Source organism: Lutra lutra, chromosome 9 (genome assembly GCF_902655055.1).
Source record: "Lutra lutra chromosome 9, mLutLut1.2, whole genome shotgun sequence".
Classification (NCBI taxonomy): domain Eukaryota; kingdom Metazoa; phylum Chordata; class Mammalia; order Carnivora; family Mustelidae; genus Lutra; species Lutra lutra.
In genome coordinates, this window is record NC_062286.1 from 21,715,096 (window position 1) to 22,825,584 (window position 1,110,489).

Consider the following 1,110,489-nt stretch of genomic DNA (forward strand, 5'->3'; position numbering starts at 1 on the left):
TGTGTGTGTGTTTCTCTGTATGGCATTCTGAGTGAATTAACTTATTCTGTCTTCAATTATATCTGGGTTAGAGCTCTTACTTTTTATTTTCACTATTTTATTTCTCTTAGTTCCAAAAAACAAAGAGTTCCATCACTTGCTTTTGGAGAAGGCTTTGTCACCCTCTGTTCTAAGCTTGAGGCAATAATAAACAAGTGTCCTTATCAGATTCTCTCTCTTGTTTTCTCATTTACTTAAGAATGTTTTCCCTGGAGAGTTTTTTCTTCTTCCCCAGATGTAAGAAACACTGTAAAAACAAAGGTTAAATTTCAGTGTGAAAAGCCAGAGTTGAGGTAAGGGAGAAAAAAAATAACACCTACATTGGAAATCTTCAACTCCTACTGCTAAAAAGTGAGGCATATGTCACAAAAGTTGGTTTGGGATGGTCATAGGTTTTATGGTCTAATGCCTGTCTTCTGAGTCTGGAGAGTCAGAGAAAAGGAGAGTTCAGTCTTTTCTGGACTGTTCTTCCCTCCTTTAACTGTCAGTTTAACTCCTATTCATTCTTTAAAACCTAGGCCAGAAAGATATCAGTCTTGCTCTCTGGGAAACCTTATGTATTAGTTTCCTATGTCTGCTGTAACAGATTACCACAAACTTGGTGACTTAAAACACCACAAATTAATTTTCTCACAGTTCTGGAGACCAGACGTCTGAAATCAATTTTACTGATTTGAAGTTATCAGTGAGACCTTCTGAGGACTCTAGGGAAGAAGCCATTTCCTTGCCTTTTCTAGCTTCAGGAGGCTGCTTGCAGTCTTTAAAAAAAAAAAAAAAAAAAAAAAAATATATATATATATATATATATATATACATACACACACACACACACACAAAATACACATACACATATTATCTATTAGAAAGAGAGAGTACACAAGCGGGGAGAGGGGCAGAGGCAGAGAGAGAAACTCCTCAAGCAGACTCCCCTCTGAGTGTTGATCCTAGGACTCCAAGATTGTGACCCCAGCTGAAATAGAGTCAGATGCCTAACCGACTGAGTCACCCAGGTGCCCCAAGTGTTGTAACTTTTTTGTTTATGCAGCTATCTTCTCAAGTAAATAGGAGCTCTTTGAAGACAGGAACTTTGTCTTATTCATTTGTTACTCTAATGCTTAGTGTGGTGCCTGGCTCATAGTCACCACTAAATAAATATTTGATTCAATTGAATTTTGCTCTCTGATTCAAGCCTGGAAGTACAACTGTAAGCTGTAAAATAATGGAGTCTTAGACTGCCCATGCTAAAGGGGTTTCCAATGGCCTTTCCTTATAGTCTGAGTCTGTGTTTTCTCTGGACACAATTTTATACCTAGGGAAGTTGTCTTTATTACTACAGCAAAGGTAAAAACAAACAGAAAAGGTTTACATTAGGGTTTTGGCCCAGAAAAGGCTATGGGATGACTTGGTAACTATTTTAAACTCCCAATATTCCTGGGACATAAGACAGATAGTACCTTTATGCCAGTAAAACAGAGCAAAATAAATTATAAATGAATTTGACTTAAGTATAATTGAATACAATTGTGGAAATAAAATAATTTCAGGTGAATTATTAATTTACATGGGGTGTCTGGTTTTTTTATTCTCCAGTGCCTCTATTTATTTATCCATTATGTTTAACTTAGAAGTTGATTCAATTTCTTATGACATGACATAGAGGTATAGAGTTAAATGTTCTTATTTAATTAAACAGTGAAGCTGAGAGGCCTAAGTTATGAGGCAATGACCCAAGGAATCATTCCTAGACAGGGATAAGTTATGCTAGTTTGATAGTTTTTACCCCTCAGCCTAATAACAGGCCAGCTACTTGCATCAGAATCACCTGGGAAGATTATTAGACATAAAGATACCCAAGTCTCTCCCTGCCCTCCCCCTACCAGATTTGGGTCCAGTTAATCCCAGGAAGGTCCTGGAAATGTGTATGTTTTAAAGTACCTTAGGTAATTTACAATTATCAAGAAGTTTAAGCTTCTCTTAATATGAGATCCTAAAGGAATGCTAAGCTTGAGGCGAAGGAGCATTTTTATTCTTTTATTCTTTTGATTTTATTCAGTTTGAAAGAGGCTCTTTTGGAATAAAGGGTCCATATCATGTGCCTACAGGAATGATCAGATTGGAGGCAAGACTAGTGAGTCTCACACTGAAGAAGAAAAGCTTGGAACAGAAATCTAACAGATTTTCCAATTGCCTTGATCTATGGAAAACAAAATCTTGAAAGAGTCTGGACAGTTTTATTGAGGTATGACTTTCGTACTTTAAGATTCACTCACCGTGAATTCCAAGATTTTTAGTAAATCTGTAGAGCTGTGCAGCCAGCATGTCAAAAGGCAAGCTGTAGTCCATCCAGAAGATGAGGTCAGCAGGTCACTTGACAAGTTTAGAATCAGACAAATAGATATGGATAGTCTCAAAGCATTGCCTTTCTTTATTCTTTTTTTAAATTTATTTTTATTTTTATTTTTAGAGAGCACACATGAGAGGTGGGGAAAGGCAGAGGGAGAGGAGAGAGAGAACCCCAAGGAGGCTCCACGCCCAGCACAGAGTCCCATGCAGGACTAGATCCCACGACCCTGAGATCATGACCTGAGTCAAAATCAAGAGTCAGATGCTCAGTTGACTGAGCCACCCAGGAACCAATGCCTTTCTTTATTCTATGATTATTTAATAAATTGTCTCTTTGTTAAATATTATGTCTTCTTTGAAGAAAAAGTGTGTGCTACCTATGTAGGTCACAAAATTCAAAAGGTATAAGTGGGTTTCCCTCCTACCCTGTCACCCAGTCATCTGGTGTCTATTCCCAATAATTTGATTCCTGAGGTGGATTACTGACCTTCAGTGGGAATATTTAGGTATATTAAGTTCTAAGTGACAGTGGAGTACCCAATCTGTCTTGGGAGTTTGGCAAGAAAGAATGCTAGAGATAAATATAAATATTATTCAGGTGATACACTCAATGGATATATTTTCTAAAGCATGGTATAGAGAGAACAAAGAATTTACTCTGACCACAATAACAAGCACCTTAATAGTTAGAAGGGAAGGATAGAAAACAATAAGAGAAAAATTAGGGTAAGTTGAAAGAGAAATGAAATAAATCAGTGTTAGGAAAAGCAGGAGAGCTATTCAGTGATCCCCAATGCTAAAGAGGTCATGCAGAATGAAGATTGAGAAAGGATTTTGGGAGTGGAAGTTATAATAAACAGAAAAAAAGCTTTAGCAGAGAAAGAGGATGGGATTCACATTGCGAGAGATTAAGAAGACAATGGGATTTTTCTAATATACAAAGAGCTCTTACAAGCCAATAAAAAGGTAACCAACCCAGTTAAAAAAAAACAAAACTCACAAAGAACATGAGCAGGCAAAAAATGGAGGAGGAAATACAATTGGGCAATAAACATATGAAAACAATGGTGCTGGGACAACTGGACATCTACATGCCAAAAAAAAAAAAAATGAATTTAGACACAGCACGTACACACCCCACAAAAATTAACCCAATATGGAGCATAGAACTAAATAGGAAATGCAGACCTCTACTACTCCTAGAAGATAATATAAGAGAAAACCTAGATGACCTTGAGTAGGCTGATGCCTTTTTAAATAAAATACCAGTGACACAGTCCGTGAAAGAAATAATTGATAAGCTGGACTTCAATAAAATTAAAAACTCTGCTCTAAAGACAATGTCAAGAGAATTAGAAGACAAGACACAAACTGGGAGAAAATATTTGCAAAAGACATATGATAAAAGACTGTTATCCAAAATATACAAAAAACACTTAAAACTCAGCAAGAAGAAAACAATCCTATTAAAAAATGGGCCACAGACCATAACAGACACCTCACCAAAAAACATACACAGGTGGCAAATAAACACATAAAAAGGTGCTCCACACCATTTGTCATCATGGAAATGAAAACTTCGAAAAATGAGATACGGGAGCACCTGAGTGGCTCAGTCAAGTATCTGCCTTCAGCTCAGGTCATGATCCCAGGGTCATGGGATTGAGCCCCACTTTGGGTTCTCTGCTGGGTAGGAAACCTGCTTCTCCCTCTGCCCCCCTCCTTGCTTGTGTACTCTTTCTCTCAAATAAATAAAATCTTTTTTAAAAAGTGAGATATTGGGGGCGCCTGGGTGGCTCAGTGGGTTAAGCCTCTGCCTTCGGCTCGGGTCATGATCTCGGGGTTCTGGGATCGAGTCCCGCGTCGGGCTCTTTGCTCACAGGGAGCCTGCTTCCCCCTCTCTCTCTGCCTGCCTCTCTGCCTATTTGTGATCTCTCTCTGTCAAATAAATAAATAAAATCTTAAAAAAAAAAGTGAGATATTGGGGCACCTGGGTGGCTCAGTGGGTTAAGCCTCTGCCTTTGGCTCAGGTCATGATCTCAGGGTCCTGGGATCGAGCCCCACATCAGGCTCTCTGCTCGGCAGGGAGCCTGCTTCCCCTCTCTCTCTGCCTGCCTTTCTGCCTACTCATGATCTCTCTCTCTGTCAAATAAATAAACTCTTTAAAAAAAAGTGAGCTATCATAACACATCTATGAGAATGGCCAAAATCCAGAACACTAACACCAAATACTGGTGAGGATGTGGAGCAACATGAACTCTCATTCATTGCTGGTGGGAATGCAAAATGGTACAACCCACTTCGAAGACAGCCAGCTAGTTGTTTTTTTTTTTTAAGACTTTATTATACATATATATGTAGATATTTATAAGAATATATATACACACATACACACATATATAAACATATATATTTATTTTACATCATTATAAGATTTTATTTTCTATATGTGTATATATACAATGGAATATTACTCAGCAATCAAAAAAAATCTTGCCATGGTTGAAACGAGAAGGTATTATGCTAAGCAAAGAAAGACAATTACAGGATTTCACTCATATGTAGGATTTAAGAAAATAGAGGAGCATAGGGGAAGAGAGGGAAAAATAAGATGAAATCAGAAAGGCAGACAAACCATAAGAAATTCTTAATCATAGGAAACAAACTGAGGGCTGCTGGAGGGGAAGGGGGATGGGTTAACTAAGGTGAGGTGATGGGCACTAAGGGGGGCACATGATGTGATGAGCACTGGGTGTTATATACAACTGATGAATCACCGAACTGTACCTCTGAAACTAATAATACACTCTATGTTAATTAATTGAGTTTAATTAAAAATAAACTTCATAAATTACCTATTAAAAAAAGAAATCTCACTTCTTGGTATTCACCCAAAGGAGTTGAAAGCTTACATTCACACAAAAACCTGCACACAGATATCTATGGGCGGTTTACTCATAATTGCCAAAAGTTAGAAGCAACCAAGATGTCCTTTAGTATGTGAATGGATAAAATAAACTGTGGTACATCTAGATCATCGCATATTATTCAGTGTTAATAAGAAATGAGCTATCAAGCAATGAAAACACACAAAGAATTTTTAAATGCATAACATTAAGCAAAAGAAGCCAATTTTAAAAGTTGGTAGGATTCCAACTACATGATGTTCTGGAAAAGGCAAAACTATAGAGATATTAGTATGTGGTTGCTGGGGATGGGAAGGCAGAGCACAGAGGATTTTTAGGGGAGTAAAAATGCTTTGTATGATAAATGATGGATATATGTCATCATATATTTGTCCAAACCTATAGAATGTACAATACCAAGAGTGAACCTCATAGTAAACTATGGATTTCGGGTGGTTATGATAAGTTAATGTAGGTTCATCCCCAGTAAAATGTATACCATTCGGGTGAGTGATATTGGTAATGGGAGAGAAGCTATACATATGGGCTACAGTAAATATATAGGAAATCTCTGAATCAGCTCAAATTTTTTTTAAAGATTTTATTTATTTATTTGACAGAGAGAGAGAGAGATCACAAGTAGGCAGAGAGTCAGGCAGAGAGAGGGGGAAGCAGCCTCACCGCTGAGCAGAGAGCCTGATGCGGGGCTCAATCCCAGGACCCTGAGATCCTGACCCAAGCCAAAGGCAGAGGCTTAACCCACTGAGCCACCCAGGCGCCCCGAATCATCTCAATTTTGATGTAAACCTAAAACTACCCCTTTTTTTTTTTTAAAGGATTTTATTTATTTGAAATAGCGCACAAGTGCAAGCAGTGGTGGCGGCAGGACAGAGGGAGAGGGAAAGAAACTCTCAAGCACATACTGTCCTCAGCAAGGAGCCCGACACTGGGCTCAAACCCAGGACCCTGAGATGGTGACCTGAGCCAAAACCAAAAGTTGGATGCTTAACTGACTGAGCCACCCAGAGGCCACTAAACCCTAGCATATTCTTTTTTTAATTCTTTTTAAGATTTTATTTATTTGATAGAAATCACAAGTAGGCAGAGAGAGAAAAGGGGAAGCAGGCTCCCTGCTGAGCAGAGAGCCTGATGCGGGACTCAATCCCAGGACCCTGAGATCATGACCTGACTTAAAGGCAGAGGCTTAACCCACTGAGCCACCCAGGCACCCCTAAACCCTAGCATATTCTTGATATTATTTGATATCTTTTTGAAGAGTAACTTGGCAATACCTATTCAAGTTAAAATGTTCTTAGCTCTTGACTTAGCAATTCCATTTTTTTTTTTTTTTTAGAGAGAGAGATCACAAACAGGCAGAGAGGCAGGCAGAGAGAGGGGGGGAGAAGCAGGCTCCCCGCTGAGCAGAGAGCCCGATGCGGGGCTCGATCCCAGGACCCTGAGATCATGACCTGAGCCGAAGGCAGAGGCTCAACCCACTGAGCCACCCAGGCGCCCAGCAATTCCATTTTTAAGGATGTATAAAAATAATTTTCACAAACAAGCAAAGATGTGTGCAACAAGACTTTATTACAGCTTTATTTATAATAAATAATATAAATAAATAATAATAAATGTTGGACATAACCCTGATGCCCCCCTATTACTAATTAAATGTTGAACAATGGAATACTCTACAGTGGTTAAAAATTAAAGTAATGCTATATGAGCTGCCATGGAAAAAAGCAACAGAGTAAACTGAAAAAGATTATGCAGTATCAGCTTGCTTTCATTTTAAATTATATACACATATATTAATGTATGCATGGGGAAAAAAAGGGGACACGTGCATCAAAGTCTTAATTATTTTGGTGAAGTAGGGTTACAAGAGATTTTCACATTCCATAGCAATTGTTAATTCACAATATTCCATAGGATTCTTGGGAGGATTAAATGAGTTAATATGTCATAAGGCAATTAAAACAGTGGACCACAGCACATAGAAGCTATTCAATATTGTTACACTATGTTAAATATTTTTGAAATACTTGATTAAAAAATATTTATTTGAGAGAGAGAGAGAGAGACAGTGAGAGAGAGCATGAGCGAGGAGGAGGTCAGAGGGAGAAGCAGACTCCCCGTGGAGCTGGGAGCCTGATGTGGGACTCCATCCGGGGACTCCAGGATCATGACCTGAGCCAAAGGCAGTCGCTTAACCAACTGAGCCACCCAGGCGCCCGAAATACTTGATTTTTAAACATTTTTTAAAGCAGAGAAAAAATAATGAGGTGATGAAAATGCAGTTTTTGAGAATTTAAACGTGAAAAGTTAAAAATAAAAGAGTGAAAAGTTAAAAATAAATGAGAACTGGAGGATGCCAATGTGTCCTCTATGCATATTTGAAAGGAGCTAGTTGAAAAGGAAAGGTTGATTAATAAGGACCAGAGAGAAGAGAATGAAATATGATAATATGTACTGATATTTAATGAATGTTTATAGTGGACCAGGGGCTCCAATTGCTTTGGAGCCCACAAGGAAAAAAAAGTTAACCTGGAGAGGAGAAGGAATAACCTTCCTCTGAAGATTAGAACAAAGAGGGGCGCCTGGGTGGTTCAGTGGGTTGGGCTGCCTTCGGCTCAGGTCATGACCTCAGGGTCCTGGGATTGAGTCCCTCGTCGGGCTCTCAGCCCAGCGGGGAGCCTGCTTCTGTCTCTCTCTCTCTCTCTCTCTCTCTCTCTCTGCCTGCCTCTCCATCTACTTGTGATCTCTCTCCGTCAAATAAATAAATAAAATCTTAAAAAAAAAAAAAAAAAGATTAGAACAAAGATATTTAACCTCAACTCTTCTGAAATTGTATGCTAAATTTGGTGGACAAATGCATTTTTTTAAATATCCAAAATGAGATCCGCAACTTCCAGCAGCTTTCTATAAGAGTGTGAGTGCTCTCTTTTAAAGGTAAAAGAATCAAAGGATGAAAGATTGCAAAAATAACTATTTTGAGGTGAAGAGTTGAGAAAATAGAGGGCTTCTGCCAGATACGGTATCCTTCTTCATATTAGTTAAGAAGGATTAGAGAGTCCCTTTAAGGGCAGTGAAATTTAGTGATTATGACATTCCCAAGTTGTGATAGTTGATTCATCTTCCTCCCTCCACAACGTATGTCTAATGGCACAGCGAATTTATACCGCTCAGGCTCAGCGTTTAGTTTTCGCAGATCAACGGGCTCACCCAGAATCTTTTCTTTCCACTTACTCGAAGTCAATCCAAATTCTTTCCAAACATCTTTTCAAGGAAGCCTTTGACAAATCTTACTGTTTGAATGCTAGATCTGGCTCCTATCAACTTTTGGTGAATAGCTTAATGTCTCTGATTCATTTTTTTGCATTTGTCAATTAGCACTGAATGATAATTTCGGTTTCTTACGAGGGTCAAACGAGTTATCTGTGAAAACCTCCTGCAAAGTTTTGGCAAATATCCGTGCTACGCAACTTGCAGCATATATTCAGGAAAATTTTTAAGCTTTCTGAAGAACTGGTGTCCTGCGCAGTCTCGCCCCCCTAAATAAAGTGGGTGCTCCTCCCGGATTGAGGATGCGTCTTTCGCTCCTTTTGTCTTTTAGTCGGACCAGAACTGTCATGGCGCCTTCAAGAAGAGAGGGAAGGCCTTCCTTTAGCCCATCAGAATCTTCGGGGGCACCTGGACTGGACGGAGGGGTGGACAGAGCGATCAGCCCCATTTGATACGAACACACCGCAGCCTCGGAGAGGTCTCGGCCGGACAGGCTCAAGGGGAGGAGACCGGGTTGAAGACTATGCCAGCGAGCGACCGTCTTCCCGGGGCACCGCCCATCTCGACCGCCTTATCCAATGGAAACCCAACGGCAGTGCGGCACCGCCCATCTGTTGGTCCGGACGCCGCGAGGGCGGGGCCCGCAGTTCGGTTGCGCTGCGGAGCGCAGCTGTGAGGGAGTCTCTCTGGTCCGCGGCCCCGAACCCGAGCTGGAGCTGAAGCGCAGGCTGCGGGGAGCGGAGTCGGGAGGTGAGCACCGAGGGGACTGAAAGGGAGGAAGGGGCTCGGCGAAGGGAAGGAAGGGTCGGTCTCCGCGGCCCGGGGCGCTGGGACCCTGGCAGGTGGGTGTCTGGTGGCGGCTCTGCTCGCTCGGCGGCCCAGGCCCGGCCCGCCGGAGCCGAGGGGCGGCCGCGGCCCCACGGTCTCTGCCGGGCCCGCCCGGCCCGCCCTGAGTGGCGGCGACCCGGAATTCTGTCGGCGCGGAGCGCGAGGCCCTGGCGTTCGTGTCGAACTGGGGCTGACGAGAGGCGGGGCCGGCGGCGGGGGCGGTGGTGGCGGGCCCCGCGGCCTGCGGAAGCGCAGCGTCGGGGCCGCGCCTGCTGGCGGAGGCCGGCGCGCTGACTGCGCGGGGGCGTGGCCTGCGCCCCTGACGGCGCCGCGGGGCTGGCCTTTGATGAGGTGGCGGCCTCTGGCTCCCGGGCCTGCGGGCGCTCCCTTGCAGACAGCCGGCAGGGCGACCTGTTGGAGCGCGAAGCCGTCCCCTGCGCTTGCTTGACGTCTGAGCGGACGGTCCTGTGGGTCCCGGAGGCCCTTTGGTCTGCTCGGGGTGAGGGTGGCTCAGAGGCCCGTGGCCTGTGAGCTGTTGCTGAGGAGTCGACATGCAGAGGGGCTGCAGTCCAATAAATAAAAGTCTCCGAGAAAAACTTTGCGCGACGATCTACCTACACTGCTCAGAAGTGAACACAGTATTCTCGGGGTTGCTGGAGGCGGCGAGGAGAGTCCCTTGTAGGGGCGTAAATGACCTTTTCCGTATGTGATCTCTTACACCTCTGAACGACCCTGAGATGAAAACCCCAGCGTTACAAAGATTTTTTTCAGCAGGAGGGGAAGTGCTGGGGGATCTTGGGCAGTGCCTTCATTTTGCCTGCTGGGGAAAGATTGGGGAGGGAGAGGACCAGCACATTCCAAGGACATGTCTGTGACTGGTAAAGGTTTGGCGTCTTTTGTGGTGTTCTGTGGATTAATTGTCTGTGCCCTGAGTTCAGAGGTTTCCTTAGAGCCCATTGGTAACTGGCTTCCTGTATTAGAGCGTCACTGGTATTTCCTATTGTAATCTAGTTGGAAATTTTACTTAGCTGTTCAGATTCAAGATACAGTCTATAAATATAGCTGCTCTAGGAAATAATTCGTATGAACTTTCTTACCATTTTCTTATTTTTCAGGGGAAGGAAAAGGAAAATGATTTCTAAATCGTTTTCGGGTAGATTACTAAGACATACAGATAGTAGCTTTCTTGGCTGGTTGAATACACTCTGTGATGGGCAGGGCCTAGAAAATGACAGGGAAAAAAAATATCTTGCCGGATTTTCTCTGTAGTGTGTTGTGGTTCTCTGGTATTTACTAGAATGTCTTCTATTAAGAATCTCCTGATTTGGGTTATACATAGTGTAGGCTGGGGGTGGAGATTGGCAGAAGTGGGTATCCAAGAGTTCTAAAATGAAGGCTTTTCAAGATTGATTTTGATCAGAGGCTTCTGTATTCTGAGCGGATTTAGAGGAAGAAGTCTACTTTCCAGAACGCCACTTTCATACTGGAGCACTCCTTTGAGCCCAGCACACACACAAGTTTCAGCTCCTTCACAGCCTTTGTTCTTAGGGATTTGGAATAACAGTCAGCAGTTATCCTGTGCCTGTCTGGACAAGCTAATGACATTTATCTTCAGAGAATTGTTTTTCTTCCAAGTAGCCGTGTGTCTTGAAAAAAATATACTATATAGTACTTTTTCCTATAACTGCTGTATCTGTAGTTACTCTTTTACTTTTTTTATTTTTTTAGTTTTTTTCTTTTTAAGATTTTATCCATTTATTTGATAGAAGTACAGTGTGTGTGTGGGCACGCCTGGGCGGCAAAGGGGCAGAGGGAGAAGCAGACTCCTTGCTGAGCAGGGAGCCAGATGCAGGGTTTGATCCCAGGACCCCAGGATCATGGCCTGAGCCAAGACAGATACTTAATCAACTGAGCTACCCAGGTGCCCCTTGAGTTACTTGTTCTTGAGGGAATATCTCTGTCAGATCTGTTATCTCAGAGGGTGGAGCTTTGAGCCGTGTGAATGAAATGGAAGCTGAAAGTCCTAGATCTGTTTAAATTTGTGGGTCCATGAATGTGGGCATCTCATTTATTATATTCACTATTGTATCTCAAGTACCTAGCCCAGTGCTTGGCCTACAATAAGTGCTTAATAAACATTTGTTGAATGAGTGAATGAAAAAAAATGTTGCTAACCAATACCCCTTTGCACACTCACATCACAGGGAAGGTGAGGTCATCAGGGGTGAAGTCACTAACCACTGCTAGTCACCTGGGCCCGGGGTAGCCTCAGCCTGGACTGGCAGACTTGATCTGCATATAGGAGGGATGGATAGCAAATGCTAGAATTCTAGTGGAAAAATTAGCTGAGGGTTTCAGCTGGGTAAATTCGCTGAGAGTGTTACAGGTCCAGCCTTAGGGCTGAATCAGTGGAACCTTTTGGGGTCTGGAGTCATCTGTTCTGAACAAGGCCCATGTAGCTTAGTTCTTGAGCACAGTGGAAATAGAGACAGGTGAGGATTCAGAGGGAAGGCTGTTGGGTGAATATTGCTGAGAAGGAGTGGTGTCTGTCCCTGATTTGGCTGTTCATTTGGACCTTACTAATGAGGGTTATATTGTCTTAAATCTTAGATTTGCCACTCCTGGTGGGTCATCTTCAACCAAGATAAGTTCCCTTCTCTAGACTAAGAGAGTAGTTAATGTTTCAGTGTTCAGACAGGATTAATTTGATTTTGGATTTAAAGGGAGGTGTATGTTTTGTTTTCTTTTGAAACCCAGAGGAGGTTATTAAGATTAGGCGTGAAGGCCAACATGGAGCTTGAATTCACGACCCTGAGATCAACACCTGAGCTGAGATCAAGAGTTGGATGTTTAACTGACTGAGCCACCTAGATGCCTCAGAATTAAATCTTTGTAGATCTGTCCTGACCCTTTCTTCTTTCTCTCTCCATCCTTGCCCCAACCAATGCAGGCCTGAGTGTTCGTTCCAGCATGTCGGAGGGGGAGTCCCAGACAGTAGTCAGTAGCGGCTCAGACCCAAAGGTAGAATCCTCATCCTCAGCTCCTGGCCTCACATCAGTGTCACCTCCTGTGACCTCCACGACCTCAGCTGCTTCCCCAGAGGAAGAAGAAGAAAGTGAAGATGAGTCTGAGATCTTGGAAGAGTCACCATGTGGGCGGTGGCAGAAGAGGCGAGAAGAGGTAAGGTGATGGTAGTGTCACTCTTGGGGGAGTGAATTCTAAGCGCGAAGTGGAAGAGGAAAGCATGAAAGGGGCAGACCAAAGTTTTAACAGATCAGAGCCTAGGAGAGGATGATCATGTGGAATATTAAAATGGAGGGTTTACAAGGTTACTTTAGTAATTCCTTTCCATTTGAATTTCTTCTCAGGTGAATCAGCGGAACGTACCAGGTATTGATAGTGCATACCTGGCCATGGATACAGAGGAGGGTGTAGAGGTTGTGTGGAATGAGGTCCAGTTCTCTGAACGCAAGAACTACAAGCTGCAGGAGGTAGGTGATGGTGAAAGGATGTAGCCTGTGTGGTGTTAGAATGCAGGTGTTATGAAACAAGACGAAACCAGAGAGGGAGACAAGCCAATAGAGACTCCTAATCTTATGAAACAAACTGAGGGTTGCTGGAGGGGAGGTGGGTGGGGAGATGGGGTGGCTGGGTGATAGACACTGGGGAGGGTATGTGTTGTGGTGAGTGCTAGGTGTTATGTCAGACTGATGAATCATAGACCTGTACCCCTTAAATAATACATTATATGTTAATTAACTGAATTTAAATTAAAAAAAGAATGCAGGTGTTAAAGAGGAATTGGTGTTGAGAAGCCGATTAGGAGGAGAGTATGTTGGGGTTAGATCATTTCTGGGGAGGGATAAGGAATGGCTTTTCAGAATTATAGTGGTTTCTGAACCATGTTAATCCCACTCTCTCCCCTGCTCTCAGGAAAAAGTCCGTGCTGTGTTTGATAATCTGATTCAGTTGGAACATCTCAACATTGTTAAGTTTCACAAGTATTGGGCTGACATTAAAGAGAACAAGGCCAGGGTAAGAACTTTTTCTTGAGCTTACCGCAGAGACCAGCTACGTGTATTGTTCTTTTTACATTCAGAGATGAAAATAAGGTAGTTTTGGAACAAAACTGGAATCAGCTGTTGTGGAGATGAGAGCAGGGTTTTGCCTATGTCCTGTGCCTTTTGTCTGGTGGTAGGTGGGGCAGAAATGAACAAACTTTTGTTTCCTTCCCACAGCTCTTCTCTTTTTCCCTTCTTTCTTTTCTTTTACTTTTTCTTTTTTTTTGGGGGGGGGATTTTATTTATTTGTCAAAGAGAGAGAGAACACACAAGCAGGGGGAGTGGTAGCCAGAGGGAGAAGCGGGCTCCCCGCTGAGCAAGGAGCCAGATGTGGGACTTGATCCCAGGATCCTGGAATCATGACCTTAGCCAAAGGCAGACACTTCACAGACTAAGCCACCCAGGCATCCTTACTTCCATAGCTCTTATAGTTGAGTAGTTTTTTTTCATCCTGTTAAATCCGAGGATGTGGTGCTAACAGCAAAAGGAGGGAAACTTAAAAAACAACCACTACCACCAGGCTTCCAGATCTCATATGTATCTGGGGTACATGTCATCAAGTAGGGGATCATTTCTACTTTACGACCTTATTTGAGTGCTTTGCCTCTCCAGGTCATTTTTATCACAGAATACATGTCATCCGGGAGTCTTAAGCAGTTTTTGAAGAAGACCAAAAAGAACCACAAGACTATGAATGAAAAGGTATGGAAGGGGGTTTTAAAAAGATTATAGTAATCATGAAGCTAATCAGGAAGGGATGGAGGGAAACTAGTTGGAGGGTTAAGAGAGGGGATTACTGCTGACCCTTTGATCAAACTGTTCCAGGCTTGGAAGCGCTGGTGCACACAAATCCTCTCTGCCCTTAGGTAAGTAGGATCTGGTTAGTGTTTTTCCCCTATTTCCTGATTTAGTTCCTCCAAACAGATTTTAGGGCACTACTCTGCTGGTTTTTTCTGCCTCTGCCCACTTTTTTTGAGTCCTGTACTGTCAAGATTAGGCCCCTATGGTCTTGTAAAGGGTCCATTCTAATGCCCTAACCACGATACTGTCTCCCGTCTCCCGCCTCTTTCTCCTAGTGCTTATCCAGCTCTTTAACTCACCAGGCATAATGGAGATTCAGAGTGTGGGGATTATCTTTGTGGTGACCAGCAGGAGACCAGGCCCTTGCTCCTCTTAACCCTTGGGTTCCCCCTGCCCTTAATTTCCCAGTGGCCCCTCTAACAGCCCAGTGCCCCCACAGCTACCTGCACTCCTGTGACCCCCCCATCATCCATGGGAACCTGACCTGTGACACCATCTTCATCCAGCACAACGGACTCATCAAGATTGGCTCTGGTGAGGGGAGGGAGAGGTTCTGGGCAGGGGAGCCTCGGGAATTTGGGAACCACGGGGGTAAGATGCAAGGAGTGGGGAGAGTAGAGCAAAATTCTGAGCTGTTGGGCTGGTGGTAAGAGATAGGACTTTGCTAGGGGTAATTCTTAGGGAGAGGCCAGTCAATTAGGGGGTAGGGACTAATCTTACACCTTTTTTGGAGGGAAGCGGGTTAATCCAGACTCCTTGATAGGAGGTTGGGAAAGGGCAAAGAGATGGGTCTAAGGTCTGATTTGAGCCCCTGGGGCCAGACCCCACCAGGAGGTTCCAGGCTGTGCCTGCTGTGAGTGCTTTCATTTGCTGTGTATCCGTGTGCTGTGTATAACATTTCTGTGTGCCGTGTCTGTGTGTGGTTTGTGTGTCCATTTGTCTGGGGCTTGGCTGCTCCATCGCTCACAACTTTTCTCTGTTTTCCTCCCTCCCGCTTACGGGCTGCTCTGTTCCCAACAGTCTTTCATAGGATTTTTGCTAATGGTGAGAGCTCCCTGTTGCCCCATGTGGGGCTCTGTTTGTGCCCCTCTGCTCCCCTTTGCGGCTGCCCAGTGCATGCAGTCGTGGGAGCAAGCCCTGTGCCCCTGCCTCCCTGCCTAGTTATGCCTGCTTGGCTTCTCCCTACCAGCCCTCCACCTGCTTGCCCTTCCATAACTTGCTTGTTTCCTGTGGTTTCTGGCTGGCCGTTTATGTCCTGGATTCTTACTTCCCTTCATCATCAGGATGGTTCCCTAAATCATACTGTGTTCCCAGACTCTCTGTGACTTGTAGTCATTGTTTATGATCTGAGTGAGTCCAAATTGGGCCCGGCCCTGGTTCCTCGTTCAGACCTATGGCAGCAATGTTGAACAACAGGGAGTAGAGCAGGAGTCTACCATTTTGGTGGATTAAATGTGAGACTGATTCAAGGGTATTGGTTCAACTTTGAGCTGTTTTTGAGTTTCAGTCAGTAAAGGTGGATAAGAAGGAGGCTGTCTAGTTGGTTGCAGTATTGTTATTTCTTCTTACCTTTTTTTTTTTTTTAATCATCCAAGTTTCTGGGATCTTTAAGTGTCCCAGATTAGGAAGGGCTGCCATGCTTTTATGCTATTTGAGGGTGGCTGAAAGAACTAGACCACACATTTTCATGTGACAGGGATTATATATTCCAGAACTTTGGAGAAGGTGAGCAGATCACAAGCAAAAGTTTTTCCTTAGTCTCCATTGCTTCTTGGCCAGCCCAAGGCCCCTATATGCCTATTAGTTGAGTGTGGAGTGTTTGTTGCTACTGACCTAGGGACCTTAAATGAGAAGCGGTAGACCCCAGAAAGGGGAAGTAGGTGGTGGTCGTGTTTAGTCTCTGGTTCAAGATGGGAAAAGGACAGGTTTGCTCCTTGAGGGTTAGAGTCTTCAGGAGAGAATTTGGCTTCTGGGGACCTCTCTCTGGAGTGAGACTGTGCTTTGTTGATGGTGGTCAGATTGTGGGTATCTCCCCTACTCCCAGTGGCTCCTGACACTATCAACAATCATGTGAAGACTTGTCGGGAAGAGCAGAAGAATCTACACTTCTTTGCACCAGAGTATGGAGGTGAGGCACCAGTTTCCCCTCTCCCTGTTCCCCAGGTTTCTACCTTATAACCTGAGGCCCAGAGGTAATAGAACTGAAACCTGTAGTTCTCTGCTGGCTTACAAAAAGTTTTTAAAAGGCATTTCTGCCACCCCTTGCCCCCATCCTCTGATTAAACAAAGGCTTCTCTGTTTTCCCTAGAAGTCACTAATGTGACAACAGCAGTGGACATCTACTCCTTTGGCATGTGTGCACTGGAGGTGAGGAAACCACAGGCAGTGGTGATGGGAGGGGTCAAGTTAGAAGATGGAAGGGGAAATGGAGGGAGGACGAGTGAGGTCTTGAGAGGGTGATTCTGGAGCACTGAAGTTCTGAAGTTTCTACTGGGCTTTTCTGTTCGCCCTCCCTGCAGATGGCAGTGCTGGAGATTCAGGGCAATGGAGAGTCCTCATATGTGCCACAGGAAGCTATCAGCAGTGCCATTCAGCTTCTAGAAGACCCATTACAGAGAGTAAGAATCTTCTGGATCACTTCCTCAACAGACTTTGAAATGTCTTTAGGTTTTTCTTCCTTTTTTACTTACTGGGAATATACTCTCTTCTAAGAGCAAGAAAACAAAGTAGCAAGGACAGGCAAAAGCAGTGACTATTTGAGTATTTCCCTAGGTGGTACTTACCTTGTTTTTTGTATATACACACACTGGTTAAGGGCTTAAGATGGGTAGTATTGGGGATAAAGGTTGTGTATTAATTTAGTTGTGTCTGCCTGGAGGTAAACTAATGGTTACTTCAGGCAATTGGTATATGCTCTCAGACAGACATCTTGATATTTTTAAACAAATTATTCAGTTTGAATTAAATCTGTCATGTGGGCTTTTATATTTATATAGTTTTAGGTAGGGAAAGTGCTCTGAAATAATGAGCTAAGATTTAAAGGGCATAAGGTTATGAATCAGTAGATAAACTATAGTAAGAGGCTGGACAGGAAGGTCCAAACAAGGATAGTTTGTAACTCATTAGATGGTGTGACAGGGAGACTAGTGGGAAGTCTTGAGGCTAGTGTGGAGTAAATTTCTAGTTCAGCTTTAGGTTGGGGCGTTCAAGTGACAGATTAGGTATATGACCTTCTTGGCTTTTAAGTTTGTAAGGAGGAAAAGAAAAGCAGGTTAATTATCATGGGACGACCTATGGGAGGTGGGAAATGGGGGTGTGTGTGTATGTAGAGGAAGCTTCGGGAAAATCAGTGAACTTAATAAATGATTGTAAGAGAAAGAGGAAATTGTGGTAGTTGGCTTGGAAAAGAAAAAGATGGTGAATACTATTGACCACAACAGATAGGTTTGAGAACAGAGAAGGTAATTTTGGTGAGAGATGGAGAGGAAGGGAGGCAGTGAGTGGGCTGTTAAAGCACAGAAGTAGAAAATCAGAAAAAAATCTGGTAGTTTGAATAGTAAAAAAAAAAAAAAAAAAAAAAAAAAGTTGGTGGTTGGAGAGTAGAAAAACAAGTAAAACCATAAAAACCCTGAACAATACCTTTCATGTTAATACCTTAGAATCTTCAAAGCTGTTTCAGGAGGAGTAACAGTTACTCCCTCAACCAGTGCTGACTGCCTAGTATGTACGAAGTATGTATATAGTATGTACGAAGCCTGTGTTAAGTGTAATGAATGACGAAGTATCATGTTGAACATAGTGGCCTGGTTGCCAGCTGCCTACTCTATTTCCTCTTTTCCCTTTTCTAGGAGTTCATTCAAAAGTGCCTGCATTCTGAGCCTGCTCGCAGACCAACAGCCAGAGAACTTCTATTCCACCCAGCACTGTTTGAAGTGCCCTCACTCAAACTCCTTGCTGCCCACTGCATTGTGGGACACCAACGTGAGTCCCCTTGGCCCTGCTAAGAATTTTCTTCCTGTCGGAGCATTAACAAGTATCACTAGCAATGCCCTATTTCCTTTTCCACTTCCAAAGGAATTCTTTACTCCCCCCAGGACCCCTGGGCCTTCCATGACATTAATCTATACTTTCCATTTCATCATGTCCTCCAGACATGATCCCAGAGAATGCTCTGGAGGAGATCACCAAAAACATGGATACCAGTGCTGTACTGGCTGAAATCCCTGCAGGACCAGGAAGAGAACCAGTTCAGACTTTGTGAGTAACTAACTCTCTGAGAGGGTCTGAAAGGGACAGATTTGTCACTCTCACTGAGGTTTCTGTCAACTGTTAATTCTTTGGGAATTGTTGAACCTGCTGTTTTGCTTATTTCCTTCCTTTCACGTGTTTTCTCTTTTCTCCTGCAGGTACTCTCAGTCACCAGCTCTGGAATTGGATAAATTCCTTGAAGATGTCAGGTGAGAGAAGGGTGAGAGGAAAGGCTTGCTTTAGGAAGCAGGGTGGGTGTCCTGAGGCATTCATGGAGCCCATGTGACCTGTTTGATCTCACTCTAGGAATGGGATCTACCCCTTGACAGCCTTTGGGCTACCTCGGCCCCAGCAGCCACAGCAGGAGGAGGTGACATCACCTGTTGTGCCCCCCTCTGTCAAGACTCCAACACCTGAACCAGCTGAGGTGGAAACCCGCAAGGTGGGCTCTGTGGATGTGGAGGTCTCTGTGGTCATGGTGGAAGGGAGAAGAGGACACGTCAAATGAGGCTTTATCCTATAGGGAAAAGAGTGTGTTTCTGGTTTCTAGCAAGCTTGTCCTGTGGGCTGGAAAGTCTTCTAGCTGTTGGGGCCTTTTTTTTTTTTTTGCCTGGTGATACTACTGTGATGACCCTGTGCGTGTCCTCTCTGTAGGTGGTGCTGATGCAGTGCAACATCGAGTCAGTGGAGGAGGGAGTCAAACACCATGTAAGGCTGGGGGCCAGGGCTGCAGAGGGCTGTGTGGCCAGGAGAAAGGGGGTGGGTGGGAAAGAGTAGCCTCATCTTCTGACTGTCCTCTTCTCCAGCTGACGCTTCTTCTGAAGCTGGAGGACAAACTCAACCGGCACCTGAGCTGTGACCTAATGCCAAGTGAGTCTCTCCTTTCCCTCAGAGGATGAGAGTCTCTTTAAGTCTTATCTGTGAGGGACATTCTTAGGGGCGGGGAGGAAGGTTACAAGGCAGCAACACATTCTGAGGCACAGAGAACGAATATCCTAGCTCCTAAAACCGGAGGGTAGACGCGACAGTTCTGCTTGTGTCTTTCTTTCCCAGCCGGGCTGACCTGACTAGGGCTGGGAGCCCACTACTCCCACATTGTGCTCACCCTCTCCCTTTTCTCCGTCAGATGAGAACATCCCCGAGTTGGCAGCCGAGCTGGTGCAGCTGGGCTTCATTAGCGAGGTGAGCTTCCCGCCTCTGGCCGCCCTGGCAACTCCATTCTCCTCTTGCCTTGTCTCACCCAGCTCTTCTCCCCCAGGCTGACCAGAGCCGACTGACTTCTCTGCTAGAGGAGACCCTGAACAAGTTCAATTTTGCCAGGAACAGCACCCTCAACTCAGCCGCTGTCACCGTCTCCTCTTAGAGCTCCCTTGGGCCAGGCCCCTAATCAGAGCTGTGGCCGTCACTAGATGGCAGCAGCCTTCCTGCCCCCTCCCCCCAGTCAGTATTACCCTGTGAAGCCCCTCTCTCCTTTATTATTCAGGAGGGCTTTGGGGCTCCCTGGTTCTGAGCATCACCCTCCCCCTTCCCCTTCTCTTCCTCCCCTCTGCACTTTGTTTACTTGTTTTGCACAGACGTGGGCCTGGGCCTTCTCAGCAGCCGCCTTCTAGTTGGGGGCTAGTAGCTGATCTGGCGGCTCCCGCCCAGCCTGTGTGGAAAGGAGGCCCACGGGCACTGGGGGAGCTGAATTCTACAATCCCGCTGGGGCGGACGGGGCGGGAGAGAAGGGTGGTGCTGCAGTGGTGGCCCTGGGGGGCCATTCGATTCGCCTCAGTTGCTGCTGTAATAAAAGTCTACTTTTTGCTAAGAGCGTGGTGTGTGTGTGCGCCTTCCCCGCTAGGGGGCGCGGCCTCGGAGCCCCGGGCAGGGCGCGCTCGGGGTGGGGCCTTCAGGTGGCGAGGGGGCGGGGGGGGGGGGGGGGGGGGGGGGGGGGGGGGGGGGGGGGCGGAGCGTGGGAGGGCGGGGCCGGAGCCAGGTAGAGCTACCCTGCGCCGGGCCGCGGACGGCCGCGATGAGGTGCTGCCGCCTCTATGAATTCGGTAATTTCCGGCCTCGGGCCCCTGCGTCCGCCGGCTACCCGCCCCACGGCCCTTGGTTCGGGGGCGCTCCACCCGGGGCCCTCCGGTTCCTTTCCCGGCTCAGGCCTGCCCCTCCCCCCGTACTTTGCAGACGCAGCCCGCGGCCCCCGGAGGCTTATGCGCGTGGGCCTCGCACTGATCCTGGTGGGCCACGTGAACCTGCTCCTGGGGGCCGTGCTGCACGGCACAGTCCTGCGACACGTGGCCAATCCCCGTGGCGCCGTCACCCCGGAGTACACCACGGCCAATGTCATCTCCGTGGGCTCGGGGCTGCTGGTGAGCGCGGGGCGGGGCGGGTCCACTCGCGTGGGGGAGGGGAGGCGGGGCGTAGAGCGGCGCGGGCTTCAGGCTTTGTGTCTTCCAGAGTGTTTCCGTGGGACTTGTGGCCCTCTTGGCATCCAGGAACCTTCTGCGCCCACCACTGGTGAGAGGGGATTTCTGGAGCTTTAATGGGGCCTGGAATCAGGGAAATGAGGACCTGACTGGGCTTCGTCTTTAAGTGGGAGGAGGAGCCTCAGATAGAGACAGCAAGGTGTCTTATCAGTGGGAGTGTCAGGCGGGGGAGCAGCTGCTCACCCTGATCTTCTGCCCCTGCCAGCACTGGGCCCTCCTGGCAGTAGCTCTAGGGAACCTGCTCTTGTCCACGGCCTGCTCCCTGGGCCTCCTCCTTGCTGTGTCACTCACTGTGGCCAACGGTGGCCGTCGTCTCATTGCTGATTGCCATCCAGGACTGCTGGATCCTTTGCTACCACTGGACCAGGGGCCTGGACGGTCTGACTGCCCGTTTGACCCCACAAGAATCTATGTGAGTGCATGCTCTTCTCGGCCTTTTTGCAGTCTACAGGGCCTTGGCCCTGCCCTTTAAACCACTCCTACTTGCCACTTCTGTCCTCCTCCCTCTCAGTCCCCCACCTGCCCTCGTCACCTTTTAGGATACAGCCTTGGCTCTCTGGATCCCTTCTTTGCTCATGTCTGCAGCGGAGGCGGCCTTGTCTGGTTACTGCTGTGTGGCTGCCCTCACCCTACGTGGGGTTGGGCCCTGCAGGAAGGAAGGGCTTCAGGAGCAGGTAAGGAAGATAAACAGGAAGGGCTCATTCAACAGGGACTGGCTGTGTTTAAAGGTGCTGAACTGTAGTATAATTCAGGGCAGGAGTACTAACTCCATCCTCCCCTACAGCTAGAGGAACTGACAGAGCTTGAACTTCCCAAGTGTGAAAGACAGGAAAATGAGCAGCTATTGGATCAAAATCAAGAAATGCAGGCATCACAGAAAAGCTGGGCTGAGGATAGGTAATCCATAAGAATTGGGGCCTAGGAAAGGGGGGGGCAGGGAACCACTCTTAGAACTGGGTCAAGTCCTTTGCTGTGCTGCCTGCCCTCTGCTCTGACTCAGGTTCTCCCTTCTATGGAGCAGGTGCTGATCCGGAGGCTCAGTTCACAATGGTGACATAAACCCCAAGATGACGTAAACAGTTGTAATAAAAGTACTAAAACTTGATGATGATTTCCTTTGTGGGGGGGGGAAGGGCACGAAGCTGATGTTTGAATGACTTTGATCAAAGAACACAGTGGTCTCCATTACCTACAAGACTTTAATGAGGGAGAGAATCCAATAACTCTTCCCTGAGGCCTACTAGTTACTGAAAGGAAAAGCTGGTGCTGGGTAGCCCTCCACACCACTGACTAATGAATTTCAGCACATCCTGGCACACTGGACTGTGGGAAGTCTGTGGACAAACAGTAGAACAAGAGAGGAACTCATTAGTGCTAAGGAAAAGCGCTTCTTCTCTAAAGAAAATCAACCCCATGTCAGTAAGGAGAGCAGAGTCTAGGGCCTACTCCTGCCTTCCTGACATTCCCACCCACCCTTCTAGCGGTTTCTTACTTTTCAGTGCTGCTCTCCCCGCCCGCACCCTCCAAATCTCCCTCTCTTACCTTGATAGCCATAAGGAACTTATTCCAGTTGTCCTTGTTAGCTGCCTTCCCTGGCCGCTTAAACTCAATTTTGTTCCTCAGAATGGGATATCCTGTGGGAGAAGAAAAAGACGAACTGGCATTTGAGAGGGAAAACCAAGAGCAATTTCAGAGTAAAATACTCTCTTGAGCCTGCTGTTCCCCCTCCCTTTCCGCCCACCATGGAACGTGGATAGGTGTAGGGTTGTGTACCTGTAATGAGGCAGGGTAGTGCCTGAACGCCAGTGCTCGCTGCCACCAAGGAAGCTTCGTACACACCGCGTTCATCCCGAGGCAGAACCTGCTCCAGCCGCTGGTCCATTGAGACTGTGAGTACCCAGTCTCGAACCTCTTCCCTCTGAGCCTCCTGGGAAGGACAAAGAAGCAGCATCTTCATGCAGGGCAGGGCAAGTGGAAGGTGGGGAGTTGGGAGTCTTCCTAAACTGTCATCCTGTGCATCATCTTTTCCCCGTATGTGATCCTCCTTGGATGAGGTTCCTCGTCACCACCTTTTCTTTTTTCTCTGCTTCTACTTTCACTGAAGGAATAGTGAGGGCTGAGGCCCTTCCAAAGACGTCGCCAGCTGATGCCCATTACAAAGGTTAGGAGGACCAACATAAAGGGATAAAGTGCCCTCCCTTCAAAACACCCTCACGCTGGTGAGGCCTTCCCCGGTGTCCAGTCTCACGCTCTTACCGGTACATGCTGCTTGGCTGGGAGTGGCACCTCAAAGGGAATGTCTGTATCCTGAAAGTCAGAGTGGTCAAGGGCATCCAGAGTCCCTTCTTCAATTGCCTGCGGCAGAGTGGGCAGCCATGAGATAGACACATTTCCATGACAGGTGAAACCTCCCGCCCTCTGGGCACAACTTCTTTACTCACATCGGTCAGATCCAAAAAGCGGTTGAGGAAGATGAATGCCATGTTCTCCCAGCCAACTGCCTGCAACAGAGAAAAGTTGCAAGTGGGAGTGAGCAGCTGGGCTTGGATGCTGCTCTTCCAGGGAGGAGGCGGAATCCAGGAAGACCCAGGAATACAGTTTCCTCCATAACATCAGCCCCACACTCTGCTTTATTCTACCTGAATAGACAGGGCATTCCACCTTCCAACTTTTGATTTCCCTGTCTCCTCTGCCACACCCTTCCTCGTCCCAGCTCACCTTGGCCGCCAGGCCTGCTTCATAGAAGGCCTTATCTGCAGGTAGGAGCTGGGTGTGGCGTAAGAGTGAAACAGAAAGCCTGGCAGCCACAGTTTCCTACGGATTAAAATCAAAGAAAGCATTATCCTGGCACTGTAGCGACTGAGCTACCAGCCCAGTAACCTTATGGCTAAGGCAGCCACAGAACCAGAAAACCAGTAATACATATTAAATTGCTCTCAAGCAGTTCTGGATCTTTTTCCTGGGCACAGAGAACTAAGCCTAGATTATTTCTGTTATTCAAGTAAGCACAGCAAATTTACAATACGCGATCACAAATAAGCCAAAAGGATGTGTATATCTTAAGAGATCGATGCAGAAATTGTGGGATTTGAATGTTTAAGTATAATGAGGCTGGAGCTATATGGTCAGAGTCCTAAGAAAGTCAGTGGAGGAGTCCAGGAAGAAAGCCACCTCAGTGAGGGGTAAAGATTTGTCTAAACGGAAGAGAAGCTATGAGAGAAGTGGACCAAGCTTGAGAATCCGGAACTTGAATTTATTCAACTTCATGCACTGGAAGATGCTTCCCTTAAGACTGAGTGCCCCTCCCTGCCATCTCACCAGCTGTTTGACACTCTGGGCCGCCGAGCGAGTGGCATAGTAATGCGCAATCAACAGCATCGTCTCGAACTCCTCGTGGGCTGGAGAGTTTGCCTCACTAGACTTCACCAGGTTTTCACACTAGAGCAGGAGAAGAGCGCAGCCCGGGTCAGGGGTTGGAGGAGGGCCAGAGAGCTCATGGCCATGTGGACAAAAGTGCAGCCCATCTGAAGGTAAATATTTATGTGCCTCAAAGAAGAGAGGACAAAGAAGTAGGGTAGCCTTGTCACTCTGTCACAGAGCTGACTTCCTCACCAAGTTAAAGAGCACGTCCCGAAGATCAGCCCAGTTGTGATAGGCCTCAGCACTGTTGGTCCCAGGGGAGCTCACCATGTCCGTGAAGATCCTTTTGTAGATGTTGAAGTTCTAGGGGCGGTGGTGAAAGGAGAGCTGAGTGAGAAGGGGTAACTAGAAGAGAAAGTACACGTGGGGCCAAAGAGGAAACAGGCTGTCAGTGTGCATGTGGAGGAGCTAGGGGACAGTGATGGAGAAAGTGTTGATCCTTTTTTGGAAGACAAAAGTAAGAAAATAACTTTCTTACAACTGGTGGTCTGAGTGTGGACAGATGTGTGAATGCGAATGCAGTCCCAGTGTTAATGGGCCAATATTCCAGGGAGCTGGGGTGCTCAGAGACAAGAGCAGTGTTTGGTCTCTGAGGGAGGTTAGTAAGGCCCTAGAGGTGCACACACCTCTAGGGCCTTACTAAGATTCATCTCTGAAAGGCCTTTCCCTGTATTAGCTAAGAGGATGGAGAGGTTGCTGAATGTTTCCTCAAATGGTAAGTCTTGAGAGGCTGTACATTTCAGAAGAGGCTGGTGTGGGTCTCTGGGCAGGATGCTCTCTAAAAGAATCCTTTGAGAAGACAGTTCCTGAGGGGATGGGTGGGTTTTGAGGAGACGTAAGAACTTCCTTGGGGAGACCATCACCCCGAGGAGCAGGCTGGTACCTGTGGGTTCGCAGGGGCTCCATGCTGCACGTACAGGGCCAGTGCCTGGCTATAGGCACCCTCTCGGATCAGGTGAGTCGCATACAAAGCCACATATTTGTGCAGAATCTGGTAGTTCTGTCGCAGAGATGGAGGAAAAGCATGGGGGAGGTTGGCCATCGGTAAGACCAGGCAGTGAGGGTGGGGTGGTAATCTGAGGCCATGAATTTATTTTGGAGGCAAAGGCCTATGCAAGTCAGGCCCAGCTAGGCCTCTGACTCCAGTTTCAAAAGGGTGGAAGACTGACTCTCTGATGCTGGTTAGGGATCTCTGGGGTTGGGCTTTGGAGGAAGTAAGAGATACAGCTCAGGGGCAAGGCGAGCCAAGGGGTAATGTCCGGAAGAGCTAGGGAGTGGAGGAGGAGAGCAGTACCTGCTTGGTAGCCGTTTCAATGCACTTGTCCCACTGGCCCTGCTCCACATACAGGTCCAGAGCAGCCACCACATCCACACCCACCAGCTATGGGGCAGTGGAAAAGACAAGAGTTAAGAGGACAGAGAGGACATGAGGAGGGAGAAAGTCCCTTGAGCGTTTGGCCTCTTGCTAACTCTCTGCAAGTCTCACCGAGTCCACTTTGCCCTTGTTCTTGAGGAACTCCTTATAATGCTGGTCCACGTAGTCTTCATACCTGTGAAGATGTGCAGGGATCTAGTGCCACACGGTCCCAGCATGCACACCCTTCCCATGAGAACTTCCTCCTCTTTACAAAACGAAGTAAGAGAATTTGCTGGAGAGAAGGGGTCAGCAGCTTACCGGGGATCTAACTCCTTGGCCACACGCTTAGCCTTGTTCCACTCCTCACCCTCAATGAAGGCGTCGATCGCTTCCTTGACTAGGTCCAGGTTCAGATAGAGCTCTGCAGCCTGCACGGTAGGAAATCAGAGCCTGGAGACCATCCCCCCTGTTTCCACAGAACTAACTGCTGGTCACACCTGCCATGAGGCCAACCTCACATGCCTTTCGTGTAGATGGCACCATTCCACCCCTCTCCGGGGAATCTTTTTCTTTTCAGTCCCAGTACTCTGCTTACCGCACTGTGCTTTCCAATTCCAATCAGCTGGGGTCCCACAACCCGAACTACTTCCAGACTGCGTTGGGGAGGCAGAAATTTGATGGCGAGTTCAGCTGCCTGAGAGGTGGAAGAGATGACAATGGGTAGGAGAGACAAAATACCACTGCGCGTCCTCAGTCTGGTCTTTTTCCCTTCACTTGCCAACCTTCTCTCCTGTACCTTCTACCCTCCTGGGCAAGACCTGCCTCATGGTCCCTCATAGCCTTGAAATGACCACCAGTGGACCCATCTGTCAGACACTCTCTGTGCTGTCTGAGGTCACTGCGTTTGATCCTGCCCCTCAGACAAACTGGCTTCTCAAGTTCTTTGTCACAAACGGAATCTTGGCAGTGCGGTACAGAGAAAGAAGACTTTCTGCAGCTCTGTGTTGGGCTTTCCTGTGCCTCAATTTCTCCACCTGTAAGTGACGGCTGCTCTGATTTGCACCATCCAGAACAGAAGCCACTAGTCACACGCGGCCAGTCCCAACTGACATGCGCTGTCCGGTTAAATATACACGTATATAAATATACACGGTTTTCACAGTTTTAGTGAAAGTAAAGTACCTCAGTAAGTTGAGAAATACCTCAAAGTACCTCAGTAAGTTGAGAAATAAGTAGTATCAATAATACAATCAATCAATAAGGGGCGCTTGGGTGGCTTGATCAGTTAAGCATCTGCCTCCGGCTCAGGTCATGTCCTGGGATCCTAGGATCCAGCAAGTCTGTGCTCAGCAGGGAGTCTACTTCTCCCACCTCCTCTGTGCTTCCCCTCCCCATTGTGAGTGCATGCATACACGCTCTCTCTCACTCAAATAAAATCTTTTTAAAAAATCAACAAAGTACTGATTACATGTTAAAATGAGTTTAGCTATATTTGATTCGGTAAAATATTCGTATTTTCTTGTGTTTCTTTTAACTTATTTGAATGCAGCTATACTAGGAAATTTTAAACTTACCTGTATGACTTACCTTTGTGACTTGCATTCTATTTCTATTGGACAGTGCTGCTCTAGATGACCTTGGAGACCCCTTCCAGCCCTAAAACTCAGTAATTCTACAAACCTGAGCAATCTATAAGTTTACTCTTTCCACTGTGATCCTGACATCCTCATTGGATTTTAATTTCCACATACATGGTCCGTTTTAGCTATAGTCTTCCTAAATCCTCCTAGTCTCTCCCCCACCTATTTTTTTTTTTTTTTTAAGATTTTATTTCTTTATTTGACAGAGAGAGAGAGACAGCGAGAGAGGGAACACAGGCAGGGGGAGTGGGAGAGGGACAAGCAGGCTTCCTGCTGAGCAGGGAACCAGAGGTTTGGGGCTTGATCCCAAGACCCTGGGATCACGACCTGAGCTGAAGGCAGAGGCTTAATAACTGAGCCATCCAGGCACTTATGCTTGCCTTGCTTTCTTTACCTGCCAAACCCCAAAGCTTAAAACGCCCCATCCGGGAAGCTGACTAATCTATAGAAGGTATAGTCCTGTACAGATGCCAAAAAACAATGCTCCAGAGTAAAACACAGCAGGTGCTTCAAACACACTTGCTGATTACATTTGCATAACCATCAGTCCTTCTTTCTACACACACACCCCGCCAACTACTAAGGGCTCTTCAGTTCCAAGGCCTCTGAAACCCGAGGGGAATTCTGCAGCGGCATCACTGCACCAACATTTTATTTAGAGAGCTAATCAATCTCATCCCCCTCAAACTCCTAATACCGTATTTCTCTGAATCAAAGATGCATCATTTATAGATTTTTTGTTTTAGACAGCACGAGTGGGGAGGGGCAGAGGGAGAAGAAGAGCGAATCTAAGGCAGATTCTGCACCCAGTGCAGAGCCCAATGGAGAACTTGATCTCACAACCTTGAGATCATGTCCTGAGCCGAAAATTAAGAGTCAGATGCTTTACCCACCAAGTCACCCAGGTACCCCAGATACATCATTTAAAACTTCACATGCAGGGGCGCCTGAATGGCTCAGCGGGTTAACCCTCTGCCTTGGGCTTGGGTCATGATCTCATCTCAGGGTCCTGGGATGGAGCATGCATCAGGCTCTATGCTCAGCGGGGAGCTTGCTTCTCCCTCTCTCTCTGCCTGCCTCTCTGCCTACTTGTTATCTCTCTCTCTCTGTGTCAAATAAATACAATCTTAAAAAAAAAAAAAACCAGAAAACTTCACATGCAACCCAATTTCTAAGATAATAAAATGTGATTATATATATGTTTAGGAATTCATGAAACCTACTGACTTGGCTTAACCGGCTAGATTCTTCTTTTTAGGAGCTTCTATGTAGAGGAGGAGACTCTGCTTTCTACCTGGCTTCCATCTGGCCCCCGCTCTGGCCTCTGGATTTGTCCTTCCAGCTCTGGTCCCAGGTCTGCCCCCTCCCTCACAAAGCCTCCTTCCCTCTCAGTCCACAGAGACCTCACCCTCCTCTGAACTCCACTTCAAATCCCATCCTTTAGTTTTCACCGAGGTACTCAATTAGGCGAGCGACAGTGGTGTCCAACTTCCCCCAATTTCAGGCTGTTAGGGGTTCCACCTCAAATCCCCTTTTATAGTTTTCATAGTTCTGGCTCTAGCATCTAGCAAGCATTCAGCAGGTACCTGCCGCCTGAGTGAAAATGAGAAGCCCAGGAGGAAAAAGCATTGTCTAAGGAGGAATGCTGGCTGTGAGAGCGGTCCGGGAAGTGGACGGCCAGGAAGGGTGGAGCCTGCCTCACCTTCATCCAGCACTTTTCCACCAGGCTGCTGCTGCCTGAGTCCCGCACCTTGAGGTAGCAGTCGACGGCACGGCTATACTCTCCAGCCTGCTCCCACTGGCGAGCTTGGTCCACGAGCCCCTCCATGCCCCTGAGATGAGAGTACATGTGACCAGAACAGGCTGGGCAGCGTGGTCTATCCCGTGCTTACCTTGTGACCCACCCTCCAGCCCCACTGACACTTGCTGCCTCCTGGTGTCATACCTGGCCCCTTTCTTGGTAGCCTCCCGCTCATACTCTTCCTGCAGAGCCTCCAGCTGGCCCGGCACATAGTCCTTGCAGATCCGCAGGGCATCACTCCATAATCCAGCCTCCTGCTCAGATTTCCAGGTATCAGGAAGGCAGAGGCCGGAATGACACCTTCCCACTGCCACACGGGTGCTCGATACTATGGGCCACGGATCCCTAGGTCCTTGGACCTCTCTTCTCCTTCTTGTCTCCTTCCCCCTCTCCAATGCTAACTCCCTGGATCCTTCCCAGTAGTAGTGGTTAGTGTAGTGCTCTGTGGGTTCTTACACTCTCTCCCCCTCCCCCTCGTGGCCCTGAATCCGGTGCCCTACCTTATAATAATTGAGTGCCAGGCCTGGTCTCTGGGCCCGAAGCAGCAGCCCTTCTGCTTTCTGAAAGTCCTTCTCCTCCAAGGCCCCCCGGGCCTGCCCCACAAGCACCTCGGCGACACTGTCAGGATCGTGGGCCTCGGCCACACGCTGAGCTGCCTCCCAATCCTGGTTATGGACGAACCTGCTCCCAGAAGAGGACACGGGAGGCTCAGCACAGGACTGAGGCCTCAGTAGTGGGAGACAAACAGCCATATCAGAGGGGGTAGAAGATTTATTGGTATTAGGTTCGGGTGAAGGTGGCAATGCCAGGTCCTGGGGCTGTGGCTGGGAGGACGGGCATAAGGAATTGATGGGTAACTCACATGAGGACTGCTTCCTTGGGCTTACCAGCCCTGATGAATTCAGCTTCAGCCTCTTCAAATTTACCCTGCAGGGACAGAAGGGCAGCCACACACGATCAGCGGCAGATTGCCGTCATGGCAGCCGTGAGACAGAAGCAGGTCCAGGTCAAAAGCAAGGGAGAAGGAGCACATCCATACCTCATCCTCCAGGTACATAGCATATCGGAGATGAATCTCCGGGGTTTTGTGCTTGAGGGCCAGCCGGGAGAGTTCAAAAGCAAATTCAAATGAGCTGAAATGGAAGGTGTAGGTAAGGTCTGCCTACTCGGTACTTTCATTTTATAAGAGGGGGAGCAGGACAAGAGATATCAGAAAGGGTAGAGACGGGGCGGGGGGAGGGAAAGGACAGACTGAGAAGACAATCCATGTGAAGTCACACAGAAGCGCACACACACGTAAAGGACGTGGGTAGGGGACACTTGGAAAAGCTTGTGCTTCCTGCGACCAGTGGGCATAAAGAAATGGGAGGGGCGCGAGGCAGGGGACCGCAGTGAGCCTCACAGCACTACTCTGCCTTGGGAGCGAGGGCTCCGGGTTCTCCACCACTTCCTCCTGAGCCACATTTATACTAGCAGAAAAACTGTCTCTAAAACATTAAGACTACCCTCAGCCATCTGACTCGATGCAGGATTATTACTGGTCTTTGTAACATTTGCTTAAGAAAAGCTCTTTTTGCATTTAACAGAAGCCCACTTCCATTACTCAGAAGTCAATTACTGGCTTAGTGCACCTTAGCTTTAAAAGCTCTTCTCTCGGGACGCCTGGGTGGCTCAGTTGGTTAAGCAGCTGCCTTCGGCTCAGGTCATGATCCCAGCGTCCTGGGATCGAGTCCCACATCGGGCTCCTTGCTTGGCAGGGAGCCTGCTTCTCCCTCTGCCTCTGCCTGCCATTCTGTCTGCCTGTGCTCGCTCTCTCTCCCTCTCTCTCTGACAAAATAAATAAAATCTTAAAAAAAAAAAAAGCTCTTCTCTCTGGGGCACCTGCCTGGCTCAGTCTGTAGAATGAGTGACCCTTGAACTCGGGTTGAGTTCAAGCCCCACACTGGGTATAGTAATTACTTAAAAAGGTCTTTTTGAAAAAAAGGAAAAATCTGATCACGTTCCATCTTCTTGGAACAGCTAAACACTGTTCTGAGCCCCCGGGCAACAGGGGCAGAGCTACTGATTCATTCCTTGCCTCTCCATCACGTTCTTCCAAGGATTTCTTCACTCCTGCTTCCGTTTTCAGAAACAGTTCTCAGCTATACAGCCGTTTTCCTTGTCTATGTAGAGGTTCTCTCTCGAAAGGGGCCAGTGGAGAGAAGCCGTGGGGCCTCACCAGTTGTCGGCGGCGTGGTCAACGGCAGCTTCCAGGAGTCCGAGCTTAGTAAGCAGTCTCACTGCGGACTCTCCTCCCAGGCTCTTTGCCCACAGATAGGCCACGTGCTTGTGGGCATTAGCTCCTCCGTGAGCCTTGGCCACCTGTGAAGCAAAGCCATTTGGCAATCCTCCCACGCAGGGCCACAGGGCTGCTCCCTTCCCCCCTCTGACCGGACGGCAGCTTTGACAAGGGTCAGGTCTTTCTACTAGAACAGGGAGAGGGCTCAGTTTTGGGGTCTGTTAGCTGCTCAGGGTCCAAGGATGGACTTCAGGTAGTCCACAGACCCCTCCTACCGCATGTGAAATTTTGCCTGTCGGTATGGACATTTTTCAGAGAGACCCACGACCAGTTCAGAATGTGTCACTTGAGAGTGGGGAAGAGGGACGGATGTGTCCCCAGAGTGACCTGGACTCCTTACCCGGTAGGCCTCCTCCCAAAGCCCATTGGACCGGTACATGTTCACTGTTGCCTTCCACTCCTGAGCCTCGAGGTAGTGATACTCGGCCTCCTGCAGTCGGCCTTCAGCCTCCAGCTCCTGGGGAAAGGAGGGTGAGGATGGGACAAGGGGAACGTGGAGCCTGTTCGGGGAAGAGATGGCCGAGACCAGAGAAGGGCTCACCTTGCCCAGGTGTAGGTGTGTGTCACTGAGGAGATCTGGGTGGTGCTTCCCTACCAGGCGGATCATATCATCATACAGCTTGTGCTTTTTGAACATGGTGATGGCAAGATCAGGCTCTTCCACTGTCACGTAGAGCCTGGGGAGGGGAGAGACACCCGGGGCCGCCTCAACCCAGATTCCTAGATCACTGCCTTCTAGGCAGACAGCGCGCATCCTCAGATGCACCCCCCTCCCCACACGCCTCCTCTGGCTCACCTTTCTGCCTCCCGGTACTTGCCCTGCTTCTCCATCTCCTGAGCCTGGGTGATGTACAGCACCGACACGTCTTCCGGCCTCATACACTTCATCGCCAGCTGTGCAGACACACAGAGCCCCAGTCGCCTCCGGCGCGCTTCCGAGGGAAGCAGGGGGGCTGCGGAGTGGCCAGGGAAGCGCGACTCGGGGGTGACCTGTGTTCCCAGCAACTCTGAACCTTCCCAACAACCACAGGGGGTTGTGTACGGATGCTTTCCTGGTCAGTCCAGGGAATTCCAAGACCATAAGGAGCAAAGTCAGAGCTATATTCTGCTCAGGCAGAAAGGCCAGAGATGCCCTGTGCTGCGGCACGTGTCCCCACTCCCGTGCTCCCGCCATACCCACCGGGTTCTGGGCGCAGGCAGGGAATGAAGTTGCCACTGTGACTACAGCTTGGGGAGGGGCATTTGGGGCTCCCCAGCTCCCAAACCCTTCTGCTCGCTTCGGAATTACAGGTTTGGAACAAGGGCCTCTTCATCCTTGCCTTTCCCTGTGGCTAGGTATCCCAAGGGCTCCAGACTTTTCTATCTTGGTGCTCTTTCTCAGCTTTCAAGGAGGCCAGTGAAGAGGGGACATCAGAGCCCAAGAAAAGTGGGGACAGCCCCAGAGAGGTGGAGCCCTCGGACGAACCGCGCCCTGCTCTCTACCTTGTGGGCTTGCTCCCAGCGGCCGGCCCGAGTGTACATGTCTATTGCATCTTTTGTTCGGTCTCCCTTAATGTAGAGCTCCTCCGCAATCTGTGCTCCAGACAGCAGATACAAAAGGCCGAGAGCAAGAGCATTAGAGCAAGAGTGTTAGAGCGGCCTGCAGGGGGGAGAGCAAACCTCAGCTGGGATGGGGGGGGAGGGGACGGGACCTTTAGTCCACAACACAGAAGAAAAGAGGGCTATCGGGTCTCACACCCTCCACTGTTTTGAAAACAAAAAAACAAAAAACCAGCCAAAACCAGAATGGGGACAATACAACAGGCAGTTTAAAAGGACCTAAAAGGAGCTCGTACTTCTGCAACACAGGGCAATTCCACATTGGAACTCCCATGGAGTTACATAGGAAGAGAGCTGGAGACTCGCTTCATAGGTCTGGGAGAGGGGTCTATGTTATGTTGGAATGAAATAAGGGAAGTAAACTGCTTTCTTCTTGCTCAGGGTGGCCGGTGCTGCTGGGACCCAGAAAGAAGGACTTGGTGAGGGGCCCCCACTTCCGGTTCTGGGTTTTCTTCTCATTCGGTACTGCATTGCCTCCAGCTCCAGCAAGGGACTCTCCTCACCTCATACTCCTGCAGAGACGCATAGTGTTGGGCCACGCGGGGATAGTATTTGGATGCAGTGTTTCGGTCCTGTAGATCTAATATATAAATGGCCTTCTTCCACTGGCGGGCGCCCAGGGCAGCTTCAATTGCCTTAATGGAGCACCTGGCAGAGTTGGGAAAGGCATCTGAGCGTATGAGGCAAGAGGAAGACAGGTAGAGGTAGGGAGACACCTCAAGCCTACTCCAACCTACATGGTGCCATCTCTCTTGGAGCCCTGGTGCCCTTTACTTGCCCCATCACCTCGGACCTCACACCCAGTCGCCTTTGCACCCCTCTACCTGGCTTCAATGTAGTGATTAATGGCTGCATCGAGCTGCTTCTGCTGCACCAAGTGATCCCCCCAGGCCTCTTCCAGTCTCACCACTTCCACTGGGAATGCCAACCGAGCCAGCTCCACCGCTGCCAGGGACAGAGAGGGCACTCAGCGAAGACTTCCAGGGATGGGACTCAGGGAAACGGGGTGTGGAAAACAGGTGAGAAGTGGAGGGATGGAGAATGAGCCGATCCACCAGAACAGATGCACAAAATTGGTGCAGGGGGACTATTCGGGCAAGACTCTAACAGGGAAGGTTGGGTTGTCCGGGGCAGTACCTTTCATGAATGCGCTGCCTTTACAGTAGCACTCCAGGGCCCGCTCTGGGTTTCGAATCTTCTCAAAGAGATCACCTGCCTGTTGACACATACCACGTGACTACAACAACAGCCCTACTACACTAAGAATCAAGTATCAGCCCCCAAAGGTGGAGACTCAGCCACCAGTTCTGGGGGGCTATGCACTCCAGGACTCCCCTGGGTAGGAGGGAGTGCTGAGTCCTGGAGAGGAGGGACAGGAACGGGAAGCCAGCCATACCCTTTCATACAGCTCCCCCTTGATAAGGGCTGCAGTGATGTTTTCTACCAGCTCGGTGTTAGCTAGCAGTTCCTCCCGGGCCAGCACCAGTCGGGCAGCTTTGGCAGGGAGCCCGGCTTTGAGGTAGAGGCTGATGGCTGCTAGTCCATCCCCCTGGCTCTCCTGTAGTTCACCAGCTCGCTCCTCTTGCTGTGTGTCCATCAGCCACTGGTAGTAACTCCGGCGCAGCTTCTCCAGGGCTGGGTGCCCCTGGACATGCAAGAGAGGCAAGACAAGTCACCTCCACCTTCCTGTGCTGCTTCCCAAGCTTCTCCAATCCCACTGTAACAACGGAAAGCCTCCCGGTCACCAACGTGCCAACTCCCAGCCCAACCCTGTTCCAGCTCCTATAGCCTCCTTGGTAAGAAGAGGCTTCGGATATTGGTGGAACTGAGCTGCGAGCACCATGGAGAAGATAGCACTGGTAGTACCTTGGCCTGAGCCACAGCGATACACTCATCCCAACGGTGCAGCTCCTGGTACATGTCCATAGCCTCCTCAACGGCATTCTAGGGGAACCCGGGCAGAGGAGAGAAGGACACCAAGAAGTGAGAGGAGCATCTGGGATCAGCAGACTGTCCTCAGCCCGGGTATGGTGCCAGCCCATGTGGACCGAAAGCCTCACCCTTGACTTCTGCACAAGCAGAAGTGGCGGATTTATCATGAAAGCAGAAGAAGGTTAAGCCCCAGGGCAACTCATTTGCATAGGCCCCTTCCAAGGCATTATTTGTTAAGGAGGGCTCCTCAAACTGTATTGGCTTCAGGCCCCACAAACCTGGATCTGCATGTGTGCACAAGCAGGGCCAGGGCAGGCTCTGGGGTTGGCAGGGGGGCGGTGCGGGGAGGGGAGGGCGGCAGATGGGGAGGCAGCAGACAGCTTATAAAAACATAACTGTAAGGACTAAGGCAGAGCAGAGCCAGAAGGAAGGAGTGACATTTTAGCTGCATAAACCTTTCTAAAAGCTCTCTCCTGGGGCTCTCTCCTCCCCTCAGGCTGCCTCACTCCCCCTCCCGCCCAGCCCAGATCCCCTCTTCAATCTGGCCCCTCTGCTCCATTCACCTGCTCCAAGAAGATCATCTCAGCCAGCTTGTAGTTCTTCTCCAGCATGGCTAGGCGTGCTCGGACCTGGTAAAAGTCCGTTCCTTCTCCACCCTGTGGGGGAGGAAGAAGGCTCTGGTTAGCCTGTCATCACTGCAGGAGCCATTCTGACTATTGTGGGCTTATTAGACAGGAAGGCCACAGAGACGAGGAAGCTAAAAGACCAGAAAGCTGAAAACCTTCATGGGGCTTAAAGGATGAGGTCTGGCAAGCCATTCCAGAGCGGTCTGACTCGAAGGTGGAGGTGGGCTGGGCAGAACAGAGCGCGCGAGCCATGGCTGGAAAGCCAGGGGTCGTGGGGCTGCGCGTGAAGAGAAATCTCAGCTTGAGAGACTGAATAATTCAGGAGGATAATACTTGCATATTCCCGAGACACTTGGTCTGCAATCTCATTGGTCTCATGCAGGAATCGAGCTTTTGCTACATGGCCCAAAGCAGAAAAGCACCTACAGGACGGAAGCAATCATAGTAACAGCAGTATCACTGCAGGATCAGCGCGGACGCACCGGCCCAGCAGCCGTACACTGAGCCTCGGTGAAGTGCCGCGCGCAGTTTCTGCCACTAGAGACGCAAGGGGATACGACGGATGAGGGCCTCGTTCTCAGGGAACTTACTTTCTAGGGGAAACAAGTAGTTAGTATGCAAACAAAGACATTCCAGAAAAAGAAGAGTCAAATGGAATAGCGTGACAGTACATATAAACCGTAACGGAGGGGGCTAGTTCAGCTGGTACTCAGAGAAGGCCTATCTGAGGAGCTGACATTTGTGCCAAAACCTAAATACAAGAAAAAGTCAGTCACGCAAGATGGGGAAAAATTATTCCAGGCAGAGGGAACAGCGCATGTAAGGTGCCATGGCAGGAATGATTTGAGTTACTCAAAGGGCCCAAGGGATGCCAGTGTGGCTGGAGACTAAGGGGCAAGTGGGTACCTGGAAGACGAAGGGGGCAGAGGCCAAATATTGTAAGGAGTTAGGACACGCCAAGGGCTGTGGATCTTATACTAAGTAGCACAGTAAGCTACTGGAAGGTTCTGAGCAAAAAAAAGGACACAATCTGATTTATGGTGTAACACATGATTTCAGCTACTGTGGGATGAATGGATGGTAGGTGTGTAAGAACAGGATCCGTGAGACTAAGAGGCTTTTGTGACACTGCAGGTAGAGGTGTGGTCTGTTCTAGGCTGGACAGTAAGAGCTTCAGGATGTGTTCTGAAGACGCTGGGTCAGGGGCCTAGGACGAGCTGGTCATCCAGCTGTGGGGCCGTGGGAAGGGAAGGACCGAGAGGACTCCTGGCAAAGCAGCAGCAGCTGACGCTTACTGAGCACCGAGAATTCTCCGACTTTCTTCACTGCCCCATGATTCTTCTTCACCACCCCAGGAGGTAAATGCTATCATTCCTCCCATTTACAGAGAGGAAATTGAGAAACCAAGGTTTGGAAAGGTTCACTTAACCCACGGCTATACAAGCTGTTAAATGGAGCCAGGTAACTCGAAAGAGTCTAAAACCCCAAGACTGTCCTACTAACTACACTGCTATGCCGCACTCGGAAATACATGTCAACACCTGGACTGGACGGCATGGGTGTTAAAACCCTGAACGGGCACCTACTTAAGGGAAGCAAAAGTAAAAAAAAACTCTTATAAACTGGGATGGAAGAATGTTTGGAATAATCTGGAAGGTTTACTGGTTGTAATGGCAGGGGACTGGTGCCTTAGCACTGAGAGGAGAGTCACCTGCCCCCCCTCCCTGTCCCCGAAAATGGCCTCCGGCCATCCTTCCTAGCTGCCCGCACCTCACTTCTGGTCTGCCTCACCTCTCTGCGATATGGAGCTGCCTTGCCTCGAGCGCCAGTTTGCTCAAGGTTTTCCACATCGCCTCTGTTTCTGGGGTCATTTCCAGAGTCTCCAAGAAGGCTGTGGCCCTGAGGAGAGAAGGAAGGAAAGCAACAGTCCAGGCGCAGCAGCGTGCAGAGGAGCACTGGTGATGGGGCAGGGGGTGATGGGGCCAGTTGTCTGGCCCGTCCCGGGTCCTCCAGCCTCAGAACCAGCCTCTCCCACCACCTCTCGGGGATGTCAGCCCAGCCGCTCACCGGGTGTAGTTGCCGTCATCAATGGCTGTTCCAAACTCGATCAGGCCCTCATCCAGCGTGTAGGCAACAGCTGTCACACCTTCGGTCACCATCACCTCGGTCTTCCCCCCGCCCCGCTCCAGACCTACCACATCACCCTGTAAAATTTCAATCCCCCCACCCCACCCGGAATTCCAGGTTAGTGTCTCCACCGACTCCACTGCAGAACAGACCCAGCCTTACCCCACCCTAGCGCTTACACACTGAGGGAATTACAGTGGCCCTTGTTTGCCCAGCGTTTAGTTTCCTTCAAGCAGGTAAGAATCCCTTATCTACACTAATGCCGTCAGGTTCCTGGACACTCAGAGCTGCGCCTGCACTAATGCCTGGAGGTAAACTGACAAAGTGTGCAACCACTTCTGCTTCCAGCTTGAGTCTTGTTAAAATACAACTTTAACCTGGGCCGTACTTTTGAATACATTCATTGCTTAGGTCACCTGAAGAAATCACTAGGCATGCTTCCTAGTCTCCCATGGGGAGGAAGGGAGGGAGGAAAGGAAAGGAAAAGCAGGAGGAAGGGAAGGAAAGGTGGTAGGGAGGGAAGGAAGGGAAGAAAAGGAAGGAAGGGAAGAAGAGAAAGAAAAGGAGAAAAACAGAAAAGGAAAGAAGGAAAAAAAAAGGAAAAAGCCGGTAAGCTAAAACCTGAGCAGGAAAAAACAGGGGAGCAAGTGGAAAGGGTACAGTTGCCCTGATGGCAAACACAGCAGAGGATGAATAAACCAGGGATCCTCCAGCAGGATGAGGGGGTGATTCTGAGAATCTGTTAGTCATGAAATCTGGGATCTTCTCTTCAGGAAAGGGAACAAAAGTCATTAGTATGCCTGATTCCTGCAAAAGCAGGATCATCTGTAGAGGAAAACATGCCCATGTTAGGCCCTTGAGATTCTAAAAATTATATTCAATGTAACGTCAGCCCCCCAATAAAAAAAGGTACCAAAATAGAAGTTAACCACCGTAAAGGAGTAAACAATAACAATAACTACAGCACTTGTGGACCTCCAAGGTTTTCCAATATTAAAAATAACAATTACGGAAGAAACCAGTTATGGAATATGAAAGAAATGTAAAATGTTTAAAGACCTAAGAGATGGAATGAAAAATTAAGCAAGAGACAAGAGACTATAAAAAATGGCCACGTTGTGTTCGCTTCAGCAGCAAATATACTAGAAAAAATGACCAGGCAGACTAGAGAAAGAACCAAATAAAACTGTATGAAAAATTCAATATTTGTAGTAAGAAAACTCAGTGGGTGATTTCAATAGCAGATGAGACAATGGTGAAATCGAACCCCTGACTTGCAAGATGTTTCCTTTTTTTTAAATAATTTTTTAAAAATTGTATTTATTGGGTGCCTGGGTGGGTCAGTTGGTTGAGCGACTGCCTTCGGCTCGGGTCATGATCCTGGAGTCCCGGGATCGAGTCCCACATCAGGCTCGCAGCTCCACGGGGAGTCTGCTTCTCCCTCTGACCTTCTCCTCGCTCATGCTCTCTCTCACTGTCTCTCTCTTCTCTCAAATAAATAAATAAAATGTTAAGAAAAAAAAATTGTATTTATTTATTTATTTGACAGAGAGAGAGGGAAACAGGCAAGGGGATGGGAAAGAGGGACAGGGAGAAGCAGGCTTCCTGCTGAGCAGGGAGCCCCATGCAGGGGCTCGATCCCAGGACTCCGGGATCATGACCTGAGCCAAAGGCAGACACTTAAGGGCCAAGCAACCCAGGCACCCCTTGCAAGATGTTTCTTAAGGAATTATCCAGAATGTAGCATGGAGCGAGAAGGAGGAAGGAAGAATAAGAGGTTATAGAGGCACAAAGACAGGACAAGAAACGGAACACATACCTAATTAGAGTTCTGAGGTTGAGAAAGAGAGTTCGAGAGAAGCAGCAACATTTAAAGAGCTCATGGCTGAGGAACAAGGTGTCCTCGCAGATGGGACACACACACACACACACACACAAACGCGTGCGTGTGCGCATACACGCCAAGCACGGTTAAGTAGAAGGACATTTATATGCAGACATAATGTACTGAAGCTTCAGAATGCTGAAAAAAAAAAAAAGACTTTAAAACCAACAAGACAGGGACGCCTGGGTGGCTCAGTCGCGTAAGCCTCTGCTTTAGGCTCCGGTCACAATCCTGGAGTTATGGGATTAAGCGCCCCCAATCCCTCCCTGCTCAGTGGGGAGTCTGCTTCTCCTTCTGCCCCTCCCCTTGCTCTCTCAAATAAATAAATAAAATATTTTTTTAAAAAGCAACAAGACAACACAAGGAGCTGTGAATAAACTTCTCAGAACTAAGGGGGTCAGTCAATGGGACGACAGTATTTGCAAAAGACTAAGAAAAACTGTCAATTGTTCTTTCAAGAACACGCCAAATAAAAACATTTTCAGATCATTCCATTTCAGTAATTTTCAGAAACTGAGGATTTATCTTCGAAACACTTTCTCTCAAGGAGGTAAGTCCAGAGCAAAGGTCAGCAATGCAAAAAGAGTGAGCAGAGAAACTGGCACCATGACGGTAAATGTAACCAAATTCCGGCTGTGTGAAAGAACAACGTCTCACTTTGGGGATAAAAAAATACTGGGCAATAATGGCAAAGGGGAGGTAATCAAAGTTCAGGTCCTTGTATCATTTGCCAGAGGTCAGAAGCTAAATAAGTTGAAACTATGCAGAATAATTTAAGGGTATGGTCAACTTCCAAGGGTGACCACTACAGGAGTCAAATGTATGACCTCCAAAGCAAAAATGCGAAAAATGTGTTTAAAAAAGGACAAAACAACCCCCAAGTGCCAAACTTAATTAGTCTAAAATGAGGAAAGAGAGGAGGGAAAGAAGAGATATAGAAAAAAGGCAAAAAGAACTATCACATGCTCGCTCTGTACCCACACCAGTCATCCTAGCCTAGCACAGGGGCCTCTCTCCTTTTCCCTCCCAGATTCTGGAAGGTCGCTGGAATGTACGTGATGCTGGCGGGACAGGAGAGTGACTGATCTTCAGTCTGATAAGAAAAGGAGCTCTGGACAGCTTACAACAGCGAATCCTCACCCAGGAACTGACAGAACTGCCCCGCTATGGGGGCTCTTCCAGCCTAAGAGAACTCATTATGACCTGGTGAATTCCCAGGGCCACTGCAATAGAGAGGACAGGACACAATGTCAGGAATCTGAACAAGGACGTTCTGGGGCCTAGCGCACTGTGGGGAAGGATCTAAGCTTCACTTGCCGACTCTATCACAGAGAGGATGGGTGGTGCGCCAGAGAAAACCAAATAACCTTTGGAGCTTCCTCAGGGCCCTAACTGATCGGTGGGATGTCTGAGGTCCCCTGGCACCGACGTACCCTAATAGAGGATGTGGTGACCCTCTCGGGTGCCTCAATGTTGTACCACACACACAGGCTGTTTCGGTTCTGAGCCACCAGCACGTCACTTCCTGGGACCCACTGCACGTAGGAGCAGAAGTTGAGGATCATCGTCTTAGAGCAGCTTTCAATATCGTACAGATGCAACTGTGGAAGGAAGAGGTGGACAGCACAGTCAGAAGGGGCTATCGGGAGGCTTCTGATATCGACCATTTCTCTAATGAAATGTGCCGAGCTGACACACCAGTCAGGCAGATGCTGAATTTCAAAGCTTACTAGCCTGCGATGCTCGACGTTTATGCTGACTTGGTACATCCTGACTCTGGCCCATAAGAGATGACCAAGTGAGCCCAGAGCTACACCCAGAAATTTAAGTTAGCTGAAGGTCAGACTTTCGTTCTTAGAGTTTAACTCTGGGCCAAAGTTGCCAGACTGGATCACAAAAGTAAGGCCACCACGCACATTAAATGGTCTGGAAATCGGCGATGTGGCTTTCACATCACAATGAACATGAAATGAGAAATCACCAGATAGTCTCTTTGCCCTCGAGGTGGAGCTCTTTGGTGATACCATATTGAGATGAGAGTCAATAAGGAGTTCGGGGGAGACTGTCGAGCCATCCTTAACGCTGTGGGGTACGTGTAGCTGACGAATGCCGCAACAGGTGTGGGTAAAGGTCAGCCAGGCATGCGGGGGTGAGGCCGTCTCACGAGGGCACAGACTTGTGAACGGTAACAGAGAAACCAGCTCCCAAATTTCCCTCTTGGTTTTGGTGCCATCACAATACCATCTTCTTAAGGTATGGGCTATGATAACAGATGGGCTGTGATATCAGACACAATGTTGATTCTTCTGTGCCTTTTGCTATGTTAATGGCATAGTGCACCAAGAAATTATGCCCATCCTGCCCCCCGCAATCCCTGGCAACAGGTAGTACCACATCATCTATGGACTCCTCAATGGCTAAGGCCTTAGTAACCCTTCTTACACGAAGTTTCCGGTCCCTGAAGAGAAGCTTGTGCCCCGTTTCATTAAGTTCCAGCCAATCCACACGGCTCTCGTGGCTGATGGTGCCAATGTTGTAGCCACCAGTCAGATCCACTACAAAGTAAAGGAGACAAGGTTAAGAAGACAGATTCCACATAATCATATACAGGACACAAGGCAGCCTGCAAAAGTCTTGCCTTTGATGATTATGTTGGGCTTTAAGAATGTTACATCAGTGTAGGGTATGAGGAATATGACATAATTTTGCTAAGATGCTTACAATACTAGATTTCTACTAAAATTGTAGAGATTTTGTTTAACTCTGTAGCTAACTCAAAAGGTCCAGATCCATCAAGAAATGAGATTCCTCTCTGGGATCTTGGAGTTGTCTCATAGCAGATCAGAACACATCAGAGCAACGGGCATCCGTTACTCAGGAAATCCTCTGGAAGGCAGCACTGAGCACTTTAAGGAAGAGCCCCAGTTCCAGCACAACCAGGAAGAGAAAGCTGATGGATGAAATGACCTCCATGAACATATTTGCTGCAAGGAGATCCCTGCACTTGGAGTGTCAATGATGTAAGAGCCCCGAGGGGCAAACAGTGGAGAAGGCACACAGACAGAACAGAAGGAACCTCTGATTAAAGTCAGGCTGAGAGTGCTGAGGATAAGTCGTTTAGTTTGGTGTGAATTTTGCAGACAATGTAAGACAGGATCACACTTGAGGACTGGCTAGGATGCTTTCAGGGAGTCTCCTGAACACGGTGCATCCACAGCTCTTATTTGTATACGTTACCAATGCGCAACGTCCCGCCGTGATCCGTGCTGAAGCTCAAGACCAAATGCCAGCTAATGTCTACAACTGGGAAGACCAACTTAAAAATGAAATTTCCTTTAATTAAAAGCCACCTTGATAAAGCCATGTTTCAGTGTCTCAATTTATAAGTAGAATCACAGACTGCTAGAGCTGTGGGACCCTATCTCTGTGAACACCCTTAAATTATATACAAAATTATATGTTTATGTATATTGTTCTGGGAAAGGATCTATGATTTTTTAGAAAAAGATTTTATTTATTTGAGAGGGAGAGAGAGAGACAGAGCATGAGAGGGGGGAGGGTCAGAGGGAGAAGGAGACTCCCTGCCAGGAAGGGAGCCCAAAGCGGGACTCGAGGATCACAACCTGAGCTAATGGCAGTCGCCTAACCAACGGAGCCACCCAAGCACCCCAGCATCTATGATTTTCAATAGATACTCAAAGGGGTCACTAATGAAAAAAGGTTAAGAGAAGAACTCTGTCATTTTTTATACTATTGAAGACGAGCCCTGTGTAGTGGGATGACTTGTCCAAAGTCTCACAGCTCATTACTGCCACTGGAACATGGGCCGCCACACTACACCATTTCCATTACAACTCAACAATCGGATGTAAAACATAAAACTCATGAACTGTAAAAGTATCTTAAGAACAGACCCATATGTATTTGGAAACTTGATTTATAAGAGGTGACATTACGAATCTGTGAGTGCAGAACGGATTTCCAGTAAGCGGTTTAAACATGGAAAAAGTAAAATACAAGCCACGCCCACATGATGCACAAAAATTCATTCCAGGTGACAAGCAAAATCCAAAAATATTAAAACATAGGAGGGAGTAAGAAACTTCTTCTTTTTTAAAAATTTTCTTTCTTTCTTTATTTAACTCTACACCCAGCTTGGGGTTCAAACTCATGATCATGAGATCAAGAGTCACATGTCCCTCTGGCTCAGCCCGTCAGGTGCCCAGGGGAAACTTCTTAAAGGAGAACTCAAAAATCACAAACTAGGCGCACCTGGGTGGCTCAGTGGGTTAAAGCCTCTGCCTTCGGCTCAGGTCATGGTCTCAGGGTCCTGGGATCGAGCCCCGCATCGGGTTCTCTGCTCAGTGGGGAGCCTGCTTTCCCCTCTCTCTCTGCTTGCCGCCCTGCCTACTTGTGATATCTGTCAAATAAATAAATAAAATCTTTAAAAAAATCACAAACTATTTCTTAAAAAGTGATTAAATGAACTACATTAAAATTAGAAATGTCTGAACACTAAAAGAGGCTGAGACAAAATATCCACAACACGAATGACCCTCGAAGGCTAGATACGCACATACACAGAACTCCTTCAAGTCAATACGGAAAACACAGCCTGATTTTAAAAATAGGCAAGGGATAGAACTGGCAAAATGCAGAAGAACAAATCCAAACACCAATAAACAAATGAACAACAACAAAATGAATACGATGAAGTATTATTTCACATAAATCAGATTGAGCCAAACTATGAAGTCAGGCAATTTCAAGTATTGGAGAGGATGCAGAACGCTGGGGCCTCTAACTGCTGGTGGGAATGTAAATTGGTACAATATCTTTGGAGAGCAATTTGGAAAGGTTTAGCGAAATTACAGATGTACCTCTTCTATGATTCAGCAGTTCCGCTCTAGGTGTAAACCTGAGAGAACCAAAACACTGGAAATGGTGAAAAGCCAACAACTTCAATGTCCCTCAGTAAGAGGAGAGATAAAGATCTGAAGTAAATATAATGAAAGGTCAGGACGTGATAGAACTAGGGATGGGGGGGCGCCTGGGTGGCTCAGTGGGTTAAAAGCCTCTGCCTTCAGTTCAGGTCATGATCTCAGGGTCCTGGGATTGAGTCCCGCATCGGGCTCTCTGCTCAGTGGGGAGCCTGCTTCCTCCTCTCTCTCTGGCTGCCTCTCTGCCTACTTGTGATCTCTGTCAAATAAATGAATAAAATCTTAAAAAAAAAAAAAAAAGAACTAGGTATGGGTACACAAGTAATAATATTAATAGCTAACATTTATTAAGTGCTTATTCTGTGCCAGACATTAGTCTAAGTGCTTTTCATATAAGGCAGATACAATTTTTATCCCCATTTTGTGGATGAGGAAATTGAGATACAGAAAGGTTAAGAAATTGACCTATGATCACACAGGTATAATTGCAGAAGTGGGGAGGTTTGACTCTAGACCTTGTTCTTAATGATGCTATATGGATATGTTATTCTCTATACATCATAGGGAATACTGTGCTGTTCTAAATACATTTTTCTATGCTTGAAACATTTCATGATACAGTTAATTTTTTTTAAAGATTTTACTTATTTATTTGTCAGAGAGAGTGAGTGCCCAAGCAGGGAGAGCAGAAAGCAGAGGGACAAGCAGGCTCCCTGCTGAGCAAGAAGCCTGATGTGGGACTTGATCCCAGGACTCTGGGATCATGACCTGAGCTGAAGGCAGGCTCTTAACTGACTGAGCCACCCAGGTGTCCCCAGAGTTAATTATTAATATGTAAAATAAGATGTATTTATTTAATGTGAACACTTGTGAAATTCAAATAAATTTTGTCATCACTGGCTACCAATGTCAAACTCTACAAAAAAATAAGTCCCCTTCCGGTTCAAACAATCCATTATCCTATGTCCTAAGTCTAAACAGGAAAATTCATAAATTTACTGATTGTTCCGCTCTACAGTTCACAATTCCTAGCCCTAAGATACATGCCTAAAGAACATGAATAATTATAGGGACAAGCTGATATGCGTAACAGTATATCTGTATCTCTACAGATAGACGCAGACTCGCACACGTGGATTAGAACACTTCCCACATCCTCTGGGAGAGCAGGGCCATACATTTACCTGGTGCCTCTCAGATTCCTGCATTCTCCACTCTACACACCCCTGTGATATGGAAGCATACTATAAACCTCTGTTTTGTTATCAGAACTATGAGAGAGTCTTACCTATAGCAATAGTCTTAATATCAACAAGATAAGCCAATTTCTTATTGTCTTCCATCCCTCGTTGACGCCGCTCATTAATACGGACACTGAAACACGAAGGGTGAGGTAAGGCAGAATGGACTTCGGTCATCGGGATATTTATTAAGGGTCCTGAAGTATCATATGGGATGAAGTTTTTAGATTAATCTTGAGGATACAGGAGTTAGAGGTTAGAAGGGACTTTTTTGGGGTTTCAAAAATTTAGAAAACCTTGTGGGGTTACCTGATGAGGTGGGGGTTCATGAATTCAGTACGTACAGAACCCAGGGTATCATTACTCCCATACTCCACCAGGGTTAGCTCTCCAGCATTGAAGATCATGCACACCTGGGGATGAAGGGAACTGTCACATGGTAGGAAGTTTGAATGAACAAGTCTGCACGGTCAACAGTAGTAGATGGAGATGTCGTCAGTGCAAAGTGACTCCCTTTTATTCTGTTCTTTATTCTGTTCCTCTGCCTATCTCACCCTCCTTTATCTGCTCTCTCTTAGCTAGGAGGTTTACTGATATGGTGATGGTTGGTTAATCAAGCTCTACTCACATTTTCGTTTTCAAAGAAATACTTCTCATTGCCACCAGATCCCTGCCAAGCCACCTGTAAAAGAGGGAGAGGACATAAGAACAATGTGGGTAAGTATCCAAGACAACGCTGAGAGAAGGATGGGGTAGGAGGCAGAGAGAAGGAGTTTAGGAAGGCCCTGATGCTCCACAAGTGGGGTGCTGTGTCACATTCTGCCCTAGGCTTCTAGGCTTCTGAGAGACGCTGTACAAACAGTCCAACAGTGGGAATTCCCATGCCAGGATTCTAAATCTCCAGGGTCTCACTCCCAGGTCCACCAGGTCCCCAACGCCAGCATCTTAGAGCTTTTCCTTAGAGATCTTCCCCCTTAGGGACCGGGGTTACCTGGAAGTAGCAGCTCACGATGTTCCATTCCCCACCCCTCCGCCTGGGGTTCCTACCTCACTAAGGCGATTAGTGTTCAGGTCCCCCAGCAGTAGCGTGTCTGACGTGTGGGCCACCAGGTAACGTTCCTTTCCGAGGATTTTCACCTCTTCCACCTCGTAGCCATAGTGTGACTTGAGTACCACTCGGGTCCCCGATGACAGGTTCTTCACAATCACCTTGGTAAGGTACAAGTCTGAGCTCCCTGAGGCTTCCCTCAACCCCAAAGAGGGGTGAACCTGCCGTGCCCACCTCCACAGTGTTAAACAAAGCTAGTCTCTTGTCTCCTCACCTAGCCTAGGCTATTGTTGGTAAAAATGACACCTCCCATTCACACAGTGCTTTACGATTTACAAAATGTTTTCAGAGATTATCTCCTTCAATGCGAATACATAATACATACGGGGTAAAACTAATCACTCTCCTTACATTCCTGTACCTCTTGTGAAAATCTTTGTGATTACTTTAATCATGGTGTATACTGATCATACTGTCATTTCATATACCTCTATGCTAGAATGATCTTGATAAAGGAACAATAGAATACAGACAATTATCTTTGTATTCTCTGTCCTAACAGTGCTCATGTATAGAGAATGGACAGAAAACGAAAGAACAGGGGTGCCTGGCTGGCTCAGTCAGAGGAGCATGCAACTCTTGATCTCAGTTGTGGGTTTGAGCCCCAAGTGGGGTGTAGAGTTATTTAAAAATAAAATCTCAAAAAGAAAGGGGGGGCAACTGGGTAGCTCAGCGAATTAAGCATCTGCCTTCAGTTCAGGTCATGATCTTGGGGTCTTGGGATCAGGCCCCACATTCAGCCCCACATCCGAGTGCTCCCTCTCCCTCTGGCCTTGCCCTGCTCCTGTGTGTACACTCTGTCAAATAAGTGAACAAAATTTTAAAAAAAGAGAAAAAGAATGAAGGAACCAATGAATGATAAATGGAAGGAAAAGAGGACAGAGGTAGAGGAAAACAGAAAAGTGGGCTCAGGAACTAAGTAAAATTTCCTTGTAGTGTCATACACGGTGAGTTCAGAGGCCCTAAAGTAATGTTATACACCTGCATAATCCTAAACTCCCCAGTTAACAGCATATAGGTAATAAAGCTTTTTCTGTTTTGTTGTTTTTTTTGTTTTGTTTTGTTTTAGAGAGGGATGGAGACACAGGTGGGGTAGAGGGAGAGGGAAAGAGACAATCTTCAACAGACTCCATGCCCAGTGTGGAGCCCCATGTGGTGCTTGATCCCACAAGCCTGAGATCATGGCCTGAGCTGAAATCAAGAGTCTGACACGTAAGACTGAGCCATCCAGGCGCCCCAGGTAGTAAAGTTTTAAACCAGGAAGATGAAAGTGGCAATCTCTGTATCCCTTAAATTTGGTGTTTAAATCTTTTCTTACAATAAGCTGGAAGGGCTACAGAAGGAAAGTTGCCAAAGAGTCACCTGATATACTCTGTTCTCCAGAACAGCTCTGCCAGGGCTTAAATTTGGCACTGTGGCAGTGTCCAGAAGGATATTTGGGTGCAGTAGGCTATCAGCTGCTTACCTGGCTAGGTCCCACATACGTCAACTCAAACTTATTCTTGTAAATGCTTCTCCGGAGGCAGCAATCAAACTGTTCTACTCCACCACAGAGTGTGCCCTCGAAGGGAAAGCGACAACATAAACGGTAACAGGCATCTGAAGGATATCTCGAGACACCCTTGAAACCCAAGTTCTAGAATCTACGAAAGAGTTGGCAGTTAAAGGGCTGGCAGTATTGGGAAGTACCAGATGGAAAGAGGTGGCACTCACAGGACTCAAGGATAGTGATGGGATGAAAGGGAGAAATCAGCCCTGCCTACAGAATTCTTTGTCTCTTTTGGCTTCCCATAAAGTGCGAATTTCTCTTTCCTGCCTGTAATGTCATATTTTTAGGTTGGAGTCAAAAGGGAAGAGGAGATTCTCTAGTTTCAGGGAGAGTGCTTTAGGCTAAGGCCGGATTTTTCCTAGTTTGGAGAAAGTCACCCAGGCGGAAAGGGATTACTAGTAAAACGCACTGCACAGAGTCGTGAGCCATCCCGTTTCCAGGCCAAGGCAGTGACGGTATATAAGTTGGCAATCTCCTTGGGCTTTGCCTCTTCCCAGATGCTTCTTCGAGGGCTCCAGTTGAGTACCCGAAGTCTGAAATTAAGGAGGTGGATTTCAGAAGAGATGGAGACTGAGCAAAAGGGTGGAAATTGGTGCGTAACTGAAGGCAATGAGTCTCGCTGTATGAGAGAAGAAAGGAAGTGAAAGAGAACACACATGCTAGGGAATCTCATACGAGAGGACAAAAAGGTTCAAAGGAAGGAAGTTGGGAAAATCAAGCCAAAAGTAAAACGGGGTGAGAGCGATAGGAGTGGAGAAAACAAAAGGAGATCATGGCTGGTGAGAAAAATGAGCTGTTAGCAAGGGAGAAATAAGGAAAAAGAAACAGAGAAAAAGGAAGGAAGAGACCCACGTGACATCAAAGGGGATAAAAGGACGGGACTAATAAAGCTGATGTGAGGGGACCGGGGCCCTTTATTTATTTTATTTATTTTATTTACCCTTCCATCAGCCATCCCTCCCTCCCTCCCTCCATCCCTCCCTTCCTTCCTTCACCAAACATTTAAGCATACATTATGTACTGGATGCTAATTTAGCCACTAGAGATTTCAAAAAAAATGAATAGGCCCTCTTCTCAAGGGCGTTTCAGTTTAGCCAGATAACTATAAACACCAAAGTGTAATATCGTGACAAACACTGAGCCAGTGGTCTGAAAAGAGGCAATGGTAATACAAACAGAGTGGAGATGAATTCCACTGTGGAGTCCCAGGCAGAGGCACAGAGACACAAAATCCCGGTGTATTGTGGAACTGCCAGAGTCCCAACAGATGGTGGGAGCAGGAAAAGGGAAGTGAGTGAATTAAAACCTGAGGATCTCTTTCAACCTACACTCGATTTCCAACCATTCTCCCACTCTGGTTGAAAATAACTGGGCTAGAGCAAGGTGTACACAGGGAAAGTAGGCAGAAGATGCACACGGAAAGGGACCCACCTGTCATAACTTCCCAACACAACAGACTGGCCCCCAGGGCTTGCAGCAGCGGTGGTGAACTCCCGCTCCTGAGGGTCACGGCTATAATCAAAAGTTTGTAGCACGTGGCCTTCCTTTCCATAGGCTACAATTCTCCGATCACAGCCTGCAGCCACGATGCTGTTGGTTGCCCAAGCCAAGGCATAGGGTGGGCATGGGTGGTTAACCAACTTCCCCTAAGACAGAAGTAAAGGGTTCCAATCGTTCTGACTCTGACAGCCTCAGCCAGGGATTTTTCCTTTCTAGGAAAAATTTATACCCCGTATAAATCTTCCTCCCAACATTTTCCCACCCCAACACATACTAATCTGGAGAACTTCACAAACTGTCTTTAGGTTTTATACTCTTACACACATATGTATGACATACACACACGTCTGACATTGTCCTCAAGAGGAAACCTGAAAAGGCTTGTATGTTGAGTTCTTTAGTAAACACCTTTAAGGCCCCCCAAAGGGACATATCCTACACATTAACTAACACTGGGTAGGTCCACATGGAGCATACAACTCTTTCTTTACAGAAGAAATAAATTTAATTATTACAGGATTAATTCTCTTTTTTAATCTCTTTTGGCTTCCCATAAAGTGTGAATTTCTCTTTCCTGCCTTTAATGTTATATTTTTAGGTTGGAGTCAAAAGGGAAGAGGAGATTCTCTAGTTTCAGGGAGAGTGCTATAGGCTAAGGCCGGATTTTTCCTAGTTTGGAGAAAGTCACCCAGGCAGAAAGGGGTTACTTTTTTTTTTTTTTAAAGTTTTAGTTATTTAAGTAATCTCTACACCTAATGTGGCGCTCAAACTCACAACCCTGAGATCAAGAGTCACATGATCCACCAACTGAGCCAGCCAGGCCCCCTTGACAAGTAATTCTTAAGGTAAGTTATTCAAACAATAGAGAATTACATCAAGTAAAACATAAACATTCCTTTTATCCCACACCCTTTCCCTTTTCTCTCTTGAGAATGATTTTTTTTTCTATGAATTTATACATATAAATACACTTTTTGCATAGATAATAATTTTCACTTTCCCTTACTCTCAGAATCCTTTCCACTCGATTCCTCCTTGCCCACAAATATTAAGCTGTGGCCTCCTGAATGAAAATTCTCTCTGTGGCTGCATCTAAATGTGCCCCCCGCCAACCACCTCAATCTTAATGTTCAACCTCCCCTAGGAGGAATCTTGGGTTTCTTTACCCCCATCTCACAGCATCCTTTAGTCATACCTGTGACTCTCCAGAGCCTTCATCATCGAAGAAATACCTAACAATGGTGCCATCTGCATGACCAGAGAGAATTCCTTTCCCAGAGGAACTAAAAAAGTGAGTGTATAAAGGAAGAGGAAGAGGAAGAAAGAGATTACTCTGTCTCACCAAGAAATCCAGCTTCCGTGTCAAACATTACCCTACCTGGGCTCCCTGCTACCAGTCCTCCCCATCTTCCATATTATAGTCTCCCAGTCCCAACATCCCCATCGCTTCTTCCTACGTCTCCAAGCTTAGGATACTGCTCTTCCTTACTCACTTTGTTGTCAGTGATACCACGTAAGAATCTGTCCCATAGATGGTAGATGATTTATTAGTTTTAGTGTTTGCTAAACGAACCTGAAAATGGGAAAATGGATACAAGTCTGGTTAGGTTCCTTTCAATCCCACCCAGATCCTAAGGAAAGAAAAAGAAATAACAAAAAACTGGTCCTTCCGTTTTCTCCCCCAATATATAACTTGACCCTAAGGGAGACATTTAACCATATTTCTCTCTCCAGAATCATTATCCTCACCCACAACCTCTCCTGTGTTTCTCTTCCTCCTTTACCTTCCCTTCAGCCAGTCCAAAAACAATGATGTGCTCTGCTGGCCACTGCAGAGAGGTGACAGCACTCTGGAAGGAGGAAATCATGAAAAGGATAACCCTGTCCATGTAGCCCAGCGCATTTATAACAAACTGAACCCCCCGCCACATGCCACCACCCCAGTCGCCTACAGTGGAGAAGAGGACACAGCTGGGGTCAAGGAGGATAGCAAGGAGGATGGGCAGCCACGCAGCACCATCCTCCATCCTCTCAGTTGGAAAGGTCAGATGGACAAGTTAAAAGTGCAACTTCTGGTTACATTTACAAGTAGCTATATTGATATATGTTTGCTCATCCAAATCTCACAGAGACAGGACTGAACTTTACCGTCTGGATGAATTTGTTACAGATGACTTTCTTGTCACCCCTGCAAAATAAAAGGAGGGAAAACATATTAAAAACACTTTCATAAAGAAAGTGCCACACGTGATGCTGGGGGAAGGGAAGAAAGACCAGATACGTTCCCTGCTCCCCCTAATGTTTCCTTCCATTCCATAGGAGCTTTGAAAGGAGGTATAAAATGGAGCCCGAGCAGTTTTAGAACAGGAACAAAGATGCTGTATCACCAAGGGCTCCCATCACAGGTCCTCATGCTGACCTTAGGCTGATTCCACCAGGGATGGGATCTCACAACACATGAAGCAGGCACAGATAGGGAAGAAGCAACAGACTCGGGAAGGCCTTTGCTCTCCACATCCCAGCCTGGACCATCATCTTCTCTACTCCCCTTTCCCCAATGAGACATTTCTTCCTGCCTTCCCCTTCTTTTCCAGGTCACCCCCACCTCCCAGTCTCTATCCTCACCAATCTTCGCCAATCTTGTACACATAGATGATGTTGTCAGTCTGTCCTATGGCAATTTTAGTGGAATCAGGAGAAAAAGCCATGCCCTTCACCATATAGCTCTTCCTGCCATACTAAGAGTTAAAAAAGGAAAAGAAAAAAAAAGTCATGAGTACACATGGTAGAGAAAAGAGAAGAAAAGGTGTTTGTGTGACTGTATTGAGCGTCAGGGATTTATCCTGAGAAAAGATGGGGCAGGCCATTTCCTAGGCAGATGGCTGGGGAAGTTAGTTAGGAAGTTTTCCAGATTCCTAAGACCCCATGAACAGGTTAAGGACACACAGAGTATTCTCTTCACCTTCATGTCAGCTGGTTTGGTGGAGAATTTATCTCTCCGCTCCCCATGTTCATCGTATAGCAACACCACCCGGTCCACTGTGCAGACGGCAAACTTGGCATTGTTCTGGGACCAAGCCATGCAGGTCACCTTTGCAGCTCCATCCTGCAGAGGCAGAGGGGGCAAAAGGAAGCCCAGCTGTTCATCTAGAGTGACAAAAGCATTTCTAGTTCCTTTAGCTCTAGTGTGACTTGGTCAATTCTCCACATCACAGTCTTTAAAACAAAAGATGCATTCTGGTGTCCAAGGCTATAAAACCCTGGCCCAGGAGAACAAGGTGCTTTAGAAACCCATAATGCAAATACACTTCGAGGTGACACGCAGAATCAACTGTACCGATGTGCCCCTGCAATGGCCTTGCTCCTTCATAGCTCAACTGAAGTAAATTCAACTGGTCTGATAAGTTGTTTTTTTAAAAATAGGTTCTGGTCTTCAGCCATTCATTCAATATATACATATTTTTTCATTCAATATTATTTTTTTAAAGGTTTTATTTATTTATTTGACAGAGAGACTGCAAGAGAGGGAACACAAGCAGGGGGAGTGGGAGAGGGAGAAGGACGCTTCCCAGTGAGCAGGGAGCCCAATGTGGGGCTCAATCCCATGACCCTGGATCATGACCTAGCTGAGGACACTTCATGACTTAGCCACCTAGGCACTCCTCATTCAATATATATATATATATATATGTATTTTTTTTAAAGATTTATTTATTTGTCAGAGAGAGAGAGAGAGAGCGAGCACAGGCAGACAGAGTGGCAGGCAGAGGCAGAGGGAGAAGCAGGCTCCCCACAGAACAAGGAGCCCGATGTGGGACTCGATCCCAGGACGCTGGGATCATGACCTGAGCCGAAGGCAGCTGCTCAACCAACTCAGCCACCCAGGCGTCCCTATATTTTGAATACCTTATTGAGAAAGGCATGTAGCCAGGGGCTGAGAGGAAGACAAAGAGCAAAATACAGTCCGTGCCCCCAGGCTAATAACATGGTGCAAAACAGGAAAATCCCATTAGAGAGGCATGTACAAAGCATGATGATAGTTTGGGGAAGCCTGAAATCGTTTTATGTTTAAATGACCAACTTTAAGCTTTGAAGAATTGGCTGTAATTTAATGGGGGAAGTTATCTGAAGTAGAAGGAATGATAGGAGCAAAGGCAAATCTCATTAAGAGACAGTAATTTAATTTAGCTGAAACGATCTTGCAAATAGAACAGACGAGGTAAGGCAGGAAAAACAATGAGGCCAGCGCAAAAAAAAATTTGAAATTTGGCCAAGAAGTTTGGGCTTATTTGGTAGGAAAAAGACAGTGGAAGTACTGGAATAGGGAGTAAGACACTCAGAGTTGAGATTTAGGATGAAAATCCCACCAGTTTAGATTTTTTTTTTTTTTAATTCCCCCCAGCCCCACAAACTATGCACTGCTCACAAGTCCAGTTTGGAAGCGATCATCTCGCAGCCGATTATTCTCTTCCACATCTGTCTACCACCTGGTCCTCAAAGGTTCTGCACTAAGGACTTCCCTCCTTAAAATAAAACATTTAGCTTCTGCTCCAATTGTGTGATTAATTACTTGGGCTCCAGAGCTCTGGTTTGAAACTTTGTTACTTTTCACTCCTAACCCACTTACCTCCAAAGTCCCAGGTTTAAAAGGCCTTTTTTTGTTTTCTTCCCTCCATCAAAATCCTCAGAGTCAGAAAATAGCCACACCACCACCTTTACCCCCCTCCACTGCTTGATTAAATTAGGTTTGAAGGGCTGAGGGTTCCTCATTTTCCTTGCTCATCATCTGCCTTCATCATTTTGCCAATCCTGGGCATTTGCCCTACCCTGCATCGTGACATCTTATTTTTAAAGACTGAAGGGGATTTTCACTTCCAAGTATTCCATTAGGGTAAAGGAATTCTTAAATTACAATTTCGGGGGCAGTTTCCTGAGCAATGAGCACTTCTCTTTTGTTCTAATTTCCCTCTATTCTCCTAATACCACATTCACTGTGAAGCCTTCCTCATTCCTCACAGCACTGTCGTGAGGATTCAAAGTGGGCAGGGACTAGAACAATAAAAACTAACCTTTAACAAGATCTTAGCATAGACTAGGCATTTTGATAAATGCTCAATATGCATTGTCCTTTTACTTCATAACGCTGAGACAGATATGATTATGCATATTTTACAGATGGGGAATCTGATTTCAGAAAAGTTAAGTAATTTGCTCAAATTTACATACATAGTTCATAAGGGGGTGGAACCAAGATTTAAATCCACCTATGTCTGACTCCAAAAGCCACAATCCTAACTCCTGAAATTATGCTGTCTTGCTACATAGGAAACGTTCACTTATGGCAGATACTATCATTAGCTTTGTATGAGTCTATCCTTTGAATTTTGAATGTTCTCTCTCGTCTATCGGTTTCTACAGGGCTTTTTAGTTCGCGAAGGCTTTTGCGCACGTGACTTTCTTTAACTCTTCCTCCAAACCCCCTCAGGTTGCTATTATTGTTACTCCCATCTTCCAAATGAAGCAGTTGGGTGGGCGCTCAGAGACTGTGTGCCCAGGGCTTCAAGTCAGCGGGACTGGACCATTTATTGAAAGTGGAGCTGGCACTAGGACTTGAGTGCTGGTCTCCTAGCTCCAAAACCCAGCCTTTCTTCAGCATGGTTCCTCCCCCGGTGCCCAGCCTTTTCCGAGTCTGAGATCTTCATCATCAGAAGGAACGTGAGGTCTTCCGCACTCCGTCTTTGGGGCTTTTACCTAAAGCGCTTGTTCATCTGGGCGCAGACTTAGGTTCGCTGTTTCCCTGTGCGCCCAGCACGGGGCCTCCTACACAACTGCTGTCAAATGAAACGGAATGAAAGCTACCGAGGTTAGCGGTCCGTCTTGGCTACCGCACACTACCGGCCGAGCAGAGATTCCGCATGCAGTAGGCGCTCAACATCGTGAGATTTCAGTTCCCCCACTTCTCTGGGAACGTTAAGGCTGGCGAGGGAGGGAAGAGGCACGCAACTCCTCACCTGAGGGCTCAGCAGGGTCCTCAGGTGCTTCAACTGCATGACGAACACCTGTCTCTCGGATGCCACCAGTCAGCGACAACTCCCGTCGTTACCTGGACAACCCGCCACGCAGCCACACCAACTGCCGCTGACGCAGACGCGACTACAGCGCGACACACTTCGCAAGGTCACCACGTAGCTTCGCTGTGAAGCAAACAGAACGTGCGCAGGCGCAGTGAGGTCTAGGGCGGGACCCTGAGAGGACTCGAATCCTCTCTTCAACCAATCCCGTCGTTGCTTGCAAACTCCAGCTCAAGCCACGCCCACAAGCCCTCCGCAAACTCGAGTTCCTACGTAATCGCGGTCTTTCTCCCGCCGGGATTGTGAGTACAGTGTGGATGAACACTTCTTTTAATCCTTACAACCCTGGAGGAAGGCAGGGCGGTTGCTTTCATACGTTTTGCAGCGGCCCGGATTGAACCCAAATAGGCTCCATGATTTGCACGGGGTATCACAAGGCTAATAATGATAGTTAACTGAATACTCAGGATGCGTCTGCCAGGTACTGTGCAAAAGGTTGTAGATGCATTATCTCATTTAATCTCAAAGACACCTTTTGAAGGGGATGGCATTATTAGTTCCATTTTACATGCCAGGAGACTCGGGATTAGAGGGATCAGTTAAGAAACTAACAGTAAAGGATGAAACTCGGATTCAACCCAGAGCTGATGCATTTAAACAGCCTTTATATTCTGAACTTTTAACCCCCTGTATCTATGCCATGCTTCTATACCCCGTGCCACTTCCATCCCAAGAAATGAGCTGTCCAGAGTCGGAGATGTGAGTGTTGCCGCGCCAGTGGCGACTGAGAGGTACTACTTCAGAACTGGGTAGCAGTGGATCAAAGACTGCTGCCCAGATCTGCATGCTTTTGTGGTTCAAGGCAGAGGGCAAATGAGAACTGGGCTTATCTGATAGAGTAAAGTTAAGTCTTGTAATACCTGGGGTTGGAGCTTGATTAAGTAGAAAGGATAATGACTTCTTGATCTGTTTGGATTGGGGTCCCTTTCAGAATTACTGGTCTACATTCTTGTAACATGCCAGAGAGACTGAAATGCAGAAAAGGAGCGTTCATACACCTCCTCTGGAAAGATCCGAAGTTAAGAAAACCTATAATTCTCCAGAGAGTATAGCATATGATGTCCAGATTCTGGGTTCTGCAGCTTTTCCCCCACAGTGGTTGCAAACGTAAACAGGTATTTCTCTCACTGGCACCATCCCCCACCCTTGGAATTTAGGAAACAGTAGAGGAAAGCCTCTATTTTCACAGGAAGGAAGTAGCCCCAGAGCCCAAAGTATGTCTTTTGACAGGGGAGTTCCAACCCCTCGGTTTTATTTCCATAATCCTCTGGATATAGTGGCAGAGAGTGAATATAAACTCATTTACACTTTACATTATTATTGACTTTGACCGAATCAGCAGAGACAGAGGCAGAGAAAAACAAAAGGAAAATTGAGGGCAGGAGAAGACTAAAAGTACAGGAGTGCACAGGATAGGAGCACGGGCACTAAAGGATCCATTAGTGGAGCTGCTCTTTCATTTGTCCCAAAACACCATTCAGTCCTTTTCTGGAAATTAACTTGAGGTTGATGGAGGAGTCAGAGGAATAAATGGTGGAAAGCTTGGGTGTCAATGTGGGCAGTGAACTTAAAAAGGTTACCAGCCCCTCTCATGTGGTATAACCTTCGTTTCCACGGATGCAGGAGAATTTATATTTCCCTCCTTCTTTTCCTTCTCCTCCCTTCTCACTGAACAAAACAAAAGGAACTAGGGCTCTAGCTTTCTACACCCATTTCTGTGCTCTCCCCACCCATTCCAGGCTATAGAATCAAAACAAACACTTTAAAACAATGAGAGTGCTCCTGTCGAGTTGGTGGTGGTGGCGTGAGAGGCCCTTGTGGTCAGGGGAGAGACAGTGGGGAGGTGTCTTCAGCATACTATACAGTATCCCATACAGTCATCTCCAGTTTGTCCAAGAACGTTTATTGGAAAAATGTCCAAGGGGTGAGGTCACCAGCAGCTGGGGGGGCTACCAGGTGAGGGGGAGCACCTGAGGCTCCGTGGAAGACATTGGAGTAGTGCAGTGCAGCATCTGCCTCCAGACCCAGACAATTCCTTTGAGTTGCTGGGGGAGGGGGAGTACCCAAAGAAACACCCCTCTCTGAGACCCAGAGGCAAGATGTGGGGGCAGCTGGGGATGCCAAAAGTCCTGATGCAGGTGCAATGGGGGCCCCATTGAGGACCTAGTGGGATACAGTTGAACAAGTGTCTCTCCCCTGGACCTGGGGATGGAAGGACATATCCCACCTGATAGCCATTCCCCAGGTCCAGGGGCACAGACCCTAAGAGACCTACCTTCTGGCCCTGCTCACAGTGGAAAGAGGATGGGTACCAGGCCTGAGATTGTGGGAGTGTCATTACCCTCTAGGAGATTATGGGATCCTTCAGTCTTGGGCAGATCACCAACTGAGGCTCTCCCTGACCCTATCCCCATCCCCAGGTTGTTAGTGCATCTGTTTTGGAGTTCGGTTTCTTCACTCATACATCAATGGTGTTGATGGATGGTGACTTTTTCTGTAAAAAAAAAAAAAAAGAAAGAAAAATGGCTTGAGTCTCTCATGTCAGGAAGGTAAGAGCCTCCTCCATCCCAAATATCCATTTCCCCTCTCTTCCTGCCCCTCTTTGGCCTTCTCCCTTTCCCTGACTGCTTCTAGAAGCAAAATCACCCTTCCCTCCCTCACTGGCCCCACATCACATCACCTGTCTCGTCCCCACTGGCCTTCCCTGAGGACTCTGTTCCGGCCCCTTCCCCTTCTCCTTGGGGTTGTTGTTGGAGTCGTTGTCCTTGATGATATCATACTGACGGCAGAAGAGCCCAATTACAGCTGAAACACAACAATACAATCTGCACCTTGATCTTGACCTCCCCACTCATAGCCTTGAAGGGCATGAGATACCCATATGTTTTCTAGAAAAATCTGAAAAGAAAACCCTTGAATTTCTAGTGCTCATATGCGAGTACCACCCTCTTAGCCTTCCTCTCCTCAAACTTCTGCTTCACCCCCAACTAAGCATCTCCCCGCTGCATTTCCCTCCCTGCCTTTTCTCCTGAGCCTTCACCACCTCCCACCTTCACTGAGCCCCCCACTCCCCCAATCCTTGGTCCCCCGTGCAGCTGCTCACTCACCAGCCCACATGAGCAACACCACCACAATGATAACCACTTCCCCTGTCTGCAATGGTCGCTCTCCCTCCAGACCCTCTACTGTGATGTCACCTGAGAAGAAAGAGATAGACTCCAGGTTATGGGGAGCGGCCACAGAGCTCTTCTATGCAGACCGGTAAGGATGGAGAGTCTGGGGCCAGGGTTGCCCCTGAGAGCCCCTCTCTAGGAAGCTGTTGGTGGACAGGTAGGTAGAGACCAAAAAAGCAGGACCGTTGCGGGCAAGTATTCACGCAGACTGCGGCGGCTGGGAACAGAGGGTGGGGAAAAGGAAGCTTAAAAGCCCTTCTCCCAAACGATTCATTATCAGCCTGTTTATACCCAGTCCCCTGCCAACCTTTTTCCTTCGTTTCTTGGCAGTATGATGAATTAAGTCATCCTTTTATTCATCTAAGCTAGACTGTGGCTTGTTTGGGGGGAAGTAAACAAGAGGCTAAAGGGCAGGTAAAAAGCCAGAGAATCCAAAGCTTTCGGGAGTGGAGGATAGCTGAGCCTCTCACCTGGGCTTGAGCTGTTGGAGGGTAGCCGGTCAGAACCCTTGAGAGTTCGGAAGTGCACCCGAGGCCCTGGGGGGCTCTCTCCCCGAAGGCCGATGCTCCGGACCTGCACCGTGTAGTCGCTGTCTTCAGCCAGTCCCCAGAGGGCACAGGCCCGCGTGGTGGTGTTCACCTCCCGGATCACACGCTGCCCAGGGCCATTCTGTCGCTGCGGGGAGATGATGGGACAGGAGGGCGGTCTCACACCAGTCCCAGGACTCAAACATCCCACTCCACGGAGTAGGATGACAAGGGCAGCTTGAGCCAGGGGACACCAGCTCCCAGATTCTCCCACCATGGGGAGGGAAGCTTTGGTCCCCGGTGGGGGTAACGGAAGGAAGGCTCAGAGTTCCAAGGACACAGGCTGAGGGAGCAGAAGGGTGATTCGTACTTGCTGGGAAATGGAGTAGCCAATGACGATGTTGCCTTCTGGGACGTCCCAGGACACAGTGGCCGAGTTGGCTCTGAGGTGAGTGACTGTCACATTAACAGGAGAGGGAGGCCGGTCTGTTGGGTGCCAGAGTGAATAGGTTAACAGGTCCCATGTACGGACTAGCTATGCTCGACCCCTCTACCCCTTTACTCACCTGCTCGCACAAAGCCCAGGTCGCAACTGACCAGCAGGAGGACCGTAGGGCTTAAGTATGGGGAGAGGGGCATCAGCGAAGCCATGGTCCCCACCGAGTCCGCTGGGAGGCACTGGGGCATCCGCTTGACATCCAGGCGGGGCTCCTGGAGGTGGCAGGAGTTGTTGGGGGGGGGGGTGTCCAGGACTGCCCAGAACGCACGGGTGGCAGCTGCTCTCCCTGGCTCCCCACCGCCCACAGCAGCCCCGGATACCCCGTTCTCCCCACGCCTTCCCCGCCCCCGCATCACCCGGGCGTCCCCAGTGCGCCGCTCTGCCCGGCCCACACCCACCTCCGCCGGTCCTCGCGGTCGGTCAGGCCTCAGGGGGCTGCTCGGTGCCCATAGGGCGGCCCATCGCCCGGCTCCGCGGCGCTGCCCCTACCCCATCCCGGCGCGGGCCCGGCGCGGCGGGCAGCGCGGGACCGAGCTGCGGGCAAAGGGCAGGCGGAGGCGTAGCGAGCCGCGGGGCTGCGGGGGGGCCCCCAGAGCTCGGACGGGCCGCGTAGTCTGTCCCTGAGCGGGGGGCGGTGCCGGCGCGGCCTGGCCACTGGCCGGAGTCCCGGTGCGGGAGGCAGTGCGGCTGCTCCGCCGGCGCCTGCAGCGGGATGTGACCGTCCCGGCTAGCTAGCCGCCGCCTTCTGCAGAGCTGGCCCCGCTCGCTCCGCCGCAGCCCGACCGGGACGTGCCGGCCCGCCCCGCCCCGCCGGGGTTCTCGCCGCCGTCATCCCCCTCACCTCCCCCTCTCCCGACCCGGTTCTCCCGGGGCTCCTCCCACGACCCTCCCATTGGCGGCCTCCGGGTCCCCTTGCCTCTGATCCCGGCTCCGTCCGAGGATCCTGCGGGGGCGTAGGGAGAGGCGCAGGTGCGAGGGTGTCGGGCACCCGGGAGGGCCCCTCCCTCCCCCAGTGGAATTAGCCAAGTTGGGAGGAGGAATCCCACTTCCCCTGCGGGAGGGGACAGAGTGGGGAGATAATTGTTCTAAAATCTCCTACTTGTAGACTGCGTCAGCTTTTAAATCTCTTCCCCATTCATAATCTGATTTTCGTTCTCTTCGCTCTCATTCTTTAATTTATTAAACAAATATTTATTGAGCGTCACCTAGGTGTTTGGGCATGGGAAGAGCTGGAGTCCAGCAGTTAAGACAGCAGCCTGGGTTTATAGCGGCGGAAGTCTAAAGAGTAGCAAGCCATGGTTTTTAGCTCTTCTTCCTGCCTGGCGTGGAGAAATTGGTCGTCTAAGTGTCAGGTTTCCTAAAATCAGAGCGTCCAGAACCTCATAGGGCTGTTGGCAGGATCCAGTGAGATAATGTTGGGGAATGTCTTTATAAATCTTATGACACTGTGTGAGCGAGGGATTATCATTAATTTGCACCAGTCTGTTAGTTACTTCATTCGTTTAACAAACATAAATCCTTAATTTCATGAGATCTGGAGTAACAACCTGGGTGTGAGTCCCCTTTCTGTCCACCTTGTCATCTTCAGCAATGACCTAACTTCTCTGAGCCTCTGCTTTACCATCTGCAAAATGAGGGTGTCAGTATGGTCTCCTTAGTGTGAATGTACCCAGTGAGATACTGTATGTGAAAAGTGCATTGTTCAGTGTAAATAAATGTTGGCTCATGTTGTATTTAGGGCAGATACTTTGGTTTCTAATTCTCATTGCAGCATTTCTATTTCTGTGGCACTTTTTCCCTGTAATATTCAGTTCAGCATGTGTCCCCCTGGGGCTCCAAAGCTTCTGTTACCTTCCTTCTGAGATGAAAGAGTGAAATGGAGCAAGAGGGGCCCAGAGGACTGTGTGTTCTGGACATGTGATCAAGCCATGGCTCAGGTGCTCTGACCTCTGCTGTCCCTGAGGACCCTGATCTCTGGCCTCCTGTTGTATCCTGGTCCCAGAGCACTCTGCTCAGGGATTCTCATTGTCCTGGGACCCTGCACTTCTGAGCTCCAGGCCCAGACCTCTTCCAGAGAAAAGGTCATTGTGTCCAAAGGTTAAGAGTAATGAACCTCAGGTTTCCCCCTTCATGGGGCAAAGCAGAGGCTGGGCAGTCTGCATGCATGCAAAGAGGGACCCCTGGAGCTTCCCTGGGGTGCCCAGAGGGCTGGTGGCAAACTGGTCAGGAAAGGGTGTGGGGAGAGATACTCAGAGTGGTCGGTGCTCAGAGAGGCCAGGGTACCTGGGTTAATCATCACTGTGGCTCAGATAAGGCCCCGCCAGCTAGAAGCAGAGTTAGCGTGACAGAGGGTTTGTGTGGCTGAAGATGCAGGCACGACAGGGTGTCCACAGTGTGCGACCATGCCAGGCACAAAACGGTTTCAACATGTGATTGAGACCCCAGAGCCTGGCAAGTGAGAGGTGAGACCCCCCCACCCCCCCACACTTTCTCCATGTTGGTCTTCTGCACTGATTCTAGAATCATTTCTCATCTGGACTTCCCTCCACCCTGGGTTTCTGTTTTCCCACTCCTCCTTCCCATCTTCCTTCCTGACCTTCCCCTATTGGGCCCAGAGTACCAAGTTCAGGCTGAATCCTTGGATGGTGTGTGTGTGTGTGTGTGTCCCCAAACCTTATGCCTGCTACCACTCCCACCTCCAGATCAAGATGCATGAATGAGGCCTCGGCTCCCTGTCTGTATCCTTGTGCCCCCTTCCCTCTAATTGTCTGGGTATGAGGCAGCCCTGCCAATCACAGAGAAGTCAAACCCACTGACCCAGGACCTGGACAAAGCAGATGCCGAGCAAATTGTTCGATTGCTGGGACAGTGTGATGCTGAGATCTTCCAGGAGGAGGGGCGGGTCATGCCCACAGACCAGGTAACCCAGACCCGTCCCCTGGACACTGAAAATAAAGATGCCAACTCCATGCCAATGGTCCTTAGTGTTTGAGACCTGAGAGCCCCACCACCACACCATCCATTCGTCCCCCTCCCCCACATCCACCGTCCTTTTCTTGGCTTCTGATTCCCACCTGTTCCCTACAGAGACCGTATAGTGAATCAATTCTGACCACCATGATCCAAGTGGCTGGCAAAGTTCAGGAAGTGCTGAAGGTACAGTCTCTCTGTCTTCTCCCCTCCTAACTCCTCTCCCTCCCCCCTTTCTCTTTTCTTGGCTTCCACTTCTCATTTTACTCCTTCTCCATTCTCCTTTCTCCCAGTCCTCCCTCTGGTCTCTTTCTTGTCATCTTATTAATCAACAGTAATTATAATAACTATTATCTACATCACACTCTGTAATTGACATTGTGCTTTCACACTCATTACCTTTGCAAAAACCTGTGAAATGAGTGCAATTGTCTCCATTTTTTTTTTCAGATAGGAAAACAAAGGATAATCACAGTAGCTTGCCCAAATATATCCAGCTAATAATTGCTGGGTAGCGCTGTTTTTTATTGAGTGATTGGTTGATGACAAAGCTGCTCTCAGTCCTTTCTTGAATGAGTAAGGGTTTGAGTAAGTAGCTAAGCCAGAGTTGGGAGTCAGACTGAAGTTTCATTCTCAAATCCAGGCATCTTTCTGTTCCCTTTTGTGGTAAAAGGAGGGTTAAGGAGTCTCCCCAGGTGTTGTTCTATTGCTGACAAAGAAGGAATGTGCTTCCCACAACCTGAGCTATGAGCTAGGCCCTGGTGACACAGGCAATTTTTCTTTCTCAGGAACCTGAGGGGGTGCTGGTGGTGCTGAGTGGAGGGGGCAACTCTGGCAGGATGGCGTTTCTCATGTTGGTGAGTACCCTGATCCCTGATTTTCCTTCCTCTGCCTTCTCGGTATAATCCTCAGGACCATAAAGCTCATCATAGCTAAGCTCCTAGGTGGCCCTCTTGAGGCCTGGCTCCCTCTCTTCTCAAAGTTAGATCTCACCACGGAACCCCTGTATCTTTGGAACCCACCTGGGCCCCATCCCGTCTATTGCACGTGTGTCTACATCCCATGCACCCCAAGCCGTCATCTTCAAGTAGCTTTCGAAGTGCCCAATTCCAAAAAGGACTGGCGTAAGCACTGGCCTGAGGGAATCCTCATACTAGTTGTCAAAATCCAAGGTAACCGCTCCCTTCACTTTCATCATGTCCTTCCCCCCTGACAGGTCTCCTTCAACCAGCTGAAGAAAGGTCTAGGACAGAAACCTCTTTACACCTACCTCATTGCAGGCAGTGATAGGTAAGCCAAGTTGGCCCATGGATATTTTCTTTGGCCTGGATAGTGTTTTCTAGAAATAGAATTTTAAGGCTTTCAGGTGGAGATCGTGCCCAGTTTGCTTTGGTCCCCATCATTTCTTATTGCCTTATCCTTGGCCCACTTCACAAACTCATGTCACCTGACTGGCCCTTGTAGGTATTGGACTTTTTAGCCCTAGAAAGCGTCTATCATGGTGTTTAGCAAATAGTAGGTGTTCAGTCAATGATATCTTTCCCATCATTCCCTTCTCTTAAAGCATTCCCTTTTCTTCCCTAGTATACCATAATCTTCTGCTTTCAAACCAGTGCCACTGACTTTGAGTCTGTCCTCTTAGGTCTGTGGTGGCATCTAGGGAGTGGACAGAAGATAGTGCCCTGCATGGGATTGAAGAACTGAAGAAAGTCTGTGTTTTCCCCTGATAGTCAACCAGACATCTCTGTCTGTTCCTTCTCACGAGGACACAAAAGTCCCCATCCAGCCAAAGCTCATTCTCTTCCCCAGTCCTGACCCTGATATCTCCATGCAATAGGTCTGTATTCTAGAATCCTCCTGGTGGCACTGTCTCACCCACCCTCCTCTCCTAGGTGGCTGCTGGGAAGAAGAGGGTGATTGTCATTGGCATTTCGGTGGGACTCTCTGTGAGTGTGAAGACTGCCTGGGGGGATCCATTCTACAGGGAGGAGGGGGGCAGGGGCAGAATAGCATGGAAAATAGATTGACGAAGTGGGTACTAGAAAACAGAAAGGGTTCACCAAGGAATTTTGATTTTACTCTCACTAATTGAGACCCAGCTGCATGAATGTGGAATGACAGGGAAAGGATCCTATTCCAGAATACCTGTGTATTAGCCCAGTCAACAACTAAGGTAGATGGACTAGTCCCAGGGTCAGCAAACCACACTGGCCAATCATGCCGCTGCCCATTTTTGTAAATAAAGTTTTATTGAGACAGAGCCATTTGTGTTTACATAAGATCTATGGCCACTTCATGCTACAATGATAGGGTCGAGTATTGCACAGAGTTCATAGGGGCCCCAAAGCCTAAAATATTTACTCACTTGCTCTTTACAGAAGAAGCTGACCTGGACCAGCCCTTTGCTACTTAAGCATGGTCCTTGCTTAGCAACATCAGTATCTCCTAGGATTTGCTTGTAATGTAGAATCTCGCCCCCCACCAAGACCTACTGAGTCTGAATCTGCATTTTAACAAGATTCCAAGCACTGGATTTGGTGACCCCAATTTTCTCTCACCACTGCAGTATACTGATTCTAACAATTCACTAAGAGAAACAGGTCCAGAAATGCTAGATGCGGAAGGAGGCACACAAGGAGGGCAGGGCACCGACCTTAAGGAGCATACAATTTAGTTCAGTAGTTTTGAAACTTTACCATGCAGAGGATTTCCTTGGGGGAACTTGTTAAAAATACAGGCCTGGGCTGTCCCCTTCCAAGGCAGATCCAGTAGATCTTACCTGGGCCTGGGACTGTGCATTTCTAACAAGGACTCAGGGGGATTCTGATGCTCCTGGGCCTCAGGAAACACTAGAGTAACCCCTCCCCTCTCATCATGCCCTTTTTCTCCCCCTACCATCAGGCTCTCTTTGTGGCAGACTAGATGGACTACGGCATGGACAACCCAGCCACCTTCTTGCCCATCCTGGTTGGTTTCAACCCCGTGAACATGGCCAGGTGAGCCCACTGTAATGAAAGGCAGTGAGGGGCCAGGCCCCTTGGGGAGGCTGAGAAGAAACCTGTCAAAATCTACAGTACAGCCACAAAGAGGAGGGCATGGTGGCTATGGTCTTATTCACCACATCTCAGAACATTAAAGTAAATACTGACTGTCTCTGAGCTTATGAGGTTTTTGTTCTCGGTGGGTTTTTGTTTTGGTTTTGTTTCTTTTTTTGGTCCGTTGGTTCATGTAGTCTCGTTTCGGAAAGGATTGAAGGCAGCTTACAAAGGCCACATAAAATACCAGAAAGCAGACATTCAAAACAGGAAGTGAAGAGACAAGGAAAACAAGGGCCAGAAGATAGAATAGGGTCGGGAAGATGCGTACCCCAAAGATAAGCATCTTTTCAGAGGAGCCATGGGTGCTGAGTGGCCTCTGGTTCCCCTTTGCCCAGCTCCCTTATTGTAGCAACCATTCTCCTTTGTCATCCTAGGCTCCCCTTGGGTCCCCCTCTGGCTACTCAAACCCCCACCCTGTCCCCCTTTCCTGAGAACTCTGTGCCACCCAATCACCACCCCCTTATTCTCTATGTAGATGGCTGCTTTAATCCCGGAGGTCAGCATGTGAAACTGATAGTGCTCAGGTGTGGTTCCCTGGATGTTCAGCCTCAGGAGTGTTAAAGCAAGAAGAAAGTAGATTCATAGGCCCTTGTGCGAGAGCTCGGATGTTGTCGCTTTGGGGTGAGGCCCTGAAATACCTTTTTTTTTGAGACCAGCCCTGGAGATGCTGGTGCCCAGCCAGGTGTGGGGAGCTCTGCTGACTTCACCATTGGAGTGGGCCTCTTGATGAAGCTGAAGGCTTCCTGTCACTGGAATGTTCCAGGGAAGGCTTGTCAATTCCTCAAGAGCAGCTCTGCACATGCAGTGGTGGTCCTGGGGGGAGGGGCGGCTGGGTGCTTTCTGAGGTCCTTTTCTCAACTCCCAGATTCCAGGCTTGTAGTGTAATTCATGTGAAGATATAAATGAGTCTGAGATACTTTTAACCCTGCTCCTTTTAATGGAGGACTCTCCTTCACCAAAAATGTATGTGCTGCAGTGGATGCTAATTTCAGGCCCTGTGACTAAGTGAAATGACGGATTTCAAACAATGTGGGCGTGGAGATCTTCCAGTTGTTCCTTAAATCAGTGGCTCCCAAACTTGGCCGATCTTCAGAGTCGTCTGGGAAGCATTTTAAAAATACAGATTTTTGGGCTCCACTCCAGAACTCCTGAAACTGACTCTCAGGGTGGGCGTGGTATCCATAAATGGGTAGTTTAAAAAAAACAAAAACAAACAAACAAAAAAACACCAAGCCAAACTCCCCAGGTGATGTTGATGACTAGCCAAGTTTGGGGATCTCAGTGTTAAACCGCACAATGAACCCTGGCTCCAGGCTCTGCTTAGGTCTCTAGGGACTTTCCGAAGTAGTTGGAGGACAAATGACAGGAAACACTTTTACAAATGGGCGTGCAATATGTGAAATTTGCTTGCCCTCGAGGAAATACAAATGAAAAAATTCAAAAGTAGTTAAAGAAGGGGTAGACATTTTGCAGGGATAGGATGATGAGGGGAGGTTAGGGAGGCCTTATACAGAGGTAACTCTCTGAGCTCCTGCCACAGTGGGTCATTGGCCGGGTATCCCCTAGCAGAGTTGACAGAGGTCAACTACAGAAGATCCCTGTTCTTTGAGATTCCATGGTTGCACCTAAGCAGGTAACAAGCCTGATGTTCTCTCGTCCCCTTAGCACATTGTTTTGCTCGTAGTTAATTTATTCGAGAAATGTTTGCCAACTGTTGGATGCTATGCTTCATGCCTTGTAGCTGTGCTCCTTCCGCAGGAGCGGTTGTCCCTCCCTCAGGTGGTGAGGAGTTCACTTTTTGGGGAGATGGCTAGAATATATTTCCAGGAATGGGAAGGGCTTCTGATGGACCTTAAGACTGAAAATAAAGTGGCACTTTTGACATTCTGATGATAGGCACTCCTTCAGGGTCCTACAGAGAGTTGTGGGTATTATGGCCATGGCAGCAGGACATGGGCAAGGACCAGGACATAAGAAAGTTCTGGTCTCGGGCTGGAGCTTTAAACTTGAGTGTTGGCTTTGTTCTGGGATTAAATTGATGAATATTTCACTAGCCCTTTTCCTTGGGGTTCAGGGACACAGTGCCCCTATGAGCTCCAAAGCACATGTCTAGGAGAATGTTGATATTAGACCCCAGTCCCAATGTGGTCTTTGATCCTGACTCTCATAGATTCTCACCATCTCCCCATGTCTCTCTCTCTGTGGGCCCTAGAAATGACCCCATAGAAGACTGGAGTTCCACATTCCGACAAATAGCAGAACGCAGGCAGAAGCTGCAAGAGAAACAGGAAGCTTTCGTGCTCAGTCCTGCTGTTGGGGTAAGATCCTCCCCACCCTCACCTAGGGAATGCTTGCCGCCTCCTGGATGCGTCCGATCTTGTTACTTCTTGTCTGAATTCCTGGCATTGTGTGTCAACTAAAACATCGTAAATCAAACCCTATTTTCCCATTTCCTCCTTCACCTTAAGATGTTGTATTTCCATCCTGACCCTGTCTGCTAAATCCTGTCTGCTAAATCCGTCATCATTAAACAGCTAACCCATCTAGGACAGGTTTCCCATTTGAAGAACCTCTTTTGCATCTGTGAGTAGAGAGGATTGAATGGAAGGGTGAATTGCTTTCTGTTTCTCTTACATTTTCTTTCAAAGGCGGGCTTTAAAACAATGGGTTGCAGTTTCATTCTTCTGCCTTTCTAATCCTCTCCAAAACTGGTGGACCTTCCAAGCCTCTGTGCTCCTCTTTCTCTCGAGTGTGGTCTACCCTCACTTTGACTTGACAAGGCCCTGAGCCAAGTCCCTGCCCCTGGGCCTCTCTGCCAGGGATGGACCCATGTGTGACATTTTCCTTGCTCTTCCTTCTGTGAGATGGGAAGGCAGCCTCACCGTGTGAGGTCCGTATCTTTCAGCTCTCAGGCGCGCATCTCTCCTCCCATCTGCAGTTGTCTACTTTTAATCTCCTTTCTCAGACACCAGTTTGATCATTCTCTTTGCAATAATCTCTTTATGCTTAGTGTGTCATGTTACATCCCAGTCCATTACCATGGCTGCTTCATTGGTCTGTCCAAAGGACCTGACATGTGATGTTTGCATTGACGAACCGCCATTAAAAAAGTGGAGAGTTGGGTTGGAAGAAACTTCTTGAAAAAACAAAACAAAACAAAACCCTCTCCAAAAAACACTCATTTCCTGCTAACGGGACACTCAGTCACTGTGGCCTCCTCCTTAGAGTCCTGAATGTGCCATGGAAATGACCAGAGGTGGCCCTTACCCTCTTTCTGCTTGTCTCAGTGAAGCCCACAACCCAGCCCTCCTCATAGCACACTGGGCACCCCCAGTCCTGCTGAATGCAGGCCCAGTGGCCTCTAACCAGAGCGCATGCCCAGCAGCCACTAATTCGTGAACAACAAGATCCTCCTTCCTCTCCCAACCTCTCCCGGGTGTCATCACCTCCTTAGCCTGAGGGCCTCAGTGCCTCCTCCCGGATGAAAGGTGGAAGCCTGACCAAAATCCTGCTGGAAACCTTGCTACTGGCCGCCCATAAGACTGTGGACCGAGGCATCGCAGCCTCTCAGAGGCAGGAGAGCACTATCAGAGTAAGGCAGGGAGGGGGTCGGTACGGGATGGGGGATGGCAAGTACAGATGCAAAGACAGATGGGTTAATGGCAGCAAGACAGGCCCAGTACCACCATCCCCACCGCACCTGGCCGTGGGAAAAGAGCTGGCCTGGGTTTCTTAGCACACAAAGTCTCACTTGTTTCCAGCGGACCCTGGGCTCCTCAGGTCCCACTGATCTCTGTGCCCACCTGGGACACCTAATCCCTGAGCCCACCTGGGACATAAGAAAGCTCACCTACTTTCAGAGAGTGTTTGGCTTGGGGATGGTCCAGGTCGTACAGGAAGAAGAACTTCTGCTGGGGGCCTGTGTCGCTGGCCTGGCTCCCAGAATCCCCACTTACCTCCTCATCCACTCCGATCCCATCCTCCTCTCACTGCTCTCTTCATGTCCTTCCCCATCTGTTGGATCTTTGTGTTCTGCTCATTCAAGTTCTTTCTGTCCTCTGTCATGAGTTCTGACAGTACTCACCACACCTCTGCTAGGGACCAGCAGAACTTAGTTTTCAGGGAATTATGCCTTCCCCTGGGCAGGGGTGGGTACCCATGCTATCTAGAGGGGGCCCTGGGCCCACCCCGGGAGCTGGTGGCCTTTCTCCCAGGTGCCTTCTGGAAATCCTGCAGACATTTGAGCGGGCTCATCAGGTGACGTAGAGTCAAAGCCCAAAGATTGCTGCCCTGATGAAGCAAACCAGCACCAGGTGTGTGGAAACGTGTTAGGAGTGGGGAGGTGGCGTGGGTGGGGGACTGTCCTGAGAACAGCGGAGACTCCACAGGACTCCTTAACACGGTGAGGGGAGCAGGTCTGCATGGTGGAGGGCGCGGTAACCTTTCTGTTGGTTTGCACCTGTGCTTGGCCACGTGCATCTTTCTCTGGTCCCTGATCTTTTCTCACTGCCGTATCTCCTCTTGTGTCCTGACCTCTGGCCCATGCTCAGCCTGGAGAAAAAAGGCCATGTGTACCTGGTTGGCTGGCAGACCCTGGGCATCGTGGCCATCATGGATGGAGTGGAGTGTATCCACACCTTTGGTGCCGGTGGGACCCCAGTCCAAACTTTCTTCCTGGCTCCTCCTGAATGCAAACCGATTTCCTAACCCCATCCCCAGCCCATGGGGGTTCCTCATTCGAGTCCAGACTGTCCTATTTGAATAGGCATTTCAGTCAAATGCTCCTTGCTTTGAACCCCTACTCAGGCCTTGGTCCCTCAACTCCCAGCCCCGCTTAGGTGTGGCCTCCCATGTGTGTGACACCTCACCCTACACCCCACTTGGCACTTTCCTCCAAGACCCATGAACGTTCCCCCAAGCCTAGAATCTTTCTTTCCTATAAAGCCCATCACTCCTTTCTCCCTGTCCTTAAACCTTCCAGACTACCGAGATGTCCGCGGCTTTCTCATTGGTGATCACAGTGATATGTTTAACCAGAGGACTGAGCTCCTCAACCAGGTGGGAAGATGACGGGATATGGGGGAGGTTGTGAAGGTGACTGGTGTGCAGAGAGTGGGAGGTGAGGGGAGGTGGGGACAGGTGGGGGAGTAGAGCAGGGCAGACAGCCCAGGGAAGGGAATATGGGTTAGAGGTCGGGAGGCTTTGGGGTAGCATAGGGAGGGTGGAAGGCTCTGGATTCTCCCTCTAAAGCTGGCTCTAGTCCTGGGCTCTTCCCTCAACATGCTGCATCATCTTGGGCAAAACACTTGACCTCGTTGAACCTCGGTTCTTTATCTGTGTACAAACACGCTGTGTGAGAGGTCCTGTGAGGCCCCCTCTGTGGTCCCCACGTCTGTGTGCGGGAGTTTTTCATGGGGGGGCCCCCATCTTCTCGTTCCCAGGGTCCCCAGTTCTCCTTCTCCCAAGAGGACTTCCTGACCTCCATCTTGCCATCCCTCACAGAAATCGACACTGTGGTCTTCATTTTCACCCTGGATGGTGAGAGGGAAGGCAGGAGCGGTGGAGTGAGCAGATGGAGTCAGGGGAGTGACTCGGGGGAACTGTCATTTTTCTGGGTCTTAAAGCACTTGCTCCGAGGGAGGGAGAGGGGTGCGTGTCTTGACTGGACCGCAGGGAACAGGAAGAACAGCTTTCATCTCTGGCGCCCTTCCCCTCTCCTAGACAACCTCACGGAGGTGCAGGTGCTGGTGGAGCAGGTGAAGGAGAAGACTGCCAACATCCAGGCCCTGGCGCATAGCACCGTGGGGCAGACCCTGCCGGTGAGGGTCCAGCCTTGAGGACAGAACCTGGAGTGGCAGTTACAGCAACAGCCTTCCTGGGGATGCTGCTCTGGCTCCATTCTCTCTCTGTTTCTCCAGACCCCTCTGAAGAAGCTCTTCCCCTCCATCATCAGCATCACGTTGTCACTGCTTTTCTTTGAATACGAAGGGAACTTCATCCAGGTATAGGGAATGAGAGAGTATTATCTGTGCTGAGGGACTCAGAGGGGGAAGGGTTCCAGAAATTAGAAAAATCAAGGCTGGGATGCCTGGGTGGCTCCGTGGGTTAAGACTCTGCCTTCGGCTCTGGTCATGATCTCAGGGTCCTGGGATTGAGTCCCGCATTGGGCTCTCTGCTCAGCAGGGAGCCTGCTTCCCCCTCTTTCTCTCTACCTACTTGTAATCTTTGTCAAATAAATAAATAAAATCTTAAAAAAAACAACAACAAAAAAAGGCAGCTCAAGGCTGGCGGGTGGAAAGCTTTGCTGGACTCCCAGAATGACAGTTGGGCAAGTTCTTGTGTTACCGGGTCACTGGTCAGTGTTTCCAAGGCAATGGCTCAGTTCTCTCCAGGAATATGTGAAAAAGACAGGCCAGGCCACCAGTCACCTGACAGACACTCATTTGTCCCTCGTTTCAGGTTCATTGTTGATGTTGTAGTCATCCTCACTATACAAAAGTCTCTAAGGTATATCCTTGCAAGTTCACTATGCTGAATTCACTGCAGACAAAATGACTGATATTGTCTGTAATATAATGAAATTATAATTTCACTAGTTTTCACTAATTATAATTGATTATAATATTTGTAATTATAATTTTACTAATTTATAATTTCACTACTGAAGCACTGATAATACTTTAGCAAGACATTATCAGTACAAGCACTGACAAAAATCATAAAAATAATTATCAATTTGGGTACACTTTGCAGTTTGGTCTGGAGAGGGCATTGGGACATCTGAGTGTTAGTTCAGCTGTGCTTTGTGGCCCAAGAAAGAAGGCAGTTTTGCATCTGTGGTTCCTCAGTTTTCTCACCTGACTCCTGTCCACCATCCACAGGGCACAACCAGGGCCCTGAAGGGTTGTGCTGGAGACATGTGGTCTCACCCATTATTCAGGTCACCTCCTCCAGGAAGCTTCCTGACTTGGCCGAACAGCTGCAGTGCTTTCTTACCTGCACTCAGCACTCACAGGAAGCCCTTCCCCTGGAGCCAGGGGTCCATGCTCCTTCCAGTGCGTACCTTTGTCTTCCCTTCCAAATGGTGTTCATGGGTCACAGCTCTACTTTGGTGGCATACTTTCCACAGTCGTCGTCTCCTTCAACATCTCACATCTTCTAAGAAGTCTTCTCCGATGAAACCCACATTGTCTAGAACCCTCCTTGATGTGAGATACCTCTTCCAGGTTCCACTGTGCCATCATCATACCTAATACACACGTAGGACTCTGTACTTTACAAACTATTTCATTTATAATATCATTTCTCATAACGGGTTCCTAAGGGATATAGTTTTTCCCCCCATCTCAGAGAAGGAAGCTGAAACTAAGAGATTAAGGCATTGTAATCACAGCCACGTGGTTAAAGCAGGAGCCAGGACTCGAACCCTGGCCTGTGATTCATTCATTATGTACCTATCACGTGCCAGGTCCTATTCCAGGGATAGGGGATATAGTAGGGAATGTTAACCTGTGATCTTTTGAAAAAGATATGTGTTTTTAAAGAAAATTATAATTATAGTAGCAATATTTTTATTGTAAACACTTTGGAAAATACAGAAATCAAAAGGAGAAAAGCATCCATAATAACCTTCTTCCAGGGGCACCTGGATGGCTCAGTGGGCTCACGGAGCCCCAGTGTTCTCAGGAGACTAGAGGATCTAAGGGATCCCTTATATTCCTTAAATTCGACCTTGACAGTGCCAAGGAAAAGAATAAACCTCAGATAAAAATGTTTTTTTTTTAATGTTATGAAAACAAAACACCCAGTTTCCCATTTTAAAACATATCCTTAGAATGGGGTGCCTGGGTGGCTCAGTGGGTTAAAGCCTCTGCCTCTGGCTCGGGTCATGATCTCAGTCAGGGTCCTGGGATAGAGTCCGGCATCCGGCTCTCTGCTCCACAGGGAGCCTGCTTCCTCCTCTGTCTCTCTGCCTGCCTCTCTGCCTACTTGTGATCTCTCTGTCAAATAAATAAATAAAATCTGTTAAAAAAAAAACAAAAGAAACCACCCTTCTTCCAAAAAACCACTTAGACAAATTTTGGAGAATGTCCCTCTAGGCTTTTTTATGCATGTGTAAGTATGTAAATATATTTATACAAAAATAGGACCATCTTTGCCACGCTGTTTTTAACTTGCTTCTCTTCACTGAAAATTATGAACACCTTTCTGTACAAATATATCCATATTATCATTTTTTAAAAGATTTTTATTTATGTATTTGAGAGAGAGAATGAATGGGGAAGGGGAAGAGGGGCAGAGGGAGAAGTGGACTCCCTGCTGAGGGCCGAGCCCAATGCAGGGGCTGGATCCCAGGACCTGACATCATGACCTGAGCTGAAGTCAGACACTAAGGTAACTGAGCCACGGGTGCCCCTAATTCAAATTCCTTTGATGACTATGGAGATTGACTGCTTAAAGATATATATTGGCTATTATTTTTTTTTCTTTATTGGGTTACTTCTTCATGCCTTCTGGGCATATGCACCCATTCTTTTGGGCATATTTAATTTTTTCTTACTAATTTATAAGAGGGAGTATATATAGCAAGGACAGTAGCCTTTTTTTTTATTCCTGTTCTATGTTTTCCTCTAGTTTATGACTATTTTTTATTTTTCCATTTTTGATGGAGAGATATTTTCTTTACATTTTTACATAGTCACATCAATCAGTCTTTTTTTGGTGTGTATAGCTTCTGTCTTTTGCTTGGTTCTGGTTTCTATCTTTCCAAATATATTGCGATTGTTTGAAATAAAGAGGCTTCCATTAGTAAGTCTTTAGTTGCAGAAATATCGTTGATGTAAACTCCTCCCACACTTTTATTTTGAAAAATTTTCCACCCTACAGAAAAATTGCCAGAACAGTGAACACCCATACAATTCTCCCTAGATTCACCAATCTTTTTTTTTAAGATTTTATTTATGTATTTTACAGAGAAAAACAGCACATAAGCAGGGGTAGTGGCAGGCAGAGGGAGAGCTTCGAAGAAGGAGAAACAGGCTTCCCACTGAGCAGGGTACCTGACATGGGGCTTGCTCCTAGGATCCCAGGATTGAGACCTGGGCTGAAGGCAGATGCCCAACCGACTGAGCCACCCAGGCGCCCCTAAATTCACCAGTCTTTAACATTTTGCTACATCTGCTTCATCCATCTTTTCCTCTGAATTATTTGAAAGATACTTGGAGATAAGATGACATTTGACACAAATTACGTGTCCCCTAAGAACAAGGACATTTGTCTACATAACCACAATATAATTTTCACACTCAGGAAAAAGGACCATGAGTACGATTATTGAATATGCAGACTGTATTCAAATTTCCCCAATTATCTCTGCATTATTTTCATTTCCAGGTCCAGGATCCAATCAGAGATAAAGGGTAGCACTTAGTTGTTAAGTCTCCTTAGTTTTCTTTAATCTAGATGAATTCTTTTTTTTTTTAAAGATTTTATTTATTTATTTGACAGAGAGAGATCACAAGCAGACAGAGAGGCAAGCAGAGAGAGAGAGGGAAGCAGGCCTCCCGCCAAGCAGAGAGCCCGATGCGGGACTCGATCCCAGGACCCTGAGATCATGACCTGAGCTGAAGGCAGTGGCTTAACCCACTGAGCCACCCAGGCGCCCCAATCTAGATGAATTCTTTAAGTGTTTTCTGTGTCTTTTATGACATTGATAGTACAGGAGTCTGACCAATTATTTTCCAGAATGTGCTTCACCTTGGATTTGCCCGATTGTTTCTTCATTATCTTCAGGTGAAGTGTTTTGGCAGGAGCCGCAGAGATGAGGCTCATAGATGAGTGTATCACATCGGGAGATGCCTGATGTCAGTTTACTCCTTTACTGGTGATGTTATGTTTTATCACTTACTCAAAGTAGTGTCAGATTTCTTTTCTTTTTCTTTTTTAAGCTTTTATTTATTTATTTGAGAGAGGCAGAGACAGAATACGAGTAGCAGGGGAGGGGCAGCGGGAGAGGGACAAGCAGACTCCCCACTGAGCAGGGAGTCCATCGCAGGAGCTCAAGATCATGACCCAAGCTGAAGGCAGAAGCTTAACCAACTGAGCCACCCAGGCGCCCTGGTTATGTCAGATTTCTTTGCATCCTGTTCCTTAGTGATCTTTCACCCAATGGTTTTAGCATCCACAGATCATTCTTGATCAAATCAATTTATAACTATGGTGGTTTTTAAATGGTGATTTTTCTTTCTGTCTACATTTACTAGTTGGGATTCTTCTGTAAAGAAAATCTCTCCCTTCTCTCCCCACCCCATCTACATTTATTTAGACTCAGTGTGGAGTCATGAATTTTTTGTTGTTAAATGTGTTTTAACCCATTCCTGTCATTACTGATTTTAATACTCAAAATGAGAGCTTATTCAAGCTGGCCCCTTTGTCGTTGTGACATAGTCACATTAGTGTTGGAACACTCTTGCTGTGTTTCTTTTTGGAAAAAGAAAAAAAAGCACCTTTTCTCTAATGCAGAAGAGTAGCGTATGATAGTGTTTTGTACCTTGCGTTTTTTCTTAACAAGATATCTTAGAAATCACTCCACTTCAGTTTCTAACTCTGTTAATTATTACTTACCTGTGTGTGTGTATATAGATGTGTGTCTGTACACTAGTGGCCCCAGCCATCTATGTAGGAGAACAGAAATGTTGTCCCAGGTTCACCTTGTACCAGTCCTGGCTGGGATCTGTAATTTTCAAGGAGTGCTGGTGGTTGTCCTTGGGGATCGGTACAGCAGTCCTGCCTTCTCATGGTTGTGCTTTCCACAGCTTCATTTACCCTAATCTACTGGTAGTCCAGAAGCAGATGACCCCCTTACAGATTGACAAAGGGTCGGTAGTAGTCTAACCCTATGTCACGATGCCTACGTCATTCCCGTCCCTCCATGTCATGGAGCAGCCATTGTATCATCTCATATCCTCACCAGAAGGCGAAGGATGAATACAGTACAATAAGATATTTTGTGAGAGAGACCCCAGTCACATAACTTTTATCATAGTATGCTGTTATAATTGTTCTGTTTTATTATTGGTGGTGTTCATCTCTTACTGTGCCTTATGCATGAACTAATCTTTATGGTTGGAATGTACGTAAAGGAAAAAATGGTATGTGTATGGCTCCGTACTGTTTGCAGTAGCAGACATCTACAGGGGGTCTGGAACTTATCCCCTGGGGTAAGTGGGGGCTGCCGTATTTAGGAACCTAGGTGCTAGGTACGCTCACTGCTACTGCTGACTTTGCCTCTAAGCAAAATTCTTTGGTAGAAAGAATAAGGAAATACAGGGACACCTGGGTGGCACAGTCAGTTAAATGTTGGACTCTTGATTTTGGTTCAGGTTATGACCTCAGGGTCATGAGATTGAGCCCCACATCTGGTTCCAAGCTCAGCATAGAGTCTGCTTGAGATCCTCTCTCTCCCTCTGTCCCTCTCCCTGCTTGCATGTGCATGTGTGTGCTCTCTCTTTCTCCTCTGTCTCAAAAAAGAAAGAACCAATGAACAAGGAAATACAGTTGATCTTGAACAACATGGGGTTAGAAGCATTGGCAACCCACATGGTTGAAAATCCCTGTATAACGTTTGACTCCCCCAGACTTAATAGCGTACTCTAGACCAGAAGCCTTCCCAATAACATAAACACTCAATTAACACATATTTTTTAAGTTATATGTATTATATGCTGTATCCTTACAATAAAATAAGCTAGAGAAAAGAAAACGTTAAGAAAATAATTCAGAGGGGTGCCTGGGTGGTTCATTTGTCAAGCGTCTGTCTTCTGCTCAGGTCATGATTCCAGGGTCCTGGGATCAAGCCCCGCATTGGCTCCCTGTTCTGCGGGAAGCCTGCTTCTCCCTCTCCCACTCCCCCTGCTGTGTTCCCTCTCTTGCTGTGTCTCTGTCTGTCAAATAAATAAATAAAATCTTAAAGATAAGAAAACCATACAGAAAATTCATTTATAGTACACCACCCTGTATTTTTGAAAAAAATCTGCATATAAGTGGACCTGTGTAGTTCAAACCTTTGTTGTCCAAGGGTCAACTGTATATGTTTTTTTCACATAAGTAGATATATATATATGTATATATACATACATACATATTTATGAATTTATATATGTTTTCCTACCTGTTTTCCCTTAATGAGAACGTTGATTCCCAACATCGTCAATTTATTTGTCCATTTCCTTAGTCCTACAATAAATAACCATTTTGAAATTGCTAACCTGATACCACTACCATCAACAAACTTACCAAGAAACAGTAAAGATTTCTTTGCAGTTCTTTTTTTCTTCTGACCATATTCCACAAAAAACACATAAAGTGTTCAAAAGTTGCTAGGATTAGGGTGCCTGGGTGGTTTAGTGGGTTAAAGCCTCTGCCTTCGGCTTGGGTCATGATCCCAGGGTCCTGGGATCGAGCCCCGAATCCGGGCTCTCTGCTCAGCAGGGAGCCTGCTTCCCCCTCTCTCTCTGCCTGCCTCTCTACCTACTTGTGATCTCTCTGTCAAATAAATAAATAAAATCTTTAAAAAAAAGTCACTAGGATTAAAATTTTTCCTCTCTCTGTAGTATGTTATCAATATGATATATAGTGAGTTTCATTTCCTTTATTTTTATTTTTTTTTTTCATTTTAGAGGGTTTGTTTTTTTTTAGGATTTTATTTATTTATTTGTCAGAGAGAGAGACAGGGAGAGCACAAGCAGGGGGAGCGGCAGGCAGAGGGAGAAGCAGACTCCTCGCTGAGCGGGGAGCCCAATTGCAGGACTTGATCCCAGGACCTTGGGATCATAACCTGAGCCAAAGGCAGACACTTAACCAACTGAGCCACCCAGGTGTCCCCGAGTTTTTTGTTTTCGATATCACTTTATCTTTTGAATATGTAAAACATAACTGGTTTAAAGTCAAACTGTATAATAAGGAGATGTCCCATCCCCTTCACTCTTCCTTCCACTTGTTTCCACTCATCCCTGCAGGTAAACAATTTCATTAGTTACTGACTTGCCTTCCTATGTTTCTCTTTGCAAAAAAAGCATATTTGTTTGTACTTTGCAATTTTTTCTTTTACAAGAGGCCCTGTGCTATGTATATTCTTTTTTGCTTCAATGAGATATCCTGAAAATAACCCCACTTGGGTTTATAAAACCCTTCCTCATTTATTTTTTACATTTGTGTATAAATTGTACATGTGCAAGAATGATTGGGGCAGTCTCTGATGTAGGGCATTTGGTTCTCTCCAGCGTTTTGCTATTACCAATAATGATGCAGTGAATATGCGTGTGTTTCTGTAATGTAGAAGTGTATCTTTGGGTAAATTCCTAGAAGAACAAGAGCTGAATGAAAGGACAAATACATACGTAATTCCACTAGATACGGCAACATTTCCCTTAAGAAGGATTGTCCTATTTTGTTTCTTGTACCAGCAATATAGGAGAATGCCCATTTCCTATAGTTCCTTTAAAAAAAAAAATTATTTATTTATTTATTGGAGTGGGGGAGGGCAGAGGGAGAGAGTCTTATGCAGACTCCGCACTGAGTGTGGAGCCCAGCATGGGGCTCAATCCCATGACCCTGAGAGCAGGACCTGAGCCAAAACCAAGAGTTGGATGCTTCAGCAGCTGAGCCACTGAGGCGCCCCTTCCCCAGAGCCTCTTTAAAAGCATTCAAAAGCTTTTGAATTTTTGCCAATCTGGTAGATGAAAAATTCTATTTCTGTGTGGTTTTCATTTCTACTTTACTTATTATGTGTTTGGTTGAGCATGCTTAAAGGTCTCTAGTAAATCTTTTTCTTTGTGAACTGTGTGTTCATGTAAATACATGAAATACACTCATTTTCTAATGGTATTGGGGTCTGGATGCTCCCTTGATTTTTAGTACTTTATTTCTTGATTTTTAGTACATTATTTCTATTTAAAGATATATTTATTTGAGAGAGAGAAGTGAGAGAGCACAAGCAGGGGGAGCGACATGCAGAGGGAGAGAGAGAGAAGCAGGCTCCCCGCTAAGCAATGACCTCGATGCTGGCCTTGATCATGACCTGAGCTGAAGGCAGAGGCTTAACGGACTGAGCCCCTGATTTTTAGTACTTTAAAAATCAGGGGCATAAGTTCCTTCTTTCTGATATGCATTGTAAATATTTCATTTGGGCTTTAACCATGCAAATGTCTTTGTTTTAATTCTACTGGGGTAGAACTTATTAATCCATTTTTTGTTGAATCTGGACCGTGAGGCACAAAAAGCTCTCTGCTACCCCCAGGTTGTAAAGGGTTCCACCTGTGTTTTCTTCTAGTACATGTTTCCTCTAGTAAAAATGGTTTCTTTTTTCCTTTCCTTCTTTTTTTTTTTAACATTTAGACCTGCAATTCATTATTTTATTCTTCTCTATGGGTTAAAGTATGAACCCAATTTAATTTTTTTCTATGTGACTATCTGATTGTCTCTCTCCATATATATATAATTTATTTTAGAGAGAGAGAGAGCGAGAGAGAAGGAGCTGGGGGAGGGGCAGAAGCAGGCTCCCCGTTGAGCAGGGAGCCCCATGGGGAGCTCTATCCCTGGACCCCGAGATCACGACCTGAGCTGAAGGCAGATGTTAACCAACTGAGGCCCCCTAAACGCCCCACCTCAATACATTTTTAAAATTCATCTTTTCCTGAGTGATTTGAGATGCAACCTCTATCAGATACTTAGTTCCCATGTGCACTGGTTTATTTCTGGACTTTCTGTTCTGTTCTACCAGTCTGTCTATTGATGTGATGGTGCCATTCAGTTTAAATATAGAGGCTTATTGTGGGCTTACTATTTGAAAGGTTAATGCTTCTCTCACTCTTCTTTTTAAGGATTTTTCTAGGTACAGTTGCTGCCTTTTTTCTATATGGACTTTAAAATGAATGTGTCTGGATTCAGATTATGTACACTTGAAAATATTTTTGTGTTAATGATAGTTCATGGTACAAATGTTATTTGATGGTCAGTGACGTAAATGATATAACCCAGATTTGACCGATCTCTTTCCCACAGGGCAGTCTATGTACTGCATACTAGCTAGCTTCATTCTGATCGGTCGGATTTCTGCGTGCACTCTTTTTTTTTTTTTTTTTTGCCAAATGAGCCTCAATATCTTTTTTTTTTTTTTCAGTTTTTATCTAAATTCCTGTTAGTTAACATACAGTGTAAGGTTAGTTTCAGGTGTATAGTATCATGATTCAACACTTCCATACAACACCCGCACTCCTTAATCCCCATCGCCTGCTCCACCCACCCCGCCCCCACCTGCCTCCGCTCTGGTAACCGTTGCTCTGTAGCTAACAGTCTGTTTCCCGGTTTGCCTCTCTCTCTCCTTCTCTCTCATTTTCCCCTTTGTTTGGTTTCTTAAATTCCACACGCGAGTGAAATCCTATGGTGTTCCTCTTCCTCAGACTGACTTAGTTCACTTATCCTCCTAGTCTCTAGCTCCATCCACATCCTTGCAAATGTTCCTATTCAGTACTCACGTCCTTGTCAATCGCTTGTTAAGTATTTTCAATATACCCTCTGCAAGGGGTGTGTGTGACCTGCTCCTTCTAGAATGCCAGCATAAGGAGGCAGAAGTAGTGGTAGCTTGTTCCCTAGCCTGGCAAGGACCCAGTAATGAATCCCCTCAATTCGTTTTCTGGACTCTTGTTACACGAATAGATGCAAAGTGCAGTAATAGAAGGTTATACAAGGGCAAGAGATGAGGGCCAAGGACAGGTGGGCTTTCACTCACAGTACTGTGTGTTTGCACAGTGTTTTAGTATTCGTGTGCTTTCATATACATTATCTTATTCCCCCAAGGAGATGATTGTGACCAAGTAGGGAATGCCTTCATCACAGATCAAAAGACCTGGATTTAGGTCCTGATTCTACATGTCACTATCATATAAACTTATTCAAGTCGCTTTTTTTTTTTTAAGATTTTATTTATTTGTTTGACAGAGAGAGACACAGCGAGAGAGGGAACACAAGCAGGGGAGTGGGAGAGGGAGAAGCAGGCTTCCTGCGGAGCAGGGAGCCGGATGCAGGGCTTGATCCCAGGACCCTGGGATCATGACCTGAGCTGAAATGAGGGCAGACGCTTAATGAATGAGCCACCCAGGTGCCCCTCAAGTTACTTCTTTTTATTTTTTAAGATTTATTTATTTATTAGAGAGAGAAAGCGAGAGTACAAGCGGTGGGAGGGGCAGAGGGAGAAGGAGAGAAAGAATCTCCAGCGGGATCCCAACGCGGGCTCCATGTCCTGACCCTGAGATCGTGCCCTGAGCCAAACTCAAGAGTCGGCTTACCCGACTGAGCCACCCAGGTGCCCCTCAAGTTACTTTACTTTTGACCTCTAGTTTCCACAGAGGTAGAAATGGGGATTAAAAAGCCTAGTTCATTGGGTTGTTTTAGGGGTTAACTTGAACTAATTTTCAACCAATGTGTATTGATCAATAACCATGTATCAGCCATTATCAATAAGATTGGGACTCTGGAGCAGAGTAAGACACCACCTCTGCTCCAGGAACCTTTGGTTTAGTGGAATGAATCCCAGGACCTTCACTCCTCCCCTGTCGGGCTCCTGGGGAGGGCAAGAGGAATGTTCTGATAAGTGCAAAACCCTTCTGTGCAAGAACTCAGAGAAGAGATGTGTGTCCTGGGGGGTCAAAACCACAAATGTGGGGCACCTGGGTGGCTCAGTGGGTTAAGCCGCTGCCTTCGGCTCAGGTCATGATCTCAGGGTCCTGGGATCGAGTCCCGCATCGGGTTCTCTGCTCGGCAGAGATCCTGCTTCCCTCTCTCTCTCTCTCTCTGCCTGCCTCTCTGTCTACTTGTGATCTCTCTCTGTCAAATAAATAAATAAAATCTTAAAAAAAAAAAAAAACCCACAAATGTGTGACACCAGCAGTTTTGCCTGGGACAGTCCTGGTTTACAACTACCGTCCTAACATCTAAACTTGGGGTTGGTCAAACAAATTCCATCTGTATTTAGGTCCCTGGTTTTTGATCCCTGGATTCCTGTCTGACAATAGGTCCCTATGCACCCTGTTGCTCTCCCATCCTCTCATTTCCGAAATCCCCGTGTGTGTGTGCCCTGCTTAGACGTTCCAGCATGAGCTAAGCACCAAGTGGGTGCTGAATACCGTGAGTACAGGGACCCACGAGCTTCTTGGGGAGATCCTCCAAAACCACATTAGACCTGCGCATTCGCAACTCCAAGCTCTTCTGGAGGGCACTGGCCGTGCTGCAGGTAGGTGATGATGGGACGTGGCTGGCTGGGGCTTGGCCTCCTGCCTGGGCTGCCATGGAGCTATGGACGTGGGTGGGGCTAAGGGCTGACTTTCCTCCTGCTGTTGTCTTATTGGGCTCATCCTCTCCTCTAGGGAACGCATGTGCGTGCTTGGGGCGTGCCTGTGAGATTATAACTATCAGACAGGTCTTTCGGTTACAAGTATGGGACAGACACCCAGTTCATTCTGCTTTAAGCTAAACAAGGCACCTGACTGGTTCATGTAACAGGGGTCCCAGGATAGCCAGATCCCAGTACTCTAAACAATGTACTCCAGAGAATGTCAGCCTTGAACTTTCTTCTATGTTGCTCTCCTTCTCAGGCAGCTTTTCTCCAACAGGTGGCAAACTGGGCCCCAGCAGTGCCGGCCCTGCATCCTCCCAATTTAGCAACCCGGATGGAAGGAGAGTTTATCTGTGCCTGTGATTCCCATGCATGCCTGGGAGGAAGGTGGCTTGTCTTGGGTCACATGCCATCCCTGAGCTGGTCACTGTTCTCCAGAGGAAACCAGCCCTCTGCCCAGGCCTGGCTCATGTGCTCTCCCTATGGGATGGCACTGGAGGAAAGAGTGGGAAGTGAGTCTCAGTCAAACAGCCTGGCCTGAGAAAGGAGGGATGATAGTTTTCTGGAGGAAGGTCAAGGCGCTGGTACTAGGAGGAGGAGGAATGGCTGCTGAGCACATAGCACAACAGCTGGTCATGAAAGGAGGGTTGTTAGGTTTAGGAAATAGAAATACAGGACAAATTTGAATTTCAGATAAATAAAGGATTTTTTGGGTATAAGTGTATTTCATACAATATTTGAGGCATACTTATAGTATTTTTTTTCATTATTCACTTGAAATTCCTATTCCTGGGTATCCTGTATTTTTATTTGCTAAATCTGACAACCCTGTGGAAAGGGAATCAATCAAAGAGCTTTAGTGAGGACCCACCAGGTCTCTAAAACCTTCTCAAATCAATAGAACCAACCAACCAGAAAAAGAAAAGTGCATTATGCTCTTTAAGATCCTGGGGTTGGGGTGGGTAGGGGAAATCAGAAATCTGTCTGATCCAGGCCTCGCCATTGCAGAGCGGCCCATCTGAGGATTACGTGGAAGACTGAAAGCCAGACCAGAATTTGAGCTTGTCAAATCTAGCTAGACCCAAGTCATCCAAAATGGCAGCAACCACCCATATGTGGCTACTGAGCCTTTGAAATGTGGCTAGTGTGTCCGAGGAGCTGAACTTGAAGTTTTTTTTTTTTTTTAAAGATCTTATTTATTTGACAGAGAGAGATCAGAAGTAGGCAGAGCAGCAGGCAGAGAGAGAAGGGGAAGCAGGCTCCCCGCTGAGCAGAGAGCCTGACGTGGGGCTCGATCCCAGGCCCCTGAGGTCATGACCTGAGCCAAAGGCAGAGGCCCAACCCACTGAGCCACCCAGGTGCCGCTGAACTTGAAGTTTTGCTTAAAAACTGAAGCAGGGTAATTTTCTTCGTTAAATGCAACTTTCTTGTTTTGGTAGAACTACATTTTACTTTTACATAGAAATTCAGTACCTGAACTGAGATGAGCTGGGATTATAAACTAGACACTGGATTTCAAAGACATGATACAAAAATATTGTAGAATATCCTACTGATAATTTTTAATATTATTTACATGTTGAAATAATATTTTAGATATATTGGATGAGATAAAACATGTTTAAAATTAATTTTCTGTTTCTTTTGCATTTCACATGTTTCTTTTTGAATGGAGTACTAGGAAATCCTAAATTACATTTGTGGCTCGCATTATATTACTCTTGGGCAGTGCTGAGCTAGCGGAGGGGAGGGGAGGACAAAAGGAACAGCTTTGCCAATGAGCCACCTTGGCAGGGTATAAAAGAAGGATAGGGTTAAGGAGGAAACCGGAAGAGTGAGTTCAGTTTAAGATGACCCGCCTATGGGGTTGGAGGCACACGGCTGAAAGTGTGACCAGTTTGCCATTAATCCTCCAGTTTAACCCAGCCAATCAAAGCCCACCACTAACCCTTTTTCTTCACACCTGGGGATTGTGAGTTTGGGATCACCTACGGGGACCACTTCTCTGCAGCCTCTGCCGCCAGTCTTCAGGATCCCCAGCGCCTGCCTGCCACTCTCCCACTACTTTCTCCTCCTCCACTCCCCCCACCCCATTGCCTTCTAGCCTGACACTGACCTTACTGCTTCTTCCACAGCCGTTCTCTGGACAGCCCAAGGCTTGATGCATCGAGACCCTCCTGCAGGTGATCCACTCCCCCCAGCCACTGTCGGATGACATTCGGGCTGCTCCCATCTCCTTCCACATGCAGCTCGCACACGAGAAGAAGCAAGCATCTTGCCAACAGGTAGTCATTCAGCAAACATTTACTGAGTCCTCAGGACTAAGTGTATCAGGAATCTTGCTTGGTACTGAGTTTACAAAGTTAGAGACGTTCTGCCAACGAGCTCCCTGTTTCTCCGGGCATTGTGATCGTGACAAGGAGGCACAGAGGTGTGGAAAAGCTGCTGCAGGGGGGGCAGAAAAGGGGTCTTTTTAGGAGGGGAGTCAGGAAAGAGGGGGAAGGGCCTTTGAACTGGGTCTTAAAGGATGAATAGGAGTTTTCTGGGTCGGGGGAAGGCGTCTTTCTGTTCTTAACCCACCACACTACAATCTCTGGTCTTGATAACTCCCTTCTGTGCTTGCATCCAACCTAGTGGCTTCTGACTCCCACACCGAATGCTCTGGCTCTTCTGGGGCTCTTCGCAGATGGCCTCACTCTCTCTGGCTTCAGTTCTCGCTGCCTCTTCCCCACAGGTGATCCCGGTAGCCCTGCTGAGCCTCCTATGTCGTTGCTCCATCCCCTGCCGCTCGGTCCGTCTGTGAGTCTGTCCCGAGCGCCCTCTCTGGGCCAGGTCCGAAGCGCGGCGCCGACCCCCTGGAAGCCCCAGAGCTTACCCTGCTGTGAACTGGTATTTCTGGGCGCGTGAAGCCCGTGGAGGCTTGGTGGGCTCGAAGCACGGGAGCAGGAGGAGAGGCCCAGTTCCCGGGGCCACCCGCAGCCCATGGTGGGAGAAAAGAGGCTCTGTACTTTGGGAGGGAGGGTCCTTGCTCTTGACTCACTGGCATATTCTGATTTCAGAAATAAAACGAAATGCCTTGTTTTGGAAAGTGAACCTTTTGATCTCAGTAGATCAGAGTCAATAAATTAAAGGTGGGACAAGACGGGTGGCATGGGTTGGTCCCAACAACCGGTTTATTTCTTTACATCCGCCCTGCCCCTCAAACCCATTTCGTTGTCCACTGATCCAGACTTTATCCCAGCATCTCTGTATCCCTCATCTCCAGCATGTGGATTTGTGTGTGCGCGCACCTGCACATACCTTCGGCTCCTGCACGGACTCACACATGCAGGGAGAAGTGGGAACCTAGGTGATTCCAGAGGAAGGGGAAAAGTTGTATCCCCAACATAGGACTCCCAGAGAAAGGATCCCCATTAGGCAGGACAGCAGGCTCCTCATCACTAGAAAGCTACATCCACAGAGTAGACCCTGAAGTGAGAGCTGCTTCCCCTGCCCTAGTTTGTAAGGGGGACATAAGGAACTCTGGGGGTGTTGAACAGCCTCTGGTGGTGGGGTGCGACGAACACTAGAAACCCGGGTCCGTCCATTTTAGACCTCAGCTTCGGCTGTTTGGACACGGGGAAGGCAAACCTTGCCCATCGCAGACCCATTCCAGCCCTTCAGTGCCTAGGGCGTAGGACTCTGATAAAAGAGCGCTGGCTCCCCCTTGTGCCCGAGAAGTACACAGGGAAAAGCTCTGGAGCTCCCTGGAAACTTCAGGCTGTAGGGTGACCGCTAAGGAGCCAAACAGATTATGGTTTTATGAGAATAGAGTCACCAGCCTTGTAAAGGCAGCTGTAAGCGCCCCTAAAATGTCTGGGGGCCTCCAGCCTCGATCGGGGAGCGCTCTTTCCCTGTCATACTTTGGCATTTACGTTGGACCTGAGATCCTTAACCAGGGCCACTTTCTTCAACCACCACTCCCCTGACTTTTCAGTTTCATCCCTTTGGTTTTCATCCTCCACAAATGCATCTTCCGAACTCCATAGCTCAAGATGGGTAAAGTGAGGAAAGGGTCCTGCAAAAGATTTCTGCTTCTCTTTACCTAGAACTCTCCTGCTTGTTTTCATTGGGTCAATTCCTCTTTCTTCTTGGCATCGTGAGCAGGGTCGTCAGAAGAGGTACCCAGCTCTCTAGCACGGGAGAGGGCAGAGTACCCCGTTGATGCTGTTGATGATGCAGGCCTGCCGTAGCCTCGCTCCCAGATGTGGGATGGATATGGTTCAGGGTCCGATTTCCCCAATGCTGGATGCAGGAGGACTCTAGAAGTCCAGAGGGTGTTTTGTTGTGCTCTGTTGCCAAGTACTTGGATGGTGCAGTAGTATCAAGTCAGTTCAAGTCTGGTTCAGTTGTGTGTGATGTTCAGGTATAACGAACTTGATGGAGTAGCAGCTGGAGGAGACAAAGATGGCTAAGGTCTGATCCCCACCCCCTAAGAATTCACAAGCACAAAAGAACAATTCCAATACAAGACAGAGAGAGTTGAAATGGATTAAAAAACAGGCTTATTTGGGGAGATTACGGGGTAGGCCAAGATTCAAGGAAAATTTTGGAACAGAGGAGGTTGGGGGGTTGCCTGGGTGGCTCAGTTGGTGAAATGACTGCCTTCAGCTCAGGACTTGATCCTGGAGTCCCAGGATTGAGTCCCAGGATCAAGTCCCACATCGGGCTCTTTGCTCAGTGGGGAGTCTGCTTCTTCCCCTGACTCTCTTCCCTCTCATGCTCTCTCTCAAATAAATAAATAAAATATTAAAAAAAAAAAAAGAAAGGAGGTTGGGGTGGGGTGAGGGAACTTCCAAAGAAAACCTGGGAATGTTTGGACACTCGGACTGATGTGTGGTTCCAATATCAGAGAGTCAGGTCATTGTCAATGGAACCTGACCTCTAGGCAGAGCTAAAGCCGTTCAAAGACTTTTTAGAATTATCCAGAGACAAATGGTAGGGCGACAAGATTTACCATTATTTTGAATAAAGCAAACTTCTGAGGTTAAAAAAGCTGTAATCTATTATCAACGCAAGGCAGTAATTCTGCTGAATCGATGAAAGGATCTATCCCAGAAGATTGGGTTGGATTGTGGAAAATGAAAGAAACAATTTCCTGCTATATTCATTTGCTCAATCAAAAATAAGAGGTGAAGGGTGGGAGATATTTAGATATTGCATATACTTCAAACTTAATATATTAAAAACTGGAGCCCAGGATCTCTCCTCTCAATCAGTCATTCTTTTCAGAACATGGGTGGTCTTGAATATTAGGCTAGGGCCAGCCACATGGGACAGCAAGGCTGAAAGAAGACATTGGGACCAGGTAGGAGATCATGGGGCCTCAATAGGACTCCAGTGATGGGCCCTAAAGCAAAGCAAAATGTCTAAGATCCAATCCAAATTCAGCTATGGTTTGGACAGGGAGGGGGTCAAATCCCAGGCACTGAATCTAGGAGGTGTGAAATGCTTCCATCCTGGAGGAGAGAAGATTTGGGCTTACTTATAAACTAGAGGCTGGTGTGCTCTGTCATGGGAGGAAGATACAGAAAAGGGAACCAGGAGCATCTTGTAATGCCAGAAAGTAAAGAAGCGCCCACAAAAACAAAAGAATCAGGTCATATCAAAGGGACATAGGAATCAACCTGAGAGAGCTCCCAGTGGCCAACGTTGGAACAATTTGAGCAACAAACGAAATAATGTTGGACTGGACTATAACACAGAGTTCAAAATAAGTATGCATAACTTCATACTGATATAACAAAATAATTGAATAAATAAATTAGAGGAGGAAACAAATCTTCCCTACACGAGAATTCCAAATAATATAGGTAGATATACCCCACTGCAAGAGATGGAGCTTAACAACCCCTTTCTCCTTCCAACGTAGGCTATACATAGGGGCTCGCTTCCAAAGAACAGAGTATGGAAAGAGAAAAATGATAGCTTCACTGGGGAGAAACCTGGCAGGCACTCAGTACCTTGGCCAAGTAATGAAGATTCAAAACACCAGCTGCTATCATGTACTACCTGAGACGATGTAATGAGAAGGTCATGTCGCCTCTGTGGTATTTTTCCCAAAGTACATAACCTCGGTCTAAGCCTCCAGAAAACAGAGAAACCCAAATGTAAGAACCTGCCTGCCAGTGCTCCTATGAACTGTCACGGTCGGAGAAACTGTCACAGACCAGAGGTGACTAAAGAAGCATGACAGCTACATCCAGTGTGGGCCCTAGGTTGGATGCTGGACAGAAAAAGGACTTTAGTGGAAAACCTGGTGAAATCTGAATGAAGTTTGGCACTCAGTTAAAAGTAAATGTGCCAGTGTTAATCACATAGATTTGACACGTGTACCAAAGTTCTATAAGATGTTAACATTGGGTGAAACTGGGTGAAGGACGGATGGGAACTCACTGGGCTCCCTTTGCAACTTTTCTGTAAATCTAAAATTATTCCAAAATAGAGTTTGTTAAGAAAATAAAATTCCTGGGCGCCTGGGTGGCTCAGTGGGTTAAAGCCTCTGCCTTCAGCTCAGGTCATGATCCCAGGGTCCTGGGATCGAGCCCCACTTCGGGCTCTCTGCTCAGAGGGGAGCCTGCTTCCCCCTCTCTCTCTGCCTGTCTCTCTGCCTACTTGTGATCTCTGTCAAATAAATAAATAAAATCTTTTAAAAAATGGGGTTGGCTAGATAGTAAATATTTTAGTCATTGCAAACCCCCTATGGTTGGCATTGTAACTGCTTGCCGTTGTAGCATGAGAGCAGAGACAATAAGTAAAATGAGTGTGGCTGGGTTCCAGTAAATCTTTATTTACAAAAACAGGCATCAGGCTAGCCTTGACCCACAGAACAGTTTGTCAACCCTTGTACCGAAAGAACAAAAACAGAACTGAACTTCCACATAGTAAAGGAAAAAATGGAGTAATTAATTAAAAATACTTTGTTATCCAACTAAAAGGCAAGAAATGAGAGAAAAAGAAATATAAAACAGGATGAAATAGAAAGTGCCTCGTAAAAGGGTAATTTTGATCCTAATGTTTTAGTAACTGCATTAAATAGAATGGGATGTGTAATGGGACTGGAAATGGAGGGCATGCTGTTTGGGGTGGGACAGTCTGTGCTGTGTGAGTGGAGGTCTTGGTTCTTGGATTCCCCACGAAAGATTTCTGTGAGGATCCGTGCTCTAATAAAGACAGTTGGGGTTGGGGTGGGGGGATGGGCATTAAGGAGGGCACATGATATAATGAGCACTGGGTGTTATATGTGACTGATGAGTCACTAAACTCTACCCTGAAACTAATAATACAGTATATGTTAACTAACTTGAAGTTAAATAAGGAGAGAAGAAAGTAGTAAGCACAAAGCAGTTTATTGAGGACGGTACATTCTCAAGGTGGGAGAAGGGGGAAGGCTCAGAGAAGGCAACCGCCCTGAGGCTATAGGAGTCTTTTCTGTGTGTGTGTGTGTGTGTGTGTGTGTGTGTGTGTGTGTGTTGGGTGGGGGGTGGAGGGGGTCTTGCGTCATACTTTGGTCAGCCTCTAATGGAGGCTGTGTCCAATCCTTTGAGAGAGTCCTCCCAGAGGTTGAGAGAGGTTAGGTTTTTGTTTGTTTGTTTTTTAAGATTTTTATTTATTTATTTGACAGAGAGATCACAAGTAGGCAGAGAGGAAGGCAGAGAGAGAGGGGGAAGCAGGCTCCCTGCTGAGCAGAGAGATGTGGGGCTCCATCCCAGGACCCTGGGATCATGACCTGAGCTGAAGGCAGAGGCTTTAACCCACTGAGCCACCCAGGCGCCCCGGGAGGTTAGTTTTTGATCCTACACAGTTTGTCCCTGAACCATCAGGGCAGGTTTCCCCCATGGGGAGTGGGGGGCTAAAACCCCATCACAAATATATTGTAATGAGTCTAGGGGTTACCCTGGGGCAGAGGTGGAAGAGGAGAGTGGCTTGTTCTGCACCTGTGGCTCTTGTCTGTCAGCCCAGGGGACTTGGAAGCCACAACGTCAGGATGTCGTGCCCCCAGGCTTCTAATGTGTAACCTCCTTATCACCATCCCTGCCTCCAGCCCCTGTCCAGCTAATTGCCTACTCTTATCAGTGCTCCAATTAAAATCTATTTGTTTTAGACGTGTCTCTTGCCAATAGCATATATTTAGATTTTTTTATTTATCCAATATTAAAAAGGTATAGAAAGGTTGAAAGAATGGGAACAGATACACTCTACAAGTACCAATCAAAAGAAAATCGCGAAAGCAGTACTAGTATCCGACAAAAGAGCTAAAGGCCAAAAGTGTTAGAGATAAAGACGGTCTTCACAGTGATACGAGCCTTGATTCGCCAGGAATAAATGATGATTTTAAACAAAACTTACAAATACATAAAGCAGATATTCTCGCTATTCAAAGGAGAAATAAGCAAATCGACAATCGTGATGAGAAATTTGACATACTTGTCGTAGTAATTGGTGGACAAAAGGCAGACAAAAGTTTAGGAATAATATAGATTTGAACATGGAGATGAACAGAATTGACCGAATGGTCATAGAGACATCCCCCCAACCCCAGGCAGAAGAGGAAACTCTGAAGAGACTTTTTTTTTTAAGGTTTATTTCTTTGAGAGACGAGAGAGAGAGAGAGAGAGAGAGAGAGCGCGCGCGCACACACACACACACACACACACACACACACACACACGCAGGTGCAGGGGGAGGGGCAGAAGCAAAGGGAGAGAGAGACTCCCAAGCAGACTCCCCACCCAGGACCCTGAGATCCTGACCTGAGCCCAAATCGGAGTTCAGCGCTTAACTGACTGGTCCACCCAGGTGCCCCCCGAAGAGACTATTTTCTACACCTGCAGAATTTTTAAGCAGACAGAGAATTTTTTTTAACTGACCATAAATGGGGAATAAAGTCTTAGAACAATTTAAAGGAGTGAAATTAAAGTATATATTCTGGCCACAGTCCAACTTTGTTAGATAACTGAAAAATCTCCATATGTCTAGAAACTTAAAATGAATTACTGAATAATGCATGGATCAAAGAAATCATCATAGAAATTAGAAAATAGTTGGAACAGAATGATAAAAATTCTGTGTGTCCTAACTTACAGAACAAAACTAAAGTAGTATTTAGGAGAAAATTTATACTCTCAAATGCCTATATTAGGGAAAAAGGATTAAAAGTGAATGATCTTGGCATTAATCTCAAGAAGTTAGAAAAAAAAACCCAGCCAAATAAATCCAAAGAAAGTAGAATTGTCAATTATATCTCAATAAAACTGGGGCAAAAAAGAAAGCAGAAGTAAGGAAATAATAAAGACAAAGGGAGAAATGACTGAAATGGAAAGCAAACATACAGAAGGTTGGCTCTTTGAAATTATTAATTAAAATCGACAAAACATGGGGTGCCTGGGGGGTTCAGTTGATTAAACAGATGCCTCAGGCTCAGGTCCTGATCCTGGGGTCCAGGGGTGGAGCCCCACAGCGGGGATCTCTGCTCAGCAGGGAATCTGCTTCTTCCTCTCCCTAAGCCCCTCCCTCCCCCCTCGTACTCACTCTTTCTCTCAAATAAATGCAATCTTTAAAAAAATAAAATAAAATCAACAAATCTCTAGCAAGATCAAAGATAAGAGAAAAAAGAAGACTCAAATAACCAATATCATAAAAACAAGAAGACAGTTCTGCATTTGAAAAATTTTATGTTAATATATTTGAAAATGTAGATTAAACAGAAAAAATTACTAGGAAATATAACTCACCAAAGAAGATTCAAAAAAATTTACAAACTCTTGGGATTCCTGGGTGGCTCAGGTGATTAAGCTGCTGTCTTCCACTCAGGTCATGATCTCAGGGTCCTGGGATCGAGTCCCACATGGGCCTCCTTGCTCAGTGGGGAGCCTGCTTCTCCTTCTGCCTGCAGCTCGCCCTGCTTGTGATCACTCTCTCTCTGATTTAAAAATAAATAATAAAGTATTTAAAAATATTTATAAATTCTCGATAGCACTATAACCTTCAAATAAATGAAATCTTTGGTCAAAAATATTCATTCAGGGGTGCCTGGGTGGCTCAGTGGGTTAAGGCCTCTGCCTTCAGCTGGGGTCATGGTCCCGGGGTCCTGTGATCGAGCCCCGCATTGGCTCTCTGCTGGGCAGGGAGCCTGCTTCTCCCTCTCTCTCTCTGTCTGCGCCTCTGCCTACTTGTGATCTCTGTCAAGTAAATAAATAAAATCTTTAAGAAAAAAATCTTTACTCGAAACTCCAAGCTTGTACGGCTTTGTTGACAAATTATACCAAAAGTTGAAGAATCAGATAGTTTCAATCTTTTATTTTTTAAAGATTTTATTTATTTGACAGACAGAGATCACAGGGGACAGAGAGGCAGGCAGAGAGAGAGGGGGAGGGAGGTCCCTGCCAAGCAGAGGGCCCGTTGTGGGGCTCGATCCCAGGACCTGAGATCATGACCTGAGCCGAAGGCAGAGGCTTTAACCCACTGAATCACCCAGGCGCCCCTCAAATAGTTTCAATCTTATGCAAACATTTTCAGGCATTAAAAAAAGAGGAAATAGGGGCGCCTGGGTGGCTCAGTGGGTTAAGCCGCTGCCTTCGGCTCAGGTCATGATCTCAGGGTCCTGGGATCGAGTCCCACATCGGGCTCTCTGCTCAGCAAGAAGCCTGCTTCCCTCTCTCTCTCTCTCTGCCTGCCTCTCCGTCTACTTGTGATCTCTCTCTCTGTCAAATAAATAAATAAAAAATCTTTAAAAAAAAAAAAAAAAAAAAGAGGAAATATTCCCCAACTCAGGAGTCTAGCCTGACCTTGATACCAAAAGCCTGACAAACACAGAACAAGAGAGAAAAATCACAGGATGGCCTCATTCATGAAAGTAGGGAACAAAAATCCTAAACAAAATATTAGCAGCTGGAATGCAGCATTATGTTGAAAAACAAAATGCCCAATTAACTCATGAAAATGTGTTCACAAGTTAGTAATTATTAGTAACCGGAGAGATTGAAGTTAAGCAATGGAATACTGTTACCACATACACCAGATTGGCTAAACGGAAACAGCCTGCCAATACCACACGTCGGCAGGAAAATGGAGCAGGAAGAACTGCCGTTCACCACTGGGGGAGCTATTGACACAGCCACTCCGGAGAAAACAGTTTGGCACTGTCTCCTAAAGCTTAAGTTACACATACTTTATAACCCAGCCATTCCACTCCTTGGTTGATACTGTAGAGCAGGGGTCCTTAAAGTGTGGTCCTTGGTCCAACAGTACCAGCAACAGCTGGAAACCTCTTAGAAATGCCAAGTTCCTGAGCTTTACTCCAAACTCAATCCATCAGCAACTCTAGGGATAGGGCCCAGCAGTCTGTGTTTTTACAAACTGTCCAGGTGATTCTGATGTATGTTAAAGCTTAAGAGCCATGGCCATAGAGAAACAAGAATATATATCCATGAAGATACAAGGACATGGATGTTTTTAACAGCATTGTTTATAACAGCCAAACATGGAAAACAAATGTCCATCAATATCGTAATAGATAAATGAGTTATGCAATGACTGATGAATCACAGAACACTACATCTGAAACGAATGACGTACTATATGTTGGCTAATTGAGTTTAAATTGAAAAAGAAAAAAGTGAGTTATGCAATGGTTATGCCATGCAATGAAGTACTAAAAATGAATCCCTGAGGTACAGAGTAGCGTGGATAACTCAAACATAATGGTGAGTGAATATTCAAGACATGAAGAATACATTTTTTTTTGAGATTTTGAAGAATACATTTATTAAAAAGATTTTATTTATTTCTTTGACAGAGATCACAAGTAGGCAGAGAGGCAGGGAGAGAGGGAGGGAAGCAGGCTCCCCACTGAGCAAGGAGCCCGATGCGGGGCTTGATCCCAAGACCCTGAGATCATGACCTGAGCTGAAGGCAGAGGCTTAATCCACTGAGCCACCCAGATACCCCCAAGGAATACATTTTTAAACACATAGAGAAAAAAGTGGGGCGACTGGGTGGCTCAGTTGCTTAAGCGTCTGACTTTGGCTCAGGTCACCATCCTGGGGTCCTGGGATTAAGCCCTGTGTCTGGCTCTCTGCTCAGAGGGAAGCCTGCTTCTCCCTCTCCCTTTGCCCCTCCCCCTGCTTAGAGACTCCTCTCTCTCTCACTCTCTCTCAAATAAATAAATAAAATCCTTTTTTAAAAGTGTTTGTCAAATTGTACACACGTGTTCTTCGAACCAAAACTGTACCTCCACCCCTAACCTTAGAACTCCAGGCTGGCATATATGAGTAACCTGCCACGGAAGGTGTGCTCAGCCTATCAAGTATCATTCTTTATAATCTCTATAGTGACTGCAAAGCCTTTCATAATATGGATATATCATGTGTTTTTTAACCACTTCCTTGATGATGGGCTTACTGAGAATATTACTTTGGCTACCCCAGTGGGTTGAAAATTCTGTAAGGTGAGATACCATCATTGTCTTTTTCAAAAACAGTGCCTGCTATTCAATAGTTATTTAATTGAATTGATCTTCCAAATTAATATTCCTACAAGAAAAAAAAATACCCTGGCCAGTTTTATTCATCTTTAGTATAGCATAAGTTGATTCTTTGTAAATTTTGTTACAGTGAATTACCCATAGAGAATCCAGTTAACTCTGGGTATAATGACATAATAAATCTTCTAGAAAATGAGACTATGGATTTTGGAGTTGAGTGATCCTCTAAGATCATTTAATCTCCCTAAGTGACATCTCTTCTCTGTTTCAATGCTATAGCAACTAAGAAATGTGTCAAACTTTGGAGTTAGGAAACCATATATAATCACATTTCCTGAGAGTATCTGTATCTGTACTTAAGATAGCCTAGCTTTCCTAAATGTACTTGCCTCAGTATTCTAATTCGTGATTGGGAACATATGACAGCAGACCTGGACCTCTAGGGAGTGAATGATTCCAGAGAAGATGCTTATAGGACAAGACTAGCCCTTTGGAGGGGCTGCTCCTTTGAAATCTTGCCTCCATATGCTCTATGCCAACTTGTCCAACCCAATCCTAGTAGAATGCTAAAGGAGGTCTTCCCTGAGCATTGGCTGCCAAGGCAGAGCCCATGGGCAGCTGCAGGAAGGGGCCTCTGATGGACACCTCTCAGAGAAGAGACCCAAGCAGCTCGCACATTGGCTGGGCCCTGTCAGGTTTACCTTGCAATGACCATTGTGATGTCATATGGAGTCACAACCTTGAGGGGTAATATTGTTTGGCTGAGAGGGGCAGGGGGTTGAGAAATGGCACCGATTTGGGGGCTGGCCATACCGCCTCCATCATGCGTCAGCCTTCTACTACTATTTGGTTTCCTCGTTTGGGGGCTTTGGCTGCTCTTCTCTGGGAGACAGAGCAGGGAGCAGGTGGCAGCCAAGAGAGCCTCAGAGGTATGTGATGCAACCTTCCCTGGAAATCCACTGCTCCCCGTCCCTGCCTCGGAAGCACTGGAAACTCCGACGTCTTGGGCCAGGGGAGGAACTGGGTGGGGGAAGAGGGGAGTTGAGACAGTGCCTGTGGATGTCTTCCTATAAGTGTAAATCATGCTCAATCCTGTTCCTTTCAGTTTATTTCAACAAACCTTGAGCTCCTATTATATATGGTGGCGTGCTAGACATTGAGGAAAAATAAAACCCCAACCCCACCCTCTAGGAGCTCTAGGCGAACCTGGGGAGACAGATGGATATATACATAATGAAAGAGAAAATGATAAGAGTTAATAGAAGTATAAATACTGCTGAAGAGGTTGGAGGCAGTCTTTTGAAGCAGGGGGATCTAGAAAATGCCTCCGGGGGAGCTCAGTTTTGAATTGTGCTTCAGAAGAAGGGAAGGGCTTTGAAGATGGATAGGGTGGGTGGAAGAAAGTAGGGAAGACTTTCCAGTTGGAAGCAATGGATTGGGGAAAAGCAGGGGAAACTGAAGAGTGTTGGATGTGTTTGAAGAGAGGACACCTATGTGGTTGGAATGTAGAAGTATAGGGAGGTCAGTGAGAGGAAAATCTGGAAAATTGACAGAGGTGACATTGTAGAGGGCTTTCAATGCCAGACTGAAGAGTTTGTGTGTGTGTGTGTGTATATATATATGTGTGTGTGTGTGTGTGTTTGTGTGTGTGTGTGTGTATTCATTCTATATGCAATGGAAAGATGTCAAGGGGTGCCTGGGTGGCTCAGGACCACAGTTTGAAAGTGAAACTTTAAAATAACTTCAGTAAGTGTCTATGGCAGTTGTCTGGGTAGCTAAGCCAGTTGGAGACTGTTAACGAGGTAGTGGGAAGGAGGGAAAGGTAATTAAAGCAGGATGGTAGGAGAAGCATGGATTCGTTCCTCAGATGTTGACCACCCACCACCACCACCCTGTACAAGGCACTCCTTTAGGCTCTATGGATACAGCGGTAAATGGAAGGGATAAAAATCTTTGCCCTCAGGGGGCTATTGTGACAATAGTTTGGATGTGAAAAGTAAAGCAGAGGGAAGGGACTGGGTCTGGTTTTATTCCTGATTGGACCTCAAATACAAGAGTTAATTATAAATATTATCACTGTTTTCCTACATGGTCTATATTCATCTTTGTATTCCCTATGCCTAGTATCCTGCCTGACATTTAATAAGTGTTCCTTTGGTGTTTGTGAATTGAATAAATGACTTTTCAATTTTAACTCTGACAAGATGATGGCATTTTGAACAACATAGGAAACATTAGGCAGAAGTTGTGTGGTAGGAGGCTGAAAATTAACTATGCCATTTGAAGTGCTTGTAAATTTATGTGGAGATATTCACCTTGCCGCTCAAATTAATTGTCTAGACCTGTACTATCCAGTCCGGTATCCACTGGCCACGTGGGGCCATTCAAATTTAAATTAATCAAAATTACATAAAATTTAAAATTCAGTTCCTTAATCATATTGTGGAAGTTTCAAGTATCACATGTGGCTAGAGGCTAGCACATTGGACAGAGCAGATCTTGGATATTTCCATCATCATAGAAAATTCTATTGGACAGCATTAGCCTATACTCTAGATCTTGGAGGTAGATCTAGTTATCAATATATTTGGCCAGAAAGTTCCTTTCAATGTTTTTTTTTCTCAGAAACATCTCTCAAACACAGCACTCCCACTTGAGTATTACTGTCTTCACTAGGACTTCATCTATTTATGGTATGCTAGCTGGTCTCCTACACACTTTTTCCAGCCTAGAGCATAGAACATAGCCCTGGCTTTATGGAAGAGAAACTACACACACAGAGCTTCCCATGGCTGACTGTGTCACTCCGCCAAAACTGACGGAACAAACAAAATCTCTCAGCATCCGACCACCTGCAGCAGCTTTTCCCAGCCTGTTCTGACCCTCAAAACTTTCGTTGTCAAAATTTGTCAACCCCTTGGGAATTTATACATTGCTTTATCTCTTTTTCATAATACATGATAAGTGACATTGGGTATATAATATTTTCATTTTAAAGCAGCATTTTTTTAAAGTTGCAAAGTTCATTTTAACATCTTTAAGAGGGAAAGACAAATGCCCACTTTTCCCCATGTAACAGGTGAGGCATGAAAGTTAATTGACTTTAACAGGTGTGAATTGTTCCAGAACACTTAGGTATAAGAAAGGGCAAATACAGTTCCTTGTCTACATCGAGTATAATCTGCTTTAAGCCTCCTATCACCTAGGTTGGCAAAAAAGCCCAAGGTCTGTTTTTCCTCCCCAAACCTTTGTATTGTCTGGGAATTCTGGAGCTTTTGCAGTTTATCCCAAATGGCGGAAGGTCAGGTCCTTTTTTTAAAAACAAAGATTTTATTTTTATTTATTTAGAGAGAGCGTGTGTAGAAGCAGGGGGGAGGGGCAGTGAGGGAGAGAGAGAGAGAGAAACCTCAAGTCGGTTTCCCACTGAGCATGGAGCCCAATGTGGGGCTTGATCCCATGACTCTCAGATCAGGACATGACCCCAAATCAAGAGACACTCTACCAACTGACCCACCCAGGTGCCCTGAGGGTTAGGTCCTTAAACCATGGGAATAACTTGCTTTTCATCTTTGCCATCTGAAGGCAAAAACTGTGGCTCAGTTCCAATGTGCCAAGCTTGGTCACAGAGACCTTTGTCAAGACTCCCAGTCTACCATCTCTGAGATCCTAGGACCAGGAGGACCTAAATCCCACCAGGCTCAGGGCCTCATTATTCCAGCATAACTGCAGCTGCAGCATTGTTTCTGTACCAGGAAGCCGGCTGCCTGTTCTTCTCCACCCTGGAAACACCAAATACTAGGCCTCTGGCACCATTCCCTTTAAAATCCTCCACAGGTTTAGTCTTATATGAGGGGTGTCTTTTAGGTTCTTGCCAATTTTTCAGCAGGCGAGACGTAACTCCTTGCTGTGGATTGGGAAAACTAAGTCCTTAAGAACAAAGGCCTGGCTACCCTCTTTGGGGACGCAAACATTCGTTCCTTTCCCGGAAGGATATATAGTGTCAATTCCTCATTGTAACCTTGCTACATAATTAATACAATTTCTTAGTACATATATATCTAAAAAAAGCTTTTTTGTCAAGTACACTTTTCATTCGGGCATAACTGTAAACAGCAAAATGCATAGATCTTAAACGTACAGTTTGATGAGTTTTGATAAATTTATACACCTATTAACTAGCACCCCCAATCAAGCTTATAATACTGCCATAATCCTAGAGAGTTCATTCATGATCCTTTCCAGTCTGTTCTCCTCCCACCCAGAGGCAATCTCTATTCTGATGTCTTCAGTCATGGATTAATTTTGCCTCGTTTGAACCTTATAAAAATAGAATTATACAACCATTGGGAGATGAATGGAAAAAGATGATGTGATATACAGATCCAATGGAATATTATTTGGCCATAAAAATGATTGAAATCTTGCCATTTGCAACAGCACAGGTGGATCAGGAGAGTGTAATGCTAAGCAAAATAAGCCAGTCAAAGAAAGACAAATTCCATATGATTTCACTCACATGTGCCATTTGAGAAACAAAACAAATGAACAAAAGAAAAAATGAGAAAGACAAACCAAAATACAGACTTAGCTATAGAAAACAAACAGATGGTTACCAGAGGGGAGGTGGGTGGGAGGATGAATGAAATAGGTGAAGGAGATTAAGAGTATACTATCTTTATTCTTTTGAAGATTTTTTTTTTAAAGTAATCTTTATACATAACACGGGGGTCAAACCTACAGTCCCAAGATCGAGAGTGGCACACTCTACCAACCGAGCCAGCCAGGCACCATAAGAGTATCTTGAGCTCCGAGTAATCTATAGAACTGTTGAGTCACTGTATTATATACTTGAAACTGAATATAACACTGTATGTTAACTATGCAGGAGTTAAAATTTAAGAAATAAAAAAAAAACTTCCTTCTTGCATATTGCATTTCAAAAAGTCAGTTATGTTTTAGTTAAAATGTATATAAAGTGTCTATAAAATGTAAGATAAAGCTTCAAGATGTTAATTGTAAAGATACATTGTTGATGTGGAACCCTGTTTCTGTTGGAAATATGCCTGGCCATGTGCTATGTATGTTTAATTTTAGTAGATGATACCAAACAGTTCTCTAAAGTAATTATACCAATTCATACTTCCATTAGTAGAGTAGGAGAATTCTAGTTTCTCCACATTCTTGTTAACACTTGACATTGACCATCTTTTTAAGTTTAGCTACTCTAGGTAGTGTGTTTGGCATTGCATTGTAGTTTTTAATGCGCATTTCCATGTTTACTAATGATATTGAGAAACTTCGTATGTTTGTTGGTCATTTGAAAATCCTCTTTTGTGACCTTCCTGTTCAATTTTCGGGCCCATTTTTAATGGTTGGATTGTCAATCTTTACTTACTAATTTGTAGGAACTCTTTAAATATTATAGACATGAATTGTGGGTCAGATATAGGTACTAAAAATAAATCTTCCCACTGTGGCTTATCTTTTCACTCACAGTGGTGTGCTAATGAACAGAAGTTCTTGATTTTAATGAAATCCAATATATCAGTTTTTGCTTTTATGCTCAGGGCTTTTTTGTCGTTTCCAGTGTAAGAAATTTTTGCCTGCCCCCAGGCTGTGCTAATAGTCTTCTATGTTTCTTCTAGAAGCCCCACCACCACCTTTTTTTTTCGTTTACATTAAGGCCTATGATCCATCTCAAATTACTTTTTTGTGTATGGTATAAGGTAGGGATCAAAGTTCTTTTTTCTGGGGCACCTGGGTGGCTCAGAGGGTTAAAGCCTCAGCCTTTGGCTCAGGTCATGATCTCAGCAGGGAGCCTGCTTCCTCCTCTCTCTGACTGCCTCTCTGCCTACTTGTGATCTCTGTCTGTCAAATAAATAAATAAAATATTTAAAAAAAAAAAGTTCTTTTTTCCTCCCGTAGAATTATCCAATCCCTCCAGGAAGCCGGGGACTGGGTGAAATTAGAGAGCCAATCACCTTGGGCACAAAATTTAAGGGGCATCAAAAAGCTTAGTAAACAAGGTAATATTTAATACAATGTTATTTAAAAATAAAAATTAATGTGGAAACTTTATGATGAACAAAATACCAAAATTTTAAATCTGACCCTACACTTAGGGTGTAGGTCACACACACTAAGTATACGACTACCTCACCATCACACTCTAAACTCCAGTCGTTTCTCCCGGCAACATTTATTGAAAAGACCACCACTTTTTCTCTTTCAATTGCATTGATGACCCTGTCATAAATCATATAAATGTACACATGTGTGGGTCAATTTCAGGGCTCTTTATTTTGTTACATTGGTCTGTCTGTCCTTGTACTTCACTGTCTTTATTAATGTGACTTTGTAGTAAGTCTTGAAGTTTGGTTGTGTCTTACAACTTTGATCTTCTTCAAAACTGTCTAGTTATTCTAGGTCATTGGCATTTCTTTTTTTTTTTAAGATTTATTTTATTTATTTTAGAGAGCATGTGCCCACGTGCGAGCTGGGGGAGGGGCAGAGGGAGAGCGAGAGAGAGAGAATCTCAAGCAACTTCCTACTAAGTGCAATGCCCAATGCAGGATCACAACCCAAGCCAAAACCAGGAGTTGGACACTCAACTGACAGAGCCACCCAGGCATCCCAAGTCATTGGCATTTCTGTATTTTTAAATTATCCTGTTAATTGTCACACAAAAATATGCAGGATTTTTATTGGAATTGCACTGAATTTATAGGTCAGTTTAAAGATAATTAATATAGTAAAAATGATAAGTCTTCTGATCCATGAATGTGTTTGTCTTTCCCTTTATTTAGGCCTTTTTAATTTCTTTTAATAATATTTAGCTTTCAATAAAGAGGGATTTTTGGAGCTATAGTAAATAATTTTTTGTCATTTTAAGGAAATTTTTAAACATATCAAAAGCACATAGAAGTGCATAATAAGGGGCACCTGGGTGGCTCAGTGGGTTAAAGCCTCTGCCTTTGCTCAGGTCATGATCCCAGGGGGTCCTGGGATCCAGCGGAGCCCTGAGTTGGGCTCTCTGCTCAGCGGTGAGCCTGCTTCCCTTCCTCCCTCTCTGCCTGCCTCTCTGCCTACTTATGATCTCTGTCTGTCAAATAAATAAATAAATAAATAAATCTTTTTAAAAAAAAGTGCATAATGAATCTTCATGATTCCGTAACCCAGGTTCAACTCTGACATTGTTTTGAGGCTAATGTCGGGTAACATAATTTCACTCATAATTAAATATGTGTTTCGAAAAGGTAAAGACTATTTTAAGAGAAAATACTTAATCACAGTATCATTGTATGCCTAAAAATTTAGCAATAATCTTTGAGTACCATCAAATATCCATCAGTATTCAAATACTAAATGTATCATAAATGATAAAAATCATTTTTTACAGTCTGTTTGACTCAAGATCTAAATAAGGTTCACATATTGAGATTGGTTGGTGTGTTTAATTTCCTTATAATTTGTAGATTCCCTACCTCCATAGCTTTCTTTTATTCTTTCCATTTATATGTTAAAGAAATGGATCATTTGTCCTCTAGAGTTTTGCGGGCAAGATTTTACTGATTAAATACCCATGTTGTTATTTTATATGTTCCATTTTTCTTCTCTATTTCTTTAAATGGGGAAGTTGGGTCTAAGACTTATCAGAATTACTTCTTTGGAGGGATGGGAGACAATTTCAAAGGTCATGATGATCATTAGGAGGGACACAATGTCTGGTATTTTATTTTATTTTTTAATTTTTATTATTATTTTTTAAAAGATTTTATTTATTTATTTGGCAGACAGAGATCACAAGTAGGCAGAGAGGCAGGCAGACAGAGAGAGGGAAGCAGGCTCCCCGCTGAGCAGAGAGCCCAATGTGGGGCTCAATCCGAGGACGCTGGGATCATGACCTGAACCGAAGGCAGAGGCTTTAACCCACTGAGCCACCCAGGTGCCCCAACATCTGGTCTTTTAAATGCCATTTTCTAGGGGCACCTGCCTGGCTCAGTCAGTAGAGCATGTGACTCTTGATCTTGGGATAGTAAGTTTGAGCCCCACACTGGGTGTAGAGTTTATTTAAAAATAAAATCTTTTTTTTTTTTAAGATTTTATTTATTTATTTGACAGACAGAGATCACAAGTAGGTATAGATGCAGGCAGAGAGAGAGAGAGGAGGAAGCAGGCTCCCTGCTGAGCAGAGAGCCCGATGTGGGGCTTGATCCCAGGACCCTGAGATCATAACCTGAGCCGAAGGCAGAAGCTTAACCCACTGAGCCACCCAGGCACCCATAAATAAAATCTTTAAAAAATAATAATAAATACCTCAAAATAAAATGGACTTTTCAAAAAAAAAGTTTTTCTATATTGACCTTTTATCTAAAAATCTTGCTAAATTTGCTTATCAATCCTGAAAATGGATCGATAGATGCTTTTCCAAAAGCATTTTGTGATTCCCTACACAGTCACATTGTCTGCATATGATAACTTTATTTCTTCCTTTCTAATCCTATGACTTCTATTTCTTTTCCTTGCTTTATTGCCTGGAGTAGGATTCCCAGTGCTATGTTCAGTAGACAGTGGGGATTTTTCTCTTCTTTTTTTATGTAGAGGAAGGTTTTCTTTAATTCACCATTTATGCGTAATGTTTGCTGTGTGGTTTTTGTAAATATTGTTTAGCAGATGAAGAAAGCTCCCTTTTACTTCTGGTTTGCTAAGAATTTTAGCATGAATGGGTGTTGAATTTTATCAAGCACTTTTTCTGCCTCTCTTTAGATGTTCATATGATTTTTCTTGTTTATTCTATTAAAGTGCTGAATTACAATGAATTTTTAAAATAATAAACCAACTGTGAATTCCTGAAACAAATATAACATGCTTGTGATACTGTTCATGATCCTTTTTATTTATTGTTATATCAAGTTTGCCAATATTAAGTTTAGGAATTTTGCGTCTGTTTCCATGAAAGGGACTGACCTGTGAGTTTTCCTTTCTAATAATGTCTTGATCAGATTCTAGAATCAAGGTTAATCAGCCTCCTAAAGTAAAGGGAGAAATAACGTTTCTTTTCTACCTCATTAGCATAACCAAGGCATTCCTATCACTCGGGAAATTCCCAGTGTTTTTGAAGCTGTGTGTCAGGAGTCTGGGACAAACAGCAGATGTGTTCTTTATTATAACACCACACAGACACACACATATATAGATACACACACACACACCCACCCACACACACATACACAGTGGGGTGAGGGGAGAGAGATATTGAAAGATTGGCTGATATTAATATATTTGTGGAGGCTGATAAATCCAAACTTCTTGAGGCAGGCTGGAAACGTAGGCAGGGTTTCTATTTTCAATCTTTTTAAAAAAATTAAATTATTATTATTTTTAAAAGTATTTTATTTATTTATTTGACACAGACAGAGATACAGTGAAAGAGGGAACACAAGCAGGGGGAGTGGGAGAGGGAGAAGCAGGCTTCCAGCTGAGCAGGGAGCCAGATGCAGGGCTTGATCCCAGGACCCTGGGATCATGACTTGAGCAGAAGGCAGATGCTTGACGACTGAACCACCTAGGTACCCCTAAGTATCCAACTCTTGATCTCAGCTTAGGTCTTGATATTGATCTTTATGTTGATCTTAGGGTCATGAGGTCAAGCTCTCCATTGGGCCCAGTATGGAGCCAACTTAAAAAAAAAAAAAATACAACTGATTTTTGTGTGTTGATACTGCATTCTGTAACTTTGCTAAATTCATTTATTAGTTCTAATTGGTTTTTTTGTGTGTTGTGTGTGTTCTTTACGATTTTCTGTAAATAAGATTATGTCATCTGTGAATAGAGATAGAGATTGTTTAACTTTTCCTTTCCAAAGGAAAGGATGGCTTTGATTTTTCTTACCTAATTGCTCTGGTTGGAGTTTCTAGCACAATGTTAAAGAAAAGTAGTGAAATTGAGCTTCCTTGTCTGTTCACTACCCTAAAAGAAAAGCTCTCAGGCTTTCGCTATTGAGAATGATATTAGCTATGGGTTTTTCTTTAATACCCCTTACTATATTGAGGAAATTCCCTTCTATCCCTAATTTGTTGAGTGTTTTTATTTTTTTATTAAATCATGAATAGTTGTGGGATTTTGGCAATCATTTTTCTCCCCCAGTTGAGATTAACTGTCCAGCTTTTTCCCCCTTTGTGTTATTAATGTGGTGTATCACATTGATTGATTTTCTTATGTTGAACCACCATTCTTGGGAGAATTTTTGCTTTTAACACTTTTATTCAACACTGTTTAGCTAAAACATTTGGCAATACTATGAATAATATTATGTAGGCTCTTATAATACACTCTCCGAGACTGATATCATGATTCAAAAGGGAGAAATAAAAACTGTTTTATTTGAAATGGTAACAAATGTAATTTCTGCCTTTAAAGTGACCTGGAACATGCTTGCAAAAAACTCAGGAGTTTATGTTACTGATCGGGAAATTCTGACCTAAAGGATAAAGTAAAAATTCCATCATTTGGCAAAATCTGGCTTCCACTTCTATTTTCAGCTTTTGTCTTAGCAAATGTGCACCTGACACTCATGACTTTATAATCTTCTTGGTGATGTTACTTTTGACTTGTGTGGAATGCTCTTTTTTCACCTAAAAACTTTCTGCTGATTCTTCAGACTCCAGTACAAATGGCCACTTCTTGAGTAATTTTTCCCATCTCCCCCAGGCAGTTAATCACTGTCCTTTTATTCTCTAACACTTATATTTCTGTTAATATTTATTTATTAATATATCTTTAAATTTCAATAAATTTGTTTATCAATATATTTAGATGTTTCTGTTATATATTTATTTATATATTATTTATGTGTTATAGATTTACCACACTGTATTATAACTTAGCTGTTTAGACATCTGTTTTCCCCATTAATGTGAATTCCCAGAATACAGGGGTCATATTTATCTTTGTAGTCCTAACACCCCACCTAATGCCTAGAACTTAGTAAGCACTCATTAAATGATCTATGAATACATGCATGGGGTGCCAGTTGTGCTGTGGTTATGGACACCAACTGTATCAATATTTGTGTCTGTAAGAGGAAATGTGCTCTTGATTCTCTAACCTAGAACATTTTCTGATTTTATTCTTTTCTCTTTGTGCCTCTCTAGACTTCAAAACAGCAAAAATTCAAAAAGATCCAGAAACTCACAGGTCAGAAAGATCCTATCCTTTATTCTTCAGCTCAAGGCTAATGACAAATCAACTGTGGGTCTGCTTTAAAACTCCAGACTTTAATAACAGGTTGAGGGAGGGAATTTGAAAAAGATTATGTAAATGAAAGAAATGTGCTTATTCTTTCTAGCATCTCCAAAGATGCTAGATTCTTTTTAGCAACTTCCAAAAAGATGTAAACAGATTGATAATTCTTCCTATGCTTCCTTTCCCCATGCTTTCTTGCCTAATTTTCCTTTTGTGTAGAACTCAAAGTATCAGGAAAGAAATTTGGTGAAACTAATGTTTGGTGCAGGAAGTTCCGATAACTTTTTCCCCTGTCATAGACACTGGATAGAATCCCTTGGGGGAAAAAAATATGTGTTATGAACTTTGGTTCCCCTATTCCAACTCCCTACTCGCATGATTGTTCCTGCTCTTTCCAACAGCTTCATCTACTCCATGGTGAAGGCAGCATAGTAGAGTTCAAAATATAAAAACTTGAGCCCTGGGTTAAGTCTGAGCTCTACCACTAATTAACTTAATGATCCTAGGCATGATTTCACCTTTGTTTTCTTATCTGTAAACAAGGGGGTGGAACAAGGTAGAGGTGGTATCAACAATTAGGGTGCTAAAAGCTTCTTTACCTCTGCTCCCAGCTTCCCGGTGGGAAGAAAATCTTAGGATGAGCTGCTCTGAAGCTAATCGGACACAGTAAATAGAGTTGACCTTCACTATCTATTCCTCCTCTCTTCAGCTTACTCTACTGATAAACTCTTTTTTTTTTTTTTAAGATTTTCTTTATTTATTTGACAGAGAGAGAAATCACAAGTAGGCAGAGAGGCAGGCAGAGAGAGAAGGGGAAGCAGGCTCGCCACTGAGCAGAGAGCCCGATGTGGGGCTCGATCCCAGGACCCTGGGATCATGACCTGAGCCAAAGGCAGAGGTTTTAACCCACTGAGCCACCCAGGCGCCCCAATAAACTCTTTATGAGTTAGGAGAAAGGTACCTAGTACTGTTTTACTTCCCTCACAATGACAGCTGTTCCTTTTCTAAGTTAAGTCACTATTCTTACTGGTTTCCTTACTAGTACTTTAATATCACTTCAGTGACATTGACCTACTCTTGTGTCCAGCTTTTCAGGTCTCCCTATGGGATGGGCCCAGGAGTATGCACTCTGGTCAATGGACAGAAGTCTTCAACAGATCTTCCAACATCTGGAATGTGCAAGGTCAGGGAAGGTCATTTCTGGGAGGCGGTTGGGTGGTGGAAGTTTTTGTTTTTGTCTTAAGTAAACTCTACCCACAATGTGGGGGTTGAATTCTTGAGATCAAGAATTGCATGCTCGGGGCGCCTGGGTGGCTCAGTGGATTAAAGCCTCTGCCTTGGGCTCAGGTCTTGGTCTCAGGGTCCTGGGATCGAGCCCTGCATCGGGCTCTCTGCTCAGCAGGAAGCCTGCTTCCTCCTCTCTCTCTCTCTGCCTGCCTCTCTGACTACTTGTAATCTCTGTCTATCGAATAAAAAAAAAAAAAAAAGAATTGCATGCTCTACCAACTGAGCTAGCCAGATGCTCCAAAGGTGGTAGAACTTTTAAGAGGGAGGGAGGAAGAGACCAAAGAAGGGAGGTAGTAGAGAGGGAAAGAGGGAAAGAATAAGAGAGGGAAAAGAGCGATTGTTAGTTAGTCATTTACATAGTTTGGGCAGTGGGGATAAATTCTGGGTCCAAAGGTTTAGTCCATGGATCATTTCTGATTGGAATGGAGACCCATACCTTCCTCTCCTCCTCGTAGAGGAATTCTTTACTTAAGTAATTGCTATTGGGGAAAACAACCTCTTTTGTTGTTATTGTTCTCCCTCAGGCCAAAATACTTCACATGTGAAATAGCCGTTACCTTTCCCTTTTCCTACTTTTTCCTGCCTCAAAGCAAATGGAAACTTTTCTTTATTTCTTAGATCAAGTCCTACAGAATTCTGTTTGCCTGAATCACAGGCTAGGATTTCTTCCTCCACCTCCTCTGTGCTTGTGGCTCGGGAGCCTGTTCTACCCTGTTGTGGCTGTAGGAAGGCAAAACATTCTACTAAGGACAGCAGCTCCCCCGGATCATTATGCAACAACTCCAGCCTGTCCCACCTTCCCGTCTTTTCTGAAGGAACGACCCGGCAACTCCGGAGCCATAGTTTACCTAGTTTACCCAAAAACCAGTCTTCCGTGTTCAGGAACCAAGGCACAGCCCTGCCTCCTCTTCAGCTCTCAGAGTTTGGGAAACCAAAACTTCTACAGAATTTGGCAGCTCTTTCACCCTTAAGATCCCAAAACTCTTTTATCAACTCTGTGTTCGAATCCCCAGATCTCTGCCAACAAGAAGAAACAAAGAATGGGGGAGAGAGCAAGAGTCATTTGACATTGGATCATGGGCCAGATTTTATTTTCACCAAGGCAAGACGACGATTCTCGGGGTGGGCTCCAATCCGGCTCTCTCCTTTGGCTAGGTGGGAGTTAGAGGGACATATGGCTTGGAAGGTTTATACTTTGAGGGAACAAGCAGTGCCTCTGCCTGTGAGGGAGTTATGGGCAATGCTGAATTATTTATCTGAGGCACAAGGAGGAGTTCCCGAACCACAGAAACCTCAAATCCAGGTATCTATGCCCATTCATCAAAGCACTGAACAAAGTGTCTACAATAAATTCCCAAACTGTCCATCATTTCAGCTCCATGTGAATATTGGAGTGGAATCTGGATTAAATCGAACAGAAACAAAAATTTCATAGTCACTTATCCCAGATAAGCAGTCACAACTTGGGGATGGCCCGCAAATCCTTGAATCCAGGCCCTTAGTTACATCATTGGGCACTCTGCTTCCCAAAAGTTTAGGAGCTGACGTAATTCCAGAGAAAACCACTGGACTGCAGGAGCAGCCAACACATGTTCTAGAACTCAATATAGAACAGAGGGTCATAGGTCTTCTGGAAAAAGGGATTCAGCAGCATAAGTCCCACATGACTAATGTGGAATTGACCCCAAGGCTACCATGTCAAATTACAGAGAGCATAAAGGTAACTCCTTTAGCATTACTTCAAGTCATGGCTTTAATGGGGATGATCCCAGAATCATATTCAGAAGTGATAGAATCTGTGGGTTTGTTCCCACAGCTACCAAAGTTGGGAAACCAATGGAAACCACAAAAAAAGTGAGTGTTAAGCACTAAACCATCATATCAAGTCACTAAACCAGTGGAGGTAACATGAAGTGCTCAGCATCAAATTATGGAATCCAAGGTGACCTCCAGACCCCTGAATCAAGTCACAGATAATGTGACGGTAACTCCTGCAGCATTGCTTCAAGTCATGGATTCTATTGGGATGATTAATGAGTCACATCCACATATCGTAAAACCAGTGGGAATAACCCCAGGAACACCATCTCGAGCCATGAAATCAGGGGAAATAACCACATCGTTGGACCATAAAGTCATACCATCAGGAAAGATGCATCCAAAGGCACAATATACAGTTGTGGAAACTGTGGCAATGACTTTTGGGCCACATCCTGAAGTTACTGAACCCGTGAATATAACCTCAAAGCCACAAAGTCAAATCACAGGACCACTGAAGATTCCTCCACGGCCAATATGTCAAAATACAAGATCATTGGAAATGATATCCAGTCCACTGCATCAAGTTACTGATTACATGAAAGTTACTCCAGTGGCACTATTACAAGCTACGGATTTCATGGGAATAATTCCACCAGCACTGCCACATGTTATAGAATCTGGAGATTCACAGTCTGAAATTGCAACTTTGGCTCCAGGAACAGCTCAACCAGCTGGTTTGACATCTTCTAGCTCTCCTCCTACTATTGGTCCACCTGGTGTCGTAGGATCTGTGGGTTTACCTCCAAAGCCACCATTTAAAGTCGCAGAATCAGTAGGGATGATTCCAATGCCATCACATCAATCCATACATTCTTTTTTTTTTTTAAGATTTTATTTATTTATTTGTCAGAGAGAGAGAGAGGGAGAGAGAGCGAGCACAGGCAGACAGAGTGGCAGGCAGAGGCAGAGGGAGAAGCAGGCTCCCTGCTGAGCAAGGAGCCAGATGTGGGACTCGATCCCAGGACGCTAGGATCATGACCTGAGCCGAAGGCAGCTGCTTAACCAACTGAGCCACCCAGGCGTCCCAATCCATACATTCTTTAAAGGTAACTCCAGTAGCACTGGGGTCATCCACGGGAATGATCATAACACCACAATCACAAGTTGAAGAAACTCAGGATTTGACCTCAAGGCCAGTATCTCAAGTCAGGAAACCTCTGGAGTTGACTCCTGGGTCATGGGTTCAAGTGCGAGACTCTGTGGAGCTGACTCCACAAACATATGTTCAAGGCACAAAGACTATATAGCATTAACCCCAGGGCTACCTCATCAAGTCATGGAATCTCCAAGTTTGACCCCATGGCATCAGATCTTAGAATCTTCAGAGATGAGTCCAAGGCAAAGCCATCAAATGATGGAAACTATGGGGTCAGCTTCTGACCCCATAATCAGAAATCTGACTGAGTCAAAACAGTCACATCATCAAATAATGGAACATTTAGGGACAGTCCCAAGATCACTGGGTCAAAGAACAGCATCTAAAGAAATGAGCCAAAAGCCACTGCATCAAGTCACAGAATCTGCAGTAATGACCACCACATCTCTACTTCCCGGTGCAGAATATTTGGGGGTGAAGCCAATGCCACAACTTAAGACTGTGGATTCTATGACGTTACCCCCAGGATTGCACAATGTAACATCTGTAGACATGACTCCACAGTTCGGTCCCACAGATGGTGAAATATGGACAGCTGATCCCAATTGTGAGCCCTAGGAATTGGCCCCAGAACTTCAACTGCAGATTGTAACATCTAATGAGTTGGCTCCTATTTCACAGCTGGAAAGTGGGAATTCTGTACAGTTAGCCCCAGGGTCTCAGCTTCAAGGTGTGAAATCTATTCATTTTACCCTAGGAACACAACAACAAAGTGGAAAATCTGCTGAGTTAGCCCAGGCACCACAGTTGCAAAATAGGAAATCGCTAGATTTGACCCACAATTCACAGTTGCAAGGTCTGGAATATGTTCATTTGGCCCTACCACTGAAGTTTTCAGATACAAAAGCTGTGGAGCTGATCCTAAGACCACCACAGGAAGAGAAGAAATCCATGGAGTTTGCCCCAAAGCCATGGTTACAAGATGAAAGATCTAAGGAGACAGCCCCAGTACTATTGCTTAAAGATGTGAAAGTTCCTCAAATGGTAGAATGTAGAAATGTGATTCCTGAAACACAGGTGGAAAGTATGAAATATGAGGAGCCGATCTCAGGGGCACACATTCAAGCAGTAAAATCTGCAGAGCTGAACCTCAAGCCAAATCATCAAGCCACAGAACCTGAAGGATTAACCCCATGGCATCAAGATTTGGAATCTTCAGGAATGATCCCAGAGCCAGGATATCAAGGAGCAAAAGTAGAAGTGACTTCCGACCCTTGTCACCTCAGGAAAGAATCTATGGATTTGACACAATCATCTTTAAGAAGTACTCCAGAGCCATTGAACCAGACTTCAGAATCTATGCAGGTGAACTCAGTGCCATTTCAAGGTGCTCTTGAGACAATGCTCCAAGGCGTAAAAACCTTGGAGACTCGAATGCCTCAACACATAATACAAGAAGCTCCAGAGTTGGTACCAGGATCAGAGATGCAAGGAATGAATCCAGAAGTGTTGAACCCAGAGTCCCAAAGTATGAAGTTTGTTCATCTGAATCTAGGACCGAAGTTTTCTGGTATGAAAGCAGGCCCACAGTTACAAGATGTGAAATGTTCTGAGTTGATGATGGGTATAAAGCTTCAAGATAAAAAATCGGCAGGGTTTGCTTCTAGATCACACTTGCAAGGTATGAGATCTTCTGAAGTGATCCCAGGGTCAAAACTTCAACAAATGAAACCCTCTGAGTTCAACCATGGTCCAAAGCTACAAGGTGGGAAATCTGATTTAATTCAGATGAGGAAGATTCAAGGTGTGAAATCTGTGGAGTTCAACCCTGGACCACAGAAACAAGGTGAGAAATCTGATTTGATGCTAGAGTGCAGGCTCTAAGATTTGAAATCTGTTGACTTAAAACTGGTTCTGCAGTTACAAGGTGTACCATCTTCTGAGTTAGCACCAAAAACAAAGCTTCAAAGTGGAGAATCTGTGGAGTTCCTTACCAGACCCACGTGGAAAGACATGAAGCCTCTTGAATTGACTCTCGGTGCAAAGACCCAAGATGTGAAATCTTTGGGGTTTGAGTCAGTCCCACAGTTACAAAATAGGAAATTGCCTATGTTGACACCAGGATCACACATTCAAGGCATGAAATCTCTGAAATTCAGCCCTGGGGCAACGTTGCAAGGTGCAAAATCTCTTGAGTCTGTAAAGCTTCAAATAATGAAAACCACAGAGGTCAACCAGGGCCTAGAGTTCCAGGTTGCAAAACACTCTGTTAGCCTTGGAATCAAAGATTTGCAATGTGATATCTTCTGAGTTCAATGCTGGGAAGCAGCGGCAAGAAAAGAAGTCTTCTAAGTTGAAACCATGGCCAGAGCTTCAAAGTGTGAAATTTGTGGTATACAGCCCTGGACCACATTTGCAACATATAAAATTTTCAGAATTGTGCAAAGAGACAAAGCTCCAAGATGTGAAATCTAAGGAATCCAATCCTGAGCAACAGTGGCAAGATGTTAAATCCTCTGAGTTATGCCAGGGGTCAAGGCTTCAAGGTATGCCATCTTTCAAGTTCAATCCTGGGCCACAGTTACAAGAGATAAAACCTGAGTTGTGCACAGACAGGAAGCTTCCATATGAGCCATTTCTGGAAACAAAGCATCAGCCTAAATTACAAGGTGGGAAATCCTCTGAATTTAATCTAGCCCCACAGCTTCAGTGTATAAATGTTAAGACATTCAGTACAATGGTGTAAAATCTGAGTTGAATCCTGGATCAGAGCCTCGAGGTATGAAATCCCAGGTGTTCTGCCCTGGGCCACCTTTGCAGGATGTGAATTCTTCTGCATTTATTTCAAAACCAAAACTTCAGTGTGTAAATTCTGTTGGATGCAAATCTGAGCCACCCTTGCAAGGTATAAACCCTCCTGAACTAACTTCAGTTTCAAAACTTCAAGGTACAAAGTCTTCTGAGTTGAGTTCAGAGATCCCAAGGGAGACAACTATGGTGTTCAACCTTGATCTACATTTGCAAGATTTGAAATCTGAGCTGATTCCAGGGTCAAAGTTTCTTGCTATAGCACCCATGGAATGCAACCCTGAGCCACAGATGAAGTGTGTAAATTCTTCTAAGTTGAATCCAGAGCCAAAATTACAATGTGCAAATTCTATGGGGTGCAAACCTGGGCCACCTTTGCAAGGTGTACAGTCCTTTGAATTGACTTCAGGGACAAAATGTCAAGGTCCAGGATCTCAGGTGAATCTGGGGTCCAAGAATCAAAGTGAGACATCTCTGGTGTTCAGCGCTGAACCACATTTACAAGATTTGAAATCCGAATTGATTCTAGGGTCAAAGTTTCTTGCTGTAGCACCTATGGAGTGCAACCCTGGGCCACAGATGAAGTGTGTAAATTCTTTGGAGTTGGATCCAGAGCCCAAATTACAATGTGCTAATTCTATGGGGTATGAACTTGGGCCACCTTTGCAAGGTATACAATCTTTTGAGTTGACTTCAGGGGTTAAATGTCAAGGTATGGGATCTTTTGATTTGAATCTGGGGTCAGAAGTTCTAGGTATAAAAACTCTTATGTTTGACCCTGTGCAACATTTACAAAATGTGAAACGTGAATTGAGTCCAGGGACAAAGTTTCAAGGTATAACATCACAAGAATTAAACTGTGCCCTGCAGCTGCAAGGTGTGAATTCTTCTGATTTGAATTTTGGGTCAGAACTTCAATGCATAAATGCTATAAAGTTTAATCCAGACCCAGAGATGCAAGGCATGAAACCCTCTGACTTGAATCCTACGTCAGAATATCAAGGTACAAATCTATTCTGTTCATCCCTGGACCACATTTGCAAGGTGTAAAATCTTCTGAGTAAATCCCAGGGGCAAAGTTTCCAGAAATCAAGTTTTTGGAGAATCACTGTGGGTCACAGCAACAAGCTGTGCAATCAGTGTTCACTTTAGGCTCTTCGCTGAATGGTATGAAATCTGTGTTATTTTTACCAAAGCCACTGCTTGAAGATGTAAAGTCTGTGAAGATGAACAAAGAGCCAGTGTCTTGTGGTGGAAATTCTGTGAAACTGGCTTCAGGCTCTGAGCTGCAGTACTTGAAATGTGAGATGTTTGCACTAGAGCCTTGTTTTACAAAAGTGAAATCTGTGGAGTTAAATCCAGCACCATATCCTCAAGGTATGAATTCTGGGGAGTTGCCCTCACACCTCAGGCAGCACAGTGAGAGATCTGTGGTGTTTGCACCAAAGTTGTGTTTTCAAGATGTGAAATCTCTGGAGTTGAAACCAGGGCCACAACCTCAAGATGTGAATTCTAAGGATTTGATTTCTTGCCTCAGGCAGAAATCTGTGGTGTTTGAATCAGAGCCATGTTCTCAAGATGTGACATCTTTGAAGTCAAACCTACAGCTAGGCCTCCAAGTGCTAATTCTTCAGGGTTTCCATCATGCCTAAGGTCACGAAGTGTTAATTCTGAGGTCTTTGCACTGGAACTATGTTTTCAAGATGTGGAATCTGTAGAGTTGACACCAGGGTCCCAACAGCAAGGTATGAATTGCCAAGAGTTGACTTCAGGATGGCAAGGTATGAAATCAACAGTGTTGGCACCAGAGCCAACTAAGAAGTTCATACCAGGACCCATGTTGCCTAGTGTTAAATTTTCAAATTTGTCTCTAGAATCACAGCGACAAGGTGAGAAACCTTTGGAGTTTACTCCAGAAGCAAAGTTGCAAAGTATAAAACATGTGACATTGTCTTCAGCATCTCTGCAACAAGATATGAAATCTGTAGAGTTACTACCAGGGTCACTGCTTCCAAGAACAAAATCTGAGGAACTAACTCCAAAGAGGAGCTATCAAATCACAGACTCCTCTGAGATAATCCCTAGGCCAGGGCATCAATTTGTAGAAGGTGCAGAGATGATCCCAACACCAAAGCCTCAAGTCCCTAAATCTCTGAATCTGGTGATCCCAACACCAAAGCATCAAGTCTCCAAATCTGTAAATTTGATTTCAGTACCAATTTATCATACCACAGAAAGGTTGGCACATCAAGGCAATGAAACTGTGGAAAAATCTGTGGGGTTGACCCCAAAGTCAACAAGTAAAACCATGGAATCTTCAGGAGTGCCTCTAAGACTAGATCTTCAAGTCCCAGAATCTGTTCACCTGACTCATGTGCTAAGGAATCAAGGCTCTGAATCCTTAGAATTAACCTTAAAGGAAATCCCAGAAACTCTCGAGTTGCTCTCTCAGTCATGGCCTCAAGTTAAGGACTTGGAGGAATCATATACAAGGCCAGTGCAGGAAGTTACAGGATCTGAAGAGATGACACCAGAGCCCAAGCATCACACTACAGAAACTATGGGGTTGACCCCCAAAGCAAGGCCAACAGAGAAGGAATTCCTTGGCATGACCCCAAAGCCAATAAGTAAAACCACTGGATATACAGAGAGCGCTCCAAGGCTCTATCCTCAAGCACTAGAATTTGCGGAGGTGACCTCTGAGAAAATACTGCAAAGGGAAGAATCAGAAGCACTGACTACAAAGCCATTACATCATGTCCCAGAATCTTCAGAGATGACACCAAGGCTAAGATATCCAGTTCCCGAATCTGTGGGTTCAACCTCTAAGCAATGGCTTCAAAGGGAGGAATCTTTAGATTTGTCCCCAAGGCAAACAGGTCAAGCTACAGGACATGCAGAATCTGTAGAGCTCACATCTGAGACACGGCAGCAAGGGGATGGACCAATGGGGCTGACACAGTCACAGAATCAAAGTATGAAATATTCACAGATAGCTCCAGGACTACAGGGTCAAATTACAGAGTTTATGAGGATTAGTCCAAAGCCGCTAGATCAAGTCATGGGATCTACAAAGACACAGCTTCAAGCTGCTCAACCAATAGGAATAACCTCAATAGGCCCCCCAAAAGTTGTTGAATATGTGAAAGTGACTCCTGGGCACCACTTCAGGTTGTAAAGTCTGTAGCATTAACACCAGGGGGAACCTCTCAAATGGTAGACGATGTTGAACTGACTCCAAAAGTACAAGATGTGAGACCTTCTGAATTTACCTCAGGGCTGTGGTTGCAAAGTGTAAAATCAAAGGAATTAACCACAGAGCCAACACACCAGATTTTGGATATAATGAAGTTGACAGGCTTTCAAATTGTAAAGACTGTGTTAATCCCAGGGCCACCACTTCAAATTGTAAAATCTGAGGAATTAACACCACTACCAATTCCTCAGATTGTAGAACCAATAGGAGTCTCCTTAGGATCAGCTACTGATGTAATGGATTGTTTGGATTTCTTCCCAAGGCCACATCTTCAAGAAATGGTAGAAACTGTAGAACTAACTCTGAGGCCAAATACCAAAGAGAAATCTTCAGAATCACTCTCACAGCCAGCATTTCCTTTGGAGGAATCTACAGTGTTCACTCATGAACAAGGGCTTCAGGCTGTGAAAGGAATGGGGATAAAAATAGGGCCTCCTCAAATCATGGAATGTGAGGATTTGAATCTAGTACAGGTATATCAGAATAGGGAATCTGAGGATTTTATTTCAAGAGAGGAGTTACAAATAGGGAATTATTTCTCTAGATTTCTACAGAACTCTTCAAACTTGCTCATCTCAAGCTCTGTCGAAGCATCTGAATTAGGAAGCCTTTGTGATTTGGAGATGCCAGAAGTGTCAAGGGCCTTAGATATAAAAAAGTTTGGGACAGATATTTTGCAGTCTGAAGAATAGTTTATAGACCCTACTATGATACAAACTTCAACCCTTCCCTTGTCCCTTCACAATCAACCCTCTGATAAGATAGCTAACATTGTAGATATCCCACATTTTGAGATCCCAGGAGTGGGTGTCCTATCTAAGAGGACTGATAAGAAGCAGGTGGAGAAGCTAGAGAATTCACTCCAGCGCCTATCCCAACATCCACTGCAAAGCTGGAGATCACCATCTAGGACCTTCCGGTCAGGATCAGGAACTCAAAGAGGCCTTAACTGGTCTGTCTTGAGCAGACAACAGAATGTCTGGGAGAATCACTCCTGGAGACAGCGACTACCCAGAAAATATCTCTCCAAGATGCTAGTGTTAGGGAATGTCTTGGGAACCACTATGGAAAGGAACCTTTATTCTCAAACATCTTTAACGGAAAGAGCCACTGCAGATATCTGTCAATCTATTCAGAATTTATTTAGGGTTCCTGCAGAACTGATGGAACTTTCCAAGAGTCTGCTAGAGAAGAGTCGAAGTATTATTTCTCAGACTTCAGTGTCCAAAAAGTACATTCAGAGACACACTTCCTATCATGGTCACGAACAAAGAAGAGCCTTAAGGATGTGGACACATAGCTCCATGTCCTCCATAATACAGCAACACTCTGGGGCTAGTGCGAAAATAAAGAAAAGTTTGAAGCTTAGTGATATATCCCAGGAAGTCATTCAGCACATGCCTGTTTCATGTACAGAGGGCCAGCCTCCTGTCCTAGTAAATTTAGAGTCTTCCTTCAATATAGTTTTCACTAGGAAAGATTCTGTTCCAAGGGAAGAGAGTGAGAACTCACAGAGTTCACAGACAAGGATTTTTGAGTCCCAACACTGTCTCAAGCCAAGTTATCTTCCCCAGGCCAAGACTGACTTGTCAGAACAGTTCCAGTTGCTACAAGATCTGCGGCTAAAAATGGCAGCAAAACTGTTAAGAAGTCAAATACCCCCCAATGCACCTCCACCTCTAACTTCAGGTCTGGTTTTAAAATACCCTATCTGCCTACAGTGTGGCCTATGTGTAGGATTTAATTGCTGTCATAAATTACAGGGCACTTTGGTGCCTTACCTTCTTATCTACCCACAGCTCCACCTTGTAAGCACTCCCGAAGGACACAGAGAGATTAAGTTGTGTCTTGGCTTTAGGTTGCAAACTGGGAAAAGATCCCAAGTCCCAAAGTGTCACAGAAGAGACAGATCCATCACACCAAGGAGTTCTATGTCACCATCACTAAGGAAAGCTAAAGTCTATACTCGAGCTTCCAAGAGTCCTACTTCTACAGTGGATTTCCAGTCTATATCTTCCCAGTCTCCTGCTCCTGTACAAGTCCACATCAGGCAAAGACAGTATAGGAACCCTGCCCTAGCAGGAAAGACGACAATTGGAGGGCCAGGGCACTATGAGTTTACTCAAGTTCACTCTCTACCAGAGAGTGACTCTGAAAGCAATCAGGATGAAAAATGGGCTAAAAGGTGAACCAAAAAGACCCGTAGTTCAAAATACCCAAAGAAAAGAATCACTATGGGAGGCAGAACACAAAACACAAAGTTCTACACAAATGGTAGAACCACAATACGGAGTTCTTCTTGGGATTTAACAGCCCAGTTAAGAAGGAAGAGGAATGGAGCATCTCAGACAACCACTGCCTCTTCAAAAAGACAATCTAAGAAATCCTCCCAACCCAAATTCATTCAACGGCTTTTTCAAGGTCTAAAGCTTGCATTCCAGACAACACACAGAATTATGGCTTTTGCTGGACAGAAGCCTGAGGACAGGTCAATGCCAGACCGTTTGCGTTCAAGCAAAAACCACCATCCAAAACAAAAAGCCAGAGATTATTCCTCATCAAGAGATATCAAAAGAGATAGGATGTCAGTTTTTAAGCTAAAGCCAATAGACATAACCACTAAGCAGGAGAAGATGTTATGGGAAGAAATACAGCAATTCAGATCGGCTCAACAACCAAAAAGAGGTGGCTCTTTCCAATGTAGACATACCCAATGACCCAAGCCCATAGTTTCCCAAAGAAGTGCTATTTTCAAAACCACTTCAGTCAGACGGGCTGTGGTTATTGTTCAAAACGACAATAGCAGCAAAGGTAAGAAATCTCCTACAGATGTGAAATCTCTAGCCAGGAGTCCAAGAGCTCCAAAATAGGAACCAGAGTTCAAGCCAGCGGGAGAAATCTACATGGTTCACTTAAGAGAACCTCACACAGTCGCCTTAAAAAGAAACTCACAACCAAGAAGCAAAACCACCATAGCTTCTTAAGGGAGAGAACCCCATGTAATTCCTCTGAAAGGAGCCATACCAGTCCCTCTGAGGGGAGCCTTTGAAGTCCTTCTCTAAAGAGGCATCACAGTCCCTCTGAGAGGAACCATCAGAGTCGTTCCCTAAAGAGCCATCACAGTCCCTCTGAGAGGAGCCTTCGAAGTCCTTCTCTAAAGAGCCATCACGGTCCCTTTGAGAGGAGCCACCGAAGCCTTCTTCAGAAGAGACATCACAGTCTCTCCGAGAGGAGCCTTCGAAGTCATTCTCTAAAGAGCCATCACAGTCCCTCTGAGAGGAGCCACCAAAGTCTTTCTCAGAAGAGACAAAACAGTCCCTCTGAGAGGAGCCATCGAAGTCTTCCTCAGAGGAGCCATCACAGTCCCTCTGAGAGGAGCCATCGAAGTCCATCTCTAAAGAGCCATCACAGTCCCTCTGAGAGGAGCCATCGAAGTCCTTCCCTAAAGAGCCATCACAGTCCCTCTGAGAGGAGCCACTGAAGTCCTTCCCTAAAGAGCCATTACAGTCCCTCTGAGAGGAGCCTTCAAAATCCTCCTCTAAAGAGTCATCACGGTCCCCCTGAGAGGAGCCACCGAAGTCTTCCTCAGAAGAGACATCACAGTCCCTCTAAGAGGGGCCACTGAAGCCATCTTCAGAAGAGACAACACAGTCCCTCTGAGAGGAGCCACCGAAGTCCTCCTCAGAGGAGCCATCACAGTCCCTCTGAAAGGAGCCATCAGAGTCCCTGTGAGAGGAGCCATCGAAGTCTTCCTCAGAAGAGCCATCACAGTCCCTCTGAGAGGAGCCACTGAAGTCTTTCTCAGAAGAGACATCACAGTCCCTCTGAGAGGACCCATTGGAAGTCTTCTTCAGAAGAGCCATCACAGTCTCTCTGAGAGGAGCCATAGAAGTCTTCCTCGGAAGAGACATCACACTCCCTCTAAGGGGAGCCACCAAAGCCTTCTTCAGAAGAGACATCACAGTCCCTCTCAGTGGAGCCACCGAAGTCTTTCTCAGAAGTGGCGTCACAGTCCCTCTGAGAGGAGCCATTGAAGTCTTCCTTGGAAGAGACATCACAGTCCCTTAAGGAGAGCCACCGAAGCCTTCTTCAGAAGAGACATCACAGTCCCTCTGAGAGGAGCCATCGAAGTCCTTCTCTAAAGAGCCATCACAGTCCCTTTGAGAGGAGCCATCGAAGTCCTCCTTCTCAGAAGAGCCATCACAGTCCCTCTGAGAGGAGCCACCGAAGTCTTTCTCAGAAGAGGCGTCACAGTCCCTCTGAGAGGAGCCACCGAAGTCTTTCTCAGAAGAGACATCACAGTCCCTCTGAGAGGAGCCATAGAAGTCTTCCTCGGAAGAGACATCACGCTCCCTCTAAGGGGAGCCACCGAAGCCTTCTTCAGAAGAGACATCACAGTCCCTTTCAGAGGAGCCACCGAAGTCTCTCTCAGAAGAGGCGTCACAGTCCCTCTGAGAGGAGCCATCGAAGTCTTCCTCGGAAGAGACATCACAGTCCCTCTAAGAGGAGCCATCGAAGCCTTCTTCAAAAGAGCCACCACAGTCCCTCTAAGAGGAGCCATCGAAGTCCTTCTCAAAGGAGCCATCACAGTCCCTCTGAAAGGAGCCATCAGAGTCCCTGTGAGAGGAGATGTCACAGTCCCTCTGAGAGGAGATGTCACAGTCCCCTTGAGAGGAGCAGTCGCAGTCTCTTTCAGAAAACCCATCACAGTCCCTTAGAGGTGTGAGGACACAGCCCTTTTGAGAGAAGACAGCACAGGCCCTCTGAGAGGAGCGGTCGCAGTTCCTCAGAGAGAACTTACTGTAGTCCCTCTGAAAGAAATGGACGCAGTTGCTCTGCGAGGAACAGACACAGTCATTCTGAGCAGAGCCAACAGAACCACTTTGAAAGGCGCCAGTACAGTTGGTGTGGGAAAACCCATCTCAGTCCCTCAGCGAGAACCCATCACAGTCCCGCTAAAGAGAGATTCAAACATAGCTGCCCTAGGGAGAGGCTCAGACATGGTCTGTCTGAAGATTGCAAGGGCCCTCAAACACGTCTCCTAGGGACCACACACAAAATCTCCAAAACAGGCCAAGTTTAGAGGCCTGAAGCGAACAGATGAGAAGAGATTCGTCCCCATTATTCACTGACCGGCTCAAGCCTTCACCGACCTGCCCCTTTTCTGACTTCTTTCCTGCTCAGCCACTGCCTCGGATACCTGCACCCTCAGCAATCAAAGAGCCTCTAAGCCTCTCTACCTGGGGCGAGGAAGGGCGGGAATGGGTCTGTAATTTCTCTAAGATAAATAAAGGGGCGATAATTGCTCTCCACCTAGAAAGACCACTCGTCGTGCTGGATGGGGGAACGGAGGGTGAAGGGACATTTGGTATCGCGCAAACGGATGGACCCCGAGGAAGGGGCCCTGAAGCCAGGTTTGGGGCTCCAAAACCCCACCTACAGCTTCCCTGGGCGGGGTCTCGGAGGGAGGGAGTTGTGTCACGTGACTCACTCCGGCCCTAGCCCCCTCCGAAGCTGCCAGGCGGAAGTAGACGTTCAGACCCGGGATCCGCGGCGCCGACTCCACATCCGGAAGAGGAGAGGAGAGCGGAAGTGGCGTTGGTCTGGCCGGAGCCCTTGGGTGGATTTGTTAGGCGTGGAGAGGGAGTGATGTCTTCCAGACTCGGTGCAGCGCCCGCTGTGAGTTTCTCGGTTTGGCCGTTATGCCTTAGGGGTAGCGCTGTGGAGCCCGCAACACGCGGTCCCTCGCTTTTGTCCCGTGCTCAGAGTTGGTTTTATCAGAGCCCATAGTAGGCCCCACCCTTCTAGGTCAGATCTCTCTCCCCTTTTCCCCCCGAACTTACCGCTGACTGTTGCCCCACTTCCTTGGACTCAGTTTCTCGCCCGATTGCCATTAATTTCTGTTCCTTTTATATCCCCAGTACCTCCCATATCCGTATCCTCTCTTTTCGCCTCCCTTTAGAACCTTTATCTGGGACAGGGCTTTGGGAATGGTGAAGACTATGGTGAAGACTACGGTGTTGTCAGCTGCCTTAACTCTGTAGGAAGACAGGACGGCACACTTTTCTTAAAAAGTCTTGCCTTTTTTCCGTTGGAGGTAGCTGCGGGGGGAGAGCTACATTTCTCTGGGCACAGGGGGATTCGTCTTTTGGTGGTCAGGATTCAGAGGTCCCTAGCATTCACTCATGTGCTTGCGATTTGCTAGACACCGGAACCCACATCCTTTAAGCAGCAGAGGAGCACGAAGATCGTGGGAGCTAAGAAGTAAGTGAGGTTTTCTGGGATCCATTTATGATTGTGTCGCCAGCGCTGGCCAGTAGAACTTCCTGTGATGATGAGAAAATGTTCTGTATCCACACTGTTCAGGACCGTAGCCACGTATGGCTTTTGAGCACTTGAAATGTGGCCAGTGTGATTGAGGAACTGAATTTTCAATTGTATTTAATCTTAACTTAAATTTTAATAGCCACCTGTAGCTAGTGCCTACCTGATTGGACAGTGCAGGTCTAAACCTAATGTAGGGGAGAAGAACCTAGCTTGCAAAGTATGAATTATATTAAAAATGGAACGTATTGGCAGTGTAGCCCCGCATGTCCTCAGACATCAAGTATATACTCATGAATACATTGATGAACATGGAAAGGACTGGTAAAAATGGCTGTAAGAAATCCTTTTATTTTCAGACTATTTGGCTTTAAGGCGGGTTTATTATTTCGTAGACTGAATGTGCTAACTTTTTCCGTATTTTATTTGTTGGTACAAAAGAGATTCTTATTAACTAGGTATTCATTGAAAGGAATTCCTTCCTTCAGATAACATTTGCTGAATATCTCATGTGCTATAACACATATATCTGTTAGATATACAGACAAGAAAAGCACAGAATGGTCTAAAAGGGGAGATAGGCAAGTACATCAACATGATAAGGTGTAAGTAAATATTTTTAAACAGGAATTTAATATAGCACTTGGGGAAAGGGGAGTGATAGTTCAGAAGGGAAGAGTTGCCTGAGCAAGTCGCTCCTAAACAGACTTGAAAGTCAAGGAATAATCCAGTTAGCCAGAAGGAAAATGTTTTGTTTTTTTTTTTTTTTTTTTTTTTTCCAATAGAGAACAGAATGTGAACAGATAAAAGCTTTTAATGGAATAGCAAGTGTTAATTTTTTAAAAATATAAAGATTAACAGGACCTTGTCTATTATTCTGACTCAGAATCACTGGAGTTTGGGCATAGGAATCCTTTGTAAGAGATTGAGAACCATTGGTGAGAAGTGAGACTAAAAGAGGCTAGAGGATGCAACCCTGGAGAACATCAGCATTTAAAGATTGGATAGAATGAACGGAGGCTGCAAAGGAAACTGAGATGAACTGAAATAATTTTCTAATGAAGTCTAAGTAGTTGCACCTGGAGAATGAACTAGGGTCTCTGAAAAATTCTTCGTAGATCAGAAAGGAGTTGAAAATTGGTTAAACTTTTCACTCTTGTGGTTAGAAGCTGAGACCCAAAGGTGTGCTGCACACAAGAAATTATGAAGTCACTACAATTATGATTATATTCTTTAAACCAAAGTCTTCCTCTTGCCATAATTATGGAAAGGGAAGTTTGAAATTAATCTGGGTTTTTATTTATTTATTTATTATTATTATTTTTAAAAGATTTTATTTATTTATTTGACAGAGAGAGATCACAAGTAGACGGAGAGGCAGGCAGAGAGAGAGAGAGAGAGGGAAGCAGGCTCCCTGCTGAGCAGAGAGCCCGATGCGGGCCTCGATCCCAGGACCCTGAGATCATGACCTGAGCCGAAGGCAGCGGCTTAACCCACTGAGCCACCCAGGCGCCCTAATCTGGGTTTTTAGAAGCAATCAAGTACTGTCATATGACAAGTGTTGTAAAATACTAGATAAATTGTTTTTGTTGAGTCCTTTGGAAATAAGAGAGACCTATAGGGAAGGATTCCCTAATCACATTGATTTAATTTCTAAGATGTTAATCATACTGATTATATCAACTATTGATATTTATTTATTTACTTATTACTGTGCTTGTACTTATTCATGAGAGGGGATATGGGTGTATCTGAGTCTTACACTGACAGTAAAGAAATTCCTATGTGGACGGTTTATCAAGAGGAGTCACATGGGACTTGACTCTTAATGGCTTCTTGATACTATTAAGTGTTCCTAGTAGAGATTGTTGCCATTGTTTTGGATGGTGGGTTTTGTCCCTAGAGACCTGCCAATTCCTATTAAAAATTTTTAAATATATTTTTGAGGTATTATTGAAGTACAGTAGACTTCATATTTATAGTATACATATTTAAAGTGTACAGTATGATCAGCTTTGGTATATGTAAATAACCAAAACAGTGTTACCACAATCAAGATACCATTTCCATCCCTCTGAAAAAAAAATTTTTTGGGTTCCTTTGCAATCCATTCCCTCCTCTACTCCTGTTCCCAGACACCACTGACCTTTTTCCTTTCACCATATAGTGGTTTGCATGTTCTAGGATTTTATATAAATGAAATCATATAATATGTTCTCTTTTTGCATGATTTTTTTCACTCAAAATAATGATTTTGAGTGAAAATTAGTTTTTATTGCTGAACAGAATTTGATTATAGATATATCATGATTAGTTTAGTCATCTATTTTGATGGATAGTTGGGTCATTTTCATTTTGAGGTTATTAAAATAAAGCTGCTGTGAACTTCCACGTACAAGTCTCTGTGGAAAAATGTTTTGTTTCTTTTTTCTCTTGATAAATACCTAAGATGGTATTTAATTACTAAGATTTACCATCTTAGGTTGATTGGGTCTTATGTCAGGAGTATGTTTACCTTTTTAACAAATTGCCTATTTTCCAAATTGGTGGCATTATTTTCTATTCTACCACCAGTGTATGGGAATAAGTCTTCAATTTTAGCCAATTTTATGGGTGTATAGGGGTGTTTCATTGTGATTTTAATTTGCATTTTCCTAATGAATAATGATGTAGAACATCTGTTCATGTGCTTATTGGCCATTCATACGTCATCATCTGGGAAGTGCCTGTTCATATCTTTTGCCCATGTAAAAAAATTGAGTTGTTTGTCTTACTATGGAATTGTAGTATTTTTTTTTTTTTAAAGATTTTATTTATTTATTTGACAGGGAGAGATCACAAGTAGGCAGAGAGGCAGGCAGATAGAGAGAAAGGAGGAAGCAGGCTCTCCGCAGAGCAGAGAGCCCGATGTGGGGCTCGATCCCAGGACCCTGGGATCATGAACTGAGCCGAAGGCAGAGGCTTTAACCCACTGAGCCACCCAGGCGCCCCATGGAATTGTAGTATTTTTAAAAATCATATTCTGAATACAATTCCTTTGTCTGATAGATACGTCTTAAATATTTTCTTCCAATCTCTGATTTGCATCATATCTTGATGGCATGTTTGAAGACCAACGGTTTTATTTATTTTTATTTCTTTAAAGATTTACTTATTTAGTTTAGAGAAGGGGGAAGGTAGGGGGAGTGAGAGAATCTTGAGGCAGACTCCCTGCTGAGTGTGGAGCTGGACTTGGGGCTTTATCCCACAACTCTGACATCATGACCTGAGCTGAAGCCACTCAACTGACTGAGCCACTTGGGTGCCTTGAAGATCTACAGTTTTAAATTTATCATTAAAAATGATTAAAGGGGCGTCTGGGTGGCTCAGTGGGTTAAAGCCTCTGCTTTCGGCTCAGGTCATGATCCCAGGGTCCTGGGATCCTGGGATCGAGCCCTGTAGGCTCTCTGCTCAGCAGGGAGCCTGCTTTCCTTCCTCTCTCTGCCTGCCTCTCTGCCTACTTGTGATCTCTGTCTGTCAAATAAATTAAAAAAAAATTTAAAAATGACTAAAATATTTTTTTTCCTTCTATGTTTCATGCTTTTTGTATTATATTTGAGAAAACTTTGTCATCCCTAATTGCAAAGATTTTCCCCTTTGTTTTTTTCTGAAAGTTTTCTAGGTTTTACATTTGGGTCTATACTTGTTTAAAGTTAATTTTTTGGTCATGGTGTGTTATAACAGTCAGTGTTAATTTCTTTTCATTTTGTATATCCTGTTGTTAAGACTTCCCCTATTCAATTGCATTGGCACCTTTGTCAGAAATTATTTGAACATATATGTGTGTGAGTCTGTTTCTGGACTCCTTATTCTGTTCCATTGATGTATATATCTGTCTTTTTGCCAATACTAAACTGTCTTGATACTGTGGGATTAGAGTAAGTCTTGAAATCAGATAGGGTAAGTCATTTAACTCTTTTTTGTTCTTTCTCAAAATTTGTTTAGTTAGGGGCGCCTGGGTGGCTCAGTGGGTTCAAGACCCTGCCTTCGGTTCAGGTCATGATCCCAGGGTCCTGGGATCGAGCCCCCGCATTGGGCTTTCTGCTCAGCGGAGAGCCTGCTTCCCCCTCTCTCTCTGCCTGCCTCTCTGCATACTTGGGATCTCTGTCTGTCAAATAAATAAATAAAATCTTTAAAAAAATTTGTTTAGTTATTCTAGGTTCTTCGTCTTTTTATATAAATTTTAGAATTTGTCAGTTTCTATAAAAAACATGCTGGAGTATTGATCACTATTGTATGGAGTCAGCAGATCAATTTGGGGGAGGATTGCCATTTTAACAATACCAAGTTTTCTGACTTATGAGCATGCTATATTTTTCCATTTATTTAGATCCCTAACTTGTCTCACCAACATGCTGTAATTTTCCTTATAAAAGTCTTGGTTATCTTTTGGGGCACCTGGGTGGCTCAGTGGGTTAAGCCTCTGCCTTTGGCTCGGGTCATGATCTCAGGGTCCTGGGATCGAGTTCCGAGTCAGGCTCTCTGCTCAGCGGGGAGCCTGCTTCCCTCCCTCTCTCTCTGCCTGCCTCTCTGCCTACTTCTGATCTGTCTGTCAAATAAATAAAATCTTTAAAAAAAAAAAAAGTCTTGGTTATCTTTTGTTAGATATATTCTTAGGTATTTTTTAAATAATATTGTAAACGACACTTTTTTAAAGTTCATTGCTAATTGCTTGTTGCTATTATCTCAGTCTAGCCACAAAGTTGTCAATTTTGTTGGTCTTTTCAAAGAACTAGATTTTCTCTGTTTTCTGTTCTAATGCATGAATTTCTCCTCTCCATTATATTTTTCCTTCTATTTACTTTGGGTTTACTTTGCCCAAATCTTATCGTTGATTATAGATCTAATTTTCTAATAGCAGTATTTAGAGCTGTGAGTTTCCTTCTAGGTACTGCTTTGGTTGCAATCCACAAATTTTGATGTGTGTATTTTTGTTGTTATTCACTTCAGGATATTTTGTAATTTTTCTTGTGGTTTCTTTTTGACCCATGAATTATTTTCAAGTAGATTGTTTAATTTCCATATTTATTTTTTATTTTAGATCTCCTGTTCTTGATTTCTAATTTAATTCTGATGTGGTCAATGAATACATGTATGATTTTTATCTTTTTAAGTTTCAAGTTTATGGCCCAAAATATACTCTGTCTTGTTGAATGTACAGTGTTTACTTGAAAAAACTGTATCCTGTAGTTGTTGGATGTAGTTCTGTAAAGTGAGTCTAGAGTAGTTTAGCTAATAGTGTTGTTCACATCTTTTATGTCTTACTGAATTTTTGTCTTATTCTACCAATTCCTGAAGGGAGGAGGTCTTAAAGTTTTTGCTAAGACTGTAGAATTGTCTGTTTGGTTTTTTTTTTTTTTTTGCTTTAATTATATCAGTTTTGCTTTGTCAACTTTGAGTTTGTACTACTAGATGCATACAATGAATAATAATGTCTTTGTGATGATTTGTTACTTTTATCATTATGAAGTGTCCCTTTATATCTCTGGTGATACTCTTGCCTTGAAGTCTGTTTTATCTGGTATTAGAATAGCCTCTCCAGCCTTCTTGTGTTTGCTGATTGTGAGGTATAATTTTTTCATCCACTTATTTCCAGTCTGTGTATGTCTTTATATTGAAAGTTCGCGGGCACCTGGCTGGCTCAGTTGGAAGAGCATCTGACTCTTGATCTCGGGTTCCTGAGTTCAAGCACCACATTGGGTATAGAGATTACTTCAATAAATAAAACTTAGAAAAGTAAAGAAAAGAAGAGGTGTGCCTCTTGTAGGTGCAGTATACAGTTAGTTGACCCTTGAACAACACAGGGGTTAGGGATGCTGACCCCAACACAGTTGAAAATCGGCATATAACTTTTGACTTCCCCAAAACTTAACTACTAACAGCCTACTGTAGGTTGGAAGCTTTACTGATAACATAAACAGTCCATTAACACATTTTGTATGTTATATATTATATATCCTACGGTGTTCTTAAAATAAACTAGAGGAAGGAAAATATTAAAATTACCAGGAAAAGACATTTACAATACTGTACTGTATTTATAAAAAAAAAAAATCCAGGTATAAGTGGACCCATATAGTTCAGATTGTGTTGTTCAGGGGTCAACTGTACTAGAGTATTGCTTTTTTATTCATTCTTTAACAGTCTTGGACTTCTTAACTGGAGTGTTGAGACCATAAACATTTAAATTAATTACTGATATGGTTGGATTTAGGTTTGCCATTTTATTTTGGTTCTCATACCCTGCGTATTGTTCCTTTATATCTTATTTTGGGTTATTTGAATATGTCTGATTTTAGTTTATTGATTTTTTAATCTCTCTTTTCACTTTTCTTTTTTTTCTGTTTCTTTCTCATGTGTAGTGGTTGCTCTAGGAAATGTATATACCTACTGTTTCATAGGTTACTTAAAGTTATTATACTACCACTTTGCTTAAATCTAGAAGCCTCACAGCCTTGTAGAATTCCTCAGCCCCCTGTCTGCTGACCATTAAGTTATCACTCTCATATGTATTACATCTACATATTTTGAAAACCTCACCAGATAATGTCAAAATTTTGTTTTAAAGCAGTATTTTTTTTTTTAAAGATTTTATTTATTTATTTGACAGACAGATCACAAGTAGGCAGAGAGGCAGGCAGAGAGAGAGGAAGGGAAGCAGGCTCTCCTCTGAGCAGAGAGCTTGACTCAGGGCTCGATCCCAGGACCCTGGGATCATGACCTGAGCGGAAGGCAGAGGCTTTAACCCACTGAGCCACCCAGGCGCCCCTGTTGTTGTCATTGTTAATATTTTCCCAGCTATTTACCATTTCTTTTGCTCTTCTTCATTCTGAAAAATCCAGATTTCTCCCTGGTATCATTTTCCTTCATTATATCTGGAATAATTTCCATTAGCATTTTTCATAGAGCAGGTCTATGAGCAGGTCATAGAGCAGACAACAAATTTTCTTTTTTTTTTTTTTTTTAATTTTATTTATTTGTCAGAGAGAGAGAGGGAGAGAGAGCAAGCACAGGCAGACAGAATGGCAGGCAGAGGCAGAGGGAGAAGCAGGCTCCCTGATGAGCAAGGAGCCCGATGTGGGACTCGATCCCAGGACGCTGGGATCATGACCTGAGCCGAAGGCAGCTGCCCAACCAACTGAGCCACCCAGGCGTCCCACAACAAATTTTCTTAAAAAAAATTTTTTTTTTAATCTGAAGAAGCTAGATGTCTAAGGGATATTTTTACTGAGTATAGAATTTTAGATGGGCGGATCTTTTGTCTCAGGATTTTAAAGATGTTACATTATCTTCTCTTCTTGGTTTCTGTTGAGAATTCTGTAATCATTTAAACCATTGTTCTTTATATGTAACATGTCATTTCTTTGTAGCTGCTTTCTAGATTTTTCTCTCTTAATATCAGTTTTGAACATTGTCGTTAGGATGTGTCTAGGTGTGTTTTTCTTTCAGTGTATCCAGTGAGTATTTGTTGAGCTTCTAGAATCTGTAAATTTATGTCTCATTAAATTTGGGTGATTTTCCACCATTATTTTTTTCAAATGTATTTTTGTGCCAGTTTCTTTTTTCTTTACTTCTGGACACCTTTTGTTTTTTTTTTTTTTTTTTTTTTAAACGGTTTTATTTATTTATTTGACGGAGACAGAGATTATAAGTAGGCAGAGAGGCAGGCAGAAAGAGGACGAAGTAGGCTCCCTGCTGAGCAGAGAGCCCGATGCAGGGCTCAATGCAGGGCTCGACCCCAGGACTCCGAGATCATGACCTGAGCTGAAGGCAGAGGCTTAACCTACTGAGCCACCCAGGTGCCCCAGCTTTTGATATCCTTAAGGTGTTAAGTGACACCTTTTGATATTGACTCATAGGTTGTTGAAGCTCTGTTGACTGTTTTTCAGTCTTTTTTCTCTTTGTTCTTCAGAGTAGATAATTTCTGTCTTCAGGTTCACACACTCTCCTTTGTCATCTCCATTCTGTTATTGAGCCCATTTTGTTATTATTTCAATTTTTTTTTTCAGTTCTAAAATTTCAATTAATTCTTTTTTATGTTTTCTTTTTTTCTGCTGAGAAGTCCTACCTTTTCCTTCACTTGAATTGTGTTTTCCTTTATTTCATGGAACATAGTTATAATAACTGCTTTTTTTTTTTTCCCCTTAAGATTTTGTTTGTTTATTTGTCAGAGAGAGCGCAAGCAGGGAAAGAGGCAGGCGGAGGGAAAGGCGGGCTCCCTGGTGAGCAAGGACTCAGTCCTAGGACCCTAGGATCATGACCTGAGCTGAAGGGAGACACTTAACTGACCGAGCCACCCAGTAATACGCCCAGTGTTACAGGCGTCCCTGTAATAGCTGCTTTAAATTTTTCATAGTTCTAACATCTTGAGGTTGACATTTGTTCATTATCTGTTCCTTTTGGAATTATGCAGATTTCCTGCTTCTTTGTGTATTGCATAATTTTGCAACTTATTCCTGAGATTGTGAATGTTATTTGTATAGACCTTGGGTCTTTTTAGAATCTTCTGGGGGATCACTGCTATTTTTATTTTAGCAAGTAACCTGTTTACTGTTCAGACCATAAGTTCTGTCTTGCTTTCTAAGGGCATTGGGTCAGTCTTAATTCCTTTTGAGTCTTTGCTATGATGGTTTAGGTCGGTCTTGAACAGTGCAGGGGTTTGACTGAGACTTTTTCGGGTGTTTCAAGTCTTACTTCATTTCTCTAAGCTTTTGATATGTTGGGTCTATCTTTTACTAGCAGTTCAGGGGTTATTCTGAGACTTGTGCAGTTTGTTCAAATCTTATTTCTCAAAGCCTTTGCTAAGCTGGTTTTGGTATGCTCCAAACATATGTAGTTCAGATTAAGCTGTGATTTGCGTGGATTCGTACACAGAATTATGGGATCATCTTCTTTGCCTGATTCTTCTTCACAGTTCCCTCACACATTTTAGTCTGTAGAGACATTTTTCCTGGTTTCTGTGGCCAGAAAGAGAGTTTCTGTTGCAATTTAGACTGCATGCTACTCTGCAAATGGGGCCCACCCTTATTGCATTGCCACATGTGAGGGAAAACAAACAAAATGGGGCAACACACCCATGTGAGTCACTTCTCCCAGTTTTGACACCTCTTTATAGTCCACCTACTTTGTTTACTTTTCAGAGTCCAGGATTTTCAGTTGTAGTCAGCAGGAGGGATGAGCTGTGGTGGCCTTATGCACCACGGAGGAATTCGTCATTTTGGATCTCATGTGCAGAGAATGGAAAATCATTCTTCTCTGTTCGTAGCATGCTGACATCAGTCCCTGTTGTTTTTTGTTTTCCCTGTTTCCATTTCCATTCCCTTCCAGAGACAACTGTGTAAGCAAGTTTGATATTTGTCCTTAAATATTTATGAATCCTTATAAAATAGCCAGTGTTGTTTATGGTGTGTATTTGTTTTTAATTTACCAAATTGACATTAAGTCTTGCTCTTTATTTTTCTTTTAAAGACTTATTTTTGGAGAGAGAGAGAGAGAGCAGGCACATACACAGCATGCATGCGAGAATGAGAATGTGCGTGTACTCTTGGAGGAGGGGGTGAGGGAGAGGGAGAGGGAGAGGGAGAGTGTCAAGCAGACTCAGCACTGAGCACTGAGCCCAGTGCAGGGCTCCATCTCACAGCCCTGAGATCATGACCTGAGCTGCTGAAACCAAGAGTCAGATGCTTAGCTGACTGAGCCACCCAGGCACCCTTTTTCTTTTTCATTCAGCAGTATGCTCTTTTGGTTATGTTCACGTCTCTATGTGTGAAAATGGTTTATTGCTTCCAACAACTACCTAGTATTCCATAGTGGGCCTGTATCATATTTTACTAACATACATTCTTAAGAATGGTCACCTGTGTTACTTCCATCTCCTTATCTCAAACCTCTACGTGATTCTTATCAGCTCTACCACTGAAGTGTTATCTTGAATTTGTCAACTTATCTCTGCTACAGAACCTTAGTTCAGGTCCTTATCATCTCTTATCCATACTGTTACATTGAGCTGCTAGCCCTTCTCCCTGTATTCACTCCTCCTCCATGGGTCATTTTCCATACAGCATCCAGAGTGGTCTTTCTAAACCATAAACCTAAGGCAGGCCTCACATGGATCTTCAGCTGGAAAAGGGATGTCTCGAGGTCCTTGGACCACACTTTGAGAACTGCTGCTCCTCTGTGCATTCTGAACTACCTAGTTACTGATGAATGTTTCTTAACTACATACTGATTGGTCTTAGATTTGGGAATTTGGATCCAGCTGTATACCAGACTCCTCCAGCCAACTTACCTTAGATAAGGTAGCCCCTTTAAGGCTGGGAGCTAAGAATCATGTTGCCTAAATAAGACAGGATAGCGCTGACACAGTGTTTAGGGAAGATGGATCAGACTAGGGCCCTACAAACTCTGCTTTTCCTTCTTTGTTCTCAGGGATAGTATTTAGTTACTGTCCCTCTGTCAGAGAAATTGGGAGGCCTGTTCATACCTGGTTACTGAAGGATCTTCTGAAGGATCAAAGAACACCCTATTACTTTCACTACTTTCTTTTCTTTGATCAGTCTAGAAAAGAGTGCCTACTTGGGCTCCAGAGTGATCATTAATGTGGACTGCTTTTATAACAATGAAGTGTAATAATTTTATATGTTGCCTTTGATCATAACTGTTGTAATTGTTAGAGTACAATCTCAGGTCTGTTTTTATTATCAGGCTTTTTAGTTTTTGCGTAGGTAACCAACTTGTCTTCTTATGATATAAAGAATTAATAGGAACTTTACTCCAGATCCTCCTTTGTGGTATGTCTATTTGTTTCATATTACTAGAAGGACCCAGTGCTCCATAAAGGATAATAGTTTCCAGTACACTATCCCTCACGATGACTCCTTAAGTGGTTCATCATCTGCCTCATCATGTGAGCCAGTGAGTGATTTTCCACCGTCCTTCCGAAAATCTACCTACTGGATGAAGATGAGAAGGGTCAAGCCAGCTGCTGCTTCCCGTGTCGAAGGTATCAGTATCTCTGTCTTATGTCAAAGGCAGAGCACTCTCTAGGTAGCTGTTGTAAATGTCACATATGTGTATCTCACATTTATGTTAGGCTGCCACATACTATTCAACTTTGTGAACTCTCCTATTTTAGAGTGAAATTCTGCTGATCTCACTCCTCTAGGTTAGACTGGTGTCCGCCTTCCCTCTTCACATGATTTGAACTTCTTTCCCATTGTTCAGGTTTGATCCTCTGTTGAAGTTTAGGGGCTGGTGTAAGGGCGATTCTGGGTATCATTGTCTTGGTGGGCATAGTCTCAAGGGTCCTTAGTAGCCCTTTATCTGGAACAGTTCTACTTCCGTGTTAGCTTTGAATCAAGATCAAAGAAAGCACATTGTCAGAAGGCTCTTACTATTCATGGGGAGCAGTTGATCACTTGGGTGGAGAATAAGAAAAAGGGAAAAGGGGAGGTTGAGTGAGTTAGTGAAGTTTTACCAACTTCCCTAAAAATGTCGGACACTTCTGTGAGGCCTGTGCTCACTGACATCTTCCTCTATGATGGTCTTGTGACTGAAGTTTTGAAGGCAGGCCAGAGAAGTTCACTTGTAAGCCACACTGAGGGTTTTGTTTGTTTGTTTTGTATGGTATTTCAGGGTCAGGTGGAGTATCAACCAAAGGAAAAAGGAAACCCAGGCAGGAGGAAGATGAAGACTATCGAGAATTTCCTCAGAAGAAGCATAAGCTTTATGGTAAGGGAGTAACTTTGCTCATTCTCTTTCCGTGGGTGCCTGGGCTTTATTCTTTAGAGGTACAAGAGAGACCTTGGGTTTTGGCCCTTGAAGCACTGTTGAGCCCTTTGATTTTTTGGCATGGAATGGCTTCCATCCTGCCTGACTCTACCAGTTTTTTTTTGTTACAACTTAAGGGAGTCTGTTGGTTGAGGGAGTGTGGGGCACAGGGTGTTGAGAAGATGAGGGAGGAGATTTTGGTAGTAGAGACGGGGTAGCAAAGTTGATATGTCGGGCTTCAAGTTTCTGTCTTGCGTCAGGGAGGAAGCAACGGCCTAAAACTCAACCTAATCCCAAATCCCAGGCTCGTCGTATTCGGAAGGAACCACCAGCTTATGCAGCAGGTATGTTTTCTGTTGGAAGCTTTGGGGTATCTAGTTCTCACACCCTGTCTTTGTTGTTGGTGATGGTGGTTAAGGGATGATGTAGCAGAGAGTTTCTTTAAGGAGGCAGTTACTAAGGGCATGGGTTTGGAGGCCTGTCAAACTCTTGTGGAAGGTTTGGCTCTTAATTGGTTTTCTGGCCTGCCACCATCTAGTTAACTTCTGCAAGCTCGGTTTCCTTGTTTCTGAGTGGGATAATGAAGGCAGTCAGAATTTTCGTTGAGATTAAATGGGATAAAAACATTGTACAAAGTTTCAGGCGCACACAGGAAACACTCAGCAAACGGCTGTTAAATATCTCTGTATCCTATTGTTATATGCGGCTATGAAAGTGTTGCCCATTGTGGCTTGTACCTCAGTAAAGCTAGGAAAAAAAACATTGCCCAGTTCCGTAAGCCACTGGGCTTTTGAGTGGTGCCCAGATGGTTTTTATCATGGGAAACTGAGTAGGTGTTTCCTCACTGACTGAGAAAAAAATATTTCTAGAAATTATATGCAGCGAGTCTTTTCCCCAGGAAGGGAACAAACCATTTTTATGGTACTTTTACTAAGTTTCAGGATTGTGCTTTTTGTTTCAGGAGAATTCTGCAGATTATGAGGTGTTCCTTTTTCTCCTTTGTAGGCAGTTTGGAGGAACAGTGGTACTTAGAAATTGTGGATAAAGGCAGTGTCTCCTGTCCTACCTGCCAGGCAGTGGGGAGAAAGACCATAGAGGGCTTAAAGAAACACATGGAGACCTGCAAACAGGTTAGAGATTTTGTGGCATTTCGTGACAGTTATGCTCTTTCCCCATACCTTAGCTTTCTATTCTGTGTCGGGTGTGCTGATACCTGTGGAGAAGCAGCAGCATTGTGTTAGAAGAAAGACAGAGGCTTTTGAGTCCGACAGACTTGGGTTTGAATCTTCACTCAGCCACTTATTTGTTGTGTCATTTAACTTTTTCATGTGTGGGCCTCGGTTTTCTCATTTATAAGAGAGAGAAAATGATTTTGTGCAGTCCCTGAGAGGAGAAGAAAAAAAGAATACATGCAAGGGGCCTGTTCCATTACTTGGCAAATATTGGCACTTAGTAAATGGTCGTTCTTTCAAAATGAGTTGCTTTTCCTTCTTTGTCCTTGAGGACATGACACTGAGGTGGTGGGATTTTGAGATGCCTTGACTGTCGAGTTTGGGAGTGAAAGGAGATACGGTCGAGAATCTGAGTAGGACTTTTTAACATTCTATTTCTCTGTTGAACAGCCTGGCACTGAGCAGTATTTCTTCCTCGTAGGAAATGTTTACTTGTCATCATTGCGGGAAACAGCTTCGTTCCCTGGCAGGGATGAAGTATCACGTCATGGCAAATCACAATAGCTTGGTAAGGTGTCTCCTGTCCCGTATGAGCCTGCGGGGGGTTCGCATGTCTTTACATAGATGAGTTTGGATAACCCCGTGGGGGTGACTAAGGCTCTGGGGCTTTGCAGGCGTGTAAGAGCACCCTTTTGATAGAAGAGTTAGGTACAGTGAAACCGTTGTGGTGGGTATTTTTGTGTTTACGTTAGCCCCAAAGTTTCGTCTCCTGGAAGCCAGAGGCTCTGAACTCTTACTTGCATTGCATTTGCTTCCTTGTCTGTCTAGGGAAGATGGAGAAAGCCAGGAGTCAGATAACTAAGCTTCATGGGCCTCGGCTTAGGTGCTAGTCCAGTCCTTGATTCTCCTAAGATACCATTTTTGTCTGTATCTTTTCTGTGAATCATCTGCTCGTTTGCTTCTCTTGCTTTCTAGCCCATTTTGAAGGCTGGGGATGAAATAGACGAGCCTAGTGAGAGAGAACGGCTCCGGACAGTTCTGAAGAGACTGGGCAAGCTCAGGTGCATGCGTGAGGTAAGAGCCCGGGGACAGCATCTCCTTTGGCCTGGAGTCTCGAGTCACTGTCTTTCTGTTACTTTCTTCCATTTCTTCTCCTTCTCTCTTGTAGACCTGGTTCTGTGTCACCTTCCAGCATTAAGACTGGCTCCTGCTTTTCCAGGTGTTTTGAATTCATTAATAGTTCTTTATTTTTCTTTTGCATCTCCACAAACCTATTTTTCTCCCCTATTCCTTTGTTCAAAGGGGTTCCTTTCCCACCCTTCTTTAGTGTGATGAAAAGGCTCCTGGTAATCTTCCCGTGAGGAGCTCTGGCATCGCTGGGTGTTTGGTTGCTGCTGGGGTGGGGTCGAGTCCCGAGCCAGCGAGGAACCTCTGCGGCAGAGGAGACGCACAGTGCTAGTGGACTGGATGCTGACTGAGCTGACAGAACGTCGCTCTTGGTGGCAGACAGGACAGCTGTTAGGGCAGGGACGAGGGACAGGGAAGGGTCGTGCTAATGGGAAGTGTTGGAGAGGGTCTAGCCATGTCGTAGGATCTATTTATAGGATGTGGTGGTTGAGTCTTTTGTGGCTGTTTAGAAATTGAGAGATCATGTCAAAAGATGGAAGATTATAGTTCAGGCCTCTCTCCTGTGTTCAGAGTTGCTCTAGTAGCTTCACCAGCATCATGGGATATCTGTACCATGTCAGAAAATGTGGCAAAGGGGCTGCAGAGCTGGAGGAGATGACCCTGAAATGTCACCACTGTGGAAAGCCATATAAGTCGAAGGCTGGACTTGCGTATCACCTGAGGTCAGAGCATGGGCCTGTGAGTACTGATTACTTTCCAGACCCTGTTTGGGGGATCTGTTTCGTGGTGACTACTAACCCTGACATTTCCCATACCTCCTTGGTTCCTCATTTGTATCCCCTTTTAATCTTTGAATGCTTTTGTTTTCTCTTGTTTTTTCTTGGTTCTCTTTTTTCTGCCTTTTGAACATAATTAGCTTAGAGAAATCAAAGTTCAGTGTATAATCTGTGCAGAAGTAGACTCATTATTATCTTTCTAAAGCTTAAGGCGTTCCCCTTTAGCTAGAAATTTTGTGGACATCTCTGTCCAGCTGGATCTTCCGTCCCAATTTTTTTGTCTTGACTTTTTTTTCCTTGATTTCTAGGCTTGCCCTACCTCATTTTTTTTTTTTTCTTTTTAGAGTTACATTTCAAGGTATAATTTACATATGGTAATTAATATTCACCCTTTTTAGTGTATAGTCATAAGAGTTTTGACAAGTATATACAGTTGTGTAGTCACCACCACATTCAAGATCTTGAACGATTTGACCACCGATCAATTTTCTGTCCCTATAGTTTTGCTTTTTTTCAGAATATCATAAACAGAGTCATACAATGTATAGCTTTTTGAGTCTGGCTTCTTTCACTTAGCATAATACAGTTGAGATTCATCCATGTGTTGCATGTATCATTAATTTTATTTCTTTTTATTTCTGTCTAGGATTCCATTGTATGGATGTTTCACAGTTTCTTTATCCATTCACCAGTTGAAGAACATTTGGGTTGTTTCCATTTTTTGGCAATTATGAATAAAGCTGCTATAAACATTCACATAAAAGGCTTTTCTGTGAAAACAAATTTTAATTTCTCTTGGGTAAATACTTAGCAATGGGAATGCTAGGTCAAATGATAAATACATGTTTATAAGAAACTGCCAAACTGTTTTTCAAAGTGGCCATTTTGCATTCTCACTGGCAAAATGAGAGTTGCAGTTTTTTTGTGTCCTTGTTAGGACTTGCTATTGTCAGTGTCATTTTTTTCTTAATCCATTCTGTTAGGTATGCAGTGGTATTTCCCTGCAGTTTAAATTTGCATTTCCCTAATGACTAATGACATTAACCATCCTTTCATGTGCTTATTGGCAATGTGGGTCCTTAGTGAAGTGTCTGTCCTCTTCAGTGAAGTGGCCATTGAAAGCCTTTATTATTGGAGTTTCATTGTCTTACTGTTGAGGTTTAAAAATATTCTGAGTTTTTTCATGTATTTTGGACAGAAGTCCTTTACCAACTACATGTTTTATAAATGTTTTCTCCCAGCTTAGCTTTTCATTTTTGGATAGCGTTTTTCAAAGAGTAGAGTTCTTAACTTTGATAAAGTTCATTCAATTTATGTTTTTTTCCCTTTTATGGATAATGCTTTTATTGTATCTAAGATATGTTTGCCCAGCCCAAGGTACAGTTTTTCTATTGCTGCTCTAAAAAAAAAATCACAAAATCAATGGCCTAAACAACACAGCTGTATTAACTCAGCTTGTCTGGCCAGAAGTTCAGATATAGCACAGCTCAGCTGACTCCCCTGTGTAGGACCTCACCAGGCTGGCATCAAAGTGTCAGTAGGGCTATTCCTTTCTGGAGGCTCAAGGGGAGAATCTGTTTTGAGGCTCTTTAAGATTAAGAATTGAGTTCCATGCAGTTGTAGGACCTCACTTCTTGCTTGCTATAGGCCAGGAAGTGTTCTCAGCTTCTGAGGGCCAGGTGCATTCTCTGGTTCCCTTCATCGTCATGGCAGCAGACGTAGTGAGTCTCTCTCATGCTCTGAATCTCTCCTGCCTTTTCTTCTCTCACACCTCTCCTACTTGATTTTGGACTTTAAAAATTAGATCTATACAAGGTACCTTCCCATCAGCATGCAGATTAGTGTTTGGTTGGATAGCTGATGACTGTAGCCTAGCCAGGGTGACACATCAAGAAACCGTCATCCCCAGGCTTACAAAATTTTCACCCTTGGTTTCTTTTAGAAGTTTTACAGTTCTGTGGTTTACGTTTGATTCATTTTCAGTTGATTATTTTTTTTTTTTTTAAGATTTTATTTATTTATTTGTCAGAGAGAGAGAGAGAGCGAGCGAGCACAGGCAGACAGAGTGGCAGGCAGAGGCAGAGGGAGAAGCAGGCTCCCCACAGAACGAGGAGCCCGATGTGGGACTCGATCCCAGGACGCCGGGATCATGACCTGAGCCGAAGGCAGCGGCTTAACCCACTGAGCCACCCAGGCGTCCCAAGTTGATTATTTTTTATGTAGTATGAGATATGGGTCGAGGTTCCTGTCTTTGCACACAGCCATGTCTTGACCTTTTTTTTTAAAGATTTTATCCATTTGACAGAGAGAGATCACAAGTGGGCAGAGAGGCAGGCAGAGGCAGAGAGAGAGGAGGAAGCAGGCTCCCCGCAGAGCAGAGAGCCCGATGCGGGACTCGATCCCAGGACCCTGAGATCATGACCTGAGCTGAAGGCAGAGGCTTAAGCACTGAGCCACCCAGGTGCCCCCATGTCTTGACCTTTAATTAACCACTTTGACTTACCAAAACAACACATTTTTTCCTGAGAAGTTTTTTTTTTTTTTTTTTTAACCAACAAAATACACATTAAGGTGGTGGAACTTTATGCTAACGGTTAGCAAGCTAGTAAATAGCTTTTGATACTTAGAGCAGGAAGGATGGCCTTTAATCATTGGCTCTGATGGAAGCCACTTCTCAGGCCTGTGTTCTGCTATGTCTCATTCTTGCAGATCTCATTCTTTCCAGAGTCAGGACAGCCAGAGTGCTTAAAGGAGATGAGCCTGGAGCCAAAGAGTGGCGGTCGAGTTCAGAGGCGTTCTGCCAAGATAGCTGTATACCACCTGCAGGAGCTGGCTTCTGCTGAACTGGCCAAGGAATGGCCCAAGAGGAAGGTGCTTCAGGATTTGGTACCTGATGACCGGAAGGTAAAGTAGAGACTTTAAGTATTAATGTCGAACCGTGTCTGCTTCTGTGCTCACTGTGTATGGAAAACTGAATGCGCTGGAGTGCACGATAAATGATATTTTGCTTCTTTATTCTTAGAGATGGAACATGAGTGTTTGGATTCTTTTTTTTTTTTTTAGATTTTATTTATTTATTTGAGAGAGAGACAGTGAGAGAGAACATGAGCGAGGAGAAGGTCAGAGGGAGAAGCAGACTCCCCATGGAGCTGGGAGCCCGATGTGGGACTCGATCCCAGGACCCCGGGATCATGACCTGAGCCGAAGGCAGTCGTCCAACCAACTGAGCCACCCAGGCGTCCTGAGTGTTTGGATTCTTGTGGGTCCTAGAGAGACAGTCTGTTTCAGAAGTTCCTTAAGGAACCTTCTTAATTTTGGACTACTTCCAGAGGGAATTGGCATTTCCAGATTAGTTTTTTGCCTAGTTGTTGCCCAGTGTGTTTCCACTTTGTTAGTTTGTATGTAGTGGTTTATATTTAGTTTAGATAAATGCTTGCAACTTGCTTTTCTGGCCACAGGAGAGCCCTTCCTACGCTGTTTTCCAAATGGAAGCTTATATAAAACATCAGTATGTAAAATAACGGACAGCAGAGTCGCTCTGAATAACCACGGGGTAGTGAACCAAAGCCTTGTCTACTTGGCCTTCTTCTTGATACTTTTATCATTCCCTCCATGGTCGCAAGCGTATTTCTGCGGGGTACAGAACCCAGCTTGGAAGCCTTTGGTTTAAAATAGATTGTAGACCAGAGGAACATTATTTGGCCAAGAGGAGACAAGGGGTATATGACTCATGTGAGTAGTCATGGGAAGGACTTGGGAGGATCTACAGTGAGGATTGAGATTAGAGCTAAGGACCTATTACTTTCCTGTATGGACAAGAATAGTTTAGATTCGGCTCAGGGCTTTGACTCATGTGAGAAGAACGTCATATGTTAAAAGAAAATGGGTCAAATCCTAGAAGTTAATACCTCTTACTTGGCCTAAAAATCAGTCCTACACGTGTCCCAGGAGTAGGGTCCTGTTTTTGAATATCAGAGCATCCTTTCTTGTTTTAGACTTACTGCTGCTTTCTTCCTGTCACAGGCTAAAGTATATGGTTATCTAAATTCAGTTTAAATGTGGATTTTGTACAGTGGTGTGTGTATGGTGATATTGTAGACCATCTGGTTTCACTGTGCGTGGTCCGCAGAAGGAGAGGGTAAAGCAGGCTCCCCGCTGAGCAGGGAGCCCGATGTGGGTCTCAATCCCAGGGCTCTGGGATCACGACCTACGCCGAAGACAGACGCTTAACTGAGCCACCCAAGTGTCTCATTCCAGTGTTTCCTGATACAAATACAAGCAGTGTTGTCTAGGAAGAACTCTTGTGTTTTCCTTTACTCTCACATCAACTGCACGCTTAACAAACTTCTGACAACAGGTGTGGGGTTTTTTCCCACACAGACCAATTTTCTAACACCACCTGGGTGTCCCTCAGATAATTCAGGTCTGACATTATCTACCTGGAGTTAGCGTCAGATCCTACAAGTTAGGGGCTCCGTCCCCCACAGAACTGCTCTGATTTCAGATGCCAGTCACAAGTCTCAGGTTGCTACCTATGTGTCTGACTGGTTTGGCTATAAATCAGGGTTCCCATAACCCCATCCTTGGTTTCGATAATTTGCTAGAATGGCTCACAGAACTGGGGAAACACATTTACTGGTTTGTTATAAAGTATATAATAAAAACCTACAGATGAATGATAAGTTGAAGAAATAAATAGAGTGAGGTCTGGAAGAGTCCCAGGAGGAGGAGAAGGAGCCCTGTGGAGTTGGGGGTACACCACCACCTTGGCAAATATATATTTATACGCTAATCAATCTAGAAGCTCTCTGAACCCCATAATTTTGGGATTTTGGGGATTTTTATGGAGGTTTTATCCCATAGGCATGATTGATTAACTCCATTTCTAGCTACTTTCCCTCTCCAGAGGGGAATGGATCTGAAAGTTCCAAGCTTCAAGTCATGGCTTGGTCCTTTCTGGTGACTAGCTCCCACCCAGGAGCCTACGGAAAATTGCCTCCTTAGAACAAAAGATACTCCTGTCACCAGAATGTTCCAAGGAATTATGAGCTCTGTGAAATACTCGTATTACTCAGGAACTTTGGAGTTTTAGGACCTCTCTGTCAGGAACCAGGGTCGAAGACTAAGTGCTGACAGGAACTGAGTGCAGAGACCAAGATACATTTTTTATTATTTCACAAATTATATATTCCATTTTGAAAAACCTTTTTATTTGGGAATAATTTTAGACTTGCAGAGCTATTGCAAAATTAGTACAGAGTTCCCATATGTTCTTTACCTGGCTTCTTCTAATGCCAATTCCTTACATAACGAATGACATAGTATCCGATCAGGATTCCATCATAGGACACCATCAGGATCTCCATTTAATTCTCTTTACTGTCTCCTTAGTGTCCTCTCATCTGTTACAATTCTGGCTTTTTTTGGCGGGGGGGTCTTTTGTGCTCTTGACTCTTTTCAAGAGGATGGGCTGGTTATTTGTAGAATATCCCCAGTATGGATTTGTGTAGTCTTTTCCCGAGATTAGATTGAGGGTCATATGTTTTTGTGAAGAATACCACTAAAGCAGTGTTGGCCCTTCTCAGTGCACTGTATCAGGAGGGTTATGATATTGGAATGTCTTTTTACTGATTATAACTTTGATCACTTGATGAGGGTGTGTGCTCAAGTTTTTCTCCAAGGCAAAATTACAGTTTTCCCCCTTATAATTAGTGAATATTTTGTGTGGGGATTTACACTATGCAACTGCCCTTCTCTAACCATACTTCTGCCAACTTAACATAGTATCCGTCACTGTAACAATTATGGTTGTTTGCCTAATGATGTTTAGTGTTCCCATTGTTTCTTCTGCAGTTATTAATTGGAATTCTGTGAGAAAGATACGTCCTTTTCTTCTGTTACTCTGTTTATATCAGTATGGACTCAAGGATATTTTATTATAGCATCATAGTATGGTGCTGTTATTGTTGGTCATTTTGTGGCTCAAATCATCTCAGAGTTGGCCATCAAGAGCACTTCCAAGTGGGCCCCTGTGTCTTTTGGACATGCCTCTATCATTTTTTTTTGAGTACTTCTTAAATTTTTGATACCATGAGATGCTGTAGGGTCATCTCATATACTCCCTGCCCTAGCCATGGAATCAACCATTTCTCCAAGGAATGCTGATTTCTTTTATTGAAGAATATATTTAAAAACCAAGATTTGAATGCTAGGTGTATTTATGCCTGCCGGGGTGTCAATGCTTCTGGGCCTTCTTGGTGGATAGAGCTAAAGTTACATGAGAGAGAGAGAGTGTGTATGTGTGTGTGTATCCATGGGGGCATATGTCTGTGCATATCCATATATGTGTATATTCATGGGTGCATACACACACTCTGTGTTTTTTTTTTTTTTTCTTTTTTAGATTTCGTTTATCCATTTATTTAAAAGAGGGAGTGAAAGAGCGGGTGAAGTGGGGAAGGGCAGAGAGAGTGACAGGCAGACTCCACACTGAGTGCGGAGCTCAAGATCACGACCTGAGCTGAAATTAAGAGTCGGATGCTTAACTGACTGCACCACCCAGGCCCACTCTCTCTCGTGTTCATTTCTCTGTCTGTCTGTATGCATATTGAAGGCCATGATACCTTCAATTCCAGTCCAACACCACAAGTTTCATTCTTGCCTTCCTCTGTGCTTATTTGTAACTCCTTTCTCCAACAGTGAGAGACCTGGCTCTCATTGTGTACAATATATTTACTTATTTGCCTAATTCTAGTTTAATACAGTTTTACAGTTGTTAACCTACACCCCTGTAAAAACAGATTTGCTAATTAGAGAACAGTAGTCGTTACAGTTCTTTTCATCTTTGGCCTCACCCTATATAATCGGAGTCCTATTTTATAGTTACTTAGATTGTCCCCCCCTCCCCGTTAGGTTTCTCATTTGTAATCATTAGGTTCATATGTTACTCTAATTACACTTTGGGTCCCCCTACATCTTGTTTAATTGAAACTAGTCATCTATCTTGGGGGTATGGGAAACATTACCATAGTTCTAAAAGTCAGACCTGTATTAAAGTCTTCTTAGAGAAGGGCCACTGCCCTCTTCCCAGTTCCCAGTTCCTAGAACCCTTTTATTTCCATCCTGTTCCCACCCTGCTCCCCACAAAGGAAAACACACTCAGTAGTTTCTGGTTTGTCCTTCTTATATTTTTATGGAATGGATGGCCAGATGAGGCGTATTTTCTTATATTCTTTTCTTTCTTACATAAGTACTTTTCTGTACTTTGCTTTATTTCCCTTAAAAGTATATCCTGGAATGGGGCGCCTGGGTGGCTCAGCGGGTTAAAGCCTCTGCCTTCGGCTCAGGTCATGATCTCAGGGTCCTGGGATCGAGCCCCACATCGGGCTCTCTGCTCAGCGGGGAGCCTGCTTCCCTTCCTCTCTCTGCCTGCCTGTGATCTCTGTCTGTCAAATAAATAAATAAAATCTTTAAAAAAAAAAAAAAGTATATCCTGGAACTCACTCCGTATGTGTTCATTGAGATTATTCTCATTTTTTTATAGCCGCATAAATATGATAGTTTATTATATGAATATAGTAGCTTATATAAATATTCTGCTATCACTATAAAAGGATTTTAGATGGACCCATATATACTAGCTGCATATATATAAAGCCAGTTCTGTGCTCTGATTCCTTTTATAGATTTCCCAGAGTTTCTTACTGCCTCTTACCTCTATGGGCTTTGGTTCTGTTTTTCTGTCTCAGTATCTGTTTCAGATACTTACATTTTTCAAGCAGGAGGATCGTTTACTTCCTGGAAATATAGCTATTACCTGTGGTGAACTTTCTAAGAACTGTCTCTCCAGGTGCTAGCTGTCTCCTTTCTGGAAACTACAGTTGTTCTTGTAAGAAGAGACTAAGTTGTGTCAAAGCACATGGAGCAAGTGTGAGGAATAGTTAATTCTACTTGGGCGGTAGAAGGAAAGATTGTGTGTTCCATCCCCAGAGTTCTCTCACATCTTTGTTTCAGGTCGAACCTCAGTGTTTTTGTTTGAATTTTTGAAATACCAAAAATTGGGGCGCTTGGGTGGCTCAGTTGGTTAAGCGTCTGCCTTTCGCTCAGGTCATGATCCCAGGGTCTGGGGATAGAGTCCTGCTTTGATCCCAAGGAGCCTGCTTCTTCCTCTTTCCTCTGTGCCTCCCCCTGCTTGTGCTCTCTCTTGCTATCTCTTTCGCTATCTCTGTCTCTCTCTCAAATAAATAAATAAATAAAATCTTAAAAAAAAAATTAACATATCATATGGTTTCACTTATTTGTGGAGCATAACAAATAGCATGGAGGACAAGGGGAGATGGAGAGGAGAAGGGAGTTGAGGGAAATTGGAAGGGGAGGTGAACCATGAGAGACTATGGACTCTGAAAAACGATCTGAGAATTTTGAAGGGGTGGGGGGTGGGAGGTTGGGGGCACCAGGTGGTGGGTATTGTAGAGGGCACGGATTGCATGAAGCACTGGGTGTGGTGCAAAAATAATGAATACTGTTATGCTGAAAAAAAAATAATAAAGTGCAAAATGTCAAAAAAAAAAATTAACATGACACCTTTGAAGAAGAAGGAGAAATGCAGAGGGGCAGGGAAAAAAACATTAAAACTGCTCAAAATTCCACCACGTAGAGACGACTACTGGTAACATGTTCATTTATAGCCTTTTAGCCTTTTCCCCAGCTACATATATTTCTACTGAATGTATTATATATGTGTGTATATATGTGTACCCTGTAAGTATACGTGTGATAAGTACATTTTATATATAGTACATATTTGTATCCCTTTTTTGTAACAAGTGTTTTAACTGTATAAATGCTCTGTCACTAGCTTTTTCAAACTATAGATGAAATGTTATATCTGAAAGGCTCCTGCCCTCTGTTAAAAATCAGACTATCCTAACATTAAACAATAGACAGCTATACTTACCAGTTTCAGGTAAATTTGTATTTCACGGTCTCACATACTATAATTTTTTTTTGCATATGAACGTATGCTTGTTGAACTCCAGAATTAAATAACCTGAAGCATTGGGTGTGAAACTTGGGTATTTTGGTTGGAAGTTGGATTCCTCCAATAAATGTTTCTTGTCTTGTAGTTAAAATATACTCGCCCTGGGCTACCTACCTTCAGCCAGGAAGTCCTACACAAATGGAAGTCAGATATCAAGAAATATCATCGCATTCAGTGCCCTAACCAGGTGGTTCTTTCTCATTCATTTCTTCAGTAAATGTTTATCAAACTGCTGTTACAGTTATTTATTCATCATGACAAAGTACCTGAACCTCAGTGGCTTAAAACATCAATTATTGGATTTGTTCAGAATTCTGTAAATCAGTAATTCTGCTGGGGCTCAGAGAACATTCTCCTGTTGTACATGGCATCAGCTGGGATCACGTGTGGGTTATATTTAGCTGCAAGCTGGGACGGGACCTGAGTGTCTAAGATGGCTCCCGTGCAGCTAATTCAGCTGGGAGCTCGGCTGTCCCCATGGCCTCTCTCCATCAGGGTGTAGCGGGTTACCAGCAGGGTGCATGGCAACTGACTTCTCAGAGTATCCCAAGAACATGAAGGTAGAAGCTGAAGATCTCTTAACGCCTAGCTTCAGAATTTGTTCTGCATCATTTCCATGACATTCTGTTGGTCAAAGGACTCACAGGGTTCATCCAGATTCAGAGGGAGGGTAAGTGGACTCCACTTCTCACAGGGAAGAGTGGCAGAGAATTTCCAGACATCTTTAATCTACCACAGAGCCATATATGCTCATATATGTTCCTATCCTTCCCTAAGTAAGGAGCAGACAACAAGAAATATGAGACACATTTGTACTGAAGAAAGCAGATTAAAACAAAAACAAAACAAAACGAACTGTGCATTTTTGTTTCTCTAAGTGTTAAAGAAAAAGTACCAGAGAAGAGAGTATCTAAAGCTTTTCTGAACAGCTTGTTCACCATTTTTTTTTTTTTAAACCTTTCCTTGTTTGTTTTTTTTTTCTCTTTGCTTTTGTGGCTTGCTTGTTTGTGGATTCTTTTCCTGTTTGGTTTGCAATGCGATTTATTGGGCTTCTTCCACATGTAGGGTTGGTCAGTGTAAACGAGCAGGTGGCTAAGAGAAGGACGAGGTTTCGTATAGTCTTATATTATTTCTTCTTCTCTTTTGCAGGGTTGTGAGGCTGTCTACAGTAGTGTATCAGGCCTTAAAGCTCACCTGGGCTCTTGTACCTTGGTTTGTAACTTTCTCAACAATTTATCTTAACATGACCTCTAAAGTAGTCTGATAACGGAAGAGAATTCAGTTTAGGTGAACAGCTAGTTGTCCTGTTAGCTGTTATCTTCAGAGGCTGGTTTAGCTTTTTATGTCCTAAAGATTCTTGGTCTATGACTGGATGGGATGCCAGCATATGTCCAAGATACAGAAAAAGCCAACATAACCTTAAATCTTATCAATTAAAGTATTTGGAAGAAAATATTACTAATTTTGAGTCTCTACCAAGGATTTAACTTCTTCCACCTGAGCCTCTCCTGCCTTGGGCCTGGCCCGTCTTATTGGGCCTTAAACTTTCTAGAATCAATTTACCTGTGCTTATCTGGCTTGGTGAAGAGCCTCTAATCCCATCTGAATTGTACTGGCCTCTGGGGACGAGAAGTAGACTCTATCCCTGGGTGTCAAGCAGACAGCTGTTCACCTCACTGAATCTTTTCTGTGTTGACCCAGGTGCCATACAACCCACAGCTACGGGGACTGCTGCCACTTAGTGTCTGAGTCCTTAAACTGGGCATTATGGATAATACTTCTCTAATTTTGGATGTCCAAGGCACTCTTTGGAGCAGTGGATTATAGTGGGAAGAATTATATACATTGGTGCCTCTGGCGAACTTCAGAAGTTTGATCATTTGGGAAGAGGAACCAAGAGAACCTGGAAATGAAATGACAGAAACAAGGGAAGATAGAAAAAAGTGTGACGTGTTCTATAATACGAGTAGGAGAACTTCAGGTTGTGTTGAGGGGGTGGGAAGATTATGTGTAGAGTTATATTAGGCTAGATTTGTAATGGTGACAGTCTGCTCAATCTGGTTTTCCTAAATATATTGCTGTTTGGATTTTCTTCCTTCCTACCTTTGCGGCAGTAAAATCCCCTTTTTGCATCTCTAATGATCCCTATACATGACCCAGGTATGTGTTCCTGAATTTACCAGTAATTTCCTTTTCTTTCTCTCTTGAAAACAGGGAAACTTTGTGGCTGGAAAATACAAGTGTCTTCTGTGTCAAAAAGAATTTGTGTCAGAGAGTGGTGTCAAGTATCATATCAACTCTGTCCACGCCGAGGTGAGGTCCCTGCTTTCCCACCATGTTTTTGTAGTCCTGTGGAACCCATACATATGCCCCAAGAAAGGTGGATTTTGTGCATTTTTATGGGCTAGGACTGTCGTAAAGTAACTCAAAAGTGGTTACCAGAGATGAAGTTAAAATACTTTGTAAAATTACGTGCATAATTGTATTTTTCTTTGAAAGCATTTCTTTGAAAGCATATCCCTGAACTCTTCTGATTCTTTTAAATTCAGTGAAATCAGGCACTTGGGCACCAGGCTGAATTTACACCTTTGGAATTCTTGTTTTATAGCCATCTCTGTACTTCTGTTTTTTATTCTAATGTCTTTGAGCAACCTGTTTTTAATGTTGTTTCAGATGCTGCAAAGAAACAACTATAAAGGGCATTAGTGAGACAACTGGAGAAATTGGAATATGGACTTGATTAAATAATAGTAATGAGGCAATATTCATGTTCCCAAATGTGATCACTGTATTGTAGTTGTACAGGAGAAAGCCCTTGTTCTTAGGCAGATTTGTGCTGAAGTTGTGAGGGATGAAATAAATCTGCAGATAATTTGCAGATGGTTCAGCAAAAGGAAGAAAAGCAGGAAGAAAGGGAAGAGAAGTTAATCCTAGTACAAATCTAGGGTTCATTGAACTCTTGCCACTTTTCTTAAGGTTTGTAAATTTCCAAAACTAAAGAATCAGTTCTGTACTAAAATGCTTTAAGGTTCAGAAAGTCAAGAGTTTTCTCTTAGGCCAACTTTTTAGTAATACAGGTGAATAGAGAAATTGTTTCCTGCATAATTAAATACCTGTATTGCAGAAGTTAAAGGAGTTAAGTGTGCATTCTCTTGGAATATCAATTATCAAAGGATCAAACTTCTGAAGTTTACTACAGAAACTGTTGTTGCCTGATAAGGAAAAAGAGCGAGCACCTTTAGCTGTTCTCTGGCCTCACATTCTTAACAATGTGGGCTGTAGTTAGTGTCACCAAATATGGTCCCTTTTGTTTTATAGGTTTAAGCTTTGTGAGTCTCTTTGCATATCTGAGATTTCTTCCGGAAGGCAGTCATATCTTTTTTTATAATAATAGTGTACTTATGATTTCATATTTTAGGAATTACTTAAAAGATAAATGATCTTCTGACAAAATCTGGCCTTTATGTAGTTAATCTGTTTCTTCAGTTTCTTCTTAAGAAGTTGGGGCCAACAAATTTCACTTGGTTTGGGGCTTGTTCCTTGAGTGTTACTTTGATGATTTGTACCTGTATTTATGAATTATATGGGGTGGTAAAACATTTTTACTCTCTTCCTCCCTCTTGGCCTCACATTTTCTTATACTACTTTTTTTTTAAACAGAAATTTTCAAATACATGAAAATGGACAGAATAGTATAATGAATAGCCTTAGCAGACATCACTGAATGGCCAGTCTTGTTTTCCTTTATAATCACACCCACTTTTCTTGTCCCTTAAAGGCTTATTTTATTTTATTTTTTTTAAAGATTTTATTTATTTATTTGACAGAGAGAGATCACAAGTAGGCAGAGAGGCAGGCAGAGAGAGAGGGGGAAGCAGGCTCCCTGTTGAGCAGAGAGCCCGATATGGGGCTCGATCCCAGGACCCTGGGATCATGACCAGAGCTGAAGGCAGAGGCTTTAACTGACTGAGCCACCCAGGTGCCCCTAAAGGCTTATTTTAAAGCAAATTCTACATCCGTGTCAATTGTTACTGCTTCTTTTGATGTTGTGTCTGAAATGTAAGGACTTTTAAAAATCATCATTACACCTAAAAAATTAGCAGTGGTTCTTGAGTATTATATACCCAGTCATTATTTAAATTATTTAAATTCGCTGATTGCCTCATGATTTTTTTCAGAGTTGGCTTGTTCAAATCAGGAGCAAGGAAAAAAAAAAGGTCCATATACTGTTGTTTTTTTTTTTTTTTTCTTTTTTTGCATGTTTTAATCCAGAGTGCTACCCAGTAGAAATGTAATTTGAGTCTTGTATGTAATTTAAGATTTTCTGGTAACCACATCTTAAAAATATAAAGAAAACAGGTGAAATTAATTTATTTAATTTAACCCAGTATACCTAAAATACTATCTTTTGAACATGTAGTCAATACAAAAGTATTAATGAGATACTTCACAGTTTTTCATACTAAGCCTTTGGAATTTAATGTGTATTTTTTATACTGAAAGCATATCTCAATTTGGATTAATCATTTTTCAAGAGCTTAGTAGCCATGTGTGGCTAGTGACTATGTCATTGGACACCGTAGGTTTAGAAGTTTTCCCTTTCCTCTGAAGAAGCGGTCATTTGTCACATATGTTTACACACCTTTTGGGTTTTGCTGATTGCATTTCTGTGGTGGTGGTCCTCTCTCAGATATTTCCTATAAATTGGTAGTTAGATCTAGAAGACTGATCAGATCACTTGGTTTCAGTTGAAATTCATTTCCTTCCATCCCCTCCCTTCCTTCCTTCCTCTCTTCCTTCCTTCCACAAGAATGTTTCACAATTGGATTCCATGTTCCTCAACTCTTAATTTTTTAAACTGAGTCTCAGAGAGGTTAAGTAATTTCCCCATGGTCATAGAGCTAGAAACAGTTGGGATTTGCACCTAGGCAGTCTGGCTGCAAAGTTCATACCCTTAACCACCATACTACCATGAAATAAAAATCTCCTATGGCCCAGTGCTTTCTAGCTCATGAGATTTTTCTAAAGGAGATAAATGAGTGGGATGATGCTAAATGAACAGACTTTGTAGATCACTTACTGAAGTCTCCCAAATCATGTCTTAGATAGTAAATGCTTGTAATGACTACTCTGTATTGAATTTCTCCAGTTCAAAGTACAGAGTTATAAGTTTTGGTTCCTATCTGTTTCCTTCTTAATGCCTGCTGCCCTAACCATGCCTTTTAGAAATTCTTCCCACACCCAGGGGAAGTTGAGTTGGCAGACTGTTGATTTCAGCTCAGGTCATGATCTTGGGGTTGTGGGATCAAGTCCTGTGTTGGGCTCCACGCTCGGCAGGGGGTCCACTTGGGATTCTCTCTTGCCCTCTGCCCTACCCCCTCCTCATGCTCTCTTTGTCTTTCAAATAAATCTTCAAAAAAAAAAAAAAAAAGTAAAGAATGTCTTCCCACACTCATTCTTTGTGCTCGCTACTGTGTATTGACTGGATGGTTTTTCCATTTTGCCTCTGTAGGATTGGTTCGTTGTAAACCCGACGACAACCAAAAGCTTTGAAAAGCTAATGAAGATAAAGCAGCGGCAGCAGGAAGAAGAAAAGCGGAGGCAGCAGCACAGGAGCAGAAGGTCTCTGCGAAGGCTGCAGCAGCCTGGCATCGAGCTTCCCGAGGCAGAGCTGAGTCTTAGAGTAGGGAAAGATCAGAGGAGGAGTAATGAGGAATTGCTAGTGTCGGCCTCCTGTAAGGAACCGGAGCAGGAGCCTGTGCCGGCACAGTTCCAGAAAGCAAAGCCCCCAAAGACTAACCATAAACGAGGAAGGAAGTAGGCAGGCAGTGCAAAAGCTCCTAGGAGAGTGGACGTGATGCTGTTGTCATGGGGACCTGTGCTGGGAGGACTGAGTCATGGGGGCTGAGTGAGGAGAAATGTCCTTTTCCAGCTGTTTGTGTAAGGCTGTGACTTTCTCAGCTCCTTCCTCCTGTGTAAATTTCACTGTTCTCCCTATTTATTCACTTTGGCCCCACCCCCATCCCCACCCCTTTTGGGTAGGTTTTCCTGCTATTCCTCATTGGAGTCCTCTTGTTTTTCTCTTCTCTTGCCCAAAGAGCTCCCTCTTAAGGTTAACTGTGGGCCCCTCTTGCCCTCTACAAAACTGAGAAACCCGTTTGGTTGTCCTTTTCCTTCCTGGGCTATAGAATGTTCTTGGACTCTCCACTGATTAAGTAGTCATTCCATCATCTCGCTTATAAAACAATTCCAAATTAATTTTTTAAAATCATACTGACTTCTCATTTTGTATTTGTGATATAACAATCCTAGAAGCTAGAACTGTTGTCACTCATGTCATAAGCTTATCCTGTCTCCTCGGGAAACAGATTTTATGGAGGCTGTTTGTTCTCTCAATATGGTTTTAGGATTGAAAGTAAGAAAATGGATTTAGGATGAAAAAGCTAGAACCTCTCTACACTGGTTTTCCTGGGAAATGTTTCGTTTGTCCCAAGTAGCAGTGACTGACTGACTAGACCCACAAGCATGAAAAGCAACCCAAACATTAACATGTCCCAAACGTGAAAATGATTGGAAAGAAGGAAGTAGAAGAAGCAATAAGTACTGCCTTGACTTTCTTGGGGCTTGAGGCCTCATTAGTTGTTATGATCAGTGCCCTCTGGAAGCTTGTTTTTCTCCCCCCGTTTTAAGGATTGAGAAATAATCACATTGCACTTGACGTTTTGACACAGAACCCTAGTGTTCCCGGTAATGCCACTAAGATTGGCAGCCAAGGTACACATTCCTTCTCCCCTGGACTTGACCTCACTTGTTACTCTACATTGTAAGTCTTCATTTCTCCCTTTAGCCAATCTCTGTCTCTTGGGAGTTTTCTGAGAATATTGTCGTTTGTCCTCTTTTATATGTGGAGTTCTATCCTCTTTATATCTTGAGACTTTGACACTAGAGGTGGATATTTATCTGATGTTGGAAAGATAAATTCCTTTACTGTACCTCACGCCTACCTGATAAAAAATGTCTGGTGGGCTACTTTTCTTTAAGGCTGGCTTTCTCTGGAGCATTGCTTAGAACAGCTCTGTTGCTGTGTTTCTAGATTCTCTGCCCCCTTTCCACAAATACTGGTCTTCTATATTCTTGCCAATTTTTGTGGCACATGCCACCTAAAGAGCAAAGACCCCGAACCCTGATATGGATAAATACTACCTGTTCAAATTCTGAAAGGCTGTTACTACTCTTGAGGTCTGTGTTCTGTGCCGCTCCACATAGCTTTAAAATGTGGGCTTTTGTGAAGACCACTTTCAAACAAGGGAGCATTGAAACCAGATTTGGATACTGGCAGAATAGATAGTTTTGAAACAAGTCAAGGACGTGGTCTGTCCACTCTACATTTTCCTGGGCAGTTGCACCTTTAAAAACCCTTTTGGTAGATGAGGATTGTCAGGGAGGAGAAATGAAGAAGCTATATTAATTTCTGGTGAGTAAGACTTGGGGAATGTTGGGCAATGACAAAAGAAATAAATGACTGTCGGTTAGAATGATGTTTCCAGTTGTTCATTGACTTCGACCTGCTACTCGACTCCTTGCTGACACAGCGTATGGGGGTAAGACAATGGCTAGACAGGGGAGTGGGTTTGAAATAAGTACCAAATGCAGGGGTCGCGATAGTTTTTTAGCCCCTGAAATCTGCTGGTTAAAATGAGTAATTCGTTTGAGATTAAAGTGAATTAGTATAGAAAACTTGTCCAGTCTCATCCAAGGCCCTTGCAGGCACTTTAAAAAATTTTACCTTTCTGAGGCACACGGGTGGCTTAGTCCGTTAAGCGTCTGCCTTCAGCTCAGGTCATGATCTCAGGGTCCTGGGATCGAGCCCCGCAGGCTCTCTGCTCAGCGGGAAGCCTGCTTCCCCTCTCTCTCTGCCTGCTGCTCTGCCTACTTGTGATCTCTCTCTCCCTGTCAAATAAAATCTTAAATTTTTTTTTTTCCCTTTCTGAGGCCAGTTCTCAGCAGGACTCAGTAGAGAGTAGCCTCTTCATACCACTGAGTCTTTACATTTTTAAACCAAATTTATTGGGATAATATAAATTTGACAATACTGAGTATAGCCAGGTTGTGGAGAATGTGAACTCTCATGGACGGTTTGGAACGTAAATTTGGTACAATCAGTTTGGAAATGATTTGGCAGTATCTGGTCAAGCTGAAAATACGCCCTAAGACTTAGCGGTTTTACTCCTGGGTACATAACAGAAAAATCCTCTTGGTCAGCTGTACCAGGAGACATAAACAAAGAATGATACTGTGGTATGGTTTACAACACGTAGCAGAGACTACTAGCTGTCCACCAAAATCTGCTCTCACCTTGCAGTTATAGGGCTATAGGACAAGTGACTAGGCTATGTTTCCCAGCCCTCTAACCCCCTACCCTGTAGTGAAGGGGTAGCCAACCAGCTTCCCAGCTGTAGATCGTGAGGAAAGTGACATGTATCACATCCAGGCTAGACTTTTAAGATAGTGCATGTACCTCTATGTTTTCTTTCCTCTTCCTTGGCTGGATGCAGATAATAGAGTGTCTTTGGGGGGTGGCAGAGCACAAAATGGAAAATAGGTGATACCCTGAATCCCCCCATGAAGGACTAATTACCAACCAGGTACATCTGTCTGAAACTACTAAAGAGAAAAAAATAACTGTTATTTGAGGCATTATATGTTCTTGGGTGTCTTTGTTAGCCTACTCTAATACTAATCTAAATGTCCATCTGGAGAAGGGATAAGTTGTGATAGAGTCATCCGTTGGATTACTGTACAGCTTATAAAATTAACTAGGGCTGCTTGTATCATAAAGACATCTCAAAAATAATGTCTGGGAAAAGCAAGTTACAGTGGACATGAAGTGTGCCATTTTATATAAGGTTTAAACAAAAACCATGCCTCTATATTGTTTATGGGTGTATAAAAATATCTATTTCTATGCTACATAAGTATTTGTATTTAGTGTACATTATAGTTTAATATCACATTTACATATGCAGGAATGATAAACACCAAATTTAGGACAGTGCTTCTGGGATTCAGAGGGACTACAAGTGAATTAAGTTCTTATTTCTTAAGGTTGTAGGTAGTTTGTTCTGGTCTTCTATATTGTGTGTCTGAAATACTTCGTTTTAAAAATCGGTTCTCACAACTTAGGCTGCTCACCATCTTCTTAAAAGGGAACACTTTAGAAATTTCCCTTGTGCTTCATCCTTAACCCTTCATTTTCTCTTTACCCTTTAGTCTGCTCTTCTTTCTAGTCACTTCTATTTCAGCCACCCCAGTCTGAACCATCATCACCTCTTGGCTAGACCGTAATAGTTTCCTGATTGCTTCTTTCTGGTTTTTATTGGCTTGGATACTTGCCGCATAACAGCTGTATTGAGTTTTTAAAATTGTAAATCAGACCTCATTCACCTGCTAAAAGCCTGGTTTCTGGAGCCCTTAAAGTCACTTCCTCTTTATCCTCTAAGGCCTTCTGCTCCCACTGCTAACCCTTTTAGCCTCCTCTCCCTCTACTCCATTTCTTTTCTCTGACCATTCCCTAACGGTACTTTAGCCACATTAACCTTTTAGCTCCTGGAACCTACTAAGCCTCATTCCCGTCTTAGGACCTTTACCTTATTGTTCCCATTGCCCAGAGCGGCTTCTTCCCTGATTTTTGCAAGGTAGGCTTCATTGTATCATTTAGATCTTAACCTAAATTTCACCTTGGAGGTCTTTTCCATCTAAATGCACTCTCTGTAACATCACCCTGTTTCATCTTCTTCATAGCTAAGCAGGCTAAAAGTAGGTTGAGTTTAGTTGGCCAACCTACTGCTCCCTTGGCATGTATGGATTTCAAGGTACCCTTATCAGATAATTCACCACCCTCTAAAATCTTCCAAGTGTTGAGACCTAACTCTGAAAGGGACAGACATAAAGCAATACACCACTCATTATTTGGGATGATAGGAATTAAAAATAAATGTATGGGATGGAAGTTATCCCTCCCCAATTAGATATTTGGGACAGCAAAGGCAGGAGGGAAATTAACAGCAGAATAGTACGATTCCAAATCCCTCCTACTTTCAACTTCTTACAGTCTTAGTATCTATTTTCCTATGCTTTTTTGCATTTTTGCATCCACAGAGAATAGGGGTTCAAATTTGTCTTAGTTACCATGTTTTTCAAGTTCAGTCCTTCTGTATTTTCAGCTCAAGAACTGAAGTATTCAGGTTAAGGTACTCTGCATACTATCTAAAATTCTACTTTCTGTGTTGGAATTGCAGTTTTATTATGTGTACACTAGTAAGAATAAGATACACAGTAGCAGTAGAAGAGAGAAGAGTGATGAAGTAGAAAATACCCCGGGGGGGGGGGGGGAATCAACAGATACATTATAATCTAAGGTTTTTATTTTTAATAACAAACTATATATTTAACAAAAACATTGTTAAAGCTAGAAGTTGAAGGCATTGAGGGAGAAAGAGATTTTATTCCACAATTTTAAAGGAATTCATTTTACATAGGAATAAAACTGAAAATTCAGGAAAATTATTTTGAAGTTTTTCATCACTGACAATTTCTGGAAAACATAAAGTTACCTTTATTTTCCCATAGAGGAGTGATGTTAAAATATGGGATTATTTTATATTCCTGTACCTGGGATTCAGCATGCAAAGAAATAAAAGAGTCCAACCATCAGTATGTCTTTAAGTGCAAAAAATTTTTAAAAACTACCCTAAAAGTCTATACTAATTAAAATTATTCCCAGTTCTCCTAAACAGACGTAAATATAAGGCACATATTAATTACAAAAGGCATTTCATGTACTATCAAGTGCACACATAGTAAGAAAATGTAGTCCGTGACCTAAAACTGAAGTACTTATTACATCTAACGTTAACTAATCTTGTCTTAGAATTTAGACTGTTGTTAGGGAAATAGATGGCACAAGGCCCTTTAAAGTCCCAATATGTTAAAAACTTCTTTTCATATATTTTCCTGAACTTAACAGTGACCTCATTAATGCTAGGGGTATTTCTTCACAGACAAGATTTTCAAAAGTAAGAGCTGACCTAATAGACATACCCTTTATCTGCTGTTCCCTTCTCAGTTTACTCAAAGCTAACACTGTAGGGGCTGAGCATCAGACAAAAGGTCATTCTGCACAGGCTGCTCCGGCCCCCTCCTCCAGCTTCGCTGTTAATGAACGTGCTGTTTAGATTACTTTTCCACTCTTGACAAAACCATAGAAGGAGCCGCCTGGCCCCTGGTGCAGACTTGCAAAAGAGCTTTTTTAAAAGCACTTGGCCTTCTTTGTGTGCAGCTGGCCAAGAGGCATAAGGATAACTGGTGGTTTGCAGAGCAGGGGCACTATACAAAGCCAGTCTGAAATGCTATTCTTAGAAATCTAACTTACTTAGATGAAATAAATCACACAACTGTTTTCCTTTCACTACCTCAAGGTGGTTTTCTTGAGCTAGGTTAAGGTACTCGTGTTTGGGAAATGGTATTATGTTATCTGGAGATTTGAGGAACATCCCATTTATTACAAGATCTAATTAAGGAAAAACCTAATTAAGGGAAGCTGGTGGCACAAATATCTAGCAGTACTGCTGGAAAAACGCACCTAATCTTTCCCACTAAACACATCACGAGGATGTTTTACCATAGGATTCTGAGATGCCAAAGCCTTCCTAACCAGGTGTATACAGCACATAAGAATATTCACTCCAGTCCTTATTTAATCTGTTATTTTAGGAACTGTTTTGGATTAATCCTTGGTTTGATACTCAGGGGGCGCTGTGGTCCTTGGGAGCATCCTGTCTTGGGCACCAGTTATGCCTCCTTTGCAATCGTTGCCTCCCCCGGATCAAGCACTGCACATACCACTGTTCCTGCTGCAGCTGCTGCTTCTGATTTTTTAACTGGCTTTTAATAGCCTGCAAGTCCTGGCACTGCTGAGTTTGCTGCAGTAATTTCTTCTGTAACTCCCAGTTCTCTCTCCTGATGCTGCGGTAGAACTCCAAAGTATACTGCTTTGCTTCCAGCTCCAAGGTCTGGGCCTTCCTGTCCAGCGCCTTTCTTTTTCTGTTTCCCAGCTGCCTCATGTCTGGCTCACTGAGTTGTTTCTCCAGGAATGCTTTTTCCTGGAGTAACTGGACCTGGAGTTCCTGTTTCTTTGCCTCTGTCTCAGCTTGGGTTTTCTTTTTCTCCTCCTGTAACATCTGCATTTCTCTCTCCTGTTTCTCTTTTAAGAGTGAAATATTCCTCAGTGCCTGCAACTGCTGCTTTAAATTGAACTGGAGCTTTTCTTTCTGCAAGAGCTCCCTTTTAAACGCTGAAGTTTGTTTCGCATACACGGAGACTGATTCTTGCCTCCTTTGTTCAATCTCCTCACTGTTTTGTAAATAGTTGTTCCACAGCTTTTCAGGCTGCCTTCTATACTCCTCAGTTTTGTTGGTTAGGTATTCCAGAAAGAATTTGTTTTCACTCTGGACGAGGAACTTTTCAGCGTAGAGCTGCCTGGTCTCCTCCATTAGTAATTCTTGCTGGGTTTGAGCTTGTTTTATTTGGTTGTCCAGCCTCGCTATTTCCACCACTGCCTTTTCTTTAAACCTCATCTCTGAGTTTCTTGGCTTCCCTGGCTTGAAAAAATTATTAATTAAACTAAGATACGGTGGAGGGGAACTCCTAGAATCCTTAGCAAACCTGAAGGAAGAACAAGTGAGACATTACCCCATCAATTCTTAATGAACGTTTAGTAAATACAAAATGCACAATTATACTTTAATTCATACGAGGAAATATCTTTGAGTACCTATTATGGTTCTGCCGCTATGCAAGTCACCAAGGAATACAGCTAGGGATAAAGATGAATGAGTGTAGTTCACAATTTGCAATGCTAACTCACTACAGTCCTGTGAGGTATTAACTCCAGTTTAAAGAGGAGAAAACAGGTTCGGAGAATTTAAATGACTTGGCCACGATTTATGCCGTCAGCAAGTGGCAGAGTGTGGGTGTGAAATCCAGATTTTAGGATTTACTCAACACTACAGTAGCTACCGAGGACCACAGGAACAGCCGGGATGGTCCAGAATAGCCATAAATTTCACGGCTTTTCCACCACCCTTCCGGTATCCGAGGACACTTCCGTGGAGAGAAGCGTCCCTTCAGTACCTACTTGCTCCAGGAATCCAAGCGTTCATCTCCAAGGTCACGGCCTGATTCACTGAAGGAGACTGCTAAGGAGGGAGCGCTGGTGTCAGGGGCTCGCGACACTTGGAAATGGCGTCCCCTTGCGGGGAGTTTTCGCAACTTCTCCGTACCGTACGCCGTGGGTCTCCACGCTGCCCGGCAACCCGCCGGGTCGCACTCCGCCCCAGTCCCGGCCGGTCCATCCCTGAGCTGCTGAACCTCATCGGCTGCCGAATAAGCCCCAGCAGCCGGTTGTCCCGTTCCTTGGGGGCCGAAAGAGAAACGCACTCTCTTTTTCGACCCGTCGGTGCCCTCCCTTAGGGACCCCATCTCGTTTCGCCCTTCTGGGGATCAGAGTTTTGCCCCTCCCAGAACACCCCTACGATGGTGAGTGCCCCTTTTCCTGGCCCTCTCCAGGCCTCTAACTCCCGGCCACTGTCGCTAGTTGGCCGGGGGGCTAGGATGCTCCGGCGCCGGTCCCGCCCCTTCGCCTTCGCTTTTAGCGCTAGTCGGGTTCTAGCCTCCCTCGCTGCCCCGAGCGTCACTGCAGCCTCTCTAGGCACGCAGCGTCTCTACGGCAGAGTGGGCGGAGCCAGGAGGAAAATGGCAGCGCCCGTGGAGACAGCTGACTCGCAGGCTTCGGGGGTTCCTCGGCCCCCAGTTTGTCTGTTGGTGTTGGGAATGGCAGGATCTGGGAAAACCACCTTTGTCCAGGTGACGTACACGGCGCGGGCGTAGTCGGTGTGCGCGCGGGGTGGTCAGTGGTGGGCGGAAGGCCGGGGAGAAGGAGGGGGAGGTCTCTCAGAGTTGGAGGGGACCCGCGTGTGGCTTTCAGGAACTTGCCAGCATCTCCGGTTCCTTCCTAGGCTGGCCTTTTCGGACTCTAGCCTGGTTTAATTAAGGCTCTCTCCTTCGCACCCTTAGGTCATATTTGGTACACTTTACCACGTTGTTCTGGAATTGTCTTACCGGTACAATTGCCGACTCCTCGAAGGCAATTAATACAGGGTTAGCACACAGGCTTTTGGTGTAGATTACTAAATAATTATTTCTTACGCAGCTCTTATGTTTCAAGCCCTGGAGATAACAGCGATTGAATTTGACGGGGTTCCCGCTTTTTGAAGTTAATATTTTAATGGGAGTGATAGGAAAAAACCTCACAAAAATCAAGTAAATAAGTGATCAAGAGTAAGGGAGACTCTGTTAGATGGGTGATAAAGAAAAATATAGCATTTATGAGAGTTGAATGTTGGAGGTGGATACTGGGGACGAATATTTCATGTAGAGGGAAATGTAAGTGCAGAAGTCTTAGGTATGATGGATAAAGGAATCTTGGCCCCTTATCATTCCCTCTTTGTCTCACTCCATCTCTCTTCTTATATCTCTACAGAGGCTTACTGGACATCTGCATAGCCAAGGCTCTCCACCTTACGTGATTAATCTGGACCCAGCTGTACATGAAGTACCCTTTCCTGCCAATATTGGTGAGTAAAATATAACAGAACTGTGTGAAGTCCCTCAGAATATGGAAAGCCCCCAGCCCACCAGTCCTTAATGTTTTCATTTTCATTTTTTCTTTCCTTTTTTTTTTTAGATTTTATTTATTTATTTAAGAGAGAGAGAGAGAGAGAGAAAGTGCCAGGGGGAGGGACAGAGAGAGGGAGAAGCAGACTCCTGGGGCACCTGGGTAGCTTAGTTGGTTAAGCATCCAACTCATGGTCTCAGCTCAGGTCATGATCTCAGGGTCATGAGATCAATCCCCGAATTGGGCTCCAGCTCAGTGGGGAGTCTGCTTGAGATTCTTTCCCTTTCCTTCTCCCTCCCTCTCTGCTCCTTCCCCTGCTTGGGCATGGGCTCTCTCTTTCTCTCTCTCTCTCTTTCTCAAGTAAGTTTAAAAAAAAAAACAAAACTCAAAAAAAGAAAAACAAACAGAAAAACCCCAAATAACCCCAGCCTTGCCACATTACTTAAAAAACAAAAACAAAAACCAGTAAAACTTCTCATTGTTTGAGCTCATTTCTACCATAACTTCTGAGCTCTTAGCTAACATTTTTCATGGGTTACTTCCCAGTTATCTTTTTTTTTTTTTAATGTTTATTTTTATTATTTATTTGACAGAGAGAGAGACACAATGAGAGAGGGAACAGAAGCAGAGGGAGTGGGAGAGGGAGAAGCAGACTTCCCGCTGAGCAGGGAGCCTGATGCGGGGCTCGATCCCAGGATCCTGGGATCATGACCTGAGCCAAAGGCAGACGCTTAACTGACCGAGCCACCCGGGTGTGCCCCCCACCCCCCTTATCTTTTGTAAAGAAGGAATCCAGGGTGAAGCTGGGGGATTTAGTAGAAGAGAATGCTGATAAGAGAAGCCTGAAAGCCTGGTTTTAGCTTCTTGCTGGGAGAGAATGTACTTCTACCCTTTTGTTCTCTTCACCATCTTGCTTTTTTCCCCTATCACAGTTCAGTGACCTTAGCTTAAAATTTTGGAAAACAGATTTGAAAAGTAACTGAGATGCCAAGAGAGAAACTTATTTTTTTTCCTCGGAGGAAGCAGAGATGACTTGAGGGGTCCATTGTCTGAGGATATTATAGATAGAGAGTCTCAAACTGTATTGTTTCTATGTGTTAAATTCCAGTGAATTCTTTTTCCCTGAACAGATATTCGTGACACTGTGAAGTATAAGGAAGTCATGAAACAGTATCCTTTTCGGCACCTGCTGCAGTGCTGACTCATCCCTGACTGGTTGCTGTCTGTTTTTTTTTGTGGCTTTGAGAGTGTTTTTGCATTTCTCTGTGAAATACACTAGCAAAAGCATTTAATTGCTTTAAGTAATTTTTGAGGCTAGAGAGATGAATGTGAGGAGAGATATTTTAGGTGATTAGAAATACTGTTTCAGCTTGTGGTTTCAGTTTTTTTTTTACCATCTTCCTAGACCACAGGCTGTTGTAGTTAGCATGGAAAGTGAGAGGCTAGCTGATGCTGGGCCTGGTTCCAGAGAGCAGTATCGCCTTGGAGGCCACTGCCTCCTCTGACTGGGAGACTCAGAAATGAGCAGGTTCATTTAGTAGGATCAGCTCTTAGTATGTTGCTGTATGAAATGTGTACTTTCCGTGTAGGTAGGTCTAGGTGGATAGACAAATTCTACTCAGCAGTTAGCTTGATCAGTGAGGATCAGAGCAAGGAGTGTGATTTTTAAAAAAAAATATTTTATTTATTTGACAGAGAGAGAGAGAGAGATCACAATTAGGCAGAGAGGCAAACAGACAGAGAGTGGGGGGAAGCAGGATCCCTGCCAAGCAGAGAGCCCGATTTGGGGCTCGATCCCAGGACCCTGAGATCATGACCTGAGCCGAAGGCAGAGGCTTAACCCACTGAGCCACCCAGGCACCCGGAAGTGTGATGTCTTAATGATATTTTAAGATGATCTTAATGACTAATGCTATTAAGCGGTCACTTCCACGTGCATCTCTCTGTTACATTTTGGTCACTTTAACGTCTTCATTTGGCCTCAGCATCCCCAAAATGATAAAGATATGAGGAATATGTTGATAATGAAATTCTTTGTGTGGTTAAGGTTGTATGGTATGTCAAGGATAGGCTGCCAGCATCCATTCATGGAACACTACTGTTACAATGCTGTTTGTGTGAATGATAGCCTTAGTGTGAATTTCAGCATCTAATTTGATCTGTAAGTAGTTTAAATCCTCAACTTAGTGTCCAGGTATGGACTTGGGCCCAATGGTGGTATAGTGACGTCACTCAATCTCTTTGCTACGAGATTTGATCAGGTATGTCTGTCTTTGCTTTTATAGGCATGGCTGTGTAAAAATAAAAATGTTTGACTTTTAAATGCCTTAGCTTGCTCACTTTGAGAAAGAAGAGCAATAAACCTGGACATACATAGAAAATAAATAAGCATTTTGGTAGACAGAGAAGGAGGTTATGAAAGGACGATCAGTGTTTTGAGACACTTCACATTTAATATTTGTGATGGCCAATAAAACAAAAATCCAGGTTCTTTTTTTTTTGTATCTTGGCTTGGAGTATCACCTTGAGGATGGAGTGGACAAATGGGGAGTGGGATGGGCTAGCGGATATGGAATGGAAAGATAATGGGCTTTTTTACGTGTGACAAATAATTGTCACTGTTTAAGTTTTTCTCTATCATCTATTTCCATAAGAGTGTTTTGTAATTGCTCATTTTTTACCCTAATGTCACTCCGTGAGACAGGTTGTTAACATTTTACTGAAGCACCAAGAGATGCGTCCTGACAGTGACGGATCGTCTTTAGCTTCTCAGGGCCTGGCAGTACACTCCAGGGCGTTGCAGGGCTGCTGGTGTGGCTGTGTTTCTTTAGCTCGTGGAGTTTATAAGTTGGTGTCTCAAGATTGAGAACAGAGATTGAATAGTTGATAGTGCCTGTAAGTTGGGCCACCCTGGAAAGGGTGATTTTTGTGTTGAGAATGGATCCTGTTGTAATTGGCATCTTTTTCTCTTAGGTGATGAAATTTATCGAGAAGGCCCAGAGCATGTCTAAGTAAGTGATTTCAGTTTAACACCAATTTATTACTCTGTAGTTGACATGTCTCAAGGATTTCAGGATACCATCAAACTCCGAAAGAATGTAGATTGAGATGAAACCATTAGAAGCGAAAGAAAAAAAGTAGCCAGAAAAACCCCAAAACCCCACACTAAGATCATATAGAGTGAAGAGCTAAATTTACTAGTATTTTGCCCTCAATCACTGTCATGTATGCCCGTGGCTTCCTAGGAGGTATTTTTTTTTTTTAAAGATTTTTATTCATTTATTTGACAGAGAGAGAGAGATCACAAGTAGGCAGAGAGGCAGGCAGAGAGAGAGGAGGATGCAGGCTCCCCGCTGAGCAGAGAGCCCCATGCGGGCCTCGATCCCAGAACCCTGGGATCATGACCTGAGCTGAAGGCAGAGGCCTTAACCCACTGAGCCACCCAGGCGCCCCCTAGGAGGTATTTTTGAGACTTTGTCCAAATTCTGTTGTCTACTTGCCTTCTCTTGGGAAAACCACATTTGTGGGTATTAAAATCTCTGAAACATCTTTCTAACCCTTGTTTAAAAATAAATCTTTTTTTTTTTTTTTTAAGATTTTATTTATTTATTTGACAGACAGAGATCACAAGTAGACAGGCGGGCAGAGAGAGAGGAGGAAGCAGGCTCCCTGCCGAGCAGAGAGCCCGATGCGGGGCTCGATCCCAGGACCCTGGGATCATGACCTGAGCTGAAGGCAGAGGCTTTAACCCACTGAGCCACCCAGGTGCCCCTAAAAATAAATCTTAAAAAGATTTACAACTATGCATAATATTTAAGAGATGAAATTATTTCACCCTGATTCCTAGTAGAATCAACTATCATTATTACTATTATGTTGTGTTCTATTATTTTATAATGTATAACATATAGTATTATTATATAATATTATAGGTATAATTGTCATTACTACTGTCGGCGACTATCATTCCACATGTTTCCATGCATATATACGTAGAAGGATGGATGGATAAGGTGTTTCACAAAAAGACAGTTTTTATAAAAAACTACTAGAGGTAGTTTAAAAAGAAGTAACAGCTTTGTTGAGATATAAATTCACATAACAAAGGCCCATTCCAATTTTTAAGTATACGATATAGTGGTTTTTAGTATATTCGTAAAGTCATTTACTGATCACTACTATGTAATTCCAGAACTTTCTCTTCATCCTCAAAAGAAACTCCATACTCATTAGCAGTTCCTGTTATTCTCCCTTCTCGCCCCAGCTCCAGGGGGCTGTACCATTTTACATTTTCACCACCATTGTGTGAGGGTTCCTGGTCCACATCCTTGCCAACATTAGTTATTATCCTTGTTTTTGGTTATAGCCATGTCATTGGGTATGAAGTGGTGTCTCATTGTGGTATCAGATTTGATATATATATATATATATATATATATATTTGAAATATATTTCCTCAGTGATTAAAGATGTTAAACATTATTTTATGTACTTTTTGGCCATTGGTATATATTTGGAGAAATGTCCATTCAAAATTTTTTGCTTATTTTTAAAAACAGCTTTATTTAGATGTAATTCGCATATCATTTAAAGTGTACAGTCCAGTGGCTTTTAGTATATTCACAGAATTGTAGAACCATAACTACAGTCACTTTTAGAATATTTCCATCACCTCAAGAAGAAACCCTGTATTTAGCTATTACTCCCCTATCTCTGTTTTCCTCCTTCCCCTCCGCCTTCCTTCACGCCCACCCCAAGAAACCAGATAGTTTCCCAAGAAATTTGGTTTTGTTTATCTCTCATTTTCAGTACAGTGTGTTTCTGAAACTATCACGGTTTCCTCTGTGATCAATTTGCAGCAGTTTGTGGACTACTGCTCCTGCCTGGTAGCATGAATATTGGACATTGAACAAAGCCTGGGGGAATGTGGTGTACGTTTTAAGGGCAGTGGGAGGAAGTTAGACTTGATAGTGTGACGAGGTTATTCCAGTCCCGAATAACCAGATTCTCAGTGTTTTGTGTGCTGTGCTATCTTTCACCATTGCACAAGTGTAATACTTCTTTGATGGTCGTTCTTGACACAGATACGTCTTGATTGACACACCTGGACAGATTGAGGTGTTCACGTGGTCAGCATCTGGGACAATCATCACTGAGGCCCTGGTGAGTATTGTAGGACTGGTTACTGGGAGTAACTAGAGAGCTAGACTAGTTAAGCATCTTTTTATTGAATGGGACCTTGTATGGGAGGGAGTTGTGGCAACTCTGTATACCCAGCCTAAGGCGGTTCTCCCTTGCTAAGGAAGGTGGAAAAAGAGTTTGGGAATAGCTCATGAGCCCTTTGACTAAGGCTGTGATTATTTTGTGGCTTTAGGCATCCTCATTTCCAACAGTTGTCATTTATGTAATGGACACATCAAGAAGTACCAACCCAGTGACCTTCATGTCCAATATGCTGTATGCCTGCAGGTAATTGATTGCTGGGAGGCATGCTGTTACATCCAGGGAGGAGGCCTCTTCTTTTCTCTTTTGTATTTGAATCCCGAGTACTTATTAACCTGGAATTGTGCTCATTCAGATGTGGCCCTCAGTAGTTCTGAGCTGGGGAGAGGTTAGAAGAGAAAAGAGGCATATGTGTTGGCATTCTCTGAGCAGCTTCTCATCTTCCTCCCTTACTTATTACAGAAACGGGTGGTGTATGAATATGAACCTTTGGTAGTTGCTCCCAGATGAATGAAACAAATCTAAATAGAACAGAGCCCTCTGGTCTAAATGCTCCTTTTCTGTGTTAGGACATGTAGAGTTAAATTACAAGAGATTATGAATAAAGAGATTTACTGTAATTCCACAAAGCACAAGTTTGCCCAACTTGGTGTCATTAGGGACAGAAGGACCATGCCTCACTAGAGTATGTGAGTGCAGAAGACATAGGAGCAAGGCAAACTATTATTAAATCTGAGAGAATTCATTGGGGGGAAGGTACACAAAAGCCATTACCAGCATTTGTGCCTTCTAATATGACTAGGGCTATCCCTTGTTAGATGCAAGAAATCCTAGTCCACATAGAAATCTGAGGACTGACAGCATTTTTTGTTTCCATATTTATTGTTTAAAAGACAATTATTTGGTAAAAACAACCCTTCCAAAAAAAAAAAACAAAACCAACAACAACCAAAAAAACCATACACACACACACACACACACAAAACCAAAACAACAACAACAAAAAAAACATATACAGAAAACAAGATCAGTATTAAAGCATTATTATTCCAAGGAAAAGCGAGCATGTGTGTGTGTGTGTTGTTTGCTTGATGGTAATGGTGGGAGAGAAGAATGAAGGCATGTGAAGAGTGAAGTGAAGTGAAGTGAAGTGAAGGCATGTGAGAGTGGATACCTATAAGTAGAGTCTGAACCCATTCCACTTGTCTTTACTCGGTTCCAGCAGATTGACACCGGGCTAGCAAGAGCTTAAGTGTTTTTACTAAAAATGTCTTGATGTTTACTTTTCAGCATTTTGTACAAAACCAAGCTGCCTTTCATTGTGGTTATGAATAAAGTAAGTGGATCCTTTCTTTTGTGGTTCAGTATTTCTTTTTCATCAGAACCTTGGGTTACTGGAAGGTTTGGGTAGGTGAGGATTTTCACAAGTCAGAGAACAGATTCAAACTTATCTGAAACAAAGTCATGAGCACTTGTAGGAAAAAGATTCAATCAGATTGAATGAATATTTATCACTGGCTTTCATCAAAGTAATTTTAAACTAGATAGAGTAGCCCCTCAACTGTAGTGTATAGGTTATTCCTCAGAATTGCAACTGTGTATATGGGGGAGGGACTGCTAGTTTATTAGCAGTCTCAGTTAAAACAGAAAACTTCACTGTTGTTGGGTTGACAGCTGGGATTCGAGACATGACTTCAGAGCCTAGAATGTGCTGGCGTCTGCTGTTGCCATGGTCACTTGGCAATGGATAGTGAAGGGTCTGCTTCAACCAAGAGAACACATACCATCGTTTCATTATATACAATAGTCTTGGCCCTTTATGGTTTGTTGTAGTGGAGGAGGGAAGGGGGGAAGTGGAGGCAAAAATATATGAATAATTGCTTTGTTGTTGTTGCTTGATTAAAATTTTTTCGATATTTGTTACCTAAGCACATCTCTGGGTGCTGATAGTTGACTTCTCTCTGGTACAGACTGACATCATTGACCACAGCTTTGCAGTGGAATGGATGCAAGATTTTGAGGCTTTCCAAGATGCCTTGAATCAAGAGACTACATACGTCAGTAACCTGACTCGTTCAATGAGCCTGGTGTTAGATGAGTTTTACAGCTCACTTAGGGTAAACTTTCTCCTCTGCTTATACTGACAGTCCCTTCAGACGACCTCTTAACCCATAGGGCCGGCTTTGAACCTATGTTAGAAAAGAAGTTCATTACCTTATTAAAAAAAGCATTTAAGCATTTAGTTATTAAAAATTGGAGTTTTGTGGTTTTTTTTTTTTTTCATTCTTTTGCATGTTGCTGGCCAGTTTTAAAACTGGAGGTTTAAGAGATAAATAGAGGTGCCTGGCTGGCTCAGTCAGTAGAGCATATGGCTGGCTCTTAATCTTGGGGTTGTGAGTTTGAGCCCCACGTTAGGCACTGAGATTACTTTAAAAAAAAAAATAAAAACCCTACCTTCAGAATTTATGGTTTAGTTTGAAGAGAGGGCTACATAGAGAATTGAAACATGATGTATTGTGATAAGGACCTTATGAAGATTGGTGGTTGGGCCTGATGCTGGTAAGGGCAGATCACTCTTGAAATGAGGGATTTTGGAGGATATAGCATTAGAGGTATGCTTTGTAGGAAGGCTACGATTTGTTTTTTTATTATTCTTTTAAAGATTTTATTTATTTTTGTGTATGTGCGTGCGCGTGGAGGAGAGAGAGAGTGTGCGCATGAGTCAGGGAGAGAGGTAGAGGGAGAAGCAGGTTCCCTGCTGTGCAGGGAGCCCAATGTAGGACCCTACCCCAGGACCTTGGGATCACAACCTGAGCTGAAGGCAGATGTTTAACTGACTGAGCCACCCAGGCTCCCAGGAAGGGTACGATTTATATAAGTAAAAGTACATTGGGGTGTCAGGGAGGATGGTAATTGGCCAAGCAAAGGCATTGCAATACTGATTTTTGTAGAGAACAGACAGTGGTTGTATTGGCAGTAAATAGATAGGAAGTCTTGCTATGTGTTTCTCCTCCTTCTGTTTTTTCTAGTCCTCTCTTTTCCATACATGTCTTTCCATGGCTCTTGAGTATATGTGCTATTTTGTTTTGTTTTAGCTTCACTCTTTTCCAGAGACTTCTTGAAGTATCTAAACAGCTTTTAGGAAGAGTTTATGATTATTTGAACAAAGTAACATACACTATGTGAATATATAGTTTCCTCAGTGGCATTGATGCTTTTGACAGGTGGTGGGTGTGTCTGCTGTTCTGGGTACTGGCTTAGATGAACTCTTCATGCAAGTCACCAGTGCTGCAGAAGAATATGAAAGGTGAGGATAAAGGAAAATCCTGATGATGACATTTTTAGTAAGCTGTAATCTGATATGATAGCAGTTTTGCCAGCAAAGCGTTTTGGTTCTCATAGTCTAGGTATTATTTTTGCGATATGTATGTGTGCTGGATCTGTACGTGTACACTTAGGGATAACAAGTCCCCATTAACTATTAAAATAGGAGTATAAAACCTTCTCCCTATTGAATGATTTTTAATTTTTTTTTTTTTTTTGAAGATCTTATTTATTTGACAGAGATCACAAGCAGAGAGGCAGGCAGAGAGAGAGGGGGAGGCAGGCTCCCCGCTGAGCAGAGAGCCCGATGTGGGGCCCGATCCCAGGACCCTGGGACCATGACCCGAGCCAAAGGCAGAGGCTCAACCCACTAAGCCACCCAGGCGCCCCTGTATTGAATGATTAAGAGCAGGAGTCTTCAGACTTTCTTTTGGTAAAAAGCCAGATAGTAAATATTTTATGCTTTTGTGGGCCATATGATCTTTGTTGCCACTGCTCACCTGTCATTGTGGGGTAAAGCATCCATAAACAATTTGCAAACGAATGGGCATGACTGTTCCAGTAAAACTTTATTTACAAAAATAGGCATGATTTGGCTACTTCGCTACATTGGCTGACCTTGGATTAAGAACATAGACTTTGGAGTCAGACAGCTGTGGGTTGGATTTCTGTGTTCTCCACTGAGTAAATGAGTGGTCTTAGCAAGTTTTTGTCATTTGTAGATCAGGGATAATAGCATTTATTGTTAAGGTTGTTGGGAGCATTATTTGAGAAAATATATCCAAGCATCTAGCACAGTTGCTGACACCAAGCAAGCACACTTAATGATAAATGGGTGTTACTACTCTTATCATGGTTAATACTAGAATTCTATTTACTTACATGGAAGTGTAATCAGAGCACTTTCCTTGGGCTGATGCTGTGATAATTGGCTGCTTACTGGCATGTTTCTTTGGCTTCATACTTAGCAAGATTCTAACAACCACATGGTCATTTTTAGACACATTATTTTGATTTTGATTCATCAGATAAGGGGTCTTTCTGTGTGTGACCAAAATCTCAGGATAGACCCTTCTGTATCCTTTTGTTACTGCCCAGATAAACCACATAATTCCATATTGGGCTTCCTGAGCCCGCCAGTTCTCCATTTTTTAATTTTTTTTTTTCTAATTTATTTGACAGAGAGGGAGAGCTAGTGTGCCTGTGCACAAGCAGGGGGAGGGGCAGAGGGAGAGGGAAAAGCAGGCTCCCCACTGAGCAGGGAGCCTGACATGGGGCTTAATCCCAGGACCCTGGGATCATGACCTGGGCCAAAGGCAGATGCTTAACAACTGAGCCACGCAGGCGCCCCAGGCCTCACTTTTTTTATTCATCTCAGTTTTATCCAAACAAATGCTGAGCTCATGAGTTACGGACTCCACAAAGTTAATCTTTCCAGGCCAGCAGTCTTTTGTCTCTGCTGGTTTCAGATTGGGGCAAGCACCTTGACTTCTAATTGCATAGGGATAGAATCTCACTGATTAAGCCCTGTTACATACAATGTTCAGTGAAGTAAGGTCTTCTGTTATTGTCAGGGAACTAGGAAAATAGAAGTGGTATGGGGGTGGGCAGGACAGATTATTAAACAAAGGAATTTAGAAAGTGTTTTCTCTTTCCAGGGAGTATCGTCCTGAATATGAACGTCTGAAGAAGTCACTGGTAAGATAGGCTATTTGTGTATTTGGGCCCACTGAAAGACAACTTCAAACCATGCACTAATCTTCCTGCCGTAAATGCTTTTGTTTTGGCTATCAGCGTATGTTGTAGATGTTTGTTACTTAAGTTAGTAAATCTGTGTGTTTGCTGTCTAGATGCAGCAGGGCCCCTTAATTATTTTTCTTCTCTTTATTTGAATCTTTTAAAGTCTGATTTTTCTTGTTACATTTGCTAAGCACTTCTTGGGCCCCACCCCACCCCTACTCCCAAGGCTCATTTAAGGACTGGTTATAGAATTTCAAGAAAAAAGAGGTGGTTCACAGTGCTTATTCCAAATAATCCCTTGGCCTGCCCTCATCAGCTGCATTGGACCCCTTACCACCGCTCTGTCTGCTTGAGGGTTCTTTTGATGTGTTCTCATGTCCAGTTTCTGAAACCTCTCATTCTGTCTTCAGAGCCCTCTGGTCTGAACTTGTGCTCCTCTGGGCCCACACCGCTTGGTGTTTCTGTATCCGTCATCTCTTACCTGCCCCAGTGTCCAAATAGTCCCTAGTATTTGTTTACTTAGTTATCTCTGTTAGAAGTCTGGCATCCAACTTGGGGCTCCTTTTTTTTTTCAGATTTTATTTTATTTATTTTGGAGAGAGAGTGAGTTATTTGGAGAGAGAGAGAGAGAGAGAGAGGATGGAGGGAGAGAGAGAATCTTAGGCAGGCTCCACACTTAGCAACCCTGAGATCATGACCTGAACCAAAATCAAGAGTTGGACGCTTAGCTGACTGAGCCACCCAGGTGCCCCTAGGACTCCTTCTTTTTTTTTTTTTTTTTTTTTTTTAAAGATTTTATTTATTTATTTGACAGAGAGATCACAAGCAGGCAGAGAGGCAGGCAGAGAGAGAGGAGGAAGCAGGCTCCCTGCCGAGCAGAGAGCCCGATGCAGGGCTCGATCCCAGGACTCTGAGATCATGACCTGACCCGAAGGCAGCGGCTTAACCCACTGAGCCACCCAGGCGCCCCAGGACTCCTTCTTTAACATGGAGATATTTTTCTCTGTATGTACAGGCCAGTGCACAGAGCCAGCAGCAGAAGGAACAGCTGGAGCGCCTTCGGAAAGATATGGGCTCTGTAGCCTTGGACACAGGGACTGCCACAGGTATTGGAGGGTCTCTTGGTGTTAGGAACTAAAAGGAGGATATGCTCACTTCCACTGAGCAGGAAGATGCTTAACTTTAAGAGAGAGAGAAGGATAAAGATAATGTGTTTTGAGATGGATCGATACACTTTGTGACTTGGAAAGGTAAACTTGTGAAAGTTGTATATAACTACCACTCTGAGTTCTTCCTCTTCAGGTAGTTTTTGCTTTACTTCGGCAAGACACTTAATATTCTCTCTTTTCTTAAATACTTCAAAAAATTTTAAATTAAAGCTAGTTAACATACAGCATATTGTTAGGTTCAGGGTACAGTTTAGTGATTCATCAGTTGCGTATAATACCCAGCACTCATTACATCACATCCCCTCCTTAACACACATCACCCAATTACCCCATCCTCCCATCTACAGTTTTCTTCAATACTTTTTACCCTCTACCCGCTGCCCTTTTTTTCCCTGTTTATTTTGACCTATTTTCCGATTAACAGAAAAATTGTTTGGCTAGTTTAAGAATTACTATATACTATTCAACCAGATTCGCAAAATGTTAACATTCTACCACATTTACTTCATTCTTTCTCTTCTTCTCATTATGTATGACTTTATGTATAAGCCTATAAATGTATTTATAAACAAAATGTATATTATATATATATATTCCTGTTTTCAATATCATTTAAGAGTAAGTTATAAGACTTTATTCTCTTTGAATACTTGAGTGTGTATTTCCTAAAAACAAGGATATTTTATATAAGCTCATTACTAAACAGTTAGGAAATTAACTCTGATCCTGTTGTCTGATGTGTTCCTTATTTAGATCTAGCTATTTGCCCTGTGTAGTGGGAGAAAATCCTGGATCTGCATTCCATTTAGTTGTCTCAGCTCCTTTAATCTGGAATGGTTCCTTCATTTTTCTTTGTATTCATGGCAGTGACAATTTTGAAGTGTAGGCGACAGATATTTTATAGGATGTTCCTCAGTTTGGGTCTGTCTGGTATTTCCTCGGGACACCATTCAGGTGGCTCCTTGTTGGCAGGACTTCACAGAAGTGAAGCTGTGATTTTTCCATGCATGACATCCAGAGGCCCACCATGTAGATTTGTCCCATCATTGGAGATGTTACTTTTGATCACTTGCTTAAAGTGGTATCTGCCAGGTTTTTCATTGTAAAGTTATTTTTCCTTTTATAATAAGTATTTTGTTGGATGATTCTTTGAGACCATATGAATATCCTTTTAATTTTCACATTTACCCACTAGTTTTAGTATCCATTAATGTAATAGGGGTAGTATCCATTTTTCTATGATGCCTGTTAGAAATATTTTCTCTCTGTCACTTGTTTTTTTGACTTTGTCCATGGTGTTATTTGCCAGGTGAAAGTTTTTCTTTTGTTTTGATCTAGGCAAATTTACTTCCCATTTTTACTGCCTCTGGATTTTGAGTCATAATTGGGAATCCCTTACCTATACTATGTTAAAGAGGAATTCACTCATGTTTTCTTGTAGTACTTGTATGGTTTCATTGTATTTATTTATTTATTTAATTAATTAATTTTTATTTTTTTTATAAAGATTTTATTTATTTATTTGACAGAGAGAGATCACAAGTAGACAGAGAGGCAGGCAGAGAGAGAGAGAGAGAGAGAGAGAGAGGGAAGCAGGCTCCCTGCCGAGCAGAGAGCCCGATGCGGGACTCGATCCCAGGACCCTGAGATCATGACCTGAGCCGAAGGCAGCGGCTTAACCCACTGAGCCACCCAGGCGCCCCTATTTATTTATTTTAAAAGATTTTATTTATTTATTTGACAGAGATCACAAATAGGCAGAGAGGCAGACAGAGAGAGGAAGGGAAGCAGGCTCCCTGCTGAGCAGAGAGCCCGATGTGGGGCTCGATCTCAGGACCCTGGGATCATGACCTGAGCCGAAGGCAGAGGCTTTAACCCACTGAGCCACCCAGGCGCCCCTATTTATTTATTTTTAAAAAGATAATTTGAGAGCGCGCGAGGAGCGAGAGAACACGAGTGGGGGAAGGGGCAAAGGGAGAAGCAGACTTACCGAGCAGGGAGCCTGATGTGAGACTTGATCCCAGGACCATGGGATCCTGACCTGAGCTGAATGTAGACACTTAACACACTGAGCCACCCAGGTGCCCCGCTGTCTACATATAAAGATTTTTATTTATATATTTGAGAGAGAGAGAGAATGTACCAGTGTGACCAGGGTGGGTGAGCAGAGGGGAAGGAGAGGGAGGAGAAAGAATCTCCAGCAGGCTCTGCACTGAGTATGGAGCCCGAAGCGAGGAGACTGAAGCGGGCCTTGATCTCATGACTCTGAGATCATGACCTGAGCCGAAACCCAGAGTCAGAGGCTTAACTGACTGAGCCATCAGGTAACCCTCATTTTCTGCATTTAGATCCCTGATACATTTAGAGTTTATACCTGGGTATGACATAAAGTATAGGTCTGTATTACCTTTTTCATTAACAGTTGTACTTGCACTGTTTCTCAGAAAGTCTACCTTGGGGCTCCTGGGTGGTTCAGTTGTTAAGCATCTGGCTTTGGCTCATGATCTCAGGGTCTTGGGTTCAAGCCCCACATCCGGCTCCCTGCTCAGCGGGGGGCCTGCTTCTCCCTCTCACACTCCCCCTGCTTGTGTTCCCTCTCTCACTGTCTCTCTAATAAATGAGTAAAATCTTTAAAAAAAAAAAAAAAAAAGTCTGCCTAACCACTGAGCCACTAGTTTTTTAACCACAGGCGCCCCACTTTTTAAATATTTTTTGAAGATTTAATTATTTGAAAAAGAGAGTACACCCCTGGGGTGGAAGTGGCAGAGGAGGAGGGGAGGACAAGAGAAAGAATTGGAAGCAGATTCTGCTGAGCGAGGAGCCCAGTGTGGGGCTCGATCCCATGACCCATGAGATCATGACCTGAGCCGAAACCAAGAATTAGTCCCTCAACCAACTGAGCCACCTAGGTGCCCCTGAATTTTCTTATTGTTTGGATTAGTTTTGTCATTGATTCTTAGGGGTTCTAGGTCGGCGTTCATGTTTAGTATGGGTACACCCCCTCCCGCCCACACTTATGGATGGACTGGTCTTTTGAAGGAATTAAGTTCTGTTCATGAAAGCTATTGCTGTATCTGCACTAGACAACAACAGCAAAGCCGCTTGGAGGGGGAGATGCTAGAAACTGGCTGGATTCACCGGTTACGTGAATTTGCCTGGCCATCCTTGTTGTGCACCTCGGTGACATAAATTTCTGTGCGCATCATTCAGGAATATGTGAAGCAGCAGATGTTAAATCTGCTGCAAAAGGTCTTCCATACTCAGATAACCTGTTGAAGGTTGAGAGCTTGCAGTAAATAATTTGGGGGCAGTCACAGGTATAGGGGGCCCAGACTGAAGCACTGATTGTTAGCACGCCATGTCACCATCCCTCTTCAGTGCCATGGGCCCCTTGAGATTTGTGCCCCTTGATGTTGCTGCTGTTGGCCTCCTTCATCCCCTGCTGACTTCTCTCCAGCTAGGCTCCTGAGGAGAGTGGTTGTGTGCTCCGGTAGCTCTAGGATACTGGGCATCATTTTAGGTTCTCAGAGCCCAACCCTTGCAGGCCGAATCCCCTGCATAGGAATGAAGTGATTTGACTTTGATTGGCACTCGGCCCTTGTTCAGTTGCCCGGAGTAGGGAATTTGCCTCTATTAGTATATTCAATTTCCCATTTCCTCCCTCCCTCTTTTGAATAATATCCTCACTCCTTTACTGTCATTCCACCCTCTATTTTCTTCAGACCCTCAGAACACATTTCCCCCAGGAATCTTCCTTAGTGCTCTGTACTTTCGCGCTGACTCCCCAGCCCGCTGCATCTACTCCGATGCCTTTAGTCTTCAGAGGAAAAACTACAGCCTCTTCTAAGCTGTGAGGCAATAAGAATGAACGATGTTACTACCAGGACAAGCTCCTTGAGAATTATTTTCCTCAATTTAAAAATAGCACCTCTTGGGTTACTGGGATCCCGAGAGCATTTTATGGACTACACTACTCTAAAAACATTAAGTGGTATTAACAATAGTACATTTAGAACAGGTAAGATTGTGCATTTATGTTTATGACCACCTTCATCCTGCCAATTTATAATCATAGTTACTGAATCAGAACACCTGTTTGAGGAGGCCGAGGTTCATGATGTGCTCCTGACAGGGGTTTTCTCTGTAGACAGCTTGTCTCCTGCGCTGGACGCTTCTGACCTGATCCTGACTCGGGGAACACTGGATGAAGAGGATGAGGAAGCGGACAGCGATACTGATGACATTGACCACAGAGGTGAGAGGTGGCTGAGGTGCTCGTGAAAAGAGAGTAGCTGCTTCCTCCCACATTGTTTGCTCAGGAGCTTCTTGCTGAGAGAAGCCTTACCCATGCAGCCAGTGATCGGGAGAGAAGACGTGGCCCCAGAATCAGCCATGGGAAAGAGTTCCACATATTGAGTTCCTGGCCCGTCTACTGAATGGTTAATACTGAGCGCATCACAGGCTTTTAATTAGTCTCTTGTCTTCTCATCATTAGGGTCTAACTCAGTTTGAGAAATCCAGGAGGTTTGTTTGGTTTAATAACGGTTTTAAGAATACATGAGGTAGGGAAAAAGAATGCATAAGGAGGCCTCGGCAGACCGAAGCCAGTTAAAAGGGACTGTACCACTGAGGATAGAATGGTTCTGGAAACCCAAAAGGGTTCCACCTGGCATAGTTTTATGGGCTGTGAACAGAATCTGTTTCTTGAAACAACCTTTATGGTTCTAGCTACGGCCAAGAGCAAACCTCTCTTTACCATCCAGTGTGCTGGATGCTAACATCTAAATTACCTCATTAAGTCAGATGTATTGAGGTCTAATTTACTAGCAATAAATCCCACCCTTTTTAAGTGTATAGTTTGATGAGATTTAACTAATATATGGGCACTGGAAACAGCCATCATAGTCAAGATACAGAATACTTCCACCACCGCCAGAAGTTCCTCATGCTTGTTTTCATTCAGTCCCGTTCTCTCACACTTAGTTTTTGGCAATCACTAATCTGATTTCTTTTCCTATAATTTTGCCTTTTCTGGAATGTTGTCTAATTGGAATCACAGTATTTAGCTTTTTGGATTTGACTTTTTTCAGTCAGTGTAATGCTTTTGTAATCCATCCATGTATCCGAAGTGCGCTCTTTTTATTGATGAATAATATTCCAAGGTACGGCTTTTACCACAAGTTGTTTATTCATTCATCAGCTGATTGCCATTAGGGTTGTTTCCAGATTTTAGCTATTATGAATAAAGTTGCTGGATATATTTCTCTTGGTTAAAAATACGTAGGAGTGGGACCTCGTTTTAGTTACTTTATGAGGGGGAGGTTTTCTCCCCACTTAGAGATGAAAGGAATTTGACATTTTGGGCACCATGATAGAGCATGCTTCTGGGAGAAATGAACACTTAGTTTATTAGAAGCTGAGTACTGTTTGTGATGGATTGGCGACAGAACTCTTTTCTACCTGTCTAATGGGAAAGTTAAAAGAATTGACCTTTTTTCCTTGTAGTTACGGAAGAAAGCCGTGAAGAGCCAGCATTCCAGAATTTTATGCAAGAATCAATGGCACAGTATTGGAAGAGAAACAACAAGTAGTTTCTAGAAGTCCAGAATTTTGGAACTCTGTGAAGGAATTATCCTAACCTCTGATGGGGACTACTTATAAAGGACAATTTTGTTCAGAGTAGCAGAGTTTCTCTTATAGGGAAATTTGACTCAGATGCAGGCAGGGATAGAAAACCATTGCACCTGGCAGGTAGATGCCAATTCCCTTGGCCTTTCCCTTGGATTTATGCAAGGAAGGATATTCTCACTATTCTTGGATGCTGATAGCCCTTCAAGCCTAAAGCTTCAAGTTTATCATTTGAATTCAAGTACTTTTGCTGCTTGTGGATGGAACAGCGAGAAATCACGATTCACTTCAAACTTCTATCAGGCTGGATCTGTACTCTACTTTCCCAGCATCTTGCCCTTGATTATACCATGAGTTTCCTTCCTTTTAGCAGAAAGGGAGAGGAAACATGAGCTTACCCAGGGTGGCAGTGGAGTCTCCTTGGCAACCAATCAATGTTGGGTACGAAACATGCCTCAGATGGGGTAGCTCATTGTAGGACAACACGTTCATTGAAAAAAGTGAGCAAAACATGATTAATGAATAAGATCCTGTTTTGGATGATAACTTGGATAAAGTGTTTTTAATTTTAACTTTGTTGTAAGCCTGCCTGTCATAATTTCAAGTCAGAAAATTATGTAACTGCAAATAGGTTCACTTCTATTCAACATAGAGGTTTAAAGCCACATGTCCAAACCTGTCTCAGTAAAGAGGGGATGTTTACTAAAGTCTCCATGTATACATACCAAGTAACCAGGTAAAGAGCTAGGCATTGTTTGTGTTATACTTTAAGGCAAAGTATCCTTTGTGATTTACTCAAAGACCATGGATTTGGGTCAGGTGCACATTCCATATATAATAGCCTTAGTAAGATTTGCCCTGCCTCCACATTCTTCATAGTATCTTAGAACATAGTGCATTTCTCTTAAGGAATTTTATCCCTGCCTAATCTGTACCCCAATTCAGTGGTTCTCAAGTGTGGTCACTGGACGAGAAGCATCAACATGACCTGGAAAATTGTTAGAAATTAGAAAGAAATGGGCGCCTGGGTGGCTCAGTTGGTTGAGTGACTGCCTTCGGCTCAGGTCATGATCCTGGACTTCCAGGATCGAGTCTCGCATCGGGCTCCCAGCTCTTTGGGGAATCTGCTTCTCCCTCTGATCTTCTCCTCTCTCATGCTCTCTCTCACACATTCTCTCTCAAATAAATAAATAAAATTAAAAAAAAAATTAGAAAGAAGTAGAAGCAGATTCTGCTGAGCGAGGAGCCCAGTGTGGGGCTCGATCCCATGACCCATGAGATCATGACTTGAGCCGAAACCAAGAATTAGTCCCTCAACCAACTGAGCCACCTAGGTGCCCCTGAATTTTCTTGTTTGAGTTAGTTTTGTCATTGAATTAATTAGACCTGAATCAGAAACTGGGGGTGGTACCTAGACATTTTTTTTTTTTTTTAGATTTTTGTTTATTTATTTGACACAGAGAGAGAGAGAGATCACAAGTAGGCAGAGAGAAAGGCAGAGAGAGGAAGGGAAGCAGGCTCCCCGCCTAGCAGAGAGCCCGATGTGGGGCTTGATCCCAGGACCCTGGGATCATGACCTGAGCCGAAGGCAGAGGCTTTAACCCACTGAGCCACCCAGGTGCCCCCCTAGACATCTCTTTTAATAAATCCTTTGGGGGGGGGGGCGCCTGGGTGGCTCAGTGGGTTAAAGCCTCTGCCTTCTGCTTAGGTCATGATCCCAGGGTGCTGGGATCGAGCCCCGCATCGGGCTCTCTGCTTGGCAGGGAGCCTGCTTCCTCCTCTCTCTCTGCCTGCCTCTCTGCCTTCTTGTGATCTCTGCCTGTCAAATAAAATCTTAAAAAAAAAACAAAAACCCTACAGGGAATTCCCATGTACGTTAAGTTTAAGAACTGCTCTAGCTAAAATAGCCTGTGACAGTTCTAGGCCAGGAGAATCTCAGGTATCTTGAAATGACCTGCTTTATCAGAGTACCTAACCTTGACCATCTGGTACCTATACTCCAATGTAAATAGTCTAAAAAGTATTTAATTTTGCCATTAAGTATTAATTTCAGTGTTCTGTACCTATAGATTATATACCTATAGATACTATACCTATAGACGCTAATTTCAATATTTTTTAAAAGATTTTATTTATTTATTTGATAGAAAGCACAAGTAGGCTGAGTGGCAGGCACACGAGAGGGAGAAGCAGGCTCTCGGCTGAGCAGGGAGCCCGATGTGGGGCTCGACCCCAGGACCCTGGGATCATGACCTGAGCCGAAGGCAGCTGCTTAACCAACTGAGCCACCCAGGCGCCCCTAATTTCAAAATTCTATACCTAGAAAAATTTGAACCTCTTCAAGAGGAAACTATTTGCAGAGCAAGATTCAGAACATACTTGGTTTTCCCCCTTAGTGCCTTTGAATACTTCTTTTAAAAATAAAACTTGTCTGGGGCCGCCTGGGTGACTCAGTCGATTAAGCGTCCAACTCTTCAACTCAGGCCTTGGTCTCAAGGTCATGAGTTCAAGCCCCACATTGGGCTCCATGCGAGGCATAGAACTACTATTTAACAACAAAACAAAACAACTTGTCTGGCCTGTGCCTTAAGCTCCACTCCGTAGGACAGGGACAAAGTCTTCATCTTTGTATCCCTTGCACAAGAACTAGTATATGATGGGTACTCAATAAATGTTTGCTAAAGAATGAATTAAGTGCTAGATGAAACTGCCTGATGTTTACTTTCATAAATAGGGGTAAATGAAGCTAAGCACGGAATGGGAGTTTAGAGAAGTGTGCTAGGGATTGTGCAATTAGCCACTTTACAAATTGAGAGTTTACATTGTAATCTCATGGCTATTGGGTTCATTTTTTTCTCTAAGTATTAGAGCGTGAGAGGGGGAGGGGCAGAAGGAGAAACAGACACGGGGCTTCATCTGAGGACCCCAAGACAATGACCTGAGCTGAAGTGAGACGCTTAACTGCCTGAGCCACCCAGGCGCCTCTCCTTTCACCTTTATTCTCAGTGCCTGGGACATTGAAGGCTTTCGATAATGTATTAATTCAAGTTGTGCCTTGATTTTGGTCTCCTGAAAGAATGCTGTAAATTTCAAAAGACTGTATTCTGCCTCCCAAGACCAAATTTCAGCAGTGTTTAACATGCTGGCACCCACTACCAAGGCACACATTTGCTCATTACTCCTAGTAATTCCAGTGCTAATCATTCACTTCGTAAACACTGACTGCGACTATCCGATGCCAAGCGGGGCCAGTTTTGTGATGGGTAACAATGTAAAGCTGAGGACAGGATGTGAAGGAGAGAGATGTGTACTGTTCGCCTTTGAGAGGCTGCCCAGCCCGCAGGAGCACAGCGCAGCTGCTGCATTCTGGCACAGGTGCGGCCTGCTGCCCTCCGATGGCAGAGTAGAGGCAGCGAATGCAGTCAGCTCTAGTCTGTCCTTGGACAGGTCTTGGTTGTTCATTTCCAAGGAAGGAGATGAAGGAAACAACTGAAAAAAGGTACATTTGTGAAACATTTTCACAAATCTGAACAGAGGGGCGCCTGGGTGGCTCAGTTGGGCATCTGCCTTCTGCTCAGATCATGATCCCGGGGTCCTGGGGTGGAACCCCATACTGGGCTCCTTGCTCGGGGGGAGTCTGCTTCTCCCTCTGCCTGCTGCTCTTTTTCTCTTTCTGATAAAGTCTTTTAAAAAAATCTGAATGGTGGGGCACCTGGGTGGCTCAGTGGGTTAAGCCTCTGCCTTCCGCTCAGGTCATGATCTCAGGATCCTGGGATCGAGCCCCGCATCAGGCTCTCTGCTCAGCGGGAAGCCTGCTTCCCCCTCTCTCACTGCCTACTGCTCTGCCTACTTGTGATTTCTCTGTCAAATAAATAAATAAAATCTTAAAAAAAAATCTGAATGGAAATAAAATGACAGAAAGGATGAAAGTAGATGGAGTTAAGTGCAACAAGGGAAGACGAGGAATAGGCCTGGCTGCTCTGTCGGAAGAGTATGTGACTCTCTTGGGGTCATGAGTTTGAGGGGCAGAGATTACTTAATAAAAAAGAAGGAAGAAGGGTTGCCTGGGTGGCTCAGTGGGTTAAAACCTCTGCCTTCGGCTCAGGTCATGATCCCAGGGTTCTGGGATCGAGCCCCACATCGGGCTCTCTGCTCCACGGGGAACCTGCTTCCTCCTCTCTCTCTGCCTTGCCTCTCTGCCTACCTGGGATCTCTGTCAAATAAATAAATAAAATCTTTAAAAAAAAAAAAAAGGAAGAAGAAACGATGTGCACAAGATCAGGAGGGCCGTCTAAAGGAGCACCACAGACGCTTGGTTTCCTAAGACATGAGCAGCAAAAACTGCTTAAAAAAGACTACTGATGGATAAGGGGATTAGCTATTTCCTGTTAGGTTTTAGTACTGGGTTCCCAATGATCTGACCCCAAAGTGAAGGAAATTCAATGAAAAAACTGGCTTCTGATATCAGTATATATTTACTTGTGAGTCTTTTCAAGCACAGCTTTGAAGTCTGATGAGAATCTCAATCTGTACAACCCTGCGATAAGGAGCCGAGCAGTGTGATTCTTCTCAGTTGTGCGAAGGCAAAGACACCAGTCAGGGACAGTACTCTGGTTTCCCGATTACCATCCCAGTACCATGAACTGTCTGTGAAAGGTGGCCTGGTTGTGGAAAAGTACAAAAACTGGCTGTATAAGTAAAATGCAAACGTGTTTGGTTAAATCCACCTCCAATGAAATCAGGAAGATCCACTGTATTTAAGACTTAAGAGTCAAATCACCCTGTATGGAAACAAATTTGAATGCATTGAGGTTTTCTGTTTGGTCTTGTAGGTCTGGAGACAAAGTCTCCTCTTTTCCTTTTATATTTTCCTCATCCTCTTCTTGCAGCGCTGGTTGAAAACAGGGGAGGACCCCATGAGGCTATCCGTGGAATGGGAACCGTAGCTGCTGTCTGAGTCATCAGGGCTCTGGGGGATCCCAGCTTCACTCATCCCGGACATGGGCTCCTCAAAGACATCGCTACCTAGCACACCATGCCCAGAGACATTGCCTTCTTCGCTCTCTTGAGGCTCCATTTTCACATGGGCCAGATTCCAAAGTGGGGAAGCATTGACCTCTGTGCCTAGCAATGGAAGAGAATACAACTGGTAAGCCATGGCTGGAACGCAGCAGAACAAATATTTCACCCAGGGCAGATTCCTAGCCTTTGAGCTCAGACTTTACTTTGACTCTGCCTGGCTGGACAATATGGTTGTTATTCTCTGGTCCAAAAACTACCAACTCTGAATATTTTCTTTTCCACTTCCTCCACCCTCCTTTACCCCACCTCACCCACCTGACATTTGACCTAAACCAGGGAGATAAAGCTACGTAGGTGGAATGATTTGCTGTCTCGTGGCCCAAAGGCAGGCACATCCACAGGCTCTTGTTCAGGGGTTCAGTCCCTTCCCTCCTTTCTTTCTCCTTTCCTCCCTCCTTTCCTTCCTTCCTTCCTCCTTTCTTTCCTTCATTTCTTCCTTCCCTCACGCTGTCCTGTTTTCCTGCCTTTTGCTTGGGTCCCTGGTCCTCTCTCACATTATGAAGTTGTCACTACAAAACCCTGGCAGCCGTTCCCAGACTGCTGAAAACAGACATGGCTTCCAAAACGGCAGCACTCTCTCTTCGGCCCTCCTGTCTCTGTTCTGGAAATGCTGTTTTGTGGTTATTACTTCTTCATGGTAAAAGGCCCTCTGCCCAACAATTTAAAAAATGTGGCCTTTGGTGTGTAGATGTTACTTGTATCACTTGTGCATTGATGAAATGACAATTTATATTTGTGTAGAACTGAGTAGACAAATTTGCAATCTAACTGACTTAAGGATCCTGGTTCCCAAGGTGATCACAGAATCTGTCTGGAAGAAGAGGCCAGTTGCCTCTGACTGGATAGCCCTATTTTAGTCCCTTTCAGCTCCAATCTTTTGGGGGCACTCTAGCAAGGAAGCCCAACTATTCAAACAGCCTTGAGCAATTAGCCTTCCTCCATCTATCTGGAAGCTGTCTTACTAGTACAAGCATCAGGAAAGACAAACACAGCACGCTAAGGGATGAAGGGGTGTCTGCTCACCCAGCTAGATCAGCTAAATTAGCTCCAGTATTCAACAGGAGAACACACACTGCATCTACAGCCTAACTAGGAATTGTTTTAAAGAATGCCTGTAAGGTTGTGCTAGTCCTCCCTTTACTAATTTCAAAGAGAAGAATGTTACTTTATTTAGATCAGTGAGGCTGTGTTTGTTTTTAGACTTGCCATTCTCTGGCCCACCCCCATTTTTTTCTCTCATCTCCAGAGTTTGACTCCAAAATGCAAAAAAGTGCTGAGACGGGCAGATCTCCCAGAATCAGAGTCAGCTGCTTTCTCTTACCTGAAGCCTGTGGCGAAGCCTCGACCTCCAGGTTCGATGGGAAGCGCTCACTCTGAGCCCCGAGGACCCCCATGGGCAGTGACTGGTCTCCAGGAGCAAGGTCAGCCTCCAGTTCCTCACTGACAGGGAAGGTGATGTCGCTTACAGGTTCTTCCTTGATCTTTACAGGTTTGGTGTCCTCTGTGGCCTTCTCAGGATTGACAATCCTTTCATACTCCTCAGATAGTTGCTTACTAATCTGCTGGCAAGCAAGAGTCAGTTTTTCAAAGGCATGTTAAAAGCAAGGTAGATGGTTAGCGTGTGGCATCCCATGGAAAGGCCAACATAATAGGAATGTGCATAAAGCAACCACTGCCAATGGGAAGAATTTTTTTTTTTTTACTTTTTTTTTGAGCATAGTAGACACATGGAAGGAATTTAAGGTGTTGAGTCTGCATTTGTAAATGACAGAGACACGTTAAAAAAAAAGGTGTTTAGCAGAGAGTCTGTGTGTCATTAATTAAAAGTTACATAAAGGTAAAAGAGACTTTGTTAAAGATAAATCAGAATGGGGACAAAAGAGCACATTTTTGGCTGTAAAAATGAACAGCTGACATAGGACCCTACATGGATAATGAAGGGTGTAGGAAATCTGGATCACTTAGCAAAGACTTTTTTGTGGGGTGTTAAAAAAATTCCTTTTCATGTTTTTGATTTGGGGAAACCAAAATAATGAAAAAAAATGACTTGCTGAAGGCCACAAGGGTTGAAGAGATTTGATAATTCTGGCTGTAACCAAAAATGGTATCTCTCCCCCTTATTCTACCCTTGGGTAGTATCACCTCATTCTGATTGGTTTTACCTTTCATAGTGCTTAATGCCACCCAAAATTGTTCTGGTCATGATTTACTTACTTGTTTTTGTTTCCCGCTCAAGAGTGCAAGCTCCGGGAATCTGTCTTATTAACTGCTGTCTCCCACAGTGCCTGACTCACAGTAGGCACTCAGTAACTACTTGTTGAATAAAGCATGCTAACCACATGCTCTCAGACTCCATATTCCTGTCTATAATTTCTTCCAGCAGAAGCGTTATCAATAAATGCGGTCACTCATTGACTAAAGGAGGCCCCAGGGGCTGGCGAGGCCAGCGATGAAGGCAGTGGAACACACCAAGGGCCCTGAGGAGAGCAGACCTGTCCAGTCTGTTCCAAAGACCCCATGCTCTACTCTCTAGGGCAAGTGTGGGATCCCACTGAACACCCCTGGATTACACACATTTACCCGATTCTCCCAGGGTGACCTCACCTGCAACATGTAACTGTGATAGTCCTTGATGCGGTGCTGCCAGAACTTCTGGAGGGAGAGCACGCTGCCAATGCCCACCTCGTGGAATACTTGCTCCATAATGTCAGGGAAAGGAGTCTGTCCCAGCCGGGCTTCTCGATCCACAGCAAAGCGCAGCAACTTGGTAAATTTGAGGCAATACTCATGTGCCACATCAGTGAGAGTCTCTAGGACACTTTCATTAGCGCACTCAAAGCCTGCGTGGGCCAGGATTGTGGCCACTGCCTGGTAGAGGAGCTGCCGGCAGGAGTGCCAGCTGAGTTCAGTCACAGGTTCCCCCTTTCCCCTGAAAGGGGAGACATGGCAGGGTTATTAGTGCTCTTGCAAAGGGGTGAGCTGTCCTGTCTCCCTAGGAGTTTTACAATTTGTCGAACCACTGGCTCAGCTTACTAGGGGGATTCTCTGCAGCTACAGAGCCCAGTTTCATCCTGCCAGGGCGTGTCTCAACAACCCACAGCCCTCTCTGAGCTCCTCCAATTACACAAAGTCTTCATAGGCAATACATGTCTACAATAAACAATATAAAGTGTATCAGATGAATATGAAGTTTCCTTTTACCAACTGCTCAGTTTTGATCACTTTTAGGGTATAATAACCTGTAACAGGATAGCTCAGGTACAGCTCCAGAGTGCTCTAGTTATTCCATCACAACATAGTTTCCTCATCTACTGGATGATACTCAGAGTTTCAGAAATTCACAGTCCCAATTAGGAAAGTCTTACACAACTACAGCACGCCATTTGTAAAACTGGGAAAGCAACTCATTTTTAAAAAAGCAATTTAAAATGTTTAGAGTTTACAAAGCACTTTTATCCTATCCTGTGCACAGAAATGGGTAGTAAGTCCGTATTATGATTCCCGTCTGGCAGGTTTGAGCAACTGAGGTTCAGAGGGGCTGACCTGCCAGAAGTTGTTTTGGTATTATCAGAAGGTGGAGCTTCTGACTTCAGATCCTATGTTCTTCATAATATACCATTTTATCCCTACTCACTATTGTAGAAATCTTAATTTAAGAAAAAGAAAATTCAAAAAGCTGTCTGATCTCCTAAAAATAACTTTTAGTAAACTTCTAATTATTTACTTGTCTCCTGAAAATTCCTATCTTCTGCCTCCCTTTGATGGTCGTAAACAATTAGAAGTTTGATGCAAAACTACAAAATTCTAAATAACACCATCAGTTTAATATGATGGACAATATTATTTTATTAAAGCTAAATTGCCTTCAAAATGTAAACATGGTACTAATCAGTGCAGAACAAGTTTTTTGAAGTTGGCCGTATCTATACAAACATGTGCCATGCCTGTAATGGTACAATTAACCCTGCCATTTCCACTATTTCAAGACTTCAGAACCTTCAGTTATATTGTGCACCAGGACATCATCTGGTTTTCATCTGGCCCAACTGCAACCCTTACATATTAAGTCCGTTTCTGTCTTTTTCTCATTAATTTGGGACAATTAATATAGTAGTAACTACTGCCATCAATAGCAGATGCAATAAGTGTTATACAATTTTACTTATTTTTAATTTTTTAATTTTTGCCAAACATATTTAACCTAAGTCTAATCTTGAGGAAATAATCAGCATATCCAGTGAGTGGGACATTCTACATTCCAAATGACCTGAACTCTTAAAAAAGATTAGTATCATGTTTTTTTAAAAAAAGGAAGGAGGATTAGAAGTTCAGGATTCAAGTCTTAGACTTCCTAATTACCTGAGCAACTTCAACCATGTCAATTACCCTTACCCTCAATTTCCTCATGGAAATATTATTACATGCTTAACAGTGCTGTTGTGAAGATTTTTTTGGAGAAAAGTAAGATACAGCAAAGCCTCGTCTTACCGATAAAAGTCACTCTCTGGGTCACTGTGCCGGATCTGGAATGGCGCATTGGGATTCTTACAATCTAAAGGCAGGAGGTCATCAGGAAGAGGAGGTGACCCAGGGCAAGAGGGAAGAGGTTCGGTCTCTTCAGTCTTTACACCTTCTGTCTGTTGCTGATTCTGGGTCTGAGCTGTGGCAATGAGATTGCGCAGACGTCGGTTGTGCTGGATCAGCTGAATAGTATGGATGGTGAGGCTGCACGGCTCTGAGGGGATGTCCAGCATTGTGGGGGGCTTGGGCTTGTTGGCTGAGGGCTGGTGCAGGGGTGGGTCATGGACTTCCACCAGACGGAATTCCCGTGGAAGCAAGTCAAAGGAACTTCTGTTGGTCTGGCTGGATGAAATTGGTATCTCTCCCCAGTATCTCAACATTTTGGAATAAGAAAGGAAGAGCTTTCAGGTTAAATGTAGTCGTAACCTAAAAGCAGTGTTTTAAAATCTCTAGGATGTAGGCTTGTAGTGAAAAATATGAAGTCTTGCCAGTTATTTATATAAAAAGTAGGCTGTGCAAGACCACTCAGAAAATGTCAGGGTCAGCAACACTGTAGGACCAAAGATGTTCTCCCTGAAGAGATTAAGAGAAATAAAACCATTAGATGCCAGTCATCACAGTCACAAACAATGGCAATTCTTGCTGGACTGAACCCCAGGTGGAATTTGGGTCATTAGTAGACTAAAAGATGCAACAGTATTGGGAGCGCTAGTGTCCATGTTTACCGTCTCATTACTGTAACTATCATCATGCTCAATCCTGAACAATTTGCAAGGCAAGATACTTAAATGAGACCTGGAATATTTCTCTGGGTATCTCGACACATCTGTCCTGAATCAGTAGGAGAAACGGAAGTAGAGTTAAAGACAGGAAGAGGTGGTTCTTAATTCTGTGTGTGTCAGACACAGGCAACCCTTTCCCTGGTCCTGATGGAAAATTTATTGACCAGTAATCTAAATGGTCTTACACATTCAACTTCTGACACATATAGGGGAGAATCTGAGTGATTTCTGCTGCCTCCTAATTAGTATCCTTTACTCCAGTCTCTGCTTGTATATAATCTATTCTCCAGTGCTGCCAGACTTAATCTTGTAAAAAATCAGATCTAATAGCTTCTTGTTGCCTACTGGAAAAAAAGTCAGCCAGAATTCTTGGGCCTCCCATTCATCAAAATCTGCAATCTGGCTTCAACCCACCTTTCCAGATTCATTGCCCATACATCTCTTCAAGTTCAACAAATGTTTTATCAAATGCCAGGCATTATAGAAGGAGACAAAGACCACTGCAAGATCCCTGACCTGAGGTGAGGGAGAGAAATATAAACAACATTCTTTCCATATGGAAGTGTACAGTAAGGAATGTTCTAACCACAGAGACACAGTGGAAGCACAAAGAGGGAGCTTCCTGGAGGAAATCACTACCCTAGTTCTAACAATAGCATACTATTCAATTTCTTGAAAATGTCATGCATTTCCAGTTGACCCTTTAAGTTGTGATCTCTGCTAGAAATGCCCTGCTGCCCACCACATCCTTGGCAGACTTGTATTCACCCTTATGGAAAGTTTAAGTCGCCAGTCTCCCATCACCTCCCCAGTAAATCTCTGTTCTTCATATTCTCACAGCACTTCCCATGTCTCCATCACAGCGTTTATACCTGGATTTAAACTAGGACTTACCTTAATCGAGTTTATTTTCCCATTAACTCCCCCCCACCCCGCATTATGATCTTTGTACCGTGTCTGGTACACCGTATATCTGGCATTTATTGAGTGTTTACTATGTGCCAGGCTTCGCCTTTATTCTTTAATTCAATTTTCCCAATTATCCCATTTTTTTAGATGTGGAAGCTGAGGCCCACGGTCTTGCCCAATGTCACAAATGTGGGAAGGAGAAAACGAAGACAGGTTCCAGAGTCTGCGCTCTTAACCACTACACTATGCAATCTCAATAATTGGTTTCGGGAAACAACAACAACCAAAGAGTTAACAAAGAAACGGATCAACGAAGGGACCCCGCCCCCCCCCAACCCAATCACCCTCTTCCTTAATTTCAACGAAAAGAGCAAGAATAAGCAGCGCAAGTTCAAAGAATGCCCAGGTCCCTCGGGGGCTCCTGGAGTCACCTGCTGCCGGGGGCGGCCGGGAGACGAGGAGGTCTGTACCTAGACCGAAGCAGGGAAGCGCTCCTGTTTACCGCAGCGTCACAGGAGCTGGGGGGGACAACCGTGTGACTCCGAAAGGCCTGAGGCGAGGGTCGCCTTGGGCCCGGAAGGCGGGCTTGTTGATTAGTGGTCCTGGGTCGCCGGAAGCGCTTCTTCTCAATCAAGGTATGCCACAGGAAGTTATTACCAGCGGGTTGCAACCTCTAAAGATGTCCCCGTTCCCATGGAGCCTTGGCGGCCCTTTTCTGTTTTTCCTTCCCGTGATATTCACCTCTTCGTCACGTTTTGGGTGGGAGAGCAACTCCGCTATTGCTGTCCAGAGAAGCTACTGGGAGCTAAGAGAGAGAGAGAGAGAGAGAGAGAGAGAGAGAGAGAGAAGGGGGGGAGCGTGGAGAGGAACTTAGAGACCGAAGGGGGAGGTTTCCCAGGAACAGATTTCGAGCCTGCATCTGACCGAGGATGGCTGACAGTTCCTCTCAGTCCGATCCTCTGGGTTTGCAAGACCTCAGTGACGACTTCAAGAAGCCGACGTTACCGGTGCCCCCGGTTGTGCGGGGCAAGACCCCGGCCTCCAATCCTTCAAACCCTGAGGAGGCGAAGAAGGAAAGGCCCGCGGCGCTGCTAGAGCCCGATTCCGGGGAGCCTGACGTCCCGCCACCGCGGCGGGACAGCGGGGTCACCAGGAGTCCACCGAAGGAGCAGCCGCAGCCCCCCACAGCGGCTCCTTCTCTCGGCGGCCCGGCCCGGGCTCCCCCTTACCGAGAGCCTCCGTGGGGCGGCCCCGCGACAGCCCCCTACAGCCTAGAGACACTCAAGGGTGGTACCATCCTTGGCACCCGTAGCTTGAAAGGGACGAGTAGCTGCCTTTTCGGGAGGCTGTCTAGCTGCGACGTGTGCCTGGAGCACCCTTCGGTGTCCCGGTACCACGCCGTGCTGCAGCACCGGGCGTCCGACCTCGAAGGAGAATGCGACGGCCACGGGCCGGGCTTCTACCTTTACGATCTGGGAAGCACTCACGGCACTTTCCTTAACAAAACTCGCATCCCACCCCGCACCTATTGTCGCGTCCACGTCGGGCACGTTCTTCGCTTTGGAGGTAGCACCCGGCTCTTTCTTCTTCAGGTAAGTAGAAAAACCTAGGATTGCGATCTCTGCAGCGCACAGGGCTGGGTTCCAGAGCTCCTTAAGCTTTCGCCGAGGAAGGCGAGTCTCCCCGTGAGCGATGACAAAAGTGGAGTCTGGCCCCTTTCCAGACCTCTGTATGCATTGCCATACTTCTGAAAGTGACTCCAGCAATGCTGAGCTCTGAAAGAATTCTTTCGCTTGGTTCGTCAGGGACCAGAGGAAGACCGGGAAGCAGAATCCGAGCTGACCGTAACGCAACTGAAAGAACTGCGAAAGCAGCAGCAAATGATGTTGGAGAAGAAGATGTTAGGAGAAGACTCGGACGAGGAGGAAATGGATGCCACCGAAGGGAAGAGAAATACCAGTAGTCAAGATGATGAGATGGGCTGCACCTGGGGAATGGGTAAGAAATTAAAGTTGCTGCCAGAGGTTAATATTTTAAATTCATGACTAGTGGTATCCTTAATTGTTTTCTGTCATACAGCTTTTCATGACTTTTTGAGATAGGTGAGACAAATGCAGTTTGGACATGAGATTATTAAAACCCACTGAGATTTGTTAACTTTTCTGATGTCAAAAAATTGAATTATGGGCCCTATGGATTTCTTTTAATGCGTTTTACAGCGCACTCCCTTGTTCAGAATTCTTCCTCAGCACACAACTAATTTATTTTTACTGTTTGAATATATATATATCTTTACATATATATATATATATATATTTATGTATATGTTTTTATATATATCATATATGTAGTACTGATCTTGATGATCATCACTGGAGGGTATGGGACTATATTCAATCAAATAACATGGAATGTTTAGTATAGGATAGTCACTCAAATTTTTTTTGTACTTTATGTAAATTCCCTGAAATGTGAGATAGCTAATCAGAGAAAGCTTGTCCCTTAGCCAGAGGAATGAATTGAATTTTCCTTAATGCCAGACATTTTGGAAGATGGGTGTTCAGGATCTAGGAATATAAAAAGAAGATGACCTTAATATGTTGTTGGGAAGATTGGATAAATATTACGAAATTACTTTTGTAATGGCAAAACAAAAGCTAGAAGCCATAAGTATGCCAGAGTAAAGGTTCAGAGAAGGGAGTAATCATTGAGGAGTTAGACCTGCACTGTCCAGTATGGTAGCCATTACCCACATGTGGTTATTGGACACTTACAGTATGGCCAGTCCAAACTGACTTGTGTTATAAATGTAACATACGCTCTAGATTTCAAAGACTCAGTGTAAAAAAAGAATGTGAAATGGTCATAATATTTTTATACTGATTACATGATAATAATTTTACCCATTTTTCCTTTTTAATGTGTCTGCTAGAAAATGAAAACCTTCTTTTTTTCAAGATTTTATTTACTTATTTAGAGAGAGAACAGGCATGAGGATGGGGAGGGGCAGAAAGAGAGGGAGGAACAGAATCTCCAGCAGACTCTGCACTGAGCGTGGAATCTGAGAAGGGGCTGGATCCCACAACCCTGAGATATGACCGGAACCAAGATCAGGAGTCAGACTGAGGCACCCAGATGCCCTGAAAATGAAAAACATCATGTATGGCTTTCATTATATTTCTGTTGGGCAACACTGACTTAAAATTTGGGAAGGTTTTTAAGTTTACAAACAGATAGGTCTTGAGGTGGAACTTGAAGGAAAGGAAAATTAGCCCCCAGGAAGCTGAGTGTTGAGAATGGTTTTCAGGGCAGGATTGATTATTTTAATGGAGTGATGATTAGACCCATCTATTTGACAGATACAGTAAATATTAAGAAACTGTATTAGAGACAGAATATTAGACCCAGGTGATCTAGAGCAGAAATGCCAGCCAAGAAGCTTAGATTTTTTTCCATGGACAATGTGGTAGGTGATTTTGTTTTTAAAATATAGTGATGGAGGGAAAACAAACAAACAAACAAAAAAACAAAAAAAAAAAAAGCAGAAAAAAAAAAAAACAAGATGCCATGAAAACAAGTTTTAATTTTTTACACAATTTAGAAAAACTAAAGGTATTTATACTGGTGATTTTGTGTTTGCCCCTTTCTCTCCCACCCCCCACCTTTCTTTTCATTGGTAACTGTATCTTCATGCAGACTGAATGGAAAGTGGCCGTCATTAAGACAGTCTCTTCCCATGTCTGTCTTTTCTTTCTTTTCCATATCCTATAGGAGAAGATGCTGTAGAAGATGAGGCTGAAGAGAACCCCATTGTCTTAGAGTTTCAGCAGGAAAGGGAGGCGTTTTATATAAAGGATCCAAAAAAGGCCCTCCAAGGTTTTTTTGACCGAGAAGGTATGTAAACAGATTCTGATCCTGCCAGTAAAAGGTATCCATAGCAGTGTTGTTTTGTAGATCTTACTTAGAAATGCTGTATTTTATCTACTGTTCTCCTTAGTCAGTTCCTTCCCTTGTGGTCAGTTGCTTCAGGTTTATTTTGAAAGTGTTAAAAGTCTTCCCATGTTGGAAAAAAGGGACTGTTTTTTTTTTCTTTTTTTTTGACTCATCTCATTCTTCTCAAAGGATCCTAGACTTGGGTGGTAGGGAGATTGACCTAACTTTGTAAAATTTTTTGTTTCTAATTCATCTGATCTTTGTAATTTTTTTTTTTAAAGATTTTATTTATTTTTTGACAGACAGAGATCACAAGTAGGCAGAGAGGCAGGCAGAGAGAGAGGGGGAAGCAGGCTCCCTGCTGAGCAGAGAGCCTGATGTGGGGCTTGATCCCAGGACCCTGAGATCATGACCTGAGCCGAAGGCAGAGGCTTAACCTACTGAGCCACCCAGTTGCCCCTGATATTTTGTAATTCTTAACATGGATATTCACTTTATATGATTAAAGAATGTTTCCACAGAGGATCCTTTCAGTAGAGGTGCTTTGAAAGAACATCTCTGTGTGTATATGAATATATATATGAACTGGTTGCATTCTGCATGTAATATTTATGCTTCTAAAAATGAGGCAATTGTGACAAATTAACAGCTTACACCTACAACTTAAATATCTAGCGTGAAATCTGCTGTATAATGGACAAAGCTATTTTTGGAGAGTTGATTGTTTTGATCTGAGTTTGGTTTTCTTTGCCTCAAGTTCATCCTAATTTTTTTTAAAGATTTATTTATTTATTTTAGAAAGAAAGTGAGAGAGCAAGCAGGGGAAAGGTCAGAGGGAGAGAGATTTCCTGAAGCAGACTTCCTGCTGAGCGTGGAGCCCAACATGGGGCTCTATCCCAGGACCTTGAGATCACGACCTGAGCCGAAATCAAGAGTGGGCCATTTAACTGACTAAACCAGCCACCCAGGCTCCCCAAGCTCATCCTAATTTTATTATCAGATGATAATCCCTAGGAAAAAAAGAAGTGAAGTGCTTTGAAATTTAGTGTTCAGTGTAGTATGAGAACTTGATATTCTTACTTAACCTTTCCTCTCTTTTCCCTTTGTCTCAACTAGTAGTTTTCAGATGGTACTAAATTGTTTTGTCTTTCTTCCTCCCACAGGAGAAGAATTAGAATATGAATTTGATGAACAGGGACATAGCACTTGGCTCTGTAGAGTGAGGTATGTTCTGTTCTCATTAATGTCCATTTTGAAAAGTGGTCAGTTCAGGTTATATACAGCAAACCCAAAAAGTGACTTTAACCTTATTTTTAGGCTGTTCTTGAATTTGGGCCTTGATAATTTGGCAGGTGGGGTGGGATGGGTCAGGGGTATAAGGAAAAGATTTGAAGTCTGACCTTGGCAAGATAGAACAAGATGAATGGAGAAATTAAAAAGGCATGTCAAAAAATGACTATTATCACAGCACATTAGTTTTTTTCATGAGAATTGGAGCTTAATACTGTGCTATGATTCCCTTCAAACCAATACAGATTACCTGTAGATGATTCAACTGGAAAACAGCTGGTAGCTGAGGCCATTCATTCAGGAAAGAAAAAAGAAGCAATGATCCAGTGTTCACTGGAAGCTTGTCGAATCCTTGATACTTTGGGATTGCTGCGGCAGGAGGCAGGTATGTGGGAACACTTCTTTTCCTTGAAAGAAAGAGAGAGAGAGAGGGAGGCAGGAAGAGAGAGAAAGAGGGGAGATAGATACAATGAGATGGACAGAGAGAAAGAAGAAAGGAAAATTTAACACAGAAGGCAATAAAATATCTTTTTAGGAGGAAAGTATAAATTGTCTACAATTCTATGAAGTGAAAAGAAAAGATTCCATATCTTAATACCCAAAGGAAGCCATTGCTTTTATTCTCCTAGACATTGTTTTATGAATACAGATGTGTGTTCAGAACTAGATCCTTTAATAAAAAGCAAACACTCATATACAAATGCGTTTATATTACTTATACTCTTTCATACTTAAAATTTTTTTTTTAAAGATTATTTATTTACTTATTTAACAGAGAGAAAGAGAGAAAGAGATCACAAGTAGGCAGAGCAGTAGGCAGAGAGGAAGGGAAGCAGGCTCACTGCTGAGCAGAGAGCCAGATGCGGGGCTCGATCCCAGGACCCCGGGATCATGACCCGAGCCCAAGGCAGAGGCTTTAACCCACTGAGCCACCCAGGCGCCCCCATACTTAAATTTTTAATGTAAGAATTTATCATGGATATTATCTGTGTGATTGCATTAAATTTATCCCATTTAAAAAACCTGTCTGGGGGCGCCTGGGTGGCTCAGTGGGTTAAAGCCTCTGCCTTGGGCTCGGGTCATGATCCCGGGGTCCTGGGATCGAGCCCCGCATCTGGCTCTCTGCTCTGCAGGGGAGCCTGCTTCCTCCTCTCTCTCTCTCTGCCTACCTGTGATCTCTCTCTGTCAAATAAATAAAAACAAAACAAAACAAAAAAAACCTGTCTGGTTATATCATCATTTATTGATAAAGGCTTATGCTATATTTTTGTTTATTCTAAAATTAGTTTTTATTATTGCAAAGAAACTTATGTATAGTTTAAAACTACCAAAGGCTTATTACAAAATATACCTGTTCCTTGCCCTGCTCCTCCTCATTCTTCAACCTTAGAAGGAAGGCTTTTTAACTCTTTCAGTTACTCCTTTTGGCATTTAAAAATATCCATATTTCTGGGGCACCTGGGTGGCTCAGTGGGTTAAGCCTCTGCCTTCGGCTCAGGTCCTGATCTCAGGGTCCTAGGATCGAGCCCCACGTTGGGCTCCCTGCTCAGCTTGCTCCCCATTCTCTCTGCCTGCCTCTCTGCCTACTTGTGATCTCTGTCTGTCAAATAAATAAATAAAATCTTAAAAAAAATCCATATTTCCAAAAAGGAAGAGTATACTACTTTGAGTTATTTATTTTATTTTTGTTCATGTATTTATTTTTATTTAAATTCAATTAATAACATATAATGTATTTTTAGTTTCAGAAGTAAAGGTCAGTGATCCATCAGTCTTATATAATACCCAGTGTTCATTACATTCTGTGCCCTCATTAATGTCGACCCAGTTACCCTATCCCCCTAACCCTTCCCCTCAGCAACCTTCAGTTTGTTTCCTATGGTTAGGATTCTCTAATGGTTTGTTTCCCTCTCTGATTTTGTCATTTTATTTTTTCCTCTCTTTCCCTGTGCTCCTCTGTTTTGTTTCTTGAATTCCACATATGAGTGAGATCATATGATAATTGTCTTTCTCTGATTGACTTATTTCACTTAGCATAATACCCTCTAGTTCCATCCATGTCATTGCAAATAGCAAGATTTCATTTTTTGATGACTCCATAATTTCCCATTTTATATATATATATGTGAATATATATATCTATATATGAACATATATAGATATCTCACATCTTCTTTATCTATTCATCTGTTGATTGGCATCTAGGCTCTTTCCATAGTTTGGCCATTGTGAACATTGTTATAAGCACTGCGGTACAGGTGCCCCTTTGGATCACTACATTTGTATCTTTGGGGTAAATCCCTGGTAGTGCAATTGCTGGGTCATGGGGTAGCTCAAAAAGCTTTCAACTTTTTGTTGGAACCTCCACACTGTTTTCCAGAGTGGCTGCACTAGCTTGCAGTTGTACCAGAAGTGTAAGAGGGTTCTTCTTTCTCCACATCCTCACCAACATCTAGCATTTTCTGATTGTTAATTTTAGCCATTCTGATAGATGTGAGGTGGTATCTCATTGTGGTTTTGATTTGTATTTGTATTTCCCTGATGCCAAGTGATAGTGAGCATTTTTTCATGTGTCTCTTGGCCATTTGTATTTTTTCATAATATTTTATTTATTTGGCAGAGAGAGAGAGAGCCCACACAAGCAGGGGGAAGGGCAGAGGCAGAAGGAGAAGTGGGCTGCCTGCTGAGCGAGGAGCCTGGTGCAGGACTGGATCCCAGGACCCTGGGATCATGACCTGAGCCAAAGGCAGCCACTTCACCGACAGAGCCACCCAGGCGTCTCAGTTCTTTGGAGAAATGTCTGTTCACATCTTCTGCCCATTTCTTGTTTGGATTATTTGGTCTTTGGGGGTTGAAGTTGATAAGTTCCTTTTTTTTTTTTTTTTTTTTTTTTTTTTGAGTTTGATAAGTTCTTTATAGATTTTGGATACTAGCCCTTTATGTGATAGGACATTTGCAAATATCTTCTCCCATTCTGTTGGTTGTCTTTTGGTTTTGTCGACTGTTTCCTTCTCTGTGTAAAAGCTTTTTATCTTGATGAAGTCTCAATAGTTCATTTTTGCCTTTGTTTCCCTTGCCTTTGGAGACATGTCTATCAAGAAGTTGCTGTAGCTAGGGTCACAGAAGTTGCTGCCTGTGTTCTCTTCTAGGATTTTGACAGATTCCTGTCTCACATTTAGGTGTTTCATCCATTTTGAGTTTATTTTTATGTATGGTGTAAGAAAATGGTCCAGTTTTATTTTCCTGCATCTGGCTGTCCAATTTTCCGAACCCCATTTGTTGATGAGACAGTCTTTCCCACTGGATATTCTTTTCTGCTTTGTCAAAGATTACTTGACCACAAGGTCGAGGGTCCATTTTTGGGTTCTCTGTTCTGTTCCATTGATCTGTGTGTCTGTTTTTGTGCCAGTACCATACTGTCTTGATGATGACAGCTTTGTAATGGAACTTGTCTGGAATTGTGATGCCGCCAGCTTTGGTTTTCTTTTTCAACATTCCTTTGGCTATTCAGGGTCTTTTCTGGTTTGATACAAACTTAAGGATTATTTATTCCAGCCCTGTGAAAAAAGTTGATGGTATTTTGATAGGGGTCACATCTAATCCATTTTTTCTTTCAGTCCATGAGCATGGAACATTTTCCATTTCTTTGTGTCTTCCTCACTTTCTTTCATGAGTGTTCTATAGTTTTCTGAGTGTAGATCCTTTGCCTTTTTTGGTTAGGTTTATTCCTAGGTATCTTGGGTTTTGGGTGCAATTGTAAATGGAATTGACTCCTTAATTTCTCTTTCTTCTATCTTGTTGGTGTATAGAAATCCAACTGATTTTTGTTCATTGATTTATATCCTCTGACATTGCTAAATTTCTATATGAGTTCTAGCAATTTTGGAGTGCAGTCTTTTGGGTTTTCCGCATAGTGCCATGTCACCTGCAAAGAGTGAGAGTTTGACTTCTTCTTTGCTGATTTGGATGCCTTTTATTTCTTACTGTTTTCTGATTGCTGAAGCTAGGACTTCTACTACTGTGTTGAACAACAGTGGTGATAGTGTGCCTCACTGTCTTGTTTTTGACCTAAGGGAAAAGCTCCCAGTTTTTCCCTATTGAGGATGATATTCTTTCTGGGCTTTTCATAGATGGCTTTTATGATATTAAGGTATATTCCCTCTATCCCTACACTGTGAAGAGGATGCTGTACTTTGTCAAATGCTTTTTCTGCATCTATTGAGAGGATCATATAGTTCTTACCCTTTCTTTTATTAATATAGTGTATCACATTGATTGATTTGTGGGTGTTGAACTACCCTTGCAGCCCAGGAATAAATCCCACTTGGTTGTGGTGAATAATCCTTTTAATGTACTGTTAGATGCTATTGGCTAGTATCTTGGTGAGAATTTTTACATCCATGTTCATCAGGGATATTGGTCCATAATTCTCTTTTTTGGTGGATCTTTGTCTGGTTTTAGGAGCAAGGTAATGCTGGCCTCATAGAAAGAGTTTGGAAATTTTCCTTTCATTTCTATTTTTTGAAATCACTTCAGAAGGATAAGTATTAATTCTCCTTTTTTTTTTTTTTAAGATTTTATTTATTTATTTGACAGAAATCACAAGTAAGCAGAGAGGCAGGCAGAGAGAGAGGAGGAAGCAGGCTCCCCGCCGAGCAGAAAGCCCGATGTGGGGCTCGAACCCAGGACCTGGGATCATGACCTGAGCCGAAGGCAGCGGCTTAACCCACTGAGCCACCCAGGCACCCCTTAATTCTCCTTTCAATGTTTGGTAGAATTCCCTGGGAAGGCATCTGGTCCTGGACTCTTATTTGTTGGGAGATTTTTGATTATGGCTTCAGTTTCCTTGCTGGTTATGGGTCTTTTCAGGTTTTTATTTCTTCCTATTTCAGTTTTGGTAGTTTATATGTCTCTAGAAATGCATACATTTCTTCCAGATTGCGTAGTGTGTTGGCATGTAGTTGTTCATAATATGTTCTTACAATTGTTCATATTTCTTCAGTGTTGGTTGTGATCTCTCTTCTTTCATTCATGATTTTATTTATATGGGTTCTTCCTCTTTTCTTTTTGATAAGTCTGGCCACAGATTTGTTGATCCTATTAATTCTTTCTAAATTTTTAAAAATTAACATATAATGTATTATTTGTTTCAGGGATTTTAATTAATTCTTTCAGAGAAATAAATAATAAAAATAAATAAATAATAAATAAATAATAAATAAATAATAATAAAAAATAAATAAATAAATAAAAATAAAATAAATAAATAATTTTTTTTTTTTTAAAGATTTTTTATTTATTTATTTGACAGAGAGAGATCACAAGTAGACGGAGAGGCAGGCAGAGAGAGAGAGAGAGAGGGAAGCAGGCTTCTTGCTGAGCAGAGAGCCCGATGTGGGACTCGATCCCAGGACCCTGAGATCATGACCGGAGCCGAAGGCAGCGGCTTAACCCACTGAGCCACCCAGGCGCCCCAATAAATAAAATTTTTAAAAGAAAAATTCTTGTTCAATTTCCTGGTTGATCCATTCTTTCTTAAGTAGGAAGCTCTTCAGCCTCCATGTATCTGAGTTCTCTCCAGATTTCCTCTTGTGATTGAGTTCCAGTTTCTTTTCCTTTTCTTTTTTTTTAAAAAAGATTTTATTTATTTATTTGCCAGAGAGAGACACAGTGAGAGAGGGAACACAAGCAGGTGGAGTGTGAGGGAGAAGCAGGCTTCCCGCCAAGCAGGGAGTCCAATGTGGGGGTTGATCCCAGGACCCTTGCATCATGACCATCACCCAGGCACCCCTGAGTTCCAGTTTCAAAGCATTGTGGTCTGAAAATATGCAGGGTTGATCCTAGTCCTTTGGTATCAGTTGGGAACTGATTTGTGACCCAGTTTGGATCTGTTTTGGAGAAAGTTCCATGTGCAACTCGAGAAGAATGTGTATTCTGTTGCTTTAAGATGGAATATTTGGAATATATCTGTAAAGTACATCTGGTCCATTGTGTCATTCAAAGCCCTGTTTCCTTGTTGATCTTCTGCTTAGATGATCTGTCCATTTCAGCGAGTGGGGTGTTAAAGTCCCCTAGTATTATTGTATCGTTATCGATGTATTTATTTTTGTTATTAATTGGTTTATATAACTGACTGCTCCCATGTTTGGGGCATAAACATTTACAGTTCTTAGATCTTTTTGTTGAATGGATCCTTTAATTATGATATGGTGTCCTTCCTCATCTCCTATCAGGTCTTTGGTTTAAAGTCGGATTTTTCTGGGGCACTTGGGTGGCTCAGTCATTGGGCATCTGCCTTCGGCTCAGGTCATGATCCTGGAGTCCTGGGATCGAACCCTGTGTCAAGCTCCCTGCTAAGCAGGAAGCCTTCTACCTCTCCTGCTCCCCCTGCTTGTGTTCCCTCTCTCACTGTGTCTCTCTCTGTCAAATAAATAAATAAATAAAAATTTTAAAATAAAGTCTAATTGTCTGATAGAAGGATTGCCACCCCAGTGTTATTTTGGTGTCCATTAGCATGATAAAATGGTTTTCCACCCCCTCACTTTATTTACTTATTTATTTTAAATATTTTATTTATTTATTTGTCAGAGAGAGTGAGAGAGCACAAGCTGGGGGAGTGATAGGCAGAGGGAGAGGGAGAAGCAGCCTCTCTGTTGAGCAGGGAGCCCGATGTGGGACTTGATCCCAGAACCCTGGGATCATGATCTAAGACAAAGGTAGATGCTAAATGATTAAACCACCCAGACACCCCTCTACCCCCTCACTTTAAATCTGGAGGTGTCTTTGGGTCTAAAATGAGTCTCTTGAAAACAGCATAATGATGGGTCTTGCTTTTTTATCCAATTTGATTCCCTGTGTCTTTTGACTGGGGCATTTAGCCCATTTACATTCAGAGTAACTATTGAAAGATATGAATTTAGTGCCATTGTATTACCTGTAAAGTTATTGTTCTGTATATTATCTCTGTTCCTTTCTGGTCTGTGTTAATTCTGGGCTCTCTCTTTGCTTAAAGGGATCCCCTTTAATATTTTTGCAGGGCTGGTTTAGTGATCACAAATTCTTTTAGTTTGTTTGTCCTGGAAGCCTTTTATCTTTCTTTCTATTTTGAATGGCATCCTAGCTAGATAAAGTATTCTTGGCTGCATATTTTTCTCATTTAACACCCTGAATATATCATGCTTATCCTTTTCTGGCCTGCCAGGTCTCTCTGGACAGGTCTATTGCCAGTCTAATGTTTCTGCCCTTGTATTTTATGGACTTCTTGTCCCAAGCTGCTTTCACAATTTTTTTTTTTTTGTCCCTGAGATTTGCAAGTTTCACTATTATATGTTGGGGTTTTGGCCTATAGTTTATTGATTTTGAGGGGGGCTCTCTTTGCCTCCTGGGCTTGAATGCCTATTTCCCCACTTAGGGAAGTTCTCTGCTATAATTTGCTCCAGTATGCCTTCTGCCCCCCACTTCTCTTTCCTCTTCTGGGATCCCAATTATTCTAATACTGTTTCACTTTATAGTATCACTTATCTCTTGAATTCTCCCTTTGTGATCCCGTGATGGTTTATCTCTTTTTTTCTTAGTTTCTTTATTCTCCATCATTTTGTTTTCTATATCACTAATTCTCTCCTCTGCCTCATTTATCCTCACAGTTAGTGCCTCCATTTTCAATTGCATCTCATTAACAGCCTTTTTTAATTTCAACTTAATTAAATTTTGGTTCTTTTATTTCTCCAGAAAGGGATTCTCTAGTGTCTTCTATGCTTTTTTTTAAACCCAAGAGCCATCTTTATAATTGTTATTCTGAACTCTAGTTCAGGGGGAAAAAGCCATTATTGTATTCCCCTAGCGCTGGAGTTTTGCAGGTTACTATGATAAGTAAACTTGGTTTTAACCAATGTTCTTGCTGTTCTTCTTGGGGAGGGGCCTGTTGTGTGATTCTTAATTGTCTGTGCCCTGTGGAACCTGTGTACTGCCCTTGCCAGGGGTCAGGCTAAGTAATCTGCTCCACATTGCTCCCTGTGGCTTTTGTTCCCTGAAGAATTTCCATGCCACTTTAGAGGATGAGAATGAAAATGGCAGCCTTCCAGTCTCTAGCCCCAGAGCTGAGAGCTTGGGGCCCCACTCCTTAGTGTGCCCTTAAGGAAAAGCAGTTAGTCACTCCTGTCTCCCTGGTCTCTGTCCTCACTCTGTGCTCACCCAGCTGGTGACCGACTGTTTTTGTATCAGGCATTTGACTTTGTTTCAAGTCTCCAAACCCTGAAGACTCCCGCAGTGCACAACCACTCCTCCCGGGGGAATGGGGTGTCTCGCTGTGGTTCTGCCACTTGCTGGGCCCCTGTTCTGAGCACAGTGGTCCGATTGTACTGCAGTTCATGATTTATTGCAACCCCGAGCTAGAGCCCACTCCTGCCACACTGATTGCAGCTGGCTTCCCTGCTCCAGTGCTTGGGAACTCTGTCACGCTCAGGTACCCCCAGTCTTCCTGTGACCCTGGGGATCCTCAGACCACACTGTCCCAGCTAGGGTTCCACCCACGCCTAGCCACTTAAGTGATGTTCCTCACCAGAACAGACTTCCAAAAGCACTATTGTTTTAGGGCTTACTGCTCTCTAGACCTGCTGTGGGACTGACACCTGGGTGGCTCAGTTGATTAAGCATCTGCCTTAGGCTTGAGTCATAATCCCAGGGTCCTAGGATTGAGTCTCGCATCAGCCTCCTTGTTTTGCAGGGAGCCCACTTCTCTCTGCTTGCCGCTCCACCTGCTTTCTCTCTCTCTCTTTCTCTGACAAATAAATAAAGTTGAAAAAAAAAAGCTGGTACAAAAGTAGAAAGCATGCATGATGATAGTCCTCAGTGGATATCACATCTTTGATTTTTCTTGGCCTCCTCTCTTGTTTTGGTGGATATCCTCTAGTATATTCCTGAGAAAGGATGTATAACAAGTAAACTTTATTAAATTCTCCATTCTGAAAATATAATTATGCTAGCTTTACTCTTGGTTAATAGTTGGTCTAGGAGTAGAATTCTAAGTTGGAAATAATTTCCTTCACGACTTTGAAGGTATTACTCTTATCACCTATATCCAGTGTTGTTCTCACAGTCCAAAACTGTTCAGAATCCTAATCAATTATATGTCATTCCTTCCACCCCGTCCACCCCGGAAGTTCGTCAGAGTTTCCCTTTGTTCTCAAGGTTCTGAAACTTAACTATGATGTAACTTTCTGTTGGTCTATTTTCATTCATTTTTCTAGGTACTTATTGGGTCCTTTGTTCTGGAAAATTTTTTTTTTTAAGATTTTATTTATCCATTTTAGAGAAAGTGAGCAGGGCAGGGGAGGAGCAGAGGGAGAGACTCCAAAGCAGGCTCTGTGCTGAGCCCAGAGCCCAACTTTGGTCTCAATCCCATGATTCCGGATATCATGACCTGAGCTGAAATTAAGAGCCAGAGGCTCAAGGGACTGAGCCACCCAGGTGCCCCTGATCTGGAAATCTTTTGACACTTCAGGAACATTTCTGGAATTATGCCATTAATCATTTTATCCCCCTGTTTTCTCCTTCTCTCTGGAATTTTGTTCTTTAGATAGTGAACATCTTAGACTGACTGTCTAAAGTTTCTTGTCTTTTATCTTTCTTTGCGTTTTTATCTCTATGTCTTTTTGTTCTTTCTGGGAGATTTCTGCAGCTTTATCTTTCTGTCTCTGTTTTGCTATCAAGATTTTAACTTCCAAGGCTCATTTTTGTCCTCAAATATACATTTTTTAAAAGATTTGTTCATCAGAGAGACGTTTGCACACATGGGAGTGCAACTTGGGGGAGGGATAGGGGAAGGGGCGGGGAGAGAGAGAGAGAGAATCTCAAGTGGACTCCATGGGGAAGCAGAGCCTGACACAGGACTTGATTTCACCATCCTGAGATCATGACCTTGAGCCAAAATCAAGAGTCAGATGCTTAACCAACTGAGCCACCCAGGTGTGCCTGAATATTCATTTTTAAAATGTAATATGCCATTGTAAGTATCTCATCTCACTGCGAATCTGTGCTCTCCAGGTTGTCTTTTCTTTTTGTTTGTGTGGTCTCTGTCCTGCTTGTTAGATGTGTTTCTCAGCTATGTAGTCCTTGATTGTAAGTTCTTATCTGGGGACAAAAAGGTGATTGACAGCTTGAATTATATAGGTGGGACTTACTAACTTTCAGCAACAATATAGAATGATGTTGGTGGGCCTTTTTTGCGGGGGAATTGCTCATGTAAATTTCCTTGGGTTTTTCCTCTTCTGCTGGCAGGATTCCTCAGAGAATATTCTTCCAGTGTCCTGCATGAGATTTCTAGGGTTAAGTGCTGGAAGATGGCTGAGCAGATTCTCAATACTGAGATATTCACAGGACAGTACTATTTTTAGAATAGAATAATATATGCCCTCAACTCAACCAGTCAGTCCACCATGCACAGACTTACTGTCTTACCCTTTCTAGAGATTAACTTCTGGATTCTTTCTGGGGATGGGAAGGAGGTAAGTAGGCAGGGAGGAAGATCTGCTTCTCAATCAGCTTTTACTCATTTCTGCTTATTTTAGCACAACTATCCATCCCCAGTTCCAGATCCTTCTGTAGACTCTGCAGTATCATCAGACTGATTCTCTGCTTTCCTCACAGTTGGATTAGGATTTATCTTTTTTAGCTCTGCTAATTTAGTTTCAGCTTGTCTGTCTGCTTTCTAATTTCCAGAAATTTGGTGTTGCTATCCCTTCTCCCATTCTCCCTTCTTTGCAGATTTAGAATTTTTAATTAATTTATTTATTTATTTATTTAAAAAATTTTTTTAAATTTATTTTCAGCGTAACAGTACTCATTGTTTTTGCACCACACCCAGTGCTCCATGCAATCCGTGCCCTCTCCAATACCCACCACCTGGTTCCCTCAACCTCCTACCCCCCGCCCCTTCAAAACCCTCAGATTGTTTTTCAGAGTCCATAGTCTCTCATGGTTCACCTCCCCTTCCAATTTCCCTCATCTCCCTTCTTCTCTCTAACTCCCCTTGTCCTCCAGGCTATTTGTTATGCTCCACAAATAAGTGAAACCATATGATAATTGACTCTCTCTGCTTGACTTATTTCACTCAGCATAATCTCTTCCAGTCCCGTCCATGTTGCTACAAAAGTTGGGTATTCATCCTTTCTGATGGAGGCATAATACTCCATAGTGTATATGGACCACATCTTCCTTATCCATTCGTCCGTTGAAGGGCATCTTGGTTCTTTCCACAGTTTGGCGACCGTGGCAATTGCTGCTATAAACATTGGGGTACAGACGGCCCTTCTTTTCACTACATCTGTATCTTCAGGGTAAATACCCAGTAGTGCAATTGCAGGGTCATAGGGAAGCTCTATTTTTAATTTCTTGAGGAATCTCCACACTGTTCTCCAAAGAGGCTGCACCAACTTGCATTCCCACCAACAGTGTAAGAGGGTTCCCCTTTCTCCACATCCTCTCCAACACATGTTGTTTCCTGTCTTGCTAATTTTGGCAATTCTAACTGGTGTAAGGTGGTATCTCAAGGTGGTTTTAATTTGAATTTTCCTGATGGCTAGTGATGATGAACATTTTTTCATGTGTCTGATAGCCATTTGTATGTCTTCATTGGAGAAGTGTCTGTTCATAGCTTCTGCCCATTTTTTTATATGATTGTCTGTTTTGTGTGTGTTGAGTTTGAGGAGTTCTTTATAGATCCTGGATATCAACCTTTTGTCTGTACTGTCATCTGCAAATATCTTCTCCCATTCCGTGGGTTGCCTCTTTGTTTTGTTGACTGTTTCCTTTGCTGTGCAGAAGCTTTTGATTTTGATGAAGTCCCAAAAGTTCATTTTCGCTTTTATTTATTTATTTTTTAAGTAAGCTCTGTACCCAGCATTTTTAAGTAAGCTCTATACCCCGAGATCAAGAGTTGCATGCTCCACCAGCTGAGCCAGCCAACTGCCCCAGTAGATTAATGTTTGTATTTATTTATTTATTTTCTTTATTCATTTATTTATTTTCAGATTAATGTTTTTTAAAAAGATATTTTCATTGTAGCGTTAGTAGGATATGGGGAAAGTGAAATTAAATATGTTCAGTGTACCATCTAACTTGGAAATTATGAAGTTTATATTAAGAAGGACTGTTTGGGTTGTAAATAATGGAAACCCAGTTCAAACTAGCTTAGGGAGAAGAGTTATTGGCTCCAGAACCTGAGAAGAGTAGCTTACAGGATTGAAAGAAGAAGTGCATGAACCATAACTTTAAGTTCTGGTCCTATCAAGCCAGAACTCTCAGTATCACCAGGATGCCATAAAAGCTGTATGTGTGTATCTGTGTGATCTGTTTCATGAGTGCATGGTTTTATTTTGCAGATAGATTCTTACCTCGTCTGGAAAAGCTGGCTGCATACAGAATGTATATCTTCCCTCTTTCATAATCTCATTGGAAAGAGAACCCTCTTTTCCTTTTATTTAATATAAATATGAGACTCTTACTGATTGGCTTTGGTCACTTGATTACCCCTAATCCAGATGGAATGAGGGAAGAGTTTTCTAGAAGAAAAGGGGTACTTTTACCAGAACAAGGGGAGTAAGATGGCATAGAGTAGACCAAAAATTAGTAGCTACCATAGTCCCCTCTTGATGAGCTTTCCATATTTTTCACTGTTACAAACAATGTTGCACTGATACATGTGGGGTAAATTCTTATAAGTGGAATTGCTAGGTCAGTTGGATTTTTATTATTGACAGATGTTGTGAGATTGATCATCAAAAAGATTGTATCAATGTACATTCCCACAAGCTGTTTGAGAGTCCATTTCCCCATACCCTGGCCAAACTGGGCATTATTAATCTTTTCATGTTTTTTCTAGTCCGTAGGTAAGAAGTAGTATCTCATTATTTTAATTTGTATTTTTTTTTTAGATTTTTTATTTATTTACTTGACAGACAGAGATCACAAGTAGGCAGAGAGGCAGGCAGAAAGAGAGGAGGAAGCAGGTTCCCCGCTGAGTAGAGAGCCCGATGTGGGGCTCGATTCCAGGACCCTGGGATCATGACCTGAGCCGAAGGCAGAGGCTTAACCCACTGAGCCACCCAGGTGCCCCTAATTTGTATTTTTTAATTATTAAAAAGTGTTTAAAAATTTTTTTTAAAGATTTTATTTATTTATTTGACAGAGGGAGAGATCACAAGTGGGCAAAAGGCAGACAGATAGAGAGGGGGAAGCAGGCTCCCCACTGAGCAGAGAGCTGGACGTGGGGCTTGATCCTAGGACCCTGAGATCATGACCTAGGCGAAGGCAGAAGCTAATCCACTGAGCCACCCAGGCACCCCTGATAGTGATATTTTAAGCTACTTATCTACTTGTCTCCTTTTTCTTTTTTTACCATTTATTTTATCTCCTAGTATCTCGGAAAAGGAAAGCCAAGAACTGGGAAGATGAAGACTTTTATGATAGTGATGATGACACCTTTCTTGATAGAACCGGCCTGGTTGAAAAGAAGCGTCTGAACCGAATGAAAAAAGCTGGGAAGATCGATGAGAAGCCAGAGACCTTTGAATCATTGGCAAGTTTTATTTATATTATTTATTTATTTATAAATTTATTTGATTTTTAAATAAGATAATGTATTATTCAAATTTGTTTTATAATTATAATTTTTAAAGCAGTAGCTTGAAATCTGGTCTGAAATATAACTTTCTTGATTTATTTTATTTTTAAAGATTATTTATTTATTTATTTGACAACGAGAGAGAGAGAGAGAGATCACAAGTAGACAGAGCAGCACGTGGGTGGGGCGGGAAGCCAGCTCCCTGCTGAGCAGAGAACCTCATGTGGGGCTCGATCCCAGGACCCTGAGATCATGACCTGAGCTGAAGGCAGACGCTTAACCTACTGAGCCACCCAGGCACCCCAACTTTCTTGATTTTAAATTTGATTGTAACAACAGTATTACCCAAGTTGGAAAAAATTTGGCTTGCTGCTAGAGACTCTGTCCACCTGTAGGTGGATATTGATGCATGAATGAGTATTCTTTGGATATTATGTTAAAACTACGAAAAAAAAGGAAAAAGTTCCAAATTGGGCCATTCTGAGGTGAAATCAACTTTAGACTTTTGGCAGTCAAGAATTGTGAAAGGAATTTTGAGGAGTGGGGCGCCTGGGTGGCTCAGTGGTTTAGGCCACTGCCTTCAGCTCAGGTCATGATCTCAGGGTCCTGGGATCGAGTCCCACATTGGGCTCTCTGCTCGGCAGGGAGCCTGCTTTCCTCCCTCTCTCTGCCTGCCTCTCTGTCTACTTGTGATCTCTCTCTGTCAAATAAATAAATAAAATCTTAAAAAAAAAAAAAAGGAATTTTGAGGAGTATAGTTTGGTAATAGTCTTAAACTATATATCCTTCATGAAACTATCGTAAGTTACCCTGTATTTTCACTATATTAAGTAACATTCAGAGAGCTTTAAAACATTACCCAACATCTGTTTTTTTGATTCATCAATGAAAACAAATGCCTTGAGTTCTTTCTTTTGAGTAATGTCAAGTCTGTATTCTATACATATATTTTGTTTAATTCTGAGTTAATTCAGAAGTTAACTCAATTCGGATTAAATAAGCATATGAAAATTGTTAACTCCATAAGATGCAGATTCAACTGGAAATTCTAAATGAATCCTCTTAAACCTTGTAACAATAATGAAAATAAGAGGAGGAAGACAGAAAAGCTACCATGTTTTGAAAGAAGAAAAACATTTGCTGACCCTGTTAATTTGGGTGTTACAGGTTGCAAAGTTAAATGATGCTGAAAAGGAACTCTCTGAAATTTCTGAGAAACTGAAAGCCTCAAGCAAAGGTAAGTTAATGACCCATTAAATAAGTCTGTAGTAGGCATCTGCCATATGTAGTGCCCTCTGCCAGCACTGAAGCTAGTTAATAAGATATACAGAACATGGAACCTTTCTTTTTCTTTTTTTTTTTTTTAAGATTTTATTAATTTATTTGACAGAGAGAGATCACAAGTAGGCAGAGAGAGAGAGAGGAGGAAGCAGGCTCCCTGCTGAGCAGAGAGCCCGATGCGGGGCTTGATCCCAGGACCCTGAGACCATGACCTGAGCCAAAGGCAGAGGCTTAACCCACTGAGCCACCCAGGCACCTCAACATGGAACCTTTCTAAGGAACAACACAGCATCTTGGTATTAGAAAGAACATTATAAATTATTTCGTTTAAACTCTTTGTGTAATAGATGAGGAAAATGAAGCCCAATGAGGCAAAATGATGTCTCAAGGTCTTCAAGCTATAACCTGTTTTCTTATTCCCAATATGAGTAGTGTTCTCTGACCAGTTTTATGTGAATGACTTTTTTTTTTTTTTAAGATTTATTTGTGTTTTTTTTGAGAGGGAAAGAGTATGCAGCAGGGGAGGAGGGCAGAGGGAGGAGAGTGAGAATCCCAAGCAGACTCCCTGCTGAGTGTGGAGCCCGAAACAGGGCTTGATCTCATGGCCCTGAAATCATGACCTGAGCCAGAATCAAGAGTTGGACGCTCGACCGACTGAGCCACCCAAGCACCCCTGTTAGTGACTTTTCTCTGGAAACTTTGGCTGAATTTTAAATTATTTGAGGCCATTTTTCTGAACATATATTATTCCTTTCTTGGACAGCCCTGTCAGAGTCACCATCTCAGGACTCTTTAGAGGCATTTATGTCAGAAATGAAATCCGGGAGTGCATTGGATGGTGTGTCTCGGAAGAAACTTCACCTGAGAACTTTTGAACTGAGGAAAGAACAACAAAGACTTAAGGGATTGATAAAAATTGTAAAGCCAGCAGAGATTCCAGAGCTGAAAAAGTAAGTCTTAGTTATACTTGAAATTTTAAATAAGCATGGTTGCATAGATAACATTTTGAATTGTGTTATTTTCTTAATCATTAGAGAATAGAAATAAAATGTAAGAAACCCTGTAAAGCGCAGGAGGCAGTGATTTCATAGAGTCAAAGCCATTTCATTCGTGAGATACAGACTGCTGTAGGGCTTTTAGAGAAAACTCTAGTGATTCCTCTTTCATTGGAAGGCTTTTTTTTTTTATATAAGATTTTATTTATCTGACAGAGAGTGAGAGAACACAAGCAGGGGGAGTGCAGAGGGAGAGGGAGAGGGGGAAGCAGGCTTCCTGCTGAGCAGGGAGCTTGATGCAGGGCTCGATCCTAGAACCCTGGGATCATGACCTGTGCCGAAAGCAGACCCTTAACTGAGTGAGCCAGCCAGGTGCCCCAAGGCTCTGAATTTTTTACTTAATCTTTTAATGTGGAGTAAATTTCTTTAAAGAGCAACATGCCAAAAGGCTGATTTTGGTAATACATAAAGACCTTGAGTAAGTATTCAACCATCTACCAAAGAGAAAAATGGGAAAAGGGTATCAACTGACAGGCCGCTGGAGAAGAAATACAAATAACTCTTAAATGTATTTTAAAAAATGCTCTATCTTGTTCATAAGAGAAATACAAATATAATAATGTAATGCCATTTTTTAATCTATGATTTTAAAACCACAGATGAAAAAAATACAAGTGCAGATTGTCATTTTTGTACCTGGTTTGTCATTCCTAAGAACCAGTTGATAACTTCAGTGTATTTAAATACCTTTTTAAAAAAATATCTTATTTATTTATTTATTTGAGAGAGAGAAAGAGAGGGAACACAAGCAGGGGAGCAGCAGAGGGAGAGGGACAATCAGGCGCCTAGCTTAGCACAGGGACCGATCATGATCTGAACTGAAATCAAGAACTGGTTTCCCAATTGATTAAGCCACCCAAGAGCCCCTATACTTAAATTCTTTTTTAAAATATACTTAAATACTTTTAAAGTGGAATTTCTTCTTTTAAAATGGGGGAATGCATAATCCCCTAAAGTTGATTTTATTAGTTAACTTTGATTTTGTGAGAATTATTGGAAGAAATTAACCTAAATCCATTTTTCTGAGTAATTTGTAAACAAGATTTTGGGAATAGTTTTTCCCAGATTTAGCTAATGTTTGTGAGTGTGTGAATGTTTGTATGGTGTGTGTGTGTGTGTGAGAGAGAGAGAGAGAATAAGATCCAGTCTTTCAATTTGACAGTATTTTCAAATTTTGTTCTTTGTGGTATCAACAAATTTTGAAAATGTTGAGTAGGTTGCTATGGAAATGAGCAACTCCTAGGAAGCACAGTTCAGGTAGGCATCTCAAAAAGTGGTATTGCCTAGGTGGGATCACTCATGTATGAAGGCAAGTAACTCACTTAGGAAGTTTCTTGTTTTCTTTTGGTCTGTGCTGTCCTGTACAGCACCCGGTAGTCTTCTGTGATATTAAAATTAAATGAAATTAAAAATTCAGTTCTTCATTCAAGTTAGTCACAATTCAAGTCCTCAATAGCCACATGTGGCTAGTGGCTACTATATTGGACAGCACAGATGTAGAACAGTTCTGTTTGGATGGTGCTGCTTAAGTAGGCTCAGCATGGAGCCCAGCTTGGGGCTTAAACTCAACCACCCAGAGATCAAGACCTCAGTTGACATCAAGACCTGAGCTGAGATCAAGAGTTGACCACTTAAACGACTGAGCCACCAGGTGCCCCATGGACAGTGCTGCTTAGATTGTCAGTAAGCATTTATGTAGCCCTTTACAAATGTGTGCAAAACCTGTAATTTGATGCTGGGGGTGTTACATAGATGAATATCTAGATATTGGGAGGCACTTTTTTGTTTAAAGATTTTATTTATTTGACAGACAGAGATCACAAGTAGGCAGAGAGGCAGGCAGAGAGAGAGGTGGAGGCAGGGTCCCTGCTGAGCAGAGAGCCTGACGCAGGGCTCGATCCCAGGACCCTGGGATCATGACCCGAGCTGAAGGCAGAGGCTTAACCCACTGAGCCACCCAGGTGCCCCGGCACTTTTTTTTATGGGGATATAAAGGTAAAATGTTCCTGGAGCCCTTGATCATCTGTACAAAAAATCCCCAAATTACTAGTAGGTTTGTTAAAAGATTGATGTGTAGTTTGGATATTTCATATAGTGATTCGTAGGTCAGTCCACAAAGGCTGTCATCCAAGTGGTATTTCATTTACTGATAGTGAGGAGGCAGGTTAGCACTCAACTTAGACTCCCTGGCTTTCGCTTTCAGCTCTATGAATTATTTTTGGGCATTTAGAGGCAAGTTATGTAGTTTCTTTGATCCTTGCTTCCTCATCTGTAAATTAGAAGTACTATTGATGTTGAAAGATGACATGAATAGGGGTGCCTGGGGCTCAGTCCGTTGGGCATCCGACTCTTGGTTTCTTGGTTTTGGCTTGGGTCATGATCTTCAGGTCATGGAATCAAGCCCCACATTGGGCTCTGTGATTCGCAGTGAGTCCTGGGATTCGCTCTCTCCCTCTGCACCCCACCCCCCACTCATGGGCTCTCTTTCTTGCTCCTGAAATAAAACCCTTAAAAAGGGAAAAATGACATGAATAGCACTTGACAAACTGCTGGCCTATGTGTATTATTATTGTCACCATTGTCCTATTTCTGTTATACCTAGCAGCTATTTGTAACATTGTATTTGTGGAGAAAGGATGAAAACTCCTGAGGCATAGTTCAGGGTAAACAAATAACAGTGAGTTTTATTCTAACTCCAAAATCCTTTCCCTTGGTAAGTCATCCCTGTGAGAGGGGTATGTCAGTGTCCTCTAGAGCCTCCCCTCTTGCTGTGTGTGTGTCTGCTTAGTTTTTCCTCCCTTTCCTACTTTAGATCCTGGCTTTTAGATGTGTGTACCTTTTTCCTCCTCTTTTTGAGGATTGAACTTCCAAACTTTCTACCTAACACCTTTCTCCCCTGACCCAAGCAGCTCTTTATTGTGATCCCGTCTTCTGCCTTTTCATCTCCCTGGGTTGTCTTTGCTTGTCCTCCAGACCAGCCAAGCTGTTTATTGGAGCTAAAAAATATCTGTGTTGCTCTTGACTTTTTCTGTGTATGCCAGAATCTTCCTGAGGCCTTTGGGGAGGGGCTGTGAAGGATAGTATTTGGCAAAGGGTCTTTAAATCCCACGTAGGATTCTTCTGGTGTTTTGGATAAAATCTTGGCCTCACCGGAATAAATGTGTATAATTGTTCTTTCTTCTTAGGACTGAAAGTCAGGCTACAGATGTGGAAAACAAAGCTAAAAAGCTTACATTGCCTCTCTTTGGTGCCATGAAAGGAGGAAGCAAATTCAAATTAAAAACGGGAACAGTAGGGGTAAGTTGTGGGTCATGGTGTTAAACTTTTCGCTCTTCAGTCAGTTTGCATGTAACTAATTTGTACATTGAACATCAGTTTATTAATTTGTGATGAATGTTGCATTTAAGAAATGTCTCTTTTCCGGGTGGGTGGATATTGTAACATTCGGACTCTGCTAACATTTGTTAGTCATGTAGTCCCTGCACCTGGCCCTGCCATATGGCATTCCTAACTTCATTTAATCCCTCTAACACTTTGTGACGTGTGGCAATTACCACCTCTCGCAGGTGAGGAAACAGTGTCAGAGAGGTTAAATACGAGATCGCATCATCATTAAGTGATTACTAGACTGGCAAGCAAATCCAGGTCCTCTGTTTCTTGAGTTTTGTGATCTTTCTACTGTCCTCTAGCACTTCACTGGTGAATGTGTTTCCTTTGCATATATCCCTCTTTACAGATTCAGCTTTTAAAAGGTCTCATCACCTAAAGAGCAGAACCTTGTGTGTTAGCGTGCAAGGGCTGCCCTAACCAAACACCATAGACTGGGTGGTTTAAATGACAGAAATTTAATTTTCTGACAATTCTGGAGCCTGGGTCCAAGATCGGCATGCCTTGGTTTCCCCTGAGGTGTCTTTCCTTGGCTTGGAGATGGCTGCCCTCTTCCTGCATTTTCCTGTGGTCTTCCCTTTGTGCACTTGCACCCATGGGATCACCCTTACAAGAACACCTGTCATCTTGGGTTAGGGCCCCAGTCTAACTGCTTTCTTTTAACTTGCCCCTTTAAAAATTTAATCTATAAATATGTTTACATTCTGAGGTACTGGCGGTTAGGACTTCAACATACAAATTTTGTGGGGACAGAATTCAGTCCCCAGGACCTTGAATTAGGGCAAACTGCCCTCTGGTGGCAGAAGCCTGAAGTCTCAGGTTCACCTGAGAGGCAGGCTTTTCTGTGAGGGTGAGGGGAGAGGAGGTGCTTATGTTTAGTTAGAGGAAAAACTCTTTACTAAAAAAGCTCTCTAAAGAGGTTTACTGAATTCAATCCTATATTTTTAAAATGATATTCCCAACATATACTTTGGTATTCTCCATTCCTTAAGCTTCAATCAACCTTTTCTTTTTCTAATAATTTTATTAAAAGGTTTTTTTTTTTTAAAGATTTTATTTATTTATTTGACAGACAGAGATCACAAGTAGGCAGAGAGGCAGGCGGAGAGAGAGAGAGAGGAGGAAGCAGGCTCCCCACAGAGCAGAGAGCCCGATGCGGGGCTCAATGCCAGGACCCTGGGATCATGACCTTAGCCGAAGGCAGAGGCTTTAACCCACTGAGCCACCCAGGCGCCCCTATTAAAAGGTTTTGATTAGAATATTTGGCTTTATTCTTCAAGAAATGTCTTCAGAGGGCACCTGGGTGGTACAGTCAGTTGAGCATCCAACTCTTGGTTTCAGCTCAGGTCATGATCTCAGGGTTATGAGATCGAGCCCCAGGTCAGGCTCCTAGCTCAGTGCAGAGTCTGCCTGAGATTCTCTCCCTCTCCCTTTGCCCCTCTCCCTGCTCTCTCTCTTTCTGTCTCTCTTTCTCTAAAATAAATAAATAAATCTTAAAAAAAGAAATGTCTTCAGGATCTGTTTTACTGATTTACATGTCTCATTTCTTTGAAATTGTGTTAAATCTACAATGAAAAAGCTGCACAAATGATCTGTTTCTTAGAAATGTGTGTCTGATTTACCCCTGGAAGATTTTGTAATGAATTACGATCCTTTAACACCATGAGGGGTGACAGGACAGAATTCCTGCAGCTGGCACCTGCAATAAATGTTAGTTCCCACAAGCTGTTTCAAGTGTCCCATACTTAATATTCTTTTGACCCTAGAAACTAATAGAGGTATGTGTTAAGCGTCCATAGATGGGCAAAATCTCATGTGCAAGTCCTCTTTCCAGCAGAATTGCAGGGTTCATCAGCCTAGAGAGGTTAGATATTTCACATATTTAGCTTAATCTCCTTGAAGAGATTTGTCTCTGTCATTATGTAGCACTATTTGTTCATGATTTGTTTCTTTCATAGAAGTTACCCCCTAAGCGTCCAGAACTCCCTCCAGCTTTATTGAGAATGAAGGATGAGCCCGAAGTAGAAGAGGAGGAGGAAGAGGAAGAGGACGAGGAGGGGGAAAAGGAGGGAGATGAAAGGGGGAAAATGGAGGCTGGAAGCAGTAGGCTGCAGCGCGAGACAGAGCCAGAAGATGCAGTGCAGGACGTGAGGCCTCCCACTGACTTCACCTGTTCTAAAGAGACAAAAGCCCATGGTAATATTTTTCTCCTTCTTCCCATGCTGTTCAGTGGGGCGTCTGCATTGATTGTGCTTAGGTTTGGAAAGCAGAGCCAGTTCTTTCTTGTGTATTTTGACTTTGTGGCACTTTATGGTATGGGATACAGCTGACTCTGGAAACATACTTTCTTGGTCTTTCTTTGACTGTTTGTCATTATTTATCCTCATTGCAAAGCAAGAGCAGGCATTTCCAGTCTATTCCAGAATTATGGAACATTGAAAGCTGTGGAATCTGAAACCACAGCTGCTGTGGAACAGCCCAGAGCTGCTACCATTGTGTGATTGGTGGGCAGTGGAAGAGGGTGCATGATGGGGCCTGATCAGGTAGTCTCAGGGTAAACGTCCCCTTGGTCATTATTTTCCCCATCCCTAAAACAGAGGCTAAGCATCACACTTCTTAGGAAGCATAGCACCTTATTCATCTTTTTGTCCATGGTACCTAGTCCATGGTACCTAGCGGAAAACCTGGCACACCGTACTCACCCACCTCAGCCAAGATTTGACGGCAAATGACAAAAGAGGGAAGTGATTGGTTTGTAAATATGTTTTCTTCCGATTATGAGGAAGATGTATTAATTTTTAGAAACTTTGGCTCACACATAAAAGTCCAAAGAAGAAAAGGGAAATCTCCTGAAGTCTCACCCCCAGAGATCATTGTTCATCTTTTCAGTATCTTGTCCCTTGTCAACTGCAGGAGTTACTTTCCTGCAGGGTGGCCAACCCGTCTGGCATTGTTAAGACTTCACAGAAAATAGGGCGCATGAGGAAAAACAGAACAAAAACTGACATGAAATATGCATGGGAATGCATGCATGTTGCTTTCAAAACAAACCTGGCTTATCTTCATAAAGGCCATGCCTGGTATGGAGGCCTTCTCTTGAATCATTCTTAGTTGTTTGAGAAAGAAAAGTTTCTGTTTTTTCATCTGTGAAGAGCTCTTTTGTTTTTGCATGCTCCTTTGTTTAGTTACTGGCAAAATGCTTAGCCTTTTCAAACAGGTACTTACACATACTTTTTTTGTGAGTCCAATCTTTGATCCATACCTTGTGAGGGTGGCGTATAAACAGATGAGCAGGAGGCCGAGCAATAAGGATTGTATTTTTTTTGTTTAGGGACCACAAGAAATATGTGTATAGAAATAGCAGATTTTAAAATTTGGTAAAGACACATTACTGAGTAAATCTGCAGTTGATTAGGGATTACTCTAGGCCTCTTTTTCTTTTTTCAGTGTTAGGATTGTATTGTATATGCTGTTTTATAACCTATTTTTTTCTATGTCTTAAAATACTCTTTTAAAATGTGGAGTCAAATGAGGAGCACAGTGGTCCATCACATGCTGGTGCCGTGATTTATTTAATCACCCCCTATTGTTAGACCTGAACATAATTTATTATTTTTGCTATCTTAAACATATTGTATATATAATAAATCTTGGTACTCATCTCTGATTGTTTTCTTTGAATATGTTCCTGGAAATAGAATTTCTGGGCCAAGGAATATGTACATTTTTAAGGCTTTTGGTAAGTGGTGCTGAAAAGTTTTAACTCAGAGTTGGCCAGTTTTTAAAGTGGAAAATTGATTTCTCTGTTAAACATATGGAGGCACATTTTTTTTGAAAATCTAATTAAGGTTATTGAAGCTAATGATAGCAAAGCTGGATGATTATGTATTTATGTAGCTTTTCTTGCTTTTGTTTTTGTTTTCTTGGTTCCCCACTATGAGTTAAATAATAACAATATGCTCTGGTTCTGCATTTTATAGAAAACATGTCTCAACTCAGCCAAGTGGAACAGAATAATGATTATCAAGAGATTAGAGAAACAGCTGCATCATGTGAGGAACCCTCAGGCAAGTAGTGCAGCCAGCTCCATTGCTGCTCTGCATACAAGCAAGCAGCTGGTGTCAGAGAGGAGGGGATGGCAGCTGAGCTGAGGCAGCCCAAAGAATGGCCTTTTAGACACTGAGGAGGTGCTCTGCCAGGACCCTGGACAGAACTGGAATATACGAGAGGTTATGTTTGGTGCCATCCCATTTGCCTTTCTTAATTCCTTTTTTGCCTCCTGGGGTTCCGTCTCCCTGATCTGCAAAATTCCTACTACTTTCGTGCTTCCTTCTGCCTGTGCAAAGCCCTCCACAGCTTTTCATCTCCCAGAGATGAATCTGCCTATCATGGGAGCAATTCCAAAACTATGAAGATAAATTGGTTGAAAGGTTGGCCTTTCAAAGGCCTGGTTTGGGGGCACCTTGGTGGCTTAGTTGGTTGAATGTCTAACTCTTGGTTTCAGCTCAGGTCATGATCCCATGGGTTATGGGTTCGAGCCCTCCATTGGGCTCTGCGCTTAGCACAGAGTCCATTGGAGATTATCTTTCTCTGTCCCTCCCCTCACTCATGTGCTCTCTCAAATAAATAACCTTTATTTATTTATTTATTTATTTAAAGATTTTATTTATTTCTTTGACAGAGAGAGAGCACAAGTAGGCAGAGAAAGAGTGAGAAGCAGGCTCTCTGCTGAGCAGAGAGTGGGACACAGGGCTTGATCCCAGGACTTTGGGCCAAAGGCAGACACTTAACTGACTAAACCACCCAGGTGCCCCAATAAATAACCTTCAGAAAAAAAAAGGGACTGTTTTTCTACTTTTTAACTGTAACAGTTGAACTGTAGAATGGTAAAATCAGCCCCATTTTTCTTTCCCTTTTCAAATGGTGTGATTATATTCAAGCTTGTAGAACAGCCTTAGGATTGAAAACTAGAGTTATTAGCAGAGAGGAAATTCTCTTAAGATAGTAGAAGGAATTTTTTTTTTAAAGATTTTGTTATTTATTTATTTGACAGAGAAATCACAAGTAGAGAGGCAGGCAGAGAAAGAAGGTGAAGCAGGCTCCCTGCTGAGCAGAGAGCCCAAGGTGGGCCTTGATCCCAGGACCCTGAGATCCTGACCTGGGGGGAAGGCAGAGGCTTAAACCACTGAGACACCCAGGCGTCCCTATAATAGAAGGAATTTTTGAGAATTTGATGGTTACATGTTTTTTCCCATTTTTATAATGATCTCTTAGGAGGAATTTTTTTTCTGTTTTACTTATTCTGAAATAGCTATTGCCTCTTGCTTTTCTTTTTCGCAAATTAGCATCAAAGAATGAATATCAGAAAAACAGAGATGAATTGAAGAAAAAGAAAGCTCCCGGTCCAGGCAAAGTAAGTACTTTAGCTGTAATCTTCACCTCTCTAGAAGTAAAAATTAATCCCTTTGTCATGGACCACACTTAGAAGAGTGAATTTTTAGGGATTGTCTTAGCAGAGTTCCCAATTGCCTAATACTCCCTCTTTTAGAAGTCTGGGCTCTCTTTTATTTCTGAATTTTTGTTTTCAATTCTCTATTCTTGTCTCCATCCACACTGTTCCCTATAACTCTGCATATACCTCTTTGATTAATTTGTGAATCTTTGTTCATATCCTTTTATGCCATACAAAGACATTTGAATAATATATTCTTATTTGACTATTTTTATTACACAGAAGATAGAATGTAATGTTCTACATTCTACGTCAGGATTTATTATTTTTAACCTATTGTGGAAATCACTGTCTATCATTTTACCAAGAGCTTCCTACTGTATGGATGTACTCAACTTAGCCAGTTCCCTATAGGTGGACACTTAGGTTGTTTCTAATCTTTTACTCTAACAGTGCTATAATGAATAATCTTGTGTATGCATAATTTTATGTGGATACAGTAAGTTCCCTGAAGTGGGATTGCTAGATTATGTCAGGAGGTCCCCAGGACCCTCAGGCTAGGTCATTCACAGGAGGCCTCACAGGACTCAGCCTGTGGTTGTACTCATAGATATGATTTACTAGAGTAAAGGATACCAAGTACAGTCAGCAAAGGGAAAAGGCACAAGGGGCAAAGTCTGAGGAAACCAGGCATAAGCTTCCAAGAGTCCTTTTCCACTGGAGTCACACAAGATGTGTTTAATTGCCCTAACAATGAGTTGTGACATCTTATGAAATGTTGCTAACCAGGGAGGCTCATTAGACACTCAGTGCCCAGGATTTTTACTGGGGACTGATCACCTAGGCACCTCCTGCCTGTCATGCCCTCAAATTCTGTTCTCCCAGAAGAAAGATAGATGTTTAGCACGAACTGTATTGTTTTTATAGACAGTTTAGGCACAGTGAACCACTTTTATCAGGGTAGTAGGAACCTTCCTGAAATCCAGGTCCCCAGATACCAGGCGAGGGGCCAGCCTTAAAACAGGCCTTTAAAAGGATAGTCAGGCTTGCCCTGTTAACTCTTTTCTGCACCTAGATCAAAAGACAAATGCCAAATTTCCCTCTATGTGGGTTATACCATTAGAACGCATACCTCTGTTAACAGTCCCTTTTAGAAAACTTCACTTCACTCTCACTGCTAAAAATCAGCTTGTTGAGGCTTTATGGGAAAAATTCAAGGTTCAGAGAGAGTGTGTTCCACCATTTTTGGGGTACCTTTGTCAAGGTAATTAATGGAAGCTTTTCCCTCTTAGTTTTTATTTGCTGACAGGTATAGGGACAATAATTCTTAGAGTTAAAATTCTTTTGACTAAAATAACCTATCTTTTCTTTGTAGCTTCCAGCAACACTTTCCTCCAAATATCCAGAAGATGACCCAGACTACTGTGTGTGGGTCCCACCTGAAGGTAGATTGTTTTTATTAGTTTTCTTCTCTTCTAAGACTTATTTATTTATATTTCTGAATAGGTAATGTATGTTTAAGGTTCAAAATAAAGGTTTTGTAAGAGTATATAGTGGGATAGGGCACCTGGATAGTGTAGTCGGTTAAGTGTTCAACCCTTGATTTCGACTCAGGTTGTGACCTTAGGGTTGTGAAATCGATCCCCATGTTGGGCTCCTCACTCAGTGCAAAGTCTGTTTGGGATTCTCTCTCCTTCTGCCCCTCCCACCGATTCACTCGGCGTGCTCTCTTTCTTTCTCTAAAATAAATAGGGGTGCCTAGGTGGCTTAGTTGGCTGAGCATCAGGTCATGATCTCAAGGTCCTGGGATCAAGCCCCATGTCTGGCTCCCTGCTCAGCAGGGAGTCTGCTTCTCCCTCTCCCCCTACTGCTTCCCCTGCTCATGCTCTCTCCCTCTCTGTCTCTCTCTCAAATAACTAAGTAATCTTTAAAAAAAAAAAATCTTAAAAAAAAAGCATGTAGTGGGAATGTTCTCCCTTCTAGGGAAACAGAGTAAAAGGTCTAAAGAGACATATCAATCAAATACAATTTGTAGGTTCTGCTTGAATCCTTATTTGAACAAACAACTATTAAAAAAATTATACACCAGTCAGATAATTTTGAACACTAGCCAGATGTGTGATGATAGTAGGAAATTATTAATTATTTTAAAACATGGATGATGTTATATTTTTTAGAAAAAGTCCTTATCTTCTAGGACTGTGTACAGAAGTATTCACAGACGGAATATCTGGGATATGCCTTAAGATAATCCTGTAGAAGTAGAGGATGAGGGAGCATGGAGGGGGTAATATCACATATTATTGTTGTAGCTGGGTGATGAGTATATGGGGATTCATTACATTTTTTTTTTTAACTTCCACACGTTTTTTACATTTTCTTTAAAGGTATTAAAACAACTACTACTGGCTCTGCCTTAGCTACTTGGTGTATTCCTCTAAAGCCAGCCAAATATCACCTTCTTGTGACTTCTTATATATGTCACATAAAATGCTGTGTGAGCAATTAAATACATAATATTTCACCATTGTTTTTACACAAATAGAAGCATATTCTTTTTTTTTTTTTAAAGATTTTATTTATTTGGCAGAAATCACAAGTAGGCAGAGAGAGTGAGAAACAGGCTCCCCACCAAGCAGAGAGCCCAATGTGGGGCTCGATCCCAGGACCCTGAGATCATGACCTGAGCTGAAGGCTCAACCTTCTGAGCCACCCAGGTGCCCCTAGAAGCATATTCTATATCTTGCTGTTTCGCACTTAACACTATATGGAGATCCTCCCATAGCTATTTATAGATTCCTTCCTTCCTTCCTTCCCTTACTCCCTCCTGTCCTTCCTTGTAGCATAGTTCTTTTTTATGGTACAGATAATACCTTTACTTATTTATTTACTTCAGTGTTCCTTCAATGAATATTTGCTGTATTTCCAGTTCCTTCAATGAATATTTGCTGTATTTCCAGTTTTGCCATCACAGACAACTCTGCATGGAGGAGAAGGGTTTGGGGGCTGGAGTAACTGGGTGATAGACATTAAGGAGGGCACGTGATGTAACGAGCACTGGGTATTATATAAGACTGATGAATCACTGACCTCTACCTCTGAAACTAATAATACACTATATGTTAATTAATTGAATTAAAAAAAATTCTGCAATGAGCAACCTCTAACATAATACTTTTACAAGTATAGAGGTGCATATGTAGAAAAAAATCATAAAAGTTAACATGCTGGATCAAAGCTGTAAACATTTTTAAAGATTTTATTTATTTATTTGACAGAGATCACAAGTAGGCAGAGAGGCAGGCAGAGAGAGAGAGAGAAGATGAAGCAGGCTCCCTGCGGAGCAGACAGCCCGATGCGGGGCTTGATCCCAGGACCCTGGGATCATGACCTGGGCCGAAGGCAGAGGCTTTAACCCACTGAGCCACCGAGGCGCCCCATAGCTGTAAACATTTTTAAGACATCATAAATTGCATTCTTTCGAGAAGATACAGCTTATGTTCATACTTACACTCTTAAGGCAATATATGAGATGCTTGTTTCCCATGTGCTCATCACAACTTGCTTTTCCTATGGATCAGGTTTCTAATATATTCGTAGTTAATAGAAATTTTAGGAATTTTGTTACTACAAATGTTTGCTTTTTATTGGCTAATAAATAATAAGGGTAGAAATGAAAAGAGGACCATACTTTGAAATTGTATGCAAAAAGGCAAAGTTCTAGAGTAGAAAAAACCTCTTTTGTCTGTTTTACTTTTTAGCCCGCTGATATCTGGGTATCTTTTCCCTCCCAACTTTAGGAAATTGAATGTGTTTCTTTCTATATACTCTGATCTAGGGCAAAGTGGAGATGGCAGGACCCATCTGAATGACAAGTACGGCTATTGACTGCTTCAGAATCCTAAAGGAAGACCTTGTGGACCATGTGACATGGGATGTGTAGGGTCCTATATCAAGTTGAATGTCCAGAGAAGGAGTTCAGGTGATCTTTTGTAAAATCTGGTGACTGGCCTTTTCTTTCATGGCTCCCTAAATTTATCTACTCATCTGATTCTCTTGAATTTGGCATTTATGTTTTAAAGTGTTTGTGTATGTATGTAAAAAGAAATCATACAGTTTGAGAATGGGTAAAGTGAGAGACATGACCCTATTAAAAGAGAAGGTGAAGATGTCTCATGTTTGCTTAAGGCCACGATGTCTTTCATTAAGTTTTAGGGATTGTGCTTCTCCTGAGGAATAGGGTGCTTCTGGCAGTTAGACTCTAGACTTCACTGATATGGCCTTCTCAGATAAGTGGTGAAATATGAGGTCACGCCACAGTGTGACCCTGGGTGTTCCCAGTCATTCCTGGAACTAAAAGCAGATACAGAATGGGGCTTCCTACTCCCTCCTACTAATAACCTTGTGCCAGGTTTGAGAACAGACCCTGATTTATCAGGACACAGGTCAGGATCATAGTATACCTTGTGCACTCAGGCATCAGTCCTGATAAAAACTCAGTCCTTTCAATGTCCTGGACTCTGACCAGTCAGATTAGTCACTCCTTCTCCTGTGGAAAGGTGCAAATAGGGTCATAGAATGAAAAGCTGGAAATGTTTTGCCCAGTGTGGGGCTTCTCACTTCTGTGGAGAGGAGACTAAAAGGTTTTCCTCTCTGGAAACATAAAGAAGTGCGAGAAGTTGTCTTATATCCCCCAGTGCACCCTCTTCCTCTGCAAACATTAATGAACGCCTCACTCCGCAGGGAATGAAGGCCTAAGAGTAGAAGCAAAGCGGCGAGCTTGTGGATTAGGCCGGAGGCAGACCCAGTGAGCAGGCAGGAGAAATGCTGTGGCCTAGCAAGAGAGTGGATGAGGGTGATGTTTTCCTTTTTTTATATATGGTATATATATATATATATATATATATATATATATGTTTTTTTTCTTCATTATATAGAATGCACGAAGTAGGCAGGGAGCAGTAATGAGTAACTTCAATTACCCAGACGGATGTGGGAAGTCTGGTCTGCTGAAAGCGATGCCTTTCATTTCTCAAAAAACAATACCAATATTGGCATTATGAGAAACTACTATTTGGAGCTTCATTTAGACCAACGGGGAAGAACTTGATGTAAGAAGTGACAGGAATCTGGAGGCAGAGTGACCATGCCATCTTGGACTGAAACAGTAAGCAAAGGTCCAAGCCATGTCAGTGGTCTTCAAAGGTGGAACTCTTTATTCAAACAAAATCATATGTGGGATCCTTAGGTCTGAACAGGTAAAAATATATCTACTGTGGTTTAAATGTGGGCACAGAAATGGGCTCGATAGATACATCCCTGCATGCATCCTCTCCATCTCCCCTCGCAGCATTCCTTAGGAATCTTAATTTAGGAAGGCAGATTTCTAAGTGTTCTGGAGACCTCCCCGAAAGCAAATAGGACTCCACATGACAAAATAAAATAGAAGTATGTCGCTTGTACAATTAACATCAGTGCTTGGTGGCCTTGACTGAAAAGTCGTGTGCCGGAGTCTTAGCTCCCTTTACCAGATAGGAGACTTTGGGGACATGACTTAAATTCCCTGAGCCTCAGTTCTGTCATGTGTGAAGCAGAGACAGTAATGCTTCCTGCTCTTTGAACCTCAGATTTGTTCTAAGGATCGAATGAGATAGTGTAGAGGGATGTGCAGTATAGGGCTTTGTAGGCATTAGTAGTTGTCCCTCACTACAAACAGGGGACAAATCCTGACCCGTGGGGCTGCCCCTCATTCGTGAGGCAGGAGATGGGATGAAATCAGTGGTTCTCAACTGTGGCTACCTATTAGAAACACCTACAGAAATTTGCTAAGTTTTTCATTTTAATGCTTAGATCCGACCTTAAATCTCTTTAATCGGAATCTCTGATGTGATCCCTTTTAAGAGGCATTCCAGGTGATTTTAATGTGCAGCCCAGCCTATACAGCATGGTCAGCAAACCTTCTCCGTTACTGGCCAGGGACACCAGCTTTGCAAGCCCTGCAGTCCGTATCACAGCCACCCTACTGTGCCACTGGGGGGCAAATGGCATAGGCAGTACACAAATGGATGAGTGGGGCTGTGTTCCAGTAAATATTTCTAAAAACAGGTGGCAGGCTTGATTTGGCCTGCAGGGTATCATTGGCCAACCCCTGCTCTAAGCTAATTCATCTTCAGGGTCCCATCTGGCTCAAACTATTTGCAAGAACTTTAAGAAGTAATGTGTGCCTCAGTTAATGGATGTTTGAAAAGTTTCTGTTCAAAAGGCTAATTATCCCCTCCTAGACAGGGAGGGTGCAGTTTTATGTTACTAGAAATCAAGGTAATCCAGTTTTCTTTTCACAGAAAAGTAAGGTTTTTAGTCATTACAAAAAATACTGTTATAGCAAGAACACAATCGGTTAGCTAAAAGCAGGGTATCCCTGGTCAGCTGTCTGGGTCTCCCCAGGAGTTCTGTACCACCTCTGCCTTTATATGTAAAGAGCAGTGGAAAGCCATTTGGGTGTTAGTGATGGTGAATGATCAGATTTGGGTTTTTAAAAATACTGAAAGTTACAGGGTGGAGGAAGGAGGGAGAGGATGCAGGAAGCCAGGTTAGAAGTCTGCTACAGAAGTCCGGGTGAGAGATTGGCAGCTTGCACTAAGTAGAGATTGAAATGCAAAGAGGTACATGGGTCCTAGCAATATCTTGAAAAGTGGAATGGCTGAGACTGAGTGATGGGTTGGTGGGAGGAGGGGGTGGAGAATAAAAGTTCTCAGAGGAGAATAAAAGTTCGGTTTTGGACCAGTTGAGCTTGATGTCCCACTGAGACGTCTAAATAAAGATGTAAGGAAAGCAGGTGGATACAGGAGTCTGGATCACAGGAGAGAGGGCTGGCGAGCAGTTGCTGTCTCCACCACGTGAGCCTAGGAGTCCGGGCACCAGCGGGTGAGGGGTTAAAGACCAGGAGGCAAGCAGGAAGTTTGCAGGCCACCCCAGTCTTGGATAGCTGATTGCCCTTTCTTTGGTTTTGGGGGCACTTTTTTTTTGGTATGGGTACTCATTTATTGGAGAAAAAAGGTAAAAAAGTGTCACAGTGAGCAGCGTTCTAGAGAAAGAAAAGTCAAGGATAAATATTTAACATTACAACAAGTCTCTTTGTCTGCTTTAGGACATTTCTAAGGAGTTTGCATAGTGCCTGGTACATTTAAATGTTGAGTGCCTGCATTAAGCATCTTCCCTGAAATTGCCCCAGTCGAGGATAGGAATTACGAAGCTTCATTGTCTCCTTGTAACCCAAGCCTTTACAGTTACCACTTCATTGGAACTGGATGGAGTTAGCTCTTTTGGGAAATATGACACAATTCCCAACAAACTTTGAGGCCTGGACATCTGTTGCTTTACCATTGAAATGCTGCCACCTTCCGGATAGGGTGTGACAAGTAGCCGGCAGCTGTGGCTGGCTTCCTGAAAGTGGGAACCAGAGGGAAGCTTGCCAGCCCAGCCCTGAGGTAGTCAAAAGCAGGAATCCAAGCCCCTGGCGGGGGAGCTGTGTTCCCATACAGGGTTTGATCCAGCCCTGTTTGGACCTAACCAGGTTGGACAGACTGCTGGGAAATGACATAAAACTCTCCCTGACCTTTGGGAAGTGGGTCACAGCATTAAACTCCCGTAGTCTCTTCTGTGACAGGCTGCTCTTTGATCCTGAGATTCCTCACTTGATGTGGGCATTGAGAACAATTTTCCAGATTTCTTCTCTGGTCTCAGAGTAGACTTTGCCCTGCTTTGTTTGGCCTTAGAGGTTTGGCACAACCATAATCCAGGGTGGGATTGAGGCTTCCATTCTGTGCGAGACCTGAAGTTTCCCTTCCCCCCGTAAGAGGAGGTGGGTTGGAGGGTTCAGCATGGGAGGGAACAGTGGTTCCCACCAAAGGTAGCTCCATTCTCTTCATCCCCCAAGTCACTCTTAACAATTTCCGTGTGTAAAGTTTTAAGATTCATCTCTTTGCTTGCCCACTGCCCTGACCCAAGCTCCCCTCACCGCATGATTCTTTACAGAGCTCCCTTCCTCTTGTCTCTGCCTCATCGTGCTCTCCTCCACACATCTGAATTATCCCTGAGCAGGATTCTGTGCTCTGAAATCTGGAAGGTTCTTCAGTATCTGAAGGGTGAGGTCGAAGTTCATTTGAGGCTTTAAAATCCAATCCTTGATTATAGGGTTCCTGTAATTTATGATCATCATATACCCCATATGCCCTTGTCCTTTCTTTCTGCCACCTCACCAGGTGTACCTGGTACTCTACTAATAATAGATTCTTTCCCCAAACACATTTTTTGCTTTTACTTCTTCCTGTATTTTCTATCAAGCTTTGCTGTACATGATCTTAAGCCTCGGTTTCCTGGTCTGTCAAATAGAGAAAATAATGCCTCATAGTATTACGGAGATTAAATAAATACCTGCAAAACCCTTAGCTGTGCTTGATGCATAATCAGCTCCCCCCAGATGTAGCTATTATTAGTATCACTGTGGTCTTCCTTGTTCACATCTGCTCATGTTATTTTTTTCAAAGTCCAGCTTGAGTCTTACTACCTTCAGAAAACCCTGATCCCCATGGTCATCATGAATCTCTCCTTCCCCACCAGTCTTGTAGCATTTTGTGTTTTACTTCTCTGATGGCCCTTACTCTGATGGCCCTATGTCCGTTAATTATATGTATGCTTCAATTAGTTACATTTGTAAACTTTATGAGTTCTTGAGGATAGGAATTATGTACCTTATTTTGTACCCCACCCTTAACCTATGTCACTTACCAGTTCACAAAATGAGGACTCTGTTTATTGTTGCTTTAAATGAGTGGGTGTTGGAAGTTCTGTTCCTGGCCCTTTCTACTCTTGGGACTTCCAGGCAGAGAAGGAAGACCTCAGGGCTGCCTTCATTTCCAAGATCTTGCTCCAGACAAACTGGACAATCCAGGAACTGACCATTTGTGTAGGGTTATTGCAGAGGGCCTGAGATTCCTGTCCTGCTTGGGGCAAAACCAGGCAGAACTACCCCCTTCCCGTCAGAAAGCACTGGATTCCAGCAGCTGGCTTTAATTTGGGCTTTAAGTCCTCTGCTGGCCCTGGAAAATCTTCATCTTGAGGGTTGGCTCTGGTTTCCTGAGGCTGTCACGCACACCCCTTCAAAAGTCAATGCAGCGGTGTCAGAGAATAGCCACAAGAGGACAGTAGAGACCCATTACTGTGCAGTCAATTTGTGCGCTGGGCTGAAAGCAAGAAGAACGTGTTTGAAAGCAGAAGAAAGAGTACAAATCAGAGAAGAAAATAAAAATTCTGAAAGAGTTAGAGGAAGCAAGCTGGTTTGGCTCACCAGTGTCTTCCTGGGCCCAAGACCTGAGAGCAGCAAGTTAGTCAGGGATGCTGGTAACCCCCAAATGGTGCTCCTTAAATCTCTTCCCAACCTGTTGTTGCTGGTGTTTCATTTTACCTTGAGAAAGTCACTCTCTAGTAGTAATGCAAATATTCTGTGGAGGAGTTTGGGCACTGCTTATCTAGTACTTACACACTATATTACAGCTTTATGGTTTTTTACAGAGAATTTTTCACACTTATTTCTCCCCATCTTTATTGAGGTGTAATTGACAAAAATTGCATATAATTAATATACACAAGTTGATATTTCGATATGTCATGCCTATTTTAAAAATCTGAATCTCCTTTTAGTCTTAAAAGGTAACAAGAAGAGATGTCATCCTGCCAGGTTTGTGGTGGAACCAAGTCTAGAGTTTCTCTGATCCCAGATATTTTGCTTATTCTTTGTAGCTTTCCGTTACTGATGTTTGTCAGCTCTTGAGTTTTTAAGAACAGGGACTACATCTGATTCATCTGTATGTCTCTGAATGGTGTCCCCTTTAATTTTTAGGACTGTGACTGGGTGTGTGGTATAAGGCCCTGCCCTGTGGGAGTTGACTTCCATGATCTCACTTATCCTCCCCGATTCAGGAACTTTTGATTTTGAGGCACGGCCCTAAAAACAGCAGTGGTTTCCCCGAGCAATGCCACTGGCTGGCCATTTCTACAAAGGCAGCCACTGGCTGCCAGTCTGTGAAGATCCTTCCTTAGTAACGTGGACTCGATGTAGGACAGCTGGACAGTTTCTCAAAGAGTGCACTGGCATCCCTGGTGTTATGAGAGTTACTTTAAGGAAGGAGGATGAAAATGTTTAATTTTAGCAGTTGCACATATATTACTTAGACATATATATAGATGCATAAGTATTATTGCTTAGAATGAAGTCAATTTTTTAAATGCGTTTATTTAAAGAAAAGTATTAAGTAAATAGTAGTATGGTGGTATGCAATAGCCAAAGACCGTGAAGCAGGTGTACCAGTGATTCAAGTTCAAGGAATTGCTGTGAGATGGGAAGATGTAACTAGAGTCACAAAATTCATTTCAAGTCTGGCTCCGTGACCCTCAAGCCATGTAGCCCTGATTAAGTTGCTGGCCCTAAATGAGCTTCATTTTTCTCATCTGCACAGTCAGAAAAGAATTCTTGCTCTCCTTCACTCAAATGAGAACAAACTAGAGCACACTGACGCCTGGGAAACCCCTGTGCAAATGTCCAGTGCTGCTCATATCCCAATTCCCTGTCTTACTGAGGTTTATCTAGGACCTTTTGTCTTTCTTTCTCTCTTTCTTTAATATTTACTTATGTATGTGGGAGAGAGAGCCTGAGTGCACGAGGCGGGGAAGGAATAGAAGGCAAGAATCTTAAGCAGAGTCCCTGCTGAGTGTGGAGTCCAGCCACCGGGGCTCCCTCAGTCCCACAACCCTTAGATCATGACCTGAGCTGAAATCAAGAGTCAGACGCTTAACTGGCTAAGCCACCCAGGCACCCCCAGGACTTTCTCTTCACTGCTGCAGAGGATTCCTCCTAATTAGCATTCATGGATTCCAAGGACTGAGTTCAGTTCAGTTAGTTGTCCACACCTAGGTCTGCCACTGGGAGGAAGGAGTTGCTGGAGAAACCTGGAATCAGGGCAGGAACAAGTCCCAACACATGTCACTGTTTGCTTTGTCATCCTGATTCAGTGACCTCATACGAGGAAGGGAGGGAGCAGAAGGAGTTGTTCTCTTCCAGATACCTAAGGAGGCTTCTGACATCTACTGTTTTCCTTGGCATGAAAGGAGCAGGCGTCGGGCTGTGATTTTTAAGGTCTGAGCTAATCTTGGAAGTGAAGGAGAATAGCACCTCCCATAGCTGGCCAGACTCTGCTTCTTGGGAGCTGCCTGGAGTAAAAGGGCAGAAGAGGAGTGACCCCCAGGGCCAGGAAGGATCATCATCCTCACACATTCATACATTCACTGAATACTTTTTGAGTACCTACTATGTACCAGGCTTCTGAGGGAAACGAGGCAGCCATGTGTATCAAAGGGCTGCATAGGATCTTAGAGTCAAGTTTTTAGCACAGAAATCCTTTTGTCATCCTTACCCCATCCCTTCTCCCACCCTAGACTTAATTAAGGTTTCAATAAATTATGTTGCCACCCAAAAAACTGCATTTATTAATTATTTACTTCTGAGTTTTTTGGTCATGAATAAATTATGCAACCGCAAGTGAATGTTTTTGATCAACACAGGGTCATAACCAGCATTGCCACACCGAGTAAACAAAAGCAAAGTAATCAGCTTTTTAGCTATTCTGCTTATCCTAGTTGAGCTCTTTAAATTTTGGAACGTGGCTGGCCGACTACCTGGGGAGTCTGTTTTAGAGATGGTGACCATAACCACTGGGTTTTGAAGGATAAGCAAGAGTTCATAAGCAGAGAGAAAGAGGGTGCTGCAGGCGGAGGGGGCAGAAGAGTCCCACGTTGCTGCAGTATGTGCCCCCTCTACCCTTGGGCTGATAAAATGGATCAGGCTGTGACACAAACTTAGTGGGTGGAAGCTGGGTTGTGGAATGGAGCTAATGAGGGTGGAGATGAGAATTGGAGATCTTAGGGTCAAATGTTCTAGTCTGTCCATATCATGGTCCTGGAGAAACTGAGGCAGGAAATCCCACTAGAGTCCCTTTGGTTCCCAAGGGCAGAAGGGAAAAAGACAGCAAAGGACACGCCAAAACTCTGCCCCAGAACTGGCCTGAAACCTGTCTCCCACCCTGGCTGCCCCGCCCCTTAGCTCCAATAGCAGACCATTTTTCTGTGATTTTTTGGCTCATCTCATAAATGTTCCAGAGTCAGAACAGACTGTGCCATGGCTGAAACAAACTTGTTGAACAAATAAACAAGGCAGGCTGCAGGGCTGGGGAAGGCACCAGACATGGGTCCCCAACCCAGTCCATGAGTTCTGGTAAGTCTCTCCGGAGCCTGGGCTTCTGCTGCTTCCTTCCAACATGAGAGGTGGGAGCACGAGATTTTTGGGGTCCCTTCCAGCTCTGCGATCTAGGCAGGTTGCCCACACAGGGGTAAGTGTCCAAGCTCCAAGTTCAAAAGAAACCTTTCTGCTACGTGGTACAGCTAAGGGCTGGGAGAGGGGAGATATTCCCACGGCAGATACTAAAACCAAGGAATACCCATTTCCTTGTTCACTCAGCACACATTTTAACAGAGTGTCCAGTCTTTGCTAGGTGCTCTGCTGCCCCTTCCTTCAAGGAGCATTCAAGGAGTTCTAAATGCTCTAGCAGAGGAGGGTATGTCACAGTTCCTTGCATGCACTGAGTTGTTCCCCACCTCAGCGCCTTTGCTCCTGCTGCTCCCACCACCTAGAATGCCAACCTCTCCCTCCTTGTTCCTTGTTCCTTGTCTCAGCTTAAATGTTGTTTCCTCAATAAGGCTTTCCCTGACCACCGTATACGTGGTAGGGTTCCCCAGCTCTCCTGCCACACTGCATTACTCTCAGAATTTTTGGTAGTTTGTAGTTCTACATCTGCCCATTCATTTAGTTATTTGCCGCCATTTTGACTACAGTATAGGTAGCATGAGGGCAAGAGTTCTGTTCGCATTGGTCACTTCTGGACCTGTAACAGCATATACTTGTAGAATATGAGAAAAATATGTTGGCTGTTTTTCATGGACTACCTCATTTAACCCTCTTGACAACCCTAAGAGAGATATTATTATGTACATTTTGCAGTGAAGGGACAGAGTCTAGGGATGGTAAGTATCTTGTAGTTCACAGGGCTGGGTTTGAACCTCATCTGACAGAGTCAGGGCTCTTTCACTTCACCACACAAGGCTCTGTGCCTGGCACCCCTGACTGACTTTTTCTTTTTTACTTTTTATTTTGAAATAATTTCAACTGACCAAAAAGCTACAACACTAGTACAAAGAACTCCTGTATACTCTTTACTCAAGTTCACCAGATGTGAGCATTTTGCCATATTTGTTTTAATATTCTGTCTTCTCCTAGCTTGTGTTTTTCCATGTTTATACCGATTTTCTTGTTTTGGATGATTTTAGAGTGAATTGCAGACATTATACATCTCTGCCCTTAAATACTTCTGTGTGAATTTCTCAAGAACAAAGATATTCTTTTATACAAAGTCAAAATCGGAATTTACATCAGTATGATACCACTACTTAATATACAGTCCATACTAAATGTATCCAGTTGTTCCAATAATGTTCTTTATAATGATACTTCTTTTTTTTTAAGATTTTATTTATTTATTTGACAGAGATCACAAGTAGACAGAGAGGCAGGCAGAGAGAGAGGAAGGGAAGCAGGCTCCCTGCTGAGCAGAGAGCCCGATGCGGGACTCAATCCCAGGACCCTGAGATCATGACCTGAGCCAAAGGCAGTGGCTTAATCCACTGAGCCGCCCAGGTGCCCTATAATGATACTTCTTTAGTCCATGATCCAACCCAGAATCATACATTCCTTTTAACTATCATATCCCTTTCTTTTTTTATTCAGAACAGTTCTTCAGCCTTTCTTTCTCCTCCATGACATTGATATTTTTCCAGAGTATAAGCCAGTCATTTTGTAAAATGTTTTCTCAGTTTGGTCTAGTCTGATTCTGCTCACGATTCGATGCTGGTTAGGTTTTTGTGGACAGGAGTCTCAGAAATGATGCTGTGTCCTTCTTAGTGCATCCTGTCAGGAACCACATGCTGTCTGCTTGTTCTAGTATTGGTGACATGAGCTTCAAACACTTGGCTAAGGAAGTGTCTGCCAGGTTTCTCCATGATAAAGTTACTGGTTTTCTCCCTGTATAATTTTTTATATTTAAAAAAAATTTTTTTAAAGATTTTATTTATTTATTTGACAGAGAGATCACAAGTAGGCAGAGAGGCAGGCAGAGAGAGAAGGAGAAGCAGGCTCCCTGCTGAGCAGAAAGCCCGATGTGGGGCTCAATCCCAGGACTCTGAGATTACAACCTCAGCCTTAGGCGGAGGCTTAACCCACTGAGCCATCTAGGCGCCCCTATTTTTTAATTTAAACTCAATTAATTGACATATAGCATATTATTAGTTTCAGAGGTAGAGTTCACTGAGGCACCAGTCTTATATAGCACCCAGTGCTTATTACATCACATGCTCTCCTTAATTTCCATCACCCAGTCACCCCATCCCACCACCCCGCTCCCCTCTAGCAACCCTCAGTTTGTTTCCTACGATAGAGTCTCTTATGGTTTGCCCCCCTCTCTGATTTTATCTTGGTTTATTTTTCCCTCCCCTTCACCTGTGCTCCTCTGTTTTGTTTTTTAAATTTCACATGTATGAAATAATGATAATTGTCTTTCTCTTACTGACTTATTTCACTTAGCTTAATACCCTCTAGTTCCATCCATGTAGTTGCAAATGGCAAGATTTCTTTTTTTGATGGCTGAGAAATAAATATATATATATATATATAAATATATATATAAATATATATAAATAAATATATATATATATATATATATATATATACCACATCTTCTTTATCCATTCATCTACTGATGGTACTGATGGACATCTGGGCTCTTTCTTTCTCTGTAGTTTGGTTATTGTGGACGTTGCTGCTGTAAACACTGGGGTGAGGGTGCCCCTTCAGATTACAATGATTTGGGGTAAATTCCTAGGAGTGCAATTGCTGGATCGAAGGGTAGCTCTATTTCTAACTTTTGGAGGAACCTCCACACTGTTTTCCAGAGTGGCTGCATCAGCTTGCATTCCCACCAACAGTGTAAGAGGGTTCCCTTTTCTCTGTATCCTCGCCAACATCTGGCATTTCCTGACTTCTTATTTTGGCCATTCTGACAGGTGAAAAGGGGTATCTCATTGTGGTTTTGATTTGTATTTCCCTGATGCCAAGTGATATTGAGCATTTTTTCATGTGTCTCTTGGCCATTTGTATTTTTTCATAATATTTTATTTATTTGGCAGAGAGAGAGAGCGAGAGGGAGAGAGAGCGAGCCCACACAAGCAGGGGGAAGGGCAGAGGCAGAAGGAGAAGTGGGCTGCCTGCTGAGCAAGGAGCCTGGTGCAGGACTGGATCCCAGGACCCTGGGATCGTGACCTGAGCCAAAGGCAGACACTTCACCGACAGGGCCGCCCAGGCATCTCAGTTCTTTGGAGAAATGTCTGTTCATGTCTTCTGCCCATTTCTTGTTTGGATTATTTATCTTTGGGGGTTGAGTTTGATAAGTTCTTTATAGATTTTGGATACTAGCCCTTTATATGATATGACATTTGCAAATATCTTCTCCTGTTCTCTTGGTTGTCTTTTGGCTTTATTGACTGTTTCCTTTGCTGTGCAAAAGCTTTTTATCTTGATGAAGTCCCAATAGTTCATTTTTGCCTTTGTTTTCCTTGCCTTTGGAGATGGTTCTAGGAAGAAGTTGCTGCAGCTGAGATCACAGAGGTTGCTGCCTATGTTCTCTTCTAGGATTTTAATGGATTCCTGTCTCACATTTAGGTGTTTCATCCATTTTGAATTTATTTTTGTGTATGGTATGAGGAAATGGTTTCATTCTCCTGCATGTGGCTGTCCAATTTTCTGAACACCATTTGTTGAAGAGACTGTCTTTTTTCCATTGGATATTTCCTGCTTTGGCCAAGATTATTTGATCATAGAGTTGAGGGTCCATTTTTGGGTTCTCTGTTCTGTTCCATTGATCTGTGTGTCTGTTTTGGTGCCAGTAACATACTGTCTTGAGGACTGCAACTTTGTAATATAGCTTGAAGTCTGGACCTGTGATGCCACCAGCTTTGGTTTTCTTTTTTAACATTCCCCTGGCTATTCAGGGTCTTTTCTGGTTCCGTACAAATTTTAGGATTATTTGTCCCAGCTCTTTGAATCTCCCTTTACAATTAATAAATAATTTAAGGGGATATATTTTAAGCCTGTGAATACTCTGCCCTCACAAACTTTTCCATCTGTTGATGATTCTTGACTGAGTCCATGATTAGTATGGCAGTTGCAAAATGGAGATGTTGGTTCAGATTGTAAGGCTGGTGTCTCTATTTCACGATAATAGGGCAGGATGAAAGGGATGGGGGAGCTGGAGACAACATCTAATTTTGTAAACAGTTGGTTTCTCAAGTGTCTTTGTGGGAAGTAGAAGATGACTGGTATTTACTTTCTAACACTAGGAAAAAAACTAAAAAATCAGACTGGATTTTATTATTAATTATTTTTATTAACATATGTACTATTTGCCTCAGGGGTATAAGTTTATGAATCTTCAGGCTTACACACTTCACAGCACTCACCATATCACATATCCTCCCCAATGTCCATAACCCAGCCACCTTCTCCACACTCCCCCTCCCCCCAGCAACCCTCAGTTTGTTTCGTGAGATTGAGTCTCTTATGATTTGAGATCAGACTGGATTTTAAATGATAAAAAATACTACTTCCTAATAGAATAATGATTTCCATTTATGTAGCACTTACTGAACTCCAAACACCCTGGGAGCCACTTAGCAGACACTGTTTCACCAGTCCTTGTAACAAGCCTGTGAGAGAGAGCATTGTTACCTCCAATTTACGGATGAGGAAGCTAAGGCTCAGAAAGGTTAGGGTACTGGCCTAAAGTCACACAGCTAAAAAGTGGAAGAGTCTAGGTTCTAACTAAGATGTGTTGGACTGCAGAGCTCTTACTCTTTTTGGCAGGATGGAGCTCTGGGTAGTGTCATGACATTCAGCCTCAACACATATTCGCAGGGCCGGGTTTTCAGCTAATTCCCAGCTTATGGGTGAGGTTAGCCTCCCAATGTGGATGTTAAAGCCAGGGGTCTGAGTCTTGCAAAGAGGCTGGTGTAGTTATCTTCTGGCCTCAGCCAGGGGTCCCAGGCCATGAGCAGCTCCTTGGCTGGGAGTGGCCTGAGAGGACCTCCTGGCCTGCTCGGCCGCCATCCCCATTAGCTCAGGTCGTAGAGCCATCCCAGACATGGACTCATCAGTTCCCCTCGTCCTGCATTGCCACATCTCCTGTGCTTAGAAAGGCAGGAAACTGGACTCTGGTACTTCAGAAAGTTTTTCAACAATAAGCTTGATAATAAGGGGATTTTCTAGTTAACCTTGGAGAATTTCAGTTAATTAATGCCTTATTGTATTCCAGTTCTTTGAAATGCAGTAATCTATGTACAGTATGTTTTTATGGTAAATCTCATATTTTTTTTATTGTATGGGAAACTTCATTAACCAGACAATTCAATTAAACAGCATTTCTCCCACTATTTAGGATAAACTGAGGAACCACAGAATTACCAAGTTGAAAAAGCTTTGGGGATCATTTAATAGGATCCTTCATGTACAGATGAAGAAACTGAGTTCCAAGGTTACCCACCTTGTTACTGACACAACTGTAACTAGAAGCCTATAGTCCAAAATGTTTCTGCCATGTCAAGAATAATTACAAAGCAGGAAACCTTTATGTCCAGGGTTACCTAAGGGCTGAATTTAGCCTGCGGCCATGTTTTGTTTGGCTTGCACAATGTTTTAAAAGTTGGGAAATTTCCCATAAAAATCCAACTTTGTTTCTTTCGAAAAGCTGGAAAATCTAGTTATACCTCGCCCAGTGGCAATGAAGGAGGACCGAGTAGGAGCAACCCCTCTAACTGGGGACATGGAATCTAGATGCCATCTCCCATCACCCTATCATTGTGTACTTGGCCTACCTCACCCATTTCATGACCTGCTGGCCCCTCCAGGCATTGGAATTTGGGTTCTCTGTCTTATGGTGAAGGGCCTTCCTCGTTTAATAAAGAAGAGGGCTGCAGTGAGCAAGACCAAAGAGGGGAGACAATGAGGAATCAGAAGCATTTGTATTAAATACCAGGGTGCAACACCAGAGGTCCTGGCTGGTCTTTGGTAGGCTCAGATTAGGAGCTGAGAGTGAGCTCTAGGGTCTTCCATTTAGGTGAAAATGTGAAACACTAAATAACAATAGGAGAGGTATTACCTGGCAAGAGAAGATGTACTGGCAAAGTGACTATTCAACAGGCAAGGTAAGCTAAAGCAGTTCAGATGGTCGAGAAAGCTTTAGTGGAGATGAGTCTTGACTCCCGGGTGAACCTCTTCTAAAAAACGGAGAGACTATGAGTAGGAAAAGCTAGCCAGGAAGCTACTACAGCCCATGGAGGTGGGAAAGGGAAGGAAGGGTGGATGCCAGGGAGATCCCAAGAGGGGATGGACAGGATTTGGTGCTGGCATGGAGGTAGGCAGAGAGGGCAGAAGAGTCAAAGTTGATGGCACCTTTGTGCCTGGGTGACCAGGGGAATGTCATGCCCCAAACAGAAAAGGGAAGCTGGGAGGGAAAGATGACTTGGGGGAAGATGAAGAATTCATTTCCAGGTGACAATAGAGCTTACATTTACTGTCCTAACAGGCAGATAAAACTGGGACTGGAACTCAAGAGAGGTCAGAGCTGGTAGCCTGGAGGTGATAGCTGGCACCACCAGGATCGGTGCCACCAAAAGGCAGAGGGCACAGGATGGGGAATTGATGGCAACATGATGAACCCTGGGAATAGCCACCCTTTAAAATGCTCAGAAGAGGGGGCGCCTGGGTGGCTCAGTGGGTTAAAGCCTCTGCCTTCAGCTCAGGTCATGATCCCAGAGTCCTGGGATCGAGCCCCGCATCGGGCTCTCTGCTCCGCGGGGAGCCTGCTTCCTCCTCTCTCTCTGCCTACTTGTGATCTCTGTCTGTCAAATAAATAAATAAAATCTTTAAAAAATAAAATAAAATAAAGGAAGAGAGCCAACAAAGAGAAGGGGCAATCAGAGAGGCGGGAAGAGAGAACCAAGTTAGGGTATTTGTGTAGGAGCTCAGAAGAAGAAAGCTTGGGAAGAGCCCTCTCTGGTGTCAGAAAACATGTCCAGAATTTGAGAGAGAGCAGGGACTGAGCAAGTGTCCCTAAAGTGGACAATGAGGAGGGCGTCACACTGAGAATGCATATTTAGGAGGTAGAGGTGACTCTGGCAGTCTGGAGACATCTCACAGGGCTGGGAGGAAGAACTGAGACCATAAGCAGAGGGCACCTTAGGAAACAGGGAAGGGGATGGGAGGGAAGCGTGTCTGTAGGTGGTAGGGAAGGCTTCGATGGAGAGGAAGAGATTGAAGATGGATCTCTTTTAACACCTGTGGGAAGAGGGGAGATCCTGAATCAGAAGCAGCCAGATTTCAAAGGCTGATTTCCATGCTGCTGCTCTCTTTGCTTGGGGATGGGTTCTTGACTTCTCACTCATGATTCTGGAGATTCTCATCTCACATCGCTTACTTATTTTGGGCTCATTTTTCCAATCAGCATTAAAAAAGAAAACAAAAACTTTATTAGGTGATGCCTGTTCTGAAGGGGCACCAGACAAGGTCTGAGTGATTGAGTGAGAAGTAAACTGGCCCCTCCCTTAACAAAGAAAGCCCTTTGAGAGCTCCCCCCCTTTGTACTGCCTCATGCAGTCCTGCGAGGGAAGCTTTATTAATAGAATTCCCTTTGTGCCGGTGAGGTAGAGGTAGAGGCACTGGATTCCAGTGCAAGCCTTCTCAAGTCCAAGTGCGACGTCCTTTCCACCACTGGTTAGGCCGGACCCAAGGAATGAACTAGACTGGAGCTCAGGGATGCCCACTATCCCAAGTAAGCACTTTACACACTGACCTCCCATGGCCCTTTGGGGTGAAATCCTTGCACATACAAAGCCACTTTTAAAAACACACACTGAATGAATATAAAGAGGCAGATCACAGGGGAAGGGAGGAAAGGAAGAAGGGAACAGTGAGTGTTTGGGAGGAAACTGGCAAGAGGAGCTGATCTATGGGATACTCAGGGTCTCTGAGCTGGGGCTTTTGACCTGGGGTCCTGGGACTCCTAGGGTTGCATGCACAACCCTGACGTTATAAGCACAATTGCAGGGTCTGTGCGGGTTTGGGGGGGAGGGCGTTGCACATAGATACTTTCTGGGGAAAGCGTGCATAGCTTTCATCAGATTCTCAAAGAGGCCTTTGTCCAGAGAAGAGTTGAAAAATCACGGATTCTGAAGCTTCTACAGGGACACAGTGCTATAATTTATACCTGGTCCCTGTCATTTTTTTCTAAATCCTTGCCCAGAAATACATTCTAGCGAGCCTTTCATCGGGCACAGGGTGGGGAGGAGGCATATAGGGCCCTCCTCCTAAAGCCTCCTTTGGGACGCTTGTGGTGGGGTGAGTCCCTGAAGTCTCCGGGGTACTGCGCAGTGCAGGGCACAGGGGTGGCCACCCTGGGAAGGGTCGAGTTGCTGCTTCCAGGGGGCGGGAGGGGGAGGCTGTGGGAGCTGGAGCGGATGTCACGGCTTACCTCAGAGCCCGAATTAGAAGGCTGAAAAAAATCACAGCAGGAAATAATGTGGTGCCTAAAATAGAAGCATCAACTGGGAGAGAGGCCGGGGAGTAGGTGGCATTTGAGGCTCCTGCCGAGTCCTCCCCAGCGGCTGCCTGACTAGTGCGTTGGAGGCGTGTGTGGATGCAGTCAGGCCAGAAAAGGCCAGAAAAGGCCAGAAAGGCCGAGGCCTCATTTTTGCTGAGGAAGGAGGACTGCTCAGTAAACAGTCACACTCTAGGATGGGAAGGCGGGGCCGCCCTTTCTGGCCTGGGGCCCCGCTCTCTCCCTGCTGGTTCCTTCTCATCGGCCTCCTCCTTCCCTCTCCCCCACAGTCTCCCCTCCCTGACTTTGGTATTCCACATTCCCCACTGCCTCCAGCCTCCTCCTCCACCCACGACCTTTCCCTTAACCCTTCCTTTTTTTCCCCCTCCCCTCCCCTGTTTTTTCCCACACCTGCCCCTCCATTTCTACCCTCTCCCCCAGGAGACTGCCTGCTTTGCTCCTGGTCTCTGGGCTGTAAGCACCTTGCCCTCTTACCCAGGAAGCTGCTTGAAGGCCTGGTGTCTTCCTAGGCAATCCAATCAGAGGTCACTCTAGAAGCAACAGCCTTCAAGGTCAGGCTCCCTCTGCCTGACTGTGTGACCCTTCCACCACCCCTGCCCCAGGCACCATCCCCGTCTCTGTGATGCTCTCAAAGCCGGGGTGCCTGCAGTAGGGCCGGCAGGGCAGGCTTTGCTTCACCTGGACCACTTCTCCAGAGGGGTTGAGCAGTAGCATAAACTCTGCCTGCAGACAGGGGCTGGTCCTCCCTCTGTGGGCACGTCCACAGCAGCGGACCCTCACAAAGACTGGCTGTGAGGTTTGCCACGCAAGGGGCCCACTGCTACAGTACTGCCTGAGACCACTAGCCACATACAGAAGTAGTAGCTGGCACTTACTAACTCTGTCCTCCCAACAACCTCCCACTAGAAAAGTAGGTACTTTTATTATCCCCATTTTCCAGATGAGGAAACTTAAGACACAAAAAGATGAATTACCTTGGCCATGTTCTTGGAGATAGGTGGAAGAGCCAAGATTTGGGCCCCAGGGGTCTGACTGCAGGGCCCCTTTCTACTGGATTTCACGTGCTGTTGCCTCCTAGCTTAGTGCCCTTGTACGCAGCTTTTCTTTCTAAAAATGATCTTTGTTTTGTTAATTTTTTCCCCCCCCTGAAAATACGTGTAAGGTATTTGAGATTCTAAGCGTTATGGGTGCTTGGAGATTTCAGTTCTTTAAAAAATCAGATATTCTTATTTTTACTTCACTGGGTGTTTTTCCCCCCAGCTGTTCCTCTCCTGAAAATAAGTGCTCTCATTTTTGCCATTTTCAAATGCTGTGCGTCCTCATCACCATCTGGAATGGAGCGGGCATTCACTCATGCTCAAGTGCGCTGCCCACACGCATGCGTGCGCCACTGCCTCCCTCCCGCGTTATGTCTCTGTGTGGCTCTGGGGTTAATGGCTTACGATTTGCCAAACAGAATTCTCAGGAACGTTATGTGGCTAGCATGGCTTCCCGTGGACTTTATTCCCTGGAGACTGGGAATTATTTGAATAAGTGGTAAGAAATAGGCTAAGGTTGTAGGAAGGGGACTGAAAGAAATGTCAGAAAAAAATAATGATACAGTTAACATTTGTTAATACTAAATGCAGAGCGCCTGGGTGGCTCAGTCGGTTAAGTGTCTGCCTTTGGCTCGGGTTGTGATCCCAGGGTCCTGGCATCGAGCCGCGCATCAGGCTCCCTGCTCAGCGGAGAGCCTGCTTCTCCCTCTCCCTCTGCCTGCTGCTCTGCCTACTTGTGCTCTCTCTAGCGCTCTCAAATAAATAAGTAAAATCTTTTTAAAAATTTGTTTAATACTTACTAAATGCAAGTCATTGTGCTAAGCATTTTACAGGCATGATGTCACTGAAGTGACACAATAACGTGTGTTATTAGTAGTATCACCCTGTGGCATTAGTAGTATCACCACCATTTGACAGAAAACTCGAGGTTGGGGAAGGCTTAGGGCTTGAGGGGCTCATGCACAGAACCAGGACTTTGCAGATTAAAAGGAGGTGCTAGTTTTGGCAGCTTTTTTCCTCCAAAATTACCCAGAAATATCTTTGTCATCGTGCTATTTTACAAGTAATATGCTCACTGTGAAGAATTAAAACAACACCGAAGTGTACAAAGTAAAATATAGAAGTCCTTCCCCACAATGTGCCTCTGCATAGGCTTTGACACACTTCTGCATTTTAAGAAGCCTGGTCTCACACACTATCATGCTCTTCTGTGGACGTCTGTGTGTGTGGGCATTACCATTTCAGAATGCCCGTGGGGAATTGGTGGGCCAGAAGTTATGAACACTTATATTTTGGTCACTCACTGAAATGTGCAAGTTGTGGTTTTATCTTAAACCATGGTATGCAGTGAAAGGTGACTGCAGTGCACATTGGCCCTCGTGTTGCTGATGGCACTTTAATGAGTACCATCTTAGAGAAAGCAATTTGTTAACATGTATCGGGAGACTTAAAAAAATGTTCCCACTTTCTGCCTCAGAATGATTCCACCTGTGGAAGTCTAACCCACGCAAATAAATAAATGAAAAAGTAATATTTAGCATTATGAGAGCCAAACTTTGGGCATAACTTAAATGTCTTTCAATAAGGGAATGGTTAAATAATAAATAGGAAAAAATGACAGCTTTTTTTTTTGTGGGAATACTATATGCTCATTAAAAATGGTAGTTCTGAAGACTCTAGTAACATGGTGAAAATGCTTAGAATGTAAAGTCCAATGAAAAAAAGTAGTTCACACAGTTACATGCCCATATGATTGTAATTGTGTAAAAGAAACCATAAAGAGATAGTAGCAGAATGATGTCAGTGGTTATATTACAGTGTTGGGATTAATGTGGTTTTTCTTTTTCACTCTTTCTGTAATGTGGTTTATTTTTGTAGCAAAAATTATATTTATTTAAAGGCTGGAAGATGGTTGGAAATTGTGAAAGAACTTTTCTTCCTTTCTTCTCTCTGGATTTTAGTTTCAGTTTCTGTAAGAAGCAGTTAGACTAGAAGGAGAGGACTGCTAACTCATCCCCGTTCTGATATTCTGTATTCTCTGATAGAAGCAGGTGGCTTTTTCTGTTACAGGTTCAGAGCCAAAAGTCAGTCTTCACAACTGAAAACGGATAGATCAGACAAGAACCTGTTTTATAACCGTTAGTTTAGGCTGTGCTTGCACATGTCAAAGTCTCCATGCCCATTGCAAGAAGAGAGTTGTTTGAATCTGTGTAGATGTGTCCTAAAGGTTCAGTGTTTTCATGGGGAGGAAGAAGAGCCCTGGACTTCACAGTCTTGAGACTGGATGTTGAGCAGTCACTTCCTGGCCCAACCCAACACTGCGGGGCTGTGTCTGGGACCAGCTCCCTCATTCCCCCTCCTAGGACCCAGGATGCCAGTGCTGTGTATGGCTCTCCCAGGGCCATATTGGCTCACTCCTCTGCAGTGCAGGGCCTGAGTGAAAACTGTTTCCCCTGCCTGGTAGAGAGCTCCTTTTAGACAAGAACTAGGTTTTTATCCCTAGTATCTAAACTGTAAGTGAATGAATGAGAGGGAGATAGAGTGAAGAAGGGCTATTATATGGGAGACCCAGGATTTCACTGAACCTTTGAAATAAGTGAGGCTAGCAGTCAGGGGAAGCATGTTGTGAGTTCATGGATCTGGAGTAGTGAGTGTGCCTGTCTGTGCATGTGGGGGAGGGGTGCGGGGGGGCGTGTTTGGAAAGGGGCAAGGCTGGAAGAATACCTCTCTGCTAGCACAGCCTTCGTCAGAGCCCCGAAAAGGGCTGAGTGGGCTCTGACTCAGCTCTATGACTCATTCTCTGCATTGCCGTCTCCACGCTCTGGGCACATCCTCTGGGCCATTTCAGCCCAGCCTTGAGTGGAGGAGGGCGAGATTGGGGCCAGCACCTCCGGATGACTCATCCTGCTGAGCTGGAAGGAAGGAGCCAAGGCCCCACTATCCTGTACCCCTATCACCACCCCTGCCTCTCCAAGGGTTCCCATGCAGTCCAGATCTCATGCATAGGTTATGATTGTTCTGCTAAGGCCCCCACCCAGGCACTGCCCACCCACCTCCTCACACCTTCCTGCTTAAACTGCCATAATTTCATCTGAGGTAAGCCTGTAAGGAGGCTTGAGGGCTCCTCCACACCACCCAGGTGCCGTTCTGTTCTTTACCTCTCACAAAACTTTCCAGTTTACAAGATAGTTTTACATCCCTTTTCTCAGTTTTGAGTCTGTCTGAGACTACAAAGCCTGGCAGGGTGGCAAATAGAAGCACTATGCAGGGAAGGACATGGGAAGTCAAAGAAGCGAAGGACATGGTAAAAGGATTAGTGGAGGGCACTGAGGGCTGGGTGGACAGAGGCAATTCGAGGAAGGGGCAGAGCTGGCAAGGGAACTGTGAGGCATGTGGGTGGACAGGAGGTTGGGGAGGAGGGACAGTGCTGACTGGTTTGTGACACAACAAGAAATACGGCTGTATGGGGGCAGAGACAGACAAGGTGTTTTGACTTAATCCTGAGACCAGTGGGAAAGCCTTGAGGTTTTGAAGCAGGGGCCCCTGGGTGTGGTGTAGCAGAGAGCAGGGCAGGCTGGGAGGCTGGCTGCAGTTCAGGTGAGAGCCGATGGTCTGACTGTGACAGCAGCTCTGGGGTGGTCTCGCCCCTGAGTTGGTTGTAGATGCAGGTTTTATGTTAAAAGGTCAGATCTCTCGATAGATGGTGACTAGAGCCAGGCGGTAGATGAGGTGGCTCAGGGAAGAGGGAGTAACACTGGGGACCCCAACACTTAAGAGCTGAGCAAAGGCAGGTACAGACCCTGCGACAGTACTCAGGAGGACGCCTGGTGTAATATTAGCGCACCTGCCAACCGGGGACCTCCATCCATGAGGACAAGACCCTGTAAAGGAGATTACTCCTGTCTCACAGAGGTTCACAGGTCAAATGACCCAGGGGGACCCCTGGTTCTTCCCTCTGTCATGTTCCTTCTCCTGCCATCCAATGCGGGGCTGCACGAGTCACCATCCAGGAAGTGAGGACACAGCCATCGTAGACAGCCAGGAAGTGGCCTCTCAGAAGAGTTCCAGAACAGACAGTGGGCTCTAGCTACAGGCTCTGGGAAGGCGCCGGATTCCCTAAGCTCTTTTAACCCTGGGGATTTCAGGGAGCATAAGGTTTCCAGATAAAATATGGGATGCCCAGTTGAATTTGAATTTCAGATAAATAACAAATAATTTTTAGGATAAGTATATGTCAAACATTCCATGGGAGGGGTGCCTGAGTGGCTTAGTCTGTTAAGCGTTGACTCTTGATTTCGGCTCAGGGTCGTGAGATCAAGCCCTGCATTGGGCTCTGTGCTCAGCGTGGAGTCTGCTCAAGATACTCTCTTTCCCCCTGCCCTGCCCCCTGCTCTCTCTCTCTCTCTCTAAAATAAATAAAATCCTTTAAAAAAAATTCCATGGGATATACTTATATTTTATTTTATTTTATTTTATTTTTTTTTAAAGATTTTATTTATTTATTTGACAGAGAGAAATCACAAGTAAGCAGAGAGGCAGGCAGAGAGAGAGGAGGAAGCAGGCTCCCCGCTGAGCAGAAAGCCCGATGTGGGGCTCGAACCCAGGACCTGGGATCATGACCTGAGCCGAAGGCAGCGGCTTAACCCACTGAGCCACCCAGGCGCCCCTATATACTTATATTTTAAAAGTATTTCATTCTTATCTGAAATTCAAGTCTAACTGGATGTCCGTCCTATTTTTTATTTGCTAAATTTGGCAACCGTTGGGAGTGCCTCACTGCCACTGCATCCCAGGGCCTTGGGGATTTTCCTGTCTGAGACCATGTTAAGAACAACCTCTCTGTCCCTCAGCCTGCCCTGGGGCTCAGGTCACCTGGAGAGACAAGCTCTGTCCCTGATAGCCTCCAGCTTCTGGCTCAGCCCAGCAGGCATCTAACCCAAGCTATGGTGGCCTTCTGTATGCTAGCGGCTCCCCACCTGGATGGACAGCCTGCTGCTTCTGCTAAATGAGGTGCCGGGGTTCGGTAGCATCTGCCAGGGTGTCAAATTCAGGCCCAAGAGGTGGCCCAGCAGGCCTGGGACTAGAGGACTGGAGGAAAAGGGACAGGTAAGCTCTGCCCTAGGTCTAGGGGATGAAGGTATTGGGGTCAGGGTTGGGGGGGAGGGTGTTTGTGTTTCAGAGGCCTACTGATAGAAAATGGCAGCACCACACCTGGTCTGGGCTTTATCAAGTTCAGGGGCTGTCACATGTCTGACCTCATTTGACCTTTACCCTGTCCTTGTCAAGTGAGCAAGGAGGGCATTTGCAGCCGCCTTCTCCTTTATAGATGAGCAAACTGGGGCTGAGAGGTTAAGTCTGCCCAGAGAGCTCAGGCTCTCTCCAGCACAGCGCAAAGTGATCTATGGGGCTGCTGCTCCAAGAAGGGTGGGAGTCGGCACTCTAGGTGAAGTTTCTGCATTTTCACAGTAGGGGGCAGGCCTGAGGCCTTACTTTAAAAACTAGGTGGGCAAGGCCGCAGCCCTACTGTGGCCATAGGCAAAAAAGGCAGGCTGGCCCCTCTCACTGAAGGAGAGGGTACTCTTCCAGGGTACATCTTATCTGTACCCCTTCCTGGGCATGGAGTGGGCAGTGCAGAGGACCTCCCTTGGGCCGGAGGATGGATTGCTAAGTGCTGTGAGTGAGGATGTGGGTCCGTCACAGCAGAGTGCAGTGAATGTTGAACCAAACTTTGAAGGAGGAAGACAGTGGTGTGTGGGGCTGAAATTGCGCATGTGAGGAGTTGTATGTATTTATTCCAGAAATATCTTCTGAGCATCCACTACATGCCAGACACCATTCTAGATCCTGGGGATACTAAAGGATAGAATAGATGTGCACACTTCTGTTGTCTCACACAGTGTTCTCTCTTGCTCGTGCACTGACTATCTTGACCGCAGCAAATTTAGCTCCCTTACCAGCTTCCAGAAAAAAATCCTTTTCTATCAAACATAGGGTGGGGGGCTCATTTTACTGAAGATTTCCTGGGACAGGGCAAGAAGCAATATGGCTCTTCTAATAGCCCCTCATTACGCAAATCCTTCTCCCGTGGCTCCCTATGGCCCTGCAGCTGTCCTGGGGGCACACCTCCCTCCTTCCACCTCCCGACCCAAGCTCCTAGTCTGGCCAGCCTTTCCCCTGCAGTTTTGCACAGACTCCAGTCTTGGGAGGGAAGGCTTTTGTCTCATTTCTTTCTCACTGTTCAGCCTTGAAGAACGTGGCCTCGATCTGCAGGGCCCCTGCTTTCTGATGTGGGGATGTTGTCTATATCCCATTTCCATTCCACTTCTCAGAATTATTCAAGGGTGAAATGAGCTCATATCTGAAAAGCCTTTTCCTCGGATCTCTAGCACTGTGGGTCAGGTCAACCAGAGACACCCTTGATGGCATCTTGTTCAATGTTAGATTAGCTAGGGGCAGACCAGGCCCCATGTTTTATAAACTCAGGAGATGATTTTCCTGTGGGAGTAAAGGTTCGCTTTTAAACTGGATGTAGTTTAGCACCTTTTTTCTCACTCTTGATAAAATAAAACAATAAACACACACTACCATCAAAAAACATTGACAGCCTGTGTTTCTGTGTTTGTGTTGTGTCTGTCACTAAACTGCAACGGTATTGTAGATTTGTAACAAAACGAGTTTTCACTCAGTGCTGGGGAGTATGATAAAAAGGAGGGCAGATTCCTCTACTGGGTCTTTTCAATCCTGCTTTCTCTTCCCTTTCTTCTTTTTTCTTTCTTTCTCCCTTGAAACAGAGGTGTTGACCCCTCTGTTAACATTGACTTTGGCCATGTCTGACAAGGCCAAGGCAAATAAACTGGGTTCTAAGAGTGCCGGTGCTCACTCTGCGAAGAATCCCACTGGGGAGCCTGGCAAATGCTCTCCTTCCTTCTGCTGTTGCTGGGGTTTTTGTCTGCTGCTCCGCCCTGCCCTCCCCTCAGAGGTCCCTTGTGATCCAGATCAACGAATGTGGTGCCTCTGGTGAGCAATGTGCCAGTAAGGAGAGCAAGGAAAGAGAAAAGGAAAGAAGAGAAAAGACAGGGAGCAATGAGAGACTTACCCAGATGCCTTGTGAGCTCAGGGACAAGGGTGAAAGACCCAGTGGTCATTTATACATTTTAATCAGAAGTTCAAGGGCGCCTTGGCTGGCTCAATCAGAAGAGTGTGTGTGACTCTTGAGCTTGGAGTTGTGAGTTTGAGCCCCACTTGGGGTGTAGAGATTACTTTAAAAAAAAAAAAAAAAAAGGTTGGTCTGTTGGCTGAAAGTAACAGGAACCATTCTAATTAGCTTGAGCCCCCAAGGGAAAGGTGTTGGCTCACATAAGCTGACTGTGGAGCAGAGAGGGAACAACTGGGTTCCGGGAGTGGACACCCTTGGGACTCACCTTCCCCTCTTGGGCCTTGGTTCATTCACAGCTCTCAGGGCTGTGCCAGAGAGAAGAGAGATCTTCCCACCAGCTTCAGGTAGAAAGTCTCAGCAAACAGCGACCTACCACTTTTTGGTCGTCAGATTTCAAAAATGTTAAACTTCGATGATCTCAACTATTGTTGAAGGGATGGGAAAATGGGGACCTCTTAATGCTCTGATACACTACTGGAGGGGGCGTAAGTTGTCCCAGCCACTTGGGAGGGAAATGTGGCACTATGTCCTAAGAGTTTAAATGTGGGCACTATTGAGCTGATGGTGCCACTTCTCAAAACTCGGATTAGTAAATCTCACACGTGCATAAAGAAATAAATGCAAGGATGTTATTTGAAATGTTATTTGTGGAACAAAATTGGGAAAACTTAAAATGTCCATCTTTAAACCACGGTATATTTTATACTCTGAAAATATGGAAACTGTTAAAAAAGAATGAAATATGTACTGACATAAACCCGTAAGACATCTTGGTAAATGAGAAAAGTAGTTTGCAGAATGAGGCATACAGTATGGTATCACTCAAGCATAAACAAAAATGAAAACAAAACCTCAAGATAATAATAGATATGTCTATGTGTATGTTTTTCATATGTATTTCACACTGTATTCAAATGCTTACAAATAAGTGATGAGGGACTAAGATTAGGGGTGGGAATGGAAGCAGACAGTCAGGGTTGACATTTTTCAATGATAACATTTCTGTATAATTTAGAATTAAAAGTGAAGAGGAAAAATGATGGAAGCATTCTGATTGGTTCAACATGGGCCATGTGACTATTCCTAGACCAATCAGTGGCCAGGGGTTCTGTGACGGGCCCCACCTGGGTTATGCCTTCGCCCCTGGAACCATACGCGTGTTTGGTAGCTCCTTCCATAATTACAGATTGTTGTGGGGAAGGAGCCGTCCCCTTAAAGAAGGGAGGTGCTGTTCTGGGCAGACAAAATGGTAAGTTTCTGTAGTGAAAGCATTTGGGCCAGCATCATCTGTATAGGTTTATGTATGTGTCATCGAAGGCGGAAATGCTTTGTTCACTATATTTCTATTACGCTGCGGGAGAAGAATCTGTACTGCTCACTGCTGTTATCTCCAGAATCCGTGAAAGTTCAGGGTATATAGTAGTTGCTGACTGAGCAGATATTAGTTGAATGAAGATACCACTATTATCATCTATGATTATTTTAATAGTAACCTACCAATGGACCAGCTGACAGAGGCAACTCCTCCCAGATGCTCTCAGTAGGGGCAGAGGGAAAAAGGAAGAGGAAGTCAGATCACCAGCTCAGAACTTCTAAGGCCAGGGAGTCACCAGGACACACACCTGGGACAGTTTGGCAAGGACCTGGCAGAGGCATGGGGTTGGACAGGGGCAGTGTCTGCAGCCTAGGCACTCATACTTCTCATGACTAAGCGGTGCTTCCTTTCCAGGCTCCTCACTTTGCAAATGCTCCCTTAGCCTGTGTTATAGCCTCACCAGCTGTGGAAGTAGGGCCACAGTGAAAGAGAAGGTGGTAAAATGGGCCAGGTTACCCAGGGTGGATGACCCTTAGGGGAGTCACCTAAGTCATCTGAATTCTTTCCTTATCTGCAGAGTGAGAATGATATCTTGAAGAATCTCTCCCTTAGCCAGTGGTGAACATGTACCCCCAATTATCCGTCGGTAAACATAGAGGCATCAGCTGAAACCCAGAGAGGGCTCATTTTTCTGAGGGAGCCCACCATGGAGAACGAAGTCAGAGTCCCAAGGATTGAGTCTTGGGGGGTGCCTACAGCAGGGAAGGAAGGGCTTGGAAAGGGCACAGTGAAGGAAGAACAGGTGGGTTCAGGGGAAGAACAGGAGCTTAAGATCAGGAAAGCTAATGATGCAGATGGTTCCAGGAAGAGGGACACCAGTAGTGTTAACACTCGTGCTGTTGGAAGGAGGCCTGTGGGACTCTGGGAAGAGTATGGTTCCAGAAAACTGGTGAGGCTGGAAGCCAGCCTGCAGAGGGGAAAGAAGAAAATGGCTTCTAGTTCTCTTCTTCCCACTTCCCAAGAAGACTGGGTAGTCCTTCCTCTCCCATCCTCTTCCTGGGTGCTGGCCTCTTCCTGGGGAAAGAGCTAGTCTGGCCCAGGTCTGTAGGCATGAAATGCTTAGCCCCAAGCCTCAGGGCTGACCCAGCCTTTGTCACCCCCTCTGCAAGGGGACTGGATCCTGCTGGGTCCTGCACTCACCACACCCCCTGTTCCCAATGGGCCGAGATCCTGCCTGGAAGGGACTGATCAGCTGGAACCTTTCTTCCAAGGCCTGGCCTTCCTGGGCCCAGTGGCAGATGAGCTGCCTTTGCCAGGTCCAGAATGTTTCTGCTCTACGAGCTCTGTGTCTTGGGCCATGTGGTTTTCCCTGCCAAGCAGGTATCCCCAAGCTCTGTGCCTCCTCTGCTGCAGAGTTCCCAGAATGCCCCTCACCTGAGCTTTTTTTCCAAGTGGAGAAATAGGATGTCTTCAGACAGAGAAAACATTAAAGTATTCTATAAACATCTATATAAATCTATAATTTTTAAGTGGTGTAATATAATATGCATGTGTTTTATATTTGGGGGTTGAGATTTTACCGTAGAGATACAATTTTGTATGCCGTCCCTTTTTTTTTTCACGTAGCACCAAATCAGAAGCATTTTTCCAGGTCATGGAGAAATGTGTGAAGGCATTTTAATTAAGACCAGGAGAGACCAGCTTGGAAATCATTGTATATTTGTAAGGAAAAGGAGGGAGTGTGAGTGGAGAGAGAGGCTCAAAGACGCAGGGTGACAGGTCAGCCAGGAGCCCAAGTTAGGGCCAGGAGGGAGGGCTAGAGGTGTCTTGGATGGGGAGGCAGACTGCCCCTGCTTTCACTCTCACTCCTGTATTAGCTCCAGTGACCCCCCCCCACCCCGCCCTCCCAGAGACCAGGCAGTGAGTCCACATTCTTTAGGTTCAGTGGACTTTCTGGTTGGAGAAACATGAGAATTTAAATTGTTGCCACTAGACAGATCTAGCTGCTGAACCTTTGAACCTTGAGCAGAGTTTGGCTTGGCCGAGTCTTTCATAAGAAACCAAGGGGGACTGGAGGTGTGCATGTCTGGTGGAGACTAGAAACCCGAGCCAGACAATTCACAAACTGAGCAGATTCCACGACACATTTTCACCATCTTTCCTTCACCCCCCAGTGCTCTTTCCCCTCATCAGCCCAGTCACCACTGGCCACCTTGACTCCCACAGCTGAGTTTCTGCACCAGCAAACACCGCCCTTTGCTGTGGTCATTACCTAGCATTTGATAAGTGTCATTCATTCAGTCAACAAATATTTATTGAGCATCTACTGTATGCCAGATACTATGCTATGCCAATGTTACAAGACATATCCTTGTCCTTAGGAGACTGCCATCTAACCAGCAGCTATCTCAGGGGGACCACAGAGAACATCACAACTTTTGTCTGGGTAATAGACCCCTCTGTGAACTGAAGACAGTTTTGTATACCTCCCCAGAAAAACACAACATGCACAGAAGTTTGCATGCACTTGAAGGTGGCACGAATTCCTTGGAAGCCCACTTATGATTTGAGCATCTGTGCTCCCCAAGTTGGAAATGCTTTATATAATTTAACCCTCTCATTCTGTAGATCAGGAAACTCAGACCTGAGAGAGAAATTACTTGTCCAGGGTCACACGGTAGGTTAGGGACGGAGTCAGTTCTTGCTGCCAGGACCACAGGCTCCCCAGGCACTGCCTCACCAGGCTTCCACCGCCTTCCCTTCTGGTTGAGAAAACCCGGCTGGAGAAGGGTCCTGAGCCACTTCCCTTTTCAGCTGTCACGTCTGGGGCTGCCCATCTAGAGGCCTCCTTTTCCACTACTCTTCTGCCCCCTCAGGGATGTAGGCAGTGGTCAAGAATTCCCTGAACAGTTGCTCCGGCCCTAACTACCCGATTGGTTCCTCCCAGACATCGGGGGAAATGTTCTGCAGAGAACAGGATGTGTTTTCCTGCAAAATCATTTGTCTCACAAGACGATTTGCATACTGGTAGGGACACAAATGTCATTCCCTGCCCATTTCCTCCCTAGAGAGAAGTGTTCCCATCACAGCTTTCCCCTCAAAGGACAAGCCCAGCCCAGTCCCAGGGGACAACTTCCTGATGGGAGGGAATCAGACATTAGTGAGGGCTCCTGGAAGTAAGGAGGCTCCTGTCTTTGCCTTCTCCTCCCCTGCACATCTTGGCTGCAGCTTTGGCAATGGCCTGCTCCTGTGATCCTCAGGGTCCTGGGCATCTACCTTGCTCTTACAGTATTTTCTTGGAGATAAATTACTGAAAATTCAGCCATGAGAAGGGAGGCTTGAGGTGATGTTATGTGAAGTATACTAGCAAATACTTAGTGCTTATAACATGCCGGACATGGCTCTAAGCAATCTAGTGTAAGTTCATGGGGTCCTCACAGTAAACCAGTGAGCTTGCTTCTACTACTTTTTCCATTGTCCACATGAGAAATAAGTTTCAGAGAGGTGAAGTAACTTGCCCAAGGTCACAAAGTGAGTACACAACACAGAATTTAAACAAGGCCAGTCTGCCTCCTAAGTTGGGACACTGTGTTATAAGAGGGAGAACTGGAAGGTTGGAGGTCTGTTCTAACCCTTGAAGGCTGTGTGGTAGTCTAGAAGCACTGGCATGGAGTTTGAGTTCCCTTATGATCTGGTCTCAGCCCCACGGCTCTCCCTCCCTGCCTTCTACCACCATGATCCACTGCCTGAACAGTCCACTGAACATGGCCCAGGTCCACACATACCGTTTTCTCTACCCAGACACCGCTTCCCCATTTCTCTTTCTGAAATGTCTCTTTTTCTACGGAGAACCTCTGAAAAATCCTTCCAACATCTGTAGACTGAGTCAGATGAAACTGTCTCCTTTTTTTTTTTTAAGTGTGGTGCTCATCAGTTTGCCTTCTGATTATTTACTAGTAAGTCTCTTTTGCACCTGGATTTCACTCCTAAGGGCAGATGTCTGTCTTATTCATTTCAGAATCCTCACCACTGTATCCAGCACACCTGATACATGGTAAATACTCAGCAGAGGTCTGTTATATGCAGTGAACAAAGTATGTTACAAAATAATACGCATAGTATGCTAAATACTGTATTATATTTACTCTAAATATATCACCACCTGATCAATCCCAAATGTTAATGATTTTCACAGAATTTGGGGGTTACAGGTGATTTTTATTTCTTTGCATATCTGCGTTTTCCAGAATTTCCATAATGATCATGTATTACATAATGAGCATGTATTACATGCTGCTGTGAACATTGGTATACAAGTTTTTGTGTGGACACATGTTTTCATTTCTCTTGGGCATATACCTAGGAGTGGAATTGCTAACTGTATGCTTAACTGTTAGAGGAATAATAATGTAATTATTACTTTATTTTTTTGTTTTTGGGGTTTTTTTTAAAGATTTATTTACTTACTTGATGGGCACCTGGGTGGCTCAGTTGGTTAAGTGACTGCCTTCTGCTCAGGTCATGATCCTGGAGTCCCAGGATTGAGTCCCACATCAGGCTCCCTGCTCAGCTGGGAGTCTGCTTCTGCCTCTGACCTCTCTCCTCTCATGCTCTCTCTCTTTCTCTCTTTCTCTCCCAAATAAATAAATATAATATTTTTTTAAAAAGATTTATTTACTTATTTGAGAGACACAGAAAGAGAGAGAGGACGGGGGTGGAGTAGGGTGGGAAGAAGCAGGGGGAGAGGGAGAGAGGAAATCAAGCAGACTCATGCTGAGTGAGAACCCCACGCAGGGCTCGATCTCGATCCCATGACCCATGAGATCATGACCTGAGCCAAAACCAAGAGTCCAACACTTAACCAACTATACCACCCAGGTGCCCCTATAATTATTATTTCTGAACCTTATGAGACTTTTTTCCCCATTTTTTTCCATAAATTTCAGTAATCAAATTTAGGAAATTTAGCCCCAATATAATATTACTATCTATGATATAGTCCCTATTTACATTTTGCCAATGATGTCCTTTCCGGCAGTTTTCCCCCGATCTGGGTGTAGTCCAGGGTCACTCTCTGCGTTCAGTGGTCACTCTCTTTAGTCTCCTTTAGTCCTGAACAGTCCCTCGGCCCTGTTATCTTTCTGTTTCTCTGTAAAGAGCCCTCAGTTTAGTTGTATCTGATGTTTGGTGGATGAGTTTCCACTCTGTTTGGTAGGCACTGAGGTCAATTCGCGTAGCTGCAGAAGGGAGGAGACGTGGCTGGGCACACATCTGCCCCTTCCAGTCAGACCCGGATGCAGGGAGGGGGAACCCTATGGAAAATTCCTCCCCTGGAGGATCTGCTGGGAAGTGCCATGGGAAAGAAAAGAGGCTTTGTGGGGGTTTCTTCTTGGGCCTTCCCTAGAGCAGCTGAGAGAGTGAGGGATGTGTCTCTGGACCATGTGCTTCCTCATGGCTTCTCCTAGGGCTCCTGAGGGCTGACCAGCCTGAGCCCAGCCTGGGAAAGACTGCAGTGAGGGATACCGGCATGTCCGGGAAAGGGCAGAGGGGGGAGACCAGCAGGCTCAGTGCTAGGAAGGACCTGCCCCTTCTGGGAAGGACCCTGATGCAAGTGCCCACCCCCTTTTCTGCCCCCTCAGCCTCGCCCTGCTCTCCTGCTTCCGGCAGCCCCAGCTTAATTCTTTGGAAGTCTCTGGGGGAGGAGATTGTGGCCTGATTCTAATCAGAGCACGAGATAGAGATTGGGAGCTGGAAGGCAGTTTGCTTCACTTGGCTCTGAGCCTACTTGCTCCACAAGGACTCCCAGGCGAAAGCCCCACCAACCTTTGCAAGAGGCCCTTTTGGAGCTCTGTCGACATTATTGAGAAGAGCAAAAACTTCAGTCCTACCCCACAGCCGCCAAGCAAAATTCTACCTGAGGCAGCCCTGGCTCTTTATTTGTTTTTAGTTCATTCATTCATTCACTCATTCATTCATTTTGTGCTTGAAGATCCCTGTTCCTCATCCTTCCCTCTCCCTCTTGGGAAAGAGGCTTGGTGGGGCTATCAGGTGGCAGATCTGCGCCCAGCCTGTTTCTGTTGAGAACATCTGTTGTCCCCCAGCCACCGCCCCCCATGGCCTTGCGTTCAGGCCACCCCAGGGCCTAACTAACCCCAGCTCAGTTTACAATGTGGGTGACAGACTAGGGGAAAGGCAGAGCCTTAGGGAGGAAGAAAGGAGTAAAACAGGAAGAGGAGGGAGGAGTTAGTGTGTCAGTGTGTCAGGAGACCCGTAGGAATGTCATTGTCATCTGAGTCGACCCTCAGCCTACAGACACGCTCCGTCCTGTCCTCATAGGCTTTTGAAAACTGAAAAAGTCCACATGAAAATCCAGATTTCTGATTTTTCTGACAAATAAAAAGCTCTTACCCCTGAGCCTATGTTCCATGTGGCAGCCATGGTTGAATCAGGAGAGCTTTTGAGGGAAGTTCTCGTCACTAGTTCCATTACCTCCCTGTTTCCCAAGAACACCTGTGATCTCATTCAGGCCACCTCAACCCCCTGTGAAGAACATTAACCCCATTTGTACATGAAAAAAGCAAGGGGAGAGGTCAATAGCCCATGGCCCAAGGTCATAGCCAGGGAGGAACAGAAAGAACTGGGAGTCTCACCCAGTTTTTTCCTGACCAGAGAGCTGGTACTCCCAGCAGTTGGATGGACTGCAGATGTATATGGCAAATGAAAATCTGGCCACCCAGCTCTGGGGCCTCCTAGGCCCCTGCAGAGTCCTGAGCGTGGCTAAAGAGCTCTCGGCTGAGGCTCTGGAGAGGCAACGCTTTACCAGAGTGGTTGGTCAGTGGTCCCACAACAAACATGGACAGGTGAGAGGCCCAAGGAACCTTGGCATGGGGGCACTGACCTCTCTCTGGTCAGTCTGAGTGGTTGCCCTTTCCGCCTTCTCTCTCTCGTCTGGAAGCAGACTCCCTTTGGCGGCATTTTGCTGCACTTGGGCCTTTTCGGCCACACATGGCATGTCCTGATGGCTCCACAGTGCCAGAACCACCAGAGTCTGTAAATCACAGCCCAGTCCAGTCCATTCAGGCTTCCTCCACCAAAGCACTCTTTCTGGTCCATTGTACCTTCTCCTCCTGGAAAGGCTGGCTGCCTCTTTTCTTTGGATGGGTTTGACCAGTACTCCCTAGCAGTTTCTAGGAATGAATGGAAGGGCAGTCCCTCAGGGTCACAGGGTGTCAGAGGAGGCAGGTAACTGCTAATAAGAAGAGTTCAGCTATGTGTGGCACTCCACAGTTTATAAAAAACCCTTTCACGTCCATGTGTATTATTTCGTTCTCATAATTTTACGAGCCAGACAGAGCAGAATTGGCAAATATGCTCATCTAAGGAAAAGGCACAGAAGATTGAGTTTATCTTCTCAATCCTGCTACTTATCTTGGGCAAGTTCACTTCATCTTTTAAAAAAGCTAAAGCTTTTATTTCCTCATTGCTTAAAAAAGATAATAATCTCTCAGGCAGGGCTACGCTGCTTTGTAACTCTAGGGAGCGCTATTCACACTGACTACCAAGTGATGGGTCCCCTTGCAGTTGTTCCAGGCGTGGAACCCCTCATATGCATGTTGTGAAGATTAAGGGACATGATTTATGCACAGGGCCTGGGCGACAGTAGTTGATTAACAAATGCTTGTCAAGTGAATGAACTGCTCACTCAGTCATGATGGCTTTTGAGAGGCGCTCACAGGAAGAAGGAAGTAGTCCTGGCTCCCTGTGGCTGGTGTTGCATTTCCTGCCCATTTTTCTGTGACTCTTGCCAAGTTGCCCTTTGTCCCAGGCCTGTGGGCTCCCAGCCGGCTGGAGGCACAGACTTATCTATGGGGCCTGGAGAGCTGGGCCTGGGCCGGGTAATGACCAGCCTTCCGCTCACTTGAAGTTTCCGTTGGGGGGCTGGAAGCCACAGCATCCAGATGGCTAATTGCTTTGTGCCTGTTTCTGCAAATCACAGTGATTCACTGTCCCTGCTGAAAACATGCTCTCTTTTCAAAGATTTAATGGTTTCCAAAATTAATTTAGCCTCATCTGTTATCCCCCTGCCCTTCTGCACTGTCCCCTCCTCCCAACACCATCCTCCACCCCAGGATGGAGCTTTCTGCTCCAGAAAGCTGACTTTCACTCTGTAGGGTATAGTAGGAAGGGTTGGGGAGCACAGAACACTTTCCAGCGTCACCTGAGCAAATGCTGAGTTTGGAGCTTTTGGGTAGAAGCCCAGGAGGGAAGGACTGGGGTGAGGGGGTACTTCTCTCACCCTCCTACATGCTTCTGGCTACCCAGCCCAGGTCTGACTGACACTCCAGGATCAGGAACTCCAGGAAGCTCCCATTTGCACTGCTTTGCTTATAAAATTCCCAGACATCATCTGTTTTCTACATGTGAGAGACACTGTTTATTTTAGATAGCTCATTGTGGGTCCTTGAGACCTTGAGGCCAGAGCCTTGGCTAAGAGACCAGAAGTTTAGGGAGTTCACCTCCATCTGATTCTGACTTGTTTCTTGACTGTCTTTCAGCCTTTGTTCTCCAGTAATATAAAGGTAATGTAATTCCTACCTCTGCCCACTATTCATTTATTTTTTTATTAAAACATTTTTTTTAGATTTATTTATTTTAGTTGGGGAGAGGGAGAATCTTAAGTAGGGTCCCCACTGAGCAGAGCCCGATGCAGGGCTGGATCCCACAACCATGAGATCATGACCTGAGCCGAAATCAGTAGTCAGATGCTTAACTGACTGAGCCACCCACTGAGCCCCACTATGCATTTATATAATAAACATTGAGCCTTTCAATATTTTAGGCATGTGCTAGGGATTGAGGGTACAGCGGTTAAAAAACACGATAATCCTGGCCTTTCACAGGAACTCAGCTCACAAGCTAGAGTGGAGAAAGGAAGGCCCGAGGCCAGCAGGTGAACACACACTGTGTTAGGGAATGTCAGGCATCTGAGGAAGCACCTAGGCTGGCAGAGCCAGAAAGGCTCCCTGGAGGAGGTGATGCCTGAGCCATTTAGGAGCCAAATCCTAAATGATTAGAAAGAATCATCTTGAAGAAGAAAGAGGAGGAGAAGGAAAAGGAAAGGAAAAGATGAACAGTATTCTGGGTAGAGGAAATAACATATGCAAAAGCCCCGAGGCAAGGGAAACCATGGTGCATACTAAGGATCTTTATGGATTTGTAAAATTCTCTCTGTAACTTTTTGATTTTGTTTTATCTATTTCAAGGCTGTATTAAATACATTGAGATTCCTAGTTAGTATATCTTCCTGGTGAATTGTTCCTTTTATCAGTATGAAATGTCCCACTTTGACACTTACAATACTTTTTACCTTAAATTCTGTTTTATTTTGCCCATCAGTAAAGGACTAGTTGAATCATTTGTGGTATATCTACACAACGGAGTACTCTGCAGTTGTGAAAAAGAATGAGTGACATCTCCATATGCTTCTATGGAGTGATTTCTAGCTTATATCGTTAAGATGAAATAGTAGAGTGGAGGAAACATATATTGTATGCTACTGTTTATCTAAAAAAATTACTTATCTGTGTATGTGTTGTCTATATACTAAAAAGCAGAGTAAACCATAACACAAAAAAACAAGGAATAAAATGGTTCTCTCTGGGAGAGAGGCTGAGTACAGGGGTCATTGATAAAAGATAGACTTCTTTGGGCTTTTTGCTTGTTTCTTTGTTTTGTTTTTTAAAGTTTTTATTTTTTAATTTTTAAGTAATCTCTATACCCAATGCGGGACTTGAACTCACAACTCAGTGATGAAGAGCTGCATGCTCTACTGACTAAGCCAGCCAGGCACCCGAAGCTAGACTTCTTTGAATAGGTGGTGGTATGGACTTGACTTTGGAGCCATGTAAATATTTACACAATTACAAAACAATTAAATTTAAAGAGAAGAAAGCAATTTTTGTTTAAGATTTTATTTATTCACTTGACAGACAGAGATCACAAGTAGACAGAGAGGCAGGCAGAGAGAGAGGAGGAATCAGGCTCCCCGTCGAGCAGAGAGTCTGACACGGGGCTTGATCCCAGGACCCTGGGATCATGACCCAAGCCAAAGGCAGAGGCTTTAACCCACTGAGCCACCCAGGCACCCCGTGGAAAGCAAATTTTTAAGACGGAAATGATACCATGTATCAAATTGGTGGCAAAACTCAGGGAATTGTTTTAATAGACTTTAAAACATAATAATTTGAGGATGTGACTATAGACTACAGATTTTGGTAATCCTTGTTAGTAATATTATTAATATTATTCTGGAACTATTATATGTAGGTAAGATGAAACAAATAAACAATTATGTTAACATCATTAGCTCCAAGATTTCCAGGTAAGAGAAAAGATAGACACAAATATAAAAGTAAAATAAATTAAGCAAAAATTCAAAATTTGAATTGGAAATATAAGTGTGGACTTACAATGAGTTTATTAATTTACTTATTTTTAAAAAGATTTAATTTTTAAAGTAATCTCTACACCTAGTGTGGGGCTCAGACTCAAAAACCCCATGCTCAAGAGTCACATGCTCTACCAACTGAGCCATCCAGGCATCCCTGGACTTACAATCAATCTAAAATAATCTCCTAGTGGGGTCAACTGAGCAGTCCTTTCAAACAATAACCAACCCAGTGACAGTGAGCACCTCTAACTCCCAGACTGTGATTTCTAAATACCACATATTACTAAGACCAGGGCTCCTAAGGGGAAATGGCTGATTATAGGATAGGATAATGTGCTGTGTAGAAGAATCAAACCAGATAGAAGGAAGCTGTCAAATACTATTAGGGTCTTGTCAAAAGAACAGCAGCATCAACTTGAAGAGGCTCCCACTGGCCAAAGATGGGATAGTTTAGGTGTCAATAACAATGATAACTTCACTGGATTAAAACACAGACAATACCTTAAAGCCTGAGTTAATATTATTATCAAAAAAATAGTCACCTTTGGAGGATGCTAGGAAAACAGCTCATAATTCTGAAAACTGGTAAAAGGAAAAGATGAAGCATTTAACCTCCCTCCTATATGAACTGTATCTCAGGGTGACCAAAAGGCTGATGAAGTGTTCCAGCTGATAAATAAAAAAGGAGTAACAGATTTTGAATATCATTTTGTAAAGTAGTAATGATAGATTTAGCAATAGCCATTATCAATGGCCAATAAAATCACAGAGAGAGACATCCAAAAATAATGTGAGTCCTGATGGAAGTATGCAACACAATCTAGTAAGTATTCTTGCCAAGAGCTGAACCCGAATCAAATAAAAATGACACATATTTACCAATTCACTGGACATACAGGGTATAAAGAAAGATGTATACACTAGTGGTAAACAACAAAAATTCACCTGAGTAAGTTTGAAGTTAGCTTTATTAAGTGATTCATGAGTTGGGCAGCATTCCATTTAGCAAACAGAGGAGAGCTTCCAGGAGTTGTACAAAATGGAAGGGTTTTATAGGAAGGGTCATAGGGCAAGCAGTTATTAGCAAAAGAAAAGAAAGGATTGTTTCAGGCAATATCACCTTCCTTTAGAGGGAAGGGCTGGGGGGTCTTATCTTGCAGATTACATCATCTTCCTTTGGAGGATGGAGAGGGCCCATGTGACAGATTACCCTGTTGGTGAAGACCAGAAAAATTCCAGATTGGTTTAAAATTCCACTGCTGGGGATGCCTGGGTGGCTCAGTGGGTTAAGCCGCTGCCTTCGGCTCGGGTCATGATCTCGGAGTCCTGGGATCGAGTCCCGCATCGGGCTCTCTGCTCAGCGGGGAGCCTGCTTCCTCCTGTCTCTCTGCCTGCCTCTCTGCCTGCTTGTGATCTCTCTCTGTCAAATAAATAAAAATCTTAAAAAAAATAAATAAAAAAAAAATAAAATTCCACTGCTGGAGACTGGTGGGGGGGGGCCTCATTCGGTTAAGTGTCTGCCCTCAGTTCAGGTTAAGGTCCCAGGGTTCTGTGATAGAGCACTGCTCCCCGAGGAGTCTGCCTCTGCCTCTCCCCTCTGCCCATGCTCTCGCGCTCTCGCTCTCTCTTAAATAAATAAATAAAATCTGAAAAAATGAAAAATTTCACTGCTGGAGAGGTTGAAACTGCAATTAAGTCTTGGTTTGCTGCCTTGGGGGCGAGTTACTTTGGATCTGTGGTTTTCTTTTATAACACTACAAAAGACGATCAGCAAAATCCAGACCATGGGAAATTCTATTAAAAAATGGCTTAGTGGGTTAAGCCGCTGCCTTCGGCTCGGGTCATGATCTCAGGGTCCTGGGATCGAGTCCCGCATCGGGTTCTCTGCTCGGCGGAGATCCTGCTTCCCTCTCTCTCTCTCTGCCTGCCTCTCTATCTACTTGTGATATCTCTCTGTCAAATAAATAAATAAAATCTTAAAAAAAAAATGACAGTTTCACATATACATATAATATTAAAAATCTATTTTAAGATATATATTTAATAATATATATTTAATGTATACAAAGTATATAAATATATAATAAAGAATAAAAAGGGAGGGACCCTGCAAATTAAATGAGACTTAAAAGATATATTAAGTAAATGCAAGTTGATATTTAAAAAATAATTTTAAGAACCTTTAAGTGTGATACCATAGCTAAGAAGTGGAAGCAACACAAACATCCATCAATGGATGAATGGTTGACTAAAATACCATATACACATACAATGGAGTTATTCAGCCTTAAAAAGGAAGGAAATCCTGTCACATGCTACATGGATGAATCTTGAGGACATTATTTTAAGTCAAATAAACCAGTTTTAAAAGACAAATACTGTATGATTCCACTTGGATGAAGTATCTAAGGTAATCAAATTCATAGAAACAGAATGTGGACTGATAGTTACTAGGGCCTAAAGGTGGGGGTAGGGCAGGAAGTGGAGGTGTTTAATGAGTATCGAGTTTCAGTTTTGCAAGATGAAAAAGTTTTGGAGATCTGTTTCATAACAATGTGAATATACATAACACTACTGAACTGTATGCTTAAAAATGGTTAAGATGGTAAATTTTAAGTTATGTATTTTTTTACCACAATTTAAAAAAATAGGTTCAAGGCAAAAAAAAAATTTAAGTGTGATAATGACATTGTGGTTATTTTTAAAGAGAGTCTCTTAGCTGTTAGAGACACATACTGAAATATTCACAGTTTAAATGATAAGAGATCTTGGACTTGCTTCAAAATGATCCAAGACAAAGATGGGGGAGTGGGTGGGGATATAGTTGAGAGAACATTCCCTAATTATTGAAGTAGAATAATGGGTATATGGAGTTTCATTATACTATTTTCTTTATTTTTCTATGTTAGAAAATTTATATAAGGTGTTAGCTTTTCTGTGTGGACAATTCTCCAAATCTCGTTACCAAAATTTAGGGAACTACTCACTCTCAGGTGCTGGATGGTGGCTCAAAGTTCATTTCACATCTCAAACTGTCACCGTTTCTTTCAGTACAGGTTGGTGGCTCTTTTGAGAATGTCATTATCTCCAAAACTTTGTCTTTTTTTTTTTTTTAACTTTTTGATTTTAGGGAGCTCTGTATGTCTATAGCTGTTCCCATAATTCTTTTGGAGAATTTCCTCTTTCTAGACTTCATTGCAAGTATTTTGATTAACCAGCTTCTGTGGAATCCTGTTTATACTCTCTTCTTTGTCCAACTGAAAGGATGTACTGGGGGCTTATTTTCTTTAGAATCGGTTGTTGGTTTGTGGGTTGTTTTTTTTTAACCTTTTCTTTCAAATAAGTTAGTTGCTTTAGTGCTGTTTTTTCCTTTCTAATTCTAAATAACTCAAGGGGAGAGGTTTTGGTATTTATCGCTTATTTCCAATATGCTATGGGCCCATGGGAGGGTCTCAGGAAAAACATGCTGGTGAACTAATGACCGATAAATGAAAACCATTTTACCCTTAGATTATGAATTTACTTTTAAAATTAAAATGCCCTCGTAGTTAGCTCAGTACTCAGTGAGGTGGGGGAAGACCCCTTAACCCAAGTCTAAGTTTGCGTGGCAATTGGTGGAACAAAGTGGGTGGGGGTGGTAGGGAGGTGACTGTGAAAACATGCAGCTCTTGGTGATAGTCACATCCAAATCCATGGCTTTTGGCTCCTACTGCTAAGCCCAAAGATACCAAGTTTGATACCTCCTGGCCCACCTTCCATGTTAGGATTTCATCCACCCACTCATCTCTCTGGGTGCTGGTTTATGCAGAGACTTCCTACGTGAATAGGTGGTTTGGGTCTCTGCAGCTTCTCCTACTGCCTTGCCTGTGTTCATGCATGCCCTCTCTACAGGTCTGCATCAGTTATCAGCATTGCTTCCAGTGTCCTGATGCTTCCAGTCCCCATGCACTCTGGCACTGTGGAACAGGAAGCAGAACAAGCAGAGCAGACCAGACCATTAACTGGTGTGATGGGGTCTTCACCTTTCTCATATTCTGTCTTGGCCTGTCAGGACCAGATGTGGCCTTGAGCTCAGATTGAAATCATGGGAAGTCTCAGAAGGCGGGAGGATGGGTCCAAACACAAACTCCTGGACCAGTTGCATCCGTTCTGTAGGTGAACTCCTGTGACAACTGGAGCTCTTCTGAGCCTCCCTTGAGGAAGCAGCCTCTCACGGGGGAGCATGTATGGAACAAGAGCTGGGGCCACTGTGTGTTCTCATTGGTAGGGTGGGCTCTTGGTCTAGTTCTATTTAGCAGTTTTAACAAGTCTTTGCCTAAAAGGCTGTGTCTTAATCGACCTTTGGCATGAAACATTTCTCTGCTTTATTTTCTGTTGATCTTTCAACCCTGCAAGTCCCCGAATTCTGGATTCCCTGTTAATCTTAAATCCCTTTTTGAAAACCTGCCAATCATTTTCTAAGCCTTCTTCTGTCTTGTAGAACATTGTCAAATGCAAGTGGTAATAATCAGGACACACTACTAAACATCCTGTTTCACAGCCTCTTCACTTGAATCTACAAGTTCATTAGGTACCTAAGCCTTCCAAGTGATGACAGATGACAGTTTCTCAAATTGCACCCCTGTGACACATAGGGCACCATTTTTTTCAGCTTCCAGTAAAACTACCCTTTGCCCAGCTCCAAAGCCAATATTGTAGTGTTTTCTTTTTCCTTTCTCTTTTTCCTTTGGTAAGGCAGTATCTCAGTTCTATGTAGCATTTTCTGTAACTGCTTTGCTAGAGTAATAAACATACCACACATAAGAAAAAGACTAAAGAAAAGAACGCTAAAAATTATATTTTATTTGACAATAACATTGAATTAAAACTAGCTTTTTATTAATTCATACTTGCTTGGTGTCTCTTTTTCTATCCCTTTGTTTTCATCTGTTTTATATCATTGTTTCGAGGCTTGTTCTTCTCTTATACAGTGTCTAGCAGGATTTTGATTAAGAGATTTAATTGGAAGTATTAATTTCTAATTAATATATTAAATCTATATTCAATGAGATTTATGATATACTTGGGCTTTTTTTTCCCCTGCCATTTTAAAAAATTTCTATCCCAGTATTCTCATTATAGGAATCTTACCACTTTTTTTTTTTAACTCCCGTATCTTTATCTTTCTAGCTATGATCTCTGAGACCTCTCCACTTCTCTATTCCAAATCACTAAAGCATACTTCAGACTAGAGTTGCAGAACATGAAACTGCTTAGCCACAGTCTAGAATTGGCCCCTCAACAATAGGTAGGTGTCTCATAACTCATGCTTCAGTCATCTGGCCCCTTTTGCTTTAGTGTCACCCTTTTTGGTGTCTGGGACCAGGGTCACAGGGAGCTGACACCTTTGGCTTCTTCTTTTTGTTGTCTTATGTGATAATAAATTATCTATTTTTTTTTAAAGATTTTATTTATTTATTTGACAGAGAGAGATCACAAGCAGGCAGAGAGGCAGGCAGAGAGAGAGGAGGAAGCAGGCTCCCTGCCGAGCAGAGAGCCCGATGCGGGGCTCGATCCCAGGACCCTGAGATCATGACCTGAGCCGAAGGCAGCGACCCAACCCACTGAGCCACCCAGGCGCCCCGATAATAAATTATCTAAATCTAAAAGTGGCCCATTATATTTTTACTGGTTGACTCAATCACGCCTTGGCCTTGCCTTGACTCTCATGAGCTTGACAGATGCTATCTGTTGATTTCCTTCATGGTAATTGAAATTTTAGTTTTCTTACATTTTCTCTTGTGTTCCCATATAATATGATTTTTAAAAATTAAATCAATAGTCATGTCTATTTTATTACGTAAATTTTATTTACTGCTGAGCAATATTACAAATTACATTCCTCCCAACTTTGTGTTTTTCTTGCAGTTAACAGTTGCTGTAGTTTTTCTTTTGCTTAGTTTCTTTTTTAGTAACTATTGCTAGTATTTTAAAAATGTTTTCTGTGTATCTATTAAACAGCTAGAGATGTTTCTTTCCAAATGTCCAAATTATCAAATAATCTATCAATATCTTTCCTGCCATCTACCCCTGGAGGTCTCCTTTTTATGCCCTCTCTCATCTTACTTCAGTTTGGATGGGTTGCTCTTCATACCTGGGACTCAGGTGTCATCTTAGGACTTCCTTTTGTCATTCTTATCCTTTGGATTGTTTCTGTTTTCTGGCATCCCCTTGTTCCTGGTTCTTGGCTCAGCCTTTCATTTCACTGAGTCATATCCTTCACTATCTTCCTAAGAAAAGGTGTGTGGGAGGTACAAATTTTGAGTTCTTACGTATCTGAAAATATCTTTATTTCACACTTATACTTGTCCTTTATTTCGATAAGTATAGAATTATAGGATAAAAATAATTTTCACTCAGAACTTAGGGTGCCCAACACTGCTGTCCTCCAGCATCCTGCACTGCTGTTGAGAGGTCTGATTCCACAGCTTCTTACACCTTCACAGACAACGTGATCTTTTTCTCTAGAAGGTATTAGGTTATGTCTTTTATTCTAGCACTCTGAAATTTAAAATTATTGCCTTGCTATTTTCCCCTCTATTCTGAACGTTTAGAGGGTAATTTTAATTTGGAGATTTATGGCCTTTCTGGGAAATTTTCTTATATTATTATTATTAAAAAATTTCCCATATTTTGTTTTCTGAAATTGGATACAGATGTCAGAACACCTTGAACAATCCTCTAAAACTCTTTTCTCTGAAACTAACTTTCATTGATGCTTTTATTCTACTTTTTGGGAGATTTCTTCAACTTTATTTTTCTGATCTTTTGTTGAATCTTTTATTTTAGCTATCACATTTTAAATTTCAAATTGCTCTTGCTCATCCTCTGATTATTCCCTTTTCAAACCATCCTGTTCTTTCTCATGGAAGTGCATCTTCTTCTAGATCTGAGGCTACTTATTAAAAGGATATATGGGGCACCTGGGTGGCTCAGTGGGTTGGGCCGCTGCCTTCGGCTCAGGTCATGATCTCAGGGTCCTGGGATCGAGTCCCGCCTCGGGCTCTCTGCTCGGCGGGGAGCCTGCTTCCCTCTCTCTCTCTCTCTCTCTCTGCCTGTCTCTCTGTCTACTTGTGACCTCTCTCTGTCAAATAAATGAATAAAATCTTTAAAAAAATTTTGTATTAAAAGGATATATGAAAAATATCTTCTTTTTTTCATCTCTGTTTCCTGTAAGTTCATTTTCTGTTTTTAATGTCTGTTTGCTTTGGTCTCTTTCATGTGGGGTGGTTCCTGCAAATTTCTGGTGATCCCGGGCCGTACAGTCCTTTAAAACAGGGAGGTGTCAAAAAAAATAGAAAGAAAGAAAAAAAGAAAGAAAGAAAGAAAGAGAAAGAAAGAAAGAAAAGAAAACAACAACAACAGAGAGCCATCAGTGTGGTTGGCAACTGTGTGTGCAGTGTGGGGACATGAGAGGGATTTGATGAGTGGGCTTCACTCTCAGGCCATTTCATTGGGAGATCACAAAAAGTTATTATTTAGAGGATTTCTCTCTAGAGGTAGTAGGTGTTTTCCAGTGAAGAATCCTCCATTCGTCTACCCAGGGGACATATACCTAACAGTCCCTTTCTGGGAATGGGGTAATGGAATCTGCCAAATGGCCCCAATATTAACATGTGAACTTACACTAGATTTACCTGTTTTCAGCCAGGCAGCTGCCCTTCTACTGTTGGTGGAGTCACTGAACTTGGAGGTGCTCTGTTTCAATTTTTCTAGAGAAGAAAAACCCTTCTCTGGTAGGGACATAGTTCCCTGACTATATGGGATTAAGAGGGGATCTGGAGATGTTCTTTCTTCACATATCTTTTTCAACCAAATCTCTAGTGTTTAGCTCATGCTTCAAACCCACTTCTTGCAAAACCTGCTGCCTCTGGGTTCCCCATCTCTCTGGGATCTATGGGTAGAATCTGCCTCATTATCACCATCAATTCCCTCTCCAGGCCCTTCTGACTCTTAGTTTTACTTACTCTACTACCTCAGTTACCTCTCTTCCAGCCACTTTAATCATCCCCAAATTGCTGAACTAACTAACTCTCTTGTCCACTAATGTTCTCACTTCTATTCTCTGTATTCTCATAGGTCTATACTTAAAAAAAAATGTTATGGGTGTGTGGGGGGAGAGGAGATAAGGGCATATTATTAATTTGTTGTCCAACTAGAAGTTCATACAACTTTAAAAAAATGTTTACAGATTTTATAAATAGTACATTGTAGAAAAATTGGAACAGCACAGTAAATCAAGCATTCATGGAGATGTGTGGGTGGCTCAGTAGGTTGAGCATCTGACTTTGGCTTAGGTCATGATTTCGGGATCTTGGGATGGAGCCCCACAGTGGGCTGCCCACTCAGTGGGGAGTCTGCTTATTCTTCTGCCCCTTCTCTGGCTCTTGTTCTCTCTCTCAAATAAATAAATAAAATCCCTTAAAAAAAATAAAGCAAGCATTCATGATCCTACTACCGCCCCCCCCAAAAATCAAGTGAACATTTTGGTGCATGATACAACTGGGTACTTTAAAAAAACCCTTTATTTTAGAATAGTTTTAGATTTATAGAAAAATTGCCACGATGGCACAGAATTCTCATATACTCCACACCCACTTTCTCCTGTTACTATCATCTTGCATTAGTATGATACATTTGACATAATAAGTGAACCAATATTGATACCTCATTATTAACAAAGTGCAAACTTTGTTTAGGTATTTTAGCTTTTCCCTAATGTTCTCTTTTCTGTTGCAGGATCACATCCAGGATACTACATTATTTAGTTGTCATGTCTCCTTAGGCTCCTCAGGGCTGTGACAGTTTCTCAGAATTTCCTTGTTGTTGATGGTTTTAACAGTTTGGGGGAGTATTGGTCATTTTGTAGAATGCACCTTGACTGGGATTTGTCTGATGCTTTTCTCACAATTAGACTTGGGTTATGGATTTTTTAGGAGGAAGACCACTGAGGTGAAGTGCCATTCTTGTCATATCATATCAAGGGTACATACTTATCAACATGACTTATTACTATTGATGTTGACCTTGATCAACTGGCTAAGCTAGTATTTAACATGTGTCTGCACTGTAGAGTTACTTCCTGCCTCACTCCTCTCCAAATTGTCCTCTATTTAAGGAGGTCACTATGGGGAGCCCACAATTAAGGGGTGGGGAGTTATGTAACAACAGAAATTATTTGGAATTGTTCTGTGTGTGAGATGTTATCTGTTCTTCCTAATTGACTTACTTATTCATATCAATATGGACTCATGGATATTTATTTTATACTTTGGATTACAATACAATACTACTTTATTTTCTTTCTCACATTATTCCAGCTTTGACCATTGGGAGCTCTTTCAACTGTGTCCTTTTGGGCTTCTCTCCACCTCCCCCATCATTGTGGACTTTTGGGGTACTGCCTTAACTCCTGTCACTATTAGATGCTCCTGGATCATCCTGCATATTTCCTGCCCCAGTTATAGAATCAGCCATTTCCCCAAGGTGATCTAGTCCTTTTATTGGAGAGTGGCATTATAAACCACCGTCTGGGGGCGCCTGGGTGGCTCAGTGGTCATGATCTTGGGGTCCTGGGATCGAGTCCCGCATTGGGCTCTCTGCACAGCGGGGAGCCTGCTTCCCCTCTCTCTCTCTCTGCCTGCCTCTCTGTCTACTTGTGATCTCTGTCTTGTCGAATAAATAAAGAAAAATCTTAAAAAAAACCAAAACACAGTCTGGTGCTAGATATGCTTATTTCTATGGGGCTGTCATTCTCCCTAGGTCTTCTCAGCTGACATAGCAAGGAAATAGATGTATGTACACATATCTATAAATATTTCCATATGTAACTATTTCTATATTAAGTTAAGCATGGGTTCCCACTGATGTCTTCAACTCTAATTCATTAACTGGATCATTTTAGCCTTCTCCCCATGTTTATCTATAAATATAAACTCCAGAAATAAGAAATCTGGTTCCCACTATCTATCAGCCATTTACTCACTCAATTCCAGTATACCTGTCTTGTCAACCACCTATTTTTTTAAAGTAGGCATTCATTTTAATTGTTCCCAAACTACTTAATTCAAGTGCCTAAAAACTCCACAAAGGACTTCATGTCACTTTGTTCTTATAGTCTCTGATCTGTTCCCAGTCTTCAATTTGCCAAACTAAAATGCCAGTTCTCACATTGATATCCTCTCCAGGCTTTGAGTCATCGTGGTTGTTTTTCTCTGGCTTTTTTCCAGTTGAAATGTCCTTCTGCAGGTCCACTGACCAAAAAATGTATTCTTCGTAGGTACTCCCTGAGTGACAAACTCTTATTCTACCAAAATCTGTGCCCTAAATGGTTTAGTAGACAGTGTAAAAGGCAGGGCTTGCCTTTGCTGCGAGAGAGGGGGTATGTTCTCCACATTTTTCCTCACTCCAGACAAAGTTCTCAGAAGCCAATTTGACTGCCATGAGAGATGGAGTGTTCCCACACACCACATTGCCCAAGGAAACACCATTATAAATGGTACTTGGTCTCCTCAGTAGTCCACCACAGCCTAGTTAATCCAGATGTGATGGGGACTTGGTGGGATGAGGAGAAAGCAGAAAAGGAGATAAAACAAGGAGAAAGGAAAAAGAAGGATGGGGAAAGGGTGGTGATAATAATGTTTATAATCAATGATCTTCATAATTACTCACATGTGCAAAGAACGTCCACATACATGGTCTCATTTATCCATTAATTATGACTCAAAAAAATATACATTCACTTAAACTATCTTATACATTAAATTGGCTTTTGTAGGTTCTAGATTCAGGGATAGGTACAAGTCTCAAGCTGGGCCCATGAGAGTTGGCTCTGGGATTATTACTAGAAGTATTGAAAAGGAAGCATATTCTTTTTTTATGGGGATTGTAAAATAAGTGTAGGTGAATGTTCAGTATATCTAGTAATTTGTTTATATGCATAGAGGAATACTCTGAAGGAGTATTCCGAAAGGCTAATGTCGATTAATTTTTGGTGGTGAGATAACTGGTGATATTTATGGCTTTTACCACTTACATATTATTTATATTTTCTAGAAAGTAGTATATTATATTTAACATGGATTTTTCTGTTATAAGTTACTGTTTTTAGTTATTTATATTTATGTTATAATATATAGTAATGTAGTAATATATTTATCATCTTTACAATATATTCATATAAATAATAGATTAATGTAATTCTTACACTAATGTAAGACAGAAGTGCTTTAACCCCAAATGTCTACTTATTCCTTCTTTTGGTTACTGCCTTAAACCCAGTTCCCTATGCCTGGCAGGACATGCATCCTTAATCCCACGATGATCCAGTTTCCTAGAACAACTTTCTCAAGATAGAGTATTTTACCTTATCAAACTAAAGTATTGAGGAAAAAGAAAAATTTAAAAAGTAAAACATTTAGCAACTCAGAGGTTCTGCTGGTTTTGTCCATGTCCCACCAGACCTTGGGGCTACTAACAGAACCAAGTTGAAAGGTGGGGAGGCTCTGCTCTCACAGAGGGGTTCTTACTCCGCCCTGGGTGGACAGTGGCAGGGGTCTGGGGGTGGATGTGCCAGTTTTACATGACTTTGTGGTCTTTTCAGAAAGAGCTCCGTGGGTTTGGGGAGGGCTTTGATGGTCTCAGTAGACCTGCCAGAGAGAGGAAGCGATCACAACCCCCACCAGAAGAGGAACAGCCCAGGTCCTGGCTCCGGCCTTTCTTGGCTTTCCTCCTCCAGGATTTGTGAGGCCTCCTGGGAATCCCACACTGACTGGGAGGCCCTCCCTGCTGGCCAGGAGCTCAGTCCTTCTCTCTTCCGCAGCCCATAGGGGCCCCTCCCACACCTCTCCAAAGCACAGCTAAGTCCAGGCTGCAGCGTTTAACAAAACTCCCCCTAAACCCTGAAGAGATGCCCGTTCATTCCGAAGGAAAACTACCCTCTACAATTATGATGCAGGGCCTGTAGCTTCACATTGTACCGAACTGCTTTGTCTCTTTTCCAGAATAGGTTGAATTTTATCCTTGCGTAACCCAAAGACCTATTAAAGTATTTTCCTGAAAACAAAAGGGATTATTCCCGCCTGAGCAATCTGCTTCCCCCTCCGCTGGAGATAGAGGAACCGGTGTAAAAACCCCAGCCCAAGCAATTCTGAATAGCAGCTTGGCCCCTTTCCTTGCCATGGCTGGTTCCTGAAACAGCAGCAACCACCTTCTGCGCGCTCCGCTGCGCTATCTGCCTGTTTGGAAACAAGGCGGACTCTGAAAGGGGGGCAGGGATTTAGCTGGCTAGGGACTATGCGAGAGACTCACGAGAGGGGCAGCAGGCCAGTGGCCAAAGAAACCACCACTTTTCCCACGACTGGGGCTTTAAATCTTGGAGTCAGATGCGGGGAGGGAGCTCCGGGATCTCCAGCCACCTCTAAATGTAAAGCAGGCGCTGGAGTAGACGACCTCTCCCCGCTCTTCCGGCTCCTCCGAAACTCTCAGTAGCTCAGTGAGGTCTGTGCGGCAGGGGCTTGCTCCCCAGGTGTCGGTTTGCACCGGGCTCTTCCCGGATTGCTTCAGCGCTGCCCAAGCGCCAGGCTTCCCACCCCACCAGCGCCTACACCGGCCTCCTCCCCTCCCAAGGCTTCTAAGCTTAAGATAACAGTCTTTTGTTCTCCCAGTGACTCCACACCCAAGGGGAGAGGGAATGAGGAAATCTTGGGAAAGTGCCGCCTATCTGATGAAGGTAAAGAGGTAAGAGGCAGCTCCTCCTCCCCCGTGCCTTCCAGGGGAGCTCGCCCCTGTGCCTTCCAGGGGAGCTCGTTCCCAAGGGCCCCCACCCAGTTCGGGAGGCCTTTCTGGGCTTGGCTTCCTGGCAGGGATGCTCAGACGCACTGGTGGTGGTGCAGAGGTTGGTGAAGTACCTTGGCTCATAAATTTTCATCTTGGGGATACATTAGGGATTTTTTTCCCCCAAAGAATCCTCCAAGGAGAAGGTGGATGTCTTCTAGTGACTTCCCACCAGACCCATGATAAGATCCAAACTTCTTAGCGTGGCGTCCAGGACTCTGCAAAATCTTGCCTCAGCCTCCCTTGCCAATCCCCTCTTCTGTTCTCTCTCCCTAGGCCCGCTGGGCTCTAGCTACACAGAATACTGTTATTCCCCTGAAGATGTTATGCATTTCCTTGCCTCTGTGACCACTTTGTGTATGCTATTTCCTCTTCCTGGAGTGCCCCCCCCTTCTTAAAGAACTCCTATTCATCCTTCAAGACCCTGTTCAAAGGTCAGATGCCTCCAAATCTTGCTGGACTTCCCAGACAGGATTGGATGCCCTGTGCTCCAAGGCATAGGGTTCCTTCCCTGGCTCGTCACCCAGTAAGTAATTGTTAGGATTTGCATGTTTATCTTCCTCTTATTGTGCCTCCGGGGCAGGGACTGTCATTCACCTTTGTAAATCCAGTGGGGGGGGGGGCTAATAATTCCTCCGGCAATATTTGTGCAAGAGTGAACACCATTTCTGCTGGGTCTGTGGTATTTTTGAGTGGCATTAGGAGGACGACACTGTCACCATGGGCCTCCCCTGGGCCACAGTGCCATCTCTCCAGACGAGGGCCATGTGGGTGAGTCTGTGTATTCACACAGCATCTGTACAGCAATCCTCAGGTAGTTTTACATCAGATTTATTTATTTTATACAGGAGCTCTCCGGGTGGTTATTATAGTTACCATCATAAGATGAAGAGACTGAGATGCCAGGAGATTGAGTAATATTGTGTTCAAGGTTTCAGTACATACAGAGTAAAGCTGGGACTTGAACCCAGGTCTTTTGGCTGCAAGAGCAACAAGATCTCTGCCTACACCAGAGATTCTCAATAAGTGGTCTTTGGATTAGCAGATCAGCATCACCTTGGATCTTGTTGGAAATGCAAATTATTGGGCCCTGCCCCAGACCTACTGAATCAGAAACTCCTAGGACAGACCCGCAATCTGTTTCAACAGCCCTGCAGGTGATTCTGTTGCATGGTTCATTTCAAGTTCAAGAACCCGGGCCCTACATCATGATTGTACCCGCAGCCCAGAGCCAGAGCCAGAGCCAGAGGAGGGCGCTCCAAGGCAAACTTTCACCCCTAAGCAGTCATGGCAGCTGGAATGGGACAGGTAGAAGGGAAGAAAAGGAACAGAGTGAGTTAGGAGACAGAGTTCTAGTCCCACCAGTTCTACAGTCATTGGCTGAATGATTCTGAGGGCTTTTCTGGGTCTCAGTTTTCTCATCTGTGAAATGAGCATGTTGACTAGCTGGTCTCAAATTTCCCTTTATGTTCTGTTATTCAGCTCTCCTTCTTTGGAATTCCATGTTGTCTATGCTAGGAATGGAATGAAGACAGAGTATGAGGAAATGAAGACAGAGTGTGAGTGCTCATTTTTAATGAATTTTTCCCATACTTGGACATCAACGCCCCAAATTCCAAATCCTTGGACTAACTACCTTCTTTCTCCTTAGGGGCAGAAAGTCAGAGCAAACATTTGAGTCAACTCATGAAACTTTGTTAGGCAAAAAAATAGAAACCCATCTGATGGCATTGGTTTGGACCTCCCTCCACTGTCTGGGGCTCCTTCCAATGGGCCTTTTCCCTGATCTCTCTCTCCTGTTACCTGCTTCCCCACTGTGACTCTGCTAGACCCTCTTGCTCACAGAATCATCTTCCTGTTTTCCCAGTGAGCATGGGTACTTTTCCGACTCCTTTCCACGGGGTTGCCCGACTCAGAGGCTCTCACATGGAAGCCCTGTCCTCTGGTCCTGAGGGCCCTACCTGGAGCCCCCAGCATTTACAGGCTGTTGGAAGATCTTTCCACATCAGGCTGAAAAGAAGAAAGAAGGAAGATTGTTTCTTGCCTCTTTGAGATGATTACGAAATTTGAGACGAGTAATTGCACCGTAAGAGTAGTAAGAGGATGGGCAATCAGCAAGAGTACATGGCTGAACTCTGGAGTCCAGAGGGGCTGTCAGAAGGTGGGCAGTACAGTTGGTCAAATACTGTGTCACCTTCAGCACAATCACACGTGCCAGATAAACAGCCCAAGTGTCTAGCAAATCAGTGTCATGCTCAGGTGGGAGTTTTCCCACCTGAGGTGGGAGTTTTCCAGAGTTCAAGGAAAGCTTAAAATGCAGGATATAAGGGGTTGCCCCAGTCCTTAAGTTAAAAGCCAAAGGTGGTTATGAAAGAGGGCCCCAGAAAGGACAGGAGCTCCCCAAAGCTGCACTCCTTGGCTGCAAGTGGCCAAGGGAAGCTGGCTACCTCCTAGATTGGGCATCAGTGGAATTAGAGGTTAGTAAAGAATGTGTATGTTCTCCAAACTCATCAAGTATACATGAAGTATTTTTAGCTTTTCTGTACATCAATCATACCTAAATAAAGTTTTTTTTAAGCAATATGTGTGTGAATTTGTGTGCAGTTATAGCTCCTAATGTACTCTTTAAATCAGAACACATGGTCAGTAGTTCCTGATCTCCACCCAGTTCCCTGGAGGCCCACGTTAACACCTTCATTGATGGATGCTCTTTTTGTCCCCTGTTCGGAGTCCCAGGCAAGTGGGCCTGGTAGTTGAAGTGCAGTCTGGAACCTGCCAGTCTTTCTCAGTGGGCCTGGCACTTCCCAGGATGAAGGGGGCTTGAGGTCCCCGGGCAGACCCAGGCATAGGCTCATCTCGCTGGGACTGCTCCAGAATGGGTCCCTCGTTCTCCCTCACAATCTGCTCTTGCCCCAGCTCAGCCTGCTACTGGCCTGTTCTGTGCGATCTCCCTCTCCTCCTCTTCTGAACATGTTCAGAATGTATGTCAGCCTCACCGTAGAATCTTAGAATCTTCTAAGCATCCTACCTGCCAGCTTATGTGACTTCTGAACAGTCATTTCTGGTGCTGTCTTCCATCTGAAGATTGGCCAAGTCTGGAGTCTGAACACTTGGTTCTTTAGCTGTTCTGAGGTCGTGGGGGGAGAGGAGGTGTGGGCCATAGTCAGAATAAGCGGATGTGATCTACTGTGTGCCCCGCCCACCCAGGCACATCACGTTACTTCCCTGGGCCTCACTTTTATCATCTGTAAAAGTAAAATATTGATTCAGATGCCCTCTGAGTTTCTCCAGCTCTCAGACTCTGAGATCCTGGAGCCCACCCTGGCTCAAACAGAAGGCTTGGAAGTTCTGCCCATGACCCCACCCATGCCCAAGTGGAGCTAGAAGGGAGCACTTGCAGTGTAAGGACAGCGGGGAGGACTGTGGGCCAGTTGGGCACTTGTTCTTCGTGGACTCAAGTTTAAGAAACGCCTGTTGGGTGGGGCCTGGCTGGAAGGAATGAGCCAGATTTCCCCCCTGCCTGAGTGCTTGCCTCACAGGCTGTTACTTCATCCTCCTCACCACTTCCCAGGGCGGGGCGGAGCAGGGTGGGGAGGAGGGGAAGGGCGGATGGGCTCCCGCTGATGCAATAGAGGAGGGACAGACGCAAGCCTGTGTGGTTCTTCGAAGACAGAGCAAAGGTCAGCGGGGCCAGGTCCACCTGGGCTGCAGCTGCGAGGCGAGGCTCTCTGCGGGGTTTCAGCTTCCTCTTCTTCCTTGACTTTTTCTCCTGGAATGGAGTTTATTCTCTGGTTGTCAGAGCCAATAGTTGAAACTAATGTGTTAGAGTCTCCCCGTATCAATTCACCTGCGGTGCTCTAACCTGCAGAGAACATCCTTGCCTGCTAGAAATGTGCACATATGTGTACACACACACACACACACACACACACAGAGGCGTGTCCCCGTATCAATTCACCTGCGGTGCTCTAACCTGCAGAGAACATCCTTGCCTGCTAGAAATGTGCACATATGTGTACACACACACACACACACACACACACACACACACACACACACAGAGGCGCGCACGCCCCCAGTGGGGACATCCGGAAGTAAGATAGTTATTCTAAGAATGTGCTCTCTGTGCTCTTCTGAGGAAGTGGGTTCGGTGGGGAGGCTCAGAGAGTGTCAGAAGATCTGGAAATTTCCTATGTAGCTAAAGTCTCAAAATAACGGCCTAGGGAATGCCATTTCTATTCAAGACCCCTTGTATCAAATATCAACAAGCCTCCAGGCTACTTGCCCATCTCCCGGGGATCTGCACACCCTGGACACGATAAACTCTTGTAAACTTTAAAGTTAAACCCAAGTCTGCAAGGGGAACAAATCAAGGGGCATCAAGTCTTTTGTCAAGTCCCTGACAAAAGGAAAAATTGCTAAATACTGCACTCAAACTAGCTCGATAACGAGTAACTATACCTTCATGATAAATGGCAAAGAACTTCTTCCTACTAAATTCATGCTTCAAGGCTGCACATTCTGCCAGGCCCTGTGCTAAGTGCTACACATGAATTATCACATTTTGTCCCCAGATCCATGAAATAGTCTATTATTATCCCCTTTTACAGATGCAGAAACTGAGGCACAGGTGTTGAAGTAACCTAAGGCCATGGAGCTAGTAAGTGGTTGAGATGTTAACCTTGCTCCCCTGACTCTGAGCTTTTTTTTTTTCCCCTTCTCATAACCACCTGAAAAACTCACCTATACAGAGGATTTAAGTGGGACAGAATCCTTCAAATTACAAAAGGATTCACCAGAATGTTCTCTAAATACCAAATTTCCTTATCACTTTAGTCAATAAAATCCACACTTTTATTTTCTGGACTTTGTTTTATTTCCATATTTTAAGGAATGTAGTTCTTGAATATAACAGACTTTCGCTCTTTGGGAAGGGTCACTACTAACCCTCTCATCAAATTAGTTAATTCCAGTTTGATCAATGCTGGTAATAGTTAACAATTGACTTATTTTCTTATGGGTATTGAATAACTAAATTTAGAAAGGAGCTTTGGGCAAGGTAGTTTATAATTTAAATATGAATTTTATAATTATACGTTTGTCTATCTTCACACATGATCAAATTTAATTGAATAAATAGCCTGAAAGAGTGAAATTATAGTGTTATCACAGTGTAGCAGAAGTTGGGGGCTTTCTTCTTGAATCAGCCATCAACTTGATTTATAGATGTTTTATCTCATTAACCTTTATGTTGTGGAGCTAATTAGTGATGCTGGGAACTGCAAAACACACTTGAAGCAGCCATGTAGCTCTTTAACTCCATCGTGCACCAAATTAAACTGGACCCAATTATTCTGAATCATAGAAAACATCTTTGGAAAGACTTTGCCTCCTTCATTTCAAAGGCTTACTGGAATGAAAATCAAACTCGATGAGAACCCTGTTTTTCTCTTTTGGCTGCATACCATTTTACATCGAAACCTGAATCCTTGAAAAGCTCTTCGCAGAGAGGAAGATACATGCAGATTGCTCTGACTATGCCTGTTTGGGCAGAGTTTTCCCAGGACTCTGTGGAGGGTCATAAGGATTTCGAGGCTGGCCTTCCATTGCTGGTGGGCACCACGGCAGCCATGCCAGAACCCAGCCCCATTCGGAGGGCTGCCATCTTGAGGATGGAGGGAGTCCCTCAGGTTCTTTTTTTTTTTTTTTTTTTTTTTTTTTAAAGATTTTATTTATTTATTTGACAGAGAGAAATTACAAGTAGGCAGGGAGGCAGGCAGAGAGAGAGGAGGAAGCAGGCTTCCTGCTGAGCAGAAAGCCCGATGCGGGGCTCGAACCCAGGACCTGGGATCATGACCTGAGCCGAAGGCAGCGGCTTAACCCACTGAGCCACCCAGGCGCCCCGCCCCTCAGGTTCTTAAGGACTTAAAACCTTAGTCCCTCAGGTTCTCTGCATCCTTTTGCTCTGGTTCCCCATTCTTACTTTTGGGACTAAGCCCCTGAGGCCCGGGTAGTTGCAGTCTTTCTTCCCTTCCAGCCTTCTACGGGAGGATTCTGAGCTGCGTGGCCTCCCATTCTTGTGGCTGGATTAAGGTGATTGCTAGGAGGGAAGGATGATGAGAATCACAGAGGCTGCTTTAAAAAAAAAATAAAATAAAATAGGGGTGCCTGGGTGGCTCAGTGAGTTAAGCCGCTGCCTTCGGCTCAGGTCATGATCTCAGGGTCCTGGGATCGAGTCCCACGTCGGGCTCTCTGCTCGGCAGGGAGCCTGCTTCCCTCTCTCTCTCTCTCTCTGCCTGCCTCTCTGTCTACTTGTGATCTCTCTCTGTCAAATAAATAAATAAAATCTTTAAAAAAAATAAAAAATAATAAAATAAAATAAAACATTTAAAAAAAAGAATCACAGAGGCTGGATTGATTTACACAGGAAAAAGTGCAAAGCTACTCCCTGGAGAAAGAATGGGCTGGGTGTAGCTCTTGAGTGGAACTTAGAGAAAAATGGCCCCTTCTTCAAGAAGCTTAGCCAAGATTTACATTTTTAAAGGCATTTGGAATTCGGCTTGTGTGTTTTTTTTTAAAAATATTTATTTATTTTTAGAAAAAGGGGGAGAGGGCAAGAGCGCAAGTTGGGGAAGGGGCAGAGAGCGAGAGGGAGGGAGAAGAATCTCAGGCAGACGCCATCGTGCGTGGAGCCTGATGCGGGGCTTGATCTCATGACCCTGAGATCGTGACCTGAGCCAAAATCAAGAGTCAGACGCTTAACCAACTGAGCCACCCAGGTGCCCCAACTTGTGTTTCCTTTGAATAGGATACCACATGAAGATGGACCTCCATAGGGGAGGCTCAGATTGATTCAACTTACATTTTGAGTAATTTTCTGAGAGAGGAAACTGGTTCGGGTGGAAAAATATAAGACCATGGCTTACGGTGGGGTTTTCTGAATTTGCATGGGCTTAGAACAGAACTGTGAAGTGTGGGGAGTCATAAAAAAGGACCCATGGGAGGATATATTACCTCCACCTCCCTCAGATTTGTGGGTGAAGTTAAGGTTTCTTTTGGGGGTGATTTCACTTGAAGAGTAAACCTCAGTACTGGGGTAAGGTGACACCAAACTTTAACTTCTTTTCTTGGTTTAGTTTAAAAATGGACTAGGTCGTTAACATACAGAAGAATTTTTCTGTGGGTTCTTGCTCCTTAAATGCCAAACTGATGTTCTAATGCCGTTTGACATGTCTCTTGGGTGAATGACTCAGCCCTGGCCTCATGGACCCTCCACAGGCTCTCCCTCCCTCAGGGGTGCAGGTGTGTCCCCACCTCGGTTGGAGGCCAGGAAACTAACCACAATCTCTTGACTATGAGACTCTAGGCTCCTGCCTTGGAGGCAAAACAGGGTGAAATACAGGCAGGCAGGATCCCAAACCACAGAAGCTCAAGTTAGGTCATCTTTGTGAACATGACAACTCGTTGTCTCTCTTAGTCAACAAAAAGAAACATAGACCCATTCAAAAATGTCTTGAAAAGATGGAATTTGCGTGACTTTGGTGACTTGCCATTGGGTGCTATTCCAAACCAAAGGGGAATTAATTAGTGAGTCCTTTTCACAAGCCAAGAAACGTGCAACGGTACACTCACACCAGTTTACAGCAGGACCATTGAGTACATGAGTTTTTTTTTTTTAAAGATTTTATTTATTTATTTGTCAGAGAGAGTGAGCACAGGCAGACAGAGTGGCAGGCAGAGGCAGAGGGAGAAGCAGGCTCCCTGCTGAGCAGGGAGCCCGATGTCGGACTCGATCCCAGGACGCTGGGATCACAACCTGAGCCGAAGGCAGCCGCTAAACCAACTGAGCCACCCATGAGTCCCAAGTACATGAGTTTAAATCGCTTGTCTGGTAGCCAGTGAGTACAATGTCTGACTAAGTCTTGTTCCCTCCTCACATGCACCCGGCAACTTGGGGGACTGTGTGTTGGGCAGGAACCATCTCCTTTAACTTTTTTTTTTTCCTTTTCCTTTTTTTAAAAAGATATTATTTATTTATTTGAGAGAGAGAGTGTGTGTGAGCATGAGCAGGGGGAGAGATAGAGGGAAAGGGAGAAGCAGACTCCCTGCTGAGCAGGGAGCCTGATGCAGGGCTCCATCCCAGGACCCCAGAATCATGACCTGAGCCGAAGGCAGGTGCTTAACCAACTGAGCCACCCAGGCACCCAGGAACCATCTTTCAAAGCCCTTGGAGAAGTGGCAGACACACTGTCCCTCTGTGGAACCAGGCTCATTGGGGCAGTTAGAAATTAGGATGAGGATCAGGTTAGTGGGGAGGAAGCAGTGATGGAAAATTCTTCCGAAAACAGTTATTCATGGGAACTCTGCCATGACTGGTATGGCCATTAATACGGTCATTTCATTTTGCCTTAAATGTGGGATCCAGTCCAAGGCAGAGGGAGATGAACGCTTAGGAATGCACAGTGACTATTCACCCAGTTTACTTGTGGGAATCAAGCAAATGAAGCGGCCTGAGAAAAACAACACTGCTTTAAAAAGCATTCTTTCGTGTTCACAGCATATTTACAACCATCGTTAGGGAAAAGGGACTGGTGGTTTGAGGAATCTATCAGAAATCTTCAGCCCAGTCTATTGCTAGGGCAGAGAATCAATTTACCTTCGAGAAATCCTAACTGCTACTGTCAGAGTGATCCAGGAAGTCCGGATAACGCTACATATAGGAGTAACAAACAGAAACGTTTTCTTTTCTCGACTGGCATCCCGGAAGACTAGGAATAACAGTCACTTCAGATGGGAGTTATTGATCCATTCCTCCAAGGCTAGTTAATAACAAATACTGTTTGTTCTTTGTAGGACGTAACATTCGCCCAACCTACGTATATAGCACATGGTATTTGGCCTTAACCCACAGAGCCACACTGGTTGCCTTTGACCCCGTCGTGCATCTTAACATCTGTTTCGAGCAGAGGAAATAGGAGAGTAATAGAATTGATGCTGAGTGAACCAAATTCTACCCATGACAAACATGTTTCAGGCAGCTTCATGGAATTACTCCTATAGCCCAGATGAGATATTTCTGGACCTGAGGCCTCTCTGGCCACCTGCCCCTGCACCCCCCACAGGTTCTTGATGCAACCCCCAATTCCTCTAGCAGACCTACTTAAGAAGGCCAGTGTATTTTTCTGGTTTCATTGTTCTGTTGCCTGTTAATCTCCACAGATGAGACAGTTTAACATACTCGTGTCTCTTGAGGCCAGAGATCTGCTCTGTGACAGCATCAGGATCAATCTTGTCCTGGGAGGAGGGCTAGACAGAGCCTGGCCCTAGTAATTACCATCGAGTCATGGTGGTTCCTGGCTCCAGAAGCTGGACTCTTTCCTTGTCCATTCACTTTATAAATACTGATTAAGCACTTGCTCTGTGCCAGGCCCACAAGTATGGCAGTAACAAAACAGATGGAAATCCCTGCCCCTCTCTGACTTGTGTTTCATTTTAAGAATCTGAGTGTTGTTGGGGCACCTGGGTGGCTCAGTGGGTTGAGCCGCTGCCTTCGGCTCAGGTCATGATCCCAGGTCCTGGGTTCGAGCCCCGCATCGGGCTTTCTGCTCAGCAGGGAGCCTGCTTCCTCCTCTCTCACTGCCTGCCTCTCTGCCTACATGTGATTTCTCTCTGTCAAATAAATAAATAAAATCTTAAAAAAAAAAAAAAGAATCTGAGTGTTGTCCTACCATTTTGTCCTGAATTTTAGTGACTTTCCGGTCAGTAAGCCACTTCTAGAACAATAGCTCCCAAACTTTAATATGCATGCAAGTCACCTGGGGGACCTTGTTAAAATGCAAATTCTGGTTTAGTAGGTCTGGGTGAGACCTGAGACTGTGAACATTTAACAAGCTTCCAAATGATGCTGCTCGGCTTACGCTTTGAGTGGCAAGGATATACAGCCAGCGGTATCGGCACCATCTACGAATCTGACAGAAATGCAGATCCTCAGGCCTTGCTTCAGACCTACTGGCTCAGAATCTGTCCTTTAACAAGAGTCCCAGGAGCTAAGAAACAACAGTCTAGAGCAGTGATTCCCAAAGCACCGGCAACATCAGAAGCCACAAGTGACAGTTCCAGAATCCCTGTGGGTCTCGTTCCCCTACCCACTGTGGTGTATCACCTGGCAGTGAGCGCCCTGGGTGGTTCTGATGGATACCAGGTTTGAAAACCTCCAAAGCATTTTCGGAGGACAATGTCTGAGCTTCACGAGACTGGAAAAAGCCTTAGAGGTGAACCGATGGTAATCAAATGAGATCATGTGCTCCTCTGAAGTTACCCTCACACAAGTCCCAGATAAGAAACTGAGGCCAGGTTCTTGCCCAGGGTCCGTGGTTACAAATGGCAGAGTCTGGCCTCCAGCACATGCGCAGTTCTTCTGCTGCTGCAACCTCGCACCGGGAATGCCTCTCCTTGACCCTGACCCAAATCTTTCCCTCTTTCAGTGGTGAGTTTCAGCCCATTACCTCCAAACCTCCACACCCTCCCCACCCACATTTCCCACCGACCAAACCACACATTTAATTGGTTGACTTCCCCAAAGACCGTTTCTGTCAGCCTTTTGATAATGTTTGCGGCTCTTCTTGGGGGAAGGTGAAGTATGTGGGTGGCAAGGGTGTTGTCCCCTGGTTTTCCATCCATCTTTCAAGAAGGCAGTTGAACTTTCTACTCTTTGTCTTCCCTTTCAGCGTCTCTGATAAGTGTTCTGCAGCCTTCTGGAATGTAAGTGAGCACCTCCTCTCTTGGCTTACAGCTTCAAGACTTCCTCAATCTTCCAGATTGGCCACTTTCTCCCCTCCCCACCCTACTCGGGGAGGTGCTGCTCACCGTGTGAAGTTGCGTGGACATGCTTGGAGCTCATGGTCTAAGATAAGGGTCTTAGCTCAGCATCCACATACCCTAGCCCAGTCCTTTTCAATCTTGAGTGTACAATAGAATCTCCTAAGGAGCTTAAAAAACCCCGATGTCTGGCCTGCATGCAGACTGATTAAATTAAAAAGTCAGGGTGGGAGGTAGGCATCAGTAATTTATGAAGCCCCCCCCCCCCCCCCCCCCCCGGTGATTCCCATGTGCAGCCAAGGTTGGGGCTTCCCAACCTAGACTGAAAATCCAGGGAAAATTGTTTCTGGCTAAGTATATTTCCTGGAAGAGCTAAGCGATAGCTTTTATCAGATGCTCAAAAGTGTCTATGGCACCTTCCGCCCCCCACCCCCGAAAAGGCTCAGGGACTGGTCGAAGATAATAGATAAACAGGAAGAGTTTACCAATTATTAAGGAAATACCAAATGCATATGTTAGCTAAATAAATAGGCATTAATATGCAGAGGAGAGAAAGTGCTGCTTTGCAAGTGAAGAGGACCTGGGGAGTGTTCTGGGTGGAGGGATGGGAGAGTCCCTACCTCTCCCAGCTTCCGAGGAAAACCATGTGATTTCAGGTCCTGCCACTCTAGGGGTCTGATCACCCCTTAACTCCCCACCGCCACACAGCAAAATCCTGACTCCCAACCACAACATCCTGGTTCCTTCGTGACCTAGCTCCAGCATCCTTTCTGGCTCCTCTCCATCACTCATCATCATCACTCATCATCCACACACTCAAGCCCCAGGAGGATGCTCGCTGTCCAGTGTGGAGACACTGTGCCTTTGCTTCCATTCTTTCCCAAGTTCCTCCCACTCTGCCTGTCTCGGGATGGGGGAAGATTGAAGAGGGGGGATTGTCACGGGGGGAAGATTGAAGAGGCAGAGGATGGCTGGAGGCATGTTCCCCGAGGGTGCTCAGGTCGTATTTGGCAAAGCGAGTAGGGCAGCCACCTGAGGAGCTCCTGCCTGGGGGCTTAGAGGGATGATGTGCGGAGATTCAGAAGCTTTGGCCTTCAAGGGACTTACTTGCCAGTGCGGGGAAGCAGACCGGTGAGGAGCACAGGGAAGCATGATAGGTGCTCTGAGAGGAATATGTGGAGGGACACGTGGGGTGGGAGAGGGAGTGGACTTCATCTAGAAAGGGACTGATGACCCAGCAGGCCCCAGTGAAGAGAGAGATGGGACTGAATCAGGAGGCTGAAGCTAGATGATGGAGGCCATTCAATGCCAACCTGAGGACACCCACCACACAGATTGAACCCAGCTGGTGCCCCCAGGTCTTGCCAGCTTTTAGTCTTGCTCCCTCAGGAAGTCTCTGGTGTAATGCCAAGCTGTTGAGGCAAAGGAGCTAACTGTGGAGCCATCTTATCTGCCTGGGGGTGTCTGTGCTTGGGAGGGTGCCGAGTTTTTGCAGGGGGCCCCGGCCTTCTCCCGTCGAGCCTCCCTTCCCACCCCGCCCATGTTCCCAGGGCCCTGGAACAAGTGACTGACCCTGTAGATAAGAATAGTGACTGTAATTCCCAACCATAAATCAGGTGGGACATAGGTATGATAGTGGTCCGGACAATGGGCAGTCAGGGACTTCTCGGAACAGTAGAGGAGGAAGGGCATAGCTTCTAGATCTTGGGTCTGAATCCCAGTGCTAAGTGCTGGGAATGCAAGATTAACCGATGTAACACAGACACTATGTCTAAAGCTCTTCGAGAATAAATAGATGTTCTCCTCCACCTGCTTTCCTGGGCTGAGAATCCAGGTGAAACAGCTGTATCTTTCCCCCACTCAGCACCTCCCCATAACAGAGATGCTCGCCCCTCCCCTAAGGCCTTCACCCCTTCCACCTGGGCTGCCGGGATTCTCTAATTATTCTACACTTTAATAAGGCACAGAGGGCTCATTATGTAAATTCAGGCAAAAAAAAAAAAACAAAACACCCCAAAACCCAAATCATGAATCGCATCTGTATTAACATTGTAATTAACACTTACCAACTGCCAACAAAGTGTTAGATGTAAATAACAGGTGGATGCAGGTTGAAGTAATGAGACTAGAAAGCCACTACTTCCTTTCTACTCCATCCAGGAATTTCAAGAAAATAGTTCAAATGCTATCTCTTTTTATTCATTCATTTATTTATTTTTGTTTTTTTAAGTAGGCTTCACTCTAGTGCAAAGTCCAATGTGGGGCTCAAACTCAAGACAGTGAGATCAAGACCTGAGCAGAGATCGAGAGACCGATGCTCAACTATCTGAGCCACCCAGGCACCCCGATAGCTCATTTAAAAATATTTTATTTTAAAGATTTTATTTATTTATTTGATAGAGACACTATAAGAGAGGGAACACAGGCAGGGGGAGTGGAGAAGCAGGCTTCCTGCTGAACAGGGAGCCCAATTGGGATTCGATCCCATGACCCTGGGATCATGACCCCAGCTGAAGGCAGATGCTTAACAACTAAGCCACCCAGGCGCCCCCAAATTTTTAATTTATTTACTTAATCTCTACACCTAGTGTGGGGCTTGAACTCATAACCCCAAGATCAAGAGTCACATGCTTTTCCAACTGAGCCAGCCAAGTGCCACCCTACTATCTCTTTAAAAACAATCTTATAGGGGAGGCTGGGTGGCTTAGTTAAGTGTCCTGCCCTTGATTTCAGCTCAGGTCATGATCTCGGCCCTGATTTCAGGGTCGTGATATTGAGTCCTGCATCAGGCTTTGCGCTGAGCATGGAGCCGCTTAAGATTCTGTCACACCCTCTGACCCTCCTTGCTCAGTGTACACACTCTCTCTGTCTCTCAAAAAACAAACAAACAAACAAACACCAAAACCCCAAAGCCCCCCACAATCTTATAAATTCTCCTGAACTCTGAAACCACTAGTATAGTTTATCCACTGAAACGACTAGTACATTTATCATTGTTTGCTATTTAAACATATTTAATAGTAATTTAACATTTGTGTGATGCCTCTTATCTTAGATTCATTTATGCATTCAGCAGCTAGTCAATATATGTGGTAGGCATTGTTCATGGCACCAGGATACAGCAGTGAGGAAATAAGACAAAGTTCCTTATCTTAGGAAGTTTACATTGTGGTGGATAAAGACAGATAATAAGGAAATCAACAAATACACGCACAAAATATTAAATGGTGAGAAGTGGTGAAGGAAAATGTAAAGTGAGGTAAGGAGAATAGGGAGTGTGTGTGTGTGTGTGTGTGTGTGTTCCTTTCCTTCTGTGGCCAGGCTTCACTGATCAGGTGACATTTGAATGACAGAATTTATTGATTGTTTACCTACACGGCATGAGAGAAAGAGGTAACAATTTGGCTCCTGGGCTTTTTACTTGAGCAACTGAAAAAATGGAATTGCCACACACTGATATAGAGGAAGCCTTAGAGATACAGAGCAAGTTTGGGAATTGATTTTGGACATGTGATGTCAAGTAGGCAGTTAAATATGCCCATGTGGAATCCAGAGGAAAGTTTGAGACTGGAGATATAAATTTAGAAATCCTTAACCCCTAGATTTTTCAAAACCCAAACTAGCTATAACCACCAAAGGAATGAGTGTGGACAGAGAAGAGATCCAAGGACAGAGCATGGGCATGGGCAAGGGCATGCCTCCACTGAAAGGTGGGTGAGGTGAAAACAGAGAAAGGATTGCTGATGAGGAAAGAGAAGAACGAGGAGAGTGGATACCTGCATACTAGGTGAAGAAAGTTTTTCAAGGAGTGAGCCACTGTTTAAAATAATACTGACTGATGCTGAGTAACAGAAAGCCCAAGAATTGACCATGGGGCTTGGTACTGTAAAGATCATTAGGCCTTCACCAGAGTGGCTTCTACTGAGAGGAGGAAGGAGGGAGGCAAAAGTTGGATGCCAGATTCTGAGAGAGAGAGAGAGAGATAGAGATAGATAGATATGTCTTAATCCATTGACTGGATACTGGTTTTGAAGAAAGCAGCTATAAAAGATAATTTGAGTATGGACTAGATATTAGGAAACTATTATTAATTTTTGGGAGTGAAAATACTATTATTGTTATAATCTTAGTCTTGACACATACTTACTTAAATGTGTAGGGGTGAAGGGTTGTGATATCTGCAATTTAATTTCACACAGCTTAGCAAAAAAACCATATATATAAAATATATTTTAAAATATATTTTTCAGACTACATAGCAGAATGTCAACATTTGTTGAATTGGGCATATAACGTGTTCATTGCACTATCCTTTCAACTTTTTGATATGTTCGAAATGCTTTTTTATAGAAAACTTGGGGAAAATTCAGACTCTGGGCCTCAGTGGTGGCAAATGGATTTTTTAATAAGTTTTTTTTAAAGACTTTATTTATTTAATTGACAGACAGAGATCACATAGTAGGCAGAGAGGCAGGTAGAGAGAGGGGGTAAGCAGGCTCCCTGCTGAGCAGAGAGCCCAATGCGGGGCTCTATCCCAGGACCCTGGGATCATGACCCGAGCCGAAGGCAGCGGCTTAACCCACTGAGCCACCCAGGTGCTCTGGCAAATGGATTTTTAAAAGACCACAGGTGACTCTGATATACCATCAGGGATGAGAACCACTGAATCAATGCCCCACTGAGCATGAAACTGAGGTGTGAATAGTTGACTTTCCAAAGGACAGAACAAAGGCTAAAATGCATGTTTCTTGACTTCCAGTTCTGTGTACTTTTCTTGTCTATCCTTTAAAGGAATTTCCTAGATAAGAAACCTGACCTTCTTGAACACCTAAAACTCTTTGTCAGCAGATGAATTGCACAATGCAAAGAAGGATTTGGGCACTTAGGGGTACTCACTTGTTAGAGTCAGGTTATCAGAGGACCAAAAATCATTAGAGGGTTAAAAAACTGTAAGGTACTAAGGACAAGTACAGTCCTAATTAAAAAAAAAAAAAAAAGAATTGAATTATATTGTCCCGAAGAGCTAAATTTTATTTTAAATAATTTTATTACTTTTTGTGATGATAATCCATGAGATTGAATTTTATTTCACACGGTTGTAAGATTTAATATCTAGACAAAACCAAAGATTAGGAAAAAATTCCAAAGTCCTGATTATTGGGAAATGAGGTTACAGATGAAGTTCTTGGTGTTGAAAGAGCCCGGGTTCCTTGCAGAGCAATATGAAGAACTGAAGATGCAGATTACTACTAGGTCCCAATGTCTGGTGGGAAAGACAAGAGTCTTGGCCATCAGACAAGACCTGAGTTGGAATTCTGACTCTGCCATTGACTAGTTCGGTGACATTCGGCAAGTTATGTGAGCGCCCGAAATCTGTTATTCAGCCCCTTTTACAGGCGCGAGGTGCTGGGATGCAGTTAACATAGATGCACAAGGTGGTGCCGTCTTAGAAATCCACAGGTAACTAAGGAATGGGGGATATTCAGGCGGGGGTTCTAACTCCAAAGGGACTGAGAGCAGCTCTTAACCAGGTGAAGTTGGATGGCGAGAGGCAAAAGTAGGCAACATTTTAAGGAAATATGGGAGAGTCGTGGAGCCTGGAGCGGCTGAGAAACACAAAGTTTTTGCGGCTTTAATGCTGGTGATGGCGATTAGTTAGTGAAACAAGTATGGAAAAGCCTAACTCTGACCCAGAAATAAGACGCAGGGCTTGGGGCGTGAACCTGAGCGCTTTAAACTCTCTCTTTGCTTGGGAAAGGGACTCCAACATCCAGCACCACAGAAGTAAAACGCCTGGCCTGAGATGAACACAACACACAGGTGGCGACAGGACTGGACGCTTACGTTGGGGGGCGTGGCTCCAGGCAGCTCCTCGACGTTCTCTTCCGGAACAGGCCTGTGCCCCGGAAGCAGTTGTTTGTTAAGCGACTCTGGGCCCGTTTAGGAGACTGCGGGCGTATTGTCACCATGTTCCTGTCCGCGGTCACCTGTAAGTGGGGCTGGAGGCGGCGGCAGGGCCTGCGGCGAGAGCGGGAGGAAGGCGTCGGGACGGTGCGGGGCCGGGGGCGCGCGCCGGCCGGGAAGGCTGCCGCTACGACTCTCCTAGGCTTCAGGACTACAGCGTCCGGCATGCCCCGCGGCGCAGCGCCTTGCGGGGCGGGTTGCGTATGGGGGTCTGCGGCGCTAGTTCTTGGCCGGGTGGGTTCCGAGACAGCGGTGGTCGAGTCTGGTCAGCAGTAATGGGGCGCTTTCCCCGCCCTCCGTACGGATGTGGTAGCACAATTCCCGAACGTCCTAACTGGGGAGGAAAAAAAAAAAAAAAAAACCCTCAGAATTTTTAGTTAACTTCGTTTCAAACTCTGAAGATGAGGAAATGGCTTGAGAAGGGCAGTAACTTACCCTAAGTCAGTACAGTTGGGCTGGGAAAGAAGTGTCTGTCTCCCCAGGTCCTCTCTCTTCCCTGCACCAGGCCAACTTCTAGGTTAGTTTCCCTCCTCCACCTGATGTGGTGGTTGCAGTTTGCATGGGTTAACTTGTCAAACCAGTGGCTTGTTCCAGGGCAAATATTTTGCACCTTCGAAGAGGAACATGTGGAACAGATCTTAGAGAGATTTGAAAAGTAACCGGTCCAACTGAAGAGAGATTGTGCAAAGCATTGCATGCAGAAATGTGTTGGTCTTATTGGATCTTTGTCTTCTTTCTAGAATCCTAGCGGGATCTCTGCAAGCTAGGGAGTAGTTACCTGAGTGCCAACCCACTGCACACTTCATCACTTACCTGTTTATTACAGACATTAATATGAACTTTGCATAAGAAAGATAATAAGTTGCTATTTTCTTTTCTCTTTCAATCTTCCTCTCTTCGAGAAAGTTGCCAAGAGCAAGTCAAAGTAAGTAAGGTTTTCTTTTTTTTTTTTTTTTTAACTTTATTTGTTTATGTTTGGTTTGTTTTTCCAGCCGTTGGCCACACATCGTTATGTTAAACTAAGCATTTGGTCTCGATTTTCTGAAAGTTGGTTCGAGGCTTACTTACTTGGTGAATTGTTTTGGCTCTGTAAACTCTTTGAAAAAATATTTCCCCTCCTGCCCAACTGACCTACTTAAGTGAGTGTTCAAATAATTGAAGGAACTCTTGCTGTCTTGTTCCTAATCAAGCCATCAGGGTTCTCATGCTCTCTTTGGATTACCGCCATATTTCTCCTTCTTCAGAGGGAGGACTGGGGGTCATTTGTCTGAGGACGGGGATCTGGCTGAACAAGTGTGATTTGATTGAACTACAGAGTCAGTTTTAATGAGTTTTGTAATCCTTTGCATTCATGGAATAAGCATTTCAAAAACAGCACAGATTAAAGATTCCATGCTATACCAGAGATACTGTAAATACCAAACTGGCATCTCAAAATAAATTTTGTAGATAATAACTGAAGTAAGATTTTTTGTGTTAAAAATAGGAGAATTCTTTTCCAGAAAAAAAAAAAAAAAGGAACATTCTAAAGCAGCCTTTGCTTACAACCCAAGACACATCACAGTTCATAAAACTAGGTTTTTTGGATGAAAGTTAATGAAAAACATGTAAGTTATTGTTTTCTCCCATATAGGTTTTATTCATTTTCTTTTCCCACAGTCCAGTTATTTATGTTAGAATTCCCCACCTCAGGGTTCTGTAGGAATCTCCCTTGCCTTTGGTTGCTTTAGAGGTACTTCCTGCCTTTCATGTTCTTTGTATCCTTGGAGCATCTATCAAATATGTCTTGCCTTATATAGCTCGCATACACAACTCACCTCCATACTATTCTGTTGGTCCCTGGAGGGGTGAGGGGCAGCCTAACAGAGCTCCTCATTTTCCCTAGTGCATTCCACAGAGTAAGCACTTAATAGGTATTTGTTAAATCTTTCTGAATGAATGACTGCTGTCTTTCTTAATTAACACATATTGTGTGCCTCTTATGTATGAGGCACTGTGCTGGACATTGAAAGGGAGGCAAAGATGTGTATCAGTAGATGCTACAAACTCTTTTTGGAACTAGATGAGAAATAAAATAGCCTGGTCTGCATAGGGAAGCCAGACACATAAAAAAGTAACAGTACAAAGTATTAAAGGCAATGATGAACTAGTGAGGCTAAACATGAACTTTATGTTTTGGATGACTATAAGTTCAACGAAATATGAAGGAGAGCAAGGTTTTACATGTTAGCAATGTAAAAGTTCCAGTCTTTTTGTTTTGTCTCTTGTGATTGTACTCCTGTTGCATATCCTGGAAGATAGGGCTCTGTTGAGATAGCCGTCTTTACGATTTCCTGACTGGCCAGCTAGGGTTACCGGGACTTTTGTATTTTCCCCCTTCCTGACTTCTGCTGCTTCTCAGTGGTGGGTGTCTGAGTCTTTTCCCAAAATGTGGTTTCATCTTGTTGATTGGTTAGTTGATTACCAAGGCACTCCATAATGAAACAAACCTTGGATATCAGAGCCGTTGAAATTGTGGTTTATGGAAAATGTAGGCTGTCTTAGAACTGAACCTTCTTAGGGCTAAATGATATCCCACAGCTAATACTACTAGACAGAGTTCTCAAAATGTGCCGTCTTCCCATGACTGATTTTAGTCTATTTCTTCAGCTTGTAATAGCTTATTTTTAAATCTTAGAACCATTCTGGTGAAAATGCTGAGCCAAGCTGGGACGGGTTACTCCTTCAACACTAAGAGAAGCCGACTACGGGAGAAACTGACTCTCCTGCATTATGATCCAATTGGTAAGATTCAGAGAAATTACTCCACAATAAATTCAGATGCTTTCAGGGCCTGCCGCCCTTTCCAGACTGACGCTCAGCATGTCTTGGCGGTTTTGTAGGCCCTTTGACTCTCTAGCGTTCAGTCAGCAAGTGAGTATTGAACATTTACTGTAGTGCCAGTGGCTGTCCCAGGTGCCGGGATACACCAGGGCCCATTCAGGCTGAGTGTCTGCACTCTTGGTACTTGCAGTCTGGTGTGGAAGGGAGAAGAGGAAAGAAAAAATGATGTTCTGCTTAGTACTTTGAGGGACACAAGCAGGATGCTGAGATACAGTATGACAGTGGGGAGAGGCAGATTCCACCTGTAGCCTAGCCTTTAGATAGAGTGGATCTGGGAAAGAAACCAGCCATATAACGAGAATAGGTGAGACTGTTCTGGAAACAGAAAAGAGTGTCTTCAGATGGGGAGGGAATATTCTCCTGGGATCGTGGAACAGTGGCAAGCGGTTAGGTCCAGATTTGAATTCAAGGAGTGTGACATCTATATATTAGTGCAGGAAGGCAAGAAGTGTCATTTTCCATTTTGCACGTCAGCTAAAATGGCATAATAAACGGTAACTGTAAATGGTCTCAGTAGAGAGGCGCCTGGGTGGCTCAGTCGTTCAGCGGCTGCCTTCAGCTCAGGTCATGATCCCAGGGTCCTGGGGTCCAGGGCTGTGTTGGGTTCCCTGCTCAGCGGGGAGCCTGCTTCTGCCTCTGCCTGCTGCTCCCCCTGCTTGTTCTCTCTCTCGCTAGCTCTTTCTGTCAGATAAGTGAATAAATAAATAAATAAAAATCATAAAAAATATATAAATGATCTCAGTTGATAGAAGTGTTTGTCTAAAAGACACAAGTGTTCCCAAGGCCAGGTTGCCTGCTTACATACAAAAGATAGCAGCTGATTGCTATTGGTAGAAGCCCAATTTTGTTTTTGGATTTCATGAGCAGGTTTATATCAAATAAACTAGTAAACAAATTATTTGTTTTAAAACTTCAGGCCGTTGGTTTCATTTTTGTGCCCTTGATACTGAACAGCCTCTTGATACTTGCTTCTGAATAAGAACTGTACTGGAGCTTCTGGGTTGGGGACTGTGCAGTGACTGTGGGAGAGTGACCTGCTGGGAGAGGGCGTAGAGGCTGTGCGCCCCTTCCCCGTACCTGCCCTAATGTGTCACTTCATCTGGCCATTCCTGAGTTACTAATCACTGGTAGCTGGTAGCAAGATTTTTCTTCTTCTCCTTTTTAAAATCATGCTGTGTTATCTTGAGGTACAAAGATTCCAGTCACATCACCTGTAGACCATGTTACCCATTGCTCTGGCTGCCAGTCTCTTGTCTCTCTCCTAAGCAGTGGTGAAGCAGATACCCTTTCCACGGGGAAAGGAAATGATGGTTTGTTGCCTTTGCCAATAACAAAAATGTTGGAGAGCTGGTGGCAAAGCTCTTGTATTGGCATCTTTCACATGAACTATATCAAAAGAGCCAGAGTGTCTGTCTCTGTCGGTGGTCAGAGTGGTATTCTTCCCAGTTAGCACCTCTGGTCACCGTACACAGATGACCAGTATCAAACTTGATGGCCTCAATCATCTTTGCCGTGTCCAGATCTGTCTGAATGGTGTCCTTCACCTTGATGAGGGGATCAGGATAGCAGATGTTACAAGCATCATGGGTCGCCAGGTGAGGGATTCCTTTTGTCCCCACAGAGATCTAACTCACTTTGCACAACTGCTGCTTGACCTCAGGTGTAACATGATGAACAGCAAAGTGACCCTTGGTGTCCTACGTCAGATGGAAATTCTCCCCAGGCTTGTCAGTGCTGAGGACATCCGTAAAACCCGCAGCATAGGTTACATCAGTTCGGACCTTGCCATCAGTCTTAATAAAACCCTGCATACAGATCTTCTTTACTTCATCTCCTGTTAGGGTGTACTTAAGTCTGTTCCTTAGGAAAATGATGAGAGGGAGATATTCTTCTCAGTTTATGGGGACCAGCAGATGGACGAGGAGCAAACACAGCAGTCATTCATCCAGCATCCAGCGCTGTGGACCGCCGCACGCTTCCGATACTTCTTGGGACCATAAGCCATGGCTGTGCTAGGCATGGAAAGAGAACAGAATTGAGTCGAATTGTAAGATACCCAGTTGGTGATCAGAATCGAATTGGTACTGCAGTCTTATTACCCAAAATTAATCCATTATATAACAAAAGACGGATACTTTACCTCATAATCACCTTTTTTATTAACTAAGAATGCGCAATCATAGACTTTCACTTCTGGCCGAGATGGAATAATAGGAACCGAATGTCCTTTCTCCCTGGAAACAACAACAAAAGGACAGTGTAGGCAATAAAAGACAGCGATCCCTGAAAGAAAGGAGACAGACTAGTGTTTGTGAACGGTCAGACAAAATGGAAAGTTCTATCTTGTTTGCACCTGCACAAGCCTCTTATCTTCAGATGTCACGAACACAAGCATCTGTACTCTCCAGGCAGTCTCTGTTCTACAGATGACGAATCTGATGCCAAGGATCTTAATCAAGGACACACAGCTAAAATATGTTACAGAGATTTGAACTCAAGATAGTTGGACTCCAGAGCCCGGCCCTAAACCACTCTGTATAGGGACCTATTAATGAGAGGTTTCACAGGACACTAAAACCAACATACCAGTGCATGACTTCTGGGCAGGATATTAGCACAAATCCTGGCTAACAGCTACGTTCATAGCTGCCTTCAGAGTTGGTACAGAAGGTCTCATAACCACCATTGAACCATTCATTATGCTGCATTATCACTAAGAGAAATAAAAATATCACCTTCAAAAAAAAGATCTGTACCAGTGGGAAGAGGCATATAAAAAAGGCTTTGAGAAGCCCCGTTGTAAAATTGGATGATTTCCATTCTTTAACGGGGATAAAATTCCCTGCTATTTTTATGGTGTTACAGTTTTGGTCATTCTTTACCATAATAAAAAAGGAATTCCCGGTTTGTACCTAATAACTGGGAGTCTGGATTTCAGGATGATACCTCATATGGTAGAAAAATTAGAATGACAGGTATGTGTCTTGGTCCTTTTGGGTTGCTAAAACAAAATACCACATACTATTAGCTTATAAACAACAGAAATTTATTTCTCAGAGTTCTGGGCCTAGGAGGTCCCAAGGGCAAGGTGCCAGCACGGTTGCTTTCTGGGGGAAGGCCTTCTTCCTGGTTCGTAGTCTGTGCCCTCTTGTGTCCTCACATGGTGGAAGGGCAGGCAAGCATTGTGAGGTCTTTATAGCGCATTAATCCCGTTCAGGAACACACCCTCCTGACCAAAACACTTCCCAGAGGCCCCACCTCCCAATACCATTGTGTTTGGGGGTTAGGATTTCACCATATGAATTTGGGGCAGGGGGGCACAAATTTTTTCAGACCACAGCAATATGATACTGAGTTGGTGTGAAACTCTTCTCCCTCTGATTTCTTTGTATCAGCTGATAAAAACACAAAGTGATGAACTTTACAGTAAAGTAATTGTTTTTCTAGAGTTTAGCTCCTTTAGGGTTTATTTTTAGGAACTTGTGCAACATTCATGTTACTTGAATAACCTTTTATATTTCCAGTATGAGAATGTATGAGGATTTTCATCCTTAGTGTAGAGGTGTTAGGAACTAATTATTTGTCAGACTGATTTTGAGTTTTGAGATTGGGAAAGGACACAGCCATGAACAGTTCGGTTCCTAAGTTGAAAGTGGGAGAGAAGATTCATATATAAATTTCAAACAGACTGTTAGAACTTTTCTGATAAGGAACGGTCTAAGCCTGGACAGCACGATTTGTCTTTTCAAAAGAAGAGAAAGTTCCGGGATAGTGGACTGCCTGGCTTTCTGCCCACCTCCTGAATGCCCCACAGGCTAGCGTGCTGATGTTTGCCCAGGGGCCTGCCCTATTGCCCAAGGTACCAAATAGCTTGGCAGTCCTCCCAGCAGATGTTCCTGCAGTGAGTAGAGTTAATTTAAGGGTAATGTTTTGTTAGTCTGCTTTATAAAGGAAATCGGGTAAGGACACAGAGAAGTTCCCAATTATTTGAGCATTTCATAATATAATCTGCCTAGAACTAGCCTCTGTCTTTTCAAACTCCTTTTCCTCATATAAAACAAGATGCTGATTTCCAAGGAGGATTAAAGGCTGAGGCGTAAACTTACTAAACTTTGCTAAATATGTGAAGAGAATGAAAACTTGTCAGTTTTGATTCCTTGGATGACTAAACAAGACAATATAGACTTTAATTGAAGCAGAATAGATTTAGGTTAGATATAAGGAAAGAACTTGACAGATTCATTCTTCTACGAATTAGGCAGCAAATATTTTGACAGAAAATTAGTTTCTGTTTATGATTATGGATAGCAGTGTGTCATTTCAACCCAACTGTATATCTGGCAACAGCCCTGTGAGGGAGTTGGAGTTATCCGCTCTTAGGGAAGCAAACTGAAGGCAGAACATTGTGAGAAATTTTTCCAAGGACTCACAGCAGATATAAATGGTAGAGCCAGGGTTTAATAAGCGCAATCCTTTCAACTCCAGGCTCCCTATTTTTAAAAAATATTTTTTGTTTATTTATTGACAGACAGAGATCACAAGCAGAGAGGCAGGCAGAGAGAGAGGAGGAAGCAGGCTCCCTGTGGAGCAGAGAGACCGATGTGGGGCTCGATCCCATGACACTGGGATCATGACCTGAGCCGAAGGCAGAGGCTTAACCCACTGAGCCACCCAGGCGCCCCTCCCTATTTTTTCTATGACATGAAGCCAAATTAATTTTCCTATTACTATTTTTTTAATTGGGGAGTGCTATAAGGCATCAGAGGAACAGTGAAAACCTTACTGCTCAGCATCCAGTCTCTGATCTTTTCTTTCTTTCTTCCTTTTTTTTTTTTAAATTTAAGATTTTACTTATTTATTTGACAGAGAAAGATCACAGGTAGGCAGAGAGGCAGGTAGAGAGAGGGGGAAGCAGGCTCCTCGCTGAACAGAGAGCCCAATGCCACCGATCCCAGGACCCTGAAATCACGACCCGAGCTGAAGGCAGAGGCTTTACCCGCTGAGCCACCTGGGCGCCCCTGGTCTCTGATCTTTCATCCAGGCAATTAGTACCTTTTAAAATATTTTATTTTTATTTATTTATTAGAGAGAGAGAGAGAGCATGTGTGTCCACGCGTGTGTGCACACACACACATACATTAGCGGGGGAGGGTAAGAGGGGAAGGGAGAGGAAAAGAGAATCTTGAACAGACTTTGGACTGAGCACAGAGCCCGAAGTGGGGCTTGATCTCTGACCCTGAGATCACGAGGTGAGCTGAAACCAAGAGTTGAATGCTCAACTGACTGAGCCATCTAGGCGCCCCAGGCAAATCAGTACTTTTGGCTTTGTTTCAGAGAGTGTACTCTGTTATGGTATTTTCAATAATGAGATTTTGGTTATAACTTTGATTCTATTACTGTACTAGAAAATCTGTATTCGGATATTATGCCATCTCTGGAAGTATACGATTTGATGTGTATTTATTTACTCCTCTAGCCAGACTGCCTTTTCTTCCTTGGTCTGCTCAGTTCTTGTTGCTTTTTTCTCTGGAGTCCAGCTCTCAGTCTGGTCTTGCTCATTGCCTGCAAGTGTGTTCCTTAACTGGATGCAGACATTGAGTGTTTGCCATGTTTTGTTCCTAGTTTTGTTTTTTGATTTGGATATTTTACATTGGGTGGGAAATAACCTTGTGGGGTACCAAAGACACCACCGATGGGCTGGGGAGCCTTCCCTTGATTTCCTTCCCGTTTTCTCTAGGTTTCTCTGGCCTCTAGGAACTGAGTTTGTAAATCTCTTCCATCCCCATGTCAGAGGAATAGTAAAATCAGAGAAAGGAGAGTGCTTGTGGTGTGATACGTATATTTATTTAAAAATGGGTGATGAAACCTTCAGTGTTCTGCTACAACCCATTTTTCTCTTTCAGTGAAAACAAAAGTTCTCTTTGTGGAACAGAAGAAAATACGTTCCCTATAAACAATGGATTGAAAATGAATTTGATTTATAAATGAGAAGACTGAGGGCGGGGTACTGATTCAGAAATTCTGCAGCGTGTTATAAAAGAAGAGGAAATGGCACGGAATCACTGCCTCCTGTGATTTGAAGGCCATTGTGAAGAAAAACAATGTACCGAAAGAAAGTTCTTCATATTAGGACATATATCATTGCATCACATTTATTTATCTTTCTGGATATTTTTATAGCCCTTAATAAAAAATATTAAAATAGCCTGTGCTATTGTCTCTTGGTGATGTTTTCCCCCACTCTTTGAAATAAAAAACAACTACAGCACTAAAGAATAACCATTGTTCGTATAAAAGAAAGTTTCCATAGTGAAACTTGTGCAAGACTTTCCAGTCTGCTCCTCTTTGTACCTCATAGGAAACGCAGAGTCAGTCTTCAGAGTGATCTTGAAAAAACTCCCGTGTAATAACAGAGACGGCAATGGTGAACAGGAATAAGAAGGGGGCCAGCCTTCGAACACAAAAGAAACCATCAGAACTTTTGTTTTGTGCTCATATAATTAGGAAAAATGACATAGGTCCATATTTTGAAACTCTAGTCACTGAAGCAGTAGCTGGGAGTTTCTAGGAATGCTTTGGACCCCCTTTATCTTCTAGATTTCCTTTTTTTTTTTTTTTTTTTTTTTTTAAAGAAGAGCTATAGTGTATTTCCATAGAGCCGCGGTAGGGCTTCTGGGGCATGGCAGCACACAGCCAACCAATTTGGAAATCCCACCAATAATCCCTAATGTTCAGGTAAGACTGCGCTACCCAGATTGACATACTTTCTCATTTAAGCTGTTGTTTCCTACAGACTTTCAGAAATACTCAGTTTTCTCCTCACATTTCTGACTGAATGTAAGAAGGTCAGCTTTTATTTTGAGTTTTGCTGGTTTGTATTCTAGACCATTTAAAGCATTTATGTAGAAGAATGATGGCTTGCCTACCATGCATCTTTTGTTCAATCTCTGGTTCAAAGCTATAATAGGGGAGATCTTGGCTATTTTTTGGTTGAAACTACACAGAGTCATTTTGGGTTACAAGAAAAATCCTTCACCTGGTCCTACCTAAGCCTGCTATCAAGGGCCTGTGACACACATGAATCGACATTTAAAAAAAAAGCAAACCAACAGCTTAAAATCTGGCTTAAATGACTTGTCTCTTCAGCACAAGCCCTGCATGTGGCCCACAGGTGGTGTTTACATTTTTAAAAAAATCAATTGCTGATACTTAAGCACTGAAGAAATTTCAATGAACATCCAAACTTCTGGCTTCTCTCACAAAACAGAAGCTTCTACAACACTAACCCTGAATATCAACCGTCTCTCTTAGGAACTGCCTGAACAGTCCAATTCACATGCCCCCTTCCCTTGCTTAACATTCTCTGCTCGGACTCTAGACACTGTCGTCCACAAGCCCTGCTCTGTGGCGGATATACAGCATTCATGATCTGTTGGCAAGTGAGTTTGCTGATTCCTGGTCCTCGTAATGTTTGTACAGGTCCCAGTCGTGGACTCCTTAATTTTGGTTGGCTCTTGCAAATACACGAAAAGTGAAGAAATCATCATTATAAAAAAGTCAATGAAAGGCTGAGAGTGACTTCAGAAATGAACGAATTTGCAAAGAAAGGAGAAGAGGATCTTTTATAGTAAGCTGCCGGCTGAAAGAGGCCACCTCCCTCTCCCCAGTCCATTTTATTTCCAGGTACATTTATTTTAGGGTTAGTAGCAATCAAAACAGATCGAGTGGCAGGTCTTTTTTGTATGGATAAGATGACTGTGTTCCTGCAGACTGGACACTGACAGCCGCGATGGAATTGGATCTCTTGAGCATTTCTTCCAAGGGCAGATTTGGGTAGTAAGCCAGGTAGAAGGCCAAAGCGCCCACGAAACTGTCACCAGCACCCTGTAATTAAAAGCACAATTGTGGACATAAGCATGTAGTCACCTGGTGCCCAGACTGTATTTGAGAAATATTTAAGTATACCTTTTATTGTAGAAGAGTTTTAGATTTACATAAAAAGTAAAAGGATAATACATAGGTTTCCATGTACCCCACATCCGGTTCTGGTAACCTCTGGTAATGTGGTGCATTTGTCATAATGAATGAAATGTTATTGATACTAGATGAATTCTGCTTTATTCGGATTTCACTAGTTTGCTTAATGTCCTTTTTCTGCCAGGATCTCTTCCAGTATCCTGGTATCCAGTATCCCTGTTACATTTAGTTGTCATGTCTCCTTAGACTCCTATGGGCTGTGACAGTTTCTTGGACATCCTTTGTTTTCTATGACTTTCATAGTTTTTTTTTTTTTTTTTAAGATTTTATTTATTTGACAGAGAGAGACACAGTGAGAGAGGGAACACAAGCAGGGGGAGTGGGAAAGGGAGAAGTGGGCTTCCCACTGAGCAAGGAGCTGGATGGGGAGCTCGATCCCATGACCCCAGAATCATGACTGAGCCAAAAGTAGATGCTTAATGACTGAGCCACTCAGGTGACCTGACCTTGATTGTTTTGAGAATTGGTCAGATATTCTGCAGAATGTGCCTCAGTTGGAATCTGTTTTCCTCATAGTTAGGCTGTGGTTAGGGTTTTTGGGAGGAAGACCACAGAGGTGATGTGTCGTTCTCTCATCACATTTATCAAGGGTACATACTGTCAAGAGGACTTGCCACTGAGAATGTTAATCTCGATTACTTGGCTAAGGCAGTCTTTGCCAGGTTTCTCCACTGTAAAGTTACTCTCCTCCCTCTTTTCATACTGTACTTTTTGGAAGCAAGTCACGAAGTGTAGTCCACGCTTAAGGGATAAGGCAGAGTATTATTTGGAATTCTCTATGGGAAATTTGTCTCCCCCTCTTCTGCATTTATTCAGTCACCTAATTATATCTGAATGAACTCATGGGTCTTTAAAAAATGTTTTGTATTTTGGGCTATAACCCAGTACTATAATTATTTTATTGCTCAGATTGTTCCAGCTTTGGCCATAGGGAGCTCTTTCAGTTGGCTCCTGTGTCCCTTTGACATAATCCCATTGCTTTTTTTTTTTTTTTTAAATTTTTTTATTTTTTTCAGCATAACAGTATTCATTATTTTTGCACCACACCCAGTGCTCCATGCAATCCGTGCCCTCTACAATACCCACCACCTGGTGCCCCCAACCTCCCACCCCCCACCCCTTCAAAATTCTCAGATCGTTTTTCAGAGTCCATAGTCTCTCATGGTTCACCTCCCCTTCCAATTTCCCTCAACTCCCTTCTCCTCTCCATCTCCCCTTGTCCTCCATGCTATTTGTTATGATCCACAAATAAGTGAAACCATATGATAATTGACTCTCTCTGCTTGACTTATTTCACTCAGCAGAATCTCTTCCAGTCCCGTCCATGTTGCTACAAAACTTGGGGATTCATCCTTTCTTTCTTTCTTTTTTTTGAGTGCTTTGCTTTCTGATACTATAAAATGCTCCAGGTTCATCTTGTATATTTCCTGCTTTTGTCCTAGAATTAGTGGATGCAGTACGTGGTGAGAGCTATTCAGATATTATTTTCAAACTAACTATAGGGACAAAACAGTCTCTCTCCCTTTTCTCTGAAGCTCCAAAGGTCTGAGTTGGTAAAGTACATATACGGACCCATAGAAATAGAAAATCCCAAAGTCTGTTGACTTCCGCCTCAGGCAGGGTAATACCTAGTCATGTGTTCACCGAACAAAAATCATTCTGGTATTTAATAGCTTTCAGGGTCATTTTCCAGTTTTTCCCAGTCTGTTGTTCCTTACACCAGGGGTTTTCATAACAAATCTTGAGGCTCTCCTTCGGCCTTCATGAAGAGCCTTGGCCTGCAAGATTGTTCCAGTTGCAACGGAAGTATTCAATGAGCTCTATGGCCAGGACAGTGACGGGTGCTAGTAAAGGGTTAGAAGACATTGTGGATTAAATGCTAAGTAGTGTGTCAAAGTTTGTAAATGTTATTGGATCCTAAGAAAGAGTTTGAAGACAGCCTCCTTGAAGAAGGGAGTTCTTCCAGATGAGACAGATTTATAGAGAAAGGAGGCCTCAAGGAACAAAGACACAGGAGGAGGAAGGAACAGAGTGAGCTCATGAGACAATGAATGGCTTTAAGGTGAATGACATTTCCCCTTGTTTACAGAGATAAAGCAGTCAGTATTAAACTTGCCAAGGAGTCATAGTAACGCAGGTGTGAATTCAACACTTTCCTTCCTCCTATAAATGTTTTCTGAGGGCCCAGAATGTGTCAGGCACCATCTAGATGCTTTGCAATTGTTTATATTACTCTTTCCTGGTGGAAACAATGGAGAGAGACACAGCTCTTGTCCTCCATTAGTTTACAGTGGAGCAAAGCAACAGTGTTAATATTTGGTTTTCTTATTTACAAGAAAGGGGGGCAGTATTTTCTCTTTTATGTATCTTTTAAATTATTGCTTAAGCTTATAGTTTTCCAAAAAAAACCTTAGGAGAATAAAAATATTTTATGAATAGGTAAGTCATATTTCTGTACCTCTCTCACATTTAACTTGTAGCCTACCCAGTGCAAAGGCACAGGGCTGCAGGGAAACATTCTAGAATCACTGCCAGAAATCAGTTTTATATAATCCTGTCGTCTAGTGGGCTGTTTAGCTGCAGACAAGATCTTTAGCAAAGTATAAAACACATTGTATGTATATCTGAAAAGACTATTGAAATAATTTAAATTGCTTCCCATTATAGCCAAAGCCAGGGAAACACAGTGTTTGGTGAAACTGTGTGTGTTGGAAGCATTACTTAGGCAACAGTGATTTTCACAACCTGATTTCCTTTCATTCTTAGTGCTATACACTGTGTTTGTAGAGACTGCAAAGGTCCCAACAAAGAAATTCAAGAAACAAAAAGACAAAACAGATCAATGTTTCTCATAAGCTTAGATGCAAAAACCTTAAAAAAGTTTAGTAAACTCTGTGTATGTGTGTATGTATGCGTGCATGCGTCTCATGACCAATAGGGTTTATCCCAGGAATGCAAGATTAATTTAATATTAAAACTAATTACATTTAAAACTAATTAACATTATGGGGCGCCTGGGTGGCTCGGTGGTTTAAGCCGCTGCCTTCGGCTCGGGTCGTGATCTCGGGGTTCTGGGATCGAGTCCCACGTCGGGCTCTCTGCTCAGCAGGGAGCCTGCTTCCCTCCGTGTCTCTGCCTGCCTCTCTGTCTACTTGTGATCTCTCTCTGTCAAATAAATAAATAAAATCTTTAAAAAAAAAAACTAACATTAAAATATCAGTGTAGTTCACTGAATTAAAAGCCTTATGATAATTTTAGAAGCAGAAAAAGCATTTGAAAAAATTCTACATCCATTTATAACAAATTTGAAATAGAAGGTATAAATTGATCTTCTTGATAAAGGGCATTTGTGAAAAATCCACAGTTATCATCATTCTTAATGAGAAAGATTGAATGATTTTCCCTTCATACTGGAAACAAATCAAGGATGTCTATACTCATTCTATTTGACATCATACTGGATTGCTGTTCAGTGCAATAAGGTAAGAAAAGAAAGAAAAGTCAACAGATTTGAAAGGAAGAAGTAAAACTCTTTCTTAGCAGATGGTATAAAAATCCTGAGAAATTCAGCAAAAAAGCTACTAGAAATAGTAGATTCAGCAAGGTCATAGGACACAAGGTCAATATAAAAAAATCAACTGTATTTGTATATAGCAGCAATGAACAGTAAAAAATTTAAATTATCAAAACACACCACTAAGTAGCATCAAAAATATGAATTATTTAGGGTTAAATGAATCTGTGCAATCTGAATGAATATGTGCAAAATTTATAGCTCTTACTATGGAAAGTAAAAGTGATTAATGAAAACAAATGGTGAGATAAACCATGTTCATGAGTTGGAAAACTCAATATTGTTAACATGTCAATTCTTCTTAAACTGATGCAAAGATTCAGTGTAATTCCAATAAAAAATCCCAAGTTAGAAATTTTTAGAAATCAGTTGGAAATACAAAGGACCTAGAGTAGATAAAACAATTTTGAAAAAGAACAAAGTTGGAAGATGTAAATTGATTTCAAGACTTACCATAAGATATAGTAATCAGACAGTGGAGATATTGATGTAAAGATAGACACTTAGATCACTTGAACAGAAAGAGAGTCTGTAAGTACCCCAGCAACTTATTTTTAACAAGGTAATTCAGTGGAGGGAAGGATAGCGTTTTCAACAAATGATGCTGGAAGAAATGGATATCCACATGGAAAAACATGCAACTTCAGACCATACACAAACATTAACTCCAAGCGGCCCAGAGACCCAAATATAAGGGTTAAAACAACAAAGCATCTAGACGAAAATTGAGGAGAAAGTATCTGTCACCCCGTGTTAGGCAGATTTTTTAAGATATCAGAAGCATAAAACACTTAACTGATAAATTTGACTTTATCAAGATTTAAAACTTTAAAAGAATACCAAAAGACAAGCCATGAACTGGGAGAAGATATTTGTAAAACACATCTCTCATGGGGTGGCTGGGTGGCTCAGTTGGTTAAGCATCTGGTTTTGGTTCAGGTCATGATCTCAGGGTTCTGGGACTGAGCCCTGTGTCCATGCTGCATGCTCAGCGGGGAGTGTGCTTGTCCCTCACCTTCTTCCTCTGCCCACCCCTGCTTGTTTTCTCTCCCTCTCTGTCTCAAATAAATAAAATCTTAAACCCATATATCTGATAAAACCTTCTTATATTTCAATAGTGCAAACCCCAAGACAAAAACCCCAATAAAAATTGGCAAAAGATTTGAACAGAGACTTCATCAAAGAAGATAGATGATGGCACATAAGTATATAAAAAGATGCTCAACATCATTAAACATTAGGGAAGTGCAGACTAAAAACACAATGAGATAACACTACATACCCATTAGAGAGGCTAAATTAAAAAGACTGAAAATACTGACTTTTGTTCCAGTGGAACAGCTGGAATTTTTATCTGTTGTGGGAATGCAAAATGATACAGACACTTTGGAAAATAGTTTCTGGCAGTTTCTTCCATCATTCAGCAAACACTTATCATATAGCCTAGCATTTCCCTTTTTAGGTATTTATGTAGAGGAATGGAAACATATGCACATAAAGATTTGCATGTGAATGTTTATAGGAGCTTTAAAACCGCTCCAGGTTGGAAATGATCCAGATGTCCTTGAACAGATGACTGTGGTACATCCACAGAGGGGAACACTACTTAGCAACAGAAAGGAACAAATTGCTTATACAACATGGATGGGTCTCAAAAGCATTATCTTAAGTGAAAGAAGCCAGACACAAAAGACTACATACTATCTTGCATGGTTTCATTTATATGAAATTCTAGAAAAGGCATATGTATATCAACAAAAAGCAGGCCAGGTGCTGGAGAATATCAACTCTACAGGGGCTGTACAGGGAAATTTCTGGAGTGATAGAAAGTTCTGTAATTATGATTGGTGGGTAAATGACTCTGCATTTGTCAAAACTCATTGAATCATACACTTAAAATGGGTGAAATCTTATGTGTGAAAATGATATTTCTTTTTTTTTTTTTTAAGATTTTATTTATTTATTTATTTGAAAGGCAGAGATCACAAGGAGGCAGAGAGGCAGGCAGAGAGAGAGAGGGAAGCAGGCTCCCTGCTGAGCAGAGAACCCGATGCGGGACTCGATCCCAGGACCCCGAGATCATGACCTGAGCCGAAGGCAGCGGCTTAACCCACTGAGCCACCCAGGCGCCCCTGAAAATGATATTTCAATAAAGCTGATTTTTATATAGGCAGGGTTGGAGGATGGGGGACATTGAGTCACGTAGGAGTGTAATGTAAGTTTTGAAAACTTCGGCAAAATCTAAGTGCCCTTGGTTTATTGCTGATTAAAGTGCATAGTTGGGATAGTTTTTAAGACTTACTGTGGGCCAGGTTAATTAAGTGTTATGATTGGCATATAGGAACCTATCAGGCCTTACATCGTGAGCCCTAATTCCACCTCTGTTCTCCTGTAGATGTTTCTCTTCTAGCGGTGTGGCTTTGAAGTCAGATCAGTATTTGAATCTTGGCTTTGCCACTTACAAGCTCTGTGACATTGGGAAAATTAATGTAATTTCTCTGTGACTTAGTTTTCTCACAAATAATGAAACAATTACTATCTCATAGGGATTTTGTGAATTTGTCATTCCTTGTTTCGCAGTTTTCTGACCCAAATTCAACTCACAGAACTCATGTTACTACTTTAACTTAACCTTCCCACCTCACTCCCCTATTCACTCCATCGCCTTGCCCTTTGCCCACCCGACTTTGTCCTGCCACGCCCCCCTTTCTGTGTCCAGTCATAAAGTATGATCATGCCACTCTTCTCTCATGTCTTCCTGCAAAACCCCTTTCCTTCCTTTCTTTATTTTTTTTAAAGATTTTATTTATTTGACAGAGAGAGACCACAAATAGGCAGAGAGGCAGGCAGAGAGAGAGAGGGAAGCAGGCTCCCCGCTGAGCAGAGAGCCTGACGCGGGACTCAATCCCAGGACCCTGGGATCATGACAGGAGCCGAAGGCAGTGGCTCAACCCACTTAGCCATCCAGGCGCCCTCCTTCCTTTTCTTTAGAAGGGCCTGTTCCCTTGTGTCTTCTCAGTGTATCAGTTTTGCCACAGCTACTTAAAATTGCTTTGATAACCTATGTGTTCAACCAAAAATCCCCATAAAAAGTTCAGTTTTTTATTTCCTGTCTGCCTTTGTAAATAGCGGGGTGCAGGTTAAATGTTCAAGTCCACGTAAAAAAAGAAATCTCCGTGCGGTGTGGTTGACCCATCCACAAATGCAGAGGTAATTTATAGAAGGGATGGATAAGAGATAAATTGTTAACAATCACTTGAAAATTGGCTCAGTGGGTTAAAGCCTCTGCCTTTGGCTTGGGTCATGATCCCAGGGTCCTGGGATTGAGCACTGCATTGGGCTCTCTGCTTGGCAGGGATCCTGCTTCCCTCTCTCTCTCTCTGCCTACTTATGATCTCTGTCAAATAAATAAATAAATAAAATCTTAAAAAAAAAAAAAGAATCCATGAGTCTGGGGTGCCTGTGTGGCACAGTCAGTTAACGATCTGACTCTTGGTTTTGGTTCAGGTCATGATCTTGGGGTTGTGAGATCGACCTCTGAGTCAGGCTCTGTGCCCAGTGTGGAGTCTGCTTGGGACTCCCTCACCCTCCCCCACTCCAACCCTGAATAAATAAATGAATCTTTAAAAAAAAAACTGAATTCACAAGTCTATACTGATTTTAAGTAGATAAATGAAAAAATAAATAACATAGAAGGGAAAAACTCTTCCTTAAAGTAGAACACCAATTAATAAATACAGGAAGTTTGAAAAATCACCACTTTGCAACCGTCATACTAATAATTGATTCAGGCAAGAATCATCAATGGATGCTTTTAAAGCTGCTGGATAAAGGTTTGATGAGGATATGATATTTACAAGTTTGAAAGTATCTCCATACAGATGGCCTATTCATAACCAATAAAGGTCTAGCAGAGAAACCTGGGGGACACCACCTTGACCAAGTGAGCAACAAACCAATCATGAGACAAACTGCCATCGCATGCTCCCTGATGTAGGGCCTTGACAAGGACATAATGTCACTTGTATAGTATGCCTGCCTAAAATGCATCACCTAACTCAGATCACAGGGAAGCACTGGACAAACCTAAATGGAGAAAAATGCTACAAAACAATGAACTTGTGCTTTTCAATGAACTTCTGCTTTTCAAAAAAATATCAATATCGTGAAAGACAAGGTTGAGGACCTGTTTCCTATTAAAGCAGCCTAAAAGAGCCTGACGATTAAATGCCATACAAACTCTTGGATTGCCTCCTGGACCGAAAAGATTATAAAAAGCACTTTTGAGACATTATTGGACTATGCCTATAAGATTATTTCAGTGTTAAGCTTCTTGAATTTGATCATTGTAGTTTTTTTTTTTAAAGACTTTTAAAATTTATTTATTTGTCAGAGAGAGAGAGGGAGAGAGCAAGCACAGGCAGACAGAGTGGCAGGCAGAGGCAGAGGGAGAAGCAGGCTCCCTGCCGAGCAGAGAGCCTGATGTGGGACTCGATCCTAGGACGCTGGGATCATGACCTGAGCCGAAGGCAGCTGCTTAACCACCTCAGCCACTGATCATTATATTGTAGTTTTGTTATGTCCTCATTCTCAGGAGGTCTCTCCCGAAGTCATAAGAGGTGTAGAGTCATGATATCTGCAACTTACTCTCAAATGACTTATCCAAAAAAAGTACATTTGTGTACTTTGAGAGGCAGCAGTAAAACAAATGTGACAAAATGCTAATCACTGGAGAAACTCTGTGGGGTATATAGGCCTACGATGACTTGTCAGTTTTACCTAGGTAAGCAGATATTTTAAAGTTTTTAATCAAAGTTGATTTTTAAAGCTTCTTTAGTAAAATCTCATCAGTCACTCTTTGTGAATTTACAAATGGGCCAATTTTAGCCTCGAGTAATTTTCCTTTCTCTTAATTCAATTAAGTGGACATCGACTCCAAGTCAGGGTGAACCAAATTGAGAGGTGCTCCTTCCTGCATGGAGAACCCCCATCTCATCATTTCATCCAGGAAGTTTCCCTTGCAATGAAGGACTGGGCAGTGACATCCACCTGAAAATCAAGGGGACTGGGAGGAACTTTCTGGCCGTGACAGTGACTGCAGAGCAACTGAGGTCCGAGATGGTAGCGGCAGCCCTGTGGTGACGGCACCCAGGGTCCCGACCTGGGATTGCAACTGGACTGCTGTTTTCAACCAAGATCCAAGAGCCTCGACTGAGATGACACCATATGTGGAAGTCTTATGGGAGATCAGAAAACTTGTCTAGTTCTTTCCTTGATTCCTCAGAGTTACACAACCCTTCTATAATATGTGATCATATATAATATATGCTCCATTAATGATTGCCAATGGGCCACTTCTCAGCTGCCCTGGTCCCAGGTGGGGTAGGGTGGGTATTGCTTGTTCTTCTTTGCAAAGGGAGCACCTATTGGGCCTCTGAGTCCCCAAACACAGCAAAGTAGGGAAGTCCTTGGAGGACCGGGGTCATCGACTCCAAACCACGAAGACCAGCAAAAGCTACCTTGAAAATCACATTATATCCCATGATGGAAAAGCTCTTTGAAATTTAAGCATGAAAAGGGGTGGAAAAATTAAGTACTCCTTAACCTTCACAGAGGAGTGGCAGCCTAAGGAAGGGAGTGAACGTTTATTGTGTGTTCTGCATCAAGGAGCTGCAAAGCTCGGTGCTCACATACACACACGAGACATTTCATCTTTACAACCACAGGCCCTCGCCCCCTGCAACACTTGCAGGGCCAAATCCTAGAGACATGAAATAATTCGTCCGGGGTCATATGGCTGGCAAGTGGCAGTCTGCACCCAGACCCAGCTGATTTCCACATTCTGTTGACATTACACCACAGAGTGACCGTTTGTGGGAAGCATAGCGAGGGCAGAAGGAAGGAAATCACCAAGTTAAGAAGAAGCTCTCTCCCATCTATCTCCTATTCCTCTGCCCTTCCCTCAAGACACGGTACTGGCGGCTGTGTCGTGTACAGGCCAACAGTCTGGGACAATCTGAAAACTCTTGGAGGCCCTGTCTCTGTCCCCTCTGTCTCTCCCATTGCCTCCCCAGTGCTTTGAGTTGACCTGCCCTGTTGGACCTCGTTCCACTGTGTTCATTTCCAAGGTGGCCAGCGAGGATTCGCTGAACTACATGTGACTTTCTTTTGTGTCTGTGAAAATGGAGGTTAGGTTGCCACAGCCCAGAGTTACTTGAGATTCATTCTCATTGTTGAATCTATTTATATCCCAGGGCTTTCAAGTGCCAATAAATTCCTCAGCTGTTGATTCACATCTTCAGTATAACTATTTTTATACATTGGTATGATTTTTTTTTTTAATGGAAAGTGCTTTAAAAGTGGAAGCTGCATTGTATCACTTTGACTTTCCTGTAAGGGAAGTACTTTCCAATCAATCATTCTTGGAATAATGGAACAGTTCTCATTGATACAACGTGATGGTTTTAACCTTTTACTGAAAATTATTTCTGTGCCAGAAGGGGTGATGGCATAATTCATCTTTCTTCCATAAAAATACCCAGGTGGCTACTATTCGCTGCCTTTGCACAGTGATTTCCTCTTAAGGAAGAGCCACTCTTACAGGGTGGACGGGGCCTTCACACTCCTGGGTTCGGAGAAATTCTGGTCTGCGGCATCCATGGAGGCAGATGGACTAGCAGTGGAGTGAAAGGACAGCAAAACATGCCCTATGGCCTACCTGAGCCCTCCAGGGGGGTGGACAGGTGGAGGGGCCCAGTACTCTGCGGGGCTGGTGGGGTAGGGAGCGTGACAGTCATGGGCAGCTAGTGAGGGGGCCCCTAGGGGAGCATCTGAGAGGTGGGAGCTCCTGAGGGCAGCACCCTAGAGCTGGGGTGTGGGGTTGGGATGGGCAACCTCTGGTCCAGTGCCTGAGGCAATGTTGCCCTTGGGAGGTTGTTACTCATTTCTGTTTTCCTTCCCTTCTGACCACTTCTCTGTCCAACTCTCCCACTCCCTACGCCCTCTCACTGCCCCTTGCCCGCCCAGAGCCCTTGACTATGACCATGGGTCTGCTCCCTCACTTACCAGCTCACTTCCGGTCTCTCAGGGCTCCGCTCTCTTGACAAGAAATGGGCGCCCACTGATAAACCTCATGGAGCTGGCAGCCAGTGCCCAAAGATGGCCGCTGGCACCATCCCGGCAGAGCATGCCCACACATTAGTCCAAGTCCAAGTGGGCTACATTAACTCTTTTGTCTGAGGTTCTGCACAGTGAGGCTCTTGGCTCGGTGCTGTGCCTGGGATGGCCTATATTTCCCAAGGCCTGGTGGAGAGGTGGGTGTGGTTGGGGCCCCGTGTACGGTGATTCAAGGTGGCACTGCACCAGGGGGCCCAGGTGAGGGGCGGGGGACTGTGGTCCGCAGGCCATGCCCAGCTCATCACGCTGTGTGCTTGGCCAAAGGGGCACCTTCTTCTAATCGGCACAAAGTGCCCCAGAGGTTGGCAACACCACCACAGGGTCCTGATTTTAAAGCTGAGGAAACGAGGATTAGAGGAGGTTAAGTCACTGGCCCAAGGGAAGAATAAAGGTGACAAAGGGCAGTCAGGAGTTGTACCAAGGTCATCTGTGTGGAAATTCAGCAACAGAGCAGGTGGAGAAGCTATTTTGGGAGACAGCGGGCTTTTGGCCACGGCTTGGCTTTTCCTACTTCCCCATGGGAAGGCTTAGGTTTTCTGTAGCTCTGAAGAAGGACGAGGATGACAAAGTGGAGACGGTGAATGTCTAATGCTGTCTCTCTGTACAGGGTCCCAACTTCCTCGGTGTGCTTGGGGCAGGAGCAGAGAAGAGACGGTGACCTTGCATTGCCCTCGTCAGGTGTGGGGGAGAGTGGGAGTGCGAAGAAAGCTAAGGTTTCAGGAAGCACCACCTCCGATGAACAGCCAGAGAGTCTAACCTGGTTAAGGAAGGAGGGGAGGTCAGGAGGGAGTCAACAGGTCAGGACAGTGACAGGAGTGAGGTAAGAGGTGAGAGAGCTGGTCGTGCCCAGAGAGCAGGATGTGGGGTGTCGGCCCATATAATGGAAGCCCGGCAGGCATTAACCATTCCTGAGAGTCTCCTGGGAGTGGGAGGCTGGAGGGGAGGGGCTGAGGTGAAGTGAGGGCATCTGGGAACTATGAGACTCGTTGATGGTTCACCCTCATAGCACTGAAGTTATCTGACAGGATGGCAGCAGCGGGGTGGAGAGGAAAATGGGGATGTCGCTCAACAGAACGGTCAGACATTGTAAGTGAATTGCACGAACCTCGAAGATGCAGGACATCTCTACAGGAGGGAGACGGGGGATGACTGGAGGCTGCAGCGAATGGGCTTTGGGGTAGGAGCAGCTCTGACCTGTGAAGGCTCTCTGGAGAGTTAAGGTTGTGAAGGAGCTTACTTATGAGGATGAGGACAGCCAGGGGGGCTGCAGTGGAAGGTTCGGGAGAGGGAGAAACACAGAGCAGCAAGGGACTCTCCGGAGTCCCGTGTCTCTGACTCTCCTTTGTCTCTACCACAGGGCCCTTTTCCTTCTCCTGCACTAACAATATTGGCACTCCCTTGGCTTCTGTCCTTGGCCCACTGCCCTCCTCCTTCCCCATAATTTCCAGGGGGCCTCTGCTGTTGTGTAGTTCTACCTTCAGCTGCTGTGAACACGATGAGCCCACAGCATCTTCAGTGCACACTGTCCTCTGTCTTCGGATTCGTGTATCCAGCTACCCGGGAGACTGCTCGACCAGGCTCATGTCCCCCGGCAGCCTCCCCTAACTCGGCATGCCCCAACTGAGCTCGCATCTCGGCCTGAGCACGCAGCCCCTTATCTTTCCCACACTGAGAGTCTGGGGGTCTTCTGGATATCGCCCTCCCACAGAACTAATGAGTCACCAGTTGCCAAGTTTATATCCTGGATATTTCTCAACTCTGTCCTCTCACCTCCAACCCTCCTCGCATCACCCTGCTTCATGCTCACGTCACCTCCAGAGGATGGCATTAAGCCCCCGACTAGTCTCCCTGACAGCCCAGACTGCTGTAAATCTGGCCACCTCACCTCCACGCCCAAGCCCTTTGAATGTTTCTCATCTTCCTCAGGATACAATTTTGGCTCTTCAGCATGGTCCACGAGGCTCCCTAGGACACATGCCCAGTTTCATCTCTTACCTCTTCCTATTCACCTACGGAAACTTGGGTCTTCATTCACGGAAATATCTCACTTGGACTCTTCCCTCGACTAACTCCCACCCATCTTCCAAGACTCCACTGAGCTATTAACTTAGTCATCACGTATTTACTGACTGGCACCACCTTCAAAGCACGGTGTCTTCCCTGATCCCCTGAGTCTGGGTGGGTGCCCTCCCACACGCTCCTGCCCTCCTCCTTGGCCCTCATCCCCTCAGACTAGCACGGCGCCGGGCTCACCGCCGAAAGGCGTGCTGACTGAAGGGAGGACTGTCAGGAGGACAGGTGCTGAGTGATCCGGAGAGGAGCACACTGTCCCAAGAATGCCCCTGGAGCAGGCATGACAGTGAGACAGACCCGTGAAAATTCTAGCTGGCAGAAAAGTGGATGAGTTAGAAGGCAGGATGGGTATTAAGTGTGGTTGGGAAAAAACCCGTGTGATGAAAATCCCCAAGGTAAGAACTTGCAGGCGGCTACCACAGATCCCAGACGATCTTGCAAGAATGATGTCACCATGAGGCTTCATTTCTCAGGAATCCGTCCCCACGCTGAATGACTCGTCACCCGAACTGCTGACGGACCCTCAGAGCTAAAACCCTTGCATTCTTCCTCGATGGCTTAACACATTCCATCTGACGAGCAGATACCACTTTCCTTTCTTTTCAGAACCTCTCCCTACACAAAGCTATTCAAAGCCCACACTGTGGACCCGAATTCCACAGCCAGGCTTGTGGTTTTAGAGGCCAGGGAAAAGGCAGATGGGAAGAAACATGACTAAATCCCAAATCAATGCACCATTTCTTCTCAAGAAAGAACTACCGCAAGGGGTTCAGGAAAGAGAGAACAAGGCCTGCCTGCCAGGATCCCTGCCTCCTCCGCCCCCACTGAAATGGCTCACCCTCGGGCTAGCGTGGGGGCCAGTCCTGCTCTGCTCCTGCTTCCATGTTCTGAGAATGGGCTCCTGCCTCGCTCCTGTCTGCAGAGGGCTGAGGCAGGAACCTCTGGCACGCCTGGGGAAGTACAAGTCACTCCTTATCCTTCAAAGGCTCATCACGGACTGGCGAGAGCCCTCGTGTTGTGTTGTGACCCTTGGGGAAGCAGGACAGAGGGAACAAACAAACGCGGTTTTAAGTCCTGCCTTTTTATTAGCCATGCGTCATCTTCTACGAATGGCTAATTCAGCATTTTTATACCTACAGGGGAGCCCCGCTGGGCATAGCAGAGGAAAATGGTTTTCTCAACTGGGAACATGTTTTCTCAGCTGGGACAATGCAGTCAATGATCTGGAATCAAATGGACCCGAGTTTATGTCCTGATCTCAGCACCCTGGGAAGTTCCTCAACTTTCTCTGTGACTGTCTGTCAAATGGGACCCTCCCTCGTACGGCTACTGTAAATGCTGAATGAGAGAATGTATAGGAAAGGCCTCGCCCAGCGCCTGGCAGAGCCGGTGCTCCACAAGGTGGTGGGGGGGGTGGGGGGGGCGTAGATGGCATCATTTCAGAGGACCCCTTTGTTTGTTAAGGGGATCCCTTCGAAATGAAAGCCCATGACCAGACAAGGGTTCTAAGGGACAAAGAAGGCCGTGATCCTAGGGCATGACCCAAGGCTCCCAGGGGAAGGAGTTATGCTGTGACCAGCCTTACGCTGCAGGTCGCTTTCACAGCCAGGAAGAAACAGCAGCCAGTGTCCTGCGGCTCTTAATCATGAGGGAGGCCAGGGTCCCGAGAGTTCTAGTAGTGGCCGCCTGTAGGTGCTGGGGTCTGGGATATCTGCTCCTTTGTGGGGGCGGGGAGATGTTTTAGGAGACCTTCAGGGAGGCCGTAAGAGGAAATGAAGGACATGTAAAGGGAAGAGTGTAAAGGTACTTCTAGTCAGCGTAAGACTGGGGAGACCTGGCAAATGTTCTGCTTTCACCTGGGGTGAAGGAACACAGGGAGAGCAACGCGTGAGGCTGCTGGGGGAGCCTACAGCGGGGAGCGGCTGGAGGACAGTGAGCGGGGCCCCTCCACCAGCACCGCGGCTTATGATGGAAGACTCCGCTTTCCATCACAGCAAGCCAGGGACAGTGTGATTTTGGAGGACACTCCTCTAGCCGTGCTGGCATCTGAAGTTGGGGCCCATCCTGGTTAGTGATGGCCACTGGGCCACCTGATCCGTCCTCCCTACGGGACTGACCTCACCACGCACTCCGAGTGTGAGCAGAGAGAGAGAGGCCCTGCCTGACCCTGCCTGACCCTGCCTGACCCTTCATTCCATCCAGGCCTCGCATTCTTAACTGGGGTGGCCCCTCCCCAACGGGGTGAAAGTTCAGGCTTGTGTGGTGGGGAGGGGGGTGTGGTGAAACATTTTTTTTTAGATATTACAATGATTTGTGGCTCTCTGGAGGGACAGTAGGTAAATGTCTCTCTCTACCTAGAAAGAGAGAGTATCTGTGGTACTAAAATTTCATGGGAGAAAATGACAAATAGGAAAAAAAAAATCTTAAAAGGCTCAGTTGGGGTGGCAGTGATTACCACAGACAGGTTGAGAAACCCTGAAGTACAGCCTTGTGTCCCTGAGAACACGCCAGTGGTAGCCTCGTTAGGATCTGCTGGTGCGCCAGGAACCCTGACCCAGGGGTGCCTGCATGACACAGTCAGTAAAGTGTATGACTCTTGATTTCAGATCAGGTCATCATCTCAGGGTCATGAGATCAAGCTCTGTGTCAGGCTCCACCGTCCGCGCGGGGTTGACTTGAGTTCCTCTTTCCTTCTCCCTCTGCCCCTCCCCCCGCCCTCTTTCTCTAAAATAAATAAATATACCTTTTTAAAAAAAAATGTCCTAACCAATCTCCAAACTGCAAGGCACACTAGACAGGTGTTGGCAGTCCCTGGTTGCTTTCTGCTGAGCCAAAAGCCCTACCTCTCCCAGCCAGTTCCTCTCCTGAGCCTCAGTCAGGTCTCCATGGCCCCCAGTGGGCCCTTGGCAAGCCTCACGTCTGGAGTGAGGACTTTCCAAGGAGATTAGAACTGGTGGGGCCTGGCCTATCTTCCCAAGGTAGGAAAGTGTAAAGATTCTCCCCTAGGCAGACACCAGTGAGTCTGACGAGCATACCACGAGATAGGATGATGCTTCCACAAGAGTCCCATGTCACAGCTCAGATCTGAATATCTCTATTTTCTCTTATCAGCGCATACTGACATCATAAGGATGAGATCAATCACATCCTTTCCAACCTCAGCCTTCTGGCCACCCTAACCAGATCAGTTCAGAAGCATCGAGATGGATGGAGAGAATCCAGCTTCCTTATCACAACTGTGTAAGAGCTACTGATTTTATTCTAAGTAAACCTGTAGAGAACACGGGCAAATCATTATGTCATAAATGTCCATGACTGTGGCTTCAACAATTAGCTACCTTTGTTTATTACATTTGAATTTCAACTATTAGGCTGAGATAGTCAGCTTTTAAAACGCTGTGTGATTGAGAGCCAATATTTCCTGCCTTATTAATGTATTTCAAATGATTATTATTTCATATTAATCAAGTATAAAACTGCATGCAGTGAAGTACTGATGATTTTTATCCCTGTCTTTTAAATAGGCACAGTATTTTCCCAGCTCTACAATTTATAAGCTATTCGATTAAAAGAAAAAAACCACCTTTTGGGGAGGCTGGGTGGCATGGTTGGTTAAGTGTCCAGTTTTGGCTCAGGTCATGATCTCAGGGTCATGAGATGAAGTCCCACATCGGGCTCCGTGCTCAGCGCAGAGTCTGCTTGGGTCTCTCTCTCCCTCTCCTTCTGTCCCCCCTGCCCCTCCCCCAGTTCTCTCTCAAATAAATAAATAAATAAATCTTAAAAAAAAAAAACAACCCACCAAAAAACACCCCCCTTTTTTTTGAAAGTCAGCTCTAGGCACACATTTTTGAGCAAAATCATTTCATATTCCAACTCTATAATTAACCAATAGCTTATTATTGCATAATCAGCCAATAACTTAATCACATTTAATCAATTAGATTCATACCTAATCTCTTGATTTTAGCTGGCACTTTGTGTGAAAAGTGAAGTTGACGTTGGTCTAGTGGGAACGGCTCTGCGTTGCGAAAACTGCATTCCTAACAAGCACTAAGGCAACAGAATTAACTTCCTGCCCAGATACGTGCACTGAACAGTCTGTAAAGTTTTAACGTGAAATGATAAATGCATCATGAGCTTGCTGTTGAAGAATTCCTGTGGTGAAGGTGTTTGTAAAGGCTAATCTCTAAGGGCACCTGGGTGGCTCTGCCTTCGGCTCAGGTCATGATCTCAGAGTCCTGGGATCGAGCCTCATGTTGGGCTCCCTGTTCAGTGAGGAGTCTGCTTCTCCCTCTGCCTCTCCCCCATTTGGTGTTTTCTCTCTCCCTCTCTCTCAAATAAATAATGTCTTAAAAAACAAAAAGCAAAACCCGGCTAATCTCTAAGGCAAAATCTACCACATACTCTCCAGCACAGACATGTTCACTGGTCTGGCTTTGAACTCTTGGTTTCTATAGATTTGGTTTGCTTGAGGAATTTTCTTTTTGGTCCTCTCTGCAATGATTACTGTGCGGCGATGGACATTTAGCATCCTTCTTGAAGGTCATGACTCCTTTGCATAGTGCTGAAATGGGTGGTTTTAGTCCAGACCCTTCGGCTGCCAGCATGTGACAAGTTCTGCTTATGAGAGCTTCAGTGCACACACACAGAGTCCGTCCTTACCAATCATCACATAGAAAAGAGCATGTCTGAAAATGGCTATATTTTTCTAGACCTTGTAGCCGTTCATCAGGCAGGGGTGTTCCTCTCTTAGCACCAGATAAACAGCTGGGCTGAAATGGCAGAATCTTAGGCATGTCCACTAAGACGATGAAGCAGTCGTTATATAGACAAAAAGATGGATATAGCCAAGGAAATTATAATTTTTTCTAAGTTTTTGCCCTGGTATAATGCTCAGATTACCAGAATCCTGTCTGCAGAAATGCCAGTAGCATACCAATATGCTTTACAGAGCATATTTGCAGATGTGATTCACTTTGAGTCTCATTACAGTCCTGTGACATAGGCAGGATAGGTCTTTGATTTTTCAGGTGAGAAGCCAAGTGTGAGAACTTGCTCAAGGTCAAAGAGCCGGCTGGTGGAAGTGGATGCCTCAGCTGAGGTAGGTCTCTGGAGAGGTCCTCTGGGAGAGGCCGTATATGGACCCCAGCTTTGCTCAAAAAGATTTCAAAACTTTTTCTTTGGAATCCTTTCCAAATCTGTAGCACATCTTTGAATATCTTCAATGGAGGCGATATCTCATCTTCTAAGTCACTGGTTCTCGAACTAGAGTAGAGCGAGCATCAGAACTACCTGGAGAACTTGTTAAAACATGGATTGCTGGGCCCACGCCCAAGTTTCTGATCCAGTAAACCCACTCCCAAGTTTTCTGATCCAGTAGGGCCCAGAAGATGTTCCCAGGTGATACTGATGTAGCTAGTCCAGAGCTGCATTTTGAGAACCATTATTCTAAGGAATTATTTCTGGAAAGAGGGAATCATTTAAAACCAGGTCTAGTGATGACAGTGGAGATGAAGCTAGTGAATTCCACCATTGGCCAAGATAGTGGGCAGCCATAAAGACCACCACCTCTCCCGAGGGAAATTCGACTAAAGAACTCCAAAAAGGTTCTAAATCATGGTAGGTTGGTTGGACTAAATGTGAAGGTTCCCAAGATCACTACCTTAGAGGGGATTTCACTCTTTCAGGTGTGTACTAAAGAATTTTTCTCTGGCACAGTGGTACATGTGAAATGTGTGTTACTCTTTCATTTCCCAGCTTTAGGAAAAGAATAGAAACCATGGAGGGGACATCCAGGGATGAATCAGTATCAGGGAAAAATTAATAGCTATTTATGGTATCTGACTAGTCAGACTGATGTAGTAGAGGTCCTTTCTGGGCTACCAACATGATGGGTGTGGAAGATGGGGGGAAAACGTGGACTCTTCCTACCCTGACTGTTGAGAATAGAATGGAAAAGGTGAAACATCTAATTTTGGATGCCAAAGACAAGCACGCAACATGTTAAGGGGAAAGAAAATTCCAGCAGGCAAGAAAAATGAACTGTCTTAGGCACTTAGGCTGGGAGTCAATCCTTAGTGTCACAGAAGGGAAGAAAAAGAGGCAGAAGACTGCCTAAATATTCGTTCTAATTTTATTTTCAATTCTACATTACATTAAACTCTCCTTGTACTCCTCTTTAATTTACAGCAACTGCTGACACAAATTGGTGTGCCTTCTCTTCTTTGACATCAGTATTTCTCTTGAATTATGCATTTCCATCTTGAATGAGGTTTGGGGGCTAAAGCCATCTTTATTTTAGATGGATGAAAACAGAGAGGGATCAATCGGGGGTTGAGCGTAAAACCAAAGTAAGGTGGGGTCAATATACGTTCAAGGTAGTATCACACTGCCCCAAAACACTATAAATGGTATTCAAAAATAACACTGGTCTTTCAATCTTCAACATACTGATTAAAATTCAACTATAAGAGAGTAAGAAAAACTCTTATCAGCCTTCCTCCCAGAACTTCCAGATTCCTCACTTACTGATACTCTGTAAGTTTTTGGCAATCATGTGTAAGAGTATGGACGATTATAATAATCACATCAATTCTATTTGATCGGCATTGCACATTGGTTGTGGTGTTCACCCTCAGAGGTCAGCACCACGGACCGATCTGGCTCCAGTTTTGGTGTTATATGGCTCCTGGTCCAAGTCAACCAATGGTCCATGTTGACAGAAGTCATTTGCTGGCTCCATCTGGGGCCTGATTGATTCAGTTTCTGGTTTTTGATGTTTCTGGGCTGGCCAGTCATGCCAGTAATGAAATAGGGCATTTTAAAAAATATATTATTTATTTGAGAGAGTGAGAGAGAGAGAGAACAGGAGGAAAAGCAGAGGGGGAGGGAGAGACATGGGGAAGGAATCTCATGGAGACTCCATGCTGAGTGCAGACCGGGTTGTGGGGCTCGATCCACAATGCTGAGAACATGACCTGAGCCTAAACCAAGAGTCAGATGCTTAACCAGCGGAGCCAGCCAGGCGCCCTGAAATGGGGCATTTTGATGAAGCTATTTTGAGTTAGCACTTGCATCAAAATGACTATGTGAAATGCAGACCTACTGTCTTGAATTACCAAATAACATACAGAACAGACCTCCCTGTCCCCGTATCCTTTTCTGTACCTCATGCCACTCTCAGCCCAAGCCTGGGCTCTGCCCTAAAAGCAATCCTCAGCCATCTCAGAAAAGTCTCCATTTTTAATCTTTCCCGGGTCACACAGTCCACCCCAGGAGTGGGAATTGGGGATAAGGTGAAAGTCTTTGTACACTGCTTGATGGTTTAGAAAGGGGGAGAATTTTATGTTTTAGTTATCACAGTTTTATTTTTAAAAGATTTTATTTATTTATTTGTCAGGGAGAGAGAGAGTACGAGAACAAGCAGGGGAGCCACAGGCAGAGGGAGAAGCAGGCTTCTCATGAGCAAGGAGCCCTATGCAGGTCTTGATCCCAGGACCCCAGGATGACGACCTGAGCTGAAGGCAGCCTCTTAACCGAATGAGCCACCCAGGCGTCCCTAGTTACCCGTTTAATGTGAAACGTGTTTTGGAATCTGTATGACCACACAAAAGCAGCTCGAGCATAATATTGTTTAGCTAAAACTGGCTGTGCCCAGCAGCCAAGGCATGACATCACTTCTTCCCTAGAAGAGCAACCAGTGCTCGACCAGCCTGAAGAACATGTGAGGGTCTCTCGTCAGCCTAGGACTGGTGGGCCATGAGGCCAGGGAGCCCAGTGGCTGCCCTAGCCCACCCCTCTGGTTCAGGTTCAGGTGCCACTCTGAGTCACAGCACTCACTGCTCTTCGGTCTGGCTGGCCACAGAGGATGGCCTGTGGAGACTTCAAACTGGTTAAAAAACCCTATTCTGGTCAAAAATGTCTGTGTTGGATTAATTTATTCTATAATTTAAGGAATTCCATTATTGGAATGGAATTAATGAGAAAAGTAGAATCCTAAGTGTGAGCTAAAACTGGAATAAAAAAAGGCCCATTCTTCAGGCAACATTAATGGAAGCTTTGTATATAAATAACTTTATATCTTGGTGACTAAATGGCACTTACAACTAAAATGTCTGTGAGTGATTCACTGGGTTCTAAAGACTGGCCTTGCCTTCTGTGGTCAGCCATCTTTCTTCTTTGTGACGCCACTATTCTAGACAGAAAACAGCTAATCCGATATGATTTAGTATCTCACAAAAGATTCTGCTAAAACATTTTCTGCCAAATGGTCATCTTCTAACAGCTGCTTTTTTATGTCAGTGAGAGGTACCTGAAATAAAATCATTGTTCTCTCTGAAAACCGCGTGCTCCATAATACAGAGCTACCAGGTTATTAAACAGTAAAGACATCTGATAATATTAGCACCAACCACAGATTCCACTTCTGCTGATGCACAAAATTTTGAGTAATTAGTCATTGCACAATATTGTATTTATATCCTTTTTTTGCTTGAGCTGTTAGGCCACAAAATCAGTAGGCAGTTGCTGTTATAAAAGGGTTCTCTGGGTTATTTATAATGTTTCTGGTTCCTTACAGTTGCTGGTTCACTCTCGGGTTTCGGGCTAGTTGTACACCGTGGAAGCGAAGGATGGAACTGAACAATTGTTCTGAGAATCTCACTGCTGAAGGTTGGTGTGGATGAGTCACGACAAGCTGCGGGCGCCTTGGCTGCCATACCTGGGGTTTTGTTCACACGACCCAAATTCGTCACATACTGGCTGATTGGTCCCTTTGTCAGGGCGAGAGCGTGTAGTTAGGTGAAGGCTGTGTTTGTACCTGGAAAGCTAGTGTCTCAGGCACAGGTGGTAGGGGAGATACCCCAATCAGCACTGTGTTGTGTAAGAATTCCCTTCACATGCTGTTTTACTTTAAGTGAAGGATAAATTTCTGCTCCAGATGCTTCTCTGTTGCACAGATCAGTGACTCCCCGAAGTGGGGGTGGCAGGCAGCCAGACGTGCTCAATGGAAGGGCATGCAGGGATCGCTTGGGTATTTCATTTTATTTTCTGTAAACTACACCTCTGTCTTCCTGTGCCATCTGCGGAGAATCACCAACGATATACTGTTTCTGTTGGGAGTAGGTCTTGGTCCTTAGGTGAGTAAAGGCTCAAAAAAGATGCTAACAATCACGGACACTGGTAGAAGGATCTATTGGTTTTTCCCATGAAATAAGCATCTTACTTGGTCCCCACATCCTTTTGTTTTAAAGGAAATGACCTACTGTTATGTTCTCTGAATTCTTAAGACTTCTTTTTTTTTTTTTAAGTCTTTTATTTATTTATTAGACAGAGAAAGAGAGATCACAAGTAGGCAGAGAGGCAGGCAGAGGGAGAAGCAGGCTCCCCGCTGAGCAGAAAGCCCAATGCGGGGCTTGATCCCAGGACCCTGAGATCATGACCTGAGCTGAAGGCAGAGGCTTTAACCCACTGAGCCACCCGGGGAACCCCTGAATTCTTAAGACTTCTTTTTTTAAAAAATAATTAAAAAAATTTTTTTATAAACATATAATGTATTTTTAGCCCCAGAGGTATAGGTCTGTGAATCGTCAGGTTTACACACTTCACAGCACTCACCACAGCACACACACACCCCAATGTTCATAACCCCACCACCCGAATTCTTAAGACTTCTTAAACTCACTTCTGAACATCCGCATTGCCACCTCCCTCGTCCAGGCTGCCATAACCTGTTAGTAGACAGATCACTGCAACAGTCTGGGTGGCTCTCCCTGCCTCCAGGATTGTAATCTCCAATTTATTCTTTTTATTTTATTTTTTTAAAGAATAAATTAGAGTGCAAAGCGGAACTTGAACACGGACTTGAGCCCATAACCCTGAGAGCAAGACGTGAGCCACCCAGGTGTCCCCCAACTTATTCTTTATAAGCAGCCATCTGAATCTTTTAATGGAGTACAAATCTGGTAAGATCTATCCCTGCTTAAACTCTTCAGTGGTTCCCCATCGCTCTCGGGGGAACATGTAAATTTCCGGTTATGGCAAATGCAGCCCTTCATAACCTGTCCCTGTTACCCAGATGCGCCTCATTCTTTTCCATCCTTCGTTGTACTGTAAGTTCTTTCCACACAGAATTACTTGAAAAGCACCCACGCTGACATGCTCTCTCAGCTCTGGACCTTTCATGAGCTGCTGCCTCTGCCTGGGTTACCCTTCCCCAAGCTGACTTATCCTTTAGCTCACCTTCCCTTGCCCTCTGCAAGCAGGGTCGCAGGCTCCTGAGGCCAGCGGGGCTCCTCAGTCCCCATCACCGCACTTCTCATTCAACCGTGGGCTACAGACTCCTCCAGACTCCAGCTCTTTGGGGCCAGGGACTGTCTTATTACACCAGTGGCCCTATGACACTGGTGCACACCTGCTGTTTGCAATGCAGAAAATTAAAATACAGTGTGAGGAGTAAGTGTGTGCACAGTGGGGTGCTTCTCACCCCGTTTTGCCATAACGTCTCACAGGAGTCTTTTCTGTTTCTTAAAGGACTGTCACTTTCTGTGTTTAAAGGACAGTTTTTCAGTTCTCAAGGTCACTTTAGTTTTATCGACCTGGAACAAGAATAAGGTGTCAAGCAACCTCAGGATCCCAGGCTTCTCTCTCTAAGCAGATTTTTTTTTTTTTTAAGATTTTAATTATTTATTTGACAGAGATCGCAATTGGGTAGAGAGGCAGGCAGTGATGGGGAGGAAGCAGGTTCCCTGATGAGCAGGGAGCCGGATGCAGGGCTTTATCCCAGGACCCTGGGATCATGACCTGAGCCGAAGGCAGAGGGTTTAACCCACTGAGCCACCCAGGTGCCCCAGTTTTTTTTTTTTTTTAAGATTTTATTTGAGAGAGACACACACACACACACACACACACACATACAAACAGAGAAACAGAGACACAGAGAGAGGAGAGAAAAAGAGCACATAAGGGGAGGGAGAGGGAGAATCCCAAGCAGACTCCCAGCTGAGCACGGAGCCTGACACTGGGCTCGATCCCACGACCCTGAGATCATGACCTAAGCTGAAACCGAATGGGATGCTCAACTAACTGAGCCACCCAGGCGCTCCTCTCTCCAGCAGTTTTAAAAGACATGAATAGAAAAGAGATGGTGTAATATATTGTCTTCTAGGGGTTCCAGAAGGAGACATTTGAGGAAGTAGGGGAGGCAATAATAAAAGAGAGAATGCCTAAGAACTGTTCAGATTTGAAGAGAAACACAAATACTGAGGTTCAGGAAGAACAGAGTCAGGAACAGTATAAATGAGAATAAATTCAGATGTGGGCTCATTTTAGTAAAACTGCAGAATGGCAAAGATCAAGAGAAATTCTTACAAAACCCTATTGTTCTTCTGCTCAAACGTGTTTCTAAAAGCTAGGTTCAGACACAGGCTGCGTCTTCATGGCACTAAGCATCCTAAGCCAAGAGGTCACATTGTGTTTGTGACATTTTATTTCTTAAAAACTACTTGTAGCAAAAATAGCAAAATACGAAGCAATAACAAAGCTGGGTGACGGGTCCACGGGTGGTCATGATCTTGTTCTCTGCACTTTTCAGTGTCATTGAAACATTTCACAGCTTATGAAGAAGGAAGGAAGGGAGGACACAGGCAACCTGACTGGCCTTGGGACAACGGAGGGGAGTAGTCAATGTAAGTATTCAATGCAAATTAGATTTCACGTACAACTGAATCTACACAGTTAGATTCCCACATGCTAAAACTGAAAGAGCAGACTAAGTAGAGGAAGATGGTTTTCGTTTTCTTTTTAAAAAAAATTTTGGGGGCTCCTGGGTGGCTCAGTTGGTTAATCGACTGCCTTCAGCTCAGGTCATGATCCCGGAATCCTGGGATCGAGTCCCACATCAGGTTCCCAGCTCCATGGGGAGTTTGCTTCTCCCTCTGACCTCCCTTCTCATGCTCTCTCACTCTCTCTCTCAAATAAATAAATAAAATTAAAAAAAAAAATTTTGGCGGGGGAAGATTTTATTTATTTATTTATTTATTTATTTATTTATTTGAGAGAGAGCAGGAGCAAGCATGCAAATATGAGCAGGGTGGGGAGGGATGGAGGGAGAATCCTGAAGCAGGCTCCCTGCTGAGTGTGGAGCCTGACTCCGGGCTGGGTCCTAGGACCCTGAGATCCTGACCTGAGCCAAAAGCACATGCTTAACCAACCGAGCCACCCAGGTGCCCCGGAAGATGGCGTCCTTAACTGGGAATAGGACAGTCATGGGAAGTCACTTAGCAAATGTAACCATGATCTTTCTTTTCCTAGTTTTCATTTTTTTAAAAAAAGGTTTTATTTATTTATTTGAGATAGAGAGAGCGAGAGAGCAGGAGGAGGGGAGCAACAGAGGGGGGAAGCAGGCTCCCCACTGAGCAGAGAGCCTGATGTGGGGCTTGATCCCAGGACCCTGAGACCATGACCTGAGCCGAAGGCAGAGGCTTCACCGACTGAGCCACCCAGGTGCCTGTTTTTATTTGTTTTGACCAAAGGAAGGAAAAGGATATAAAACTTTGTTTTTAGAGACCCTTTCAGGGGAAATGTAATTTACCTAACCTCTGACCCTCTCTATCCCCAAATCTTGTCCCTTTCTCAGGGTTGTACCACAGTACAGAGCCCTCCTATCATGTTTAAAGGAATGGAAGGAGGAGGAGGAAAGTGCGAGTGACCACCCAGCCCTTTACACCCTGTCCCGCAACAGCACGTTTTACTCACATACACAGGCACGCACGACACTTGTACTACCAACAGTCTATTCACACAGCGCAGACATCCTCAGCATGGAATATACACGAAGTATACACACCAGTAACCTACAACATACATGCTTTCACACCAAGGCAGAGAGAAGTCTGCCAAGGCTCTTTTCTCATTTCCTTGGTCACCTCTGTCAGCAGGTATGGCCCCGGCACGGAGGGCACTGGGCGTGGCTCCAGCTCCCTGGGCTCTCCAGTTTGGCTCTTTTCGCCTCTGAATTTCAGGTCTACCCAAGAAACATCTTCACACACTGGAAACCCCTGAGAAGCACCATAGTCTAGTCCTGGCAGTTCTGCTCCGGAGGACACGAGTGTAGCATCCTAGCAAGTGGGCAAGGCGCAGATTGCCATCCTGCCTCCGTGTGATCACACTGCTTGAGGAGCAGGGGGGCGGGGGGGGAGCATAGGGGGAGGGGGAGGATAGCGGTAGGAAGCTCCAAGCAAGCTCCTGGAACCTTTACCCAGGCCTTCTTCCTCGGACAGGGACTGTTTCCCATCCTTTCAATTAGGTAGTGCCCATAGAACGCTCTAAATCTAGATTTAGATTTTGCTCTCTTGGCTTTTGCTGAGGTTTTGACAGTTTTTTTTTTTTTTTTTTTTCTTCTCTACATCCTCCCGCCACCTCCACGCCCCTCTTCTCCACTACCATGGCTCTTTTGAATCTCTGGCTGCATCTGAGCTCTGAAGCAGGGTTGGGGACCCGGAAGACGTGGGCACCAGGCACATGTACGTGCCTGTCCAGGTCTGGCTGTGGGAGGTACTTTAGGAAAATGGAACACACAGCCCGGTGTTTGGCCCTGGTCCAGTTCCTCAAAGTGAAGATGACATTTCTGGTAGGCAGTTACAAACAGATTTTTAGAGCCCTGGGTTTTCAACGGATCACATGCAGGATTACAAAAGATAATGTAAAATATTTAATTCTGCCTGATTAGCCAGCAAATGAGGTGATCTGCTGATACGGAAGTAATGTAATAGAGCTAACACGGACCCCCGGGCATGGCAGATGGCTCGTGCCTTGTCCATCAGTCTGTTCAGCAATCACCTTGTCTTCTGTCCTTTCTTTATATTTAGTCAACTTCTTTTTGTCATCTTCATCTTTTCTGGCAGCCAGAGTCGGCAGAATTTGCTCAGATACCACGTCCATTTTATCGATGTCATTCCTAAGGAGAAGAAGGATCTCAGCCGGGTTTTCTGTATTCTATGATGCTGGTTTCAGAGAGGCCATCTACCCTCTGTAACTTAATTTTGGCCTGGCCTTTCTATCATGCAGGTAAAATAATCTAAGGATATATATTTTTTAATTTTTAAAGATTTTTTTTCCAAGATTTTATTTATTTATTTGACAGACAGAGATCACAAGTAGGCAGAGAGGCAGGCAGAGAGAGAGGAAGGGAAGCAGGCTCCCCGCTGAGCAGAGAGCCCGGTGCGGGGCTCGATCCCAGGACCCCGGGACCATGACCTGAGCCGAAGGCAGAGGCTTTAACCCACTGAGTCATCCAGGTGCCCCTAATTTTTAAAGATTTTATTTATTTATTTGACAGACGGAGATCACAAATAGGCAGAGAGGCAGGCAGAGAGAGAGGGGGAAGCAGGCTCCCCACTGAGCGGAGAGCCTGATACAGGGCTTGATCCCAGACCCTGAAATCATAACCTGAGCCGAAGGCAGAGGCTTTAACCCACTGAGCCACCCAGGTGCCCTATTCTGATATGTTTTAAAACGGGAAACTGGGTGTTTTGTTTTTATAACATTAAAAAAAAAAAGCATTTGTATCTGAGATTTATTCTTTTCCTTGGCATAGTCAAGATCGAATTTAAGGAATATAAGGGAGCCCCTTAGATCCTCTAGTCTCCTGAGAACACTGGGGTTCAGTGAGCCTAAGTGACCCCGGTACATACACTCATCACAGAAGGAACTAGAACTCTTCCGTTATTTCAGGAGGTCCTGTTATTATATGTCAAGCACATAGTAAGCAGTGGGACTGCCCAACTAGGAACTCTCTGAGCCACACCGTGAAGATGGAAAGGATTTTGCTAGGCAGGGAAGGACGAGTTTTTTTTTTTTTTTTTTTTTTTTTTTTTGTCTTTCCTGAAACTGGAGAGCTTGTTTGGGACTGTTAAAAAAAGAGGATTATATTTTCCCTAGCCTCTCTCGTTAGCAGGCCAGGCCCCTATTTGAAGAATCTCATGGACAGATGATCTGGTTATATTCTCTAGGAGCGATGCGCCTCTCCTTCAGGTTTGGTCATTCAGTGGCAAGAATGAATGGTAGTGGTCTGTGCCCGAAACTTTGATATCTGGCCTGGAACGATCCTGCCACACTACTATCTGTGTCGTCCAGCTCCTGGTACCATACAGGAAGATGCTGGAACTGAATGGCAGTGAGACCTGGGTTTCTTTCCAGTAATGTACAGAGCCAAGGTCATGCCCACTCTGTGTACTGGAGAGTGATGCGCGCTCCTGGTATATGCTTCCTGGTACCCCCCTGGGACCCCCAAATAGAGTAAGCAGACACAGAGGGAGGGACCTACTAGTGAGCACTAAGAGGTACTGGGTGCGTACACGTGCCAGGTACCGTTCCTACGTGGGTTCCTGACTTCAAGTAGACCACAAAGCAGGCTGTACCTTTGCAAGATCTGGAAGCTTCTAAAAATCTAGAGAAATGGAGGGATTATAGAGGACTGTATCATGGCAAGTGACACGGAAAGTCAGTGCTGAAATGCCATAGAGGAGGGGCTGAAGGCTGGGCGGACGGCCACAACATCAAGAGACAGAGGGGTATGGCAGAGAGTACCTGCACGCAGGGGTTGGACAGACAGACAGACCTGGAATCAGTTCCTGGCTCTGCCAACCTGCCAGCTGTCTGACTGGGCAGACTGTTTGTCTTCAGGAGCATTACTTTCCTCCTCTCTAAAAAAGGCATTAAATCGGGGTTTGAGCTCAGGACATCATCTGGCCTTTCCTTACTGGGACCGAAGATTACAGTTACACCATAAGCAGTTCTCTCAAGATAGTTCACCAAAAAAGGTAATTTGGGCTGATCCTGTTAGTTCACTTCAGATTATTTTCTCCTCACAAAACAGCCGACTTTTCAGTATTCACTTTAGGTCACTTCTGAAGTACGCTCATTTGCTTTCTTGTGTGTGTTAGTCTACTTGGGCCGCCATTTAAAAAACCACCGGCCAGGTGGCTTAAACAACAGAAATTTATTTCTCACAGTCCTGGAGGCTGGAAGTCCAAGATCAGGATGCTCACAAGGCGGGCTTCATTCTAAGGCCTCTTCTCCTGCCTTGCAGGGGGCCGCCATCTTGCTGTGTGCTCTGATCTCTTTGAGTCTACCTAGAGAGTGAACTCTCTAGTGTCTCTTCCTGTAAGAACATTAGTCCTATGGCTCCATTCTTATGACCTCATTTAACCTTAATTACTTCCTTCAACATATGAATTTTGGAGGGGACACACTTCAGTACAAAGGATTGTGTTACGTATGTTCCTCCATCCCTCATGAGGCTTTCCATTCAGGTCTGTTTCAAATGGGAGGTACATGGACAATGAAGTATGTGAACTATTAAGTACTTAAAAATGAGGTATCACTGGGCACCTGGATGGCTCACTGTGTTAAGCCTCTGTCTTCAGCTCAGGTCATGATCTCAGGGTCCTGGGAATGAGTCCCACGTTGGGCTCTCTGCTTGGCAGTGAGCCTGCTTCCTCCTCTCTCTCTGCCTGATTCTCTGCCTACTTGTGATCTTTTTCTGTCAAGTAAATAAATTCTTAAAAAAAAAATGAGGTATCACCTATGGCCTGGACCTTTTTACAGTTCCTTCAGGTCATCAACTAACAAAGACCGAGAAATATGGTAAAGCCAAGGTTTGGATCATTCACTATATTATTAGTTGTGGGAATGAAGGTTGAAGAGTTAAGACATATCAGCAGACCCATTCAGAAAGAAAACGTGACCATGAGTTAAAGCTTCTCTGAAGATCTGTCATGCATTTGAGTGATGAACAGAAACAGTGCCGCTTTGACATTTATTCTGTTATTTCTAAGGGAAACTGTAGAAAATAACATATTCTTGAGGGAAATTGTTTCTTTAGAAAGATAAAGGAAAAAATCCTGTCAAAAGTGTACAGTGAAATATCTAGACTTAAACTCCGGTGCCTGGGTCTGAAGGCAATGCTGATCTAGTTCTTTGGCATCAGATGTCTATCCATTCAGAAGTCATCTTAAGTCAAAGAGCTACTCAGTCTATATAACGAGATTTTGGAATTTTGGAAAAGAACCTTTGAGAGGTTCTTCATGAGATCAAGAGCGAACCTGCCAATTACTGGCTCCTTTGTGAGGATACCGCCCAGCACACTCTTTGAGAAATGATATCCCCTCTCTTATTTGCTAGGTGTGGCTCCAAATAGTTTTTTCTATGTCCTCAAATCATATATCTTCCAAATTTCAAAGTAATGCATGAAAAATAAAGGGTCATGGAAATACTAAGTAATGCATGAAAAATAAAGGGTCATGGAAATACTAAAACAATATAGAATATGGAGTTGGTAGTCCTCCTTTATGATACCTGCCTCCTGTCCCCCTCCTCTTCTCCTTCTCATGAGCAATGATCATAGCAGTTTGGTGGTTTTTTTTCCCCCCAGATTTTTAAAATATGCTTTTATTTACAGGTGGCTAGAGCTATTTTTAAATAAATGGCACCATTACTATTATCATTTGATTTTCTCCTGCTGATGATTATGTAGATGTGTCTGATCAGTTTTTGATTATTACAAACAAAGCCAGGATATTCTTCAGAAACATTTGTATATATGAACATTTCTGCAGGATAGATTTACTGGGTTAAAGGGAAAGCATAAATAATTGGGACTGTCAAATTGCCCTCTGAAAACATTGTAAAGTCTACACTACCACCAGGATTATGTAAGTGCTTGTGCTTCCAATTTACGTTGACATTATCAGTCTTTATTTTTTGCTGAACTGATGGGCAATAAAGGGGGGATATCACTGGGATTTTCATTTGTATAATCCTGATTTCTTGTGAGGTTGAACATTATTACATTTATTTACTGTATTTCTTCTTCCGTGAATTTCCCTTTACATTATTCTAGAGAAACAGTTGATCTTTTTGAGTTGTAGAGGCATCCCCTAATTACACATATTAATCTCTGCTGGGGGAAATATTCAAATTTTCCATTAACAAATATTCGAAAATGCACGAATGGGTCTAGAAAAAAATATGGAAGGATTTATACTAAGAGGATAATGGTGGACGGGGTACCTGTCTGGCTGGGCCAGTGGAGTGTGTGACTCTTGATCTTGGGGGTTGTAGGTTCGAGCCTCATGTTGGGGGCAGGGACTACTTAAAAATAAAATCTTTAGAAGGATAACAGTGGCTACATCTAAGTGGTAGACTCATGGGTATTTGACTTTCTTCTTTATACTTTTTTATGTTGTCTGCTTTTTTCTCCTCTTGAGAATAAGTATTTATTAATTTTATGAATGGAAGGAAAAAACCCAGTAGACTGATAAGTAGGGTCAAATGCTCTCAAGGTATTCTAAAATAACATACTTCGAGCAGTGGCAGTATTAATTTTCCTGAGGTCAAAATGTGGAGGAAACGACAGTTACTTCTTGGATAATGAATTGATACGGCGGTTAAAGTCAGCCTCATTATTTTACAGTTACCTCTTCAGCATCCAAGATTCTGTTGCTCTTTACCCACAGTGTTTTCCTCTCCCAACCCTTTTCCAAGTCTTGGCAATCAAGAGTGAGGGGAGCTCAAACTTTTTCTGGGCTATAATGTAGTTTCTGGACAGAACTGTGCAAAGGCTCTGTTCAAAGACAAGATGAAGTAGGAGCTACTGATGACCGCTTAGAAACCCTATTAATTATTAACAAATGCAAAGAATGTATTATGTTTATCAGAAAGAAAGAGGTGGGAGGGAGAAAGAGTACTTTGCTGGGAAAACATTTAAGGAGCGTCACCAAGACTAACACTGGCAGAGCCCGTGTAAGAACCGGTGAGCATTCAGTCCTCTCAGCAAGACTATGGCTAAGTAAGAAACACCCCAGTTTGCCTGAGTTGAGGAACAGATCTTAACAGCTCTAAATTCAGTGGTTCTAATGACCTCTGACAGTATTAGCTTGGTCTTTCACTGGCCAGGGGGTGGCAATGGGAAGAGGATATAGGTTGGGGAGAAAAGTCATATCAACATGGGAAAATGGCCCTTCAAATCTGGGTTTTCAAAGGCTGAACAACTTCAAAGAATGACAATTCTGAATGGTACCTCAGAGATAGATTACTAGGAGCAGATCCTTAAGAACAGGCTGGAGGGCTGAAGGCCAGATCCTGGCTTGTGAGGAATACACTGAAGAGAAATTAACTTGGAGGGGCGCCTGGGTGGCTCAGTGGGTTAAGCTTCTGCTTTCAGCTCAAGTCATGATCTCAGGGTTCTGCATCAGGCTCTCTGCTCAGCAGGGAGCCTGCTTCCGCCCCCCCCCCCCCCGCCTGCCTCTCTGCCTACTTGTGATATCTCTCTCTCTGTCAGATAAATAAATAAAATCTTTAAAAAAATTAACTGGGAAAACTCGGGGTAACCCACCAGTTGTAGCAATCACTTACCTTCTTGAGTGCTTCCAAGCAAACTTTAAAAGAAACCAACCCCACTTCCTACTGGTGCAATTCTAGTTCAGAGTGGACTCTCCAAGCCCTGAATTATCTGTTGGGGGCAGCCACACAGCTGGGCTGACACTGCCTCATGCCTCACCCCGCAACTGTGAATACCACAGGACTCAAATATAATGGAAAGAAAAAAAAGGGGGCTAAGAAGAGTTAAGAGAGTCCCCATGTCCCTGGCTTTGGATTACTGTCAGCTTACTTATATACCTTGCACTATGATGATTTATTATAAGGTAAGTGATTCTTGGGAAGATGGATTTGGCCTATAGGTTGAGTTCTTAAAAAAATAAGAGGATGAATGCAGACACTATGACTTAACCATTTACACGTAGAAAAACAATTTCTATATCAAGAATTTTATACAGATTGTAGGCCAAGGATAACTAACTTTCTAATATATCACACGAGCACGATAGCCTAAAATATTACCATGCTTAAATGTGTGCAACTCTTGACTATGGAGTGATGAATTAGTGCCATCAACGCAAGAAGGCCAAGCCTCCTACTGTTCAGGATAGAGGACAGCATGGGAGACGTGAGGGCTGTGGAGTTTTGAGGCTGAGATTAGGATAATACAGAGAGATGGGAAAAGAGACACATCTGTCATGTCTCCCAAACTGAGTGGAGGACATCTGTGCTCCCCCCACCCACCCCCCGCAATCTCACTGTAGTACAACAGGAAAGATGGCGGTAAAAAGTGATACAGCCAACTGTGGACATGGAGGCGAGCTGAACAGAGCAGTGTGCAGAAGTACCGACGGGAAATGGCTCCTTGTAGGGCAGGCTGCTTGTCTCGGGGTGGACAGAACCAACTGAAGGGATTTCTGCCGGTCAAGCCACCCCCAATTTCTTTACTTAATTCAGTTTGGCCAGAGCTGCTGAGGTGTGACTGACGAGAACTGTATGCATTGAGGTGGCATGACATGAATTTTTTTTTTTTTTAAAGGTGAGCATCGTGAGGGATTAGGAGGACAAAAGTGAGGTCATCAACCACTTGAGAGCTTGTAATGCCCTCCTGACAGAAATGTGAAGGAGCCCATTTGTTGCGGAGAAAATGTCTCCCTGGGAGCTCCTCGCCTCACCATGTGAATTATCTCTTCTTAGACTTATGAAGAGGCTTAACAGTGGTGTGCAGAACAGGCAAGATTTTCATAATGACAGTGCAGGAGGAGAGGACAAAGATAGCATAAAAACGCTGAGGGAGATTCTACACCCAGAAAATAACTACCCTTGTTTCCTGTGTCACTTCCGCTCCACTGGGGGGACACTGAGAGCCCATTCAGTAGATTCAGTGGAGCGATGAACTGGAAGATTATCACAAGAGTATCCGCTTATCAGTGAAGGGCCTAGATGGAGCTTTGTGTTATTGTTGTTTGACCTTTGTTTTCTAAATGGATATAATTCATATACCATGAAACTCACCCTTTAAAAGTGTGTAATTCAGTGGTTGTCAGTATATCCGCAAGGCTGTACATCCATCACCACCATCTGATTCCAGAACACTTTCCAGGAAGGAATCCTGTACCCATTAGCAGTCACTCTCCCTGCCCCCCTCCCCGCCCCCACCAGCTGTTGGCAGCCATCAATCTACCTTCTGTTTCTACAGATTTACCTATTCTGGACATATCATCTACATGGAAGCATATAATATGTGGCCTTTTATGTTTATCTTCTTTTTTTTTTAAGATTTTATTTATTTGAGAGAGAGAGACAGAGACAGAGAGACAGCATGAGTGGGAGGGGCAGAGAGAGAGAGAGAGAGAGAGAGAGAATCTCAAGCAGGCTCCATGCTGAGCATGGAACTCAACATGGGGCTCAATCCCAGGACCCTGGGATCATGACCAGAGCTGAAACCAACTGACTGTGCCACCTGGGCGTCCCCTATGTTTGTCTTCTTTCACTTAGTATAATGTCTTGGATGTTCATCTAGGCTGTAGCCCGTGTCAGTATATTTTATGGTTGAATAAGATCCTATTCTATGTATATATCATAATTTGTTTATCTAATAATCTGTTGCTGAAAGTCAAATTGTTTCCAATTTGGGGCCAGTGGGAAATAACACTGCTAGAAACATCCATGGATAAATTTTTGTGTGGATACATGTTTCCATTTCTCCTGTGTGTATACCTAAAAGTAGATTGCTGAGTCCTACTGTAACTCTAAATCCAACCCTTTAAAATGTAACTCTAAATTCAATTTTTGGAGCACTTCCAGACTGTTTTCCAAAGCATTTCCATTTCCATTTTTACCTTCCTACCAGCATTGTTTGAGGGTTCTGATTTCTCCATGTCCTCGTTACACCTTGTTATCATCTGTTTTTTGATTCCAGCCACTCTAGTGGGTGTCAGGTGGCATCTCAGTGTTTTGTCGTTTCAGAAAAGGATCAAAGCCATCCATGTATATAGTGTAAAAAGACAAGGCTTAAAGAGTAAGTGCCCCATCTCTCTGCAGAACCATTTCCATGAGGCAAAGACTTTACATTCCTTTAGCGGTTTCTTTGAGTATCTGTCTTCGATTCCTGGTAATAGGCTTAAAATCAGTTTCTGATATTCTCTCTTGACTTCCACCTCTGGAGGATGGGCATTCGGCTCTCTTCTCTTCCCCCGGGCGCACACAGACACACACGCACCATATCCTTCCATCTCCAAAACAGGATTATAATCTCCATGTTGGGATAAATCAATAATCGGCATTTACACTGTTACGACCACGTATTCACAGCCTTGTGGTATGTGATTATATTTACTTCATCACACTTTAACCCTTGGACTGCAGATGACGTAGAGCAAAATCTGCCTCTTTTCTTCACTGCCACCGTTTTCTGCATATTAATTACTCTCTACCCTTAAATTCTGCAAGAAAACTAAACTCTCTGGGCATATTCAAACACGTGGATATTCCACTGTTTCTTTCTTGGTCCTTTCCTGATTTTGTTTTGGTTTCTGGGAGACATTCCTCCAGGGCTCTCTGCTCTCCTCCTCTCACTGGGACAGCCTCATTAGGGGTCTGTGGCATTGCTGGGGTCCTGAGACTCCCCATCCTCATCCCGACTTCTCTCCTTGGTAGCCTCCACCTGCTTCCTGGATCCCGTGTTTCCCTCTGTCTTCGTTTCATCCCTCACTTTCTAGCAGCACATCTTCCAGTAGCTTCTTTATTCCGCCATTCCTGCCTTTTGTGTTAAGTAGATATTTTTAAGGATACCACTGTAATTCCCTTGTTTATTTTTTTATTTTTATTTTTTTAAAAGATTTTATTTATTTACTTGACAGAGAGAGATCACAAGTAGGCAGGCAGAGAGAGAGGGGGGAAGCAGGCTCCCCACTGAGCAGAGAGCCTGATGTGGGGCTCGATCCCAGGACCCTGAGATCATGACCCGAGCTGAAGGCAGAGGCTTTAACCCACTGAGTCACCCAGGTGCCCCTCCCTTGTTTCTTTTAGTTAATTTTTTTTGTTTTTGTTTTTGTTTTTTTAGTTCTTTTCTTAGTGATTGCTCCAGTGATTCTAGGTAACACCTTAACTTAAAACAATCTATTTTAAACGAATACCAACTTCAAGTCACTAGCATGCAAAGTTGTTTGTGGCCGCTTTCATGCCACCACAGTGGAGGTGAGTAGTTGTGACAGGCGGTATACACGCAAGGCCTGGGAAGCCCAACACTTGACTATGTGGCCCTTGATGGAAAACACCCTCTGATCCCCATCCAGGGCCCTGGTCTTTCACGATCCCATTCTCGGCCTCCTGCCTCCAAGCATTAAATTCTCGTTTCTCCTTTGAGCTCTCACTGGGTTTCTCCTTCCCTGAGACCAAAACATGAATTGCACGTGCTAAGGAACCAAATGAAAGGGCACAAGACAGTAGCAACAAAGTGAGAAAACCTCCTTGTGCCTCTCGCTGTGTTTCAGATGCTCAAGATGCCATCCATCATGATTCCACACGAACTGGCTCTGCGGATGACTGCTGAGGCAAACCCGTGCATGTCCGCGGCTGGTTTCCTCCTCCCCGGCCTGGGCTGTGCATCACCCCACGTGTGGTCTCTGCCGGGCAGGCTTCGTGTCTGTCTGACCAGCATCCACTTCCCATCCTCTGGTAAGAGTTCTTTGATTTTTTTTTTTTTTCTTTTAAGTTCCTTTTTTTTTTTTTTAAGATTTTATTTATTTATTTGACAGAGAGATAGAGAGAGAGCATAAGTAGGCAGAGGGGCAGGCAGAGGGAGAAGCAGGCTCTCCTTTGAGTAGAGAGCCCGATGTGGGGCTTGATCCCAGGATCCTGGGATCATGACCTGAGCTGGAGGTAGACACTTAACCGACTGAGCCACCTAGGTGCCCTTAAGTAAGCTTTATGCCCAACGTGGGTCTTGAACTCATGACCCTGAAATCAAGGGTCACATACTCTACTTACTGAACTGGCCAGGCACCTCCCCCCACTCCCTTCATTTTCTTCCTTTCTTTTTTTATTTATTTGGAACCTTCATTTTCAACAAAGGAAGAGTGAACTCTTCTGCTCTAGTTCAGGACCTGGACTAGTTTTAGTCTAATGCAGGGTCGATTTCAGAACTAAGAAGGAACCTTTCAAATTCAGATGACTGCTTGACAGAATAGAAAAAAAAACTAATGGTTTCCAAAATGACTCAGTATGAAGGGGATGACAACACCAAGTATAATTTATCAAATGCCTGATCAAGCACACTGTGAAGGTACCAGGGTGTAATTTCATGTTATAAAAGCATTCCTTGTACTTACCTGTTTTTTTTTTTTTTTTGTTTTTGTTTTTTTTTTTATTTATTTGACAGAGAGAGAGAGACATCACAAGTAGGCAGAGAGGCAGGCAGAGAGAGAGGGGGGAGGAAGCAGGCTTCCTGCAGAGCAGAGAGCCCGACGTGGGGCTTGATCCTAGGACCCTGGGATCACGACCTGAGCCAAAGGCAGAGGCTTTAACCCACTGAGCCACCCAGGCGCCCTTACCTGTTTTTCAAAGCATACTCGCACCCATAACTTCATCAGATTCGCCTAGACTCCATTTTGATAAATGACCCACATCTCAAAGTTTTTTCGAAGCATAAGAACCAAAATATATTTTATAAATAATTACATATTAATTTCTTACACATAAGAGCCCTAAAATGTTTATTTTTCTTCAACTCTGGTTTTGGGTCCCTGACATTTACTTATTTTGCTAGTCAGCTCTTCTCTCTTTTTAAAATAATTTTTAAGTAGGCTCCACACCCAGTGTGGAGCCCAATGTGGGGCTTAAACTCATGACCTGAGATCGAGACCTGAGCTGAGATCAAGAGTCAGCGGCTTCACTGACCGAGCCTCCCTGGCAGACCCCTGGCTCTTCTCAATTCTAGGCCACAAGCAAATAATTTTTGGTTTCCCAGTTTTAGAGGAGCCCTGAGCTTTTTTTCCTAACTTTTTTTCTTTCCACCCCATTCTGGGCTGTGACTTGTCTACTTAACCTACTTGTCCTTAACGCGGTGTCTTACATAAGAAGTGTCTGGCGTCCACGGGCTGAGTTTTGAACCCCCAGCGCTGTTATGTCCTAGCATTATGGTCCTGAGCAGGTTTCTAAATCTGTAAAGCGAGGAGAGTAACCTGCCTCTTATAACCATTGTAAAGATTATATGAGATGTATGCAAAAGAGACATAGTCAGCACATAGTAAACGTTAGCTGTTATTTGTGGCTAAAAGAATGAGTTCTGCCAGCCAGTGCTCCTTGCTCTTACGAGAGCCTTGTAAGAACCAGGAATTGCTACAGCATCCACAGTCTAAGCCCCATGAGACAGAGACTTTGTCTTGTTCATCGCTATAGCCCCAGCACCTAACAGATGACCGGCACACAACAGGGATTTGGTACATATTTCCTGAATGAATCAATGAATGAATACAGGTAATACAGGTATAATGCTACCTTCACCTATGGATGAGGAAACTGCGGCTCAGAGAGGTTAAGTGACTTGGATAAAGTCTCCCGGCCTGTTAGGGAAGGATTAAGATCTAGTCCCCCAGCCTGGGTTTTCTTCTCTTCTACCATATCACCTCCTCGGGCTCTTACCCCATGATCCAAAAATTCAGGTGCAGGATCTTTGTTACTCAATGATGACATTCCAGGGGGCAGAAATGATTCTGAAATTTTCAAACCTACCGTGGTATCCACAGCCTTGACTTTCTCGGTGGGAATGTGCTTTGGTGTGGGTTCTGTCTCTGACAGCGTCACACACCCTTCAGCGCCTAAGGTGACGATGACCACGCGGCAGCCCCTTCCCTTGAGCAACTGAGCGGCCCGCGAGGCGTCTGCAGGGCTGTGGACCTTCAGGCCAGTTAGGATCTCAGCCTGGGATACAGACAAGTGAGAGCAAACAGTGGTGAGAATAGGGACCTGGGTCCACTCCCAGATTAGATTTGCTTTTCCTAGAAACCATCTCCCTTCTTCTGCATAACAACCCATGCCAGGGGAAACGCTGATGCTTACTGGCTCAGGGAAAGAAAGAAAAACTCCAGTAACAATGACAACAAAAAGGAGCTCTCAAGGACATTCTTGGGACAACTGGGGACATTCGAATGTGGCCTGGATGTTAGATGACAGTAGAGAATTGTTACTACTTTCTCAAGTGTGATCACGGTATTGTGGCTCCTCTTAGAAGATGCGCACTGAAGTAGTTAGGAGTCACCTGTCATGTTACCTGCAACTTTGAAATGATTCAACAAAAACAAAAAGTAACACACACAGGGGAGAGAGGAAGCAACATAGCAAATGTCAACAACCATCTGGGCGGACAGCAGAGGATGGTTCATTGCACTGTTCTTCCAGGTTTTCTGTGTGTATGTGTGATAATTTTCATCAAAAAGAGTTAGAGGGGGGACGCCTGGGTGGCTCAGTTGGTTGGGCAGCTGCCTTCGGCTCAGGTCATGATCCCAGCGTCCTGGGATCGATTCCCTCATCGGGCTCCTTGTTCTGTGGGGAGCCAGCTTCTCCCTCTGCCTCTGCCTGCCACTCTGTCTGCCTGTGCTCGCTCTCTCTCTCCCTCTCTCTGACAAATAAATAAATAAAATCTTAAAAAAAATAGTTAAAAAAAAAAGAGAGGGAACAAAGAATTCTGCAGGAGAAAGGAAGAGGGGAGAGAAGATGGGAGAAAGGGAGGGGCCGCTGCCAGTGATTTTGATAGAAATCAAGCCTGTAAATTTCACACCTAAGGCTGTAATTCTTCTAGGCCCCTCTTGGGCCATAATGCCTTTCTCTTATTACTTAGCTATGGCTTCCCATGTTTGTACAACACCCATTTCTTGTGTCTGTTTTTGCTCAAGAAGATGGAAGCGGGTAGGAGGGTCACTGATGTAGCCGAGAGCGCAACGTGCTGACATTCAGGAGATGTCCACTGCTCACTGACCCTGGGACTTCCCCCAAGTCATGTACAGTCTGTAGAATGAGGGGCCCGCACAGGGTCACAGTTCTCTCCGAGAGCGTGAGAAAGGCTCTGGCCGAAGTAGGGGGGAAGGACTGCAGCCCCGCTTCCTCATCCCCTAGGCACTTCTGGGGACCTTCTCCGGCTCTGAAATTAGTGGCTGCAAAATTACTAGACTAGATGAATTATAGGATACTTTTGGACTCACAACATTTATAACTAAATTCTGTCTTTTCTGTATTCCATTTCTTCCTAAGAAAGGGTCTGTTTCTCCTGTGCCTGCTCTGAACCTGTCCGGATTAACCCTGCCTGGGGCCTATACATCACCCCGCAGTGTCTGCTCGTTCTGGGCTTTGGTCTTCCCCAGCAGCAAAGGTTTCATTCACTTGACCATGTGTCCTTCCTGAAGCGGCTTTTCTGCAGACCCTTTCTGTCCGAGATGGCTATGTCTTGAGGCCATCTTCTGTTTTCTTTACTTTCTCTTCTCCCTCTCTCTCTCTCTTTTTTTTTTTTAAAGATTGTATTTATTTATTTGACAGAGAAAGAGATAGCAAGAGCAGGAACACAGGCAGTGGGAGTGGCAGAGGGAGAAGCAGGTTTCCCGCCGAGCAAGGAACCGAATGTGGGGCTCGATCCCTGAGTCAAGGCAGATGCTGAACGAGCCGCCCAGGCATCCCTTCTGTTTTCTTTTCATAAGTTTTTCCACTCATCTTCATTACTGCGATCACTTACATCTATGGGGTTAGATGGTCTATTTTCAGAAACACTGAATTCTTGTGGTTTCTAAAAACCTGTTAAAAAACTATTCTTTGATGGAAGGATCCTGAACATAAAAAATAATGCAACAAATACCCATGAATCTACCACTCACTTTTAATAAATCTTCATGTGTTACTTTATTTACTTCAGATATTTCTCTTTAAAGAAGGTAAATTATGTTTTTCATATATATTATTTGACAATGTGCTTCTTCCCTTCATATAATTTCACTTGCGTTGATATTTGTGGCTCTATTCTGTCAAACTGGACAGTATACCGCTCACTATGAATATATTGGAAATATACTACAGGTTAAAAAATCTATTATCCTTTTTATGGATACCAATTTTTCCATTTTCCCCTTTTGCAAGCAATGAAGTATTGGATAGTCTTAGTACTTATATGTAATCTGTCTTTTTTTCCCTCTGGCCATTTAAAAATATTTTTGTCCCTTTAAAAAAATTTTTTTTATTTATTTATTTGACACAAAGAGAGACACAGCAAGAGAGGGAACACAAGCAGGGGGAGTGGGAGAGGGAGAAGCAGGCCTCCTGGTGAACAAGGAGCCTGACTCGGGGCTCGATCCCAGAACCCCGGGATCATGACCTGAGCCGAAGGCAGCCATTTCACAACTGACCCACCCAGGGGCCCCAATATTTTTGTCTTTGTTTCATTTTATGCAGTTCCATTAAAATGTATGTTACTATAGAGTTATATCCATTTATCTCAGGTGATTTTTTTTTAAGATTTTATTTATTTATTTATTTATTTATTTGAGAGAGAGAGGGAGAGCGAGAGGGAGTGAGAGAGAGCATAAGCAGGGGGAGGAGCAGAGGGAGAAGGACAAGCAGATTCTGTGCTGAGTGTGGAGCCTGACATGGGGCTCGATCCCACAATCCTGAGATCATGACCTGAGCCCAAATCAAGAGTCGGGCGCCCAACTGACTGAGCCACCCAGGCATCCCACATGTTACTTTTAATACACTTTTCATCTGATGACTCATGCCCTTCTTCAGCTCCAGACAACACCTTGCAGTATTTCCTCTAATATCGCTTCTCTCCAGTTCCCTCCTTTCTCTTCTTCTTTCACTCCAATTAGGTATATGTTAGAGCTGCTCTGGCAATATTTCATTTCTCCAAATTCCTCCTTATTATTTAAAAAAAATTCTTTCTGTGATACTTTCTTGGTGAATTGAGTTTTTCCCTTGTTTGTGAACTGATGAATTCTCTTTCATTTCACCAATTCTTCCTTCCGGTCTAATGTTTATCTTCCTCATGAGTGTTTTATAGAAAAATTTCAAAGGTGTTTTTTTCATTTTCAAGATATCTAACTGCTTTTCAGATTCACATATCGTTGCTTCGATCCTGTGTCTCTTTCACACTTAACTTTCTCCTTTTTTAATGAATGAGAATCTCAGTCGTATTTAAAGTCTTTTTTGGGCATTGTTTCAGTATTTGAATTGTTGGATAACTCTTGAGCATTGTGTTTCTTCATATGCAGGCTCATGTTGCTGTCTGTGGGTTGGGGAATCCCATACTTCAGCTCCCACTAGGCTTATCCCTGCCTTTACAGTGGGCTCACAATTGCATCCACCAGCCCCTCAAGGGTCTCTAAACCAGAGCCAGGTAGGTGTTATGTTGGCAATATGGAGTTCTTGTTCTGCTGTTCTCGGTGATGTTGCAAATCTGGTCACATTCCCGGTTACCAAGTTAGCAGTTGGCTTAATTTCTTTCTGATCACAGGCAGTACCTCTGTCCTCCTGTCCCTTCAGCTTGGTAGCTTTGCACAATGCTGTAGTGCCAAGTAGCAGGCCTAGCAGATTCCTCTACTTTAGCCGGGATCTAGCATCTCGGGTCCCAGCAGGGGGCACTGCTCCAGTCTCCCATTGGGGCACATTTTTCGTGCCCATGACCCACTGGAGGTCCTTACCACCTACACCTACTTCTAGCACACTCAGGGCTGAACACTCTAGGATTCTCTTCCCTTTCTGATCTGTGGAGTTATCCAGGTTCTGAGCTTGTATCTTTTCATTGTCTCTTGTATATTTATATGTTAACAGTTCATGTGTGGAGTAGAGTTTTTTCTTTCTTTTTTCATTCTTTTCTTTCTTTCTTTCTTTCTTTTTTTTTTTTTTTTTTTTTTTTTTGAGAAAGAGAACAGTGGGATGGGGAAAGGGAGAGGGAGAGAGAATCTTAAGCAGGCTCCATGCCTAGCACAGAGCCCGATGCTGGGCTCGATCTCAGGACCCTGACATGACCTGAGCCAAAATCAAGCATCAGATGCCTAACCAAGTCAGCCACCCGGATGTCCCCAGATGGAGTAACTTAAAGTATGAATTTATGTTATTATCATGATTAGAAGTCATCCATAAGAGCATTAAGCTTTTAAAGTTTTTCTTTTTTCCATTGAGTGTTTGAGATCAATTTTCTTGAAGACCAAAGTTTGTTCATTTGTTCACTCACTGAAAAAGCATTTACTAGATGCCAACTATATGCAAGTACAATATAACAGATGGTAATTTCCAAAGATAACTCTATCGATACATATCACATCATATATGCTCTTTTCACACCGTGACAAGGACAATCTTCTATGGAGAGGTGGGGCGTGAGGGCAGACTTTCCTCCCTCAATCAATAGAATGGACCAAAAGGGATATTGTGTGACTTCAAAGTAATAAATAATTGGAACAGTGATGAGTGTTTGAAGAATAAATATAGGCTCTGCAAATATGTAGCAGACAAATCCAAGCCAGTTGGCAATGGAGGGTAGTTGAACTTCTTACTGGGAAATGGTAACTATTTCCCACAATCCCTTTCTCCTAGCACAAGGCCTGGCCATGATGGTTGCTCCAAAATATTGCATAACCTATTGTGATTTGTTAAACTTAGTTTCCTTGTGGTAGTCTTCTTTTTTGTTTACTTCATGTCCTAAGAGATACAATTAGCAAAAGGGCAGGTCAGGAAATCCTGGAAACATCCATTCAGCCTCTGAACCACATGACAATTACTATTATCATTCTTTCACTACTAACTCTCACTCTCTGCATGTTGCATTGTATCGTATGTCCTGCCTCCCAGTGTTGAAAGTGAGCTCTGGTCTAAAACTGTCTGTCCAAGGAAGGGAGAGATACTGAAATTTTCTTCCTAAAATGCTCCAGAATAAATGGCATAGTCTGAATGTGTTGGCAGATATCTTATGCGGCTCTGTCCATTATGACCTGTGTCCATTATGACGGAGAGGGCCTTCTCCTAACAGAGGGGCCCCCGAGGTCCTTCCTGTGGCATCAGTGGAGCAACTTTGTCTGTCCATCCCGTGGCCACTGGGTCTTCACAGGAGAAGGCAGCAAATGCTCCAGGGGTTGTATATTACTTAGGGTTGTTGGACCCACTGAATTTGAATTTCAGATAAATAACAAGTCCTTTCATACTAGAAGTACATTTAATATATTATTTGTTGTATATCTGAAATTCACATTGAACTGGGCACCTGTGTTTTTATTTGCTAAATCTAGCAACTCTACTGCTAATCAATCCATAGAATACAGAATTAAAGAAGAAAACAAACCACCAACAGCGTGAAGGCAGGGAGGGGACTAGAATTAGCTGAGGTTTTTAATAAGTAACAGATTATGGAGATGACTCAGATATACTTTTTGTTTTCCCCCTCGGAGTCATTAATTTCCTTTTTCCACATCCTAGGTAGTGAAAATTGTTTTCACTGGGTCCAAGAATTTACATGTGATCAAACTGACGTGGTTAGCCTTGCCTCTTTGCTTTATCCATTTGCATGAAAGCCCTTGGCTTCTCATGGACTGAGCAAAACGTTCCGTCCTTACCTCAGTTTCGTTGCAGCAGAACACATCTGAGAGGGTGTAGAAGCGAGGGTCCAGGTCAGCAACCGCCGGAGCTGGGTTGAACAATGTTTTCACTGTAGAGGAACAGAAAGGGGGGTCAGTGGTCATCATTTTTTAAAAAAGATTTTATTTATTCATTTGACAGAGATCACAAATAGGCAGAGAGGCAGGCAGAGAGAGAGGAGGAAGCAGTCTCCCTGCCGAGCAGAAAGCCTGACGCGGGGCTCAATCCCAGGACCCTGGGATCATGACCTGAGCCGAAGGCAGAGGCTTTAACCCACTGAGCCACCCAGGCACCCCAGTGGTCATCATTTTTAACATGGTGCACTTACAGTCAGTAAGGGAAATCCCCTGTGCAGCCATTTTCCCCATTAGATGAACAATCAACTTAGAAAAGTCTGGAATCTCAATTTCCACGGCGACCTAGTACCAACCCCTTCTTTTTTGTATTTCCTCCATTTTTCACTTTACAATATTTCAACTTCAAGGGCAAGTGACAGCATTACAAGCAAGGTGATCACAAAGTTATGGCAAAGGGCAACAACATTAAAGAAAATTTTAAATGCTGTGGGGTGAAAGGACATGTATGAATGTGAACATTCAGGCTGGTGTGAATGTTTTTGTTCATATATCCATTTTCCAGGAAAGAAAAAGAGCGATGTTAGGAAAGAAATAATGAAGAAGTAAAAAATTTCTTGGTAAGAACAGGACATAGGAAGTTCATGTACATATGTAGGTTTTGAACACCTATGCATGACTTCCAAATATATCACGATTACTCATGCAAACATAGACTTTTTAAAAAAGATTTTATTTTTAAGTCATCTCTACACCGAAGGTGTGACCCAAACCCACAATCCTGAGATCAGGAGTTGCATGGTCCACCAACTGAACCAGCCAGGTGCTCTGAACATACACTTTTCACAGAAGCTTATGTTCTTGGCAATCTGGGAGTATAAAGGAAAGCCCAAGAAAGGAGCAGAAATTCAATCCAAAGCTGAGAGCTAGCTCATACTAGGAGCCTACAAGAGAAGGAGATGGATGGGGATAGCAGACACAGGGAAAATGAGAATGTCACAGCATTACAGTGTCAGAAGAACTTTTACATTTTTCAGAGGAGAAAAGTGAGTTTCAGAGAGATGAGGTCTAAGGTCATATGCTGGGACATGGTTAAGCTGGGCCCCCATCTGGGGTCCTCCAGCTTTAAGCCCAGTGTTCGATAGACTGATCTCTCTAGGCCAGGACTCTCTTCATGGCGCACAAGCCCCATCCCGATTTACAATATTTTGAAACAGGCTTTGGGGTGAAATTTTGTAAATACATATTTCTTTGAAAGTCTTTAGAGATTCCACACACAGGAAGCTCCCCCTTTGTCAAAATGCTAATCCGCCAGGGAAACCAACTAGATTGGTTGGTCTTCTTTTCCTCTACCCAGGTCCACTGACTTAGGTGTTTAGTGACCCCAACCTACTACTGACCCATAGAGTCAAATCTTTCAGTTGCAGGTCACAGAGACCCTTCTAGAACAGTGGCTCCCAAGCTGAGCTGCACACCAGCATCACTAAGGGGGCTTGTTAGAGTGCATGACTTTTGGGCTCCACCTCAAACCCAGTGATCAGAATCTCTTGGGGAACATGTGCACGGATGAGTTCCCCCAGTGGCTCTTCCACGTTCTTTCTCATTCTTGCTTTTTTTTTTTTTTTAAGATTTTATTTATTTGACACAGAGAGATCACAAGTGGGCAGAGAGGCAAGCAGAGAGAGAGAGAGAGAGAGAGAGAGAGGAGGAATTAGGCTCCCTGCGGAGCAGAGAGCCTGATATGGGACTCCATCCCAGGACCCTGAGATTATGACCTGAGCTGAAGGCAGAGGCTTAACCCCCTGAGCCACCCAGGTGCCCGCCTCTTCCACGTTCTTGGGGAGACACTCATCAGCACGGCTGATGGAAACTGCCCAGTACTTCTGCCTGATGAGGCTAGTTTCCCTCCACACCTTCCTTGGCCTTCACATTTTGGTTTGGTCAGTGGATCTCGTCCAGTGGTTTACAGGCTAACGCGATTCCCACATTTGCATTATTTTAAAGATTTTATTTATTTATTTGACAGAGAGAGATCACAAGTAGGCAGAGAGGCAGGCAGAGAGAGAGAGAGAGAGGAGGAAGCAGGCTCCCCACTGAGCAGAGAGCCCGATGCGGGGCTCGATCCCAGGACCCCGAGATCATGACCCGAGCCGAAGGCAGAGGCTTTAACCCACTGAGCCACCCAGGCGCCCCCGACTCCCACATTTGCATTATTTTAGAATCCAGAATGTCCACCCACAGAGATTCTACGGTATATTTTTGGCTGCTCATATTTTTGTACAGGTTACTGCGTAGCTTAAATTAGAAAACGGGTATGAAAGCCCCGTGTAAACTGTAGAGTGTTGTACAAATGTAAGGGATTATTACTGTTATTATATTGTCCTTCACACACAGCCCGACACCGCCGCCTGTCCACCCATCTCTTTTGTCTTCTGTTGGAATTCGTAGCCTGGCAACAGTCTCTCATGGGTGTTCCCACTTCTGTAAGGTCTTAGAGATGTCAATTTTGCATAAAGGCCCTCAATGCCCAGTAACGCAACACCCCCATTTACTTTTTATGGTTCCAGGACAAATACACTGCTTCCTATTTTCTTCAAATGGTGAACTGAAAAAGCACTGTCATGTATTGTGATCTCCAAATCTGTATGCAAAGGCATTTGGGCACAGGGTAGAGCAAGCTACCAGTATGGAAAAACAGCATTAAGCCATTCTTTTTTTTTTTTTTTAAGATTTTATTTATTTATTTGAGAGAGAGAGAGAGAGAGAGCGAGAGAGAGAGCATGAGCCGGGGTTGGAGGGGATCCCTGCTGAGCAGAGAGCTGGATATGGAGCTTGTTCCAAGACCCTGGGATCATGACCTGAGCCAAAGGCAGCCACTAAACTGACTGAGCCACCCAGGCGCCCCAGCATTGAGCCATTCTTATAAAAGTTCCATTTTATCTCAAAAGATCCCTGATCCAGCAATTTCTTTTCCAAACCTATCCTACAGACATACACAGGCATGCAAAGATGAGGTCCAGTGATATTCAGCTCTGTTTTTAAGAAAAAAACCCAAAAAACAAAAAGAAACCTAAGCTTCCAACAGACAGGACTGGTTAGGAAAAAAAAAAAAAAACAAACCAAACCTCTAATGGAATAATCTGCTGTGGTTAGAAAGAATGAAGCAGATCTCTGTTTTGTTACAGAAAGATTTCTATAATTTGTAAGTGAAAAAAGGAAGTTTTGTAATAAAATATACAGCATGACCCCCTCTTTTTTCTAATGAAACAAAGCATAATTATATGTGTATTTGTATTTATACACTTGCATAGAAGAGAAAAAAGTGTGAGAGGTTACTCCCTAAACTAATAAGGGATTAGTTCCAAAGGGTGGTGGGAATCAGTCTGCCCAGAGATTCCCTGGTATACACCGGGCAAAGACAGCATTCATAAAACACATACAGTATCTTACATCAAAACCCAAGCACACTGTGAATGACATGATATAATGTCTGGCTGGTGCTTCCAAATATAACCCAAGGTTGCAGTGGTGGGGGGGTGGGGAATAGTGTGTTAGGGTGTAAATGCTACTGGATTGGGCACATGTTGAGAATTGTTGAGGCTAGATGATGGTATATATGGGCTTACCATATTCTTCTCTGTATGTCCATATATATTTGAAATTTTCCTCAATAAAAGCACATTTTAGGGCACCTGGGTGGCTCAGTGGGTTAAGCCTCTGCCTTTGGCTCAGGTCATGATCTCAGGGTCCTGGGATCGAGCCCCGCATCGCGCTCTCTGCTCAGCGGGGAGCCTGCTTCCCCCTCTCTGTCTGCCTCTCTGCCTACTTGTGATCGCTCTGTCAAATAAATAAATAAAACCTTAAAAAAAAACAACACACATTTTGGGGCGCCTGGGTGGCTCAGTGGGTTAAAGCCTCTGCCTTCGGCTCAGGTCATGATCCCAGGGTCCTGGGATCGAGCCCCGCATCGGGCTCTCTGCTCCGTGGGGAGCCTGCTTCCTCCCCTCTCTCTCTCTGCCTGCCTCTCTGCCTACTTGTGATCTCTGTCTGTCAAATAAATAAATAAAATCTTAAAAAAAATAAAATAAAATAAACACATTTTAAAGAAACAGTTACACTGAATTTTAAGCAATAAGAAGGGTTGCTGGAATGAGAAATCCTACAATTTAATTTGACCATAAACATTGTATAAAAAACAACCAAATCTTTGCGTGTTGAAATTTTGTTGAAGGAAAGCATTCTGACCAATGCTGGACAGTAACAGGCTTAGAATGACTAGTAACTAAATTTAGAGGGAAAATGAAAATGCCATAAAGAAATGACTCTTCTTCAGCTCCTGCTACCATAAATAAGCATAAACACTTTACCCTGGTGAAAAAAAATGCGAAGAATGAGTAGATGTTGCTAATCAAAGAAGAATGCATTGGAAGTATGATTGGGGTGCCTGGGTGGCTTAGTCAGTTAAGTGTCCCACTCTTGATTTCAGCTCAGGTCATGATCTCAGAGTCATGAGATCAGGCCCCATGACGGGCTCCTTGTTCAGCACAGTCTGCATGGGATTTTCTCCCTCTAACCCTCCCCTGGCTCTCTCTCTCTCTCAAATAAATAAATAAAATTAAAAAAAAAGAAAAATGCACATTTGTGATAGATACAGTGGGAAAAATGGTATCATTCTGGAATCATCTAAAAATAGAGACACAAGCTGTACCATGGAGTAACTTGGAGCTGCAGAGTGACGGATGGCACCTGACGTAATCATTGTTCATGACAACATCAGATGGACTAAACTCCTGGTTGTCTCAATGGCACACTGTCAGTGAGGATCTGGGGAAGCCTATGAGGGCAGCTGCGCAGGTTACGAGGCAGGAAAATGAGGTGGAAGCTCATAATGGTGTCACCATGGAGGGCAGGAGCAGGTCAGTTAAGAAGGCTCTTAATAACTAGCTCAGAGAAACAGGAAGAAAGTCACCCTAAGTAAAGAAGCTGTGGGAAGGTTGGGGTAACCAAAATGCCGCCTTGGCAGTCTCCCTCAAGGGGTTGTTTTCTGTGAGTTGAGGAGCAGCAGAAACACTCAAAGCTTGGGCTATGTGCTGGACAATGTCACCGTGAAAGTCAAGGTGTCCAGCCAAGAAGTTTGGTTTTGCCAAAGAGGAAAGGACTACAGTGTCATTAAAAGATATTTTGTGTCCTACCCAGAATTTAATCTGGGCGATCTTACAATCTCAATTATTTATAATTGTTCCTGTAATGTTCCATTTGCTTTGAAATGGATAGAAAGACCAGACCCGACATGCATAATTTCATCACAAGCAGCTGCAGCAGCAGCCCTGCTGGGGGCCTGCCTCGCAGCATCATGACCCAGAGAGGAGGGGGCCATCGAGGGCCACTGGTTCATCTCTGGTGTTGCAGGGGCTGTCCGTTTAAAACCAATGCTTTCCTTTAGGTGAAGACAACAGAGTGTTCTGAAACCATATGATCAGAGATGGAGCAGGGGTGGGGGGAGGTTCCTCTTCCCTCTGTATTTTAGCAACTATATATAATCCAGTCATACAATGTGTTTAACTCAGAGTTCATTACTTGTAAGAAGGACAGGTAAGGGAGCTATGATAACAGACCCACAGTGGTGGAGGGGAAGGAAAAGGAGGAGGAGAAGGAGGAGTGGGAGGAAGAGGGAGAGGAGGAGGAGGATTTTACCACTTTTCTCATAGATGGAATACTGCTGATTAGCACACAGGCAGTCTCACGGGGCAGTGGACAGGCCATGCAATGCCCAACACATCTCTCAGCATTGCCGGCTCTGCTCTGTGATCAGTCCGTTCATACATCCTGACAGGAAGCAGCTGGAAGAGCTCGCAGACCCGTTCTCCTGTTTCACAGAGGCCCAGAACTGACTGACTTGCGTGTGGTCCCCCATTTACTAAGGGATGGATTCTGGATTCAAAGCCAAACTTCATGACACTCAAACCAGTGCTCCCTTCACGGTATCACTCTTTCCTGACGTGAGAATGAAAACACAGTAAATTCACACACACACACACACACTCTCTCTCTCTCTCTCTCTCTCTCTCTCATGGTATAGAATCTAAGCTGCTTCTGGCTGGTTACTACCAAGGGAGGACCAGCTGAGTTCTAGTCAGCAGAGTATGTTTGTGTGTGTGCGCATGCGTGCGAGTGTTTTATGGGAGCGGGTAAGGGACACATCGTAGGAAGCACTCGAGAGTATCGAAAACACTCAAAGCTGAGGCCACATGTTGAACAAGGTTACAGTTCGTGGATTTTATTTTTCTCCATGAAGGCTCAGTTCCTTGGAGTCAATGGGATGGGGCACATTATTTAAAGTGCGTTCTAGAACACAGAAGTTGGGTCTTGGCCTCTGAAATCTGGGTTTCTACACTGACCCTGGTTGAGCTAATTACTTACTCTCCAAGTCTATCTTCCTGCCTTCCGTTCGGGAGAATAATGCCTGCCGTATCTTTGTCATGAGGTTTTTCTGAGGGTCAAGTACATATGAGAGTGCATGGAATTCATACTCAGACATGCTGGCTCTTAGTAAAAACGTGAAGTTGGCTAGTGCTCTTTGGCTTACCATCACTACCCCTGCCCGTTCCCTCCCTACCTGCACGCCCCCCCCTTAAATGCAGGACTTGAATTCACGACCCTGAGATCCAGACCTGGGCCATCCAGGCGCCCCATACCTCTGCCAGTTCCTGATGCCCCAGGTCCTCCAGCTGCCCACCCAAATGACAGCCCGAGGTCATCTGCCCCTCTGGATAACTCCAGAGTCACCTGTGGCAGGTTAGATCCTCAACCGTGGTGGCAGTACCTTTCTCTCCTCCACAGGCTGGGTAGCTAACAAGGAACTAGACTAGTACAGAGGCAACAGTGATCTCTGAGAAGCGAGCGAGAGTAGGAAATGGAGTTGGATGAGAATATGCCTTGACCTACAGAAAGCAAGACAGGAGTGTGAATGAAGTGGCGTGTTGTATCCACATTGCTTGATTCACATGAAGGCAGTGCAGGCAACGCTTACCAGAAGCATTAGGCTCTCTCTGTGACACCCTGGGAAAATGTAACCAAATGGGTTTTGGCTTCGAATTCTTTCTGACAGCTTCAAGTCCATTAAAAATACATTAAATGTCAGTGAGAATTTTGCCACAGCACGTTGTTTTGCCAAGAGGAAAATTTGTTAAATCTGGCCATACATTTAAAGATTCTCTACAAAATCATTTCAAGTAACTTAATTTCATTGCTATGCAGAATGCTGTCGACTTTGGGAGTAGTGACTTATACAAACACACACACACACACACACACACTCTTACTGTTCTTTTTCTTCCCTTCTCTTAGTTTTGTATCTTGACGAGAAAGTTTCATGTGGAAAAGTCAGAGGTTCTCGTAAGTCACAGAACTACGGTTGCAATATCATAAGGAAGCCATTGTTTTAGAGTGGCGACTTTCTATTTTGATTTTTTTTTTTTTTTGACCAAATGGTGTTGAGATCTGGATATTACCCTAATTTTTAAATTTAAAGAGAGAAGTGAAAAGGAGAAGCTATTTGGGATTTATTGAGATTTTATTTTATTATGTCATGCTCAGCATCATGTTTTATTTTATTTTGTTTCCTTCTTAGAAGAACAATTCTGCAGGGGAGTATTTCTTCTATAAGCATTTCACAAACAAGGCTCAGAAACGTCGGATAATTCTGGAGAGACCACAAAGCTAAAAAGGAACGGAAATGGGATTCTAACTCAGAAGATGCTTTGCCCACGAGTCAATGGTGAGCAAGAAACAAGCACAAAGAAACTATTTGGATTTTTTAAAGAGTTTGTGATTTGCAGGGGGAGAAAGGGGGGCAGTAAGTGGGAGGACAGATGAATCAACCTTAGCCATGTGCTGGTTAATTGTTGATGCTGGGTGAAGGGTTTCACTGTGCAATTCTGCCCGCCTTTGTATGTTTGAAAATTTCCAAAATTGAAGGTCAAACAAAACCAACTCTCTGCTTAAAGGCCACTGACAACATAGAAAATACTACATATAAATAATCTTTTGTGGTTTATAGAGCAGAGATGGAGTTTTAGAAAATGGAGAAAGAGCTAAGCTTCAATTCCTAGAGACATTTGTCAAAATACACCCACCTGTCTGGTCACGATACATGACGTGCACCTTTGCCTCTGCTTCTTGGAAAAGCCACCATTCTGCTGTTGGGCCCTGGGCTGCTTCTGAGGTTCTAGTCGCTACTTGTATTATTTCTAACTAGATTGAGGATTTATATCATGGGATATCAGTAGTGCTACTCAGGTTACTTTTTACCCTATCTGTAAGCCCTTCTAACACTATCAAGAACTACGAGAAGACTGTGAATCTCACGGGTGGAAGAAAGCATCTGTCACTCCAGGGAAAGGACTGCTTTGCTTAACTTGAAAGACTACCTTTCCCTAAAACAGCGACAAAAACTTTTCTAGGAAGAATAACAAATACGGAAAATCACCTCCATTGCTGTGGGCCATCATCAGGGCTTCCAAAGACGTTTCTGGAGTTATTTCTAACTGGCAGATCATTACTTTGGCTCTGCTAATGGTCCTGGCTGCTTTCTTCAGGTCTTCGGTATTCAAAAGTAAATTGGCTCCAGCCACTATAACAATGATGTTCTGGCCTATAAAGAATTTCCGCATATTTATATTAAAAACCAAGCGATGATATTCTGCAATGTTACAATCACCCTTACAAGGTCATTATACTAAATGTGTTATAAGTATTAATTTTGACATTTCTAGGTGATTCAGGTGAAATTCTAGTTTTCCGCTGTATCTTTGTGGATCCCTGCTCTGTAAGATTAATATTATTGTCATCATTTTGAGTAAAATAAAAAAAATTCCCCTATCAATATTCTTATATACAAAGAAAACTAGCTGGAAGGTGATACCCAACAGTTAAAAATGACGGGTACAAAGCGTGTGGTAAAGATTCCAAATCCGAAATGACAGATGTCATAATGATGTGTATGAACAGGAGTAAACTTGCCCAACACTGAAAACCAAGGCTCTGTGGTACGCAGTCAGTTCGCGTGTGCACCTAGGATATTCTGAAAATCAAAACATGTTTTGTAATATGTAACAGATGGGAATTGTGCCAGATCACCTAAGGTCGAGAGAGGGATATTTGATTTAGGCTGCATCAGATCAAACAGAGGCAGAAGGGGCGCCTGAGTGGCTCAGTGGGTTAAAGCCTCTGCCTTCGGCTCAGGTCATGATCCCAGGGTCCTGGGATCGAGCCCCGCATCAGGCTCTTTCCTCCGCAGGGAGCCTGCTTCCTCCTTTCTCTCTCTGCCTGCCTCTCTGCCTACTTGTGATCTCTGTCTGTCAAATAAATAAAATCTTAAAAAAAAAACAAACAGAAGCAGAAGTAAGAATCTTAAACACTCTTTACTTGGACCCACTCTCGACAGTCCCACCTAAATGGGGGAAGAAGTAGGGGTACATTTTATCTGTGAGGTGAACTTTCAGGAGCTGTGCTGTCCCATTTGAGAGTCATGAGCTCAAGCCACATGTGGCCCTTGAGCACTTGCAATGTGTCTGGTCTAAATTGAGATGTGCTTCCATTGTAATCCATAGCAGATTTTGTTTTTATTAAAAAAATTTTGTGGGGGTGCCTGGGTGGCTCAGTGGGTTAAAGCCTCTGACTTCGGCTCAGGTCATGATCCCAGGTCCTGGGATCAAGCCCCACATTGGACTGTCTGCTCAGCGGGGAGCCTGCTTCCTCTCTCTCTCTCTGCCTGCCTCTCTACCTACTTGTGATCTCTGTCTGTCAAATAAATAAATAAAATCTTAAAAAAAAATTTTTTTATAATGTTCAGTTAGCCAACATTCAGTACATCATTAGTTTTCGAGGTGGTGTTCAACGATTCATTAGTTGTGTATAATCCCAGTTCATAGAAGATTTTAAAAACTGAGTACAAAAAAAAAATAAGGAAGGCAAAATATCTCACTCGTTTTTAGGAACATTTTGATTACATGTTGAAAGAATATTTTCGATATATCGGGTTAAGTGAGGATATTAAGATTAATTTTACCTATTTCTTTTGACTTTTTAAAATGCGGCTCATGGAAAATTTCAAATTATGTCTGTGGCTTGCATGATATTTCTTTTGGACAGCTCTGATCTAGAGGGACGAGTTGTAGCAGTCATTTCTTTTTTGTGCTCCAGGCTGCTCGTGCTGATCTTGTATAGACATGTCCTAAAATTACCTCTGAACACAGAACACATGCTAGCCTATCATCTTACCACAGATGTGTCTCTTGGCCACAAGGAGGACTTAATAAAGTGGGGATGGTTTAGCATAAACCCAATCTTGGTACTGGAAAAATTCAAAGTACCCACACACTGAAAGACAGCCTTCTCCTTCCTTTTCTCCTTCAGTGACCTCATTCTCTCTGCTAGAGTCGACTGGTGTTTCTGTGTTGCTGATTCCTGGATCTATGTTTCTGGCGTGGCTGAACCGACGACAGCTGTCCGGTAGACACGGCCAGATGGCAAGACCATTCATGCCACCAATTTAACTTGTCAAAACTGAACTCCTTACTTTACCTTGCTACTCATTCCTTCACTTAAGGGAGCCGATGGTCCCCTCTCTGGGGATTTGTGTTAGCTCTTCTAGGACAATCTATAGTCTCAAGGGTATTACCATATGCGATAAATAAATCAGACAAGTTCTAGCATAACAGGCACTCAATACACAACATTAAACTACATCTTTGCATGGAAAGTGTAGTTTCTTGCAACATTGGTAAGGATGAAATGGAACTCAAAGATATCCCTAGAACACAAAAAAGGTTGAAGACGGGGAATGAACTGCTGTTGGCGGCAATGATTACTTAAAATGTAGCTTTAAGTAATGAACACAGACGGTCTATTGTTAGAGTGAAAAATTTAATCTGCTTTAAGTGGAATACATTTTTTTAATTGTTGTTATTGCCACTTTGGGATCGCGAGAGCAGAGCTAAAAATACTGTATCTTCTGTGAGAAACGATTGTATGAAACTATATTACAAATCAAAGACATATTCTGAAAAATCATAATTCCACAAAATGCATGCTGATTGCCCACGATGCCCCAGGTTCTGTCTGAAGTGTCCCATGAAATGCTTGGTTCTTAATTCTGAATTAAAGAATTTCACATAGGTTTAAGAAAAATTTTTTTTTAATATTTAAAATAGTTGGCAGAAATGATGAAAAGTTTACTGGAGGGTAAAGGGAAGTTACTGTTTTTCAAGACGAATGTTTTACCTGTCGCAAGGCCCTGTGACAGACAGACATAGTTGTATATATAGACTTTTGAGGGTTGATTGCCGTTTAAAGAGCAGACAAAATTGAATACTAATGCTAACTTAGAATAATTAGTTGCTGCCATTTGCTCAGTAAATATTCTATAAATATGATTCATTAACTTCCTTGTGCACCTATCTACTTACATTTATTTACCTAGTATAAGTGAAATGACAGATGAATACTTAACTGCTTTTAGAGACACATACCAATGCTGTATTCACAAGAAGGATAATGGGACGTTTCACCATATAAATATTATTCGGAGGCAACTGTAACACTTTCCATGTATTGGATGGCCAATTTTATATTTAAATGATCAAGTTGGGAAGTACACATAAAGGGAAACATGCATAGTTAGATGGGAAGGACCACACTTGAGGCCTTGGGGCGGTGGGTATGGTAAGAGACCCATAGGATTACGGGAAAAATCGATGCTCCTGCCCTAGTTCTGGACACGAACTGCTTCACAAAATGACACTTCAATATGCGAAACACGTACCTTCGTTATTGACAATTATAGACGCAGTTCCTGTAGCAGCATCTTGAGTCTGATATGCAAATTCTAAAAGAAAAAAGAAATTACAATCATGTACACACAGCCTGGCATGGATAATCTCTTTTAGCGATTTCAATGCACCACTCATCTTTGGAAAAACTTTTTAACCTTTAACCATCTGGAATGATAAAAGAAATAAGCAATTAGCGCTAATTTATACCCATCACCTATACAGTGAGGAAGACTGAAGGCTTTACGCTTAGTTGCACCTTTGCTCTACATTACGAACAACCCCCCTTCCAATTCATCCACATTATTCATAGAGGATACATGTGCATTTTTCTAGACCATCACATTTCTTTTCTTCAGTGAAAGAAATGATAGACTTGAGAGATTAAAGGTCAAACCTATTCAATGAACTCAGTTGCATTTCTTCATAAACTTTGCATCTCATCAAGAATCATGGTCTGGAGTGTAAATGGCAATGTTGATCAGGCGGCCTTTCGCAGCAGCGAAATAGCCTTGAAATGGAGCCAAAGACCTGCATTCTACTCCTGCCTCTGGCTCCAACTGGCTGTGTGCTCTTGGACACGTTGAGAACCAATCTGGCCTTCAGTTTCTCTTTTGTGCAATGATGGCATCAGCTTCAGTGGTTTCAAAGATCATTTCCAGCCGTGACATTCAATGACTTTTCTTAAAATATCTTTTGTGAACGCAGCACCTGTTTTCTCTTGTCACCTGCTTTTGGAAACATTTCTACAAGATGAAGGTTTATAACCTCTTATCATTTTATTCCCATCTGGAGGAATATACATGAAAGAATTAACCAAACGACATTTAAGTAAGACAAGACAAGTCTGCGCATAAAAATTCTCTGGCCACCAGAGGAGGATCTAATAATTCTATTCTATATTCAACTGTTCTTGTAGCCAGATCCCAGGGGAAAGTCATAAAAAGTAACTTTAAAAAAGATGCAACTTTACCTGTAGAAATATCGTTCTGTTTTAAGTTTTCTATATAATCATTGCCAAAAGAATCTTTGCCAACCTGTACAAAAAAAAAAGATGAATGTTAGATCTTTTACATTTAGTAAAATGCTACAATGTAGCTTTTAGAATACTTAGCATTTTGAAAGGGCATATCTGCACAGTACTTTATAAACATTAGCTAATTAATCTTCTTAATGTAAGATGCTAAACTTGATTTCAGCCCAAAGAATTGTTCCACTTACATCCTACCTAAAACGTGAAGCATTTAATGACTGTCACGAGTTCTAGAACTTTGCTCTCATTTTGATCTGTTCGTGTGGAAACTCCCACTAAGACAGAGCTGTCTACAATCAACAGTCCTCAATATTTATGGAGAATCTCAGTTGTTTGTACTTCACTATAAACGAGAGCATCTTTGTAATGACTTGCCTGGTGTTTTGGAATCTTCTTATCTGACAAAGGATGGGGTAGAGAGAGGGAACTGAAAAAGCCCTTGATAACTTGGGTAACTGGGTGTCATGGAAGTCTGTTGCTTTTGCCTCCTTGCCTGCATTCTGGTAATGATACTTCGGTTCTCTCCTAGGACACCCATTCCTCTTCCATTCATGGGCAAGGTGGTTAAGGTGCCACATCTGTTACAATCAGTAATCCCATGTTTGCCACATTGTTGCCACCCAGACTCCATAGTTTACCTTAGGGTTCACTCTGGTGTTGTACACTCTATGTGTTTTGACACACGTATAGACAGGTTATCCACCATTATTAGTATTATCTTTTTAAAGACTTTATTTATTTGACAGACAGAGATCCTAAGTAGGCTGAGAGGCAGGCAGAGAGAGAGAGAGGGGGGAAACAGGCTCCCTGCTGAGCAGAGAGCCTGATGCGGGGCTTGATCCCAGGACCCTGGGATCATGACCTGAGCCGAAGGCAATGGCTTACCCACTGAGCCACCCAGGTGCCCCGGTTATTCATCATTATAGTATTATCCAGAATGGATCCCTGTGGCAAAAACCCTCTGTGCTCTGCCTGTTCATCCCTCTCTCTGTCCAAGCCCCGGCAACCACTGGTCTTTCTACTGTCTCCATAGTTTTGTCTTTTCCAGAATGCCATATCATTGGAATCATACAATACATAACCTTCCAGGCTGGCTTCTTTCACTTAGAAAATACATCGAAGTTTCCTCCATGTCTTTTTGCGGCTTAATCACTCATTTGTTTTTAGTGCTGAAAAATGTTCCTTGGTACGGGGTGGACTGTGGTTTATCCATTCACCCACTGAAGGACACCTGAGTTGCTTCTTCTTTTTTTTTTTTTTAAAGATTTTATTTATTTATTTGACAGAGATCACAAGTAGGCAGAGAGGCAGGCAGAGAGAGAGGAGGAAGCAGGCTCCCCGCTGAGCAAAGAGCCCGACGCAGGGCTCGATCCCAGGACCCCGGGATCATGACCCGAGCTGAAGGCAGAGGCTTTAACCCACTGAGCCACCCAGGCGCCCCCCCTGAGTTGCTTCTAAATGTTGGTAATGAGAAATTAATGTGCTGGCTTTTGTGCGGATGCCCGATTTTATTTTTATTTTACTTTAATTTTAGTGTAGTTAATGTACAGTGTTATATTGGTTTTCCTCCTATTTTATTTTAAATTTTAACCAGCTGTCACCATTTAAGTATTAGTGGACTTCACAAAAACAAATTTCCAGGAGGTCCTGAAAATCCTGAGGTTCTGGTAACACTGGGCCCACATTCCTGCAAGGCCACCCCAGCTGGAACTGCCCCAAAGGTGAGCGCATGCTCTCCAGACCACAGCCCCCACCTGGCCTCCTGTAATTTATGTTACCTGCCTGGCACCTGTTGGCTTTGGGCTTGCCACTCCTGAACTACTATCTCTCTGTCCCGCAAGTGAGCACTTGAATGGATGATGTATCTGTCCGGGTCTCAGCCACTCCCGGTGTGCTCTGCTTTTCCGCAGAAAATCGCTCCTCTCTGGATATATCAATAGAAAGAAACCTACAGGTTTACTTGGGTCAAGATCCTCAATGAGTGATGAGAAAACTTCCTGGTGAGATCCTGGATTGTCTAGATCAGGGGTTGGAAAATTTTCTTTTCTAAAGGGCCGGAGAGATAATAGTTTAGACATTTTGGGCCAGATCGTCTCTTTTGCAACGATTCAGCTCTGCTGTTGTAGTGTGAAGGCAGCCAAAGAAAATCTGTAGACAAATGGATGTGGCTGTGTACCAATAAAACTTTATAAAAATACATGGTAGGCAAGATTTGCCCCATGGGTGGTAGCATGCTGACCCCTGATTTAAATGCCACTTCTAAGAACTTCTTCCTCAAAGGATATTTTTCCCTGTGCTCCTTTCCCGGCAGAAATGCGGATTAGGCAATAATCTGGAAAGATATATAATAATTTCTTTCTTTTTTTAAAAAAATATTTTATTTATTTATTTGACACAGAGAGAGATCACAAGTAGGCAGAGAGGCAGGCAGAGAGAGAGAGGGAAGCAGGCTCCCCACTGAGCAGAGAGCCTGATGTGGGGCTTGATCCCAGGACCCTGAGATCATGACCTGAGCCGAAGGCAGAGACTTAACCCACTGAGCCTCCCAGGAGCCCCTATAATAATTTCTTATTAGCACAATTTCTATCTCTACAATGAAGAGCGTCCACTAGAAAGCACTGCCATGGGGGAGAGCTCCCTGGTTGAAGGGCGTCATCTATCAAAGGTTTTCTTCATGGAAGGCTGACCATTCATCAACCAAAGCATCCCATTTCTTAGGTCAAAGATTCATACCAGAAACTAATTGTTTTCTCTCTCTCTCTCTCTCTCTTTTTTTAAAACATCATTTAGCTGTCTTCCATGGGCAATCAAGACACTATAGAGTTGGGAAGGCATCGTTATGAGAATGTTGTAGGGATTAAAGGAAGGCCATTCTTAGGCATGTGGGGCCTGGTACAGATTAGAGCGAAGAAACTTCTCCCCCCTTTCCTATCAGTTTAATACAGGAGAAATCAGTACCACCCACTCCCCCGTGGGAAAAATCTGTTTAAGGTGAATGTCAAAGGCATGTTTGATAAATGTGTGGTGATATAAACATTAGGAAGTGCAGGGATTAGGAAGATTGGTTGGAAGGGAGGAGAAAACCAAAAAGCATGCGGTTTTGCCCTCCAGAAACTGTCAGAGGGAAAATAAGACCGGGCAGCTATCCCGCCAAGTGGAATATTGCCCCCATCGGAGGCGAAATTAGGAAGGGACGGCATGCTCACGGTAACTGCATTTTGCAGGCTTGCTGCAGTGGTATTTTATTTTTAATTTTTTGTGAGGCTTGAACCACGACCCTGAGATCAAGACCCATGAGGTCAAGACCTGAACTGGGGATCAAGAGTCAGATGCTTAACCAACCGGGCCCCCCAGGCGCCCCATGCTGCAGTCCTATTCCTCCTCCAGGAGTCCTCTGATGGGCTGCGTGCCCCACCCCCCCCGGGCACACTGATGGTTCCAATTTTAGTCCAATAGTGACTTCCTGGCAAACCTGTCGGCTGATGTTCTAACTCTATGTGAGACTTGGAACAAACATACTTTGCCTTCGCCCTCTTGGATATTCCCCTGACAGAAATAAAAATCTGGTAACTAAAAAATAATGGCAAAGTAATCTTTCTTTTTTTCTTTTAATTTATTTATTTGACAGAGAGAGAGATCACAAGTAGGCAGAGAGGTAGGCAGAGAAGCAGGCTCCCTGCTGAGCAGAGAGCCCGATGCGGTGCTCGATCCCAGGACCCTGGGATCATGACCCCAGCCAAAGGCAGAGGCTCTAACCCACTGAGCGACCCAGGAGCCCCGGAGTCAATCTTTCTTATAAACTACATTCCTGCCTATCTGGTTCTCCCTGGTGCTTCCAATTCTTCCTGCTGCTCCCTATTTTCAAACCGAAGAGTACCTGGTCATGGAAGCAAGCATGTGGGTGCACTGAATTATTTTAAAAATAAGACCGTATTACTATTACTGTAATGAAAACATAAGGTCTGCATTGATGGTGAAACTAATGCTGTTTAATGTAACCAGGTATCCTGTTACTTCCGTGAGACTAACACAGCCAACCGTGAGCATGTCTGTGTCTCAGTCATACCTATTTATTATAGCGAAATGTGGGTAAAAAGCAGCAGAGATCTGAGGCCTCTTTTTTCTTTCTGCATTACAGAGTAGCACGGATGCTTTGGGCAACGTCATCCTAAAAGAATGCCCTTTTCCCTGCTTCCCCACCCTCAAACCTCTTACACAATCATTTATTCTGCTGGATTGACTTTAAAAAAGGTCAAGAGGAGCGAACACCTTCCAAACCCCTTTGGCTTCTTCTGCCTCAAATGTAAGCCTCTTCCCCAGGAACTGGAAATTCATAACCAGAAATCAGAGGGGTGGGACCCAGGCTAAGGTGTCACGCATTGCCTCATTGAGAGCTGGGCGAAAGTATCTTGAAAATCACAGTGAATGACACAAACGGAATGATCTGTAATGACTGAATGAAAATCACAGTGAAGAATTCTTTTTTTTTTAAAGATTTTTTTTTTTAATTTGACAGAGAGAGATCACAAGTGGGCAGAGAGGCAGGCAGAGAGAGAGAGAGAGGAGGAAGCAGGCTCCCCGCAGAGCAGAGAGCCCCATGTGGGACTCGATCCCAGGACCCTGAGATCATGACCCGAGCCGAAGGCAGAGGCTTAAGCACTGAGCCACCCAGGCGCCCCAAGAATTCTTGAATACTACCTCTGAAACTAATGATCTGGCTAACTGAATTAAAATTAAAAAAAAAAAGAAAAAAAAGAAAATCACAGTGAATGATTTCAAACGGTCCTTGAAACAAAAAGGACTTGACATCGTAATTCCAGAGGAGAACCTCTTTAGGTATTTTTGGAGGCTTCTCTGTCTTCCCGGTCACATTTGCCTCTCAAATTGATAAGAGAACTTTAAGTGTAAGTATCTCGGCCATAAAAGCAAAATAATTCGACTGGGAGTCAGGAAACTTGGAATTGAATTTCAGTTCTGCCATTACCGGGCTAGTTAAAATTCTTTACGTTTTGGCGGCAAACTGTTCCACCTGAGCCAGATAGAGTGGGGCTGGGGTGAGTTCTGTCCCGCAGGTAGGAAACTGGTAGTTCTCAGTCTTCGCTGAGTGTTAGAGCTCCCGAGCAGCTTACATACATCCTGGTGCCCAGGTGACACCGAAGATCAATGAAAGCAGCCCCTGTGCAGGTGGCACCGTGGCCCACGCCCCCGGTGATGACAATGTATGCCTGCAGCTGAGGCCCACGGGCTTGCAGGATAAACACTGGGAGAGTGTGGGTGAAGCTTTGTGTGAAAGAGACGAGGGAGAGAGGTTCTGCCTGGCGTTACCTTGGGAAGTCAAGTAAGTGGGAACACATAGTGTGGCCGAGAGAGTCTGCCTGGGGTGAGGGGCCCCATGGGGACCAACACAGGGATCAAGGGATCGTAAAGCTACAAACATTGCCAAGTGTGTGTTTGTGGCAGGCGAGAATTCTACCACTGAGCCACCAAGGCTAAGCGTGTGTTTGTGGACTCTGGTCTCATTTTCATGTCACCAGGCTTGCCTCCCCTTACTCTGTGGGCTTCTAACACTCGTATTTGGCAAAAATCATTGGATTTCTCTGTTCTACAGAGTGGTCAGCGGAAAGGCACTATTAACTTGATGTTATCAAGTATTCCTACTAGATATCACTAAATACTTAATTGCATACCACCTTATATTGTTTGCCTAAACAATCATCCTAGAAGTCTAGCCTTCCTAAAACCTTATAGGAGACTCTAGCTTGGCCTGAATTATTCTTCCTTAAGCCCCGAGCATGAAATGTGTTCTGTACATATCTGGTCATCTTAGTTGCCTGTCTGTTCATTTCTCTTGGCCCATCTTATCATTTTTTTTTTTAAGATTTTATTTATTTATGTGTCAGAGAGAGAGGAGCGAGAGTGAGCACAGGCAGACAGAGGCAGAGGGAGAAGCAGGCTCCCTGCCAAGCAAGGAGCCCGATGTGGGACTCGATCCCAGGATACCGGGATCATGACCATAGCTGAAGGCAGCTGCTTAACCAACTGAGCCACCCAGGTGTCCCCCATCTTATCATTTTTAAAAGATTTTAATTATTTGGCAGAGAGACAGCGATCACAAGTAGGCAGAGAGGCGGGGGTGGGGGGGGAGGAAGCAGGCACCCCGCTGAGCAGAGATCCTGATGTGGGACTCAATCCCAGGACCCTGAGATCATGACCTGAGCCAAAGGCAGAGGCTTAACCCACTGAGCCATCCCAGGTGCCCCCAATCTTATCATTCTTAAAAGGACATGATTACAGGCACTCAGATTGTCCTAGCTATGGCTGCCAAAAGATCCTACACTAGGTTTTGCTCCTAATAGACCCCTGAAAGGCATTCCTATACTCTTCCAGTAGCAACAGAGAAATATGTTGGGCAGAAGGATTCTGGGAAAAGCACACAGAATGAGGCAGCCTGGGTAAGCCTGTTCCGGGTGAAAGAAGCCAGGTCATCGGCAGTTATGAACAACCACCTGCACTTAAGCCAAGGCAACTTCTACAACCCCAGGCTCAGCTCTTCCCGGAGGCTTGTAGAGTCGTGCAGTTGACTAGAACTTTCTGCAATGCCGAAATGCCCTCTCTCTCTGTGCTACCCCAAACAGGCACTTGAAATGTAGCCAGTATGACAGAACAACTCAATTTAAAATTTTATTTTAATTACATTTAAATCCAGCCACATATGGCTAGTGGCTGCCATCTTGGCTAATGCAGCTATAGAGAGACGTAAGTTAGAATCATGGAAAACAGCAGGTCAGGTCAGGAGTAAGACCCTTTCCTCCAGCTAAGGGTCCTGAGGTATTTCCTTCACTTTTACCACAGAGAAGGCTCTCCGCATTGAGGGAGAGCCCGTCAGTGGCTTCCACAGTCCAGAACTGTGATCTAGTGCTGAGGAAGGTGACTGCAGTTAGCGCTACCATATAGTGAATGTCTACATTTCAAAATGGTTGCGGAGGGGCGCCTGGGTGGCTCAGTGGTTAAAGCCTCTGCCTTCGGCTCAGGTCATGATCTCAGGGTCCTGGGATCGAGTCCCGCATCGGGCTCTCTGCTCAGCAGGGAGCCTGCCTCCTCCTCCTGTCTCTCTCTGCCTGCCTCTCTGCCTACTTGTGAAATGTCTGTCCAAAAAAAAAAAAAAAATCTTAAAAAAAAAAATGGTTGCGGAATGGGCTGCTTGGAATCCTTGAAGAGTATAAAAATAGTAGAAATTCTAGGTCCATCTGTTGACATATAGCTGAGGTAAATAAAACCTAGAGGACTAAGATATCTTACCCAAGGTCACATGAAGTTGAATATTTCTGCTAAAAAAAGTTATCACTTATAATAAAACAGGTTACCAGTTATCAGTTCTCAAAGTTAGAATGCACAGAAATTAACACTAAAACCAAGCTGAGTGCAACTTAATCTTTATGATTCAGGACAGAAGAATAGAAAAAATTCCCGTTGTTCAAGCTAGCTGGTGGTTTAAATCCTATCTAAATGGGGATAATGGCCTTTAACATACAAAATTAATGTCACAGTCCCCATTTATGAGTTCCACTTCTCTAAGAGGGGAGGTGGGGAGAATGTAAGAGCTGGTTGGTGGTAATCCAATTTTCTTCCAATCTTCCTATATGAGACCCATACTGTTTATTTGCTTAGGATCCTAGGGTACCCCATATTTAGACACATGGCCAGGCATTCCAATCAATAGAGCCATTAGTTTTAGCCAGTTGTCCTTCAGCCAAGTTCAGGAAAGGACAAATTTCACTTCATTAATATATAACGTGGGAAGTGCTGGTGACTACTTTTGATCTTGGAAAACTAAATCTTAATGCACGAGCAGCTGACGGTCCCACAGTAATCTAACAGACAATCTAACTTCTTTGGTTAAGATGATGAGTCCTCTAATACAGTCCATCTGTAGTGAAGGCTGTTTTTCTTTTTTTTCCTTTTTTCATTTTCAATCTACTGTGGACTAATAGTTCTGTAAAATGCAACAACACTGAAATAAAAACAGAAAGAAGAGTCCTACAAAATACCAGGCTTAATTTATTATTACTATTACTTTCATCAGCTATAAACATTATTCTGTCAAATGCTGTAACTGTTGCTAATTGCTTACTCATAATTCCTGTACTGTCCAGACCAGTGACCGTTTGCAGTCTGGCCCGAGGATCAGGCTTTGGGCAGCGTCACTCTAGTATCTATCCATTCTGCAAGGAAAACACACAGGTGCTTGTACTACAGAGGTGGATTTTTTTTTTTTTTTTTCCTTTTTAAAGGAAGCTCTACGCCTAGTGTGGGGCTTGAATTCACTACCCCAAGATCAAGAGTCACGTGCTCTACCGACTGAGCCAGCCAGGCGCTCCTAGAGAGTGTTATGTTCGAGGAAAGTAAGATCAGTAATCGGTTGAGGGTCTCCCCAGTTGGCTCATTTCAGATCTGGGTCATTTTGGGCCATGCCTGTTCAGGGCTTCTTCCCACCACATAAGAAGCAGGGTCTTTGGGCTGAGACTGGGCCACTGCATCTTGAGCTCTTTTTTTCTACCCTGGCCCTCCTGAGCAGCCCGTTTCAGATATCAAGAACTAACATTTAGTTTGAATGGAATGATGGAGGAGGAAACACTTAAGAAAATCAGGTGAAGTCCTATGAAAGGTAGCCTCACAGACTCTTTGTCCTGCCAAGAAGACTTTCATTTTCTTTGATCTCTGCCTGGATTTGTGATCTGAAAATATTACTTCCAATTCTCCTTGGACTGTGGCCTTGGGACCAGTGAGTACTGACTATACCACTCTTTAATGACTTGAAGTGTTTCATGATTACATGTTTCCCTTGATGCACATTGATGAGCTCCTGCTTAACAGTCCTTGTCTCTATATCTTGGCAGATAAGTCCCTTGAGCACGATATAAGCTGTTTGGCATGTGGCATCAAATGGTCTTACTTCCCCTGAGCTTGGATTTTGGTTTGTTGTAGGGGGTGGTAGATTAAGTTAATGTGGCCAAGAAAACCGCAGGAAATTTTCTACCTGTTTTTCTTTTACTCTGTCTGTTCATTTTTATCTTGAGTAATTTCATGATTTTGGTTTCTACTTGGAATTTGTCATCTTAAAAAAAACTGCTATCCAGCAGGTTGGCTACTTTGCTTAATGAGAATATACTTCACCATAGAAAAATATTGTGATGGATGGATAACAATAGCTTCTATTATAAAAAAGATATTTTTCTTTTGAAGAAGTCTAAGAATATTATGCAATTTGTTTAGGCTTAAAGAAATCTATGTCTAAAGATTCCAGGTTGTCTAAGCAAAGTCACCCCACGTGGGTTTTGGCTGAAGCCAAGTTTTCTCATCCTCTCTGTACGGACACCCACACTAAAGCCGACTGCGGGGCGTTAATGGCCGCTGGCTGCCTCGGGGCAGCTGTACAGGTGCTACCCTAAACTGTCATACGCAGACCAGAATAAAACAAACAGGACCTCTGCTTTATCAAACTCCTGACTCTACCATTTCCCCAAATACAGCCCTCTGCTGTCTATTCCTCTCACATCCACTCCTGACGGTTGCATGATTCACTTCCCAAGTTCAGTTTCACAACTCAAATATTTTCTATTTTGCGTTTCTCTTTGCCTCAAATTCAACAGACCCAAAATAACATCAATCTCAATCTTCGAGTTGGATGAGATCCCAGGGGACATCCAATTTTGACTTTCATGGCTACATGAATAGCATTTATGAAGCTTCCAAGAGGGGTTCTCTAATCCCTCCTGTTACGGCTCCAGCTCGAGGGAACTCCTCTCTTCCCAGAGCAGCCATTTTTGGTACTTCGCTTCCAATACCAATTCTCTGTCCATGTTTTCCCAGCCGGCAAATATCCTCCTCTTTCCAGTTCCCAAGCCCCGTTAAGTCCGCACCATCCGATGAGACCCCAGACCCTTCATTTCTAATCAAGCATAGGATTGTCAGGCCTACGGCTCCCTCTCCAAGCCCCACAGTTCCTAGCATGCACTAGGTCATCAGTAATTAATGGCTGATTAGTTGACATTTAAAATCAAGAGTCAACCTTAGAAGATGCGCGTTTCTTACTTTGAACCTTGTGCTTCGTGGGATGTTTTTGACCTAAGAGCTAGATGAGAATTTCATCAGGTTAATCATAAATTAGAAATAAAACTACAGTTGATTAGCAGATGAAATGATAATTGTATAGTTTGTACATCATTGAAAGACTCCCGTGGAGAGAAGAGTGCTGTAGGCGATGGGAAATGACATTGCAGAGAAATATTGGTGAAACTGACCCAGCTCACAGGAGCGAGCTCATTCTTTGAAATTTCTCAGATTCTTCTTATCCTTTCCTGTGCAGACTGAATCTAGCTTTCCTAAAATGAACTTTCGTGTTCTACCAGTAATGCTAGCATCTTAAAATTTCATTAAACACACAAAACGCTGAACCTTTGGTAGCCAATTTTATTTTCAAATGATTTCAGTCAGATGGCTAGCAAGAAGGACTACTGTATTTTATATGCCATTTCCTTATATACCTGAAAACAGAACTATGCTTAAGGATTAGTTATGGGTAGTTCATTAAGGCCCAGATTCCTTTCTGATCCAAGAGCTAGCATTAGAAGAAATAGCTTAGAGATGAGTGAATCACCAGTTATTAGACCAAATTTCCAAAAGCTGCGCTGTAGCAAAAATTGCTAAAAACAGGATGACTTCTGCTGTTTAGAAGCTGGACTGTAGAAAGCCCGTGGGGTAGGCAAATTCCTCTCCCTTCTCACCCTTCACTTAGAAGCGCAGTAAGTTAAAGGAATGCAGCAGTATGCTACTTCCCAGAGGATTCAGTGAGGGAGAAATGAATATGAAGGATAAGGAAAAGGACTCTCTCCTATTTCAATCTGTAACAACACAAAACAGATACTCAAGCACGTGCGAGCACAAGCATGTTCATGGCAGTACCGTTCGCAGCAGCCAGAAGGTGGAAACCGCTCAGGTGTCCATCAACAGACAAGTGGGTAGACAGATTATGGGCTGTACAATGGGACATTATTCTGCCAGAAAAGGAATAAATAGATCCATGCTATAAGGCAGATGAACCTGGAGAACATTCTGCTAAGTGAAAGAAGCCAGACACAAAATGCCATGTATCCTATGATTCCATTTAGAGGAAATATCCAGAATAGATCAGTCCACAGAGACGGAATGCAGACTGGTGGATGCCAGGGGCAGGAGGTGGGATGGGGGAGTGGGGGGAGACTGCTTCACGATAAGGGGTTTTACTTCGGAATCCTAGGAATGTTCTGGAACTAAGAGAATGGTGGTTGTCCAACAGTGTGAATGTACTAAATGCTACTGAATTGTTCCCTTTAAAATCGTTAAAAAATAAAAACAATCAAGTCTTAAAACCAGACCCTTGCCTCTAGAATTCTCTCCACCATGTTTTACACTTACCTTGCATACCATGGATGTTTTTGCTCCAAGCCTGGCAGCTTGGACACACTGGTTGGCACCTTTCCCTCCGAAGCCAATGAAAAACTTATGTCCATGGATGGTTTCTCCAGTTTTGGGCAAACGAGAAGTAAGACTGCCATAATTTAAAAAGAGAAGGAAAAAAAAAAAAGGCACATCAATTTAAGTTCTTCAGAAGAGAGAGGGAAGGTTCTCTGATGGGAGTCTAGTTCTAGCAATCAGAAATGCAAGCAGAAGCAGAGTAGATCACTTTTTCCTTTAAGATAGCATGTGGCAGTTGGCATCACGACCCAGAATGCATCTGCTGACAGGATGTCTTTCTGCCCCCCGCCCATTCTGCATGGTCCCACAGCTGCGCTACTGGAGAGCCACTTCAGATGACAGTTTCTAGTGCCTACTGCATCAGGGGTACTCACGGGTGCCTCCGTTTTCCATTGTGGGGAGCTCTTATAGGGAAGTCCCTTCTGATTCTCACTTCCCAGCGCCCAGCACAGACCTTTATTCACAGTGGGATAAGTTAATGTGTGTTTCTGTACAGGTTTATCTGGTCACTTTAACAAGAAGCAGGAAGCGTACCAGGGTTCTGGTAACCATGCTGAGGACCTAAGGAGAAGAGGGAAGTTGCAATTCTAGGCACTCAGGAATCCCATCTGTTTCCTGGCAGGTGGGGCGGGAGTGGGTTATGACTTCGATGGCACGATCAAGTCGTAGTCCCAGTCCATCCTGTATCCCACCCATTTCAGGTACTAACTCAAAAAAAGCATCTAAGCATCTATTCTTAAAAAATGGAGTCTAGAGAGCTAAGTTTAGTTGAAAATTTTTACTATAGAAAATTTCAAACCTATAAAACTAGGGAAAACAGTATATTGACTTCCCTAGCCCCAAGCACTCATCCCCCAGATTCAACCACTGTCAACTCCTAGCCAACCCTGCTTCAGTCTCTACTTTCGTGGACTCCTTCAAGAGCGAAGGAGTTTTACTCACCTGTTGCTCCCTGATGAAAGTAGTAGCAGAGGAGACAAAAAGTCAGAGTGAAAGGTTTTCTCTAGGGTATGATTTTCATAACATTAAAGTGGAAGATGTGAAGAAACAACATCTTTGAGGGACAGAAGATGTGAAAATGGAGAGAGTCCTGTGTGTAAGGGTAAGTGAGGAAGATGGGCTTGAGTAGCACGAGGACTGGATGGCCACAAAGAAGTGGGCTGAGGGCCAGATGGAGTGCCGGCAGGTGTGACCAAAAAAGGTTAAGTAGCTTTAGATAGGAAAGAAAGGCCAAGAGGGAAGTTCACGACAGTAAGTCGATTGAGAACCTACTCTGTTTTGGCAGATCTGAAATTTACATTCATTTCCCACCTAGCCTGTGATCTATTTAAAACCAGTCTCTTACGCCTAATGTTAGAGTACCAGGACAATGCCAATTCCTACAGGTCACTAAGAGCCTGTTTGTAATGGAATGACTTAAGACCCATGCCAGTAACTCACAATGGTGTTGATAATGACCAAGTTCAACCTGGGCACCTCCTTTATGTGGTTCTAAAAGTCTCAGGAGATTGGGCTAAACTACTCCATTCCCTAGCACTGCAGTGTCAAATATGGTTATTTGAGATTCAAGAGAGACTCATCAATAATTTGAAAACATTCTATTCCACCCCTCCCCTTTTCAGTGCTATTTTTACCTCCTATTCTAAATGCATTTATAGTACTGATGAAAAAAATATCCAGCTACAAGTTCACTTCTGAAAAAGGTACTCAATCAAGAGAAAAATGGTTTTAATGTAATGTTATTATCCTGTCATTTAATTTAGCAGTGACAAGTGATGATGAGATTTTGATTTGCATCAGAAATCTTAAACATTTTAGGATTCTGTTATGAACAGGCAATGATGACTAATCTGTGCGACTGAGTAACTATGTGAATTCTTGGCTTATTGACGCTGCTACCAACAACATCCATAACAATTTTAAAAAGAAAAAATATCCAACGTGGCTAAAAACAGGCCAAATAACTGAATTAGTAAGATGGTCGGTATAGAAACTTACGACTTTCACTATATTTATAGTTAGGTCTGGGTCACAATACTCTGGTTTGAATCAAGTGTATTTTTTATTATTGGCTGTGGGAAGTCATGAAAAATAGATCAGCAGATGATTATTGGGATGTGTATGTATGGGATGGAGGAGTGAAATCAGGGGTACAGTGTTATGTGTTTGATGTGGGAGCAGATGGCTGGGATTTCAACTCCTTTCTAAACAATTTATATTAACACAAGCACTGTACTAATTTAGCCATCACTGAAATTTCATCACTGAAATTTCTCCCTCCTTGGGAATTGTACTCTTTTCTTTCTGCATTTCTGCCCTACTCTTCCTTCCTTCCTTCAATTGTAGACTCTCCCTGTATGCAGACAAGGACCAAGTCTGTCCTGTTCTCCATTTTATCCAGAGTGCCTGCCACTTAGCAATGGGCTTAACATATTTTTTGACTGAGTGAATTTTTTAAAGAGACTTCCCTTGTCTCCTTGAAGGGTAGGAGAATATGACTGGAGGAGCTCAGGACAGGACAAAGCTGGGCAAACAGGCCGTTTTGGTGTACTGCTGATGGTGAACCGTAGGCACATGAAAAGGAGCAAATGGTGGGAGAGGCTTTCTTTGACCTGCTCCTTATCTGCCCCAAGACCAGTTCCCCAAAAGGACTCTGCAGCCATGAATCCCCTCCCTGGGAATTTCATCTACCAGCAAGGATGGACTCCTATCACAGGCGAGAAGTCACTACCATACCCGGACAATTGTCACAAACATTGTCATACCTCCTATTTATAAAACCGAGGGCCAGTCCATCTTTCCTAAATCATTTACTCTCCCCTAAGAGAACTTGCACCCCTTTCCCCCTTCCCTATTTAAGAAGCCTGAGTTTTTTTTTTTTAAGATTTTATTTATTTGACAGAGATCACAAGTAGGCAGAGAGGCAGGCAGAGAGAGAGGAAGAAGCAGGCTCCCCGCTGAGCAGAGAGCCCGATGTGGGGCTCGATCCCAGGACCCTGGGATCATGACCTGAGCTGAAGGCAGAGGCTTTAACCCACTGAGCCACCCAGGTGCCCCAAGAAGCCTGAGTTCTTAATCCCCTTGGGGAGTTATTCCTTTTCCCCTGGGCCTTGCCCATGTACACCTGGGCCATTCAGGTTAATACATTTGTTTGTTTTTCTTGTTAATCTGTCTTTTATTACCAGGGTCTCAGGCAAGAACTGAGAAGGGAAGAGGGAAAATTATCTCCCTTTCCACCTCTCTTTTCTGTGTCTCCCCTGTGTAGCATCCATCCCTACTTCTGAATTGCAGATGCGGAGGTGTTGGTAAATGGGAAAGCGGAGCCTGGTGGGAATGTCAATAGTCTGGCAATGACAATTTCATGGTTTACCAGACCTTGCCCACCGCCTTCCCCATATTAGCAGCACGCCTCTCCTATAAGCAGGAACCATAACCAGAAATCAGACTACCCTTCTTCATTCGTGGGTTAACTCAACAAACGTTAAATTGGTGTTTTCCAGTCTACCTCTATGGAACAAAAGCAACTTCTTGACAATATAATAAATCCTAACCCTGATGCAAGCAATATATGAGGGGGGGGGGACCCAGTTCAGAGCATGAGATTATTACGATCTGATTCATGATTTTTTTCTTTTATTTATTTATTTTTTTTTTTTTAAAGATTTTATTTATTTATTTGAGAGAGAGACAGTGAGAGAGAGCATGAGCGAGGAGAAGGTCAGAGAGAGAAGCAGACTCCCCGTGAGCTGGGAGCCCGATGCGGGACTCGATCCCGGGACTCCAGGATCATGACCTGAGCCGAAGGCAGTCGTCCAACCAACTGAGCCACCCAGGCGTCCCGATTTTTTTTCTTTTAAAGATCAAATTGGTTTTATTAAATGATTCATGAATCGGGCGGCAACTAACAAGTAGAAGGGAGCGCCCCAACTCATAGTTTTTAAAAATAAAAAGATGCATGTATATGTTCTCATAATATGTAAATGCACAGAAAATGAAGTGTTAATGACAGGTATCCATGAAAAGGGTGGAGAGAGGGAGCCAAAGTTCCTGTTTTACTTTGTATACAGAGGTGTATGCAACAGGAATACCTTTGTGCATATGGGAAGCCACCTGTTACTACTTCAGATTCACCCGGCTTCCCAGCATCTTCTTCCAGCTTCCTGGTAGCCGGGTCCTTGTAGATGCAACATAACACAGCCTTGCCCAGTGCCGCTCTCTGTCCATTCCAGGGTTTCTGTCCTTTTGTCGTGGTTCCCCGGCTGTCCCGCAGCATTGAGCAACCAGCCAAACACGCCAAGTGCCTTGTACAGGCTTTTCTCGCTCCCTACATTACAGTCCCACACAGATTATATCCTCTTAAACCTCTGTCTTGAGACCTTTCTGTTGAACCCAGGCTAAGAAAGTTTACTGCTTAGTAATTTTTTAAGTAAATGAACTGGAGCAGAAAGCAGCTTTGAGAGCAACTGGAGTTACAGACAGGCAGAAGCATTTCCGAATTAGAAATCCCAATTTACCTTGAACTAGGGTTTTCTACCTCTTTCCTTATTAAGGTCATGAAATCAAGGTCCGGCTCAAGAAAGGACCTGCACAAAGCACTGCCCCCTGATGAAAGCATCGCTATGATTTGCCGAGATTCAGACGTGAGGCTTAGCAGGGCGCCAAGGACAAAGTGCTCAAAGGAAGATAAAAGGAGAGCAGTATACTGGTAGTAATGCACTGTTGCTACCATTTAAAAATTAAAAATAGAGTCAAATTTCTGGATGACGGAGAAAACCCAGACAGAGAAAAACCAACCATAAAAAATACACCTGAACTTAAATTTGTAGCTTTAAAAATGTCACCTTTTAAATTTGCACAGGAGGAAACACTGCTAAATGTTCACAGATGGCCCCACAGTCTTCTGGGCCCTGAGAGGTCACGTGGCTAGAGCCTAGTTGCACAAGGTAGCGGGCCTGAGCCACTTACTGATTGTACTACCTTTGACAGCTTTTCCCTCTTTGAACCAGCTTCTTCTCTTGCAAAACAGGTTTAATAATACTTGTCAACTCCTTAAATGCCTGGGTTTTGTGCTCTGAGTTATTTCACTGACAGGTGTTATCAGAACAACTAATCAATTGCTTTTAGCTTCTTGACAATGACGTGCTTGTTACAGATTCTCAGAGATGATTCATACCAAAGGAAGGAATGACCTGGTGAAGCAGGGAAGCGAACTCTTTTGACCAAAGAGGTCACACCGCCCTGGCTCCAGCCCCAAGTCGAGGAATAGGTTGCTTTTTGCGTTTCATCCTTTCTTCTTCTGGCTGCAAGCTTGCAAACACCCGGTATGCCTCTCTAATAGGGGACTGTACTATTATTGCACCATTAAAATTCATTGCACTCATTTGTCATTCCTACTGCCTGTACTCTTCAGCCATATCTGTTCTTCTCAGCATTTGTCTATGTCACATTTATAGGACTGAGCGCCATTTCCAAAAAACCCTAGTGATCTCTCTTTCTAGCTCTGGGGAAAAACAAAACAAAACAACCCACTTAGTTTCCAATCTTCATTCTGTGGTTCCTAACCCTAAATTTGCAGACATAGGATTTATTTAAGGGAATGAAAGCTGAATTATGCTTTAAACCATTTTTTAAAAAACTGATTTTGATTATTAATTCCTATTTTTCCTAGCTAACCAGTCTGGGGCTGAAAAGGAGTTTTGCCTGAAGATGTAGCTTTCCTTGAATTTATAGAATAGCTATGAAGAGTATTGGTCACAAGTGGCCAGCCTTTCAGAGTGTCCTATCCTTGAACCTTATTTATTTAAATTTTGCTTGTGTGAAAAAGTGTAGTAGGCACGGGAAGAGCCAATAAGGAGTATGTTATGGTCTTACGTGGCTGCCTTCCTTCCCATCTCTGCTCAGATGTTACCTCCTCAGGTCTTCCCAGACCACCTTACGGGAGATGTCCCTATACCTAATTTTTGTTAAGTTATTAATTCTTTCGGACAAGGAATGCTGTGTTTCTGGATCAGAGACAGCTTTTTAATTACTCATAATTGTGTTAGTTCTCTGTGTCCCAATCTCCCCCAGGGTGAGTTGAGAGGAACTTCCAAATAATGAATTCTTGGGAGTTTGTATGGAAGCTGACACAGCTGTTGCTCCTCCTCCCCTCGGGGGTGGGGAAGGAGAGGGAGAAAACACTGCCAAGTGACCTTTGCTTTGTAATATAAACCAATGCTCTCAGGGGAGTGAGCGGTGGGAGGTCTCTAGATTTACAACCCCTCGAATGTAAATAAATGTGTCCAAGGAAGAAGTCCCAAAATCTCTCCAGAAGTCTCTGACTTGCAAGGTTTGTTTGCCATTCAAACATTCTTTAATCCTGGTGCTAGAGATCTTTGCTCAGAAAGTCCTGATCATGCAGAAATGCGAGAACATTCATGGGAAAAACATTCATTGCTTGCCAACGATTTTCTTCAGATCAATAGCACTGTCTGACATTATAATGCTCATTTTTCTCCTCCATCCCTATCTTCTTTTGGATTGTCTTCTATTTCATCTTCACTACTGATGTTGACTCCTTTTTTCCCCATTTTTTAAAAAACGGTTTTATTTTTCGGGGTGCCTGGGTGGCTCAGTTGGTTAAGCAACTGCCTTCGGCTTAGGTCATGATCCTGGAGTCCCTGGATCGGGTCCCGCATCCGGCTCCTTGCTGGGCGGGGAGTCTGCTTCTCCCTCTGACCCCTCCCTCTCATTCTCTCTCTCTCTCTCAAATATATAAATATAAATAAATAAAATCTTAAAAAAAAAGGTTTTAAGTAATCTCTATACCCAACATGGGGCTTGAACTTACAGCCCTGAGAGCAAGAGTCCTATGTTCCACCATATGAGCCAGCCAGGCGCCCCTCCCTTTTTTCTGTTTTAAAAATCTGAGGTTTACAACGAGCATCTTTAACTTATCACAGCTTATTTTCAAACATCGCTACACCACTTTACTTCTAAGTGTAATTTATTCTTCCATTTTCCCTTCCTAATCTTTGTGCTATTACATATTTTACTTCTATGTGATATAAAACTTTGCTATTTTTTTTTTAATTTAAACCATCAATTGCCTTTTAAAGAAATTAAGAAGTGGAGGAAAGAAGTCTTGGCCTTCGCCCATATATTAACCTTTTCTGGGGCTCTTCGTCCCCTTGGGGAGATCTCGGCTTATATTTTAGCATCATTTAGGTTCTGCCTAAAGAACTTCCCTCAGTATTTATTGTAGTGTGAGTTTCTGGTGATACATTCTCTATTAATAATTTTCCTGCATTTCCCTTACATATTTGAAGGATACAAAATCCTATGTTGACAGTTTACTTTGTAAGGACTTCAAAGATTTCATTTTCTCCCCCTTGGCTTGCATTATTTCCGACAAGAAGTCTCTAATGAATCTTTGTTCCCTTATTTGTAATGTCTGTTCCCTTATCTCTAACGTCCCCCATGCTTTTAAGAGTTTGTTTATAATTGGTTTGCAGGGATTGGATTACAATGGGCTTTGTGGTTTACAGTATACTTCTCCTGGTTGGGGTTCACTGAAATTCTTAGGCCATGTATAGTTTTCATAAAATTTGAAAAAATTTGAAAAATTTTCAGTCATTATTTCTTCAAATATTTTTTGTACCTCACCTACTCTTTCTCTTAGACTCTAATTACACAAACGACAGTCTCCTTGTCTCGCATCACAAAGACTGTGTAGTTTGGTCATTTTTCCCCTCTATGCTTCAATTTAGATAATTGCTCTTACAGTCTTCAAGTACACTGATCCTTTCTTTTGTAATGTCTACTCTGCTGATAAGCCCATCAAGTGAACTTTTCATTGCAAAAATTTTATTTTTTCATTTCTTAAACTTCTATTTTTTTTTAAGATTTTTTTTTTTTTAATTTATTTGACAGAGATCACAAGTAGGCAGAGAGGCAGGCAGAGAGAGAGGGGGGAGGAAGCAGGCTCCCCACGGAGCAGAGAGCCCGATGCGGGGCTTGATCCTAGGACCCTTGGGATTATGACCTGAGCGGAAGGCAGAGGCTTAACCCACTGAACCACCCAGGTATCCCATCTATTTTTTTTTTTTTAATGTGTTTCCCACTTTTTTTCCTCACTACAGTCGTGTTTTTCCTTTGAATCAATGGGCATTTTTTTTTTTAAAGATTTATTTATTTATTTATTTGACAGAGAGAGAGAGATCACAAGTAGACGGAGAGGCAGGCAGAGAGAGAGAGAGAGGGAAGCAGGCTTCCCGCTGAGCAGAGAGCCCGATGCGGGACTCGATCCCAGGACCCTGAGATCATGACCCGAGCTGAAGGCAGCGGCTTAACCCACTGAGCCACCCAGGCGCCCCACAATGGGCATTTTATAATGGCGCTTTGAACATCCCTTTCTTCTAATTTCACCATCCTGGCCATTTCCCTATGTCAGGTTTGGTTGGCTTTCTTCCCCTTGGTTATGGATCACATTTTCTTGATTCTTTGCATGACTATTGATTTTTGAGTGAATGCTGAATATAACAAATGTTACACTACTGAGTGTCTTAATTTTGTTGTGTTTTTCTAAAGGATTAGACTTTGCCTTTTTTGGGCAGCTAAGTAATTTATTTCGTTGGTCCTTTTGAGGATTGCCTTTGAGATTTATTAGGGACAGATTCGAGTAGCCTTTACTTTGGGGCAAGTTTACCCCCTTTACTAAGTTGTGGTCCTTCTGAATGCTCCAGGGGTTCAATAAGTCTCTTAGGCCAAATAGAATGCAATATCTCCCGTTCCTGTATGATTTCTGTGAAATGTTCAGCTTAGAGCTCTCTAGTAGTGGCCCAGCTTTGTGCAGTCTCTACGTCTGTCCATGTAGAATTCAGCAACAGACTCAAGGGGACTCTTATGCAGATTTCTGGACCCTTCCCTGATTAGCTCCTTCCTCTCCAGTACATGTTCCCACACATTTGAGCCATATGAGTCTCCCTAAGCTATGAACTCCGTTTTCTCAACTCACTGATCTTGCCATACTTCCCTGAGTTTCTTCTCGCTGTGCCAGGGTCAGTGATGTCCCTCCTGTTTGTTTCCTTTCTTGTTGGGATAACACGCCTGTTGTCTAACATCTGGAAACAGCTGCTTCATATATTTTGTCCCTTATATATCCCATTTTCTTGTTTATGGTGGGAACGTAAGGCCAGTACTAGTCACTCCATCATGGTCAGAAGTAAATATATTTTTTAGTAGATTTATTTATTTTAGGGGGGTGGTGCACATGGTGGGGTGGAGCAGAGGGAGTGGGAGAGAGAATCCTCAAGCCGACTCCCCCCTGAGCGTGGAGCCTGATACTGGCCTCGACTCCTGAGATCATGACCTCAGTGGAAATCAAGAGCCGCTGCTTAACTGACTGAGCCACCCAGGTGCCCCCAGAAGTAAATATTTTTGAATGAATGTTCTACACTTTAAAAGACATTTATAGAGATAACTGGGATGACAGATGCCTGTGTACACAAGAAGGCACAGAGCGAGGTGAGAGCAGTGTAGAAATGGTGCATATGAGCATGGCCCAAGGAGAAAAGTAAACCAGTTATTAAAAAGGAATATGGCCAGAATAAAGGGGCCACATCCTCCTTTATCCCTCTGACATAGGATTGAAGACTGAGTACAGAAGACACTGGAGAGGCATATAGGTCAAGTAGTTAGAAACGTACCTAAAGGGGTGCCTGGGTGGCTCAGTGGGTTAAAGCCTCCACCTTCGGCTCGGGTCATGATCCCAGGGTCCTGGGATCGAGCCCCGCATCGGGCTCTCTGCTCAGCAGGGAGCCTGCTTCCTTGTCTCTCATCTCTCTCTGCCTGCCTCTCTGCCTACTTGTGATCTCGGTCTGTCAAATAAATAAATAAAATCTTAAAAAAAAAAAGAAACGTACTTAAAAATTATAATGTCATCTGATGTCAACTCACCTTTTTGAATAATTGTACACAGACTTCCTGCCTCCCGGCTGAGCAAAGTTCTGGACAAAGAAGAGAAGCTTGGATAGAGAGGTAGGGAAGGAGTTAATCCTGGAGCTAGAACGTGTGAGAGGAGAGGGCAGGAGAAGTATGTGTGTGTAGGGGGGTTAGTGAGTGGGGCCTGGACAACCAGAGGATGCAGTAAGGTACGTGAGAAAATCAGGATGCAGAAAAACAGAGTAGAAAGGGAAATGGTGAGACTAAAGCATTCATCAAAGTTCCTGATGAAAACCATTTTAATTCACTGAAGAAGGCAAGTATGAATAGTGACAGATAACTACAAAACCGGTATTTTATTTTCTATTTTGCCAATTAATTATAGTAAACTTTAAATTTCAAAATGATTTCTGTCACTACATTGTAATTATCTAGGCTACTTCTTCCTGCCATCTGCTGGTGTAGGTTAAAGAAATACAAATGGAATTAATTTTATCCTAAGCAAAATATAATTAGAAAGATAAATCAGCATACAAAAAAATCATGTATTCTGGAATCAATTATTAAAAATTTTTAACTTATCTACAATTTCTGGGTTTTGGTGCTCATGCTTCTTTCACATTCCCATCATCATGAATAATCAAGAAAGTATATTTGAGCTTCCTGATACATTTGTAAGATGGGTTAGAGCAGGCATTATCTACACTTTGGCAGCCAGTGAGCTATGTGAAATGTCACTTCTGTCCTTTGAGCCCTTCACTGGTTCCCAGGGCCTGTGGAATAAAACCCAGGCACCCAAGCATGGCTGATGAAACCTTTCTGTAACATCTTTCCTCTGATGTTCTACAGACCTAGTTGCGGTTGTCCCAGCATGCTCCGTGGATACCCACGGCCGTGACTTTGCTCTTCGGGGTTATCCCAGCTGGCCACAATGTATTCCCTCCTCTTTTTTGCTGGGTTAGCACCTGCTCATTTTCTACAACTTGGCTCCAGAGGCATCCCAACCAGACCGTTTTCCCTATACTCCCACAGAACCTGCAGGCACTAACCGCATCGCACTCCAATGATCTCTCTTTGTGTCTGCCTTCTTTTTTTGGACTAGAAGTTCCTCAGGAGCAAGGACTATGTTTTACTAATCGCAGTATCCCTAGCACTTAGCACAGTCCCAGTCTTTTAATAGCTACTCAAGTGACTGAAATTCTAGAGAGTCCTTCATCACGAAGCCTACCCAACCTTCTCCTCCCAAGAGTGCAGAGATGAAGGAACAAAGGCATGAAGAGCGGGCAGAGCAGGGGTCACTGAAGGAACTTGTTTGTAATACCACATGGTAGGTGTGCTTGTTCTGACAGGTGCAGTTTACTTTTTAATGTGTTTTCCTTAAAGGGACCATAATTAGCAAATTTCCCATGAATGATCTCTTTTGATGTTAGTAAATCTGGTTGACAGAAACATGTTTACCAAAATATTAATTTAAGAGTTGGTAACAGATATACGACTTTCAAGACCAATTTAAGGAGCAGAAAGGATAATAAAGGATATTCCTCTGGCACTGGGAATGCAGGACATTCCTCAGGTCAACAGTCCTCTGGCTTTTACTTTACTGAAAATGTGATGGCGAAGAGATTTTTTTCTGTTCCAAATATGACAAGTCAAGAGGCTTCTGGTGGAATGCAGGATAGAGGTTACTGTAATATGTTAGGCACAGGTAACCTTTTCTAGGTGTGGTGTACATTTTTGGCTTTTTTTTTTTTTTTTAAGTAATCTAGGTCCTACATTTCATCCACTTTGGATTGAAAAGCTTCTAAATTCACTTATTCCGCCATCCAATTAAAATCTTTTGACAATTAAGCAATCATTTCCTAACTTGCCAAGGATTAAATTTAGATGCTTGGCTGAACATGAGCCTTATCTCTCAAGCCATCACTTTTAATTGGAGCATGTAAAAGGATAACACAGGGTTGTAGCTGACATCATAGTCTATCGCCATGGAAATGTAAACATGGGTTTGTATTGAGCTTGTTTCAAAGCAAGTTTTAGGGGTACAGAGAGCCTGGGCGATGGGAGATAAATTATGTAAAAAACGTATGCCATAGATGTTGGATTGCTCTAGGAGTTCAGACCTTCAGTGATCTCATCCTGCCTCAAGGCCTCAAATATCCTTGACACACTGTTGACACTCAAATTTCTATCTCCAGCTGGTCCAAACTCCTGTAATCTGTCTTCTTAACAGCCTCAGTTGGATCTAACAGGCAACTCGGATCTCACATGTCCATCCTGAGCTCCTGATACTGCCCTCTCCCCAGCCAGTTTGCTGTGCTCCCAATCTTGTTTCTTGGCAAAGGTTAGCTTCCCCTTCCACATGCAGAGGCCACAGAACTTGGGAGTGATCCTTGACCCATCTGTAATCCTCAACGAATCCTGTCTGCTCTGCCTTCAAATATATAATAAAAAAGATGCTCGCTTCATCTTCATGGACTGCTTTCAGGCTACTGTCATTTCTTGCCTGGATTATTGTAAAGACTCTGAACTGGTCTCCCCCTTTTGCCCTTGCCTGCCTTCAGTCTGTTCTCACACAGCTCCCACAGTGATATTAATATGTAAATCAGATTAGGTCACCCCTCTGCTCAAACCCTCCAATGGCTTTTCATCTTATTCAAGGTATGACCCCAAATCCTTTAATCATTAATTGCCCTCCTCCCTCCCTTTCTTGTTCAGCCACACTGGACTCCTTGTTGTCCACTGATCGTAAGAGGCATGCTTCCGCCTCAGGCCCTTATGCTCTTACGCTGGTTATCTGTATGGCTTGCTTCCTTTCCTCCTTCACATTTTTACTCAAAATCACCTTCTCAGTGAGGCTTTCTATGGGCAAGGACCTAAAATTACTACTCCCATCTCCCTTTCATACCTTACTTTCCTCCTTAGCATTTATCTAACACACTATGCGTTTTACTTATTTCTACTGATACAGTCTCTTCCATTAGAATGTGAGCCCCACGAGGCAGGGTCCCCTGGCTGTGTTTTTCACTGTTGCATCCTCTGCACTTAGGGAAGTCCCTGGCATATGTAAAAAGTCACTAAATATTTGTTGAATGAATAGGAGATGGATGATATATGTCCTAAGAAATAAAGATGATCAGTGGAAGCATGACTGGCAAAGATCTGTGGACTTAATCTCTAAAGAAGTTCACTTCTTGTTGGGTTTTCATGGAATCCTGTCTTTGGAGGAAGTCTAATTTTCCACAAGCTTGACTTCTCTTATCTATGCACTGTAGAACTTCAGAGATGGGTGTTCAGGAAGAGAATGACGGTAAACATAGGTGGGTATTAAACAATGTTCATGGTTTGCCATGTTGGACAAGCTAATGATATTTTAAAATTATTAGTACACAGAGCTTACTATTCATAGCAAACTGAAATCAGACATGAAAAAAAAGTTGCTCATTGATTGAATTAGCAGTGTCTGGCACACAGTAATGTAATATATAAAGTGAACTGGATTGGGTGCTGTCCAAGAGGGCTTGGTTACTGAAGTAGTTTTGTTTCTGAAGTGAGTCTGCGGTATAGGCAAGGGTGTCCAGGCTGTGTCCAGTGAAACCAAGAAATAAAGGGACAGTCACGGAGATACCATCTCTAGACTTGATTATAAATCCTTAGTTTTCTTTATTAGCATACAAAGTAAACAATGCACACACTGCAAGTTTTCAAATGAACTGCAGATGAAAAGGGCAAAAATACCAGCCAGAGGTAGAGGTAGAGGCAGGATGATATAATGGAAAGATAAAGCTTGGGAAACATGGGTTTCCAACTTTCTCTGTGCCACTAACTGGCTGTGTGATTTGGCAGCGGCGTGGGGGGGGGGGTGCAAGTCATCTAACAAGTCTATTAGTTACCTCACCTGTAAAATGTGGAGAATGGACCGAGGGGCTTCAGTGATCCCCCAAGCTCTAAGTATTGTAAGATTTTTTAACTTTAAGCTTCGTCATTGTGGTAAGTAGAATAATGTCCCCCCACTCCTCCCCAATCCTCCCCCATGGATGTCTACATTCCTAACCCCCAGAACTTGTGAATGTTACGTTACATGGCAAGGGAAATTAAGGTTGCTAATAAGCTAACTTAAAATAAGGATATTATCCCGAATTATCCATTTGGGCCAAACATAATCACAAGGGTTCTTATAATGTGGAAGAGGAAGGCAAAAAGTGAGCATCAGAATGATGCCATGTGAGAAGGACTTGACTGACCACTGCTGGCTTTGAAGATGGAGGAAAGGGCCATGAGCCAAGGAATGTGTGCAGCCTCTAGAAACTGGAAAAGGCAAGAAAACAGATTTCCCTTAGAGCTGCCAGGAGGAACGCAGCCTACAGAAGTTTTGATTTTAGCTCAGTGAGATCTGGTCAGACTTCTAACCTCCAGAACTGTATTAAATTTGTATTATTTGAGCCACTAAGTTTGTGTCAATTTGTTATGGCAGCAAGAGGAAACTAATGGGATCATGACATATACCCTAACTAGCAACGTTGGACCCAAGTTTATCACAATGAAGGATTTTAAATAAAAACAGGTATTTTGTAAAGATCTTCAGAGGCAGGAGTAATCAGCAACCATAAGTAGTTTGCAGAAAAGCTATGAGACCGTCTCTAAGGGAGTAAAACTTTTACTAGTGATTCATGAGAAGTAGACACCTGGTTATTTTACAAAGGAAAGAAAACGGCGAGAGAAGAGAAATTAGAAAGGTTATATACAATGTAAGAGCTTTTTTTATTTCTCTGTACCTCAGTTTATTCCTTTATGAACTGAAGAGGTGGAATAAATACTCTCTAAATTCCTCTAGATTTTTTTGTTTGTTTGTTTTGTTTTATTTCTTAAGACAGAGAGGGAGGAAGTGAGGGAGGGAGAGAGAGAGAGAGAATCTTAAGCAGGCTCCACGCTGGGGCTCAATCCCACAATCCTGAGATCATGACCTGACCTGAACTTAAGAGTCAGATGCTTAACTGATGGAGGCATCCAGGCGCCCCAAATTCTTCTAGCTCTTAAATAAGATTTTAAAATCCCGACAGATGCTACATGAGCCCTTGACACTCCACCCTCCCCCAACTACGAAGAATATTCACTTTATGAAGTATTGTTATCCTTAACGTTTGATGGTCAAGCTTCACAGAAAGTCAGACTTAGTTTAAGAAGAAAGTGGCTCTGAATTTTAAACCCGACACTTATCCAGGTAGGGTGCACGGGAAAATCGTTTAGTTTTCTGACTCTTTTGCCACTGCATCTATAAAAGTATGTTTTTGGCAATCACTAGCAGTCTCTCCCCCTTTCTACTCTTTGTCTGGAAATTTGATAACCTAGCTTATAAATAATTTAAGCAACAAAAGACTAAATTGGTTACATACAGACCCTGGAACTATTTTCTAAAACATAGGTGGGGCAGAGATCTGGTGACTTGATTTTCTCAAGGCCTTTTTGCCTGTTTTCAGGCTCTCTGCTATCCTTTGAAAAAGCAATGTTGCAGGACAGATGAGGTCTTACTGTAGTATCCCTGATCATTTTAAATTTTTATAATGTAAAAATAGCATATCTGAAAAACCAGTCACAAAAATATTAAACAGAAGCAATCTGAATGGTAGAATTTTCTTGGAATATCTGATTTTTTTTATAATGAACATATATTATTGTTATAGTCAGGAAAGCCATTTTCTTTCCTTTTTCCTTTCCTTCTTTTCCTTCTCTCTCTCTCTCTCTTTTTTTCAGCAGGCTCTAAACCCAAGGTGGGGCTTGAACTCATAATTCCAAGATCAAGAGTTGCGTGCTCCAGTACCCAGCCTGCTAGGCACTCCGCCATTTTCGTTTAAAAAAAAAAAAAAAAGGGAAAAATTAGGGATCTCCCCAAACAACGTATTTTCAGTTAGCATATTTTCATTATTTTATCACGTTTTTTAATGTTGTAAACTTCGTGTTTATGGGTTTTTGATTCACACTCGGGTTGCCATAAGATAACCCATATACTGATCCACATAATACCGAAAAGCAAGGAATGCCAACAGCCAATACGGTGAAAGGTGACGCCACGAAAGATCGATTGTCTTTTGGACTTTTTGACCTCTGTTCCACTCATTCAAGTTCAGACGACTAATACCCAACCTGGTTCATGTCACCGTTCACAAAACACTTTCCTTCATTTAGTCCTCACAACAACGCCGGGAGGTGGGCACGTTCTCAGAGATAAAACGACTTGACCAAGGTTCCTCAGGCTAGTCAAGGGACAGGCTGGGCCGACGGGTCGAAAAACCCGAGCAGGTCTTCGCGGGCGCTTCCAGTAACAGGAAGAGCTTCCACTACACCCCGGCCTCTAACGTTCCCGAACTTGACAGTTCGGCAGCTCACCCCCAAGCGGGCACTCTCCGTCGCCGAAGCTCCGGTGCCAAGCACAGTCCGCCCCCTCCCTCCACCGCAAGCTCTGCGTACTGAGCCGGACTAACCTGACCAGGTCGGTCATGCAGGAGCCCACCACTACCACCGCGGCCACCTCCTCCTGCCACTGCCGGCCGGGTTCCCCAGATGCGGCCATGGCCCAAAACAGGCGCTCTCCACCCCGGAGGCTGACCTTTGCCCTTTGCCCGACCCCGTAACCAGGAACGCCGCTCCTACGCTCCCTAACGACGCGGGCCTTCCAGTCGCCTCTGCGGGTCGCCCACCTGACTGCCCGAAATAACCCCTCCCCCCAGCCGCTCTCTGTTCTTCCCGGGACGGTCTCCCTGCACCCCCTCTCGTTACAGAGCCCTCCTGAGAGTTCCAGACTCCACGCCGCTCGCCACCCACGAGGCGGGCGCGGAGGAAGGACCTTTCAGGCACGGCGGGGACGCCCTTCCGAGTGCCCGGCTTGGCGCGTCCGGGGGCGCGCACGCCGCCCGGCTCCAGGGCCGCAGAGGGGGCGGGGCGGGACGTCCGGGGGGCGCGCACGCATCCGGCTCGCGGTGCGCGCGCAGGTCGGTGCGTCGGTCGGGGGCGCGCTCGGGTAACCTGTACCCCACGTAGTCGCCGGTTACCGATCGGACTAAGTTCCAGGTACCTGGACTGGGGCTGGTGCGGGGAGGTTGGATCCCGAGTCGCACAGGTGGCCTGTGCACAGGATCGTGGTTTAAGTATGCCCAGGGCTCGCCGCCTCTTCCTATAGAGAAGGCCCCCGTTCCGAAGATGCCCTGCTCATCCCCTTCACGCTGGTCCCTGCAAGAACGAGACCCCCCACCAAGGCCAGAGGCCGCTCTTTTTGCATATCTAGCCCGCCCCCTGCTCCCTCAATAACCTCAGACTCCTTTCTTCTGCCCGCCTGAAGAGGGGACCATACAGTTTGGGAAAAGGGAGAGTATCCCTTTTTAGATGGCCCCTAGAGTGGGGTGGTCATTCTTTGGGTCCGAGCCGACTTGTTTTTCTTGAATGTTGCCCCTGGAGAAATTGCTTCCCCACTTACTTCCCTCGTGCGCTTTATGACGTTGAGGTGACGCAGCAGGACGCCACCCCTTTCCGTTCCATGACGTCAGCAGGGCACACGTATCCGTGTTTGTCATCTCATCTTAATTGCGAGATACTGGACGATGCCTTAGACGTCTTTGTAGTCCCCAGGCTGCCCCTTCGAGGACCTCATGTGACCCTGTTTCGAGCAGCAGGCCCTGTAAAAATTGTATTTCTGCATTTTCCTTTTGTAATACGTCAAAATCAGGAAATAGAAATCGCACAGCTAGCACTCAGGGGAGGCGGGCCACTGTAAATTTGTGCCTAGCTGGGATCTATCATGGAACTGTGATGTATGAAAGCCACCACTGTAGGTGTTCCCCCGTCCATGTCCCTGGCTCAAAAGGATCACACCAAAGAACCATCATCTTTGGCTGTTTGGTGACCTCTGGTTTTGGAGTATTTATTTCTCCTCTGTCTTAGAGAAGTCACTACACTTACGGTTGAAACATTTTAATGCTGCAGGAAGTCTTGCACTGTCAAAAAATAGTACTGTAGCTGTTCTAACACAAAGAAATTCATTCCTTCAGGTGTTAGTCAAAGGTCTTGACAGTTGCTAAATTGGAATGGGTTGTTGTCACCTTAAGTATAGTTTGGCTTTTGGTGCAGGTTTCTTCTCTGTGGCATTTGACCGGCGGGTCACTCAGGCCAGCTTTGGCAACAGACCAGCTGTAGTCAAACGTGTTTCTGAACAAATTTGTTCAAATTTGTAATTTTTTTTCTATTCCAGTTTTATGAGTTGTACACTTTAAACAGGTGACTTTGATGCCTTTCTCTTTGGTAATTGCAATTATACATGCTTATGTGAGAGGAGGATGGGTGTAGTGGACTTTGAGGGAGATCTGGATTTGAATGCTGGTCTTTATTCTTGCTACGTGTGTGACTTTGAACAAGTTACTTAGTCCTGCTGCGCTTTAGTTTTCCTATCTGTGAAATGGGAACAGTAATAGAGAACAGGGTTGTTGGGGTGAAGTAAATGAAATTACAGGTAGAGGTGGGTGATAGAGTGCCTGATACTCAGTAGATTTTTAAGAACGTGTTAATTCTTTTTCCGTTTTTCATAGAAATGAGAGGTAAAATAATGATAGGTATTATGGGGAAAAGCATGGAAGAATAATTTTGTAATGTAGGTGAGATCCTTTGCTTTTTTTCCAGATGAGTATTTCTGTGTTTTGCATATGATCTAGATAAGCATCCTTTCAAGAACTGTGACATCAGTGGATAGAAATAAGAATGGAAATGTCACAGAATAAGAAAAAAATGCTTCAAAATGCTAATATGGGTTAGTATGCTGTTCAAAGACAAATTACAGAAATTATCCTTATATCCCATAGAGTGGGAATTCTAAAACCTGCCTACTGCCCAGGATTGTGAAGATCAACTGTGATAATGTTTTTGGAAGCTCTTTATAAGTGGTAGTGTTACAAAAATGGACAGCGTGGTTTTTATGGTTGACAATACAGGACATTAGATGTTTATTCTAACTTTGTAGTGACTTTGGAATGGTGGGGAGAAGTAATCTGTTAAGTGGATGGAAGAGGAGCTTGTTTTATATTTGCAGAAAGGATGATTTGAGTACTGAAGTATACAGCCTCAAAGGTACTTCTGGGTGTCATCACCATATAAGGTAGCTAAATTATTTTTTGAAAGATTATTGCAGTCCTTCCCTTTATTACTATCCAAAGTGATTAAAACAGGTACTGGTTTTCAACATTTCTTTTGGCAGAGACCTCTAAGTCTCCATATGGTAAAGTATATGAAAACTAGGACTAGGACATCATTTCCTTATAGTTGTAACTTAGAGGAAATTAATTTGCTTTTGATGTGGGATTATCCTTTCAGATTGAGGAAGAAAGTGACTATTTAAATAGACTTACTCACCTCTGAAACTAGAGGTTTTCATTTAGAAATCTGTTTAGAGGAATTCATGCATTCCTTCCCCTAGCCCCTGGGTTTCCAGATAATTTAGACACGCTTTGTTGGTTTTACTTCTGTATTTTCAAGTGCAAGAACTTCTTAGTGCCTGAAAGGCTAAGACTTTTAGATACATGTTTGTTTGTGTTGGTTAATATCCGGATAAGTGTATGTTTTCATGATTTAATTGTTAAATAGCTTTTTTTTTTTTAAAGATTTTATTTATTTATTTGACAGAGAGAGATCACAAGTAGACGGAGAGGAAGGCAGAGAGAGAGAGAGAGAGGGAAGCAGGCTTCTTGCTGAGCAGAGAGCCCGATGTGGGACTCGATCCCAGGACCCTGAGATCATGACCTGAGCCGAAGGCAGCGGCTTAACCCACTGAGCCACCCAGGCGCCCCTTAAATAGCTTTTTAAAAAAAAATATTTTATTTATTTATTTGACAGAGATCACAAGTAGGCAGAGAGGCAGGCAGAGAGAGAGAGGGGGAAGCAGGCTCCCCGCTGAGCAGAGAGCCCGATGTGGGGCTCGATCCCAGGACCCTGAGATCATGACCTGAGCCGAAGGCAGAGGCTTCAACCCACTGAGCCACCCAGGTGCCCCATAAAATAGCTTTTTGCTACATATGTTCCTCAGATACATTCTCCTCGACCAGATTTTTTTGAGGGGATATTGTCTTCTCTCCATACCTTAATATTTCTCTAGTTTTTTTGGTCTCTTTATTCATTTGTTTATTTAAAGATTTTTACTGGATGCTTAGCATGTACCAGGTACTTTTGTTAAACACTAGGGATTCAAGACATAGTCCCTGCAGGGGAGAGATCACAAAGCAGGTAGTTATAACACACTGTGGAGGGACAGTATATCAGAAGTAAATAATTTCTCGTAAGTAACAATTATAAGTAGGTTATGCTTATTCTTGAATTTCATATATTATTACCAATCAAGTCCTTCTTGTGGGGACACCAAGGGAGCGGTTCCGAACTTAATGGAGTGTACATTTTGTGTGTTGGGGGAGAGGATTGTTAGTGAAGGCTTCTTAAGGCCTCAAAGTAGGAAACTGTCAGTTGTAAGATAGAGCGGGGTAGATTTAGGTCGCGTGGGGCAGTGTAGCGGTCAGCTTTGGAAAGGAGGAGGGAATTGGATTGAAGGGCTGCTTCTGGCCTGAAAAGCATTGGTGCTGTCTCTCTCCTGAGGAGGTGAGCAACAGGGGGTTGGTTTCTTCTGAAGGGGTCATTGGAAGAGGCCGCTATAAGACAGGAAGTGAAGTATTTATTCACGCAAGAGAAATTTCCGTGTTGCTGTGCCAGTTTTCAGGAAACCCGTTCTGTCTAGTTCCTCTGAATACTCTGACCACCATCCCTTCCTTCTCCTTTCAGTGTGATTTGCAAGTCAAGCCAAAATGTCCCCAGAAGTGGCCTTGAACCGAATTTCTCCAATGCTGTCCCCATTCATATCTAGTGTGGTCCGCAATGGAAAAGTGGGACTGGATGCTACGAACTGTTTGAGGATAACTGACTTGAAGTCTGGGTAGGTACCAGCACTACTACAACTAATGCATCAGACCCAATCCAGCCTTCACCTACTAATAAACTTTTCCCACCAGATTCATCAAAGTTGAACACCACAGAAATTACATCAGGTCTTGAACTTAACACATGTTGATGCAGTTGGTTTTGTCCAGATCTTGATGTATTATGTTTCAAGCTGTTTTATTTGTGTTGTGGCGCATTGCTTTATGATCACAATGTTCATGTCTTCTTCTTATTTTATTTTATTTTTTTTTGGCGTGTCTCTTTGTTAACAGTGTGCCATGTGGTTTTTAGCAAGTGTGTTTTTCATTCATTGACTCAGTTTCTTGTTACGACTGTTGCAATTCAGCATGTACTCCTAGAGTTGGGTTTTGGGATTCTGAATTTGATATCATTTGGTAATCTCTCCTAATAGGAAAATTAGAATAGCTAGCCAGAATGAGTCATTTTTCACAGTGGGGTTGAAATAGTAGTATCTGACACCTGGAAATGTTGAATTAAAAAAACCCCAAATTTTTACTTCAAAATAAATGTAGATTTACAGAAAATTTACAAAATTCGACAAAATTAATGTTGCTATAATGCTATTGATCGTTTTACAAGCATTGTTTGAATTTTGTGACTTGTTCCACTCATGCATGTCCTTTTTTTGGCCCAGAATCCAATCCAGGCTCCAAACTGAATTTAGCTGTCACATCTGGGTCTTCTTAACCTGTTAATGTTTCTGTCTTTCTTTGTCTTTCATGGTTTTGACACCTTTTTTTTTTTTTTTTTTAAAGAGACTTTATTTATTTATTTGTCAGAGAGAGAAAGAGAGAGAGCATGCACAAGCAGGGGGAACAGCAGGCAGAGGGAGAGAAGCAGGCTCCCTGCTGACCCTGGGATCCTGACCTGAGCTGAAGGCAGGTGCTCAACCAACTGAGCCACCCAGGCGTCCTGATTTTGACACTTTTGGAAATAGCACTGGTTAGTTATTTTGTAAAGTGTTGCTTAGTATGGGCTCATCTACTGTTTTCCCTTTATTACAGTGAGAACTGCATCCCCCCCCCAAGAATACTACAGAATTGATGCTGTATGGTTTACAGTACATTAGGTCAGGGAGTACGTGACGTTCATGTCTGTGACTGGTATGTTAACTTTGACCACTCAAGTAAGATTGTGTCCACCAAGGTTTTCCACTGTACTTAGTTACACTGAGTATCTAGTATGTAGCGTTAGCTCGATCTGCCCTTTGTCATTGGTAAGTGTCTTGTGGAGGGATGCCTTGAGATGGTGCAGATGCTTACTTGCTGGTACTTTTGGCCACTAATTTCAGCGGTCATGGATGGTTCTGGCCTGCAGTCATTATCACGGTGGTGCTGATCTAAATGATGTTCTATTTCCCTTACTTCCCCCACCCCCCCACACTTATTAACTTGAATTCTACTGTAGAGAAGCATTGTCCCTTCTCCCCCAGTCACTTACTTATTCACTTATTTATTTATGTCAGTGTGAATTTTTAGGTGTTTATTTTAGTCTGTAGGTTATCATCCAAATGCTGTGTTCATTTATTTTGTTGCTCAGTTGTTCTAGCTTTGTCATTGGAGCTCCGTTGAGTTGGGGTTTATGTCTTTTTGACATATCCCCATCAGTTTTTGAGTATTTTCTTACTAGAAATATATTGCATTCTTGACTCTCTTTTAGCTTTTCTTCTTAGGCTCTTTTGCCTTCTGTAAGTCTTGCTGTTTTTTTTTTTTTTAAGATTTTTTTTTTAATGTATTTGACAGAGATCACAAGCAGGCAGAGAGAAAGAGGAGGAAGCAGGCTCCCTGCCGAGCAGAGAGCCCGATGTGGGGCTCGATCCCAGAACCCCGGGATCATGACCTGAGCTGAAGGCAGAGGCTTTAACCCACTGAGCCACCCAGGCGCCCCAGTCTTGCTGTTTTTTGACTAAGCAGAAGACTTAGATATGAGGATGTACACTTCCTTCAGTAGGAGGATAGAGAAGACTAGTTAGAGTTAGTTGGACTAGTTAGAAGACTAGTTAGGTTAGTTGGATACTTTATTGGGAAGATCTGGCATTATTTAATCAGTGGGTGGGGGATTTCTTTTGGGAGTGACAAAAATATCCTAAAGGATAGCGGGGATGGTTATACAATTCTGTAAATATATGACAGATGACTGAATTGTGCCACCTGTAAGGGTGGATGGATTATAGCTTAGGGAAGCTGTCCTCAAAAGGAGCCAAACCCATGAACCAGGGATGTTTACTGTCTCAAATGGATAGGGCATGGGTGTTTCTTTTTTTTTTTTTTTTTTTTTAAGATTTTATTTATTTATTTGACAGAGCCAGAGATCACAAGTAGGCAGAGAAGCAGGCAGGGGGTGGGGCGCAGACTCCCTGCTGAGCAGAGAGCCCGATGCGGGGTGCTCGATCCCAGGACCCTGAGATCATGACCTGAGGTGAAGTCAGAGGCTTTAACTCACTGAGCCACCCAGGTGCCCGGGTGTTTCTTCTTTAGTTTGTCACAACCACTTTTTCTTTTAAAGTTGGCAAGGACATGACAGGGGACTGATGGTCAGGGGACTGGGATTGGCTTATGGGAGATGATGTCATCTGAACTTCATACTCTTTTGTATCAGTGTCCTGAGGGAACAATTGGGTTCATCAACATGAAGTCACTACTTCTTTTCTGCAGACTTCTTTTCCAGTGCTCCCTGATTCCTGAATGTTTGGTTGAGTATTTAAGTACAAATAGTGGATCTGATGATACATTTGAAATGAATCCACTAGACCTGACCCGGTCTGGACTAGCTCTTCGAAAAATATTTGAAATGGCATCATTATATGGCATTTAGTATTTATGGAATTTAATGGAATTATATGGAATTATATGGCATTTAGTATTTATGGAATTTACTTTCTTTAGATTTACAAAAGGAATGCTGATACCTCTACCTACATTAACTGAGTTGCTAGGCATAAAATGATGTGAAGATTTTTATTTATTAATTATTATTAATTTATTATTAAAGATTTTTTATTTATTTGACAGATCACAAGTAGGCAGAGAGGCAGGCAGAGAGAGAGAGGAGGAGGAGGCAGGCTCCCCGCTGAGCAGAGAGCCCGATGTGAGACTCGATCCCAGGACCCTGAGATCATGACCTGAGCCGAAGGCAGAGGCTTTAACCACTGAGCCACCCAGGCGCCCCTGAAAAGCCTTATTGATCTAGAGCATCAGTGATGCCTTTTATGCAGTTCTTGTCTGAAAGATTCGTGAAAGTTCCTCGGAGTCTCATTAACAATTCTTTCTTCAATCCTTCCATCGGGCAAAGTGTGCATTCCTCATGTTCTATAGCAAAACAGTGACGGGGTTTGGGAACAGAATGGCTTCTTTTTAGTGTGCCATTTATTGGCATTTCCCTTTCCTTTACATCAGCAGCATTCATTTACAAGAAATGGGGTCCACATTTATCAGTTCTGTGAATCCTGTAGGGCACAGCATCCACAGAACTACTCTTGTTTCTATATATGGCTACTTGCCCTTGAAGAGATGAGGTGTGAGTATCTGTATTCTAGATCTGGCTCATCGAAGGAATAGATAGGTAAGAATCTATTCCAAGTAAGATTAAAAAAAAATAGCAACTCATCTTTCTGTAATGGCCCCTAAATCTTTGTACCTTACATACACCTATGTATGTATGTATGTGTTTGTTTGTTTCTGAGCTCCATTGCTAGACTGTCACGATCTTAAGGACAGGGTTCTTATTTATTTTTAGGCCTCCTTAAGGTCTGCTGTGGTACTTTTCCTACATAGTGTAGCAAGTAGGGGTTGAGTGAATGAAGAGGTAAGGTGTTTTCCTAGAGAAGTTGCCTGGTTTGGGGATCATAGTGGTTTGGGCTTCTGGCTTGGAAACCTGTTTCTCATTCTGGTAGATTATTGCTTAAGCTTTATTACACTTAATTCTAGAAAATGTCATTCCTTGATAAGTGAATTGATATTTTTGAAATATCAGTACTGAAAAACCAGCACCGGGTTTACTCTTCTAGGTAGAGGGGTCGAATTTTTATTTTAGGGAGTTATTCCATGGGGCTCTTGACTGTTTATTAGCTTTTTGCTCTGTGATAATTTGATCCCAAGCATGTGCTATTTGTAAGATGCCATATTTTGTCATTTTTGGTGATTTACTAATCTTGACGCTGTCTCCCATGTTCAGTGTTCTGGAATGGTGCCTGGCAAATATGAGAGAGGAAAGCAGAGGGCTTAGTGCAACCTGTGGCAGCCAAGCCTTATTTTCTTTTTTCAGCATATCACAGTGACTCACCCTTACTGGCACATGGCTGTGTTTGGGGCATCTGCTGTGACATCTCAGCCGCCCACAACTACCTGTTGCATTTTTTGTTCATGTTCTGAATTTCATTACTTAATTAAAAATAGATACTCAGTGTACTTAGTTACTAAATAGAACCGTTTTCAAAGATGAGTGCTGTAAGCTTTGAAGACAGATCTCCGTTTGCTCCATTCGTCCCTTTGGCTGGCAGGCTGAAACTTTATTAGCCCTGTGCCTGGAAGGAAGCTGCTGGCCCAGGAGCCAATACTTTAATTCTGAAGAGGGGCACCTTTTAACCCTTTGGTATCCAGTTGTTCTCTGGGCTTTTCCATTTCACTTTCTTTTCTTTGTGATCTTTTTCCTTTTCTCCTGTGCATACCTTTATCCTTTATGTATTCATTATATAAAAATATATCCCTAAACCATATATAGTATTACATTGCATGTTTAAGAAGTTTAGAGAAATGATATCGTCATATATGTGTGTATGTTTTTGTGTGTGTTCTTCCACCACTTGCTTCTTTTGCTTAGTAGGAAGTTCGTGAGATTTACTTACGTTAATACTTAGGGTGCAAGTTCTTTGGTTTGCACTGCTGTATCATATTCCATTGTATGAATGTGCCTCCAATTTTTTATTCAGTCTCCCACTGATTGACTTGTATGTTGTTTTAAATTTCTTTTGACAAAGAATGCCATAATGAACATTCTCTCACCTTTGTGCAAGAAGGTATGAGAATATTTTCTGGGGCATGGGTTTTTGAACTGGGTGTGTTTGCCCATTAGTGGTTATAAAATCTATTGAGTGAGTCACTCCAACATTTAAAAAATGAATGAGAATAGAATGGAAACTACCAGAATGTGTCACACATAATAAGAGTAAGCACTGTTTTGTGAATTTTGCTTTCAGTTAAATAAGTATGTGTGTACTGGGTTACAATGTGAAATATGTGTGTCATGAAAAAAAAGTTTGAAAGCAAAAAAAAAAAAATTTTTTTTTGAAAGCTATTCCTCTAGGCACATTCCTAGGAATAAAATTGCCGGCTCTTAAGGTATATGCATCTTCTATTTTATTAGATATTGCCACCATATGAATTTCCTTCCACCAGAAATGAATGAGAGTTCCCATTGTTCTGTAGCCTTAACAATAGTCTGCATTGTCAGACTTAAATTTTTGCCAAGTTGATGGGTGTGAAATGGTATCTCATTGTTTTTAATTTGTATTTCCCTGAATTACTAGTATAGTGAAGAATCTTTTCAAATCTTTATTGCTAATTTAGATTTCTTCTTTTAGGAATATCCTTTGCCCATCTTTTAACTGGGTTGTTTGTAGTTTTGTATAGGTTTTAAATCATTCTTTATATATTTTGGACATTAATCATTTAGCAGTTATATGTATTACAAATATTTGCATTCAGTCTGTGGCTTACAGTCTTAATTTCATGCTACTGATGTCCAGAAGTTTTAATCTTAATGAAGTCAAATGCATCAGTATTTTCTTTTTTTAGATTTGTGCCGTATGTGTGTGTGTGTGTGAGAGAGAGAGAGAGAGAGAGAGAGAGAGATGAAGGCATTTCAGAAAATCCTGTCATACTCAAAAGTCATAAACCTTCCTCTAAGATTTTCCATTTTTGGTCTTCAGATAGAAATTTATTTTTTTCCATAAAATATGTTGAGAGCTAGGGATATGGTTTTTTTTGTTCAGGCAGTTCGTTGATTGTCCCAGCATCATTTATTGAAAAGGTCATCCTTTGTCTAGAGATCTGCAGTGCTACCTCTCTTATTATGTCAAGATCATACACGGATCTGTTTCTAGGCTTTCTGTCCTGATCTGTCAGCCTCATTGTCCTAATGCCAGCTGTACTCTATCTTAGCTATTAAAACTTTATGACATGTCGTAATATCAGGTAGGAAAATTCTCACCTATCTTGTTTTTATTCTTAAAAATTCTCTTGCTTAACCATATGTTCTAGATACTTTTTGATAACCTCATTTAAATAGTCACATGCCATTCTCTTAGGACATCCCAAATTTCAGTTAACAAAAATTCTTTTTAACTCATTGAGGAAAGGAAATGAAGGGGAAACTGACCCGGTGAAGGACCAATTGAGAATTAATGGTCAGGAAAGCTCTCTGAGGAAAGGACATTTAAGTTGAATCACGAAAGATGAGAATAATCCAATGTAAAGAGCTGGGGAAGTTGTTGTATAAAGAGAATATGATGTATAAAGGCAGGAGAAAGCTTCGTGTGTTCAAGGATTTGCAAGGCCACTGAGTGTTGGAATGTAGTAAGAGAGCGTGAGAGGGAAATGAGATGAAATTCTAAAGATAGTCAGGGGCCAGAATATGCAGAGCCTGGTGGGCTATATTAGGAAACTTGGGTTTTATTCTGGATGGAATGAGGAGTTTTTGAAGGATTTTAGGCAGAGTGACATGATCTAATTTATATATATAAAAAAGCATTGGTTGTTATATAGAAAGAGACTTATGCAGGGTAAGGTAGACCAGTTAGCTGCCCATTTGTAACAATAGACCAGGTGACAGATGATGGAATCTTATGATATGGTGGCAGTGATGGAGATGGAAGGAGGTGAATAGATTATAAACTAGTTAAAGGTAAAAACATGAGGATGTTGAATCTGGGGCTTGAGAGAGAAGCAAGAATGACTTCTTCCTTCTAACTTGAGCAAGTTGGTTAAGATGGTTATGCCTTTGGTTAAGATGGGGAAGGTTGGTGGAGGAACAGCTTGAATTCGGATTGATTGTTGTCTGCCTCTGCTATGCAGTTATTATTGTGGCTCTCCTTTTGCTTCTTCCCTATGTTGAGTCTCATGTTTTCCTTTCTTGTTTTTCCGTCTTGCTTTGTTGGAGCATGCACTCTAGTAGCATCCCAAGAGAGGGAGAAGAGGAGGTTTTTTCTTTGAGTTCCTGAAGGTCTGAAATGTGTTTATTCTGCTCTTAAACTTGATTGATAATTTGGGCAAGTATAGAATGCTAGGTTGCAAATTTTCTTCCCCATAGATCTGAAAGGCCTTGGTCTGTAATATTGGGGACCCTCAACACACATACTGTTGTAGTTCCATGGTTGCAGTGTCTTCTCTGCTCTGTAAGGATATTAATTATTGTTTGTTTTTAAAATTGAGGTACAGTTGACAATTACAACTTTTGAATGTTTCAAAAAACATTTTTTATGTACCTTGCATTATCTCTGTTTTGCTTTTTGTCTTTAATGTTGGCGGGTTTCCTCAAACTGGTGATTCTTTGCTGCTGTCCATGTCTGTTAAGGAGAGAGGATGTAAAATATGAATTTGAAGCTTTTGATGCACAGGTAGACTCCTCAACTGCTGAGCTCCGCTGCAGTGTGATCACGCGTGAACTTGGCCTCTTTATCAAGTGATTGCCAGATTCATTACCCGGAGATCTTATCTCAGCGACTATAAAAGATAGAAGTGCCGGTATGGATGCATGTATTCCTATGTGTCAGGAAAATTCCAACTGTTGGGCCAGAGTATGTAAATTTTAAGATTTTGATGTATTTGGTGTATTCTTCTTGGGTCTGGTCTCCTTGAGAGAGACTGGTCCATGTAGCCAGCTGCCCTGGCTGCCCCAGCTCTGTTTGGCCCCACAACCAACCTATCAGCTGAAGGCAGCTGCACGCATGGGCCAATGAGAGGCCAGCAGAACTGACCAGCCTCCTGGCACAGAATGATGAGAAATAATAAATTGTTTCCTTAAGCCACTAATGTTAGGGTAGTTTTTTATGCAGCACTAGATAATTAATATAGTAACATATTATATATTCATGTTACCTGTGTATTTTGAAGACTGTCCACATTAGTATGGCTTGAACTGTGCCTCCTTTTTAATGCCTGCATAATATTCCAGTATAGGAATGCATTGTAATTTAATCAGCTATCATTGAGAGCTGTTCATTTGAATCTGTCTTTTGTTATAACAGAAGGTTGTAAAGAATCTCCTCTCACATTTATCTTTAATATGCCAAAATGTTTACTTTTTATGTTGTCATCAGATCAATTTCCTTCATCAGTTCTTTTTTTAAAAATTTTATTTATTTTTTTTTATTTTTTTAAGGATTTTATCTATTCATTTGACAGAGATCACAAGTAGGCAGAGGCAGGCAGAGAGAAAGTAGGAAGCAGGCTCCCTGCCAAGCTGAGAGCCTGATGTGGGGTTTGATCCCAGGACCCTGGGATCAGGACCGGAGCCGAAGGCAGAGGCTTTAGCCCACTGAGCCACCCAGGTGCCCCTCCTTCATCAGTTCTTTTAACATTTTGCGAAATTAATGCCTTTTCCACTGAGACGCCTGTTTTCTTCTGAGACCCCTGTGCTTTCTTCTGTAGTTTCATTGTTCCTTGAAATTAATCTGGAATTCATTTTGGTGTATGATATAATATAGGAATGGGGTATTATTTTTCTAAGTAATCGTCTGGTTGTCCTACCACTATTTATAAGATATCCTTGACTTATTCATTATTTTGAAATGCCATCTTACATGCTAAATTCTCCTGTTTATTTCTGACTTTATTTTCAATGCTCTGTATTTGCTTTGTGCAATTATACAGCTTTTCAATTTTACAGTTTTATAGTATGTTTGAATACTCATCATCTCACCTGTTGGGGGTTTGATTGGCATTGGATAAAACTTTTTTGTTTGGAGAGAATGGACCTCTTTTACAACAGGTTTTAGCAAACTTTCTGTGAGATCAGATAGTGTTTTAGGCATGTGAGTCTTATGGTCTGTGTCGCGACAGCTCTTGTAGCGTGGAATTTATGTCAGGACACAAGTGAGTAAGTGTGGCTGTGTTCCAGTGAAACTTGATTTACAAAAAGAAGCAAGTGGCCCTTGGATTGTAGTTTTACAATACTGAGCATACTTGCTTTTTAATATTGATACTGTCCTATTTATGCCCACTTTTATGTCTGTAAATAAAGGTTCGTGTTTTCTTCGTTTTTGTCCCTGTACGTGGATTCTTCACCTTCTTCCTAAGTGGCTTATTCTTTGGTTGCTTTCCTGTAGAAGTTTCTAGTGGTTTGCTGACATAGATGAGAGCTAATATAAAAGGTAGATTAAAGTAGAAGGAGAAGGTGTATTAGAAAATTTAACAATTCATGGGGCACCTGGGTGGCTCAGTGGGTTGAGGCCTCTGCCTTCGGCTCGGGTCATGATCTCAGGGTCCTGGGATCGAGCCCTACATCAGGCTCTCTGCTCGGAGGGGAGCCTGCTTCCCTTCCTCTCTCTCTTCTGCCTCTCTGCTTGCTTGTGATCTGTCTGTGAAATAAATAAATAAAATCTTTAAAAAAAAAAAAACCCAGAGAAAATTTAACAATTCAATAATCTCTTATCCAGATCCCTAAGAATATTTACGAAGAATTCAAAGAAAGTTCAAAGAAAGGAAAAATGGTCAGAGCCAGAAGTGCTAACACAGTGCTGGTGGAAGGGGCCGGGGTGGCACAATCCAGAGGCAGATTGGACAAAGGATGGAACCCAGTGGCCATCTTTAGGGGTGTGGGATGGCAGCATAATATAGTGGTAAGCATGAAGATTTTTTAGTCAGTGAGGTCTGAGTTTGATTCCTGATTTTGCCACTTTATTAAGTGACATTATTAATGACCTTTGGCAAGTTACATACCTTTTCTGTACCTCAGTTTTCTCTTAATTGAGGATAACATTAATAATTGTCTTACTGAGTAGTGATGGGAATATATATATATATATATATATATATATATAAATATATTTCAATATATTTATTTGGTCACAGTGCTCAATAAATGGTTACTATTTTTATCTACAATAATAACAATGCTGTTATTATCATATTTAGTGTTACATCTATTACACACATTATTATATATATTATTATTTTACTGTATTGTTGTTAGGCAGCTGGTAGAATCACTTTGGCATTTCAGAATCAGGGACTCTATAAAGAGGGAGTGTCCATGCAGGCAGTGTAAAGGAGCTGTCTAAGTAAGACTCAGGAAAACAGAGCAATATAAGAGGTCACACATGTAACAAAAGTCAGAAATCATAGAGCAGAAAAGGACAGGAGAGCCAGAAATTTCTATTTCTAGGGTAACTTTCTATCCTTGTTCTTTGCTTTTTGGAGATCCATGGAGGCAGAAACAGTATCAGTGTGGCTAATTTAGGTGGTACAGGTGGATGTACTTTGAAATATTTGATTAGGTTGAAGAATGAATGGGCTTGGAAATGCCAACTTCTTTTTTTATTTTTTATTTATTTATTTTTAAAAGATTTTATTTATTTTTTTGGCAGAGTGAGACACAGTGAGAGAGGGAACATAAGCAGGGGGAGTGGGAGAGGGAGAAGCAGGTTTCCTGCTGAGCAGGGAGCCTGATGCAGGGCTCGATCCCAGGACCCCAGGATCACGACCTGAGCGGAAGGCAGACGCTTAACGACTGAGCCACCCAGGCACCCTGTCCAGCTTCTTTTTTTAACAGAGCCTGTTTTCAATAGTTATTAGAGATTGAACCATGGCTTTCTTGAGCAGAGACATGCAACAGTTCTCAACAGAGGGTTGAAGAAACCTGCCTGCCAACACCTCAGAAGATGGGGACTAAGGTGGGGACCTCTGTTGGAGGGCGGAGAGCTAGTGTGGGCGGGTTGTGAGTGTTACAGGGCAGAATTTTGGCTAGGGCTTAGGGTGCTGGGGCACCAGGGTTAGGGCTAGACACCAGGGCATCTAGAAATATAGAGAACAGTGCACCGTGTTGGTATTTTGAGAACTATTACCGTGTCCAGGTTATCCTCCAGGAATTACTTCTTGTTTTGTTTTGTTTTGTTTTTTAACTCAGAGAAATGCAAGTTGTCCTGCTTCTCACGCTCTAGCCTGTAGTCTTTTCTTCTCTTCGATCTTTAACTTGGGTAGCTGCCTGTCCAGCTGCCTTGAGATTATAATAGTAAAATACAATAATGTAAATAATGTTAGTGAAATAGTTAATGGGTCTTTTAACATTTCAGAGAGCTTTCATTTATTTTGTATTTAGGGTTTTTTGGGGGAAAAAGTCAAGGGGATAGTATTGGCCTTGGCCCAGTAAATTCTGAAATCATTGACCTTAGGAACTTGTGCTAGGATTCCACAGTCTTCCCACAGAGACTAGAGTGGTGAATGCTGGGAGAACTCTGGCTCTGGAGTTTTAGATGGTTGTGAATCTTGGGCTTTTCATGCCCTGCAGTGATTTCATTTCAGAAAGACTTCCTTTGGTATGGAAGTTGGGGTAGGGGAAGAGGTGAGGGGAAGTAGTCTTTACACAGTCTAATGTGTAAAGGAAAGGAGGTAGAAGATTCTTTTAATCTATTCCTAGCTCTACTTTGTACTATTCAAGGGAACAAAAAAATCACTCTTAACTGTTATCTTTTGTATCCTCTCTTCTATGCAATTTTAAGTGGTATTTTTTGATGGTTTCTGTTTCATTAGAATGGCAAATTTGCAGACTGCTTTAAGATTAGAAGATGAGCAGGGCTCTTTTAGTTTACGTTCATAGGCACATGTTAATAAGTTTGTCTCAAGACTGCAAATTAACTAGTTCTGTGCGCTCACACAGGTTAAAGGACCCTTATGCCCATGTAGACAGCCCCCTTTTTAACTTCCATGATGGTTGAATAATCCTGCTTTCTGGTGCCATATTCTTGAGAAATAATTTTGTAACTTTCCTTTCAGGGCCACATTTCCTGAGTGATGTTATCTTTCTAGTGGCATGTGATGAAAGTTGTTTTTCCCATTGACCTTGCTTCTCTTGACTTTTTGAAAAATGTATCCTTTTTGTTTTCTGAAACAGTTTTCATCTCAACCTTTGCTCTTGCCAATTTATTGATAAGAGCTCTTGGGTCAAGTGGAAGTTTTGGAGAATATTTTGAGTTCTACCGTGAAGTGGGTACAATGCCCTCACGATGATTGTTTTTTCTATCTAAGGACTCCTAAGACTTTTTTTTTTTTTAATCTGAAAAACATCATTTTTAAAATTTTGTGGCTCAGTAAATTATTACCATGTAGATTCAGTTTGAGGCTTAGCACATACTTTTCTTGTCTGTGGTAAAACATACATTCCATTTACCATTTGCACCAGTGGCATTCCAGTTCAGTGGCACTGAGTCCAGTGGCATTCCAGTTCAGTGGCTCTGAGTCCAGTGGCATTTCAGTTCAGTGGCACTGAGTCCAGTGGCATTCCAGTTCAGTGGCACTGAGTCCAGTGGCATTTCAGTTCAGTGGCACTGAGTACACACACATTGTGCAGCCATCACCACCATTCATCTCTAGAACTTTTTTAATCTTGCAAAACGAAAACTCTCTGCTCATTAAATAATAACTCCCAATTCCTCCCCTCATCCACCCCTGGAAATCACTATTTTATTTCCTGTCTGTGTATAAATCTGACCTCTTTAGGTACCTCGTGTAAGTGGAATAACACAGTATTTGTTCCTTTATGACTGGCTTATTTCACTTAGCATAATGTCTCCAGGGTTTTCCATGTCGTAGTGTATGTCAACATTTCCTGCCTTTTTAGTCTTAGTTGAATAATATTCCGTTGTATGTTTAGACCACATTTTGTTTATACGTGTACCGTCACTGCATACATACTTGGGTTGCTCGCACCATTTGACTATTGTGAAGAATGCTGCTATAAACATAGGCATCCAGATTTCTTTTGGAGCCCCTGTTCTCAGTTCTTTGGGGGATATACCCAGAAGAGGAATTGCTGAATCATATGGTAATTCTGTTTAGTTTTTTTGAGGGATCACCATGTCATTTTCTGCAGTGGCCGCGTCATTTTGTATTGCCAACAGCAATGCATCAGGGTTCCAGATTTTCCACATCTTCACCAACACTTGTTGGTTTTTAAACTTTTTCTGTTTTTAAACTTAAAAAAAATTGTAGTCATCCTAGTGGGTATGAAGTGGTATATCAGTGTGGTTTTGCATTATCCTAATGAGCAGTGGTATTGAGCATCTCTTCAAGTGCTTAGTGGCCATTTGCATATCTGCTTTGGAGAAGTGTCGTTCAAGTCCTTTGCCCATTTTTTAATTGTGTGGTTGATTGTAGTGAGTTGTAGGAGTTCTTTATATATTCTAGATAATTACTTATCAGATATATAATTTGAAAATAACTTGCCCTTTCCCATTGGTTGATAGTATCTTTTTTTTTATTCTGTTGATAGTATCTTTTTTTTTTTTTTAAAGATCTTATTTATTTATTTGACAGATAGACATGACAAGTAGGCAGAGAGGCAGGCAGGGGGGGCGGGGAAGCAGCTCCTTGCCGAGCAGAGAGCCGGATGTGGGGCTCGATCCCAGGACTCTGGGATCATGACCTGAGCCGAAGGCAGAGGCTTTAACCCACTGAGCCACCCAGGTGCCCCTGTTGATAGTATCTTTTGATGCAGAACATTTTTACTTTAGATAAAGTCCAGTTTGTGAATTTTGCTTTTGTTGCCTATCCTTTTGGTTTCATATCCAAGAAATTACTGCCAAATCCGGTGTCTTAAAGCTTTTTCCTTATGTTTTCTTCTAAGAGCTTTATCATTTTAGCTCTTATGGTTAGGTCTTCGATCCATTTTGAATTTTTAATTCAGAGTTTTTGTGTATGGTATAAGGGTCCAACTTCCTTTTCTTTTCTTCTCTGTTTTTTTTTTTTGCATGTGGATATCCTGTTTCTATAACACTATTTGTTGAAAAGACAGTCTTTTCCTTCACTAAATAGTTTTGGCACTATTGTTGAAATTATTTGACAATATACTTGTGGGTCTATTTCTGGGCTATTTCTCATATAGTTGGTTTATATGTCTGTCTTTATGCCAATACCACAGTGTTTTGATTACTGTAGATTTGTAGTAAGTTTTGAAATCAGGAAGTATGAGACCTCCAACACTGTTCTTCTTTGGCCAGATTGTTTTGGCTTTTCAGGATCCCTTGAGCTTCTGTATCAATTTTAGGATGGCTTTTTCTATTTCTGCAAAGGTTGTTGAGATTGTGATAGGAATTGCTTTGAATTGATAGATTGCTTTGTGTGGTATCGACATTTTAACAGTATTAAGTCATCAGTGAACACAGGATGTCTTCCCATTTACCTGTGTCGTCTTTAATTTCTTTCGGCAATGTTTTGTAGTTTTAAGTATGGTAGTCCCTCTCTTTCTGTGGTTTTGGTTTTCGTGGTTTCAGTTACTCATGATCAACTATGGTCCAGAAGCCAGTGATCCTCCTCCTGACACATCATCAGAAGGTCAGTAGTAGGGATGCCTGGGTCGCTCAGTCAGTTAAGCGTTGGCCTTCGGCTTAGGTCATGATCCCAGGTCCTGGGTTTGGGCCCTGCATTGGGCTCCCTGCTCAGCGGGGAGTCTTTCTCCCTCTGCCACTGTCTGCTATTGACCCCCTGCTTGTACTCTCTCTCTGTGACAAAGAAATCAATAAAAAATCTTAAAAAAAAAAAAAGGTTACTGGTAGCCTAATGCCACCTCCTGAGGCCTACCTCGTTCATCTCACCACATCTCATCATGCAGGTGTTTGATCATCTCACGTTGTCACAAGAAGCATGAGGAGAGAGGAGGGGAGAGAGGCCACATTCACATAACTTTTATCACAGTATACTGTTAAAATTGTTCCATTTCCTCATTAGTTTTGTTATTAATCTCTTGCGGGGATTACTTTATAAATTAAACTTTTCATAGCAGTATAGGGAAACACAATACACAGAGGGTTTGGTACCAGGCTTTCAGGTGTTTGCTGGGCTCTTGGAATGTATTTCCTGTGGATAGTGGGGTCTGCTATAGCCAACCCTTGCCCCCTTGGTTAAGTTTGTTCCTAAGCATTTTCTTTCTTTCTTTTTTTTTTTTTTAAAGATTTTATTTATTTATTTGACAGAGATCACAAGTAGGCAGAGAGGCAGGCAGAGAACGGGGTGGGAAGCAGGCTCCCTGCTGATCAGAGAGCCCGATGTGGGGCTCGATCCTAGGACCCTGAGATCATGACCTGAGCCGAAGGCAGAGGCTTTAACCCACTGAGCCACCCAGACGCCCCACATTTTATTCTTTTTAATACTATTGTAAATGGGATGTTTTTATAAATTTCATTCCAGATTGTTCATTGTTAGTCTATATAGAAGGGCAACTGAGTTTTGCATGATCAAGTAGCCTGCAACTTTGCTGAATTTGCTTATTAGTTCTGGTTGTGTGTGTGTGTGTGTACTCTTCAGGGTTTTCTACATGTACGATTGTGTCCCCTGCAAACAGATATTTTTCCTCCTTCCTTTTGGATGCTTTTTATTTCATTTTCTTGCCTGCTTGCTCCGGTTAGGAGTTCCAGTACTATTCTGAGTAGAAGTTCTGAAAGCAGGCACCCTCGTCTTATTCTTGACCTTAGAGGAAAGGCTAGCAATCTTTCACATTTGAGGGTATCCCCCCCACATTCATGCTTTGATTTAAGCCTTTGGCTAAGGATGCAAACTAGTTAAGCACAGTGAGAAAAGTTAAAATAATGTTGAAATGGTGAACTTATTCTTGAACTGTAAATTCTTATGAAAATTGCTTCTGTAAAGGAGTCTGCCCCCAGACTTAAGCCAGAATAAACAGGTGAAGCACCCGCATGGTGTTAGAAACAGCTGAGGGTCTTGAAGCTCAAAAGAGGCTTTTTTCTCCTTTTCAGTCTGTGTGAGGACATAGATTTGCATTCACACAGTGTTTTCACTCATACGCTGTGAATGTGTCTGTGTATACACTGGTTGGTGTCGGGCTGAGGGGACAGCAGTTGGGAAGAACAGAGGGAAGCAACACCTGTAGACTGTTCGGGCCCTGTGCTAGCGGCTTTTAGCGGGCTTCTGCCTACAAAATAACGACAGTAACGAGAGCAGGAGTAGCTGGTGCTCCAGGTCCTGTCCTTGCTGTATTAGGTCTCTTCCTTCCTGAAACCTCCCAGTGCTGTACGAGGTACAGATTTTAGCATCTTCACGTTACAGGGGAGGACTCAGTCCAGAGAGGTCAAGGTGAGGGGCCCAAGCTATCATGCTGCAGTTCTGGGGTTTGAAACCGAGTCTCCGATCATAGAGCTCTTCAACTTTCCCCTAAATGTGTTGTCTTTGTTTTGTTTGATTTTAATTCTGTAACCGTATGTTTAAGCTTCTTTAAATACGCACCTTGACTCATTGTGGTCAGCACCAACATGCTGGTCATAGAGTAAGTTAAGGTACAGTCAGTCCTTCATGTACATTTCTTTGGTTGGTTAATTTGATCTCTGAGATGCTGATTATCACTTCCCTGGCCCTTCTCTTAGCACTCTTTGTGCTTGATTTTTCTTTAAAGGTGAGAGGGCTGTGCTGAATTTGATCCAGGCCTTTGTATCATTAAAACCCCTTGAGAAGGAGAGGAGAGCCATTAATTGATAGATCTGCTTCTACCCAGAGTAGAAGCCTTTTAATTGAGAATTAGTGACCCATAAAATATTATTTACTGTTACTATTACTGTATTAATGCATAGATCATGTTGATGTTGGTTAACTCAGGCAGCTCTATATTAAGCAGTAAGGACAATAATAAGAGCTATTATCATTCATAATGCTATTATTGTCCTATAAGTGCTTTGAGAGATGTTATCATGCCCAATGCTTATAAAAATCCCCTTAAGGCAGATGAGGTAGCTGAGACTCAAGTAAGTTAAGTGACTTGTTCGGGGTTGCCTCAGACCATTTCATCAGAAGCAGGTCTCCCGTGTTTTTCTCCATCCCAGGCTCTGTCCTCTTGCCAGCCTCAAGCTTTTATTTATAGTCTGTTTTCTCAAAGAAAGCAGGGGCCTCATCTGGCGTCACAGCTGTGTCCTCCGTGCCTCACACAGAACCTGGTACATAGAAGAAGCACAGTCAGCACGAAGTTGGGAAACTGAAGGTAGATTTCATGGTTCCAAGTTCAGGGCTGGATCAGAGTTGTCTTTGGGCTGGAAGAAACAATTAGAGGGCACCAGGGAAGCCAAGAAGTGTTTAGTTTTTGCTCGTCCCTTCCCCTGGACATGAAAGGTGTAAACTTGTTGCTGGAAAAAACCTTTGTATTGAGGTATGATATACATTTAGAGAAGTGCTCCTAAACATATGTATATTACTCAGAGAATTTCCAGAAACTGAACACATTTGTGTAATTGGGACCTAAAAAAAGGAATGAGCCACCCAGGCGCCCCCTAAAATTTTTTTAAATATGAAGTCCTGTATAATGACACTAGGCCTTCTTAACTTAAAAAAAAAAAAAAAAAAGAAAGAAAGAAAGAAAAAAAGCATTGGCCAGGAAAAGAATCACTTGTTAATAAAGTATAGTCTAGGATGGGTTTTCTGGCTAGGTGTATTTATGAAGTATCTTTAGAGATGGACATAAATAAGCCCCCCAGTTACTGGTTAGAATCCAGATAGAAATTGGTTAGGTGACTGAGATGAAAACGTAAACATCAGAAATAGTGCAGTTTTAGAATTCCTTCAGTTTTAGAACTTCAGAAAAGATAGCTATCGAAAATAGCAGTATTTTCTACGGTATATATGGGTGAGATCCCAGATCATTTGACAAAAGTTTGTAGATGCCTGCAAATTATAGATTGAGAGGAGGGAATACGATTTCCTAGTTGGTACTAGGACAGAAATTCAACGCATGCAGTTATTTTATGGTCTGTCATGGATTAACTAACTCTTTGACCTAAATTATCAGACTCTTCTTTTTTTTTTTTAACAACATTTAAGTCATCGAAGAGTTGAGAGCTTGGTCGATGTTGATGTTAACTAAAAGCATGTAATTATTGGCACTGTGGGATAATTTCTTACAACCCATCACCATGTATTTAACTTTTCCTAAGAGTATGACTCATCATATTTTTATGTAATAGAAATATCCTTAGGAATTGTTGTTGGCAAGTTTTTAGGTTTTTATAAATATATTTATTAAATCCATCTTTATACATGTTTATGTAAGAAATAAAAGAAAGTATAAGGCAGAACAGAATTCTGGGCACCGATATAATTCAAATAGAGAATTGAAAGTACAGGTGTGTTGGCAGAATTGCCAAGATAAGCAGTCTTTTAGCACGTGTGGAGGCCCAGCGTTTAAAACCGTGCTGTGCTGTCTCTAGACTCTCAAAAATGACAACTGACTGCCACGGATTGTGCCAGCTGCCATGTTGCAAGGTCGGGTGACCCTCCAGACTAGGTCATCAAAGTAGTTAATATCTTCTTACAAGGAATGAATCCGGGAATATGTTGGAGCTATGTCTGTATGTAGAGGAAATAGTGTTGCAAATTCTGAGCAGTCAGATAACCTGATGATAAATTTTAAGCAGTGAACTGTGTTGATATTACTGGCAATTTAGCAGAGATATCAAAAGAACACTTGAATAAATTAGTAGGGTTTGTTACTGTCCTGGGGAGACCAAGGTGAATAGGGAGATTAGGGGACATCAAAGGAAAGCAGTTTATCTTCTTATCCAAGGACCTTAAGCATTTAAAGAAACTTTTGAGAACTCTGTCTTTGGTGAACGATAAGTGTTTTAAAATTTTCCTGATCTGTTAGTAACTGATAGTTTTGTAAAATAGAAACGAATTACTAGAAAAATGAAATAAAAACACGAGATACAAGGCTGGGCTTTTTAATATTTGATTCATCAGGCTTAAAACTAGTCTTACATATTGCTATAAAAGTTTCTTACTCTCATTTTCTCTGCTTCCCTTATTACGGATTAGTAACAGTTCATAGTGCACTGGTCCATGGGCTCTACTTTGAGTAGCCCTTTTCTAGAAGGGTTTCTATATTCTAACAGTCCAGGACTTGGCTTCTGTAGAACTCTGTTAGAGATAGTACATTAGTACGTTAGTAATAAATAATTCCTAACTACACATTGGATAATCTGAGATACTGCTTTCTTTTTTCTTTTTAGACAAATATGGTAGAGGGTTGTAAAAATGAAGACTAAAATTTTCAATTTAGTTGGGTCAGTAGAAAATGAGAGAGAAGTACTACTTTGTTTATGATATCTGCATGTACAGCAAAGAAGCATGACTTGAGTAGGGAGAGAATGTTTACAGTATAGTCTTTTCTGGGTAAGCATTCTTCCTTTATTCATGCACATATTAAAGCTCAAACATTGTTTTGCTCTTTGCTTGCTAAAACAATATATGGATTTATATTTCTAAGTTGGTGTACATCTTAAAATAAGTCAGTGACTTGCTTGGCATTTCAGTTTTCTTCTAATTGGAATTGATGAAGATTGGGTAACTGTGTTAGGCACTTTGAGTCAACTTTTATATTGTTTTTATTAAAATATTATCATTTGCCTTTTCAAGTTGGTTTTATGTAGTTCATGGTGGAATTTCTTTTTAAAAAATTTTTATTTTATTTTTTTAAAGATTTTTTTATTTGGGAGAGAGAGAGAGAGAGAACGATTGTGGAGGGAGGGGAAGAGGGAGAGGAGAGAGACAATGTCAGACAGACTCCCCGATGAAGGTGGAGCCCGACTCAAGGCTTGAACTCACGACCCTGAGATCATGATCTGAGCCGAAATTAAGAGTCAGATGCTCAACTCACTGAGCCACCCAGGTGCCCCAGAATTCAGTTCTTTTTAAAAACTTAACATAGAAATGGTGTTGCCTTTAGAAGTCATATTATAGCATAATATTGTCTTACTCTAGTTGAGAATTACAGAATTTCAAGATTAGAGGCATTAAACTCTAATGACCACCATGTGCTGAATGAGTACCTTCTGGACTTCTCCCCCACTTGACTGTCTTGTCACAGGGAAGCCCCCTGAGGCCCAGGGCCTCTTGCTGGGCTGCAGATACTGTTAGAAAGGGCTTTCCTATGTTGACTGAAGCCCTTTTTTGGTCACTTGTACCTCATGGCACAGTATGGAACAAGCGTAATCAGTCCTCCAGGTGACAACACTTCAGATGAATGAAGCTAGCTATGGTGTGTTGTGTTTTCCTCTTCTGCAGCCTCACGTGGAGTCTTTGCTTATAATCAGGTGACTTGTGTCCTTTTAGCATCCTTGCTGGCTCCTTCCCAGTGAGATCCAGTTAGTCTCTGTCCTTCTTAAAGTGTAACACCTGGAACTGAATAAGGTGAAAAGAGAGAATAAGTAAATAAAAAAGGAGAGGATCTGTATGGTTTACTTGGAGAAATGTTAGTAATCAGAATAGCAAGTGGCGGGCTGTTGCATAGATTTCTGGAAAAAAAGAATAATGAACATTTCCATTACATAGGAAAAAAATTATCTAGAATTCCACATATTTTGTAGAAGATCTTGAGAACAAATTAGAGTATCATTTTAAAGAATAAGCTTTATGCCAATTCACCATTGTAAAACATTGACCTGCTAAATAGAGAGGAAATATTATGTGATTCATATCTCGAGATGACTTGTGTCTGGCTGGGCCAGTGAAATGCACCAGCATGTTATTTCTTCCATAGTGATAACCTATAGGGATTAACTCAGAAATCTGTCAAGAATTTTATATATATTAATATATTTAAAATAATGACTATGTATATACTTGAAAAGATATTCTTTAACTATCCTAGTGACTTTAAAATATAGAATATATGTAAAGAACTTATTAGATACTTTCTTATAAAATGTCAGTATTTTAGAATATATTTTGTATCCCCGAAACTATAGATTTTTATTTTTTGGCAATGGCCATGGTTATTTACATGTATAATGATATTTATTTAGAAGTCTTCATGATTAAATTACATTATTAACCTGTCTTGCCACATTTAAAAAATTTCATTTAGCTATAAGAAGAAAATATAGTTTAAAAAAATATTAGAGTGAGGAAGATCATTCTATCACAAGCCCGCAAGCCATAAAACAAAAAATAATAAATTCAAATACATTAAAAAAAATCCTGACCAGTTTAAAAAAAAAACATAAAAAAGGAAAACCTATTTCTTATTTGTGTATAAGGTATATACATATATACTTACATATATAGTTACTTCCCTTTTATGGGTCAGTAACCTACCCTGGGTTGAAAGAAAATTTTGTTTATGTTTTAACTATAGGCAGAAGATACATGAATCTTAAATCTAGCAGAATGTATGCAACAGTTACCTTTTCTGCTTTTTAAAAAATTTTTTTCTAAAGATTTCATTTTTTAAATAATATACAAATATATTTTTTAATTTATTTCTTTTCAGCATAACAGAATTCATTTTTTATGCACCACCCCCAGTGCTCCATGCATATGTGCCCTCCATAATACCCACCACCTGGCTCCCCCAGCCTCCCACCCCCTGCCCTAAAGATTTCATTTTTATTTCTTCTCTACACCCAGCATGGGGCTCAAACTCATGACCCTGAGATCAAGAGTCACATGCTCTGGCAACTGAGCCAGAGAGGCACCCCGTTTTTTGTTTTTTGTTTTTTTTCTTTTTAAGTGTAACACCTACAACTGAATGAAGTGTTCAAGAAATAGTTTTGACCAGTGTGGAGTGGAGTACTATTGTCTTCATTTTTCTGGAAGCCACATTCTGTGAGGTTGTGTTAGATAGAACTGTGTGTTGCAAACCATTGATAGATTGTGATCCACTGGTGTGGATCATGTTAAATGAAGTCATTTTAGTGGGTCTTGATTTAAATTAAAAAAATGAAATAAAATTGAATTGAACAAAAAATATTTGTGCATTTCATGTAATAAAGCTAAATATTGCATAAAAATTTGTTTCAGTTTATATATACATACAAATACACACACGTAGATGTACATACATGCTTAGTAGATACATGTGTACCAAGTGGGGATATAAAATAGTGATTTAAAAGTTTCTTACTGTGTGTAAAAAATTTCGAAGGCCTTGGTCTAGACTACACGCTTCCCCTTTTTGTTTTTTCTCTGACGACTCCATCTAGTCTCTTCTTACCCTATCTACCACTTATATCTCCCATTTTCATTATCTTCTCTATCTTCTCTATCTCTCTCTATCTTCTCCTGTGGTTCTCCTGCTCTGTAGCATGAGGAGCCTTATGGGCTCCATTAGATTTGCTTTAGGACCTAGGAAAATCATTTTATTGTTCTGATTCAATCCCTTGTTAGCTGGACTCCCTCTGAGAATTTTTGTCTGTGGAATGAAGAAGGCATAGTAATGCAGTGAGAAGGTCAATTGAACTATTTTTGTTTGTTTTGGTTTTTTTTTTGTTTTTTTTTTTAATTTTGAAAATTATTGCCCAAGTGAATTAGGGTTTAATGAAAATAATGTTTGAGGTAGACCCTCCTCTCTATTTTTGACTTTGCAGTTTGTGCTTTTGAGTAATCATAATAGTGAGGATCTACTATGTGCTGGGCACTGTTCTAAATACTCTGTATTTGCCAAATCAGAGGATCCTCATAACTCCATGGGGTGGGGCTATCATCCCCATTTTACAGATGAGGAAACCAAGGAAGAGACTTAACATGCACAAGGCTGGAAAATTCATAGTGTGTAATGATAGTATCTCAGGCGGCAGTCCAAGAAAGAAAATCCCCCCCCAACCATGGAAGACACCCCAACACATGGATGCACATTTATCCCATTACCCTGCAGTTCCAGATATGCTCATATAGCAGGTGCTGAGTCTTTTTGTGCTGAGCCCAGATGCTCAGTGGGGAGCCTGCTTCTCCCTCTCCCTCTGCTCCACCCCTGTACTCCCCCCCCCCGCCCCTGCTTGTGCTCTCTCTCAAGGAAATAGGTAAAATCTTCAAAAAAATTAAAGAAGAAAAAAAAACTTTTCTTCCATCTTGAGAAGGCACCTTTCACCAACAGGAAGGACAGTCCTGTAAAGGCACTTTAGAATCTATTAATTCCCCTCTTCCCTTCTTTTCCACTCTTCCACTCTCTTTCTCCATTTCCGCCTCCACTTTCTCTGTTACTACTACAACTCACTCTTCCATTTTTTTTTTCTTCTCCCTCTTCTTCCCCCCTTCCCTTCTACCAGTTTTCCATCTTTCTTTTCTGTATCCTGCCCCTGTACTGTTCATATTCACTCAAATATATTTTTCGTACGGAAAGCATAGACTGACCACTTAGTGTGAAGCACTGTGGAGATGGAAATATGAATGAAGCAATGTCAGGAAAGCCAGTGAGGGAATGATCATTGTTGTGCTAGTTCATTCCCTTGAAAATCTGAGCTCCATGCCAAGCTTCTTTCCAGTCCTTGCCCGTGAGGAGCAGGAATTGAGATTGGGATTTAGATACAGAATGTACAAATGGTATAAAATATAAAGCCCCCAGAATTCAGAGAATTAGGAATATATCCATTTAGGACATGTTTTGGGTCAAGCAATGAAAATGATGACCGAAAAAGTTAGTAGGAATATTTTTACTGAACAAATTAAAGAGTTTAGTATAAAAAATACTTTTTATAAAATTATGTTGCACATTAAATGTATAGGAATAGTATGGAAGCTGGCTTTGTCCCTGGGGATTTTTTAAAAAAAGATTTTACTTATTTATTAGAGAGAGAGAGAGAGAGACAGAGAGAGAGAGAGTGCATGTGCACATGAACAGAGGGAGGGGCAGAGGGACAGGAAGCAGACCCCTGTTGAGCCAGGAGCCCCACACAGGGCTTGATCCCAGGACCCTCCGCTCATAAGCTGAGCCAAATGCGTTTAACTGACTGAGCCACCCAGGTAACCCCCTGGGAATTTCTTATAATATTTATTAATGGAAGAATCACTAGCATTCCCATGGTTGGATAGGAGATCAGTCCAGGATATTTATGTAATTTGTTTTGACTTTGACCTGAACTTGGAGTGTGCTTGACACCTCCAGCTCCACTCTTCCAGCTGCACTGTTTATGGGGCAGGTACCAGGTGCCTCCTGTGTGCCAGCAGGTGGGCTGCGGAGCATTAAGGGGTTCAAGGTTTAATAGACTGTTTCATTAGAGAGCTTTCAATCCAGCTGAGTTTCTGTCTCCTTGGTTTTGTCCTTATTTAAGGACGATGGTAAGTAAATATTTTCCTTCCCCTGCCTAGCTTGACCGGATCAAATACATTCTTTAGAGGCCCGTGTATTCCAGTGAACTTTCCTTGATTACCCAGCTGAAAGTGGTTTCTCTGCTCTGGCAACTTCTATTGTGCTTATTTTCTTTAACCACTAATTTGGCAATTAATCATGTTAATTGGTTTGTGACTTGTATCTATTGTTGTCTTGAATTGTTATTTAAATTGTGCTTATTTGACTTCCAGGGTTCGATTTTTGTCTTCTGATTTACAGTTCAGGGTTCTAGAGAATAGACACTCCTCGTAGTGTACTACAAGTACTCTGTAGCAGTGTACTCTTGTAGCAGTGATCTCTAAACTTTTTTCATTATGTACCTCTAATAATTTGTTTATGAACCCTTAATACATGTGTACTTATTTAATTATGAAATGTATGTCTATATTATAAAACATATAAAATATAAATTTAAAAAGAATGATATAAGATGAAATGAGCAATATTGAAAATAATGTATATTACTTATAATACTGTATTTTCACTTGTCATATCCAAAACAGAAGTCTGCAAAAATATGCTGATACTAATGAGAGAAAGGCAACGTTGGCTGTATACACTATGCTGTAGACCAGTTTTTAAGGGGCACCTTGGTGGCTCAGTTGGTTAAGCGTCTGCCTTCAGCTCAGTCATGATCCCGGGTCTTGGGATGGAGTCCCACATCGCCGCTGAGCAGGGAGCCTGCTTCTCCTTATCCCTCTGCTGCTGCTCCCTGAGCCTGCTTCTCCCTGTCCCTCTGCTGCTTCTCCCTTTCCCTCTGCCTGCACACTTACTCTGTCAAATAAATAAATAAAATCTTTACAAAAAAGATATAAATTTAATCCCACTTTTGGTAGTGTTGGTTTGATTTTAGCCACCCTGATGGGTATGATGTGGTGCCTTATTATAGATTTAAATTGCATTTCTCTTGTGACTAATTAGGTTAAGTACTTTTTTGTGTTTTTTGGCCATTTGGGTCCCTTTTTATGAAGTGTTCTTTCAGGTGTACTAACTTGTCTTTTTCTTATCAATTTATAGGAGTTCTTTATATATTTTAATATCAATTTTATATGTTGCAAATATCTTCTCTCTATGGTTTTTCACTCTAATTTTTTTATGAACAGAAAATCCAATATTAATATGAACCAGTTAAGCCATCTTTTCCTTCATAGTAGTACTTTTTGGGAATTTTTGTTCACCCCAAGTTCTTGAAGATTTTCTTCTGTTTACCCAATTACCCTTCCCCCTATTGTCTTCTAAAAATATTTTGCTTTTGCTTTTCCCATTCAGAGCTTCAGTTCACTTAGACTTGATTCTTGTGAATGGTATGAGGTAGGGATCAAGTTTCATCCCCCCGCCCCATGTCTAGCTGACTCAGCATTATTTATTGAGAACAAGTTCCTTTCTTTACTATACAGAAATGCCTTTATCATAAATTAAGTGTCCAGATATATGAAGACTTGTCTCTGGATTCTATTCTGTCTTTGTCTTTGTGAATCAGCATCGATATTTTAATTACTAAGATTGAGAATAACTTTTGATATCCAGTAGAACAATTTATCCTATTAAGTTTTCTTGCTTATTGTGGTAAAATGTACATAAAATTTATCATTTTAACCATTTTAAAGTGTATAATTCATAGCATTAAGTACATTCACTTAAGTACATTAAGTACATTAAGTGCAAACCATCATCACCATGTATTTCCAGAACTTTTTCCTCTCGCAAAATTGAAATTTTGTACCCATTAAATGCTGTCTGTTGTACCTTCTCCCAGGTTCTGTCAACCACCTGTCTACTTTCTATCTCCTTGAATTTGATAACTCCAAGTCCCTCATATGAACAGAATCATATAATATTTGCCTTTTTGTGACTGGTGTATTGCACTTAGCATAATATCTTCAAGGTTTATTCATGTTGTAGCCTGTGTCAAAACTTCTTTCCATTTTAAGGCTATTAAATAATATTGTATTACACATATATGTCTCATTTTTTTTTATCCATTCATCAGTCTCGATGGACACTTGGGTTACTTCCAGTTTTTGGCTATTGTGTATAATCCTGTCATGTTTTTCTTCTTATTCTTGGTTCTTGACATTCTATTCACATTTTTATTTTATTTTATTTTTTTTAAGATTTTTTATTTATTTATTTGACAGAGAGAGAGATCACAAGTAGACGGAGAGGCAGGCAGAGAGAGAGAGAGAGAGGGAAGCAGGCTTCTTGCTGAGCAGAGAGCCCGATGCGGGACTCGATCCCAGGACCCTGAGATCATGACCTGAGCCGAAGGCAGCGGCTTAACCCACTGAGCCACCCAGGCGCCCTCTATTCACATTTTTAAATCTGCCTCTCAGGTTCCAGATCAATTAAGGGAAACTGACATCTTTTCATTATGTTTCCTTTAATCTATAAACATATCTGTATTCATTTATTTTCTTTCTCTTCTAATAATAGCTTTCTACATAGAGATCTTGTACATCTTCTGTGACATTTCTATGTATTGGATAGTTTGATGTTAACTTTGATGACATCTTTCTGAAAGTTTTTTTTTTAAACTGGTTGTTGATGGTGTGTAGATATATGTAGATAGTCTACAGTTGATTTTTGTGTATGTCCTTTGTTTAGCAACTTTGCTAAGCTCACATATTTGAATAATGCCTGTGAAGGTAAAAGTTTTCTGTATGTATAGTCATCTTGTGTACAAATAAGTATAGTTTTATTTTTTTCTCTCCAATATTTATACTGTTATATTCCCATGCTGCTCTGTACTTGCTGTGACTTACAGTATAATGTTGAATAAAAGTGGTAAGAGTGAGTAACATCTCGTTCTCTGTCTCAAAGTTAAAAATGTAACCTTTTGTTACTAAATGTGATATTGTTGTAGGTTTTCTTGTAGATGGGCCTTATTATATTAAGGAAGTTCCTTTCTGATCTTTATTTGCAAAGAGTCTTTAAAGTCATGAATGGATGTTTCATTTTATCAAACATTTATCCTGCACTAATTGAGATAATCCTATTGATTTTCTCTTTTATTCTGTTAACAGAGTGAATTAAGGGCACATTATTAGAAAGGAAGAAAGGTTGACTATTAATGAGCTAAGCATCCATCTCAAAATATTAAGATTTCCTGCCTCCTAGTTAACTATTAAAAAGTTTTTGAGCCCCGCATTCCTACTGGAATTTAAACCACGTTTAATGGTACTATAATTTAAACCACGTTTTTGTTATGGTAATACCACTAACACTTAAAAATATTCCCTACTTTATAGTTGAAGTCTATCATTTATAAATGGGGATACAGCATACAAATTGGGAATAACTGTTGTGCCATATGATCTGCAAACACATTTTTTTTAATATTGTAATTTTATAATTTTTAAAACGTTCTGAACTGATTCACTTATTTTGGTAATGGCATTTTGGAGTCCTGTGCTAAGAACTGAATCCGTCACTTTCTAGTACGGCCTAGAAATAGATTGTAGGCTTTAGTGATATGATATAGAGGAGATATTTGGTGTGTCGGGAACATCATATGTCATCAAGCAAATAGAACCATTCTTCTGAATGATTTAAAAAATCTCTCTCAGTGCAGTTTTTTGTTTGTTTTGCTTTCTTGTACCTGTTTTAATTCATTCGTCCCCCTTCCCCTGCCCCCAAAGCCTAAACTTGACTTAGCGGGTTTTGATGGGCCCTAATTCCCTTCTAAGGCTGAGGGTGTAAGTTCCTGTGGATCAGCAGTGCAGATGCCTTTGCAGACCACATGCCGTTTTTGCTTATGATTTGGTAGCTGTTGAGATAGGCTGGGGCACTCTTCCAGCTTCTTTGCTGCTGCCTTTCAGTCTAGCAGCTCTGAGGCTGCTTTGGTCTGAGTGGAATCAGAGGAAAGCAATTCTATAAAATGAAATGGTGGTGAATAGGAGCTAACAAGAAGCCACTCTAATTTTTATGACTTCACATTCATGTAGCAGCCCGTTACTGGTCTCTGAGCCGATCTTGTTTCACAGTTACCTGTGATTTTATGTTGCCAAGGCTGAGGACTTCCTTCTCAGCTGCTGGTGAATATTGTTGGTTAAGCACCAACGTCATTATCAAGAAAACAGGAAGCTCTGTAGGAGAACGGGCCAAATGGTAAATTAATAGCGTAAAGGAAACTGACGTAGACTCAGGGAAGGAACCCTGGACTCATCTACTTTGTTCTTTTCAGATGGCTCGGAGAGGAGAGATGGCTTAAATCATTCTTTTTTCCAGAAAGCATATCCAATAATAGGTTCAGTATTAAATCAGAAAGCTTGTATTTTGCTTTTATTTTGCATTCTCTTGAAAATGCTAATGTCTTATTGCAGAGTACCTTTGTATAACTTTGTTAATTCAGAATAATTTTTGGCTGTCACGAAAATCCTATAAATTGCCGACTTTTCCTGTTTATAGCGATTCCTCAATAATTTGAGTCAGATCTCAGGAACTATGAACAAGTAATAATTTAAAGGTGATTCAAATCCAAATTTACTTTCACCGTTTGTTTAAAGGGTTTGCTAATAAGTCAGTAGTGTTAACATTGCAGAGCCTATTTAATCAAATTAGGAGCACCTTGTTTGAGCTTTTGCATCACTGATTTAAATGTATACAGTTCTAATACTCATTACTGGTAAATCCTTTTCATTTCCCTGAAGCTTGCATGATAGAACATTCTTTTTGGCAACATTTTGTCAGCCTTTACTTTTTATTATTTTAGGTACTTAATAAAATGGCATTTATTGACAAGTTTATAATTCACATTTTTTTTTTACTAATTCTGATGGTTTCCCCTTTAATTATTATTATTATTATTTTTAAAGACTTTATTTATTTATTTGACAGACAGAGATCACAAGTAGGCAGAGCAACAGGCAGAGAGACAGGGGGAAGCAGGCTCCCCACTGAGCAGAGAGCCCGATGTGGGGCTTGATCCCAGGACCCTGGGACCATGACCTGAGCCAAAGGCAGAGTCTTTAACCCACTGAGCCACCCAGGCGCCCCTCCCCTTTAATTATTGAGAGATGATTTAGAGTGGTGTTTAAGAAAATGGACCTGGATCAAATATCCCAGGTTTGGATCCAGGCTCTGTCACTAACTAGTAACATACTGTGCCTCAGTTTCCTCATCTGTAAAATGGAGGTCATAATAGCATCTATCTCTGAAGGTCACTGTGGGTTTAAATAGTTCAGTCTAATTAAAGAATTTAGAATAGTACCTGCCACAGAGCAAATGCTCAACAAATGCTAGCGTGTGTTCTTAGTTATTGTAAAACAGTAATTTTAGGAAGTGACTTCATAAATTCTGGGTCACATGGACAGCTCCTCTAAGGGATGACCTTTTACAGATAATCATACTTTTATCTCAGAGGTGAGGATAAGAGTGGCTTCCCAGTTCCAGTTAAATCAGTGGTTTTGGTCATGAAAAGAGTATAAGGCCGGGAGTCAAAGTCCATGCATTCATTTGGTAAACCTTTAGCCACGTAGTTATTGACGTATCCATGGCCCCGACAGCAATGCTAGATGCTGGAGATTCCCAGATGACTGAAGGATGCCTGGGTTGGAGGGACTAAGGTGTGGCCGGAGAACCCTGAACATGGTTTCCAGTCCCAGCGCTCTCACTGAGCACTGTGAGACCCTTGGCCCTCACTTGTCATCATTTGTAAAATGACAGTTGCTGAGTTTAGTTTATGACATTTAGTAGATGCTGAAGTGTCATCGGTGCTGGATGCTTGGTACTCTGCTAGATGCTACAGTAGGACATAAAACAGTTTTGGCACCAAGAATTTTTTTTTTAATATTATTTATTTAGTTATTTGAGAGAGAGAGAGAGAGAGTCAGAGACACAGAGAACATGGGGGGATATAGGGACAGAAGGAGAGGGACAAGCAGACTGCTCACTGAGCACGGAGCCCGATGCAGGACTCGATTCCTGGACCCTGAGATGATGATCTGAGCCAAAGGCAGAGGCTTAACTGACAGACCCACCCCCCCCCCCCGCCCAGGGACCCCAGCACCAAGAATCTTAAAGACCTAGTTGGGAAGACAAACCACAACTGGAAAATAGGTAAATAGTAATCTTGGGAGTCATGTGATTAGATAGATGTAGGTAAGCCATGGTAGGGACAAGAGTATGTGGAGGTTGTTACGTTTAGCATTTTACTGTATCTGTGGTTAGCTGGCTCTAATTTCTGTAATAAAGCACCCAGGAAACTACCTGTTCTGATGTTATCAGGAAGTCCCACTTGATAATTCCCACTTGCATCATCTGCAGAATGTGGTGGTTTAACTCCCTTTGTTCTCCCATGTGTGCAACTTTGAAAATGGTGCATTTGCAGTACAAGATATATTTTTAGAGCATAGTTCTTCATGCAAAACCTCTTTTTCCCCCAATATAATGCCAAGACATTTTTTGTTTGTCACTGCTCTATTCTGTGTACCTAGCACAGTGCCTGACAAGTGGTAAACACTCGAGAAATTCAGTGGAGAGACCAATTTGAGGTTACATTTTGATTGTCAGCACTTTTTAAATCATTTAAAATTATTTTCTTATTCAAAGATACTCAATTTGGAATATTGGTTTTTAAATCTTAAATCTAATGGTGTTAGGACAAGTTGCCATTATACAAATATAATTTTAATGAAGCCAGCAGCTTATTATTTAGTAGCTTTTTCATACTTGTATAAGGAAATGATTTTCTAGATGAATGAACGTCTCTACTATATTAGTTATCTGTTAATGATGTCTGATTGCAATTTCACGGGAGACCCTACACCAGAACTGCTCGATCAGGCCATTCCCAAACTCTGACACAATGGAACCGTGAGGGATGATAAATACTAGTGGTGTGAAGTTTTGTGATATCATGATAGAAAGGCTTCCATATATATTTTACTTGAAAACTTCATCAGTAGGTTATCCTTGCAGTTTTTCTCAAAAAAAGAGTGATGCTCTTTTGAAGACCAAGATAAATCAAGCCATCTAGTCAAATATAAAGGATCTACCTTAACTTTTTTTATATAATTACAAAATAGTCCATGTTCATAATAAAAATCAAAGCAATGCAGAAAGGTAATCAAAAGAAGTAAAGAGTACCCCAGATCCTGCCACCTTTTGGCAACCTTCCTTCTGAAATCTGGTTATATGCATAGACATACACACACATAGATCTTTTTCATAAATGGAAATCATACTATTCATATGTGTTCTTTGATCTCTTTAAACTCATGTCTTTTTTTGAGTAACAGAAAAAACTAATGCTGTCCTTGAATGCGATCTGAAATTTCACAGTAAACTAATATATGACCAAAACCAATTTTATTTTATTTTAAAGATTTTATTTTATTTATTTGACAGACAGAGATCACAAGTAGGCAGAGAGGCAGGCAGAGAGAGAGAGGAGGAAGCAGGCTCCCTGCTAAGCAGAGAGCCCGATGTGGGGCTCGATCCCAGGACTCTGGGATCACGACCTGAGCTGAAGGCAGAGGCTTTAACCCACTGAGCCACCCAGGTGCCCCCAAAACCAATTTTAGACAGAGGTAATTTTAAAGCAGGGGAAACATTCTTAGTTTAATATTAAAAGAACCTTTAAGTAACACGACATTGGCTTATTTCCCATACAGCTGTTTATCTTGGGTAATATGGAAGATAGAGCATAAGAGATAGTTTAAATATTTGTTCAACATTTCATGAGAGAAACCGAATGCTGTTTAGGAGAGAGAGACCTGCTAATGGCAGCTTCGTCTCTCCCCTGTTGCCTTCAACTGTGAAGTTCTTGGCCCTCAATTTGTATATTCCTCTTAGCAAAACAGAAACCTGCAGTTAATTGGAGGTTAGCTGTTTTAACTTGGGAATGCTCTTTGGGGAGTATGACCCTTGCCCCTGTCCCCACACCAAGTAAGTGGTCTTTTCAACAATATACAGCACTCGCTCCAAGGTGAGTTGTGGCAAATTCTTCTTCTGTCTTTTCCATGATGTTTTCATGGCTTTCATGGATTGGCTGTCCGTCCTCCCCCCGCACCCCTCATTACTCTGGCTGTGTTTCTGTATATGGTTTGGCTGTTGTCTCACACTGTATACTCTTTTTTTTTTTTTTTTAAGGATTTTGTTTATTTATTTATTTGTCAGAGAGAGAGAGAGAGCGCACAAGCAGGCAAAGGCAGAGAGAGAAGCAGGCTCCCTAGCGAGCAAGGAGCCCGATGTGGGACTCAATCCCAGGACCTTGGGATCATGACCTGAGCTGAAGGCAGCGGCCCAACAGGCTGAGCCACCCAGGCGCCCCTCACACTTGATAGCTCTTCTTCCTAAGCTTGCTTCCCACCCAGTCTGCTCCAGTGAGTCAATCCGCATCTCTCCATTGGTACTGTTGCTCCCCTAGCCCAAGGATCCCTCATCTTTCTTTCCTGAAACGGACTCCTGTTGGTTTCTGTTGGACGTTTTTACAGTCTCTTTCTCTTTTTCCATACAGTAGACAGTGATCTCGTAAAAAGCATAGAATCAGATAATGTTACTCTTCTTAACACCCTCCTTTGCGCTTGGAATAAAATCTGCATTAATTGCCACCACCTACTAGGCTCTGTGAGATCTGTCCCTTGCTTACCCCTTGTCCTGATCTTTTGATGGTCTCTCCCTCATTCACTCTGCTTGGCTGCATCGCCCAAACATATCAAGATTGCTTCCCCCAGATAGATCAGACTTGTTCCCGCCTTCACGCCTTTGCACCAGCTGTTTCCTCTGCCTCCAGTGCTCTGCCCCCAAACTCACCCTGGGAGGCAGCCCCTTGGTGATGGTTACGCAGGTTTTGGATGTCACCTCCTCCAGGAGGTCTTCCCCAGTCCTCCAGTGCAGTGGAGCTCCTGTTCCACTGCAGCGATGTTTTATTTTCTCCACAACATCTAGCCATCTGGAACCATCTTTGTGTCTCTGTCTCTTATTGTCTCTTTTTCCCTTGTCAGAATTTGAGTTCCATGGGAGGGTAGAGCTTGTCTGTCTTGTCCACCCTGTACTCCTAACCCATAGAATAATGCTCAGTAAATCTTTACGCCTAGCTTAAAAAAAAAAAAAACAAACCTCAGTGAGCAAATCACTCAGATGGAGAAATGTGTTTTTTAACACCCCAGGGTGGCTGGAACCAGCTGTTCACGTAGGAAGGGAGGAAGGTGAAGGGGCAGAGCGTAAAGCACTTTTCAGTTCTCATTAAAGTGTAAAGCGAAGAGTACAAAATGTGGCCCAACAGTGAATGCACAACTGATTTCACACTGAAGAAGGACAAGTTCTTCAAACAAACTAGAATCAGATTAATCCTGAGGATTTCCTGTACTATTAATAACTTCAGTTGCTAAGCTATGTGAGATAGGTGGATAATTTGATCATCACGCCTAGAAGAGATGCTTGATTGTGAATAGTGTTTTTTGTATTAAAATTAAAAAAAATATATTGTTCTTTGAATATATATGAGAAAAAATTCTTGGTGTTGCTTATAGTTCATTTCTGTCATTAGGTCATACTTTATATTTTGTAATGCTTTAATTTATGTGTTTTCCAGAAGTGTTTTCAAATAACTGCCATGCTATGGGCTAGGAAAGATTGTACTATAAGGGAAGTATTTTACGACCTTTAATAAAATGTGCCCCAAAGAATTTTTATATTGAACAGTAAAGGAGAATGTCTTTATAAAACCTCTAAGAAAAAGTTGAAATAGGTTACTATACAATTACTAGTGCAACTTTGTTGTTTAGTTTGTAAACTGGTGTTTTTTTTATTGTCCCCTAAAGGTAAGAGGAATAATCAACCTAGTGATTTATGTTAAATACATCTGAGATAAACTTCCATCTGGTTCTTTTCTCCTTCACGTGGAGATAGTTTTGGTAAAAGTAAGGGTAAATCTAATATGAGATCTCAGTTTTTTTAGAGTCAGCATTTTCTTCCTGAGAAATAATGAGCGTGTGCATCTTCGTGCAGGTGCCTGAGTGGGGCAAGGGACAAAGGGAGAGAGATAATTGCAGGCAGAGTGCACTGAGCTCGGAGCCCCACACCAGTCGGATCTCACAATCCCGAGATTGAGACCTGAGCCGAAATCAAGAGTCAGACACTTAACCAACTGGGCCTCCCAGGCATCCCTTAGAGTCAACATTTCTTAAATTTGACTATTGCCTTCAGAGTGGCATCTAGGGAGGTAGTCCATATATTCTAACAATGCTTCCGTTTCTTCAAATATCCTTTTCAGAGATGTCTCATAGTCAGTATTGGAATTATGAAAGAAATTTAGCATATCTTTGCTTTACTTTATAATGGAAAAACTTCATTTTTAAAAACTAAATGAAGGCTTATAATTTCCTTAGTTGACTTCATATTAATATTATATTAATTTATGAGGCCAGTGCTGCTGTTGTGAGGTTGAGGTTATGACTTGTGAGGTCATGAAAGAGCTTGTGAAGTAAATCTGGGTAAAGAACAAAGAATATCGTATAATTTTGTGAAGTAAGAGATTGGAAAAGAAACAAACCCAGACCTGAGTGACTAACTCACTCTCCTTTTCCATTTGCATTTTATCTGAACACGAGGGGGCAGTGCCTTATGCTCTGCGGTAGATGGAAGTTCTGGGGTGCCAAGTCCAGAGGAAGTGCCCTACCTGTAGAGAGAAAATGATCTGGTGTCAGAAAAAAGTGGACTCTTTTTAATATGAGTGCAAGTTAAGGGTCTGTATTTAAAATCTGTCCATAAATCTCTTAAAATTCTTGACGCCAAAGACTGTTTTGGACAATACACCTGCATCAGAAGCCACGATACACTTGTTGGAGAGAAGTAGTTGAAGCTTCCTTGGTGTTTGTCCTTAGAAAGCTGATAAGTTTTATTGTGAGATAAATGGATTATTTATTTCAGGGGATGTCCTATTGTCTTGGCCTCCATGACCATCAAGGACTTTTATTTTCTTTATAAGCCAATGTTTTAATCTTTTATCCATAAGGAGCAGTTTTCATTTACTTTATTAGATGTCATAAATAAGTGGACTTAAAAAATCTTTTCTTTTCTTTCATTAAAGCTGCACATCATTGACTCCTGGACCCAACTGTGACCGATTTAAACTGCACATACCGTATGCTGGAGAGACATTAAAATGTAAGCAAATGATGACTCTTTATCGAAAGTGTAGATTGCAGTAATAGTTATCAGACTTTGCTTCCGTTTTTGCTTCTGGTTGTTAGGTGTTATCGCTAGGATTTACCACTTTTTAAAAGTTTGTCTTTCATTCCTTGTTCTATTCAAAGTAAGGCACTTGGCCGGGAATAAGCTGTGGTCAACAAGGCATACACCGAAATTCTCAATTTTTAGGCCTATGAGGTAATTCTTGTATTTTTTTTTTTTTCTCCCCTGGAAGATCTTATGTAATGCCCCAATAGAGAGAATCCACTGCTTTAAAATACCTACTATTTAGAAACATTTCGGTAGGAATGGCTGCTATGTACCACTGTCGCTAACTTCCTTCTGGAGCCATTGCTGCCAAGAGCCATTGTCGCCGATGTGCTCCTGATCGCCCCCTGAGCCTACGAGTCCTACCCCAGAGACTCTTGGCATAGTTTTGGAATGCCGACAGGTTTCCAAGGGTCAGAAATGCAAATGGCTACCACAGCTGGACTGGTAACAGAAATGAGGGGAGCGGGCTAGGTAGGGCAAATTGGGGCACACCTACTCTCCTGGAGGGGACTGCCTCTGTTGATTTATTGAGAAAAGGTGGAAATCCATATCAGTTTTGGATGCTGACTACTTTTTTAAAAGTTAAATCATAGTGTGGGCCAATGTGTAATGCCGTTCCAGCCATATGTGTGTGGGGTGTGGCCAGAACTCTTGGACCGCTGGTTTGGAACCTTGGAGAAGAGCAGGCAAGACCTATCGCTGCTGATTCAGTCCACGTCTATACGCCCTGGGTTGTATCCGCCCTTCTCTGCCGTTATGACCAGTGCTGGCGCTCTAGCCCAGCGTGGAAATAATGGTGGCTTTGGTTAGTTAGTAACGATCTCACCAGGAATTTTCTCTCTTGAACCTATTCTTGTGGTAAACAGGGTCCTGAGGTCTTTCCATTCTTAACAAGAGGAATAAAGAACATAAATGTTAAAGATGGGACAGATGAGGAAATAGTGCCTTTCAGACTGTGGATTCTGTGTCTTACAATGACTAGGCCACCAGGGGCCACATCTTGGTATTCTGTAGAATCACAAGTGCAGCTTTAAATGAAAAATGTAGACATTGGGGAGGGTATGTGCTATGGTGAGTGCTGTGAAGTGTGTAAATCTGGCGATTCACAGACCTGTACCCCTGGGGCTAATAATACATTATATGTTTATAAAAAAATTAAAAAATTAAAAAAAATGAATGAAAAATGTAGGACATGCTAACTTATGGAGCTGGCATTATTAGCTCATTCTCTGGAAACCATTAAAATACATACGAATTTCACCTGCCCGTAGGACATTCTAGATTGTGAGTGTTTTTGAAAAAAAATTATTCACTAAATTTAAAAGAAATGATCAAAGTAAATCACTCACATGGCTAAAAATGGAAAAAGGTCAGAAATTTTTTACACATAAACGCGGTAGTCTTCTGTTAACCTTTCTTCCCAAGTCTAGTCCTGTTTCCCAAGGGAACCACTTAAATTTTGTTGATGTTGTTTCAGTATGTAGTTCTTCTGGGGATGATCGCCGTTTGTCTAAATAATATTTATGCCTCTGTTTCTTGACTTACCAGTTTTAGATATTGTTATCTTTTGACTTCCTGCTCTGATACATGAGGCATCTGCCTATTTTCACCACACTCTTTATCTTTCTCTTTCCTCCCCTTTAATGTAGTTATTATCACCACTGCTGGTTCCTGTGTTGGTTACCCTGTAGCTTTAACATTTTTCCTTTCTTTTTTTAAGGATCATTTTGAACATCGTATGGTACAGTTAAAATGAACAACCCCTAGAATGTTCTTAGTAAGTTGCTGGCACACAGGTAGCAGCACTGTTGTTATGTAAGCACAATCTCTGGGTTAGGATATTTTTATTTAGTTTCCCATGAATCAGAGAGAGTGTCTTTTGGCTCCCCACTTTGTGAGACAAAGATATTAGCTCCTGTCCTTCCCTCCATTCCTCTGCTTTCACCTCTTAACTTTTGTATTATTTTCCTTTTGCAATGTCAAAATTAGTAACTTATTGTCTGTTCTAAAGCTCGCCTTATCTTCTGTGCTTTGTTTTTAAATCGCTTGAATGAATGATCTGTAGTCCTGCTGTGGGGTTTGCCTGGTTTCTTCTCTTGGATTCAACCTTGTTTTGCAGAGTATATATATTGGAAATTCTGTGTTTCAGTAGGTTAAAGAAATTGCTGGAACACAGACAGACACTTTGCTTAGATTCCTTTCCTCCGTCCACTCTTCTACCTTTCCTGGAGCGCTTCTGGTAATTGTTATTTACCATAGTCATAATTTGGTATCTTAGTTTCTGAGAGCTCTTTCTTGCTCTTGCTCTCTGTTCCTCTTTCACAACATCTTGTTCTTATTTTATGAATACAGGGTCTTCAAAGCTTTCAATGAATATAGATTTTTAAAGGAAGTTTTTTGTAATTATTTTAATTTTCTCCGGGGATTGTATTTTTGTTGGTTTATCATCTTTGTCCTCTGTTATTCTAAGTAAAAGATGGGTTAGGGTGCCTGAGTGGCTCAGTTGGTTAAGTGTCTGTCTTTGGCTCAGGTCATGATCCCAGGATCCTGGGATTGAGGCCCGTATCGGGCTCCTTGCTCAGTGGGAAGCCTGCTTCTTCCTCTCCCTCTGCCTGCCACTCTGCCTACTTGTGTTCTCTCTCTGGCTCTATCTTTCAAATAAAATCTAAAAGAAAGTGAAAAAGATGGCTTTTGGTTGTCTACTTACATTTACGACAGACAATAAAACATTGATTAAGACTTCTGTATGGGTGAACCGAGCTTATTGAGTATGTGGGTTAATGGTGGGCTAGCTGATAGTATGACGAACCCCTGTGTGTCATATTAGGGAGTTCAGCTCTTCTGGCACTCCCTGAAATCATTCTATTTCTTTAGGAAATCCCCTACATTTTGTGGGGGGCATACACATCTGGTCACCACGCCATTTTTGGAGGGTGGGTATCATAGACTATTCCCCATGGAGCTTTTTGTTAATTTCCCCATTCTTAGCCCCATTTTTCATTCTTCCCTTTCCTACACTGAATGACCACAATTTTTATGGGTTTTCTAGGACACATGGCTTTCCTCACATTACTGCAGCCAGAGCTTTCTCTGCCCTGTCTCGTCAGTGACTCCTCCTTGGTCTCCATCCTGCCTTCTAGGAATTTGTTGAAATCGCTCATCTACTGATTGCTACTCTCTTCCCTTCCTCTTCTCTTAATGTTGTTTTGGATTCTTATTTTCCCTCTTTCATTATTATTTAATGGAAGGATGGTTCTTACAAGGGAGAAGAAATAAATGTGTGTGGTTAGTCCACAGTCTTGAGCCAGAAATAATGTAATTTCACAAAGATCTTACTCGCTATATGAGTTTGTGTTAGAAAGCATTTACTAATATTCTGTATCTTCTCATAGCTATATGATTTTCACAGGAAGCCTCGCATAACATTGATGATTATGGTATTTGGATTGGCACTCACCATATAAGTTAATTATGTCCTCTTAAGCTACTGCTCTATATAATCATTATGTACTAGGGACTTAAGTTAAACCATAGAATGCTTTATAATAATGGAATAAAAAATGAAGTTTGCATGTTGAGGGTCTTCCGCATTAAGATAAGTCAAGATTCTAGCATTCTAGCCTTCAGCAGCCCACAGCCGAATAAAAGGAAAAAGCAATGGATTATACACTATTTTTATAAAAGTTCATTGAATTGGAAAAATGAGTTTTTTTTTCTTCTGAAATTCTTGACATTATTTAGGAAGGCTCTCTGCAAGATACTGGTTATATGATTAAGGTTAGTGTTAGAATCCCTCGCTTTAAAAAAATTTTGAGTTAAACTCTAAAAGTGTATACTTTGAGGTACCGCAGACTACCAGTGCTTTGAGGTGCTTCCAGACTACCAACCTTCTAAAATTTGCAGATGGAAATTGTTTTGTAATAGGTGTTGAAAATGTGATAGAATTTTCAAAAATAAATCAACCCCATGAATTATGAAACACAAGGCACTGTTCTCTGACAGAATAAAAAATGGAAAAATTTACACCAAGAAAATCAAAACAAATACACAAACCTTTTGATCCAGTTAAAACTGAAGTGAAGATCAGCAGAACCATCTTTACTGCACCAGTGTTTTGTGAATCTGCCCACATAAATTCGTTCATGCCAGTGATTACACGGCAAAGTTATCTTACTTTGCTTAACTTGTGGAATATCTAGGTTATCGTTCTTTCAACTTGTTTTCTTTGCAGCTGTGCTTATTTTAAAATTATTTCAAAATTAGATGTTTCCAGTTTTTATTTTATTTTATTTTTTTAAAAGATTTTATTTATTTATTTGACAGAGAGAGAAAGAGAGACAGATCACAAGTAGGCAGAGCAGCAGGCAGAGAGAGAGAGGGGGCGAAGCAGGCTCCCTGGTGAGCAGAGAGCCTGACGAGGGGCTTGATCCCAGGACCCTGAGACCATGACCTGAGCCGAAGGCAGAGTCTTAACCCACTGAGCCACACAGGCGCCCCATTCCAGTTTTTAAATAGATGTTTCTGTGAGGAGTTTGTTGAGTTGTTATATGTTGAGAGTAGTAGTAATGTAGAACACTTAGATATTTTATTGACCACAGTAATTTGTATAGGTTTGTTCTGTGCATGGTTTGAAGTTCATGGAAATAGATAATTTACTATAGCAACCAAGTTTATTGTAAAAGAATAAATCATTCCGGGCAAATCATGAATTTGCAAAGAATCATTTTCCCCTCTTGGAGAACACTAAGATCTTGCATTGCTTTAAAAGTAATGTTAGACTCACGCCTTTTTCTATTTTTTTTTTAAACTCCTTCATTTTACTTTTAAAAAACCTGGCAATGCCAGACACTTTTTACATATGTTTTACTCCATCAGTTTTTATAATCTTAGATGTATTATATTCAAGATCAGTAAGGGCATAATGGTTAAATATCACAAGATTTGTGATTGAATTCCACCTCCAACCAACACAGTGTTCATCTTTAGATAATTAACTATTACTCTCTGTAATAAATATTTTAACACACATAGTTTCCTAAAACAAACATGTAATTGAGAGGTTATATAGTTTAATAGTCCTTGGAAAATAACTGTCAAAACAAACAGAAAAGCTCTTTGCCTTATTTAGGAAACAGACCCAGAAAGAGACTTAATTTCATGGTAACAAGAAACTCATAAGTATTGATTTAAATTATATTCTATGGCAACTACTAGATAAATATTTTATGACTTTTGCCTTTATCTTTCTAAACACCGGGCAATGGCTAACCCAGGGCTTTACAGTTTCAAAGCCATTTATATAATCAACATCTTTGTCTGAAGTTTCTCATTAAATCCTATTGAAAACTTGTGGTGGGTGGTTTCAACTATAATTTTAACCCAGGCTGAATCAAATTATTTGACTCTTATAGTAATTTTATTTCATAGCTTTAAGTTCAATGAGGTTAGAGATGGAGACTGTTTTGTTTGTTAAATGGTATCTCCAGGCCCTATCCTAGTGAAGATCTTCAATTCAATATTTGTTGAAGGAATGGAGTGAATGCATACATGAATTAATGAAGCTTAGTATTCAGATTTTTGTCGGTTGAAGTATCGTGTTATAAAGAATGTGGCATTCTGCTACTTGTATCAGTCTTCTACCAACAGAAATTCAGTCTTTAGAAGTTATTTATTATAAAGGGAATTTGTAATTGGAACGCTGCTCTTAACAATTCAGATAAAAAGAAGGATGTAGGTTATTTTGTAGATTTGGAGTCTGTATCTGTTTTGTCTGTGTACATTTCACTTTGCCTTAAAGTAGATGAAATGAAAATAGCATGTAACTAAAATCTGTATTTCAGCATATTTTATATATTAGAAAATAGTTCTGTAAATGTTTCCTCTGTGAATAAGGGACACTGTGCAGTTCGTAATCCTGAGGACGAAAGACAAGGGAGAGGACATATTTCTCCCATGAATTCGTGAATTGACGTCTATAGAATTACCCACATTCAGAATTAAATCATTGAAATGAAAAAGACCAGAAGATTATGGTACATCAGGAATGCTGTTTTTTCTTCAGCTCTTTCAATGTGAAGAAGCAACTGTGGGGCAGTGGAAGAGACGCCAGCTTGTGTAAGATTCCCGTGCAGGGTATCAGGGAACGTCTGAGTCAAAGACAGGTCCTTGAATTTCATCATTATGTCAGAGACGATCGGAAAAGTGAATCTTCAGTGATCGAGACCAATTTAAGGAAAAACGCATGTTGAGGTTTAGGATGATGTCACTAAAACGAGTGAAAATCTCCCAGTTATAACAAAATTCAGAGAAAGAGCAGTGAGCTTCGTAAAAACACAAGATTTGTAGATATGGCGACCATAGTCACTCTGTCTAGCACTTAACTCTTTAAGAAATTACTGTGTGGATGTTTTTGTGAACCCTATAAATAGGGCAGGGAGTGAGGCTGTTTGCTATTTTATTTCCAGTCTCTAGCTTATTGCCTGGGATATAGAGGGACTCGTTTAATAGATGTTGGCAGAATGCATTAACCCTGTTCACTCTTTGGATCTGGCCATGATGGGTTTAATGAAGGAGTGACAGAACTTTGAAGTATTCTCAATTTTACAAGTTCTTTGAATGGCACTACTTATGTATCTACAGGAAGAGGTTATTGAAATATTTTAAGTATACTGAGGAAATTAATGACCAGTAAATCAAGCTGTTAGCTAACATTGGTTTCAAGTTTGAAATTATCTTTTGTTTAAAATTTGTATTTTTCATGCTAACAAATTTTTTTCTTAATCAGGGACTGTTTGGTTATAAGAAACCCAATGAAAGAAATGTAAAGCATTTGTTTGTCTTCATGGGAATTAAATGAATTCCATGGTGCCCAAGGGCAGGAAGTATAGCCAGACCTCAGAGGGACTGGAGCCTGGGACTACTAGCAGGATGGGAGACACCATAGCAGACAATAACGATCTGTGTCCTTGTTCGTCTGTCTCTTTCTCCTGCAGCATAGTCTGTTGTCACTTTATTTACTTTATTCTTCTTTTTTTAAAAAAATTTATTTACTTTATTCTTTTCCCCCAGATTTCCCTGTTTCTCCTCACATAGAGTGGAAATGGCTGAGCCCCCTTTGTGACTCAGTCCAAGGCCACCAGAGGCAGCCTCTGGTCTTTGAGTCTCAATTCTTGGGAGAGATGGTCCTATTGGCAGCTTGGACTGGGTGTCCACTCTTGATCCAGGGGTTTGATCAGGAGTCCTGGGTTATGGTTACAGGGGGACAGTTTAGCACAGGTAAGCACGAGCTGGGCAGGTACCCAGAGAGGTATCTGTTACAGTGTTACAAGGATTCTTTCAAAAGAGCTTCCAAATGAAATTATAGACTTTTTCCTTTTGTCTTTAACAATAGAAGCAGTATGGTTGTTTATCATTTGAGAGGAATGATGAACATTTCAAAGCTATTTGCAACAGAGTGAAGAAGTCATGCCAAAAAATTATCTCCAAAGGTTTTGAAGTGGAAAGTCTTTCCCAGAGGAAAAGCCTCTGTGTGTGTGTGTGTGTGTGTGTGTGTGTGTGTGTGTGTGTCTGTTTCCAAGAGAAAAAGTGGAAAAAAAAAAGATTATGATTTTGGGGCGCCTGGGTGGCTCAGTGGGCTAAAGCCTCTGCCTTTGGCTCAGGTCATGATCTCGGGGTCCTGGGATCAAGCCCCGCATCGGGCTCTCTGCTCAGAGGGGAGCCTGCTTCCTCCTCTCTCTCTGCCTGGCTCTCTGCCTACTTGTGATCTCTGTCTGTCAAATAAATAAAATCTTAAAAAAAAATAGCCCAAATTAAAAAAAAAAATTATGATTCGGATTATACATTACCTCCCGTGTCCTCAGAGGAATATGGTAAAGTTACTGTTCATTTCCAAGGTTTCATCACTGAATTTAAATTTGTATGTTTTGGGGAATGATTACAATAAAATGAGATCAACCTTAGAACTGCTACTTAAGTGGGATGTTTTATTAAAGAGTGGTCACACATACACAAAGATTTTTATAGACACATTGCAAATAGTGTTCCAGAACTTCTGCTTTACTGGGTCTTGAAACTCAGCTTCACGTTGGATCCTGTCTCCTTGCAGGAGACAGAGTGTGGCTTGGCTGTTCCGTGTGTGCACGTGTTTTTACCCGGCACTTCTCACATCTCAGATCTGCCATGTTTTGCTTTGTCTTAGCTAGCCGCATTGGTCAACTCAGAATGCTCTTTTTTTTTTTTTTTTTTTTTTTTTTTCTTTTCCTGGCGTTTGTCCTCTATGATCTTAACTATGCAGTACTGTGTAGAGACCCTCAGGGTCCTGATGCAGAAACTGAACACCAGGGTGGGAGCCCGCAAAGGCCCTGGGGTGTTGTGGCGAGTGTTGCCCCAGCTGAAAAAGTTATTAAGGGCCTGTTGATTTAATCTCATCTCTAAGAAGTTTGCATTTTGTTTGGTTTGTTACTGTCCCTTGTATTTTGCATTTTGACCAATAGATCTGAAAGCTGGCTACGGTGGCTATAGCTGCTGGCACTTACTGGGATGGCAGTGTGATTTCTTCCTTACATTGTTTAAAATAAATAATCTGGACAGTGTTAACCGAGTAACCTTTCTGCGTTAACCCTGTCCTCCTCCCTTTCAGTATTTTAGTGACTGAACCTCTCAGCCTGGTATTCAAGGGCTGTCACAGCCTGCCGTTCCTGCCTCCCTGGCCCCCCCTCATAGGAGCTCAGCTGACAGTGATCCAAGCCAAAAGCCTACACAACTGATTTGCACGGTGTACTTCTTAAATACCCCGCCTTTCCAGTTTCAGCTTTTGTTCACACCGTTTTGGCTGTAGTAGGACAGGCCAAGGAAATCCTAAAGTAGCCTGACTGTCTTAGGGGCATCTTTGGTTCTTCACTTGCACTCACCAGTCTGCTGCTCTGATGGATGCACTCCTTGTTCCTCGGCTGGCGTCCTTCTTGTCTCCAAGATCGCCTGCAGGGAGAGTAGGCGTTAACTGCGCGCCCTCTGACTTGTAACAGTTGAGCTAAGGAAAGAGCTGGACACTGTGTCCAGGGACTTAGTGTTTTGCATCATGCTGAGAGGCGTTATAATTTTCCTTGGTAGCATAGTTCATTTTACTTTTATTTTTATCTTTTTAAAAGATTCATTTACTTAAAGATTATTATTATCTAGCATTCAGGGTATTTTTAGAGGCTAATTAGGGAGGCAGGTCACCTTTGATGTAGTGAATGTTCTAAAAAATGCTCATGAAAGGCAAGTAAGAAGTGCTAATTTTGTGGATTAGACATTATCTCTCCCTTAGATTTTGAGGATTCCTTTGTCCTGGTATTTCAGAACATTTTATTTTCTTGGAATTCATGGAATGTTAAAAAAAAACTTCTGATTATCATTTATTAAAAAATAGCTGATATAATTATTAAAATAACTTATTTAGCATTTATTTTATTTAGCAGAAGTAGAGAGTTAGGCTTATATAAATGATCTCATTTAATCACACAGTGAGTCTGATGTGGAAATTTATATTCCTTTTTAAAAATATTAACTTTATTGAGGTATAATTTGTATATAATAAAATGTACCCACTTAATATGTACAGTTTAATACACTTTGTTAGTTGTAAACACCTGAATAACTCAACCATAGTCAAGATACAGAACATTTCCATCCCTCCAAGATACAGAACATTTCATTCCTTCTCTAAGTCTGTCTCCTCTACCACCATCCCTGTAATCCTTGAGCCTTCTCTTTCAAGCTATAGAACAGTTTTGCCTGTTTTAGAACTTCATATATATGGAATCATATACAATGTAAGTTTTTGGCATCTGGCTTCTTTCATTCAGCATAATGTTTCTGGGATTTGTCCATAATTTTCCTTGTATCAGTACTTCGTTTCTTTTAGTGCCACATAGCATGACATTATACAGGTATATGTGCCACAGTTTTTTGTAGTTATTCACCTATTGAGGACATTTGAGTTTTCAGGTTTTGCCTATTAGGAATAAAGCCACTATCATATTTTTGTACATGTCTTTTGTGGAGATACGTCTTAAGTTTCCTGGGTACATTCCTAGGACTGGTATTGCTGTGTTGTAAGCTAACTGTATGTTTATAAGTAATTGCTAACCTGTTTTCCAAAGTGGTTGTATTGTTTTACATTCCTGCTAGAAATTTATGAGCAGTCTAGTTACTCTATGTTTTTGCCAAATTGGGTATTGTTATTTTTAATTATATCCATTCTAGTGTATGTGTAGTGATAGCTCATTGTGGTTTTAATTTGCATTTTTATTTCCATCTGTCCGTCTCTCTTATGTTGTGAAATGCCTGTTGACATCTTTTTTTAAAAAATATTTTATTTATTTGACAGAGAGAGAGAGATCACAAGTAGGCAGAGAGAGAGAGGAGGAAACAGGCTCCCTGCTGAGCAGAGAGTCTGATATGGGGCTCCATCCCAGGACTCTGGAACCATGACCTGAGATGAAGGCAGAGGCTTTAACCCACTGAGCCACCCAGGTGCCCCCTTGTTGACATCTTTTGCTCAACATTTTGATTGGATTGTTGGGCTTTTTGTTGAGTTATAGGTAGTCTTTATGTAGTCTAGAAAGAAGTAAGTTGTTACTTTGTCAGTATTTTCTCCCAGTCTGTGGCTTCCCTTTTTAGTTTCTTAATGATGTCTTTCCAGGAGCAGAAGTTTTTAATATTGATGAAGTCCAGTTTAACAATTTTTCTTTTATAGTTTATACTTCCGGCTTTTTAAGAATCTTTGCCTATCTGAAGGTGTTGAAGATTTTCTCCTAGGAGTTTTATATTTTTAGCTGTTGACCACATATACATTAATTAACCACTTACATATGAGTCTGTTTCTGGACTTTACATTGTATTCCGCTGATGTTTCCTCTCTCCTCATGTGCCTGTAACACTGCTTCAATTCCTATAGTTTTAGCGTAAGTCTCTAAATTAGGTAGTTAGAGTCCTATAACTTCTTTTTTTTTTTTTTAATAATTTTTAAAGTTTTGATTATGTTATGTTAGACATCATATAGTACATCATTAGTTTTTGATGTAGTGTACTGTGATTCATTGTTTGTGTATAATACCCAGTGTTCCATTTAATCTGGGCCCTCCTTAATACCCATCACCAAGCTCACCGCTTCCCCACCCCTCCTCCCTTTTAAAACCCTCACTTTGTTTCTGATGGAGGCATAATACTCCATAGTATATATGGACCATATCTTCTTTATCCATTCATCTGTTGAAGGGCATCTTGGCTCTTTCCACAGTTTGGCGACTGCGGACAGTGCTGCTGTGAACTTCTTTTTCAAAACTGTTTTGGCTATTCTAGGTCCTTAGTATATCCATAGAGATTTTAGAATCAGCTTGTCAAATGTAGAAGTCCTGCTGGAATTGCACTGAATCTGAAGATCGGTTTGTAGAGAACCTACATCTTAATATCAAGCGTTCTAGTAGATGAAAATGGTAGTCTCTCCAATATTAGGTATTATTTCCTCTGTATCCTTAATCCACTTATTAGTTTTTAGTAACTTTTTTGTAGGCTCCTTATGTATTTTCTTTAAAAACAATCATGTCACTTGTGAAAAAGACAGTTTTGCTTCTTCCTTTCCAGTCTGTAGGATTTATATTTCTTATTCTTGCTTTACTGCACTGAATGGGCTCTCCAGCATAGTGTTGAGTAGAAGTGATGAAATCAGACATCCTTGCCTGATTTCCACCCTTAAGGGGAAGGTGTTTAGCATTTCATCACTAAGCACAATTGTCAACTGTAGTGTCCCTTTATCAGTTTGAGAAAGTCGCCATCTCTTTTAACAGGCTGAGAGTTTTTATTATGAAAAGAATGTTAATATGTTAAATGCGTTTTCTCTGTTAGGATGACGACTCTTTTTTATTCTATTAATATGTAAGTAAGCTGATTTTCAGATGTTGAACGATGTTGCCTTCCTGGGATTAATCACAGTTGATCATTATGTATTATCCTTCTTAGGTATTGCTGGATTTGGTTCATTCATATTCATTTAAGGACGTTCGTATCTATATCTGGTGCTGTTCTTTCTGTACTTCTCTTGTGGTCTTTTGGTATCAAAAGGTACAAATTCCAGTTATAGAATAAGTCATGGGGATGTAATCTATAGCATGGTGACTATAGTTCTATATTGCCCATTTGAGAAAATAAGAGAAGAAAGCCAGAGGTGGCTTTACCCTTCCCATTTCTCTTTCGATACCATTCACATTAATGCCATTGGTAACAACCCCACTGAAACAAAATAGAACAAAAATCCTTGTTTTTCTTCTGCCTTTGGCTACAGGGCCAGGTTGTAAAAAGGAAGGGAACAAAATGTTTTAGTAAGATCATGTCTTTAGTGATGGGGAATTAGAGCCATTAAAAAAACACAAACAACTTAACCAAAAATATGGCAAAAGACGAAGGTGGTGGCTAGAAGGCTCAGGACATTCCAGCGAGTTTTGTAAATTCGGGATTGCAGATGAAGACCAGATACATCTAATTTGTGAGGAGGAATGAAGGACTTGGGGAGGAAATGGAGTTAGCTTGAGGAGAAGAGAGAATTGTTAAAAAAAAAATTCTTGTGCAGTCTGAATAAAATTTATGTTGTCCCCTTACTGGGGCCTTAGAAATTAGAATCTTTGCACAGTACTGTCATGCCCTGTGTTGGATAGTGGTACTGTGAGCCCAAGTTGATGTGGTTGCATTCAGTGTATAGGAAAGTTACATACAACTCATCTCCAGTTCTTCTTTTGTACTGATGCCTAAACCTCTCCATCTGGACCAGTGCCAATTTGCCACTAAATTTAAATAAATAAGAACATTTCTCATCAATAGGGGTGGCAAATTTAGCCCCTCTTTAGAGCACTGAGCAATTTATGACCATATGTTAAATACCATAAAACAGCTTTAAAGACTTGGTCCCTGGCCATTGCCAGATTGCGCCGTAGGAGTACAGCAGCGCTGCGAAGGACTGGGAATGCTTCCTCCGGCCCTTGGAGGCCTCAGTAACTCACTGATGTCACAGCCAGAGAGGCCTGTTTTCAAACATTCCCTTTATAAAGGTGAAATACTAAAATATTCCATTTTGGCATTTGGGTGCAAAGAAGGCAGGACTTCTTTCTGATTCTGAAGGGTCAAAATTAATATGGAAAGTGTTGTGTGGGAGAATGAGTAACTTGGCAACAGTGAGTCCAGAAGGCAAGTCTAGGAATAGGTAGTAGATATCCTACTCATTCTTTTTCTTGGAGCATGAACTGGACTTTTATAAGGCACAAGCAAACCAAATATCACATGCTTCTAAATTGTTTTCCTTCTGCCAACTTTTATGGCATGAATACTAATGTTAAAAATGGTTATTAAAATTTCATCCCATAGTCCTGCCAGTTGTAAGGATTTCTTTTCTTCTAGGAGGATGACTCATGATTTGGTGAACTCCAAATATTAGTTTTTCTCCTTACCATCAGCCCAGGCCGTGAATCACTGATGGCATCCAGCGGGCTCATGGCTGAGGGAAGGAAGGGGGGTGTGTGTGTGTGTGTGCCAGCAAACATGTGATTTTTGGTGCTAGAGGACCTCAGTTGGACTTTTAGCCATGTTAAACCTGTGGTTCAGGCAGGGGGCAGTGTTATTAAAAAGGAACAGGCACCAAAAAGCTTTGTACAAGGCTTTTCGGACTGTTCCTTTTGAAGGATAACTCTTCCTACAAAGGAAGATGATGAAATTTGGCTGCCAGAGGTCCAGGATTCCTAGCCTTCTCGAATGTGTAAGTGCCAGCCCAAGGGCTGATTTCCCGTCAGTTCCTGTGTGGTTTGCACTACATCCTCTTTGCAACAGATCGGTATTTTAGGTCATCTATCATAACTGCGATCCTGTACATTCTTGGCAATTTGATCTCCGTTTACAGAAGGCAGCTGGCATATTTCTCTAGGAAGTGCAGCTGGAGAGTCCTGTCTCCCTCTTCCTAAGGCCAGGAAGTACACTATTGTTATTCGTCTCTGCTTTCTTCCTTTGAAAGAGCAAAAATCTTCAGACTTCGGCAAATTGTACAGTTCAAAATTACCCTTTCCGTTTTGTCGGTCTGGGGCAAAAACATGAGTGATCTTTGACATCATTTGTAAGTCTTGCCTGGTTTTCCCATAACACAGATATGTGTGTTAGTGTGCCCCCCCCCCCCCCATGAAGTCATGTTGAAGTCCTCAGAGGCAGGCAGGGTGTTTTGTTTTGTTTTGTTTTGGGTTTTGATTTTCAAGGGTAGTTCTAATTACTTAGGCTGTGCTATTGCTTAGTTATTCCTTCTCTGTGTTTCTTGCCCTCAACAGTGGGATTTTTCTCTTCCTGTAAGCGGCAGCCATCAAGACTATTTGCTCTGGCTATGACTTAAGTATTTCCAAGGATTTTCAAACTGTATGGAACGCAGGGATAATTTAAGTCACATTTCTTCACTATTTAATATATTTTTAAAAGATTTTATTTATTTATTTGACAGATTACAAGTAGGCAGAGAGGCAGGCGGGGGGGGGGGGGAAGCAGGCTCCCTGCTGAGCAGAGAGCCCGATGTGGGGGATGTGGGGCTTGATCCTTCGGCTCAGGTCATGATCCCAGGGTCCTGAGCCGAAGGCAGAGGCTTTAACCCACTGAGCCATCCAGGTGCCCCTCTTCACTATTTAATATTAAGATCAAAGTGTCAGTTTAGTTTTTTCAAGTTACCATGCCAGAGGGTGAACTATGTGGTGGAATTTAGAAAACGAGCAGTTTTCCTCCTTTCGTATGATTTAGCAGTCACAATTTGGTGATTTTTAAAAAAGATTTTATTTATTTGTCAGAGAGAGAGTGAGAGCACAAGCAGGGAGAGCAGCAGGCAGGCAGAGGGAGATGGAGAAGCAGGCTTCCCACTGAGCAGAGAGCCCGATGTGGGGCATGATCCCAGGACCCTGAGATCATGACCTGAGCTGAAGGCAGACTTTTAACCGACTGAGCCAGCTAGGGGTCCTGGCAATTTGATTTTATTTATGGAGAACAAGAATTGCCTTTAGCCCAGTTCATCTGGGAGAAGAACCCGCTTGTAAAGAGAGTGCAGACTCATGCCTGAGTTATTTTACATGGTACCCGTAACAATCTGTAGTGGTGCGGATCATTTCTACTTCTGGTTCTTTTCTCATCTTTGTAGAAACTCCCATCTTTGGCGGGGTTCAACAGCATCATTAGTGTAGCTCTTGGTTTCCTTTGTGTTCTGGCTCTTAAGAGGAATGCAGGGCAAGGAGAGATAAATTGTGCTGCTCTACAGAAAAAAAAGAAACGCCACGAAGATGGATTTGATGTCAGATTTAGGGACATTAGGTGGTGTCATTAGAGAAGCAGCCACATCTTGCTGGTGTACTGAGGATGGCACGAAGGGAGAAATTTAGATTCAAGACATGGGAGAATTTGATATCCAGATTATTGTATCAAATTAAATCTGTAGTTCCTGAGATAATAATGTTGTTAAAACTCTAGAGGTGGGAACCCCTTTGATTTCTAAGGTCTGTATGACCCGTGGAGTAGTTGATCAGGGGACATTTGTGATTAAATGAATGAAACCAGGGCACAAAGCGATTCTGTCTTGTGTGCAAAGTCTTAATTGGAAGGAACCTAAGTTTTGTGACCTTTCAGTGAGAGGAGGGATATCTAAAGATCTGAGAAAGGCCAGCATAGTTTCCTTATTGAAGAGAGGGAAAGAGAATGAAAGCTTATATACATCAATGAGGTTGATACGCATATTTGGAAAGAACCCAGAGAAAGACTCAGAAAGGTCGTTTACCAGTACTTGGGCTAGAATAGGACTAACCAGTTTTACTTTGTAAAGACCAACTCTTAATACATGAATATCTTATTATAGAATGAAGAGTATAAAACTAACTTGGGAAGAAGAGAAAGTTGAATCTATCCCGAGAATGGCCGGGCTTTTGATTCTATCTTTGAGATGGATCCAGGAAGCAGATCATGAAATGATTAGTTAGACATAAAATGTGTTGCTTGACAATATGCCCAAAGTCTCATAACTAAAGAATGAATGCTACTTAGTGTTGAAATCAGAGAATTTGGTCATCTTAACGTAGAGCCTCTGTACAGAGTGATTGTTTCTTCTCTGGTTATTTCTTTATTTTTATTGTTCTTATCCTTGTGTTTTTCTTCCCTGTGATTTCACCGTACTTGGGTAAGACAAGTTCCAGGCAATTGCACTCAGACATCAGATTTTTTTTTTACCTGCTTTCGCAGAGTTGGCCATCTCCCGTAGAAAGGAGAGGAAAGAATCCACAAACGTCAGAACGCTTTCACTTCTCCACCCCAGCTGCCCGTCGCAGAGCACACCTGCCTCCCCAGCCCAGATTCTGCAGCACGGGATCGGAAGGCCTCCATTGTTTGGCACCATCGTAACCCTTCCAGTGTTCTCTCTTCTCCCAAAACCAGATTACTTTTTGACAGTCTGTCCCTAACCTTTGTTTTCAAGTCTGTCTGCTGTTTTCCCTTCTGAACATCTTGTTCCTATCAGCGTCATCTACTCATCATTCTTGGGGCACATGGTTTTGTGCTCCCTCAGTTTTGCTAATTCTTTTGCCCTTGCCTGTAATTACCTTCTCATGTTTCCTTGTCTCGGCCTACTCTGAGCAGCACAGAGAATGGACATTTTAAAAAAGGATTAGATGGAGCATGATTTTAGATGAGGTGTTCATTGAAGTAGGAGACTGTGGTGGCTTGTCCAGAGGTGGCCACGACTGACTCTCCTGTCCCACATGCTCTTCTGTACTGAGTGAGACCTTGCCACTCCTCCTTCAGGGATTGGAGTGTAGTTTTCCTCCCCCTGATTCTGGGTGGGCTTGTGACGATTTTGACCAGTGGAATGATGCAGGTCATGTTGCGTGACTTCTGAGGCTAGGTAGCTTCGGGTTGGGCTTCTCAGCAGGAATACTTATGCTTGGAGCCCTGTGCTCTGCATCAAAATACGTCTGACTGGGGCGCCTGGGTGGCTCATTTGGTTGAGCATCTGCCTTGCCCTCAGGTCCTGACCCCAGGGTCCTGCGATCGAGCCCCATGTCTGGCTCCCTGCTCAGTGGGGAGTCTGCTTCTCCCTCTCCCTCTGCTCCTCCCCCGCTCATACTTGCTCTCTCTCTCTCTTTCTCTCAAACACACATACTCTCTCTCAAACAAATAAATGAAATCTTAAAAAAATAAAAAGAAAGGAATATGTCTGACTACAGGGAGGTGGCCTTGCTGCCAGGTTCGCTGTGCCGCATGGAGACACCACTGGGAGGCGTGCGGTTGGCAGGTTCGGGCTGTGAGTTACCCGGGTACCAGACCCGTGAGCGGAAACTGTATTGAACCCTGGCCACCCGCTGAATACCGCTCAGTGATCTCAGTCAGAGCTGCGAGGGGCAAAAAAGAATCACTCATCTGTACTCTGCCTGTATGTCTAAGCCCCAGAGTCTATGACTATAATAAAATGGTTGTTTTGAACCTCTCAGTTTGGGGGCAGTTTGTTAGGTAACATTAGTAATTAGAGTATAGTCACTGGAGAGCAGGAGCAGAAGAGGAACCTGTAGGAGGGTGGAAGGGACGGGTCTAGGAGCAGACCTACAGAGGCTCAGGCTCCAGAGGGAGGAGGAAAAGACCAAAGACTTAGAAAGGACATGGATAAAGTTTAAGGAGAAAGGGTGGGAAATACACACTGATGGTATGTTATTACTAATTGTATATATACAAACATATCTTTGAATATATTAATATTGATGTTGTGTGGAGTTGGGGTTGAGGTCACCTACTAAGAGGCAGGAGGAAGGTCTGGAGAGAGCCTGGCGGCCTAGTGGCGAATACTGAAGACAGGACAGATTATTGGCCTTCAGGTCCTTGCCTTTAGCAAATGCTTTTGTGGGGAAAGATAGAGGCATGGCATTTTAATTGTGGCCTGTCTTCCTCCAGAGAGCTTTGTGCGTAGTCTGCGTGGTCACTGTGAAGCCCTGTGAGCCCTTCTTCTGAAGAAGTAACAGCATTTCTTTCAGAGGAGTGACTCAGACCACTGTGGCTCTGTGTTTATGAGTTCTGAACCTCAGCAGGACTCTTCAGGGTTTCAGATAACCAAGCTGCTTGTGGTTTGGGGAAATGGAAGGGATCCTACCTTTTAGAGTAGGGACTTTAAGTAGCAGCTTCCTTGAGAGGGGAGGGGCACAGCTCTCTAGTTCTGGTATGGATGCTCAGAGGGCCCTTCTCCACTTTGAGGACTCAGCAAGTGTTGTTAATTGAGCAGTGGAATGGCTTATACAAAAGCATTGTTTTCTGGAGCATCCAGGGGTCTGGCCACCAGCCACATGCAAGTCAGTCTGTTTCTGTGAAGAATTACATGCTCCATGTCTCCACACACTCTTAAGAGTCCGGGAATCTTGCAAGTCTTAGAAAGTTTTAACCATGGAGTGGACTATCTGATTTGTTGTTGAAATCGTTTATTTACTGTCGTACTGCTCTGGAACCTCACTGAAATGCTGTTGCTGGGCAACAGAACCCTACTTTCACGACAGGGTAGCCATGATGGATCAAACCTTTACTTCATGGATTATGGGCAGAATATGTGAAATTCTATAATATTCTAGAATTTGCCCTTGTGCCCTCAGGATCCTCCATGGTTCTGTTTGTCTCTGTTACATGCTTTTGTTTCATCGTTTCTTAATGCTTTATTTTTATTTATTGGTTTGTGTTTTTTTTGTTTGTTTGTTTTTGTTTTTTTTACTGTGTTGGGGTGACCTTGGCACTTCTGAGCTGTTATGACTTGGGTTTTGTGTATTTTTCCACCTCTTCCCTGAAAATTGTGATATGTGTAGATAACTCGCTCTTACAGACCCTGCTTGATTTGTTTCTTTCTGGCTTGCGTAATTTTCCTGGCAGGAGCATGACTGTCTTTGTCCGTTGTTATCATCAACTTAGATTTAAATGATGAAACAGAAAAAGTTGTCATTGTGATACCATTGCTTTAAAAAAAAAAAAAAGAAACTGCTTTAGGGGCCTCTGGGTGGCTGAGTCAGTTTAGTGTCTGACTCTTGATCTCAGCTCAGGTCTCGATCTCAGGGTTGTGAGTTCGAGCCCTGTGCCCACTTAAAGACCAAACAGAAAAACTGCTCATTTTCTGTTGCTTGGTTTTTGATTTTTTCATATTTTCAGTAAATGTTGGCTAGAGTTTGTACACCTTTCACTGTTTTTACCCTGGTAGTAGTTTTATTTGTAAGAATTTTTTCCTTCATTGCTTCTGAAAAGCATTTTCTTATATCGACTTTTGACGAATTTTAGTTTATTTATCCTTATTTTTCAGCATCCTGAATTTTCATTCATTTCCACAGATTTCCCCCCACTTTAGCTACTGTGGATTTCAGGGACTTGCTTTTGTTCATTGTTAGACTTGTTTAGCTCTGTCGTGTGTGAACTCAGAGGATCCTTCATACTATTTTTTTTTTTTTTGGAAACATCTTTCTTGGGCCAGCTGCTGGGCATTTCAGAATTATTTAACAGTAGGAAGTATTATTGAGTGGTTTGTTTTTTTTTTTTTTCTTTTTTCATGAATTCCACAGGCTAACGTTTGGTTTTCTCAAAGTTTCTGCAAGTTTATGAGTGGGCTTTTGCAGCATCTTCCAAGCACTGTTTTTATGGGAGCTGGAGCATAAAGTTTGGTCTGAGATTGTTCTTTGTGTGCTAAGTTTCATTCTGCTTCTGGTGCTCTGGTTTGTGCCTGTGGATGCAGTCAGCAGAAGTCACATTGTTAAACAATGAACTCAGAATTGAAAGAAAGATTGGTGTGGTTTCTTTCCCCCCATCTTGCATTCTGTGGTTATTTCTCTGGATTTTTTGGCAAGTGTTGTCTGTGTCACGCTGTGCCACATCAGCCGTGGATTTCTGCTTTGTATATAATTCAGTGAGGTATTAGAAAGAAGTATTTACAGTTGTATAGCAGTCCATATTTTCCAAAGTATTTTTACTTCAATGATCTCATTCTAATCTCCCATATAAGGGAGAGCTCATAGAGTTTTGAGTGACTAGCAGCCCGAGGTCACATAATTGGGAAGTCAGGGACCCAGAATTCAAATCCAGGACGTCCGAGGATAAGCTCAATACTTTTCCCACCGTATCATGCTGGGAAATAAGTATTGTTTTTTATTATCTCATGGTAACAGTGTGCTTCGCAGTAGAAGCAGATAATAGCAAATAAACACGAATAATCAGCAGCTCACAGTGAGAAAGTTCAGCAGGAAGTAAAAATAAGCAATGGCATCGCTCAGTAGGAAGTAAACACAACATCAGATGCTAGAGGCATCTGTCATACATCGCTAGGAAGGGTGGCGGTCCGTTGACTAAAATCTGATTGGAACTTAACTGACAGGTTTCCACATTTGTGTGGAGATCTCTTGGACACTTGGGGTTGGTTTTCTTTCTGAGGGCAAGTTTCACAAGAAGTTTGTGAAGATAGAGTGTGAAGTTCATCAGGTTTATGAGAGATAAAGGCTGAGTTTCAGCTCTGAGAGATAGGGAATAGTCTTAAATGCTGTATTTTACTGTATGTGTCTTTGTGACTAGTTTGCCCGTGATCTTAACTTATCTTGGAGGCCCTGACCTAGTAACATAACTTCATGATTCTGGTCTGTTATCTCATCTGATACATGTTCAATTGTCTTAATTTTATCTTTTTGACATAATAAAAATTGTCGTTTAATTTATGGTCAGATCGCAAATTAAACAACAGTTTTGAACCACTTTGTAAAATCACTTGGGTGATTTTTCTTTCATGTGGAGGAGATGAGGGAGGAAGACTTAAATGTCAAGATAATATGGTGGCTCAGATTATATGACTGAATTCTTTGGACATTTGTGAGTGAAAAAATTGGGTTTTCATTTTAAAGTGTACTTAAAATTTATTTATAGATGAAATTATCAAAAGATTTTCACCTTAGCCTGTACTTCAGGGTAGAGTCTAAGTGACGAGCTGATTAAGTACCCAGTTTTATTTTATGAAACAGAAGGGATCTGAAAGAAATGAGATAGGATCAAAGGCAAATGTAATTAAAATAGAATATTCTCCCCTCAGCCTGTTAGTCTTGCTACATTTCCTCTTAAGAGACATGGATTTGTCAGAACTTATGTCATCCTAATAATTAACTGAAGCAAAAGAACTCTATTTTTAGAGGCAAAGATCCTTTGCTGCTCTCTACTTTACTACCTGTTGTAACAGCTTCCTTGGTAGTGTCCTTGGTAAGGGGATGTGTAACTACTGTTGTTAATTCAAATCGTATTATTCATGAGACAACATTACAGTGCTCGTTCAAAAAATATTTTTGTCCCAGGGACAGAACAACTTTATTTCCTCATCTATGTGAATGTTTCATGGTACCAAATAGAGAGAGCTCGGTAGAATTCTTGTTTGAATTAATTAGCCATACCCATGTTCTTTTTGTAGTGGTGATCTTTTTGAAAAATGGAATTACTAGAATTGCCAAATAACCGTCAGGGTAGAGAAATTGTGGATAGTGGCAGCAGACTACAGATGAAGAGAAACATGGTCCCTATATTTAGAGAAGATGAAGGAGAGATACATTCTTGAAATTACGGTCTAATTTTTATACTGGCATTGGGTAAGATTCAAGAGCTGATTATTAAACAAATGGTTTGAGAGCATTTGAAACATGTTTTGTCTTTAGTACCCAACGGAGGTTTACTTAGAAGCAAGTTATGTCGGGTGGCTCAGTTGGTTAAGCATCTGTCTTTGGCTCAGATCATGATCCTGGGGTCCTGGGATCGAGCCCTGCATCAGGCTTAGTGGGGAGCCTGCTTCTCCCTCTCCCCACTGCTTGTGCTCTCTCTAACTATCTCTTTCTGACAAATGAATAAATAAAATCTTTAAAAAGAGCAAGTTATGTCAAATTAACATTATTTCTCTTTTGATGGTTCATCAGCTGACATAGCAAATCATTTCAGCAGAAAATCTTTACCATTTCTCTGTGTTGTTTGCTGGATATTTTATGTTTTTGAACCAAAAAATGATAAATTGGTTAATCATTGGAAGGTTTTTAGGGTTGTATGTTTTACTATGTTTTATTCAGCATTTTGGTGAATGATATGGATATATTTGTTCAACTTGTGGGAGAGCACGCATTTAAAGAGATTGATACTATGGTATGTGCAAAACTTAAATTTATCCCATTAAGCTTGTATATTGGATCAGAAACAACAGGATGAAATTGGATAAGGAGAGTGTGGAGTCCCTCATTTGGATTTCAAAAATTAGCTGCAAAGGTAAAGGAGAGCATTTATATGAGGAAAGATCAGGGATGTATAGTGTGAACCACTAATGTGATGTGACTATAGAGAAAGCCAGCACTCTTATTCTGTATTAACAGAAACATCCCGTCTGTCTCTTGGAGGGAGGTCCCTGTGCTGGGCCAGTGGCATAGCAGACCATACATGGGTGCTGTGTTGACATGAAACTAGCGTGTAGTTGACACATCAACAGTGCTTGAAGAAACTCGGGGTCCTAGTTTTAAAAGAGAGAATGACTGGAAATGGAGTCTCAGAGAGGTTAAGTCACTTGTCCAGGATGGTATTAGCTAATGGCAGATCTAGTTTTCTTCTCTTAATACAGGGTTCTTTCTACTCATCACGCTTTGCTTTTCCAGAAAGTAAAACCAGTATTACCAGGGAGAAGTTATTAGGAAGCAGCTTTCGACTCTACACAAGAGTTTTTAATAATTGGCTAGATCTGGGGCACCTGGCTGGCTCAGTTGGTGGAGTATGGGACTCTTGATCTCAGGGTCATGAGTTTGAGCCCCATGTTGGGTATAGAGATTACTTAATTAAAAAAAACAAACTGTAGTTAAAAAATTGGTGTTGTATTAGGAGAAATGAATTCTTTGTTATTGGGAGAATTGAAATAGATGCCATGTAACTTCTTTATTGGAGATATTTGCCTAAAGGGGGATAATTCTGAGCAGTCAGGAGCTGAGCTAGATTATCATATGTGCAAAGCAATCAACCATGTTCCTCTTTATATCTCTTGTCCTGGTTAATTATTAATAATGTCCCCCTTCCCACTCTAGGATGCTCTGCTTTGGATGATAAATTGTATGATTGGCTTTATTACAAAGGTTTCTTCCAACTCTGTATGTCTGCTGTATGAAAGTTATTTTAACATATGTTATCTTAGTTTACCCACAGAGATCAAGTCCTAGTGGCAGTATGTGGCATCTGAGAAAGTCACTTGAAAAAAATTTTTAATGGAAAATTTCAAACATAAAGGTAGGGAGAGTGGTATAATGACTTCCTAGGTACTTGTCACCCAGCTTCACAGTTATCTCCCCATTTTTTCCCAGATGATCTTGAAGCAAATCCAAAGTGTTTCAGTGTGTATTACTACAAGGTAATGACTTTTTAAAAATGTAACTTTAATATCATTGTCACACTTCAAAAGCCAACACTAATTCTTAAATCTGTTGCCACCAGTTAGTGTTCAGATTTCCTCGGCTGATACATACACACAGACACCTGTGCACACATACATGTGTGCACATGTATGCATGTGTGTGTGGGTTTTACAGCTTATTTCAATGTTCATAGTGTGTACATCGCAATAGATCAATATATTATTTAAGTCTCTTTATAGTCACCTCAACCACCGGTGCTCCCTTTTGTTTTTCCTTTTCTTTCTACTCTTCTTCCTTTTCTGCCTTATATTCTTTTTCTCCTTTTCTCCTCTTCCTCCTTCATTCTTTTTTCTCTTTTCTTTTTCTTCTTTGTTTTCAACTTATTTGTGAAGAAACTGGGCCACTTGTCCTAGAGAGTTTCCCTCAGTTTGAACTTTGATGATTTTAGCCCCGTGGTGTGGTTATAACATGTTCCATTGCTCCTGTATATCCTGTATGAATTGGTAATTTGGCAGAGGCTTAATCAGATTCAGCTTTATTTAACATTTGTTTGGCAGGACTATTTCACAGGGTCACATGTTCCTCCATTTGAGGCTTTTAATGTCTTACTGTCTTTTGATGCAGCAGAGCCTTCAGTGGTCATGACTTAGATCCATTAATATGTTAAGAGTTGCAAAATGTGCTATTCTGTTATCTCTTCCTTACTTATTAGGTGAAATATTTCTTTTCTTTTCTTTTTTTTTTTTTGTTGAAGATTTTATTTATTTATTTGACAGAGAGAGAGACAGAGCAGGAACAGAAGCAGGGGGAGTTCTCTGGAGAGGGAGAAGCAGGGAGCCCGATGTGGGGCTCGATCCCAGAATTCTGGGATCGTGACCTCAGCCAAAGGCAGATGCTTAATGCTTGAGCCACCCAGGTGTCCCTAGCTGAAATATTTCTGTAAAAAGTTTTTCCTGATTAACTATTTGGTAATCCTAAGTATAATTCCTTTAGAAGGGGAGAATAGATGCTTGATTCTTTTTTTTTTTTTCCTTTTCTGGTTTCCAAATATTGAGTGTGTTTCTGTGTATCTTCCAAAGACAACTCTAACTATGGTTTTTTAGAAGTGTTGTTATTAACTCGTGGTTTTAAAATATGATGTGTTTTAGCCCATTACACTTACTATTGTTACTGATGTTTGAAGTGACCTATCTTTGACTAGTGAGAGCCTCTTCATGATGTTCCTGTGTCCTGTTGATACGACCCCAAAAGCCTTTGATAGCTTTCATGCTTTCTGGCATGACCAGATGTTCCAGGCTCATCTTGTGCTTTTTTTCATTCTGGGCCTCAGGCCAGTCTCATCACTCTTCCTCACCCTCCAGGGAACAAGTGGGGAAGGAATTTCTTGTATGAAATTGCTGCATTTTGCAGAGTTGTGTGCCTGTGTCTAGTGAGTTGCTAAACCGGATTCTCTCAGGTCTCAAGCTATGCTTTGGTTTGATTTTAAGTTGGTATATCAGCCAGCTTTGATAGCCTGAACCATTCTCCTCTATTTGAAATAATTCTGTGTGTTCCATCTTTTATTCCTTTTTTTGCCTTTTGGGTGCTGCATTTCTTTATTGGCAGTGGGATAGAAAGGGAAGTACTGAAGCCCTGTCTCATGGCACTGAACTTGAGTGCCCCATACTGAGTGCTGCTTTCTTGGGAGGTCATCACTGAACAAGCAGAACTGTCATGGATGAGATTTTGGAAAACCACACACAGCCACGGTTCAATATTAGATGTGTCATTTCTTCAGGAGCAGCATATATTTCTTTATTGAACAGCCAAATTTTTGACTTTGTTTGGATTCCTAAAACACAGAGCTTGGGCAAGGGTCTTGGTAAAATAGCTTATTTGGGAGGTGATCCCTGGAAGCACAAGGAGGGAGTAGGGAAGAGAGACAGGGAGGGAGAAAGCCAGGAAGGGTACATAAATGAGTGGGTTAGTAATGTGGTCAGGGGGGTTAAATCCTACTTCCAGCTTCCCAGCTATGTATAACTCATCTCAGCATTGTTTTAAGGAAGACAAGGAAATCGTTTATATATTCACTCTCATCTCCTGTTCTTAGTGTCATTCATTTTCAGGTACTGGGGCTTTTTGTTGTTGTTGTTTCTTTCCCCTTTTTGCTGACCAGGCTCCCTTTTAGGCCAGATAGATAAGGTTATTTGAGCTGGGGGCTTGGGACACTGGTTTATGGCTATTGTCAGGGTAGAGGTGAGAGTGCATAGGGGTGAGGTAGGGTGTAGCAGGATGAAGAGGAGAGGTAGGGGCATGGGAGTGGGGTTCAGAGTGGGGAAGGTGGTGGTGTTCCCCAGAGATCATTTGTCAATATCTGGAGACATTTTTTTTTTTAAAGATTTTATTTATTTATTTGACAGAGAGATAGATCACAAGTAGGCAGAGAGGCAGTCAGAGAGAGAGGAGGAAGCAGGCTCCCCGCTGAGCAGAGAGCCCGATGCGGGCCTCGATCCCAGGACTCTGGGACCATGACCTGAGCCGAAGGCAGAGGCTTTAACCCACTGAGCCACCCAGGCGCCCTGGAGACAGTTTTGGTTGTCACAACTGAGGGCGGAGGAGAGTGCCACTGGTTGGCACATAGTGGGTTGAGCCCAGGGATACTGCTAAACATCTTGTGATTCATAGGGCCACTGCTTGCAACAAAGCATTATCCAGTCTCAGATGTCAGTAGTACTGATTATGGGAAACTCTGATGTATAGGAACCCAGAGCAGCAGGTGGCCACTGGGATGGGCGGACCGAGGGAGAGTGGCTGGGACACCAACGGCATCTGCTCTGCTTCCATCGACGTGTCCTAGGTCTCCTGCCATTCTGCTTTTGCTCACGGTGTTCCCCTCATAGCCTCACTCCTAAATCCTTTTTCTTCTTTAATGTTTCTTTAATGTTTGGGGTATATATTCTCTATTCTTTCACTTTTTATAGAAGACTATCAATGTATTTTATACAGTTTGTTTCTGTACCCAGCTCAAGGGCCACTCTTCGGTGAAGCTGTCTCTTACACTCTTTACTAATTCCTCCATTTTCAGAATTACCATCGCATGTTATAGGTGACATTTCTTGCAACACTAATTAATTTTTACCCTCGACTATTTTTTCCTCTCAAACTGTTATTTTTATAAAAATAATATTCCTCTGATAAAATTTTTGGAAGAGTTGTATGTACAGTGAGTATCTGTAAACCCTTTATCTAGTTTATCATTTGTTAACATTCTGCCAGTTTATTTCTCTCTCTCTGGACTCACACACATATGTGCATATGTATGCAGATATAGATATATATTTTTATCTATATATCAAAATATTTTTGCTGAACCATTTTAAAGTAAGTTGCAAACATTTCTATACTTTGCCTTGAATACTTCAGTATATATCTCTCAAGAAAAGGGTATTTTTCTTCTGTGGAGTCTCAGTGCCATTTTCACACTCAAGGAATTGAACATTGCTAGAATAAGATTATTTAGTAAGTGGTCCATATTTATGTTCCCACAGTGGTCCGTTAATGTCCTTTAGCTTTTTTCCCGTGTCTGTGATCTAGTGAAGGTTCATACCCTGTATTTCCTGTTCATATCTACTGAATTTTCTTTAATCTGTAACAGTTCTCTAACCTTTTTTTTGTTGTTGTTGTTCTTCATGGTATCAATGGTTTTGAAGAGTCGAGACCTGTTTTGGAGAATGTCCCATAATTTGGTTAGTCTCATTATTTCTTCATGGTTGTATTTCAGTGAAACATTTTGGTCAGGCTTTCTAAATAAGTAATGTTCTGTCCTCACAAGATCCATGGTATCTGTTTGTTCCATTATTGGTCCTGCTAAGTTTAACCCTGTGGTTAAATTAAGGTGACATCTGCCAACTTTCTTATTGTAAAGATACCTTTTTCTATTGTAATTTATTAGTAATCTGTAAGGTGATACTCTGAGACTGTCTCCTGGTCCCCAGTAACCTTTTAAAAAAATTATTTAATTTCTTTTCAGTGTAATGGAATTCATTGTTTATGCACCACACCCAGTGCTCCATGCAATACGTGCCCTCCATAATACCCACCACCAGACTGGCCCAACTTCCCACCCCCCGCCCCTTTAAAACCGTCAGATTGTTTTTCAGAGTCCATAGAGTCTCACATGGTTCACCTCCCCCTCCAATTTCCCTCAACTCCCTTCTCCTCTCCATCTCCCTATGTCCTCCATGTTATTTGTTATGCTCCACAAATAAGTGAAACCATATGATAATTGACTCTCTCTGCTTGACTTATTTCACTCAGCATAATCTCTTCCAGTCCCGTCCATGTTGCTACAAAAGTTGGGTATTCATCCTTTCTGATGGAGGCGTAATATTCCATAGTGTATATGGACCACATCTTCCTTATCCATTCGTCCGTTGAAGGGCATCTTGGTTCTTCCCACAGTTTGGCTATTGTGGCCATTGCTGCTATGAACATTGGGGTACAGATGGCCCTTCTTTTCCCTACATCTGTATCTTTGGGGTAAATACCCAGTAGTGCAATTGCAGGGTCATAGCGAAGCTCTATTTGTAATTTCTTAAGGAATCTCCACACTGTTCTCCAAAGTGACTGCATCAACTTGCATTCCCACCAACAGTGTAGGAGGGTTCCCCTTTCTCTACATCCTCTCCGACACACGTTACTTCCTGTCTTGCTAATTTTGGCCATTCTAACTGGTGTAAGGTGGTATCTCAATGTGGTTTTAATTTGAATCTCTCTGAGTACAAACAAAAGGCTGATATCCAGGATCTATAAAGAACTTCCCAAACTCAACACACACAAAACAGATAATCATGTCAAAAAATGGGCAGAAGACTTGAGTAGACACTTCTCCAATGAAGACATACTATCAGACACATGAAAAATGTTCATCATCCCAGTAACCTTTTGTTGAATGGTTCTAGTATCTGTTGATGATTCTATCCTGAATCAATTTATTAGTGTTTGTAATTATTTTTATAAATGTCTTACCTCTAAGATCTTATCTCTTAGATTACAGGCTTTATCGGGTGCAGAATCTTTTAATTTTTTCTGTTACTGACACTGCATGGAGTTATTGCATTTGCTTAATTTTTGAGGTATTGAATGAATTAATAAGTGAAGATGCGAAAATAAGAAAAAATAAGAAAAGTCTTCTCTTATCCTGTCAGCTTAACCCAAATCTTTAATCGTGTGCTCCCTTTCTTAAGTTTCCTCAAGTCTAGAGTAATTGTTACCATTTTGTTTGCATTGCTTCACATTTCAGGAGTTTTTCCATAGTGTTCTCTAAAGGATAGTGTCTCTTTTTCTTCTCTATAAATGCAAAACTGCTTACATGATACATTTAAAGTAGCCTTTTTATCCATCTCCCTGACAGGTTAGGTCACAGAAAGTGAAATGTATTATACATGGTTGTCTAGAGCCTACACCTGAATTAATGATATGTGTATGAAAATCAAGCTTATTTGTTAAGTTTTCCTTTATTATTGTTTTCCCAGTTTTTCACAATTTCATGACAAGTCATCATTACTGATTTGTTTTAAAATTATCTTTAGTTCCCAACTACCTTTTAAAACTACAAAAAAAAAAATCATGGAAGGTTGAGAAAGTGTATTTTCTTTTAATGGTGTCAATGCATTACAGTCATTAAAAAGGAATTGGTAATACATTATATTAATGAAACAGTTTGTGAATATGCATTAGAAAATTATTAGGACTAAATTTTCTGCAGTAGAATATTTATTATTCAATAAAGGAATGCTAATTCATAGCACTTGACTTAAATATTGTTATTTTATGCACTGAAATGAGTATACAAAAATACAAGGTTAAAGGTTCGTTTAAAACATATTATAACATCTGAAGATGGGGTTTTATTACCTTTCCTAATTAGTCCGAGTTTCTGAGAATCAGCAACATAGAAAATTCTCTCTGATATACCTAAGAATCATGTAGTTTAATTTCCTGAGAACTGTCTTTTATTATAAACCACTGAAATAACCAGGCATGTTTAACTTGGAGAAGACTAAAAGAAAAATCATTTACAGATGGATTTGGGGACAGCCATATAGAATAATACTTAGGGTAGGACTACCCTTAATAGGTCAAAGTGATTTGTAGGCATATGTATATTTTCAACATATGAAATAATTTTTTCCATCCACTAATAATTGCACAACAACAGAAGGTGCTGCCTAATGAAGTAGTGAGTACATTTCACCAGGAACAAGTCATGGAAGGTTGCATGGCTTTTCTTTCATTCCCTTTGTTCTCTTCTTCCTTTTCATTGGTTCCTCTAGATCTGTGATGCCTAACATGGTCACTACCAGCCACCTGTGGCAGTGTAGTACTTGAAATATGGTGAGTCTTAATTGAGATGAGCTGTATGACACATCAGATTCTGAGCTCCTAGTTCTAAAAATAGTGTAAAATATCTCACTAATTACTTTGACATTGATTACATGGTGAAACGATACTATTTTATATCTACTGGCTAAATAATTGTATTAATTATTTTTACATATGCTTATGTCTTAAATATTTATTAAGAGTACAGATCAGTTCTAGATAAGATGTAAACACTCTCCACCCGATCTCTCTCACTGGTTGCAATGAAAAACCCTAGAGTACTCTGAGGCATACCTATGGCAAATACCTGAGGACTCTTAAAAGTAGATAGTAACAGACATACTAAGAACAAAAATCAGAACTCGAAGAATGACCCATGTAAATTTAGTTTTCTGTGTCTTACCTCCCCTTTTTTTCTTTCACGTCTCCTGGTTAGATCATAGGGCACCCTAGATCCTGGAACCAAAGGGGGAGGGGCCCTTCAGGCTGGAGTGTTTCTTTAACTCTCTTGGTCCTAACTCAGGCATGTTACAGTGATGAAACTGGACTTCTCCCTCAGCAGCCTCTCCAACTTTTCTTTTGCTATGTTACCGCTAGGTGGACACAGTCATGGCAAGTACACAAGAACATAGCGAGGCTGAAACTCCCACTTTCTAGGCAGAGCACCAGGAAGAGACACCCCTGGAAACCAGAGACTATGTAGGGGGATGCCCTACAGAGGAGGGAGCTAGAGAAAAGGATCTTTTAATTGTGTATGAAGTCTCAGGCTTGTCCTCAAGCTGCACATGTATGGAACTGGGCAGAATCAACATAGCAAAGGCTTTGAGAACTGATCTGTAGTGTAGACCAGTGCCTAAATCCCAGACTGGTCTTTGGGTAACACACACTTGGGGAAGACTAGAATAGCATGAAATGGCTTTGAAAATGACACTTGCATTGAACCAAGTCCACAGAAGATGGCTTAGCACTTTCAATTTGAGCCTGACTTTATGCTAGTTCCTTTAGCAACTTCAGTGCAGTGGACACATTCCTTGAAAGACATAAACCATTAGAACTTTCTTTTAAGTTTTTTAAAATTTATTCATTTGAGAGAGAACGAGAGAGTGAGAGTGAGTGAGAACATGAGCAGGGGGAAGGGTCAGAGGGAGAGGGAGAAGCATACTTTCTGCTGAGCAGGCCCCCAGGATCTTGACCTGAGCTGAAGTCAGATGCTTAACCTACTGAGCCACTCAGGCGCCCCTCTATCAGTTCTCTTTCAAGAAGAAATAGATAATCTGAATAGTTTTATTATCTGTTAGAACAGTGGAGTTCAGAGTTAACAAAAGTGAAGCCCAGATTATCTCAGATGAATTCTACCAAATATTTAAAGGAGACATAGTGCCAATCCTATACAGCTTCTTTCAGAAATTGAAGTGGACACAGAATTTCCAAATTTATTTTATAAGGCCAGCATTCTCCTGGTATCAAAACCAGTCAAAGTACAAGAAAAATGAAACAAGACAAATGATAGATCAGTATCTCTCATTTGAAGAGAGAAGCAAAACTCTTTAAAAAACATTAACAAATTAAATCCAGCAGAAAAAAAAATCTATGAAATACATGTACATTTATGACCAAGTGGATTTTATCCTGGGAATAAACCTGTAACTAACATCATACGTGATGAAAGACTAAGTAGTTTCCTCCTAAGATTGAGAACAAAGCAGGGATGTTTACTTTTACAATTTCTATATAATATTATACTAGAAGTTGTAGACAGTATAGTATGGCCGTAAAAAGAAATAAAAGGCATACAGATTGGAAGGGAAGAGGTAAAACCACCTTTATTCACATATGACATATTTGTCTACATAGAAAATCCCAAGGAATTTCTAAAAACCTTCTAGAACTAATAAGTGAGTTTTTCAGAGATGTAGGATGTAGGTCAGCATAAGGAAGTCAATCCCATTTCTTTTCTTTTTTTTTTTTTTTTAGATCCTATTTCTTTATACTAGCAAGAACAGTTGGAAACAGAAAATATAAAAAAAGTGCCATTATAATACCTATCCTACAAAAAAAAAAAAAGGAAAAGAAAAAATACTTAGTTATAAATCTAAAAAGCTATGTTCAGGATTTATATGCAAGTGAAAGGAATTGAAGACCCCAGTAAATGGAAAGATACCATATTCATGGATTGGAAGACCCAATATACTTAAGTTATTTTCTCTGAATTTATCTACAGTTTTAGTGCAATCCCCATGAAAATCCCAGCAGGATTTTATAGATATTCGGGGTACCTGGGTGGCTCAGTGGGCTAAAGCCTCTGCCTTCGGCTCAGGTCATGATCCCAGGGTCCTGGGATCGAGCCCCGCATCAGGCTTTTTGCTCCAGGGGAGCCTGCTCCGCCTCCCCCCCACGTCTGCCTCTCTGCCTACTTGTGATCTCTGTCGAATCAATCAATCAATCAATCAATCAATAAATCAGTCTTTAAAAATATTATTTTAACAACTCTGGAAACAACAGATATTGGCAAGGGTGTGGAGAAAGGGGAACCCTCTTACACTGTTGGTGGGGATTTAAACTGGTGCAGCCACTTCTGGAAAACAGTATGCAAGTTCCTTAAAAAGTTAAAAATAGAGCTACCCTATGATCTAGCAATTGTGCTACTAGGTATTTAACCAAAGGATATAAACATAGTGATTCAGAGGGGCACATGCAGCCCTGTATTTACAGCAGCAATGTCCACGACACAATAGCCAAACTATGGAAAGAGCCCAGATATCCAGCAACAGATGAATGGTGATATATATAATTCATATATATATATATATATATATATATATATATACACACACACACACACACACACACACATACATATATATATATTCTTTATCCATATATATAATGAAATATTACTCAGCCATCACAAAGAATGAAATCTTACCATTTGCAGTGATGTAGATGGAACTAGATGGTATTTTATGCTAAATTAAATGAGTCAGTCAAAGACAATTGCCATATTATTTCCCTCATATGTGGAATGTAAGAAACAAAACATATGAACATAGGGGAAGGGAAGGAAAAATAAAATAAGATAAAAACAGTGAGGGAGGCAAACCATAAGAGACTTTTAACTATAGGAAACAGACAGCATTGCTGGAGGGGAGGTTGATGGGGGGAATGGGATAATTGGATGATGGGCATTAAGGCGTGCACTTGATGTAATGAGAATTTGGTGTTACATGCAATTGATGAATCACTGAATTCTGCTGAAACTAATTAACACTATTTGCTAATTAAACTGAATTTAAATAAGAAATAAAAAAATATGGATGGTTGGGTGGCTCAGTTGGTTAAGTATCTGCCTTCGGCTCAGATCATGATCCCAGATCCTGGGGGTCAGGCCGTATGTCAGGCTCCCTGCTCAGTGAGGAGTCTGCTTCTCCCTCTTCCTCTGTTCCTCCCCCTGATTGTACTGTCTCTCTCTCTCTCTCTCTCTCTCTCTCTCTCACTTTCACTCTTTCTCAAATAAATAAATAAAATATGTAAAAGACAAATAAAAAAATTATTTTGAAAGACAAAGGAATTAGAATAATAAAAATAATTTTGGGTGAAAAGAAGGAAAGAAGAAAAGAAGAACAAAGTTGGAGGAGTCAGACTATTAAATTTTAAGACTGATTCTTCGGGCATTGTGGTATTGGCAAAAGGATAGATACTGATCAATAAAACAAAACAGTCTAGTAATTGAACCGCATAAATATGGTCAGTTGATTTTTCACGGTTATGCAATAGCACTTCAATGGAAAAAGGATAGTCTTCTTGACAAATGTTGCTAGGACAGTTAGGCATTCATATGGCTCTCCCTGCCTCCAAAGAAGGATCTTGACCTGTATCTTAAACCATGTACAAAGTATAACTCAGATCATATTCTGAAATGTCAAATTTCAAACTATTAGACTCGGAGAAGCCATAGCAGGAAGTCTTTCTGACTTGAGGTAGGCAGTTAATTCTTAGATACAACATAAAAAACCCAATCCTCAAAAAAGTTGATAAATTGGATTTCACCAAAATTAAAAATTTTTGCTCCGCTGAAAATGCTTTTGAGGGTTTGAGTAGATAAGACACAGTGGGAGAAAATATTTGCAAATCACGTATCTGACAGAAGACAAATTTCACCAAAGGAGATATACACATAGCAAGTAAGGACATCAAAAGATGCTCCACTTCATTTGTCATTAGGGAAAGGTAAATTAAAACCATTGAAATGCCGTGATACACCTATTAGAAAGACTAAAAACAACAAGGGCAGTGACAGCGACGACAAACTGACCACATCAAGTGTTGGTGAGAATGTGTAGCGATTGAAATGCTCATGTTTTGTGTGACTGTTCAATGAAAGTGCCATTCTGGAAAACAGTTTTGATAGTTTGTTTTAGGGTTAAAGATACATTTTTTCATATGACCTACTGATTCCACTCTAGGTATCCAGAAAGGATAATCATTTCCCTAGAAATGTAAATTTTATGTTTACACAAAAACCTATACATTGATAGTTTTAGTAGCATTATTCATGACCATCAAAAACTGGAACTAACCCAAATGTCAACCATTGGGTAAATGGATAAACAAACTGTACATCCATAGAACGAAACACTAGTCAGCCATAAAAAGGAACAAACTGTTGATAGATGCACTTAAATATATCAGCATATTTGGCCGGTTCTTAAATATCTCTGCTAAGTGAAAAGAAGCCAGTTTCCAAAGGTTACATACCATATGATTCCATTTGTATGACATTCTGGCCGATGTGAAACTGAAGGGACAGAGAACAAACAGATCAGAGCTTGCCAGGGCTGAGGGATGGTGGGAAAGTTTAACTACAAAGGGATAGCCTGAGGAAATTTGGGAGGGTGATAAAATTGTCCTGTATCCTAGTTTTGGTGGTTTACACAGATCTATATATGCACAAATCTATGCATGCCATAAAACTCATGTGCTTGTATACAAAAGAGGAGAATTATACTATATATAAAATTATAAGAAATAGTTTAAAATTTAATTTCACCCTTTTAATCTTGTGTGGCTACTAATAAGTTTAAAATTAGGTACATGACTTGTATTTCTGTTGTACAGCACGGTTTTAGGAATGCAAAGGATTAGATGTAGTCTCAGTCTAGGGATAGGGATCTTATAGAAGGAAGTCTCATAAGGAAAGGAGGCCAATTTAAATGACCTGTTTCATCTGCCCCCGTTTCCATCCTTTCTCCTACAGGTAGTGTTTGAGGACATGTTTCATGCAAATTATGTCAACTCTCAGATATGATAATTCTTTATAGTCTCTTTTCCTTGATATAGGAAAAGAAATTCTACCTCTCAAGACAGAGTGTGTGCTGTACAATGGAATCATTGGCCCTATCTCTGAATTTGTAGGGCAAAGAGTACATCTTTGAGGCACGTGATAAATTTCTTCATGATATCCTTGTGATGAACGTTTAGTCTCGTGGTGTTATTGGGTAAATATTATTTAAATGATTGTACCCAAGAGGTACTGATTAATTGAACTGTGGCTGCCAGAGAGGGAGTTTTCCAGAAGCATGCTTATATCTGTTTATAACTCAGAACTGGGAGTGCCAACCCAAAATTGGAATAGAATCTAAGAATACTATAACAGGCTGTAAATAGAGAGATAAATCTAACAAGATTGAAATATAATAGGGATAAATTTAAAATCCTGAAATGGATTCTGAAATTCAGCTGTCCAAATTAAGAATGAGAGATATATGGCTTAGCAATAGTGTGTATATAAAAGTCTTTGGGCTTTTAGTTGATAGGAAGCACAATACAAATCAACACGGATGTGGCTGCAAAAAAGCAATTTCAGTTTGCAGTGGTATTTATTAATAGAAGTTTAGCATCTAAAATGAAGGCATTGGTTTTTTTTTTTTTTTTTTTTACTTGATTCTGTGTTCTTTAGAGGAAACCTGGAATCTTATGTGTAGTTCTGGGTTATTATCCTGGAGGAGGGCTACAGACAAACTGGTACCCATACAGAGAAGAGAGAGGAGAGGGCAATAAAGGAAACTGAGGCCACGTTATGTGAGGAATCGTGAAAAAAACTGGAGTATTTCCCCTGGTGAAGAGGTGACTCATGGTGAGGTTGAAAGGGAGGTCACAAGGACTGCCTGCAGATCATTGAAGGGCTATGATATTAAAGTGAAACTAGAATCATTCCATAAATTTTTAAGATCCAGTGGATGAAGTTTTTAGAGAGACAGAGAATTAAATTTAAGCGTAAGGAAACATTATCGAGCGTTGGAGCGAACTCTTGGAAATGAGTTACCTCTCAGAAGTCTTTTGTAAAACTACTGCTTGAACCTACCTTTCCACTGAAAATCTCCGTCACCCTGGCATTTCCACAAGATTGATGTCTGACTCTTATTTGCTATACTTGGAGTTTCAGTAAGTTACCATTTTATGCAGCAGTTGACAGGGATAATTCTTTGGTCTTTGGTTATTTACCATCTGAATTGTTTCTTTGAAACTCTGTTTTCCTGGCGCTTATTTAAACGTTAAGATAGACAAACTGACACGATGATATTTCACTGGTGTAAGACTAAGGAGAGGAACCTGTGGACCAGCTGTGTTCTTTCCGTAGCTGGGGAGGCAGGACATCTGGTCCAACCTGTAGAGCTGGTGATTGGCCTTCTGGGGACGGTGCTATAGCTGCTAACGATTGTCAACTGCCGGGGCGCCTGGGGGGCTCAGTGGGTTAAAGCCTCTGCCTTCGGCTCAGGTCATGATCCCAGGGTCCTGGGATCGAGCCCCGCATTGGGCTCTCTGCTCAGCAGGGGAGCCTGCTTCCCCTTCTCTCTCTGCCTGCCTCTCTGCCTACTTGTGATCTCTGTCAAATAAATTAAAAAAAAAAAAAAAAGAAAGAAAAGAAAGATTGTCAGCTGTCAAGGTACCAGCATGTGAATAAAAACTAACTACATCTGGAATTTCTGTGAGTTCATGTATGTGTAATATTATGAGCCACGTTAGGTAGGTATTTTCAAAGGGAAGAACTTCTGCCCCATTGGTCCCACTGTGGTAGCCTAGCAATCTTTAAGGAGTTCTGGGTAACAAGATGCGAAACTACCATTTGGTTGTCAGGTAATCATAACACTTCCAGCCATTCTAGGGGTTTTGTTTCTTTACTTTTTCCTTCCTTTTTTTAACCTCACCTATATCACCTCTGGACCTATTTTTATTTCTTTGTTCTCTTGCCTACTCTTCCATTTTATGAAAAGTTGAAGTAAGCAGTATTCCAAGTAATGTGTACTTTGTGTTCGTATCATCTTCTCCAGGGTGGAATAAAGGAAATACAATGTTATTGCTCTCCTGTATGATTTGTGTTGGTCTTTTCTCCACCATCTCTACCTTGAGATCACGTACTATGTTCTCTACTTCCTGTATAACTCCCCAGGTGTCCAGTATGTGCATCTGTGCATGGTGGGTTTTTAATAAATGTTCTTGACTGATTTACTGACTGTTCACCATAGCGAGAAAACAGTGCCACATTTTATTCCAAAGAAGCTATAGAGTATTGAGGCAAAGTGCTTCAGGAGTTCTTTGAGGTCTGGAGGTAAGTATTTGAGAGATTCTAAAATGTAAGAGTAGGAGATTCTGAAAGATATTTAAGTTATTCCCTTGTTTTGAAAAATGCTTGTATAATGTTTTTACTGTATGCAATATAATAATCTCCCTCTTTCTCTCCAAAGAGGTCTTTTTAGTTGAGGGCGTGCTAATCTGGTATGCATTGTTTGTTTTTTAAAGAATTATTGTATATTCAAATACTTTTGGCTGCATTAAAAAAAATTCCCCAGTATTTTCCTTTAAAAAAGGGCCATTTGGGGGTGCCTGTGTGGCTTAGTTGTTGAGCGTCTGCCTTTGGCTCTCAGGTCATGATCAAGCCCAGCATCAGGCTCCCTGCTCAGCAGGAAGCCTGCTTCTCCCTCTCCCACTCCCCCTGCTTGTGTTCCCTCTCTCACTGTCTTTCTTTGTCAAATAAATAAATAAAATCTTTAAAAAAAGGGGGGGGGGCATTTGGAGGAACTTTTATTTTTTAATTTTGGACATTGCATATAAATGGATTTATACAATAATCATCCACTATTTGTGGACTTTTGTATCTGTTTTCACTTAGTATAAAGTTTTCAAGGTCATCCATATTATTATTATTATTTAAAGATTTTATTTATTTATTTGACAGAGAGAGACAGTGAGAGAGGGAGCACAAGCAGGGGGAGAAGGGAAGGGAGAAGCAGGCTTCCTGCCGAGCAGGGAGCCAGATGCGGGGCTTGATCCCAGGACCCTGAGACCATGACCTGAGCCGGAGGCAGACACTTAATGACTGAGCCACCCAGGCGTCCTGGTCATCCATATTATAAAAGGCACTAACACTTCTTTCTTTATAGCTGAATGATATTCCATTGTATGTATGTGCCGTATTTTATTTCTACATTCATCAGTTGATGGACTTTGGGTTCTACTCTCTGGCTGTTGTGAACAATGCTGCTGCGAACATTCATGTGCAAGTGTTTGTGTGGCTGTATGTTTTCGTTTTTCTTAGGTATGTTCCTAGCAGTGGAATTGGTGGGTCATAAGGTGATTCTCTATTTCACAGTTTGAGGAACTGCCAAACTGTTTTCCAAAGTGATGGCACCCTTTTATATCCCCACCGGCAGAGTATGAGGGTTTTAGTTTTTCCACATCCTCACCAACACGTGTTGTTCTTTTGCATTGTAGCAATCACAGGTGGTATGAAGTAGTATCAGATTGCGTTTTTTTTTTTTTTTAAGATTTTAAAAATTTATTTACTTGAGAGAGAGAGAGAGAGAGAGCGTGAGATAAGGGTCACAGGGAGAAGCAGACTGCCTGCTGAGCAGGGAGCCTGATGCAGGACTTAATCCTGGGACTCCAGGATCACGACCTGAGCCGAAGGCAGTCGCTCAACCATCTGAGCCACCCAGGCACTCCAGATTGTGTTTTTTTAAAAAGATTTTATTTATTTGAGAGAGAGAGAGGGAGAGTATGAGCAGGGGGAGGGGCAGAGGGAGGGAGAAAAGCAGACTCCCCGCTGAGCAGGGAGCCTGACCTGCGGCTTGATCCGAGGACCCTGGGATCATGACCTGAGCTGAAGGTTTTGCTTAATCAACTGAGCCACCCAGGTGCCCCTCAAGTTGTGGTTTTGATTTTGATTTCCTTAATGACTAATGATGTTGAGCATCTTTTTGTATGTTTATTGTCATTTCTGTATCTTCTTTGGAGGAATGTCTTATCAAATATTTTGTCCATTTTAATTTTTAATTTATGAAAGTTAATCTTTCTATTTAAAAAAATTTAATTCCAGCATAGTTAACATACAGCATTACATTAATTTTAGGTGTACAATATAGAGATTCAGTGCTTGCATACGTTACTCAGTGCTCATCAAGATAAGTGTACTCTTAATCTCCATCACCTATTTCACCCATCCCCCTGCCTATCCTCCCTCTGGTAACCATCTGATTGTTCTCTGTAGTTTGGAGTCTGTTTTTTGTTTGTCTTCCATTTCCCCCCCCTTTGTTCATTTGTTTTGTTTCTTAAATTCTGCATATGAGTGAAATCATATGGTATTTGTCTTTCTCTGACTTACTTCATTTAGCATTATACCCTCTAGGTCCATCCATGTTGTTGCAAATGGCAAGATCACATTTTTTTTTTTAATGGCTGAGTAATAATCCTTAGTGTATATATACCACATCTTTGTGAATCTTTGACAAAGCAGGAAAAAATATCCAGTGGAAAAAAGACAGTCTCTTCAATAAATGGTGCTGGGAAAATTGGACAGCTGTATACAGAAGAATAAAACTCAATCTTTTTCTTACACTGTACACAAAGATAAACTCAAAATGGCTGAAAGACCTCAGTGTGGAATAGGAATCCATCAAAATCCCAGAGGAGAACATAGGCAATAACCTCTTCGACATTGGCCACAGCAACTTCTTTCAAGTTTATTCTTTATCTGTTCATCTCTCCATGGGCACTTTGGTTGCTTCCATATTTTGGCTATTGTGAATAGTGCTGCAGTAAAAACAGGGTGCATATGTCTTTTGGAAGTAGTGTTTTTGTTTTCTTTGGGTAAATATGAAGGGTATATTTTCTTGCTCATATTTATTCTTTATAGAAAGAGGTAGGTTTCTTTATTTTATTGCAGATTTTTTTATTTCTTATTGCAGATTTTTATCAGTACTTAGATATCCAATTCAGAGAGTAGAGTTGTTTCACATATCAGAGTATTTCTTGAATATATTCTTTATGTCACACTTTGCCCCATTGGAAAAATGAAATAAGTATAGGTATGCTTATTCTCTGGAAACTTGCAAGATATTTAGGAAGATCAAGTATATGTACCACCTTGTACTGCTCTGTATTCTGTGGTTCTGTGTATATGTTCCTGCCTCCCTAACTAAATGTATGGTCCTTGAGAAGAACCACCTTTGTATTGACACTTGTATCAGGAGACCATTTAAAAGGGTATGATAATTGAATTCTTGTAGTTAACTCTTAAAGAACAGAATTTTTTCTTCGATTGTTAGTGGCTAGTGCCTCACATGACCGCGTGTTTGATCATTAGTGGCTAGTGCCTCACATGACCATGTGTTTGTTATGAATTTTTGAAAGTAGTTGAACAGGAAAAACAATATAATACTACAATGAAATATTCAAGTGAATGCCGTAACCAGTCAGTATTGTTGAATGTCAAAGGTAATGATGATCAGCGTGTGCTGGATTTCTTAGGAAAGTCTTCATGCAAGACAAGGTAATTAAGTGGACTCATGAAAGATAGGTAAGACCTGAGCAAGGTGAAAGAGTTGTTTCAAGTAGGTGTTATAGTTTGGAGGTGGTGAGTAGATCATATTGACTAGACTAGAAGGTTGGTATTGGCTTTTAGATAAAAGGGTGAACAGGGGTGCCTGAGTGGCTCAGTGGGTTAAAGCCTCTGCCTTCAGCTCAGGTCATGATCTCAGGGTCCTGGGATCGAGCCCTGCATTGGGCTCTCTGCTCAGCAGGGAGCCTGCTTCCCCCACTCTCTCTGCCTGCCTCTCTGCCTACTTGTGATTTCTGTCTGTCAAATAAATAAATAAAATGTTTAAAAAAAAAAAGGGTGAACAAATGAGTAGGAACACAGCAGTTCATAGGCCTTAAATGCTAATTTGAAAGATTTGCCCTAATTCCATTTGACCTTAGTGAATCGTTGGCATTCTTTGAGCTAGAAAGTTTTGGGACAAAGTTTTACTTTACAGATATTTACTTGGTGATAGTATATATCATGGGCTCGAGGGAGATTTGTATCAGGAGACCATTTAAAAGGGTATGATAATTGAATTCTTCTAGTCAACTCTTAACAGAATTTTTTCTTTGATCATTAGTGGCTAGAGCAGGGTTCAATTTTTGTTTTCATTGGATGCATAATATATGAACTAGGTCATCTGGGCCTGGATAGAGCTGTTAGCAGTGGGAAGTACCCTTATGAAAAATATTTTGGAGGAAGAACTGTGATGACTTGTTTTCTAAGAGTATAAAGGGTATGGATAAGGTTGAAGAGGACACTGAGGTCACAGCATGAAAGATTAAGGAATCCGTAGAAATAGGGAATTCAGCTAGGGGAAGAGAAGAGTGAGAATAGGAACAGTCATAAGCATGTTTGTAGACTTGCTGAGTTTGACGTTGAAATACATAGTCATTTTTCAAAGTGCTGGAACAGATAATCCTAAAGTTTGTATGGAATCAGAAAAGACCCTGAATCGCCAAGGAAATGTTGAAAAAGAAAAACAAAGCTGGAGGCATCACATAGCCTGATTTCAAGCTATATTACAAAGCTGTGATCATCAAGACAGCATGGTACTGGCACAAAAACAGATACATAGACCAGTGGAACAGAATAGAGAGCCCAGATATGGACCCTCAGCTCTACAGTCAAATAATCTTTGACAAAGCAGGAAAAAATATCCAGTGGAAAAAAGACAGTCTCTTCAATAAATGGTGCTGGGAAAATTGGACAGCTATATACAGAAGAATGAAACTCAATCATTCCCTTACACTGTACACAAAGATAAACTCAAAATGGCTTAAAGACCTCATTGTGGGACAGGAATCCATTAAAATCCTAGATAGGCAGTAACCTCTTCGACATTGACCACAGCAACTTCTTTCAAGACATGTTTCCAAAGGCAAGGGAAACAAAAGCGAAAATGAACTTTTGGGACTTCATTAAGATAAAAAGCTTCTGCACAGCTAAGGAAATAGTCAACAAAACAAAGAGGCAACCCACAGAATGGGAGAAGATATTTGCAAATGACACTACAGATGAAGGGCTGGTATCCATGATCTATAAAGAACTTCTCAAACTGAACACCCAATAAACAAATAAGTCAAAAAATGGGCAGAAGACATGAATAGACACTTCTCCAAAGAAGACATACAAGTGACTAACAGACATGAAAAAATGTTCATCATCATTAGCCATTAGGGAAATTCAAATCAAAACCACACTGAGATACCATCTTATACCAGTTAGAATGGCAAAAATTGACAAAGCAAGAAACAACAAATGTTGGAGAGGTTGTGGAGAAAGGGGAACCCTCTTACACTGTTGGAGGGAATACAAGTTGCTACAGCCACTTTGGAAAACAGTGTGGAGTTTCCTCAAAAAATTAAAAATGGAGCTATCCTATGACCCAGCAATTGCATTACTGGGTATTTACCCCAAAGATACAGATGTAGTGAAAAGAAGGGCTATATGTACTCCATTGTTCATAGCAGAAAAGTCCACAATAGCCAAACTGGAAAGAGCTGTGATGCTCTTCAAAAAACGAATGGATAAAGAAGATGTGGACCAGATACAATGGAATATTACTCAGCCATCAGGAAGTTTGAATACTCCACTTTGACATCAACATGGATGGGACTGGAGGAGATTATGTTAAGTGAAATAAGTCAAGCAGAGAAAGTCAATTATCATTCACTTACTTGTGGAACATAAAGCATAGCATGGGAGGACATTAGGAGAGGGAAGGGAAGAATGAAGGGGGAAAAATCAGAGGGGTAGACAAACCATGAGAGACTATGGACTCTGAGAAACAAACTGAGGGTTTTAGAGGGGAGAAGGGTGGAGGGATGGGTTAGCCTGGTGATGGGCATGTATTTCATGGAGCACTGGGTGTTACACGCAAACAATGAATCATGGAACATTACATCAAAAATTAATGATGTACTATATGGTGACTAACATGATAAAAAAACCTTAATTGAATTCATGTACTCAAGGAAATAACTTTATTTTGATAAAAAAATGACTTCTGAGAAATAAAGATATGTGCCTATAAATAAAAAAAAATACATAGTATGTAGGAAGAAAGGCTCAGATGAGAACTGAAGTCTGAGCTTATCAATTTGGATATTACTATGAAGATATTGTTTGAGCAGGAAAAATGACTGGACTGATAGAATTGTGTGCATGTACACACGCATATATACTCTTATATGCTGGAACCCAGTATGTGTGTTTGATTGTTGATATACTAGCTTGATGGTTGGTACTAGCAGAATGATGAGTACTGGTTCTTGGGGTGAGCAGAGGGGAAAAAAAAGCTAAAGAAGGAGACAGGAAAGGAACAGGTGGACGAACTTAACACAAATTTGCTAAGGAGACTTTGTAATTTGTCTTGTGTTTCAAGATAGTATTAGTAATGACTAGTAGTACTCCTGTATCATTACTAAGTGCTTACTGTGTACCAGACACTGCGATAGGCATGCTATCTCTATCTTCACATCAAAACTGTGGTATCAGTACTATTAGATCCCCTTTTACTGAGAAAGAAACAGATGTCTGAAGAAGTTAAAATTTGCCCAAGATGAATTGAGCTAATAAATAATTGGGATAATTGTGGATATAAACCTGACTTTTTTGACCTCAAGCCAAATACTCTTTCCATTATACCAAAGGCATGTATGTTTAATTTCTTCAAGGTCTTTATCCTTAGAGAAATAGTTCCCAATAAAAGTTTATTAATTAGCAGGCAGTGATTGGACAGTCATATTTCCTGTAAAAAAATCTGCACGTACTTTGGATGTGGCTGCTGCTTTTCTACATGGGTATTTATATTTATAATGTGGTAGGGAGATAAAGTTTTTTTGATTGCATATTGTGGATATTTATTTTATTTTTAAAAATTTTATTTATTCATTTGAGACAGAGAGCGAGCACGAAAGAACAGGGGGAGCAGAAGTGAAGGGAGAGAAGGGGGCCAGGAATACCAAGCAGACTCTGCCGTGAGCGCAGAGCCATGTGGGTGGGGCTCCATCTCATGACCCTGACACCAGGGGGGCTCCATCCAAGGACCCTGGGATCATGACCTGAGCCGAAGGCAGAGGCTTTAACCCACTGAGCCACCCAGGCGCCCCCCAAATTTTGTTTTTTTTGTTACGCTAATACAAACTTATTTTGGAAGTGTTTCTGATGCATGCCCCGGAACATTCATAAATTAGCAAGGAAATAATAAGGGCCTAATGGTTTCTTTTCTTTCAGGGGATATCATTTTCAATGCCCAATACCCAGAGCTGCCCCCCGATTTCATCTTTGGAGAAGATGCTGAATTCCTGCCAGACCCCTCGGCCCTGCATGTGAGTACCGCAGGCTCATTTCGGACGATCTTAATTTGTTGAAGAAAAGGAAAATCAGCTTTTGACAATTGTTTGACAGATAAATTTGCCAACATGTGGGGTTTTTTCCACCCCTTTTTTCTCTGTCCTCTGGAGTCAGTACAGCTCTTTATGTGCCAACATAGTTTAAAGAAAAGATTTTTTTTCATTACAGTTTTACTTTCAGACTATTTTGAATTAAAATCTCCTGCACATGGGTTAAAATATTTTTACTTCAGCTTGAAGAGACATGTTGAAGACATTGCTTTAATTTAATACTTCATGCCTGCGATCCCATTTTCTAATGTTTACTAACACTTCATCACAGAGCTTGTTAGGGGAGGGTTTCTTGGCTCTTCAAGAGGCCTTTTTTATATAGAAGTGAAAGTGGCAAATGTGGACTTGTATCCATATTATCTCAGTATTACTATCAGAAGGGAAAAGACCAGATTAAGTGTTCTTTATTAAGCAAGACCAAAAACTTTGTAGTTAAAGTAACATGTTTCTGGTGTTAAAGTGGGGAAAGGAGTGGTGGTACTTGTCAGAGCCCATGTGGTTCACATAAAAATTGTGCATTTCACATTGCTGGTGGAGAAAAACATGTGCTATTTTGTTTAAAAGGTCTGACCAGACAAAATGTCTCTTTCTTTTCCTTGTCAAGTACAATTTTGCTAAGATGCCTATACTGTAGTTCAAAACTATGTTCTCTGTGTTGTTTTTTGGACTTTTCTTTTGGTCTCAAAATTTTGTAATTAAAAATTGCGGTGATTGTGGTGATTTGTGAAATCTTGCCCCCCTCCCTTTTAAAAAGGGGAAGTGTTAAACAGGAAGTATCAACCCAAACCTAAAGAATGACCTTAAATTTTAGAACACAGCTGTAAAATGCAATTGGCAACAAACCCATCCCTGCAAAATTTCAAATAATTACACTCAAACTGTTAGTTGATTTTTAAAAATCTGTAGTTTAATCATGGTTCCTGTAGATGCTGTGTGTTACCTATTCACCCCCTATCGAAGCTGAGGGGCTTGCCTGGAGAAAATGAGGCGGAAGTATCTCTCCAGACCTCTTCTGTGCCAAAGCTGCCAGTGGAGGGTAGCATTAGCCAAATGCCAAAGGTGTGTCCTAGGCTAAGTGCTCCAGGAATTTAAGGAAGGTTGTCAGAAAGGGCTAGAGGTGAGACTGGGACTCATTCTTGAAGAATGGAGCCTAAGTGGGAAGTATGGCAGAGAGAATTTCAGGTAGGGGGTGTGACATAAACAAATGAAATGTGTAATATGTTACAGAAGAAGGTACGGGAAAGTTTGCTGAAGTGTAAGTTAACACAAGGGAGGGCTAGGAAAGGTTAGAGAGGGAAATTGGACTAAGATTGTGAAGAACATCGAATTCTAGGTTAAGAGCCCCAGAAAGAGGTGATAACTGGAGAATCATCTCACAGCAGTGTGGTCAGTGTCACGGCTTCAAGTAAGATGAGGACCAGAGTTGAGGACTGTTGCAGAAATCCAGGGGAGGGAGGAGGGAGGGGCTTTGAGCTAGGATGATACAAGAAGGGGAATACTGTGAAGGAAAGGATAAGAAATGGGTTTACAACTTCTGGTTTTTTTGTAATTGCCTTTAAAATTTGCAAGGCGCATCTTCAGTGGTGGTATTGTGAGAGCATGGAATTTCAAAGCCAAAAAGGACCTTGAGGTTCAGCTTATACCGCTTTTCTCTTTTAGTATTGAGAAAATTGGTGTAGAATGATATAATTGTGCCAGACTTGATAACTCCTCTCTTTTGGTATTTAGTCCCTCAGTGAAGTTTCTGCAGATGTTTTTGAGATTAGCTGAAGAGGAACAGCCGAAAAGAACGAAAGCATGTATCTAAGAGAAAGATTGCCAGTCTAGGGGAATACTTCTCTTCAGCTGCAGTCAATCTGAGCGCTCAGCCAAGCTACCCAGTGCTGCTCCATGGACCAGTGGTTTGGGCAAGCCTGGGAAAGCAACCCGGGTCCACCCTCCACCAGCCGGTGAGGTCCTCCCAGCCCTAGCAGTGCCCTTGGTGCTCACTGTCGTCTGGCTAAAACACTAGGACAGGATACACATCGTCAGACGCTTCTCTGAGCATAGCAGGCCTCGGAAGGACTTTTCACTCATCCGTTAACGGGCTATGGTTTAGTTCTTCAGTTCAGTTCAGCCTTTTTCCCTTCCTTCCTGAAATGCACAAAGCACAGTCACTAATAACCTGATTAGTCCACTCTGGTTCTGAATGAAGGAGGGAATCCGTATTTCTTCATCCATGGAGTAGAGAGCAGAATGTCAAGATTTTTTTCGGATTTTTCCCCTGAAGTGTACTAACTGCAGGAGGGAATGAATATATACCCTTAGATTCTGGGAGTGTAATCCATAGTCCAAAGTAGTTGCTATGGCAAATATGGAATTTCCTTGAATCTTCTGGGTTTTATCTTAAAAATTAATAAATATTATTTTGCATTTGATTCTATAACATACCCATGCTTTTAAAGAAAAAGTATATTAAATTACAAATATTTGAGAAAAGAAATATGTCCAAGTTTGAGAAATAAAATTTGTGAGACTATATGTGATCTTTTATTTATTCAGTTTATTTAAACCAGCTTGTTTCTATAGAAGGATTTCAAGTAACTTAAGTAAAGGATACATGTGAAGTTAATAAAAATATGTGAGGCGCTCTCATCCAGCAGATGAAACCACCTCTTTTTAAATTCAAGCTCTTCATTCACAGAGATGAGTTTCATTAAGAACTTTAAGATCCTCAGATGAATAGAAAACACAGGTGGAGATACCAGATCCAGATAAATGCGAGGTAGATACCAGAGACAGTATTTCATATATACCGGAGAATCATAAAATCATGGAGTTACAATTGTAGTTGTCCAGTGGTTCCCCTTCTGACTCTCCATCAGAATAATTTAGGAAGCCTGTTACAAATACAGATTCTTGGGCACCTTGGTGGCTCACTCCGTTAAGCATCTGCCATCAGCTCAGGTCATGATCTCTGGGCCCTGAGATTGAGGCCCGCATCAGGCGCTCTGCTCAGCAGGGCGTCTGCTTCTCCCTCTCCCCCCCCCTCTCTCTCTGTCTCAAATAAATAAATAAAATCTTAAAAAAAAAATCAGATTCTTGGATCCCACTGGAATCTGAATTAGACCCATTTGGGAGCTGAAGAGTCATTAAATTCTCTGGGCCATTTCTGTGTATTGTCTGCGAACTGCTTTTGAGAATCACTAATTGGACCCATCTTTTATAGTAACATCTCTGACAGAAGGCCCACTTGGCTTTGCTTGACATTATTTCCAGTGAGGTATCATTTTCCATTTTGGGGACGGCTCCATTTTTTTTTTTTTTTTAAAGTTAAAAGCTTTATTGAGGCATAGTTTATACGCCATATAATCCACCCATTTTAAAGTATATAATTCAGTGGTTTTTAGTATATTCACAGAGTTGTGCAATCATCACCACAGTTAAATTTAAATGTTTTAAATTGATGTATAATTGACATTTTAGCATTATGTTACTTTCAAGTGCACAACATAATGATTTGGTATTTGTATATATTGTGAGGAACTCCTGGAGTGTTTTCCAAAATGGCTATCCAGTTTTACATCCCCGCCAGCATATAAGTGTTCCAGTTTCTCCACACCCTTACCAACACTTGTTATTATCTTTTTGATTATAGCCTATGAAGTGGTATCTCTTTGTGGTTTTTAGTTTGTACTTCCGTGATTAGATTTGCATCTTCGCATGTGCTTATTGGCCATTTTTATATATTTCTTGGAGAAATGTCTATTCAAAGCCTTTGCTCTTTCTTAAATTGGGTTATTTGTTGTTGAGCTATAAGAGGTTTTTTTTTTTTGAGCTTTTATTGTTGAGCTATAAGAGTTCTTTGTATATTGTATCTCTGTATATGCCAGAATTTTCTTTCGTTTTGTGGATTGTCTTTTCAGTTCTTGGTAGTATTGTTTGAATGATGAAAGTTTAAGTCTAACTTACCTATCTTTTATTTTGTTGCATATGCTTTTGATTTCATATCTAAGAAATCATTGCTTCATCCAAGGTTATGAAGTCTTACTATTATCTTTCTTTAAAAACTTCTATAATTTTTGCTCTTACTTTTAGGTATTTGGTCTATTTTTGGTTAATTTTTGTATATGGTGTGAGGTAGGAGCCCTGCTTCGTTTTTTTGTTTTTTTTTTGTTTTTTTTTTTAAGATTTATTTATTTTAGAAAGCGGGGAGAAAGAGAATACATGGAGGGGCAGAGGGAGAGGGAGAAAGAGAGAAGCAGACTCCATGCCGTCCTCAGAGCATGATGCAGGGCTTGATCCTATGACCCATGAGATCATTACCTGAACTGAAACAAGAATTGGGCATTTAACTGACTGAGCCACCCAGATGCCCCCCACTTCATTGTTTTATAAGTGGAGATCCAGATGTCTAAACATAATTTATTAGAAAGACTCTGTTTTCCTTATTGAGTTGTCTTGGCATTTTTGTTGGAACTCAGTTGACTATAAATGTTAGGGTGTATTTTTGGACTGTCAATTCTATTACTTTGATCTGTCTTTTCACCTTATACCAACACCACACTGTATTGATTGCTGTTACTTTGTAATAAGTTTTGAGATTGGGAAGTGTGAGTTTTCCAACTTTGTTCTTTTCCAAGATTGCTTTGACTATTGTGGGTCCCTTGCATTCCCTAGGATCAGCTTGTCAATTTCTGCCAAGAATCCAGCTAGAATTTTTTTTAAATTTTTTTATTTATTCATTTGTCAGAGACAAAGAAAGAGAGAGAGAGAGAGAGAGTGGGCATACAAGCAGTCAGAGAGGCAGGCAGAGGCAGAGAGAGAAGCAGGCTCCCTGCCGAGCAAGGAGCCCGATGCGGGACTCAATCCCAGGATCCCGGGATCATGACCCGAGCTGAAGGCAGGGGCCCAACCCACTGAGCCACCCAGGCGTCCCCCAGCTAGAATTTTGATAGGAATTGCATTCAATCTGTAGCTTCAGCTAGAGATTTGCTGTTCACCATTTTCATTCACTTCTGCCTGGAATTCTCTTCCCCCATTTATCTAAATGGCTTGTTCTCCTCTCTTCAAATGTCATTATATCAGAGAGGCCTTTCCTGGTGTCCCTATACAAAATAGTGGTAACGTCCTCCGCATTACTCTCTCTTTCTCTCTCTCTCTCTTTTTTTTCATGCTTTGTTTTCTTCATTACACTTACCACTATTTGATAAATTTTTCCTTGCTTATTTGGTATCTCTCTGCCAGGGTGACCAATGGCCCTGGTTTGCCTGAGGCTGATGGGTTTTCTGGAATGTAGTACCTTTAGTGTTGAAACTGGATAGTCCCAGGTAAATTGAGATGGAAGGTTATCCTTGTTTCTTTACTGGAATGGAAGCCTCATGAGAGAATGAATTTGTTTTCTTCACTCCCTACATCCTTTTAACTAGAAGAGTGCCTGGTGTGTCGAGCTGCATAATACATGTTTGTTAGATAAGTAGGTTTCCTTTAAGGTCGTGTATTTCTTAGGGGACTTGCTGGTTTCCAAGACTAGAAAATCCATTTTAGATGAAAATTTCAAAATAGAAGAAGAGATTCAGTTTTAGAGAAACTGGGAGATAAAAATCAGTTAACAGAATCTCCGAAGCAGTGATTTTTCAGCCTTGGTTTTGCAATGCCCTGTGGTGTGTTTGTACCTCAAAGGGCATTGTGAAATTCTTTTCCCCAGAAGTAATAGTGATAATTCACTTTAATTTAAAATAAAATTGCATAAAGGAGGAAGGGTGGTTCATAAGTTTAAATGAGAAGGACATGTTGCAATTATAGCAGAATTGGAAACCACTGATATCTGACTTCCTAATTTGAAGAAGGTGAGGGCCATTTGGGGTTTGGGACAAGCATCCTCAGGGTGGGAGTCTAATGCTATCAGTTCCTTCACTGATTCTTTTCTGCTCATATGGAACGTAAGTGGAGAAGGACACATCGTGTTGACACCTTGTCACTTCTCCTGCCCTGCTCTTCACTGTACTGCCTCCAGAAGGACATCATTTGAATGTGTCCTTGCAAAACAGTGCCCGTCCCTGGTATACATGAAATACATGCGAAGGATGCACTTTGTTGAGATGGACTGCATGCTCCGCTGCTGGAAAATGCTGGCCAGGTGTGTGGTGCTCCTGTTCTTAGACACTTCCCTGTGCCCTGGCCTACAGTACATTTTAAAGCAGAATTCTCTGTCATTTTTAAAATACTGATTTAATGCCTCCGTTGAGACTTTTAGAAAACTCATCTTCAGCCCTGAGGCTGAACATAATGCTCAGGACAGAGACACTCATGGAATCGCAGCCCGAGGTGACACGTGTGGGGACAGCAGTAGAGGCACGTGGTGCTGTGGGGCCATGTGGGGGTGCGCTTTACCAGCTCCCTGAAGAGCAGGTGTCGTAGAGAGCATAGTAGAAGCATAGTATTTGATTGTGTATAAATCATCTGCATTTTTATGTAACTTATAGACAAAATGACATCTCTACAGGAGAGTGTGCAGATCACAAGTGTGTTACGTGGAGAACTTCCAAAATGTAAACACAGCATGTACCCAGCTCTTAGATCAGGAACAGAGCATTTCCAGGTTCTAGAAGCCCCACTCAGTGACCCTTCCCATCATGCGGACTCCCTGGCCCAGGGTAAACACTGTGCTGACTTACATCACCGTGGTTAATTTCGCCTCCTTTTGAGCTTTCTACAGACGGAGTCAAACAGCCTGTACTTGGGTGTCTGACTTCTTTTGTGCAATATTTATTTACAACTTTCACCCCTGTGGTTCGTTGTTGTTAGCTCATGCCATCGCGCCAGCAGAGCACGGGTTATTTGTCTGTTCTAGTACTGATCGGCATTTGGATTCCTTTCAGGTGTTTGCTGTTGTGAGCAGTGCTGCCATGAACATTCTTGTGTTCATTCTTGTGTCTCAGTGAATCTGTGTGTGCATTTCTGAGGGGCTTATGCTGGAGGGCGGACTTGCTGGGCCACGTGGTATAGAGGACTAAGGAGACGCATATGCATATTCATACATAATTTTGAAGATGTGTGGTATAAACTGGGCTTTAAAGCACAGCTGGAGAAAAACAGAACCTCTTGAAAGTACAAACCAGGTACACTTAAAATGGAACTTGACCAGTTTATCAGTTCGAGTCTAGTTAGGAGGCAAAAACTGTACCAGTAACTTGAATAGGGAAAATCGGCTATAGAGTTATGAACTGCTTTTTAAAAAATTTTTATTTATTCATTTGACACACAGAGAGAGATAATGAGAGAAAGAGAGCACAAGCAGGGAGAGCTGCAGGGAGGCAGAGGGAGAAGCAGGCTTCCACTGAGCAGGGAGCCCAATGCTGGGGCTCAATCCCAGGACCCTAATTATGGCCTGAGTCAAAGGCAGACGCTTAACGACTGAGCCACCCAGAAGGGCCATGAACTACTTAAAGGAACAGAAGAGAACTCTAAGGAATGCAAGCATAGCAGCTGTAGAGAGCAGCTACTCTGTGGCTTAGAGGAAAAAACCCAGGAGGGAATAAACTCAGAAGGCCCCAGGCTGAGACTCCACCCTCCCTGTTGGCGTGGGTGTGGCTGCAGCCCCCTGGGTGTTGGAGACCTGCATTTGGGGGTGCTGCAGGCCAGAACGGGTGTGGCCTACTGGGTGCTGGTGGGCCAGTGGGTCTGGGTGCCAGCCAGCAGGCTGGAGGGGGAGCACTGCTGGGTGTCCTGCCTGCTGCGCGGGCAGCCGCATAGTAGGAGCAGTTATGCCAAGTCCATTAGAAGCGGGATAGGAAGCTGCTCCGTCTGTTAGGCCTTGTACTACCCTCCCTCCCCCACCAGTCACTTTCTGTGGACAAGCTAGACATTGTACCAGCTGGCATAGGGGAAGTGCTTGCAGGGTCCAGTCCCGGGTTCATGAACAGGACAGAGAAAAGTAGATTTGGAAGATGAGCAGCAATCAATGAGTAACTAGCACAACTACCTAAGGCCAGGCTTATCTTCCAGTTTATTGTTTTCAGTGCTGTCTAATCTATTATATCTGTCTAACGAATTCTTAATTTTAGGTCCTATGTTGTTTAGTTCCACAGTTCTTTGGTGGATCTATCTTTTCATCTGCAGTTTTCTCCATTTATTGCACATGCTGATACTTAGTTTCAAGTCCTAGTCAGCCAGCTCTAATACCTGGAGTATACTAGGGTCTGTTTGTTTTGCCTGCTTTTTTTGTTGGTTATCAATCCTGTGGTTCTGTATCTGGCGTTTCTTGTAGTTTTGAGTGAATGTCAGGGATTCCTGTTAAAAAAAAAAACAAAAAACTGTAAAGGCTTCAGATGATGCAGTTGTCTTATAGAGAGAGGGTTCATTGTCCCCTCTCGTAGGCAGAGTGTATTGATGGATCATCTTAATGTAGATGTGGGGGCTTTGCTGGGTTGAGGCCACCTTGTGCCTTCAGTAAGGGTCATCTACCTGTGGTTCACTACGATTTTGGAGACAGAGTTCTTCAGGGCTTTTTTCTGAAGGTCTGGAGTGGCCAGTGTAAGTGCCTTGGCCTATAAAATATTCTAAAGAATTCCACATCATTTATCAAATATTCAAACACCCAAACAATGTGGATCATTGCCCTAATAGATCCGAAATCCTGAATTTTATATTGTAAGACTGCTGATAGCTCTGCTCTGCTTTTCACGGGTACTTGCTTAATTTTAGCTTCTTGCCCAAGGGCTGCCCCAGAATTCATCAGATTGTTTTGAGAATAACTGGCTACATATTTGAGGTCTCTCAAGACTTTGCCAAAAGTTCTAATGATTTTTCTGAGTCCAGCAGCAGCTTTGTGAGTATGCAGAGCCTGGATTCTCAGCCTCCCTCCTGTGCCTGGAATTTGTAAATGTCTCCAGGGTAAAAGCAAAAGTCAGTTGTCTTATATTTTTGAGAACATACAATTTTACCCTTTACTTTCATAGCAAAAACATAAAAAATTTTAGTGGACCATAAAATACCGCTTGCTTTGGGGCACCTGGGGTGGCTCAGTTGATTAAGCATCTGCCTTTGATTCAAGTCACGTGATGATCCCAGCATCCTGGGATTGAGTCCTGCATCAGGCTCCCTGCTCAGCAGGGAATCTGCTACCTTTTTTTTTTTTTTTAAAGATTTTATTTATTTATTTGATACAGAGAGAGAGAGCAGGAACACAAGCAGGGGGAGTTGGAGAGGGAGAAGCAGGTTCCCCATTGAGCAGGGAGCCAGTTATAGGGCTGGATCCCAGGACCCTAGGATCCTGAGCTGAGCCTACAGCAGACGCTTAATGACTGAGCCACCCAGGCACCCCAGGAAGTCTGCTTCTATCTCTGCCTCTCTCTTTCTCTCTCTCTCTCCCTCTTGCAAAAATAAATAAATAAAATCTTTAAAAAGAATACTACTTGCTTTGTTGGCAAGAATACAGAATTAATAGAATTATTAATAAAAATGTTTGATTTTCATAAAAATATTCAGTAGCATTATAAAATGTTTGAAAACAATGTACTTCTTCCTTTTTTATGAAAATGAACCATGAGAGACTATGGTTCCCAGGAAACAAACTGAGGGTTTCAGAGGGGAGGGGTAACAGGGTGATGGGTATTAAGGAGGACATATGCTGTGATAAGCACTGGGTATGACACTTAACTAATGAATCATTGAACACTACATCAAGAACTAATGATGTACTATACAGTGGCTAACTGGACATAATAATAATAATAATAATGAAAAGAAAACCTAGATTTTTAAGTTGCAGTAGACTTTTCTACAGTAGAAATAAGGGTAAACATTATCTAGAGGTGGGATCTCTAGTTCTCTTGAGTTGAATGCAACTTGGTTTCGAAGGATGCGTCAATGTATGATCCAAGTGAACATGAGAAAGTTAGAAATTTTGATGCAAAATTGGTTTATGTGCTGATGAATTAAAAACTCTATTTGTATTTCTGCCATTATCTGTTTTTACTTATCAGCTGTGGAACCATTTTAGGAGGTAGGAAGAATGTCAATGTCATTCTTTGAAAAATGAACTTCCTAGGGGAGACAGTGGGAGGCCCTGGTTCAAAGACGATGATTTATGAATTCATCTATTTTTCCAAAGGTGTTGCTATTATAACCAGTTGTAGATTAAGGAGAGGAGTATTAATATACACACGTGTGTATACAGACATATAATTTTGAAGGCATGTGTTATAAACAAGGCTTTAAAAGCACAGTTGTAGAAAAACAACATCTTGAAAGTACAAACAAGGGACATTTAAAATGTTCACTCTCATAAGACAGATGAAAAAAAAAGGCAAACCAAGTTATTTTTTGAAATCCAATGGCAAATATAACATTTAGCAGATGTTACCAGTTTTGATTTATTCGATTGAATTTGTAAAAATGCTTTTGGGAAAATGAGGTACAGAGTCGCATGGGAAGCATTTCAGCTCAAGAATTTGCTTACCCAGAGGAGTTAATGACCCACTTTTGGATTGTTCTTTGTCTCTGGTTGGTTGTCTCTCTTGGTCATCCTCCCTTTATCACCTCCTATCCTTTCCTGCAATCTCCTCAAAGAGTTGGGTTTAAAAAGTTATGATACTGTATTTTTATTACTAGTCACATAAAATATAGACAAGTGCCAAGGAAACAATTCTATAGTCGCACACAGTTTAGAGATGAGTACGGTCACCATGTTAATGTATCTACTCCCTGTGTTCTGTGTCTGGGTCATATACACACATGTCCTCTACAGTGGTCACTGTTTGTTTTTACTTTATGTGTAAAGTCACAAGCATGTCTCCCATGACATTACAGAGTGATGGGAAGCAGCTTTTAAGATTGGCTTCTGTACTTTGGACCTGTCTCTGATGGTTAATACTTCCCCGGGCAAATAAAAGATGAATCTCAAACCAGTCCTTTTTCTTCAGTTTTGTTTCTCATTTAAAAAAAAAAAAAAAAAGATAGGCCATGAGTGCCATTTAAGGCTGTGAACTACATGAAATGGTGATAATTTGTGAATTCTTAATAACTGATAGTTGCTTATGGTTAATAACTTACTAAAAACAGTCTTAATTCATCATTGTAAGTCTGATGTCTGTGAACAGAGATTCTACCCACATCTGTTTTTAAGAAAATAAGGGTGACATGAAATTTTAGTAAAACATCAGACTTGTTTTTGGATAGCGTACCTACAGCGTTAAGTAGGAGATTAAGAACACTACCTTTCAAGAGGACCTTGGTTTATTTGGTGAAACAGGACTTAAATGTAAAAAAGAGAAATACTGTAGCAAATGGCAGTGGGGTGTCATGGCACCTTCTAGTACCCTGGAGTCACTGCTGTTTTGTGTAGGAATGGTTCATTCCCATGTTTGTCTTCTCCTAGAGCACCTTGAAGCAGAGATCATACCTTACTCATTTTTAATTTCCCCAGCACTTATTTATGGTATAGGTACTTAGTAAGCACACATGAACGTTCTTCTTCTTCTTCTTTTTTTAAAAGATTTTATTTATTTATTTGACAGAGAGAGATCACAAGTAGACAGAGAGGCAGGCAGAGAGAGAGGGGGAAGCAGACTCCCCGCTGGGCAGAGAGCCCGACGTGGGGCTCAATCCCAGGACCGTGGGACCATGACCTGAGCTGAATGAAGGCAGAGGCTTTAACCCACTGAGCCACCCAGGCGCCCTTCTTCTTCTTTTTTTAAATGGAGGAATATGCTAAGTACCACAATAATGTCAGAAGTTCTAATGAGGAAGTCATTATTGAGTCTGTAGTGATCTGAGGCTTCATGGAGGAGGGAGGTTTTAGCTGGGTCTTCAAACAGGGACAGGATTTAGATGAAAGAGGGAGGGGCGCCTGGGTGGCTCAGTGGGTTAAAGCCTCTGCCTTTGGCTCAGGTCATGATCCCAGGGTCCTGGGATCGAGCCCCAAATCGGGCTCTCTGCTCAGCGGGGACCCTGCTTCCCCCTCTCTCTCTGCCTGCCTCTCTGCCTACCTGTGATCTCTGTCTGTCAAATAAATAAATAAAATCTTAAAAAAAAAAAAAGAAGATGAAAGAGGGGATGGCACTGTAGGTAGGGGACAGAGCTGGCAGAGAAGCATCACAAGCCGAGAATAGGCACATGGGAGGCACTGAGCGAACCGGTTTTGTTGGAGGAGAGTTTGCACAGGCAAATATTAGAAAATGCAATTATAGAAGGAGATTGAGGTGAAATTGATAAGGGGTTTGCAATACAAAGCTAAAGATTATTCATTACCTGTTTGGGCTCTGATTTTAAGAAACTGTTGCAGACTTAGGTTTGGTTTTGTTTCTTCTTCTTCTTCTTCTTCTTCTTCTTCTTCTTCTTCTTCTTCTTCTTCTTCTTCTTTTTAATATGGTTTAAGAAGACATTGAAGCTTTTGTAAGGTGTTCATGATCGGAAGATAATATTTTCCCCCCTGTGGTACTGAGGATTACAGGAATTTTTGGTATGTTTACTTTTTAGCCAGAAGTACACTTTTGGAAAGAGTTAAGAACTTCATGTGCATTAGTTTTTCAGAGGAGTCCAATTTTTACTATATATTTTTAAAGAAAAATGTTCAGTTAATTGTTGACTGTATTCCTTCAAAATGGGAAGTGTACATTCTCCACTTGTTTCAAAGCTGGTCTTACAACTAGTTTAGTACTTTGTGTGCTTTTGGTATACAGGGCCTGACGAGTGAATAAGCTGTAATAAACTTTTAGTTTTAGAATTTTTAGGTTTGGATTTACAGAATTATTGCAAAGATAGTACAGAGTGTTCCTGTATACCCTGCATTCGGTTTCCCCTGTTGTTAACATCTTACTTGACTGTGATTCGTATGTGAACATTAGTGAACCAGTATTGAAAATTATTAACTAAAGCCCATCCTTCATTCTGGTTCCCTTAGTTTTTTTTTTTTTTTTTTTTCTAATGTTCTTTTTCTGTCAGGTTCCCATTCAAGATACCATGTTAGATTTAACCCTCACGTCTGCTTAGGCTCCTCGTAGGTTGTGGCAGTTTCTCAGACTTTTCCTTGATTTTGATGACCTTGACAGTTTGGGAGAGTGCTGGTCAGCTCTGTTGATTACTGGGTGGATTATGCTGGCCAGGATACTTAGTAACTATGCATATATTTAATTGATAAAACGGTTAATATTAGTACCCGTTTCACAAGGCTCTTGAAGGAGTAAAGAAAGTAACATTTGAATGGAAAAATGGAAATAAAACTGGAGGTGTGGAAACCAAAATGACCACGGGCAACATATAATCATAACTCCAGAGGGCTTAGCGAACACTGACCTTTTTCAAAGAAGTCCTCTAATTTTCTGGTATAATTTGAAGCAGTTTATTCTGATTTTTGCATTTACATTTAAACTCCTATAAATGTGAGGTTTTGTATTTATTGAAAGTCTTTAGGCTTGGGATCATTTTGCTGTATTTGGGTTATCTATGGTGATGGGAACATTAAAAAAGAAAAAGAGCCTTATAAATTTGAATGTGGTTCTAATGTATGCTTTCTCCAACATTTTCAAAAAGCTAAAAAAAAAAAAACCCTCTTAGCCATTTAAAAACATTTTTCAGAGAAATTATCTGCATCCGGCTGAGAATTTTAAGCCAAACTGCAGCCCCCACACAAGCTTTGGAGAGCCAAGATATTTAAACCTGCAAAGTGCCAGCTCAACCCTTACGCTGGTCTGATGTAATCATTTAACCACAGAATGGTTTGTACCCTTGAACTGACAATGACTCAGTAGACCTTGTATACATTTTAAAAATGTTTTTAAATTGTTGGGATTGTAAAAATACCATAGAAGCACAATATTATTATAAGTAAAACATTCAACACATTTAATGCAGTTTCTTGACTGTATTTTAGGAACGTTTATGAAGAAGCCATATTGAAAAGTTAAAAATATGGATTATTATTGATTTTTTAAAAGAAAGGCAGATAATTACTTATCAGAGATCATCACTCATTTTAAATCAAAAGGGTCCTTTAGGAGATTTGAAAAAATTAATTGGTAAGAATAGTGATTAGTGTAACAATTGTGTATTATTTTTGTGTTTAAAGGTACATTTTAAAAGGATTTATTTTACTGATTTGGAATTTTTGGAAATTGACATGAACTTTAGCTCGGTTGGCCCCTGGAGGAATTATTTTAAAAATGCAGAGTCTGTCCCAAGGAAGTTTGAGTTTAATTTAAAAACTAATTTATTGGGGTGCCTGGGTGGCTCAGTGGGTTAAGGCCTCTGCCTTCAGCTCAGGTCATGATCCCGGGGTCCTGGGTCCTGGGATCTAGCCCCGATTCGGGCTCTCTGCTCGGCAGGGAGCCTGCTTCCTCCTCTCTCTTTACCTGCCTCTCTGCCTACTTGTGATCTCTGTCTGTCAAATAAATAAAAAATAAAATCTTAAAAAAAAACAACAACCCCCCCCAAATCCCTTAATTTATTATGTTAAAAGTGTAAGCTAATCATTTGTTTTACTCTCAACCCCTTCCTAAGTACTACTCCTGAGCCCAAATTCACTAACTCCACTCATATTAAATTACAAGTATGTTAAAGTCAGGAAAAGATGAAATAACTATTTCAAACATTTGAGTTTCTATGTTTATGTTGATACATGAATAAACTGAATAGAAATAATTTTGAGATATTAGTTACAGATTTATGTTGTAATGTAGGTTTTCTAACTCAAAGTGAATAAATCATGGCACCCTTTATATAAATTTTTATAGAGTTTATTTTTTATTTTTCAGAGAGAGAGAGAGCACAAAAAAGGGGGAGCAGCAGGAAGAGGGAGAAGCAGGCTCCCCACTGAGCAAGGAGCCCAATGTGGGACTTAATCCTTAGGATCATGACCTGAGCCAAGGGCAGATGCTTAACTGACTGAGCACCCCTGGCATCTCTACCCTTAATATTTTTTGAATGAGAAAATCTGTAATGGTAATTTTCAAACTTTTAAGACTAAAAATAAACAGTTGAAATACTATGCATTAACCTAATGACTTTAACTTCCTGAAGAGAGCCTAGAAACTATTTCTTACTTTTTGTACTTTTTTAGACCTTTTTATTTATAGTCATTAAGTTGTAATCTGAACTTTTGTGCTAGTTTACAGCATGTCCTGTGAGAATTTTTGTTTTCTAAGAAAATAATGAAGATGTTTATAAAATTTAAGGTAAAGGATTGATGAAAATTTTGGAAGTTGAGAAACACTTTTAGCTAGATAAAAAGTTAAGATTAGTTGAAGATACAGCTTTTTTTTCAACTTTCAGCATCATTTTTATGACTATAAATTTATAACTATCCATTTTTAGAAATCAAAGCACAATTCTTAGATACAGTTTTTAGTAATCACAGCAAAACAATTTTCTCTATAACTATAGAATTGCTTCATTTTAAAATACTTTGTGTTATGAAGAATTTCAAATATACACAAAAGCAGACAGTTTTACATAATGAGTCCTCATGGGTCTATCACCTAGCTTTAAGAATTATTAACTCCCAGGCAGTCTTCACTTACCTTCTACCATATTATTATTATCATTATTTTTAAATATTTATTTGAGAGAGAACGTGCATGTGCATAAGTGGGGGGAGGAGCAGAGGGAGAGGGAGAAGCAGACTCCCCACTGAGCATGGAGCTTGAGGGACTGGTGGCTTGATGCGAAGCTTGATCCCAGGACCCTGATATCATGACCTGAGTCAAAGTCGGATGCTTAACTGAGCCACCCAGGTGCCCCTACCATCTATTTTGAAGCAAATCCCATACATTATGTAATTTCATCTGTAAATACTTTGGTATTTACTCAAAAAGATAAGGGATCTTGTATTTATTATTATTATCATTATTTTAACACACAGTGTTTTATTAGTTTCAGGTGCACAGTGTAGTGATTCAACACTTATGTGTGACACCTCTGTGCTCCTCAATGTGTCCTCCTTAATCCCCATCACCTATTTAACCCACCTCCTCTGGTCCCCATCGGTTTTTGGTTAGACTCTATAATTAAGAGTCTGTTTCTTGATTTGTCTCTTTTCTGCCTTTACTTGTTTGTTGTTTCGTAAGTTACACATACGAGTGAAATCATATGGTACTGGTCTTTCTCTAACTTATTTTGCTTAGCATACCATAGTCTAGCTCCATCCATGTCATTGCAAATGGCAAAATTTCATTCTTTTTTATGGTTGAATAATATTCCATTACATATATATATATACACACACACACACACATTTATATACACATATATATGTTATAATACACACACACACACATCCATGTCTTTATTCATTCATCAATTGGTGGACACTTGGGCTGCTTCCATAATTTGGCTCTTGTAATAATGCTGCTATAGACAGTGGTGCAACTATCTCTCTGAATTAGTGTTTCTGTATCCTTTGGGTAAATACCTAGCAGTGTGATTGCTGAATCATAGGATAGTTCTGTTTTTAACTTTTTTTTTTTTTTAAGATTTTATTTATTTATTTGACACAGAGAGAGAGAGATCACTAAGTAGGCAGAGGGGCAGGCAGAGAGAGAGAGGGCATGGGAAGCAGGCTCCCTGCTGAGCAGAGAGCCTGATGCGGTGCTCGATCCCAGGACCCTGGGATCATGACCTGAGCCGAAGGCAGAGGCTTAACCCATTGAGCCACCCAGGTGCCCCTGTTTTTAACTTTTTGAGGAACCTCTGTACTGTTTTCTGCAGTGGCTGCATCGGTTTGCATTCCCACCGACGGTGCGCGAGTGTTCCTTTTTCTTCACATCCCTGCCAACACCTGTTGTTTCTTGTGTTGTTGATTTTTAGCCATTCTGACAGATGTGAGGTGATAAAGAATCTTTTATTTTTTTATTTTTTTAAGATTTTATTTATTTATTTGACAGACAGAGATCACAAGTAGGTAGAGAGGCAGGCAGAGAGAGAGAGAGGAAAGCAGGCTCCCTGCTGAGCAGAGAGCCCAATGCGGGGCTCAATCCCAGGACCCTGAGATCATGACCTGAGCCGAAGGCAGCGGCTTAACCCACTGAGCCACCCAGGCGCTCCGATAAGGAATCTTTTAAAAGACATCACCAAAATACTATTATCTTGCCTAAAAAAATTACTGGTAATTCTCTAGAATTATCCAGTAACCCGTCAGTGTTCGAATTTCAAATTTTCTGAACCAAAACCTGTATATTGTGATTAATTTTAATGTCTTTTAAGTTTCTTTTAGGTGGTAAGCTTTCTGCATCTTCCTTTTTTCTCCATCAGCAGTTCATGGTGGAAGAAGCAGGGTCATTTGTTTTATGAAATTACCACAGATTGGATTTTGTTTATTATACGCCTATGGCGTAGTTTAACCTGCTCCTTTGTTCCTCTGAATTTCCTGTAAATGATTGGTAGATACATGTCTCCGATTTCATGTACCTTTAACCACCTGGTCATAGTCACAAACAAAAATTACTCCCAGCCCTAAAACAGAAGAGGTTCTTAATTTTATAACAGCCATCTAGGGACTGTGTGCTTTATTTCATACTTGAGCTATAGAAGCATCTTTAGTTTTTATTTAGATAATTGTGTATAGTGTATGACTAAAGAGTAAGATCTACAATGACACGGGTTATATAGCCAAATGAGACAAAGGTATTTATAGTAATTTGAAAGGAACTATCAAAAACAACAGAAAGATTTTAAAGGGACATTATCCTAGAGTTATTTAAGGAAGATACCCTACTTAACTTAAAAAACCCCTAATGATACCACTCTTAAAAAAAGGCAGCAGTGTAATATATTTTCACTATAACGACCTTGATTGAACAGGAAAGGTGAATTGTATTTAATGTGCCTTAGATTTAAAGAGTAACAACCACAGCTTGAGAGTCAACAGTTTGGCACTTCAAGGACTGAAGAATTATGTGTCATAGTTGTAAAATATGCTGTCATGGTTGGTCTGCAATCCCTGTTAATAATTCATGTAATATGTGCACATTAAATGTAGGAGCCATATTTTCAAAATTATGGAAATTCTGCTTTATCAAGAATAACTGGAAAGTAAGGGATACTGATTGATCAGATATTACGACTCTAAAAATTTACTGGATAAGCCATATATGAATCACCAGTTCTTTTAAAATAATTGAATTTTGAGGGGCTTCTGGGTGGCTCAGTTAAGCGTCTGCCTTTGGCTCAGGCCGTGATCTCAGGGTCCTAGGATCGAGCCCCACATCAGGCTCCCTGCTCAGTGGAGAACCTGCTTCTCCCTCTCCCTCTGCCTTCAGCTTCCCCTGCTTGTGCTCTCTCTGTCAAATAAATAAAATCTTCTTAAAAAGTTTGAATTTTGATAAAATACCCTTTACACTAAAAGTGGAACCTGATTTGATTTTTCTTTGATGAGTCAGAAGATTTTAATCAACTGTTTATCCCCTCAGAATTATTATCATTCACCTTGATTTTCATTATGTTGGAGCTGCATAGTAAAGCTGGTTAATGCAGATTTCCAAAGTCATGTTAATTACCAGAGAGTTATTACTGGATTAAGGAAGTCTGAGCGGGCTTTGTGACTGTGCTGTTCACAAAGTGTCAAATAAAGAGGCGTATAGGACCCAGTATGCGTGGATATACATGTGTGGCTGCATACACAGGTGTGTTCACCTCTGTGCACGTCTCCGTATTGCTGTTAACTTTATGATGTATATTGTTAAACACACACACACACACACACACGTATATACTAACTTGTGGCATGTGCAGCCATTACCAGTACTAAGGAAGCTGCAAATTGAAGGAATTTGATCACAATTTACCAAGAGGAAATTGGCTCCAAGGCATTATGATTTTGGCTAGAGAAGATAGTGATCCTGGCACCGTATACGCTCTATTTCCTTGTGAGAGCTCCAAGATTAAATGAATTAGCTACATAGAGGCAGATGCTTGGTAGTTTTCTGGAAGCACAATTATAAGGTTTATGAAAAACAGGAAGATCAACATCTCATGCAGGTTTTTTTGAATTGGGAACTGATTTAATGTGCTGTTTGTATCCCTCAGACCTTGTCTATTGAGCAATAATAATTTGTTTTTACAACTTTTTTTTTACATTCTTATTTTAAGTGTGCTAACCTTTGGAAATAAATGATATCCTGAAGTGCTTATAAGATAATATTTTTCAGACTGTTCAAACTTTTCATGATCGCTGACTATAATGAGTCATGTTGCAATATTGTATTTTCAGAACTGCCCTTCAGTCTCCCTTGTCTGCTTTTGTTCAAAACGCAGATCAGCTTAGCTCCCAGTGGCCAGTATCTTTCTTGACCTGGAAAAATTTTGAATCCTTTAGTACATTTAACTTAGTTTATAATGAGTTGGATAGTTTGATCATTCACTTGACAGGTGTCCACGTTGAATAGCTCAGGTCCAGCCCAGCCCTTGCACAAGGATGAATGGCACTGTCCCTGTTCTCAGACTGTTTATGGTCTAATAGAGGGAAGTTAAAATGAAATAACTGTGTCACCCAGATAGTGATTTATTTTACAAACATTAGTGGGCACACTGAATAGGCAAACTTTCTTTTTATCTTTCAGTTTCAGTGCCTGAGAAACTTCAGCCATTTATGCTGTTGCATTTTGCTTACATCAATAAACACCTTATATATCTACCACAAGTGAAGGAACCGTGGAGGGGACTAAAAATATCTTTAAAAATACCCTAAAATCTTAATTCAGGTGTTGCAAACTCAGGTGCCTGAAGGAGCCAGCCAAGTAATAAACATGAGTGAAAAGCATAGGTGTAAAGACAGTTGTAACTGGTGGGGATTGTGACCTACTGAAGTGTGTATGCTTTGTCTAAAGATTTTAAAATAAAAAATTTGTGTGGCTCAAAGAAAGCGTGTCTGCACTCTGAGACTGCCAATTTGCAGCCCTTCTGTAATTCCTTAATATTAATGGAAGCATCACAAAAAACATTGGAGGGAAACGATGGTGAGTTAAAAGTTAAATACATCCAATTTAAGAATGATCACACCATGTAGTAATCCATTTGGTGCTTTGCTTCTGGGGCATAGGTGACATTCAATTAGGGATGGTGGGATTCTAGGAGGAGCCTGGATGATATTATTGATCTAGGCAGGTGAGGGGATCAAGTTTAGGAGAATCATTAGTGTTGGAGAAACAGATTAGTAAGAATGATGTTGACTCCCCATTGGTGAAACATCCCCCCGGGATATGGAGAGCCCTGAATTCCCGGTGTCAATTATTAGAGGTAGGTCAGAGGTCTGGAGACACATTCTGTTAATACCTGGGAAATATGTGAGGCAACTTTAATGGGAAGCTTTAGAAGATGGAGCCTTTTGCCATCATTTAGACAGTGGATCTTATGTGAAGGCCTAATGAATTTATGTGAAATTACTTGGGTCTTTGATCTCAGTGAGAAAATTCATCAGAAAGATGATCAGATTTTCTGGGCTTCTGCCTTGCATTACAATGCCTGAATGCAACTCAAAAAATCATGGAACAGATTCTCTAGGGCCAAGGAATATGTATCCCTCCAGGTCTGCCGAACCAGTGTCTCAGAGGGTGGGACTCGAGAATCTGCCTTTTAAGATGCTTCCACGGTTCCTCTGATGATAGCCCAGATGGGAACGGAAGCTGTAGGTAGAGAAGTTTTCAGATACTTGCTGGAAGATAGCAGGTTTTCTCGGTCAGTGAAGACTGAGTATTGACAGCCCTCTATTAAGGGAATTAAAAAAAACCCTGGTGTTTAGTGATAAAAAGAACTCTATTCTGTTGGATGATAGTGAGTTGTCAGTAATAGAAATTGGTAGCTCGTTATATTAGAGCTTTGTTAAAGTTCTTGAGGCATTTCCTTGAAGGTGTACGTGTGGTTATTAACCCGAACTCAGATCGGGGGGTGGTGGTTTAGATGGTACATTTGAAACAAATGCTTTTCTTTAGTTGGCTGCGAGGGGCCCCGCAGCTCTTAAAAAAGATTATTTATTTATTTATTTGAGAGAGAGAGAGAGAGAGAGATCACAAGTAGGCAGAGAGGCAGGCAGAGAGAGAGGGGGAAGCAGGCTCCCCGATGAGCAGAGAGCCCGATGCGGGGCTCGATCCCAGGGTCCCATGATCCCAGGGATCATGACCGGAGCTGAAGGCAGAAGCTTAACCCACTGAGCCACCCAGCACTCCCCTCCCCCACTGCAGCTTTGAAAGAACTGATGAGGAACGTCTTTGGGGGCTGGAGAGGGATGATGAATTTAAGGAAGTGAAAATTGATAAAACTGAGTGATCTTTGTGTATTGCTAAGTTTACAAATGGTTCAAAGGCAGTCACTGTGGCTGCTTTGTGGGGCCCTGTTTTCGTCTCTGGAGAGAGAATGTGTGCAAAAGACATAAAGGCTTACTAGCCAAAGGTACACATTTCAGGCTTGGCATGGAGCCAGCACTCGTGAGCACCACAGTACGGTTTGTGTGTGCTGGTTAGGTTTCAGTCAACCGGAGGAAAGATAAAAACATCTCCTGTTTACAGGACCGTAAAGCCGGAGAAGAGCTCCTTTCTAAGCTCAGTGCTGTTCCTCGGCTTGTCGGATACAGCCCCAAACCCATGTCAGGAACCACAGTGTCTTTATCCGATCTAGAATGGTTCACTTTTGTCCTCTACACCATTCAGTAGTACTGGCTTTTACAGAACTTTTGCTTTATTACCTGCCCCGCTCCCATCCAAAACCGTACTGGTGTTTGAAGAGCTCTTAGATGCATTTTATCTTAAGTTCATTGAATGAGTTGTAATATACAAAGGATACAAGGGTAGAGTCTTCTGTCTTTCCCTTCTTTCTTCCTTTTTATTTATTTTTCCCTTAAGAGAAATGACTGTAGACATTACTGGGTTAGTGGAAATAGATTAATCCTCTATGTAGATTTTTCTGATAATGTAAGGAACTACTTAACTTTTTTCCTTGCAGAAAACATCAGAACCCAAACTGAATCTATACTAGGGATTATATAGGTCTCTTGAATTGTTGTATGGCCAGTAAGGGTTCATGCACCTCTCCCTCTGTCCTTTCTCCTGGAGGAGGTGAAATGGAGATACAGTGTTACCGCGAATCAGCACTTTTACTCTGCTTCCCTCCTTCTTCCTCTCCTCCTCTCCCTCTTCCTCCTCTTCTTCCCATTTCACGGAAAAGCTGATTGAAACTGGCTTAAACGGGATTCATCCACGGGGTGCCTGGGTGGCTCAGTGGATTAAAGCCTCTGCCTTTGGCTCAGGTCATGATCTCAGGGTCCTGGAATCGAGCCCCACATCAGGCTCTCTGCTCAGTGGGGAGCCTGCTTCCCACCCCCCTCTCTGCCTGCCTCTCTGCCTACTTGTGATCTCTGTCTGTCAAATAAATAAATAAAACCTTTAAAAAAAAAAAGGGAATTCATCCACTTACAGAAAAGATCAGAGGTGGGCTTCAGATGAGGCTTGGTCCAGTGGCTAAAATAATGTAATTTAAGAACCTAGTTTCTTTCTGTTTCTTTTTTTTTCTGCTCTGCCTTTCACTGTGTTGATTTTGTTCTTAGTCTTTATATCCACCCAGCAGCTCGGTCCCTTCTCTTGTCTTCACAGAGTTGTTACTCTAGTTCAGACTTTATATTCTCCTACCACAGAAAGAATGTTTTTATTTCACAGAAATCTCAACTGATGTCTTCATTTATCTCGCTGGCTAGATGCTAGTTACACAGGAAATGTTGATAGAGTTAGGCAATCAGGACCCGTGGGGCTTGGAGTGGAGGTTCTTACTCAAAACTCACACCTGAGAATGGGGAGGAGTGGTTTCCCGAAGGAAATCTTTGTTACCAGAAGGAGGGAAATGGATGTTGGACATTAAACAATAGATGTCTACTAAATCAGGATTTAGAACAATGACATTATATGGACCTGGGGCTAGGAGGTAGAGTTTTTAGGGGGAGGGATAAAGACACTGAAAGCTTCTACTACCCCATATATTGTTTTTTGTGGGTATCTTTTCAATTAGTTGGTGTTACTTTGCATTGCTCTTTTTTTCTGTCTTACAGCTGCTTGTGACTGGACTAACGAAAACAGCTTGGGGTATCCTCCTCCTTAGCTGACATCTCCCCTCATCATTTACACACAAGCTGTTACTAAGGCACTGGTGACTTTAACCCACTAGCCTGGAAGGCCCAAGACTGGGGTTTTAACTAAGAGGAGGGGGATCTGGCAAGTCCACAAGTCTGGAATTCAGTCCAAAAGAGCTCAGCTAAGGTCAGGAGAAGCAGTTGTATAATAAAAATCATTGTCGCCCAGAGGCCAAGTCTAGCTAGGGAAATCCTCAAGGGCAGGGGTCAGAAACCAGGTGCCAGAGCCTGCAGGTGTTTCTCTAGTTAAAAATAACTTGGTTGAAGCTCTTTGTTCTGTCTTGTTCCATACTGCCCGTTCCTATGGGTCTCCTTGTGATTACATAGTTGGAAAGAAATGAGAATTTACCCTGAGGTCTGGTCCTGGCTGAGGCAGGCAAAGAATTACTGTGTTGATTTAGGAGAATGGGTAGGACTCCTATGATATTGTGACTCACCTATGGCCAAAAACCACTCAGTGCCACGAAGGGTCACTAAGCTTGAACGATCTTTTACTGTGATGTAAATCATTTGCTCCAAGCTCAGAATCTATGGGTAGAAGTTGGGATTTGTAACTCTCTAAGTTTAAAAGACTCCTGAAGACATTTTCTACTGAGAAACGAAATCTTAACAAAGTGTTTGCTTTAACTAAATGATTGCAGTTAATTTCTTGTAAAGAAACACAGAAGCACACATTAACTTAAAATAAGCTCATACTGTTGTTTCTTGTAGTACAGCCAGGAAAACCAGTAGCAAGCTGTCTCCTTCAAAATCACATCCCTGGATGATATTCGAGCAACCTGGACGATTTCAATACATCCCCAGGAAAAACAATTTGAATTAAGTTAGAAATCATATCTGCCAATTTTCTTTCTGCTATTGCGGTGTTGCCTTTTATTCTTAGAATCTGAGTGGCAAAGATTGAGAAGGTGTGTGGCATTAGTGACTCAGATAAATGGCAATATTCATTTCAGTGGTACAACTAATTTGGGCCTCAAAGGATTTTTTTTTTTTAATTGATGGGATCTTGGTGAGCTGGATGTTTGTGCTCAGTATAAAGGAATTTAAATTTATGTTCTTTAAAACACTTTGTTGGCCACACAAAAGGATTTTTTTAATGCTTTGGGCTTATTAATCAAATTTTAGTCTACACAGGCATTTTATGCAAAATTAACTTCATATTATTATTCATACTTTTTTGATGAACAGGAGGTATAAAACTTAAACATTTTGGCTCCAAATAGATTTGGTTTTATATTCAAAAGATAGCACCTTAAAGCTGTGAGGATATAAGATAACATCTTATAGAGGAACTAGAATCGATTTAGTTATTATTCAATCCTCCATCCTCCAAACTACTTTTGTTCAGTGATGTTTGTGTTCCCAGTCTTCGTCCTTTTATCCATGTCATAGAAAAGCTCCCATTCCTATTCTTGAAGTGGTTCTATCATTGAGAGAAGAAAGGATAGTAAAGGTTCTGTGGAGGGTCCTCTTTCCCTTCTTTTCAACCCTATTGCATCTGAGGAGGTTTCCAAGATAGAAAGGAATCTGCTCTGCCTTCTCCATTTTAATAAACAAGAAAGGCTGAACAATGGGATGTGGCTTGAGATTCCTTCCCTCCCTACTCTCTCCAGCCTTTGTGTCCTATCATATATCTATCTCCAGGTCCAAAGAAAGAAACAGAAATGCACTGGGTGACCTTCGGGACCTTATGTGAAGTGGCAGTTCAACATGACACGGGGATGCATGCTGGTCACTTTTTAAAGAGAACTGAAAGGTGATGTTACGGTAACTTCTGATGGGCAAGAAGGGATACTGCAATTCTTTTTTTAAAGATTTGATTTATTTATTTGACAGAGAGAGAGACAGCGAGAGAGGGAACACAAGCAGGGGGTGTGGGAGAGGGAAAAGCAGACTTACTGCCGTGCAGGGAGCCCGATGTGGGGCTTGATCCCAGGACCCTGGGATCATGACCTGAGCTGAAGGCAGATGCTTAACCACTGAGCCACCCAGACGCCTGGGGATACTGCAATTTTAAAAATTTTCTAAATGGAACCAAGGGTATAGTTGTAGATATTTTTGTATATTCTAGATGAAAAGCATGTTTACGCGTGGAAGAAACTAAATAAGTAAAGTAAACCAGTTCCAGTGATCACTGACACCCTAGCACAAAATTGGGATGATAGAAAAATTCTCATGTAATGCGCCAGTGGTGGGTCATCCCTGTGTAGATATTCGAAAATTCCCCAGATCTCTTCTGGGTTTTTTTGTTTTGTTTTGTTTTTTTAACCTCCTCTGTTAATTGGAAGTTTTCCTTACCTAGCAACTGTAGGTAAGCCTGCCTATTGAATGGCATTTCAAAAAGTTCAGATTTAAGTTTCCTTGTTTTGCGTTTATTTCTATTACAAGCTTGTTGATTCTGTCACTGGGAAAATCACGTGGGAAAGTGATCTTTCAGGCACTAAGGTTAACTGTGAATTTTGCTTAGGATATTACTTTTGTCCTTCTCAAGGATAGGTAATTGTCATGTTCTATGCTGACATACAATCAGGATCATTTTATCATTAGTAGCCGGGAGATTTTACTGACTGTAAGCCACAGAATGGACTACTGTATTTTATCCTTCAAGGCAATACAAAGTCCTTTTAGAAAGATCCTAGGTCACAAAAAGTTAATAACAACAACAAAAATCAGGGAAGTTGGTTTTTCGTTAGGAGGCAGGTCAGAACCTTGGAGAGCTCTAAGAGTAAGCTGGGGGAGAAATCAGAGCCAGAAGCTTCCTTGGTTGGCCCAAATAGATTAGATTTTTTGAGAAGATGCCAATTCCATTTTGCTTACGGTCAAGATATGTATGATTTAAGGTGACAAATCCCTTTCACCCTAAGCATGAGCTGTGTATTTGTGGACTAATTGGTGACTTGGGGCTAATGTCTTAAACTAGAGAAAATGCATTTCTTCAGCATATCTTCTTGTCCTCCAGGTCATTTTATGAGTTTGGATTCCTCTTATCAGGGCTTCTGGTACCAAAATGAAGATGGTCACAAACAGAGCGGAAGAGCATAAGATTTTACTGAAGTGTTCACTGTGTACTAGATGAGATCCATTTTTCCAGTAGAATTTTTTTTTCTGATGACATCTTAGGTAAAACTTCAGTAAAACCAAAACCAAAGCCAAAGCCAAACCAAACCAAATAAACAGAATGGCAGAGGTGTTCTGGTGAAAGCCGGATTTAAGAGGTCTGGAGTGCCTCTGCTCAGATTACACCTGGCTCCCCCGGTAGCCACTGAACACAGGCAGCAAATCACCATGTTTCACCAGAGTACATTCAATTTACTTGTCAGACACAATTCCCGAGTCAGAGGGAAGACTTGATCTAACTACTTCTAGGAATACCTTTATTAGCCCCTATTGATTCCAGAAATGGCCTTACACTGGTTGTCTCCCTTCGTGTTCATTTCTGTGTCAGAGATTTGCATCTTTGCAGTTAGCTTTTGTGCTTCCCAGAAGTTTTCCCACTGAATTTTCAAAGACCGTAATTAACAACTTCAAACATCATGGCAATAATCTCAGACCTCAGACTCACTAGGGCCCTGCCTAGAAGGATAAAGATAATTGTTAAGAGTACTTGAAAATAAAGCCACTGAGGATTATAAAATGACCCTATTTAATTTTTTGCCTTACCAGTATTTATTTCTGTGAGTGCCCTATACATTTTAGTGGAACAGAACACAAGTGTGGTATACTCTCCCCTTCCACACACTCCATTTTGTTCTTAACACTTGAGGTTTCTCAAAAATAATGTCCCACAGCATTAACTACAAGTTCATTGTAAAGGATGTGATTGGGAGTGCTGGCTTGTCTTTTCTGCTATTGGCATGACTGTGAACTTGTGGAGGGTAGTTACATGGAAGTGGGAGTAGACTTGCTCTGAGGAGTCCCAGTTAGCTTCTCTTAATTCAGCTTCCCTGTCACCTGCCCTTACATTTCATGTTATGTTAACTCTACTGTAAGAAGTTGCTCTATTTTAAGAAAGTATAAAGAAAGTTTAAAGTAATTTCGCTTAAATTATTTTAGGCGATGCGTTAGACGAGTTCTAACAGACAGTGTGGATATTCAGTTTTGATAATGCCTGGTCCTCTTACAAATAGTTCAGTTAGCAGATTCATTTTTATCCTTTGTATTCCCTAAATTAAGTGATATTTAAAAAATTCACGCTGTCCAGCTACAGTTCTGTTAGAAGTGGAAAATGTCATCAGTCATTTCCTAAGACTTCCTTTCAGAGAAATGTAACACAAAAGAGTTTTGGTTGAGAGAAGCATAATAGATTCCTACAACTGTTGCCATTGCATGATGGCATATTGCAGTAGCTTTCTGGAAATGTTCTGTGAGGTTTAGAATTCAAGAAACAGTTCAGAGTTACTTAAAGCATATTTATTTAGGGTTAAGTGATGCAAGATTTGTTCCAGAAGGCTATGGAGCTGGGTAACTTTGAGTGATAAAAAGAGACCAATGAAGCCTGACTTTATAAAACATGTAAGTGGCAAGTGGAATTTCTTAAACTTTGAGATGGAAACACAGTTCGGAATGAAATACTTGAAGTATGCTATTCTATTTTAAAAATTTATAATTTTCCATTATGAAAGTATGTGCATGTGTTATATATGTGCACATATATACATACATACGTCTGGATAACAATGCAATTAGAAAATGCAGAAAATCTAGAACATTAGGAAGAAGGAAAAGAGAACACTGGTAAACAGCTCCCAAACTGTAGACATCAGTTGTGAACATTTCTTTTAGTAATGTTTTTTATGCATAGATGTTTTTGGTATAGGAGGTTAGGAAGGAATGGGAATAATCAAAGTTAAGATCATAATGTATATGCAGTTTTATATCTGTCTTCATTTAATATTTTGTCAGTATTTAATAGTATTTTCTATACTGTCTCCCAGTATTTGTAAACATACTGGCTGCATAGTATTCCTTGAGTGATCATAACAATTTTTCAACAATTTCTTATTATTAGGCATTTAGGTTATTTGCAGTTTTGTGATATTTTAAGTTACATTTTTCTGCCTGTAGTGCTTTTTTCCCCCTTATTTTTGCTTTTTTCTTAGATAGATTCTGAGAAATAGGACTTCTAAGGGGTTTTGATAGTGAACATTTTTATGCTTCTTGAAAAATATAAACTGCTTGTATCAGTTTTCACTCTCATGTGTAAAAGTGTCCATTAAACTGCATCCTTCCTTCCTAGCATTAGCTGTCTGCTTGAGAAGTGAGGAGCTGGCCAAATCATGAGTCCCATGAGAGCAAGAGACGATTTGTGGGGGCCGAGGCCCCATCTTGAGGTCAGGGTACTGAGTTCAAATTAACACCTGATTCAAGGGAGGCTAGTCGAACCATGGGAGCCAGGGTATGTAGCTTCAAAGAGTGGGGAGAAGGTGCAGAGTGAGCAAAGCTAGAGGTGATCTAGAATACCCAAGAAGGGTCAGATGTTGGCACCTTACACAGTCCCAGTGTGGATCTTTCTGGGGATAAGAGTAATCCACTTGGGGAGTGGGGTGGGGGGATCTAAAATAAGTTGTGAGGGTGACTTACTTTTGTTCTTGATACTCTTTTATGCTATTGGGAAAATGCTGTTTCTTTTACCATGTACATATTATTTCTTCAATGTAAAGTTAGTTTATGAAAAAGAAGAAACCAGAGAAATTAACATTTCTTTGATTATTGGTAAGGTTGCATACTTTTCACAAACTATTAATCCATTTCAATTTCTATTTTACCCGAATGCCAGACAGCGCAAAATTTTGTGGTATGAAGTGTCAAATAATTCCTTTTATCAATGGAAAATTTTTATTACAAAATTTGTTTCTGTTAAAGAAAATTTTTTCCCCTTAGATTTCTTTTCTCTCCATTATTAGGCAGTGATGGGTCCCAGGGCTCATTTGCTAATTTGCTTATTTTCCTCCTTTGTCTCCCCAAAGATAGGAACTCAGTACATTGTTTCCCACCTTCTTTCCTGGATTGGTGAGTGGGTGGGTGTGTGTGTGTGTGTCTCTACGTTTGCCTCAGTATGGCTCAGAAGCCAGGTTTTCAGTAAGTGAGATGTGAACTGGGGTGAGCTGGGCCTCTGAAAAATAGCATCCATCACTATGTTTCTGACCTAAGGAAGCTGACAAGGAACTGAGGGTTGGTTGGGACATGTTCGAGGTTGTGGCCTGATTGATTGGGGAGTAGCGCACGTGGCGGAGTGCGTTGACGAGAGAGAAATGTGGGAAGATTGAGGGTCCCAGACACAGGAGCTTCCCTCAAATCGGGCAGCCTCGGGCAGGTGAGCCACCATGGGGAGCCCTGAATTAATGCCAGGTGTGAGGTACGTCGTGGCGGTGGCGAGGCAGGTGCCAGTTGTTTGGTTAGAAACTGATATTTCAGTGAACTGAAGAGAGGGTGGGCAGATTTATATTCTCTGCTGTCATTTCCCCACACATGAATATCAGAAGAACTCTTCAATGGCTCTAGTTACCCAGTCTTTAAAATGAGCTGACATGACACCTCCCCGAACTGTTTCATCAGTGTTCAGTGAGAGTGAGGCGAGTTTCACACTAGTAGTTAATTCTTTTGCTTCTGTTTATTTACTTTTATTGGGTTTTATCCCTTTCTTCTAATGTGTGTTTCATTCCTTGTTTTTGAAATCTCTCTCTTTTTAAAAATTTTATTTATTTACTTGTCAGAGAGAGAGAGAGAGAAAAGGAGAGCACAAGCAGAGGGAGCGGCAGGCAGAGGGAGAAGCAGGCCCCCCTGCTGAGCAGGGACCACCCCCTCCCCCCCCCCCCCCCCCCCCCCCCCCCCGCCTGTGGGGCTCCATCCCAGGACCCTGGGATCATGACTTGAGCTGAAGGCAGGCACTTAACTGACTGAGCCACCCAGGTGCCCCATGAAATCTCTTTTCTATTCCTTTTTCTTTGGTAATATGTGTCCTGTGCTTACTCTTTGGGGCCATCTTCATTTCAGATTTCTTTCATGCATGTCCAAAAAAAATAAGTAGAATAGGATTTAATATATATAGAATAATATCTGTGTGTATATATTGTGTGTCTATGTATGTATAGTAATACAGAGGGAAATGCTTATTTTTCTCTTTTTTCTAAAGAGGCCTCTTAATTTATGCCTTGAGCTATTCCCGCCCCCCCCCCCCCGCCCCCACTTTGTTTCCCTGAAGAAACTTTGGACATTTTCTCTGTCTCTACCCAAGAGAGTGGAAAGCTCCAACATCTGCCTCGTTAGACCATTTTAAAAATATGTCCTAGTCTTAGGACATGATCACAATCTTGTAATATCTTCTCTGTTCTCCCCTTCTAAACAAAGTGTCTCAAACCACAAATTACGTAAGTGAAAGTGGTCATGTAGCAATAGTGGGGAGATTTTTATTTTCTTGAGCCTGTCTGTATATCCCCTGATGGGGATGCTTTTCAGCTAAGTCATTTCCCACTGAAGCGTACACTGAATGGTAGAGATCAAATGTATTTCCACGTACTTGGAGATTGTATTTTAATGGGAAGGGACTTGTTAGCATATGTTTATGCATTTAACAATTAGGCTGAATTACTTGAAATGAATTCACATTGGGAAGAGATGTTTGCCAGCTTATATGCATATATATGTGTGTGTGTATATATATATACATATATATATGTGTGTATATATATATATATGTGTATACATATGTGTATATATATATATATTTTTTATTGTGGGATATAGGCTAACTTGCCAAACAGGTAAAGAGAAAAGATAGAATTAAAAAAGTACAAGTTGAGGCAACTAAACTTTTTTTTTTGTCCTAGAACAGGGACTTGACCACTGACCAAGAAATGGAAGTTGTATATTTTTCCTGTTAATGTTTAATGATGATCTCTGAAGGAAATGCATAGCAAGTTACATAATCATTTTGAGTTCTCTACTGTGTTATTGCATCTTTTTTTTTTTTAAGACTTTATTTATTTGAGAGAAAGAGAGAAATCAGGAGAGCGCGCGCAGGGGGAGGCGCAGAGGAATAGGGAGAAGCAGACTCTTCCTGAGCAGGGAGCCCACCGTGGGGCTCAGTCCCAGGACCCTGGGATCATGACCTGAGCTGAAGGCAGACGTTCAACAGACTGAGCCGCCGAGGCGCCCTGTGTTGTTATATCCTATTGATACCTTTGTGGTCTCGAGTAGCTCAAAAGGAATTTTCAGAATCTTAAGGTCAAGAGATTGGCCAGTGAGGACTTTGGCACTCTTCTTATCAAACAAATTCATAGGTAGGACTGTCTTTCTTTCACTGTAAGATGCTCAAGAGCTAACTCTGATGAACAGAGGACTGTTCATCTAATCTTTATTTGAACATCTCTTAAAACCTGTCTATCTTGTACATAACAGAGCATTTCCTGATTTCCCATTGTCATTTGGTGCCTGGAAATCAACCCACTTGGTAGATCAGAGTAATTGCTGTCCTTTGAAAGGATGCGCTTTTTTTTTTTTTTAACCTTTTGTTTGTTTTCTTTTGATAGAAGATTTTTCTGGTGAGATTAGTTATGATATTAATGAATGTGATTATGTAAATGACTTTGTGATTACATAAATGAAATATGTCAATGTTTGGAAGATCTGCATAACTCCCGTGAATCAGTATTTTCTAAATGACCAAATGAATGTTGGTACAAAATCATACAGTAAGTAGAACATACATTTAAAGTGCAGGATAGGTGAATGGAATTTAATGTAAGAGTATGAAATGTTTATTAATATAGTTTCGGATTCCACATTGTAGCTAGCCTTTAAGAAACTTCCACTTGTTGGGGGGCCTGGGTGGCTCAGTGGGTTGGGCCTCTGCCTTCGACTCTGGTCGTGGTCTCAGGGTCCTGGGATTGGGCCCTGCATCGGGCTCTCTGCTCGGTGGGGAGCCTGCTTCCTCCTCTCTCTCTATGCCTGCCTCTCTGCCTACTTGTGATCTCTGTCGAATAAATAAATAAAATCTTAAAAAAAAAAAAAAAAAAAGAAACTTCCACTTGACGAGTTTTGGTATAGTATCCAAGAAGAATATATCTAGAATTATTCGACAAGGCTATTAAAATACTTCTCTCTTTTTAAAGTACATATTTGAGTGAGGCTGGATTTTTTTTCATATCCTTCAGCCAAAACAACATATTGCAACATTGAACGTAAAAGCAGATATAAGAGCTCAGCTCTTTTATTAAACCAGACATAAAAGAAATTTGCAAGAATATAAAACAATGCCATGCCTGATTTCTTTTGGAAATCCTAGTGAGTCCATTAAAAATGTTTTTATGTTAACATGTAGTAGGTTTATTATTTTAAAAAAATTAATAAATATTTTTAAAATTTCTCGGTTTTCATTTTTAATATAGTACATTTAATCCCTATAATTTGTCTACACAGAAGCTCTTTGGTGTTCTCAATACTTCTTTTTTAAAGAGTGTGAGAGGTTTCCAAGACCAAAATGTGTGAGAACCTTTGGTGTAGTACTTAAGCAGGGACTTGGAGCCAAATTGCTTAAGTTTGAAACTCAACTTGATTGTTCAATAGCTCTGAATGAGATACTGAACCACTTTTGCCTTGTTTATAGGGTGGTGTAGTAATATACTTTATACGGTTGTGATATGGCCTAACTTGAATGTATGAAAAGTTCTTAGAATTTATATAGCATTTGGCAAGCTATATAATTATTAGCTGTTGAACATTGGTAGCATAACATGTATTCTCTTTTGTTTTTGCTAAATTTCTAGCTTTCTAGAGATTGGGTGTTTTGGGATATTAACACAGTCAGCTGTTATCAACAGAGTCCTATATCCACAGATGTCCTGTATCCACAACCTTTTCCATAATCCTTTTTCCTCCAAGTCAGTGGTTCTTTGCTGTGCATTCACATCACCCCAGGGGCTTTAATTTAAAACAAACACCCCAACACCCAAGACCTCAAAGAGGGACCTCAGTTTAACCCATTTGAACAAAAATCAGAAGGTGGGGGGTTGGGGCCCAAGCCTTAGTATTTTGAAGGCTCTCTAGGTGATTTCATAGCAAAGACTGATAACCACTGCTCTGGAGTCTGTCCTTCTGCCTGGAGGGTCTTCCTTTCCCTCCATGTTCTCCAGTATTGGAGCTGATTTCTCTCTCCCGTCCTTTATACCATTGTGTCTGGGGGTATGGTGGGTGTTCTCCTTGCTCTTCGGAGCTGCTACCGAAGAAATTGTCATTCCCCTTTCCTTAAAATTTTCTGCATATGTGATTTGAATGCGTATAAATGATTCTTCTGAGCCAGGCACGCTTTTGGTGGCACTCCACACCTCGTCAGTCCCAGTTACAGACCACCTCTGTTCCCTTGGTTATAACCATCCTGTTCTCTGGCCACATCTCCTGTCTTTCCAGTTCATTCTTTCTAGTAGTTATCTGTAGTATGTTATCTCTTAAGAGTTATCAAATCCATTAGTCTTTTTATTAAGCCAGTAGTACTGGCTGTAGGATTAACTGCTGTGTTGACCTCATTGGAAGAGCAAACCTCACCGTAATGAGCATCAGCCTGTCAGGCCTTTATTACTTTTGTCATTCTTATTCTATTCACTGTCCTTGAATTTGCAGCAGCCCTAGTTCAAGGTTATATATTTTCCCTATCAGTAAGCCGTTCCCCATGTAGTAATACCTAATGACCCACCAAACGCAGAACCACTCACCCTGCCACCCTTTCACGAATTCTCACCTCCCTTACAAACTTGCTTGGCTTTTTCCTGGCTTGAGGTCCATAGTCCATAATTATAATCATTCTTTTGCAAACCCTCTAAGATCTTTGCCTCTCTTTCTTTCTGTTGTGCTCTTCTGGCAAAGTCCCAAGCTTTGTTAAATCCAAATTCCTCTCACTTCACGTTTGCACCCAGGCAGGGTAATTTATGCTAATTGGCCTCACTTAAAAACCATCCCTCTAACCTCAGTGGGGCTTTTAGTGCTATCTGGAATTCCTCCTACATTTCTCCAGTCCATTTATTCTACTAAATGACTCTTCTAAATGACTGTTTCATACTTTCTTCTCCAACTTCCAATATCCTTTCCTTCTTCCTGACTCCCATTTGATGATCTTCCTTTCTGTTTCAAGGAGAAAATAGAAGCTCTCTGGGGAGAACTGCCACACGTCCTGTCACCACACGAAACAACCTGCCTGCACTTATACTCATTCATTTGGTTTTTCCTCCCCTTCCTGTGGATGGGCTTTCTGTGCTCGTTTCTAAGGCCAGTCCTCTTGGAGATCCCATCCCTATCTACCTATATGGTTTCTTTCCTCCTGTTGTTCTGCTTCCCATCTCCACCTTACCACCCCCACCCCCTTCTCTACATGGACATCCCAGCAGACGACAAACATCTGAGCAAAACTTTCCCTTGACCCCACACTCCCCACTAGTTCCCAGTTTGAATTGTCTGCCCTAGCTATGTGCACTTTCTACCCATTCTTTTTTAAACACCTGATAGTCATGTTTTACGTTACCAAAGAGCACCCGTTGAAGATGCTGTTGATGGGTGTGTCCCTGGGCCCAGGGGTCAGCTCTCAGGCTTCCTTACCTCACCTTGTTAACGCCATTTCGCACAGCTGATCGCCTCTTTCTCCTTGAACCACTCCCCTCCCTAGGCTTCTGGGATGCATGGTGTATGGTCCTCAGCAGCATTTACTACCATCCACTGATCTGTTTCATTTTTGTTAGTTATCTTGTCCCACTAAAATGTAAGTTCCTGGAGAGCAAGGGCTTGGCTTGTTTTCTTTACTGCCTAGAACAGTGGCTGTTGCTTAATAATACGCATTTGATAGCTTTTGTTGAATGAATGAATGTGAGCTTCACAATGACTATTGACCAGATCTTCCCCCATTCCCAGCTCCTTTCTTGCTTGTAAGCTGTCATGGCCATTTCCTTCCTCTCTCTGAACCTCGCATTTCCTGATTTAGTTTCCCTCTTCTCTCCTCCATTAATATCATTTCCAGGCCAAACCATCACTGGTATGCTTATATTTCTGTGGGGCTCCAGTGAATATAGAGTGTGTATTTATATCTGATACTACAGATGCAGGTGGTATGGGACCTGGGTTGAATGATGTTAGCATAGAATGCTGGATGTATGTGCAGATTGAAAAAAATTAAAATTGTAAAAGAATAAGAAGGAAATTAAGTCTTCTAGGGCTAAAATGATGGTTTCTTGTCTTCTCCACTGCTCTACACTTTACTGTTTCTGTCTCCTCATGATGGAATTCCACCGTGATTTTTCTGCCAGGATTTGTAGAAGGCAGGAGAAGTCACCAAGCTCAAAAGACCCTTCTAACTTCAATTCTGAGTTCATTGCTAATTAAGAGTAATCTGTTCCTCTTAGATTTTCGTAACTCTTTTCCTCTGTGTTGCTGTGCTGATGTGATACTGGATTTGTATGAAAATTCCTTTTTAACTGGCCTTTTATTTATGGCTTCCACAGAACCTCGCCTCCTGGAATCCTTCAAATCCCGAATGTCTGTTGCTTGTGGTGAAGGAACTCGTGCAGCAATATCACCAATTCCAATGCAGCCGCCTCCGGGAGAGCTCCCGCCTCATGTTTGAGTACCAGACGTTACTGGAAGAGCCACAGTATGGAGAGAACATGGAAATTTATGCTGGGAAGAAAAACAACTGGGTAAGGTTTTTTTTTTTTTTTTGAGGATGGGATAAAAAGGCACTTCATCTGTAATAAAATAATTCAGATATTCATTTACCATTTCCTTAGATAAATATGGTTTGGGTTGCCTGTCTACATGCTCATAATTTAGAGCTTGAAGGGACTTGAGTGTTCATCTGGTTTATTATGTTCCTCAAAACGATCACCTGGAGAAGTTTGTAAAATTTGGAGGCTTCTGTGCTCAGCCCCAGATGTTCACGAGTCAGAGGGGAAGCCTTGGGGGCTGCCTGTATAACCAGATCCCTTGGAGGTGCTGACACAGGTCACACACGCCACATATTTGAGACACTGCCAAGTGCCCCTTCCTTTTTGGTATCAAACGTCTCTCCCAGTCAGATAAGAGAGGTCAGTAACTCTGAAGTTAGCTAGCTTATATGGAGCCTTTTATAATCTCTTTTGGGAATTTCTCGACTTTGTAGGATCTTTTAAAGACACGAGTCAGGTCATAGCTGTCCTCTGCCCAGAACTTACATATAACTCTCTTTTTCTCATGTGATGAAGCCAAAGTCCCCGCAGTGGCGTAGATAGGCCCTACTTGCTTCCCTTCGCCACTGCCCTCCACCCATCATGGCTTCTCTACTTCATCTCTTACCTCTTCTAGAAGTTTCCAACTCCAGCGTACTAGCACACATGCTGGGCTGCAGATGCAGGGTGCTCCTGCCCTAGGGTTCCTGTGTAGTTTTCCCTTGTTGGGTATCTTCCCCCTAGATATTCTCATGGCTGGTACCCTTTCTTTTTAGTTTTCACTCAAATGTTGTATTCTCTGTGGTGCCTGTGTTAATACCTCCCCGCCCTTTTTTAAAAAGTAGATTCCATGCTGAGCTCCCAGGGTGGGGCTGGAACTCATGACCTGAGATCAAGATCTGAGTTGAGATCAAGAGTAAGTCACTTAACCGACTGAGCCACCTAGGCGTCCCAACACCCCCAATTTTCTTAAATAGCTTCTTTGAGGTATAATTTACATACCATAAATTCCTGGGTTTTAAGTGTCCGATTCAGTGATTTTTTTTAACACATTTGCCAAGTTGAGCCACCACCACCACAATCCATTTTGAGAATGATTCCATCACTCCGATGAGATCACTCATGCTTGTTTATGGTTAATTCTCTTCCTACTCCAACCCAAGAGAAAGTAGTTAGGAACTACTAAACTACTTTCTCTCTGTGTAGATTTTTTTTCATACAGTGGTGTCATTTAATATGTGGTCTTCTGTGGCTGGCTTCTGTCACACCAGAGCTTCTCCTGTGGTGTAGTGTGTGTCATACCATGTTTTGTTTATCCATTTACCTAACGAACGATGGACATTGGGGTTGTTTCTGCTTTTTGACCCTCATGAATAAAGCTGCTACAAACGTTCACATGCAAGTCTTTGTAACAACCCCCCCCCCCACTTTTAAAAAAGATTTTATTTATTTATTTATTTGAGAGAGAGAGAACACAAGCAATGGGGTGTGGGGGTGAGAAGGGCAGAGGAAGAGGGAGAAGCAGACTCCCTGCTGAGCAGGGAGCCTGATGCGGGGCTCAATCCCAGGATCCTAAGATCATGACTTGAGCTGGAAGGCAGTTGCTTAACCGACCGAGCCACCCAGGCACCCTGCTTAACACCCCTTTTTAAAATCATGTCTCCCACACCTCTACCTTTACTCTGCTCTACTTTTTTTTTGCATCTTGTTTTAACATACACACAATTAGCCTGTTGTATTCATATATAGTGCTGCATAAAGTAACCATTCCAGAATTCAGCGGCTTCAAACAACATATATTATCATAGTTTTTGTTTGTCAGGAATCTGTATAGACCCTCTGCTTCAGGGTCCCTGATAAGCTGAACTCAAGGTATTGGCCTGGACTGTCACCTCGAGGCTCAGCTGGAGGCGGGTCCATTCTAAGTTCATTCTTGTGGTTGTTGGTACCATTTAGTTCCCTGTGGGCCTTTGGATTGAGGGTCTTAGTTCAGCACTGGCTGTTGGCTGGAACTGCCCTCAGCTCCTTGCCTCTTCGCAGACCCCCTCCATGGGGCGGCTCGCAAGATGGCGGCTGGCTTCCCCAGAGCAAGCAAGCGGGAGTGTGTGAGTAAGGCAGACGTCACAGTCTTTATGACCTAATCTTGAAAGTGATGTCTCATCACATTTGCTGTGTTCTGTTTGTTAAGTACAGTCCATATGCGGGGGGGACGTACATGAGAGGGTGAATACCAGGGGCCATCGGGAGCCCCTTAGAAGCAGACTACCTCCCTCATTTATTGTTTGTTGTTTGTCTTTCCCCACTGGAATGTAAAATTTCAGGAAGGCAGGGATCTCTGCTCTGTTCACTGTTGTATCGGAAACACCTAGAGCAGTACCTGCCACGTTGTTCAGTTTCTGTAAACATTGTTGAATGAATGAATGAATAAACCTGATTTGAATGAATGAATGAATAACCTAGTTAATTTAATCATAGAGTAACTTTTAGGTTCCCTTCTCTGTCTTAACTCAGGTTTCACTTAGTCTTCCTTCTCTTAAGTTAAATATGCTTCCTCCCATTTTATTCTTCAGCCTTTTCTTAAAGAACATGTTTCCTAAGGTCTTATACGTGATTAATGCCTTTGAATCAGTAAGTCTAAAATTGTTACAAATCATCTTGTTTGTTCAGTTCAAGGTTTTTTAAAAAAATTATTTTGTTTATGTTACTGTGGTAAAAGACACGTAAAATTAAATTTACCACTTCATTATTTCTGAGTATACAGTTCAATAGTGTCAAGTATCTTCACAGTGTTGTGCAATGTATCAGTAGAACTTTCCCATCTTGCAGATTTGAAACTCTGGACCCATGAAGTACCAATTCCCCTTCCTTCTAGCCCTTGGCAACTACCTTTCTACTTTCTGTTTCTGTCATTTTGGGTTTTTTAGATTCTTCCAACAAATAGGATCATGCAGCATTTGTCCTTTTGTGACTGGCTTATTTCATTTAGCATAATGCCTTTGAGATTCACGCAGGTTGTAGTATGTGACAAATTTCATTCCTTTTTAAGATTGCGTAGTATTCCATTGGAAGTGTATACACATATTGTTTATCCATTTACCCGTTGACGGACATATGAGTTGCTTCTACCTCTCGGCTTTGTGAACAATGCTGCACTGTGTAAGGGTGTGATAATATGTCTGCAAGATCCTGCTTTGAATTCTTTTGATTATATCCCCAAGAGTGGGATTGCTGGTTCATATCGCCAATGCTATTTTTAAGTTTTGAAAAACCTCTTTACTATTTTTCAGAATGGCCACACCATTTTCAGTTTCCACCAACAGTGCAGAGTTTAAGGCTTTAAACTATTGATGATTTTGCGTCTTGAATCTGTTCCCATGGATAGTCAGGAAAACTTTGTTGAACTTAGTCTGTCCTCTTATCATAGCATTTTTCTTATTAAATAATCATCTTTGTTCTCCAAAAACAGATGTTAGGTTAATTTGGCATGACTTCTTGGTGAACCTGTGTTGTCTTTAGTGCTGATAGACTCATTTGAAAACGGGAATCACTGTCAGAACTAATTGGTCTTTAGTTTTTAGGATTTTCCTTCCCACCCGATTCACCCTTTGAATATTAAGGCTGAATTTAAATATATCCAGTTTTGTGGCACATTTTCTGATCTAAAAGTTTTTAAATTACAGTTGACCCTTGAACCACATGGTGGTGAGGGCACCATCTCACCCCCTCTACCCCCACCATGCAGTCAAAAATCCACGTATAAACTTTGGACTTCTCCAGAGCTTAACTACTAATAGCCTACTGCTGACTGGATGCCTCACTACTAACATGAAAGGTCGATTATATACTGTTTTCTTAACAGTAAAGAAAATGTTATTGAGGGCGCCTGGGTGGCTCAGTGGGTTAAGCCGCTGCCTTAGGCTCAGGTCATGATCTCAGGGTCCTGGGATCGAGTCCCGCATCGGGCTCTCTGCTCAGCAGGGAGCCTGCTTCCCTCTCTCTCTCTCTCTGCCTGCCTCTCTGTCTACTTGTGATCTCTCTCTGTCAAATAAATAAATAAAATCTTAAAAAAAAAAATGTTATTGAGAAAATCTTAAGGAAGAGAAAATACATTTATAGTCCTGTACTGTATTTATAAAAAAAAAAAAAAATCCTTATAAATGGACCCGTGCAGTTAAAACCTATGTTGTTCAAGGGTCAACCTTATTTTCATTGGCTCAGCTAATACTTGACTTGTAGTCCATCTAGATGTTGAAGTTTCAGTTCATTTAAGGCAGCTAGAGAGTTTAAATTTATCTTGTTTTGAAAACTTTGTATTTAATGTGAACTGATTCTTCATTCTTCACCTAAAAAGCTGACTACTGCTATACTTACCCCAGTTTATTTTGATTTGCTGTTGAGTAATTTGTAAGCATTAGGGCAAATGGGTATGGATTCTGGGGAAGTAAAGAAACTGAGAATCCCATAACAAGGCAAGGTTAGAGGTTAAGCTTCCAGGAAAGCAGGCCTAGGAGGGCCTAGTAGAAGTGGGAGCCGAGACTACAGAAATGAAAAGATAGGCGTAGGAGTTAATCACTGGTCAAGGAACAGAGTATAAAGGTTTCTTGAGAGATGAAATGCATTCAAGTTTGGCAGACTGGTTCAAGAATGCATTAAAGGGCAATCTGCTAATGGAATCCAAAACTAGACCAAGAACCCGGGCAATAAACACAGGGCCCTGGAAGAAAGCAAGGAACTTGATTTTGAGTTTTGAGCCAAGATTTTTTGAACCTGGGTCGTATGAGTTTCCTTTTGCTGCTCTCTAAAAAACTACCACGAACTTGGTGGCTTAAAACTACACAGATTTATTATTGTTACAGTTCTGGAGACCAGAAGTCTGCAGTGGGTCTCCTTGGGCTAAGTCAAGGTGTCGGCAAGGCTGTGCTTTTTCTGGAGACTCTAGGGGAGACTGTTTCAGGGTACTCAAAAAATTGGCAGATGTGCTCTCAGAGGTATCTTTGAGAAACTGGAGAAGCAGAAAGATCCTAGAAGACTGTAGAAAGTAAAAATGTTGTGGAGATTTTTAAAAAGAATTACACTCAGGTCTTTTATGTGGATGATTTGCAATTTTTTTTTTTAAGATTTTATTTATTTATTTGACAGGGAGAGAGAGAGAAAGAGAGAGAGAGCACACACAAGCAGGGGAAGTGGCTGGCAGAAGGAGAGGGAGAAGCAGGCTGCCTGATGGATTTGGGGCCCCATCAGGGACCCTGGGATCATGAACTGACTTGAAGGCAGACAAGTAACCTTTTGAACCACCCAGGCGCTGCGTGATTCGTAAACATTTAAATAAGAATGCAGTAGTTGGAACCTCAGTTGGGTAACCAAGAAACAGTCATGGCAGTTTAATTTTACCCTTTGAAGGAAGGTGGATATCGTTGACTTAGATTATCTCATTTTCAATAAAGCATTCTGTCCTTCTTCCTTAGGATTCTACTGACTGTAAGTTCCTCTCTTGGTTGTTTTGAATCTTTGGAAGAGCTACACCTAAAAGATTGCATGTAACTCTTATTAGCCATTAGGTGTCTTGTGGAATGTCACAGGGCTTTTCTTTTAACCCTGTTGTGTTTTTTTTTGTTTTGTTTTGTTTTGTGGTTCACTGTTTTATTAGGAAATTGAAAAGCATGCTTTTCAAGTTTTCTGTAACGGAGTTTGAAAAGGTAGTTATTATGAAAGACTGCAGAATCTATTTAAAATTAATTTTATATTTTTATGCACTGGAATGCTACAACAACCCCCCAGGATGCAGTTTGGTAGGGCTAAGCCAGTGCTTGACTAATGTCCATTTACGGAAAGTCTCCTCTGCTAGTTTTGGGTAAAAAAGAGTAAGCCTCCCCAAAAAGGGGTAGCCTAAAAATGTTTTGGGTAAAAAGTATACCAGTCACAGCTTTTGCTCTTGAGGATGTCAAAAATCCAGTTGAGGGGTGCCTGGGTGGCTCAGTGGATTAAGTGGATTAAGTTGAGGGGTGCCTGGGTGGCTCAGGGTTAAAGCCTCTGCCTTCGGCTCAGGTCATGATCTCAGGGTCCTGGGATTGAGCCCCACATCGGGCTCTCTGCTCAGTGGGGAGCCTGCTTCCCTTCCTCTCTCTCTGCCTGCCTCTCTGCCTACTTGTGGTCTCTCTCTCTCTGTCAAATAAATAAATATAATCTTAAAAAAAAATTCGGTTGAGAAGACTCAATACGCATTTGTAAAAAAATGAAATAGCAGTGTTAGATAGATGGTCTGAAGTGGGAGTACAGCCTGTAGAAAAATGTAGTAGACCCAGTCACCAAAGAATGAAGTGACTATGGAAAGCTGTCCCCAATGAACTAGACCTGGCGGAGGCCATAGGGGAAAGGGACACAGCATGTTGGTGGAGGAGGGCAGTAGGCAGTGGCTGGAGAATAACTTAGGGGCGTGACGTGCACGGGGAGCAAGAATCGTAAACACCCATATACGACTGGCTTACTTATCAGTAAATCACATCTCTTCTCTCTCTTTCTAAAGATTTTATTTATTTATTTAGAGAGTGTGCACATGCGCATGTCAGGGAGGGGGATAGGGGGAGAGAGGGAGAGAGAATCCTCAGGCAGACTACCTGCTGAGCGCGGCCGATGTTTGGCTTAAAACCCTGAGATCCTGGTCTGAGCCGAAATCAAGAGCTGGACGCTCAACTGGCTGAGCCACTCGGGCGCCCACATTTGTTATCTCTTATTGGAATATCGAAGCCTGAAGACTTTTTGTATGAAATAAATGGATGTTTATGAATTAAAACATTTAATGTGCTCTCCAAATAAAACACTGTGAGATCAATATGTTCTTCCTGGCCCAAGCGTAAATCCATTTATTTTGGATCCGACTAGCCCATCTGATAAATACTCTTGGTGATGGTTCTAAGACTGTGCGCAATTATTTAATACCTTTGGATTACAAAATGCGGTATTCTTTTGAGAGGGTGATAACTGCTTGTCATCAATGAAAATTTCTTTCTGCCACATATATTTATGTTCTTAACTTTCCACTTCTATTCTAAAAGTGTGAGGCTCTTAAAAACCTGAGATGCCTCTTCCGTGTTACAATCATCTGGCAAAAGGAAAATTTTAACAGCCATGGAGAAGAGGGAGAGGGCTCTGATCTCTGTCAGCTGTCTGGCAAGCCTGCTAACTTGAAATTCCCTCCCTTCCACCTCAAAGACACTCTTTTTCCCCCCAAACTTCCATCTAGAAGGTTTCAGCCAGTGCCCACTTGAAAGTACCATTTTTAAGAAAACCAACAAACACCCTTTGTTCTTAGCCTTTATCTTTTTATGAAGTCATTTGTCTTATTGGCTTGCCCATCTCCTTGAATGAGTAGATGTTAGTTTTGAACATTGTATTCCTTATCTCTGGTGGTTTTATAATTTTTAGTAAGCATTGTTCTTTTTAATCCGGAGAAAACAGATGATACGTTGAAATTGTAAGCTTTTATGTCCAGAAGAACAATTCTCATGTGCCTGCATGGTCAGGGTTTTTTTTTTTTTTTAAACATTTTATTTATTTATTTGACAGAGAGAGATCACAAGTAGGCAGAGAGGCAGGAGGGGGCGGGGGGAAGCAGACTCCCTGCTGAGCAGAGAGCCCGATGCGGGGCTCCATCCCAGGACCCTGAGACCATGACCTGAGCTGAAGGCAGAGGCCTAACCCACTGAGCCACCCAGGCGCCCCTGGTCAGGGTTATTTTTAAGGTATATTTATTTATTTAGAAATAACTATAGATTCATAAGAGGTTTTAAAATAGTACAGAGGTCTTGCATATCCTTCACCCAATTTCCTCCAGTGGTTGCATTTTACATATTGATAGTACCGTATGGAAACTAAGAAATTGACCTTGGCACAATGTATGTGTAATGCCATTTATCACATGCCTCATTTCCTGTAACTACCACTGCAGGCGAGACATAGAATTATTCCATCACCACAAAATTACCTGCTGCCTCTTTGAGCAGAGTTAGTTTTAAGATTAGAGTTAATTTTGATGAATGCCACGATATAAGCTACAGGTGTTAAAATCATATATACTGTGTCGATACACCCTATCAAAATAAGGGTGCATTATCAGTTTTGTCAATGGGTAAAGTCTAAGGTCTCATTTTATATTACATGTATCAACTGCCTTGCCAGCATTTCCTGCATGGGTCTGTTGTATCTAAAGAATCAGTGTTTGTAAATTGTAACAAAGCACAGGAAAGAAATTTGTGATTTTTTTTTCCCCCCTTTGGCTTTTAATTCCCAGAACTCAAAGTTAGTTTATCATACCTAATATTTTGATCAGAGACATTTTTCTTTCCTGCTATGAAGTCAATGTTTTGAGATGTTCCACAACCACATGTTTTCACATTTTTTACATATTAAAGAATACCAGTGGGTGATCTGTGAAGGTTTTGGCAACATATTTTTTCCTTTTGTGGGTATTTTCTTAATAATGACATATACTTATATAATGGAGAATGTGAAGAAGTTATCTTTTTTTTTTTTTTTTTTTTTTTTGTTATTGTAGTTGACCCCAAATCCCAGTAAGATTTCAGGAATCTGTGACTTATAAATTAAGCTCTGGCAGCATTTAAGAATATTGTGCAGAAAAGAAAGGAGCCATTCCATGAGGAGCTCCTCATTTGACTTAATGACCCAGGCTTCTGTCATCTCATCCTGCTGTGGTTACGTTTGAGGGCAAGGTGTATGAGGTTGGTTAAAAAAATAAACTGAGGCATATTAAAATTTTTAAGAATTGGAGCACATTCTACTGACCAAAGCTAGGGGGCAGGGTTTTTGTAGCGAAGACACAGAAGCAAAGCTGGGGACTTATTTGACTGGCTGTAGCCTAAGGGGTTGCATTACTTGGGAAAGCCCAGTTGACTGTTTGTGACTGATTGTTCTTCTTAATTTGGAGGCATTTATAGGAAATGATTGGCTTAGATTTCAGTTTGCTTAAGTCAGCTGCCACGGCATGAGAGCTCCCTCCGTCTGGCGGCCTCCTTGGCTGATTACTTCTCTAGCAGTGTGTGTAAAGTCCTGCAGAGCAGAGGCCCATATACATAGGAAATGTATTGGAGAGAGAGTGTTCTGGAAAGCGGGAGCTTCAGATTCTAATTCTGTCATTAGTTTTGTGTGTGTGTGTAACTAGGTTTTTTCCCTGTGTCACTTTCCTGGAGGTAACCCTTGACACAAAATGAGATCCTGTGTGTGGGAAGCAAACAGAATTAAGCAAACATGGAGTTATGTAATACAAAGTATTATTATTATCATTAGCCTTGTCTTGTAAATAGTTGAAGTGAATGGTAGGTAGGGGCTCCATAAATTCTAGGTTAGTGGTTGTTCCCGGATTATCTCTGAAAGTGCTGTTAATCGGAAAGTCCCTTATGTGAATTAGTAGAGGTTGGTGTCACTAAGATGCAGATGAGGAATGGAAAGCAAGGTGAAAGGGAAAGTTCCTATTTAAGAGGGAGAAAGTGGTGCTTACCTTTCCAGGGCCAGTTCTGATGGAGTTCTGAGCCCGGGAGAGCAGACTGTAGGTTATCAGGAATGTAAGTGGGGAAAACAAAGTAAAGACAGTAGGTTTAGACGTTTTTGGAGAAGGGAGGAGAAGTCATATTATCTGGAAGGGGCAGTGGGGTCCCATGATCACCCCCTACTAACTGGATGACACGTATCTGCCTTCCTGTGAGGACTGTGCCAGGTTCATGGTATTTGGTGGCTCAAGTAGGTCTTCAGGCATTTGTGACCATGAGCTGAATGTGGGGATGAGTATTGATGGAGCAGTGTCTAAAGCTGTGCCGCCCAGCGTAAGAGCCACTACCATACTTGCAAGGTTACTCCGAATTGACATCTACGCAAACGTAAAATACATACCAGAATTCCAAGAAGTCATACAAAAATGATCTCCTTAACAACTGTTATATTGTTTATCTGTGGAGATGAGAATATTTTGGATATATTGGGATATAGTATTCAAAGTGATTTCACTTGTTTCTCTTACTTTTTTAAATGTGGCTATGAGAAAATATTAAACATCTTAAAGTACTTATGTATGTGTACACCACATTTGTGTGTTGTACCATCTTTCTCTTGGAGAGCACTGGTCCAGAAAGGTGGGAGAGGAGGGCCAGAGTGCTAAGAGAGGGATCAGAATATCTGGGGGACCTGGAAACATGTGGCCTTTTCCCGTCCTGCCACGAGGATGGAGTAGGTGTTCTGGCAATGCCTGTCAGCCTTCTGTGTGTAGCAAGACATCCCAGGGGCTTCTCTCATAATCCCTGTTGAGTTGACGCTGCTTGGGAGTTACGGCCTAAAGGCATTTGACTTGTAGACTGGGGTAAACTTGCACTTGCTCCTTTGAAAAGGGTGTAGTGTGGTAGTCAGCTGTGTTACACACGCTTCTAGAACTGACAGATTTGTTTTTGTTGTTAACACATGAAACTATTAGGAGTTGAACATGATTTAAAATAAATGAACCCACGACAGGGGCTCACGGTTTTGTTGTGTTCATAATGGATTTGTTACACCGAATCTTGACCTGTACGTCAGTCGGCGTACTTAGGATCTTGCTGGCGGTAGTTTGTATCTCAGATTTTGACTTCATTCCTAAGAAGTAGTATGTGTGTGTACCTAATTTAGAGACCTTAAAGGTGAATATGATAGCTTTTCCAGTGTTATTGACATGTAAGAGGAATTTTGTTATTTTTTAAAATAATAGTACCAGTAGGAAATTCAGGCTTCTTTAAGCAGCAGGGTGCATCGAGTGAAAAAGACCGGTTTTATGGAGGCATGTGAAACACAAAGGAAATCCTTTCCGTTTCCTTTGCCTGTACCTTATGGAGCATCGTCTGAGGAAGGACTGGAATCATGCCTCGTGCCACCCCCCACCCCGCCCCACCCCTGCTTCTGTTTGGGAGGCCACGTGTTTGTTCTGAAACCTTGGGTGCCCTGCTGCATCTCCTCCTTGGCCATGTAGATATAGGGAGCACCCTTTACACAGCTTTCTCAGCGTTGAAAGGGATCTACAAGGGTCTTTAAAGGACCAGATGCTTTCTTTCCATGTAGTAAGAGGAAAAAGGTAAAGGATCTGGTATACGAAGTGTGCTATCAGGAAAACTTCAGACGATTTTACGGCTTTGGGAGTGTGTACATATAACTTAACCCCCCCTTCCTAAAAATGTTTCCTAGTTTTTCAGTTATTTTCAGTGAATTTATGGTGCCGCTAACTCTCTTACTGTAATGAAGCATGGAAGTCCTATTGACTAGGTCAGAAGGCACAGAAGCACAGTGCTTGCCTGGGAATGTGGAGTCGGCACAGAGAAAGTGAGGCTGGTTTCCTTATGAGTAACCGGCGGGTCACACGTAAATTTTTTCTCATGTTATCTAGTCAGAAGAATCAGAGAGCGGTAGGTACAGAGAAAGTAAGAAGAAGCAGAAAGTGAGCAGAGATAAGACAAGGAGAAACTGCTGAGGGTATTCAAGTCTTTCGAACTGAGGCTGGGCTGTGTTTTTAGTCTTAGATTCCGTGAGATACCGCATAGTGTTTTAAGAAATTATCTTTCTTCTGCTCAGGTGAGTTTGAAATGGAATTCTGTCACCTAAAATGCAGAGTCCTAACTCACTTACTTCCAAAAACATGCGCTTAATATCCCTGTCAGAGCATCACATCATAGTATTTTGTTCGTCTACTCAGAGGAGACTTTAAGCTCCGTGAGGCCAGAGACTGTATTTTGTTTGTCTTAAGATCTCCATCACCTTGGGACGCCTGGGTGGCTCAGTTGGTTAAGCAGCTGCCTTCGGCTCAGGTCATGATCCCAGCGTCCTGGGATCGAGTCCCACATCGGGCTCCTTGCTCATCAGGGAGCCTGCTTCTCCCTCTGCCTCTGCCTGCCATTCTGTCTGCCTGTGCTCGCTCTCTCTCCCTCTCTCTCTGACAAATAAATAAATAAAATCTTTAAAAAAAAAAAAAAATCTCCGTCACCTAACCTGGCACCTGGCACAGTAGGTATTCAGTAGATATTTGTTGAATGAATGAAGGATTGAGTATGTGAATTATGAACATCTCAATGTGTACATATTTAATTTGAAGATTCCCTTTTTAAAAGATTTTATTTATTTGAGAGAGAGTAGATGTGAGCATGGGGAGGGGCAGAAGGAGAGAGGGAGAGAGAGAAAGAATCTGAAGCAGACTCCACCCTCAACACGGTCCCTGATTCAGGGCTCACCCTCACGACCTTGAAATCATGACCTGAGCTGAAATCAGGAGTAGGATGCTCAACCGATTGAGCCACCCAGGCGCCCCTGCAAATTCCTTTTTAAAAGTTTTTGAGTAGGTAATGTATTCATTTGTTGAAAAATCAAAATCTGTTAAAATATATGAAGTGAAAAGTCTCTCCCATCATTGTCTTGTGTCCACCCAAATCAGAGCCACCATCCTTTTCCTCCTCCACCCCAGGTGAGCACCGGTATAGCTTTTTTCTAGTGTACATTTTCAGAGTTTCTATATGCACATAAAAGGAAGTACAAATATATATATATTCCCCTCTTTCAATGCATATGGTGACGTATATTATATACCATGATTGGCATCTTGCTTTTGACCTAACATAGCTTAGGGATTTTTTTTTCCAAATATAGGGAGTGCCTTCATTCTTGTACCTGTCATTTTGCATGTGTTCAAGTATGTCTTATTATCAAGTAAGATAAATAACTAGAAGAGGAATTGCTAGATCAAAGATTATGTGTGTTTATAATTTTAATCTCTAAAATGCCCTCCATAAAGTTCATATTAATAATTTATTAATCCAGCAGCAATATATAAAAGTGATTATTTCTCCACAGTGTTGTCAACAGTGTATTAACATACTTGTAGATTTCTGTCAAGTTCCACTTTGCATAATGGCCTGGTAGCTTCTGGACTAACCTTTCCACACATAACAACTCTAAGCTCTGGACAGAACATAACGACCTGTGCCTGAAGATGCCGGACGGTGATTAAAAGCAGTTAGATACTGGATAGAAATTGATACTTGGTAGAGAGGAAGGCGGAGCTTACGGGACAAAACCAAAACATCAAATATACATGAAAGTAGAGTCCTAGAAGGAGAGGAGAGGAGAAAAAGAGGCAGCAGGAAAATCTTTGATGAAATAATGCCTCGATATTTCCAAATATGGTGAAAGACATAAATTTACAGATTCAAGAATCTCAACAAACCCTAACCAAGAAAAATGCAAGTCAGAATACTCAAAACCACACGTAAAGAGAAAATCTTAAGTGATCACAGAAAAATGACACTTTATCAGTAGGTGAGCAGTTACTTGAGTCAACACTGACTTGACATCAGAAACAGTGGAGGAGAGAGCACAGTTCAGTAATACCTTTAAAGTGCTGATTTTTGCCAGTCTGTTTGGTAAAAAAATGATATTCACTTTAGTTTTAATTTGTATTCCTTTGGTTATGAATGAAGTTAAGCATTTTTTCATGTTTAAGAGTTATTTGCATTTCTTTTCTATATATTCATTGCCTGGTTTTCTCTTGGATTTTTAAAATCTTTTTTTCATTAAGGGTTGTTAGCTTTTTGTGACAGGGTTGCACGTACATTTTCCTCTGTCAGTTGTCTTTTGACTTTGCTGATGGTAGTTTTTTCCCATCCACAAAATTTTTATACTCCGGCCATTAAATTTACCCATCATCCCCTTTATGGCTTCTGAATTTGGAATTCTATTTGAAAGGCATTCCCTGCTGCAAGGTTATAAAGGCATTTGTCAGTGTTTTCTTCCTTATGGTTTCAATTTTGTACACTGAAATTCATAATCCACTTGGATTTTATCCTCATATATGTGCTGAAATGTCGATCTGACTTTATTCCTAGATGGCGATGCAGTTGTCTCACATCATCAATCATACACTAAATGTATTTGGCCCTAGTTCTGGACTTACTATTCTGTTTATTGATTTAATACCAGTATTACCGTCCTGTAATTTCTGTATCTTTATTATCTGGTGTAGCTAACCCCCTCTCATTGCTTTGCTTCTTTGAAGTTTTCCTGGCTGGTATTAATTGTTTCTTTTTCCACATGGTCTTATGACTTGGCTTTCTATGAGTTCCCACAAAGTAGTGAACCCCAAAGCCTAGATAGGTCCAATCTTCCTGAAATATCAGAGTACTTTGCTCTTTCTTGCATAGATTTTTCACAGGTTGTGACTTATAGGAGCACTATTTTGATTAATGGCTGACTTACCCACCAGATGATAAGCCCTAAGAGGGCAGGGGCCGTGTTTCTTTGACTCATTATATTTATAATGCCTTGTTTAGGGCCTGACAGACACATTTTAGGCTATTAATCCATACAAATGAAAAGGGTGAATGGGTCTTGGGTCTTGAAGTTCACCTCAGATTCTTTATTGCTCTCTCAATGGCTGTTGTCAAGTTCCTTGACTGTTCTAGGACTAAGTTTTCTCATTTGTGAAATAGGTTTAAGGGAATTATATATATTAAACAGGGCTTTGGGATAATAAATAATGTAACATTAGAAAACATTTTGTGAAGTGCGAGATGTTGTGAAATCCTAGTTAGACCGACTTTGGCTTTCCTTTTCATATGTAATGGGTAATTACGCATTTGCTGAGGAATAGTCTGTAGACTTGGGCTGTTGGTTGTCAGGTCCACTTGAAGAATCACCCTTATCCAACTGTCACCCTATTAAAGTTGTAGTCGTTCTTGAGTGTTTCTTCACTTGTAACTATCCAAGTGGTAGAAGCAGTCAGTTTCAGATGACAGCTTGTTTGTTGAGAAGAAAGTGAAATTTCCTTTTACCGAGCAACCTGGGTTTGGAACCCATTCTGCACGAGATGTCTACCTGTCAGTGCCATCATGTGACACAGCTGCTGTTACCAGAAGAAAAGCTCAGACCTCATAAATTGCCAAAACTCAGAGTCTTGCTAGTTTAAGTTACTTGCCAATGTACTGTAACTTGAAAAAAAGGAAGGATGCACATATTTATTGCTAAGCTGGGGAAATTGCCATTAAGGCAGTTGGCAGAATGGCTGACATTTTAACAGTCATAGGTCAGATAATTTTCTGCATCTATCCAAGAGAAGATTTGACCAAGGACTGACAAAAAAATCAAATTATTCTGTTCACTTGGCTGCATCTAAATGTCTCATTTTCAGCTTACAGGAAAGATTGCTATGGAAGCAATCTTTGACGTTACAACAGAGTGACCGTAAATTGCTTGAATAACTGTTGGAACTTCGAATATAAAAACACAAGAAGTCATCTGAGGTAGAACTCAGAACGGATTTTTCACTTATGTTTTGCTCCTTATGTAATTTATATCTTAAGTTTTATATTAAGACATGTTTTAAATCAGCATTGACTTAGTTACCCAGAAGGAGATTACTTCCAGGTCACAAGGAAAATCAGTGGCAGAACTGAAAACCAAATTCTTGAGTCGTAGTTTTCAATGTTTCCAACACTGTTAGAAACAAGTGCTAAGTTTTCTATATTCTCTCACTGGCAAAATAAAGAATGTATAGTCAGCTGGGAAGTAGGAGATCAAAAAGCACTTTCTGTGGTTTCCAGAGCACCGAATTCTTTCACAGCCTTAAGTTTCTTGTATTATGTCATCTGATTGTATAAATCAGTCCATTGCTGATAAACACAAACTCCTATTAGTCCTTGGATCAACTTGCCTTTTATTATGAGTTTAGTTGTAGAAATCAGTCTTTTGCCAATAAACATAAATTTATATTAGTTCTAGGATCAACATTTTGAGAGGGGATAAAGTAGGGATTGTCTAAGTGTTTTTAAAGGAATGTTGGTCTAAAATAGCCGGTAGAATAAAAATATATTGTACAAACTAAAATAGGGCAAAAGAGCTAAAATGTAGTACATGGACCAAAATAACTAGCAGTTCACATGAGTCCAAGTGCTAAATATGTAATTATATTTCCCATTACCTTATATGTATAAGGCTTGTTTTAATTTTTAAATCCCACATTTTACTCCTTTTATTGTTTCCAGAGGGGGAAAAAATTGAGTCTAACATGAGAGTTTTGAGGTTGCCCTTTTAATTCACCAATTGATGTTGTATTCCAGTAGGTAGAAATGGCTGTTTATTGATTGTAGATGGTTTGTGTCTCTAAATTGAAAATGATGATGAATCGAGTTTGATTTATTATTGTCTATCCAACCAACTCCCTTCTGCAACCTCTTCTAATCCATTGGTACTTGTGAAAAAACCTCTCAATATCCCCAAGAGTGACTTAACAAACATTCCATGTAGTTGCCGTCGTCATTTCGGTGTTTGCTACTGTTACGAGTGATTGTTGTACATCCTACAGCGGTTAGGAAAAGAGGGTTTCTGGGCCCCCGCTGATCGGTGTTAGTGCTTATTTGCTCCTTCTTGAACATCTAGGCCTATATCTTCACCAATCCTTTTTTACACTTGGTGTTCTCTTTGCCTGGGATGTTTTTCCTCCACATTCCACATAGTTTTTTTCCTCATCTCTTTCACATGTCTACTCAGTTGTTGCCTTGTCAGATTATTCTATAAAGGAGCTAAACTGTATCACTTGAGAGTTTTCAGCAAAGGAGGATCCTAATCTGACTGATGTATTGAAAGCGTTGCTATGTCTACGGAGATGGGAACAAGCTTCCAGATGAAGCAGCTGGGGGTGATGGCAGCGGCCTAGGCTGGAGATAGCCATGACTCAGATCAGGTGATTGTGCTGTGGTGAGAAGTGGTTGGACTAAAGATCCATCGTGAAGGTAGGGTCGACAGGATTTGCCGCCATTTTGAACGTAGGATGAGCAAGAAAGAGAGGAGTCAAGGATGCTTCTGAGGTTCTTGGCCTGAGGGATTGAAAGAATGGAATTGCCGTTTACTAAAATGAAGACTATCAAAGGAAGGAAATCAGGAGTTTGGTTTCATTCATGGTGGTTGGATAAATGAAACAAGTAAAGGAAAGGTCTGAGTGGAGATAGAACATTTGGGAATCGTCAGCATATAAATAGTATTGAAAATCTTGCGCCTAGAAGAGGTCACCTGGGAAATGTCAGGAAAGGGAGAGAGGAGGCTGAGCTGTGGTGGTGTTCAGAGGCTGGGGCGGCCGTAGGGAGGACTAGTTAAGTAAAGTCAAACCAAGAGAGGGTGAGATCCTGGAAACCAAGGGGAGAATGTTCCAGGAAAGGAGAAATAATCAGCTATGTCAAAACACTACTGAGAGAACAAGTAATAAAATGAGCACTGAGAAGTGACTGTTGGATTTGGCTGTGGGGAGGTCATTGGTGACCTTGATAAGCTGCTGGGGTTGACTGGTGGGTGGGGGGATGGCTGACAGGAGAAGGTGCCAGAGAGAATAGTAAAAGAAGAAATAAAGACCAGTTCTTTATAAGAGGTTGTATTGTGAAGTAGAACAGAGAAATGAGATGGGACCTGAAGAAAGGTAGGAAATTAAGAAAGACTTTTTATTTTATTAAAAAAATTTTTTTTGGTAAAGACTTTTAAAATGATGTTTGCATACTGATGGGAGTGAGTGAGTAAAGGGAAAAATTGATTATATAGGAGGGAGAGTGGGGACAGTGGTTGGGAATTGTCTTCTTTGATGAATGTCCCTTCCTCTATAGGACTGTACCAGCACTCAGGGAAGACCCTTCTGTTCTTCCCGCACCCCCCAATTTCCCACCGGGCTGGATGCCCCTCTCATAAGCTCCCATATCATTCTGTAGTGCTTTATGTTCCTATACTCACCTCTATTAGTATATGAGCCCCATACTTGGGTCCAAAGAATCACACTCAATAGGCAGTGTTAGTTGTAGAGTCCTCTCGGAGCTTAACAAAACGCCCAAACCATACTTTTCTAGTAATCTCGGACTGTAATAGAATGTGAGAATTTTATTAGGCTTTTTCACAAGCCTTCCCCTCCCCCCTGCCGTGGTGAGCTGTTTGTAGATCCCTAGGTGGCTCCTGACTAATCTTTCAAGTAGCCCGCATGTGTTGGCTTGCCCAGCTCCTGTGACTCCTCCTGTTTCTTACCATGGGCATTTCTCGTGGCCCAGTGGCTTCTGTGAGTCTGTCTGGCTTGCCTCAGCGTTGAGTCTGTCCATTCACTGCTCTCATTTCTGCTTTTCATGTCATGGGGTTAGGCTTGTGGCATTGAGGAAGTGCTCTGTCCTTAGCCAGAGGTCGATGCAAGTTGAAAGATGTTGTGAGCAGTCAAACGACGAACCACCGTGCAGATGGTAGTTACCAGTTTTATCTTTTGAGCTCAAGGTTTATATTTTTCTTTGCTTTTTTGGGGTTTTAGGTCGGAGTTTAAAAATGGCGGCCAGTTGTTAGGGTATTTGTAGAAAGGCGTGGTGATGGGTGTGGAATCTTCTCTAAGAGGTGTGTAGGTATGCTTATGTGCCTTCGTCCACCGAGCCAGAAAAAAATATTTGTAAATGCTGGCTGTGTTGAAGCATGTGTTGTAGGAGTTTGGGGTGCTTGGTTTTTTTTTTAAGGGGAGAAGGCATGGAGTTACTGGGAGCTCTTCAGTGTTCCCCAAATATAAAAAAGATAGAGATCCACTCTTTAGAATAGTTCTGGATCATCTCCGAAGTTCTTTGTTGAAACAGCATGTCCTAGGGAAACCCAGGGTGTCAGAATCCCAAGCTGAACTGCAGGCTTGGCTGTGAGAGAGGTTGGAAGGCCCAGGAACCCACCAGCTCTGCAACCTGCTCTGTGGCCTTTGCAGAGGTTCTTTGGAACCCCTGGGTGTGTGATGGCCCAACCGGAAGGCCCCTTCTCTACACTCTGACAAAGGTTTTCTAAAAGCAGTATGATGCCTTAGCCATGCCCATCATAAACAAAACAAAACAAAACAAAACAAAACAAAACAAAACAAAACAAAACTTGATGATTTTCCATCATGGTAAAATGAGAGGAAGATTTTTTTCTTTCACATGAGTTTTTTTTCCCCCTTTAAAAAGAACATAGAAGTTATTATTTAGGCTTAAATGTTTTAAATCTCTAAACCTCTGTACATCTTTCCTATGGAGACTAGTTCATAGAATTACTAAAAAATATTAGTTGGTGATAATGATGTTAACAGATTGTTCAAGAAATAAGAATCTTATTTGGGATACCTACTGATAGACTGCTTTCTCTGGGCATAAGTTTGACCTCTGTATGTACTTCCAGACACACTGTAAAGGATAGTGATATATGTCAGTCACCTGTGGGTTATAAATCTTATGGTCTGAGTGCTTTAGTAAAAAAGAAATGAATCAAAGGGAGAGGTCTGTCTCTATTGCTTAGATTAAAAAAAAAATCATGCATTCATGTATTCTTTTTACACTTAAAAAAACCAAAAAGGTAATGTGACATTATAATTTTATTGCCCATTGAAAATGCAGATTTAAAAATTCTAATTATGCTTTTAGTAGCTAATAATTCAAGAATTCTTTTTGATCTTTCCCTGCTTTCCAACCTTCTTTTCTTGCTAATGTTAGGAAACCCAAATTGAAAATGCCTCCAGTTTGAACAGGTTGAACTTGTGGCCTTGGCTATAATTGTCACTTCACAATCAATTTCTTATTTTAATCTTATTATTATACCTTTTGTCCTACAGACTGGTGAATTTTCAGCTCGTTTCCTTTTGAAGTTGCCAGTGGATTTCAGCAATATTCCCACATACCTTCTCAAGGTAAAAATACGTGCTATCACATATGAGCTTTTAAATGTAATTATTTAAATGTAAATGAGCTTTTAAAGTAATTTAACTTCGAATATTTGTATGATTGGCTTGCCAGCATCTCTTTCAGGCAATAAATTTATTGAAAGTATTTATTATATGAAGATTCACTGAATTTGTTATTGAAAAACTATAATAGTAGTCCTACAAGTAATTTCAAAATGAATTTTCCTTGTAAGGTAAATTAGTGTAAGTAAACTAAATTTGGGGGAAAGTCACTATTAGTAATCTTACTGGGAGGAAAGACTCTCATGGAAATTACGTAATAGGCATTCTGTCTGCTGTGCTAAAGGGCATCTCGTTTTCCTTATTTGTATCAGCAGTTCATCTCCGGCACCTTCACAGCTGGTCTGTTGAGAATCTGTTTGGACCAGTGTGTATGGCGCTGTTTAAAATGTGATGCAGGCAAGGTGTGGCTGGGAGAGCAGCCACCTTGGGATGGGGTGAGAAGATGCTTTGCACAGAGGAGGCACATTCGAGGTGACTAGGCTCCAGGTAGTGTGAAGGAAAACCACGTGGACCAGGTAGCAGGTTCTGAATGTGAGGCCTGGGTCCATCACAAATGAGGATTTTGGTTGTGATTTAAGCTACGGCTAGCTGTCTTCCACCCCATATTTCAACCTGTAGTCATATAGCTTTAGTCTAATGTAAGAAAAGTTTCTGCCTTCCTAATTTGATGTTGTTCAGAGCGTCAATGATATTTATAACAGTCTAGAGAGAAGATAGAAACCTTGTACAAGGGTGCCTGGGTGGCTCAGTGGGTTAAGGCTCTGCCTTCGGCTCAGGTCATGATCTCAGGGTCCTGGGATCGAGCCTTGCATCATGCTCTCTGCTCAGCGGGGAGCCTGCTTCCCCCTCTCTCTCTCTGCCTGCCTCTCTGCCTACTTGTGATCTCTGTCTGTCAAATAAACAAATAAAATCTTAAAAAAAAAAAAAAAGAAACCTTGTACAAGTTTTCCTGTATATTGTAGTAGTTACACATAATATTAGATACTAATCTTATTTTTTTTTTTTAAGATTTTATCTATTTGTAAGAGAGAGAGAGAGAGAGAGAGAGAATGAGCAGGGAGAGTGGCAGAGGGAGAGGGAGAAGCAGACTCCCTGTTCATTGAGCGGGGAGCCCGATGCAGGGCTCCATCCCGTGACCCCAGGATCATGACTTGAGCCAAAAGCAGGCGTTCAACCATCTGAGCCACCCAGGCGCCCCAGATATTAATCCTAATAATGATTGGAAGTATGGTCTGGTGGAGTATGAACTATAGACTGTAGAAGAGATCCGGGAATACTTTTTCTTATACATTCCACTGAAGGTGGGGAAATTGTTTTCTTTTCCCTTAAGTAAAACATGGGATTTTGTGCCTCATTAAACTTTCATTTTTAGTTTCTGGTTGACTAGTTTTCCACTCCGTATCCAAGGGTTATGAAGTGCAAGTGAGAATGGAAGTTAGCAATTTATGTTAGTTTCTCCACCCTCCTGTTGTGGAAAATATACGTGTGAGATCTGTGATTAACAAGCATAATTAATTTGGTTTTAGCAATTATTATCCTCTATTAGAGTGGCAGTCAGTCTCCTTGGTAACCCTTAGATCGCAGACTCATTGACCTCTGTGTATTCCAGTTAAAACTCGATTTCAGTTCATTTAAAACCAAATTCAGTAGTATATAAGAGTACGTTGTTTGTATAATCACTTTAATCCATAAATTTACAGTTACAGTATCTTTGTTTTGATTCGTTGGGCCTTAGCAGTTTGAACAATTGTCTTATTTGAACCTGCCTCTGCTCATGTTCTTGAAGGTCAAAGGAAAAACAAATCCTTCTTGGATTATAATCTAATTTTTTTCTCTTCAAAATCAAATTTCCATATTTTCTGTTCTAAGAGTTCTAACTTTATATTATTATGTCCTTACTTTCCTAGCCGGTCAGACAGGAAAAAAAGTGGAACCTATTTGGCAAAATAGGAAAGTGTCCCCTCCCCACACACCCCAAAGTACGATGAAATGACATTTCTACTGTAGGCGAAATGCCTACATTGAGGCACTGATGTCTTTCTGCACCTTTAGTCTTTGCAGAGAGAGTAAAGCAACAAGGCAGACAAACAAACAAAAAAAGAAAGAAACTGTTGTATAGCACAAAACAACCAGGAAAAAAAAAATACCTGCATCCCTGAAGGAATCCAGAATACTTGTTGAAAATTTTACGATCTAAGTTCCTAAAGTTGGTCGTATCATAACCATTTAACATCTGGCTGTACTACTCTGAAAACCAAGTTTGCCTTAGGAGCTAATTTACATATTATTAGCATGTGGACGCTTCTGATCTGATTATGAGGCTGCTATGGATAGTCTCGGTCCCAGAATAAACTCTTCAGATTCCTAGGACGAGGACACTGTTTGCCAATTTCAGTGTAGTTTTACATTGCCTTTCCAAAGAAGTGAAAGGTGAATTGGAATAGCAGGGAGTTTGACCGCATCCTGATTTGCTACAGTGATGTCATTATGCCACCGTGAAGCCATCATCCACTCACAAGTTTATATTTCCAAGCATACGTCTTTTATCCACTAATAGAATTTTTTGATGTTAGAATGACAAAGTCACTTAGTATTCAGTGATAGGATCTTACTTAATACTACGCTTTAGGCATATATGGTTCGTACATGGGATGGAGTGAGTTTATTCTGAAAATAGGTCCTGACTTCAGTGTCTAAATTTTATTCTTAGACGAGGTAAGTCAGTAGGTTAGATAAATCATTTACGTAAGAACTCAGTCAGTAAAACAAAAAAATAACTTCTGTATTAGTTAGGATTCTTTATTTGTGGGTGGTAGAAATCCAGCACAAATTACTCTAAATGAAATGGAAAATGTAGCTCAAATCCTCTATTTCCATAGTCCATATAGCAGGAAACGGTTCCCATGTTGTACGGTCTACAGATAGGCATAGATCAGCTTTCCCGGGTCTGTCTCACTTGGGCCAGGTCCGCATCCTTGCCCTTCTCAACTGGTAGGCTCATGTTGAGAAGTTGTGATTCCCCAGGATAAAAGGGGGATTATTGAAAGGACAAAAGTGTAAGATTCACTACAGTTACTAAACCAGAGAAAGATTGTTTTTTCTTAAAGAACTAGTCATGATGCTGAATCATATGTCATTAGAAGGTGCTGCCCTTGTTTTTCTTCAGGATGTGGTGAAAATTGACTTATATATATTCTTATCTTTATTCTTATTCTGAGAATTATTAAACCTGAGTATATGATGCTGGGAAAGCCTTTTTTTTTTTTTTTTTTACTTCAGGAAAAGCATACTCTGTAGTGAGATAACTAAGGAAAAGTTCTAGTTGTCTAATAAAATTTATCATCTGAGCAAGAAGTACTCAGAAACTCGGAATATAGTGTTTTGGGGAGAGGAGTAGCTTAACTTGTAAATGTAGTATGTGTGTGAAGTAGCCTCTTAAAATAATAAGCCAGTTTATTCAGAATATAGTCAAAATTTTATAGTTAGGACCCCTGTCAGTAGCGTCATACAGAAATATCCAGGAAAATTGCAGTGTCTCACTGCACAAGAGGGCAAAATAGTAATCATTTCCTGCTGATAGTAGATGTGACAAACATAACGTTTAAAAAATATCAGTGCTAATAACTTTTCTTTGTTTGATAAAACCATATTGTTTATATAATTGTCTTGGTCCAACTGCTCTAACAAAAAACACCATAGACTGGGTGGCTTAAACAACACATGTTTATTTCCCACATTTCTGAAAGCTGGGACATCTCAGATCGAGTCACCAGTGGACTCACTGTCTGGTGAGGGCCTGCTTCATAGGTTGTAGACAGCCATTTCCTCGCTGTATCCTCGAATGGCCAAGAGAGAGAGCTTCTCTCTCAAATCTCTTCTTAAAATGCTGACAGTCCCATCATGAGGGCTCCAGTCACAAGACCTGGTTACTTCCCAAAGGCCCCTCCTCCAAATACTGTCGCCTTGGGGATTAAGGATCATAATATACATTCTGGGGGGGATATTAAGATTTTATTTATTTGAGAGAGTGAAAAAGAGTACAGGATGGGAGAGGGGCACAGGGAGGCTCTCCACTGAGCAAGAAACCCAATGTGGGGCTCGATCCCAGGACCCTGAGATCAAGACCTGAGCTGAAGACAGGCGCTTAACTGACTGAGTCACCCAGGCACCCCTAAAAATTCATTTATAGAAGTAGTTTGATAGTTGCTATCATGTCCTCACACTTGGTACCGTGGCACCCTAGCCTAGTCCAGAGGTAGGACTGTAACTAGTTTACTATGACTGAAGAACTTGGACTTCTAGTTTCTACGGGAATCTTCTTGGCATCGATTCACTTCATGTGGTCTGAAGGACCACTGGCTGCAGTTTAGTCCCCCTGTGGTGTCTGAATCGTTGACACACTATGGAAATGAATTGAAAGTAAAAAAGCTAAAGTTGGCCATCTGGGTCAGGAGATGAGGTTCTTAGCCGTCTCATCCTTCCTCAGAAGCCGCCGTGGCTACACTGGTCAGGCAGGGCACACTCAGGGCAGGGTCGTGGCACACAGGTCCTTGTGTCAAACAGAGTCAGAAGACAGGAATTAAGGTCCATTTATCCGGATAGGTTCAGGGACCCAGGACAGGCAGAGTGTGTCCGGGAGATATCCAGAGTGGAATCATACATGGCCTAAGAAGGTCATTAACCTGGATGAGCATGTCTAAGACGACTTGGGTGCTGAGGTTATCCCGGGTAGGAGCTGCCTCCCGGGTTACATTGGCGTTGACAGCCGCAGCTACTCGGGGGGCCGGGCGGGTCTGGAGAAGGAGGGCATCTGGCTGGATGAACTAGTGCAGGAGGTGGGGAGAGCTGCAGGGAGCCAGCAGCTAGGAGCTTCAGCTAGAGCAGCCGCTGCTCCACACCTGCCCAGCTGCGGCCCACGTGACAGTAGGGGCCTCGTGGTGCCACGTTTGCTGATGTCACTTAAGGTAGCCTGTAATCTCAGGGTTTTTTTCATGTGAAAAGATGGCTGCTTTTGAAGAGATGGCCATGGGTACATATTTTTTTTATAACTCTGCTGGCCAAACAGAATGCCCCCATGTGCTGGCCAGGGCAGCCTGGTAAGCCAGGTGGGCTGTGGAAGGGTGTTCCGAAGACTGTCTCAGGCAGGTAAGGTACAGCTCCCCCTAGCCCAGGGCGGGCACTGATGGCTGGGCTATGAGACCAGTGGGTGGGTTGACTCTGCATTTTGCCTTCCGATGGCAGATGCTGATTCGGAACCAGGGAACCATTCTGTATTTGTCAGTGTTTTCAGGAGCAACAGAAAAAATCAAATCTATAGAAGAGGAGATTTCTTACAATACTGATTCCCAAGGTGATGGCAGCTGAGAAGTCCACAGTGTGCCATCCACAGGCTAGAGAACCGGGACAGGCCTGAGAACCCGGGGAGGAGAGGAGTCACTGGTGTAAGGCATGGAGTGTGAAGGCGAGAGAACCTGGAGTTCTGTTGTTTAGGGGCAGAGAAAACGGTCTTCCTGGCTCAAGGGAGGAGAAGGAAAAAGGTAGAAGAGGAGGGGGGCGGAGAGAATTCGTCCTCAACTTTTTGTTCTGTTTGGGCCCTCAAGGAGTGGTTGATGCCCATCCCCATTGGTGGTTTTCTTTCCTCAGTCTGGGGATTCAAATACGAATCTCTTCCTGAAATACCCTCAAAGGAACAACCAGAGATCACGTTTTACCAGCTAGCTGGGCGTTGCTTTGTCCTGACAAGTTGAAACAAAGCTAACCACTGCATACACATTCTGTTCATAAGGCTGGTGAATTCATGGCTGGAGCCACTAACTGAAACACAGCTCATGTATAATTTTCATGCAGAAAGCAGCTCAGGCCTAGATTTTCGGGTGTTCTAGGACATAGAAAGTATATTTTAAAATTTTCTCCTGAGGTGTGTATTGTGTTTTCCTTTGGGAGGTTTGACACTCCAGAATTTTGTTACATGTTTGTTGGCTACTTTTCCACCTTGATTGCTGTCGTATTAAGGGATAGAGATTCATATGAAGTGGCTTGGTTCCCTGAGATTATTTTAGGAGTCTGTGGAACCACAGTAAATTTGGTTCCACATTCTGCATGGTCTTGTCTGGGGGGCACCTCTAACAGTCGGCCACAAGTGCCAACGGTGCTGGGTTCCATTTAACTCTGGAAGATGCCCATTAATTTTCATCAGTGGTTCAAGTGTTGGGCTGCACTGATACCCTGGTCCTACCTCGGGTCAATGAAATTAGAATCTTTGGCAGTAAAAGCCCAAATAGTCTGATATTTTAAAAGTTCCCCAGGTAATTCTGATGTGCACCCGGGGTTAAGAACTGCTGCTCTAAGTAGAAGCTATGGATTTCTGCTTTGCCTCGATAAACTTGGATGTAAATGGATTTATTGGCACAGTGATGGCATGACTGCAGCCGCTCTAGCGCCCCCGGCCTCATTTATTAAGGGGCTGCCAGTGCTGAGCTTACAACAGTGGGAGTGGGGAAAGGGAACTATTGGTATTGAATACATACTGTTTGTGGGAACTGGACTGGATGCTTCGTATACGTTATTTCCTTCAATATTCTCAGTAGCTCTGCAAGGTAATTTTTTCCCTCCGTGTTTTTAGAGGAGGACTCTGGAGGCACCATGATGTAAGGGATCCAGGTAATGGTTTGTAGAGCTGGGATTTGGAGGCAGATTCCTTGGCTCGAAAGCCAGTGGTCTTTCCAGCACATCACACTGCAGCGGGAAACACTCTATATTGCTAGATTAGAATCTAGAGTGGGAAGCTAGGGCTCCTTAGATCTGTCTTGAAGTAGAAAGAAGAAACAAGATTGAGGGAGGACACTCAAGTGAGAGCTGCAGTGATCTGTTTTCCAAGGCAAATCTGTCTGGAGTGTTTTTCAGAGGTGACGTGGTGATGTGCTCTGGGAGCCCTGCAATGGGTAGGACAAAGGAGGAAGATGACATGGATGTCACCAAATTAGGTGAAAGTGGGAGGTGCAGTGCACAGGACTCCAGCCACAGCACAAGGAAGAGAGAAGGTGGTCAGAATGGAATCAAGGGGTGACAGTGGCAAAGAGGTGAAGGCAATGTGGGGGAACTGAAGACAGCCTTTTGTGGTATGTAATTCTCAGTCAGGATGGCTGGAAATGTGAAGGGATGCCGAAACTCCCTGCCACTGTAGGAGAGCTAATTGTGTTCATACATGAGTCATTTTGTTTTAACTGGAGTGAGGAGGTCGGTTCGACTCGGAAACGGGGATGGCACTGGGGCAGTTAGAGGCTGAGAAGTTACTGTGGGGGCAGAGATGGGATCCAGACCCTTCTTGTCTTTCCATGACTTACACTGTAGAGTGATGTTGGGGGAGAATCTTAGTGTGACCCAGTGGATGACAGAAGGAGAACCTTGGACTGAGGTAGCTCCAAAATCCCCCTTCCCTCCGCCCCAGTATTTTTAGCTGTTTATAACTGCAACGGAGTGTACAGAACAGGCTTGTTTTCATCCTTCCTATCTGTCTGTCTGCCTTTGTATGTATATAAGTATCTAATTATCCATCCATCCATCCATCCATCCATCCATCCATCCATCATCTAACCCTGACCTTGATCCTGACCATATTGGCTTGACTTGGTTCTTCACTGCAGTACTACTGTGTAGAAGTATCGATTTTGATGTATTGATTTTGATTTAAAGCGATCCCATAATCTGTTGAGGATTAGACAGGCAAAAAAGAAAAAAAAAAGAAAAAAAAGGAATATAAGGATAATTGTAGGCCTTTAAAAATGTACGGATTGTTATGGATTGGAATGGTTAGAGAAGCCTTTGTGACCAAGTTTAGGCAAAAGCTAGACCCCTAAAGAGGCATAGCTTTTGAAGATTGAAGAAGGAAGAGGGACAGCTAAGGTGTGGCCGATTGAGTCATTCGTGGTGGGACTGTGGGCGTACTGGATTCAGGGCGCAGGGAGTAATCTAGACTGGAAAAGAAATTTCTTGCAGAGAATAATGAGAGAGAAAGCTGGAAAGATGAGTTGGAAAGATCTCGAGTGCTTGAAGAATGATTTCAGACTTCATTAAGCAGGTAGTCTTAATCTCTTCACACCTGGATTATCATGGTAATAGTTTCCTATTTCATTTCCTTGGCTTCCCGCCCTCCGTTGTCCAATTTCTCTGCAGTATTACTGCTAGAGTAGTCTCCTTTAATCTTCTCTTGAAACAAATAATGGTTTCTTCTTGGATCCCGCTTCCAGAGCCTACCTATCCATGCATGCAGTGCTGTTTTCTGCTGTTCCCCAACCTGTGCTAGTGATCTGAAATGGGCAGTTGTCCTCATTGTCCCACCAATACTGTGAGAATTCCCAGTGCTGTCACTTTGCTTAGGTTCCCCCTCACAGCTCTGAAACCCCTACTCTTTAATCTTTTCCTAGAGAATTTACTTACTTGACATAAGAATGTAGTGAAGCCTGCAGAAGTTCCAGTTACTTGCCCAAGACCATTAAGTATTTACTTGGAGCTGTTGACAGAATATCTAGTCTTAATTATTGGCCTGGGACCAGAGAGGAGCTAAGTGATCAAAGTGGAGAAGAAGGGGATCATGAAACCAAAGTGAGGAAGTATTAAGTGTAACATACAGCTATTGGGAGAGCCAAGGCCTGAACTCGGAGGACCCAATGGAAGAGAGTTGTCATCTAGGTAGAAGGACTTCAGGAGCACAGTCGTGTAAGCCAAAGATTTTAAAATTTTATCAAAGAAGGCAATGGTCAAATGCCATTGAATGAGCAAGAATAGACTGGGAAGGGAGGGGAAACATTTGACTTGGCTAGAGCCATAGGGATGGTGAGAATAGGAAACATTTCTGTGTAATGGTCAGGGAGAGACCAGATTGTTGGTGTTCATGAGGACGTAGGTGAGGAGAAAATTTACTCAGTGGGTATGTGACAAAATGAGTTGTGGAAATGGGATGGAACCTTGAAAAACTGAAATGATGAAATGAAATTGTTAAGAAGAGCAATGGAGATGATAGCACACTGGCCAAAAACAGTCATAGAGAAGGCTTTTCAAGGAATAGCTTTAATTCGTGACAGACTTGAATATGATAATCTTACTGTGTTCTGTCTTTGAAAAGTTTAAAGGGAATGTTGCTGGGGAAACCCATTTCAAGTGTTCTGGTTCTTTCATATTGTCAGGGAAAAGAGGTAATGATGTGTGTGTGACAGTCACATTTTGTGAGTTATCATCAAAGATTGAGTTTTAGTAAATTTGCAGTTTTGAAATTTCTCATTTTTCTCACCTTCCCTTAGGAACGGGAGAAGATTTTGCGTTCTCTACCCAGAAAAAGAGAATTAGGCTGATTTATTTCCCTGGAATTTTTTTTTTTTTTGATGAATTTTTTGCATTGTCCTTTATTATTTGGAATTGTTTGAAAGTCCACTTAGTTTTACATATTTGCTGGGAAGGAAACTGATAATCTCCCCCAAATATTCTCTTTATTTGACATCCAGCCCCTAGTTTGGGTGATATATATTGATTAAAGTCATTTCTCAGCACACATAAGATAGCAAACATTAAAAAACTTTCTGATCCTGACAAATGACTACAAATTTGAGGACTGACCTCACAAAAATTTTTCTCTAAACCACAGATTAAATGATGCCTCAGATTTTGAGACCTTTAGTTTATGGAATTTTTTGGATCCAAAAAAGTCACGCTTTTAGAAATAAAGATTGCTTTAACTCATTCTTGTGAAATCTGGTTTTAAAGCAAAACAGTTGTCTGCTGCTTGAAAGACCATAAAGAATTCACGGGGAACCCTCATCTTATCTCAAAGGAAATAGTTTGTCTAGTCAAATAGGAATGGACATGCTTTCATAAAAGGGGGAGTGTGTACCTGGAAGAAAGTGCTGTTAAAGTAGGGTGCTGTGTATTCTCCTAAGAAGTCGGATTGATCGTTGCTAACCTTGAGCCAAATTTAGCATTTAAGACTTAATCACAAAGGGAGCAGTGAGATGGTCTGAAAACTTACTCTGCAGGGAACTTCCCTTTCTTGTTTCCCGAGGAAGTCGAAGAAGTCGGGGACCCCTGGCTGCTTTCTCGTTCGTTGTCCTTGTTACACCTCCCTCCTCTAGAGAGAGAAGCAGGGCTTAGAGAAAAGTACACTCTAAATCAGGGGCCCCAGACGTCTTCTCTAAAGGGCAAGATAGTAAAATTTTCGGCTTGCAGGCCATATGGTCTCTTTCACAACTACTCAGTTCTGCTGTCACAGCATGAAAGCAGTTACAGACAATATGTGAATGAATGAGTGTGGCTGGGTTCCAATAAAACTTTATTTTCAAAAACAGGCACCGGGCTGGGTTTGGGCCCTTGGCAGTTGTTTGCCAATCCCTTTTCTAGACGATGGAGGGGACTGTTTCTTCACAAGCACTGTGGACAGCATGGAAAGATAAGTAGAGGGATTTGGTTCAGTGAGGATGAGTGGCTCTTAATACTGTGGTCTCTTCCTGTGTATCTTACTAGTGTCCTCAGCACGATTGAAGACCCTCTCCCTCTTTTCCTTCTTCTCTGTTTCCTTCCTTGTTTTCTTCCTTCCTTTATTCCATCTTCTCTTTTATTTTTAAATAATCTGTTCATAACATATAATTTGCTAACCTCTCTTTCAAGTCTTAAAGTCCCTGCTAAAACATGGTCAGGCTATGCACACCCACCAAATTTGGGGGAATATTAATGAGATAATGTATAAAGTGGTACTTAATGTACGTCTGAGTTTGGAGTAGATGCAGAATAGAAGTGGTTTTGATTTTATCGAGTCATTTAATTTGTATTTCAAAGTATCGAATTTATTGTGGACTAGGAAGAAAGTAAGTATTCCACTGAAAGTAGGATAAGTTATATTTGTGGCTTCTCTTTTCCTCTCTCCTGATTTTCCCCATCTAGAATTCAAAACCCAAATTTACCCCTGCCCCAGATTTCTAGATATAATTTGTCGTAATTCTGACAACCACAGGTGGCTTCTGTGAATTTCCTTTCTTTTTGGATGTCCTTTTATAGTTTTATTTTGCCTTTATTTTTTATGGTGTGCTTGTGTTTTTGTTTTCTAAATTAGAATTGTAGAATATAGTTGTATCTCCAATGATCATCAGTCGACCTGCTCTGCTCCCCTGTCCCCGTATGTGGTGCTAATCTTTCAAGTACAGTCTATTCTGCCACAGAGCTTCAGTACCATGAATTCGCACATGATTGGTAGTGGAAGCGTGTCAGTATAATACAAAAATTGCCATGGTTTTTGGTTGACTTTTCCCATCAGGTTACTATTTTGACCACTAGATAATAGCCGCTGAATCCAAAATACTAACGAACACAGCAAGCTCTGAAGGGATGTGGTGTTGCACACAAGGTCCATTCACTCCATGTCCTTCCACTTTGCTTAGTTTTGCCATACACCTTGTATTTGTGTACATGTTGCGTGGTTTCCCCTGATCTTTATGAAAAGAAACAAACTCAAGACAGTGAGCCACAGCTGTCCCTCTCTGGTGTCATTACATTTTGTCCCAAGCCTGCTTCTCCACTGTAGCTTGTGATGATGTCCCCCCACTCTTTCCTGTAACTCAGCAGCCCAGCCTTCCCTTGTAGTCCCTTTCATTAAGTTATCTTTGCATTTTCAGGGGTCTTATATTTACTGCAATATTCTTATTCTTTAGGAACATGGCATGATGTTTTAGGTATGTCAGTATTTTTTAACTGGAGTTTGGTTTTTGTCAATGCTGTGGTTACAAAGTTACACAGGTAACTGTAAAGTCAAGTCTAACTTTACTATATTTTTCTCCTCAACCTCTTATTCTTTATATGTAATTTACTAGAATGCAGGTTTATTTTTTTAAAGGAATGAATATATCATGTTGTAGCAGAATCACTTGTATTTTCACCTAGAGAGTCTCTTCTTCTATATAGGCTAGGCATTTACACTTTCAGTATATATTGTAAGTTCTAAATCCTTCTCTATCCTCATGCTTCTCTTCAGGAAATGTTCCAGATTGCCAGCATCTCCCTTAAACTGTGGTGCCCAGAAATAAGCACAAAATTTTAGATAGGATTGATCAGGCCAGTGTTCCATTGGAATGCTTCACCATTGGTTAGTATTTATCGAGTTTGTAAAAAACCCAGAACTTTTCGTTTTGTTCATCCTGTTTTATATGCAGTTGGTTTTTTTTTTTTTTTTTTTTTTTAAGGCAACGTAGAGACTCATTCCATCATGTGTTTTTGAATTTGCCTGGATATGGGGGAGATGTCACCGCTTTTAACCACATTGGAACCATGTAGCACAGGGATTATGGGGTGTGACCGTTACAGGTGACCATTTTTAAATCTAGAGTTGCTTTTCTCTAGGACGGATTTTTCTCTACTCAGATCATAAAGGTACCACCCGGCGTCTGAAGGAGTCGGTTTATCGCTGTCACCTATCCTCGTGAATCCATTTTCGTCAATCAGCAGCCTTCAGAATAAAAGTAAAGTCTGGTTAGGGGCATAGGATGACTTCATAGACAACAGTAATGCAATTCATAGTGATTTAACTACTACAAGAGAAGTACAAGGTTCTTTTAGTGAGATGGTGAGAGATCACCACCTCTCATTAGGAAAGAGGTGACATTTGGGATGAGCCCTGAAAGATTGTTAGTATTGATAGAAGCTGGAGACTATTTTCAGCTCACAACAGTAGCACATTTGGAGAAAAACAGAGCAGCCCAGTTTGTCTGAGTCCTGGAACATGTGTCCAAAGTTGTGGGAGATAAGTAAGGAAAGGCATTTAAAAGATACAGTGATACAGGGGCGCCTGGGTGACTCAGTGGGTTAAAGCCTCTGCCTTCAGCTCAGGTCATGATCTCAGAGTCCTGGGATCGAGCCCCTAATCGAGCTCTCTGCTCGGCAGGGAGCCTGCTTCCCTTCCTCTGTCTGCCTCTTTGCCTACTTGTGATCTCTGTCTGTCAAATAAATAAAAAATCTTAAAAAAAGAATAAAGATACAGATAGAGCCAAATAAATAAAAAATCTTAAAAAAGAATAAATAAAGATACAGATAGAGCCTTAAATTTAAATTCAGCTAAGGAGTTTAATGGTTGTTTTTAGTAGTATTGTGATTTTGGAATTGTATTTAGGAAGAGAAATCTTCCAGGAGACAATATATAACATTACTGGGAAAAGGGGCTGATAAGGTCCAAAGGATTTGAAACAGTATTAAAGCTCCCAGTGACCCATGTTTCAGACTTGCTGAAGTTTTCACATGTGTAGCTGAAGTGCTTGCTCACCCAGCTCAATGATCCACCTGGATGATTGAGAGGAAAGGGGGAAGTCGGAACCTTCCAGTCAGTGCTACCCAAAGTGTATCTCTTTTGGTTAATGGTAAGTACAGAATCAAAAGTCTTTAGAAACATTTAAAGCAGTTTGACAGAATAATCATATGTCTGTTATCTTGTAATGATAAAAATATTGGGTTTGCATTTTGATGTCTTAAAGTTTTTTCTTTTCCTAATAACTCTTTTTTTTTTTTTTAAAGATTTTATTTATTTATTTGACAGAGAAAGAGACCACAAGTAGGCCGAGAGGCAGGCAGAGAGAGAGAGGAGGGGAAGCAGGCTCCCTGCTGAGCAGAGAGCCCGATGCGGGGCTCGATCCCAGGACCCTGGGATCATGACTTGAGCCGAAGGCAGAGGCTTAACCCACTGAGCCACCCAGGTGCCCCTAATAACTCATTTTTAATGTTTTGTATGAAGCCATCAATCGGTGAAGGATTAGGAAAAACAAAACAAATAAAAACTGCTCTTTCTCTGTACATAGTTTGAGAAGCCTTGTTCTAGCCCAAACTCTGTCTTCTTTGGCCTCTGGCTGCCATTGCCTCCCCTATCCTGAGACACAACAGTCTTTTAAGTATTCTTGGAGTTTTTCAGTTTTGTTCTTTTTGCTGAGCTGGGTTTTGTATTCACTGTTTTTTTTTTAAAATTTTTATGATTTTTTAAAATGTTTGTCACCATACAGTATATCATTAGTTTTAGTTGTAGTGTTCCATGATTCATTGCGTGTAACACCCAGTGCTCCATGCAATATGAGCCTTCCTTCATACCTGTCACTGTGCTAGCCCATTCCCCACCCCTCCCCTCTAAAACCCTCAGTTTGTTTCTCAAGAATCCATAGTCATAGTGTCTCCCCCTCGGATTTTCCCCCCCTTCATTTTTCCCTTCCTTCTCCTAATGTCCTCATGCTGTGCCGTATGCTCCACAAGTAAGTGAAACGATATGATAATTGACTTTCTCTGCTTGACTTATTTCACTCAGCATAATCTCCTCCAGTTCCATCCATGTTGATGCAAAAGTTGGGTATTCATCCCTCCGATGGCTGCGTAATATTCCATTGTATGTATGGATGGACCACATCTTCTTTATCTATTCGTCTGTTAAAGGGCATCTTGGTGCTTTCACTGGTACCCAGCCTTCTTCTCCCCCTTTTCTCATTATAAATGCATTCCCAGATTCAGAGTATGAGAAGGAACCTGCAGCCCTTGATTAGAATGATACTTATTATAGACTTGGAAAACAGGGATTTTTTTCTTTTATAATACATTTCAAACAGATTTTAACAGCATACTTATATTTTGATGTAGTTTCATGATAAAATAATGTCACAATGATTCCCATCCTCTTTCTCACATTTTTTGAGGACCCATTTCCTTTCTTGAATCCATTAGCTGCGGCTATGTTTTTACATTCTCACCATATTGTTGGAAGGGGTGACACCCAGAAATAAGGTTGGTGCCATTCTCTGTTCCAGGGTTGCTTATGAAAGGTTTTGGCTCTCTCAGAGCAGTATAAGATGATGATTTAGGTTTTTCCAGCTTTGTACCAACTCTAAAAGTAGTCTACAATGCCCCGAATATCTGTTCAATATGTGGATACTTCATGCACTTAAAAAAAAAAAAAAAGATTTTATTTATTTATTTGACACAGAGAGAGAAAGCACAAGTAGGCAGAGCAGCAGGCAGAGGGAGAGGAAGAAGCAAGCTCTCCATTGAGCAGGAACCCTGATGCGGGATTCAGTCCCAGGAACTTGGGATCATGACCTGAGCTGAAGGCAGCCCTTAACTGACTGAGCCACCCAGATGCCCTACTTCATACACTTTAACATAAAATCCTGGAATACTGTTGGTGATGGTATTCTTAATATCTGTTAGACCAGAGCTTCACAGTGTGGTCTTGGCACTCGGGTATCTCTAAGACCCTTTTAGAGGGTCCATAAAGTAAAAACTATTTTCAAAATTAAATTGAGAATTTTTTAAAAAGATTTTTATTTATTTATTTGATAGAGAGAAAGAGAGAACACGAGCAGGGGGAGTAGTAGAGGGAGAGGGAGAAGCAGGCTCCCCACTGAGTAGGGAGCCTGATGCGGGGCTTGACCCCAGGACCCTGGGATTCTGACCTGAGCTGTAGGCAGAAGCTTAACCAACCGAGCCACTCAGGTGCTCCTAAATTGAGAATTTTTTACTTAATTAGCGAATAGTGGAGTTTTCCAGAGGCTACATGGTATGTTAGTATGTCATCATCACTCTAATGGCCAATGGCATGTTTGTTTCTGCATCCTGATAGTTTAGAAATTTCTCAGTTTTATCAAAGTGTGTTCAAGAAGAAATGGATAACTTGGATAGTCTCATACCTATCATAATTAAAGAGTTAAATACCTTCCCGTAAAGGGAATTCCAGGCACAGACAACTTCATTAGTAAGTTTTACCAATCAGCATAATCTCCTCCGTAAAATTATACACACATTCTTTCTGGAAAATCAAAAAGGAGAGAATACTTACCTGACCGATTCAGTGAGGACAGCATTGCCTTACACAAAATGCAGACAATTATAAGAGTACTACAGATGACTCCCTCTCATGAATATAGATGTAAAATTCAAAAGGAAATCTTAACAAATTCCATACAATATTATATTGCAAGGATGATACATCATGATGAAGTGGGGCTTATCCCAGGGATGGAAGGTAGACTGAATATTAAAAATCAGTATGATTCACCATACTAACAAACTAAAAAGAAAGATCACATGATCGTCTTAGTAAATACAGAAAAACATTTGATGCTAATCTACCAGTTATTAACCTTAGGGAGAAAGCATCTGATCCTTCATCATTATCATACTTAATGATGAAGGATCAGATGCTTTCTCCCTAAGGTTAATAACTGGTAGATTAGTAGATGTTTACTTTCTTCAATTCTATTCAATCCTAGAGGTTCTGGCCAGTGCAATAAGGCAAGAAAAAGGAATAAGAGGCACTCTGAGTAGAAAGAAGAAGGAAAAATGTTTTTATTCACAGGTGGAATGATTATTTATATAGAAAAGCCCAAGGAATCTACAGAAAAGCCTTAGTACATAACAAGTGAATTTTAAAAAAGAGAGAGTTTATTTATTTATTTATTCTAGAGAAAGTGCACATGCTGCAGAGAGCACAAGCAGGGGGAGGGACAGAGAGAGAGGGAGCCTGATGCAGGCAGGGCTTGATTTCAGGGCCCCAGAATCAGTATTGAGCCAAAAGCAGATGTTTAACCACTTGAACCACCCAGGTACCCCAATAAGTGAATTTTTTAAAGTTGTGGGATACAAGATCAATATACAAAAAATCAGTTGTATTTTTATATGCTAACAACAAATAATTTGTAGTTGGAATTTAAAGAATATTATTTATAATAGCATCATAAATTGGAAATACTTAGGGATAAATCAAAAGATATGAAAGACCTATATGCTAATAAGTCAGTCAGAAAAGGATAAATAGTATGTGATTTCACTCATATGTGGAATTAAAAAAAAAAAAACAACAGATGAATGTAGAGGAAGGGGAAAAAAAGGGAGAGAGGGAAGCAAACCATAAAAGGCTCTTAACTATAAAGAACAAACAGAGGATTGATGGAGGGAGGTGGGTGGTGGATGGGCTAAATGGGTAATGGGTAATAAGGAGGGTACTTGTTTCGATGAACACTGGGTGTTCATCTACACCCGAAACCAATTTTACCATATATGTTAACTAACTAGAATTTAAATAAAAACTCGAAATAAAAAAGTACCATCTTTAACAAAAAACCCAATCTATAAAGCCTTGCCGAGAGAAACTAAAGAAGACCTTAACTAATCGTTGTGCCATGTTCATATGTTAGAAGGTTCAAACCTTGTAAGGTATCAGTTCTTCCCAAATGGATATATAGATGAGACCCAGTCCTAGCAGGTCAAAACCCAGCTGGCTTTTCCTTTTTTAAAACACTCTGATTCTAAAATTTATTTAGGAATAGGAAGGGCCTAGAATAGCCAAACAGTTTGAAAAAGAAGAACGAAATTGGAGGACTTACACTGCTTGATTTCAAGACTTATGCAAAAGCTGCAGTAATTAAGGCAGTGTGGTGATGCTTTTAAAAAGACAAATAGATCAGTACAGATCAATGTAACAGAGTAGAGTAGCCAGAAATAGACTCACACATGCATAGGCAACTGATTTTTGATGAACGTGGAAAGACAATTCAGAAGAAAAAGAATGATCTTTCCAACAAATGGTGCCAGAACAATTGAACATCTATACGAAAAAGGAACTTCAATCTGTACCTTTGAACCATACAAAATTTAGCTCCAGGTGGATCAACTTAAATGTAAAATCTAAAAACTCTAACAGAATTTCTAGAAAAAAAGCATATGATAAAACTGCAATAAGGCTGCTTTTTTAAAAATCTGTTTTAATTTCTGATATACTAAGTATCAAAAAAAAACCACACATAAGCAAGAGCTCTTTGGAGTTTTTGGTACTTGGGAAAAGAAGGTCCTGAGACCAAAATATCTGAGGATTGCTGCTATTGGCTCTCTAGCCTGTTGTATTTCCTACGGGTTCGTAGCATACTGTAAATGTGTTTCGTAAAACTTCTGCATTATCAGTCGTGCTAATTGTACTAACCAAGTGTTATCAGCTCCTACCAATGTAGAATAAACCTGGGATCATTACCAATTGCTCTTTAAAATCAATTCTACTCTTAAGCTGCCAGCTTCTAAGGTTTCAGTACAAATTGTGGTCGGTTTAGGTACATTCGATGAATACTCAAACGGAGAGATCCAGAGTGCTTGTCCCCTTTTGTGTATTTGCCATTTTCTGTGATGACTCAGTGCCACCTGTTTATTCAAATGGCATGTGGCTTAATGGTACAGCTAGCATTTCGCCAGGGCTTTTGGTGCCAGTGTTACCACTGATAGGGCAGTTATACATGAGCTCATATTTACTTATTTTTTAAAGATTTTACTTATTTATTTGACAGAGAAAGACATAGGGATAGAGGGAACACAAGCAGGGGGAGTGAGAGACGGAGAGGGAGAAGCAGGCTTCCCACCCAGCAGGGAGCCCGATGTGGGGCTCGATCCCAGGACCCCTGGGATCATGACCTGAGCCGAAGGCAGACACCCAATGACTGAGCCACCCAGGAGCCCCTACAGGGGTTCATATGAGTTCATGAGTTCATATTTAATCCTCACCCTGTACATGGTGGCATCGTGGATATCTGTTGTTGTCTGCCTGGCATCTCTCTTCCCCTTCTTCTTGTAATAGTATTCCGCGCTCATCTTCTTTGCCCTGTGCCATCCCTGTGATTCTAACAGGGCTGTACATTACAGTTCTCTTCTGCCTGGAAGGGATTAGTCCAAGGGCTGGGTATGTCATGGCCCAGTCAGTCTTCCCTACAACATTTGAAAATTGAAGTATGAAGGGAAAAATTTGTTCTGTGTTGTGATGTTTGTAGGCTGGGGTGAATCGAGTCCGTAACTGTAGGCAGCCATGTTCCTCACCATGTGGGAAAGCTTCTAGGTCAGCACTGCTCAGGAGAGATATAATGTGAGCCATATGTGATTTCTAGTAGTCATATTAAAAGAACTAAGAAGAAATAGGTGAAATTCATTTTAATAATGTTTTATTGAACTTATATCCAGAATATTTTAATATGTAATCAAAATTAAAATTATTAATGAGATCTTAGATATATGTGTATACATATAGGTAGATTTTTTTGGTACTAAGTATTTGAAGTCTGGTGTGTATTTTACTTTGTACTACCTCTCGATTTTGACTTTTCCCATCTGGAATGCTCCACAGCCACATTTGGTTAATGGCTGTCATATTGCACAGGATGGCTCTACACAGAGGGAATGAGGAAAGCCAACACAGAAAAAGAAGTAAAGATGAGAGTGAGAGAGTTAGAGAAAAGAGTATTGTCAGCGGTGCGATTTTGGTTTTAGTCCTTGAATTTTAAGTTGCTGTCTGGGCACTAACTCCCATTATCAGATGTCCTTTGGAGTCTCAGCTTCTCTCCTAGTTTTCCAATAAATAAGCTATTTAGCTTAAGTGAGTATGATTGAGGTTTTTGTGAGACTGCCATGGAAGTGAGGTGTAGAGACGCCCTTTGCTCTGGGGAAAGGGATGGAACTTTACTCTTACACATGCAATGCCAAACACAGTCTTTCTAGCTTCTGACATAATGGAATTACGAAAATACTTCTTTTTTGACAGGAACTTCTTGGTGGGGATGCATAGTAGTCCTGTCAACACATTCTCCCTCCACCCCTTTCTGAAAAGTGACTTCAGCAAGTCACTTGGCAGTAAGTGGAACCAGCTTCAGTCCTGCGTATCTTTGTGGCCACATCCATGCTGCCTTGCAGATTGGTGGAGTAAACCTTGTTCCATTTGAAATACATTGTAGCCTGTCCAGGAAACTTTATTAGTGCCTCTAAACAATTACATCATTAAAGAGCAGGATTTATAAGCTCTGTTAAGGCCAAGATCTGTTTTCCACCCTGAATAAAGTTAAGCAAGTTCTCCTAATAAGTTTGGAATAATTCATTCTTTTCTAGTTGCTGTAAGTGATGTTGCAAAAAACGAAATCAACAAGAGGCTCTTCTGCATTTCAGAATCATACTTTTGAATGATTACAATACTCTAATGTTGAGTTCATAGTTGATCCATTTTAGCAAATTGTCATAAACCGATATGCTGAGAATTAACATGAATGAGGCTTGAGGTTTTATGCTGGGACACCCAGGCAATCCGTAATTGTAGTAAAAAATTTGTCCTTGATGGCACTTAGGTCACCGTTCAAGTTAATTTATTTACCTCTTTAGCACACTATCAGATGTTTCATTATTAAATACTAACAGTTCAAGACAATTTAGCCTACCTGGGCAGTGTAACATAAAGCTACCCCACATTAAAATCTGCAAAGCAAGTGTGCTGTCTGGTTTACAAGTCTGAGGTCTGAACGTATCAGCCCCATCAAACCTCTCTCTCGAACATTCCATCCGTACCTCTTCTACTCCATGTGTTCAAAGAAAAAAAAAGACGATGGCTTCACACTGAGAGTCTGCCCACTCATGATCCTGCTGCACCGCTCTGGCTTCTCATCTAGAATTACTACAGCTGACAGCCAGTTCTTGGTGTCCTGGGAACTCTGCTCATGTGGTCCCGCCATGACAGGAATCCCCTCCAAAACTAATTCTCCTTTAATCTCCTCTGTTTTCTAGGGCTAAGTGGTCTGGTTCTTTCCTTTCTTAGATGTCAGGTGTGGGAAGGGAAACTCCATCTGCACACATACCTGGTTTGGAGGGGCTTCTTGGGTAGCTGGCAAAGTTCTGTATCTTGACCCGAGTGGTTCTTTCCAGGGTGTTTGTCTTTTAGTAATTCACTAAGCTATAGATATTTTTTGCAAAGGTTTCTGTATTTGTATTTTTCAATAAAAAGGTAAAATAATATAAATAAAAACAATATATTGATTGTAGAGAGTTCTAGGGAATTATATTTTCTCTCTGTTTGCTCTGCCTTAGTCTTGTCTTTTGCCAAGAAACCCAAGAGCTGTAATAGTATAAGAAAACCTTCTTCAGAGCCACCCTTAGAAAGGAGTCCATTCATCCATTCAATAACTACTTATTGAGTTGTTACTGTGAGTCAGGTACTGTACTTGACGCTGAGGGATAGATATGGTGTGTGTGTATATTTCTGCGTGATCAACATGATAAATGTGATCTGTGTCCTCTCTGTGCTTTATAGTTATGTCAGTGATACCACAGATTGAAAGACTATTCTTTAGTATCCTGTTTGGGAATATTGCCATAATGATTTAGATTCATATCTGAAGCCATCGACATTCTTACTGGTAGACATTTATCAATAGGTAGCAAAGCAGTTACCTACTGGTCCATAATAAATTACTACAAAACCTTTTAGTGGCTTAAAACAACAAATGTTCATTATGTCTAGTTACTCTGGGTGAGGAATTTGGGAGTGACGTAGCTGAGAGGTTCCAGCTTCTCATGGGGCTGGAGTCAGGACATTGGCAGTGTCTATAGTCATCTGAAGGTTTCACTGGGGCAGGAGGATCCATGGTGGCTTCCTCCCACCGCTCTTGGCAGGGGAGTTTAATTCCTCCTCCCATTGGCCTCTCTACAGGCTGCTTGAGTATCCTCACAACTTGTCACCTGACTTCCTCCAGAGCAAGCAGTCTGGGAGCGTGATTAGCAAGAAGGCAGCTGCAGTGCTTTTTAAGATCTAGTTTCCGAAGGCCCCTATACTGCTGCTTCCTCTTATTCACTTCATTACAAGTGGCTTGAGTCCTGACCACACTTAAGGAAAAGAAAATTGGGCTTTCCTTTTGAAAGTATGACAATCAGAGAATTTGTAGACCCATTTTAAAACCATCACAGGTGCTAAGTAGGTAAATAGGTTGAGAGATAGAAAGATAAATACTAGGGTCTAAAAGTTCACAAGCATTGCATTACTCTTTTTTTTTTTAAACATTTAAAAATTTTATTTATTTATTTATTTGACAGACAGAGATCACAAGTAGGCAGAAAAGCAGGCAGAGAGAGAGGGGGAAGCAGGCTCCCTGCTGAGCAGAGAGCCCGATGCGGGGTTCAATCCCAGGGTCCTGGGATCGTGACCTGAGCCAAAGGCAGAGGCTCCAACCCACTGAGCCACCCAGGTGTCCCAAGCATTGCATTACTCTTGTGTTTCTCTACTTACTTGCCTTACCCTTACATTTCAGCATACTAGAAAATTCGCCTGAACTTTTCTTACTCTTTCTTGGTTTTGTGTCTCCCTCCATGTAGAATACTTTATATCACAATTTCTGTTAAAATCTTACCCATCATATGTGGCTTTATTCCACTGTCATGTCTGGGAGGAGTGATTGTTTGAGGAAGGGCCTAGAGTGGACAACTTTGAATCCTGTTCAAGGAAAAACAAGATTCTTGAGTAGGAATTGCCAGATTACAGGGCTTGAACTTCATCTAGTACACACTAAAGAGTCAGGTTGAAAGTCACTTGAAAACAGGCAAGACACAGTGAAGGCTTCACTGGTGCTGGCACAGGGAGGCAAGGAGCATAGGTTGAAGGAGACTGCGGTAGTCTAGAGGGAAGTGATAGACCAGGAGCAGTGCAGATAGGAAGGAAGGGCTGATGTTTGTAAAGGTTTGAACTCCTGCTGGCAGAATTAGTCTAAGTCACCTCTGAATTTCCCTGTATCATATAGCACAGTGCCCTGAACGCAGTATTTGCTCATTAAGATTTCACTGTAAAAATTGATACATGTCTGTGTGCTTAGTACATATAAAATGATTGAATGATGGTATAGATAAGTTCTTCTATCCATCAAGTGAACCCTACATTTTTAACTCATTTAAAAAAAAAAGAAACACAATCTATAATTATGGCAATTAAAATCCTAAATCTAAAGAAAACATAAAAGGAAATATAACTCTAGAAGTGATTCTATTTTTATTCAGAACCTATATTTTATTTGTTATGATGAGACTAGCCTAATAAAGAATAGAAACAGACTTCTGATTATGTAAGAGCCCACAATTATTTTTATGGTTATTGCATTCCAGTCTTCTTATGCAATATTTACAATGTACATGTGTAGCAAGGGCACAAAATACAAGTTCTAACAATCTTGACAGTAAATCAGAATCAAGTCACGCACTGTAACATTTGTGAGCTTGCTTGGCTGATGCAGACAACCTTTGTTAAAAATGCATAAAATACCAAGTTTATAACTGTGGTAGATTTGGAGTTTCAAGTTCTAAAATTTAATTATCCCCCCCCCACCCTTTAACTAATTCTGCCAAGACATTTTGATACTGGTTTAATTGTGAAGGTGGGGGAAAACTCATATTCAATTTTGAGAAAAACAAAATGTTTTAAATATTATATGAATGTGCTGAGAATTTTAGCAGATTATGGCTACAAAAGATTATGATTCAGCCTGAAAACATAACCTATGGAGAATCAACTGTTCAGAATGAGCTCTTCCAGATGACAGATCTTACGAAGAAAACCTGCCAATAAAAGAGAGAATGCTAGAAGAAGAAGAATCCCGTTGACTTTCAACATATGGCCCCGACACTGACAAATTTTATAGTTTTTAGTGAATAGCAACCCAAAATAACTGGGTTGATAAAAACCAAAAAAAAAAAAAAAGTGCGTGAATTTAAAAAATTCTTCTCTAATTTTTTTTGTACTTTTGTTTCAGAGGATGTTTTTAATGGAGTGAGTGTGTTTGTATCTGTGTACAGGGGTGATGAAGGGGGACCCCCTAATTGTGTTTTCCTTTCAGGATAGTAGAGACTCCTAGCAAACTGAAAATAAAGACAAATATCTATGTAAATGTATGCATTAGTGAGAACATTGCCATCACTGTCTATTATCCTCATTGATGGTTCTCTAAGCTACAAAGTCCCTGCATTTGTTCTTTTCTTCCCCTCTCTTCTCTCTGGGGACTCCCTCTTCTTATCCCTTTCTTCAGTTAAACCTTCAAGTACTACTTAGCAGCTACTAGAAATGGTCTGGCTAACTTCCTTGGCATTAGGTAGGTTGTATACTGTGTCTGAATGCTCCCTGAGGTTATCTCCTGTGTTCATTTTTCCTTTCATTTGAGAAGTACTGAGTACCAGCTATGTGCCAGGCACTATACTAGAGAAACTTAAAGAGTTTACAGGCTGAATCTTGTCTGATATATTTCCAGATGTCTTTGGTGTATAATGGGTCAAAGCATTACAGTGAGTTAAGTTTGTCAGTCAGGTTTATAGGTCAAGTTTACTTCTGATATTTCCTTCCCCGAAGTGGAACTGGTACAGATAGATACTTCCTCTAAAGAGCTCTTAGATTCTCCTAAATTCCATGAAGATTGTTCCACCGCCGTGGGAACGGTGGTGCTAATTTAGAGCAGGATTGGCTGAACAGGGAGAGGAACTGCCAAGTAACTGCAGAGCAATGGATAAATGCTCTCAGTGTGCATTTGATCGCATTTGATAAACACATCAAAATGTCAATATTCCAGCTCTGCTGCTGGCCAGTGTGTACCTTGGTTTCTTCATCTGGAAAAAAACAAAAAACAAAAACAGAAAAACCCGAGCATATAACTACCTACCTACTTCCGAGAGTGGCTATGAAGATTAAGTGAGTTAATGCCTGTCAACCAGTTAGTCCAGTGACCACCACAGAGCATTCTGTAAATGTTACCTGTTACCATTCCTATTACTGTGATTGTGGTCAGAATTAATTCTTAAAGTAACAGGACAGATATTTACTAATTTCTCTAATTATTATGATTTACACAAAAAATCCAAGCCTAGATGTTACATGGAATAAACTTAAAAGAGACCTACTTTAAGGCACAGGTTCAAATAACTTCATTAAGCCTAACTATAGCCAAATTAGTTTTGTGCTATGGTTTTCTTTATTGCTTTAAGAAAATTTTTCAATGGTCACAAAGCTTTTAGTGTCTTTTCCTGTTGGTTCTGGGGTGCTATGCAAGCTTTCCCATTTGTTAGCTACCTAGACAGGTTTTATCTACCGAGAGACCTCCTGTTCTCATCCCTGGTGCGTGTCTCTTTTTCTTTGGAGAGGTGTTTTGTCCTCCAGTGGCCGTACCTTGGCTCTCTTCAGAAATCCCCGTGGAAGTTTTTATTTTGGTTGGTAAAAAAAAGCACGAGATCATGATAGGAGGCATCATTCCTGACTCTCCTATCCTCAGTTCCAGGAAAAGCTCACTCCTGCAGCCTTTGAAGTACCTTCCTTATCAGTCTGAAGTTGCCAACAACTTGGCTTGGCAAGGACAAGGATTTTATCTTAGAGTATACGTTTCTCTCTTTATGTGGACATTGAAAACCACCAGAGCAAAACAGTGTTTCAGATGTGAAGTTCATTGAACTTCACCCTCAAGTAGAGTTATGTTCAAGATTTGTGTACTTGACTTTTGTTAACTTAGACCTCAAGGAAAAAGAGGTGTTAAATCACGGTTAAATTCTGGACAAGAGCTTAAGCATGTAGTCAGATTGCTTGTGTCTAAACTGCACACCTACCATTTATTATAATGTTGCTCAACCCCTCCCTCCAAGCCTCAGTTTACTTAATTATAAAATGAGAACTGTAATCTCTGTTCCACATATCACCGTGTTAGGGTTCTGTCTTGACTTCACATGACCCATCCCAGTCACGGCCGCCTTTGTCCCACCACGCTGAGTTTTAGAAAGAAACCCAGAGATTCTGTTTATAGTTTTATCATCCAAGTGTGCGTCCCTTAACTATAACTGGGTTTTTACCTATTGTTTTAAAATTTGATGTGTCTTTTAAGTCTCTTTCCGTCTGTAGGTTCTTCCTTTCCTTTTCCTTACAATTTGTTATTGAGGAACCCAGTCATTTACTTGAAGAGTTTCCCCTCGTCTTAGATTTTGCTGATTGTACACTCTTTGTGCAGTTCAGCCAGTTCCTTTGTATTTCCTGCAAACTGGCAGCTGAATGGAAAGGCTTACTCAGATCTGGGTTCAGTGCCTTTGGCAAGACGATGGGTGGTGGTGGGTTCTTTTAGCAGGTAAATGTCTGGTTGTCACTCTTTCCGTGATGTTAGCAGGCATCGGTGCTTGCTTTGTGCTTAGATCCCTTAATTCACTGAGGGTTACAAAATGGTGATACTATAATTTTATCATTCTGTTTTTATCTATTAGCTGGAATAATTTTATAAGGAGATGATTTCTCTCATCTACTATTTGGATATCCAGTGGTATAGTTCATATAAGAAAGGCAGGGTAAATGCTGAATGTTTCCTACTACTTGCCCAGAGTTTAAGGTAACAAATTGGTCTGTTATTCTTAGAAGTTGACTGATTAATTGTCTATATTCAAATTCCTTTTGAACTTATGACTTTAAATATATTTGATGAGTTGAAATTTAAATTGTCCCATCTCTGGCCAGCAGTAGCCTTTTCAGGTTGATTCCCGAGTCCCTTTGTCATGACCCTAGTAGTAGTCTTTGATGTCTGGGAGAACGAGGTGTTTGAGACTCATCTTGACTCTTTCCTGACCCACATCTGAAGTCAACCATTTTTCTAAGAAACTCTGATTTCTTTCAGCAGGAAATATTTCACTCCCATGTTAGGCTCTTAGGATGTTCATTGCTTCTGGGTTGACTATAGTTTTTAGGCTTTTTCATGGTACAGAGCTAGGAAATAGATATTCAACGTGCTTAAGAAGCTTTGGTGGTGAAAAATTTCAAATGTACACAGAGGTAAGGAGGACAGTATATTGCATCATCCCGTAACTCATTACCTAGTTTCAAAAGAATTACAAACAGAAAGCTGATGTATTTTAATTGTGTTCTCCTCCTTTCCCGTTCCCCATGCTGGATTATTTGGAAGCAAATCCCATACTTGATGTGATTTTTACTTATAAATGCTCTAGTTGACATTTTTTTTTATGACATCCTCTGTCTTTGCTTCTCTTCTGTGAAGTTGAGCCCTCTTTTACTGACCTAGCTCTGCCACTTAGCAGGTGGGACTTAAATTCTCTAATCCTCCATCTTCTCAAAAAAAGCCATAATTTAACTAATGGCCCGAGGCTAGATAGTGAAATTGTTGTAATTTTTTTCAGGGTGGGACTCTTAGTGCTCCACTGAAAGTCTCTGAGCACGTATGCATTTATCTAATTACTAATTTCAGATACAGTCTTAGAAGTGGCATTGCTGGCTCAAGGAGTCTACAAGGAACAGAGGAAGAAAAAGAGAAAGATCGAGTCTATATATTTTTTAATATTTAATATTTATATTTACATTTATTTTGTATTATATATATTTTTTCTTCCAGAAGATTATATCAATTTACTCTCCCTCTGACTTTTATGATTGTTGTTCTAAGGCTTGGTTACACTTGGGAGCAAATTGCTGGGACCATTAGGATTTGGGTGGTGGACAATTCATAAAGAGTAGACCTGGACTTACGGGGACAGAGTGTCATTTAGCGTTCTTCAACCCCAGCACTATGGACATCTTTATCAGATAATCCATTTTCACGAGGGTCTATCCTGCGTATTGTACGATGTTTAGTAGCATCCCTGACCTCCAGCCACTCGATGCCAGTAGAACTCTTCTTCCTCACCCCCAGCTGTGGCTACCAGAAATGTCTCTAGACATTGCCAGGTGTCCCCTGGAGGGCAAAATTGCCCCAAGTTGAAAAACCACTGAATTTTCCCCCCTAATTTTCTTTCTATAATGGAAATCTGTTTGTTAAATGTTAATTGATGGTCTCTGCATACTAATAATTAAATTCCTGTGAAGTAGTTAAGAGGTATTTTCTTTTTTGTTACAGTAGTTTGAGGGGAGAAACAGTCCCTTGGTTCCCTTGGTGAAACTATGGGTGTTCTTGCCTTATTCCTTTAACAGTAAAGACAATTTATGGAAAATGACATATATTGAAAACTTGTTTTTGAATCACAGTGTTTTTGGTTTCATTTTGTTCACTGACAACCTAATGTGTTCTCTCACTTGGGCTGCGTTATCTTGCTGTGTTACGCCCTTGCCCCCCTCTGTGAAGTTGGCTGCCCGGGTCTGCCATCCTCCCCTTGCCCGCTTTAGTGCACTGAGGACCCGTTTTACTCCAGCCATGATGGCCCTTTGCTGCTTCTTTATCTGGCCATGAGTTCACTTAAGAGTTTCTTCTTCTCCTCTCCCAGTCAAAAGTGAATTCAACGTGCATAATCTTGGAGCTTTATTTCAGCTTTTGGAAAATTGCATATGTGCTGTTTCCATTGGAGTTGAAGCTGGTGAGGCTGATAGAGACCAGACCTTAAATGTTGTAGCGAGCAGACCGCATTTGTCAGTTGTACTTTTCAGACCTGTTTGAAATGGTATGTAAAGAAATCGGAATCATTTGTTACCACAACATTACTTTTGTGACAGGAGCCATGACAACAGAGTCCTTCTCTGACCCTGACTTCCTCTCCAGGACGCTAGCCCCTGCTGCAGGTCCGTGGGTACTTGGGACTTAGGATTGCAAATACATTTTCTTTTCTTTTTTCTTTTTTTTAAGATTTTACTTATTTGACAGACAGGGATCACAAGTAGGCAGAGAGGCAGGCAGAGGGGCGGGGGTGGGGGACAGGCTCCCTGCTGAGCAGAGAGCCCGACGCGGGGCTCAATCCCAGGACCCTGGGATCATGACCTGAGCCGAAGGCAGAGGCTTAACCCACTGAGCCACCCAGGCGCCTCGCAAATACATTTTCTAAGGAACAGCCACTTATAGACTTTGGGAGGTGCTTGAGGTAGGTGAAAGACTATGCCTTTGACCCTGTGGTGTTCCCAAATGATCAAGGCCCCTTGACCTTTAGATTCTTCCTTGCACTCACAGTCAGGAAACTTGATAGCCAGCTGTGCTTCGAAGTCAGCTTTTCTCTTTATTATGTCTAAGCTCAAATGACATGTTGTTGTTCAGGTTAACCTGTCTTGGCCCCTCTAATCTCTATTCTAATATCAGATGCCACTGGTAACATTTGTTTCTTCATTCAACAGATAGAGAGTGCCTTACTTCTCAGAGCAAGGGCCAGGGCCAGTGCTTCTGGAGCAAATCCAAAGTTAGCTCTTCGTAGCTTCATGTGTATGGTCACGGGTAGCACAGGATTGTTACTTCCCTGGCTCTTCCAAAGAAAGTGTCATTATACTATTGGTAAGTCTCCAATAGACTGATTTCCCTTTCTGTGGACTTTTGCACTCCTTCCATGACATTAGTAGGAGTAAGGGAAGATGAAAAGCATGCAGAACTTACTAGAGGGAATGGTCACCCAAGTCATGGTCACACCTAGACTTGGGGAAGGTACCTGTTCACTATCCAGAGTCTCTCCATTGATTTGGATTAATTTGGAATTTCACACTCTTGTTTGAGATGTAGATTTTCCTTAAATAGTAGACTTTACACTTTTAGTGCACATTTAACTAGATATTTGAGACCATGCTTCTGCCAAGATTTTTTGGGAATAGGAGGTTTGATCCAGACCGGGAAAAAGGACAGCAATTTCTTGAAGAAGCCCCCGGAGGCCGTACCTAACGTAGTTGTCACAGATTTTCTCAATTCATGGGCCCTCAGTACCACATCTGCATTGAATCCTGAAGATTTTCCATACCAATGAGTTAAGAAGCCAGCTGAATGAATCTCGGAATACTGAAAAAAATAAAATACAATTAAAAAAGAAGAAGAAGAAGCCAGCTGTTGCCTTCGTCTGCCTCCATTTTTAATATAAAATGCACCCAGTACATCTAATACAAGTTCTAACAAGTAAGCCTTTTTCTTGGTGGCAATAGAAACTCTTTGGATCTAGCAGGGTTTGCTGGGACAGAGTTGTTTGAATTGGACCACACCTCTGCTTGAAAGCTGAGAGGGCTGCCTTTTTCTTTCTTTCTTTCTTTTTAATGGTACAGAGCTTTCCTTCCAAGCTCCTAACAAGTGGGGATGGAGCTCTACAACTGGGGGCCCCCATCCCTGTAGTAAACAGTGGCTCCCTAATTCATAATGGGATTCTCTTCTAGGCAGGGAAAATTTGTACCTAGGCAAAAAAGGTTAAAAAGTAAGGTTAAATTTGAAAGAGCATTATACCTTCCTATTGCCATTTCAGATTACAGCTACTGTCAAACAAAGACTCTGAGCACGTGTGTGCCGTGTGTGTGCGTACACAGGGTATCTGTTTAGGGGCTATCCCCTGTCTCTGTGTCCTGAAGTTGTTGGCAGGTACAGATAGTTACTTTAGCTAATTATTTGAATGCGGTATACAATGTTTGCTACTTGTACTTCAGAGATCACTAATAGGCAGCTAACTCAAATAGAATGTTCTTTAGCATTGATGATTTATGATTCCTCTCATAGAATAATAATTTTTACTTCCTTTGCATAAAACTATTTCCGTTATTGTCTCATGTACTTTCCTTCATTTACTGTATAAATTTTAAATTTATATGTACATTTATTTTATGTTGTATAAATTATTATAATGTAGATTATTAGATATTAAATTTATCTGAAGTAGAAAATTTCATCCCTTTTCCATAAAATTTTAGGTTAAAAATGTTTGTGAAGGGGTACCTGGGTGGCTCTGTTGGTTACATGACTGCCTTTGGCTCAGGTCATGATCCTGGAGTCCAGGGATCCAGTCCCGCATGAGGCTCCCTGCTCAGCGGGGTGTCTGCTTCTGCCTCTGACCCTCCCTAATCTCATGCTCTCTCTCTCATTCTCTTTCAAATAAATAAATAAAATCTTTTTAAAAAAATTACTAAAAAATCTTTGTGAAAATTACCTGTTTCAGTAATTTAATGTATAGTTTGAAGTCATTTAAATCCTAGATGACCACTTTATGTTTTTAATACAGAATTTTATCATCTTAATTTTTTTTTTTTACTTTGTATCAAGTACAAAGTATGTCTATACCATGAGCTCTTCAGAGACAGATTCAGTGTCTTATTCATCTTTGTGTCATAAACACCTAATTTAGGTGATTAGCAATGTTCATCAGCTTGACATATTCTTTCTATTAATTGGAAATTGGTAGTGGGAGAAATGATTTAGAAAATCTGTAAATATCCTCTCAAAGACTGTCCTTCATTTTAAGAGCCTAAGCAGATCTCTCAGCCTTTAGGCTTTAGAGACAAACACTAAAATTATCCAGAATTTTGCCTACTTACTGGCAATAGAATTAAATATAATTAATGAGGGTGGAAAGACTGGTTAGTTATAAAAGGACATGAATGTTTGTGAACAACAGAGCACAACCTCCTATATTTGATTATCTTCTTACAGCATGTGTAAGTAAAGTTTTTCTTCTTTAAGGACTGAAGTTTTAAGAGAAGTTTTTGCTGTTCTTTGTTCCTGTATGTTTTATGAATTTAAAATATTTTTATAGAGTGTATAAGATGCTATTAAAATTGTAGTAACTTTTGGCTTTTATTCCCTAGTGTAATTATCCTTGATTACAGACTTCAGAAAAGGTAGTGTATGGAAGAGCTGTTTATCTCACAAAAAAATTTCACATAAGATTCTAGAGTTTACTTTCTAAAAATAAAGGCTGTTCTTTTTGAGGTAATTTAGATTTTTTTTCTTTTTCTTTTTTTTTTTTTTTTTTTTTAAGGACAACTGTCTTTCGTTTTGAAGAACAAATGTTTTTCAGCCTGGTTTGTTGTGAACACCCAGAATGTCTAGCAATATGATCATATCACTTCAATTCCTTTCTTAACCTCCCTCCCACTCCTTCAACCCCAGCCCAAAGCACATGCTCAGGAAATAGACAAAGGCACCATATCCTGTTATCAGATTTCCTTTCTGTAGTTCTCTTGAGTGCCAGTGTCTTGGGAAGATAGGACGATATTAGATATAGTTTTCAAGAAATCCATTTTATATCAAGAAAATTAAATATTAACAGAGAGCTTGATGACTTGAGTACCTGGGTAGATGGTGATGCCGTTTACTTCAATGGGGAGGATAGGGACTGGGGAGGGATACAAGTTTGGGGTGGACAAGCAGGTTGAAGGGTTGATCAAGAATTCCAACTTGGACATGTTAACTTGGAGCTACCCACTAGACATTTCAGCGGAAATGGCCAGTAGATAGGCTATGAAAGTCTGGAGTTTAGAAGAGTGGTTGAGGTAGAAATGTAAACTTGGAAGTGTGTAGCATGGGGACTTTGTTTATATCCATTGGAATGCCTGAGGTCACCCAAAAAGAAGGTAGACAGCAAAGAGCCCCAAGGCCTGAGGACCATTTAGAAGTCAGATAGTGGTGAAGCAGTGCAGTCAATAAAGGAGCCCTATGAAGATGATTGTTGAAATGGTTTTAAAACCAGGAGGGAGTAGATTACAGAAGCCAAGAGAGATGTTCCAGAAGAGAGCACAGTCAATGGTGTCTAATGCTGCTGAGCACTGACTGAGAGGAAAACAGTGGTAAAAATGTGGTGACTAACTTGCTTGTTCTTCATCCATCCATTCATTCATTCATTCGTTCTCTACTAGTCTTCATTAACAAGTGGTTCTCAACTTAGCTCTTTTTTTTTTTTTTAGATTTTATTTATTTATTTGACATCACAAGTAGGCAGAGAGGCAGGCAGAGAGAGAGGAAAGGAAGCAGCCTCCCCTCTGAGCAGAGAGCCCGATGCGGGACTCGATCCCAGGACCCTGGGGTCATGACCTGAGCTGAAGGCAGAGGCTTTAACCCACTGAGACACCCAGGCACTGCCTCAACTTAGCTCTTATAGTTATTCATATTTGGAGCACAAACCAATATTTAATCTCATTTTTACATCAGTTGAATATGCAGATTAACATATACCCTCAGATAACTTGGGGAATATTGATTTCAGCTTCTCGAAAGTAAGAGAAATTTGCAGAGAGATAAAAGTGACAATAAAAAACATTTCTCAAAAGCTATCAAGTGTTCTGGATTAGTCTCAGAACAGAAATTTCAGGGTGGTGGGAAACTGGGAAGGGGATGTAATGCGGTAGGGAGCCCACAGGCACTTTTTGTGTTTAATGTCTTTATCTGCATCGTGAATGGATTGATATTAATTATGTCTGTCTGGAGTATTTCATGAAAGAAAATACACATATCTCTTGAGAAAGTCATCAGAATTTAGTGACTCCAATGACAGTGTTTCTTCATTTTCCTTTTGTTATAGTACAAGTAAGGCAGAAATTAGGAAGAGGTAAAATAAAAGCTCTTTGCTTCCTTTACTAGGAAATGTAGCCTACTACAGAAAGGTTTTATAATTAATTATGGAATTTCAGTATTATTTATGTAAACTTTATTCTGTAGTAAATAGCAAATAAGTATATTACTGTTGATAAGGTGTTTTTAAAAAAAATTTTTAGCTCTAGGGGCGCCTGGGTGGCTCAGTCAATTAAGCATCTGCCTTCAACTCAGGTACTGGGATCCAGCGCTGTATCAGGCTCCCTGCTCAGAAGGGAGTCTGCTTCTCTCTGTTTCCCTCTGCCCCTCCGCCTGCTCATGATCTCTCTCTCTCTCATTCTGTCTCTCTCAAATATATAGATAAAATCTTTAAAAAAGTTGTTTTTTTTTTTTTGTTTTTGTTTTTGTTTTTTTTTTGAGCTCTAGGTCCCTGGTTAGGTATTTTCCCCTCATAATTCTTTTCATGGGAAACTCAGAGTCTCATTATATTATTTGAATTTACGGTGCTTATTAAGCCGTATAATTCTTTGTAAATGCAAGCATTACCTTTAATTTGAAGTAAAGGTAGGTGGATTTTATTTTAGTGATTAAAACTGTGTCGAAAGAATTAGAAGGTAAAATGTTTACTCTTTTGTTCTCAGATGGACCCATTTTGAGGAAGGCAGAATTACCCTAATGTTTTATTGATAGTGGCATAAACAGTCAAAGTTATTTTATACTGTTTTACAAGTATGTTACCTAAAAATCAATCATGAATTTAGCCTTCTGGTTAACTTAATGCTATAGATATGTTTCTACAGATTTAGTGTACATTTATTTTGCATAGTGAATTCTTAAACTATAGGAGCTCATTTTTTAATAAACTGTTTAGGCAAACCTTTTATAAAAGCAAATAACTTTGTAAGCTCAAATTTTAGATTAGATTTTTCAAAATAGTTAATACTGGGTACCTTTATCATATTTGTCCTTGTTAATGGTGTGACTCTAGGGAAGTTAAGAAACCTCTTTGAGTTTCACCCTTTCTTATCTTTAATTCCAGAATTAGGTTAGATAATCTCTGAGGCTTGGCCTTGAAATTCCGTGATGCTCATTAAAAATAACTGTACCATATAGCATTTAAAAAAGTTAAGGACTCGTGTATCCTTCAATGAAAGCAGTATTATTAGAACATTGGGAAAATTTTTTTAAAAAGGAGTGGGATTGATCTCAGTAACATAGATTTTTGTCTGTCGGGCAGACTACTTGGATAAGGTAGAGGAATCCACAGACCAACTGTCTCAACCTAAGGGGGAAAATATCTCCAGAAATAAAGGGGAAGAGAGTACTGCTTTAGAGGAGCTATCCATTCAGTTGGTGGCTTTTTAAAAACATTGTAGTACAAAATATATAACATAAAATTTACCATCTTAACCATTTTCAAATATACAGCTCAGTGGTTTAAATACATGTACATTGCTGTGCAGCCGCCACCACCGTCCATTTTCATAACTTTTCATCTTGCTAAACTGAAACTCTGTGCCCATTAAACAGTAACTTCCCATCCTCCCCTCCCTCCAGTACCTGGAAACCACGATTCTGCTTTTTGGCTGTATGATTGTGGCCACTCCAGTATCTCATACACATGCAATCATGTATTTGTCTTTTTGTAATTAGCTTATTTTGCTTAGCATAATGTTGTCAAGGTTCCTTCATACTGTAGCGTATTGCAGAATTGCCTTCATTTTTAAGGCTGAATCATATTCATTGTATGAATATATCATATCTTGCTTATCCATTCATCGGTCAATGGACACTTGGGTTGCTTCCATATTTTATTTTATTTTTTATTTATTTTTTTTTAAAGATTTTATTTATTTATTTGACAGAGAGAAGTCACAAGTAGGCAGAGAGGCAGGCAGAGAGAGAGGAGGAAGCAGGCTCCCTGCGGAGCAGAAAGCCCGATATGGGGCTTAAACCCAGGACCTGGGATCATGACCTGAGCCGAAGGCAGCGGCTTAACCCACTGAGCCACCCAGGCGCCCCATGCTTCCATATTTTAGCTATTGTGAATAATGCTGCTATAAACATAAGCATACATATATCCTCTCAAAACCCTGCTTTCAGTTCTTTTCAATATATACCCAGAAGTGGTATGATTGCTGGATCAGATGGTAATACTGTTTTGAATTTTTTGAGGAACTGTCATACTGTTTTGTTGTGGCTGTACCATTTTGCATTCCTACCAGCAGTGTAGAAGGGTTTCTAGTGGGTGTGAGATCATATATCTTTAATCTGCACTTCACTGATGATTAATGCTTTCTTTTTTTTTTTTAAGATTTTATTTATTTATTTGTGAGAGAGAGAGAGAGGATGAGAGAGAGAGAGAGGTCAGTGGGAGAAACAGGCTCCCTGCTGAGCAGGGAGCCCGATTCAGGACTTGATCCTGGGACTCTAGGATCATGACCTGAGCCAAAGGCAGTCACTTAACCAACTGAGCCACCCTGGCGCTCATGATTAATGCTTTTGGCCTTTCATATACCTGCTTTGGAGAAATGCCTATTCAAGTCCTTTGCACATTTTTGAGTTGGGTTTTTAATTTTGTTGTTGTTGCATTTTGGGAGTTCTTTATATATTCTAGTCATTAATCCCTGAACAGACAGATGATTTGCAAGTATTTTCTTTCCTTCTGTGGGCTGCCTTTTTACTCAGTTGATACTGTCTTTTGATGCACAAAATTTAAAAATGTTTAGGAAGTCCAGTTTGTCTTTTTCTTTCCCTTCTGTTACTTATGCCTTTGGTATCATATCCAAGAAATCATTGCCAAATCCAGTGTTGTGACCTTTTTGTCCTATGTTTTCTTCCAAGAGTTTTATTGTTTTAGGTCTTACATTTAGGTCCTTGGTCCATATTGAGTTAACTTTTATATATGGTGGTAGGTAAGGGTCCAGCTTCATTCCTTTCATGTGACTGTCCAGTTTCCACAGCACTTTTTGTGGTGGTTGTTGAATACAGTGAACAAAACAAGTAATCATGGTATGAAAGACCAACCCATACCCTTCAGTGCTTTATTGACCACATTGTTTGAAGCATGATTCAAAGAGAAAGAAAATTACTTTTAAAACATGTAAAATTACCTTGACATTCTCATTTTAAGTAGCCCTCTATAAGCATATTAATTTTATTATTTTATTGAACTCCTTATTTGATTAACTAGTGACCTAAGTAAACATTTGTCAGGATATGTCTTCCCTGGAAATATATTAAGCCTAGAGTGTATAAGGCATCTTTTCCCCTTCAGTGTTAAGTTAAGGAAGTATTGTGGTGATGTTGTGATTACAATTATCTAAGAACATTAAGAACCTTCATCTGGATCTTTTGTAACCATAAAAGGCAATGTGTCATGCTTTCCTGTTTTGCATGGATGAGAAGGGAGTAAAAAACACCAAAAGAATTTTTATTGCATAGAAATATTTCCTTCCTAGCAGTGTGTGAAGCAATAATGAGCCTCAAAAACAATCTTATATAGCGGTGGGAGAGGAAGACAGGCAAGCACAGTGCAGTCACACAGACTCAAGGGCTGGTCCTGGCATGCGGGATTCCAGCCAGATTTGCTTCTCCCTATTGGCGTGACACTTTCTCCTGGCCATGGTGCCGTTCTGTGCTCCTTTTCACAGCCCGATGAGGCTGGGAGGCCAAGTATGAGCTTCCTCTCCTCTAGAAGAGAAACTTGTCAGAGTCTGTGGTACAGATAATTGGTGAAGACAGGCTACAGCCAGTGTCCCTAATTGCCAGTCTGTGGCAAAGGCCAGAGAAGTATCCATTGTGTTGAGATGTTTTCTGTGAGGCAAATTACTCAGTGCACAAAGTATTGCGTTTAGGGTCTCCAGTGGTAACTTGAACATGGCAGACCATCACCATGTAAGGTGGGTGCTTCTGAATTGTGGATTCGAGAACAGCCTGCAGTGGTCATTGCACTTCACACATCTTAAGAGCCCACATTTCCCGCCAGCCTAATTTACCTTGGGCCCTCCATCATTTTTAATACTATCCTACCCCTGTTTCTTTTCCTAGCATCTCCCTCATTTCATCCCTAAAACAACTTAGGTTGCTGAACAGAAACTTTTTTATTTTTTTTAAAGATTTTTATTTATTTATTTGACAGAGATCACAAGTAGGCAGAGAGGCAGGCAGAGGAAAAGGGGGAAGCAGGTTCCCTGCTGAGCAGAGAACCCGATGCGGGATCCATCCCAGGACGCTGAGATCATGACCTGAGCCGAAGGCAGAGGCCCAACCCACTGAGCCACCCAGGTGCCCCATGAACAGAAACTTTTTAAGCTGTATTAGTTAGTCTTTAGTTAGTGCCCCACACGCATCTCGTTCTCTGGGTGTGGAAATGATACCACTACCGAAAAAGCACACGGATATATTTTTATCAAATGCTCTTGTAAGGATGTTTTTACTTGCAGTTTCATTTTCAAACAGTTCTGTACTATGTATAAGAATGGAAGCATTAATACATAGTATGTTCTGTGCACAAAAACACAAAATAGTGACTTCCTGATGTGGCTGTAGCCTATTGCTGTGGAGGGAAGGAGAACCCAGGCCATTCACTGTGCTCTCCGTGACGGGAGAGTGGGACGGAGCATTCTCAGTCCCCTGCAAAAAGTGTGTGCTGCCGGATCTCCGATGTCATTGAGGATTGGTACTGCATAGCTTTAAATGGAATGTTTTAAAGATAAAGGAGCAAAGAGCAGAACTATGGGAAGAGTTTATACCACCTGAATTCTGTCAGTGGTCAAGAACAGCAAGGGCTGTCAGATCGCCCCTAGGTTCCAGTTCCAACTTTATCACGGACTCTGACCTTGGGCATGTAGTTAACTCATTCTCGCCTTAGCATCCTCTTCTCTAAAGTGAGAGCAGCGCCTTTCTCATGGTCCAGTTGTAAGGATGGAGTAACATGAGGCATGTACCATTTCACCTAGTGCCTAGTGCATGTAGAGGCGTCCGAGTGTCATCATTGATGAATTTGGTAATTGTTATTTTTGTGGTACCTTTAAAGGCTTTCGGAGGGGGTGCCTGGGTGGTTCAGTTGGTTAGGCGTCTGCTTTTGGCTCCAGTCATGATGCCAGGGTCCTGGGATTGAGCCCTTCGTTGGGCTCTCTGCTCAGCCAGGGGTCTGCTCATCCCTCTCCCTCTGCTCTGCTCTTGCTCGCTCTCTCTCTCTGTCTGTCTCTCTCAGTCTCTCTCAAATAAATAAAATCTTAAAAAAATGCTTTCGGAGTATTTTACTAATAGACTCAAAGCTCGATTAATCCAGCCAACATTATAGGAATATGTTTTATCAAATACTCTTCAAAAACCATTTTTGCATGCAGCTTAATTTTGGAACAATTCTATACTGTGTGTAAGAGTTTTGTGTTTTTTAGTAATGGGTTAATAGTACACTGTGGAGACAACCCAGAGTTGGCTGTTTTCTTTGTGATTTCATCTGGGCACATCCCTCCTCAATCTTAAGTCTGATCTGTGTTCCTTTATAAGGCTTCTCCTCTTGTCCTTAGTGAAAATTGATTTCTCTTCTGTGATGACCTCACTTTCCCCACTTCTCCGGATTCACCGAGGAAGTATTAAAACATAGTCATCTGTCCCCTTGCATCATTGTCTTCAAGTATTCACGGCTCTCCCTGTCCTAGGACTCATCCCTACTTTATCAGGCAACCTCAGTACCTGGGACGGACTTTCTCTCCATCCTCTGCCCTCCTCCTTCCCGGTTTGGGTGTGTGGGATGAGCTTTTGCGTTCATTGTTCTTCAGTCTGTTCGGCTCTTCCCGCCTCCTCTCTTCTCCACCTCCGCCTCTCTGTGTACCTTTTGCTTCGTCACCACTGCTCTGCGTCTAGGATCTTAGAGCTTTCCCTGGTTTGCAGAGTCCTCAGCTGCTGCTGGCCTCTTGATTCAGATCTGTAGCGTTGGATCTTTGCCTTGGACCATCCACTTCCAGACACGGCTGGTTCCCTGACTAGCTTGTCCCAGAGACCTGCAGCTTCAGTACTTGCTCCAGTGCCCTCCTAACCACCTGCTTGGCCCACCGTGATGGTCACAACATGCTCTTTCTCTTTTTGCACTCTGATGATAGAGCTTTTTAGAAGAAAGTCCTGGAACCGTATTGCTGTGTCATTCTGACTTCAATTTAGACACTTAGTATGGCTTAACAGTAATTTCTTACCAATTCTTTAGCATATTTTCTTTACTGACTAATAAATATTTTCTATTTTCCCTCTGCTCCCACTCTAAGCAGGCTCCCCGCCCTCTTGGGAGGTGATCTTCCCCCTTACTTTACAGAGATTATTGGTGTTTTCTGCTGCTGTGCATGTACTTGCCTTGTCCCTGGGAAATTGATGAACAAAATGTTACAAAGCAGCACTGTGTTCCTGAGGTCTGATCAAGTCTTTAAGTTACCAGATAGGGGCATCTGGGTGGCTCAGATGGTTAAGCGTCTGCCTTCAGCTCAGGTCATGATCTCCAGGTTCTGGGATCGAGCCCCATGTCGGGCTCCCAGCTCAAAGGAGAGTCTGCTTCTCCCTTTTCCTCTGTCTCTCCCCCTGCTTGTGCTCTCCCTCTCTCTCTCTCTCTATCTCTGTCTCTGTATCTCTCTCAAATGAATAAATAAAATCTTGAAAAAAATAAGTTACCAGATAGTGAGGAAAATTAGAGAGTAACACACACAGCCCATCCCCCCTTTCTCCAGATTGATAATAAAGGAGACAAACCTACCTAATTTAAGTAGAACTTCCTTATTAGGCACTCGCTTCTAACCGTAGATTTGGTTACCTTAAATGTGTCCTGTATTTTCTTGTGTTGTAAGGTAGAGCAGGGTGCAACTTGACGGGTGGGTGGCATGGCTGTCTTTTCCTTCTGATTCCAGAGCTGTGATAGATGTTATTATGCCCATGAGTGATAGAGATGCACTGGCAGCCATTCAGAATTTTTTACACTTGTGCTAAAGAAAGATTTGGAGAGGGTCTAAAGGCAGAAGAGTAGTAGGAGTTATGAAATTGACTGGAGTAATAGGCCTGGAAAGGCCTCTCAGTAGGGTGTGTTAAGAGGGAAATCAGAGCTAGGCTTGGAGTGGGGAGAAGTATCATTTGATGAGGTCGTGTGCAAAGAACGTCTCAGGGATATAAGTGGTGATCTTGGCTGGAACAGCCTGAGCGCTAGCCTTGACTCTGATGACAGGTGAGGGCCCAGGGCATTTCTCTAGAGTAAAATGTAAATATCAACCATTGTAGAAGCTTTTACATAGAATTTGCCCATCACTTTAATTTTTGTGTTCAATGGTATTTGAAAGTCGAACTTGGATGGGATTGATACTCACACGATTCCTTTCCTACTTTCTATCGTTATGGCTCTTGAAAGAGCCAATGGGTATGTAGAAGGAAAGAGTTTTATGCAAAATCTCTCGGACATCTCATGGTGGGTAGTTTCCTGAAGAGAGAGTGTTGATGCCTTGTACACGTGCTCTCAGCATTTTAGTCTATTGCCAGAGAATAACGCTAGAGATTTGATTCATTGGAGGAATCCATTGTGGCCTCTGACAGGTCTGGGACACTAGTTTAGGGTCCATGGTCCATGAAAACTTGCCTGAGGAGCCCTTTGTCCTTCTCATAGACTTGGGGTACCACGGTAAAGAGAGGAACCCAAGGGAACCTTAAGCATTCCCGTTTCTGATGCTTTACCAGTCCCCATGTGATTTATTAAAAAGGACAAAGTGTGTGCGTTCAGGCACTCCCCAGTGTCACTTTATGTAGTGTAGTGTTAGAAGCAAAAGAAACTGATATCTTCTTTATTTGTATTTAAAAAAAATAAAAAGAAGATTGCTTTTACAGAATGAAGGATAATAGTAGTAGAAACAATAGAAGGAAAGCATTTTTTTTTTTTACAAGAAATAACACTTTTCAGCTCCTCTCCTTTGTGCATTTCCTAACTTGAATACTGCTTTTAAATGTCACTTATAATCAGACATAACATAAGGAATGTTTTAAATACCAAATTTCAGTTTGGGATGAATAGAACATTATTTGTGTTATGTCAACAAATACATAAATATAAATTGTTTTAAGGTGCATATTAAGCTTTATTGGGCAAAGAGATAAATATTTTGTCTCTGTTACTGCTTAACTCAAGCAACAGTAAATCTTTTAAGTCCACCAAAACACGAATCATTGCACAATGCATGGTACGTTATAAGTGTATTCTCCAGAAGAGATTTATGCACATGACTTTTATGGCACTGAGTTTCAAAACCTCATAAAGAAGTCATTTTAGAGAAATGTCATGCTGACCTGTGCTGAACGAGAGGTTAAAATTTGCCCATGTGATCAGTTTCATTCCAACTTGACTTGAAGAGTTCTGGAGTTGAGAACTTGCATATTGTAGATACTCACTAAATGTTTGTCAAATGAATATTTAACACATTCCTCGAGTTATGTATTAGTGATTCCTCTAAAATTTGGGATTTTTAGCCCCAGTGACTGAAACTTGGTTTCTTGTATAGCATGTTATCAATCCTTCTTCCTTTTGGGCCATCGAAGAGAACCTTAACTGTTTCTAGGACATTACCATGGCATCATCACAGAAGAGTTGTATTTGCTTTAAAAATTCATATCACAGCATCTTTAATATATGGCAGTTTTAATATTTTGGCATCTCCTACACATTGACTTATCAGGGAAGATTATGTCTTTATTTTACTTTAAATGAAGTACTGTTTTCAGAGATGATTTCCTTAAATCCATCTGCACTGAAAAAATGTAATTAATCTGACATTTTGTAAAGGTTTCATTGAATTATATTCTTGTCTTGTGCTGTACAAGGATAAGCACATATACATTTTCAACTAAGATTAGCTTTAGGATGTGTTAAGGAAAAAAGATAACAGTACATATTTTATGATCAATATATTTTAATTAGTCAATTTTCAAATGAGCGTGTCCATCTGTAAATGGTGGATAGGATATGCCCAAGTGCAGAGGAAAAAAAAAAAAAAAGATTTAGAGCCTAGACAAACAGCAGAAAGAATTTTGAATCTGTCTAAAGCTCATGTCCAAGAATAGGCTGGTTGGTCTGTGACCCACCAGTGTACTAATACATTGACACAGTCCCCAAGTACTGAAATAAAACCCTTTTGAGTTCATAGAGCAGGTTTTTTTCTTTGTTTGTTTGTTTGTTTTTTGTTTTTCCCTTAATTAATTTATTTTATTATTTCTTAACCACAGTGAGTTTATTTAGATCCCAAAGGAAACGTGCCTCTGTCTTGGAGGAGCTTAGAGTTTCCACGTTACAGATGGACAAGTTTACCTAGAAATACTTGTTTAATGCATGTGGACACCTGTTTCCAGGTTAAAATATTCCTTTTCGAGTCTAGCATGACATATAGTCACTTTCATGACTGAGTAAGGTCATTCTCTTGCCTAAAGAAGGGAGAATGTTAAAATATGTTTTCAAGGGCCTGATCTATTTTTCTGGTACTATGATTCTGTTTTTTAATTATTCTACTATAAAACTTCACTTAGAAATAGCAATATAAGAAGAACTTGCTTAAGGTATACTTTTCCCTCTTCAAATTAATAATTTCAAGGGGCGCCTGGGTGGCTCAGTGGGGTGGGCCTCTGCCTTCAGCTCGGGTCATGGTCTCAGGGTCCTGGGATCAAGTCCCATGTTGGGCTCTCTGCTCAGTAGGGAGCCTGCTTCCCCCGCCCACCCCTGCCTGCTTCTCTGCCTGCTTGTGATCTCTGTCAAATAAATAAATAAAATCTTAAAAAAAAATAATTTCGAAAAAGGTTCTTAAGTACAAAAATGCTCCTGAAAGTCTCCAATAGATGTATCTTGATTCCAACGTAGTTTCCTGAATTGTTTCTGATGGCTTCATATGTCTTCAGAATCTCTGTAAGAGTGAACTCTTAATAACCTACCTTCTAAATTAGGGAAAAAAAACCAGGTGTTTCCCTCTGCTCTGCCACTATACTTCAGCAGCCTCCTGATATGTTTTTGTTTCAAGAATACAAAATTAATTTTAATATCCGTTTAAGCGAATCTTCATTAGCAGGGAAACAACCCTGCTGTTAAGAAAAAACAACAACTATTCATATAATTTATTTTAGTCTGTCTGCCTGTTAATTTTCTTCTTCTTCCTTTTTTTTTTTAAATTTTGTTCATTTATCTGACAGAGATCACAAGTAGGCAAATAGGCAGGCAGGGGGATGGGGGAGCAAGCTCCATGCTGAGCAGAGAGCCGGATGCGGGGCTCGATTCCAGGACTCTGGGATCATGACCTGAGCTGAAGGCAGAGGCTTAACCCACTGAGCCGCCCAGGCGCCCCAATTTTTTTCTTCTTTAGTGTGGATCAGCAGAAGCTGACCGTGTCAGTAGATGGTTTGGACCCTTTCTGTGTGGAGACTTGTCTTTCAGTTCTAGGAAGTTGTATTTTTCCTTTGAAAATTTGCTCCATTCCATTTTCTTTGTTCTCTTTCTTTAGAACTCGGTTTTGTTTGATATTACACTCTAGATTTGAATCCTTTCCTTTGTTTTCTTATACCACCCCTGGTCCTCTTTACGTTTTTGAGTCTGCTTTCTGGAAGATTTCTTTGACTTTATCTTCAGTTTTTCCATTGAGTTTTAAAATTTTGCTATTATTTTTAATATGTTAATTTTTTATTTTAATATTTCTGTTTTCTTGGAGTTTCTTCTTTTTTAGTGTTGGAGGCTTTCCTTAGAAGTCTGGTGGTTCTTTTATATTTAGGAGTGAGATACTACAAGTTGGGATAGAAGCTGTGTGTGTGTTTGTGTGTGTGATAGAGGGAGCAAGATTGTGTGTTCATGGGTTGTAGAGAGTGCTTGTTAACTGGGGGCCTAACTATGGGAAGATTAGACAGTGAGCTGTCATTTTCACCAGAAGAGCCTCAACTGCCCGTTTCAGTAGGTCTTTCCTGGGGCTGGCTTTTAGAGTTCTCCAGAGGCTAAGTTTTTCATCTCTTGCCTGGGGATGGAGGGTGGAGTATAAGATAATAGGCCTGGCTACTTACATTCTAGAAGTGAATTTCTGGTTTCTGCTCTGTGCCGTGAAAAGTTGGAACAAGAGAAGTCCTATCTTTACCGCAAGAAAACAGCTGGACAGACAGATTTTTGTGATCTCATCAAAGAACTGAAGTCACAGAACAAAAGCCCATCCCTAAATCCAGAGAGAGACGGAGGCCCTCAGTGAGACCCATGGTACAAACATTTGCTAACTTGAGACGGGATCGCTGGATGTTTGTAGGAGACGAAACTAGAAATTTTCTAGTGTGCTGGAAGCCAAGTTTCTTGAGAACATGAAGTTTCTGGCCCCCACCTTCGCAGAAGGGGTGCTTACTCTTTTGCAAGCTTATATACACAAAGGCCCTGCCCCTGGCCTCAACTTCCACAGAACTGAGTACCTCCGTCTTGCCCTTTGGGGCTTTTTGTGAAAAAGCGAATGGGAACTTGCTTCTTATTCCTATCAGCTCTGTGGTTTCATCTGTCAGCTTAGCTAGAAGTCTCCATTGCAGTCTATTATTACCTGAAAATAGCCCGGACAAAGGAAAATATACAGGAGGTCTCTCTTTCTAAAAAAATATATGACGTACATACACACAGATCACAGACTGTGTGAGATGCTTTTCTTCTGTTTTAAAATTTTTCTATAAGGCTACAAATAAACGTGAAAGAGAATGCAGCCAACAGAAGTATGTACCTGCAGGTGGTCCCTGCTTAGAAGACTCTCTTTTGTTTGTTTTCTTCCCGCTTGCGCTCATCTAGGTGTCTAGGGTAGTAAACACCTAGCATTCTGGTCAAACTTGCCATTTGGCTGTGTAACATGGTGACCACAGTTGTTCTTTATAGCGGGACCCCCGGGGCTGCCTGAAAGCTTACTGTTGGGTTCCCTTACCTCATCCTAGGGCTCTACATTGCCCTGCTCTGGAATTGCAGGTGTGGCTGAAGCTGACCTTTGGGCCTGTGCACTTCCTTTGTTCTCCCAGGTGAGGAGACTTTTATGGGGCAAGGTGGTTGTTGAATTCCCAGGATATTCTGAGCTGCTCTCAACCTGGGGAGTTTTCAAAATTCCCAGTACTGAAGTTCCATTCCATACCAATGAAATCAGAATCCCTGGGAAGGGGACCCAGGCCTCTATAGTTTTTAAGACTCTCCGAAGGATGACAGCTAACATGGCAAGTCCCCACTCTAAAGGACAAATTAAACATTTTTCTTTCCTATGTAGCTATCTGGATGTTCAGGCTTAACCTGAAAAAGTATTCTCTGTGCTTGCTGTAATCAACATATGTACGTTGTGCAATTCTGTAGACTCTCCCTGCCCTATGACTATCAGGGCACGCTCCTGTGTGTGTGCATCTGCCTTAATGGGACACATCGTAAGCACTAAGAGGAAAGCCAGTCTTTTTCTTCTGTTTATCATTGTATCCCAAGTGCCTAGAACAGTCCCTGATGTTGTAGATTATCAAGAGATATTTGTGAAATTAATGAATTCAGTTCTTTTTACTGCAAACAGGCAATGACTGTTCAATGGTCAAAACCTCGTTCTGCATTCCTTGTTTTTTAAAGAGCTCTCCCAGCCCCCAAGGAAAGACCTCTTCTTCATTCCTATAGTGTGTGGATAGGGATTATCCGTAGTTTGCTCAGACATTGTGCCTAGAAAGACATCAGGCTTGGAGAACCAAACCTGCGGAGAAAACCACCTTATTCACTCTCCCCTTCCCCACGGATGTCTCGCCCATCTCTGTCAACCAGTCCCCGTTGTTAGAGCAGGAAGCCCTGAGGTGAGTTTCACTCATTCCCTGATATTGCTAAGCAGTTTTCAAGAACAACTCCAAGGGCCTGATTTTCATTCTTTTCACAGTTAGATATTTGGCCAGCGGCCAAATGATAGATTTCTAGGTATTATAACAGATGATGTAACCCACAATTCCTTTTGAGGTTTACAGTAAACAACCTGATGAGAAAAAAATTGATATTTTTATTGTGCTTATTTTACAGACAAAGTAACCCTTTTAATAACTCAAAACCAGTAGTAGCTCAGCTGGGACTTCAGCCTGGGTCCTCTGACTTCAGATCTTCGGAGTGAGAAGAGTTAACACTGCACTCGGCAGGCCGGGTTGCTTTTGTACTTCATGCAATGAAGTTGAATGCTGTTGAAAACTCGAGTCACAATAAATTAGTTTCAGTGCCACTAATATTTGTTTTTGAAATCATTACTAGTTATCACTGTTAAACTGTGGGTTTTTAAAAATTTGTTTTGTTTGTTTTGTTTTGGGGCTCTCTCTGTGTGTTTAATGAGCTAGCATTCTTTTATGGAAAGACATGGGGACTTGAAGGTGTGCTCAGTGAGTTGGCAGAACCACAGATATTACACGTTAGGGTTGGTTTTTCCGTCTCCAGTTTTCAGATAATCTTAGAATAATTTTCACCCGTCTTTGTTAACAGGAATTATACTTACAACTGCTTAACTCCTAATGCGCAAGTAAAAGATAGTAATCGAGAGATGGCCAAATGACAGAGTGCTTATATCCTGTACTCAGAACGTGGGTCCTTGAGAAAAGTAAATTACCTCTTGTAATTTCTACTCCAGCTGTTACTTCCACATCTTTATTGTCTTTCCTGTGGGTATCACCAATCAGAATAGTTAATTTGGGGCTTGAAATAGATAGGTATATGCTTCTAGCTCAGGGTCACTTCAAGGGGGTTATACTTCTTTAAGGTCTAGTCTTTAGGATAGATTTATCTTCAGGTTTGCTTCTGGCCTTATTCATGCGTAAATTTTATATACAGCCAACCAAAGGGCCCATGCCGCAGAGTAGAGCGCTTTTGTTATCTGGAATTAGAGGACAAGGTTAAAGTCCAGATTTGCCATTTGCTGTTAGCTTTCTGACCACGTTTTCTCACCATAAAAATTAGGGTAGTACTTTTTATCTTTCTATTTTCCTGGGTTTTGGAAGACTCAAATGAGACATGTGTAAAACATATTCTTAACTGCCAAGTGCTATATAAATAATAGATATCATTGTTTTTTCATCAACCATAATGATAATATTATTTTCCTCATTCTTGTGAGCCTTTTTTTTTTTTTTAAAGTAGACTTCATGCCCAGCATGGAGCCCACTGTGGGCCTTGAACTCAAGACCTTGAGATCAAGATGAGCTGAGATCAAGGGTCGGATGCTTAACTGACTGAACCACCCAGGAGCCCCTCATTCTTGACGCTTAATAATATATTTTCCCCTTTTCTACTACTTTTATAAATTTAACTTTCCAGTCACAGATTTTATATAAAGATGGGAAAGTCAGTTTAATTTCATATTACCTTTAACATTCATCAGAACCTCTCGTTTTCCAGTCCTAAAGCAATTAAAACGGAGCCTCATGCCAGTCAGGACCTTGCTCTGATTAAAAATGGTGTGGAAGAAAAATACTAGCTCCTTTAACACAGGGTCTTTTATCCAGATGGATACGTGATGCCTATGTGTTGCTCACTCAGAGTTTCACAGCGTTTTCCATGGCACAGGAAGGTCAGGGTGACTATCCTGGTAGGGGTGCATGAGGCAGAGAGAAGAGTGTTTGGATGATTGTTGGGATGGGAAGGAGTAGAGATCTCAGTTCCATCTCTACTTGTGTATGGTCTGGATGATGGAGGAAAAGTCATTTCTCCCTTTGGGGCCTATTTACCCATCCCTTGAAGATGTTAAAATTGGTGCTCTCCAAAGCTCCTTTCAGCTTTAGGCTTCATTGAGTCTGTGACTGAGTATCCAGGGAAGGTGAGAGAATGTAACTGAACAGAAAATAATAATAAACTAGGAGTGGTTTTTTCCCTCAGAATTAGGGAAGTATCAAGATATAAAAGATAAAGAAATATAAATATTCGATGTTTAGCACCATCCAAAAACGATGTCCTTGTCTCTGAAAGGTAAATGATGAGCACCAGAGAATATGGAGTTAAAGTGAAACATGACCTAGTTTTCTCCTTATGGTAACTTGGGAGAATAATGTTTTGACAATGAATACTTTGCATGTAATTGCTTATATAATAGATTCTCTAATTGTTTAATCACAAAATTTAGCAGCCATTCTCTGGATTTGGCATTGTCATTGCTAAAATCAGCCATAAATTTTAGCCTATCAGGGTAGTTCAATAAAATGGTTATTTTGAGGTCAGAATAACTCTAATATCAAACCTGTCAGGGATACAGGAAGAAGAGAAGATTACAAACCACTATCCCTCAGGTGTGAACATATATGTAGAAAACTTTAATAAAATATTAGCAAATAAAATTGAATATTATATTTAAAAAGGTAATAATAATAATACATCAAGTGGAGTTTTACCCTGGAATGCAAAGTTGGTTGAATTTTCAAAAATGAGTGTAATTAACTACATTAATAAAATAAAGAATCAAAGTCATATGATCATCTTAGAAGAAACAGGAAAAATATTTGACAAAATTCAGTACCCAGTCATAGTATAAGAAAAGAAAAACTCTCAGCAAACTATGAATAGAAATCAATGTCCTCGGGGTGCCTGCGTGGCTCAGTGGGTTAAGCCTCTGCCTTTGGCTCAGGTCATGATTCAGGGTCCTGGGATCGAGCCCTGCATCAGGCTCTCTGCTCAGTGGGGAGCCTGCTTCCCCCTCTCTCTCTGCCTGCCTGTCTGCCTTCTTGTGATCTGTCTCTCTGTCAAATAATAATATCTTTAAAAAAAAAAAAAAGAAGTCAGTGTCCTCAATCTGATTAAGGGAATCTACAGTACACCCATTTACTAATGAAATGTTGACCATGTTTTTCCCTAATATCAGAATAAAGGCAACGATGTCTGCTGTTACCACTTGTATTCAGGGTTGTATTAGATGTGCTAATGAGTGCAATAAGGCAAGAGAAACAAATAAAAAACATAGTGATTGGCAAAGAAGACGTAAAAACATCTTTGTAGACATTATAATTGTATATGTAGAAAATCAAATGAAATTTACAAAAACCTATTAGAACAAAGGGTAAATTTAGTATAGGCATAGGGTACAAGGTTAGTATTGGAAATGATTTATTATATTTCCATATACTAACAAAAACTGGAAAATAATTAAAAACAATATCATTGAAATAGCATCAAAAAACATAAAATATTTAGGAATACATTTGATAAAACTTGTGGAGGATCTCTACACTGAAATCTATAATACTTTACTGAGAAAAATTATAGATATAAGTAAATGGATAGGTAATACTATGGGGTAGGGCCCAGGAATTGTCAGAATACCCCCAGAATGGTTTGAAACTGGGTCCTGGTTAAAGAACAGGATAGAATGGGTTTTTAATTCTCCCATATAGTATTTCGTACCTAACAAATTACAGTCAGTCTCTGCCTTCCCCACTCCTGTCCTCTTTCCCTTTCTCCTTTTCTTTCTCTCTCTCTCTCTCTCTCTCACACACACACACACACACACACACACACACACACAGTCCCCCAATTACTTGTACTTACTTCTGCCACCCTCACTAGACTGTGAGTCCTTACACGGTTAGGATCACAGGACCATGTGTTTCCATCCATACTCTCAACATCTGGCATAGTCTCTGGCATGTGGGCACTGAGTAGGCTCTATGGGATCACTGCCTTTTTGCTGGTGTTATCTTCAGGTCATTCTTTATAGTTACCATCAAAGAACAAAAAGGTAACTTTTGAGGAGCTGACACTTGTGTTTAGATGCAATTTTTCCTTCTTGTATTTAATCTTTCTGAGTTTTAATCACTTAACAAATTTTTGGTCCAGGTTTGAAGAATATTCAGTCTTGTCCTTTAAATTTGTATACACCATCATAAAACTCTCAGGAAGAGTGTTCATTACCAATTCCATGTGGTAGGAAGGAGTCTGGGGTAGACAGTACATGTATGTGTGTGTGTATATATATATATATATATATACACACACACATCCAAGTAAATATGTATGTGGACATATATGTGTGTATATGTATATTTGTATTTTTGTTTGTTTTTCCCATTCTTAGAGGAGGAAACTATGTCAGAAATATTGAACAACTTGCTCAGGGTTTCAAAGCTAGTACGTAAAGGTGGGGCCTAAACCCATGTCTTTTTTGGGGGGGGGGGGTAAGATTTTATTTATTTATTTATTGAGAAACGGAGAGACCATGAGCAGAGGAAGGGGTAGAGGCAGGGGGAAAGAGGATCTCAAGCAGACTCTGCAGAGCGCCAAGTGGAGAGCCTTTTGCAAGGCTTGATCGCAGAACCCTGAGATCATGACCTGAGCGGAAATCAAGAGTCAGACACTTCACTGATTTAGCCCCCCGGGTGCCACTGAACCCCTGTCTTTTTATTTCATTTTTAAATTTCATTTAATTTCACTTTTCTTCACTGCACCACACCACTCATTACCCTCTTGGTTGAGACGTTTGCCTCTCTTTGGAAGATAGCATGTCATCAGCATCGTGTTGGGGGCACTCGGCTGCCTCTGTTCTCCGCGTAGCCATATCCTGTCTTTGGGGCCTAGAGCTGGTGACCATGTGTACTTATAATGGGAATAAATGTAGAACGTTAATTTCTTTTCGGTTTCTTGGTTCCTTTTCAGTTGTTAAATTTATCCTTAATTTAGTTTTGTGGTGATTTAATCATTCCTTTCTTCCCTTATTCATTATTTTATCCCTCTAGCAAATGTTTATTGACCACGTACGATATCTTTTAGGCATTGAGTAAGACTGGGGCTGAGCTCTCAAAGTGCTCAACAGTTAGTGGGCACCACATAAGAGATCAGTAATTGAGACAAGAGTACATGCTCTCTTGTGAAATACTTGAACCCAGTGTAAGAATCAAACGTTAGTACTGCTCTGAGAGATTGGTAGTATGAATATATAGGAAGTCAGGGGGTGAGGGGGCTAATCTGTGAATTGATAACCAAATTCTTATCTCTCCTGAGCCAGGTTAAGGGACACATTGTCATAGCCAACAGCATTTTCTAGCCTGTTCAGGATAGGCCCAGGTTGGATTATCAGAACAACTGCCTGGCCCCTCCTCAAATTTAATTTAAAAGTTTTAAAGTAGGGGCGCCTGGGTGGCTCAGTAGGTTAGTGTCTGCCTTCGGCTCAGGTCATGAGCCCAGGGTCCTGAGATCGAGCCCCGCATCGGGCTCCCTGCTCAGCAGAGTCTGCTTCACCTTCTCCCTCTGCCCCTCCTTCCCTCCCCCCTGTTCATGCTCGCTGCCTTTCTCTCTCTCTCTCACTCTGTTCTCTGTCTCTCACTCTCAAATAAATAAAATCTTTAAAAAGAGTTTTAAATTAGATTTGAGAAAATTTTCTATAAAAAGATTAAAACAACACAAATATCTGTATGTTGAGAAAGAGGTGATAAAGTTATATTGAAATTTAGTATTAACATCTGTAGAAGGATGATTTATGATCCCTACAGTAAATACTTCATCAATTCAGAGACCTTTTAAATCTCGTCTGTGGCTGCACCTGGCTCAGAGTAGGTACTCGATAAATCTTTATTGAATTCGATAAATTGGGAGGCATTTGAAACATTTAAATATAGATAGAGGAGATTGTGTTGGCCACAGAATACAGGGTTTTAAGATACTCATGTTGGTCTGACCTAAGTATTTGGTTTTTTAAAAATTACAAATGTAAACATCCTTACAAATAAGCAAAGAATCTGATGAATATTTGACTATATTGTTACAAGGTAAATGTAGGTTAAGTCATGTAATTACAGAACAGTAAGAGTAGAAGAGCTTCAGAAATCATCTAGTCCAACCTTAAAATTAATGTAAATAAGTAGTTAATACATTTGCATGAGTCAAAAATTGAAATATGTAAACAGGTTTACATTCCCATCCCATTTCCACATACCCCATTCCCCTTCTGGTCACCTCTAGGTAATCACTTTTAGTACTTTCTTATATATCTGTCCTTCCAGAATTTCTTTATGCAAATGTGCGTATATTATGTTCTTATGCATTATATATGTTTATATTATATATTATATAAATATAAATGGTATAACTATATAAGTAATATATGCTCATTATATACTATGTAAACCCTATATTGTAATCTAAACATATAAACATATATATTATTATGTTCTTATGTATTATATATATTCTTATTTATCTTCTTACACAAAAGGTAGTATACTGTATTCACTACTCTGCATTTTGGGTTTTGTTTTGTTTTGTTTTTTTAAGATTTTATTTATTTATTTGACAGAGATCACAAGTAGGCAGAGAGCAGGCAGGTGGGGGGGGAAGCAGGCTCCCTGCTGAGCAGAGAGCCCAGTGTGGGGCTCGATCCCAGGACCCTGGGATCACGACCTGAGCCGAAGGCAGAGGCTTTAACCCACTGAGCCACCCAGGTGCCCCCCCCCCGTTTTTTTGACTTAACAAAAGTATCTTGACAATATAGCTCCCTCTTTTTTTTTTTTTTTTTCACCAATGCCTAGTTGTCTGTTTTGTGATTATACCATAGCTTCTTTAATCATCCTCTATAGACAGTGAGACTTTGGCTGTTATAAACAGTGTTGTACTTGAATAACCTTGTATATGCATTATTTCCTGTGTTTGCTGGTATATTTGAAAGACAAATTTCCGGAAGTACAATTGCCAGGTCAAAGGGTAAATGGATTTGTAATTTTGATGGGCACTGCCAGGTTTGCTTCAGAGTAGTCTTTTCATTTTATAGGTGAGGAAACTGAGGCTTTGGGAGTTAAGTCATTTATTATGAGCAGCAATGTGAGGACATGTCTCTCGGAGGTCTTTCCAGACCCACGTTTGGATCAGGTGCATTTCTTCCATGCTCCTATAATACCCTTTATATCCTCCCAACCAAGCCTTTATCCCATGCATTGTAATTGTTGATTTACTTGCCTGTCTTCCTATCTGTGTGCTTAATAATTATAGCCCAAATACCAAGCACAGGGCATGATACAGAGTCGTTCCTAATAAATATTTGTTGACTGAATGACTGGAAACAACTTAGGTCTTCTTTTTTTTTTTTTTTTTTTAAAGATTTTATTTATTTATTTGATAGACAGAGATCACAGGTAGACAGAGAGGCAGGCAGAGAGAGAGAGGGAAGCAGGCTCCCTGCTGAGCAGAGAGCCCGATGTGGGACTCGATCCCAGGACCCTGAGATCATGACCTGAGCCGAAGGCAGCGGCTTAACCCACTGAGCCACCCAGGCGCCCCAACTTAGGTCTTCTGACTTATAGTACAGGGATCATTATATTCCATTTCACATTCTTAAAATCAACTTTAAAAAACACATCAGCTATATGAATAGATGCAGGGTATAAGGGAGATGTAGTTAGAACTGTTCATGTGAAAAAGGTTTAGGGCATTTAGGATTTGTATGTAAAAAATTTGGGAGTCAGCTGTCAAAAATCTTATGTAATACAAGACTTCATTAATGGAAGTGCTGTTTTCAGGACAAAGGAGGTGGTAGTTCCAAAAGCTGTCTCTGGAGTGTTGAGTAGCATAATTCTGGGTGCTGCATTCTAGGAGGTATATAGGTGAAGAAGACGACTAACAGTGGAAGATGCCTTGGCCTTTGGATTCCTTTCATGAAGAAGACCAAGTCAACACTTGTGCAGAGTGGGGACAAGCCTACCTAGCATAAAAACTGTGTCCCTCTCTCGAGAGATCTCTTTTCCAAGTAGAAACTATTAGAAGCATAGTGTTGATATTTTGAAGTCCATTCCAAGGGGCTGCAACAACAGGAAAGAGTTTCTGAGGAAATACAAGAGATGATGGCTATAGGTTTAGGTTCTGTGAGTGAGGAATTAGCACCCCTGGCAAATGACATGAAGTGCAGAGCTAGGTTTTATTTTCAGGAGGTAACTAGCATGAGAACCAGTCATGCCCTTGGCACATAGGCAAAAGTTTGCACAGAATAAGTGTAGTCTGATGTCCGTGTGGCTATCAGAGGCTAACTTCATATTGAATACTGGATGCAAATAATAAGAGGAGTAATTAAGAAAATATCATTATTGAGCACTTACTGTGTCCTGGGCATTTTACAGTACTCCCAGTAGTCCAAAGAAGTAGATATTAGCATCCCCTTTTTGTAGCTAAGAAATCTGTGAATCAAGAAACTTAAATAACTTGTTAGAGTCAGGTATCATGTAGTGGAGACTGGATTCAAACCCAGATCTATCCTCTTACTCTCTGCACTTACTGCCTTTCCCTGCATTGTTCACTGATTAGGAAAGGGCCTCCAAATATGTCAGGGCAGGCTCCCATTGATTCAGGCCCTAGGTGGGTTTGAACCTAGTAGTATTCCTCCAGCTTGGGGAGCAGAGTAAATGGGGGCCTAACAAGAACGGATTTAGGCAAAGCAGAGGTTGAATGTAAAAAATGCCATCGTTTTAAAAACTGAACTACACAAAGCTTGGAAACCCAACTGACAAAAGTTTAGACACTCATTTAGAAGCAGGGAGATTACAACAATTTTTAGGTATTGTTGATCTGAAAAAAAAATTAAACTGTGGTGGAAAAAAGAAAAACTTTTCCTCCTTGGTGGGGTTGGGGGAGAGTACAAAAAGAATACTAGATATGGGGTGAGCATAGGGGTTCAGGCAACTAATTTCCAAATCCTTTCACTTCTTATATTACTGAACCATCCCTCTAGTTGTTTCCATGTATCTATGGTTTACATAGTTAACTATTTTAAAGTAGTTCTAGAACGTTCAATTATGTTACTATTTCATAGCTTTACCAGCCTTTCTCATACCGTTAGATACTTAAATTCTCTTTCCTTCTTCCTGTCTTCCTTTTCCTCCCTCCCTCCATCTCACTCGGCCTGCCTTCTTTCATTCCTTCTTTTTTTCCTCTCTCTCCTTATTTCTAGTAGTGCTGCCTTGAACATCTTATACTAATTTCTCTCATTTTCTTTTGAATTATTTCCTTGGGATAATTCCCCCAAAATAGAATTATTGGGTTGAAGGAAGGATAAGCAGTTTGTTACATATTTCCAGGTTGCATTCAAGAAAGATTATACCAATTTATAGTTTGGTTGAACAATATAGATTTGAACTGTGCATTTTTTTTTCTGATAAATACAAGACAGTGCTTTAAATGTGTTTTCTCTTCCTTATGATCTTCTTAGTAACATTATCTTTTCTCCAGCTTACTGTATTGTAAGAAATCAGTATACATTATACACATAACATATAAAATATGTGTTAATTGACCATTTATGTTATCAGCAAGGCTTCTGGTCAACAGTAGGTTATTACTAGTTGAATTTGGGGGGAATCAAAAATTATACATAAATTTTCAGCCACGTGAGGGTTTGACACCCAGCCTCTGCATTGTTCAACTGTATTTCCAACAGTGTGAAAATTATCTCCATGATTAATTACTAAGATTCTGTGTATTGTGGGATGGGTCTGACCCAGAACCCGGCCTTGGAAACTAAACCAATCCATTGGGTAGGATGGTAATCCAGGAAGGTAACAGTACCAGATAACCACGAGGCATTCAAGCTGGCAGAAAGAGAGACCAATAAGTAAATAAATAAAACAATAAATGATATTTTATTTTACTCCCTGAGAGCATGGGCAAGAGCAAGGTAGAGCCAGAGTTGTGTAAGATCTGTAATACCTGGCAGCAAAGCACCTAAGGTCTGGAAGATAAAACTCAGATTTATTTACCGGAATGCTTAGAAAGTAAGTTGTTGACCATATGTAACCAGGCAAGGCCCACAAAAATAACCAGAAAATCTGGAACTAGCTGGGAAGATGGGTGGGGTTTGGGGAGTAAGGCAAATTTTTTGTGTACTCCAGCCCTGGCTTAATTGGATGTCTGTTATTTTTACTTATTTTTGATAAGTTAATAGTTATATGGTAATGCCTTAAAATGATTTTTTATTGACTTGTCAAGTTGTGCTTTTTTCCAGGGTTCATATTCTTGGAGCACTTTTTCAAGTAAAATCTGGTTATTGAGTCTTTTTATTTATGTGCCATGGATAGTAGGATTATATCACATTTAGCTATTCTGCTCTCTCTGTCCTTTAGATAATTTAATATTATATTGGTAGATATTTGCCATTTGGTATATTTGGGGGAATAAATTCTTTGATATTTGAAAATATGTTATCTGTGATGATATTCTACTTTTTTTTTTTGGCTCTTCCATAGTTGCAATAAATATGCTGTCCTGTTTTTTTGGTACATATATCATCACTCTTTAGCCTGCACATATGGTACGAGCTTAAGCTCTAACTTACTTCTTTGCATCTCTGTTCACTCTTCAGTTATTCACTCGCACTTTTTCTCCTGCAAGAAGATTGCTTCTGGATTATCATGTACTAACACTTTGTATTTATTTATGAATTCTATTTTGAGCTTATTTTATTTCAACCAATACTGTATCTTTTTTAAAAAGCAATTTTTCTCTTGTAACAGTTTAAAATTTGATAGTATGAAACCGGTATCATAACTTCATTGTCTTTTGGGTGTTTTTTCTACTTTTTAAATGCTTTTTTTTTTTTTTTTAAAGATTTGAGTAATTGTGTATTTCCTTGTACCAGGATAACTGCTTCTTATCACACCATTGTAGCAGGAAATTACAAGGGGTAGGGGTGAGTTGCTGTTTGACTCGAGCACCCTAATTGCTGCACACACATGCTGAGAAATGTTTTTTGTTTTTTTTTTTCCCCAGAGAGGGGTGGGAGGGGCAGAGGGGGAGAGAGAGTCTTAAGTAGGCTCCACACCCAGTGCGGAGCCCAACACGGGACTAGATCTCAAGGATCCTGAGGTCATGACCTGAGCTAAAATCAAGAGCCGGCCACTTAACTGAGTCAGCCACCAGGTGCCCCACATGTTTAGAAATGCTGTTCTGAAATTCTCAGCATTGATTCTGTTTCATGCTGATCATTTGATGGTACAGAATTGAAGACAATTAGAAATTACTGCTTTTCATCATTGCCTTCACATTGCTCAGAGGAACATTTTGAGACTGTTGTAAGGATTAATTTAATGATGATGATGGTAGTGGTGGTGGTGGTGGTGGTAGTGATGGTGGTGACTGCTATTTCACTATTTCTTTTGGACAGAATCCACTGATCAGCATTCAAACATGGAAGTATGTCATTTGTGTTTCTCAAAGGAAGCCAACATCAAGTTCTGTAAAATCAGTATTTTATTTAATCTACATAATAATTTAGGGAATGTTGTCATCTTTACTATATTTAGTTTCCCCAGCATGGAGCAAATTATATTTCTCCATTTATCCATCTTTCTGCCATCAGACTTTATGTCATATTTGAATAAACCTCTAATTTTCTGATTTAAATTAATACCCACTTATTGAATTTTTTGTCAGCATTGTAAGTGGGGTCTCTTCCACTGTATTTTCTAGCTGTGGGCCATGGTACAGAGGCTTGTAGTAATTTGAAATGGATTTTTACCCTGCAACTTTGCTGAAGTCGTTTAACACTAATTATTTAAAATTGATTTTATGGAGTTATATAAGCATATAACTTTATAACTTAATAACCTAGAACTGTTTCATATATAAAATATTTTTCTTTCCTTTCTGTGGTTATGTTTTTTAATTCTTTCTTCTCAAATACCTGATTGCCCATTCAGTGAAGGAACTACTCTTGCTTCCCTTAGACCTGGGAAAAAAGGGAATCAGATTACCCTGTGAAAGTTGCAGCCAGCACATAAGTGGATAAAGATATTAACATGCGATATTCTCTTTGGGAGATGAAATGGATCCCAGGTGAGCAATATTAGACCTGTTTGAGTGTGTTCATGTATCTGAAAAAGGAGTGTATCAAACCAAAGCTAGGGAAAGAATAGGAAAAAAGAATGTTGTAGAGTTAAAGTTTGGTAGTAACTATTCCAGCATTACCCAGAATAAAGGATGGGTACCTTTGAATTTGAATAATCCGCAGTTTGAATAATCTGAAAGTGGAGATGGATACAAGAGAATGTAGCTCAGATGTAAGTACTCTTGTCATCCCTGTTGGTCCCAATTACCAGGTTCTCCCAAGAGTGAGATTGGTGTTTCAGCCTTTATTAAAATGCAGTTCCTCTAACTCCCCTTCTTCTGAGCCCTTGCTCACCCAACAACCCACACAGATCTTCTTCAGAGAAAGAGAATGAACACAATGATCTTAGGGGCTTGGAGTATTATGTTCCCTGTGACTGTGATTTGTAATTACAAAGTAATAGACAGATATTGTGGGAAAGAATGCACTAACCATATGAACTTAGAATATTTTAATACCTAATTAATTTCCCATAGTGAACTAATGAGTTAGCATTTTGGTTGTATGTCACTTACCCTTGGGCAATGGCTCCGCAGTTGGTGTGCAAACAGAAGTGTTCCTGAGCTCAGATGTCTCACTAAGACCATAAACCACACTCCTGAGGCCTCTCTGAGAGATCCTGACAACCTGAAGATAGTGTTTGCATTGCCAGGGGGCGTACAATGGGTATTTTAGTTTTCTGTGAGCATTTACTGCAACAATAATGTGATTCTTACTACTTCTCTTCTTTATGTGATGAATTATATTGTTTTCCCTGTGTCTAGTCATGCAGTGCAGGTATAAATTCTGCTGGTTCATTTTGAAAAATTATTTCCATGTGGTCTTGTATTTTATTTAATAAGATTTTTATTTAGTTATTAGAGCCATACTTAGGGCCGCCTGGTTGGCTCAGTCAGTGGAGTGTGTGACTCCTGATCTCCAGGTTGTGGGTTCGAGCCCCATGTTGGGTGTGGAGATTTCTCAAAAATAAAAGATCTTAAAAACACACACACACACACCATTGTGAATATCTTGTGTGTTTATGGAAAATAAAATTATATTTTCCTAATGAAGTATTTTGAAAAGCACAACATTCTTACCTATTTTTGGAAAGGTTAGAAACATTCTACAACAAACTCACTGGCTATAGGCATTTTTTAAAAACAGTAATTCTTAATAAAATAACTTTTCTTTTTGTTGTAAGTTATTCATTTAAGTTTGCTATTTCTTGATACTTCTCTTTTATTCTTTTGTAGTTTTGAATTTTTATCTGTGTCCATTTAATTACTAAATTTATTAGCATATAACTAAAATTTATAATGCCCTAATTAAAAGAAAAACCTATTTTCCAACTAACAGTTCTGATTTAATAATACAGGTTTTTCTCTCATCGGGGCTTGTTGCTGGGACTTAGCTTGTTTGTTATGTTTCTTTTGCTCTTAGTTTTATTTTTTGCCCTTTCTAATTTTAGTTTTCTGTGGCTTCTTTGCTCTTTGTAAAGATTCTTTCAGAGAGATTCTTTTTTTTTTTTTTTTTAAGATTTATTTCTTTATTTTGAGAGAAACCGAGAGCAAGCAGGGAGAGGGGCGGAAGGAGAGAGAGGGAGACTCTCAAGCAGACTCCCCATTGAGCGAGGAGCCTGATGCAGGGGCTCAATTCCATGACCCAGAGATCATGACCTGAACCGAAATCAAGAGTCAGATGCTTAACTGACTGAGCCACCCAGGTGCCCCTCAGAGAGAGTCTTGACTTTTTTTTTCTTTCCTCAGTAATCTAGACAGTTGGGACATCTTTTGTAGGAGGACTAATTTCCTTAAGATGGATGCCTGATTTTTAAAAATTAGTTATCATTCAATTAGTTATCATTCAAATAAAGATGCTTGCCAAATTATGTAAAAAAAAAAAAAAAAGAGAGAGAGAGAGAGAAAAGTCCTTTTGCTTGAAAACATCCCCTTTGGAGGTATGTATATGGCCACTCATGCAGTCAGGAGTAATCATTTTAGTATTGCCATCTGGTCTTCAAACTCAGATGATTTCACGTCATGTAACTATTTGGATAGTAATAATAGGAAGCACAAGAACATGCTGGAGAGGAAATGGTTTCTGGAACAGAAAAGCTATTATATATACCTGTTGGGATTTTTATGCCCTTCAGGAAAACAGCCAGGAAGTTAGTTGCCAAATGAAATGGCAGATGATGGCTGTTGGTCCGTGACTTTGAATTCAAAGTCCAGGGCCTGTGCAGAGGCCCGGCCAAGAAGGGTGTGGGTTCTAAGGGGGGGAGGTGGCAGTTGTGGTGCCACTCATTTATCATAGGAGGGACCAAATGAGAAACCGATTCTGCATAGACAAGTCAGGATCTGCCAGCAAAGAGTTCACGCACAGAGATAGCAACGGACAGGCATCATTTCTGGGGAAATGGGCCAGGCTCCGTGGGCATCAAGAGCAGGAAATAACTGAGCCAGATACCCCAAGGTGATCTGAGATTGCAATGACAATGATGGTGGCCATAGTGGTGGCCACCTTTTACACATGTTACTGATACAATAGTTTTATAACCTTTCCCATTTCACGGCTGAGGAAACAGAAGCTCATTTAACTGATTTACCAAACCAGGTTGACATAACAAGTGAGCAGTGGAGCCCTGATTCTTACTAGTCCCTACTCCAAAGCCTGTGATCGCTCTACTAAACCACATTACCCGGGCTTTACCCTGCAGACACACTGACACATGACTCAGATGACTGACACTACAGGGTTATAGCTGCTTACATCTAGGACTGAGGCTATATGTTCTCCAGGTCTGGCTTTTTCATGCTTTATTCAGTGTGTGTTAACAAGAACTGGCAGGTCTGTGATGGCAGGTAGAATGAGGCAGGGTCCCCTAAATTTCCCATCCCTGAGATGGTTCGAATTCTCCTGCTTCTCTGCCTAATTCTCTCACCTGTGCTAGAATTGATATTTTTGGAAGTTTAGGGAACAGAGTGAGGGCTAGAGATGAAGTCTGCCTTCCCAGGCTGGCTCTGAGTCCCAGGGCCTCCCCTCTGATTGTCCTACCCACTTATCCATCCGAGCAACCTGCAGGCCTCCTGGGGTGCCCCACATGGTATGCGGTAGCCTGTGTGGGTGGCCACCCAGATTGGGAAAAGGAGTCATTTATTTTTATCTCATCCTCTTTGGTGGATGTTTCATGATGTTCACTTGTATTCACGCCCCAGTTCAGTATATGGCTTGTACAGGGACATACATGCAGACATCTTGATGTGGAGCTCAAACAGTGTTTCCTGATGGGGTATGATTTTAAATGTTTGGATATCGGTACTCCAGGGGAATAGACCCCAAACCTGGCTGGGCAGCTCAGTCTCCTGATACGTTAAAACAAAACAAAATAAAACAAAACAAAAAAACAAAACACAACAACAAAAAAACAAAGCTCAGATTTCCTTGGCCCACCCACACTTTCTGAAGCACAATCTCCAGGGGTAGGGTCCAGGATTATGATTTTTAACAAATGCCAGAATTTGAAGTCTTCTAGGGGATGGTCCCTCAAAACTATACTTGGAGTTGCCGGAACAAATCTTGGTACCAATGGTTATAAATAGACTTTTGGAAATCTGAAGTCCTTTGAATTGGCTGACTTGTTTATTGTGTGTTATGCCCTGTTGAAGGGTTAGCTCCAAGAGGAGTTCACCACTTGTTCCTAGAATAGTGCTGGATGCATAGGAATGCTCAGGAAATACTTGTCAAATGAATGAATGAATAATGGAACCCTTTTCCCCGCTGTGTTTGGGCAACACATGTCCCTTCTTTCCTCAGCTACCAAAGAATGAACGCATTTCAGCTGTGCGGCTGTCAGCTTGAACACTCTGATGACGTCCATGGTCGTTCTACTGAACTGACTGCAATTGTTTCATGTTCAAAAATTATAATGTTAGTTCTCTTATTTTATTGTATTTTCATTCCACCAGAGAAAGTAGTGGAACTTGGAAGGTGATGTAGAGATCTGCTTTTATTTCATTGCTCATTTCACGTCTCTGTGTCTTTAAGGAAAGGGCCAAGCTACAACTTGGTCATCCTCCAGATCCAAGAGGAAGTGGATTGTAGCAGTTGTGCCTTTGTAGAGCAGATGTTTTGGTTGGAAAGGCTATCAGCCATCTGACTCATAATAAATCCTCAATTCCAGTAAATTCCCAGTTTTTAGTTACAGTAGGTAGGATGCAAGAAAACAATGTCTTCCACTTTGGGATCTTTAACTTGTCTCAGATATTACCATTATTCCCCGTACATCACTGTGTGTGGAAGAATGAAATGCTAGGGGAGGTTAGAGCAATTCCAGGAATAGGAATTGAATCAGTCAGTTTTTAAGAGAGACCATTGGAGGTAAACCAAAGCCACTGCCCTCTCTGACGTATTATTAATGACAAGAAGTGTAACTGTGTGGAGTTTTCTTACAAGTTTCTGTGTTAAAATCATTTCTAGGTTACATTAATTTGAGTAATCTATAAACAAGCCTATACTTTTGTTTTGTTTGTTTGTTTTTTTTTTATGGAGAGGGTTTCCTTTTTCCTTTTCCATAAACTTTGAAAGTAATTATATGGTTCCTTATATAACATCTTTAATCGTAGAATATTTGCTGTGTGGGGAAAATTTACTCAGTACATACAAGTGTCTGAAAATTCTACCAAGACCTTCTAGCTAGTGTTCCAGATGGATAAATCAGAGTCACAGAAATATTAAATAGATCATATTTTGTGTTACAATGGTGGTTGAGAGAATTCATTATTGACTTAGTAAACTGCCATCTTACTCTCCTCCCTCTGCTTTCATCGAGGAGCCCGTTTCTTTTTCACCATCGCTGAAACAGCTCCTCACAGAGATGTTTGAAGCCTTCAAGGTCCCATTGCTTCTTCAGAGCGCAGGAGTGCCCTTGCTTCTAGTCAGGGGCCTGGCTCTGGTTTCGGAGAGCTTCTCAGGCCATCTATCCCATCAAGTGAAACATTGAAAGTTTGGGAGGAAGCAGTTCACTTGCTACAACTCCTGACATTTTCCTGAGTTGGTCTTTGGGTTTCCTATCCAGCGTCACGTTATTCAGAAGCAATACTATTGTCTTTATACTCCTTCTATGTAATTTGTCCTTTCCAATTTTAGCTAATAAAGGGGTCATTATATACTCAGAGGGCTGATTTAGCACAGTATGTTAAGAGAGCACCTTTTTACCTTCATATTCTAGGCACATTCGTATCTCTTCAGAATTGCTGTAGGTGTCTCTTCAATGAGGGAAAAGGTAGAATAAATAGTGTCCCTGAATTCATCACGTGGTCTATTCAGTTGTGATGAGAACTGGTGTGTGGGAGAGTCATGGCAGGAGGTAAGAGGCAGAAGATTCTGATTACAGCATAAAGGGGGCGGGCAGGAATGGTCAGTTCTCTGAGAACTCTCATTCTTTTTGCTGCTCCCACAGTGAATGGCGTGGTGCCATGTGCCTCGGGAGCTATGGGATCCCAGTGGGAAAAGCCTGGGCTTTGAGCTGGAAAGGACTGAATTTGTGTGCTAATACTCTCTTTACTAGTTGAAGACTCTGGATATTCTGCTTACTCTCTTTTAGAAAATTTTAAATGTGCAAAATGGAGATGATACAGTATCTGTCTTAAAGGGTTGTTGGTGATGTCAGTTTCAGCATGATACATATATATGTGTATGTGTGTGTGTATAAATATATATAGCTCTCAGACACAGATAAGCCTTACTAAGCCGTTTTTCTGTTAAGGAGCACTGTTAACCTAGGTTTGACTATCTCAGTCATCAAATCTTGGCGTCAGCGTCAAGTGGAGGCCAGCCATTCCAGGTTTGCCATAGACAAACCTAGCAAGATTCCTGAACTTGGTTAAAATAGCAGCATTGGGGAAATAGTAGTTTTTGTTATGATTTGAGAATTATGCACATCTTATTGTATAATTAAGGATAAATATGTACCATTAAACTTTTAAGTATTGTTTAATGGGTTCCTGATTTAAGATTCCAGCTTCTCTCTTTCCTTTTATTCCTAAGAGAACAAGGTCTTTATATAGTCAGTTTGGATTTTATTATCTGCCATTCTTTTTTTTTTTTTTTTTAATTTTGAAACAGTATCAAATTTGTAATTGAAAAACAAGAATGGTACAAAGCACTTTTTTCTTTAACCATTTCAGAGTGAGCTATTGATGTGATGCCCCTCACCTCCAAATACTTAGCAAGTATCTCCCATAAATGAGGACATTCTTTGACATAATTATAATACAGTCCTAAATATCAGGAAGATAACATTTCTCTAGAACTACCATCCCATTCTGAGACCCCACTGACATTTCACCAGTTGTTCCGGTGGTTTCCCGATAGCAAAAGAATTCCATTTGGAATCACGCGTCACATTCAGTCACTGCGTCTCTTCAGTCTCTCATAGTTCCTCTGTTTTTTCCTTGACATTTACAACGCTTTTGAAAATTATAGGCCAGTTACTTCATAAAATGACTCTCGATTTGGGCTTGGCTGGTGTTCCATCGTGATTAGATTTTTTAAAAAATACTTATTTATTAGAGAGGGAGAGAGAGTGCATGCTGCAGGCGGGGGGAGGCGGGGGGGGGGCAGGGACAGAGGGAAAAACATCTCCAGCAGACACCCCGCTTAGCTCAGAGCTTGATGCAGGGCTCCATCTCACTCCCCTGAGGTCATGACCTGAGCTGAAATCAAGAGTCAGATGCTTAGCCTACTGAGCCACCCAGATGCCCCTTCGTGATGACTGGATTTTTACTATGTGTCTGTGGCAGGAATGTCACAGGAGGGATTCTGTCTCTGTCTCATTGCCCCCCTCTCAGGTGGTGCACACTCTGACTCATTACTGGTGATGTCCTGACATGGACTCCTTGTTTCAGGTGGGCTCTGTAAGGTTCACTCTGACTTTCCTTCCCCGCCCCCTTTGTATTGGTACATATTTTGTGGGGTGGTCCTTTGAAATGATATAAATATCCCATTTTCATCAAACTTTCAGTTTATGGATTTATAGCAGTATGGACTCGTGATTTCCCATTTTCTTGAATGCATTGTAGTCAGTTACTATCATTTATTTTGACACTGAGCATTTTTTCTCCTTCTTTCTAATGAGCAACCATGTTCATACTGGTACCTCCAATTCTGATTGAGTACCCTGGGTTTATTATATTATTTTCTCTTTATACATACTCATGACTTCTCTGAATGGGATAGGTCCAGTGCCCATTATTTTTAATAACCCTTAATATATTATATGTTACATATGTTATAATGCACTATATATATTACATCCATCTACCTGTACGTCACCAGCCTCCTGTTGTTGCTGCTGTCCCTCCCCCATGTGGGCACCCTCCTCATTCTGCCTGGGCTCTGACACTGGTACCGAGTTGCCCTTCTCTGGGAATGTCCTCCTCACTCTCTTCTGAACCACTGTAGACCTCTCTCCCCCTACCCTCCATTCAGCCTTGCCCCCTTCAGTCCATCCTTCCCAGGCCATTAGAATATCTTTCTAAAACAATGTGATTGTGTCATTACCCTGTTTTTAATCCCTTCTCACATTCCTCTTAAATAATAAAACAAGCTATTTGCCTTCCACGCAACAGGGTTGTTGATGATCGGGCCTCCGGACCTGTCCAGCTTCATCTTTGACCTCTCCTCCATATTTCCACTCTTTCAGCCTCCCTGAACAATGTCCTGAATGTGCCACATGCTCTTACTCTTTTCTCCTTTCGATCACTTGGATTCCTTTCAACAAAAACATCTCCTGCTTGGAAAGTCTTAATGTATCAACCAGTTCTGCCTTTTCTTTAGGACCCTCTTTCTGCCAGAGGTGCTCACCTCTCTTATAACACACCTTTATCGTAACAGTTTTAATGTAATGGTCAGTTTACTTCCTTATTTTTCCACTTGACTCTCAAAGTTTTGAGGGCATGTGTTCCCTAGTGCCTTCTAGGTGGCACCTAACCCGCAGTGGGGCAATAATACGTGTTTGCAGAATAAATGAATTCCAAGGTCCGTCCCAGAGATATACTCAGTATAGCAGGGGAATGGAAGTAACTGAAGACAGAAGAAATTTTTTGAAAATCTGCAACATACATTGTCCACACTGCACAGGCAGCAGCAGGTCCAGCCCTGGCTTATTTGGGGAAAAGGCCCGCTTTGGTTTGTTGAGGAATTGGGAAGTTTTTTTGCTCTTGTGCTGTTTTGTAACAGTTCACGAAACCTGTTTTGGATGGTTGCACACATTTTCTTGTACATTATCAACATTTAATTCAGCAAGTAATAGACCCCAAGAAACTCAAGAAGCTAGTAGCCCTAACTAGTCCGCTCTTTTAATTGCCTTCTTTCATGCTTATTTAGTAAAAACTTTTTTTTTCAGTAAGTTGAATCCACATTCCAATGTGAACTAGAAATGTTAAGCTGTTAATAGCTTCCCTGGAGAATTGCAACTTGCTGGAATGCTTCGGTACTGTCATCATCATTTATGCATCGTGAAATGTCACAATATCTGTTCATAAGAACAAAACGGTAAACGTTCGTTAATTGGTCTATCGTAAACCTGATATTAGTTCAGAAATTAAAGAAATAGTCCTCACTAACTCAAGTCAGTGATAAAGTCTAACTCAGTTTATAGTTCTTCTAAGTCTGGTCATCAGCACTTCTATAATTAGTAAAGTTCTTACAAAGCCACCTACTCAATAGTTATGCTAAATCCAACATTTACAGTTTTACATTTTGGGAACTTTTAATATAACATATTCTTCCCCATATGAATCTTTCCACTCTTCATAATTCCCTCCTCTTTGGGATCTTAGAGTTCCTTTTTAATTCACACAGGCTCATTTAGTAAGTGACAAAGAGTTTTCAAAGCAAATTTGGATATAGCAGAATGATGGAGTGGAGAAAAGCATTGAGACCCGAAATCGGCAGTCATGGGCTTTAGTTTCAGCCCTGTGACTAATTAGCTCTGCACTTGAGACGAATCACTTCCCTTATCTCAGTTTCTCCATCTGTAGATCTGTGAAGTATAGGTATTGAAATTGATGGTTACGAACTTTATTTTTAATATACTGGCAATGGTTTTACAAACACAGTCTTTCTCCGAGGGTCCAGTATGCAAAAACAGATAGAATTAGTAGTCGCTCTTAAGACATAAACTCGTAAGTTGCACATGACTCCTCGCTCTCTAGAGCACAGAGTAATAACCACTGGATGGGAGAAGCCTTAGAGAAGGGGCTTTTTACCTTTAACATTCTCTGATTTTGTTTACCCCTCACTTGTGTCATTATACCTATGGCACATTTCCCCATCATCACGGACGCCAGGGGCCAGTCCCAGCAGTGTCAGCTCTGTCCTCATGTCTTCTGCTCCCCCACAGATGTGGACATAGCCGGTTAGAAGTATATTTGTACTTTTCAGCCACCGTGCTCTCCTCCATTTAACCGTCAGTTTTTGGAAGATGTCTTAGATACTTACTTTTATTTGTCTAAGAGAACTTCTACTCTCCTCGTCCAGTGGAAATATCATAGTTTCTCCTCCTATTGAGTCACAGGATGGCTCTCTCTCTTTTCAGTTCTGTCTTCCCCTTCTGACCCATTTTCTTTTCCTTATGTGCCAGCTCTCTAAGCCAGTGCTTCTCAGACTTGAACATTCACAGAAATCACCTAGGATCCTAGGAGAAGGGAGGGAAAAATAAAACAAGACAAAATCAGAGAGGGAGACAAATCGTAAGAGACTCTTAATCACCTGGAACAAACTGAGGGTTGCTGGAGGGTAGGGAGTTGGTGGACTGGGGTAACTGGGGGATGGAGAACTGTGGGTTGTCCATTCCCCAGTAACTGGGGTAACTGTGAACTCGCAAGTTCACAGATCCTGAGGAAAGGACTGGAAGGGCTAGGAACAGGCAGCTTGATCAGGAGCACTAAGTGTTGGGTCCAGAATAGAGAGGTGCTTCCCAGAAGACATTAAGGAGGGCACGTGATGTAATGAGCACTGGGTGTTCCATACAACTGTTGAATCACAGACCTCTACTTCTGACACTAATAATACACTATATGTTAATAAATTGAATTTAAATGTAAAAAACAAAGTTTTTATTTAAATAAAAAATAAAGAAGTCACCTAGGAAGTTTAGTATCTCCGGGTGAAACTGATCCTCTTGGTCTGAGTAACAAGGTTCTGCTCGTCCAGGCTTCGGGTGCTGCCACTCACACATGTGAAGCCGCACCTGCATCGCCAGCCTGGTACTGGCCTCCATCTCTGTGCATTCTGAACTAGGTAGTCGGAGATATGGAAGAGGTCCGACTGTCTTCCCTGAGTAACAGCTGGGAAAGCCAAAACCTCTTTCCCTGCCTTTTACCGCTTTGATAAGTTGTGCATTTTTTCTCTTGGTTTACCCATTACTTTCCTGCTTTCTGTATCTCCTCTCATGTAAGAGGCTCAGGCCAGGAAGGAGTCTGATGGATTCATTCTCAATGCACAGAAACAACTGCTGACATTTTCAGCAGGACTTTACAGGACCTTACAGGACTTTTGATGATTAATCACACACTCCCTTACAGGATCTCTTATGGAAGGAGAAGGAAAAAACTTCTCTTACCTTCATGTGTTAACATGTATCTGCCCCTTTGAATTGGAGAACTAATTCTTGCAATTTTCTTGCAATTCTTTTTTTTCTCCTTACTGTGTTTTTCAGTGTCTGTACCTGCTAGGTACATCATAAATGAGTATTGGCTTAATGACAGCACATGGTGTATTGTTGGAAGTTTATTAGGAAATGCCAAAGAGATTTTTCTTGCTTTTCTGTTCTGCAGGGTTTGTTCTCTCTGTTAAGTGTTTGAACTTGAATTTTCCTCTTATTCCTGGGGTGATCTGAACCCAGGGGTAAGTGGCTCATTCTGCCCAGAGGTACTCCCACTGATTAATATTGGAAAGTCAAGTTAATAATCTACATAGGCAAAAGCCTATAGGCAAAACTCTACTTGGGGGAACCCACGTTTGGATCAGTAGTTCACTGGCAAGCACATGTAGTTTTCTTTCATGAATATATTCATACATTTGTTCCTAAATATTTATCGGGTGCCTATTTTTGTGGTAGGCACCACCCTAGGCACTGGGAATTGCTCTTAAAAGAACTCGATCAGATAATAAGAGCACATAGCTAAGTAAATACAAAATACCAATTTAAAATACAAAAGAAACCATCAAATGTTACCATATAAAGGGTGTGACTAAAGACCGGTAGGATTTCAGAGGAGAAACTGTTGCATCAGAGAGTGGAGTCAAGAAGTCTCATGGCAGGACATGGCGCCCAAATGAGACTGGAAGGAATACGTAAAGTTGGGAGATTGGGGAGTTAGAGAAAGGCATTCAGGATTGAGAGGCAGAGTCGAGAGGGCTTGGAGTGTGGGCACCTGCCGCAGTCAGTGTGTGTCAATGGGGTGGGGGAAGACAGCTGGGAGGGGCTTGAATGCAGGCCGTTGTACATGCCGGTGGATTTGGAGGTCCGGAGAAAGGTGCAGTATTTTCTCTGCTTCTCCAAGCTCATCTTCTGCACCGAGCCTTTCTTCCAGCCAGTTCCAGAGGCCAACCTTTTTCCGAGTGTTTTTCAGAGCTCCTCTCTGCCTTTTAGGTCCTGTAGATAACACCGATATACGAATCAGAACTCTGGTTCCTTCAGGGAGAGAGTTGCTGGTAGGCTCCGTTCTCTGTTTTAACACCTGTGGTTTGCGATTGTCTTCAGTTAATGAGGGTGTGGTGCCAGGTGGCTGAAAGAACTTGGAAGTAACTGATTGCCTAGTTGCCATGGGCACCGGGCAGTTTGAGCCAAGTGACTTGCCAGGTGGGTGGGTGCAAGGTGTTACGCACTTGTAGGGCTCCTTTTCCTTCTGTCCTCACTCGAAGAACCACCTGGGAAGAATCTCTAAACCCTGTAACTCAAAGCAACTTGGAGAGGAAGGCGTAGGGGGTAGCTTTAGTAGTAGGAAGACTAGCATGGTCATGGAAATGCTGTCAGGCCAAGAGTCTGGAAGGAGGAAGAAAAGTGAAAGTGACATTTACTGAGCACCTTCTTCATGCGTGCTTCTGTGCTTAGCGCTTTCCCATACATTTACCGAAGCTGTGGACACCTGTTGCTTACCGTAATGTCTACACTTAGCCCATCATCGGGAAAAAAACGAAAACATGTAAACTCACTGCAAAAATTTTTTATTTCTGTCAGTAAAAACTCACCATTTTTATGCAGTTTTTAAGTTGCCTGACAAACTTGCACAACACTTCATGCGTTCAAATGGCCCGCTGCTGTGGATTTTCTGCCTTTAGGATTGGCACCGCTGATGCCTTTCTGCTCACTGACAAGGTCTAGGGGGTTTAGAGCAGAGCGCAAAGTGTTTCATCCACGACTGGGGATGGGCTGATGTCCATCAGGATGAGAAGCAGGGAGCCCAGAGAAGTAGCCTGGCTGTAGCCGGAGCCTGGTGCTGCCTACAGATTGTTCCAGCAGAGCTCGCTTCTGGCGCTTGTGGGGCATGCCACTTCGCCTTGTCCTCAAAGTCCTTCTTGGGTTCCCGTGGGGGCCCGGCATTCCGTAGTATGTAATGGGGATGCCACTAGCCCAGGGGTGAAAGTCTCATTTTAGCACTTAATTCTGTAGATTTGCCATGGTGATCATCTATATTAGTTTAATCATTTACAAGAGAAAATGTTAGTTATAAGTAAAGGAAAACCACTTCAAATAGGCTTAAGGAGATAGGGCGATTTATGAGCTTCCCAAAGCCGGGAGAAGGTTGAGGAGCCAAACCACAGCAGGAACAGGACACAGCTGGACCAAGAGCCTGGGAACCAAGGAGGTGTGAATCCTGTGCCAAGACTCTCTTCTCATTCGTCCCCACTTCTCTCCACGTGTTGGTTTTCTTCTCTCCCCACCAGAGCCTCGCCCCTTCCATGTATGGGGAATAGGACTGCTGACACTTTCCTTTGGCTCTGCACAGGGACTGGCCTGCCCTTGGCTCGAAAGTTCACAGATCCCGAGGCAAGGACTGGAAGGGCTAGGAACAGGCAGCTTGATCCAGGAGCACGAGTGTTGGGTCTGGAGGAGAGAGGGACTTCCCAGGAGAAGAGAAGGTGCCAGGCAAGCCTTGTCACAGGTGTCCATTATATCCATTACCACTTTACCTCTGTGCTCCTTTTGCTTATCAAGAGGGATATTAACTATTTATGTAAAAGCAATATCTCCCTTTTCTTTATGGGTTATGGAGTTATGGAGACGTACAGGGCATGTGGTCAGTGGTGGTCATATTTGTTCCACACTTGCTTGAGTGAAACTTGCTGTTGGTTTAAAAGTCTGGCACAAGGTTTGTATCAGGAGGTGTTTGCAAAATCACAGCACAGAGGATATCTGAAGATGTGGTTCAGTATGATTTGTAAAAAAGTTGCAGAAATGGATGTTTATTTAAATAAACTCAGCTCCTTATTGGACTCATTAAGAACACAATTGTTAGGACAACAGAGGAAATCCCATATTCCACATTCTTTCTCTAAAAATGTGGGCAAGTGGAGAAAGAGGTAGAGGCAAGGAGACATCCTTTGCTTCTAGTGAGGACCTTGGCTGTACAGCAGAGATTCTCTCCTCCCCTCCCCTGGGCCTTTGCTGGAGAAAAGGCTCCATTTCACACACCTTTCAGAGCGACAGTGCAGTGACTGGTCAGAGAAAGCTGGTGGATGGCAAGGCTACATCTGCTAGGTATGATAACTGAGGGGGCAGGATTTGACCAGTGAAATCTTGATCATTATTATTTTAAAAGAGCCAGGATTTTTTTTCTCCCAGAGTTTATTTGTACAACATGTGTTTCACTTTAGCTTTATAAACAGAAGCTATAACCAACATGTTAAGGGTAAGTACAGCTTTGCAAGCAGATTCCTGCATAAATGAAAGCAATGAAATGGTCTTTGTTTATGACAATAATAAGCAAGATATAAATTAGGAAAAAACCCTAACCCCATAGTGTATCATGACATCTAGTAGTAATGAACTCAAGATGTCCCTTTGAGAAAACATGGGTAGGTGACAGACAACAGCTCTATCCCAGTGTCCTGGATTCACCCTCGAAGAGCTGGCTATTTCAAGAACATTGCAGCTTCCCTTTCCTGACCTGACAATCAGCTCTGTCTATTTTCACTGAGTTTAGTTAGTTAATCATAGAATGTGCCTAACCATACGTAATTGAAGGAAGGTTGGTGTTGTGGCTTAGAACTCCACAGGCCTCTGCAGTGTTCTTAGAGAAGCCATCCTTCCTTCTTAACTGGGTCTGTTTAAAGACATCAAATGAATACAATTTATTTGGCATAGTGACCTTTATAGCTTTTAGTCTTTATACTCTTAAGGATTTTAATTTCTTGTTCTACAGTTTCCAAAACAAACAAACAAACAAACAAAAAACCCACAAAAAAACAGTAGGGGCACCTGGGTGGCTCAGTGGACTAAGCGTCTGACTTTGGCTCAGGTCATGATCCCAGGGTTCTGAGATTGAGTCCCGCATCAGGCTCCCCACTCGGTGGGGAGTCTCCTTGGCCCTCTGCCTGCCGCTTCCCCTGCTTGCGCGCTCTCTCTCTCAAATAAATAAATAAAATCTTTACAAAATAATAAAAAATACAAAGTAAACATTAAAACACATAAAGCATATACTTCCTAACTTGTTTTGAATACCCATTATGTGCCTGGTGTAGGCCAGGTTGTCTACTTGGGTACAAAGGAAATAATGTTTCCTTAAGATGTTCATGGTCTTTTGGAACATACAGGATTTAGACACTAAATGAAGAACAAGTAAGTGTATAATAAATCTCTGGTATCTTTTCTGCATATGGGTTTTCAAGGTTTTTATACCTTTCTCTGGGCATAGATACTGAGTCCATTCTTTGTGCCCACAGCATGCGAGGGGGCATAGCATTGTGGGTAAGAGTCCAGGTTCAAAGCCAATATACATGGTTTCAGAACTCATATTTAACATTTAATGTCTCTCAGCCTCAGTCTCTTTATTTCCAAAAATATAATTATAGTACCTACCTTTTAAGGTTATTACGATGATTATGTGAGATAATGCATATAAAGCACTAAGCAAAATCACTGCTGAGTAAACAATGAATAAATATCAGTTCTTATTATTAGGCATAATAGGAAGTAGGAGATCTCTACCCTACCTTTAAGAAATTCACAATCTATTTGGAATATAAACTACATACTGCTTAAACAGCGAGGGAAATTCAGGGAGAACATGCTGAGAACTGCCAAGGGTGGGCATAGATTACATTGCAGTTGAAAAGAATCTTAATGGAGCAAGTGGATTTACAATGAGAGTTAAAGAAATTAAAACCATGTCAATTAAAAGGAGAGAAAGAGCTTTTTGATAAGGAGATGGCTGACGTCAAAGTGTTATGTCAAGGTCTGATAAAATATATAGGGAATGGCCCCATTTGACTAGACTAGGCTGGGAGATTGCTTTTACTCCCATTTCCATTTTGAGAAACCAAATCAGAAGGAACTCTCCTAAATGCTTCCTTCATCAGAGATATCAAAATATCAAAGGAGTTTTCAGTCAGTATTTGGTGGAGATAGGCTGTAACTAGGCTTTTGGAACCCTTCCCCCTGTGCTCCACCCCCTTCTGCGTGGAAAGGAGGAGGCTCAGGGTTGGGAGCCATACCAAAGGCAGAAGAGGCAGACATGGCACCCACTTACTTCTCTACGTCCTCTATTTGGCTCAGTGTCCTTACCCTTGGATTTGTTTTGCCTTCTGACTATTGCTTTCCCTGGCACTTGTACGTTTTCCAGGACTTTGGTGACAAGGAAGAAACCTGATTTCCAAAATGACCAGTGTCTTTACTGGACAGAGACCCCTTAGCAGTGAGACTGAGGTCTTACGTCATCATTTTCCTTATTCTTCAGTCTTTCTTTTGTTTAAATTTAATTCCATTTCTGGCATATTCATTGTCAAGTCTTAATGCCGATAGAATCCAAACCCAATTTTGATTGGACTGCTTCTGTTGATAGACAACACAAGGGGATGTTTCTATTCTGAGTCTCCTGTCTTAATGTTGCATCCATAAACCACCCGTCACCATTCTCTTTAATCTTCCATTCCCTCCTTACTCCTTTTCCCCTTTCTCTGCCTTAATTTTACTCCATAACATTTGTAACATGCTATGTATATTTTACTTACTTTGTTAAATGCATGAATGAATGGTAGCACTCCCAGAGTCTTGTTCTCCTACTTGAAGAAACTTGATTTTGAAAAATCTAGATTTATGTAATTTGATGATGAATCCATAGTATCAAAACATCGGGGCCTCTAAAGTATGAATCTCACTTAGTATTTAAAAATAAAGAATCTGTTTTGAAAATTTTTAATTTGCTTACAGTTTTTCAAAAACTGATAGCTTTTGTATAATGAGGTGCTTACTGAAACCTAGTTTTTAGTCACTCTGAGACTCGTGATCAGTAGAGGGTCTTGTTTAATACCATTTAAGTGTAACTCAAAATGGTTCTTATTTGATTTGACCTACTGTATGGTGGCTTCTTTATAGTCCTTTTGTCTACGAACTGGTTTTGCTAGTAATGATTACAGCTTTGTTTTAAGCCTTTTGAATTGAGGAATACAGTGGCTTTTTTCAACCTTCTTAGTGACCTGTAGTTTGTAATATTTATTGTTCAGCTCATGTCTATCAGCAGTAGTTAATTGGTAGTTTGTACCTATATTGACATTCAACATTCAACATATAGGGGCTTGTTTAATGGCTGCTAGCCTTACTTGGAATTAGCATATCAAAGGGGTACAGCATAATGATAAATTGTGCTTGTGTTTACTTTTGTTTCCAAGGCTAATCATTGTTTTTTCCTGCACCCTTTTGATATTTGTAAAGAGGCCCAATTGAGAATAGTTACACGAATAAGCCATTATGACCTATCCAGAATGTTAACTCTTATTAGTAGGTGCGTCTTTTGCTTATATGTGGTTCAGACTTGAGTTTTCTTTTTTTTTCTTTTTTTTTTTTAAAGATTTTATTTATTTATTTGACAGAGAGAGATCACAAGTAGACGGAGAGGCAGGCAGAGAGAGAGAGAGAGGGAAGCAGGCTTCTTGCTGAGCAGAGAGCCCGATGTGGGACTCGATCCCAGGACCCTGAGATCATGACCTGAGCCGAAGGCAGCGGCTTAACCCACTGAGCCACCCAGGCGCCCCCAGACTTGAGTTTTCTTTAACAAAATCTTAAGTAGTCATAGATTTAAGGAAGAATGAGATAAGTATTAAGAATCTTTCTAACTGAAAGTACATTCTGTTTAACTCTATCATTTACTCATTCTTACAATCTTTCCTGCATTAATTCAGTTTTCTTTTTCTTTTCTTTTTTTTTTTTTTTTAATTTTATTTATTTATTTGACAGAGAGAGATCACAAGCAGGCAGAGAGGCAGGTAGAGAGAGAGGAGGAAGCAGGCTCCCTGCTGAGCAGAGAGCCCGATGCAGGGCTCGATCCCAGGACCCTGAGATCATGACCTGAGCCGAAGGCAGCGGCCTAACCCACTGAGCCACCCAGGCGCCCCAGATTCAGTTTTCTTTTTTTTCTCCCAACCAGTTTGCCATATACATGCTTTTCAGACATTGGGTATACAAAAACAAACAGGAAGAGCGCCCAGCCTGCAAGGAACTCACCACTGTATTCACTATGTATAATGAATAAGTGAATATTAACTATAAGCCATAGGAACCTGTTGCTGTTCTATAGCCAAGTGCTGAGCCCAAATCATTGTTGAGTCTCAGCAAAATATCATGGCCGTATTTGCCTTGCCATATGTATGTCAGCGCTTGGTACGCCTTTGTAAAGGTAGGAGGCAATACTCTTTTTTTGTTTCAGCAGATTCGACATCTTTCCCCCCATTTTAGCCTGCTGCACTTTTAGATGGTACAGATAGAAAGCCTTGAAAATGTATACTTGTGCATTTTTAAATGTCCCCTACTACACTAGAACCTCCCCCTGCTTTCCAAATGTTGCCATTAGTGGTTACAATAATCATCTGTAATGTTAGCTTCTAAGAACCACAGTACAAGAGCTTCTTTTATAATTCCCCAGATGGGAAGGAACACATGTACAAGCCTGTTAGAGTTGCAGAAACTGGAAACAGTACTGTGTGGATTTGTATTTTTGGAACTCTTTGGGCTTATTTAAGCACTCAAAGTCAAACTTAGGTATCCATTAGGAATCAAATACCAATTCAAGGGAAACTCATGTGTCACACCAAAGCAAGTAGATTATATTAAAAGTAGTTCATAAAAGGAACTCCTGGAAACAGCTATTTTCCCTGTCAGACTAATGTTTCATGTACTCTTTGCAGGATACCAGATGATAAATGTTGATTATATAAACCAGGGTCATTCCGTTTGTTTAGAGGACTGCCTCTGAGCATTTCTTTCCTTTGCTTAAATAGCAGTGAAATGAGAAGTTAAAAAATAGGAAAGGGAGATAATTATAATAAAATATCCATAGGTATATGGAGTGAAGCTACTAATTAAAAAGATTTTCAATGGCCTCTAGTTTTTTTGCAGTGTTTTTGTTTTTTTCTGAATAGGTATCTTTGGTGGTTTTTTTTTTTTTAATTTTTTATTTTTTATTAACATTTAATGTATTATTAGCCCCAGGGGTACAGGTCTGTGAATCGCCAGGTTTGCACACTTCAGAGCACTCACCATAGCGCATACCCTCCCCAATGTCCATAAACCCAACCACCTTCTCCCTACCCCGTTCCTCCCAGCAACCCTCAGTTTGTTTTGTGAGATTATTTGAGATTTTGTGAGATGGTTTATCTCCCTCCCGATCCCATCTTGTTTCATTTTTTCCTTCCCTAACCCCCAAATCCCCCACGTTGCCTCTCAAATTCTTCATATCAGGGAGATTATATGATAATTGTCGTTCTCTGATTGTTGTTTTTGTTTTTAACCAGGTTTTGTGACTTGTAGTCAGAGGCTTGACCTTTAACAAGGAAACTCAGTCACTTGGGGGAAGGTATCTGAAAATCATTGTTAGTTCTTTTTTATTATCTTACTTTAAGGTGACCAATCTGACTCTAAAGAAGACCACTTCTATACTGAGATCATAAAATGAGTTTGTCTCTCTGAATGTGAGTATTTTCAAACTCAGCTTCAACCTTGGAGGTGTGTTATAGAATTACATAATTTCTATTTGTTGAGATCTAAGTTTTTTTTAACATTTCCATCCTCATTTTACAGAAAGGAACATTCAAGGTTGAATACTTTATCATTTGTCAAAGAGCAAGAAATGATAGATAAACTCAGGTTCCCAATCTTGACTCTCCTTTTGAAACCACTAGTTCTAGGGACCTTGGTATATTATGGGAGGCAGGAGCAAGGAGTCAGTACTGAGTTTCCAGATACCACTGCTGAAGCAACTTTTATAAAGCAGGTTCCTGAAAAGCACTAGGTAAGGAGAATAAAGGTTAGAAATTAGCATTAATTTGTTTACTGTTGTACTCACTCAGCAAACGTGGAGCAGTGTCTGTGTTCCAGGCACTGTACTAAGGTCCTTCTCTTATGTACTTCCTAAACCAAACTACCTAAAAACACATTCCAGAGGTATTACAAATCTTAATGTAAAAATAAAATTTTAGAGGAAGTGCTAGGGAAAGAAATAACCTCAGAGTTATTGACCAGATTTAAGTCTGTAGAAATCTAAATTTTCTGTGTTGTCAGAAGAGTCCCCAAACAAAGTAGAAAGCCAAAAATTGGACTGAGAGAAAATATTAATAACACATGTGATAGATAGGGTTAATAAAGCCCAATAAACAACAAGAGCAAGAAAAGTCCAAGAGGCTTTTGCGCGAAGGATTTGATCAGAGAAGTGACAGCAGAGATGACCAGTAGGCAAGTAAAACGTTGCTCGGCTTTAGTCGCTGAATCTCACCTTAGACACCATTTTCCAGCAGTCAGACCGCCAGCATTAAACTGCAGAGGGACAGCAGCTAGCCTTACCAAGTCATTCAGGGAGAGCGGAAGCAGGTACTCTCTCCTGATGCAAATTCAGGAGTCTGAATGTAATTGCTGTAAAATTTTTAGGAAAATAATCTTAAGCTATTAAAATGAAAATGTTCATAACCTTTGATCCAGCAAGCTCCGTGTTAGCTAGCAATTCGAAGATATGAGTCCCACTAAGAAAGGGTACACATATATCCTTTCTATGAGCACATTTAATGTAATACTACCAAATGGCTAAGAACTGCAGACAACCCAAATGTCTGTTGCTAGGGGAATGGTTAAAAAAAAAAAAAAAAAAAAAATCCGTGGCATGGAATATTATGTGGCTATTTAGGAAGCAGTCGGTAGGGTGATATGTATAATACAATTCCATTATGGAAAACAAAGCAAAAGGTTAAAGAGCTATTTATATGCAAGTGAGTGTATGTGTTTATGAGCATAGAGAAAGCTGTTTGAGGCTCCGTACACAGTTAATATTGGTTTCCTTTAAAAGGGAGGGGGGCGGATGAGCTTTTCTTATAAACTTCTGTATGGCTTGACTTGTTACAACAAGTCTAAATTTTGTCATGTAACACCAAAAAATAATTGAGAAGTAAAAGCATAAAAAAATCACAAAGCTGAAAAGAGAGGGGGGATGTGGTTCCAGAGACAGAGGATCAGGAGAGTGTAGCTTCCTAGAAGCAGGAAACTGAGAGTATTTCCAGAGGAAAGAGATTATCCATGTCAGATACTGTTCAGAGATCAGTTAAGATAAGCACAGAGAGGGCTTTGCTGTGTTTTATGGATGCCTGGGGGAGGGCAATCCCGATGGCCTAGTGGGGTCAGAAGGCCATTCTCCTGTGCTAAAGGATAATGGGAAGGAAGGGAATAGAGACGGGCAGTGCAGACAACTTTTCAAGCAGTCTATGAAGGAAAGGAGAGAGATGAGAGAGAATGCGGTATAGAGACTGGCATGATTTTTTTCTTTCCTTTTAGAATTTTTATTTTATTTTTTATGTTTTAAAGATTTTATTTCTTTATGAGAGAGAGTGTGTGCACATGAGCAGGAGGTGCAGCAGAGGCACAGGGAGAGGGAGAAGCAGACCCCTCACTGAGCCTGATGCGGGACTTGATCCCATGACCCCAGGATCATGACCTGAGCCGAAGGCAGATGCTTAACTGACTGAGCCACCCAGGCGCCTCTTTAAAGTTTTTATTTTTTAAGATGGAAAAGACTTCTGGTTCTTGCCCCTTTGTGTACTTGCCACACGTGCATCCTGTAGGCACAATAGAAGGCAGAGTGAGGATGATGTCAGAGCTGAGCTGGATGAGTGTGATGGCCAGCTTCCCACGATACGGGAAAGGAAGGGGTGAGGTTAGTTTCAGACAGAAATGAGGACCGCGTATTCTGTGGTTCTTAGCACGCGTGGGCGGTGATTCTTAAAGTCTAGATTAGGACCCTCCTAGGATGGCAAGTGGAGCCTCCAGAGGACCTGTGAACCAATCCAGAAATACAGGCCAGTTCTTACCAGTCCTTATGGGTGAAACATGTGCAGTCCTGTTAAGTTTTCAAAAAATTCATATTCGACTTAGAGCCGCTACCAACCAAAAGTAAAATGATGAAGGGTTACTAAAATCTGGTATTCACAAAGTAAAACCATCACACTACTAGAATGTATGCTAATTCAGTATTTTATTCGGAAGTCTGGCAAACATTCAGTGCTTGGCAGTAATCGTGAAACTGTAAATCCCGGTTTTGACTCAGGACATTTCATCAGCGTTGGCTTAAGTTGGTTATGACATTCAGTTATCACTATCCTTGCTTTTAAATTATAAATTACAGGACGTTTAGCTTTATCATTACCAGTTCAGTTTATTGTGGGTTGTTAACCTCTCAATGTTTTTTTGTATGTATTTGGATCAACAGTGTTTTTGTCTCATAATATTCTTATAATCAGGCTTTTAAGATGTGTATGTCTTGTGGTTCATCTATGAATCATGCGCAGTTATTTTGTGAAGTCGATGTGTACGTAACCCCCTGCCATTTGCTTGTACGGTGGCACAGTTCGTAGCGATATGTTTCTTGGGAATTTTTGCTATTTAAGTAACTTATAACATCCTATCAAGGTATATATAATAAAATTACTGGGTATTTTGAGATTTTGTGGTTGTCTTATGATATAAATCATGTTCATAATTCCTATTCTTCCTATAAAAGAAAATCATAAGTCATTTATATATATTATAAAAATTATGACATGACATATATCATTAGCAACATGTTTACGGCAATGTGTTAATTATGCTTTTGACTAATTCTTGTTTGTTGCCAGATTCACTTTTCCCCCCTTGGAATGTCAGAACAAACAAGATAGGTGGGAGTCTTCTCCTCACGGTGGTCGGCTCTGGTCAGAGAGTTGGACAGCCATCACTCTAGAGAGTGATTGGCATGTGGCAAAGGATACGCAGAGCTACTAGCTTCAAACCCAGGTACCTGGCACGCTCTAGCCTCGATGCCAGTGGGCTGTGAGCTCAGCACCGGGAAGATGGTATGAGAGTAGGTACTAACGATATTTTGTTTTCCACTCCCTGCTTAAGGATGTAAATGAAGACCCTGGAGAAGACGTGGCCCTCCTTTCTGTCAGTTTCGAGGACACCGAAGCCACTCAGGTGTATCCCAAGCTATACTTGTCACCCCGAATTGAACAGTGAGTATCAGCGTCATTAGTTTTATGTAGCCTGGTGTTTCGCCTTGTTTAGCTAAACATATCTTGCTAATTCTTTGGCCGCTCTTGAACTCTTAAGAGTGATTTCTCCTCATTGACTTTCATTTTCTTAAAAATGAATTGTACCAGGAGTTTAGACTGCAGAGTAAATGCAGTTAGTATTTGCCACTGCAGTCTTTGGATGAGTCTTAGTTGTGCAACTTGTGATATGAATTCCGTACCTTTGTAGAGAGAGATGAGTAGGCAGGCGGAATCTGAAATTGCGACTCCTTCCAAATGTTCCCTGGGTACATATGGTTATAGCCTAAAGAGGACTGCTCAGCAGCGTCCTAGCCAATGTCTTATATTTCTGTAAGTATTATAGTTATTTGTAAAAATGTAACTAGTCTCCTGAAAATATTAGCAAAAACTTATTCTGAAGTTAGTAATGGTGATATTAAAAAGCAGATAGCTTAAAAAGATGACACATTTGAATTTCTCTTCTGTGTCTAAATAGTGCTCTATAGTTGTACATGACTTTCAGGCTCTGGGGTACAAGCAGTTTGATGCCACATTTGTGTTTTAACCTAGTACCTTGACTCATTGGTGATGAATTTTACGGGGGCTAGCCTCGTAATGTACTTATTGTTGGCTGAAATGCTTCAGAAGCTTATTCTACTTCAAAGGAAGCTGAGGTTCATTGAAAATAGATTGTAAGCAGATTTGGTTGGGAGCTTCTGACAGGACAGATTTTTCATCGGCAGACAGAGTTTTTACAGATTCTGATTGAAATATGTGATTCCAAATCTCAGTCAGGGATGGCTGATTTCTATCTGTGAGATGTGGTCACCATCCAACATTCATATCCTGAGTCATTTTTACTCCCTCTGGCCCTAGTTGTTCAACTTTGTGAATCACGGACATACCGTCTTCCACACTGGAAGAAGACATAGATGTTCATTGTCCCGTATGGGTGACTAGAGGCGCCAATAATCTATAGGCATTCTCTTATTTATTTGTATACCTCTGAGAGCACCTGGGATGGGTTTTACAGTGGCAGGCATTCACTGAATGTTTTCATTTTTAATTGAAAATACTAACCCATATTGGCAAAGATGCCAAAGAATGTTGGAGGCAATATGAGGTAAATAGGCCAGGTCTCTCAGTCCTGCCAAGAGGGCCTAGCCCAGGGTCCTGCCACTTACCAGTTGGTAAAATATTTAACATCTTTGAACTTGCTTCAAAATAGGGCTAGTATTACCTATTTTATAGTGGTATTTTGAGGATTTTATTAAACACTGTTCTTAAGGCATTAATTGCAGTGCCTGACACTATGGCAAGTGGGAGCTGTACGTGTTGTCATTATTGATGGCGTTCATAGGAGAAGAATGCGTGAGGGAGCGAGTGGTTAGGACAGGCTGGGGCAGAAAAGGCAAGGATGGGTAAATAGGTGAGCAGATACTAGTTCTAAGTAGTCACTCTGTACATATGTGATAAATCAGGAAGGTATGTTGGTGATGAGGAAAGAGGGATCTCGATGAAACCATGGCAAGATGTAGGTAATTAGTTAAGCTGCAGACAGGAATTTGCCAACTTGGAAAAATGATTTTCCCAGCACCTACGTTATTTTACTTGGAAGTTACTGTACCTAGTTTGCAAATAAACTTGCTAATAAAATATTTCTCCCTCTAAAAATCTGAGATTTGATGTGACAAATTATCAGTGAAGGTTATATTTGAAAAGTTATTTCCTGTAAAATCTAGCTTTCCTACATGTCCTCCCTCTTTTTTTATGTTACGAAATTTTTTTATGTTACGCATCTTACTTTTCCAGATCAGTTTCTTATGCTCTTCCCTCCACTAGCTTGTCATTCAGCCAGACTCCATCACTTGAACGTGTGCCCTTGTCCACGTGCCTTTGCTAAAGCTATCACCTCCGTGTGCAGTGACTTCCCTAACACCCTTTTCCTGTTGAAACAGACCTTTCTAAATCCTGTCTCTCTCATTTCTCCTGAGCACCATTGAGCTGCCTTCTCTGGCCATCCTGTGAACTCTTACAATACTGAATTTGTATCAGTTAGAATCTGCTCATCGCAGATTTAGTTAGTGATGCATATTTGTTTTCCCATCTTTTACTAAATCACAGACTACTCAAGGGCAGGAACAAGTCTTTTCATTTTGTTAATGTCTTGCAGAAATGTAGTGCAGGGGGAATGGGAGCCTGGTTGGCAGTATTCTGGGTCAATACGTAATTCTTACAAGAAAACTGGAAAACGCTGCACTGAGAGTCTTAATGTTTTTCCTGGTTGATAGAGATTCGCTTAGTAGAACTGCCTTTGTAGTACCAGTGAAAACTGCCAGAAGTTCTTATATCCTTGAGTAGAGATTTTAAAATGAGGTTTCAGAAGAAGAGGCTAAAATGGCAAGTGGTCAAATTGTCGTATGTAACTTTCTAAGGCTTATATAGTTACTAAAGTTATTAATATCTTTGGTTAACTCATGCAGAGTTCAGTGTGTAGAATGGAGATAATGTCGTTTCAGTAAGGCCAAGGTCATAGGATAGATTTTAAGAACTGAATGAGGAGAATTGGTACTGGTCTTTGATACTGTGTTAAGGTCTCACTCGTTTTCTGTGTTTCATACTATCCTGTCAACTCTGAGCCATCCAAGCATTGATTATTGACTCAGACTTGGAGAGTGCTCTCAGGAGTCATGGGGAAAGCATCCCATGTGGCCACGCCCAAAGCCATGGCCAGACGCTTGTGCTAAGCTGAGGCTTGTACTCTTTTTGGCTTTTGCTATGGCTCTTTCTAGGAAGTTCCAAGCCCCATGCAGTACATTTGACAGGCAGGGGTCCAGGCCTGATTAGTGTGGGTCACCGGTAATGGGCATCAAGGGCCTGATCCACATTAGGTGAAAACTGGCAAGAAAAGATGGATTCTCTCTGTCTGTTCTCCGTGGGCACGGAAAGGTGTTTTGAGCCTGGGAAATACCTCATTTCAGTCTGGCTATGTCCCTCTGCCCCAACTTGTCCATGCAGTGGGCAGGAATATTATGCTTACACTAACTAGTCTCAGAAATGGGAAAAGGCTACTTTGGGTCTTGTCTTCACATGTGGGAAGAAGGATCCATTTATTGTACCCTGAGTCTTTCTAGGGACATGGTTACCAAATGTCCTCAAAATAGACAATCCCCACAAAAGGGAACATCTGTCAGAGACATGGGATTGAAAACTCCCAAGTGTATTATAATGAACGGAGCTCTAAAATGTAATCCCCGCTTCAGAAGTCTGTCTCTTTGCCCAGGATCCTGGAAGAGTTTCTGGTGTTTCTGGCGACACTGGAGCCTGACTGTGTGCCTCTGTGGTGTTTGGATGTATGTTTTTTCCTGGTCTCCCACTGTGCACGTGTGTGGCTTGCAAAGGAAAGCTTCCAAGAACTGTGCATTCTTTTCGCACATGGGACGTTTATGAGATACGCTTATTTCGGGCTTTCTGTACATTGTTTTCCAAGGAACCCAAACCAGTCAGGTAAATGGGACACTAAGTACAGTTCATTAAACAAAACAGAACAGCTAGTAGTCAGTTGTGCAAAACAGACTTTGGTTGACTCTTAAGAGAAGGAGAAAAACCTCTTTTTTCCCCTGGCAGTCAAGCTGGCCACGTGAGGTTACATCATTAGAGCCGGCACCAAACCTGCTCTACCTTTCGCTCCTTCTCAGACTGTTGGCAGTTCCAGCAGTGACACCAGAGGTGAAACGGGCAGTTCTCTTTCCCGAAAGGTGTGGGCCCATTTCTTGGCTTGAGCCTGTTGGTGGGAGTGGTTTGAAGAAAGCCAGCTTGTCACTCCCTGTGCTGTTCCCACTCGGTGCATAAAAAGAGGATTTCAGCCCCTGAGGCAGACCAGGTGGCATCTTTCACAAGTACAGAATTTGTTTTTAGAACTTTTTGTTGTTAAGTTACAGTCCGCCTTAGAAATACGTCCTCAGAGTTGAGCAGCCCACAGACGCTCACCACTAGGGATGCCCTCGTGCCCACAAGAATTGACCAAGGGGCAGGCCCTTGGCTGGGTGCTTCAGAGGAATTCAAGATAAATGAGATTGGACCATGCCCTTGGTAGTTTGCTTGATAGTAAAGGGAATCAGAACAGGCAGGGCAAGTCCCAACTCGTGTGTTAGTAGAAAAGGCCCGATAAGACGGGACCCGGTTCCTCCACTTGACTACCTGACAGTCTTGGCTCAAGACACTTAGCCTTTCGGAGCCCCACTCACGGCGTCCCCTGCAAAGGTGGGTCAGTCCTCACTTGCCAGTTCACCTCCTCCAAGGGGGTCATAGAGAAAAGCGCCCCCTGCAGCTTCGGCACGGGACGATGCCCAGGTAGCGTGTCTTGAGTTCTCCGAACACCAAAATTCGATTTTGTAAGTACTGTGAGAGTTCAGGGCAGGACAAGATCCCGTTTCCATTTGGCTCGGTGGAGCGGGGACCTTGTGGAAGACTTTGGGAAGCCTGGCTCTTCCAGCACAGTGTGGCTTTCCTAGAGATTAAACCTGCACGACTGTGAAAATCCTAAGTATATATTTGCTCAGTACTTTCAGACGTTTAAACTGCTTTCACTCAACAATCCCATCTGATCCTCACAATAGTATCCCTAACATGTTCTAGAATACATCTCTTTTCTTCTATAACCTGGAGCTCTTAGACCCTTCCGGGTCCCCTCCACTGACTCTTCTTCCTTTTTCAACCCATTACATTACGCTAAGTTATGTTTCCCGTGATTTCATCCCCAGAGCCCTACCTCTTTGTGGATGCCCCCCCACAGATCCCCATTTCTAATCTCAACTTTCCTCCCAGCTTTTCTAGCTGCTTGATAGACATGTCTGTCCGTGTGTTCACTCGACAGCTGAGATTGGACGTGTCTGCAGCCAAACTCCTCATTCCTCCAGGAAACCAGGGTTTCTTCCTTACAGCCCCGTTTCTATTCAGGACACTCTCAGTTTCTTAGGTGTCCAGGTGCTGCCTCCAATTGGTGTTAGCCAACCCCCGTTTTGTACTAGAAATCCTCTCTCCATTATATCTGTCCTTCTGGTCATTCCTACTGTCATTTCCTAGTTTAGTCCTTCGTTGCTATGTCTCCTGATGGCCTTTTAACTTTCCTTCCTATGTTAGTTTATCCAGCCCGGAGCTGTCACTGTCTTCCTGCAGGAAGTTTGGGTCATATAATGTTCGTTCCCTGCTCAGCACCATTAATGCCCCCCATCACCAACAGAATTAAGTATGCATCTCTCTGTGACATCCAAAACTTCTTCTGTTGTCATCCCAGCTGACCTTTCTACCCTGATCTGGGTTCTATGTGTATCCTTTTGTTTAGCCAAGCTGGTTTTCTGGGATTTCCTGTGAACACACCTTGTATTTTTTTTTTTTCCCTTTTATACCTTTGTTTGGGCTGCTTCTCCTTTGAGAATGTTGAATTTTATTTCCCTTTCCTGTAGAATCTGTCAAAGTTTTGTCTGTGCTCATAGATCTTCTCAGTTCTCCTCCTCCCCTGTGGAACTTTTCCTGACCACCACCACCTGCCTACCCAGCAAGACTATGCTTTTCCCACCTGTGTTCATACCTCTGGTGTTATACTCTTTCTGTGGACCGTGCACTCCTTAAGGGTGCTCCTCTGTTTCCATCAGTGGAGTGCTGGTGAGCCACAGCCCGTGTTCTGCCAAGCTGGCCCTGCTCGAGCTCAGCTTTGGTTCCCACTGTCTGGATTTGCTGATGGATCAGCAGGCTGGGGACCTGTTGGATCCCTGTGGTACAGAGGCTAGTGGTCTCCAAAGTACATGTGTCTTGAGGCCCAGCCAGCAGGCTTATTTCCCTTACAGACCCCTGGTCATGTTTCCTAGAGGTGGAGCTTTATTTCCTGGGAGTGGCTCATCAGCTGAATCTGGAAGGTGATAAATATGCTTTTGATCTTATGTGACCTCTTATCTCCTCCTGTTGTGACCTTTCCAGCCCTCTTTTCCCTCTCTTTGCCCCACAGTGTGCCTGGCCACAGACATGGTCACTTGCAACATATGGATAGCCTGTAATCCAAAAAGACTGGGCTAAACTGAAACTTACCTAAAGGGCCTGGGGAAAAGGTTGGGAGGAGCTAAAAATGAAAATACTACTACTTAGAATTATGGGTGAGGTTTAATGAAATGATGGATATAAAATTCAGATATATCAGATAAAGTAAGTTTTTAAAACAAGAGCAAATTCAATATTTTGTGATTTTTATTTAAATTTTGTGCTGAATTCAACATAGGAACAGGATGGAAAATTTTTGTTTTAGATGCTTGAAAGATTTTTTTTAGAGTAATTAGAAAAATTGTGTAACTAAACAGATTTTAAAGAAAAGAGAATTCTTTGCCTTCCTATTTTTTTTTTTAAAGATTTTATTTATTTATTTGACAGAGATCACAAGCAGGCAGAGAGGCAGGCAGATAGAGAGAGAGGGAAGCAGGCTCCCTGCTGAGCAGAGAGCCCGATGCGGGCCTCGATCCCAGGACCCTGAGATCATGACCTGAGCCGAAGGCAGCGGCTTAACCCACTGAGCCACCCAGGCGCCCGTATTTTTTTTTTTTTTTTTTAACCTACGTCAATTGTCTTAAGAAATAAGACCCTAGATCTCTTGGGGTGATTTTGTGTCAGGATTTAAGTAATAGAACATCATAGTAAACATGGTTTAATTTTGCCTTACTCATATTTACTTGAGTCACTGAGATAATCCTATAATAAATATTGTGCTCCTAGAGGTTTTTTTTTTTTTCTTCCCCTTTGATAAATATATAGTCCCGAGTATGCTGAGACAACAGCTGTCAGGAGATGTGTATTTGGTTTTAGTGGAACGAGCCATCTTAGCCTCCAGGGATTTGAGATGTTCGTTTCACTAGTCTGGGAGCAGGGCCAGAAGGGTTCTTCGTGACTTCGAATGGAATTCTGAAAAGTAAGTTCAGCAAGTTTTCATTAGTGAGTTTGGCCTTTTCTCTTGCTTGTGCCTCCCAAAAGATCAAGAGCTCAGCCTGCACTTTGAAACATTACCGAAAAGAACCAGAACGGAATTTAGTTGGGGGAGAAAATCAATCAGCCCCCAAATAGCATATTTTTGGAAACATTCTGGTGTAGAACTCCTACCTCCCCAGCTGCCTGAGTTGGTGATGTATCAATGTTTTTATCTAGCTTTTTTTTTTTTTTTAGGCAGAAAAATATACATTTCGCAAGAAGATGTATACAATAAGTCTGTGATAATTCAGATTGCACGGGTACTTGTTTCTTAAACTTGTTTGCCCCCGAAGCTCTATCTCAGATTTATTTTGTGTCTGTGGGCAGTTCTGTGCCTTGCTTCTCCTAAGCGCTGTTCTCTAGTCCACAGCATGATGATGAGCTCTAAGATATAACATGTCTTCGTTTAAAAAATCAGCATAGCGCCTCTCTGCTGAACATCTCAAGGATTTTGTGCAGCGTTTTTTTTTTTTTTCTGCAGTGAAAATGAGAAGTTTATGATTTTCAATTTTGCACTATATTTCAACAGCAAAACTCTACTGTTTTATGTAGTGTTCATTTGTATTTATTCACAAGTAGGAAAATATTCCTCAAGGGAGGGTCTGAGATGTACAGTGGTAGTTAACAAGAACATGAGGCTGTGTTGTAGGAAGGAGCAGAGAAATTAGAAAGTGGAAGAGAAAATGGCTTAGAATGTTCCAGAACTGATGGAAGATACCAGTCCTCAAGTAGAGGAAATACAGTGAGCCTCCAACAGGTAAATTAAAAGAAATTGACACCTAGACACATCATCTGAAGTTGCAGAACACCAAAGGTTAAAAGTATCCAAAGTTGACATACTGTTTTAAAGGAGTAGCAGATTGACTCAGACCTCTTTGAAAATCTGATGAGCGTTCATGGACTTAGCCCAGAAAAATGAACAGAAAAATGACACAGAAAGTTTAAATACAGTTTTGAGAGTAACACACCTGCCCCTGAAGCTAATCCACAAGTCTTACTTAAGGATCTTTGTTCTAGATTTCAGTTCTGCATTTTTAATGCCTTCTATACCCTCTCATGCAAGAATAATCACCGAGGCTTGAGATTTAATATTTTAAGAGTAAATTATGGTCCATCACTATCCATTTCCCCCCTCCAAAATCTACACTTCCCCTGTGTTCTTTATCTTTATTAATGGTGTGACTAGCCTCGTGCCCATGGCCATGACACCTAGGCACCCTATTTTTGACCTTCCCTTCACCATGGTTGCCTGTATTTGCCCAACTGCTGGCTGATTTTTGCCTCCGTGGTATCTCACGTTCATCTGCTCACCCTTTCCCCAGCCCTGTTTCAAACCTGCGTATTTCACTATTGGTCACATTAATCCTTTGAAAGCAGAGCTCCATGCATGTCACTCCCTTGCTGAAACACCCTTAATGGCTCTTTTCAAGACAGGGGAGCAAACTGTGTTGGCGTCCTGAGAAGGCTCTGTGCTCAGCACACTCACAGTGGCCTACACATCCTGTATCCCAGACTCCCAAAACACAGGTGACGGGACCAGGGATAGGTACTTTTGGGGAGTCTCCTCAGTTCTTTTTTGGGAGTATACTTATCGTTGTTTAACAGTTTTTATCCAGCAGAGTTAGGTGTTTCGTAGCAGGAGGACTGCAGGCCATACTGTGAGATATGCTGCGTTGTGTTTTGATTGTTCTAGATTTTTACAAGTATTGACTGTGATTGTAGATGTTCTTTGAATGATATTCCACAATATTCCACTGCTTTTTCCTGTTCTTTTTACTTCTTGTGGTTTTTAGTAAACCTCCCCCTTTGGGATAACTTATCTGAGCTACTGTTGTTTCGTAGCTGGACTATTGAAATACTCTTCTAACCAGTCTTTTGTGCTCACTCCTTCCCCTCTCCTAGCTAGTTGCCACACTGCAGGCAGAGTGGGCTTTCTAATCAAATCAGATCTCGTCATTCCTTAAAAAAAGAGAAAAGTTCATTACTTTTATTCACAAATGATCACTTACCAGCTTTATCCCACTGAAGGTTTTCTTCCTGTATCTCCCAGGCATATATATTTATTTTAATACTACCTATTGTCGTCTTTCATCAAGTTCTACTATTTTTTCCTTCATACTGTCTTAAAGTCTGAATTCCTCCAAGTCTCATTTCTTCCTATCCTGTTATTTCAGTTTCCTTCCCCTTTAATCCTTTCTGTCAAACCCTGGAACTAAGGGTTTGGTCTACTAAAGTAGAGACTAATGTGTAAAAAAGGGGGCATAAAATTATGAAAAAGATGGTCTTCAATACTTTGTGGCAGTTATTCCCATCCCTTTCAAGTGTGAGGACCAGTTTTTAGTCAAAATCTTTTCCATGAGGGGGCACCCGGATAGCTCAGTCTGTTGAGCTTCTAAGTCTTGGTTTTGGCTCTGGTCCCTCTGATGGGCTCTGCACTGGGCATGGAGCCTGCTTGGGATTTCCCTCTCCCTCTGCCCCCCTACCCCACGCACCCATGCTCTCTCTCAAAACAAAACAAACAACAACAACAACACCACAAAACAAACCCAAAACACCTTTTCCATGAGGATGAAAGGACAGAAGGAGGGCTTGACTAGAACCGGATGGCACAAGGATATTTTTTAGGGTTGTTTTAGGATGATGGAATTGTTCATTCTGTATCATGATTGTGGTGGTGGATATACAGCTCTGCGCATTTGTCAAAACTCAGAGAACTGTGCCTTAAATTCCATAGATCTGCACAGATAAAAAGTAATACTTTTTAGTATTTCATGTGAATAAATGATGAATTGAATGCCTTTTAATGAACGTGTGTTTTATTAATCACTTCAGTGTATGTGTACATATTTGAGAAATAGATACATGTATATGCTTGTGTGTGCTGTAGGTGTGTGTATGTGTGTACGTATACACACATTCATGAATCTATTTTTATATGTGTGATATATTACACATAGGACTTTTATTTGGTCTTCAAGGGCTTGGTAGCCAATAAATTAGTAAACCTTTGATACCAGCGTAAGGCCGCATAGTGTCCTGAAGCCAGGAGATTGGGAACATTAGTAATATGGGATGTTTAATCAATGACCATTTTTCCATGAATTCTGTTGTGTGTTATTTGTTTAAGTAAAAGCACATTTTAATTTATTTCTTGCTCTCAAAATAGCTAACATAATTACTATGTTCAGAAGCAGTTTTTAACCTTATTGTTGTGTCTCGCAGTAGAGTGACAGATCCACCAAGAGCCCTGCCATTCTCACTCCTCTCTGCCCAACACAAACACCTGGGTTTCTTAGTTTAGCTCATGGTGAGGACAGAGGAACTCCAGAAGGAGCAGGGCTCTAGGGTATTAAAGCCAAGACTTTGGAGCTGTCCTTTTGTGGTTGGCCTTGACCTGCAGGAAGCTCTTGAGGTTCACAGCCATTCTTCTAGGGCTCCTAGCTCTCAGATGTTCTACTGTTTTCTCAGACCAATATGTTTCTAGCTACACAGTGATCTCTGAATTGGTCTGTTACATTCATGTAACATCTTCATTTTCAGAGCAGTGTGTGGATGTGGATCAGGGGTATGACAGTTGGACTATTTTTTAAAAAGTCATCTCGCCTCATTTTCTTCTTTAAAAAAGTACATATTTTGGGGTGCTTGGGTGGCTCAGTGGATTGGGCCTCTGCCTTCGGCTCCGGTCATGGTCTCGGGGTCCTGGGATCGAGCTCTCTGCTCAGCGGGGGGCCTGCTTCCCCCCTCTCCCTCTGCCTGTCTGTGTGCCTACTTGTGATCTCTCTCTGCCAAATAAATAAATAAAATCTTAAAAAAAAAAGTACATATTTTGTCATGTCCACAACACAGTTTCAAAGGATAATTATTTAATGCAGAAAATAATGGCATGGTTCTTGATTACAGGTGTTTGGTGTAAGTAGGTAATGACTAAGGCTCTTAATGTATAAAATTCATACATAAAGTGGAACCCCTTATACTGTTGTTGGAGGAAAGGTCTAATACCAATGATGTTGTCAGATTTTACTATGTGAAGTTTTATTAAAAAGCATATAATTTGATCCCGGTATGTCTGATTTTGATTCCCATAATATAAGACTCATAATTATATTGGAGTTTTTCTGTACTTATTAAAATTCAGACACGCTGTCTTTCACTAATGACTTTAATGAATGGAGAAGCCTTTAGTTTAAAACAAAACAAATGATGAGTTAACATAATATTGTAAATAGGACCATAACAGGGAATGAACATCCTGTCTGAGAACATTATCTTTTATAGACAGCTTCACCAAAACAGAGGCCATTCTTAAAAAAGACTAAAATCTGCTACCTTGCCAGATTTCAGCTAAACCAAACCATTAATTTGAAGAAGTTATGCATCAGTGGAAAACTTACTTTACTGACAGCCTTTTTTTTTTCTTTTTTTCCTACATAGGAAGAACTTTCTCCTCCTACTTTTTAATCCCTCCCCTCCCTATTCCACCCCAACCTTTAAAAAAGATGATGTAAGATTGGATTGTTTTGTGCCAAGTTTTTCATCCTGGAACAGATTTTTATAGCCATGTTTCTTTGAGAAGAGGAGTTTATGACCAAATGGTGATAACACTTCCATGTTTTCATTTCCTCCTCTGACCTAGTACTTTTTTCCTAACTTTGTTGGAATTTAACATGACCAATCCAATTGTGTTAAAGCCAAAGAAAATTATTCTGAAAGCTTTGAAGTTTTCATTAACTGTAATACTATATATGATTCTTTGGAAAAGAGCAGATTATGGAGCATGTAATTATTCTAAAATTCTAGAATTTTCTATTTCTACACTAAGGAAACCCTTCAAAATATTTGTTTGTGGATATTATTTGTTTTGGTGACTGATCTTTTTTATTTCCACTCTGTTATGGTTATTCACTCTTCATTTACTTTTTGCATACTCTTTTTTAAAAACACAGATAAACCTGGGCCTATTTGGTCTTGGTCGCTGGACCAAGACAAATTTAACATTAGGGGTCCAAGTGGTAGAAACAGCTGAACTTGTCCTCAGTAGAGACGTGACTTGAAATACTTCGGCATAGAAGGAAGTGAGAAAGAAGTAGGTAGATTTCTGTGTACTCATATAGGCAGGTTTATGAGTTGAAGAAAAAGATGAGCAGAATTATACATTTTTAGGTTAAAAAGGAAAGCTAGACATCAAAACCATCATACATATTTTCTGCAAGGGAGTGTGTGTGTGAGGGGGTGTGTATAGACTGGACGCTAGCAATAGCTAGTACTTGATAAGCACTTAGGTCACAGGTTTTAAGTACACTCTACCCATTAACTCACTCAGTCCTCTCAACAACCCTATAATCGTAGTTGGTTACTACTGTTGTCCCTATTTTATAGACGAAGAGGCTGAAATTCAGAGAGGGCCAGAAGCTTGCCTGAGTCACATCCCCAGCAAGTCATGGCAGCCCATGTGCATGTAGGTAGTTTGACTCGAACAGGACTTAGGATAAGGAGCAAAGGGAACTTTAGCCTACTGGACATGTTTTGATTTTTTTTTTTTTCCGTGTGATTCTAGGCATTTTAATTATGAAATTAAAATTCTTAAAAAACCAAAACCAGTCTAACTGGAGGAAGTTTACTGGCTCTTTGATGACTTACGTACTTTGCAGTGGAACTTGGGTTCTGCATATAATAAATGTGATTCTTAGTGGGGCTTCTGAATGTTTCGTAGTTATCTGAAGTACTACGCTGGGATCCCTGGCATCGACTACAGGGTCTCTCAACTTTGGCCCTGTTGACATTCTGGCCTGGATGGTTCTTTTCTGTAGGTTCTTTCCTGTTCACAGGTGCTTAGCAGCATCCCTCATCTCTGCACACAAGATGTCAGTAGCACCCACCAGCCCCCCAGTCACCACAGTCAACAATGTCAGTAGTGTCCCTTGGGCAAAAGGTGGCAAGGGAGGCAAAATCAGTCGCATTTGAGAACTACCAATCTACTATCATTGCCCTTCAGGAACCTTCAGGAGTCTATCTGTACCTGTGCTAAGCTTTACAAATATCTTTCCTTCATACCATCACACTGTTTTCCTTTAGTTTATATAACAATTGTCATGCCAAGGTCATGTAGAACAATTAGGAATTGAAATAATGGATCCTTGGTACTCTTCAGTCATTACCCAATTCCTGTCTTACCCCTAAACTCAAAGCCTCTAGTATTTACCCGTGTCATGTGTGCTGTACCGCCAACTTACTTTTAGGGTATCTCAAAGTCACTGTCTACCTCCTGGCCTCCTTTAATCTCAGGAAGGAGGACCATAGCTCTCGGCCTGGTACCATATTTAAGGTATGCTTCTCCAGTTGTGTCTTTGATTTTTTTTTTTCTTCCCTGCTTTCCATTCCACAGACGAGTATGTCCCGGTCAGTTCTCAGTTTCCTCACACATTTTAGGGGTCAGAGCAGTTTGGCATGTTTATACTTTTGGGCTGAGTTTTATAGCCTTATTGGAAGGGTCCCTCACCATTTTAGTTCCAAAGGACTAATACATACATCTCAAAGAATAGTAGGGCCCAAAGCCCAGTTCTTCCTTTTGCTCAAATTCCCAATGTTCGAGAGATAAATGTAAGGAAGCCAGAAGCAGAATTTTCACCTCTGTTCTCCACAGCTACAATACCCTGGCCCCCCTACCAAGATGAAGTATTTAGTGGCCTAAGAAGGTAGGCATTGGCTCAGAGCACTGTTTTGCAGTAAGACAGATTTGAGATTAAGCCTGACTGCCAGTCTCTGGTACGTGACCCAGTGTCAGTTACTTAACCTGTCTAACAGTTTCTTCATCTGTGATCCTCCCAAAGTTCTTGTCAGGATTGAATGAGAGAAGGTTCATGTGCTAAGTGCTCAGTATAGTGCCTGGCACCTCATTAGCCCTGATACATGGTAAGGTACTCTTCTTGTCACTGCTGTCATTGTCATCAACATTGTCACCGTCTTCCTTCTCCTCCCGAAATTTTCAGAGACCCCAGCTTTTTTTGTTTGTTGTTGTTGTTTTTTTTTTTAATATAGTATTTATTTGACAGAGATCACAAGTAGGCAGAGGGGCAGGCAGAGAGAGAGAGAGAGAGAGAAGCAGGCTCCCTACTGAGCAGAGAGCCCGATGCGGGGCTCGATCCCAGGACCCTGGGATCATGACCTGAGCTGAAGGCAGAGGCTTTAACCCACTGAGCCACACAGGCGCCCCCAGAGACCCCAGTTTTTGAGAATCCCACTCCAGGTGCTGGGCACTAGGACCTGAGGGTAACGTCAACCCCCGAATTCATTTAGGGTAAGCTAGTGGGGGAAACCGTAAGGACAGCTGAAATGAGAGACAGAAATGAACTAGATTTCTATTAGGGAGTGGCTCTTGACTGTTTTGGGGTCACAACCCTACTCCAAACTTGCGAATCCCACAACAGCTGTGACCACCCTTGCCCCTCCAACTCTGGATGATTCTGTGTATTCTTCAAAGATCCACAGACTTCCTAATGTACAAGCCCAGATCCTTGAGGGATCCACTAGCCCTCACTTAAGAATCCTTTCTCTGAAGTTTCTCCTTGAGATACCAGCCAGTGAGATGGCCACTGGCTGCTGCAGTGGGTAAGCTGGCCAAGGACAAGAGTCACAGACAAGAGCAATCCAGCAGCCTCGGAGCACTGGCCGTGACAGACACCATGCCGGACACACAACAAACATTATTTCATTCCATCTGCGCGGTCGGAATTGCTGGCTCACAATTGCACATGTGGCTTTCTTTCTTTCTTTCTTTCTTTTTTTTTAAAATTGTCTTAAGATTTTATTTATTTGAGAGTGAGAGAGAGCATGAGAAGGGGGAGGGTCAGAGGGAGAAGCAGACTCCCTGCCGAGCTGGGAGCTCGATGCGGGATTCCATCCAGGACTCCAGGACCATGACCTCAACCGAAGGCACTTGCCTAACTGACTGAGCCACGCAGGTGCCTCACATGTGACTTTTGAGGCACAGAATGGTTAAGTAACTGTCAAAGGCCAACAGCAAGGATGTGGTAGCAACAGGGTTCAGACTCTGATCTGTCATTTTCCTCAGCCTTTACTCTTACCTGCCACCTAACGCTTCAGTGGAGGGGCCACAGATGTCTGGCCAAGGGCAGCAAGTGCTGTGCTTCCCAGCATGGTCCACAGAATACCACCTGCGTCCACGGGAGCTTGGGAGTTGGTTAAAATTAGATTCCTGAGCCCACCCACACTGGGAATCTAAGGTCTGGGAGTGGGTGTGGGAGCCTGTGCTTTTACAAGTACTGGGGGATTCTTAGGCTCACTAAATATTTTGGGGGTCCCTCTCATTCCAGTGCCATGTGGCCTGGAGTGCTGGATGCAGAACTGAAACAAAGGACTTGGGAGGGCAGAGAGAAGGAGCCAACAGTATGCCCTGCCCATGCTCATATCTTTAAGTCCTGCTTTTGTTTTTGCTCAGCCCTGGCTGTTTTCATCTGGACCCTTGTGGTTTTCAATTAATTTAGTTCAGCCTTTCTTTTGCTGGAATTTTGGCTTCCTACACTACATTCTCTTCCTGACTTTCATCACATCTTAAAAGTTGTGTTTTCTCCTCACTTTTTAATACTTACCCCCCTAAGGTCCGCAAGAAGTGAGCTGTGTATGAAGCCTGGTATTGTCTCCCTGGGTTTCAGGCGTTCTGTCATTCTTTTCCTCTACTCTGTCTTGGCTCGGTTGCCTTGTTTTGTCATTCTTTTCCTGTACTTTGCCTTGCTATTTTTTTAAATAGCAGCTTTATTGAGGTATAATTTGTACACCATATCGTTCATCTATTTAAAGTAGACAGTTGAGCGTTTTTGAGTATCTTTACAGAGCTGTGCAACCATCACTACGATTTTAGAACATTTTCATCACCCTAAAAGAAACTCCATTCTCATTAGCAGTTACTCACTTTCCCCTTGCTCCCAGCAACCACTAATCTACTTTCTGTCTTGGTGGATTTGCCTGTTCTGGACATTTCATGTAAAAGGAGTCATATAATATGTAGTCTTTTGTGACTGACTTCCTTCACTTAGCATCATGTCTTCAAGGTCCGTCTGTGTTTATCATGTACCAGAACTTCATCCCTTTTTACTGATTAATAACACTCCATTGTATAGACACATTTTACTTATCCATCTATCAGTTAATGGGCATTTGGATTGTTTTCACCTTTTTTTTCTATTATAAACAATGCTGCCACAAACATTTGTGTTACAAGTTTTTGTGTAGATAAACGTTTTCAGATCCCTTGGGAAGAACATTCAAGTCTTTTCTCCATTTTTAATTGGGTTATTTTTCTTTTTATTATTGAATTATAAGAGTTCTTTATGTATTCTGGATCCTAGACCTTTATCGGATGTATAATTTACAAATATTTTCTCCTCTTCCTTGGGTTGTCTTTTCACTTTCTTGTTGGTGTCCTTTGAAGTCAGCCACTTGCTGAAGTTCCTTTTGACTAGTATTTTTGTCTACTTCCAACTGTAATCATATTTTATAATTTTCCCATGTGCATATTTTCAATCTTTTCTATATTCAATCATTTATCTCCCTGATTAAAGATCCAAATTGCCATTTCTTCATTTTACAACATTTAAACATACAAATTATAAACCTAAAATAACCGATACAGGATTCATACCCAGAATAAGGAACTTAATAAGAAAATGGCAAAAAAAAAATCTTATAGAAAAATGGGCAAAAAACAGGAACAGACACTTCACACACAAGGAAGCATGGGTGACTAATAAAATATGAACAAATATCTCATCAGTGGGCCACTGTAGACTGTTGAGTGGCTGGACCTATTGAGTGACTCTGGATTTTGCTGAGCCTCTGAGACCTTAAGACTGAACTGGACTTTTGATAAGAACTAAAGGCTTGGAAATTCTTCAACCACCTAGTGAAGCCATTCTGATCCTGGCTTAGAACCTAATCTTAAGAATTCCTATATTGATTAAATTCCCAGCATTTGGAGGAATGTTAAGAAAAAGTTAAGAATGTTAAGAAAAGCCAGTATAGGCTTTTAAATTCATTTTTAACAGTGTTCAAGACCTCCCCCATCCCACCCCTGCCCTGCCCCGAGAGAGTCCAAGGACTAAGGAAGCCTTTTCATTTTAGCAAATTGCCTTGGACCCCAAATTGGACCTACAGCAGAATATAGTAGCATCTGGAGGGTCTGCTCATCCCACAGCTAAACATTTGCATCCTTTCTGGAGATCTGAAAGGAGAGATTTTGTGCTTAATGACTGTCCTTCACATTTTCACTAACTGCTCATTTGCAAGACAACTAGGAAGTCTCAGTGAGCTGCAGAGTGAAAAGAGGGCCTCTATAAACCCCCAACTTTGGACCAGGGGTTCCACACTCAAACATTACTATAGCCCCAGGCAGATTTACCCTACAGAGCTGAGCCAGCGTGGAGCCTCTGCGTGCCCACCTGTTTTTTGGAGCACTGTCCTTTCTTAGAAATGAAAGCTGCTTTCTTTTTCATTTTAACAAATCATTGAAAAGTGTTCATTTATTGAAAAGTATTCATTGAAAAGTGTTCATTTGCTTAGAAGTTCACATCTTTGTTCTAGAACACCCTCATTAAACAGATTAAGAACTTTACGAATCTTAGATTTTGTTTACCCCTCCCTTTCTGTCTTTTGTTTTTAAGGGAGAAGGGACAAGTGGCAGTGCATTACAAACTGGTTATTTTCCCATGAGGAAATCCTTTAGGTGATGCGTCCTGTTTTCAAACGTGGATGTTAGACTCGTTTTGTTGGGTGTTGCTTTCCTGTGCAGTATAGGACACTCAGCATCCTTGGTCCTGACCTGCTGCCTGAATGACCCCACACTGATGGGGACCACTAAACATGTTCCTGTACATTTCCATATGCCCCCTAAGGAGCTGCTGTCACCCCAGTTGAGAAAGAAAATCATTGCCTTTTTCCCTTTGAGTGCCAGATGATAAACCAAACATCTTACTATGTTTTATGTGAGAATCTTACTGCTCTTCTTAGAAGAGATTTCTAGGAATCCCAGAAGTACTTTACTCTTATTCTGTAGTTGTCTGGCCTCTTGGTTTCGGATCAGGGTCCCATTGGAGTATAGTTGACTGCAGAAGGTGTCCTGTGGCTCGAGTTGGCACGCCTTAGGTCTGGCTCTTCCCACCCCGGCCCTTCCCTGATAAGAGTGCCCTTGGAATCTGGCTGCACAGACACCTGCTTTGGCTCCAGTCAGGTTTTCAAGGCTGTTCTCTGAGCTTACTAAGTTTTTCAAGTGTGGGCAGCCCCCCACGAATAGGTTGCATTTCAAATGGGATGTGTATGTTGATTATTTAGACTCTGGGACATGTTTTTGCCATGGAAACCACTCAGTACACAGTTTGGTTGCCAAGGAAACTAGATGTACTGAAGGAGTCTTTCAAGCCATAGGGACTGCCTTGTATACCACCACCTTCTGAGGGATAGAACCCAACCCTTTTTCTTTCTCTACGGAGGCCTTGCTGGGGATGTCAGAGAGCCAGCCGTGATTCAGCCATGGTGGATGGGCCAGGCTTGGTTCACCCAAAAGAAGTTCACCTACCCAGAGGTCCCCAAAGCCTTTTTTCTACAAAGTGTAAGTGCAGAGCAAACAGCGCCTGAGCTGTCACTCGGTTCTGGTTTGTTAATCTGGAACAGCGCTAGGCAGCTTTCCTTCGTGGTCTATGAAACCTGCCCCGCATCCTAGAGCCAGGAGAACCCGAGCAGAGTGAGCACAGAGATGATGACGTACTTTCCTTTCTTCCTTATGTTTTCAAGTGCCTTGGCAGTGCACGATTGTCTCTGAGTCGCCTGTGGTCACCCAGGGAAGGCCCGCCAACTTAAACCAGGCAGGAGGCCTTTCCACAAAAGCTTATTACCCCATGGTATAGGTTCTTGAGTATTAATTGCAAAGCATTTCCCTGTTATATGTCACTTATTACAGTAAAGATAGGAATTGAGAGAACAGTAGGCCCATTGTACTGTTCTGAACACAGGAATGGTAACGGCATTATTGCTGCCGTGTTTTTATTGTCTTTGTTAAAATTAAGCTGAACATAACCTCGGTGTTTATCGAGGCTGTTTCTCACCTGCCCTGTCCCCTGGCATGGTGGGTTAGCGTCGGCCTGCCAAGCACGGGGTACATAGTACTCAGCCCTTCGGTGTGACTTCCTTGAATCTTTGCTTTGTGCCTCCTGGTCAGGGTGGCAGCTTCCATCCTCCTGTCTGCTCATCAACCTTCTGGGGCTTCCTTAACTTTCATCTTTTCTCGTCCATCTTTGCGTGCTGGTTAGTAGCAGTCATTTAACCTGATGCCGCTGTCGCGTTTCCTACTTCAGAAGCACACGCTCCTCTCTAACCTTTGCAAGCTAGGTAGGGCTGCTACTGTCATTCCTGCTTTCCGGGGTTAAAGTCAACAACTCGGGTATCTTAAAGGTCCTGCCCGGCTCTGGCAGCCCTCCTGATGGGTCTGTAGCTGGAGCATAGGCCTCCAGGGGTCCTCTCGCTGCCTTTTCCACGACACCCGCACCCTGGCTGCCTCCTTGAGCTCTGCGTATTCCTCGCTGGTAGCTCTCTTCACAGTCTTTGCCCGACAACACCTCCCCACCCCCCAGTGTGAAACATCTCTTGCACAGAGCGAAGCTTCCCGCTTTGGCTGCTCTAGTCCGTGTTCTTGGCACTTTGGCCCTAGTGTACCTCTTACTTCAGCAAATTGGCACCTTAGGACAAGCTCTTGCTGTAGCATATTTATTAGTGAATTGGTACCTTTGCATATTTTATAAAGTGAATTAATGCCTTCAGGTATTCATCTTGGTGCTTAATAATTATATTTTGTTTTATATAGTGTCTTTTCATCAGAAGCATATATTATCTTCCATTATATAGGGGAAGTTAACTAGTTAAATTGCTCGTCTAAAATCTTTTTTTTTTTTAAGAGAGAGGAAGAGGGGGAGTAAAGGGGGGGAGCAGAGGGAGAAGGAAAGAGAGAATCTTAAGCAGGCTCTATGGCCAGCGCGAAGCCCGACTTGGGTCTTGATCTCACAGCCCAGAGCCAAAATCAAGAGTTGGACGTTTAACCAAATCAGCCATCTAGGTGCTGCTTCTTATCTAAAATCCTAACACTACCAGCAGAAAAGGGGAGAAGGAAAATAATTTCTTTGAGGAGCTCCTGTGAACTAGACACTGCACTAGGTGCTTTGAATTTATGATCTCATTTCATCCTTGCAAAAACCCTATGAAGTAGGGTTTTATATTTTGCAGGTGAAGAAACGGTAGTCCAGCATTGCCTCTGCTGTGCCACAGACCTTCTCTTGGGCAAAGAGCATCGTTTGTGGACCTTATAGTAATGAACAGAAGCGTGCCTTGGACACGTGGTGGGGAGAGGTGCAAGCTGGAGGACAGTCCTTTCTTTTTTCTGACGGCCACCAGAAAGGAGCGAACTCACTCCCTTCTCTTTCATCTAAACATCACAGATCTCTTGACAAATGCTCTGATAGAAGTTTGACCTCATAACTCAGTTGAACTGAGGTAAACTGACCAAGAGCACCTCTTAGTGTTTTAGCAACTGTTAAGGGAGCACCCTTCGTAGACGTCACCTGTGCTGAGCAGCTGGAAAGTCACTTGGAGAGGGGGCAAGAGCCCAGAAGGTCGAGCGGCCAGAAGTTGGGGGTCTGTGTTCTGGGCCTGTTTTCTGTCTCTGACTCTGGCTGTGTGACCTTACATCAACAGGTCGTGCCACCCCTCTGGGTTCCAGTTCTGTCATCCGTAAAATGTGGGAACTGAGTAGAGGTCTCTCCCAGCATCTGCAGCTTTGCTGTCATCCATAGAAAATTCTTCGTCATGTTAGTAGGAAAAAGTCCTTAGGAAACAAGACAATAGGAATGATGGCAAACCTCTGTCAACTCGATGCCCTTGCCGGTTACAGTTTTTGAGACAGCCCCAGGTGTGAACAGCTCCTAGAGATTTGACTCTTGTGAGGAAGATAGATGCCTCAGAAGGTAGTGTTATAATCAGATTTGTTAGATAGTTATTGATTATTAAATGATTGGTGATTAGTGTTGAGGGTATTTAAGGGTCCCTGTGATTTATGGTTTTACTTGGTAGGTTCTAGAATAAGCATATATGAGGTTTTGAAATTTCTCCTAGACACTATGTCTGCAGCATTTTGGCGGGTTCCAGATGACCTGTGATGCCTTATTTGCGACTGCACGCTCCAGGCCTAGTGGCTGCTTTTGAAGCAATGGCGGACTTTTTCATTACACAGACTTTTCTACAATGATTCTTAAATAGCTAAAACTAATAACTAATGGCTGATACTTATATAGCAAATATGAGAAAGACTATAATTGAGAGCAAGATAGTTCAAAATACTTAAATACAGTGTTGTCCCTTCCTTAATAAACTAAAATTTTAAGCCTTTGCTACTTAATCTACCTCTGGATTTCCCGAGGTGGAACATTCAGTTCATATCTTTTCTTAGAGAGGAGTTTCAGGTCTGATGTCCCAGCACATCAGAGTGTTTCAGGTTATCGGTGGTTTTCACACACAGATTTTCCTCACTTTTCCTGAGTGCTAAACACCTCAGCACAGAGCGGGCAGGTGTGTGTGGTGTGAGGACCAGATTGTTTACACAGCACTGGAAATAAGTGATAAACCTAATCCTTCCAGGGGCTGTTTTTGTTTTAAAAGAATGATTTTAGAAGAAGCGATCCAAATGAGTCTGTTGTGCTAGAATATACGGCAGCTTTCTGAGTAGGCCTGTCTTCCTGTGGCAATTCAGCTGTAACATGCCCCACACAGCGTCACTCCTCTGTGTGCCCAGAAGACCCACACTTACATTTAGCAGCCCCCACCCCACCCCCGGAAAGTGTTTAACCTCTTGCTTTAAACAATTTAGAATGAAGATCCACAGACCCCCTTGGACTTTGACCCCAGCCCCTCTGCCCGGGTATCCTGGAACTGCCAAGTCCCAGGCATAGGGCTTCGGAACTTTCTTGTCATATTTTAAACGCTTCCAAGTGGCGCTTTCGGAAAACCCACTGTGCACTGGGCAGCTTCTCACCTCCAACCATTGACCTTGATACCAGCTTTGATTTCTCTCTGCCCAGGAAAGAGCCCCCTTGGCTTGAGGGGATCTCCCCTCTTCCCCATGTCTAGTCTGGGCCTTTTTGTTTTGGACGAGAGGCAGGGAAATTGCAGGAGCTGTGTGATTGGGAGGAGCTGAGAGGCTTTATCTGCTTCAGGGAGAAGGTGTCTGGGGTGAGTGGTCGGGGAGGCAGGAACAGGGGCAGGACAGCAGTTGGAGAGAACCAGCAATGGGAGAGAACCCAGGATGAATGAGGCTGCCCATCCATCCGCAGTCATGTTAATACACCAACAGAAAAAATAGAGAAAACCAGTATGTAATCACTAGTAATCAGATTTCTCTTGCTAGGGTGGTAAGGAAGGGAAGGCTTCACAGAAGAGGTGTGATTTGAGCTGAGTCTTAGAGGACAATCACCAGCTACTAGTTAGCGAGCCCTAATTACAGATCCAGTCGATTTGGCTGGTGGCTACACCAGGAGTTGAACATAAAGTTTATATACGACTGTCTCTGCAGACAGTTCGGTCTGTAATTTAGTAGAGGGGTGGGGCGTGTAGATGGTTCTGTTGTTCTGCAAAGCCATTCTTGCTTCATTCAGCTATGTCTCTTCTACCCCTGCTTGTCTTTGTAATAAAAGCTTCCAGGAATCACTTGAGCAGTTTTGTGTGTTATTCTTAGTGGGTAACACTTTGAAACATTAACACCTCATAACATTTCACTGGGAGTTGTTTTTTTCTCCCCCATGACTTTAGCATTTAAGAATGTAAAGACACATTAGGATTTTGGATCCTGTTTCTTGGATGCTCCTCCTTACAGAGGCTTATTCACAAATGGCTTTTTTTTTTTCTCCTAGTTTTTCTTTTAATGGGCATTAAATTGGTCCATTGTTTGTCACACCTGTTCCCTGAGCTGCCAGTTGGTGGTCTTGAAACTACAAAGTGTGTAACAATCACCTTTGCTACCCCAAAGGCTTTCCTTCTGCTTTCTTCTGTTCATTTACATGTGGATTTCTTGATATCACATTTTTGGAAGAGTTTCTCAATCCAGCTTCTTTTTATTCAAGACTTTAGAATGAGTAGTTCAAATCTTAGCCACTTAAATTGCTGTTTCATTGAAACTGTGTTGAAAAGTAATTCATACATCTCTCTTTGAGACCTCTAGATATTTGTCGAATGTATCGAATCAGAATTTTGTTGTTTTATTTGATGGCTTTCCTGGAACCCCAAAGCAGTGCTTCTGAAGAATGTGGTCAGTAGACCACCCGCACTAGTCTTGGAAGTTGTTAATACTGTGGATTCCTTGGATGCACCCCAGACCTACAGAATCAGAATCTTGATGGCTGAGAAACCTGCATTTTTATAAACTTTATAGGTGATTGTATGCACACAAAGTTTAGGAACTTCCGCCTTGAAGTTGGCTCAGTGCTCACTTACTTGGGATTTAGGATCTAAATTTCTCCAGGATAGACACAATTGAGTTTTGGTCTTTGTACAGTCTCTTTTTGATTTGAATTCTATGAAGAACAGTCTTAGGAAGGAGTAGGGTCCCACTTTCCTGGGTATTCAGCAGAGCTGCAGAGAATATGAGGTTCCAGCACGATTGTCAAAGCCCAAGTCACCTGGACTCTCCCAGACCTATTGTGTGTGGAGCTTTGGAGGTGTCCAGGAGCAATGGACCTTGCGCATGATGCTTGGAGATCACCTGCCTGGGTCATAGAGGACCACTTAGTATCTTAGACATTAGACTATAGCTGATCTCAGCTCTGGAGCCTTATAATGATAGTAATTCACGTAATGACACTTTGTATTTCTCAAGTGCTTTTAAGCTGAAGGTCTTAAAGTGCCATATTAAACACAGCGTACAACCTACAGCCAAATATAGAAGTTCTGCTTGGACACTTCTCTTGGATAATGGCATGTTCAACTTGGAGAAATGGGAATATTTCAAAGGAAACATTTATGGGAGGTGGGAGGTGAGGTGGTGGTGGTGGTGGAAGGGTGGTAGCTATTTTGGCATTCCAGGATATCCTGGGTTTAAAGAACCCATTTTTGGTTACTTTAATTAATGCCTTTAATAACAAGAGTTGTTTAGCTAGAAAACACCCTCATTTTTCTTATTAGCTTTTCTGTGCATTTTATAAGTTCCATCTTCCTTCTGGCTCCTTTATCCACCTTTCTTTTCCCTGGCCCTCTTTATTTTTTAATCATTTACAGAGTCAGAGAATGTTAAACAAACAGACAAACAGCCTTCTAGAAGGGACATTAAAGATCTTATCATCAAACCCCCTTGTTTTACTGGGCAAGATCATGGAGACTGGAAAAAATTAAGTGAAAGACTCACCCAAAATGGCCCGAAGAGTTTGGGTGTGGAGAAAGGAACTTTTAAGTTCTGCTCTCTTAGCAAAGTTCAGTTATTCACCACGGTGGTGACAACTGTGGCCACCATGTTTTTATTAGATCCTCAGACCTTTTTCCTCTTAAAGTGTAAGTTTGTGCCCTTTAAACCACCTGTCCCTCTTTCCCTCACCTCCCAGCCCCTGGCAGCCACTTTTCTGCCCTGCTTCTGGAGTTCCTACATTTGTGTGTTCATTTGTGGATCTTCTCTCAGCTGACCTGGAGTATATATTAAATGAACGCAGTTTAAAGTTGAGACTCAGTTCAGGTCTTCCAGAGACCCTGTTTGGTTGTCACCATTTTGTCTTCTCGGTTTTCTTTCTTTGTATTCTTTTTTTAACCTCAACTTTTGACCCTTTGGTATTTCTTTGCTATCGTTTCCTTTTCATTTTGCTTCCATTTGCTTTTTCTGTATGCTTCCTAGCTCTTTTCTCTTTCTTTTGCTTTTAGGAACGAATTCTGTTGCAACTTAGCAATTAAATATCGCAGAAAAATAAAATTGAGTAAGTTTTAAAAAATCTTAAAGACCGACACTTTGGATAAAGGCAGACTTAATTAAAAGATAAAGAAAAAAGAAAAAGTACTGGGAGACTTCTGGAATATTTGGGTTTGTTTTTTTAAAGCCCTCCAACAGCTGTAGAAATAGAAGCTTCTTTATTCACAATCTTTAGTAGCCTTCTTCTGCTCAGCCACAAGTGTATGCGTAACCAGCACTGCTCTTACAGGTGATTGATGGTGACCTTGGTCTTACAAATAAAATGAAAAACAGTTTTTTAGATAACAGATTAAGAATTTGAAAAGAAGAGGGTAGAAAATTTAATCATTTACTCATCAAACATTTGATTGATAGAGAGGGATTATCTCCTTATAGAATATACTGTATTTTCATGCAGGCTGATGAGAAGCCGGGTGATTTATGCATCACCGTTCCTCATCTTCATAGTAAGATGACTGAGCTAAAGGGACTCAACTCAATACATGTAAAAATGCTTGGGAAAGATGGAAGAGGCCATGCAAAGCCTTGTGATTTCTTATTCAAAACAGCTCAATTCTATAAGTATTTACTGGGAATCTAGAAAGCAAATATTTGTGTACTAAGGAACAGGTGCTGGAGATACTGAGCTGTAGAGAGAAAGGTAGAAACAGTGGGAGGAACATAGAATTCATTTCATTTCTCCAGGGAGGAGAATTAGTGACTGAAACACTAACCATGTAGTTCCCCATACTAACCACCAGATGGGGCTGTCAGCCATAGGCAGCTCAGTTGCTCTTCCAGTGGGCTTCCTATTGGATAGTAAGGGGAGGAGGTCTGAAACTAGTTGCTGTATATACAGGTAATCCACGTCTCGAGGCACCTGTATGGTAGGCAAAATACTCCCTTTATTCTTTTTACCCCCTTTCTGAGAAGAAAATCACAGTGATCTGATTAGATTTGTTTATAAAATGATGCCAGTTACTATTAGCTCTTTTCTGATGCTGACAAATTTAGTTTTGGGGCAAGTACAGATACATTTTTTTGAGCATATGTGTCCAGAGTTAAGAGAGAGAATGGGAAAAGTTAATCCTGTTTTCTCTGCCTGTAATCTTGCCTTTCCAGTTAATTCCTATTCCTCCAAGACTCAAATGTCCCCTCTTTTCCAAGACCTTCTTGATACCCTTTCACCAAACAGAGTGAAGAATGCCCTGTTTCGTAACCCTGCATGGCTGTTTATGCTCTGTTTTAGTTCTTACCTCACTGAATTATTTTTTTAACTGTATTATCTCTGCCACTAATTAAGAGATTCTTGAGACCATATATAATTTCTATTTCTATATGCACTGTTGAGTATAAAACCGAGTGTAAAACCTGGCAGGTATTAGTCACAGAAGAAGCAAGTTTTAAATATTTGGGACCTATAGTTTTTATAGACTATCTAAAGAATATTAAATTATTAATAGTACTGAGAAGTCTTCCCCAGGATTATAAATAAGCTATCAAGAGTCAGCTTACAAAAGAATTGATTTTAGAAAACTTTTAGAAAGAAGCATTTATCTTAACACGAAAAGGGTTAGAGGATTATTTCTCAGGGCCATGCAATACGAAAGGCTTATCTTACTTTAGGTCTGCTCCTAGTGCAGCAGATGTATGGAATTTTAAGACTTACTTGGAATTTTAATTTGTGGCTTATTTGGAATGCATTTTCGTATTACTTTAATTGAAAAAAAAATACATCTTTTTCTTAAATGAGTTTAAGTAGTCTGGGGACATCTTGGAGTAGTAGGCCAAATTTGATTCTATATTATAAATTTTTAAGAAGATCTTAATGGGAAAATGTGATTCACTCCAATCAATTCAAGTGATAGAAATCTGTTTCACAGCCAACTTTTCTTTAGAGTGAACTTTGTATTTCTCCTTAGAAAACAAACATATCTGCCTATAAGTTTTAGACTTCTGCAAGAATGAAAGTAGCTCTTTAACTTAAAACTGTAAGACTTTTCCTTATAAAAATAACATCCCATTTATTTCCCTGTGTGTGGAAAATTTCCATTTCTCTAATCTCGACAGGAAAAGTTTATCCAGGGCCATTTAGAAAACTAAAGAAAAAAGCATTTCATCATCTTCAGCAAACATTTATCAAGTGCCTGCTAGGAGAAGGTCATATTCCCAGTTTCTTGGAAAAACCCCACTATCCAATGGTGAGAGCCCCCTGGAAAAGCGCTTTGATCCTGGCACTCAGAGAAAAGGAGGCGGAGGAACTGCAGAACCTACTTTCAAAATGCACTCAGCTGTTTTGTCTTATACTGACCTATTTTGTACCCATAGCATATATGGAACGACAGACTAGAGGGTCGGTAGGCTGCCACAGATAGATGTGCTTTGATAGCGGCAAAAAAGACAGCTGTACGAAGCAGGAACGTATAAAATACAATATGCTGCTGACTTTCGCAGCGGTGGCTCCACACCGTCCATAGAGTTTGTAGTCAAATCTCTGCATGCTGTTAAGCAAATTATTTAAGGATGTGGGATGTGGCACCAGACAGGCCTGGGTTCTAGTCTCACATATACCACTTAGTGATGACACAATCATGAGCAATTTACCCGCCATTCAAACTGAGCTTTTCTTCCATGTCAAAAATACCAAGAAAACAATAAACAAACAAACCAGAGAGATTATCTGTCACAAATACAACAAAAGCTGACATTTTTTTTTCTCTGTGAGAATGGATCAGAAGAACACTTTGTCCTGTCGTAAAAGGATAAAGAATAATGCTGTTTCGTTTCCAAAAGAAGAAATAAAACCGCTAATGAATATGGAACATTCACCCTCACCTAATGATCCCCAAATTCAAAATCGAAACGACATAATACTTGTGTCAGCTTTAAAATCAGCAGGACAGTGAAACTGTCCGAATAAGCTCTAAATGGAGAAGCTCGGGGTGAAAAGACAGAGTGGAAAAACAGAGTGAAAAACAGGGTCAGGAAGAACAGAGTGACTGCTTGTAGGAATGCTCACCATGGCAGGAAAGTTAAAACATGCAAGTGTACACAGTGTTCTCCCAACAAGGTAGCTCCCACTTTACGGCTCACGGTGGCCCTAATGCCATCTGGAGCAAAGGTGGTTTCTGGGAAGGGACCCCCGGTCACCATTCTGGATCTCTGTGCTACCACTCTGGCCCCCACAAGAACTTCCAGAAACAGTCCTCTCTTAGGACTGGCAGTTTTCACAGTTGTGTTTGTATTCCCCATTTCTCGGCTCTCTCTGTTCTCCGTCTCTGCTATTTGGAAGCCGAATTCTTACTCTTTGAGCATCAGGCAAGGGCAGGGTAGCATGGTCAGAGCTCCGACCTCCCCTCCCGATCCGACTGGCCCCATGCACCGTGTGCTTGCTTCGCTGCTATTGCGTGACTTACGCTTTGAATTTTTACCCAGAGATTGTGGGAGGCTTTCTACATGGAAGAAAAAAATTAAAGTTGGCAGAGTAGGACATTTTTTTTCTCCCCATTAATGCCTTTGTCATTGCTTTCTCTGTTTCAAGTCATCACCTGTGCCTGAAGCTGCCTGGCAGCCTTAGTTCTGCTTTAGTTCATGCCTGGAAATCGAACAGGTATCCAGAGCAATTGTGGAGCTTTGGAATCATCAAGAAGATTCTCTTTGCATTTGAATGGCTGGAGGAGAAAGCATTTGATCTGAAATTCCTGTTTTCCGAGGGAACTGATCTGTTTGTGATGAGTTTGTGATGAAAAAAAAATGCAGAATAGAGTTCTTTATTCATTTGGCCAACATCATTGGAGTGCCTGTCACACGCCAGGCACTCTCCAAATGCTCTCGGGGTGGAGGGAGGGAGCTGTGGAATAAGGGTGAGGATGGCCAGCCTGAAGAAGAATGCAGTCTCCTGGTAGAGACAAGCAGAAAAGCTACCAGCTGGGACAGGGATGAAGTCCGTGCTGGAGGTGCATGCACGGAACCAGAGGAAGCCAGCCCAGAGCGCTGTGCATTCTGTCCACTGCGGGTCCGAGGGCTCACAGAAGGGGTAGTGAAGGAAGACTGTAGTTTCTCCAGGGGGTGAAGGAGAGGACAGGTGTTCCAGGCAGACGGGACATGTGAATGAAGCCCAGAGGTGCGAGTGTGCCTGGTGTGGCGAGTGGGACCATGGGAGTGCTTCATCTCGAACATTCCTGGCTGCCTCGCAGTCGTGGGCTGGAATTCAGTTGGGTAAAAGGTAGCAATCCGGAAGGATTTCACATCATCCAGAAGGACAGAGCAGAAAATCATCAGGTTTTAGTGTGTTCTCCGTGGCTGGATCCGTGCTGAGCTTACCGCGTGCTCTGGTGAAGTGGACCCCCCTCCGGGGTCCCCTCACCCCCCCAAGCTGGCTATGTTCATGTCTCTCTTCACACATCATGTTGCGAGCAGCTCCCTGTTCCCTCAGCCTCCGTGCTGGGCTGCAGAGGCCGTGATTTGAAGGAGCCCACACCCGTGCACCCACGCGCCATTGCCACCCACACACAGTCACACAGATGTGCTCTTTTGTCTTTCCTTCCATTATTCCTCATAAAAAGTCGAGCCCCTGCCAGGCACCTTCTAAATATTCGATGGTTTTTGGGGGGCACAGGCACTAGCAGCTAGCACAAGCAAATATCACAAGCACGTTTACCTGAAGAGGTGAATGAAGGGGACGTGGAAAGGGGCACAATAAATCACTTTCTTTAAAAAAAAAAAGGAGGTAGGTGGGACCTCCTAATGCAACAGTGTGGGCCAGTGAGCGAAGGCGGTGATTTGGTGGGGGTTGGAAAGTGACACTGGTGAAGCGGGGAGTCTGGAAAGTGGAGAGACTTGTGGTCTCCATGTGTCAGAATCGGGCACATGAAAGATTTCTACCATCCGTGGTTTGTTTTTTTTTCCTTTAAACCTAATGTTATTTAGTCAGATTTTTGGAGACTACTACAATGTTCAAAGTATTAGTGTGGTTAATGGTGGTTTATGTTAATGGTGGTTTATAATCATGATGATCCCAAGTTTTCCAGCAGGGAAGAGCCAGTTTTTCAACAAAGTTCCCATTACAGGAGAGGCTCGTAACTGAGGAATTGTTTCAGACAGCTAGATGTCGTCAGGGAATTATGGGTAGGCAGTTTCCTTTTTAAGTGGCTTATAAAGCATTTGAAAAATGCCATTGTGGGGCAGAGAGCACATGTCCAACCATTGTCCTTTTTTGGGGGAGGGACGCTAGTTGGCACATTCTTGTTTTAAATCGCCTGATCCCTTGGGCTTCTGTGTGCCTCCTCAGGTGATGGGTGGCTCCTGGGATCGAGGTCGGTGCTGGAGGAAGCCAGCCAGCCTCTCTGGGCTGGAGCAGATTTACAGCGCTGGTGGCTGGGGAGCTTGGGCGTGGGGATGGGGACCAGAGTTGGGCTGGGAGTCGGTGGAAAGCAAAAATTAGATGTGGATTTGATAAGGCGAAGCCATTTATTTCCCTCAAGCTGGGGGAGTCTTTGATTTGGCCCAGCCAACCTCCCAAAGTGTCTCAAAGGGCCTTCTTCCTTTTATTCTAGAACTGCCCAGAACCGAGACCCTCCTACTTTCCAAGCAAGTGTTAGCCAGAGCTCTGTGGCAGACCTGCCCAGGATCCTCTCCTGAAACCCCCGTGAGCCAGACTGAGCCCTGCGTTCAGAGTATAAAAGGGAACACAAGTGGGTGTGTCCTTTTTGGCACTGGTTCCCCTCCAGTTTGTTCTTTTGCGGTCAGAGAATCCTGCACAGCAGTTACTCAACGTCAGGCTGGCACAGCTGCAGCTGATGTTGAGTGAGGTACTGTTTCCATTTTGCAATTGGGGTAAACTGAGGGACGAGATCTGTAATTACTTGATTTCAAGCCAGAGATAGACTCTGCTAGAACCAGGACCAAACTTTTGGACATCCTTATCTTTGCTTTCAATTTCAGGTGTAGTTCACTAGGATGATATTGTTTCCTGTACCCTTAATTAGCATAAGTTTAAATCTCAGCCACTGCAGCCATCTCTTCAGAACAGTTACTAATTCCTAAAACAAGCAGCAGCCCAAGTGAAGCCTTTTGAACTTAACGGTCAAGTGCCTAGAAGTTGCAGTTGTTTAAACAGAAATTATTTAGAGATTTGAAATGTCACACTTTTGCCTTTTTTCATGCTTCCTTTAGTAGGTGTTCAGGCCCAGATGAAGAATGTACTATCCTTGGGCTCTGAGTGCATGACTCATGCCAGGGCTGTAAAGATCAAGGGCACTTGACATGTCCTCCACTTTCTGCAGAAGGACACCCTGTGAGAACCTGGGACTTGCATTGTGGTTAAAGGGTGGACTCCAGAGGCTGCCGGAACTGGGTTTGAATCCCGCCTGCGATCCTTATGAGCTTGGTAATATCAGACAGGTTCTTTAAGCTCTCTGTGTGTCGCTTTTGTCCCCTGAGAACGGTTGTGAGGACCCCGGGAGTTACAGCTAGCGTCACACCGAGCGTGGCTGCTGGTGGACTTTGCTCTGCAAGAGGACCGGGAGCTGTGCCTAGGCCGGCCTTCTCGGGGCCGGGCTGCTCATGGGGGCTGTGACGCACGTTCCTCATCTCGCTTTCCCCACCACGCAGCCAGGTAATCCTCTCCCTTCCACGACTAGAACAGTGTTAGTCAAACATGTGATTGTGAAGCATCTTGACTGAATATGACACTGCATCGGTGACATTTTGATAGCTGTCATTGCATGGTTTAGTTCCAGCATCTTTCAGCACTTTCAGAAGCATCAACCTTTACATGTTGGGACTTCTCCAGCAGCAATTATAGCCACAAATGAAGAAAAGCTATACACGTTCCCATCAAATATCATTGAGATTTGTGTCACAGGCCTCCAGTGACAAAGACTTATTTAGCTGCTAGATGTCAGCTCTTTTTTTCCTTCAGATAAAATTAAACTGTGGGGCAACCATTCAATCCATGAGAATAAATTGCCTTTTCAGTCACAATTCTGTGGAGAGTCAGGACTGGTACCAAATAGCTTTACTTATGTGGATTTTTGTTATTGTGAGTATGTGGACAGATAGAGTGGGATGCCCCAAAGAAAGGATGTCAGAATTGTGTTTTTGACCAGCTTCTGGCATTTTCCTGTGGTGAAATCCTTGCTCTTACGCGCGAGTCTTCTCAGCCTGTAGCTGCTCTGCTTTCTCAGTGACCTTCATCTGAATGTGAAGCTCTGAGTGCCGGTCCTTGTTCCAGCCAACTCAGTAGGTGGACCAGGATAAGATTTATAATTAGTTTCCTTGATGGCCCCAACTGGCTACTCTGAAAACAGTTGCGTTAAACGTGGCCTCTTGTGTTAACACAGGGTAAGTCAGTGGCTAGCTATCTGGGGGGCTTTAGAGATGTGAAGAGTTGTATGCCCCTGGGAGAGAAAGAACATTTTTCTGGACTTGGGTCAGGTCACAGAAAATGTAGCTCTGGAAAATAATCACCCATGACTTAGATGATCAAGGCACCCCTCATGTCGACTTACAGTCCTTGTGTAGATCACACAGAACTAGGAGCAGAGGTCTAGGAAAGGCACGTAAGGCCGTCACCCCTGCCTGATAGTCAGTCAGGTGCCATATTTAGACATTAATGTTGTGAGAAGAGTGAAACAGTGACACTGCTGGGCCTTCGAAAGGGAAAAGGGAAGTGAATTGGAGAGCAGAGCAAGAGGAGTTTTGCCCACAGCCAGAAAGATGATGGCGGGAGAGGCAGAGACTGTCTCCACCCGACACAGCGTGCTCTGTGGAACTTGGGTTGGATGGGTTGGGCTGATGGAACTGGCCAGAGGGCCCTTAAGTGGACCCACGGCCCAAGGCTCTAAAGGGAGGTGATCTGAAGCCATGAGAAGGAGATTGGAGGCCACCTGTCCCTTGGAGTATTTCCCTCAGGGAAACTGCCTACTGAAAATTGCTAGGTCATTTGCACCTAGTTTCACCTCTAGGCCCACAGCTGCTCATGTCTCCTCAGTCAGGGAGGCCCAGGGCTGGAGCAGAATTTTCCCTGGAGATCTCCTCTCAACAGGAAGGCCTAGACTCAGTGACCGATTGTGGGGGCACATCTGGTTCAAGGAAAAAGACGCTTTCAACTTAGCGGACCACATATCCTGATACCAGGGATCATAGGGATGGAAAACAAATGCAAATCCCTCTCCATGTGACAAGTCTGGCAGCTTCACGCAAGCAGTAAAGTTACAGGGTCGGTGGAAACGTGGCAAATAGAGCAGGGCGGTTCTGCCCGGACGGACGGTTGGTATTAACTCTTCTAACACATGTGGTTCTCCTTGTGTCAAACAGTGCACAGAGAGTTACCTCTGACAGCCCCGACTGGAGTTCGAGCAGCATGTCCGGCCTGGAGCAGGCCTCTCTCTGGGCCGCCCTGTGGGCCGCCTGTGCTCTGGGAGCACAGATAGAAACCTCGGGCACATGAGGACACGCACAGGCTAAGGAGCCTGTCAGGGGCTCTGTCATGTTCCGAACGAACAGATGTTTATCCCACAACATTTTTCTTCTTGGGGTTTGTCCAATGCATTAAAAAAAAAAAAAGAAAAAAAAAAGAAAAAAAAAAGAACTGTTTACACTAATTATTCCCTTTTGCTGCCTGTGCTTGTTTTGCTTTGCTCTTTTCTTTTTTTCCCATACATTAAGGACTATTCGTGTGAGGAAATTCTGCCCAGCTGCTTTCTGGAACAGGCCATCCCATAGCTTAAACCAGGAACCCTTTGTTCTTGGATCAGAGCAGAGCTCAGGCTGCCTTGTCACGTGTATCTTGGCGCTTCTTCCCTGCAGTTTACAGAGTTTTTAGAATCCATTTCCTTTCTACCCCAAAGATGATCAGCTTCCATAACTTTCCTGAGCATAAGTAATTCCAGATCCGTTCCCTGTTGCAGGTTTTCTCCTGTGGCTCGGTCAGTACTTTATTCCGTCCTTTATTAAGCACATAACCAAGTTTCTGAATACCATGGCTCTGTACTAGGTTTTAAAAAAGAAATGGAGTTCTTTTCTATGCATTGGTTTGTTTGTATTTCCATTTACTTACTCATTTCCTTTATTCAAATATATATATATATATATATATATATATATATATATATATATATTTAGTTCTTACTATGTGCCAGGTCTGTGCTGGGTGCAGAGGAATCAGCAATGAGCAGAACGTGCATGGTCCTTGCCTCCAGGGAATAACCAGTATGGGGGGGGAGGGGAAGACATGTAAAGAATTAATTGCAATTCAGGGAGATACATGCTATAAAAGTAGGGTGCTCAAGGTTCTTTGAAGAGTGGGAGGAGTGTAATTGGCTCTGCCTCAGGCATCAAAAATAACTTCTTAGAGTACCTGACATGTGAGAGTACTCCAGGCAGAGACAACAGCAGTTTCAGAGACAAGGAGGTATGAAAGCGTGTTCGGAAAATTAGAGTTGGTTCAGTGGGCTCAGTGTCTAGAGTGCAGAGAGACAGAGAAGACAGAGCCAGAGAAATAAGATGGGCAGCCAAGTGGTGAGAGTCACGTGGCATGCCGCATTCAGAAATCTAGAGCTGGTCTTACGGAAGGTTGAGGTAGGGGACAGTGAAGGGCTTTTAAGCAGGGAAAATACACACACAATGTCATGAGCTGAATTGCGCTCCCCCAGAATTCATATGTTGAAGACCTCACCCCTAATATGTCAGAATGTGATTGTATTAAGAAATCGGGTTTTTAAAGAAGTTAATTCAGTTAAAATGAATCATTAGGATAGGCCAATCAAATATCACTATTGTCCTTATTAAAAAAAGGACGTGAGGACACAGACGCACCAGAGGGAAGACCAAATGGAGTCGGAGGGAGAAGAGGCCATCTACCAGCCTAGAAGAGAGACTTCAGGAAAATGCCAGCCCTGCGGGCACCTTGATCTCAGACTTCTGTCCCCTAGAACTGTGAAAAAATGAAGTTCTATTGGTTAAGCCAATGATGAGTGAAATAATTTTAATGAGAATATTTAAGTAGCTTAACAGAGGAAAACATGTTTAAGTAACGTATCCTTAAGGATCTCAGAAATGCATTTATTTATAAGTAATGCATATTATTCAGCTATTTTTATCTGTTAACCAGCTTGCTAAGTCCCTTTGGTAGACAACGCTCTGTTGGCTGAGGTTCAGTTACTCTCTATATATTCCACAGTAGTTAAACTGTAGCACCCATAAAAATGAAGAAGATGACATTGTTCAGATGCTGTTTTTCCTGAACTGTCATGTTTCTTCCCCATGAAGTGGGTACCATTAATATCCTCCTCGTTGCCAATGGTGAAACAGAAACTTAGAGAAGTTACTAATTTTCCTAAGACCACACAGCTTGTGAATGTCAGAGCCAAATGCTTCTATGTATCTGAATAAATGAGAGTTTTCATTAATACATGGAAAAGACTTTCTTGGACCCCATCCGAGGACTTATTGTTACAGAAGAACTCAAGGAACCCAGTGCAGCACCCTCACACCTAAGAGGTGTGCTTCTGTGATCTGGACTTGGAAGATAGCTTTTGACAAGGTCCAGCATGGAGTTAAACCATTTTAGTATGAAGGGCTGGAATTGCCCATGTAGGTTGGATAAAATATATTCTTTCTATCTTTGGCTGGTATAAAAGTTGTCTCCTCTGTACCAAATTAAATAATTACACCAGAATTTGGTTTCCTTGGAAGGCCATCACTTGCAGGCCTGTGTAAGGGTAATCAGAGTACATTCAGTACTTTGTAAGCTGTGGCCTGCTGCTTCTGGAAGTCTGCACATGGCTTGGTGTGGTATCTTGGGAGTTTGCCGGTCTTTGATCAGGTAATGATAACTCCTAGAGGCTATGAATTTTTTCCTTTCATTTATTTCTAATTCTCCCCCCTTTGGAGGTTTTGCAAGGTTTGGGGACATGCAAAAATGAAATGGTTTATGGCCCAAGGTCCTTATTACCTTTTTGTTCAGTGCATTGTTGACAGTTGTCAGTATATTTATGATTCTTGGAGGACAGGAAGTGTAGTCTCTGAGCAAGTTTCTAATCTCTGAAGCTAATATCTTGAATGGATTTGAAGGACCTCTTTAAAAAAAGTTGAATGGCTTCAAGTCAGACCTGAAAGGGAGACAGGAAGGTATTAGTATCTGCACATTTTTCTTCATGTCTTATCTTGGTGGAGATCTGGGAACTTCCCCTGTCGTCCAGGAGAGGTAGTCTCAGTTCTGCTCCCCAAATCAGTTAGTTCAACCAACCTTACAGCGACACTGGTATAGATTCTGAACAAACTGATGAAAGATTTAGCTTAACTCCAATGTGTGGGCTTCTTATTATTTTACTACTCATGCTGAAGACCCGCCTAACTGTATTTTCTTATGGGTTTATTTAAAACTTCATTTTTTAAAACCCTGGTAAGGATCATGGATCATTTTTTAAGGGCTCTTTGGAACCTCATATTGAATGAAATATTCTTTCAAGCTGTGGTAACAAAGTAAACCTGAAACCTATTATTACTTTAATTATCATTGTAGGTGTCTTTGGTTGAGGGGAAAAAAATCACTTCTATTTTTAAAGACATTTTTAGGTTAAGTGTGCCCAGTATCAATGACATTGTTGCTTGTTACCCATTCTGGAAGATAACTTGACAATATATGTTTAAAAACTGAAAAAATTCATACCTCCGGAATTAATACAGTTCTGACCTGGGTGGGGCCTTTTTTGCGTAAAGCATCTATTCACCTATCTTTATGATCTCTTCAAAGAAACAGTCTAAATGTCCAATAACAAGGGGTTAGATAAGTGTGTTATAAAATATCAGTATAGCAGAATCCTGTCAGCCATTTAAAAAAAAAAATTAATGGCATGGAGATAGATTTCTAATGCAAGGCATCTAGAAGTTTCCATGCACTGTTAAGCTTTAATAACTTTAGTTTAGAAGTATAAATGCTTCAAATTAAAAACAAAAACAAAAAAAATGATTTCAAAGTTTAATTCTTAAAATTTCTTTTACATTTCAGTTTGTGAATTTGTGGTGATTTTTATTTTTTTGGTTTCAGTTAACATTTGTCAGAGAGACTGAAACAAAAAATTAAATTAAAAAATTGAAATTTTATAAGTAGTATGTATTTTATAATCATAAGCCCAAAAATTATAAAACATGATAAATAGGGGTGATAATTTATTAAAGCAGACTTTTAAAACAAGTTTGCTTGATTCCTGTTGTCTAAAAATATATATGTACTTGTATGCATTGGAAATAAAAAAGGAAGGCTATACATCAGAATTAATAGTGGTAATCTCTGGGGGTGGTGGGATTATGAATTGTTTTAATTTTCCTCTGTGCTTTTCTCTATTTCTCAAGTTTTCTACAATGAACATATACTACTTTCTATTCAGAAAAGTGTTATTTAAATACTTCAAAGAAGAGTCAGTATCTTGATTTCTCTGATACCCAGGGTATCACAACTATTGTGTATAAAAAGCTAGGAATATTAACACCATCCACCAATTGCCATTAAAGTAATGAACTATTAATGTTGTAAATAAAGAACAATTAAAATATAAGAAATATTCCCCCTATAGCTACAAATTATGTTTCTATTTGGTAGTATCATAGTTTATAGAAGTTATTTTTAGATGTTTGTGAAATGCAACAGAATCCTATGAACGTCAACAGAATTCTGTAAATGTAAAAGGGAGACTAGAGAGCTTTTTCATCATTATTATTATTCTGTGCTTTATAGTTCTACATGATTAAACAAAGATTCATGAGTAGAAGCAATAAAGGAAAATAATTTATCTTGGTAAGAAATTTATTTCTCCCTCACAATTTTAAAATATTTTTAAGAGGAAAATCAAACAGGATATCCATTATAGGATATACAAATTAAAAAGACATTTAAGTGAAGTAAAAGGTATAAAAGGATATATAATGCAAAGTACATTTGTACAACCCCAGATCCCCTAGATTTGTAGTCCCTGTCCCCAAAAGTAGCCAGTTGGCAAGTCTGTGTGTCCTTCAGGAATATGAAAGGGTATCAGAATGTATCCTGTCGCATGTATGGTATCAATCTAGATACAGTGTACTGTAGCCTTTTTTTTTTTTTTTTACTTAAAAATTTATCATGGAATTGTTTCCTATCAAGCCAGGTAGGTCCACTGAATGGTTATAACATAATTCATTTAACCACACGCTTGTTGACAAATATATGAGTTTTTGTATTTGTTCTGCGTCTTTTGCCACTATCACTGAACAGACATGTCTTTGTGTTTCCGCTGAGCATTGCTGTTGCAGTTGTCAGTCTGTCAGATGATCAGAGGTGGTGGTGGGACTCTGAGATTCCTAGAGTACTTGCTAGTTTCCAAAGCTTTTCTTTTGTATTACCTTATTTGCCTCCCTTGCTGGCCTTCACAAATGGCTAGTTCTCCACAGTTGGAGGTGATCAAGCATCAGATGCATTTGCAAGGTCACTGTAGAGACTGGGTCACTTGCTGAATGGTCACGGTGCCTTCTGGCCAGGTTGCAGAGAGGTGAGGCGGTCCATTCCTGCTTTCCCGTCCCATAGGTCTTCCCTTAATAGAGGCATATGTGTTTTGGCAGTTGGTGTTTTCTTGCCAATACTGACTGAAGACAAGGGAAGAGGGGGGAAATCTCATTGTATTCTAATTGTTTTTCATGTCTAGTGCTCTATTCTTAGTATTTTTTTTTAAGATTTTATTTTATTTGAGAGAGAGAGAGTGAGAGAGAACCTGAGAGGGGAGAAGGTCAGAGGGAGAAGGAGACTCCCCATGGAGCTGGTAGCCCAATGCAGAACTTGATCCTGGGACTCCAGGATCATGACCTTGGCCGAAGGCAGTCACTTAACCAACTGAGCCACCTAGGCGCCCTCTACGCTCAGTTTTAATTGGACTGCTGTGGTTGAGAATTTCATTTACCCCTTGCTTGGGGCGCTTCTCCATTCCATATTAATTAATAAATTATGTCATTGATACTGTAGCTGGCTCTCGTGGGGCATTGTTTGCAGCACCCAGACTGTTCACTGGTTTTTAAGAGGCATGTCAGAAAAAGACTATAGATTAGGACCTCGTCTTCTTCAGATTTTAGAGTTAATTTTATTTTCTTCTCTTCACTTCTCTTCACTTCTTACTTCACTCTTCTCTTCACTTGACTTAGAAACAATGGCTACTTGATATTTGTGTGTGTGGATAATTTTAGAACAAAGGACTTCCTTAACACATATGCTTTTCAGAGTTTAGTTCAGAGATGTGATCAAAAAGGGAATGGAGGGGCGCCTGGGTGGCTTGGTCATTAGGCTTCTGCCTTTGGCTTGGGTCATGATTCTAAGGTCCTGGGATCGAGTCCTGCATCAGGCTCTGTGCTCTGCAGGAAGCCTGCTTCCCCCTTTCCCACGCTCCTTGCTTATGTTCCCTCTCTCGCTCTGTCTCTCTCTGTCAAATAAATAAAAATCTTTATTTAAAAAAAAAAAAAAAGGAATGGAAAAGTCACCGAAACTCAGGGCATGAAACACTGTTAAAGATTACCTACCTCTTCCATGTTTGTCTTGTTTTATTTCGAGTTGTGTGTTGACAGTATCCAGCATACTACCCTTAATGGAATTGACCATTCTTTTTTCCTTGGCATCTCACATATGTTTGCTTCAGGTTTTGGAGAACAGCCTCTGTGATAATCTGCCTGGGTCTGTTTTCCCGACTTCTAAATGCTTGATAGTCATTGTGTCAGCTTTTCTTTTCAAAAAGACAAAAACAGGCTTTATAAGAATTTGGAGGATCTCCTCCGAATGGTTACAGACCAGGGAGGATGCAGCGGTGTTTCGTGGCCTCCACCCACATTTAGACCCAGCCCACCTGCACCACCTATGTCTGCTTCCCTGTTCTGCTTCAGTGGCTCCTTTGGAAAGGAGGAACACTGGAAGAGGACCAGGCCAGAAGTCTGGGGCTGTGGCGCTCTGCTTTGACATGTCCTTTTTTCCCCAGGATATCCTGGGTCTGTTCTATCAGCTTATACTTGCTTGCAAAGAGAACCTTGTCTCAGCGAGATGTGGCTGTCCTCAGAGTACTCTGGCTATGTGCGTGCGTGCGTGTGTGTGTATGTATGTGTTGTGGCGATGGATAAGTGTTCCTGTACTTTCTTACTGAGTAGAAGAAGAAATTAAGCTTTAAGTACTATCAACAGAGCATTCCAAGTGTGTTTTCTGGGACTTGACACTTTAAAGCAACTTTTAAAATGTAGAACCTCATGTATTAGCTTGGGTCGCCATAACAAAATGCCCAAGAGTGGGTGACTTAAACATCAGAAATTAATTTCTCACAGTTCTGGAGGCTGGGAAGTCCCAAGTTCAGTGTGGCCGGTTTCCAGTAAGACTCTTCCTGGCTTGCAAATGGCTGCCTCCTTGCTGTCTTCCTCAGATGGCAGAGAGAGCAAGCAGGCTCTCCAGATCTCCGTTTTAGGGCACTAATCTCATTGGACGTGGGCCTTGCCCTCATGACTTCATCTCATCTCATTACCTCCCAAAGACCCCATCTGAGATACCATTACATTGAGAATTGGAGCTTCAACACATGACTTTGAGGGGGACAAAGACATTTGGTTCCTGCCTGGGTTCGCCTTGTGAGGTCTGCCCTAGTACAGGTTATCATTGACATATTACAAGGCCCTCATTGAGCAGAAACTAATGATATATAAGTATGTGACTCTGTTTACTCTTACCCCCTTTGGTGTGTACAATTCCCAAGCCCCTAGGCCTCAAAAGACCTCAGGTAAGGACCAGGTAGGATGCCAAATCCCCCAGATCCAAACAGCCCCAGGAAGGGGTAAGATTTTTTTTTTTTAGAATTAGCTGTCTGAGATGTTCTAGGGTTCAGAGCAGTGGAAGGGTGTGCTTGAATCCTGAAAAGCAGCCCCAGTGACCCCGCACAGCTCCCATGATCTGGCTCTCCTGGGTTCTTGAGTGCAGAAGAGAACGAGGCTTTTGGATTGCGCTGAGTGTGGCTTTAATGTGTGCTACTGGGACTGCATGACTTCATGCTGGGACCACAGCGTCCCTGATCTTTTCTTGCTGATTTTAGATTTCTAACTCAGGTCTAGTTGTTGGATTGACATGATACTATCATTTCTGTTTGATTTATAAGTGCATCTCTTGATGATGTACTGCCAAGAAATCAATGACAGCTCTGTATTGCCAATGAAAATTTCTGGCAGCTGGAAGCATTCTGTGGTACAGGTTGGTACATGACCTTTTTGGTTTGCAAGTCTTGGATATAATCCAGGAGAAACACAAAATGAGGACAAGATTGAGAAATAGGATTTATAAAGGTTAAGAGAATTAGGAGGATGAAGAGGAAGATTAACTAGAAACTCCCTTATGCACAGGTATTTTCAGGGAAAAACACATAAATTATGAAGGGACAGGATCCCGTGCTTTAGAGTAGACTGGTGTCTTCCAGCCAATTTGTCTGCGAAGCACCTTTCACCAAGGAGTTTTAATTTTCCCGTTACTCTTCACAACAAAATCAGAAATGTGGTTTTCCACAGGCCTGTGTTCTAAACCTGTGGCAAGGCCTGTTGACCCATTTATTCGTTCATTAAACAAGTATTTACTGGATACTTATTTTGTACCAGGCACTGAGATACAGCAGTGACCAGAATGGACAAAAATTCCTGTCCACACGGAGATTGCGCTCTAGCTGGGGGAGATGGACAATAAAATAAACAAGAAGATGGAGAGAAAACAGGGAAGTGGGACGTGGTGTGTGGGTGGGGGTGACGGCACAAGGTGAAGTGGCTATTTTGGACAGGGTGGTCAGGGAAAACCTCCCTGAGAAAGTGACCTTTGAGCAGAAGGAAGTACAAAAGCGAGTCATGCCAATATTTAGGGGAGGAGAGTCAGCAAGCCTGGAGGCTGGGATAGGAGCTTACGAAAGGTGATCAGGGATCAGCAAGAGTCCCAGTATGGCTGGAGGAGAATATGTGCTGGGGGTGGGGGGAAGGAGGTGGAGGGGCAGGGGGGAAGGTGAATGATGTGATCTGTCATTTTAACAGGACGACTCTGACTACTATCCTGTGGATAGATGAGAGGGGCAAGGGTGGAAGCCAGGAGACCAAGTACGAGGCTCCTGCAAAATCCAGGTGAAAGGTGATGGGAGCTTTAAGCAGAACGATAGCAGAAGTGATGATGAATGGCACGTGTGTGAGTATATTGAGGCAGTTGAAGATTTGCTGATGGACTGGATATGGAGTGAGAGTAGAACTAGGGTTAATACCGGGGTTTTTGTTTGGTTGGTTGGTTTTTATGTTCAACCAGAAGAATGGAGCTGTCCTTTACTGAAATAAACAAACACTGTTAGTAAAGCAGGTTGGGGTGTGGGGCGGGGCTAGGGAAGATCCGACAGTAGGTTTTAGATGCATTAAGCTTGAGATGTCTATTAGCTCTCTGAGTGGATATGCCAGTTAGACAGTTGGATGTGTGAATCTGGAGCTCAAGGGAGAGGTCTGGCCCGGAGATACTTATCTTTGAGCGTTGTTGGTAGGTAGGTACCATTTAAAGTCTTGACACTGGATGAGCTCCTGTAGCCAGCAAGTGCAAGATGGAGAAGAGAAGACTGATCTCAGCCCTGGAGCTCCTACAGGAACCGTCTCTGGCAAAGATGAATGTCTAAGTCAGGGGCCAGCAGACTTCTGCTCTAAAGGATCATATAGTCAATACTTTATGTTTTGTGGGCCAGCTGGTTCAACTCTGCCAGTGTAGTGCAAAAGCAGACGTAGACAATATATAAACGACTGAACATGGCTGTGTTCAGTAGAACTTCACAGACACAGGCAGTGGGCTGGATTTGACCCACAGGCCATCATTTGTCAATCCTTAGTATGTTCCCACACTTGTCTTTGTGCCAAGACTTTTCCTGCTTTGTCTTACAGTGTTAGACTGCAGACTGTAGACTTAGACAGTCTTTTATTCTAGGAGTCTGTTTTGATTAGCTAACCAAAGTGTATGATAGAACCAGTATATATCCTAATATATTAAATTGTTCTGGCCTGAGCCAGCCAGAGAAGTCCTAAATTTTAAGATTTTACTTTGCTTTCAGTTCTATCTCTGACTATATTTTAACTCATTTATATGAGGAGAATATATAACGATTACAGGAGATAGGAAGATGTGTCATCAACAGAGGTGAGTTACAGAAGAGGAAGCCCGTGAGCAGCAAGATAGATTCAGGCTGCATATAAATAATAATTTTTTGATGGTCCCAGTTGTTAAATATTTTACCCAAGATAGTTCATGGGTTAACTACCTTAAAAGATGTTTTCTTTTGGTTTTGTTTTTTTTTTTAAGTTTCTTTCTATAATTTGGGGATAACTTGTGTTCATTTTATAATCTGAGGACAAAGACCTTAAATACATGGCACCGAGGTCTCTCTTTGTCCACTGATAATATTCGTTCACTTAGTAATACTCATCTAAGTCTCCTTCATGAGGTGTCTGGGCAGCTCAGGTGGGTTAAGTGTCTGCCTTTGGCTCAGGTCATGATCCTGGGGTCTTGGGATCGAGCCCCATGGCCATCAGGCTCTCTGCTCAGCAGAGAGCCTGCTTCTCCTTCTCCCTCTGCCCTTATCCCTCACTCATGCTCTTGAACTCTCTCGAAATAAATAAATAAAATCTTTTTAAAAAATGTTCCTTCATGTCTTTTCATGGCATAGTAGATCATTTCTTTTTAGTGTTAATAATATTCCATTGTCTGGATGGACCACTGTTTATCCATTCACCCACTGAAAAGCCTCTTGGCTGCTTCCAATTTCAGACAGTTACGAATAAAGCTGATCTAGACAGCCATGTGCAGGTTTTTGTGTGGACATAAGTTTTCAGCTCTTCTGGGTAAATACCAGGGAGAATTGCTGCGTCATGTGGTAATAGTATGATTAGCTTTGTAAGAGATTGCCAAGCTCTTTTCCAGAGCGGCTGTCTTGTTTGCATTCCCACCAGCAATGACTGAGAGTTCCTGTTGCTCCACATCCTCCCCCGCATTTGGTGTTGTCAGGGCTCTGGATTTGGGGTCTTATAATCTATCTGTTAAGGTCTTTGGCCTCCTTTTTTAATTTGGTTGTTTGCATAATCGACCTGTTGATGGGTCTTGGTTGCTGGGTTGGTTTAGGGGACAGGATTAGGGATGTATTTCCAAAGAATTGTCATTGAAGTATAGAAGAGCCTTGTAACTATCTAAAGAACTTGGAGTAACAGTAATAGGTGTTGAGTAATAGAAGTTTGCTCAGGGCAAAAACAGAGTCTGCTTCCGCAGCCTTGTGTCATTTTTGAGAAATCAGTCCATTAAGGTAGCTCTGACATAACTCTATTTATCACTATATATTGCTTGTCTAGACAATAATATGTATCTATTGATAGTCCGTATCTTGATATACTGATGCCAAGAATACAGTTCCCAAGGACTTTGAAGACCATCTGGATTGATCTGGGGACTCTCCTTCTGGCCTCATTATTCTGGGTCCTCGAATGGTCTAGTGATCCTGGAAACCTTAGAACCTCTTGTGAGCTGTTGAAGAAAGAGCCATTGTAAACCTGCTTTAAGTTGCGTAACACCTTCTTTACTTCTCCATTCAGCCTTTTTTGTTCCATGCACAGTCTCAGATGGTCTGGAGAAGGCCCCAAGATGTTGTCTCCATTTCAGAGAGGTTGTCCTCCCAGAATCTGTCTCTCTTTACTTTGGGGGAAGGTGGGATGTGTGGGAACGTGTCAGAGCTAATGACTTCCCACTTGGGTTGAAGGGTTCTCCTTCTTCTAGAGGATGTCGCAGGGTCTGTGTAGAAACACATTCCAGGGGACTGAAAGAGTGGGGTGTGATTGCACTACACTTTGGTAGGCCTTCTCTCCTGAGGGGCTCTAGGCTTCGAAAACATAACACACATAGAATCGTGGCTCACAGTGCTGTGTTGAGACATCACTAGGGCACCCCTCCAGCCCCACACAGCTGAGGAAACTGTGGAACAGAGACGTCCTTCCCCTGTTCAGAGTCACACGACCCACTAAATGGCAGTAGTAGGACTAGAATTAATGGAGGGTCAGAGTCAGAAAGGATTTGGAACATCTGTATTGTAGTTCGGGGTTCCCAGCTACACCGAGGGTCAGGTTGGGATCTGGTTGGGTCAGGGATCTGCTATAGGGTTATTACAAAGTCTGCAAACTCATATGTACACCAACTGGTGTTTGCAGACTCAATAAATGTCTAACATCTGTATGCCATTACCTTAAGAATCAGTGCGGACTCTGCTGTGATTAATAAATTGGAATTTTATTTTCAACTGTCACTGCGTTGAAGGTATCTTTTTATCATGGTGTATTTTCTATTGCACAGATTCTTAAAGTACAACGGCTGTCATTTGATTCGTCTGAGAGAGGTTCTGATGTATGACCATGTCCCTCATGCTTGAAAAGGTTGGGAAAGGCAGATCTAGCGCAACCCTCTGACTTACTTTGTGGGCTAGGATACTGAAATCGGGAGGAGATTGTCACTAATGCAGTAGGGACTAGATCCTGGTTCTTGTGGATCCAAAAGGGAGTATTGTTTTGGTGTTATTTAAAAAAAAAAAAAAGTCACTTATGGTTCCCATTAATCCAAAACACTCCTATGAATCAAGAAAATTCCTAAAATACACTTCTTCCCTCAATAGAAGGGGAAGTCGTATAATGAGGCATTAAGCAAGCAGGCCAGAGCAACACATTATGGCAAAGGATGGCGCCCAGCTTTCCTGCCGAGAAGCCCGGCAGCCACCTAACCGCAGAGCCAGTCCCCAGCCCAGACGGCATCAAAAACACGCCTGACAGGTGTGTTCGCTGCGTTCTAAGCCTTACCCAGACACACGGTCAACCCGGCCACCCAGCCTTTCAAATTACTTTTGGATAGAAGATGCTACACAAAAACAAAGTACATTGATTTGTTTGTGAGAGCTGGGGGTAGACACCAACATCTGTTAACCAAATGGTGGGCTGTACAAAATGCATCTCCTGCTTATGCGTGTGCGTGTGCGTTTTATAGAGAGGATTTGTTTTCCTTGGGAAAGCCTAATCTTAGAGAGGATTTGTTTTCCTTGGGAAAGCCTAATCTCAGAGAGTCACAATGTAGTTATTTGTTCACAAAGACGCACACATAATTCTCTTTCCTTTGTGCTCTTATTCACACAAAACTTGGGTCCTCGTCTGTTGAGCAGTGGTTCCCATTTGAGTACAGGAAATAAGTCTGCACTCGCTCAGCTGGCTCAGTAACTCCTTTGCCGTTGTTAGTCTTCTTTTGTAAGTGAAATGAATCTCCGGGTTACTGGGAACCTTAACCAGAGATCCAGGGCCATGACCGGTGAGGATTACCTGGAATGACTTCTGTTCAATTTCCCCCGCCCTCACCACCTCCCCCCCCACACCCCCGATTCTAAGGAGTTTCAAAATCCATGAAACAATTAGTGTGTCGTGTCTTACATGTAAGAGATGTTTACTATGAAATCAATCATTGGATGTATTGTGCACACTACTTTGTGGGGTGGCTTTGATTAAGTCGCTTGTTTTCTTTAGACTTTATCTTGATCATTTTCTTTCGTGGTTCATAATGAGATGGAAGAGATTTATGCCTCGGCTTTCCTGAAGCTTTTGTGTTACTCTCTTAAGTTTATTGAGGCCGAAAAGAATAAACAAGGCTATTTAAATCCTTGGTGACTGTAACTCCTTTATGTTGAGCAATGGGTCTTTGAATAGGTTAAAAAAGAACATAAAGGCAAGGGTATAAGGTACTTGTCAGCTAAAAAGACCCACCCAGTTTAGAGTAACATTAATGTATCAAAACCTCATTTCTTATCAGACCGTAGTTCTAGTAGAACAAAACTCCAGAGAGAAACTCATCTGCCTGCAGACAGCCATCCACCTGAACCCCAGGTGGGCGTTTGTGTTTGGGTCCGTTTCCAGGTGGGATGATCTCATGTTCTGCTCTTACCACAGAATGGTGCAACCTTGATACACACCTGTGTTTTGATCTTTAAAATCTGTCGTGGTTACATGTCAAGCAATTTTAAATAGCTTCATGGATGATCCAGAATGCATGTCTGCCAGAAACGTTGGGAAGCACAGTTTTGCAACTGACTTGGACTCCTGTAATACTGAACTTTAGTTACATTGAAAATATATTGAGTCTCCCATTCTAGCCGGATGCCTGAGGCTTTTGTCTGAAGGCATCTTGGAACCCAGGCAGTCCCCTGGGCAGGGGTCCGTGCATCAGGTCTTTCAGTTATTATTAGAGTGGGCAACTACTTAGAAAATAAAGCAGGTTATCTGGTTCACCACGCTTCTTTTATTTTCAGTATCGATCTTAAATACCTGAAACATCCTTTTGCCCTTTTAAACACCTCTTTTTCATAAAAGTTAGTTTAGGGACACCTGGGTGGCTCAGTGGGTTAAAGCCTCTGCCTTCGGCTCAGATCATGATTTCAGGGTCCTGGGATCGAGCCCTGCATCAGACTCTCTGCTCAGCGGGGAGCCTGCTTCCTCCTCTCTCTCTCTCTTCTCTGCCTGCCTCTCTGCCTACTTGTGATCTCTGACTGTCAAATAAATAAAATCTTTAAAAAAAAAAAAAGTTAGTTTAAAATGGGACACTTTAAAGTGCCTACTAAATGAGTTGCCCTTACGTGGAATGTCACTGACTTCTTTCTGTCTTTAAAGGCTGGTGCATAACCCAAGGTGGGGTTAAGTGTGGGAAATAGTAAAGAGGGCGAAAGGAGGAGGGCTGAAGACAGGGCCTCCTTTCTTCAAAAAAGAGTGACTCATGAATGCAAATTAAGGCATTTCTGTCCTGTCTGCAAATCCATGGTTAATTCCTGCTGTAGCCTACTGCCATGTTTTCAGAGCAAAAGGTTGATGAGGTAAACGTTTGAAAAATGATTTATTTTATTTTCAGTCTTTTATTTCAGAAATATACAAAATTTCAGAAATATACAAAAGTGGACTAGTGTAATGAACCTCAGGCCCCCATCACCCCGCTGCTTCTGTCTGTGGGAGTCTTGTTCCCCACCCTTCCCAGTCCCCGCTTTCTCTCCCTCACTGGATTATTTCAAAACAAATCCAAAAATGTGTGGTAGGAATGTTTGTCTTTTAGGGGGACGTTTTAGAGGATGTTATTGTCGCGCAGAGAGAGCAAAAGGGAGGTGGGATAAGAGAAAGAGTGGGAAGAAGAGGGGAAGAGAGGCAGGTGAAATTGGAACCGTGGAGAGGGAAAGGGATACCCTACCCCATTGCTCTCCACTATTTATTGGATCGTGAGAACTTGATCGTTTTCACTGTGGAGAAATAGGCTTTGACGGCACACGTGGCGGGCTCTGTGGTACATGAGCTTGACTGTTTGCATCTCTCTCGCGCGTACCTCTGCATCTCAGCCCCAGTCCTGCCCAGAAAGTGACAGTGCAAGATGTGAAGATCCTACAGGCAAGAAGGCCTACAGGAAGGATGGCCACTAGACTGAGCATCCCGGGGGCAGGGTCCATGTCTGTTTTGCGTGACACTGTTGTGATTTTCACAGTGCCCTGCAAGTATTTGTTGATGAGGGAGTTCTTCAGTCTGTAGAGCCCTTTCCATGTACAGTTCTCCTCCAGAGTACTTAAGACAGAGCAGAATCATGGGAACAGGTTGGGGGTTTCTTTGTGCTTTGAGTCTTTTAGTATAAAATTTCATCTATCCTATTTATCTATCTGAAATCTAAAAAGATTCTTTTTTTTTTTTTTAAGATTTTATTTATTTATTTGACAAACAGAGATCACAGGTAGAGAGGCAGACAGAGAGAGAGGAAGGGAAGCAGGCTCCCTGCTGAGCCGAGAGCCCGATGCTCGATGCTCGGCTCGATCCCAGGACCCTGGGATCAGGACCTGAGCCAAAGGCAGAGGCTTTAACCCACTGAGCCACCCAGGCGCCCCTATAAAGATTCTTGATAATGGCCTCTGGCTTTTACAAACAGCATTGAAACACACATCCATAATCTAGTTATAACCATTCCTGTATAACAGGACCATTGGGATTATTTTTTTTTAAAGAGCTTCCTTACTACCTTTGTAATGTAAAAGGCCATAATTCCATTTTCACCCCACCCCTATCCCAGGCAGTAGACATGGGTAAATTCTTTGGGATTGAACCTGAGGGTTGCTTGGTAACAGAAATAAAATGCAAATCCACCATCGATTGTTTATGTCATTGGGTCCATAACCATTAGATTTTATAATGAGGCCTAGTAGATTTTGAACTAATGTTTCTTAATTAACTTTGCTATAGTGGCACTGTTTATTTTTCCCACTTACACCTGTTTATTAGTATGTATCTCTGTTTTCCTGCTTGTGGAATGCTGGATGGGATAGCCCTAGCACTCTGTAGTGAACTTGGGGTGGGCAGCTGGCCGTCTGACTGCCACGGCCCTTCACTTCTCCACTCTTATCTGCAGCTTGTGATGTGCATCGAGATGGCTGACATGGGGGAACTCAGAAAAGCTGAGATGTGCATAAGATGGCAAATTGCAAGCATAGACCAGATCCAAAGTACCTTGTTTGCAAGCTTGATGTTCCCGTCTCTGGATTACGTGAACTCTGAGACATGTGCCACTGTAGGCTCCACACACAGTGCCCGTCTCCTACGTCTGCTTCTCATGCCTCTCATGAGATGATTTCAGGGCATGGGTCCCTTTCTCCATTCTACCTACACATTCATCTCTGTCGCAGCAGCAGGACCTCCCAGCCATCTAACTGGCTTGCCACTTAAAATACACTGTTGATGACTTCCTTAAACTGTCTTGTATTCTTTGTGGCTAATAAGCTTAAAAGTGATTTTTTTTTTTTTTTTTTTGAGGGGAGGGAGGAACCCTACAGTTCAGGGGCTTGAAAACAAGTTGGTTACAGTCTTGAACTATGCTGAGAAATGGTTAGGGCCAGAATCCAGAATCCCATCATGAGCCTGAAATTACTGAAAATAATTCTTGGATATGGAAAGGTAGAATTTGGCCCATGTCTTATAAATAACTGTCTGTATCTTGTAAACAGACTCGATCAGATGCTAACAGCTATTTGTCAGAATCGTGCATACCAGGGTCTGAAATGGAAAGTGGACAGAAGCCATCGTGGAAATAGGCTTCCCCCCAACAACAGGCCCCAGGGCCCTTTGAGAGCTGCCAGCCAGACGTGGAGGGCATGGTCTGGGCTGTGCTTTCCTTCCTGGTGAGCTGCCTAAGGACAGAGAAGCAAATCCACTGTTATTTGAACTCCTTACTCCCTAGGCTCCAACAAACACATATTTAATACTGTTTTTTTTAATTGCTTAATTCTAAGTTAGTACTGAATGCAGACAACCTAGAGTTTTAAACAGGTTTTGTTTGCTGAATTTTGAGTCCCTTCATTTAAAAAAAAGATTTCTTTCCTGTTTGTTTATCAATATTCTAAGCATTTGTGGGTTTACACAGAAGTATACATTATAGTTTTTATTCCCAAGGGGCAGGCAATGTAGTTGGGCACATAAGACTTGCATAAAAAAAAAAACAATAAAAAAAACACAGCAGCATGTGTGACAACGTGAAGTTGTGCGATAACCAGATAACTGTGCTGTGTAAGTATGACAGTCAGTGAGAGCAAAGGGGGAAGAGGGTGTCATGGGCCAGAGTCTTCAGATCCTGGCATATGGTAGTTAACAGAAAATGCTGGTCGAACAGAAGGCTAGGAGATTAGAGTGAGAGAATAGAAGGAGAAGTCCACATCTTTGCTTTGAAAAAGGATAGTTTTTGTTAATGCCGTTATGAACAGCATCAAAAATCAAGGAACATTTGACAAAAGAGGCCCAAAACCTGTATGCTAGAAACTGGAGAAGTGTAATTAAAGAAGACCTAAAAAAATGAGAACTGTATTATCCATGGATTATAAGGTTCAATAGTAAAATGTTAGTTTTTCCCAAGTTGGTCTATTAAGTCAAGGCAATCCTAGTCAAAATCTCAACAGGTTTTTTATTTGAAGGAATTGACGAGCTAGTCCCAACATTTATGTGTAAACGCAAAGGACCAAGAACAGCCCTAACGATTTTTAAGAAGTGCATAGTTGGAGTAAGGACTTATATTACCTGAACTCAAGACTTACTATAATGTTATAATAATTGAGGCAGGGTGGCATTCATAGAAAATAATAAAAATAATAGAACATCAAGTCTTAAAATAGATCCACATATATATGGACAATTGATTTTTTAACAGATTTTATTTATTTATTTGACAGAGAGATCACAAGTAGGCAGAAAGGCAGGCAGAGGGGGGAGGGGAAGCAGGCTGCCCACTGAGCAGAGAGCCCAATGCGGGGCTTGATCCCAGGACTCTGAGATCATGACCCAAGCCGAAGGCAGAGGCTTTAACCCACTGAGCCACCCAGGCACCCCCTGGACAATTGATTTTTGACAAAGGTGCTAAGGTGACTCAATAGAGAAAAGATAATCATTTCAAAAAATGATGCTAGAACAGCTAGATAGCATAAGCAAAAAGGTAAGCCTCAGTCATTTCCCTATACCATATACAAAATCAACTCAAACTAGATATAGACCTAAATGTAAGAGCTAGAACCATAGAACATCAGAAGAAAGCATAGGGAAAAAAATCTTAGTGACTTAGGTTTGACAAAGATTTCTTAAGTATGATACACTAAAGTAATGAAATAGAAAATAATGTATCAATAAATTGGACTGCATCAGAATGTTTGCTCTCCAGGGCATCTGGGTGGCTCAGTTGGTTAAGCATCTGACTCTTGGTGTCTCCTCAGGTCATGACCTCAGGGTTGTAAGTTCGAGTCCCTCGTGAGGCTCTGTGCTGAGGATGGAACCTACTTTAAGATTCTCTCTTTTCCTCTCCCTCTGCCCCTCTCCCTGCACGCTCTCTCTCTTCCTCTCTAAAATAAACAAATAAATCTTTAAAAAAAAGATTTTTCTCTTCAAAGGCACGGTTATGAAAGCAAAATGTCAAACCAGCAGACTCAAGAGAAAACATTTTCAAAATGTGTATGACAGAGAATTTTTATCCAGAGAATACAGTGAACTCTTACAACTTAAGAATAAGAAGACAAACAATTCAATAAAATATAGGCTAAAAAGACTTGAACAGATACACAGTTGTTAGTAAAATGCAAATTAGAACCACAGTGAGATAACACTACCCATCCCCTGTAAAGAGTAAAATTAAAAAGACTGACCAAGCCAAGTGTTGACAAGGATATAGAGGAACTAGAATGTTAATGAGAATATAAAATGGTACATCTACTTTGAAAAACAGTTTGGGGGGCGCCTGGGTGGCTCAGTGGGTTAAGGCCTCTGCCTTCGGCTCAGGTCATGATCGCGGGGTCCTGGGATCAAGCCCCGCATTGGGCTCTCTGCTTGGTGGGGAGCCTGCTTCCCTCTCTCTATGTCTCTGCCTGCCTCTCTGCCTACTTGTGACCTCTGTCAATAAATAAATAAATAAATCTTTAAAAAAAAAAGAAAAAAGAAAAGAAGAAAAACAGTTTGGTAGTTTCTTACAAAGTTAAACATATACCTGCCATATGACCCAGTTGTCCTCTTCCCAGGTGCTTAGCTAAAAGAAGTAAAAGCAATGCAGATGAGTTTTTGTAGCAGCTTTATTAATAAATACTCAAAGGTGGAAACAATTCAAATGTCCATCAGGAGGTGACTGGATAAACAAAGTGTGTTATAGCAGTGGAGTCCTACTTAGTAAATGAAAAATGAAAGTATCTTTGATACATGCAACAGTGGATGAATCTCAAAATAATCATGCTGAGTGAAAGAAACTAGACGAAGAAGAGTGCATACTACGTGATCCCATTTTTGTTAAAGTCTGGAGAATGTAAACTATTGTCTAATAGCAGAAAGCAGAGCACTGGTTGCCTGGGGACAGCATCGGCATAGCTGCAGGAGGGAGAGATGACAAAGTGTAAGAGGAAACATCTGAGAATGATGGGTGCATTAATTGTCTTGATTTGGGTGGTGACTTCTTGGGTATATACATACAAAAGTCGTTAACTCTGCTCACTTTGAAGATGTGCGGTTTATTATATGTCAGTTACTCCTCAAAGCTGTAAAAAAGAAAAGCATTGATTGCTTAATGTGGTCATTTTCATTTGACTGATCACATCAGTCCAAGAGCTGTTTCTTTTTTTTTTTTTTTTTTAATTTATTTATTTATTTTTTTTTAAAGATTTTATTTATTTATTTGATGGAGAGAGATCACAAGTAGATGGAGAGGCAGGCAGAGAGAGAGAGAGACAGAAGCAGGCTCCCCGCTGAGCTGAGAGCCCGACGTGGGACTCGATCCCAGGACCCTGAGATCATGACCTGAGCCTAAGGCAGCGGCCCAACCCACTGAGCCACCCAGGCGCCCCCCAAGAGCTGTTTCTAACAGGAGCTCAGTGTCCCCATTGATGTTGGCAGGAGATTATCCATTAAGGCAGGTAGAAGAGCTGAAGCAATCACAATTTCGATCTTCTTTAAGTTGACTGGTTTCTAGTTCCTGATTTTAGCTTGTGTTTGCCTTCGTTTCAAAGAAGGTGCTCTAGAGCAATAGTTCTGTCTAGGGTACCTATGGAAAATAAATAAGGTGCATTATAAAATTACATTTTGATTAGATTCTAATTTGTTCAAGATGGAAGCTAATAATTATGCACTCTTGAGCCCTTGGCCCTCAGGTGTTAGGCAAGGTGCTGGATTGATGCCTTGTGCCAAGTGGACCCAAGTCAGCCCTCAACAAGGAGTCTTGAAGGCCTGGTCTCTGGCTCTGGCTTTGCCACTTACTAAACTCACGATATTGGCAAGTCATGTATAGCAGAGTTCCAGTTTCCTCATGCGTAAAATGAGAGCCATAATACTTCCTACATGCCTGCCTTCCAGAATGAATATGAGTTACGGTGACCACTCTTGAAAAGCTGTAAAATGGCATATAAGTGCAAGGGGTTATTGTTCCCTCTGTTATTATCTTGCCCGGGATCTCTTGGTCAGCTCATTCATTGCTCAAGAAAACCAAATTACATAATCTTTGCAATTAACAAGAAGGAAAAGAACACTATGTCATAATATACTTCTGTGTAGAAACAGATGACGTCACTCAGTCGTATGACACGATTGCAGTGGACACCCCACCCTGTTCCTTCAAAAGCAATTCTTTCTCTAGTCCCTTTTTTTCCTTCCCTCCTCTGCTTCCTTCATTTAGTCAACAGACATTTGCTAAGCACCTGCCAGGTGTCAGGTCTTGTAGGCGGTAGAAATAAAACAAGGAAGAAAACAGATGAGTCACTGCCTTCGAGAAGCTGACATTCCAGTAAGGAGCTGTGGTGCGGTTTGATAAGTGCTATGCTAAGAAAAACGGGGGGTCTGGAGCACCTGGGAGGGCTCCTTACCCAGATCTGGGGAGTTAGGGGAAGGGACATCTAAATTGAGACCTGGAGATAAGTGAGGATTTAGCCAGGCAAGGAATGGGAAGGAGTGTTCCACTCGAAAGGAACAGCGTGTGGAGAGCTGTAGAGAGAGCCTGGTGTGACCGGAGATTAGAGGGGAAGGAGGGTAGGCAGGAGGTGGAGTCGGGGGCTTCCTGAAATTGTGTGGAGCCTGGGAAGCCCTGCAAAGAACATCCAGGAGCCATGGCTGGGTTTAAGGGGGATGCATTGGCCGGTTCCCTGACTCTGTGGGAGGCTTCCTGCTCCCCGCTCCCAGGTTCCCTGTGAAGTCCTGCTCCCGGTCCCCAAGATGAGGGAGGCCGTGGACCTCCATCTAGGCAAGGTTTTCTTGCATAGAACTTAGCTTATGGTGACCAAACTGACTTTGTTTACATTGTTTTTCTGAAGAAAACAGAAACCTCTCCAAATAAACAGTGACTATTACATATACTGGTTAATAAAACATATTTTTCAGTGTTTCCCTCACAATTTGCTGTGCGGTTGCAACAGAGACATTTTAAATGGGGATTCTCGACCAGAGGGAAAACTGTGCTTGAACACAGAAGACCAGAAAGATTTGAACACAGGGGAAACTCTCTGAGGTCAAATGTAACAAGGATTTTTTTTTTAAGACTTTATTTATTTATTTGACAGACAGAGGTCACAAGTAGGCAGAGAGGCAGGTGGAGAGAGAGAGAGGAGAAGCAGGCTCCTTGCTGAGCAGAGGGCCTGATGGATGTGGGGCTCCATCCCAGGACCCTGAGATCATGACCTGAACCAAAGGCAGAGGCTTTAACCCACTGAGCCACCCAGGCGCCCTGAGAATTTTTCTTAACAGAAGAGTAATTAATCTCTGTTCCCTTTTCTTCAGATGTCACACTGGTATTTTATAGAACAACCTAGGGAAGGTGTGCCAGCTTTTGCAGGCACAGGGATACTATTAAGAGTGTGTCTTCAGTTTTTGCTTATTTGTACCTGCATTGGTCTTCCTTTTATCTCTCTATTTTATAGCTGTAGGTTTCTTTGGACAACTTCTCACACTATACTTTTCAGATTCCTTCGTCTCGGACAGCTAATAATAACATATAATCTTTACAGAATTTCCCCAGGTGCCAGGATGATTTGTTGCTTATTTGTTTTTATATTCGGAATTCTCTCTGGGAGAAAATCTCTAAAACATGAGAATTCCAAAGGGCAAAGGGCTGGGGCCCTATGAGCCAGGGAACCATTTCCCTTCTGTGGGCAGGGATGGGGTGGTGTTTGTCAAGAAGGCTGGAGTTTTCAGGTGCACTGGTGGATCGTAACTGAACAAAATATTGGTGTCTTGTTGAGTACAGTTCAGACGTGAATAGCCCGTGTGTGGAAAAGGGGCTGTCATTGGGCATAAGGTCTCAGCAAGCATATTTGACACAGGCCGTTAGTCAACTCCCCAGCAGAAATGGGAGTGCCAGGTTGAGCATAACACATGTTTTATACAAGAAAGTTGAAAATTCAAGTCTGGATAGTATGGAGGAAGCTTTGGACAAGTCGAACACACACATAAAATATTCGTTGAGCAAGCAAGAAACAGTTCCCCATGCTGTATTCCAAAGCTAAGTCGCTAATGCCTAACAAGTTAGAAGCTGGTTCGCTGTGAGCTCACATACTGTATAGGTGTGTCAGCTTCCGCCATGCTGGGCCTTGTAGGGAATGATCCACAATTAAGACGTTTTCTCACAAAAATTTTAACTTTTTTAAGGTTAAGCATGCACACTCTGTCTACTCTGCCATAACTTGGCCTGTGCTTGTGAGCTCGTCTCTGACTATGTTTTAACCCCATTTTCTTCATCTCTGAATGGGCATAGCGGTTTACCAACGGAAATGTCAGCCCCGGGAGGACATGAGACTGTGTTCCATACTTCTGAGAAACAGCATCGTACATAGAGTCACACTGACTTTTTATTCAAAGCTTCAAAGCCCATGTGTCCCTGACCAATTTATTTAGCATTGCTGAGCTTATAATGTTATTATAAAAGTACAACTTAGTAATACATAATTCACTAGGCTGAAAGAAATAGAAGAGGTAGTGTATGTGAAATCAGAAACGGAGGGCTTTGTGCTTTACAAATGCTTAGAATGTGCTTCTCTCCCTTTTATAAGTACCAAAAACACTTGTGATAGAAAAATGCATGGTGCATTGGCTTAGAACATTTCTTCTTTACAATTATCTGCATGGCCTACCCTTGAACCTACATGGGAGGTGAAGGTGGGGTAAAAGAGATTAATTAGCTAATTGCTGTTTTGGTTAGCAGGAATCAGGAAATTATGTCTACTGTAGTCAGAGTTTTAGAGCACTAGTAACCAAACCTGATTCCATGTCGGGATCATCTGAGGAACTTGCTCCTGAAAAATATATGTTTCAATTTCTGTTTCTCCCAGTATGTGCGATTGAGTACCCAAACAAAAATTCTGACTAAAAACTCTGGAAATGGACTAAGTGAAAATTAAAGCTGAAAGAAAGTAACACAGCCTCAAAGGCCAGAAATAATGTGTAAGCAGGAGTCCAGTGGAGTAGGTTAGGGCTAAAGTCAGCTTTCAACACAAAGACATCTGCTAAACTGTGATGTCTGTAGCCTTAGGGTCTCAGAACTTGGTTAAGAATAGGAGCCAAACCCGAGGGTTTGCCCAGGGTGAGTCCAGTAAAAGGAATTCATATAAAATTGGGACCCTAAAGTGCAGTACCCTCCGTGTAAGGAGAAATTAGAAAGGAGTCTGTACTACGGAAGGGGACAGCAAAGAAACATGCCTGCCTAGACCTTGGTGTTGGGTAGAAAGGAGCCAAAGCTTTCTCCTGAGAATTCACAACCACAGGCAGCCTTCAGGCAGGTTTACCCCTGCATTCACAGTGTCTGAGGATCTGGAAACCTTCAACCAGAGTCGTCTTTAATGTAGTTTTGGATTGTGGGTACTGATGCTTCCTTTTACTCCATATCCAAAGCACCTGCCCCCTCCTTATCCTCATTGCCTTTAGTTCCAATGACTAAATACCAGGAAAGGCCAAGACTAGGAGTTTTTTTTGACCTTCAGTTGCTAGAGTTTATAGTTGGCTGAAATATTCTTCATTAATATCAGTCTTACCACAGGCCTTTAGGTAAACAGATACCCACTATGGCATCCATAATCATTAGTCTTGACCTGCAGCATACAAGTGGGAAGGGCAGAAAAGAGAAGAGAGAACTTTTTTTATACCCTAACTATATTAAAAGAGCAATCCTAACCATAACAGCCCTCCCCTCCAAAACCAACCCAAAAGCAAGCCCTTTGTGGGCTTCAGGGATGGAGGTCAAGGGGTGTGCTTTAAAAGTGGTGATTTTGGCCGCAGGACTGAGACAGGAACATCTGAGCAGGGTGAGACCCCTGGGACAGCCAAAGAAGAAAGTCAGTAACTGGGCCCTTGGGTTCCCCACAAGGCCTGACCCACTAAGTACCCTGGGAGTGCAGGTTCAGCAATGCTGCTGCTTAGGTAAGATTCTGAAAAGGTAGAATCTGAGGTTGGTTGGCTTAAATTTGTGTCCCTGTTTCCATGGTTCTGGCCCAGCACATCTTTTAGTGCCTTCCTTGTGTTTGTGCTTCTTGGAGTCATCTTTATAATGCATGGCTGATCCCTCTGCTGGGTCAGCATGGAGCGCAAACAATTGATTTTGGAATCATTGTGCCAGTCGGTGTAATCCCAGAAGCAAGGTGGTGTGTGTTACATTAACATGCTGAGTTGACTTCTTGGCTGACACAACCTCTGTTCTTTTATTGTGTGTTTGTTGCAAGTTGCTTATACCATGTGCATATTTTTGGCTGGGCTGGTGCAGGGTCATGCCACCCAGCTCTGCCCCTAAGCCTGTACTCACTGCTTGGTTGGTTGTGGGTTTTTCTAGTCGATGACAGTCTTTCTGTCTAAATTTAAAAATCTCACAAATGACTTTTCGTTCACTACTGTACACCCAACTCCTAGAATTATTTGGCAAATAGTAAATGCTCAGTAAATTTTTGGAATGGATTATATTATTTTGTACAGACTGCAATTAACATCCAGAAGATAAAACTGAGAGTAGGTATTAGCTAAGAGGATATGACCTGGTGTTGTAAGCCAAGGTTGTGGAAGATTCAGGGGTTGTGTATCATGTTGGGTCAGTCGGCAGGTTGAGCTGTAGAAAGGTTTGCAGTGTGTAGCAACCAAGTTTGAAGAGCCTGCGAGAGATGAGTTTCTGGCCAAGACTTGGGAGAGCCATTGTCAGCAGGTGTAGATCTCAATCCCATGGACGGTAAGACCCAAATCAGTGCTCCTTAGCTAGGTTTGCTATGCATGCAGACTGTGGCAAGAGTGGGGCAGTTCCTGAATTCCTGTTTGTTTTGTATGTGTTAATAAAAGTGAGTTGCTAATCACAGTTTGCGCTGGTATCTTTACTCCTAAATGTGTGAAATGTGCCTTTGAGGGAAAGAACAGTACATATCTCACTCTTGTTGATCTTCATAGTTGAATCAGTATCCACTTTCCAAACAACCTTTCCTAGCTACTGTGCTCTTGACAATGAACAATAGTAAGAGGAGAAGGCAGGACCAGAGATTAGATCTTTGCACTAAATTTCTTTCCCTCATTAGTCGTCGCTGAGTCTTCTGTGTTCTTTTTTCAAGGGTTGTCATTGGCCATTGGCCTCTCACTAAGTCCAAGTGTCTCTGTTGAATGTGTTTGTACCTTATTACCCTCTACTAATGGAAGGCTAACAAGGTTAATTTGTTAGAGAAGTGAATGAAATATAATGTTATCCTATCCATAGATATTAACTCTCTTCTTCACTCCTGTTGATAACAGCACTATATCATTTAGATGGAAGAAAGCACCACGAGCTCCCCATTTGTGACCACACTGAGCACACCCTCAGTAAGAGGGTCAAGTGCATATCTGTAGGCAGCTGGGAGTTTGCTGGAGCAATTAATCGGCCTCATCATCTATAAATAATAGTTTAAATAACTTCCTCTTCTCGCTCATTTGACTGAAACAGCCAATCAAATTCAAACAATAGCATCATTGACCTTCCCAAAAATAGACTAAGACTACTAAGTTTGTCTCTCGTGATTAAAAACTCCAAGTTGTTCACATTGTTTACCAAGTTTTGTGAGTTTTTTAAGGGGTGGGGAATAAATTTCAGGAATAACCAAGGAGCTATGCCTTATCTTCCATTTGAAAAAACAAAAAAACAAAAAAACAGTATGCTATTCTGTATTAAAGTGTCATCTTTTTTTTTTGGTTTTGTTTTGTGTTTGAGGATTTAGCTACAAGGAAAGAACTCCTAGTATACATCATGGTAGCAGAAATAAACAAGATGCCAGATTTTAGAGATGAATTTGAATTTCATATTCTTTGCTCCTAATATCACATAATGATTGTTTTTACCCAAAAATACCATATGGCTAATGTGGACCCGATCTCCTCAACATTTGTTTGCTGCCTTACGCACACATTTTCATTTTGTTTCTTTTTTCTTTTCTTCCCTTTTTTTTTTTTTTTTTTAATGTATGGAGCTTCGAGTAAGATGCCAAGAGAGACGATATGTTTGAGGAAGCAGTGCCCGCTCACAGTGGATGTGGTGTTGGCCTGGGCGTTACATGGCACTCTCAGTCTCTCTTTGCGTAAGGAGGAGCCTTTGATTTTTGGCCGTGGTTGTCACCAAAAGACCATTGCTAATTTTCCTTAAAAACTCTTCTGTTGTGGATTTTCAATATGAAGGGAAGGAAAAAAAAATCAATGACAAGTGTGGCCAAACTTTTAAGATTTGGCTCTATCAGGAGTTTCATCTCCATTTTGTAGCCTCGACTAATCCTGCAGTTTCTTGCCAGGGATTTCTTAAGTCTTGAGGCTTACAAAGATGCTGGCAAGCAACCGCAGTGCAGCAGCAGGAACAGGTTGCAAAATGAAGACAAAGCAAGCCTCTGGCAAGACGTGGAGGATTGATAGAGGCCAGGCCCCAAAATGGAGCTGAAGCCCCAAATAACGAAAGATCGCTGTGGTCACTGTACAGATGCGGAGACAGGATGTTCTTCCATTTGGGGAGTCATGGAGGGTGAGCCACCGTGCCCAGTTGGCCAGAGGAATGATGAGGAACAGCAGGCCAAAGGGCCTCCTTTGCCAGAGGATGTTAAAAGCTTTTAGAACTGAGAGTACTCAGAAGGCTTAGAACAATCTCTGGACGCAGTTGACACCTCCACTCTGATAAGGACTGTAGACCGGCTGGAAAAGCACTTCCGGGTCAGAGGATGAAAGGAAGTCCTAGGGAAGATAACAGATTTGGTTAAGTATTCCTTTATGGAGTACAGTTCGTGACCAGGGTGCTTTGCTGGATTCCTAATACTGCATTACTTTAGCCTTGCTCTGTTAGTCGTCCTTGACTTGACCCTGCTCTGCTCAGCCTACCTCCTCTCCCATACCCTGTGCCCTGCTTCCTGGTGCCTCCTCTCCCTCCTTCCTTCCCGTCCCTGTTTGTGCCCCCTCCTTCCCTTTCTCCTCACCTCCCCATGCCTTCTCCCTTCTCCTCTGATAGAAGAAGTGACTGATCTCTCAGTAACATTATCGTGCACTGCTCATATATCACAAGGTTGGGTATGAAGTTCCTCAGAGAACAGAAAATTCTACTTCAATTCCAGCATCTGGTTGCTTCAAAAAACACCATGATGAATTGAGTTTGTCAAAGCCAGGCTTGGGTAATGTTGCTCTAGTTTATGTGATGGGAGCATTTTAGTTGGGGCTTTTGTCAATTTAATACATACAGCTTGGGGAAGAGTAGGACATAGCATTGGTTACCTTGTCCATGACATTATCTTTCAGTATCTCCCCCAACGTTGAATGTATGAGTACAAATAATCACGATTTTCATCCTTTCTTAAGATGTGATGAAAGAGGATGCCTGGGTGGCTCAGTCGGTTTAGCCGCTGCCTTTGGCTCAGGTCATGATCCTAGGGTCCTGGGATCGAGTTCTGCATCAGACTCCTTGCTCGGCAGGGAGCCTGCTTCTCTCTCTGCCTCTGCCTGCCACTCTGCCTGCTTGTGCGTGCTCTCTCTCTCTCTGATAAATAAATAAATAAATAGAATCTTAAAAAAAAAAGATGTGATGAAAGAGGGAGAGAGGGAGAAAAGAAAAAAGAAAAGAAGACAACTATAATAAATATCTCCAACGGGTATTATAAGTCTGTGAAACACACAACACAAATATATATGCCTTTAGTGCTTTCAACTTGGGAGAAAACTACTCCATTTTTTATGGCAATTGATTGTGGCAGAGTATCAGCCCGTGTTTTGTACCTTTGCTCACCTGTGTCCTTACACATCCCCATAGAGAGAATACATTCTTAGTGATGAGTCACTGTGGGACACATCCTGTCTCGTTTGTAGGGTAATGATGTGCCAAAATTAACACATACCCAAATTGGGAAAGTCAGAGTGAAGTGTAAGAATGAGCCAAGGTGACAGGTAGTACTTTGACCTTTATAGCAAATTCACTTAATTTTACTTCTAAGTCTCTGCGACTATGTTCTTCGGGATCTGGGTTTCTCGCTTCAGAACATTTATCAATTAATTCTACACAAAAAGGGCTCACCTCTGAAGGTTCCTGTGAAACAGTTTTGGACTACTCTGGCAGTTAGGAAAACAAGTATATTTTTGATTTGCCTCAAAGTCTTTTCTGCTTAGATCCCCACCACGCCATAGCCTCTTTATTCCATTTGTCTACGTATGTCAGTCGGAAATTTCAGGAGGAAATTTTGTGGATGAGTAACAACTAATTCTTGCCAGTGATCTTCTACCTTTTTGTGAGGCTTAGAGTATCTGTGGGACTTCTGGGGAGAGTCTTGAATTCGTTATACCGGCTAGTTAATAGAGCACATTATCCTCATCACCAGTTGGGACAAGGCCCTGCTTTTGCTCTTTTTTTTATTTCTTCACCTCCCATCTCTGTTCTAGTCCCATTACCCTTAGTAGTGTTCTTGATATGCCCTTAAAAATATGGAGTGTTGTTTCGTGGATTTTGCGTGAGTGATGTCTGTCATTTACATAAGCGATCTGCTAAGGTTCTCCTTCTATTTCTCAGGTTCGCTAGGCTTCATGCTTTTAAGATCTTTCCTCTTTGGAGCACTTGGATGGCTCAGTCAGTTAAGTGTCTGACTCTTGATCTCAGCTTAGGTCTTGATCTCAGGGTCGTGAGTTAAAGCCCCACATTGGGGCCTACTTAAAAAAAAAAAATCTTTCCTCTTAATTTTGGTAGCTTTTTCAGAAAATATAATTTTGTGTTTGCATTGAGCTAGAGGTTGGCAGTAGATGGTATGAAAATTACAATGTTTAGGCCAATGTTTAGAGGACTCAAGAACCTGCCGGAAGCAGTGCGCAGAATGCATTCCCTGGGAACTTTCCAGGAAGCGTTGTCATGGGGTAGGGGGAAGCTCATAGTCACGGACAGTGTGGATCAGCACTTCAGTCATCTGTGGGGGTCATCCTGACTCTGGACTATCTGTCCCAGCATGCCTAGGAATGGGGTCATTTCAGATGCCCACATAAGTGCAGAGAGATCACATTAAACTCCAACTCAGACTGGATTTTCACTCTATAGGAGATTTTTTAGTATAAAGATCTTGTGTTGGTTGGGCCTGCACCATGTAACAACTTCTCGTCAGTCACACGTGAACAGAGTTGACAGTGCCTCTTTTGGGTTGTGTTGGAAAAAACAACAACAACAACAACAACTCATTTTTTGGTCTTTTTTTTTTTAAAAAAAAAAAACTCTTTTTTACCAAATTGTCCAGGCCCTCTCTTCTCCAGCCAACCTGGATCCTTGAGCATTGAATTGAAGACAGCTACCCAGGATGGTCACTTGTGCATGGAACCAACTTTCTATGAGCTTTTGCTGTGATAAGACACTAACATGTGGGGAGTTGTAATATTTGTGGCATTGTCTAACCTATCCTAACTAATCAAGTATGGTGCCAGTATTATCCCTCATGCTGTAGGTAAAGATGACACAAGAGATTAATGTGTCCACATTTCTCAGGTCCTAAGTCTGACTCCAAAGCTCAACCTCTTAGCTTCAGTGCAGTTCTCCCATGAAATTAACTTTGCTCATTTCAATTAAAAGGACATTACCATCTGAGACATGTATACATACCTGACTTACAACTATAATGGACGATTATCTATTTATTCCACATACAGGACGCTAGAGTAATTTGGCTCCTTCTAGAGGAGTAACATTTTTTTGCCAACACTTCAGTTTTCAAAAATGATTTAAAAAAATTATATTGCTGACTTCTTTTTAAATTGAGCAGTTTGGTCAGATTATCCCATGGAAGAAGAAATTAGGATGTCAGGAAAGCTTCCAAATAGGACAGACATGGAAGGAAAGATAAAATTGTGAAGGCTGAAGGGGTTTCCAGGTGAAAGGGTCTGCAGTAGGCAAATGCATTCATTTTCCAGTATTTACTGAGCACTCACTGTATACTAGCCATTCTTCTAGGTACTTGGGATACACAGCTGAGCAATGCAGATAAAAATCTGTATCCTCGTGGTACTGATATTCTAGTAAAGATAGGCAAGAAGTATTTGCAAAACTTCCAGGTGGCAAGAGAGAAAATGCAGCTCAGAGGTAGATAGGAACCGTAGAGAACCTTGAGTTCCAGCCTGAGGAATCTGTTTGTAACTTAGCTGGAAGTAGAGAGCCAAAAGTCTCCTAGAAAGATAACCTGATGGGAGCGGTGGCCCAAGACTTGCTTAGACCCGAAGATGGAATTCAGGACTATTAGAAAGAAAGATCTAGAGTAACCAGAATCGTTGATGTCTCTTCTGGGTTCTTGGTGGTGGTGATGGTGATGCTAATGGCGATGAGGTGGTGAGTGGGGCCTGAAACCCACCAGTGCTCCTCTTGCCCAGCCGCCCTTCCTGCCAGGCTAGTGCCCTTGGGCACATCCCTTCACATAGAGGAAGCGGCATCTGTTTGTCATTCATCTTCAGGGGAGAGATGGGGTCTGTCTTTGTGTAACTGCATAAAGATTCCTTATGTGCCTGCAGAAGCCCAGAATAGGAGCAGCACCAGGATTTGACTCCAGCCCTACCTACTAACCTGGTGTGATTTTGCCACTGCTTACTCCGATTACAATAGCTACCGCTATGACCCCGACTACTGTGACGACAACTACTAGCTTGAGGGAGGAGAGCGAACAGATGGCATCGGACATTCCTTGAGAGCTTGTTGTGTGCCAGGCAACCGTATTCAGTGCCGTCCATACATGACCATGTGATCTCCATCATGCCCCTGTGGCACAGATGCTGACACTAGCCCCCTAAGTGTCAGAATGGGGGTTGAATCCCATCTTTCTGACTCCAAATCTGAGGGCTTACACACTCTACATTCAAGATCTCCCCTGAATACTTACGGATGAAGTAACTCAGAGAACAAAATGGCTATGTTGTTAGAAGTCAAATGAAACAACAACAACAGATTGTTTAAGCAACACTCCAGCGGGGGCTAGTGTTAGCCGTGCACTCCGCCATGGCGGGTGCTCAGCAAACGCTGTACAGGGTTTGTACATACAACCATCCTGAATGCTGGTACTTGAGTCGGGGGTGGGGGGAGGTTAAATTAGAGGGCACTGTGAAAGTAGATTAAAAACTGTTGTGAAAATTCTGTTGGTAGTTTCTAGACACTCTAAATAGAGCTTAAGTTTGGTGGGATAGGCCGACTGCTAATCAGATCTAATTTCACTTCCTTTTCTATACCGTGAATACATGTCAAGTTCACTACCTATCACTGCTAGGCTTGTCCTCTGTGATTTAGGTCCCTGGTTTTCGCTGCTGCTGTTCATATATCTGTTTGGTTTTGTTTCTTTGCTTCACAAATGGAGCAAAGAGAGACAATATATTTTCCTTGAGACTGTTTATCAAAAATTGTGAGAGGGGAAGGGAAAGTGTGAAAGGCCGTGCCCATACATACCTCTGAGAACGGGATCGCTCAGTGGCAGCAGACTTGAGAGCTATAGTGGGAAGACGCTTGTGGGCAAGTAGTTAGCTCCAGATACTGCTGCCTGGGGTTCGTGGTAGTCCAGTAGAGCCTGGCTGTAATCGGGACAGACTCCCCATGGGACGGGGAGCACACCTCAAGATGTCATGTCCGTAGCGGGCCATTTACGTTTATGAAACATTTACTGACTGGGTGTTGCCATTCAAACAAACAAACAAAATCAAAACTGACTTGTTGAGTTGGTTTAGAAGTACTGTAGAACAATGGTTTTGAGACCTTTACAATGTTTTCAGTTAGCAAAAATACCTCCTTTTCCAACCTCACTTGTACAACTTTAGAATAAGAATGCAGCCTGATGGACCTCTGTGTACTTCTGTTCTCTTCCTGCCATCCAGAGGGGGCCCCTGAGGCATTGTCTTCTAGACGGAGTCTTCTTTTACTGTATGTTTCCTATAATTTCAATTTCTTTTTTCTTTTTTTCCCTTGCATACCTGCTTGAGTGCTCACCCTTGTCTTCTATTCTTCAGACCATTTTCTAAGCTCCTAAGCAGTTCTGTCCAACTGACAGTTTTATCCTCTCAGTCCTCGCAAAGGATTTGGCAGACTTAACCCGGGTGAGCAGGGAGCGGCTCTGGAACCCACAAGTAGGGTGATGAGGTAGCAACGTCCAACCACGAAGAACTGATTATAGGTTTCACTCCTTATTTTTCTTTGTTTCTTGGTCCCCTTTCTTTGCTGGGAGACCAGAAACATGGAGTAGATGGTTCTAGTCATAATTGCTTTCACCGGGTGTGTTCTCAGGAAAGTCTTTTAGTGTGTCTGGTCTCCGATTCCTGAAATGTACAGTGAAGCTAAATTAGGTCTGAGGGTGTCTAATAAGTTCTTTGTAATAATAAGTTTTGATAGTCAAAGCCAGTTGAGTTGGTCACAGTGGCCATCACACCCCAGTCCCACAGCTCGGAGACCCTTCTCTGGCCCACAGTGGGCACCAGAGCAGGAGTCAACATGTCTCTCCTGATTCTTCCTGAGAGTGGAGGTGGAATTGGGGTGATGATTACTTTGTTTATCTCCAGGCAGTGTTGTTTTCAGTAGTAGCTGCCTTGGGTGGAGAAGGTTCTGATTACCTATTAGCAATCTGCTAAGATTGGCATCCCACAAATTGGAGGTGGGGACTTTGCCAATAATAGAAACTTTGGACTTCAACCCGATCTTAGTTCAGATTCCTTGTAGAAGGTGTGGCCTGGAGGAAAAGGATTACCTTGATAAGGAACAGTAAAAAATTTTAAGTTTCTAGACACTGAATTATAAGCATTGCCAACCGAGGGAGAGGAGGGAAGGCCTGCCAGCTGAGGAGAAGACGATGTATGTGCTCTAATCATGTTGTTATTGTTGTCATATTACTCATTCATTCATTCAACATACGTTCACTGAACAGCTATGCGTCAGATACCTGTCTAGCCACTGCGGGTTCTTTATTCCTCAGGGCCACTACTGAGGACTGTTTGTTTTTTTCTTAGACGTTTGGCCTACAGTTAGGGTTTCCTGCCATTAGAAGGTAGTGATTAGAAGGTAGTGATTGGTCATGCTACATCATCCAGTCCTAGGGATTGAGATACAGACATGGTTTACTTGAGATAAAGATTGCAATATGATTTTCTTTCATAGAAATACAATTATTTCATAAAACAGTTAATCTTGAATTCTAGGGGGAGGCATCTCTATTTTAATGTAAATGATACAGAGAAATCCAAAAGGAAGCGGAAGTCTTGGTATAATTTTAAGTACCTTATTCATATACCTTTAACTGTTCTAATTCTTAACCCTGTGGTTTCATTTCCATGTGTCACCATTCTTTTCTTGTACTTCCTTCCTTAAACGCGGAAATCTCTGGGCTTATTCATGGCTCACTGGCTCTGTAGCTTCCCATAATGTCATTCCATCTCCTTAACACTGAAGTCTTCTTGAAAAAGAAAAGCCTGCAGGGGGAGCTAGGGTAGGGGAAGGCCTCTCCTCTCTGGTTCTTCCTGCTTTCCTGTCTATTATTAATTTATGAGATATTCACTACCTATTACGTGCCTGGAATGGAGCCAAGTCCTGTAGCTACAAGATAAATAAGAAAGATGAGTTTCCACCCCTGAGCTGCTCACGGTCTAGGGAGGGGGGGACAGCATAGGAGACAGTAAATTATACTCTACTGTGGAAAGTGTTTGTATTATGATCAAAGTACACTGGGAGAAGAGAAGAGAAGAGAGTGCTGGTAACTTCCTGAAAGGGTGTACGAGTTGCACCAAGCTGTGATGATGGTTGAGCTAGATATTAAAGAAAGCCATGGAGTTTGTCAAGTGGCAAAGGTGGTAGCAGGAGACAGTATTTCACCTTTATAGCTCAAGAAAAGAGAAAGACGCCAAAAGCATGTACTACAGTGACTTTTTTTTTTCAGTGAAAAAAAGAATTCTTTTTTTTCCCCTTAAGAGAAAGAGAGAGAGAATGCAAGAGGAAGGGAAAACAAGGCAAGCAAGCCTTTGTCTTCCTAATAGTTAGTGTCAGTTGAAGGTCCTGGATGAGGTGTTCCATGAAACTCAAGTACAGTAGCAAAGCTTAGTCATTAAATAATTTTGGCCAGTCCCTTTGAAATGAATCTCCAAAAGGAAAGAAAAAAATAACTTCCTCAGAGCAGATTTCTTGAAATAATTATATTTCCTCTAAACAAACATTTTAAACATTTAAGCAGAACACTTAACAGAAATTTTGGAACAAAGACGTAGAGTGATTTCATCCCAGTGTTAACTCTTAATTTCTTATACAAACATCGGACAGTAGTACAAGACAACTCAAGTATTTTAAATCTGTTTTCAGAACATAGTCTATATAATTTGGAGTTCCAAGTTCACCAAGATACTTCTTTTGGATCAATAATAAAATGAGTTAGCATTTCCTCAGCAAATAGTAGTCAGAACCTTCAGAGGGCACCACAGAAATTCATTCTCATGTCTCCTGAATTTCCTCTTGGTCATCAGAATGGAGAATAGATTGGTATTGGAAACTGCTGTCTTTACATTGAGCTAGGTTGGGATTTAAAAATATTTTTTAAGGGGCACCTGGGTGGCTCTGTTGGTTGAGTGTCCCACTCTTGGTTTCAGCTCAGGTCTTATCTTAGTGTTGGGAGTTCAAGCCCTGCATTGGGCTCCATGCTGGGCATAGAGCATTCTTTAAAAAAAGAAAAAAGAAAAAATATATATATATGGTTCTCAAGCATACACAAAACTGGAAAACAGTATAATGGACTCCAGATAGTCATCCTTTATATTTAACAGTATTTTGTTACACCCTGCATCCATCTATCCTCTCTTCAGCTTCTTTTTAACCTGCATTCATTTGTGTGTTTTTGTGCATGTGTGTGTGTGGCTCTGTGTAAATTTTATCTTATGTAGTTTCATGTAACCACCACAATCATGAGCCAGGGCTGTTATATCACTGCAAAAGAACTTGTTTGTGCTCTTTGTTTTTGCATTATACCTAGGGAGTGATTATAAAATGGTACTGTGCTTTTAATTTTGGTTTACATATGTTCATTGTTTGTATATAGTAACATGATTACTTTTGTGTGGTGATCTTGTATCTTACAATCTTGCTAAATTTATATATTGGTTCTACTGGCTTTTTGTAGATGACTTGGAGTTTTCTACATAGACAATCATGACATCTACAAATAGGACAGTTTTATTTTTCCTTTCTGATATGTATGCCTGTTATATTATTTTCTTGCCTTATTGCATTAGCTAGGACTTCCAGTACTATGTTGCATAAGGGTGGTGAGAGGCAGCATTCTTGCCTTGTTCCTGATCCTAACTGGGAAAGCATTTGGTCTTTTACTATTAAGTATGATGTTTGCTGTGGGATTTTTCTAAATGTTCTTTACCAAGTTGAGGAAGTTCCCTTTTATTCCTATCATAAATGCTTGTTGGAATTGGTAAGATGTGTTTTCTGACCATGATTATGACTATTTATTAAACCAACATGCTTATTTGCTTTGGCAGTTGAAATCTCTCTTGAATTATACTTGCTGCCTTTCCCAAACACTCACTGGGAAACACTCATATTGCCAGTGGTTAAATAAAGTAATCTGAAGGAGAGGAACATTCCAGAGAAAGCAGTCTGGGATATGAATTCATGTTATTGTTAATTCTGCATTGATGACTATCAAGAGGAATTGATCAGATACTTGTTGAGAATCTGGGCTTTGAAGATCTCTCCTTTCTTAGCTTTGCTGTGATATTTATTGAGGTAGGTACAGAGCAGAGAGGTTAAGAGCATGCACTTTGGAATCCAACTTTGTTCTAATGTGGCCTTCATCATTTACTAACTATGCGTGACCTTAAGCAGACCACTTACATAAGCCTCAGCTTCCTCATCTGTAAAATGGGTCTTGTAACTATCTCATGTTGTTATGAAGATTGAACAAGATGATACATACATCATACATATAAAATGCTCAACACAGAATAGGCATTTAATGGCGTCACCTGCTACTCTCCTAGTTATTGCAAAGTTTATGTATTTAACAATAATTTATTAAACTCTCTCATATCCAAAGCATTGTGCTGGGTATTTTGGATGAGAAAGGGTTATATGAAGTGCCGACTCAGTCTTAGAAGAATGTGCCATTTGATTTGCAAACATCCCGTATGTTTGAATAAATGAATGAGAACTTTCTTCTCTTCCACCCATCTAAGACTAGTCAGTCTTTGGTCATTAGCTTCTCGCCCCTGTTCCTTTGCACCTGTCCAGTATTTCTCACTCTCCTCGCTTTCCTCTCTCCTCCACACCTTTCTGGTTTTTGGTAACCATCAAACTGTCCTAGGTGAACCAGCTTCCACCCCTCCATGCTTGCCGACTCTCATGGGGATTCCCTCTTTCTCTCTTATTTTACTTTTTCAGGTTTTCATAGTTCCCCTAATTATGTCTTTCTCTTTAATCTCTTCTGTTTCCTTAGAGAATCTCAGGACAGCGTGAAAACCTCAGGGCAACTCCTCTTCATGGTTTGTCCTCTTATTTCTGAGCCCAAAATGACCATGATTATGACTAAGCTTTCTGAGAGACACCTGAATCCAAAGTAATAATAATTTAAAAATTAGTGATGTTAACCTCTAAAAGCCTTGATGGTGCCCAGAATTCCTTAATAGAATCTGCACTAAATTCTCTACTTCTCTCCTCATTTTCTTCTAATTAAACCTTCTTTTCCTCAGATAAGAGCACTAAGATCAATTAAAAGCTCCAACTTAATTTTTGTTTAATTGCTACATTTCGAAAGAACTCATTTCTATTATTTTCTCATTGCAAAATTTACAGGATTTCTGCTACTCTGTGGATTTTTTAAAAGCTTTAGTGGATTGGTCTAGGAGTAGAACCTCCTTTACAACATTATTTCTAAAGGAAAATGCATCCCTTGACTTCACAAACAAGCCAACTTTGGGAACCCTCTTCGTTGGTAAATGAGGCACTCCCTGTACTAAATGTTCCAAATTGTAGAGGATTTCAGTCCTTTCAGATATTTTAGAGAACCAAACCAGCCTGTAAGTGCAGTATTTGGTTCATCCTCCTTGGAAAGAAAACCAGCTAATTAGAGTTGCTATGGCAACTGTGTTTTCCTGCAGTGTAACAGACCTATTGACCTGAAGTTAAGGTTGATGGAGCACATGTACGTGTTGGTGACAGAAACCATCACCCAAGATCTTAGAATATTGGCTCCATTTCCCTCCTGGCTTCTTTTCTAATTTATGCCCCCTAGCAAGCATTTATTAAGCACCTATTGTGTGGAAAGCTTATATAAACCCATAAATAGCTTCATAAGAAGAAAGAAACAGTAAAAGACTCTGTCATGGAGATAGAATTAAATCCAGACACCTTATATCACCTCCACAATCGAGCCCCTGCCACCACATCTGGCCCTTCCCCTCCCACCTGCCCTGGTGCTCTCTGGTTGGGCCACATCGAAGTCTTCCTGAGCTACAAGTGTTCCGGCCTCCTTGCCACCTTTGGGCTTTGCATGTGCTGTTCCCTATACCACAAAGACTCTTCCTCCAAATGTTTATTTGGCTCCACTTCATCATTTGGGTCTATTTAAATTTATTTCCTCAGAGAGATTTTCCTGATCGCTGTCAGGTTATCTCCCACTATTTCCACATCCCTAGTCCTGCTCTTTGACATTATCTTTTGTTTCCTTCGTAGTGCTTTCTGCTCTTTTCAGTTGTTTGGTTATCTTTTATCATTACATTGTTTTGGTTTGGTTTGGTTTTATTTATTTATTTGACAGAGAGAGAAAGAGAGAGCACAAGCAGGCAGAGCGGTAGGCAGAGGGAGAGGGAGCATAGGGCTCCATCCCAGGATCCCGGGATCATGACCTGAGCCTAAGGCAGCCCCTTATCTGACTGAGCCACCCAGGTGCTCCTATTATGGCCTTGTTCGTCTCTTATTAGAAATTCTGTGAGGGCAAGAGTGGTGTTTATCTTGTTCCCTGCCATGTGTATTAATATTTGCTGAGTGAATGACGAGGGGAGTGATTGATCATCGTGGTGGTGAGAACGGCTCCAGATCACCTTTGATGTTCAGCAAGTGAAATAGTGTTTTTTTTTTTCAATTATCCTTCTCTGTTTTTAATAGATCAACAGCAAATCACTTGCTTATTGTACAGTTCTCTAACAAGAATTGTTGCTTCTTGTTAGAAGTTACTGAAAAATACAAAAATAGTAAAGTGATTAAAAAGGAAAAAGAAAGAAAAGAAAGGCTTTGTGGGCTGGCACTCGTTTAAGTGTTTTGGGTGATGGACGTGGCTGGACAGGCGTGATGGCCAGAAGGCATTAATCTGTGAGGAATTACCTGTATTCATAAGCGCTGGGAGGAAGTCGGGAATCGTTCAGGTCATCAGGAAGAGCATCTCTGAGTGTCCAGCCGAACTGCAGCGAAGGCATCACGGAGAGGAAACAGAAGGGAGCTGGGCACGTGGAACTCAGAATGCTAAGTAAACAGTTCAGTTTGGCCTGAGAGCTACGGGGGCCATCCAGCATTCGGGAGAATAAGCAGTGCCCCTGAAGTAGGAAAAGAAGCCCCCCGAACATCTCCCATGCGGAAGCAGTTCTCTGTTTGCAGAAGCATGTCTAAAGTTGTAGAGTCTTGGGGGTTGGGGCGGGGGCAGGGAGGAGGGGCCCGTTAGACCAATGACCTAGGAAATTTATTTTTATTTATTTATTTTTTAAAAGATTTTATTCATTTATTTGACAGACAGAGATCACAAGTAGGCAGAGAGGCAGGCAGAGAGAGAGGAAGGGAAGCAGGCTCCCTGCTGAGCAGAGAGCCCGATGCGGTACTCGATCCCAGGACCCTGGGATCATGACCTGAGCCGAAGGCAGCGGCTTAACCCACTGAGTCACCCAGGCGCCCATACCTAGGAAATTTAAAAAGAGCCCTCTAGCTACACTTTCCTCCAGGGCAACTTGGTTTTTTAAGTTCATGAAAAGTGTGACTTTTCAAGCATTTGTTAGTTTTGTAGTTTGGTGTGATGTTGATTCTCTGTCTTGGAAGAGAAACGATGAAGTATGTAAGTGTTAGCACTCAGGGGCCATAAGAAGCAGCCTTTGAAACTATGTGTGAGCCACTTGCTAAATACCTCATGTAATTCTTTAATTCACCTTTCACAGTAGTCCGGGGAGCTTTGTTCTCATGCCCATTTCATAGACGAGCACACTGAGGCTTAGGGAAGTTTCAAACAACTTGTCGTAAGGCCGTTATTCTGAGTGGCCAGATTGGATGTCAGATCCTCAAGGCCCATCTGATTCCAGAACAAGGGCTCTAAACCACTTCATTTTTATGGCTCATTCACACTTGAGGCTAATTTTTGTTAAGTTTTAATTTTATAGATGCTGACTTTCTTTTCTAAAACTGAATTGCTTCATGTTCAGTGGACGGATACTCATGGCTTGCCTTCTGTACACAAGGTATTACATAGCATATCGATGACCGTAATTGAAAGATCAGCTAGCCAGTTACGCATTCCATTCCATTAGAGAAAATTGAATTCATTGAACTCCTAGTTTCTTCCCCTAAAATTGTCTGTGTGTCAGAGAACAGCAGATATGAGCATAACAATTTAAGGGATAATTTATGGGGTTTTTTGGGGGGGTAACTTTCTATGTTGATATTTAAACTGAAGAAAGAAGCTATGAGGACAGAAGGTGAGCTACCTTCTATCTTTTACCCAGTATCACCAGTTATTTATAGTTTTCCCCATTTGCCTTGTCATTCTGTGCATGTATATTTATATACCATGGTTATTTTTAACTCGGCCAGTTAAGAGTAAGTTGGGCCCATGATGCCCTTTACCCTACCTGCTTCAGAAAGTATTTCCCAAGAACGTGGACCTTCTCTTACAGCTACAGTGCAGTTATCAAATCAGGAAATGGACCACTGACACAGTACTTTTATCTGATCCACAATCTGTGTTCTCATGTTGTCAATTGTTCCAATTATATCCCTCTTAGCTATTTTTTACCCTGGTCCAGGATCCAAGCCAGGATAACCCATTGCCTTTAGTAGTCATGCCTCTTTATTTTTCTTTAGTCTGGAGTGGTTTCTCAGTCTTTATCTTTCTTGACCTTGAACAGTTTTGAAGAGTACAGGTCATTATTTCATTATTTTGTTCCTCAGTTTGGGTGCATTTGATGCTTTGTGATTAGATTCAGGTTACGGGTTTTTGGCAGCGGTGCACATACATGGTGCGTGTCCTGAGCACATCGTACCAAGAGGCACCTGACACCAGTTTGCCGCAGGTTCGGTGGTACTAATTTTGATTGCCCAGTTAAGGGGGTGTTCACCAGGTTTTGTTTTTTTTTTTTTTTTAATGTTACTAATTTTCTTTTTGTAATTAATAAGAAGTTTATGGGGAGATATGTTGAGACTATGTAAATATTCTCATCAGGCTTTCACCCACTAGTTTTAACATCCATTGATTTTCTAGCTTCGTCTTTCCTTCTACATTTGTTAGTTGGCTTTCAGTTATAAAGAAGAGCTTTCCCCAATTCCTTCTTTATCCATTTATCTATTTGTATCAGAAAGACTTACTGATTCTGTTGTATTTCATGGGACATGCGCCATTTCTGTCATTGTTTTGTTGCATAAAGAAAGGCAACCTCACCTCCAAAACACAACTATTTTGAGTTTACGGTGGATTTCTCTTGCTGCTGTAACAGATCACCACAAATACAACAGCTTAAAACAACACAGATTTATTGTCTTATGGTTTGTATGTCAGAAGTCCAGCACAGGCTTCACTGGGCTAGAAAGAAGGTGTTAGGGAGCTGTAGTCCTTTCTGGAGGCTCTACTGGAGAATCTGTTCATTCCCTTGTTCCCTCCGGTCGTTGGAAGAATCCAGATGCCTACAATCAGAATACTGAGATCCATGTCCTTGCTGAAGGTCTGCAAGGGCCTTTCCCAGCTTCTGGAGGCTGCCCGCACTCCTTGGCTTGCCATCTTCCTCCAGCTACAGAGCCAGCAACAGGTCCCTCTTGCTTCCCGTGTTTTCTGTCTTTTCTGTTGTCACATTTCATATTTACTTTTCTTTTCTAAACTTTCTAAAACTTTCTGTTTTCCTCTTCTGCTTTGAAGGACTCATGTGATTTGATTGAGCCCACCCAGGTAATCCCCAGTAATTAATTATGTCAAGGTCCTTAACCTTCTGCAAAAGTTTTTTTGCCGTGTGGGGTACCACATTCACAGGTTCTAAAGATGGGAGCTCAGACATCTTTCGGAAATCATTATTCTGTGTGGCAAATGCCTACCCTTGTTCCAGACTTATGCGAGGGGTTGGCTTCTATTTAATCAGACAAAACATCAGGCAGAGGATTATAAGCAAAGAAACTATTCAGTGAGATACTGTTTAATATTTAGTTAAAAGGAATAGGCTTGTAGTCAAGAGTAGGGGCTAAGAAAAAAATGCAGCATTCACAGGGCCCCAGCAACAGTGCCCAAAGGGCTGGGCAGGCTGCGAGGAGCTGAGCAAGCATGTAGGGCTTAGCATCCGAGTGTCCCTGTTGCAAAATAAAACTGGAGTAGTACCAGCTGCAGGAACTTCCATGCATGTGGGGCTGGTGAGAGATCATATGTCTTGGACAAGCATGGTTCAGGGTCCTGTGACAAAACAGTGTCCTGTTTCAAAACCAGAAAGGATTTGAGAGTTAGCTGGTCCCATCGTCACTGTGCATGTAAGAAAACAGTACCGGGAAAGCTAAGTGAGCACTAAAGCCCCCACAGCCAGATGGTCTGCGGTGCAGGGTATGGAGCGGTGGTGGAGTCTGTGGCTTCAGGAATCGAATGTCTGGGTTCCATCAGTGTCTGTCATTTACTAGATGAGTTAACTGTGTCAGTTACTGAACCTGCCAAGCCTTCCTGTCCATCTGTAAAACACATCGGCTGTAGAGGGCTCTGGTCGGGAGTAAATAAAGCTGACACATGGAGACTTGCCATACAATGCTGGGCTCATGGAAAGTGCTCAGTGCTCTGAGTACAGTAACTGTCACTTCTGTTCTTCTAAACAGTAGTAGAATTCAGATCAGTAATGTGGAATCCCCACAGCCCTTGGGCATTTTAGAGTCCCAGGCCCAGAAGCAAACTGTGTAAGGACTTCACATACCACTGGGGGATCTCATCCACATGGTTGGCCGTTGCCCTTCCCATTACACCTTCACTCACCAAGTTCAGTACCTTCCATGCTTTGCATCTGCTTATTTTAATACGTTGGTTGCGCTCTTTTTCTTTTTCTCCCTACTATCAAGGTAATAGGTGCCAGTTATAGCCACCAATACAAATTCCAGTGCCACCAAAGAATAAAGTATACAAGGTAAAATGTCCTCTTGGTCCTACAGCAGCTCTCTCTTACCCTGGAGATTACTCGACAACATAGTCTCCTCATCTCCACTCCAAGCAGTGTAATTAAGAACCCCTCTCCATTTGAATTTCCCTCGGTTAATCTAAAACTTCTATCCTTTCATCACTACTGGTTCTTGTTCTCGCTCTCTCGCTTTCCCCTCTAAGGCCCAAAGAAGGTCTCTGAGACACCCAGGCAGACAGGCCCTGTTCTCCCTGACTCTGTCCCATTTCCACCTCTTTGTCTTTCCATTCCTGCCTGAAGACTGTGCTCCTGAGTGCTCTGTCCTCCCTGCTTCCCCATGTGTGTGTGGGGGGTGTCTCTGACCTGTGTGGTGCCACCCTCTTCCTTGGGACAATGCGCCTCGAGCCTTCACCTTAGTGAAAAAGCGGAGGGGAGACATGACTTACTGCAAAATATACAACATGTAGAGGTCATATTTTCACAGCATTGTTCCTTGTAGCTCGTTCGGGGGTTTTGTTGTGGTTGTTTTCATCTAGCCGTAAAAATGGCATGATACGTATCGCTCTGCTGCTTGCTCTTTCCTGTAATGATATATCATGGCCATGTTTCTGAACCGTGACCTCTAGGTCACTCTCATTCTTCCCTGGTGGCTCTGTGGTTCTCCACTGGAAGGTTCACTCATGTGTTCCGCTCCTTGATGGGCAGATGTTTCGTGTCGAAACTCGCTTACGTTTGTGATTTGGTTCTGCCCGTGTGAACTTGTCGCACATTGTCCCGGAGCATTGGCTCAGTCCTCGCCCTTCTGTGGAGGCTCGAGTCTGCAGGGATGCCTGACCCACATGTTGGCTCTAGAGGACAGCTGCGGTGGTTGCTGCTCAGGCAAGGAGCATGGCCATAGCTTGGGTTTGCGGATGGGATGTGAGTGGGCTTCAGGGCTCCCCCTGCTCTAAAGGGACCCTGTGCCCTGGTTAGTGCCTAGCGACATAAGAAAGCACCCACAAAAGGGAGTTGTCCTCAGCTCACCACAGGTCATCCCGAGAAGCGTTCTGTGTCTGATCGGGAAGGAGGGATGCTCGTCTGAGTGGTTGGAGGCTCTGCGGTGAACAGCTGAGCTCTGCACACTCTGATGCTCAGGGTTTGCCTGGTGGCCCGGCCCAGAAGTTGTGGACTCCTCCCTGCCTTTCTCCTTGAAGACTGGAAATGTCTACAGGACTTCCATGAGGTTGTTAGTTGGGGAGAGAACCAGGACTCCTGAGAGTTAAGAGTGTCTGAACCTTCATCCTTACCTCAAGAGGTCCGGTCAGCATGTCCTCCTTCTGTGTGGGTCCGGGTGAAATTCCTTCAGGCCTGTCGATGCCCCGAAGACTTGAGTGTCTTTGGTTCAGCCATGCAGCCTGTTAAACAAGTTACATTTGCTTTCCTCTCTCTGCTGTTAACATTGCCATATTACTAAGTTTTAAGTGTTGTAGTTGGGAAAGCTTAAGAAAAATAAAAATTCTGAAGCAGTCAAGAAAGTGAGTCAAGCAAGTTATTGGGCCAAACCCAGTTATATTTGGCCAGTGAAATTGGTGTCATCCTTGTCTACATTTACCAGAACCCATGCCTTTCCTGACGAAGTCTCTCTCCTTCTGTTGCATCTGTGTCACTGGGTTAAAGAAGCAAACACATCTGCCTTTCGGGGTTATCAAGCTCCCCATAAGCCCAGATTCCCCTGAGCTGCCTAGAGCGGGGCCTGCCCCCGGGCCTCCTGCTGCTTCTCCTCAAGCCTGCTCCGCAGTCTTTGTCTGGGCCTGCACAGGCCCTTGTTTCTGTTTTGAATCATCTATTGTAGAGAATTTGATAAAAATAGTGTTTAAACCTAAAAAAAGATATACATTTTTTTAAGTGAAAGACACAGGTAAATCCGTTGTGATATTCAGAAACAGGCTCCCAGTTCAGCACAGATGGATATTAACAGAACCGAACTCCCACTTTCTCCATAGGTAAGTGAACAATTGATTGAATAAGATAAAATGTCTTTCAAATGACAGGCATCTACTGAATGCACAGTATTTCTGTTAGGATTCTGACCCTGCTCAGAGCCTCCTCCATCCCCCATCTCTGCAGATTCCCAGATGTCCCTCATCATCATCTTTTTCCTCAGCTCCCTCTCCCCACTGCGCTCCAGAAAATGGCTCCCCCACTCCAAAGGTGACTTGGGAGCATTCTGCCTGGTCGTGGAGCACGGTTCTGTGGAGGGAAGCCATACTTCCATCCACTGTCGAGGACATCCTGCCCGCACATTTGCGGCCATTTCCTGGAGTGGTAGCTGGAGGCAGGGCCAGGCACCTCAGCAGCAGCCGCAGAAGGCCAAGGAGAGGGGTGCTTCCAAGCAAGCACCTGCCTGTGATTCCGGCTTCTCTTCATCATCCACAGTCTCTGCTGTATCAGGTGCTCGCTCATCTTGGGAGCCACGGTGGCCTGGAATAGGGAGGAGAGAAGAGATACTTCTTTTTCTACCCCTTCCCTTCTCCCCAGGAGAATCACTGGAGGGACGCCACATTACTTGGAAGTCCTGGGGCAGGTAAAGGTGGAGAATCACTGCATGGCCCGTCTGTTGACTGTTTGTAGATGCTATAGACGATGTTCAAGATTTTGAACGTCACTTCCAACGTTAACCAAAGTGGCCTCTCACTGTTCCATGTGAACTAAACCAAAATCACAACAGAAATACTGACCTTCATGTTATGGACAGTTTAGTTTACCAACTTAGTCACTAAAGATAAAACTATCACAGCAAAAATGTTCAACTTCTATAACTGGTATTTTCACTTATGATGAATATTATTAACCAGCTGTTGTTAAACATTAATTCTAACACATATATCCCGAGGAAATGGAATAGTGACTTCCAAAATTTTTGGAATTGTGGCACCTTATTGTTGTACCTAAATGGTTTATGTGTTCGACACATATTCTAAATTTAGAACAACAACAAAGCAATACTTTAACTTTATGCAGACCTTTTGTGAAAACTGTAGACTTAATGAGTGTCACAGAACCAGACCCAGGAATGGCTGCCACTAAGCTGAACATGTCATTCATTCATTCATTCATACATACTGAATATATTGTTACTTTGTATTGCTAAGTTATCGTCCATTTTGTTTACCCAGTCTGCTCCTCCCCAAATGTGTTTTTTTTTATTTCTGCAGGTAAATTCAGGCTAAAGTTTCTCTAGCTTACTAGAATTTGGGGTGCTTCATTCTTCAGTCTGTGTCCTTGGAGTGATTGTCCCTCTTGTGATGCGGGAAGCATGCCTAAGTAATGCCCAAGACACTGCCTTGGGCTTCTGCTGTGAGCTCCTCTCAAAATGCTGAAGGTTTGGCCCGCATACCACCAAGAAGCCAACATCCCTATCCTAAGTACAGGCCTGGCCTAAGGTTAACAGTAAGACCAGCATTTTGTTGCTTCATTTTCCTATTAAGCTCTGGGTTGCTGATTGAAGCAAAATTCCAATGTATTGACACACTACCACATTGTTAACACGATAGGGAGGATTTGATTATGGGAGAACAAGTCCAAAAACGGTAAATTGACAAAAAAAAAAAAAAAAAAAAAATTCGGGCCTTGCTTCTCAAGGCAGCTTTTGTGGTTGCATTCCTTTTTTTGATGTGGTTCCCTTCCTCTCCTGTGCCAAACGGTGCAGTGCAGAAAAATGATGAAGTTGCAAAAAAGGGCAAGGGAGGGGCCCGGAGGAGATAGGGAGTGAACTGTTTAGTAACAAGAGAAAGAAAACAGAGCTCAGGGATCAAAGACAAAAATACCTGTTTCTCAAGCAGGAAAAAGAAAGAAACACGGGATTCCTTTCCCAGTGCTTGGGTCCAGGCTGAGCCCGCCGTCAGCAGGTGCCTCTCAGGCCAACCCAGAGCAGGAGAGACAGGAAGGCCCCAAGCTGCCTCTAGGTGAGAAGAGCCGCAGCTTGAGAAAGGCAGAGCTGAGTGCCCTGGGTTACCAAGAACAGCAGGGTTAGCCAGGGAGGGCCCCAGGGAAGAGGGGTGGAGAACAAAGGCCGCCTTCCATCATCAGATTATGGGACTGAACACGTTTTAACACCAGCCAATCTTGGAGGCAAGTCCCAAGACAAGCATCGGAATCTAAATGAGGAAAACTGTTTCCATGCAAGAACAGGATTTTATTTATTTACAATTTTCAGGCTGGGCAGCTTTTCTAATTGTATGGTGTGTGACTACCCAAAGTGACATTTTCTGAGTTTTAAAATTATCTCGTTTTGCACTGTGAAAAGAGCATATATGATTCATCTTAATATTTCTGAAGATCAGTCACCAACTAACAGCTAGTATTTTGGGTGGGAGGAAGGCTTTTGTAGGCGGCTTTTTCACCTAGCATAGAAGGAGAAAGCACCAGAAAACGCCTCAAGCTTCATTTGAGATGCTATAAATACCTCTCTTGCACAGCTCCAATCCAGTATCAGTATGAGAACTCCCACAGTCCACGAGGGGCCTCGACGTGCCTACCGCTCAGCTCAACCTTGCCCGAAGAAGACGAACGCTTGCGGTTGTCAGGCTGGTCGAATATAGTGATAAGGGGTTTGACCAACGGGACTGCTTTTCATTTTTGCCAGCCTACTCCGGGTCTTTTTGCCTCTCTTTCTTCCTGGATACATCCCCATCCTCGGCATCCCTCGAATTAGCAAACGATCCTTTGATCCTAGATCAAGAGCCCACAAACTACAGCCCACTTTGTTCGGCCCACGAGCTAAGAGTGATGTTTCACATTTCTTAAATGACTAGAAAAACAGCTTAAAAATTTGTAAAAAATTGTATGAAATCCACATTTCAGCATCCGTAAATAATTCATTGGCACCCGGTGCGTCACCCGTTTACGTATTGTCTGTGGCTGCCTTCATGCCACGGCGTCAGAGCTGGGCAATTGCGACAGAGACATTGTGGCCACAGAGCCGACACCAGTTACTGCCTGGCCCTTTGCTGACGGAGTTTGTTGACCCCTGTCCTGGGCCCTTTCACAATGACTGTTCCAGAAAAGATGTATACATGCCTTCTAATGTCCATTTTGGAAATTTGACCCCCGTACCTTTCCCTACATTCATTTGCCTTTAATACCACAACGATTTATTGAGTGCCTACTATGAACTTGGCATTATTCCTGTTCTGGTGTCGCAGTAGTGACCAAAACAGACAGAGGTCCCCATTCTAGTGAAGGGTGCTAGGGGAGACGATGAACAGATACCATATGTAGAGTATCTTCTGGACACATATGCTGTACAAAAGGTAGACCAAAGATGAGGGGATCCCTGGGATGTAGGTGGGTTGTTACAAGCAGCTGCTTGAGGAATTCGTGAGACCTGAGGAAGACCTGAGGCAGGTCAGGCAGAAGCCCCCTACATGGCCGGGAAGAGCATTCCAGGCCAAGCGAGGAACAGAAGGACTGGGCCAGTGGTCTGAGGTGGGATAGTCCCGGCCTGTCTGTGGAGGCAGGAATCCGGATGAGAAGTTACAGGAGACCGGACAAGGCTGACTGACTGCGGCGTGTGAGAGAGGAGAGCCAGGGATGACTGAGGAAGCAGGAAGCAGGAGGTTGCGGCTGCCATTGGCGGCCGTGTGGCGAGCACGAGGTTTTGCAGGCAGGCTCTGCTTGTGAGCAGGTTAAGTCGGGAGCACACTTTAGACGTCCAGGTGAGGCAGCCAGCAGGCAGTCGGCTCTCTGAGTCCCAAGTTGAGGGAAGGGCTGAGCTAGAGTATAAATTTGGAAGTTGTCAGATGCTGCGTTAAGCATCGAGACTGCCTGAGATTTGATCTCCAGCTTCAGACTGTTCTCCCCAGGACATCTCTCACTCTCTCACTGCACAGAACTTCTTTTCTTATCTTTTCTCTTTTTTTTAAGATTTTATTTTTATTTATTTGTCAGAGAGAGATTGAGCACAGGCAGGGGAAACCGCAGGAAGAGGAAAAGGGAGAAGCAGACTCCTTGCTGAGCAAGAAGCTCGATGCAGGGCTCAATCCCAAGACCCCAGGATCATGATCTGAGCCAAAGGCAGATGCTTAACCTACCGCGCCACCCAGGTGTCCGCAGAACTCCTTTTCTAACCTCAGATTTTCTTTCCTGCCCAGGTCACCACTGGCATGTGTCAGGATCTACCATTGTATCTTCTCACTCACTCTCCTGGCAGATGCCCTTTTACCCGTAGCTCTCCTGGGCAGGCTGAAGTGGGACAGATGCTTTTCTCATGGAGGCAAAAGCTACTCACTGTGGTCCGGGAGCCATGGGCTGCTGCCCACAGGGTCCCCAGCCTTTGAGGCAGTGCCTTGCCTTTTGAAGTAGAATCTGCGACCTCCCTACTTCGGTCCCCAGTCTTGATTTGACTGCTCCCTCGCCTGGGCTTCTGGTTACCCGCGTGTAACTACACTGCCTTTTGCCCACAAATCAACTCAGTGGTAATCGCCTTCTTTCTAGTTGTTTCTATAAGTATCTTATACTTCCATACCAGACCTTAGTCCATCAGAGCACATCTGTGTTTTCTTCACCTTCTTATCCAAGTGCCTTTCAAATTGTCAGTGACCTAAGGGATGCCCCAGGGATGGGAGGCAAATTTGTCTTTCCCACACCTTTCCCCATTCCCAGTCCTGGGTGTGCATCCTCTAGGGAACCTCCTTTTTTTTTTTTTTTTTTTTTGTCATTTACTTATTTATTTATTTTTTTATTAGATCTTTTAATTTTTTATTAACATATAATGTATTATTAGCCCCAGGGGTACAGGTCTGTGAATCGCCAGGTTTACACACTTCACAGTAAATTCACACATAGCACATACCTTCCCCAATGTCCATAACCCCACCACCCTCTCCCTTCCCCCCTCCCCCAGCAAACCTCAGTTTGTTTTGTGAGATTAAGAGTCTCTTATGGTTTGTCTCCCTACCGATCCCATCTTGTTTCATTTATTCTTTTCCTACCCCCACACCCCCAACGTTGCATCTCCACTTCCTCTTATCAGGGAGATCATATGATAGTTGTCTTTCTCCGATTGACTTATTTCGCTAAGCATGATACCCTCTAGTTCCATCCACGTCGTCCCAAATGGCAAGATTTCATTTCTTTTGATGGCTGCATAATATTCCATTGTGTATATATACCACATCTTCTTTATCCATTCATCTGTTGATGGACATCTAGGTTCTTTCCATAGTTTGGCTATTGTAGACATTGCTGCTATAAACATTCGGGTGCACGTGCCCCTTCGGATCACTACATTTGTATCTTTAGGATAAATACCCAGTAGTGCAATTGCTGGGTCATAGGGTAGCTCTATTTTCAACTTTTTGAGGAACCTCAGTGCTGTTTTCCAGAGTGGTTGCACCAGCTTGCATTCCCACCAACAGGAATGTTCCTCTTTCTCCTTTCTCATCATCCTTGCCAGCATCTGTCATTTCCTGACTTGTTAATTTTAGCCATTCTGACTGGTGTGAGGTGGTATCTCATTGTGGTTTTGATTTGTATTTCCCTGATGCTGAGTGATGTGGAGCACTTTTTCATGTGTCTGTTGGGCATCTGGATGTCTTCTTTGCAGAAATGTCTGTTCATGTCCTCTGCCCATTTCTTGATTGGATTATTTGTTCTTTGGGTGTTGAGTTTGATAAGCTCTTTATAGATTTTGGATACTAGCCCTTTATCTGATATGTCGTTTGCAAATATCTTCTCCCATTCTGTCAGTTGTCTTTTGGTTTTGTTAACTGTTTACTTTGCTGTGCAAAGGCTTTTGATCTTGATGAAGTCCCAGTAGTTCATTTTTGCCCTTGCTTCCCTTGCCTTTGGTGATGTTCCTAGGAAGATGTTGCTGCAGCTGAGGTCAAAGAGGTTGTTGCCCATGTTCTCCTCAAGGATTTTGATGGATTCCTTTCTCACACTGAGGTCCTTCATCCACTTGGAGTCTATTTTCATGTGTGGTGTAAGGAAATGGTCCAGTTTCATTTTTCTGCATGTGGCTGTCCAATTTTCCCAACACTGTTTGTTGAAGAGGCTGTCTTTTTTCCATTGGACATTCTTTCCTTTGTCGAAGATTAGTTGACCATAGAGTTGAGGGTCTATTTCTGGGCTCTCTATTTGTTCCATTGATCTGTGTGTCAGTTTTTGTGCCAGTACCATGCTGTCTTGATGATGACAGCTTTGTAACAGAGCTTGAAGTCTGGAATTGTGTTATCACCAACTTTGGCTTTTTTTTTTTTCAACATTCCTCTGGCTATTCGAGGTCTTTTCTGGTTCCATATAAATTTTAGGATTATTTGTTCCATTTCTTTGGAAAAAAATGGATGGGATTTTGTTAGGGATTGCATTAAATGTGCAGATTGCTTTAGGTAGTATAGACATTTTCACAATATTTGTTCTTCCAATCCGTGAGCATGGAACATTTTTCCATTTCTTTGTGTCTTCCTTAATTTCTTTAATGAGTACTTTATAGTTTTCTGAGTATAGATTCTTTGCCTCTTTGGTTAGGATTATTCCTAGGTATCTTATGGTTTTGGCTGCAGTGGTAAATAGGATTGACTCCTTAATTTCTCTTTCTTCTGTCTTGTTGTTGGTGTAAATAAATGCAACTGATTTCTGTGCATTGATTTTATATCACTAGGGAACCTCTTAAAATGCAGATTCAAAGGTCCCATATCAGACCGAATGAGCAGGCTTCTCTGGGGTGGTGCCTGGGTTTCTTGAGTCTTTAACAGTCTCCCCAGGTTATTCTCACACAGTCATGAAAACTACTAGTGCAGAGAAAAGATGATAAACCCAGTTTCACTGTTTTCAGTGACACCTTGGGCAAGTCATCCATCTCAAGCCTCCATCTTCTCATCTCTACAATGTATATAGTAAGACTGGCTGCGGGCTTTCTAAGGCCGTTGTAAAGGGGAAAAAAGCACTTTGGAAACATCAAGTGTTCTGTGCCAGCACCCTGGCTAATCTCATCTTCCGATATCTTTTTGCTTGTTTTTGTGTGCACCAGCCCAACTGCAGCTTTCTACAGATTAGCTCCTGGAGCTCAGAGACCAGTAATGTGTGCATGAAGTTGCCTAATGCCGTTTGTGTGCCTGAGGCTCTAGTAAGTAACAGTAACCAGGAATCAGGTAGATACCCTTCTCTGCCCTAGACAGGCAGAGGTATTTTTTTTCCCTCATTCTCTGCATTTCCTTTGACCATTAAAACCAGTGTGCAGTGAGGAAGGAGGTATAAAAACGCTCGTGCATGTAGCTGAGGGTAACTACGATATGCATTGATTTTTTTTTTTTTTACTGGCTTTATTGAAGTATAACTGACAAATTTGTAAGATAGTCAAAGCATACAATGTGACGATTTGATATATGTATGTATTGATTTTTTTTTCCCCAGTAAATATGTTATGAAAGTAACTGTACCTGGATAATAGCCATTCACTGGGGCCTTGGGTTGTACATTTCTAACAAACCCGTAGTAAACGTACTCAGTCCCAATGCCTGCTATTTGAAAATAGTTCCATTTCTTAAGAAATTGTGGTGGAATCAACTGCAGATCATAGGCCAGGGATCAAAAGGCAACCAGAGGGGAACAGCTTCTCTCTTGCTTCGCCTGCTCATGTCTAGAGCAGCCAAGCTTCGTCGTAAGTAGTTCATCCCAAACCTTAATAAAACATCTGCTAAGTCCATTGTTGTTTCGGGGGATTCACTTTAAATGCTTTTCCACATGCTAACAGAATCCTGATGGTGGACATCTGTTAAGATTACCATCCCTTGAAGGCTTTTTTAAGATGTTAACAGACTTAAAAAACACATTTCCAAGCAAAAACTTGGTTAGCGTTCATGTCGTGAGACATATTCTGTTTGCAGTTGCAATATTCTCATCACTTGTGTTTTTTTCAAACATCAGGCTTCCTTGCTTGCATGCCACTGCCTGTCTGCTGGGAGTTGCCCATCAGGTCCTCTGGCCCGCAGAGTTCTTCTGGGTTTCCTGGGGTTCATTTGCTTAGAATGAAAAAGGAATTGCTTCAGTTCAGGTACCTAAATCAGTTTAATAAACGTCCCTGGAAACAGCCTCCGTGGCTCAGCCTGAACTACACAAGCCACAAGGAGCCCGTGAACCTGACGCATGTAGAACCCGATGTCGGGTCTGCCGATAGCTTTTTGTGTCAGAAATCACAAAGGGGGGGTGGTGGGTAGATTTAGGTCAGAGTCTCCTGGATTTAGATGCTTCTCTGCCATTTACCACCTGTGTGACCTTGGAGAGGTTCTGTAGCTTCTCTGAGCTCCAGCCTTCCCATCTGTAAAATGGGATAACACCTCTGTTGCAGGTTGGTATGAAGCAGAGATGGTATCATACAGGAGGGGCTTAGCATGGTGCCTCATACCTAGTGCTTCTTAAATGGAACTATTATTCCTGCCCCATCACTCACTGTACCAACGAAATCCATCATATTTTAAACTCTTCATGTATACTGTGCGTAAGCAAGGAACAGCTGATTCAAAAGGTCCTTAGAGTATGTCTTCACGTTTTTTTAAAAGATTTTATTTATTTATTTGAGAGAGAGAGAGTACGAGTAGGCAGAGCGGCAGGCAGAGGGAGAAGGAGAAGCAGGCTCTCCGCTGAGCAGGGAGACCGACACGGGGCTTGATTCCAGGACCCCAGGGTCATGATCTGAGCCAAAGGCAGAGGCTTAACCCACTGAGCCACCCAGGTGCCTCTGTCTTCACACTTTTAAGTCACTCTATTTAATAATTCCATAACTTGTTAAGTAATTTCAACACTTTCAGCTTCTTTTTAGACTTTGCTCCAGAGGAACATTTCCTCAGTGTATAATCATATTTATCATGGTGTCAGGACATTTCCATTTTCATGTGTGCCTCTAAAAATGGGAAACACAAAGTGGGATCCAGTACTGTAGTAAAGGCCTGCCAATATACCATGAAGCATGTTTAATGGAAACACTGGGTTAATCACAGATGCAGTATGGCCAGGCCTCCATTGGTTCCTAGTGAACCCCTCATCCAGTTTGACTCCCCAGATTTTCTTCTGCTTGTAAGCTTAACTTGTCACTGTGAGCTCTTATTTTCTTTCTCCTGTTATACTCATTGAGATTTTTCGATTTTGAATTAGACCCTGGTTTTGTTTAACTAAGGTATCAAGAGACTCTTGAGATGGCTCAAGGTTGAATCTATGAAATGAGACAAGGGCTGACAACAGCTCTAGAAAATGCTTTACTAGCACAAAGAAAATCCGGTTGGGGGAAACAAATCAGAGTCTCTCCTTAATGTACTGTCTGTGCACTTCTGGGTTTTGAGAGGCTAGATAGGACTTTTTTCTTTATCGTATAAGTTAACTTGTTATAACATATGATATCTTAAGACAAGGACAAATGAGATGAGTTTTATGGATCTAAGCTTTTCTGAGGATAATTTCAGCCACTTATACCTCTGCTTCAGGACATAGCGGGGGTAGAATTTTAAATTTTTCACACTGTCTTTCTATGAAAGAATTTCTGACAAAAAAGGATGTAGATAGACCTTGGAACCAAGAAGACTGGGTTTTGAGCCCCTCTCTGCAGCTTACTTGCTGGGTGACCTTGGAAAGATGCTCAGATCTTTAGAACCTCGGTGTCTCCTTCTGTAAGTTGGACTACTTAGGTCTACTTGGCCAGGTTGTTATGAGTTTAGAGATAATGAAATGCCTAGTAGAGGGCCTGGCAAAAGCAGATCCTCAGTAAATAACAGTGACTTGTGTTTTGCTGTAATGGCTCTCCTGGCAGGCCACCAGGAAACATACTCTGACATTATAGAGTGCCCCAGATTCCTGAGGGCCCTGGCATTCTTCTACCTTGGAGGGAATTAGCAGGGGTGCCCTAGTATGGATCCAGAACAGGAAGCTCAAGTCCATACACAGAGTCGGGCATACAGTTAGTGTTTGTTGAGCTGAACTGAGAGTTCACTTTTCCTATGGATGTGTCTTAACCTGGGGGCTCGTGGCAACTGGAGTCCGTCAACCATCCTGGGAACTCCCCCTGTCAGTGCCTCACCCTCCAACACTCCCCTGAATCGTCCAGTGGCGGAGGCAACCAGGTCATCTTCCTCTCCCTTGGAACCCAGCACCCAGAACCCGATTCGGAGGCAAAGCAGGATGGTAACACTGATCCCGGTGTCTCTGACAGAGCCTTGACATAACCCTTGACGGTAGCTTGCACAAGCAGGAGACATTTTAGAATAAAGTCTCTCGTAGAGTGCTTGCTTGGTACTCGCTTCATATTACTGTAATTCTAATTGTTGCTTTGTCCCTTGAGAGAATTGGGCCTTTTTGAGAGTGGTAGTATCCCACAGCACTGATGAGAAAATTGAGTAGACCCAAACAGACCGAACTTGGTGGAAGCAAGAATTATAATTGAAAATCACTGGCCCTTCTGGTTTTCTCCAGTGCCAAGTCATGTTTTGCTCTTTTTATTTGGCCAGTGAGGTAAAATTCCACACAGAGAGGAGGGAGTTACCATTCCACAGTGGGTTAAAATCAAACCCCGTTGTCCCAAGTGAGGCCTTCAGACAAGCTGACTCCCTGCGTTTTTCCATGTCAGATTCTCAAAAATATTTTCCTCATGCTGTTGCACCATAGCCAAGTCAAGTCTTCAATAGTAGAAGTGCTCTGAATATTTGCAGACAGAGCCCGGCTCCCAAAGGACTCTATTAGCTGTATTCGCATGGAAAACAACCGCATCAATACAGTGAACAAGACAATTCTTACATTTGAGTTTTAGATCCAGTGAATCAGACTGGAAGTGTTTTTCAGGCTACCTTTTGGTCTGTTTAAGTCCATTGTTGGAAGGTTTCGCAGACTCTGGCCTTGTGTCCTTCTAATTTATATCTACGGATTCAGTTTCAGGTCTGAGAAATAATGGCTGAATTTCACTTGTCATTTTAGTCCATAAAGAGAAGGTGCTTTCTCATCAAAACAGTCCCTACCCCTTCGTCTTCTCAGTCTCGGTCTGAGACCTCGCCACTCTGGTTGACTTTTCCTCACTTTTGACCCTGCTTCCTCCCCTCATGGGTCTGGAGATCAGAAGAATCCACAGCAGTGGTCCCTTCTACCCTCTGCTCTCCCTGGCCCTCCCCGCCCCTCCCCACCCCTCCCTGCCTCTCCCTGCCCGCCCAGGAGCCAGTCCTGTCCAGCCCTGCCTTCTCTCCAGCCCGCCCTGCATTCCCGGGCAGCGATCAGGGAGCCTGGCAATCTCTGCACAGGCTGAGCTTTTCATTGTATGTGCCCCACCCAATAGTTTTTGATTCGTGAATATTAAATAATTAGAGATCACCAGGCCAGCCCTCTGTCCTGCACCCTTTAAAATCATAACAGGTTTTTTATTTCATGCCACTTGACTTTGTTTGTTCAGCACCATCGGGGCAGCATTCAGGCCAGAGCAGCCTGTTAAATATTTACCCGGGAGGCGGATATTTCTACAGGAGTCAGCAGCGCTTATCAGGATAGGACGGGGCAGTCAGGTTCAGAACCCCCACAAGCTAAGGAACTTACAGAGTTCGAGAAAGGGTGCAGTAAGTGTCCTTTTAAACATATACCCTCGTTTAGAGCAGTCCTTTGTAGTCTCTCAAGTGCTTCTTCACACACTGAGGCTCAGAGCTGCGTAGGCAGCTGTCGCTCACAATTAGATGGGCCAGAGGGGTCCACCCCTCACATCGGAGATCCAGCAGATGTGGTTGTTTGATGGCTGGGCTGGGAGAGACAGAGACATGAACAAAATGGACAGGAATGCTTGCTCTGCGGCTGTGGGGCCAATTGTAGAGAGAGATGAGCATCCCGGTGCCTGCTTCAGTGGTGGTCTCCACGCTTCTGGAAGCCCTGGGGGATCACTGCAGTCCCAACCCCACTCACTGGGGCCCGGGGACTCTGGCAACCAGCCAGTTCAGATCTGGGCTTTACCATCTCCTAGTTGTGTGAACCCAAGGAAGTTTCTTCTGCCCTCTGAGCCCCACTTTCTTCACCTGTAAAATTACAGTGCTAATTCTCACCTCCCTGAATTGTGGGGAGGATTAAACTAGGTAACGAGAAAGCACCTGACAACAAGGGTTAGTTCTGGCAAATCCCAGAAGCAGAGTCCAGAGAGGTGGGCCTGGAGGCCGAGCAGCCGGTCTTCGGACTTCACACCCGTGCTTCTCTCTACCATGATAGGTAATTTTTGTTTAATGGCTGTATGTCAGAAGCAGAGGGAGTCTCAAGTTTAGAGGATTACCCATGGACTGTTTTCATTTTTTTGGATTCGATTTAGTGAACAATTAATATCGTATACAGGTCAGAGCCCATTATAATCAATTTTAGGAAACTGTCCAAATTATTTTATTTTTTGGAATTTTAGGATGCTGAAGATTGTTCCTCTACGTACACTATGAGAAGCCTGGATCTTAGTATTTCTATGTCCTACAGATATTTCCCCCCAGGAAAGACAAGATATAAATATAGGATTTATTTCTCTTGTACTATAGAATTTTACTCTTAAGCAGTTTCCATCCTAATGGAACTGTGAGAACTTGCCGGTTAGAAGTGTGCCCTCTCTGTACTTTTGCATACAAAAGAGGGGACACAAAGCCTTCTTCCAGGTCATGAAAAGTCATAGGAATTTTCCTAGCTTCCTTCGGAGTTTAGTCTAAATCTCCTCCAACATCTACTCTGAGAGTAGCAGACGGAAGTGATGTTCTTGCTGATTCTGTGCAGTTGCAGACTGTAGATGATTCATTAATGTCAAACTTAGTCAAATGCTGTCTCATAATTTTCTCAGTTGTCAGAGTTGTTGTGCTTTTTAGGTCTCATCTGAATAGAAAAAGTCAACACCAAATATTTCCACCCCATGTTGACTTCCTCACATCGCCCGGGATTTTATTCATATGTTGGGACTTTTTCATTCCATAAACAAATGAACATAATATCCATTACTACCGGAAAAATTAATTTCAGTGTGGTCAATAGGGTGACAGGCTGGGTCTGGGACCCTTTTCAAAACTTACATGTGTTTTTCCCTGTATTGCAAACCCTAGGCTAAGTCTGTCTGCTCTAAACTATTTAGAAATGATTCTCTAGACTTATGGGGAGGCACTTTGCTTCCATTTACAGCCTTGTAACTGGGGACTGAGTTAATGAATAACCACGGTATTAGCGGATCTTAGGGGTCTCTTTATAGCCCATCATATTACAGAGGTGGTATAAGGGGCTTTTGCAGTAAGAAACCTATACATTAAAATAAAATTCAAACGAGAAGAACAAACTAGGACCCAAGGAAAGTGAGAGTAGGAAAGAAGATGAAATCAAGATTAAGGATGGGCTATGAAATATATACTGTGAAGTTCTGAACAGTTTCTTTAGTAATTGTATGCTGGTTATTTAAACTGAAAGGGAATCTCCACAAAAGTCCTAGGAACTATTTCTGGATCAGTGTTGTGTCTTATTACTGCTTGGATCCCTGATTTTTGACTGCACCTTCTTGTGTAGATGAATTGAACGTGAGTGTCGACTTGGACTAGTTGCAGACTTTTCCCATATCAACCCACAGACACAGGACCGAGCAGCACAGTGTTTCCGAAGATGTTTAGTTCGTTGCCACCATTTAAAATTTGAGACCTTAAGTCATCTGGATTTTTGGCTTCACATGAAAAATAAGGGTCTGCAAAGACCAGGCTTGTGTTTCCAACATAGCTGGAGTTTTGGGTGTGGAATCTCTTGGGTTCTCGGTGCTCACTTATATCAGCTGCCTGGGCCTGGTGGAGTCTGGAGTCTGCAGCCCCTGTCCTAGACCACCGGCCCCACACTAAAGCCGGGGAGGCGAAAGCCCCAGGAGGCTTTCCCCAGGCAGCAGAGCCGGTAAGGGGCAGAGCTGGTCCCTCCAGTGTGCTGTGGTGTTGCTGAAGGAATTCAGTTCAGTTCAGTATAGGGGTTTAAGGAATGACTTCTCTTTGCCCAGCACACAATGGAGAGTACGAACACATGCGTCTCCATCAGAGGTCCAGCCCATTAATACTGGCAAGACTTTAACCACGCCAATCAAAATGTGCTATTTTGTGTATGATAGAACCATTAGTTGTTATCAGCCATTAGTTGGTAGTCATGGGTCATCTGAACATGCTGATCTAACAAAACAAATAAGATAAAGAAATGTCATCAGAAAGTGAAGCCCGTGTTCCCATCTTCATTAACTCAAGTGGTTGGTGGGCAGACGTTGATAAGAGAAGGCGAGTCTGTTTGGGGTTGTCACTTCCTGCATTGCTGGAGCCCTAAGAGAAGTGTCCCTTGTACTCTTGTCCTTTCAGTGCACTTGGAGGCTCCTCAGCTCTTCATATCCCAGCTTTTCCAGGAGGAGGATGTCTCATTGATTATGTGCCTCAAGTATGCCACCTACTCACCAACAAGGTAAAAACAAGTCTCCTGGCCCTCCCCTCGTGAGGCTCCTCCCTCCACATGGCCCCGCCCCAGCACTGTGGGCCTTGTCCTGCAGGTGCGTCCTCTGCCCCCCATCCCAGCGTGGGCGCCCCACCTGACACTGGCCTTTCCTACTTGGAATTACAGTTCATCTGTTTCTCTCCCTAGTTCTTTGCGCTCCTTCTTCCTCTTTTAAGGATTCTGACCTCCTGTTCCAGTCTTGTCTTCATCTTTTAAACTTCTACCTCCTCCTCCTTTAATTTCTTTTATGTCCCAAGTTTTTGCTAGGTCTTGCGCCTTTGAACTCCTCCATTTCCCAGTTGTCTGGTGCATGCGTGGGTGGGGAGGTGTGGGGGGGTGTGAGTGAGTGTGTGTTTGCCACTAGTGAGTATCAAGGTAATTCACTAGAGCTTCCTTCACCTCTTTTCTGCTTTTCTGTACCTCACTTTTTACTAGTCAGCGCTTGATTCTCCATGTCCTGTCTAGGAGCAGCTTGCCGGAGTTCCGCTCGTAGGGTAGGGGCAGGATTTCCAGGTCATTCGGGCTGGTAGGCAAGCCCATCAGGTTATTGAAAGCTTTCTCCTAGCCTCATGAATGAGTCAGTACATTAGCGAATAACCGAGTTTACATTAATGACTATTGTCAGATATTTCTAAAAAGTGTAAGTATGTACTTGTTAATGTCCAGTCACGGTAGTTAGCTGAAAACTGGAGATATCCGTCCACAAGCAATACTGACTTTTTTCCCGCTTCCCACATCGACTCACTCCGTTCGCTCGATTCCCAAAGCACTGTTTTCTCTGCTCCTACTGACTTGTGCACACCGGCTTGGAAAAGAAATCTTTTGTTTGTCTCTTTCTTTCAAAAGATAGCTCATCTCAATATAGGAAATATTTTTGAAGTGCAATAATATTTCAAAGGCTTCAGTATTATTTTTTAAATGTCAGAGAAACGAAAATCTGGCAAGTCTGCCGTCTGTGGGCTTGGCACGGATTCCAGGGCATCTAACTCTCATGGAGTGGTTGCCTCTCATTGGACCAAATTCCCCCAGCCTCTGCCCTCCTTCAGAACTGTTTGGAGGATAGAATTCTTATTTACATTGTGGGACTTTGTACTGCCTTCAAATCTGTGTCCCAGGATTATAGAGAAACATGCACATTTGGGTCTTCCAGAACTGAAAAGAAAAGCCTTTTTAAAAAAGCCCTCCAATGGAGATTAATTTCTAGTCATATATTTTCCTCCCAAAAAATTTTGTTACCGTTTTCCCAGAAATATAAGAATCAGTCTGTTTTTCTTATCTGGTTCCCTTTCATTAATTTTACTTGTCTTTTAAAATTGATGTTCTTATGCTTGCTACAAACAAGGACAGTATGGGCTGCTTTTAGAAACAATCTCTTCAAATGAATTTCCATAATTACATTGGAATCTATCTTTATAGCCAGTTTTGTTGTGGGTTTCTGTTAAAATGGTTTTCTGTTTTTAAAATCAAGTACACAGAACTGTTTTCATCCCCTTTTTAAACAAAACCTCTTAAGCAAACTTATCATCTGTTTTTCTTTTCCCAAAATAACATTTCTGATCCTGCATTAAGCCTGCAAAGTAAGCACTGTTTTTATAAATTGACATAAACCCCTATTACATAAATAGAATTGTTTTACTTTTAAAGGGTACAAAGTGGCTATCACTACCAATTGTGTCAAGGTTATTTCAAGTACTTTATCTTGAGCTTTTGTTAGCCATGGAAACTCATTGTGGCTACTGCCAATATAAACAGTTTGGGGGGCCTCTTTCTCCCTGTTTCTTTGAGCCATTATGGGGACATTATAAAGAGTGTATTTTTGTGTTGGTAGCTGATGGGTTAAATGACTAATTTCCAGATGTCCAACTTAATAGGTTCACAATTTTTTTTTATAAAAACTGTCATTTGGTGATAACAAGAAAATACAAAAAGGCAAAATAAAATCCCCTATTGTAACACTCTTTTCCTGGATATTAAGAATTTAAAAAGAAAGAATTCAACATTGTCCTGCCTTTTCAATAGGAGTTGAAGTTCAGAGTAAAATAACCCCCATTTGATGAGCGGAAGCTCTTCTTTACAGATAGTTCCAGCTGATAAACACACAACGAGTGAGAGAATTTAAAAAGTCACCGTTTTCCGGCTCCTAATGAAATAATGGATTCAGACAAGGCTCTCCAGCAAATACTAAAATCCTGAGGTGAAAGGTTGAGAGGGGACTAGACCTTCACAGGCTTTGAGAAGTGTGCCTACAGCTCACTCCTGGCAGCAAAGGGGAGACCTCCCTTTACAGTGGGGTTGGCCTGCTGTCGTCACCCTAACCAGTGATCAAGGTCACTATCACCTATGAGGTTTTCTTGCCAAAAATGTTTAGCGTGAATCTAATCACACCTTTAGTCTAACTTCCAATTTATGGGAAATACAGGGACCTACAGAGTAGAGGGAAAAGGAGGGAAACACCCAGAATGTAGAATGCAAAACATCCTATGAGACAACTAGCCAATCTCTCTGAAAAGTCAGTATCATATAAAACGTAGACTCATGTGCACACCCCAAGAGGTACTCTTATTCTACATAAAAGACTTTCTAGACTAAATGCCTGATCCTTGATTATACCCTCAATTGTACCCTGCCTTTTAAAAGAATATTTTGGGGGCAACTGGAAAATCATGACAATGCACAGGACACTAGATGAAGTCGGAGAATGACGGCTAGATTTGTTGGGTATGGTAATGACATCATGGCTCTGTAGGAAAAGGTCTTATTTTTTGGAGATACACGCTCACGGATCTGGGGCAAACTGTCATGGTGTCTCTCATTTCCCTTGAAGTGTCTCAGCAAGATTGATTGATAGCTTGAGGGGGAGGTAGATGGGCTGCCTGAAGCAGCTAGACCAAACGTTCATAGGTCTTGTTGAATAGAGGGGAGTATAGGTGATGGGAGTGTGGTGTATTCATTTTGCCGTTTCTTCTGCTTCTCTGAGTCTTGGGAATGTTTTGTAAGGAAGCACGTGACAATTCCCTACTCCTCATCTTCGGGTTCCTGTTCTAGGTGCAGTATGTGATTCAAGGGTACCACAAAAGAAGGGAGTACATTGCCGCTTTCCTCAGTCACTTCGGCACGTAAGTTCCTCCTTGTTTAAACCACATGCCAGCAACACCCTCGTGTCCTCACGACCCTAATGTGGGGCTTGGTTACGAAAATAGCAGCTCGTGCTTCCCCATGCTAGCTTTTCAAGGCCATTTTGATTCTTGCTGGTACGTTGCTGAAACTAAAGCTCCCAGGAAGATAGTTTTTAGGATTCTTTGCTAAATCATAGAAACAAGTTTCTTCCTTGGAGCAGCATCATACTCACCCCAAACCCAGCAGTGACAAGGGCAGCACCACCTGCTTGTTCTAGAACCCTACAGTTTGCACAGCGCTTTCACCGCCGTCTGCTCCCAGGGGTCGTGAGTGAGCCGGCCTGCCCGTCAGTATTGGCACAATTGACCCCCCGGGAAGCCCTGAGACTTTGAGAAGCCCAATGACCTGACGGAAGTCATCTGCCGGACAGCCAGAGCCAGGGTGGGAGCTCAGGACTCAGGTGTCCCGACAGGACTCTGGCTCGCAACTTGCCCCCCAGATCTAAGGAGGGCATCCAGCCTTAGACCCAAAAGCAGCGACTCCCACTTGAGATTAGAAGTTGGAAGAAGGCACAGAGAGGGGAGGGAGGCAAGTGACTGCAGGTATAGGGGGCGTGTCCTGCTGCTGCTGCCCAAGCCCCACCCGCCGCCCCTCCTCCTTGGGGCCTGGGCCTTTCCTGCAGGTTGCCAGAGGCCCTGCTGCTCCGCAGCTGTTTCCTTAGATGACGTCAGAGGCCTCCTTGAGCTTCTGCTCAGGGCTTAGCCCAGTGGCTGAGAGGACATGCTTTCCCCTCAGTCTTCTTCAAAAGGCGGAGCCTTCTACCCATTCAGGGGGACTGAGCACTAAGGGTGTTAATGGTCTGCTTGTATCCCACCTTATTCTGTAGGAAGTGTATAAATATAGAGAGATATAGATAGTAACACAAAATTAAAATTTTAAATAAGAAATGAATAAATTAGGAACAAAAAAGTGGGACTAAGGAGGAGCAGGTGAAATAAAGAATAAGGTTGGCCATTCCCTGGGATATAATTTTATAAACTGTGGTATAATTATGGGCCAAATTTCTGACTCCTCAGGAATAATTTTAAGAAATTGAATTTTTTGTGCCTCCAAAATAGAACTGTCAATATCTAAACAGTGTGATGTCTCTCACATGAGTCTTTAATACTTAGGATTTTTTTCAGCTTTATTTATGAACATTTTGAGAAAGTACTTAGGATACAAACAATGGTTCATAAATGACACCATTGGTCTTCTGATTTTCAAAGAAGATTATCTTTAGTATGTATAAGTAAAAATGGAGGAGCTAGCCCAGTATCCTCCCAAGTAGGGTGCACACACCTGAAGGGTGTGTGTCCCCCCCCCCACTCCATTGGCACACAAGAAAAATAGGAAAACTGCATTTACAGCTTTTTAAAAATCTCATTCTTGGGCACCTGGGTGGTTCTGTTTGTTAAGTGTCTGCCTTCCGTTCAGGTCATGATCTCAGGGTCCTGGGATCAAGCTCTGCATCCTTGGGCTCCCTGCTTAGCAAAGAACCTGCTTCTCCCTCTCCCTCTGCCCTTCCCCCCAGCTCATGCTCTCTCTCTCTTTCTCAAATAAATAAATGAAATCTTAAAAATCAAAAACGAAAAAACTCGTTCTTTTTTAACATACATTTTGCGTATGTTAATTGTTTATATACGCATAATAAAACAATATGGTAGTGCTTGTATACAACTACTAAATCATATACAATTGCTATTATATTACTGTAACTATGCATAACAAAAAGGATTCTGTGTTTGTTTTTACTTACAGCATGCAGGATTTGAAAAGTTTAGATAGCAGTGTTATAACGTATTGAGTTGATTATAAATTCATGAAAAGAAATATAAAGCAGTAAGTAAAATTGTTGACCTAAGTCAGAAGATCTGAATGATATACCAACAGTCTTTGAGCAAATCACTCAGCTTTTAGCGTCTTAGTTCCTTTACCTTGACAGAGAGTTCCCCCTTCCTACTTAAACTGGGAGGCCATCAGGATTGACGGTCTCATTGGCCTGACTCAGCGAGGGAGACAGCAAACGCCTCCTGGTGTGGCTGACAGAGATGATTATGTTCTGCCTCCTGGTGTGGATGACAGAGACAATTATGTCTGTCCTCAGTGTGTGGTTAGTATTGTCATGCTATGGTGATGTCTCCCAGGTGCTCAGGCTTTGTAGAAAATGGGGGAGGCGAGTCTGTCAGAATTCTGCCCAGGCCCTTCAGCAGTCCAGGCCTGTTCTCCTGGACACGTGACACGTACCTTGTGTGTCTCCCATCCGAGAACCAGCGCCCACCCAGCTATTGGGGCTTCTTTGTCTTGAGCCTGGTGAGGAGGACAGGGGACACAAGTGAAAGGATTCCAAGTGCTTTGGAAGAAAATAATACAGACTCCTAAACTTAATAATGTTGCCATTGCTGATTACGGCTTAGTGCCTGAGTGAAAGTGAGACTTAGTCATCACAGAAAGTAATGTCGTGGCTGACCTGATGGCTGCCTTTGATCTTTTACTCATAACTGGTAACCAGCATTTGCATAGCATTTTATGGTTTATCTTATTTGTTTTTCACAATCCTGTAAGGAAGTTTGAAAACATTATTGTATGTGTTTTACAGATGAGGAAACTGAGGCCCCAGAGGTTAAGTGATTTGCCTGAAATCATAACAGTAGATAGCAAAACGGTAACTTAAACATAGATGCTGTCATCCCAAACCCCACGTCCTTCCTGTGGTAACACTCCCTTAACCTTAAATGCATCTCGGATGCAATCACCGTGATGTTATGAATATATTCTTTACTTGGTTCCATCTCTCTTGTGCCTAATTTTGATGAGGGTTTTTTCTGTGTGTGTGTGTGTGTGTGTGTGTGTTTATCACCTAGAGGCGTCGTGGAATATGATGCAGAAGGCTTTACAAAACTCACTCTGCTGCTGATGTGGAAAGATTTCTGTTTTCTTGTACACAGTGAGTATACTTCTGCTGTGAGCATGTCAGCATACATTTGCAAAGTCCTAAACCGTATGTAATAATGACTGTGAAAACCTTCAGTGTCCTGAGGGGGTTCTCTTGAAGAGAAAATACCTCTAGAACAATGGTTCTCAACCAGGTCTAATTTCCCACTCTGCAGCTGTTTGGCAGGGTCTGAAGACATTTTTTTTTTAAACATTTTTGATTGTCATGACTGAGCAGGGCGGAAGTGGGGATTGTTGCTTCTGGCATTTAGTGGGTAGAGGGTAGGGGTGTTGCAGGACGACCCCCCAATAGCAGCTGAATTGTCGGGTACAAGATGTCAGTAGTGCTGAGTTGAAGAAATGCTGCCCCACATCCCGGGTTCCAGATTCCTGTTTCAAAGCGTCTTTCCAGCATGAGATTCCAAAACTTTCAGGATTATTCAAAACATATTTGCTTTGGTCATGTGGTTATCATCCTTATTAAGGGAAAAAACCTACAACTTTGATAATAACATAATAGTTATTTGAAAGGTGAGACAAGTCCGAATGTATTCCCAGCATCACTTTTCAATTTTATTGCACGGACAGGCATCTTTAAATGCTTGTTGTGTTACCATAATCAGTGAGTCAATAAACTTTGGTCCAGCTTTCTCTCTCTCTTTTTAAAATTAATTTATTTATTTTAGAGAGAGCGAGCGAACAGGGGGTGGGCAGAGAGAGAGAGATCCCCAAGCAGACTCTGCACTGAGCGTGGAGCCCGAGGTGGGGCTCGACCTCAGGACCCTGAGATAAAAAAACGGCTTTAGTTGAAACCAAGAGTCGGCCACTTAACCAGCTGCGCCACCCCGGTGCTCCTGGTCCAGCTTTCTCCTAATGGATAATTTGGAGCCTCTTCTGTTTATTTCTTTGTTATGTAAGAACCATTGACCCATGGTGCCAGGTTCAAGTTTTAAGTCAACCAAGACCTTTATTCTTTAGCATCTGATATGAACAGTGCCCAGTCTTCAGACCAAAGACACAGAAGTTTCAGCTTTCCCAAGTCACGTGACAGAAAAGCAGTGGCCTGGGGTTGACTTCACTTAGTGGATAGAACTAACCCTTGACCTTTAATAAACTATTCCCAGGAGAGGAGCTTTGGCCCTGTTTAGCCATGCCCTCAGACAGTGTAAAGGCGTTGGTTTGGGGGTTTTTGTTTCCCTGGTGGACTGACGTCCTTGGTTGTGATTTGCTTAGGCTGAAACATGGTTCTGAAATTCATTTGTCTTACCCCATTTCACACCAAGGGTTAGGAAGGGAAGAAAGCCTCTAATGCCACGGTGTAACCCGCACAGGGAGAACTGTGTTGGCTGTGTTTTTAAGGCATCTCCCAGTGATAAGCACCTTGCCTGCAGAGCTTTCTGCCAAGCTTCTACTCTAGAGCGAGTCTTCTGTGGGGACCCTCAGGAACGCAAGCATATTGCTGCACGTTAGTTGTGTGCACAGACAAAAACAAAATTGCAGAGGTGAGATTTTAGTGTGGGTGTTCCTCCAACTGGTTATATGACATTGTCCAAATCACTGAGAAACATTTCCCTCTGCTTGAGTTTCCTCGTGTGTACACTGGGGATCTGGTTGGTAAGTCCTGTGGAGACGTTCACATACAGAGCTTAACCCAGAATACAGGGCCAGATGGTGGAGGGAGCCTCACGGTCAAGGCTTCCTGGCAGTCTCCTCTCTGCCTGCCGTCTTATGTGGCCCTAATGTTTGATTGTCACCTTCTGTGTTGCTGTTTTTGTTTTTTCATTCTGACACTTAATTCCTGTGTGAGATCTCATCGCCTACTTGCCATATTCACTGCGTGCACTGTCTTAATCCCAGGGATTCTGCCTCTACCCTGGTGACCCCCCCCTGCCCAGATGCTGACTGTACCCTTGGTTTGTCTCGCACAACCCTGGACAGTTGTGCGGGTGGTCTGGTTGGCGTGACTCCCTCGCCCAGGTCAACAGGAGGGGCCAGTGCCCTGCCTTGAACAGTGGTGGCGACAGTCACAAGCCTCCCAGAGTGGCTCTGAGAGAAGGACACAGAAGGAGGGACACACGGAAGGACAGTTGCAAATGTTAAATTATAGGCATGCTCAACCAAAGTGGCATGATATCGCAGTCCTTTAAATGAAATTTGGTTTTCTAGCCATGATTCTGTTTTCAAAAATCTTGATGTCAGATCATATCGGATAGAAGTGGAAAAAAGATACTCTTGGCATTGCTCATTGTCACCGGTGCTTGTCACGTGCGACCCAAGAGTCACTCTTCTGGTGGGGGCGAGCAAGAATGATGCCCAGGGATAAAGGAGTACTCACCTCTCAGTGCCTGTCCTCCCTTGTCAGTCCATTTGGTGTTCTAGCAATTCTTATTTCTTTGGAAGGTCTGTTCCCCAAAGAGTATTTCCCTGGTACCACTCGTCCAGTATTTCTTTCTTTCTTTTTTTTTTTTTTTTAAGATTATTTATTTATTTGACAGAGATCACAAGTAAGCAGAGAGGCAGGCAGAGAGAGAGGAGGGAGCAGGCTCCCTGCTGAGCAGAGATCCTGATGTGGGGCTCGATCCCAGGACCCTGAGATCATGACCTGAGCCGAAGGCAGAGGCTTTAACCCACTGAGCCACCCAGGCGCCCCACGTCCAGTATTTCTTACAGCTCCGTCTCCACCTTCCTGTCTTAGCTTCTCCAAGTCAGACGTGTAACACACAGTCCCAAAGTCATATTTTCACTTAGTTCTGGTTACATTCTCCAGAAATGTGAACCCACGGGCACTCTTTAAAACAACTACAAGGACTTCGGGATTTGTTTAATTCACTTTTGCCATAGTGTTTCCTTGGGCCGTTATTCCCTTCCTCCCCAGGCTGCTTGCCGCTGTCTCTTAGCGTCACTGTCTACACTCATGGCTCTTGGGCAGATATGACCTGGTCCGTGAACCAGGGGACTCAGTGCTGTTTCCTGCTCCATCGTTAACACACAGCCTGTCTTTACATAAATTATTCCCGCCCTATTGCTTCTTCCATCTAAAACGCAGGACTTGCTGCATCAGAGTGAAGCTTGGTTGGATAATGTGTCTTACTCCATCATGCAGTTAAGCATCTGACACTTTCCTTTGGAAAGATCTGCTTGCTTGGTTACAACACCCAAGGAACGACTTGTTCCCTTTCTTTTTTCCATGAGGATGGGGAGTAAATACGGGCTGGCAGAGCTGTAATGATAGCACACTGCAGTGAAGTTCTGAGTTCTGAAGAACACAAAGAAGGAGGGACATGCCTAGAGATGAGCCGGGCTTCCAGGGCTGCCTCTGCCGCTCCATGGGGAGTGGACAACTGGCAGGACACCAGATAACAACCCCACTCTCCTTCCTTTGTCCGCCTCTCCCAGGCCCGGAAAGAAAACGGTCACTAGGGCAGGTACTGGTAGTCATTCTGAGCGTTTTGGATGCCAGAGGAAAGAGGCACTCCTCTCTTGAGGCAGATGGCTCTGACCTCACACTTTGCTAGAGTCTGCGGAAGCGAGAATGCCCGTGGGGAAAACATTGTACATATTCTGGGATCTCTCACGAGACACTGCAACCTCCAACGTTCTGATGGTTTTGGGAGCGGAGGTGTGACCGTGATCATGGCCGTGGAGTTTTTTTCATCCGTTTATTCTTTCTTCCTTTCCTTCCTTCATCCGTGATCAACATACTGCAAGATTTGGAACCATGCAAGGATCAGGGAGTGCTCCCATCCAAAAACTGTTTCCAGGAAGGTTTCCTGGCCATCAGCTAAGAATTGTTTATAGTTGGCTATGGAGGTAATTCCATATTTACCAAGCTCTGGAGGTAGATGTTATCTTGAAGCCAGCACCTTTTCAGAATGCTGCGTGACAAGAGAACCAGACAGCAAAGACAGTAACGCAGAACAGAAGCAACCGCTGGGAGAAACATGAGCTCTTCTTCAGGGTCCAAGTCAGCTGCTCTGTGAGTAGGCGCGAGAGGAGGCAGCTGCCTGTGGTAGCAGGATTGCTGCTCCAAAGTGGAGGGTATTGAGATCCGTGACCCCCGAGGCAAGTGAGAGAGTATGTGATTGTACGACAAGCTGTCTTTTCCCATCGCCCATAAATCATTGGTAAGTGACCCTTTGAGTCATCCAGCCTGGACCAGAGGCCGTATCTCCCCGGCAAAATGCCTGCCATTCTAAATCTGACCATTTGGGCTGTTCCATTAAATTTTTTGTTCTCTCTACTCCTAACCCAGTCATTTTCACCCAATTCAACTGAGTTCTGGGTTTGAGAACCTTTCTGTGCTCGGTACTAGGAAAGGTCCCAGGAGATATGAGTGAATAAGTCAGGCTTGACCTTAAGACACTTGGATTCTGGCATGAGTTGGTAGACAACGCCCTGTGGGCCAAATCCCGCCCTCAGCCTGTTTTCATATGGCCCTCCAGCTGAGGGTGCTTTCTGGGTTTTGAAAAGGTTGTTGGGAATGGGGGAGGCATAGGCAACAGAGATGGTAAAGCCTAGAATACTGACTCTTTGACCCTAGACAAAAATCATTTGTGGCCCTGGGTCTAGTTGATGGGAAAGGAGATCAGATAATGATGAATTACAGTGGTACACATTTTTTAAAAACAAATATTTCATGAACTTACCTACTATATGTGAGGCACAAAGAAATGTAGGGCAGAGAGAACTTCATGTGTTTTATGTATAAGAGAGAGATGTAGAAAAAGAGAGAGACCCTCCCTAATGGAGTCTGATGAGAGAGACAGACAATAAAGAAGTAAACTATCAAATATATAAATTTCAAATTCTAACAAATACCGTAATGGAACAAAACAGCAGGCTGCAGGAGACCGAGGGGAGGTGTTGTTGGTTCAGTCAGGGAAGACCAGTTCCTGAGCGGAGGGGAGTGGACTCATCTCTTTGCCACAAAAACAACATCTTGTAGAGTGTTTAAGAGCAAAAAGCAAGATAGTTACTTGCTAGATAATGAAAACCAAAATTGTGAGGTTTTTCAAAACTTGCTGAGTTTTTGGGTATGAATCACATTTTTATATAAATAAGTAGATTTGAAGAACAAATTGGAATCATTGAAGTAATTAAAATCAGGAACTACAATGTTATATATTAAAATTCATTTCAAAGCGAATCCATAAAAAGTGTAATATTATTTAGAATTCATATGGTTACCTCAGATGACACATCTATAAAGATTTGTGGCTCAATTTTATCATTTCTAGTAGGAATAATCACTATCAAAGCAGCAGGAACCAAAACTGATTGTGAATAAAAAGTGAAACTAATCAGTTCTCTTTATTGTTCAAAGAGATAAAAGAATATGGAAAAAGATGAAAGAAAATCTACTTCCTAAAATGTCTTTTTGCTCTGATTATGAGAACTCTTGGTCATTTAGGTGCTTCGAGCATTTCAGTTAATTTTTATCCTGGACTTACTTGAAAGCAGTTAGCTCTGCAAGGTGAAGAGGTTTTCATCTTTAGGTTCCATACACAGGCACCCTGTTCACGGTTTAAGCCCGGATAGATCTAGAACTTGAGCGACCACTGTCACTGTTGTGATTCATATCGAAACTCCTATTTCATCTTCAGAGTCTACTTCTAGAAAGACTTTCTCTGCAGTGTCTGACACTGCTTTGAGAATTTATTTCATTAATCTTCATAATGTTCTTGGGAATATTCTTTTCATTCAAATACCTTGGACTTAGGTAACACCTTTTTAATGACCTTAAAGGCCTTCTTGTAAGGAAGGAAGTTGTCAGTCAGATGCATGATGCCGTGTGGTGGTTTCTTGCCCTGTACCCTCTCATATGTATTGTGTGATTCCTTTCGGTTATAATTATTGGACTGAAGTAATTGCTAAAGTGAGCTTCTCTGATCAAAGAAAGGGCATTAAAATGGAGTGATTTTGACTTAAAAATGTATGTGGCTGCTTCGAAATGAACACATTGTAACCCAGGCAGGCATGTAACTCAATAAAGAGAGGAAGTGTTTCCAAAGAGTAACTTTTATAGTATTGATCCGGTTCCATATAACCTTTTATTAGAATTAATTTTCAAGTATTACTGACATGGGTGAAACAGGGCCATTATTTTGGGGCAAAACTTCTGCTGTTGTTGAAGATAATAGTAATAGTAGCAGTCGCTAACAGGTGTTGAGAGCGTAATTACCATGCTCTGGCCGTGGCTCTCGGTATTTTGCATGTACGGTATTGTGTGGTGCAGCCCTCAACACATTCTTCTGAGGATAATTAGTAGTATTACCACATTTTACAAATCAGACAAGTGTGGCACAGAATGGTGACAGAGCTAGGATCTAAAATCCAGGACCTGATTCCAGAGCCCATGTGCTAAACTGCATTGCTCTACTCTTTCAGATAATTCGTTGGCGGTATCCCCAAGTGTGTGATGAATTTTGAAAGCCTTTGGAGCTTCCCAGAGAATCCATAAGCTCTAGGGACAGAAGTGTTCACCCCGGCAATACTGTCTCATTTCTCAGGCACACGAATGGCCATCTCACCAAAGGCTGTATTGCCCTGAAGGTGGTGAGCTGTGCCACTGGCGCTCCTCAGTCGTGATGACAGGCTGTCCAGCTGTAAACCCCTGGCTAGCAGCACAGACACACCAGCTTGAGCAGGGCTTCACTCTCTAGCTATAAAAAGACCAAACTAATGGGTTAACCAAAGCGTGAACCACCTTTGATGATCTAAAACTAGATTTCACCTGTTTAGACATAGTGAATGTGACCTGTTATAATAGCTCATTATACAAAGTCCCGCGAATGCAGAACCTGCAAAGTCGGAGGCAAACAGGGCAGTGTCACCGTGAGATTGCCCAGGGTTCTAAGACCGGAAGGAGTGGCAAGAGCTTTGGCAAGCTTTTTTACGTGGTTCTTTTTTTTTTTTTTTTTTCCTAAAATGGAATATAATCTAAACGTTTCTGTGGCCTGGATTTATCCTGATGGCCTGTGAATCTCTTTTTAAAGAACACGTTTTAACAGTATGGAGGCTCCTCAAAAAGTTAAAAATAGAACTACCCTATGACCCAGCAGTTGCACTACTGGGCATTTATCCAAAGGATACAAACATAGTGATTCGAAGGGGCACACGCACCCCAGTGTTTATAGCAGCAATGTCCACAGTAGCCCAGATGTCCACCAACAGATGAATGCATAAAGAAGATGCAGTATAGCCACCACCTGGGTGGCTCAGTGGGTTAAGCGTCTGCCTTCAGCTCAGGTCATGGTTCCAGGGCCCTGGGATTGAGCCCTGCATCGGGCTCTCTGCTCAGTGGGGAGCCTGCTTCTCCCTCTCTCTCTGCATCCCCTGCTTGTGTCCTCTCTCTCTCTCACTCTCTGTCAAATAAATAAATACTTAAAAAAAAAAGGTGGTATATCTATGCAATGGAGTAAAACTCAGCCATCAAAAAAACCAAAATCTTACCATTTGCAACAACATGGATGGAACTAGGGGTTATTATGCTAAGCAAATGAAGTCAGTCAGAGAAAAACAAATACCATATGATTTCATTCCTATCCAGAATTTAAGAAAAAAAACAAATGAACATAGGGGAAGAGAAGGAAAAATAAAATAAGATTAAAAAAAAAAAAAAAAAACAGAGAGGGAGGCGAACCATAAAAGACTCTTAACTCTAGGAAACAAACTGAGGATTGCTGGAGGGGAGGGGCATGGGGGGATGGGTAACTGGGGGATGGGCATTGAGGGCACGTGATGTGATGAGCACTGGGTGTGATATGCAACTGATGAATCAGTAAATTGTACCTCTGAAACTAATAATATAGTATATGTTAATTAAATTGAATTTAAATATATTTTTAAAAATTTTAAACAAAAAGGAAGAAAACACTTTTTATTATAAAAATATTAAACACAGAGGTTTTAGAAAGGAAAATATAATAACCCATCACCCATATTGTAGCTTTGTCTGCCTTGTTTCATCAGTCCCTTCCTCCTTTTTAAAATAATGTTTAAAATCTTCTGGAATATTTTGAAGCAAATGTGCAGTATTTCACCTATAAATACTCAATGTGTATCTCTAATAGATTTTTTACAAAGATGTCTGCAAAACAATGCTGTTAGAATATTACAATAACAAATTATGATATTATTAATATCATCTAATAACCAGTCTGTGTTCACCTTCCCTATTTGTCCCAAACATATTTTTTTCTTTTTTTACAGTTGGTTCATTCAAATCAGAATCCCAGTAATTCAGGACCCATGAATCTTGAGAACCTTTCCTTAGAAAAGAAGAGATGTGGGCTGAAATAATGGCTGTCACCACCCCATTTCTTTCCCCATAATTTAGCTAAGAAAATATGGAGTGAAATTATTAAAAACATCACTTCACCCAGGGGCCTATAGAAGACAAGGTCTGGCATTTGTTTATCAGTTTTATTTCAAAGTGCCTTTTAATTACCGCACTTACAATGTGAGTCATCGAGTGTCTGTGTCAGTTCTGAATAGATTTCTTAGCGCTAGAATGAATGGTTAGGGATTATCTAGCCCAGGGACGCCTTTGGGAAACCCTGTGGATCCATTCTTTGAACAGTATTTTTTTTTTAAGATTTTATTTATTTGACAGACAGAGATCACAAGCAGGCAGAGAGGCAGGCAGAGAGACAGGGAACCAGACATCCTGCTGAGCAGAGAGCCCGATTCGGGGCTCGATCCCAGGACCCTAGGATCATGACCTGAGCTGAATGCAGAGGCTTAACCCACTGAGCCACCCGGGCGCCCCTCGAACAGTATTTTAAAATGCATAAAGTAAAATATATAGCACGACAAAGGAAGCCAATTCTATTAAAATACTTTTATCCAGTCGCTAAGAATGATTTAATCCTGTGATTAAAAACATATGATATGAGATATGGGCTTCTTGGATGATACCTTGAATAACAGTATCCAGTGGCAAATCTAATGATTCTTGTAACTTTGAAAGAGTGATGCGCATAAAGAATATTTTAAGATACGAGCAGCACCTGCAACGTGGTACAGAAATGGCTGCGATTTCTTTCGATAATGAGGCCAGGGTCCTGCTAACACTGCTGTAGATTATTGCTTGTGTTCATAATCGAAGGAAATCTAAATTTCAGTTAAATAGTGAATAGTGATAGTGAATGTAAACGTACACATTTTTTCCTCTGCAAGTTCCCAGATGCCCATATTTGATCCAAGGACACTTGTGGAGTGGGAGGTGAAGGGAGGTGTGTGGGTCTCAGATTGAGAATCTCAGAAAACTCCCTGTGTGATGGAGGTAGGATGTGGCTAAGTACCTAACCCCAAGCCGTGCATAATGTAATGTAATAGGGGAGAATAGGACCAGAAGCCAAGTTCCCGCAATCCAGCTAAGCATTTTTCCTATGTTTGAATGGCCAAATTCTGAGAATCCTAGGCAAGGTAAAGGTAAATACTTTTACAACAGTATGTGGTCAGTATTGTATTGCTGTCTTAACGCTAGCGTGAAGAGCTGAGTAATGTCCAACATAAGGAAAACATCAGGAAATAATGCTCAGATTTAAGGTTTAATGCCCTTCCTTTTGCATATTATGTGCTCCCTATTTGCACAAGTTCAACTTTCCTAAAAGTCCATGGGGCATTTTTCCCCTGTCTTTTTTCAGGTATAACTTACTATAACTTTACTATAACTTATAGAAAAACTCACCCATTTTAAGTGAATAATTTAATAAATATTGGCAACCACCTACAGCCACAGAACTAGAACCACAGCCAGGACATGGGACATTTTCATCACCCTACGAAGTTTCTCGTGTGTCTTTGCAGCAGATCCCCTCTCTTGACCTTCAGCCCCAGATAGTCACTGAGCATTTTCTGTGACTACAGTTTATTCTGTTATTGAGTATGTAGAATTCCATAAAAATGGAATCAAACTCTATATGGTCTTTTGCATTTGACTGCTGTCCCTTAGCACAGTGTTGTTGAGATTCGTCTGTGGTGTGTGTGTGTGTGTGTGTGTGTGTGTGTGTGTGTGTATTTCATTCCTATTTATTGCTTTTTCCTTTCCACTAGTTATCCATTTACCAAGTTGATGGACATTTTATTTGTTTCCAGTTTCTGGCTCTTAAGAATAATGCTCCTATGAACAAAATTTTAAGTATAAGTCTTTGTGTGGACATGATTTGTTTCTCTTGGGTAAAAACTTATGAGTGAGAATTCTGGATCATAGAGTAAATATGTGTTCAACTCAGAAGTATATATTATACTACTGCTATATTGTTTTCCAAAGGGCTGTAACTGCTGCATTCTCACTAATAGTGTGTGAGAGTCCCAGTTCTTCCATAGCCTCTCCAGCACTTGCTTTATCAATCCCTTTCATTTCAGCCATTGTAAGGTTTATAACAGTATCTCACCATGGTTTTAAAGTACAGTTCCGTAATGACTAGTGATGTTGAACACCTTTTCATGTGCTTTTGACCAAGTCAATTATTTTGTAAAATGTCTGTTCAAATCTTTTTCCTGTCTTAATTGGATCGTTGTCTATTTTGAGTCATGAGTTCTTTATATGTATTAAATGCAAGCCCTTTGTCAGTTATATGCTCTACACATTTTTTCCCCAGTCCATGACATGCCTTTTCATTTTCTTAACTGTTTCTTTGAAAGAGCAAAAATTTTAATTTTGATGAAGTTCCTTGTATCATGTTTTCATTTTATGGCTGTGGTTTTGTTTATTTTAATTCCAGTGTAGTTAACACACACAGTGTTGTATTAGTTGCTGGTGTACAGCATTGTGGTTGCGCAATTTTGTGATACGTGTGCTCTTAATCCCCGTTGCCTAAGTTCACCCATTCCCCTCTCCCAGCTCCCGTCTGTTGACCAACAGTTCTCTATAGTTAAGAGTCTGTTTTTTGGTTTGTCTCTTATTTTCTTCCTCCATTTGTTTTGTTTCCTTAATTCTGCATGGGAATGAAATCATATGGTATTTTTCTTTCACTGACTGACTTATTTTACTTAGCATTATACCCTCTAGCTCCATCCATATCATTGCAAATGGCAAGATTTTATTCTTTTTTATGGCTGAGTAGTATTCCATTGTATCTATATATACCACATTTTATCCATTATCTATCAATGGACACTTGGGCTTCTTCTGTAATTTGCCTATTGTAAATAATGCTTCAGGGAGTACATATCTTTTCCAGATAGTGTTTTCATATTCTTTTGGTAAATACCCAGTAGTGGAATTACTGGATCATATGGTAATTCTGTTTTTCATTTTCTGAGGAAATTCCATACTATTTTCCACAGGGGCTACACCTGTTTGCATTCTCACAGGCTGTGCCTTTAGTGTCCTGCTTAAGATATTCTTGCCTAATCTAATCCAAAAAGAATTTCTGTGTTGTTTTCTTCTGCAGAGTTCATAGTTTTAGCTCTTTCAATTTCCATTCCATTTCCAGTTAATTTTTGTGTATGGTGTGAGGTAAGGGACACAGTTTAAATATTTTTTTCTATACTAATATCCATTTGTTGAAAAGACTGTTGAATTACTTTGACACCTTTGTCAAAAAAAATCAGTTGAATATATATATGTATATATATTTCTGTAATGTATATAATATATAATTATATATAATATATTATATATGAATATAATATATATTTCTGTAATCCTGCATTCTGTTCTATTGATCTACATGCCTGTGCTTTCACTTTATAGCACATCTTGAAATCAGAGAGTATAAGTCCTTTAATCTTATATGTCTTTCGTCTAAATTGTTTAGGCTGTTTAGATCCTTTGCCTTTCCATATACATTTTAGAATTCGCTTGACAGTTTTTTTTTCACTAAAAACTTGATTGGGATTGCATTGACTCTATAGCTTAATTTGGGTGGAATTGCCATCTTAGAAATATTGAGTCCTCCAATCCATGAACATGTTTTATATTTCCATTTATTTAGACTTTTTTAGTTTCCCATAGCAGCGCTTAGTAGTTTTCAGTATACAGGTCTTGTACATCTCTTGTTAAAATTCCTAAGTATATTTTAAGCTATTGTGAATGGAGTTATTTTTAAAATTTTTCATTTTCTGATTGTTTATTGTTAAGATATAGAAATACAGTTAGTTTTTGTGTATTGACCTTTAGTGGAGTCCTTAGAATTTTTATGTACGTGATCATGTCATCTGCAAATAAAGGCAGTTTTACTTTTTCCTTTCCAACATGTATTTCCTTCCTTCTTTCCTTCCTCCCTCCCTTCCTGCCTCCCTCTCTCCCCCCCCCTCCTTCCTTCCTCTTTTCCCTCCTTCCCTCCCTTCCCTCTCTCCCCTCCCTTCCCTCCCTCCATTCCTTCCAACCCCCTTCCTTCCTCTCTCCCTCCTGTCCCTTCTCTTCCTTCCCCTTTCTTCGCTCCCTCCCTTCCTCCCTCCCTCCCTCCCTCCCTTCCTGCTCTTCAGTGGCCTCCAGACAAGACCTAAGCAATAGTTTACCTGTTTATTGGTCTAGTCCTTCATGCACCTTGTGTTGAGCACCTGCTCTGGTTCAGGTACTGGCAAGACCCGAGAGACCAGGATGAATGCTGCTGGCTCTGAAATGGCTCCATCTAGTAAGATCATATGAAAACAGCAGTGAAACATTTCAAGCAATGCTAGGCATCCTCCAGATGTTTTGGGAATACAAGGAAGGGGCACCCAGATAGCACAGGAGGGCTGTAAGAGCATTTCAGGCAGAGGGGCTAGTGTAAACAAAGGCACTGAGGGGAGAAACAAAAGTGAGTCTATTAGGATTTCTCAAATGTATATTGGATTCTGGGGAGTTGTGAGAGACTGAGCTAGAGGCAGGCTGAGCTAGAGCCCAGAACTCGGAGAGCGCTGTATACCAGGCTGGTGAGTATGGACAGACTTGGTCTCCCAAGGATAGCAAGGATAGATGGATGTTTGCTCAGTAGAGAAGTGGTATACATTTGCTTTTTTAGGAAAGGGGACTTTCCTAAAGAAAGAAGATGATTAGGCAAAAGCTGATGAAACCTGAATGAGAAGAGTCATAACAGGGATGGAGGGGAAGGAACACTGTATTTACAAGTTTCTGTTTGGGAAGCCGAAAACAGTTCTAGAGGTAGACAGGGGTGATGGTTGCACAGGGGAGGGGATGTACTGCTTTGTGCCGCCAAACTGTACACTCAGAAATGGTTAAAATAGGAATTTTTATGTTAATGTGTATTTTACCACCTTTTAAAAAATGGAAACATAAAAGACACAGTTCATTAGTAGACAGGTGTCTTATTGGCAAACTTTCTTCAGTCTCAGTCAACATGGTGTGTTTTTCTAATTCATTGTCACTCAAAGGTTACTGGTGATAAGAAGTGACCTCTAATGATAGGCAATAATGGTAATACTGCCCTTGTGGTATATAAATAATATTATTTGCTGAGTACTCTGTGCAAAGTCCTGTGTTAAGTACTTTACCTTCATGATTCCATTTAATTCTCTCAAGAGCCCTATAAGGCGGCTCCTTATCTCCATTTTACAGTAGAGGAAACGAGAACACCTAGAAATAAAGTAACTTGCCAGATGTCCCATAGCTAGCAGTTGAAGGAAACAGCATTAGAACTAAGACCTTTTCATTCCAGAACTCTTACTCTTAACGGTTCACTGGAGCCTCCTAGTCTGCATGCTGGGGCACACCACTGGGTTGGGAAGAGGCTACAGATGGGCTGCTGATCACTTTAGTTCTTGTGGGAGCTGGGTCCCATGTCAGCAACCTCCACTGGCCTCACATTTTCCCAGGGTGCTGTAAAACCTTACCATTTTTCTGATGATGCCGTGATTTGGAAGAAGCTGGGGACCGCGGTGTAACACTATGTTGTCTTTTCTAAAACAAGAAGACCCTAGGTATGTATACAATGAGGAGAATCCCAATCCCAGTCCATGTGATGGGTAAAGATCCTCATTCCCAGTTCTTTTCTGCAAACGAAGTCCCATAGGGTTCTCCAGTGTTACTTCTGATGTGCCCAGCTGTGAATCTGTCTCTTTGTACTCTGAGTCTTTTGAGCTCACCAGAGTGTTGAAAAGGTGGATTAGGGTTCCGGGGTCTCCTGGGAAACTGTAGTGCCTGCCAGTCATCAGCAAACTTTGCATACAGGTGAGCCCAGCGAAGATAATTGCAAAAAGGAATCCGTGAGTGTGAGTGAGGCCAGGGAATTAACATTCACATTTTAAACAACCTCTTGCAGTCTCTGACCTAGACCATTGTTCCCATTCAGTTTGTTTCCCAGTATAGGGACAAATTTAGTTCTTTGCATTTTTCCAGTTAGTCTTTCAGGTTAGATAGTCTTATTTGGCTTTATAGTCCTGAACATTTATCGGACTGGGGTTTGCTTTTTTATGTATGCCCAGGTGACAGGTGCATTTAACTCCGTGAACATTTAAGCATATTCTTTGTGCCAGATGCCATACTGAATACTAAAGATCTAGGGCTGAATGGGACATGTTCCTTTTCTAAAGAAACACACAGTCTCATGGACTCCGTGAGGCTTTTCCCAATGAAGATTGTCTTAAAAAAAAAAAAAAAAAAAGATCTTTGGCTTTGCTAAAATTTCTTCTTTTTCATTTGGCTGCAGTTTGGAAACCTCATATGTATTGTAAACTGTCTCCTGTGTCAGACAAATTAAAAAGAATTTGCAAAGTTTATCCTTAAGCTCTTGTTTGATTGAGACCTCAGACATGAACTGTGGTCTGAACAAAGCATCTCCAAATGGTGCGTAGCCTTTGTTTTATGTTGGAAGAATGTAGTGGGCCCAACCCCTCAGTTCAGACTGTCCCACCACAGTTAGTCAATGAGAAGGTAGAACCCATTTGCTGGGACAACACTTGAACACTGTATTTACAAGAAGATGAAAACATACTCACTCAGCCTCTAACCAAGAGGTTAGATACTTCAAAAGACCCATTATTCTGGGAGATGAACAGCCCAAGATTGCAGACTCCGTGGACTCCACAGAGAGTAAACAAAAAAAACTGTCTGCTCCAGTGTTCAAAGATGGTTCGCTCTAACCTCATCCATTGTTTCCATTATTCCCGGGATCCTGGGGACTGCAGAAAACCAACACAGCCAGAAAGAGTGGCTTCTTGATTTCAGCTTTCCAAATTTAATCCTTTTACCAACTAGGAAGTCCTTCAAAGCAGCCCCCATTTCACTTTGGTACCCTGAGAATGTTCGTTGTTTTCAGCCACATATGAACCAAGGAGGTACCTTGGCTGTGGTGCTAAGTGGGAGTGAAGACCTCAGTGTCTATTTCTGGTCCCCTTTTGTCCTGTCAAGTGAGTTAGGTCAGCTCAGTCTCCCCACATAAGGTAATAATGTAATTAAGTTAGTTGTTCTTCAAGGGAGGTAAGGGGCAGAAAATTGAAAAGCATGGGTAGCTACTATGGTGATTCACCTTGCATGACTCCTGGGTATTTCCAGTTTGGGAGAACAGGAAGGAGGTAGGGCTTGGCCAAACTTTTCAGGCATGTGTAGGCTTGTTTTTGCACGTGTGTGCGTACACACACACACACACACACACACACACACATACACATATCGCGCACACACCCCTCAGTGATGACACTCAGTTAACACTCCTGGAACTAAGGCCTTGAAAAAAACCGGAAAGTAACTGTCCCTTCCCCCGCCACACACACAAAATACAGGGACCCTCCCTAAGAATCTTCCTTTTTAAATTTTTCATTTTGTTGTTGGCGTTGGCAGTATAGTCACTAATTTTAAAAAAATATACACACTATGACAAAAAAATCTCTCCTTCACCCCTGCTCAGTCCATCCTGTTTCTCTTCCTGTTGCTTTTTTGGAAGTATAATTGACATTCTGTGTTACAGTGGTTTCAGGTGTATGAAATATTCGTGGCATTTTATTAGTTTCTTTAAATGCTGCCTTGCAGAGTTTCTTCATGCGGATAAAGTGAATATAAGAATATAGTCTTAGTTTTCTCCTCTCTCCCACGAGAAGAAGCCTATTGCACACCTGATCGGGAAGAAGTACTTTTGATGTCTTGTTACCATGGATGTACAATTCCTAACCTCCTCTTGATCATGGTTGCCGAGTTAACACAAAGGCTCAGAACCTGCTTCTTTCCAGCTTTTGTAAATTTAGGTGGGATTTGCATAATGCTTCTGTCACTCTCAAGTGGATATTAGAAATATCTCTTTAATATCCGGTATAATTTTCAGAGGACTTTCAATATTTCAATATTGAATATTTCAGAGGACTTTCATACTTATCATCCCATTTGATTTGAATCTCCCCAAGCCCCATGGAGTTGGTAGGGCAGGTATTATCCTTGTTTTTAAGGTGAGGAATTTAAGGGTAAAGGATGTGCGTTGGGTCCTGCATCTGGATCTGAGGGCCATTCTCTGTACCTTTCCTGTTTCCCAGTAAGAAGGCAGAAATTGCCTTCCATCGTTTTGTTAATACTTTTCCATATCTACCACATAGTCTTTCGTGACTTTTTAAAACTTTTTATTTTGAGATAATTTTATAGTCACACATACGTGTAAGAGGTAATCGGAGAGATGCTGTGTACCCGCTACTCAGTTTCCTTCCGTGCTAACATCTTGGACAACTGTATTAACAGTAGCAACAACCAGGATATTCACGTTGACACTGTTGTGGGGCAGGGGCACCTCCATCCCCAGGAGGATCCCCGGAGCCCTGGTCCGTTCCTGTTCCCCTTCCGTTTTGTGAATTTCCCCTACAGTTTCCATTGAATCAGACACCCTCAAACCAGTGACTCCGTCTTGTTCAGACTGTCAGTGTGACTTGATGTCTGCTGCAGAGATTATGCAATGTAGAGAAATCCTGCAAAGTTAGAGTGTGATCCTTCCCAACAAGAGGCAAGTTTTATGTGTCTAAATTGACTAAACACTGTTCCTTTAAATGGATCTCATACCTACAAAGAAATGGATCTCATACCTACAAAGAAGTAACCCGATCCCCCATTTCAGCAAGCCAAAGCTGAGGCTCATGCTCTCCAGGTATCCCCACAGGTACATACCCCCCTTCCAGAGCAACCAAACTACTTAATCAACGTGCCACCCCTTCTTTATCTGCGAGTGAAAGGCCCAAAGGAAGCACCAGTCATAGTTGCCAGCCAGGATCCATTCCTTATCTGGCCGCTGTCAGCCTGTCTGTAAATGATCAATACAGAACAGTCCTCTGGGAGGTTTTCTCTCCCGCGTCTTCTCTCCTCTTCTCCCAAAGATTTGACCTTTGCAGTCTCCACCTTCTGGAGGGGATCCCGTGCTCTCCCTGCACCTGGAAGAAGTCAGCATATGGGTGTGTACCTGCATTTCCAGGGAAATGGACTGAGTTTATCAAAAAACCTGATCTGTCCAACCCTAGATCAAAATCAAGGCATTTTATAGCAACCCTGAGAGCCGGGCGCTGGACCATACAGTCCAGCTCCTTCGGGAAATACCTGGCCGGGGAGTGACTTCGGTCTCCTGGGCAAAATGTTCATTCACTTCTCAGACAGCAAAGCCTTTGTAAAGGCGAAACAGACTCCAAGCTGGGTGGTGACGAGATAAAGGCAGGCCACTCCTGTTGGAATGTTTGTCGTTTTGGTGGGGAGTTTGTTGAACAAGGTTTCTACCTTATCTGTCTCCTTTTAGATTTATAGCTCCAGAGCCTGCAGATGTGAACACAAGCTGTGGCAAGATTAAAAACAAACCTAGGCCCTTCAATAAAAGTCATCTCAAGAAATTTTGTTTTGTTCTTGTCGTTCATGAGAGCGGAGAGCACAGTAGAGGCTCTAACAGAGTCTTGACTAGTAGGACTTAGCAGTCCTTGGCTAACCCTACAGATCACACAGTGCTGGAAGGAATATCGCCTTGGTGTTACTGATAGCAAGTGTACTGTTTCCCATTACTCTGCCCTGGAAAATGGGTTTCCTACTATTTTAAGTAAATTAAACGATTCAATTAAACCTACTACTTTAATTCAGTTAAACTATTTATTGAACCTTTGTCTCAAAGCCAGCCCCAGTATCAGGTATATGAATAAGATACGGTCCCTCCCTCATGGAACTTAAAATGAGAAAATCATCTCTACATCTTACTGTTCCAGAAATTAGCTCTATGAAAGGGCCAGACCAAGGAACAGGCTCCTTAAGGGGGGGGGGTGTCTGGCACCTCCTTTGCAGCCTTTCCACTGTGGAGGGGTTTTGGGCCACAGCTGTTGTTGGACATGTATTTAATTGTACCAAAGCCAGATGCCACCTTTGTCTTTTGCTCGTGAACAGAGGGTCATCCTGCCGTTCACCCACATGACTTCATTATTACTTTCGTCTTTTGACCCCTTCTGCTGTTTCTATGGAAGAGAAAGTATCTCGGCCCTCAACTCAAATCACACTGATCATTGTCATATATGGAACCCTCTCTAGGAGACAGTCACTTTGCTAGATAGTTTATGTGCCTTATCTCATGTCATCCTTACAGTCCTGCCAGATGAAAATCATGATTGCCATTCTACAAATGAAAAGGGAGAAGGCAGAGAGGTGTAGTAACTTGCCTAAGATCCCACAGGTGATAAATGCAGAATGATTTAAATCAGGTCCCAAGTGTTCAAACTCCGAGCCCTTTCTGCTCTGCCTTGCTTTATCTTTCACAGTGATAGAATGCTGTTATCTCTTGATTCTTGTCGTGATGTGATCTTGCCCTGTTTCCCGGGGATTTAGGAGTCAGTTACGCATGGAGTGCATGAACACAGAGTTGACTTACGCATATTATGTTCCAGAGCCTTGGGTACAGAAAAGCATGTAGGGCATCTTACTTGGCTTTTCCAGTTAGAAGATGGGAAGGCCAGAAGATGGCCATCCATGGCTAGATCTCAGTGGAGTGCCCAGCTTGTCTGTAGTGTTTGAGATGAAAAGAGGCTGCTTCATACATATGGAATGCTTCCAAAGAACACAAACCTAAGGGCTTAGAGTTCTCACCCATCATCCAACTGGAGGAGGTTTTTGTAAATGCAGGGTAGTTGCATGTGTTTGATTTGGTTGGGCCTCAAGCTGGACCAGAGCCACCACCTGCCACCAGGGCCACTTCCTGGTGCATCGGGGAGATTGTTCCTTCAAGGGCTCACCCACCCAGGCGGTGAACCAATGTGACCTCCTCTCCATGTGACATGGGCCCCACAGGGATGGCTGTGCTTCCAACTGCAGTGATGTGACTTGGTCTCAGTCTTCAAATAGTTCGTGGTTTTCTTTTCCAGTTAGTTTTTAGAGGTCAGCCTGTCAGTAACGCTGCAAAGGAAAAAGCCTCTTGTGTCCATGCCCTCAATCCCACTTGATTGATCTGTAATTGAGTATTTCAGGTTGCATGTACAGTTGACCTTGAACAATGGGGAGTTAGCAGAGCTGATGACCAGCCCCACCCCCACACCATGCAGTTAAAAATCCACGTATGACTTTTGACTCCTCTAAAACTTAACATCGAATAACCTCTTAACCAGAAGCCTTACCCATAATATAAACAGTCAATTAACATGTTTAGTATGTTTTATGTATTATACACTTATTCTTACAATAAGTTAAGCTAGAAAAAGAAAATATTGTTAAGATAATCAAAAGGAGGAGAAATTACATTCGCAGTACTGGATTTATTGAAAAAAAAAAATCTGCGTTTATGAGTGAATCCACACAATTCAAGCCCATGTTGTTCAAGGGTCAGCTGTATTTAAGGTGTGCAACTTGATGTGTAGATACACGTACACACTGTGAAATGACCCAGGCGAGTTGATCGGCCACATCCCCATCACCTCCAAGTTTCCATTCTTTTCTCTGTGTGTGTAGGGGCGGTGAGAACACAAGAGCCACCCTCTTACCGGACTGCAGGTATATGATGTGCTGTTGTTAACCGTAATCCCCATGCTGTACATTAAATCTCCAGAACTTTTTTATCTTGCACAGCTGAAACTTTGTGCTTTTTGTCCAGCATCTCTCCATTTCCCCCTCCCCACCCAGTCCCCGGCAACCACCATTCTACTCCCTGCCTCGAGGAGTCTGACAGTTTCAGGTGCCTCATATAAGTAAGAGCATGCAGCATTTGTTTTTCTGTATCTGGCTGATTGCCTGTAGTTTAATGTCCTCTGGGTTTAATTATTTTGTTGCAAATGGCAGGATTCCCTTCTTTTTGAAGGCCGAATAATATTCCATCGTGTCTCTATACTGAATTTTCTCCATCCGGTCCTCTGTTGACAGATGCTTACATTTGTTTGCCTCCTCTTGGCTTTTGTGGATAATGCTACGGTGAGCATGGGAGTGCGGATATCTCTTCATTTCCTTTGGATATCTATCCAGAAGTGGGATTGCTCGATCATATGGTAGTTCTATTTTTAAATGTTGTAGTTTGATGCAATCTTACTTGTCTATTTTTTCTTTAGTTACCTGTGCTTTTGATGTCATATCTAAAAAAAAAAAAAAAAAAAAAGTTGCCCAGACCAATATCAAGAAGATTTTTCCTTATGTTTTCTTATAGCAGTTTTATTGTTTCTGGTCACATGTTTGGGTCTTAATCTATTTTGAGTTGATATTTACATAGGATTGGCTATGGGTCAGTTTCATTCTGCATGTGGATATATAGTTTCCCCAGCACCGTTTATTGAAAAGACTGTCCTTTCCACCCTTTTATGTTGCTGATAATCTTGTCAAAGGCTGGTTGACTATAAATGCACGGATTTATTTCTGGGCTCGCTCTTCTGTTCCATTGGTCCATGTGTCTGTTTTTGTGCCAGTACCCTACTATTCTGATTACCATAGCTTTGTAATATATTTTGAAATCAGGATGTGTGATGCCTCCAGATTTGCTCTTCTTGCTCAAGATTGCTGTGACTATGCTGGGTCTTTTGTGATTTCATATACATTTTAGGATTTTTTTTTCTAAATATTTTATTTATTTGAGAAAAAGAGAGCGAGCACAAGCAGAGGAGGGGGAGAGGGAGAGAGAAGCAAGCTCCCCACTGAGCAGGGAGCCCCATGCGGGGCTCGATCCCAGGACCCTAGGATCATGCTCTGAGCTGAAGGCAGATGCTTACCCAATTGAGCCACCAAGGTGCCCCTAAATTTTAGGATTTTTAAGAATTTCTGTGAAGAATGCCATTGGGATTTTGTTAAGAATTGCACTGAATTTATAAATCACTTGGTTTGTATGGTAATTAGCCCGTGCCCCTTACAGCAAGAGTTCCGTTAACATATTGAAATGGAGGCAACTCTGCAGTATTGGAAAAGATTTTAGATAAATACAAAAAGCATGTGTCACCCCAAGTCTTTCCTTTCTGGAGCCATTAGTTAAAAGGGAAATAGCCAGACACGCAAGTTAACAATATAGTGTAATACTGAAAGTCTGCTTACCAATTTGAAAATGGCAAGTTTAAAATGGCTTTACAAGTTTCACAGATACGTGCTCAAGCTTGGTAATTGCCCATTGCTTATAACATTTTGCTAATCAGTAGCATTTAATAATTCTAGATGGTCGCTTATCCTGTTCTAGGAGCATGGTCAATGTTAGAGGTGATTCCTGCTGTTAAGGGCATTAACTTCCCGTTGGCATGTGTGTAGGCAGAATACAGAAACCTTAGATACAAACAGATTTTAAGAGGGGAGGACAAGGGAGAGTTGTGTTGGCCAGTTAGAGAACTGGGAGAATTCTTTTGGGAAAACATGTAAGGACCTTTAAGATTTCACAGTGAAGGAAGCGTGTGGTGTGATGAGGAGACCAAGAGATTCTTTCTAGTAGTTAGTCCCGTTTTCCATTCACAAAACCAGCAGTGGAGGTCCATGACCAAACTATGTTCAGAGCTGTCCTCAGGAAGCTTAATAGAAATCAAACCCTTCTCCCTGATAAAGTTGTACAAGCTGAATGGAATAGCAAGGTTTTTGCTTTGGTTTAGAATCACGTCCGCTTGTTGAGATAATGTGCATACCCCCTGGGAATATGGTCAATCAAGGCAAACTCTTTTTTAAAACTTATAGCTTTGGGGATGGAGGTAGAGGGGAGGGTGAACCCCATATGATAAAGGGGCAACCTACAGCTTAGGCAAAAGCTCAGAGGTAAGCGGAAGGCTCACTGGGCTCAACTCAAGGGTAAGTCGGAACAGTCCAGTGAAGGTGTGGTTTGGCAGAAATTTAATTTTATTCCAGAGGGTGATTGAGGGTGTAGCAGAAAGCTGAGAACTGGACTCAGCTTTATTCAGTTTGGACTCAGTGGCCACCACACAGGATAAACAAAGAGGTACTGAGCCTCTCTGGAGTCCGAAGTCTGAGGTGATACTCCAGGGGGCCTGCTGTCAGGTTGCTCGCTGGCTAGCCCTGAAGTCTGTCAGACCTGGAATACCCTCCGTAGGGTAGACACTGCTAAGTTCTGTGGAACACTGAAGAAGGTTCTGAGAAGCTTGGAGAAGGCTTCACCAAGCCACTCGAAGCAGGGAGTGGCCTGGCTGAGGCAACATGTGGAGTAATGAGAACTTCAGAGATGGGAGCCAGGAGGGCCCAGAAGCACCCGTGCCCACTCTAAGCTGGGAGAGAGAGGGCCCCCAGTGCAGGAAGTCATCTTCCCATGTGCTCTCAACACATCTTCTGGAATGCCGTAGAACTTCTTTTACTCTGGCTGGCAAAGATAAAAGATAAGAGCTGACACAACATCCCGGGTAGGAGATCCTTTTTACCAGATTCCCTGGATTGAACATCCGCTTCACCCAGCTTTTAATGACAGGACCAGACTCCGTGAACAGAGCCTCTAAGCCACGGTGTGGTATGTAATTTCCCCTCCTCTTTTCCCATGTGATGCAGCAGGGGTTAGCCTGTGGTTCCAGCCCCGACTCAACATCTGAAACCCCCAGAACCTTAAAAAGGCCTGCCGCCCCCAAACCCCCTGGCCTTTCTCCTTTCCCATCACCTTCTGCGCTGCTGAGTCAGAATTAGAGATGAGGGGAGTTATGTATTTTAAAAACAGCTTCCTGATGAATGTCTAGTCACTCTCTGGTGTCAAGCTAGTCTTGCTTGACAGCTGCACGGACAGTGGAAGGAACGTGCCTCACAGCCCGAAAACGTGGCTGGCATTTCCATACTCACCACATACTGGCCCCCAGACTGCTCCGCATCTGTGAAATGGGACTGGTGCTTATCCTGCCCACTCCACAGGGGTGGAGGAGTAAATCACATGGGCAAGTTAGACACCATCAATGCTGTAAAAATGGAAGATGTTACTTATCCCTGCGTTTGCCGTTCCCATGCCCCCACCCTGGAGGATATGACCGGTCCCTTCGCCCTAGGACTAGTTCGCTGGCTAGCTGGTTTTTCTCTTCCCTCTGCACCTGCCACCAAATTATCATATTGAAATACCACTTCCATTTTGTGTCTTCTCTGCTCAGAAGCACCCACTGGTCCCTCTCAGTAGACAGGCTCACCTTGTCCATCAGACTTTCCCTCTCACTTGGCCTTGGCCTCTTTGTCGTCCCTGTTTGCGGTCTCTCCTTGACCTCCATATTTTTTTTTTTGGCACCATTTCTTAAAACCTGTCCCCATTTTTCTCTCTAGCCTGATCACCCCCATATTGATCCAAATAATGTAAATATGAGACTTTAACATATATTTTCTGGGATGATTTTTTAATTGTCATGTGTATTTGCTTCATTATTCTAGTTCATTTGCTTGCCAAGGTCCAAGGCGACATCTAAGTGATACGTTACATTGCGATGTGATTTTGCTCAGGGCCGGTGTGGGATTAGGCACGTGGCAGTGGCCCCACAGCCTTGTGCTAGGCCTGGGCTGAGGGCGGGGGAGGCTGGCAGTCAGAGGGCACTTGTGGCCTGTGACACACTTTCACTTCCAGGGTCGCTTTTGATCATCGCTACCCTGGAAGGCAGTGGTTGTTTGTCCCATTTCATGCGAGAGAAAAGAGGCTTAGGTGAAGGAACATCAGTTTAGTGGGGGAAAGGGAGACAGGGGGACCCCGTGTCCTCCAGGGGAGCCGGGGTGTGTGTGGCAGAGCCCGCAGGAGGGTGTGGGAGCGAAGGGGAGCTCCTGTGGGTCGTGGCTCAGTGCTGTTGGCCAGGCTGGGGCCGAGGCCGAATGACAGAACACTCAGCAGGAGGGAGCAGGAGGGAGGATGGCTGCGTTCGCCCGGCTGGCTACTCACCAGGGGGACGAGCAGGGTCCAGGTGACTCCAGCTGCCCTCCTCGGGACAGGGCAAGTGAACAGGAGTCAGGAAGGATTTAGGTGACTCAGCCTCTGCCCTGGTGGTAGCCAGGCAGTGGGCTTGGCAGGCCATTTCCTGGGGAATTTTCAGAAGGACCAGTGATTTCATCTTTGTCTTCTAAAGCACCTCGTTCCCTGGGAGCTGTTGTTTATGGGGCCCTCGGACTGAGGCCACGTGTCTGATCTCTTAAAGGAGAAGCTGAAACAGCACTGGGAGCTTTCTAGGCCTAGAGGTAGCAGTAATTCCGTTCCTGCGCAGCACTGATAAGAAACCCTTCCAGCTTTCTCTGGCTACAGCCAGAGCTCAGATCACCAGTGCTTTACATTTCAGTATTACTGCCTAACTTATGAAGGCATAAGCCCCATGCAGGTAACCAGCTCCTGCTGCTGTTGAAGTCATCGTGCTTATTGCCTAACTGGGACGGGCCTGGGGTGGGGCTGGTGAGGGCTGGCGACTCCAGCCCAGGAAGGCTAAAACCAGCAGGCAGGCCCGAGGGTTGGACAACTACCCAGCAAGTGGGCGCAGACCAACGCTGAGTTACAGAGCCAGAGAACCCAGGGCCTGATGAGGGAAATCAGCTACTGGGACAGTAAAGACTCATGTTGAATATATATGCATTTATTAGTGTGTCTGGTTCCTTTGTCAGAAACATCATAAATTCACAGTTCAGGATTTTAAAGTAAGTAAGATCACGGATAGTTCTCTGTCAATGGTCTATAGGCACCCCCTCACAAAAAGAAGAGTACAGAGTCTTTCGATTCATCTTTAACCTGAAATATTAAGATTGGGGTTTTTTAAAGTTTTTTATTATTATTTTTTGAGAGAGTGTGAGCAAGGGGGGCGGGCAGAGGGAGAGGGATAGAATCAAGTGGGGCTTGATCTCACAATCCTGAGATCATGACCTGAGCTGAAATCAAGAATTGGATGCTTAACCGACTTAGCCACGTCGGCACCTCTAAAATTTTTGTTTATATATGCTGTTAGAAACGGCTTTCAAAGTATTCCCCCACCACAGGCACCTCAAAACCCTGCCCATGTCAGAGGTTAAGAGTGAGCCATATTTTCATGAAAACATTTGATGAAACCCTCCTCCCTTCCCTAAGCCTACCAAATTTTTTTTTAAGATTTTATTTATTTATTTGACAGAGAGAGAGATCACAAGCAGGCAGAGAGGCAGGCAGAGAGAGAGGAGGAAGCAGGCTCCCTGCTGAGCAGAGAGCTCGATGCAGGGCTCGATCCCAGGACCCTGAGATCATGACCTGAGCTGAAGGCAGCGACTTAACCCACTGAGCCACCCAGGCGCCCCAAGCCTACCAAATTTTGATCTAAAAAATAAAATTAAAAAAAAAAATAGGTCTGATATGACAGAAAGATTTGTCCCTTCACGAGTAAATATTACATTTTAGCTGGGTAACTTGTGGAAGCTTGTCAGGTCGAAGTGACTCACTTGCATAGATGAAGTTATTTTTAGAGATGTAATTTGTACTGTTTAGAAAAGAATAAAGAGATGGTAAAAGGCTAGATCGCTCATTATAGTTTACAGAGCTCATGAACCCAGCATCCATGCAAAAGATGACTAAGCAACGGGTCGGTTGGTACTTTCTCTCAGAATTTTACAGGCGTGAGTCACCCACGTTATACTGCAGACACAGCATCGAGGTACCTGTGACTCAGCTCCTATTTAAAAAGAGCACTAGAATTCAGCTCTGGTACGCTTTTATAGTTCAGTACCGAGGAAATTACATACCATAGCAAAATATGTCTCTGTACCACACAGCCATTGGATGTTTTTAGCAAGGACTGACGGATGTTCGTCTCTGGCCTCTGAGACAATCTGTCCATGATCCACGCAGGCTAATGTGCCCCTTTAGTCTGTTGCTGTGCGCTGCTGGGTTACCTCCTTGATTCTGGGTCCCTGACTCTGGCACACGACTGTCCTCACCCTTTCTGCATGGGGATGTCTGGCATTCAGGCCCACTTCCTTTAACCGAATGTGTGTGTGTGTGTGTGTGTGTGTGTGTGTGTGTGTGTGTGTGTGCATGAGTGCACATGTGCGCATGAAAATCTACTGTATTAAAATTCTGGTTTTTATGAACTGGCCAAAAGAGCTTCCAAAGGCTTGCTTCCATGCCCACGTCAGGGAATTAGAAGAGGTAAAATCACATTTTTTTGAAATATATTCTTAACTTTCAAAAAATCATACACACACGGATCAGAGTGAACTCTGTGAGTAGGCAAACTTGTCGAAGCAAATCCATTCTCTCTGCAGGGCCCCTGTGGGCTCCGCGGGCTAGTGACCTTGCAGGTGGCCCTCTTCCCCCTGGGGTCGCCCCCGGGCATGGGGACACGCTGATGGTGCAGCCTAATGAGGTTAAGCTCTCCGAACACAACCTATCTGTTCAAATGTACAGAAAATGCAGTTTGTGGTTTGTAGACATAGCAATAGGTTATTCATAACCAACAAAGAATTGTATAGTTATTTTTATCGAAGAAGCATGAGTGTGGTTACAAAAGCAAAAACTCCAGAAAGACAAATAATGGAAAGCAAAAGTGCTCTGGCCCGTGTCTGCTCAACAGCGGTCATGTGAGTTTACCTTCTCCTGTCAGCGGGCCTCCAGCTCTGTAACTGTTCCATTCCTCCCCTGCTCTATATGTAGCACCATCACTAAGGACACCGGGTTAAAAACGCGCTTCTGTTGTCAGAGAGAAAGAGCCTTGCGTGCACTCAGGTCAGCTCGGCAAACACTGAGCGTCTACGATGGACCGGCCCCTGTGTGAGACCCTGCAGTCACCTGAAGGCAGGGGGCGGAGTTTGCAGTCAGGTCGGGAGGCAGGTACGGTATCTCCCTTGTGTGGGGTTCTACAGAAACGTCCCAGCGCTAGGTCTTGAAGTGGTACTAGAAATTTGCTCCAGAGACAACAAAGAAGGGATGTCCAGACTGAGAGAACCGTGTGCTCCTGGACAGATGGGGTGCATTCAGAATGCAGGGAATAATTCGTTAAGTTGCACTTTTTAGGGTGCACGAGCTAAGGCAGTAGCGGGGGATGAGGCGGGAAAAAAGGAGCTTTGTACGGGAGGCGTTCAAAGTACGTGCTATTACTGTTGGAGAGCCTCGCAAGGATTTGAAGCTGTGGCGTCATCTCAGTGAGGCTGTGGGTCTGCTGGCAGAGGGGAGGAGGAGTTAAGTGGGAGAAATCCAGGGGTAGGAAAACCCTTTGGGGTAACTAGTCCAGACAAGGTAATGTCGGTTACTGAGTCAGTGGGAGGTGGGAGGGAGAGGAAAGGCCCAGCTCTAGAACTGCTGCAGCGGTAGCATCAGCAGGCCGCTGTGGGCACAAACTCGGGGAAGGACGGCAGAGTTCCCTGTGAGTCCTGGCCAGGCTAGCTGAGTGGAGAACAGAAACTTAAGAGGACCAGACGTGGTGGAAAGACAGTGAGTTTGAATCTGTTGCATTTGAGGTGTTTATGGGATAAGCAGGTGGAGATAGTCAGCAGCCGAAAATGAGAGGCTGGAGCTGGGAAGGGCCATCCTGTCGGCTGCAGCTCGTGGGTCGCGTGGCCTGGGAGTGGTGGGCGGCTGCGGGCCGTGTGTGTCATGGGAGAGGACCCGCAGACAGGGAGGGTGAGAACCGGGCGGGAGGGGCACCGGGAAGGCAGGGCGCCAGGTGAGCCGAGGCTAAAGGGCATTTGCTCTGGTCATCGGTGTCCTGGGGCGCAGTGTTAGAGTAGTAAAGGCAGCCTGTGCGCACCAGCGTAGACGGCAGCCTGGTGTCCGCAGGTTGACAGTGACAGTGAACAAATTGAGCCAGGCCTCTTCCAGAGTTTGGAAAAATAGAGGAGAGTGAATGGGAAGTAGCGGGCAGTGGTGGTGGTCAAGGGGGTGCTTGGGCCAATAAGGGATTCTCCAGCATGATGAGAAGGAACCAGCGGAGGAGGTTGGAATTTACAGAGGAGAGTTGGAAGGGTGAATTCCTGGTGGTGGCTCAGGAGCATTGTGTCCGGGACACAGTCGAAGAATAAGCTTTGCAGAAAAGGAGCCCACCTCTTCTGGGACGGGTGGAAAGGGTGTGGACAGCGCTCAGTAAGTGAGTGAGGAGCAGGGAAGGCCAGAAATGGAGCTCTTTGCCCCTAAGTGTCCATTTTCTCTAAGTAGTTGCAAAAGCAGGACTGTCTCCTGAGGAAGATGGCAGGGTAGGGTTTTTGTAGGGGACGGGAAGTGCTGGGGTGGTCGTGAGAGGCAGCGCCGCAAAGCGAGAGGTGTTTCACTCATCCGTGTTACCAGCACCCGACCGTGCTGGACCACAGCAGCGTGCACAAGTCCCTCCAAGTCGATGAATTTTTAAATTGGGTCTGAGACAAGGAATTCGGAAGTTACTGTTTTGGGAGCGGAGCACGGGTAGATGAGAATGTTCGGGGTTTGGCTGCAGGGACGTGGGTGCTGGGTGGGTCGTCCTCGTATATGATGCATTAGCACTGGATGGTCACAGAGATGCGCGTGGAGAGGAGGCCTGGAGCAGGCGCGGAGGTGTAGTCAGGAAGCCGGAGCCTGTGTGGATGACAGCGGAGAGGCGGGACAGGGGTGATGTGGCTGGATGCTAGGAGCTTCCAGTGGGGGGTGAGGCTCTGGGAAAATGGGGAGCTTCTCCTCAGGGTGGCCACGAGAAAAGGCCAGATTGCATTGGAGACGGGAGGTAGCAGGAACATCCTGAGAGGAAGTGAGAAGGGGACTCCTAGAGCAGAAGCAGAGGTAACCAGGGTGTGGTACAGACTGGCTGTTTGTGCTAAGAGGTGGCAGTGAGCCTCCCTGAAAGTGAGGGACTGGTCAGCTGCGGGGGAGGCAGAGGGGAAGAGAGGTACGGAAGGATCCGCACAGGGCCAGGGCCAGCCGCACGGAAAGGTGTGGTAGACGGCTTGTCACTCTTCGGACACGTCCTCAGGGAGGATCCCACGGCCAGGTTGCCGGGCAGGCGGTAGCACACACGGGAGTGCGCCGGGAGGCCTGCCCAGAGGCTCCCAAGTGCAGCTGCAGACCCGCTTCAGACCTGACTGAAGAGACACAGGCTCTGAGGGAAGCATTCCAAGACCTGTACAGCAGTTTGACATTGCTGCCACATCCAAACACACCATGGTTTTCTCAGTTACTCAGTTTGATCTGTGACAGACTGGAGATTAAAACAAAACTGGCTCTTCACCTCAGCGAATTTCAGAAGCCCAGCTGTCCAACATTCCTCCCTCAGCCTGAGGCCTGGAGCAGAGGCCACCCACTCCTCGGATGAGGCCCAGGGGCCTGTCACACCGCTGCGGGCCTGCAGTCCCAGTGACCAGCACAGCCTGTCTAAATGTCGTATTTCTTGGCCACAGGGTTTGGCCCCTCACGAGCAAAACACAGACAAGAGTAAAAGACGCAGCTGGTGGCCCAACTGTCCTGCCCGCGTGGAACCTGGAGCCACCATGGGCTTCCTCTGCCACGGTCAGGTGAACGGTCCTGGGGGGAGAGAAGATAGAGCCGTCCCTGGACCTGCAGCTTAGCCAGCCGGAAACCTCAGGATGGTTCAGCAGGGAGACACGTGTGCAAAGCAAGGCCCTTGATCTCACGACCTACTTCTTATTATCTGCTGAAGAAAACTGGCTCATTAGGAGACGAAAAGAAAACAAAGCTTAAGTAGTAGGTAGTCAGTCTCTCTTCATCTGAACCCCAGACCGTGTGACGCAGCCTCCTGCTCCAGACTCCTCACACTATACCATGAACCTTGGGTTGGCTGACCTTCCCCAGTGATGAACTTTTTAGGGCAGAGTTCGTCTTTCCTTCTTGAAATCCCCTTCCCTTGGCACAGGGGTCAGTCAGGGCAACTCAGAGCCTTGGTAAATCAATGTACAAACTCATGAACTCTTTTCTTATTTGACTGATAATCATCCATTTAGTCCTATTCTTACACCAAGTCATAACTGATTTTTTTTAAGATTTTATTTATTTATTTGTCAGAGAGAAATATCACAAGTAGGCAGAGGCAGGCAGAGAGGGGAAGCAGGCTCCCCACTGAGCAGAGAGCCCGATGCAGGGCTCTATCCCAAGACCCCGAGATCACGACCCGAGCTGAAGGGATAGGCCTAACCCACTGACCCACCGAGGTGCCCTTCATAACTGATTTTTAAATCATTAAAATGCCATAGGTCATATCAATGGTAAAAGATGCCTGAACTCTCATGGGCCAGACCCAGTCCCATGGTCAGAAACACTCACAGTCACTGTCTTTGGGATTCAGACAAGCGGCTCTCTCTCCTGTTTTTGTAGAAGTCTTAAACTGCCCTGCTGCTTAAACCATATACACATATAAATACCAAATACACATATGCCCACATGTGTAAATTTAGATAGGGTGTGTTTGTGTGTGTTTGCATGTGCACGCCTCTGCACGCACACTCGTGAGATATGGCACCACCTGGTAAAGGCTTCCTCTAGGCCTGAGATTCCCACACCCCTCCTCCTCTGTTCTCTTTCCACTTCTTGGTGCCTGCTCATGTACTCCTCTGCAGATTTCTGTTTAATTTTTCCACGAGCTAAGTTCGAGCAATGACTTAGTAAGTTGAACATTTAAAGAATCAAACCTGATTTTCCATGAAACCAATTAATGATACGCATCAAGCGAACCATTTGGCTTCTGGAAACAAGGAGTTTCCCATCACAAGAGTATTGGTAAGGGGTCCTGGATGAGATGGGCCAGTAAGAATGGCTGTTCCATCGTAAGGGCAGCAGGCAGGCCAAATGAGAAGGTTAATTGTTGGTTGAGTTCACATCAGGCTCTCTGCTGAGGTGTGACCAGTTTAAGGTACTTTTTATGAAAGCTCTTTGGAACCTCCCTCTCTCTGTTATTCCTGATTTTTTTCTTCTCAAGTGTTCTGTGTATATGAACTTCAACCTTTGTGTTTGAGTCTTGGTCTTTTAACCAGAGCCGATAGCTGTATCACACCTTCTTTAGAAGGAGAAGCTAGATAGACCTCATCTGACTTGCCCCCACTAGAACACAGAAAGTGTACTTTTATCCAGGAGACCTTGGTTAGTCTGTATGGGCTAGAATAGGGGGTACAGTTAAGGCAGTTTAAGCTGGCATCAGGGTGTAGGACAGGTAGAAAAGCAATTCCCAGAGGCAGAGGAAGCATATTGAATTACTTCAGGTGTGAATGATTAGTAGTTGCCTCGGACCTAAAATGATGGGCATGGGAGGCTTAAGACAAAGTGGATTCAGCTGTGTAGAGTAGGGTTGCTGTTTTTTTAAAAAAAAATCCCACTTCTGTTTCTCCCCGATGGGGGTAGACCTGGCCCCCGGCCCCCGCCAGTCCCCTCATAATAGGACAGTGCCTGTAGGATGAGCCTGTCCAGAGATGGAAACAGATGTAAGAGGGTCAGGTGACAGAATATTGGCAGAATATGACCCAGCCTGGATGTGAGTGAAAGGAGCAAGCAGTGGCTTTTCTTTCAGACGTGCGGTATGATTCTTCCCCCGTCAACAGTAGAACATTCTAATGGCACCAGAACCACTGGGTTCAGAATCTGAAGACCTGAATCTGAGGTCCAGCACTATTACATAACCATAATTCTCCACAGCCTGCATTCTGTCTCTGAGTGTCCGTGTTCTGACCTGTAAATGGGGTAATAGGTCTAGCTTGAAAAGTACACATGAGACAGTATATGGGAAAACAGATTTAAGCCATAAAAACTTCTGTCCTGGCATTCACCTGACATCTGGCATTGAGACCGAAGAGCAGGCGAGCAGTCAGGGAAGGATACAGAGATTTTGAAGTCGTCAGAGGGTATGGATGGATGGGATTTTCTGGGACTTTCTAAAGGCAGAAAGCTGAGGGCCAAGCCTTCGGGGTTAATAAGTCCTTCAGTTGAGCTTTGGGAACAAGGAGCTGTTAAGCAGATGGAGAGAAGACAGCAAACATTTAAAAGGAAAGGAAGTAGCAGATCAATACAGTGTTATGGAAACCATGGGAGAAGAACAGAAATGAGTAACAGTGTCAAATGCCATTAAAACCCCATAGATACAAACATAAAATCCTTTCCCAGTCAAGAGGAAGAAAACAAGAAAATTCAAACATCAAAAATAAGAAGTCTTAGAAGTCTGAGATCATTGTACCCTGGAGCAGAACTTACAGGGTCTGAAAGACAAATGCCTCCTCCTCCTCCAGTTCTGTGGGGACTGCACGCCAGCCCTCTTCGCCCTCTCTTGTTTGCTTTCTTCCTCAACGGCCAGACAGCCTGCTTGCCCACAGCAACCCTGGCTGAGATGGCAGATGAGCCAAAATGCCCCTGAGGGGGAACTCCTTCCAGAATGTCAGAGACAAGCAGTTAACATAATTGGTAGCACTTGAAGTGCGAAGAACCTAGACTCCAGACCCAGACGGGCTGGGAGTAGCCCGTCTTCTTCATGGCTGCCAGCGAGTTCTCAGGCTTGCCCCAGGGACAGGCCTGCTCCCTAGTGACAAGAGGCAAGAGAGAGTCGTATTGCAGAAAGTATCCAACATGTTGTAGGTATCTGATAAATGTTGATTTCCTTCCTGTTTCTCAGCATAAACAAAAACAAAAACTACCACAAAAACAAAGAACTACCTACATCTAACTATTGTCTCTCAAGAGATGTTTCAGAGTTGGGGTACCGAAGACCCCAGAGTCTTTCTGTAAAAGCAGCTGGGTAGCTGCAGCCCCTCGGCTCCTGCCAGGAGATGCACCAGGTTACAAGTGGCCAGTGTAGTTCACTAGACGTGGAGTCAGGGCCCCTGGAGTCCTCGGGGCGGCCACTCAGACGGCTCACCCTCCCGTACTGCACGCTACTCAGTTACAAACACACAGATGATTTCCATGGCCCCTTTCTCTACTGTAGTTTAACGAGTGTGGCCTCTGTTTGACAAGACATGGAGATTTTAAAGTAAGTTATCTCACCTCTCTGCTGCTCAACTCTACCCTGTGAGCACACCTGTCAAAACACAGCTGAGAGGAAGGGAGTTGGCTAAAGAGGGGTCACAAAGTCTGTGTATTTTACTCGCAGGGAAACCTCCAGGCCTGGCTCTTCCTCCCTTCTAATAGGTGGGCGTACTAGTTCCCATGCTTCCAGCAGCTTAAGTGCCCGTAGACGGTCCATAGCATGCAGGTGTACAGACCCAGTAGCCCCAGCTGGGAGTGGGGAGTGAAGGGAACCAAGAGACTACAGACAGCAGGCGTCAGACAATTCGTATAAAGGCTGGCTTGCTCCTGCCTGGTGTTGTGACCGTGTGACCCACTCTGAGAGTCAATATTTACAATTTTCACTTGGAGCCATTTAGAAAGGGATGTGAGAGAAGTAAATGTGAAGTCTACTTTAGAAGGATGTCTATCAAGATCAGTAAAAAAGAGAAAAGTTGAGGAACTTCCAAGAATAGAGCCTCAGTTATTGAATGTGAAAGTGCTTTTCTCAGGTCACTTGGGTCCAGCCTTTGCTTGAAAATGCTGCTCCTCCTCCACATTTGAAAGTACAGGCCAAGCTGCTCGGTCAGCTCGAGGGCTTGCCTCCACGGGATCACCTCGGCTTACACAGTTTTACTTTTCTGAGTTAGTGAGATAGGAGAATAGGGCCATTTAAAAACATCGTTTCCCACAGCGATCATACTTTCCTCTCAAAGGACATTTCTGATGAGAATTGCTATCAAGGAAGAACAGGAATTCATTCCCATTCCCTATTGCACCCCCCACCCGTTCTCACAGAAGAAATAATGACCAAGGAGCTCGGTCCCAAATGGTGGCCACCGAACAAACACATGGAAATTCACAAATAGTAATCTTTAAATATAGGAAGACTGATTGTATTTCTTGTCTTTTTTTTTTTTTCCAAAGAGCAAAATCACTTACGAATAAATAGCAAAAAAAGAAAAAGCCTTTAACTTACATGAAGCCTCTGTGTGAACGAAGAGAGTGGTTCAGTATCCAAGCACGAAAGGGAACCGTCTGGCCATGTTCTCACCAGGCTTCCTCTGTCTTTGGCTGTTCTCTGCTCCGGGGTCAACTTTTACTGCAAAACTCCATTTGACCTTAGATGCTCCAGACTTTTTTTATTTGAAGGAAGAAGATCGTAGAATTCCAAGTAAAGGGTTCCAAAGGACTCCTGAATTTGCCTCAAATAGAAATATGGGAAGAACGAAGTTGGAAGCTTAATTGAAGGAATTTGGCTACTTTTAATCTACGGGTTGTATTTTCTTGGCTGGAAGTCAGGTTGGAAAAAGAAATTATATAGACTCAGGTTTGTTTGTTTGTTGTAATTGCTTCTAAGAGAAAATGAGTAATCATAGGTCTCATTTATGGATATCTGCTATGTGCCAAGGAGTCTATATATACTCATTATATCGTATAAAGCACTCAACAGCCTTGCAAGGTAGGTATTATCCCATTTTAAAGATTAGAAAACCTAGACTCAGGGAGTTTAGTAAATTGCCTGTGGTCACCCACGTGGTAACTGGAGAGTAGGAATCAAGGCCAGATCGGTCAAATTCCAAAGATCATATTCTTCCCAGTATACCATCCTATTCTTGATTTCTTTTAGGCTCCAGATACTGTATCACATGTTGTATTTCCAACCCAGAAGTTAGAGATTTTCTTGTTTGATGGATGAGGAGAGAGGCTCAGGGGAACCAGTTAATATGCCAAAGTTGTACACCCATTAAGTGGAGCCTCGTTCGCCATGTACAGAGCACGTGCTTTCTTCACCTGAACATTCAAGTTCACCTAGATAAGCTATTTCCTGCCCATCTCACCAGATGAAACTGAACCTAAAGCCACAAAGAATGCAGTGGCTTCTCTCGGAACATTTCTAGGGAAGATACCCAATACCATCTAATCTAGTGGGTCGGAGATTTTCTGATAATTTTAATATCCCAGCACAGTATGAATCTGGAATGGAGAATGCTGGGAAAGTGCAATGCAAATGAAAAATAGGCTAGTGGAGGTTTCTGTGGAGCAGAATGACATGGTGACCCAGGATCCTAACCCCGTCTTAGGAGGAAGCATAGACTCACTCTTGAGGGTCATGGTTTCCAAGTACTGCCAGACACTTGACTTAAACTATGCCCATTCCAATCTTAAATCCAGTCCCAAATCTCTGGCCCTGCTATGGATTGTCCACAGAGGAAGTCAGAATTGTTTGAGAGAAAATGGAAGACTCCCATAAATGGCCAACAGCCCATTATCATCAGGCTTCTTCCTTAGAGCCTCCCATGACTATGAGGGATGCTCAAGTCTTAAGAAATGTTTTATAAAGAGGAATCAATCCCCAGACTGAGGAGTGCACAGCTGCTGTCCTCTAATAATAAATAAAAGTGTTTCTTTCCTAACATATAATGTATTATTTGCTTCAGGGGTACAGACCTGTGAATCATCAGGCTTACACACTTCACAGCACTCACCGTAGACCATACCTTCCCCAGTGTCCATAACCCAGCCACCCTATCCCTCCCCACCCCGCCCCAGCAGCCCTCAGTTTGTTTCATGAGATTAAGAGTCTCTTACAGTTCGTCTCCCTCCCTGGTCCCATCTTGTTTCATTTTTTCCCTCCCTAGCCCCCATGACCCCCTGCCCTGCCTCTCAAATTCCTCATATCAGGGAGATCATGTGATAATTATCTTTCTCTGGCTGACTTATTGTGCTCAGCATAATACCCTCTAGTTCTTTTTTTATATATATACCCTCTAGTTCTATCCATGTTGTTGCAAATGGCAAGATTTCATTTCTTTTGGTGATTGCATAGTATTCCATTGTATATATATACCACATCTTCTTTATCCATTTATCTGTTGATGGACATCTAGGTTCTTTCCATAGCTTGGCTATTGTGGACATTACTGCTATAAACATTTGGGTGCATGTGCCCCTTCAGATCACTACATTTGTATCTTTAGGGTAAATACCCAGTAGTGCAATTCCTGGGTCATAGGATAGTCCTATTTTGAACTAATAAAAGTGATTCTTGATTTGTGCATTCTACTCTCCATTCTGGAAGATTTATACTATGCTGGGGTTATTTATGTCATAGGAAAACTTCTGACCCTCTGCAGTGAGTGGGATGGGATATTTCCTCTAGGAATGTTCCAGGCTAACACTGCTCATAGAAAAGTGTCCATATTTCTTTGCTTTGTGTTCACATTTCTGCACAGTTTGACATACTCTTCTCTCTTATGGCTGACCAATATGGTTCCCTCTGCCTGGAATCCCCTCCCTATCTCACTTCCCTCCCAGTCAGAATCCTCCTGCTGCACCTACCTGTCAAAACCCCACTTGTCTTTCAAGGTCCTGCCCATCTAATAAGGCTTCTGGAAGCTGTTCCGTTTTGTTTTGTTTTAATTTTTTAGAAAGGGAGAGGGAGAGAGAGAATCTTAAGCAGGCTCCACCCCCAGTGCAGAGCCCAGCGCGGGGCTCAGTCTCACAACCCTGACCTTGGGACCCGAGCCAGATTTCCAGAGTTGGATGCTTAACCGACTAAGCCACCCAGGCGCTCCAAGGCTTCTGGAAGGCTTTAGACAGGTTCTCTTTCCACCCCAGGCCCCATGGTGGTTACTACCTCAACTATAAGCCGCACTGCTGTCTCCCTTCCCGAGGACAGTGAGAGTCAAGTGCATGCTGGCACTGTCCGGAGGGGGACCCAGCTTTGGTCATGTGGCCTCCCTAGAGCCAGCTCCTAGTCAGTGCTCCAGGAATGCTTGTCACATTGAACACTTGCTGCTGTTTTCTCTAGAATATAAAGCTCATAACTAGATCCCTTAATAAAACAACAGTAGTTTCAGACTTTTTTTTTTCTCTTCATAAGGCCATGTTAGTCATCCTTTGCTCTGGAGTAGTCCCCGTGTTTGTAGATTTGTACCTGGCAGGATGTTCCAGTTTTTCAAGGCTGGAATTTTAAACTGACCAGTATCAATCCCTCTACTTTAACTATTTTAAATGTGTCCTTTTCCTTCTAATCATCTACATTTGGTACATTGTCCATGGATTTTTTTTTTTTAATTAAAAGCTTAGGCGCTTTAAAAGACTGCCTAGTTTTTAAGTGCCAACGCCTTGGCGTTTGAATATATTTTCACTTATTTAAGGATTCTTTTCATCAGATTCTTCCCTAATTTAGCCAGATTTCTTTTTTAATCCTCCCAGGCCAGGAGTTTATTTATTGTGACTAAGTTATTTTTTTTTTTGATGACTAAGTTCTTTTAAAGATAGAAGTTAAAACAGTATTAAATGCTATTTATGGTGTTCTCTGTTGCTTGATTTCTTCTGCATCTCATAAAAACATGTTTCCTTTTTTACATGTCTAGTACAATTAACGTTTCCTCACTTTTATGATCTATGCCAATCCCTGGTTATGTATCAGGCAACTACTGTGTGTCCGGCCCAGGGTTACACATGTGGAGGATATAAAATATCAAGTACACTGAGTTGTTAGCAGTCCAGCCATGACTGGATTATGTGGCCGTGGAGGATGGAGAAATCACTGAGTGACAGAGCAGGCAAGGAAGGCTTCCTGGAAGAAGGTGGGACCTGGACTGTGTCACAGAAGCAAGAGCCGGTTGAGAGATTGAACAAGGAACTAGGCCTGAGGAAACACTTTTCTGAATTAAATAGATATACTGTAAGATATGCCACTGAAGAATATACCACAGGGTAGTTATCCAGGCTCCTGTAGCCAGACACTTGACACGTTTCCAGTTTTTGTTACCACAAATAGTGCGATAGTGAACTTTCTCCCATGTGTCCTCTTATGTACAGGGGATAGTAGTTTAGGAGTGGAGTCGCTGAGTTACAGAGTATGTACATCTTCCCTTCTGTTGTGCAAGAGGTTATAGAAATTTCCATTCTCATCCATGAATGAGAATTCCCACTGCCCTGACAACCCTTGAGCGTTGCTGGGTTTTAAAATTGTCATCAATCCAGTGGGTATGAAATGGGACAGCCTCGAGGTTTTAATTTGCAGTTCCCTCACATGCTCCTTCAGTGCAGTAAGCATTTATGAAGAGTCTCTCCTGTGCCATGTACTCTTCCAAAGACTAGAAATACTAAAATACTTAAATAACTAAGCCCTGACCTTCACCCTTGGCAGCTCACAGTCTGAGTGATTCCGACCCAGGGAGAAACAGCAGCATCACTGAATGTGCCTTCTCAAAAATCAGGGGTCTGAGGTAGGCCCAGGCAGTCGCACTGTCGATTCCGTGGTGATGCCAGTGCTTGCTTCAGCCGAGAACTTGTGATCTCGTGGGAGGAGAAGCCTACTCTATTCAGTCTGGGCTCGTCTCTGTGGGCAGAGTGAGAGAGCCTCATGCTTCACTGGCCGGCGCTATGGCATCCCTTTTATCTTGAGGTTCTTCTTACAGTTTTATGTGAATGTCTCATTGGGTGTTGGGATGATTCATTTATATCTATAAAGTACCTCAAAAGCAGATGCTAAACAAAATATAAGCAGGAACCAGATTTCCCGTAACTCCAACTATCTGGGACAACCGTAAACCTGGAAGGAAACAAACAGAAAGAAGAAGAGGAGGAGGAAGAGACCATCAGTGAGCAGGGCTGGAGGAAGGCACCCCGGAGCTCACACCCCCTCAGCTCCCATCCGTGCAGCACCTGCTCGGCACCGCCTTCTAGTCTTGGGAACGACCATCCGTGGCGCCCGACTCTTCAGAAGCTGAGATGCCAGTGGAATGAAGGAGACAAAGAGAACAGAAGAGGAAAACAGAGAGATGCCATTGAGAGTTGGCCTTGATGAGAAGTGGCAAAGCACAAAGGCGCTGGCTGGAAAAAGGAAACACATGAAACAGAGAAAGTTTGGCATCAGGGGACAGACAGCAAGTCACTCCTACTAAGCCCTGGGGACCTCCGTGTGCTGCTCTGAGGGCATGTCACCTCTTACTTGTGCACAGCTTAGGAAGTCTGGCCCTTAGGTAGGAGGCATTGGGAAAGAGCAGGCTAAGTCTTAACACTCGAGGCTATCTTGTATAAATGATTTCTTCCATGTGCTTTCTGTCATCCAGAAAGAGCTAAGCTATTTCCAGCATACTCTATATGCTGAGATGGGGAGGTCTGTCCAGAGTTTAGAAAGTGCCATCAAAATAGCTAAAACTTACGTGTCATGAGTGTTTATGCTCTAGTTCAAAATTTCACATACAGAGAACAGAGGATGAAGCCAGATTGAAAGCCAAACAAAGAAGGAAGGGGGAGGGGGAGGGAATGCATATGTATTTATGACCTGCTCTGCTTTTGTCCAGTCTTGTCAGCACTGCCGAGAAAAGAATTATCCTCATTTTGTAGATGAGAACATCAGGATTCAGAGAGATGAAATATTTTACCTATGGCCTCACCACTAATAAATGGTGGGGCTAGGAATTAAACCCATTTTTGTCTGACTCCAAAGGCTGTGCTTTTTTCCACCATACCACACTGTCTCCTCCCATGTTAGGATGTTGAGAATTTACAGCAGAATTCAAGGATCAGGCTTAGTTTGGTCATATTAAAACCCCACAGGTAACCTGCCTGTATGAATAAATCTCACAAAATTTAATGAAACTATGAAGCCAGTTCAACAAAATCTGGTTAATATTTAATCTCCCCTGTCACTTAAATGTGAGACAGGGATGGTTAAAGGAGACATCATTCAATTTTCCATGCCTTGGGTAGGGATACTTCTTAACTAGAAACCTTTCCTTTTATATTTCTTGTAGGAGTGTGCTTTGGATGTGTGACGTTTCCCTTTCTAGTGGTTAGAATCCCTGTGTCTCAAAGGTTTAGCATGCAGTTAGTAAGACGGTGTCGGTAAGGGATGGTCAGTTAATAAATGGCAGACTTCGCTGGGTGTGTGTGTGCCCACTGCGGGGGTAGCCTGGGAATGAGATGTAAGCAAACTGTTCTCAGAGAGAGTTGACCTCAGATGAAGTCATCCTCGGAGGGACCTTTACAGCAAGTCAACATGGGGTTAAAACTCTGCTAACGAGGCTTCGAGGAACTGGAGAGCCTACAGAGGACTGGAAATGGAAACACCGCCATAACCACCATAAAGTGAAGGCATGAGTATCTCTCCTACTGACCCAGGAACACAGCAATAGAGCATTTGGAAGGTTTGGAGAAATGAAATAACGGCTGACTTGTGAATAAGGATGAAAATATCCGATGATGTGACTCCCAGGGAAGCAATTATGGTTAACCCCTCATTTGTTTGGCATTTTCAAGTATTGAACTGTCCCACAGAACTGCATTTTCCTGACAACTCAGACTTTCCTATTTATGTGCCTTGAATATTTTCAACCATGCTTGGTGGAAATACTTCTGAAATTGGTTATTCAATTATCCTGCCCTCTTGAACAGAAGCTGCAAGAAATAACATTGCTTCAGATGCTTTTGGCTGCAACTCTGAGAAAACCTGATTAAAAGAGGTTTAAGTAATTAGGACTCGCAGTGGTCTCACATAACAAGGAATCCAGAGCTGGGTATTCCACGGCTGATGAATTCAGTCTCTCACTGATGTCAGGCTGACTTTCCCCTCGTGGTCACAAGGTGAGTGCACAGTTCCAAGCCTCAAGATCTCACATGACAAGATCTAGGCAAGAATGGAATGGGGGCTTCTCCTTATACTTGTCTTTACTCAGAGAGGAAAATATTTCTCAGAAGACCCCTAGCCAACTTCCCTTTGGGTCTTATTGGCAGTACTGAGTCACATCATTTCCATGCCTTGGTCTTAGAGAAGGCTGAGAGAGTAAACACCCAGCACTTCGGGACTCTGAAGTGGGAGGAGGGCTCTACCCACAATAAAGGAGGATGGAGGGGCACCTGGGTGGCTCAGTTGGTTAAATGTCTGACTCTAGATTTCGGCTCCAGTCATGATCTCAGGGTCATGAGATCAAGCCCCGCATTGAGCTCTACACTGGGTGTGGAGCCAGCTTAAGATTTTTCCTCTTTCCCTCTCCCTCTGTACCTCCTCCCTTCTCTCTGTTTAAACAAAAGAAAAAAAAGAAAGAAAAGAGAAGGATGGAGAATGGATGGCTGTTAGTAGGGAACCAAGAGTGTCTGCCGGGTTACCAAGATTGGGAGTGAGTATCCCTTACAGTATGGCAATTTCTTGAGGGATGATTGCACTTTTCATTCTATACTGAATGGCCCCAGACTGGGATTACTTTTTATTTTCTAAGTCTGGTTTTATTTATTGTTCTCTCTCCTTCCGATGTGCCAGACTGCTAGTTATCATGACTTACTGTTCATGTATGTTGTCCTAATCTTGTCATAGTTAGATTACTTTTTTCTGGAAAGATCCTATGACCAAACTTGGGAGAACTGTGCCTCAAGTGCTCTGAGTACCTACCTGACAGCTGTCCTGTGTGTCACCTATGTGATGTGGCATTCCTGTTGGCTGCTCAAGGCCATTTTTCCATCGTGAGGTCTTCAGAGAAGTGACAGATTTCTAGAGAGTCTTATGAATTTAGATACAGCTCTCATGAGTTCGTCTTATGATGAAAGGATGAGCATTTGGGGACAGTTAAACTTGTTTACTAAAGAAAGCAAAACCTCATCTGTCCTTCCAAATCCCAGCATGGTGTAGAGGAGGCAGCAAAGTTTGTTGGTCCATATTCGGCTCCTTCTCAAAGCCGCGTGGCTGCCAGTTGCCTACAGAGCAACCGCGAGCTCTGGGAGTGCGACCCGTGGGACTCATCCCTGCAGCGACCGTCCAGCACGGGGCAAGCCAGGAGAGCCTCACAATCCCTGCCCTTGGCCAAGGCAGCAGGGCCCTGGGAGGGCATCCTGTGAAGTGCCCAGGTCACACCAAATGGTAAGTGTGGGGCAGGGACTTGTTTCAACAAGTTCTTGAAGAAAGTCGTACTTTGGCAGTGGTCCTTGAAATTATACTGAACAAGGGAGGACCATCCCTTCCGTGGAGGGAGAGCTGACCAAAATCCAGTCTCAGTCTACAGGAAGAAGGAAATAGGCAGCAGTTGTCAAAACAGCTCTGGCGATGAGTAACGGAACCAAATGGAATGATTCTCCTCTGGGAGCGGGTAGGTGGGCTGTGTTTGAAGGAATCCACTGGTTAAAATGTTCCGTTTCAATCTGGCTGAAGCTATGAGCCCAATCAGCTTGGAACCCTGGGAGTACCCTCAGAGCCAGTTAGCTGTTTGAAGGCCTCCAAGTCATTATTTCACTTCGTGACAGAAAATCCTGAGTGAGGGGCGCCGGGCTGCCAAGCCTGCGGTTCTTGATCTCAGAGTTGGGTTTGAGCCCCACGTTGGGTGTGGAGATTACTTAAAAATAAAACCTTAAGAGAAAAAAAAAATCACGAGTTAGCTTTATAGGCAAACGTTAAGTGGCAGAAACATTTGGGACTAAAGAAAACAAGCTTTGTATTTTTTAAAAATTCTGACTAATTTGTACCATTCAAAACATTCTTATAAGAAAAATGCGAAATATTTCTCATAAACATTTTAGTTATTAACTCTCTCATATACAGAACATTTTTTTTAAGATTTTATTTATTTATTTAGACAGAGATCTCTTTAGACAGAGAGGCAGGCAGAGAGAGGGATAAGCAGGCTCCCTACTGAGCAGAGAGCCCGATGTGGGGCTCGATCCCAGGACCCCGGGATCATGAACTGAACTGAAGGCAGAGGCTTTAACCCACCAAGCCACCCAGGTGCCCCATATACAGGACATTTTTAAAGAACCTATCCTCTCACTGACGGCTGACTGATACAGATAGGATACAGTTTAGTTAAGTTGAATAAGATATTTATATTTTTTGAATTTTATTTTCTCATATGTAGATTACGCATTTTATTTCTCAAGTACTCTGACCACTCCTGCTTTGCTGATCATCCAGCTACTGTGTTCAGATTTTAATATTGGCTTCAACTATACTTTTTTAGAAAAAGCTCCATGGAGAAAGAATCATGCAATCAATGTTTTTCTGGGATCGCGGTACATATCAGCATGTAGCTGGCTGGCAATTTTTTTCCCTTTAATCAGAACAATTCAGTTGCCTGAGTAAATAAATCTACATTCACATTTTGAATGGTTTCTGATCTTAATTGGGCAATTAGGGGGTCAAAGTGGATGGCTCAGAACTAGGTGGGAAAATCAGTTTTCAGCATGTCAAAATACCAGCAACTCATTTTCTACAAAACATAATAACAGGAACAAAAAAATATAATCTATTCCAAAGCCCAGAAGAATCTGGTAGCTTGACAGTCCTGGAGACTGTGGTATTCTCTGTGATACTTTGATACTGAATGTGACTGTACTTACTTTAAATTGGTTAATTATTGCCACTGAATTCTGTTATTCAAAATGACTGCATTTTTGAAGGGAAGCTTCTATGCTAAATGCTTTTCCCCAGTACTGTTGATGATTGCTCTGGGGGTTAGTGTGAATCTTATTTTATATTTGGAAACTTAACATGTAATATAAACAATTGAAGTCAAATTAAACTGTATGTGAATGGGCATTTTTTCTAAAATTAGTCAGAGGAGATGCAGTGAGTAATCAGAAATGATATAAACTTAATTTTAGAACGCAATATTTGTTCAAAATGACTGAAGATCTTACAAATCATGCTTTGCAATGTAAAGGGACTCAAAAGGGTTTTCCGAATTGGATTATTTCTAATTAAAGTCCGTCTGTTTTTCATATTTTGTATTGTTCGTGCCTGTTACTGCATCTCTGCTTTGGCACAAAGAGGCACGTGCTAAAACTGCACTGAGGCACGTGGAAAATGTGACTTACGAGTGGACATTCAGAGTCTTGCCACTTTCTTGGGGTTGGGCTGATTCATACGCAGAAACCCCCTGCAGCCCTGAGTCAGAGTAGAGACACTCAGGGACCTAAGAGGGCCTGCCACCGGCCAGTTTTTCTGTTTCTTGTTTTTTTTTTTTTAAAGTTTGCTACAAACTTGGCTTTTCCTTCATGAAATCATTTTGGATGCTTAGAGGGCCTGGCCCAAGTCAGATGTCACCCTACACTGGCACGGTGGCAGTACACAGCCAGCTAGCATGTATTTTCATGTATCTGCTTCATGTAGCTAAAAAGATGAATCTAGTACATTCTTCACAGTAGAGATTTTCGCTTCCTAAACTGTAATGGTAACACAGCAACTGTGTTGTGAGCCGGTTGTACTGGTATCATGAGGAGCAGGAGGCAATGGGGTCCAAGAGAAGGAGCTCAGGGTTTACACTGTGGGTCTAGATTTGAACCCTGCCTCCACCGAGCTAGGGCTCGGGCAGGTCAATCAACCCCTTGGTGTCTCGAGTTTGCTCATCTGTTAAATGCACGTGGTAAAAATAATGTCTACTTCATGGAATCACAAGTCTCAAATTAGATAAAATATGTAAAAGTACTCTGTAAAGCTAAGAAATGCTATACACATTTTTTTTCTCATTATTATATTTCCCCAAGTTCATGGGCCTGTCCTTTGCCCTGGAAATGATAACATCCACACAGCTCTACATGATATTCCTTGAGGAATGTGCTATTGAAACAGTCTGTGTTTAAAATGTCGGTTTGCCTCAAACTAAAAAGAAGGAATCGTTTTATTCTTAAAAATTGAGTGAAAGGACCCCAAAATGAACAGATACGAGCACATAATAACGTGTTAGGACCCAGCACTGGAACCAGGCTGTATTCTCGCAGCAGACCTAATGCAGTGCTCAGATGAGTCCCTGTTCCATTCCACTAAGGAGCCCCCACTGGTTTAGGAACTATATGTGGTAACACATCTGGAGAAGCTTCAAAGTGCTGAGTATCCTAATTCACTGCTTGATTGGAAGTAAAGTGGTAACTTTATTTTTGCTGGTGGTCCCGTGGCTGTATCCTATAAAGTAGAGAGATTATCACCTGCTTTCTTGCCCCCGTTCCAAATCCCTTCTTTAAGGACAGCCTCCACCCCGCTCCCCCGCCATCCAGTGCTGGATGAGGAAGGTACTGCCCAACATTTGAAGCATTTATGATTTAATAGAGACTTAAAACAGATAATCAGCTAACTTCTCCATGGAATCCCGGACAAGGTAAGTGCCGTGGGAGGAGTTCACATGGCTGGGGGTGCCCGGCTTCTGAGAACAGGGCATAGCTGGCACACTTCGTGCCTCATATTGGTTAAATTTATTTATGTGTGATTTTCATGTGTGTACCTAGATTGTAAACTCTTTGAAGGCAGAGAAGCCACCTGGGTATTTCTTGTTCCCTCTCTCCATACCTTTTACCTAAGCCTCAAACGGTTTCAGTGGTTCAGATAGAGTATGTACACAACATCCAGGTTTAACCCATACATTTAAGCCCGAACTTGTTTTCTTTTCTTTTGTCTTTGCAGTCGACCTGCCCCTGTTTTTCCCTCGAGACCAGCCAACGCTCACATTCCAGTCTGTCTATCACTTTACCAACAGTGGACAGCTTTATTCCCAGGCCCAGAAGAATTATCCGTATAGCCCCAGATGGGATGGAAATGAGATGGCCAAAAGAGCAAAGTAAGTGACTCCACTGCTGTTTTATACACATAAGAGCATTTCCCTTATCTAGACCAGGGGTTGGCAAGCTACTGCCCACAGGCTAAATCCTGTCCTGTGCCTGTTTCTGTAAATAAAGTTTTATTGAAACACAGCCACGCCCATTTCTTTACTTTTTGTATGGCTGCTGTCATGCTACCATGGCAGAGTGAGAAATTGCAACAGATCACAGGTGGCCTGCAGAGCCAGAAATATTTGCTGTTTGGCCCTTTACAGAAAAAGTTTGCCAACCCCTTACCTAGACTCATCAGGTAGGTTGTTTGTTGTTGTGTTTTTGTTTTTTTAAATAGGTTACAAGGTTTATCTGAAATCTACCGGTCTATTTAGATTAGAGAAGAAGTACTAGAAGAATTAGAGTTGTGGATAAATGATGTTGATGATGAACGTGTTGGAAGCTACTTTCATATTTGTTTTTTTAAAAAATGGAAAATTTCAGCTAACAGTAAGCAAATAGAATTTAGGCTTAGTGGTCAGTGCATGGGTCCAGTACCGAGTTTTTCATGTGGAACTGTAATGTCTTTGAAGGAAAAAACATTATATACCTCATTGCACCTCTGCCGCCATTACCCAGAATTATTCCTCGTCTGAATAAATGGCTACGCAAATAGCTTGGAACTGGTGGAATCTGTATGGACATAGGCTGAGAATCTGATAGAGGTTGAAGTCAGCTAGAGTTTGGTGTAGAGATTTAAGTACTGCCCATGAACCTATCTGTGGAAAGTGTTCACAAGTCCTATGGGATATGTAAATGTACAAGTATGTTGATATTCTATGGTGTTTTATGTTCAGTATCTGGAACACCAGTCTTCATGATCCGTGGCCTCCCAGAGTGAAGCCACAGTGGACCAAAATCATAGTTTCCAAAAATAAGTCGTGGTTAGAATGGCCGTTAGAAAAGTTATTACTTTATCGCTCTGAACAGCCATCCAGTCACTGCTGTGATCCCATCCCTGAAGGATGATGAGATCCACAGAATCAGAGGTGTGAAGGATATTTATTAAACATCCTCTTCATTCAGTCACTCACTGTTTCTTGAGCATCTACCATGGTCCAGGCCACGGGCTCCAGGCTGGGGAAACCGTGATAAACACACTGGAGGTTGTCCTTGTCTTCCTGGAATTTATAGCCCAGCAGGAGAGATCAAAGCCTTTATCATACCAGACTTCTGACAGTGTTAAGTACTAACAAAACCTGGCCTGCCAGACCTAGAATGCTCTCGATTAGCAGGACTTTTTGCTCTTGTCTCCCCCTCCCTGAGATTTCTTTCCCTCCCAGGGAGCCCCCTGGCATCTCCTGTACGCCCTGTAGGTACAAAACCTTCACTTAATCAGAACTGGAGCTCTGTTCAACGCTGACAGTGCCGCTTTCCGCAGGAACACAGACCTTCCCACATCCATATGTGGAATCCAGAAGTGTTATCTGAGACGTCAGTGTGCTCTTTCTGCCTGCATTTCCCCTTTTTATCCATGAGGTCTGAGTCTGAAATTCTATTTAAGGAAAACAACAGACATATGCAAACATACCTAATAACAATGATTAAGACTTAGATATCTTGAAACAGACTTGAAAAAAAAGGGGATTCAAAAATAAGTTTTATGGGCTTTCCCTGTGTATATACAAGATCTACCCTTAGAAGATGGGCTGTTATTTGTGGTATGTGCTATGGAGTCTGAACCAGACATGTCCTTGTGGTTTCCATAGCAAAACTGTGTGTGTGTGTGTGTGTGTGTGTGTGTGTTTCTTAACTAGACATTTTAGCATGTATGAATTGAGTCTTCAAGGAGTTGCAGACCACAAGCCTGTGATTTCAGTGTAGGACTATCGTAAGTGAAGCCTGTTTATCTTAACAGATTGGTTCAGAGTTTTAGGAGACATTTGCTTTATGTTACACCAGTCTAAAGAAAACATCTGAAGGAAGATTTAAAAAAATCTGCTTTTACTGTAGGGAAGATGGATTCGTTTTAAATGTAATAAAAGAAAAAGCCAGCCGCTCATACTAGGAAGAAAAAGTAGTTTAAAAGCTCTCTTCTTAAATTGAACCGAGTGACTTCCCTGGGCTGTGTCAGAAAGCCAGGTAATGGGTAAACACGATCCGGGAACTGTCCTGCAGGACAGGCTTGAGATTGGTGGGGAGGATTGGAGAGAAAGGACAGAAAGAGAGAAAGGTCAACTGCAGCATTCCTTACACGCCCTGTTTCTTTGTCCTGTGAAAATATTCTATGTGCACAGTGCGTAAAAGGCTATAATTCACTTGGAGAGCTCTGCCCATGACATAAACACTCTCACGGTTTATGAACAGCATAGAGCCCTTCGAGTGGAGTCAGCTGTTCATTCCCTCCTCTAAAGCAAAATTCTAAACATGTGAACTCAGGAAGGACACTTTCTGGCGCTGACCCGAGCTTTTTCTAGGACATGTGCTTCTTGCTCCTGGCTGTCTAGCGAATTCTGTTCGCACAAGTGAAATGCCCTCTGCTGGGTGAGCACAGGCTTTGGGGTCACGGATGTCCGTGCCCGGCTGCTATCACAAGTTCTAATCAGATAAGCTCTGTGGACTTGGGCAGGGCTCTTAACCTTTCTGAACTTGATCCCATAAAACAAGACTGTACTCCTCCCTTTGGATGGGCTCGATATGAAGGGTCAGGGAATGGACATATGAAAGACTCTTGTGTTTAGCTTCTGCTTTGTCCCATAGTGCCTTTGCTCACTCGTTCTTCCCTCCCTCTTTCTGCCCTTCAGATCTTGGCATTCTTCCTTAGGGTTTCCTCCATCCATGCTAACGTGCAGACAGCTTCTTTCCGTCTTCCTAGTCTCAGCTGACTGTTGGTCACGTACAGATCTTCCTTAGCTTTCAAAGGGGTTATGTACCTATAAACCTATTGTAAATTGAAAATATAATTTATAAGCTGAAGATGCATTTATTACACCTAACCTACCCAACACGAGACACTTAACTTTAGCCACAGTTGGGCAAAATCATCGAACATAAAACTTATTTTATAATACAGTGTTGAGTAGCTCACATCATTTACTGAACAGTGTACATGGTTGTATGAGGACAGAATGGTTGTAAGCATATCAGCTGTTCACCTTCGCGATGGCATGACGGACTAGGCAGCGGCAGCGAGCTGAGTCCTGCCACGTTCACTAGCCCGGGAAGAGATCAGAATTAAAAATTCAAAAGTATGTTTCTGCTGAATGTGTGTCGCTTTTGCATCATCGTGAAGTCAACAAATTAAGTGGAACCATTGAAAAGTCAAGGACCGGGGGTGCTGCTTTGAAATCTCTTTCGTATTATTCTTTTTCACATCTTTATATTGTTTCATTTCGTTAATCAAATTGTGAGTTCTTTGAAGGCGGGGGCTTTGCATATCTAGATTTTAAAGATATTTATTGCAGTGTATTCACATATGATAAAGTGGACAGATTTCAGTATATCTTTTGCTGGAGTTTTGACAGACTTACCTTCTCCCCTTTCCAATTAGTCTCCCCATCTCCAGGACAGACCCTGTCACATGTCATAGTTTTTCCTTTTCTAGATACTTCTTATAAATGGAATAATACAGATAGTACGCTTTTGTGTCTTTTGTAGTCAACATGATTATTCTAGATTTATCTGTTACGGTATTCCTTTTTTGCTGCTGAGGGATTTCCATTGTAGGAATATACCATAATTTATTAATGCACTCATCTGCGTATATATATTTAGTTGTTTCCATTTGGGGGACTTTATGAAATGAGCTGCTAAAAATGTTCTTATATGCGCCTTTTTATAGACATACAGTTTCAATTCTGTGAGTAAATAACTGGGAAGGGGAGTATGTATATGATTAACTTTATAAGAAACTGACAAATTTTTTCTGAAGTCTTTAGACGAGCTTACACCCCCACTGATATACCAGATTCCATTTGCTCCATATTCTCTCTGCCACTTGGTATCGTCAGTCTTTTAATTTTAGATGTTCCAGAGGGGAAGAAATGAGATGTCGTTGTGTTTTTTAATCTTAATTTCTTGATGATTAATGATGTTGATCATCTTTTCATGTTCTTATTGGTATATCTTCTTTTAAAAAGTGCCTGTTCAAATTTTGCCTATTTTTAACTAGGCTGTTGGTTTTTTATCATTGAGTTTTAAGAGTTATTTATATATTTGTCAGATTTATGCATTACAAGTATTTTCTCCCAATCTGTGGCTTGCCTTTTCATCTTCTTAACAGTGTCTTTTGGTGGGCAGAACATTTTTATTTTTAATGAAATTTATTTTTTTAGTGTTTTCTTTTTATGTTAATACTTTCTGGAGCCTCACACTTATTTGCCTACCACAAGGTCATGAAGAGAGTCTTCTGTGTTTGTTTGTTTTACAAGCTTTCGTTTTGGTTTGACGTTTAGGTCTCTGATCCATCTCAAATTAATTGTTGTATATGGTACGAGATGGACGCTGAAGTTAATCGTTTTTACATATATCCAGGTATTCCATCAATATGTGTTGAAAAGTTTTTCTCGGGGCACCTGGGTGGCTCAGTGGGTTGAAGCCTCTGCCTTCGGCTTGGATCGTGATCCCAGGGTCCTGGGATCGAGCCCCGCATCGGGCTCTCTGCTCAGTGGAGAGCTTGCTTCCCTTCCTCTCTCTCTGCCTCCCTTTCTGCCTACTTGTGATCTCTGTCTGTCAAATAAATAAATAAATAATCTTAAAAAAAAAGAAAAGAAAAAGAAAAAGAAAGTTTTTCTTTCTCTGTTGAATTACCTTCACGCTCTTGTCAAAAGGAATTGACTATATATGACTCAGTCTATTTCTGGATGCTCTGTTCTGTTTCATTGGTCTGTTTTTCTGTTGGTATCCTAATACCAATATTTCTTAAAATCAGGAAATGTAAATTCCTCAACTTTGTTCTTTTTGAAGATTGTTTTGGCTGTTCTGGGTCCTTTGCATTTCCGTATAAATTTTAAAATTAGTTAGCCAATTCCAACTCCAACTTCCCCTCAAAAAAAGAAAAATTGCCCACTGAAGTTTTAGTTGGGACGGTGTTAAATGTATAGATCAACAAGAGGGAAAATTGACATTTTAACAATATTGAATCTTTGACTCAATAAACAAGAGTTTTCATTTAGGTCTTTAATTTAAGAAGCGTTTTGACATTTCACTATAGAAGTCTTGCATTTTTTAAGTTGTTTTATTGTAAATGATAGTTTCTTAGGTTTTATTTTTGACTTGTTGCTGGTATATAGGTATACAAACGATTTTTCTATATTGACCAGGTGTCCTGTGACATTGCCTAAGTTCATGATTGCTACTCAATTCTAGTAGTATTTTTGTAGTTTTCTTAAGCGTTTTTTTTAACATAAACAATCATATCATCTGTTAACAGCTTTACTTTTTTATTTCCATCTTTATTATTTTTATGGTTTTAAATTTCTTTTTCTTACCTACTTGGACTGGCTTGGATCTCCAGTACAATGTTGTACACAGTGGTAAGAGTAGACATCTGGCCATATGTGTTCCCATTAAGGTTGAGGTTAGCAGTAGGTTTTACATAGATGTCTCTACCACATTGAAGAAGTTCTCTTATATTCCTACTTTGCTAAGAGTTTTTATCATGAATGAGTATTGAATTCTGTAGAATGCTTTTTCTGTATCCATTGGCCCAATCCTATGGTTTTGCTTTATTCTATTAAAGTGGTGAATTATGTTAACTAGTTTGTGAATATTGGACCATCTTTGCATTCCAGGGATCAATAAACCTTCTCAGTCATGATGTCTATCCTTTTTTATATTATTAGATTTGATTTGCTAATGTTGTGTTAAGATCTTCGTATTTTCACACTTATTTTAATGAGTGATGTTGGTCTAGAAATTTGTGCTGTCCTTTCAGATTTTGATAAATGCACCATGCTGGCTTCATAAAATAAATTGGAAAATTTTCCTTCCACCTCTGTTTTCTGAAAGAGTTTATATAGGTTCATCAGTAGTTTTTTGTTTTTTTTTTTTAGTGTTCAATAAAGTTTTATTTATGGAAAGAAATTCAAAGAAATATTTACTAAATATAGGGATATTCATCATTTTTTCTTGCGTTAGTTTTAGCAAGTTGTGTTTTTTAAGCAAGTTATCCAGTCTAAGTTGTTGAATTGACTGGTGTGAGATTTTTTATAATACTCCCTCGTTTTCCTTTTAATATCTGTGGGCTATAGTGATAGAACTTCTTTCATTCTTTATAGTGAAAGTTTCTCCGTTTTTTTTTTCCTTTCTCTCCCCTTTTCTTAAAACAGTCTAGCTAGGGGTATATCAGTTTTACTTATCTTTCCAAAGAAATTTATTTTATTTATTTATTTATTTATTTATTTTAAATATTTTCTTTATTTGTCAGAGAGAGAGAAGCGAGAGTGAGCGCAGGCAGAGGCAGAGGGAGAAGCAGGCTCCCCGCCAAGCAAGGAGCCCGATGCGGGACTCGATCCCAGGACGCTGGGATCATGACCCGAGCTGAAGGCAGCTGCTTAACCAACTGAGCCACCCAGGCGTCCCAGAAATTTATTTTATTAATTTATGCTTTTATCTTTATTATTTCCTTCCTTCTAGTTTTCAGTTTAATTTGTTCTTATTCAGACTGGAAGCTTACATCATTGATTTTAATCCCTTCTACTATAAGCCTTTAAACTACAGATTTCTCTCCTCAGTTTTGCATTAACTGCATCCCACAAATTTTGATACATTTTTTGCTACTTTGTTAGAAATATTTCTGATTTCTCCTGTGAATTCTTTCTGAACCATGCATTGTTTATAATTGTGCTGCTTGAATTTCAAGTGTTTGGGGATTTTTCTAGATATCTTACTGATTTCTAATTTAATTCTGTTTTCCTTAGAGATCATAATCTATGTGATTTTAAGCCTTTGACATCTGTTGAGATTTGTACTGTGGCCCAATACATGGCCTATCTTTGTAGATAGTCCGTGTGAACTTCAAAAGAATGTGTGTCCTGCATTTTTTAATTATGGTATTATATGTACGATATTAATTAAGTCAAACTACTTCTTACTGTTATTTAAAACGTCTATATCCTTACTGTTATTTTTTGTGTTTATTACTATATGTTTTTGAAAGGAGGTGTTAAACTTTCCACCTGTGGTTTATTTCTCCTTTTAGTCCTGTCCATTCTTGCTTTCTGAATTTGGAGGTTTGTTTCTTAGTTATATACATATTCAGAATTATTATGTCTGGCTAAATTAGCCCTTTGATCGTTATGAAATGACCCTCTCTATTTCTGGCAACTCTCCTTGACTTGAAGTCTGGTTTGTCTGATATTAATATGGTTATACCAGCTTTCTTATATGTATTTTTTGCATGGTTTATCTTTGTTCATCCTTTTTCTTTCATCCTATGTGTCTTTATATTTCAAGGAAATCTTTTGTAGGTTAGTTTTTTTTAAATCTAGTCTGATAATCTCTGCCTTTTAATCAGAGTATTTGGCTTACTTACATTTCATGTAAGTAATGAACTGATGGAGTTGAAATCTACCATCTTACTGTTTGTTACTTAATTTCATTGATTGTTTATGTATTTTGTATTCCTTTGTTCTTCCCTTCCAAATCTTCCCTTTGATTTATTTGAGTATTTCTTAGGATAACATTCTTTCTCCTATTGTCCTTTTAGCTACAGCTCTTTGTGTCATATTTGAGTTATTAATACACTAAAACACATCCTTAATTTATCATTGTCTACTATGAAGTAATATCATAACACTTTAAGTACAATGCAAAAACTTAAAACACTCCTAATTCTTTTTATATTTTCTACCGTCCTCTGTGGCATAATACTCAAATGTTTCACTTCTACATATTTTGTGAATCCCATTGTACATTTTTACTACTTTGGCTTTTAACAGTAAGCTGACTTTTAAAGAACTTAAGAGAAGAAAAAAAAAATCACATTCCACCTTATTCTGTAATTCCCAAATGAAGAACAAGGAGACTCATTTCCTTCCCCCAAAAACCCCCACTAATTTTTAAATGTCTTCCTTGGAACAAGCCATCAGAGAATGATATCCATCCTATACACAGAAGACATTGAGACTCGAAGTCATCAAGAAAAGGAAGCTATCCCTGGATGACATCCAGGCACCTTTGTTTGCCTATGGACTTGACCATCTACAGTGCACCCTCTCACACCTTCATGGGATCATCACCGCAGCCCTGTGTGGGGTACAGTGTAGAAATCCTCATTGTCCTTCATGCAGATAAAGAAACTGAGGCTCAGAGTGATGAAGGGACTTTCCTAAGGGCACACAGCCAACTTCTAGTAGTCAGGGCCCAACACAGGGTCTCTGACTTTCTGCACATCTGTCCCCAGGCAGACAGATACGGTTCCCCGTTCTCTTTACCACTTGTCTGAGCCTCCCTCCTCAGAGGCCTGGCACTTGAATAACATGAATACAGAGAGGAAATGCTTGTGGCGGTTAAGAGCACTGACCCTAAAGTCAAGACAGCTGAGTTGAAACCTGTTTCTACCATTCACCAGCTGTGTGACTTTGGGCAAATTCATAATCTCCCTGAGTCTGTCCCCTTCTCTGTTAAACAGTGAAGCTTGTTGTAGAGATTTTTATGAGTATCAAATGGTGTGTATGATTTTCTGTTGTTTTTTTTTTTTAAGATTTTTTTATTTGAGAGAGAAGACATGTGTGTTTGCATGAGTGGGGGGAGGGGCAGACAGAAAGGGAGAAGCAGACTCCCTGCTGAGCAGGGGGCCCAATGCAGGGCTTGATCCCAGGTCCTCGGGATCATGATCTGAACCAAAGGCAGAAGCTTAACCAACTGGTTAAGCTGCCCGGGTTTTCTGTTGTTAATTAGCAGACTACCACACACCTAACAGCTTAAAACCCCACAGATTATTATCTTAGTTTCTGTGGCTTGGGAGTCCAATACAGCCTTCCTGGGTCTCTGTTCAGGGTCCCAAACAACTGAAGACATTGACCGGGGCTGCTGTCTCATCTGAGGCCCAGACCCTCTTCCAAGCTCATTTGGGTTGTTGGCAGAATTCATTTTGTGGTTGTAGGACTGAGGTACTGGTTTCCTTCCTGGCTGTCAGCTGGAAGCTACTTCCTGCCATGTGGCCCCTCCACCATCAAGCCAGTGGCGGTGCATCAAATCCTCCCGTTTCTAACCTCTGACTTTGGTGTCACTGACTTCTGAACTCGGACTTAAAGGGGTCCTTTGATTAGGTCAGGCCTACCTTTAATCTCCCTTTCTTAAAGTCATCTGTTCCATGTAACCTAACAATCCCAATTACAGGAATGAAATCCATTTTCACAGTCCTGGGGATTGGGTGAGGGATCTCAGGGGCCATCTTGGAATTGTGTGTACCACACGGGGTAATGTAGGTGAATTGTCCAGCAGAGGGTCTGGTGTGTTGAGAGCACTCAGTCATTGTTCACCATCAGCATCACTATCCCTGGAGGGAAAAAGAGTTTCAGTTAAAGGATAGCAGAGTCAGTATTGCACCCAACTGAACAATCCCCCAACCTCAATGAGTTGGCCAGAGATTCTTAAATTCTGGGCTGTCCCATTCATGGGCAGTATCACCTATGGTTGTATCTTCTTGGTACCAACCCAGCCAGCTTAGAAAGTTGGGGAAAAAAACCCATGCTCCAATTGTTTAATCTACATAAAGCTAACTGTCACTTTGGAAAAAAAATCTGAATTTACTAGTTACCTACCTTGGCATCTTGTATAGCTTAGATCTGTCTAGATGAATCAGTCAGATGATTTTATTAATCCTTTCTAGTCTGATAAATTGTGAATAGATGGAGGGCGTTTTCCTTGAGTTTCATTGTATAAAACATCAGCTTGATCCTAGAGGCCTAAGTAGTTTCTTAGAATAGGATTTAACCCCACATCACCCACTGCAATGCTTTGTCACAAATTAAATCCATTATATAAATGGAATCACTTGAAGAATATTTCAAAAAATAGCTTCTCAGTCAACACATTGGAGTAATTCATGAACCTCCTAAAACCATTTGTTGTTTCCCTTCTTGCCTCAAGGTCAGAGAGAGATGTTATTTTCTTATTTAGAAACCTATCCAAGTGTTCCCAAAGCAGTCCATAATTCCCCATATGTTCATCGCCCTGCATACTCACATTATTAGTCATCCAGTTGTCTTTGCAGAATAATTTTCCCTTTCAGAGGTTCTTTAAAAATCATCTGCATTCTGGACTATTTCAATTATCTTTCATTGTTAATACCTCAGTATTCCCAAAGACACAGTTTTCTTCAAATTTGTCATTAGCTGCTGAATGCTGCAATCCAGTCTTATGCATTAGCCCTCTAAATAGACCACATAAAAACAGATCTCCTCTCCTTGATTGCAGAAAAGGGGGTTCGATGCCCCCACCTGATTTGCTCCCCCTCCCCACCCTTACTGTGGTTGTGAGGCCCTTCTGGGTCCCTCAGATGCCGTGGAGCACAGCGTGGAAGCCGTTTCCACGGGTAGTGCAGTGTGGTCACGGGAGCCCGGAGGCCTGAGAATTCTTTGGGACTCGAGGAGGGCAGTGGGAGGGGTGTTGATGAAGTTTAAGTGCTTGTAATGTGAGCCTGTGTATGCGATTGTTATCCAGAACTCACTCAGTCACTTCCTTGCTACCTTGTTGGCAGCTCCTTAAGGCAGCTCAAACTATGCTCTGTTCCCGTTGAGATTTCCTTGCCGAATCGGGCCTCCCTCTGCGGTCCCTGTACTTGGTCAGCTGGCCAGAGGAACACCCTGACAGGTGTGACACCCATCAGTGTTACGGAAAACCCTGACAGGGACTTTGCCACCCTCTCTCTCTCCCTGGACCACTGCCTCCCCTTCTCCCCACCACTTCTCTGGCTCCCATCCCTCCTCCTGTTTATAGCTATATTTCTGGAACCATCGCCTGCAACGAAGGGTAGGGGGATGACCAGGAAGGTAAGAATTGTGGGCCAGCTATGATTGCTCACCCCCACGTACCCCTCTGCGAGGGGGAGCAGCTACTGAACTGAGCCACTGTGAGCCAGAAGAGTCACTGGCCGAAGGGAAGGCAGTGAGGGAGGAAAAGCCATCAGGTCTGGGCTCCCAGGAGGCTGTGCCCCATCGATAGAACCTGCAGTTCCAATGCTGCTATGATTCATGGGTTTTCTTTATTATTTTATTTTGCCTTAAGTTCCCTAGGAAGAATTCCCTTTAAAAAAAAAAAAAATCCCATCTCTGCCTACTTGTGATCTCTGTCTGTCAAATAAATAAAATCTTAAAAAAAAAAAAAAAATCCCAGACTCATATTAGCTGTTCTCCCTTCTGGAGAGAAGAGGGAATTTTCTGGCCTGGCCAGCACAGCTTGGGCAATCAGGGTGCCCCAGGAAGATGGGAACAGAACCAGGATGGAACCGGGGAAGGCCAGGGTCACCCAAGCCTTCCCTCACCCGTATGCCCCGGGTTCTTGCCTGGGCAAGCACACCTGTCCCTCCCAGGGTTGGGAACTATGGAAGCTGTGAAGAGAGAAGTAAAGCAAATAAATAACACAGAATGATTGGGTCCTTGAACTCTCCAAGAGAATCATTTTGAAAAGTATCTTCAAGGGATTTGGTTTGTTTTTCCTTTTAGAACAGAGAGCAAGCGAGATGGGGAGGAATCCAGCTCTGCCTGCCGTCCAGGCATCCTCTCCAAATTGCGTAGGTCAGAGAGAACATGTTATTTATTAGAACCTGACATCTGTTGCTGTGAAACGATAAGCTTCCTTCAAAAGCCTGGCCGTCCATTACTGCTAATGCAGCCCTCATCCCGAGAGAGCCACGTACCACCTTCCAGCCTGCGCCGGCCAGGCCGTACCAGGCACAGAGCATTTGCAGCCCTGCTCAGCCTCCTGACCCCCCTTGGGCAGGACCCCCCAGGCCCTCTTTTACAGGCCCTGCCACTGTGTCCCTAGCTCCTTTTGATTTCACTCTTTGGGCTTTCTGAGGTCTGCTTTAAGGACTGATCCTTCCCCGCCATTCCACACCCCCCCCCCCCGCCGCCCCCCACATCTGTCCTGCCCTCCTGCTTTCTCAGTGGTACACAGGGTGAGGGTTTCCTTTCTGGTCTCAGTCATGTAAGCCAGAAGAAACTGCACATGAAAAGAGTAGCTGGGAAATCAAGACATTTTTGTCATGGAAATGAACTGAGCTGTACCATCATAAAGCTACCAACTGCTCAGGGAAGGGTTCTGATGATCCCTCCCAGCCCCTGTGAAAATGTGGCGATAACCACATACAGCTACTTCCTTGTTTGTGAGTTATGGTCATTTATTCTCTTTCTTGGAAAAATAGGCAGCTGTCCTACAGAGCCAAAAGGCTAGGGAAATGGGTTCGGGTTTTTTTTTTATAGCACATCAAAGTAGAATCATACATTTATCAATGGAATCAGAGCTCAACAGAATTTGAACTGTTGGAAGAAGTAATTTAACAGTAAATGAACATAATGCAAAGAATAGTGGCCTGGGAGTTAGGAGACCTCGGTCTCACCCAAGCACGATTATCAATTGGACATGTGTTCTTGGGAAAGAAACTTCACCTCGGGCCTCAAGGCCCTCATCTAAAAGCACTGGGCTAGTAGCTGATGATCACTAAGTTCCCCTATATTGGGGGATTTTAAGTGAAAATTGTATGTAAGGTAGCTTAGCATTGCTTTTTTATCCATGTTGAGAAAATTCCATCTCTGTGGCCAGAGGTCAGACGCAAATTGAAAACATTACTAAATGGAATTAAGTACGCTCTGTACGTGATGCTTTTTCGTACAACCCATATCTGGTATTTATAGAACACTTCAGTTTGCGGAAGGTGCACACATGTGCCCTGAACACACACCCAGTAAAATACTTCTAGATGTAATACATTTTCAGATGTCAAGTTAAAACAGCTTCTTGGGAATTAGGCTTGACCATTCCGATGTACGTGTTGGGTTTTGACAGGTGCCACCAGGGCTGCTCGGGGTGGTCATGTGTGATGTGGAGTCCAGCCAACGCAGGAGGGCCAAGCTGCTTGTCTTGATCACTTTTCATTAAGGCATGAGTTCTAGAAAAAAGGGAAGCAGCAAAGAATGGTCAGGCCCGTCCATCCTGCGCACATTATGAGCGACAGGCAGAGGCCTCTCTTCTTCGGAAATGGGATTCTGTCTTGTGTGTTGTCAGGCAGTGCAGCACAAATGAGCCAGATTCATGACTTGTTGAAGTGCAGCTTTATAGAGGTGAGCAGAAACGAGCAGCAGGTAGTGGGGCGGTTACCTCTGCTCAGAGAGCGGCAACATAGCCCACAGCAGAGCTGAGATGGGTGGCCGAGCGGAAGTGTAGGTGTGACAGTGGGGACCAGTCTCAGGACATGGAGCTTGGAAGGAGCCTTAGAAGCCATCTGGTACAGCCAAGACCGAGTATGGTAAGCATCAGCCATTGTGGTGGGAATTAAGTGAAAGGATTGGCAGAAGCCCCTTAGCACAGCAGTTGGCATAGACTTGACGTTCAATGCACCATTTTCATTTCCTGGAAAAATGCGTTCAAGACCAGACAGTACTATGATTAGAACACTGTGCCCCTGCTCACTGGTCCAGGGTCCAGCCCAAGCCACCTCTGACCTCCTGCCTTTATTCTGCCTGTTGCCCACTCCCTTGCTCCCGGGAACAGTGCAGGGAAATCACTGCCCGCTCGCACACAGCCATCCACCCAGCTGGTGTGCGGCCTGCCGTCCTCCTGGTGGCTCACCTGGGAGGCCGGGGGCTGCTGTGGCCATGGGGGAGAGCCCGGGGTACTCTTGAGCAGAAATAGCTCTTCTGGGAATATAGAGACCTGGCACTGAGTACCTTTAAGGGAAAGTAAACATTCCTGTGACCAAACTTATCACTAGAATCAGTGGGCAAAGGAAGAAGGGGGGGTTGTCGTAAGGGAGCAAAGGATAAATGCTGCCTCACACCCTCCAAACTAGCAGGAAGGCCGCACGTGGAGAAGGGGGCAAAAAATTCCAGTGACTCTTATCTTCCCAGACAGACAGAACCCCTGGCACTTAGTCATGCCTGGTGGAAAATGGAAGCCAAGAAAGCAGAAGTGAGGCTGCAGTGCTCTAGGGTCATCCTTAATCTGAACTCGCTTCTGAGGAGAACAAGTGTTTTGCCTCCTGGCCGGTCAGGGCCGAGCTGCCCGGTGGAGATACTGTGGCCCGAGTCAGGAGAACAGGCTTCAGGGCAGCCGTGATTGTGAGAACCAAGTGTAGCACTGGCTTCTGCGGTTAGGTTGTTGCTAGTAATTCATTCAGCAAACATTTCAGGGTGATATATACGATATACAGAGTAGGTGCAAAGCACTGGGGACCACAACACACCCGGTTCGAAGAGCCCCAGCTACAAAGCCTGCTGATGGATGGTGGGGCGCCCCATCTCTGGTTGATGTTCTGCTCGGACAATGAAGCCATCCATTCTTTAACTACTTAGTGCACTGGGTATGAGTCAGAATTACAAAGTGGGGAGCCCTGTTGCTCCTCTAAAAATCAGAATCAAAATGTAGAAGACCAAAATTTCCCATTATTGGTCATTTTAGGGATCAGATAGTCTTTAAATAGTCATTATTCCAGTTGCCCAGAAAAGTGAAATTTATAGGAACGTATCTGTAAGGGCATCATCTCAACAGAAATGATAGTGAACCCTCCAGTCTCTCCTGATCATCTGACAGACAATGATGGTAAATGTGTGCCGATCGCTTGCACTGTACCAGCACAGCTCCAAATGCTTCGGAGATTTTCAGTTCCTGTAATTCTCGTACCAATCCTATGAGATCAATACTGCCATTATACCTATTTATTTTATTTTATTTATTTATTTGACAGAGAGAGAGATCACAAGTAGGCAGAGAGGCAGGTGGGGGCAGGGGGAAGCAGGCTCCCCGCTGAGCAGAAAGCCCCATGCGGGGCTCGATCCCAGGACCCTGCGATCATGACCTGAGCTGAAGGCAGAGACTTAACCCACTTGGCCACCCAGGCGCCCACTGCCATTATACCTATTTTACAGATTATGAAACTGAGGCCCTGCAAAGCAAGATGACTCATCCAAGGTCACTGGGTAACACAGCACAGGAACTGAGAATATACCTTGGGTTTCCTGACTTTTCAACTACTTTCTGTTCTTATATCATCCTGCCTCTCTTCCCCCTGATTGAGTTCTCCCAGCTCGGCCAGGCAACTGAGCTCAGCGCTCTGTTCAGAACTGCAGAGTCTCCAGGGTGACACCCAGGTTCGAAGTGCCCCAGGGTGGCCTTGCACATATTCTGATTGGGATTGGGCTCTCCCCAGATCACCAGCACTCTTCCACCCATCCACCCATCCACCCATCCACCCATCCACCCATCCAGCCAGCCAGCCAGCCAGCCAGCCAGCAGATGTTTACTGTATTCAGAGTAGGTATCAGGTGCCATGATAGTGGTGTGTGGGACCCCTTCCCTGCCTTCACGAAACCAGAGTTGGGTGGAAATGCCACATAAATGGCCGTTTTCTAAGGCAGCGCTGTGCGCCATGTGCAGGGGGAAACACAGTAGGAGAGGAAGGAGGTCTGTTTCCCGAGGTTGAGGAGGCTGACATTGGAATATGGGTAAGATGTGCTGGAGGGAGGACATTCCTGCCACAGGGAAGAGACCACCCGGAGGCTAGGAAGCAGGAGGTTCTGGGTAGCCAGGACGCACTGAAGAGGCAGTGGTGGATGAGGCAGGAGAGAAAGAAAAGAGGCAGGTCAGAGTCTGCAGGCTGGAAGGAACATGAGCTCTGAAATCAGACCAACCAGAAGTCCAGTCCTGGTCCTGCCACTCTGTGGGGGTATTTTGTTACCCCTGTAGATACTGGTTTTCTCATCTGCCCGTGAGGGAACAGTCCTCTTTCACAGAGGACTGTGAATGTTCGACGGGAAGTAGATTATAAAACACGGGCGTATTGTTGGTGTTCGGCTAATCACCGTGGTTATTAACTGCTGAGACATTCGACCTTTTCTTCTGTGGGCAATGAGGGTTTTCTTAGATCCATAAAGTCCATATCCATGCAATGTTCTGCCTGGGAGTAGATGTGTAAATCCCAGTAGATCCTCCGTGGCCTGGGAACCAGTCACTAAGTTCTGTGGTCATGTTGGTGGAATGCTGTAAAGGAATGTTTGCCTTCAGTCCTTTCCCCCTTCTTTGCCACTTCAGTGCCCAGGGCTTTCAGAGACCAAATCATTTAATATCAGTAGATCCCATGCAATACTTAGAACATACTTATACTAAAAAGTTACTTGTTGTTTACCTGAAATTTAAATTTCACGGGGCATCCTATACGAAAGGACAGCCCAAGAATCAGTCACAACAGTCTGTATGGCTTTCTGGGGAAAGGGAGCTCAGTGGTCTTCTAGGCTTCTCTCGGGTTCTATAAGCTCTGCACAGCTGGCCTTAGGCAGTGCCTTCAAGTCACATCCTGAGCAGAGATATGAAATGCTCGGGGTGCCCCTGTGTGTGTTTGAGGGTGGGAGTAGGTGTGATGGGGGCTGTCTTGTAACAGTCTTCCCGTATCCCCACCCTCTTCCTTCAGAAAAGAAACCCATGCCTGCAGACAACTGGCAGAACGAAGACAGCTTTTGTGAACTGGTAACTTGTCTCACGGGGAAGTGCCAGCCCCCTTTCACAGTTTTTCTTCTGGGAGCAGTGCCAAAAGTGGGGACTTCAGCTGTCCCTTGTGGTGACTTGAGATGGCCGTAGCAGGCGTGATGGTAACTGACCCAGTGCCCCCTGCTCCGGTGAGTCTCAGGACCAGAGCCCTGGAGCCAGAAGGCCCATCCGGCCGCCTTGCTTTGGAAGCGAGACAAAGGAGACCCAAGAAAGGGAGCCCAAGGTCACTCAACCATTCAGAACTTGAGTCTGAGTTGAAGTCTGGGTATGCAACCCTAGGCTCTTCAGTGTTAATTTAGGGGATCTGGAAACTTCTGCCACACTTGTCTAATTGATTTCTGAACGTTTGCCCTGGGTTGCTTGATAACAGTACTCTCCAGATCCCCATCTGGCCGCCTGGCCTTTGGTGCTGCCACGGCCAGCTCTGGGTCTGACTCATCCCCTCCTTGAGGCCGAGTTTGTTAAGCCCCTGCGTGAGATCACTCCTGGTAGGGAGTGAATGCACTTTCGAAGACCAGCTTGATCTTGGCCCTCGCCGTTGGTGCCTCTGTGCTGATCTCTTTGCCCCACCCGATCCAAGCGCTCTGCGGTTGAGATGGAAAAATCCACCTTAGAGCAGATGGTTTAACCTCAGTTGCAGAAGCATAATTTGTCCACGTAACATGAGGTGAAAATTAAAACAACGCAGGGCGTGGGTTTGAGCCACACAGCGCCCTTGGGCTTAAGAGTGACTTTGACCTATTCCTCCCAGATCAGAATGATTATCCAGCTGCCAGAGAGTTCTTAGAGCAATCACTTGATTAAATGGTGTCACGGGTGAGGTGGTATTAGCCCTAAGACAGGCTTTATCTGCACACTCTGCAGGCAGACCTGACCGTGCAGGCAGGGCTGGCTCACGCGGAGACCTGGATCCGGGATCATGGGATCTTCCAGTCTTTTCATTTTCTTCTTCTTGCCACAACCTGTCACGAGACCAAAAAAACTTGTTTTGAAAATGCTTGACAGCCAAAACAACCTGTTCTCAAGCCCTGGACAACAGGTTTTGTCCTCTCTGACCACTTAGACCCTGTTAGAGCTTTGACTAGCTGCTGACTGGAAAAAATGAATTTGCTGTTTTCTTCTCCTGTGTTTCACAGACAAGTGCCAGCGGCTTCACAGGAGCTTGTTCCCCTTTTCTCTCCAGCCCTTCACCAGAGACATCTTAAGACTGGGCCAGAGTCTCACTGATGAACCTTAGCAACATATACTTACGAGGATATAACCGATGGTTATACCCGTGCCAGCCAAGCTTGATATGTGGGTTGTCTTTGCCGTCCTATTAGACTTTAACCTGTGATTTTCGACTTGCATTTTGGGCCTCTCTGAAGTTAAATGTGGGAGTCACACTCTCCGGTTACCCCAGAGGCTGGTTTGGCCTTCCCCACGGGTAGCTCTAAGGCAGGCAGCAGGGTCTGTGTTCCTCCCCGCAAGCCATGCAGGTCTCCATTTTGGATGGTCTCCCTTTTGGAAGTCACTGTGAAGGAGTCACCTCACTCCTCCTCTGAAAATACTGAGGTTGAACTAGAATAAGAATTGGCAAACAACAGCCAACTGCCTGTTTTTATAAATAAAGTTTTATTGGAACCCAGCCACACCTATTCATGTACATATCATCTGGGGCTGCTATCACAAGGGCAGAGTCAAACTGTAGAGAGAGAGTATATGGCTCACAAAACCAAACTAATTACCATCTGGCCCTTTCCAGAAAAAGTTCACTGATCCCGGGACTAGGTGATCTTTAGGGTTTTGGGATCCAACTTTCTCTGACTTTTGAACTTGAAATAGGCAGTTTTTGTATAGCAAGAGTTCCTGGAATAACTACTGAGGGGCTTGACTCTCTCTTCCTAGTAGTAGTAACGACACAAAGCATGCTTTGAGATTGGTGGAATCTGCAGAGGGTGGGGACTTACTCTGCTCTTTTATAGTTTATTTTGCTACATGACTGTGTTTATTGGTCTGCTGGCTCTGGCATCCATGGTGTTCACCAGTTCTGAAAAAAGACACCCCAGCTGTGCGGTCTGACTGCATTCAGCCATGGTTCAAGGTGGAACACCATTCGTACCCCGACAGGAGAGAATACGGAGTTGGCTTGACCACCGCGGCAGTAAAAGGGAGCAGATGCTGCCCTGAGGACTCATCCCACCCCTGTTCTGTGTTTGTCCCTGAGTCTGAGCTACAGGATGGGGGCAGGAACAGCCCAGAGTGCTGGGGTAGGTTGTTGGCTGCAGTCAGAGAAACAGCAATGGGTCCTTAAAATGCCTTAAAAAATTCAGGGACTAGGAGAGGACTAATCTCTTTCATCTTTTTCCCCCGTTAGCAATCCAAACAAGATTCTAATTTATGAACTTGGCGTCCTAGTGACAGGCATCCCCCGCGCGTGCTCCAGGTACATAATAGAGAAACCAAAGTACAGAAATGAATGGTCCTCTTCTCAGGGCCGATCTGGTCTATAAAGAACTTCTGTGCTCACTAGAAAAGGTGCTCTCTTTGGGTTGGTGCAGAGCAGAGTTCAACTAATAGCTTTGGGTATGAAAAAAAAAAAAAGGAAAGAAAGAAACCTGTCTGTTTCTGTGGGCACGTAGCGCTGGGAGAACACACAGCTTAGCCAGGAGAGTGGGGGCAAACTCTGGGCCTCCACTTGCTGCTTCAACCAGACACCTTTGTGCAGAGTAGAAGCTGCCTTCCTGGATGTATCCGCATCTTAGAAGTCTGTGGGGTCTTCTCCCAGGGGCCTCGCTGGCTGGCAACAGGTTAACACTGCTTGGCCTCGGTTTCTGAGTCACTGCAGCCTGGGCTGGCCCCTAGCATGCCCAGTTTTACCTGTCCCCGTCAGCGGTGCTGCCTGCCAGGGGTGGCTGCAGCGTCTCAGGGCGGGAAGAGGGGTGCCCCACAGCCAGAAGCGTGAAGACTTGGTCCCTTCCCCGTAGGCAGCATAGACCTTGATCTCCTTTAGGTGCCTATCGTGGAGAGCCCACGTCCTGGCTCCTCTTTGCTCACTTCTGACCTGAAGCTGGCTCTCAGCTTCAGGAACACCCATGATTTTCCAGAGTTCTACCCCAGAGGTCAGATGCGAGCAGCACGAAGAAATCTGTTACGGGGTCCAGAATAGATGAGCTCATAGTGGCGGGAGCCGACCTCACTCCCGAGGCATCGGGCTCCACGTCCCCCGGGGGGTGCAGTGACGCCATCCCCCCGGGACAGCCCTCCTCCGTCGGGCATGTTGTCAGAGTGGTTTCCAGGAGGTGGTTATGAACTCTCCACGGGTGAGATGGCTTTGTGGGCAGATCCGATTTCCAGCGCTCAGCTCCCATTGGGAATTGTGTTTGGGCCAGCTATGTGGGCAAATTTTGAGATTCCTAACCTACCGTTTTCATTCCGCATCCCGCTGTGGTTCTCAGCAGTTCAGAGGCTAGATGATTGGGAAGAAGGAGAAGCCAGGAGCCCACAGTAGCCCAGGACTTAAAATCTACTTCCTGTCCCCTTTCTTGGTTCTCAAAGGCTACCAGGAACAAGAGGAAATGTAGTTTGTCATTGTTTTAAGCCCCTAAAATGTGCAGAGCTCTGTGCTAAGGAACAGAGTCCCGTGTCCAAGAGCATTTATCTCTGTGCCCTAGAAAGATGCCGTCAAGAGGAAGAGGGTGGGCCATGGACATTGGTGCTACCGCACCCAACGGGAAGCTGGAAGCCCAGGGAAGCTGGCACCGGGGAATATCCCTGCAGTTAACTTAGGACCAGAGACCCAGGGTCTGAGAGAAAGAAAGCTTACATTTAGCAAATGTTTCTGATTTTTAAAACGGAAAGCTCCTCCAGGTCACCAGGCTCACGATGATGCTGTGCACTTTGAGCTGCAGATGCTAAGGGCAGATGTGGGGTGGGGAGCCGTGCTGAGCAGGGCCCTCCCTCCCAGTGCACCATGGCTAGGTCCCGAGAGCCGGGTAGTGGAACGGGAGTGCCCCCAGAGTCCTGCCCTTCCCTCACCAAGTCTGTGGCCACAGAAGACACAGAAGACCTTCCCGGGCAAGCGTGGTGCTGCCACGAGGCACTAGCCTCTGCCCAGGTCTCCCTCTGCCTTTACCGCACAGCCGAGCTCGGGTGGGTTCCCTGCTCTGCCCACGTCTGTCTCTTCCTGAAGTGCCCAGGGAGGGGTAGAGCAATGGTGTCTATTTCATACACTTGATTGTTGCTTGGCTTAAAACGGGCTTATTTTAAAAGCATATTATAAACTATAAAATACCAAGTATCAAGTTGGTTCCTTTCCTCACTCAGCAAATACTAAATGCCTCCGCGATGCCGACCCCATCCAGGCAGTGCTCCCAGGTACTCCAGACCGGCTCGTAGACAGGAGCGATTCCGTCTGTGTCTGTTGCCTTAAAGCGAGGCAGGAGTGAGCTGCTCGGAGCGTTCCTGCAGCCGTGTGGTGGGCGTGGAGGGCGGGAGGAGAGGAAACCAACATGGTCTGAGTCCTTACCACGTGCCTGGCACGGGTTCCTCATCACAGCCACACGAGCTGAGTCCTACGGGAAATACATGGAGATTCGGGATGGCCAGGCGGCTTCCCCAGGGACACGCAGGAACTAAGTGACCAATCCATATTTGAATTCAGTCCCCTCCGACTCTCAGGTCCGCATGCAGGGATGGTTGCCGGGGGCGCCCCTTTGCCACAGAACGACCCTAGCAGTTTCTCTCTCTACACCCTCGGATTTTTCTCCTCCCAAATATCCCCCAGCTCAGTGACTCAGTCCAAATCCTAGCCAGAAATGATCCCTCCTGATTCTAGGCCAGAAAATGGGGATCATGTGAAAGGAAAGCAGGACGATGCTGTATCACCACGAGCCAAATGTCGTATTCACAAGGGGGCAGGTTTTAGGAAAACAACAGCCTTTGCTGCGTGCTCACAACTCCTTCCGTGGTGAGGCCCAAACCATGTACTCTGGGAAAGGGAGGGTGGGGTCTTTTTAGGCAGAAAGCTACCAACAAGGACCCAGAAGTCTCTCAAGGGAGATGTGGCTTTCCCTAGAAGAGCTAGCTTCTGGAAATAAATGTAGCAGAGGATTTCATTTGCCCGCATCCTGAGGCCTCTCTTGCCTCTAACCACCTAGAGAGGACAGGGGATTGCGGAACTCTTGTCCTTGTGTCTGTCCCAGCTCAGCGGCGGTGCCTCCTCTTCTTAAGTTTATTCTGATAAAGAAGGGCTAAAAAAGGAACAAACAAGGTTTCATCTAGCTTGGTCTCCAAGAACAAGTCCCCGCCATTGACAGTTACGCCCGGACTTACTAGATCCAGGAACAAAGGATGTTCATTCCTTGTTCATCCATCACGTGGCAGAATGAGGGAGTATTTCTGTGTCGCTGAGGTGCAGTCCCCCAAGATGAACATGGAGGCCTCCAGTGTCTATACCAGCGGGGGTGGGGAATCTAAAGAGCCGGGTTCAAAGCTGGGCAGACCCAGGGCTTCAGAGCCAGTGATACCTGGGAGCTCCTGCCCACAGTGCTCAGGAAGGCAGCCTGGCCTTGGGGCCCCGAGTGCGTGGTGGAGGCTCAGCTGCCCCAGCCATTCCGTTCAAAGCCCCCTGAAACCTCGGCTGAATATGCGCCACCTTGCTCCGCCCGAGGGTCATCACGGAAGCAGACGATGTGTATACAAGAGACATCAACCTGCAACCCCAAGCCATTGAGATAGGGTGTTTTGTTCCAGAAGACACAAGTTGGACCCATGGGCGGGGGTTCCCAGGGGACAGATTTCAGTTTAGACTAAGGCAAAACATGACAACTAGTAGACGTGCCTTGAAATAATGAGCTCTCCCTCGTGAAAGGTATTCAGGCCAGAGCTAGAGGATCTCCCCTCAGAGGTACCTTTAGGGCAAGTCTTGCCCTGACAGGATCCTGAGATCTCCTCCAGTCTATCTCTGGCTGGTCCCAAATGAGTGGCTCCACGGTTGGCCCTTGAGCTCAGAGGCAGGACAGATGCCACGGCTGGGGTGGGTAACCGCGGGCTTTGTGGAAGGCCCATGCCAGGCCTTGAGGGTTGGGCCGGTTAGGGTAGGAAGGGAGGCCCCCAACTTGTTGCGTGGTCCAGGAAGATTCCCTTTCCCTGCAAAGCAAACAAGTGCCTACTTAACTGGCTCCCAGCGTTGCGAAGGGGAATTAATTACTGTTTGTGATACACTTGAAGATTCCCCGATGAAAGGCCTTGTATAAATGCAAATTATTATTATTGTCATTAAAGATGCTAGACGTCTGGCCTGCTGGATAATGCCCTGGTCTAACTCTGAGCAGAAAAGAAAGCCAGCTCCCGGCAGAAAGTTGCTCTGGTTGATGTGGGCCAATCACAGTAAGAAAGAGGTCCTGGAGGGCTTGGCGCGTGACTGTGAGAGTGAAGCCACCCAGCTCCTGACCAGAGTTAGCATGCTGCTCTCTGCTCCAGGACCCAAGTGTCTGTGGTTTTCTGAAGGCCAGGGCCCACTCAGGTTCATTCCTTGATCCCTGCAGGACCAGGCACCGAGACCTGAGCAGGGGCTAGCCATGAATGAATGTTCGGTCGTCTGCCAGGCTGAGGGATGGAAGGAAGACAGCCGGGATGTATGCTGGCCACTCAGTCTTGGGGTTCTGTGTCAGATCTGGAGACAAAGGAGAGCGATCTAGAAACCGCAGATATAGGTGATGTCTCCGATGATGCTTATTAAGGCTTTGAGAGAACCCCTCGAGCAAAGCGCAGGGAGAGCTCATTTATTAATTACTGTTTCCACTTAAGACACCGTCTCTGGCTAAAGTGGTTGGATTGCAACCAAAGCAATAATAATAGTAATAATAATGGATAATAGTGTATTAGACCTGGACGTGAACTCAGAAGCCATCCCTTCTCTCGACCGAGGAGGCATCTGGGGTTCAGGGAGGTGAGGAGGCCCATCCCCAGGCACAGAGCAAGTTAGAGGCAGAGCCGGAATCACACTTCAGCCCTCCCCACTCTAGTCTACAGCTCAATCATAATAATACCTCCCATTTTATAGCACTTCACAGACGTCCTTCTCAACAGCCCTGGAGAGTGCTAGGACGCCAGGTAACCTTCATGTTAAAGGACTTTCCGCCCTCTGCTCTTCTGGGGCTCCTTATTTAGAGAACATTCACGATGTCTGGCATGTGCAGCTGGTAGATGGCACGTGTCACATGACCTTCTCGCGGACATTCAGAGTAGGCCTCACGCTTCATCAGGGCGCCTGAGTACTTCCAGGAACCAGAGGGACAAGTGAGAGGGAGGCCAAGTTCACCCCTTTGTCCCTTGTTACTGTAGTCACAGTTCGACTCCAAAGCCACCCAGTGCAGGTCCCCAGAGGGGGACTGAAGAGAGCACTCAACAGCCCTGGACACGTGAACCTGTAAGAGAGAGGGCCGTTTAGGGGGCTTTGCAAGAACAGAGGTGGGTGTGAAGGGAGCTGGCAGTAAGTAGCTCTCGAAATTCGTAACCCGCCTGTGGGCAATTCTCATTTTCCCAGAGGGGACTGAAATATAGCTAAGCTGGAGGGGAAGATCCACGCATCAAAGCATGGAGTGGTCCCCAAGCACACCGCCTCACTGTAGATCACCGTCCTGGTGACTCAGTGTCCTGCAGCTGCCCCGAGGCAGACCCCTGCCCCCCACCCTATACCTCACCAGCTCTCGTTCTTCTGGAAGCCATGGCGGTGGGGAAAGAATGAGTACTTCGGGGTCAGTCAGCTCTAGATCCATAAGTAGCATTGCCACCAATTCCCTCTGTGATCTTAGAAAAGTTACTTGGCGTCTCTGAATTGTAGATTTCTCACTGGCAAGGACAGGTAATAAGGCCTCCCTGGTAGTAGGCCCAGGAGAAGGAGTCAATGTAAAATAATACAGACGGAAGCAAATAGCACGATGTCTAGGAGGTAGTAGGCAGCCCCTCCCGTATACTTACAGCTTTCGGGGTTCCTGCCTTCCACAGGAACACATTTATTTTATATCCTCATCCAGTATTTATAACTCAAACCAAAGTTTCCTGGAAAACTGTTTCCCCCTGCCACACATGACACATCCTGATTTTGTTTTGTTTCATGTTAATGCTACTCAGGACCCACTAAGTGGATTTTACAACCCGCTCCAGTCGTTATACCCATCCCTGGAACCAGCCTGTTTGATAACCATGTGTGGGTCTCTCTTATCCCCATTGTATGTATGTCCTCCCTTTCCTTCCGGTCCTTCCTTCCTGCCCTTGCTGTCTAGCTGACACGGGGGCCACAGCTAGCTGGGCACAACATGGCAGGGCCCCCGGCTTGGTGCAGAGGGGAAGAGCCCCGCCAAGCAGGTGAGCTCCTCTGCCTGTGCTCCTTCCAGCCCTCTGCGGTGCCTCAGTGGGACCGATAGGACCCATAAGGCCTTCCACCTGCCAGATTCTGTCTTCTGCCAGCCTGCTGGAGAACTTCCCTACTCTCCTAGCCCAGCAGAGCCCACCTGGTTTCTGCGAAGGCCACCGCAGCCCAGCGGGGAGGGTAGGCCTCAGGCATCCTCTCCCATTGAACAATTTCGTCTTTTGGAATTGCTGCTCTTCCTTCTGTAAGGCCCCGAGAGCCAGATGTCTGGGAATGGTCTTTCAGCGGCCAGGCATGGGGATGAGACTGGAAAGAAGAGGGCGCACGGCCATCCTTGATGCGTCTCCCCCATGTGTGCAAGGGGCGTCTATCTGTGTACACCCAGCTGTTGGAGGGGGCGGCACGCAAACACCCAGAGAGGAGGCAGGGGCCCAGCCAGCCAGGGAAGACATGAACCACAGCCTCCAGCTGCTGAGAGTCTGAGTGAGAGAACCCAGATTTAGGCAGACAGCACTTTATAGCCCCAGGGAGATTCTCTAGGGAGGACAGCATTGTTTTAGGCCCCAAAGAGTTGATTTCCTAAACATTTCCTAGTCTTCGGGGGTCTGGCCCTCGGATGGCAAGGCTGATGCTTGGCAGTGCTGAGCAGGAGCCTTGGGCTGTGCCGGCTGGAGTGTGACTCGGGGACGACCTGCCCTCGGCCAGGCCAACTCAGCTGGGACCCTGAGCACTTCCTCTTTGAGGTCTAGCCTTTGGTTTTTCCCCCCTTCGCTGACTAAGAGGGGAGGGTAATCTGTGACCTTGGCAGTGACTCACGGCCATCAGACAGGCAGTCCGCTTCTCCCCAGTGCAGGTGAGCGCAGGAGAAGCCCTTGCCCTGGCCAGGCCAGCGGAGGGATCTTGGTCCCCACCGCCAGCATCCACACGGCCGCCTGCCAGAGCCAGGGCTCGGCTCCTGTTCGTGTAGCCCCGGGCAGAGCAAGCAGAAGATTGGTGCCCGCGGCCGAGGCACTTGGCGCCCGAGGCGTGGTGGGCAGGTGCAGATTGGGAGATAAGATGAGCCCAGGGCTGTGGCTCTGCTCTGGGGTCCCAGGCAGCGCCACACTTCTTAGCCCCCAACACCCACTATCTGGCTTCCTTCTAGCCAGGTATACCCCATCAACTCAGCCCACCCCACTACGTGGGGGCCCAGCCTTTCTCAGGGGACACGGGCACCCTCTCCTCCCAGCCTCTCATCAGGTAGGTTCAGGATGGAGACAGCGTCAGGCTGAGAGGTATGAGATAGAGAGGACTGGCCCAGACTCTGCTCTTAGTTAGCTTCAGGGCCTCTGGTCAGCCTTGGGGCTGGCCTGCCTCCCTCCCTCCCTTCCTCCCTTCCTTCCTGAGCCAAGTTGGTATTCGTTTGCCGTGAGGCCCAAAGGAAGGTGAGTGCCACTGGGCACCAAGGATGAACCATCCTGAAATTCTGCCCTTGACTCACAGAGAAGCTGTATGCTGACAGCTATAATTATCGTACGCTGTATTAGAGGAAACACTAACTTCTCTGGCCCTCAGTTTTCCCTTGCCTGTAACGATTGAACTATCTGACTTCTGAGATTTCCTTTTGTTTCAAAAATGTATGTTTCTAAAGTACATCTTTGAGCCAAATGTCTACATGGGTTTGAGAAGTATTTATTGAGTCGCTGTGTGCTGAGCCCTAGACACGAAGCTGGGACGAGGAGATGGATGAGTACCACCACGGGTCTGCCATTAAGGAGTGTAAGATGGCTAGGGGACTACGGCTGGGATGTGACAGAGGTGGAGCCCGGTGGAGGACGGGCGCCCTGCAGTTGCGGGAGGCTCAGGAACCTGTAAGGACTCTCGTCCCTCCCTGTCATTTGGCTAGCTGACCTTCCTGCCCTCCCCCGCCTTCTCAGTACACAGCCCCCCGGGATGCCCCGCAGGCAGGGACACCTGCAGCCCTTGGGAGCAGGGCCTCACCCCTGCAGTTGCAGAAGCCGGCTGTGAGCTGGCGTAGCCCAGAGGAACTGGCCAGGCTCCAGAGGGCCTCCTTGGAGAGCCTCAGAAGGAGAGAGAACCACTAGGTAATTTTGATCATTTTAGTAAGCATTTAAAGACACCCTATGATTTAGCAGGAGCCAGATTTCATCCCAATACTTTGATGTCTAGAAATGGCTCCTGGTTGGTTGGTTGGTGAAGTCCTCCTAAAACAGCATTTGATTTAATTCAACACATACTGGGACGACAGTCCTAGCCGTCGATCGTCTCACAGGCGAGGAGCCCGAGCTGTACAAGACATCGTCTAGACACCAATCTAAACATTCCAGACTCAAGGCAGACCACGGCTGGGCCTGAGGTCGGAGGCCCAGCATGCCGTGGAATCCAGCAGAGGGACAATCGGTTCCAGCTGAGGGCAAGGGCCCTGCGGGAGCCTGTGAGCATGTGAGATGGTGTGCCCCATCAGCGATCAAGCCTTCGCATCTCAAGCATATTGGTTTCCTTGTTTGGCAAGTTAGGACCCCCTAAAAATGAACCAGGCGTGCTCAGAGGTTGGCACATTTCGGGCGACTGTGGGAACCAGTTACAACCACTTGTTTGTTCCAGAAGCCCACACCAGAGAGCCAGGCTGACGTCGCCTGGGGCACAGCCACAAAATGAGCTCCCATTGTGCCAGTCATTTGCCCACCAAGGCACCCAGAGTGGGATGGGGCGGTCTTCACAAGGCCCTTTGCCCTTTGGGGTGAAGGGCATTGGAGTAGGACCAGGTCTCTTTGTAGAGATCCTATTTTAGGGATGACCCCTATGACACGAGTAACCCCAGATGAGTCCATATTTACAGCAGCGGCCGGGGACAACGGGGACAAGGCAAGACCCCGAGAAACGATTAGCAGGTCTTGCCTCACACTATTTACGGGGCGCCTTTGATTTTCAGACCACAATCGGTTTTCATAGGACTGATTAAAAACATGTGCCAGTGGAAGTCACAGCTGCAGAAAAGAGTGGAAAAAGAAATGAGCCTTAGATGTTTTGGAACTTGCCTCTATTTGCAAAAATGAATTCTGACTTGATTTATATTTCCTTGATTTACTGACAATGAGGGTCGTGTCCCCGAACCGCTTCTCCCGCCCCGCCCCGCCCCCTCTCCACCACCGCCTTGGCCTGACTCCGGCAAACAGCACAAAGCTCATCTCATGATTGCCCAGAGAAAAGTATTTTTGAATTCCAGAAAGAGAGGACTGCGTTCTGCTTCGGAAGAAGATGATTGTTTAGGCTTTTGTAAAATAAAAAGTCCCAAGTAAGAGAGGCTGAAGAGGCAGCAAGGCTACAGGGTCTCCTGTGTGGCCTCCTATGTGGCCCTGGGGTGGGAAGACACACTCCTGTGGCCCGAGATCAGGGTACCACTGGGTAGGTACCTTTCCTGAACTCATGAAGCTTCTGTTTTCTTGCCTGCAAACGGAAAGCAGGGCTACCTGCCACACTCGGCATGCTGGGAGCACCAGCCACGTTTAACCTGCTTCGTGTCGTTCCTTCCCTTTCTCCGGAGTGCCCAGTCTCTTCGGGCTTTATTTTCAGTTTTTGCTCTTATTTTCTTTTCTTTTTTTTTTTTTTAAGATTTTGTTTATTCATTTGACAGAGATCAGAAGCAGGCAGAGAGGCAGGCAGAGAGAGAGGAGGAAGCAGGCTCCCTGCTGAGCAGAGAGCCTGATGTGGGGCTCGATCCCAGGACCCTGAGATCATGACCTGAGCTGAAGGCAGAGGCTTAAACCACTGAGCCACTCCGGCACCCCTGCTCTTATTTTCTTAAAGCTGTACCAATTTCAATGTTGAGACGCTGTTCTCTTCTTTCGAAAAGATCCGTTGAGTAAATACGGAACTGCAGTTCCAGGAGGGAAAACCCCTGTGGATGAGCCTTTTTGGGACAAAGTTCCTAACTGCCTTCTCCTGAAGTTCGGAGGATTTCCCTGATGGCCCCTGCCATAACTCCAGGGTCTGCAGTGCCCCTTCCACAGAACAATCACAGATAATTAGCAAGAACTTGGGACGGCACCTTCCCTTGGTGGGAGGACAGAGGGACAGCCTCTAGGAGTCAGCCTTTCGTCCCTTTCGTGAGCTGCCTGTGGTGTTCCGAAGCCTCTTCTTGGACCCCTGCAGGATTCATCACTGACCCTGTCTTCTTGGTGAAAGAGCTACTCACAGCGGCCACCCCGCCTCGCCTCCCTGCCACCTCCTGCGACTGTGCTGTGCCGGGCCTTGGCCTTGGGCTTGGCTAGGGCTCTCATGTAACAGAGTAGTTAAGTGGCTTGCTCAGGGTCATCGCATGGATATCTTAGAACCGTAAGTGGGTGGCACGAAGAGGCCATGGAGTATAAATCTTTCTGTTACGGGTGAGGAAACTGAGTCCCAGTTCCAGAGGACGCACCAAACCAAGGCCTAGACTAGGGCCCATGTCTTCTGTTCATGCTTCAGGACTCTTTCCACCTGACCCACTGACTCCCCCTTACCATACCTACTGCCCTGAACAGAAGATCTTTGCAGGCCCCAGCCCACTTTGATACCCCCATCATGGGCATCCAGAGCCCTGGGATTCTTAAACATCCCTCTAGTTCCCAGCTGCCACCTCCGCCCTGACCAGAGCCTGGCACACGAGCAGAGCCAGCAGGCTTGGGCAAAGGACAGCGGCGCCTGCAGGTGCCTCTCAGCACACAGCTCACCCTCAGACAGCCCAGCTGTGCCGCCGGCAGCCCTGGACTGGATTTCAGGAGACGCACGGTGTCCTGCAAGTTTGAAGTTAGCCAAGAAGCCACGGCAGAAGGGATGAACGAAGGGCAGCACCCAAGGCCCTCTTCTTCCACACAGGGGCTCGCTCTTCTCTAGCCATACATGCTCTGGCTGTTCCCACGGACTCACAGCCTCTGCCCTCAGACCCAGTTTGGTCCCGATGGGAGCTGTTGACATCTACCAACCATCTTTTCAACCAGGCACCGGGCCAAGGCTGACTTGGGCCATCTCATTTAATCCTGATGAGGATTACCCTTCAAAGCAATTTAAGGCTATTTTTCCCCTTTTAGAGTTGAAGAAATTAAAGCTGAAGAGGTGAGTCTCTTGCCCAAGCGATACAGGCAGGGGCAGTGCCGGGCCGGGAGCTCAGGTGTGGCTGGTTCCAGCACACACCCCGCACACACTACCTCCTTCTTCATGCCCGCAGCCAACAGGGCCTTGGGATCTCCAGACTTAGCTCCCTGCTTGGTACGTGAGGAACCCGACGCCTGGAGAGGGGAGAGATGTCCCGCGGAGCATCCCGTTCCCTGACTCCTGGCCAGAGGGGTCTGTCTGCCTCGCTCCCTGCCCGGCCACTCCTGCTCTGAAATCACGGAAAACCTACCCAGCTTTTCTTCAGCTTGGGGCCAGTTCTTCCGGTTTTATTCTTCTCACCTGAGACTCTGGGATTGGCCTGAGCTGTGATTTCCTAACACCCAGAGCAACAGGACCACCACCAGTGAAGAGGGTCAGAACCTTACTTTGTCCTGAGGCATATTTAGCTCGAATTTGGTCTAAAAATAAATTCCCTTCCAGCATGAATGGATAGAATGATGAGTTTAACTGACTCAGGGCCTCTCTCCCCACAGCTCCTCTTGGCCATGAGCGGGAGGTGAGGAGATGGGCCCTCGGCCACCCGCCACCCGCAGCCCGCAGCCCACCACACTTTAAAGCTTGCCATGAGTTTTGTCTTTGGATCAAAGAGTTTTTTAAAAGGTGGCAGATAACTAGTGCCTTTGGCAAGGTATGCCCTGGGCAGGTCTCCAATTTCTCTGATAAAGAGTGAAATAAATGAAAACAGCACTTAAAAACAAAAAATCTATAAATGGGTGGGAGCCGGTTGTCATTTCCCCCTTCCTCCTCCCCCGTCTCCCTGAAGTGACTTCGTGAAGAGGCCGGTGGAGCAGCGCTCACTGACGACAGCTGGTAGCCTCATGGCTCTTGACAGCCCTTCTCCACACTGCTTCCCCTTGGCGTCACGCAGCTCGCCCTGGCAGGGAAAGCCCAGGACAGAACAGGAAACTTCAGAACTTTCTGAAGGAGGAAAGAGCTTGCTCTAAAGCAGGCTCCCTCTCGCCAGGACCTTTCCATCTGAGGAGCTGGGAGTACGGCAGCCCCTACCCCAGAAGTTTCCAAGGAAAAACTGAGCGGATCAGATTTGCTTCAGGAGCCGTGTGACCCTGGGCCTGCAGCGCCGGAGGTGCGGGGAGCGCTCCCTGCCCCAGGGCCCAGGGCGCGCCCCAGTATCAGGCAGCCCCATCACGCTCCTTCTCAGGGGCCTGCTGCGGGGCCAGCTTGTACCCTGGGGCAGGGACACCACCCTGCGCAGGGGTGCCGGGGTCGGTTACATGCCATGGGGTACTTCAAGCAGCAGTGCAGAGGCAGTGGACGTTGGCAGCGGCCTGTCTGTCACTGACCCTCAAGGATGGGCCGCCAGGCTCCTCTCCGGTGAACGAGTGCGTGTCACTGGGCTAACAGCAGCGGATGGAATGGGGAGGAAGGACTGTCCCGCACTTATGGGTGGTGGCAGACAGCCGGCAGGGTCCCTGCCCACATGGTCCCATGCAAGCGTCACGTCACGATGGGCTCATCACCCCTGCTCACCAGGTGAACACAGCCCAGAGCTTCCCTTGGCCGCCCAGCCTCGCTCTGGGGCTGTGGCTCTTCGGGCCTCATCGCGGTGGCTCCGGGCCGTAAGGACGAGTGTAGCCGTGCAGCTGGTAGAAAGGGGCTTTGAGCTCAGAGACGGTGACCGTTGGGCTGGCTCAGGACCACGTCAAGCAGGATGTGGATGGAAGAGGGAGCTTTATCCTTCTCTCCCACTAACTGTTGGCATAATTTGAAGTTTGAGAATGGACTGCGTTTTCTTTTTCCGTACCTAGATACCACTGTTGTCCACTCCCTGAGGCTGCGGTTTCTTGTCTTAGTAGCATGTCATGGACCTGCCTTAACATTTTACAAACTAGCGGCCATCAGTAGGTACTTTAATGACAGCCACTGAGGTCGTGCTGAGTGCTGTCTATGGGCTGGCAAGTACCACATATGCGTATGTGACAGACACCGGGAGAAGCACAGACTGTCTGTAGGCAGAGAGAGAACCTCTTGGTCACCAGGGAAGACTTGATAGGAGCCAGCGCACTTGGCCTGAGCGTGAAGTGGAAAATGGCACATGAGAAGAAGAGCAGGTGGCCTGACTGGAGGAGGGGGCTTGCATCCTGGACCGTGCCTGGGCTTTGGGGGGTCTGTGACATCCTCCCAATGCCCCCAGTTGCAGGGCGGGGGACTTCCGTGCAGTTTTCCCGGGAGAGAATCCTTCGCTCTCTTAGCTTTTCAAGGGAGGGGTGCGTGAGCCTAAAAATGTAATAGAAGGGCAAAAACAATTTCTTTGACATGTTGGAGCCAGATAGTGAAAACCACTGAGTGCCAGGCTGCACATCTGGGGAACACACAGGGTCTTGGTTGGGGGAGTGACAGAGAGCCACACTCCAAGAAAATGTATTCAGTTGCAACAGAAAGCTCAAGTCCGCCTGTGTCCAGGGGAGAAACAGCCTTCGGCGGTAGTTTTGTTGAAGGACAAGACCAGGAGCCAGGGCGTGTCACGAAGGACAGAGGGGACGTTGTGGAGGAAGAAGAACCTTCAGGATAAATTCACCACTGGGCTTTAGGGAGAGGTAGAAACAGGATTCTGGCACAGAAATGCAAATGAGCCAAAGCACATTCAGACACATGCTATGGAGGAGCCCTTCATTTGGGGCACACTGGTTTAAACTGCAGGGACACCCAGGTCGCAGAGTCCCACAGGTGGCTGGAATGTGGGACTGGAAGTTCAGGGGAGAAGTGAGGGTCGTTCTGTGCCGAAGGGGGTGAGTCTGAGAACAGCACCATGTGTGAGGGGTGTTGGTGGAGAGACAGAAGGGCTCCAGAGAGATAGCTCGTCACAGGCACGGCAAGGGGAAGGGAGGTAGACCTAGTATGCCGGGTGTCACCCGGGGGCACGGCTCCCTGAGAGGGGAGCCCACGGAGGCCAGGGCCGGTGGGAAAGAGGTTTCGGTTGACTTGGTGTTGGGGCGGCAGGCAGGCAGTCAGGTCTCATGTGACTGTACTGGGGGACCCCAGGGCCTGTTGACTTGTGCGGGGCTACTCACCCCTGCACCGACGGAGCCCTGTTTGGGGCCTTGGTGGTACTGGTGGTGACCAGGCTTCTAGGTGGCCCTTCCTGGTTCATGTCACGGTTCCGAGTGAGCCACTCAGACAAGTAGGGTGTGACGACTCTGACCTCGTGTGAGAACGGCACTGGGGAGAAGGAAGTAGGTGGCAAGCAGGGTGACCAGGGGCAAGGGGTGCCACCCTGCCCCTCCACTTCCTTCCTCACCTGCTATTTTCCTGCAGAGCTTCGAGTTCCCAGCTCACAGTGGGCCACCCCCTGCCACCAGTCCCTCCTCCTGCTGTGTTTCTTGCCTGGAACACGGAATGCCTCCCCCACCTCCGCCTTCCTTGGTCGTGCCAGCCCAGCGCCTCACGGTACCCCGTTACCGCCTCAATTGGTGTTACCAATGTGTTGGTCTGCTCCTCTCAACTGGGATCTCCTGCTGGCAGGGGCCCCGTCCAGGTCCTCTGGCAGCCCCAGGCACCGCATACCATGCCTGGCAGAGCAGGCCTGTGCAGAACATGGAGCCCATCTCTACCGATTCAAATCCGGGTGCCAGAAAGGCCAGACGGTCTGCCCCAGATCATGTACCTCTCCGTGAGCAGCCAAGGAAACGTCTCTTGATACCCAGCCTGGCTTTCTTTCCAGCAGACCAGACTGCACATATGTTTGGAAATAAATGGAGACCATGAAACACAAGAAACCCTTTTTATTAGACCCTCTTTGTATGAAGGCAAAGATCCAGCCGAGTGAAGAGTACAGCTCTCTTTATATTTCAGGTCACAGAAACGACAAGGTGGCTGGCTGGGCCACTCTCTGGCTTGCCGCGGGGGTTGTGCCCTCGTCTTCGGCCTGGGAGAGGCAGAGGGAGCCCGTGTACTGGTGTCTAACAGGACCTGGCAGCCTGGAAAGTCTGCATACGGGCCCTTGAAAGACCCATGCACGATAGTACAGAAGTGAACTGCTTGCACCTCCCTTAGAAAAATCCAGAGGGTTTTGCATCAGCAGGGAAGGGAAATCCAACCCAAGAGGCATGAACAATAAGTAACAACTGTTCTGAGTTAAGTTGAAAGCTCTGAGTTGCACTTTTTTCCAAGTTGTTTGTGCTAACCGCAATTTTTTTCTTCTCCCCCTCTTTCCCACCAGGGCTTATTTCAAAACCTTTGTCCCTCAGTTCCAGGAGGCAGCATTTGCCAATGGAAAGCTCTAGGAAACACCAGCGTTGAGAGGTGGCCAGCCAGACTGCTCTGTCCACATGCGTGTCAGCACATATGGCCGCTTCCTGGAAGCCGCTTGGAATGCCTTCATGGTAGCGTTTTGCTCGCGCAGCAGCTTTGCACGCCCTGCCCGGAACCCAGACCGAAGCCAGCTGGCGCTAACCTGGGCCCTCGGGCCCCCACCTCTGGCCGCTCCCTCTTTGTTTCCTTCGGTATACTTCGTAGTTGGAAGAAATAAAATCACAGATTCTGACAACAGTACTTTTCCGGGGAAAGTAAGACATCACAAATGCACACACCCTGATTTCAGGAAAGCCTTTGTCTCTGAGACCTCATTTAAGTGTCAAGTGAACCCCCCTTCGCTTTTATTTTTCCCTGAAATACGTGTCGTGTGTGTGTGTGTGTGTGTGTGTGTGTGTGTGTGTCTGGGTGTGTGTGTGTGTGTGTCTGTGATTTCCCCAGCATTTCCCACTTGGGGCTGCTCTCCATTGGAAAAGGTGCTGCCTGAGTGAATCTGGCCACTCTGCGTGGTCTCAGCCACCCAGCCAGCCAGGACCCTGGCTGCTGCTCAGGAGCACATGGGACCCAGCACCCCCTCCAGCCCTGCCCCCCCTCCCCAGCTCCCTGCGTGTGCACCGTGTGCACAGAGGCAGTCATTAAAGTTTGCTGAATGGGCCGGTGACCCCGTCCGGCCCTCTCTCATGTCACTCAGCCCTCCCTGGACTGATGGGCGAGCTCTTTGGGCTTCTGCAACCCTGTGCACATCATACCTAGAAAACAGAGGTTGGGCCTTGTATGCCATCATTGGTGTATCTGAGACAGCTGGGTTCAGGCCACTTGGCTGTCATCCAGGAACAGAGCAGGGCAGATACCCTGAGGAAGTTCCTCTTGTCCTGTATTTATGGATTGTCACAGCCTGACGGGGTCTCAGAACGCCCCTTGTTTTCACCCCCCGGCCCTGTCCCCTGCTTCTCTTATGTGTACAGAGAGAAGTGAGGCCCAAGAGCTACAGAAACTCCCCTGGCAAATGGGGAGCAAACCTGGAGGTGGGGGCCAGGCCTCTCTCTTCCCACCACAGGACTTCCCTTAGCTTACGCACAGGCTGAGGACAGCCAAGCTGACCCCTTGACAAGGCTCACAGTTTCTCGCTTAGCGCGGTTCCGGGCTAAAGGCTCTCCACTAGGGAGGGAGGACGGGCGTGCAGAGGTGAGAGATACGAGCAGCGGCCTGCATGGCCTGCGAGCTCCCTTAGCCCACCCGACCTCCCAGGACGAGGTGAAGCCCTGGCCCACCTGTCAGGTTTAACGGGCCTCTCACCGTTCTCTTGTTCCCCCTGTGGTTCCTGGAACCCAGTTTTCCCGTGTAAGCTTGAAGGGGAACCAGATGAGGGCCCTTGTGGGGACCACGGAGGGTTCCCTCTCCTTCCTGGATCCTCCAGCACCCAGGAATACTCCCAGGAGGCAGAACAGCTCAGACACCCCCCAACCCCCGCTGGCTACCAGCTGGACAACTGCCCCGCTCTGGGTTCTTACGCACGTGGGTACTTTGTCCCCTGCCCCGGAACCTTGGGAACTCCCATGACAGAGAAAAGTCCAGTGCCCTGTGTCCACACCCCAGATCTGCCCTTAGCCAGCTGTGTGACCTCGAGTGAGCCCCGTCTCTGTGTCCTACAAGGCCTCCTCGGGAACCCCCCACTCCCGGGGAGCTGTCTCGAGTGCTGCTGCTCTGGCCGCCCCTGTAGTTCAGCCAAAGCAGTTCTTCACTGGTCGGGACTGGGATGTGGGGACTTCGAAAACACTCCCCAGGGGCTCCCTCTGAGCCCTAAGCCGGCTGACCACCCCGGAATCTCTTCTGCCCCTGGCCAGCCGACTGCCCACTCGACCTCAGCGCAGCCATGTGCCATACATCCCTCGCTCTGCCCTGTGACACTGTCCCTCAGGACTGCTGTGAACGTTCCCCCCCCCCACTTGGATGGGGCATGGATGGGGCTCACGGCCCACAGAGCCAAGAGTCGACTGCGTCAGGTGTGTTTCAGACCCGGTAGGGGAGCCCAGCGCCACTTCCAGCAGCGGGCGGTTGGCAGATGTGGGGATGGGGTGAGGTCGCATGGCATGGCCTGGACTCTTGGCCTTTCAACAGCCCGGCAGTCGTGACGGCAGCCAGCAGTGGGCAGTGTGATCTGGGGCGGGGGACGCCCACACGCACAGGCCAAGCCGGGCTGTCGGTGACTCGCCCGCACATCTGCAAAGCGGGCACACTCTGACCAGGAATGGCTGTCACCCACCTTACCTCAGAGCCTCTCACAGCCGACTAGTGGAGCAAGCAAGCGGGCAGGGCGGCCCCCGTTTCACCGATGAGGAAACGAGACCAGAGAGGTGAAGCAAGTCACCCACAGCCACCAGCCAGTCAGTGCAAAAGCGGGGTTCAGCCCAGGCTCCCGGCTCCGGATCCCGCTCTGTTGCTCAGGGCGGGGGCTTCTCGGTCTTCTTTCCTAGCGAAGGGTGGTGTGCTGTGTGGAGGTTTGTGAGCAGGAGGATTATACGAATTACAACACACTTTGATCCCCTTTAGCACAGGAGGAGGGTTGGGCTGATTTTCTTAGGAGGAAACCAAACAGCAGAGGGTGACAATGGGCACCTTGTGTTCCCAGCGCCACGGATTCAAAACCAGAGCTCGCGAGGTTTAGCTGCAACCCCCACCCCGCCAGCTGCGGAAGCCCATGGGGTTTGTAAATGGGTGACGGTCCCCTGGGTGTTTTCAAGCACTTCTCACTAGTTGAGCCCATGATCGAGCATCTCGTACCTGCATACTGAGTGCAGCCCTGGGCTAATTAGTAAATGACTATAAAATGCTTTGAAGAAGAAAAGTGCCGTTTAGGAGAGCACATTATTATTACCTCGTAAATCCGGTCACCAGCTTAGTCAGCCCTTGTAATTTCAGTTGAATCTCTAGCTCAGCACAGACAAGAAGGGCTCTGATGTGTTGACTGGTAATACTGGGCACCTCCTGGGGGTCCCTGGGCAGCCAGCCGTGAGCCCTCTCCCATCCGCTCGGCTCCCTGAGGACCCGGCACCCACAGCCGCATGGGGCTCTGCGAGAGCGGGCCGCTGTGCTCCTGGGACTGAACCGGAAAGAGCGTGAACTTGAGGAGAGAGACTTATATTTGAATCCTGGCCCTGCCCACTTAGTGGCTGGCCAATATTTAACAAGCAGTTCTTCCACAGTTTGAAAAAGGACAAGAAAAACAGGAGGGGCCCGATTTGTACTGTTGGCCAGTCTCCATGGCGTAAATACTCCCACTGTGGCCCAATTTCCAGCCGCCAGCGGGAGGTCACTGGGTGCAGACCTGGGAAGAGCAGAGACGGGGGTTGTGGGAGCCCCCGCTGGGGTGAGCGGACTTGGGGCCGGGTCTTCGCTTCCTGTCTGTCAGTTTCGTTTTCCTCATCTGTAAAATGGACGTAAATATCATCTGCCTCCTAGGGGTGTGAGAATAAAATCGTAATTATATGGAAAGTGCCACGTAGGATGCTCGGCGCACGGGAAAGCTTGATCAATGGGTTATTATTATTGCGGATCAGAAAAATGGTTTTCTGATGTTGCCTTTGGCCTTTTTCTGAAAAGTCAGAATGCCCCGGTTTAGGAAGTCTTGCCAATGAATGTGGCCTTTGGAAGTGTGACCCTTTCTGGATGACTAGGAAGACAAAATGATAAATCACCTGGATTTTACCGGGGGGGGGGGGGGGGGGGGGGGCGGGACCTCAGGCTCTGGGGCGCGCTGGAGACCAAACACCCCTGCGATCTGCTTATTCGCCCCGTCACCTGCTCTCTCTCTCATAGGAAAATCAGCGCCACAGGTCACTTTTGCTTTTGACTCCGTTTCGGCGCCTGACGACCACAGACTCTTGTTTTGGACGCCCAGCCTTGGTAGAGAAATAACCACACTTGGGGCCTATAAATAGTGGGGCCTATAAATAGTGCCAGCCCCAGAACCTGCCCTAGTTCCTGGGGCCTGGCCTATCCCACAGTTCTCCTTAGCCCCGATGTTAGAAACATCGTCTCGTGGTCAGTCGGCGTCTAATGCCTTTCATGGCATCCTAATGAATTCATCGGTGCTTTTTTAAGATGGAAATAAGAAGAAACTTCACCTTTTTGCTTATACATCTATAGTGCTTACGTCCAGCTCAGCAGAGTAAAAGGGGAGTAGACCAGATGCCAAAAAGAAACGGCTGCTGGGGGGAGGCTGGTCATGGCGGAGCTACCCTTATCAAGCTAGAAATGACATGCTAGTATTTTTCATACATTTTCTTTTTCAATCCTCAAAACGACAGAACAAGGTAGCTTATTATCCCCATTTTATAGATAGAGAAACTGAGCCTCCAAGAGGTTAAATAACTTACATAAGGCCAGGAAGCTGGTATATTTACCTATGCAATCATCCCTGCTGCTCTCCCTCCCTCCCTCTTTCCCTCCCTCCCTTCTTCCTTCCCTTCCTCCTCTTCTCCTGTCCATCTTCCTTACAACACAAAGGCAGTGAGCCCAGGGCTCTCTGTTTCTTTCCACTTCCCTTCTCCAGCTTCTCCAAATGGAGGGAGATTTAGTGAGCAAATAGTGTATACAAGGCATTCATATCCTGGTGTTTGCTCTTTTCCACAGGAGGAGAGGGGCTTGGGGTGGTTGGGCAGGGCCGAGATCAGATGGAAGCAGGGTCTAGGTCTGCTCTATCCAAGCCTAGATTTTTCCACAGAGTGTTCTGCTGTCTGTGTGCTTGACTAAAGGATGCTTTGAAGCAGTCTCTGCGGAGATAGGCCTACGTGTATGCGGTTACATAAATATACATAAATACCCACTGGTTTTCACATGACTGAGCCACGGCCAGCCCCACAGTTGGAAAAATTCTGACTTTGTGCCATATTCTCAGGTTAAAGTCCAAAACACACTTGGTTGGAATAATGGCCTCATATCTGGGGAAAACGAGATGAAAATGGCCGTGGCCATTATTAAGGAAGATCACTGGGGTATTTCCAAAGGCACAGGATCCATGAGCTGATTCCAGAGCAAATAGGAAAGGACTCCAAAGGTTCTTTCCTAACATAACTCACGTTCTCCTTCAGGGTGCCGCGTTACTCCTCCCTTCATCTCCGACCCCTTGGGAAGAGCCACGCTTTACAAGTCTGAGAGATTGTGCTTGGGGTCATGATGAATTATGACTCATGGGGGCCATAAGAGTGGCTCCACAGGCAACCCAGGAATGACCAGAATGAGCCTCCCTGCTCTGGGCCAACTGCCTTTGCGCCACATAGGGCCGGGCATGTGGAATGTGTGACAAACACTCCTGCCTCCAGGACAGAGCCCACGACCTGCATCTTCCATGCCACCAAGGAGCTGTCCCTCTGCAGAAGTCTCTTCATTCCAGAGACTCTCTTTGGAATGTGCCCTTCGAGCCCGTTTAGGGGCCACCCAAGAAAATCCATCCGTTCACCCCGGGGGAAGACTCGCGGGCTGATTCCTTCACTCACAAACACAGCCCCAGCTTCAGATGACTCTGAGGCCCCTTATCCTGCCTCGATGCCCTCCTGACACTCAAGCGTAGGTCCCACTGGGGTGAGGAGTCCTCCCCCCAAGCCGGGCCGTCGGCCTGCGTGGGCTGGCAGCTTGCACAACCCCGACGACCGCCTCCCCGTCTCCCCTACCTTCCCACCTGCGCGGCACCGACACCGTAGGCCGCCTCCTGGGGCGCCTCCTCTGCTTTGCCTGGTGTAACCCCAGCCCCCCAGAATGAGCAGCCCCACCAACCTTGCCCGCTCCAAGTGCGGCCAGTCAGCAGCCGGCAGCCACAGGGCAATCGCTGAACTATCCAGACAGAGCCTGCTTTGGTGAAACCCAGCCCTTGGCTAATTGGCTTGTTGTGGGAGATGAGGCCCGTGAGCTCTCGAGCCGGCCGGCCTGAGTCAGGTGCTGCCTCTGCCACTTACTAGAGGCGTGAACTTGAGTAAGCCGCTTGACCTCGGTTGCTTTCTCTGCAGAATGGGCCTCCTGCCTGCGTCACAGGCCTGGCAGAAGCGCTCTGGGATTTGGGACACAAGAAATCCCTAGACCAGCACCGGCATGAAATGAGTGCCCAGAAAAGTCTGTCCTGAGTCTGTCTGTCTTGCTGTTTAGATTTTGTCCGGGTTAAGCCTGGCCTCTTCTTTAGTCCATTTTGCCCTTTTAGATCCCGGCTCTTAAGCTCCAACTGACCACAAAAATATCCTTCTCTGCCCCTGCCCGACAGGCATGCAGACACCACTCCCTCCTCCGTGCCTGCGACGCTCCAGCTGCCAGCTGTCACGCCTCTGCCCGCGTCCCCCAAGGGACGCGCCCCTCCTCCCCTTCCCCGGCCTCTCCGTGAGCCTATGCCCAGCAGCTTGGCCTGCCAACCCCCAGCTCTTCACTTCCATCAAGACCCCTGCTTTCCAAAGGTTTTGTTTATTACATGGCAGTTATTAAGGAATCATGTCCCTTCTTTTAACCAATGACATATACTTGCTTGCTAGGGATTCCAGAGAGTGCTAGCGACTGGAAATTACCTCACTGAATGGGCATGTTTCCAGACAGAGCTAGAACACTGTATTAGCCAGGGGTTCCTTCTCTCTGGGAAACATGCAATAAACATTATTAGCCTTCCTTAAAAATCGTGACTGTTGGTCAGAGACCCCCTTTCGTGCACTCCCAGGCCTCTGGTTGGAAAGCCTGGGCAAGGGCTACGGAGTGTTCACAGTTTATCTGGAGAAGCAGGCTGAACACCCAGTGTTAACCATCCTTGGCTGTGGAGGGATCCCGAGCTCCCTCTCCAGTGCCCCGCTCTCCCACGTGCTCCCATGGGCGCTACACCGTCTTGACAGGCAGCCCAGAGGGTGAGAAGCAGGTTTCCAGGGCTGGAGAGGGTAGCATCATCCAGAAACCTGGAGAGTCCCACACCCCATCCATAACCCCGTGGAAGGGTGGCCACACCTGCAGGGGCTGTAGGGAAGAGACATCAGAGACATCCTAAGCCAGAAGGCCTTGACTGAGATGGGCCTGTAGAAAAACAGGACTCGGTGAGCCCACGAGACGGGGCTCAGACAGCGGAGGACAAACCAAACGGGTGTAAAGGTGTGTGCCTGGAGGTGGGAGCTGCTTCCAGGGAGAAGCAGGGATCGAATCCCATTTATGCCTTAGCAGACATCTGTCAAGCACCGCCTCTGTTCCAGGCACTGAGACTGTACCGACGATAAGACCAACTCTGCCCGCCAAGAGCCAGAAAGACAAGGCACTGCTCATGGTGGGGAGGCAGTGATAAGCCGGGTGGGAGAGCAGCAGATCTACACTGCTTACTTTCCAGCCCAGGTAAATTAGGGAGGCCTTCCTAGAGGAGGGGTCGGCTGGGCGCAGAACTAGCTTCTTGGTTCCCAAGTATTTTACCCGTTTGCCTCATGCGGGTGGTTGTCCTTCTGGTGGGCTCTCTGGCTGGGCTGAAGAGACCATGATGCCTAGTTTGCATGCATTCAGTTACCTTTTTAAAAAAAGATTTTATTTATTTACTTGAGAGAGAGCACAAGCAAAGAGGAGGGGTAAAGTGAGAGGGAGAAGCAGACTCTCTGCTGAGCAGGGAGCCTGATGGGGGAACCCCAGGATCGTGACCTGAGCCGAGAACAGACACTTAACCTACTAAGCCCCCCAGGCACTTACATGCCTTATTTATGGAGCATCTACTTGGTGCAGGGCACTGTTCTAGGCCCTGGAGGTAACAGCAGTGAACAAAGCATCAGGATGCTTGCCTGTGGTGGAGCTTCCATTCCCAGCGCGGGGAGAGAGCATGAACAAGACACAGAGCTCTCTGTGGAGTGTTGGGTACAGTGAGGATAAAGCAGAGAGGGGTGGGGTGTCCTTTCAGCAGGGTGCTCAGGGGAGAGCTAAAGGGGGCAAATGAAAGGGGCAAGGCACTATCATCCTCCTTCTCCCCCCAGAATCTGCTGTGCTCCTAGGCCCTAGGATGGGCTTGCCTCGGGCCCCTCGGGGACCCCACCCTTTGAAGGAGGTCCCTGACTCCCGAGCATCTAGATGTGGCCGGGGAAAAGCAGTGAAGCAGGAAGGCAGGGCTGAGTCTTGGTCGACCAAGCCTGGATCACGCAGGGCACCAGCTCTGCCTCCTCTGTGGCCACAGGCTGGTGATGAGGATAAGGCAGAGAGGGCTTGGGGATGCTCCGGGAATGGCAACGTGTCACCGCTGCAGGAGTAGTTTGTCTCTGCCATCAGTGACTGCAGCGTCCCTGTTGCTGCCAGGCAGGGCCCCGGGGGAGGTGTCCTGGGGACGCGGTGGAAATACCACGTACACACAGGAAATGGGTGCTGGAAATGGATGACCATCCTGCTTATGCTCCGCAGCCCTCCACCCGCCCATGCAGCTGCCCTGGCCCTGACCTGCGAGCCAGAGGGAAGAACGGTGCTGGCCACCTTCTCCTGGACCCACTGTGGGTCTTCTCGCTGGAGAAGAGCCCCTGGCGAGTCCTGCCTGAGAGCTCTGCTTTTCGGATCCTGGACCCTCCCGAGGTATGCCCGAGCCACGCAGGGGCCATAGCCAGCACTGAGCTTCCAGACCTCCCATCATTCCCATCAAAACTGTGGGTATTGATGTCCATTTCCCGCCAAGAAAGGAGCAAAGAACAGAAATCACCCACAGCCCATTCTCCTAGCACAACCATGTTTAATGTGTGTTTAAAGATGGGCAACAAATATTTTGTCCCTACTCTGTGATGGCAAATGATATCCCAGCTCTTCATTTTTAACATGTTCAAAAACAATATAAAACAGTTTTGTATCCTGTTTGGATTTTTAACACGATTTTCTTTCTTTTTTTTTTTAAAGATTTTATTTGTTTATTTGACAGAGAGAGATCACAAGTAGACAGAGAGGCAGGCAGAGAGAGAGAGAGAGAGAGAGAGAGAGGGAAGCAGGCTCCCTGCTGAGCAGAGAGCCCGATGTGGGACTCGATCCCAGGACCCTGAGATCATGACCTGAGCTGAAGGCAGCGGCTTAACCCACTGAGCCACCCAGGCGCCCCTTTAACACGATTTTCTAAGTAGTTGCCGTCTTGCTGTGGCCTTCACAACCATCTTTGGAATATCTCCCTCATATTCCTCCATAGTTCACACGGTTCACTGCTTCCCTTCTTTTTGGCCATTTGAACTATTTCATGAGTTTCCCTAATGTAAAAATATTTCATGAATAATTACTTAAACCTACTCTAGGAAAGGCACTTGGACAAGCCGAACACAGGGCAGTCAGTTTGGCGATGGGCCAGTTCATGCCTCAAAAACTTCACAGCAATGGAGAATGGGAGAATGTTCTAGAATAATCTGGAAGGGGGGAGGAGATAAGACAATGAGAAGGGGTTGGGCGTCTAGGCTGAGCTGAGATGGGGCGTGAAGAGATGGAAGGAGGTCATAGAAACAGCTCAGGAAGGCTGAGGTGTCTAGCTGCTGCAGGAAGAAGAGGGAGCCCTTGCAGGCTTGTGAGCGGGGAAGGATAGGATCAAAGTGGTATTTCGGTATTTCAGGAAGGTTCATCAGTGTGGTGGTTGGAGGTCAAAGGGCAAAAGCAGCCTCAGCGGGAACTTGTGAAGGAATCTTAGCTCCAGGTGTGGCGGGGAAGGGCCCCAGAGCTGGAAGCGGTTCTGGAAAGTTGAGAACCGGAAGAGATGGAAAGTGGGAAAACCTTAATGACAGTCCCTCAAGCTCTGACGCCAGTGGACACAGAGCAGGAGAAGCCAGGCTGCTGATGCCCAGGCCGCAGCGGGGAGCTGCACCACCTGGCTTCTGGCCCTGGGAATGGAAGCAGCCTGGGCAGGTGGCGTGGGGGCAGGCCTGGGTGGGGGCCCCATGGAGAGTCCTGAAACCCGTGTCTGTCTGGATGTGTGGGTGCAGAGGTAGGAGGAGCTCCGAGACCAAAGGGAAGGTGTCAGGGCCTCAGAGGATGGGGCAATGCCATCCTCTACCAGCCAGGGCTGATGGGAGACCCAGAGGGCTTGGCCTGAACACAGTCCAGAACCGCCCCCCCGAACTCCCGCTGGGGTTATGAGCCCACGTCTGGAACCAGAAATAAAAATCCTCACTAAGCTACACTCTGGCTACCTGACCTTCACCTCCGTGAACCTCGGTTTCTTTGTCTGTAAAATGGGATAATAATAGCACCTACTTAACAGGCTGGTTGTGCTGATTGAACGAGTAATGGATGTAACATGCCTGTGACATAATGAATAGCCGTGATGGGAGCTGATCTTGTGATTATTACTGTCATTAAGAAGCCCTCAGCCCTTGGGGGCGCCTGGGTGGCTCAGTGGGTTAAGCCGCTGCCTTCGGCTCGGGTCATGATCTCAGAGTCCTGGGATCGAGCCCCGCATCGGGCTCTCTGCTCAGCAGGGAGCCTGCTTCCTCCTCTCTCTCTGTCTGCCTCTCTGCCTGCTTATGATCTCTCTGTCAAATAAATAAATAAAATCTTTAAAAAAAAAAAAAAAAAAGAAGCCCTCAGCCCACCCCATGTCTAGCCCAGCCGCACCCTAGGCCAGCGTGGGCGGCAGGGTGGGTGGCGGCAGGGGGTGGCTGACCACCTCGGTGCAGGCCAGCTCACTCACCACCAGGGCACCAGCCACAGGCCCAGCCCCTTGGCCAGGACTCCCTGAGCTTCCCCTGGGAAGGGCCCGGCCACGGGCCTCCATGTTGGAGCGTCTCTTCTAGAACACCTCCTATGTGCCAGGCTCTGTGCTGGGGACTGAGAGACGAATCACCTCCAAGAAGCCTCCCGCTTCGCCTGTCTCCAACGTCCACACAGGGAAGCGACTCTGTTCCAAGGATGTTTGGAAAGACAGAGCGTCTGTGGTGGAGGTAAGAGGGGCTCTCGAGACATATTCCTGCCAAGACATCAGCAGAGGTAGCTGGGACAGGTGGTACCTGTCGGACCCCAAGGCTTCTTACTGGGAGGAGCCAGGGAAGAGCATCCCAGGTGGAGAGAACGGCACGGAGTCCACTGAGGACCGACACCTGGCCCTGCGGTGGGCCGACCGTGCCGACTCCCAGCTGGTGAGCATTCTCCTCTGTGCCCGCCTCGGGCTCGGACCTCTGCCCACAGCACCCCATCCCCTCACATCGACCATTGTCCCCGTGACCATTGTTTCACAGACAAGAAAATGGAAGCCCCAAAGAGTAACCGCTAGGCTCACCATAGGCACTACTGGGACTAGAACTCAGGTCTGTGCCCCCAAACTGCAGGATGCTGGGCTCCCTCTCCCAGGCCACAGGTTTTAGGGTGCATGAGGGGGCGGGGCCCAAGTGCAAGAGGAGAGATGCTGCACCCAAAGGATCCAGGGGTGTCGTCTGCTTTGGGAAGGGTCCTGGTGTCCCCCCAGCATGAGCTTTCTCTGTAGCACGGGAGACCCAGCCAGTGGGTCTGGCCTGCAGCCCAGCCCTTCCCACACTCCCCATACCCTCGTTCCCCCTTCCTGCTTCTCCCCTGGCCAGTGCTCAGACCCCTGGGCCACTGCTCCCGCCCCTCTATGGGAAAGGCCAGGGAGTGGGGCAGACAGCCGTACCCGGGGCCGTGGGCAACCTTTACTCTGGCACTTGTCAATGGGTCACTCCATATCTGAGCTCCTAAGGGCCACCAAGACCGTGTGGTCCAAGGCTAACACAGATGGGCAAACTGAAGCCCAGAAAGGGACAGGGATCCAGGATGAGGCTAAAATCCGATCTGATTCCCCAATTCCCAATTCAGTGTTTTTTCTTCACCAGCCTCTGACTCAGCCACAGCAGGGACCAAGCGGGAGGGCCCATCACCATCAGGGCCAGGGTGGGGGTGAGTTTGGGAATGAAAATCTCAGAGGCCCCATGACAGCAGAGGGGCCCAGATCTGCAGGGGACCGTCCACGTCAGGATCACCCTGTATAGTAAGAAGGGGGGATGGGTTTAAAGTGTCCCGCCCAGCCCCCACGTCCTCGGCAAGCCTGTGCCCAGAGCTACAACTGCCCGGATGGGGCACCTTTCCACAATTTGCTCACAGGCCCTGTAGGGACCACCTGCAAACCTGATGCACGCTGCCTGCCCCAGTTCTAGAAAGGATCACTGGCCAGCTGGGGTAGTGGCTGCAGCTCAGGCTGCTGGAGAGCCCCTCGGCCTAGGGCAGGGGCAGGAGGGGGCTTGGGCACCCAGGGTGCTGGCCCTGCTCTGGGCTCACTTCCTCTTCTTTCCTCCTGCCCAGCCTGGGAGCTGAGATTCTGCTTTTGTTTCCAGAGGCTGGGCCCACCCCCGGAAGTGTTTCCTCATGTTGTGCTCTTTCCCGAGGGGGCCCCCGGCACCTGCTTTGCGCTCTTGCCTCTTACCACCTGGTCCTTGACCCTGGTGCCCACAGAGCCCCTCCCCTGGGACTGCCCCTCCCCTGTGTGTGGGATTGCCATACCTGTTGAGCCACAGTGGGCCAGGGCTGGCCTGGCTCTGAGCCTCCGTGGACCTGCTAGCCTCCCCGCCATGCTGTTTGCACATCATGTCCCAGCACCCGTCCAAGCTTATGGGGCCTGGCTGGCCTCCCTCTGCTTTTCTGGCTCTGTGCCCTTGGGCAAGACCATTCACTTGTGCTGGTGTCCCCCCTCTCCCTCACAGGATGCCATGAGCTGTGGACATGTGGCCCGGTATGCCTCAACACACCCTCCATCTCCTTTTCCCCTCTCACTTCTCCTCTCGCCCTTCCCCCTCCCTCCTCCACCGTGAGGCTTGGAGATGCCCTCACCACCCGACAGTGACCAGGGACTGAAGGCTGGGGAATGAAGCTTTGTGTTTGGTGTCTGCTTTCTTCCAGGGGCTCAAAGCACTTTTATAAGCATTAATCTCCTTTATCCACCCCGGATGTTGTCTTGTTTGCTCTTTATATTTTATTATTAGCTGAATAATGTGTTGAACCCTCGGGCACCCAGGGAGGGGGAATTCCCCAGCCAGAGGTGGAGCAGACAGAGGAGGCCACCCCCATCAGCATGGCTGGGACCTGGGGCCCAACTCTTCACCGGCACCTGCCTTTGGCTGGGAATTTGCCTCCCTCGCCCACCACAGCCAGCTGGGGAGGTGTCCCTGGAAGGCCACTGACAGCTGTGAGGTGCAGACCCAGAGGCAATGAGGTGTGGCCCGGAGAACACTAAACACAGAGGCAGGAAATCTGGGCTCTGCCCACTGCTGCCATATGACCTTGGGCCAGTCACTTCATGTCCGAGCCTGGTTTTATTGAGACGCAAGACAGTGGGAATGACACTCCCGTGAATACCAGGGCCAGGTCTGTGGTAGATCTACAAACACCGAAGCTCTATGGAAATGTCCCGGGCAGTGCTCCCACCTGTAGGACTGGGGCAGGGTGACCCAATGGGCACATCAGCCCAGGATTCTCATTCTGAGATGAAAGGAATTTATTCCTCCCCACACAGCCCTGAGCCTGTGCCTCTTGGCCCAAGTGGCCAAAACTGGGGGAGAAGAGGGGCAGATGGGTCCAAAATCAGTCTCCGGTGCCTCCAGGTAGATGGTCTGACCTGAAGGGGTTCCTTCTACTGTTCGTGCCAAGGGCAGCTTACGTTACCCATGAGCTCTCAGACCCAGGCAGGCCTCCAGAGCACATCCAGATGGGCTCGGGGGACTGTCAGCCCCACTGGGACCCATCGGCTGCCAGGCCACCTGGCCAGGCTGGTGCTTTGCTGGTGTGGTGCTCCCTGCCCAGAAAAAGAGATGCCTTTCCTGCATACAAAGTTGCTCTCTCCTTGCCAAGGCTTATGTCTGGGTGCTGAGCCTGCAAGGAGGCTTGCCTTACTCGAATTGGTGCAAAGGTGCCGGGTGGCTGGTAGAGGCCCTGTGTGCCTGGGATGCTTTCCAGGGCAGGCGATGATGAGCAGCCCAGCTGGGTAGAAGTTGCCCAGGCACCCCCTACCCCCACAGTGGTCTTGTCTTGGCATCAGAGCCACCCCAGAGCAAGGGGACACATTCCTGCACATCCTCCTTGACAGATCATGGTCATCACAATACAGGTCCCCCAATTCCTTGTCCATGATTCCAAACTCCCCAAAGTACAAACCCCCTCCCCCAATTTTTAAAATAACTCATCTGGCAGCAAAACCTGGCCCCATCAAACCTCAGCCTGCCTGTAGTCTTTCTTTTTCCCACTTAGGGTGAATTCTCATAGTTGTTAATGAGGAAACACTCATGTGTTTGATCACGGGGTGCCGCCAGGACCTCCCCAAATTAGATGTGATATTGAAATGTGCATGATATTACCTTTCTGAACACGCAGGAACATACAAACGTCATCTCCAAAACAGAAACGGCTGAAGGTTTCAGGAAAGAAATCATGGCTGTGTAGTAACCAGCACTTAGACCAGAAGCTGAGCGCTTCTCCGGCATTGACTTATGTCATTCCAACAACTCAACCTATTCCCATTTTATAGATGAAGAAACCAAGGCCTGGGAGGTTCGGGCTCAGGCTCCCCAGCGAGCGTGAGGTGGGGCTGAGCCTAAATCCTGGAGCCCCCCAGCAGGGCCTGCTCCTGCAGATGGGGCTGGCTAGCGGCTCAGAAGCTCACAGTCTGCTCTGGGTTAGTCTGTCCAGCCCATCCGGGAGGAGTTCAAAATAGAAGAAGTTCCCGTGGAAAATTTCACTGGATTGGAACCAGATGACCCTGTGCAAACAGACCCCACCAGCAGGCGCAGCGTCTGGGCATGCGCTGAGCTCCCCGGGCCTATTCCCAGCCTGCCCCGGGGAAGGAAACGGCCCCCGGGGGTTCAGAGAGCCAGCGACCCAGGATGCTAGATAATACAGGCCTCACTGATGGGAAGGGGCAGGAGATCTCTACTACGGTGAGGTGATCCCAATACTCATTGTCTCCAACTTTTTTCTAGTTTCTGAAGATGGCTGGAGCGCTCTGGGAGAGCACCCCTCTTTCCCACATGCTCCCAGTTGTTCTTCTGTTCTTCTGCTGTGTCGTTCTCCTTCGAATTCCCTCCTTCACTTGCACACCTGCGTCATCCAGAAAGCACACAGAACATCTAATGTGGACGGCTGGCTGTGTCTGAAACACTAGACACACAGTCTTGCCCTTTGGAAAACCCCAGACACCCCGAACAGTCATCTCAGCAGGAACGGGGATTTATGCTGGGAACACAGGAGGGACCCCAGGCTGGTCACAGAAGAGGCAATGAGCAGGAGAAGCCTGGAGGGAGCTGGGGAAAGGAGCATTGTAGGCCAAGGGACAGGCTCGGTCCCCCCAGCAGGCTGGTGCACGAGGAGCTTAGAGAGGGCAAGAGGTGAGAAAGGGCCTCCGGGCCCAATGAGTTGATCTTGAGGGTCCTGGGAGGCAGGAGAGGATTTCATGTCTTCCGGGATCCAGCCTGGTCTAGGAAAACTCCGGGCAGTGGCCTTATCACACTCCTGGGGACAGGGACTGGCTCCGCCCCCCATGTAGCCCCGCCCCTCGCACAAGGCTGAGAGCTTTAGGAAGAGACCTCGGAGCCAAGCCGGCCTGGAGGCTATGACGTGACCTGGAGCGGCCATCTCCCGGGTCCTAGCAATCAGTGCGAGGCTCCTCCAAGGACGAGACCACCAGAGAAATCTAAACCCGCGCTGGTTTTATGTTGTGTGAAGAAATCATCATTAACGTTATCAACGATGGCTAAGAGGCGTCATTGTGGTTATGTAAAACAGACACAAGTACAGTCTGTTGGGAGATAAAAACTGAAGAATTTATGGGCAAAACTATCTGATGTCTGGTATTGTTTTAAAATACAAAAAAAAAAAAAGTGGGTTGGGAAGTAGGAAAGATTGGAACATGCTGCTGAGTGTCTGGGCTGAGTGGCAGCTCATGAGGGGTCGTGATAGCCTTGTGTGAGCCCTTTCAGGTGTTTGGATTTTGTCGTGATTTTCATTCCAAGCGGAGGAAGTGAGAGTTTCTAGAGCTCTGACCCTGCAGAGTGATCAGACCTGATAGACGTGACCTCACTCCTCCCACCTTGGAAATGGATGGGGTTGGGGAATCCTGTGTAGCTGGGAGGTGAGAGTGCAGGGCCCCCGCTGAGGGCACCTTTAAGTGGCCTGAGAGGCAGCTCCACAGTCTCTCATCCCCACATCCCCACATCCCCACAGTCACAGATCCAATTTATTCCCCTTCCCAAATCTGCCCACTGGCCCCGTCCTCACTGCCACCCTCGTTCCTGCCCCTGCCGGGCCTGGCAGCCCCTGGCACTGTCCACTCTGCCCTCACCCACCCCCGGGCCCACATTCAGCAAAGACAACGCATGGACACCTAGCCCAGCTGCGGGCTCGGCACTCCTACATGGTGAATGGACTGCCTCCAAGGGCCTCCGGGCTGAGAGCTGGGACAGGGAAGCAGAGAGCAGTGCCCAGGGATGGGGCTGCACGTGGGTGGCGTGTTCTTGGAGAGCAGACCACAGGCCAGGATGCAGGTGCTGGGGATTTAGAGGGTTTTCGGAGTGGTCAAGGGGCTGGTCACGGGTGGCCATCCTGGCCACCTAGGGGCGTCGTGACAGTGACAGCAGCCACAGCACACAGAGCTGCCCACGTCTCTGCCTCGTATGTTCCCCATGAGCTGGCCCAGAGCAGGGACAGCAACGATGTCCTGGAGATCTTGTTCATCCCCAGGGCAGCAGCTGGGCAGGTGGAAAACGACACCCCCCCCCCAAGCAGCCCCAACCAATTAGCATGCCAGGAAGAAGAGCAGGGAGCATTCTAAAGGACGGAGGGAGGGAAACCTGCTTCCCCTGGGGCCAGGCCACCAGCCCAAGTCTGGATAATTGGAAAAGCATTCCTGCTGATTCCTGCAATCTCCACCCAGATGCTTAATGAAGAAAATGGCTTTCCCGTGCCTCCTGAGCCGCCACACACAGCCTGGGCAGGCCCCACTGGGCCACGAAATCCCGACAACTTGGTTTTCCCAGGCCCCTCCCACCCAGAGCAGGGCCCAGGAGGCAGTTTCTCAGTCACAAATCAGCCTGTGAGGCCGGCTCTGAGCCTGGGCCTCCTGCCAGGAGCATGAGCAAGGGAGAGCTGGGCTCAGAAACCGTCCCCAACGCCTTTGCTCAAGGCTCGCTGCCCTCGGCCTGGCCCCTTCTCCACTTCCAAGCCACCGTTGGGCCTGGCAGTCTGGCTCTGGGTCCTGCCTGTCTCCATTCTGGGGGCCCAGAGAGCTGCCTCGCTGAGGCCCACCTCGTGATGGTAGAGGAGCAGAAGACGGGCTGATGAGGGAAGAGGGGAGGGGAGGCCAGAGGCAAAGAGGAATGGCCAGAGCTCTGGCTCTGGAGTGAAACCCAGCGGTGCAGAGGAGTTCTCTCCACCCCCACAGGGCACACAGGCAGAACAGCCGCTGTGGACACCTAGGAATGCCTCCTGATGACCAGCAATGGCTTTGGGGGCAGGGCTGGGGGCACTGGGGGCTCTGGGGTCTCTGCAGCCAGCCCCTCCTGCAACATAGACACTAAGTCTATGGGGGACTGAGCTCCAGGAGCCCAATCCAGGGACAGTGCAGACCCTGCTGGCTCCCTCTGGGACTCTGACAGAGACCACCCACATGGGCTCTATCATGTCAGATTTCTCTCTAGGTCTCAGGCTCCACCCATAAGCCTGAAGGTCTCTGAGCCACTCAGGCCTTCCTCTCTGGAAGGCTTGGTCCCAACAGCTGACCTGGGGAGGCATCTGGAGCACAGGGAGGGGTGGGAGGTGGAGGGAGAGCAGAGGAGGATGGCACAGGGCTGAAGAAGTTCCCGCCTGCACTGGCCTTTGACCTCAAGGACACAGACTTCTGAGAGGAGCCCAAGCTTGAACTGAGGTGTTGCTATACCCAGCGCCCCATCGGCCCTGCTCTGGCCTTGATCTCTGTCTCCAAAAACACTCTCTTCCCAAAGCGCTGGGCTCTGTCCCAAAGGAGCTGTTTGCTGCTCCTCGTAAGTCTACACGCACCGTGAGCCCCACGCTAAACACGCCTTTGTCTCGTACCTGCTGGTCTAAATCCTGTCTGCCTTTCCCAGGGCCCGACTCGGCTCATCCCTTTCTGGGCACACCCTGCCACTCAGCACTGTGTTTTGGAATGTGGGTCCTGCTGCTTTGGGTCTGAGTTATTGGTGTTCTGTGGGCAGGACCACGGTCCTATCATCTGACAGCCCCAGATTCGAATCCCAGCTAGGCCACTTCCTACCTCATTATCTTGGGCAAGAGACCAAAGCTCAGTTGCCTCATCTATAAAATGGGCATAATGGCCACTTTACAGGTTGTTTGGAACAGACATTAAATGAGACATGTGTGTGACAGGCTTGGTACATGGGAATGCACCACAGGGCAAATACAGGGGTTAAGAACACCATGGGGGTGGTGGTGATGGCCATTGTTTCTGGCATCATTCCTGAAAAGAGTGTAAGTTCCCTGAGGACAGGAACCCTGTCTTTTTGTCTCTGTTTCCTCTTCCCTCTGGCCAGCCTTCGTGTCCCCCAAACAGCCCTGCACAGTGAGCACGATTAGAATAAGAATTTGGATCAAGTAGAAGGAAACAGGGCCCCACTGGCTCCATTTCCCAGGAGGGGCGGGATCTGGACTGCATAGCTCTGTGCGGCTCTGGCCGTCTGCAGCCCCAGCCTGATGGCCAAGTTCTTGAGGAGGCCCTGGCTCAGTCTGGGCCCCTTCACTGTGGGTGCTGGTGCATTTGGAAGGGAAACGGTCTTGTCTTCTGTGTCCCAGAGACATCTGCTTCTCTGATGCTAGGTAGCATCTTGGCTCCTTTCTACGTAACAAACATTCCTGAACACCAACGGCATGCCAGACCCATTGCTAAATGGGGCCTCCGGCAAATCCCAAACGTCTCTGAGCCTTGGGTCTGTCATCAGTCAACTGAGCACTCCATGCATTACCTACTTCAAAGACTTGTTGGGACATTACATGAGATTAAAAAAAGCACAGAGCCTGGGACAAGGCAGGTATTCAACAGACCTAAGCAGCCCCTTCCCCGTCCTCCAGCCCTGGCATACCTCACCCTTCGTCTGGTCGGCTGCAGAAGAGATTACAGAGGGGGCATTGCCCTGATCTGAGGGAAGCCGTCTCCCCAGGCTCAGGTTGCTACTGTCCTCCTCCCCTGTGGGGATGGTGGCTTGGAGCTGGTTGCTCTGTCAGGGGGGCCCGTGAGGTCTAGCTCCTGACCTGTGCCCGATTCCCACGTTTAGAGAACGCTGCCCAAGCCTACGCCAATCAAAGCTCTGCTAGATGTGCCAGAAGACCCCCTTTAGCCATCGGAGGTCACCCCACCCCGGGCCAGGCCTGCGGATGCCTTCCCTGGTGGAGCTACGGCCCAGCTGCTCTCTGGGAACCTTCGGATGAGGAGTCCGGGCAGGCCCCGTCTCCCCGAGGACCAGCGACACTTGGAGCAGTAAAGTCTCTTCTGGTTTATCTGGAGGAAGGAAGATGACGTCATGAGGTAAACCGCACAGCCTGAAACCACGAGGCCGGGTGCCCCAGTGATGTTTGCTTTTCAGCAAAAGTCATTCTTGTGCACAGAGGGGCAGGGAGCCAGGGCCTTTCTGGTCAAAGGGTGGCTGGGAAGACGGAGGGAGATTTTCAAACACGAAACCACAAGAAAAGAGAGGGCTCCCAGAGAGGACGCACGTCAGAGCCCAGACAGGATGGCTTCCTGGGTACTGGGGGAAGGTCGCCTGCTGGGTGGGGCCACTCTGCTGGCCTCGCGTTTACTGTGGCCATCATAATAAGTGACGACAGTGACAGACATACTGATGATAGGTACCATTCGTGTAGGTCCATGAGCCTGCGAGCTTCTTGACAGCACCCCATGTAATCTGACCCCGGGAGGACAGCGTGGTCCCCATGTACAGACGAGGGGGAGGGGGCTGGGGGGCCTCCACTCTGACCTTTCAACCTCAAAACTACAAAGCTTAATTCCCAACAGGCTGGGTGTTTGCCCTGAGGCCCCGGCTTAGGCCCCAAGCCCACTTCTGTGACCTGGAGGAAGCTTGCCCTCTGCAAGTCTCCGTTTCTTCATCCACCAAGGTCCTGACTCCCACGTAAGGGCTTTGCTAAGGTGAAGCCCATTGTTCTCCCTCATGCCATTATTTGTCAACGTTTGAGCAATTTTCTCTGAGGAAACTGGCTCCAGAGATGGCCCAGGCCCCGGTTTAGGTGGGCGGCTGGGTGCGACTGGAGAGGGTGTCCTCTGTGTAGCAGGGGCTGGTGGCCAGCTTGAATGAGGACAGCTGTGAGGAGAGACCAAGAGGAGCCTTGCTTCTCTCAGGAATCAAGGGCTGCATGGGCTGGGGTGGGGTGGGGGGTGCCTGAAGGAAGTTCTCTGTGTGTCTGGGTGGGGGTGTAAAGCTAAGTGTGAAGCCCATGGGTGGGTAAGATCCTTGATCCTATAGCCGAGGCCGTCCACGTGCACTGGCCTGGCCCTGGCCTGGTCTCTCCCCCCACCCCCCAGCTCAGTGCGGGGCCACAGCTCAGGCTTGGGCCTGCTCGGGGCAACTGCGGAGGCTGCATCTTGGGCAGTGGGCCCACCTCCTCCCCACACAGTGCTCCCGATGCCTGATCCTGACATTTCTACACCGAGGCCTCAGCTATTTGGGCTAAGGTTCCCCCTTTATAGTTCTTCTCTTTACAATGCAAGTCCCCCATGGGAGCTAACCCTGTCAGGGTTCAGAGAAACCCAGAGACACCATGCACATGCCTTTCATGGTGCAGAGCAGAACACGGAGACCAGAGAGGGGAAAGGACTTGTTGAGGGCCACACAGCTAGCTGATGGCCGTGCCAGAGCAAGAAGCCAGGTCACCCTCTCTCTGCTCTGGGGTTTCCCTTCCCCGGACCTGCTGTCACCATCCTACCATGAATTTCCCAGCAAACGCTCTCCCAGATGCCACCAGCAGGAAGCAAAGGGTAAGCTTGGGCTGTGGAGCACTGGGGTGCCGGTATGGAGCTGAGGGAATATCCCGGGGCGGGGGGGCCAGGGGGGCCAGGGGAGGCTTCCAGAGAGGCTTGGCCTCTTTCGCCACTTTCCCAGAGCCGACCCAGCACCTTGTGTGAGGATGAGTCACAGCAATTGCTTGACCCCAAAAGTCGTAGTTCATGGGGTTGGTATCACAATGAAGCTTTTCTGACTCATAGCCTGGGACGACACAAAGCCCTGAGGGACCAGCTAGAGATCCTGTGGGCTCCACCAGATGCCCTGGGATCTCTCTTGCCTGGTGGCTGGGCCTCTGAGGAGGGAGAACAGCAGGCAGGGAGAAGCGCCGGTGGAGAGGCAAGCGGGTGCCTGGGCTTCTCGCCCCTTCCCAGCATCCATCGGTTTCCTTGTCCATAAGATGGAAAGTCCGATCAGATGATCTCTGAGTTTCTTCCCAGCTGGGTTCAGCCCCTTGGGGAGGGCAGCTAGGTTGGACTGGGCCTGTGCCCTACTCCAAGCCCCAAGGACTGCCAGGGCTTGGAGGCCTCCCACCCTGACTTCTGCTCTCCGAGGCTTGCTGGGGCCAGGCTGCCTGATCTGTAGAGCTCACTCTCTGCTTTGTGTTCCATCAGCAACAGCTCTGGGACTCTTCCAAATCCCAGAATCCCACTGATTGGTTCTCAAATACGCAGAGCAAGGCAGCAGGAGTGCAAGGAACGTATCCCAGGCCACAAGTAAGCCAAGGATGAGGACCTTCTCCTCGCATCAGCTGCCTTAGTTAGCGCCTGAAGGAACCATCTCGTAGGGGAGCTGGAAGCAGGCGGACCCCTCAATGCCCCCCTCCCCGGCACCTCCGCTCCCACGGGCACCAGCATGGGCTCTGACCCTCCAGCACCAGTGCCACCAGCTGGCCTTCCTCTTTCTCCCTGGTGCCTGTGGGCTTTTCTCACTCACTCATTCCCAGAGGTGGCCAGTAGGGAGGATGCTGGAGACCATTAGCCTGTGTGACTTTGACCGGGGCTAAGCTTTTATCCTTGCTGTACTTTCGTCTCCTGGCAGGAACAATGGAGATGCTAAGAAACCTTCTCCCAGGGTTGTTGGGGGCTTAAATATGTCGTCGATACTCCAAAGTGCTGGGAAGGGCCTGACACACGATACTCTGTAAATGCTATCATCCATTCATTTACTCATTCATTCACTTATTCTATCCTGTCTCTGAAAAGATTTGAGATGACTCACAATGGCAAAGACAGATATAATAGGCCTTTAAAGTAGGGTTTTAAAAACACAAGCCTAGGTTTGAGGAGGAGAGAATTGTCCGAGAACCCAAGGTTCAGAGTGCCGGTCCATCCGAACATGACTTCCTGGCAGTCTGGGCCACAAGGTAATGCTGTTGGGCTCAAGCTCTCCTTTTTGGACCAGAGGGAGCCCATCAGCTTTTCAGGAGAATAGGTTTTTCTGGTTCAAAGTTTATAAGCACATGAAACATGCTTTGGTCAGAGCTTCCCCCTCCCACCTACATGTGCTTGAAGTAATTCCCCGAGGAACTCAGGGTCTCCTCTTCACCAATTCCATTCCCACCTTGAGACCCCCGAGGAGCCTGGGAACAGGGGAAGCAGAGCGTCTGCACCAAAGCTAAGCCCTCAGCTGTCCCAGGAGAGGGGGGACTGGAGGTGACAGTTTCTGGCACCAGTGGGAACTCTGGGAAAAAGGTCACTGAGACATGAAGGGCCTTCCCTCTGATGCAAGTGAGCCCCCTCCCAGGGGCCACTTCCCAGCAGCCAGAGCAGTAAATGCCCCAGGGAGGGGGGCCTGGGAATGGTAATTGAGAAATCCCAGGGCTGCCCACACACTTCCCCTTCTCTCAAATGCCAGGAGGATTCCTCCCGCAGGCGAGGGGAAAGGTGAGCAGGGTTCACCCCATACTGAGTCACTGGAAAGATTAGGGGACCCAGTGGAGAAGGGTCTCCTTCCATCTCCTCCAGAACCCCTGAGTGGGAACGTATTTCCAGCCATGGCCTGAGACCGTCTCCACAGACTTAGCACCAGAGAACGGAGCCTCGAAGGCTCCCCCTCGCCTGCCTCCCAAGCCCCCACAGGGTGCCTGTAAGGGCACTGCTCCTTGCTTCCCAGAACAGGGAGGCTCTCCTTCCTGTCCTGTCCCGTCAGGTTTTGCCTCACTGGTGAAACACTTGGGGAGCCCCAACTCTCACCCACCTCTTTGCCCTGGGATTCCACCTGAGGGACCCCCCACACGTCCCTTCCCAGTCCAGGCCCCTGGGGTGTTTTCCCAGCAGCCTGTGGGCTTCTATCCTTAGCTGTGGGCCTTTGTGCCGTGGGAGGACTCTCTCTGCTTACGTTCCTTGCTGCAGAGAGCCGGCCGAGGAGCTCACTGCAAAGGGTACCCCTCCTGGGACCACCATCCCCTGGAGCTCTGGGGGTAGCTGCCCCCAGCCCCCCAGCCCTGTTCCCCAAGTCGGATGGAGGAGGGAGAGAAGCTGGCCCAGTGCTGGCCTGGTAGCTCGCCCTCTTTGGTGACCAAATCGTAACTAGCTGGGACATATGATTTGCCCACGAGGAGGTCTGCCCGTACACCAGTCATGAAACAGTTTGCCCAGAGGGGTTTTTGAAGGCAAAGGCCAGACATGAGTGTGAGGGGAGTCCCGCTGGTCCTTGGACCCATTTTTATTTTTTTTTTATTTTTTAAAGATTTTATTTATTTATTTGACAGAGAGAGAGAGAGAGAGAGAGAGAGAGAGACAGAGATCACAAGTAGGCAGAGAGGCAGGCAGAGGGAGAGGGGGAAGCAGGCTCCCTGCTGAGCAGAGAGCCTGATGTGGGGCTCAATCCCAGGACCCTGGGACCATGACCCGAGCCGAAGGCAGAGGCTTAACCCACTGAGCCACCCAGGTGCCCTCTTGGACCCGTTTTTAAAGCTGGTATCATCAGGAAGGGTGGTAATGGGGCAGGGACAGGGTCCAGGTTGGGACAGGATTGGATTTGGGCTTGGGGCTAGTTAGGGGTGGTGGTGGGTGGAATTACCACTCCCTTCTCTCTAGCCCTAGTTGGTCTTCATCACCTCTTACCTGCACTGTGGCTATAGCTTCCTCTGGGCCTCCCTGCCCAAGCCTCACACTTCTAATGCCTCCTCCACCTCCACTGCACTGTTTTCTGGAGGACCCTGAGACATGTCCTATGAACTGACCAAGGGTCAAGTCTCTTCCTGGCTCATAAATCTTCAATGGCTCCCCATTGTCCATGGAAAACAGAAGACCTTGTGGTCAACCTCAGTCAAACTTCTCCAAGCACCCTTCTCACCATGCCCTAAGAGAACTTTGTGCCTCAACCAAAGACAGAACCATGGCTCTTCGGGTGCTAGGCCTGGACAGAGCTCCCGTCCCTCTTCTCAAGGCACAGACCAAGTCCTTCCTCTTCCATGAGGCACTGCCTGACCATCCCATTGTGATAGAGAATATTCTCTGAACTCTCGACATTCATTTGTTGGGTAAAGAGCTCAATTTTGGAGCCAAAAAGGCTGGGGTTAGAGTGCCAGATCAGGACTAATCCCATTAACTAGCTCTGAGTCATGGAACATTCTTGAACTTCCATCCTCTGCTCAGTAATTGGTATGAAAGCCTGCCCTGCCGGACACCTGGCAATATATGAGGTGGAGGACCATCTGTGATCTTGGCCTTCTCAGTGCCCCTTCCTCTTTCTTTGGGTAATATTATTTGGATTTGCTGTTGGATATGTGGTCCAGATAGGGCTGGCCTTACTTTCTGGTTCCACTGTGAGCACATGACCTGGCCCTGACCCCTGAGAATATTCCATTCCCCTGGCCACAGAAACAGGTTCCTAGGAATGAGCATGTGACTCAAACCAGACCAGTAGGGAACATGCTTGGGATTTTAGCTAGAGTTACTAAGACTTTCTTTCAATCAGAGTTACTAGCTAGAGCCTTTGGCCACAATGTGGGTTGAATGGTGTCCTCCAAAAAAAGCTATGCTCAAGTCCTGACCCCCTTAGAATGGGATCTTATTTGGAAATAGGGTCTTTGCAGATGTAAGCAAGTGAAGATAAAGCCATACTACATTAAGGTGCGTCCTAGTCCAATGACTGGTGTCTTTATAAAAAGAGGGAAATTTGGACATAGAGACACACAGGGCAAAGGCCATGTGACCATAGAGGCAGAGGTGAGAGTGATGTATCCACAAGATAAGGAAACCAAGGTTTGCCAGTCACTGCCGGAGGCAAGGAGAGAAGCAAGGGACCATTTCTCCCTCAGAGCCTCCACAAGGAACTGACCCTACCAACACCATGATTTTAGACTTCTGGCCTCCACAGCTGTGGAGAATAACTTTCTGTGTGTTCAGTCTCCCAAGTGTGTGGTCATTTGCTACAGCAGCCCCAGGAAATGAATACAGCCACCAAACGGAAAGACTGTATCCAAGGTGGGAGCCGGCACTGGGGACATGAGGACGGGGGACTCAGCCTCTCGGCACCATGACAATACTTGGATCCAGCGGTGGTTGAAGCTAGAGGTCTACAGGAGATGATATGATCTCAGCTTTACTTGGGCCGTTTAGGCTGAGTGTCTGCCTGGTTCAGCAGACAGAGGCCTGGCTAATACGGAGGTGAGGAACATAAAAGGTGTAATATGGCTCCTGATGGACAGGAAGCTTTGTGTAGTGATTATTGCTGTTGTCTCCATCTGGACCTGGGCCCAGCACTCCCCAGCGCAAGGCCGGCTCTCTCGTCTGCGTCTCAGGCTGGGCTCCCTGGAGGCAGACTCAGAGAAGGAAGCTAGTGCTCAGGTGTTTCCCGGGACGTGGCTTTGGGATCAAGTCCATGGACAAGGGGACAAAGAATCAGAACTGGGCAGAGGAAAGCTGGATACGGATGCCCAATGGCAACTTTGGCCAGCACCATGGGAGTTCTGGAACTAGATGGGCTCTCAGAGTCATCCGCTTGGGCCTTTAAGCTCTTGGGTCCATCCGTCCCTGAATCTGTGCTCCCCTGGGAAAGAGTGAACCCCTGGGAGAGGCGGGTCTCTGTAGCAGAGGCCGTCCCCGGAGGGGCAGATGGCTGACCAACACTGCCAGCGTCCTTCGCCAGAGGGGACTTGGGAGGCCATCCTGGTGCCCACCACACTATTCATCGTTGAACACACTCCTTCACTCACTCACTCACTCGTTCACTCAAAACCCAAGCTTGATGTGGGGCAGTGAGGTGGCCTGGTGTCCTGAGTTGATGGAGTCCTTCAGGAGGAGGGTCCGCTTGGTGGCTGGCGGTGGGCTCGGAGCATGCTGGAAACACCACCGTGGTGCCGAGGGGCTGCCCTTGGGTTGGGCACAATCCGGTAGGTGGCGTGGCCTTGCCCAGTGCTTGGCACTGAGCAGGTCCAAGGCAGTGAAGAAGGAACTAGTGGCTGATTAGGGTGCTGTGTGCAACCATTTCAATAGCTTGTCCTAAGCACTTTAAACTCCTGAGGCCATAACATTTTTTTCTTCTGTTGATTTCTTTGTGTACAGGGTGGAGTCCAGAGGCTGGTTAAGCCTTTAAAAATAAACCTTATTTCTGGAGTCTCTCCTGCCTCCCTGGCCAGCGCTTGCAACAGCTGTGGTGTCTCCCCCATGTCCCAGCCCCAAAACAGGTCCCCGCCGGGTATCCTCAGACCCTGGACCCAGGGATCTGAGCTGCCTGGAAGCCTGACTGGCCAGCGCCCAGCCCAGCCCCACCTGAGAGGTCGGGCCCTCCCTCTTCGCGGGGATGAGAAACCAAGACTCAGAGAGAGGAAGCTCGTTCGTTCTTCGGAGTAACAGTCAGTGGTTGAGCCAGGAAGCGGGACCCACTTCTCTCTCTCCTTGGCCTTCCTCATGCGCAGGGTAAACCGCAGCTCCTAGCACACATCTCCCTGCCGGGCATCCAGCCCTCCGCGCGTAGCCGCCGCATGCACACGGCTGCCCCTTGGCCCAGGTCCAGAGAGCAGGGTTGGGGGGCTGCGGGGAGGGGGCAGCAGGTGCGGCAGGGCCTCCTGGGGCTTCTGCAGGAAGGCAAGGAACAGCCAGAAGGGCCTTCGGAGGCCGCTGGACCTGGCCCGCCCCTTCCCCTCTCAAAGGTGAGCGTTAAGAGGAGTGACTTGGCCGTGGGGGTGGAGCCCAGTGGCTGTCCCATGTTCCCTAAATTGCTCCCCTCCCAGAGTTTACATAAAGCCCTTAACCATATTTTATTTTACCTTATTTCCAAATACTCTTAACAAAGAACAACACAAGGATCGGTTTTATTACACCGCTTGACCATAAACATCGTTAAGAGCAAGTTGCCCTTAAGGGCTATGGGAAAGGTAGATCACTTCACCTAGACCCACCCCCCCTCCCACCTTTTAAAATAATCCAGACTGCTGTTTGAGAAGGTGGTTCCATTAGAAGAAGGGCATTTTGTCCTGTGAGTACCTGGCTGACTTAGATGTACAGAGAAGGTTCTAGAAGTCAGGCAGGAGGAGATGGGGAAGCTGAGCAGACTGCCTAACTGAAGAACACTGGAAAGGGAGAAGACCCAGGGAGAGGGGAGGGGGGCGGTCACACGAGAAGGGGGAGGGCAGAGGGCAATGAGGGAAGGGGAAGGGAGGGTGGAGGGAAGGGAAGAGGCGAGCGAGCCTTGTGAAGCTGAGGCCTGGGACTCTGGGGCCAGCAGAGGGGAGGGCAGGTGTAAGTCTGCCCACAGTGAAACGACTGGAAGGGCATCTGAAGAACCTCAGGATGTTACCTGCAGGTCGCAACTGTTTGCTCCTGTGTCCTCCCGGCCACTGTGGCACCGCTGCCTCCAGACCTCTAGGAATGGGAAAGGGATTTGGATGGCAAGAGAAGAAGGGGCAGGTGCCAGGCCTGGGTTAGCACAGGGTGGCATGGAGACAGAAAGGCTGGGTAGGACCAGAGGCTGGAGGGGCCCGTCTTACCTCTCTGGTCCGGGGTGTCTGCAGACATCCCGGGGAGGGTCCACCATTCTTCAGAGCCTGGGCTTTCGCACCAGTCCTGCTTCGATCTGGGGTGGGGGGGCGGGGAGCCGCAGGACCCAACTGACTCTGGGTCACGTTTGCGTTTTTTGGTTTCCACCCACGTTTTCTGGTTTGCTGTCTATCCCTATTATGCCCATTCACCCCCAGCGCCACCCAGGGCCTGGAGACATTAAGCCACTCACATCAGACCCCAAAGGGTCTGTGGTCCAGCTGGGATGGAGGTCGGTCTGTTCCCTCCTGAAGTCCAGCCTCTGTGCTCTGCTGTCTGTCCTTACCCCTGGCCAAGCACTGGGCTCACCTCAGCTGCTCACTAAATACGGCCCCTCTACGGAGGGGACAGAGGCACATGTACTGTGGCGGCAGACGTATGGGTTCAAATCTGACTCTGACCATTACCAACTCTATTCCCTTTGTTAAGTCAAACTCTCAACCTTATTCACTCATCTGTAAAATGGGGCTTGGATGCAGGAACATGCTAGATGCTGAAGGAGTGTTAATATCATCATCACTGTCACTCGCCAGTCAGAGCCCCCCAGGAGAGAGGCTCCTCGTGCTGGGGGGTCCCACCCTTCTTGCCCTCCGTTCCTGCCCCCCTCCCCTGGCTCCGTGATAAAGTGCTTTTAGAACAAAGCTCCAAGTTCACCCTGGCTTTCCCTGAATGCCTGGTCCCTTGAGGAGTGAGGGTCCTTCCCCATGGGAGATGCCACCCTGGCAGGGACCGTGGGAAGGACCTGTGACTACACAAGCCTCTGGGAGGGGCCTTTGGGAGGAAATTGGCCACATGAAGGTCTGTGGTAGCAGCTGGTTGCTTGGTTCCCAACTTAAATGGGGAACTGCAGAGACCACCCACCTAACCACAAGCTCAGGACCTCTGCCCTTCCATGTTCTTCTGCCACAGAAGTCCCAGTGTCTGGATAGTGTCTCTGGATCTTGGATGATGGATTACCGCCTGCATGGACTGAAAACCCAGCTCTCTACTCCCTTTTCTTCCTGCCCCTCTGCCTGGGCTGTAGGAATCCAGGTCTGGACTGGGGCCCCTTGCTCTTGCCCTTTCTGCCCTGGGATCTTTTAGCCTCTGAGCAGCCACTGACCCTGGAGGGCGGTCCTGGGTGGAGCGCACTGGCCCGATTCTGATCGCCTGTTGTTCTATCACCGATGCCCTTTTCCAGCTCTGGGAGGTGTGGCTACCCATTTTCCAGACAAGTTTGCCCAAGTCCATGCATCTTGACAGTGGGCCCTGGGCTCCGTGCCTGGGCATTGCCTGAAGGATCTGGAAATGAGGAAGGGGGAGGGAGGAAGGCTAAAAAGATACCCAGTTCTGTCTGTAAGCAAAAAACGTGTCCATCACGTTTCTTGGGCAGTGTCTGCAAATGCCTTTTAGCATCACTTGAAGAACATTTAATTACTCAGTACGAATAACAACAGTGGTGCTTCTCTTGGGCTTACTTTGTGTCAGGCACAGCGAGTTAACTCATGGAGTGGAATTGGTCCTAGGGTTGGGATTAGAAAAGCTGTCCCTCTCGCCCCTCCGGTAGCAGTTTTGGCCATCCCATCCCCCGGCATGCCACACCAGCCTCTGCGCCATGAACCCAATGGCCTTGGCACTGAGTTGTTGCCCACTTCTTGGCCTCCACCTGGGGATAGATCAACACCCAGTGGACGGTCCATCCAGATCCTTGCCTCACACTTTCTTGTCTTCTCCAAACCCCGGGACTTTCAGTTTTTCTTCAATAGGCCACCCCTTGGCCAAAATGTGAGACTTGACCCTCCCTGGAAGGGCTCCATTCTTCAAGATCCCCCCTCAAACTGAAACGTGCTGTCCATCTCCCTCTCCCATATGCCTCACGGCACCCCCGACCTCCTTGTCTCTCACTTCTCCACCTTTCTCCCCTGGAGCTTCAGGACCCCACACTTCTGCCACATACTCCCTTGCATTCTGTTTACAGCCCACGGACACCATCAACATCCAACCAAGATAGTAACAAAAGGGGAATGCCAAGCTCTTCCCCCTTACGAATAGTGATACACAATTTCTAAATAAAATATTAGCACAGTGAATCAAGCACTACATGATAAAAAGCACACCCTGGTCAAATAGAGTTTATTCAGGGAGAGTGATCGGGTTTTATACTATTAAATTTTATAATTTAATTCATATCAATATATTGAAACAGGAAAAGCAGCTTGGCCATTTAGATGGATGCCAACAAATGTTATTTTATAAAATTCAATATCCATACCTGCTTATAAAAAAATAAACGTAGCAAAATTGAGGTAGAACAATCCTTCCTTAACATGGTTTTAAAATATCTATGTCAAATTAATAGCCAGAACTACGTGTGATGCAGAAAGCCTAGGGATGTTGCTATTAAAATAGGCACAGGAAGGGGGGGGCCAGGCTTTGCTACTGTTTTTAGTATTACCGGGAATCAGTGCTATGGGCTAGAAGCAATTACCTCAAGGCAATGATACCCAGTAGCCATAAGGCATCAAGATCCCAGATCTTCATTTTAAAATACCATTCTCCACTCAGAGGAGCCAGAGAAATGGCTAATCCCAGGGCTGGAACAGGGAAACTAAAAGATGAGATTGAAACAAGTTTTTTTTTGTGCCAGACAAAGAATAATGGGGACATGTCAAAATAACACAGGAGTCTTCCTGAAACCTGAATCTGGGAAAACATGAGGATCAAAGTCAATAATTATGATAACAGATCATAACCCTTTGATGAAAATAGGAACCCATGAGTCCATATTGATATGAGTGAATGAGTGACAGAGAAAGGAAAACTCTTCTTTACAGTAGATTGCCGACTAATAAATGGAGAATGAATGATAGAAGTAAATAGTCACCATTTGCCAACCATCATAGTTGCGGTTGAATAAGCCTGGAGTCATCAAAGTCTGCTAAGGCTGGTGGGTGGAGATTGGACAAGGAACAGGATATTGGCATAGTCTTGGAGTGTCTCCCCACCACATACTTATCTAAGACAAAGACAAAAATGGTGAGTTCATGGTGCCAAAACCTGATAGGCACCAACCCGACCTGGTCATCAAGGTTAGCATCACTGTTGGTAGGACGGGTCGGGAGGGCATGCCCAGATGTGTCACCCTGAGAAAAGCACCGCCTCGTTTCTGGTGCATTCTTGCCAGGCACCCACAGCCTAAGCAGACACAAGGAAGCACTGGAGAGACCCAGGGTGGGGGACATCCTGCAGAATGAATGGCCTGTGCTCTTTAAGATGGTCAAGGTCATGAAAGACAGGGAAAGATTGAGGGCTTGTTCCAGACTGAAGGAAACCAGTGAGGCATGACAACGAATGCAACTTGGGATCCTGACTTGGATCCTGGACCAGAAAGGCACAGGAGGCTTTGTTGGGACAGTTGGAGAAATTTGGATGGGTTCCGTTGATTGAATGATGGCATTACACTAATTTTCATTTCTTAATTTGGAGAGTTGAATGACAATAATGACGAGAGGGTACTGTTTGAGGGGAATACAAACTAGGGTATTTCAGGGTCATGGAGCATGCTAGGTCTACAATTTGTTCACAGAGGGTTCAGGGGAAAAACTATCTAGGTACACATTTAGTGAGACACAGAGCGATGGGCGTAAATGTGCTAAAATCTTAACAGAGAATCTGGGTGAAGGGGATATACAAGTTCTTTGTAACTGTTCTTGAAATGTTTCTGTAGTTTGAAGTTATTTCAAAATAAATGATCAGTGAATAAATCTGGGTTACCCTGCCGATGGCTGTCACACAGCTCTGCCAACAGGTGGCCGGCAAATACACTGACCCAGTGCTCAGGTGTCCTTGTCTTCTGATTAACTGACCCTTTCATTCCTGAGACAGAACTGCCAAACTTTCACCACTGGCTCAAGCCTCCAGCTGTCTGTTCCCGCTCTCCTTTTGTCAGATGAGGGATCATAAGCCATCTTCAATTCCCCATCACTTCTCTTCACCGCTCACCTGTTTGTTTGTTTTAAAGATTTTTATTTATTTATTTGAGATGGGGGAGGGCGGTGGGGTAGGAGCAGAGGGAGAAGGAGAAGCAGGCTCCTCACTGAGCAGAGAGCCCAATGCGGGGCTCGATCCCAGGACCCTGGGATCATGACCTGAGCTGAAGGCAGACACTTAACCGACTGAGCCACCCAGGCACCCCTACCACTCAACCTATTTATATGCCTGCTCTGCTAGATCCCTCCTTTCCCCCTTGTTTTGGGGAAAGTGCATTATATAACAGCTTCCAGCGAAAGGACTGCCTGGAGGTCCTCTTTTCTGAGATCTGGCGTTTCTGATTCTGTATAATTTTTCTACCCCCACACTTCACTGTTCGTTTGCCTGAGTATGGGCTGGAGATCATTTTCCTTCATAATTTTAAAAACATAGCTCCATTGTGCGGTGGCTTTCAGCATTCCTATCGAGAAGTTGGATTTCATTCTAATTCCTGACCCTTGGCGCGGGCCTATTTTCTTTCCACTCAGGAAGTTTTTAGGTTTCTTTCTTTCTTTCTTTTTTTTTTTTTTTTAAAGATTGTATTTATTTATTTATTTATTTATTTGACAGAGAGAGATCACAAGCTGACGGAGAGGCAGGCAGAGAGAGAGAGAGAGAGGGAAGCAGGCTTCTTGCTGAGCAGAGAGCCCGATGTGGGACTCGATCCCAGGACCCTGAGATCATGACCTGAGCCGAAGGCAGCGGCTTAACCCACTGAGCCACCCAGGCACCCTAGGTTTCTTTCTTTGAATCCACTCAGAAATTTCAGTCATATGCTCTGGTGCAGGACACTAGGCACTTGGTGGGGGGTGGTTGGGGTGGGGGGAGTGTCCCTTCCTATTGGTCACCCACGTCGTTAGTCCTGGGAAGTTTTCCTTGCATTATTTATGTCTTCGGTGACCTCTCCCCTACAATTTCTCCACTGTCTTTTTCTGAAGGCACATTATTTAGAGGCAGATGCTGGAACTTTGGGATTCACTAATTTCTTCATCTTTTGATTTTTCCTCTTGTCTAACTTTTTGCCTTTTCATTCAGTTTTCCGGGCTAAGTTTCTCAACTTTACCTTCTGACTTTTCCATTGGATTTTTAAAGCTTTTCCAGCACATTCCTTTCCAAGAGCTCTTCTCTATTTTCCAGGGGCACCTTTGATAACCTCTCTTTCTTATTTCGCAGGTGCAGTAAGCTCTGTCAGTTTTCTGAATAGGATTTTCATTTGACAGAGGTTTCTCATGCTCCCTTCATAGTTTTCTGTTTTTGTTTTTGTTTTTGTTTTTCTCTCCTGTTGGCCTGAGCCCGAGGTAGGCTCTGAATCCCAGGCTTCAAGTCCCAAGACCTCTTGCTTTGACAGTCCCCCGTAACCCCGTAACTTTCCCTTTCCTTCATCAAAACCTACCTGGCTTACATCTGTTTCCTTAGCAACCTGCTGCCACCTCTCAAGGAAACCTCCAGGGAAAGACCCCTACAAATCCAATTCTTGGAGCAGGGACCCGGGCCCTCCTTCCTTCCATCCATGTCAGGGTTCTGTTGTGCACAAGGATTTCCTAGGAATTTCTGGTGATTAAGAAAAACCAGTGAAGGAAGTACTTGGGGCGAGAGGGACCTCCATCCTCCCTCCCTCTGGTAGCAGATATCCCTCTCTCCGTGGAGAAACAGGTCTCAGAGGAGAGCAATGAGCAGGATTGAACCAGCTGGAGAGAGATACCTGTGTCAGAGCTTCAAGAATTCGAGGCCACATGGGTAGCTTGAAGTCAGCCGTGGTAAGGATTTCCACCATGGAAGTTGGCAAATGCTACCTGTCAGGGTTTTTTTTTGTGTGTGTTTTGTTTTAGTTTGGTTTTTTGAGAGCTTGTTATTAAACGTACCAGCACACCACTGAATGAATATCAGTGTCCCTCATCCAGTGCTCGGGGTCCTAGGGACCCGGGCTGTGAAGCAGATGGGTGTTTGCCCACCTTGCTGGCCAGATTCGGGCTAGGAGCTTGGGTTTGCTATTGAACACCTCGTTATGTTAACGCACTGATTTTACTTTATGTACTGGGAACCAGGGCTTATTATGCAAACAATTGCAACCTATCTTCAAATTACTAGCTCTGGGGCACTTTAAAGAAAACATAATAAGCACAGTACCCACAGAGTAGAGCACCTGAGAGCCAACCACAAGGCCCGGGGGCTCCTAATTGTCCCCAGAGAGCGTCATGGACCTCCTCCAGGAAACACTGACTGTGGGCTCTCTTGTCCGTGGAGCCTCAATGGTTCTGACCATCTGCCATCAGCCACTCGTCGGTCTTGGAGGCTTCTGCTTCTTCCCCTTCTTGACTGCCCCATGGGGGCAGCTTGGATGGCTGGGCTGGCCTCCGTTACCCCAGCCCGAATGTGATCCTGCCTCCAAGGCGACAAGAGGAGTTTGGGAAGCTAAGGGAGAAAGGGAGAGTCTGTGCCTTGAACCTCACGGCAGTGAGCCGCTCTGGCTCTTGATTCTCCCTGTCCCTTCATGGCCTCTTCTTTCATCTCCTGCTGTTGCCCTCCTCCCAGCCCTGTCCCCAGTGCCAGCTTCTGGGGATGGCTGCCGGGAGCATGCACGCTCCCCGGGGACAGCACCATGGCGGCGGCGGGGGGGAGGGGATGAATCAGGGAAACTCACCAGCCCCTGTGGCCCCTGGCTAACCGGTTCCAAGGAAGATGCCCGAGCGTACCCCGGAGGGCTGGGGGTGCGAGGGCCATGGTGGCAACAGATTCTAGGAATAGTGAGGTCATTCTTACCCCTTCTGCCCTGCTCTGACTTAACTTCTGTGTCTTGGTTTTCCCATATGTGAAATGGGACTAATCATCCTCAAAACACCCCTGCAAGGTACTAATTACCGTCTGTAAGAGACTTTGAGATCTTTGGATGGAATATAACAGTACTAATAATGGATAATAACACTCTGTCCCTCTCCAGTGCCTTTCATCCCTGGATCTCAAAGCCTTTTACAAACCTTAATTAATTCTCACAACACCCCAGTGCAAGAGGCTGGTGGTCATTAGCCCTATTTTACTGGTGGGGAAACTGAGAGAAGCCTGGAGATTGGCTTGAGGCCACACAATAAGTTGGCAGCCCCAGAAGGGCTGGAACTCACAGCCCCCGGCCCCTGACAACACGGGCTTCGACCCTGCCTGGCAGGGAAACTGGCAGGGCAGCAGTAGAACCCTGTCTGCCGAGGGGAGTCTGGGCCACTGAGCTCTGGAGAGACTTGGGAAAATACAAGGAGGCCCATAGGCATGGTTTTGCTGGCTTGGCCTAGAGACTGGGGAAGAGAGGCAACATTTCTAGGGCACTCGGTGTAGGCTGAGACCCTGTATAAGGCCCTTTTGTCATTTAGTCTCGTTCTGACCTGTGAGGGAGGCCATATTGTTCCCATTTCACAGGTGAGCAAACTGGCTGGTTGAGGAAGCCACCATTTCTTCTCACCCACTGTGGACCAAACAACATGCTTTGCCTTCTTTGACCCCAATTATGCCACGAGCCATCCAGGTAACATTACCTGGCCACCGTTTCGGAACTGAGGAAGCTGAGGTATGCAGGGCAAAACTGACTTGCTCAAGGGTGTGACCTTGGTCAAGTCATGTTCTTTAACAACTTCACCCTTCCCCCACCCCCAAATCCAGAATCCCCTGGCAGCCCTGACTCCCTCCCAACCCACCCCCCTCCCATGGACAGGCTGAGGTTGAATGAGATCATGTCAGGAAGGGCTTTGAAGTGCTGGAGGCAGCAGCCCAGGGGAAGATGAAAAGCCTCCCATCCTGGGCTCTGTGTCATCCCGTAGAGAACTTCTCAAAAGCCTGGAAAGATCAGGGTCACCTGGGATGACTGTGTATCATCTGGGGACAGTGGCCCCATGGGTTTCCCTCTGGGCTCTGGGGCAGCCTTCCATGTCCTGCCTGGGGGGCTTCTCTGGAAAGTACCATGCTTCCTGGGACAGAAGGCTGAGCCGTGAACCTCCCCACCGGTGAAGGGCAGGAAGAGTTTGAGGCCAGGTCGTGGGCCTGGGCAGCTACTCTCCTTCTCCCAGGCCCAGTTCCCCAAGGGAGTTACCTTGAAGACTTCTATTTTTTTTTCTTTTTTAAAGATTTTATTTATTTATTTGTCAGAGACAGAGAGCATGAGGGGGAGTGGCAGCTAAAAGCTCCATTAGTGGTTTTGCTCACAGCCTGCTTAACCTTGACAGAAACACTGTCTAAGATGTGTGTGACCTTTTACCTCAGGTAGCTTGAAAAGCTTTCGCTTCCACGTGGTTTCTCTCAACCCCCTCCACACCTGTGGGAGAGGTATAGCCCCCCCGCCTCCCCAATTTACAGATGAAGACACAGAGGTTCAAGGAGATGAAATCATCTACTGACCCTGGCAGACCCAGGCCTCCAACCCAGGTTTCTCTGAGAAGCAGAGATACTTCTCTAGAAAGTTCTGCACCACAGAGGCCCTCCTCGAATCAACGCAAGGCAGGCCCACCCTCGGCGTTGAGGGACCAGAGTCCACTTGTTGGACCTCCTCTTGGGAGGACTCTCAGATGGTGAGCGCAGGGTGTGGCCAGCAGTGGGCGGAAGGTGCTGGAGGCTGCTGCTGGCTGGGCAGGGCAGGGTGGGCACCGGGAACAGCGTGACCTGGACGGTGTGACCTGTGATAATTGAGCGGCAAGCCGTGGCGGTGGCGGCAGGGAGGTCCCCTGTGCCTGCAGCTGGCCTCCCTGAGGCTGGGGTCCTCCGCGACTCCTGCCTCTGCTGGCTGCCACTGCTCCACAGCTTCCGGGAGGCCATGTTCTTCCTCCCAGCAGATCCTCACCCAAGAGCCTGCTCAGACCTGCCCTCCTCACAAAGCACGGTAGCAACTCCCTGGGGCAGAAAATGTCTCTTCTGAAAGCAAGACAAGAGTTTAATTAAGCCCTAAATGTGCACAGTTGAGCCTGAAATTAGGGTGGTGAAGGGCGGGGGCGGGGTGGGGGGGCAAAGGCAATGGAGGACAGAGGGGCTTCAGCCCAGCCCTGCCCCAACCGAGCAAAACAGCCCTGAGAGCAAACATTTGCAGAGCCTGAGGGCTTGGTTACAAAGCAGTTCTGACCTAGAAAGGGGAGAACACCATGTTCCCTTCGCCCTGAACTTGGATATGGGGGTCTGGAGAATTTGGAAAGTGGAGAACAGGAACCAGGCTGTAATGAAGGGCCACCTCGGAGACTGTCCAGGGTCTCGGGGCAGGGGCCCGGGGCCGGGGGTTTGCAGGCTGCTTCTGCGACCGGAGCTTGGCCACTGGGAACGCATCCTCCCCCTGAGAGCCAGCTGGGCTCTGGGTCAGCCAGTCAGACCACACACACAGGTGTGCCAGCGTTGGGGCTCCTGCCCAGGACCCAGCCTGGCTCGCCTGGGTGGGCACAGCTCACTGCGCTCGCTGAGGAGGAAGGTAGCCGCCCTATGTGCCCAATTAGCTGGGTTCTTGGCCCCAAGGACAAAGCGGCTGAGACTTGCTTTATGAAGGACCACGGGCATTCGTGCAGTCCGCAGCATTGAGGGCTTCAGCTCCGCTCTCTCCTGTCCTCAGGTCTCCCCGGCTTGCCGCTGAGACAGTCGAACGCAGCCTCCTCCTCCTCTTGGCTGCAGCTTGGGCTTGGCCTTGCTCTGCCAGGGACTGGAGGCAAGATGAGACGGGCAGACGGGCGTGTTCTCGCTTGTCCCTGGCACCGGCCATTGCGACAGAGCCCCTGCGTGCATGGAAAAGTGCACGCGCGTTAAAGTGCAGGCTGTATGCTGGGCTCCGGGCCTGGCCCTCCTTTCCTGCGTGTGTGTGTGTCGGGGCAGGGGGGAGCACAAGAGGCTGAGTTCTGTCACTGAGGCAGGGGAACCAAGGACGGAGGGCGCATCCAGCCTGGTGACACATGGCCCTGCTTGGTAGGCCATCTGCTCACTCAGTGGAGATGGTCTGACCCAGCAGGGATTGGACGCAGCTCACAGGTTTCTTGACGTTAAGAGACACTCTGCTTCAGAGGCCAACGGGGGTGTCTTCACTGGTGGCTGCGGGAAGCACCAGCCAGGGTTTGGCCACTAAGCTGCCTCCGTTTGCTGTTCCTAACCTGGGTCTGCCACCCTGGGGGGCTGCCCCTCCCCGAGGCAGACGGGAAAGCCTGGCTCAGGCTTTCCAGCACGGAATCCCAGGTGTCATGAGGGGTGATGACCGGTGGGCAGAGGCTCAGGACAGACGCTGAGGATCCTCCTGCGCAGCGCCCTTAGCCACCTGTGCTCATCTCCCCTTGACAGCATCCCCGTCTCCATCCGTCTCCTGTGGCTGCTGTGACAAATTAGCACACACGCGCTGGTTCTGCAGACCCAAAGTCCAAAATCACGATGTTGTCATGGACTCTTCCAGCTTCGGGCGGCTTGGGCATTCCTTAACTATGGTGACTTCACGTCATTGCCTTCTCCCCTACGTGTGTATCATCTCCCTCTGCCTCCCTCTTATGAGGACACTCGTCCCCCCAGATACCCTAGGATGACTTCCTTATCTTGAGGTCCTAAGTTTCATTACACCTGCAACAACACTTTTTCCAAATTAGACACATTCACAGGTTCCCGGGATTCAGTAGTGGACATTTCTTTGGGGTGCAGGAAGGTGGGGGAGCATTCAACCCTCTGCATTGGTCTGTCTGCCACAGATGGCTTGAACACCTCCAGTGGTGGGAAGCTCACTACCTCATGAGTTGGCTCAATTCACGTCCAGACAGGTCTAATTATTTTAAGGTTCTTACTGGACGGAGCTGAAATTCTACTGAGCAGGAACATTTACTTGCCGGCCCTAGTTCTGACCTTCAGAGCACATAGAATACATCTAAATAAATATGCTATTCCTACTGTCCCCTGTCCCCAATCACAGCGTAAAAACAAAAATCAGACAAAGCATAAGCCAGCTTAGCCCTGATGCCGGGACAGTGTACAGACTCTGGGGTCAGGAGACCTGGACCCACTGGTGGCTCCATTCCTAGGACCTTATGCCTCAGTTTCCTCTCCATAATACCAGAGAGCTGGCTGAGCCACTATTTCCAGGGGACACCTTTGGGAAATGCATCCTAGATAGTCAGAACTGGCCCTGGCATATTAAAGGCTCTAAGAAGCTCTGAGTGGAGACACCCCTTTTGAGCCAGTATTTTCCAAACTAATTTGAAAATAGAGTCCCTTTATCAACAACCATCTTTTATCGCCCTGCAGAACTTCCGGGCTGCTTTGTGGTCTCTGTGATGCCTGAGGGTCTTTTCCAGCTTTCTCAAAGGAAGGTAAACCAAAGCGTTGAGTTCAAGTTCATGGTCTTTGGTTCCCATCCCCAGAACTGTTGCTAAACATTTTGTGGGAGGTAACAAACGATCCATTCCGGGATGAAAGATGTGAATCTGGTACACGAGAGGCCCCTCCCTCAAGCCGCAGATCGCTGGCCTAGGCTGTGGGTCACGGCTTCCTCCCAGGGGCCCTGGCCTCGCTGGTCCCCGCCTGGCACCGCCGAGACCGGGGCCTGTGGGAGGAAGCCAGGGGAGGAAGGAACATCTCTGTGGCCCCGCCCCGAAGGACCTGCTCACCCCCAGGATTCAGACCTCCCCTCGACCTCAGACCCCACCTGCTCAGCCCTCCCTGCCTGCTTGGGGAACACTTCCTCTGAACAAGCTCTTCCACAGAAGCTTCTGGTGACCGTCCCCACTAAATCTCTCCTAACTCTGTTTGGGGGGTGGGGGCAGTGGTGAAAATCTCAAAGAAATTGGGTCTTATAAATGGGGGCAACAAGTCACTCTGGGCCTCCCCAAGGAAGGGCGCTCCTGGTCGAGGAAGAGAAGAGCCTGAAGGAGGTGTCCCAAGGGCAAGGAGAGAGCCTGAGGAGGGGATGGGTGGGAGTCTGGAGCTCCAAGTCCAGGCCCACGAGAAAGACAGAAACGTTGAAATGAAAGGCAAAGGAGGAGAATCCGGTAGACTGGAAAGGCTACCAGGTTTCTTCCCCTGCCTCCAGGTGACACACACCTGGGGCTCTTTCCTTTCCTGTTTTTAACACTCCAGAAGGGGCAACCTGGCTTGAATCCATCTTGTATAGAGCCCATCAGCTGACAGGTGGCCTGTGCTCTTGGACACGGCTTTGGGACTATTTATTAAGGGCCCGAATATTAGCCACTATGACTTAATCCTCACAACCTCTAAAATTTTACAGGTGAAAATACTGAGGCCGAGGGAGGTTTCACGTGTTGCTGAAAGTCAAGAGGCAAAGCGAGGAACAGGACCGGCTCTTTCTGGCTTCCAGTCCCATCCCACAGCATTTGAGGTTATGTAATAAGGCAGCCTCCGGATCCTGATGGTGTGACCAGTTCTCCCGTTTGTCTGACCTGTGTCTCCTACCCTCGCCCGAGTTGGATCTGCAGGAAGGGCCTGTAAGTAGGTTGGATATGCTCCCAGCTCAGCCTGGAAAGACATCCTCTGTCCTCTGGTACAGGTAGTAGCCTTCCAGTGACTGGGGTGGGGAATGTTTGCCTTCTGTTAATGAGAAGAAATAGATGTGTTCATAAATAAATGGCCAACCCAGTGCGGTAATCAGTGTCCCTAACAATAAGTCTCTGTGTTTGCTCTCGGCTGTGGATTAGAGTCATTGGCTAGCGCTGCTTCTCTGGAGCCCCTGTGCACGTCAGTCAGGGTGGGGCCCCAGGCACACTTACCCCAGGAGGGGAGCAAGCCTTCCTGTCTGAAGCTCCTAGAATTCACCCTGGGAAGTGAGGCTCCTGTAGACCGGCCTCAAGGGCTGAGGGGCAGACCAGAGTGAGGGAAATGCACCAGGCTCGGGAGTTCAAGGTGCAGTGGAAATGATGTCTTGCCCTTGGCATCAGTAAACAAGTCTGGTCCCACCTCTCGAGCGGCCTGAAGCAAGTGGCCTGAAGTGTTTCCGTCTCTGAGCCTCAGTGCCTACATCTGTTTAATGCTGGTGGGGAGAGGTGTGGGGTGCACACAATCTCTCACGTTCCTTCCAGCTCTGACAGCACAGGACCCCACAGCCATGAGACTGATTTATGCTTTAAGCATATGGACCCCTAGCTGGTGGGTGCAGGACCCCTGGGCATGGAAAACTCAAGCTCTTCCCCTGTGTGGTGGCTAGGTGGCCATCCCTGCCTCAGTTTCCCCAAACCCTTCCCTTCTTTCCCACGTTCTCTAGCTCCCACCTACAGGGAAAGTCCCAGTTTGTGAGACATTTTCAGAAATATTACCCCATCTGAGCCTCACCACAGCTCCATGAGCCCAGCAAAGAAAGGAATGCTGTGCTTCCAGCATGAGCCATGTGCCAGGTCCTTCCCCTGTTGTTCGCAGAACCTTCCCCAGAGCCTCAGAAACTCTTTTGGGAGTAAGGCAGAGTGTAAATAATTCGATGGCGGATGGATATTTATATAAAGGCATACACACATAACCCTCCCCATGGCCCTCGGGTTATTACCACCACCACATCACAAGGGAGAAAAGTGAGGCTCCGAGAGGTTCAGTCACTGCCAGGGGTCCCTAGGCCCTCAGAAGCAGCAGGATTTGAACCCAGCTTTCTTTGATCTAAGCCCATGGCCCTTTCTGTCCCCTTGAGCTATGCACAAATTAGCAGTCTTCACCCCACTTTGCCGAGGAGTGAATGAGGTGTCGGGAGATAAAGCGACTTTGTCCAGGTTTGGCGACTCCGCATAGCAGAGCCTGGAATCAAACCTTGTCTTTAGTCTACACACCTAGGGCTGTTTCCGGAAACATCACAGTTGCCTCAAAACAGTTGCCTCAAAACAGAAACCTCAAAACAAAAAAGTGGAGTCCCTCCCTCCTTTCCTCTCTCCCTTTCTACCTCCCTCCCTCTCTTCCTTCCTTTCTACCTTCCTCCCTCCCTCCCTTGCTTCCTTCTTTCCAGGAACATTGCCTACCCTGTTGAGAGCTTTCATGTCCCAGACAGGAAATTGCGTGATGTGCTCCCTTGTGCCGAGAACAGAGCCTCCACTCTGCAGGCTCTGTGCGTCTTTAGAGACACAGGTCCCACAAGGCAGCCCATGTGCTCAGTGACCCACAGCAGCTGATCGATGGGGGGCTGGGAGGTGGGCAGGAAGGGCTCAGCAGGGGTTCTGGGAGCACTCGGCCCATTCTGCGTGTGTTGTACTTGGGGTGTCTGGCTGAGTCTGTGCAGGTCTGCTTTCTGCATCTGAGCATACCCTGGACAGCATACCCTGGAGTGAGGGGCACTGCTCAGCTAGAAGCATTGAACTTGGACTCTGCCTCCCCATCCCCTGCTGTGCCGCATTCCCTCCCTAGCTCTTTCCCCTTCATCTCTACCCTGGGTCCTTTCTGCTCCCTTCTGTCTGTCCTCTCCCTTGCCACTAGGGTGATCAGCTTCTTTAGAGTTTTCAAATTCAGGGCTGCAGCCCACGATGTGTTTCCCCTGATTCATGGGGACAAAAAGTGCTACCCTAAAGGTAGCATTCAAAACTGTTTGGAAACCTCATGCTTAAGGCGTACCTTAGATCACGTCTTTGCTCTGTTCTCAAGAAACTGCCAATGGAGGAGTCATGGGATTCCAGATGATTCTCTATCTCATATATATCACAACTCAATATCTTTTCCTCTCATGCTTGTGTGGGGGGGGAAGAGTGGCATTTGGGGGTAAATTATTGAAATAGAAAACATACGTCCATTCCAGTGCACAAATGGTGAACACAACTCACTGAGTTTTTGCAAAGTAGACACACTTTTGTCAGTCAGCCCCAGCCAAGAGATAGGGACCCTCATCCCCCTCTAGTTGGCCTGACAACTATGAGGGCAACCGCTGTCTTGACTTCTCACATCATAGACTCATTCTGCCTTTTAAAAAAAAAAAATTATATAATGGAACCATACAGTAAGTATCATTTTGTCTCTGGTTTCTTTTGATCAATACTGTATTTGTTGACTAGGTATATGTGTGTAGTACATTACACACACATATGGATATATGTGTGTGTGAAAAAATGTATAATTCTCCTTTTCTTGCAGAAATCTTTAGGAACTTTTTAAAAACTGAAGTACGGTAGACATGCAAGTTTATATTAGTTTCAGGTGTACACCATAGTGAGTAATTCGACAACTCTATACATTATAATACACTCACACTAGTGTCTTGCTGAAATATTTAAAATCAGAATCCAAACATTGTCATTCATCCTTATGTTCTTTAATAGGTATCTAAAAAATATGTATGTTATCTTACAGAAGGAAAATGAATGCCATTATCCAACGTAAAAATATTGTACAAGAATCCCAGGCCTCCTCTACTATCCATCTACTACCCTAAATTGTGTATTTATAAAGGAAATTCACAGGTACAGGTGAACCTCCGACCCCATCCCTGCTCCTGCCTCCTTTCCTCGCTCCACAAGCTGGTGTATATCAGCATTGCCTTTGGAATGAAATCCAAACCTCTCCAAGGCCAGCCACAGGCCACTACTACCAAGTCCGGCTTGGAGCTGACAGAATCGTCCAGGTCAGCTGGTTCAGATCCCATCTGGTTTCTGAATCCCTTTTACGACACCCACTGAGTCCCAGCTTCTTTCTGAACATCCCCCCACCCAAACTTCCGGTGATATTTTTAGGCAGTGCTGCCTCCCGAGGCTGAGGCAGCTCTGCCTCCAACACCAGCCGTTAGCCCTGGTCTCCTCCTTGGGGGCCACGGGGCAGAGCAATAAGCCCAGCCCTTTTTCCACAGGGAATCCCTGCCGGTATTCGGATCACCCGCCCAGACTATAAACTTTAGGCCATTCTCCTGGTCTCAGTTATTCCCATCAATGTATTCTTGCTCTGGCACGAATATACTTTCCTGAACCTGGACCCTTCTAATGCTGCCTGCTCGGCACCCTCCCCGACCTTCACCTTGGCAGCATCCCATCAGACACCTGTGGGCAGTGTCACCACCAACCACCTTTGAGAGGCCATTTTGGATGTGTTCCATCTGATACAGTCTCACCCTCTGCATTCACTAGGGAACCCCAGGAGCTCCCTTGGGGTGCTCACTGTGTTATGACTGTTGTAAAGCTCTTTGAGAATCTTTCTCATCCCTCACCATTTTCCAATTCTTGGAGGATAGCCACTTCCTTGTCTGTCCTCCTTTTTCTCGAAATGTCTGGCAAACAGGAAGTGCTACCAGTAGGCACTCTTTATGTGCTCCAGGTACGTGAGGCCACTGTCTTGGTTGCAAGTTACAGATCGCCAGCTCATTTGCTCTGGAACAAGCAACGTGGTCTCCTGTGCCTGGCTTTTCTCTGGGCTCCACTTATAACCCCTATGGGCCCAGGATGTGGAGAAGAAAATCAGGAAGCCTGGCCCATGGGAGTCAGGAGACCTGGGTAACCCCTGCTCTGCATGCAAGGTTAGTGTGACCTTGAGCCCATGACTCACCTTACCTGAATCTCAGTTTCTTTATCTGGAAGAGGGGACCAGGAGTATGAACCCTGTCCGCTGCATAGATTGAGAAGATCAGACAGAACCCTAGCGGGTGACGTGTCCCTGTGTGTATAGAGACGGCTTGTGACGGCCCAGTGCCATGCGAATGGGAAGATTCATGAACAACTTCTGTACCAAGAGTCTGGGGTCTGGACACACACATTCAAGTCCCTGCTCTGTTTGTTTTGCTCTGAAAACTTGGGTGAGTTTACCTCTCCTGACTTCTTCAATTTTCCTCATTTGTTGATGGGGGATAATAATTGCGCTTGTGAATATTAACCGAGTTAATGTATATGACTCAATTAAGATACTGTTGCAAGGTAAGTCCTATAAAAGGTTTTTACAGGTGTCACCATTGTGACCTTTTCAGGCCCCCACTACTTCTTCTGGCTAGACTGGGAGCTGCCTGAGGCCAGGGCCCATCCTGGTTTCAGGCTTCTCTTAGGCTCTCCTTTTCCCAGCATGCACTAGGCGAATCCTGGATGGCTGTGACATATTGGAAGTGAGTGGGACTTGCCTAAAGCCTTCCATCCTGGGAAGAGCACAGGGAGGTGGAGTGGGGGGTGGGGGTTGTGATGCTCATGCCAGGGCCCAATAGCCCCTTTGTTCTGAACTTCTGGGTCCTTAGAACAGGAGGGTGGAAAGATACGTTCCCAAGCAGACCCTGAAGCTGCCTCAGCAGGAGACTCATTCTGGACAGAGAAGTGTCAGGGAAAGAGGTTTCCCCTTTAGGACTTCTCTGCCTCCCTTTGCCCTAAGGTAGACCCTATGCTCTCAGTCCAATCTCCAGGCAGCAGAGGAGGAAGCAGAAGTCTAGAGATTTCAAGAGACTTACGTCAGGTCACCCAGGCAGCCATAGCAGCGTCATCTTTGGAACTCATTTCCCAAGTGGGATCCCCACCCCAAAAAGCTCTGAGACCTGGAATGAGAAGTGAGGGAAGTTTTCCTCTTCTTCCTCTGCAGACCCCACAAACAGTAGCTTCTGTTCTAACTCCAAAAGATAATTTCCGAATAATAGCACTGGGTGCTTTATCTCTGGAATGTACCTGGCTTAAATATGTGTATTTAAGCCAGGTACATTTATATATTTATATATATATGCACATATATACATATATGTATGTACATACACATATGTATGTACACATGTATACATATACATATGTATGTACACATGTATGCATATACACATATATCTCTGTATATATGTATGTACACATGTACATATACATGCATGTATACACATATATACATATATGTATACATTATATATAATGTACCTGACATAAATATATATGTATATATAAGTATGCATATATATATAATGTACCTGGCTATATGTGTATATATATATATACACACACACACATACATATGTATATATACACATGTATAAATATACACACGTGTATGTATGTATACACGTGTGTATATATATACATGTGTATATATATATATGTATACATATATACACAAACAACTATGTATACATATATACACAAACAACTGGGAAGTACCTTCTTTCTGTCCGAGTCTTTCTGGTGCATTGACTGCTCAGAGTCTCCTGGGACCATAAGCAGGTGGCTTTGCATATGCTTTCTGAAAAGTCTTGCACAAACTTCAGTGTAACTCCACATGCGGTCTAAGGCAACAAAAGGTTTTGTTGTTGTTTGCTTTTGTGTGTTACCAAAGGTAAAAATACGGTAAATAAAGTGCCCTTGTCATAGGGTAGAGCTTAATGAATTGTTAACATGGAACCATCAGCCCGATGCAGCACACGGCAGTTTTCATGTTACTATTAAGATGGCCTCTGGAATGAGGGTTTTTGGACATCTTTGTTTTCATTTCTTCTCATTAATGTATGTCCTGTACACAAAATGGGAATCAGGGTGGCCAGAGGGGTGGGCCACATCTCAGAACACTTAAGCTGGGAGGGTCATCCTTGAAATTTAAAGGAGGCCACAGGAGAGGGAGCCACATTACTTACAGCCCGGGCCCAAAGAGCTCGGCTCTTTGCCCCAGATGCTGATATCTTTTGATCCGTGGTTCCCAACTTGTCTTCTGCCCCCATACCTGAGGGAGAGGACACATTCCCTTAGGATTAGTGGCTCAGTGTATCTGTAAAGTTTAAAGGGAGGGGAGGTGCAGTTTGGAAACGCTGTGTGTGTTATTCCGACACTCATCCCCACTCAGAGGTGTGGGACCCACTGATTGCCTTGCATTCCCTCCCCCTCTCCCCACCATCCTGAAATGCCCCCTATTAGAAGAGACACCTGGGTTTAATGGCATCTTAATACTGGTTACTCCCCAACTTGCTGTATGTGCCTCCCCTTTCCCCAGACCCACAGTTCACCCTTCTTTGCCCTTCTGTATGCCCTGGGGTGCTGACCTCAGTGGACTGCCTTTGGCTAGAGAGGGGCTGAGGGGAGGAGAGAGAGGGGTCTGGCCTCCCTCCGTAGCCCCACCCCCTCCTGCACTCTCTGCCTGTGGCTGCTTCTCTCTGTCCTGCTTGATGGCCCTCTTCCTGGGGACCAGTGCACACCTGCACACCAGGCTCTAATAACACTGTTCCCTCCCCTTCTCAGTCTTAGAGGTGGTCACAGTTTCCAGCTGTTACTTGGCTCTGGGTGCCAGGGTCCCTTGTTCCCTTAGTTCTGCCCTCATCTCTATTCAGAGATTCTCCGCAAAAGCCTCTTCCTTTGGGGCAGCTGGGCTGAAGTCTCTTTCCTGATAGACTCCTGACTGATCAGATATCTTTGGACAAACACAAAGGCTTCCACATTAAATAGTCATTGATTAGAAGATGCACCGGCTTTCAGAAATGTTTGAAGATCATCAGAATGTATGGCTTACTCAGCATGCATAGGGGACCACTTTTCATTAAGACATGGAGTTTGCTTCTGGCCCGTCGAGGCTGGGAGCATAGGTGACAGGCAGAGCATTGGGTGTAAAGGCAGGTGGGATGGTTCTGAGCTCAGGCTCTGATACCCCCATGCTGGGACACCATGAGTAGAATGTTTTGCCATTCTGTGGCTTGGCCTACTCTTTGGCAATCCAGAGTCAACCCCACTGTGGTCACATCCCTGGCGGGGATGTTGTATGAGGACAAGTGAGGCCATGTATGTGAAAGATTTCGTGAACTGCCCAGCACTCAGATGTGTGGGCCCCTGTGGCCCAGAGCAGACAGCTATTCTGGGATTCAAACTGAGGACCAAACATTGAGCTGGAGGGACAAAGGAGGAGACACAATGGCCATGCCCTGCAGGGATGTCCCAAAGACCCAGAGAAACGGTGAGAAGACAGCCCCCAGCAATCCTCTTCTCCCTCTCCCTTTTCTCTCTCCTCTGCTTCTCAAACCCGACATGACCTTTCCCTAAGCTGAGCCAGGAGGCTAGGCTATTTATTCAGCTGAGAATTAAGGAGCACCTCTAAGTGTAGGACCGAGTCATGTGCCAAGTAAAGTCCATGCTTTCTGGAGACGGGTAAGAGAGAAACAGAGACATACCAGTAGGAAGCAGGTCATGCAGTGTCCTGGGCAAGAGGAAGACCCCGGTGTCATAGAGGCCGAGGTGCGTTTCCACCGGGATCACTAACCCACTAACCAAATCTCCAGGACAAATGACTTAATCTCACTTTCTTGATCTGCAACCAGGGAATCGTGCGCACCTCAAATATTCGTTAGGAGGGCTGCATGAGACCGTTCCTGTAATCAGCCTGGAGCCTGACTCTTGGTAAGGGCTCCACGAAGCACGTGGGCCTCTATTCTTCTCGGTATGTTAGTCCGGGGAGCAGAGGCCCCTTCCTCACCGGGTTATCAGAAATGATTCCCCAAGGAGGAAATAAACTGGGCTTGGAGGTTGAATTCTCGGTTTGGCATTCATCTCTCGGCTGGACCACAGGGCCAGTCCGCGCAGCACCAGGGCGCAACTCTGCGCGTCTGGCGCTTCCGGAATGAAAGGTGAGGGGCAGGCCCAGAACGCAGGCCTCCCGACGGGCAGAGCAAACCAGCCCAAGTTCTGGAGCTGGGGAAGACCGGGATCAAAGCGCTCCGAGGCAGGCCGGGCGCACCAAAGGGAGGCTAGCGACTTGCATCAGCACAGATTCCGTGATGCTCTGCAGACGTCTCGGTGCTGCTGGGCTTTACGGGAACCCACAAGAAAGGAAAGGGCCGGGGAGCAGGCAGGGCGGGGGCGGGCGAGGGCAAGAGGGTGCGCTCACCCGCCCGCGCGCTCCCGGCGGCGCCGGCCGGGGCCTGGGCGCGCCCGGGACGGCGGAGGCCGCGGAGGAAGCTCCCGCTCCCTTTCCCCCTCCTCCTTTCCCCCCCGCATTACTGGAAGGACTGTGTGGGAGAGACCCAGAAGCACCCGGATTTTCGAGCGCGGGGTGGGGGAGGGCCAGGCAGCCGCTGGTGCTCCAAGGGAAACCAAAAGTGCCTCTGTTCGCGCCGCTTCAGCACGCAGCTGCCCCCGGGAGGGTCCTGGGCGCGCCTCGCTTTGCAGCACACCCCCCAACCCCCACCAAGATCGCGCTAAGGCACCTTGCGGGGTGTGGCGGGGGGGGGGCGTGTGGCGCAGGAGAGGACGGAGAGGCGAGTGAGAAAGTGTCACGATTTCTTTTCCTGCGCTCTCCCCGACACCGTCCCCACCCCCAGTTTTCTGGTTTTGCCACTGCCGCTGGGGAAAAGGGCTGATCGGTTTTGCGTCAAAGAACTGCATTTACTCAGTCCTGCTGGGAGAGGCGCGTAAACACCCTGGCAGGCAGGACTCAGGGATGAAACGGCAATAACAACAAACAAAACAACACCCCCCACCTCCTCCGCGCAGTCCCCGCGGCCGGTGTGCACATCCGCCCGCCGCACACCTCTCCCCGGCCCGCAGAGTTGGGGACTCTGCCCGGAGGGCGGCGGGCGGAGGTGTGAGGGGTCTGGCCAGCTTCGCCTCGGGCGTCCTTGGGGATGGAGCTCAGGACAGAATGTGTTTTATAGCTGTAAACAATGACCCCGAGTATTGTTTGGGATTACCGTATCTTGGGGCCACTGGGGCGGCCAGATGCCGCCAGCCGTCCCGGAAACGCCAGCGCTTTATATAGAGCCCCGGGAAAGCTTTGAGTTCCCGGCTCTATTTTTCTTTCCTAGCAACTCCCCTACTTTACAGATAAGGAAACTGAGGACCGGATCTGTGACGTGTTACAACGCACAGCGCTTCACCAGGGCTCACGGTCTTCACACATCTTCGCGTCGGGTCCTCACAAGGACCCTGTGAGGGTACAGGTGGCGCCTCGTAAGAGCTGGGTAAACCGAGACTAAAGCAGTGCCTGGACCAGGACCCAAGTTCCTTGACTCCCAGTACAGTGCTCTCCCGGGTCGTCTCTGCAGAAGAACTGAAGTTCCAGAGCTGGCAAGGGCCCTAGAGGATCATCTTTCCCAACCCCTTCATTTTACAGGAAGAAACCGAAGCCCAGAATGGTTAAGGGACTCGCCCAAAGTCTCACAGCTCATAAATAGCACAGTCTGGCGTTCGTACTCCGAGGTCTGTGCTCTTTAACCCGCACCTCGCCCCGCCCCACCAGGCGAGGCGGGAAGACCCTGGAGTCCAGACTCCTTGCTCCCTGAACGTCCCTCCAAAACAGCTGAAGACAACGTTGGGGCACACCCTCTCCCGGGCCTGCCTCCCTACCTCCTCCTCTCTTATTTTTTTTCTTAATTCTTAACAGTCGAGTTTGCTTCTAACGTCCGCTTACTATTAGATGCGTCCTAATTGTCCCGCACACAGGGAGGCCGGAATGTCTTGACTGGTTAATTTCTTCTTCAGGGTTACTCCTAACAAATTAATTGTAGGGCCGGGGGAAAAAAAAAAAGTGTGTGTGTGTGTTCGGGTGGGTGGGGGTAGCAATGGGCAGCCAGCCACGCAGGGAAAAATAGGCAGGTCGGCCCCGCCCGGCGGCGCCGCGCCCAGCCTTGGGCCGGCCGCAGGGCGGCGCGGGTACCCTGTGCGCCCAGGGCGCCCGCTGCACCGGGCGGCGCCGCGGAGGGCGCCGACGATCGCGCTTGGCCGCGCCCTCCCTGAGAGCAGCTCTGCGCGCCCGGCTCCCGGCCTCGCGGTGGCGCCGCACAGAACCGCCCGTCTCGCTCTTCAGGCTGTGATTATTTTGTAAAACCCGGCGCCGAGGCCCGCGCGGCCGCACTCGGGGGCCCCGCCCCGCGCCCCTTCCCAGGGCGGTGGAGGGGAGGGGGGAGGCCGCGGCGCGCTTGGGAACCGGCGAGGGAATCCCTCTCCCTCCACGTCACCCGAAAGCGAGGGAACCCGCACTCGCGTCCTCTAACGCAAATGACCATCTTTGGCAACGTGCGCCAATGGAACAGACCAAGGGCGCTGGGCTCGGGGGTGCGCGGGGGTGGGGAAGGGCCGGGACCGGGGCCGCCTCGGCGCCCCCAGGCCGCGCGGGCGGTCCGCTCCTGCCCTGCCACCGCCTTTCTTCCCCGCGCCGGGTGTGCGACTGGCGTCAGCGCGGCCGGGAGCCGGGGCACGGAGGGGAGCGCTGCGCCCGCCTCCTCCCGAGCCTCTTCCTCCTCCTCCTCCTTCTCCCCCCCCCCCTCCGCCTCCCCGCGCGCTCCTCCCTTGCAAGGTGGAGTCTGGGGTTGACGTGAGTGAATCCACATGGTACAGGGGCTGGAGAATAAAGAGTGTGGAGTTGAACTCGTGCCATTGTAGTGACTCATCTCGGGCAGAGCGCAGGGGCTCCGAGCGAAGCGACGGGCAAGTGAACGGCGCTCGGCGGGCAGGGGAGAGAGGCAGAGAGGCGCGGCCGGGCGAGGCAGCCCGTCCCGGAGCGGGCGCCGAGGAAGGGGTGCAGTCGGGGGCCGCAGCGGCGGTACGGGCAGCGGGGCCGAGTCCTTCTCAGCGCCGGCTCGGCTGGAACCGCGCGGGCCGGGCACGGGGTACCTTCTCCCCGCAAGTGTCCGAGCCGCTCCGAAACTCCGGCGGCGAGTCGGCCACAGGAAGTTTATTCTCAGCTCCTTTTCTACAAGGAGGAAATAGAAGTTTCTCCCGGCGGGCAGCTTTTCTTTTCGTCTTTTTTTGGTTTGTTTGTTTTGTTTTTTTCTTTGCCTTGTCTGAAATCGGGGGGCCCCCGTACCTGGCAGGCGTGATCCGCCGGGCTCTTATTCTTTCTTTCTTTTTTTTTTTTAATTTTCAGTTTTTGATCGGGCCGGCTGTCCCGGCTGGGCTCCGGCTGCGCGCGGGAGCGGGAGGGCGCGCGCAGGGGAGGGACCGAGGGACGCGCGGACTTTTAGAGGGAGGGACTGGGGGGCCCGCCGGTCCCGCGGCGCTCGGAGAGCAGGAAAGCAGCGCAGCGCGAGGCGCTCGGGAGGCACGGTTCCTGGGCTGTCGCCGCCTCCCGTCCGCACCCGCCACCGTCGGGGAGCAGCCCGGGAGCGAAGACCAGAGCCCGAGGCGCGGCCGGCAGGGAGCGAGCCCGCAGCAGCCGGTGCGCGGCCGCGGCGAGGGCGGGGGAAGAAAAACACCCTGTTTCCTCTCCGGCCCCCACCGCGGATCATGTACCAGGATTATCCCGGGAACTTTGACACCTCGTCCCGGGGCAGCAGCGGCTCTCCTGCGCACGCCGAGTCCTACACCAGCGGCGGCGGCCAGCAGGTAGGTGCGGGCCCCGGGTGCACCTGGCGGAGCGGGCGGACTCCCGCCCTCCTCTCGCCGCCACTGCCTCTTTTGCTTTCTTTTCCCGTTTTTGGCTTGGCGAGAAAAATTCCTACGGGGTCACCATTGCAAGTTTTGGATTTTCGTGTTGTCCTGCCCACCCTTCTCCCCAAACACTTTTTTTTTTTTTTTTTTTGGACCGAGGAGTGGGCTTGAAGAGCCGGCAAACCCTTTCCCTCACTCTACATCTTACCCAGACAAGCTCCTGGAATTGCAGCTCCCCTTCTCCGGAGCCTAACTCCTCTCCCAGAAATCCCTCCCTCCTCCCCACCCCCGTCACTTCTCCGCGGTGGGAAAAAAAAAAAAATCTTTGCACCCACTGGTCCCTCCCGACGTCCAAGGACTCCGTTCCTGCGGGAGAGCCCTCTCCCTCTCTTCCCCTGCTCTCCATCTGTATTAATTTCTGAAAGAGGTTAGGGATTTGAAAACATGGTTAGGCTCCTTCAAGTAATCCAGAGCGAGGGTGAGGGTTGTCGCTCTGGGAATAGGGTGCGAAGGTCAGGAAGGAGGAGGTCAGCCTTGATAGGCTCCGGCCCTGCGTCTTTGTGCCCCTGCGCCCATCCATCTCCTGTTGGGGTCAGAGAAGGAGCCTGTACTGCCACCAGAACGGCCCTTTGAGGGTCTGAGGAGGGGTACCTGGGGCAAGGACGCCTGCAGAAAGAAGTGGGAGGGGTGGGGGGGAGAAGAGAGCTTGCTTAGGCTCCTGGGTGGTTCTGGAAGCGGAAAAACAACTTGTTTCTAAAGCAGCCAGACTGGTTTGCACTGGAAGGATTGTGCCTGCGATCTGTGTCTGTAAATACCAGAAGGGTGCTGGTGGGGTAGTGGGGTGTCTGCCCTCTGCAGCAGCTGCCCCCCACCCCCACCCTCAGGCTTCAGAGGGAGCTGGCTTAGCAAACAAGGCCACTACAACCCGAAGCCCATCTGGGTCAGGATCTGCGGAGTCTCTGGGCAAGTTGGCTACAGCAGGAGTTGCCCTGGTAAGGCAGTGGCCTTGGCCTCTAGAAGCCAGCCAGCCAGGAGGGACTGGGGTGGGCTTCCCCTGGAGGGGTGGATCCTGCCAGAAAATAAAATGGAAACACAGCTCTCTTTGGGATCTGAAGAGGGATACCTTGTTGCGAAGGGGTTCCCCCGTACTTGGTGAGTCCCCAGAATGGCTTTTCTATATCTCCCCTGGTGCCCGCACAAGCACCCACCGTAGAGAACCTAGTCGGTGCATTGAGGGAGTATTTGAGGCACCCTTTATAATGAGCACCAAGGTGATGAGTTTTAAATCTTATTTAAAAAGTGCTTTTGCTCGCTTTCCAGTCCCGTTAGTGGTTTTAATTGAATCCAAATATCCTTAAGCAACGGGTCGGAGTCATTTATACCCATTCCCTTATTTTCCAATTCAGCAAGCTGCCAAAACGTCCTTCTCCTCCTCCCTGAATCTGAAAGAGATCCTTTGATATCTTGTCTGTCCCTTTTGCTGCCGTTTTCCTGGCATTTACCACTGTAATATGACAATCTTGCCGCCTGGCTTTGCTCAGACCCTGGGGCCCGAATGGGAAGTCAGACCGGACATCAGTGCCCAGATTGAATAATCTGTGTCACTAGGGCTTTGAGCCCAGGATGTGAGCAGAGGCAATTCCCTGTTTTGGAAGAAAATCAGACAGGAAACCAGTGCTAGGAAGAAGGAAGAGAACTCAGTCCAGCAGGGTGTAATGGGGCCTCATTACCGAAGCAAAAAGCAGCTGTGGGCTAATTCCTAGCATGCTGTAACACACAAGGATTTTGCAATTAGTAATAACTAGTGCACGGGCTTCTCGCATAGACGCCTGCCTGTTTGGCCCAGCAGCTTGAGTGAGGTGCCTTTCAAACCAGAGGGATCGGCAAGGTAATGCGGCTTTGGACAAGTTTCTCAGCCTGTCCACTCCTAGGGAAGGAGGTGGGAGGAGGCAGGCGGGGGTGGGGTGGGGGGAAGGTTTTTCCATCATCTCTCCAACTCGGAGCCAAGCTGTTCTGTGGTCCTCGGGACTGACTTGAGAGGCTTTTGTTATTTCCCAAGTCTGCGCCTGGACCCCACCCGATCTTGGGCTCAAGGTAACTTTATTACATACCAGATACGACTTGTAATCACTTTATTTCTCTGAGCTTCCTTTATGGGGCGGCTTTCCTGGCATTTATGCTGGGACTTCCACCTTTGTAGCGTCTCCGTGGACTGGTCGGTATAAGAAAAGAGGGTGCTCTGGTTTTCCCTTGGGCCAGTGAATATTATTTTTTCCCCATCTGTTTGTGGGGTCTGATAGTCCCGATAAGTTTGTTGCTGTTTACTCAAACCAAAACTTTCTTTTCTCTAGTTTAATAAAGCTTGATTTTAACACATGGCCATGAGTTCCAGGGACTTCGGAGCGGTGGGGGGCAGGTAACTCTGTGTTGAAACCAGTCTTCTTGTATATGGCAGGAACTCCAAGCATGAAAAATATTTCCTGTTCCAGTTATAGTTTTAATCTCGAAGGTTGGTCATTGGTGATTTTGTTTCGTCAATAATCGTTGCACACACACCCCCCCTCCTGGCATTTCTGTTTATTGTTGTTGTTTTCTTTCTCTTCTGAGTTTCCTAGGAAAACACCTCCCAGATATATGCCTTGCCTGGCTGCCCAACTATTACGGTTTCAGGGCCTAAGCATTACGCAATCAGCCAGTTACACAAACACAGGTCATTTCATAACTTGTTTTCATCAGCTGGGCCCCCTTTTAATGAAAAAACAAAACAAAAACAAGACCCAGAACTTTTCCAAGGTTGCCATTTGTCGGTTCCTCAGATAACTTGTGAAAATAAACCAAGAGGGACAGTTCCTTTCTGGAATCAAGGAATACCAGGCTAGCTCTCTTCTTCGGCAGCCGCCCTTTCCCAAGAGACAGACAGACAGACAGACACACACACACACACACACACACACACAAAATTCCCCGGAGTGAACTTTTGCCAACTGTACCAGGCTGGGACATTCCTCACATCAAAGAACTTTTACCAGAAATGACTGTGATTCCCAAGTCAGTCCCAATCACACCTCTCTAGTGCCCCCTACGGGACATTCTTAGAAGAACTGTCTGGGGAAGGTATTTTTCCAGCCCCAGACAGTGTTAACTTGGTGAGTTTTCGGAATTCTTAGGATTTTTTTCTTTTTAATTTGGGACAAATAAATGCCATATATCTAACAGTGGTTAACTAGGAACTGCCTGACTTTTTGAAATGCAGGGTTTTTTTTTTTAATCTGTTCTAAATAAAACCTGGTTCAAAAAGGAGTGCTTTTTTTCTTTCCCTATTTTGATGTTTGTCTTTTCTTTAGGGTGCCAGGAATTCAAATTCCCAAGGCTTGTTTTCTTGAGGTGTTTGTATTAGGACACAGGATTGTTTGGGGGAGGGGGGTTTCAGAATTGGTGGGAAGGTGGGAGGTGTATATTAGGGGTTTTGTGCCCCCCCCCGGGGTTTTTTGTCTCTGATCTTGTAGACGTTGTAGATTAGGATCAAACAAAATGTTATCCCAGGAATTTGTCTGTTCCACTGATTCTTGATGGTGGAAGTCAGTGTCACTTTTTCATCAAAGTGAACGGGGTGAAGTAGCAGTCATGTATTGTCTGAGCGGAGGTTGAATTTTCCTCTCGAAACCCGAATGCATTTCCATTGCTTAATTTCTGCCTGCCTTATTGTTCAAGGTGAGCGTCAAGTTAGGAGCCTTGGGTTTGTTTTTTTCCCCATTTTTTTTTTTTAAAGATTTATTAGAGAGAGAACAGGAGTGGTAGGGGAGGGGCTGAAGGATAGGGAGAAGTGGGCTCCGCATTGGGCAGGGAGCCCTATGTGGGGCTCTATCCCAGGATCCTGGGATCATGACCTGGGCACTTAACTGACTAAGCCACCCAGGTGCCCCTTTTTGTTCCTATCATAATGCAAACACACCAGAATTTACACATCCAAATTACCGTGGTGCCCTTCAAAATTATTCCTGGCAGAGACCAACTACTTCTTTGACTGCTGTGGTTCTTGGTCAGACTCAAGGTTTGACAACACTCCTCTTTTGGAATCACCTTCAGCAAATTCTTTCAAAAACCCTCCCTGCTCACAGATCTTTGTCCTTTGAGGCTGGACTTTGATATTTGGAAGTTATCAAAAGATGTGACTTATAAGGACTCAAGTCTGTCATAGAAGGTCTGGGTGATCCCAGACTGGGTCCAAAGTCCAGTGGGACCCCGAGTCATCTTGGTCTCCCCACTCAGGAGTCTTCCCTGGGAGAGAAGTCACCAAGAGCAGTCACCAACCCTGAAATAGGCACTTTTGCCATCCCTACTTTAGATGTTTCTTTTCCTCTTGAAACAGGAAGAAAGGTACTGGTTTCGAGAATGCCAGAAGCTAACTTTGTGCTCTATTTGTTGAGAGAAAAAAAATAGCATCATTCCTTTGTGGATCTGGCTCATCCTCTTTTGGTGGCCACAACATTTCAACGTGATGGCAGCTGCCTTGACTGAAGCAAATAGATGTCTTCCAAACCCCACTTGGTAACTCTCCAGCTCACTGGGCCTGAGAGGGAAGTGAGGCGTTCTCTTGCCTAGCACCATCTCTCTGGCAGGCACTTGGCCACGCTCACCCTGCTGTGGTTCAAGGAAAGATCAGATGCCGTGCGCTTCCACTGACTGCAAAAGGGGTACACAGGATAGTAGGATTTCCACTCCCATCCCTGCCATGCTTTGGAGTGGGGTTTCTGGCCGGAAGGGCCCTGGGAGGAAAGAAACTGGGGAAACTGGGTGGTAACTCCATACCGGCCACGTTCTTCTGGCTGTTTTTCTTTTCTTCCTTTGTTTTGTTTTGCTTCACCCTGGTGGTGAGGACCAGGAGGAGACTGTGGTTCTTTTAAGTAAAACTGGGAAAGAGAGGAAGCTGACAGGAGACCCATCACCTGAGAGAATGTTTGTGTGCTGTGAAGTTGGGGGAAATCCTGAGTTATTAGCAACCATTTCCATTGTGACACAAGTGGCTTTCTTCAGATAGGAAAGGTCAAAGTGCTGTCCAGTGCACACTCTGTGAAGACGGGTTGAATTCCATATAGAAGACTTTGGAATCTTCTCCAAAGAAGAAATAGAAACAGAGAACATTGGAGTCAAGCTGGACCTCAGTCGGGGTGTTCTAGGGTGTTTGAAGCAGGAGTTGTCCCTTCTGCTCTCTTCCCCTGAGCCAGTCTGTAGAAATTTTGGAACTTTTCCCATGCTGTGAATTTTTTTTAAAAAATAGGGTTTTAGGGGCACCTGGGTGGCTCGGTCAGTTAAGCGTCTGCCTTCAACTCCGGTCATGATCCCAGGGTCCTGGGATAGAGCCCCACGTTGGGCTCCCTGCTCGACTGGGGAGCCTGCTTCTCCCTGTCTCTCTGCTTGCCCTCCCCCTGCTTGTGCGCTCTCTCTCTCTCTCTCTCAAATAAATAAATTAAAAAAAATATATATATATTTTAAAGGGGGGTTCCTTAAGAGAAAGAAGCCAGCCCCTTTCCAGACATGCATAGTCATACCTGCCTGCCTGCTGAGACAGGTTATTTCTGAGGTTCATGGCTTGAGGGCTTGGGAGCCCAGTCGAGAATCAGTGTGATGGAGAGATGCCTGGCCGAGTGGATGGGCTGACAACACTGACCCTCCATGCATCTGAAATGCCATTTCTACCCAGCACAGGAATTTCTGGCCCAAGCCCTGCTCCAATCATGTCTGTAGGAAATGAGAACCCAAAGCCTACTTCCTAGACCCTTCTGCAAAAGGCTATGGTTGTAACCCTCATTTCTGAATCCAAGGCCCAGCTGTCAAGTTCAGGAAGGTCATTTTTCCAAATCAGAAAGTGCTGGGCTGCAGGGACTTCGACCTGGTGAAGCTGGGAGACTGTAGGGCACTGTGTTCTGATCTGTCTTCCTTAGAGATTCTGGGAGCAGGACTGGACAGCCCCACAGCACCCTTAAATAGGGGTGCTTCGGGATAAAGAGGGGTCTTTATGAGGCCTACAAACCCACAACAAAGCTTGTAAGGGCTTGAACTTCAGCTTCTTGGTCTGGAGTTTCAAGCTGGTGAATGAGATTCCCTGAGTTAAAGGAAAAGTTCTCTCTCTGTCTGTCTTTTTTCTTCCGTGTTTCCTCTCTTTATTCTTTCCCCCAACCCTGATACTTAGGAGAGGGAATGGTCCTCTAGAAGGGAGGGGTCCCCAAAACACGGCTCCAGTATTTTTGTAAATAAGATTTCACAGAATACAGGCACACCTGTTTGTTTACGCACTGTCCCCGGCAGAGTTGAATAGTTGTGACAGATACCGCATGACCCACAAAGCCTAAAATATTTAGTATGTGGCCTTTTACAGCCAAAGTTTGTCACACTCTGCTCTAGGAGGTCCGTGGGGGGCAGTTTGTCCTTTTATAGGCATTCTTGCCCACCCAGAAGTCAGCAGGATGACACAGTCAAATAAAGCATTTAGGGGCTTTGCCAGTCTGGAAGGCCACCCAGCCATCCAGCATCTTCCGTCCTGTCCCTGGAGGAGGGGCTTCCAGGGGGCAGGGGCTGGAGAGCCCCAGGGGACTCAAGTGAGGTCCAGACTTCCCTCCTCTATCCCCCCTCAGCACACACCTGGTGCTTGGCAGGGCTCACACGGCCCTCATGCCTGCAGCCCAGAAATCCTATCTTGGTTTATGTTTAGTATAACCCTTCCGTAGAGAACGGGGACTACTCCCAGCACAGTATTTGACTGATTCCTGGGTCTGTTGGCGAAGAAGAGTGCCCGGCTGACTCCTGGGACCACAGACTCCTCGCCTCCCCTCTTCTCACCTACTTCAGGGTAGCTTTCTGGATAATACCTCTGGAGGGGAGACAAGTCCCATCTCTGGATCTCCTTGAAACTTGTGCCAGCGTCTCAGGGAGGCTCCTGGAGGAGACACAAGCCCTCTTGATCACAGCTCCAGTCCCCTCTGGGGTTGGGACGTTGTTTTCTGTGTGGTTTAAAGCCAGTGTGTTATCCAGATGGCTTTACCTCTCTCCCAAACAAGTTGTACCCGCACTTAGAGGCAGTCATTACCTAGTGCCTTGTTTTTACTGCTGTCTTGTTTTGTCTAGACCAAGCCATAGCTGCAAGGAATCTGGCTGAAGGCCGGGTAGCACGTTCTGGAGACCCAGAGCGACGGCCCTGGAGGGCCCAAGGCCCCCCCCCCCCCCCGGGGGGGGGGAGGGGGCTGAGAATCATCCACTTATTCCCAAGGGATCTCAGCCTCCCAGATGTGCTTCAGGTTTTCTGCTTGCTTCCCGTAGGCTGAAAAGGGAGCTCTTTTGTTTGTTGAAATGAGCGATTTTCTTGGAGGGTTTCCTGAGAGAAAAGCTGACCATTCTCTCCCAGAGAGAACCTTCTGTGACCCTCATGCTGGATGCCTCAGGTGTTCTTCAGACCCAGAACCTGACTTGGGGAGAGAAATGGAATAAAAATGTTGGGTGGTTCCCGGGAGTGGGGCGCTGGCGGTTTTTCCTGGAGCCACCCCAAGCAGAGTGCTCATGCGCAGTGACGAGACGCCATCATGGTGGTGGTAGGGATGGTGCCGCCTTCCATGTGCTTGGCGCAGTGTTTCTCAATCCCCGCTCTGCACGTTAGAATCTCCTCAGGCATTTTTTTTTTAAATACCTTATCAGAACCCCACCCCAGACGTGTTATTTTAGAGCTCTAATGGCGAGGCTGGCTCCAATGTTGGTGTTTTGAAAAGGCTCCCCAGAATGTTCTAATGGGCAGCCATGGGTGAGAACCACTGGTGTGCTTTTATAGCCATGATTAGAAGTAGCTACTTATTTAATCCTCATGATGGTATGGGGAGTTTTGTGTTCGGATTCTCCCTCCCAGAAGGGAAACAATCCTCCGTGATTCTGCGAAGGCCTCAAATCCAGGCCTCCTGCCACCTCCCCCCTCCCATCCAGCCCCCCCAGAGAAATGGAGCTGTCTGGGCCTTTATCCTTCTGCACACTCAGCCACACTTCCGGGCTTTCAGTACTCTGCCTCCTCAAGGCCCAGCTCAGTTGTCCACGTTTTCTCCTTGAAGATCGTTTCCCGCTTGGATTCCTCCTTGTTCACTGCATCCTTCCTACACACACACACACACACACACACACACACACACACCCCACCCCCCCCCAGCTCAGTCAGCTCCTGATAAAAGCCAAGTTGTCTTTGCCTTCCAAGATGACTCAGAATCCTTTGTACTGGGCAGCTCTTCTCCTAGAATTCCAGAATCCATTGCACGGGTAGCTTCACAGAATCTCAGGATTCCTCGCCCCGGTGGGTCTCCTTGTGGAATCCCAAAATCCCCTGTGCTGGGTTGTGCTTTCTTCACTGAACGCCCTTGGCCTGAGACCCTGGGGCATTCTGGGAAGTGAGGCAGAGACATCCCCCCTGACCCAGACTGGGGCCACTCAGCTGGCAGGGGAACTAGCAAGGAAGGGGCCCCAACTCCCTCAATTACAGTCAGGGGCTCTAAGTCCCACTTTATTTACACAACAGGAACCCAGGTGTCATCTGTCACCAGGGACAGAGACAAGGCAGCTGGCTTTGCTACTAATACTTCTATTTCTGGTTGGTCTGACCAGGCCAAGAGAGGGGGGATGCTATAGTCCCCATGATGATAGCAGGATTTTATCTGGGGTCAGATCTATGGCCTTTTCAGGGAGAGGGACAGTCTGTAGGGTCTCTTGGCAGGGATGAGCTGATGCTCTGAGGGCAGTAGGGGTGGGTACCAGCACCTGGATTTCCAGGAAGCAGAAAGCAATGCACGGAACCTTATATAGCACCATGTGTGAGAGCCCTGTCCTCTTTGTCAGGCTGAACCATATTTGAGTCCTGACCCACCCCTGCTTAGGAGCAGGGTGACCTTGGATAGGTTACTCAATCTCTCTACACCTAAATTTCTGCCTCTAAAATGGAGATAATGGTAGTTCTTACCTCAGAGGGAGAATTAATCAGATAATTGAGGTCAAAAACTACCACGGTGACCCATCATTTAGTAAGTACTCAGTAAGTGACATTATTATATTCATCATGTCACCTACCAGGTTAGGGAAGAAAGGATTTGCAGAACCTATGTGTGGAAAAAGGAATCACCTGAGGAGGAGGGCTCCCACTGGGGCACTTTCCTCCTGAAAAGCTGGAAGCCAGGGAGGCATGGGGGCAGGGAGGTCTTTCCCTTCTCCCTCCTCTCACTTTCTAGTAGTCAGCCCTGAAGAAGGGCCAAGACCAACTGCTGAGGAGCGTGACCCATTTTAGTGTTTCTACTCTGTCATCATCTTATATTTTAAATAGAATGCTTCCTGCAGTATGTTCCGGAGAGTTCTGCAACATGGTCTGGGCTTAAATTAAGAGACAGAAAACTCTGAGCTAGCAGCACTCAAGTCTCACACAGACACATCTACGAACGCAGATAGGTTTGTCGGTAGGTAGAGACATGGTGCGTCTGCTCCAAGCCAGATGGCCGGTTGAGGGCCAGGAGGAGGACAAGGGCACAAAGGCTACCACTTTTCAGTCTCAGGAGTTGGAGGGCACCTTTTCATGGACCTGGCCTCCCCCTGGATGGGGTCACAGCCCCATCTTACACCTATTTGGAAAGTAACAAAAGCAGACACAATGAGCTTCCTGGTGATCATTGTTGCCCCAAAGCTGTTGGTTTGCAAATCTCCTCAAGGGGTCCCCAGCCCCAGTACCCTGGGGGCTAATTGGCAGGTGACCCAGAGGCTCATGAGGCCAGGGGGAGGGCTGCTCTGCAGATGTGGGCATAGCTAGCCCTGAAGGCCCCTGGGAGGGCCTGCTGAGACCTCGAAGTCGTCCTCTTCTGCTCCATACTTACTGGCTCAACACGGTTTTCTCTCCTCATTTCAGAAATTCCGGGTAGATATGCCTGGCTCAGGCAGTGCCTTCATCCCCACCATCAACGCCATCACGACCAGCCAGGACCTTCAGTGGATGGTGCAGCCCACGGTGATCACCTCCATGTCCAACCCGTACCCTCGCTCGCACCCCTACAGCCCCCTGCCGGGCCTGGCCTCTGTCCCTGGGCACATGGCACTCCCGAGACCCGGTGTGATCAAGACCATTGGCACCACTGTGGGCCGCAGGAGGAGAGATGAGCAGGTACGTCTCAAATCAGTGGAAAGCAGACACGTGGGGGCCTTTCAGGGCCTGGTAACACACAGTGTTTTTCTGTGGTCTGCTGGGGAGCTGGGTCGGTGTCCTGGGAGCACCGAGAAGAGGGAATTCGGGACCAGGGGCCCGTGACCCTCCTCGTGGGAAGCAGAGCTGGAGGCCTGAGAGTCCGACCTGGCTCTGTCATCTTGCTCATGTCGCTGAGACTCCCCAAGTCTCAACTCCCTCAGTGCAAAATGGGGATAATGGTGCCTATCACATAGGACTTGTTGCCACACAAATGAGACCATGTGTGGGAAAACAGCGCTGCGTGTGATGCGGTCTCAGCAGACAGGAAGCAATGTTGGGACTTGCCTGCAGGGGAGTCCTTCCCTGATCCATGGCAGGACACACAGCCAACAGAGCCCTAGTCAGAAACTTTTGGGAGTTAGCCCTGCATTGTCTCCTGGTGTCTGGTGGTGGGAAACACTCAGCAGACCTGAAGGGTCACCCTCCAGGCCCACAGTACTTGCCTTTCCTCCTTGGTGTCCCAGGCCTCCAACTTGAAGCAGAAGCCCATTTCAAGTACCTACAATGCCCCTTCCAGAAGGGCAGTGACTCTGGGGTCTTTGGAGACTGAAAGCATGTGTGGGGGTGGGGGGATAGCAGGTCAGATGTCGGCTTTTTTTGCCCTCTGAGGGCTCAACTTCAAGAAGGCATCTCCCTGGCAGGGAGGGACACGAGACAGTGTGGGCTGCTGCTTCTAGACACCATCTACCACTCCTCCAAGGCATGCCATCTCTATCAATAGGGAGCCAGGGTAGTCATGGGCCCCCTTCCCAAAAGAGAAATGAGAATCATGCATAAAAAGGGGAGATGAGCCTCCTAAGGGCCCCGTGGATCCCCCTTCACAGACGATACAACCAAAGCCTAGACAAACCTGCCTGAGGCTACTTGGCAAGACTATGGGAAGTCTGGATTAGAACCAAGTTCCCTGGACTCCCTGTACAGTGCTCTTTCTATAATACCATCTCACTGTGGATCCAGGGAAGGGAAAATACTTTAGCGGTGGGATCCTTTTTTCAAATGAAACATTCACCTGGTGAGTCACTCCTCTCCATGTCCACCACCGTCCACTTGCGCTCTGGGATCCCAGTGTTCCCATACAAGGATCTTCCACACATGGTCCCCCATGGATAATCACGGACCCAGTGCCAACCCAGGATACTGAGGACTGCAAGGATCCCTGCTCTGAGGAACCGGGAGCATTCATAGGATCTCTATTCCTCTGAGGATAAAGCTGGGCTTGGCCTCCCCGACATGCTGGTTTGTTCTGTTAATGGCAGGACTCAGCGCAGGGCAAAGCATGATGGTTGTTGGGCTTGTGCTGCTGGGGCAAGTGGCTGCTATCCCCTGTGCTGTTGCTTTCCAAATTGTAGATGTAAACATTGCAGTAGCCGTGATCGCACTGTCCTTTAAATTACGCTTCCTTCGGGAGCCCAAGATGTCAAGCTTTATAGTCACCCATGACCTGGATTCCATTCCCCAACTTATGTAAGTGACCTCAGTGAGAGCGGGTTTTCAAAAAAGCAAGATGTGCTGAACACTCTGCATTCTTTTCTGGGCCTAGTTCACACCTGATTTAGAAGCTTGCACCTGAAATAGACTTTGAAGACTAGCTTTTCCAATTTTCCCTCTGTACCCATTTTACAGATGAGGAAACAGAGGTCCAGAAAGGAGAAGGGTTCTATTGAGGGTGATGCTATGAGTTAGTGGCTGAGCTGGGGCTGAAATCAACCTCCCCTGACCTTCAGCCCTGTGGTTTTCCCACCATACCACCTAGGCGTGCCTTAAGACAATCTGTCTGGAGAATTTCCTTCCTTTTCTGAGAGGGAGGGAGAGAGCCAGGAGCATTTTATCCCACATCAGTCAGGAATTCAGACAATCAGCCAGCAGCTTGGAGGAAGCCTGGACAGTAGCATCCTCGAACCTCGGCTCTTTGCGTCCCTAGCCCAGGGTTCTTCCTCTGAACTGACTTCCGCCTGCTTGACCTCCCCACCAAGGGAGAGGAGCCTGTTCCCCAGAGCCAGCACGGTGCCTGCCTGCCCAGAGGCTCCCTCTGAGGCCCGTGGCGGCGACTGAGGAGGCGGGAGCGGAGGGTGTGTGGCTTGTGGGTGTGTCCGCGGTGGTGCTGACACACTCACGTTGTGACCATGTTGGTGTCACCACCCCTCTACACTTCCTATGCCGACAGCTCCCACAGGCTGCCCCATATCTTACAGATAGGGGAGAGACTTCTAGGCCAATCGGAAGGCCAGAAGTTGTCCGGAAGCCCCCAGAGGGGAAGGGAGGCTGAAAGGGGCAGCAACCGGCTCCGCGCCTTTTCTGGCCCTCATTAGTGATGGATGACGGGCTCGTCTGGGCCTCAAGGGGAGCCCCGGTAGCCCTTTGAGTAGTGAACCCTGAATGCAGGACTGCAGGGGACCCAGCCAGCTCTTGGTAACTGTTGGGCTCAGGGTGAGACAGGTTTGGGAGCAGCACAGATTCAGGGCCTCAGCCGAGTGGCCTCATGACCTCAGCTGGGCAGCCAGTCCCCACGCAGAGCAGGGTAACCCAAGTGTGTGGATGCTGGATCTCCAGTTCACCTGGACTCTTACAGGGCTCTGAAAAAGCATCAGCGAGGAGACCTCTGAATTAGTCTTCTCCCTTCTAGCACTTTCTAGGTTAGAAAGGGCTCTCACACTGCATCTCATCTGATCATCCCAGAAACTTTGTGGAAGGCAGGGCAGGTCCCAGTAATCCATATTCTAAATGGGAAATCTGAGGCTCAGAAGGTTGGGTGATTTGTCTGAGGCTACACAGAATGGCCCCGTCGGTGTTCTGCACCCAGGCCGCCTTAGACCTCCCAGAAGAGAGAATGTGGAGTCTTTGGCTCTCCCGGGGAGGTGGAGGGTTTCAGAGGCTGGGACTGAGGCCGGGGCTGGAGGACGGAGGGGCAGCCTGGACGAAGTGTGGGACTCTGAGAGCAGGCCTTTGCCGGGGGCCTGGGGGGCTCACAGGGGTGTTAGCAGCTGGGCGGGCTCTGTGGGCCGCTCCTGGAAGCCGCTGCAGGGGGAAGGCACACAGCGGGGGTGGAGCTGGAGGGTGAGGGGAGCTGGGCCTGGTTCTTAACCCCAGTGAGGTGGGGTCTCAGAGGCGGTGAAGGAACCTGGGTAGGATGTCCTAGGAGGGAAGGAGGCCCACATCGGCCTTGGCGGGAACGCAGCTCAGCCAAAGCCCTGGGAGACAAGGACCTGAGGTACCAGGAGGCCGGCAGGTCTCCCTATAGCCTGCCAGGCTTCCTGCCTCCCTGTGGGCCACACACCTTGACTACTAGGGGTGGGGGGTGCATTTGCAAGTTGAGAAGGTGTGACGAGCTTCTCTGTGCTCAGGGGGCCCGAGGCCTCAGAGGGACTTGACGTCTGAGCTGTCGACTGGCATGTTTCCGTGCCAGCGTTTGGAGAATTCGATGTGGGACTCTGGCCTCTTGGTTGGGGCCACAGGGCTTCCTTAGTGTAGACAGGGATGGGATTGTCCTCTCCAAAGCTGTGCCCTGCTCTGCTGTTTTGGACATCACAACAACAGACCTGCAGGGCTATGGGGAGGCCTGGGGACTCTGACCTGGGCCCAGCCAGGGCCGTGCCTCCCTCCCTCATGGGGCGCCTGGCAGTGGAGGCAGCATCTCCCAGTGGGGCAGCCCTTCTCATGTCCAAAAGTGGCTTTGGCTTTTTCCCCACGTTGTCCCTTGAGGGTGGGATCCAGACCTTATACCCCATAGAATCTTCTAAGCCCCCAGGACTATGTGTGTACTTGGCACGTGGTAGGGATGCCATCATTGTCTGCAAACAGCATGGGATGGCCTTTCTTTTGGAATTACTTTCTGCCTTGGCCCATGGCCTTGTGTCACCTTTGTGTGCCAGGGGGCACTGGGGTCACAGGAAGGGCTATATGTAAACAGAGCTTCGACTTTGAGTCTCAGAGCAAAGGTCTTGCCCTGGGGCATGAGTCACGGGCCCCTAACCAGCCTCCCTGTGAGGAGCTAGACTGTCAGCTCTGCACGGGTGTCTTAGTTCATGTGGTTCTCTGATAAATCTTGAACCCCTGAAACCATGCCTGGCACCTTGAAGAACTTTCTCGTTGGTTGAATGAATGGACATGGTGGGTAGCAGGACTGAACGTGCCTGAGGGTTCCTTTTCCTTTTGCCTGTCCTGCCCAGCCTAGCCTTGTGCTGGGCGCACTCTCGAGTCCTCTGGGTTGAATGGTGGGCAGCTGGCCCTCTGGGGTGGGGAGAGGACGTTGGGAGAGGCATCCTTGGCCTACCCCCTGGCCATAGTACATTTCCCCCAGGGTGGTTCTTACTCTGGGCCTAGCTACTTAACCAAATGCGGATAATGAGGCTTGCCGAGCTGGCAGATCGGTGGGGAGGAGTAATTAGCCACGGTTTGGAAGAAGCTGTTTAAGTGGGTAGGGCCAGGCCTGGCTGGCATGAGGGGACTCTGGGGACGTGGCCCCAGCTGCCGCTTCTCTCTGGCCTTGGCCAGGAATCAGGGCCGATGTGACAAAAGCTATCATCTTGCCTAGGCTGATGAGTTCCTGACACGTCGGTGTCTTGGTCTCCCCTCAGATATGGGATGTCACCTTCCAGACTGGGTCCAGCTCTCAGGGCCCTCCCTGGGGGTCCCAGCAGTGAGCTGCCGATTCTGGGACTGCCAAGCCCAGCCACACTCCTCTCGCCTTTCTCCCTCCTTGCACACACAGTCCCAGAAGGGCTTCTTTCCTTCTTTCTTTAAAGATTTATTTATTTATTTGAGAGAGAGAGAGCGCGCGTGCGCTAACAGGAGTGGGAGAGGGAGAGAGAGTGCTACGTGGACTCAGTGCTAAGCGTGGAGCCTGATGTAGGGCTCGATCTCATGACCCCGAGATCATGACCTGAGCCGAATCCGAGAGTCAGACACTCAACCAGTGTGGCATCCAGGTGCCCCTCAGAAGCGTTTCTTAAAATACAGCGAGAAAGCAAAGCTGCTGAATCATGGACCCAAACCTAATCACAGTCCTTGACCTTGGCCTCTAGCTGTCGCCTGAAGAGGAGGAGAAACGCCGAATCCGGAGGGAAAGGAACAAGCTGGCCGCGGCCAAGTGCCGAAACCGCCGCAGGGAGCTGACGGAGAAGCTGCAGGCGGTGAGGAGCCCTGCGTGGGGCGGGGGCACTTCCAGCGGGGCAAGAGCAAGGGCCTCGGGGCTCCTGGCCTCCCATCCTCTCCTCGTCCTCTAGTGGCCTAGAGAGGAGCCAGTGCAAATAGAAAGGGTCCTTCCTTCGAGCACACAGGTTTAGCATTGCCCTGATGGAAGGAGAGAGAGGGAGGGAGGGAGCTGGCCTTCGTTCGGCACCAGGCCGGGCCCCAGGAGGGACCCGAACAGCCTGCTGGGGCCTCGCACCCTCTCTCATTCAGCCTCTGAGCATTCCCTGCTCTTGAACCTTCTGGGGACCCTGGGTGAGGGATGGCAGAGGGAGCCAGCACGGGCCCAGACCTGCCCCCTCCAGGGCCGTTTCCCAAGGTTCCAGCCGCCCCCGTGCCTACGACCCACCAGAGTGGCCCGGGCTAGCTTAAGGGAGCTAGTTTGGGCAGGGGGAGACCTGCCCCTTTCAGCTCAGCAGGGGTTTTGAAGCTCTCTGGGTCTCATGGACACGGTCACGTGCTAGCGGAGTTGCACTCTCCTGGGGTTTTCTCATACCCTTCATGGCAGAAGGGTTCCCCACCTCTGCGGTGAGCGGAGCCGGAAGCTGCCGCCTCGGTAGCTCCCTCTGCCCTTGTGAGTCACTCTCCCCTGCTGCTTAATTGCCCACACCTGGGGGCTGTGGCCCTGCCCTTCCCTCTCAAAAGCCTGACCTGACCAACATCACGTAATGCCCTCGAGAGCTAGCCATACAGGATGGGCCGAATGGCGAGGGGAGGAAGCCTAAAGCCAGGACTGACTGTCCCTGGTGGAATGTTTTCAAAGTGAGCAGATGAGAGACTGTTGGCAGTTTTTACCGTGACCGGCCGGGGAGCGGCTTTGAAAGTCCATCACTTTGCCCATCCCGTGACTTGACTTAATGCTCCCGGTACCATCCCCCTGCGCCAGCTTCCCTTCATCCATCCTGGAGCCCTCGCTCTTGGGGACAAAACGTGTTCATGTGAATTCCCCGTAGATGGCAGGGATGTCGGGTGGAGGTGTGTGTGCGAGCGTGGGGAGGACAAGCGGGAGCTCTCCTGCACTAGGTGAAAAGATTCCTTAGTGATCAGTGCTCCCCGGGTAGACTCCCCCCGAGGGAGTCCTCCCCACCACTAACTTTCTAAGGGGGCAGGTCCTTTGGGTCTACCCTGGGTGCTCCCCACCACTAGCCCCAGAATAGCCTTTCCTCCGGGGCCCACTGCTTTCCTCCCCTCCCTTCCCCAGAAGCCTCACACCCTACTCCCCCGCCACCCCACCCGCCCCAGCCACCCAGGCCCCTGAGCCACATCCTCCACAGGAAACCTCTCATAAGCTCATGACGTTTGTCAGACCCTTGAGACAGATGGAAACTTTTTTTCACTGTGGAATATGCTGTTCTCTGCTCCGTGAGGCTCTGGCCCGTACCATCTCATTCTGGAACAGGACTCTGTTAGGGGAAAAGTGGGGAGGAGGCCCGTGACACACACCTTTTCGTCTTTCGCACCCGCTCCCCACCCCCGCCTCCCCGTGGGCTTTTGGGGCTTCTCTCTGGCTTTGTGTCAGGGGAGGGGCCTGAGCCCCTTGCCATGGGACCCTGCCAGCCTCAGCCTGCTCTGGCTGTGGGCTTCCTCATCTGTTAAAGCACGGGGACCGAACGGAATGTTCTCCAAGGGTTCTGTGAGTCCTAAATCACATGCTTCAGAAATTAGAGCAAAAAAGGGAAGTGGGGCAGTGCCAATTTAGCCGGGACTGCTGGAGAACTTCCTGCCTGCCCAGTGCCGTCCTCAGCTGGTGTGGACGCCGCCGACGCCGCCGCAGGCAGCTGGACCAGGTTGAGGGAGTATGAGGAGGAGAGAGGGCTGGGCCTGCACGCTGTGCTCCTGTCCCCTCCAGACCTCATTGTAACCACCCCCTCCATGGGGAACTGGGGGCAGTCCTGGCACTGAGGCGGCCCGAAATGGTAGCATAGGGACCCTGGAGTCGGATACACTGGGGTCAAGTCTGGCCTACCCTACCTGCTTGCTCTGTGACGTTGGGGGCAAATTAACAAACCTCTCTGAACCTGTTTCCTTATCTGCAAAATGAGTTGATTGAAAACACCTGCTCTAGGAAGCTTCTGGAGGCTCGCTCGCCCTCTATCAGTGGCCGCTAATTACCATTTCGTCCTTCCTCCAAGCCGACTTTCCACCTTTCTCAGACCGGAGTTTGAGACCTAAAAGGCATCCTGAGCCCCCAGGTGTTTGAGAAGTGGTGGGGTCTGTGGCTGGGGGGCCTGAGCTGGCTGCTTTCACAGCTCTGGGTTTCCCTTTTTCACCTGGCTTCAGACCTCCTGCCCCACCCCCCACCCCCCAGCAGGTCCCTGGCAGATTCCTGCCCCTCACTCACCTCTCTTCCCTCTGCAGGAGACAGAGGAGCTGGAGGAGGAGAAGTCAGGCCTGCAGAAAGAGATAGCCGAGCTGCAGAAGGAGAAGGAAAAGCTGGAGTTCATGCTGGTGGCCCACGGGCCTGTGTGCAAGATCAGCCCCGAGGAGCGCCGATCGCCTCCCGCCTCCGGGCTGCCGTCCCTGCGCAGTGGGGGCGGGGGAGTGGGCGCCGTGGTGGTGAAGCAGGAGCCCCTGGAAGAGGACAGCCCCTCCTCCTCATCGGCCGGGCTAGACAAGGCCCAGCGCTCTGTCATCAAGCCCATCAGCATTGCTGGGGGCTTCTACGGGGAGGAGCCCCTGCACACACCTATCGTGGTGACCTCCACGCCAGCCATCACTCCAGGCACATCAAACCTCGTCTTCACCTACCCCACCGTCCTGGAGCAGGAGTCGCCTGCGTCACCCTCCGAGTCCTGCTCCAAGGCTCACCGCAGAAGCAGTAGCAGTGGGGACCAGTCATCAGACTCCTTGAACTCCCCCACCCTGCTGGCTCTGTAACCCAGCTCCCGGGGGGTCCTCATCACTGCCTCCTTCCCAGGGACCGGCACCTTCAAGTGCTCCAGGGCCGTGAGGGCAAGAGGGGGACCCTGCCAGAGAGCTGCCCTGCTCTGGGGAGACCTAGGTGGGATTTTGCTGGAGGACTTCAGCAATCTCTTAGAAGTCATGGGACCTCCTCCCTTGTTCATCTTGCAAAGCAAATCCTGTTTCTTGAAAAGCCTTGGAAAACTGGGTTTGGTGGACTCAGGCATCTCTCCAGCTTCTGAAGAGCCTGCGGCTGGTGTGGACCGTTCCTGTCCCTTTGTTACGCTACGTCTCTGGAGTGATGGTGTCCTTCCCTGCCCCACCCAGCATGCTCAGTGCCTTTTGGTTTCACCTTCCCTCTATTCACCTCTTCCTCCCCCCAGTGTCAATTTCACTTCCTCTTGGTTTTTATCAAATTTGCCATGACATTTCATCTGGGTGGTCTGAATATTAAAGCTCTTCGTTTCTGGAGATGGGCAGCAGGTGACTGACTCTTCTGCTGGGGCTGACTTTCCAGAAGGGGACAGTCAATGTGCAATACAGAACCTTCCCTCCCTTGACACTCCCCGGTCCACCGCCATCTCCAGGACCACCAGCAGGGCTCCCTGAGCTCTCGAGGAGATGCTGCCATCACTGGGAGGCTCGGAGGACGCGTCCTCCCCATCCTCGGACACAACTCTTTGGAGGAGCGGCTTGGCCAGAAGACAGGGTGTGAGTGAGACAGACGGAGCACAGGTTGGGTTTGCCAAATGTCTAATTACCAGGCCAGGAATAGTGCCAACAAGCCACACAGGTGTCCTAGCCAGCTTCCCTTTACCTGGTGTCTTGAGCAGGACGTTTCCTGTAATTACTGCCTTGCCATCCTGCCCCTGGACCCTTCTCTCTAGACCAGGGAGGCGTCCCTCCCTAGGAACCACACATCACTCCAAAGTCCCTAATGGCTCTGCCCTCCCCCAGTCTGGCTCTCAGGGTGACGCCACCCACGGAGATTTAATGAGCGTGGGCCTGGCCCCTCCCCAAGCCTCCAAGGCACTTTTGCTGTGGATGGAAAGGCAGGGGAGGAAGGAGGGAGGCAGAGTGGTATTCGCCTCTCGGTGAGCTGCCCGGCCTTTTCTACCTTCTATGGTCACCTGCTACCTGACGGAGTGCTTTCTTTTTTACATACTCCTTCCCCCGGAGTGCTCTTCGGGTCCAGCCAGCCAGCTAAGGCTTGGGGCTTACCTGCCATTCCTGGGGCGGTGTGGTGGGGGGCAGCTGCTGAAATCAAAGATGTGTTGCTTCCCACCACGGGAGAGGCGCCCCCCTCCTATGGGGCTGGGAGTGGGGAGGGAGTCCTCCTCGCCTCCTGCTCCCTGCTCCCACACCTCTGAGCCTTTCTCTCCCTAGGGCTTAGCTCTCTGGCTGATCTGGGATGGGCCTCTGCTGGGCTAGTGCTCTGGGGGAGACCCTGCTGTTGTGATTCCGCTCTAGAGATCATTGTATGATAATTTAAAATTATATAGATATTATTTAAATCAAACCCAGTGGGGGTTAAACTTTTAGACTCGGGAGGGAGAGAGAGCATGCGAGAGAGCAAGCTGTTTCACGTTGGCTCACTTGCCCCCCTCACACACCCAGGCCTCGAGAGCGCTGGTCCTTACTGACTGCCCATCCCCCCTCCGTGCATGAGAAGGGAGCACACCGAATGGAGCCGAATGGAGCGTCCCAGCCCGGCCCGGTGCTTAAAATACCCAGCCCACTCTGACTGCAAGTGACGTGTGAAAGGCTAGGCTACGCAGAGAGAGGAGATTAAAAGAAAATACTTTAAAAATGTTATTTCCCACATTCCTTGGCTATGAGGCTGCCCTCCCGGTTTCCCAGAGGTTCTGGGAGGGGCACTGCTTAGTATACTGAGCAGTTGAGTTTCTGGCTTCAGATTAATCGAAGAAACAGAAGTCAGCCAGGAACAGCAGGAGGTGGGCAAGGAAAACTGGGGGTGCCCTCAGCTCTGAAAGGCTTAATCATCTCAAGCGGTATTTGTGGCCAATTGGGAGCTATTTGCTGCTTTTGCATATATATATATATATATATATATATATATATATTTCTTAAATGAAGCTGCTTTGGTGTTTTATTTCTAAAAGTCCTTTTGTGCCCCACTTTCCTCAACACTGATCCCAACCAGGGCAGGCCACAGTCTGTGACTCGGGGCCAGGCTGGACATTTCTGAGATGGAGCTTGGCTCTGGTTCAGATTTCAGGCTGTGTTGGCTTTGGGACCAGCGGAAGGCAGGAACTCCACCACCCCGTAGGACTTTAGCAGCTCCTAAGCTGTCCCATTCAGGACCCTCTGGCTTTGTTCTAGGTCGAGGTTTGGCTTCCCCCAAAGCCAGAGGTTATTTGGGGAAGGCCGAATACGCACCCCTAACTCATGAGCATGTCCTCCTGACTTCTTCTGGCTTGTTCTCTGAGTTCACGCACACACACCCTTGCTCCAGGATTACCAGCCACCAGGCCTGCCGCTTTCTCCTCCACAGCTCCCATTCTAGGAACAGCTGCGGTTGGGGGTGCCTTCGTGCTTGGGCTGGGAACCGCTGGGCCTCCCCTGTGTCCCCAGCCATGAGGCAGCTGGTGCGGATTCCAGCTGGGCTGCAGGCAGCTCTGGGACGGCATAGGGCAGGCCCTCCTTGACAGGCTAGTGTGAACCACACCGTCCTCTCGGCCACCTGGCTGGCCTCTCCGGGACCAGTTCTCCTTCCCGGCTGAGTGGACGGGGACAGCTGCTGACGCAGGAACGAGAGGAGATCCCAGGTGAAGCTTGCTTGGGCAATGGCGGAGCCAGCTGTAAGCAGAGAATTCACGGGGGAAGTTTTCAGAAAGAAATCATTGTTCTGCCTGTGAGAAAGGCCAGGTGTGTCCACTGAGGCCAGTCGCACAAGCCTCTCAGCCAGGAGCCCTCAGAGGCTACTGCTTCGTTTTCTCAGGCGTTGAGGAAAAGAGTCTTCTCTCCACTCCTGCTTGGCTCTGCGTCTAAGGGAGGGCTCAGTGGTACAGGTATTGGAACGTTTCTCCCGTTCCCTTGATGGACCGACAGTGCTCCTGTAATCTTACTGTTTACCTTTCCAGTTGGTCTCCTTCCCAATCAGATATCATACAGCCCCTTTGAGAAGGAAAGGCATAAGCACCTACTATGTGCCAGGCACTGTGTTAGGCACTTTTAGAAATATACCCTCTTTACGATGAGACCAAGGGATGAGGGTATCCCCTATTTGAGGCCCCCATGTAATGGACAAACAAAAACACTTGAAGGTGAGAAAGTCTTTCTTCAAAGATCTGAGGCAAGATTGCCTTCAGCCCGAGGTTTGTTCGCAAAGACCCATCACCCACAGTATCCTCCCACCTCCAAACTTCTTATCCCTCTCCCTCGTGATGTGCTCCTTTGCACTCCTCAGACGGTTGGAGGGGTAACCTGAGTCCTTATAGAAATTGTGGACCAATAGGATAGGTGATGTGTGTAACTTTCTTTTTTAAAACTTAAGTAAAGGGGTCTTGCTACTTTCTGCTTGTCGAGTCCTCTTGGCATTCATTTAAAAAGCCAGCATCTCACTATTTATTGACAGGTTGGGTGTGTGTGTGTGTGTGTGTGTGTCTGTGCGCCCTCGTGTGTGTGTGTGTGTACATTTCCAAGTGTGCCTCCTGTAGCTTTTAAAAAGGAAACTCAGTTGTCCCACTACTAATTTGACATCTTCTCACGGTTCTAGTGTTTTGGCCATACGTCAACAGAGGGATTTCATTTTCCAATGCTGATGTGTTCAGGAAAGGCTGGGTCAAATTCTGAGCGGGGGATGGATGGGGAGGGAGAGAAGAAATCGACATTTATTTTATTATTTATTTAAAATGTTTACATCTTTGTGTTGTACCAAGCCTGATGAGAAACAGCATTAAAATACTCAGTTCCTCTCTCCCTCTCTTTCTTCATTTTTTTTTTTTGAAAGTTAGGCTAATGATGCTTTTTTTGTTTCTAAAATGATTTGTGACATGTGTTGTATAAACTGTATAAAAAAGGTTCTGTTTTTAAAGACGGATGGTCATTCCTCTGGGGACAGTGGTCACCAAGAAAGTTCTACATTGTAAGAGAATACAACGAAAAGATCCTGCCCTGTTCCTCAAAAATCATTTTCTCTGTATGATTAAAAGTTTATTCCATTTATTTTAGTTTGTGGTTACTTGATGTTGAGGAAAAAATACTCGCCTTTGTATAAAGAATAGGTATCAGGGTGTCTTTTCTGCAGTGAGAGATGTATATATCGTATTTTGGTATATAGTGGAAAAGCCCAGGCTTTGTGCATCTGTATTTGAGATATGTCAATGATGTGGAGTAAAGTCTGCTATAATCCTGGAGGCAATTATAGCTCTATGGGGGAATTGAACTACCTTTCTGAGAATCTTCTTTTTCTTCTCTCTCTCTCTCTCTCTTTTTGTAAGTATTGGTGAAATGGTCCCGTTGGGAAGGTTACTAAATAGACCTCTCCTGGCAGGACCCATGAGCTCAAAAATCTTTGTATAGCTTTGAAAATTGAGGAGTAGCTCTGCTCTGAAGCATTTCTGGTGGTGTTTTCCGTTGTTTTGTTATTTTACTGTAAAATAAGCCTACAGTATTTGCACTAAAGAAAGCTTGTTAGAAAAAGCTTGCTGCTATGGAAGAAAGAACATATTAAAACTTTTTTTTTTTTTTTTTTTTTTGGTTAGCTTTTCCACTTTCAATTGAGTAGTTTTTGTAGAATAAAATGAATTAAGATTGAAGAGGCTCTGATGGTCGGTTTATTCCATCCTTTTCTTCCCACCTCTCCTGTCCCTTCTCTCTTTCTTCTAGACTTTTCTACCTTTAGCCTTGGCGGTGGGGTTGGTCTCTCTGGTGGGTGGGCAGAGCAGGGAATGGCCTCTTTCTGCAAAACGGTGCAGTGGGCTGCTGGCTGGGGTGTAGAGCTGCCCCATTTCCTTCCCCTCCCTTCTCCTGCTTGTCCTCCTGCCCCTTTCTCAACTCCTGTTCCCTCTTCTCAGGGCCTGACTCTCAGCTAGCTGCCAACTACTGCCACGGTGTGAGCCAATAAAATTTCAAGGTCCTGTCCCTTCCTGGGGCTATTTTGTTTGAACAGGTTGGCTCTGGAAACCCGGGAATCTTCAAAGAACCAATTAAATGCATTGCTAAGATTGTCCAGGTGAGCAAATGAGATCTCGGGCGGGAGAGGCCTCCGTGGACGATCACATCTTCAGATTTTCTTTCCGAAAAGACACAGGTTGTTAGGTGTGGAACTGAGAGGTGTCAGCCCAGATCCAATGGCCCTGGGTAAAGGGGGCACATCTGTTTGGGGCTGCTTTTCCTTTGCAGCATAAATGGTAGGGGGGCAAACCCGTCCTGAGTGCATGCTTGATGTGATTGGCAGTTGGCTGAGAATTAGCCCCTGAAATTGTACCAGTCGCCGCAGATCTGCATCAGACCAGTTTGGTGTGCAGGCCTCATTCTCTGGAGGACCCAAGAGCACTGGACTGAATCAGAAGGGCCCTAAATTCCCCGCCTGCCCCCACTGCTCAGTGGCTATCGAGCTACAGGAGAAAGCCATTTAACTGCTCCGAGCCTTCCTCCTTTGGAAAGGGGGAGGGTAACGGCAGCAGTACCATGAGAGCACCTGCCCAAGGAGGATTAGGGGAGCTCTTCCTTTCCTTTCTAAGAGGGTTTGGAGCCTTTGGGGACGGAGCACTCAGAAATCTCTGTGCCGAGTCTCCTAGGAGCCTCTTAGCAGACACCACAGAAGAGATGTCTGATTTCCTGGGTGCTGGATGTGTCCCCTTGTTGTGTTAAGTGTCGAGGCTTGCTGGGAAAGTTTGTGTGGACTTCTGTTGGCTTCGGGGACTATGCTGCCTGGAGACAGGCCTGTGCTCACGTGTCTCTGCGTGCCTCTCATGCCTAGGCCCTTCTAGAACAGCTTTCATCTTCCACTAATACTTCGAAACCTATTTTATTTAAATTTCCACCTCTTTGTCCACACGGCAATTAGAGAGCTCGATGACAGACAGGTACTTAGGAGGCAGAGTCAGAAGCCTCTTTGGGCAGCTGTAAATGCCTTAAACATATGGGCAGATTTTCAGTCTTTTAATTTTTTTAGTTTTTTCCTTTTTTTTAAGATTTTTTTTTATTTATTGGAGAGAGAAAGAGAAAGGGCAAGAGGAGGGGCAGAGGGAGAGGGAGAGAGAGTCTCAAGCAGATTCTGTGGATACAGGGCTCCATCTCACGACCCTGAGATCACGACCTGAGTGGAAACCAAGAGTTGAATGCTTAATTAACTGCCACCCAGGCGTCCCCCTACCCAGTTTTTTGAGAAAACCAGTAAGGGGCCGCCACCATTGGGTCCCTAGACCTACCAGGCTCTGTCAGGGAATTTTGCGGTCACTGCTAAATCCAGGCTGTCCTGGTCCGAACCCCATTGAGTGGCCTGGGTTGACGGTAAACCGTATTGATGACATGCCTAGCAAAGTTGGAGTTTCCAGGATTAGGTGGAGTCCTCTCCCCTCAGAAAGATGTGTTGGTGACAGATTCTTGGGAACCTCCTCTGCTGCAGGACCGAGAGTCCCCAGGTGCACAGAACTTTGTCACCAGGCTTTCTCTGTTCATGGCACTGCCACCACGTGAAGGAAAAGAAATCCCGGAGCCGGTATTTTCCAAGATGTTGAGCAGCATTTGTGTCTTGGGCTACTGAATGGTGCCACGTGTATGAAGGCATATGAGGGGCTAAAATCATGAGGTTAAAACCCATAGACCTTGGTTAGAAAGCTGACTGACGCACCCTGCTCGTGACAGCCCCTGGGCCCTGGGCTCCAGAGCCATGTTTGAAGCAGAAGGTGCGAGTTCCCTTTGGGCCCCACGTGTTTAAAGGCTGCAGGGTCTGTCTGTTCACCAGCAGCCCAGCCTCGGCTGGCCCCGGGCCCTCCCCCAGGCCCTGGCAAGGAGGAGGCGGATGACCTCCCATCCCGGTCAGCCCTGCTCCTGATCCACGATGCCGGGCTTGCTTCCCGACAGAGAGTCTGTTCCTCCCTGGACAAGACAACGAAGGACTGTTTCCTGAGAAGCTGTGAGCTGTTAGGACAAGTCCAGCCACCCTTTCTACAGTCAGCCCTTGCCTTTGTAGAAGCTGTGGCAAGTGGCCATGGACGAGGAGCCCAGACCTCTGCCCTGGGGGCAGGCTCCTCCTGCTTCCTCTGCAAGGGGGCCCTGGGGGACCGCTGGCCCAGTGAAGTGTCCCAGGGGTTCTATCCACAGTCTGTGGGTTGTTGTCCCTGGAAAATTACACTCATTTAAAGGAAAAAATGAAATCCACCGCAGGCTCTACCTCTGAAACTAGGAAAGTCCTTAATCAGACAGACTAAACACACCTTACCACGTCCTGGTGTCAGAAGGAAAACAAATGCTCAGCAGCGTGGTGCCTGGTTTGTGATGGGACTCAACTGGGTGTCTCCAAGGACGCTTGGAGGACATGGACCTGCTTAGACATGGGCGGCGGATGGCGGGGGGCGGCGGGAATCTTGTTCCTCATCCAAAGGTGAAGTGCAGGGGGCTGTGGGGCCTCCAATCTAGGGCTGTCCCAGAATGCAGCACTGCCTTGCCTTGTAGGACATTCAGAAAGGTACTGTTATTTATCATATGTAACATTTTAAATTAAGGTGAAGTTCACATAACCTAAAAGCAACCCTTTCCAAGGGAACAATTCTGTGAGATTTAGTACCTCCACAGTGTCGTATGGAACACGCTCCGGCCTACTTCCAAAACGTTTCCTCACCCCAAAAGGAACCCCGACGCATTAAGCAAATGCTCCCCATTTCCTCCTGCCCCCCCATTCCTGGCAACCACTGATGTGCTTTTGTCTCCATGGATTTATAGTTAGGCAGTATTCTTTCAGAATCCCAATGACTCTATTTTCTGGACTAGAAAACAATCGGGAAACATCAGCATGGAAAATAAACTAATTAGTATGAATAGCAATATAGTCGCCCCCTCGTTGAAGTGTTTCATAGGTTTCAGGTGGCTCCACGTTCATGGTCTTGTTCAGAAGCCCAAGAGACAAATGTTACTGAATGTGTTGGAAATTATCAGCTGCAGGAGAAATTCCTTTTCCCTTAGGCAGTGGCGTGTCTGGTACACTGGCAAATACAGTCCCTACCTTGATGGGTTGCATAAGGCACGCATTTGTTCCTCAAGTAAAGATGGAATAAACCTGAAAAGACAGACTCTGTTCAATGGGGCAAACAGATGTCTTTTTCATGTGAACACAGGACAATGGCATCTAAATTAATTTCCAAAACTGATGTGTAAACAGAGACCGTCATCCCCATATTCCTATGGATACGAGGGAGAAAATAGCTTACTCGTTGAAAAATATTTTTGTGTCCCTACTAAGTGCATGACACGATGAAAGTCACCACTGGGGACACAATTGTATCAGGCGCTATTTCTACAAGTGTTCCAAAAGGTCGTTCTTTGCTCCAAGATCAAACATTTTCATTTGATGTATCAGTTAACTACATTGTATCAGTTAACTACAAACCGGAAGTTTCCCTTGAGGTTCTAGTCTGATGGGACTGAAAGGATGGGGGAAGGCAGGCGTTCTGGAAGCAGATGCTCTGGGGTTTGGCATGTGGCAGGTGGAGGTTTCAGAGAAGAGTCCGCAGCAGAAGGGCCCTGGGCTAGAGCGGGGGGTGGTTCACTTCTGCAGGAGAGGGACTGGAGCACAAGGACATGAGCAGAGGGAGCTGTTGGAGCCAAGACCCTGGTGCAAAAGGAGAGTTGGGGGGCAGCTTTGGAGCTGGAGAAGGAGTCCCCAGGATCTGAAGCATGGGCTGATTAGGGGGTGATGGAAATTTAACCTGAGATCCAGAGGGCTTGACAGGCTTGTCATTAGTTGGTCAGGCAGACAATGTCCTCATGCTGGGGAGATGGGCGTGATAAGGAAGCATGTGCCTGCGCGTGCGCGTGCGCGCACACACACACTCCCTGCCCTTGTTAATGATGGGGGATCGAGTAATTACGGAGAGTCTCAGGGAAGACTTGTAAGGTGTCACGGATACAGGTCCCACTGGGACTTCCCCTAACCTCAGGAAGCTGCCCAGAACTGGTGGCATTTAAACCAAGATCCTGAAGGTAAACAGAAAGGAGAGCTTTTTTTTTTTTTTTTTTTTTTTTTGAGGTCCTGGGAGTGGATTTGAATGTGGAGTGACACAGTGACAGTCTCATTCAAGGGAGCTGAAGGCACCAGATGTGCAGGACAGGAGTGGGTGGTGAGAGGAAGGAAGGAGGCCAGGACGACCAGGGAGGAGACCCTGCCTACAGCCCAGGAGACAGCTGGAGCTTGCAGTAGGGTCCCAATGGAAAGGAGGTGTTCCTGGGGAGTCCAAGATAATCTGGTTCCAGGAATCAAATGCAGAGGAGCAAGAGGACAAGAGGAGGAGTTGGGTGGGGGTGGGGAGGTACATGAATTCGAGGAGTGGACAGGATCTGCAGGGGCACACACTCTGCTGAGCACAAAGGTGGGCCTGCGGCTTGGAGTTCAGGTGGGCCGGGAGACCCAGACGAGGAATTTCCTTCTGGAGAAAACCACATGGCCTTGCAGACGGGTGCTGCCACCCGCGCACACTTCCAGCCCAGTTTGAGTCTCACACTTTCTGCTTCCCTGGCCAGTTCTCTCTTGTGTTCCTCAGAAAGGGGGTACTCAAACTGCCTCCTCTCTCTCGCAGATCTTCTCCAACCCCCTCACTTACCACAGATGACATCATGGCCACTTCGTAGAAAACAGAGGCCATCGGAAGGGGATCTCCTCATCCTGTCATCGCTAAATCTACAACCCTATCAGCTTGTCTGCTGCCTTCTTTCCTTCTGCCGCTATAAGAGAGAAGCTCCCTCCTGCTCCCCCAGGCTTGCCCCACCGTCCAGTTCTGGGTACCATGGGGTCCTTGTTCTCAGAGAGCCTCGGGAGCCTGTGTTCTCTTCCCACCCCGTCATGGACTTTTGCCTCTCCAAGGTTCCTTGCTTTCCCACAAGCATGAAACAAGGTGAAGTCTCAACCATCCTAAAAATGCCAAGAGCCTCCCTGGATCCCTCCTCTCGGAGCAGCTTCCCAGCCGAGGGGGGCCTTGGTGGCGATCTCTTTCCTCGATGGGCTGCTTCCTACCTCCTCTGCCCTTGACCCCAGCAGTTGGCCGCCACCCCCATGGCCCCGGCACTGCATCCCTGTGTCCAAATCACAGCCAGCGTAGCCCACATGCCCTTGACCCCGAGACAGCCACAGTCCTGCTCCCCACTCCTTGGGTCTGCCATTTTCTCTGCCTCCCTCTTCCTGCCCATGACCCTGGACTCTTCCTCACTGCCCATCTTAGGGCAGGACACTGCCCCACCCTCCTCATCTGCTAGGCAGGTTTCAAATCTGAATGTTCTAGCCAGCCCCCCTGTCGCCGTGCTTGTCCACGGCCCACCCCTCTTCCCCGGGACACCTACAGCCACATCCACTCTGCACACTGCTGCCTAAACTGATTTTGTGTGTTCGTACTCTGTTTCCCGCTGCTGCAGGATCTGGGGACCCTATCACCTAGCTGATTACGTAAGTCTCCGGCTCAAAGCCTAGCCTAGAGATCTATCAGTTAGGATTCCTTTCAGCTGCCTGGGAATGAAAACCCGGATGAACAGAACCTGGAACACGAAGGATTTTATTCTCTCCTACAACAGTCTGGAGCCAGAGGTGAAGGACTGGTCTGAGGGTTTCATGAAGTCATCAGGGGCCAAAGTCCTCCAGCTGTTTTTTCTTATTTATTCCCATGGTGGGACCCTAATTCCCATGACCCAATTTCCAGCAAACTCCAGCCGTTGTATTTGTTTTCCACAATGCAGTATAGAAGAATGGGAGAGGGGCACCCCCTACCTCCTTTATTTTATCTCCCCCCCCTTTTTTTTTTTGAGAGAGAGATGGCACAGGCAGAGGTGGGGGGGCAGAGGGAGAGGGAGAGAGAAAATCCTAAGAAGGCTCCATGCCCAGCTAAGATCATGACCTGAACAAAATCAAGAGTCAGATGCTTAATTGACTGAGCCACCCAGCTACTGCCCCCACCCCACTTTTGCTTTGACTCCTTCCCTGAGAAATCTTATAACACTTCTGTTTATATTTTATTAGCTAGAACTTACTCCTAAGGCCAGAGCTCACTGCAAGGGAGTCTGAGATGTACAATCTTAAATATAATCATAGTCATAAAACTGGGGGTTATATTCATAAGGAAGAAGGGCAGAATGGATCCTGGAGGAAGCAACCAGAAGTTTGTCATTGTTGGCCCTTTGGTCACCCGAACATTCATTATGCTCCCTTCTTCCCATGTATTGAATTAGCCCCTTCCCTCTCCGGGGGGCAAACCCCAAAACCTCATGCAGATCAAGGCCCAGGATTATCAGGCAATGTGCAGTCCTCTCCATGGGCTTCAGGTGTAGCTGTACCAGGTGGACTAGAAATGTGGTATTTGTGATGAAGACCCCCCATTCGGGAAAGGGAGCATGTCAGGCACTGGTTCATTAAAATCATCCAGTGCTGGGCGCCTGGGTGGCTCAGTGGGTTAAACCTCTGCCTTCAGCTCAGGTCATGGTCTCAGGATCCTGGGATCAAGGTCCGCATCGGGCTCTCTGCTCAGCAGGGAGCCTGCTTCCTCCTCTCTCTCTGCCTGCCTCTCTGCCTACTTGTGATCTCTGTCTGTCAAATAAATAAATAAAATCTTAAAAAAAAAAATCATCCAGTGCTAAAAGGCTGGTGGAGTAAAGTCCTCCCTCCTGGGAGGTGAAGTAAAATGCTTGGTTCGCCCCCCTGGCAGCCCCTGTTCTGTTCTCTGGGAAGAATTCTTCTGTCAGTTGTCTATGTCTCTGGGCTTTTCCTTCCGGAAGGTTCTTCCTGGTCCATCATCCCCCCGCAGCTATGTTTGATTGAAATGGACATTAGGAGCTTCAGAGAGTTCCCAGTCTCCTTGCTGTTGCTGTAGGTTCTGGGGCTCAGGGATTGTACTAGAACTAGCTGTTAAATGACCAGCCATAGTCAGTACTTGTTCGATGCATTTTTTTTTTTTTTTTTTAAAAGCTTAGGCTTTCAAACTATCTGCTTCTGGTTAGTTTCTTATACAAAACCCACAGCTAAAGATCTAGTGTAGCCATCATTGTAACATGGGTGGCTCGAGAAGGTTAAATTCACCCTAAGTGGGGCTTGAACGCACAACCACAACAGATAAAGTTGAATTCAAACCTTCCCTGTGCCTAACCACACGGAAGTTTACTTTGATGTGAAGACCTCTAGATAGATACGTACAGAAATCTCCTCCCCTTGCCGCCCATCGAACACACGTCTGCTTGGGACTTCAAACGGAAGATGGGTGATTAGGACACACACCTGACTTCCTTCCACACTTGTTTCCTCTCTCACGTCCTCCCCAGGACCCTCCAGACCTAGGAGCAGCGCTCTCTCCTCTGTTCGCTTCCTGAAGTAAAGCTCTACCATCAGTTCTGCTGGGCTTGCTTCTTGATATCTTAAAGAGGAAGTTAAAGACATCCAGAACCCCCTATTTCTTAACCAACGACTGTCTTTCAAGACTACTGTCTGGCTGAAAAAATTCTATTTTGGTTGTCCGAAGCTAAATAGTACATATCTCCTTCGCATTTTTTTTCTTTGCTAATCCTAACTTCACCTCCGGAGCAAGCATATGGTTGTGGTGACCAGGAAGAAAGTCACATGCTCAGCTGCACAAAAAAGGAATGCATTTATCCCATTCTTCAAAATCGGATCCTGCTTACGTCATTTAAGACTTCCTATTTGACTTAGGGTAAGTCCAAAATGTGTAAGAATGTTCTTTGGGGTCTGAGCCCCATGTATCTCCTAGCCCCATCTGATCAAACTCCCAGCCTCACACTGTGCATAACAGTCACACCAGACTTTTCTCAGTTCTCTTAGCACGTTTTGCTCCGGACCTTTCTGAAAGTTTTTGCGCAGTCTGGAAAGCTCTTTGTCTCTCTTTAATTGACCAAATCTGGTTCATTTCTCAGGTTTCCATCTTAAAATCACTGTCTTCAGGGCATCCCTCAGAACACCTCATGCTCTTGTGACTATTGAATTAATTATTTTAATTAATATTAAAGTATAATATACCTTAATATATATAAATATTAAGTATATTATCATATTAAGTAAAATATTAAAATACATTTAATATATTAAGTACCTCCGTTTCCCATCGAAACATCAGCGGGTGGAGGACAAGAAGGATGCCTGTTCTGTCCGCCTGGCCCAGCATCAGATCATTATAATCTCTAATCCGGATTAGAAAGATGCGTTTCTAGAATGCAAATCTGCATAAAACCCTTCCTCTTCACAATCAGGTGAAAGTCAAGCTCCGTCATGTAGCTTCCAAGGCTCTGCGTGCTCTGGCCTCACCCCCCAACCTGCCTCCCTCCTCCCTTCCATATTCATCTAGACGAAGATGTCTTTCAGTGCACTAGAGCAGGGAAACCTTCGCCTATGAGATTTCAGAAATTCCAATCAGATTTCTATTTATCCTGCAGCTCTTAGCTGAGAGCTGCATTAATTGGTTAATTGACTTTTCCACTCATCCTGTTCTATGTGCCAGGAACTGTACTAAGTCCCGAGGAAACAGGTGAACAAGACAGGCGGGGGCAGTGTTCCCTTCGCTGACCACCCTCATCCTGAGGATGGGTAACGTACAGGCTTCCCTGCCTCTCTGAAAAATCCGTAGCATTGCCCGATCACACCGTGTTAATGACTGTCTCCCGTCTCCCTTGCTCACTCGTGAATGGTTCGTTGATTGCATTTAGGAACCGTCAAAGTCCTTTGCTCATGACAAACAAAAGAAACAGAAGTAGAATGGACAAACTGGATCACAGACAAGGTGGGCAGGGAAGGGCAGGGTCCGAGGCAAAGGCAACAAGGGAGGTCTCTGCTTCTCCTCCTTCCCCAGGAAGTTACAGGAAGTGTGGTCTGAGAAGTGTGTGTGGAACCGGACACGGATTCTGTTTATTCCGTGACTGGAATAGGTAAACCAAAAGAGGCAAATGGCTGGTGGTTGCCAGGGGCTGGGGAGAAGGAAGAAAGGGGAGTGATGACTTATGGGTGTGGGGTTTTCTTTGGAGGGCGTGATGAAAATGTTTGAAAACAAAGTAGAGGTGGTGGTTGCACAGCATCGTGAATATTCTGAATGCTGCTGAACTGTATGCTTTTAAAATGATCACTTGCTTTTTAAAAATTTTTTTTAAACTTTATTTATTTGACAGACAGAGATCACAAGTAGGCAGAGAGGCAGGCAGAGAGAGGGAGGGGGAAGCAGGCTCCCTGCTGAGCAGAGAGCCTGATGCTAGGCTGGATCCCAGGACCCTGAGCCCTGAGCCGAAGACAGAGGCTTAACCCACCGAGCCACCCAGGCACCCCAGAATGATCACTTTCATTATGTGAATTTCACCTCAGGAAGGGAGAACAGGAAGACCTGGAGTTGGACTGAGGGGTGGGTGTGGGGGCCATTTCTTTTCCTCTGCGTGTCCCTGGTAAGGGCACAGTGACTCCTAGGACTCTGGGGCTGGCTGGGTTGGCTCTGAAAGGAGGAGGCACTTCCCAGAGCCGCCTGGTTCTCCTCTAGGTACAGATGAGCTTGGCACACCTGGACGCTGGCCTCTGGATGCACTGGGCACAGTGCAGGAGCCTCACAGGCGTCTCAGGTACAGGGACCAGAAAGACAGTGGGCTCCCCTGGATGGGGCAGAAGAGGAATCCTTTGGGATACATCCACACCAAGATTTGGGTTTCAAAAGCAACAGTGAGTAAGCGTGAATGTGTTTGTGAGGACAGGAGATGGGCTTGTCTAGCTGACGGGCAACGTGGTCAGAGAAACCGCCCACAGTGTGGAACCAGAAGGATTGCTTTTTGGTCCCTGTTCTGCCAGCTAATGGCTGTATAATCTCAAGCAAGGCACTTTTTATTTCTGAATAAAAATAAAAGCCACAGTCATTGGTGGTGGGAATGCAAAACGGCACGGCCACTTTGGAAGACAGTTTGACCGTCTCTCACAAAACTAAACATAACCTTTATGAACTCATGGTGCTCTTAGGTATTTTTACCCAAACGAGTTAAAAACCCTAAACACAGATGTTTGTAGCTGCTTTGTTCGTAATTGCCAACCAAGGTATCCTTCGGTTGATGGATGGAAAAATAAACCGTGGTCCATCCAGACAATGGAATATCATTCAGCGCTAAGGAAATGAGCTACCAAGCCATGAAGAGACGTGGAGGAAACTTAAATGCCTCTTACTATGTGAAGAAAGCCAAACTGAAAATCACACAGCTATGATACTGTGTGATTCCCACTACATGACTTTCTGGAAAAGGCAAAACTAAGGAGTCAGTAGAAAGATCAAGAGTTGCCTGGGTTTAGAGGGGAGGGAGGACTGGCTAGGCGGAGCTCAGAGGGTTTCTAGGCAATGCAGTTACTCTGTGTGATGCCGTCACGATGGAGAGATTGCATCATACCTTCACGCAAACCCACAGAATGTATCCCACCAAGAGTGCACCCTGATGTGAACTCTGGGCTTTGGGTGACAATGACGTGTCATTGGTGGGCTGATGTGACTGATGCAGGTTCATGTCAGCTGTGCTGCTTTGGTCGAGGGGGTTGTGCATGTGTGGGGTTGTGAGCTAGATGGGAAATCTCTGCATATTCCTCTCAGTTTCGCTGTGAGCCTAAAACTGCTCTAAAAAAAAAAGTTTATTTTAAAAAAGGACCTAGGGGGTGGGGAAGCTCTCATTGTTGAGTGTTTGCTCTGCGCATCCACTCTGTGTTTCATCCTTCTAAGCATCCCAGGCTATAGGTGGGTAAGCTCAGGTGGACAGGTGGGTGACTTGTCCAAGGCCACCCAGCTGATCTTTGTAGAGCAGTGACCCTACAGACCCTGCTCTTGGCCACCTGTCTGCCTCAGTGGACTATGAAAATGATGATGGTGGTGATGTCATCCGCTGGCTGAGACGGTCCTGAGCCCTGACTGGAAAGGTCCTTTGGAGAGGTTTCTATGGAAGTTATTATCATCTTAAGTGGAAGAGTAATGAGCCGCTGTGTAAAGGATACGTGTGAGCTCTTGGAGAGAGAAGCTCAGGGTAAACTCAAGGCAGTCCCCTTTCTCAGGCCAGTGAGGATAGAGCAAAGTGTGCCTGTTGTGAAAGTGTGGGGGCTCTCGCCTCTGCCCCTCATGCTCTGGGGGCCTGGTGGCGGGCCAGGGCCATCCCCGCCTGGTCCCTGCCCTCCTAGAGCAGAGCCTGGCTCTCGTGGCCTCTGCGGCCGGCTCTGAGTTGGAGCTCAATGACACCCAGGTGGCTTCCCTGATTTTTCAGGCAGAGGATGGAGTGCAGAGCTGACCTTCAGGGGTGCAGCGTAGTGTTAGCGGCCGTTGAAGGCTCTCAGCCCGCACCGGGTCTCTCATTAGCTGAATGGCCTTGGACAAGTTACATAACCTTTGCATCCGCAAGAGGAGGACTCAGATACCTCCTGCCCAGGGTTGTTGGAAGGCTTATGTGAGATAGCGAGTAGAAGGTCACCCCGCCCTAGTACGCCTGCGTCATGAGTAATGCTCTCATTCTGCAGCCGTCCTTCCTGCACGAGGGAGGGGGAGCCCAGAGAGGAGCATGTCAGTCGAGGCCACGCAGCTAGTCTGAGGCAGGCCCGAGCTTTCTCTGCACTCATTTCCACCCCTGCCTCAGTCAAGCCTTTTCTGAGAATCCCTGACCCATGGGTGAACTGATAGCCTGCCCTTCACACCTGAACGACATTGGGCAATGGAATTAGAAAACCACAGCTTGGCACTGTTTCCCAGGTCTGGTTTTGCTGAGCTCCTCTGTACTGAGGCTCTACACTACTTTGTGTGAGATGGGCCTCCCCGGGGCAGATGGTTGGGCTCCAGGCCATCAACATGCCTCTCCTCTCCTTGAGTGATTTTAATACTCCAAAGCCAGAGCCCTCCCATCAGCCTCTCCGGAGGGCAACCCAGACTCCTCAGCATTTCCCTGACCTGGTGACACTTCTCAAAAGGGCGGCCTGGTGTACAGATCTTCGGTCCGGTTAAAGTGGCTTAAGAATAATTCTATTTGGGAATGTTGGCAACAGCCCCCAGAGATAGTGACAGACACCTCTGGCTCCCGTAAAGCTGTCCCTGGCACCGCAGAGCTAGCCATCTGCTGACCAACGGCCTTTGCCCCGGGCAAACCTCCCCACTAGGGTCTCCACTACTTTGGAATCCCGGCTCCCTCCTTCCCCCGCCCCCTACTCCCACCCATAGGGCCCATGGCTACCGTCATCCCCACCCCCAGAGCCAGCACTCCTTTCCCTTCCCAGGACCTCCCCATGGGCCCCAGGAGCAGGTGTGAGCGAGTGGCTGGTGGAGGGTAGGATCTGGTACCGTGACCCCAAAGGGGCCCTTTGCCTGCTAGGCGCAGCTGGGACCTCATGGGGAGTCCACAAGAATGACCACCAGCACTAAGCAGCAGGCCTCCGTAGGCTCCCGCTCTTCCAAACACTTACCAGACAGTCATCCAGGAGGCAGTTACTATCATTGCCCCACTGTAGAGATGGGGAGACTGAGACCCAGAAAGGTTTAGTAACTTGTTCAAGTCACACAGCTTGAAACTGGCAGAGCAGAGTTTTGAGCCTGTCATCTGGGCCAGCATGCCCCTGGGCACCGCCTCATCTGATCTCACGTACCCCATCACCTCCTCCTTCTGCCACGGGTGGGTGCCTTCTGTCATGTCCACAGTGACATCCTCAGGACACAGCTGCAAATCAGGACAAGCACACGGGGTAGAAGGCCGTAGTCGAGGCCCCTCTGCCCGTAGACCCAGCCTCATTCCCAGCTGGAAGCCCTGCAGGGGTGCCATGATCTGAATGTTGGTGCCCCGCCAACTCATATGCTGAGGTCTAAGCCCCGAGGTGTGGTATTATGAAGTGAAGTTTCATAATGACTAGGTCATGAATGGGATTTGTGCCTTTATAAAAGGGGCCGCACAGTTCCCTGTCACCCCCCTCCCACCACATGAAGACACAGTAAGAAGCCAGCAGTCTGCAACCCCGAGGGGGACCGTCACCCAAGCATGCCAGCACCCAGATCTTAGACTTCCAGCCTCTAAAAATCTGAGAAAGAAATTCTGTTGTTCATAAGCCACCTACCTGGGATAACTCTGTTAGAGCAGCCCCAAAGGACTACGAGAAATGGTCTAGTCCTGTCATCTTACTGCCAGGATGACCTGGGCCAGGTCTGTGGCCAGCTGCCTTGAGGGGACCTAGAGGCAGCAGGTCTGTGGTCAGGCCTGGAGGCACCCTCAGCTCCTTAGAGAGGCTGCCTGAGATCTTGACCGGCAACTGCACCTGCCTGGGGGCTGAGGATGTGAATGGGGCACCCAGAAGTGGGATGTGGGGCGAGGGAAGGTATTGCCTCCAGCACTGGCCCCCTGGTCCCTTCTTTACTCCTCCTTATCTGCATCAGCTGCTCCAGGAGCAGACCCTGCCCAGCTGCCTGCCACCTTCTCCTGTGCCTTTCCATCCAGGGCAAACCCCCTCTTCCATCAACATGCACAGCCTTGGTTCCCTTCCATCCAAGGAGGACATGCCCACAGTACCACCGAGCACAGGACCCAGCAGCTAGAGACTCAGTAGCTGCAAGCTTCCTTGCCTTCTACCCATTGCCTCTCCATGGGCTAGCCATAGCCATGGGCCGAGACAAGCACCTTTCGGCCTGTTGTCATGGGCGACACTCCTCTCCCTCCTCTCTGCCCGGGAAACTCCTTCTCTTTCTTCAGAACTCAGCAAAGATGTCACTTCAGGCAGAGAGGGGCCCCCTCCCCAGCTGCCATCGTGCTCTGCTCCTGCTTCTCAGAACACTTACCAAGAGGTTTTGATGCTGTTGATTTGTCTGATGTCTCTAGACCCACCTCCGCAAGCATGAGTGCACATCCCTTCCTTTTCTTCTCTGGATTATTTAAAATTTCTAAAAATTCCACAAGTAATTCATGAATATGTGCATACTGTAAAAAAGAAAGAAAGAAAGAAAGAAAGAAAGAAAGAAAGAAAGAAAGAAAGAAAGAAAGAAAACAATACCCAAAAGGCAGAAGCCTCAAGTCCTTCCCCAGAAAAATCTCACAGTTAATAGTTTGAGTTTCTCTCTGCATACATTGATTTGGTATCTTCTCACATAAATGAGATTAACCTCTTATGCATTGTTCTGTGGCTTCCTTTGTCACTTGATAACTGATTGTATGTGTGGTAGGCAGGATAATGCCTCTTCCCGGAAAGAGGTACGTGTTCAGATCCTCCAGATCTGCAAGTATACGACCTTCTATGGTAAAAGGGACTTTGCTGATGTGGTTAAGTTAAGGACCTTGAGACTAGAAGGTTATCCTGGACCAGCTGGGCTGTCCCCATGTGATTATAAGGGTCTTTATAAGAGGGAGGCAGGAGGATCAGAGAAAGAGATTTGAAGACGCTCAACTGTTGGCATTAAAGTGGAGGAAAAGCACCAAGACAAGGAAGCCAGGTGTCTTCTAGAAGCTGGAGAAGGCAAGGAAATGGATTCTTCTCTGGAGCCTCTAGAAGGAACGCAGCTCTGCAGAACCCTTGATTTAGGCCCAGTGGGATTTTGGCCCCACAGAACTATACGATAATACATGTGTGCTGTCATGAGCCAATAAGTTTGTAATTTCTTACAGAAGCAGGAAGAAATTAATGTGGTGTGCATACAGCTGAGATAAACAATAATATTTATGGGAGTAATTAGTACTTATTCAGTGTGGACTATCTGCCAGACACCGATCTAGTGCTTGAGGCACTGTATTAGTCGGCGAGGGCTGCTGGGGGGGCTTCACTGACAGAAATGGATTTTCTCACAGTTCTGGAGGCTGAGCGTCCAAGATCAAGGTGCCCATAGTGTTACTTTCTCCTGAAGCCTCTCTCCTTAGCCGGCAGATGGCCATCTTCTTGTTACCACCTCACACTGTCTTCTCTCGGTGTGCCTATCTTTTTGTGTCTTCCTCTTTTTCTAAGGTTACAAGTCAGATTGGATTAGGGTCCTACCCTAATGGCCTCATTTTAACTTACTCACCCCTGTAAAAGCTCTGCCTCCAAATAAATTCAAATTCTGAGGGACTGGGGATTAGGCTCCAACGTATGAATTTGTGAGGGACACAATTCCACCCATAATGGGCGGATGATCTTATTCACTAGCCACAGTAACCCAGTAAATTAGAATCATTTTAATCCTAATTTTACAGATAAGGGAACAGTCACAGAATGGTTATGTTACTTGCCCAAATTGACCTAGCAAATCAGGTACAAGGCCTGGCGTGGGAATTGCCTGTTCACGTACTTTGCCCATTTTTCTATGAGGTGATTGTTTTTTTTTTGGTTTGTAGGTGCATGGGTTTTCAGTAAACACTGATTGATTGAAGGAATGAATCCAGAACTCCTAGAAGAACATAGACCAGACTGGGCCAAGTCTGGGTGCCCCGATCCCTAACCTCTCCAGGTTGGCAATATACGCCTCCAGGGAAAAAAACAAAAACCAGGCAGGAGGTGAGTGTCCATAGAGGATGGTGGGGGTGGGGAGGTATACTGCCTTCTATTCATCAACTGAATACAATCCTGGGAGACTTTCTGGAGGAGGGGGATGGTCTGGTATCTTAACCCTCAGGGAACCGTGGCAGACAGTTTTGTAGCTTGGGGTATCTCCTGGATGTTCCTGGGCTGCTAGTGCCGGATCTTTCCACCTGAAATTCCACATTCTGATTCCAGGTGCACAAGTGTCCAAGCTCTTCCTCAGTGTGAAAGATCCAAGCCAGCTGCAAAGAAATGGCTGATGACTCAGCCAGCTATCTCCTGGACATAGGTAGCTGGCCAATGCTCATGGCCAAGGCGGGGCTTGTCTTGACCTGGTCTGATAACTCATTTTGGTCACTGTGGCAAAGGGGACAGCTGTTATGGGCTTAGGCAGACCTGTGGCTTCCTGCCCAAATCAATGGGAATACCCCAGTTACCTCTAGGAAGGGCAAATAATGGTGGCCTTAACACACTCTGCCCGCAGAGCATGGAGCTCCAGAAGGACCTTCCCATGTCAGACTTTGCTATGGATTGGCGGCTACCATACTCATCCCCATCCCTGCTTTCTGACCCTTTCCCTCCATTCCATCCCAGTCTGTCACAGCAGGCAATAGAGACACTTAGCAGAAGCTTTGTCTTGATCCAATATGGTGCTCATAGCAGGGAGTCTGAGAAGCTGAAATAGAATAGAAATAGAAATAGAAACTGAAATAATTCCCATTTGTCATGGGCTCTTGGTATGAAGAAGTGTCAATATCATGTAGTTCATTCTTCCCACTTAGCATTCTAGGGCTTGAGTTTCCTATAGAACATTTTCAGGGTGGAATGGTTACTTAGTCTTTGTGTGAACTCCTCCACTGACGGGGACCTTACCACCTTACAAAGCGGCCAGTTATATCCCCAGACACTTCTCACGGCCTGAGAGTTCATCTTTATGCTGTCCTTCCTTACACTGTGTTCCATCTCTTTCCTGATCCTTCTGTCCACAGTCCCCACAGAAGATGGCCATTCCCTGTCCCTCATGGCTTTTCAGAGATTTGAAGGCAGCTACTGGGTCACTTCCTCTAAGAAAGAACATTATGGGGTTTAGCAGGAGGAAAATCCAATCCTTTCAAGCCTGGGGGAAGGCTTGCCCTGAGTTTCATATCTGCTACAGAGAAACTGCATTAATGTCCTTCGTTTGGACCCGGGCATGGGCCCAGGGCAACCGTAGGGTGGTTCTCTAAGCCTTTGGACTACAGACACATAGCAGACACATAGCCTTGCTAGCTGGGAGATCCCCAGCCTATTGTCTGAGTTCCAGTGGAATCTTTCTGGGTCCCTGGAGCCTGGAGACAAGGACATGGTGTCCTAGAAAAAGCACTGTTCTTACAGTTCCTGACCACCAGGTTCCCAGTCCTGGTTCTTCCACTTCCTGGTTGAGATCCTTTAAGCAAGTTGCTTAAACTCTGGGCTTTTGTTTTGCCTTCTATAAAATAGGAAAATATCTCATCGTGTTGCTCTGAGGATCAAGTGATACCACATATAGAAAAATGCTTTGTCAATCAAAATACAGTCTACTAATGATTAGCCAATTCAAGTGGTAGGTAAAGGGGTTCCAGAACCTAGAGGTTCTTTGGTCTGGGCCTTCCTCGTGAAAGACTTTCAGGAGCAGAGTTGGTTTTAAGAGAACTTCTGACTCCTTCTCAAGCCCTGTGGCTGGTCCTTGGCACCTCGAGGGGGCTCTCTACTGAGGGCTCCTGGCCCCCAACCTGCATGAACCCTGCGGAGCCTCTGTGCTCACATCTCCACAGGGAGAGGGGAGGGGAACTCTGGCCCAACTGCCTTAGCCCAGGCTTTAGAGACCTGGGGAGAGTGGGTAAGCCTCACAAAGTCAAGGTTTGGGGCCAGGACTGGGCAGGAAGTGCAAGCCAGGTTTCCTTGGCTCGCAGTTGGCTCTCCACTCTTCTCAGGAAGCCCCAGGGCTGCCTGCCCAGGGCTGCACCTGCCCAACCTCTGCCATCACTCCCTGCCTGGCCTTTAATTTAGACAGAGGTTAATTCTAATTTCCCAACCTGAATGGGTTTTATTGAGAGATGCAGTAGAGGGACTAAGAGTCAGGGAACCCAGCCTAATGACAGTGGAGGATCTCATTTACTCCAACCCCCTCATTGGACAGATGAGGCCCCAGGAGGGGAAGGCTGACCCAGGCAGGTAGTGGCCGGGTTGGGTTTTCTGCATTTGTTGTGTTGGGGTTTCTTGAGTCCCAGGCCAGGGCTCACTCCCGGCACCTTCTGTGTCTCCGTGCCGACTCTGTGCCTCCAGCCTGTGGCCTGTGGGTGACTCCATCCGGGCTCCCCGGCCCGCTGGAGTCTGACTGGGCAGAGATGGCCACTGCCCTCACCCTCCCGGTGTCATGGGAGCATAAAGGCCAGGAGCCTCCACAAATAGCAGCATGTTGCCACCTGCCTAACCCCGATCCGGTTTAGCCTGAGTTAGCAGAAGCACCCGTGAGATGTACTTCCCAGGCGGGGCCGGGCTGGGCAGCCCCCGTCCTTCCTCATGCCGCGCTGTGCCCTGAGGGCGTCTGGGCTGCCAAAAAGGCGGTGGGGTGGGGGGGACACTGGAGGAAGGGGAGCCAGATCTGGGTTATCTGAGTGGGGCCAGCTGAGGTGGGGCTGGGATGCAGTCAACCTGTTTCAGCCTACCCCTATAGGGCAGCACCTATCTCAGGGGCAGGAAGTTGGGCCAACAGGGACATTTGTCTGGCTGGGGCCACATTCCGGGCAGGCTGGGCTGTGCCAGGGAGGGTGCCTCTCTCTTCCTGCCTATCCTCTCTGCTTGGGCTCCCCACCTATAAAGCAGGAACAAGTCCCATCCCTTACCCGCCTGGGGGGACATTGAGCAGGAGTGAGATAATGTCTGCAGGCTCAGCCCTCCACTGAGGGAGGCAGCCTCAACACACACGTCTATTTTCACTGCCTAGAGCTCTGCCTGGCTTCCTCCGGGGGCCCCTGCTGCTCCCTGGTCCCCAAGGAGACGGGAGCCTGGCCAGTGGGAAGGCCTCACGGACCCGTCCCGGGCATAAAGAAGGGAGCCCCTGAGCTCCAGCACCCAGCTCTCAGGTGGTGGGCCCGGATTAACTCCTGGCAGTCCATTGTTCAGGGTTCAAGGAGCCCCCGCCCGCTCCTGGCATTCCGGCTCAACCAGGAGTCTGGGTGGCTGGGCGTGGCTGGGGCCTAATGAGCAGGGTGTGCCCCGAGGAGTTGTTAGGAGCTGGGTGACAGCTGTAGGCAGGTCCCCACCCACGGCCAGTGGGCGGGCCGGCTTGCACAACAGTCACCTGTGTCAGGGGCCCCTCATGACATCTTCGCCAAATGTTTATTTTTAAAAAACAAATATTCATCTTTGGGGGTAGGGGTGGGGAAAATTTCTAAATACTTAAAAGACAATGCGCTCACACTTTTTAACCCCCAAATCTATTGTATTAGGAAAGGTGATGCAAGTCTGTAGGGTTTCCAGCCCATGATAGAGGGGGTAGAAAAGGCCCAAACCGTAACGGGCTTCTTGTCTTCCCCCCAGTTAACACCCTTCCCCGGGATTTTCAAAAGCAAAGGGCTTCTGCAGTCCCAGGGGAGTCGTGGGCAGCCGGGCCTCACGCCTTGGCCATTCCCCATACCCCTGGTTCTCTGTGTGCAAACGCGACTGTGGCTCAGGCCCCCCCACCCCCCTGCCCCGTCTGCTCAGGGATTGAGCCCCGGTGGCAGGAGCCCTTGAGGGCTGCCCAGGGCTGCCTGGTTTCCCCACACAGGGCTGTCACCTAAGCTCTCTGGCAGCCCACGGACTTCTTCTTTTTAATATTTTATTTATTTATTTGACAGAGAGAGACACAGTGGGAGAAGGAACACAAGCAGGGGGAGCAGGAGAGGTAGAAATAGGCTTCTGCCGAGCAGGGAGCCCATGGACTTCTGCACCAAATCAGTCCTCCAAGGAACGGCCAGGCGGACTCAAGGAGCTGTCCATTTGCCATCGAGCCTCTTCAGGGGACACTTGGCTGTTTCCAAGCTGCTGATACCCTGGGCCTTTCAGCACAGGCCAGTTTGGTGGGCGTGTGGGAGAAGGTCCGCGGAGAAATGCGGCTGAGCTACCTCTATGTGCACCTGCAGTCTTGCCTTCCGGGTCCTGCTGTGCACTGGGAGGCCTCCAGTTTAGAAATGGGCTTGAGGAATCAGAGTTCTCGATGGGAGGGCTGCGGGGAAGACAAGGGCAGGCCAGCCTGAGGAGCTGCGGTGGTCAGCACGAGCTCTGGAATCTCAGGGGGATGCCGCCGGGTCCAGTAGCCCAGGGTGAGACTCCGGAACCACCAGGCTTCTGTGTGGCGCTGGGCGGGGCCCAGAAGAGAGGTTGTTCCTCTGGACTCTCTTCCCCATATCACAAGCTCCCAGGCCCCAGCGAGTGCATCTGCTAAAATTTCCTTCATCAAACAGCTTTGCACCTCGCTGTGGTGGGCTCTGTGGTGCTGAGACCCAACCTTCCTTGGGGGAGCTCTTGTCAGAACGACTTGCATCTAGCTCCAGCCCAGATCTCTCTTTGGAGCCCTAGACCCTGCTGAGCTGCTCCCCTGACCCAGGGCAGTGGCTGGACACCATCGCCCCAGCTGAAAATGCCTCTTCCCTGTCCCCCACCACCCTCTCCCTCAGTCCCTAGACTCTAGACATAATGTACCCCCACCCTGCCCAGACTCTAGAGCATTCTAAGCTCAGCCTTCCATCTGTCTCTGCAACACACTATAGTTGCTGTTCTTACTTCTCTTTTTCTCATTATTTCAGAAAGATGAAAATCCCACCTTCCCTCTTCTGGGGAGCAGTCTTCAGCCAAGCTCTGGAAATCTGTCTCCGTGGAGGGAGTTTCCATCCCCAGCAAGGGAAGCGGTTTGTCAGAAGGACCTGGAGGTTAATTGCTAGGGCAGGCGACAGCCGTAACTGGAGGGGTCAGAATAGAAAATCTAGAAGTATCTTCAGTCTTATTTGTAAGACTGCCTTCAGTGCGGTGAGGGAGGCAGAGGCTATGCCTAATTTAGTAGGAGAACTTGGGCAAGTCCACTCCCTGTTCTGAGCCTCAATTTTCCCATCTCCAAAATGGGAATGATGAATCTCCCTTCGCAGGGTATTGAGGACCAAATGACCCAACCATTGCGAAAGCTTTAACACAGACCTGGCACATGGGAGATGTTTCATACATGCCAGCTCTCTTTCCCTCTCCCACAGGACAGCTGTCCCCTCCAGGTGTCCCCAAAGCATGTACTCACCCCAGGGCAGTCAGGACTGAGGAGGAGGTGGGGGCACCATCCACAGACCTGGCAGGGACTATAGAAGTGGGGGTTAAGCAAATTGCCCAGTGCAGTGGCCCTCATGCTCGCCTCCTGATTAGCTCGAGTTAATGAACAGCATGATTTCTGACTCGCTGCTTCTCAAGGGTGCCCTTGCTGTTTGCCTTCCTCCCATCTGGGACCCACAGCTGCACCCCCATTCCACCAACTGCACAGTCCTCAGCTGCACGGTGGGCCTGGACATTGGCCATGCATGGGGGATCGGCTCTCTCAGTCCCCTGGGCCCTCAGTTCTGCCCCAGGCTGGTTCCTAAACAGGCAGGGCCAGGGGGGAGTCCCAGCCAGTGCTGAGGAACTCAGTGTAGAAGGCTCTGAGCTAGTTTCTGCACTACACACTTTTTTTTTTTTAAACAGATGATAGACTTGGCATAGACCATGTAGGGTATTGTCTGTGGAGTCCAGGCTAGAGGCTGAGGCCTCCCCAGGGCAGGGGCTTCTCATGTCCCCTCACCTTCTTCCTTCCGTGGGCCCCTCCACAGCAGACACACAGCGGAGGCAGGGCCTTCTCTTGGTCTGAGCAAACCTCTAGGGTACTGGCTAGGCTTGCAGGGCCCTGTTCTCAGAAAATGGGTTCATGGGAGAGGCTTCCTGAAACTTCCAGCTCCATCTCTCTCTCTCTCTGTCTGCGAGGTGGGCAGAGACTGAAATGAGAAGGGTCCACGGTGTTGCTCAGCCCCAGAGCCAGGCCGCCCTACAGTGAGCCTTCGTGGCCCCAGTGGCGCTCCCTCCCTTCTCCACTCCACCAGGGCCACCTCCCACGCCTGCCACCATGACCCCGGACTGGGGCAGGAGGAGAAGATTCACACTGAGTGCATAGCTATAGCCGTGATGGAAGTAGAGAACAAGGCCACAGTCTCCGGAAAATTCAAGACCCTCTCCCCCAACTGCACATTCTCCTGAGACAGAGGGGAGGATGGGCTGGACCCAGCATCCTTGTCGGGGATGATGTCAAGTGTGTCCCATGGCAAGCACGGATCCCAGTGCTTCGGGGCTCAGGGTGCCCACAAGCCAGCCCCATCCCTGAACGGCCCACAGGGCCCAGAAGGCGGAATGTGGGAGGAGTCCAGTCACCTTCACCAACACTCCTTGACTGTGGGAGGTGGGAGTGGGGTGGAATTTGGGGAGAGCAAGGGTGGAAAAGACCCAATACAGAGACACAAGAAATCAGGCTCTTTAGGGTGAAATTCACCAGGAAGTCCTTCTGGAACTTCTCTCCCCTAGTAGTACAAGCTGTACCAGCATCTGAAAACTTCCCTTCAAAACCCACTGTGGTGCAGCCTGGAAAGCCAGCACACTGCGGAGCGACACTAACTGCCAACACTCAGCCAGCCAGGGAGTCGGGGCCCCAAGAGTGGGATCATGGCAGTACTCGCATGTTTATTTTATTTCCTGTCATATAACCTACAATTTACCTTGTCTCTTGTGTTTCAAGAGACAACATAAATATTACATTAAGAAATTAGGCTGTTTGTGTTCGAATCTTCATGAATAAGGTTTGTTAGGTTGTTTGTGGTAGCATATATTGTTTGACTGTAAAATACACATTATGTAAAATTTACCTTATTAACCACTTTAAATGTACAGTTCAGCAGTGTTAAGTATATCCACATTGCTATATGATCGATCTCCGTATTTTTTTCATTTTACAAAACTGAAACTCCATACCCATTCAACACAACTCCCCATTTCCCCCTCTACCCAGCCCATGGCTACATTTTTTTTTTAATTGAGGAATACTCTATATACAGTGAGATGCATAGATCTTAAGGGTAAAATCTGACAAATTTTGACAGATGCATACACCTGTGTAAGTGTATCTCCAATCAAGTTACAACACCTTCCCATCCCCAATGAAGTTGCTGTATTTCCCTTTTTTTATTTTTCATCTTAACTAGAATTATAGTCACCATGTGATGATGATTTCCAGAATATTAGATCCCCAGAACTTTTTTGTCTGTCTCCCCATCCCAAGGCAACCAATGTCCTGATTTCTATTATCATGGATTGGTTTTGCCTCTTCTAGATCTTCATAAAAATGGAATCATCCCATTGGTACTCCCTTCCTGCTTCTCTTTCTTTCAACATGATACTGAAATTTAGCCATGTACCATCTATTAATAGTATATTGATTTCCATTGCTGAGTAGTATTTCATTATATGAAGATAACAGAGTTTTTTTTTTAATTTTATTTAGTTACTTGACAGAGAGAGAGAGAGAGAGAGAGATCACAAGCTGGCAGTGTAGCAGGCAGAGAGAGAGGGAGAAGCAGGCTCCCTGATGAGCAAAGAGCCTGTCATGGGGCTCGATCCCAAGACCCCGGGATCATGACCTGAGTCGAAGGCAATCGCTGAACCGACTGAGCCACCCAGGCTCCCCGACAACATAGTTTTTTATGTACCCGCCTATAGATGGACATTTGGGTTGTTTCTAGTTTTCTTGCTATTATCGATAAAACTACTGTGATGATTGGACTTTTGGATGATTATTCTTGTGGATATGTGTTTTCATGATTCTTAGATAAGTACTTAGGAATGGAGTTGGTATATCATAAGGTAGGGTATATTTCACTTTATAAGAAACTGCTAAACAGTTTTCCAATATGGTTGCACCATTTTAAGCTTCCGCCAACAAAGTATGAGTTCCAGTTGCTCCACATCCTCACCAGCATTTGGTATTGTTGCTCTTTTTAAGTTTAACCTTCTAGTGGGTGTGAAATGTTATTGCACAATTCCTAACACAAAGATGTTGAGCAATTTTCATTTGGTTGCTGGCCACTTGTAATCTTTCGTGACATGTCTGGTCAAGTCTTTTGCTTGCTTGCATTTATTATTTATTTATTGTCTTTTTGTTATTGATTTGTTGGTATTCTTTATATATTCTAGATACCAGAACTTTGTCAGATACATATTTTGCAAATATTTCTTTGTGGACTGGCTTGTCCATTTTTTTTTTTTGTAACAGTGTCTTTGATTTAAAAAAATTTTTTATGAAATCCAATGTATCCATTTTTTTTTCTTTTATAATTTAATGAGTCAGGCAATTATCCATCTAACTGCAAATATTAGATTCATGACAATAATATTATTTGTGTTACTATTAATATAAAACAAATCCAAAATACTAATGAATAGCAATATCACATTGGATATGAGACATTATTTCTTTATATAAAATATTGCTGGGGGAACAATTGCCAATTCATACCAAAGTGATAAGGATAAAGAAAATACTATAGAACATTGGGTTTCTATAAAATACAGTGAAGTATTTTATAATACAGCAAAGTATTAAAATACTTTGGAAAACTATTTTAAAAAACTTTTACAAATAACAAAATTATTTTAAAAACTTTTTTACAGTATTTTTACAGTATTTAAAAATACTGTAAAAAGTATTTTTAAAAATACTTTTACAAATAAAAGTAAAAATACAGCAAAGAAGCTTTTGATTTTGATGAAGTACCAAAAGTTTATTTTGGCTTTTGTTTCCTTTACCTTTGGAGATATATCTTGAAAGAAGTTGCTGTGGCTGATATCGAAGAGATTACTGCCTATGTTCTCCTCTAGGATTCTGATGGATTCCTGTCTCACGTTGAGGTTTTTTATCCATTTTGAGTTTATCTTTGTGTACTGTGTAAGAGAATGGTTGAGTTTCATTCTTCTACATATAGCTGCCCAGTTTTCCCAGCACCATTTATTGAAGAGACTGTCTTTTTTCCACTGTATATTTTTCCTGTTTTGTCGAAGATTAACTGACCATAGAGTTGAGGGTCCATATCTGGCCTCTCTCCTTTGTTCCACTGGTCTATGTGTCTGTTTTTATGCCAGTACCATGCTGTCTTGGTGATCACAGCTTTGTAGTAAAGCTTGAAATCAGGTAACGTGATGGCCCCAGTTTTATTTTTGTTTTTCAACATTTCCTTAGCAATTCGGGGTCTCTTCTGGTTCCATATAAATTTTTGGATTATTTGCTCCAGCTCTTTGAAGAATACCAGTGGAATTTTGATTGGAATGGCATTAAAAGTATAGATTGCTCTAGGCAGTATAGACATCTTAACAATGTTTATTCTTCCGATCCAAGAGCATGGAATGGTCTTCCATCTTTTTGTGTCTTCTTCAATTTCTTTCATGAGTGTTCTGTAGTTCCTCGAGTACAGATCCTTTGCCACTTTGGCTAGGTTTATTCCCAGGTATCTTATGGTTCTTGGTGCTATAGTAAATGGAATTGATTCTCTAATTTCCCTTTTGTTTTCATTGTTAGTGTATAAGAAATCCACTGATTTCTGTACATTGTTATATCCTGCCACGTTACTGAATTGCTGTATGAGTTCTAGTAGTTTGGGGGTGGAGTCTTTTGGGTTTTCCATATAAAGAATCATGTCATCTGCGAAGAGAGAGAGTTTGACTTCTTCATTGCCAATTTGGATACCTTTTATTTCTCTTTGTTGTCCGATTGCTGTTGCTAGGACTTCTAATACTATGTTGAACAAGAGTGGTGAGAGTGGGCATCCTTGTCGTGTTCCTGATCTCAACGGGAAGGCTTCGGTATTAGAACGGGGAAGCCGGCTGCAGAGACAGAGCCGAGGAGTGACTCTCAGCTCAGGGTTGCCTTGGGCCGGTCGCAGGCTCGGTCAGCTCGGAGCGCGGCCGGAGGCCAGGGTGACGGGAGTCGTTTGGCGCTGTTCTCTGAGGGCGCACTGGGGAGTGGGGCCCCGGGCTCTCGGCTCCTCCGGGCCGGAGACCGGGAGGCCGCCATCTTTATTCCCGTCCTCCCCCAATGTATCCATTTTTTAATAGTCTGTAATTTTGTGACCAGTTCAAGAAAACTTTGCCTTCTTCGAGGTCATGAAAAATTTCTCCTCTGTTCCCTGTTAGAAGTTACATAGTTTTAGGTTGTGTGTTTAGGTCTGTAATCCACTTCAAAATGACTTTTGAGTATGATGAGGGATAAGAGGCAGTGCTCATTTTTAAATATATGAATATCCAGTTGTTTCAGCACCATGTAAAATTAAAGAAGACTTTCCTTTCCCTACCAAATGACCTTGATGTCTTTGTTGACAATCAGTTGACCACATGTGTGGATCTACTTCTGGACTCATCCCTGATTGCATTGTCCATTCTTATACCAATATAGAACGATCTTTTTCTTTTCTTTCTTTTTTTTTTTTTAAGATTTTATTTATTTATTTGACAGACAAGAGATCACAAGTAGGCAGAGAGGCAGGCAGAGAGAGAGGAGGAGGCAGTCTCCCTGCTGAGCAGAGAGCCTGATGCGGGGCTCGATCCCAGGACCCTGGGATCATGACCTGAGCCAAAGGCAGAGGCTTTAACCCACTGAGCCACCCAGGCGCCCCCCAGAATGATCTTGATTACTCTAGCTTTCCTGCAAGCCCGAAATCAGGCAGTGAAAATCCTCCATGGGTAGCAAGTATTTGAAATACCAACCCATCCCCTCCAGTATTTATCCTTTGCCCTTAACACCAGCACTCAAGCAATCATTTGCTGATTGGGAAGGTACGTGAGCACAATCCCAAGATGCAGGGCAGAAAAGAAAGGGGGGGCCTTTCTGGCTTTGGTTTTGAAAACCTAAGTTTTTAGGGGAATGGAGACATAAAGTTTGGGGAAAATAGCATGCTAGAGAACACCCCCCGCCCCGCCACCCTCTACTTCCAGTTAACAGCACTTCTAAAACTAGAGAAAAATCCCCTAGGCAGTGTAGAAGGAATTAGAGCAACTATGCACCCCTAACTCTGGGGTCAGGACCTCAGGAGCCATGGAGACCTCAGGGAGGCATGGGGCAGCTTGCCGAGCCCCCCTGTCTCCGATGGCCCAGGAACCATAGAGTGAATGCTGGGCACTCCCAGTGGCCTGGGGAGAGAGCTGAATCCTGAAGCTGCGGCCAAAACAATGGCTGTCCCAGCAGAGGCTAGGCCAGGTGGCCTTGAGGAAGGTCACCCCAGTGTCTTGGCTTCAGAAAGTCAGTCACAATGCTAAGGAGGAGGGGGTCATGAATCAACCGTGATTAACGTTCTGCCACTCTGGCAGCGGCAAAGGTGTCTCAGCAGAGTTCCGGGAGAAGAAAGAAATCTCTCTTAAAACCATCTCTGAGTTTACTGCTTAACACATATTTTGCCTTCATATGGATCTTCTAACAAACTACATTTAAATGGCTAAGTCTAAGGGTGGGGGGTGCCTGGGTGGCTCAGCCGGTGAAGCATCCAGACTCTTGATTTCGGCTCAGGTCATGATCTCAGGGTCGTGAGATCGAGCCCCAGGCAGGGTTCAACCTCTGTAGTGTAGAGTCTGCTTGAGATTCTCTCCCTCCCTCCCCCTCTGCCCCCCCCCCCCACCTCCCACCTCTCAAATACATAAATAAATAAAATCTTTTAAAAAAATAAAGGGCTAAGTCTAATGTTAAAAAAGAGTTGGGGGGATGGGTAGAGGACCCATCCTTTCTAATGGAGAAGACTGTCCCCCCCTCCCCACCCCGGGAAGGCTGGGGTGGGGCATGGCCAGTCAGGCTGTCAGCATTACTTGTGTTCCAGCCCCCGCCTTCAGGACCTCAGACTTCACTAAACAAGTCATCCTCACCGTATGTTCTTCGGAATTCTGGTTCCTCCATCCTAAAGCACCTTAATGAAGTCCTCACATGTAAGGCATGGCTCTTGTCTTGAGCATTTAGAAGGATGCCATGGTGGGCCCCCAGCAACACTTCAGTATCCTCCTGGAGCAGAGCTCGGGGGTGAGGCCTGTCCCCCATACAGGAGTGATTGTCTGGGGATCTGAGGCTCAGATCGAGGACAGAGGACACTGAGGTGGGGCTGCCTGGGGCTCCAGATCCTGGTGTTACTCTCCGTGCCGTCCGTGTCCTGACCACGCCCGTGTTAGGCATGGGGAAACCCATGCTTCAGCCCTGTTTATTAAGAGCCAGGACGGTCTCTTCTAATAGCATGTTCAGCCTGTACCTTAACTCCAAGAACATAAAAATAGGCATTCTGAAATGCATTGAATTCATACACACCTTTGTGTGATCCCATTTCCGCCAAACGCTCAGAAATGGGACACATGGGAAATAGAAGACAGACTGAAAATATTTGCTCAACTGGCACCACGGGTTAGGGTGGACAAGGGAGGGTAAACACACACACCTTCCACACAAACACACACACACGCACCCTGCAGGTCAGGCCCTGGACTGGGGCCCTTTCAAGGCCGTTGAGGCTAGGCTGCCAAGTTCAGGGTTGCCCTGGGCCATGCTGTGCTGGGGTGAGGCCAGGGGTGCTCAGGTCAGAGAAACACAGCGTCCTGGAGCTCTGTGACAGCCCCTGCCCCCACTGTCCAGGCCTCCCAGAGAGGCCCTGGGGCGGTCACCCTGAGCTGAGAAGGCCATCGCCATTCTGGGGTTGGAAAAGGGGGAATGGTCGGAGGACTTCTAGCTCATTGCTAAATAAAGCCTAGCTCCTCTCTAGGGTCCCGCGGCCCCTTCCCCCAGAGCCCACTCCCAGCACACATCGCAGCAGCCTGGCTCCGGGGAGCACTGAACCCGCTCACCCTGCCAGCAGTTGGGCCGTGACGTGCCAGGCCTCTTACTCATCCTGGAGTCATCAGTCATGTTTCCAGGAGTGTGAGTAATTCGGGGAGGTTGGGAGGGGGGAGGGCTCCCAGGTTGGGGCAGGAGATGTTGAAGTGGCAATGGGGGCCTCGATGAGCCCTCATCCCTCTTGCTGCAAAGCTGGAAAGGCTCCTCCTTTGGAGAAGGGATGCATCCTTAGTCTGCTTTTGTGTGTGGACTGTGTGCGTGTAAATGCGGGAGGTTTAAGGAAACTGGAAGCCAGAGCGTCAGGGACTTCCCCCTTCAGCCCCAGGCAGCTGAGAAAGTGTGGTAGCCCAGACGAGGGATGCTGGTACGACGGCTCTGGGACTTATTAGTAATCTACGAACTCACATGTGTCTGACATGTTTCATGTGTCCCTCTGAGGGGCTTGAAGGGCAGAGAGGTCAAGTGAATGCTAATGCCCCAGCCCTGGGAAATAGCAGGGATGAGAGTAGAACCCAGGTGCCTTGGCTAGTCCAGAACTTAAACCTCTGGACCAGGAGGGCTTTCTGTGACCAAACGGCTTTGCCAGCCTTTGGACTTGGTTTTTTCTGCAAGATCTGCTTTCCACAGCTGGGCTTGGCCTGGCCCAGACAGTTACCTCCCAGCTTTCTCACAGCACACTCTCACAGAGGTCCCAGCAGTGGCGGCTCCCGGGAGGTCCCGGACCATGTTTCCCTCCTCCAGCTCTGAGGCTTGGCTGCCTTTGGGGATGGGGGGAGATGAATTCCAGGGGACTGATGGGGGTGGGGAGGGGAAGGCACCCTGGGTCGGAGTGTCATCCATCTCCGGGCGCACTCCCCCCACCAGAGAACAGTTGTGATACAGCCTTCCTTTCCTGAAAGAAGAAACCCTGCAGAGAACACACCTGGAGAAGAAACTTCTATTTTGGGAGCACCTACTGTGCTCCCGGACATCGTGCTCTGTCTGAGCTTTGTGGTTCTTTATAAAAATTCCCCGTGAGGCAGGCAGTATTATCTTCACTACACAGACAAGGAGACTGAGACCTCAGAGGCTTTATAACATGGGCAACATCACTCGACTTGTGACTCAAGGAGGCAAACTTTAATCCAGATGGGACGGCTCAGCGCTCAGTCCACAGAATCATCCTGCCTTCAGTAAACCTCCAGCATCCGGGGATTACATCCTAAACCATCCTAAACCTCCTCTCTCCGATGCCAACCTCAGATAGAGATCAAAGGGACATTGTCATGGGAGAACTACTTTTTGAGATCAGAGCCTCTTATCAGGTAAATTGTGTGCCCCTCCCCCAAATATGCTGAAGTCCTGATGGGCCTGAATTTGGAGATAGGGTCTTTAAAGCAGTCATTAAGTTAAAACAAAGTCAAGGGGGCCCCAGTCCAATGGGACTGGTGTCCTCCTAAAAGAGGAGAGGAGGACACAGACACAAACATGGGGAAGACCACAGCAAGACACAGGGAGAAGGCAGCCACCTGGAAGCCTTCAAAAACAAACCAACCAACAAACCCAACCCTGCAGACCCCTTGATTCTGGACGTCTCTCTCCAGAACTGTGAGAAAATAAATATCCACGTTGAAGCCATCTGGCCTGTTACGGAAGCCCTTCAAATGAATACAGAGCCCCTTTTAAAAATCCCGGTTGTGTTCCTAGCTTCTGCATACAGTAGGCACCAAATCCATGTGGGTCAGTGGGCTGAAGGAAGAAAATACCAGGAACACTGAGCCTCTCCAACAGGCAGAGAGAATTCAGATTTTGATTTTTATGACCAGCCTCCGTCCTCCTGTTGAAACTTCCTGTTTCTGAGGAACAGAGATTTTTACAGATCCCAGAGGACATCCAGTAAACCCAACAGCTATTACCAAATAATTCTGGTTTTGATGAGCTCAGCGGGTATGAATCAGAAGCAGGCAGAGTGGCGTTTCCTTTGAAATAGACCCAAGGTTAAACGTTAGAGGGAGAAGCAAAAATACATTTGGGGATTTATTACCGGCGAGGAAATAATGGCAATGTTGGCACCTGAGGCCAGGTGGAAATGGTCTTTCCTTCCCTCTGTGGGGGCAGGAACCGCCACAGGCCCAAATGAGGGGGACGCTGCCTTTGCTCACACAGAAGCCATCTCCTGGTCTCCAGGGGCCCATCCTCAAGGGTCTCACCTGGGTCTCCTATTTGTAAAGGAGAATTCCAGTGAGGGAGGGTCCTTCCTGGGAGCCCTCGTCATCTTGGTGGGCTGTGGCCTACAGGAGGACCTGACTTCAATTCCCTCAGGAGGAGCCCCGGTAGCGTCACCCAGGTTGTGGGGGTTGGAGGCAGGGAGATAGCACCCAGCTAGGAGCTGCGCAGCCCTTGGCTTGGGGAGTGGGGCTCCTGGATCAGAGAGGGCATGGCCGAGAGGGCCGCACTGCACAGTGAAGCCTGGCTGTTTTGAAGGGCACCCTGTGCCACTGGCTCTGGCAGAGAGGGGCTGCTAAGTCCTGCGGAAGGGGAGTTCAAGCAGGAGGCCCACAAGAGCCTGGGTGCCTGCGGGCTTTGGGAGCTCGGACAGCCCCGGCTTCTGATTCTGGCTCTGCCACGTGTTGGCTGAGAAGCCGGGGCACCCTCGATTGCCTCCTGTCCCTTGCCTTTCCATCCATCCGCTGGTCCTCTGCGGGTCGCTGGAGGGTGGCATGGGGGATGTGCGGCAGCACTTTCAGCACAGGTCGGACCCCTCTGGAGTGCCGTCGCTGAAACCCATCCTGTGTCCTGAGCAAACCTGGCATCTGTCTGTCAGCCCTTTGCTTAACCACAGGAGACTCTCCTCAGCTGCGGTGGGGGGCTGGGTGGGGCGGTTCTGACCACACTCTCCAGGGCTTTCCCCTTCAGGGGGCCTCACTGCCTGGAAACAGCCTTTGAACTCCTTTAGGACCTGCCTCCTTTACCCCCTCAAGTTCCTTTCTCCCCCGCCTCTCCCTTCACCCTCTCAGGAACTACTTCCCCAAACCTCCCCTCCCACCCTCCGTGCCTTGAAGCACGGATCTCCTTCCTTGGCCTGAAACTCCCTACCCCTCCCTCCTACCCCTCCCTCTGTCTGGCTCCGGCCTACTCCTCCCCCAGGGGACTTATCCCAGACATCCCTTCCCCACCTTCCGCTTCCCTCACCAGGCATCTTTCCTGACAGCTCCCTCTGAAAGGAGCCTTGCCTCCCTCCCCCAGTCCCTTGCACACCTACACCCTGTCCTCTCTCTCCCTCCCTGCTGCCTAGTCCAGGGTCTGAAACATAATAACACCTCAATAAACACGTGTTGACGGAATTAGTGACTTACTAAATGAATGACTTCTGGTTACAGGGGCCAGGCTCGTCACTGAGTCACAGGGCCCCAATCACCATGCTTTGCTCCCACCCACTGACCTGGGTGAAACACTCCCCATGATGACATCGCTAGCTACCCTCAATTCTCAGAATCACCCATGCCTTTTTCTTCTCCTTTTTCTCCTGTCTGCTTCGCAGCCCCTCCTCCTCCTTCCTTTTCATCCTTCTCTAGGCTGGCACATCTAAATAAGGCAACACTCCCCCAGGACCTGGGTATTGTCATGATTTTCACCCAGTTATGACTCCTGGGTAATGGTGATCTAGAACCATGAGATCTGTCCCCAGGTGGGAGGTGGGACGGATGTGATTCCTGTGGGACACCTAGGGCTGGACAGACACAGGGACCGTTGTAGACGGGGGACTGTCCGGTTCTCCAGCTAACGGAGGGGGACCTGGGAGGACACAGGTGGGGGAAGGAGGAGGATGTGTGGGTATGGGGTGCAGAACCTGGCAGAAGGTTTCAGCCATATTCCAAGGCATCTCTGGTCCTGGCCTGGGTGTGGAGGGGGCACAGCCCTCGCCCACACCCTCACGCCTGGCTGCCTACCATCCCTCGGGGAGGGCAATCACTGTCCCCCAGGAGCCCGAAGGTGACTACTCCAGCCATGAGCCCCAGCCAACCCCAGGGACATCACTGCCTCTTTCATTTCCTTTTGTCTTCGTTTGCCCCTCCTTTCCTTTTCGCCAAGACTCCCCCCCCATTTCATGAACTGCCTGGTTGTGTTTTAGCATAAATAATGAGGGGCTGGCCATTCAGAGCATGCCTCTAGATCACTGCTATTTCCCCGTCATGCACTTTTCCAGGAGAATGAAAAAATAAATTAGGAAATTTTCTTGAAAATTGAGGTTTATAGGATCATAGAGAAGACAGGGTATTTGTAACTGTTTGGGTTTTGTTTGTTTGTTTTTGTTTTTGTTTAATACCACAAGTATTTGAGTAGAAAGCAGCTTCTGAGACTGGAGAAAAGTAATATTATGACAAATAAAAAGACTGCGACTTCATGTATCTGGTGGCAAGAATTAACCCAAAAGGTTAGTTTGTAAATAAGTACAACTACCTAAACCCAAGAAGGTAGATAAATCAAAGGATGGTTCTAGGATGGTTCTTTGTGGGTTGTAGGTTCTTTTTTTTTTTTTTTAAAGATTGTATTTATTTATTTGTTTACTTATTTATTTATTGAAAGAGAGGTGCGGGGCGCCTGGGTGGCTCAGCACGTTAAAGCCTCTGCCTTCGGCTCAGGTCATGATCCCAGAGTCCTGGGATCGAGCCCCGCATCGGGCTCTCTGCTCAGCGGGGAGACCGCCTCCTCCTCTCTCTCTCTGCCTACTTGTGATCTCTGTCTGTCAAATAAATAAATAAAATCAAGAAAGAGAGGTGCATGCACAGATGGGGGAAGGGGCAGAGAGAAAGACAGAAAGAATCTCAAGCGGGATCCCCACTGAGCATAAAGCCCAATGTGGGGCTCAATCCCATGACCCTGAGATCATGACCTGAGCTAAAACCAAGAGTCAGACGCTCAACCAACAAAGCCATCCAGGTGCCCCGTTTCTTGGTAAGTCCTTAAGGGGCAGGGGGACACTAGTTGGTCACACCGCAGGACCCCAGCCCCGCCTTGTCACTCTGCATTCCTGTGCCGCCTTGGAGGGGAGCCCTGGAGGGCAGGGGCTGTGTGCATCACCCCTTTCCCAGTCCCCAGCACCGGGCACAGGACCTGGCACAGTAAGTAGGGTGACCGTATAATCCATCACCCAAACTGGGACACTTCAAGAGTGAAAGGAGGCGATTAATAATGACGTCAGGACAACAGTTGTAATTTGGGATGAATGAATGATTCTTTAAAAGGTAGAAGCTGTTGGCACCACAGCTGCCTACATCTATTGGTGTTACTATCCGAGAGAAGATTCCACTGTGAGGACCACGTTGCATTTTCAAGCCTATCTCTGTCTCCTGCAGTAAGAACTCCTGTGATGGGGGGAGCTGAGCTGGGGCAGAAGGCCTGGGCTGGTGCCTCTCTGAGCCTTCTCCACAGCTCGCCTGGGCGCCAGGCGCTGAGCTGGGCGCTTTCTGTTCTTTATTGCCTGGAATCGTCACACCGGCCTTACGAAATGGATACTCTTATTACCTTTTGCAGGTGAGTCATCTGAGGCTTAGAGAAGTTAAATGATGGGCCACACGTCACACAGCTACCGATGCCAGAGCTGCAACTGGGCCCAAGTCTGTTGGACACCTGAGCACTTAGAATACTTCCTAGTCCTGCCCCCAGTACAGCCTTCAGGAGACCTGAAGACAGACGTCTGGGGCGTCCTGTTTCAGGAAGCAGGCCTGCAAGCCCCTGCTCTGTGCCTTGGCGCCCCACTCATCTCAGGTCCACGGCTGGAGCCACTGGGGCCAGGAGCAGGGTTCTGTCTGAATGGGAACAGTGTGCCCCCTCCCCGCCTCCCGGAGGCGATCCTGTGTCCAACTGTGATAGCAGGGCAGTGTGCTGGTGGGGACAGTGGCCAGGCCAGGATAGTGAGAAGTGGGCTCTTCGTGGGACGCAGACTTCTGGTCCCTCCAAGGACACTGAAGGCAGAGCGTTGTGCCTGAGTTCTCAGGGCGAAGGAGGGCGGGTCAAGGACAAGGCAGATACCCACCCCTGGCCCAGTTCTCTATCAGCCCTTCCACTGGCTGCCTCCTACCCTCCCCATTCTCACACCGGGCTCTTATTGGGCTGTGGAGTTTCCTTCACACCTGGCCTGATCTCTTCCTCCAGAACAGCCACCTACATACAGCCCAGTCCCCACCCATCGGGACAGCACGCCCCCGTGGTCTGAGAGGTGTCCAGCCGGGGGTGAACCACACTGCGCTCGAGATCCTGGGGGAGAGATTGGCAGCGGCCTGGCCAGGCCAAAAGGGAGGAGAAGAGAACAGTGTCAAGACCCCTCTTCCCTAATAGGATTCCCAGGTCCCTGAAGGGCTCTGCCTGCTTAGGAGCTCTGGGAGCTGGGTGGGGGGCACGAGAGGAGGTGGGCCAGGCTCGGTCTAGGCCAGGAAAGGCCTCAGCCAGGGCTCTGTTGGGCACTCTACCCCCTCACCGCACCTCCCCCTCCCCCAACCTGCGGCCTCCGCTCCCCCAGATGGCAGCCGCGCACTCTGGAGACTTGGAGGCGAAGCACAACTGCCTGGCGCCCTCTAGTGTCTGCCTCTCAAGGCCCAGGTGCCCTTCTGGGGAGCAGGGCGCAGCGCACCCCACTCCCCTGTGCCAGGCTGGGGAGAATCCCCCGTCCTTCATCTTCCACGCCAGGTCACTTCTGAGAGTGACAGGGGGCTCTGCAGACACATAATGGGACTGCCCGGGGCAAGTCAGGGCGCTGGGTCAGAATCGCCCCCTCACCACAGTAGCCACCAGAATCATCTCTGGGAGTCAGCCCGTGGAGTAAATGAAAGCACTCGTGAAGTCCCGAGCCCAAGGCCTGGGAGAGGAGGCAATCAACACGCATGGGATAGATAAAGAACTATGAGCTCCACTTGGCGGGAACCATCTATTTGGTCGGGCTCTGGGGTCCATTTCCAGCGGGGTAAACGGGGAAAGCTGCATCCCAAGCTCCTTCTGAAGCAGGAAGGCAGAGTCTAAGTTCTAGAGTCTGGCACAGAGCAGGAGGGCAGGTCGTGGGGCTCAGTGCGCGACGATGGATGGAGCAAACCCAGAAGGTCGCGCGCGCTGGATCAAGACCGCCCTCCTCTCGCTATTTCCGGTCTTGCCGGGGAGTCCGGAAGGAAAATCGCCCCTCCGGCAAGAGAAGGACATCTTGACCCAGTGCCTCTTCCCACTAGTTTTGCAGATGGGCCCTCCCTCTTCCCACCTGTCCCGCTTGCACCAGCCCTAGAGATGACTTCTGCTCCGCTGGGCGCTCTCGGTGACTAACACAGGCAAGTGTGTGGGCCGCCACTTGTCCTGGCCTCGACCCCACCTCCTTGCCCTATGTCCTCATCGCTGCCTTGTGGCTTCTGGGGGAAGGCCTCCGGGAGTTGTGATGGTCCCCCCCTCTCACCAGATCTCCCTGCAGTGGGCGTTGGCTGATGCAAGCTGGCAGCTTCTCTGACCCCTGCGCTGGGTCGGGCCCAGCACCGGGCTTGAGCTTAGCCCCAGGGAGTTGGCAGCTTCTGGGGAAGCAGTCATATATGCATAAACAGGGTGGAAGTCTCCAGTGGTCAGAGCCGGGGCAGAGGGCCCACAGCAGGCTCTGGAGCGTGGGAGAGGGAAGGCACCTTAGGCCCAGAAAGAGGAAAAGATTCTGCAGGATGAGTACAAAAGATTTCCACAGGTGGAGGTGGGTGAGGGCAGGACAGGGCTCCGCTTGGGGGCTCCCATGGGGAGGAATCTGGGGGGCGCTTCTGGTGTGTGTGTGTGTGTGTGTGTGTGCACGTGCGTGCATGTGTAGGTATGATTTGGGGTGGCATGTAAGTGACTTTGTTCAAGTCCGTGAGATTTCGAGCTGGGAAAATGTCATTTGGAAGATCTCTCCTTGACGTAGGGGTGAGGGGCAGGTACGCGCCTTGTGCGGGAAAGGAAGCCTTGAGTTGGCTTTTGTGTTCCTGAAACCAGTTTGCCCACATCCTTGGCTTCTGTGCCCCATGAAGGACCCGTGTGGAGCCCTGCGTGTCTGGGCCTGTGGGGCAGCGGTGCCTATGTGAGGTCAGCCGTCTCCCCAGGAGCTCTCTGCGCGGGGTCCCCCGCCACTGTTGGAGTGGCGGGGCATCTCTGCCCCATCCCCCTGCTGCTCACGTAGCCCCCACCCCCAGCCAGTAGGCACGGGCTCAGCCCCAGCCAGCCCCCAGCGCAGACAGTGCTTCTCTCTGTTGCCCCCTTTCTCTCCTCAGGGCCTGGCTCTTACACAAGGTTTCCTTCTCCTGCTCACACTCAAGAGTTTGCATGACCGGCAACACACACAAGCACGGGGTGGAATGAAAGAGGTCAGCTTCCGCCCTCTACCAGCTATGTGGCCTTGAGCAGGTCAAATGCCTTGAGCCTCAGTTAGCTCATCTGTAAATTGGGGATAATAACATTTAATGGGACTTATCTCATGGGGTTGTCACGAGGAGCACTTGAGATGACGCATGTGCAGACATTTCGCAGAGGGCTCCGCCAATGGAAGGGATGATTATTGCTGTGTCCATACCACTCATGACCCAAGCAACACTCACCCGAGAAGGAAAACACGTGTGCTCAGTGTGTTCGCTTCACTCCCTCAGTAACTATGAAGCCTACCGTGTGCCGGGCACTGTTCTCAGCATGTGGGATGCACAAATAAATAAAACCCAAGATCCTTGCTACCTTGGAGTTTGCTTTCTAGGGGAGGGATCCCCCACACCTCAATCTATCCAGCACACATCGGGACCTCTTGCCCACACCCACAAACCCAGCCAAGAAGGTCAAGCAATGTGGGGTCGCTAGGAATTCTCTCCCTGAGTGCCTCGCAGCCACCCAGTGGCCTGGGCAGAAAAGCGCTTGAGTGGACTATCAAGGTCCTTCTGACGCTGGCTGGGACATTCAGAGCCCTGCGGCAAGAAGAGAGTTCCATCATGAAGTCTGATCGCCCATTTTACAGATGGGGAAACTGGGGTCCAGAGAAGTTTAACCGCCTTGCCCCAGGTTCAGCAGCTGGCCAGGAATGAGATTACTTAGTCGGTCAACAAGCGTTTGTTCAGCTCCTGCCCTAGGCCACCCAGTGTTGTGAGCGCTAGGGACAGTCTCCACCTTGGTGGAGCTTACATTCCACTGGGCGGCAGTGTAAACGAGATGATGTCAGCAAGGAGCTAAGTTCAGGTAGTGACGAGTGCCGGGCAGAAAGCCAGACGGGATGATGGGCAGGACAGAGGCTGGGGGTTAGGGTGGTCAGGGAAGACCTCACCGGGAAGTGACATTTAAGCTGGAGGGGAAGGGAGGACTTGTAGGACTCCAGAGTGCTTCTCTCTACTTTACCCAAAGGCAAAGGAATGCCTGTTGTTCCTGTCCGCGGGAGAAAAAGAAACATCAGAAGAGAGAAAGGGGCTGGGAGCTCTCCTGTGGGAGAGCTGGGCTTTCTGAGCCTGGGAACCGCATAGCTGGTGTGAGGAGCCAGCGGGCAACTCTGGGGTGCTCTTGTTTTGTTCTGTTATTTATTTATTTATTTATTTATTTATTTATTTATTTATTTTTTAGTAGACTTTTTATTTTGGAGTGTCTTTAGGTTCACAGCAAAATTGAACAGCGAGTGCGGAGTTCCCATATACCCTCTGGTCCCACCTATACCCCCCTTTCCACCCCGCAAGCACAGCCTCCCCCACCATCAACACCCCCACCCACCCCCACCAGAGTGGCGCATCTGTCCCAGTGCAGGAACCCGGTCTGACACATTGTGATCACCCCGAGTCCACGGGTTTCATTATGGTTCCCTCCTTGGGCTGTGCGTTCCATGGGTTCTGACACATGTCTGACAACACCTATAGAGTCGTCTCACTGCTCTGAAAATGCCCTGTGCTCACCCTATGCATCCTTCTCTCTCCCTGCCCCCCGCCCCCGCGCCCCATCCCTAGCAACAATTAATCTTTCTCCAGAAGGTCTTATCCCTGGAAACCTACAGTAGGGAGCCTCTTTAGATAGGTGGCTTTCACTTGCTAATTTGCATTTAAGGTTCCTCCATGAATTTTTACAGCTTGATCACTCATTTCTTTGAAGCCCTGGATAAAATTCCATCGCCTGGATGTAGGGGCTGCTTTTGGTTTGGTTTGGTTTTTTGGGGGGCTTCTGTCTAACTTCTCTCAAAGTGATCTCAGCCAGCAAGCCCTTTTCTTCCCCCCGCAAGGCTGCACCACCCCCAGTGCCCAACAGGTGGCCACACCACCCTGCTTCGGCTTTGAGCTGCCAATGGCTACGCCGGACACGGGATTCTTAGGAGACTGTGTGAGGGAATGAGGGAGAAACTGGATGCTCCTCACGGGCCACCTCTGTCTCACTCCCCTGCCCAGGCAACTGGGAACAGCTGAGCTACACTTCTGAGTTTGGGGAAGGAAGAGGACCTGGAACATTTTGCCATTTCTGTTCTTCAAGGAAAGAGAAATTCTAGTGCCTGGCCCTCACACCGTTCTGTCTTCTAGAAGACTAGAAATTTCTAGGAAGTCTGGTCCTCATAATGGGATCTGATCCCAAGTAGGTAGTTCTCTGTGAAGGCAGCCCTGTTTGTACAGGGTGTTTGGGGCGGGGTGGGGGGGCTCCCTGGGGTAAGGAGAAAGGATGCTGGTGTATTTTGATCTTGGGGCTGACAGCCTAAAAGGAAAAACATTTCTGATGAAGGAGGCGGGTGTCTTTTGTCAGCAGGTTTGAACCACGGCAACAATGAATAGAAACACAGAATGTAGTGTGTGTGTGTGTGTGTGTGTGTGTGTGTGTATACACACACACACAATGAATATTATTCAGCCTTAAAAAGGAGTAAAATTCTGTTAAATGTTACAGTGTGAATGAACCTTGAAAACATTTTGCCAAGTGAAATAATCCAGACACAGAAGGAAAAATATTGTGTGATTCCACTCATGATGTATCTGGAGTAGTTAAATTCAAGGAGACAGAAAGTAGCATGGTGGTTTTCAGGGACTTGGAATGGAGAACGGGGAGTTATTGTTTAATGGGCACAGAGTTTTAGTTTGGGATGACAAACAAGTTTTTGGAAAATAGACAGTAGTAATGGTTGTACAGTCTTGTGAATGCATTTCATGCCACTGAATTGTACATTTAAAAATGATTAAAATATTAAATGTCATGTTATACAGATCTTCCTCCATATATGATAGGATTATGTCCTGATAAACTCATCATAAACGGAGAATGCCTGAAGTCAAGGGGTGCCTGTGCGGCTCAGTTGGTTGAGCCTCTGACTCTTGGTTTTGGCTCAGATCCTGGTCTCTGGGTTGCGAAATTGAGACCCACGTCAGGCTTCATGCTCAGCATGGAGTCTGCTTGAGATTCTCTTCCCCTGTCCCTCCCCACTCTCATGCGTTCTCACTCTCGCTCTCAAATGAATAAACAAATCTTGGGAGGGGGGGAGAGAAAATATCCTAAATAGAAAATGCTGAACATCATAGCTTAGTGTAGCTGAACTTAAATGTGTGCAGAACACTTACGTCAGCCTACGGTTGGGCTAATCACTGGAGGAAAAGCCTATTTCATAATAAAGTCTTGAGTATCTTATGTAATTTATTGAACACTGTACTGAAAGTAAAAAAAAAAAAAACTCAGAACATGCATATGGTTACAGAGGGTTGTGAGTGCGTTGATTGCTGGCGCTCATGATGGTGTGGCTGACTGGGAGATAAGGCTCGCTGCCAGTGCTCAGCATCACGAGAGGGTATCTGTGTATCACTGACCTGAGGAAAGACCAATAGTCAAAATTTGAAGTATAATTTCTACTAACTGTGTATCACTTTCACACTCTCATACAATAGGAAAATCATAAATCAAATTATCATAAGTCTGGGACTGTTTATATATATTTGATCAAAAAATGCTTTTTTGTGGGGCGCCTGGGTGGCTCAGTGGGTTAAGCCGCTGCCTTCGGCTCAGGTCATGATCCCAAGTCCTGGGTTCGAGCCCCACATCGGGCTTTCTGCTCAGCAGGGAGCCTGCTTCCTCCTCTCTCTCTGCCTGCCTCTCTGCTTACTTGTGATTTCTCTCTGTCAAATAAATAAATAAAAAATCTTTAAAAAAAAAATGCTTTTTTGTAAAGCTGATTAAACCAGGATTACAAAGTCCACAGAATTTATCTTGTTCTTTCACCATTGTTCATACACACGCGCACGCACGCGCGCACACATACACACACACACCAATCTGACATGGAGTTCTGTGTTTGCCATCAAACACTTCAAGGCTGGACATCTCACTACCTTGAAAGGGCACTGACCCACAGGTGGAAAGTCCTGTATTGGTGTCTAATAACTGAGCCTTTTCTTCCTCATATGTAAATGGGGGAACTAATACTTGTCCCATCCTAGTTAGAACTGTTCAGGATCCATGAGGTCATATATGTGAAAGTACTTTGTAAACTCTAAACCCCTCCATACCAATAAAAGATCATTAGGTTATCATCCTGTTGACCTTACAACAGCCAGGTTTTCTTCCCAGCAAAATGAGTTTATTCAGAAATCAAAGAGGAATTGCAATTCGGGACAGGCAAGCTAAAGAAAAAGCCCTAGGCAAGTGGGAGAACAAAGGAGAGGAGCCCTCTTGTATTGAGTAAAAGGGGGAAGTTGGAAGGGGCTTCTTATAAATGAAAAGTCCACTGGAGTAAACTGGGAGTTTGAAATGTAATGCCTTTTCATTGGCTGAGTTGTGAGTCTCTCATTGGCTGGGCCGTTGCTGGGCAAAGAGAAAATCTTCTTTCCTCTTCCCTCAGTGGTCAAGTAGGCTTCTTCTAGTTCAGAAGTTAAGGTCCATCTCTTCCTGTTGGGTCTGCAAAGCAGTATGTGTAGTCTAGCCTGAGAGCTCCCCCTTCTGGCCTCCCAACTCCATTTTTAATGAGGTGCCCTTGACTCAGTTCACAGTCCAGGTCATTGCCTCCAGCTGGGGACAACTCTAATTGTTGGGAAGTTCAGGCAGAATTGTGAAACAGAAGACGATGCTCTTGGTATCACTTCACCTCTTACATACATAATATGTCTTAGAATGTTCCTTTCCTTTAAGCAACTTCATAGTGCATCCAACCACTTATAATCGTGAGCAGTGCTAACCTGCCTATATCTTATCTCTTGGAACTAAATGTCTCCTTTATTCATGCTGCTATCACACTTGAAACACTTCTGATACTGGCTATGTGGTTCCCCCCCACACACAAAGCAATTTTACAACACCAGTGGGGTGTCCTCTAATTTAACACAATTCTACATTGTCTACCTGGAGGTAGCATCAGGTCCCATAGGTTAAGGGCTCAGTCCTACAAGACTGCCCCACCCCCTCACTTCAGATGCCAAAAGAAAGTCCAGGTTGTTCTCCACGCTTCTTACTGATTAGCTGTAATTTGGAGGTTCCCACGACCACCTCTTTAGGTTTGATTTATTTGCCAGAGCAGACCACAGAGCTCAGAAGAACAGTTTACTTACTATTTGCTGGTTTGTTTTATTTATTTTTTAAAAGAGTTTATTTATTTATTTGAGAGAGAGAGAGAGAGAGACAGTGAGAGAGAGCATGAGCGAGGAGAAGGTCAGAGGGAGAAGCAGACTCCCTGTGGAGCTGTGAGCCCGATGCAGGACTCAATTCTGGCACTCTGGGATCATGACCTGAGCTGAAGGCAGTCACCCAACCAGCTGAGCCACCAGGCACTCCTGCTGGTTTGTTTTAAAAGGATATGATAAAGGATACAGATGAACATCCAGATGGAAGAGATGCATAGGGCAAGACATGTGGGAAAGGGTGAGGAGCTTCCATGCCCTCTCTGAGCACTCCACTCTCCCAGCACCTCCATGTGTTCACCAACCTGGAAGTTCTCCAAACCCAATACTATTGGGATTTTATGGAGGCTTCATCATGTAGGTATAATCAGTTATTAATGCCATTTCCAGCCTTTCTCCCCTCTCTGGAGAATGGGGTATAAGGTTGAAAATTCCAAGCTTCTCCATCATGGCTTGGTCTTTCTAGTGGCTAGCCCCCATCCAGGAGCCCACCAAGAGTCACCTCAATAGAACAAAAGACACAGCTGTCACCCAGGAAATTCCAAGGGATTTAGGAACCCTGTGTCAGGAACGAGGGTCAAAGATCAAATATTAGAAAAAAGATGTTCCTAGAGCTCTTATCACTTAGCAAATTATAAGGGTTTTAAGAGTTCTGTCCTAGGAACCAAGGGTAGAGACTAATATATACATTTTTTATTATTTTACAGAAACCAAGGTGCCACATACTCCAGAAAGCCTTTCCAGGTACTTCCTCCCTCTTCCTTCACCTGAGCCAGATGGAGTTTGAGAATCTGTGTGATGAAATGAATATACAAATGAAATTATAATGACCCAGGTTTGAAATCTGCCATCATTTGCTATGCACATAACCTTGACAATCACTAAACCTCTCTGAGCCTCAACATCTTTCTGTAAATTAATGGCAGCAAATTATTTAAGAGAATGGTCATGAGGATTAAATGATATAGCATAGCCAACAGTGCTAGAAATAGTTGATGCTCAGTAAATACTAGTTTCCTTCTTTGAGCTCTCATAGACCTTTATCTGAGATTCCAGCCCTGTATTATAGCTATTTGTATCATTCATTCATTCAACAAACATTTAAATATGAAGGCAATCGTGTTATGAAGAAAATTAACATAAGAGGATGGAGGAAGACAATGTGTATTGTGCTGTTAGTTTATTTAGGATGGTTAGGAAAGACCTCACAGATAAGGCATCCTGTAGAGAGAGAACTGAGCAAGTGAACCCTGTAGATATCAGAGTATTGGGGTGAGAGGTAAGTCCCTGGGGCAGGAGCATGCTGATATGTTTGGGAAACAGCAAGGAAGCTAAGGTAGCCGGATCAGAGTGAGCAACAGAGGGAGGGAGGAAGGGCAGAGAAGTAGCAGGAGCCACACCACACAGTACCTTTGTAGACTGTGACAAAGACTCTTCTTTGTTTCGGGTGAGGTGGGAAGCCAATGGAGAGTGTTGACCAGCAGAGTGAAAGAACGGACATAGGTTGTCGAGGGTCTCTTGGCTGCTGTGTAGTGTTGCTATTGACTACATGGTAGCAAGGGTTAAAATAGAGAAGACTGATTGGCAGCCCTATTGCATTAACCTGGGTGAGATATAGTGGCTTGGACCAGGAAGGCAAATAGAGGTAGAAAGAATGGTAGAATTCTGAATATATATTGATTTGAATGTAGAGCCAAGAGTACTTGCTGGGTGTGAGAGAAAGAGCTAATGCCAAGGGTTTTTTTTTTTGTTGTTGTTGTTGTTTTTTGCCTGGGGAAGTGTGAAAATGGATTTCTATCACTGTGATAAGCAAATCTACTGGAAAAGCAGGCTTGGGTGGGACAAAGTAGGGCTGAGAAATTTGGTTTTGTATTCACCTCGTTGTTACCATTTCCTATGCTCTTCATTTGTTTCTAATGATCCAAATTTCCCTCCTATATTATTTGCCTTCAGCCTGAGAACTTTCTTTAGCATCTTTTGTGTGCATATTTGCAAATGGCGATTTTTTTTCTTTAGTTTCCCTTTATCTGGAAATATCTTTATTTTACCTTCATTTTTGAAGGATATTTTCGCTGGATATAGAAATCTGGTTTGAAAGTTTTTATTTTCAGTTGTTTAAAGATGGTGGTCCACAGTTTCTGGCCTCAAATGTTATTTTTCTTTTTTTTTCAGCTTTATTGAGATATAATTGACAAAATTATAAGATATTTAAAGTATTCAACATGTTGATTTGATATCTATATACCTTGTGAAAGGATTCCCCCATGGAGTTTATAATTAACACATCCATCACCTCACCTCTTTACCTTTTTGGGAGTGCGGTGGTGAGACCATTTAAATTCTATTCTCTTAGATAAGTTCAATTATACAGTACAGTGTTATCCACTGTGACTAGAGTAACCATGCTAAGATCCTGAGATCTTAATCATTTCACATATGAAGCTTGTAGTCTTTTGCCAACCTATTTCCCCTATCCTCCAGCCCCCTGGCAACCACTTTTCTTCTCTGTTTCTATGAGTTTGATTTTTTTTTTTTTAAGATTCCACATGTAAATGATACCATACAATATTTATCTTTCTCTGTCTCGTTTACTTCACTCAGCATAATGCCCTCCAGTTTCATCCATGTTGTTGCAAGTAACTGGATTTCCTTTTTAAGACTGAATGATATCTCATTGTATAAATATATCACATTTTCTTTTCTTTTCTTTTTTTTTTTTTTTTTTAAGATTTATTTGACAGAGAGAGAGATATCACAGGTAGGCAGAGAGGCAGGCACAGAGAGAGGGGGAAGCAGGCTCCCCGCTGAGCAGAGAGCCCGATGTGGTGCTCGATGCTAGGACCCTAAGATCATGACCGAGCCGAAGGCAGAGGCTTAACCCACTGAGCCACCCAGGCGCCCCTATCACATTTTCTTAATTCATCTGTTGTCAAACATTTAGGTTGTTTCCATGCCATGGCTATTATGAATAGTGCTACAACAAACATGGGGGTATAGATATCATTATAGATAATGGTTTCACTTCCTTTGGATATACACCCAGAAGTGGGATTGACAGATCATATGGTAGTTCTATTTTAAATTTCTTGAGAAAGCTTCATATTGCTCTCCATAGTGGTTTTCCCAGTTTGCATTTCCACTAGTGGTGTATGAGCATTCCCTTTTCTCTACATTCTCACTAGCATTTTTCTCTTGTCTTTTAGACAATAGCCACTCTAACAAGAATGAGGTGATATCTCATTGTGGTCTTGATTTGCATTTCCTTGATGATCAATTTTTTTTAAAGATTTTATTTATTTATTTGACAGAGAGATCACAAGTAGGCAGAGAGGCAGACAGAGAGAGAGGAGGAAGCAGGCTCCCCGCTGAGCAGAGAGCCCGATTCGGGGCTCCATCCCAGGACTCTGAGATCATGACCTGAGCCGAAGGCAGCGGCTTAACCCACTAAGCCACCCAGGCGCCCCTCAATTTTTTTAAATACCTTTCCATTTACCTATTGGCTATTTGTATGTCTTTTTTGGAAAAAATATCTATTTAGGTACTTCACCCATTTTTAAAATTGGGTTGTTTTTCTGCTATTGAGTTGTAGGACTTTCTTGTGTAGTTTGAATATCACTTTTATCAGATATTGGTCTCCATTGTTTGATGAGAAGTTGGGATTATTTGAGTTGTTCTCCCTTCCCCCATAGGAAATGTAATTTTTTTCTGGCTACCTTCAAGATTTTCCCTTTATCTTTGATTTTCAGCAATTTGACTAGTGTGCTTAAAGGAAGTTTTCTTTGTATTTATCCTACTTGAGATATACTGGTCTTCTTGGATCTGTAAATGCATGCATGTCTTTCACCAAATTTGGGCTATTAATTTCTTCAAAAAATATTTTCTGTTTGTTAGCCTCTCCCTTTCCAAAGGATTCAGTTACATGTATTAGACATTTTGGGGTTGTTTCTGAGTCTGGGCTCATTTTTTCCCCCCAAGCTTTTTTTCCTCCTTCTTCAGACTGGATATTTTCTATTGATCTAACTTCAAGGGCTTTGACTCTCTCTGAATTTTTTATTTCAAATATTGTTTTTTGTTTTTTTGGTTTTTTTTTGTTCTAGAATTTTCACATAGTTTTTTTTTTTAATAGAATTTATTTCTCTACTGAGGTTCTCTGTCATTTCATTTGTTATAAATATGTAATCCCTTACCTCATGAAGCGTAGTTATAACAGCTACTTTAAAATTATGATCTGCTAATTCTAACATCTGAGTCATCTCAAGGTCAATCTCTCTTGATTGTCTTTTTCCTTGAGAATTGGTCACAAATTCCATTTTCTTCATATGTTGAGTAGTTTGGGGGGTATTCTTGACATTGTGATAATTAAGTTGTAGAGACTCTGGATTCTCTTATATAGTTTTCCCCTCAAATGCTGACTTGGGGGTTGTTTGAGTAGGCAACTAACTCAGTTGGATCAAACTGTAAGTTGTCTCTTGGGCCACAGTTCAAATCTCAATTCAGTACTTTTATTTTTATCTGGGCCACTTAAGCCTGACTCATACATGCATGGTTCAGAAATTGGCCAGAGATCTGTACCGAGTTTATATACAGAATGGTTCTTCCTTTCTGGGTCTCTTTTCCTGGATTCCTCCCCTCACTTTCCAAAGGCTGTGGTTGCCTCAAACTCTATCCTTTGATTCTTCAGGTCAGAAGTACTGCAGGTTTTCTGTCATTTTATCTGTCCTGTGTGAATCTACTGTGGCCTGCCTTTAGGTTAATAGCCATAAAAAAACCATGGAAAGTCATCCCATGCATTCATTTTTCCAAGGTTTGACTCCTCTCCAGAAACTCCATGTTTTTGTTCACTCTCCAGAGTCTTCAGGTAGTTATTTTTGTGTATTTTGTTCAGAGTTCATCATTTTTACTTGTAGGAGTTTGTCTACTAGGAGCTTACTGAGCTACCCTGGAACCAGAATTATCAGTATTTTTATTTTGGACATATTAAGTTTGAGATTTCCATTAGACATCCAAGTAGAAATGTTTACTAGCCAGTTGGATATGCACCTGGAGTTCCAGGGAGAAATAACTTAACATTTGGCAGGATATAGTAGAGTATAGTCATGGAAATGGATAAAACCAATCAAGATATTTGTATACATGTAGAAGAGAAACAAGCCCAGAACCAAAGCCAGGGGCATTCCAGGGTACATGATGAGGAAGAATTAGCAAAGCAGATCAAGAAAGAGTGGACAGTGAGCGAGGGGCAAAACTCCAAGAGAGTGTTGTCTTGAAGTCCAACTGAAGAAAGTACTTCAAAAAAAGGCAAAGTAGTCAACTGTATAAAAGCTGCTAATAGGTTAAAATAAAGATTGAAAACTGACTCCTGGATTTAGCAATATGAAGGTCACTGGTAAACCTAAGAATAGTTGTTTTGTTCAAATGGTAGAGTGAGAACTCACTGAAATGAAGTGAAGAGTTGGAGTCCAGGAACCTGGAGAATTCTTTCAAGGAATTTTACCACCAAAAGAGGAGAAAAATGGGATTGAAGCTGGAGGGGGCTCTGAAGTTAAGGGAAATTTTGTTTTAATCTTGGAGACTGGGAAAAATCATACCATGTTGGTAGGTAAAATAGGGCATAGTTGAGAGGGAATAACTGGTGTGTGGAGAGAGAGAGAGGAAACAGGAACCTGTGCACAACTCTCTTCAGATAGAATTATGAAAGCATGTAGAGATGCTGTTGCACACTGGATGTGATGAGGGTGAGGAAGGGACCATGGGGTGACTAGCCTAGGGGGCACTCGAAAGAAACAGCGGGCCAAAAAGAAATCTTTTTTATTTCTTTTCTTTTTTTTTTTTGAGAGAGAGTGTACATATGGTGTGGGGTTGAGGGGACGGTGATGGAGGGAGAAGAGGGAGGAGCTGAGGGTCGGGGAGGGAATCTTAAGTAGGCTTCATGCCCAGCACAGAACCCAATGCTGGGCTTGATCTCTTGATCTCAAAAGCCTGAGATCATGACCTGAGCCAAAATCTAGAATCGGATCCTTAATCACCTGAGCCACCCAGACACCCCTCCTTTATTTCTTAAGCCAGTTTGTACTGGATTTTATGTGGCTTAGAACCAAAATCTTCCTAAATGATAAATGTGGATTTTATACCTATTCCAAAAATGATTTATCATAGAACAGAGTGCTATTATTTATAAGAAATGACTACAAAGTAATGAACCTTCGTTCTAATAGACCAGAAAATCTGAGTCTGAATGGGTATCTGCCATTCTTTCCGTTAGTTCTGGGGAACTGTTCCAAAGACTATTGCCACAATCAAAATATTTTTGGACGGTTTTGCTTTGAATTCTTTCTACAATCTGAGTTACATGTTTTGAATATCTTCAAAGACAACAAATCATGGTCTTTCATTGGTGCATTTGCTGTTTGATACAGACAAAACTAGCTAGAGTTGAGTCTAGCAAATACCCATTTTAGATGAAATTCTAAAGTACTCCAATGTACTTTAAAAAGTCCAATGTACTCCATAGCCCGAGCATAGAAGAGAAAATAGCATGCATCCTTTGGAACAAAAAGTCGCCTCTTAGATTCCTCTTGGTAAACCTGACTGTTCAACCTTGTGGAATATTTTCAGTAGAAACCGTATTACTGATGTCAAGGAAAACAATCAATGTAAACCTCATTTCTGATGTGCAAGAAGTTAAATTTTCTTCTTTGAGGCTATATGTCAAAGTCTCAGTGAAGATACTGATAATCACTCAACCGTGTGTGAGCCAAGAGAGCCACGGAAGGGCCTCACTTCCCTGACTTTCCACAGTGAGTCTGCATCTTTAACTAAATTAAAACCACAGCAGGCATTTGGACTGCCAATTTCCCCCAAAACTTTGCATTCTTCTGAAGAAACTACAGCATCTAGAAGGATGGGATGAAAATTAGACTAGGGTCAGAAACATACAGGCTTAGTTTCAGTTCTTCTGTTCATTGGCCGTGGAACCCTGGACGAGAAACACGTTTGAACCTCAGTTTCCTCATCTGTAGACATTAGTAACTAATATTCTATCCAATAAGATTAAAAGGGGGAAAGTTCACAAAAGTACCTCATCAAGGGGTTGTAGTAGTAGTCAAGGGCTTGGTTGGGCAAGAAAGGGGAAGGAGCGAGACTTGGGCGTTTCACTTGCAGTGAGGAGGTCTCCATCCTTTTGTTCTCTGAATTTTGTCATGTGTCTATATATTACCTATTACAAAAAATTATAGAAAATTTTAAGAGTTTTTGAAGCATTTGCTGATTTATTATTGGCATTTGACTATAAGACAAGCCCATCCTAGGGTCAAGCTACATGAGCTATACAGCATCCTGCTTTTTAATGCCCATTCAGGGAACTTGCTACAAAGCAGAGTGGGTAGAAATGGGCTTTTGATGGAAAAAATTCCAAAGTGAAGGACAAAAGGCTTTGGCCAGCTCCAGTGTTTCTAAAATGGAACTTAAACAACCTGTTCCAGCACTTAGGTGAACCACAACAGGGTACTGCTGCCATACAAATATTGATGGTCAGGGTGTCTTCCAGAAGGGTCCCTGTGGAGCAGCTACTCCTGGTAAGACCATTACTGCAGGGAGAACAGCTCAGCATGGCTCTGCCACAGATCACACCATTGTTTGGGTTTTTTTGGGGGGGGGTCAGTTTGTTCAGTCTGCAGATAATAGAAAAAAAAATAAGCCTATTCAACAGGTTAAGTAATTCAGCAAGCTGGAGGGAGGGGTATGAGTTATGCAGCCAATTCATTGACATAACTCGGGGATTTAGGCAGTTTTGGGCAAAAGGCATCAAGGGGTTGAGATGGAAGGGTCAATGACACAGATCTGGTTATGGGGCAGACTCTGTAGGCACAATGAGCATAGAAGCTTCTGGTTTAATCCTGGGATAAGGCGGGGAGTGTGGTCAATATGAAAGCACCAAGATGGTAGCTGTCATGACACTGTATATCTACCAATTGGCAAGACTCTCAGGGAAATGATCTTATTCAAGAAGATTGGCAGCTTCTTCCTGAGGGAAGTCAGAGATCTTCCCCCTGTGTCTGCCACTGCCTCCTCAATTGGGAACATAACCCATCAGAGGCTGGTCCTGGACCTGGCTGTCACCTTGCTCCAGTCAGAAATGCCCTTGGTGGCCATCTTGCTCTGAGCCTGGCCTGATGAAATTAATCTGGGATAGGATTTGGCCCCCAGAACAGGGATGCTCCCATTCTGTTTCTAATATAGTAGCTTTCACACTTTTTTTTTCACCAATTTTACATCAGTGCCCACACACCTCTGATAGTTATACTCACCCATCATTGAAACCAAACTTTAATGAAAGTTTGTACCAATTACTTGTGATGAATGCAGATATTTTTCTAGTGTGTGTGTTAACGCTAGTTATAATCAACCAAACTGATTGCATAATTCTAACCAACAATTTGGAAAACACCACTTTAACCGTATAAGCTAGTTAGCTTTGGTCTGTCTGATTCTCACATGGTGGTGAGCCATGTAAGGGCCCCAAGAAGCCTCACTCACGATTGACTATCGCAGCCTACCTGTCCGTTCCCAAAAGTCTGCATATCCAAACTTCAGAGTGTGTCTGCATAAATGTGTACTTCGTCCTCCTGGAGCTGACCTCAAACACATGCACTCTTCTGCCCACTGACGGCCATGGAGCTGAGCTCACTTCTTCATTCTCTTGGTTCTCTGTCTGGTAGAACCCGGCATTCCAACTTCGCCAGTTGGTCCCTGGGGGAGGGGGAGGGTCCCTGAAGTTAACATATTTGGAACAAAGAATGTCAGGGGGAAAGACCTTAAGAATCTTAATTAATTTAATAATTAATTCGAAAATTAATTAAGAATCTTAATTTAATAATTCAAAATTAATCAAGAATCTCAATTTAATAATTGATTTAATAATTATTAAATATTTAATGATTTAATAATTTATACAATACAATAATTTAATAATTAATTTAATACAACCACCCCTGTGATGACATTCAGTCTGTCGAATCTGCTTGCATTCCTCCAGAGACAGAGAGCTCACTACTTACTGTGACAATCCATTCCAACTTTGGACGACAACTAAAATTTTTCTTCCTATGGCTTCCATTTCTTAGTTTTTATGTCAGAATTACTCATCATGTATACCTGGAACAATGCCTGACACATAGGAGGCACGAAAGATTTCTCACTAGTATTATTAGTGATAGTCACATTAGTGCCATTAACAGTGGTAACTAGTATCACTCTTTTCTCACATGACCGCCCTTCATGTTGAAAAGAAAGAATCCTATCTCTGGGGGCTCCTTTTCATCTTCTAAACATCCTGAATTCCATCCTGTTGTACTGTGGTTTCCTGGCCCTTCCCACCTAGCTCAGGGTCCCCCCTCCAGATTCAGGCAGGTGTCTAACAGGTTTGACATTTCTCTGAAAACACCAGCCCTCAGAATTAGATACGAGACCTCTCATGCAGGGCATCAGGACCGAGAAGGGAGATTCTTCCCTCTCGTGACCTGAGTGCTTGGGAGGCTAATAATGCTGCCAAAGATTATTAACAGTCCACATCAGAGCAGAATGAGAGAAACCTGTAAGCACAATTAAGGGAGAGCGGGAGGGGTGGCGTCCCTCCCTTCAGAGCGCATCCCTTACAGGAAATTAACTGGCATCCGGGGAGGACTCAGACCTGCAGGAACGTGGACAGCCCTCCGGGAAGAGCCGGCTATCTGATGGCTGCACCACGTTATCTCAGACTCAAGCAGCTACGGGCGAAGAGAGGAAATAAAGTGGCTCGGATGACCCTGGGCGGCCCATGTTCCAGCTAAGGCAGGAAGCATTTACTCTGCTCAAGCCAGTTGTTGCCACACAGGAATGCGGGCCCCTGAATGCTTTGAGATCATCTACATTTTCCAAAAAGAGGAGCCAGAATTGTGAAGTTTTAAATATAGAATCATCGGGGCGCCTGGGTGGCTCAGTTGGTTAAGCCTCTGCCTTTGGCTCAGGTCATAGTCTCAGGGTCCTGGAATCGAGCCCCACGTCGGGCTCCCTGCTCAGCAGGGAGCCTGTTTCTCCCTCTGCCTGCTGCTCCCCCTGCTTGTGCTCTCTCTCTCCCTCTCTCCCTCCCTCTCTCTCTGTCAAATAAATAAATACAATCTTTAAATAAATAACATGTAGAATCATGCCATTTTTAAATGTCAACTAATTTAAATTTTTTCCAAAATATTGTGTGAGGCATCAGTGTCCAGGCTAAGCCAAGCCACTGGGACCTTCGGTTCTCCTTTTGAACCCCTGTTCTCTACCTGCAGAGCTGGGGGGCTGGGGCCAGGTAGAGCCTGGTGACTGGCCCAACGCAGCTTTTACTCCATTCTTTCCAGACATTTCTCAAGTCACTGGGCCAGCCAGAGGCCACATTCAGGAAGACAACTACGTTATCTGAGCGGCCAGAGCAAGCTTGCCTGCGTCTCACGCCTAGTGTTTTCTGGGCAGGTGGAAGGAGCAATCGAACCTACAATGCCCTGCGGAAGAAAGCTTTGAGCGGAATCTGTTCTGCCACCCGCTACGGGGCAGGAACATTACCACTGGTAAAGTATACCAGCTTGTTGGGAGAAGGAAGAAATCAGGCCCTTCTTGGTCTCTGGCTTCCTGGGTGACTTCATAGTCTCCTTCCCAAAGTCTCTGTTTATCTCTTTGCAAAGTAGTGAACCTGTAAACGCTTTGTGTGTTTTCAGATGCAAAACGTGCGAGGACATGGTAAAATGTGGCTGCTTATAAGATTTACACTCCTCATGGGATCCACAGAATCAGACTTCTAGAACAAGAAGGAAGCTTTCACCCAGCTAGCTGGCCAAATCAGGGACACTGAGGCAGAGTAATTCACCTGGAGTCCTGCTGTTGGTTCACTGGTTTCTCCATTTCAGATAATCCTCCCAGCGCCTTGGGAAAATGAGCCACAACAGCCCCTCACCCCAACCCACCCACTCGCACACTTGCATGCGCCTGATCAACTCACTTCAGAGATAGTATCGCATTTCATGCACAGTGGAGGTGTCGCATAAACTATTAATGAAAATTTTAAGCTTTTATTTCAAAATAGCGGTGAAAGTATTAATGAAGCCTCCATTTCTTTTTTTTTTTAAATAAAGATTTTATTTATTTATTTGACAGAGAGAGAGAGAGAGAGAGAGATCACGAGTAGGCAGAGAAACAGGCAGAGAGAGAGGGGGAAGCAGGCTCCCTGCTGTGCAGAGAGCCCATGTGGGGCTTGATCCCAGGACGCTGGGATCATGACCTGAGCTGAAGGCTTTAACCCACTGAGCCACCCAAGCGCCCCGAAGCCTCCATTTCTAAGCAATCATGAAATAATGTGAGTCCTCAAAAGTTTTGAAAATTCATCACAAATTGGGTAATTTGAAGCCTCTGGCGGGCCAAGGGAATTGTCAGCTGTGTCTGCTATTGTCACAACGGTTGATACAACTTTAGCCGGGAAACAGAAACTACTACCATACGTTGTCAGGATCTGTTTCGGTTTACACTGAGTTTTAAAATGTACAGGTTTTCAAAATGTATCTTTTACATGAAGTGAACTGCCTAAAACTTCACTGAACAGGTTTCATTGTTCTCCCCATGACAAAGCCTGATCTGGCTTAGAGCTCATGGTGATGTGGGAGACTGGCTGTCTTCCCCAAAGGTGTCTTTCCTTCCTACCTTATGAGCAGAATCTTGGTCTTGTTTAGATATTGATCAACCATATGCCCAAGGAAGGTGGTATCAGCCCTTGGGGGTGAGTCATGAGAGGTCTAGGCCAGTGATGATAATCCCTTGCCAATGATTAGTTGAGGAGTGGTGATAATGTGACCCAGTTCTCTGGTGAGACTTAGTGCCAAAGTGTTGGCTAGAGAACTTTGGGAATGATTTCCTCTGGCAAAACCAGAAAGACACACACACACACAGAGGCATACAAAGTTGCATTTTCTTCCTACCTTTGGACATAAAGGTATATTGCTATATAAAAATGTGATGCTGGTATGGCACCTGGGTGGCTCAGCGGGGAGCCTGTTTCCCTTCCTCTCTCTCTGCCTGCCTCTCTGACTACTTGTGATCTGTCAAATAAATAAATAAAATATGTTTTAAAAAATGTGATGCTGAAGGTGTGGCAGTCATTTTGCAACCATGAGGGAAAGCAAAGAAAATCATTGAGAATACCTACTACATGCCAGACTGAAACATGTGTTCCATAGAGACAATAAAAGGGACAAAGGAAAAGGTCTAGACACAGGAAGGTGAGGCATATCGAGACAAACCTCCCAGCAAGCCAAGACATAATCTGACATAATATCAGGCTCCTACTCTTAGGGCTTGAGCTCTTTGTCCTATGCTAGATTATGAAAGAATGCACTTGGAGTGGGAGCAGAGGGCACTCAGAAGGTGTGGGGGTGGAGACTCAGCGGGTCGTGTGCAAGCAGAGAGGTGTGTGGGGAATAAGGCATACATTGTGCCCCATGTGCTATAGCAAGAAACACGTGGTGCCCCACAGTTTTTGAGTGCAGTTGTGTGATAATGCGGAACGCCCTTGGGAAATTAAGCATTCGTCAATTCACTCCATCACTTTACTAATTTGTAAAATGCTGATTGAGGACCACACCCCGTGCTATTTCTCTTGGGGATGCAAAGAATCAGAACACAGGCTTGTTGCCTTTTTGGAGCCTGCAGTCCTCCACAAGGAGAGGACTCATGCCTGCAAATAATTAGGAACCAAGACAGGACAGATCAAATGCCAGGTGAAGGGACCAAGCAGTTAGGCCCCCCAGGGAATGGTACCTGGGACTGGGGTAGTCAGGAAGCGCTTCATGGAGGAGAAGGACAAGAAGATGAAGGAGTCGGATGGTGGAGATCTGGGGTCTGGAATACAGGGAGAATGAAAGACAGAGTTTGGGATGTCAGGGAAAGGAGACTTCGTATTACTTCTTCCTTGCACCAATGGGAGAAGTTTAAATTCTAAGCCTCATTCTACATTCTAATCCATGGCCTCATTCAGTCCAACACATTTTTATTGAGTGGCTGCTGTGTGTGCAGGTAGGTACAGGCCGCTGGGCCTGTTGAGAGGCAAATTCGTTAAGGAGCTCTGCCTCCATGTTGAGACAGACCTGTGCCAGCCAAGGACTGGCGCTAAGTGCTGTCACAGGGGAAGACACAGGGTGCCACTCTGGGATACCAAGGAAGGTCAGGGGAATGACAGGATGGTTTTATAGGGACATAGACTGAAATTTATCTCGGGGTTCTAGGGAATCGTCTAGGCTGGGGAGGTTGCTGGCCTCATCCCCAACTCAACTTTCTATCACAATCCCATTCCCTTGGACAAGGGCTCACCCTTGCCTCTGTGTGGTTGACACCCCTGATCAGTGTGGTTATTTTGGTCTCTTATCTCAGAGGAAGGGGGCTGAATGAGGAGAGACTCTGCGTCTCCACCCCGAGTAGACTCTCTTTGCTTTGAGTTGTGTGGATGTCTGTAAGTAGACACCCATTGTCCTGGAGTGAGAAAGGATGTGACCGGATGGGGTGGGCCCATCCTTCTCACACCTTCCTTTGTAGGCAGAGCTTGAAGGCTGCTGGGAGGAGGTGGGCAGTGGGCAGCGACCCTGTGCTGCCTTCAGAGCCTGCCCCCTGCTTGTTGGGGATTATCAATGCTAACAGCTCTAGAGGATAGAGGTGGCTCAGTGAGAGGTCAGCTGGTAGAAAAGAATGTCAGGGGTCTTGAGAAGGAAACTCTTAGAGCGTGGCATTCTGTTTGCAGAGTGTAAAGAGATGAGGCCATGTTGAGTGGTCAAGCTGGTGAGCGGTCAAGCCCGTCCATGATCAAGGTGAGAAGTAACCTTTGGTCAGTGTCATTGGAGGGATGAGGAAGGGACAGGGTCTGGGGAGAACCATGCCATCGATCCTCAGGATCTACCAGGACACAGCTTCTTCTCTGGACATTGTTGGAGGCCATCTCTGCTCAGCCAGGCACAGTCCTGCCCAAGGTCATTGCACTGGACCCATAGGAGGAACCAGGAAGTGGCTGAAGTGGTCTGATTCTTCCTGATAAGGTATGGGATGAGTTGGTGAGCTGGTCTGGGGATCGGAGGGCAGGTGCTGGCCTTTGTTTTCTGGGCATCTTTTGCCACAGGGAAGTATTTGCTCTTCCCAGGACAAATCATTACAGATCCACCAACAATTTCCATTTCCATTCAACAAATATCTTCTGCGTAAGACTCAAAAAAAGAGCTCTGGCTTTAGAGGAGTTTGCTGCCGGTTGGGTGCTGATGGAGAGACCCAAAATGTTCTAGAACTTCAAAGGAGAGTGAGATCATAGCTGGTAGGAATCGACTGGAAACCAGCTCCGATGGTAAGCATTTCTGAGTCCCTGCCGGGAGCCAGGTGCCATGCTGAGCACCTCACGTACAGGATTTCATTTTCTCCTCACCTCTCTAGGGAACAGATCGTTCTCCTCCTGTTATAGATTGGGAAACAGGCTCAGGAGACATGAAGTGACTTGCCCAGGGATACGGGGCTGGAAAACGGCCAAACAGAGATTAAGGTCAGATATCTCTGACTCCAAAATGCATTTTCTCCTTCTGCATTTTGCTTGGCTGCCACAGGAGACAGGTGGGTTTGAAATGAATCTGGAGGATTGGAAGGAACTTGTCAGATGAAGACAGGAGGAAGGTGCAGCCTGGGGAAGGATGCAGAGGCCGGTGTGATACCAGAAATGTGTGGTGTGGCTCAAAGGGAGTCCTTGCAGATCAGGCCAGAGGGAAGGTCTAGGGTCACTGTGGAGGGCCTTGAGGGCCTGGGCCAGGGGCTTGTGCCCTTTCCAGAGGCCACAGGAACAGGTGGAGGGAACAGGCCTGAGGATGAAAAGAGGAAGTGAGGGCAGAGAAGGGAAGAAGCAAACCAAGACTAGAGGAAGGAGAGCATTCTGGAGATGTGGGCTGGAGTCCGGAGGAAAGGGGCGGAGCTGCCCCCTCCTGTGGGCAGTGGAGTCTCTGAGAGCCACCCAGAGAAGCTTGTCCTGGCAGGGAGGAGCCCGCAGCACCCACTACCTTGGCGAGGAGACTGAGAGGCCCGACGTGAGGCAGAGGAGAAGAGGAAGAAGGGTCTATTGGTGGTCAAGGTGAGAAATGATTTTCTGTGTGTTTGGTTGGAGGGATGACGAAAGGATGGGGTCTGGGAAGAACCATTCTATTGATACTCAGGTATTTCCCTCAGACCCAGCCCTGCCTAGGGATGTGTCTGTGAGTCTGCATTTCTTGGTCAGAGCAGAAGTGACGCTGGGGAAACAGGTTCTTACAGAAGGAGATCTGCAGTTGCTTGTCCCGAGTGGCATGGGTTCCTGCAGTGTTGGGGCTGCCCCGGGCCAGAGCCCTGGACCCCCACGGAAGTAGCCATGCCCACACTACCATCTCTGGGAATCCCCATCCCACCCAGTCACACCTGCCAGGCCAGCACCTTATCTGTCCACTGGTGGTTGACCTCCGTGCCTGTGCTCACCCTCCTCCGGTCGGCAAACATGGCTTTTTCCAGACCCGCCTCAAGGTCTGCCTGCTCCAAGCGGCTTTCCCTCATAGATCTGCTGCCTCCTTTTCCCTTGGTGGCTTTGTGTGCATCTATATATTCTTTCCTCTGAGTTGAAGTTTCTAGGTTTTATTTTTCGTGTCATGTTCGTCTTATTTCCCCAAAGAGATGACGAGGTCTTTGGAGTCAGGAATCACATCTTAGGTTTTCCTGCCTCTCACATAACAACTAAAATGGGTTCACAGAAGGCCCAACACTTGTGGAAAAATGGGAATTCCCTTCCACCTGCACACGAGCCCGGTGACTCTTGGGGGGTGACCTGTAAACCTACCGGGAGGACAGGCTGAGATGAGGCAGGAGTCGGACCTGGGAGATGCTGAAGCGTGAACCGCCCTGATACTTCTCTGGAACGAGGCTCGGCTGGGGGACTGTGGTGCTGATCCAACCCCTTGACCCCACAGGTGGGCAGACAGCAGTCCCAGGTGGGGCACACATGCCCCAGGGGCTCTGAGAAACAGCACTAGGATCAGCGATGACCTGCTTTGCTACTACTGTTTCCCGGGCCTCAGACCCTGAAATGTAACAGCATCCCCCATTTTATTATTTTATTTTTAAATATTTTATTTATTTATTTGACAGAAAGAGTGAGCACAAGCAGAGGGAATGGCAAGGGGGAGAGAGAGAAGCAGATTCCCCTCTGAGCAGGGAGCCCGACGCAGAGCTCAATCCCAGGACCCTGGGATCATGACCTGAGCTAAAGGCAGAGGCTTAACCGACGGAGCCCGCCAGGCGCCGCTAGCATTCCCCATTTTAGAAAGGCCTCTCTCTAAGACGCAAACCTACTTCTCCCGCCAGTTTTCCTTGTCTCCTTTGCAGGTGTTTTTCTTCTCTATCCAACTGTTTTATATCAAAGTTCCTCGGGATGCGGTCCCTGGATTTTTCTTGGTCGACCTCTCTCCTCCCTCCTCAGCAGATGCAGTCCAGGGCCGCATTCGACGCCTGCGGAGCTCTGGCTCAGGGTTCCCTTCTGGGTCTCCCATCCATCCCTCTTTCTGCCTCTTGGGCACCTCACACTGAGGATGTCCAAACCCGCACCTTCCACTCCGCATTCTTCCCCAGACCCCAACCCAGCGCAGTGATCCCCGCAAACCGCTATCCTGTGCTGGAAATCCAGCATCATCTTTCCTCCCCTCCTGCACCAACCATCAGTTTTATGACCTGAGCACCTCCTTACCCCCGTCCCCGCACCTCCACTGCCGACAGTGTGCTCCAAGTCGCCTCTGCCTCCTGCTGGGGGGGAAGCAGGGACTGGGACCTGGCTGGGACCCCGGCTCCGTCCATTTCTCCCCCGCATCCATTCTCCACACAACATCAGGCACCTTTTTAAAACATCAGGCAGATCCCACACACCATTCTCCCCCATCCATTAAAACCCTTTATTGGCTTCTGGTTTCTCTTAGGATAAAGGCCCAGATGTTACCAAGGCCTACCTGTCCCGCCTACACCTGTCTTCACTGTGCGTTTCGGCACCTGGCCTTACCCTTGCTGGAATTCCCTGAGATCCCGCCAGCTGGAGCCCTGACCTGAGCCTTGACCTGAGCACAGAGGGCGCCTGGGCACACTTTCCATGCTGGCATTTCATATGCATTTGTGACACTAATGTTTCTTGCCCTGCCTGTCTTTAGAATTATAAGCTTCTAGAAGTCAGGGGCCTCACCTGGAAAGGAGCTCAGGACATATGCGCTGAGCCTTAGGCCTTTCTCAGGGACTACACTCCCGGGTTCCCGTCAGCAAGCTACGGAGAACAGGTGCGTGTTGTTCCAGTGATGGGCAAGGTGTGCGCACCTGGACCCAGCATCCGGGGCAAAGCAGGGAGAGCGAGACGGCCTGGAACACAAGGCTCCCGGGAAGCTGATGGTCCCAGAGAAAGAAGGTGATGGTCTAGGGACTTGGCCTTGAATTGAGGAAAGAATTATTTCCTGGCAAAATGAGATAGGAAGAGAGGAAGTCTTTGAGCCTGTCACAAGGTGGGTAGCCCTTGTTCCCTCTAAATCATTGCCACACATCAGTTGCATCTTCTTTTAAGGCACCTGACTGCTAGGACAACCACGGGGACACTCCAAGGCTTTCGGCAGGTGGGGTCTCCCTGGTGAAAGAGGCCGAGAGGGGCTCAAGGAATGAAGGCTCAGCACGGCCCGGGCAGGGAAGGGAAAGGCCCGCAGGTCCTATTATCCCAGAGGCTGGCCCGGCTCTTGGGCGGCCTGTAGCACACGGGGTCTGGTACCTGGAAGGTTTGGGGAGCTGGGGAAGCCCTTTCCTGATACCGGCGTTTTAAATCTTCAAAGGGACAGGGAACATGTTCAGATCACGCCAGCTGGGCTGCAGCATGAAACCACAAGAGGCACAGATAAGGCCCAGGTTTGACACCGGGAGGAGGCTCCGTTCACGTGTGTAGAACGCAGGCTGCTAAGACCAGCGAGCCGGTGAAAAGCCCCCGGAGCCTGCTTTGCTGAATGAGCCAGACTCATGGCTCCAGCGGAAAGTACCTTCATTCTCTCAAGCCAGCCCCTGCAAGCCCTTCTCTGGGTCTGCTCTTCCTACAGGGAAACTCAGGCAGCCTCCCCTGCTGTTCTGGTCATTCTCTGGTGATTAATCCCTTGCCTGAGGTTATCACAACTCCAGGCTCCATTCTGTTGAAAGCTTCTCCCTCAGCAAGCCTGGCAGGGGAAGTGGCAGGCACAGAGACAGTCTAGTTCTCAGGCTTTGCCCTCCAGCCCTTACGCCACCCTCCCACCCCCACCTCTCGGAGGGGGAGGCTGTTCCTGGGGGAAGGGGGGGTGCAAGGAAGGCCAGCCTGATGTTTCACAGCTGTGTGCCCTTTTAGCGCTGAAGATCCGGCCCCAACTGCACAGCTCTTTGGCTCTTTTATCTATGGTCCCCCCTGCACTTCCCCCCCACCCACCCCCATCTCTCTGGCTCCACCTGTCCTGGCCTCATCCCTTCGTGGCCCTCTTCTGCAGGGTCCGATCTGCTCCCCACACCCATCCTTACTGTGATTCATAAGAAATACAGAGTTACAAAATCATAAGAAATAATGAGTGAACAACATATTCCTAAAAATGAAAGAGATATATGACACTCTCATCCGGTTATTCAACAGTAAGGATTTTATCACAAAGTATTTTGTGACATGAATCTGTATTATAATGTGTCAATGTACTATTTGATTATTTGATTTTTATGTTGCTCATGCATCGAAATTTACCGAATAAGATTTTTAAGGGGACAAATGCTGAAGACAAGTGTGATGATTAATTTTATGTGTCAATTTCACCATGGAGTTATTCAATCAAACATTAATCTGTGTATTGCTGTGAAGGTGTTTTGTAGATGCAGTTAACATCCACCATTATTTGACTTTAAATAAGAGATTATCTTCAGTAATCTGGTTGGCCACTTCAAATTAGTTGAATGGGTTTAAAAGCAAAACTGAAGTTTCTATGGCAAGAAATCACCACAGTCTCAGATTCTGCCAGACTAGCCTTTCCAGACTGCCTTCCCTGACAGCCAGTCCTACAAATTTTAGACTTGCCAAGCCAGGTCCTACAGTTGCGTAAACACGTTTCTTAAAATAAATTTCTATCTCTCTCTTATGCATGTATGCATGCATATATGATATATCATTTCTTATACATATAAGTATATAGATGTATATATTATAAATATGTAGATATAAAACTATATATAATTTATATATGCATATAAAATTTTATTTTACATAATTTATATATTTTATATAGAAAGAATCAAACCTTAACTAACACAGATGTATATAAAAAGTTAATTAAGAAATGGTTATAAGAAAAAGAAAAAAACCTGATTAGAAATTTAAAAGTACACCTATTGGTCATTTAATTTGATATTTATAAACCTAAATGTGAAAATCTTTTGCAATTATAGACCAAAAGTGACGGTCAACATGTCTACAACAAAGCAATTAACTTTTAAATTGTCAAAAGCCTTGCATTTTGATGACTCAAGAGCATGAAGAAGAACTAGAAGTAATGATAAGTGGAATCTATTTGAATATTTGAAATCAGGATGCAGTATTTATAAGATTAGGTGCTTCAGGTTCATTCGTGTGAATTATAATCAGAGGATATTGCCTATTTCAGGCATATACCTTTGTTTTACCACCAGGAAATTATGGAATAAAAACAAGGGTGTGCTATGTTTAAATTACCAAATTACCAAAATTTTAATAATTAAAAAAAAGTACAGAGTTAGCGTTCAGCTCAGCTCTGTTCCTGGCACAGGGCTCCTAAACCCCTTGGAATTTCCTAAGTGTTGGGAGCCAGACTCGTTATCTTTTATTATGTTAATGAGGGATGTTTTGAAAGTCCCCTAGGTCACCTCTGGCTGGGGCTGGCTGCCTGGGGAACCAACCACGTGATCAGAAGGGTGGACCTCTCCCTCCTTGTCCTCCCCACCTGCTGGGAGAGGAGCTGGGCCAGAGACTGAGTTCCGTCACCAATGACCAATGATCTCATCAACCTTGCCGGTATCACAAAGCCTCCAGAAAAAAGCCAAAAGGATGGGGTGTGGTGAGCTTCCAGGTTGGTGAACACCTGGAAATTTGGGGAAAGTGGTGCGTCCAGAGAGAGCACAGAAGCTCCCGTACCCTTTCCCCAAACATTGCCCTTCACATCTTTTCCCTCTGGCTGTCCCTGAGTTCTATCCTTTTATAACTGGTAATCTAGTAGGTAAAATGTTTCTCTGAGTCCTGTGAGCCACTCTAGAAAATTAATTGAACCCAGGGAGGGAGTTGTTGGAACCCGTAATCTATAGTTGATGGGGTCAGAAACGCAGCTGACACTGTACTTTCTGGCACGTGAAGCGGGTCTTATACATGTAAGGAGGCAGTCCTGTAGGACGGAGACCTTAACCTGTGGAATCTGATGCCATCTCCAGGCAGATAGTGTGGGAACTGAATTGGATTGTGGGACACCTAGACGGTGTCATGGAATTGCCCCTGCCCCACATCTGGTTTTGGTAGTGTGGGAAAGTCACGTTGACAATAAAGGAGACACAGGGAGAGGTGAGGTTTTCCAATACTTTGGAAGCTCACACCCTTCCAAGCCAGCACTCCCTTCTCTCAGTCACCCCTGTTCACTCTGAGGCTCTGGGAGTTGGGGTGATGCCCAACACAGAGATAACTTCCCATTGGGGAAAGCCTGGCACATGTCCCATCAGTCTCTGGAGGACCTGGAGGTGGGGTGTGGGCTGAGAGTGGCCTGATTGATTCCAGACTCTTTCTCCAATAGCAGAGGTAGTCCAGTGTCCCAGGCTAGGAAGTGGCATGCTTGGATCCTGCTGAGTTGTTCTTGGCTACTGGGTACTCTGCCCAAATGTCAAGACAAAAGGAAGGGTCACCAGTACCCTCCTATTTCATGAACATCATAAAAGGCAAGGATGTGCCTTGTCAAAAAGTGGAGGCAGGAGGTAAGGAGAGTACAGAGAGCCCAAAGCATGAGAGGTGCAAGCAGAGGTTGAGGAGGGAGAAGACATGGATGGAAGCCATGAAGAAGACCTTAACCTAACACGTACAACCTAACCGACTGCTCCTGCCTTGTGCTCCCTCGTAAAGTGTTCTACCAACCCTGGGGGAAGATGGTCCCATTTTACAGATGAGGTGGGAAAATTGCCATTCCCCGAAGGCCGCTGACTCATGGTGTAAGTAGCAGAATTTGGGTGTTTAGGCCAATATATCTCTTAGAAGGTGCCAGTTGTTCTCTTTCCCCCTTAAGAACAATTTCTAGTTACACAAGTAATACTGGAATACGTTATTCATGTTAAAAAGGTAAATAAAACTGTACTGGTAAAGACCCCTGGGACCACCACGACTCAAGTATCACTACTGTGATCACATGGTATGACTTTTTAAAATAGCCTTATAGGCCTTTTTCTCTATATTTAACACACAGACACACTCACATACATACACACATGTAGTTTTCCATAGGAAAAATATACTATTTTTTTTTAAGATTTTATTTGTTTATTTGACAGAGAGAGATCACAAGTAGACGGAGAGGCAGGCAGAGAGAGAGAGAGAGAGAGGGAAGCAGGCTCCCTGCTGAGCAGAGAGCCCGATGCGGGACTCGATCCCAGGACCCTGAGATCATGACCTGAGCCGAAGGCAGCGGCTTAACCCACTGAGCCACCCAGGCGCCCAAAATATACTATTTTTATTGGTTGAGTTTTTGTTATTCTTTTTACAAGAAAGATCTCTTACTGTGCATAGCTTTTGGCTTCTTCTTCGTTTCTTCCCTCAACATTATACCCTGAAAAGCTTTGTTGGTAGGTGTGGCTCAGCCCTTTCTTTCCAATATTCTATTGTGTGGATGTCCCACTGCTCATTCAACCCCTACTTAGGGACCATTTAAACATCTCCAGTATTTTAACAAGGGATAAAAGACAGGAATTCCGGCTGGGGAAGGCTGAGCCTTAGCCCTCAGGAGCCCTGGGTCAGGAGCCCTGGGTCTGACTGCAGATGTGCTCTCTGAGGGCAAGCCCGCTTCCCTCCTCTAAGTTTCTGTTTCCCCTTCTCTAAGACAAAGGGGTAGGATGACAGTATGGTTCTCAACCCTGGCTGCTCATTGGAATCACCCGGGGAACTCTCAATAAAACAAAAAAAAGATAAACCCTAACAACACAAACATACCTGGGCCCCACTCCTGCAGCTCCTGATTCCTTTGGTCTGGGACCTGGCTCTTCCATCTGTATTTTTTTTTTTTTTTTTAAATTCTGAGTATGTAACACAGGTTGAGAACCAGTGTTCCAGACCAGGGTTTCTCAAACTCCACTGTGCATACAAAACTGATTCAGACGGTCTGGGCAAGCCTGAGATTCTGCCTTTTGAACAAACTCCCAGATGACTCCAGTATTCCTGGTCTGTATCATGAGCACTGGATCCTTTCTGGTCTCTTTCAATTCTAATGTCCTTTCTCACCACCCTAATTCCATACTGAGCTTCAGCCAACTAGAGGATGCCTGAGAACTCAGGGGCAAAGCAGTTTGGTGCCCCAGGGCCAAGCAGGGCAGCTAGGAAGGCCCAGGGGGTTGGCCCCAGGTGACAGCGTATAGAGCCCAGAAGACAGCGGGCAGAGGGCTGGCAGGGCGCCTATCTCAGCCACAATTTCACCAACAGTTGGCCCAAGGGCTTCCAACAAGAGGCTGCAGTTCCAAGTCTGCCTCCAGACCTGTTCCAGGTCTGAGCCAAACTACAAGGAATTTAGGACAGGAAGCTCTCACCTGGGAGGACACCTGAATCTAGGCAACTGAATTAATACCAGGAAGAGGATTTCCCCTAACAACACTGTGTAGATAAGCTCAGTCTTTTTTTTTTTTTTTAAACCAGTGCCCCTGCTGTTTACAATATTTACAGCCATCTTCATCACTGGGGTGGGGGGTGTCAATTAGAATTAAGACCACCTAATTGTTTTATCTGCAAAATCGTGCATTTTTTTTGTATGTTTTATGTTGTTTCTGTTCTGAACCAGTGTTCTGAAGTCCTTTCCAAGTATTCAGCTGGATGTTTTAATTTAGACAGGGTGCTCTCCCCTCATTCTGCTTTCTGCTTGCACATCAGAGCTCTTTCAGGTTTAACCTGTTTAAAAAATGAGATGAGAGGCTTGCTTTTGCATCAGCTCTGAAACAGACTGCTGAACCTTGTTGGAAGGTCATTTCCTGTCTCCAAAAATCTCCTCTTGATTCATCTTTTCTCTGCTTACAAGACTGAATCAAGATCCGATCATTTTTATGTTATTTTTTAATAGACTTTATTTTTTAGAGTGTTTTTGGGTTTACAGCAAAATTGAGAAGAAAATACAGAGAAATTCCATCCCCTCCCTGGCTCCCCCGTGCACAGCCTCCCCCACCATCAACACCCCCCACCAGAGTGACACATGTGTTCCAGTCCACGAACCTGCCCTGACACATCATGATCACCCCCGCATCCACAGCTTTCATTAGGATTCACTCTTGGTGTATCTTCTGTGGGTTTTGACAGATGAATAATGACATGTACCCACCATTATAGTAGCACTACCCTAAACACCTGTGCTCTGCCTATTCGGCCCTCCCTTCCCCCTCCCCCTGGCAACCACTGATTTTTTTTTTTTTTTTTTTTTTTTACTGTGCCCATCATTTTGCCTTTTCCAGAATGTCATAAGCTGGAATCATACAGTGCATGGCCTTTTCAGATAGGCTTCTTTCACTTAGTAATACGTATTTAAGTTTCCTCTGTGTCTTTTCATAGCTTCTTCATTTTTAGTGCAGAATAATATTCCATTGTCTGGATGGACCACGATTTAGATCTCCACCCACCTACAGAAGGACATCTTGGTTGCTTCCAAATTTGGGTAATTATGAATAAAGCTGCTGTAAACATCCATGTGCAGGTTATTGTGTGGATATAAGTTTTCACCTCTTTTACGTAAATACTAAGGAGGGTGATTGCAGGAATGAATGGTAAGAACATGTTTAGTTCTGTAAGAAACTGTCTTCCAAAGTGGCTGGGCCATGTTGCGTTCCCACCAGCAATGACTGAGAGTTCCTGGGCTTCACATCCTGTCCAGCATTCGGTGTTGTCAGTGTCTTGGATTTTGGCTGTTCTAATACGTGTGTAGTGATCTCTTACTATTGTCTTAGTTTTCATTTCCCTAATAACATGATGGTGAGCATCTTTTCATCTGCTTATTTGCCATTATTTGTGTTTCTTTGGTGTGGTAACTGTTCAGTTCTTTGCCCATTTTTATATCAGGTTGTTCATTTACTTACTGCTGAGTTTTAAGGGTTCTTTGTATATTTTGGATAATGGTCCTCTAGCAGAGATGTCTTTTGTAAATATTTTCTCCCTGTCTGTGGCTTGTCTTCTCATGCTCTTGATTCCAATCAGTTTTTTACAGAGAAGTCCCAGAAGTCACTTTTAATAAACTCTGACCTGTTTTCTGGGTCCTACATGCTGCTGGTTTTATATGCATGTGGGATCCCTTAAGTCTGACCCTGGATTGGTCTATCCAGCTTTTCTCATTGATAATCTAGCATTTGGTCTTCCTACTAACATGCCAGTTAGTTGGCAGAGATTGGATTATAGGCCCCTGGGAGATTCTGGATTCATCAGTAAAGAGGTATCTATCTATTTTTTTTTTTTTTTTTTTTTTTTTTTTGACAGAGAGAGATCACAAGTAGACGGAGAGGCAGGCAGAGAGAGAGAGAGGGAAGCAGGCTCCCTGCTGAGCAGAGAGCCCGATGCGGGACTCGATCCCAGGACCCTGAGATCATGACCTGAGCCGAAGGCAGCGGCTTAACCCACTGAGCCACCCAGGCGCCCCAAAGAGGTATCTATCTTAATCAAGGTTTGGGAAAATCTCAGATAATAGCTCTTAGTTCTGCTGAGACCAGGGTTTAAACTCTATGGTTAAAGGCATCTGTGATTCTCAATTAGGATTTTTTTTAAAGGAAACTGATGTTCTGGAGTGTCGGGGTGGGGGGGTGGCTTGTTAAGGAAAGGCAAGGGATCCAGGCAAGGGGAAGAGAGAGATGGAGGGGTTAGATGGATTGAGGTTAGATCCACGTGGAAGTGGAAGAGAGGGCATGATAAAGGCGGGGGGAGTGCTCTTGGTCACTGTCAGTTGAAAGTTAGTCAGCTGAAACTCTTCCTACAACCTTGTGTCTTGGGGCCTGACCTAATGGCCAGCCACCTCTGAACACCAACAACCTGAGTCCCCAACAGGTGGGAGATATCAGAGAGAGAGAAAGAGAGAATGTCCCTTCTGAATCAAAACCAGACTCTCAGAACAAATGGCCAGGATGAGAGGACAGTCTCATCTGGTTTTATTGGCGACCCACAGCCAAGTTTGTCCTCAGAGGGCGCTGGTCTGGGGAGAACTGCCAACTCTGCAGTGTATGAGGTCAGCTTCAATAGCCAGTTTATAGGTATGATGTTTGTATGCCACTATGTGATTCTCCTCCTTGTGACAAAGCATCACTTAGGGACACTTAAGGACATCACTTAAGGACACATCACTTAAGGACAAAACAAAGGGAGAGGTGGAAGCAAATCACCAAGGACACAAACCTCGAAGGAAACATTAATTAAACATGTATGCCCAGGATTTGGCAAGTTCATGAAATAACCAAGGAACTCAGCGTAAAGAGAGTGGACAGAGTTGAAGTGCATGGAGACTTACTCGCTGATGTGGACGGTGTTCCACGGGCACAGTGAGGCTAGAGAGACCTTGGTGGGCACCGTACCTGGACAAGAGCCAAGGTTCACAGCAACAAGCAGGTCAGGCTGCATGTGAGCCACAGCACCAAGATTACAGCTCCAAATCCAACAAGACCAGAGACAAAATTAGCTATGGCTGTTTATTTATAAACTCGCAGCCACAAGGAAACCATCTGCAACCACTTACATTTCAGCAGGGGTTCAAAGGTGTCTGAAAGGAGAAAAAAAAGAGGAAATATGGACAGTCTCTGATTGGCAAGCAAGCATTTTACTGATGTGTGGGAGGGGACGTTTGGAAAAGGGGGACTCTAATTGACCTTCAAGTACACTTGGCAGTCCTTGATTGGTTTGCTATCTGTAATTTACAAGACTTGGGAAATTTTCAGGTTTTCCTGTTTTTGTTTTGTTTTGCTTTTTTAGGAGGACTATTTTAAGAGATTTCTTAACTCTGGGGGGCATAGAAGGATATCTGGGCCAGGCAGAGGCCAAGCAGGGGCCCCTTCCTTTATAGCAATGTGTTGATCTCTTGGGACAGTTTCCTACTGTGCGCAAAGCCACTATGTTAGGGGCCATGCAGGTGTAACAAAGAAAATGAAGCATGGGTCATCTCTTTCTAGCAAAAGAGACAGCTCCCACTGGCCCGTTTTTGGATACTAGACAAGATGAAGTCAGTGGTATGATGGACCTACAGAGAGGGCAGGAGTGGTTCATCTACTGTGAGGTAGGACTCGATTCTGTACCCTGGGGGCCCCAGAGGAGTGACTGGAAGGAGACTGGGCATCTTCATGCATGTAGCAACTGTTGAGTGCCTGCTGCTGTCAGGTCCTGTGCTAAGGGCTGGGGACACCGCAGGAAACTATTTGGTCCTTGCCCTCCCAGGGAGCTCATGGTCAGACAGGATAGAATCAGCACACTTGTAATTGCTTGTTCAGAGTTGGAGGAGCAGCACAGGAGGCCAGGGGAGCATGAGACAGGACCTTACATGGACTAGACTTGAGAAAGACTTTTGGGAAGAAATATTTACATTGAGCCTGAAAGGGGAATCAGTGAGGCCAAGAGATGGGGAGGACATTGACGTGAACTGACTTCCAGGCAGAGGGACCAGCCTGTGTTAAGGCTTTGAGGTGGCAAAAGATGCCATGTTCAAAGAGGTGAAAGGAGCCCAGTGGGTCTGGAGTCAGAGAGAAAGGGGGGAGTGGGGCTTGAGGCTAGAGAAGAGGAGGAAATCAGGGCCTTCTAAAACATTCCAAGATGGTTGGAATCTGTCTGAAGGGCTGTGGGATGCTATTAAAGGGATTTATGCAAGGTTGTGACAATTGGGCTCGCACTTTGAAAAGATCATCAGGCTGCTATGTGGGGAAAAAAGAGTAGACTTGGGAACAGCTCTTGTAGCCACTTGGGGGGCAGAGATGGGCCCAGGATGGGGCAGTGAAGGTGGAGAGTGGTAAATGGGCTCACGAGGTAGTTTAGGATATAGAATTGACAGGACTCAGCAACTGATGATCTGTTGGGGCTGAAAAGAGGGAGTTTTCAAGGATTGTTCAAGGGTCTATCTATGATCACTGTTGCCCTTTCCTGTAGGAGTGCAGATGGGCAGAGAAGAATCATACATTCAGCTCTCAACTCCTCGAGTTTGAGGTGCATATGAAACAGCAAAGTGAAGATGTTGAGTCAGTGAATGAGTTTGCAGAGTTTGAAGGTTAGAAAAGAGGGATGGCTGGAAATTGAAATGTAGGAATTATGGGCACATAGATTTCAAATGAAGCCATGGGGTGTATGTGTGTGAGATCACCTTGAGATGGAGAGAGAAGGATCCAGGACAGAGTTCTGAGGAGCTCCAGCAGCAGAGCAGAGGCTGGCAAAGGAAGCTGAGAAGGGACAGCTGGAAAGAAGAAACCAGGAAACCAGACAATGAGAGATCAAGGGAAGTTTTCTGAGAACAGAGGCAGAGGTCAGCTGTCAACTGTCTCTGAGATGTCAAGTAAAATGAAACTGAGGACCTTGCTATCCATGGGATTGAACAAACTGTTGACTGTAGAACATTTCTGGCAAAGCAGTGGGAAGAGAAGCCACACTGAAGAGAGGGATGGAGACCAGACAGTGGAAGGCGTTTTGAAGGGTCACCTCAGGGATGGGATGGGTGGAGGCTTGGGGTGGCCAGCCTCCAGGGATTGGTCCCGGAAGAGATGTTAAATTTCAAGAGTGTGGAACCTCATTCAGGTTCAGGAAACATGGCTCTCAACGTCAACAGAGAGGAATACTTGGAAACTTGGCTCGAGGAAGCTCCCAGAAGCAAAGAAGAAAGGGAATGGGAGGTAGAAAGAGCCATCCGGGATTCCCACAGAGACCACGCCAAGATTCCAGCTACCCATGGGAGAGAGCCTGCAATCAAGGCCCACATCACTGCATGTTCCTGGTCATACGTGCCCCTAGGAGGCCTCTCAGGTCAATGGAGGAACAAACTGAAATGAACAAAGGTGAAGAAGCATCTCAGGTTAAGCGAACTGGCCTTTGGAACGGAAACACCGGTATTAAAAATCTGCCTTGTTGGCTGCTCTCTGTGTGACCTGGGGTGAGTTTCTAAACATTTCTGTGGATTATAAGAACTATGGAATGTGAAAATTCCTTTTCCTCATGTTTTCTCTTTTGGGTGCTAACCCTCGAAGGCCCTTCCTGAACCGGAGAAGGAACCCTTGGAACAATAGGCTGGCCCGCCTCAGCCAGCAGTGCCCAGAGGCAGAGGCACAAAGGTATTCCCTCAGGATGGAGGAGTTGGGAAACAGAACCTACTGAACCAGTCTGGCTGTCCTGACAGCTGGAGCACTCTAGAGATTCCACCTTGAACCCAGCCCAGCCTAGCCAGCTCAACTGCAAGAGGGTCCTGGGAGGGAAGGCCAGTCTTCCTTTCTCCCCTACTGAGGTCCTCTCACCAGGTGGTGCCATCAAAGGTAAACAGTGGGCCTGTCCAGGGAGCTGGCACAGCAGGCACACTGTGCATCACCATCATTACTGAACCTATTAACACCAGGTGCAGCGTGGGTGTCAGGGCTGAAAGCCCAGCGTGGTAGCAAGCAGGTGACGCCATGCCTCAGCAGTCCCCTGCCCAAAGTCAAAGGCCCAGAGGGCCCCATTCTGGAGTGGCAGTGTGGTTGGAGGGATATCCCCAGATGGTAAGTTGCCCTGGCAGGTGGTAGAGAGGCTGTCTTCCTTCCCTGGACCCCCAGTCCAGGAGAAGTCTTCCCAAGCAGGTACTCTGCTCTGAACACGGGCCAGGGAGGCATGTGGGGTCAGTACATGGTGGTTGGGGCTGCAGGAGCCAGGAGCCTCCCAGCAGGGTCTGGAACATGTGAGATTCCTGGGAATTCTGGGAGACTTTAGTTGTTCCCTTTGGATTTGGAGAACTGGTCACTGCTCTCATGGACAGGATACAAAGGGAATTGAGTAAGGGAAAGATTAGCCATAGCAGAAGTTCCTTGGGATCCTTGGGATCCTCCTGGATCCCCCTGGATCCCCCTGAGAGGACTCCACCAGCTCTGCCACCTGGGGTCTTAGCTCTAGAAGATCCAGGGAAGAGCTTCTCCTGCATGCCAGTGTCTACACCATGATGGCCAGCCCATTTCCATGGAACCTTTCTTCCCAGAATGGAGATGCAGACTCTGGGCTTTATGTGGTATCTGCTAGGGTAAGGTCTGTGCTGAGTTCCTCTGGCTTGAACTTAGCCACTGCTGGGCTGTGATGGGGAGGGCAAACTTCTCTCAGCAGTTGGACAACCTTGGGCAAGTTACTAATCCTCTCTGGGTTTTTAGTCTCTTACCTGTGAAACTGAACTAAAAATTCCATTGCTAAAAGTCAGGGTGATTCAGTGCTACATGATGAGTGGGAATGAATCAGGAAATCCAGAACTATCTCAGGCTCCTGTCACAGACTGGCCCTGCCTCTTTCTTTGTCTCAGTTTCCTCTTCTGTGCAATGGGGGTGAGAGAGGACTGACGGTGTGGCTGTTAAGGTCCAGGTGCCCTCTGACTAGTTCTGACCTCATCCCTATCGTTTTCCTGCCTCTGGGTGGGATTCTTCCCACGAAGGGAGAGGAGGTCACAGCAGGCCTGAGATTCGCCAGCTGGGATGGAGCAGAACATCCCTGTTTGGTTCTCTGGTCTTCTTGAGGTGGGACCAAGGAGGACAATGCCTCTGGTGCCTCCACCAAGAGAAACCACATTTCCTCTGCAGGTTAGTGCAGGCCCTGGCTGGGTGGTGGTTTGGCTGAGTGGTCCACTCATACTTCTCTCCCAGAAGGGAATAGTCACACCACTAGACTCCCCTGCCCAACTGAGTGCATGAGTCATAGGCTGCCCTCCACCAACGCAGAATGCAGAGCCTTACCTGGGTTTCTCTCTGGAAGGGACTCTTTTTTTTTTTTTTAATATTTTATTTATTTATTTGACAGAGAGAGATCACAATTAGGCAGAGAGGCAGACAGAGAGAGAGAGAGGAGAAAGCAGGTTCCCTGCCAAGCAGAGAGCCCGATGCGGGACTCGATCCCAGGACCCTGAGATTATGACCTGAGCCGAAGGCAGAGGCTTATTAACCCACTGAGCCACCCAGGCGCCCTGGAAGGGACTCTTAAGGCCATTTCACCAGGAGCATCTCTCAGTCATGCAGAGAGAAACTAACAGGTATAGAGGGAGAAGACTTGGATCAGAAACTCCTTTTTACAACCTACTAGTTGAGTGACCTTAGCTGAGACTTTTAACCCCCTGAGGAATGTGGCTAGTATTAAATAAGATAATGTTATGAGTTCAAGTAGCAAGCACCCAGTGGGTGCTCAACAAATGCTATTTAAGTCTTCACCTAGAGATAAGTACACTAAAGGGTAGAGATGGGCAAAGACATTGATCCCCCTAGAGGCCCACCAGGAGCAGGGCTTGGGGCTGTCCCAGACTCCCAGCTGATCATCTCAGGCCACAAATTGCCCTGTCTGCTCACCCTGTGTGCTGTGTGAACATCACCATCATCCATGTGTTGCGGGACATAAAGGTTGGGAAGCACTGGGGGGCTGAGTCTGAAGATGGCAGAAGGGAGAAGAGAGAGAGGGAGCAATGCAGTATAACTGTGTGACTTAGAGGATGTCAGGGCTCAAGCTGTGAATGGTGGTCAGCTGGGGTGGTACCATTTCTATAGTAATGGCTGGTGCAAGAAGGGGAGTACACCGTATGCTTGTGGTAGAGAGCTCCTCCTACACTTTCCCCTACTCTCCATGGCCCTGTTCTTCACACTGCACATCAGTGAATGGAATTTCTGTGTCAACCTCCCAGATCAGGAAACTAACACATGAGGAAGAGGAAATGGCTGTAGATAATAATGGGTCATATTGTTGATCCTGGACTTTGATCCACATATCCTGGTGATTGGGGACTGACCCTCTCCAGGCCCCAGAGTCTGGCCGTTTCCCCATTACTCCCCGACCTCTGAGACGTAAGTCCCAGCACTCCCCTCCCCCCATATTTCTATGGGGCTCCTCTCTAGACAGGCCACCAGTCAGTCCGACTTTGTTAGCTCTTGGTAGACTTTCGAGGCATTGTCATGTGGACCTCTGGCTTGTCTGCAGCAGGAGAGATGGAACCCTCTCCATCCTTCAGTGCTGAGCACCAGGCAGCCCTGGCTCCACTGAGTCCTAGCCCTCAGCCCTGGCTACACATTGGGATCCATCAGGGAATTTTAAAAATGACCCATGACCAAGTCCTACCCTAGACCAATTAATTCAGAATGTCTGTAGGGGAAGCACAGGCAGGGGTATTTGTCTTAAAATCTTCTCAGGTGATTCCAATCTGCTGGAGAACCACTGTGCAGGAGAATAACCGTGTGACCTTGGGGAAGAGCCAAGAGCTGGGAGCCTCCATGTTGCTTCTCTGTTGTTTTCCCATCACACTTCATGGGATTGGGGCCACAGGCCTCTCTTTTTCCTCAGTTTTCTATCCTAAGCCATGATGTTTACCCCTTTCATCTTTTCTATTCTGTTCCATTGAGCTGATCTTTTTATAGGAGTCTTGGTGTCTTCCCTTTTATTCCACTCTTCATTTATTTATTTATTCATCCAACATCTAGTGAATGCCTGCTACCTCAGGCACAGTACTAGCTCCTGGGATATAGCAAAGAACAAGTCTCATGGAGTGATGTTCTCCTGAGATTTGCCCTGGTGTTCTTTCTCTTTTTATTAATAAGGCTGGGATATTTGAAAATGGTATTTTTTGGTAGATGTATGTTACTAGTCCCTTCTCAATTTTGTCTGTTATTTTTACTCCTTACTTAAACTTCTTGTTTGATTATAAGCAAAGCCTCTGCCCAAAGGAAGCTAAATAAGCTCAGTTACTTGCATGGGACAATGTTTTACATGTGTGTGTACACACAGGTCTTGAGTTGTGTAAACACACGAACACTGGCTTCTGGATGATGTTTGTGTTTAGAGATTCCTAAGCCAAGGCACCTTGAACTTCTGTGACTGGGAAGGGTCTTGGAGAACACAGGCTTGGTCAAACTAGTTGTCTTCTTACCTCTGAAGACTACTCAACCAATGAATGAAGATTGGGTGAGGGCCTCTTATACATAGGGCATTGAGCTAGATGCTCTAGTAGGAAGAGTTCTAGAAGTGCCCAAATGGCAAGAAGGAAAAGGCCCAGCTTCTCCCTCAGGAAGCCCACCAGGGATATAGGATTCTTTCCACCCAGAAGGTGTGAGTGATACAAGGCTATCATGGTGAGGGCAAGTAGGTACTTCAGAAAAGCCATCATTTGGGACAGATAATTCTCAGGGCATTACTGGACCAGTGCAGATTATTCGAGACAGGTCGTCCCACCCCTCCCAAAATTCTGATGTGTACCTTCCCCTTCAACCTGCAGGTCTTCCGTAAAACAGGCATCAGTGGGAACTGGTGCTTTCCTAGATGATAGGCTGCTGATACATACTTCTGTCACATCAGCAGAGCTCACCCTGGAGTTAGGGGCTAGGTTTCCTTATTGAAAAAAGGACAGTTTCACTTAGTCTCTTCTCACAACTGCTAAAAAGTTTGACTTGTGCTTTCTTCCCAAGTCACAGTGTCACTCACAGGCACTGTTTTTAGCTGCCAGCACAGGGAATTTGGTGTAGTTGCATCTTTAATCAAAGAGAAGAACAAAACTGTTTTCTTTTTCTTGAAGCCTAGGGATTTCTTTGTGGAACTGATCTACTGCTGTCTGAGGGAGTGATATTCAATTTCTTTTTTACTGACCCATATTAAGAAACACATTTCCTATCACCACCTATGAGTACAACAAGTTTCCCAAAAACATCAATTATCCTTACTATAGACAGTGCCCTTAGATATTTCATGTTCTGTTTAATTTTTTAAATGGACTGATCCGTCCACCAAATTAAAATCATGGGATCATAAAAGGTTGTACCCAGGTTGAAAGAGGAACGCTTCAACAGCCAGGGCCGCTTTAATCCCCATGGGCCCTGTGGCCAAGGCTTAGTCTAGCACCCCCTTGTGGATTTCTGAACAACAGCAAGTGCTCAGCTCTCAGTCCCCAAGATGCCTCCTGAGGGAGGCTGGAAGATTTTAATCAATGGGCCTGTGCCTATGATGAGTACTGGTCCCCAAGTTTTCACAGCTGCTAATAGATCACACAGATACTCTATGCTTATTAAGCTGATGCAGGTGAAGTGCACCCACAGTGCCTGGTAAGGATGCCTGAGACACGTTATTCCCCCTCTGCCTCACAGCTGATGAGGACTCAATGTGTTGACAGGATTCCAACATTTCTTTTACCTAAGTCTGGCCTATACCAAATGCCTCACAAAGGCTGAAAGTATTTTAAGTCACGTCTCAATGTTTCTAAATGTAGAAGAGGTTAAAGGTTGGTGTGTTTGCCAACATAGCTGGGCCATGGTGGTTGTGCAGAGAAGCATTAAGAGGTAGAAGCAGATGTACGGATTGTAAAGCTGGGCTATTTTTCTTTTCTTTTCTTTTTTTTAAAAGATCATCTTTATTTATTTGACAGAGAGAGAGAGAGAGAGTACAAGCAGTGGGAGCAGCGGGCAGCAAGAGAAGCAGGCTCCCCATAGAGCAGGCAGCCCGATGTGGGGCTCGATCCCAGGACTCTGGGATCATGACCTGAGCCCAATGCAGATGCTTAACCATCTGAGCCACCTGGGTGCCCCAAGACAGCCTAATTCTGCCCAGTTCCCATGATATGTCCTACCCTACCTCTAACAGGCCCAAGCTGAGTGGGGAACATTGACCTTTCATTCCATCCATGTAGGTTCAGGGATACTCCTCAAAGCTGCTGGTGGCATGGAGGGACTCCTGCCATCCTTAGTAGTGGGACAGTAGCTTTGAGCTTTGGGTCTCTTGTTGAGCTGATGAGCAGCTGGTGAAGATAACGAGTGTCCTATGTTCAGGAGCTTCATGCCCGAATGGCCCTTGCAAGCCCCTCTGTGGGTATATCTCCCTCTTCCTCCTCTGCATGTATTGCTCTCTTCCAGGCTCTGGACCCAGCCCATAGCCAGCCGGGCCCATCAAGGCAGTGCCCACACACGTCTGGTGTGACCCAAGCCCTCCGCGCAGCTCTGAGGCTGAGGTTTTGGCATGGCTCAGTCAGTGGTTACCCACAAGTCACATTTTTATTGAGCAGATGACAAAGGAGGGCAACATCTTAATGTCACAGAGCCAGGAATGAAGAAGCCGCCCACTTAGATTTCACTTTGTACTCAACACAACCAACCTCTAACTGTGATTTGAAACATACTGAAAAAATGTCAGCAGATCGAGACCCGAGGTTGAACAATAGAAACCAGCTCCAGACTCCTAGCTGGAGCTCAGAAGTCTGGCTCTCAGCCTTGCTGCCATTAACAGTGGCCAAAACGCAAGGATGATTTAAATATATTTGTCCATATTATCCAAAGGCAAATGTTACTTGATATTTGTGGAAAATATTTGAATTTCACCCCCGAGGTATTTTGGCACCCAGGCTCTAAATTCCAACTCTGCCTGACTGGTTTAGACCCTGCCCAGCATTTCAAATTAGATTGCCTGAAGCAAAATGCTAATACTGTCAGATGAGTTCCAGTGGCTCACCTCTCTGGCTTGCATCTCTCCATTCAACGTGCAGACAATGGATGTGTGACATGCATGTCTGTCCAACACTCCCGCCACCCACGGCTTTGGAGGCAGGGCCAGAAACCTCTGGATCATGCAGACCAGGGAACCCAGCTGTGCTCCTCAGACACCGCGGGAACACATTTCACACCAAGAGATGTCACATTCGAGGAGACTTTATGGTTTACAGTTGTTACAAAGTACTTTCACTCCATTTATGGCTTTTATTTCCCTAGCTTACAGCTGAGAAGCTAAAGCCCCCATTAAGGGACTCGCTCAAGCTATTGTCAATCTGGGATTCCAGCCCTGTATTTCCAATCCCAGGCTCCTCTCAGCAGGCCAGAGCCCCAACCCTGGAGAGTTTTGGACATCTATGATCCTGGGAGGCCATACAAAGGGGAGCTATGGGCTCCTAGCCTTTGGTGCCTTTGTCTAGGACATGCTACCCATCCTTGACCTATCTACTTTGAGAAATCTGCCTAAATGATAATATTTATCATTTACAGCGGGCCACTGCCCCTTTCAAAGGTGAACACGGTAAAATTTATGACAGGCACGCTATCAGACCACAGAGGAGCATAAAACACGGGGACGAGTGGCAGTCTCCATCTGCGCAAGTGATCCATCCAAGGCTGGGACACAGGATCCTGGCATGGGGCTGCAGCCATGCATCTTCCTCCTGGGGCTGCTATTGCTTCTGGGCCAAGGTAAGTCTGCCTTTTGCTCAGAGGGCAACCAATGGGTCAGCCTGCTGGTGTCCCATATTGCTTGGGCACAGAGCTTGAGAGAAGAATAGATCTTTTTCATGAGCACAAAACACAGTTTAGAAGCAGGCAGGCTGGAGTGCTGAGGTTCACGTGCCCATGGCTGTGGGGCAAGAGGCATGTCTGGGGCTAGGGGAGGAGTGCTGATGGCCTAGAGCTCCGTGGTGCAGGAAAAAGCCATAGGTGCCGGGAGCCACAAAGAACTGGGTTCTAGTTCTCCATGCTATGTGGCTTTGGGCAAGCTCTAGCTTCCTGGACCTTGATTTCATCTCATCCTTAAAAAGAGAACACTACTATTTATGGGCTTTACGTTGTTTTTGCTAAAAGGCAGGTTTCAGGATGATGAACTGGAAAGGATGGCCCACATTCTTTAGTGTTCCTGACCCTGATTGAATGAGGGGGCTCCCAGTCAGAGCTCTGGGTTCCTTCTGAGCTAATGACTCAGGGAAGAGTCTGCCTCTGTCACATTCTTCTCTGCCTCTCTTCTCCTGACCCGTACCTATCCCATCCTTCTTTGTTTGGAAAGCCATAAAGATGATTTTTCACCATCTCCAAATGAGACATCTGGGCCCAGAGTGGGAGAGCACTTGCTCTCAAGCCCCCAGAAGCCTGGCTGGGGTCCTCGCACCCTCTCTGATTGGGGGTGAGGTGAGGTGAGGTGGGAGGGGTGTGTAAAGGTCAGTGAGTGACGTGCAGGGGTGTGGAGTGCCAGGCTGGGTGGGGGGGGTGCTTGGTAGGGAGAATGATAAGGCCTGTTGTGCTCAATAAACAGGCTGATTGTATTTTCCTGGTTGCTAAATGAGGCCGAGCTTTTTTTGATCATTTAAATTCCTCTTTTGTGAAGTGCCTGTTCAGGCGTGTTTCCTATTTTCCTCTGGGTTTTTCTTCCCATTGATTTTTTTGGGTTTTTCATCCAGGCTGTGCACTTGCTCTTTGAGGGCGATGTGTACAGTAAACATATTCTGAAACTTGTCTTTCTGCTCTCTTTATGGAGACTTTAGATGAGCAAAATTCTGAATTTGGAGGAGGTTAATGATGATGACCCAAATAAGAACAAATGGAGAGGATTCAGAGGTTGCTGAAGCAGTGGAGTCGACCATCATCACTCAAGTCTGGTGGAGACTTTAAGGCAGGCAGGGGAGTGGGAAAGCTTATAGTGAAAACGGGAAGACCTCGGGTGTGTTCTGATTAGAAGCTGTGGCCGTGGGGAAGTTGGAGGTAGGATGAGAAGTTAAGCATCTTATGTGATTGATTTGGGAAATGTATTTGGCTTTCTCTGGTCCTGATTTGGAAGCAGGGACAAAAAGGAGGGAAACTGGGATCACTGTGCTAGCCTGCTGGCTACAGGGATGGCCGTTGGTCTGCTTGGTATTCAGTCTCTCTGTTTCTAAAGTTTTTAATCTTCTGCTCTGGTTTCACTTCAGATCCATAAATCTTTCACATTTTACTAAAAGCTTTTCATCTTTTCCTTCATGGTTTGTACCCTTTTTGTCTTATTTAGGAACTCCTTTCCTTCCTTGCAGCTCTGACGATATTATCCTATATTTCCTTCTAAAACTTCGTAAATTTGCTTTTCTCATTTGGGTCTTTAGTACATCTGGGGTTGGTTTTTGTGACTAGTAGAAGAGAGGAACCTAATTTTACAGTTTTCTTCCCATGAAAGTATGTAGTTGTCCCAGGGCCATTTATGGAGAAGTCCATTGTTTCCTTACTGCTGTGAGGAGCCCCCTCTGTTTCTATACAGGGAGCTTGGATTTGCTTGCATCTGTATCAAAACTTGGCTTTATCTGTCCATCTGTCCATCCCTGTGCCGATAGCAGGTTGTCCTAATTCTACAGCTTTATAGTAAGTTCTGTTATTTGGGAAAACAGGTCTTTCTAGTTTTTTCTTCTTAGAAATGACTTTGAGCTTTCATGTAAATTTTACTATCTGTCACTTTTTACTCCCCCAAAAACCTGTTGGGCTTTTGATCGAAATTGCTTTGCATTCCATGAATCAGGTTGGAGAAAGCAAACATCTTTACACGACTGAGCCTGCCAAACCAAGAACATGTTTAGATCAATCTTCTTTATTGCGTCTCAAAGTTTTGTAGTTTCTTTGGTGAGGTCTTGTATTCATTTGGTTTAATTTATTCTTAGGCATATGATATTTTGTTGTGTGATAGGTAGATTTTTAAATTTTTATTTTGCAAATGTTTATTATTGGCATACAGAAGTGATTTTTTATGCATTAATTTTGAACCTGATTAAATTTTTATAAATTTTAACAAGTTATCTGTATATTCTTTTGGAATTTCCCTATAGTTGGTCCTGCCAGGAATGACAGTTTTGTTGCTCTCTTTTCTATCTATGTAACTTTTTCTTTCCTTCCTGTGCTGCCTCCACTACAACTTTTCATGGAAGTGATGCTAATTCCCAAGTTCAAAATGAAAGTGTTTAATGTTTTGTCAGTATGTGTAAATGTCTGTTATCGGCTTTTCTGTAGATACTCTTTATGAGATTAAGAAGATCTATTTTATTACTAATTTGTTAAGAGGTTTTTTTTAAAAATCATGATTGGGTATTGATTTTATCTAATACTTTTTTCTGCACTTTTTCTGAGATGATTATGTGATTGACTCCTTTAAACTTGTTAATGTGATAAGTTAATTGACTTTTTTATGATTTTGTTGATGTTTTCTGTCATTACTTATGAGATTCACTGTGAAGAACACAGATTGCATTTACTTGTCCTGCCTTTTCCACCTCTTTTAATCTAGAACAGTTCTTTAGCCTTTGGTTGGTTTGTTCTTTTGTGTCACTGAAAATTTTAGGCTGGCTTTTTGTGTATGTGCATTTCAATTTGGATTTATCCAAGTTATGTCTTTATTGCTGGGATCAGATTAAACTCTTTGGGCAGAAATACAAAATAAGTCATGTTGTGTCCTTGATACCACTGGGAGATACATGTGATATTGGTAAATGCCCTACTTGGGTGACATTAAGTTTGGTAATTTAGTTCAAGTGTGTTTGCCTTATTTCTGCCTTGTAAAGGTGCCTTCCTTCATGTGATTTATAAGTTATTTGTAAGGAGATACTGTGATACTCTGTGACTGTTCTTATATTCCATGGTTTTCCCATCACTGATGATTCTTGCCTGAATTGATTGGGTGATTATAGAATGGTGATTTACGAATATCTCTCATTCCTCCTAATATTGTTAGTTGGCACTCCCCGATTTAAAAAAAAAAATTCTCTTCTCCATCCCACTCTTTTTATCTTTTCAAAATAGAAGATAAAATTTTATCTTTTTAATATAAAATGCATTTATGGATTCTCTTATTAATCAGAGTACTATAATCCATTCATGTCATTATTCATTTTGATGGTCAAGTAATTATGGATTTGGCCAGCAAGTCCCCTTCACCTGGCCTCCTCTTCCCCCATTCATTTTTTTTAAAGCTCGTTTTAGCTTTATGAAACAAACTAGTCCAATGAATCCTATATTTTTCCTTTCTCAGCCACACAATTAGTCATTTCTTCAAGGTTCTGGTTGTTGGGGGATTTTATTTAGAAACCAAGATCTAGGTGGTAGGGGTGTTCATTGCTGCTGGAATGTCATTATGTCCAAGCTCAGTCAGTGAACATAGCTAGAAACTACAGTTTTCTTTTTAAAATATGTATACACCAAAAATACAAAGGGGTGCCTACACCCCAATGTTTATTGCAACAATGTCCACAATAGCCAAACTATAGAAAGAGCCCAGATGTCCATTGACAGATGAATGGATACAGATGTGGTGTATATATAACTACATATGTATATGTATATATACACATATATATATCTATACATAAAGATATATACACACACACAATGGAGTACTACTCAGCCATCAAAAAATGAAATCTTGCCATTTGCAATGATGTGGATAGAAGTAGAGGGTATTATGCTAAGTGAAATAAGTCAGTCAGAGAAAGATAATTATCATATGATCTCATTGATATGTGGAATTTAAGAAACAAAACGGGATTGTAGGGGAAGAGAGGAAAAAAATACAAGATGAAACCAGAGAGGGAGACAAACCAGAGATTAAGATTAAGAGAGACTCTTAATCATAGGAAACAAACTGAGGGTTGTGAGAGGGGAGGGGGTGGGGGATGGGATAATTAGGTGATAGACATTAAGAAGGTCATGTGATATAATGGGCACTGGGTATTATGTAAGACTGATGAATCATTGACCTCTGAAACCAATAATACATTATATGTTAATTAATTGAATTTAAACTTTTAAGAAAGGAAAAAAAAATAAATGTATATAGATTATCTCTAACTTCAGTTAGAGTTGGACTTTCATCTCCTTCCCCCATTTCAGAGTGGTTTTGTCCTTCTCCCACAGTGCAAACCAAGGTTTCGAAAACATCAATAAATCTATTCATTTACTGAGTCCTATGATACATACAGCATAACATATGAATCACTCTAGCAATAGGGGCACCTGGGTGGCTCAGTCAGTTGGGTGTCCAACTCTTGATTTCAGCCCAGATCTTAATCTCAGGATCATGAGTTCAAAGCCCCACATTGGGCTCCACACTGGGCATGGAGCCTACTTTAAGGAAAAAAAAAAAAAAAAAAAAAAGAATTGCTCTAACAATAGCACCACCACAATTTCTTTACCATTCTTTCGTCCTTTGAATACATCCCATTCAGGGTGTATAATCAAAATACTTGCTCAAAATCACTTGGATTAATTCTTTTTCTTTTGTTCTCTCAGTATGGTTATGCTATCTCTTTGACATATAGTTAGGTTTGTCCCTGTTTATATTCAGTTAAAGGGTTTCTCCCATTTTCATTGATTTTACCTTATTTTTTTGAATATATAAAGCATTGTTCTGACTTTTGAACCATGTTAATGTAAAAAAATATACTTGAAGTCCCATCCCTTTCTCTAGCCCTTCCCTCTATCTCATTTCCACCTATTCTTGTAAGTAAACAATTTCATTATTTTCATATTCTTTCTATATTTTTTGCAAATAAACTTTATTTTTTTTCCTTCTTGCACAAATGATAACCTATTATACACTTTCTTGCATCTTAATTTTCTTCACTTAATGTATTCTGAAATTCTATCATATTCATTCAGATATTTTTCATTTTTTTCCAAGTGTAGAATATTCCATTATTACCATATAGTCAATGAGCCAATGACTCAATTGACTCAATGAGTCAATGAGTCAATGAGCCTCCTAATGTAGGCATTAGGTTGTTTCCAATATTGTGTTATTATAAGTAGTGTTGTCATGAACAATTGTGTGCATGTCTTTTTCATGTTGTTGGTGGTATAGTTTAGTTTAAGTTCCTAGAACTGGGATTTCTGGGTCAAAGGGTAAATACACATAGTTTTGTTAGATATCATCATGTTTCTCTCCATAAGGATTGTACCATTTTTATATTCACATCAGCAATATCTGTGAAAATGCCTTCTTCCCCAATAGTTTGACAATGAAGTATATAACCAAGCTTTAGAATTTTTGCTAAGGTCACAGGTAAAAATGGTATTTTAATTTAAATTTCTCTGTTAACAAATGAAGTTGAATATCTTTTCATATTTTTATTTTTAAAAAAGATTTTATTTATTTATTTGTCAGAGAGAAAGAGAGAGCACAAGCAGGGGGAGAGAGGGCAGAGGGAGAAGCAGACTCCCCACTGAGCAAGGACACCCCACCCCACCCCACCCCCACCCAAGGCAGGGCTCAATTCCATGACCCTGGGATCATGACCTGAGCTGAAGGCAGATGTTTAACTGACTGAGGCACCCAAGTGTCCCTCTTTTCTTATTTTTAAAGTTCACATGGTTTCGGGTTAAAAAAAAAGCCACAAAACAATGAAAAAGGGTAAGTCCCAGTGAGCTAACACTTTTCAAGACTGGGTGTTGAAATGGACACCTGGGTGTCCTGGGTGGCTCACTCAGTTAACATTACCAATCTTGATTTCAGCTTAGGTCATGAGCTCAAGATCCCAGGACTGAGCCCAGTCTACGGCTCTGTGATGAGTGCGGAACCTGCTTAAGATTCTCCCTCCTTCTGTCTCTGCCCCATTCCACCCCTGCTTGCTTGCACACGTGTGTGCTCGTGTTCTCCCTCAATAAATTAATTAAATACAATATATAAATAAAGTACTATTTGATAATGTCCCATTGACCAAAGCGATGCATGTGGCCAATCCCAGATTTAAGTAGGGGAGAAACAGACTTTCCCTCTTGTTGGAAACAGCAGCAAGGTTACATTGCAAAGCGACATGCATTCAAGGATAGGAGGAATTTATGGCCATTTTGCAATCTAGTTCACTTACCTTCTTTGCTCTTTTCTTCAGGGTTTTTTTTTTTTTTTAAGATTTTATTTATTTATTTGACAGAGAGATATCACAAGTAGGCAGAGAGGCAGGCAGAGAGAGAGAGAGAGAGGGAAGCAGGCTTCTTGCTGAGCAGAGAGCCCGATGTGGGACTCGATCCCAGGACCCTGAGACCATGACCCGAGCCGAAGGCAGTGGCTTAACCCACTGAGCCACCCAGGCGCCCTTCTTCAGGGTTTTTAATAGCTGTTTTTACATGTTTATTTTTCCAAATGAACTCTAGATTCAATTTGCCTAACTTTAGAAAAAAAAATCCATTGGTATTTTTATTGAAATTGCCTTAAATTTGTAAAGTGGAACTAAGCTTATTCAGAAGTACTTAATTTTTTCATTATTTTTTTTCTCTTCCACTATACTTCTAACTGGGCCAGCTCATTTGTTGATATATACAAAGGCTTTTACTTTTTGTATATTAATTTTATACTTTCTTTCTTGCTAAATTATTATACTGTTGAATTAGTTTTATCATTAATTCTCTGGAGCAAGTATACACCCATATCATCAACAGTAGAGATAGTTTTCCTTCTCTTCCAATTCTTCTGCCTTTATTTATTTTTTCCTGATTGTACTGGCTTATATTTCAATACAGTGTTAAGTAGCAATGATGATGGGGGGATTCTCACCTTGTTCCTAACCTTAGTAGGAGGCAAATGTTTCCCTATTCAGTTGGATGGTGGCCTTTGGGAAACAGACATACATACATAAAGACATATACACGTATATGTGTTTGTGTGTGTTCACATTAACAAAGTGTCCATAAATTTCCTTGAGTATTTATTTATGTCAGGAAAGGAAAGAATGTTAAAGTTTGTTGAAAGTCTTTTCAATGTTTATGGAAATAATCATATTTCCTCCCTTAGATTTATTATTATTTTTAATTATATTACTAGATTTGCTAATATTGAGCTGTTCGTGCTTTCCTGAAATAAAATCAAGTTGGTCACGGTGTATTTTGTTTTTATGTACCATTGACCCTAGAGTAACATGAATTTGAACCACATGGGTCCACTTATTAAAATTTCTTTAGATACACTTTTGGAAAAATTTTTGGAGATTTGCAACAATTTGAAAAAACAGACAAAGCACACAGCCTAGAAATATCAAAGACATTAGGAACAAGTTCAGAATGTCATGAATGCATGAATTATATGTAGATACTAGTCTATTTTATCACTTACTACCATTAAAATATATATAAATCTATTATAAAAAGTTAAAAATTATCAAAACTTACAGACCATACATTATCTTTTCATTCTTGATGTCTGTTATTTGTAAGACCTACACCATCTGCAGTGGTTCGTATCCTCTAAGCCAATATTGATGAAGGTACTGCCAGATGATTCATCTTATAAACAGATGATGTCAACTTATGGTATTGATAAACACTGTACAGTTCTATAAACTTATTTTCCCTTCCTTATTTTAACATTTGCTTTTTAAAATTTTTTTTAAAGATTTTATTTTTATTTGACAGAGAGAGAGAGAAAGCACAAGCAGGGGGTAGGGGGGAGGGAGAGGGAGATACAGCCTCCTCACTGAGCAGGGAGCCGGATGCAGGACTTGATCCCAGGATCCTCGGATCATGACCTGAGCCAAAGGTGGACACTTAACTAACTGAGCCAAGCAGGCACCCCTTAACATTTGCTTTTCTCAAGCTTACTTTATTACAAAAATACAGTATAGAATACATATAAAATATGTTAGTTGATTATATTTTTGGTAGGACTTCTGGTCAATAGTAAGCGATTAGTAGTAAATTTGGGGGGGGGATAAAAAATTATACATGGATTTCTATCAGTGTGGAGGGTCCTTTTCCCAACCCCCACATTGCACACAGGTCAACTATAATGTTGGATTTAATGTGCTAACATTTGTGTAGGATTTTTTTTTTCTTACATGTTCATTAGTGAAATTGAAGCATCATTTCTTTTCTCCCTCTTCCTTTGTTGATTTTGGTACCAGTGTTGTACATTCTCATAAAATACTTTGGGAGTGTTCCTATTTTTCTGTCTTGAATAGATTTAATATGAATGGAATGAGGGGCACCTGGGTGGCTCAGTGGGTTAAAGCCTCTGCCTTCGGCTCAGGTCATGATCCCAGGGTCCTGGGATCGAGCCCCACATCGGGCTCCCTGCTCAGCGGGGAGCCTGCTTCTTCCTGTCTCTCTGCCTACTTGTGATCTCTCTGTCAAATAAATTAAAAAAAAAATTTATTCCATAAGAATTTCTTTTTCTTGGCAGTAGAACTCATCAATACTCGATTTTTGACGACTGACTCAATTTTTAAATGGTTATAGAATTCATATCTTTTATTTCTTATAAATATGTTTTGGAAAGTTTTGATTTTCTAGGACTGTGTCCATTTCAAGTAAATTTTCAAGTTTTTTGCATGAATTGATGGGGGATTTCTGTTGTTATCTCTTTGATACCTGTAGCTTCTATTGTCATACCCCCTTTTTGTTTCCAATACTGGCTATTTGTGACTTCTTCCTTTTTCTTTAATTCATCTTGTCATAGGCTTGTCTGCCTTACTCGTTTTTTCAGAGAACTAATTTTTGGCTTTGTTGATCTTCTATGTCATAGTTGTCCAGTGTTACGGAGCAAATTACCTTAAATCTTATTGACTAATGGCAACCATTTTATTTGCTCACAATTCAGTGGATCTACAATTTGAGAAGACCTCAGCTGGGGTTTCTTGTCCCTGTTTCATATGGTATTGTGTGGGACTGACATGGAGGGTCTAAAATGACATGTCTGAGGACTTGGTACTGGAATGTCGTTGTGCTCCCCCACACAGCCTTCCTATAAGGACAGCTGGGCTTCTGTACCTGGTGACTCAGGGCCTCAGATGAGCAAAAAGAGAAGCCACAGGACCTCTTCATGCCTAGACCCTAGAGTCATTGCTACTGATTCTATTCGTCAGTCAGGTTTCAGGGTCAGCCTAGATACAGGGGGAAGGAAATAGACTTCACCTCTTGGGAGGAATGGCGAAAGTCACATTGCCAAGGGGCATGCAGGATGGGAGGAAATGTCATGGCCATCTTTGGAAAAGTAGACCACAGTCTCTAGACTGCATGTTTCCTATGTCATTAATTTCTGTGAATTAATCTTGCTTGGAATTTATAGTATATTTTGAGTCTATGGCTTGATATCTTTTATAAATTTTAAAAATTCTCAGTGGGTATCTCTTAAAATATTGCTTCTACACCATTATTTCTGTCTTCTGTAATGTCAATTAAATGTTTGGTTTTCTGTATATACCATGTCTCTTAGCCCTTGTCCAACTATGCCATCTTTTTTTCTTTCTGTGCTGCATTCTAAATAATTTGTTCTGACACATGCCCTAATTTATTCATTCTCTCAGTTGTGTCCAATTTGCCGTTAAGCCCGGTCATTGAAGATTTTGAATACTGATTTTATTTTTCAAATTTAATTTACATTTAGTTCTGTGCCAAATTTACAATGTTACTTTTAAAAATAATTTTGTATTCCCCTAAATATCAAGTTTTCTTTCTTTTTTTTTTTAAATAGTAGTTTTATAATTTTGGTCTGATAATTTCAGTATCCAAAGTTTTGGATCTGTTTCTGCTCTTTTTTTTTTTTTTTTCTCTTGCTAAATCTTGCTCCTGAATACCTTGTTTCTTTCTGTGTTTAGTTATTTTTTATTGTGTGCTGCTCAGACTCCTCCAAAAGTTATTTGTGAGACTCTCTGGGGCCTCAGATGAAGACAAGACGCCTAGCTCCAGAACCTATGTAAATGTCATTCTGGTGGGCAATGGAGACATTGACTTTTGAGGATCCCTTCAAACTAAACTCCCAGTGTGAGTTTCCCTAGAAGAGCCAGTCAAGCCCCACTCTAACCACTGTCTATATATAACAGCTTTCCTATAAGAGGGATAGACTATGGTCCTTATTTTACAGATGAGACAACTGAGACTCAGAAATTAACTAACTTCCCCAAGGTCATCTAACTCTAAGTACAGGAGCCCGAATTCAGTCCTAAGCCAGGGCTTCTCCCCACCACCCTGCATTACAGGCCAGCCCAAGGGAGGGAAGAATCATAATTTGGCTTTTATTTAAGCTTTGAATGGGCTAGACCAGCAACACACATGGAAATAGGTTCCTGTTCTGAAAGTTCGGGTGTATAAAACTGAAACAAGATTATCTCAAAACTGTAGTTGGCAACTGTAGTTAGCTACAATCACTATAGCTAATAAAGCACGATTTTTGCTAGAATTTCATTTTCCTGGAATGGGTCAGCAGTTCCCGGGGAGACTGTCAGGCTGGGGAATGAAAACTCACTGCCTTGGTATGCACCCACGCCAGGCCTGTTGCTGTCAAGCTGAAGGTGGGAGCTGGGTGAACCCATCGTGTGAGGAGAGGAACACCTCTTTCCTTATTAGAACAGGTAAAGCCTGTTTGTCTTACAGGGGCCTGGAGCCCTTCCTGGAGGTTGTCAGTCCAGCCTTCTAGAAATACTCTCTCCAAGTAAGAGTAGAAAGCAACACTGGAGAAATTTCTGGTAGCCAGATTCTTTGGTTATTGAGGAGAGAGGGTAGAGACTTGCTGGAGTCCCTTACCAAGATGGTGACCCAGCCATCCCCAGAACTCAGGCGTCAGACTCTCTCCTACAGCAGACACCTCAGTCCCCATCCCTATCCCCCTGCCCCAAACCCCACTCACTTTCCTCTAAATTCCTGCTCTGAGCAGCATGCCTAATTTAGGCGTTTTCTGGGGTGGGGGGCATCTCAGGAGTCCTCCTTTCCTAGGATGTCATCTGTACCTTGTAGATCTTTAGGACTTTATTGTCAATCATCCTTTTCATCAAGTTGCATTCTTGCTACTGTCAGCGAGGTGCGTGAGCAGCCTTCCAGGAACCTGAACTGAGCTAAGCCAGGCTGGTAGTTGATAAACCAAAGGAAGGAGACAGAGAGAACTGATTTGCATAAAATCACTGGAGAAGAATTAAGCACCAAAATAGGTGAAGTAGCTGTACTAAAAGCAACAGACTTCAGAAAACGGAGAGGTGAACGTGGGCTGGGGAAGTTTTCACGTGGGCGGGAAACTCGGTGCTGCTCTGGAGGCTGCATGAGATCAAGATAAACACTGTGCCGGGAGGGCAGGCAAGTCCCAGAGCAGCTTGCTCACAGTGGGAGTCTGGGCTCAGCAGGCCTAGTGCCAGGATAGGGGAGCAGGTCCCCTGAGGGCAGGGCAGGGCAGGGTAGGTGTTGGGGGAGGATTTTGAAATCCGAAAATGATCAAGGTTCTCCTAGCCCCTTTTGTCTTAAAGAGATTTCTAAAAGGATTAGAACCAATCTTTTTTTTTTTTTTTTTTTTTTTTTAAACAAAAACTGAACCCTTGGGCCAGGTTAAGTAACCTGCCCAAAGTCACACAGCAAGCCTGGAATTTGGATTCACTATCGTGGGAAGTGGGGAGCTATTAAAGTTTCTTCAATAGGGGGTAGCCTAATGCAAGTGGTGTTTTGGGCAAGTTGAGTCTGCCAGCTTCAGACATAAACGACCATGTATGGTAAGACGCGGCACCTTGGTGAATTCGTGTGCCTGGCTCCACGAAAGAGGCCTGCAAGGGAATTTGCTTAGCTCTGGCAAGGCCAAGTGCTTTTCTCTTGCCTTAGGGAACCATCTCCTCCTGTGTTCTTGTCTTTCAGTGAGAACAGTGTTCCTCAGGCCACGCTCTCTTCTTTGTACCAGGACCTCCGAGTTGTCTCTGGGAGGAGACCTTCCTGAATGGGGGTGGGGTGGGGACCATGGGCCCCCCCCCCACTGAGCTCCCAGAGATTCCCTTCCTGTTGGAGCTCACTAATGACCGCTAGCTACCCTGGCATCGAGCTTTGAGGGTCCCTGGTCCCCTTTAAAGCTCTAGCAGGGGTTGCTGGAGCTGGGAGTGATCATGGAGGAGATTAGTGTGGGAGGAGGAGTCCGGGCTCGGGCTGCCAAGCGACCACTTGTTCACCTTCACTATGGGACTCTCTTCTTTGGATTGTCCCTTCTGGCTCTGGGCCTGCCTCAATGGTTACCCGGAGGAAGCCGGGAAAAATAGCCTACAAGCCAAACATTCCTCATCTGAGAGGTCATAAAATGAGCCAGGGGCAAAACCTCAAGTCAGCTGTGAATCCGCTCTCTCCTGTTTAGAACTGCTCCCTAGAAACTTCTTCCCTCTCCTGTAGCGCAGGGTGTGTGATGTTGGATACTGGGTGGGCCTCGGGAGATGGAGACAGGAGGGTGCACTGGCCTCTGCCTGGAATGGACTCTGTCCTGGGTGGTGCTGTCTCCTTGGGGTCATCGGCTCAGGACAGGGAGTATTTAGAGAATGCTGGTTTGGGACTTTCCAGATCATCTGTAATGTGTTTTGTAACAATCATCAGACTAGAGGATGTGTCTACTCAGAGGTTGTGACGGTGTTAATCCTATACCATTCTCTGGCGCCCTCATGATGAGTTAGGGCAGCTGAAAAAACTGGTCTTAAAGACAGGACAGAAGAATACAACTTCCATATACCGGGAACTCAGGCTACAGAACAACACACACAATAAGCCTTTCTTAGAACCTTCTTTCAAAAAGACTTTGGTTCCAAGGAAAGCATATCAGACCAGGTTAGGGAAAAGTCATGTCACACCATGGCCTTTTTAGTAACTTGCTGAGGGATCTTGGCCAAGTTTGCTAACGTCTCTGGGTCTTAGTTTCCTGAGACATTAAACGTGATGGTATCAGAGATCTGGCCACCTTAGCCCTTCTAAGACAAACATTCGGAGGTCAGTCTAGCTATCCTAGAAAGCTTCTCTGGTCTTCCATGTCACCTTCCACAGATTATGGCATGGGACCACCAAAGCACCACACCGAGGGAAGGACACTGACATCCTATGAACCTCAGAGCACAGGAAATTTTGGTGTTGGAGCAGCAGCCAAGCATGGCTTGTGGTTTTGAACTCAGGACCCCCAGGTGGTCATGTGGGGTGCTGGCGGACAGGAGACCACACCATTACATGGGCCCTGTGGTGTGAGTGGGAATGAGGTGCTGCGTGCGGTGACAGACATAGCCCAGAAGAGCTGCTTACAGTCCACACAGTATGGGGGGCGAATACTGGCTCACAATGGTCACCAGGACAGCTCACTGCTCTGTGGGTGGAGGGCGGTGCTGGCCTGAGGCCTGTGTGCCCTGCCTTGCCAGTGTTGTCTCCGTGAGCTGGTAGAAGTCACCTAGCTTCTCTGAGCTTGTAAACATGTTAACAGGTTTATAAATCCTGCCACTACTTACCCTTTAGGGGTGCTGTGAGGACATTACACTTTTCAAAGGGCCCGAGAACGTCACGTACACTAAAGAGTGGCCTTAATTCCATAAGTATCGGCCTTGAAAGTCCTCCCCAGCTGCCTAGGGCAAGCACCTTCCTTTCATCCAGGGAGACAAGTCGCCCCTAGCTTGGGTACAGCCCTCTCCTATTCACACGGTGGTTTCTGTTCTTTGATCCTTAAGACAAGCTCAAGAAGAAGGCCAGGAAACTAGCTATATCCCCATTTTATAGGTGAGGAAGTTGAGGTTCAGAGAGATTGATTTTTTTTTTTTTTAAAGATTTTATTTATTTATTTGACAAACAGAGATCACAGGTAGGCAGAGAGGCAGGCAGAGAAAGAGGAAGGGCAGCAGGCTCCCCGCTGACAGAGAGCCTGATGCGGGGCTCGATCCCAGGACACTGGGATCACGACCTGAGTCAAAGGCAGAGGCTTTAACCCACTGAGCCACCCAGGCGCCCCCAGAGAGATTAATTCTTGGTCAAGGTCACAAAATGACTGACTTTCCTCTAGTCAGAGATGGGGGTGGAAAATGGTGCTCCAGACCCAATGTGAGTGGAAAAACATAAAGGAACTGTATTAATAAGGAGAGCATAAGCTGTTTCATTTTTGTTTTTGAAATCACCCTGCTTACCCTGGCCAGCTGTTGGGCTAACACACTTTGGGTTTCCCTGAAGAGTTGGGGCTCTCAATCTCGAAGGCACATCACTCAAATGACCTTTAAAAACTGCTAGTGCCCAGGATACCCAGACTCTACCCCAGGCCCATCAAACCTGAGCATCTGTCTTGAGGTGGGTGTGGGGGGCTAGGCAGCAGGAGCTGGGTAGAGAACATCTGCTTGAGAAGGTGCTTCCCTCAGGAGACTCAATTGCGACCTTACTTAGCCCGGTCTGATGTTCCAATGGCTCCTTGTTGCTTCCAGAACCCCAGTGGTCGTGGCTCTTCCTACTTGGATGACTAATTTCAGCCGAACCTGTTTCTCCCAGTGTGCACAGATGTCTTTCTCTTTCATTCCCATCAGGGTGGAAAAGTACATGGTTTTTTCCCTTCCTGACTTTATTGAGATGGGAGTTTTTCAGGGAGCTCAATGCCCTTTGTAGAACCATGAGCTTGAGGCTAAGACAGCCTTCCAAATGAGGAAAAAACCATGGGCTTCAGTCATGCCACAAGAGCTTTGATCATTTCTTCCACAATCCCTCCGGGTGCTGTGGGAATAGGCAAGAATTATTCTCCCCATTTAGCTGGTGGGAAGCAGAGGACTGGAACGAGGGCAAAGTCACTCCAGGGTCTGTGGGTATAGCACCCCAGGGGGTTCTGAGTTTCCCCCTGGGTCTTGTGATCTGAATACCTAGTGTTTAAATTCTAGACAGTTACCCCTGCAGTTACCATAGACGATTGATTCCGATCAGCAAGTTAAAACATGACCTCTCTAGTTCTATGAGGAAATGTGAGAATGTTGAGGTTGAAAGGTTCTGGAAAAATGGTCTGTGCTAACCATCTCTCTGATATAGAAATGATAATACTGACAACTACCACTTACTGGACCTTTGCCAGCCTTAGATTACCGTGTTTTATGTTTGCATGCATTTAATCCTTCCAGCAGTCCCACGAGGCAAGTAGTATCAAACCTTATCTTTAGGTGAGGAAACAGAGGCACAGAGAGACTGATCAGAGCAGGAGTGACCAAGCTCCTAATGTCTGCCTGGTGTGTGTGCCCCCTGCCTGCCCTGATCCCTCACCTCTGCTTGGACCAGCGTCCCGAGGGGCCTATTCTTGTTCCAGAAGCTCTGGCTTTTCTACCAAAGATGACCTGTCTCCATGGGTCCACTCTGGCCTTGGAGGTCACATGGAACAAGGCCAGCCCCCGTTTCGAAGCTGAAAGAAGGTCTCCTACACCCCTCTTCAGCTTTTCTTCTCTGGTCTTCCCAAGTGTGTTTAAATAGGATATCTAGGGGTATCAGTCGATACCCCTGGGTGGCTCAGTCGATAAGCATCTGCCTTCGGCTCAGGTCATGATCTCAGGGTCCTGGGATCAAGCCCCGCATCAGGCTCCCTGCTCAGCCTCTCCCACTCCCACTGCTTGTGTTCCTTCTCTCGCTGAGTCCCTCTCTGTCAAATAAAATCTTTTAAAAAATTAATTAAAAATATATACATATAATAAAAATAAATAGGATATCTAACTATTTAGGTTCCAATGTGTCCTATGTTCTTTTATGATCTTTTCTCCTTTCTTGCCTTCTTTGGATTACGTAATTTCATGGTCTGCCCCACCCCGCCCCCCATGACCTTGCTGATTATATGTGGTTTTGTTGTTATTGTGGCATTTACGATCTCAACATGCATCCTTGATTTATTCAAATCTAATTAAATGAGTACTTTCATCATTTCCCAGATGAAGGGAAACCTTGTCAGTGTGACTCCGTTTACTCTGTCCAAATCTGCCCACACAGCAAGATGTTACATGTGCTTTAAACTCCACACTACATTATTTTTATTGGGGGGGCAACAAATTTTTTTCCATAAATGGCCAAACGGTAAATAGTTTAGGGTTTGTGGCTCATGCGTGGTTTCTACCACATACTCTTCTTTGTTTTTTTAACTTTTAAAAAGGTAGAAGCTGTTCTTCTCTAGAGAGCCATATAAAAACACGCTGTGGGCAGATTTGACCCATGGGCCATAGTTTGCTTTCTTCCATTTCATACGGTCGATATTATTTTGGATTTATCTACATATTCACTCTCTCTGTACTTCATTCGTTCGTACATCACTATGCTTCTGTGTGGGATCATTTTCCTTGTAACATTTGGAATGTGTCATTCCACCATCTTCTGGCCTCCATTGTTTCGTATAAGTTGACTGTGAGCCATATGACGTTGGTTTCCCATATGTGATTTTCTTCTGCTGTTCTTGAAATTTTTTCCTTGGCTTTGGAGCTACACCTCGACACATCAGTTATTACAGTTTATTACAGTTAAAGGATCTAGATAGAATTCTCTGTGTTTTTCCTACCCAGAAGCTTTTTGTTTGTTGTTATTGTTGTTTCCAGCTTCTTTGATCTGTGGCTCAAAGTTTTTCTTCAAATGTGAGAAGTTTTTAGCCATAATCTCTTCAGATCCCTTTCTGCCTCTTTCTCTGCTGCTTCTGGGACTCATTACCTCTATGTTTATGTGTTTGGCAGTAGCCACAGATCTCTGAGGCTCTGTTTATTTTTCTTCAATCTTTTTTTCTGTACTTTTTAGAAATGTATCTTCTATTGATCTACTGATCTGTCTTGAAGTTTACAAATTCTTTTTTCCTACCTTCTTAAGTCTGGGGCTGAGCCAGTCTAGTAAATCTTTCAGTCTTGTATTTTTCAACTCTAGATTTCCTTTATTTTGATAATTTCTATTTGTTGAGTCTTTAGTCTTTATTTTTTCTTTAATTCCTTGAACATTGATATAATAGCTGCTTTGAAAACTTTGCCTGCAAAATCTAACACCTGGGCCTACTCAGAACTGATTTTCATTGACTACTTTTTTTTTATTTTCCTGTACAAGACTCACGTTTCAGTTTCACAGCATGTCTAGTAATTTTTGGTTGCAAATTAGACATATTTAATAAAATGTCAAAAGTCTGGATTCGTTTGATTTTTCTGAGGATGTTGGGTTTTTAGAAACTTGCCTAGACTTAAACTTTGGGATGGGTCTCTTTCATGGTGTGTAGCCACTGATGTTTTGATCAGGTTTATATTTCTTATTTTTTTATTTTTATTTTTTAAAATTTAATTTAATTTAATTTTTTGTGTGTGTTCCAAAATTCATTATTTATGCACCACACCCAGTGTTCCATGCAATACGTGCTCTCCTTAATACCCACCACAAGGCTCACCCAAGCCCCCACCCCTCTCCCCTTCAAAACCCTCAGTTTATTTCTCAGAGTCCACAGTCTCTCATGGTTTGTCTCCCCCTCTGATTTTCCCCAACTCATTTCTCCTCTCCATCTCCCAATGTCCTCTGTGTTATTCCTTATGCTCCACAAGTAAGTGAAACCATATGATAATTGACTTTCTCTGCTTGACTTATTTCACTCAGCATAATCTCCTCCAGTCCTGTCCATGTTGATACAAAAGTTGGGTATTGGATAAAGAAGATATGGTCCATATATACTATGGAGTATTATGCCTCCATCAAAAAGGATGAATACCCAACTTTTATATATTTCTTATTTTTATCTCTTTAACCTGGCATCTTAGTAGCCAGCCCTGGGTCTGCACATTGAGTGATCAGTCAGTGACTCAGACACAAGTCATGCTTGGAGACCTGGGGTTTGTAAGGCTCTGTTTATGGTCTGTGTGTAGGTTGGGGAAGTAACACAAAGATTCGAAATTAATGCCCAGAAGATTCCACAGTGGTTGCAGGAAAAGATGTAGGGATTCATCTATTGTCTTCGAAAACAGGCTCCTCTGAGCCCTTTAAACCCTATTAGATCTAGAGTTAGCAGATGGAAGCTCGCAATCCAGTCCTACTTCTTGAAAGAAAAAATTTAACTTTTGCTACTATAAAATGATGCTAAGAATGACATATTTCTCTCTGGACTGGTTTGATAACAAAAAGCACTTTTCATCAAAATGAACATATTTCTGTGTGTATTTGTGCAGGCACTGGGCTAGATTTTTCTGCTTCTATTATTTGATTTAAAGGTTTGTTTTTTGGTTTTTGTTTTTTTTAGAAATTATAGAGTGCTGAGTGTATTTACAGTCATAAAAATCTTATTTATTTGTTTATTTTTATAAAAAATCTTTTTTTAAGGAAACTACTTTTTTTTTTTTTAAAGATTTTTTATTTATTTGTCAGAGAGAGACAGAGCACACATAAGCAGGCAGAGTGGCAGGCAGAGGCAGAGAGAGAAGCAGGCTCCCTGTGGGGCAAGGAGCCAGACATGGGACTCGATCCCAGGACCCTGGGATCATGACCTGAGCCAAAGGCTACGGCTTAACCAACTGAGCCACCAAGGTGTCCCAGGAAACTACTTTTTATGGCAGGGAACTGAAGGTTTTCTTTAGGGAGAGATTTTTGTGTATCTCAGGCTTGGCGCCTGGAGGACTGGGAGATGTCCAGAATAGGATGTTTCTCAAAGGCTAGAGGATACTTGGCTCTGGCACCAGCTCTCCTTTACCTGGCAATCTGCAGGTAGGTCCCAGGCTCTTACCTGGAGTTCTTGGGGCTACAGGCTTTTGCCGATCACCAAAGATGCCATTTTCCTGTTTAACCTTGGTGATCTCTTTACAGTAAGCAGAACAGATCAGGCCTTGGTTGGCAAATAACAGCCAATGGGCTGAATCCAACCTTATGCCTGTTTTTATATGACCTGTGAGCTAAGAATGGATTTTACATTTTTAGATTCTTTTTTTTTTTTAATGTGGATGTCCAGTTATTCCGACACCATTTGTTGAAAAGACTATCTTTTCTCCATTGTACTGCCTTTGTTTCTTTGTCAAAGATCAGTTCACTTTATTTACGTGGGTCTATTTCTGGACTCTCTATTCTGGCCCATGGATTTATTTGTCTGCTCTTCTGCTAATATCACATTGTAGCTTTATAGTAGATCTTGAGGTTGGATTGTGTCGGTTCTCTGACTTTTTTCTCCTTTGATATTCTGTTGGCTATTCTGGGTCTCTGGGTCTTTTTTGCCTTTTCATATAAACTTTAAAATCAGTCCATTGAGGGACACCTGGGTGGCTTGGTCGGTTAGGCATCTGCCTTCGGCTCCAGTCATGATCCCAGACTCCTGGGATCGAGTCCCGCCCACGTCCGGCTCCCAGCTCAGCAGGGAACCTGCCTTTCCCTCTGCCTGCCATTTCCCCCTGCTTGACTTCACATTTTCTCTTTCTGACAAATAAATGAATAAAATCTTTAAAAAAAAATTAGTTCATTGAAACCTGCAAAGGTTTTTAAAAATGTAAATGATTGGGAAAAATAGAACGGTAATTCATGACATATGAAAATTATGTGAAATTCAAATTTCAGTCTCCATAAAGTTAATTTGTTTATATCTTGTCTGTGGCTGCTTTTGCGCTCCTTCAGAGCTGAGCAGCAACAGACAGTATGGTCTGTAAAACCTAAAATACAGACGGTGAGGCTGATCCCTGATCTGGATCTTAGGCTGTGACTTAGACTTAGCTTGCTGGCCGTGACCACAGCCGACAGAGCCAGGCTGCCCATTTTCAAATCCTGCTATTGCCATTATTAACTGTGTCACCTTTAAAAATGTCACTTAATCTTTCCGAGCCTATTTTATCTACAAAGTGGAGATAATGGCGTTTATCTCCTAGAGCTGTGGTAGGGATTAAATGAATTATTTCATGTAAGGATTTAGAAGGCCCGGCACAGAGAGGCTATATATTAGTGTTAGCTCTCATATACATGTTTAGCCTAGCTTAAAAAAAATATTACAACCATAATCTCACCTCTCTGCCCTGAGAATTCATTAAGTTCACTACTCTCAGAGCAATGATCATCTTGAAATACATGTTAACACTCATCTTTCTAGAGAGCAGCCTGACTCCCTGTTGCTCATAGAGAAGCCTGGTATTTGCAGCTCCACAGCCCAGCTGCCCTCCTCTACCTTCCTCTCCCTGCCTCCACTTCCCTTCCCTCCCGTTACAAACCTGCTCCAGGCTTTGCTAGCACTCCGAGTTTATCCGCAGCTCTGTGCCTTCCCATCATGTGACTCTTTCTGCTCAGAAAGCTTTCTTCTGGGAATTATAAATTTGCCACTGAGATCTGGGGGCATGTTATAGCCATCCTTCCCGCTAGGAGCTCCGACATGGAAATCAGCGTCTGATCTCACAGCGGGCAGGCAATGAAATATACTCTTACTGCTTGTGAAACTCCAGATAAATTCTTTTCAGGGTCAAAAAGGAAAGCTGCACATCAAAAGAAATGAAATCTTGCCATTTGCGACGACGTGGATGGAACTAGAGGGTATCATGCTTAGCGAAATAAGTCAATCGGAGAAAGACAACTATCATATGATCTCCCTGATATGAGGAAGTGGAGATGCAATGTGGGGGGTTTGGGGGCTAGGAAAAGAATAAATGAAACAAGATGGGATCAGGAGGGAGACAAACCATAAGAGACTCTTAATCTCACAAAACAAACTGAGGGTTGCCTGGGGCAGGGGACGGGAGGGGGGAAGGGGGTCAGGAGAAGGTGGTGGGGTTATGGACATTGGGGAGGGTATGTGCTATGGTGAGTGCTGTGAAGTGTGTAAACCTGGTGATTCACAGACCTGTACTCCTGGGGCTAATAATACATTATATGTTGATAAAAAAAGAAAAATATGGAAAGCTGCAGAAGGTTGACGTAGAAAAGAAATCAAGCCCTCTCCCCCCGAGTCAGCCCCCCACCCCCCCCCTTTGGGCACTAATGCCGTTTGGGAGTTCTCACGAGGTATAACCTGACCAAGAGTGTGCGCCCTGGGCAGAGAACTGGGTGGGGAGAAGTCCGAGGTCATGAGGGACGGGGATGTGCGATTACATATCAGTATCATAAACGTATCACGAAGTGGTTAAATAAGCAAGATGAGGGGCGCCTGGGTGGCTCAGTGGGTTAAGCCTCTGCCTTCGGCTCAGGTCATGATCTCAGGGTCCTGGGATCGAGCCCCGCATCAGGCTCTCTGCTCGGCAGGGAGCCTGCTTCCTCCTCTCTCTCTGCCTGCCTCTCTGCCTACTTGTGATCTCTCTGTCAAATAAATAAGTAAAATCTTTAAAAAAAAAAAAATAAGCAAGATGACCTAGCAACATGAAAAATGCTCAGGATGTAATATTAAGGGGAGCTTGCTGGATACAAGAGTGCATCTGCATTGATTACAACTAAATGGACAGTGTGCCCGTTCTGGAGCCTGATGATAGACCTGAGAGTGTGAACAAATCCCTTTTGGTTATTGGGGTAGTAGCCCTGTGGGTGAATTGATTTTCCTTTACTTAGAGTGCTGTTAATTGTACTACACTGTTTTTTTGTGTGTATTTAAGATGTTTGATTGGAAAACTTATTGGCTTAGACACTTAAGATGAGTCTTTTATCATACATAAATTGTATCTTTAAAAGGTAAAGAAAATGCAAATAGTTTTTAAAGACTGGCCCAAAGTAAGCTGGGATGAGGATAGCATCTTTGCTGTTTCTCTATCTGCCTTTTATTCCCCTTCACCTCACCCTCAATAAGACCACTCCAGGGAGCCCCTATCCAGCCGTGGTGTACAGTCACAGCCCCTGAGAACGCCACAATTAGCTCTTAAATTCACAAAACCCTTCAGACAATTCCAGAAGGTCGTTTGCCTTCCCTGCTTTGTCCCGGATTCCCAAACAACAGCAGGTGTTTGTTCAACAGGTGTTTGATCTTCCTCAAGAGTTCTGCCCTTTGCTAAGGAACCAGTAAAGGTATCTGTGATAACATGCTAGATAATAACATGATACAGGGTTATTACTGACCCCTCCCAGATAACACTTTTGCTTTTCATCCTGGGGGTTCTCCCTTCATAGGCTGCATTAGTAGAAGCATGTGTCCCAGACAAAGGAGGTGATAGTTGGAGGAATGAATTGAAATGGATGAATGTTGGACTTTCTGAACACAAGAGAATTTACTGAGCTGGGCACATAGGTAGGGCTAAGCAGAAGGTCAGGAAAGCTACAAATCTAGGTGGGTATTAATTCTAGCTAAATAATTTGAGCTATATTTGCTTTCTTCTAGGACCCACCAGGGCCCATACCTCTCCTGGAGAGAACACATTGGAAGAGCAAGGATTGCCAGAGGTGAGGACTTTGTCCTGATGGAAGAAGTTGAGAGGAGTGGTTTTCCTTTCTAGTGGGTAAATCCCATTCTTGAGGCAAACTGGCAGGTCCCTTCCTGAAGCCTGGAGGGAATGGGCTGGAGGAATGGCTTCCCCCAGGGATAGTTGGGTGGGCTGGCACAGCAGAGGGGACACAACTGTATCTCTGGAATTTGGGGCTCAACTGCAGACTAAGCTGGTGGTTCTCAGAAATGTCCAGAAAGAGTTATAAGTGGGCTTGTTATCTCTATGAACTTTGAAGCAGATACTGTAAATTATCTGAAGGCATCTGGGTGAAGTCTTCCCAGAACATCCACAAGATAAGAGTTGAGAATAAATTCTTTATCTCTTACGGAAATTAGTAATTCAAGAGAAATTAGCTTGTGTCTTGTGACAGAGAGATGTGGTCAAGCACCTTATTTACTGCGCGTTTTTCCCTGTTGGAATAGTTCCCCTTTCTTCTCTTGATTCTTGGGAGAAAACATGATCTCCCTTCCCAAAGCCTTTTGTGGGATCACAGAAGCAGAGGCCGCTCTGGGCATGCATGTCACCCAGTCCCTCCTTGGCTCTCAGCAGCTCCTCTGGGCTTGGGACACACCAGCCTGGTGGGCACTCGAGAGTTCCAATTTTCAGCAGCAAATAAACATAATGCCTGCTGTACCTGCTCTTGTGTATATCATCAAATTAAAAGAGGGAAAGTAGAAAACATTAAAAACATATGATAGCGAAGAATGGATCTGTTTAACTTTTTAGTCTATATACCTGGGTCTCTTAATTATATTTTTTATTGTGGGCAAATACACATAACATAAAATTTACCAATTTTTACCATTTCTGAGCATACAATTCAGTGGCATTAAGACAATCCCATTGTTGGGCAGCCGTCGCCACTGTTTCCAGATCTTTTCCATCAGCCCCGAAAATTGATTTTTTTCTTTTTTTAAATCTTTCCTCCCTGCTCCCACCACACCCCAACCATTCTGACACATCCTCGCCTGCCACTTGCTAAGATTGTTGTCAAAAGACACACATCCCCTTTCACCGTGAACGCGTTGTGGAGTCAGATGGACTTGACTATGGAGAATCGTGGTCGCTTCTGGATTTTGAGCCTAGAGGGAAAAGTACGTGGTGAAAGTACACCGAGCTTTCAGGACCTGAGATATTTCTGTACAAGGCAGTTGATGCTTCTGACATTTGGTTTCATCTGCAGACCTGGAAGAGTTTTCCATTCCCATGCAACTCAGAGACGTCAGGATCCAGCGTGCCACCCAAGTCAGGTACGGGGCCCTGAGCCATGAGCTTGGAAGGCTGGCATCTTCTCCCTGGTGTGGCCAGCAGAGGCTCCAGCCCTCTTCCTCTTGCATCCTTCGGCCATTCAGGCCTCTCCTCCAGCCCCCACCCTTCACACCCCCTCTCCCCTCAGCCGTTTCTGTAGAGGGCCACCAGAGATCTCACCAACATGGCGGCATAGGTGATGGGGGCCCCGGGAGCTCACCTCCAGGGCTGCGGTCGGTGCCTCAGGAGCTGGGGCTTGGAGCTTCGACCTTCAGCTGCCCTCCTGGACGTAAGCTGCACTGTCTGCCGTGGACATTTTTCTCCTATGATGGGCTAGATTTGCCTGACGCCTGGTGATATGAGCGTGGCTCTGGACCCGGCTGTCTTCTCTGGCTTTACCCTGTCAAATGGCCGCGTGACAGCCCGCGTTTCGTGGCTCTGCTTATGTTTGCGTTTCCAGTTAGCACGCCATTCTTACCCTTCCAGAATATAAGGAATGTAGCTAGAAAAAGAAATCGATATACCTCTTAGGAAACGGTTTCTTTAGGAGGTTTCCTTTTAAAAGCCCTGTAACATGATCAGGAGGTCTGTGGTTTCTAGAAAGACTTAATCCTCAAAGAGTTGGTGGCCCAGGAGGGGGCGGCGGGGGGGCGGTCAGGGAGGCTTCCTGGTGTACAGTTTACATCTGCTGCTTACGGGTGTTCACAGACTTTGAGTGATGTTCTCTGGCTCTCTTCAAGCTAACATTATCCCTTTTGTACCCAGGTAGTTTTCATTTTAACTTGTTACCCTTTACCTATTAATGGGGGCTCAGAAATGCAGAGCCAAGGGATAGAGGGAAGCAAGGGGCAGAAAGAAGTCCATGCAGGAGGGAAAAGGAGGGCCATGAGCGACCTGCCCTGGGACACCTGTGGCTTGTGGAGAACAGTGAGCCTCTTTCTACCGGGGTTCCTATGGGTTGCAGTGACCTCTTGATCTTCTGCCTTTCACCTCAGGCTGGGGGATGTGGGTCTGTCCCTCCCAATTGGCATCTTTGGCTCATATCTTCGGGAAGGTGGACCTGACCTTCTTCAATGGGCTCTTGTCTTTACAGTCCACTCAGTGAGACCTTCTGATATTAAATTTGTGGCCGCCATCAGCAATGTGGAAACTGTGAGTATTTCAAGGAGACAGAGGTGGGAGTCAGGGTTTGGGACGGGGAGTCTCAGAATGAACTCCTGGTGGCCAGGCAGGAGAGGGGAACATTCATTATGGGAGAGGGGAACATTCTCCGAGTTGAGGATATTCTAAAATCTAGAGGGTCTGTGTCCTTTTTTTTTTTTTTTTTTTTAAGTCACATGAATGCCTCCCGTTCCATTAGGATGAGGAAACTTGGGGCGCCTGGGTGGCTCAGTGGTTAAAGCCTCTGCCTTCGGCTCAGGTCATGATCCCAGGGTCCTGGGATCGAGCCTCACATTGGGCTCTCTGCTCAGTAGGGAGCCTGCCTCCTCCTCCTCTCTCTCTCTGCCTGCCTCTCTGCCTACTTGTGATCTGTCTGTCAAATAAATAAAAAATCTTTAAAAAAAAAAAGGATGAGGAAACCTTCAGAGGTTCTCATTAATAAATTAAATCGATTGATCAATTAAGTCAAAGATCACACAGAATTTTAAAAATTGTTTCCTGAGCTTTATTTATGAGATAAAGGAAAAAATGTCCTCACCTGCTTGGTTAATTTTTTAAAAATCGACCCAGCTTTACTAATAGATTCTAAGTGGTCTATTTTATATGGTCAGGTAAAGAAGAATGAAAACAAGGAGAGAGGCGGAAAGAATGAGGAGAGAGGGATAAGCAGAGAGAGAGGATATGGAGGGGGTTGGTTGGAGAGCAATGTGGATGCCAGCGTGATTCCCTAGTCCGTGCTGGCCTCCCACAGCCCTGCCTGGCCTTGTCGCAGGAAGGGTCCGCATCCCTGCTGCCCCCAGAGCCAGCAGCCCTGGCTAAACAGAACACCCATCAGGCCAGCATTCACTCTGCCTCACAGCCCTGCAGCTGCACCCCTGCACCAGACCAGAGATATCCCCACACCACTCCCCAGCCCGCCATCCCCTTCAGTGCCTTCCTCCCTCCCTCAGCTACCAGGCTCCTTCCCAGTGGCCCTCCCCTGTCCCTGTTGCAGGCTGTCCTCCCTGTAACCTCAACCCTTTCCCTTGGGCCCCTGCCAGCCACCTCGGCCACCTCGCTGCAAGCCCCGACCCCCTCCCCAGGCACCGTGCCACCCCTCCAGAAAGAACCAGGCTTGACATTAGCAAACAGATCAGGGGCCAGTGGAACCTGGCAGCAGGGCCTCCCACCCTCGCCCTCCTTCTCGGTGCTGGGTGTGACTGTCACGGTGTGTGGATGGGCACAAAGGCGATGTCTACTGGCAGGAGAGAGGTGGAAGGGGAGGCCAAGGAGAAAAGATGCTTCGTGTCACGGAGAGCACCTGGCGTTTGTTAGGCCCCTATGCCAGGGATGTAGGTGACGCTAGCTGGAGGTCTGGAGCACGTTCCCTTCTGGGTCGGGAATTCACTGAAGGAAACGTGTCAGGCTTCTAGAGTTCCAGCTGTCTACCCTTGGTGACTTCCCTTCTTTGCTGGCAGCTCGCAAGAGCTCTCTCGCTCATGAATTACAGTGTGAGTTGAATTATACAGAATTCATGTGTAATGAATTACACATGACACCAGAGCTCCTGCCTATGACTCTGCTCCCCTTTCTCCTCCTGTGCACTGGCCTGGCACCCCATCCCAGACCACTACCCTCACACGATGGGCACCCCAGCCTCCGGGGTAAAACCTGAGAATGCGGTTCCCTGGAGGCAGTTTTCCTGTGTGCCCAGAGCCCACAGCGGTGAACTTAGCCTGGTCTATAGAAAGTATCAGGCTGGGGGAAAATCCAGAAAAGCAGTGAACTTAGAAAGAAAAAAGTTCATAATTCTGGTGCCTCCCTCCCCCCCCCATGTTCCTGGAGCTTTCTGTCACCAAGGCACAATCTTCCTTACCTGTGCCTGTAGCTTGTGTTTGTTGAATTGCTCCAGACAACTTTTCCTCACTGAATGTCAAAGATCAGATTTGCAAATGCTTGTAAAAATTATTTGCAAACTAACATACACGATACGTGTTCAGTATAAGAAAAAATCAAAGCATACGTATACAGAATAAAAAGTTGAAGATTTCCTTTGATTACCTATTCTGCTTCAACACACACACACACAAGCACATGCCCCTATATATACAGTGAGACAGAGGGAGAGTAACCAAAATCGGGTTATACGGCAATATACTATCTGTGACTTGTTTTTTGTTTTGCATCGTTTGCTTAGCTAAGAGTTCAGACATTTTCCATGCCAGGGAGGTTACAATCCACTGTATCAACTTCCTTGAAGACGGGCTTTGTGTCTTAATTAGGTTTGTATCTCTAGCGCCATCATGCATTCAGCCAAGGAAGAATATGGCTCCCGCAGGCAAGATGGAGGCACAGGAGCTTCCTGGGTTTATCCCAGGTTCCCTTGCTGGGACTCCTCCCTGGGCTCTTCCCCTATCTCCCCACCTTGTTCCTCTTGTTCTCTCCCTTTCCTTCCCCTCAGCAGCCCCAACAAGCTTATCGTAGGCAAGAACTCTGCCATCATTCAGATCCCCTGTGGTTGGGCACAGGCTGTCTGCTTTGCCTCAGCCCCGGAGCTGCCTTCCCTCCTGAATTCCCCTGCCTGCCCTCCTGGTTTATGGGTCCTGACTAGCACTGGAGTGTGATTTTTGTTTAACTTGCTGCCTTTCCCTGGAAATTTTGCCTTTCAAACTCCTCAATAAGGAGTAAAAGTCTCCATCCCACTTGGAGGAAGGTTGTGGTCAGCCTACCCTCCCAAGAATGCTCCAGAGGGGTGACCCAGTTCTATAGACTGTTTGTCATTCGAGCTGGGAGGTGAAGGACAGACCCTTTAAAGAGAAGTAGCAGCGGACTGCGTGTAGGCAGTGTGGGTACGATTGTCACCTGTCCCCACTAAACCTGGAGACACTGTCTTCGAGGAATTTTGAAGAGAAAATTTGTGTCAGAACTCAGGAAACTACTATGACTGCCAATAGCTAATATTTACCAAGTACTTTCTACACGTTGGGCGCAATTCTGAAGTTCCAGAGGACCCTGCAGAGGACACAGTTCCCATGTGACTTACCAGAGTCCCGCCTCAGTCTTCCAGCCAGGGAACCTCTTCGGCAGACCGTGTCGTGTGTTGTCCGGCATTTTACTGGGACGAGAATCAGAAACTTACTTTGTTCGTTCAAAAAATATTTAACCAACAAATATTTATTGAATACTCAGAATGTGTCAGGCGCTGTCCTCAGTCCAAGGAATACAGTCCAGAACAAAACAGACACGAACTCCTGCCTCGTGGCACTTACATCTGAGTCGGGGAGACAAACAAGAAACGAAATTTCAGATTAGAACGGTCACACAACAAAACAGCCCCTTGTGCATCCATGGAGAGGTCAATGGTCTACAGGGCCGCATTTCAATCCAAGCTCTCCTGTCCCTGTCTTCTGTCCTGAAGAAAACATTCCCACCTGCTCAGCCACCTTCCTCACTCACACCTCTCATCTTTTCCATCTTTTCCAGCTTCCAGACTCAGGAACCGTCACCCTGAACAAGCAGAAATGGTAATTGCCCTGGCACCGCACTCTCGAGCTGAGAGGGGCCTCGCACAGGATCTGCTCTCAGCTCTTGGCTTCACTGATGGGGAAACCCAAGGGTTGGGGAGGAGGTGTTTGTTCCAGGTGCCCTCCGGAGCAGGTGGCCGCATGAGGACAAGAATCCAGCCTCCTGCCTGCCAACCCAACACCCTTCTGCCCACAGATCACCCTGGGTCCTCTGGGTGACCAGGGAGGAAACGTGGGGAGGGCTGACTACTAAGTTCTTGCTTCCCACCACCTGTCTCCTTGCTCTGCTCAGGGGGAAGCAAGCACGGGTGGGCCAGGATCGTGTCTCTGTCTACACCAGGGGCTGCACCCCCTTCTAGTTTTGAACCAGACTAGAGGAAGATCCAACAAAGCTGTCCGCCTCCTATTTTGGGGGCTGCATAGCCATCTGCAGTGTGTCTAGCTCTGGGAAGGATAAATCCAGAACCAGAGCAAGGCTGAGCTGCAGCTTGTTATGAACGAGACCACACCGGTCAAGGGAAAAGGTTGACAAACAGTCTGTTGCTTGTGTGTCTGCTTCTACCTGCAGGACTGACCAAAGGCCACAGCAGGTGTGCATGGAAGTGGTGACAGGTGAGTCCTGTGGCTTCCAGGCCGGTTTCCAGATTGTCCCCATCCCTCCCAACACAGCCATGTTTTGGTTAGTGAAGACAGAGTACCCTAGTGGCCACTTCCTCATGGAGCCTGAGGAGAAGTAGGGAGGCATTTTGAGAAGACCGATAAGAAGCAAGGGTAGGACAAGTCACGTGCCCTAGAAGGTGGGGGGTGTGAGAAATGTGTCCGAGGGTCTCTGAGTGACAAGAGGCCAGGAGGCATTAGGGTAAGGGATCCTGGGGTGGAAGGGACATCAGGGGTAGCAGAGTCCTGAAGCTCCTTCTCCCCCAAGACCACAGGGCTGGGCTGGTAGCACTTCCTCGAGGGAAACCACCCACCATTCTCCCCTCTCCCTGCACCAAGAAAACCCAGGTCTCATGCTCAGTCCATTTCATTTCACAATAACTCCCTTACTTGTAGAATAAACACATCAATCAGGTTCAGGAAAATGAAAAGAAGAAAATAAAAATTAACTGCAATCCCACTACCCAGAGATGATCCTTGTTAACATGTTGGTCTTTTTACATATGCATGTGCTTATGAATATGCAATTGGTGGCCTGGTTCTTTGCATTTACTCTCTGAGACCCCTTACGACTTTATTAAGTCATTCAGAAGCCCCCAAGTCCCTCATGCCAGCCGAATTAGCCTCGCGGGATGTTAGTCGCCTCCGCTTGCTGCTCACCAGGCAAGAACGAGGAAAGCACCTTTCACTTCCTAATTAGAGCGGGAAGCCTCTGGAGTTGATACCCCAGCGGGCACAATGACAAGTAAGGTAGATAGGGCCCTGTCAATCCAGCCAGTGACTTTCTCCAAGAGCCTGGGAATTATTAGGTTCTCTGCAAAGGATAGGGAGGCATAAGATACTACCCATCCTTTCAGCCACCACCCTCTAGCGGGGAAGGTTGAGGCCAGGTGTCTATCCCACCAGGATCTGATTGACAGCTGAGGGGATACTGGGGACCAAAATGGCAGGCAGGTCCCCTTGCAGAAGGTCAAAGCATTCCAAAAGAGGAGTCCTCCGCTGACTTAGTGATTGTCACAGCTCTGCCTCGGTTTGGCCATGTTTACCTTTAAATGGCAAAAAATAAATAAATAAATAAAAAGATATACTGGTGTATTTTGGGGGGTTGGGAAGATGGGATGTAGGTTCAACTCTGAAGCACAAATACAGCTGCTGCTTTGCCTGATTTCTCAACTTGTCACCACTGTTTGGTCCCTCCCCCACGTGGTAACAAGTCCCTACTGCCCTTCATTCAGCACAGAGTGCCCAGGAGTCCCACCGGCCAGAGCTGCCGCGGAAGGCAGGGCGGCAAGGGCATATTTTGCACCTGAATGTCCCCAGAGGCAGAACTCTCCCATAGCTACTGGTGGATCCAGACCCCCTACTGCACAGGGAAAGTGGGGGGGAGCAGAGTGCCAGACCCGGGAGTTCAGTGGGGCGGCCAAGCCAGCCGAGGAGCAGTGGGTCCGCCGAGGGGAAGGAATTCCAGAGACACCCAGGCCAGTGCAGTGGTATGTTGGGCCCACCTGGTTCAGCCCACCTGTCCTTTAATCCCCAAACCTCTGAATTCTTCAAATCCAGCCATGTCCTCTCCTACATGGCCATTTTGCAGATGGGGAAACTGAGTCTCAGGGGGGTACACAGACGTTCCCAGGGTTACAGGATCAGTATATGGTGCAGTGCCCACAGCCTGGGCCTTTCGTTCTGACCCCACTGGAAAGCAAGAGAGGTGGCAAGGACAGACAAGGCTCACAGCAGACTTAAAGCAAAATGACAGAAGGATTTGTGTGAAAAGCTCCACGGTCTCATCTGATCACAAAGCAGCAATGCAGGGCAAGTGCGTTTCTGGAAGGCTCTTTCAAACACCTAGCACCAGGTATCATGTTTGACCGTTCGCTCTCGCAGACTCTCCTGCGGGGAGGGAGGGAAGGCGTCCTCCATCCCCAGCCCCCCCTCACCCGCAGGGGCACACACTGGCCGTGTCGTCTGCAGCTGGCTTCCGAGCTTCCTGTTTTGTCCCCACGTGTGGGAAGGGGCTCTTCCTTCAAGTCGCCAGGACTTAGAGAAGGAAGTTCATTAGCTGGGGTCGAGGATGAAGCCTGAGTCACCCATGACCTAGGTGGCCGCCCAGGCAGACCAATCCAAGAGACTGGTCTCCTGACTCCCTGCTCGGCTCTGCCACCACCGCGCCATCTGCAGCCAGCACAGGGCCAGCCCCCTTCCACCCCCCGCAAAGCCCAGGCGCATCTGCACGGAGGCAACAAGGAAGGAGGACTGGGGTGCGGGGACGTGTCTCCTTCCCATGACACTCTCCGGGCTCTGCCCTCTCCTCTCTCGGGAGCAAGGCACAACTTAACTGCTCCTGACAGCGCTATTTTTAGCGGTCCTCTGGCTGTCAGCTCTGGGACGCGCATTCCCTGGAGCTTTCCCGCCCTGCTGTCACTCACAGGAGGAGGAAGGGGGGGCTGGGAGGCAAGCTTCCCCCAGGGTCCCTGTCCCAGCACACTTTCCCTAACGAGTCGATGGCGCACGACAGCAAAAAGCTTGGTGATTGAAAGCTCTGGTTCCAATCCTAGCAGCTTCTGTTTACTGTGCAACCTTGAGTAGCTTGCTTGGCTTCTCCCAGACTTAGTTTCCCCTTCACACGTGGAAGGCCCTTAGCCTTGATGCTAGCTTTTAGTTCCATTCACGTCCAGGGGCGCACTTGGAGGCTGACCCCGCAGCAGATGGTGGCTGTGAAGGGCGTGCTTTGGAATCGTGGCAGTCACCCTCGCGGCTCAGCCCACGCGAGTCCGCCTTTATGGGTCCCCTCCAGCCGGCCGGGCCGCAGCCTCAAAGCAGCTCTCTCTTCAGTCCTTTCAGACATCATCAGATATTTCAACCCCTCTGTTCTGAGGCCTCTGTGCACCCCTGGGAAGAAAGCGGTACCCCATATTGGTGTCAAGTAAGTCTCCTTCCTGGCATTTTCTGGGCCGTGTTCTCCTGTCTGTCTCAGGCACCTGGGCGGGTGGTGGGGCAGCTGTGGGCAAAGGCAAAGAGAAAGAGAGGTCTGCATTAAATCAAAGTCCAAATGTGTCTCCGGCATGGATTTCTGGTCCATCATGCCTGATGGGCCTCGTTTTAAAAATCAGGTCAATGTCTGCCCTGCAGAAGAGGGCAAGGCGGGGGAGCGGAGCCATGTGGCCTCAGGCTCTGAGACCCGCACCCCCGCACAGGCCGGAGCAAGCTTCCGGCCCTCGGAGACGTTCTAGCCACCTGATTTTTCTCTGCCCTCCCTCTGTGCAGAGACTGGCGGGCACAGGCAGAGGAATTGGTGAGGAGCATGAAGGAGGACCAGGTGAGGACCCGTCTCATTGAGGTAGGGGCTGCCCATGTCTGCTCGAGGTGGAGGTGGGGGGGCTGCTGAACCCAGCAAGCAGTGCAGCTGGGACCCCCACCCCCCCACAAAGATGCCCTTCCCTTGGCGAGTCTCTGGGGTCCATTAAAACCCAGGGCCACTCCTTATGTTCACAACATAGTGCTGCCCAATGTCAGCAGATAAAAGTGACTTTGCACTTGGGAGATAGTTGAGAGCTTGGGTGCCAGGGGGTATGGTTTGAGTGTGAATCCTAAAGTCTCGACATGTTAGCTGTGTGATGTTGGGTGAGGCCCTTAACCCCTCCAAGCCTCAGTTTCCCCATTTATGAAATGGGCAAAATTACAGAGCCTGCAGCACAGGATTAGGGAGGATTCAGTGGGGTGTCAGATGTGTCCGGCACAGACGCGTTGCTCAGTGAAAGCCTGTCATTGTCAAAGTCATTGGGGTGATGATTGCTGTTATTACCATATTCTTTTTAGTTCTTGGGTGGAAGTCATGTAACAGACAGGCTGCGGTCTTGGTACCTGCTCTCCTAGCAGTTCAGACACTCTTTACTGGGTAACTCATATGAGTTTGTAATAAGCACCCTCTGATCTTTTGTGTCCTCCTTATGGGCAAGGACCAAATCAAGGCAAGCCTTAGCTATTCAGCTGGCTGTCACTAGGCCCTGAGCCTAGACCCCTAGAACCAGGGGAAGATGCCGTCTCAGCCAGCTGTACATTCATCACAGAGTTCGGGGATTAAAACTACAGGAACAGTGACAGGTACAGGAGATATGCATCCTCCTACTGGGAGAATTCCAGAATTTCCAGAATAGTCATAACCTTCTGGAGAATGGCTAGGTGATCCTAAACCCAATCCCGTAATTTTACAGATGAACAGACTGAAATCCCAAGAAGTCCTGGGACCTGCCCAAGTCCACACAGCTAGTTACAGCTAAAATCTAAAGTGCCTGAGCCACACTCCAAGGTTCCTCGAGTGCACTGTGTTGCCTCTTAAAAAACAAAATGGGGGCTGCCTGGGTGGCTCAGTGGGTTGGGCCTCTGCCTTCGGCTCAGGTCATGATCTCAGGGTCCTGGGATCGAGTCCCGCATCGGGCTCTCTGCTAGGCAGGGAGCCTGCTTCCTCCTCTCTCTCTCTCTACTTGTGATCTCTCTCTCTGTCAAATAAATAAAATCTTAAAAAAAAAATGAAGGTTTATTTGTTTGTTCTGCAAATAATACATGTTCATTAGAGAAAAATCGGAAAACACATATAAACAAAAGGAATATTAAAGCCATCCTTCAACCTGATACTCAGAAATCGTAACTGGGAACAAATTGGTGTGTATTCCCTTCCATGTTTTTTCTAAGCACGTATATCTGCATATATCTGTATATGTTTTATTAAACAGGCATGTTACTAGATGTAGATACTTTTTATAACCTGCTTTGTCTCCGTGTAACATTTTCCATGACAATAAATACATTTTCTAGCATCCTTTTTTTTTTTAAGATTTTATTTATTTATTTGACAGAGAAAGATCACAAGTAAGCAGAGAGGCAGGCAGAAGGAGGGGGAAGCAGGCTCCCCACTGAGTAGAGAGCCCAATTCGAGGCTTGATCCCAGTACACTCAGATCATGACCTGGACAAAAGGCAGAGGCTTAACCCACTGAGCCACCTAGGTGCCCCTCTAGCATCCTTTTAACAGCTACATCTTACAAGCTTTCCACAATTTACACAGCAATCCCCTAATTTAGACATGTATGTTGTTTATAATTTTTCACGCTTAGAAACAAGACTTCATCATTGCAACTAAATCTCTCCCTGTATCCTTGTTTCCTTAAAATACATGTCAGGAAATGGAATTATTAGATCGAGGGGTATGCCCTTAAAAAATAGTTTTTATATATTTTGCCAAATTGCCTTCTAGGGAAGTTATACAACTTTAGATTCCTATCATGTACTTCTTTTGAAACAAAATCATAAATATGATTGTATGGGTGTGGGTCATAAAACTGAACAACTTGAAAAGAAAACAGTTCTTCTGATGCCAGTTCTCATCACTCTGTCTTTTCATGTTCTTGCCCTTTTTTTCAGCAACTTGACTTTCAAAATGACTGGAAGCTCATCAACGTGTTTTTCAGTAACTCAAGCCAGGATCACCTCTGTCCTTCCACCCAACAGGTGAACCGCAGGCTGGAAGGCAGAGGGTGGCTGGTGTAGGCATGAAGGCAGTGGACTGGCCCAAAGCCCACCCGGTCTGTGACCTGTCAGGCTGGGCCTGATGGTAGCTGTTTCAGAACATGGGCAAACAGATGGATAATGAGTGGGTGTTGGTATCTAAGGGCTCAGGGAGCCATATACAGGAGGAGTGTTTTTAACGTACCGCCCTTCGTATCAGGAAAAGGAAATCGAGGTGTAGAGTGGCTTGAGTCAATGTTCAGCCTGTGACTGAGGCAAATCAGCATCCTAGTTAAAAATCATTTGCTTCTTGTGGCTCTGACTGTATGTTAGCACCAAATTTGGGAAATAAAACAGAATATGTGTGCTCTTGTGGCATGTTGGCCCGTGGCCTCTGGTGATAAGGGAGAGCTGGTGTTTGTGTAGGTAGACTGTAACTTCCAGGCTCTTTGGCATTCCTGGGAACAGGACATGAAATGTGTGACTGTGCTTTATATTTATGTAGGTGACTATCTATGACTTAAGCCTTTACTGGAGATTAGTCCCAATTAGGATCAGTTGAAAGTATAAGGGATGGCTTAGATACCCAGGCTCTGGTGACATAAATGGCACACAGACTCCTCCTCAGGAACTGACGCCTTAGGCACATAAGCCCCTTGTGGCAGACCAACTCCCTGCCCACTGTGCAATCAGCCACCACCCAGGGCCGCCACCGGGCCATGGCCCAGGCGTGGGTGGGGTTTCTTGAGGTGCTGTCCTCCTTCCTGCGGCCCCTGTCCCACAATACCTGCTCTTGCCTTCCTCCAAATTCCCCGTGCTCCCTTGGACTCCTGGCCCACCATTAACCCCTTCCATTACTGATGTTGGGCCCTGGGAGGATGCTGATGGAGGCCCACCTTCCCTGACCAGCTTTGGTGGAACAGTATTCCTGCAGATCTCCTGGGTTTGTAGCATACAGATCTTGAAGCCTTATTTTTCTGCTTTACTCCCTGTTTTCTCCAGCACCAAGTGCCTTGTTTATTCTCTGCTCCATGCCCTGTTTATTCTCTGCTCTGGTCATTATATACACCAATATTTATTCGTGAATTTACACATCCACACATTGAAGTGCTCCAATGAGCACCTAGGCATTGCTGCATTCCTCTGCGTATCCACTCATCCACCCATCTGTCCATCCGTCCGTCACCTCATCATGCACAAGATCCTTCCTCTCTTCCTACATGCATGCTGTTGTATTTATACTGTTTGCATATGCTAGCATTTGTTTGATTTGTTTTAAATGTTTGAATGCATTCATTGGTGCTTCCACTCATTCATGACTTTATCTTTAAGGAAAGATAAACACACATTCCTTGCACTCCAGCCTCCCTATGACACGGATTCTGGAGTTCTTTCGTGTGTGTGTGCCTTTAAGCATTCTTGCCTACACAGCGACTTTCCATGTGTACGCATCCGTTACGCACTATTCACTTTTACTTTCAGTTGGACAAACACCGCACACGTTCTTCTGCCTTTAAAAAAACTGAAACATTCCAGTCCAAGCTAAAATATCCTTTTGCCACCACCTCAACTAAGGAGTTGCTATAGCAGGGCTTGCCGTCAGGGTCAAACCAGGCGGGGATGCCCCAGGCTCCCTAGGAAAGACGGAGGCCCCGAGTGTGGAAAAGATGGGCAGCAAGGACCTTTCTAGGCAGAGTTCCCAAGACTCCTCCGAAGGGAAAGTGCACTGCTCCATGTCATGTTCAGGGAGACCCTCACTTAGCCTGCAGGGAGCAGACAAAATCTTGCTGGCTGTGGCAACAGAGCAGGCTGAAGGGCCTTGACAGGACACCTTTGCATCAAAGCAGGGAGGCGGGAGTAGGAGCTGCCCTTCAGGGCTCCTCCAGCCCTAGTGATTGACAGCTGTCTCCAGAGTGCCTGCCTGCGTCCCCCCAGGAGACAGAGAGGGAACTCGGCCTCCCATGTCTTCCTGTCTGAACCAAGTCGCCCCAGGGGACAGCTGGTTTGCAGGCTGCTTAGGAGTTTGCCTTGTTGTAGAATTTATTAATTTATTATTAGTTTCTTTCTTTTTTTTTAACCCTGAAAAGGTAAACTAGGGTGATTTTTGAAGTCCTCTCCTTTGTTTATTTATTTTCATGACCAACAAAGAATTGGAGAGGTAGGAGGTATCTTTAAATATTCAGAAACAGGGGCTGGCTAGGATTCTTTCCCTGAGCCCTTTTCTCCCTGGGGGCCCATGTGGCAGCAGGGGCGGGGTGGGGGGGCTGTGATAAAAGGGTACCATATAGAAGTTTTGAGAACCAGCTGGGTCCTTAAGTCCAGGGGTAAATTTGTTCCTTCTTTGGCCCTGATTTTCTTCAGAGAAAAGTGATTCCATCAGCCTTTGGGTGTAGTCTGGGGCCCCCTCCCTCCTTGTGAGCTTTAGAATGGCCCTCACCTTGGTTTGCCCTTCTTTGGCATGGAACTTCCCATTGGGAGAGTCTGGTTTTTCCTTAGTGAATAATGGGTTGGGGAAGTCAGAGAATGGACAAAAATCTGGGACCAGACTCACTCCCAAAGCCTAATGGAATCACTTTTCTCTGAAGAAAATCAGGTCCAAAGGAGGAACCCTTTGGAACTCCTGGATTTAAGGACTCTGATAGGATAGGGGGTGGGGAGAGAAAGGGACAGGCCCACAGGAGCCTGCTTGTCCTTGGCCCCATATGCCCCCCCCCACCCCCCCCACCCCCGTGCTCAGCCCGTTTCTCCTCCCCGAGCAGAGGCTTGCAGAGGGACGCCTGGACACTCTAGCTGGGGCTCTGGACTACCTGCACCAGAAGGTAAGACGTGCAGCCTGTCTGGGCCCGGCGGCCGCAGGCCCTGAGCTGCCGTTCCTCGCGGACATCTTGGGCCGGGAGGAGGAAACCGCCCTTCCAAGGGTTGATGGGCCAGGTGCCACTTTATTCCCAAGTGGCCTCCACTAAGATGGGGAAAATGGACTCGGGAGGGAAGCCAAGACCCAGGGGGAAAGCAGAGGCTGTGGAGGAGCCCATCTTCTCACCTTTTAAGGAAAACTGGGTCTGGTATAGAGCTCTTGATATCAAATATTTCTGAGCCAGACTTCTGGGGAAGAAGAAGGGATAGAGCACAGTTCCTCCCTGCGGTCTCAGTGACCCTCCTCTTTCCTGAGGCCTCTAAGTCTAGGGCAGGGACAGCCAAGACCATTCCCTTTCTAAAGTGACCTTTATAAGCTGTGCAGTTCTGAGAACAAGGGGACATCCCACCACACCCTTTGCTCCCCAGGGAGGCAGCTTTTCCATTAGTCCCACTACCACCAACGTCTCGCTCCCCTGTTGACACGCCGGGGATGGGTGGTGAATGACGCCTTTCTTGAATGGCAGAGCTGGCTGTGCCTGCAGCTTTGGACAGCCCCCAACCAAATGCCTCCCAAAGGACGTTTTTAACCAAGGAAAGGCCCCCCACCGTGTTTGACCAGACACCAAAGAGTCCCCAACCCAGGATTCCAGAGAAGCCCCTGGGTAGCCGTGGTGACCTTGCCAGTGCTCATCATTTCCCTCGTCCCCTCCTAGGTCCCCAAAGCATTTGTGAACCTGGTGGATCTCTCTGAGACTCTGGTGGTCTCTCACTGGGACCAAGGGACTCAGCTCAGGTAAAAAGGGAGGTGAAATGAAACCAGCATCTGTTCATTGATGGCCATGTATCAGCTGCAGTGTGGGACACAGGCATCCGTCCTGTGAGGGCGACCCTACCCTTTATTCTCCTCCAACGTGTGCCTCCTTCCTTCTCCGGCACCTCTAAGACTTCCAACTTCTCCTTCCACACTCCTTAAGCAACTCCCAGGATGTCCCCCCTGTCTCTGGCCCCATCCTTCCCCTACAGGCAGCCTGAATGGCCGACATGGCACCCACGCTCTCATTTCTTGTTCGTTTTCACTGGCAGTCCTGTGGCAGAGCCCTGCAGAGACTCAGGAGAGACCTCAAAGCTTTCCAAGATGGTGACACAATGGTCCTATCAGGTGAGCCCTCCCTGGGAGGCTGGCTGTGGTTCCCCAGGGGCAGGTGGTCCTGGAGGAGAACAGGGATGGCAGGAACAAGGAGGGAGCAAGCTTCTTAATGTCCTACTTCTTCCACTGAACCCAGCACTGAGAGTCAGGGACCAAAGAGAGCTGCTCTGCATTCTCTTCCTAGCAATGCTCTGGTGTTCTCTTGTGTGAAGTGGGGACGTTGGGGGGTGGGGGTCGGTTGTGGTACCTGAAGTCAAAGATCAAGAACTCTGCTGATTCATTCTGAAATGCTTTTGGTCCTTCTAACCGCCTGTATCATGCAGCGGTGGCTGGTGAGCTGGTTTGCCCAGGTGGGGCTTGCTTCCCAGACCGCAGCCCCTGCCCAAGTCAGGATTCTGGAAGGTGAGCCGTTCTAGCTTAGAGAAAGGATTCAAGGGAGCATGGAGGGCTCAGTGGACACCATCATCCCTGTCGGCAAACAGCTCACAGCACAGGTTCCTCCTGACCTGTGCTACCATGATGGTTTTGATTTAAGAAGCAAGTCCTACGTGAAGCTGCTTATGGCTCTTCTCACTTGGGAAATGACATGTTTGGTTTTTGTTTATTTGTTTTTTATACCTAAACACATACATATTTGCACTTTCTTTTTTTTTAAATTAACATATAATGTATTATTAGCCCCAGGGGTACAGGTCTGTGACTCGTCAGGCTTACACACTTCACAGCACTCACCATAGCACATACCCTCCCCAATGTCCATAACCCCACCACCCTCCCCCTATCCCCCTCTCCCCAGCAACCCTCAGTTTGTTTTCTGAGATTAAGAGTCTCTTACAGTTTGTCTCCCTCCCCGGTCTCATCTTGTTTCATTTTTTTCCCTCCCTTCCCTCCATGAGCACCCCCACCCCCGCCCTGCCTCTCAAATTCCTCATATCAGAGAGGTCCCATGATAATTGTCTTTCTCTGATCGACGTATTTTACTCAGCATAATACCCTCTAGTTCCATCCACGTCCTTGCAAATGGCAAGATTTCAGGGGGTTTTTTGATGGCTGCATAGTATTCCATTGCATATATATACCCCATCTTCTTTATCTGGAAATGACATCTTTGGAGTGGCAACTAGCACCGCCCTGGACAGAAGCCAGCCCTGGAGGAGAGCATGGGGCCCTAGCACGAGCTGGCCTGGCGTGTGCTTCTTGAGCTGCCAAAGAATATATTTCAGGTCCATCTCGCGTATCGCCTGTTGCTGGGGCCTCAGAGGAAAATGAAAACCTGGTTTAGTTCATCAAAGGGCCCCAATATGTGAGACGATGGGGAGCGTCCGAATAGCGTTTAATTCTGAACAGCGCAGATCGGTGATCTGGGCCTCGGGGCCACTCGGAGCTCCCTGGTCAGAGGACAGGCAGACTGGTTCTTGCTCAGGCTCTGGGTGCCCACCTCCTCACTCCCTTCTTCAGGAGAGCTGGGACCATCTCCTGGCCGCCAGCAAGTACAACGAGCAGGAGTCCTTCGTGGTGGTTTTCCAGCCTGCCTTCTACGAGACCCCACCTTCGGTGAGTGAGGGCTGCCGCGAGGAGCCTCCCCCCGTCACTGTCCCCTCCACAGGAGCCCCAGCCCGGCAGGGCTTCCCCAAGCCCAGCATATGCAGTGTTGGGGGAGAAGGGCTGTGCTACCCTCTTATACTTTCTTGACAATGTCCCCCACAGGCTTGGGTAGCCCCAGGAGACGGGCTCCTAGACGCACAGCAGCCCAAAGGTAGAGCTTCTCTCTCCCTGGGAGGGACAGTGCTTGGATTGCCCCCACTCACCCTGTAGTCACTGGGCGAATGCCTCTTGCCCCACTGGGGCTGCCCAGACCATGAGCACTTTGGTGGGTTCACATGTGCTCCCCAAGTTCTCTCAGAGGATGTAGCACTGGGCATCTGGGACGGTCCCTCCCTTCAGGCTCCGATCCTGCCTGTTGGAGTCCTGATGTCCCCTTTAGGACCCCCAGGATGTTCCGATAGTGGTTTAAAAGGAGAAGGAGGAATATTAGCTCCCATCCTCCCCACCCCAACTCAGACCAGCCCTGAGCCCCTTCCCCATCACCCGCTCCTTCTGTTTCACTCAGTATGTACAGACTTCCGACAACAAAGGGCAGCCAGGCATCTGACCTCCCCCTGTGGGCCCCCACCTCTGAGCCCTGTCCCCAGACAGGGTCCTGGAACTACGCACCACTATTGGTGGGGTTGGGGCTGAAAGAGAGTCTGGGCAGGTGAGGGCCACCCCGTCTCTGCCAGGGAGAGCTTCAAGGTGCACATCAGGTCACCCCATCCTCAGGGGAGCACAGGGGTTCTCATCTGGTTCTCTTTCAGGGGGAGCGATCACTCCAGGACCCCAGCACACTCGCCTTGAATCTCTGGAACATCATGGTGAGTGGCTGGGGGTCCCGGGGGGCCACTGTGCCAGCTGGGGGGTTGGCACACTGGAAGAGAGGCGGGACCTCCACCGCCACACACTGTGCCCACTGCTCTGATGGAGGGGCTGCAGGGTGCCCTCAGGACCCCAGGGCAATGATTTGGGGCCACCAGGGGCCCTTCCCGTACCCGGTGACAGCCCAGCTCTGATCTTCTGGGGGAGTTCACCTTATCTCAGCTCTGGGCCACCGCATTCCTGTTCTTCCCAGAGGCCGGGTGTCTCCTCCGAGTCTCTGCGGTGATGTCAGTTGGAGTGAGGCACTGGGGATCAGGTTCACTTAACATTTCCACGATCGTGTGGCTCAGAGGCCCAGGGTGGTACCCATGATGAGCACAGACTTGGAATGACAGAGACCTGGGTTCAAGTCCTAATTCCCCTCCTCATTAGCTGTGTGAATGTAAGTCCTCAGCATTCCTTCTGCAAACTCCTGACCCGGCCCTCAGTGAGTACTCCCCACGTGTGGACCCTTCTTACTGTACCTATGACAGGCTTTCCCCAGACTATGGGGTCCCTCAGGGTCAGCTGGGATCAGTCTGTGGATGGGACAGAACATCAAAACCGAACATTTCCGGGGCACTGGACAGAGACCTGATTTTGTCATTTTTCCCCCCATTCAGGTTGCCCTATTTTTAGAATTCCAGTGATAGAAACTTGGTTTTCTTCCTCCTTGGTTCGAAAAAATTCATCTCCTCAGCTAATGTGCTGGGCTGAGAACCATGAGCAGCAGCAGTCAGCACGCATTAGTCAGGAATAAGAGGCACAGGCAGGGTCCCCAGATGGGTCATGGCAATGGGTTCACACCATCCCTTGGAGAAGACAGGGATTCGTTTTTTGATTTCTTGAACAAGAACCCTCTCGTGGGTCTGACCCTTGGGTAGGCTATTTCCTCAGAAAACTACTCTGCTGCTGGGATGGTCAGAGAAAAGGAATGTGGCCCTTCCTACAGGGGCTGCCCTCCCTCTGCCCTCTCTCCTGAATGGGGGTATAGAAGGGCTGATTCCAGTTCAGCCAAACCCCTCTCCTCCTCCTTCTATGTCCTCTTTCTTCCAAGCAATGGAAAGGCCCCTACAACATGCCCTGCCCTGTGCTGGGTCCGAGGAGGATAACAGAAGACAAGCCAAAAGGCCTCTGCCCTTGTTGAACCCAGGGTGTGGCTGGAGGGGTCAGACAACCCAGAAGGACAAGAGTAAACTTGAACTCAGTGGGCAGTGATGTGCTAGAACATGCACCCAAAAATGCTATGGGCGAGAGAGCCCCACAGGGATGGGATTCCAATTGGCTTTGTAGGATGTGTTGGATGAGGTCAGGGTGGGCCTTCCCAGGCACGAGGACTTTCAGGAACAAAGAGCATGGAGAAAAGAAACAGCTAATGCATTAGCAAGAGGCGGTATGAGGGTGGTCTGCTGAGAGAGGAAACATGGGGATCAAGAGCCCTGGCGACAAATGAAGACCCTCAAATGCCAGAGAGAGCAGATCCAGGGGAAAGGCTCCTCTCCCTCCTCTCCCTCCTCCTCCCACCCCTCACCCTTCTCCCCTTCCCTCTCCCCTTCCCTCTCCCATCTAGCCCTCCATCTTGCTGTCGATCATCATGGGTGACCATGGCCTCAGTGATATAATGAACCACCGTGACGGAGGGCGAGCTCTGACCTTCACATTCACATGGGCACGCAGCACCATGGTGCCCTATGGCCCACTTGAGCGTGAGAATGAGGATGGCCTGAGCAGGCACACAGATGGGAATGGAAAGGTTCACACTCAAGGCCAAAGGGCTAGGACACAGTAGGTGTCACCAGGGCTCAGAGGAGGAGGAGGAGGCAGCTTTCCTGGGTGGGCTGTTACCCCCACAGTCTCCAGACCCATCCAACCAACCTCCAGTCATTTCCCAGTGAGAGCTCACAAGATCCCTGCCACCGGGCCCTGGGAGACAGAGGGCTTCCCCAGTGTGTCTGTCCACTGGGTTCCTTGTGGGGGAAAGGCAGACCATCCAGGGCTCTCAGAGAAGACACAGCAGCTAGAGCACATGGGCCGCTCCTGCAAGCATGGCCTAGTCCATAAGAAATGGTGAGCACAAAGGGTTCTGGGTAAAGAGCCAGCAAACCTGAGTTCTGGTTCCAGCCATGTTTTGGGCTATTGCTTGAGCTGTGTGGTCTTTCTGGGCCTCCATTTTCTCTACTGGGCCAAGGGGGTGTAATATCCCTCAGGCAGCCTCAGAGGGCTATGGCAAAATACATGAGTGGTTCCCCCTTGGGTTCCCTCTTGTGTCTTCCTAGGGACACGAGGAGGGCAAGGAGTGTCTCTGCCTCTACCTCTCTGAGGCTCTGCTGGGTTGGGCTCCACTGAGACCATCTCAGACCACTGAGATGAAAGTGAGCTATGTCCCTCCAAGCCCACGTTCACATTCACAGACAGCCCTGGATGAGGGCACCCCCTCCGTGGGGAGCACTGAGGGGCCAATACAGTCACTGTGACCACAGGGGCTCAAGTCCCCAGGACACCACAGAGGGGACAGTTGTGCGGGCTACACCCGTATCTGCTTCCCCCAGCCGAGCCCCAGCAGACATGTAAGCTCTGTGGGCCGGCAGAGGAAAGGACCACACGCCTGCAGGACAGGGGGTGCACAGGTCTGCCCCTGAAACATCCCTGGGACTGCCCCAGCCTGACACACCCGCAGACAGAAGCTGGGCTCCTGGCACAAAGCTGCAGGATTCTGTGTGGGAGACATCATTCATTCCCTTGGCCCTTCCTGCGACCGCCTCAATAATTTCTGATAATTCTTATGCAATGCTAGTTCTTTTTTTTTTTTTTAAAGATTTTATTTATTTATTTGACAGAGAGAGATCACAAGTAGGCAGAGAGGCAGGCAGAGAGAGAGAGAGAGGGAAGCAGGCTCCCCACTGAGCAGAGAGCCCAATACGGGACTCGATCCCAGGACCCTGAGATCATGACCTGAGCTGAAGGCAGAGGCTTAACCGACTGAGCCACCCAGGTGCCCCTGCAATGCTAGTTCTGAAGAAACCCACACTTGGGGAGCTCGATTCCCAGATCCTTCCAGCAATCACCGACACCCCCCACCACCACCACACACACTGTACTCCAAGCCCCATTCGAGGCATTGGAGCTATGGGGCCGGGTGGGAACCCTCAGGAATTCTGGGAGAGAATGTCTAAGGTCATCCCTCCCACATTCCAGTTAGTTCCTGTGTGGCAGGGAGGCCATGGGGAGGAAAGGTGGGTGATTCTGGGACTGAGAAGCAGAGAGAGCACAGAGAGCAGCCCCCTGCCGGTCCCTGGGGCGGACATGCACTTGTGCAGGGCACAGAGTGGGGGGAGGAAGGACAGTGGGAGGGGACTTTTGGATGGGCTACATCATTCTCCATGATCTCTGAGCACTGAGGAGGGTAGAGGGTCCAAGCCCACGTGAAGGGCATTAGAGGAGTGGAAGGATGTAGGAGACTAATGAAGAGATTTTAGGGAAGGACTCTTAAAGGAAAATATTGAATCAATCCTCTGAATTTCCCTTTTGAAGGCTCTTTAAAAAAAAAAAAAAAGGGGCTCTGCTATGTCCATTCCACCAGAATTAGTAAGACGTGATTAAATTCTTAGAAGATGGGAGGAGACAAGAAGGCAGGCCACGGCACACTCCCTTGCAGAGCACAGCCTTGAACGTTCCAGGTAGTACCACCTATTTCTAGGTGTGTCCACCTTCAGAATAAAACTGAAAGAAGATGGGAACCCCAGTTCCTTCTCCAGACTTTGAGCTAAAGGGTTGCCATTCCTTTTCCAAAAGGTTAGGCTAATTACCCTCTCTTATCTGACTTTGTCCATTTGGGTGAAGAGCTAATCCCAAGAAGGATAAAGTTCTCTCCTCGCTTCTTGTTTATGGGGCACAGATGCCGGGATAAGATATTGCTGAAGAATCTAAAATCTTCATGGAGGATGGCAGAGCCCATGCCTGAGCCAGACAGGGCACTCCATCTGGTAGCCTCTGGCCTTTTGTGTCCTTTGTCAAGTCATTGGAAGGGAGATGAGGGACAAAGAGCCTAGCACCTGTGGGCAGAAGGGCTGACAGCAAACATGAGTTTCCCAAATGGCAGAATAGCTGGTACAAGAGGAAATCTGTGTTCTCTCAAATCTACCTCCTCCTTCAAGTGTTCACGTATGTGTGTAATGACCATTTAAAGAGAACAAAAGGAACTTGAGGGGTGCCTGGGTGGCTCAGTTGGTTGAGTGGCTGACTCTGGATTTCAACTCAGGTCATGATCTCAGGGTCCTGGGATCAAGCCCTGTGTTGGGCTCCAAGCTCAGTGGGGGGGTCTGCTTAAGGATCTCTCTCCCACCCTTTCTCCTGCTAGTGCATGGTCTCTCTCTCTAAAATAAATCTTTAATAAAAACTAAAATAAAAAAGGAACTTAAAAAAAAAAAAAAAAAAGCCTGGGACACCTGGGTGGCTCAGTGGGTTAAAGCCTCTGCCTTCCGTTCAGGTCATGGTCTCAGGGTCCTGGGATCGAGCCCCTCATCCGGCTCAGTGAGGAGCCTGCTTCCTCCTCTCTCTCTCTCCCTGCCTGCCTGTCTGCCTACTTGTGATCTCTGTCTGTCAAATAAATAAATAAAATCTTAAAAAAAAAAACCCATGGGGCACCTGGGTGGCTCAGTCAGTTAAGTATCTGTCTGTATTTTGGCTCAGGTCATGACCTCAGGGTCGTGGGATCAAGCCCTGTGTCAGACTCTGTGCTCAGCAGAGTCTGCTAGAGATTCTCTCTCTCTCTCTTTCTCTCTACCCCTCCCCCTCCCTCTCTTGCCCTCTTTTTCTCCCTCTCTCTCTCTTACCCTCTCTTTTTCAAAAAACAAGCCCTCTCTCCACTGTCCCCACTGAATTCTTTAAAAAAATTTTTTATTATGTTCTGTTAGTCACCATACAGGGCATCATTAGTTTTTGATGTAGTGTTCCATGATTCATTGTCCGCATGTAATACCCAGGGCTCCATGAAATTCATGCCCTCCTTAATACCCATCACCAGGCTCACCCATCTCCCACCCCTCCCCTCTAAAACCCTCAGTTTGTTTATCAGATTCCATAGTCTCTCATGGTACATCTCCCCCTCTGATTCCCCCCCCCTTCATTTTTCCCTTCCTTCTCCTAATGTCCTCCATGCTATGCCTTAAGTTTCACATGTAAGTGAAACCATATGATATTTGACTTTCTCTGTTTGACTTATTTCACTCAGCATAATCTCCTCCAGTCCCATCCAAGCTGATGCAAAAGTTGAGTATTCATCCTTTCTGATGGCTGAGTCATCTCCCCACTGAATCCTTCCGCTGCCTTCCTTTTCCCATCTGCCTCTCAATGCTTGAACCTGAGTGGGTCATGTGCTGCGCCCCCTGCTGGTGCATCAGGCACGTCGGTCTGTGTTCCATGGGCTTTGGTAATCAAGAAGTTGCCTCGATCAGCCCTGAGCCCACCATCACTCATTCCAGAACATCTAGACATTGAAGTTGCTTGGGAGTGGGGGGCTGTGCTGTGCTTCATGTCTGTGTCTCTGGGCCCCGGTTAAAGACATGGGACTTGAGGCAGAGCCCATAGCTGGCCTCACTCACAGCCACGAAAGCCGTCTTCAGGTAGCAGAGGCTTTCCTTCCCTACTGGATGTGGGGGTTCATGAACATAAATGGAGGGGGAGCCCTGGGGAGAGGTTGAATGCCTTACACATAAGCCAAGTGTTTGGCCTTCCTTCCCATGCCTGCTCTCCTCTCTGAGGGAAGTTTCATCAGTGATGATGTTCCCGTCCCATCTCACTGTCTCTGGCATTCTGTGTCTCCTTCTGGAACATCAGGAGGAGAGGGCTAGGAATCACTGACTTCTCTCCTCTGGGCACTTCAGCAGGAGCTTGCACTGGGATCTCCTGGAGGGCTTGTTAAAACGCACAGAGCTGAACTATAGCCCAAAGTTTCTGACTTCTGTAGGTCTGGGATAGAGCTGGAGATTTGCATTTCTAACATGTCCCTAGGTGATGCCAGTGCTGCCTGTGGGCCCAGGTCACACTCAGAGAAGTGCTGGGCAAGTGAGCCTGTCAGTGCTACCCCAGGAGATGACCCCCTATGCAAGACTTCTCTGTTCTAAAGATCACCTCCTTTTCCAGATGAAGCCTGTGGGACAGAAAGATGAGCCATTTGGTACAAGAGAGAGAAGGCCAGTGACCTGTCCCTCTCAGGTAGGTCAGAACTGGGGTGTGGGGGGAAATCCCTGGCTGAGTTGGGAAGAGAGATAGGGCCACGAAGAAGTGGGCTTTTCTGTGACAAGGGGTCTTCCCTGACTGAGACATGAGCCCCATTAGAGTTTTGGCTTGGCTCTTCTAGGCTGGGCACAGCTTTGCGTACCAAACACACCTAAAGTTTACACCTGTGGGTCAGGGAGTCATGATGCCAGAACCGAGGCCCACACCTGTGGAGGGCATAGGACCAAAACCACAGCTTATCCGGTCCCGAATGTGAGGATGGGTGTCTTAAATAACATGCCTAAAATATAGCAGGTATAGAATTAATGCTACTGAATAAATGAATGAGAAAAGAAAAAAAACTGAGCACAAATCAGAATTCCTTTTTATCCTTTGATGCTAGTTAAATGTTTGGCTTCCTTGCTGCATTAGTTTTTATTACGAGGCTATAAGAGCTATATAATTCACCCGTTTCCCTCTTTGCTTTGGCTGCCAGGAAGCTTACAATTAAGTTCTCTTTTTGTGGAAATACATGTACTTTGGTAGCGTGAAGCTTGGGTAGCAAGAGATGCTGACAGTTGGAAACCGGAAACTTCAAAGTATTAATAAGCTCCTTCAGAGAACTAATGAGCAGAGAAGAAAAGCCAGAGAATGGTTTTGGCATCATTTCAAGGGGGGTATGAAATTTTTTTCAAATTGGCCAAAGGCATGAATGGATGACACAGCTGTGATGAAGGAACCATAATGATTTCCAGGTCATGGTTACGATGTATCCCCTTCCTCTGCAGGAGAATCCCTATCTGTTCACCTACAAGAACAGCAACTACCTGCCCAGGCTGCCAAAATCTCAAGAGAAGCATGAGGTAGGCTGAGGTTTTCTGTGACTGACAAACATGCAGATGAACCAGGGGCGGGACTCCTTGCTGCGTCTTTGGAACCTTCCCCATGGCCCTCTAGGTTCTGGAACCCCGTGAACAGGCTGGAAAGGGTGAAGGGTCAAGTGTGTGGCCACTTCACCCCCCGTCCCCCCCGGTGGTTGAAGCTGGTCTGCGGGGTCCGCAGGAAGCTCTCCCTGAGGCTTCAGGGAGGCCTTGGGGTGCAAATCTCTGGCAACAAGTCCTTTTAGACTCATCTGAGCCCTGAATCTGAGGAGAAAATTAAGAAAAAAGCAGAGAAGTGTGGTAAAGTCTGAAACCAGACGGCACGGAGACCCAAATGCCTGCAAAGTTGGCGCACACCTGCGGGGGCCGCCTCACACTTACTCCTCTCACGGGCTGCCTGTCTCAGGAGTCTCTCTGATGTTTCCTGTCAAGATTCGATAGGGCAACCCGCGAGCCTCTGAGGAGCTGGGAAACACTTGAAGGCTGATGTGCTCATTCATTCTCAGAGGACTGGGGGCCAATACAAGCTGAGACCAGTTTAGTACTTGTGCCTCCCCGTCTCCCTGTTGTGTAAAAGAGGGTGAGACTTACTCCAGGCGGCACAGGCAGAGCTGACCCACCACAGAGCCTGAGAGATGGAGTGCAAAAGACCCTTGATTTAGCAACACGTCCCACACTTTCTAACAAATATCTCAGCCATGAGGAAACATCCGGGAGGCAGCGTGGTACCGTGAGGTGAGAAGACCGGCTGTGGGTTCAAATCCAGACTCTTCCACTTACTGGCTCTGTGTCACTGGGCAAGGCACTTAGCATCTCTGTGCCTTGGTGTTTTTTAAATCTGTGAAATGATAGTCACAGCCCAATCTCATAGAGTTGTTAATCAATTATAATACGTTAGTAAGTATAAAGCCCATCTGCTGGTATCTGGTATGCCCTGAGTTCTATATGAGTGTTGCTATTATTGTCATCTGATAAGGGGGAGCAATACATTCTCTCGGGATACATTTATTGAATACCTTCTGCGTACGCCTAGAATGTGGGGCCTCAGAGCAGGTGCCCAGTCACTAGTTGTCAAATGACAAAATGGGTGGGTGGATGGGGGAATAGCAGGCGTAAGAGAGAAAGCCATGAATAAAATACATCACACGTCACAAGGAACTCAGCCCAGTGGAACCAACCAGCAATTGTAGCATGGTGGAGTGAGTCCTATAATTAAAGTTTCCATGGGTATTCTGGAACACAGAGGAAGCAACCAAACAGAGAGGGTTGGCAAGTCTTCCCAAAGAGTACAAATGATCCCAGCCTTGAGAGATGACCAAGGGTGGTGACCAGGTGGATGGGAGTGTGGGAGCCCAGAGGGAGGGAAAGGTAAGGGGGGGATGGAGGTAGACTTGGGCAGAGGCACAGAGAGCATGAGGACTGAGCCAAGAGCTGATGGTTTAGAATGTCACATCCTCTTGGGATGTGCTAAGGAGGACGGACTTCATGCTGATGTCAGTGCAACAGAAATATAGTTTTTTCAACGAACACATATTCATCGAACATCTACTATACCCTGTTTGGGGCTGTAAGGATACAGTACATGAAACAGACAAAAATCCCTGCTCTCACTGAGAATGTGGGCAGGGGGGGTGACAGAGTTCTGTTATGTTGAGAGAGAGAGCAGGCCATCTGTCTGGGCTCTGGGGCTGGGGAGGAAGCCCATGGGACCGAAGGCTGTGGGTCCTGCAGTATTCCAGGAAGGAGTCACACAGGCCTGGGCACAGGCCTTGGTGGAGGGACTAGAGTAGAGGGGACAGGATGGGGAGCATTTAGGAAAGGGTGTCAGGGGCACGTGGAGAGGCGTGTTGAAGGAGAGGGAGGATCTTAAGCCATACCTAGGTTTCTCCATTGACTAGTGTTTTCCAAATAAAGGCCTTGCTTCTCATCTGATTTTCTACGTCGCAAGATCCATTTCTCCTTCTCTGTGCTCTCATTGCAGGTGAGAAACGGGATGGAAATCACCTGCCCAGACAAGGACCCCTCCAACACAATTCCCACCTCAGGTACGTGGCTCCAGTCAAGTGGTTTTTAACCTCTGCGGAGGCCTGAAATCATTGACATAAGGACAACCTTAACGGGCCTTCCACGCGGTCTGAGGCCTGCCTGAGAGGTTTTCCCCAAGGGCAGTAGAGAGAGAGCTCTGGCTGTACATTTGTAAGTTCATGCTTGTGTTTGATTCCTCTTTAACTAAAAGAGGAGAACACCATTATCAGAAAGCCCTTATTAAGCATTAACTGGCAGCCAGGTCTTACTCTGCAGAGAGCCCAGTGTGAGCTGAGTGAGCTGCTGTCATTGTCCCGGCCTTTAAGCCTCGATGAAGTGAATCTGTTCTCCAAAGAACAAAACTATCATTAAGCGGGAAGCAAAAATAACCAGTCCATCCTGCGTGTCAGAGCCATATGCAGGATGCACTCAAACATTGCACAGAACAGGAAAGCACTCCGTCTTATAAACATGCTGTTCTCGTTGCTTCTCAGTATTTCCAAAGTGACTACTGCTGGGCCAGGAAAATGAGACTCATGGAATGTTCCAGGCAGACACCCTCCCCAAAAAGAGATGTCTTAGGGTCCTTTCCCTCCAGGTGAGGCAGCCTGAGAGTGAAGGCTGTGAGCACATGACCATAGTGGTCATGGGGAAGTGAGGGGAGGCTGTGTGTTGGCCTACAGGACTCAAAACATCAGCTCAGGAACGTTCCCACGATAGTGCAATAGGTTCCTGTGCTTGCTTGGTCCTAAAGGGTGACTCATCTGTTCACTGACTTGTTCGCGTGTTCATTCATTTATTTGATGATTGTTGAATGCCTCCTAGCTGCCTTCCAAGGTAGGAAATCAGATTTGGGGATGTCACTGTGCCTAGCAGGATTCTTTTGGGGACATAGATCTTTGTAGTCTGTTCCCTTTTGCTGAGCACTAGAACAATGAGCTGTCAGCCTGACCCTTCCTGGGTGTCTGAGCTCTCCACGCACAAGTTAAGTCATAGGACTAGCAAGCTAGTTAAAAATGCTTGTACCAAATCTTCAGCGTATAGCCAACTCTTGTTCTAAGTTGCAGAGGTTGGAATAGGTGAGAAGGCGCTCGTGCACACATCCATTTAGTCTTTAGAATTTTCCCTCCTTCCTATCTGGTGATGACTCTTCCCTATTGGCTAGTTTGCTAGCAAAACTTTAGCAGCAGAGACAAATTATTAGCTTCCAACATAGACTGTCCTACAGCAAAACCCCAAAGATGTCCTTATATATGTACGTACGGATGTAGGCAGGAATAGGAAGGCAAAATTTGAATGTTGCAATCACTGTAGTCTTTATAGAGAAATGATATCCATCTCCTTTTTAATCTTATCACTCTGAGAGGATGAGCTATAAAGCATTTTGCAATCTGCCTAGATTATGTTCCTGTCATGTCGATGATAACCAACCCATCCCGTAGAACATATCTCAACATCAAAACCCAAATAAAAATGTGAACCTCTTCTTTATTCTCTGACCCCAGAGATTATTGTGCTCATTGGCATTTGAAGATATATGCACAAGAAATCTTAAGACCTTGAGATTGAAGATACTCTGGTGATAGGGACCATCTGAATAAGCAAATGGATAGATTTCGGTCTCCTTGATCTAAGCAAGTGGGCATGGGACCAAAACGCTGGCTCACTCCAGCTGGGGAGCAGCCCTCCTGAATGAGAGCAGGTTCTGCCCTTCTGAGTCCTGCCTGAAAGCTGTCACTTAAGAAAATGGCCACAGCTAGCTGGACAATAATGAAAAACACGTTTCATCACTGCACGTGATCTCTGATTAGACATTTTAGCCATCCTTGGGATTGCCGGGGTAGTTAAAAAGACTTTGCATGGGGCCACATCATTAGTTTTCCTTGATAATTGTCATATTTCTGGTAAGATCGTTCACTGCCCTGGAGATCATGTTTGCAATCTCTAATTGAGATGGTAGCCTCTGATGCGTACTTACGAGACCAGGCCATCTCATCTTTACACCTCCAATGACTCAGCACATACAGGAGCCCAGCAGATGTTCATGGAATTAATCTAAATGAGTATTTTTATTTTAGCAAATCTACAGTTCTGAGTTGAAAAAGATCTTTCCAACTGACCAGATCTAAGTGCCTTCCATTAAGGCAGTTTTTCAATAAGATTCTATATAAAATAACCGTTGTGTTTCAGAGTTCTTTTCAAAAGCCTCCCTTGTCACCTCCTTCCCTAGTGTTTCTCTCCAACCACCCACAGATACCCCGAGCTAACCAAAAGTGATGTCTCAACATTGGGGACTGCCTTCATCAACAGGCCACAGTCCCAGCAACCTGGAGGCCTTACTCATTCCCTGTGGGACCCACAGGGGATGAACCCCTTCCACCAATCAATGAGGCTTTGGGATGAGATATATAAAGTTGATGTAATTTTTTATGACCAGTTGGTATTTGGTAGCTAGAGGAATCAATAAAAGCCACCCATTTTTCCTCCCAGTCAGTGCATATGTGCATTTTGTGGAGGTCTATCTCCTGTGGGCTTTCTAACTTTGTACATACTTGCGTCATTTGATTTTTTTTAAAGATTTTATTTATTTATTTGACAGACAGAGATCACAAGTAGGCAGAGAGGCAGGCAGAGAGAGAGGGAGGGAAGCAGGCACCCTGCTGAGCAGAGAGCCCGATGCCCAGGACCCTGGGATCATGACCTGAGCCGAAGGCAGAGGCTTTAACCCACTGAGCCACCCAGGCACCCCTTGCTTCATTTGATATTACCCCATGGCCTGCCCCTAGTGTAGTTGGGATGAATAAGAAAAATACCTTGCGCCTTGCAGCTGACCTGAGGCTTTCCCAGGGAGAAAAAGAGTAGCCTTTTGCAAACAAAAGAATTGCAATCAGGAGCCTGGAGGACAGTGGCTCTTGGCTCGCTGCTAAAGTTGGCCATCTTGAAGTCAAGGGGCTAATTCCACGCAGAGGGAAAACTTCATAGGATTTGAAAATAGAGATCCACAAATAGAGATGCCACTGTCACCAACAGTACAAAGTCAGAACAGTTCATTTACATTCATTGAATACATCGATTCCTTTCTAAGTCCTTGACGTCATTCATTGTACCCATTTGACTAAAACCAACGATTCAAAAGCTGGTAGGAAAAATGCCCAAGTTACAGCACCGGCTGAGTGCTAAGGGTTTTGCTTTGCTGTGAGCCTACCGTGTAACATGCAGCGTAGGCCCTGGAAATGTTTCTCTCATCACACCACCTGCTCATGGGTCTTGGGGCTTAACCTGGAACTAGGAAGGAAGGAACGATGCCCCGCAGGGATCGAGAGCCTGCTTGCCCCCCAGCGGGACCAGTCAGCTGAGCATATCTAAAATCAGCTGAAGACACTTGGATGAATAAGTATTTCCTCTCCCTGTAGTTTCCATCATTTAAAGCTTTGAGAGCTGCAAAGTCTCTGACACAGAGCCAGTAATTAAGCCTGTAACTCAACTGAGCGCATTTCTTGAGCTCCTGTGTGCAATGTGCGTATTTCTTCAGATAAGTCCACAGTGAAGCACTTCCAAGGCAGAAGCAAGGTTCTAACCTTGTCCCAGCTGTTTACCACCATTGCAGGAGTCTTCACGTAGGTCCCTAAAATCAGAGAGCCGTGGGTAAGGCAGCCCGTAGCTAAAAATTAAGAGAAGGCTGGTTTTATCGGATGATGGCCCCAGGTGGTTTAAACTGTTGGGTTATACAAGACAAAACTCCAAAGTGTACAGTCTTTTCCCCATTCTATCATCTGCCATTTCCTCATTATTCAGGACATTCCATCATAGCTTGGATGGCCTTCTGATAAGAGGCCCCCCCTCTGTAGAAATCTTGATGTGTTATTGATGTATTTATCAGCTCTTTTCAGGGTGGTGGACAGTTTGTACCAGATAATGTTAAGCTAATCAGACCATATAAATTTAATCTTATCTCTAAATAGTTCTTGGTCCAAGGAGAGCAATTGCTAAAGCACTTTTCTGGGTTTGCAGGCTGTGTCTTTGTCATACATGATGATATTAGCAAAGCTCAAATCAAGGTCTACAGGATAGTAAACAAATGAAACATGTGGGACTCTGTCTTAATAAAATCCCAGATAAGTCAGACTCCTCCCATGTAGGCTTGGCTCATTTGGTTTCTTATCTCTCAAAGGAATCCTTCACGGCCAACAGGAGGACCCCCCCACCCCGCCCCCCGCCCCTGCCATTGATCGATCTACACATACACACACACCATAGAGGTAGACACACATGCACGCATGTATGTGTATATGTTTCCTTTGTCTGCTACAAATTTAGGTGATGGGATGACCGGTTTCAGCTGCCTCTTTAGCAAACTGTAATGTGCTTTTGAAGCAAATCTGTCCATCTCCTCCGCATTTTACCAGCTTCAAAGAGTTCCCCGAGCCTTTGCCCACTAACAAGTGCTCACAGTATTCACTGTGTATGTCACACGTTATGGCAACAAGAACAGAGTGATTGACTGTCATCACCAGAAACTAAAATAAGCCCTCCGGAGTTGAGGGAAGGAGGTCTTATTTTCTGTTTTGTTGCCTTTTTTACCCATAGCCCAATTTCTCTGAGAAGAGGTCATTTTCAAGTTCTCAGCCTCAACCCCATGGATGTGTGCTAATGTGTGCAGCTGGCTTTGTGATTTGATATTGTTCTTCTAACCACATATCCTTAGCCCACCCCCTCCCACGACCTACTAAAGCAGAACTCTGGGGGTAAGAAGACCATCTGTGTTTTAACAACCTCTCCAGATGATTCTGATGCATGCTCAAATTTGAGACCACTGATCTATATGTTTTGCACACACACATTCACAATTATGCGTGTGTCGGTTTGCATGCTGTCATAGGAAGAGGCAGGGACTTTTACTTTTCCAGTGAGCGTATCCTCCATGGGAGCAACAGCTCCCCATCTGCTGATGGTATAGAAGTCAGGTAGAAAAGATGTCTCTCGGACAGGAGATAAGACTTGGAGACCCCTTTGAACGTTGTTTCCACTGAGTGTTAATACGGCTTCTGGTGCAGATAGAATTCTACAACCATGATCGGATATTGATGGGTGAAGCGGGCTCCGTGTAGTCCCGTGGGTCAAAAGCAATGGGTCAAAACCATCTGGTGCTCTGTGTTTCATTGGATGCCTTACTGAGAGTGTAGGAATTTAAGTTGTGGCCCCCAACATGCGTTTGTGTTCATGTTCATCTCTGTATTAGGTCAAGGGGTAGATAGATACAGTACAAGTGTATATATGCAAGTAATTATACATGTAGCAATAGTCCTGTTACTGGGCCTTTAGCTGGGCATAAAAGGCCTTGGCCCTAACCTACCTTTCCAATGTTATCTTGTGCTAGGTTCCTTTACAGACCCTCCACTTAAGCCAAACTGTACGACATCTCTCACTTTACCATACCACAGGCATTCCTGATGCTTGTCCCTCCAAATCCCAAACTCCCTCTCCCCCATCCTTATCTCGTCACGTCATGAGTTCAAACACTACCTTCTCCATGAAGCCTATTCTGAACCGCCCCCCCTCATACACCCCCCACCACGAGGGTAAATCATTCTTGCAAGTCCAGAACTTCATGTCACTCTCTGTCTCCCACAGGGTTTGTCAGCTTATAGATAATTATAACTGGACGGTTCTTACTTCTTCCTTAGTCTATGAGTTCCTGGAGGGCTTTCCCCATTTCTGATCCCTCTGTCGTCTCCAGAGCACCCGGCCACTGACTGGTGGTCAGCATGTTTGTCAGATGAGTAAATGGCTGCTGGGCTACATTACAGTACGTGCTCAAACTCCAAAGATGAACAAAATAGAGTTGGGCTGCCGAAAACAGTTTGGTGGTTCCTCACGAAGCTAAGCCCAGGCTTATCTTAGGATCGCCAATTCCACTCCTCAGTATATACCCTAACTAATTGGAGACAGACATTTATAAATAAATGTTTGTATTTATTTATAATGTGAATGTTCATAGTAACATAGCTACAAGACCCAAAAGATGGGAACGACCCAAATGTCCATCAGCAGGTGAATGGATAAGCAAAATGTGGTTATATCAGTACAATAGGATATTATTCAGCCAAAAAAAGGAACGAAATTCTGGCATGTGCTGTAACACGGATGGACCTCAGAATCATTATAGAAAGGGGAAGAAGCAGGACGAGAGGGGTCAGATGGTGTGTAATTCCATTTATATGAAATACCCAGAATAGGAAAACCCACAGACCACTGATTCATGATTCTCAGGGGCATGGAGAGTGAGGGCTTAATAAGTACAGGTCTCCGTTGGGGTGAAATGAAAGTGTTTTGGAGCCAGATGGAGGTCAGGGTCATACACCCATTGCAGGTGGGCTAACCACCCCTGAATTGTTGATTTTTAAAATGGTTAATTTTATGTTATATGAACTTCACCTTGATTTTTTTAAAACAAAATCAGTCACTGGTATAAAAGCATGTTCCTTTTCACTTTAGAAAAACCGAGCTGATTCTGTTCATCAATATATGGATGATATAAAATTTGATCCCAATTATCAGTAGATCCTAGAATAGATGAAGGGTTGGTTGCATCTCTGCCACAAATCCTGCCTCATCCTCAGACCGAGTGGCCAGGGGCGGCTTCAGGCCCCAATGGGATCTGCTCACCTGTTTGGCATCTCGCCAAAGGCCCCGGACACCATGTCCCGCCCCCACCCCCAGCCCAAAGATGGTTCCGCCGTCCAGCTCCCGAGCCTCCCAGGGTGTCCTCAGGCGGAGAGGGCAGGTGGACCCTGCGGCTGCTACCGTGGAGCCTTATGACAAGGATGGGCTCTTAGACTCTCTGTCCAACTGAGTTGCTATTACAATTGGACTTCCTCTCAGTCTTCCGGGAAGGTCTTCATTCATTTTCATTCATTCATTTTCTCTCTGCCATTCACGGGTGTGTGTTTTCAGTTCATAGGCTGAAGCCAGCTGACATCAAGGTCATAGGCGCCCTGGGTGACTCTCTCACGGTGAGTTACCCCCACTGTGGAAGGCAGTCTTGACTCCTAGGAGACCCCGGAGAGAGGAATTCTCCACTGCGGCCGTCTCTAGCCCTTCTCCAGCCCACCTGCCCTGGACCCAGCATTCCTCGCCCCTCACGTTCCCTCACGTCCAGCCTAACCTCGTATTCCTCTCCCAACACTGGAATGAAGGAGCGAGTAGGAAGTGGGGGGACCTCAGAGGAAGCAGCTGGGACAGATCTCACAGCCTGGCAGGGGTGGGCAGATCGGACTAGGTCTCCCCTGTGGTGTGAGGCTCCTTCAAAGCCCTGGCACTTGTCCTGGAGGAATTTAAAGGAGGGAGAAGAGAGGAGGACACAGGAGCAGGTGCTGGTGGGGCGGGGGTGGGGGGGTGGGAGAGAGGGAGGTACGGAAAATGGTCCCCGCCCATTCCTGCAGCCACTCCAAGGTGACCCTTTAGGCCTGCAAAGTGCTATCCAGGAAAAGCAAAATCGGGCCCTAGAGAAACGGGGTGGAGGGTCCCAGAGGCTCCCAGACGCACGCTTCTGCTCAGTAGTGACTCATTACAAATGTTTCCAGCCGCTGCTCTCTGGGTCAGTAGAGTTCAGGGCCTCCAGCGGAATCTTCCTGAAAGGCCAGCAGGCACTGTTCAGATCTGTGGCCGCCCAGCCTTTGACCTGTCTCATTTCGCCTCACCCACACAATCCTGTGAAAGGCGATTAAACTTAACCCATAAGGAAGGTGAAGCCGGGCAGGTGAACCAAGTGCCCACGGCCACATAGCTCCCAGATGCTGGGCTCGCACCAGCCCAACTCCAAGTCCAGATCCTCTCGCTGTACTGCAGCTATGTCCCCACGACCCCTCAATGACTCTTCATCCCCAACCCCTTGCTGCTCCTAACTTTCTGGAAGGATAGGCAGACTGGTCCTTAGCATGGCTTATCCCAACCACTTCCTGCTGGGCATGGCCTGGTATTGCTACCCTCCAACCCCTGGTCCCCTCCAAGTTCTCTCAGGATAAGGACTCATCAAGAATCCGGCACAGTTCTTCGGGACTTCCTGGGAGGCACCATTTGGAGGGTAACATACATGGCACGTGGCAGAGGAATGGGGCCCCAGAGAGCAGCAGTCCCCACCATGGGCTGGGGGAGGTCCTGTCATGGAGGCCAGCCTCTCCCCATGCTGTCCGAGAGACCAGTCTTCAGCATGACCTTTGCCATGGGCCTGCTTAGAAGTAACACGCTTTAGGCCAGGGACACGCTCCTGCAGAGTGTGTCCAGGCTGAGGTTTTAAAAGACCAGGCTCTCTCTCCAACTGAGGGGTAGGGACATGACATTTTATTTTCTTCTATTTTTTTAAATTGTGTGTACATGAGCTATATTGATATAAAAGGACTGTGATGGGCTTTTGTTTCACAACTTTGAAGAATCAGGCAAATGGGACCCTGAAATGTGTCCTTTGGAAAAACAGACACTGCTGTCTAATTTCCAGAGGAGTTCTGCTAGCCTGGTGCACCTGATCTGGGTCCGGGCAGGGTTTCTTAGGGTGAGGCTACGCTGTGGTTGGCACCAGGATTTCCAGCGGGAGCTCTTGCTCACTCATGTGAGGCAGGAGGCACATCAGGACTGGGGCCTGTCTCGACTCTGGACTCTAGGGGGTGCCCAGGCGTTCCCAGCCAGACCCAGAATGGGGGAGTTTCTGGCCAGCAGGCAAGGAAACTCACCCTTCCATGTTCCCTGTCAGGCAGGGAATGGGGCCGGATCCAAGCCTGGGGACATCTTAGATGTCTTGACTCAGTACCGAGGCCTGTCCTGGAGGTGAGTAAGAATGTGGTAAGACCCTGAATGACCCCTTCATTGCAGCAGGGGGAGGGGGGAACCTGGAGCATCCAGAAAACCATTCCTCTAGCAGGCTCATGAACCACCCGATTAGTGATTTTCAATGAGACACTTCTGGTTTACTTGGGGGAAGGAAAGCAAAGCTTTCCCAAACCACTACATCTCCCAGGACAGGAACTGAGACCTGAGCAGGAGGAGTTTGGGGGAGAAACTGCACAAATGTTTGGTTTGAAAATCTTCCCTAGCTTTCATTTCTCCCTCTGGGGCATAAGCTCAGAAGGGGCAGTGGCCTTTGAAACCAGAGTTGTGCCTGAATCCTAGCTGCCCAGCTCTGTGCAACCCTGGGCAAGTTACTTAACCTCTCTGAGCATGTCTCCTTACCTTCGGTGCTGGGATGCTAATACTGCCTGAGTACTGTCATGAGGATTAGAGTTTAAGCCTCCAGCATGGTGCCTGACACAAAGTAGATCGAAATGGTAGCAGGCATCATTATTAAAGGGGCTTCATTTTCCAGATGAGAAAGCGAGGCTCAGAGATGGCAAGTAACCTGTCTGCGGTCACACAGCCAGATGGCAAAAGAACAGGAAGTAGAGCAGATGGTTCCTGACCCCTAATCTGGCACATTCCCCCATCATGACTGCCTCATGCTTCCCCTGCTTTGGCTGTAATCAAATCCAGGCTGCCGCTGGCTGCAGGGAGCTGGACTCGTGCTTTGAACACCCGGCTCCTGCCAAGCGTGAGAGGGCAGGTTTGCTGTTTCCTCAGCCTGGAATCTGGCATCTCTGGCCCCAGACTGAACCAGAGTGTTGAATCCCTGGCATCCTCCCTTGTGACGTTGCACAGAAATAAACCCCAAACATTTTGAGACCCTTTTAAATGTTCCCAGACATACTTGGCAGAGAATGAGGGGATATGGAAAAGCAGGGAATCCAATAAACTTTGGAATGTTCCATATTTTCATGCCTAGAAACCCATCCAACTCTGATTTCCTTGGGATTTTAGAAGCAGCTTGGAAGATGGGCTGCACCCTAGAAAACACCCTTTTACAGCAGGTTTTCCCAAGCCAAATAGAAAGAGAGGATGAGAGGGCAAACCTCTCCACTCTGTTGTCAGTGGTAATAGCCATGCCCAGCGGCTGTGGCTAGTGGGGCACCACAGGGCTCGGCATCCAGGGAAGGGTCGTTTTGCCTTTAAAAATGGGGTGAAGAGGCCCACTTGGTTCCCCGATCCCAATGTCAACACTCAGAGTTAAAAATCAACAAAGTCTGTCGTGCCCTGTAAATCCATTCCTTGGCTGGATGTTCCGGTTTGTGGGGACAAGGCAGAGGAGTTGCTGTGTCCTGGTTTGGTTTTCAAGCCCAAGCCCCCGGGTGTCTCCCAGAAGGAGAAAGGCCTGTCTTGGCAGAGTCTGAGCTGTTCTGGCGTCGCCGGCATTCTCATCCCTTTTCTTTTCTGTTCCCCCCACCACAGTGGCGGAGGCGATCACAACCTCAGCAGCGTCACCACCCTGCCAAGTGAGTACGCGCTGCCCCGGGCTGGGGCATGGCAGGCGGGCTCGCCTGCGCGGCTCTGCAGCGCCTCCTGGTGGCGGCCGTGGGCTCGGCAGGGAGCCGGGCGGTGCCACTCTGCCGCGTTCGCCAGGGGGCGCTGCGTCCCCGAGGCAGGGGGGCCCTGCTCCGCTTGGTGAGCGTGGGGAAAGCCTCAGAGAGATGTTTTTTAGAAGAATTACTATTTGTCCAAGGAAGGAAGACAGAGAGGAGAAGAGAGTTCAGGCCAAATCTTAGTGTAAGTCATTATCAGGAAACGAGTCTAGAAAGCAGGAAAGGGCACCCGCTTTGCCTGTCATTCTGAGCAGAACACCTTTGTGGGAGGCGTTGACCTGGGTCCGGGCAGCACGGAGCACCACTGCCGGCAAAGATGCTGAATTCCTGTGTGTGGCTCTAGCAAACGCCTCTATTGCCGCCGTGAGGGCTAAAGCGACCTTGTGCAGGCTATGCAAACACACTGGGGTTCGGGGCCTGAAAAGTTTCCCTTAAGTCACTTTAGCGATGGCCTGCTAGGAATTTTTTTTTTTTTTTTTTTTTTTTAAGCCTGAGCCACATTCTCTGAATGGTCTTCTTAGGCGTCCTTTTCTTCTCCTTAGCGCACACACATCACAGTGTGTGTTCCTAAAGCATGCGTGAACGAAATGTTATCGGTACATTACTTTCCCTTCACATCTTCTACCTAATAATCTTGCCTAAGAAACTTAACTGGTCCCAATCTCATTGACTTTTTTTGTAATTACCCCTTTGCAATATGTGAGAGTCTGGAATATATCTCGGTTTGTAATGTAACTGAGAAGTTATCTGAGGTTAAAGGCTCTGAGACTTTGATGGTAGACTTTGATGGCTTAATCTCCACATGGCGGGGGGTACTGATCGGGCCTCATGTAGTGTTATTGGCTTTGCTCTTGCAAGGGGAGGTGGTCTGGGCTGCTTTTGTGACTGTGATCGACTGGGCAGGAGCTGGCCCAGCATGGGCCCACCAATTCCCACTCCATTTTCCCACTCTATTATCCCACCCAATATCCCACTCTATTCCCATTCTATTATCGTGGAGAAAATAACTAGAAATGGCTAATGGCTCAAGACTTTTTGCTACAGTGATTCAAGAAGGACTGAGAGGGTCCTCCCCCCCCCCCATTCCCCAGGTGGACCCCCCCGATGCACTTGGCCCAGCAATGGATCATTGCCTGTTCAGATTCTTCCTTACTAGAGCTTTGAGGACAGTTTGACTGTAGGGGCCAGATAATCCCCACGGAGATAACTGCTTTAAAATGGGTTAGAAAAATTCCGAGAACATAGGGTCAGAATAGAAGCTCAGTTTGACTCCCTCTTCAGTTTAATCCAACAAAGACTCCAGTTCTGGCTGCTTGGGAAGTAGGAGCATGAACCAAGGTCCCTGCCCTCATGCCATCATCACAGTTTCTTTGGGGGTGCGTCTCCCTAAAGACGGGCCCGTGTACCAACAATTAGAGCTACGTACATGTTTAAGGGAAAATAAATAGGAAGGCGGTTAAAGCTGCCTTCTGGAAAGCTGTTTTAAGAACTAGAATTCGTCAAGAAAGGAAAGGTAATGGAACATTCTTGGCATAGATAACCACATAAACCAGCAAGTTCTCACTCTAAACAATGTGGAGTGCCTTTCTATGGTTTTCCTGATAGGTAGCTAGCTGGCCTGTGCTGGTTTCCTCCAGTAAAGGGAAACCTAGGATAATCCTTTCTATTTCCAGATGGCTTTAGTGACTTCACAGCTCTTCCTTTTACTGAGTTGAAATCAGAGTAATTTCTATCCATTGGGCACAATGTCCCCAAAGCCACAAGGAAGGAGTCCAATGTCTCTGTGTTGTGTAGGTCCTATTGCAGGACTTGGTCCTAGAGAAGACTCTGCTGCCTGGCCTGATGCCTGGATGGCTGGTGCCTTGCCCATTCCTTTCCCATATCCTAGCTGATTGCGAGACCAGGGCAAAATGCCCCATATTGGAGCTGAGAGAGTAGAGTTCTGGCCTGGAATCCTTTCTCAGTAACCCCATGACTTGTAGCACACCTCCCAGGCTTCGTCAGCTTTGCGTCATCCTTCATTCAGTCCACAGGCCTTTGCTGAGCGTATGTGAGAGTCTGGGGTGTATATGGAGCCTGCTCTCAGGAGTTCTCAGCCAAGCTGGAGAGATGGAAAAGTGACAATCAAGTGCAGATCCAGCGTGGTAAAGACGTTAGAGTGCATGAGATTGAACAGATCATGCACTCAAATGACAAGTCTTTAACCAGACTGATCAAGGGAGATGAGAGGAGGAGAGCGTCAGAATTGGGAACAGAAGAGGAGACATTACTGTGGAAATAAAAAGGATTATGAGAGTATTTTGAATAATTGTATGCCCATAAATGAGATAACTTGGAGAAAATGGTAAAATTCCTAGAAAGACACAAATTACTGAAACCGATTCAAGACAAAAATAGAAAATCTGAATAGATACATAACAAAGTGATTGAATTTTGAAATTGCCCACCAAAGAAAGCCCAGGCTTTTTTGGTTTCACTACTGAATTCTATCAAACACTGAAAGAAGAATTTACATCAATTCTTCACGAACTCCTCCCAAAAATGGAAAGGGAAGGAATACTGCCCAGTTCATTCTATGAGACTTAATAACAAAATAAGACAAAGATATTACTATCTTAATAATAAAAATTATTATCTTTAAAACAAGAATAAGACAAAGATATTACATATTCCTAAGTATTTTTATCTTAATATCTTATTAACATTATTATCTTAATAACAAAAATAAGACCAAGCTAGTACAGGGAAAGAGAACTACAGACCAATATCTCTTTTGAATGTACGTGCAGAAATCCTCAACAAAATACTAGCAAGCAAAGTACAACAATATATAAAAAGGATTACACCCCATGACTAAATGGGAATGCAAAATTAGTTTCAAATAGAAAATCAATTAATATAATATATTATATCAAAAGCATCAAGGACAAAAACTACATGATTATTTCGATAGATAAGAAAAGGTATTTTATAAAAACTAATATCCTCTCATAAAAAATATTCTACACGCTAAAAATAGAAGGAAATTTTCTCAATCTGATAATGGGCATCTACAAAAGCCCACGGTTAACATTATACTTGATGAGGAAAGGCAAGATGCTTTCCTTCTGAGATCAAGATATATATCCTTGCCACTTTTATTCAACATTATGCTGGAGGTTCTAGTCAGGAACGTTAAGCAAGAAAATGCAAGAAAAAGCATCAAGATTAGAAATGGAGTAAAGCTATTTGCATTTGCAGGTGATACAGCCTTATATATAGGACCCGAAGGAATCCACTAAAAATTATTAGAACTAAATAAATGGGTTCAGCAAGATTGCAGGGTACAACATCACTATGCAAAAATTAATTGTATTTCTGTACACTAGCAATTAACAACCTCAAAATGAAATTAAAAGGTAACATTCCATTTACAATGGAATCAAAAAATACATAAGAATAAGTTTGACAAATTTCATTTTTATACTTTTAAGATTTCAAAACATTGCTGAAAGAAGTTTAATCAGAGCTAAATAAATGGAAAGGCATCCTATGTTCATGAATCATAAGATTTAATATTGATAAGATGGCAGCATCCCCCAAATTAATCTGCAGATTCAATATAATCCTTATCAAAATTCCAGCTGGCTTCTTTGCAGAAATTGACAAGCTGACCCTAAAATTCATGTGAAAATGCAAGAGACCCAGAATAGGCAAGATAATGTTGCAAAAGAACAAATTCAGTGGACTTACAGTCCCCGATTTCAAAGCTTAATAAAACTCCAATAATCAAGACAGTGTGGTACTAGCATAAGGATAGCCATATAGATTAATGGAATGGAATCCAGAGTCCATAAATAAACCTTCATACGTATGGTTACTTTATTTTCAACATGAGTACCAAGACTAATGGAGAAAGAATAGTCTTTTCAATTAATGGTGCTGGGATAATTATACAGCCATATGCAAAAGATGAAGTTGGACTCCTACCTCATACCGTATACAAAATTAACTAAAAATGGATCATAGGCTTAAGAGCTAAGAGCTTAAGAGCTACCCTTAGAAGAAAATATAGAAGCAAATCTTCATGACCTTGGGCTAAAAAAGCCTCCTTAGATATAACACCAAAAGGACAAGTGACAAAACTAAAAATAGATTGGACAAAATGAAATACTTCTGAGCTTCAAAGGATACCATCAAGAAAATAAAAAGAAGGGTGCCTGGGAGGCTCAGTGGGTTAAAGCCTCTGCCTTCAGCTCAGGTCATGATCTTGGGGTCCTGGGAACGAGCCCCGCATTGGACTCTCTGCTCAACGAGAAGCCTGCTTCCCCCCGCCCCCAGCCTGCCTCTCTGCCTACTTGTGATCTCTGTCTGTCAAATAAATAAATAAAATCTTTTAAAAAAATAAAGTAAAAAGAAAACCCAGACTGAAAGAAAATGTTTGCAAATCATATCTGATAAGAAACTTGTATCTAGAATATACAAAGAACTCTTCTAACTCAATAAGACGACAATTTGATTTGGGCCAATTAAAAATGGCCAAAGAATCTGAATAAACATTTCTCCAAAGAAGATACACAAGTGACCACCAGACACATAAAAAGATGCCCGACAGGAGTAACCATCAATGCAAACCAAACCATAATGAGATACTCTCTCACATCCACTAGAATGGTTATTTTTTTTTAAATATTTTATTTATTTATTTGACAGAGATTCCAAGTAGACAGAGAGTCAGGCAGAGAGAGAGAGGAGAGGAAGCAGGTTCCCCGCTGAGCAAAGAGCCCGATGTGGGGCTCGATCTCAGGACCCTGGGATCATGACCTGAGCCGAAGGCAGAGGCTTTAATCCACTGAGCCACCCAGGCGCCCCGAATGGTTATGTTTTTTAAAAAAGGTAAAGGTCGGTGAGTATATCCAGACATTAAAACCCTCTTATGCTCTTGATGGGAAGGTAAATTGCCACAGCTCCCTTGGAAAAAAGGTCTGAAAGTTTTTCAGAAGGTTAAACAGAGTTGCCAGGTGATCCAACATTTCCACTCCTAGATATATATCCAAGAGAAATTCACACAGAATCAGGTACAAAAGCGTTCACAGCAGCACTATTCATAATAATCCAAAAAAGTGGGAACAGTCTAAATCCTTCAACTGATGAATAGGTAAATGTGGTAGATCCGTGCGATGGGATGTTATTAGGCGAAGAAAGGTATGCAGCACAGATCTCTGCTATAACTTGGAAGAACACTGAGAACACGGAGTGAAAGAAGCCGACCCCAAAAGACATGTCGTGTGATCCCATTTATGTGAAATGTCTAGAATAAGCAAGCCTATAGAGAGATATGGTAGATTAGTGATCACCACAGGGTTGGAAGGAAGGAGGAGGGACCGCTCCTGGCCACAGGGTTTCTTTTTGGGGTGATGAAAATGTCCTAAAGTTGGTTATGGTGACGCTTGCACAACTCTGAACATACCAAGAGCCATTGAAATGCACTTTAAGTTGTAGATTTTATGGTATGGGAATTCTATCTCCAAAAACTATTGTATACATAGAAAACAAAAAGAGGGGCCCCTGGGTGGCTTAGTCGGTTGAGCATCTGCCTTCAGCTCAGGTCATGATCTCGGGGTCCTGGAATTGAGCCCCAAATCAGGCTCTGTACTCAGCAGGGAGCCTCCTTCTCCCTCTCTCCCTGCTCATGTTCGCTTGCTCGCTGTTTCTCTCTCTTTCTCAAATAAATAAATTAAATATTTATTTTTTAAAAAGAAGAAGAAAACAAAAAGAAAAATGCATGAGAGGAGCACCAAACCCAGACTCACGTTTATTCAGCAATAATTTGTTAAGCCCTGGTTAAGCATCAGCCTACTGGACACTTTCTTTCCAAGCTGAGAGAAGAGTAAGGTTAAGGGCTTTAAGGGTGAGGGTCCCTTGTCCCTGACATGCACTGGCACTTATCAAAGGAATCTGAAGACTATTTGGGGATAGTTACTAAATGTGTCTCTTCTTTGTGTTTCCAGACATCCTCCGGGAATTCAACCCTTCCCTGAGGGGCTTCTCTGTCGGCACCGGGAAAGAAAACAGCCCTGGAGCCTTCCTAAATCAGGCCGTGGCAGGAGACCGAGCCGAGTGAGCAGGGGAGCCTGGGGGGGACCACACAGATCCTCTGGGGACCTAGTCAGAGGCTTTGCCTGGATTGGGGTGTATGGCTGAAGGCTAGGGAGGGGGCCTTGGTCCACAGGAGAGTTCTGGGGGTCAAAGACTGGACTGGGTGGGCTCTCCTGGGGTGTCCCTCACTGTGGGACACAGAAACCTATTAGGCCACCCCCAATACCACCCCAGGAACTAGTCACAGTTTACTCTGATGCCCGGCATATGCTTGGAGCAAATTACTTTACTCCTGTCCACAGAAGATGGCAGTGTAAGAGGGCCGACTCTCAGACTCTCAGTTCCAGTTTTAATGACTCTGTTAATGCTCCATCTATCCTGTCCCTCCCTTCCCGGGGCTGGGTAGGCAGGGGGACATGCTTTCCAGGCAGTCTTTGCAGGCTCTACACTTTGCATCTTTGCTGGGTCATTGAGAGAGCCCTCCCAGGAGGGAAGCCATGCGTCTGAGTCCTGGCACACACGTCCCACCCCTGCCCCAGCCTCCCGAAGCCTTAGCCTTCGAGATAGGGCTGGCGGTGAACCTGTCCCAGGGGTGGTTATGAGGCCTGATGCCGTGTTGAAGCTGGAAGTTCTGGGGGGTATAAGTCACACACACACTAGCACAGTCGTGCTAGTAATGATGCAGTGGGGCTGTGGGACCTGCCTGGGGAAACTGTTGGGGATCAAGGGGACCATTATCGTGGTCCATGCACCCTGAATGGCAGGTTCCTGAGAGCAGGAGAGCAGGGCCAGCTTTCCTGGGTCCTGCACCTCCATTTCTCTCCCTGACCCCCAAGCCTAGCGTGCTTTTTCGGATTTGCTACATGGTCAGACAAAAGCAAATACTGCACCCAATCTAGGAAAAATATGGAAAGATCCTCTCTGTTTTATAATCTATTTTTCTTCCAGAATAATCACAAACCTCTTTGCCATGTAGTTCCTCGGGATTCTGTGCTTAGTTCCCAGATTCCCTGACATCATTTAACCAGCTTTCAACACCATCCCGAATCTACAGTTCACCTGAGTAACTCCCATTTATTCAGGATGGGAGTCATCCAAATCAGAGATTTTTCCAAAACCTAATCTGTTTCATAATAAATTCTGTGGCTTCGTCTTCCTTTTGGTGGGAGAAGGGTGAAAGGGTATCCAATTGACTGCCCCCAAATTTTGGCATTAATATTACCATAATTTTGGGTTTTTTCCAAGCATATGTCAGCTAGTGGTATCCGGAGAGGCATTTGTAAGCTTGATTAGGTCAGGGAGGCGTCCAAGAAGGAGTCCTTGGTGGAGAACATAAAGTTCACGATTCATATGACCATGGATCTCTCTCCTGCTCTCCTCAAGGCCGTGGGGCCCTTTTGTGCAAGTAATCCATCTGTCTGAGCACTTCCTGAGTCATAGGGAGGGGTTAGTGACGATTGCTCCCATATTACAGATGAAGAAACTGTAGCACAAAGAGGCAAAGTGGCCTGAACAAATGCGTCACCTCGACCACATGACCTGTAGTCCTTGTGCCCGGCAGGCCCTAGCCCAGGTCTGGTAATAACCCGTCATACATACCTGCCGTGCCCAACCTAGCAGGCACCCTCACGTTTACTAGCCCCGTGTTCTGTGCAGGTCACACACCCAGGTTTTCTTAACGGTGATATTGAGGCTCAGAGAGGTCAAGTAATCATCCAGCTCTGGTCCTCAGAGTCCATCAGGCGTCCTGATGGCTTCCAGTGACGAGGGAACCAAGACGCAAGGAGATTCCTGCCCAGGAGATCTGATACCTGCCTAGTCCCCTGTGACGAAGACCAGGCCAGCTGGGCTAATAATGAAGACATGACAACCACTATTTCCTGCTGGGGTGGTGCCAGAGACTGGGGATGGCGGTAGTGATAGGAGATGGGATTCAGTGGATCGTTGCTAATATGGAGGCTTACCACATGCTACTCTAAATTCTCTATTTAATGCATCCGACAACTCAGTGAGAAGGCGTGCTTCCCGTGCACATCTTACACAGGACCAAACTAAGGGTTTGCAAGGTTAAGCACTTTGTCAAGCTCTCCCAGCTGGTTGGGGCTGGGCCCAGGATTCAGGGCCAGGATGCTGCCTGGCTCCAAAAGGGGGGTCTTAGTCCATGAGGCTTCTTTGCTTGTCTCATGTGCTGCTCCTCAGGACCCTTGAAGATACAGGGTTTTATCTCCATGTTTACAGTCTTTGGGAACGGCACACTTAGGTTACATTCCCTCAGTTAGCAGGAGGTGACTAAATGTCAAACCTGGGTATGTCTGACTTGACCTTGATGGTGCGGGTGCCCTGCAGGCAAAGCTCACGGCACCCACATAGGCAGGCTCATACCAAGCCATGCGTGACATGAAATGCACATGCAGCCTTCTGTCTGCCCTGAGTGAGCCTGGCCTGGAAAAGAAACATGCCGCTAAGTCCCCCGCTCACATGTTGAGTGCTCTGCCTGTCCTGAAGCGAGGTCATAGTGCCCCCCCTCCCCCGCCCTCCACCTCCAGAGGAGGCTGGATGGAAAAGGTGCTCTGGGATGGGAGGGTGGCCTTCGGTCCAACTCTCCTGCTGCCTGTTTGATTGCTACCGTCTCCACCAAGAACACTCCCTGCCCCAGCTTCATGGTCTCTGCTCATTACCTGACTTCTGTCCGCATGTGTCCACAGGGATTTACCTGTTCAGGCCAGGAGGCTGGTGGACCTGATGAAGAATGACACGGTAATTCACAGTCCCAGTCTCCTAGGCTCTCTTGAGCTAGCATTCCCCAGAAGAGGGAGTAAGCCGGAGAAATCCATGGAGACAGAGAGGGTCAGGGTCAGGGACCACATGGAGGTGCAGAGAACCCACCTTTAAAAGCCACAAGTGATCGAGCTCCTCCAACTGGTGACTATGACCTCAGGACCCCAAAACCACAGAATAGAAAATAGTGATGTCCATTAAACCCTCCGGGAGGTGAGGACCCATCCCTGCCAGGGTTTGGTACTCTTGTCTTCTTGACTCAGCTCTGGAGCAAGGCGCTTACTTGTTTGTTTCTTGTTCATTTCAGAAGATAAATTTTCAGGAGGATTGGAAGATAATAACCGTGTTCATAGGAGGCAATGATCTCTGTGATTTCTGCAACGACCCGGTGAGCCTCTAGGCCCTTAACTCAAGACTCCCCCAGGGAAGGATTTCCACACCAGATGGCTAGGACGAGTGCAGCAGGCTTGGCACTTGGGGCTTGTAGCCTGGAATTAACCCTGAGACCAAGAGTGCATTCACCTCCAGGCAAAGACTCAATAGAACTGGTTATGAAACTGATCTTGATTAGGTTTTATAACAAGGGAGCCTGATCATATCATTCTAGAAACCAAGGTCACATTCCAAGGATCTAGAAAAATCAGGCATATATTCATATAGATCATTAAAGCTCAGTTCCTTTTTCCAGCATCGAGAACTGCCTTACCATCTCTGTTTTGAATGGAAAAAAAAAAAATGATTTCCTAATGCAAACATTTAGGCATGGTTCAGAGCCAAGTCATTCCGAGCTGATGAGAATCCCAAGAGCCAGGCTGCTGCCCTGTGGGTGTGGTGCTTCTTCCTGGAACCCCAGAATCTCTGAGCTGGACAAACCCCACAAATCCTGTTGACTGTTCTCCCACCTGCCGCAGGAATGCCTTCCGAGATCCTAGCTGTTGAATATTCCCAGCGACAGGAAAGCTTTTTAACTTGCTCTCATTAGTACTATAAGCAAGTACCAATTTTTTGGTAGTGTTTGTGTCAAACCCAAATTGGCCTTCTTGTAACTTCCACCTTTTCTGCCTATGCTAGGCGTGCCTGTACCTCTTCTACCTTCAATTTAGCTGACTTTAAAAATAATAGGTTTTTAGGGGCACCTGGGTGGCTCAGTGGGTTAAAGCCTCTGCTTTCAGCTCAGGTCATGGTCCCAGTGTCCTGGGATCGAGCCCCACATCGGGCTCTGTGCTCTGCAGGGAGCCTGCTTCCACCTCTCTCTCGATCTGTCTGCCTCTCTGCCTACTTGTGATCTCTGTCTGTCAAATAAATAAATAAAAATCTTAAAAAAAAAAAAAAGAAAATAATAGGTTTTTAAATTTTTTTTTTAAATTTTATAAGCAATGCACACTGGAATCTCATCAAAGCACAAAGAAAAAACATATTTTCTGTAATTACAACACCCAGAAATGCCATCGCTAACATTTTGTTAAATGTCTTTCTGGCATTTTTCTCTGAAAAGGGAGAAGTTACTTTATTATTTGCTAAAAATAGCTTCCTTCAGAGATATTGTTTGATGATCTGCTTTTTTTTTTTTTTTCAGTAGCAATCCATTAGGAAGATGATCCTATGTCAGTAGTCTTCCATAAAATAATTCTTAATGACCATATAACTAGTCCATAACCCGTATTGGCCATACTTTCCTTAACTGTCACCATTTACTGTGTATTTAGCTTGTATTGCTTCTAATTATGCCTATTATAAATAACACCAGGAGAAACATCCATCTCAATGGGCACCCCTAATAGTTTCCTGATACATGCCCTGAGTAGTAAGACTTTTAGGCAAGAAGGGATGTACATTTCCCCTACTGTTTTATCACAGAAATTTCCAAACATACTGAGAAATGCAGAGAATTATGTAGCAAATGCCCATCTACCCACCGCCTAGGTTTTACAGTTGTTACCATGTTGCCGTATTAACTTAGCACATATCTGTCTCTCCATCTCACTCTGGGGGGACGCTGCACATTTTCAGTGCCTTGGATACAGATAGCCAAACTGCTTCCAGAATGTTGGCATCAATTCTGCCTCCTTCCTCACGTTCCATCTGGCAATGTATGTTATTTGTTCTAATAGCTACTAATCTAATAAATGAAAAAATCGTATCTTCAAAATTTGCATTTATTTGATGAGTAGGGAGGAAGAAGCCTTTATGTCCCTTGTTTCACGCTCATTTGAATTCCTCCTGATAAATTCTATATGAAGGCCATTGGCTACCTTCTGTTTAGGTATTTATCGTTCTCTTACAGATCTCTAAAAATCCCTCATATTAAGTATACTAACCCTTTATCAAATATGCTGCCTGTTTGTCGATTTCCATTTAATTTTGTCTATAGTGTTTTCTGATAAACAGAATGTCTTTAATGTCTGGTATCATTTCCTGGGCATGTATTATAAGCCAGGCACCATACTAGGTGCTGAGCCTTGCAGCTCTGTCCTCAAGGAACTCACAGTCAGGGAGGGAGGTACAGAAAATGCACCGTAACACGGTAAGGACAACATGGTGGCCCCAAAGTAAGAATTGCCATGGGAATTTGTGTTTTGTAGGGTGGTGGGGGGAGTCAGGGGAGTACAAGGAGCAGAAGTCCTTCCAACTAGGGCTGGAAAATGACATTCAGCAGAGCAAAATCGGGAAGTGGGGAGTCCTGCTGAGCCTGGGGAGCTTCTGTCCTGAAGGGCAACCCTGGTTCCCAGACCCATCACAGCCTCAAAGTCACCAGGGTTTTTCTGGGATGTGACGGGCTCGCTGTGGGCGTGCGGCTGTCAGTGAAGCAGGTAAGGAAGTTGGACTGTGGCCTCTGCTCCACTTTTGAGTCATTTGATGGAAAAGGTCTTGGTTAGATTTTAGCCACAGAAAGGGTTCCACTTAAAAAAAAAAATTAAAAATCACCAAGTATGGAGATAAGAAGAAATAACATAAAATGTGTTTATTCTTGGGGGAGGGATTCACAACCCCCTTCCCCTACAATCATGTCTTTAAGTGATCTGATGGGGCAGCAGGTCCCCAGGCACTTTGAGGCTTGAAGGCAGAAGAGCTCGGGCCATGGGACCAGAGAACATTCAAACTGCAGGAGATCTGAGAAGTCCCGTGCTCCAACACCCTATTCTAGAGGGGCCCAGAGATGTGAGATGCTTTAGCTAAGTCCCTGCATCTAATTAATGCAAAGTGGATCCAGAGCTTTCCATAACTTTATGCAAAAAACAAGGTTTCTGGGGAGGTCACAGCCATGACCAGCCTAAGGATGGTGGGTTTGGTCTGAAGGCTGGAGGCCGCCTAGACCAACCTTATGTTTCAATGTCGCCCATTCTGGCTAACATACAAGAAGGAGGGGACCCAAGGCATGAACGAGCCTGGTCCACAGAGAAATTAGGTGGTGGATGGTGTTAGACCTTCCCTTTTCCCGCAGGCCCGCTATTCTCCTCAGAACTTCACGGACAACATCGGGAAGGCTCTGGACATCCTCCATGCTGAGGTGTGTAGGCTGGACTGTGTGGCCTCTGAGCAGCTCAACCAACGGTCTTTCTTGGGCCTCAGACGTAGCCTGGAAGGGCTCTGACTTCCTGCTCGCCTTTCCCTGGAAGCCAGCACTGACAGTGCCCCTGTCCTGATCCCAGAAGCCTGAACACATAGGTGTCAAAAGCAGGAGGGAGGGAGATGGGGAGGGATGAAGGAGGTGGATGGGGCATGGAAGACCCCAGACCCGGTATCCAGCAGGAGAGGCTGGCCCAGACCTAGATGAGGGACTGGAGCCGCCAGCCGCTATCCTCTTGGGGACTAGCCTTGCCTTTTCTCAGGTTCCTCGTGCATTTGTGAACCTGGTGAAGGTTCTGGAGATCATCAGTCTGAGGGAGCTATACCAGGAGATGAACGTCAGCTGCCCAAGGCTTATCCTCAGGTGAGAAGGAAGCTTCTCCCCCATTCCCTAAAGCACCAGGGGATCCTCAGCAGAAACCAACTCTGATTCATTAGAAAGTCCAAGGGCAGGTGTGTGAGGAGGACTAAGCCCACCCCATTTTCTAACCTGACGAGGCCTCATGGGTTTTTGTGAGCCCAGTGTAGACCTTAGCTAACCTCGGGGTCTGTGTCACCACCCGACCATCCTCCTGGCTGTCCTGGGAGCTCAGGACACCCTTCAGTTCTCCTGGGAGGGAAGAGTAAAGCGTGGGGAATGGAGTGGGCCTTTGTGGGCCAGGGTCACCAGTCAGTGTAACCAGAACGTCCCCCCATCGAGCCCCATCTCTAGGACAGAGGGAATCTCTCTCTGGTGGGGGTGTCCTAGGCTGGGCACTCACAACTATGGTGCTACGGTCACTTGCTGGAGGAGAGGGTGTCACATTAGAATCAGGGAACAATCTTTTCTGAGCACAGAGAGGCCTGGCCCTGGGAAGGCCCTGGAAAGGCCTTTTTCATCCCCCGTCTCCAGAGCCAAAGACAGCTCCCTCTCTGACATGATACCTCTCCTTGACCTTCTGGATTAAGATGTCCTTCTAACCTGAGCATGGTCATTTCTGCTGGCATTCCTTCCTGCATGGCCTCCCCTGGACCCTGAGCCCAGGTCCTGCGGGCTGAGCCCCACCCCAGCGTCCTCCCCGGCCCTGTAACCCTTGATGGGCCCCCACGACAGCCCCGAGCACAGCACATGGTGATGATTCATGTGCCTCTCCCCGCAGCCCTACACCCCCCCCCCACCGCCCCACATGAGTCACGGCTCACACATCAGAGCTCCTGTTTGTTGAGGGAGTGAATGAATAATTCACAAGGGCCAGATTTGCTCTTGCAAATGAAGCGGTACCTTGGCTACTCCCCTGAAGATGGTCCCAGACCTCAGCTGGGGGCCCAGACCGCACAGGTCTCCCCACAACTGGGGAAGACCTGAGGACCCCGTGAGTGGGAGGACGGCTGCCGCGTGACCCGTGCCTATGAAGGCAGCCAGTGTCAGGCGTGCTGTATTGTCAGCGGCTGACTCATCCCCTGGCTCCCACTCTTTCTCCAGTCACTGGGCCACCCAGGGGTTCAGTGGATTCGTCTCAGCGCAGCTTACCCAAAAGTCTCTTGCTGCCCATCACTGCAGGGTTTTCAGACAATTAAAGCTAACAGTTCAGAAGAAGGCATCTGCCAGGTCCCTTCTCAGCCCTGTAATGGCCAAGTCACTGACTGCCAGGTGAGGCAGACTCGGGGTCACCTTGTCCTGCCACCTCTCCACTGTTCTGTCTCTGTGGTGGTCCTTTCCTTGGAGGCACGAGTTTCTTCTGAGCCATGCACACTCTGATCCCCTCACCCTGTGTGCCCCCCCATCCCCAGACCAAAAGCCCAGATGGGCAAGGTGGCCAACCAGAGCAGAGGTACAGACTGGACAGAAGCAGTTTAAGTAGGGATTAAGAGCTCAGGTTCAGACCAGACAGACTAGAGTTCAAGTCCTGGCTCCCACACGTAGTCTCCATGTGACCTTGAGCAAGTACTTAACCACATGGAGCCTCAGTTTTCTCCTCTATAAAATGGGGATGATAATACAACTTCTTGAATCGCTGAGAGGAAAATCAAATGGATTAATACCCATAAAGCTCTTGGCATGGTGAGCATCAGGACATGTGAGCCCTTATTCTGAGCGTTGCTGCCACTGTTATTATTTAAAAGTAGGTGTGCTTTACCTTTGTTGCCTGGTCTGTCCTCACACAGTCATAAGGTAACCAGCTCCGGAAGTAACTGGCTCGTTTTCATGAGAAAATGCAGCTCTGGGGAACTTTTTCCAGCCTCATCTGGCGGGGCCTCCATTAGCACTGACTTCTAACACCTCTAGGTCAAATAGATTATGAATCTCAAGTCCATGTCGTGCATTTGGACAGTGATCTTGGTGAGGTGAGACATCTCTTTGGTTCGGTCCACAGGAACCTGTGCCCCTGTGTCCTGAAGTTTAAGGATAACTCAACAGAACTTGCTGCCCTCATCGAAGTGAATAAGCAATACCAGGTAAGCTGAGAATGGGTTCTGAGACGGCACCGGAAATGCTGTGTGATCTCATTGCTCCAGTGAGAAAATGAGGTCATGCTTACATTATCATGACCCCCGCTGTCCAGTGTGAGGGTGTGAGGTGACCAGTGAGCCGTTTGCAGATTTGAAGACACCTTGAAAGACCACAGGGACTGTGATTTGGTTTATTTGCACTAAGTTTGTAGAGCCGAGTCACTGAACACGCTTCACCAAATCTCCATTCCTGGCCTTGCACATACACACACACACACACACACTATTTCCATTTGGAGAGTGCGTGTGAGTTTCTGACTCCTGGCTGAGAAGCCCTTTCCACCTGAGAGAGTCTAGAGGATTCACTGAGATGACTTGCATGTCCTTTGCTGTCCTCTCCCAGGGAAGCAGATACTCTGGGGGAGCACAGGGAGAAAGAGAGTCAGCCGATGATCTCCAGACATCCTGTGCATTATTCATTTGGGGCCTTTTTCCATCCAGTCTTTGGCCAGAGCAGCTGGCTCCCTTGACGACCTTCAGTTTCCCCCAAAATAATCATCCAGTCACTCAAGAGGACAATGGTACCCTTCTGGTTCTTCTAGAGTAGGCTACAAACAGTAACCAGGATGGATCCATCCTTCAAACTCATGGACTCCTTGGAACAGAACCACTTCCCATCAGGGGTATCAGGGCTTGAAGGAACGAGCCTCCATCTGTCACCCTCTGGGTGACTCCCCAGCTGTACTTCCTTCTGCTGTGGGCAGGCAGAAGTCCATGGCCTGTACTAGGAGAAGAAAGGCAGCCAAGGTTACAGCCATGAGAGCAAACCTGTTCCAGGTAGAACAGGTTCTTGGAGGCAAGCAACAAAAATGTATGTGATGCGGGTTAATTTAAGCAGTTGGATTATTTAAGTAGACGGTCTGGAAGAGTTAAAAAGCTATGATCAGAGGTGGGGGCACCAGAAATCATGGCATCATGAAATTCTAGGGACCAAGTCATAAGGATCAAAATCAGACTAAGGAACTTGTTCAGTGGAGACACTGTGGACACCACTGTCACTGCTGCTTCTAGGAATCGACCGCAGCTGCCACCCTTAGCAGAATGGATTCTGTGCTGTCCCTCTTTCTGGCACTAGCTTTGGAGGGCCCCTGGGCATGTGCCTAAGTCCGAGTGTGGGGGTCACTGGGAAAGCCCGCATTTGTCTTCCTCATTTTGTACAGTGGGAGGCCGGCTGCTCTTCATATAGTGGAGTTTTTCCAAACATAGGAAGTGGGTTCAGATGCTGTTCCTAGGTCTAATGTTGGTTACCACTGAGATCCAGGAGAAGTTCACGGTTCGCCGCAGGAGGCCATCACGCCCACTGGTGGAATCCTCTCCCTACTTTCTGCAAAAGCTATGACTCCCATCTCTCTCCATGGAGATGATCATTGCTATTCATGACCACCATGTGCCAGGCATTCTAGACACTATTTCTTTCATTTCCCAAGAGCGACCTGGTTCCACTGTGGGCGATTGTAGCTATTCGCAGAGTAACCAGTAGCACTGGAAGGGAGCTAAGGGATGGTCCAGGCCTGGCCAAACATCCTCCACTTACAGATGAGGAAAGAGAGGTCCAGAGAGGGGAAGCATCTTGCTGAAAGTCACACTGCTATTCAGTGGCATTGCACTCTCTTTCTGGCTGTCCCCAGGGGGAAAGTACATGTGGCGCCTTCGATAATGACCCCATTGATGTTCCTGACTGCCCGTTCCAGCCAGGGTCCTGGCCCCAAATGGTAGAAATCCTGTAAGCAGTGAAAATGGCAGAGGCTGGCAGAACCTGGAGCCTGAACTGGGCTAACTTGTCCTCCTGGAACCGAGCCCAAGGGGGAGCTCTGAGAGTAACAGCTCTGTTACTTTCCTGGGCAGACCTGAGGGTCTCAAAGGAGGGTGTATGCACGGGAGCATGCCTGCCCCCCCCCCAAACACACACCATGCACAGATGATATAAATGGGCATTAAATATCGTTGCTGATTCACCTTTGAGTTTCTGAACAAATGTAGGACAGAAATAAATTAAATGTAACGATTATCCCAAAAAAGTCATTACATTGAATTCATGCCGTCCCCCACCCCCTGTCAGAAGCTTCCAGAGGAGATCAAGCTGATGGTCTTGGGTTTTTCCTTGCCTTTCCTTTTTTCCCCCCACAGCCTAGGTCAGATACACGCCACTGTGAGTGGAGGTTGGGGTTGAGGCGGAAGGCTGATCTAAAAAAGTAACTAGCTGGTTCCTGATCAGTTAAGATTTTGTTACAGATTGATTTCACTCCAGGGGCGGACTCTGTTCAATTCTATGGCAGCGAAAGAGGTGGCCCACAGCCCGAGTGGAGGTGGGGAGGCCCCCCCTTACCCCTGCCCCCTTTGCCTCCTGCAGGAGGGGACTCACCGGCTGGTTGAGAACGGTCGGTACGACACGAGAGAGGATTTTACGGTGGTCGTGCAGCCATTCTTCGAGAAAGTAGACATGCCAAAGACGCCGGTAAGGAAAACAAGCCTGGTGGATGTAGGGGAGCCCCACAGAGCCTGGTTGGTTCTGAGTGTCATTTGTGTCCCGGACGTCCTCCAATACGGACCCTCCTTTACGCCCTGTGACCAGGACGGGTTGCCGGACAGCTCTTTCTTTGCTCCTGACTGTTTCCACTTCAGCAGCAAAGCTCACGCGCACGCGGCCAGCGCCCTCTGGAACAACATGGTAAGATGACCGAGGTAGGGAAACCTATTCTCTCCCTGTAGGAGAAAGACTCTGGCGAGCTTTTGAAGGAGTTCAGAGGCCCATCGCTCAGGCTGTATGATCCCCCGCCCCATAGCGATGACAGACCCCATTGCCTGTGTCCGTCCCTTCCTTCCCCAGCCCTGACCTGCAGCCTGACCTCTCCCTTCTTGCCACCTCTTTCCACTTCTTGCTTTAGCTGGAACCTGTTGGCCAGAAGACAACAGAGCACAACTTTGAATACAAGATCAATATCACCTGTCCGAACCAGGTAGCACGCGAACCGCGTCCTTGTAAACGGGTCTGTTTATCTGAGGCATCTTTTCCAGGATTATAGCATCTCTCAGGTTTCTCAGCTCTTTTCATCCCCAGTTCCCACTTCCAACCCAGATTCCAGGTGATCGTCCACAAAGCCCCATCTGGCTGGACCGTAAGGGGGCGACAGCCCCCTGTGGCCAGGGGTGCCTAGTGTCCCTTTGTCTCTCCATGTCCCAGGGAGCCCCAGCACGAGTCTGGGCTGCACACACCCAGGAAGGGGAACATGATAGCACCTTCCAGCTCTCATTTTGGAGACTAGGGGCAGTGGAGCACGTCAAGACCAGGATGGGGCAGAAAGGATACCCTGTCTCCATGTAGCCACTGTCTCTGTGGCTAGATCGAAAGATAGAGGAACTGAGACCTGGAGTATCTGCTAGGGCGATGGGGGAGGGGCTGGTCAAATTGGGGGTGGGGGCTGGTCAAATGGAAGCTGGAGCTAGAAAATTAGACATTACCTGGGAAGGTAAAGCAGGCCCAAACCACCCCCCCCCCCCGCCCACCATGTTCACTCGCAAATGGCCAGAGGGATACTTGGACCTCTGCAGCTGATCCCTCCCCTCTATGATGTCCTCCACTGGGAACCTCTGAGCCAGGGCTTACATGGAGCAGGACCTCAAAGCACCTGACTTTCTTGCCTGGGCAGGGTGGGAGTGGCCCGGGGTGGCAAGGGGTCTGGGGAGTAGGCAACATGCACTTACCGAGGCAGTGGCTGGGGTGGGAGGGTCAGAGGCAGGAAGGAGAGGGGATGCAGCCACCCCAGCCAGCTGTGAAGGGAGCAGAGAGCAGACTTGCTTACTTGGGAGCCACTGCAGGCTTTATGCTAGCTGTTCCTAAGAGTTCAGGTTGCAGAGAAGGCCCAGTGCATCCTGGGAGGGAGCCCACAGTGGTCAGCCTGGCGGGGAGGGGCTGTCATGTAGAGTGTCATGTAGAAAGCCAGCAAATTTGCTAGAGTTGCTCACCGCCCTCTTCTCACAGGTCTGGCCGTTTCTGAGCACCTACAAGAACAGAGTGCAGGTACTGGCTTGTTTCCTCCTTGTGGCCCTCCAGCCAGCAAGGTGGGCAGTCCCCAAGCTGGGACTGGCCCCACAAGGTGGCGGGGGAGGCAATGTGGGTAAGGGTCCTGGTGGGCAGCCAAGGGAGATTAATGCTCTTCTATAAGGTCTACTGACCTACACCTTCAGACCAGGCGGTGGGCAGGATGAGCCCCACTGGTAAACAGCCCAGGTGGGACCAGCCAGTCGGACCGCTTCAGAGACCTAGGTGATGAGCGTTTCATCCTCGTAAGGCTGTAGAATCAGAGATGGCTGGGGTGGGATAGGATTGTTGTGTCAATGTTCCGATTCTTGCACTGGATGGTGAGCGATCTGAACTAGGTTAGCGGATCCCAGGCTAAGATCACCTAGGGAGCCTTCTCAAAGTGCCTTTCCAGGTCCCTCCCCAGGGTGGGACCCAGGAATCCAGGTGTGTTTGGTGAAGCTCTCCAAGTGAGTTTGATGCCCAGCCAACCTCTCCGGTCCCTTTCGACCCTGAGATTCTATGATTTGTTCTATGCCTTTAGGGTCATGGGAGCCAGCTGCCTTGCAGGGATAGAGCCCCTTCTTCCTCGACACCCACCTCAGGTAAGCCCCTTACGACACATCAGAACCCAGGGCCCCCCCAAAGCACTCGGAGGCCAACGAGCGCTCTGACAAGACTTGGCATGTGTAACTCAACGGCAGCTTTAGGGCTGGGGCTTGCTTCCTATCTGGGTGGTTGCCTGGAACAGGTCCCTGCTTTGTCCCCCTCTGCTGTGCAACGATATCTTTACCCCACAGGACCCAAGGTGACCAGGCCAAGAACTGTTTGCTGCCCTCAATTCAGCCTGTTAGTCGATGATCTCCAGGAGCTCCCCCTTAATGGCCCAGCCTAGTGGCGTGACCTCCCTGAGGCCAAGAGCTGGGCGGGGGCGGGGGGGGGGGGGGGTTGCCCAGCAAGTCCCAGGAGCGAGTCAGCTCTGCAGGGTGCCCTGGGGCCCCAGGCTCTCTGATCACTGCTCCCTGCAAGAGGGCCAGAAATTTCCATGGAGGCTTCAAAAGCGATCTGGGACAGGGCAAGGCCTGACATGAGTCTTTCTCAGACTCTTGGCAGAAATTCAGAACGCAGCTGTAAACGGGCTGGGCCTCAGACCCTATAGCTCATCTCACATGGTCCAGCACCCAGGTGGCCCTGCCCTCAAGGTCACAGCTGGCCTCCCACCCCACCATGTGTAAATTCCACTCTCCTCTCCCCACCATCCATCCACCCTGCCACCACCACCCCCATGTCGCCTCTGCACCGCTCTCCCCACAGGCCCAGGATTGATTTGTTGGGTCTTTTCTGAGGAAATCCTTTATATAACCTCTGTCTCCATGGCCCAAACACACATACAGGTCATGCCTCTGGTCCCGCTTCAGGTCAGAAGCCCTAGACTCTGAATACAGGTTCCTTCCCCTGCACTCAAGTGTGTCCGCTTGTCTTTCCAGTGCACGCCCTGAGACCGGCAGACATCCAAGTCGTGGCTGCACTGGGGGACTCCCTGACTGTAAGGGTGCTTGGGCCCCAGGTGGGGGGTAGGGGATGGGGGAAGCTGCACCTGTTGGTCTCAGGGCCTGCGCCCCTGACTTCTGCCCCTAGCCTGGCCCTGTCCATCCCAGAGGGTGGCAATGGTTTGATTTTGCAGTCACTTTCTCAATCAGGTGTGCAAGGGGACATCTTTTTCAGGAGCGAACACCTCACAATTGCTTTTTTTAACAACTGCAGAAAAGATGTCATTTCAACTCAAAATAACCTTCTGAACCCACCTCTGTGGGTTCTCCTTTCCCTCTGGATTACACTTGAGGAGTAGCTCAGACCCTCACATATATTATGTCTGTGTACCTGCGTGCAAAGCAGAAGACTCCACAACCGTGGCTTAAGCTCTGCTGTGAATTTTCAAGAAACAGGGCTCCAACCCTCCCAGATGACCACTTTCTGGCAGCACTTCTGAGGCCACAAGATTGCCTTACAGAATGTCCCAGAGGGAAAGAGGAGAAATGTGACGTTTATGAGAAGCCTGCCCACTGCGGTCCACTCCAATCTAGAGATAGGCTCCTTCGTGCTTCTAAGAGAAGTTCGGAGCGTAGGGCTTGCAGTAGTAATACGGCCATGTCTCATACATGCAAAGCACTTCGGAGTTTGCAAAGCTGTTTTTGCCACCATGATCCGATTTCGTCATCAGAGCAATCCTGTGGGGACCAGAGCTCAGCAAGTCATGTCCTCGGGTCAGTTAGGAGGCAGCTGAGAGGCAGGGAAGGCAAATGACCGGAAAGGAGCATGGGAGAATGCAAGCCTGTTCTCAGGCTCCCGGCCCAGGGTCTGCTCACGCCGCATGATAAATGCATTGGGAACTGCCCGCCTCCCTTTCCTCTGACTTATTCATTTTCCTATGGACTTTGGTGTGTTTTCAAAAGGCTGGCAATGGAATTGGTTCCAAACCGAATGACCTTTCTGATGTCACCACGCAGTATCGGGGACTGTCATATAGGTAATGCTAACCCTTCACCCCCTCCCGCCCCAGGCTCACCCCCAGAAATGGGGTGAGGGGATTGTCTCTTGTAAATGTGTAAATACTGAGGAGCCAGGACTGGATCTGGAAGGGGTTTCAGAACGAAAATTGATGTATTTCTGCAAAATGTGACCATAGGGTGAATAGAGAGGATATTTTATTGTTGATAACTTTTTTTTCTTTAATTGTACAGAAGAAGAAAACCAGGGTTCTTGTCAGACTCCTGGGTCAGCAAATCCAACATGAAATGCACCTGAAAAGCTCCAAACCTCTGAGTCTTCACCTGCCCGTTTCCATGTCTGTGCACATGTGGAGATCTCCGTCTGTTTGCTGTCTCTATGTATTTGTTCATGTCATTCTGTGCTCACACCTCTGCCTTCACATATATGTCCATGTCTGTCCAGAAAACTCTGAAATGCAACATACCACTTCAGAAGGAGAGGACTAAGACAGACTCACCAGCCTTGAGCCCTCCTGGCTGCCTGCACCAGACCTGGCACTGAGCCGGGTGGGCGAGGGGGTGGATGGGAAGCGCCCGCAAATGCTCGAGCTCCATGGGCATGTGCTGCTTGAAAGTGAGATGCCTGAGGGCCCCAGGGATAGAGAGGTTGGTAAAGAAAGCTCCCAGAGAAGGTGGGAGTTGACAGATTAGCAATCAGATGAGAAAGGGCATTCCAGACCAGAGGTAGAAAAAGCTCTCAGAACAGGTAAGGTGAGTGGTTGGGTGTGGGTGGGTGTTCTTCAGTTTTTTTCTTTTCCAGTGAAGTTCGTGTTTATGTGTATTTCACAGTCATTGGCAATTAGCTCAGAATTCCAAACAACAAGGCCAGCCAGGAGAGGGCAGAGTGCTAAGACGTTTTACAGCCACTTCACATGCTTGCCTCCTCCCTTCTTCCGCCCAGTGAATTCAGATGGAAACTTTCTTCTGGAAAAGTGATAGGGAACAGGGTGGGGACAGTTGAGACGAGGGCAGTTCTCTGGCCAACCCTGAGGACAGCCCCAGAAGGGAAGGTGTGCCTGGGTGGGAGGAAGGGAGAAAGGACCCTAGGCATGGGGAGCAGGAGGACATCAGCCGCTCTGGTAAATGCCTCCCAGCTCCCCTGGGCCCCCCCCGCCCCCGCCCCGGCTGGGTAGAGGGCCGCCAGTGGGCTGCACAGAACAGAGTCTCGTCTTCTAACCACTGTGTCCCAAATGCTACTGAGGCTGCAAGAAAAAGAAAAGCCAGAGGGGAAGAAAGCAAGCGGAGCTTATGACCTACAATCCAAAAATGGCTTGAGCTGGGCGCAGATGCGCTCAGTCTTGGCTTGAGAAGGCAGGGGCTTTAGGTCATAGTGTGGGGAACCGCACGTGGTGGGGTAATGTGGGGAGGCTCACGGTCCAAGCAGACAGATTCCTGGCATTCAGATACAAATAGACAATCTTCTGCTAAATGTTTCTCTGTAGCAATGAAAACATTCTGCCGTTGCTCTGTTTCTCCCTGTAAAGGAGGCCAGGTGTGGCCTAATGTTTGAATCTTCTGGTCCTAGTGGAAAGCCTTGCCCAGTCCATGGCTGCTATACTTTAAAATCCCTTGTTCTAAATGTTTCAAATACCTGCCCCAAGGTCCACATGTGTTAATGATGGGAACTTGGTCAGAGCCTGAGATACGGGGTTGACACTTGGGTAGAATAGACTGGTATTTCCCAAAAAGTATTCCATGGAACACTAGCCCCTGACACGTTCCTGAAGAGGGCAAAATTATTTACACTAGTGAGGGAACATTACCCACCATAACTGCCTTATAGAGAACTCACATGTATGTATGTTATCATTAAAGGCTCTGAGAAGCCCTGCAATGAAGAAATGTGTTTAAATTGTATCTGTTTAATCCTATGTTTCTCTTAATCCCAGAATCTTTTCTTTGTTCACAAAACCTGTCAGCATCCCCTGGACAATGTCCATGTATAGGTTGACCTAAGAAAATCAATTTTCTGAAGCCATAAAGCTTCTGGTTTGGAAACAATAGGCAATGCATGGTTCCAAGTAAATGAAGACTGTAATTTGAGCCTCTTCCTGTAGGAGACAAAGTGGAGAGAAGGGGCCTCATAGAGTCAGACCGGGGAAGATGTTTGTTGGGAGGTGTGTTGCTGTGGGCAGGACCTGTAGGACGAGGCTTGGCGGTGACTATTTCCAAAGCCCTTGACCTGAGAGAACCATATGTCAGGGACAGGTGCCGGCTTTGTCTAGCTTAACTGTGTGCCAGGGCCAGAGATCTCTGGAGCATTGCTGCTTTTTTTTTTGGGGGGGGGGTTAAAATAAGTTTGCTTCTTTGGTACCAAAGGACCAAAGTGAAATTTGCTTACAAAAAAAAAGCTTTTTTGAAAAATTAATTTGGTGTTCCATCTCACTGAAACTCCTTCCACAAATGTCATTAAGTGTCTACTCTGTAATTCTCTGTGCACTGTGGGTGACAACAGATGAACAAAACCCAGCCTTTGAACTCATGGTTTAATATAAATTGCATTAATCGGAAGGCTCTCACACTAACTAGCTGTTTCGTATGGGTCTCTTTTCTTTCATGTGTCACATGGTTCTCAATGAAATGAGGGCTTAGATATTTTTGTTTGTACATCTTGATTTGTGTAATTCTCTTTCTCCTAGAAGTGTTCACTCAGAGATTTCTAGAGCCTGCTAGTCTTGATCAGCTGCGGGACTTGTTTTAGAACAAAGATACTTTTAGACAAATGACAGTAGGGAGTACTTGATGTGTGCGTGTAGGTTTATCTCCATGTTCGTGTTTATATGTTTAGTGAAGAAGAAAAGGAGGCAGAGTGAGAACACAGTGACTGGAGGAGGTATATGGATTTCTAATCCCCTTTCAAGTACAAAGTATTCTGAGTAAACACTTTTAGTTGCAAGAAAGGAAGATCAGGTAGTAGCTGAAGCAGTTAGCTTCAGGCACAGTTGGAGTAGAATCAGAAGCTTGAACAAAGGTCCAACCAAAGGCCAAGTTAGGTTCGACATCAGATGGGAGATGGGAGAGAGATGCACCTGAGTCAGGTGATGGCAGAGCTTACCGGGCTTCTTTCTCTCCATCACCTGGGGCTACCGAGCCCCAGACTCAACTGCCCTCATCTGAAAGAGTTGTCTTCATCCCAATCAATTCCTTGAATGAAGAAGAGCCATGACTTTGATTCATGGCCTGTCCTTTGGAAGTCCGTGCTGGTGGGCTGGATGCAAACACAGTGTTCCCAAAATCCATTGGCCTGGAATAATATGCTGGCATTGAGGAAGGAAGTGCAGGGAGAAAAAAACAAAACAGTAAATACAGTACATTTGAACATTGGACTTTGTTCAAATAGAAGTCCTTCTCTCCGGGCCTCCCACATGTATTCAATTTAAATGCATGAAAGGAAATGTAATCTTGAATGGGTCTTGAAGTTAGATTCAACAGCATGAAACTACATCCAAGTAGATAAAATCAGATTAGGCATTGGAAGGCATTGGAAGAGACCCGCTGGTGAAACTCCCAGTGGAATTGGCCTCCCCACTGGGCAGAGAAGAGTTAATCCATTTTCGAAAAGCTTGCAGCTCAAGCTGGTTTTTAGTTACCTTTCAAAAGTTCATTAACCTCGGGGCACCTGGGTGGCTCAGTGGGTTAAGCCCCTGCCTTCAGCTCAGGTCCTGATCCCAGGTCCTGGGTTCGAGCCCCGCATCGGGCTTTATGCTCAGCAGGGAGACTGCTTCCTCCTCTCTCTCTGCCTGCCTCTCTGCCTACTTGTGATTTCTCTCTGTCAAATAAATAAAGAAGCACAGGATGCTTTCAGCTTTAAAAAAAAAAAAAAGTTCATTAACCTCTATGCACCTCAACCTCCTTTTCTGTAAAATGGGAATAGTTGCATCTGTATCAGAAGCTTGTTTTTTGGGAAGTGTTAGGTATCTAACGTAGAGAATCTAGGGCGTGCAGGCACATAGTACATGCTCAGCTAAGTGCTTTCCTTCCTGATTTGGTGGAAAAAAAGAAACAACTCTTATTTGCCTTCAAATCCTGTTTGTTGTGGGGGAACCAACACTTTGGGAAATGCAGACTTTCTCAAGAGTTTCTCCAACACAAAGAGACCAATGGGTCTGGCACATCTTATAGGGGCCGATGGTTTGGGCACTAAGAAAGATGGGGTGCTCTTTCACAAAAGCCTAAGTATTGATTCCCTCTTTCTCCCTGATGTGTTCACTCCCTACAGTTCAGGAGGGGACAACTCTCTGGAGACTGTGACTACCTTACCGAGTAAGTAACCGCCAGGGGCTCAAGTCTGTCCACCAGTTCCCCCTGAGCCCCGGCTTCCTAAGAATGCCCCAGCTAAGAGAGGAGGAAGTCATCTTTGCGTACTACCATTGAGCAGAGGCCCAGGGACAGGTAGCTGAAGGGGGTGTCCTAAACACTCTATTTGGAGCCCTGAGGCCTGGGTTCAAGTCCTGGCTCTTCTCTGTACTTGCCAAGTGACCTAGAGAGAGTCTCCGAACATTCTGAGCCTCAGGTTCTTTCAACGGCCCAGGGGGTACAGAAACCATCCGATGAGATCGTGAATATGCCCTGCACTGTGAAGGGATGGGAGGGAGGGACAGAGGGACAGAGGGATGGAGGGAGGGAGGGAGGGAAGAATGGAGAGGAGGGGAGGGGAGGGGAGGGAAGCTGAGAGGCCTTCCTGCCTTGGCCCACCGTGTCATCAGGTCATTTCCGCTCAGAGAGCCCCAGTCCCTGCCAGGCACACACCAACCCCCAACCACCCCAGCTGCATGAAGATGGTAAAAAACCCATTCTGGGGAGCCTGGAGCAGAAAAGATACCCTGCCCCTCCCTCTTAAATTCTCCGTGTCCTGTTCACCCCCTGCTCTTCCAGACATCCTTCGGGAGTTTAACGGAAATCTCACAGGCTACGCAGTGGGCACAGGCAATGCCAATGACACAAATGCATTCCTCAATCAGGCTGTTCCTGGAGCAAAGGCTGAGTATGGCATTTGGGGAGGAGGGCCTGTTGGGGGGGGGGTGGCGATGAGGGGGAGGTATGTGGTCCCCTTTGAGATGGTGAGCCTGACCTCCACCTGCCAAGGGGACATTTCTCCATTTATAGCAATGATCTGGGAGGTCTTCAGCCACTCTCTTCCCTGGCTGCCTCTGTGACTAGGGCTGCAGCAGGGAGGCCAGAAAGGCTGCCACTGGGACAGGAGCCATGGCCCTAGAGGCTGAACTCCTGACCTCGCTCCTTGGGCGGCATGTTCTAATCATGCAACTAACCGACTAACCTCATCCAAGTTCTGATTCTCACCATGACATAATGGTGCTAGAGAGATTTGCTCCTCCCAAGAGTCACAAGTGGCAGTTCCCCGAAAAGATCGGGGAGTGCCAACAGATGAATGGGCAAGCCAGAATCTCCAGCCTTGGAGGCTCCTGGGGCAATGCGCCATGGCCTGTCCCTAGCCCCCTCTGGAGTGAGTAGGAAATGCAGTTGAGAAACAGGACTGCTCAGCCCCCCAGGGTGGTCTCGGGAGGCCCCTCACCTTGCTCTTAGTGGCCCCTGCAGCCCGGTTTCCTTGCTTCTGGCCTGGCCATCTGGGCCCCCAACACACTGTCACTCCCCCCACCTCTGTCGGGCCCATGCCTTTCTAGCTGATGGGCACTGCCTGCCAACCTGGGAAGACCCTTCTTGGCAATGAAAACATCTGGGGACAGATGGACCCAGTGGCAGGTCCCAGGAAATCACTGTGCCATGGATCCAACTCACCCAGACCCATAACGGGGGCCAGAACTAGTGGGGAGCTTAATATGTGTTCATATCAAGTGGGATGCTTAAGATCTAGTCTTTCCATGATTTATAAACCCAGGCATGTATACAGTGTATACTTACTCCACCACCTCTTTCTAAAAGAAGCATCTGGCTAAGTTTACTGAAAAAAAATAGCACAAGGAACATGGACGTAAGTGAGAAAAGTCACAGCCACTGGTGGCAGGGGGATGGGGAAGAAGGAACCGGGTCAGGAGGAGCAATCCTGCAGTTCTTCTGCCTGACTATCAGACTCTCAGCTTCCTGGCAGCCAGGGGGAAAAGAGGAAGTATGCTAAAATGCTAAAACCTTCATAGATCTATTTTCATCACCTAGACCGGTCCTGCAAAGGAGACAAATGGTTTCCCAACATGGAACCCTAAAAGACACATTGAATGTGGAGTCCTAGAAAGGAGACCATGAGTAACAAATAGAGTTGACAGTACCCTAGACTGTGTGGCTTAGGACAAACAGATAATTGGCACCGATAATTGGCTTTTCAATGGGTTATTTGTTGTAATAACTTTCCAGAACAGGCAAGTGGCTCCTTGTCCATGAACCTAAAGGTCTCTGGCAGGCCAGGCAATGGGGATAATGCCATGGAAACCTCCAGTTCAGGCTCTGTAGAAAGAAAAACCCAGGCACTAGTTCCCCCATAGGACTGCTTTCCTCTCCTTCCCAGGGAACTTATGAGCCAAGTCCAGACTCTGGTCCAGAGGATGAGAGATGACCATGTGAGTCGAATTTACAGTTATTTTTAAACACTAATTTTTTAACCCACTGAAGTCCTCAAATGGAATGGTCCGCCATGAAAACAGTGAGCCGTGGCACTCTAGAGGCATTTAAGCCATGGTAGTCCAGCCTGTGACTGAGGCCCTAGAGGACATTATGTCCATGGCGGTGGGGGGGGGTGGGCTGCCCCCGATCACAGTGATCTTGAACGTCCCTCCTGATGCTAAGGTTCTGTGGTCCATAATAAGCTTCCAAAATTCTTCCAGCTCTTGAGATTCTGATTCCATTATTTTGAGTGAGCAAGGAAGTCTTAGAGGGCTGAATGGATTTCCTAGGGCTGTGGCATTTTTGGTTTTTTGTTGGAAGTCACCGAGCATTTTCCTCCTCCCGTGTAGAGAGTGAATTTCCACAAGGACTGGAAGGTCATCACCGTGCTGATTGGAGGCAGTGATTTATGTGACTACTGCACAGATTCGGTATGGGGGCTCGGGGCCAGGGGCAGGCAGGCCCACTCATTGTTCCTGACTTTGACTGGGAGGCCTTGGAGGTCCTCTTGGAGACTAGTCCCTTGAATCGACCCTAGGATTGTCCAGCAACAATTATCCTCCTTTTATCCCATCAGCCTCGGGTTTCTGCCTCCACCCACCTCTGTGTCCCAGCAGCTGTGAGGGAGCAGGTGGCAGGAATGGGGCTTCTAGTCCCCTCTTACAATTCCTGAGAACTCAGGAAGCAGAGAAACTGTGAACCCTGGCAGTGGGAAGGGAGGACCCGCACGTTCACTCCTAAACAGAAGCTCTGGCTGAAGGTTCCAGGCTTCTGGCTGGCCCATCTCTGATAGTAACAAGGAACCAACTGTTCAGATTCTGACATGATGAGCTGGTCAGAGGGAGAAGGCAGAGGAAGTAGTAGTCCTGGGGGCGGAACCTGCGGGGGTCTTCAGCTGCCCCGCTGCCCCCTCTCCCGAACCAGCTCCTCCTCTCCCTCCTGTGTCTTCCCAGAATCTGTATTCTGCAGCCAACTTTTTTGACCATCTCCGCAACGCCTTGGACATCCTGCATAGAGAGGTGGGTGGAGGCTCGGACAAGCTGGACACAGCTCAAGCATGTGGGTGGGGGGAGGGAGGATGGGGGAAGGCAGGCGAGACATCCCCTCCCCTGAAGGAGACAGCCAAGGGCACGGGCGCCTCCCCTCTCCAGAGTTTGGGGAAACCTCTCCCATTTGGGATCATCACAGAAGGATCTCAGGCTTCATGACAAGACAGCTGGTGTGCTCATTGCTGCCCGCGCCCTGGTACCCCCCAGCACCTGATACCTTCCCTCGTGGCCACAACAGAGTGCCCCTCATGCTGCCCACTGAGCCATAGCCTGTATCTAGAGCAACCCCTCTCTGGTCCTGCTCCCAAGAGCTTGTTGTCTTTCCACCCCCGGACACAGACAAGGGGTTCCAGCTGCCCGGGGGGAGCCCTCCTACTATCCAGTGCTTCTCGGGGTGGCCGAGTCCCCAGGCCTGCTCAGCAGAGCTGGTCCATGTTGGGCTGAAGGGAAATGGCAAATAGGGCACCTGGCTCAGCCAATCGGAAGCTCACTAGCTGATGGCCGAATGGAGCTGAGCTGTCAGCCTTTAGACGCTGGTCCACCATGTTGTCCCTGCCAGGAGGTGCTGCGCACCCCGCAGCCCACAGTGGGTGGCATAGCCGGCAGGGCCCTAAGCAGTGATGTTGTGTCCACGCCCTCCCAAAAGCACACTCAGGGACACATGAGCTGGAGTTCTGTAGGGAGTCACTTCTCAGGGCCCTAAGGCAGCTTGAGGAAGGCCCCAGGGCCCTTCTCTCACCTGCAACCTTGCCCGTAGGTGCCCAGAGCCCTGGTCAACCTTGTGGACTTCCTGAGCCCCAGCATCCTGCGGCAGGTGTTTCTGGGCAATCCAGACAGGTGCCCTGTGCAGCAGGCCAGGTAGGCAGGGGCTGGCCGCCCCCCTCCCTGCCCCTGCCAGAGAAGCGCTCTCCTCCTGGTCTCGCTTTCACAGTGGTGACTCTTCGGGGTCTCTGTGGCTCGGTGTGTCCATGGATCCAGGTCTGCAAAGGGGGTCTGTGTCAGGACCACCCCCTTCTGAGAAGCTGGAGATGGGCTCCTCCCTTCCCCAACCTCAGGATGCCACGAGGGAGCCCTGTGACATGGGAGCCCCAAGGGAGAGGGTCAGGGCTGGGACCAAGGCTGGCGTTTGAGACACAGCGTGGCCCAGCCAGCAAAAAGGGGAAACGTGCGGTTGTATACGTACATGGTCGGATTGAAACAGAAAGTAGGGAAACGATGCACATCATTCGGTGACCTTTATGGGGACGGAGCACACCGGGGACTTCAGAGGGGAGTGTTCTGTTTCCTAAGTGGGGTGAGCGGCACGTAGGTACGTGTTTAGGTACGTGTTTTGTCTTCCTACCTCATACTTTCATTTGTTTCTTTAATAAATAGTTTTACAGAACCTATTGTGTGCCCAGCACTATTCTCAGTGTTTGAGAGATAATACCGGTTTGTTTGTTTTTTTAAAGATTTTATTTATTTATTGGTCAGAGAGAGAGAGGGAGAGCGAGCGAGCATAGGCAGACAGAGTGGCAGGCAGAGGCAGAGGGAGAAGCAGGCTCCCTGCCGAGCAAGGAGCCCGATGTGGGACTCGATCCCAGGACGCTGGGATCATGACCTGAGCCGAAGGCAGCCGCTTAACCAACTGAGCCACCCAGGCATCCCGATAATATCGGTTTTAACATGAAGCGTATTGCATGAGCATGAAATAATTCATGATGGAATTCATCCAGATTCGTTCTGAATGCACAGTTCATGATGAAGGGGGATGCTAGGGAGAGCTAAGGAGGCATGTGAGGGCAGGAGCTTCAGAGGCCCCCGAATACAAGCTCTGATGCCCCAGGATGCATTTTACTTTTATTCTTAAAAATTAAACATCAGATTTTCATTGCCTAAGGTCATTTGTTCCGCATACTTTGCCACAGGCCCAGTGCCTGCCATCCGGTGTTTGTGTTCTATCGCTATGAGAGGCTGCTCGCTCGCCTGCCCTCAGGAGTTTGTCCAGTCCCTGCGTCAGGCCTCGAACCTGCCCCTGAGAATGAGCATCAGAGCCCCAGGGCCCATGTGCTCCTAAGCCAGGGCTCAAGAGAACCACCCCACAGAGCTGGGCCCTCCCATCTCCCCCTCTTTGTGCAGCGTGTTATGTAACTGCGTTCTGACCCCTCGGGAGAGCTCCCAAGAGCTGGCCAGGTTGGAGGCCATCAGCCAAGCCTACCAGGTGAGACCAAGAAGGGCGCCAGCATGGGGAGAGCTCTCCCCGTACTCGGTCAACACGCCCACACTCAGGGAAGGGAAGAGCTGGTCCGGGTTGGAGGGACGTCACCCTCAGAGCCCCTTCCTCTGCCCCACCTGGCGGAAGTGTCTCGGGCCACTCTGTTAGATTCATCCCAGAGGAATCCAGGTGGCAAAGCCCCCCAGGCCCTCCTGCCCTCGTGGCTTAGCCCCATGCTTGGCCTAAAAGGTCAGTAGCTCTGAGTGCTCCGTGGGTGGGCCTTCCCCTTCTCTGCACCCCAGGGACTCCCTTCCTCCCCTCCTCAAGAGACAGGCCACGCAGGCACGAATAGGGAGGCGGCGGGTCCTGAGCCCCCAGGGGCTCCCTGGAGACTCTCCCCAGCTTCTTACCCCTTGTGGGACTTCCTGCCTTGACCTTCAGAGCTGGCAGTTCACTCAACAGCAAACCCAAAGGTTAACCAACCTGTTTCCAATTCTCTGGAAAGAGATTTGCCATCACGTGTGTCTGTGTTCTCGGGGGAAGGGTTGAGTCACCCTCTTGGGTAGGGAGATGGGGGCAGAGGTGTCAGCCGCCACACCCTGGCCTCCCCCCAACAACCCCCCAGCGGCCCCGGGGGGCCTGTGCTGAGGGCAGCCTGCATGTGTCCGCAGAGCAGCATGCGGGAGCTAGTGGAGTCCGGCCGTTATGACACCCAAGAAGACTTCTCTGTGGTGCTTCAGCCCTTCTTCCGCGACGTCCGGCTCCCCCTCCTGGCGGTAGGCTCCCTGCCCTGCTGGCTGGGGCTCCTGGGAAGGAGGAGGAAGAAATTCAAGGCAGAGATGCCGAGGGCTTTCCTGAGCGCGTGAAGACGATGGGAAAGGCACGGGCAGGTCTCCAGAGTCTGGTCTCGTGGCACAGCCTCCTGGAACACCTGAGCTGTGTTCCTTGTGGCAGCCTGATGTGGGATGCACTCATTACCGCGGACAGCAGCCCCCACTTTGTGGAGCACCCCTCCCCCCACCAAGCCCTGTGTTTGCCTAGGTAAACCGTTAACAATGACCTTGCCATGAGTTTCTTCATCCCCAGGTAATAGAGGCTTAGAGGTGTGCAGAATCCTTCCTAAAGTCACACAGGGAATAAGGGACAGAGAGGCATGGGTTGGACATATCCAACTTCAGATGATTCCCTTTCTGTCACCCACCCACCACTGAAGTACTGAAGGAGGGAGCTGGGGAATGGGGTCTCCGCACCCTCTGGCCATGCTCTCCCCCTGACACTTGGAGGAAACAAACTCTGTGAGCTCACCAGGGTGGGGGCTCAGTTCTCTCCTCCTGAGCCTCTATGCTGAGGGCCTTGCCTAGATGGAGGGAAGCTGGAAGAAGCCTTGGGCACCCCTGATCACCTCCAGAGAGATGCGGGTGGCAGGTGTCCCCATGTTGACTTTGCCCAGCCTGTCCCCAAGCTCTGCCCTGTTCTCCCCACCAAGACCGCTAGAACCAGCTGGCCAAAGGCTGGGAAGTAGCTTTTCCTGGCTGGCTGGCCAAGAGTTCCTCAGGGACTAGAAGCTCATTCCCTAGACCATGGCATGGGCTAGGCATTGCACAACTGTGCCTAAAAATAAATATAATGCTTTTAAAACACATTAAATAAGGGGAATTACGGGGCCAGAAAGGAGGGTGGGGGCTGGGGTCACCCAAGGCTGTTAATCTGTGGGATTGTTCTTCTCTCCCTCTCAAGGTGACATGGTCCTGTAAAAGGCCAGTGGCCTGGAACTTCTCCAACGGGAGGGGGACACTGAGTGGTCAATCCCAGGGGTCAGGCTGACCAGCTGCAACCCCCTCTCTACTCTCTGTACCAATAGGATCTTGAAGAAATCCGTTTCTCTTTCAGGATGGGCGCCTGGATATGTCCTTCTTTGCGCCAGACTGCCTCCACCTAAGTCAGAAATTCCATTCCCAGATCTCCAGAGCCCTTTGGGTCAATATGGTAAAATCAGTGGGGGCATCCCTGGGTCTCTGGGGCTCTAGTCTGACAAAGCAGCAGCCCTACAGAACGAGGCTCGCTCCTGGCCTCCCTTTGCAGGCACGGTAGAAAGGAGCAGCGGCTGGCGTGTCTCTAGAAGTCTGTAGAACTGAAAATATGCAGTCCTTAGTTTTCCAGCATCAACTTCCCCCTCTCCTTTGCCCTTTGACCTGGGGAGGAGGGGGCTCTCTGAGGAAGGCAAGACCCCTCACACTTATTTAACATTCTCCACGTGCCAGGCGCTGGGTGAGGCCGTGTGAGATGTGTTACCCAAGCCTCACGCCAGCCCTGCCAGCCAAGCTCTAGGACTTTGCGAGGAAGGGAGAGGCTTGCCCAGTGCCCCACAGCCAAGCTAGGAGAGGAAGCCAACCCCCTGGACATCAGGCTGGAAGCTATCTCCGCCGCAAGGTGCTGCTAAGGGAATGCTCACTTCAGCGGGCCTGTCTTGTCTCCCCCCTGCAGCTTGAACCGTTAGGAAAGAAAACGGAGAGCCTGGACCTGGCAACAGATATAGCCCTCTCCTGTCCCACTCAGGTAATGGGGGAGGACGTGCACTGCCCCTCCCCAGAGCCCGCAGCTCAGACCTCGCCCTCCCCTGGTCCCACACCACAGCCCCTCGAGTGGGTGCGCAGGAGAGCTTTGGAGGATGGGAGGGAGTCGACGGAAAGTGACAGGAGGAGATGGAGAAGAAGCACTTCTTTGAGAATGGGAGAAGCTAGTGGGAAGGGAAGCCTGGGCCCCAGCAGAAGCAGAGGACCAGGATAAGAGCCGTGGGTTCCTGGTGGTGCGGCAGCAGGGGCACCAAGAAGCCAGAAGTGTGGCAGTAAGGCTCATTTTGGCTGCAGCCCTTGGGGCCCATGGGCGAGTCTGCCCTGGGGTCAGAAACCTTAGTGAGAAGCCAGCCAGCTCTGAGGTTGTGGTTGGTGGTCTGAGAGCCTGGAGGGTGAGTTCCCAGCAGGGATAGAGTCAAGGAGGAGAGCAGCAGAGAGCATGGGGAGCTGCGTGGAGGAGGGGCTGGGAAGACCAGCCTTGCCACTGGGCTGGAGGAGGCAGCTCAGGGCTCCTTTTAAGGAGGAAAATGTAAGTGGTGTTTCAACTTGATTTCAGGCCTAGGGTGGGGGCAGGTTAGTGTTCCCACTGCTTTCGGCTCCCTTTCCTAGGCCCTGTCTTAATGGTTTTTTAACCAAATAAGGCTGAAGCCAGATGGCCCTCAGTGGCTGTAAAAGCAGAAGGACCTGACCCAGTCTGGGAGGCTGGGTTTCCCCCCTGGGGTCAGGCTGCCTCAGCCTCTCCAGCCCTCCCAACTGAGCAGCAAATGGGCCTGCAGCTCCCCCCTGTGTCTGCCAGGGCTCCAGAGAGGATGGGCACCCCTGCCCACACCCATGCTCCCACCTCCCCGAGCCCAGCCTCCGTCCCCAGCAGGAGAGCAAGGGCCAGGGGAGGAAGGGATGGGGAAGTGAGGCTGGGGGAGTAAAGGGCTCAGTTCCTGGGTCTAGAGCTCGGAGGGAAGGAGTAGTCACATGAGGTAACACAGATGCCTCCAGCTGGAGGGCCGGACCCAGTCCTAGGGGACCTCCTGGGCCAGGTGTGAATGGTTTAATTACTAGATCCTGAGCCTGTCCAGGAGTGTTTGGGGGGAAGGGCCAGGCAGCCTGGGTAGTAGGGGCATTTGGGGACTCAGAGCAGTGGCTGGAAACCATACTGGAGGTAAGCATTTGAGTGTTTAAACAACCTATATGGCCATCCTGAAAAGCAGCCACGGAAAATCCTCTCCAATCTGTCGATTCTCCTGCCGTTCAAGAGTAAAAGTAATAACCGGTTCCAGGGAGCCATCCTGTTCCCTCCCTTCCCCAGAAACATGTATTAAGTACCAGGCTGGAGCCTCAGCACCTGGTCAGGGAGGGCCCGGTCACCACAGTCACCACGGGCCTCAAGGTCACCTGAGCCACTCCCTGTCCCAGACCAGGCAAGGAGCCCCAAAAGGGTGTGACTCTAGCCACAGCGGGCTCTGCTGCTCCTTCTGGACAGAGCCTGACTGAGCCATTGGTAAGCGGAGGAGAGCCATAGAAGCCCAGCCTGGGAGAAGCCGTTGCCAGGCAACCCCATTCCAAAAGGATCCATCTGTTGGCCAGCCCCGCTCCACCACACCAGGCAAAGCGGCACTCCGCGTTCCTCGCGTCCCATCTGCTCCCTCCCCTGTGCCGTAGAGCTCTATAAAAGTCCGCCAGCATCTCCGTGTGAGCTGACAGGGGCCAGGAGGCACATATTTCAGTCCTCAGGGTGTCTAAACATAGAGGCAACAGGCAGGACCCAGCGGAGAGGAGGAGGCCGGGATGGAGCCTCCTCCCTGCCCCTCTGGGCTCCTCCCCCTGCTGCAGATTGTCAGCCAGGCCAGGCCGGGCCCTTAGCCTCACTCCCTGGATTTCTGTTAGACTTCTGATCAGCCGCCCTGTGGACTGTGACCATTGTCCCCTTTCTGCTCTCACTGCCTTCCCTAACCCAGGACAGCTGGCTGTGGCTCCTCCTCGGGCTTTGAAGACCCACAGTCCTCTCCCTCCGCTCTTACTCCTCTGACCTGCTCTGAACACTCATCAGGGTGAACCATGGCCTCCGTGGCCTCCGTGGCCTCCGTGAAACCCATTTCCGCGGGCATTCCTAGCTGCAGTGCCTCCCCGATGGTGCCGTTCTTCTAGCTGCTGTCCCTTCTTGTCCCAAAAATGGGGACAATCTCCCACTGTCATGTGCCACCTCTATTCTGTTTTCCCTCTTTCCACATCCCCTTGCTCTGAGGGTTGTCTGTTTCCACGGTTTCCTGGTAAATATCTGTGCTCAGGACCACCCGTGTCTTCACCTCTCCTTTCTCAAACTCCAGCTCTGTTCTTCTAACCTTTAAGAGAGCTTCCCCCCGGGATGCCCTGGGTGGTGTAAGGTTGCCCCGAAGGTGTCTTAAATGTATTATCAGGGGACTGACAAGAACAGGGCCCCAGAGAGAGGCACTGGGAGGGGGGCACAGAGAAAGAGAGAAACTGAAAAAATTTTAAGGGTTATCTCACCCAATATTTCATCTTTACAAAAAGCAGAGGTCTGTTGTGCTCTCTTATACTTACTTTACCATTTAGCAAGGTTTGTATTTTGAAATACACATGGGGGACACTGTTACCTTTTGAATGCTGTGGATTTCTAAGTCTCCTAGCCTGCCTCACCCCACCATCACCCCAAACTCAACACACATCCATTCAAAGACTAATTTTTGAGCCAGAAACGTCAAAACAGGGAAGAAGTATTTGTCTCCCCCACCTCTCTGATCCTCAGGACTTCCCTCTTTCTGTCTGTATCACTGTGGTTTATACAGTTCAGCGGGTGTGGGAGGGGAGGTGCCCTATCTGATGGGACCCTCCCTCGTGCCCCCCGCCAGTCCCCATCCTCTTCCTCCCACCCCCGTTCACATCCTCCTCACTCTGTGTGCTAACGGCCATGTGGCCCTTCCCATCGTAACCACAGAGAATTCTATAACCCGAGGATCCCGGCGAGGAGGGCCTCAGAGTCCAGTCCACACTCCGGGTCCTGTGGTAGAGGAGTTTCTCCACTCCCCTCCCCTCCCGAGGCACCAGCACAGCCTCTACTGAAGCTCCCTTAGTCTCAGGCAGTGCTTCTCCGACTACCATGTGGCTGTCCCTGGATGGGTTATGAAATCAGCTTCACAGGTCCTGAGCCAGCACACGGGGACTGACATGGGATCAGGTAGATGTGTCCGAGGGCATTCCCTGTCCTTCTGTTATAGCCTCCTTCCTGTCACTGCCACCCCCTTTCCCTGAGCCTTCCCGTCCCTTCCCTCAGCCAGAGGAGTCTTGCAAACCTGGCATGGTACTCATGTCACCCTGGAACGGACGCCCACTGGGGGTTGGCCCTGGCCTTGACTGTGCCCCCCAAGGGCAGTGTGAGCCACACAGAACACCGCCACTCCTTCACCACAGACCTGGGCACGTGGTAACACGACCAAAAGGGGCCTGACCGTCCCTGCAGGCTGCTGACTCACACGGCTGACGCACAACAGGAGGCTGTCCTGGCACTGCCCGCCCTGCCCCCCAACCCAGGCAGGCCACAGCATCTTTGTAGAACACTCCTGTGATACAATCATTTGGCTTCACTTTCTAGCCACCGGTGCTCCAGATCTAGCCCAGGAGAGCAGTCAGGCTAACTCGAATCTCTTTTTACATGACCTGCTCCACTCTGGGCTCCTACACCGCTCTGACTCACACATGCCTGATGGCGTCAATGGTCAGCGAAGCAAGCCCCGGGCACCCCCCACCCCCACCCCCATCTGTCTCTGGCCTGGACCTGTTCTCATGGTTCCTGCTCTGGCTTGGCTCCCCACTGCATTCCACTGTCTCCCTGACCTCTGACCCCTTTGACTCCCTCTCCCCTCTCTGGTCCCTCCCCCAACCCTTGGGTCATGTGACCAAATAGACCCTCTCCAGCCTGACTTTCAGTGCTCCCAGGAGAGCAGGTGAGCCTTTGCTCTCTGGGTCTTCCCGTGCTGGCAACTCTGTGACTAGCTCCAGCCACCAGCCCCTATTCCCGGTCAGGGCTCCCTTGACAAAGGGAGAGTGATAACCAGCGACTCTCCACACACAGCATCTCCTCTACGAGGTCCGTACACCCCCTCCAGCCCGATCTTGCAGCCATTTCTCAGCAACTACTGGGCTTACTGGGCACACTGGTCCCTGAGGCTTCACTGTGTCCTGGGGTCTGTGCTCTCTGTCTGACCAGCACAAGCTTTATAGCCTCCCCTCATCCTAGCACCTGGAGTGGGGCCCTGAACACACAGGGTGCTTCCACCCATGGCTCAGTTATTTCTAAAATGCTCCCACATTGCCGTCCTCGGATGGTGAACGCTCAAGGACTGCTGTGTAACATCCACTGGGACAAGCCCGGTTGGTCACGGTGACATGGCATGGTAAGTCCTCGATGGCCTTGGACACTTCTGCCCTCAGCCCTGAGTAGTCCTCAGGCCCACCCTTCAGCTAAGAACACCGAGACTTGAGACTCCAGAAGAAGGAGAGATGCTTCGTGTCCCAGGGATCTGGCATCTGTGCCATGGGCTAGGAGGGTCAAGGCCACTGCTGAGCCCCTCTCTTCCTCTTCTTCTCTGCCTAGCCTGACCCTAGTGTGAGGAACAGAGCAGAAAGGCCTGACCTGACAGGCACTCACTATCGCTCTCTACCTGAACCGGGTCCTTCCCCCATCCTGGATCTCTGTAGTTCTTCATCCGTAAAATGGGGGCTTTCTGGGGTTGCAAATTCTGGTGCCATGGCAGGTAGAGCACGATTGGGTGAATGGGACCATGTATGTGGCAAGAGGAAGGGGTAGGGCCAGAACTGGAGACCCTATACCTCTTCTCAAAGCATTCAGACTCTTCTCTGCTCCCCTCCCCAGCTTCTTTTTTAATACCATCCAGGCCCAAATAAGGCAGGACAAAACAAATGTCTCCTGACTAGAATTAGCCCACAGGCAGTTTGCGACCCACTGGACCGGATCCCCAGCGGGCCCCCCCCCCAACATTCTGGTTCTTCTTTCTTATTCCCATTTTCTTCCCAAACATTTAGAACAAGGCCCTTCCACTCCACTGAGCACATCTTGGGAAAGTGCCCACAGCCCCGGGGCCACTTGTTAGTTCCTGATCTCAGTCTTATTAACTCCTTGCTTCCTATCATTTTCTCCTGTTCTCATCACCTTGCTCTTCTCCTGTTTCTCCTTTGCCTGTTTCCTCCTCCTCCCTAACCCTCACCTGTGACTGAACAGACTGGAATCTTAACTGGGCTTGTGAGCAGGAGCTGGGTAAGGAAGGAGGAGAATGTTCCAGGAGAAACATGATGCCAACCTGAAGGGAGTAAGACACGTAGTTCGAAAGAGACAAAGAAAAAATAAAATAAAATACAATATATAGATAATCAATACTTTCTGGAAAAGAAAAAAAAATGATGTCATGTGACTCTCTCACCAGAGAGATTACAAAGGGAAGAAAACAGATCATTTTGAGGACTGGGTGGATGTTTCATGGCAAGGGGGAGGAGCAAACCCTTGGACCCTGAGTAGAGCACACACAGAACCCTTCTGAGGCCTTTCCCTGTGCACCCTGTGCCAGAGCTGTTATGTAAAACCCTTGAGAGAATGAATTAAATTACGTTTGTAGGGTTCTTACTATTTACATGCAGAAGTCACATTAAATCATTCTGGAGGGCAGGATTCGTAGTTCTCTTTCCTAAGTAACCTTCGATGCTGTCCAATAACCTCTCCCTGTGGTTTCTGTTCTCTCGTAGAATGAGCCCTTCCTGAGAACGCCCCGGAACAGTAACTATACTCCCCCCACCAGGCCAGCCATTGAGGTAACTCCTGACACGCACGTCTGCCTCTCTCAGTGACAAAGCATTTCTACCTGCCGGTGACTCAGGGTGTGGCACGGGTTTCAGAGTGTGAGCTGAAGCAGAAGCATACCTTTCTTACATACTAGAAATTGGAATGTTTAAAAAAAAAAAAAAAAGTTCCTGAACCATGAAATTTCAGGATTGTCCTAACATGTTCTCAAGTGCTGACTAATATCAGCAACCAGCTAGAGGAAGTGCCCATGGAGGGGTTTTCTTCAGCCTTTGCACAGACCTCGTTCCTGATTAGGCAGCTCAGTTTTTCAAGACGGGGGTTGAGGGGAGGCCATGGGTAGTATGTGCTATAGACTTCCAGTGAGGTGGAAGCTGGTGGAAGAACCCTTCATTCCAGGCGCTGGACCCAACCAGAAGCTGACACATACCCAGGTGGGCCCCCAGAACAGGAGCCCCACCCCCAGTTTCAGCCAAGCACCTCTGGTATTTGCAGTCTTGTGGAAGGTCCGGGCGGAATTCAGTCCTGTCCTTGGGGAGTTAGAGGTCATTCCACACTGAGCATCTACTATGTGCCTGGCGGTATCTGAAGGAGATAGAGGAGGAGACCAGACAAATGGGTCCTACCTCTCAAGGAGCCTAGAGTCTATTGGAAGAGGCATCCAGTAAATAGGTCAACAGGATCCTGTCAGCTGTGGCTACAGCTCTGAGGAAGGTGATGTGAGGAAGCGTGATGGGCCGAGGAAGGGATGGCAAATTCCCACGAGCTACACAGGCCAATCCTCTCTGAGGAGATGAGCCGAGAGCTGGGACTTGCACAATGAGAAGACTCTGGCCATCTGGGGAGCCAGAGCTGGAGTCCCTGGCAGGACCATGAGTGCAAAGGCTTGGAAGTGGGGCTGAGTTCAGATATCGGGGAAGAGAAAGGTCAGAGTGACTGGTGGGCATGGGAATAAAGTGGAGTGAGGGGTGATGAGATCAGAAGGGTTGTCAGGACCCAGGTCCCACGGAATCCAAATCTCTGAGGAAGAAGGCAGGGCTTTAGGTGGAGAGACATGGAAAGCCATCGGAGGTTCTGGGAGAGGGATATACAATCCGCTTCACCGGGTTAAGAGATCTCCCTGACCTGAGTGGCAGATGGATTGAGAGCAGCAGGAACAATTGAGGAAAGACCTTTTAAAAGCCGGTCGAAGTACTGAGACTAACTTATATGAAATTATTGAAGGACTGTTAGATGCGGAGCTCTGGGGGATGCGCCATGACATCTCCACGGCTGGGTAATACCACTGTCCGGCTTCTCTGGATTCTCTCAATCTCAAATTAGCCCCATGGAGACTTGTCCCAGACAAACCATGGGCCAAAATCTACTATGACAGAGATGTCAGCTGCGTCTTGTCAATCGGGCCTTTCTTTCTTTACCACTTCCTTATTTTTCGGGTTCCCAAGTGGAGCGGGCCCCGTGCTGAGTGCTCAGTATCCGAGGTGAGCGAAGTGGGTCTCTGCCTACCCTCTTAGATCTTATAGTCTCATGGACCTTTACTTCTGCTTCCCACCCCAACCTTCCCTCCAGCACCTGGAAAACGTGCGCCGTGTTCCAGAGACAAGGGAATTTGACTCCAGGCCCCCAGGTTACAGAGGCATTAATTTATACACACACACACAAGGAAGTGGTTGGCTATGACGTTACATATGCAAAAGCAGAGAGGCACGTCCAGGAAAGATCTGCAGAAACCAGGAATTTTACAATTGTAAACATTTCATGGTATTTTCCTAAAAACATCCTTGTTCTTGCTGCAAGCCCATTATTATAGTCAGTGTCCATTAGCTTAATGGTAAACAGTCACAGCAAAACCCGCGTGTGGTCTCTTATGAGACCTGCAAATCTACGTGCCTTTGGGAGATCACTGTTCTCTCCCCGCTTTGCTGTGACTGCCGGCTCCCTGGGAAAGTGCGGGTAAACTGAGATGGAAAAAAGCTGTCTGTGTAAGTATATGGGTGCCCACGCATTCTGTGTTTTGTGGATGGTGGGGGGAGCCCCGTTTCTCCCCTCTCACTTCCCTCTTGGACTGTCTACAACGAGCCGTTCCTACCCACCCATGATCCCCTACAGGGGCATAGTTCTAGCCTCCACCAAACATTCCTCCGCTGCTTCTTGTTGGACTAAAGCTCACCTTCCTGCACAATGAGAGCCAGGCATTGTCTCTCTCCTCCTGTTGATTTAGAACTGGGGCAGCGACTTCCTGTGCACAGAGTGGAATCCTTCCAACAGTGTCCCCACGTCAGGTGAGTGCAAACATCCTCATCACCCCCTTCTGTTAAGGAATTGGCTAAGTTTCCAGTTGGTGGGACACCCCACAAGCACACACCGTGGAGCCCTGAGCAGACCTTGCCAGCTCCCGTGTAATGCAGTCTAGGTGGTGGGCAGCCCACGAGAGGCCAGCCCATGACCACCAGCCTCTCTGCAGCTCGTACTTCTCATCTCCGGTTAGTCCCAGTGGCAACCCCTCAGGCCTCCCGGCCCTGCGGGGAAGGTACAGTCAGGGATAGGGCTGTCTCTGCTGTTGCTCGTGACTCCCACAGCCAGCACTTTCCCGGACTACCCCAGCATGAATGTGGCTCCTCTCAGGATGGATAAAAGCCATCAAGCCCATTATCAACGGGGCCTTGGTTGTTCCAAATGGACAGAAGAGGCAAATTTGCTAAATGTTAGGTTGGAAATAAGTGTACCGGGGGCCTGTGGGACTGGAGCAGAAACTGACTCCTAGTCAAGCTTATACTTTAAAAGGAAGACTCCCCCTGACCATCTGTCTTTTTGCCTATCTCTCCTAGTCCATGAGCTCCAGCCAGGAGACATCAAAGTCATGGCCGCCATGGGTGACTCGCTGACCGTGAGTACTGAGCTGGGACATGCCTGGGCACCCCAGAAGCCAGGCCCCGTGCCGAATGCACCCTTCCTCCACATTGGCTCTGGGTTCAGCCTTTAGCTGACAAGACTGAGAACCTACCTGTGGCAGGCACCGAAACACAGCCAGGCAGCCACGAGACCTCACTGGGCAATCTAGAACACTCTGCCCCCTGCCCTTCAACAGTCCTGCTCAAACACCACCTCTTCCACGAGGCTGCCCCTCCATTCCCCCTTCCCCACTGTTCCAAACATTTGATCTGCATGTGGTGGCAGATTTATCCGAGTCTGCCTGTCTTCATCGGGGAACTCATCTCCAGCTACCCAGACTCAAAGAGTGGGGTGTGCGGGGTTACCCACACACTGCCCAGCACCCCTCACCCCATTTCAAGAGGAGTTCTTTAGGGCAAAGGGAGCCCAATTCCTACGTTTAGTGTAGTTTCTCTACATGAATCGTGTTAGCCAACCATGTAGCTATCGCTCTACACAAGACAGACTTCTAACAATTCTGAGGTGTAATCATAACCCTTAAGAAACTTGTCAAGCTGGGAAAATAAGCAACTTACAGAGAAGGAGGTACATGATCATGGAGGCGATACAAATCAGGTACTTGTTTCTGGGAAAAGCAACTTCCCCATATGTGTGTGAATGTGGTTGATTTTGATATTAACATGGAGAAAGTTCTGAAAGGAAACGCCCCAGGTATATTAGTTACACATATATCTTAGTTCTGGTGACGTGTCTATGTGGGTAAGGGGCAAGGAAGGGATGTAGAACCTGTGGCAGGAGGCACGATTAATAAGGTGGGGGGAAATTATCAATTTTTAAAAGAATCTTTGTATCATTTCACTAGTTATGGTGACTATGTATTACTTTTGTAAGTTTCAAAGAGGACTTTCTCCTTTTATTTTTTTTTTTTTTAAAGATAAGGCATTTAGAGAAAGCTACATATAGGAGATAGAAACTGAGAAGGGGCTTAGACAAAGAATTAGAGATGTAAGGTTTGGAACAGAGAGAGTTCACATTCCCAGAAGGGATGGAACTGGGCAGGTTGGTCCAAGGTCTTCATGCTTCAGATCGATCTGCTTACACATAAGGGTTTGTGTGGACCAGAAAGCAGGGGGTGAACAAGGGAAGGGAAGTGGAAACCAGACTGTGGTGACCTCAGAATGTTGGGGGCCCTTCCCAGCACCGTCAGCCTGCACCCGGGCCCAGCAAGGTTCTGGAGACTTCTCTTTGCCTTTCACAGACAGCACTGGGAGCCCGACCAAGCAACTCCAGTGACCTGCCCATGTCCTGGCGGGGGCTCTCTTGGAGGTGAGAGTGTTCTCCACTCATTTTCTGCTGATGCTGCTCCCCTGTCACCTCTCCAGAGATAAGCCCTTGTTCCCAGCCTCTGGCCCTTAGATCTAAGGAGGCTCCCCGATGCTCATGTCAGTCCCGAGGGTGGTAGGAATCATGTGCCAGGGGGAGACGCTCTGGTTCTGACTCCCGAAACATGATGACTGGTGGAGTGGCAGGCCAGGGTGATCGTAACAAGTGTGCTTTCTCTTCCCTAGCATTGGAGGGGATGGCATCTTGGACATGCACACCACACTGCCCAGTAAGTAGCAGCGCAAAGAAGCACCATCACTACAGCCCTAACGACCCCTGGCTGAGGCCAGGGCCTCTCCCAGAGCAAGGGCAGAGAAGGTTATCTGCAAGGAGGGAAGTCAGCCAGCCCTGAAAAGACCCAGCATCGTCCTGCCCCACACCTGGGCCCCAAGGACGGACCCCCATCCCCTCTCACCTGTGCTGTCTGCTTCGCCCTCTTAAAAGACATTCTGAAGAAGTTCAACCCTCACATCATCGGGTTCTCCACCGGTGCCCTGGAGGAGACAGCAGGGCTGAACGTAGCCACGGAGGGAGCCAGAGCGAGGTGAGTAGCGGTGGGTCCGGGAGGGAGCGGAGGGCAAGGCTGAGAGATCAGGGTGGGGAATGGGAGGAGGAGAGAAGGGTGGTGTCTAGGAGCCTGGCCCCAGATGGGCGATGAAAGCCACTGAGCCCTTCTGCATGCCTGACCCCCCATGTGGATCCCTTCCCATAACCCTCATACCCTTCGAAAGGGGTATCAGCATGAGGACATGGAGATTTAGAAAGCTTCCTGAATAGCCCAAGGTTGTCAGAGGAGCTGGAGTCCAGCCAGGCCCGCTGGGCTGTCACCACCTCTCAGGGCAGCTAGAGCCCTTGAGGGTGGCCCAGCCCCGTCCTGCTGGCTCCAGCCAACCTCCCTTCCTTGGGGTGGCCTGGAGCAAACATGCGGAGTGCCAAGAACTCCCTGCATGGCCCCACAAGCGCGGCCCCCCCACCTCCACCCTCACCTCGAAACCTGGAGTCCTTGACTCCGAGAAAGCAGTCTTTTGCCACTAGGGATTTAGAGGTGAAGGTCCCCAAAACAGCATGGCCGCTGTTTGTTTTTGCTCCGAACTCTGCTGCTGACAACAACCCCGATAATTAAAGCTGGAATGCCTGACAAAGCTCATTGATTTTCTGCACGGAGTGTGCTGGGTATTTGCTTTGTAGAAAGATTGCTGCGCTCGGATCACCAGGGAAACGACTCTGGCTTGACTCATTCTGTTTACACGGAGCGTTCCTTTCCGACATGTTAAGGAGGGCCCCACGCTCCGTTTGAGTCTGAGCCACAGGAAGCCGTGGCAGTTCCTCAACGTCACAAGCAGGAAGCACTTATTTTTCTGCAAAAGAGCTCGGATTCATGGGGCTGTAAAATCAACATCTCATCGAGGCTGTTGCTGTCATTGTCGCCACCATCAGCATCATTTTCCTATTATTTACCCCGCCCAGGCTGCATCCACCAGCAGCTGGTCCCTCAGTCTGCTGACATTCAAGCCCCTTCTCTTATTTCTCTTACTCCTCTTACCGCCTTCTCCTCTGACTGCTGCTGGGTGCCTGCCCCGGGAGTTGGCGGCAAGGGAAATAGCCCAGACGTGCAGCTCCTCGTTAGCATTTCTGATGTCCCCTGATAAGGGAAAGGAGAGTAAGCCATTGACTTAAGTAAGCAAGCTTGGAAAGTTGCTCTGTGACTCTCCTTTATCTGCAGAGTCATTTAGTACCGTGTGGGATAAGGAGGAGCGCACCCCAAGAGAAAGATACCACAGCAGGGCAACTAGGCTAATGAGACCTGAGGTCAGACCGCCCGTGTCCAGATCCATCTCCCAGACTTGCTAGCCATGTGACCTTGGGCAAGTCACTCACCATCTCAGTCTTAGTTTCTTCATCTATAAATTGGGATAATAATGGTACCACCGTCTGGGTGTTGGCATAAGAATGAAATGAGAGTAACAAACCATGGAGAACACCGAGTATAGAATATAATACATATGCCGCCCCCAAAAAAGTTTACCATTATTAGGATAATTAGTTTCAAAGTATTATTCAACCTCTAAATTGTCCTTGCATCTATCAATAAGCAAGAAGTCAAGGGAAGCCTGCAAAGACTGAGCCCCAAGGTAGTTACTAAAAGATTCAAAACAATCAAAAGGTGAATTCCTTGCCTATTCAATGAGCTTGCTGTCTGGTTTAAGGATGCTAAACAAACAGGAAATAACTTTTAGGAAAAAAAAAAGTGTCGCATATGGCAACATTGCAGACTGCAATGACTTTGTACTTTGGAGATGTACGAAAGAGAACAGCGTGACATGGGAGCTGGGGCAGCCCACATACAGGTGAAGACCCAGAGCAGGGGACCCCAGGACTCATCTCGTCCGACCTCCTCTTTTAAAAGATGAAGAAATTCGACCCTAGCAGGGTTCAGTAACTTGGGCGAGCTCACACAGCAAGTTAATCACAGAGCTGGAGGAGAACCCAGGACCCCTAACTCCCAGAGCAGGGCTCTTCACGCCAGGACTAGAAAAGGAAGCAGAAGGTGTGTGGATAAAGGTGCTCCGAGAGAAGGCTCACAGGGTGGGTGGTGGGACTTGCTCTGAGCCTGAGGGGTGTGAAGAACGTGGCTGGGAAGAGGGGAGGAAGTGAGCGCTCCTAACTTCCCCTCACGCTCATGAGGGCTTATCACCCATGATTTCCCCTGCTCATGTGTTGAGCCTACTGGAAGGTTGTAGACACTTCTGGGGTCCCCTTTACCCACGACAGGCTTGCTTTCTAGCTTTCCGATGTATTGTCTCAATAGCAATAATGTTTGGGCCGTGATCCCAGACGTATAAATGAGACTCGTCCACGTGCCCAGCTCATCACAGACAGGCAAAGATTTCCAACACCCTTCCTGTACCAGTTACTGCTTTTATGACTTATTCCCTGGAATCCTCCATTGGCTGTGTCCCTTTGCCCACACAGCTTTTCATATACTTCTCTGTTTTTAAAAAGCAGCTTTATTGAAGTGTAATTGCCATGCGGTTCACTGCACATATCTCAAGAATACAATTTGATAAGCTTTGCGTGTGTTCCTAGCTGTTAAATGTCACTGGAATCCAGATGACACCCATCACACCTTTGGGTGTCCCTGTGCCTTTTGTAACCCCTCCCTCTCCCTCTGGCTCCTCCCATCTCTACCCCACCCCTGGGGCCCCAGGTAGCCTCTGACCTGCTTTCTATCTCTAGAGATCAGTTTTCCTTTTCTGGAATGTTATGTGGAATCCTACACTGGCTGCTCTTGTCTAATGTCTGTCACCCAGCAGGTCGTTTTGAGACGCACCCATGTCGTACAGATGGACAGTTTGCTCGTCCTCGCTGCTGGGCACCATTCCCTCCACCTGTTTCACTCTTACCCACAGCATTCATTTTCCTTATTCGTGGCCGACATCTGGAAGATGCAGGGAAAAGTAATCCCACTCGTCTCTCCCCCCGCCCCCCACCGCCGTCCTCCTGTGCCAGCAGGGGAAAAAGCGAGGAGATGGGGAACGCTGTAGAAGCCCAGAGTAACTACAGAGAAGAAAAAAGGATTAAAGGAACTGAGAGTGGGATTTAGAAGTGAAGGTTAAGGAGTCGTGACGCCTGGAAAGAAGGCAGAAGGATAATTTAAGGCTGTGACTTTTTTCAAATATACAAAAGGTTATTTTTAAAACAGGCACCAGACCAAGATCTGAACAGGCAGGTCTTGCTGTGAAAGGGCTGAAGGGAATGTCAGGGACCATCTCTGGGGAAAGCTGATTGGATCCCCAGCACCTACCCCCCCATCCCCCACCCCTGCTGGCCACGGAGGACCCACCCGTGAAGAAGGAGGGGGCTGGAGGCAGGCTAGCCCCTGGTGGGGTCTGCATCCATGTGGCTTCGAGGTCTGTGGCAGATCTTTGATTTTTCCTGGGTTGAGATTTCTTGAGATTGAAAAAGCCTTTGGATACATTCTGAAAGGAAAAACTTTATATACATTTCTCTTCTCGAGGCCCCTGTGTCTCCAGGCCCAAATCCCTCGGCGTGTGCCCTGGCTGGTCAGCCACCGCTCAGGTTCTTTTCTCTTCCCCGTCTAGGGACATGCCAACCCAGGCCCGGGCCCTGTTGGAGCAGATGAAAAACCACCCTGTGAGTACAGGCCCCGGGGCCACCCTGAAAGGCAAGGCGGGGCGGCCTCCAGCTGTCTGGAGCGGGCAGGAAGCTCCCCACTGTTTCAGTCCCTGCTTATCTTTAAAGAGGGGCCAAACTAGCCCTAAGAAGCAGGCCTTACTACCACCGAGCACCCTCTCTGCTGCCCGTTCCTGATCTGGGCTCTGGCACCCCCCATCCCCAGGACCCACCACAGGAGGGAGCAGAGCTGGCCTTGGCCTCTGGCATTTTCCCACCTTACCCAAGAGCTGGCTTCGCAGAGCCCTATTATGTAAACCCTGGGTTCTAAAAATAGGCTTCTCATTCCAATCCCTCCTCCTTCCCGCTCACCCGGCCCCTCTCAAACTTCTCACTGGCACTTTCTGAAATTCTCTGTGTCTTGGAATTGGAATTCAGAATCCAGCACCGGGCAGGACTCCTGTTATGGTGGTGGCTGGGCCAAGGCAGGCTCCTCGAGGGCCTCCCTAGCCCCCACCTCCCCTCTCCTCCAGGCCGGGCTCTTCCTCCAGTCCCCACCAGTCCCTTCTCCCTGGACCCAGACCGGCAGAGCTCTCCCAAGAGGCAGCTCTGGGTTTCTGCTTCTATTTGCATCTTTTGCCCTCCACTCCTTTGAAGGCCTTTAGGTCACATTTCACGGGTGTGTTAATACACTCTGCGATGCCCTGCAGCTTTCTTAGGATTTATTAGGATGATCAGGAAAAACAATCCTCCTCCCCTGTGTGAGCAGAGCCACACACACGTGCTCACACACAGTCCACTCTCTGGGGCTCCTTGCCAGGCACCAAGGTGAAGGTCAGGGAGGCTCCCCTTGGCGTCTTCTCTCCATCAGGGTACAGAGAGGGTGAAAGGTAGTGGTGGGGGGTAGGGGGGCTGCCGTCGGGCCTGGTGAGCATCCCCTGCATGTGCTCCCCCCTTTACGTCCCCCACCAAAGTTTAGACTCAGCGCCTTCTGTCCCTTCAGGAAATTGACCTTGAGAGTGACTGGAAGCTGATCACGCTCTTCATTGGGAGCAACGACGTATGTCATTACTGCGAGAGTCCGGTAAGCCCCTGCCCAACCGCATGGGAGTCACACTGGCCTGCTCTTCCAGACACCCCAGCCTGCCCGGGCAGACCCGGGCCTTTCCCACTGCTGAGTGGCCCCTGGGACAGCAGCTGCATTGATTCCCCGATTTCAGAAGGATCTAGATGCGCCCACTTTTCAGGCCCTGCTCTCATGCCTACAAATCCTGTTCTTTGGTATCGAAGGAGTAACCAGCAAGCCTCACCCTACCTGTGCTTGGAATCCCTACCCATTTGTTTATGGAGGTTCTTGGGGGGGGGGGGGGCGTGCACATGTGTGCGGGGGGAGGGGTGTTGAAACAATGTCATCAACAAAGTTCGATAAAATTAAACCAGTCCCAATAGGACAGCTTGCTGTCCCAATGACTTTGTGAGTGAACCAACCTCTCTGCCTGCCGCCCTGGGAGCCCAACCTGTTCCTGATGTTTCTATGGGGAAATAGGTCCAGATGTCAAGTCTTTGGGGAGCTGTCACTTTAGGAATATGTCTTGTTCTATGTTGGGGAGGTCCCGGATTTTGGCCAGAAAAGAACAGCTGCCGTAACGCAGATATCACAGTAGAATGTTTGAAGTCACAGGCGGGGGGGAAGAAGCTCGTATCATTCCTCACAGTTCAGACCGTCTACCCAATGCTAGACGGGAATTACCCTCCCACACAGAGGGGTCGGGTCTTCGGAGCCTCCTCCCTTCCATCCTCCCCTTTGCCGCCCACCTCCTGAGGCAGAAGTGACCCAACCCCAGGGGCTTCAATGCCACTGTGTCCTAGACTCAACAGGGTCCAGGAGGCCAGAAGAGACCCCCCTCAAAGATGCCTGTGGACCCTTGGTCCAGGAAAATGCCTCTCCTATCCCCAGAGGACCTGCCCTCTTACAAAGTCAGATTTATACCCCTGAAAGCCTCTTTTTGTGGAAGAGACCTGGAGGCCCCCACCAGTGTGAACTCAGGCCACGTGTGAGGAAGGGGCTAAATCCACTTCCCGGTGAGAAATGGGTCAGAGGAGGAGACTCTTAAACCAAGTCAAAAAGATAGAAGTTAGGGGGAGGCAATGGGGCCAGCATGGGCCACGGCCCAAAGCAAAGAGTGTGTGGTCATCAGGGCACAGACATGGTTCAGAAGCCTGAGGCTGGTGACAGATGGGATGAATGAAGGGGCAGGGACCAACTCGGTCACAGTCTGCCCTTGCATTTAAGATACTGTGGATTGAGGTGGGGATTGTTCCTGCTGTCTAGTAGGGGTCAAAGGAAGACTTGTGTCTCCCAGCAACATGGGCTGGGCTCCTCAGCCTGTCCCGTACCATTCTAGCTCCTCTTACTACCAACCCCAGGCCCTCCGGTGCTGGGCACCAGACCACTGCCCTCCTCTCAGAGTAGAACCCAGGAGCTGATAAGAGCCCCCTTCTCTCTCCACAGGAGGCCCACTCAGCTGGGGAGTACATTCAGCATATCCAACAGGCCCTGGACATCTTCTATGAGGAGGTGGGGTAGAACAGCACCAGGTTTCTGGGCTCCATTCCCTGCCCGCAACCTCTCTCCTCCCGCCCTGGGTGCATCTAGGCAAGCGGTGTTCAGTGAAATGCATGCTGGACAGAGTCCCAAGGGTGGGGGGGAACACCTGCAGGGGAGGCCAAGGTGGGGGTGGGCTTCAGAATTTCCTCTGCAAGGGAAATGCTAACTGGAGCAGACTGTATTGTCTGGTGGCCAAGGGTTGGCCTCTGGAGCCAAATTGCCTAGTCGGGAGCCAGGCAGGGTGGCTTACTAGCAAAGCGACTATGGACAAGTGACTTCTGTCTCCGCTTCCCAAGCTATAAAGGGGGCTATTAAAGAAGATCAAGAGAATACAAGCCACATCCTCCTCTTTGTGCCATAGTTTATTAGCAAAACAGGGGAGGAGGAAGTTAGATTGTAGATGAACCCCTAGGTTCTTCTAGAAGTAACCAGCATCCCCCCAACACCAGGCTGGGAATTAACACAGCCCATCCCTCTAACCCCCCACAGCTTCCAAGGGCTTTCATCAACATGGTGGAGGTCATGGACTTGGCTGGCCTACATCAGGGCCAAGGTGGGAAATGTGACCCACCCCTGACTGCTCAGTAAGTACACAGCCCAGGGCAAGGGCCCGTGGGGAGGACAGGACTCATAGACACTCTCCGAGGAGACTAGTGCAGGCTAAGCCAGACGATCCTGTCTCAAGGACAGACATCAGCAATCAGCCCGGGGCTTGAAAAATCGTTTGGAAACACCGCTAAGGTATTGAATGCCTATTGTAGGCGAGTCACTTTATTTCTCTGGACCCCAGTTTGCTCGGCTGTAAAGCAAGAAACACAGACCAAGAATCCTTAAGATGCCCAGCATGGTCTGTGATTCTAAACTCATTACCGCTCAGTCTGAGAGGCAGCCCCAGGCAAGGAGCTTCCACGACAGCAGCCCATCTGTATCTGGCTCTGCCCTTTAGGAGCTGTGGGACCGTGCACAAACGACATACCCTCTCTGGGCCTCGTAGGTCTCATCTGTAAAATCTTGCAAAGTAGTAAGATCTAGAAGAAATAAATGCATGTAATGTTCTTGGGCCCGGTGGGGCAGGCTCTCAGTAAAGAGTAGCTCTTACAACATCTTGAAAGCCAGGCTTAGAGCTAAGGTCTGTTGAACAAGAGCCCAGTTTCTGTTGGAGGCTGGAACTTATTAAAGCTCAGCCGTGACCCTGGCAGGAAGCTGCCATCCTCTGCGGCCAGAGGGTCACCCAGACTTCCTGTGACCATCGCTCTGCAAGAAGAGATTCCACAGGGGGCCTTGGAGTCCTAGCTGGGGTCACGTGGGTTTGCTGGTGGGGTGACAGCTGCTTCCCATTCTTGTTGGGCTCTGGGTGGAAGAGCTGGGACCCATGAAGGGCTCCTCCAGAATCTTCAGGCCTCCCATTCTCCCCTGTCCGTGTGTCTCGAACGGGTCGAGCCTCTTCAGCTTCCCAAGAGACTCCCCACTCTGGAGTCCTGGCAGCAAGTCCTAAGCCACCGGAGGTGGCGCTGGGAGGTCTCGGGAACGGGAAGACGAAAGACAAGGTCGCCACAGCGGTCTTTCCGAAACTCCAGCCCTTTCCTGGGAGAAGCCCGGGCTGGGGCCTGAGCAGCCACAGGGGACAAGGGGACCCAGATGTCAGGGGCCAACTCTGCCACCTTCTCTTTAAACGAGCGCCTGCTAGACCGTAATTCAGGGGCACAAGGGCTGTGACCTGGGCCCGGGAGTCACCCAGACTGTGATGGGGGGTACCTGGGTGTGTTGTGGGGCAGCAGTCAGCCACCCGGGCGCCTCTCCACAGGAGCAACTGTACCTGCCTCAGGCGCTCCCGGGACAGTTCGCTGGAGCTGCAAGAGCTAAAGCAAGTGAACTGGAACTTCCAGGTGAAGCCGCGCCCGCGCCCCGCCCAGCCGGGACCCCTCCTCTTCCGGAGAGCAGGGGCTTGCCCAGAGCAAGGCTGCTCCCTGAAGGCAGATCGCAGCCCCTGAAACGTTTCTCCAGGGGGAAAGGACACCACGCTGGGGAGCGAGGAAGCCCTGCCTCCCAGCCCCGGGGACTGGAGTAGATCCCCTGTGCCGGGCGCCATCCCTCCCCCAGAGGAGGGAGGGGAAGTGTTTACGGCCCTGCTGGGCTCTGCCCCCCCCACGCCCCCACTGGCCTCAGAACAGAAGGCTTAGCCCAGCTAAGCAGACAACTCAGTGTCTGCCTCTGCTCACGCTGTCCCCTCTTGACGTGCCCTCCTCAGCCCGTCTGCAACTGCTCCCCCTCACACATGGGGCAGCATTCTCGCCTCTTCTGAGAAGCCTCCCCTGACGAAACTTGACCCTCAGGTATCTCCCCGTATCGGCTTCCATCTACCTTCATGAACCCTGAAAGCTCTAGAAGGTTCTTGTGGTTTTTCTACATCCAGTCTCATGTTTCAAGATGGATTGTTAGTTCCTTGAGGAGAAGTACATCTAACCCTTGGACATGGACCTTTATCTCCCAAGTGCACAGGGGTTTTGGGGAGCTGGTGTTGAGAACCCCAGGTTCTCATTCAGTCTTTATGCCATGAGGCGAGAGGAGGCCCTTTGGCCCTCGTAGCCTGTTCAGAAGGCCCCAATCCCGCCTCCCAGAGACTTCAGGCCATGGTGTGCTCATGTCTGGGTGCAGGCGATGTGGGAGGAGGCATGAGCACTGGAGAATCCCCTGAAGTCACCTCTCGCTGGGGAGGGGCTCCCATCACGGCCAACCTGAGGCGGCAGGACGAGAGCTCCTCTGGCCAGCCCTGCCAGGAGGGTTGAGGAAGCTCTCTCCCCTCCACAGAGCGGCATCTCCAGGTTGTCTTACGGGTCCCGGTACCTGCAGCGGGAAGACTTCGCCGTGGTCGTGCAGCCTTTCTTCCGAAACACTCTCATCCCCCTCAACAGCGTAAGCAGCGGGCACTTCTGGGAGGCGCGTGTAGAGGGGCCCTTCTTCGGTGATGTACTTCCTTCTACGCCTGAGCTTTTTCTGGCCAGATGCCTCCAAGAGGGCTCCTAAGATTTTGCTTTTTCTGTTTTTCCTTTTTTCTTTTTTTAAGTATGATTGGAACTTAGATATACTTGGAAAGAAAAGGAGAAAATTATCAGTGACCCCAGACCTGGCCCTGCTATTTTCTAGTTTGGAGTAGAATGGAAAGCTTCCTAATTTTTTTTTTTTTTTCATCTATTAGGGCAAGGATGTGGAAGGAAAAGGGATGGATAGTGGGAGGCTATAATTCAGCTTTTTTTTTTTTTAAGATTTTATTTATTCATTTGAGAGAGAGACAGAGCACAAGCATGGGGAGCAGGAGGCAGAGGGAGAGGGAGAAGCAGGCTCCCAGCTCAGTAGGAGCTCAGTCCCAGGACCTGGAGATCATGACCTGAGCCGAAGGCAGACACTTAACCATCTGAGCCACCCAGGCACCCCAATTCAGCTCTTTTTAAAAGTTCCAAAACTGGGGAGTTTCTCCATCAGTCTCTGAGCTAGGTAGCAGCAGAATTGAAAGGAATGATGCCCAGGACACCTGCAGGGGTGGGAGGCGGTACCTTACTCCCCAGGAATGTAAGCCCTTTGCCTTTGGTCCCAGAGAGGGGGCACTGACCTCACCTTCTTCTCCGAGGACTGTTTCCACTTCTCAGAACGTGGTCACGCTGAGATGGCCATCGCACTCTGGAACAACATGGTGAGTGCCGGACCACCCCATGGGCTGTGCCAAAGGTGGCCCGCAAGGGGCTTTGACCAGTGCCCAAAATAAAAAACCTACTAGCGGACAAATCTCCTTTCTCCCCAAAGCTCAAAATGGTGGCACAACTTCTTCGTCCTGACAGTTTCGATTATTGGAGAAATTTCCCAGTACTGGGGGGCAGGGTGGGGGGGGGGGGAGAAACATAATTTTTAATCAGATAAACAGGATGAAATCAGCTTCAACCCCTTACTCTGCGACCCTGGGCAAGTGTTCTCTCTTTGGTCCTCTGTATCAATATCCATAAAAAACAATGACAATGACACAGATCTCAGAAAATTAAGGTACCATATGCTCAGCACCCAACACAATCATTAGCATGCAGAGAATGCCAGCCCCCATTACCCTAGTCTCAACACATTTCCCGATGATTATTTCAGCATCAAAAAGAAAAGAGCTACCCGCGTATATCCCCAGGCTGTCCCCTATCCCAGTCCTTTCTGAGGGGACGATGGGGACCTCAGGAAATGCGCATATGGCTGAGGGGCCCCAGGGCCACCTGGCCTTGTGCCTTGGCTCTCAGGGCCGGCCACTCCTCTGCAGCCTGGTCTGCTGGCACAGAGCTTGACCAGTAACCCCAGTGGCCGTATCCCGTTGCACAGAGCAAAATGAAATGCCTTTCCAATTCAGTGGCTTCTTTTGATCTTGGCTCAGTGGGTAACTCAATCCCAACCCCAACCTGCATTCCCCCATTTCTCCCCTGGTGACTAAACAAATCCACACTCTTGCTTTTACCGCAGTTTTGGGCAGGCTGCCTCTCTGCCCGGATTCCCCTGTGCGAAGATTCCCACCCCTGCCGCCTCACCCAGCGTGCCCAGCACCACCTTCCCCTTAGCCACACCCCCCCCCCCCAGCAGCATGCTGGAAGGTTCCATCCTTGGCCCTGTTAATCACGGACTCAGCCTTCCTTCTTCCTTTGTTTCCCTGCTGTTGACACCACACTCTGCCCACTCCTAAAGGTTTTGTCGCACTCTGTCAGCCCAGGACTCGGAACCACAGTCAAAACACCACTGAGTTCCCTCCCACCCAATCTCCATGGGAATCTTGTTCAAAGTATGCACAACGTAATTCCTGAGAGCAATTTCGAAGTCCAGTTTTCCTTTACAGTAGGAGTCCCATAACTTCATTCCTTTTAAACGCCCTCCCCCCCCCACAAAAGAGTAGGTATCTGTGCACAGTCCCATTTGTCCCCCTGAGATCTCAGGGGAATCCACAGATTCTGAGAAGAGCCACAAACGCCACTCCGCCTTTCCTTCCCTGAGATCTTCCTACTGCCAGCCTGCATAATGCCCAGGTGCTCTGGGAGCTCTCTGGGGCACAATGGCCAGATCTAGGACCTGAACACGATCAGGCCTGTTGGTCTCTTTCTGCAGGGATTACCACCACAGTTCTGGTCTCCTCTTCCAAAGCAGCTCAGTGGTTCTCCCCACTGGCCCAGGCGAGAGGCTTGTTATCATAAAGGCAAGTGGGAGGGGATTAGGTAGGAAAGCAAAAGGTGAGTGCTGCCATGGAGCCATCCTGGTGACAGCATGGGTCTGTCCAGGGCTCCCAGCCACTGCTGTCCTAGCCATGCCCCTAAGTTTCAAAAACAAAGCAAAACTACACTGAAATCATCTAAGAGTGTCTTGTCCTGTGCTGTATAATTTGGGGAACTAATTATATAGTGCTGTGTTTTCATCCAAAACCATCTCAGATACAAACCCATTACATCATGCCATCTTCTCAGATCACCTCCTTCTGGTGACCCCTAGGGCGACATATATAATAGGCCTCTAGAACTGGAGAAGACCTGGCAGGTCATCTGGCCAGAAGGCTCTGTAACTAACTTCACCCGGGAGCACACGACCAGTTCACAGCCAAGCAGGGACCAGAACCCATGTCAAATCCTTCCTAGTGTCCTGGCCACGGCACCAGCCGGCCTCCCTGCCCCCAACCGGGTCAGCACATATGTAGCCAGTGAATTCACGTCTCACTCTGCGAGTCTGATGACATAGTGTCTGCAGCCTTTGGCCGACGCTCACAGGCTACCCCACTGCGGCAACAGACACGCTTTCAGCCCATTCCACGTCCTGTCCCTCCACTGAACAGATCGTGCCTCCTCTGGAGGAGACCTTGGCAAAGCTAAAGCCAGGAACACCAGTAGCACGAGGGAGCATTTTCCTCTTCCTTTTTCCTTCTTTCATCTTCTTGCAGTTTTTCCTTTTTTTTTTTTTTCTGACACTATTCCCCCACGGCCACCTGCTCCCCCTTCCCTAGACATCTTGCTGTCCTCCAACGTTTGCATCTCCCCGGGTGCTGGGTGACCACATGAGCCTCCCACCTGGTATCCCTGGCGCTGGGCTGACCACTACCGGTAGAACAGCATTGCTCAGCTCTGGCCAGAGGTTAGAATAACCTGGGGATGAGGAATACTGGCAGCCCGTTTGGCCTACCCACAGAGGTTCCCTGTGACCCAGCGATCCCGTCCCTATGTGTATCCCCAACAGAAACATACTGTGGGCTCACCAAAACATGCACGCGAGCATTTTCCCAGCAACACCATATTCCCCAGGCAGGAAGCTCCCCAGATGTGCACCAATAGAATGGATGATTAAAATGTAGCACGTTCATACCACGGATGCCTCGCAGCACGAAGACACAAACGTCAGCCGCAGGCAGCCATGTCTGTGAATTTCAAAACCAAGCAAATTAATACAGAGTCTTTGGGTGGGGGTAGAAGGGGAGGTAAGTATAGTCCTGGAAGAGAGTGGGGGGGAAGCTCCTGAGTGCTGGTCATGTTCTATACCTCAATCTGCATGCCGGTTATAGGGGTTCATTCATTTATACCATTTATCAGCTGTTCACCTGTGATTTTTACTTGTTTCTATACATATACTTGAAAACAATAACTCGAACAAAACACCAGTGCCTGGACCTCATCCCCAGACATTCTGGATTAGTCTGGGCTGACACCTGGGGTCAGCAGTTTTCAGAGGCTCCCGGGTGATATTTTCCAGGGCTCGCAAACCATGGACTTATAACTCTGCCACAGGGCAGCCACAGGAATCTGTGTAAATGAAAATCTGACCCAGCTTCCAAGGCCTGCCCCTCCCTGAAGGGAAAAGCCTGGCCCTTTAGCACAGCACACGAGGCCTTTGGACGCTTGGCCCCACTTAACCTCTGCAGCAGTCACTCCTGATCCCCGCTGGTGGGCAGTTGGGCAGTCGGTAAGGACTGCAGTTTCCTGCACCACCCATGGTATCTCACGTCTCTGTGTGTCGGCTCTTGCTCATCCCCTTATTGGGGACTGCCCTTCCAGCCTTCTTCTCCTGAGTAACTCGTGACCGCCACAACACTAAACTCAGGGGCCACCTCCTACAGGAAGCCTTCCCTGAATCCCCAGAACAGATTAGAGGCTGCCCCAGCCCTGTTATTCACCACATCATTGATATCTGCGGGATCTGGCTTAGGAGAGGGGGTTCTGAGGAAAACAACTTCATTTTCTGTGACCAGCCCTAGGCCTTCTTGCCTGTGCTGCTCCGCTCAGGATTCTGGGATCTGGTTCATCTACGCATTCCCTCAACAACTATTTATTGACCATCACTCCGCCATGGGGACTGCCCCAGGCACTGGGGAAAAGGACATCCTTGCACTCATGGGGAAAGGACGGACAAAACCCAACAAATCACTAAGACTTTCTGACCATAGTCAGGGCTTGAAAGAAAGAAAGAGAAGGAAAAGCCAGGTAATGTGACAGAGCAATGGCGGGGGAGAGGGAGGTGTCTCTGATGAGTGACCTGTGAGCAGAGACCTGAATGTCAAGAGCCTGCCAGGCAAGCCGAGGTCTAGGGCCAGGGTGTTCCAGGCAGAGGAAATAGGACCTGTGTGGGCCCGGAGTCAGGAATGAGTGTGAAGTGTCTGAGTGGCAGAAGGGCCAGTGTTTTAACCTGAGGGAGGTGAACAAGGTCAGAGAGGTGAGTGAGAGCAGGGCCAGCTCCTTGGATGGCTTCCAACAGGGGAGCCAGAGGATCTGGTTTGCCCTCCGGCTGCAGGATAGCCCTGTCCTAGAGGGAAGGAAGAGGGGAATTAGACCCAGAGCCCAGGTGAGAAATGGAGGTGGATGGGCCCAGGGTGATGACAGTGGAGAAGGAGAGAAGGGGTCAGATTTGAGATCTGTTTTGGACTAGCAGGTGGAGGAGGTTAGAAAAGAAACAAAGACCAGAGGGAGGTGAGTGGGGGTGGGGCGCTGGGTGAAACAGGTGATGGGATTAAAGAACACATGTTGCGACGAGCTCCTGGTGCTGTATGGAAGTGTCAAATCACTATATTGTACACCTGAAACCAACATTCCATTGTATATTAACTAGAACTTAAATTCAGACAAAAGGAACAAAAGAAGACTCTTCCATTTGGGGTCAAGGAAATTGGGTAGATGGTTGAGGTGTTGGAGAGAAATAAGCTTGAGGAGAAAAAAAATCAAAAGTTCTCTTCTGGCCATGGTTAAGTGTGAAGCACCTTCTGGAAATCCACCTGGAGGCATCAAAAGTAAAGCAGTTGAATCTAGGAATCTGGAGCTCAGGGACAGGGTCAGGAATGGAGATTCAGGAAAAAATGTGGAGGTCATTCATGGGAGGCATATTCGAGGCCATGGGGTTGATTAGGTGTTCCTAGAGAAGAGTAGGTGGGAAACAGCAGGGACAAACCACCAAGCCCCAGGGCCTTCATTCCAACTTCTGACCCCAGTGACAGATGAGCATGGGGGAGTGGGAGAGACGAGTGCCCTGTTCCAGGAGTCCAGACGGACAAGTGTTTTAAGAGGGAGGCATCAACTCTGACAAATGTTGATGAAAAGTTCAGCAAGATGAAGATGACAAAGTGAGCATTGGGTCTGGTGAGATGGAGGTCATGGTGACCTTGACCAGAACATCAGTTTAGTGGTGGAGACTGAAGTCTTGACGGGAGTGGGCCTTGGAACAGGAGGTCAGGAAGTATAGCCAATGCCCACAAATGAGTCTTCCTAGAGGCACAGGGAGGGGTGGTAAAGGTAGCTGGAGGGGGAGCCAAGAGTAAGGGAGAGATTGATGCTGTCCTCAAACCCACAGGATCCTTACCTTCCTCTGTGCCAGTTAGTTTCCGGGTTGCTGGGATGTCAGGGAATCAGCCAACCTGATCTTGAGCATCTATACGGTCGCTTGATGGTCATTCCATTCCAAGAAGCTTGTGCTTCCTCAGCTCTAAGTACATAGAAATGACACATAAGTAAACAACCTCCTGCTTGTCATCATTTCATCTTCTCATCTGATCCTCACAACAGCCAAATATGGGTGGTCTGGGCAGCTCAGGAGCCTGCCTCACACCACACAGCTCTCAGCAGCAACAGAGCAAGGACCCCAGGGGCTGTGTCCGAGGTGCTCAGACACCGTGGGGGTCTCTCTTGGAACAGAGCAGCTGTAGGACAACAGAAAGCAAGATCAGGGGCACCTGGGTGGCTCAGTGGGTTAAGCTGCTGCCTTCGGCTCAGGTCATGATCCCAGGTCCTGGGTTCGAGCCCCACATCGGGCTTTCTGCTCAGCAGGGAGCCTGCTTCCTCCTCTCTCTCTGCCTGCCTCTCTGCCTACTTGTGATTTCTCTCTGTCAAATAAATAAATAAAATCTTTAAAAAAAAAAAAAAAGCAAGATCACAGGCAAGGTAGGGTCATTAGCAGACATAGCATCCTTTCACCTCCCTCATAGGCAGTAGCTGGAGGTCAGGAGTGGAGGGTCTCAGGACCGGGCAGGGAAGCCGACACTAAGGGCAGAAACTACACAGTCAGGATCTACAAATAGGCGAGAGCGCCAGGGGCCCACCCTTCTCCGTGCTGGCGGCATGACAGGGAGCAGGCTGTTGGCTAAAGATGGTGGGAAAGCGGGTACACCAGCTTCTAGCTCATTCTCAGAGGGTCTCAGGACTAAAACAATTAAGCAGAACCTCTCTGAACAACACTTGGTGGGACGTTCCAAGTAAATCTCTACATCTGTGTGAAAAACATACAAAGTAGCTCAAGTGAGAAACTTTAATTTCTTGAGGTTAACAAATCAATGACAATAACCTAGATGTTTTTAAAATTTCTCTGAAACCGACCAGCCCCATACACTTGAAGTTGGTAAATAGAATTATCACCATTTTATAAAATTGTAAATGCGGGGTGTGTGTGATCCCAGCCATCAGAAGGGAAGCAGGAAGTGGAGGTTCTGGGCCAGGCCCTCGTGCACACTCCCCGTGCTGGGACCCATCAGTCCTCTTTGGTCAAGCCTGGGGACAGATGCAGGGTCCTGCCCTGCATGATGGACTCTGACCTGCGCCTCCTGAGGCATAAGTCGGGTCCAGCTCTGGCCCAGGGCAGCGGGGGTCTGCCGAGGATGTTGAATTTATTGCTGGTGTTAACCCACGCTGGCAGAGGGAGGGAGTCTGTTGGAGATCCTCCTCCCACCGGGAGGTCTCAGCCCCCCGTGGAGGAAATCACGGTTTCCTTTCTCTCTTCAGCTGGAGCCAGTGGGCCAGAAGACAACCTCCAACAACTTCACCCACAGCCGAACCAAACTCAAGTGCCCCTCTCCTGTGAGTCAATGTCCTAACACCCTGCCTGTCCTCTCCGGTGTGAAACAGATGCTTGGGGGGCTGCGGTGGTCCCTCAAACCAGGAGGAACCAAGGAGGTCCCTGGGAGCTGTATTGTCACTCACCTTCATTCCCTGCCACCATTCTCCAATCTCATCACTCCTCCTGGTCCCTGATACTTGGCAGCTCCCCAGGGCATGGGAGGGAGGAAGCATCAGTTCCCATGCAGGGATGCTCAGGGGAGGTGAATGCGGGGGCAGTGGTCAGGTTGAGCTGTACAGGGAGAAATTAGACTCCAGGCCTGTTCTGGGGACCTGTGTGTCTCTTCCTCCCTTCCTGCACATTCTCTCTTCCCCGACTGCCCTCACCTGGACAGCTGACCATGCTGCTAACACGCCCCCCAGCTCTTCCCTCCCTTCCCTGTCCAGCCTGTCCCTGCTGCCAGGCACCATGCAGCTTACACGGAAAGTCACTCTAGGCCACTGGAAACCGTTCCCTGGTCCCAGCTGCATCCTGGAGTGTCCAGAAGGGAGGCCCAGCTTCCTCTAGGGCCTTAGACATGCTATGCTCCTGGAGACAGGGTCGGCTCCCCAGACACGGCCTGCTGTTGCCAGGTCTCTACCTTCTGGAGGGTCATCCCCATCTCTGCCTACCAGAGATCACCACATCCTTCAAGGCTCAGGGGCACCCCTCTACCCCGGGGCTACTGTTGCTTTCCCTCACCCTACTGCTGCCACCTCCGAACACACCTGTGTTGGTCTCTTTTCTGTTTGCACCTCTCAGAAGACACGACCCAGGATCCTTTGTGATGCGATTGTTTCTGAACATGGCCTATCGGGGCAACAGTGAGAGCAATCACATCTTAGTTCTTCGGCACATCTCTCAGCTCCCACATAGGGCTCCACGCTTGTGTTCACAGAGGAAGGAGAATCCAGGGAGGCAGGCCCAAACGTGTGCTCTCCGGGCCCTCCTCATGCTCGGTTCTCTAACCCACCCCAGGACCAGCTGTCCTTCCACACCCACTGTCGTCCCTGCTCCTGGGCACTCCTGAGGTTGGGGGATGGGGACAGCTGTCCAGTGGTGGCCTAGAGAAGACAGAGGCAGGGGCTCTACAGCCCGGAGGTCTCTCTTCCTTTGGTTGCCTGTCCATTCCCAATCTTTCAAAATCAGGTTGACAGGAGAGGGGATGCTGGTGAGAAACTGAAAGGAGGTGATAGCGGGCTATTGGCCACTTTGGAGACCCATCCTTGTTCAGAAGGTTTGGGCACAGTGTAGAGGAAGAAGCCTGACAAACAGGGACGGACTGTGAAAACGTGCAGTGTTAGGGCACCACCGCCGGGATAGGGACCACACAAGCCTAAGGTGAGCCAATGGATGGTTTTGTGAGGCCCTTAACCCCTGACCCTCTCCTCCTCCTCCTCCTCCACAGGAGAGCCCTTACCTCCACACCCTGAGGAACAGTCAGCTCCTCCAAGACCGGTCTGAAGCAGGCCCCAACGCACTGTCCTGGGCCGTGCCCGTGGCGGCAGGAGGCGGCCTCGTCCTTGGGGTTGGCACCATGATGGTCTGGAGAGCCGTAAGAGGTCGTCAGCAGGAAAATCCTCCAATAAGTATGAACACGATGAGCTTCTAGGCCTCCCGCCACGTGGAGGTGCTCATCTTAAATTCCCAGCCACACTCCTCACCAGCTGTCTACCTCAGCCACCTTGGCCACCACAGAGAGCATTTGCTCCAACATCCGGTGACACTGGAAGCCAAAGGGACAGTCACAACTCCTTGGGGCCTGGGGCCTATGCTCCCAAAATTGCCAAATTTAAATAAAAGCCAAAGCTGTTCTATTCTTGGGTTAGCCTGCTTGAAGCGCTCGATTTTCACTGGTGGTGCGACACAGGTGTGGGAGCTGGAGGCTTTTGTGTAGTCTTAGCCAGAGCTGCCCGAGTGATGGCCAACAAGAGCACAGAGCGGCCTCAGTCAGGCTCTAGCCCAGCACCTGAGGAGGTGATCCTCAGTCACCGAACCCACTATTTAAGAGTTCGGGAAAATGGTGGCCACAAGGTGGTGGCTGGAATATGGGAGCTGGCTGACCACCATGCAGGCTCTATCCAGCACCTAGTTTTCCTGCAGCTATTTTATACCCAGGACAATGTGGAGGTTCGTGGGAACTCCCAAGGCTGTGCGTGTCACAGCCTGGCTGAGAAGACAGATTTCTCCAAAGAAACAAGAAACTCTATGACATGGAGTAATTCTGTTCCAGTGCATTGATAGGTAAATGTGTCCGATCACTCTGAGAATAGGACGAGTTCCTTGAGCAAAGTTAGCTGGAAGAGAGAAATTTTGAAATGTCTAGAAAAAAAAGATAATACTTCATTTATCCACAACCTGATTTTCTCAAAGAGCTAACTTCAGGAAAGAAGTCCTCTTTCTACACCACCAGAATCTGGAACGCTCTAGGGAGAGTACAGGAATACAGGCTACATTCACTGAACAAGGGCACAAGGCCCAGACCTGGATGTCATACGTAGATTCTCTCTCATTTTGTGCAAAATCCCAGGAAAGGAGTGAGGAACAACAGACGCCTTGGTTGTGCAACATTGTGAATGCACTAAATGCCACCAAATTGTTCCCTCTAAACTGACGAATTGTAGGTCCTATAAATTTTGCCTCAACAAAAAACAAAAGAGAATCCCCATTATCATCAGCATTCAAATTACCTCTCTGATCCCAAAGCTTGGGATGACAAAGAAGGGGAGTTAGAAAACCCAGACATACCCCTTGAATGTGTGGCCTTCAGAGCAAACCCCATGAGCAGCGGGAGCCCCAGTTTCTCAGATATCTCATCTATAAAACTAGAATCACAGTACTCATTTTGCATGCCTCACAGCACTGCTGGAAAACAAACATCTACAAAAATGCTCAGCAACTCTAAAATACTGTACACATAAAAGGGGACTGGTTTCTCCTCCGTGAAGAGTGGAGATAGGATCTAGGTTGTCAGGGAAGTGCAAAGGTCCGGATATGGGTTTGGGAATTGGGCAGGATTGTACCAATGAAGATTGCCTGCCTGCCTTCCATCATCTTATCTCTTTGGCAATCAGAATGGGAGTCCCCAAAGAACCCGATCCAGATCCAGTGTTCCTTTGGGCTTCAAGTTCTGTTTCTGTACTCCAGGAACAGCATACCTGCCCCCCATTTCTTCCCATGTATCAAAATACATAGTGACTGAATCACACATGTCCTAAAGACCCACTGTATCCCACCTTGGGCTCCTGGTAAGCCACAGTTAACAACGAAGATAACCCACTAATTCCAAGAGTCTAGTGCCTTTTTCTTATTCCTCAAGTTTTCATTTCTCCAATAGTTCCCACCTCAAAGAATCCTGGAGTTCATCCTCACTTGGGTTGGAATTTTTGTATGCTTCCTGAGTAATCCAGGAGCCCCCAGTCTGAAAAATTAAGGAAAAAAAGCGGGAGGGTCCCAGCCTGGTGACCAAGGAAACCCTTGGCAGAAACCAAGAGACACAAGCATAAGCCAGGCCCTGAATTCCCCCTAATACATACTAAAAAGCCAACATTTTTTAAATATATGAGAGTCATTACTTGTAGCCAGTGGTAATATATCTACATTGGATCTGTGCCATGTTCTTCCCCATGGGAAAATGGTCAGTCTAATTAGGGGGACACCCAGAGCCACGCCATGAATGAAACCACCAAATCCTGAGAACGCTATGCTCCATGGTGATCTCCACAGAGGTTCTGAATTCAAAAGAGATCAGTGTGGATTAAACTTGGTCAAAAGCCTTCTTCATAAAGGACATGGAAGCTTGAGCTCTGAAGGATGGCAAGAGGACTTGGTCAGAGGCCACCAAGAATGGGTTTGTAGAGACTAGGGAAACTCCACCTACAGGGAGAGGCAAATGAGCATGGTGGGCACAGGGGACAATGAGCAGCTGGAAAAACAAGATGGCGGAGCCAGACACAGCTGAATTAGGGAACCCCATGGAGAGGGCAAGGAGTTCATAGTGACCTGATGGTTGCAATGGTTGCACTATCAGGCTGCATTTGGATTTGTACGAAAGAGTAATACAAAGAAAAGTAATACCAATAAAAGCCGACAGGGTTTTACTAAGGGTTTTACTTTTACTAAGACACCACGGCCCACAGTAATTAAACCGCACGTCCCTATTATCCTCTTTTCACAGAGAAAACCCAGACTCAGGGAAGCACTAACTGGCCCAGAATTATACTCACATTACATAGTGGACATCACATGAATACTGGGGTCCAGCGTGGGGGAATAGCCTGGAAATATAAAACAGGTGATTCTAGAAGTGAAGTAGACCAAGTTGCAAATAAACGTGTTGTAAAATAAAACACCTAGACAGGGGAGATATTATCTTTCCAAGGCTACATAAGGACACCATGAGTTTCTCTGTTTCCAACTGGTCTGAAGAAGTCAGCCATTTCCAGTTAATAATCTAAGACTTTAAAAATTAGCTGTAGGGGCTAAGACTTATTTTGCTAGAAGATGTGAGGTTATAGCAGCAAGCAGATCTTTTAATTAGGAAAAAAAATGAACAAACAAGGGCTATGAGAAGCTGTAGACACAATTTACATAACAGTGGTGTTGAAGAAAAACCATAAGCGTGTTTAGAAGATTAAAGGCAAAGGAATTTAAAATATGAGACCAAATAAAGTATTATTAAAAAAAAAAAGGCGGGGGAGAAAATAAGAACCAACAGAATTTCTAGGAATGGAATATATTGGTATGAAGGAAAAAGAAACTTCAGTAGAAGCACCCAAAGAACAGATCAAACACTCAGTGAACCAACATTTCTTGTCTTTCAACTGCATACCAGCACTGTTTTCAGCAGTCAGTCTGTATTACTCAAGAATCCTTACGCTAGCCCAATGAGGTAGGCACGACTATTATCCCAGTCTTACAGAGATAACTAAAGCAGATGCTGTGTTTTTTCAGTTTTGTTTTGTTTTTTTTTTTTTTTTTGTAAGAATGAAACAAGATTAAAAACAATAGTTTAAGGGGCACCTGGTGGCTCAATTGGTTAAGCATCTGCCTTGGGCTCAGGTCATGATCTCAGGGTCTTAGGATGGAGCCCCACACCGGGCTCCCTGATCAGTGGGGAGTCTGCTTCTCCCTCTACCCCTCTGCCCTGCTCGTGCTTGCTCATGCTCTCTCTCAAGTAAATAATCTTTAAAAAGGGGCACCTGGGTGGCTCAGTCGGTTAAGCGTCTGCCTTCAGCTCAGGTCACGATCTCAGGGTCCTGGGATCGAGCCCTGCATCTGGCTCCCTGCTCAGTGGGGAGCCTGCTTCTCCCTCTCCCTGACACTCTGCCTACTTGTGCTCTCTGTTAAATAAATAAAATATTTTTTAAAAAATAATGATCCTTAAAAAAACAGTGGTTTAGAAAATAGGTATTGAATAATTAACTACCTTCCCATAGCAGCATTCATTCTAACAGATTATTCAGTGGGCTCTGTAAAACCAACAAAATAACAAAAACATATTTGGCACCTTATAGTCTACAAAGCATTTTAATACATTCTCCTTTGATCCAAAAACTTGGAAGCAAAGTACACTATTGTTAAGAAAACTATCCCAGACTTGGAAAGAAGACAGAAAAGTGACCTGTCGATGTTAATTAACAAACTCATCTAAGAAATATTTAGTTATCTGTATTTGACTTTGCTCTTTAATATTTGATTAGAGCCCATACGCTATGAAGTTTCGTGAACGGTTGATTTCTGACTGATTAAAAAAAAGATCACCTCAAGGTTACAGTTTTTTCTCCCAATCAGACATTAACCAGTTTTGTATATCAGCAACATCATTTTAGCATTTCTGTAACCAGCAATGTAAATCTCCAGTTCTCAAATTCTCCCTTGAACCAGACTTAACCATCCTAATGATTCCCTCATTAACAACTGTGTTAAAGTCTTTGACATGTGTTCATCCTATATTTGTATGAAAACTGCATTGTTACCTTTTTAAATATTAAAAAAATAATGACTTTTAAAATAAGAGAAAACAATTTTTTTTAATTATGAGAAAATATATAAAACCTAAGGATAAGTTATAAAAACCTAGGAACAAGTGGCAATGGACAAGCCAGTAATTCCATCTCTAGGAGACAGTTCCCAAAGAAAACATTTGCAAACGCATCTCTCCAGAGAGACGTGTATAAGAATGTTCACGGCAGTGTTTCATAAACAGCAAAACTGGAAACACGGGGATCAGTGTCCGTTGATAGCGGATTGGGAAAATAACTTCTGTTATGTTAATACACTGGAGCATTTATGCATCAGTGAGAAATGAGTCACGACAGCTACATTCATCAACCTGGGTGAATCTTACATATGATGCTGAAAGTTTCACAAAGAATCCATGTAACATGATTCTATTTAAATATGGAGACAGGGAGTGACTGTAGTCAAGGAAATCAATGTAACAATATAAAAAAAACAGTAAAGTTGTCACATTGAAAGGAGGAGAGAGTGAGGAGGACAGATATACAGAGGGCTTCAAGGACACTAGAATTGTGATTTTAAGATTTTATTTATCTGAGAGAGCACACAAGCAAGGGGAGTGACAGCCAGGAGAGGGAGAAGCAGGCTCCCTGCTGATCAGGGAGCCCGACTCAGGGCTTTAGGCCAGTATCCTGGGATCATGACCTGAGCTGAAGGCAGACACTTAACCATGTGAGCCACCCAGGCGCCCCTAGAATTGTGATTTCTTAACATGACCTTGCTTGAGAACTATTCTTTAAATTGAATTTACATGCACTTCAAACTTTTTCTACATATACATTTCATATTTTTGAGTTTAAAAAAATTGAAGAAGAGGTTTTATACAAGAACCGAGCTAAATTTAGTTGCCTAGTGCATTCAGTGACCAGTTGGAGGGAGCGGTTTTAGGCTCTCAAGCCCAATGATATGCCCAGCAAAAATTCCCACTTTCTGAGCCAAGGTGCAAAGGCTGTTCCCAAGGGTCATGTACAGAACTTGGATGGGTATTCATCACGAAGTGGCCGCAGCAAAGGAAGCATAAGTCAAAGGTGACTTAAGAAAAAAGACCCGCCTCAGGGCACGCCCCAGATCCAGCTGGCCATGGAGCCAGCCTCCCAGGCGAGAGTGGCTTTGGGACAGGATCTCAATACCAAGAGCTCACCCGGCTGCAGCCAAGGGCGGCCGGCAGCTCAAGGGCACACATCCTGGAGCTCTGTGCGACATCCAGGAAGCCTGTGCTAGGAACTTGTCCCACGACTCTGGCAGCTCACACTGGAACATGCCAAGGGCATGTGTGCCCTCCCAGAGAGGCCCCGAGTCCACCCCCATGAGGTCCCAGCTGCACCATCCAGTGACAAGCGGACGAGCGTGTTGCCATCAGAGGGCTCTCGAGGGGTGCTGATTGGGGAGGTGGAGGCAGGTGAGGGGAAGAGAGGGACAAGGAGGACAGGAAAGGAGAGAACAGAGGCTTCCCCTAAATAGGTTCCTTGGGGAAGGAGCTTCCAGCATTTGAATTTCATTCTCCATGCCCGGTGACAGACTCGAGCACAGCCAGGCTCGGGGACTGAGGAGTCCACACGAAGCGGTGGGTAGGAGAGCGGGGAGGTCAGACGAGAGCAAGACGGAACCTAATCCTGGATTGTCAGGAACGACTCTCATTCTTAGCTGTAATCGAACAGTGAGAATGTCTACTTTAAAAGGCCGTTTGTGGAGGAAATGAGAAAACGTTATGGGAAAAGGGTCTGATGGAGGAGGGCTTGAGACGTAGGAGCTGTCATGATTCTCCTATCTGGGGATTACCCCGGGGAGGCCTGCCTGTGAGTCCTACTCTCCCCATCCTGGGCAGCACACGGCCCACTCTGGTTCTTCAACGTTCTCCACCTGAGCCTAGAAGAAAAGGCCTGGCCTCCAGGCAAAGGCTCAGGCTCGAGCTGGCCCCAAAGGGGAGGCCCCTCCCTTAGTAAAAGAACAGAGGCTAGAGCCCTGGGTCCCACACTCCAAGGGGAGCAAGGCCGCCACAGGGCAGGCCTCGGATGGCTCCTTTCTGAACATTATTAAATTCAATTTTAACTTGTGAGTCTTAACGGATATTCCAAAGGCCTATGAAAGAGGCCAACGGTACAGTCTCCTCTTAAGTGTTATCATCTTGGGTTGGCCCTGAACTTGGGGAAGATCCCAGGATCCAGGTAAAAGGGGAGCAGGCTCTCACGACCGGTTCCCAAATCCCCTGAGGGGCAGGGGTCTTCTCTGCCCACTCCATCCTATTACAGAGTCCCCTGGCAATGTCTGGTTTTAGATTAAGTTTATTTCAAACCTCTATGGCAAAGGTTAAAAACGGGCCAGGGGTCCACAGCAGCAGCAGCTGGAACAAGTCCCCTAAGCCAGCCCTCCCCAGAACTACCCCATCCCGACCTAGACACATTGCTGGCTACGTTTTTCACGATGTCCTGGACAAAATTAAAATACGGAGTCCCTTGTTGAAAAATTAAGAATTTTAAGATTGTGATAGAGCATGAAGAGCTGCATGGGGCCCTTCTGATAATGGGGTCCTCTATGACTCACGGGTCAAGGCTCACAAACCTGTCCCCACCCCTAGCCCACGTAGTGCTTTGTGCTTCCAAAGCCAGAGTGACAAACCATCACCACACCCGTGTCACCTGTCAGGGTGGGGAGGGGAAAGGAGGCAGCCAAGGGGTGTCAACCACCCAGAGAGGAAGGTGCCCGGGGCCCTGTGGCAGACCAGAAGAGATCCTGCACAAAGGGAGGCCTATAAGGCGGCTTGGTTTTTTTCCACTTGGTAGAAAAATAGCTCAGAGCCTATCTCCTGTGACCAGCAGATCGATGATAACGTCATTATAGGTAGAGGCTCCATTTTGACCTTTTTCCCGGTTCTATTTATGTAACTCATTTTACACAGCAGGGGACATGCTCAGGATCTCTTTGGGTCTGAAATCCCCTGGGGACTTACAAGAACATAAGCAGTTTCCTGAATTGTCCCCAGGGCAGTCCTCCTTCTAGAAGGCCACAGGGGCACCTGTGACGCCAGCCCAGGGCGGGCACGGCATGAGGAAACCTCCTCGAGGAAGACAGAGATCGCCTTCAAAGTTTTTACAGGTTGCTATAGTGCCATTCTAGGTACTTTCAAATGATAGCACGTGGACCCCAATACCAACACACTTATTTCAAAGTTAAATACATAACTGTACTCCTTTACCGATCTTAAAACATTCACAAACATAGGACATTTTAAAGATTAAAATGAAATACCCATTTTGCTTTTGGGCACATACTCATATTGGGGGGGGGGCATTTTGGTGGAATAGGGTCTCACAACTTTTTAAAATCTTGATTTAAATCTTTGTGAGGCAACTATTCATAGATCTGGAATTTTACTACTAAACTTGATTTCAAAGATTGTCATAGCTAAGAAAAGATTTCTGGCAAGGATGAGTAGCTCCAAATAGAAGACAGACCTTATTAGTTGTACTAAATCATGATTCTTACTCAGTTATACAAAGATTTTTGTTGAAACGTCACTAATAAAAGCACCTTTGTCCCTGAGTTCAATCTTTATTTAGCAACATCTAAGGTGTTCCATTTTTCACAAATGGGTTCAAAACCACACAGATACTCGTTTTGAAATTTCAGAAACAGGTATAAAAAATTTAATTCTTAGTTTTTGTTTGATTTACAAAGATAGGGTTTTTATAGATGCTCATCACGATCAGCTACAGAACCACACAACATTTCCAAACATCTGTTTTCAAAAATCAACTCCCACCTCCAACTTTGTTTTTAAAAAAACGCCTTAACACACCTTATTCCACAAGTTACTTCCAAAAAGCAATCATTTCCTCCCATTTTCCATAAAGTTTTTCTAAAATATTTGTTAGGTGACCTGTTACTGACAAGCAGTTGTCACACATAAGGTTGACAAGTTTGAAACAGTTGCCTACTAAAAACAAAAAAGATGCATATTTCAAGTTTGATGGCTTTAAAAAAAACCATATTGCCAAAATACTTTCATGTGACTTCCCAGCTCATTAAAAAACGTTGTGAGGATTCCATTACATTTTAAAGTTTTGCTTTTGTAACAATTATCACAGTGTTAATATGCTGGCTTACCTAAGCCATCCTGACTTTGCTGCATGAGCTCACAGATGATAGGGTAAAAGAATTTAATCTACAGTGCTGTGTTTGTATTCTTACCCAGGAATCTTTATTCTAGTCAAAGCAGTAACCATTCCCAAGGAGGCTTCCAGGGTTTTTCCCAGGGCACTGTTTTATTAAAGAAGCAGTTTTCTATTTAGAATATATCTTGAACAGTACATTTTTTTTTCAAGGTCACACACACACACAGCAACTCTACGTATAACTCATAACAATCCAATGCCATAGGCTAAGACATGTTGGTATTTTGGGGGGCGCCTGGGTAGCTCAGTGGGTTAAGCCTCTGCCTTCGGCTCAGGTCATGATCTCAGGGTCCTGGGATCGAGCCCTGCATCGGGCGCTGTGCTCAGCAGGGAGCCTGCTTCCCCCTCTATCTCTCTCTGCCTGCCTCTCTGCCTACTTGTGATCTCTGTCTGTCCAATAAATAAAGAAAATCTTAAAAAAAAAAAAAAGGCATGTTGGTTTTTTTTGATGCCATATTTTATCCAGATGCCCAACATTTCATAATTTGTTCTAACACTTGGCCGTGTTTTCTCTACATCTTCCAACAGCGTATACGGACAAGTACCTATTTGTTTTTGTGCTGTGTGGTTTCCCTGGTTTTATTTTAGTCCTTGTGGCATGTGGCCCTCTGCCTCTGCTAGTAAGAAAACCAAAGGAAAAAAAAAATACCTCTGGATATTTTTCACTGTGTATCGTAAATTGGTGAGGTCCTGAATTCCGAACCTAGGATTTCAAGCGTCACTTTTTTTTTTTTTTAAGATTTTATTCATTTATTTGACAGAGAGAAAGATCACAAGTAGGCAGAGAGGCAGGCAAAGAGAGTGGGGAAGCAGGCTGCCTGCTGAGCAGAGAGCCTGATGCGGGGCTCGATCCCAGGACCCCGAGATCATGACCTGAGCCAAAGGTAGAGGCTTTAACCCACTGAGCCACCCAGGCGCCCCTCAAGCATCACTTTTAAAGAGCGCAGTGGTTTGTGGACATGTACCAAACACCTCTTCTCTAAGCATCTTGTTAATGCACACAGCTCACATCATCAGCCTATATCTGAATGTACCACACACACCTAGGGATGGGCTTAGCATCACTAGGGAAGGGTGTATATAAATCCATACTCAATACAGACCTCTTGATAATTTCAGTGTTTTCTTCTTGTTGGATCTGAGGACATCATCATTCATATTTCAGGATGAGCTCTAGAAAGCCATTACTGTCAGGGGCTATCGACACTGACATTTTTCTTGTTGCTTTAACTTGACTGACAGCTTTGTTGTCAGACTTGAATGCTCATTCTATTACTTGCTAACTCTCTGACCTGGGAGGACAGTCATCACAGCACTTTCAACCCCTCTGTGTTTGGTGCACCCTGCCACCACCTGCCACCACTCATACACTATGTGACATGTGACACTTGAGAACCCCGGGGTCGAGACACAGGTAAAATATTAGGAAGGCTGATAGAGCTTATGGTAAAAGGCATGTAAGTAGAAATTTTAAATATTTTTCCTCCTGCATCCTAATGGATCATCCTACATATTTCACTTTGGGGACAGTCCTCAAATGAAATATACTGTGTCCCAGGGAGCAATTTATCAGAACCACAGTTATCACTACAATCCATTTCTCAAATATTCTTGCAACCCGATGTGCTTTCCTAAGCAAGAGACAATGGTCTGAAGTTAGAGCTGGTCTCTGGATTCCTGCTTAATGGGACACAACCACAGAGTGTCCCATGGGGTCAGGGTTGTTGTCGGTCTTGTGTAGTGGTCATGAACCAGGAGAACTCCTGAGGCAGATGGAAAAGCAGACACAAATGCAGTGAATGCTGGAAGAAAAGGGCACTCAAGGGCCCATAACAGACCAAATAAGGAGAAATTCAGGAAGACCAGAGTCAATGGGACCTTTGAGCAAGCTTGGAAAGAAGGGTGAAATTTCAGCAGGACGGAGAAAGCAATAGGGGCAGAATTGCAGGATAAGTGGTGAGATGTTTGGGGAACACGGAGATATCCAGAACTGATCAGAAGGAGATATCCAGAACTGATCAGAAGGAACAGAAGGTGGGCATGCCGAGGTCACTCAGTCGGTTAAGCATCCGACTCTTGATCTCAGCCCAGGTCTTGATCTCAGGGTTGTAAGTTCAAGCTCCCCACCACCCTCCCCCACAAAAAAGGGGAACAGAAGGAGAAATTGGTTTCCTTATGGAACTAGAGTATACTCTCCAACATTAACATTGTACGGTGTTTTCTTGAAAGAGAATGGGAGATTTTTAAATTATTTCCTTGGTAAGAAACAGAGTCTCCTAGTGTTAGCCATCTTAGAGCTTAAATCTGGACATTGTGAAGAAACCTGGAAGCCACGCTAAGAAGTTGGACTTCATCCAAGATGCACCTGACAGTATCTTATAGGTAGTAAGGAAGGGTTGCTTTTACGTAGAAATGAGGCAGGATTAGACACCTCCCACAGCATACTTGAGGATATGCTCAAATACAGTCTAAGTTCCATGAACATCAGAATCACCTGGAAAGCTTGTTTAAAAAAAAAAAAAAAGCAAATTACTGGGCCCCACCCTCCTCTTCAGAATCAGAATTTCTAGGGCTGCATACAGATAGCAGTTTACATTTCAACAGACTCTCCAGCCACACTTTTTTTTTTCCTGTATCATCATCCTGCTGCCTCATCGCTACCCCCAAATAATTCAGGCACATGTTAAACATTAAAAACAAGTACATTATTGGTTTTATGAAATAGCTGTGTGATTGGTTTGAGACAGAATATATCAGCAAGTTATTAGGTTTCTAACTTCACATTCCTGACCATTATCTCAACTCTCAAGTTTCAACTTAAAACTCCATGCTCACGCCGTTTCCAACTTTAAACTTGTTATTAAAACCGTCTATTTTTTGCACCCCCCCAACCAAACTTTGATCCCTCTCTTTTACCTCATTCCCATGTTTTACCTCCATCATGTGGTCAAGGTCAAGTGCTTTACCTTTTAACATTTTGATCTTCATATCATCATGAAGGTGGTTTTATTAGTCTCATTTTTTAAAAAAATAATCCCGAAGCTGGACTGTAGAAGATCAGAAGTCTTATCCAAGTTTATGGGGTTAGCAAGTAGCAGAACTGGGATTTGAGATCTGTTTTACTTCGAAACCTGTGCTCTTGAAGTTAGAAAGACTAACCTGGTGGTTACCAGGGTTGGCAAGGAACAGCCATCCGATATTGTTGGGCATCTGAAGCCCACCGGAAAACAGCCTGACAGTTTTTCCTCAGGTTAAGTGTACCCTTATCACATGATCCAGTAATATATTCCTGCACTTGCCCCCGCAAAAGGAAACCTACATCTACATAGAGTTGTGTGGTAATTCTGACCATAATAGCCCAACTCTGGAAACTACCAAACTGTCCAACGACAGATGAATAGGATAAAAATGCCAGTATACCCATACAATGGAATACCACTCCACAATGAGGCAGAATGAACTACTGAGCCTCACAATAATATGGACAGATCTCAAAAACATTAAAGAATTGGGACACCTGGGCACCTGGGTGGCCCAGTGGGTTAAGCCTCTGCCTTCAGCTCAGGTCACGATCTCAGGGTCCTGGGATTGAGCCCCGCATTGGGCTCTCTGCTCAGTGGGGAGCCTGCTTCCCCCTTTCTCTCTGCCTGCCTCTCTGCCTACTTGTGATCTCTCTGTCAAATAAATAAATAAAATCTTAAAAAAAAAAAAAAAAAGAAAAGAATCTGGACACCTGAGTGGCTCAGTCGTTTAAGCATCTGCCTTTGGCTCAGGTCTTGATCTCAGGGTCCTGAGATCAAGTCCCACATCGGGTTCCTTGCTCAGTGGGGAGCGTTTCCCTCTACCCTTCCCCCTGCTAGTGTTCTCTCTCCCCCCTCTCTGACAAATCAAATCTTAAAAAAAAAGAAGTCAAATATCAAAGAATACATGCTCTGTCATTCCATTATATGAAATTCAAGGAAAGGTAAAACACATCTACAGTAACAACAGGTTCTCTGGGCTGGGGAAGGGGTACGGAGTACAAAAAACCATGAGAGCAAAGAACTTTTGGATGATAGGGTTGTTTTATATCTTGATTATGGTGGGGTGACATATCAAAACTCATTAAACTGTACATTGAAAATGAATTCATTGTATCTCATATGATATACCTCAATAGAGTAGATTTAAAAAACCAATTTGTGCTGTTTCCCTAGACCACACTACTTCTTCTTTTCTCACTCTACGCTGAATCACACACCCACCCACAGGATGAAGGAATGGTGTGGTGTGTTGTGGCTTCTACAATGGAGACCCAGGGGACCACACAGCACATTGCCCCAGTAATCTCACACCCAAAGCAAACTTGGTCACACCCAAGTTTATTACTTTATTGGGCTCTAAATGTCATTTAGCTTGAGTCCCCACCCATCAGGCACTGCATATGTGTTCCTTGTTATCTGTGCCAAGGAACTGAAAGGCAGAGTTCGCTGGAAACTTCTTCACACTGGGCTGAAAGGGCAGTCCCCTCAGAAGGATGAGCTACCTTGCCACTACCTTCCCCCTCCCCAGCCTCCTGCCAAGAAACCTTCCAGTAGAGCCCCAAGCCAAAAAACAATGGCAGAGTTATTGCCTACACTAGCCTCCTTCTGAGTACCTCCAAGCCTGGGAAGGGACCTCTGGAAGGCAGGGGAAGGACATATCCTCCATTCTCCAAAATGCAACACTTTCTTAGCTATCCAGAAGCAACTTCAGGGAGCATCTTCTTGACTCCTTCTCCAACTTCTGACAGGAAGACTGCTCCCTTTCCAACCTCTGAATCTGCTTAATTTCCTTGACTTCTGATGAACAGCTTAATTTTACTGCATATGATATTTTCTTATTCACTATTGCTTTGTGTGTCTTCCCTAATGTCTCCAAGAAGATAGTTTTGTTTTGTTTTCATTTCTACTGCTGTATTTACAAGGCAATGGTGCTATAATGATGGACTTATGGATCCCACCTTTACCCCTGAAAAAATACCCAAAATACCCATGTTTGTCCCCTCTAAAATGCTTTAGCCATACCACAGAAATACAAGGATCATGAGATACTATTATGAACAAGGACAGGTTTCCTCTGCTATCCAAAAGCAGAGTGTTCCAATGAAAACTTTCATAAGCCAAAATGGTATAAAGCAAAGAATTACCATTAATTTATATGGAAAAAAATTAAATTACCATTAATTTATTTGGAGAAAAAAAACCTGAGCATTCTCAGACCCCAAAAATAACATCTCAAGCTTTTCTCATACCTTAGAACACATCTTGCTATTGGATGCACAAAATCAATCGAAATGAAGCACAGATGCTCAGGAACACAATTCAAGGCTATGGCAGCTTAATGCTGTGATGCAGAGTGTAGTTCCCAGGGAAGGAGCTTAGCAGTGCCACTCTCACTTCTTGAGGTACATGCAGTCTGTAGAATGGCTTGCTACTAAACAAACACTGAATGCTATTTTTGCTTTCTGCCTTTTATTGTAAAAGTAAAGATCCTCTTCAGATTTCTATCATTTAACAAAAAAGGTACTAATGTAGGTCTCTCATAAAAGCTAAGTGGCATAATACAAACTTTCAAAAAAGTATGTGTGTGGGTGGGGGTCAATAACTGGGTGTGCCAACAAATTGGACAACCTAGGGGGAAAAAAACCAAAAACCCAGATAAATTCCTAGAAACATACAACCTACCAAGAGTGAATCATGAAGAAATAGAAAATCTGAACAGACCCATTACTAGTAAGGGGACTGAATCTGTGAACAAAAACCTCTCAACAAAAAAAAGTCCAGGATCAGATGGCTTTGCTGTTGAAATCTATCAAATATTTAAAGTATACTAAACCTTCTCAAACTCTTCCAAAAAAATAAAAGGGAGGGGATACCTCCAAACTCATTTTATAAAGCCAACATCACCCTGATACCAAAGCTGAAGGACAATACAAGAGAAAAAAACAGTACAAGTCCGTATCTCTGATGCGATGTAAAAATCCTTAACCAAATACTAGCAAACTGAATCAACAGTACATTAAAAGGATCCAACACCATGAACAAGTGGGATTCATTCCAAAATGTAAGGATGTTTCAACTCCTGAAAATCAATTAAGGATCACATTAACAAAATGAAGGATAAAAAGCCTATGATCATCTCAATGGATAAAGAAAAAGAATTTAACAAAATTCATCATCCTTTCATGATAAAACTCCTCAAACTGGGTATAAAGAAAACAAAGTTAAGGGCCAGGGGGCTTAGGTGGCTCAGTCAGTTAAATGTCTGCCTTGGGCTCAGGTCCTGAACCCAGAGTGCTGGGATTAAGCCTTGCACTGGGCTCCCTGCTCAAGGGGGTAATCTGCTTCTCCCTCTGCACGACCCCCAACTCATGTTCTCTTGTGTTCTCTCTCAAAAAAAAAATCTTAAAAAAAATTAAATTGACAGATTAATGGATCAAGAAAATGAGATACACACACACATACATGTGTATGCATACGTGCATACACACACACACACACACACACACACACACACACACACACTCGAATATTATTCAGCCTTAAAAAGGAAGGAAATCCTGTCATTTGCAACAATATGGTTGAAGACACATGGCATTATCCTATGTGAAGTAAGCCAAAATAACAACAAATACTACATGGGCATCACTTCTACGTAGAATTTAAATAAAAAAGTTTTTTTTACAGGTCAAATTCATTGAAAGTAGAAAAGTGATTGCCTGGGGCTGGAGGTGGGGAAAATGGAGACGTTAGTAAAAGTAAAACATTTCAGCCAGAAGATGAATAAGGCCTGAGGATTTAATGCATAATATAGTGACTGTAGTTGGTAACACTGTACTGGGTAATTGAAATTTGCTAAGAGGTTACAACTTAAACGTTCTCACCAAAAATGATAAAAATGTGAAGTTATAGATGAATAGTATTAGTTAACTTGATGGGGGAATCCTTTCACAACGTATATGAATAGCAAATCATCCCATTGTAGGCTTTAAATATTTTTACAATTTTGTCGTATTACCTCAACAAATCCGGGGGGAAAATGCTATAACTATAAACCAACCATTGCCACAGACAGCTTCTCACTAGTTTTGTATAGACTAAGTGGTTTGTGTATGTGTTGTGCCTTCAAAATCTCGAAGGGGAGAACTGTAAAATAGCTCACCAGGGAGCTTAACATAAGATTTCCTTTTTTCTTTCCTGGAGCGATCACCAGAACCTTATTAATATAAACTAAATGTAGTTTTTTGCCTTTTTTGCCCTTTTTGCCCTTTGTCAACTGAGGCTAGATTTCTAAATCTTTTTATCTAGCAGTGATTAAAAAACAGTACAGTGGCTCAGATATCTACCCCATGTCAATGCTGGCAATGAGCTTAATCTACTTTGTGTAACTCACACGTAACAGGGTAGAGATGGATAGAGGAGTGAAGACTCCAAATCCTTGTTTCTGCTGTGACCCAGGAGGGCTCTGGAATGCACTGAGGCCTTGACACTTTTATCCTGGCATGGCCAGATTGGGCAGGGAATGTACCCAGAGCAAAGGCAAGTTGGAGCTGAGCAGAGACACGGGGATAAGGCTGGAAAAGCAGCATCAGGCAATAGTACAAGAAGAGTGAGTGTGTAATCTGGAGACAGGCAAGGTGACCAGAGCTAGAGGAAAGACAGGGCAGAGCCAGGGGAACTGGGAGGAGACACTTTGGGATAGAAGCTTAGGCAAGAGGAGCATGAGTGGTAAATACATGGGTGGAGAAACCCTGAAGGGTCAGTCTTACTTTGCATTCCAGGAAAACAGTCTTTTTAGAAGTGCTCCCAAAACAGTCCCTCCCATGGGGCGCTTGGGTGGCTCAGTGGGTTAAAGCCTCTGCCTTTGGCTCAGGTCATGATCCCAGGGTCCTGGAATTGAGCCCCACATCGGGCTCTCTGCTCAGCAGGGAGCCTGCTTCCTCCTGTCTCTCTGCCTGCCTCTCTGCCTACTTGTAATCGCTCGCTCTCTCTCTCTCTCTCTCAAATAAATAGATAAAATCTTAAAAAAAAAAAAAAAGTCCCTCCCTAAAAAAAATTGGTGGAACATCAGGAGGGGCTAAGGTTGCCAGATAACCTACAAGACACTCAGTTACATTTGAATTTCAGAATAGCAACAAATGTTATGGTGTAAGTATGTCCTATGCAATATTTGGGACATATTTTTATTTTTAAAAAATCACTGTCTATATAAAACTCAAATGTAACTGGGTATCTGGTCATCCTAAATGCATCAATGTTGGGAGGGGCAAATAATTAAGTTTTCTCACCAAAGAAAACAGGACAGAAAGTTCCCACCCAAGCAGTGAGAGGTTGGTACAGGCAATATTGAAAATAAAAGGAAGCACGGGAGAGAGGGTTTGAGGCGAGCAAGCAGGAGCATTAGGAAGTTGGGGAAAGAAAGAAAGAAAATAAAGTGAGAACAAAGACGTAAGAACAGGGCAGGAATGTCCAGGGAGGCCAACCTTACAGGGTATGAAGTTGGTTGCAGACAGATGCAGTAAGCCCAGGCTTATACAGAATGCGGACCCTCTCTCCTAAGGAGAGGAGGGAGCCAGCAAGATAAGCAAGGTCAAGCAGGACAGCCTGGATGGAGAAGAGAAGGGTGACTTCCTGACTCTGTAATCCTGAACAATCCAGTCTAATCCTTTTACCTTCTGAGCCTCATTTTCTCAGCTCTAAAACGGAGATGAAAAAATAGTTTCATACCTGAACTCCTGCACATGTACCATTACAGATTTGTTTTGCCTTTTCCAGAGGTCATATAAATGGAGTCCTAGAACAGTTGCTCTTTGATGTCTGGCTGGCTTCTTTAGGGTTGTGGTTTTTGTTGTCGTTGTTGTTTTTAGTATCCATCCAGGTTACGATTCTTTTTCATGGTGTTCTTTTTCATTGCTAAGCAGAATTTCATTATATGGATATATCACGATGTATCACATTCACCCACTGGACATTTCAGTAGTCTCCAATTTGGGACCATAGTGAACAAAACAGCTATCAACACTGTGTCTAAGTCTTATTGTATATATTTCCCTTGTGTTGGGATAAATACTTAGGAATGAGATTGCTTGGTCCCATGAAAGTGTATGTTGAACTTTAGGAGAAACTATCAAGCTGCTTTCCAAAGTGGTGGTACCATTTTGTACACCCATCAGCCATGTAGGAGGGCTCCTTTTTTTTCTCTTCCCCCCCCCCCCACATTCTCACCAACACTTGTTGTTAGTGTTAATTTGAAGAGCACAAGTTTTAAAGTCAGACAGACCTCAGATTCTAGATCTGCTACTTATTAACCCCATAACACGTGGATAAAACATCTGATCTTATTGAGTCCAGTTTCCCCATTTTAAAAAAGAATATTCGTACCATGGAGTTTTATGTGGCAAGTGGAAATGAAAACTAGGTGTTCAAGTATTTAATTTACCTAATTATGCCCATTTTGTATTTATCAGTTAGCTTCAATTCTAAAGACCAATTTGTCTGAAGTTCTACTTTAAGAGCCCTATTAAGGGGTCTTCATGCAAGAATTACCTGAAATTAGATGCAGCCTGATGCCTGTGGGCTCACTACAGCCCAGCATCAGGTAGAGAACTTAATCACATGAGAACTTAATGACAATTCTCAGGTTCCATCTCAGACCTATTCAATCAGAAATCCTGGGGGTAGGAACCCCCAGGTGTGTTTTTAAAAGCCCTCCAGTTAATTCTGATACATGTCCGAGTTGGAGAAAATTATTCCCATATAGAATGGGAATAATACCTGCCCTGCCCACCTTAAAAGAAAATACAGCAGGCCAGTGACCATTAAGGACTTTCCAAATACAGAAGGGCTGAGCCCAGAGTGGGAGAGCCAGGAAGGGAACAGCTTCCAGAGAGAAAAATCAGGGAGTACTACCGGGTCCAGGCCAGATGGCTAAGGTCACACATAGGACAAATACTGATCCAAATGAACCACGGGGTCTGGCTGCCCCCTACTCTGCTCTTTCCTGCTGGTTCCTGCTCATTGGGGTGAATCATATGGGCAGCTTCTATCTCAGTAATCAGAAATAGGTTGAGGTCCCTGGGCCTTGTTGATGTTTTATTCTGATTTCAGTATAGTTTAGCACATTGGCCAGAACTGGCTACCAACCCCCGTGTATAGACACCAAACACTAGTCTAAAATGTAGCAGACTGTGATCCCCAAGCTTTAAAAATGTATAGGAAGAAGAAAACATGCCAAGTTAGAGACCAAAGGGTGGGCTAATCTTAAAAATCACAATGCTGTTTTTGGATTAGGTTCCTGTTAGGATTAGGTTCCTAATACTAACCACTCCTTACTCAGCACACTCAGGAAGAGGGAAAGGGCTAGGGTCCCAGGGTGAAAAGCAGAAAGTGTTGCAGGTGTGGTCACTAGCCAAGTTAAGTTTCCCCAAACTGTGTTCCAGGAGATGTAACAGGTGTGCCAAGGTCAAAAAAAAAAAGGAGAGGTCAAAAATATCTGGACAACTGCTTTCAACGCTCTCACCTAGAAATTCACACTGCGTATTTGCATATGAAAGGTGCTGAGAACTACTGTAATAACGGGAACCTGTTTAACCTCATTTGATCCAGTATTTCCCCTCTTCATTGTGTATAGACCCTTCCTTCTTGACACACACTGAAAAGCATCGTATGGAATAGCATTCTGCAGAATGTCAGCTTGGAAAACACTGCTCTACCAAAATGGTCTATTGGGACGTCCTTGCTGTTCACCTCCTTGGTTCTCCCAGTGCAGTCCACCAGCCTGTTTGCCTTTCCTGCATGGATTCAGACCAATCTAAACACTTAAACCTAGTTCCATCTTGAACAGGAAGTCTAAAAACAGCCTCTGCTTTATGCAACCCTAGGAAGTGTCCGGCTCTATTCTTGGTGTTCTTGGTCTCTTGCCTAGGCACCTTTTTTTTTCATCCAGACTCTGTTGCCAGACATGTGTCCTTGACATTCTTCCTCCAGAATTCTGGGCCTGAGTTCTTAAAACCTAGACGCGACACCTGAGCAGTCTTGTGCCCCGGCTCTTGCAGACCTGGACCCAGCCTGCCAAGTGGCACAGCCTTACCTGTTGCTCCCCACATCAGCTATCTCTGGGCATGACCTTGGACCTTCTGGTTCCCAGTACCTGTGCCCTTTCATCTAGAAGTATTCCTGCCCCTCCCCTGAGGGCAGGTCCTGTTCTCACTCAGATGCCAACTCAGCGATCAGAGCGTGTTGTCGGTAAGTTTCAGGTGTTTTTCTGAAGTGCTGTCTTTTTGGGTCATCAAATAAGGAAGGACAGTTGCTGGTAATAAATCCACTAGGGCGTGGACAGCACGTCCCATGCGAAGTCTGTGCCGGATGGTGACACTGTGTCCAAGTCAGGGGACTGCTATAGCACATGCACATCCCAGAATTGGGAGCAATTTGTGCTCGGGACCTGCATCTGTGACCTTAAGGAAGTCCTTAACCTCTTCGAGCCTCAGTTCCCATCTATAAAATGGGAATAATACCTGCCCTGCCTACCTTAAAAGGAGGCATGAAGAGGATGGAGATGAAATAAAGTATTCTGGGCTCTTTGAAAGTTTTCATTGCCGTAACAACGTAACCATCTATCACCAGTACTTTATGATTCAGAGTCTTTCTGCCCACATCACAGGCTCAGGACAGGGGTGGGGTAAAGTTTTGGGTTGTTTTGTTTTCAGGGGATTTTTTGTTGTTGTTTTTTTAAGACACAAAGGTCTTCCAAAGGTTAACTTTACAAGCTTATGAATGGATAGTGACATTGCTGACCACGTCCCCCAGCCACCCCACTGAATTAGCTTAAGAGAAGTGACCCATTTGACCTGCTGCTTTGCACAGGAGCCTAGCCATAAACCCAGTGGGATGGTGAAGTTGCCTCTCCAGAAGCACTGGGCCCAGAGTAGGACAAATCTACACTTCTCCCTGCCAGGATAAAAGCCACAGGTCTATTGATGAAATAGAAGAGGGATGTGGGACCCCTTGGAGGAGACAGTAATAGCAGGTGACAGTTGCTCCAGAGTCAGAGGACATGGAGTCCCAGCTTTGCCCCCTAATAGGGGACCTCAGATCTAAAACTTAGCCCCTACACTTCTAGCTGGAGAGAACAGTGCCTGCCCCATAGGTTGATGGGGGAGCACTGTCAAAGCCACTGTGGCATGAGGAGTGCAAGCCAGAGGTGCGGTCATGGGGCTGCTGGGGGAGAGGCCACAGCAGAAGTGGCAGGGAACACAGTGGTGGTAATGTTGGTGGAGGCAGACATGAAGGAAGTTGTATACAGCTGAACTGGATTCCAGAAGAGAATAATCTGCTTCTGGGGATTGTGAACAGACCCATGTCCAAACTAGAAAGAGAACCTTGAATGTCAAAGGATCCAGACCACAGCAAAGATCTCAAACGAAATGGCCCTTAACAACATACATCTATGGGTATCCTAGTGACCACCTTGCTGGAGTCTAGTAGGCTTTGGTCACAAAGGGTGCTTAGTGGAGACAGTGGGGCACAGACCTCTCTGCGGCAGGGATGACCCAGGGGGTCTGCAGGAGGAGCCAAAAGTCCTGCTTTCTCTGTGCGGTCCTGGGTCACTGGACGGCAGAGCTCAGCAGCTACAGACAAGGCTGGGAACAAAAACCTATTTGAGTTCCAAGCTATAACCTTCCACCTCTAGTGAAGCCAGCTTCAGCCTTTCTTAACAACCATCCAGGGAGGCCCCTGTGGGAGGCATTCCTTCTAACCTCAGAGGAAGGCCAGGTCAGATCAAAGGACCACTGGCTAGCTTGTAGGAAAGACCAAGAGCTCTGGTGCTCCAAGTATGGCCTAAGGACCATTACCTGGGTTGAAATGCAGTCTCAGCCCCCACCCCACACCTACTGAATCAGAGTCAGTATTTGAACAACCTATTTGGGGGTATCAGCAGGGGTACACTCCTTCTGGAGGCTCTGGGGAGGGGGGAAATCCCTTTCCTTGTCTTTTCCAATCTGTAAAAGCCACCTAACTTCTGGGGCTCCAGACTCCTTGCTCTACCTTCAAAGACAACAGCAGAACATTCAAGAAAAATTGAAGAGCAGGAGTACAGTGAGTTGTGTCTGGACCTACAATCTTTCGGTCCCTGGCAAGGTTCTTCCCCAGTATTAACTATTCGTTCCTGCTCATTCAGTAGATATTCAGTAAGCACCTAACTCAGGCCAGACATTGCGCTAGACCCTAGAAATAGGGCAGAAGACGTGGCCCAGTCCAGGTCCTGAAGCGCTTATAGCAGGTGTTCCAAAGAAATGGAAGTCAAGGCCAAAGTCATAGCCAATCTTCAAGGGCAGATGCTTCCCTGGCTGCATTCAGGGATATGCCCAGAGCTACTTCCCCTTGCTATTGACAGGAGAGCAAGGGCAGTTATGACTGCAGGGGCTAGAATTGGTGATGTGCATGCAGTAGGAACATACTGTATGCACATAGAGCTGAATTGTTCAGCTGTGCCTAACTGCCTCCCCATTTTCTCTGTTGCTTCCTCTCCTCCCCTTTTCTTGTTCCTCTAGAATGTTCTTACCTTGAAGAGGCATCCTTTCTTTCCTAACATGATTTTCCCTAGGTCTTCCAAAAATCTCCATGTACATTACACCAGTCTGTGCAACAGAAAACTGGGGATCCAACAGCTCTCGAGAGTTTAAGCCAGGATGACAAACACGCATCGTATACCCCTGACACACAGCTCTTAGAAACATGTATAGCTTTGTAACATGATCTGTCAGATGCATAGTTGGGGCAAGCCAATCACCCGCCCACAAGCGCCAGGATGCTGGGACGCCTCCAGCGGCCTCACTCCCCGAAGATTAAATCCAGCTGTAATGCTCTGACGTGCCAGGCAGCCCTGCAGCTGGAGGTCCAAGGGACCTCCCCCTTTCTGGTAATAGCAGCAAACACAGCTGGGGAGGGGGTTGCGGTACCCAGAGGGAACATGGATGGAGCAGGGCTGTTTGAAAGGAGATCATCTGAATTCACATACAGGCTGAGAGGCAGGAATTTTAGAAATTCATTTTTACTGAAGAAAATAAAACCTTGGGTTGTTCCAAAATAGTGGCACAGGACAGATGGCCGGCCCAAGGGCCTGAGCCCACACCCCACCCCAGTTCTCCCCAGGATATGGCCAGAGCTAGGCTCCCCATCCACGATCAAGGTTATGGAGGAGGCCCAGACCACAGCCTTCCCTGGGATTGTGGTATTATGTGACTCCATCCCCAGAGGACCGAACCTGACCTCTAGGATAGGATATCTGGCATAGAGTCGGTCTTACTAAAAGGAAAAGAAAATGGCCTCTGGCTTTCCAAGTAGAAGAAATATAGACAAACTTCTTCTCCCCAAGTCCCTGTTTACAACAAAGCTGACGTAAATGAGCCCTTGTGTGTTTATCCAAGGCACTCGTGTTTTCAAAATAGAGAGGAGCCTGAGAACTCTGGGATGTGTGCAGACTGAGGGTGGGGAACGGGGCGGAGAATGAGAGGGAGATCATGTCAATTCAGAAGCTCCATGGCTCTCCCTCATTTGTGCTCATGACTGCAGGGATGCTTGGGAGGGATGCATTACGGGTCCCCTTGGAGAGACAGGGAGACACAAGCTCAGGAAGATGAGCATTTCCCTTGAAACACCCACCCAAAACCAAGATGTGGAGCCTGCTTGGCCTGACTCCAAAGTGCTTTCCTCTACAACCTGCTGTGCTCGGGAAGCCAACAAAACTCCAGAAACCTCCCCCAGGGAGGGCAGAGGTGGGCCATACTGGTGGCAGGTAGGCTTGTAATTAAAGCTTGGAAAATCCATGACGTCCTTGGGAACGGAACTGATAACTCACCGCACGTTGCCAAGCAGTGGAACTGGGGCTCAGGTGCTGGCGGTCCCGCCTCCTGCAGGCCTGGACACCTCTCCTCGTCCCAGGCCAATCCTGGCGGGCAAGCAGCCACCCCTCCACCTGCCCCAGAGCCTCACAGCGGCAGCTGCGACAGACAACCATGTTTCCACCAGCCCTCTTTGAGCCAGCCTGTCACCACCCTCGTTCTGGCCGAGCTCTTGTTTGCAGGCCTGGAGAAGCGCCCCCCCCCCCCCCCGCACCACCCCATCCTTTCCTCCATCCTAGCTGCAACGCCCTGTCCTACCACACCCAGCTCCAAACCTGATGGGCTTCCCGGTGGCTCCCTGCCTACCCCTCGTGTGGCCTGCACGTGGGCCCTGCGGACCCTCTTCTGTTGTCAAGTGCACTTACTTTTGTGGACACAGCAAGTCTCTGACGGCCTCCCTCAGAATCCAACTCCACAAGTCGGTCGCCCTGCCCTCTGCAGGGCCCACAGCCACCGCAGAGGTCCTGACAAGCCACCCAGGCCAGCGCACCCGAGCCAGAACCCCTGGCAGGTATAGCAGACACCGGTGCTGTCGTGACTGTGTGGCCCGTCAGAGGCCTTCTTTAGCATCGACGTGTAAAGCACACAGGACAGAGCTTTCGCTGCCCAACAGCAAACAGAGTTACGGGATTTAATCACAGCCCTGGGACAATCAACGGTTTTTCACCAATAACCCATCCTAAAATGATTTACTGATTTTAGCATGATGCATCTAACACATGTCCTAGTGACAGCCTACTCATCCTCCTGTCCCCAGAACGACAAAGCCCTGGGAGACGGAGCTGGGAAATGAAAGCCCAAAAGCCCAATCAAGCAGACAGTGACAGTGACCAGACATCCAGCCGCATCCCCCAAGGGAGGTGCGAGCCTGCTTTGTCCCAGACGGGTGATGAGAAATAGAAGAGGTGGCAGGCATAGCGGGGAAACATGGAGAACTTGCATGGCTCCTTGGCAGTGTTGGTCCGGGCAAGGCAGCTCTGAACTACGCAGCCAGGGAACGGGGCAGGAAACAGTAACACGGACAGCCAGGCAGCCTAGAATGTCTGGCCCATACTCAGGAGCACAAGTGCGAGCTGGCCAAGAGACCTGATCTTCTCGGGCCTGGCCTGTTCTGAGGTCTTGGCCTGCCTAACCAGGGCTCCACGACCTCACTGGCCGCTCTGCCCTGCTCCTCAGGGGCCCCCACCAGTGTCCTTACCTGCTGTCCCCGGCCGGCCCCAGCTCCTTCACGTGGGGAGGGCCTTCTGCTCCGTCAGCGTGAGGCAGACGGACCCCCGTGGCCCACCCATCCAAGCCAACACCGCAGACAGGCCAGGACGCACCTCCCCAGCCTCCCTGCAACCCGGAGACATGGCCAGCTCATGCTTGCTGCCCTTTTCAACTCTCACCTGGGCGCCCACCAGAGCAGTGCTTCTCGGAATCACCTGGAGAGCTGGTTAAGTCACGGATTGCTGGGATCCACTTGAATTAGTGAGGCTGGAGGCAGGCTAAGAATTTGCCTTTCTAACAAGCTCCCAGGTGATGCTGCCACTGCTGCCAGCCCTGGACCACCTCCAGAGAACCACGGTGCCCGTGAGGCCCGAGTGCTTGGACTCTGTGCGAGACACAGCCGGCTCGAACCATCCACTTAGACACAGCCGGCTCACACCGTTCCACACCAGTGACCGCTCCCGAGGCCAGGTCAGAGCTGGACAGGGAAACACATGAACGGCTTTATGCCCTTGTTCAGTACAAGACACTGTTCACCCCAAGCAAAGATCTGGCTCTAATTTGTCCTTGAGGTCCTGCTTTGGGTCAAGCAACGATCAGAGGAGATCTTTGGGGAGGGCAGCGGGCAGCCCCACCTGGGGAAGGCATTCTCTGAAGTTCCTCTTCGGACCCCCTCCAGAGCTGCAGTTCTGACTGAAGTGGGCCTTCAGTGTTTCATTCATTTACAAAGCAAAAGGCCTGGGAGGCTTCATGCCCTGGGGGTAGAAGAGACACTGGGCTTGGAGTCATTCATCCCTGAATCTGTTGCTTCCTCTGTTAAGGGGGGAAAAAACCCTGTCCTAATTCTTAAGGTTATCACCAATGGCACAATGATGTATTATGACGTTATTTACTTATGACATTATTCATTAACATTTACTGTTATTTTTTCTAAAACAGGATTATTTCCCCATAAACAGCTTTCCCCCTGTTCAAGGACACTTTCTTGAACCCCTTCTTCCTCCTATATTTTTTCCACTGACAGCTGCAGTCATCAAACCCTTGTTGAGCCCCTTCTCCTTGCCAAACACTATACCAAAGACTGTAGTGCAAAAATGAAGCAGACAAGGGGTGCCTGGGTGTCTCAGTGGGTTAAGCCTCTGCCTTCGGCTTGGGTCATGATCTCAGGGTCCTGGGATCGAGCACCACATCGGGCTCTCCTGCTTTCCCCTCTCTCTCTGCCTGCCTCTCTACTTACTTGTGATCTCTCTCTCTCTGTCAAATAAATAAATAAAATCTTTAAAAATAAAGTGAAGCAGACAAGATACTCTGGCTTTAAGTGCTCTCAGCTGAGTGGGAGTGATAGTATGTGTCAAATAATTCCATCCCAGCAGGATGAGTTGATACAAGCGTGTGCAGAGGGTCCTCAGAAGCAGAGATGGTCCTGTGGCTAATCCTACCCAATAGTCTTTGAAAGGCCCCCCAATAATGGGTCCGTGATTAAAGGAGCAAGACTGATACAAAGCGAAGGTCAAGCAAAGCTTTATTTCGCGCCAAGCATCGAGAATCAAACCAACCGTCAAACCGACTAGTCGGGGCCCCGCCTTACAGAGAGGGCGACCCCTCCCTGCCTTACAGACTAACTTTTATAGAGCAAAGGCCATGTGGTTGGGCCTGGCCACACACAGGTGGCCAATGAGATTGTAACACAGAGAAAGCTGCACAGTCCTGCTAGGTCACTCGTAAGTGACCAATTGAATTACAATTTACCCTATAGTAGAATAGTAGACATTTGAACTAGCCTATCACCTTGGTCAGAATTGGTGCCCAAAGGGCTGGGCCCATACTCCTTGGTAGCTAGGGAGACAGTATGCGCCCCCCCACTAATTCGATGTCTCCACCTGGCCTGACCCATCCCTGCATTCCCGCTGTTATCTCCACCTGACCTGACCCGCCCTTGTATTTGGGCTCTGTTACCTGGGACTGGTTTCCCGGACTTGTTTTTTTAAGTAAGTTCCCTGGGTTGGAGGTGGGGGGGCAGGGTCAGGATGGAGCTGCTCGGGTTAAATAGGCCCTTACAGTCTTCCTTCTTCCTTAGTAATAGAACTCACAATTTTTAGTTTGATGTAACACAGAATGAAGACTATGTATATTTTCCATCCTGCTGGGCAGCTAGATGTGACCATGTGACTAAGTTCTAGTCAATGAGATGTAATTGGGAATGGTGTGAGGATACTTCTAGGAGACCTCCTTAAGCAGCAATTGGCATGTACCCTATCCCCTTACCCCTGCCTCCATCCTGTGGTCTGGGATGCAGATGTGATGGTTGGAGTCCCAGCTGCATCTTAAATCGCGAGGATAGGGATGTTCTTGGGATGACAGAGCAGTGCACTGTAGGGGTTCTGGATCTCTGACTGCTTTATATTCTAGTCCTGGGCTGCCTCTCTCGAGAATTTAGTCACATGAGAGAAAGTAAACTTTTTAATTTCATTTTTATGCCACTATTATCTTGGGTTTTCTGACACATACAACAGAACCTAATCTCCATTAATTCAAAGCCAGATCATAAGTGGCCTGAGGACTTTGGACTTCATTATATGGGCAATGAGGAGCTATAGACAGTTCACTGTGAAGCAAGCTGATGTGGAGAAACAGAGGAAGAAGCAGTAGAAATGACCCAAGAACTAAGGAGAGACCACTGAGGTTTATTTCTATCACTAGACATGAGGAACCCTGATTAGAAGAGAAGGCAGATGAGCATGGTTTTAGATGTGTGGACTTCGAGGTGACTGTGATGATTTAAAAGTCCAAAAGGGAGCTGGAATGGGAGAAGCGAATTTTGAGAGAGAGGTAAGGCCAGGAGCTATAGATTTGCAATCACTCACATAAAAGTAATAGCTGACAGGCCACCACATGGTTGGACCTTGAGGACTGTAGGTTCAGAAACCGCTCAGGAACTTCCCGGTGTAATCTGAGTCTGACCCCCTGTATACAGAGGGCAGGGAGAGAGCGAAGAAAGAGGCCACTCCGTGTGGGTAGGGGGCAATCTTAGTAACAGCAAAGGGAACTTGCACATGAGGCTTGCCTTGGTAGCAGCGAGATGAACAGATGCCCGCACACACTCTCCACTTTTTTTTTTTAAGATTTTATTTATTTGACAGATAGAGATCACAAGTAGAGAGAGAGAGAGAGAGATTGGGGAAGAAGCAGGTTCCCTGCTGAGCAGAGAGCCTGATGCGGGGCTGGATCCCAGGACCCTGAGATCATGACCCGAGCCGAAGGCAGAGACTTAACCCATGGAGCCACCCAGGTGACCCTACCCTCCACTTTTAAAAAGTCGACAAAGAGGCCCTAACGGGGCCCAGTCACATATACCAAACTTGCAGGTGTTTTCAACACCCCATCACTGTGTGCGTCAGGGCTGTGTCCTCGGGGCAGCCTCTGAAAGTGGGAAAGGCAAGTGGAACTCACATTCTGAGGACAGAGCAAGGGATGAGGAGCCCCCCAGGGCCCGACTCCTGCCAAGAACATGGGCAGCCACACGTTCTTGATAGCATTCCCCAACAAGGACCTTTGCTAAGTGAGAAAAGCCAGGCACAAAAAGCACAAAAACTGAATGATTTCACGTAGAGGAGGGACCTGGAGTAGTCAGCTTCCTAGAAACTGGAAGGAAAATAGTGGCTGCCAGGGCTGTGGGAGGGAAGGATGGGGTCCCAGGATTAATGGGACCAGAGTTTCAGCTTTAAAAAGAGGAGAAGAGGGGCACCTGGGTGGCTCAGCTGGTTAAGTGTCTACCTTCTGCTCAGGTTATGATCCCAGAGTCCTGGGATCAAGTCCCACATCGGGCCTGGGATTCTGCTTCTCCTTCTGCCCCTCCCTGCCCTGATGCTTGAGCTCGTGCTCTCTCTCGCTCGCTCGCTAAAATAAATACATAAAATCTTAAAAAAAAAAAAAAAGAGGAAAAGAGTTCTAGAGACGGGGGTGGGGATGGTTACACAATAGCGTGAATGTGCTCAACTGAGCTGTACATGTACAGATGGTCAGGACGGTAAGAAACAAATACATAGAGACAGGAAGGAAGGAAGGAAATGTCTGGTAACTTTTAAGAGTAAAAGGAGTAGGTGAGGTTTTCCGAGAAAGAGGAAAAAGTGAACCAGAAGGGCTTACCTTTGAGGAACAGAAGAAGGAAGCTGGTCTGAATAAAGAGAGACCCAACTTTTGAATCAACAGGGATGGGACTGGAGGAGATTATGCTGAATGAAATAAGTCAAGCAGAGAGAGTCAATTATCATATGGTTTCACTTGCTTGTGGAGCATAAGGAATAATGTGAAGGATATATGGAGAAGGAAAGGAAAAGTGAATTGGGGGAAATCGGAGGGGGAGATGAACCATGAGAGACTGTGGACTCTGAGAAACAAACTTGAGGGTTTGGAAGGGAGGGGGCATGGGGAGATGGGTGAGCCTGGTGATGAGTATTAAGGAGGGCACGTATTCCATGGAGCACTGGGTGTGGTGCATAAACAATGAATTTCGGAACACTGAAAAAATATATATATATACATATTTTTAAAGAAAGACTGTTGGCTTGAGAGGCAGGAAGAGAAGGAAAGATTTGATGTTACAAAAGGGAAAGTGGGAGAGAATTTGGAATAGGATCGGGACTTCCGGAGGGAAGCAATGCCAGAGAGAGAGGGTTCAACAAACTCTAGCCCAGTTGTTATGATAACAAAGGAGTCTCTAAGTGCAAGCCACAGGTGTCGACCATCTAAACTGGGTATTTCAAAGCTGGTCAAAGCAAGTGTGATGTCCAGCAAGACCCAGCCTGTGTGAAGAACCCAGGCCCCCATTCCATGTAATTATTTTCCAAGTAAAAGGCTGTCTGCGTGAAGTACGATGGACCATCCATCAAATCAGAAGGCGGTTCCTGGGCTGATGTGAAAACTCAGAAATGCAGAGTAAAAAGTGCCTGCAGCATGTTGGGGGGTGGGGGTGGGGAATGCTGAGGAAGAGGGGCTAAATGGTCCCAGAAGGAAGAAGATTCTAGAAGAGGATCTGCTCTCTGGATCTGCTCACTGTCTCAAAGCTGCTCACTTGATTTTGAGTCAGTCTGTGGAGGTGAAATTTAACACTTGATTCATCTGCGGTCACTGTGCACATGAAGAAAAACAAAACAAAAACGCTTAGCTTTATTTCTGGGAACAAAATTCCTCACGGCTTGTGTGGGGGAAAACCCATTTTCTGTAGGAAAGTACATTTATAAAACTTCGGGTGGCAGGTATGACTAGAGGCACAGGTTAGTGGGAGGTAAGTGAACAAAAGAGAAGGTCAAGTGGAACTACATTGGTACCCGGGGACAGGACAGAGCTGGAGGACCAGGAGGACTGCAGAATGGCCCAAGAATTCCTAAGAAGAGGGAGGTTCTGCCAGTCCATCATTTGCAACTTTTTAGGGAAGACGCACTCCTTCTGTCTCCTCAAACACTCTTAAAGTAGGGAGGTTTGAGTAAGAAGTGAGGAACAGAGGATGAATTCCATGTTGGCACACCAGGGTAGCCAAAAAGGGAGACGCCCAAAGCCGGAGCAGACAACTTGAGAACTCACTGGAGACTGGAAGTTGGAACCTGAAGTGACCCTGAGGATGACCCTGTTCCGGTCTTCCCGGAACAGAAAGACCCCAGGCAACATCTGGGGTGAATTAGCAGAGAGGACTGGCTCCTGAAACATCTGTGGTGGGGCTTGGATTTATTGTAGTAGCCAATGAATCTTTTTGGCAATCAACCACTTGTATCCTTATTCTGTCCTGTCCTGTCTCCTCCAATCCTACATAACAAGTTGCAAGGATAAAGGAACGGCTCACCATGTCAGGTAAAACAGAGAGATCAAAGAAGAGGAGAACTCAGGAAAGGTCATCAGATATACAAAACAGCAAGCCACTGATGACATTGGAAAGAGGATTCACAGCAGGAGTAGGGCCAGGGTCACCACGGGTAAGGTATGCACAAAGACAGCCCACCCGCCAGGCACCGCTCCCTTCCCAGGCATCCCAGAGTGGGCATTCATGACAATTTTCCAGCCAAAGGGAGAAAAGCATTTTGAGGAATGGGTCCCTCTTCTTAAGTGGCATGAAGGTGGCTGATGGGTGAGCAACAGACTTGGTGGGGCAGAGGCAGACGGCAAGAAGGCTATGAAGGAGTTGCTGGTGAAGGACACGGACTGAGAGCCATGTCTTTGGAGCTCCTACGCAGGGATGGATGCATGTCATTTCTCTCTTGCTGCATAACAAATTACTCCAAAACTTAGCAGCTTAAAACAACAAACATGTCTTTGCTCATAGTTCTGGGAATCAGGAAGCCAGGAGCAGTTTAGCTGAGTGATCCTGTCTCAGGGTCTCTCCAAATGCTGCAGTAAAGCTGTCGGATGGGGCTGAAGGACGCACTTCTGAGCTCATTCATGGGAAGCTGGCAGGCTCCAGTTCCCCACAGGCTGCTGGGCTGAGGGTCTCAGGTCTTTACCACACCGCATGGGCTTTTCTTTAGAGTGGCTCAGAAGTAGGCAGATTCCCACCCCCGCCCCCAAATGATGAGAGAGAGAGAGAGAGAGAGGAGAAAAAAGACAGAAGAGATGGAGAGGGGAGAATCTGATTCTTTGAACAGGTCAATAAGTCTGGTCCTCATTCATCGGGAGGGGACTACATACGAGTATGCATACTGGGAGATGGGGATCGCTGAAGGTCATCTTGGAGGCTGTCTATCAGGATATAAGGGCTCAACCACTGTTTCAAAAAGAAGGGAAACTATTTCTTTCACTCTGGGGGCGAAATCAATAAAAGAGAACCAGAATTTGGGAAACGTTCCAAGCTCACTTTAAGCAGGGACTAGAATAGTTAGTTAGTAGGCTCGTTAGTAACCCAGTGACTGAATCTAGCCAGACAACAGAAAAAATTGCCAATGGCTGCCCCTCAGCAGGGGTCTGGTCATCTGTCTCAAAGAGCCTTAGCTTTGGTGCCCACGCGATTGTCTGCATCTACCTTGTGTGGGTATGAAGGAAGTTCATGAACGCCAACAAAGGTTTGTAATCCAGAGGAACAGCCCATGCAAAAATCTAAAAAGGCCTTCAAAGAAAACAAAGCAGCTCACAGGTCAGCTTTGTTTCTGCTTTCTGTGTGGGCAGACTTGTTCTGAGGAAGCCTGGAGGGAAGAAAATACTCCCCCGGATCAGCCAGTAACAGGCAGCACCTGTGTTCCACCAATATCTGGAGGTGTCAAGGCCCCCCAGGTGGGCAGGCTTGATGCTTCCAACTTTCTCTAGAGACTTAAGTTCTGTATGACGAGTTTCTCATCTCCCCCTGATGCACACCCACCACAAGACTCTTTCCTTTCTTTTAAACTTCTGGAGCACAGAGAAGCCCTGGAATAAAAGAGGTAATCTCAACACAGAGCATACTATCGGACTACAGCCAACTCTTCTAGATTGTTCTAGAGGTTCTTGAAATTTCTGAACCACTCTGGAGTTGATTTAATTCATAAGTTTATATCAAGGGTCTATTATGATGGGTCAGCTCCAGGGTTGCCTCAGATGAAGTGGCCCAAGAAGGGACAGAACTAGAAAGTAGGCCAAGCAGGGGCGCCTGGGTAGCTCAGTTGTTAAGCATCTGCCTTCGGCTCAGATCATGATTCCAGCATCATGGGATCGAGCCCCACATCGGACTCCCTGCTCCACAGGAAGCCTGCTTCTCCCTCTCCAGCCTCCTCTGCTTGTGTTCCTTCTCTCCCTCTCTCTCTCTCTGTCAAATAAATAAATAAAATCTTAAAAAAAAAAAAGTTAAAAAAAAAAAAAAAGAAAGGGGCGCCAGGGTGGCTCAGTGGGTTAAGCTGCTGCCTTTGGCTCGGGTCATGATCTCAGGGTCCTGGGATCGAGTCCCACATCAGGCTCTCAGCTCAGCAGGGAGCTTGCTTCCCCTTCTCTCTTTCTACCTGCCTCTCTACCTACTTGTGATCTCTGTCTGCCAAATAAATAAATAAAATCTTAAAAAAAAAAAAAAAGAAAGAAAGAAAGTAGGCCAAGCTGGTGGGCGTGGTGGCAGGAAGCTGTCTTGCGTGAGACTACGGCTGGGGGTCTGGTCATCAGGGAAGGAGATGTACAGTTACCGTGAACCCAAACATCAAAGTTTAGGGTGGAGATGGATGTGAGATCAAAGGGAAGACACACATAAGCTAGATTCTGTGTAATAGAGCCAAAGCTAATGCTCAATGGCTCCAAATGAACAGGAAAAACATTAATATCCCTGGCCAGAGAATAGAGGTCAGGAACCAGCAGGCATTTCTAAAAACAGGAGCCATGTCTGACTGGTTCATCATCCCATCCCCAGTAACTAGCACAGGGATAAATTCAGGTGCTCAGGCCGAGCAGGAGAACACAGTGGTGTGGGTCATCCACGTAGATACCCATAAATCACTATCTGGGGCCCGAGGTGGGCATCAGGAAACCAGCACGGAAAAGTACAGATCCCGAGGCTGGGAAAAGCAGCTCAGGATCCAGAACAGGGCAGGTGGGGGCCACCTAACATGACCCCGACCAGGTTGTGAATGCTGATTATCCAAGGCATTCTCAGGATTAATTATAGAATTAACTAATTCTAGGATTAATCATTTTAAGCAGCCTTTCTGCTTCTGCTAGACTGAGGACTGGATCCAGACTTGCCTTGCTTATTGGGTAGCCCCTGTTCTAGCACAAGGCCTTTTACGACAGAAGTACTCTGTAAATGTGTGTTGAGGAATCCACTTTTCCCAGAAATAAAAATGGGAATCTGCAAGGGGTAAAGGAACAGGTCTAGGACACAAAAGGCATGGCTTAGTACAAAAGTAGAAATATTTTTCTTCCAGGTGAAAGGGAGTCAGGGAAAGCCAGCAGAGCCCGGACCTCAGATTGAGAGCCAGCAATGAGCTGTCAACCTTCTATTCCACATTTCTCACCCTGTGTCTCCTGGGTCTCCTTCAGAGGACAGCAGCCATGCACCATTCCCAGGACTGATCTCCAGATTACGGATATGTGTAGGCAGAACCCAAGCTAACAACTTCAACACGAGACTGTAAAATATTTCCTCTACCCCAGCTAGGGGGGTGGCCTTGAGCAAGTCACTTAACCTGTCTCTCTTAGAGCCTCATTGTTTCCTCATCTATACCGGGCAGAAGCTTTTTAGTTTGATGTAGTTCTACTTGTTGACTTTTGCCTTTGTTGCCTTTGTTTTTGGTGTCAAACCCCAAAAGTCATTGCCAAGACCAATATCAAAGAGCTTACCCCCAATGTTTTCTTCGGGGTGTTACAGTCTTACATTCAAGTTTTAATCCATTTTGAGTTGGGTTTTTTATTTAGCATAAAATACAGATCCAGTTTCATTCTTTTGCATGTGGCTGTCCAGGTTTCCCGTACTATTTACTGAAAAAACTATCCTTTCCCCATTGTATATTCTTGGCTCCTTTGTTGAAAATTAATTGATCATATATACATAGGTTTATTTCTGAGCTCTTTTCTATTTCACTGGCCTATATGCCTGTTTTTATACCTGTTTCACATGGTTTTAATTACTATGGATTTGAAATGTAGTTTTAAATCCGGAACTGTGAGGCCTTCAACTTTGTTCTTCTTCCTCAAGATCACTTTGGGTATTCGGAAGCTTTTGTGATTTCATATAAATTTTAGGATTGTTTTTTCTATTTCTGTGAAAAATGCCATCAGAACATTGATAAAGATTGCATTGACTCCATAGATTGCTTTGGGTCACATGGACATTTTAACAGTATTAATTCTTCCCATCCATGAACATAGGATATCTAAAGAAAACCATCAACGATATGAAAAGGCAACCTGTAGCATAGGAGAAAATATTTGCAAACCACATATCCAATAAGAGGTTCATATCCAAAGTATACAAAGAACTCAAACAACTCAAAAGCAAAAAACCAACCCAATTTAAAAATGAGGGAAGGATCTGAATAGACGGTTTTCCAAAGATGACATGGAAATAGCCAACAGGTGCATGAAAAGGTGCTTGACATCATTCATCATCAATGAAATGCAAATAAACCAAAACCACAGTGAGATAGCATTTCACACCAGTCAGAATGGCTAGTCTCAAAAACAAACAAACAAACAAACAAAAAACCAGATAACAAATACTAGCAGGGATGTGAAGAAAAGGGAACACTTGACCACTGTTGATGGGAACGTACATGGGAACAACCACTATGGAAAACAGTATGGAGGTTCCTCAATAAATTAAAAATAGAACTACCACATGATTCCCACTTCTGGGTGTATATCTAAAGGAAATAAAACTATTATCTTGAAGGGATGTCTGCACTCCAATGCTCACTGCAGCATTATTCACAATAGTGAAGTTATGGAAACAATGTACGTGTCTGTCAGTGGACAAATGGATCAAGAAAATGTGGGTTATATGTACAGTAGAATATTATTCTGCCTTAAAAAAAAAAGAAGGAAATTCTGTCATTTGCATCAACATGGATGCACCTAGAGAAAATCACGTTAAGTGAAATAAAGCAAAGAAAGACAAATACGGCATGGTACCACTTACCCGTGCGATCGAAAAAAAAAATTTTTTTAAAGGTTGAACTCCTAGAAAGGGAGGGTAGAGAAACAGTTGGCAGAGATTGGAGGTGGGAGAGAGAAGGAGAGGTTGGTAAAAGGGTAAGAATTTTCAGCTATCAGGGGCGCCTGGGTGGCTCAGTGGGTTAAGCCTCTGCCTTCGGCTCAGGTCATGATCTCAGGATCCTGGGATCGAGTTCTGCATTGGGCTCTCTGCTCAGCAGAGAGCCTGCTTCCCCATCTCTCTCTGCCTGTCTCTGCCTACTCGTGATCTCTGTCAGATAAATAAATAAAATCTTAAAAAAAAAAAAAGAATATTCAGGTATCAGATGAATGAAGTCTGAGGCTCCAAGGCATGACACGGTGACTACCATTGATAACACTGTACTGTATGACCAAAATTTGCTGAGAGTAGAACTTCGATGTTCTCACAAAAATAAATAAATTCATGAGGTGAAGAACTTGTTCATTAACTCACCAGGGAAAAGCCTTTCGCAGTGTATCCATATACCAAATCATCACACAGTACCTTTAGATACCTTACAAATTTTATATTGTCAAGAAAGCCAGAAAACAAAACAAAACTACAAAACAATCTCCTCTTCTGTAGAAGGAAGGCAGTAGACGAGAAAGAAGACGTGGTGTTTCTCTTTCTTGTCTGATATTCTGTGAGTCAATGATTCTGGTCTGTTGGGAAGGAGGCTACAAAGGAGGACCGACCCCCTGAGAATATAGGTGGCGGCTCACCAGCTCCTGAGGAGAAGTGGAGAGGGCCTAGAAGACATGCCCAGTACACACCCTCTCTGTTCTGTTTCCATGGAGTCTGGTTCTCCTGGAACATTGTGTCTGTGGAGGAAGGGAAGCATATTTCCTGTAGGCAGTTGCTTATGCTTCCTTGGCCCTCTGGAAGAAGCAGCATGACGAGGCTGGAAGCTCACTGGGCTTGAAAATGAGAAGACCTGGTTGTTGGTGCCAAGCCAGGCGTATGAGCATGGCATCTCCGTTTGCTCATCTGTACCTCACAGAGGACCTGCCCTGCCCACCTCCTGAGACTGTTGGGAAAAAGCCTCTCCAGAACATTAACAGGTGTGTAACGCTCTTAGGACACCCTAGTCAAAATGGCCAGTAGGACATGAGTAAATGTGGGGGTAAATGGGCCATAGTCTGGAGACACACGAACGACTTCTGAAACATTTGTACCTTCTAGAAAATTAAGAAGAGAGCTGGTCTTTGCGAGTCTGTCTGGTAAGAGACAACATGGAGTGGTTGTTGAACAGGTAATGCTGGAGGACCGCAGTTCCAACTTTGCCATTTTTCTAGCCGAGTGAATCTGTGTACATCACTTCAGTCTCAGTTTTCTCATCTGTAAAACAGGTATAATATTCTTACCCTTCCTACTGCCCAAAGTTGTCACTGGATCAAATAAGGTCATGTTCCTAAAAGTGTGGTCCACTGTGAAGGCACACACATGGGCATCTGTGCTTCTACAAGGGTTGGATACTTAGCAGAGACTGAGCCAGTGAGACACATCCGGCCTTCAGCACCAGAGTTGGTGAAATAGACATCTTCATGAGAGGGTCTCATCTGTGTCTGAAACTCTAAGGCCTCATTTGTGTCTGAAACTCTCCTCTCCTCCCAGGCTTGGAATCCTTCCCATTAGAATCACTCCTGTGGGGTACATTCAGATAAGAGATACCTCAGAGCACCAAGGTGTCCAGCCAAGGGGCAAGGAAGGCTGGAATCCCACCTCAAGTCCACCGAGCAGGGCCTGTGCCTGCCTGCAGTATTCTCGAATTCTCACAGGCAGCCTGCCCTATGGACCAGCACATACCTCACCTGGCTGTTGGGAAACAAGAGATCTGGGACTAAAGGAACAATGTTTCCCTGGAACAGGAGGGTCACTCCTGCCCTGTCTCCCGTTAGTAACTAGAGCTCTGGAAAGAGAAAATGCCAACCAGGGAACTTGGTCTGTTTGTCTGTGCAAACCTTAGCTCTCAAGGGTAGAAACTGTCATCCAGGAGGGAGGTAGCATGATGGTACCCAGGCAGGAAGCCCAGCATTAGCCCTGGGAGCTGAGAGGCATAGGTAAATGCCGGTGAGGGACCAGAGCAGCAAGCATTCGTTCTAGAGGGGTCTAGGGGAAAGAGGCAATATAAGCGAGCTGGACCAACACCAGACTTACCTGACCTCATACTCTTGCTGAAGGTGAGTCCCTCTGGCCCAGGCAATGGGGGAATAACTCGGTGTTATAATACCTGAGGGGTCACAGGGCTCCACTTCTGACCTCAGAGATGAGCCCTCAGCTTGCCCCCAAATTGCTTGTTAGAGCACTTCCTGCCCCCCCAACCCCCCATTTTGGCAACACAGTCAGACCCTGAGCACTGCTAGGTAGTTTCAGTCAACAGGAATAAACAGCTACAGCCGCTCCAAGGTCAAAGTGTCCATGCGGACTCTGGTGACTTCCGCGCCCCTCCTTTCTCTCCAGATGAGACACCTCATTGTCTGAGACTTGTGAATCCTCCAGGGAGTTCTGGGAACGAGACGCTGGGCAATAAACAGAGACAGCAAACATGCAACCAGGGGAGGGAAGGAGGTTTTCCTGCAGGGATGGCTGCACAGTAGCCCAGGGCGTAGTTTCCTACCAACCTTGGCAGGGCAGCGTCACAGCCAAGGGCACACTCACCTCACAGCAAGAAGGTGAATCTGCGGGCAGGCAGCTTCTCCAGCTTTATAGACAAGCTGACAGGACACAGGAAAGGGCTTTCTTTTGGTTGAATGAAGGTTCTAACCTCACGCTGCCCTCGGGTGTCCATCCCCTCACCTTTGAGTCTGAGAAACTTATCCATGGAGAGAAGGCAAAGGAAGGAGACAGGCACAGGGCAAACTGCACACCCTCCCTGGACCCCTGATTTTGAGGAATAGAGAATAAAAGCCTGTTTATTATAATAAAGGACCTTGTTAGTGTGGAGAAGACCTAGAAGTGAAGCCTTTATAGCATTTTCAAAGGTTCCTTCAATTTTAGAGCAAAATTGATCTTGGGGCATGTGGGTGGCTCAGTCAGTTAAGCATCTGACTCTTGATTTCGGCTCAGGTCATGATCTCAGGGTCGTGAGATGGAGCCCTGCATTCCCCACTGAGTATAGAGCCTGATTGGGATTTTCTCTCTCTGTCTTTCTCTCTGCTCTCTAACCCCACTCATGGGCTTTCTCTCTCCCTCTAAAATGGAAAAAAAAAATTTTTTTTTTTAAATTTAAAGCAAAATTGATCTGGGACCAAAGAGCTCTTTTCAAGAACAGATATTATGTTAACACAGCAGTGCCAATGATTCTTCCAGTCCTACTTACAGCCTGTTCACATTCTCACACTATTATCTGTGCTTTTTGATATGTTTGAACATCCACAAGGTACTAGGAAAAAGAAACACTCAGCCATGTTCTCCCAGCCACCTCACTGAGGGATTCTCTGGCTTTTTAATCTGTTCTGAGGCTCTCACAATAGATCACCATGATGCAGGCCACCTCTAACATTTGTGGGGCACAGCACAAGAGTTCAAATGGAGGCCCATACACATACGTCTAATATTTAAAACTTGTAGACCAAGCTAACAAGCAAATAAAATATGTTATACCATCTTATCCTGACAAATGCATATTCACAGTGACTTAGAAGTCCACATGCAAATGTAGAACTCTTATCCTCCTTGGAATTCTGCTGTACAGAGAGAGCCTGCCCCCAAATTCTCATCCCTGGGCTCAGGGACTCCTCTTCCTATCCCCATTCCCCCCTGCCCATGTCCCAAACTACATGTCCAACCTCTAACCACACTTCCTATCAACAGCAATCCAGCTTACCACTCTCTGATCCTAGGGGAGCACAGACTGGCCATACTGGCTTTGCTCTCTGTGTTTGGTAGGATGGACCTAGAAAAGAGGCCTGAAGAAGACTAGAAGTAGGTTTGGGGCCATTTGGTCTGGGAATTCTAGGTTCCCTAAATGTTTCCCTAGGTATCTAGAGAACGTTCTCAAAGAGGGACATGGACTCTAGTTAGTCACAACTTCCTGGCCCTGTGGACTCCTTACTCATAAAGAGAGGCATGGCTAGAGGAGGGTTGTTGGGGGGGGGGGTCCTCTAAATTCCAAGGGTAGGAGAGGGCATCTCAGGGTATTACAGCACTGTTAAAATGCCCAGACTACCAATGACAATCTACAGATTCAATGCAATCTCTATCAAAATTCCAATGGCATTTTTCACAGAAATAGAAAAATCAATTCTAAAAATAGTATGGAAACACACACTTACACACACACAAAACCAAAGAGCCAAAGCAATCTTGAGAGAAAACAAAGCTGGAGATACCATGGTCCCTTATTTCAAACTATATTACAAAGCTGTAGTAATTTAAACAGTATGGTATTGGGGCACCTGGGTGATTCAGTAGGTTAAGCATCTGACTCTTGATTTTGGCTCAGGTCATGATCTCAGGGTCATGAGATCGAGCCCTGTGTAAGGCTCCTGTGTAAGATTCTCTATCTCCTTCTCCCACCCCCACCCCAATCATGCTCTCTCCCTTTCTCTCTATCTCCCTCAAAAGAAAAAAAAAGTACGGTAATGGCATAAAAACAGACACATAGAGAAATGGAACAGAAGAGAGAGCCCAGAAGTAAACCTGCCATATAGGGTCAATTATTTTATGACAAAGGAGCCAAGAATACACGATGGGGAAAGGACAGTCTCTTCAATAAATGGTGTTGGGCAAACTGGACAGCTACATGCAAAAGAATGAACCTGGACCACATTCTTACACCAGACATAAAAACTAACTAAAAATGGATTAAAGACTTGAATGTAAGACCCGAAACCATAAAGCTCCTAGAAGAAAACATAGGCAGTAAGCTCCCTGACATTGGTCCTGGTGATGATTTTTTGTATTTGACACCAAAAGCAAAGGCAACAAAAGCAAAAATCAACAAATGGGACCACATCAAACTAAAAAGATTCCACACAGCAAAAGAAACCATCAAGAAAATGAAAAGGCAACCTCCTAACTGAGAGAATATTTGTAAATTATGTATCAGACAAGGGGTTAATATTCAAAATATATAAAGAATGCAATAGCAAAAAAAAAAAAATCCAATTGAGAAATGGGAAGAGAATCTGAATAGATCTTTTTCCAAAGAAGACATTCAGATGGCCAACAGGGACATGAAAACATCACTAATCACCAGAAAAATGCAAATCGGGCGCTTGGGTGGCTCAGTGGGTTAAGCCTCTCTCTTCGGTTCCAGTCATGATCTCAGGGTCCTGGGATCAAGCCCTGCATTGGGCTTTCTGCTCAGTGGGGAGCCTGCTTCCCCATCTCTCTCTGCCTGCCGCTGCACAAGCCTACTTGTGCGTACTCGCTCTCTGTCAAATAAATAAATAAAATCTTTTTAAAAAATCTTAAAAAAAGAAAGAAAAAAGAAAAATGCAAATCAAAGCCACAATGAGATATCACCTCGCAACTGTCAGAATGGCTATTAACAAGAAGACAAGAAATAATAAACATTGGCAAGAATGTGGAGGAACGAGAACCCTTGTGCACTTTTGGTGGGAAGGTAAATTGGCGCAGCCACTACAGAAAACAGTAGGGAGTTTTCTCAAGAATATAAAAATAGAACTACCATATGATCCAGCAATCCCACTTCCGGGTATGTTTCTGAAGAAAGTGAAAACATTTGCTCAAAAAGATACCTGCATTTCCATGCTCATTGCAGCATTATTTACAATAGCTAAGATATGGAAACAACTTCAGTGTCTTTTAACAGAGGAAAGGATAAAGAAGATGTGTCACACACACATACATACAATGGGATATTACTCAGCAATGATAAAGGAAATCTTGCCATTTGTGACATGCATGGACCTTGAGGGTGTTATGCTAAGTGAGATAAGTCAGACAGAGAAAGACAAGTACCCTGTGATCTCACGGATATGTGGGATCTAAAAAAAAGACAACAATGCAAGCAAGCTCATGGACACAGAGAACAGACTGACGCTGGGGAGCAAGGTGGGTGGAAAGGGTGAAGGGAGTCAGAAGGTTAGAAACTTCTAGTCATGAAATAAATAAGTCATGGGGATGGGACATACGGTGCGGGGGCTCTAATGAATAACACTGCATTGCATATCTGAAAGTTACCAAGAGAATAAATCTTAAAAGTTCTCATCACAAGGAAAAATATTCTGTAATTACATATGGCAACAGATGATATAACTAGAGTTATCGCGGTGATCATTAGAAATATATGCGAAGAATTCATCATTACGTTATACACCTGAAACTAAGATAATGTATGTCGATTATACCCCCACTGAAAAAGGAAGGTGTTACTGTTATGTTACGTAAAGCCTTAATCCAGGAACTTGGGGTGTTCACCCAGGTCACTCCCCATATAACTCTAGGCAGGCTGCTTCAACCCTCTGGGGCCCAGTGTCTTCATCTGGAAAGCGTGGGGTTTGAGTCAAGGCATGTTAAGTTCCTTTACAGAACAAAAATCCATGCTTTCCTTCTAAAGTGAGTTCTAGGGACACCTGGGTGGCTCAGTTGGTTAAACCACTGCCTTCAGCTCAGGGTCCTGGGATCGAGTCCCGCATCAGGTTCCTTGCTCATCAGGGAGCCCGCTTCTCTCTCTGCCTCTGTCTGCCTCTACTCTGCATGCTTGTGCTCTCTCTCTTTCTCTCTCTCTATCTGACAAGTAAATAAATAAAATCTTTTTTAAAAAATATATCTTTCAAGTGAGTTCTAATTACACAGATGGAGTCCCTACCGTAGGCCAGACCCCACGGTGAGTGCTTCTGCACCTAGATCTTGTTTAGTCCGTCATTCCGTCACTGCACACAGACAAGGGCTGTGTCCACATTGGAGAGCCCACAGACGGCCAGACTGAACGTGATGCAGTGCTAAGTGCATGGGCACCCAGGAGGGAGCGCCCACGATCTGAGGAGACACGCAGGCCACCTGCAGCAGCAGTCCTGGGGGGCAGGGCAGAGCGGTGGACACTACGCAAAAGACCCAGGGGACAATGGGTGCCTCCAGTCTAGGCTACAGGTGGGCAAGAGCTGCTCAGGCCTGCAGTTCGGACATTATTCCAAGCCCACAAAAAGCAACTGAAAATTTCTGGGCTGTATTTGCTCCTGAAGGGAAAAATCTGGAGCAGGCCAAGAGCAGTAGTGGGGGAAGGGGAAGCAAAAATGGAAGGAGGCATAAAGGTTGATGCCATGATCCTTGTGGGAAGACTGAGACCGGCCTGCAGGTGTCTGGGAACACGATTTCTCAACACTTTTTGTTTCCCTCAGCTTCCCCAGTGCCTCACAGCCCCAGCCCTACAGAAGTCCCCTGTTCTTGAGGGCGTGTTGACCTACATTCCACTTCCCCTTGGTTAGCTGACCCTCCTCAGATCACAGCTTCCTATTTGACCTTGAGCAAGTCTCTTACTTGTCCAGGCCTTGGTTTTCTCAGCTGTAAAATGAGCCCTTCTGAGGACTAAAGAAAAGAAGACCCGTTAGTGCCTGACCTAAGCGGTCAGTAGATGGTACGTATTACCATTATTTTCCTCTCAAATGGGAGCAAGAAAAGGAAAGTGACCAATGGGGAGCCAGATCAGCCCTGCTGTCTTCCCTAAAGGGACACCTGGGCCACTCCTCCCTGTAGGAGAGAGGTCTTGGGGCCTGTCACATCAGGCCCAGGACAGCTTGGAAGTCACACAGCAAGCAGCCAGCCAAGTGCACGGCAGGGTCCAAGGCCTCATCAAATATTAACGCTGTGTATCATGTCTTCGGAACACAATACGCCCCTTCGCAAACAGAAGCCTGACCTTCTCTGACCCGTGAGAAGGCTTCTTCTAAGTGGCTGTCCATCTAGTAAATCATCAGGGGCCAAAATCCTGTGGGCCAACCCTTCCTTGGCAGGATGAAAACTCCTCTGTCTGCTTTTGGGTTTTTCCTGCTAACCCAGTTCCCCAAGCAGGGAGGAGGAGATGAAAAGGAATGTTGGCAACACCCTCTCTGTGCCCAGCACCAGACAGAGGGCCAGGAGGCGTGATCAGATTCCATGCCCACAGGAACCCCATCAAGTGGGAAGTGCTGGCGACAGTTCATAGATGAGGGCCCTGAGGCAGAAGGGGCTGATAGGCAGCCCCAGCAAGCCCACAATATTTGTCCAGCATGGAGCTGAGATTTAGAACGCCTCTAAAATCCATGTGCTTCAGCCGACGCCACTCAGGATATGGAAGCTAAGAAAGGGGAGAGATGCCCACAACCCCGGCGGGTTCCTGGGACCACTGCCTGGGGTCAGACCCACTTAGAAAACTAAGCCCCAGCACGGAGCAAAGTCAAAATTGTAAGTTCTACTGGCCCCCGCCAAGCAATCCCTGCCCAGATCCCCTCTTCGGACCCTCAGAACCAAATCTTGGGTTCAGCTTCTTTGCAAACAAAATGACATTTATTTCTTAAGAATCCCCATTAATAACCAACATTTACCGAACCACTCTGTGACAGGGCCCTGTGCCAGGCTGGGGCAGGACAGGATGGAGGAGTGGCCCATCCATTTCTTAGCACAGCTGAAAAACAAGATTGCCCTCACATTTTTCATAATCCAATTACAAGTCACAAGAATCATCATAATAATTAACTTTTATAAAATGCATCTGAGTTAGACATTAACTCCACAATAGAGCACCAGCAAAGGAATATCACGCATCTTGTGTGATCTTTGACAAGCCTGTGAGTTCAACAGGGGTTACATGAGGCAACGTAGTCACAGAGTAGTTAAGTGACTGTCCCCGAGTCCCACAAGCTAGTCAGTGGCTGAGTCAGGATGCGAACACACGTCTGTCTCACAAATTATAGGAATCACCATTTAGACCCAGCCATGTGAGAGATTAAAAAATAAAAACTAAACATCGAGGCACAGAGAAATGACGTGGAATGGCTTGCCCTAGGTCACCCAGCTAGCTGGGATTTGAACCCTCAGAGTCTGGTTCCAGAGGCTCGGTGCTTAACTATGACTCTCTTTCCTGTAAGAACTTAATTTCTACACCAAGTCTCCCTCCCCAGGGAAGCATAAACCTAAGTTCTGTCACTTCGTGATTCTTCTTGCCTTTCTCTGAGGTGGCCAGAAGTTCTGGGGGGCTTGCAAAGTGCCAAGGGGGCATCTCGTCCACAGGTTGGTCTGGGGTTCACTGACACATCTAGACCTCAGTTGACATGCCCCACGCAGGTTGCCCTAGCTGTCCTCTGTTCCTGTCGTTCCATGCATAGGGCAGGGGACTCATTCCCCTATTACTCTGTGCCGCACTGGGCCTAGGAAGTTCTGTGAGGCCATTCAAGGCCTCACTGGCCAAGGTTCACCCTGAAGTCATCCCCTTAGAAGGCCTTGCCACCTGCAGGGCCTCCCCTCTCTCGACCCCCAGCTCAGTTCTCTTGCACTTCCTCAGGTGTTTCCCCTAGACCCCCTGTCTGTGCCCAGAGTCCCCTCAGGGATCCTAAAGTTTATGGTGTCCCCAAAACAAGAAGATGCCTTCGTTTCTTCCTTCACCCTGCCACATCGCCCCCCTGAGGTGACAGGTTCAGAAAGGCCAGGCTGCTTGGCAGGGGGAGGGGGGCGTTATAGGCAGGTGAGGGAAATCGTTGGAGAGGGGAAAAACAAAAACAAAAAACTTTGGAGAGGTAAAACAAAAACAAAAAACTTTGAGTCATACCAAAAAAAAAAAAAAACATATCGAAGGAGATCTGAGAGAGTGAATTTAGGAAGACTTCACAGAATAAATGTCTGAGGACAGTCTTAGAGCAATGAAGCTTCTGTCAACAGAGAGGAGAAGAAAGAGGACTGTTTCTCCCTGGCAAGCCGAGGGATACCAGTCCTCACAGAGCCAGAGAAGTTGAGCGGTTGTGTCCTGCATGCTCAAATCGGAGCAAAGGTAAGAGCCCAACATTAGTCATTCCTGAGGACCTACTCTGTGCCTGGTCCCGGGGGATTCAGCTGAGAACAACAATGACACAGAAGATGAGCAGCAGGCCCAGGACATGTGACAGGCCGAGAGGGCCAGCATTCCAGGTGGATGCCCTGGCCACCTGTCCTCCCAGAGCGAGCGGAGCCCGTGAGGTCCCATAGGAAGAGCTCCAGGCAGCGTGCCCACCCACAGGCAACACCCACCAAACAGCAGCTGTTCTCATGATTACCCCTGTCTTGAGGCTTCCCCACTCAGGAGCCCCTCACTGTTTGGGCTCACAGGGGCACCTCTGCTCTAGCCAGAGGCCAGGCAGAGGGAGTCAGATACTCTCCATCACTCTCAGTGGCCCCAAGGACCGGAAATCCCCCTGTGTCTGCGGCACCATGGCCCAGACATTAACCTTGGCTCAAGCACTCTCCAGGCCCCGGAGCCTAGAGTGAAACCTGCTTCCCAGCACAACTCCCACATTCCTTCTGGGTGGAATGCCTTTATATGGCCAGGTCCCGTGGACAGAGGTTTCATTAACTCTTTGCATACCTTTACAGAACCCCCTAAGGGAGAACAACTCCTCCACTACCCTCAGAAAATGCTGGTGCCAAAAGGATGTTTTTCTTTGATAAGTATCCCTTCTGCTCTTGCTGAGATCCTGTAGCACCCAGGCCAGGGAAACGTCTGAGCACATGGCACAGGACTGAAGAATCACGGGAGTCAAGGAGAGTTTGTTTCCTTGGGTTTGTAGTTGGCAAGACTTGTGCGCCTGCTACGCACAAAGCAAGGTGTGAGGTTCCGGAAGGCTGTGGAAAAGACAAAATTCTTGACTTCCAGGTAGTTCCTCACCCAAGAAAGTAAATCAATACTGGTGAATAATAAGGAACAAGTCACTTTGTAAACAGCATGGGCGTTAGAAAAAAGAAGTCACCTGCAAGGAAGGTGACCCCCTTGACCATCAGACACGCGTAAAAAGTCCCAGTTTTGAAACAGAGAGCTGACTGGAAAGGGACA

General features: G+C 44.9%; 20 protein-coding genes, 5 long non-coding RNA genes and 3 pseudogenes across 53 annotated transcripts; 18 read left to right on the top strand and 10 right to left on the bottom strand.

Moving 5' to 3' along the window:
* Nucleotides 1-9,188: 9,188 nt before the first annotated feature.
* NRBP1 (nuclear receptor binding protein 1) lies at nt 9,189-20,320 on the top strand. 2 transcript variants are annotated; one of them, XM_047744793.1, is made up of 18 exons: nt 9,189-9,323; nt 12,352-12,581; nt 12,770-12,892; nt 13,335-13,436; nt 14,075-14,164; nt 14,288-14,328; nt 14,703-14,797; nt 16,308-16,391; nt 16,572-16,630; nt 16,783-16,881; nt 18,112-18,244; nt 18,415-18,520; nt 18,670-18,720; nt 18,818-18,953; nt 19,166-19,219; nt 19,318-19,381; nt 19,638-19,693; nt 19,770-20,320. In XM_047744793.1, exons 2-18 carry the CDS (start codon nt 12,372-12,374, stop codon nt 19,872-19,874), a joined length of 1,608 nt encoding a protein of 535 aa, XP_047600749.1. In that variant the 5' UTR covers nt 9,189-9,323; nt 12,352-12,371; the 3' UTR covers nt 19,875-20,320. The 2 variants fall into 2 exon arrangements, with proteins under 2 accessions (XP_047600749.1, XP_047600751.1); XM_047744795.1 differs by lacking the exon at nt 9,189-9,323 and adding an exon at nt 9,835-10,103.
* A 111-nt stretch (nt 20,321-20,431) lies between these two features.
* Nucleotides 20,432-22,087, top strand: KRTCAP3 (keratinocyte associated protein 3). Of its 2 annotated transcripts, XM_047744820.1 has the most exons (7): nt 20,449-20,550; nt 20,681-20,865; nt 20,954-21,013; nt 21,188-21,394; nt 21,522-21,656; nt 21,767-21,879; nt 22,004-22,087. In XM_047744820.1, the coding sequence occupies exons 1-7, from the start codon at nt 20,523-20,525 to the stop codon at nt 22,008-22,010; spliced, it is 735 nt and encodes a 244-aa protein (XP_047600776.1). In that variant the 5' UTR covers nt 20,449-20,522; the 3' UTR covers nt 22,011-22,087. The 2 variants fall into 2 exon arrangements, with proteins under 2 accessions (XP_047600775.1, XP_047600776.1); XM_047744819.1 differs by having other exon boundaries at nt 20,432-20,865.
* Nucleotides 22,088-22,161: 74 nt separating this feature from the next.
* Nucleotides 22,162-56,224, bottom strand: IFT172 (intraflagellar transport 172). 11 transcript variants are annotated; one of them, XM_047744780.1, is made up of 49 exons: nt 55,981-56,187; nt 55,115-55,232; nt 53,008-53,151; nt 52,671-52,783; nt 52,194-52,233; nt 51,830-51,895; nt 51,539-51,618; nt 51,241-51,328; nt 49,977-50,191; nt 48,955-49,078; nt 48,462-48,557; nt 46,936-47,097; nt 46,517-46,570; nt 46,198-46,301; nt 45,936-46,021; nt 42,150-42,262; nt 41,141-41,308; nt 37,763-37,899; nt 37,487-37,594; nt 36,033-36,117; nt 35,633-35,725; nt 35,004-35,081; nt 34,534-34,782; nt 34,275-34,353; nt 33,962-34,082; nt 33,641-33,785; nt 33,021-33,110; nt 32,335-32,432; nt 32,080-32,215; nt 31,879-31,995; nt 31,419-31,561; nt 30,240-30,333; nt 30,063-30,127; nt 29,701-29,881; nt 29,345-29,454; nt 29,102-29,231; nt 26,355-26,453; nt 26,078-26,187; nt 25,889-25,952; nt 25,697-25,783; nt 25,286-25,402; nt 24,595-24,705; nt 24,301-24,420; nt 23,701-23,796; nt 23,424-23,483; nt 23,239-23,337; nt 22,756-22,909; nt 22,525-22,616; nt 22,162-22,316 (listed from the first exon to the last, which is right to left on the bottom strand). In XM_047744780.1, the coding sequence occupies exons 2-49, from the start codon at nt 55,166-55,168 to the stop codon at nt 22,227-22,229; spliced, it is 5,265 nt and encodes a 1,754-aa protein (XP_047600736.1). In that variant the 5' UTR covers nt 55,169-55,232; nt 55,981-56,187; the 3' UTR covers nt 22,162-22,226. The 11 variants fall into 11 exon arrangements, with proteins under 11 accessions (XP_047600736.1, XP_047600735.1, XP_047600737.1 ...); XM_047744779.1 differs by having other exon boundaries at nt 33,641-33,794; XM_047744781.1 differs by lacking the exon at nt 55,115-55,232 and having other exon boundaries at nt 33,641-33,794; nt 56,057-56,224.
* Nucleotides 56,225-58,058: 1,834 nt separating this feature from the next.
* FNDC4 (fibronectin type III domain containing 4) lies at nt 58,059-60,579 on the bottom strand. Its single transcript, XM_047744821.1, has 6 exons — nt 60,443-60,579; nt 60,247-60,362; nt 59,820-60,024; nt 59,284-59,373; nt 58,857-58,981; nt 58,059-58,670 (listed from the first exon to the last, which is right to left on the bottom strand). Exons 1-6 carry the CDS (start codon nt 60,561-60,563, stop codon nt 58,635-58,637), a joined length of 693 nt encoding a protein of 230 aa, XP_047600777.1. The 5' UTR covers nt 60,564-60,579; the 3' UTR covers nt 58,059-58,634.
* A 602-nt stretch (nt 60,580-61,181) lies between these two features.
* GCKR (glucokinase regulator) lies at nt 61,182-87,259 on the top strand. The gene is given in 21 exon segments (XM_053447873.1): nt 61,182-62,835; nt 63,138-63,295; nt 63,463-63,531; nt 64,134-64,202; nt 64,562-64,635; nt 64,988-65,054; nt 65,238-65,291; nt 66,247-66,341; nt 68,656-68,761; nt 69,898-70,016; nt 70,658-70,756; nt 70,994-71,091; nt 71,425-71,501; nt 71,885-71,981; nt 72,165-72,262; nt 72,362-72,445; nt 83,583-83,671; nt 83,673-83,730; nt 85,968-86,102; nt 86,567-86,610; nt 86,612-87,259. Coding segments are annotated over 21 exon segments (1,854 nt in total). The 5' UTR covers nt 61,182-62,777; the 3' UTR covers nt 86,718-87,259.
* Nucleotides 87,260-96,719: 9,460 nt separating this feature from the next.
* LOC125108678 (uncharacterized) lies at nt 96,720-108,892 on the top strand. Its single transcript, XR_007129989.1, has 4 exons — nt 96,720-97,284; nt 107,509-107,551; nt 108,211-108,265; nt 108,687-108,892. It is a non-coding gene; the product is annotated as an uncharacterized LOC125108678 (long non-coding RNA).
* A 1,031-nt stretch (nt 108,893-109,923) lies between these two features.
* LOC125109768 (uncharacterized) lies at nt 109,924-112,300 on the top strand (annotated as a pseudogene).
* Nucleotides 112,301-112,355: 55 nt separating this feature from the next.
* On the top strand, nt 112,356-114,549 carry LOC125109769 (uncharacterized protein C2orf16-like). Its single transcript, XM_047746923.1, is given in 3 exon segments — nt 112,356-112,383; nt 112,561-114,070; nt 114,072-114,549. Coding segments are annotated over 3 exon segments (2,016 nt in total).
* A 285-nt stretch (nt 114,550-114,834) lies between these two features.
* LOC125108668 (uncharacterized) lies at nt 114,835-116,224 on the top strand (annotated as a pseudogene).
* Nucleotides 116,179-117,871, top strand: LOC125109770 (uncharacterized protein C2orf16-like). Its single transcript, XM_047746924.1, has one exon. It carries the CDS (start codon nt 116,179-116,181, stop codon nt 117,787-117,789), a length of 1,611 nt encoding a protein of 536 aa, XP_047602880.1. The 3' UTR covers nt 117,790-117,871.
* Nucleotides 117,872-117,965: 94 nt separating this feature from the next.
* On the top strand, nt 117,966-121,679 carry LOC125108663 (uncharacterized protein C2orf16-like). The gene has a single exon (XM_047744811.1). It carries the CDS (start codon nt 118,575-118,577, stop codon nt 120,054-120,056), a length of 1,482 nt encoding a protein of 493 aa, XP_047600767.1. The 5' UTR covers nt 117,966-118,574; the 3' UTR covers nt 120,057-121,679.
* On the top strand, nt 121,499-122,705 carry LOC125109771 (uncharacterized protein C2orf16-like; the record flags this gene model as incomplete). The annotated part of the gene is made up of 2 exons (XM_047746925.1): nt 121,499-121,559; nt 121,968-122,705. Coding segments are annotated over 2 exons (687 nt in total), but the record flags the coding sequence as incomplete, so codon positions are not given.
* A 695-nt stretch (nt 122,706-123,400) lies between these two features.
* Nucleotides 123,401-155,650, top strand: ZNF512 (zinc finger protein 512). 5 transcript variants are annotated; one of them, XM_047744796.1, is made up of 14 exons: nt 123,401-123,546; nt 124,073-124,131; nt 135,048-135,232; nt 135,865-135,960; nt 136,260-136,343; nt 137,005-137,129; nt 137,653-137,739; nt 138,147-138,245; nt 138,870-139,037; nt 141,785-141,979; nt 148,201-148,302; nt 149,265-149,327; nt 150,330-150,428; nt 153,628-155,650. In XM_047744796.1, exons 1-14 carry the CDS (start codon nt 123,517-123,519, stop codon nt 153,934-153,936), a joined length of 1,701 nt encoding a protein of 566 aa, XP_047600752.1. In that variant the 5' UTR covers nt 123,401-123,516; the 3' UTR covers nt 153,937-155,650. The 5 variants fall into 5 exon arrangements, with proteins under 5 accessions (XP_047600752.1, XP_047600753.1, XP_047600754.1 ...); XM_047744797.1 differs by having other exon boundaries at nt 135,051-135,232; XM_047744798.1 differs by lacking the exon at nt 148,201-148,302.
* Nucleotides 155,651-158,508: 2,858 nt separating this feature from the next.
* CCDC121 (coiled-coil domain containing 121) lies at nt 158,509-161,654 on the bottom strand. Of its 2 annotated transcripts, none has more exons than XM_047744815.1 (2): nt 161,311-161,654; nt 158,509-160,838 (listed from the first exon to the last, which is right to left on the bottom strand). In XM_047744815.1, exons 1-2 carry the CDS (start codon nt 161,652-161,654, stop codon nt 159,920-159,922), a joined length of 1,263 nt encoding a protein of 420 aa, XP_047600771.1. In that variant the 3' UTR covers nt 158,509-159,919. The 2 variants fall into 2 exon arrangements, with proteins under 2 accessions (XP_047600771.1, XP_047600772.1); XM_047744816.1 differs by having other exon boundaries at nt 161,307-161,472.
* Nucleotides 161,585-180,505, top strand: GPN1 (GPN-loop GTPase 1). Of its 2 annotated transcripts, none has more exons than XM_047744814.1 (14): nt 161,585-161,711; nt 162,715-162,808; nt 163,980-164,019; nt 165,044-165,110; nt 165,823-165,860; nt 167,934-168,012; nt 168,224-168,318; nt 169,363-169,408; nt 170,043-170,189; nt 171,297-171,379; nt 173,055-173,094; nt 174,152-174,242; nt 178,453-178,560; nt 179,811-180,505. In XM_047744814.1, the coding sequence occupies exons 1-14, from the start codon at nt 161,709-161,711 to the stop codon at nt 179,894-179,896; spliced, it is 1,017 nt and encodes a 338-aa protein (XP_047600770.1). In that variant the 5' UTR covers nt 161,585-161,708; the 3' UTR covers nt 179,897-180,505. The 2 variants fall into 2 exon arrangements, with proteins under 2 accessions (XP_047600770.1, XP_047600769.1); XM_047744813.1 differs by lacking the exon at nt 161,585-161,711 and adding an exon at nt 161,772-162,038.
* A 3,884-nt stretch (nt 180,506-184,389) lies between these two features.
* On the bottom strand, nt 184,390-191,876 carry SUPT7L (SPT7 like, STAGA complex subunit gamma). Of its 6 annotated transcripts, none has more exons than XM_047744756.1 (6): nt 191,698-191,876; nt 190,733-190,834; nt 189,504-190,109; nt 187,620-187,944; nt 186,337-186,577; nt 184,390-185,057 (listed from the first exon to the last, which is right to left on the bottom strand). In XM_047744756.1, exons 3-6 carry the CDS (start codon nt 189,914-189,916, stop codon nt 184,795-184,797), a joined length of 1,242 nt encoding a protein of 413 aa, XP_047600712.1. In that variant the 5' UTR covers nt 189,917-190,109; nt 190,733-190,834; nt 191,698-191,876; the 3' UTR covers nt 184,390-184,794. The 6 variants fall into 6 exon arrangements, with proteins under 6 accessions (XP_047600712.1, XP_047600711.1, XP_047600710.1 ...); XM_047744755.1 differs by having other exon boundaries at nt 191,659-191,876; XM_047744754.1 differs by lacking the exon at nt 190,733-190,834.
* A 100-nt stretch (nt 191,877-191,976) lies between these two features.
* Nucleotides 191,977-225,430, top strand: SLC4A1AP (solute carrier family 4 member 1 adaptor protein). The gene is made up of 14 exons (XM_047744751.1): nt 191,977-192,819; nt 193,033-193,225; nt 194,999-195,121; nt 196,324-196,384; nt 196,696-196,835; nt 209,863-210,023; nt 211,236-211,305; nt 212,113-212,299; nt 215,590-215,701; nt 217,750-217,987; nt 219,772-219,858; nt 221,137-221,204; nt 222,619-222,688; nt 225,082-225,430. The coding sequence occupies exons 1-14, from the start codon at nt 192,157-192,159 to the stop codon at nt 225,129-225,131; spliced, it is 2,223 nt and encodes a 740-aa protein (XP_047600707.1). The 5' UTR covers nt 191,977-192,156; the 3' UTR covers nt 225,132-225,430.
* A 1,078-nt stretch (nt 225,431-226,508) lies between these two features.
* On the bottom strand, nt 226,509-243,470 carry LOC125108640 (uncharacterized). Its single transcript, XR_007129976.1, has 3 exons — nt 243,460-243,470; nt 230,396-230,399; nt 226,509-226,646 (listed from the first exon to the last, which is right to left on the bottom strand). It is a non-coding gene; the product is annotated as an uncharacterized LOC125108640 (long non-coding RNA).
* Nucleotides 243,471-291,570: 48,100 nt separating this feature from the next.
* On the top strand, nt 291,571-300,769 carry MRPL33 (mitochondrial ribosomal protein L33). The gene is made up of 4 exons (XM_047746405.1): nt 291,571-291,706; nt 292,588-292,606; nt 294,359-294,465; nt 300,468-300,769. Exons 1-4 carry the CDS (start codon nt 291,685-291,687, stop codon nt 300,515-300,517), a joined length of 198 nt encoding a protein of 65 aa, XP_047602361.1. The 5' UTR covers nt 291,571-291,684; the 3' UTR covers nt 300,518-300,769.
* Nucleotides 295,222-296,569, bottom strand: LOC125109446 (40S ribosomal protein S4-like; annotated as a pseudogene).
* A 1,415-nt stretch (nt 300,770-302,184) lies between the features above and the next one.
* On the bottom strand, nt 302,185-387,918 carry RBKS (ribokinase). 3 transcript variants are annotated; one of them, XM_047746401.1, is made up of 8 exons: nt 387,762-387,918; nt 371,305-371,437; nt 359,791-359,854; nt 358,811-358,873; nt 355,475-355,639; nt 346,891-346,982; nt 341,036-341,224; nt 302,185-302,448 (listed from the first exon to the last, which is right to left on the bottom strand). In XM_047746401.1, the coding sequence occupies exons 1-8, from the start codon at nt 387,848-387,850 to the stop codon at nt 302,275-302,277; spliced, it is 969 nt and encodes a 322-aa protein (XP_047602357.1). In that variant the 5' UTR covers nt 387,851-387,918; the 3' UTR covers nt 302,185-302,274. The 3 variants fall into 3 exon arrangements, with proteins under 3 accessions (XP_047602357.1, XP_047602358.1, XP_047602359.1); XM_047746402.1 differs by lacking the exon at nt 355,475-355,639; XM_047746403.1 differs by lacking the exon at nt 341,036-341,224.
* LOC125109447 (uncharacterized) lies at nt 312,535-316,141 on the bottom strand. Its single transcript, XM_047746404.1, has 3 exons — nt 315,605-316,141; nt 315,237-315,316; nt 312,535-314,108 (listed from the first exon to the last, which is right to left on the bottom strand). The coding sequence occupies exons 1-3, from the start codon at nt 315,888-315,890 to the stop codon at nt 313,815-313,817; spliced, it is 660 nt and encodes a 219-aa protein (XP_047602360.1). The 5' UTR covers nt 315,891-316,141; the 3' UTR covers nt 312,535-313,814.
* A 278-nt stretch (nt 387,919-388,196) lies between the features above and the next one.
* BABAM2 (BRISC and BRCA1 A complex member 2) lies at nt 388,197-787,802 on the top strand. Of its 4 annotated transcripts, none has more exons than XM_047746396.1 (12): nt 388,197-388,347; nt 392,086-392,236; nt 427,604-427,680; nt 472,156-472,250; nt 507,888-508,082; nt 527,731-527,805; nt 608,358-608,467; nt 701,174-701,273; nt 704,349-704,419; nt 707,324-707,406; nt 752,961-753,114; nt 787,474-787,802. In XM_047746396.1, the coding sequence occupies exons 2-12, from the start codon at nt 392,109-392,111 to the stop codon at nt 787,535-787,537; spliced, it is 1,152 nt and encodes a 383-aa protein (XP_047602352.1). In that variant the 5' UTR covers nt 388,197-388,347; nt 392,086-392,108; the 3' UTR covers nt 787,538-787,802. The 4 variants fall into 4 exon arrangements, with proteins under 4 accessions (XP_047602352.1, XP_047602356.1, XP_047602354.1 ...); XM_047746397.1 differs by lacking the exon at nt 388,197-388,347 and adding an exon at nt 390,284-390,418; XM_047746400.1 differs by lacking the exon at nt 707,324-707,406.
* A 50,889-nt stretch (nt 787,803-838,691) lies between these two features.
* FOSL2 (FOS like 2, AP-1 transcription factor subunit) lies at nt 838,692-862,814 on the top strand. Its single transcript, XM_047744574.1, has 4 exons — nt 838,692-839,654; nt 849,613-849,864; nt 854,967-855,074; nt 857,491-862,814. Exons 1-4 carry the CDS (start codon nt 839,556-839,558, stop codon nt 858,007-858,009), a joined length of 978 nt encoding a protein of 325 aa, XP_047600530.1. The 5' UTR covers nt 838,692-839,555; the 3' UTR covers nt 858,010-862,814.
* A 7,945-nt stretch (nt 862,815-870,759) lies between these two features.
* Nucleotides 870,760-886,989, top strand: LOC125110017 (uncharacterized). Its single transcript, XR_007130415.1, has 3 exons — nt 870,760-870,899; nt 878,524-878,683; nt 882,568-886,989. It is a non-coding gene; the product is annotated as an uncharacterized LOC125110017 (long non-coding RNA).
* Nucleotides 886,990-919,677: 32,688 nt separating this feature from the next.
* PLB1 (phospholipase B1) lies at nt 919,678-1,064,915 on the top strand. Its single transcript, XM_047745744.1, has 59 exons — nt 919,678-920,330; nt 940,658-940,858; nt 963,345-963,406; nt 964,634-964,700; nt 965,792-965,850; nt 969,322-969,362; nt 969,931-969,974; nt 972,852-972,942; nt 973,284-973,335; nt 975,437-975,523; nt 978,277-978,339; nt 979,090-979,169; nt 979,460-979,535; nt 980,982-981,077; nt 981,878-981,934; nt 988,116-988,187; nt 988,979-989,053; nt 991,053-991,116; nt 998,051-998,109; nt 999,843-999,916; nt 1,001,408-1,001,451; nt 1,007,529-1,007,637; nt 1,010,322-1,010,373; nt 1,010,702-1,010,782; nt 1,013,837-1,013,902; nt 1,014,225-1,014,325; nt 1,016,316-1,016,397; nt 1,018,802-1,018,906; nt 1,019,024-1,019,119; nt 1,019,337-1,019,408; nt 1,020,431-1,020,469; nt 1,021,014-1,021,074; nt 1,021,957-1,022,015; nt 1,022,923-1,022,996; nt 1,027,238-1,027,281; nt 1,027,894-1,028,002; nt 1,029,497-1,029,548; nt 1,029,942-1,030,022; nt 1,030,545-1,030,610; nt 1,031,398-1,031,498; nt 1,032,759-1,032,840; nt 1,033,506-1,033,610; nt 1,034,725-1,034,820; nt 1,035,319-1,035,390; nt 1,041,177-1,041,242; nt 1,043,453-1,043,513; nt 1,044,060-1,044,118; nt 1,045,382-1,045,449; nt 1,045,692-1,045,735; nt 1,045,951-1,046,050; nt 1,049,610-1,049,661; nt 1,050,644-1,050,724; nt 1,052,153-1,052,218; nt 1,052,738-1,052,832; nt 1,054,053-1,054,134; nt 1,055,057-1,055,161; nt 1,055,841-1,055,936; nt 1,062,499-1,062,573; nt 1,064,001-1,064,915. The coding sequence occupies exons 2-59, from the start codon at nt 940,804-940,806 to the stop codon at nt 1,064,202-1,064,204; spliced, it is 4,377 nt and encodes a 1,458-aa protein (XP_047601700.1). The 5' UTR covers nt 919,678-920,330; nt 940,658-940,803; the 3' UTR covers nt 1,064,205-1,064,915.
* On the bottom strand, nt 1,025,305-1,027,285 carry LOC125109096 (uncharacterized). Its single transcript, XR_007130110.1, has 2 exons — nt 1,026,852-1,027,285; nt 1,025,305-1,026,627 (listed from the first exon to the last, which is right to left on the bottom strand). It is a non-coding gene; the product is annotated as an uncharacterized LOC125109096 (long non-coding RNA).
* Nucleotides 1,057,292-1,063,313, bottom strand: LOC125109095 (uncharacterized). Its single transcript, XR_007130109.1, has 3 exons — nt 1,063,225-1,063,313; nt 1,061,087-1,061,209; nt 1,057,292-1,058,660 (listed from the first exon to the last, which is right to left on the bottom strand). It is a non-coding gene; the product is annotated as an uncharacterized LOC125109095 (long non-coding RNA).
* Nucleotides 1,064,916-1,110,489: the final 45,574 nt, after the last annotated feature.

Excerpts from the sequence above, each read along its gene's own strand:
- NRBP1 (XM_047744795.1), top strand. The coding sequence starts at position 9,953 with ATGCAGAGGGGCTGCAGTCCAATAAATAAAAGTCTCCGAGAAAAACTT. Across the intron at positions 16,882-18,111 it reads TAGAAGACCCATTACAGAGA|GAGTTCATTCAAAAGTGCCT; the intron begins GTAAGAATCTTC and ends TCCCTTTTCTAG. Across the intron at positions 18,954-19,165 it reads CTGAGGTGGAAACCCGCAAG|GTGGTGCTGATGCAGTGCAA; the intron begins GTGGGCTCTGTG and ends TCCTCTCTGTAG.
- KRTCAP3 (XM_047744819.1), top strand. The coding sequence starts at position 20,542 with ATGAATTCGGTAATTTCCGGCCTCGGGCCCCTGCGTCCGCCGGCTACC. Across the intron at positions 20,866-20,953 it reads CCGTGGGCTCGGGGCTGCTG|AGTGTTTCCGTGGGACTTGT; the intron begins GTGAGCGCGGGG and ends TGTGTCTTCCAG. Across the intron at positions 21,395-21,521 it reads TTGACCCCACAAGAATCTAT|GATACAGCCTTGGCTCTCTG; the intron begins GTGAGTGCATGC and ends GTCACCTTTTAG.
- IFT172 (XM_047744779.1), bottom strand. The coding sequence starts at position 55,168 with ATGCATATTGAGCATTTATCAAAATGCCTAGTCTATGCTAAGATCTTG. Across the intron at positions 26,188-26,354 it reads GAATTGGAAAGCACAGTGCG|GCTGCAGAGCTCTATCTGAA; the intron begins GTAAGCAGAGTA and ends CCTACCGTGCAG. Across the intron at positions 22,910-23,238 it reads CAGCCAAGCAGCATGTACCG|GAGGCTCAGAGGGAAGAGGT; the intron begins GTAAGAGCGTGA and ends TGTCCTTCCCAG.
- FNDC4 (XM_047744821.1), bottom strand. The coding sequence starts at position 60,563 with ATGCCCCAGTGCCTCCCAGCGGACTCGGTGGGGACCATGGCTTCGCTG. Across the intron at positions 60,363-60,442 it reads CCTGGGCTTTGTGCGAGCAG|ACCGGCCTCCCTCTCCTGTT; the intron begins GTGAGTAAAGGG and ends GGCACCCAACAG. Across the intron at positions 58,671-58,856 it reads GGCCAGTGGGGACGAGACAG|AAAAAGTCACCATCCATCAA; the intron begins GTGATGTGATGT and ends TTTTTTTTACAG.
- LOC125109770 (XM_047746924.1), top strand. The coding sequence starts at position 116,179 with ATGTTCTCAAGATGTGACATCTTTGAAGTCAAACCTACAGCTAGGCCT.
- LOC125108663 (XM_047744811.1), top strand. The coding sequence starts at position 118,575 with ATGATACAAACTTCAACCCTTCCCTTGTCCCTTCACAATCAACCCTCT.
- ZNF512 (XM_047744796.1), top strand. The coding sequence starts at position 123,517 with ATGTCTTCCAGACTCGGTGCAGCGCCCGCT. Across the intron at positions 135,961-136,259 it reads GAAGAAGCATAAGCTTTATG|GGAGGAAGCAACGGCCTAAA; the intron begins GTAAGGGAGTAA and ends GTCTTGCGTCAG. Across the intron at positions 150,429-153,627 it reads TCAACTCTGTCCACGCCGAG|GATTGGTTCGTTGTAAACCC; the intron begins GTGAGGTCCCTG and ends TTGCCTCTGTAG.
- CCDC121 (XM_047744815.1), bottom strand. The coding sequence starts at position 161,654 with ATGGGGTCCCTAAGGGAGGGCACCGACGGGTCGAAAAAGAGAGTGCGT. Across the intron at positions 160,839-161,310 it reads CGCTTGGATTCCTGGAGCAA|GTTTGCTAAGGATTCTAGGA; the intron begins GTAGGTACTGAA and ends TTCTTCCTTCAG.
- GPN1 (XM_047744813.1), top strand. The coding sequence starts at position 161,787 with ATGCTCCGGCGCCGGTCCCGCCCCTTCGCCTTCGCTTTTAGCGCTAGT. Across the intron at positions 162,809-163,979 it reads ACCCTTTCCTGCCAATATTG|ATATTCGTGACACTGTGAAG; the intron begins GTGAGTAAAATA and ends TTCCCTGAACAG. Across the intron at positions 169,409-170,042 it reads TCATTGTGGTTATGAATAAA|ACTGACATCATTGACCACAG; the intron begins GTAAGTGGATCC and ends TCTCTGGTACAG.
- SUPT7L (XM_047744754.1), bottom strand. The coding sequence starts at position 189,916 with ATGTTGAGATACTGGGGAGAGATACCAATTTCATCCAGCCAGACCAAC. Across the intron at positions 186,578-187,619 it reads ATCACAGTTACATGTTGCAG|CAGATTAGTAAGCAACTATC; the intron begins GTGAGGTCACCC and ends CTTGCTTGCCAG. Across the intron at positions 185,058-186,336 it reads GGCTTCGCCACAGGCTTCAG|GCACAGAGGTCAATGCTTCC; the intron begins GTAAGAGAAAGC and ends TTCCATTGCTAG.
- SLC4A1AP (XM_047744751.1), top strand. The coding sequence starts at position 192,157 with ATGGCTGACAGTTCCTCTCAGTCCGATCCTCTGGGTTTGCAAGACCTC. Across the intron at positions 217,988-219,771 it reads TAAAGAGACAAAAGCCCATG|AAAACATGTCTCAACTCAGC; the intron begins GTAATATTTTTC and ends TGCATTTTATAG. Across the intron at positions 219,859-221,136 it reads ATCATGTGAGGAACCCTCAG|CATCAAAGAATGAATATCAG; the intron begins GCAAGTAGTGCA and ends TTCGCAAATTAG.
- MRPL33 (XM_047746405.1), top strand. The coding sequence starts at position 291,685 with ATGTTCCTGTCCGCGGTCACCT. Across the intron at positions 294,466-300,467 it reads CCTGCATTATGATCCAATTG|TGAAAACAAAAGTTCTCTTT; the intron begins GTAAGATTCAGA and ends TTTCTCTTTCAG.
- LOC125109447 (XM_047746404.1), bottom strand. The coding sequence starts at position 315,890 with ATGAAGCCTCATGGTGACATCATTCTTGCAAGATCGTCTGGGATCTGT. Across the intron at positions 315,317-315,604 it reads AGTCAGCACGCCTTTCGGCG|GGAGCCTCGTGGACCATGCT; the intron begins GTGAGCCCGGCG and ends CATGTGTCCTAG. Across the intron at positions 314,109-315,236 it reads CAAAGGGCTTGGGCGTGGAG|GTTAGACTCTCTGGCTGTTC; the intron begins GTGAGGTGGCCA and ends TTCCTTAACCAG.
- RBKS (XM_047746401.1), bottom strand. The coding sequence starts at position 387,850 with ATGGCCGCATCTGGGGAACCCGGCCGGCAGTGGCAGGAGGAGGTGGCC. Across the intron at positions 371,438-387,761 it reads TGCATGACCGACCTGGTCAG|TCTTACTTCTCGTTTGCCCA; the intron begins GTTAGTCCGGCT and ends AAATTATGGCAG. Across the intron at positions 358,874-359,790 it reads ACAGAACGATATTTCTACAG|AATTTGCATATCAGACTCAA; the intron begins GTAAAGTTGCAT and ends TTTTTCTTTTAG.
- BABAM2 (XM_047746396.1), top strand. The coding sequence starts at position 392,109 with ATGTCCCCAGAAGTGGCCTTGAACCGAATTTCTCCAATGCTGTCCCCA. Across the intron at positions 427,681-472,155 it reads TGCTGGAGAGACATTAAAAT|GGGATATCATTTTCAATGCC; the intron begins GTAAGCAAATGA and ends CTTTTCTTTCAG. Across the intron at positions 608,468-701,173 it reads TTGTCACCCCGAATTGAACA|TGCACTTGGAGGCTCCTCAG; the intron begins GTGAGTATCAGC and ends TTGTCCTTTCAG.
- FOSL2 (XM_047744574.1), top strand. The coding sequence starts at position 839,556 with ATGTACCAGGATTATCCCGGGAACTTTGACACCTCGTCCCGGGGCAGC. Across the intron at positions 839,655-849,612 it reads CCAGCGGCGGCGGCCAGCAG|AAATTCCGGGTAGATATGCC; the intron begins GTAGGTGCGGGC and ends TCCTCATTTCAG. Across the intron at positions 855,075-857,490 it reads TGACGGAGAAGCTGCAGGCG|GAGACAGAGGAGCTGGAGGA; the intron begins GTGAGGAGCCCT and ends TTCCCTCTGCAG.
- PLB1 (XM_047745744.1), top strand. The coding sequence starts at position 940,804 with ATGGGGCTGCAGCCATGCATCTTCCTCCTGGGGCTGCTATTGCTTCTG. Across the intron at positions 969,975-972,851 it reads GTGCATGGAAGTGGTGACAG|TCCTTTCAGACATCATCAGA; the intron begins GTGAGTCCTGTG and ends CTCTCTCTTCAG. Across the intron at positions 1,035,391-1,041,176 it reads CCCTCTCCTGTCCCACTCAG|AATGAGCCCTTCCTGAGAAC; the intron begins GTAATGGGGGAG and ends GTTCTCTCGTAG.